The 951,787-nt window shown below is 46.6% G+C and overlaps 21 protein-coding genes and 1 long non-coding RNA gene across 45 annotated transcripts; 14 read left to right on the forward strand and 8 right to left on the reverse strand.

The window, feature by feature from the left end:
* Window positions 1-72,758: 72,758 nt before the first annotated feature.
* NARS2 (asparaginyl-tRNA synthetase 2, mitochondrial) lies at window positions 72,759-128,124 on the forward strand. Of its 2 annotated transcripts, XM_076328433.1 has the most exons (14): window positions 72,759-72,916; window positions 76,073-76,182; window positions 77,063-77,183; window positions 77,875-78,015; window positions 81,610-81,690; window positions 91,124-91,224; window positions 105,520-105,652; window positions 112,718-112,816; window positions 114,132-114,169; window positions 115,991-116,057; window positions 117,546-117,683; window positions 118,842-118,939; window positions 121,078-121,104; window positions 127,308-128,124. In XM_076328433.1, the coding sequence occupies exons 1-14, from the start codon at window positions 72,785-72,787 to the stop codon at window positions 127,450-127,452; spliced, it is 1,431 nt and encodes a 476-aa protein (XP_076184548.1). In that variant the 5' UTR covers window positions 72,759-72,784; the 3' UTR covers window positions 127,453-128,124. The 2 variants fall into 2 exon arrangements, with proteins under 2 accessions (XP_076184548.1, XP_076184549.1); XM_076328434.1 differs by lacking the exons at window positions 112,718-112,816; window positions 114,132-114,169; window positions 115,991-116,057.
* Window positions 128,125-140,193: 12,069 nt separating this feature from the next.
* Window positions 140,194-242,807, forward strand: GAB2 (GRB2 associated binding protein 2). Its single transcript, XM_076328435.1, has 10 exons — window positions 140,194-140,309; window positions 196,604-196,904; window positions 222,941-223,181; window positions 226,801-227,387; window positions 228,440-228,534; window positions 229,269-229,551; window positions 230,742-230,832; window positions 232,660-232,762; window positions 233,624-233,749; window positions 235,575-242,807. Exons 1-10 carry the CDS (start codon window positions 140,238-140,240, stop codon window positions 235,716-235,718), a joined length of 2,043 nt encoding a protein of 680 aa, XP_076184550.1. The 5' UTR covers window positions 140,194-140,237; the 3' UTR covers window positions 235,719-242,807.
* Window positions 242,808-245,949: 3,142 nt separating this feature from the next.
* USP35 (ubiquitin specific peptidase 35) lies at window positions 245,950-275,166 on the reverse strand. Its single transcript, XM_076328436.1, has 11 exons — window positions 275,152-275,166; window positions 263,727-264,423; window positions 262,524-262,659; window positions 257,870-257,999; window positions 256,364-256,465; window positions 252,529-252,687; window positions 251,904-252,097; window positions 251,689-251,782; window positions 250,027-250,133; window positions 248,228-249,443; window positions 245,950-247,549 (listed from the first exon to the last, which is right to left on the reverse strand). The coding sequence occupies exons 2-11, from the start codon at window positions 264,406-264,408 to the stop codon at window positions 247,379-247,381; spliced, it is 2,991 nt and encodes a 996-aa protein (XP_076184551.1). The 5' UTR covers window positions 264,409-264,423; window positions 275,152-275,166; the 3' UTR covers window positions 245,950-247,378.
* Window positions 275,167-275,348: 182 nt separating this feature from the next.
* On the forward strand, window positions 275,349-290,028 carry KCTD21 (potassium channel tetramerization domain containing 21). Of its 2 annotated transcripts, none has more exons than XM_076328437.1 (2): window positions 275,349-275,396; window positions 283,923-290,028. In XM_076328437.1, exon 2 carries the CDS (start codon window positions 283,953-283,955, stop codon window positions 284,733-284,735), a length of 783 nt encoding a protein of 260 aa, XP_076184552.1. In that variant the 5' UTR covers window positions 275,349-275,396; window positions 283,923-283,952; the 3' UTR covers window positions 284,736-290,028. The 2 variants fall into 2 exon arrangements, with proteins under 2 accessions (XP_076184552.1, XP_076184554.1); XM_076328439.1 differs by lacking the exon at window positions 275,349-275,396 and adding an exon at window positions 277,983-278,244.
* Window positions 290,029-292,240: 2,212 nt separating this feature from the next.
* On the forward strand, window positions 292,241-305,210 carry ALG8 (ALG8 alpha-1,3-glucosyltransferase). 4 transcript variants are annotated; one of them, XM_076328440.1, is made up of 13 exons: window positions 292,241-292,326; window positions 292,986-293,064; window positions 294,406-294,599; window positions 295,946-296,055; window positions 296,984-297,051; window positions 297,610-297,736; window positions 298,343-298,446; window positions 298,564-298,684; window positions 298,963-299,102; window positions 299,939-300,078; window positions 301,768-301,865; window positions 302,936-303,008; window positions 304,587-305,210. In XM_076328440.1, the coding sequence occupies exons 1-13, from the start codon at window positions 292,247-292,249 to the stop codon at window positions 304,816-304,818; spliced, it is 1,566 nt and encodes a 521-aa protein (XP_076184555.1). In that variant the 5' UTR covers window positions 292,241-292,246; the 3' UTR covers window positions 304,819-305,210. The 4 variants fall into 4 exon arrangements, with proteins under 4 accessions (XP_076184555.1, XP_076184557.1, XP_076184558.1 ...); XM_076328442.1 differs by having other exon boundaries at window positions 292,266-292,326; window positions 298,963-299,168; XM_076328443.1 differs by having other exon boundaries at window positions 292,266-292,326; window positions 299,004-299,102; window positions 299,973-300,078.
* Window positions 305,211-305,928: 718 nt separating this feature from the next.
* On the forward strand, window positions 305,929-308,500 carry NDUFC2 (NADH:ubiquinone oxidoreductase subunit C2). The gene is made up of 3 exons (XM_076328444.1): window positions 305,929-306,111; window positions 307,252-307,395; window positions 308,298-308,500. The coding sequence occupies exons 1-3, from the start codon at window positions 305,973-305,975 to the stop codon at window positions 308,345-308,347; spliced, it is 333 nt and encodes a 110-aa protein (XP_076184559.1). The 5' UTR covers window positions 305,929-305,972; the 3' UTR covers window positions 308,348-308,500.
* A 5,118-nt stretch (window positions 308,501-313,618) lies between these two features.
* LOC143156887 (mid1-interacting protein 1-B-like) lies at window positions 313,619-314,812 on the reverse strand. Its single transcript, XM_076331108.1, has 2 exons — window positions 314,287-314,812; window positions 313,619-314,003 (listed from the first exon to the last, which is right to left on the reverse strand). The coding sequence occupies exon 1, from the start codon at window positions 314,698-314,700 to the stop codon at window positions 314,305-314,307; it is 396 nt and encodes a 131-aa protein (XP_076187223.1). The 5' UTR covers window positions 314,701-314,812; the 3' UTR covers window positions 313,619-314,003; window positions 314,287-314,304.
* A 2,267-nt stretch (window positions 314,813-317,079) lies between these two features.
* Window positions 317,080-318,273, forward strand: LOC143156939 (mid1-interacting protein 1-B-like). Its single transcript, XM_076331248.1, has 2 exons — window positions 317,080-317,605; window positions 317,889-318,273. Exon 1 carries the CDS (start codon window positions 317,192-317,194, stop codon window positions 317,585-317,587), a length of 396 nt encoding a protein of 131 aa, XP_076187363.1. The 5' UTR covers window positions 317,080-317,191; the 3' UTR covers window positions 317,588-317,605; window positions 317,889-318,273.
* Window positions 318,274-322,549: 4,276 nt separating this feature from the next.
* LOC143156992 (mid1-interacting protein 1-B-like) lies at window positions 322,550-324,146 on the forward strand. Of its 2 annotated transcripts, none has more exons than XM_076331376.1 (2): window positions 322,550-323,026; window positions 323,788-324,146. In XM_076331376.1, the coding sequence occupies exon 1, from the start codon at window positions 322,616-322,618 to the stop codon at window positions 323,003-323,005; it is 390 nt and encodes a 129-aa protein (XP_076187491.1). In that variant the 5' UTR covers window positions 322,550-322,615; the 3' UTR covers window positions 323,006-323,026; window positions 323,788-324,146. The 2 variants fall into 2 exon arrangements, with proteins under 2 accessions (XP_076187491.1, XP_076187582.1); XM_076331467.1 differs by having other exon boundaries at window positions 322,550-322,988.
* A 12,583-nt stretch (window positions 324,147-336,729) lies between these two features.
* Window positions 336,730-341,822, forward strand: KCTD14 (potassium channel tetramerization domain containing 14). 2 transcript variants are annotated; one of them, XM_076331607.1, is made up of 2 exons: window positions 336,730-336,992; window positions 340,077-341,822. In XM_076331607.1, exons 1-2 carry the CDS (start codon window positions 336,924-336,926, stop codon window positions 340,746-340,748), a joined length of 741 nt encoding a protein of 246 aa, XP_076187722.1. In that variant the 5' UTR covers window positions 336,730-336,923; the 3' UTR covers window positions 340,749-341,822. The 2 variants fall into 2 exon arrangements, with proteins under 2 accessions (XP_076187722.1, XP_076187815.1); XM_076331700.1 differs by having other exon boundaries at window positions 336,730-336,983.
* A 1,585-nt stretch (window positions 341,823-343,407) lies between these two features.
* On the forward strand, window positions 343,408-382,226 carry INTS4 (integrator complex subunit 4). Of its 2 annotated transcripts, none has more exons than XM_076328445.1 (23): window positions 343,408-343,473; window positions 344,177-344,371; window positions 346,952-347,069; window positions 349,071-349,177; window positions 349,390-349,575; window positions 351,229-351,279; window positions 351,924-352,012; window positions 352,290-352,410; window positions 352,936-353,007; window positions 354,048-354,222; window positions 356,974-357,179; window positions 359,775-359,917; window positions 360,902-361,017; window positions 363,172-363,305; window positions 364,085-364,242; window positions 367,134-367,227; window positions 369,391-369,471; window positions 372,440-372,570; window positions 373,530-373,589; window positions 376,446-376,605; window positions 376,937-377,080; window positions 377,829-377,949; window positions 381,519-382,226. In XM_076328445.1, exons 1-23 carry the CDS (start codon window positions 343,420-343,422, stop codon window positions 381,710-381,712), a joined length of 2,910 nt encoding a protein of 969 aa, XP_076184560.1. In that variant the 5' UTR covers window positions 343,408-343,419; the 3' UTR covers window positions 381,713-382,226. The 2 variants fall into 2 exon arrangements, with proteins under 2 accessions (XP_076184560.1, XP_076184561.1); XM_076328446.1 differs by having other exon boundaries at window positions 344,180-344,371.
* A 3,510-nt stretch (window positions 382,227-385,736) lies between these two features.
* Window positions 385,737-397,898, reverse strand: AAMDC (adipogenesis associated Mth938 domain containing). The gene is made up of 4 exons (XM_076328448.1): window positions 397,854-397,898; window positions 393,963-394,113; window positions 389,877-389,972; window positions 385,737-389,108 (listed from the first exon to the last, which is right to left on the reverse strand). Exons 2-4 carry the CDS (start codon window positions 394,092-394,094, stop codon window positions 388,968-388,970), a joined length of 369 nt encoding a protein of 122 aa, XP_076184563.1. The 5' UTR covers window positions 394,095-394,113; window positions 397,854-397,898; the 3' UTR covers window positions 385,737-388,967.
* A 350-nt stretch (window positions 397,899-398,248) lies between these two features.
* On the forward strand, window positions 398,249-463,290 carry RSF1 (remodeling and spacing factor 1). Its single transcript, XM_076328449.1, has 16 exons — window positions 398,249-398,460; window positions 421,088-421,179; window positions 425,606-425,698; window positions 426,396-426,601; window positions 428,610-428,767; window positions 431,961-433,699; window positions 436,221-436,418; window positions 437,588-437,692; window positions 439,373-439,452; window positions 444,389-444,443; window positions 445,736-445,845; window positions 448,859-448,926; window positions 450,071-450,278; window positions 451,967-452,190; window positions 454,306-454,494; window positions 456,320-463,290. The coding sequence occupies exons 1-16, from the start codon at window positions 398,265-398,267 to the stop codon at window positions 456,892-456,894; spliced, it is 4,296 nt and encodes a 1,431-aa protein (XP_076184564.1). The 5' UTR covers window positions 398,249-398,264; the 3' UTR covers window positions 456,895-463,290.
* A 4,317-nt stretch (window positions 463,291-467,607) lies between these two features.
* Window positions 467,608-479,472, forward strand: CLNS1A (chloride nucleotide-sensitive channel 1A). 2 transcript variants are annotated; one of them, XM_076328450.1, is made up of 7 exons: window positions 467,608-467,769; window positions 470,016-470,152; window positions 472,435-472,545; window positions 473,699-473,809; window positions 474,368-474,541; window positions 476,085-476,169; window positions 478,844-479,472. In XM_076328450.1, exons 1-6 carry the CDS (start codon window positions 467,621-467,623, stop codon window positions 476,150-476,152), a joined length of 750 nt encoding a protein of 249 aa, XP_076184565.1. In that variant the 5' UTR covers window positions 467,608-467,620; the 3' UTR covers window positions 476,153-476,169; window positions 478,844-479,472. The 2 variants fall into 2 exon arrangements, with proteins under 2 accessions (XP_076184565.1, XP_076184566.1); XM_076328451.1 differs by having other exon boundaries at window positions 472,438-472,545.
* Window positions 479,473-486,135: 6,663 nt separating this feature from the next.
* AQP11 (aquaporin 11) lies at window positions 486,136-504,214 on the reverse strand. Its single transcript, XM_076328452.1, has 4 exons — window positions 503,887-504,214; window positions 503,118-503,774; window positions 497,532-497,648; window positions 486,136-486,555 (listed from the first exon to the last, which is right to left on the reverse strand). Exons 2-4 carry the CDS (start codon window positions 503,710-503,712, stop codon window positions 486,503-486,505), a joined length of 765 nt encoding a protein of 254 aa, XP_076184567.1. The 5' UTR covers window positions 503,713-503,774; window positions 503,887-504,214; the 3' UTR covers window positions 486,136-486,502.
* Window positions 504,215-504,429: 215 nt separating this feature from the next.
* On the forward strand, window positions 504,430-612,464 carry PAK1 (p21 (RAC1) activated kinase 1). 12 transcript variants are annotated; one of them, XM_076328460.1, is made up of 17 exons: window positions 504,430-504,484; window positions 510,521-510,608; window positions 515,023-515,108; window positions 574,055-574,265; window positions 579,476-579,576; window positions 580,990-581,137; window positions 585,682-585,719; window positions 587,622-587,738; window positions 588,073-588,247; window positions 591,584-591,647; window positions 592,564-592,612; window positions 594,826-594,938; window positions 600,767-600,884; window positions 601,354-601,453; window positions 603,258-603,454; window positions 604,958-605,095; window positions 607,215-612,464. In XM_076328460.1, exons 4-17 carry the CDS (start codon window positions 574,076-574,078, stop codon window positions 607,299-607,301), a joined length of 1,635 nt encoding a protein of 544 aa, XP_076184575.1. In that variant the 5' UTR covers window positions 504,430-504,484; window positions 510,521-510,608; window positions 515,023-515,108; window positions 574,055-574,075; the 3' UTR covers window positions 607,302-612,464. The 12 variants fall into 12 exon arrangements, with proteins under 12 accessions (XP_076184575.1, XP_076184576.1, XP_076184573.1 ...); XM_076328461.1 differs by lacking the exon at window positions 515,023-515,108; XM_076328458.1 differs by lacking the exons at window positions 504,430-504,484; window positions 515,023-515,108 and adding an exon at window positions 552,155-552,224 and having other exon boundaries at window positions 510,591-510,608.
* An 8,292-nt stretch (window positions 612,465-620,756) lies between these two features.
* On the forward strand, window positions 620,757-660,214 carry GDPD4 (glycerophosphodiester phosphodiesterase domain containing 4). Of its 3 annotated transcripts, XM_076328466.1 has the most exons (16): window positions 620,757-620,820; window positions 635,766-635,974; window positions 636,602-636,705; window positions 637,769-637,862; window positions 644,223-644,282; window positions 645,888-645,986; window positions 649,359-649,452; window positions 651,027-651,172; window positions 651,527-651,609; window positions 652,469-652,619; window positions 653,173-653,397; window positions 654,228-654,385; window positions 655,627-655,774; window positions 656,881-656,963; window positions 658,181-658,263; window positions 659,132-660,214. In XM_076328466.1, exons 2-16 carry the CDS (start codon window positions 635,792-635,794, stop codon window positions 659,161-659,163), a joined length of 1,743 nt encoding a protein of 580 aa, XP_076184581.1. In that variant the 5' UTR covers window positions 620,757-620,820; window positions 635,766-635,791; the 3' UTR covers window positions 659,164-660,214. The 3 variants fall into 3 exon arrangements, with proteins under 3 accessions (XP_076184581.1, XP_076184583.1, XP_076184584.1); XM_076328468.1 differs by lacking the exon at window positions 644,223-644,282; XM_076328469.1 differs by lacking the exons at window positions 655,627-655,774; window positions 656,881-656,963; window positions 658,181-658,263; window positions 659,132-660,214 and adding an exon at window positions 654,473-654,780.
* A 1,134-nt stretch (window positions 660,215-661,348) lies between these two features.
* MYO7A (myosin VIIA) lies at window positions 661,349-769,984 on the reverse strand. 2 transcript variants are annotated; one of them, XM_076328471.1, is made up of 50 exons: window positions 769,920-769,984; window positions 749,272-749,329; window positions 728,199-728,312; window positions 727,003-727,155; window positions 720,200-720,384; window positions 718,576-718,697; window positions 716,575-716,717; window positions 716,360-716,473; window positions 715,371-715,524; window positions 714,628-714,704; window positions 713,580-713,699; window positions 712,194-712,336; window positions 711,588-711,798; window positions 710,961-711,096; window positions 710,443-710,549; window positions 707,221-707,277; window positions 701,828-701,965; window positions 697,954-698,112; window positions 697,591-697,683; window positions 696,115-696,209; window positions 694,235-694,319; window positions 693,124-693,342; window positions 692,849-692,956; window positions 692,064-692,273; window positions 691,308-691,511; window positions 690,302-690,478; window positions 688,395-688,484; window positions 686,986-687,113; window positions 685,531-685,657; window positions 681,177-681,296; window positions 680,280-680,453; window positions 678,812-679,039; window positions 677,348-677,518; window positions 676,240-676,357; window positions 675,823-675,949; window positions 675,539-675,708; window positions 675,246-675,436; window positions 674,576-674,700; window positions 673,615-673,772; window positions 672,348-672,501; window positions 672,075-672,230; window positions 671,544-671,649; window positions 669,757-669,870; window positions 669,067-669,154; window positions 668,333-668,439; window positions 667,226-667,411; window positions 666,339-666,455; window positions 665,117-665,200; window positions 664,461-664,580; window positions 661,349-663,722 (listed from the first exon to the last, which is right to left on the reverse strand). In XM_076328471.1, exons 2-50 carry the CDS (start codon window positions 749,287-749,289, stop codon window positions 663,633-663,635), a joined length of 6,591 nt encoding a protein of 2,196 aa, XP_076184586.1. In that variant the 5' UTR covers window positions 749,290-749,329; window positions 769,920-769,984; the 3' UTR covers window positions 661,349-663,632. The 2 variants fall into 2 exon arrangements, with proteins under 2 accessions (XP_076184586.1, XP_076184585.1); XM_076328470.1 differs by lacking the exon at window positions 707,221-707,277.
* A 3,779-nt stretch (window positions 769,985-773,763) lies between these two features.
* CAPN5 (calpain 5) lies at window positions 773,764-836,313 on the reverse strand. The gene is made up of 13 exons (XM_076328472.1): window positions 836,255-836,313; window positions 817,521-817,697; window positions 799,040-799,171; window positions 787,233-787,441; window positions 786,604-786,796; window positions 785,839-786,032; window positions 785,027-785,104; window positions 784,289-784,484; window positions 783,156-783,278; window positions 782,435-782,631; window positions 781,944-782,065; window positions 777,844-777,980; window positions 773,764-777,505 (listed from the first exon to the last, which is right to left on the reverse strand). Exons 2-13 carry the CDS (start codon window positions 817,680-817,682, stop codon window positions 777,323-777,325), a joined length of 1,926 nt encoding a protein of 641 aa, XP_076184587.1. The 5' UTR covers window positions 817,683-817,697; window positions 836,255-836,313; the 3' UTR covers window positions 773,764-777,322.
* OMP (olfactory marker protein) lies at window positions 792,728-793,207 on the reverse strand. The gene has a single exon (XM_076331845.1). It carries the CDS (start codon window positions 793,205-793,207, stop codon window positions 792,728-792,730), a length of 480 nt encoding a protein of 159 aa, XP_076187960.1.
* Window positions 836,314-852,636: 16,323 nt separating the features above from the next.
* On the reverse strand, window positions 852,637-916,301 carry ACER3 (alkaline ceramidase 3). The gene is made up of 11 exons (XM_076328473.1): window positions 916,124-916,301; window positions 892,049-892,159; window positions 884,110-884,162; window positions 879,838-879,890; window positions 877,565-877,646; window positions 876,382-876,417; window positions 868,191-868,249; window positions 863,950-864,051; window positions 861,118-861,222; window positions 859,369-859,414; window positions 852,637-859,140 (listed from the first exon to the last, which is right to left on the reverse strand). The coding sequence occupies exons 1-11, from the start codon at window positions 916,224-916,226 to the stop codon at window positions 859,087-859,089; spliced, it is 804 nt and encodes a 267-aa protein (XP_076184588.1). The 5' UTR covers window positions 916,227-916,301; the 3' UTR covers window positions 852,637-859,086.
* Window positions 916,302-916,446: 145 nt separating this feature from the next.
* LOC143157210 (uncharacterized) lies at window positions 916,447-917,731 on the forward strand. Its single transcript, XR_012994747.1, has 3 exons — window positions 916,447-916,513; window positions 917,075-917,133; window positions 917,493-917,731. It is a non-coding gene; the product is annotated as an uncharacterized LOC143157210 (long non-coding RNA).
* The last annotated feature ends 34,056 nt before the right edge of the window (window positions 917,732-951,787 follow it).

The following is a 951,787-nucleotide window of genomic DNA, read 5'->3' on the forward strand; positions in this document are numbered from 1 at the left end:
GGATGTTATCCTCTCCACCAGCAACACGTATTTTGTTTCAGGGCCAAGTTTCTCAACCTTCAGCTTCCAGCCACCAGACCTGGTGCAGCTTCTCCAGCCATCCCGCGAAGCAAATGTCCCCCTGATACCAACCAAGTCCCCTTTTTGCTGTCCCTCTGCTACTCTGAGCAGGATAAACTCCTTCACCCTCATGGCACGAAGTCTACTTTCCAGCTGCTGGATATTTTTAATTTTTCCATCCTCTGGCACGTTTGGCCACCTTTCCTTCAGCATGAGGGTGACACTGACCTTGTGCAGAAAGGCAGGGTCTTGCTCCCATGCTTGTGGGGGATTTTTATCTCCAAGGAAGGCATTGATCCCTTCTTTCTTGCCATAGAAAGTGCCTATTGAGACAACTACACGGCAACCTTGACGTCTTCCCCCGAGCCTCTGGTTTCCTGTGGGTCTGATTTGCAGCCTTTGCTCCGAGGCAGATGCATTAGTTTGCATCGGGCTGTTATTCACGTGCATTTTCTCGGGCTGTGCTTAGCCAGGGGTTTCAGATCACCCTGCGACAGTGACCTGCCCTCAATGGTACCCGCCGTCCATCGCTCGTCGTGCCACCTGCGGTTTATCATCGGAAAAGACCCTGCTTTAAATCATTGATAATTATATTGAAATGCATTGGACCAAGGACTAATCCCCGAGGGTAGCCAAGGAAACAGCAACATTTTAAGTTGTTGGTGAACCAGGTTTGGCTCTGCCTCATGTGGTCATTACAGATAAGACCAATGTTTTAATCAAAATATTATGGGTAGTAAATCAAGTGCTTTCGGGAGAGCCGCCCTGCCATGCCAGTTCAATAGGCCAGAGTAGACTTATGACATCGTGTTTTTAATAGGGGCCATAGCCGGAGGCCTCTGGCTTATCTTTCGGGAGACTGCAAGGAGACTCTCCTTGCTTTGAAGCCAGGAGCACAGAAAAAATTTGTCCGGTTCTGCATTCCTCATAGAAAGCAACTAAAGCCTCAACCATGGACCACATCTCATATATAGTTGGAAAGTACTGAAAACCAAGAATGGTGATTAGATTCAGATGGGAGAAAAGGACACGCAGAGAACACAAGTGATGTGCCTTCAGGTGGGTCATCCCCATAGGTGCAAGTGCTCCAGCCTGATGGCCCTTCCCGGGGCCAAAACCAGGGTCGCTGCCTGGCGGAGCACGTCTCGCAGCCCGGGTGAAATATTGGTCCCTCCGGGGCTTTTTAGCTTGGTTGACGTGTGTCTTGAGATGGCATATGCGCCCACGCAGCGATGTGATGCAACAGCCCAGGTAGGTAAATGCCAGCTGCAGCACCCTCCCATCGCTCCACCGCACAGCGTGGACGGGGCACTGCTGCGCCTGCAGGCTGGGGAAAGTCCAGTGCCGCAGTCTAATGCTCCCCATGCCTTCAGCTCTCCTCCAGAAAGACGCAGGTTCAATACAAAGAAAAGTTGAGCTGCTGCTGAGAGCAGGGACGGAGACTCTTTTGCAAAGAGTGACCTTTAGAAAATTATCTGGTCGTTAGTGTGTCCCTTTGAAGCAACTGAGCTCCGTCTTTGTCAAAACATGACAGTTCTGGTTTGGACCAGTCATTTTTACGTGACGATCATTTGTAGAGAAATTTCCAGGGCGAGGGGAGCTCCCCTGAATGCAGCCTGCTGAAATGGCGGCAGTCGGGGCAAGGGAATCACGGGAATTATTGTCATTTTGGATGTTTTAAAAGCATTTATTGGGTTCTGCCTGGAAAACTGCTCCAACCACCAGCCCACTACATAAACCACAAGCCCTAGCACCTCCTTCTCCTCCAGCACACTGTTTGTAAAAACATGAGCCTTCCTAAGCCCTGCCAGCACAGCCTTGTCAGGAGAGGAATATAGGAACAGGGCAAGCACTGTGTCCTTGCAGTTAACGACGCAGCATGCTCGGGCTTAAAACCAGCTCGTCTCCCACTCCCTGAATTAAATAAAACACAACAGCCAAAACACGGCTCTGAGTTTGGACTTTGGCCCGCCATGTTGCTCAGGCTGCTCGAGCGGCTCCAAGTCCACCTCTTGAGTCACAGAGCGGAGTTTTTTAACCTCAAGCTCAGAAAATGCTTTCTTACCCCGGGGTTTCTCGGGCAGGGGAAGTCGGCGGCCAGATCATTAGAGCGAGCTTGTTCAGCAAAGCCGGTCCCGCAAGTGAGATGCTGCAAGCCAGCGGGACCGCGTGACGGCTTTAATTTCTGCCTCCAAGAGCAGGAGATGAGAGGGCTCCATTAGCTCATCATTATGTTGTTATTTTCCATCCAGGAGATACTCGTGTCCTCCAGGAGTTTTACATAACCAGACCTCATCATCCACCATCAATCTGAGCTCCAAAACCCTCAAGGCCTAAACTTGAAGCCGGAGTGTGGCAAGCCTGGCAGAAAAGCATCCTTAACAAGCAGGACTGCTCATCAGTGGCACAGAGATAATCAAGGCAGAGGGTTAATAAGCTACAGCAGGTCACAGGCTGGTGGAAGATTGTGCAAATACACCCCGCGATGCAGCCGGAAAGGCGTTCATGAAATCACTTCTACAAATCTTCCTCCATGTAATCTATGGTCCCAGATTTTAACGAAAAAATGGACTAAAACTGGTTTGCAAATGAAGCATATAAAGAAATAAGGACTTTGCGGTCATTTGCAATAGCTGCACTTCATCCCTGTGCTGTGTTTCCCATTAGAAATGTCCTTCAAGCTACAGAAAATATTACCTCCATTTTACAAGCGGGACAAGTAAGGCACTGAGGTTAAACGTTTGGCCTGAGATCACACGGTTGGGGGATAAATAATGAAAAAGCCATGACTCAAAGGCCCTGTGCCACTCGCTCGCTGGCGTGACTTCTTCTGGGCTGAGTTTTCTTCACATTGTATCTCATTACCTTGCTATCTGAGTCATGGCATTTTTAATTAGAGCTGCTCCCACATCCCCATAATAAAGCAGTATTTAAAAGGGGCTGATTTCAGACTGCAAGGATCAAAGAGCATTTGCGAACGGCACTGCCGCCCACTGTGGGGCTGGCCAGGTCTCTCATCACTGGAGGTGAGCAGGGTCCTCTTTGTGCCAGGACCGGGCTGAAACTGGGGTTTGCTGCATTTCAGCCTCTAGTCTTTGGGGAAGAACTGGCTGGTTTGGGTTTCCTGTGTGTAATCTTCACTGTAGGATGGAGCTTGTTTATAAACAGGAGCAAAAGGTTCAGCAGCAGCAATAATCTGGAGTTTCTGAATTTCAAACAACTTCAGAAGATGCTTGAACGACTTCCTTACTAGATGTCCAAACCCAGGACATGGCAGTCCACACCAGCATGTAGCCGTGAGCGTGCTCATGGCAGGAGGCACTGGAGAAAAGAGATCAGTCAGGTTCAGTCAGGAGTTACCTATTTCTATACCTAAAAAACTTCCGTATTTATACTGCCCAGAATAAGCATTCCTGGGGCAGGCAGAAAGCACCTTGGCAACAGTCAAGGAGCGGGTCCCAAGGGTGGCCTAAGGACCCTGAGGATCTCACTGACTTGCCACTGAGACCTTCAGGGCCCAACAGGTGGGTGACACCAAGCCACAGAAGGGTTTTTTTCAGCTGTGTAAATACAACCCCTAGAGTTTGATGTTAGCTGGTGGATCTCGGTATGCCTGGGTTTTGGTCCAGGAGCCTAAAATAGCTGTTGTAAGAGATTAGACCTCGAGAGTGTTTTGTCCGTCATTCTGGACACGTTCTGCACTAGTCCTAGGGTCCTCTTCTGTTCGTGGTGTACGTCCTTGCTTGAGCCAGCTCTGCTTTGGGGCAAATAGTTGGGGCAAGAGGATACTGCGCACGGGCATCGCTCTGTCTCTCCTCCACACCCTCAGGCTCCCTCCCCAGTGCTCACGTGCCTCTGGATGTCACACCAGAAAAAGCCACCTCCAGCATTTGGTGAGACAGCACCAAGGAAGGTCTCCTGCATGCCCATGGCTTTGGGAAGCTCAGGGCTTCACACCTACGTGGCATGCAGGCACACCACGCTGCATGAGCTCGGTGGGTTGCTCACAGCCCACAACTGAAAAGGAGTTGCATATTCACATAGAAATATATGTGTGTATATATATAAAAATGTGTGTATGTTTAAAACGAGCAGCCACAAGATGGATTTTCGGGTATTTATAAGCATTTAGGAGACTCTTCCATCCCTTCCTGTTCTCCCCCCACACTCACAAAGACACACACACACACTCCCCATCCCTGCTCTCCTCCCTGCAGGTGCACTTTGAGCGAGCAAAGCACCGTGTGATTGCTCGGTGCCCTACATCCCCAGGTCTCGTCATCTGGCAGCTTTTCTGAACACGGTTTCCTTCCTCTCAGCAATTCTGTGGGGACCTTGAGAAACGACTGCAGCAAACATGCCCTGGCACTTCAAAGTTGGAGGGCTGACGACTCTTGAAATGCACTTTTCTTCTTGTCTTTTATTTTTTATTTATTCCCCTCACATGTCTAACAACGCCATCTGTGCTGGCACAAGCTCTGGCTCTGGCCGTGAACCTGTGCAAGAGAGTGATCCAGGTCCAAGGATGTTTTTAATATTTTCTGTGATCAAGTAAGGAAAAGCAGACTCCTCTATGAAAACCCTTGGGAAGGCATGAAAAGCAGTCCTGTTTTTACATTTTGCAACATAAAAGTACTGAGGGATGGCCAAATTCTTCCTCCTAAATTTATACTTCCAGCTGAAATGTGTACAGGAAGAGCCCACAGCCACACACTCCTCTACAACCAACAGCGAACAAGTGATTGAGGTCCTAGGTGGGCCGGTGGCTGGTTGTGTCTTCTGGCCATCTCTCTGTCCATGGGACTGTCCTCCTCGGGTAGGCACCTCAGATAAGTGTATGAACTGGCTCTACAGTAAAATGAAGTCAACTGAACTTGATGGAGAAAACCCAACCCAACCTTTCGAACTCAGCCGTTTTCTTTTCGTCTTTTATTTTCCCCTCCCGGAATAAGAAATTAAATGCTCCCCAGCCTCATAGCGAGAAACACTCAGTGAGGAACTCAGCCCCTAAACTAGCCAACAGGATAAAATTGCGAAGCCAAAAACATCTTTCATGAAGGTCTTCATTCAGGAATGGGCTGAAGTATCCATTTCAGCTGGGACTGCAACGAGCATCGGTGTCCCACCAATACTTGCTCAGACACTTTTATCTCACTTGCTCTTATCTGGGTCTTTTCTCCAGCTCTGGCTGCTGTCTACCTCCTCCCCCTCATCCTAGTGTTTGTGATCTTCCAGTGCCCGTTTAACACTCATTTCACACCTGTCTGTGGATTTCTCAAGGACGGGAGCCCATGAAATAGCATGCCACCCCCTTATTTAGAAATATTTCTTTTCTTTCCTTACAAGACCTTCTTCCTTGTGTTTTCAAACCTCATTCCGGTTTGTTTTGCTTCTTTTCACAGTCTCCAGCGGATTTACATCTTTCCAGGCACACAGTGGACTGGAGTCCAGCTGTGACATTAGTGGACTGGTCAGGCTACGTGGTCTTACAGTCACAACCAGCACCTGAATTAACTACAGCAGCTGCGCTCAAAATACGCTCGGAAAGGCTGACTTGCAGCGCAGCCAGTATTGCTTTTAGACAGCTACTGTGCGAGCTGCCATGCAAATCCCTTAACTGATGAAATGTTAATGTTTGGTAATTTCTAAGGCTTATAGAAAAAGAAAGAGGCTGGACGAGGTGACCTCCCCTGTCTATGTTGATGAGCTGAATTTTAGGCTCCTGGTAGCACACCTTTCCTGGTGCAGTTGTTGCTCTGCTGAAAGAAAGCGGAGGAGAAAGGAGGTCAGCTAGAACTAGAAGGGAGGATTCGGACTGCTTCTTGGCTGAACAATGGCAAAAAGCTCAGTCCAAACCTTTAGTTTCATACAGAATGATTGGGGCATGTTTTAAAAAATTTTCCTCTTTTACAGTAAGTCAATCTTTGTAACCAAAAGGCTGTTATGGAACGAAGATGTCTTTAAATATCACTTAAAAATGCAAAACACTCACTTTCAGCAATCCATAAAGGAAAAAAAAGTCATGTTTTGACATTTCCAAAATTTTCCCAGCATCTTTTACTGAATCTATTCAAACGTCACTCAAATTCAGAAATCATTTTGGTTGCTGTGCATGTCAGTTTGACAAGTGTTTTCTTTGTCCAAACACTGTGGTTGCTAGCTGTCTGCTTCAGCCTCTTACCTGCAAAAGGAGGCTGGCAGAGTGCACTGGCTCTTGCAGGTCCACCTTCGGGACCAGCTCTGCTCCTGGCCTTGGATCACCACTGCGCACAGTGAAGCTGGGGGACTTAGAATCATAGAATCATAGAATCATTGAGGTTGGAAAATACCTCCAAGATCATCGAGTCCAACCGTCGACCCAACACCACCATGCCCACTAAACCATGTCCCCAAGTGCCTCATCTACTCGTCTTTTAAATACCTCCAGGGATGGGGACTCCACCACTTCCCTGGGCAGCCTGGTCCAATGTTTCACCACTCTTTCAGTACAGAAATTTTTCCTCATGTCCAATCTAAACCTCCCCTGGCGCAACTTGAGGCCATTTCCTCTCGTCCTATCGCTTGTTACTTGGGAGAAGAGACCGACACCCACCTCGCTACAACCTCCTTTCAGGGAGTTGTAGAGAGCGATGAGGTCTCCCCTCAGCCTCCTTTTCTCCAGGCTAAACAACCCCAGTTCCCTCAGCCGCTCCTCAGAAGACTTGTTCTCCAGACCCCTCACCAGCCTCGTTGCCCTTCTCTGGACACGCTCCAGCACCTCAACGTCCTTCTTGGAGTGAGGGGCCCAAAACTGAACACAGTATTTGAGGTGCGGCCTCACCAGGGCCGAGTACAGGGGCACCATCACTGCCCTGCTCCTGCTGGCCACACTAGTTCTGATACAGGCCAGGATGCCATTGGCCTTCTTGGCCGCCTGGGCACACTGCCGGCTCATGTTCAGCCGGCTGTCGACCAGCACCCCCAGGTCCTTTTCTGCCCGGCAGCTTTCCAGCCCCTCTTCCCCAAGCCTGTAGCGCTGCATGGGGTTGTTGTGGCCGAAGTGCAGGACCCGGCACTTGGCCTTGTTGAAGCTCATACAGTTGGTCTGGGCCCATCGATCCAGCCTGTCCAGGTCCCTCTGCAGAGCCTTCCTACCCTCGAGCAGATCAACACTCCCGCCCAGCTTGGTGTCATCTGACTGAGGGTGCACTCAATCCCCTCATCCAGATCATCGATAAAGATATTGAACAAGACCGGCCCCAGTACTGAGCCCTGGGGAACACCGCTCGTGACCGGCCGCCAACTGGATTGAACTCCATTCACCACAACTCTCTGGGCCCGGCCGTCCAGCCAGTTTTTGACCCAGCGCAGAGTCCACCTGTCTAAGCTGTGAGCCACCAGCTTCTCTAGGAGAATGCTGTGGGAGACGGTGTCAAAGGCCTTGCTGAAGTCCAGGTAGACCACATCCACAGCCTTTCCCTCATCCACTCGGCGGGTCACCTGGTCATAGAAGGAGATCAGGTTGGTCAAGCAGGACCTGCCTCTCATGAACCCGTGCTGGCTGGGCCTGATCCCCTGGTTGTCCCGCTCATGCCTTGTGAGCGCCCTCAAGATGAACGGCTCCATAATCTTCCCCGGCACCGAGGTCAGGCTGACAGGCCTGTAGTTCCCCAGATCCTCCTTCCGGCCCTTCTTGTAGACTTGCTGGGGTATCTCTGATTGCCAGGTCTGGCTCAATGTCTGCACTCTCATTGCATATGCAATGACACATGCTCTGAGAGCACGGAACAAATGTTGAACACCAGCCAGCTTCACTTCAGTCCAAACCTAAGGGTTTACCTTGATGTTTTCTTCTAATATCATTTCCTTGGCGCTCCATGGGTGCTCCACACCGTGCCCAAAGACTCAACAGTGGGTGTGCCGGTGCTAAGCGATGGACAGCCACCCACACCAGCACAACCAGGTTGTGCTCCATGGCAAGATCCACTAGAGAGACCGTGTACCACTGTGCAGCACCCAGCCACAACCAGGGTCCTCAGGCCCTGCTGCGATACCGAAGACAATGGGAATTGCTCCACCTCAGCTGGGACTCTCTCCCCAGCAGCAAACTCTATACAAATCACTTGTGGGGGCATGAAAACACCCCACCCCCAACATTTATTCCCAAGCTTTGGAAGGGGCATAAAATAGCAGCTCTTGAGCAGTCATTGCTCCCTTCATAACTTCTTCTCTTAAAAGAAAATCTTTAAGTGCTTGTCAGTCTAACTTTTTATATTTGCTACGCCAATGGATCAAAGTGCCCTGATAATAAAAAAGAAATAAAATCAAAATATATGAAGGCTCTGGATAAATCTCCTTTTTGAAAATAATTTAAATGCAAGAAATAACATAGCTGAAGCCTGCAGAAAATGTCCAGTACTCCAATTATCAGAGATAGATTCTACATAGCCTGTACATTTTTTTTTAATATGAGTTTATTTTGACATGATCTCTGCATTTTCAGCTGCCGGGAAGAGAAAAAAAATCCTTCCCAGGGCCATTCAAGATAAGCCATGGTTTCCTATCTCTTTTGACTGAAAATACCAATGACACTTTTTCCAGTTACTCCCCATCTTCCTTTGGTCTCTTCTTATTAGTCTTATCATTTTAGTGCCTCCTTTGATATATAATCCCTTTATGTTGTGCAATGATAAATCAAAATAAAGTGCACCACTGAGTGATTTTATTGTTATTAAAAGGTCAGCTGTAAAAGGGTCGCATCCTGTCACACATCCTAGAGAATTCATGGAAGGTGCATTAAAAAAAGGAGGCACCGTGCTTCTTGAATATGTTTAAACACTATGATGTTCCTTCAGCTGAGCTCCATGATGGATCTTGCAACACAGCATGGTCCGGGGGGAGGGCTGCAAAGGCTGCGAGAAACACCTCCCTGTCCTTTGGAGGGGGCTGCAAACGTCATTCCTCACTGACAGGAACGCTGAATTAGTAACAAGGTCTGCTCGTCAGGAAGGTGTTGCCTCCCCAAGTCCTTCAAAGTGATCTTGGTCCGTTATGCAGAACAAGAGTCTCCATTATCCCCACCACAGCTCCCTGCTGCCCTGTCCCGCTGCCTTGGCAGCAAGGGGATGCTGGGGATTGCTCAGGGAGGGTTGTTTTAGGGACAAGAAAACCTTCTGCAGAAGCCTTATCACCGTCTCTCTCACATGGCACTGACGTCTGAAATGGGCTCAGAGCATTTATTAACGACCTGTCAATAAGTTCTTCCTGAAAGTGTTTTTAAGACACATCACCGCACCTTTTCCCATCACTTGCATGAGTGCAACAGCCTGATCCTGCAACAGCTTACTTGGTTAGCGTGATGCCCGGGAGCAGATCCCTGGGAGATTCAGATTTTATTCTTCTCGGTATTGCAGGAGCACTAATCCAAAGCGCTACCAGGTCAGGGCAGAAGGCGTCAGGCAGCAGTTGAAGACAAAAGTGGGCCCGTGTGAACCTCATGAGGTTTAACAAGGCCAAGTGCAAGGTCCTGCACCTGGGTTGGGGCAACCCCCGGTATCAATACAGGCTGGGGGATGAAGGGATGGAGAGCAGCCCTGCCGAGAAGGACTTGGGGGTACTGGGGGATGAAAAGCTGGACACAAGCCAGCAATGTGCGCTCGCAGCCCAGAAGGCCAATCGTATCCTGGGCTGCATCCAAAGCAGCGTGGCCAGCAGGTCAAGGGAGGGGATTCTGCCCCTCTGCTCTGCTCTGCTGAGATCCCCCCTGGAGCACTGCGTCCAGCTTGGGGTCCTCAGCACCGGAAAGACACGGACCTGTTGGAGCGGGTCCAGAGGAGAGTCCCAAAAATGATCAGGGGGATGGAACACCTCTGCTATGAGGAAAGGCTGAGAGAGTTGGGGTTGTTCGGCCTGGAGAAGAGAAGGCTCTGGGGAGACCTTATTGCAGCCCATCAGTACTTAAAGGGGGCTTATAAAAAAGATGGCAGCAAACATTTTAGCAGGGCCTGTTGCGACAGGACAAGGAGGAATGGCTTTAAACTCAAAGAGGGTGGTTTTAGACTAGATCTAAGGAAGACATTTTTTATGCTGAGGGTGGTGAAGCACTGGCCCAGGTTGCCCAGAGAGGTGGTGGATGCCCCATCCCTGGAAACATTCCAGGTCAGGCTGGACGGGGCTCTCAGCAACCTGATCTAGTTGAAGATGTCCCTGCCCACGGCAGGGGGGTTGGACTAGATGACCTTTAGAGATCCCTTCCAACCCAAACTATTCTATGATTCTATGAAAAAAAGCAAAGGTAAGAAATTCTGCAGTTTCTTATTCCTTCCTCACCCTCTTGCTCCTTTTCAGCAAAGCCACCTGAACCGAGGACCGCACAAGAGGCAACGTGGACGGGAATATGGAAAATCTATGTTTGCTGACTACCGGGGAAAAACAGGTGACGAAACGCTCCCTCATGGTGGGAATTGGCAAAAAAGGGTTGGATTTCTCCCCCTGCATTTGGAACTTGCTTGTTTCACCAAAAAATTAGCAAAGAAGAACGAAGTTGCCTATGAATGCAAATCTTCCTTTTTTACTCAGCTCAATTCATTCACTGGGGTCATTAAAAAAAAAAAAAAATATCCAGGAAATTTTGCCCTCAGTCTGGATGGAAGAACACACCAGAAATCAATAACCAGAAGCAAACACACTGACAGAATTAACTGCTAGAGGACAGGCAGTAACGGGCAAGTCAAAATCCCCAAATCCCTGAGCACGCTGAAGAGCGTGGCACAGACTCAGACCTCCAGCCCTACCGATTTGGGCAGCAAGAGGTAATCCACCACCCTTGCTCCTCCAGGCAATGCTCTATCCCATTTCTGGAGCTGCCAGATGTGTGCAAATCCAGCAGATCTCCTGCCTTGGACCAGCCTCCAGAAATTGCCCAAATTTCAATGACTCTGCCTCATTCTCCTGCCCTCTGCCACTAGACGTGGTGCAGAGAGTTTCAGGAGTTCAGTTTGCTGTAGAGAGGTCCACACTGGTCCCTGAAGGGCCCGGACATCGTGTGCAAGCAAAGCAAGCAACGGAAGAAGAAATTAGCAGTAAGGTGGCGTATGCCTTGTCCCCACTGGTCATATATTAGCAAAGCACATGGGCTATTTGCACAAAACAAACACATCACGTGGCATTTGCTCAAAAATGGCTTGGGTGAGCTATTAACACTTCATTAATACGTGATGAAAGGCAAATTTAGAGAGCTCCCCAAAGTGACTGAGAGCTCTGAGGGGCCCATAAATCAAATGATAATGTAGTGTAAATAAGGCTGCGTAATACAAAGATTGGGAATTCGCCTATGATCTAATAAAAGCAGCTAGATATTACCAGAAATGCATTCCCCACCTTCCCCAGTTTTGTGCAAAGGTAATATTGCAAGATTACAAATTGCAAGAACAAAATTTTCTACCTTCAGAAAAAAAAGGGGGAGCTGGAATAGAATAAGTGCAGGGTTTATATAGGTCCGTCAAATCCCCCTGCTTTTGGCGTTGGTGGTTTTTTTCTTTTTTTTTTTTCCCTGGGCTATTTCTGTAAAAAAAAATTAAAAAAAAGGCAGGGGCAGAAAATACAGCAGTATGCAGGGAACATAGTTCTGGCATTTCAAAAATTGGTTTTGATGTGTTGCTCTGGACTATTTTGAAACAGTATCGGTCCTTATCTCACTAAATATTTTACAGCTCTGCCACCTGAAATCCCTAGAGGAGTGCCCATGTTGCCCATTAACTCACTCAGACAGAATTAGCCTAGGCAATATTGTCTGACTTCGGCCAATGACACCAAACAAATTTTAGGCAGAGAGTGGACAGTGAGCATAGAAGTCCATTAACGATAATATCTTTCCAAACATTGAAGAGGCCATTAGCGTTTGTGCTTATTTTTAGTATATTTGAAAAGGAGCGAATGAAGCCGCTCTCAGCCCCGTAAGTACCTCTCTGTCCGTTTTCAGGTATTTATTTTGCATCGGGATTTTGTTCCAGCCTTGAGGTCACTGTGCCACTCGCCATCCAGGAGCGTAGATAAAGTTTCATGCACACTTGAACCCAAAGCTCTCACTGATCCTTTGCAGACCTGTCACATATAGTAGACGTAGCTCCTTCTCCAGCAGAAGTGATCAAAGGAGGTGTCCAGCCTGTCCACCATTAGGCTCCTGAAGTATCACCATCCATTCAACTAATTGCGCTACTCTCCCGTTACAGTCAATCAAGAGAAATCGGGCCATGATCCACCTCATCCGAAGACAGATGGCTACATTAGGGCAGATGCCTCACACTCTAGAAGTGACTATTTCTCTTCACTGGCTATAAAGGGAGCCGAAGCTGAGCTCAGATGGTGGTTGCCGTTGGCTGCCATGAGGCTCACCCTCACCGACAACTCCTGGAGGTGAACCTTGGCCATATGCACTTATCCCACTCAAATGAACAGACTGGTGCCGTGGCCTCGCGGAAGATGTCTGCATGGAAGGAAAAACTCGAATTATTCTTCAGCAGTAAATCTATTCCCTAAAAAGAATTTTTAGCAAGTAGCTGGGAGAGATTTTCTTGGAGGCTCTGTGAAGAGTCAAGGAAGCATGGAAACTCATGTGTCTTTGGGGGGAAAAGAAATTCCTGGCTTTCCAAAGGGATATTAATGACTAGCAGATGGTTAAGAGATTGGGAAAAATGGATCTTTCAAGGATGCCATAAAATGGAAGGACTCCTACATCAGGCTATCCGTTGAATTAAAATATTAGGTATTCCTTTTTTGTGAACGAGATTCACCAGCACTGATCTGTTCAGGGCAAGACAAGCAGGTTTATATCCCTGCCCCAGTCAAGCCCCTGGCTGCTGCTCATGTGAGTCTTTACTGGTCAGGTCAGTGGGCTCATTTCTCCCACCACCATGCTCCCGTAGGTGATTTTTCACAGAAATGCAATGTGAAGTATGTTTTTCATCACTTCTGGCCCTTTATACGCTCATTCCACATCCCTTGGTGTGTTTGCTAACACGAGACTGGTAGCTACCGCCTGTTTCCAAACCTGAGATGAAAGTCTGGGGGTTTTGTCATCTTTCCATGAGCCAGTTTGGTTAGCCTTATTATTGCTATTGTCACATAGATCAACAGTTATCAATAGGCAAATGCACGGCATTTGCCACGGCTTCTCTGGGTGGCAAGTCCCAGCAACAACAGCCTGCTATTTATTAAGTCAAACGCACTCAGTTTTATTTCAATTGACAGATGTCTGGATATTTGGCACAAAACCATGAATTGTATTCCCATGGATGCACAATTGTGTTGAAATATGCGTTAGTCAAAAATCTAGTTACCTTCACATAAATGCAAATGTCTCCTTCTTTCGTGATGAACAGCAGCTCTTCACATCCTCATCTAAATTAAGTACATTCATTTCCTAGTCTCCAGGGAAAAAAAAGAAAGAGCAAAAAGAAGGTCCAGAGTCATGTCCAAAGCTCAGCAAGGCCAACTGCTGACTAGCAAACATCTGTCCCGTATCCATGCAAATCCCACCAGGGAAGTGCACTCTTCCAAAGTTCTGGAAAGGAGGAAGGCAGCGCTGCTGGATCCCCGGCTGGAAGCGATCCATGCTGTACACATGGCTTGGATGCAGAGAGCTGCAGGAATGCCGCTGCAGTTTAACACCACCCAGCAGCTCATGTTTTCATCCATTTTCTGTGCACACACTGCAGGGTTAATAAATCTCCACTTTACATCCAGAATATTCCTGGAAAACAGATTGCTTCTGACAAGGGTTTCTTTTTTATTATTTTATTTTTGAAATATAGATTTTTTTTTAATACAACATGCTTCCATTGTGTTATATATTGCAGATGACAAACTTCCCAGCTGGTAATTTCCAATCATTTATAACACTGTCGTGAGAGTCCATATTTTTATATCATACCATATATCTGAAATACATTGGAAAATATAAAATTATATGAAACTGATAATAAATACATCTCAACATACAGACACACGCATGAGAAAACTTTCAGATTTTCTTCTCTGCCATATTATGTCTTTTATCTATTCTCCACATATCACTCTCCAAGGCTCTTGCTGGGAGTTTGCCACTGGGAAGCCAGCAAAAGTGAACAGCCTGTGCCGAACAGCCTCCGTTAGGTTACAGAAGCTATTCTATCTTCGGCTCAGAAAACCTCAGGGTTTCATGAAGCAAGTCAGAAAAAAAAAAACCCCTCTGATCTTCAGTTGACATTGTCCAGGAAAGAGTAATATACCCAACCCGCCCTGCTTAGAGGTGCAGCAAGTGAAAGAATTGGAGCACAAGACGATATTGGAGCACCTCTAGCAGCCGGGGTGAATTAACCGTGCCCTCGCGGACAAGATTTGTGACCCACTGATGAGCCTGCGGTCGGGTTATGCATCTTCTGAAGGCAATCTTGTTCTGTAAAAGTGGCATCATTAGATGGCCATATTTACCAGCTCTTAAAAAAATATTGCAACCAGGACTGGCTGAACAGCAAGCTTTGCTCGTGAGGTACGTGCCTGCAGAAAGGAAAGGGAGAAGCATCTTGCTGAGAACTGTTTATAGCACACATAAATGCCAAGTCATGTACCATCCATCTCTCCCGTGATCCCCTAGCCCCTCACAGACAATAAGGAGCATGTCCTCAAGGTAAGGGAAGCATTAATAGTCCCATAAGAAACTGAAACACTGAGAGATCAAGTAACTGGACCAAGGTTATATAGAAAATCTGTGTCAGAGCATGGCAACTGTTCTTGCAGTTTCACACACTGACTACAAAACCTTCCATCCCTCAAAATAAGGTGGGGTCAGGTGAGAGATAGAGCCCCTCCTGATCTCCCTGGGAGAAGCAGCACAGTCCCAGGAGCTCGCTGCCTCTCCAGTTTTGTAACCGGCACTTGCCCGCGGCAGAGGATATAGAAGGGGATGAATCCCTCTACCAGACACAACAAAGTGATCCTCACCGTCGTTTCAGCAGGGTGCTGCCCACTTTATGAATTGGCCACAGTCAGGTATCGCCAACAAATGAGCATCACAGAAATGGCACCCCAGCAAATGGACTCAATTAGCAACTAAAAACCTGGGGGGTTCCCTCCACTGCCAGCCAGGACACCTGCCACCCAGGTGGGAATCATCCCCCATCGCAAGAGGTTCAACAGACTAAGCATAGCTCTTAACCAGGTCGTTTCCATTACAAAAGGCACCAGGACAGCTGGAAACAAACCCTGTGTGACCCATCACAGAGTCAAGCGGCTGCTCCCGGTCAGTGGCATTGCATTCGCAGCAGAATACACCAGTGTCACCACGGGGCACCCACTGCTCCCCGACACCCAGCCCTTGTTTCCTCCACCTGCTGCTACCCCACTCATGAAAATGTCCTAGCTGAGTTTCTTTTCCCACACATTTTTCTCTTTTTTTGGATGCTGCAAAGCATTCACAGCAGGAGTCACCAGTCTCTGCTTGGGGTGGGAAATATTTCCAGATGCTCTTGGAAGCACCTTTTATTCACAGCGTGCTCCTTGTTACAGTTAAACAGGGAGAAGCAAAAAGCACCTCCCTTCCATGACTCTTTTTGTGGGATGGAAAAACTATTCAGATGCCAGGGCAGGGAGAAAATCTACCAGAGCTTCACTGTTTTCTTGGATTTTACCCTGTTCCAGCTGCTCAAATTCCTCTGCCATCAGTTGTCGCTGCCTCTTCCTCTCCTGCTGTCCACGGGGGAAAATAATAATGTTTAAATATTAAGTCCCAAAGAGGCACTGTTGTGTGTGGCTTGTTTTAATTCCACCCTGAAAGACCCGAAACAGAAGGTGGTGGTTTTATAATCATGTATTACGCATTTGCCGACAAACTCTTTTTACAAAGAGACGCAGGCAGCAAGATCTTCCAGTCATTGGAAAATTTTGGGGGTCTTCGTGTGAGCAGCCTGACACACGCCGATGGGAGCACAGCATAGGATGAGGAAATCGCAGCTCAGGTACCCAAAACTAGAAATACCCAAAACATCTTTGGAAAATCCTGGCTATCATTACTTCTGGTGCTGTATTTGACTTGACCCAAAAGATGTCTTCAAACCATGTAAATGATCATTTTCCATTAAAAAGGAGAGATACTAGGGATGCAGAAGCCATTTTGGGTGGCTTTTCTAAAGTAGCCAAATCTTGTTCCCATTTTATGGAGCTGGCTCAGGGCTCAGAACAGGTTTCCAGCAGCCGCTGATGCTGGGCAGCTGCATCGCGCAGCAGGAGGTGCCATCCAGCACTGCAGCGTGCACAGGACACAGCACCCTATTAGCAGCGTGTGGCTGCTTTGAGGAATAAAGGGATAAATTTTTCTCTAAATTACTGTCGAAGTTACAGGTAAACTCTACTGCACAGAGATCCAAGATCATTTGGGAAAGGACTGCGTTGCTTAAGAGGCTCCCATACATACGTGTTTTAATTTTGTACACCACATATCACACAGATCAAGTCCTGAACTGGAGGATGCCATTGGGGCAACACCAAATCTTCAGCATCATTGATGCTTCTCCAGGATTAACCACAGCAGCTGGGTTCTGCAGAGCTCTTTGCAGCCCACAGTGTGCCAGTGGCACAGGCACAGGTGGCATAAACTGTTTAAGGAGCAGCAGCCTGGGACTGAGGAGGTTCAGAGGTAACAGCGCGGTTGTAGGATCCTTACTCCCGAGCCTGTGATGTGTGGGGCTTTCCTCCAACTCCTGCCTCTGGAGTCACGCTGTCAAGTGGGCATCACAACTTGGAGATGTTGGGGGAAAAATAATAATTTCCTAACCTTGGAGGAGAATTAAACACACTCTAAGGATGTGGGGAAAACGTTTTACACCCGCATGCGCACACAAACTAATAATGTTTGTGATTTCCAAGCCAGCCTACATGACTGGAGACGGCAGGGTCACAACTGTTTCCATGAAAACCCAGCGCTGCAGCTGCTCCTTCCCTGGAAAAAGGCCTTCTTGTACCTTTCTACTTAATGCATTAACCCATGAAGTTCAGCCACGGTCTTTCCCTGAACAGATGTGTCATGAGCACCCATGGGAGTTTGGAGGTTGGCTCATAGTAATTTTCCATAGGGCTTAAACCCAAACCACTTGGGCTTTTCCAAAAAGTGCCTTCATCAATCATGTGCTTTTTACTGTGATGCAGTATGTTCCTATGAGACATTATTGTTTGTAAGTAAAGCAGACATTATGGTTGTATGTCAATATAAAATAAACCATGTATGTTAATTTAAAATAAACCATATAATATTACTATTGTTTGGCAATTGGTGCACAGAGAAAAAGTCTGGTCTAAGACGAGCGCAGGTGATCATGGTAATACCTACGCAGATGCCGCTGGGCCATATCCCAGTCTCAACTCCGTTGGCAGTAAGCCAAGGTAACTTAATGAATTTGACTGAATTTACTCTATATAACAGAAAAAATTGGCCCACCGAATCTTTTTTAAGCATATGTGCATGTGTGTGTGCATGTGCATTTTAGGTGGCTTGATAAATCCACAGCTATCTGGATTTGGAACTAGCCTTACCCTGTGTGTAACCAACATGCTGGAAAAATTACTTTATGGGCAGCAAGAATAATTCTTCTTAGTCATAAATCAAAGCTCTTTAGGAGGGAAAGATGCATCATGGAATTTTTTTTGATTCCTCTTACCAGAAAGTCTTACACACATGGCCACATTAAAAGACATTTTCAAATGAAAACTGAAAACAGTTTCAGAAAATAAGACAGCAGAAAGCACATGGGGCTTGATTTGATACTAAGGAAATATAGGCTGAAGGAGAATATTACCAGCTGTGATTCATCTGATGCAAGAGACTTTGCTTTCAAAAATAAGCTCGGTATGGCGGAAGGGTCAAAATTGTACCTGGGATTTAGGATTATGTTATCTGCTGTTCTGCAACATGGTGGCAGAGAGAAAAGTCTCGCTGATAGTGCTGATAGTGGGAATTGGAGACTGAGGATTAAGCAACAGCACAGATAGCAAACAACTGGCTTCTGTTAGCCTTTCATAAATTGCAAAGAAAGAGTGCCTGCCCACGTGAAGCAGACATAAGCTCTATGCCCTGTTGATGAGGCACTGGGTAGGAGACAGATAACCACCAAAAAGGTTGCATTTTTATTTAAACTGGGGCCGACAGAATGGCCGAGGGCTTCTAAGAGGGATGTGGGTTGGAGGAAAGTTTCAAAAGCCCAGGAAACACAGATCTGAAGAGGAGGGTAAAGACCCGCCCCAACCAGCTCAGCCTAGGCTGTCCAAGAGGTCCGTCTCAAATCAAGGGCACTCTTCAATGGGTCTCATTGTGAGATAAGGCTTGCAGTTGCGTTGGAGACCTGGTTGTGGTGGATAGACTTATAGCTATCAGTGTTCCCTTCTCCAGCTGCTCACTTCTGCCTTCCTGCCAGGACAGCAGAGCCGCTCGGGGTCCATCTGCTCAACCAAGGGCTGTTGGTAGCACAGGGTTTCATGGCAAAGCCAAATGGGTGACATCTGCTCCAGTTTAGAAGCTGGCCCTCGCGTGGCTCAGCCATCTCTGTGCATGCAGTGCCATCTCCCCTTAAGCATCAGAGCCCTCAGATATAAACCATGTCCCTCTGAGGATCCACAGGCTTGAAACCTGCTCTGAATCAGACTGTTTTCCAGGCATTTGTCCATGGAGCAGAGGGTGTTCGGAGGAAAGGCTCCACTTTGCAGTTTGGCACAATTCAGCCCAAACAGCTCTCTCAAACTCCGAAGATACTCAGACCAGACAAGCAATGCAAAGGAAACAATATTCGAAAATTCAAAATTCTCTTAACCATGCACAGTAAAGAAAGTGCTGCAAGCTCTCAGTACAAGCAAGCAAGCATTACCCTACTCTGAGTGCCAGGGGGTGCACAGATGACCTCCAGAGGTCCCTTTCAACCTCAATTACTCTACGAATTAGAGTTATAATAATGCTTTGGCTTTTCTAAGGCTCCTTTCGCCAATAAACCAGCTTTACACTTCTTTCCAAACACTAAGCCGCACCACACCCCATCAAGACAGTTTTGTGCATTTTAACAACCGCAGAAAGAGCTCAAGGCTCTGCTGGGCTGAAGCGACAAATCCGAATCTCACCAAATCAAGTGACACAGACCCAGCGGAAGAGCTCAGCTCTTGCAACACCCAAGCCCATGCCATAACCTCAGTCATTAAACACCGCTCCCTCCCGGTTGCAAACCCAGGTGCGACTGTGCACTGTGGGCGCATGTGCTCCTCGGTCGCTAAGCTTTGCTCTTCTCACAGCCAGCCAAAAAAATCCCAGCCAGACCCTGTGATGGGAGACAGATGTGGAGCCACTCCCAACAGCCTGCTCTGCCTCACGCGCTGTCTACCACATCACCACCTAAATTGGTTCCAGCACCATCCTTGCTGCTGATGAGGTGCAAAGCAGATGCAACACAGCCAGATCTCCCCATGCCAGCTGGAAGAGGTGAGCTTTGGTGTATAGCAACACGCTCGATTCAAACGGGTGCCATCAGCCAAATCTAACACCAGAAGTTCAAAATACATCTTTACGACACGGCAATCGTTTAGGCCTTGGATTTTTCCTCGGTGCTGCATAACATTACCCATTACCTTTACAGCAATAGACAGGAATTTTCAGGTTGAGCAAGAAATTGCTTGAACAGATGCCAACACATCCCAGAGTAACTGGGTAAGAAAGCCGATGTCCATCCACCCTGCGTGCTGTGTGCCAGCTCTAAATTCATGTACCGTCTGCCCCGCCACACTGAGGCCAACATGAAGGTGTATGCTGGCCATCAGAGCAAAAAAAAATGATGAGTTTGGGGCACGCATTCAAAAAGCTAAGTGGAAGAAAGAAGGTCGTGGGCTCTTCTTCCAAGGAAAGGCAACAGGAGGTACTTTGGGACCGATGTGAGTTGGAGCACAGGGCTGGCACTGGCTCCTGGATTAGGGGTAGGATCACAGGGAGGCAGCCCGTGAAGGTCTGCTCCAAGTGAGGAACATCGCACGCAGAGAGTAGACAGAAAACAGGCACAGGAGACAGCAGGGAACCTGAAAGGTAGATTTTGGCTGCTTGCAATGGGGCTGCAATGCAGAGGAGGGGCTGGGCCAGAGCCAGGACTCTCTGCAACCTTTAGTCCCTGAGGCAAATATGGTTGACAACCTCCTCAACTAAGCTGCGCGACAGGGTTGAAGGCCTGTTGGGAAGTCACTGGATTTTCTAATTCTTCTGGCACTGAACTGCAGCAGGAGGAAGCTTTGCTGCAAGAAGACACCGTGGGCCAGTGCGGTGCTCAGCCCCAAGAGGAGTCAGAGGTGGCATGCTCAGAGCCGTGACAGCACTCTGCATGTCCAGACACCAGGCACAGGACCTTATGGAAGAGCATCTCTTACGTTGAGATCAGCCAACAGGAATTTGCATGCAAAAGGTGCAGCAGCTGCACTGGACCATACGACTAGAGGACGTTGGATGAGGTTTTCCAAAAGGAGGTGGTAGAGCAGAGCACACAGGACGTGATTTCAGTGCTGTTTGTAAGGCCTTGGCCACCCGCGCGGAGGCTGAGTTTCTGTTCTTGTCCAGTCCCATGCTGCCATCTGTCTTCTCTGAACTATTCACCCATACATCATCTGCTCAAGTATCAGCTACTTCAGCTGCTGCACCGCTGGATCCAGCTGTGCTGGGTGGAAGCTTGTACACCTTCCAAAATGAGGCTTGGCCAACCAGGACTGTGAAGAGACAGAAAGGGATTGACGATTAGTTAAGTGCACATGTCTGTCCTGGGGTGCTCAGGAACAGTCTGATGGCATAAGTGACTTTGGAGCACTGCGCTGAGAGCCAGCACGTACCTCTGTACTGTTTCTTCTGTGCCATCCTCAGAGCTGGTCATCCAGTGCTGCACAGAAACCATAAAGTGGTACCTCTGGCTTAGCTGGATGTCAATGCAGAACAAAACAGATACCACATGCCTACTCATTTATTGTGTTATTTGAACTTCTGAACACACACCCCCAAGCAATAATGCAAGGTGCAGATTATCTGTAATCCACTGACAGCTATTGACGAGGCTATCAACAAACCGGAATGATACATATGTCTTATTCAACGTGCAAACATTTGCCCATGATAGCATTGGCAGCAGGAAGACCCAGAAAAATTTTGTGAATAACACGGTACTCCAAATAAGACATCAAGACTCTTTCTATACAGCCTTAAACTGAATTACTGAGGAACAAGGTATTTTCTCTGCAAATTACTTGCTGCTATAATTCATGGATAAAGAAAAAAAAGAAATCCACTGTTTGAGAGCAATAATGGCCCAATCCTTTCCTCTGAGATGTCCCTAGATAGAGTCCTCCAGAGCATCAGGAGAGCTGTTCTGCTGCTAAGCAACAGGCAGACTCCCAGACAGCTGATGATTTTACCAAATAGATGAGTGCCAAAGGTAAAATATGGGCAAATGCAGCAGTAGATTTCTTCTCCCCCACTTTTTTTCCCCGCCCAGCAAGTTCATTCAGATTTGACAGTCAGCAGGTGTTGTTTCAGATTTTCATCCACATCTCCAGGCAAATGGAAACAGAAATCCACTGTATTCATTCCCGTGCCACTAACACCTAGACCTAAGGAGAGCTTCTTCACTTGCCGGGAATGAGATGTCTCTTTGCACGCCAAAGTCCAAGATTAGAAGGCAGCCTTGCCAGCTTGCTTGGAGCTGGCATGCTCCAAGGAAGCATTTAAATCTTTATGCCAGGTTAGATTTTCCTTCCCCTGCCAGCTGATTTTTTCACACACAGACACAGCCTTGTGTGTGAAGGCAGAAAGAACTATGGTGAGACAGCAACAAAACAAGTTGACTGTGAGTGTGCATTCACACGTGCTTGTGTGTGTCTCCTTTGCAGCCATCTCTCATGCCAAGGAAGAAGGCTTTAATCCAGGAGATAAAGCACAGTCATTATCTCTACAAGTCCATATGCACGTGAGTTGCATGGCTGAAGTTTCTTGTAGCAACTTTAACCTGGGACTTTTCCCCTCCAAAGTGCAGGAGAAATGCAACTTTCTGGAGAGCACTGCAAAATCAATATTCACGTAGAGCCGTATCACAGAAAACTCACACTCCATGAATATACAATGTCCACGAGGAGTATAAAATATTCTTTGAGCATAAAATCAGGTACAGGGCTGAGCATCCAGAGCTTCCACCACTACCTTTGGAAAATGGGATCTTTCCAGACTCCTTTGGGAAGTGAAGGTGCAAGCTTAGGAGATATCTGTTTGTATAATTCAGAGAAGAGCCCACTCTTTGGGAAATCAGTTCCAATAAATGGGTAATCTGGGGGCTTAAACTGGAGCTGGTGGTTGTCCCGTGGTTCCTTCGCGACAGCGCAAGCCACATCTCCCAGCTTCCTCTGCTGCTTGGCTTGCAGAGCCGTTGCAATGCAATGCAAAAGAGCTCCATTTTCTTGAGCTCAGCTAATATTTCTTAATCAACTGCAGAAGCCACATGAAACACAAAAACTGGTCTCTCTGTAGACACTTTCTTCAAGTTAGACAAGTTTCATTTTGCATGATGGCTTCAACAAATGCTCAAGAGTGGCACCAGTGTGAAATAAATGCTAAGCAGGATTCCTCACTATCTCATTGCCCGAAGAGTTTAGCTCTACCTTAGCCTTGTCTTAACATGGCCGTGGTACAGATACGTTACTGTTGGACGGTATGGACGTGAGCGAAAAGGTGGAGACCTTCCAAGGGCCTAAACCAGAATTGCTATTGAAATAGCAAACTAGTCAATGCCGTTTCAGTGTTGTGCTTTACCCAGCACAAGGTTGGTTCATTGACTGTCATCACTTGGAGAAGAAGGAAATCCGTCACACATTTTTGGTCATGTGGCCTCCCTTTGTATGAGGCGGAAGTTCATTATCATACATAAAAGAAAGCACCTTATCAGGAAGTTGAAAGCAGTTTATCCTGACCTCAGAGCTCCTGCACTCAACAAGGAAGCAGAAAATTGTACATTTACTATCCACACGTAAAGAATTTGAAAGCACAATGCAACCACCTCCTGAATCAGGACAGAAACTGCCCCCTAACCACAGGGCTCATCGCGTTCCCAACTTTGCATCCTCTTCTTTCATTAAAGAAAGAAGTGTCAGCTCTTCAAAATGAAGGCATTGGGATGATGCTCCCATCTCAGACTGTGATAACTCACAAAAAGAAGCCTAAAGAAACAGCTAATGACATTTTGGCATACCTGAAGTCACAGTCAGTAGCGAGAAGATTTGAATTTTGTAATTTAGAGAATCTGACAGGAAGGCCATTAGGTCTTCTGAACTACTCAGGTTTCAGATCCTAAACATCTCAAATCTATATTGAGCTTCCTCCCTGACAGCACAGGTCTGGAAGAAGTGCCACTTGCTGGTGAAATTTCTGTTGCATTCTCTTTGTTCGAAGATATTAGCATGAATGAACAGCAATCCGTAGGGCTACTCAGACAGACTGTTGATATCTTTGCATTCAGTAGCAATTTCTTCTGACTCTGAAAGAAAAGCTGCACTTGATCCCCTCTGCTCAAGACTTCTGGCTAAGAATAGCTCCTCCACAGTACGCAGGATATTTTCTTCCTGTTAAGGCTCTGTTTCACCTACCCCAAAATATTACTGGGCTTTTCTAACTGGGATTTGCAAAACTTCTTCGTAAACAGGCTCTTTGGATTCTCCCCTCCTGTTTAACTGCTTAGCGCCTACAGTCTTTGTATTTTTTATTTTCCTGGAGGTAAATTTGATGTAATCTCTGCCGAGCTTCCGTAGCTTTTCAGAAAATGGCAGTGCATGCCTTGAGACACCCAGAAACACCCTTGTAAGCTCACACCATTGCAGAGTCCATCTCTTAAAAATAAGCGGGACTCAGTAAAATGTAAGTCTGTAAAAGCTTGCTGTCCTGAGCTGGCATTTTGCCTGAATGAGGGACTTGGTGTGATTCAGTAAATGCTCCTCAACGACACCAAAGTCAGCCTGGAAAATGCTCCTCCATTTCTGAATCTGTAATTGCACGTCCCTAACAAACCCACCACCAGCTCACCACACGAGAAGTACACAGAGGACCAGATGATGCTTAGCAATCATATCCCCTGCTTAACCACAGCGAAGGAGAAAGACAACAGAGTAAGAGGGAGGTAAAGGACCCAGACACCCGTGTTCTTCATCTAAAGCAGTTCATTTCCCAGGGCAGAAAACCTTCCCCATCTGTAGTGCTGCAGAAAAGAAAGCAACCGAGATGTTTTCAAGCTGCAAGGGGAATAGTGTGTAAATCGGGGGCAACGAGAGGTTTTGCTTTGCAAAGGAGCGGCTACATCTCACCTAGAGAACTGTATATGTGATCTGTGACCCCGTCTCAGATACTCTGCAATTACCCTGGAGGGACAGAGCTTTGGAGAATGACACAAAGCACTCGGAAATTCTGGGGTGTTGGTATGAGGGAGAGTAAAGGAAACGGGAGTTTATTTTCACAGCAAGAGGCAGTTGGGAGGCAGTGATCTAATTGCCACCTTTGGAAATTATGAAAAGACTTGAAAGTCCTCCCAGCAAACCGCTGCGCGCTGGGAAAATATTGCAAGGTGGAAGCATGCGACGTGAACACTGGTGTCGCTTTCAGTGGAAGGGTAATACACATATGGACCATATTACTGAGGAGATCTAAGCACAGCAAAAAAAAATAAAGGCATGAACGAGATCAAGAGGGAACAGGTGAAAAAAACCCCGACGATATTGGGACACCAGCAGTTCTCCTTTCTCCAGGGACGGGCTGCACAGCCTTACATAAATGTTTTGCTCAGCCTTTCAAAGGCATTTCAGAGCTTTCCTGCCAGCTTGAATTTTAAGCACGATTTGCAATGGTGCTTCCCCCATCCGCATGTAAGGGAAGAAAAACTCTTGCCAGTGGATTTTGCGCCTAGTACCAGATGAAAAGAGTGGCTTTTTGCAGACTGAGGCTAGAGCTGCCCAGAAGAAGATCTGAAGACCAGGTTAGACCCTGCTGACTCCGACTTAGCATTGAAAATTTGGCTCGAGAGATGAAAGGGTAGCCAACTCTTTAGATGTTTGCTTCACAGAGGAGAGCACCATCCAACACAACATGCAGGATTACAGACAGCTCTCCGGGGAACCAAGCAATCAAGAAGACCTTATTCTGCATCAGGACACCTGGGAATTTGGAGAGCAGAGGATAGACAAAGAGAAAAGTAGCTGGTGGAGAAACATCTCCCTGGGAGCTTGGATCAACAGTGGAGTCTAGCATGGAGCTCCTGGGACCCTCCACTATGCAAATTAACTCAAGCGGGATCCCCTGGGAGAAGAAGAGCTGGGACCGGTATCGTGGGATGTGTGTGAAATGCATCTCTCCAACGGCACCAGCGCCTGCTGCGGGGGACCGAGCCCCGCTCCGCTGCCGGCTGGCTCGCCTCCAGAAACCGGTTGGCCAATTCGGAGCCTGCTAACAGCCTGCTGACATGGGAATAAGAAACTAATGAGGCCTTAACTCCTGTATAACTACAGGCCAGGGTTTGGCTCAGAGCATAGCTTGGAGCCTGGCCAGGCTACGCGGGAAATCACCGCCCGCATTTGGAGGAGGAGGAGGGTGGTAGTGACCACGCGGCATGGCGAGACTGCTCCATTTAACGGCGGAGAAGTCCTTATCGCCAGCTTCAGGCATCGGGGCATCAGCGTCACGCCCTTGAGCATCTCTTTACTGTGCCTGCATTAAAACTGCAAGCCCAGTAGTGACATTTCATATATTTTCTCTTAATTTCTCTCCATTTTTGTCAATTTACAGCATGGCAATGAAGTAGCAGCAATTTTTGCTTTGAAAGAGGCAAAGGAAAAGCAGTTACTATAGAGAGACCAGCAAAGTCCCACTTTTTGCACAGAAAGCAAAGCAAAAGTCCTGATTTTGCCCATGAAGCAGTGCTTGGCTTGTTCTGCTGAGTGCAAGGAAAGAGCCGGTGCGGTGTGACTGTAATCTGCTGTATCTTTACCATCAATCACATTTTAATAAGAGTAAATTGAAATTCCAGGCACACATTAATAATGAATGGATGAATTAACTCTGAGGAACCATCTGATGATGCTTTCACTGGGTTGTGATGTCTACAGGCTAACATCACATTAGGTTATTTTCTGGACATGTATAGGGAAAACTTTGAACTGAAACATTTGTGCCAAGGCCAAAATCTGCAAAGGGACTTACGTGCCTGCATTTCAGCTGAGCTGGAATTTCAGAAGTCGCAAAATACGGCGACTCACAAAACCCACACCTACCTGCCCGGGCATCTCAGCATTCACAGGTACCAGAGTCATTGCCATAAATGTTCCTTCAATGCCTCCATTTTCACCAGCAAGTTTCACCAGAGACACGTCGCCCCTTAGGTCACGCTGCTCAGACTGTAGCTATTAGTATTTGCAATAGCATCCCAAAACTGGGCTTTTTTTTGCCTAAAATCTCAGAAAGGCCTGTTATGGCCAAGGTGGGGAGAGAAGTCCCAACCCAGCTAAAGAAAAGACGCGTTGTCACCTTTGCAAGATAGACAGATCTCTATAGTGTTCACTTGGGTAGCAAGAGAGCTTTATTTTCAAAGAAAGTAATGCAGGGGATCTAATGTCTCCTTTCTGCTGTGAATGATGCCAGACTCCAGGCAGTCAGAGCAGACATCAAGAGTTTGTTGCCAGGACAAGCATCAGAAATCCCCTAAAACCCATCAGCTGCATTCCCTGTAAGTGCGACCCGCCACTAACATGACTTAAAATCCCAGTTTAACAAACCTTGGCTTCTCCCTCTGGAAATTCCCACCTCATTTCCCACCATGGCAGCCAAAATAGTGGCTGCTATAGCTGATAAAATCAGTTTGGCTGGACCTGCAAGTATCACAGAATAGGATGTTCTCTCCATTTGGCCAGGGGCTGCTTGTCCATGTGAAGATTTTAGAAACATCTTCCTTTGTGAAGCTCAGGCTGCGTCTCCTGTTTGATTTAAGCACTGGGATTTTCCAGTGCAGAATTATTGAAGAGGTCTGTTATGCAGCAAAAAAAGATTACTTAAAATCTTGAAGACTGGTGGCTTTGGTGGACTTTGGTCACACTTTAGTTCCTTAAGAGCTGGTTGGCCAAGGCAACCAAAAAACATCTGCTACACCCAAGTGGTTTACTTGAATTCACCACTCCCTTCTCCCCAAGCCTGTTGACCACGTGTCCCTGTAAAGAGAGAGAGAAATGGATGTTATTGGGGGCTGAGGCAGGAGTCAGCTCTGATCTTTCTCACACCAGTGTTGCACCTCCGTGTCTCCACCAGCCCCCAGGCACCACCGCAGTGCAGCCCCTCTCCCGACACGAGGCCTCGCTCCATCACGACATGACTTCTTCACGCTTCAGTCCCGGACAACTGGAGGCTTGCCAATGTGACGCCCATCCACAAGAAGGGCCGGAAGGAGGATCCGGGGAACTACAGACCTGTCAGCCTGACCTCGGTGCCGGGGAAGATTATGGAGCGGTTCATCTTGAGGGCGCTCACAAGGCATGAGCGGGACAACCAGGGGATCAGGCCCAGCCAGCACGGGTTCATGAGAGGCAGGTCCTGCTTGACCAACCTGATCTCCTTCTATGACCAGGTGACCCGCCGAGTGGACGAGGGAAAGGCTGTGGATGTGGTCTACCTGGACTTCAGTAAGGCCTTTGACACCGTCTCCCACAGCATTCTCCTAGAGAAGCTGGTGGCTCACGGCTTAGACAGGTGGACTCTGCGCTGGGTCAAAAACTGGCTGGACGGCCAGGTCCAGAGAGTTGTGGTGAATGGAGTCAAATCCAGTTGGCGGCCGGTCACGAGCGGTGTTCCCCAGGGCTCAGTTCTGGGGCCGGTCTTGTTCAATATCTTTATCAATGATCTGGATGAGGGGATCGAGTGCACCCTCAGTCAGTTTGCAGACGACACCAAGTTGGGCGGGAGTGTTGATCTGCTCGAGGGTAGGAAGGCTCTGCAGAGGGACCTGGACAGGCTGGATCGATGGGCCCAGACCAACTGTATGAGGTTCAACAAGGCCAAGTGCCGGGTCCTGCACTTGGGTCACAACAACCCCATGCAGCGCTACAGGCTTGGGGAAGAGGGGCTGGAAAGCTGCCTGGCGATAAAGGACCTGGGGGTGCTGGTCGACAGCCGGCTGACCATGAGCCGGCAGTGTGCCCAGGCGGCCAAGAAGGCCAAGGGCATCCTGGCCTGTGTCAGAAATAGTGTGGCCAGCAGGAGCAGGGAAGTGATCGTGCCCCTGTACTCGGCACTGGTGAGGCCGCACCTCGAATCCTGTGTTCAGTTTTGGGCCCCTCACTACAAGAAGGACGTTGAGGTGCTGGAGCGTGTCCAGAGAAGGGCAACGAAGCTGGTGAAGGGTCTGGAGAACAAGTCTGATGAGGAGCGGCTGAGGGAACTGGGGTTGTTTAGCCTGGAGAAAAGGAGGCTGAGGGGAGACCTCATCGCTCTCTACAACTACCTGAAAGGAGGTTGTAGCGAGGTGGGGTCGGTCTCTTCTCCCAAGTAACCAGCGATAAGACGAGAGGAAATGGCCTCAAGTTGCGCCAGGGGAGGTTTAGATTGGATGTGAGGGAAAATGTCTTTACTGAAAGAGTGGTTAAACATTGGAACAGGCTGCCCAGGGAAGTGGTGGAGTCCCCATCCCTGGAGGTATTTAAAAGACGAGTAGATGAGGCGCTGAGGGACATGGTTTAGTGGGCATGGTAGTGTTGGGTCGACGGTTGGACTCGATGATCTTAGAGGTCTTTTCCAACCTCAATGATTCTATGATTCTATGATTCTATGATTCATTGCAGAGGAGGGTTTTAGGGAGGCGTCTCTGCGCTTTGCCACTGCTCCTCGCCGAGGTGCTCCCCAGAACTGAGGTCCTTCTCCATGTACCCTCACCCTCTCCCCTCTCAGCAGGATGCCGCGCAGGAGACATCCCCACCCTGCAGTTGTATTTCTGATCATACAAGCCTCCAAACCCACACATCCACCCGTTAGAGCAGCTCCAAAAACAGAGGCATGTAACACCCAATTTCTTACACCACGCTGCCGACACTCTTCAACACCCGCCAGCTTTAGGGGCAAAACCTGCCTTAATGCTGAACGGACCGATCACTTCTGGTTCAGACACGTCGGTCAGAAACAGCTCTCCTCTGACTCAGCACAGCTGGAACAAAAAGAGACCAGACTGCTTCTCCGTCTTACTTTCCCTTTGTCATAAGCCTGCTTTTTGGATCCCTCCACCCCCATCCTAATATCTTCAATCCTTTCCTCCCCACCGGCTTTTGTTTTTTCCCCAGCAGCCTGTCGACATGCCTCTTGAACTTATTTATAGTCTTATTTATAGCATGGCTTCAGCCACCTCACGTGTTAACCTATTCCATATGTTTATTCCCCTTTGTGTGAAACACGGCTGCGCAAGCTCTCCTTTATCCCTGGGGCCTTTTATTTTCAGATGGTGGCCCCAGCTGCCCTGCCCCTCACATGAGACCTGCTTTTTGCTCCAGCAAACAAAAGAGCAGGTCAGAAATGGTCCGGGGTGATGAGAGAGATGTGCCACCTCTGTGCCAGCCCTAACAAAGACAGATACCCAGCAGAAAGCTAGTACAAGCCACGTAGCAGGTTTTGCTCCTAAGAGCATCCCGATGGGATGCAAGTGGGCCAGTTTCACCTGTATCCAGAGGGATAAGGAGACTGGGAAGCAGATCTCACTGGGGATTTATCCTCGGATTTTCCTTCACTGAGTCCACAGCACTGTTTGCAAACTCTGTTCTTAACTTTTCCCATCCTCTGTCGGCTCATCCCTGGGGCTGCTGTGATCCAACCTCCTAACCCACTTTGGAGCCACCGCTATTTCTGGTGTCCCACAGCTGACCAGTGCCACCAGAACACTTTCTCCCACCCCAAATCTCAAGGATCAGCTTCCCAAAAGCAGCCAGGTTTGGGTGGCATTTCCTACAGTTGCAAGTGCCTGAACCTCCAGGTCCATCCGAGGTGAAAGATGAGCAACCTCCAGGCACCACCACCCAAATGACCGGCAGCAATTCATGCAACAAGTTGGGGCATTATTTTAAGGAAGAAATTTTTCACGCTGAGGGTGGTGAAACACTGGCACGGGTTGCCCAGAGAGGTGGTGGATGCCCCATCCCTGGAAACATTCCAGGTCAGGCTGGACGGGGCTCTGAGCAACCTGATCTAGTGGAAGATGTCCCTGCCCACGGCAGGGGGGTTGGACTAGATGACCTTTAGAGGTCCCTTCCAACCCAAACCATTCTATGATTCTATGATTTGCCCAGCTCCCCATTGCACTTAACTTGTCAACAGAGATGGTTGCTAAACCTCCCACATTTCTTCTTCATGCCTGGGGGGTCGGTGGCTGTGTGGCAGGGTTAATTTGCACACAGGGGCCCCATTAAAAGGCCACCATGGAGGAACATCTGCCCTTCCCACATTGTCTGCAAGCCCAGCGGCAGCCAGGCAGAGCTCTGCTCTGTAGAGTGGCCCCCGATGTGCCATAAATGTGTGAAATAAGGGCTTTCCTGGAGGATGGTCATTGATTGCATCCAACAGTACAAGTCCAAGGTGCAACATCAGAGACACAACAGGTCCGTGTTCAGCATCAGGGCAGCTTTAGAGGTGTCCTGGTTTCGGCAGGGATAGAGATAATTTCCTTCCTAGTAGCTGGTACAGTGCTGTGTTTTGGATTTAGGATGAGAACAATGTTGATAACACACCGATGTTTTAGTTGTTGCTGAGCAGTGCTTACACTAGCCAAGGACTTTTCAGTTTCCCGTGCTCTACTGACCGAAAAGGCTGGAGGTGCACAAGAAGCTGGGAGGGGGCACAGCCAGGACAGCTGACCCCAAACTGGCCAAAGGGACATTCCATACCATGGGACGTCATGCTCAGTACATAAACTGGGGAAAGCTGGCCGGGGGGGCCGCTGCTCGGGGACTGGCTGGGCATCGGTCGGCGGGTGGTGAGCAATTGCACTGTGCATCACTTGCTTTGTGTATCACTTTCTTTGTGTATTATTATTATTATTACATTATTATCATTATTATTTTATTTCAATTATTAAACTGTTTTTATCTCAACCCACGAGTTTTTCTCACTTGTGCTCTTCCAATTCTCTCCCCCATCCCACCGGGGGGGGGTGGGGAGTGAGCGAGCGGCTGCGTGGCGCTCAGTTGCCGACTGAGGTTAAACCATGACAAGAGGCAAGCAAGCTAATACAGCGTTGGAGCTCAGCTGGATCTCAATCCCCAGTTGTTGGGTCGACGGTTGGACTCGATGATCTTAGAGGTCTTTTCCAGCCTTAATGATTCTATGATCTCTCCTTATTGACTTCTGCTCTTCTTGCTCAGTTCTCTCCTCTCCCTGGCTAGCAGCAATAATTTATCCTGGAAAACCCCAGCCAGAGCCTGGCAGCACCTGCTTTCCTTCTTAGCAGCTTTTTCCAGCCCTCTGCACGGGACACTTTGGTTTTCCTCCTCCTGACTTGCAGGGAATATGTTGGGGGGACTTTTCCTAGCAGCTCCTTGGCATTTGCATTCCTCGTGCCCTAAAACCACCCTGTTATAAACAGGAGCATCTCGCAGCCGGCCTCTCCTCCCCTAACTGCTCCAGCAGCTGCTCTCTCTTTTTTTATCATGCCAGCTTTTGTTCCCTTCAATGCACAACTGTGAAACACCCTGCGCTTTTCCAGCCTCATAGCATTCCTTCCCCATCAATTCCAGAGGCCTTCAGAGCAGCCTGTGAGCAATCCCGTTTGTCTTCTCTCATTTTCCAAAGAGAAAGGTTTTCGATAGTGAATTCCATAATCGTGGTGCTTCTTACACAAAGTGAACCAACAAACAAATCCCCCCCCCCCCCCAAATAAACGATAAAAGTAATTTTTGCCTACTAGAAAGCATCAAAACAGGCACATGTTCCCTCCGCTTTCTTCTTCACCCCTTTTTCAGGTCAGCTTTAGACAGGAAAAAACCTCAGGCTGACAGTGATATCTCTAAGGCAATTCAAGGGTCTCCCCAGGGAAGCAGCAGGAGTCTCATTATTTTATATTCTCCCAGACAGAATACTAAATTTGGGGAAAAGCCTGCCCCAGCCTTAATAATAAGAAAGAAAACCTCCCAATTGCTCTCTGGAGCCCTCAGATTCCTGTTTCATTACCTCGGCGTGAGCAGTCCCAGGCGTCTTTTTTAATCCCTGTTGATCAACAGGGGCAAGGCTCGGCACATCTCTGGCCAAAAGGCTCGTTCAATATTATAAGCAAGCCTTAATATGAGCACAGGGAAGGGAAAATACATACTCTGCAAATTCACTTCACCTTTTCCGTTGTAAAACATTCTGGATTTTAATGATTTCTATTTACCAGGAACCTCAGATTAGCTTTAAAGCATTTAGCAGTAATTTATTTTCTTTTTTTTTTCCCCCACTGTGAAACAACCAAAAAACCTACAACCCTGCAGGCTTTAAGTCAGAAAGTAGACGGGATTGCAAGGTCTCATTCTTCTGGAAAACCGCTGTGCCGGCAAGGCTAGAAAGAGATTGTTCAGATACAAAGAGAGGGGGAAAAAATCAGATCCAAGTATATCTGCAGATAAATATTTCACGCTCTTTCCAAATAGCTGGGTGGGATCAGCCGAGCACCCGAGAGCCCTGTGCTGTGCGAGGCTGCCACCTCCTGGGGTGGGCAGCCCCAATGCCAGGGCATCCTCCAGAGACTGGGTTGGATTTGATATTCTAACCCCAGAAATAAGCATCTCATGGGGAAGGCGAACTGATGCCTCCATCTCCAGCTTTTACGGAGAGTGGTTTTCAAAGAAGTGGGTTCGGAGTTTAAACACGCAGGTGGGGAGCGGAGAGGGCGGAGGTGCCCATCAGCACTTGAAGAAGCGATGCGAGGAACCGGGGTACGCTGTATTTCATCAGGAAAGCTACACTTTTCCCCATTTATTGCAGCTGCTGCTCTCTTATTGCGATGGCGTTTTGCCCCGTTACAGCTCCATATCAGTGACATCTGCTTTGTCCCTTCCACCAGAGTCTCCTGACGGCACCGCAGAGGCGGATATTGAGAGTACGGCAGATTTTGCTGGGTGAGCAATGGTCTGTGGGAAGGAAGAGATGAGAGGTGATGCCCCGTTATCTGCCGTGGTGTCCTCTGGGCACCCTGACTCCATCTACGTGGGTCAGAACATCTCTGTGCCGGAGGAGGAGGTTGGCTGCAGCCATTGCTCACAGGGATGGGACCAGTCTGGGGCTTCTTGCCATGGTCTTGTGCAACGGGCAAGCTTTGGGTCTGGTGGCGTTACCCTTGGCAGAGGGCAGCCTGCATGCTGATCTGTTTTAGGAGTGCAAAGGCATCGGTTTAGTACAGGAGCAGAGCCCCCCTGCTCTGCACATGGAGAAATATTAAAGGGGTGAAGATCTTCCCTTGACCTTGGGAGTGGAGGATACCCAAGTTCAAGACCAGAAGAGGAGCCTTTGGTCAACTAGGCCCCCCTCCCATATGTCACAGGCGCATCGCCTTCCCACACATTACCTATATTAAGTCAAATGACTTTAATTAGAGCAGAGCATTTAGTCCTACCGTGTGCTACAGATGGAGGACAGGGTAGATGAAGATGTTGAAAGCTTATGTTAGGAGATCAAAAGCAACCAGATCCCTTGCTGCAAAGGACAGAAAAGCTCATAGGCCCCAAATGTCCTAATAAAGTGGGGAAATGCCTGAGTTGCTCACTTGTAGGCTGTTGGCTACGGCCAGACTCTCTTGCACAGGCACAACCTAAATGGGATGCTGCAAGCAGTCAACCTGGAAGCGGTAGCGTGAAATGCCCCCCACATCCTACAAATAAGTTTCTGCCTCCTTCCAAGGAGTTTTACTTACCAGGAGCAGTCCCCCTGTCATGGTTTAACCCCAGTCAGCAACTAAGCGCTATCCAGCCACTCGCTCACCCTCCCCCCCCGCAGTGGGATGGGGGAGAGAATTGGAAGAGCAAAAGTAAGAAAACTTGTGGGTTGAGATAAGAACAGTTTAATAATTGAAATAAAAGAAAATAAAATTAAATAATAATAATAATAGTAATTAATAATAATTAATTGTAATGAAAAGGAAAACAATAAAAGAGAGAAAGAGGAACAAAACCCAGGAAAAACAAGTGATGCAACCACTCACCACCCGCTAAACGACACCCAGCCAGTCCCTGAGCAGTGGTCACCAGCCCCTGGCCAACTCCCCCCAGTTTCTGTACTGAGCATGACATCCCATGGTATGGAATAGCCCTTTGGCCAGTTTGGGGTCAGCTGTCCTGGCTGTGCCCCCTACCAGCTTCTCGCTGGCAGAGTATGGGAAGCTGAAAAGTCCTTGACTTAGTACAAACGCTGCTTAGCAACAACTAAAACATCGGTGCGTTATCAACATTATTCTCATCCTAAATCCAAAACACAGCACTGTACCAGCTGCTAGGAAGAAAATTAACTCTATCCCAGCCGAAACCAGGACACCCCCATAATCACTCCGAAACTGCTAGCAGCTCTCTGGGTTTCAGAGAGAAGAATTAAAAACAAATTAGAGGTAATGAGCTCTTAAATTGCTTCTGAACCCACTGTGTGGCTGAGAGTTTTGGTGGATTTGGATAATCAAATCAAGCAGGGCCCAGGGCACGCAGAAGGGTGATACGGAGTTTAAGAATATTTTCAAGCTTCCCATTGAATATTAGATGTGATGCAACCGCCCTTTCTCATTGAAAACAGTAGTAAGAAACTCACTCAAAGCCAAAGCCAAGAACCAGACTCAGCCTAAAGAAATGCTGTTTCCCCCCATATGAACTGTGCCAGCTCAGCATTAATTGACTTCTGTTATTAGTTACTTCTTCTATTCTTCTAGAATAGTTACATACAGTTATTTTTCTATTATTAGTTACTCCAGACCTAAATGGCTGCAGAGGATCTGCAGAAAGAGAGACAAGGTGATGGGAACTAAGGGACCCTTCACTTCTCTCCATCCTTTTCTGCACAGTAGTACTACGTTGGTTGTCAAGGCTTACAAGAATGAGTTATAGGATTTGGGGCAGATTTTCAGAGGGGGGAAATGTGCTACACACTCTCGTACCCTGGATGGGGTACCCAGGAACGGGGCTGTGTTTGGCCATTCAGATGCACGTCAGCGTGGACACCCCGCACCAAAACCCCACAAGTTCAGTTCTGAATGTCAAAGGACGAGGTGGTGGGCCATGTCTTGCTGTTAGCAGATGGCTAAAGCTTATCTGGATAAATTCATTTACTAATCAAAATCAACAGTTTATGTGTTTTGGAAGGTGAAAACAGCCGAAATCAGTATTTAGAAGCAGGACAGGATGAACCCTAAGCCACTTAGCACAAACTTGTTTGCAATGTGCTACTAATCCCCTCCTATCCTGTCTTCATTAACCTCGTGTACACTGTACCTGTGCAACTGATAACACAGCGGTGCTTGGGAAGCAGATTTCAGACAGCCCCCCTTCCCCACAGAGGGAGCCCATCCAACACTGTTTTAAAGCAGGTTTTGTATCTTGTTAGAAGTTTTTTTGCCCTAAACTTTTAGGGAAATAAAGCAAGCCACCCCCCTGGGAAACGTGGTTTTTGCCAATGTCTCCAGCAGTCACCTCTGGGCGGCGGCTGGAACGTCCCGCTCTCGGCCAAGCGCTGTCCTCGTGCACGGCGGTCACCCTCATCAGCTTTCCCAGGACATCCCTGGTGGCAGCTCTGGCTGGACACTTCCATGAGTGGATTTACCCTCCTGAAAATCATCTCACGAGCAGAGGAGCCAGGACAGGGCTGGGAGCAGGGAGGGGATGCTTCATGTCTTCAGGCTTCCTACAGAGGTGCCCCAAACCTGTCAGTGTTTAAGAGGCATTTGGACAATGCCCTTAACAACATGCTTTAACTTTTGGTCAGCCCTGGGTTGGTCAGGCAGTTGGACCAGATGATCCTTGTAGGTCCCTTCCAACTGAAATATTCTAGTCCAGCCTAGTCTAGTCTATGTCACCCTGCAGCACCCAAGGATGCCTGGGGAGTACAGCTCCAAGGTTGTGCCCATAAATGCCTTTTGAAGCCCAAGGCCACCTTGAACCTAAACTTGCCACACACCCACTCAGCTCAGGCATATGTTTCCGTGCAGGATCAGACCTATGGGTGAGCCCCAGGGCAAGTAAAGGGGAACGGTGAGCCCATACCGCTTCTTGCTTTGCTGGTCCTGTTTGCCCAGCTGGGCTGGGAACAAACATGCCCCTAGCAGTTTCCTATACGAAAAGGAGGGCTGCAGCATCCCTTTACGATCTCATGAGTCTCCCTCTTTCATTAACAAAAACAACCACAATTTTCAGGCTTTCTTTTAACAGAGAATCAGTAACAGCCATAAAATCATGCTTCTTCCTTTGCGTGGGAGACAACCTGGGAAAACCCCAGCTGACTCAAGCCCCTCCAACCTGCCCTGTAGAGCATTCAGGACTCATTTAAAATACCTTGTTACAACAAAGAAGGGCAATATGATTTGGTCATCAGACTACTTGTCTCCTAGGGACACCTCAAAGCCCTGTTGGGCCAAACGTTGCACCAGACCTTGCTCCAGACAGGTGTGACTCAATTCCTGCTGCAGCCCACAAGGTTTGGGTTGCCATCCCAAGGAAAATGCGGGTGAGGCTGCTTTAGCAATGCCGGACTAAAGAAAAGCAGATTACCTCCAGGACTTAATCTTCCTAGTTCCTATTTTCCTCCTTTAAAACTAATCTTCCCACTCACTGGAACCAGGGCTTTATGCTCCCCGCAGTCTGGGCAAGGATTTTGTGCATCCAGTCCTCTGGCAGAAGTATAGCACTTTCCCTATGTGGGCCAGGATTAATAGAAAGCGGTTAACTTAACTAGCAACATATGTCTGCATCTTTTTTCCCACTGCCATTTAACCTCTCTTATCCACTGACCATGCAAGTCTCCCATAAGCACTGCAGACTAATTATGTGATTATTCCAGCCCTCTAAATTACAGCTGCAGCTTGGACCCTAGCAATTGCAGGTGACACAGCAAGGCTGACTTTCTCAACTGTTAGTTAATTACAATTAGAAAGAAGGAAAAAAAAAACCCCAACAAACCAACCACACAATAATAATAATAAAACAACCTGCCAGAAAATGCAACTTCTGCTAAGAATTTTCACCCCCATCTTTCTCATCACAAGGAAGATTAGAGTGGGAGCCATTAATAAGATGGCAATTTATATTAATTTATCAGCACCTAAGCCCAAGAGCCTTAATAAAACTAGCTAAAAGGAAATTTATGATAAACAAAGGCAATTATGTTGTTGCTGTTATTACAGTGGCCTTTCAAATTCTGTTGTGCTGGGTATTATTGTCTAACTGGCTTGGGCAAGGAGGAGGAGGATGGGGTGTGCAGCAGGAGGTCTCCCAGAAGGTCAAGTACAATGTCAGATGGAGTCTGCAGGTCCTCATCAGACCCTCTCCTGCAACGCCTGCACACCCAGCAAATCACAAGATTTAAAAAATAGTGAAATCAGTAGAAATGAGGCTTTTAGAAGGGAGGGGATGAACTGTAACAAAACCAACTTGCAGTCCCTTTCCTTGCCTTTTCGACCCTTTCCTGAGTGTGGCTTTCCTCCAGCGTCAGGGTCTTTCCAATGCCATTGAGCTGGGGCTGAGATCTCCCCCTGAGGTAGGGAGGGGAACAAAGATCTCAAGACGACAAGAGGTACAGAGGTAGGAGAACATCCCCCAAAAGTCACAGGCCCTTTTTTTTTTTTCTTTTGCCTTTTTTCATAGCATTTGGAATTTCTGATGAGAATTCCCAAAGTGTAAGTGCCTTCACAACTGGTGAAAAAATGGTAAAACGTTAGACATCTGCAGGATTCGTTTTTTTATTGTTTCACTGATTGTGGCTTGAGTGAGAAATGTCCATGGACGTTCTTTCTGAATCTGGCGAGTTTCAGCCAACTCTATGGCAGGCTGAAGTGCCCCGAGCTTCCCTTCCCCTGCACCCTGACATCCCCAGCCTGGGGAAGAGGAGTAGGGCAGAAAGCTGGAAAGCGCATGAATGAAAACAAAAGGGGAGGGAAGATATCTTCCCCAAGGAGCACGTTAGGAGGTTACCGGTGAGCTCCATCAGAAGTGCAGAGGATGCGATTTTAGTCCCATGATGATCTAAAATCCACTGAAATCAGCGGAGAAACCCCCGCTGATGTCTTGCCTCTGATGCAGAACCACACACTCCTCTGCCCGGGTTCAGCTGGGCACACAACGGGTCAGATCCTCCATGGATGTAAATCCTCATCACCTGCACGATTTGATCCAACATTTCTGTCTGGTCTCTGCTTTCTTCCTTTCCATTCAAACTCATCGCCCTGTGCCGCAGTATGACTGAACGCAGGTCCTCCATCACACTTAAATTTATGTACCAGGCACATCGCACTGTCCAGTCGCTCCTGGGTTCTTTAGGGACTCACAAAGGGACAACGAACTGGAAGCGTGGCCCAATCTATAACTGTAATTGATGGCATCAGCAAATTCAGAGCTACGTTTGGGACTGAAATACTGTAAGAGGCCACTTTAAGAAAGAAATAGTGTTAGGTCAAATGCTTTATGGTGGTAACAAGCAGAGCCCTGCAGAATAGCAAACATGTCTACATGTACAAATACCCACGGGTCGCTTAGACTTTCCCCACAGTGACTCGAAGAGACAACATTATGGTTCTGCAACGTGACATCACAGGGCGATAAAAATAAAAGGCAAGGGAGAAAAAAAATCTGGTGATGAATTGCAAAATAAACTGGCTTTCCAGCAACCCAATAAAGGGAGAAGAATACCCTCCATTTCCAGAGGGAAGATGGAGAACGGCAAAGATGCACTTTACAACCCATTCTGCTGGTAGAGACTAGGGGTCCGCTGACATTAATTTTACGCGTTCCCTTCTCTTCCCTCAAAAGAAAATCGAGCAAACCACTATGATTTAAGAAATGATAGCCCAACAGACTTTCACTGCAGGCGACCTTCATCAAACATTAGCCTCCTAGCTGCACTGCAGAGCAGTCAGTTTTCAGTCTGTTTTAGAAGATCCTTATTTTATCCCTTGCTGTTTATGATCAGAATATTTAATCCATTTTCACAAAAAACTTCTGCCGAACTCCCTATTCAAGTGGAAATAGCAGGAGTTTCCCAGTAATATTTGGGAAATACTCATTAAAGTTCAGAAGGACTTTGCTATTGGCATCATGGTTTAAAAAGATATTAGAATTGATTTTGCTAAACCACACTTCAAAAAAATAAGAGAGGAAAAGCTTCGGCTATTCTTTTAATCTGGTTTTGTTTGCTGTGTGCTAATTTGTAAAGTGTTTGTGTCTGAATTCATGTTATGGACGAGCAACCACGGCAGTTAATAATTTCAGTTATATGCCACATTTGGGCTATAGAGTTCAAGGACCTGAGGAAACGGTGGAACAACAAAGTGATCCAACCAGCCAAAGATAACATGACTCACTGGTGCAAATGGGAATGAAAGGCAAGTCTACTAGTTTGCCAAGACTCCTGTGAGCTATTGGCAGTGTCTCCACTGGAGGTTACAGCTGAAGGAGAGTGCTACGTATTCACAAGATGACCAAGTGGTTCAGAAATGCTCCTGGCCTTATAGTAGGATGAGAAGGGAGCACGGAAACACCAAACACCTCTAAGGCTTTACCTACACCAAGGAATTAAACATTCCCAGGACAGTCACCAAGCCCTGCTTGTATTTACAGTGTGGGGGGATGCCGTGTCCCTCTTATAGCCGTGACACAGCAGTGGGAGTGTTCATCCAAGCTGCGGGTAACCCAGCTTCTGCTCTGCCTCAGTCCAAACCTGGGTACCTCGATGGCTTTTCTAGACACCTATTTTTTGGCTGTTTTGTAGCTGGAACTAATCTCACTTCTCCTGATTTCACCTGGTGAAGAATGTCTGCATCAGCTGAAACACAGAAAGCCAGGAGTTATCAAGAATCCAGAATCACCTCAAGATGGATGACCTGGTTGTAGTCTCTGCTGTGAAGATAGTGATATACAAAAGAGAAATGCGTGCTGAAGCAGAGCCCAGGCACTGGGCTCCTTCTCCCCCAAGGCAGCTCCCTTGGTGCAGGGCTAGTCTGATCCACAGTTTTGCCCAGGCCAGATGATATGATGCCCCCACATGTCATGGGACAACATCAGTGAGAGGCGCTGAGACCTCAGCTAACCCTGGGACAATGGATGATGACAGCCATGAATCCAAATGCAAAACCCTCTGGAGGAGGAACCAAATGTGAGTCTTTCTCTGGAGGGGTGCCCCAACCACCGCGTGATGGAGGTAGGGATCCTCCACTCCTCCAGCTCTGCTCAGTGTGGAGCAAAACAGCACAAGCCAGATAGTCAAGGTCCACATCATCACTCAACCTTAGCTCACTCTCACTACCCCTAATACTGGGGAGCTTTAGGCCAGGGACAGATTTGGGGTGTTAGGGGAGGTTAATTAGCAAAAAATAAGTTTGTGAAGAACATGGCCACCTGCAGAAAGAGAAGCAACCAAGCAGAATAGTAGGAGGACCTCCATTTTGCATCCAGCTGCCTGCAGGGCAGTTATGCCCTTCAGTAAACATAGCCTGTGGTATTTTAAGAACCTCCAGAAAATGACGCCTCCACCTAAGTGATTTGTTTAATCAGGCCCAAGCGCTGCCAGCCCTTGTCCTAAGGGCAGGGCCAACGGTGCTGCTAGGGGCTCCGTCATCTTTTCGTGCTCAGCTCACACTGGTCTGTTTAAAAGATTAATGAGACATATATTCTCAGTCAAGAAGCTATTTCAGAAGCTCTTACTTCCAATCAGTTGTACAGTTCAGTTAGTAGTATCATCTGCCTTTATTTTGGTTGGGAGTTTTAGCAAAATTATTTATAGATATTTATTTCCCAGAGTAGCATTTGCACATTGATGGACTGAATATTGAAGGTGCTAAGGCCAGATAATCAATGCACATCTAATGACACATGGAGTGTGCTAAACGACCTGACAGTAATTTGGGGTGGGAAGGTGCATAGATGAGGATATCCGGGCTCCTTCCCTGAGTGACCTGTGTGTTTCTGCAGTTGAAGAGCACATGCACTTTGCCAAGAGGTGAGTAACAAGGAGGTGAATAACATCTGAGCACGCTACCACCTACGGCTGTAGAGAAGTGAAGATCCACAGATGGCAGATCTCAGACAGGCTGAGCTCACCCAGCTGGGATGAAGAGGACTTCGCCCACTTAACAAGATACTACCCTATTTCAAGAATTCGTAGTTTGTGTCTCGTGGGTCTGATCTTGTTCATACCGGTGCTTCTTCCCCCATGTTATGTCTAGCTCCGGCACAAATCCTTGGGAAATCTTCTTGTCACCATGCAGCTCAGCGTCAAGCCATGGCAGCAAGACACGCAAGGTAACACCACCGGAGCAGCATATTTCTGTCCTCTAATTGTAAAGGTAAGCTAAAACAACCGGTAACACTTCTACTCTAGACACCTAAAGTTGGGTTACATGACTTGCAGCCAGAAGACAGGAAGCCAGAGGCCACGTCCTGCTCTGTCACCAGCCTGGGATGCTCAAAGGGAAAGTTTTGGGCAGCAGTTTTGATGGAGGAAGACCTGAGGCATTGACTAAGGGTCCCATCAGGAAGGCAGCCTAATGCCGAACTTGCAGTAGAAAAGTCAAGTTATAGTTAAAACATTTACCTGACTCCAGAAGCCTCCCGGCTGCTTTTTGGGCATCTCTGGCCAGTATCACCTTGTTTCTTGTTCTGGAAATAGTCAATATCCTCACAACACAGCTCCCTGTTTTTCAGCGGCAAATTAGCTCACATTGCAATTTGTATTACAGCACTTAGAAAAAAACCACATTCAGCTCCACTTTAACTGTTTTAACAGCACTAAGTCTCTCAGGAGCTCCCAGAAGCACTGTGTGTGCTTGCTGCTCTTCTAAGAGGCCCATCCATCTCTGTCCCTCTGCTCATTCCTTTACAGCTCTGCAACGTTCTCATTTTTTTCTTTACTTTTAGGGCTATTTCTGCGGGTTTCATAACCCTATTCCACTTACTCAGAATAGCTTGCAAGTGCACTCTGATTCTTCCACAAATCTTCCTCGGGATTTTGTATCTCCCTAATCCTCTGCAACCAGCTGAGCCTCTGCAGTACCAACGGGTACAGCAACTGCAAGGTCTTGAACCCCTGGGTCCTTCTCACCAGATTTTGGGGCCCACAGTGCAGACATCTACCTTTGCAGATGTCCTCCACTAGGTTTTCTGCATGGTTTTGGACAGAAAGGAACTCAAATCCATGAGCAACTACAAATCATCCACTGAACTAGCAGGTTGCTATCACTTGTAATTATTGCTGGGATCCTATGTCTGGCAAATATCAGACTAACAGGAGTGATGACGGGCTTGGTGTTAGATATTCCGCTAAAACAATCCTAGGGCAGAGCAAATAAGCCAAAACTAAGAAATAATCACTGTTGTATCATGCACATGTGGACCATGGCTTCAAGAAGTCCTGATTTATCAGCACAAGTTCTTGTCTGCACTGCAGTTTTCAGCAGATTTCACACATTTCAAGATTTTCTCTATGTCCACTTTGCATTTTTTGGCCTGAATAATTCATTTTAGGCTCTTCTTTAGGCTCTTCTAGGCACATCCACTTAGTCTCCCTGTATTTTTCTGAAGCATTTCAAAGAATACAGCACCTCTGAAGCCAATGTGGTTATCTTCAGATAGCTTGCCATGAATTGCCGTAACGCTTCAGTTGGAACTGGAAATATGGGTTAGGTGTGTCATTCCCTGGTCAGTGCACAGTCACAACCGCGATGGCTTCCAGTGATGTCTTACCCTCTGCTGCAGCTTCTGTAAATTTATTCCACGTTGGTTTTGAAACAGGATAATTCTTTTTGATCAAACATGCATGTATTATACTGTTCCCTGTATCAGTTTCAAGTACAGCCTCATCAAATACTCTCAGGAGTATATCTACTATCAATAGTTGTTTTCTTGGTTTATTCTCTACTTCAAATCCTACAGCTGACACTGGAACTGCAACCTCTGTATTACGGGAGAGATGTCAGTCAGTCCCTTTGGTGCTGAGGATATAAGGTATCCAGAGTCAGATTTTTGCCACAACCCGTGAATTAATATGCAAAATTTCTCATCTGAAGCCCCAGTACCAGACATGCTTGCACAGCGACATTCCAGTCCATTAAGGCCAAATACATAAGAATTTTTCACCGAATTCCAATGTTCGCATAAGAAATGCCTTATCAGAGCAGACCAAAGGTCTAGCTGGACCATACCCTTTTTTAACTCCAAACTTTTTGCACCGGCAGTGTTTTGCGGCAAGCACTTCAGCACTGCACCTCCTTGCTGTGGGAAGAAATAAAGTCTTGTACGTGTTGGCAACCTGGCTCCTTTTCATTTCATTTTAAACAGTAAAAAACTCCCATTATGCCAATGTAATGATTCTTGCATTGGAAACCACAATTAGCTATTCCCTATTTAGCTTCTCCTTGTCACTCGTGATTTTATAGACTCCTGTCTCCTTCTCAGTTGTTCATACAGAAACCATGCCATATCTTTCATTATCCTCGCTGCTCTCCTTTCCGCCTTTTCCACTTCTAGTAAATCGGTTTTGAGACGAGGGAAGCAGAACTGCACATGATATTTCAGAGGGTTTTGCACAGCAGCACGATGATATCTTCTGGTTTGATCTGTATTGTTTTCCTAACAGTTCCTAAGATTCAATTTGCCTTTTTTTTTTTGACAGCTCTTGCGCATTGAGGTGGTGCTTTCTTTACAAAGTTTTATTACCATTTGTCATGGTTTAATCTCAGTCGGCAACTAAGCACCACGCAGCCGCTCGCTCACTCCCCCCCACCCGGTGGGATGGGGGAGAGAATTGGAAGAGCACAAGTTAGAAAAAACTCGTGGGTTGAGATAAAAACAGTTTAATAATTGAAATAAAATAATAATAATAATATGATAATAATAATAATACACAAAACAAGTGATGCACAGTACAATTGGTCACCACCCGCCGACCGATGCCCAACCAGTCCCCGAGCAGCGGCCCCCCCGGCCAGCTTTCCCCAGTTTATGTACTGAGCATGACGTCCCATGGTATGGAATGTCCCTTTGGCCAGTTTGGCTGTGCCCCCTCCCAGCTTCTTGTGCACCTCCAGTCTTCTCAGTCGGTAGAGCATGGGAAACCAAAAAGTCCTTGACTGGTGTAAGCACTGCTCAGCAACAACTAAAACATCGGTGCGTTATCAACATTGTTCTCACCCTAAATCCAAAACACAGCACTGTACCAGCTACTAGGAAGGAAATTAACTCTATCCCTGCCGAAACCAGGACACCATTTCAGCCCTGAGAGGTGACAGTCAGCTCAGAGCCTATCACTGTATAGGTACAATTAGGACTGTTTTTTCTGAGTGCATCACTTTACAGTCTCGCACTTGTGCAACAATATGGTACCATGCAAGCCGGAGAGACCTCCTGGAGACACACAAGAGACACAGTACAAGAGGAGCTGCAAAAACGTCTCTGCTCTCAAGCCAGCGAGATATGCAATGAGATATCGCAATATGAAAACCCTTTCCTGGTAACATCGATGTTCAGGTGGATCTGCCACCACTGGGATCCGGGGGGAGAGGCTGGTACTCCTCAGCAGTCCCATGTTTTTACTTTGAGAAATCCTGCAGCGTGCGACCGCGGTCTTGGCAGCTGCAGAGGGAGATCTACCCATGAACATCACCGAATGTCTCCTGTTGTTTCTGTCTCTGCAACAAGTGTCTGTAGAAATGGGGACCAAGTCCTTTCTATCCTCCCACCTTCCCTACTTGCTTCTTTTGCAGCTCACTGCTGTTTGTACTTTAGCCCTTTCTCTAATGCCCCTTTTTCTCCTTGCTGTAACCTACGCTTAGCTCCTGATGCTTTCCATCTCCCTGTGGCAAATCGCTGCTCAGTTTTTTAGCCCATGATTGCAGCAGGAAATTTGAACAAAAATTTAAATTCCATTTATTTTTTAAACATTCCCTTGAAATGTCAAATAAATAAATCTGCAGCGATACTTACCTTATTGAAACCGATCTTTATTAATTTCTTTCATAATAAACAATATATCCTTCATCATTATATATCGCATAAAAATTTTGACAGAGCTATTCAATTCAATTCTTTACTTCCCAATAATGACAAATACACCCCACACATACAATAGTGCTGCATACTAAAGTGCTTGTACATGTTTTATCTTTATAAACACTGATAAAATAGGGAGGGAAATTACAAACTTGAAAATAAAAAGCATCAATATTGGTGACTTGCAAAAAAAGAAAGGTTACATCCTCTCATATTGTCATGCAAATGGAGAAGAAAATCTTCATCATTCAGGAGAAAAGCTTGGGAAAAATGGCATCGTTATATATATTCAGTGCAATTCAGTGTAACAAAGCACTGTGAAGTACCAGTAGTAAAGTCTAAAATCTGTGGAAATTATTATTATTAATATTATACATTTTGATATACACTGACATCATTGGGAATATTTATTAGTAAAAGGTAGAAGTGCAGTAGCAGTAATATCATAATAGTTACTCTAAAAATTTCCAGGTTTTATTCTGAAGGTTGTATTTCACATAAAGTGTTTTTTCTGCATTTCCCCAAATTTTCAAGTCTTCTACATTAGACTCCAGAAGGAAAAAAAAAGGCAGGCAGAGGAGAAACTGCAGAAGTCGGGCTTTTCACAGGTTTTTCCATCTCTACTGGCAATACAGCGCAGCGCTGGGAAATCAGTCCAGGCTCCTTGGCTTGTTCAGTCCTGGCTTTCCAAGGACAATTTGACTCATAAAAGTCTCGCTGCTTTTATGCCTAGAATGCCCATTCGGCTTTGCCCACCCTGAGTTTGCCTTGGTTTTAGCCATGGGTGGACTAGCTGTGCTGTGGTGCACCCATAGGGCCTACCTATTTAGGTAGTGTCAGCCATAAGGAATATGATTTCACTCATGTGATTTCAACCATCCAAAAATCAGACAGGTGGTCATAACTAGCTACTTGGGCGTCTTCCACAGCGAGCCGAGAAGAAACATTTAGAGGAAGCATTGGTCCGGTCTTAAATACCCACAGAGCTCTCTTCAGCCAAGCTAGATCATGAGTAACCTGGTGAACCAGCTCAAAGCATCTCATGTCGCTTCCACCAGCACAGCGTAGAGATATCCTTTGAGCGCAGAAGCAAATCCAGAAGAGCCAAAGTGTGCAGCGTTTCAAGGCGAGCTAGGCAATGCTCTGCAATAACATCATCTGCAGTTTGGCACTGGTTTCACGCTGCCCAGCGGTGGGCTGCTGAGGGCTGAAGCATGCACTGCGGAGAGGTCTGTGGCTGCCTTCACACAGACCGCCCAGCCACCAGTAGACAGAAAGGACTTGCTGACCCAAAATGGTGGCCAGCAGACGAGGCAGTCCCTCATACTGTGCAAAAAAAATACCTGTCTCTCCATGCAGCTTCCTTAATGCAAGAAAGAGATATTTAAAGCAGTTTTACAGCGCAGTTAATTTATCATCTTGAGCCAACTGCGCAAGGTTTCATGGCAAGTCAGCAAATTCAAACTTATTTGAAGTAATTCCTCAGAATAATTTACCAAGTCAACTGATTTTTGACAGTATATCCTTTAGACCTCCATTATTTTTTTATTAACACATCTTAAATTAAATATATAATTAATTACAGATAAAACCGTGGCTCTTTGTAACTGGTTTATTGCAAGGCAAATTAAAATGTCATACATCCTTAGACTGTTTCAAAAAAGGACTTGAAAAGTTTTTAATCATCTTTATGCTTTCTTAAAACTCATTAAATAAGTATTCCCTCCGCTCTCCAAGGTGTAACATCATTACTTGATGTTCTCCTACCAAGATTAAATGTCTTTCAGGAAAATATGCTTTAGTCAACACCAGGTTTTGGGCTCAAAAGAGGAGTAACGGGGTGGAATTCACCAGTCTGTTATACATCCAGTCACATCTAATGGTCCTTTTGGCCTTAAAATCTACAAATGTAAAATTACCCTTTCTCTTTCCCCTCCCTTCTCCAAATCAGTAGTTAAAAGATGGCAATCCACACGAGCTAAATCTTGTACCTTAATTACTAGTCTTATGTTTACATAGGAACCAAGTAGTTCAAAGTTGAACGTGCAGTAATTAAAGTATTTCCAGATGTGTTCAGTGATCCTACTCTGTTTTTACAGACTCCAGTTGTCATATATTTTCCTTCAGCGGCTGTGTTAGACATGAAAGTTAACAATTTTATTTTAAATTGTGTTTTTTGAACAAGAAATATTCCCGGATGTCAGGGCTGGTGTGACCAGTATCTTGATAATGAAAGCTCTGATCCAGCAAAACACTTCAAGATGATCCTAACTTTCAATATTTGAATCACTCCCTATTGCCTGAAATCTCTAAAAACCCAACAAACAGAGCAGAGAATTCCTCAGATAATGTGAACCACATTGTGGAATTAAAAATGGGGGGGAAAAACTTTTCCACTAAAATCTGCTAAAGAAAACGTTCTAATTTTCCTTTTAAAATTATGCTGGTTTCCCCTTTTTTCCCTAACAGGCTATATAATATGATTATTTACCATGCTTGTGTTTTATATCGCTAAGTGAGTACCGAGGACCATTGACTTCCAAACTTACTTTGCAGATGAAACAGAAATAATGGCGTTATCAGCACACGAGTGAAATATTTGGGCCCCTCACTACAAGAAGGACGTTGAGGTGCTGGAGCGTGTCCAGAGAAGGGCAACGAGGCTGGTGAGGGGTCTGGAGAACAAGTCTGCTGAGGAGCGGCTGAGGGAACTGGGGTTGTTTATCCTGGAGAAGAGGAGGCTGAGGGGAGACCTCATCGCTCTCTACAACTACCTGCAAGGAGGTTGTAGCGAGGTGGGGGTCGGTCTCTTCTCCCAAGTAACCAGCGATAGGACAAGAGGAAATGGCCTCAAGTTGGGCCAGGGGAGGTTTAGATTGGACGTGAGGAAAAATTTCCTTACTGAAAGAGTGGTGAAACACTGGAACAGGCTGCCCAGGGAAGTGGTGGAGTCCCCATCCCTGGAGGTATTTAAAAGACGTGTAGATGAGGCGCTTAGGGACATGGTTTAGTGGGGATGGTGGTGTTGGGTTGACGGTTGGACTCGATGATCTTAGAGGTCTTTTCCAACCTCAATGGTTCTATGATTCTATTCTTAGCACCAGAAAAAAAAGTGCAAAGTGAAAATCTAATCTCCACCCTGGCTATGCCTGAGTGCTCCTGCCCATCCCAGCAGGAAAATTACCAATTGAGCAAGCGGCAAAGATGATAGAAGAGGTTTCTCATGCAGAGAGATGCGCTGTAAGCAAGGGAGCACAGCTGTAAAATCGTTAGGATGAATAAATTTGTGCACCACGCAAAAAAACCCCTGTACAAACTCTAAAAAGCTTAGCAGCAGCTAACAACTTGACAAACCTTTTTCTTTTCCTGATTGGTTTTGATAGGCCCTAATTAAAGTCCTACCTGGCAACTTTCTGTGAAATCAGAAGAGCTTAAGAGAGTCATCTCTCATGTTTTCAGGCTTCTGAGCCGCTCCCCTCCACACACACCTACCTCCACCCATTCAGGAGATTAAATATAACAGTCCAGACAAGATGAAATGCAGTGCTCCTACAGTTTTATTTGATTTATTAAAAGGAGAGAAGTAACCAAGTGGGAGGAAAATAGGTCAAACATTCTAGATCCTTATGAAAAGCTAAAAGCATCGCTCTTGATTTTCAACATTTCTTTCAAACTGGTGTCGTGTGTTTCCAAGAAGACATTAAGGTATGGGAGGGGGCTGGAGTTGAGGGAGGAAGCCTGGGTCACCTGAGGATGATGATGAGCAGAGGGAAAAGCAAAAAGATGACTCTTCAATTGCCAAGTGACCTTCCCACAGCCCAGAGGCACAGCAACGGTGCCACACTCTTGGCCAAGAGACAGGACAGCAGAGCGAGGCATTTCTAGCAGCAGCCATGCCCACGTCTACGGGACGAAGCTGCGGCCATCTCAGGCTCCTCCATGAAGTTGTGTAAAACACATTCTCACTAGGAACATTTTCTCCTGCACATTAAAAGGGATGTAGGGAAGTACTGAACAAGAAAAAGCTATTTTCCCCCTCCTCTGCCTCTCTGGTTTCTGTGGGCCTCAGCCCCACCTCTCTGAATTGTCACCGTGTCCCTTAATTCCATTTTTCTCCATAAAAACGTCCAGCTGTCTCATAAACCTCTCTTTGCTCTTTGCTTCAGTGGCCTTTTTGGTTTTATTACTCCACCTATCACTGCGCGCTGGTCCTCTAAGGAGTACGTCCTTTTTCTTCCAGGTGTAGACCTTGCTGTTATCAGTCCTGGGACGTCCTGCAGGCAATATGGTCCTCTAATTGACAACCGGTGGAAAATAGCTGGGGTCCACAAACAGCTACTGAGCGTGCATTTTGTGATTAGCGGTACTGGGTCTGGCTGAGGTGGAGTTAATTTCCCCCACAGCAGCCCTCACAGTGCCGTGCTTTGTATGGGTAGCTGGAAAGGTGTTGATAACACACCGGCGTTTTGGCTACTGCTGAGCAGTGCTCCCACAGCCTCAAGGCTGTCACTCCAACATTCCCCCCTCACCAGTAGGCTGGGGGGTGAGCAAGATCTTGGGAGGGGACATAGCCAGGACAGCTGACCCAAACTGACCAAAGGGATATTCCATACCGTATGATGTCTGCTCAGCAATAAAAGCTAAGAGAAAAGAGGAGGAGCGGGGGCATTCACTCTTACGATGTTTGTCTTCCGGAGCAACTGCTACGCGTACTGAAGCCCTGCTTCCCGGCAAGTGGCTGGACATCACCTGCTGATGGGAAGTAGAGAATAAATCTTTTGTTTTCCTTTGCTTCCGTGCACGGCCTTTGCTTTTGCTTTATTAAACTGCCTTTATCTTGACCCACGAGGTTTTTTCCATCTTATTTTCTCCCTCCTCTCCCGTCCTGCTGAGGAGGGGAGTGATAGAGCGGCTTGGTGGGCACCTGGCATCCAGCCAAGGTCAACCCACCACATTAGTGTCAGCAGCGTGCCCCTGTTTATGTTCAAGTCAGCTTTCGTACCTGGGAGAAAGGAGCAATGACACCTGGTGGTTAGACGCTGAAGTCAAGCCAGAAAGAAAGTTCAGATGGAAATACGGAGTGATTTTCCTAGGGGTTTCCTGGGAAATGACCTACCTAGGAATACGACAGCTTCTCCGCAACTTGGAGTCTTTAAGTCATTGTTTGGTGTGTGTTGGTGACTTCAGGAAGGTCACCAAAAGTAGACGCAAAAGTGAAATGCTGCAAAAATTATTATAAGTCCCTTCAGAGCACCTTTGGTCTGGATTCAAGCTACTCCTCTTGGCTCTGGGTCCCTGGGGCAGATGCTCAGGCACAGCCCTTTCATCTCAGTCTTTCCTCCAGGCATAGCACTCCGCATTCAGCCTCCACACCTTCCCCCTGACTCCCACCCCACTGAGCCTATCTGCTCCTAGTTTCACTCTTCAGAAGACACAATGAACAGCAAGTGAAAGGGAAAAAAAAAAAGCATTTGGCATGGGATTTTTTTTGACCGTGTCACATCACTTTTAGAAAGCACTAGAGATCTACAGTCTTCACAAAATAACTGAAGGCTTCCGAGGATGCTGTCCCCCTGGGCCAGACCTTCTTGTCATTTCAGAGGTCAGCCAGCATCTGTGTCTTCAGATTAGCTTTCTTGCATGTGACAAAGGATAAACTTCTTTTCAGAGCCCTACATCTCTCACACCTAGTCACAGGTTCATTGTCTCCCTGTGTCCCATCAGGAAGCACGTCCCTTCCTCCCATGTAGAGTAGGGAAGCAAAAAGTCCTCAAATTTATGACGGTGACCTCGCATCCAACAGATTAAGAAAAATAACTTCAGGCTACATTAGCTTTTGCTAGGCAGAGCTTTTGCAAGAGCAAAATCCTGTGATGGGGGACACCACAGTACTGCCTGTCACATTGTCAAGCATCAAAACTGAACCTCCTTTGAAACATGGCAGGTTAAACTGATTTCTCAAAATAACGAAGTTTTCCCCATAAGCAAACCATTTCAATTCAAGAGACAGCTCTTTCACCAAGTATATTCTTACTGTCTGTTAAACTGGACTCACAGCCGCATGGGCATACCTTTCCTATAAATTTGATTTTGGCCCATCCATACATATTCCTACAAAGAGATCCCAGTCAGTGTTATGCTCATTCATGAGGTCATCACATAAAGATTATCTTCACTTTCTTGGGAACAATACAAAGTAAAACCTTTGTCCTTTTTAGTTTGGTACCTGAACACAAAGCTAATGATGAATTAGATGGGCTGAACCCATAGACCCATCCAGTTGCAAAAAGTGCTCCTGATACCTTTCACAGCCCAAGGAAGAACATTTTCTGCCATATCGCTCAGCTGGTGCCAGGGCCATACATGGTTATATGCACAATTTCTCCGTGATGATCTCTCAGGGATGTGGCAGACCCCTTTGATCAGGGCAGTGACTGGGTGTCATGGTTTAACCTCAATCGGCAACTGAGCACCACGCAGCTGCCCGCTCACTCCCCCCCACCCGGTGGGATGGGGGAGAGAATTGGAAGAGCACAAGTTAGAAAAAACTCGTGGGTTGAGATAAAAACAGTTTAATAATTGAAATAATAATAATAATAATAATAATATGATAATAATAATAATACACAAAGCAAGTGATGCGCAGTACAATTGCTCACCACCCGCCGACCGATGCCCAGCCAGTCCCCGAGCAGCGGCCCCCCCGGCCAGCTTTCCCCAGTTTATGTACTGAGCATGACGTCCCATGGTATGGAATGTCCCTTTGGCCAGTTGGGGTCAGCTGTCCTGGCTGTGCCCCCTCCCAGCTTCTTGTGCCCCTCCAGCCTTCTCCGTCGGTAGAGCATGGGAAACTAAAAAGTCCTTGGCTAGTGTAAGCACTACCTAGCAACAACTAAAACATCGGTGTGTTATCAACATTGTTCTCATCCTAAATCCAAAACACAGCTCTGTACCAGCTACTAGGAAGGAAATTAACTCTATCCCTGCTGAAACCAGGACGCTGGGTGACATTACTCCAACCTTGCAGTGAACGGGGTGTAAGCATAAAATCAACAGATAACACAAAATGGGTATTTTAGTCCCAAGCTGAATTTATAAATGGAAATTACAATGCTGTGTGTAAGCCAACACAGAAAATGGGGTTCATAACTTGACACACATATATTCAGATTTGTCAGATGAATAACTTTCTAAGAGATGTGCTACAAACTCAAGCAAACATTATGAACTCGACACAGATGTTAATGGCTGATGCTCTTTGCACTTTGTTATGCAGAAGGTGGGACTATATAATCATAGCGGTGTCTTTAAAATCTATAAATACAGAGCTCCCCTTGTGATTAAATCATCACACACCTCCATGAGGAAAGGGAGTTATTGTCTCTCCTTTATGGAGTGGGAAATCAGGCACAGCTTTACACCAGTCATAATTATCTTCTCCACCTATGGGTTCATAATGGCTCACTGTGTGGAAGAAGTCCGCTGCGCGAGTAATTCATGAAAACGACCATGACTCATTTTTATCCTATGCCCATGACAAAATAGCCCAAAATGTGTAGTTGTAGACAATGCCCTTTCAGGTGTCAGCGGGAAGGCTACAGAGATGGGGATGGAAAGATGGATGCGGTCGCAGGGGGCTGGAGAAAGCAAGAGGGTGGTTCTGTCTGTGGACCCTCCACTGTGCTCTGAATCATGTGGGAGATGGGCTCTCCCCTGAGCCAGGAGGACCACGGGAAGGGAAGGTAGCTCCTGGGCTACAAGCCTTGCAGGCCTTCAGCCCAAGGCATGCTGAGAAGAGCGGTCTGAACATAGGGAGCTGCCTCTCATCACCAGATGGAATTGCAAAGGGATTTTGTGCTTCACACAGCCACCTCTAAAGAGGGGAATGCTAGCTATATAATTTGGATTTCGTGTGCCAGGCCTCTGCAGAGATTCTGGATTCCCATCAGAAATGGCTCATAGAAAGAAAGCCTGCAGGGAAGGGCTATTTTACTTGCTTTTGAATTTTAATAGCAGACTATTTTGTACTGTTACCAGGCGCCTGGAAAGCATCTGGATTCTCTAGAGAAAAAGATCCCTGGGAGATGCGTTGCATTTGTTTCTTGTGTAATGTTCTGTATGGGAATGGTGGTCTATAAATGTTAACATGTTCTAGTCCAGGACTGACCAAAAGTCATTGTAACTGGTTTTGACTTTACCCATGTTAAATGACATTGGTGACTGTAGTCCATTTATTGTGGGACAGGCATGATTATCAGTGTGTTATGGCAAAAAGAAGAGTAGAGAGTTGGTATGCGACAAGAGGTCTTGGGATATCTGGAATAGAGGCCTTGAGTTTCTGTGTTAGATTTGGGATGGAGGGGACTTCAGGGAGGAAGAGAAGAAATCTAGGGAATTACAGTACAAAGTGCTCTCGGCAGGAGGTCTTGGGCATTCCCTAACCCTCCTGACCTGGAAAGTCTCAAATGGGAACCTATCTGGGAGCAAGAACAAATAACCTGAGAACCCTGCTCCTACCTCCTTTTGCTAAGGGAAATATGGTCAGCCTCCACCAGAGTGGATCTCTCTTTTCTTCTGTGGAGGATCTCAGCATTGCTGCTAGAGGATCTGAATTAGAAGGAACCCAGAGGTTGGTTTCAGCTCTGCACGTAGGTGTCTACGTGCAGATGTCTACATTAGCCACACGTATGAGTTCCTGCTGAAGTATGTGAAGAGTTAGTCAGGGCACTCGTGGAGTCGGGAGAGTAACTGAGCCGTGAAGACGTAGGTGTCTGCTTCCATAAAGGCTGAATTGCTCCCCAGTCTCCATGAGGTATATTGACTAGCAGCTTTATTTAGCTGCCCACACATATGTGTTCAGTGCATTTGAGATTCTCTGGTGTCCTACCTGGACTCCAGTTGCTCATGCAGGAGTGTACAAGTGTCCCATAGATTCTGTGTCAGACCTATCAGTCCCCTTTCAGATGTCCCAAGTACCCCATGGCCTCTGTTTTGCACTAAGTGCTTCCACCTAGGCAATGCAACGAGCCTTAGACTTCCGTTGCCTTAATGCAGACCATCTAGTAGTGGGCATCTAGTCTAAGCCAGCACCCTGGGCTTCCTCCATCATCACTGGAGGGAACGGTGAGATGTTCATCCCATTATTCAGTCACACCATTTTCTGCACTGCATCTTCTCCACCACAGCCACCACAGCATCCTCTCCACTATGGCCCACGGTGGCCTCTACCCAGCCTTCACAGAGTCTGTCCACACTTGTCACCCATCAGACCCAAATGAGTAACCCATCCCAGGGACTTCTATCTCAGTGTGTGTCAGCGAATGACAGCTCTCCTGTTGGAACGTGGCCCAAGGGAGTGAGATAGCTGCCAGGCTTCTGAAGTACCATTTCCTTTTCCTACCAACACCTGCAAAGCAGCAAAAGGCATCAGTCCCCGTATGATCAGGAGTGCAAATAGTGAATTTTTACAGTAATATGGTGACCAAATTCTGCCCTGCAATACTGACTCACAGGAACTCAAGTGAGCTGGCCTAGCAAAGGGTAAACCTGAGTCTTTAACAATTGCAAAGCTCTTTGGTCTCCCCTAAACAGCCTTATCTAATTAATCCTCATCTTCCCCATGGAAGGTGGGGGAAAAAAATTAGGGACCAGGAACTGGGAGCACAAAAAGGTTAAGTATGATGCTTCAATCCACCTGGAAGATTATGATCAGACTCAGGACTCAGATCTCTGGACCACTTGACTCCAGGCCAGTTCCTAATCCAACCTTAACTGCAAGCCTTTTGCCTGGTGGTACAGGAAAAACTGCACTGCTTCTGGGCTTATGTGAGTTTTGCTGCTAGCTAGAGGACTGCAGCCTCCAGGGTTGTCTAAGCACCTTTTGCCAAAACTGGATTGTAATGTGGCTTATGCAGTTTTGCTTGATTTACTTTGTTCCTTTGATGTGCAAGGATTTAGTGACATGCTTAGCAATACGGTAGCATGAGACACATTGCATAAAATCAAATCACTGCTGGGGCAGATGCTTCCAGATTTAAAAGCTCGATTGGTACCACAGACACGTAGCTGCCTAACTGCAGGCTGTTTCTCCTGAGACTCAGCCTGTGGGGGCTTCTCAGGACCCCTTTTAGTCCCAAAACTGCAGTAACAAGGCTTAGAAGTCATCCATTGAACCTCAAGGTGAATGTTTTAGGTCAGCAGTAGCTGATCTATAACATTCAGGCTGTAACAGTGTCTCCAAAGGTCTGCTTTCAGCTCCGATTCATCAGCTTCCCCCCCTCCCTTCACCACTCTGCCAGCTGTGGACATGGCCAGGGTGACCTAGATACTTGTCACCTCCAGGCTGGATTTTACCTTGATTCACAGTTTCTAAAACAGGACGTGAAACAGATGGACAGATCCTAGCTGGTTCACACAGGAACTGCTTCATGCTCTGGGACATATCAAGCGACGTTCAAGGTCCTCTGCTGGTGATGGGTCAGCTCCCAAACACAGCCAGGCTCTCCCCGTGATCCATCAGCCATCACCTGAGCCATGTCTCCTAGGAATAGGGCAGCTCCCAAATCTGAGGATGAAGCATGTGACATCGGGGAAAAAGCGTAATCAGTGACTTCAGTGGGAATGAGGTATCTGCATTGTCCTGGTTTCGGCAGGGATAGAGTTAATTTCCTTTCTAGTAGCTGGTACAGTGTTTTGGATTTAGGATGAGAACAAAGTTGATAACACACCGATGTTTTAGTTGTTGCTAGGTAGTGCTTACACTAGTCAAGGACTTTTTAGTTTTCCATGCTCTACCGACGGAGAAGGCTGGAGGGGCACAAGAAGCTGGGAGGGGGCACAGCCAAAGTGGCCAGAGGGACATTCCATACCATGGGACGTCATGCTCAGTACATAAACTGGGGAAAGCTGGCCGGGGGGGCCGCTGCTCGGGGACTGGCTGGGCATTGGTCGGTGGGTGGTGAGCAATTGCACTATGCATCACTTGCTTTGTGCATTATTATTATTATTATTATTATTATTATTATTATTATTATTATTACATTATTATTATTGTTGCTATTATTATTATATTTCAATTATTAAACTGTTTTTATCTCAACCCACGAGTTTTTCTCACTTCTACTCTTCCAATTCTCTCCCCCATCCCAACCGGGGGCGGGGGGAGAGGAGTGAGCAAGCGGCTGTGTGGTACTCAGTTGCCAACTGAGGTTAAACCACAACAGCATGGTTGTTTATGAATATTCCACCTACCTAAAGCTGCAGGAGCTTAAATACCTTTCTCAGCCTGTCTATGCCATCCCATCCCATCCCTTCCCTTCCCTATCCCTCTCCTACCCTACCCTACCCTACCCTGACCTATTCCATGGGATTCAGGTGCACACACACTGGGCTGCTCAGGACACACAGCAAACATTCTCTGAGCTCTTCCTTCCCAGGGGTAGGATTCATCTCACCTGAGTGTCAGGATTTAGTCTGACTCATCTAAGCTTTCCCTTCATGGCCAACTGAGGGACACAAGCTTCTCTTGACACCTCCTAACTCCTATTTAGATATTCATCTTGGGAAGGGCAGAACCACTTTGGGGAGTTATCTACCTGGCTATTTTGTCATATGGGAATCCTATACTGTCAGCTTAGTTTCACTGCCTAATATCTAGATGGCTACAATGAACTGGGAGGCATAATTCCCTAGAAACCTCCATCTCTACCACCAGGAACAACTAGAGCATGACACCAAAGAAAAAGTATCATCTTCTCTCCTTCATCCAGCTGTGGGCTTGTGCTGGTTTTGGCTGGGGTAGAGTTAATTTTCTTCACAGTAGCTGGTATGGGGCTGTGTTTTGGATTTGTGCTGAAAACAGTGTTGATAACACAGGGATGTTTTGGTTATTGCTGAGCAGTGCTGACACAGAGTCAAGGCTTTCTCTGCTTCTCACCCCACCCCACCAGCGAGCAGGCTGGCGGGGGCATGAGAAGTTGGGAGAGGACACAGCCGGGACAGCTGACCCCAACTGACCAAAGGGACATTCCATACCATGCAACGTCATGCTCAGCATATAAAGCTGGGGGAAGAAGAAGGAAGGGGGGGACGTTTGGAGTGATGGTGTTTGTCTTCCCAAGTAACCGTCACGCGTGATGGAGCCCTGCTTTCCTGGAGATGGCTGAACACCTGCCTGCCCATGGGAAGGAGTGAATGAATTCCTTGTTTTGCTTTGCTTGCGTGCGCAGCTTTTGCTTTACCTATTAAACTGTTTTTATCTCAACCCACGAGTTTTCTCACTCTTACCCTTCCAATTCTCTCCCCTATCCCACCGGGGGGGAGTGAGCGAGCGGCTGCGTGGGGCTTAGTTGCCATCTGGGGTTAAACAGGGATATTCCTGACAGGGCTGGAGACCAAGTGATCAGAAATGAAAACCCTGACTGTTTTAGTTTTCCATCATAATGCACTACAACAGCTCTTTCGGGCTGTGATCCTGCACGGTTCAAGTCAATAGGAGCAGAGGGCCAAGGACTGATCATGAAGGGCTACAAGTATCTGTAGGTTATTGCTGCCTTTGAGAGTAAAAATTATACTGCAGGGAAAACAAAGGCAACAACCACAGTCTCTATAGGAAACAAAGTGGAAGCTTCTTCAGTCACTGACAAGAAGCTTGAAATACATTTTCTAGTTTTGCAATATCTGAAAGATTCAAACAGTCTCGGTATCTCCTCTGCTCTGGTTTTGACAAGGACAAAATCCTGGACCATGCCCAATAGCTGCAGGCACCGAAGATTGCTGTTGGGGATTTAGGTTTGAGAATTTTGTAATGAAAATCCTCCTTGTGAAATATTGTCCCAGAATCTCCTATGAAACTGCGAATAAATCACACAGAATGTCTCCTAAAGTGTCCTGGCCTCTCCTAAGAGCATAGATCATGTCCTCCCCACAGAATACCTGTGTACAGATCAGAGACCTGGTTCAGTTAATCATCAGACAAGGTCCATGCGCTCACGCAGAGCTCTTTGCTAGACCATGGCCTGAATGAGCCCCCTCAATAACATCCCAGGTACAGAAATCACCCGTTTGATTGACTCGTTTCAAAAACCCTAGCCTTTTCTTCCTTGTTATCTGTACCTGGTAAAGGCATGCCTGATAACAGAATAATTTATAATTAAATAATTATTGTTAAAAAATCCCCCATTCCACCCCTTATCTAACTCTCAATTAGCTGGTCTATATTCCACTGAGAAGAAGTAATTACTGTACACACTAAAATCCATCCATCCATCCATCCATCCATCCTGTCTAAAGTATTTATGCTCATATCTAGGTGCCAATTCCCAATTATTACAGAAATTCTCCCCCCAGGAGCCACCTATTCCTTGGGAGCTCAGCTCTGTGTCAGCAGGTGTTGTATAGGAGCCGGTTGTACAGGGCTGGAAGGTGTTCCACTTGCCTGTATCTGTGAGCGCTCCTGTTAAATTAAATGAGGTGGACAGTGTCCGTCTTTGGAGAGCACAAGCCTAGTTTAAAACAAAATTCGTCGAGTAGGTGTGAGAGAGATTCTTAAAAATAGGATGGGGACAACGGAGGTGATGAAGCAGGAAAATGCACACAAGTAGCTCCACACAAAAGGTGGCAGTTTTGACTTAAATAGTGTATTTGTACATGATCTGCCAGAGAACTAAGTAGATAAAGAGTTGTTAAAAGTCATCAGGGTGATTTGGGGCTCCCAGCAGGCTGTCCCAGCCATGAACTGCCTAGTACAGAAGTGGTACCAGCCCTGGGTTCAGAGCCGTCCTTGGTGTGATGTTAGGAGACCTCTGCTGTCATCTAGTGACAAAAGGGAAGAAGTAGCCGAAAAAAAAGGAAAATGTTGGGATGAAAGAAATGTCAGCGCAGGTTATGATGGGGGAAGCAGAAACAGTGTATTTTGAACACCTGGAGGTCTCACCTGTACATGCAGAGCCAGCTGAGACGTTTTTTAAGATATCCCCCCCTGCACAACAGGATTGCTCTAACTCCTCAAGCATTGCCTACAGCCAACATTATCTCAAATGGGTACATCTCTCCTAACTATGGAGGCTTCATCATCTGAGATTGCCATCACAGGGACTCCTGTGAGCACGCACCTAGGCTATTTTAGATGTCTACTTCAGGATGGGACATCTTGCTCCCTAGAGGAGCTTATTTGTCTCCATCAGCTATAAAGGGAGTGTGAACAACAGCTCAGATGTAGGTACCTGCATGGCAGCTTTCTAGAGTTAGGTGAGATGGCTGCTGTCCCTTAAGTGGAAGGTGACACTCGCCTGGAAAACAGGTCAGAATTTCTCCTGAAACCTTGTCATCCCTATCCTCATTTTTGCTGATTTTGCAGGGGAAAAACTCAAACTGGCCATCCCGCAGAGCAGCTGACCACGAGGCGGCTTCTTCCTTCACATGGAGCAAGGAGCTCCTCCAGCCTTTCGGGGACATGTCCTGTATGGGGACATGTCCCCTATGGGGACACGCTGGAGGCAGCAAAGACCATCACTGGCAGCTGGGAGAGGTTGAAGGCAGCAGAAACTCTCCGGAGTGAAATGAGGCATGAAAGAAAACAAGAGCTGATGGTGCGTGCACAGAACGAGACATCAGAAGGTCGGAGCTCAAATCCCATGCATGACCTTGACCTTTTGTGTGATTTAGGACAAGTTGTTTCACCAGTGTAGCCCAGTAGCACAACAGGATACTGGTTTCCCATGGGAAATCTCCAAAGGCATTAAAGCTTGGTGGCGTAAAACACCAAAGTGATGCTGGGCACAGTAGCCTGCAGATACTCCCAATTTCAAAGAAAATTTGCGTTTCACTGACAAAGAGCTGGTTTCCTTTCCCTCCTTTTTAAGTACTAGGGGTGCACAGTGGTTAAAAAGGCTTAGTTTTCCTCTTGTCAGCAGGGCTGAAGCAACTGAATTTGAATTTTGCCTTTGTTTGCCTTTCCCCCCCAGTATTCTTCATCCGTGCTGCAAAAGTGGGTATGAAACACTACCAACGCTGTCCCGCTCCGCTGGTAACGGGCCCTCGGTTCCTTCTGCATCTCTATGAATCACTTCATTAGGTTCACAGACCAGCCAAAGGGTATTTCAGAGATTTCCTTTTAAGTCTTGAAAATAAAATATTAAGCACAATCAATCATTTCTTGTGACAGCTTCTTTGTCCATGAACTATTTCCATTCATTACAAACCATCTATTTAAAGGCCACAGTGCGTGGGAGAGGGGTAGGTATTAAGGAAAAAAAAAAGAGCCACTTCTTGATCCTAACGCTGAAGCATGGTCTAATTTTCTTTGATTTCCTGCTAGAGTCACATATTTGAGGCACACCCATGCCTCGAATAAGGCAGGAGCATTACGGATGCTCAACAATGTCCCAGCATCTAGGGCACCATGCTAAGGGCAAAGACTCGGCTTTCACAGCAGGTAATTTTTCGCTCACACGATCGGCAAGCGAAGCTCGACAACAAGCCCCGAAACGATTGAGAAACGCCGTTCTGCGCCTGCTGAGGTCCCGATGTGAGCTCTGAAAGGATGAGTTCATGCCAGGAGCTTAAACCTCAGGGGGTCTGAAGAGCATGAAGCTCCTCAAGACCGGCCGGTGCTGGGGACCATGTTGGGCATCAGCAGTGACACAGGCTCATGCATCCAAACAGATTCCTCCTGCTACCCCAGAAAGTAGCAGAAAATCAACTGCCATCCCTATATTTTCAGGCCAAATGGGATACTTCTGTGCAGGATTAGTGGCTCTTACGTTGTCCCACCGGTGAATGCAAGTTGAGGGTGAGGGTGGGGCCAAGGTCTTAGCTTGCCCTGGTCTTTACACTCCTCCGCAGCAAGGAGCCACAACATCTCTTCCCCAAGGAGGGGTTTTCTTGTAGCTGAAGGGGTGCTGCGAGAGTCAGCAGTGTGCCCCACATCGCCTTGGAAGGGGCTGCAGGGCCCCCCAACCCAAAATGGTTGATGTCTGCACAGAGAAGTGGAAAGACATAGTACACGGTAAACAAAGGCAACATTTCACAGCGGCACATGGTACAGGCAGCTCACCTTAGGTAAATATGCCACAGATGAATAATAAAAAGCGCCCCGGTTGCTTGAAGCAGAGGCTGTCATGGAAACCCTGGCAGCGAGCGGCATCGTTTAGGGGAATCGCTTAGGAGTGACAGAAAAAAGGGCATAGTTTCTTGGGAGGCAGCAGGATTCAGAGATTAAACACACCGAGCAAGGCTGAAGTTTGGGCTCGGGAAATCTTCAGCAGGTTGCCCATCCAGCCCGGGACATGTCGCAGTCTTTCAGTGCCTTCCCTGCAAACTGGGGTGGATTTTTCCCTGTTAGACCTGTTGAAAGGTCAATAAATATCAGGACAGTAAATATCCCCGTGTGTTAGTACTTAGGCTACCATGGGGGAGACTCTTTGTAACCAGAAAAGGTGGTTGTTGTGGATATTCACCACGAGGTTTGGCAGCAGAGTCTGAAGGAAAAGTGGTGGAAAGGCTCTGGGCGCACCACCCTCCTTCCGAAATGTGGTCCAGGAGGTCATGGCCAGTGCTGCACCCTCTCCAGACCAGCATCCCTCGGTGCTGAGGGCTCGGGGCAGCTCTGTGCTCCCCATTTGATCTGAATTAACACTAACCCCAATTTTCCAAACCTGGTTTTATCCCCTCCACATTGAAGGATCGCAAACCAGGATGCTTGTTTTGTTCCGCCAGCTCACCGACGTGCAAGCACCCTCCTCCTGGCATTCGGTGCTGGGGTTTATGTCTTAATTGGCATCCCCCAAACCACTCCAGCACGAGGGCAGACAACCCGATAAACGCAAGAACCTGCCATCCCTTCGGTGTCTTTTCCACCACGCTTCCCCTTCCAGGCAGCCTGAGCTGTTTTATCACTTTCTCGAAAGGAAAGCACTGCCGAGTCCCCAAACCTCACAGCAGCAGGGCGCTGGAGATAAGGCAAGGAAAATATTTCACTCGCAAGGAAACTGTGCTCATCTCGCACCACCGTCCCCATCCTCTGGAATCCAAGGCAATAATTACAGCAATTTGTAGATAATTATTTGTTAATTAAAAACAGGCTTGCTGGGTACAGTTACCAATTTCCTCCGCTGGCTGCATAGGGCTGCGCAAGGAGACACTGGGGGATTGCCGGTTTCGTAAAATCGTTTGCTTGTTCAGTTTGGAAAAAAAGCCCCCGGTGGGTCGTCTCCCCCCCCTCCCCACATCCTGGCAGGTCTGACTCATTCTCCTAAGGCATCCTGGAGAGATCCGTCCCTGGCTTTCCCTTGGAGATTTCCAGTGAAGGTGACTGCTACATCCCCGCGCTGCAGCCTGTTTCCCTGGCTAATTTAATGACCCTGTGCTCACACAGATTCATTTCCAAACACATTTAAATTAGTAGCTCCTAAAGAAGGAGTCGTGACCCCAAGTTGAGGTCATGAGCCTGAGAGAAGCTCACCTCCATCCCATGTTTATATTAGCAGTAATAAATGAACAGTGTGTAGACAGAGTTACAGCTGGGAGCAAACTGAAGCTGCTGGGTTAAACAGCGCCGTTGGGGGCAATTATTCTGCGCTAGGTTGGGCAGTCTGTGGTTCTTGGTAGCTTCCCAGGAAGAGTTTCCATGACAGCCGTGAGAAGAAGTGATGACAAGATTTCAGATGTCCCCCACTAAATACTGCACCTGCGGGGAGTGTGTCTTGGGATGATGCCCTTCACGATGTGCCAGGATTCTGGATCTTGTGAGTCCTCTGTTTCTGTTTCTCCTGTGGAGAACACCTTCTCCTGGGCCCACCGTGATCCACCAACCCACCAACCTGCTCCAGGGTCCCCCACAGCTCCAGAGCCAGGAGGAATTATTTAGCCCTGGAAGCAAGAAAGTCACATTGCTCCTGATCTACTGCTGGATTGAGCTGGCTCTGGGTGGTCACTTCAGATGTCCCTTCCTCTGTGGCACTGAGGAGACAGCTCATGGAGATCTAAGAGTTAGCTCTGTGGGTTGTACACCAAAATAGTACCGGTAGCACCAGTATAAACCCTCATAGAAAAGCAAGTCCATGGGGAAGTATGGTGAGAAGAGAAAGTGAGCAGCCTCCTCCTCCTGGTTGTAGCAGAGCAGCTCGGAGCCATGGTGACAAGGATGGGACTAAGGAATAACATGGCCATTTTGTCATCATATGCCCAGAAGCAGATTGTTCCCATCCCCCTTAGCAAAACAGTGGCGTCAATGAGAACAAACCAGTGATAATGGGGAGGGGAAACAAATTAGACTGTCAGTATCCTCTTTGCGGAAATAATCTCACAGGTTGTTAGTCACACAGGGCTGGCTTCGCCCCTCTAATTTTCTCCTGTACGTGGGCTTTCGTGTTCCTCTCATCACCTTAGTGGCTGAGTGCCTGCACCATGTGCAGAGGAATCACAATTAAGCAAAGTGGCTGGATGTCATGATATACGGGACTACATCTCTGCTTCAGCAGCACAGAAAGCTAGCGAAGAGCTGAGATTAAACACCGGGTTAATTAGTACATTTAATTAGCTCTCAGTTATTAAATCCTTTCAGACCCTTAGATAAATCGCTCGAAGTACAAAACATCCCTTAGAAATGCTATTATTTATTCCTCTCTTCTCTCTCCAGGTGTGTGCAGGGCTGGAGAGCTCTAGCTTTCCTCCTGCAGCTTCATGCAGGAGCAGAGTCCCTCCCCGCCTCAATGGCTCAACGCCAGTCCCTGAGATTACTCTTGAATTTCGAAGTCTGACAATTGCAAATTCACAGTTCTTCTGGGAGGAGAAGGGGCAGTACCCTGCTAACGTGGGCAACACTAGGAGGAAAGGGAATGGTGTTGGGAAAGAGCAGGGAGCGACAGATCCTCTTAACTCTGACAGACAGAAAGAGATTCACAGAGGTTTGCTGTGAACTTAGCCACCCAGCACTGTGTCCCTTTCCGTGCTGCCGTCCTCCGTGGCTGCAGCAGACAGGCATGGCAGCCCTGCAGGAAAAAAGAGCAGAAATGGGTGGAGGAACTTCTCACGTAGGCTTTGGAGCATTGCCAGTCACTGTGCCAGCCAGACTGAGGGATAGGAAAAGCTCCTCCAGGCTCCTGTTAGCAGAGTCTCCCGCGTTCGCCCTCCGAATGATTTTCCTGCGGTTGCCATGTTCATCCTAACAGTCCGTGGATGCATCTCTGCTCTGAAGTCCTGGAGCAGCTGCCACCCTGCTCCTTCTCCCCGTCATCTCCAAGTGCACGGTGGTCCCGTGCTAACCCACTGCACGGAGCTGCTAAGATCCATGGGGTCAGCTGAGCTTCAGAGAGCCCATGGCAGCCCTGCCAGAGGCTGTTCTGGCAGGGGATTTATTTATGGCAGGGGAATCCAGTTTTTCAGATGACCTTGGAGATCTACCCAAAGCATTTATAATTTGGATAATGCAGGGCCCTGAACAACACAGGTGCAATGAGCTCAGGCTCTGGGCAGGCTGGAAAACTGCTTCCTATAGCGTCAAATCTGTACGCCGTTCTCCTCGCAGTTCACTGGGAAACCGATGTTTAGGTCTGAGGAAAGGGGTTTCAGTGTTTTCAGCACCAAGCCTTCTCTTCCCTAGTTAATAACAGCTGTGATGGTGGGCAGGGAATTCAGGTCCTCCTGATGCTGGTGACCTCAACCCATAGGCTGAGAATTAACAGGAGCAAAGGGCTACATTGGATGTGGCTTGCTTAAGGGAGTTTGCTTAGGAAAAAATAATAGTACAAGATTAAGCTGAAGGATATTCCTCGTTGCACCATCACACAACAATGACTTACCCAGTACTTGTTTGTGATTCTAATAATCTTAAAATATTAGAAAGCAGAAAGCAAAGGCTGGGATAAGATGCTGTTACTCAGCAAACCAACATTTTGAGAACAAGAATGCAGCTTTCTGGAAGATAATGTTCTCTCTTTTTCACCCTGCGCCATTTCAAAAGAAAGGTATTTAATCCTTCTATAAATAAGTATGAATGTATTTCCTTCTACAGTCTACAAAATATGTCTGCAACAAAGCAATGTGGAGACATTTGGGAATGAAGTAGCTAATTTGATACTCATAAGAAACCATAACCATAGCCCAGGACTGCATCTCAGAGGACTGGGCTGACCTTTCAGCAGCTGATGATAGTTCTAAAATGGCTTCTCATCACTGAAAGCCCAATCTAACATCAGTTAAAATAAATTAAAAGCTATCACTGACTTCTGCAGATATTGGATTAGACCATATAAAACCCACTTGAATGCTGGGAACCCAAGGAAATTATCATGGTAAATCTAAATTCTAGTGAAGCCTTACAGGCTTTAAAACATCTCTCTGCAGCCCCATTAAGAACGGGTTTCTACTTAGCTCATGAATAATTCACTTTTCTTTTTCTTCTGATAGATGATGAGTCCCACTACGATGAAGCCTAAGCCCAGCACAAAGCCCAGCGTTCCAGTCACCTTCTTGCTCACAGCAGATCCAGAGCTTGTTTCTATTGGAAGAGCAGTCCAGAGAGTTAAGGCCCAGGCTAGACATTGCCTGATCTCCCCATTTCCAGTTTCTTACCCCAGACCACGGTGATGGGCACTGGCAGGCTGACATGCTCCACCTGGCAAGCATAGACAACCCCTTGCTTCGGTGTGACTTCCAAAGTCACCAGGATCTGGAAAGACTAATCTCCATTTAGGAGGAGGCCCTCATACACAACTTTGTGCATCTCCTCCTGCCCATTTTTGAACCACTTGATCTTAATTTCGGAAGAATAAAACCTTGTTACAGAACAAACCAGCTAGTTGGGATAGCCCCACAGCTCCGTTTGCATGGGAGAAATTTTTACTCTGAGTTTAACTGAAACAGAGAAAGAGAGAGATGGAGAGTGCTGGCAGACAGGAGACAGCGCTGGCAGACAGGTCGCTCCTCTCTTCCTGCCCCATCCTCCTCGGGAATTGTTCGTAGCAACACGACCTATGGATTTCTCCTCCAAACCCTTTTGTCAACACATCCTTTGTTCCAGACCCACTGCCTTCAACATGACCCCTCATTACACATCTCCCAGCCACATTCATCTTTAATCCTCTTTCTTTCTTCCCTCAGTGAAGGACCATAATGGAAGATGCACTCTGCTTCTACCAGAAACATCTTGTAGGAGCATTTCATGTCTTCTCCCACGTCTCAGGTGGGTCCATTGCTCCAGGAATTGGCAGGAGGGCAGGTGCATTTGTTAGGCTTGGGAGTCCTGTCCCATGCTTTTCTGCAGGGCTCCTGCAAGTCATTTTCTTCAGTCTTAGCCTCACAATAACGATGTTAACCGTTCCAGTCCATGGCACTCATTCTCCCCCTGCCCCACTGAACTCAGGCCTATCTCCCACCACCCACTGAGCTCCTCTGACGTCCAGTGGCTGCCAAACAGGGAGATGGCAGAGGGAGTTAAACATGGTCCCAGGCTGGGGAAGCCAAGTTTCCCCATGCCACTCTCCTCTTCTCCTCCCCTCCAAAGACTCGCTTCTCCTGTCCATCACACCCTGAGTCTTCCTCCAGTTATAGCTGCAGTATTTCTCCCTTGAAGCCCACCGGTAGCTAAGCCACTGCAGCCTGTTCCAATACTCAGCAATTGCCCGTCTCAGCTCTCTGTGGGCTGCGTAGAAACCCACCTCACTGTCATAGGAACAGATCTCCTGCCAGTCCCAGATGAACCTGTCCGGCTACCTCACCGGCTGAGTGCCACTTGTGTAGTGACACTCCTGTTTTCACTGCAGCAGGAAATGCTCTTGGGGGAGACACATGGGACAAGGTCAGGATGGACATCTTCCTGCTGCTTTCCCTTCTCCCTGAATATCCAGGATCTCTGCTCACCTGGAGGGTCTGTATGAAGAGTCATGTTGCTCCTCATCCCTATCATTACAGCCAGAGCCACAAACCAGGAGGTTTTGAACCCGGGAATCCCCAGAGAGGCCACTGTTGCTCAGGTGGGGGGGAAAAAAAAAAAGCTTGACGAGAGAGCTAGACTGCTAACAACCACATCTCAGGTCAAAGTAGGAACTTCTCAGCAACACTCTGAGTGGAGGAACTTGAGGAAGTCCCCAAACACTGAGGGGACTGGACAGCCCCTCGCTACGGATCCACTCAGTACCAGTATTGGGCAACATCACTGGGTAACCAGGCAGGAAAGGGTTCAATTTCTGCCTTTCACTAGAATCTTTCCTGGAGGAAGGCAGAACAAGGGTTTTGCCAGCAGACACCACAAGTGAGTGCTATCAGAGCAGAACAGTCAACAAAGCAGCTCAGATACTGCTCTGTGACTCCCGGGGCTCCATCCTCGGGGTGTTCTCTCTGGGCTGGCTCCTTCCTGGGACCCAGGGGTGCTCTCAGAGGACTGTGAATACAGCCTAGCCCCAGCAGAACAAACTTAGAGCATCTCAGAGCATTGTGTTTACTCACCCACCAACCTGGGCAAAGAGTGGCACCATGAAGCTGGCCCTGCCCTGAAACCTAAAGTCAGCCAGGCCAAGTCATGTGTTACCCTCTGACAGAAGGACAGGGTCTCCCCTTTTCTTCCTCTGCTGGGAATCATAAAGAAAAATTTGAAGGACATGGTAAGAAGCAGTTTTTGCATCTGCTTTGGTTTTGTTTTCAGCGAAGCGTTCAGAAAAAAACCCTGGAAGTTGAGACAGAAAGAATGAAATATCTAAACTAGTGGTTTGCTTAAGGAGAATCAACTTCATTTATTGGAAGGAATGTGTTACATATTGCATCTCATTTCATCGGAAAGTTACTGCTGTGAAACAAAGAAATACAAATCCTTTACTTTGGAATAAAGACAAATGTGCTTCTTTTCAGGTTACCAAGATATCACTGAAAAAAAGGCCAGCACTTTCTAATCACAGTGTCCCCATTCCTACGTCTAAGGCACAGCAGGATGTTGACTATCATGTGCATCTAAGTTTCAAACTAGGACCTTTAAGGACACCAAAGGGCATCCACTGATACAGCAAGAAAACTTCAAAACTGTGGGGACTCTGTCAAATTGAAGAACCGCGTATTATCCACAGGTTAACAAGGATTTATCTGCCTTACTTTTCTTCCTTTTGGGAGGACATGCTTATGCCCTGCATGCATAGTCCTTTATCTGCCCAGAAGGCACTACGTCAAGGTTCAAGTAGAAGGTACAAGTTGATCTCCTGGCAATGTAGTCAAAAGGATGCTGGACTTTCTGGGGATGCTCAGGAATCCAGATCAGAGGTCCATGAACAGTGGACACCGCTGCTGATAAAAGCCCTCACTGAAAGAGCCCTCCAAATCACAAAGAGATGCCACTACTAGGAAACACATCTTCAGGGCTCTCAGAAGGAGAGATGGAAAAGATTTCCACATGCCCAGCCCTGAGGGGAGAGTTTTTCTGCAACAGTATCTCCAATTCCGAACTACGTGGAAAAAACAAGTTCGTGTCATCAGACACCAGACAGATGAGAGTCATCTTGGAGGAGGCAAGATTTGATTTCTTGCTTCATACCACTTCCACCCTGTTCCTTGCCTTTCTTAGGAGTCCCACTCCCTGGCCAGATCTGGAGGATCTGAGGCTAAAAGCCTCAGAATCAGAAGGGAACAAGGACAGATTCACTTCAAAAGCAGAACTGCGTGGAGCTCTTCCTCCTCCACCCGCTAGAAAGGACGAAGTGAAGGAACAGAAAGATGTAGAGGGCATGGGTGAGCAGGCTCCATGTGGAGACAGTCTGGAGCTAAAGCACCAGGCTGAAACATCCACAGAGGAGGCATTTCAGAGCACTTCTCCTGCCGGGTGAAGGCTGGGCATTGCTATATGGATGGTGCCAAGGAGGTGGTGCCCTACAAGCATAAGGCTGATTCTCCGCTCCCACCCAAAAACTGACACTACCTGTTTGGAAGCCCTTTCCCACCACTGCTCCATGCTTTATCCACAGCCCCCATGCCCAGCTGGGAATACAGGAGGATCACTGTTTCTCACCATCCTTTAAACCTCCCTCTCTGCAGACACCTTGACAACTGGCTTCCTGCCCCCCAGCCCAGACTTTCATTACTAATCTGATCCACAAACAGCACCAGTGCCCTCTGGAGAGCTTTTAGAAGAGCTCTGCTCTGCAGGGAAAGAAACGAAATATGCATTCAGACACTCTTGTGTCCTTTGCAGACACCCAAACTGGCTCCGAAACACCCAGCTCACGTACCAGAGAGGGAACAGAGCTATGAGTTAGCTCCAGCACTGCATAGACCCATATGGACCTACTGAAACAATCCGAGACCTGGGGTCATCACTGGGGCTATGGTTCATGGTACTGACGTTGCCAAACTGCTGGTCAGTGAGAAGAGGATCCAGCAGCGAAAAGAGGATGGTCAGCTCTGTTTGGAACAAGTCGATGTTTGTTGGAGAGCTCTGGGAACACAGTAATCCCTGTCTGTCCCCCTGCCCTCTTAAAAAAATTGCTGGAGACTGTGCCTGTCAGAACACGAACACTGTCTGCAGTCCAGGAGCCTGGAAGGGCTCACAGCAACGTAAGTAAGCATCAGCCCCAGGTGAGGAACTCAGCGAAAGGGAGTATGGAGCAGATAGAGGTTTATGGAGCAGCAGCTGATGTAGAGCTGAGCTCTGAGGGCAGAAAAGCCATCCGGGAGACCATCAGCTTTGCACTCACCTAGTGCTGCATCCTCATTTTCTTCTGGGGACTGATGGGCCAAACTCCTGCCCTCTCCAGTGATATCGTTTGGTCTGTAGAAGGAAAGATATTCAGCTGTATGGGAAAAGCTCAAGTCCAGCCCTAGAAATTTGAGGCCAGACTTCACCCCCTTCTCTTCAAAGACCCACAGTTGGCCCTTGAGCAGACGGGTGTGAGGGGAGGGATCTTACCCCTTTCCTGGTGCATTTAAACACTGTCATTGGTGTTACTCCCTAATTATTCCCTAAATTAATTGTTTTTCTGGCCTGGAGAGGCTTTTATGAGTCAAATAACCCTGGAAAAAATATTTTGGGACACTATGGACCGAACAAGACAGGAAAAACCTATAGCTGAGAGCAGTAATAAAAGCACCATCTGTGACCGGGCAGAGAGAACACGTAACATGAACTGAACAGTCATTACACACTCATTTAATTCTCACATTAAGCCAGGAGTTCCCTGAACGATAGAGCACTAATTTCCTACCAATTTACATCCTGCATCTCTGCCTGACACCGCAGCAGTACCAGCTCTTTCCTGTGCTGTGATTCCGTAAGAAACCACATCACAACACTGTACCAACATACAGCAAAGCTCAATGCTGGCCCTTACAGGAGGGGATGGCGATTGGCATTAAAACAAAACTAATTTTCCTCACTCAGGAGCACCAAGACATGTGTGTCCCTGTGTTTCCACCCAGCACTGAGGCAGTAACCTGCGTGTGTCCAGGCGGTCTGCCCGATTCCTTGCAGTGGCACGGAGGATGGACATTGGACAAGTTGTCCTCGTTGGCTGAGGATGCACTTCTAGCCCAGTTCTCACCTACCCTCCCTGCACCCCTCCCTGCGGTCTCCTGACCTTCCTCTGAATGTCTTTCTCATCCACCTGGTTATGCCCGTGCCCCTGCTCTGCAGCTCTAATTCCTCGGGATAGCCTTTGAAGGCAGCTTGGAGCTCAGGTCTAGACTGAGAGCCACGGGTGGGGACATCGGCTTTCTGGAAGTAAAGGCAGAGGTGAAGGAAGGCCCTGGCAAGCAGCATGGGGACTTTGAGGACAAGAAGCTTTTCATGCACAGATAAAAAGCACCATGGGGGAAAGTCAAAACCAGGCATCTACAAAGCTTTTCTCTTCTCTTCTCTTTCCCATGAGCCCAGCTTGTTTCTTTTAAATGAGGTCTCTGGCCAGCAATTCTTTTTTTACCTGAGACTTTGCAGCGAGGCAGGGATTTGTCTCCCTACAAGCAGTGTCACTGCCAAAGCTGCCTCCCAGCACCTCCGGGCCCTGGGGCATCACACTGATGCTGTCTCTTGTTTCACCCACTGTACTCCGAAGATCAATGCACAGGAATGGGACAACCTCTGACCACAAGCACAGCAGAGATATTCAGCCGCCGCCTTCCCGCAGCGTGACTGCACAGAAGAGGGACGCGGAGGCAAAGGGCAGAAGAGAGCGGCAAAGTCCGGGCTGCGTGGGGAAGCGGCGCTGATTTTACCCCTTTTTCATAGAATGGTTTGGGTTGGAAGGGACCTTTAAAGACCATCTAGTCCAACCCCCCTGCCATGAGCAGGGACACCTTCCACTAGATCAGGTTGCTCAAAGCCCCGTCCAACCTGGCCTTGAACACTTCCAGGGATGGGGCATCCACAACTTCTCTGGGCAACCTGGGCCAGTGGTTCACCACCCTCATAGTGAAGAATTTCTTCCTTATGTCCAATTTAAATCTACCCTCTTACAGTTTAAAACCGTTGCCCCTTGTCCTGTCACAACAGGCCTTGGTAAAAAGTCTCTATCCGTCTTTCTTATAAGCCCCCTTTAAGTACTGATGGGCTGCAATAAGGTCTCCCCGGAGCCTTCTCTTCTCCAGGCTGAACAACCCCAACTCTCTCAGCCTTTCTCCAGAGCAGAGGTGTTCCAGCCCCCTGATCATTTTTGTGGCCTCCTCTGGACCCGCTCCAACAGGTCCGTGTCTTTCTTATGCTGAGGGCTCCAGAGCTGGACGCAGTGCTCCAGGGGGGTCTCCCCAGAGCAGAGCAGAGGGGCAGAATCCCCTCCCTCGCCCTGCTGGCCACGCTGCTTTGGATGCAGCCCAGGATATGACTGGCCTTCTGGGCTGCGAGCGCACATTGCCGGCTCGTGTCCAGCTTTTCACCCACCAGTACCCCCAAGTCCTTCTTTGCAGGGCTGCAAGCACTCCCAGGGCCGGGTGAGGAGCAGGGCTGCAGCCTGGCCTGGCTGAGAGCCCAGCTGGCATTGGTTTCTTCCCCAGAGACTTCGTCCTGGCCCGTCTCCAGCCCCCCTCGTGCAACGGAGGTGGTGGGAGCCCAGCTGGAGCTCCTGGGGCAGAGGAGGCAGCTACAGCACATCCAAGGTCCCAGAAAGCAGCAGGATCCCTTACCCCCGCCATGGGGATAACTTGTCTCCCAACACGGGGATCCCTCCCCCGGCCATGGAGATCCCGTCCCCCCCGTGCCCTGCTTGGCGCCATAACCCCACCCCGCCGCCCCGTCCCTCCAACCCATCCGCCATGAACTACATTTCCCAGAGGCCCTTGCGCCGACGCGGCGGAAAAGGCGGCCCCTCGGGCCGGCCGCTCTTCCGTTTCTATTGGCTCGCTGGCGCAGCCCCCAGCGGCCATTGGATGAGGCGGTCACGTGAGGCGGCGGGAGGTGCGTCGCCTCACGGGAGCCGTGTGGGAGCGGGCTGGCAGCGGAGCGGGCGGTCGGGGCGGGATGGGGCCGGGCCGCCGGAGGGAGCCGACCCGCTAGGCCTCCGCCATGCTGGGGGCCCGGGGCGGGTGGCAGGCCCTCCGCCGCTGCGCTTCCCTGCCCCGGGCGCAGCGAGCGGTGCGGCTGCGGGTCCGCGAGGCGCTGGGGGCCCGGGAGCCGGCTGGAGAGGTTAAAGTGCAGGTGTGTGGCCGGGAGGTCGGGGTGTGCCTGGTAACGACCCGGCCCAGAGCCTTAACGGAAGGGAGAGGAGCTGGAGTGGCATGGCCTGCGCCGGTTTCACTGCATGTGCTTCAGGGGGAAAAGCTAGAACCTCTGCAGCGCGTTTTACTAAACTTACAGATCTCTTTTACAGCCTCTAGAGCCAGCTCTCGAAGTATTTCTTCAGTTTGCCGTTGTGGATCAGATACAAAGCTTTAAAGTTCCTCGAGGCACGTGCAGGGAAAGGCTGTTACTGTGACGGGTTATACTGAAACGTACTCTGTACAGTTTCGGTTTTATTGCCGGTTCGGTTTGGGAGAGTGAACTATTGCCTCTGTGCTGATGTTTTTAAAGCTTTGCTTTAGGTCTTGTTCCACATCTAGGTTTATAGCAGTGGCAGGTAGAGCCAACAATAACAGTTTCATTGACGTTTGTGTCCAGCTCATATTGTGAAGCAAGGTAGCCTGGGATAAAGGGACTCTTTAGCAATGAAGCTCTTTCCCTTTCCTCAGCACAGGGTTGTGTGTCGCCCTGTTTTCTGATGTTCCTGACTGACAGAGCAGTGGTTGCAGATGCATAGTCCCTGTTTTAGTGCAAGGCCCTTGGCTGGAACTGAGCAGTTGTCAGTATTTCTGGATGAATCTGTAAAGGACTGGGGTACTTTGTAACAGTTTTAAACTAAAGTGAAAGAGGGTAGATTTAGATTTATAAGGAGGAAATTCTTTACTATGAGGGTGGTGAGACACTGGAACAGGTTGCCCGGAGAAGTTGTGGATGCCCCATCCCTGGAAATGTTCAAGCCCAGGTTGGACGGGGCTTTGAGCAACCCGGTCTAGTTGAAGATGTCCCTGCCCATGGCAGGAGGGTTTGACTGGATGATCTTTAAGGTCCCTCCCAACCCAAACCATTCTATGATTCTGCTGACCCAAAACCCAGTTTCTAGCACACTGGTATTCCTGCACACACATAGATGAAGCCTAATAGGGTAGGAAGAAGCTCATCCAGTATAGGTGCTTTTCAGCTGTAGTTATATGAATGATGCAAGCTGGAATAAACTGATGCTAAAATTGGCAATGCTGCCTTTTTTTTTTTGCGTCAGGTCCTTGCTGCTTTGTTGCTCTTCCCCTGTGCTGGCAAAAATGTTTTCTTGTATTGAACTGGATTGGGGAACTGGTCTGGCTTAAACCCAACCTTATTATGGCCAGGTTATTGGAATGTGCAGTCTGGTCTGAGTCAGGATCGTCAATACACATTGCTTCTGGTAAGGTGTCAAGTGGTCAAAACACTGCTGCCACAGCCCCTGCCGCTCCAGTACAAGCCTGTGGGCATGCTCTTATTTCCTATTGAAGGATGCAAGACTCATCTCCTTATTTAACAGATCCTGGAACAGCCTGATGAGGTGAAAAAAAAGCTCTTAGGACTGTTTCTTTATTCAGGGGTTTTGTGTGTTTCATTAAGGAGTGCTTACGAGGAAAGAAAATAAGAAAAACATCTGCTGTTAAACATTATGCATCAAGTATAACGTATATGATATGTTTTGGGGATTTACTGGAATACAGAGGATAAGTGCAACAGCTTCAGGTGTGTTATTGTATGAAGTACCTTTTAAACATCTCTTGCTTTAGCCATAAGAATATGAGGCTGTCCAAATGATCAGACTTTAGTTTTAGACTCGTATTTCTTGGATTAGTTGTTGCCTCAGGTGGAACACCCTGCAGAGGTCGTTGAGGTAAATACCTGTCTGAAATTGTGAGCAAAAGCTGAATTTTCATTAATCATTAGGTTTATGACTTTAAAATCTTCCATAGTTCTTGTATGCAGTTGTCCTCTCCCTGTTACACAAGCCTGCCTAATGCCTTGTCTGTGTTAGTAGTCATGTTGTGATTTTTAAGAATGCTTTGCTTTTGGTACTGTTTAGTTCTTGAAGTTTGTTCAGTCTGGACAACAGAAGTAGATGGATTAGCATTGGTTTGTCTGGTATAAAATCCCTAAAGCACTTGCGCAGTTTGAAGTCATTGGAACTACTTGGGCGCTTACAGTTAAGCAAAAGACAAAACTGATTGGAAAAGAGGCAGCTTGGTTGTTTAATCAGCACTGTTTTCGGTTGTTTTCTGCGGTATTACTATAAGATGAGCTGGAAGCTCCCCCATGGATAGTTTTGCTTTTAAGGGCAGCTTTGTCTCAACTCTTGTGATCTGGGGAGCAACTAAGGGAGTTGTGTTTTGGATGCTATTACTGTTGCTTGGTGCCTCGGTACTGACTTGAAATTTAATTTCTTTTTAAGGGAAATGTTATTTCTCATTGAAAAACTCAAATTAAGACATTAGCCTGACATGTACGTGGTCAGTTCTACTGTTTTGCTCTGAGAAAGAACTGCTGTGTTACTGTTTTAATTCTATTAGTCACACTGGACAAGAACTCTTCTAGATTTTTTTCTTAATGTTTTTTTTCCATGGGGACAGTGTAGCAGTCTTGATTTTGAGATGTAAGGAGAAACATCCACAATTGTCAGGGCATTAATTTTGATTTTTGTCTTGCATGACTATGTAGTTTTGCACCAGAATCTATTGGCTGCAGCATCATTGTTTTAGCAGTCCAGCGGCTAGGGCATTTAAACAACTAGTGAACAAATTTCAGTTGGAACCTTCCTACAGGTGATACAGCAACAAAAATTGGTACTGAAAATCATCAAGACCAGCCGAGTGTGTTACCATAAAGAACTGTGCATTACTGGTCTCTCCTGTTGCAGTAAGAAGTGTTTTGAAGAGACATCACTGATAAGAATATGCACTTTGCTAAAATGTTTTTCATCTTCAGAGTGCTTTGCTGCTTTCCGTATTCTCAGCTCCCCAGAGGTGCAGGTAGATCTTAGTTATCCCTGCTGTACTCAGGAGAAGAGTTGATGTCTCTGCCTAAGGATTTGTTTCTCTTTGCTTTGAAGTCAGTAGAAAAACTGACACTGACTTTTTTTTTTAATTATTTTTTATTTTTGTTGCCCCTAAAGAAATATTTCCTTTGATTTCAATAAGAAGTTGAAATAGGCCTGAGGTAGCATGTCCAGCTCAGCTCTGGAAGAAGACCATGACTACGCAGAGTCTATGCCAAGAAATAACAAATTTCTTTTTCTTTTACCTCTAGGGCTGGGTCCGCTCTGTCCGATCCCAGAAGGAAGTTTTATTCCTGCATATAAACGATGGGAGTTCTCTGGAAAACCTCCAGGTGGTTGCTGATCCCAGCCTGGAAAATAGGTTGGTCAGTTTGAGATACTTGGAGAAATATCTGTGTTGAGCAGTGCTCGGAGGGGTCTGCTCAGGCTTCCTTTCCTATCCCAGTGACTCACCAGACAGCTGGAGGAGCCTCCAGCAGCTGGCACTGACCACAGGAAAGGCACTACTGCAGTCTGGGATCTCTGGATGTGTTTTTAGGATGGCGAGTGTCCAACTACTCTGTCTCCACATAGCTGAGGCCTGGTGGTTCACTTGCTTGTCCTGTGAGATTAATTTGGACCTAATTTTCTTAACAGCTGTAGCAGCGTGGGCGTTCTGAACTACTGTTGGACTTGCTTGGAAATCACACAACGTAGCCAGGGATAACTGTCCCTCAGGTTTTTGGAGAGCGCTGTCGCTCTTCCTATAACAACTTGAGGGCTGGCTCTGTAGGCATACCCCCTAGATAGGCATGCCTGTTCTATTAGAATAAAATAATGCACTTGTTTTACAGCTTCATTTTGTTTGTCTCTCTCGGTTGTTCTTTGGGCTAGCTTTGGGGGTTTTGGGATGATCCAGGAACCTTCTGCATGTAACTTGATTTTTAAAAAATTTTTTTTTTAATTACTTTTTTTGTTCTATAAGCCTGCTTTGTCCCCACCAATATCCCCTTCTAATAAAAACCTTTTCCCCTCACTTGTCCAACGCTCCTACCTTGTCCTTAATTCTTCTATAGCTTTGTGAATCTATTCATGTTCCCACTTATATATTTAATAATTTTTCATTTCATCAGTTAAGCCCTATGGCTACAGTATCTCTTGTGATCTCAAGTGGTCCAGCTAAATTAACAGGAATCTCTTCTGAATGTAGTTGAATTTGTATCAGCGCCTGGCTAAGCTGTTGTTTTTTCTTGGTGTCTTAGAGACCTGACTTTTGGAAGCGCAGTTGAAGTGCAAGGAAAACTGGTCAAAAGTCCTCATAGGAAGCAAAATATGGAGGTGAAAGCTGAAACCATCCATGTGGTGGGACCTTGTGATACTTGGGTATGTCACTGCAGCAGGAGTCCAACTGGTAGGACCATTTTGGGAATTAATTTCGAAAGGTCCAAGTATCTAGCAAAGCATGCTTCAAACTGTATTTTCTTTCAGTCTGAGTGCTCCTGCAGGCTTTGATTTGCCAGCGGTGTCTATAGGGTATGTCAAAGGAGAAACGTGGGATCACCATGAAAGCTGTCTTCGAGGGCAGAGCTGTTTCTACGTGGAAACTGGCACACATGCTGGCAGCTAAGAGTGTGCATTTGTCCCACCCTGAAGCAGTTATCTGTGCCAGGTGGTTTACCTGGCAAGTCTGGCTGGGGTACGAATTGGAGAAGCAGTGGGACTGGCAAAATACTCCAGATTGTGCAGATGGAAGAACCGTATCTGCCACAGGCACGTTTGGAACCGGCTCGCTGTTGCAGCAGCGAGGTGAACAGCTGGCTTTCAAGGGGGATCAACATCCAGAAGGGAGTGTTTCAGAGCGCTACTACCGTCTCTCGTGTTCATGGCTCTTGCTCTGCCATAAGCATTACGAAATCCAAAAAAAACCTAGAAAAGATAGGCAAAAGCATCTAGTTCTTCGTTGCTCTGTGATGACAGTTGAGTTTTAGTAGGCAGAGAAGGTATTCCATGAAAAGCAATAAAACTATATTGACTCTAAGTTCTCATGCTCTAATTTTTCTTTCCTTGTTTTTAGTCATTCCCCCTGAAAACGAAGGAGAGGCACCCGCTGGAGTATGTCCGACAGTTCCCTCACCTGCGATGCAGAAACAACACACTCGGCTCCCTCTTGAGAATCCGCAGTGAAGCCACTGCAGCCATCCACTCATTCTTCCAGGTAGTCCCTTCTGTACCGAGCCTTATGTGTAAAACGCTCCCTCAGTTTGGCTTCACAGGAGCGTGTTAGGAGGGAGGGAGCGTGATGTGTTGACTGCAGGGTATGGATTTTGCACGCCGTTTTCTTTCCAGGCCTGGGCCCGACTGAGGCCTTGGCCAGACTATTGCTTATGATCAGGTTAGCACATCTGTGGTCTTGTTAGCGTTTTTCTACCCATTTCCTGTTAGTTGTTTTATCCCTTTTGCTACGTTGCAATATAATTGCCTGCGAGTGTGTGTGGTCTGTGGAACACAACGTAATACGGAGTCGTTTAACCCACCCTCAGCAGTGACCTTACAGTCCTTGGACAGAAGCCTCCTCCCACGTGGAAAAATCTGCGATGCAGGAAGGCTACCGACAAACTGACTCAGAGCTTCATATTATTCTTCTCAGTTCTTACCTTTCTCTTACTGTGTGGACGCTGTTAGCTGAGATTAGGAGACTCCTGTTTTGATGCATTTCAGACTGATGGGTGGGAGGCACCTGCCTTTTATGAATGTGTCGCCCTTGAGCTGTGGGCATGGTACAGGCTTTGTGCTGGGGGCGGTGGACTAACTCTGATTCCAGATGCCATATAGAGACCACGCGATTCTTTGTGTGAGTAGATAAAGAAAGATAGCAAGTCTTCTAGCACACCTGAGCCCTTTCTTTGAAAGCTGTTCCTTGAAATAAACATGTTTTAGTTTAGATAAACTGGCTTTAGTTTGAGTAGAACCATATTCAGAGCATTCTGATCACAAAATTCATATGTAGTAATTAATATGGCCCAAAGAACAGGTCAGAATTGTTGAGACTGAATTTCTGGTCCCGAGTATGCTGGTATTTGTCGCTTGCAGTGGCAAAGAAGGCTTGCTTGCTCTAAGAGTTATCTGTGTGGAATTGCATGGTATTTAGAAGATTTTTTTTTTTTTTTTAAGAGCTTAATAGAAATACTGTGTCAGGTAAAGCTGCTGTTGGTTTCAGCATTGTGCCAGCTTGTAAGACTGAACCCAACTCTGCTGGGAATCAGTCTTTGCTGGTGTCGAGCCACTAGATGGCATTGCCTACAACAATTTGTGATTTCAAACATGCACAAGGAAGCCAGCTGAGATACAAAAAAGCATCTTACTCTGACAAAGGCTTTACTTCTCCAAATTAACTCCAGCTCAGACTCTGACATATCTTCCCGTTTAAAATGCTCAAGAGCTGAGCAGTATTAAAAAATATAAAGTATCATTAATTTAGCAGCAGCAGCTGCACTAAAGTTATTTTTAAAGGGATAAGGAAGATTTGGTCCCAGACCGGATATTTGCGAATGCTTATGTCACGACTCTCCTAGCACCAGGAACGTCTGTGGTTTGCTCCATTTCTGATGGAAGGAAAGCAGTCTTTTTAAATTGCCACCTACATCATCCCAAGAATGTTGCAATTTCCAACTTGACAATGTCAGAAGATACAATAACTAGAAAGTATAATCGGAGTGTTTTCACTGTGGAAAGCTGTAAAGAGCTTAATGGTGAAAGAAAATAAGTGACGTTTTTGGAATACACACTCAAAATTATCTAGACTCCCTGTAACTTTAAAAACTTCTTTTTTTTAGCCTATTCATTTCCAACAGTGAATGACTAATGCCAAGTGCCTTTGGTTTGGATGTTGAAGGCTAAAATGTCATCTTTCAATCTTCTCCTGACTATGGTGGTCCATGTGGGATAGGAACTTGTTTCTAGGCACAGTGAAATGGTTGCAGTGTGAATGGCAACCTCCACTTTGCACATTAACTAACTTCCAGGTTTGTCAGAGCCACTAATGTGACTTGAAGTATTTTAGGAGCTTTAATAAGGAGAAATATGCAAGAGGTTTTTATGGGATTCTCATCTTTCAGACCTGTGCAGTTCACATTCCTTTCCAAAGCATGCAAGGGGTGTTCTGTGTGAAATGTGCTTCTTTCCTCATACAGTGGTAGCAGTTGCTGTAATTTAGGCGATTTTTCCAAAATCTCATGTAGGGTTGGGAGGCCCCATGATCAGCAGGTCTCTGAAGCATGCATGGGATTATGGCAGAGACCTGCATTTTGTGTTGGTAGGCTGAAACTGCCCTCCCTGGGCAAAACAGGTATTTCTGGCTCCAAAACTTCTTTCTGTGTAGTAACTGGATCTCAGTGAGGAGCTCCTGCCGGGTGCTTGGCAAGCCATGGTCTTTGCACCTGTAACCAAGGTAGTCTAGAGCTGACTGCAGGGACTTTGCTCCCTCTTGGTCGTGTTAAGGTACTTCCGCAGAATGCATTGCATGTCCGTACGAACACTTTGGTCCAAATTAATTTTAGTTTGATTCTCAAGATGGGCAGTAAATGCTGCTCCTGTCTTCTTAGCCTTTTAACTAGCTAGTGATAAAGACCAGGACCTGTAATGAATGGTCGATTTGTATTGCTGTGGTAAAAACTGTGAAACTAACCTTTTAGAAACAATTGCTTTAGAAAAATAATTTCTTTTTTTATTAGTGTTTTGTGTAAATAGACGAGTTATGCTACATCATTGCCTGTATCATGGTAATGCTGGCACACCCTGATTTTAAAGGGATTCCCTTTGTACTAGACATTACAGTGATGCAAGAGAAAACAAATCCTGTGTTCACAGCTGAAATCAGCTAGTTCCAGGTTCTTGTTTGCCTTGACACGCATAGGTGTGATCTCTGTGCTCCACCAGTGATCTCTGTAGTGAGACTAAGTTAGGAAGGTGATGGTTAGTAGAGTTCTGTTCCCGGTTTTTCCTCTAACATGCTGTATGTGATTGTCTGAGGTCTGCTTGATGTACCCATCTGCTGAAAATTGGATTTCAGCTGGTTTAAAAGCCTACGGCTGCACTGCAGAGAAACCCAGAGAATAGAGGCTCTTTCTTCATACAGCCTTCCTGGTTTCGGAGGTCTCTGCTGGGTCTATGAACTATTACATGAATGGGCAATTCTCCAGGTACTTAGAACATGACCAAGCCAGGGTATACCCTGTCTTTTAAAAAATCAGTTTGACTTTGATATCTCAGAAGATGTGAGGTGGGACTGACATTTTCACAGTGGTTGAGTGTTTTTAATGCCTCCCTCCCATGCAGTGTGTGATTTCTGTCATTTAACACACTTGATCATTTCTCTTAGTGGAGAACACTAAGAGAGCGTCCTCTGCCCAACCACCAGCTTCCAAAAAGCTGGAAGAAACTGAAGTGTTGAGGCCGTAGGGGTGAATTTGACTGAAACTGCCCAAAAATATAAAAATACTGGAGGAGGTGAAAAGACAGGGGAATGGTGTGGAGAAGGGCAGTTGCAAAAACCCATAGTAATGGCATAAGTCTCATTTCTTTATGAAACATGGAAGAAAAAGCACATAGTAAACATTGATTTGTAAATCATGCTAGTATTTAGTTAGTCCTCTGTCTTTGTCCATGTAAGGCAGAAGTTGCCTGAAAGAGTACATATGCTGTCCTGGTTGGGGACTAATAGCTGAGTTATGATGTGTGCTGGTTGATGTCATCCTTGAAGCTGACGTTTGATATCTTTAGCTAGTTAACTTTAGTGTTCTGTCTGTTCCAGGATAATGGCTACGTGCATATTCATACCCCCATAATTACATCAAATGACTGTGAAGGTGCTGGGGAACTCTTTCAAATTGAGGTAAGTTGCGTTGCATAAAGTTCATTTTGATTTTTCGCTTGCAGAGCAGTTCTGGAGTCATTGAAGGTTAGATGAAATGTTTGTCTTTACAAAACCTTTCCTTTATGTACTTCTGTGATTATTTTTTTAATATACCAGCCCTTTGCTTCAACTAATAATTTGGACAGAGTTAAACAGATGCATTACTTTTTTTTTTATTGCTGTTTTGTGCACTAATCAGCACCTTTTGTACTGATGAGGTTTTTCTATCCCCGGTGCTGTGGAAAAGTTTACAAAGAACAACAGAGGGAGGTGGAACATCTTGGTAAACAGAAAGATGTGATCATAAGAGCCCAAGAGAAGGGATGGGACGTTCAGGACAGCCTACTACACGCAAATATTTCTTAGCTTTGAAATGAAGAATATAATTCACCATGAGAGAACTCCTTAAAAGAAAGTCAGCAATACCTAAAACTCCTTTCCACCTGTGTATATATTCCTCCCTACAAGCTACTCCTGTTGTATGTCAGAATTCTCCCCCAGTATTGCCAGGTCTCCCCATCCATCCACCAAATCACTGCCACAATCTATCATTATATAAAGTATTTCACGTCTTGGGTCAAAACGTCCTATGAAACTTAAATACAGCTGTAACCACTAAGATCTTCCCCACAGACTTCTCATAATTCCTAACCCCCACATCTATGAATCATAAGAAATTGCATATGCCTTTTATACTTCTATATTTGAAATTCACTCTTCTGTCTCAAACAATTACATCCATTGCCACTTATCCTTATTGGCTCCAGCCTTGCTGGTGAATCATCTGTAAGCAAAAGAAAAATTGTTGAGGTAGCAGTTGCTTGCTGCGGGATCGCGTCTTCCACTCTCTGCACAGCCTCATGACAAAAAGCCTCCATGTACTGGTTCTTCAGGATCTCGAGGTCTAACCTGTGCTACGAGTGATTCCCTTCCAGACCAGTACATGTGGCTCAGCTTTTTGCTTGCTGGGACAATAGACTTGATTAGCTAAACTAAATTGTTCCAATTTAATTGAGATCCCTTAATGCTACCAAAGGTTCGTCCCAGGCTGTTGCATGCAAATTAAGACGTGAAAACAAGTGACACTTAATGATGAGAACATTATACAGTTTGCAGCTGTACAGTGTATTACGTCTTTGGTACAAATTGTATCCACTTGAAAGCTGTAAAGGATGCAGGACTACAGCGTAGGTGGCTGGTAGTAACAGAAGCACTAATGCAAACATAGATTGAGGTGCTAAATTGTGAGTCTGAAACTTGTATAAACTGGATCTTGGCTAAATGCATGGTTCAAGGCAAATCTCTTGCTGTCTCCCCAGTGTGATTGCTTAGGTGTAAATAATACCTGGCTTGGAGAAATGTAGTGACAGATGTGCTTGAAAGATGTGGAGTAAGTGCCGAGTCAGATCCCATTAAATGGCCTGTGCCACAAAGAAAGGGCTTCAGAAACCCCTTTGCTGCTGGGAAGTGCTCCCTGATCTCCTGTTTCTTCTTTGAGCACCGCTTCATTGTCCGGCCTAATGTAGGATTTGGTTTTGTTTCTGCAAAGCTCTGTGCAGAATTGGTCTTGGCTAGCAGAGATCCAAGATCACTTGCTATCCTGCTGTGACCACTTGACTCCACTGGAGCAGTGACACTGTTTCTTGACAGTGGAAATCTGGGGAAGATTAGGTCTTCCTTGGGCCATGCGTGTGAGGCTGTCAGACATAAAAATAAGGTGACATAAGGGTATCAGACATAAAAATAAGGAGGTAGTATTTGCAGCAAAGCCCAGAATCTCCATATGCTTTTAATCAAACCAACCATCAACACATTCCCTGTCTGCTGTATTCAGTCACTTTTAAACTAGCCCTTAATTCACTGCTTGCACAGGCCAAGGGAGAAAATAAATTCCTGTTGCTCTTACATTTGAGCAGTAGCCAAGAATTATGGAGATGGGAATCGGTGAAAGCAACCTGCAAATTAGATTCTTCAATTTAGAATAGAATAGACTGTTTCAGTTGGAAGGGACCTGCAAGGATCATCTAGTCCAACTGCCTGACCACTTCAGGGCTGACCAAAAGTTAAAGCATGTTGTTAAGGGCATTGTCCAAATGCCTCTTAAACACTGACAGGCTTGGGGCATCGACCACCTCTCTAGGAAGCCTGTTCCAGTGTTTGACCACCCTCTCGGTAAAGAAATGCTTCCTAGCGTCCAGTCTAAACCTCCCCTGGCGCAGCTTTGAACCATTATTAAAAAAACATTATTAATTTAAAAAATGTTTAAAACCTGTACTTAAAGTTTTAAGACCTATCCTCTAGTTGTGACCAGAACATAAATTGGTGTCCTATTGCTCCTGAATTTGTAGTAGTTACAATACACCTGCTGCTTACAGGTTGTTTTCAGGTTGGTTTTTCTGCCCTTTTTTTTTTTTTTTTTTTTAAGCTCCCTTGGGCGGTATATAAAATTGATAATCTCGCCAGTTTAGCTGTCCTACTGCGGGTGGAATAAGTTGAAAACTTTGGTTGAGTAGCCTTTAGAACCCAAGTAGAGGCTGCTTTTGCACCTGCTGTGACCCATCGCCTTTTAGTAGCTGTCTTCTGACTGGCACAATTTTAATCCTCTGACTAATGTCTGGTGGCTGCTCAGGCCCGTGCATTCTTTGGAAATGGTGGAAAGTGAAGAGAGTAGGAATCTGTTTTTACATGAGACTTGAAGATACGGGGAAGAAAGTATCCTGAGTTAGAAGGAAAATTCTTTTTGAAGGCATATGATCTTTGATTTCTAGACCTCTTAATCCTGTAGGATTTGTGTTTGTTTATATGTTCAGCCTCCTCACTATCTTTGGTTGTGGGCATACTGATTAGTCTCTGCATAGCTTTGGTTGGGATGTTCTCATGCTGGGACTTGGGATGGGGAGGAATCCCTTTCCTCTCTGCTGGACAAATCAATTGAGGTAAATATTTTTAAAATGAAGTACTGTAACAGTGAAAAGAGGGTGGTAAGCAGAGGAAACTTTAAAAAATAAATCACAAGATGATAAGAACTCCAGAGAAATCTTTTGCACTTGAGATTTTCTACACCTGAAAAGAGTAGGTTTGAGAAGTTTGAGGAGAAACTGCTGGAAGTGTGAGAAGAGCCAGGCAGACCCTAACCCACACGGAGAACATCAGCAACACCAGCTTGTGGATTTCTGCACCTTTGACGGTGTCTGCCTTTGGTGGAACCCTGGAGGGGGGAAGCCCCTTGCTTGTGCTGCCTTCTTTAAAGTAAACTTACTGAAAATGCCAAAAGAGCTTTGAATATTGAAAGCTGGGTTTTAGTAGAATGCAAAGTAGAACAAGGTAATTCTTGAAATAGGGGGAATGCAGATCAGCAGAGTGAGATGGCCATTTTTATTTTAGTTTAGTTTAATCAGGATAATTCCTCTGTACCAGCAGTCTTAGCTCATCAGGGCAGATCCCTTCCTTGCTTTTTTCTTTTTTCTTCTGAAGTCTAAAATTCTTAGCAGCTGTGTATGTTGCAAGAAACTTTACCCAGTCCCCTTCTGGGCTGCATCCTAGGAAATCTGCCTTTTGTCTTTGTGACCCGGCTGCATGTCTGTTCCCTGCTATTTTCAGTAGCCTCCCACTCTGTCTGCAGTGTTGAAGGCTCCCTGCTTTCTGGGTCTCTTGCTCTGTCTTTTTCACTTTGTTCCCTGGAAAGTTTCCTTGTTTGACTGTCCTCAGCTGCTGTGGGGAACATGCAGGCTCGTCTCCGCTCTGGAAGAGTCTTTCTGGCCCAGGACACTCCAGCTGGTATGATGAGGCCCTGGACAGCCACTTTCCCTGCTGCCCAGCCACAGCCTTTTAAAAGAACTCAGCGTGCAGTGAGTTAGAAAGCACAACAGCTGTATTGGCATTCACAGCTCTTTAAAGTAGATCTCACATGTGTTTTGTATTGCCTGTGGCCTTATTCCTTCCTGGGGACGGTGCTCTACGTGTAAGGGGTGCTGCACTCTACCTGTTGGCTCCAGCGGAGGTAATACGTGTTCTGTATCAGGCTTGTCTCTTCCCACACACATAACTCATTGCATCTGGGTGTTGTTTGACTGAACCCAGGGTCTGGATCAGGCTATTTCATTATTTGAAAGGATACTTACTTAACTGTAAACATGAAGAACCATCCAGATGTTGTTCTTACCTAAAATGTACCCAGAGATCAGAGATGGTATGGTGTTTGGGTTTTTGCCACCTGCTCACAGGAGTGAATGTAAAAGTTTCTAGATCCCTGACGGGTGCAGGTGCATGGCTGTGCCTGCTGTGGCACCAGAAATACGTGCCTGCTGCTGAAGGTGCAGAAACTTGCTCCTACCGTTCCTTCGGTACTGCTGAAAAAGAGCCTTGTCAGCACCAAGGAAGGCTGGAATCTGCTGGGGAGAATCACAGTTAAATGCAACAGTATTAGTGTCTGTCCAGTGTTTCCCCCTTTAGAGATATGTCACAGTCTGGGAAGCAGCCAGTCCCTGGGAGACTGGGACTTCAGAGAGGTGCTCAGCAGGGATCAGGGTAAGCTGGAACTGAGCTGAGGGAGGTCTTGCTCTTGCCTTTTCTATCTCTCCCAGTTTCTGCTCGTTTCTACCTGGTTCATCTCTGCCTGTAATTCCAGTCCATATTTATGAGATGTTTGTCTCAGCAGAACCAGCTGCTATTGCCCAATGCAAGTCCAGCTGATCAGAATTAGGACTGGAATTGCAAGGAGGTGGTCTTGGAAGTTACAAATTTTGCAGTGGTTGCCTAAAAAGGAAAACCCAATCATGTTTATAATGGGACATCAGAGAGGGCAAGTCTGGGTTAAAGATGTGGTGCTGTGAAGCTTCAGCAGCATGATGTTGTGGGCCTGGGCTAGAGCTACAGCAGTGATGTCTATGAGCTTTTCAAGTCTTCTCTGATCCCTTCATGCATTTGGCTTGCTTAGAGTGAGAGATGGAATCAAACGGTTTATACTCTCCTGAAGCTAATTTCCTCAAGTTAATACAAGACTGACATCAAAGGGAATAATTTTAAATTAAATCATTAGACATTTGAGGAGATGGAGGACAAAACAGGTACTAAATCCAGTTGTTCTCATGTTTAGAATGAGAATAAAAAGCCTTTGATGTTGACGTCGAACCCTGGTATGTTTATAGCACGTTTACTCTGAGACACCAAGATGTTTCATATAGATTCCCCCTCCCTCTTTCGCCATTGTAATTTGGGTGGTTTTCGACTAGGGAATGGAGAGAACTTGAAAGCAAACACATTATTCCCCCCTATTCTTTTATCAAGTAGGTATTTTGGGGTTGGGAAGTGGGAGCAATGTCTGTCTAATTGAAATAAAAGCACAACAATGTTGTCGCTTCATTTTGCTAGTCATGGACATGAAAAACAATCTCGCTCCGTGTCAGCAGCGAAGGGATAGCATCACCTACTATTTATTATTTATCTTCTACCAGTGACTGTGGTTGTTTATAATAAAGAAGCAAGCTTGATCTAAAAGGCTGAGCATAAATCTGGGGCACAGGCACTTGAAAACATTGGCCTGATCCTGTGCTTGAATTTGTAAAGTGGAGGAACCACCTCTAGGGGGTTAATTGATATTTGTACATGTGAAATGTGAAGTTGCTGATTATGGGATACCTTCTTACTGAAGGCACCCCTTCAGCAAGGAAAAGGGAGGCATTTCATTTTCCCTGTGTGGCAGGTGGATTGACTTTTGCAGCTCACAACATGTGTTCATCAAGCTTTGTGTCTCAAAATGAGGGAGAGGAAGTGGGCAGTTGTGGGAAGGCAAGGCGATCGGATGGTGATGGGGGAATAAAATTCTACCTAAATATTGCAGTGTTCACTCTTCACCTTCTGTTGGAAGCCATCCAGGAGCTGCTTGCGATGCAGACATGCATCTCAGGATCTCTCAGTGGCCTGCAGGTTTTTATAAGTCCGGTTGAGCTGTAGACTTTCTCACACTCTTCCTCCAGTCACTTACTGTTGTGTCTATTTTGTCTTTGCCTCCCTGAGATTGCATCTGATTTGGAGAATGAAAAATGACACAAAGTCATTATAAATAAACCAAGCCCCAGCTCCTGGGGACAGCTGTATCCTGTTTGTGGATTTTGGGGGGGGGAGTGTTGAGATTTCATGGCTGATTTCTTCTGTTCTTTTCCTGCTTCCAGTCTGTCTCTTTCTTGTTGTTTAGAAATTGCATCCCACAGGATTAGGTGGGATTTTTCACTGGTGGAACAAGGAATGTAGCTGAACTAAGCTTGCAGTAGGAGAAACTGGAGTGGTACATGGCTCTTCTCTTTAGTGTTCTGGCCATGGCTCTGGGGCTGTGGTATGTGGATGTTTGTATGTTTATTAATACCCTTATTGTTTTTGAGCAAATACTCTGGGTTTATTTGAAGAAAACAATAGGGGCCTGCTTCTGCATCCTTGGGTTTTGTTGTTTGGTTTTTTTAGAACTGAAAAACCTATGAAACAAAGGAAGCAGTCCTGGAGTTACAGCCCCAAATTGTCATATTTCCATTGATCTCTGTGGAGCAAGGCAAGTTTGCTCTTTTCTTTAGTGTGATGTGGTGAAGAGATAAAACTGCCTTGTGATCTTGAGGTCTTTAGCAGTCTCTGTTTTATCTTTTGGATGAGCAGCAGAGCTTTTTGAGAACAAAAGCAACACCTTCCGACTCATTGAGAAAAATGGCAGACTGTAGAATATCAAAGGCTGGTGAACAAGCCTGAGCCTAGCAACCTCCCTGTGACAAGGCAAGTTGGGCAGTAGGGTGGCTGGAGGCAGTGGCATACTTAGCTGAGCTGGCAGCACTTAGCATAACTCCTAGGAATTACACTTTGAAAAGTGGGTATTTCAAACTTATCTCAGAAGAACGCATTCGTTTGGAAGTGAATGTAGATCAGCCAAACCTCAGATTAGCTTCGAAGTTTCTTTTGTCTTTCTCCTGAACCTTTGAATCCTCCGAAGCTTAGGGATGACATTGAAATATAGAAAATGCTGAAACAAAAATCTCATTTATCTTCATGTTTTCTTAAAAGTCACAGAATTGTGACCTCTAGAGATCGTCTAATCCATCTCACTGTGCTCAAACAGGGTCAGCTAGAGCAAGTTGCCCAGGACTCTGTCCTGCCGAGTTTTTAGTATCTCCCCAGATGGAGACTTCATAGCCTCTCTAGGCAACCTGTTCTAGTGTTTGACCACCCTCACAGTAAATAAAAAAAAAAAAGTTTATTCTTGTTTTCAGATGAAATTTCATGTGTCTTTTTTAAAATCTGTGCCCATTGCCTCTTGTCCTCTCAGTAAGCACAGCTGAGATGAGTCTGGTTCCTTCTTCATTCCCTTCCATCAGGTATTTATACACATGGATAAGATCCCCCCTGAGCCTTCTCTTCTCCATGCTGAACAGTCCCAGCTCTCTCAGCCTCTCCTCATATGAAAGATGCTCCAGTCCATTAATCATCTCTGTGGCCCTTTGCTGGACTCACTCCAGTATATCTATGTCTGTCTTGTACTGGGGAGGAGAGCGCTTCACCCAGCGACCTTGGTGAGTCCCCAGTGCTATGCAGAGGGGAGGGATTCCCTTCCTTGACCTGCTGGCAGCGCTCTGCCTAACGCAGCCCAGGAGACTGGTGACTTTCTTTGCCATGAGGGCTCCTTGCTCTCTTCTGGTCAGCTTCGTGTCTGCCAGGGAAATGGTGAAGCACACTCCTTATGCTCAAATGACTTCTAAAGTGCTCGACACAGAGGTCTTCTAACTTTGTCTTTTGTGCCTGTAAATTAAAAAACAAAAATATACCATCACTTTAATGAGACTTTTTTAAGACCATTTTTCATAATGAAACACTGAACTTGCTAAATTTTCCATCACTCGTGTTTTTTTATGCTTAAAATATCTGGTGACCAGAAAAAAACATGCAAAAGCTGAAATGTAGTTTGTTTTTCAGTGCCTATATAATGTGTAAGCTGTGATGTTTCCAACTCCAAATTGTTTCAGTTCTGCTTTCTTTGAAGACTGAATAACAAGTCTTAAGAGGGTATTGCATTCCTTTTTTTTTTCTTCTGATTACTGTTGGTCTTTTTGCAATGGAAACAAATTCATTTGCACATGAAAAGGAAATAGCACTGGTTTTAAGTCTGCTAAAATTCGGTGCACCTGACAGAAAATACTCCTCCATTTTCTCATCAGACTTGAAATTGAATTTTGAAGGCAGTGCTGCGTGAAGCTTCAAACTTCTAAACGATAGAGATTCTTCCCTTCCCCCCCTCACTGTTCATCTTGGTAGGAAAGAGTTAAAAATCAATACTTATATTTGGAGACTGGATCGATAGGCTGGCATCTTTCTTTTGTATGTTGCTGGGCAAAGTGTTCTTCAACAGATGTTCCAGAGGGATTTTCATTTTGTATGTCTGCATTTCCCAGAAACATGGGATCTGGTTTCTCCACCTGCTCCCAAACTCTTAGGCAGACAAACCCTTAGCTATGTACGCGTTACTTTACCAGGGAGCCAAAAGTCAGAGGCTACTCCAGAAAATCTGCATTTCTACCACTCTTGGTCTCAGACTTGCATGTAAAATGGTGAATATGTCCTTTCAGACCTTTTACTTCACATTTTGTTACCTCCTTCCTTTCTACAATGTCATTCCTCATTGAGCTCATGGATGTTTAAACACGTAAGTTACACAATTCTTTTCTTGAGTAAAATTTAGAGCTCCCGACATACCCACATGCAAAGACAAGAGGTGAGAAGTGAAGAGCCACATATTATTTTAGCTTTGTACGAACTCTGTGCTGCCTGCAAAGTTTAGGGCAAACAGTCAAATTCTATGAAGCTGTGTCATCTTAACAAGTTACTTCCTTCTCAGCTGAACTGATACAACTAATTGCTGGGGATCCAATTTATGATCCCTGTTAGTTTGAGAAATGTCTGAAAGAACTGCGTATCCTTCCTCTGTGCTGACATGTCCAGGCTTTGCTGGGGAAGCTGGGGGTATGTCCCACCATTCACAGACTTGCCCTGCAAGTTGTTGTGATACCTACAACCCATATCCTCATAAGTCACTGAAAGTGGAAGAGGGAGCTGTGGTGTTTCCCACTTAAAGTATGGCTTTTCACTACACAGACACATTATTTGCATCGGACCCCTAGAAAGAGAAGTCCCCAAGAATGCTTTATCTTGTGGGGTTTTTCTTACTGTGTTTTGCTTAAATAGGTTTTAGAGCCCATTAGCAGTCTGAACAAAGATATGGAGCATTGTATTATGACTTACCACACTGTTGGATTCCATCTCAGCAGTGTTTGGGTTGAATCTCATGGAATTTCTTCAGAGAAAAAAGGGAAAATAAACCGGGAGCTGTGCTTTTTATTCAAACACCGGTAGTCTAACTTCTTGCTCATTTTTTGATTTACAGATGTCAAATGAGGCAAGGGAATCTGCGGAAAAGACCCATTTCTTCAATGTGCCTGCCTTCCTGACAGTTTCTGGCCAGCTCCATTTGGAAGTGATGGCAGGGTGAGCAAAATGAGAAGTTTTTGGCTTGATCTGTGGGATCTTCTCGGTTGGTAATTTTGCTCCATTGGTATCCATTAGGTATCTGCCACATGTGTGCCAGAAATGAATTGAGCAGCAGTGGCTGGATGATGGTGTGAGAGGCCAGCCTAGGCAGGGGAAAATTAGACTGCTTTTTAATTCTGGTCTATGAACTAGTTTTAAATATTAGGAGTCGTCTTCTACTTACCAGGGATTGGGAATATTGGATGGAGATGTAATCTTTATGGGAATGACTGTGGGATTGTTGCTAATAACTGTAGTACCTTAAGTGTCTTTTTGTTGTTGTTCACACCTGGCATGTCTCAGCAAGAAAATCTTTTTCATTTTAGCTATCGCATTCCTTTCCTCTTTTCTCCTTTTTTCCCAAGCTTCCTTTTTCTGTCTCCTTCAGTCTTCCTGTGGTGTTTCTTCCTCCTGCCAAGTCTCACTTCTCCTGTTTCATTGCTTTCACACTTGATGCTTTGTTCATTCTAGCCACTAAAGTGATCACAGTCAAATAGTTAATACTGACTTTCATTAAAAAAAAAAAAATTATCCTTAAGCTTTTAATGTTAATATTTCACTGAGATAGTTAGGGGTGAAAGCATCAGTCTGTCAGAGAGACAGTTCCCTTTGATTAGGGGGATTGGTCCTCATCTATACTGAATTTTCCCAATAAATTAACTGAATCAGTACTTTAAATAGATGGAGTCAAATCAGCACAATCCCTTATTTGAAGGCACAGTTTTCTGAGCGCTTGCAATGTGGGTTCTCCTCAGACAGGATACTTCAGCCAAATCACTGCCTGCCAGCTGAATGGCTGATAAAGCCTGTCAGAAACCAGGTCTCAGGCAGGTAGCACTGCAGTTGTTTGCCACGTGCCAAGGGGGTTCATCGTGCACTTACAGTGACTTTAAAATCACTTTTAAAGTGACTAGTTACTGTCCAGTGCAAATCTCCTGAAGATGAGAGGGATAAAACCCTAGCTTTAGAAAATGTGAACTTGGAAGATCTGCTTTTTCATGTGGAGGTTCTAACGAGTATTTCTAATAGTATTTGCTGTCCGTGCCTCATATCCAATGTTGAGAACCAAATAATAAATGTTTAGCTGTTTTTTTTATTTAATCACTGTTGCACAGTTTAATTGGCTGCCGGTAAATAGCTGCAGTGAAATTGTTCAAAGGGCGTTTTGCATATAAATCAAAAGGTATAAATTTCTTCAGAAAGCTGTTTTCTGCCTGGCTTGTTATCTCCGAGAGACAGTGTCTCTTCCCAGACCACCTAGGCGGCTGTGGTCTGCTGAAATACTCAAGCTAAAGGTTCTCGACGGACAGGATGTTTCTCATGTGGTGCCCTGGCTGCTGCGACAGAAGCACAGGTCACTTGGCAGCCAAAGGCTGATGCGTCATCTCAGACATTAGCTGGGGAAAGTTAATGAGGAAGAGGTTTGTTTAACTGTAGGGGTGGTGGAGTTCTTGCGTCCCTGAAAGATGATGGGATGACATGCATTTGTACGTGTTAGACTTAATTGACTGGCATGCATTGTGACCTTTATTGAAAGACGTAATTCCACAAATCAAATAAGTCCAAAGAAAAAGTATGGATTGTAATGATTAACTTGAAATACAGCCTCACTCTCTTACATCAGTCTGTTCCCTTTAAATAGTACACAGCCTGCTCTGGGATGGAACAGGAGGCTAAACTGGGCAGATGCAAGACCTGTCTGCTAAATATTTTTTCCATTGATATCACTCAGGTGCACCTTGCTCTCTAAGGATGGGTAAAAAAAAAAAAATCAATGCTCTTCAGCATGCAGTGCAGTACATTACGTTACAGCTTCATGTTCCTATTTTACAGTAGCGTGTTGTTCTTACGGGTATTTTAAATGGATCCAGTGCCATCTAAATTTAGATAAGCTGTGTTTATTCATGATGGGGTATAGTTGTTCTGTGAACCTGCTCCTTTTATTTTATTTAAGCACACTGAGTTTTTGAGGCCTACAGCTGAAGTGGTATTGAATCCCTTCAGTCTTCAAAAATATATCAAGCTCCTTTAGATGCAGAAGCACCATAGTGACTCATCACAGTATTAACCCTCTAGGTACTGTGAAACCCTTTCGGTACTCTGAAGGTTTTATTTGTGGTTATCAAGTTGGCCTTACTCTGTGAATGGGACTCCTACGTGATCAAAGAACGTAAATGCATAATAGTAACCAGAGCTGCTTGGCAAATGAATGTGTTTTGATGATGCTTTCAGAGTAGTAAAAAGTGGAAGTTCCTCTCCCCCCGAAACGAAAATGTTCTGGTCTTCCCAATAAACAAAGCAGCCAAAACAGTAAAGATTTATGTGTTTTGGATTTGATCCTGTGAAATTTACCCTTTGTTTTAGCCAGACTAAATTCTTCATGCCCAGAAAAGGAACTATTCTTCAAAAATTCCCTTTAGCTTAAATAAAATGTTGACTTGCTGCAGTCTTAAGGCGTTCAGGAACAACTGGTCCCTGAGAATTTGTGGGAGGACACCAAGGTAGAAATGCTTGGGAGACCCTTCCCCATCCAGTCTTGGCCCATACCCTGTTGTGACTTGCTGTGGGAGTACAGAGACAGATCCTGCAGAAGTCCATTAGAAACCAGGGATGGAGCAGGATAGGTATGAGGGGCAGGGAGGAATTTGTCCATGGGGTTTATGTAGTAGGGAACAGAAAGTCAGCTACTCAGTCATGTCTGTTTGGACGTAGCTTTTAGCTTTACAGACCTCATGAGCAACCTCCAAGCTGTGGTTGGAAAAATCTGGGCAGGAAGAGGTATGGAGAAGACTTACCAGATGTGTCTGGAACTAAGTCGTCTGCTGTCCTTGCTGAGAGTTCATCTGCAGCCCACAGGGTATCATCTGAATACCCGTGCCTGCGTGTTGTCCAGGGCTCAGGGCTCCATTTTATGGCAAGGCTGCTTGGTGCTATTCCTGATTACAGGAGAGAACAGTGAGCCATTTATAATTTGTGAGTTTTTAACCTTTTTCTTTGAGGAAAAGTGGGAAGAGAGGTGTTCCTGTGTTTATTGACTGTCTGCTGTGCTGTGTATGCTTATTATTGAAGGCAAGGTCAGAGAAGTTCATCTTGCCTCTCAGTATGACGCGAACGGCCTAGTTGGCACAACTTCTCATTTCATTGTACTTCATCTTTGCAGTGACGGCATCTAGGTTGACTGCTCAGGGTGTCTGAATCATTGTCAGCTGCTATAAATCTATAGGCTCTTTAAGGTCTCCAGAAAAGTCTTTATTCAGTAATACAGCTCTCCCCTTTAGTCTTCTCAGTTTCAGATGAGTCAGTAACCGATGTATGTGGTAGAAGTTTGTAGGACTGTGTGTGTCCCGATAACTGGTTTTAAATGTCATTGGTTTGCTGTGAAGTCCTTGTGGTATTTCCTCACCCCGTGATCCTCCGGTGAGGATAAAGGCCCCTTTGGGGACCTGAAGTAGGCTGGAGGGTCTGTGACAGCTGAAGATGATTCAGAGGCATACTGGAGATAGCCAAACCCAATTGTTGCCAAGAAGTACAGCTCACTGGCTGTATTAACTCTTTTTTTTTTTTTTTTCCTCCTTTCACCCGTCTGTACTTCCCACAAGCTGTCTACCTGCTCCTCTCCTTTCAGCCCATCTTGCTAATAGTTTACATCATTGTTTTGCATTGATTTTCCTTGCACCATGTTTGATCCGAGGCACTGTCTGTTCTGCCTTTTGCATCATGAGCTTAACTAAAACTGCTTTTCCTAAAAGCTCTGGGGGCTATCCCCTCCTTAAATCGCAGAATAAGTTCTGTCCTCATTCCTTGCTCTCCCTAGCTCTGTTTCTTTTCTCTTATCAGACCTTCAGTGGGTTTCTCCTCTCTTGTTTGTCTCACGTTCTCCTGAAGTTCCCTGCAAATGGGTGAAAGGCTCAGGGGCAACCTAATAGCAGCCTACTAGGACCTGCGAGGAGGTTATCAGCAGACAAGCCCACTCTTTGCAATGGTGAACGATAGGAGGACAAGAGACAATGGGGATAAGTTGAAACAAGAGAAGTTCTGAGTGGAGGGGGGGGGGGGGGGGAGAATCACTTAAGAGATCAGTCAAGCATTGGAAAAGATTGCTGAGAGAGACTGTGCACTTTTCATCCTTAGAGGTTTTCAAGACCCAGCTAGATAAAGCCTTGAGCAACCTGGTCTGGCCTTCTCACTGACCCTGCTTTGAGCAGAAGACTAGACCAGCGACCTCCTGAGGTCCCTTCCAGCCTGAATTATTCTGTCCTTCTAAGTTTATTCTTGGTTTCATTCTCATTTTCCTCTCCACCAATCTCATCCACAAGACCATCTTGGTGAATTTTCTCTCTGGTTCACTTTCAGTTCAACATCTCTCCCCAGGACCTGTATTTTTCTGCCTATTTAAAATCTCAGCCTTTCATACTGAAAGGTATCTTTCATCTGCCTGTTAATGTCTAGCTATCAAACTTAGCTTAGTTGAAACATAATTAATCTCATTCCCCTCTCCTCAAGCACATCCCCTTGATTTCTAAACCGTCATGGATTTTGCTACTGTTCTGCCTATTCCAGATATTCTCTGCAATCCTGCAACTGGTTTTTCTGGTTGCAGAGAGGCTCTAAAAAAATCTCAGTCATCCAGACCGTTTTAGCTGTGTCTGCCTGAGTTTGTAGAGAGCTGAACGCAGTGAATTTCCTGCTGGTTTCAGAAGATACTGAAATCACACCGATTTCACTTTTAAAATGCCAGTACTTCACTGCTTTTCAAAGCATGGAAGAGATGGAGAGAAAGAGCTGTCATTTCGGGTTGGTGTTCAAGAAAACGCTGCAGAGCTGAAGAGAGATGTGTTTGAGCCCGCCTTTCATAAAAGAGGCTTCGTTTTCAGCAGTCTGGCAAATGCAGCTTTAAAATTTGATTCCAAAATTACTTGCTAATGATGGAACAGATTGCATTGTCTTCAAGCAAATATTTGCTCTACATTGTACAATTTTAAATACTTTTGAATGCAGCTGCAGGAATGATGTCCGGTTGTATAACATTCCTGTTGCTAAGAATTAACAAAAATAAGTGTAATTATTTATCTTGGATGCCTGAAAAAAATCTCTGACACTTCTTGCACAACATTTGTTTCAATCTGACTCACAACGCAGGCTCTTATAATTAGCACACTAACTTCCATTAATTAGGCTGACACTTAATTGGAGCTATAAAAAGCAACCCTGACATGTCTGTTTTTAATCAATTACCATATGCCTCAGTCTGGTTCATGGCTGCTGCAGTGATTGTTAATGACTTTGTATTACTGGGAGGCTCAATGCATAAACTTTGTAGGTACAACAGTGAGCCTAGGGTTACTTGGCTGGTTGGAGTTTTATGGTCCGCATGGATATGCTGTTGGTCCTTTCTCCCTCTTGTCATGATTCAACCCCAGATGGCAACTAAGCACCACCCAGCCGCTCGCTCACTCCCCCCCAGTGGGATAGGGGAGAGAATCGGAAGGGTAAGAGTGAGAAAACTTGTGGGTTGAGATAAAGACAGTTTAATAGGTAAAGCAAAAGCTGCGCACGCAAGCAAAGCAAAACAAGGAATTCATTCACTCCTTCCCATGGGCAGGTGTTCAGCCATCCCCAGGAAAGCAGGGCTCCATCACGCGTCACGGTGACTTGGGAAGACAAACACCATCACTCCGAACGTCCCCCCCTTCCTTCTTCTTCCACCAGCTTTATATGCTGACCATGACGTCCCATGGTATGGAATGTCCCTTTGGTCAGTTGGGGTCAGCTGTCCTGGCTGTGTCCTCTCCCAGCTTCTCGTGCCTCCCCCAGCCTGCTCGCTGGTGGGGTGGGGTGAGGAGCAGAAAAGGCCTTGACTCTGTGTCAGCACTGCTCAGCAATAGCGAAAACATCCCTGTGTTATCAACACTGTTTCCAGCACAAATCCAAAACACAGCCCCATACCAGCTACTGTGAAGAAAATTAACTCTGCCCCTGCCAAAACCAGCACACCTGTCCGCTTTTTTGGGAGGGGAGGCAAGTAATTCCCTTGCACAGTGAGTGTGCTGAGAGCAGCTGCAGTTCAGCCATGTCCCTGGGATCCACGCGTGAAGGGCTGAGTGCAATCCCAGCAGCATCTTGGACTATGTGCTCTTTATTTTGTCTCCTGACTGTAAAACTCATGTGCAGGTAGCAACAGAAGAACAGGTTTTACGCTTATCTGGTGAAAGGTGTCATCAGCTGAAATTCCTGGTCCTCCTTTTACTAGTGAGCTAACTTAAACCATTCTGTTTCTGTCTTGAATCCACTGCACGGCCTTTTTTCCTTCTCTGAACATTGTCATCCCTGTTTGAAGCAGTAGTAGGTGCCGTAGGATCCGTGTCAGAAGATCCCAGCATCCAGCTTTGTGCAGACCCTTGCAGCTCAGCTTCATGCGTGTGCCCAAACAAAACCGTGAGAGCTGCAGGGGGTTAAGAAACTGTGGCTTTGTGAGTTACAACAGGGCTGTTATAACCCCCTGCCCGCCTGTTCCCCCATACCGTAGTAGCCACATTCATGGTGGCTTCTGCAAACGTGTTTTACTTTACGAGTGAGGCAAGCAAGAAGCCTGCGGGCGGTCTGTTACTGCAGCTCAGCTGACCATCAGTGGCTTACGATGCCGTGGCAAACTTGGTTGCTTACGAGAGCGTGAACGTGCCCTGTGTTCAGGCTGCAGCTCCTGCTTCTCAGGGAGCCTCCATGCCCCAAGAATTGGCTCCAGTATGAGACGTTAAAGCAGGCGGCTCCATCCCTGTTAACTCCCACAGCTTTCCTTAAAATAGATGCACAAATCCAATAGCATGTGCCCTGAATTTCTTCAAGGGTTTGCTTTCGTTACACTGAAGTAGAATATGGATATAGATACTGGTCATAGTCAGCTGGGACATGTTGCATTTAATATAGCTTTTAGTAATTTTTTTTTTTAGTACAGTTATTTACTTTCTTTAGTTACTGTAGAATCTGAGGCCTTGGGGATTTTAAATAGCTACACCCAAACTTTGAAATGTGGCCCGAACCATGACTCTCTTTGTGCAGTAAAGCACCCACTGATGCAGTTTCTTGCTGTGATTCATATTTGTGGAGTTCGTAGAACCAGTGTCCATCTGAAAAAAAAAAAAAAAAAAATTAAAAAATCCTCTTCATAGCTATTATAATGCAGTTTCTGGAGAACATGTGTTTTTTCCGCTCTGAAAGGAAAAAGACTTAACGCAATTGCTCCCCCCCCATGCTGGTAATGTATTTTTATGGCTTAGAGTAGGAGTCACTGGGATGATTAAGTTTTGAAAGAGATCTTTGCTCCCTGTTTTATTTAAATCTTTGAAACATTTTGTACCACTCCTTTGTAGAAGATCTCTGTTAGCTAGGGCATGGGAAATGGTTATTTGTATAAATGCTTAACTACTCTGGTGGCTTTCATCAGCCCAGCTTGAGTTATCATTGCTAATTAGTGGTTTTATTGGCTTTAATTAGAAATAATAATATCAAAACTAGGACAAAACAAGACTCCACTGAGAATAAACTATAAAAGTGTCGCATAAAAGGGTGGAGGACCCAGGCTGATACGATCTTTGAGCCTGGAGCAGAAGACATTGTATGGCTCTGGGTAACTCTGTTTCCTTTGTGTCTCGATTTTCCGCTATTCTCCTGCCGTCTGTAAATTAACGATACAGTGCCTAGGTGGGCTGTGAGGCTTAATAAACAAAGTGCGGGGTGCTTTGCCAGATAATTAGGGTATATGGGTCATGTTGTTAATTATTCAAGTGTGCCTGGATTGTTTTCAAGCAGAGGTGGATGACCTGGGGAGGATCCTTGTCCCATCTTCTTCTTTTCTTGCCGTCGAAGCCGGAGCAGAGGACGTGGCAGGGGGAGAGCCAGTGCCGGCGCGTGGCAGGAGGGTGCTGCTGCGCACGCAGCCCTGCGGGCATGGTGGGACTCTGCCCTTTGGAGGTTGCAGCAAGGGAAACTGCTGTGTTGCCTCAGTCTGACTGGCTGGGGGGGAAGTTTGACACTTCCCAGTCCCTGTCTGGGAACTTAGCATTTTTTTTTTTAATTTATGTATTTATTTTTGGCTGCTTACAAAAGGAAGTACAGTCCTATCTCGTTGCAGTGTGAATTGAAACCTTACCACTCAGTGCACCAGCTCTGCTGCCCAGGCCTAAGCCTCACATACTGCTATAAAAGCCCTTGTCAAGATGCAGCTTTTCTCATCTGCCCTTCCTCAGAGGGCAGACAGAAGTGGCACGTTCTATGAGGAATCTTTTAAAACTCCTTTTTCTGCTTTTTTTTCTGGATAAAATTCAGTGCCCCCCCCACCGCCTTTTCAACAGAAACATGCATTTTCGTTGTGCAAAATCCAAACCACCAAACACTACTAATGGGAGTATTATTTTTACATTGAGGTTAAAAAAACAGGTATTTCTGTCCAACTCTGAGGTTTCATTTTAACACAGCCTACCCAGCTCAAGGATGTAAAACATTCTCCCTCTTCTCCAAACTGCTGGGCACCCATACCTCGCTAGCATCATTAGGAGCCCTGGGTTTCCAGCTCCTCTAAAAACTAGACCCTGGAGGCACTGTATCAGTATGTTTGAATGGTGGTCTCTGTGCATGTGGTTTCTTGTGTCGGGCCAGAACGTCTTTCAACATACAAATTTCAGCATTCCTGAACAATCCCAGTCATGCTTAGGTCAAGTGCTGCAGCCAACTGGTGTCTCCTGGCAGCTGAGCAAAGTCATCTGCTTGTTTCGATGGAGCAGGCAGGTCCTCCATCCTCAAAATGAATGTGGTCATGCCGGAACAGAGTCGAATTAAATTGGATGGCTCGCTTTATTAATTTCTTCCCTTCCTAAGGGAAAGGACAGCGTGGCTGACAAAGCTAAGCTCCTGGGCTTTAGAGTCACCTTGCTCTCTTTTCCTCCTCTGCTGATATCATGTGGTGTTTTGTCCTTGGGTTAGAAGCTGTTGTTTCTAGATTTTCTTACAATCCAGATTTTGGGGGGTGGGGGGAGGGTGTTGGTGGATGATGGTGGGGGGGAACATACTGCGTTGAAGGGTCACGTGTTGTGTTCATTTAGCATGGCCAAAGATAAGATTTGGCACAAATCACCTTCCAGCTTAGCTCTTCACTGCAGACCTTGTCAGAGTAATCGCTGTATTTGTGTTTATACAGACACCTGTAGTATTTGGGGCTGAGAACAGGGCACGGTACAAATGAATAGCTGTGTGTACTGGTGTGGTTTAGTGCTTAGTCCTGAGTCACAACAACCAGCTTCTGCCTCCAGCTGTGTCACTACTGCGTGGTGTGACCTTGGCATAGGCTGTAAGCTGACTGTGCAGGGATTGCATCTTCTTGATTAATAGCCTTGCTCAGAGTTATATCCCCTTGGTTCGACAGCACAAATAAGTCTTTATTATCCCAGTAGCAGCATGCAGTCCTGGCTCAGAAAAGGAGCACAATCCATTCCTGGTTTGGGAATCATCAGCACAATTAATTATATTTGGATTGCAGTGTAGAATAAGGCCTACAAACATTGCGTGAGTTTAATTAAAAAGATGATTTTAAGCGGCTTTGGGCACAGATACTTTATACTTCTCTATTGTTTTCTATCACTGCCTCAATAATGAATTGTCAACGAGTTCAAATGAAATGAGCTTTCATTCTGCGTGGCGTAAAGCTCTCAAAGGGGGAGAGGTAGCTGCTTCTGAAGAGGGTTTTAGTAGCATGTAAAATAAGGGTGAAAAGGGGAAAGTTTCTCCCTTCCTGGGTGTTCATAGGGTGGAGATCACAAATGCAGCCTGTGCAAGAACAAGCCTGCACCAAGCAGTCGTCTGTGCGGAGGACGGCTGTGCTCCAGCAACGTATCCAAGTGCTGCTGTCTGCGTCCAAAGGGACTCTTGTGAGCCTGTACCTGGAAGGTGGCTAAGCCCTTCGCTGGGCTGGGGCAAGCAAGCTCAGTGTTTTGCAGGATGGGGCCCTGGCTTTTGCAGCGTTTCAGTGTGTCAGAGTGGGTATTCTCTTGGCCTCCACATTAAACTCTCAGATTTTCCCAGAGAACTGGGCAGAGCAAAATACAGTCCCGGAAAGGGAGCAATTAATTAGGTGGCTCTGTGCCTTCTTCTGGTGTCAACCCCGGTAGCGCCTGTGAACAGCATAAATTCACTTGGGCTTGCTGTCCAGAGCTCTGATCTGGGTGAAGCTAACTGCAAAGGGACTTGTTTCAAAGCCTCTCTTGTGTTCTTTGGTAGCACGTAGAAGGACAGCATTACAGACATTACTGCTCTGCCTGTAATGGCTAAGGAAAAGGGCTCAACAGATTATTGGGCTTGCTCCCCCCCCCCCCCCCCCCCCGTGTGTGTGCTTTTGTTGGAAATGAGGAATTAGCACTACTGATTTTTTTTTTTTTTTTTTTTTTTTTTTAAAGACTCTTGAGTGCCCACAACCCCAACTGACCTAGGCACTTTTGGAGACTTAGCCAGAATTTTCAAGTTATTTTTAAATGCTGGAAGTTTGCAGAGGTCTGGGAATGTTAAATGATTGATTATTTGCATTGTAGAGCATAGGAGTCACAGCCCAGGACTGAGGCTCCATTGTGCTAGGTGCTGAATGCACACAGAACAAAATGACTGGTTTTGCCCTCGGTACCATGAAATCGGAGCGGAGTCAGCTCCCATCTCTCTTTTCAAATATATTTATACATGCTCAGTGTGATACAGCAGTGTATCAAATCATGGATACGATTTTTAATAGCAGATGAAGTACAAATAAAGGTCGGATTTGTGTAGCATGCATTTGCTTAATGTCTGGAATGGCAGGGCACAGTAAACAGCACATGAATGCCTGGATGAAAATAATTGTTTACGCTCGGAATTGATAACTGTGACTATATGTATTTTTAGCTGTGTTTCTCTGTTATGTCCAGGCCTCTGGTCAGTGCTGCATTGCCGTTACCAGATGACTTGCATTTACTGTGCTCCTTTGATCGCTGTGCCAGCATGACATCTGGCTAGTTTCCCTTTGCCAGGGTCCCAGGATCGTGGTGAAGTTCTCACACTTATTTGTATCTGTCTTTTCCCTTTACAATTAGCCTGAGAAATGAATGATTCCTATCCTCCCTGCACGTGTGGGTTTATTCTGGGGTTTGTTTTGTGGGGTTTTTTTTCCTTCTTCCAAGGGGCAGGCAGGAAAATTTACCCCCGCACCCGTGATGTTAGGTTTTCTACAGGCTATCACAAAGCCCTTACCCCTGCTGTTGTTGAGCACCTTGGGATAGTCCATGAAGTTGCAGTGCTAATGGTTCGTTTTGTAAAGGTAGATGGTTCTCAGTGTACAAGTTAGAGAAAAGTTAGGTCCCGGCAGGGTGCCTAGAGCTGAGAAAAGACTGAAATCGGTTCCTGTGGGAGTTGTTCTGCACTGTCCTCCCCAAAAGCTCCGGTCTCGGGCACAGAGAGGCTTTATTCTTGCAGCAGAAAATCAATCTGTGACTGTGGAGTGTTTGACCATGGTTGACATCTTGGAGCAATAAGGATTTTTATTATTATTATTAGGTATCTTGCAGCCAGCAAGCCCCTTGGAAGATAAGTATCTAGTCCTCATGCTCGGGCTGCTATTCAGTAGGAAGTAAGTACAGTTCAAAGTGCTCATAGTAGCCTGCATTGCTGGAGACTGTCCTCTGCAACAGTAACCTACACGAAGTGCAGTGTCAGTGCCCGTGCCTGGACAGTGGCTGAGAAATGTGTGTCTCTCTGAAGCCTGCGGCTCTGTGGGACAGGATCTCCTGCTAGCCAGCTGGTATCACGCTTTAGTTTTAACTGTTACTTTTTGAAGACTTTATGCCAGGGAGAAATTAGAGACCTGCACATCAAACCCAGCAGTCTTGGGTGGGTACTTCAGCAATTGCAAGCTTTTCAGAATATTTTTGTCTTGTGTCCAGTCCCGGCCCAGTCACAATCTGAACTTGTGACTAAACTGATTTATTTAAGGAAAATTCTTTCTTTAACTGAAGAGCCCCAAATTGAAATATTTTAACAAAAGCCTGAAACATGGGCACAGGTAGCACAAGAACCTGCGTCTCCTGTTTCCTACTGCAGGCCAACCTCCGTGGCCTGGCAAGCAAAAGTTTTTGATCAGTTCTGCCTTAAACGTTAAACAATTTTGGCCGAGTGATTCATTGTTTCATATTTGTTGTTTGTATTGCTATAGCAGTTGAGGCTCTTAAGCATTGGATCCAAGATGTTGTTGTGCCAGGTGCTGTAGGAACATGGGGGAAAAAAAAACAAAAAGGCCTTGTGAGGAAGAACACACGTTTCTCTAGAACCCAAGACAACAGATGGCTACAGATGGGGGAGCACAAGGAACTGATGAGATAATACTGACCTGTGCAGTGAGTAATAGTCTTGGTACATCGCTTATCTAAACATTGCTGAGGTTTTATAGACACTATAGCAAAGGGCAGTTTGAAAGAGGATGATCAAGTGACAGCAGAATTTTACAGTAATATCGCAGCAAGTGAGAACGGCAGCAGAGGGAAAAGAGGCCTGCTGAAAATGATACTTGAGGAAAGATGTTTGCTGCAAAATCTGGTTAGCATCGTAGATGCTGTGGTCATGTATGAGAAAGTACAGGTACAGGAGTAAAGTAGAGACAGAAAGTGTATTTGTTGGAGCAGGGAAAGCAGAGCCAGTGGGGAAAAGAAACCTACAGGCAGGCTGTGTATTCAGTCTTGACCTGGAACTTTCTTCGGGTGTGTTTACTACTAGCAACTCAAGGAAAAAGAAAGTGCTGTTTCTTTGGATCGTAACCTTTAACTGTCATGTGGCATGAGGGAACAGATGAGTGAAGCAGAATATGTGTGTGTTCCTTTATTTGCAGTGCAGATGCCTCCATAAGGGGCAAAGGAAAAACGCTGCTTTTTGTAGCGATGTTTATTTAAACTTCAGTTTAACAAAATCAGCCTGTGCAGAAACTTCAGCGAACATCCTCTTTAAGTTGAAAGCTTGCAGAGCAAGATGCAAGTCAAATGCCAAGCCCAGCAATTAGCACGCATCCTTTCATGAGTGTTAAACTGTGCTTAATCTCTACTGATCGGATTCTTTTTCTCCTACATGCTATCTACAGCTAAAAATAATGCCAAGTTAAAGATGTACCAAAGATAGCAGCTGCCCAATCCATGTTTTTTTCTGAAGCAGCTCACTCTCTCCCCAGTCATGGGTTGCTTCCCATGCAGCATGGGAGGAAACACAGCTATCACGGCATCTGTTTGGGAAGCTCTCGCTGGCTTGAGGATGTCCAGGAGCCCAAGTGCTCATAGCCCACAGTGTAAAAGGTATCGCTTGGAGTGCATCTTCCCCACGGTAAAAATAAAGCTTTTAAAAGTGTGTTGCTGTTTGTGATAGGAAGGTTTCTTATGAAGGAAGTGGAGAATCAAGAAGGCTTTTGTATCCTGTGTAACGCAGCACGACGTGACTGCAGAACAAGAGAGGATATATTTAAATAGACTGCCCAGAAGGTTGCTGGAGAAATAACTTCATAATAGGAAATGCATTGGTTGCTTTAGCATAAAATGATATCCCAGATGTGTTCTCTGCAGTAGGGACCCCTTTTAGCAGAACCATTTTTAGCTGTGTGGAAGGATCCCAGTTCATTATCTCGAAGGCTCTTTCAGTGATAAACTTTGGTCTTGCCACTAGAGGGGGACTGCAAGCTGTACACCGTACATCCATCCTGCTGGGCTTCACCAGTCCCCTCTCAGTGCTGTCGCCAGCCCAGCAACCCCAGCAGCAGGACCCTCTCTGCTCTGTTGGGCTCTGGGGTGTCACAGCACCCATAAAGGTCGGACCTTGCAGCCAAACAAACGTAAAGGGATGTGGACGAGGGAAGTCTGACTGGTGCGATGTCTGGGTGCTTCTCCAGTGATCTGGTTCTGCAGAACATCATTTTTTGTTCCCACACAGCTACAAAAAGTGTCCTGAGCATGAATGGTGTTCAGTGAAAGCTGAATGGGGTTTGTGCAACTTTGCTGAGTCATGGAGAGGTGTGAATAACCCCTCTTAATGCCCGGCTGAAGCAGTGTAATAGCAGCATACCCAACAGTGCCATTAAACTGGTTAAAGATGAAATAGAAACATGAGTGCTTCTAGACCCTGCGAGAAAAGTGAGCTTGTGGATGGGGCTTTCAATATAACAGACTCGCTTGTGTGCTGGGCCTGACCTACCTGTTTCTTGTTGCCTTGCAGGGCTTTTACCCACGTGTTCACCTTCGGCCCGACATTTCGAGCGGAAAACTCACAGAGTCGCCGGCACCTGGCGGAGTTCTATATGGTGGAGGCTGAGCTGTCCTTCACTGAAAGCCTCCAAGACATCATGCAGGTGGGCACTCCAAATGTCTATGCAGGACCGGTGCCAGAACTTCCTCCTCCTACTCCTCCTCCCTGAGCTGTGCTCCCTGCCCTCAACTAAGGGTGCAGCTCCTCTCACCCCGTGTGAGCTGGGTAGATATTGCACAGGGACTTCCCAAGGATCAGGGTTTGCTCAGCAGAGGTAAGGCCACAGAGGGGATTTGGAAGGGAAGATATAGGTGCGAACACAGCCCCCATCTGAATGGGAGGCTGCACAGTCGCTGTATTGCCAGGAAATGTGTAAATGTGCTTGACTGGTACTAATGAAAGTGGCACTCTCCCCTTCAAAGCCTTCAGGATCTCTCCAGTGAATCTGAGCAGTATTTATGCAGTGTGTCCCTTGGTGTGCTCTGTAAAGAGCTCTTTGAAACCTGCCTTGAAATCTCAAGTAGAAACAACAGTTCCTGGCATACGCTATTCACTGTGGCTTTAGCAGAAGACTGAAATCCTTAGAGTCAGCTAGCTTTTGATTTTTCAGGATTGACCTCTTGGTTGCAGTTTAACCACATGATGGATGCTAATGCATCTTACTAGTCTCAGCATAAGCCAGCTTATACCCAGTAGGACTTGTGAGTAAACATCCACACGCGCTCTCATATATCAGATAAGCTCCTTGAAAACTATTGGAGAAATAGCCTTAAAAAGAAAAAGACCTGAGGCACTGGCTACAGATGTATAAAATGACATCCAGGTGGCGGTGGTTTCTTCGGCCTGGATCATATACAGTCTGCTGAGTCAGTATGGCCTGACAGCAGAGCTGACATACTCTCACTTGTGTGTGCTGCTTCTGCATCTTGGATGTCTGGATGGCACTGGGCTGTGTGGACTGACCTGCTGGGAATCTCTGTGCTCCATCGTTAATAGCATCCCACTCTTTCTTTTCTCTCTCCTTTTCTCCAGAACAACTTTGTGTATTCTTAGAGCACAGCATATGTATATGTTTATGCCTTACATCCTGAGCCCCCTGTTTCTCTAGGTAATCAGGAGCTGACTGAAATCTTCACTGCTTTTATCTGCTTATTATAGCAGGGTCTTCTGTTAAGTGGTGTTTGAGCCCTTGAATACAGCATGAAACCTATCTGTACTCTTGTGCTGAGAACCCTAATTTCTTGGCTTTTGAAGTATAGACAGCCAGTTCAGACAATTCAGAGAATTAATTTGAGAACTGTTCTGGAATGTGTAGCACTTTTATTTGTAGGGAAAGGAGGAACTTCCCCCCCTTGGCTTGGCTTTTGTTGTTGCTAAACATCTTGTGAAGTCTCAGCTTGTGCTCTCCTCTTTCACTTCTTCCCTCTGTCCCAAAGTCTTTGACAAGCATCTTTCCCTCTAACAGAAAGTCTCTTAGCGGCCATCATTTTGCATTCCTCATAGCGAGTCTACATTGCAACATGCTTACTTTTGTGATGTTCTCATTTGCAGAAGTGGAGTTCCCGTTTTATTTATTTTTAAATTCTTGGGCAATCTCTCTTTAAAAAAAAAACCAACCAAAACTGACAGCTGCTCTAAAGCCTAAGTTAAGTTTCTTTTTCCCCGCATAACTGACCTAAATTCAGTGTTCTGTCATGTATCTGCCCGTTGGGCAGTTTGTCTGTTTGTTGTCATCTGCAAGTTCTTTGTTCGGTGCAAAACGCCCAGTTGAAAGCCTTGGGGGCTCTTGGCCAGGGTTAGCATCTGAACTTTGTCCTCACATAAAGAACTGGATTGTTTAAAATTTATTTTTAAAATTGGTATTCAACATTTGGACTGAATACCTCTAACTTCAGCAACTTAGTGTGCTGGGAATGCTCAGCTTCTTCAGGGACATCTTGAAGTATTTGCTTATACACCATTAAATAAGAGCCTTGCTACAAAGATGTACATGTTTACCATTCACTGATGGGGCTTGAGATCTCTCTCTCAGCCAAAGCTCCAAAAGAAACATAGCTTTCCTTACAAAATAAAAGGAAAAAGAAGATTTAATGACAAAGTTACATGTATTTGGGAGCAAAGGGCCTGAAATCTTAGAGCAACAGCCTTTTTTCCCCACTGTAATTGCACGGAGTAATGCTCAGTTATTCCTACATTAGTAGCACAGTTCTTGTGAAGTCTCATGCGTCTTGATCATGCAATCTAAATTTCAGTTCTGTGCCAAAATGTGTTTTAGTGCTACAAAGAAGCTTAAACTCTTACAATACTGGTTTCACAATACTTTCTGTGGAAAGTCTCATGTGCTCAGTGCAGTACTCTACACTACGTGGCTGGGTGATAGTATTACTACTTTAGTGTACAGGGTGTATGTAAGCGTATCTAAGGAGAGGCCTCTGTGGCCTCTTTCCAGAAGAATCTAGTCAAGAAGTTGAGTCAAGTTGCCCCGAGACACTCTTCCTCCAAACTGGATGAGAAAGAGAGGGAGTTAGAAGAAGGTCAGGTAAGACAGTGGAAGGGGTCAAATTTGTATAGAAGTGTCTGGACTCACTAGAGCCATCGCCCCTCCAGTCCCTGAATTGGAGGTCCAAGGCTTCCAGTCTCATCTGTCTTCTGAGATGCCTGCTGCCACCCTCTCCCTTCAGGGCTGTCATGTAGCCGTATTTATAGGTCATTATCTTCTATTTTTTGTTCCACTGTCTTGGCAGTGCAGTGGATTTAAAGGATCCCACTTCACTCATGACACTAGTGGGCTCTCAAAGAGGCCATATGATGCAGTCATTGTTGAATTTCATCAAACGCACGTACAAAAACCATGCTAAAAAAACATTATTTAGGCTGTAAAGCTAGGAAATGCCAGGAGAAAGTTTTCCTGAGGGCATTTTTGGGAGTTTATGCATAGTGTTAGTGTTCCTTAACAAGATCACATCCTAGCACCACTGTCTCTTTAAGGGATGGAGAATACATGTCTTTAAGTTGGAGAATACAATTTAACACGCAGTATTTGAGCTCTGTCCTGAGGGCAGAAGTATTGTCTTCCACTCGTTACGTACTTCATCAAAATTAATTTTCTGTCATTACAGCCCAGTGACATGGAGCATTATTACCTCTGTTTTACAGAAGGGAATTCAGGCATGAAATGAAATCAGCAGTAGCACTGATTTTGGGTGCCAGTTTCAGGGACCTTAGATCTGAAATGTGGGTGTGGTTTGATTTCCAGAACAGTTTGCACTCAGAGTACTTTCTGTCTTCAGTGCCAAGGCTAATAAGACAGTTGGGCAAATCTGACTGCAGTCTCAAGGGAACAAACACTGGTGATCACATAGGAAAGGTTTGTTCCAAGTGTCTTGCGCAGCGCTCTAGGGACATTGTGGTATGTGCAGGGCTATAGGTTCCTTCTCTGAAGTGGCATCCAGCTGCCATAGCTGAGGCTCGCTCTGTTTCCTAACTTCCATCAGCATTTATTGTTCAGCTTTGATGGTCAGTGAAGCAGTGATCTGACAGACAAGAGTCTCCTTCCTTTCATAAGAGCAGCATCTCTCCAGAGTGGGTCCTGAGCTATTGGTTATACAGCTGAGAGGAGACTTTATGACCAAGATCAGATGTGAATCTCTTCTGTGTGTGTATATGTGCACACACGTATGGTGTGTGTGAGTGAGCATGAAGGCAAGAAATAATGGTCCGCTTGGTGAATGTTTCATATGTAAATATGCTGTGATCTACACTGCATCCATATGCATGCTCCAGGTAAATGCATAAACAAAAATCCTACTGGCAGTTCTTGTGTTTTTTCTGGAAGTGTCTTATGTAATAAAGATGATGATTTGAACCCTTCTTCTAGTGTGCAGCACCTTCAATTGCTGCTGCTGACATTTACCGCTGTTTTGTTGATGATTTCCTCTGTTTCAGCTCTGGTCGTAATTTTATTTGGGAAGAGGATAAGTTGCAGTATCAAAAGAACCAAGTTACGATTAAACAATACAGTTGGGAGCTGCTCCTAATCAAAATCAGAGAGTTAACCGTTCAGTTCCACAGCAACATTGGGGAAGGCTAGGATTGATACTGCTGAACTTCTTTGAAAGGTGAAAAATCAAGAGATAAAGGCTGGGAGCAATGAGGGAGAAGGGAAAACTTTTACCTCTGTCCTCCTCGACTGCCCTCCTCCCAGCACAATTTCTACATTTCCATTATGAAGCAAGCAAATTAATGGGCTTTTGGACACCAAGAGTCCCACCTCTGAGATGAGCAACTTGCTGTGATTCCCATGGCTTTTTCCCTGTATAAGTCTCCTATCAAACATGTTTCTTACAGGGTACGTTCAAACCAATCACTTGGCCTATAGCTCCAGCTCACGCGTTCCCTCAAACCGGCAAGCCAGTGGTTATGCTTCTCCACTCATTTTTCATATAGCCTACTTTCTAGTCCTTCATTATATTTTCTGCTTAAAGCTGTAACTTCTGAGTTGGAGAGCTTTTTTTTTTCCCCCTCCCTTTTTCTTTATTTCCCTCCACTGTTCATGCCTCGTACACATCTGGCATAAATAAGAGCAGTGAGGAGGCCAATGCATGACCCACGTGTCTCTTTTTTGCCAGCATAAAACCTCAGTCTCAAACCTGGAAATATTTGTCAGATTGTTTTTCCCATACCACCCACATCTTTTTTCCACAAGAGGAAGCTGCTTATGTTGAATGCTGTGGGAACCTAATTGTTACTTTATCGCACAGTGAGGAAAAAAAGTGCTAATTAAACAACATGCTTTTCTGAAAGCAGATGATACTTTCATTTTCTAGAAAGAGGAAGCTTAATGTAAAATCCCTTCGTCTCTGCCTGGTGAAACCAGATGAATTGCCAAGAAGTTTTCTAATTTCATTTGCATAAGCCTTTTTCGAGCTACTTTGAAGAAAGTTCAAAGCTGCCTTGTTTGGTTATTTGCCACTCAGCAGCAGGAATGCTAGCTTTTCATTTCCTCTGTGTTTGAGTACCAGTAGGGGTAAAACTGTTCATCTGCGTATGATAATGCTGTTCCTTTATTTGGATCTTCCCTTTTTAAACAGAGGGCTCAGATTGATGCAGGAGTCTGAAGGCTGAGTTTGGCTCCAGAGGAGTCAAAATGGGCTGATTTACCAGCTTTTCGAGGCTGGTGGGATGCAGAGGAGGTTCATCAGAGCAGTGTTTCAGCAGCTTGGGACAGGTGGTGAAGGCTGTTCTTCTAAACATGAGAGTTTGAACAACATGCCTGAAATCTCATCTTGTCTATATCAGTAGCCCAGCTTCTTCTTTTCTGTGCCTTTTGTTCCTCTTGCCCTGTAAGGTCTGGTTCCTTGCAAGGCACAGACCTGCTTCTTCCTCAGATCCGCTGACTGAACGTCAGGTTCATCTTTTCGCAGTTAGTCTCCCCTGGGCTTTGCGGTGTCAAGGGACTGCTACTCACCTTAGTATCGTTGGTGGATACTTCGCTTCTCTCAACTCTGCAGTTAATGAAGCAGTTGTTATGCTCACAGAAAAAAAAGCAGGAATGCGCCAGGACGTTCAGAGGTGCTGGTCCCATCCCAGGCTGAGATGACGTGCAGCCCGGCTGCATTGCTCTGTTGCTTACAAAGGAGATGAGAATAAGGAGGGTGATTCTGAAGAAGAGTTGGGATCATCAGTACTACACAGGTATCAACTACCTGCTTTGTGCAGGCATGGAACTACGAGGAGTCATGGGAACTCTTAATCTGCATGACAGCAAGTGTCTTGGATGGTCTGCTTTGCTTAACCAAAAGAGAAGATTACTTTTAAAACGGGTTGATCAAAATGCAGTAGCATCCCATGTGGGGTTTTGGGGTTGGTCTTTTTTTTTTAAGAACCAAAATGGCATTTTAATTTCTTCATGGGTGAAGCCCATTTTACTGGATAAGTATATCCAAATTGGATGTTAATGTCATTTAGCTAATCCACATTAGTTTAGGGAAATGAAACCACATCTTTTTTTAGTTTCTCAAACATCCCTGCATTGATGTGTCCTCTGCTTTAGCTCTCTACTGGTCTCTGTACATGTTCTCTTTGCTTTGTTCTTACTGTCTCTCTAGCTGGGATCTGTTTGAAATAGTGTGGCCAGGAGGACTAAGGAAGTGATCGTTGCCCTATACTTGGCACTGGTGAGGCCGCACCTCAAATACTGTGTTCAGTTTTGGGCCCCTCACTACAAGAAGGACGTCGAGGTGCTGGAGCGTGTCCAGAGAACAGCAGCGAGGCTGGTGAAGGGTCTGGAGAACAAGTCTGCTGAGGAGCGGCTGAGGGAACTGGGGTTGTTTAGCCTGGAGAAAAGGAGGCTGAGGGGAGACCTCATTGCTCTCTACAACCACCTGAAAGGAGGTTGTAGCGAGGTGGGTGTTGGTCTCTTTTCCCAAGTAGCAAGTGACAGGACGAGAGGAAATGCCCTCAAGTTACACCAGGGGAGGTTTAGATTGGATATTAGGAAAAATTTCTTACCCAAAAGGGTTGTCAAGCACTGGACCAGGCTGCCCCGGGAAGTGGTGGAGTCCCCATCCTTGGAGGTATTGAAAAGACGTGTAGATGTGGTGCTTAGGGACATGGTTTAGTGGTGGACTTGGCAGTGCTAGGTTGGACTCGATGATCTTAGAGATCTTTTCCAACCTAAATGATTCTATGATTCTATGATGGGCTGTCTCTACACAGTACACGTTTATTCTCCTCTCCTTTAGTTCTGCCCCTTGTAACAAACAAAGCACAAAACCTGAATTGTTCGTTACAGGAAAGGCACCTCACTAATAATTAGAGACCAGTCACCACAAATGGTTGTAATGTGTGTGTTTGTGGCTGACCAGGGATGCTGCTTGAATATTTTAGCTGTGCTTTTTTCACTGGAGATACCTGACTGAAGGTACTGAGGCCATCAGCAAACAGTGAAGCCCTAAACCCTTAGCAGAAACAGAGATTCCATTCCTCTTCAGCTACTGAGCAAGCCTGCTAATTAGGAGCCTTAGCAAGCTGGTACCATCTTATACAGTCTGACCGTGCAGGACAGAAGCTCCTTCTGTACCCTTTGGCTGATGTGTACCGTGTTTTATTTATAGTCTGGGACATCTAAGCAGTGTTAATCTTTATGGACTCCTGTTTTCTCTATTAGGTTATGGAAGATCTTTTCAAGACAGCGACAAACACTGTGCTCTCCAAATGTCCTCGTGATGTTGAGCTTTTTCATAAATACATAGCTCCTGCCCAGAAGGTAATAAATGTGACAGGAAAGAGCTGCAATCCTTTTATGCATTTTGGGGCCTCTTGTCAATAGGGAGGCTTAATTTTTTTTTTTTTTTAAATATGTTGTCCTGTGTTAACAAACTGTGAAGAGCCAAAAGTCAGCCGGAGCTTAAGTGATTGTTCAGGCCAACACAGAGAGGACACACAACTTTCTGTAGCTGTTAGCAAGTGTGGTAGAACTGTAGCTGTCACATCATCTAGCAGCCTCTGAATCCTCAGCTCCAAAAATCAAGTACCTTTTTTAGGTAATGAATGGTAATTAGTAATTAGTAATTATTAGGTAATTCATTTTAGCAATGAATGACCGGGAGTGGATTTTGATCCATATCTATACAGAGGCATCTGGACAGGCTGGATCGATGGGCCGAGGCCAATTGTATGAGCTTCAACAAGGCCAAGTGCCGGGTCCTGCACTTCGGCCACAACAACCCCATGCAGCACTACAGGCTTGGGGAAGAGTGGCTGGAAAGCTGCCTGTCGGAAAAGGACCTGGGGGTGCTGGTCGACAGCCGGCTGAACATGAGCCGGCAGTGTGCCCAGGCGGCCAAGAAGGCCAATGGCATCCTGGCCTGTATCAGAAATGGTGTGGCCAGCAGGAGTAGGGGAGTGATCGTGCCCCTGTACTCGGCCCTGGTGAGGCCGCACCTCGAATACTGTGTTCAGTTTTGGGCCCCTCACTACAAGAAGGACACTGAGGTGCTGGAGCGTGTCCAGAGAAGGGCAACGAAGCTGGTGAAGGGTCTGGAGAACAAGTCTGCTGAGGAGCAGCTGAGGGAACTGGGGTTGTTTAGCCTGGAGAAAAGGAGGCTGAGGGGAGACCTCATCGCTCTCTACAACTCCCTGAAAGGAGGTTGTAGCGAGGTGGGTGTTGGTCTCTTTTCCCAAGTAGCAAGAGACAGGACGAGAGGAAATGGCCTCAAGTTGTGCCAGGGGAGGTTTAGATTGGATATTAGGAAAAATTTCTTACCCAAAAGGGTTGTCAAGCACTGGACCAGGCTGCCCCGGGAAGTGGTGGAGTCCCCATCCCTGGAGGTATTGAAAAGACGTGTAGATGTGGTGCTTAGGGGCATGGTTGAGTGGTGGACTTGGCAGTGCTGGGTTAACGGTTGGACTCGATGATCTTAGAGGTCTTTTCCAACCTAAATGATTCTATGATTCTATCTAGAGCACAGTGCAGACCTATGAATCAAAACTTAGAGGGAGGTAGCTTTTCTGAGTTTCCTCTGGACCCCTGAAACCTTAAGAGTAGCTTTACATTTTTATTTTTTCTTGTTTTGACCAAGGACAGGTTGGAACAAATGCTGAAGAACAAATTTGTGACGTAAGTACTTCTATTTCTAAATGATCTAGAAGAGGGCTTTTGGGGAAAGAGTTCCTATTTTGTATATGTTCTTTTTCTTTCCCAGCTCGATGTCTTCTGGGTTACCATAATGTCTCCAAAAGAGCATGAATTGCAGTTCCCTTTGTACTGTTTGCCAGTTGCCCTTTCATCTCTGCATGAGACTGGCATCTGAATCTGCTGGCCTTTGGCTTTTGCTTCCCTGGACAAGATCCTCTTTCTATCAGGGTATCCTCCTTCCAGCGTGTACCTGCGCAGTGGTTTGCTCACTGTCTTGCTTGGTTTTGGCTTTGGTGCTCTGCCTTACTTCACACTTCCACTCCAATGGCTCCCTTTTTATGAAACTAATTTTTTATTTTTAAAAATCCCAATTGGTTTTCTATTTCCAATTGCTTGTGCAACTCCTTTTCCCAGTTCTTTGTGTGCTAAAGAACTGAAGGGTTTTGGTTTCCCTCCTTGGCCCCCAAGAATACCTCCTCTTCCCTACTCTTGCCTGTCTCTCCAAATAGTGGTGTTCTCCATTTATCCCACAGAACATTGTAGGCCTGCTCATCCTGGCACTGGTTTCCCTGTTAAGCAGCTACAGCCACACTTGGGCAACAGGATCATGATATATTCTCCCTGTGCATTGTGCCTGCATAAGCACCATGGGAGACGTCAGTGAAGTCACCCTCTCCCCATTTCAGTCCTTCTCTCTTTGGACCTAACTGATATTCCTGAGAGGACAGAGTTGCACTCAGCTTCGTCCATGGTCCAAGGAAAAAAGAGAGTGAGTCAGCCCATCTCTCTCTCCCTCTCTGTCTCTCTTCATCAGCTGCTGGCAGATCTGGGGCATTCCTGGCTTACACACATCAGTTACGTGTGTTGAACCTGTGCCAGTGATATACCTCATTTGGACCATGGCCTCGCGTAACCCAAACACATCGAGCAATATATTCCTTCCTGAGGTGTTTCCTCTAGAAGCCTTCCCCGTATTAGTGAAACCTTGTAGCTGGGTGTAAAGAGCTCGTGCTCTTCAGGGAATTTGGTTTATAATTGGATTTAGCCAATGATACAGAGAGATGAAATTACTGTGATCGGGTTGTTCTTTCTTCTCTCTGTCCACAACATTTGCTTGGTATGTGGAAAACATGTCAGCAAAAGTATCTTCCGTTGAGTCTTGATTTCTAGTTATCAAACCTGCAGCATTTTTCACTACACTTCTTCTGTTTGCTCTGTCATGATGCTGTTCTTTTGTACTGGTGGAAGTCACTGGTAGAAGTCAGTGGAGAATCTGCTCTCAGACCTGTCAGATGAGTAGAGAAACGTCGCTGCGAATAAATCTTGTGATTTTTACGAAGTAAAATGAAAATGTTTGAGTTGCAAGTCCTTTGCACTCTGGGCTGTTTATGTTTGCCTAACACCATGCTGAAGAGTGGAGCTATGTTGCTGGAGGTGTGCCGATGAGGGCACATTGTTTTCTTAAAAAAAAAACCCACAAATTTCTGTGAAGCAATTCTCTGCAGAGCTCACTTCTGACTGAAATGCAACATTGCAGTAATGCAAAAGTGTCTTGAGAGCTTAGCACTTCCTGCCCTGCATGTGGCTGAAGCACAGGAAAACATAGGGTTCTTGCCATATAAAATGGTTTTTGGTTTCTATCCAAAAAAGCATTGCTGGGAAGTCTGACGTCACAACACAAATTGGCATGGTGGTGGGGAAATGCCTCCTTAATTTTCCAGTGCAGCACTTAGCCAGAAAACTTTCTTGTTATTCTTTTCATAGTTATCTTAAAGACTTTTTTTTTTTTTCCCCCTCTTGCAGAATTTCCTACAATGAAGCAGTGGAAATTTTGAAGCAGGCTTCTCAAACTTTCACTTTCAAGCCAGAGGTAGGTAGTTGCCTGGTGGCTTGTCCCTGTGCCTGTTCATGCACACAGCCAGCCTGAACTTTGTAGATGTCATTTCTCTCTTTCTGATACCACAAGAGTTGTTAACTTCGCACAGGTTGTCTGCCTCCTGGGGTGTTTGCTCAGTTGTCACCCAGGTATAACTTTTGCCCTTTGGGGGTTTAATGGGAGCAATGTAAGGAGTGAGTTCTGTAGCAGAAGAACACATGACGTTTGCAGGGAAGTGATGAGTTTGCTGTTGAAGGACCAAGGCCTTGGCAGAAGCGCTTCTCTCTCCCCTGTGTGAGTAGTGCCGAGTGTGTTGTGGATTCGGTAGCAGTCATCTAAGGAGGGTTGCTGTAATAGTCCTCAAATAAAGGAATGATACTAGGACAGCACCAAAAGTTTGACAAGGACTAATAAGCCAAAACCGTGTCAAAATACCATGTAAACTAGATGTAGGTAAAGGGAATCCCTTGTCTTTCCAAAGTATAGATGTTGACTGGGAAAAAGAATCACATGTTAGTCTTTCTAACACTGTTAGATTATGGTTTTCTGAAAACCATATTTTGCCTAATTTCAAACACACACACCAGTAGGGAGAGCGTTCGTGGTGGTGCTCATCTCGTGTGTACTGATTAATCTTTATCTTGTTCTGATGCTTTGAGGAAAATAACCCTCTGGCTGAAGCCACCTTCGTAGCCAGTTGGGTAGCTGCCTTGTCTCTGTGTACAAGTGGGTATAGAACCTCAAATCCTGTATCTGTGCTACCTTGATCTGAGACAGCAAACTCAGGATGTTTTCAGATGAGGAGAGTCTGCAGAATATCTGTCCCCCTCTTCCCCTTCCACTCCCTCGATATTCTTTGCACATCCTATAATGGACTGGAGGTCTCTCGACAAAAGCCACAGAATTGACAACATCACTGGAAGAAAGGAGAAGTGAAGGACATTGCAAATGTCCAAGGTTTCTGATAACCCAGTATTCTATCAAGCAATTCTTTGTTTTCTTAAATGAGAATTAATGTAGCGTGTAACAAGACACAGCAGGGAAGAGAGCAGTCAGCCTAGTAAAGCTGCTTTGTATATACCAAAGGTAATACTGAAATAAGGCTGGCTTGATGGGTTGAGTAAGCTGATTTTGGATAGGTGCCTATTTCCCTTAAGCTATGCAGAGTGTGGTTTTGGGGGTTTTGTTTGTTTGGGGGGGTTTCTGATTTGATACCAGATGCCTGGGCTTGATGCAGGGATGATCTGGCCCTGTTCTGTGGAAGTTAAACCATGTTATTTTCATTGCTTTGCTCTGCCTTAAAACTCGTGAAACTCTGTCTGCTTAGCAAATTTTCCCAGTGGCCTGTGTGAGAAGTTGCTGTGCTTGGTTTCACGTTATTCAAAGCTGCACGTCTCTCCTACGCAGGGATTTTGCTGTGTCTCTTGCCACAGGCAAGATGCACCAAAGCAGTATCCCAGGTCCCTTTTGCTGTCTTTACAGTGGGGCTGTGACCTCCAAACAGAACATGAAAAGTACCTGGTGAAGCACTGTGGTGAGATTCCTGTGTTTGTGATTAACTACCCATACAACCTCAAACCTTTCTACATGCGGGACAATGAAGATGGACCTCGACACACAGTGAGTCCATAGGTGACACTTCCACCTCTTTTTTGGCTTGGTATGTGTGTTAGCCTACTGATAGACAGATGAGGATAGTCTTCTGCTGGGCCTCCAGTCATGAAGTCCAGGATAAAATGTGACCATCAGGTGATCCTGTTCAGTCGTTTTCCTGTTGTAGAAGAAATCCCCAAAGCAGGAACAGGAGGAGGGTTCAGGAGTTGGGTAGCGTTAAGTTTTTGCTTAAGTCCTTTAAGACAGATTTACCATAGTTTATTTCTTTTCCTGGTAGACTTCTGTACTACTAGGTGAAATGCCTAGAATTGCATGTCTCTAAGCAGCCCGTGATTCTCTTGTCATCCAAATCTACCATCCGTGTAATCCTCAAATAGCAGATGGACACAAGACACGAACTGTTCCTCCACAAGTCTCATGTTCGAAGGTGTGATTTCCCAGTTGAACTGAGACAACCTGAAACATTGCTTCTATTAAAAAGAGTGACTACCCCACCATGTGCCATTGTCGCTTCACTGGCTTTAATTCTAGCAACAGTTCAGCTGTGGGATAAGAGAAGTAACTCTACAAAACAAAACAGAGAAGAAAACAAGCCCAAACCTAACAGCACAGGTGGTAACACTAGGATCCTAACACTTGGATCAGCACATCAGTGCCATTGATCCATTGGTATTATTACCACTAGAGCTAGCTCAAGGAATGGGGGCAGATGGGGTAAACACAAGTTGCAAGCCTCGGAGCAGCTTAAACTCTAAGGGAATCAGGGCTTCAGGAAACTTGCCCATGTGTCTTTGCCTCCTTGTGAGCTGCTGTTGGGTTCTTTATACCCTGCACAGGCTTGCCTACATGCACAGGTTGTCACCAGAGTAACCTGGTGCGATTCAGTTCACACCACCTGCTGTAGATGTCCTCAGCCTGGAGCATCACTGCATTTGTTTAGGTTTTCTGTAGGCTTACTGATTTTTATCATTGTAAAGTTCCCTCCCAGCCTTCTCCTGTCGACAAGGGACTTTTCAAGCATTTGCAAATACTTACCTAAGTGTCCTGGACTCAATAAAAGAATTACAGTAGTTTTTTATAAACAGCCATCCAGTGTCAACTGTACTTCTGCTGTAGACTGTATGGCTACATGGCATGGCTTATGTTAGGTTTCTTTCTTTTAAGGTTGCAGCTGTTGATCTCCTCGTACCAGGAATAGGGGAGTTATATGGAGGCAGCCTGAGAGAAGAGCGACTGCCCTTCCTCGAATCACGCTTACAGAGGTATGGAAAATCCACAGATGCCAGGAGACTAGCCTGACCAAGAGAGTGTTTCAGCAGCTCTTGGTGGTTAGCAAGACAGAGGAGTGGAAGGGCAACTAATGCTATTTAAAAAAAGCCTATTTTTGTCTTTGAGAGATCTATTTATCTGAGTAGGTGATCGTGAACTGGTGAAGAAGTTCTTGTGCTTCTGTTGTAGGTATGGAAACTGCCTCTCTGTTTTAGCTCATCAGAGAAGAAGAGTTTATTTTATGCGAGGAGGCCAGGGCAGCAGAATGCCTCAGCTCTGCTGGGACTGTCTGGAACAAAGTGTCTTGTATGAGGCACTTCATCCTTGAGCCTTTTCTTTGCAGCTTTCGTGGCTGAGAGTGGATTGCAAAGGTGGAAGTTGTCATGTAGACAGAGCTTAGATATATTTGTCCATCACATTGTGTAACTGAGGAACTGCAGTTTTGGTCAGAAGCTTTGCTAGCTGTGATGCAGCTGGCCTCGGTGGCATCATTTAAGAGAACACAGTTCTTCACTAACAGTTTGGTGGGAAGCTTCACTGCAAGTGCCTGGGACCTGTACTGAGCCATATGGCTCTTTCCCTGCTGCTTTGTTCTGGATCACGTGACTCTGAGTAATTTCAGGCTAAATTCAGTGTCAGAATATCAGAGCTGCTGTTTAGTTAACAATAATTGACATTATAGATGGGGTAATTCTCCATAGACAATTACTCCCTGGATCCTGTCTGATTGTTGAGAAGAACCTTTCATAACTCAGACAAGTCCATTTGGGCCAGTCGTACACTTGTGTAAAGCAATTCTGGAGGAGGATTAATCCCAGAGTAACATCATTTGCATAGTGGGAATTGAATTTGTTGCTTAAATCAGCCGCATGCTCACAGAGATATATCTAGTCAGTGGAGAAGAGCAAAATCCATTTCAGCATAATGAATCCAAAAGGCGCAGGGCAATTAAAATCACCAGAACACTGGTTCTCAATGTGTAGGATGATATTATTCCCTGTGCTTCCTGTTACTCTCCCTGCAAACTCTCCCGAAGCAGGCATGCTTCAGTTGAAGCAAAGTACAATGTTGCCTGCTGCACTTTTTCACTTGAAATTTTTGCTAGTGAGATCTACAGTCCACAGCCCCCAAGTTGTGGGGCTGCAGGAGTGGTCCTTGTGGAGGTTGAAGCCAGACTTTCTTGTTTGTCAGGAAAGTCATAGGAAGCATTTGAAACTACAAATGGGGTGTGTATGCAGTGACCTTAAGGTACAGCTCTGCACTGAAGATGACCTGGAAAAATAACATCTCTTTTCACGTGTTTTTCTTAATTTTGAGTACTCAGGATCTGATCTGCTGAGCCCAAAGACTTTGTTAAGGCTTTTAAATTATACTTCCTGCAGACCCAGCATAACTAAGAGAGATAAAGAACGGGATTCTTGTCTCCTTATACACACTTCATACAATAGCTCTCCAAGTCCTAGTCAGGGACAGCTGCAGTGCACTGAAGATGAGAGACGTGGTCTTTCTTTGCTTACAGTTTTCTGTCTGTGTTCAGAGAAATGGGGAAAAAAACCCCAACAATTTCGCTCTGACTCCACCAGGGCAAGAAAAGGGGAGAGGGCGCACGGGTGGCAATTAGAAAAAGACATATTTTATTTAGCAGTTTTACAGAAGTTGACACACATTAATAAAACCATGGGAGTTCAGTTGTTTTATGCACTACAGAAGGGGAGCCACATAGCCACACGTGAAGAGATTTTGACTCACTCATAAACGAGGTTGGCTGCATGTCATTGTAAATTTAATATTCAGGCCTGTACTCTCCAAACATTCACAAGTAGTTTACTGATATGCTTAAAGTTAAGAATATGCACAAGTCTCTGCATGAAGCTGGGATCAACCCTGTATGTTGAGAAAACAAACTTTACATTTTAAGAAGCATGTTGGAAATCTGTTCAGGATTGTCTACCAATCACCAGAACTGACAGCCACTGATCATGTCTTCCCTTAATTTCCTGCCTTTCCTTTTTGGACTGAGTTTAGTCATCAGACCCTCCCTTTTCTTGTAGCATTCTCTTCCAGGCAAGTGCTGCTTGTGTGGATCTCTTCTGTTCCTTTACTTACAAGGGGTTTTCTTTTTGTTCCACAGATTAGGACTCACAGATGCCTACCAATGGTAAGACACCATCTTGGTCTGCAAGCTATATTTCTTCTTTCGAGACTCCTGAAACAACTGTTTCACTTTTTTGATCCTGTTCTTGAGGGGATGTTTCTTGGCCCAGTTGCCCTGCCATCACTGCCACTCTAAATGGAACAGCCAGTTCATTTAAACAAAGTTTAATCTAATGCTACTTACTTTATCTTCCCAATTTGTCCACTCACAGTACAGGTCATTCCTTTCAGGATTGCATGAAGTCAATTAATTTACAACCCATCAATGTTGTTTTATACTAAATCATTAAGCTGTGTTCTGCGTTGAATAGATTCTGACCGCCATCGCATGAGATAAACAGGTTACAGAATCACAAGCAATTTGTGACCTTTAACAGCTCTATGAGTAACTCCCCTTGCAATTGACAGGGCAATTGGGTCGAAAAATCTTCCCTAACAAAGCGGTTGAAGCAATTAAAACTGTCCTGCTAAGGAGACGGAACAACCTTTGAATTAACGGTTTAGCCTATTAAAACGACAGAAGGATCTTAGTGTTCCTCTTGACAAGTGTTTCTTGGTATGTACTTCGTCACAGCTACTGAGAGGTGATAGCGTGGAGAATTTTAAATTTAAAGAGTATATTCAAATACTCTGCAGTATTTGGAATTATTGAAAAAAAGCAGAGTAAGTGTAGGATTCTTCACTCTCCTCTTCCCACAATATGAAATCACTTAGGAACAGCCCAGTGCATGGCAGACCTTTACATCATCCATTTGCAAACAGGGTGAATTAAATGTCTTCCTTTATTGTTTGTGTTTATGGGCCAGAGTACACCATATCACTTCATCTGAGGGAAGGATTATCCTGACCAAGGATGATCAAGTTGTGTGGTTAGATGCTGAGATATAGCCTGGGGAAGTCTGGTGTTCAGTGGCAGAGCCTTCCAGCACTACTAAGATAGCTCAGCCTTGTCTCATGCTTCCCTCAAGAGAGAAGATTAAGACATTGCCCATCAGCCATTTGCATTTTCATGTGATAGGTAGCAATCACATTCTGGAAATTCTTTCTTCCTGTGATCTTGTTTTGGAGACTCTTTCCTCCTCTATTCCCTCCACTCCATCACAGATGATGTAACTTCCCAGAGAGGATTAAAACTGTTGTTACCCCCTGCCATAGCAGGGTCTGGTGTCCTAGGAAGGTGCAGGATAGGAGTAATCCTGGATGCTTCTGGACTACAGTCCAGAATCTGCCAGAAAACAGGTAGGTGGTTTGCCAGCATCCATCTTTTCAGTGGAGGTGGAAGGAGAGACTGAAATTAATCTCCTCCAATTTAGTGATTGAATTTAGTCTCCAAAGCTGGCTCACAGACTCCTTGAAGAACAGTTGAGTCATTCCTTTTTAAAATATAATATTTGCTGACTTTAGAATAGGCAGCTGTGTGAGATCTGGTCCCTTTTGAAATGCCTTATATATTGCCGTATCTCTGTTTCTACCTGTTTTCTTCTCCCACTAAACACGAGGATATTGCGGGGGCTGACTGTTTCTAGGACAGCTTCAGGAGTGCCTTGTCTGTGGGAGAATCATTGGGCAAAGAGGCAATGATGATCTGAAATACTCTTGTGCTTCTGCCCGTTCTTACCTTTTAGAAAGCTTTTCAAAAAAAGAAGGTAAAGGGACATGGTCAAAGTCCTCTGAATCTTCTTCAGTTCACTACATCTTTCCCATTGTGCAGGTTTCTTTCCATAAAGAATATGAGTTGCAAAAGTATTTGGCTTGATTATGCAGTTATTTTATCTTATTTTCACATTCCTTCCTTTGAACTGTAGATAGAAAAGAGCTCAGTGCTGTAGATGCTGATCTTGGCTAGACTTGGAGAGGTCTGTGGAAGGGAGGTGGGAAAGTAGGCCAACCAGAGTTTACTCTGGGAAGTCACTTGCTTTCTCTGTGACCAGGGAGTATTGAGTATATTGCCTTGTAAACGGGGGTCCTGATCCTGTTTGCAGCCTCCAGGTGCCGGCTTAGCACCAGCAATAACAAAGCAGGTACTTTGTAATGGACAACGTGTCCCCACTACCATCAGCTTGAGCAGCATTTCAGACAGTCTTTCTACATGTAAGGCACTCATTTCCTCACTCTGATTATCATCATGCGCATCAATGGAGAAGATGGCCTCATACTGAACCCTTTACAGTCCAGGTACCTTTCTGATCTTCTGGTGTAACGCTGGTGAAAGTACACAGCAGCAAAGCAGGTGTCATCTGCTGTCTTACAATGGATATTACTATATTGTCTTGGCCTTGCTCCTGCTCTAGATGGAGAAGATTGAGCTGTGTTGAGCTCTTTTAGTTGCTAATTTTCTTTGAAGCTTGAATGCCGGAGTGTTCTGTTGGGTCCTTGTGTGGCAAGGTAGAAAGGAGGAGTTGGACTTAAGGAACAGCAACACTGGTGAGCCACTTGCAATCCACAGCCAGTGACAGCATTCATATCATCGTTTAACCTCCTTCAGAGCCAAGCGAAAACAGGTAGCCCATCGCTGTCCTTGGCAGGCACCTGGTCCTATTACTCCTTCTTTGGGGAGGAACCAGAGCACTGTGCTGGGCCATACGGAGGCAGGCAGAAAGTCAGTGCTAAAGCCAGCCAAAACATGCCCAAATCCCACTCATGTCAATGGGAGTGTTTTAGATTGACCTCCCTGAATGCTTTTTTTGTGGATTCCCAAAAAGTTGTAGCAGAGCAGAAACTGTCTGAAAGCAAAGACAGTGTTTTACCCAGCTTCAGAACCTGGCGATGCTTTGCGCATTTATTTCCTGAAACATTCAACAAAACAGTCTTTCAAATGTCATTTCACTAGTAGTTTTTCATTACCCTCATTTTTTTCCTTTTATTTCCAGTAGAATATTCAACTTCATGGACTGCAATATCTTTGTTCTTTCAGCCTTACTTTTTTCAAACTGACTGTGGAGGCTTCAGTATAACAAGAGGGTTACATAAAAGATCAAGATTATATTTGTTTTGAAAAGAGACGGAAAAGAATACATTCTGCTTATGAATGGTCACTAAGAGAGCACTGATCTTCATAGTGCCTTGCCGTGCAACACAGGAGCTCGTGATGATGATAAAAGGGTATAGATTTTTAAAATGATGAAAGGAAATGCTCTTCTAACTTGGCACATAACAAGCTCCTGGAATTCATTGCCAGGGGACGTTGTTGCAGCACATACTTTAGTAAGATTCAAATCTCTGAAGAACTACCAGTCCTCCAGGTCCAGAACATGAACTCTGGGGCTAGTTGGGGTCGCAGAAACTTATTTCCCCCGTGGAATAATGTTGCACAGTCCCCCAGTTGCCAATGGAGGGCTCAGCTCTCCTCTTAAGTATGAGCTACTAGGAGAAATAGCTAGACTAGTTCATGACTGGTTTTGAGGTGAGAAACATCCGATGTCTGGGGACTATTGAATGAAGGAAAACCTCAGGGAGCATTTTCCAGCCTAAAGGAAATTTTCTCTTCATCTGCGGGCAGTTACTTTTTCTTTCATCTGGGAAGAATGGAAAATTTCTCAATTCCTTTGCTGCTTCTAAGCACAGTCATCAGAAAGGATTCACAGGCTTGATCCTCAGCACGTTTAATTCAATGGACTTCTTCCATTAACTTTAATGGGTTTTGTTTTGCTCCTTGTGCCAAAATGGCTTCTCAAAGTGCTTTGAGATCTACAGATGAAAGCCCTGGATAAGCAAGGGTAGAATTTATTATCATTGTTCATCTGGAAGAAGCTGAGTTATTTCATCTCCTTACAATGACTTTATAAACTCCGTTGCCAGCAAAAGGGGAGAAGAGATGCTAGGCTTAGTCTCACTGTCTTTGCACAGGCTGAGATATGCTTATGGAGGTCATCAGAAATGTTTGTGCTATTATTTATATTGCTAGTTGCAGCTAGAGTTGTCACCAGCTGGTTTGCCAGTTCTGCTCAGAACTACTGAGCTGGTACAGATTGATCTGCCACTGCTAGCACCCATATCCCTCACATTTACGAGGTCTTTCCTATTTCACAAGTCACCACCCTCAGCATCAGATCTGCCCATCATCTTCCTTGCAAACCCTTAAAAAGCTGCTAAGTGGAGCTTCCCGGCGGCAGTTCCCAGTGTACTAGCAGAAACTCAAGTTCTTCTTAATGCAGTCTGTACGAAGTGGATAGAGGTGAAGACCGTGCTGTTGCACAGTCTTGTTGTTCGTATCATAAGCATAATCTTCATCACAAGGTGTGGGGTGGATGCAACTGAGCCTTAGCAAGCCCAGCTAACACCCAGCAGCACAGATAGAAAGCATGTGGGTCCCAGGGATCAGAAAACCTATGTCCCACTCTCGAGCCTGCTGTTCAACTTGCAGTATAGGCATAACTGCACTTTGTGGGTCAGTGCTAGTAGGAGGAGCTAAGAAGTTCTATGATTCTATGAAGTTCTGCTTCTGGTTTTACTACTGGGGCGGTGGAGGGGAGGGTCAAAAACACTGGGGAAAAAAACCTGAAGATTGGATTGATTGTAATAAATGCCTTCCCAAATTTTAACTACTGTTAATGAACTGCAAGGAAAAATAATATTTCATGGTATAAAAGGCATACTGTCCTACTGAGTCTGCCAGGGTGACCTCTTGCAGCTGTAGAATTTGGTGGAGAGTGTTTTTATTTTGCAAGTAGGGGTGATCAGTGGCATTACTTTGGCTTCACTTTGTTAAAATGTAGTCTTCAAACCAACAAAATTCTGAAGTACAAGAAAGTACACTTATATATATTTAAGCAAGTACACTTAAATATATATAATGTATATTTTACATATTTTTATATATTTTTATATATACACACAAACATACTTTTTCCTTGCAGTTCATTAACAGTAGTTAGAATTTGGGAAGGCATTTATTACAATCAATCCAATCTTCATTTTTTTTCACAGTGTTTTTCCCCCTCTACTCCACTGCCTAAGTAGTAAAGCATATATATGCATTTATATTTAAGTGGACTTGACTTTTTTTTTTTAACTGGGATGATAAAATATTCATACACAAAGATCAGAAGCATGTAATACATCTGGAGTCACTCAATCCCTTACTAGTGCATTCATATAAAGAAGAATAACTTTGTGGCCTCAGCAAGCTCAGAAGTGGCCCCATAAATCAACAGAACCACTGAGATGTTTTTCATTCCTATTAAAATAAAACTGTTGGTGACAATTTATAGCTGCAAATATAGTTCCTGTGTATCACATCATAGAATCATAGAATCATTAAGGTTGGAAAAGACCTCTAAGATCATCGAGTCCAACCGTCGACCCAACACCACCATGCCCACTAAAACATCAGCTACAGTCCAGCTGGGAAATGGGGAACTCTAAAGAAGAACTGTCATAATCCTGTTGACACCCATATATTTGGAATATCTGCTTCCAAACGTTTTCCGAGTTTTCTGTGCACAACAGGTGCTGTTCTCCAAAATGAAATGTCTTGTTCCAGATCTCATTTTTGGAGAAGATACGTCCAAGATTTTTTGCTGACTTACTGTGGAAATAAATGAATCAGTCTGTAAGAGTGATTGGGGAAAAAGTACAAAAAGCCATCATAATTACCTTAAAAGGCAAAAAAATCTGAAGGAATATTCAGCAGACAGCAAGACCTATTTAGGCTTCTGAAGAAATTACTGGAAATGAAATGACTTAGAGTATTGAAAAGAAGACAGAAAATGAAAGCATTTATTGTAGGGCAGATTTCAGCACCAGCATGGCAAGGGCTAAACGAACCCAAGCAGGCAACTCCATCTCCGACAGTGGAAGTATTTTGTGCTTCTGTAGGAACCTGGGTTTGTGCCTCTGCTAGGAATATTTTAGATACTAAAACTTACAAAGATGCCTTCGATGTGAGTAGAGCTCTGATGTTAAAGCTGTTCTTCGTACCCAATGAGTTCTTGCTCCTAAACAAAACAGGCTCTAGCGTATTGGCAAAGCGTAGCTATGCTGTTTTAAATGTGTTTGCGCTTGGGGTTTCTGCTAATATAATTCTGCCTGTCAGGGAGCCGCACCTCTTCACGCCCCTGACCAACGCCGGCTGTGTTGGCAGAAATCCACAGTGGTTAGGGTCAAAAGGAAGTAATTAAGATGGAAAGCAAAACCCTAGATAAAAAGCTCTCTGTAATTACATCAGCATAACCGTGCTGTAAATGTAACTGTCTGTTTAAATTACAGGTATCTAGACCTCCGAAAATTCGGCTCAGTTCCTCATGGAGGCTTCGGAATGGGGTTTGAACGCTACCTGCAGTGCATCTTGGGAGTTGACAATATCAGAGATGTTATTCCTTTCCCCAGGTTTTCTCACTCCTGTCTCCTGTAGCTCAGCAGTTGACTCACGTGGAGCAAACTGCTGGTGTGACTATACGTATACAATATTAGGATATGACTAAGTGTGTTTTAGTAGGAAATCGAGATCATTTTTATATCAGTGAAACTCTTGGTAACTTTAATACTGGCTTATTGAAAATAATATATGTTCTGGTGAGATTATGGAAGCACGCTTACAATTAATTTGATAGCAGTTCATGTCTTCAGTGCACTTCAGGAGTATTAATAAATCCCACTTAACTAAAGGGTTAAGATTCTTGTGAGACTAGTACAAGCCGTGGAAGTACTGAATAAGCATTGTTGGGAGGTAGTGGGGGTTTTCTGCGAAATATTAATAAGGAGGTGTGACCTAAAATGGACTGGGAGCCAGGACTGCTGAGAGGCTTTAATAAGTTTTAATTAAATGCCTGCACAGTGCTTTGAAGATTGAGTGTTATAAAATTGTGAAGTATTGTCATGGCTGTGATGCACTTGCTCTCACAAAATGGCTACTGTAAAGCATGATTCTCCCCACCCCAAGTTAAAAGCAAATACTGTTTACCTTGGAAAAATCAGTCAAACCTAGCAAGGAAAAACGTCATATTGGAACTGCTGGAGTGAATTAGGTGAATGGTGTTTGATTTTGTGAATCCTCAATAAAGATGTACACTAGGTTGTTTTGTAACTCTGTATGGTTTCTTCTTTTACAAAACTGTAGCACTCGGCATCATAGCATTTCCTTCAGTGTCTTTGGTAGACGTTTCCTTTTCTGTATACCCAAATGAGTTGCACAACTTCTGCAGGAGATACCTGTTTTCTGTCTCCAAGAGAGCACATGTTCATAGCGGAAAGAAATGTTCAGTTAGATGAGAGTTCATTCAACTCTCCAGAGCCAACTTGCAGTTTATTGGTGGTGTTTGTTGTTGCTTTGCTTTTTTGTTGTTGTTATAGAGAAAAATCTCATGTGCTCATCGGACCAAGCAGTTTTGTCTACATTTTGAAACAACCAACATATGCTCCCAAGCTTTGCATATGTATTAAGTAACTGCTTATCACTATAGGATCTGAACTCCTTGTAGTCTTTAATGGGTTTATGCTCTCAGCTTCCCTGCCAGGTAAGAAATACTCATTTCTGTTTTGAAGACGGGATTATGGGAAGATGAAGTGATTTGCCCAAGGCAATTGGAAACCAGTGGTTTATTTGGGACTTGAACTGAGGGTTTCCAGCATCCTTCTTCCCTTCCAAATTATCACAATCCAGCAAATGGTCATTTGCATAGTGCTTACTACTCTGGAGCCCCAGACGGCTGCAGTATAAACAATATATATAAAGAAAAAAAAGCAAGGTAACAGCCTTATTGCTAATGAATCCCGTGTAAATTGCCACATATAACGTGAAGTGGCTGCAGAACAGCCCTGAAGACTTCTTTTCCAAGTAGATGAAAGGGATTGAAAAATAGTAATCAAATAGCATTGCGCTGGTAATACTGCAGTCACAGTTCTCTCTGGTAGGGCTGCATAATACTGCACCTGCACTATCTAAAAATACATATTTATGTCATGTGGCACCTGCCATGTTTCAGTTTGGTCCGCGGCTGGGGCTTTTACGTGTTATGACATGCAAACAACATCACCACAAGGTCATTGGTTTGGGGTGTTTGTTGCATGCACTGAGACATCCCCTGCATATCAAGGCTTTTTTCCTGTCTCCTTGATCCGCTTGATTAGGCAGGTGTTAACTGTGCGTTTGCTGGTTTGCGTTTCCCAGTACAGCCTGAGTTGTTAAGTCTGGTTCCACGAAACGGGTCAAGCATCTGCCTTTGTTTTGAAACCACTGAGAAGTTCCTGTATCCAACACCCGAGTAACTTCTTGCATTTGGACCATCCCTCCTTTTAATGCGTTGTCTTACATGTTATTGCTGGCCTCTATGTTTTGGAATTACTTCTCTCAGCAGAATGATGGGGAAAGAGTACAGCTGCAAAACAGCCCCATCCATACCACGTTCCCAAATAACTTGTGATCAGCAGGTGTCCTTATTGAGATCCTTAGTCACTGGTTCTGTCACAGTTGCTGTAAATGAGAGTGCTTGAACTGGAAGCCCATCTGCTGAAAACAGAGTGGGTGGATGGCAAAACCATCTCCCATCCACTCTGCTCTCATCCCCGCAGCAGCTCTGGGCTGACTGTGTTGGTTTTGGCATCAGCAGGCTGTTGTCACTGGGAAGGTTGTTGATCACCCTGTGAGATGCCAGATCCGATGGGCAGGGTGGGGCTAAACAGCAACAGGTGAAAAACAAGGTGTAGAGAAGAAGACAATGGAAGGTGCCAAAAAGTCGTAGGATGATGTGGCGCGAGTCACAAGTTACAGGGAAGGACAGCAGGACCGTTTCAAACAGGCTTGCAGAGTGGTTGTCAGGGCCTTATATGGGGTGATGGCTTGCAGGAACCAAGGACTGGTATGATCCACCCTTCATTCTTTGCCTTGATTGAGGTTGGTTGTTGCAGGACAGAAGGAAAAGGTTGAACCTTTGATTTGTAGGTAGGCAGGTATACAAGGAATGTCAAAAGTTTTGGGGCTTAGGGGTGTTTTTTTTGGTTTTGGGGTTGGGGATTTGTTTTTGTTTTTCTGGTTGCAGCCATTGCAGAAAGGCAGATTTTTAAGGAAGATGTAGCAAGGATGCACCATGAGTGATTCTTGGTGCATTTCTGACTACACATCCAAGAGGAGCGGTCTCTCCAGTCTTCACATGTATTTCTATTTCATTCAAAGGTGCTCAGTGAGTTGGAGATCCCATGGGCAGGGTTGGGCTAAGGGGGCATTGCCCTTGGGTCTAAAAGCTCATCCAAAAAACTACCCCCGATAATCTGGCAGAATAAGCAGGAGGAGAGGAGCGTTGTTCCCAACAGGACTAACCAGATGAACGTTCAGGCTCAGAAGGGAGAAGAAAGGGTTGTCCAGTCTTGGAAACGGCCTTCAACATGCATTGTTTTTCCTAGTGGTGGGAGAGAGGAGAAGGTAGAGGCTGAGGCCCGTGTGCATGATGATACTGCTTAGGGTTAATACCGAGATTGGCGTTCTTGTGAGAAGCTTGATTTATGGGTACCCAGCAAGGGTGGGAGCCGCTCTTTCCCTCCAGGCTGGCATTGTTCGCCTCATGCTCTGTGTATATATAACATCGGCTGGTATTGCCAAGGAATGCGACATGTTTTCTCTGGGATTTCCATGTGGAATGTCATGTATTTCCTTCGAATCTCCTCTCCCAGAATGAAACGGAAGTTAGTCTGGAGGACAGGGGAGGTCATTCCTCTTGGACAGGCAGGGAAACGCACCGAGAATTTCCTAGATTTAAGCAGTTTTCCTTGCTACATCTTTGCTTAGAGTCTGCGCTCTGGCAATGGTTGAAGCCGGATAAAACCTCTGACACTTCTTCAAATAAAAAGCTGTCATTTTTTGCGCACAGGAGTCATCTCTTTGCCTGAACATGCAGTGCAGTAGCTTACATTGGGGTGTTTTCAGTGCAGTAAGCAGTCAGCTCTCAAGCCCAGGTGACCAGCACGGTCTCTGCTAGCATCCTTTCGGTAAGTATTTCTTGAAGTTTCAGTTCCTGGGCAGCTAGCACTGCCTCTTTTCAGGTTTGTCACACATGGCAGTGTCTAGGTCTTGGTCTGTTGTACTAGCTTCCATACAAGAACAGATGAAAAGATGCATTGCTGGGCCAAATGTTTAAAAGTCAGCAGACCAGCGCAGGGGTTTTAGTTGAATTACCTGCATTCAGGCCCCCAGACCTGGGGGAAAAGCAGCAAGGTGCCCAGCTCAGCAGTCCTCTCTCCAGTTTATTTGGTAGTAGTGCTTTATAAAGCATCACTTATTTGAGGGAATGCCAAAACTCTGATGGGAAATGTAACGTACAGTTTTGCTTGCTGGACTAATATTGATTGTTTTGGAAATAGCTTATAGATGTATTTTTCTTCAGGGGGAGAAGGGGACTAATTTGCCAAGAAACACTTTGGTCATTGTTTCCATTAAATGTGTGTATAGAGATAAATGTGGCTTTGCTGCTGCTGAAACCAATAACAGTCGTTATTACTGTTGTTTTAGCCTCTGCCTTACGCTTAGGGAGAATTGGGAGATGGGTCCAAAGGAGAAATAAGAAAGACTTTGAATAACGATTGTCAAAGTTCTAATTTCCTCAGATCTAACCAAAGCTGCCGAAGCCGTAAAAATGGTGGTCTTGGGGGTGAATTTATTGTTTTGTCTTACTGTGTGTTGCAGAGCCGTGACCTTCAGAAGGATTGTAAAGTTTTATTTTATGATCCTGCTGGTAAAGAGACATATGTAATTTACTATACGAGTTCTTACAGACTTGGCTAACAACAAGTTTGACCCAGAGTTCAAAGAAATTATGGCTCCCGTTGTTTTATTGCTGCTGTGAAATGTATTATTATCTGTCCTACAGCTGTGTCTCAGTGTCTGCTGCACAAGTTGTTCGGCAAAGATGCTGTAAAGGGAGAGCTTTCACATGAAGGGCAGGAGAGGGGCAAGACTGTGTGGCCATTTAAAAGAAATATACTAGCTCCGTCAGAAATTGTAGGCTCGATTATGGGTGAAACGTGGATGAAATTACTTCAGAACCCTTGTTGCTCTTATAGCTGACACTATTTTACTGCGGGAAATTGAGGCACGGAGCAATTAAGCTGCTTGCCCAAGGTTATGGAAGATGTGTGGCAGAACCATGGAACTGACCCAAATCAACCGAATCCTTGCTCAGCGCCTCCCCATGAGACTTCCCTCTGCCTTTGGGTGTGCTGCCACACCAGAAGCAAGGCAGGATGTTTGCAGCTGATGTGCTTTCAAATGCATTTTTGCTATTTCTAAGATCCTAGACTGTGCTTCAGTGATTTTTATCTATCCCTGTATGTCCTGAGGCCTTTCAGAGATAGCAATCCTGCTGTTTATTTTTATTACTCTTACAATTGATTTTTTCTGAATAATTCGAGGCAGCCAGCAGAATACATTTTTAATTTTCTTTGCAAAGCTTGATCTTGCTTTTTGCTCTTCACCAATAGCTGTATATCTTACTGTCTTGTAAGATATACTGATACTTTTATGTGCTGTAAATGGAGGTCTGAATTTTCAGAAGTCGCCTATCATACGGGTCACTGGCAAAAAAATACTCAAACTGCTCAGAAAAAATCATAGTGTGGTCTGGGAGGTGGCCTTGATAAATCATGTAAACATGTAAGTTTCTATATTGGACTGTTCTGTACTATCTGCCATGACTTCCAAAAGAGGCTAGATTTCCAGCCACAGGGGTAAATAATTATTTTTCATAGACACAATGGTTTTGTAATAATACTTCTATGGTGTCTTTACCTCCAAAGTGATTTTTGAGCATTAATTCAGTGCTATCTTTGTGGCCCTTTGGAGATCCTGGGCTCTGAGTGCTCAGTACTGCGATTAAGCTGTGTGAAGCAGGCTTGTGATCCATACTTTTCTGAGTCACAGGTCGCCCGTTTTCTGCTTGTCCCTCAGCTTTGCTGCTGCTCTGTTGATGAATGCATGGCCACGGGCTGCCCATCCAAGCAGGAGACAGCTAGACACCCACCCTAGACAACTTCAAGGCTTACTGACCTCTCTGTGTCGGTGCTGCCAGGGCTGTTCACACACCTGTGATGCTCCAGGTGAGTGCAGAAAAGTCAGGGACAGATGAAGGGACTTGCCAAAGGCTATGGAGGGAAGCAGGAGTTAGGATCAGGGTTAGATTTCCAGGCTCCCCTGCCTGAGTCGAGAACAGGTTTCTCCCGTTTCTGCACGAAGTTACGGAAAATCAGTGCTCAGCCAGTAGCCAGTTTGCAGCTCCAGGAGATCCAGCTGCGAGCACTTACCTACTGCAGAGATTCTGGCATCGCTGTAACCGAGGAGGCCTCATTCTGGCAGGTTGGAGTCACACAACGGCATCTCCGTGAAGCACTTGAAATGACCTCTGCAGTTGTTTAGTATAAATAAATCACCATCTGCGTTCAGGCTTGCCCAACAGCATGTACACAGCGTCATAGCTGCCGAGAAGGGGCTCTGCACAGCAGCTGAAGTGCTGGGAAGGGTGTGCTTTAGGTGCCTCTCTGTAAACATGCATGGGTGGTGCTTTTCCATATCACCCTACGCATCTGAACTTTGCCACCCGCAAAACCCGAGTAACCATGCAAATCAAATCTGAGGGCCTGGTTTATACAGTGGCTTCAAATAGTCTTTGAAATTCCATTATTATTATTATTAATGGCATTAATAAATTATTAGCATTTATGGTGATTTAGGAAGTATAGGGTTCAAGTATTTAAAAAATTTCATGAGCCTATTTGTGAACAAACTTGATGAATGACTTGCCGGGCAGGATTACGTCGCCGTCTCCTTGGAGTATGTGCTAGAACAGAGTGTTTTTAGCACCGTGTTACTCCAGTCCCTGATTGAGATTTGGTACCATCCATAACAGTGCTGGTGTGGAAAAAAGGAAGAAAGTTTGTGCTAAACCCTCTGAGACAGAACATTATGAAGTGTTCATTTCCCAGATCATTAGAAACTCAAAATAGCCATCTGGCCAAAACCAGAGATGCATATGCCTGCATCTATGGCTTAACAGCATTCAGCTGTGAGGGTGGCTGCTCTGTAGCATTTGGGACTGGGAGCTGGAGAGCATCCTTTGCTGCTGATCTTAGGGAAGTCTCTTCACACTTCGGTCTTTTTACGGTTGATCTGCAATTCAAAATTGAACTGACTTTTAGGAGGTGTCTGTCTAAAACGCAATCGACGTTTCAACCAGGAATATAATACGCTTCCTATGCCTTTCCTATGCCTCCAAATGGCCTAAAATGCTTTGAAACCACAAGAGCGTATCACCTCCACGTGTTACTCCTGTGATTTTCACTGTTAAAAAAGTGCCGTATTTCAGTCTCCATTTGCCTGGCCTCAGCATCTGTCAGGAGGGTATCAGTGTGTCTTAACTCTCAGCATTTCAGGGGCATTAGGAAAGACCACAGGCTCTTGAATTTGCAAAATTTGACCTGAAGTATGATGGGAACAGACTTTCACATGCTGCTTCTGTGACTTAATACTGGTAGGAGCTGGGGAGTCTGAAAATAAGGCCTTTACGCTGCTGGCTTTGTTACGTTTACCAGGTGCCACTCTCTCACCTACAGATTACCTGTAGTAGAGCTGTAAGTCTGCTATAAACACAGCATTTTGTATATTCCTTGTTCTCAGCTGGTGGTGTACAGTGGAAAACAGGACCTGAGGGACTCCTTCCTCATCAGCCATTCACTCCTGCTCGTGGTCTCAGCTTCCCTACTTGTACAGTAAGGATAATAAATTTTATATGTCTCAAAGCTCATGTGCATCATAGGTCTATGCTCCAGTAGTTTTAGCTCTAAGCTGTACATGGTCTACAATTGTAAACAAACGTAGATACGTACTCTAAATAATTTACGCTTTCTAGGAGAGGCCTGAACGTAACATGACAGCAATGAGTTCCTTCTTCTAATAGAATTTTTAGTTCATTATATTGACTGTACAGTGCAAGCTCATATCCTGAAGGGGTGTCATTGGAAGGAGGAGTAGGGGGAAAGCATCTGTTTTTATTCTGGCTTCTGTTTTGACCGGCAAATATAATAGCATATGACCGTTGAGCTGACAGTAATCCAGTTACAAAAGTCTTCAGAGTTACTGCACCAACCAAATTAAACTTGATTACGTCCAATTATGCTGAAAAGCCAGACAACAGCTCTTAGCTTGGGTGAAGTAACTTCTTGCGATCGCATGCGGGGAGGCCTTGCAGGGTGTCAGGAGGATAATTGCTCGTTTGCTCTACCACAGAGCACCATCTGGTCTTGAAGTAATGCCTAAGGATGTCAGAGTATACCAGGGTCGGGTAAACAGGCAGGGGAGCCCTGCGAAGATTTCTCCCTGCTTGTTTTATTATCATTTGTTTTACAGTTACTTGCCCTGGGCGCAGCTGCCGTCAAAGCCCCATTGTGCCAAATAGTGTCCGTAGAGGGAATCCTTTCCATACAGAGCTTCTGGTCTCATCAGGAAAAAACAAGGATGAAGTAGCCTTTATGCTTAAATCAGAATAGTCTCCATGTCTGGAGCACTGCCTGGTGCTCTTTCCACCAACCAATGCTACAACGGTTTTCTGTTTTGAGAAGGTGAGAAAAAAACAGGAAAACTCCCAGTTCCCTTCTCTTCCGTGGTGGAAACAGCATAAATGGGGAAAAAAAAAGGGTAAACGTAGCTGCCAAAAATGTATCTGGATCCAGGCAGGACAGTTTGCATGAGGAACTCATCCATCCTAGAAGGAAGGACCAGGCATGAAGAAGCTCTCTATCTGGGCCCAAAACTGAGAAATATTTCAGTAGCGTTCTGTCCCAGCTCAGCACCAGGCAAAATTATTTCTAACTGTCCAGTTTACTGAGGGAAGCAGGACTGGGCTTCAGCTTGGACTGTGGTTCCCGAATAGGAAAACCTGTTTAATTATCTTCAAGGACTGGAAGTGTCCTCTGGCTGCATCCACAGACACTGTCCAGCTCAGCACCCCAGCCCCCTCGCCGTGCTGCCCGGCGGTCTGCATCCATTCTTGATGGGATGTGCTGGTTTTTGCCAGGATCTCAAACAGAGAGACAAAGCAGGTTTAATCCATTGTTTACCCATCGCCACCACTAGCAACTGGACCATGAAGTCCAAGGGACTGTGTGTGCCTTGAACACTGCTGACCCAGGAGTCATCTCTTCCCTTCTCTCTTTTTGGAGTCTCTATTAAGACATCAGAGCTCTGATGCCCCCGTCTTTGCCAGAACACTGTAGTGAAGGTGCTTCAAACTGTCTCATTATCTGATCAAAGCGTCCCGTGCTACTATTCCCCCCGCTGATGAAAAGCAGCCAGCGCTGCTGGAGCTGCTGTCTATCACGCGAAGGAAAGGACTGTCTTGTGGTTTGGCTTCGATTGCGGTTGTTCTGGGGGGCTTGCTGTGCTCTTTTACAGAGGGTAGAAAGCTTGAAAAGACTTGAGTTCTTGAAAGAGATGATTTTTTTTTTTTTTTAACCTTGAAAATTCTTGATGAAATAAAAAAAGCTGCATCCATCTAGCTCTGCTGCAGGGACTGTTTCGTGAAGATAAAGTCAGGTCATATTGTTGTGGAGCTGGATCTCATGAGATTGAGCATTCGCTCAGAATTAAAAAGCAGGCACGTAGCACCAGACAGCACAGCAGATTTTTAAAGCCTTTTCGCCCACCACCCACCCCACCCCACCGCACCCCCAGCATGTTTCGGTTTATATTAACCTCAGTATAGGGCATTTCCAAGCGATTAGTGCCTGGCTGGGGTAAGTAGCCCAAAGCATTTCAGCCAGCTGGTCCCTAATCCCCAGGAAATGCCCTGTGTCTCCATCCATCCCTACTGTTTACACCAGCGAGCCGGAGGGGAATTGCTCTGCCTGCAGCTTTCCCATCTGCCAGTAGATGGCACAGCTCATTTAAATAAATTTGGAGCGGGCAGGAGAAACGGTGGGCATTGTGGTTTCTTTCTTAGAAGTTGTGATCTTTCATGGATTTCAGTTTCAGCCAAGAACAAGGAAGCACACTGAAGGTTATGACTAAAAACCCGGAGGTTTCTTCAGGAGAAAGTGTAACTTTTTCGTGCACCCCGGCACATTAAACACGCGGCACAAGGGCTTTTTCTTGGAAAAACGTTTTTCTTTCTGCCCTATTCTTGTGCAAGGAATATGATTTCTTACATGGCATCTCTTAATTTCTCCCTTGCTATGCCTGCCGATTCTGCTGTTCCTCCTTCAGTTGCTCCTGCTGGCAGAGACAGATTTGCGATGGCTTCATATAACTCCCTCATCGCGTTTTTCCAACACGGGGATGTGGTTTTCACAGTTTTCCGCCAAGGCTGCTGGCTGTTAGCTCAGACTCAGGAGATTTACGCAGTCAGCTGGGGCCAGCCCGAGTTCAGTCTCTGCCGCCGGTTGGAGGAACAGCTTGAAGTTGGTAAAACTGTTGCGAATGTGCAAGCGCTGCCAAATCTGAGCCCCGTTCATGACATACGTCGTCTTTAACTCCTAGAGGCATTGGGGGTGATATGTGTATTCCTGGCCAAATGCTTTAAGTGGGGCCAGCATTATAAGGCATTGTAACATTACATGCATTGGATCATATGTAATCTGGCAGCCTGATGCCAGAATTAACTCGCTGTTCCCACTCTGCGTACAGCCACAGTGGGATTAGGGAGGCACATTCACATGGAGCGTCTCTGTTTCGAGCATTTTTCTGCGCAGAGCTTATATTTCACATTTGTGATGGCAGCATATTTAAGTGTACAGAAAATGCAACCCGTTTCCCATCCAAAAGTCCCAGCAATCTGAGGTACATGTGTCAGGCATCACCAAAGGCATGAAAAAAAGAATTCACAGGGGTACTTCATGTTTTGGACACCGTTCAGATATATCTTGTGATATAATCAAGTCAGTAAATGCAATCCAGAATAGGGGATGAGCGGAGAGAAAGGATAGTACAGCAAGGGAGCAGGGTAATAAACCAAAGGCTGTCACAGAATGTGTAGAATAATTCATTCCAATTCACACAATGATAATTATGGAGCATTTCTTTAAACATCCATCGCCCAAATGAAGTGTTTCAACTCCGCGTGGTGAAAGTTGTTAACATAAAAATGCGGACAGTGTTCTCTGCAACTGGTTTTCAAACTGATACCACTTTGCATCGGTGTCAGTATGAGCGAATTCCTAACCTGTGAATCATTAACATACACCGTGGAATGGCTTTGCACGATACCTGCATATTAATCATGATTGTCTGCTCTCGATTAGGTCTTTATAAATCCCTAGTAGGTAACCAGCCTCCCTGAAATTGCTCTGGGTTTTGGGAAGATCTCTCAAGCGTGGGTCACCAGGACACAGTTTTCCCTGCAAATGCGCAAAGTGCCTCTAACCCAGGAGAGCGTGCGGGCGAGGCTCTCGCTCTCATGCAGTGTAAATTGATACAGCTCCAGTGCACTGAATAAGGCAATGCTGGCTGATGCCAGCGCAGAATTGGCCCCTCCGTCCTCCCCTGCTCTCGGCTCCATCATGCACACCGCACTGGCAGAGATGGGCGAGCTCATCTGACCATAGCCGGCGTCTGCCCAGAGATTGCCCAGCGCTTGAATAGGATCAAGCCCTTCCTTTGGGCAGTGAAAAGGTAGAAAAATCTTCTTTTTTAGCCTTTGCATTTCACTGGCAGAAAAAGAAAAAGCTGTTGAAAAAATGCATTCCTAACAAATGACATACTTGTTCTTTAAGGGGTTATTCCCCTCCTTTATGTATTCACAAAGATGATAAACAACATATGGCTTAATTGTGCTGTCCCCGTCTTGAAAAGAGGTGTCATGCCTACTTCCCAGAGGCACTGCAAGTAGTAATTATTGCTCTAAAGTGATGCAAGATCCCCACGCGAGCGGCATTATATAAAGATGATTGTTGTTCGACGTACAGTAGAGCATTCAGCCAGCGTGGAATTGTTATTGCACCAGCTACGGCACAAACACGTAAGGAGGGACCGTCCCTGCCCACGGAGGTTGGACGGGCAGGGAAGTTGAGGCAGGGATGAGTGAATGTGCCCGAGCAGGTTTGGGGCAGAGCTGTTGTATAGAGACAGGTCTTAGAAATCCATCCCCAGCAAACAACCCTGAGTTGTATTTTCCAAATAAGTGGGCAGCATGAGCGTGTCATGGGCTAGGAGGACTCGGCTCTTACGGGTGCCGTGCCCAGGTTTTTGCTTTTAAGGATGCAGCAAAAGGAGGGTCAGAGCATAATCCTACGCGCAGGGCTGCGGAGGGAAGGTTTTTTGCTGCCTGAGCTGGGGAGAGGATCAGACTTTTAAATGTACGGTGTTGCTAGATCTGGAAGATGATAGTTAATCTCGGCCAGGGTATAATATGCTGTAATTTGAAACCCGGCTTGTCTGCATGAGACTCCAGTGGCAGTCAAATCCCCGTTCAGTGGGCACAGCTCCATTATTTAAAAATCAATAATAAAATACGAAGCTTTTATCGATTCCCCTCAATTATTCCCCACCCCCCCCCCCCCCTCCCCACCAGGAGGGTTTTTGCTGTCGGTGGTGTTTGGCTGTTTCTTGCTCAACCTCTTTGTTTTCCTATGGCACCTTCATCTCACGCACAAGCCCCTGAGTGCAGCGGGGCAAAAGCCAGCCTCTGCTTTCTGGGGTGAGAAGAACCCTTCCCATTAAGAGAGAAGGAGGGGGCCTGGGGCGATTAAACCTTACACTGGAGGGTTTTGGTGGGGGGGACGTGACTTTTTGATCAAGGCAGCGCTGGGCTGCGCTGCAGGAGATCACCTGCTGCGGTACGTATGAAGTTTCTATATAGGTACTGTATGAGTGCGTGGGGGACAGGAACGAGAGGCAACCCCTCCCGGGCGGCGGGGAGGCCGCCGGGGGCCGGGCAGCCCCTCTTCCCCGCGGGGTTTGTGTCTTTAAAGCAGGCTGGCGGGGCGCCGGGCCGGGCGGGAGGCGTGGTGAGCCGGGGAAGGAGCCAGTTTCCTGCTTCCCCGCTCGCAGCCGAGCGGCGGCGGCGGCGGGGGGAGGCGCTCGTCGCCCCCCTCATCCCCCCACCCACCCATCCACTCATCCATCCACCCATCCATCCATCCACCCACCCACCCACCGCCCTCCATGGGCCGGCGCTGCCGGCGCTGAGCGCCGGGAGTCAGCGCCCGGCGGCGCGCCCGGCTGCCGCGATGAGCGGCGGGGAGGTGGTGTGCTCGGGCTGGCTCCGAAAGTCGCCGCCGGAGAAGAAGTTACGGAGATACGTAAGTCTCAGCCCACCCCATCTCATCTCTACCCCGGCTCCGGGGAAGCCGGGCTCCCCCCCACACACACCCCCCCCCCGCCCCTTCCTCCGGGAGCCGCCGCCCGCCCGGGTGCACCTGCCGCCGCCTCGCCCGGCGCGGCGGAGGCTTGGCGGGGCGGGGGGAGCCCCTTGCCCGGGCGGGGGTGGGTGATCGTGGCTCCCCGCTGCTCGGGGAAGGGGGGTGGGAGCATCGCCGAGCCCCCCGGCTCGTCCCCTGCCGCGGGGCTGCGGTAGCAGCGGGGTGATGGCCACGGCTGGACCGGGCACCCGGGTTTGGGGCAGTTCTTGCTGCGCCCCGCGGTGGCCAGGCTCACCCGGGACCTGCGACTGTCACACCCCCTCCTTTGAAGTCGTGTTTTTTAGGGGAGGTTGGGAATACCTTTGTCCTAAAGAGTAAAGGTAATAATACGTCTTGAATCCCCCCCAACACCCCCATAACGGTCGCTTTCCCCCTCCCCGCACGCGGTTCCTATTAATCATCTAACGTTCAAACCCTTTGAAGATAGCACCAGTAGCGCTTCGATAGCCTTTTGTGTCATTAGCGGCTGAGATCAAACACTTCAAAGAAGTTGTAAAAAGAGGGTCCAAATGCCAGCTCTGATACATTCCCCACTCATTGAAAGAAATAACTGTTCTTTGCGCCCTCCGCCTGACGGTCTCGCTGTGCGCCACGAGCATTTGAGCTCAGAAACGCGGCTACGTCAAGCTGCCATCCTATGACTCGGCACATCGCTCCCCGGGATGAAGCCGGGGTCCCGCTCCCTGACTCCAGTGACCAACCTCTGCCAGGCTTCGGTTGGCTGGGACGCAGCCTCTGGGAGAGAGCTGGATGCTCTCCCTTCCTAGGGGGGCACCAGCCAAATCGTCCTTTGGTCCCGCTGCTTTTGCCTGCGTGGATTTTGGGAACGGCAGGTGGAACAAGTGCAGCTGGTGTCTCCCCAGTGCCTGTAATTGATTGGTGGAAGCATCGCTGCCTACCCTTGAGAGGGGGGTGGATGTCTGTAGTCCCCTATCACAGGCTAGGGCAGGGCCGGAGGGGTATCCGATTTGTGATGCGGTGTTACTAGCCTTGTCCAGAATGGGTGCAGCCTCGTAGACATCAGTGGTGCCACATCCCTTTGCATTAGACTGCGTGCCCGGTCGCTCTTGGCAATCCTTTCCCTGTGTGCCTGATCCCCTTCGAGGGAGGATCAGGTTGGCTGCGGGATGGAGCTGCGAGGGAATCCGGTTCTTTCGCTCCCTGTCCCCCCAAATGTACTGAGACAAAGGTAAAACCGGGTGTTTACATGGGAAATATCAAACCCCTAGTGTATGTAGGCAGGCTTTGTGGGGAGATGGACAGAATGACTTTGTGCATGCTGAACTGTGGAGGATGCTTTTAGCTTAATGGAGCAAAGCACCTTCCTCCCGCAGAAATCAACTAATTGCTGATCCTGAGTCACCAGTGGCCTTAACTCATCAAATATCATTAGCTCCCCAGCATCTGCCCCATGAAAGGGCGCTCACATCGCCTTCTGAATATCCAGCTTGTGCTCCGGCATTCCAGCAAGAGCTGAATAAATCTGCTAAATGCTCTACATGAGGGTGTGACACGCCAGCGGTTAGCACTAATTATCGATGTGCATAAGAGTGCTTTTCATCCAGATACATCCCAAAGTGCTTTGCAAGCCACCTATGTTTTCAAAACATCCTCGTTCACCCAAGAGGAAACGCGGCCGTGCTGAGATGTGCCCGGCCGTCCCACGCAGCCTCCGCGGGGCAGGAAGCGATGCTTGGCAGATGTCACTTGAGGGGATCTCTGTGCCGGAGCAGTCCTGGCCGCTGTGGTCAGTGGGACTTCCCTTCCAGTCACACCGGTTGCACCGGCTTCCTGCATCGGTGGCTGGATTTGAAAATGTTGGTCTTAGCTTGGACTGTGTTTCGCTCGGTGGTGCCCCATCTCCTTGCTTTTTAATGCATTATTACGAATATAATAATATTTATATAACTGCATTGTGCATTCAGGGTGTTGATGCGTTGATCAAGTTGTTCTCTTCGATAGTGGTTCAAGAGCAGGTAGATGTGGTGGAGCCTGAGGCTGATGGCTTTGCGCCCCTAAAACCTGCCGTCATCTGCAACAAACCCACACGGTTGGACTTTGGTTTTCATGCACAAAAGGCGAGTTTTCAGCCACCGCGGTGATATGCCGGCTTTTGTACAGACTCAAAGGGAAGGCGCTGAATCGCTGGCTTTGCTGCTTTCCTTATGCCTTCGGTTTATATTCTGCTTTGAGACCTCAAAGGAGGAATCTCAGGCTGCAGGATGCTGCTAATCGGGTTTGAAGTTCCTGCTCTGGCTGTATTGACACAGGGAAGATGAAGACTTTTTTTTTTCTTTGACAAGTGCATTTCAAATGTATGTGTCTGCGCATGGGTGTGTGGCTGACGCTGTCCTTGAAATGCTGTGCTTTTATAAGCCTGGTTTTGTTTTGGTTTTACTTCTCAAGGAGATCCTTGGCAAGAGGGGAAAGTGCTAGATTTTCCTCCTAACTTCCATCCCGAGTGGTGGGGGAAGGGGGATTTTCTCCACACCTGCTCCACGCAGCATTAATCTGCATTTACAGCAGTACCTGCTCGGTTTCACTTCAGAGGATTGCGTTTATGTGAGATTGTGGGATATTTTATGTAGGACCTCTTTGTACAATGCTCCGGGAAATATCGGGGTCGGGAGTTTCTCTTCCGTTGGGGGACGTGCAAATGATCAAACGATGACTGCTTCAAGGTTCAGACGAATTGTGCCTCTTTTCTGCCTCGTAACTGGGGACAGGGGTTCATGTAGACCCTAGGCAGTTTGGCCATGACCTTGGATGAGCCCTCTAGATGCTACTGTAGTATTGATAATCAAACAATTGAAGGTCAAAAGTAATGGAGATACCAAAATACCACCTTCCACCACCGTTCTGCTCAGGACGCCAAGTTCCATCGTCCGCTTGCTTGATTTTTTTTTTTCCCCAGACAAACACTTTTCTACCTTCATAGAATAATAGAATGGTTTGGGTTGGACGGGACCTCTAAAGGTCATCTAGTCCAACCCCCCTGCCGTGGGCAGGGACATCTTCAACTAGATCAGGTTGCTCAGAGCCCCGTCCAGCCTGACCTGGAATGTTTCCAGGGATGGGGCATCCACCACCTCTCTGGGCAACCTGGGCCAGTGTTTCACCACCCTCGTTGTAAAAAAATTTCTTCCTTAGATCTAGTCTGAATCTACCCCCCTTTAGTTTAAAGCCATTCCCCCTTGTCCTGTCACAACAGGCCCTATTAAAAAGTCTGTCCCCACCTCCTCCCCTTCTGACTTTAATGTATGGAAGGGTCTCCTTGTACACAGCCACAAAGCACAGAGCTTTCCTTTAATTCTCCTCCTGGCTCCTCCTTAAAACACCCATGAAAAAAATAAAAAAAAAAAACAATCCCTAAACAAAACCCTTGGCTTTAGTTGTGTGACCGATGAGCCGAGACCAGCTCATGTTGTGCCGGTCTGTACTGACTCACTGTCTCCTGGTGCTCTCTCGCTGGACGTGCCTGTCTGTTGTCTCCCGAGTTAGACGTGGGTTTAAAGTGGTGTTTTGTGTCTATCCGCCGCCCGGCACGATGGGCTTCAGGGGTGGGCTCTCTGGCAGAAAAGCAATGTAAAAAATCACTGTTGTAGTTGTAGAGGAGCTCTTAGCTTCCTATCATTAAATCAGCGTGCTTTGCCTGTTCATTTATGTGCTGTGAAGTCAGAGTATTTTCTGTCTGGCTGAGATGTATGTCTATAATTCTGACTAAAACAAAAGCTTCTCATCTTGCACTGGTTTTACAGTCCTTTACTGCTTCCCCCCCCCACACACACTGGTTTAACTGAGGGGGAGAGTTTGGCTTTGTGCATCAATGGTCATTTTCACGTCAAGCAGAAGCAGTTTAATCAAGGTCATCGGAAGACCTGCTCCTCTCCGATGGGGTGAGCAGAGCAGGTTAAGGGGGGTATAACGGGCTGATTTACTGATCACAGCCTTATTCCTGGGGGTAACTCCCTGATGAAGAGCTTTTTTTGGGCCCTGAAGTAGACCCTTCATATCCCACTTGAGGGTGCACAGCAAGGATGTCCTCATTAAATGAGGATGTGGGCTGAAGTAGGACCACTGGAGCAAAGAAGTCTTAGGCTGCTCAAATGGTGGAGGTACCAGGTGAAGTTTGGCACGGTGCTAATCAGGATGAAATTTTAGAGCAGGGAGAGAAGAAAGGACATCCCTTTATCTCTGCAGCAAAATACAAAAAAATGGGTATTAAGTGGTGATCTTTTTTTTTTCCTCTTCTCTCTAAGGAGTTTTAATGGGTCGCTCTCATGTTCAGCTGTGCCATGCCTGATTCAGGATGCTCCCCTCTACCGAAAGTAGGAAACGGTTGCAGAGACTCCAGCGAAAAGCATGAAAAAAGGAGCAGAAACCTAGAAAACATGGAAAGACTGAAGGAAATGAGATTGTTTAGTCTAGGGATGAGAGGGCTGAGAGGAGAAATAACAGTCCTCGAGTATGTCAAAGGTAGCTGCGAAGGGGAAGGGAGTAAACTGTTCTCTATGGCCAGTGGTGGGAGGCCAAGAAGTGCTGAGCTCGAACTGCAGCAAGGGAAATGGGTGTTAGGAAAAACTTCCTAACCTCTGATTGCCAGAGGAGTGGAGCAGTGGAACAGATGGTTTGGGATGGGCTCGGAGTCTCCGTCGGTGGAAGTTTCAAAGAGCAGGTTGGCTTCAGGAGAGCTGATCCTGTTTTGAGGCAGTGGAATAAATTTGACAAATTCTCCAAAAGTCCCTTCCAGTGCTGGTTTAGGTGAATTTATGGATTTTGAGCCTGAACTCTGGAGGGATAGCAAAGAGGCTTTAGGGCACAAATCATATCACCTGGATCTGCTGATGGGACGCAGGGAAGTCCTCTGACCCAGTGCAAACAAGTTCTTTGTAGAAAGTTTTGACAGCCCTGAACTCGATGACTTTGCATCTTATTCCAGCTGTCAAGCTGTCTTGCTGCACCCTGCTCCGCCCATGTAATCTCCAGGCTTGATTCAAAAAGACCATCAGACGTTTTAGCTGGTGTCATCTGCCCCATGATTCAGAGGAGGGATGAACACTTGCTCCACCGGAGAAGGTTTTGCAGGTCAGGGGGTGCATTTCGCTTGCAAGGGCAGTGCCTGCCAGCACTCCTGCAGCACCACCTCTCTTGTGTAATGCTGCACGAAGGTCATGCTCCGTAGCTTGTTTCTCTGCTGCATCATTGCTGATGAGTCAAAATACACAACCTCTTCCCTGCAACCTTCTCTTGGGATCATTTTGTTTGGGTGTGGGGGGGTGTTCCTTTGCCCACTGTAACATTTTCTGGGGACAGTCAGATGGTGGCATATTGTCATTACGATACTCTTGAGCTAATAACTTGCGGCTACCTGAAGGATCGTTATGGGGATGATGGAGTCAAACTCTTCTTGGTTGTAGCAGGTGACAAAATAAGGGGCAACAACCACGAACCAGCTTTGGAGGTTCACGTTCGGTCTTGGGGAAGCTCCTCCAGTAGGAGGGTCGTGGTATAGAGGAACAGGTTCCTACAGAGCCTGCAGGGTCTGTCTTTGGAGGCTTTCAAGACTTGGCTAGAGAAAATCCCAGCTGACCTGATCTCGTCACACCTCCAATGCAAGGTTGGACTAGACACCTCCCGAGGTGCCTCCAACCCAACATTTCTGATACCTCTGTGGCATAGCGCAGCATGGAGCCACCAATCTAGGAAGCAATATAGCTGCTTTAGCCCAGCTCCCTGTGCAGGTGGACAGTCCTTGTTTTGTTTTCTACCAACACAAGCAACCTGGGAGAAGTGCTGGTGCTAGGGCAGCTCTTCAGCTGCTGAAACTCAAACCGGTTTGGTCAGGGCTAACCCGCATGTCTTCCCGAGGCATTGCATCGATCAAGGTTGACATGCCCATAGAGGTAAGGAGTCCGCATATTGCGTGGGGAGTGAAACCGGTGTATTTTCCTGGTGCTTTGGCTTTGCTAAGGCACCTTGAGTGAATCTTCAGCTGTCTGTCATGACTTCAGAGCTGGCCAATGGCCCTGGCAAAGTCCACGGTGGATGTAAAAGATTGATGGTGGCAAAGCGCAGGTTGAACTTAAAAAAGACAAACAATACTTAAGGAAAGTGTAAGAGGAAGCTGGCTTCGTTTCTGTCTGGAAGAGAGCAGAAGTGGTACTGAAACCCCCTTTTGTTTTCTCTTTTTCTTTTAGCGAGTGTCAGATGCAAGAGGTGATGTAATAGTGTTTACCAGACTGAAGCACATAATTTATAGTAATGACTCAAAGGCAGAGCAAATATTATTTATTTGGATTACAGTAGCAGCTGAGGCGACTGGGATTGCAGCTCGATGCGCTGGGTGTTTGGTGAGACCACATCTGCCCTGAAGGGTCTGGTGGGATGGGGAAACCGAGGCATGGAGCAAGTCAGTGGTTTGGCTGCACTTGTGTTCAGGGTCATTCCCATAGCTGGGAACTCAACTTGGCTTTATCGCTTCTACCTGAGCCAGGGGTTTCCGAGCTGCTCGCAGGCTGCTGGGGATGTGTGAAGCTACGGAAAGGGATTGCAACTGGTCCACAGAAGTACATAGTGCTTCCAGCAGGGATTTAGACGGCGAGAGTGCCAAGGTCATCTGGGGGCTCTCTGAGATGAGTTGATCCAAAAGATTTGGAAATTACTGTTTTAATATAAACTGCTCTTCCTTTCAGAACTCCTTTCAAGTCTTTAAAGTCTCACTTCCCTATCGTAATGCTTAGGTGGATCTTACAGCACTTAACAGTGGTGACGAAGCGTATTTATCCCTAACTCAGGAGGTGGGAAAAACGAGGAAGAGAGACTTTGATTTATTCCAGGGTGCGCGGAGAGCAGCAATAGAGCTGAAACAGGTTTCTGAACTGCTGTCGCTGCCATTCTGCGTGGCCTCTCCTTCACCTCTCAGCCCTTCTCCGTGGGATAGTCCCATCCTGCCAAGGATTTGGACAAAAAAAGGTTAGGCCCAGGATCAACAATATGCAAATGCTTATTATCCCACACCATCCTTTGGCTGGGTGATTTTATGGAATTTTAATTGTGGCACACCTAGGCATACATATCGTTTGGCCGAGAGGCATTGTGTAAATACAGGCTGTTGTGATTTTCTCATCTGGAGCTGTGAGCGGGAAGCCTGGGTCTGCCACCAGGGCTGTTGAGAGCCTGTCCCATGCCACCAGCTGGGGCATCTGGCTCTGGAGAGGCTCCCAAAGCTTCTGAGCATCCAGAAAGTCTCCTGGAGCATCCTGAACCTCTGTTATGGTCACTGAGCAGTATCTACAGCAACGCTCCTCATGCGGATGAATAAGCTAGGAGCAGACCTGCCCTCCAAAGTTTCATTTGGTGTCTCCACAGTCTAGCGATGGCTCCTGTAATTCTGTTCAAATAATAAAAATAGCTTGAGAAAGAAAAATCCCCATTCTTGTTTGCACATCAGATGATCTCTGTGCCTTATCTCTGGTCCTTCCCCAGCACGCAGTGCTGCAAGCTCAAAAGGAGCAGAGCAGGGAAAGGCTGGGTTGGGTTTTTGTTTGCCTTTTCCAGTTTCTCATCCCAGCTGAGAAGTCATTGGTGTTAGAAATGGTGTTTACACCCTTGCACACCACTATGTTAATATCCCACCGTGGCTGGATGCTTTTAGGCAAAAGCTTTCAGAGTTGCTGTCCTGGAAATGCTGGTGCAAAGCGGTCCAGGTCTGACTCTCGCAGAGGGATGGGTGGGTTTGCTTCTCCGTAGGCTTTTTCAGTCTCAGTCTGGAGAAATCGGATCAGCACCTGAACACCCTGCTGCCAAGTGAAACCAGCTTTGTGGTTATCACAGGTTAAGCCAGCAGCAAATTGGCAGTGAACACAGGAGGCTGGATAGATGCAGTCAGTGCAGAGCATCTCTTTTCTTTCTTATTCGTGAGTAGTAACAGAAAAGGCAAATATTCAGGATGTGAAATCGCAGAGAACAGACCTGAGACCTCAAGAAGCGATCCAGACCATGTGCACGCCTCCAGGCAAACATCCTTGCACCTAAGGTATGCCTGCAACAACCTGGTTTTACAACGTACAAAGAGGAATTCCTCAAGGTCAGCATGCAAACCTGCACAGTGCAGTCTCATCAATCATATCTAGCCATACAGCAGTTTAAATATGTGCTGTGTTTAAATTAAAAAAAAAAAAAAATTAAAAATAATAAATATATAAAATCCAGCCTTGGTCCAAAAAAAGCTCATAGTCGTCTTTAGCTTGCAAGCTGTGCCTTTAAAGAACGGGAGGAAAATATGAGTGCTGGAAGCATATGTTTCTTGCTGTGTAAGATAGCCAGCGGTGCCTGTTTCTCCAATGAATCTGGAATAATTTCATGCCTGCAACCAGGGGAGGGGCAATTTCAGCTCTGGATTTGTCTTTTCATATTCGATTCCTTTTTTTTCTGAGCTCTTGCGCAGTTTTCCTGGAGAAGGTTAGGATCTGGGAAATCTTGCATCAGTCTGGGTGTCTTCATTACACTAATACCTAGAAATGAACTTCTCCGTCCAAATGTGAATATTCTCACCCCAAAGTGATGCCTGTTCAGGTTGGGAGGTTCACTCTTGGGCCAGAAATGGGACATTTTTATTTATAGTTTAAACCTGGCTTTGAGGCAGGACCAGTTGAGAACAGCTCTTAGACATTTCTGTATTAAGCATTCAAATTGCTTCTTCCTTTCCGTTGCTTGGAAAGCTTTTCCATCTCTGCCTACTCGGGACTCTCCTTCACATGGCCTCTGAATTTTTAAACCCTGTATGTTTGGTCTCTCTTTTTCCTGTAATCTATTGACAGAAATATCTTCTGGCTGGGTTTTTTATTTTATTATTTATTATTTCTTTCGCTTCCCAATGCCTTTTGGACATGTCCAAAATATTTCCATCGTGTCTCCTAGATCTAAGATGCTGTCCTAATACCATCTCAGTACTTGTTACGCATCTTATTCCATTTAAACCTGGTATTTTCCAAAGGCATTTGCTTTGGAAGGCATTTAGACATCTCTTTGGTGGAGTTCCAGCTCCCGCATCCATATGGTAAGATGGAAATAACATTTTGAGTCAAAGTTTTGTGGTCTTTTGAATTTTGTAGATTTTCAGCGATTAAGTTTTGCTGATGATCACGGCTGCTGCCTCGCCCGTCCAGGTTCCTCGCTGACCTTCTGAACATCCCCGTGGACTTTCGTGTGGCTGCCAAAGGATGCAAGTTGACTTGCTAAACAAACTCCTTGGCCACTTAATGTAATACCTGAACGGGGATTATGTCTCGTTTCCAAAACTGATTATTAAACCTTCCTTTGCCTTTTCTGGTGACTTTGAGGTGTTTCCTAAATTTTCAGCTTCAAAGAGCTGTTCACACATACATTGTAGGTCTGGCACTGTGTGCTGCTGTTGAACTGGGCGATACTTACGTTTGCATTTTTTTATCTCATAGTAATGTCAGTAATCATGCTAAATGGGGTTGTTAGTCATTGCTACAGATCTGTTCTGCAGATCTTCATCCACATACTTATTTAAGCATCTTTTGGGGTTTTTGTTGTTTATTTGTAGGGGGGATGTGCCGTTTCTGACTGCTCCCTGGATGCTCTTGGCTTGAAACAGTGCCCCATGGAAAAGGGAAGATTGGCTGTGTAATTCAGCTCAGGGTTTCGGTACTCCTTAGTTGCCTCTCCCTTTCAAAGTCCCACTCACCACCCCAACAGAGGCCACCTTGGCACCTCCAGATCTCCTTCCTTCTCACGTTGCTTTCACGTGGGTGCTGTGCTTGAGAGCCATCCAGCACAGGAAGGGGCAAACACAACAAATGCCCCTTCTGGCTTGTTGACAGCAGAAAACAGCCGCTCGGCTTCCATGCCATCAACACCGCACACAGCTCCTTTGATTCTGGGTCTCTGTGTGTTCCTAAATAACTCCCTCCAGATAGGAAGCTCCCAGGAAAACCTTGTTTGCTCTGACCCAAGAAGAATCGATGACTTGAGGCTTGTGTTCTCCCTCCCTCTCGCCTTCCCTGCCTCCTTAGCCCACTGTCCACCGCATGTAATGTCAGACCGGAGTTTCCAGCGAGGCGATGGGGAATAGAAGGGCTCATTGTTTCGGGGGTCAGGGCGCAGGGCCGGGGTGGCAGGAGAGAGGGGAACAGAGCTGGCTGCTGAGCCCCACTGCTACCTCCAGCCCAGTTTTACATTATCCATAGTGGCAGCCATGCAGACAGTGAGCGGTCTGTGATTGTGGCAGGCTTAAAGCCTTTGAGGGAGGGCAATAAATAAAATAAAGAAAAAAAAAAAGAAGAAAGGCAGAAGAGATGGGATGTGGGGAATGACAGGGCATGTATGGGGTCCTTCTGGCTGTGCCAAGGGGAAGGAGATGCTGAGAAATGATGCAGGCTGGTCCCTGCAGGAGGCTGGAAATAGGGGATTGAGGTTTGAACCTAGTCCTGACCGTGTGGATCCCTCTCTGAGCCCTCTGTGTGCACGGAGTGAGGCAGGACAGGGAGCGGGGAGTTTTCCTGCCAGCGATCGGGACTTTATCCTGCAGCAATGTGTGTGTGGGTGGACCCCTGACACCAGAGTCTTTGGAGAAGGGTGACGAGAGTGATTAGGAGCCTGGGAAAGCTTTACGTGACAGGCCTCCGAAACAGCGAGGGACGGCCACCTTCCAAAGAAAGTGAATGAGAAAGTGCCCTGATAAAAGCCCACAGGGCTGCTGTCTGTGCAGAGAGGGGCCAGCATTTTAGCTTGGCTTGTGGGACTTACGGGAGCACCCCAGGGTCCTTCTCCCAGGAGGCGGTCCAAAGTGTTTGGCACATCACCAAAGAGAGGGGTGTCCCACCCCATCACCTGAACCCACTCTTGGAGAGGTGAGATTTGCCCTCGGGGAGAGGTGATCAGAGGTTTCTGATCCTTCAGCATCAAACACGGAAGGAGAGCCTGTCACAGATGTTGAAGCTTGTAAGATCTTTTTGTTTCTGCATCCTTCAGCAAGTTCTGCCTCCACTAAGATGTGCGATGGGGGAGAAACATGCCTCCTCCTACCGAGTCTGAATTTGCACCTTTTAAAGGAGATGAGACATGAGTAATGCGAATATCTGCAACAGTAGAAGTTGATACCATGAAGAAAACACTGGAAAGGAACAAAATTGGTGTTTTGAGGTTTAAACCAGTCAGACAGTTGAGTCTTTCCTAGTGATGGGGCTCCCTCCACCTGCCTTTTCAGAGAGTTTCCACCTGCAACGGCGTGTGCTTTGGTCCGAGACTAGCTAGATCCAGCACCATACCCATGGAGTTGCTCCCAGAGCCATGTTTTGAGCTCCCGCCTTGCACTTCCTTCAAAGTCAACCCGAGGGAGTTGTCTCAAACACTTGCAAAACACGTTGGCTGAGGCTTCGACTGGGAATCAATCGATATGCTCTTTTTAGTATCAAATCAGTACAGCCAGCTGGTGTGCAGACGGGCTGATGTATCATGCGCTGTCACAGGGTGGTGTACCGAGGAGCGAGGTTTGAAGACGGAGTCACATGTGGAGAAGAAGGTTGTCTGCAGGGGTTTTTTTTAACACTGAAGGCGCTTCACGTGCAGCAGAAGGCAAGGCGTCTTACAAGTTAGTGTCGTGGATGGTGCTTCACAAAATACTCTATGCTCAGTAGTGTGTGTTAGATGTTCACAATGGGGCTAAAAATGAGTATTTGTCTTGGGGCAGATGGAAGCTGGACCTCATGCATTGGTCTGGGTTGGAACTGAAAAAGGGACGTAAAGCAAATTCTGTCCTGTGCTACGCGTAGGATGTTTATGAGGCTTTTGTATGAGTTTTTAGTTAACTAGGGTGTTTGATGAAAATATTCTGTTCGTGATGTTTCTCCGTCCATCCTGCTTCTTGGAAGAGTCTGCCATCACCCACTCGACGCTGTTAAATGCTGTCATTAAGGCTAGGTGGGGTGAAGCATGGACCTGCTGCTCTGACGTACTCGTAGTATCAGATAGGATCGAGTTGTTGAGTACCACTTGGGGATGAGAAGCTTCAAGATTTGCATTTGTAATTAAGAAGAAGAGCTTTTAAAGCCTATTCTTTGCATTTCTTTGTACCTGAAGCCTCCCACTAACCAACCATAGCTCGGGTTGTGGAGCAAGGTGAGAGGCCAGAATGACGTGTTTGGGGTTTACATGCTCGCCTCTGCTGTGTGCATGACTGCTGAATCAGCTGTAATTTAGGCAAGGTTTAACCTTCTTCTTTCATTGTGGAATGGCCTGGTCAAAACCTTGGATTTGTTCCCTTCAAAGCATGGAGAGTTTTGATTAATTATATATATTTAAAAAAAAAAAAAAATACCAGCTTGCTAGAAAACCGGACACCAAAGCATGATCAGAAACGCAGCTGCGGTGCTTTCTAAGTTGTATCTCAGACATCCATTCCCGGTCGGTGTATATTCCTGGATGTTATCATATCTGCTTCTCCCATTTTCCCACCTTTATCCTTTTGTACCCAAAGCCCAGTGGTGTGGGCTGGGCTTGGGTTCATTTTCTTTCCCCCAAACTTTGGTCCTTGCACTTTCAACTGTCTCGCTAATATTCATCCTCCTACCCTGAATATGACAGGGTCTTGGCATTATAGCACTGAGGTGGATTGCAAACACAAGGGATTTTAGCCTTGCACATCCCAACAGAGCAAAGAGTTGGTGCAAGGGGTTGGACACTCAATGGGTTTCCAACCTTTCTACCCTTGTGCTGCCAGGTTGCTTGCTGGACTCTTGGGTCTTCGCTGTCCCTGCTTTATAAATAGGAAATTAAAATGTACAGGGATTAAGTGAATCTTTCAGGGTCTGCAAGAAGTCCATCGCAGAGCTGGGAGCCAGACACCAACATCGTTCAGTCTCATCTTCCTCTTACCCATTTGTAAGCTGCATCCCGGCATGCTCTGTCCCTTCAGTCTCGTGTTGAGAAAGTCCAAGTTTTCTGAGCCAAGTTCACCTCACGTGTGCCTTGCCTTGAAGTCCATCAGATGAGGTTAGGAGTGAATTCAGCCTGTTTAAAAACTCAGTCCGGCTGCCAGACAGGAAAATCTGATGAGCGGAAAGTCAATCAGACGTGGGAAAGGAGGGGGAAAAGGCGAGCGGTTGTTGCCGGCGCTGCGTTAGTTGTGGGCTTGGCAGTGGGTTTGTGCCACATCATTGCAAAAATCAATGGATTTACTCTGTTTTGGGAGTAAACACGTGGCAGCGCACACATGTGTGCTGGTAGGTGAACTCGGTTGGGTAATAAGAGTAAATCTTGCTCTGCTTTTGAGAGGCTGGGACTAAAACATGGTATAAGAGTGATGCGTATAATTTTGTACGGTGAGCCGGTAATTTACTGTGCTGTTTTGGCCATCAGCGCAACAGCTAGAGGCTGTTAAGATAATTTAGTGGAGGTTTGTGGTTATAAGTACGTTTCCATCGTGACTAAGGATTCTAATAGATACTGAATTCTGCCAAGGGGTTTTTAGTATTTTATTTTTTTTATTGCATACTCCCCAGTGTTTCTGTTTTGACTTATTAATCTTGAGGAATAAGCTGAGGGATAGCTATGAAATGTTTTTTAAAGTATAAAATAGGAGTTGTAAAAGAAAAAAAACAAAACTGGATGATGCAATTAATTGAGTGTAATTCAGTTGTTCAGCAGTGGGGCTCTGGGGTGTCCTACTCTTTGCTGCTGATACTACAGGTGTGTTGGGTGATGTGCAAAGCTATTGTAATGCAATTCTTTGTCATATACATGTTTTTCACTTGGAATATTTTGGATAAAAGGGAAAATAGTCTTCTCCATCCATCTTGGCGTCACGCAGGATAAGTTGTGCAGAATTAAGAACCAATTTTTGAAATTTAAATACAACTGCATCCAAATGTCACGGTGCCCACGTATCAGCTCGGGACCTCAAAAACCCCCAGGATCTTAGCCATGGATTTCCAGCCATGTCCTGCATCCATACAAAGACCTCCCTTCCACCACTGAGAAGCAGGCAGTGTGAGAAGCGATGTGATCTGCTGTGGGAATGCCTCGGCTCTCCTGCTCTGCCGTCTTAATCCGAATAATAACAACAAAAAGTTTGAAGGCTTAGTTTGGAATTGGATAGCTCTCCAAAAATAGGCTCTCCCTGGAGATATCTCCTACTTCCTGCTGGGCTGGAAAAGCTGCGCTGACAGCCTTTGCACTTGGATATTTAGGCATCTCCTGGAACCCAGAGCATGAAGGAATGCAAAATAATAGAGGAAATCAGTTGAACTTGTTAAATTTCAGAAGAGCACACACTCCTCTTGCACAGCAAGGCACCTGAGCCAAACCCCAATATTTACAAATATTTTTGAGATCTTCCAGGTTTAGGAGCTACACCCTCTTTCTATAAATAATAGCTCTTGGCTTGAATGCGTCTGAGCTCCTGGAAGGTGTGGACCCCAAACAGGACTCCTTGCATCCAGAGCTGTGTTGGCTCCAGCTCTGTCATCATGTGCTCAGAAGTGGAGGAAGGCGTTGCATTAAAAAAAACAACAAACTTCTGTTATTTTGTTATGTTGGAAGGTCTCTGACAGTCTCAAGGAATAGCTGATACCATCTGGTCTACCTTAGGAGTTTGTCATTGGGAGCTTTATCTCCACTCGCCTTCGGGATGATGGGCTGAGCCTGGCGGCGGCAGGCTCGGAGGTTTCCTCTCTGCAGCTCTCCGTGGGCTGCATGTTTTGGTACCCTCATCTTTCCATTTTATTTTAGTCTTCCTTTCTGCTTTTCATCTCATTTGTAACATTTAGGGGGTTGTCAGCAGGAACCCACTTTTCCCAGCGTGTGACCTGTTGTATTACTCTTGCTGAAGACCTGGTTTTATGGCACTGAATAGAGCCACCTCTGCAAGTCCATCTTCAGATGAGCAGGAATGAGCACAGAAAGGCTAACGTGGCCATCCCCATGCTGCAGAGCATCCCAGAAACCCAGCCTGAACCTCTGCCTCGACACACAGCCGTGCCACGAGGAGCAACCCCCTGTTCCAAGCAGGACTCCACAAAACCGAGGCCAAGATATAAAAAAGCAGTATTATTAACCTGACTCGACATGTGGTGAGCCTGAGCTTGGGAAGCTGGAAAAACCTACATTTCCAAAGTGGTTGATTAGGGATTTTAGTGTGAAACTCTTTCCTCCATCCTCTGGCTTTAAGGTTTCCACAGGGATTACTGGGACGATGCGGGCAGCTGGTATTTCACCCCGCTGTCTCCCCAGCCACACCAGCACCAGCTCTAAAACCCTTGTCAGGAACAGAAGTTCAGAAACACAGTCTCAACCTTTGCCGGCTTGTTTTTCCCATCTGTTTTTAACAGCTTGTTCTTGCCACTTGGACCTTTCTGGGCTCGATCTTGTGATCCCTGATGTAGTATGACATTTCCAGTTTATTAGGAATGCTTTTGTTTATTTGCTGGGTGGGTTTTCTTCTTTTCTTTCTTTTCTTTTTCTTTTTCTTTTTCTTTTTCTTTTTCTTTTTCTTTTTCTTTTTCTTTTTTTTTCTTTTTCTTTTTCTTTCTTTTTCTTTTTCTTTTTCTTTTTCTTTTTCTTTTTCTTTTTCTTTTTCTTTTTCTTTTTCTTTTTCTTTTTCTTTTTCTTTTTCTTTTTCTTTTTCTTTTTCTTTTTTCTTTTTTCTTTTTTCTTTTTTCTTTTTCTTTTTCTTTTTCTTCCCCCCCCCGCCCCTAGGTTGTGTGGAGGTTTTCTGCCTCGGCTGCCAATACAAACGTCCCCTCCATGCCGGGAGGTGCCACCCACACCCGTCCTCTCTGAAATCAGGACAGTTATCTCAGCAGTTGCAAGTCCTTTGCGTGGTTTGGGGGCTCTTATTAAACAGGCTCTTATTTTTTCCTGTTCTTTTCTACTGTTTTGTAATAAAAAGCCACATCCTAGAGTGTTGAAGCAAGTGAGATTTTAAAAATCAGTTTTCTTTTTTTGGCTTGCTTAAGGAAAATCAGCAAGAAGGGACTCAGGGCTTGAGTTTGCTGGTGGCATTTTCAGTTTACCCAGCCTGACTCTGCTTTTCTTAGCAGATTGAGTTTATTGCCTGTCGCATGCAAGTGTGAGTTTGCTTCTAAGCTGAAGGTGGCTGGACCAGCCTTCACGTTGCTCCCTCTTTTCATTTTGCATGGAAATCACCGCGCTTCCCTCCAGTGCTGGACAAATACCATCAACAGATGAGTATCAATGCCAGAGCAATACTTGGGATTGTGGTTCAGCTCTGCCCGTAGTGTGCTGCTCTCTGTAACCTACATGTCCTTCTCTAAAACCTCCTTTGTTCTCCTTGAAATAAATCAAGCGATACCTTTCAGAGACTTGTATTCATTTCCTGGCTGACATAAATCCCACTGTAAGACTTCAAAGATGCTTAGTCGCTTTTTTAAAATACTTTCAGCTGTACCGTACCAGCTCACGAAGCATGCGGTGGTGTGAGAAACTGCAGTCTGAGTCCACAGCGCTGGTGTTTCCTGGGGGGTTTCATCCTAAAAGCATTTTTTAAATTGACGGGAGAGTCCTGTGAGCATCCAGCTCTGGGAGAACGGGGCTCATGGTGGCGTGGGCTCTCATGCACCTCACCGGAGACACCAGCCCTTGCACCACGAGGAGCAGGTGCTCCAAGTCATCTTCTTGGCCTGGGGGCGAGGAAGATGCAGGGGGGCGGATTGTGCATCTCCGTCAGGCTTATATTTATTAAACTGAACCGAATTTCAACTGCATTCCTAAGCTGGGAGGGTAAATCCATCAACAAGCCAGGAGTAGAGATGAGGCTGATTCATTTTGGGTCGGTTCAGCCCGCACTTCAGTAAAGCTTCAGGACCAAATCTTTGGTTGCTGTGACCTATGAAGGATCCTTTGATCAAGTGAAGGTGCTGCTGAACCCCTCTCCTACACCTGTGGTCCTGTACAAACGCAACTCACAGTCGCGGTCATTTGCTCAACGTGTAGGAAATCTTTTTTCTTTGCCATCAGGATCAGAATTTGGGTCTGTAACCATAAGGGTTTGCAACCAAAAGTCATTTACATAGCCAGAACTACCCAAAAAAGCTCGGAAAGTCCCGGGGAGCTCAGAACTGCTGTGTCTGCTTTTTGATTCTTTAAACGTTGGCCTTCCCGGGAAAGCAGAGATCCCTCCGGAGACCCCACGACTCTGATTGCTTCCAGCCAAGCAGCAGGGGCACATTTCTGTCCAGTGAATCTGGTTTCTGCATCAGTTTTCCCAGAGACTAGCCTTCATGTCACTCCGTCTTTCCATTTTGCGTAGAAATTGCCGCGTTTCCCTCCAGTGCTGGAGAAATACCATCAACAGATGAGTCTCGATGCCAGAACAATACTTACTCTAAGGCAAAATGAGGTTTTTAATATCCTCCCCCAAATGAACTGGAGTCCGTGCCTGCTCCCGGGAATTGCCTGGGACATGCTTTAGGCAGCATCTGCCCAAGGATGCTCCCAAAGATCTCACCTCCTCCTATGCAGGTTAGGATTTGCTGGTACCCAGCATTAAACAACGTTGAGGTGAACCTCCTCTTCCTGTTGCATTAATTAGTCTTGTTTAATGGCAGATGCTGTAAAAATAAAAGGAACCAGCTGTAAGAAGGACTGATTGCAAGTGCAGATGCTTTGGAGCAGGGTCAGGGGGACAAGCTGCGTGTGGCAGCCGGTCCTTAACTGCGTGCCCTGTCTGGATTCACGACCGAGGGATATAGAGGATAAAACACCAGGCAGCACCAGACCACTTGGATGGATTCATCTGACTTGTTGCGATACGCTGAATTAGCCTTTATGGGTTTATTTTTAACGCTGGGGAAGGCCTTGTCTGCTGGAAATAAAATTGATCGATATGTGCTCAGGGTCCTCATCTGGCTTGAAATGGCTCCGTGATGGATATGTGGTGCAGAGCCCTTGACCGTCGCCCTCCGCAGGCGCTCAGGGAGGGAGCTCGGGGCTGGGGGGGGGGATGAGGATGGGGCGGATGCTGCTGAGCCTGAGCGGAATTTGGCCTCTGGGGGCTTTTGCCCCGGGGATGCCGGCGTTTCATGCCCGCTCAGGGCTGGCTTTCATCCTGCAGCAGGATATTGAAAATAATAGGGTTTTCTCATCCTCGTGGCTGTTTTATGAGCCAGCCTCTAACAGTGTCCCTGTTTCCCCAGGGGAAGCGGCTGCTAATTTTTTTCTTCACTTGTTAGACTTGCCGTGGGTCTCGCTGCCGGAGAATTTCTGAACAAGGTTTTCAATATTCATAGACTTAACTACGTTGTGAAAAAGGGGCCATTAGTTCCTCCAGTTTGATCTCAGATCATTAACTCCACGCTACTGCTTTCCTTTGCCATCTTTTATTCTCCTTGTCCTTCCTAAGTGCTGTTTGTTTTTTATCGCTCTGTGTATCCTTTCAGCAATAGTGCTAGCATATTTATTAGTATTAATTGGCATATGTGCAACAAATGTCACGCAAGGATCACAGAAGCCGTTGCCTTGGAGAAATCAGTGTATTTATCTCACATGGGGAATCAGAGACACTGAAGAAACCAGATGGGCATCAGCTGCAGGCGTGCCCCGATGGAGCTGACCGTGATTTCTTCCTAAAAGGCAGTTTGGACCGTGCAATCATGGGCACACGCTTCCTTTGCACTACTTCAGCCGTGCCCTGGAAACCAGGTGCTACCCAGGCCTTTATTCCAGCAAACCTGCCGGCTTTCGCGCCACCTTCAATCAACGTGTGTCGCTCCCTCCCCGTTGTGCCACCCAAAAACCCCAGTCCGTGGTGGGTGGAATGGTGCTGCAAGGCAAAAAAGGGGAAAAAAAAATAGGAGAGACCTGTTCTTGAGATGATAATGATAATAATTTTCTCAAGCTGTCATTTCAGAGCTACTTATCGAGATCTAAAAGCAAAGCAGGCAGAAAGACCAAAGCTGGGGCTTTATGCTGACTTGGAAGGTAAAAGTAAAGCCAAGAGGGCGAAAAGGAAGGCTGAAGTCCTTTTTTATTGTATTTTTACCCCACTGAGCTGCCTCTCAGTCTTGACAGGGGATAATAGGCACTTGTTCCCAGGAAACGTCCCCCAGCAGACAGCCTGTGCTGTGGAGGGGACTGGGAAGGGGCTCCCGGGGGTTCAACCGCAGCCGTGAGCCCCCGGGGCTCGGCTCAGCCCGGCCGCCTGCCCGCGTCCTGCTGCGCCAGGGGAGTTTATTTTTCCAGCGCTCCTACTCAGAAACATTTGGCTAAAGGAAAAATTGTGGAGGAGGTTTAGCTCAAGTGAGCACAAAAACATGTGTCCTTGTAGTATATTGCTTGCTGAGTGGTGGTTTGGGGGGGGGGTTCTTTTTTTTTTTTTTCTTTTTTTTTTTTAAGCATATCTGAGAGCTTGGGAATCATGTGAGGAGGGCGGGGGTGATGCCTTTCAGATGGATGCAGGGCTGTGTAAATACAAGGAAGGGAAATCTTTTCTGCCTGATGCAAGTTCTCCCAGCCTGTTTTTTGTCTTTTCATACTACTTCTTTGGATGAACGAGTATGAGGATGGCAGAGTCTAAGGAAGCCTTTAAAAGCCTTATCTAAACCCCCTACCTTAAGTTACCATTGTCCCCAGGGTGACCCATCCTCTTCCCGTGACCCCCAGAAGTGTCTGCATGAGGAAACAGGCTGGAATGCCACACCAAGTCCTCTTTTCTTGCCCCATGACCTGGTCACTGTGGGGGAAAAGGGAACAAGAGGCAAGAAAAGTTGGCTTCTCGACTTTAAAACTGGGGAGCAAAGAGGTGTCCCCCTCCCTCTATCCCCAATTTATTCTTGCACACAAGCTCCTCTCTCCTGCCCTCCACAAGTGAAACATTGCTTCATCCAGAGACGAGATGCTGAGCAAACAAATCGCGGGTCAAAGTCTCCCACTCCTTCCCCAGCCACATTCCCATCCACACATTTTTGTGCGCCATCCCCTCTGCCTTTTCCCATGCCCTTTGCGGGGAGCAGGGCTGGGTACGCCGGCTGTCGGCACAGCGAACGCGGCCCTGCAGATGTGAGCTGCCTTTGGCAGGCGAAAGGGGGTTGTTTAGGGAACGGCTTGGAAGTCTGGGCAGATGCTTTCCACCCCTTGCCACGAGCTGGGGTCGGCAGAGTTGTTCTCGAAGGGAAAACGATGGTGCGGCGCCGTTCGGTGAAGCCAGTTGCAGGCGCTGACGTCTGAATAGAATCTGTGCTAAACCCTTTCTCGGGTTTGTGCAGTGGCAGCGGGGTGAGAAAATGAATCCCCTCTAACCCCACGGGGATGTGGACGAGGAGTGATGTGCATGGATTTGTCTACCCTGGGATGGTGCATCCCGAGGAGGAGCTGTGAAGCTCGGCTGGTAGTAAGGTGGGGGCTGTAAAAATATATTACATGAAAACCCCGAGCATGCTGAGACGGCTGCTAGGAAGGAGAGGTGTTTTTTAGGAAAAGAGGGAACAACAGGATTTTAGCAATTTTGGAGAGAAAAACAGAATATTATGGGTGCATCTGGCATGGGGCAGAGGGTTAGCAGAGTGGAAGGTGGTTGCCTTTTGGCTTTATCTTTTTCCCTGTAACATGAAGACCATTCGCTGTTCAAACCACCTTGTGAAGTTAAATTCATGCTGCCCAGGAGTCTGGTGGGCTCCAGCTTATGTCTCCAGCTGGTGCAATGGACCTGAGTGAAGTGAGCCTGAGGGTATTGCTCCGGAAGGCAGAGAGGTAGCAATGCAGAACCACTGCTGCATCTGCTAGTCCTTGACATCCGTGCTGCCTTGGTCAAAAAATCCCTGACCCAGATAAAGGCGGAGACAAGGGTTTGCAAGCTGGCTTATTCCACTGAGTTTCAAGCACCTGCCGTAGCCAGCTGAATTCTCCTTGGGCTTTTTCTCTAGACAGTTATTTTGTTTTCTGGCCCGGAGATGGTATCAGGACACTAAATGAGGATTTAATAGTGAACTGACTCATCTTGACTTGAACGTGTTATGGGCATGCGAGTCAAATCACTGTCTGGGAGGCTCTGCACATGAGACTGCTGTGATGCCCACTTGTGGGTGAGGAGAGCTATGGCCTTTCCCTGCACGAGCCATGCCCAGGACAGGACATCCCATGAGCTGGTTTCTAGCTGCTCTGGCTGGTTGTCCTGGGTACTTTGCAGTTTCTCTTGTGCCTGCTGCGGGATTGGCTTGAGGTTGTTGGGTTACCTTGCGGTAAGAGACGATGGTCCCACGTGAATCCATGGTCTTCAGGAATTCAGGAGGGAGGCAGCGGGAGTTATTGGGGAGAGGACCGGCTTACTGGCCCCGTCGCTTTCTCATTTGGATTGGTGAGCTTCAGTTTTGTCCATTAGGGAATAATGTTGCTTCAGCTTGTGCTTCTCCTCCCATCTGAGTCCTGCAGGATGGGAGGGGATGCTTGCAGGAGATACCATGTTTAATCCCAAACTCCACTGAGTCCTGAACACAGCCATGATACTCCATAAAACAGTACGGGATCGACACGTAAAAGCACCCATTTGGGTGCCCTGACCTTCTCATGATAAACTTTGAGTGCACATAAAGCACCAGCGTGGTCCCTGCAATGAAGAGTTTCCTATTTATCCCCTCCAGACTGTGCTTCTCAGCACCTCTGCGCTGGTCTGCCAGGCTCAGGGACACACGGGCAAGGGTGCCAAGTCTTTTGAAAACTATTATTTGTCTTTCTAGTGTGATTTGCTTTTAGTTTGCATCCTCTCCCCCAATTCTGAAGGTGCTAAGAAGCACCACCTCTGAAGGTGCTTCTCAGAAAGCATCGTGAGATGTCTAACTGTTCTCGGGGTGGGTTTTTTGTTTAAGTATTTTGGGGGAAACTCCATTTGTTAGAGTACAAAGCTGATTTGGGGTAAAAAGGGCCAGCTTGGACATTAGCATGAAGATTTAGCAGGATGCAGTTCAGTCCCATCTCAGCGGCTGTAAGATGTCCCCTTGGAGTATAATGGGTTTATACTGGTTTTTCAAATGGATCTCTCAAGTTGGGTGGGAAATCCAGCAGAAGATGGGCATCCAACTCCCTTACACTCATCTAGAAAACCATGCAGGAACAACAGTTTATCTCTGGCAGCTCCCTGCTGCTGAGGTCCTTATCGACTGCTCACCCCTCGGCTCAGCCTCGCCTCCTGCCCCAAGCTTCCAGAGACTGCACATCCCAGAAAATTGCTGGGTAAAATGGGGGATTTCCTTTCTTACAAAACATGGAAGCTGGGCATGTTTTACATCAAGTGTTAATGGTATAAAATCTTGAATAGAGCTGTCAACGCGAGCTGCTGGACTATCTCAGCAGAGGAGAAAGGGACTTTCACTTCTCATATCCCTACCTTGCCACTTCCGAAGTTTTCCTGCATGGCTCAGTCAAACCAGTCCTTTCCCCAAGAGCACACACAGTGGAAAACTGAGGATTCGACTTCTTCCTGCAGCTTTCGTTGCTTCATCGGGTCCGAAGTGTTGACTCATTGGTCTTTCTTCACATGATTCCCTCGAAATAGCTTCCCTCGAGCAGACGGCGTGCGGACCGGGCAGCCCCGTCGGCACAACTTCTCTTTGAGAAGCTGCTGTAGCGGCCGATCCCTCCGGGGAAATTCTGGTCTCTAAAAGGTTTTTAACTTTTCCTAAAAGCATTTAGAGGAAAATCTTTTCTAGCGGTGTTTTTACCTAAAGGAGGACAAGTCTTGTGAGTGACTTGAAGATACAGCTGACAACCTTGTGTACTGTGTGTCATCTGGGTCTCTGAAGTATTTTGAAATCCCGGATGAAAGGTTGCTTGTCCTGAAACGTCCTTCCTTCCTCCCGTTGGACACGGTGCCAGCAGAAACCCTGACACTGTACACGAGCTCATGCACCACCTCTTGTGATATTATCCAAACCTTTCTAATTTAGACTTCTCTTGCCTTCTAGAGTTGTTTTTTCGGAGCAAACCCAAGGCTTTCCTGCAAGAGCCGAGGGCGGTTGTCTAGAGGAGCGGGGAGCAGCGATTGCTGCTGATCTGGTCTTTGGGATGACCCTGCGGCCCGTTGCTCGCGGCTTTCCCAGCTCTCCAGTCCCTCTCTGAACGCTTCCACGCCACCCCGAATGCCAGCTAGCATCACTGTCTAAGAATGAGAAGTAATTTAGTTCCTAAGCAACCTCTCGCCTGGCCTCTTGCTAAAAAGTGACTTAGCATATTCTGAAGGAAAAAAGAGACTGTGGATAGCAATGTGTCAAGGCAGGTTCTTCTAATGCGCTTAACCCTCCGGATGGTGGTTTGACGAGCATCCACTGAGCATCGGCCAGCTGGGTCGCTGCCAAGGGGGTCGGGGTGCTGTGGGAAGCCAAGTTCAGCCCATCTGGGGGAGCTCAAATCAGGATTAAAATCTGTAGCTGTTAGGATCGCGAGGACTTGCTTTTTCCTTATTTCTTCTCACTGCTTTCATTTTCCTCCTGATCTCAAGACATTTTACTGTCTGCTGTCAGTTTATTTCATCTCCCCCACCTCTTCAAAAACCCAGTAAAGTCAACAAATGTCATTTTATAGGGTGTTTCTGCTGTGGTGACTGTTGGTTTTATTTCAAATCCATCAATGCCTAGCTTGAAAAATGAATTAGCAGGCCACATCCCTGTCCTAACTATCTCTGTCTATCTGAGATATATTCCTACCACCTCCATTAGAGCTGTACCTCAGTAAATCAAGTTCTTTAGTGTATTTATCCTTTTCACGTCCCCATATGGCAAAGCTTCAGGTGAATCATGATTTTCCCAGGTTATTATTATGGAGAAGCTAGAGCCAAAGCATCAGGCTGAATTTGTACCTTCAGGGTACCCGGCTCTCACATGGGACATGCTGACTCCTGACCTGCTGTTTTCATTCGGTTCCTCCTCCATCGAGGGTCTCAACTCCTCCATTGAGCTGGGAGGTTGAGGGGTGGGAGGGTGTTGTGTTTTGAGACGTGACTGTAGGGAAAGGACAAGCAGCTTGGAAGGAAGATATAGGAAATGACATGGTGGAGATCATCCGCTGGACCCCAGAATCAGTGAGGCTGGAAGTGACCTCTGGCAATCACCTGGTTCAACCCCCTTTCCTAAAGCAGGATCACCAAAAGCAGGCTGCTTAGGATTTTGAGTATCTCCAGGGATGGAGACTCCACAACCTCTTTGGGCAGCCTGTGCCAATGTTTGACCATCCTCACAGTTAAAAAAAGTTTATTCTTATGTTTAAATGGAATTTCCTGTATTTTTAATTTGTGCCCATTGCCTCTTGTCCTGTCATTGGGCACCGCTGAGAAGAGTCTGGCTCGGTCTTCTTTAATTCCCTCACATCAGGTATTTATGCCCGTAGATAAGATCCCCTGAGCCTTCTCTTCTCCAGGCTGAAGAGTCCCAGCTCTCTCAGCCTCTCCTCACGTCAGATGCTCCAGTCCCTTAATCATCTTTGTGGCCCTTTGCTGGACATAGTATATCCATGTCTCTCTTGTACTGGGGAGCCCAGACCTGGACCCAGCACCTGGATGTGTCCCACCAGGGCTGAGCAGAGGGGCAGGATCCCCTCCCTCAACCTACTGGCAATGCTCAGCCTAACACAGCCCAGGAGGCTGGTGACTTTCTTTGCTGTGAGGGCACGTTGCTGGCTCATGGTCAATTTGGTCTCCAGCACGACCCCCCAGTCTGGTGCATAAAGCTGCTTTCCAGCCAGTCAAGCCCCAGTGAGACCCACCTCACTGTCTAGTTATCTAGCCCATACTTCGCCAGTTCATCTATGAGGACTTTATGGGAGATACTTCGAAAGAAAGCATTAAGTCCCGTTAAGAAGCACCCACTGCTCTCACCAAGCCAGTCATCTCCCCATAGAGGGCTATCAGGTTGGTCAAGAGTGATTTAGGGATCTTACTACAGAGGCACACGGGGTCAGAGGGGATTGCAGAAGGTTGAGGTGACATCGTGATCGCTGCAACAGGTATTTCAGTTTTGTTGGAGCATTTCAGCCATGATTTTCGTGCTCTCGTAACCTCTAGGGGAGGTGTCCCTGCGCAGGCACAGGGCTTCTTTGTGGAGCTCAGCAACACACAGGGGTTTATCATTCAGGATTTGCCCCCATGGCTGCCCCTATAACGGGTGTGCTGAGGCCAGCACGTATCTCCTGGTCCACTCACATCCTCGTCGGTGCCAGGAAAACGGGGCTCCTCTCTCCACGCTGCTGTACATGAAGCCACATCTCCCCTCTGTCCTCCATGCAATACAACATGCGACTCAGTTGATAACACAGTGAGGAGCGATTTATTTTCTTCTTTATTTTCCCCTCCTTGCATTGCTTTTGCAGGGCTAAGAGCAATAGAAATAAGAGTGACAGCTCGGTACGCTCATGAAGCCAACGGCCAAGAGAGGCTTTGCCCGAGGAGCAGTTCTGCCGAGTAAAGTAACGCTTTCTAACCCGGCTGATTGAAGCCAAAGGAGGCACAAACATGTCCTTACATTAAGCAAGAGCCTCACCAGCTCTCGAGGGTCGGGTTGAAGCCGGGAAGAGCTGATGGCAGATTTGAGAGTAGGACCCAGGCACGAGCTGATGGTTGCTGATGACCCCCTTTGCTGCAGCAAGTTGTCTAGATATATTAGGAAAGAAACACTATTAATTTTTATTCCCCTTTATTTAAAAAAAAATAAAACAGCCTGGCAGAGAGTCAGCATGCAAGGAATGGGCAGGCACACTGCCTCATTTGTTGGAATGGCCGACAGATTAAATTAAGGTTTAAAAAAAAAAAATTAGAGAGGGAGAAAGAGAACAAGCGTTTTCTATGGGCAGAGTTCATTCGCAAGTCACTCATTTCTCTTGCTCTTCAGGGAGTGATATGAGACAATTAGCTAATTGGTTTGGGGAGGTGACCTGTCAGTGACTCAAGGAGGAGATGTCTCCTGTGCAGTTTGACATAAAGAATATATTTTCAGCCCGTTGTGACAGCTGCAAGCACCCCCCATTAAAATCAAGCATGTAATGGCTGTAATAATGGCAAGCTTGGAATTCATCACAGCAAGGGAAAAGCAATGAAAAACCTGATAACATGCACTAAATTGCAGCCGGAGCTAGTATGTTATGTTGTCAGGTTTGAGATATTTCTGAATTATCTTATCATTAGCACTGCGTAAGTATCCGAAGCCTTTCTGAGGCTGAAATCTGTCCCCAGTTACCTTTTTAAGCCCTTTGGTTCAGCAGCTGATCTGCCTTCAGAGCCAGGTACCTGCATGTCTTTGTGATGGAGCCGATGATTGCGTGTGAAGTTGGGAGGACTTGAAATCTGGGATTTTAGCCCAAGTCTTTGGAAGGAGGGGCCGGTTGCTCAATTTGCTAAGAGGATGTGGATTTTCTACATTTTTCTGTAAGTTCTCAGGACCTGAGAGTCCAACAGCGTGGCTTCCTACGTTGGGCAGCATTTGGGGTAGAACCTGGGCTGAGGTCTTTGAAATGTCCCCATCAACCTGCCACCCTTTATGTTGTGTGTTTTGGCAAAAGCAGTAGGCTGGGGGGAAGCAATGAGAAGGGAAAAGTTTAGCCAAGAAGGCAACGTTGTCCTCGTGCCCTCAGACCCGTGCCTGCGCACTTCCTCGACCGCTGATCCCACCGACATAGCAAAAACCAAAATACTGAAGCGAGCATGTTGCAAAGAGACAGCAGTCATGAGATAATGAGACGAAGAAAAGCAGGAAGTCTCCTTCAGCCCAAGTGATGTAATTTTCCAGAAACAGAACTTCATGCATGTGAATGTTTAAAAAAAAAAAAGAAATGCAAGTAGAGCAACTACAGCTTTTAGCTGCCGATGGTTGGAAGGAGGACCAGGTCCCAGACTGGTGCTAGGAGGTACCTGGTTTTCCTTATGGAGGTGGTTGGTCGTTTCTGAATATCAGGTGCCTGAAAATTATTATTATTATAAGGTTTTGAAAATTTGGGCTAGCAAAGCAAGTGTCCATGCCTTCCCACAGCCCCACCGTTCACTCGTATTTCCATGTGCCGTGCTCCGTATTCACGTGGGACTGGTACAATTTTCGTGCAGGAGGAATGGCTTTGCTGATATTTGGTGGGTCTGAGTTTCCCCACTGACAACGGCGAGGATCAGCCCTGGGGATGGGTAGAGCAGAAACTGGAGATCCAGTGAATAAGCACATCACGTCTTAGAGGCTTCTGGCCACCTGGCACAAATGAAGAGATCTTCCCCACCCCTGCCCTGCAAATCCCTATGGGAAAATATGCTGCTGGGTCCCCTGCATGGATGGGCAGGGCTTGGTGGGAGATCCAGGAGCACTGGGTCAGACCAGCACCTGCTTGGGTTGACGAGTTTAGGCAAACGGTATTTATGTGATAAATTAGGAAGGGCGATGTTTTTCATCTCGGTGGTGTGTCTGTGTTGGTGTCAGACGGTTTCGCCACGGCACAAACAGGAGACGGCTACTATTTTAATCATTGCTACACAAGAGTTTCTCGTAAAGGTCATAAAATTAAAATAAACCTCGACGGACTGACCCATCATTAGTGGTAAAACCAGTTATGCACCACTACAGGCATGTCCCACAGTAGGGTAACAGGACGTAGGAATGATTTACTCAAAAAAAAAAAAAAAAAAAAAGACATTTTCCAAGACCTTTTTTTTTTATTTGTGTTGCAGAAAATTTCTAAAATACCTAGCTTACTTCCTTTTTCCTGAAGTATCAAAACTTGTTGAAGGGTATGGACAGCTCGTGTTTCCCCATCCTACCCCTCTGACTCCCTGGTTTTCATCCCTGAAGATTACAAGCCAGAAAGAGTGGCAGAGCTGCGCTGTGCAGGATCTCACAGGGACTGGATTTGTGTTGAGAGGGAAATAGGGGCAAATGAAATAATTACAACCACGTAGAGCAATTAAAAAGGGGGGTTTTTTTGCAGCATACAAAAGAGCTTATTGCTCAGCTACCACTTTATCACTTCATGCGAGCAGTGTTGGAGGCTGTGATTTGACGACCAAAAGGGTGAAGCTCTGATTTATCTAATGACCTCATGCAACTTTTGGGGTTGAAGTTCCCAAACCCCTAAATTGTAGCTGCACGGGAAAAACTCCTTCCCGAGCGCTGAATTTCTTTGGGGTTTATTTTCTCTATTCCAAATACCGTACTCCAGAGCGCTCCAGTAAATCATCAATGCGTTGTACAAGAAGGGGGATCAAAGCTCTTGTCAAAGAGCTCTCGAAACCTTCTTGTGCAGCCGAGGGAAGTTTCTGGCTGCTAAAGGGCTGATTTTCTTAAAAGTTTTGTCTGCAAACCTGCCCAGAAGAGAGGCTTGTCTTGAACCCTAGGGAGCTGCACATCAGGAGTTACGCTTTAAACTAGATGAAGGGCTGAGATCTCAATTGTTTTAACAGACCGGGGTGGGAATTTTTTGATAAATCATTTCTTGGGGTTAGAAAAATTCCACTTTAAAAAAAAATATATATTTTACAGGGAAGCTTTGCTTTCCCGTACTCAAGAGGGAAATTAAGTTGAAGGGGTGAATAAAAACTCCTGGCCAGACCTGGGCACCATCTCCCTGGATTCAGGGCATCCCAGGTGTGGAGATCTCCCCATAAGGATCTCCCCCAACTTTATTGATTGCTGTGGCTAGTGGGGGACCTTCTGCCTAATTTTGGCAAGGGTAGGATGTTATTTTTTACATTTGCCTTGGGCTGTTTTCCTGGGGCTGGCTCTAGTCTGGTCCAAGGGCAGTAACATTAATTCAGGCTGTTTGCTGGGAGATATTTGCTGAAATGTCCACAGAGGTACAGCCGCATCAGGAGGTTTCTATACATACCTCGCTCTGGGCTCACTGCAAACATCCTGCCGGGAAGAGGAAACATTTCCTCTGCCCCAGGATAACCCGCCTTCCTATAGAAAGAGAATTGATGTTTCCGGATGGAGCATATGGACGTGGAAGAGGAGCCTGCGCATGCTCCTACTGCGCCCCAAGGGCCGGCTCCACCGTTGGCCAAAGTCAACAGGATGGCTTCACGTGTTGAGTGGCATTTGGGGTACGACCTGTATGAGGATGCTTCTTGGGGACGTTCTCCAGGTGCCGGAGGGAGCTCAGGGCATCTGATTCCTCCCGTGCAGCAGCTGTGAATACAACAGATGCCCATGCTGGCATGCAAGGAGAGGAGCTGGAGGTAGAGTGAAAGCTGCTGAGTGTCATGCCCTAAAAAACAAGCCCAAACCCAGGGAAAATGGGAAGAGAGAAGCGAGGCGGAGAGGAAGACTCCAGGAAATGAGGTGGTTTTTTGGTTGTTTTGTGCTCTTTTTTTTTAATAAAATGTCCAAGAAAAGATTTCCTGCTGCACAAAAGGGACAACAGAGGAGGGAAGCTCTTCCTAAAAATAACCAAGAGCTTCCTGGCCTCACTAGACAGCTCCTCCACGGGGACCCTTGGGTTTGACAGGGGATGGATCAGCCAGCTCCCAAGGGCATGTCCACTGCAGCCCTCTCCTTCTCGTTCGATGGCGATGCATTGATCCAAAGCAGAACTGACTCTTCCCTCCTTTCCCCCAGCTTTTTTCCCCCCTGTGCCGAAAATATCAGAGGTGATGGGGAGAGAGGGAGGTGTTCACAAAAGGGAAGGGCTGGGAGATATCCTGGGTCGCTTGCACGTGCCAGGCAAGAGGTTAGAAATAAAGAGGGTGAGATGGGATGTCTCGCAGAGTCTGAGGATGTTGCGTATCTGAGAGCAAGATGCGACTCCACAGGTGTTGTTGCTGTGAAGGTGGGTTAGCAACAGGGCAGCGCCTTGGGTGATGCAACTGGTAGGTGAAATAGTGTGATAATTGGCATTTTGAGGGTGTTGATGCTTAGCATGGGCAAGTGGGGAGTAAGTGGCAGCGCCTGGCTACCTGCTCATCTTACTCCTGCTGCTATCCATCGATGGAAAGGGGAGCAAGGTGAGACCTGGGTGCAGAAGGCGAGAGGTGAGCTCCTCTCACCGTCTCTCCCCACCATGCCCAGTGCTCGTCCGAAAGGGTGCTTCTTATAACCACCTTCTTCATCTCCCCAGAGAGCTGGCAGAAAAAACCCACAGCAGGGAAAATAACACCAGGCAAAGAGCTAAGGATGATTCCCGTCTGTGCCTGCTGCAGTGGGCATTTCTTGCAAAAGAAAAAAATAGTAATAATAATAGAAAACTCACTGTTAATTCACTTTCCAAAACACTCGTGACAAAGGAGAAAAACAAGGAGAGAAGAAAACAACGTGTCAGTCCTTCCTGCTGGGATTGCGTGGCACCGGCACTGGAGGAGGGGTCACCACGTGTTAAGTAAATGACTGACAGCTTTTTAGGTGCACAGCTCCATTGCTGCAGCTCAGCCCCATCCCTGCACATCCCAGGTTGAGTTTCCAAAATGTCATTTTTCATTGCCATCTCTCGGTTGGGTATAGAGCTGGCCTCGGGATTGCTCTGGCTCAATGCAGCAGCCAAAGAGGCTCCCGCAGGGAGCTGGTGCTTTTATGGAGGAGGAGATTATCCACTTTTTAATGATGTTAAAATACAGACAAAAAGGTTTATTATCTGATCCACTTCCCAGCATCAGCCACAGCTGCAGTCAGGGGGTTGTAAGCCCCGTGTGCTGAACATGTCCTCCGCTGCCTGGATTAGGGGGATGCTTTTCCCAAAAACAAGCAATATTTCACTGTTTTGGGGATTCCTCCACCTTTCCCTGGGACGTACGATACCGGCCACGCTTTGGGGACTAGACAGAGGCTGGAAGACCTTTGGCCATGACACAGTCTAGCGGATTCTGGGTGGTCCGTGGGAGGATGTACTGAGCGTTGGGTGTTCAGCATCTCCAAGCCAAAACCTCCCAGATCTGAGCAGGTTTTTCAGATCTTCCTCTAGAAAACCGGGGGGCATCACCCAGTCAGCAGATGGGAAATTGCTGCTGTCGAGCCACAGCTTTCTTGTAGCAGCACTTATGGCCGAGGCAAGTGACAGGGAAATTGTTGCAGCATCTGGAAGAGTGCCGGGGGGTTGCAGCTTTCGATGGCTGTGGTGGTCCTTGCAACCTCTCTTTGATGGAAACGTAAATCCAGGAGAGCTTAAAACCAGTGGAGGCTGTCTGGATGTTAGCCTGAGTGTCTGAGATGAGAATCGGGCCCTAAATCTGTATTTCTGCTGCGGTGGTGACTTGGGCCAGGCTGGAGCAGGTTTGGCTGTTGAAATCACACCTTGTTCCGTATAAAACCTGCATCTTCTCCCTGGTCCTCCTGCTGCCGGGACCCTCCCATGAGGGCATCACTATCACACTCCCTGTACCTTGTCCTATCCCAAGACCCAGAGCTCCCTGGGAGCAGTTGCATCCTCCTAGCTTGGCTTTAAACTTCTCTAGTTAAATGATTCCTGTCTTGAAAAATGCAAAAAAATCCCCATTTCCTTGAATTTTTCCGAATTGGATAAAACATTTGGACATATGAGATACTAGGACACACAGGGAGTAGGTTGCTGGACCCAACCTGAGCTACAGCTCAGGTACAACAGTCTTATTCTGAGAATAGCCATCAATTCTTGCTCATGTGTGGCATCCTGGCCAAGCTTTTCATCCAACCTTGATCAACAAGGTTGCAAGCAAAGGACATCTTATTCGTCCTATGAGACTGTGCAGAGGAAATAATACAACCAAATCCTTCCTGGGCTGTGGTTTCTATATGCTCTTCTTCTATAACCTTGAACAGTTCCTGGATGCTCCACGTGGTGCCACGTGATGAAGTAATGGTTGTAATCATCAGTATTTTCACATTCTTGCCCAAATAAACCTTAGGGCTCCCAGGAGGAGCTTCCCAGCTGCTGTAGGAACCCCGCTTGGGGAGCACACAGGGGTGCCGAGACGTGTGGGGTGGGAGAAGACAGCTTTGTACAACCAAAGTGATGCTGTGAGAGGTGGAAGGGGGTGAACGGGGCAGTTTTTGCAAGAAATGGATTTGAAATAGGGTTTGTTGCATGTAGCAAACACTGGGCATATGTCTTGCTTTATAGTCCCTAACGGGATTGGTGTCCCATGCTAGAACCACTCTGCATTTCTGTGAGCCAACAGATGAGGAAACCTCTTCCACTGCTATGTAAGAATTGCCCCTAAAGCCATGAACGTGGGTTCCCGGAGCTTCTCGTGGCCGCTGGGCCAAGCACACAGCCATCTTATGCCCCCAAGCACCCCAAAACTCATCAGGTTTTACAGCTGACAAGAGCTGACGTTGTCCCAGCCGGGGATGGGGCGAGGGGTTCGGCTCTGAAACGGCAGCGCCAGGTTGATGCAGATCAGTGATGTTTAGCTTCCCTACCACTGCTTGCAAATGCATTGAGAATCCAAGGGGGTAATTAAATCACAGGAGCAGTTTACTGTAGGCCCGTTCCACACAGCTGCGAGATGGCTGCCGGTAAATATAAGAATATCAATATTGCAGAGCGACCACAGGTTTGGAAATGAGTGACGCAGCAAGCACAAGGCATTTTAATACCGCAGAGGGGAGGAGGTAGGGATGCCGGCACCCAAAGATGTGCCGTTTGCAGGTAGCGACACGCTAACCAGTGACGTGTTGGAGCCGCATTAGCTCCCGAGGCAAATGCATGGCACCTGGAGGGTTTTAAAGCCCTCCGGGAGCTCATGAGCAATGTCACTCTGTGTAAGTGTGCCATCGCGGAGCAGGGTGGCATCTCTGCAGCGACTCGGGGAGCACAAGTGCTCCAGGCTGCACGATGGCACCCTGGTGAACTCAGTGCTACCTCTGCCTTTTAGGAGAGCATCTCCGTGGCACCTTAATTTTGGCAAATTAAGGCAGACGCAACTGCTGAGAGTTGAAAGCCCGGCTCCGGCCATCCAATAGGTCCATGCACTGTTGTCACAGCTCCTTTGGCCGATGGCTGATGGGCAGCCTGCCCACAGCAGGGCAATGAGGTTCTTCCAGTGGTTCTGCCTTGAAGCAAGAGCTAAGACCCAGGTCTGGGGCAGCACGGGGTGGTGGGGCTGCCTAAACTCCCTTTGCTGAGCAAAAAATGCTGGTTGAATTCTGCCCAGAGCACTGTGTGAGTAAGAAAAAGCTGGGGAAAAGGGTTTTCATCTCACCTGGGACATCTGTGTTCGCTCCTGGATGAATTTAAGGGAGGGAGCGGTGGCTCCTCTCCTGCTGCGAGCGGACGCGCTCAGATGTCTTCAGCCCCCCTGCCAAAGCTGGGTCTTGTATCAGCTCTTTTCCCCAATAATTATCCATTTTTCACATCCAGCACTGTGCAGACAGCCCCGACCTGGGATAATTCAAGACCTTTTTGCCCCAAGAGAGCAAGGGGTCAAGATCACATGAGTCACGCAGAAACTTGCCCCTTTGGGGCAGTTTGAAAGATTTTCCCTCTCGTAATAAATCCCTGTGATTTCCAGGTGCTTTTTGCCTGATGCGGCTTTCCCTTCGCTTTCTGTAGCTGTGTAGAGCAGCTGAAATGGAGATTTGTCCCAGATGGATGCGGCTTCACGCAGCTGGGTGGCACGTTGATGTCTATCAGCCCATCAGAAATGGGCACAGGAGTGTGCCATGCGTACATCGGCAAGCGTGAGTCACTTCTCCCACCAGAAGATGATATAGGATGTGGCATTAGGATGGCCCTCGATCCGGAGCATGAGCAGGGAGAACAGGTCCTTGGCTGGCAAATGTGAACCCAGCCCTGCCGAAACCAAGGTTGCGGTGATTCACCTTTCACCCTTCCTGCCCCACCATCCTCTTGGCACGTCCAGCGTGATAATAAATTCAGATCTGTTAAGTGAAACAGCTGTGGCTTTGCTAAGAAGCTGAATTTAGGTGTTTTCCAGGGGAAGCACTGCCCGTGCGCAGGGCTAGGTTTGGAGGCTTGCTGCTTGGGAGGACAGAGACGCTGGCTCTGCACCATCACCTCCAGGCACCACCTTGGGAAGCCCGATCTCCCACCCTGAGATCCTCTCTAAGGTGGGACATGAAGATAACTGAATCATAGAATCATAGAATCATTGAGGTTGGAAAAGACCTCTAAGATCATTGAGTCCAAGCGTCGACCCAACACCACCATGCCCACTAAACCATGTCCCTAAGCGCCTCATCTACTCGTCTTTTAAATACCTCCAGGGATGGGGACTCCACCACTTCCCTGGGCAGCCTGTTCCAACGTTTAACCACTCTTTCAGTAAAGACATTTTTCCTCACGTCCAATCTAAACCTCCCCTGGCGCAACTTGAGGCCATTTCCTCTCGTCTTATCGCTTGTTACTTGGGAGAAGAGACCGACCCCACCGTGCTACAACCACAACAGGTTCTGAACTGAAACCTGTTTAGTTCTTACAGGCAGGATTTAACCACCTTAAATTATTATAAATTATTATAAATGGATGGGGAAACATCCTATGATCTCCAAGCCAAGCAGGTCACCTTTAATTTCCTTTTCCTTCCATCAGTAATGCTGGCGGACGGGTGTTTGATTTATTAAGCGCTGAATAATAGCTTCAATGTGTATTGCTGTCAGAGAGATAAACAGGCCCCTTTGGAGGCAAGTTTCTGGGAGATGGCTGTGACTTTTTTATATATATATAAAAATAAAGCAATGCAGACCCCCCCCCCTTGGACATCCCCGATCTTTCGGGCCCTGCGCAGCTCTCCCACAGCTGCCCTGCGCCGTGTTGCACGTTTGGAGCGATGATCCCCAACCTGCCCCGCTGGGAGGTTGATTAATGCCTGCAAAATGCTTTGAGAACATCAGATTAGTAGGACAGAGCCTCATTATTATATTAGCAATCACCGGTTCCTTGGCCTTTTTCACTCTCGGCGCACTTAGTGCAGCATCTAAAAGCCAAATGCTGTTTACAAGCAAACCTCGGTGCGTTTGGATGCTTCGGGGAGAGCTTTTTGCGCTCTTCACAGGTTTATTTTTAATGATGCACCTGTGGTCCAGACTCCACTGAGGTCCCCACAAACCGCTGCCCTTCTTTTCATGCAAACACTGTGCAGATTAAAAATAAAGACCACTGGGTACTCACTGTTATAACTATAGAAACCAAATATTTGGTGCAACTATAAAAGGCAGGAGTGTTTATGACTACGAGGCCAAAGGCATTTCCAGCCAAAGTGGAATGTATTTTAGTTCTGCAGACTATTTATAGATAGGCAGCCACTCTAAATTTGAACCTTCCCTTCCGTAAGCAATTTTTTGGTGCCTACTGGGATATATCCTTCTCGTCTGGGGTTTAGCGATGTCACTACGGGGAGTCAAAACAGTTTGGAGTCGCCCTATAAGACATAATGGCTTGTTTTAGGGGTTTTCTCTGGCAGTTCTGTGAAGCTGGAGGAGAACTTTGCTTGAAAGATGAATAAATATTTCCCTTGACTGTAAATTAAATATTTTGATTTGGAGCTATTGTTTTAACTCTTCCAATTTGAAAGTAAGTGTTACTTTGAACTGAAAAATCCAAACGTAGTTATGAAACGCTAAAATTAATTGTTTCAGGGGCTGAGAGGGGGTTTAAAGGATGTTTTCTCCAAGTAAATAATTTTGCAGAATTGATACGGATTAGGAAAATATTTCTTGCCATGTCTGTCCTTCTAAGGTTTCAGCTAAAAATCATCACCCATCCCTGTGCTTTAGACTTGAAGCTGGTGGTGATAGAAGGGAAAAACAGGGTGTAGGTGGGGAAACGTGCTGCTTGTGAGCAGCCTGAAGACCTGCTGGGAGCAGGGCCGTGTGGTGTTAGGTACCACTTGCCCCTTGCCCCGGTGAGCTTAAAATTGCATCAATATCTAGAAACCTTCTCCTTGTTGGCATCCACAGAGATGAAACCCGATGTAAGAGTTGTGTGTGCTTCTTTGAGTCCCATCATGCCACAACAGATGCTATGGAGAACTACAGAGCAGCCGTAAGATGAGGCAGCTTGAGCAAACTGTATGTGGAGAAACCTAAGCCCCAGTTAGCAATCGTGGTGGGTTAATGCCTTCACCTCATTCCTGCTCATCCTACTCTGTAAAACCGCCTCGGTGATTTCCCTCTTGTCCTTGGTGTTTACACCCTTCAAATATTTGCAGACAGTTGAGTTGCCAAGCCCCTGCTAAGCTGCCGTTAAGCCAAGCTAAACACATTAGCTCAGAAAGTCAGTCTCTCTGATTCCGTAATAATATTTTGCTTTGTTCTTCTCTGAATTGTCTCCAGTTTATTGATATTTTCCTGGGATCGTGGCACCTGGCCCTGATGGTGATACAGGAGATGCCGTCTTTGCAGAAAACCAAACGATGGATAGAAAATCCAGGTGCCTACGGCATATGAAGCCAGAAGGGGTGCTGGGTTTCATAGGGTCTAGATGCCTCCTTGCCTTGTTTGAGTAAGTGCAGACTGGAGATGGCCTCATGGCCCCTTGGCTGAACCCAGGGATCGGCTAAAATATGACCACTCTCTGTGGAGGTCAGTGGGTGCCTGTCTGATGACCCTTCCCTGGGCTCATCCCTCCTGTCTTCTCCTTAGTGAAGGTGGAAACTGAGCTTTGCCAGGCTCAAACCCCTCTGCAGACCTACAGCGCCGAAGGGGCCTTCAGAGCTCCTCTCCCAACTCGTCTGTGTGGGCGGGGTGGTTTCCTCAGTAGGAAAAAACACTAATAAGCCTTACCTCTAGACATAATGATACAGCTTTTGAAGCCCAGCCTGGTCCTGCTGCCACCTCCCCAACCTTCATTCTTCCATGCCTCTGCTGCTATAATCTCTCACTTGATCTTGCGGGCTGAAGCGAGGAGACATCCTTGGCTTGGCATAGGACTTTCTTTCTTCTGCATCCCTGGACACCAAAAGCAGTCATCAGGAGCGTCTGGGCTACATATGGAGCCCATCCTCGACAGGAAGGAGAGCCATTCTCCGGGTGTTTGCACAGGGTGGAGAACCCAGCAGGGTCCTCGTTGCTCATCCTTGCTGGTGGGAGGGCGAGGAGGCCACGTGTAGGCAGAGCAGGGATCCACAATGGGCTTCGCTCCTATTTACTCAGCTGCAGAAACTACTTGAGCTTGCAAAGGACGCCCATAGAGTCAACACAAACCGCCTGCAGCAGGCTGCAGCAGCGTGGTGGGGCAGCGTCAGACCCCCCCAGAGCTGGACAGGGAGCGCAGGGATGCACGGTGGGTATAGGAAGCTCACAGCAAAAGCAAAGCCCAGGATTCCCTGCACATCAGGAGGTAATGTAATAAGGAGTGGCTTCCCTCGAACTTTTGCAGAGCATGGGGTATATACATATCCTCAGAAACACTCAGCCAAGGAATGTGGGGTGTTAAAACACCAGTGCAGACTCCCCGTCTTCCCCAAACCCAACAGCCTACACAAGTCAGAGCAGGAAAGCCACGTACCCCGTGCATCCTCCAGCACGGCCAGAAAGGTCCCATATTTTAGTAATGTTGGTTTCTAAAGATGAACTGTCTCCAAAGGAGTTTGCAAATGAGGTCCTGTGTGGGAATACGGTGACTCTTGTCATGGTGCCCGTAGGTGCAATCCCTGATTGCAGCGTGCCTGCGTGCCCGTGCCCACACCTTGGTCCCCCGCTCGCTGCTGTGAGCCAGGGATAACTGCACTGAAATGCCGAGGTTTATACTGGTGGAAGAGACATGCAAGTGGGACTAGATAAGCAGGAAAATCTGAATGCAGAAATGCTGGGATGGAGGCGCAGCATCCAAAACCGGAGGGGAAAACATCTTTCAACTTCGCTGTGCACCTGCCTGAGCCACCAGGCCACCAAGCTCAGCCTGCCCCACCAAAGGATTTGGGGACAAGGGTTCCCGTTGAGAGGTGGACCTGTTCTTCCCTGGCAGCCCATGCAGGGTAGTCCTCACAGCCTCGGAACAAATAACTCGGAGAAACTCTCCTCTCCCTTTGGAAAGCATCTGCAGTAGTCCACGACCCCAGGTCACTTGAGGGGCACCTCTGAAGGCCACGCTTGGCTCAGCAGGTCGGGTCTTTCATGCAGGCTGGCCACGAAGAACATTTCCTTCTGGCCTGCCTGGGCCAGACACTGTGTTCCCATTTCAGGATTGATCCCAGATGTGAGTTAGCATTACAAATACCCTGTGTTAGCATCTCAAAACCCTTGTTTCCCCCAGCTGCCAAGTCCTCCACCCCCATCCCAGTCCCTCTTCTAGAGGGATGATTAACACATGCTGCAATAAAACTCATCAGTTACTGCTCTTTCCACCCCTCTTTGCTGCAGGTTCAGGTTCCCATGCGCTGTTTTCTACCTCTCAGTTTGCAGAACTGTTGCAGGCAGAAAAATTACTCCCCACCCATCATATAACTACACTTTCCACCCCCGAAGTATTTTTGCAGATAGGAACTCAGTCATTTATTTTGTAACATCCATCTGAGACTGGGTCTTGATTTGGCGCTTGGAAAACTGCAGCACAACAGGGTAAAACCCGTTTCTCCAAGGGTTTTTGACAGATTAATGGCAGCTGCAGCATCGGATCTCACAAACTCCTACCTCCCAATCTTGCGTTCAGCTTTCTGCTGCAGTTTATTCTGTTCAGTCCTGTTTTTGTATTATTTTCTCTCATCTAACACCCAGGATATATGAGCTTTATGAAGCTAAGAATAAGCAGGGATTAATGTGTTTCATGTCTCTTTCCAAGGTCTCCCTCCAGGTCTTCTCCTAAGGGGTGAAATTTGGCACACTGTTTAGGTGTCTTCATCAACCTTTCTTTAAATACACCCTTAGTATCAAAGTTAATTGGCAGCCCATTTGCTTGAGATAAAGAGCATCACATGAGAATGAGCCCAAACAAAGCATGTGGGCTTTAAAACACTCTCCAGCAGAAACCTGGTGTGATAGTCAGGGCAACGAGCAGGGCACAGGATGGGGCTCCCAGCCCCTGAGGTTTGAAGGCACCTTGCGGGGTCCTTTTGGCCTCGCTGCACTTTCCAGGCGCTTTCTCGGTGATGAAGCAAATGGAGTTTTTGTGTCCTCTCTAATAGCCTGAGAGTCCTGTAGAGTCTGAACACTTTGCAGGCTGCCTTTATGGGAGGAGAGCGGCTTTATCTTTATGACACTAATGGAAAAACAAGACCTAATGACAGCTCATTTCACTCACAGGGCTACTTTTGGTGCCGAGTGGTGTTTACGCTGTCAGTTTGGCTTATCCAGTTTTGCCCTGCAGCGCCCTGCTCCTCCACACCCCACACGTGTTAGTTTGAATCATGGATTGCTGTGGAGCAAATCTAGTGATTCCCTTGCTGGAGAAACCCAGGAGCAGAGAAGAGGACAGTCCAGGTGCAGGTCTGGACACCTTCGGCTGGAGGATGTCCAGGATGCACCTTTGCGGTCTCACGAGCACTGCGATTCCCAACGTGTGGATGGGCTCATCCACCACCCACCGTCATGTTTTCCATTTGCATTTTCAGAGGAGTCAACGTGGGGAGGACTCAAGGTTTCTTCCCCAAGCCCACGGGTTCGGGGAGGGATGAGCGCTGCGTAGGAAGGAGGACTGGGGAGTCTTGTTTCTCTGGCTGTGTCCATGCGGCATATAGGCTGAATGTTTCCTTTGTGGTTTGGTCTGTGAAGGCTTGTGTCTGGCCCTTTGCTCTCGTGCCAGGGAGTCCCGGCACTTCCATCCTGGAGCTGTCTCGCTGGGACAAAGGACATCAGTCTGCTCACAACTTCCCCGGCTTTCCCCTTAGCCCTTCTGATGGTTTTGTGTTGGAGTGGAGCATGTTTAAGTGGGTCAACAAAGAGGTCATTTTTCTCAGCTCAAAGTACCCTAATAAATTAACCAGTGAGGATTTTAATAATACATGAAAGGAGAGAGGTTCGCTGCTTTTGGAAGGGCTTTTCAGCTATTGACAGGGTCAGCAGCTGGGTCAGTGGCTGTTGGGATTCCAGCAGAGGGAGCGGTGGTGGGCATCATCCTCTGCCGATGAGCATATCCGTGCCATCGGGCCAAAATAGAGCTACCCCCATTTCAACCCACTGATATAAGTGTTGTTAACGGCTTTTCAACACACATTAACAGGCAGACGGAGGAGTTGCTGGGGGGGGGGGGGGGGTGGAATTAGCACCCACCCTCCTGTCCAGTCCTCTGAAGCCTGAAGCACATGGCTGGGTTTCCACAAAGATGAGGCTTGTGTGATCAGTCGGGGGGAACAGTAGACTACCTCAGTTGTGTCTGGCTGCAGCCACTTTTAATGGAATAATTTAAACTTAAGGAGAAAAGGCTAATCCACAGAGGTCACACTAAACAGTCCTGTTGACCCGGTAGCTTCTCAGCTGTTTTAAAGTGGTTTTCAGCACCTCAGCTGATTTATTCCCCTTTGGCTTCCTTGATTTTAAAGAAGTCTTTAAACGAGGCAATCTGTTACCATGACCCCAGGTTATTTTTCTGTCCTGTTCAGCCAGATTTGTGGCACTCTTCAGGTGAGAGTCGGAATATTTGACGTTCTCCCTGTGTTGTTGGTCGGGCAGGAAATAGGAATGACCAGAAACCCTGTAGCATCCCAAATACACTATTGCAAGGGCTTCTGTAGGCTCTAATTTTTAGAAGACAATAGTGACATGAATATTTATTAGGAGTAGGTTATCTTTGAATAGGCCATCTTCTCATCCGTTTGACCTTCTCATCTATGTTGGCTAAACCATACTACTGTTTATCAAGTAACTTCTTATGCACTTGAGTTCCCAAAGCCAAATAGACTATTTGTGCTCAGGAATATCTTCCCCAGACTTTGCTTGCTGGCAGAAGGCAGAGGCTGGGGCAGACACATGGTTAATAAAGTGCCTCAGCAGTATGTTGACTGCTGTTCCTGAAGGCCGTGGTGGGCTCTGCCAATGCACAGTTGTACGCTATCGCAGCATCCATCAGACCCTAGCCATCTGCCTTTGAGGTGCTACCTTCTGGAGAAGGTCTCTTTCTTCCTGCGAGGAAGCCCGGGACTCTCCTTGCTCTCTTCCAAATTCTGTGTGGATGGTCTCTGGAGACTGCCTCTCCTAAAGCCTTCTGCCCCAACCAAAGCTCTCGATGGCCACTTCCCCTTGATTTTCGGAAGGGGTCCCATCACTGAATGACCATGGAGAGATTTGAAAATCTGGTATTTGAAGAAGAGGTGAGCAGAGCGGTACGCAAAGTTCCTTCAGGGAAGCTCATGGAGGTCCTGGAAGCAGCAGTCTTCTCACTTTTCCACCAAAGCATGGGAAAAGAAGACAACAGCTTTCCAGAGATGGGGAGAAAGGGATTAGGTCAATCCTGAATAAGGGAGTTACTTCCAATCCAGAAGGTAGAAGAAATGTTCAGAAGAGACTCCCTAGGCAGCAAAAGGTTGATGCCCAGCATCAATTCTGGGCCAAATGGTGGAGCCCATAGTTCTGTTAATGGCAGGTCAGCTATAGGGTAGTGAGGGCAGCCCGTACGGCCTCGAGCACGTGGCAAGTGAATTAAAACCTGACAGATCCCAGAAAGAAGTCACCCTCAAATGTGGCTTTTCTTCATGCCATTTTTTCAGGAATTAATACTAGGTCTCAGCATTTCTCTAAGTGAAGCAGATCTGATGGCTCCTGCGGGGAGAAGCTGCCAGTGGCACAAAGGGTAATGAAACGGTAAATGTTGAAGAAAAATTCATCAGACAGGGCAGTCTGGATCACTTGGCAAGCAGAGCCCATTTGAAAAAAAAATGTTAGAAGGCAACCCAATGCAAAATTGTACATCAAAGGAGAAGAAATTAAGATTGTTCCTACGGAAAGGGGCAGTGAATCACCAAATGCAGGGTTTTCTGGGTTTGGTAGAAAGAAACTGCATGAGCAGCTCCTGACATGAGTTGAGGCTGTGGCAGAAACAGCTACAGTGACCTTTGATGTCTAAATGAAGGGGTAGGAGATGCATTTATTTTTCCTTATATACAGCAACGGCAAAATGTGTTAGAGTAGCTGGCTACTAATGTCGATGCCAAAGAGGAAGAAAGGGAACATGAAAGTATTGCAGAAATGGTGTTTAGCACAGAAAATGCTTAGGCTGGCAGCTGGTTAGTTTTGTGGAAGAGCTGAGAGGTTGGAGGACACAGATGATTGTGGTATTTTCTCCCTGCGAAGGTGCTAAGGACGCCCCAGTCTAGTGGAGAAGGGCATCACAGGAGCCCTTTGCAAGATGCCAAAGCTACAAAGTGACAGATTGGAAGCAACCCCCTCCCTGCTTTTTCTTTCTGGAGATGGTGGCTAAATACGAGGACAAATGAGCGGTTACTGGGGTCCATATGGGCATAAACGTGCATTTAATTAAGAGCCTGTGATATAGAAGAAATCGGTTTACGATCATAGGATCATTGAATAATTCAGGTTGGAAGGGACCTCAGGAGACCTGGACGGCCTGAATCTGTGATTCACACAGGTAAGGGAGAAACATGGAGAAAATTTCCTTCTGTGGGCATGGGGTTGTGGGACTGGACGTGTTGTGAGGCCTCAACACAGACTCCAACCAGCTGCTGTCACTGACAGATGTTTCGGCTATTGGGGACATCTGGAGAGATGTACCTCACTGTGGCAGGCTTGAAACCAGAAATCTGCATATTTTAGCTGGCCACCCTCAACCCAGCTGTGCAACAAGTGAGGTTCGGACCCTTGTGTTGTGCAGATCTGGGGTCGTCGCCGTGTACACCCCAAGTTATCCTCTGCTGCTCTCCAGTCAATGAGCTGAACTGCCCGAGCGTGGTGCCTGCCGGGAGAGCAGTGGTCGGGGCTGTGAGCTCGGCACGGCTGGTGGAGAGCCTTGGGAAGTGTCTGGATGTGCCTGTGACTTCTGTGAGTGTCTCCTGGAGACGAGTAAATCCCTCAGCAGGTTTCAGTGGGGCCTGACAGCAGGATGAGATAATTAGGTCTCTACCAGTTTCATTTAAAAGGGTGAGCTGGAAGAGGAGAGAAATCCTCTTTTAACGAAGGAAAGGCTTTTGCATGAGCTTACACATAATGAAGCACCAGGGAATCCACTCCTTAGGGTGGCCTTTTAAGCTGCAGGAATGAACCCCAAGTCCCAAAATCAAAAGCCATGAGAAACCAGCCCACGGGTGAGTGCCATCAGTGCTGGTCTCCATGGAGCTGTCTTTCTCGTAGGGTCTTTCGACTCCATTTCTCACCTTTGCCCACATTTAATGTGTTTGGCCTCACAGCCTCCTGTCTCTCTGTCTTGCCAAAATACCAACCACACCCACATGTCCTGGAGCAAAGCCGGGGCAGCATGTGAAGCCGTGGTGGCTGGGCTCTGCCATGAGGGTTGGTGTGGACAATGCTGCCTCCCTTGCTCCTTCCAAGCCTGGCACATTTGAACATCCGTAGAGGGTCAAACCCAAGTCCACCTAATGTTGAATGTTGCACAGCGGCCAGTAAGCAGGTGTCTAGGGAAGACTCCCTCCTCCTTATTTTCCCTGTTGTCAACAGTTTTCGGTGCAGACTTCCATTGCTACACATGATGGCACCTAGTCACCTTTGGGGAATTTTGTTTCCGTGATCTTGTTCGATCTCCACTTGGGGCCAGCTAAACTTGAAGCCTCCAGAACATCCTTCAGCAAGGAGTCCCGTGGGTCATTTCTGTGTTGCCCAAAGGAAAGTCTCCTTTTGTGTGCCCTGAGCCTGGCTCCTGTTACCTTCCTGTGATGCCACGTCATTCTTGTATTAGGTGAGAGTGAGTAGATCATCTCCACCACCTCCTCCCTGCCATTGATGGTTTCCTCAGCATCTCTCCTATCCCAACTCTTTTCCAGACTGAGGAGTCCTGTCTCACTTAATAGTTCCTTGCAGAGAAGCCATTCCAGACCTTTGAGCATCCTTGTTGCCCCCTTTGTGCCAGCAACTGTAATGCGGGCCATGCCGCTCAGCTAGCTACCATAAGATGCAAAGGGTTGTCCAGGAGACTGTGAGTTCAATGTGAGACAAATCAGGCCAATTCCTCTGTTTTACCATAGTTTACAGATGCAACAGGGCTGCTTCTCTTCCCCCTTCATCTAAAATATCCTTTTTTGGTGTGCTCTTACGTGTTTGTGTTGTTTTCCCTCTGGGATGGCTACAGGAGGAGCACCGAGCCACCAAGTTGGGCACACATCGGTCTCTGGGTATGGTTGCCCCTGACCCACTCATGAGATATTTGCTCACTCTTTGGACTAAAAGTGTTCCCATTTCCTTCTCTCATCCACCCCACAGCCCCCCCAAAAAGTGCCCAGCTATCTTGTAAAGCCCATACTGAAATGTATGGTCTGTGCCAAGTCCCAAGAATCCGCTGTCGTCACCATTGCCTTTGCAAAAGGCCTGGGTTTGGCTCAGGCTGCAAATTTGAATAATCTTAACCTGTTCACAAAAAACTTGGGTTTAATTGAAGATAATCTGTATGGGGACACAAAGTCTACCATTTGTCATGGTCAAAAGGGAGTGCCTTGCCTCCACAAGAGCAGCTTGAAGGTGTTGAACCTCTTCTTGCCTCCTGTATTTTGGGGGCAGAAGGTGTCTTCTGGGTCTGATACTGACTGGAGGACACCCTGGTGGTCCAGCCCCATAGTAGCCCTATATATGTGTCCCCACTAGAGTCAGAGCACATTTGGACAGGATAAATGGCTTCATTTCTACCGAAAGGGAATTCATCTGGGTGCACCAAAGCCACTTAAATACCTGAACCAACACGTAGAGGTGAGCACATTTTTTTGTGTCAAAAAATGATTATTGCTGTGAGCAAACAGCTCATGCAGACACGTGCAAGTTGACCACAGCTAGACATAAACTAGACATAAAAAGGGGAAATTTCCTCAAGGAAAAGACCATAGAGGCAGCGTGATTGTAACCAAGGGGTCAAGGGAGTGATTTATTGGCTTGGGAGCCAGAAGGCAAGGTAAGGACCTCACCACCGCTGCAGATCTGAGTAGCCCTGGCTGGGTTAGCTCTCTTCTTTCATTCCTCGTCTGCCTTTTCTCTTCCAGTCTGGCATCTCTGAGCTAATGATGTTTCTCACAGCATCTGGCACAAAGCGGCCCAGATTTTGGATAACGTCTCGTGTTGGGGTAATGTTTCCTTGACAAAAAAGCTACGGCAGGAAGGATGAAGGTCCAGATTTTGTAAAGGCATGAGGATGCCCAATTCCCATGGTATTCCCGAGGATCTGGTGTTATTTTCCAGAGGATTTGTGGGAATGTGTTGGGGAAGGTAAAAAAAGAGAGATTTGAGGGAGTGCATTTCACCAAAGCAAACCTAAGCTCTGCAAAACCTTGTACGACTGGATCCTGTGCTGGTTCCTGTATGTCGGGGGAGAAGTTTTGGCAGTTGGGAGTGCAACACCCCTCTGTCCGCTCCCAACTGATGTCCCAGTGGTGCAGCCGTCTTTCTCTTGAAAAAAGAGTTGGGCACCATGATGCTCAAGAAGTGCAGTTTTGTCACATCATCTCGCTCTTGCAGAGGTTAGTCCAGCTGGACTAACCAGTTACACACTGTCCTGGTTTCAGCAGGGATAGAGTTAATTTCCTTTCTAGTAGCTGGTACAGTGCTGTGTTTTGGATTTAGGGTGAGAACAATGTTGATAACGCACCGATGTTTTAGTTGTTGCTGAGCAGTGCTTACACTAGTCAAGGACTTTTCAGCTTCCCATGCTCTGCCGACTGAGCAGGCTGGAGGGGCACAAGAAGCTGGGAGGGGGCACAGCCAGGACAGCTGACCCAAACTGGCCAAAGGGACATTCCATACCATGGGACGTCATGCTCAGTACATAAAGCTGGGGGAAGAAGAAGGAAGGGGGGGACGTTCGGAGTGATGGCGTTTGTCTTCCCAAGTCACCGTTACGCGTGATGGAGCCCTGCTTTCCTGGGGATGGCTGAACACCTGCCTGCCGATGGGAAGGAGTGAATGAATTCCTTGTTTTGCTTTGCTTGCCTGCGTGGCTTTTGCTTTACCTATTAAACTGTCTTGATCTCAACCCACGAGTTTTCTCACTTTTACCCTTCCGATTCTCTCCCCCATCCCACCAGGGGGGAGTGAGCGAGTGGCTGGGTGGTGCTTAGTTGCTGACTGAGATTAAACCATGACACACACTGAGACAATGGGACAGCTCATTAAAGTGGCTGAAAATTAACAAGCTTCAGAGTTTTTCTAACATTAGAAATCATCCCTGGAAAGGCAAGCCTACCCCAAATATCCTGCTACAAGCCAGAGAAACCCGGAGACCAGTCCTTTAGATGATGGGAGAGACTTCCTGACACTTTACTATCATCTTCAGCCCCACAATACCTCCAGCTCATCATCTCAAACCAAACAGGGGGTGGTGATTTTTGCTGTGCATAGAGCCCGTTAAGCTCAGAGAGGTTCAGTATCGCCTTGTAAGACCCTTTTTCTGCAGCCTTTAAGCGAAGAAAGCGGCATGCCAAGCAAAGGGGGAAGCGTCCTGACACACCTCTCATTCCTGTTGCCCACCTCTATGACCATCTGTATGTTCGTCCACCTTTGCCTGAGAGATTGAGGGAAGAGCAGTTTAATTATGGGATTCACTCCTGGAGCTGACACAGTTGCCTATCTCCAAATGTTTGAAACTAAGCCTCAAATTGGCTTTTTCATACTCTTTTCTTCGTTCAAAAGCGTTGTTTTAAATTGGCTTTGCTTTGAAACACAAGCAGCGTTCGGGGTTTGGAAAGGGTTCACCGGGTAGGAAACCTGTTTCTTATAGCACGCCCTTCCCCATCTTCCTTTGGGGCTCATGGAAGTTCTGTGGGACAAAAAAAAATGAAAACGCAATGCCCTGCCTGGAAAATACCTCACAGCTAAGCCCAAGCCTGGTGAAATCGAACCTTGTCCTCTTCTGAGCATCTTCCAGGCCATCGCAGAGGGCTGGCGAGAGGTGGCATGGGGTGGGAGAGCAGCCACAACCCCCAGGAGAAGGCACAGGGGAGATGGGCAGCAATGTGCTTTTTCCCGTGGTGCCCATCGCTGGGTGCTCGTGGGGTGAAGCATCCCTGCAGCGAGTTTTGTGTGGGCAGCGACTGGCGTACGTTCACCAGGGAAGTCCGGGGCAGCAGCCGTAGCCCCTGCCAGCGCCGTGTGTGGCTTTTTGGGGGCAGATCCCTATTCTCAGGGATGCGATTTGGGGTAACCCAAAGCTGGGGGCAAGGAGAGGGAAACCACTGACAGTGCTGTGGGATTTATTTTGCTCTTGCAGAGGCCAGAAGGCTAGAAAAACTCAGTTATCAAAGCGCTGTCCTTGGAGTCATTTGTTCATGCCGCGTTCCCATGTCCAGCCCTGCTTGTGTAATGGCCGGGAAAGCGCTTATCAGAGCCTGATACCAAAGTCTCAGGAGGAAAAAAAAATCTCCGAGCAGTTTGCTTTTTCTTCCAGAAACCCAAAGTTGAAAAAGCAGAGTAAACTCTGCTCTCGCTGCGTGGCGCGGGCTGACTTACCCCGGCGGGTTGGTCGGCTCTTGCTCACCTCCGTAGGGTTGAGTGTAGTCAATGGTGGTGTCAATGGTGGTGGTTGAGTTTTGCAGACGGACTTGAGAAGCACCAGTCTCGATGTGCATCATGTAAAATATATATAACTATAATATCATAATATATATGATAAATATAATATCACATAATAAGCCGCTGGGGCACCCTGTTTGGTGTCGCAGCCCCCTGTCCGTGTCAGCCGCCAAAGAGGCAGCGAGGTGCAAGCCAGCCCCCGCAGTGCTGCACCAGCACTGGTGATGGTGGGGGACGGGGACAATGCAGCTTCGTGCTCAGTTCATCACTCGTGTGGCAGAGCCGCATGCTTGTGCCCAGTGAGGTGATATGGCAGTGCCATCACCCCGCGGCTTGCTCCAGCGTCGAGTCAGGATGCGGCCAGGGCAGATGTAGGGGCCGGGAAGCACCCCTTGGGACCGGCATTGCCGAAAACAAAGCACCTTGAGGCCAAGGATGAAAAATCCCTTTAGTGGCCCTGGCTTCTGGATCAGACCCAGTCTAAACAGTTGGCTGGAGACTCGCTGCAATCCCTTCGGGGCCCCGGGGGTATTGCCGGCAGCGTTGCTTTTGTGGGACGCGGTCCCTTTCACCATGGTGTTTTTCCCGGGCTGGACGATGGGGGCTTGGGACAGAGGCAATGGCAGTGTCGTCTTGCCCCTTCGCCGGGTGTCCTGCAGATCCCTGGGGAGCCGCCAGCTCTGCCTGTCCCCATGCAGGGACACCCACCTGCCTGCCCCTCCTTCGGGTGCCGCTCCGGTCCCCCCGTGAAGGGTGTGCCGCGGCTGGGTGGGGGGAGAGATTTTGGCTAGGAATAACAGAGTGGAATACAGAACAGGACTGAATAGCAGGAAATACTTCCAGATAACAAAATCCATGGCACGGTGGCACAGACGCGGTGGAGGCCCTGCACGTGGACCATTCGCAGCCAGCCCCGGAGCAGGAGCTGAGCTCCAGCTCGTTCCTTTGAACGCCACGCTTTCCCAGCACCTTCCCACTTGCAAAGGCACCTTGCAGCTTTCAGGAGAAGGAATTACCCAAGAAAGATTGCTTTACTCAAGGAGAGTTAAAAATTGCCAGTGCTGCCCTTTCTCATGCTAAATGCTGAGGACGGGTGCGTGGCAGGGGGCTGCGCTGATCCCACGTCAGGGCTCGGGATCTGAGCAGTCTCATCAGGTCTCTGTACGACAAGTTCAACACTCCTTGCTGGGAGCTGGATCTAATTACGGAAAAGTAATTTAGATTCGGAGATAACTAAGGTCAGAAGGTGCCTTCGGAGGTCTCCAGACCAACCTCCCGCTCAAAGCGGGGCCAGCTTGAAGTTAGGGCCAACTCTGGAGGTAAATCACATTGCTTCTGGTCTTGTCCAGGCAGGTTTTGAATCTCCAAGGATGGACATCTCCCCCATCATTTTTTTTTTTTGTCCTACCACTCATACTGAAGCCTTTTCCTTACATCTAATGGGACCTTCCCATTGCCTCTCATGCTGTCCCCATGCATCTCCCAGTAGACTTTGGCTCCATCCTCTCTACACCCTCCAGGTAGGAGCACTGCTGGCCCACCCCAGGGTTTCCCCTGTGTCCTTCTTTCTCAGACGGTCACAGCTTGTCTGGCGGTGTAAGTACAACCTCACTACTTGGTATTTTGTTTTTCCACCCCATCCTTAATCAGGCACTCCAGCATCCCAGCAGAAACACGGTCAGCACCCTCATGTCCCGGAGAGACATCTTTATTTTCCTAAGATCGACCATGAGCAGCGCTGAGCTACTGAAATCTTTCCAACCAGAGAACTCCCGTAACATAAATACAGGGAGAAATGTTTTCCACGTTGTGTCACTGCTTTGTCGCCCGTTGCATTTGCAGAGCGTGGTGGCGGGGAGCGGGTCCTCCAGCTCACACCAGCGTCCCTTTAGCTCCAAGCCATCCCAACCTCTTCCTTCCCTGGTAGCAAATTTCGGATGGCATGAGCTGGTTTTGAAGTTTATGGGGTTTTAAATGATCTTGCAAATAGGTTTTAGTCTGTGCTTGAGCCTCACCTCCTTAAAATCCAATCTCGGCCAGCCATGAGTGAGGCTCGGTGCGGGAGGTCTTGCACCGGCCGCGCTGCCCTGGGGTGGATTTCGCGCATAGCGATTCAGCATGTGCTCTGAAGCCTAATTAAACCTCCGACAGTGGGGGAAAAAAATCCCAGGAGGGAAGGTTGTTTTGACAGCCTGAGATACACACTGGGTTGGGGTTTTTTTCAACCGCTGTTACTTCCCCCAGTCCCCCAGCGAGCCGAGGGAGAGTTGCCTTGTACCCCAGCAAGGTTTCCTGTGCCCTGCAGGCTCTCGCTGATGCAGCGCGGCATTATTAATGCTGCCAATCAAGCCTCCCCCAAAGCAATGCCGCTAATGAACTCGCCATGAACTCGGCCACGGCAGACACCTGATTAGCAGGGATCAGTCTCCATCCCTTTGAAGGGTGAGAGGACCAGGGTTGGGACCTGTCTGTTCCCAGCATCACGTCAAAGGTGCTGTGAGTGGGCAATGGGCAAGGAGAAGGTGCTTGGAGAACCATTCTGGGAGTCTGGGAGGGCAGGAGGGAGCTCAGGGTGCTCCTGTTTGCTCTTGGGCTCAGGGATGTCAGGGTTGAACAGCCATGGTGGGGCCCCAAGGCACTTTGTGGGGGCGATCAGCCAGCAGCACCGTTACCCGAGCAGACACGGGGGATTTCCTCACTCCTTGCAAATTTTCTTCCAAGCTGCATTTCCTTTGAGTTAGCACTAACACTGGGAGGGGAGAGGCGTTCTTGCATGAATAATAAAACCAGCATCCTCCTGTCCATCAGATGAGATAAAAAGCCTCCAGGGACACAGACGAAGGCAACATTATTATACAGGTCACCAATAGGTTATTCTACAATCCTCTCATATGGGGCTTCACTCCCCGGTGCTGGTAGCACCGGACACAGTAGGAGACTGTCCACTGCGGGGATGGGGTGGCCAGGACAGGGTCAGCCCCAGTGTGGGGTAACACAGTCCGACAGCTACAGTCAGCACCATTGCTGCACATGGCAAAAACAATAACACCACTGAGCAAGCCAAGCTACCCGAAATGCAAGGACGATATACGGACTAGCTATAAGGAAGAAATGTTTTACACTGAGGGTGGTGAAGCACTGGCCCAGGTTGCCCAGAGAGGTGGTGGATGCCCCATCCCTGGAAACATTCCAGGTCAGGCTGGACGGGGCTCTGAGCAACCTGATCTAGTTGAAGATGTCCCTGCCCACGGCAGGGGGGTTGGACTAGATGGCCTTTAGAAGTCCCTTCCAACCCAAACTATTCTATGATCCTGTGTTTCTATGATGTGAGCAGCACTTGCTCTCTGGACAGCCCCGTCGTCTCTGTCCCCCTTCCCCAGGGATGATCTTGCCAGGATGGCTAAAGTGGTGGCAGCCAGGAAGGGACAGCGAGGGGACACGGTGGCCGGGAGGAGCAGTGAGACCTTTCCAGACATCACAGTCCTTCTCACGTGCTCCTGGAGCGTGATCTCCTCTCCGCCACGCCAGATACACGGGGAGCTGGAGGGTGAATGTGCTTGGTGGGATGCAAGACCACTCTGCACTGCAGAGTGAAAACTGGGGGCACATAGGGCTGGGACAGGCTCGGGGCTTTCCATGGATACGGTGGCATCTCTGCCGGTGGCTGGTGGCCACGGGGGCAATGGCAAGAGCCGTCCTGCTCCCGGGGCATCTCTGACTCTGGGCAAATCCAGGACACAAGTGCCCACTTGCTCCGCTGTGGGGTTTCCTGCTTGAATCACTCTGTCCCTGACTTCATCCCAGTGTGAGAAATTTGCCTGATGTCACGGCTAGGTCACTCATCCCGCCTGCCAGCTCGGATTAGATCCTGAGATTTGTGTCAGATCAGATTTTGGAAGGTTTATTTCACACTGGTGGTGTGCTGTGCTCCCAGGGACAAAGGTGGCAGCAGGGGGAGAAGGAGCAGGGCAGAGATGTTTCCTGGGAAATATTTCTCTTCTCTTCTCTTCTCTTCTCTTCTCTTCTCTTCTCTTCTCTTCTCTTCTCTTCTCTTCTCTTCTCTTCTCTTCTCTTCTCTTCTCTTCCCTCTCCTCTCCTCTCCTCTCCTCTCCTCTCCTCTCCTCTCCTCTCCTCTCCTCTCCTCTCCTCTCCTCTCCTCTCCTCTCCTCTCCTCTCCTCTCTTCTCCTCTCCTCTTCTCCTATCCCTATATATGCTATAAGTGTGTGGTGGTAAAATTATTAATATTTAAGATTTGAGAGGTCTGGCTCAAATGTTTATCCTAATTAAAAGAACATTCCTTTCAACTAAAAGCTAACTGTTTCCAAATCCCCACTTCTGAGCTAAGATAATACTGTGTGGGCCACTCCTATAGGCTCCACCAAGAGCCATGTCTCCATATTGTCACGTTATTTACCGTTTGATTCCTTCTTAGGATTGTGGCAATTAGCAAGCTCCCTCCCAGGGATGGATACGGGGCTTTGCTAACATTGAATTTACTGTTTTCCTCACCTTTTTCTATTTTTCTGAAGCAGTATATAGGCTGGGGCTCTGCAATCACTTGGCAGAGAACAGAGGAGCAGAGGGGGACGCGCTGTCTGAATGTGCTGTCGTTATGATCATAGTTAATAAAGCTTCTGTCTGACCCGTCCTAAATTGAACTTGGGTTATTATGCACTTGGAGTCCCCAGATTCTCCAACAAGGGACAGTCTGAGCCCTCTCCACTGATGCCACCAGCTCTGTCACAGTATTTCGCCATGAGGACAGCCGCAGGGAACGTGAGGGACCTCACTCATGGTGTGGTCAGAAGATCTCCCATGACTGTATCCCAGTTGCTCAAGAGCAGCCACCTCTCCGGTTGGGTTCTCCTGGTTCCTCACCCAGCAGAGGGGACAGGAAGGGTCCCAACCGCAACCTGAGCCCCCCAGAGCATCCCTGCTAAGTGCACGCAGCCTGTGAACCCAGCAGCACCACCTCATCTCTGCCAAGCCAACTCTCCAACCCATAAAACAACCAATTCCGGGTAGCATCCAGCTGGAAAGGGGTCAGTTTTGTAACCTTTAACTTGCCACGGCACTGTTGAGGTGGAAAGCAATCAAGCAGCAGTCACGGTTCTTGGCGCCCGGGCGGATTTACATTGCACTGGGCATTTTTTTTAACAGAAGTCTTTAAAAGAAGTACTTGCCAAGAGTCAAAATATTTCTCAATGATATTAAGGGCCTTTAGCAGCTGTAATTTAACTGTGAAGCAACCTGATGCAGGCAAAGGACCACACAGCTGGAAATTTGTGCCGCAAATGCACCATTTTATGGCTGTTAAGCTGTTGGCCTCTCTACGTTGTAAAGCTGTTAAACAAACACAGCCCTTGGCTCACACCATGTGGCGGTGAGGCACAGTATTTTGGCAGGAGTGGGCTGACAGCAACAGGGGCTTCAAAGGAGCCAGGAAGAAATAGAAATAAGGAGAGAAGGGAAATGCAGGTGGAGGAGGAGATGCGTGTTGGCCATCACAGCCCCATGGTGGGAGAAGAAGGTCTTGGAAATGTGGCAGCGGAGCATGGAGGTTCACGTGGCGTTGCATCCTCCTCTGGTTGGCGTGGGCTGCGATTGCCATGCACATATGGATCCTATGCGTCCTTACTGCTGTCGCAGCTGGTGATCAGTAGACCCTTAAATCACCCTTTGCAGGAAGGTGATATTCTAGGGAAGCCTAAACATGGAAGATTTGGATGATATTGATAGCTTTGAATGGGGAAATAGGTGTCCCAGGGGGATGAGCCTTATGCTGCAGGCTGCGTATCCTTTGCCACGTATCGCTATATGTTGAAGCTCCATTAGTGCCACGAGATGCTCCACGCACAGCCCTAGCCTGGCAGACACAAGGTGAGTGCTTTTCCTAATGGAGACACAGCAAATCCACGGGGAAGAACTAAAATACGCTTGCTGAGCTCAGTGCTCAAAAATTCAAAGAAAGGGGGAAAATCTCCACAAAAATAAGAAGGTACCTGGCTGTTTCTTTATTTCCTTCCATTCTCTCCTAATAGTCAATGCTTATTCCTCTGGCTCAGAAGCTGATCTTAGGAGGCAGAAATGGCTGGTCCTGCTGCAGGGACGTGCAGTGGGAGATGCATCCAGCTCTGCTGCCTGCGGCCACCTGTCTAGGACAAGCAAGTCCAGCAGCTGCTGCCGTGACCTGTTTTCCTGGGTCAGAAGCTGTTTTAGAATAATACTGGTGACTCTTTATCGTCATGAGGGAACCAGGCAGAGGTGGACAGGGTGGTCATCCCAGGTTGGTGGGGCTATTGCTCTGTCCAAGGGTCCCACCCTCCAGTGATACTCCAACTCCTGAAACTTCCCAAGAAATTCTGTCCTGCCAAGAGCAGTTCTTCTGCAACCAGCTTGTGTTAGGACTTACCCACTACCACCAGACTGTGTGTGTTATACTGTTTTCTCTGCCAAATATTGACTGCATGGGGCTTCCCATCGCTACCAGACAGACCAAAGAGAACTAGAGAAGTTGTGGCTCTCACATTGGTGATAAAAAGGGAAGCCGTGGTAGCATCGTTGGCATTGCTTGCAGCATTTCCTCCTGTTTTTTCCATGAAACCTCTGAATTCTGTAGTCTAGTTTCTGTACTTTGTGGGTTTTTTAATGCAACTTCTCAGCTGTGAAGGGATGCTGCAAGGCTTGACTCTGAACGGTTGGAAAGCAACCAGCCAAGTAACAAGAACTGGTGTTGGATGTTTCTTCATTCAGGTGGTGGTTCATGTGGTTGCACAACTTGATCTTCTTTCACACCCCCTCATTGATGTGTGCCCATGTCTTTGTCCTGCCAAGTGGCTGCAAAGAAATGGCTCGGTGTTAATAGAAAGAAGCACTGCTGCATTTGGAAGATTGCACTGAAGTTGCTTTCCTGGCACCAGGAACCAGTTTGAGAATCAGTGCAAAACTAATTTGGTTACAAATCTCAAAGACACCAACAAAAGCTATTTTTAAGCCTTTGAGAAGTACGGTGCAAATCGGACCATTCAAAGAAAATATTACAGGGGTTTCTTATCCTTATCTCAGCCACCAAATTCTCCAAAATTGTGGGATCCTGGTGCAATTGGGTGGCTGAGATCTAGCACATGCCCAATCGCCAACACGCGACGCTGTAGTCACCTCCCAGGAGCATCACGGAGGTCCCAGCACAACGCTCACCTTGCTGCCTCTCTTGGGTTACTAAAGATGTTCGTGGCTGTTGGTTCTTCCCTCTTAGGGACGTCATGTGCTTCCTCATGACCCAACCTCTCACAATCACATGAACCCAAAAACTGGTGATTTTTTTAAAAAAAAATAATTAAGGCAAAGCTCATAAAACAAGCAAATGTCCATGGTCGGGGCAGGATGGCGGGAATTGCATCCCCTCCCTTGGCATCCCTTGGTGCAAACCGAGGTCTGCATCAGGTAATGCAAGAGCGCTGGCCATACCCCACATCACCCCGCTCATCCGCGTGGGCCATATCCAGCCCGCGTTGTTCGTGCACCTCTCAAACCTTCACTGCCTTCAGAGGGAGCCTGAACAAACTCAGATGTTTTAAGGCCTACTCTTAGACGCAGCCCTTCCTTTCCATACGCCATGGGAGCTGAGCCCTCTGCAAGGCAGCATTGCTCTGCGATGGGGAGCAGCTCAAGGTGGTCCCTCACCCCCTGCATCCCTCCCGCAAGCGCCAGGATGCTCGTGCAGAGCCCACCCCCCCCAAAAAACCCCTCCAGCCCACGGGATGGGAGTTACACCTGCACGATTCTCTGTGTAATATAAGGCGTAGCATTTAGCATGTTATTGTTGTGGCTATTCCCCCTCCTGTGGGCTCCCAGCTGCATTTGATGTGGGGAGGGCAGAGGGGCTGCAGCTCTCAGTGCCAGGGCTGATGGCTGACATTTATTTTGCCAGTTTGATTCAAACACCGTAACCCCCTGAGTCCATTCCCTGGGTGGTTTGGCCGGGGGCCGCTGTCGGCAGTGCTCGGAAGAATCGATGATAACCTTTTCCTTTGCTAAGGAGTTTCCTATGTACCGGGGAGAACAAGATGCTGAAAAACAAATGAAGCTTGGATTCTCCATGGGTCTCCCTGGCATTATTCCTGATATTTAAAAAACCAAACCAGTTCCCTGTTGGTTTTATTAGCCTTTCTATCCTGGCATTTAAACAGAGATGGGATTGGCGTGGTCAATATCTGCAGACGCGCGCTGTGATGCTCTCAGGGGTTTCTCTGAAGGGCAGGATACCCAAGGCACTGTGTCCAAAGCACCTGAGCTCCTCCGAGCTGCTGGAAGGCATTTCGGCACTGCGATTGCTGGTAATGCCGCCCCACAGATTATCTCACATCAAGGAACGAAGGGTATTTGGGTCCTGGGAGTGTGGCTGGGCTGTAGGGTAGGAGCAAGGATGCTCTAAGCCTCAAGACTAGCGCTTCTTGGGGTCATCTTAAGCTAGAATGATATTTCGATATTTAATTCTCCTGGATAACCAGTGGGATTTGAGTATTGAACTGATGAACTGAGCTGAGTCAGTGCACCTCTTGCAGGGATGTCCTGAGCAGCATCCCAGAGCATCCCGGAGTGGAGGGGTGTCGCGTCCATCTGTGTCACCCTGTGCCTGGGCAGTGGTTTCTTGGCCCTCACAACCTGAGCGATGGTGTTCATGCTTCCTCTCTTCTTGGTTTCAGGCATGGAAGAAACGCTGGTTTATCCTGCGCAGCGGTCGGATGAGTGGCGACCCCGACGTCCTGGAGTACTACAAAAATGACCATTCCAAGAAACCTTTGCGTGTGATCAACCTCAATTTCTGTGAGCAAGTGGACGCGGGCCTGACCTTCAACAAGAAGGAGCTGCAAGACAGCTACATCTTTGACATCAAGACCAGCGACAGGACCTTCTACCTGGTGGCTGAGACCGAGGACGACATGAACAAGTGGGTTCGCAGCATCTGCCAGATCTGTGGCTTCAACCAGTCCGAGGAGAACACAGGTACCGTCAGAGCCATGTCCGTGGCCAAGAATCATCTCCTGTCCTGTCCTCCCAACGGGGCCCATTTCCTCTTTCAGATCAGACCTGTGGGAGGGGGGTGCAGCCCACCACAAGGCTGGGAGGGCTGGAGTGGAAAACGGATGGACATGTGGGAAACTTCCATGAGGCTTTCCTACCTTTGACATCTGAAGCAGAGCAGGCTTCACCCCTGTGAGCCACCTAATTCATTTTTCTCCCATAACTGTAGACCTTTGAGTCTCTTATAAGAAGTTGGTGGGGTGTGGGGACTTTTTTAGCTGCAGCCTTTGTTCTCATCCATCACTGAAGTTCATTTGAGAGTCGTGGGAACCAGCAGTGAAAATCCCCCTCATTCAGAGGTTTCAATCCCTTGGTGGGGTGGGGGAGAAGCTTTGCTGGGACCATGTTCCTCTCCACTGTGGTTGTCTCCACTGCTGACAAGCTCTCGTGTGAAGGACAGGCGCGTCCTCTCCACCTGCATCTCTGTCTCCTTCTGGGACCCTCTGGGAAAGCTCTGGGAGGGGAGAGGAAAACACCGGGTGGTTCTGCACAGCAGCAGGACCTGTTCCACCTGTCGTGCTCCACCATCCAAACTCAGTTGCGCTTTGACAAGCCCCTGCAGTGAGCACTGGTGAGCTGCCTCCGCTTCCCGGGCACCGTGAGGGCTCACATAAATCCCGAGTGAGATGGGATAAGGGGTGAGCATGGGGTGCAGTGCTGCAGTCACCTGCCGGTCCCATTACACCTGGTAGCACTTCTGGGCATCTTTGTTTTATCTCATCCGTGGTCCAGTCTCATCCAGGGGACCCCAGTCCCGTGCTCTGTCTGCATGAAACTCCCCATAATAACGTCCAGCTTGAATCTGTTTTGGTCCCTCGTGGAGCAGCTGCCGTCCGTGGGAGCTGAAACCCTGCCAAGAGCTTGTCAGGCAGGACGGCAAACAAAGCATCACAGCAGCGTGGATGCGATCTTCACCGACTGACGCATGAAACAGGACGTCACCTTGGCAATGGGTGTGCAAGTGGTAGAAGGGATCCTAGATAATGCTGCCAGCATGGTCTTGCAGAGAAAGGTCAGGCTAAATAAATTACATCCTGTTCTGATGTCAGCAGCGCAGTCCTTGAGGTTCGGCGAAACCATTCAGGCCCCTTTTTAAGAGCTGTTTTGTTGCAGGATTTTCCATTTTGTGTGCTTTCAGCTGGGGGAACTGTTTTTCTTCCCATTTAGTAAAATGAGCTTCCAGCCCAGCGGCAGCGGGATCGATACTGGACTTCAGTGAAATACAAATCTGGGCAGCAAAAGGAAAAACAATCTCCCACTTGCAAGTACATCTGTCCCAAAGGGCACATAGGGCTTGTCAGGCTACAGACATCCGAGCGCTATTCCCTGCAGGATCACGGAGTGACATCAGCAAAAGAGAAACAAAAATCCCTATTTGTAACAAAATCACAGCTCGTTAATGCTGTAGGGAAAGTACCCACTTGAAACAGCACCCAGCTGCCAAAGCGTGATTTTCTGAGTCAGCCGAGAAAAAGCCTGCAACGGCGAATGCTGCAGATGTGTCCAGATGCTGCAGAAAAGAGGAAGCATGAATTATTCAGGGCTGGTGCTTCGCTTTGGTGCTCGCTGAAGCAACGACCCCACGCTCACCTTTCCTTCGCTGTTCCTGCTAAGTAATGGTAAATAAATCATCAATTTCCCAAAGTAGATAATGTTTGTTTGAAGGACCCATGGCGCGAGGCTGGGCAGAGAGGTTGCAGGATTTTTGCAGCGTGATGGGTATTGGGAGTCTTGTCTGTCTTAGTGTACATAAGCCCATCACCCATCCTTCCTGATGGGTCAGCTGGCAGGAGAAATAAAGCAGTTGTAGCAATATTTGTAACTGCTCTGCTCCATCTGCATCACCTCCTTATAGAATCATAGAATCATTTAGGTTGGAAAAGACCTTTAAGATCATGAGTCCAACCGTTAACCTAACACCGCCAAGTCCACCACTCAACCATGTCCCTACATGCCACATCAACAGGTCTTTTCAATACCCCCAGGGATGGGGACTCCACCACTTCCCTGGGCAGCCTGGTCCAGTGCTTGATAACCCTTTCGGGGAAAAAATTTTTCCCTAATATCCAATCTAAACCTCCCCTGGCACAACTTGAGGCCATTTCCTCTCGTCCTATCGCTTGTTACTTGGGAGAAGAGACCGACCCCACCTCGCTACAACCTCCTTTCAGGGAGTTGTAGAGAGCGATGAGGTCTCCCCTCAGCCTCCTTTTCTCCAGGCTAAACAACCCCAGTTCCCTCAGCCGCTCCTCATCAGACTTGTTCTCCAGACCCCTCACCAGCCTCGTTGCCCTTCTCTGGACACGCTCCAGCACCTCAACGTCCTTCTTGGAGTGAGGGGCCCAAAACTGAACACAGTATTCGAGGTGCGGCCTCACCAGGGCCGAGTACAGGGGCACGATCACTCCCCTACTCCTGCTGGCCACACCATTTCTGATCCAGGCCAGGATGCCATTGGCCTTCTTGGCCGCCTGGGCACACTGCCGGCTCATGTTCAGCCGGCTGTCGACCAGCACCCCCAGGTCCTTTTCCGACAGGCAGCTTTCCAGCCCCTCTTCCCCAAGCCTGTAGCGCTGCATGGGGTTGTTGTGGCCAAAGTGCAGGACCCGGCACTTGGCCTTGTTGAAGCTCATACAGTTGGCCTGGGCCCATGGATCCAGCCTGTCCAGGTCCCTCTGCAGAGCCTTCCTACCCTCGAGCAGATCAACACTCCCGCCCAACTTGGTGTTGATCCATGAAGCCATGGATTGATGGGTGGGAGAGGATGAGGAGTTCACATGAGAATAACCCAGTTCCTGGGTAGAAATAGAGCTTGGGACCTCTGACATTTCTTTCTTAGACTTCACCTCTTCATCTTTAAGCTTCTCTGTGCCTTGTTGTAGCCTCTGCCTTGGAGAATGAATGAGTCAGTAATTGGATGCACCAAAAAGGGGAGGAAAAGGTAACCGTCATGGGCAGGAATAGCTCCATGATAATTGTAGCAATTAATTAACTAAACCTTCCTCTCCCAGTGTGGTGGAACGAGATCAGAAACTGCCGGGGAAGCCACTGTGCACATTTTTCTGGTTATTCTCGTTTCTGGCTGCGTGACTGCTTTATGCTGATCTGAAAGCCTTGCTGGGTCCGGCCCCAAAGCTGGCTGTTCCCAACTGGATTATATTCGCATCCTGGCCGGGGAAGCGCTCCATCACCAGCAAAGGTGTTTACTACAGCTGCCATCACATGCTGAATTACCTCCTGCTTGAAGGGGTACCCCGCATCAGCTGAGCCCCAGCCACCAGTCATGAGTTTGCTTTTAACCCACCGGTGGTGGAGGAAAAACTCCTTAGCTTTTGGGGCAGTTTGGGTAAAGCCTATTTCACCAGCTCCCCATGACAGTAGGGAAAAGAAGGGTTTTCAGTTTCTTTTTAGCAAAGAAACTTTGCTTCTTAGTGAGCAAACGGGCAACCTGAAAGTGGCTGCACGTGGTGATGCAAACTGGCTGAAAACCCTCTGCACCAGCGCAGGACCGTGCTTGGGTGCTGCCCGCACTCCCAAAAGGCAAAAAATTAAAAGCCCAATGGATTTGTACCCTTTGATGCTTCCTTCTGTTTGCAGCTCGACAGGAGAGTGTAAATTTTCTGTTGCTTGGTTTTCCTATTAGTCCTTCATGTCCTGTCTAGACTGGGGACTCTAAGGATTAAGAAATAGGCTGGAGTTTAGGGCGGTTTAACGTCGTGCTACGGTTAGCTGCTGGTTTAGCTGATTGCCAGCTGCGTTACACATCTGGTTCGTCAAAAGGAAGCTCGTTTCAGCCTCAGGCACCTAAATGTCAGTGAAGTGGCGGGTACCTCCAGCTGCCCCGGCGCCGCCGAGGAGCAGCTGCTCCACAAAGCCGCCGCGGTGGCTTCATTCCCCACCCTGACCTGAAAATAATTGCAGAGCAGCGCGATTACATCTGCTGGGAGAAGGGAAATTAAATTCACTCTAAGGTGTTTACCCAGACTGTGGTGAAGCTCTTTGTTTCTGTTAACACATATTTACTTTGAGAGCTAATTACTATTTTTGAATAAGTGGAGCCTCGCAGGATCCCGGCTCCTCCACGGGTCCAGGGAAGCTGACGAGGCTTGAGGAAAGTAGATTTGCTCCTGGCTCAGCGCTGCTTTTACACTGCAATTTGCACTGCTGCCGCCTCGGCCGGTTTGAATACGATGGGGGGAGACCTGCCAGGGACCCTGAGCCACGGGCTGTGGGAGAAACGCAGGCACGTGGATATTTAAAACCATCTGCATTTTCCCTGCCCTAGTGGGCAGGCAGCCAGGGCTCAGCTGTAAACTGGATTTTCTCACATGCTTTGTTTGTTGGAGTTAAAAAAAATACCAAATCCCACTAAACATATCTCGTGTGCCATTAACCCTTTCTGGAGCTGATGCTTTGGCCAAAACCCCACCATGTCCCATTCCTGATACAACTCAGAGGCACAGCTATGGCAGCGTATAATTTAATTTCTCATGAACCACCATGCGTGTGTGGTCCACTTGCAGTGTGTGTGTCCTTGCAGGGGTCCTGTGCACAGGTTAGTTATTTTGGAGAGGTTGATACCTTTATTAATTCCGTCCCAATTTACTGTGACAACCCCAGCACCTCCCTGCAGCTTCTCTTCCACCAGCTCCATGGGGCATGGGCTCTTTCGGGGGCTTGGATTTGTGGGTGCTGAGCAAACACTCGGGGGCATTTAAGAGCTTATTCATGCACCGCATTAATGCCCCTGTGCTAGAGGTTTAACCCAGCCATGGAAGCAGGGAAGGCAATATTTGCAGGTGAGTAAATGTCCTTGCTCTGAGCTGAAGGTTCCCGTCGCTCAGACAGAGTGAGCAGGGCGTGGGAAAAGGATGGCGCTGGGCTCCTGCCCCGATGGCTTGTGTCTGGCAGCAGTAGCCTCTCCCACCCAGCCCGGGCATGTCGTCTTCTTTTTTTTTCATCTGGGACTTTATTTATTTTATTTATTTCTCTGCCTTCTGCCAGGGGGTTGCTCCAGGGCGATCCCGGGCTCCGTCTCACTCTTTGCTCCATCTCCAAGGCTCAGCACTGGCGTTTTGCATCGCAGCTGGGATCGATCCCCAGCAATCCCGAGGCTTTTACTATCTCACTGCCTGCAAGTCAGGGCCGAGCATTAATGTTTAATGGAGAGCTGAGTGTCTCTCCTTCCTCCTTCAACTCAACCGTGCTCACTCCAGCAGAGTTTGCTGCCCCAGACACCAGTGACATCCAGTCACTGGTGCCCCAGACACCAGTGACATGCAAACTGGTGACAATCCAAACTTCGATTGGATGTAAGGAATAATTTCTGTACTGAAAGAGTGGTTAAACATTGGACCAGGCTGCCCAGGGAAGTGGTTGAGCCCCCATCCCTGGAGGTATTTAAAAGATGAGTAGATGAGGCACTTAGAGACATGGTTTAGTGGGTGGTGGTGTTGGGTCAATGGTTGGACTCGATGATCTTAGAGGTCTTTTCCAACCTCAATGATTCTATGATTCTATGATCTTTTCTATGACATCCAGTCACTGGTGCCCCAGACACCAGTGACTTTCCGCTCACATCAATGAGGTCTCCTACATCCCACGTGCACGATCTCCGCTGTGGGTCTCTTTGGCTTGATGCTGCCCCAGACCCTCCACTGGTTACCCCCTTCCAGCCCATGAGAGCAAATTTATTGCTTTAGTACCCACTTGACTTGCTTTGGTTGGGGGTCCCATACGGGTCACTGGCTGACTGCTCCCCAACCTGCTGCCTGCTCACACAGGCTGCCTGCAAGTCTGTGCTATGAGCCCATATGGCTGCTCTTGCTCCCTCCTCGCTTCTCCCCAAAAAATGTGTTGGTCCCAGCATCAGTCCAGCAATGCTGCTCCCCCCGTCGGGTCCTTGCAGCCAGCTTTGCATGCGTGTTTGCTAAGCAAAGGGAGCTCGAGGTGGGCTGGAGAAAAAAACCACCACAAAGATACCTCTGAAGACTTGCTGGGAGGACAGGAGCTGCCCAGAAGCTCAGTGAAGAGGCTGCAGGTAGCAAGACTAGAGTAAAAGGATACGTTTGCATGCCATATACCACCCACCTACCCCAAACATCCCCGAATCACTGGTGTTCACCATCCCTGCATGCAGGAGCAAGGCACCGGGGAGCCCAGGCAAGGTGACGGCGCTGGGGCAGCCCCCACTTTCCCGCTGCTGCCGCCTCTCCCATGGCCAGGCAGAACCAAAGCAGAGGGGAAATGCTAATGACTGCTACAAGGCCAGGTACTTCCTTGCTATTGTGCCCGGCGCACGCCTCCTTCCACGCCTCCTTCCTTCCCTGCTCGCGCCCTGCATGAGTTGCACGCCCTGTGCCATGCCGGGGAGCATGCATGGAGCCGAGGAATGGGGGCTGAGAAATGGGGGTAAGGAGGGAGATGTGGGGGTGTCCTTGTGTCCCTGAAAGCCCCCGGGCCCTGATGCGCTGTGTTTCGGTATCTGCAGGCAGCACTGCCACCTAAGGGCAGCCAAGCAGGCAGCCCCTTGCAGAGCCTTGTGCCCTCAAGCTGGGCCAGGACTTGACTCTTCAGCTTCAGTCGACGCAAGTCAATTGGTCTTGACTTCATCTTTAAGCTCTGGTATGGGTTGTGTTTGGATATCAACTCACTTGGAGGCCAGTCTGTCCGCCAGCAGACAGTACGGCACTCTACAACAAGCAATCAGCAAGATTGCAATCAGCAATCAGCTGAGCTTGACCCATAGGGTGGATGGGGCAGATCTGGTTGGGTTCTTTCCATGTATCCCACCTTCCCATGTCTCGTTCACCTACCCAAAGACCTAATCAGGGATCAGGTTAGGAAAGCTAAAGCCCTGATAGAATTATATCTGGCCAGGGATGTCAAGGGCAACAAGAAAAGATTCTATAGGTACGTCGGGGATAAAAGGAAGATGAGGGAAAATGTGGGCCTCTCCAGAACGAAACAGGAGACCTGGTTACCTGGGACATGGAGAAGGCGGAGGTACTCAATGACTTTTTTCCTTCAGTCTTCACTGGCAAGTGCTCCAGCCACACCGCCCAGGTCACAGAAGGCAAAGGCGGGGACTGGGAGAATGAAGAACGGACCATGTAGGAGAAGATCAGGCTCGAGACCAGCTAAGGAACCTCAAGGTGCACAAGTCCATGGGACCCAATGAGATCCATCCGCGGGTCCCGAAGGAACTGGCGGATGAAGTTGCTAAGCCACTATCCATCATATTTGAGAAGTCGTGGCAGCCCGGTGAAGTTCCCACTGACTGGAAAAGGGGAAACATAACCCCCATTTTTAAAAAGGGAAGAAAGGAAGACCCAGGGAACTACAGGCCAGTCAGCCTCACCTCTGTGCCTGGGAAGATCATGGAACAGATCCTCCTGGAAGCTATGCTAAGGCACATGGAGGACAGGGAGGTGATTCGAGACAGCCAGCATGGCTTCACCAAGGGCAAGTCCTGCCTGACCAACCTAGTGGCCTTCTATGATGGAGTGACTACAGCAATGGACATGGGAAGGGCTACAGATGTCGTCTATCTGGACCTCTGTAAGGCCTTTGATGTGGTCCTCCACAACATCCTTCTCTCTAACTTGGAGAGGTATGGATTTGATGGGTGGACTGTCCGGTGGGTGAGGAATTGGTTAGATGGTCACATCCAGAGGGTAGTGGTCAACGACTCAATGTCCAGATGGAGGTTGGTGACGAGTGGCGTCCCGCAGGGGTCCGTATTGGGACCGGTACTGTTTAATATCTTCATCAATGACACAGACAGTGGGATCGAGTGCACCCTCAGCAAATTTGCAGATGACACCAAGCTGAGTGGTGCGGCTGACACGCCAGAGGGACAGGATGCCATCCAGAGGGACCTGGACAAGCTTGAGAAGTGGGCCCCTGTGAACCTCATGAGGTTGAACAAGGCCAAGTGCAAGGTCCTGCCCCTGGGTCGGGGCAACCCCTGGTATCAATACAGGCTGGGGGGTGAAGGGATGGAGAGCAGCCCTGCCGAGAAGGACTTGGGGGTACTGGTGGGTGAAAAGCTGGACTTGAGCCAGCAATGTGCGCTCGCAGCCCAGAAGGCCAGTCGTTTCCTGGGCTGCATCCAAAGCAGCGTGGCCAGCAGGTCGAGGGAGGGGGTTCTGCCCCTCTACTCTGCTCTGGTGAGACCCCCCCTGGAGCACTGCGTCCAGCTCTGGAGCCCTCAGCACAGGAAAGACATGGACCTGTTGGAGCGGATCCAGAGGAGGGTCCCAAAAATGATCAGGGGGCTGGAACACCTCTGCTCTGGAGAAAGGCTGAGAGAGTTGGGGTTGTTCAGCCTGGAGAAGAGAAGGCTCCGGGGAGACCTTACTGCAGCCTGTCAGTACTTAAAGGGGGCTGATAAAAAAGATGGGGACAGACTTTTTAGCAGGGCCTGTTGCGACAGGACAAGGGGGAATGGCTTTAAACTAAAGGGGAGTAGATTTAGACTAGATCTAAGGAAGAAATGTTTTACTCTGAGGGTGGTGAACCACTGGCCCAGGTTGCCCAGAGAGGTGGTGGATGCCCCATCCCTGGAAACATTCCAGGTCAGGTTGGACGGGGCTCTCAGCAAGTTGAAGATGTCCCTGCCCACGGCAGAGGGGTTGGACTAGATGAGCTTTAGAGGTCCCTTCCAACCCAAACTATTCTATGATTCTGTGATTCTAATGTCCTCTGCCCTGTTTGGGACCTAGAGGTGGCCTGCATTGGGACGGCAATATGGAGTCCCTAAGCCTTGAGCCCTTTCTTCTCACCCAACATCCTACCATACATATAGATGTAGCCTTTTCCTCAGCGTTCCCATCAAATACTTTCTGCACTCAGCATCATGGAGCTCCATCTTTTAAAACACTGTATGTCACGTCTAGATCCACTGGTTGCACATCTCAAGGGCATTTGGGTCAGTCCCACCCCTCCTTCTCTACCATGTGCTGAGTTTTCCTAACAAGGGAAACAGCCGTAACTGCAGATTCACTCTGGAAGGACAAATGCAGGTGTCATGTCAGCCCCAGACTTGACCTAGCCTTGCTGGAATGGATGGGCAGACCTGGCAACCCCAACTCACTTTGCATCAGGCTCATGGTTGAACTTCAGGTGCATGCAAACGCCTCCTTGCCCGAGTCCCAGTTCATCCCTTAGTCATCCTGCCTCTTTAAATTTGTTCCAAACTTCCCTGACCCTGGTTTTCCTGCTCCACAAACAGCAAGTTATTTTAAGATCTGACACTGTTCAGCTTTTATTTCAGTGTAAACAATACCAGAGATGGAGTGGTCTTGGCACAAAGGAGCAATCTGAGAGCAGTTAAGTGCAAGCTGCCTTTTTTCTCCCCCCTTTTTTTCCCTCTTTCCCTTTGGAGATGAGCTAGTTCAGGTGCTAATGAGTCTGCTGAAGAGCAGAGAGCCTCTAAGGACCCAAAATTTGCTTCCTAGAAGACAGAAACTGGCTGATCTCTACCAACCGGTCAGAGTCTCCTTGCTGTGATTCCCTGGGCATTTTGGAGAGAGAACTGATGTCATTGAGAGTGAGACATGTGCTACTGGTTATAATCTGTCCACTTTTGGGGAGAAGATGGAAAAAGATGTCTAAAATGAGGCAAATCATTTGCACCCTAAAAGTGCCCATTTCATTCCCTTGGCTTTCCAGGGAACCAGGACTGATGAGCTCAGGTGGAGACATCCACCTCGTAAACTCCTAAAACTCTGCTGAGGTGAATCCCACCCATCTCAGGATTGCTGTCAAGACCTTTAAGATATTTGGATCTTCAAATGGTGCCATTTGTCATTTCATTTACACCAAATGAGGATCAGCCCCTACTATTCTTCCATACCTTCTTCTTGCTGTACTCAGCTCTTCATCATGTTGTGCTACCAGAAGCATTGCAGGACCAGAGCCAACACCGCGTTGCTATGATGGTCACTGTCCTTAATACCAAGAGCAGATTTCTAGCCCATCTGGGTGCCAAGAAAAAGACTGAAGGAAGGATGCAGAGGGCTTTAGAAACCAGAAAGCAAGATAAAAGGTCTTAAGGTATCTCCATGATTAGAAAGCCAAGCTTCTGGCTTCAGGGGCTCTGATGCAATTGAATATCAGGTTTGCAATGCTGGATCAACATTTTCTTCAGAATTTGGGACTCGGGAATTTAGAAATTTTTAGGATTTTATTATTTAGATTTTTTTTTGTGGCTGTGGACATTTTGGAGAGGTGGGGCTGGAAAAATCCAGAAGATCTGTCATCTGTGATTGCAAACTCATAACTCTGCCATCCCAGAGAGACCACCAGGAGATATGTGTTAGTTGAGCCCCCTTTAACCCTACCCAGCATTGATGGGAACTGGCAGAGGATGCGGCCATCTGTGGGAGCACCAGGTTTACAGGCAAGGAATGCTCCTATCTCACTACAAATAATAAAACCATCAACCAGCAAAAAAGAAAATTTACGCTCAGCTTTCAAACAAGACCAACAGCCAAATACTTCAGTTCTTCATGACTGTTTCCCAGCAGGCGCCCAGCACAAGGGTATCCAACCGGCCTCTTCTGAAGATAAATATGGAGCTGGAGGACTGGGGCCTTTGGGGAAAATCCTGCCCTTTCCTGGCCAAAGTCCCACTGGGTTTGCTGAGCTGAGGCTGGGATTTGAGCTGGGAGGAGAAGGAAGAAATGTGAAGTTCAAGAGGTTCGGGGATTTTTTAGGGCAAAAAGCATTGCCCAGCCTTTCTAGCACAGGTTTCCCAGCAGAGGTTGGCAAGCCACGTTCATACCTCTCAGCCCTGCCCAGGGCTGTCTCCTGGGCCAGGTACCCAGAACAAGAAACCTATTTAAAATAATTCTTCATTTTATAATTGGCTTTTATCGCTACGAGCCCTGTGTGCGTCAGGTCAGCCCCATTAGTTTAATGGGTGCTGAGGAATTTTTAGGATGACTTACTGACCGTGGAAAAATGAGTGCGGCAGACGGTATCAGCATCGCATCAAAAAGCAAAACCATGCAAAGCCTTTGGAAACAAAAACAGCTGATGGGCTTGGAGCGAAGTGACCGGCGAAGCGGCACTGTCTGAGCAAAACCGAGGGAGGGAGGGAGGGAGGGAGGGAGGGAGGGAGGGAGGGAGGGAAGGAGGCATTTTGGGTGTCGGCCAGCTGGGAGGAAACTCTCAGTCAGATTCGCCCGCATTTGTATTTCCCAGAGGGGCCCTGGGACTGTTTTAGCCCGTGTGCCCCAACCGTGCCGCGCTGGGGTTCATGGAGCTGTACCCCGTGTCTGCAAAGCTGCTCGGGCGTTGGGGCGGGATGTGGATCTGCAGGCGATGCCCAACACGTAGGGGCCAGGCTGGGAAATGCGATGGACGTAGGACCCCAAAACGTGTGTGTGAGCAAGTTGGGGGACAAGGGAGAAAATCACAGCAACCTTCGCGGCAGATAGTTTCAGGCAGTTTTTCACAGCATGGCTCTTTTTTCCCCCAAGACAATGTATTTCCCCTTTTCTTCCCTCCATATATTTCACATTGTTCCCTCCAAACCTTTGATAGGGGCCACAGTTTATACACCCTGAGCACTGCTTTGTAAAACCTGATAAAAGCCAGGACAGATTTAGGCTCTCGTTTCCCAAACCCCAATGCCTGTTTGTTTACTGGTTTGTATTGCTTTATATTTCCAATTAAAACCGAGCCTGAGTAAAGGGAAAGCTTTCTAAAGCCTTTAAAGCCTGTGTGTGAAGGCACATGGAGCAGGAGGGAGCCGTGAAGCTGTCGATTGCTGTGAACTTTCCATGACACCACTCAGGGTTTGTTTCCAGACTGATTTTTATTTATGAATGCAGTAGCATTTATTACTGATTTTATCTGTAAAGATAACACTTCTTCCCTAGATGGTTTCTATGCTTCAGTTATAATTACTGCCTGCTTCTCAAACATACTTCTGCATTATTTAATGTGGTCCAATGTCCAAGCTGTAATGTTGGCAATTTTTCACTTGGACTCCGGAGTTACACCTGATCTGGGGATGCCCGTGTCCCCATATGTGCCCTGGCCACATCCCGGCTCCCTCCGGGAAGGCTGAGAACATTTCTCAGGGTCCCTCACAGTGTAGATGTAGCCAAGAAACCAGTCTTCTGCTATGCTAGGTGCTGCGCAAGCACTGAGCATAAAGGCGGCCTCTGCTCAAAGGGATTCACCATCGAGGCACAGCATAGACATGTTGGTGCATCTTTTCTCCTGCCTGTAGCCATCTGCTGCCAGAGACAGCTCAGTGATGGTACCTGCTCCCTCCAAGCTGGGAATGATCTTAAAAGGGACACTTGGCCACAGCTCCTGAAAAACTTGATGAAACATGAGACTGTCCAGGAAAATGAGATGTCATTTCTCTCTCCTGTTTCGCCCTTGCTCTCAGCCTGCTTCTTCTCTCCCTGGGAGTCAGACCTAGAAGGGGGTTACAGTTTCCACTAGGCATTCAAGGAGCATCCTAACTGTTGGTCCATGCTTATGATCACTTTAAGCCACAGAGGATGAAGCAAATACTTATAGTTAAGCATGAAAAAACACCCCAACTTGAGTCTCCATCCTTGGAGATACTCAAAACCCAACTGGACACAGTCCTGACCTGCTGTGGCTACCCCTGCTTTGAGCAGGGTGTTGGACTAGACCATCTCCAGAAGTCCTTTCCAACCCAAACATTCTGTGATTCTGTGATTTTTATGAACTTACGCTGCAGGGAAATAGCAGGCTTCAGAGTACGGCGAGGAGCTGAGATACCTCAGCAATCCTAGCAGGTGAAACTGGAGTTGGTCCCTGTTAGCATCACCAGGAAGGTGGGAGGGCAGAGCATGAGATGAGACATTGCTCCATCTGAGTCCATATCACAGCGTATTGTCCAATACCCCTTGGCTCTGGGTAAGTCCAGACTCATGTTTTCTTACCCTTTTTGCTCTGTGTGATGTCCCTCATAGTCCTCCAGCTGCAGGTGGTGAAGCTCTGGCACATCTCGGCCCTTGCTGGGGATTCAGCTTCCTTTCATACTTACTGGGTCGTTGTCATATGCCTGAGGAATGTGTCTGACTTGCTTGCACCTTTGATTGATTGCCACCCTTTATATCTGTTTATTAGGATGGAAAATAACATTTCACCTAAAAAATTTCATCATGTGTTCTTTCAGCGCCACATGACCAAATCCCATTCTGGCCAACACAGCTGCTCCTTGCCAATTTTTGGTATGATTGCCTTCCATCATTTTACTGCCAAATATATAAACTGCCCCTGTTCTTGTATGCCGTTGCTTTTGAAAGTAAGCTGGAGTTGAGTGACTCATTGCATTTGCTATTTTTTTTTTTCATAACTGACAACGAATCCTCTTTTTGAAGTGTCGGGCAGGCGTCTGGGCACTCAGGCGCTTGCAAATACTTCATCATGTGTAAAAGTGTAGTGAATGGCTATTGCACTGCCCGTGGCTCCATCCTCACCTTTATCTCACGGCAGATCACCTGCCCCGCCAAGCACCACCTTGTTTGACACTGCTATCTGTGTAAACCGTTCCCTCGAGCGTGCATATACTTTGCACAGGCTCAACCTTGATACAAAGCCTTTATGACGGTAATTATTTTTGCTGGCTTGCCATAACGGTTGACATTGCTCTCAAATGAGTCATGATGAAGTCTTTCAAATACCCACTTGAAATCCATAAATTCTGTGATGAGTCTTTTTGCTAGTTGATGGCTGCTTTGATGATTAGTGTTAGGGTCAAAACCTGGTCCACACATGATCTTCCAGGTGAAAATGCTGCCTTTTTCTCTTGAGATTTGTCTGAAAAAAATTCCTGATAGAGCAGAAGACTTTGTCTTTCCTGGAGAGCACTGTGGTGTCTCTTCAGTCTTTACACTTTTTTTTAAAGTATCTCAATCCGCTTCTTGACTCCCATGGCTTTTCCTCATCCCCAAACTTCATGCCATGAGTCTAAGAATGGGGTGGTGTGATTTGTGATTTTCGCTTGAAGCACATTTCACACTTTCGCAGCTTTATTACAGTTTTTAAATACCATTGTATCTGTTCTTTGGCATCAACATAACCCTTTCTGAGGGTCTGAGATCCTGCTGGCTTTTCTGTGATGCTCCAGAAACTCACTTCCACCGTTTCTGCTACCTTTAAGAAAAACTCAGAGTACAGGCTTGCAAATGCTTTGGATTTCTTTGGCACATTGCTGGAAGGACCGCCCTGTCCTCTGCCTGCCGCTACTATTTTTATGCAGATAAGCCCATGATGTCCTAGCCCTGGACAAACAGTGCTTCTCGCAGTAAAAAAACCCACTGACAAATCTCAGTAACGAGAACACACACTACTGTCTGGTGTCTCCTGGTGCAGTTTGAAGGCAAGACCAACCCTGTGTTCACAGACATTTATGACACAGAGCGGTTTGTTTTATAAAGTGGCTTAAAGAATTAATACTTCCGTGAGTGCAAGAATTCCCACAGTTGTATTAGAGAAGTTAAAATATTTGCTTTAATAAGGTTTATAAATGATGAAGTGAGGCGCAAGTCAGTTTTCCCTGCGGGTGCGTTGCTGCATGAGTGATCCCTGTGAAGTTCTCAGCTGTCTCCGAAGCATTTAGAGATGGAAAGCTGGAGCAGGCTGGCTTCTGGTCCGGTCTGGTCCTGGTAATTCCTGCATTCCTGTGGTCATAGCCAAAATCCGTTATATCATGGCTTATTCCTCCCAGCATCTGTGGAGAGAAACGGCTCCAATGCACTGCGTATTTGTTACCAAACCACATTTCATCCCATGGGTGAAGGACTCTGTGATAATGATGAGAGGGGCACCAAGTGTTGGATCTCATCCAGATCTGTTTCAGCAGCCAAATACACCAAGTTCGGACATGGGTCATCTGGGTAATTAAAACAAAATAAAATAAATCCCATCCCTGTGAGGAAGGAGGAGTTCTTAGAAGTGGCACATATGGAGCCTGAGCAAGCTGATGCTGGGGGAACGCTGCCCTTGCAGCGAGCGGAGGGAGTGACGAGCCCATCACAAATTCCACTTCAGAGGTGGTAAAAATTCAGCGTGTTCGTTTTCACTCTCACTGGAATTCATTTTCATCTGCTTTCAGCGTTGATTTTGATTCACACCTTTTCATTCTGAATTTGAATGAATTTCAGAAAAAATCAAGAGTTCTGCTCAGAATTGCGCTTTCATATCTAAAAAGTGCATGATGATGATCTTCGGTCAAAACAGGGTAATCCACCCCCAAAAAACGATCCACTCTGATGAGAACGAATTGAAACACCTTGACCTTCTCCCCTTTTACTTAAAATTTGCTTTTATCCTCTAAAGGTTTCTTGTAATTTCTGGCTGCGAGTGATCCCTTGGCAAGCTCCTATTTTGATTAAATGGCATTTTCCAGCTGGAGGATGTCAGAACATTTTCAGCTGGCCCTAAGCCAAGCGCGAGGCACAGGCGATGCACCGGGCCAGAAGATGCGGATTTTGGTCTGGGTGCTGGTACCATCTGTGGTGTGTGCAAGGATGGGTGCAGCCACAAGGGTGATAATGTAATCTGGGTTTTAAGGATGGGCTCACCGCACTTTGTGAGCCACGTTGGAGTGAGGAAGGGGAGGGTGGGGAGCTGCTGAATAAGCCCATGGGATGGTTCCAAACCCATGAGAGAGCATCAGAGGAGAGAGGGTTTGCTCTGGTCCTCGGATGCTGGAGGATGTTTTGTTCCTGAGTCAGGGGATGAGGAATGCCAAAATTCAAAAATATTACCCTCAAGGAGATTGTGATAAATCTGCCTCGCCCGAGTCTCCTGAGGACCAAGCTCTACATTACGCTCCACTGTCCCACTAAACCCAGCTCTGCTGCTGCTGTGTGTTAAAAATAACCACAAAACCAGCCCATGCTTTAGTGCACAAGGTTCAAACAGCAACATCCACGCTGGGAGCTTGCCCTGCTGCTCAGTGCAGAAGTATGCAGGGGGGAGAGATTTGCTCGTCCGCAACCAGATGTGACAGGGAGATGGAGGTTGTCCAGGTGGAAACGGTCGTGCACAGAGATAAGAAATGCCAGAGCGTAACGTGGAGCTGAACTGATGGCGACCAAAGTCCAGTGGGATGTTAAACCCAGCAGGATTCAGGACTCCAGCCAACCCTGCATCTCCTTTAACCACCTTCAGCTTTTCCTTGGGATGGTCCCGGAGTGGTGCGAGCCGTGGTGGAAGGGGGACATGGGGACAGGCACAGGGCTGGGGCTGACCCTAACCCAAAAGCGCTTGCAGGAGAGGCTGCCAGCCCTGCGTTTCTGAGCGTGAATACCACGCTAACGTATTGCTGTGCTGCTTTCAACCCACGCCAGTTCTTGCCTTTGGCACAAGCTGTGCTCCCCAGTCCCTGCCAAACCAGTACAGATGTTTTAACACCCACCGGAGCCCAGATAATTACAAACAGAACCGAGAGACTGGTCGGGGCTGTTTTCTTTTCATTGCCTGAACTCTCAGCCGTTCTCAAGCGAGACGCCTCCCACTTTCTGACATTGCTTTCAAAGACATTTTTGTAGGCCACATTGCTAATACTCATTTTATTAGGGGAATGCTGAGAAGCCCCAACCAGGATGAGGATCGCACCGTACCCGCTGATGTAACGGTGACCGCAGAGTGAAACAAGTGCAGGGAAGATGAGTGGAGCGGTTGGGAAAACATGTTCATGAGAAATTAGAGCTGGTTTCTAACCAGCAGCTTTCCAGCCATGGCACTGCAAAGCTCAGCTCATTTTCAGATGGATTTGGGGAGTGTTTTCAGTGGGACAAAACCATGAGATCAGCTGGTGGGCACTGACCAGAGGATGCTGCAGGTCCTTCCCATCCTAGAACCTCATGAGAGACAGTGCCCATCATGGCGAGCTTGTGAGCAGAGCAGATGAGATGAAGGAAGGAGCAGCATCTCCTGTTTTAATGGAGGAAAGCCAGCAGCAAACACCTTCTACCTGGTCTGTGCTTGTACAACCTTAAGGTATGGGAGTCTGGTCCATGATCAGGTTCTCTCGGGCCATTTGCAAATAGCCAGGTTTGAGCTTAACAGATGAGAACTGTTTTGGTGTGAACTAAACCAGCTGTCTTATGCACCTCCCCTGGGGCCACTTAGAAAGTATCTGTGGAGAGGAGGACCAAGAAAGCCTCCTCAGGCTTCACGCCTACATGAACCTCAGGTCTACTCACCCCTTTTCCATCAGGATACTTTGAGGTCCTCTTGGGCATGCAGGTTCATTTTGTCCTTGCTGATAACTGGTTGGGTGGAAGATGACTGGCACAAGCCCACCAACCATGGTAGGCTCGAGCTGTCTTCATTGCTCTGCCCTCAATCCCTGCTATGAAATTCCTTGTAACCCATGCCCAGCCATGAAGATTTTCATCCGACATTATTCCAGTTCGTTTCTGGTTGCTGTGGAGACCAATTTAAATGAAACTCTAGTATTTTGAAAGAGAATATGATTCTAAGTCATTTGCGATGCAAGGTCCCATGCTAATAGCATTAGCATATTATTTGATTATGGCGATGTGTAGGGAATAAATTTCAAGTCCTTTTTACCGTCATTGCATCTTAAAAGAAGAGGAAGAGAAAAACCTCCAGGTTTCAGCCGATACTGAAGACCTTTACTGCGGGTGAACTCACGATTTCTGAATGCATAAAGCTTTGGGGGTCACAGGCACTTTTAACCTCATGGCAATGAGAATAGCTCCCTCAAAGGGACCTTTTCTTTCTCTGCTTCCACTGAGCACTGTTAATAGATTGCCTAATGGGCAGGACTCAGGTTTTTAATGATGGGTAGAGAGAGCCAGGATGGCTTTTTGAGCTGTTTGCATTTTTGCTGGAGCGCTGGTGTGGCAGAGCCCAGCTAGAGAGCGGCTGTGGAAGGCACAATCCTCCCATGGCTTGCAGAGATTTTTCTTCTTGCATTTTGCCCTCAACATCTTAGGAATGGTTTTGCCTTCAAGACTTTTTTAGATGATTCTAGTATGTGGACAGGGTATGCCCATACCCCTAAATGAAAAAAAAATTGCATGGAAAACCTTTGCAGAGAGGCTCGTTTTGAGAGTAAAGGCTGCAGAGATGGAAAAGGGAGAGCTGAACTTCCAGCAAGAAAAAAACCCAAGCCAAACTAATTTATTTTTTTGAGTCTCCATCCCTAAGGGCATGTTTTCTGGGGATGAACTGACCCCTGCTCACACTGACCCCCGGGCTGCTTTGCTTGCCAGTTCAGGGACACGGTATTGCAGCCATGAGGGTTAATGACTCCTTTTGTCTCCTCTTTCAGCTTTTGCAGTTGATGCGGCTGATATTGCCCCATCTGAGCATACCGGGCTCACCTGAAGCCGTGCGAGAAATTCGGGGCTGTACCGCAAACCCCTGTCCCCATCTTGCCCCCTGTCTCCATCTTCCCCCCTACACCCTATGCAGCACCTACCCCCTCTTTCCTTTTAACCCATCAGCTAAAATACCACTCAGGGAGCAAAAAATAACATTAATCCCAGATAGAGGAGAGAAAAATGGGGCCAAACTCCTGTGGTTTGGTCCCATGCACGGGTGAAAATGCACCCATGAAGAAGGGGGCTCTGAGAGGAGAAATTTGGGGATCCTCTTCCTTTCCCCATCTCTGCCTTGCTGAGTGATGGCAAAGCAGACCCTTAACAGCGCTGCTGTTTTATTGACTCCCCGGCAAACCAGGAGTTATAATGTTTCTCCCCCAAGGTAAGGAGAGATCGAAATAAATTACTTCGGTAAAGAGCCGGGAATGGCAGTTCTTCTATAATACAAAGTGCAAATATTTGGGCCTCTCATGTGCTCCCTTGAATAGAAATGGTACGAAATTATGCATAAGTAAAATGCGTTCACATTTCCTCCTAGCGAAAGTTTTTCTTTGCTCTCCTGGAGCATTAAAGACCTACGCTGTCGTCGCCATAAAAAGGGCTATAAAATTTAAAGCAAGCTGTGGCTGGGATTAGGCTGGGATTCTCCCTTTCTCCTTCTCCATCCCTGCTAAGTGAGGCGTGCACCCGTGTTTGCTCGAGCAAGGAAAGGCGCCCACATACTCCTCGCATTGAACAATAAGGAGGATGAGAAGAAATTTGTTCAGGACCTAAAAGCAAGTTTTTCCTGGGCTAGTGGATACAAAGTCGATGGCACACCAGCCTCTGGGCTTTCACCCTGCCTGTTGGTGGCATGTTGGACCACAGCGTTGGCATGATGTCCAAGGGAAAGCCCGGTTAGGAAACGCCAAAATCACTAATCATCATCATAAATAGTAATAACCAATAATAATAACCAATGCCCTCCTCCAAAACAGGATGCCAGAGCTTCATTTCACACAGTGAGAAAGCTGGTTTGATGCTGGGCTGTCATGAGGCTGCCTCTGGAGCGGGAAAAAGACCCTTTTCTCACATAAATGTGTCATCTCTTTTGATAGCTCTTAGGTTTCAACAGCTGCAGCCCTGTCCTGCTGCACTGGCCTCTGCAGACCGCTCGTACCTCCAGCCAGGTTTGCTAAGGATGCCCCTGGCATCCGCTGGAATCGCATGTGCCACCCGCAGACAGAAAGCAGATAATTCTGCACATCCCCATTGCCTTGTCTTTGGCACCTTATCCCTACCTGAAAAAGGCGAAAATACCCCTCCCTTAAGACCCCTTTGTGTTTTATACAGTTACAGCACAGCATCTTTGCCCTTTCCCTCTGTTCCAGCCTTTTTTTTTTTTTCTTTTTTTTCCCCCCATTTAATCCCTCATCAAATTGGTGTTGCAATGTTAGAGATGATGATTCATGAAGCAGAGGGTCAGAGACGAGGTTGGTTCTGCGGAACAAATGAAGCCTGTCCCAGCCCACGCTGCCACCCTGGGATTGTCCTTTGTCCCCGGCTGTAGGTCATTGTCCCACTCCAGGGCTGTCAGATAAGGGTGTCCCAGGTGGGATGCTCAAGGTCATGCGTAAACCAGGGCTGCGAGCATCCACCTTCATCTGCTTTTATCTCCAGCACTGAAGCCCTTATAACAAAAATAAATAGGTGCACACCAGGCAGCCCTGTCTGGCCAAATGTTAGACCTCCAAATATTGACACAAAATGTTGAGTTCCACAATCGAGCGGCAGATTTGCTCTTTAAAGGGTAGCTGCCATGTGCGGGGCGTGCTGATATGATACAGAGCTGGGTCACCGCCACCAAGGGGTGTTTCCTAGGGCAGGGATGGGATTTTGCGCACAGCCTCATCTCCCAGAAGCAAACCTGTGTTCTCCAGGGAGAAGCATCGCATCGTTTCTATTGCAGTCTCTCTCCCTTTTGCCCCTTCGTCCTTCAAAGAATTGATTGCTGCTAAAATAACTGAGATATATAATGCTTTGAGGTCAGGATGATCTGACTTGGCTCCTTTCCCTCTCTTCTTGCTCACTTGCTCTCCAGCGCTGTGATTTTTTCATGGTTCCCATGCTTCTCCGAGACAAACGCTCTTACGTTGCCACTATTTTTCAGTTGTTTCATACAAATGCAAGCAGAGCACTGACACTAACGGGCAGAGATGATGCTATTTATTACCACTCGTCTTTGTCTCACTGTCTCTCCCATCGACTCTTTCTTGGGTAATTCTTCCCATCCTATGTTGGATGCTTAAATAATTGGGGGATTTCACTATTGTCAGTAGAAGAAACTTAAGTGGACCAGCTTAGGCTAAGTATCATTTAGATGGCTGAAATCGGGTAAGAGAAACCATGCCCTCAGCCCTCTGTGCAGCAGATCCCTGTCTGTAAAGCTCCTTTCCCTTGGCCAGTCTGTCCTGACCATTTTCTCAAAGCAAATGGAAATAAGCAGCAGAAACTGGAAAGGAAAAGCTCAAAAGCCCCATGTCACTTTTGTCCTCACCCTTCAGCTCCACTGCGGTGGATGCAGCTGCATCTACCTTGCCCCATCATCACTTTTGGGGAGCTCCACTTCCCCTGCTTTGCACCCCAAATTTGGGCGACACTGAATATTAGGGTACCTGTGTCCTTGCACGCAGCTCCCCACCCTGATGGAAACCGGAGAGGGGAAATTATCCAAATCAGACGCCCTTTCCAACTAACCTGCTGGAGGAAACCTTTAGCGGGCAACCTGCCAAGGCGTTCTCAGACTGACAACAGCTCTTCCAAATGCCATCCAACTTGGAGGTGATAGGGAAAGCTCGGTAAATAAACCTTCCTCGGGTGCCACGCTCATTCTCGTGGCATCCCAGGGCCTCCTGGCAGCATGGTGGCATGGTGACTCATCCATTGGACATGTTGTTTGTTATCTCCCTGCCAGGAGAAGCACACGGAGGGCTTGTTTTGGTAGGGTTGTTTGTCTTTTTTTTAATTATTTTTTTGTATTTGTGCTCGAGGAGTGAGCTGACAATGAAAGAGGAGGTGCAGGCAGATTCCCACGGGAGAAAGTTCCCCCTTTTTTTGCTAATAAATGATGGAGCTGCTCTACAGAGTGGGGACGACGACAGCGCATGAGCACACTCTGCCCCGCGCCCTCCTAGGGATTATTTCCAGTAGATTTCTACTATTCCCTCACAAAAAAAATCTCACCGGCCATAAGTTTTAACTGGCACGAAGTCAGCGGTGCGGTCCGGGGCATTTTGTGGCCTGATTTACAGGGCAGATCTGAGGAGCCCTTATCTGCGAGGCCCCTTGGACCAGTTTGCCCTTGCCAGCGTAGTGTGGGCATCATGGGGAATTTCGTGCCGCTGAGGGATGCCAAGCAAACCTGGCACCTTTGCTGCCATCATCAACGGGAGCGCAGGAATTTAGCTACACCCCAAAATCACCTCCTTCCCAGGGGCATCATTTCAAGTCTATGGGATACGGGGAGTTGTAGTCCCAGCCTCTGCCTTCAGGCGGGGAAAGCTGACATCGCGGCTGCGGTGAAAAAGGCTGTTCTGAGCAACAATTTCCGAAGGAGGCTGAGTAATTATTTCGCTCAGATAAGCCCAGGAACATTGTGTGAAGCTATGTGCACACAGCAATAGTCGAGTGCTCTGAGCAAGGGAATTCAGAGCTGTCAGCAAGGAGGGAAATGCCACTTTGGGGGATTGAAAACATTCATAAAAAATTCCTGGCTCCCAGCCTAGTCCGTCCTGTTGCCGGACGTTCTCTGTGCTCACAGTTGCGTATTTTTGCTTCAGGGATGGAGTCGCAAGGAGGTTTTTTTTCCCCCTCTGCTGCAACGCATGGCCAAAAAGGCACATCTTAACCTGGACTAGCGAGTGACGAGCCTTCAGCCGACCGAAGCCCACCCGGCACCGTGGGGTTTTGCAGGGCTGTGCTGGCTTATCCCCACCGAGCCTCTGGCTCACTTTCTCGCAGGGACCAGCGCAACAGCTGTAGCATGAGCCCAGCGAGATGTATGCATGCAAGCTGTGCTGCTGACATCGAATTTTAAGTTGTGAGCGTCCAACGCCGCCTTTTCCAGACCGTGAGAGTCCAATTCCCCGAACTCGGAGGAGAACCGGCCAGGAAACATGGGGTTAAGATGACACTTCCCACATGGCCCCACTACATAACCTTAACTCTGCCCCGGGGAATGGCAATAGGAACTGGAACAGTATCTTATCCCTCCTTGGCTGTATTATTTGATACATTCCCTCAACATAAACTCAAGATCGCAACATAAAGCCAAGGGATTTGAAGGCTGTGTCTATGCTGTTAAATAAAGGAGGGCCACGGGTTTATCCATGGCCCCGAGGTGGATGGCCATGAGGGATGGAGAAGCATCATTCTTTTTGGCTCGTGGCTGGATTGAGTTGAGCGTCTTTGGTGATGATGCGGGTGGGACCGATGCCTGGAGGCGTCCGGATGGGACCCCCTGGACTTTATTCACTAAGTGTCCCGCATGGACACGGGAAAGGAGTATTGGTCCTCATCGCCTGGGAGCTGGGCACTGCAGCATGGCAAGCTGAAATGGCTTTGGGACCTCTGGCTCGTAATTCACACTGTATGCCTTACCCTCATGGGGACCTCTCTCCGTTTCAGGCCAACGTGAAAGCACAAATGTCTTGACTTTTCCCTTTAGCATGTACTAGTCATCAAATACTATTTTTCTGTCTCAATTTCCTTTCTTGCCTCCTTTTCTGCCCCCCCGCAGGACCCAGCATCAGCGTGTGACCTGGGCGCATGAGCTGCCCTTTTTTCTAGTGCAAAAAACCCCACAACATAAAAAATACAGAGCAATCTTGGCAGTCCCCTTCTGCAGCCGCAGGATTTATCTTCCCAGCCCTCGCAATACCCTCCCAGCCCCGTGAAGCAATCTATCTCTCACCTGCTATTACAGAGTTCATCTCACAGACCTAATGGAGTACGTGAGTCCTGAATTTGCTCCCGCTAATGCTCTTGGTGGCCGGGTCACTGTGGGAAGCGAGCTGGGAATTCATTTTGAAAATCAATGTAGACGTCAATAGAGCGGCTTCCCCCAGGGAAGCGACGTGCTTTTTAACAGGCGTTGCCGCCTGCTCCCCTTCGTCCCCCGTTTTGTTTTATGCGGTCGGAGTAGCCACAGAATAATTCATCCTGCTTTCAGTGAGTGTGTCTTTTGCACTGCGCTCTCCGGTTTCCCCAAATCAGACTGATTTTGGGGAAAAGATTAAGGTCCCCTGGCAGTGCAGGATTCACTGGGCTCCTCAAAGTGTTATGATTTGAACTTGCTGTGCCCCAGTGTGATGCTGGGGACCGTCTCCTCCGTGCAGCCCCAGCTGTCCCCTTAGGCTGTGTCGGCACGAATAAATTGGTATAATTTCTAACTCCCGGGAGTATTTTGGCCTGCCATGGCTTTTCCATGCAATGGCAAGTGCAGAGCCTGCAGGGATAGTGTTGGAGGACTGCTCAGGGCAGAGGTACCTCAACCCAGCGCAGTTCACAGCTGTCCCCAGAGGTAACCTTCATGCTGGGATGGGGAGACAACACCAACCTGCAACCTCGCACCGTCCTTGGAAGAGTCTTGGCCAAAGCCCAATGTCATGGGCAATTCTTGGCCATGATTTGGGAGGTAGCAAGACTGGGAGGCTGTTCCTGAGAGGCACTTTGAGAGCAGGCCCCCTGTTTTTGATAGCAATGTGGGTATGGGCTCTACCACGCTGGTTGACCTCAAATCACTTAATTTGGGACTAAGGTTTGTGACTTGTAGAGCTCTCAAGACTCCTTTTCCAATGGGGATCAGTCTGCACTGCTATGGGATAAATATTTAATAAGAATGAGGGTCAAGGCATTGTTTTGTCCAAGGACACCGAGACGGCCTTTTACTCCCATGAAAAGCACCAAGGGATCTTTAATGCCAATGCAAAGAAGGCAGGAATCGGAGTTTTAAGCTCTCATCCCCCACCATTAATGTCAGTGTTAAATATTGATCCTTTCTGTGTTTAGCACGAACCAAACAACAAAGTCAAGCCATGCTCTTTGGCTTTTATTAATGTACTTCTTCTGCATCAGGTGAAGTTTGCAGTAACGCCAGGAAAAAAAAATGTAGCGGCGGTGAACGAGCAGCAGACAGATCGATTTTGTATCTTGACACGATTCAGAAGGCGGTGAAAAATCACCCCATGCGAAGCATCTCCTTATCCCAGCCACGACAGCCATTTTGTAGAGAACTCATTCCTCTGCAGCGTAAGAGAGTCAGGCCCAAAATTTCTGGTAGGATCTGGGATTTGAGGGAAGGAATGGGAACAAGAGGTTGGAAATGTGTAAAATCCCCCTCGTCCCCGTGTCAGAGCAGGTTCCCTTATGGGTGTCTGAAGTCAAATTTGAGGAGCAGGTGGACATCGTGTTGGGGGAAACCTGGGAGCAATTCCAAAATCAGTGGTGGCCAGAAAATGGGTGGATTTACCCAGGGAAAGATGGCCTTTTTGTTAGGGTTTAGGGTTTTTTCTGTGTTTTGCATCAGCACCAAATAAATGTAAATCACAGGTATTATAAAGGGTGACTTCAGTGAACCGCCATAAGTGGTTTTCACGTGCCAGGAGTGCATGCATGGCCTGGAGACCATGCATGGTCTTCTGCATGGTCTTCTGCAGCCAGAGATGGATCAGCTTTCCCAAAATACTCTGCAGCTTTTGGGTTTTCTGGGGTTTGGGGTTTTTTGTTTGTTTTTTTTTTTTGTAATGGGGGTTTACAGCTTGGCTGTAAAAATCCATCCCTGGTTCAAATTCTTGGAGCATGCTTATTAGAGGGCTGGAGTAGCCAGGTGATTATTCCTGACCTCTGGGATACTCTCTGTTGAAATGAATTTAACATTTTAAAGTGTATTTCTCCTTGAGCAAGGCGAGGAGGCACTAGGAGTCACGCCTTGGGCCTGCATCCCATTTTACTAGCAGAAAACAGCAGGAACTCTGTTGAGGTCACAAAATTAATAAAGAATTGGGGAACATGGGAATATTTTTAATCTCTGCTGTCATTACGTCCATCCGCATTCCCACCCCGTGCCTCAGTTTACCCAACTGTAAAAGGATAGCAGTGATGCCCTTACACAGAGGGATGGGGATGACTTAAATCACATCTCTAAAGCCACCTACAAAAGGTCTCTAAGAAAAGACAGAAGCAGAAACTGCGATGTGAAAGCTCTTCTCTTCCTTTTCCTTTTTAACCAGGTTTTAACAACACACTGAGCTCCCTGTGGATTGGGCTGACATCCCCCAGACATCCCTGCAAGCCACTAAGCATGTGATAAAATATGAGAAAATTATAAAATATGATAAAATGATAAAATATGATAAAATATTTGTTTCCCTACATGGTACCTATAGTTGCATGTGCTCCAAGTAGAGGAGCCTGCTGCTGAGTGCATCACTCAGAGCCATAAGCAAACCTCACCGACCTCCGTAAATGCCAGAGCATTTAAGTAGGGAAAATCCTGGGAATACAGGCTGTGGGGTCACTGCATCTGGCCGCTCACCAGTGTGTTTTTTCCCTTCACAGATACCCTGCGGAGCATCGCCTCCATGAACCACGCGCCACGGTCCTCCCCAGCAGAGCTCAGCGGTGCCAGCCATCATCTTCTGCGAGAGCGCAAGTCCTCAGCGCCATCCCACTCCAGCCAGCCCACCCTGTTCACCTTCGACTCGCCCTCCAGCCACCTCCAGAGCACCCTGTCTGCCAGTGCCCCCCAGGACTACCTTTTCCTCCACCAGTGTATGAGCAGAAAGTCAGAAAACGCAAGGTATTGTAGCCCGCCTGGGAGCAAACCTTGGGGACAGCTGAGGGAGGGCTGGGGGTGAGCGGCTCAACCCACCTCCATCCTTGGAGGTCTGCAGAACCCAGCTGGAGAAAGCCCTGAGCGATGGTCTCATCTCATCGCGGCTGGGAGGAGGAGGTCGGAGCAGCGACCTTCCAAGCTCCCAGCTTTCCTAGCTTTCTGGATTGTATTAAAAACTGGCTGAATGGCCGGACCCAGAGGGTGGCGATGAGTGGCACAAAGTCTAGTTGGAGGCCAGTCACTAGCAGTGTACCCCAGGGGTCAGTACTGGGTCCAGTGCTGTTTAACATCTTCATTAATGATCTGGATGATGGGGCAGAGTGTATGCTCAGCCAGTTTGCTGATGACACCAAGCTGGGAGGAGTGGCTGATATGCCAGAGGGTAATGCTGATACACCAGAGGGACCTCAACAGACTGGAGAAATGGGCCAGCAGGAACCTCGTGAAGTTCCACAAGGAGAAGTGCAAAGTCCTGCACCTGGACAGGAACAACCCCAAGCGCCAATACCTGCTGGCGGCCACCCAGATGGAAAGCAGCTTGGCAGAAAAGGACCCGGGGGTCCTGGCAGACACCAAGTTGAACACGAGCTGGCAATGGGTCCTTGCAGCCAAGAAGGTGAATGGTATCTAGGGCTGAATTAGGCAAAGTATTGCCAGCAGGTCGAGGGAGGTGATCCTTCCCCTCTACTCAGCACTGGTGAGGCCACACCTGGAGTGCTGGGTCCAGTTCTGGGCTCCCCTGTGCAAGAGAGACATGGACATACTGGCGAGAGTCCAGCAAAGGGCCACGAAGATGCTGAAGGGACTGGAGCATCTCCTCTATGATGAAAGGTTGACAGAGTTGGGACGGTTCAGCCTAGAGAAGAGAAGGCTCAGGTGGGGATCTCATCAATGATTATAAATACCTGCAGGGAGGGTGCCAAGAGGACGGAGCCAGGCTCCTGTCAGTGGTGTCCAGTGCCAGGACCAGAACCAACAGGCACAAACTGAAACACAGGAGGGTCCCTCTGAACATCAGAAAACACTTTTTCAATGTGAGGGTGACTGAGCACTGGCACAGGTTGCCCAGAGTGGTTGTGGAGTCTCCATCCTTGGAGATATTCAAAAGCCATCTGGAGACGGTCCTGGGCAACTGGCTCTGGGTGGCCCTGCTTGAGCACAGGGCGTTGGACCAGATGACCTCCAGACATCCCTTCCAACCTCAACCACTTTGTGATCCTGCAGACGGGGCCCTAATTCCTGCCTTTAACCAGAAGAAACACAACCAGAGGGATGGGCAGGGTTTGCACCGCTCTGCCGTTCATCCCTGCTGTAGCCCAGAGCTCGCTGGGCTTTGCGGCAGCTCGTGGTGCACGGTGTGGTATTTCTGAGTGAGCGACATCTCTCCGCCTCCGGACCCAGCCGGTTGCCTTAAATAGCGAGGAGTTTTTTTGGCGTGAAGAGTTTTGGCTCGCGAGAGCGGCGAGGAGGGAGGGAGGGAGAGAGAGACGGTCGGAGCCCAGCTGGCGTGAGGTGAGAGCAGAGCCTGGGCTGCAGCCTCCGCTGGGCTTTCCTGCTGCAGCTGCCTTTCCCGACCCGAAAAACAACAACAGAAAAAGGCTCAGAAAAATTAACTTCAGATGCAGTTAATGGAACAGTGCTTTAAAAAAGGCCCTCTGATGCTCCAGCTGTGAGGATACCTAAAAGCCACCCTCCGAGAGCCCGAGCGCGGCTGGAACACCGAGGAGGAGGGAGCAAGCACTGATGCTTTGGGGGCAGAGACAAACCAGCCAGCGGCAGCTTCTGCAACTGGGCCAGAAATAATCGCCCCAATCAATGCCCAGTGCACAGGGCCAGGCTGCAGGCCTGCTGGGAATCCCTCCCCTTCCAGCTCCGGAGATCTTACTTTACTCATCCATAAAATGAGGGTAATAGTAGCTAATTGGTCAGCGATGCTGAATAATTAACCCATGAGATGCTTCAAGTCCTCGGCCGAAAGGACCTTGCCAGAGCCCAGACATCTGCCGGGCAGACTGAGCTCCAAAGGCAGCAAGGATTCATTTGTCATATCGCAGCATCCCTTGTTTTTTCCCCAAATAAGCCCTATTTCTGAGCGCCATCTCGTGCTGGCTCCATGAAACAGAGTCCCTGTTGTACCTGCAGAGCATCAACCCCGCCGGCGCAGCGTAAATCAGCATCTCCCAGCTTTTCCCATAGGGCTGGCACTTCCCCAGTGATTTGCCGCAACTGGAAACCCTCCCCCTATAACCATTTCACTTTTTCCCAGCGTGGTGATTGATACAGGGCAGGACTCTCCTCCACAGGGAGATGTTTAAATGGGGCTGGCTAGCCCTTTCTGGCTGTGAGCATGTCGTCTTCAAAAGCCTGACCCACGCCTGGTTATACCTCTGCGAGCAAAAAGACCCAGCCCAAGGCTACCTGTCACCCTCTCATGGTGTGTGAGCATTAGCTCTTCGTGGCAGGGTAACCCTTTTTTGGATCTTTGCTGTATTTTCTTCTTCCACGCTGCTTCAGATGGCTTGGAGGAAGGCATCATCATCACCCACGTTCAGCTCTGCCATGTCTTGCCCTCATGTCCCAGCGCTTCCACAGCAATGCTCACATTTCCCCAAGTCTTTTGGGATGGGGGTTGAGGCGGAGGGGGGGGGCAAAAGTCCAAGTGGCCAATTCAAGCATTCCCTGACTCAAGAAAATGTCATTTGCTGGGGTTAGGGGTGCAGAAAGCCCACGGGGCTCATCATCTTCTGCAGTGCTGGAGCGTTGAAAGAGGAAGCAGCAGGAGGGATAAAACAGGAGGTGAAACACCTCAGAGGGAATTGGTGGAGCAGCGGTGCCTAATGAGCAGTTGTTAGAGGACCGAGGTCTCCCCAGTGCTCGCCCTCTGTCCTGGCTGGTGTACCCAGGCATGACTGCAATACAAATCAAGGAATCATTAGCAAGGCACGAACCTAATGACCACACTGCCTCACCCAACCCAAGGCACTCGAGGGCTTTTATAAATCTCAATTCAACCCTGAGGTTTATTCCTCCTCCCCTGCGGATCAGGGCTGCAAACCCAAAAACCCAGCTGGGGAGTGTCCTTGCCTCCCCAGGACTTGCCCTGCAAGAGGGAAGGGTGGCGGCATGGCTGGAGGTGTTGAAATAATCCCCATCAGGAATTTTTCCAGTCCCTCTCAAACGCATTTGCAAGGCAGATGTGAGAGTAAGCCTCCCTCCTGCACAGCGGACGGGCGGCCGACGCATGATGGCGATGCTGATGGGGTAGTGCTTTGCAGCCGTGTCTTGGGTCGCTGTCAGCTGATGCGAAAATTGCCCTTTTGGAGCAATTTATGTCTGAATAAAAGGCTCATTCCTGCCCATAGCCCCACCATGGAGCTCAGCGCTCCCACCTGTGACGGGGTCATTTTGAAGGTGTTTTCAGCACAAAACAGGTTGTGGGCACGTTTGGAGGGGTCTGAGGTGTTCCCATTGCCCTGGGGTTGGGCAATGTGGGTCGGGAAGGTGACAAACGGGTTGCAGAGCTCGATGCACCTCAAGACTGGATCTCCCCCCATCTCAGCCCCCTTCTCCCCTTCCTCCGCAGGAGCGCCAGCTTCTCCCAAGCCACGAGGTCCGCCTTCTTCATGCGGAGCGACACAGCAGTCCAGAAGCTCTCACAGGGCAATGGTCACTGCATGAACGGTGTTGGCGGACAGCTCCACGGCTTTTACAGCCTGCCGAAACCCAGCCGGCACAACTCAGAGTTCAGGGACAGTGCGTACGACCTCCCACGCGCCTTCGGTTCCTACACCCACCCCAAGTCGAGCCTCACCAGCTCCGAAACAGATAATGAGGAGGTCTACACCTACAAGACTCCCAACAACACCCTATGCAAGGAGTTTGGGGAGCTCTCCACAGACTCCTATGACATCCCTGCCACCCCGCTCTCCGTCTACCAGATTCCCAGGACATTTACACTGGACAAGAACCACAACGCTCTGGCTGTGGCCGCCAGCGACTCACCCGCCGCGCCACCCCCGCGGCCCCCAAAACCTGGGCAGACAGAGCCACGGTGGGGCAGCCCGCCCCAGCGGCCCCAGCCCAGCGAAAGCTTAGGGCTGGCCCCCATGGCAGCCACCATTCCCCGGAGAAACACGCTGCCGGCAGTGGAGAACAGCAGGCTTCACCGAGGTGAATTTGAGGGTGGGGAGCAGGGGGTCTAGCAGCCTTGCATGGGATGGTCCCATTGGGTTGCAGTAGGGCTGGGGTGGCTGTTGGCGTCAGCCAGGAGGTCGAACACAAAGAAGGTCTCCCTGGTGAGGATCTGGCCCTGCTTTTTGCATGCAATGGGCATGGAGAGGCATCCTCAGGGCTCTGCCCACCCAAGCTGCTCAGCTGGCTCTTGGCTGTTTTGTGCTGTGGACCAAAACCCCAAACCTGCTTGCCCGTGCAGCCCTTCACTAGATTTTGGTGATTTTGGCCATTTTTAGCTTGCTTTTAGTTCAGTTCATAACCAGGATTATCAGAATGCACTTCAGCCTGGAGCTAGCTTGGTTTTGCTCGCCAGACGGGGACATAATTTTGCACATCTCCAAGACCCAATACACCCAGTGCAGCAGAGATGCCCTTCCCATTGGGCATGGATGGGCCGTGGATGAGCTTGCCCTTTCCAAGTCTTATGCCTAGGATGAAATAGTTGCAAAGTAACTTAGAAGAGGCAGTTGGAGAGAAAACGTACTGTAAATGATACACGCAGTTCCCTGAAATGCCTCTTCCATCTCCTCCTACCTAAATACCGACATTTAGGCTGAGATCAGACCCATGCTCATCAGTAGATAGACCAGTCTAAGAGCTTAGCACCCCATCCTCACCCCGTCCTCCCCTTATCGGAGGCTGCCAGCCCTTATGTCTGCTGAGCGAGCTGTAACAGAGCTCTCCCTTAACCCAGTTTTGTCACCGTGATCTACCTTATCTGACGTCTTCACCCCTGGGATTTTGCAGCTCTTTAACAGAACCAGGTTAGGTCCATGCAGCACGTGCAGTTGCGCTGACGCATCAGAGAGATGCTAATTGGGAGGGAGCATAGCAGGGAGTCTGTGACGGGCTAAAAACCACGTCTTCCCACCAGCGTCTCAATCATCAAGAATAGATACTGCCCTCCCAGTACCTGGATTTTGTTTTCAGGGGCCCCTTTTATTAGCAGTCGCACTGGGACACATTGTGCATTTGTGGCTGTGTTGCAGCTTCTTCTTGCGAGACGTACGAATACCCCCAGCATGGAGGCGGCAGCACTGTGCAGTCAGTCGAGTCGATGAACGATGGGTACAACTCCTACCTGGTGAGTTGGCCTTGGTGTCGGCCGCTGTGCTTGTAGGCACCGTTTGCACCTTATAGATTCAGAGACAAGTCAGTTCCAGGTGGGACCTCACAGCCCAGTCCTGCAGGGGTAAGTCAAGAAAAGAAGGGTTTTATTACTGATTTCAGTTAAAACCGTGGTGGCCTGCAGGGTAGAGATGGAGGGACAAGCACCTAAGCCAGCACCACATGCAGAGCTTTGCTTGGGTGCTTCCACAGAGTGTATTTGCCTGGAGCTTTGACCCAAAAAAAGCACCCAGGAGTTTAGCTTCTCCAAAGCCTGGGATGCTGCTGAACTGAATTTTGACATGTTGCCAGAACAGCTTCTTTTGTGCACTTTCTAAGATTTCCTGAGCTGGAAATGACATTAAAGCAGCCTTTCATATTGTATTTTAGTCATGGCCAGAGCCTAGGGAAAAATGACTTTCCAGGTTAAGCATGCTTCTGCAGCTCCGTCTGCTCATAAGAAGCTCAACTCTGGGTGATTAAGATCCTTCCCTGAACTCAGGATGTTGCGATGTCTTGGAAACAGTGGAGGTAGACCCTCTCAGTGCAAACTGATGGTCAAGGAGGGGACAGACCATCCCTTCCCTCTGTGCTGAGATTTTAGAGCTGGTCCCATCTCAGGTGTGTGTTCGGTGATGATGAGATGAAGGTGTTTGTAGTGGGATGGGGTTGAGCAGTTGCTCACAGCACGTTCTCCTGCTTGTCCCCCAGCAAGCCAAGGCAGCGGTGGCCCGCTCCCACAGCACCGACTCCGAGGACAACTACGTCCCCATGAACCCTGGTTCCTCACCCCTGATCCACACCGAGAAAGCCAACGACAATACCCAAAATCTCTACATCCCCATGAGCCCTGGGCCGCATCACTTTGATCTGGTGGGGTTGTCCTCGGCCACCCTCCCCGTGCATAAAGGAGGAGCCATGGCGCAGTGCCACAGACGGTTGAGTGAAATCCAGCCCCCGCCAGTCAACCGCAACCTCAAACCCAACCGGAAAGGTAAGAACGGTTGTTTGTGGGCAAATCTTTCCAGGAACCCTTCTATTCTTGTAATACTTTGGACTACATCTGTCATCTTGTGCACACTCAGTAGAGTCCTATGTGGGACTGTCCGAGTAGCCAACCATGACAGGGGTATGCTTTGATGAGAAATCGTGCCCCGCGCCCCCAGTGTGGCCAAGTCGGGGTGGCTCAGCTGGGTCACAAGTCATGGTGGACCACAGATCCTGTGTCAGAACCAAAGCTAGGTTACGGGTAGTTAGGGTATGCTTTGCTACCACCAGCACAGTCAGACCTTCAGATCTTCCCCATCCCCTTCCTCTTTCAGGAGGACTATGGTGCAAATGAAGCTTTCGTAGTGCTTGAACAGCCTGTCTCAAACCCTTCCTGGCCTTTAAAGGAGATAGATAGATACATGGCACAGGCAGGATCTCATCCCCTTTGCCTTCACCCCTCCCTACGCTCCACTCCAAAACCTCTGTGTTGTATTCAGATGACCCAAATTTCTCCTACTGTGTCCTATTGGCTGGATTGAGACAGCTCTTCCCTTAGGGCTTTGCCTACGTCCTCCAAATCCTTCCCCAGACCATTGCCTAGCCGGTCACCGAGGAGATGCTGAGGAGGAGGGCTCCCGTCATTAGGGTGTCAGCACGTAACCCCATCAACATGCTATGTGAGGGCTGGGGCTGGAGTGCAGCGGTCTTCTCTTCCACCTAATGAACCACGCATGATGAGAAGTGCTTTCACGTTACCCTGCAGATGTCCTTTCCCATTCTCTATGGGGAAACATTCTGGCCAGGGGCAGCTCAGGGCTGGCCGAGCCTGGTCTCGTCCCCATCTAATGGGTTATCACAGCTCCCTAATGAATGGGTTTATCATACTCTGGGTTGGGGCATTTTTAGCAGATCTCCATTCCTTGGGAGGCACATTGCCCTTTTGGGGCCACCCATCCAATCTGGGGCTGTGGGTCAGAGGGGAAATACACTGTTTTCCCCTAGTCCTGGCATAAATGAGTGCAGGGATTTTGGTTGGGGGTATTCGTCATCAGCAAGGAGGGCTGGGAGGCTGATTAGCAGAACGGGAAGCAAACAGCAAGTTTGCCAGTTGCAAACTGGCAACTCTCATGCCAGTCATGGATGCTGAATTGTAGGAACGTGCTGCCTCTGAATAAAGGCTTTTTCCTTCCCCAGCAAAGCCGTCGCCACTGGACCTGAGGAACAACACTGTCATCGATGAGCTTCCCTTCAAATCGCCAGTCACAAAATCCTGGTCCAGGCCAACGTGAGTAATGGTTGGGGTATGAATTCTTGCTTTGCTCCGACAGCAGATCTCTGGTCTCGCTCTCGCTGGTGTCCACATGTAGCCACGCTATCACCTCTGCCATGGATTAAACATCTCTGGCTGAGTGTAAGGGACGTGTCGGCTGCCCTTCTGCCTCCGCTCACTGCAGAGGTTTCTTCTGGCCCACCATCTCTTTTTGTTGAAGGGGCACGTTTCTCATGGGCCACCTTGAATCAAGCTAGAAGTGAGCCCAGACTTTGGATGCAGAGCCGAATTTCCCCAAAAGCTGGATGATCCCTTCAGCCCTCATTGTGTTCTTTGTCAGTTTTAGAAACAGGAGCTGCAGAGCTGGGTCATGCCATGCAAACATCTGCACTGGAATGAAAGTCCACCCTGCCCGATACCCTGCCCCATCAGGGACCAGCAGGAGCTATCTGGGAAGAGCGGCATTTATGGAGTAATTCTTTCCTAAAATATCCTGCCACACCATGGCAATTCGGGGCTCAGGGGTTTCCTTGGTCACATCATGGCCAGACTTAGGACCTGGGTCAGATGCTGTCGAAGCAGAGAGGCTCCTCTCTTGGACGCCTCAAGTGTTGTAAGAGCCCGAGTCATATTCCCCACATCACAGCTGGTGGCAGGATGATAAATTCGTTTAGGTCAGGATTTCACATGAAAGCCCAGCATGTGGCTGAGCAGCTAATGAAGATCTCTTGAAGACATTTCCTATTTCTGGGATCTGACACCACCCAGAGAGCTTTGGTTCTGACACAGGATCCGTGGTCCACCATGACTTGTGACCCAGCTGAGCCACCCCGACTTGGCCACACTGGGGGCGCGGGGCACGATTTCTCATCCAGCTCTTCCCCAAAAAACCCCGCCGTAGTCTCAAAACACAGGGTGACACTCGCAGGGTCTGACCGAGCTGTGTTTTGATTGCCTTGAAAGCAAAGCCTAGCCTGAAGGAAGTCTGCAAAATGAAACCAAAGCACTTCAGAGCAAAGTCTGCTGGCCAAAAATAACAGGATTCGCACAGTTCCAGTTCTGCTGCTAATTCGTGGTCTGATGTTGTCCAATGAAAGGCAGAAGCAAAGCTTGGCTGCTATGACTCCTCTAATAAATTGGATTGTCTGGAGACTGACTGCAGGGCATGAGTGCTGTGTGCTGTAATCACTGCATCAGGAAACAGCGAGCGGGGTTTGATTGACAAGACATCCGACCCCAGAGAAGCTAATGGATTTTTCCCTTATCAGCTAATCATATGACCCTGCCTTTACTGCAAGGCAACAAATAGCTTTTTAAGACGCGAGCTTTAATGCCAGACGCTGATTGCATTATGTTATTCTGTATAATTAGATTTGGCCAATTGAAAACAAGACGACCTCAGAGGTTTTGTTTTCCAGCAAAAAATTCGGATAGGGTCCTGCGTGGTAAACAAATCCTGGAGCTGCGGTGAGGCTGGGGGTGAGAAGCTCCACCGAGGCTGGCCCTGCATCCTCCACAATTAAATATTTCCTGTGAGATAAAAGAGTTCATGGAGCCTGATTTATGTAGCTGATAGCATAGTTACGGGTACATAGCAAGCAAGGTGTTATTAAAAAGACCTAGAAAGAAAAAACCAAGACCACCAAACCCAGTGATTCTCTGACCCGTGGGAAGGTCAGATTAGGAGAACCTCAGTGCCGCTAGCTCTTCTTCATGCCCTGTCCCCAGATCTGAGCATGGTGATGTTAGGAGGCGTCAGGTGCTGTCCTCTCCCATCCCTTCTTGGCAGTGGACAAGCAGCACCTGCAGCCATCATTAACGCATTGACTCTTGCCCTTACAGCCAGACCTTCAACGCCGGCTCTTTGCAGTACTGTCGCCCTGTCTCCTCCCAGAGCATCACCAGCACTGACTCGGGAGACAGCGAGGAGAACTACGTAGCGATGGTAAGAGCCCCGCAGCTAAGATATACGGTCCTGGCAGGACATATACATTCCCCAGCTCTGCAAAGACATTCCTAGCTCATGACATGGAGGTGCTCAGATAGCAGTGTGTGGTGTACATCCTTATGTACATCCCTACATGCACGAAACAGTGGCTTTCATTCCTAAAATGACATGTCCCGTTGGGGTTTTAACTGTGTATGAGAGCAGGAACATATATCCCCTACTTTGCCAGGAATTAAGAGGGGATAAAAACGTCTATGGACTGTCGCAGTCTATTTTCCTAATTTAAGCTGATTTTTTTCGGGGTTTTTTTTCCCCGTAATAGCTGCTGTCATCATGTTTGTGTGGAGGGCAGGGGCTATCGGAGCAGCAGCAGGGAGTGGCACTGCTTACAGGGAGGGGATTTTGTCTCTCTTTGCAAAGCTGCTGACTTGAAGCATATTTTTGAGGCTGTGTAACTAGGGGGGTAGAGGAAATCTGTGCTTTGTATAGCGTGGTTGTGATTAGTGAAGATCCCAGAGCTGGTCTGGCCTCACTGAGGTGTGGTTCCTGGGAAGTGCTGAAGCCCACGTCTGCTGTCAGGCATGTGAATAAAATCAGCACAAAGGCAGCAGAACTGCTCCGATACATAAAATGAAGAGCATGAGCTTGAAATATTTGTTAGCACAATATACGATACATATAGTCCCCCAGCGGTTCTGCACACCCTGGTCCCAGAGAGGCAGGTGAGCGCATATCCAGGCTGAGACCTCTTTTAAAAGTGCCACTGAGGCATTCCGTCGCCAGATTTGTGTTAATTCCTTTTTTTTCCTTCTTCCCATTTTAATCCTCGTTATCTCTCCTGTCTCTTCCCTGCATTAGCAAAACCCCATTTCTGCTTCTCCTGTTCCTAGTGGCACCAACAGCCCAGCACCTAAAAAGAGTTCGGGGAGTGTGGATTATCTGGCCCTGGACTTCCAGCCAAGCTCGCCAGGGCCACACAGAAAGGTACGGGGGATTTTATAAACTTCTGATTAAAAGAGATGTGTTTTTTAAGGGTTTTTGTGCACATTGGCAACAGCATGGTCCAAAGCCCTGGGCAGGGTTGGTAAGTGGCACAGTAACCTCACAGGCGTGATTTTTCCTACAGATCCACTGCTATATTTATTCTAGGTCAGACTTAGTCTCTGTTGCACATCTGCAGCCTTGCTGGAAGTGTCACCAGAAGCATGGATGTGCAAGGGTTCAGGGATGCTGATGAGACCAGAAATTCAGCTGGAGATTGTATATTCAAAAGCTGTCAGGACATGTCCCAAGGAGTATCAGAAATTTTTTTTTCCTCCTTCAGAACAACAGGTCCTGCAAAACCAGACTTGGGGTTTCCACCTGAGATACTTTCAGGAGCTCGTTCAGAAAACGCTGGGCACCTGCCTCCTGCCAGTCAGGTGCTTTTAAAGGGTGCCATTTGGGCAGGAAAAGTACAAACCGCTTTCAAAAAGTGAAGCTGCTGTTTAAAAGCTAGATTATGTTGAGCTGATCAAGCCATTGCCCGGTGAGAAAGAGCTGTGGGGAGAAGGTGGGTCGGGAATGGGATGCCTCTGCCAAGTGTCATGTGGAAATGTGGAAGGGGAAGCTCCTAACGACCCAGATGTTGGTGACTTTTCTCCAGGTTCATACACAGGGGAAACAAACACCATCTTAAAGTGAATCATAGGAAAACAGGCCAAGGGAGGACCTCAGAGCATCCCCACATCCAAAGGAAACCATCTCTCCTGAGGTGACAGATGAGGCTTAAAAGTCTCATATGACGGAGATTTCACCACCTCCCCAGCAAGGCCACATAGCAAGATGAAGAGGACACCCAGGGGTGACAGAGTGGGCTGGGGAGGGACCAAAGGCAGGTCCTGCTGGGTGCCACCCTGAGCAAACTGGGAGGGGGAAGGAGAGACTGGCTCAAGCAAAGCAGCAGCTGAGTGAGGGGATGGTGAAGGACAAGGCGTTGTATAAACCTTTGTGGGAACCACCTGTGAGTTGGCCTCAACTTTCTCAAACACCGCCTTGTTTCCAAGGCAAAGCATCCCACTAGTTAGGTCTTTTTGTTATTTGACAGTTGTCCCTTGATTGTTTCTTTCTGCCCAGCAACATTTCTGCAGGTATTACCAATTTAAATTATATCCCAACCTGGAAAGGTGATTTTAGACTTTTTTAGATGTTTTAATAAAAACATCATCTGGCTCCAGTTGCAAGCAGCTGGGGGTCCTCTGAAATGCTTGTAGAGGCAGACAAAGTTCCAGGACTCAAGAAACTATGGAAAAAAGTATCTCCTTCTTCTTCAACAGGTCTCCTGGGTGAACCTGCAAACATATCTGTTGTTTTGGGGATGAAAATAATCTAGTGCCATAGGTGTGTAGAGTCAGCACAGCTAAGAGGGATGGAGCTGGGATTTTTATGTGTATTTGTAAGAGTTCTTGAGCTCTTTACAAGAAAGTGAGCAAGATGCAACACTGAATTTGCAATATTAGCAGTTAGATACCACAATTGCAACCAAACATTCATGTCCCAGAGTTGGTGGGAGGGTAGAGACCCAGGTGCTGTTTCTACCCTCCCATTGCACTGCAGTCTCATGCAAGCAAGATGCAGAGCAGAATGAAATCTTTCATCCAAGACCCTTCAGGGGGTTAGAGGGAGGGTGATGAGCTATGGAGTCTGCAAGAAAGCAGGGGAGGTGCCGGTGGACTTGCAGCACCCACAGTACTGCTGCAGGAAGGAGCGAGAGGGAAGAGCGGGGAGCTGATGAGTGACCAGGCGGTGGCCGTGTTTCTCCTCCCCGCAGCCCTCCACCTCGTCGGTCGCCTCGGACGAGAAGGTTGATTACGTGCAAGTGGACAAGGAGAAGACGCAGGCGCTGCAGAGCACCATGCAGGAGTGGACTGACGTGCGGCAGTCCTCGGAGCCCGCCAAGAGCACGAAGCAGTAGCGCCTGGGGCAGGCAGCGAAACAGGCAAATGTCCCGGCGGTTTTCCCCAGCTGGGGGAATCCACTTGGGCTGGATTTCTAAGACTTGTATGCGGAGGGGAGGGGGTCTTCATTATTTTTTTTTCTATTAAGACAAAAAGAAACTTAATTTCAGGGGAAGACTTGGCGGATACTGTTTGCCAGTGATAAAGACCAACTATGTTCGGTGGCTAGGTTTGTGCTTTAGCTGCTGGATGCACTATCCAGGAACTTCGACTTAGCAATACCAGGTTTCACCCTACACATCTTTTGCTTACAGCTATTAAAGCCACCTTGTATGTGCTAACACTGCATCATCTCTCCCCGTCTTCTTCCGTACCCCCAAACCATGCCATGCAGGTTTGCATCTCTCATAGGACATCATTCCCCAGGTCTGATTCCCCACTCCTTATGGTTGCCCTCTTCTCCGCCTCCTCCCAGTCCCAAAACTGAGCAAGGACCATTCCTTTTGAAATCACTTTCATTGTCTTGTGTCTTGTAAATAATATGTTCAAAACCTCTGAGGGCTATTCTCCTCCTGGTGGGACAGCCCCCATGTTTTTGGTTGTGGTTGTTAACCTTCAGGAGCTTGAAGAACATCCAGACTGTCCCATTGAGCTGACTTAGAAGCCCAGGGCTTGCCCCATCATACACACATGTATATGCCAGCACACGCTCACACACATGCATGCATGTGTGAAACAGCCGAGTTTGTTGGGGTGTCTTCTGCTGTTCATGCTCTCCAGCATCTCTCAAAGTCAACGGGCTGGAGAGATTGGCTTTGGATGGCAGAATTTAAGCCCTGACCCACTGCCTATCTGAAACCAATTGCCTGTGAATCTGGCCCTAAGAACCAAAATCTGCCCTTTGTGGCACCAAAAGAAGCCCATAGAGTGAGAGTCCTACATCTGTGGCCATCATGAGAAGCTCTGTGGTTGAGTATGAGGAGCGCAGGGGGGCTCTGGGGACCCTGTATATCTGGACTGGCGTGAGGATGAGTGACAAGGAGGGAGTGGGAGGCTGTTGCGAGGACCAGGAGAAGGCGGATGCTGTACTGCAGAGGTTGGTCTTGGGTGAGGAGGTCCGGTGGGGTGTATCTTGGAGGAAAGGAGTAGAGTAACTGAAATGTTGGTTGATGGTGAGGCCTTAGGCTTGGGAAGAGGCTGGTCAGGAGAGTCAGGGCAAGGTGTTTCAATATTAGGTTTATTGTAGCATTGTGGTTGGTTTGTGGTGGGTGCAAAGGGCTGGACTAGATATTTTCTCCCCATCTTCAGCAATGTTTCTTCAACACAGAAATGGGGCTTGTTGATGTTAATGACCCTAGGCTCTAATTATGGATGGGAATCTGCTGTTGCCCCTTGCCAGCATCCTTGACACATCCAGGCTTTGGGATCGCTCCCCAGGCAGCTGCCAGGCGCAGAGAGCTGAGAAGGAAGAGACAGTTTATTGCAGAGATAATAATTCATGATCTCATGAAAACAGGAAGGACTAATGATTGCCATGGAGCAGCCTGATTGCCAGACAGCAAGCGCTGACACAGATAAACAGGCCGACCGCAAACTGAGAGCCAAAGAAAGGAGGCGTTAGAAAGATTAGGTAATAATATTTATTAAATAGCTGGAGCTATTCTTTCTGCAGGCTGAACCCCTCCCAATGCCACGGGCTCTACATTCCACCAACACCACCAAGTTGTATTGATTATTGATGCTTAAGCGTTAACACATTTGTTTAAGCTTGGCCTGAGTTTGGAACGGGCCAGATGTCACCCACACAGGGATAGGATACCGGTCCCTTAAGGGCTGCGTGCTGGTAAAATAAGTCTTGAACTTCCAACACCAGTTTATGTTTTCTTCTCGCATGCCATGAAAGGGAAGGCACTGACGAACCTTTTAAGACATTGAAGTATTGGCCTTTTACAGGAATAATGAAGCAAATATCCTAATGCTCATGGTAAAAATAATAATCGTCTAGGAGAAAAAAAAAAAGACCCAAAAGGGAAGATATAGCACAGCCAGATGCTTTCTGAAGGTCGGGGAGTGTGTTACAGCCTGCAAGGGCCTTTGCCTCTCGTTGGGGGCTTACACGCTTGCATGGTGAGATAATGAAATGAAGACCAGAGTACAGCGCTTCATATTTCTATAGCCCCTTTCGTCACTACATCTCAGGGGAAATTAAACATTGGGCCTGATCCAGAGCCCACTGAAGTGTGCATTCACCCAGCTGGGAGCGAGCTCCCCATCCCCACCAAAAAGCAAATGTGACTCAAGCGGGAAGCTGATTTTTTCCTATTTCATCCTCTAAACTGCTAGGCGGACACAAAGGAAGATGAGGTTGGGGGAGAAGGGTTATGGTGCACACTGGATCTATTTCCCTGCCAAAATTGTGCTGTTCTCCTCCTATCACGCTAAAACGCAGCCACCTCTGGGGTGGATTGCAGCAGCAGTTTTGGGAATAGCCCTTTATGCTGCTTTGGGTCTGTCTCAGTAAAACAGTGCAACTATTCTCGAGATGAAACTGAGCCCAGGCCAGGCCAAAAAAATCTTGAACCAGACCAAAAGCCTGGAGAAATCAAGTGATGATAAACCATGCTCGGATTGAGTCTTTTTCTCCACCTGGGAAATGGGGAGCTCAACAAGTCCCAAAAGTACCCTGAAAGTGGACAGGCGAGGGGGAGGCAGCAGCAGTAGTCATTTCTGATGGCGCAGTGGCTTGAGACGCAGCACAGTGGATTAGGATGCATTTTGCTGAGCCGGTGCCCTGTGGTTCTGCACTGGGACTAGGTGCATCCAGTGCCCACTCCAACATATAATCCAAAGTGTTAATTAAGGTTGGAAAAGCCCTTCGTGGTACTGGAGAAACAAGTCCTTTTTCTCTGCGTCCCACAAATGTCTGAATTTGTTCATGGGGCAGGCACTGGCATGGGATAGCTCTTTTCCCAGGCTCAGCCCTCCTGTTTTGATGATTTGCTTTCATGAGCATCCCCAGTAACTGGCCCTTTACGTTTGGCAGACTAAGGACCAAGACAGCCCAAAAGTAGCTATTTTGCAACTGCTGGTTGCTGGTCCCTCCCTGCTTTGCAGTGAGATCTATGTTTTCCCAGAAACAGATATAGTCCTCCATTTTTCTGCTGAGCACCAAGCAAATGGCCCCTCCAAACTAAGTAGCAGCCCATAGACTCCGTGCATTGCCATATAGACATGACTATATCAACCCCTCCTGAAAGCCGTTAAGTAATCAATGGCTGCAGTGGAAATAGTCATTCCTGATGGTTGCCGAGCTGATTACAGCAGTCCCTGATGATTAATGTTTGTGCAGTATTTAGTCTTAAACCATATTGAAAAGCAGCTGGTTTAATTACACGGACTGCCAAGAACTTTGTCCTGAAGGCATTGAGTTTATCACATCCACTCTATACTTGGATGCTCAAGTATGACTGACTCTTTTGTTAGAAATAGGTATTTTAGGAAGCTGAGAACATTGCAAATGATTCATTTTAGTTGCAATTGAGTCTTCACGTCAAAGCCTGCTCTTCAGCTCTGCAGTCCCATTTAAGAAAAAGGATATGCTTGCATGTGTGTGTGTGCTCATGGAGAAGGGTTTTCTGTGGGACAAGCATCATGACCTCAATATTTAGTTTGATGAAGTACCAGGGCCATGGCTCAAAGCTCTCCCCAAGCTTTAAAATGATTAAGCTGGTGGTTTTAAAGGCAGAAGTCTCCAAAAGTGTATATCCTTTGCTGTGAGTGTGCGACTGCTGCTCATGGTTCCTCTGTCTGGTGAGATGTGTGAGCTGCCTTGGAGCTGGTTTGCTCTGAATTGACATTTGAGCGTTCGGTGGGAAGTACATTTCCAGCTCTAAATGGGTGCCAGGCTTAGGCTTAGTCTCAAGTTGGAGAAAGAAAATACGTGTGAGTGCAGATTGTGCCAGGGCAAAGCTGAGCGTCTGGCAGATAGGGCCAAATCCAGAGTTGGAACCAAAAGGTAGCTAAGGCTTGGATTGACTGGGGGCTAACTGGGATGGATTTGGACCCAGGGCCACCAGCAACTGACAAGGGTTATGTATAGGGAAACATGAGGTTGGGAGGAGTGAAGGCAGGAGTGTTTGCCAGCAAGATTTGAGTCTTGATCGTCACCATGTCCTCCTTTGGTGTGAGTCTTGAGTCAGATCTACAGAGAAGGTTTGTGGATTGCGGAGAGGCGTTTTTCTTGGTAAAGGCCATGCACTGGTGGGAGGGGAGCTCCCACCACTCTTGGGACTTACCCAGGACACTTCACCCTCGAAGGGGGCCTGATAACATGACGCCTCAGCGCTCTGGCTTTCAGGGAGCCCCAGGCCGTGGGCCCAGTACTGAGCTGGGCAGGAGAAGCCCTGCCAGAAGGGTGGTGGGGATCTGGCTAAGCTGGGGGACACCTTGCTCTGGGGCTCCCTTGGCCTGATCGTGGGGCAGTGGTGCCATGGCTTCACAGGGTGTCCCAAGAGGTTGTGCCATCTCCATCCCTGGAGCTTTTCAACACCAGACTAGATCAAGCCCGGAGCGAGAGGGTCAGGCCCTATGGCTGAACCTGCTTGGAGCACGGGGTGGGACTGAAGACATCTCTCCCCCCCGATTTACCCTGAGACCCTGTGCTGCCAGGGCTGAGCGGGGACTCCTCCATGTGAGGGAAGGGGCCAAAGGCAGTACCTAGAGTCCTATAGCATCTTAAACAGGGCCAGGGCCTCTTCTCCAGCCAAGAAGCCAAGTGGCAAGGCACAGCTCAACCCCTAAGGCCATACCCCTGAGCAAGGTGGCCTAATCCACACTAGGGCCATCCCTTGCACCTGGGAGAGGGCTGGCTGGCCCAGACCAAGTCATCCAGGACACAGACACACAGTCCAAGCAACTGGGGGACAGCTTGAACCTCTAAATTTGTTAGGATAGACATTGACCCAGGGCTCTCTGGAGCCCCACGCGAGCCCCTGCACTCCAGGGTCCCAGTCCCTCAAGTGTACCAGGAAGAGCTGGCTCCTTTTGGCCACCCATTGAGCATGGCTCCTTGGGAGGGGTAGAGCCATGCCCAGGTCTTATGCGGTGATGGGCTTCAGTAGGAAGATGTTTAAATAGCTCCCAGGTCCTGTCTGATCTTCCTGGCCTGGGAGAGGAATAAGGGGATGGTTTCCTCAAGTCACGCTTGCATTGTGTCAGTGTTTTCCCACCTGGTGACATTGCTATTCCATGTAAAAGTTGACAGCTGCACTGTATGTCCCATTGGAGGGATGTTGTCTGGATGAGACGGGTGCAGTGGGACTGTGCCTATGGAGAAGCCCCACTTGTAACGGGAAGGGCGAAGAACAGAGTCTAACCCCAGCCCCAGCCAGGGACTGAAGCAGAGGACATGCGTGGCCATCAAAAAACCATCAAGAAAATCAGAGGGACCAGTCCAGCATCAAATTACAAGGGCAAATAAACCAGTTTAGGGCCCCTGGTGAGTCTGCATGCCTCTTTTCTCTGCCCAGGAAGCACCAACCTGCCCACATGTACGCAATGAACTTGCAACTCTTAATGAGGCTCTTGCAGGTAAAGATGTGCACCTTTTGGTCATGATTTCTCCTTGGCCTGGAGCAGTTCATTTCTCCATCAGCTTGTCCTTGTTGTCTCATCCTTGTAGTCACAATTTTATCTCCTTGTTCGCAACTCCTAGCGTTGTACTGTTCATCAGATTGCTACTTCAGTGGCTGCTCTTGAGAAAAGTCGGTATGTAGCAAGTTGTCACCAAACAGCTCTCCCCCCGCCGACACACGGCCAGCCGGTCCTGGCACATGGTGTCCAAATTTCAACACCGGCCAGCAACATCTGGAACAGGAGCTGGGCCACATGGCTCCATCTCTTGAGCTAAAAGAGCTTCTCAATGGACTTGCTTCCAATCAGCAGGCTCTTGATTTTCGATGCAGCCCATTGCTAACATATAACAGGTGTTTTTGTAGGTCAGTGGGTTGACTATATGGGAGAGGTTTGCCCCAAGACCAGGAGATAAGAAGCCATCATTTTTATTGTCGTTCTTTGGGTGACACCACACTTTATCTTCAGGTGGGACGAGGGGGTTCATTTGAACTCTCTGTATCCCACTTTCTCTCCGGCTTGTGAAATGAAGATTTTTAGTACTTATTTCCCCACCTCACAGATGTGTCGTGAGGTGTAATGAATTTACATTTAATAATGCAAAGAGCTGTTTTGAGTCTGCATGCAACGGCCAGGTGGCATGCGGTACTACCCTGTTGTCATGCCCAGCATCACACACAACGCTGCACATCCCGCTCTGCAAAACTCATTAAAAACCCCTCATCCTTAATTACCAAGGTGGAAAAATCCTGGCAGGATTTTCTCCTGAGCGAGGGGGGTGGGGGAAAAGCCATTTGCACAGTTTCAGCATTCTGCTGCCACATTGACCCTGAAAATACCACATTTTGTTTGAGAGCCCTTTGGACGTGGTGGCTGAAGCACGTCATGGAGAGGGGAAGGGAGCAAGACCCTGGGCTCCATGGGGAACCCACCGATGAATCCTGTAGGGTTAGGACCAAACCCTTAGAGTAGTTACATCCCACTCAACCCAGCCCTTGGCGAGGCCAATGGGTCCCCGTTGACTTTGGGCATCGTTGCGTGGGAACGGACCCAGCCAAATTAGGGTAGTTTTCTCCATTTGTTTCTTAACCTGCTGCGAGGGAGGGTCGGAGCCCCGGCTTTGAAGCCGTCGCGTCGGCAGCCGATTCGCAGGGATGTTTTGTGTGTTTCAAAGCCTATGACTGTTCTTAAAAAGGAGTATTTTTAATTTTTTTTTTCCATTTGTAGAAGGAAGGACAAGAGTAACCTGTGGCAAACTGTACAGTACGTGTCTTCTTGTGGTCTCACTGTTTGAATGGTTATTATGTTTTCAAATCACTGTGGACAGCTAATCACTTAAGTTATTAATTTATTCTTCAGGGGTTTGTTGTTTGTTTTTTTTAAGTAATTGAAACAATTATTTATCCTGTAAATCGGTCTTGAGTGAAGCCTAGATAATACTTTTTTTGCTGTTAATAAACATGGTACATGCCTGACGTGAAGGTGATTCTCATTTTTAAGTACTGTATATGCAGCGGGAAAGCAACGGGAAAATAAAAGAATGATAATGAAAAAACATCTCTCACTGGTGACTCCCAGCATGGATTCAGAGTCGGGGGAGAAAGGGAGAACTAATGACCGGATCAAGTTGAGTTATGCAGCACCTTTAAAGCTTTCAGAGCATCTTACCAGCATGTCGCCAAGTATCTCCTACAGCTTCAGCTGTCCTGTCTATGCAATGAGGGCCTTTAGGATGCCGTTAGCGTTCTTCCTGATACCAGAACCCAGACCATGTGTTTTTCAGCTGCTAAAGTGAATTTCAAACTATATATCCCCTTCAGGGATACACTTTGGTGTGTGCAGGGTGAGGACAAATGCTGCCTTCCTCACCCATCAGCAGCTCGGCACCTGTGAGCCCCAGCTCGGGACACCAAATCACCCATAAAACCTAAGCACAAGAACAAATCTTTTCCCCAGAGTTAAAAGTTCAACCCCCCCCTTCAAGACACTTATATCTACTTTAAAAAAAAAAAAGACACCTGGGGAAAGACACCTCCCTACAGTACAGCCCCTGTAACCCCCTTTTTTAGACAAGAGTAGCATCTTCTCACATCTGCAGCACGTCTGGGATACCGAACCTGGAGCTGAGGACTCCGCTGCAGGCTCTCCTCGGCCAGAGGCATGTGTGACACTATGGGCCATACTATCGTATATACCATAGTATATACTTTATCAACATACCATATACAAATATTACTGTTATTACTAACACTAATATTAATATAGTTTATACTATAATTGGTATAGCATAGATAGTAACATACTATACTAATGCTATGCTAGACTTCTGTAAGGCCTTTGATACAGTCCCCCATAACATTCTTACCTCTAAATTGGAGAGAGATGGGCTTGATGGATGGACCATTAGATGGATAAGGAATTGGCTGGATGGCTGCGTCGAAAGAGTTACAGTCAATGGCTCAGTGTCCAAGTGGAAATCAGAATCAGTAATGAGTGGTGTCCCTCAAGGGTCTGTACTGGGATGAATACTGTTTAATATCTTCATCAATGACATAGACAGGGGGATTGCATGCACCCTCAGCAAATTTGCGGATGACACCCAGCTGAGTGGTGCGGTCGACACGCCAGAGGGACGGGATGCCATCCAGAGGGACCTGGACAAGCTGGAGGAGTGGGTCCGTGTGAATCTCATGTAGTTCAACAAGGCCAAGTGCAAGGTCCTGCCCCTGGGTCGGGGCAACCCCCGGTATCAATACAGGCTGGGGGATGAAGGGATGGAGAGCAGCCCTGCCGAGAAGGACTTGGGGGTACTGGGGGGTGAAAAGCTGGACATGAGCCGGCAATGTGCACTCGCAGCCCAGAAGGTCAATCGTATCCTGGGCTGCATCCAAAGCAGCGTGGCCAGCAGGTCGAGGGAGGGGATTCTGCCCCTCTCCTCTGCTCTGGTGAGACCCCCCCTGGAGCACTGCGTCCAGCTTGGGGTCCTCAGCATAAGAAAGACATGGACCTGTTGGAGCGGGTCCAGAGGAGGGTCACAAAAAGGATCAGGGGGGTGGAACACCTCTGCTATGGAGAAAGGCTGAGAGAGTCGGGGTTGTTCGGCCTGGAGAAGAGAAGGCTCCGGGGAGACCTTATTGCAGCCTGTCAGTACTTAAAGGGGGCTTACAGGAAAGATGGAGAGAGACTTTTTACCAAGGCCTGTAGTGACAGGACAAGGGGCAACAGTTTTAAACTGAAAGAGGGTAAGTTTAGGTTGGGCATAAGAAAGAAATTTTTTATGATGAAGGTGGTGAGACACTGGCACAGGTTGCCCAGAGAAGTTGTGGATGCCCCATCCCTGGAAGTGTTCAAGACCAGATTGGACGGGGCTCTGAGCAATCCAATCTAGTTGAAGATGGCCCTGTCCTTGGCAGGGGGGTTGGACTAGATGACCTTTAGAGGTTCCTTCCAACCCAAACCATCCCATGGTTCTGTGAGTCTATAATATTAACAGTGTATTGCTAATACTCATCATATATTATAGTATACTACTAATAGTATAGTTATAAAATTATAACATATGGTATATTAATAGCATTCATATTAATAATAATAATCAATAGTGTTAATAAAGTATATTAATGCAAACTAGTGTATGTTAAATATTTAGTATATTACTCATCTTACATATATTTATCTGATAATTGTATATATATGTGTATATTATATATGTATATAAATACATATTTATACTATATACATATATATAGTAATTATTTTGGGGAGAGGATCGTGGAGCAACTGTAGATAATGCTGTGGAAACAGAGACTCAGGGCTGAGTCCAAAAGGGAAGTCCAATGCTAAGAATTATAGGAAATAAACAGGGACTAAACCAGACCACCTCGTTACACCGTTGAAACTATCCAGGCTGCCGCCCGTGCTGAGCACTGCATGCAGTTTGCCTCTGCTCATCTCAGAACATCTTGGGGAAAAACCAAGATATATTCAGGGAAGCACGTGAGGTCGCATATTGGGAACCTGAGGGCTCCATATGAAAACATGATATTCAGCTATGATACAGCCTCTCCATTTTCCATGTTGGGTTGATTATCTGCCTTGGTTATTTAGATTAGGATTTCATCAAGGCAGAGACAGTCTCCTGCAAAAGCACCTTCCAGCACGCGGCCCAGAAAATGCCTCCAGGTGACACTCCAGCACAAAGCAGGGAGCTGGCACGACAGCAACATGAAAGCTTTCGGCAACCTCTTTGGACAGGGGGTTCATAAAAGTCTATTAATAATGCCAGGAAACACTGTACTTTTTGTATAACTTCAGCTTTGGGTCCATATTTATTTCCTCTTAGCACCGCTTTAAGTCTAGCGGACTTAAATACAACGAACACACTCCATGGCTCATCTACAAAACCCCACTAATAGGATTGTGATCTGCATTCAGAGGGCACCCAGCTCCGGGCTGGGGGTCCCCATCCCACCTCTGCCTGCTCCCCTCTTCCAAGCCACCACTCTGCAGGGTTGTCCCGCGTCCGTGAGGTTGGATGCTCGTCTCCCATCAGCTTCCCCATCTCTTTTTTGACCCATCAGCCCAATAGCTATGAGTATTCCAATAAGACACTAAGCCTCTATGTTGAATTAATTAATTTCCTTTATTTATATATAGGAAAGGCAATAAAAGAATATGATAGTATACGCCAGGGATTTGATCCCAAGTGTCCTCTCTAGCAGACTTTCTGCTCACATTATCCATAGCAATGTCTGTGCTTTGCCTTTTCCTCCACGGCAACACAATATTCCCACCCCAATACCCCACGGTCAGGATTAGGCCCTGCACCCAGGACCTAAGGCACAAGTCTCTGCCACTTGAGCTAGAGAAATCTCTACTACAGGCGCGAGGGAGGAGCAGGCAGGGACAACGGCTGGGGAGGGACATGGGAGGGAGCCGTGGTCCTGTAGACGCACTGCCTGGGGCTTGGGTGGACCTCCTGCCACCAAAATCAGCCCCTGTCCCATTACTGATGTATACAATACATTGGTTTACATAGTATGTATTTATATTGGGTTGATATAATATATCTGGTTGGGCTACTCTCCTTGCAAATCAGCATTTTAAAAAAATAGCTAGTGGGTTTAGGGGGGCTCTGTCATTTGCTGCTCAGTTCAAGGTATCCCAAAGGAAAGCCCAAGTTTTAAAGGGCAGATCCAGCCCAGAAAGCCATGAGATGATAGCAGCAGAAAGAGGCTAACTGAGTCCTAAAGACATGTCTGGAAAAACAGCTGTGTGTCGGGGTCTACCGTGCACACTAACAGCATCCAGAGGTCACCAGTAACACAACAGGGCTTCGCTGGAGCCCAAAAAACACTGACTGGACCAGGTTAGTCTCTCTTGACTGGAAGGCTTTGTGCCCCTTGGTCTCTTTTGGGTGCTTTGCAATGCTGCATAAAACCCTGGTCGACCTGCCACTGCTGGCTGCGACCAAGCAGGCTTGCAAGCTCACCGCCCCACCAGATCAGCGTTGCCACATTGGCTGCTTGGCATTTTTCAGCCTTTTCAGCCTTTTTCTACCTTTAGAAGCGTGTCAAGGTGGGTTCTCAAAACCACATTAAAAAAAAAACACAACGAAGCAGAGGTCCCCCCAAAACCGACTCAGCGCCACAGGGAGGGCTGCAGACGGGATGTGCATGGGACATCTCCATCCCTGGGGCCCTGCTGGGTCCATCTTCATCCTCATGCCTGTCCACATCCCCTTCCCAGGCTGATGGCATGGCTCACAGCAGGCAAGACATGGCTACGCTGAAGCAAAAGGGCACTTCTCCGAGCTGTCAGCAGCTGCTCATCTCCGCGTTAGCTTAGTTACATTAAGGCGTGAAGACCAAGTGCATAGGAAGCGGTGGGACCCTCTGGGCACCTCCAAATCAGCCCCTGAGTCCTTCTCCATTGAAATGTTCCCCAAATCCTTCTCCAAGACGCTTGCTGTCATAAGGGTGAGGAAGAGGAGCCTCTGGCTTCGGGTTGGCCCCGTGGACATTGACTATCTGGTTTATCCTGTTGGCTAGAAGACGAGTCCATGAAAGGAGCCGGATCCACCCCCACCCGCCGCCGGGCTGCAGCCCCCCGATGAGCTGTCATCATCCTTGTCCCTGTCAAAGTCTCTCCACCACAGCGGGGATTTCGGCAAGGCGGAAATGTAGGCGGCTCTGTTCCTCGCTTCTTTTTCCTGCTCCTGGGAGAAGGAAGGGGGATAAATAACACAAGGATATCTGCTGCTAAATGACCCAGGTGGGGGGATGCTCCCACCTTCCCCGAGGAGCCAGGAGCCTGTTTGGTTGCCCCTGGGAGCCTCCTCCAAATTAAACCAGAGTGAGAAGGCCATGTGCTCATCTCTAGAGTTCGACGGGAGGGATGCAGCAAAGCATTGCATCTCTCCAGCGAACAAAAACCAGCCCTTCCGTGTCACCTCTGGGAGAGGAGGGATCCCTTCAAATTCCCTCGGGTGCTGCTCATGTCCTACGGGACACTGCTGTTTGGGAAGCATTGAACACCACCAGTTGAATGAAATCTGTTCTAGTTTGTTATTCCCAGCTCGCCCATCTTTCCCAGGCACTTAGGAGAAAATTTCAGGCAGAGCTGCCTGGGGTGGGCAACAGCAAGTCAACCCCGAGCACAGCCACGAAGTGTCTTGCACCAACCTCAACGCCCAATTTCATCGGGAAACTGCATCCTGTTTATACCTGGATGCTAAAAAGGAAAAGGGATTTGGCTTCAGGGAGTGGGCGGGTATCTGCATGCGCAGATTTATCTGCAGGACGCGACCCTGCTGCTGCCCGGATGGGCGGAAACGTGGCCCGTGAGCCGGGCAGCCACAGGATCGCACCCTGCTGTGCACGGCAGCGGGAGTTACCTGCAAGTAGAGGATGTTATCTTTGGAAATGGCTTCCATCAAGTCCTTATGGAGGGAGGGTTCGCCGTGCAGGCGGCCGGCCTCGGCCAGAGCCTCGTGCAGCGGGCAGCTCTGCCTGCCCGGCCGCTGCCTGTAGAAGAGGACATAGGCAGTGTCCTTGGGGAAGAAAGAGGTGACATTGCTGACCGATTCAAAGGAGGAGAAGGAAACTCTGGTGTCGTTGAACAGGTACCACTGGATTTCAAAGTCCAACTGCTTGTCGGAGGCCGGTTTCGGTGCCCCGTCCTGGGGCTGCCCGTGGGGGATGGTGTCGGTGCACTCCCTGGAGTAGCAGTAGTAGTGGCCGCTCTCGGAGGAGATGCCTGAATGCACCACCACACTGCAGAGGTCGTACACGACAGACATGAATCCACTTCCCGGGGCAGCCCTGTCCTTCCCACGCCGGCAAACCTCCTCGGTTTTCTCTGGGGCGACAAGGACGGGTAGCTTGAGCACTACGGGGATGGAGACATTGTCCAAGATCTTCTTCCTCTTCATAGTCCGTGGGTTGAAGGAGAACCGCAGCAGTGTGAGGATGAGGTAGTGTGGACCCTCCGTCAGCTCCGCCACCTTCTCGGCATCCTGCAAGGACGCACATTTCTCACAGTGGTATTTATTCTCTGCTGTCAGTCTCTCCGGGGATAGAAAATAGTTGATTAAATCTGGGACAGATCTGGAGTCCTTGGGAGCACATGCCTCCTCCCCAAAAGCCGAGAGAGGGTCTTTGGCTGCATCCACACCAACGGCATTGCCACTTAAGGGATCTGCCGCTTCTCCTGGCTCCTGGAAACCCAACGTTTCCACTGGCATCGGTGGGACTGCAGGGTCTCCGGCCATGGGGGCCTTCCTCTGGATCCAGGGAGACCCCGTAAGCTGGCTTGGGTTTTCAGGAGGCTCAATAAACTGTGGGCCGATTTCTTCCACCGGTAAAACAGACGTGCTCCCACGCGTGTGCGTGTCCGGTGGGGGAAAAGCCAGGGACAGGTCTGTGAAGGCTTCTTCTCGGGAGGAGACATTCAGACACTTCAAGCAGCGGATCTTTGTCATCATTTTACCCCCAAACATCTTCTCAATCAATGTCTTGTTTAAGTAATGATGCTCCACCGCCTGAGACATCAAGCTGGATTCCTTGAGTTTCTGGTAGATCCTTTTTCCAGTTTTTTCTTCTTCGTGTAATCTTTGGCAGGGGAAAAAAAGGCTGCGTTATGCACCAATACAACACCAAGAGGTAGTTTCTAAAGTAGGGTTTCTGTTCTTCACTCCAAGAGGTTAATCTGGGTTAACCTGCCTGTGCCCAGGGGTCTGGTGCTGTGGGAGGAAGGTGGGGAGGAGTTGGGCAGGATTTGGGAACCTGAGGTCTCCATGTGCCATTGACCCCCCACTTCTAGAGGGATCGCTGGGATACCAGAGATTCGGGATTTCTAGGTAAGAGAAAGGCAAAAATCAACATTTTACAGAGGATTCCAAGTGGCTTGTCAGGCAAATCTCTAAACTTGGTACAATTCCCTTTGCCTTCAGAGCAAAGGCAGAAATTTTCAAGCTGAACTAAGTTCCGACCTTACCCCTAAGCTAGCCCAAACAGGGTTTTATCAAGGAGCCCCAGACTGGTCTCACCATCTTTCACCCAAAGCCTCCACTCTCCCAACTCCTCCGGGTCTCAGCCGCTTGCCCCGTTTGCATGTGGGTCAGCGTTAAACATTACGTTGGGTCTAGGGATGCCATTGTCATCAGGCTCCGAAATCACGGCGCTTGCCACGTACCGGTCCAGCAAGTACTTGAGATACTCCGAGCAGTCCTGCTGAGCGCCAGGGGTGAACCAGGGTGGCCAGGAGGCAGAGAGGAAACTCTCGGGTGAGATGGCAGGTCGCTGGCAACAACACAGAAGACGGAGAAGTGCTTTTAACCTGGGGGATCTGGTTCTCATTTCACATAGGGGGATGGAGAGGGAAGAGGAGGGTCTTTCTGGCTACTTCACTGGGAGCAGGGTGTGCTTGTGTGCCTGATAAGGTCCCCTTTTTTTCCCCTACAAGGGCTAATCCCAGTGCACGGGAAGATTTTCTGGGTTTGCTGCAAGCCAGGACTATAAGGATGAATTTCAGCCATTATTTTACATACACTTCTATAAAATATCCACGTGTTTATTTTTTCCTTCAATTTTAAAATGGTTTATTGGCCTGACCCAGAGACTTCTACTTAATTCAGCCTGAATTTAATTTGATGCCCCATTTAATTTGATCAGGATCTCTCTCACCAAATCCCTTCTTAAAAAAAAAAAAAAGGCAAAAAATCCACTAAACTTCCACCCGTCATTCTGATCACTGCAGGCAGGTAATCTGCATTACCGGATAATGTGATCACTGCCGTTAGGAAGCTGCTGTCTAATTAACATGGAAAAAGACCCATTTTCGGCAAAGAAGTGACTTTAAGAACAGCCCGAAGAAGAAAAATAACTAGAAGGCTATTAGGAAATTAGCAGGAAACTATTAACCATAAACTACACAACAAGCAAATATGCTTCTGTATTTGCTCATCATAATTCACAGACACCCTAACCTCCCATCAAAAACTAGACTCTTCTATGACCAAATATTAAATTTAACAGGTTGTCTATATTTTTCCCCTGAAAGTCATCTGTAATGACATAATACCACAATGCAACAAGCCAGCTCTGTCAGTCAGGGCTTGGAAAACGGAGAAGCCCAGATGACTGGTTTCACAGCAAGGGAAAATTCACCTGACTTTCAAAATCGTGTCTTTCTAGGGACAGAAAGATATATTTTCAAAAGAGGAGCTAGATATGACCTAGCTGTATCTCCAGGAGTCACTCATATTAAATTTTATGTTTGTCAAGAAAGCACTCATAATTAATTTGTTTAAGGGTGTTATTTTTATTTTACTTTCCCTCACACACAGAGGATTCAAAGCTTCTGGAACCTAAGGGGGTTTTTTTATTATTATTCTTTTAACAAAACCACTTAAGGCAATTTTCATCGATTGCTTGTGCTTTGCCGTGAAGCAAGGGGACAAGCGAGCTGCTCCAGTCTTCTTCTTTGCTGCATAGCAAGAAACAAAAACCTCTGCTTTATACCAACAGGCTTTTCAGCGGGCCACATATGTAAACTATTACCAAATGGACTTCATTGTCAAAACTAGTAGTTATTACATCAGTCCAACCCAGGAAGACCACAGGCTGAAGACAGGCAGCCTGGTGTGAACACAGCTTGCTTTCATGGGTGATAGGAGCTTGCCTCCTCCACCCTCCAAATTAGCCTTTTTCGTATAAACAAAATGTGTCCCGTTATAAAAACCCACCAAGATCCACAGCTCCTTATCAGCACGTTGGAGTCGGCAGGAAGCAACTTGGAGACGAGCCTTTCCGCAGCCGACAGTCCAAACAAATAACTAGAACATGAAATAATTACCTGACTGTGCTCCAAAAACGCAAAGAGCCACTGGAGCTTTGTCATCAGGGGCTGGGAGTTGCCCTCAGTTAAATTCAACACCGAATGCCGAAAGCTGCAGAAGAAAAGCAGAGATGCAAACCGTAAGATGGAAAATCAGTGTGGGACGCGCAACAGCGGTGCGATGAGCAGCCCCTGGAGCAGCCTTGAGTGGGAGCAAGGGAGCAAAAACTCACTCCGAAGCCATGAAAAGAGACTGTATGATGCTGTTCATGTAGCAGGTGTTTCCCAAGTTAATTAACCCGATCTTTCCCGTCTCTGATTTGGATGCCAGGCGTGGGTAGAAGCAGGCCAGCTCGTTCTTCTGGGAGGTCCAAGCGTTTTGTCCCAAGAGATGTTTAATCCGGTCTTCATTTGGAATAGGAAGAGCCTTGGAAAGAGAAATCTGTGTTACGAATCGTTCTTTCCACGTGAAGAATTAGTAATGGACAACTGCAAAACTCCTCTGCTAGAGGTGTTCACGCAACTCACTTCCCCTGCTCTTCGCACAAACATGCATCCGTGCAAGGAAGAGTTTAGCTGCTACTATTAGTCCTTTAGAGGCATTCAAGATTAAAGTTATAGCTAAAACCCACAGGCATGATCAGGACTTCTGCAGGCCCATCATAAGAGAAGTATCTTCCCTCAACTTGCCTACGTGGGGCTCAAACTCAGAATTTTAAACCCTTTCTTCTACCACAATTTGAGGCGTTGAGGTTAGGACATCCCTACCAGTAGGACAGTCCCTCTGCACTAGGCTGCAAACTAAGATGCCATTTCCATATGGAAAACAGAAAAATGGCCGAGAGGTGCGTGTCTTACTTTAACCGCTTCTAGGACTGGTTCGTAGAGATCTGGAAATCCTGAGAAGCGGAAGAACATGCAGTGGATGAGCTCAGCCAGCTGCTCCAGGGAGCTGGTGGCAGAGTTGGAGTCCTCCTTCTTCAGAGAGGCCACCAGCCTGGGGATGTGAGGGAGCAGCTGGAAAATGAAAATTCACTACATCAAAAATGGCTCCAAATTACTCGCAGAGCTTTAACACACGTGCAGGGGAAAGAAATTCACCCCCAGGCAGAAAGGACAGTCAACAGGAGTTGACTTCAGTCCCATTCCGGACTTCATCCTTCACCCTATGAACTCAACAGCAACTCTTCTGTTGACTTTAGTAGTGCAAATGCTACAGAACTTAGAGGGTTTCATGTTGCGTGACACCTGCAGGTTTGTGCTGCTGCTTTGCCATGCTGCGATTACCATTCTTTGTGCAGATCAATCTCTACTAAATCACACACCCACAGTGGAAAGGAGTGTTATATGCTGACTGCCAAGTGCAGGGATTCAAACCTACAAGAGAGATGAATTAGCCTACAAGAAGTGTTGTCCGCTCTGCTATTTTTTATTTTATACCGCATAAACTAAACTGGAATTGGTATGGTTGGCTGGGTGGCGACAGCCACATAAACAGCACATTTGTTATTTTGCTTTCATCTAGAAAATTTAAAAATGAACAAGCAGACGGAAATGCAAATGATACATTGCTCACGGGCACCCTCTGCTGACCCCGCAGCTGCACAGAGAACTAATGACCTATTCCCAACCCTGCAGATGTGCTAGAGTGACCCTGGGCACTTACGCAACCTTTTTCATATTTTTCGCATTTTACGTGATTTTTACCCCAGAACAATCCTGGATCCCCAGTCCTGAGATTTCCCGGTCCTCCCTTCCTCCCTTCATCTTCCTCTCTTCTTTCTCTCTCTCTTTCTTTCTCCTCAAAATGTTGGTGATTTTAACCATTTCCTTTCCATCAGAAAAGTTTTGTTGGGGAAGCAAATGAATCCCAGTACCATTTTAAAAATCAATATTTTGCCAAGCTGTGATGGGAATAGTTCTCAAAACCCTTCCAAAGAGCTAGGCCAAACAAAAAAGATAAGAAGCAAGACACGTTTGTGCCCTGTTTTTTAAAAATAGGGGATGAAATTTGTACTCTCTGGGCTGCAGATGGAAACTTAAAGCCAAGAGCAACTGACAGCTTTTGGAGTGTTTCAAATTTTGGACGCCCAACTGAATCCATTGGAATGACCCTATTTTTAGAAACCAAAGAGTTTCTCAAGAAATTCAGACTCATTTAAAGTGTCTCCAGCTGAGGAACGAAAAAACATCAGTTGAAAATGTTGGCTAGCTTTACTTTTTTCCAGCCTTATCTGTTTTTTCTGTGAAATTTAGGTAAAAAGCCAAATGTAAGGGCTTTAACGAAAAAAGTATAAAATCAAACATTAATAGGAGTAATTTTCCATTACTTCTTTAATCAGTTCAATCATTGCAAGCATGCTTTTGCCTTCAGCTCTGCTTTTTAATTACAGCATTCCAGTGGCAACACCGACAAGAAGCAGAGCCGTGCCTTAGTGTCAACAGCAAAATAAAATATATCACTGTGGAAAAGAAAAGAGGAGATTCAGATGCTGCCAGAAGTGGTTTTTGCCTTTAATAGCGGAGAATTCATGAAGCAGAAGTGTTCTGATTCAGTCTTCAAGTCTTATGGCGCTGATGCTGTGCAATGCTTGGAAAGATGCCCCATTACTTCAAGAAATGGTAATGGGTGCCACGTATCGGTGACAAGTCACACGTGGGATGGGGCCCACTGAGTCCAAGGGACAGTTAGACACCTGCTCAGGAAACAGCAAGGGCTGTTTAAGAATATATTCCCTGTCCTCCACTGCCTGAGCCCTCCGAGACGCTCTCAATGCAAAGGCTTCGCCTAACACATCCCAAAGCCAGAGTGGCAACAGCTGCAACCCCTCAGCTGAAAGGGCAGGAACAAATGTGGGGCCGTATCTTCTAAACCTGACACTGAAACTACATCGTAAGCCAGTCTGGGTCAACGTAGCCCTGCTCACTTTCCTGCCCCAGGCCACCCCCCCACCTCCTCCCCTCTCCTTCTCCAGGCAAATGCAATAGTGCAGGTTTGTGGTTGACCCAGACCCAGACCAAGCTGGGCAATACTGACCATCACGATTTTCTGCTAGGTTAGGTTTCACCTGGGCTCCTTTTACAACACAGGTCAGCACACGGCCGTACAAACGGCTCAGCGCAAGGGAGAGTGGCTGGGAGAAGCAAGTGGTCTAAGAGCAAGAGCAGGGAAGAGGGGAACCTCCTCTTCCACCTGCAGGGCTGGCAAACACCAGGTTAAAACGACTGCAAGAGCAATATAGCCACTGCTGATGAGACCCTCAGTGTGGCTTGACAGGCCATCCAATATATTTGCATTAACTGCATCCCTGGCTGGTGGGCTTTGAAGTTGGGGATGCACTTGCCCATAGATACCACTCCTCCAGCTGGTAGAGCACCACAGAAAAAAAGCAGAGCATGCACACATTGCACACATTTCAAATCTGGAAGGCCCAAGCCCCAACCAGCTTTGTACTGATTTATCCCCAGAGATGAGCCATCCAGCTGATAAGCCTCAAGAGAAATGGGAGGAACCATCAGAGGAGAAAGCAAAGCCTCACTTGTCCTCTGCACCTCGCTCTCTGTCATAGGGTGGTTGCTCTGTCTGTGGCAACCAACTCCTTTTAGGCTCAGGACTTGCCTCCGCATCTCAGCACCGGCTCCGCGGTGCCCAAAAAGCTGTTTGGGCTGCAAGAGAGGGTGAGCAGCTGCCAGGACAGGCTGCAAGTGGATGGACAGGGTTGGGTTTACATCACTCAGTGAAATCAAGCAGGTGAGGGAAATATTCCGCAATATCATAGAATAATAGAATCATAGAATCATTGAGGTTGGAAAAGACCTCTAAGATCATCGAGTCCAACCGTCAACCCAACACCACCATGCCCACTAAACCATGTCCCTAAGTGCCTCATCTACTCGTCTTTTAAATACCTCCAGGGATGGGGACTCCACCACTTCCCTGGGCAGCCTCTTCCAATGTTTAACCACTCTTTCAGTAAAGACATTTTTCCTTACATCCAATCTAAACCTCCCCTGGCACAACTTGAGGCCATTTCCTCTCGTCCTATCGCTTGTTACTTGGGAGAAGAGACCGACCCCACCTCGCTACAACCTCCTTTCAGGTAGTTGTAGAGAGCGATGAGGTCTCCCCTCAGCCTCCTTTTCTCCAGGCTAAACAATCCCAGTTCCCTCAGCCGCTCCTCAGCAGACTTGTTCTCCGGACCCCTCACCAGCCTCGTTGCCCTTCTCTGGACACGCTCCAGCACCTCAACGTCCTTCTTGGAGTGAGGGGCCCAAAACTGAACACAGTGTTCCAGGTGCGGCCTCACCAGTGCCGAGTACAGGGGCACGATCACTTCCCTGCTCCTGCTGGCCACACTATTGCTGATACAGGCCAGGATGCCATTGGCCTTCTTGGCCGCCTGGGCACACTGCCGGCTCATGTTCAGCCGGCTGTCGACCAACACCCCCAGGTCCTTCTCTGCTGGGCAGCTTTCCAGCCCCTCTTCCCCAAGCCTGTAGCGCTGCATGGGGTTGTTGTGGCCCAAGTGCAGGACCCGGCACTTGGCCTTGTTGAACCTCATACAATTGGTCTGGGCCCATCGATCCAGCCTGTCCATATCTCAGCACCTTAGGCTCCCTCCCACCCATGTTGCCCCATGGCATGGTTACAGTCAGGGTGATGCCCTCATCCGAGTGCCGGATGCAGCCTTACCAAGTGAAATGCCTCGTGGGAGTGCTGGAAGCTCAGCAGCATGTACTGCAGGACGGACAAAGCCCCCTCTCTCACAATGGGGTACAGCAATTTGGAGAAGACCTGGTGGGGGAGGGAAAAAGGCAAATGAGAAGGCAGGATGGCACCACAACACGCATAAGGAGGGGCCAGCAGGAAAGAGAGGCACGGGGCATCTACCACGGCTGCTGGTCTGTCGCTGCTCCACGCTGGATGTCAAAGCAAGCAGCCTACAGCCAGTCCTCCAGAGTCATCTCCTGTCCAGAGCACGGCCTCAGGGCATCCGAAAAATACCGTGTGGGTTATCCTCACTCTTTCAGGCCTGTGCAACGCCTGGCACAGCAAGGTGCAGAGCTCTGTAACACCCCTGCATCTCCGTACCTCCTGATGGACAAGGCCGTGAAAGCACAGAGCGATGCTAGATTTTCTAAAATGTGCCCCTTCTGTTTTATTGTGATATTTGGAACTTTATCACCAACCTTTCAGGCAAAGAGATAGAAAGCAAAGGCCTTTTTCAAAGGCTAAGTAATGATATTTATCCTACTTTACAGAAAATGGCGTACATTGACAATGCCCTCTACCCCTTTCAGACCATACTTCTGAGAGTTTCCAAGAATCACATGTTGTTTTAAGGGCTGTGTCCCTTTGTTATACATTAACAACGAAAGGAAAGATAAAGAAAAGCCAGAGATGCTTGGCTGCTCTCCCACTGCTCAATGCACATGGGGACAAAGGCAGTTATTGATAATGTTCCAATACTGATAATTATGGCATTGATAACTTCTATGGTGACTTCCACTGGAGGCTTAGCCAGGTGTTCTCCCCATCTTACGAAGGAGGGAACAGCAGGACCACAGCACGGAAAATGTGTTTGAAGTGGCAACCAATTTGAGCGCTTGGTCACACGGTTTTCAGAGACCAGCAAGTACTCACTGCTGAAAGAGGTGATGGCAACGGCAGGGGGGCTTTATCTGCGCTAGTAAATGAACTATGGCCAGGGCACAGGCTTTAAAACTGACCTGTGACTGTGTGGACTGTTAACATGCTCACTGGTATGTATTTTGCCCATGCCAACCAGCACTGATCCAGGCACAGTTGAAGGAGAGCATGTCACATTCCCAAAGGCAGGTTCTACAAGAGCTCCATAGTTTGGGAAGAAAACTGTTTGGTTGGCTTGAAAATCCTTGGCCTGTTTTATTTCATAACCTTTACGACATCGGTACCTTTGCAAACAAAGACCTAAAGAACTGCAGGTTGTTCTGGAGAACATCATTCCTGGTCGCAAAAGCAGCATCAGCCCACCACCCCATACACAGCAATGCAGCATTCGTAGAGGGTACAGGGGGCACAATGGTCCCTTCAAAACCCTTTCTCTTTTCTGTACATCTCAATTCACATCTTATCCTCATTCGGTTGAGAGGCAAGAAGACATCTCAGGTGCAAGGAGAAGTCTGTTGTTCACTTTCATGTTTAAAAGAGCCCACTGACCTTTTCAATTTTCGAAAGAGTAACTTCGATCAAGATGCTGAACTTTTTCACTGCAGCCAAACCCTTCAGCAGAGCAATGATCCACTTGTCTATGTTCTTTCCGAGGGGCCAGGACACCCAGTCGATCATCCTGAAATGAAATACAAACTCTTAAAGTAAATTTAATGCACATACCGTGAAAGCCAAGCTCTGCTCTGGGTTAAACCTCCTCCAAATTTGTGTCCAGTCAGTGGGATGACCAAGTAAGAGATGGGCTCCACATAAGGCATTTTACATGTTATTCAAAGCACAACAGAGCCTGAAGTTGAATTACCCCAATGTCATCGGCATGCTGTGGCTCATCAGAGGACCTGACCCAAGTCCGTAGAAGAAAGTGGGGATTTCTTCCACTAACTTCAGTCAACTTGAGTTCGAGTTTTTAACATCAGTATGATGTTCTATATACCATAGCTCTGCTTTGTGGATTTTCTAATATATCTTCCAGAGGACGCCCTAGAAGGACAACCTCTGTTTTTAAAGAATCATAAGGCAGATCTAAAGGCGTACTGATGGATATCTGTATCTGCGTGAGGTGTTGATCGAGGCCTCTGCATTGTCGCCGTTGGAGAACAAGTGATACTCGTATGATCTCTGCATTGTTACTGGTAAGGAAAAAACACTCAGATTCAGATCTTTAAATTCTCTGTGTGGGAAACATTCATTTCCAAAGACACATTAAAATAATACTGGTAACCCTAATAGAAGCCAGATATTCCTGAATGTCACAGCTGACAAATTTCTTCTATAGTCATTCAACCAACATGTTGTCATGTTTCTGTAAGTAATAAGTACTTTACAGAAGTCACTCATAAAAAAATAACCTCAGACTGAGTGATGACAGGTTGTTTCTGTTTAAATTAAATGTTAAACAAAAATGGGAAGTAACTAAGGCTTGGGATCTCCAAGGGTCAAACTTTGCTAACCATTTCAGTACCTTTGATTTGAAGATATCCCAGATCTTCAGTCTCCCACCTCAGTCCAGCTATCTTACCCAGTCAGTCCCTTTTGTTTATCAGTCTGTATCTTGTGCAAAACATATGAAGGGAACACAGATAACTGACCACCACAAGGCAAAGAGCAGGAATAAGTGAAGTCTGCAAGGAACTGGAAAAATAAAAGGCTAGCCAGTAAAGAAAGCTTGAAGAGCAGAATATGTTGGGATGTTGAGAAATACCAAAAGTCAAGCCAAGTTGGATAATTAAGCAAATACCAGAAAAGCTTCCACAGATATTTGCATCAGAGGAGAATAAGGAAAGCCATGCTATCACCGTATACGGAGGATGTGATGGTGATTAAAGATATGATATGGCCTCTAGATGTTACTTCCAAACTAAACACATCTTCTGCCTCCATTTTCAGCAAGAGGAAGGAATTGATCAGGGTGACAAAGAGGAGGCAGATAAAAGATTTGAGAATGGAAACAAGAGCAACAACAGCTGATATAAAAACGAAACATGAAGAGCTCATGAACTCCAAGCAAGAGGAGATGATTTTCATCATGTAAGATTCAACTCTGGTGAGTTTTAATGGCTCTGTTAACTTTGGCGTGATGCTTTATGTGGGAAGAATAGGAAGACAGTTCCTATAATGAAGACAGGCCATGAGGGTATGACTGGAAAGAAGGGATGGTGTGTCACAGGGTGTTGCCATAGGTGCCAAAGTTAGGTTTGTCAGGATATACGAATTTCTAGTCAAAGGGCAGAAGTAGATTGTATCTGACTGGATATCGGTAAGGAGGTTACAAGCAACTTTCTTCAGGATCTAATGGTGTTAGCACAAACATCCTGAACATGGCTGTGAAATTTGTGATGATGCAAAGCTGAGAGGCACCATCAACACAAGAGGAGGATCAAGGTATCACAAGGAAGACCCTGAGGTTTAGAGACGTAGAACTGGGAGGAAATGTATTGATTCAAAATGCATGCAAGGCACAAGAAATGGATGCTACGTGACGGTAACTCCTCTGCTTGAAGGCAACCAGCCAGACACCAGGTGACTAGAAGTTTCCAGTATAACTGTAGCCGAGGAGAAGACCAGCACCATACTGTGGTGCAGAAGAAAGGGTGTTTTCTACGGCAAAACAATGACCTCTCAAGCTGTTGCCTAAGGCCATGATGAACCGCACCTGGAACATGGTGCACAAACCTCACCATCCATGTCCAAGACCAATGAACTGAAGTGGGAGCAGGTGTTGAAAAAGCCTGTTAAGGTGATCAGGGAAATGAAGAACCTTTCCTGCGAGAAAAGCTTAAAATAACCTGACTTGTTTAGCACAGCGACGGGAAAGAAGAAAAGGGAAGGGGCTGCTCTGCCTGCAAACGTTGAAGGAATAAACACCAGGGAGGGAAAAGAGTTATTTCAGCTAATTATGTTGGCATAAGATCAAATGAACTATAAGATGGCCAGAAATATATATAGGCTGGCTATTAGAAGAGAGATTCGAACCATTAAAGCAACCCAATGGTGGAACAGCTATGAAAGAAGAGCAGCAGGAGCAAAAGCCTTTCCTGCTTTGAGGAGTGTAGTTGAACATTCATGAAAGGGGTCTGTAATGTCAATGCCTATAAAGCAGGGAGATGGATTCAGGGATCCAAAGGCGCCTCTTCACCCTATCTTCTTTTACACAGGCATAAAATAGCCTTGTCCACTACAAGCTGTTTTTTACCAGCACTAGTGCCTAAGTTACAGTCCTGCCTGCTGCCTGCCTGCGTTGCTACAGTAGGAAGAAATTACATTTTAAATTCACATTGCACTTTCCGCATTGCAAGATCCACAAATGTTTTGGAAGCCAGGGCCCTAATTTTCCAAAGGAGCCATTGATTTGGTATGCTAAACTTCTAAAAGTTCAGATCCTGATTTCCAGAGGTAGCAAGTGCCTGCATCGCTGTGTGATGGCGGATGACTTCTTCATCTGGGCCTGGGCTCTTTGAAACAGATACACCCCCAGGAAAAAAAAAAAATTAAAAAACCCAAATCAGTGAGTACTTCTGAAGTCATGGGTGCACATTAATAGAGTTTATCTGAAAAGAGGCAAACTCTAAAAGAAACTCTGTAAAAGAGATTGTTGTGTACACTTATACCAGCAGGTGCCAGGCTTGCTTTTTTTTTACCACTGTTTGTTCTTTAAACGCTTGATCAGAAGCTCCACCCCACGTCCAGTTTATTCCCCGGCTACTAACTCCCAAACCCAAACTTTGGAGGAAGAGACTTCTGTATGTTACCAGTTTGTCAGGGATCCTAAGCTGAAAGATCCTTTCAACTTGCACGTTTCTCTTCGATTTTCTAGGCATGGAGCACACACTCATTGAAAGGCCAACAGTTGTGCAGTTTTCTGGGGCACCTGTCTGCCATAAACACGCCGCCAAAACTTCTGCATTTCTCCTAAGTGATCTTAATTACATTTTGCAGGCTCTGCTTAATGTTTGGCTATGTAATCATTTACTCATCCTTCTGCGTGACTAAGAATGTTTTAAGGAATGATGCGATTGATTTTGCAATCTCTATATTTAGACACTGGAGCTCTTAGAGGATTTATTGCCTGGAGCTCGCAGCAGCAGGTTCCCAGAAGGAGAAAAAGATGGAGAAGAGGGTTAAGAACTGAACTGATAACTTAATCTTTTGTCTTGGGTTGCTCTGGACTCTGGGAAAACCATGACCTTCCCCAGCAAATCAGAGAAGCAACCCCTTTCTGTATAAAGTTCCCATCAGGAATAACGTGTGTTTCTGTCATGTAACCTTACTGGGGGGGGGGACACAAATCCTGTAATAAGGAGAGCAAAAGAGATGCTTCCAGTGAGATCAAGTCACATCAGCTCCCTTGGGTTAAGTGCGTGTGCTACTGCACATGAACGTCACCCATTTCTCTAAGGAAAGCATGGGTTGAAGATACTCCTAAGCAAGTCTGGAGCAAGGCACTGGAGCACAGAGGAGCTGTAGGACTTGGACACAGTGTGCAAGGAAGATCTGGTGATGCCAAAGAGGGCACTGGCTCTGCAAAGACCAGGTCTAGCATGTCAGGTGGTATTTCACCCACTACTCTTCATCATGCCTTGACGAGGTCTCCATTGACTCTGCCTGCACAGAGGGCAGGGAAAAACATTATACAGCACCAAGATCCAGGCCAGCAGCACCACATTCATCTGACAAAGGTCAAGGTGGGATCATTGAAACAGTTGGGCATGCCTCCCTCTCCACGATTTTTAGCTGTGACTGGTGATTTAGGATGACGTCCTTCTGAAGGGAGTCAGGGGTCAACATGAAATTCTGTAAAGGAGATTTTGTGAAGAAAAGGCCCTCAACAGCTTCTGGAAAAAAACCCAAAACTCTTTAAGATATCTTATGTTGGGCATCCCATAACACTACTTATTTCTAAGAAAAAGGAAATCAAATCAAACCAAACAAATATAATAATCATCATTGGCATCAGCCTTTATTCTAGTTCTCTAGGACTTCAGGACTGGAAGGACCCAGAAGTTTCCCTTTTCCCCACACACTCCTCACACGACAGCACCAGCCAAACTGGTTGGGATAAAACCACGCAGAGGAACTGAGTGGAGCTTTGTGGCAGGTTTTAGTCCGAACTGAGAATGACGTTCACTAATGCAGCTTCTCCTACCTGCCGATGGCCGTCATCATTTGCACATCGGAGATGCTGTCATCATTGGTTAGGTTTCTTATGACGCCATCCATGAGCTCCAGAGGGACAAACTGGACCACACTGGCCAAGGCATTGGATGGCACTTCCTGCTCCTCTGCAAGACATGGATGAGCGCCAGCAATGAAGATGTTAGTCACCAGGAAAACCAGGCACATGAGGTCATTTCTCGGCTCTAAAAGCCAAATAATTTCTGCCTATGTAAATGGAGCGGATAGTCAGCTGGCGTAAATGAGCAATGTGGAGTCTACACTGAGCTGTGCTAGGAAGACAATTCCCCAAATCCCAGTGTAGCACGTAACGAGGTTGGGTCATAGCAGATGGGCTGTTGCATAAAGCCACACTCAGCCCAAAGGGAGCAAGAGATCACAGGCACAAGAACATTCTTGGGCCAACCCTGGGTCCCCGATTCCCTCTGCATGCTCTCTTTATACTAATTACTACAAATAATTGCAATGGGATGCAACTGCAGGTTTGCCTGCCCGGAGCACCTTCCAAAGGATGAGGCTTTCACACAGAGGGCACTGAAAAACCCGTCCCCTCGTGGGCTTAGGAATAGCTGGAGCAGGAGCTCACCTGCTGGTAGAGAGTCCAGCCTTTCATGGCACTGGTACCTCCAAAAATCTTCTGAGACCCTCTGCAATAACCTAAAGACCCCAGAAGTTGGATAAATATCTTCTGTCCCACCTTAAGATGCAACCACCCTCCAGAGAGACAGTAGGGCTTCCTACCTCTATATCGGTGAGAAATAACTCCTAAGCTTGTCCCTAGTTTCTGGTAAGGAGCAGGCTGTGGGGTCCCATCAAGTCAGCCATAAGAGAGCGACATTTCTAAAAGCTTTCAAGTCCCACTCTAACCAGCTGCAGATAAGGTGCTTTCCGTTAAGCCCAGCTGATGCTGGGAAGTGCTGAACACACAAACTTGTGCTGCAAATATTTCAACTCAATTAACAACTCCTGTGTACAGACTCTGTGTGGTCTCAGGGTATATTGTTTTCCTAGCTTAAAGCCCCGGGTAACTTTTAGGGATGCTTGTTTATTATATTTCAGCTGCGGCTGCATTTCTGGAGTGGACGAGAACCACGCAAGATGTCAAACTAATCAAATTTGACTTCGTCAGAGCCAACGTTTACATTCCCAGCCTTTTTTTTTTTTTTTTAATTACCTGTTGAAGAAATGATAGTGAACAGCTCCTTCAAAGAGGGCAGGATGGCTGAGGTCTGAGCCCTCCAGATCCTCTGCAGTAGACCGCTCACTTTGTTCACCTGCTCCAAAAACTCCATGATGTCTTCTTCCCCCTCAGAGACGCACTGGAACTGCCCGATGCACCGGATCAGCTGCTGACAAAACAAGACCTGGTGTTTGCCCGTGGGAACGCACTGAGGATGCTGGGTTAAGAGTTTGCTGATCTTCGCGCACTGCTTGGGGCTGGGCCTCTCACAGACTTTCCGGAGCACCTCGATCCTCAATAAGCTGAAGATGCTGTTTGCTGACGGGCTTTCCAAGACGAACTGCAGTCCTAATTGGATATAATCGAGTACGTAATGGCTTCTCTTCCCCAGAGGTCCATAGCCTTCCTGGAGGAGACTCAGCAGGAAGCGGACATTGAAGAACTCCTCAAATTCCTCCGGGTGGTAGTGGCCATAGACCTCCAAAACCTCTTTCCCGATCTCTCTTTTATACTTGGTGTCCCCCGTGAGATAAAGCTTGGTAGACAGCTCCAGCATGGACCAGCATTGCTCACTGTCCATGGGCTGCTTCGCTGCTTCAATGACGCGCCTCACAAGCCCTTGCTTCACGTTGTTGGGGTATGAGGACATCACCACGGCTTCCAGTATCTTATCCATCTCTGCTCCCAGCTGCTGAAAGAGAGGAACAGAGCAGCAGATTAGTTCAAGCAGGGTCTGCTGAGCTTTCAAGCCCAGGTTGGCAAGGGAGGTCAAAGAAGCAGAGCTTGAGAGCTGTCTGGGACCACTATGAAGATGATAATTCTTTTGCTCTTTTCATGGTGCCATTCAGAAAAGTTTCCACGCTGGTGAAGTTTGACTGAGACTAAAACCCCCAGACAATGAATACACAAAAATACAGAACTTCTTCAGACTAATCACAAATTTGAGCATTTTTATCTTGTAAACAACAAACTACAATCTTACACTTGACCCTAGTGATGGATGAGCTCCCTCTCCTTGATGGGTTCAGCAACTCAAGATGGTGCCCCATGTTTCACAAAATCGATTCCCCGCTGGAGACAGCCTGCCACAGACCCACGGAGGGGCTGAGTGGGGAATTAGGGGAGCCAAGGTCTTCCACTGGTGTCTGCTGGCTCAGGTGTCCTCAAGAGGCAAAGATGCTCCCAAGGATTGTCTTCACATTCAAGGAAGGCAAGAAAAGCCCTGGGAAGCAGAGGTGGGATTGCAGCCTCTCTGTGCAATAGCAGGGGTGTACGTTCGACATTTACGCTGTGCTGCCAGCCACGCCGGTTGAGTGGTGCAGTCTTGGCTGCTCTCCAGGGACCTGCTGCATTTGTATGCAGGACCAAAGCGAGGGGGGAGAGAAACTGCAGAGTCAGGCAAAGTTTCCCATTCGTCACGGCCCGAATTCACCAGCAATAAAGCGTTAGAGGAGAGAGTGCTTAAAAAAAGCCCTAAGGATTTCCCTGGAAGAGCTCAGAACAACATTTATAACCAGGTGTTGAATGCACTACTGCACGAGAAACCCCGTTGCAGAGTGATAAAATTAGACAGCCAGGATTTCTTAAAACTTATTACAGGGACTATATAAATAAAGGCTCACCCACAGCAGGTCCCCCTGGTGCGATGTGCTGCACAAATACACGTTTGGGGAATATCCCTTCCTGCCTACAGCCTGAAACCATCCATGGGGGAGGGAGAAGGAAGGTATGTATCATCTTGGTTACCTAAATGAAGAATCAAGGCAGGACAGATCCATCCACGCTCATGTGTGTCTGGCCAGAAGAATAATCACCACCTTTCTGTTCCTCAGCCTCCTAATCTGTGCAATGAGGACACCATGCAGCAATTCCTAGCGGGGTTGGTTGAAACTTCCTTCGTTAGCACTCAGAAAGCATTTGAAGCTTTTCAAATGGGTAGTGTTATATTAATGAAAAATATACGCGCAGGGGGCATGTACCCCAAGTATGGTTTTCACAGATGACATCCAGAAGGGACCTCACAGGGTGCCATCCAAGGACCATCCTGTCCCTGGAGCAAGCCTGTATCTGAGCCAGAGAGTATCTTTTCTCCTGGTAAACAGATGCTTGCTAGTGGAGAATGAAAACCCATGCCAGATACAAACCTCAAGCTCTGGCTCACAGCTGCTTGGCTGGGAAGCCTTCCCACTCGACCAAACATCACCTCTTCCCATCATTGCTTCCCCCACAATCTCACAGGATGGAAAAAACCATGATAGATGCATGGCCACCTCCCCATCCAGCGATGACAGCAGCCTACGCTGCAATGGCTCTCCAGGCACCACCGTGGCCTTTCTGTCCCCTGCCTGTTGACTCATACGGTCCTCTGCTCATGCGCTGGATTTATTTTTCCCCATCAAGCACCATTGCTGCCTTCCCTGCAACAAGCTATGGCAGAGCTAATGCTCCTCATGACATTGTTTTCACAGGATAGAAGACATAAGCAGGAGTCTTGAGGGACCAGCCTGCATTAAACCAGTAACAAATGAGGACAAGGTAAGACGAGAGAATAAAAGCCCACGGGTAACGTCTTTTCACCTCAAACAGAAAGTACCACAGTGCCAGCAAAGGCTAAAAGCCAACCTGGAGAGCAGATGGGGCTTGCAGACAGACCAGAAATCAGGAGGAGCAGTTCTCCTAGCTGTAGCTCAGTGGGCACCTTGGCCATACAGAGACTGGCACAGACCTGCAGTCAAGCTGGTACCCCCTTCACCTCCTCTCTGCAGCTTCACAGCCTGAGTCCTGACACCCCAGACATCTGGCAGATAGAGAAGGGATCAGGAGGAGGCAGGAGGATCTACAGTGCTCACTGGCTGTGTGTCACGGTTACGTGGTTACTTCCCTGGAGCAATCCATGCTGAGCCTGGCACAGCGGAGTGGAAACACCACACAGTCAGGATGGTCAAAAAATGGCTACAGACCTTTCAGACCTAACCCCATAAACACCACAGTCCACAGCCCACTGGCGTACGTGGTGTTGGGTGGCCTCGCTGCCCCTCTCAGGGGTGATGGTTGCCCACTGCTGTCCCCTGTATGACTGGGCTTTTAGCTACTTTAGCATTGCCAAACTTCACCCAAATTTTCAATGCAAAGAGTCTACTTCCATCTGAATTTTGAGATAAACTTGCAGCTCCTGAAAGGGCTTGGTTCTTTCTCAGGCTGATCACAGAAGGGGACGTGAGGATGGGTCACCCCAGCCTTGCTGCCTGGAGTGCAACTAGGTCTCATCTGACATAGTGCAGCGAGGACAAGGCTGAAACAAACTCCCCCCATAGTCAATAGACAAACAAGTCCCAGTGGAGAGTATCTAAGGACTGTAAAGGCAAACCATCTTCCTCATCAGGAAACGTCGTAATGTCTCATATTGACATTAGGACCTTGAAGACATGCAGGGAGAACCACCTGAGTCGACCTTGTGGTGGAGGGTCCACGCTCTCCTCACCAACGAAGGACTTTACAGTACGAGGTCAGGCTTTAGGTAACACAGTCCCACCTACACCTCTCTAACTACCCTGGTGTCAGCAGGAGGGGACAAACAAGCCCATGTTTCTGTTGTGTATTAGGGTACACCAAGCTGCTCCCTGGGTGTGGGCCAGACAAAGCCAGGATGGAGGATGCTAGCCAGGGAGGCCCTAAGAAGGAGGCATTTATAATACATATTACCATCTTAGAACTATATTTAAACAACATTCAAGTTGCTTTGTAGTATGTAATAATAAATATTACAGTCTTAAAACTACACTAAAAGAGCATTCTACACTAAAAGATCATTCACATGTCAAAGGTTAGGAATTAAGATGGCTAATTCAACCCCAGCACAGCTCCAGATGCTTTCAGAGAGATATTATTTAAAGGATCTCATATTAACTTTTTTTTTTCCCCCAGAACCTGCCTGGAGAATGAATCAGGGTTTGCAGTGAAGGAGACTGTTGTCTGTAAGATCACTGTCTCATTTGTTGTAGAAATTGGAAGTGTGTCATAAATAACCCAGGGAACTGCAGGAGAGGGAGGGACAGTTTCATTGCTGGGCAGCCAGACGCTGCCTTGGAGATCTGGTCCCCGGCTCTCCTCTGTTTAATACTGAAATAAAGAGACTAAATATTCAGATAATCAGGCTTCTATAGTGAGTGCTCCTGAAGTGGGACAACCTTTCTGCACTTCATCTTCCTCACTGGCAATAACAACTCACAGAAAAGTTTGGAGGATCGGCTCATTCCTGCTTGTAAAGAGAACCGAGTTCCTGGAGCACACGAGGATGCTGTAGAAGGTCAAAGAGTTAATTATTAATCTGAAGAGCCACTTTAAGGTTCCCATCTGCTATGTAGCTCACATAAAACAGAAAGTCCACGACATGAGCTTTGCAGTGAATAAGAAAAAATCACATGAAGTGGCACAACTGTTCTGCCCCCCCGGTGAACGATTGGCAGGAGCAACATGGCTAAAATAGCAGAATCAGGAGGGAAGGGACCTTGGGGGGGTCTCTAGTCCAACCCCTGCACAAAGCTGAAATCAAACCAAGCTGCTCAGGGCTTCGTCCATTTAGGTCTTGAAAACATCCCAGGGTGGTGATCATACAACCATCCTGGGCAGCTCACCCCAGTGCCTAATTAGCTCATAGTGGGAAGGTTTTCCTTCTTTCCAGTTGGAAACTCTTGTTTCAATTTATGTCTGTTTTTTTCTCATTCTCCTGCCATGCATTGCTGTGGAAAAGCCTGGCTCCATCTCCTGAATAACCCCCTTGTAGGCGCTGGGGGGCTGGTATCGGTCAGTCCCCAACCTTCACCAGTGCAAGGGGTTAGTCCATCCTGGGTGAGTCCACGCTGGGTTAGTCCATCCCAGGTGAATCCATGTCAGGTGAGTCCATCCCAAGTGCAGGACTTCTTCGCATTTATCCTGGTTGAATTCCACAAGGTTCTTGTCAGCCCCAGCCTGTCCTGGTCCTCCTGTATGGCAGCCCTGCCCTCAAGCGTATTGACTATTCCCCCAAGTTTGTTGTCACTCACAAATTTGATGAGGTGAATTTCATCTCCTCCTCCAGGTTGTTGATAAAAATATTAAAAAGGAAAGGTCCCAGGATAGTTCCAGCCAGTTTCCTACCCAATTAGCAGTCCACCCATCTAGACTGCAGTTTCTCTTGTATCTTTGATAAAAGGATGCTGCGGGACACCATCTCAAAAGCCGTACTGAAATCAAAGAAGACAGCCATCCACTACTCTCCCCTCATCCACAGATCTACCAGTCCATCCTTAAAGGCCACCACGTAGGTCAAGCATGATTTACCCTTGGTAAATGAATGCTGGTCATTCCCAGTCACCTCCTCCTTCATGTGCCCAGACACAGCTTCCAAGAGGATGTGCTCTGTGATCGTCCCAAGAACTGAAGGGAAGCTGACAAAACTAGGTTCTCAGATAATCCTTCTTGATTTTTTTGAAGATGTGCTAGAGAGGGAGATGTGTTTTAGAAGAGGGAGGGATGTCTTCCTATCTCATCCTTGTCATGCAGTTGCTCAGACCTACAAAACTGTCCTGAAGACACTCTCCGTTCCACCTGGCAGATCAACGAGTGTTGATGGCGTTAGGTACCACACCCTGCATTCACAAATACACACCAGGGTTCACAGTGCTTTCTCCCATGCCCCCTCAAAATAAAAAGGGGGCTGTAAAAGAGAGCAGCCCTGGCTCCAGACTCAAATTCTATCTAAAGCCACAAATAAAATGAAATATTTCATTGACATTTGCAACCGGTGTTGCTGACCATGAGATGTGTCCCTGCAAGGACAGATACCCAACCATGCTCTAGAAACCAGAGAGGGAAAAGGAATTTAAGCAAAGAGCAGCATCGACCAGCTTAGCTTCACACTCCAAACTGAGTAAACAGCAAAAAAACCCCAAAACCCAACCTCAGGATGAAAAGTCACCTTGGGCTTTGCTTGGGTCTAATCTTTATGATCTGTACTGTTCAGAGGTGTCCTGCCTGAAGAGAAAAGATATTTCTCTTCTGCCTGTGTTTTTTCTTTAATTAGGATTCATTTCAACTGAAGTCTATCCAACTACTTCTAAATCAATTCATTCCCCTAACCCTGCCAGCAGCAGATTTCCAGTGAAGGCTCCTTAGTACTTTTTTGCAGAATGCAGTATCAGTTCCCACACCCCAGATCTTACAAAGCTCTGAAAACACTGATCTGAGATGCACCTTACCTTTAGGAAATCTTGGTAATAAATTCAGCACATTTCCTACAATGGCATCATACATAGTTTGATAAATACCACTAAAGGAGGAAAAAAAATCCCACCGTCCAAACATAGACTGATAAATAAAGTGATTTGCTTCTTACTTACAAAGAAGAAGAAGAAATCATGATCTACTTCCCTGAATTCTCTGGAGGTCTGGAAGTACAGAAATGAGACTCACCTTTTATTGTCCCTAACTCCTACTGAAATGGTTTCTTTTATGTCAGCCAAGACATTACTGTTATTCTTGCTGCATCCCCCAGGCAGCTAGGCAATTAGGGCTCAATCCTGCAGCATGCTGAGCTGCTGCAGGATGGAAGGGAGCGCACACAGTGCCTTGCTAGAGCACAAAATACCGCACAAAAAATACTGTATTCTCTAAAATTTCTACAAAATTTGCCATGACTTGGTATACAACTTCTTAAAAGGACCATCCCCTGTTGTCACACACTTCTCTAGGTCTGTTTTCCAGGAACATCAAAGTAGTTGTGTCCTAACGATTTTTTTGCATTGCAATTAATGTCCCCTTAATTCATAGGCAAAGGGGATTTTTTTTTTTGGTCCAAAGTACCTGCCTGTTCATCCAGCCAAGGAGGGGAAACCACAGCCTGCAACTCATCATTACCACATCCAATAGATACAGCCTGACCAGCAGGTATCGGACAGTCACAGGCAGTCATTCTTATCGCTTCCCTATGACTATTTTTCAAAAATGCTAAAAAGCCCTCTAAATAACTAGGAAGAAATTGCGATTTCCCTACAGAGTTGGAAATCATCAAACAAAGGCCACTGCTGAGCCCTCATCCATGCTACTGCACCTCCTACTTCTGCCTCCCCGTGATCTAGTATAATTTACACATCTGGTTAGACTCTTCATTTAGCTGAGATCTAGTTTTTCTAACTAAATAACCTTAATTAATGTAAGTGATGTGATTCCAATTCAATGATCTTCTGTGTATACGTCAAGCACTCACAGTGACTTAATGCTGTGGTTTCTACCTCGAGTCCTCCCAATGACACAACTGCTGCTTCGCTCTTTATTTCTTTCTTCATTATTTCACATCCAGTTACTCATTAGTCTCTAAAGCCTCAGCCTCCCTTATACATTGTTTGCACTGTAATAACACCTGGAGGCTTCAACTGAAATAGAGCCCACTGGCCTACAAACTATATCTGTAGGAATATACACAAGGGAATATATATCTCACTTAAGCAACACGGCAGATATCAGTCACGCTGTTGTAGCAATATGAAACACTGAGGCACATCCAGATCAAACCATTTGCTCAAGGAGATGCGATAGGTTGTGGCAGAGCCAGCAGCCAAACCTCTCCAGACCTTGCAAATACATCAACGGCAATGCTCCGCCTTACTTTGCTCGCTTCAGCTGCTATCCGAGCTGCACCCAATAAAGTGCCATGGCAAAGCAGAGGATCAGGTCCATTTTTATGAGACCTGGGCAGAAACTCAGAGCTAATAACTGCAGAAAAATCCAGTTTAATACCCCTTTAGAAACAGAAGTGAGACTCTAGCCATCTGCAGTCGTAACAGGGAAAAATCGCCAGCACAGAAGCCTGGCCAAATTTTTTGCACGTAATTATAATCTGCCTTTCTAAATTCACCTTCTCTTTTCAAGGAGATCACATATTCTTCACTTCCTGTCCCAAACTGCTTTCCAGGCACAGATTGCACTTGTGTTGCGTGTCTCCTACTCACTAGAGCTGATTACTTTTGGCTGGCAAGGCTCTTCGTGCTTTCTTGTCCTCTGTTGCTCTGAATCAGAACCGCCCTTTAGTACAGCACCGATGGAGATTCGCCTTAAGCCACAGGCAGTAGCAGATTTGGAGCAGGAGGTTGTCCCCACGCTCTGCAGGACCTTCCAACCTGCTCGGCAGCTTTCTGTCCTCTCCAAAGAGTAAAGATTTATTTGAGCGTTGTCACCTAACTGGACTGTTGGCATCTTGCATGGCTTTGCTGTTCATCAGGAGCTCCACCTTGGGAATAGCGAGTTTCTCTCGTGTGACCACACACTTTTCTAAGGGGTCCCTAAAAAGTAACTAACTAAAAGACATCTATTTGCAATCAGCCTAAATTTACCATATAGTAGTCCCTACCTTTACTAAAATCTGTTGATGTTTTAGATCCACAGACCGCTGCGGACCCTCTTCCTTTCTTCTGCAGCACCACGTATTTCATCAATTCCTTTTTCCTCTAAAACATTATAAATATGTTTGACCGCACCATACAATTCTATCAGCCACCTCCAAGTGACCTGCCACGGCCATAATTCATGGACAACAGTGCTGGACTGGCTGCCCTACCCAGCTATCTTAGCTGCCCTGCTCTCTTATTTCTCCAGTGCTTCTTCTTTGATCCCTTTGGTGCACACAACTCCCCCAGTCTCTTCTCTTGCTCTGTGTTTCTTGCTGTTAGGCACTCAGTCATCAAATAAAAAAAAGGCTTTGGCTGGATGTCAAAGCGATCAGCGCAGTAATACCAAATAAAGCCCAAGGCCCTAACATTTCATCCTCTCTTTCTCCGGACAGACTCCTCCTCCCAGCTCCGTTCCTCCCCTCCAGTCAACAGCTACATATACGCATCTCTAATATGTACCGATATCCTTTCCTAACAAAGCATCTCAAAACCATCACTAGCGTATTATCAGCCATCCTGGTATGGATGCAGAAAGCAAGGGGCACAAGGAATTAAATTCCTCTCTCCCATTGCCTTGAAAACCAGCAGCAGAGAAAGGCACATAAGGCAGGACTTGCTCTAACCACTAGACCAGCAGTGACAAACCACTGGCTTTATGGCGAAGCACAGCACCAACCACAGAGAAAAATAACCCACCCCAGTTGCTTTTTAATTTTCTGAATATATTTGGCATTGGATGCCCAAAAGCTTTGTCCCGCCCGCACTAGGTAAGTTTTCCCGGGATGGTCACTCCTCCTCACATCCCCCAGATGAACATATCTTTCTTTTCTTCCCCCAAAAGCCTTCGGCTCCTTCAGAGCTCTCAGCCAGGGCTGTGCTACCCTACTTCCATGGGGCTTTATGCTAGGAGCATCCGGATCCTGCACTGACCTTCAGACCAATGTCCTTTCTGTTATCATCCCTGGAGACTGTAAATACATCTCCTCCGGAAAGCTGGTTGTTTTCTTGAAGGTATTTATAGCATTAACATCACTCTTCTTTCTTCAGATTTCTGTCTGCTTTTGTCTGTGTATAGAAATTAAACCCCTGGATACAACCCAAGGAAAAACCACGTCCTGTTCACCAAAGCGTACTGGACCAAGGGCCGACACTGCCGACGCTGGCTGGGATTCATCAGACACTGCCTCACTGCTTGGAGATACAGACATCTCCAATTTTTTGGTGGTGCCTTCAGGAAAAATGGGATATGACACTCGTTTGAGACCTCAGTTTCCCTCCAGCCCCCAAGGTATTTGGCTTTGCATCAGCCAATCCAGAAACCAGGAAGGCGAAATGAGACCGTAGCAAACTTTACGGACCCGATCACAAAGATGTTCAAGGCATTTTGAACCTCCTCCCCAGGTGAAAGCTCAGCCCCTTGCTACATCCTTTCAGCCTGAGGTAGGTCTTAGAGTTGAAGTTTCTCTGCCATGAGTCCCGTGATACAAATACAGCAGGGTACAGTTTCGTTCCCAAAGCATTTTGAAAACCTCATAAAAGTGACAAATACGCAAGATGTCAACGTCTGTTTTTATCCTTTAACACCTGCAAAGTCCAAGCCAGGGCAGATTTAACCTGGAAGGGTTTTAGATCTGGACGGCTCTGAATTTGACCCTCACTTTTAGGGCTTTTTGGCTCCCTATGGGATGAGATCATCCCTGGGTATCTCTCCCCAGGTCAGCTTCCCTGGGGAAAAGCTCAGCCCATCTTGGCCAGTTCCTCATAACAAGATGCTGCCTTGTAAACAGGTTTGCAAAGCCCTGCAGGCACCGGGGAAATGCACACACACCCACTTGCCAACATTGCTCCTGTATCCCTCCCTCCAAGCATCCTCCTGTAGCCTGACCCTCAAACATCCAAATCCTCAAGCATCCCTCCTCCAGGGTTCCCTCCTGCATTCTGACCACAGAGCATCCCTCTCTCTCTGAGCATCCCATCGGGAATCCCGACTCCTGAGCATCCCTCCTGAAGCCTTCCCTCCAAGCATCCCTCCCTCGAGCATCCTTCCTCCATCCCAACCCCTCGAGCAGCCCTTACTGCAAGCATCCCTCCTGCACACCTCCCTCCAAGGCCTTTCCTATATCCCGACCCCTGAGCGTCCCTCTCAGTATCCCTCCTGCATCACAACCCCCAAGCTTCCCTCCCTCTGAGCATCCCAGTTCCTGAGAATCCCGACTGAATCCCGACCCCCAAGCACTCCTTACTCCCAGCTCCTTCCTGCATCCCGAACCCTGAACACCCTCCTGCATCCCTCCATCTGAGTACCCCTCCCTCTGAGCATCCCTCCTGCACCCCTTTCCCCAGCATCCCTTCTGCATCCCTTCCCCCGGAGCAGCCTGACGCCCAGACACCCCTCCTGTACCGCTTCCTTCGAGCATCCCTCCTGGACCCCTTTCCCCAAGACTTCCTTTCTGAATCCCGACCCCCGAACACCCTTCCCTCTGAGCATCCCGACCCCCGAACACCCTTCCCTCTGAGCATCCCGACCCCCGAACACCCATCCCTCTGAGCAGTCCTCCTGCACCCCTTCCCCCGGGGCATCCCTCCCCCCGAGCATCTTGACCCCCGAGCAACCTCCTGCATCCCCTCCCCAGCCACCCCTCCTGCATCCCTCACCCCCGGCAGCCCTCCTGCACCCCTTCCCCCGACCAACCCTCCTGCATCCCTCACCCCGGCCACCCCTCCTGCATCCCTCACCCCCGGCAGCCCTTCTGCATCCCTTCCCCCGAGCATCCCTCCTGCATCCCTCACCCCCAGCAGCCCTCCTGCACCCCTTCCCCCCGACTAACCCTCCTGCATCCCTTCCCCTGAGCACCCCTCCTGTATCCCGACCCCAGACCACCCCTCCCGCATCCCTTCCCAAGCACCCCTTCCCAAGCACCCCTCCCTCCGAGCACCCCAACCCCCGACCTCCCCCCCCCCTCCGAGACCCCCTTCCCCTCCCTGCCCCGCGTTACCTCCCGCCGTGGCCGGGCCGCGCCGTGCCCGTCAGGCTGCGGCGTGGCCGGCTGCGAGCCGCAGTCCTGCGGGCAGCGCCGGGGCAGGGCCGAGGGCGGCGGCGAACTACAAATCCCAGCGCGGCCGGGCCGGGCCGAGCCGCGCCGCGCCCCCCGCTTCCTCCTCCCGCCGCCGCCGCCGCCGCCGCCTCCGCCTCCCGCGGCGCCCGGCGAGCGACGGGGCTCGGCGGCTGGAGGGGGCGCAGGTGGGTACCGCGGCGGGGATGGGGTGGGGATCCGCCCGGCTGGGGGGCGTGGGAAGGGCCGGGGTCACCCCATCGTAACCCCCACGGGGTGGGGAAACTGAGGCACGGGGCGGGGGGACGCCGGTGGCCGGGGAGCCGCGCTGGCGCGCCGCGGAGAAGCGCTGTGGGATGCGGGAAGGACGGGTGACCCACTGCTTTGGGGGTTGTATTTTTAGTATTTTAAGCTAATTTAATAGTGCGAATGCCTGGCTATGGAGGGAGGAGCCGTACCTATGGTTCCTCTTAACAGGGGAGGGCTCAGCGCCACTCTGCAAACTTTGCATCCCCCCGGCTTTCAATGAAACGCCTCTGAAATTAAAGGATTTACAGCGGTTTAGCAAACCCAAGCCCTGTATGCCCACACCCGGGGCTGGCTCTGCGCCCAGCCGAGCTGCAGCCAGCCCCGGACGGCAGCGTGGGGCCGGCTGGGCGATGTGCACGAGCCGTACCCTGCGGAGGGTCTAATTCTGGCTGGCACCTACCTTGTGAGTGTTATTTCTGAGTGCTTTTCGCGAGCGTGCAGCTGCGTCCGTGCTGGCAATTAGCTGCCCTCTTAATTGCAGGGGCACCCTGGAAGCGATGGTGTCAGTGGGAGGTGGGGTGGATGCTGGATTGCTGAGCCACCCCGTGCGTGCATCTAGCAGTACGCGGGTGGTGGTCTACCATGTGTGCGGATGAAGTGGTCCAGGAAAGAAACAAGAGTATCTGGAAGATACTCCAAGGGTGCCAAGTGATACCCGTGTGGATGCTGGGACAGGACATTAGAAATCAGTGAAAACCTTTGCCGGGGCTGGCATTAAATTGGTGTATTGGACTGTACAAAGGGTTATATCAGCTGCCTGGAAGGAAAAGTGATGCTCCCACTGCCATGAGACCCCAGACGAGCTCCCTCCTGGCAGACAGCGGCAGTGCCCGCCTGGCAATCTGCGTTGCCCACACAGCAGCCCCTGAGCCCACGGGTGTCGGAGGTCACGCCAGGAGAGCGCCGGGCACCGCAGCACTTTGACTTTTATTCTCCAAACCTCGCTGCAGCCGCATCTCTCTGGCTCTGCACTCCCTCTCCCCCTCCATCTTGTCTTCTAATGTTCTCCTTCAGTAGCTATTAACCTTCATTTTGTTTACCTCCTCCCCGCCGTGCACTGCTGCTTTCATTCCTCTTCTCTCAAGAGGAACCTGACCTTTGTTTTATATTGCTCCTTCCTCTTACTAACTGGGCACCAGCTCTATTTCCTGCTCCCATCTCCCTACCCCCTTCTCTTTACTGCTTAAATTCAGCATCTGCAGAGAGCTGGACGTGCAGCCTTTGGATTCACCTGCATCCCTAAGCAAGCAGCCCGGGAGATGCTCAAGAGCATCAAGGTGCAGGTCTGGGAAGGGACGGACACACAGCATCGCACCCACAACAAACCAGGGAGGTTATGAAACTCCTGTTCGCGCTTTCCCATTGTTCGTGCGTCTCGTTGGCAGAGGAGCGTTTCTGTGTCTAACGAAGCACGGTTGGAAAATTAAATATAAATAAATATAAATAACTGGTGGCTAAGCAGCTGCTCTCCGAAGGTGGATAGTCGGTGTGTCTATCGCCGGGTATCGCAGCCGCCGGCAGATCGATACTGATCCTGTCGTGCAGCGAGAAGGGAAGGGTGAGCCGTCGTTTCCTGCCACGCGCCTGCTGGGAGTTTGAGTCCCCTCCCGGAGCTCGTCACCCGTGTCCTCCGCGCCAGCCTCGGGGGCGAGCGGCCTTTCCCCAAACGCTGGCTGGAAATTTCCAGTGGCTCACAACAGTCCCGAAACAAAAAGCAGCTGCTGGCCCCCCTCCGGCGCTGCATTTCGGGATACAGAGCTCCTGGCAGACACGCCACGCTCTGCTTCACCGACTGAATTTTAAGCCACTAAGTAAAGTGCTGCACTATGTTTATTGGAGGGGCTGATATTAACCGCGTGTCCAAAATTAGGTGTGTCCATCCTGCAGCGATGGGAAAACATGGGTTTTCCTCTCTAAGATTACTATAAATAAGTATATAGGGTGTAGAAACCACATTGCAAATGTTTAACCTTCTGTAGTTGAGGATGAGCTGAGGTAAATAAATGTGCATCAGGGGTACGCGAAGGGAGGGTGAATCCGTCCTTGCGACGGATTTTGTCCCAAATCCTTCCTTAAATCCAGCTCTCACTTAATGCCTACTGGCTGCTGCTGGCTAGGTAAGCGGTCAACTGAGTTTATCTTTTTTATCCCCTAAATACTTTATTATTTAATCCCCTAAATACTATTTATTTTGTTTCTACCCTCCCTTTGTTGTTCTTTTGTTGTTCTTTTTCTCCTGTCTTTCATGGGGTGACTTCTAGGCTTCAGACTGCCGCGTCTGCAGTCCCCATGGCACAGCAGGGCACAAACTGGTAGCTAAGGGCCTGGGTTTGCTCTGCGAAATTGTCCCCTTGAGAAGGGACAAGGCACGAAACTGGTACAGTCGCAGCAAGTGCCACGGGGCTGGGTGTGCCCAGATCTGGAGTTCACAACTTCATGAAGGTTTTTTTTTTTCTCAGGACTCGGGTGTTTCGTGGAAACTGGAATTTTTACCTCCAACCGAAATGCGGGTTTCAGTTAAGATGCAATGGGGCAAAGCGATACGTGCCGAGCGTGGGGAATGTGGGGCAAAACTCAAAGCAGAACAAGCACTGAGCAGAAAGAAGTATCTTTGCCCGATTATGTGATTGCCATTAATGCACTCTAATGAAGCAGGCTGGAGCCCCGTCCTCCGAACACCCATCTTCTCCTGCCGAACCACATTTAAAGTCTCCAGCTGCCATACAGGTGCCCAGATACATTTCTATTTTATTTTTTCATACCTCCTTTTTAGCTGAAATCAATCCTGCCCCTCCCAATGCAGGATTACTTCCTATAATGCATTACCTGATCAGCCTTTCGTAACATTTACCCAGCTGATGTGGCTTTCACCAGCTCTCTTGGGCAATACTCAGAAAGCCAGAGAGGTTTTTAGTCTGGCTGCTCTTCCTGATGCTTAGCAGAAATGGTCCCCGGCTTGCTTTAATTTTATTGCCACTTAGGCATCCTTCATTGCGCCGGCCTAAATAATTCATCTCCTTTTTTTTTTTTTTTTTTTTTTTTGCTGCTGTGTGTGTACTTTGCAGTCCGTTGTTACTCCTCAACTATTTCTTAACGAAGCTGCGCATATTTCACCATCTTAAATACAGGTTTCCACAGTTTTGGTCGTGGAGGGATGTTTTATGGGTGGGCTATTGAAGGCTACACTATAAAATTAACCAGCAGTGTAATACCTCAAGTATAAAATTAAAACCAGGGTCAATGACTGTGTAAATGGCCACACATCACTACGTCTGGCAGCAAAAGACCCTGCTGCTGTCACAGCATCCATTAACTCATTTTTCAGGGGATGCTACGACCTTTAATGCCTTTAAGCGTTAAGGCTTCGGAGGCGGTAAGCAACCTGTGGGATGGACTTTGGAAACCCTGTTTTAACAACTCATTGTGATCCACTCCTGCCAAATTACAGATCGCTCTTGCTCTGCGTTTAATTAATTTCATTAATGAGATCCTCTGAACGACACTAGGATCAGCCTGTCAGCCCTGTCTTAGGCGCTGCCTCTGAAATCCCAGAGAATTGATTCATTTTTCTTCCCTGCCATTTGTAAAGTGAAATCTGTGTTTGCAATCGATTACTGCTGCTTCTTCCAAGCAATATTTTCCCAAGAAATACTTGTATTTGGGTTTACTTGCCAAGGAAATCAAGGCATTGCTACACATTTTCCCAAATAAAAACTTCTTGTTTTGTTTTCTGATCTGTTTAGTATCTTCTTCTCTGCCCTGCTGGTATTTATAGCTTCGGCTAAACTAGTGTTAGCTTTATTTTGTTAATGCAGAGAGAGTTTTCTTCAGATCTTCAATGAGACTGTTAAACAGAACCAGGTATACCATCTTTCTTTGGTGTTTCATAAACTTGCTGTTTCAGGGCAGATTATTTTTAACTGGAAGGATCTAAGTTACCATTTTTTATCTGAATAAGTAACCAGAAAAATCCTGTTAAAAATTGACTTTATATATATATGTCTTAAGGAAAGATCCATGTCTCTTTGAACACCATATAAACATATTTATAACTTTAGACTTTCCATTAAACTGCATTTTTTGGCTAAAAAGGATAGACTACAGTTGTACCCATTTTTCAGAGTGGTTAAATACATAGTAATATTTGTGCCATTCCTTTCCATTTTACTTATGTTGGCAAATCGCAACTAATGCTTTTTTTTTTTTAATGAGTACTTGTACACTTGGGGTTTTTTTGCCAAGTTGGGCAAAACAGGCACTCAGTTAAATTATGTATACAGAATTTTATTTATTAGCTAATTAAAGCACTCTTAAATGTGATGAATACGTAAGAGGGGAAGTAACCTTATCCAAAGCTCCTCTACATTTGAAATGATTAAACAAAGGAATTGTTCTGGATAATGAAGGAACTGAGCTGATGGTTCCAAATATGTGAAGGCATCGGTAAGTGAAAACAGGTAGATGTTGTCATTTCACACGCTCTTTCTTACCTTCCTGCTGCGTCAACCTTCATCGCTCTCCCAGGTTCTAACCAATTATTTGCTGAGCTGAACTCGTGGGGCAGAAGACTGTTACAGAAGTGTTCTCTATGCATCTGTTGAGGGTGCTCCTGTGAGTAAAACCCAAGGTAAAATTTACAAGCCCTGGTCGGCTGAAATGCTCAGTTTGACTTTTCCAAAAAGTTCACCACTGCTGGTTTCTCTCAATTTACATCACCTGAAAAGATTATGCCTTTAAATCAACCGCAGATTTTTTTTTCCCCCGTGATATTAAATACATCTGGTTTAAAAAGAAAGATGTGTTTAAATACAAGTCACTCTAAAAGCACAAAATAAATCCTGTGCTCTTCGGCCAGATTCGCATCTTCAACTCTCAAATTAGATCTCCAGCTGATCTAATTTGAATGAATGTTAAGTGCTACTTGGGGAACAGCTCCATGAAGGGCTTTACTGTAATCCTCTGCTTCCAAGAACCGTAAGCCAATTGGTACTTGTCCTTGGTGACTGCAGGTTATAGCCACCCATGTCCAAGATCAGATGCTCTCTTGGTACCTCCTTTTTGTGGAAATGCCACCAAGCAGGAGCGATTTCCGTGCTGTATTCTTGGAGAACCTTTATATTGCATTAGAAAAGTACCCAGGCCTGATAAACGGGGGTAGGGACTGCAAATGCTGGTTGGATGAGCAAAGAGAAAACTGACAACCCATTTAAGTTTAATTTTTACAGGTTTATGAAAAACTTTTTTCATAAACGTGCTTATGAGAAGAAAGCAGCAAAGATTGACTTTCTTTCCCCAGCTACTGTCAAGTACGTTGGTTGGTCAATGCATTCAGTCCAGGTTGATGATGAATCCAGTAGACGTATATGTGCTCATTTGTGCTGCGGTTTTGGGTCTTCCGAGGTTGCCAGACGATCAGATTCATCTTCACACTATAAAGATACAAACCTGCAAGTAATGGGATGAATTAAGCAAAAGCAGATGATTAACTTGTCATATGTTGATTCCACTTGATGAGCGACAGCTGTGGAATAGTTATCCTGCAGCCTTATCCATGGGCCAGATGTTTGCATCATTAAACGTTTGAAATTTAATCCAGTGCGGGGGCAGTGGGGAGGTCCAAAATAAAAGCACGCTGGCGTCCTGGGAGACTGAAATCCAGCCTGTGGGGGCCTGTAGACTGCAGAATAGCCGTAAGCAGAATAGGCTGGTCAGTGTCTGAGCAGCGTCCAGAGATGGGAGAGGAGCAGAGCCCACGCGGGGAGGGGGTACCGCCGTGTCTGCCGAGCTCTGTGCTACTACACCCTACTACAACTCTTCCAACGCCGGAGCTAAAGCTTGGTCAAATTTCTGATGCTGTTGCTGGCAGCATAGACGTGGTCTTCAGCTTTGAAGAGCTCATGTTACTGCCATATTTTGTTGGCAGCCTCCATTTTGAGACTGCTGATAAAGAAACCAGTTACAAGGTATTTTAACGTTATCTGTTCAGATTGGACTGAGACGTCTGCCTCTCATTCAACTTACATAGCCAGTGAGTCTTTGGATCAGAATAAACCTAAGGTGGATGTTAAGTTTGAAATGAAAACCTGTATCTTTGGACCATCCGGTGGTCTTTAGGCCGTGACTCTTGACAACGGGCTCTGCCAAGTGAAGCCTGTCACATACACATCAAGGGAAACATCTCGCTCTGCAGCTGGCTAAGGCTGGCAGAGAGCATGAGAAAACTACTCCTGTGGTGTAGATAAGCAGGCTTGGGCTCAAAAATCTGAAAACATGACCTATGAAGAAAGAACAGAAAAATTTGGGTTGTTTAGTCTAAAGCAGCCTGAGGGGTAGCAGAGATGGGAAGCAACGAACGTGGCTTTTGGGGTCACTGCCAGTCCTGCTTCTACAGGCTGTGTCATTTGCAGGGAGATGTAGGGAACGCTTCTGCTTGATGAAACTTGGAATAAAGTAAAATCCATTTTACTTTTTGTGAATGTCAGATCGAGCTCGTAGCAACGCTTTTACAGACGTATTGCAAGCCCTTAGGGGAAAAAATACATGGCAGCCACTCGTACTATAGAATTAGACCAGTTGCAGCCTCTATATGATCAGTTTTAAACAGCCCTGGACTCTAAATTGGGTAGAAGTCTTCAGGAGTGGGAAGTACGCTGAGACTACAGTGCTAAGGGGAGTTTAGCACTGGAACAAATAGTTTTTTCTAGGGTATACTTGGCTGAGGTTAGTCACAAAGATGGTCTTTGGTCATGGGCATAGACAGGGTGTTGTGTTGGTCTACGCATGTGTCTTTATTTGCCAGTTTTGTTGGATACATGGGACTAAGGGATACACAGGCAAAGCATTCAGTGGATTTAGAGATCTGCTTCTTTCCATTAATTATTGTGCAGTGAAATATACACTGTGTGCTAAGGGCTAAAGCGGGCTAGAGAACAGAGTGGAATGTTAGTCTTAAACGAGAAGTGAAATACAGATTCTCCTTTGACCTGTTCATTAACTGCCTTCGGGTGAGCAAGTCTTTCATAGCAAAATGTGCTTGCTATCTAGAGACGTATTTGTTTTAGCCATTACCCCCATTATTTGAGTTTTAGCAGCCATAAAAGAATTGATATTTCAGCACAAGATGACGTTCTTCCTATCTGTATTTTGCTGTGACTCTGGAGCTGATAATAGTGTCATAGTGTCTATGATTGTTCCATGACTAGTTAGGAAAATGCCTGCACTTAAATTTAATTTTAAGGGAGCTGTTTGGCAGCTTTCTGTTGAATTACCGTAGTTACTACAGCAAGAGCTACCTCCTACCTCTCTGCAAGCAAACATCGATGGGTTTCCTGCTGATTAAGTCAACAGTAAAACTGGGAATGAACTGTTGATTGATTTGGATTCAGCAAACAAGGAAAAACAGATTTGCAGGTCCTCAGCTAGCAGGAATGAGGGCCCAGCTTTTCAAGGCAGCTGAGCTGATCTGCAATGGAAGGGGCTACATAGCTCCTTCCTCTTCCCTTGCACCAGCCTTGGCATTCATCTGGTTCCAAAGTGTAGCAGAAACATATCCTGAATAGAAAACGATGGTTTTTCTCCCTAAACTGGCTCACTGTGGGGTCAGGTAAGTGCCAGAGCTGGTGTAAGGGAGGAGGAAGGTATGGTGGAGGGCGAAGGGAGGTATGTCCCTTCCAGAGGCAGTGATGCTTAATTGCACTATAAAATCACACCCTCCGTTCGTCTCAGCTGATTGCAGAGGAGTTGTGTGGAAACTACGTCAACTGGGATATGGCCCCAATTAATTAGGAAATGTTTTCTAAGGTAAAGCACGTTGGAAGGAGAAAGCCCGGTGGGTTTTTTACTGAATGGAACTGCAGGCTGTTGCGTGCTTACAGCGGCACTGCTCGCTGGCTCCCTGCTAGGCTGACTGCACTCAAATGTGCGTCAGGGGATTCTGCTGCAACAGCTTTGTTGCTTTATTTACATCTTCAGATGCCACGGAAGATGTTGGGATGTGTCCTGTCCAGTTTTTTCCCCTCTACATTCTGTGTTCATGAGGGAGATGGGGATCAGGTGAGCCCAGGACATAACTCCTGCTTTGAAGTCAGCAGTCAGTCTGCTGTAGGCATCCGTGGGAGAGATTTCACTTCTAGCATGACTGTAAAGTTTTGGAAGACTCATGATTTCTGGCGCTAAACTGAACTAAACAAAGTCCTGTTCAAGTCTGTTAGGAGAAAAAACACCCTTACGCTTGTTCTCAAGATACAACCTCGAAAAGTAATTCCCCACTTCTAATTTCTATGCTGAATTCTTGCCATGTAGTTACCCTTATATATTTAGGACTCTTTATCTCCGTAGTTTAACCTTTCAAACAGGTAAATGCAGCTAAATGTGTGGTGTTGGATTTTTTTTTTTTTTTTTTTTAGAATTAGTCCCAGCATCGTGGCTTTTCCATCATGTCAGAACCCATCACGCTCAATGTTGGAGGAAAACTCTATACCACCTCTCTGTCCACCCTGACTAGCTTTCCAGACTCCATGCTGGGGGCCATGTTTAGCGGGAAGATCCCAACCAAGAAAGACAGCCAAGGCAACTGCTTTATTGACAGAGATGGCAAAATCTTCCGCTATATCCTGAACTTCTTACGAACTTCTCACTTGGACCTCCCTGAAGACTTTCAAGAAATGGGTTTACTTCGACGGGAGGTAGATTTCTATCAAATTCAACCACTGATTGACGCCTTGCAGGAGAAGGAGGTGGAGCTTTCTAAAGCGGAGAAGAATGCCATGCTCAACATCACCCTCGATCAGAAGACGCAGACTGTTCACTTCACCGTCCGGGAAGCACCCCAGATCTACAGCTTGTCTTCCTCCAACATGGAAGTGTTCAGTGCTCATATCTTCTCCACGTCATGTCTGTTCCTGAAGCTTCTCGGTTCCAAACTTTACTATTGCTTCAACGGAAACCTCTCTTCAATATCCAGCTACCTGCAGGACCCCAACCATTTGACCTTGGATTGGGTTGCAAGTGTGGAAGGCCTTCCCGAAGAGGAGTACACCAGGCAGAACTTAAAGAGACTCTGGGTGGTGCCAGATAATAAGCAAATCAATAGTTTCCAGGTGTTTGTGGAAGAAGTGCTAAAAATAGCCATGAGTGATGGTTTCTGCATAGATTCTTCTCATCCACATACTTCAGATTTCATGAATAATAAGATTATTCGCCTAATTCGGTACAAGTAGGAATGGCTGTTTATTATGGTGCCAGCATGGAGATAACACAGGTTAAGTGTTTCCCTTTAAAACACACTTACAGCCTAATTCAGAATCATGCTTACCTGGATTAAGAGTCACTAACAGGGAGATGATTTTCCTTTAATGTATTTACCAATACGACCTTTCAGAATATGTCCATATTCTAGACGGAAGGAATATTGTCTAACACCTGAATTAAGGATCGGTTCTGTCTCTGCCTCCACCTCTGACCTGCCGTACAATTGTGGAGAAAATCACGTAACTTCTGTCCTTACATTTTCCAGTTGGAAAATGGGCGTGATCCTTAACCTATATTGCCAGGGTGATGTGAGGGTTCGGTAATCACGGTTTGGAAGGTGGCTGGAGATCAGATGCAGTGAAAGATGCCACGGAGCTGCAAGAACAGCAGACAGCCCGGGGGGCGCGTTTTCCATGTCTTGCCATATCACCTGTGCAGAGCATCCAAGAAGCCTTGGATCCACAGAGGGGAAGCCTCCCCACACGCACGCACTCAATATAGCTGTAAAGGATGGTGCAAACTGCAAATGAGTACAGGATCCTGTCTGTTTGGGTTCAACAAAGGATTTCTGTCACCATCTGAAGCTGATGGGTTTTTTCTGAACCCTGTGAGGAAGCCCCTGCTCTGTTCTGCTTTCAGGAGGGCGTGTTTGAATGATGTGACTGGCACGGGGAATGACCAAGGAACCCATAGCAGAGAGAATGATGTTCTTACAGACTGAGAAGATTGTGGCTGGTGGGGGAACTTTGCTTTGGATGCTCTTAAACCTTTACTTATACATTCCAAAGGCATCCAAGACAACTAGTCCTTTTCTTTCTCTTACAATCTTCTATTTGTCTGGAGGATGCTGCTGAAACTTTCTGAGGCGGAGACAGATTTGGGGGCAGAGGCCCCCAAATATCTTCTAAACGTTTGAGCCTCTTCTGCCTGGACATGGCCTTCTTTTGGGCACGTCTCCCTTCAGCAGTGCCTGGAGTGCATGGGATGCTCTCTGGGTAGGATGGATTCCATCTGAAAAGACAACATTCCCATCAGGTTACGCCTAGTGTTTTTCATTACAAAAACAGAGGCTCGCTTTTCCTATCCTGGTGCATTGAGCCATATTTTTTACATCACTGTGAAATGGTCAGATGACTAAGCTAGCATTTTACCCGCTTGCTTGGCTTTAGTGTCAGATTGTCGGAGGAAAGGCAGTGGGAAACCAGAGGTGATGACAATGGTCAAGCTCTTTCCTACAAGCCCGGTCTGTGCTATAATGAAGATCATAATCCACTACCTGCACGTTAGCTCTAAACATCATTTGTGCCACATTCAAGGTGGTTCATTCTCAGCTAATTATGTTTAAAAATATCTTAGCTGTCTTTCCCTAACCAGATTGCTACATGTGCATGAGAGACCTTCTGGAACATTTCCCGTTATTTCTAATGATATAGAAGGGAAAATGCAACAACCAAGTTCTGCATTTAGAATTTCAGTGCTTCCAAAAGTTCTTAGCACAGGGCTGCAAAGCTCAGTATGCTCATGTTCTTGTTTCCCAAAGTAACTAGCCCGTCGTTACATTAAGCTGACCTGTGAACAAGCATAAAGAAGCATTTTGTTCCTGTTGTAAAATACAGCGAGGTAAATATATTTCTACTGTCCCAAGCTGTAACTGCATGAACAACACAAATCAGCATGCTGATGGTAAAAATGCACATTCTGCAGCTATTGGCAGCCCGTAACAAACCACTTCCCCTGTCTGACTTGGTGCTAAACCAGCATGATATACGTGGGACCACGTTGTTAGGAAGCACTGACTGTGCTTGAAGCCCTCAGAGCCATTAAACCTGGCAAGTTTTGTGAATTTTGAGGAGTATAAACAGGATTTTGTGGCTAAATTCCAACCTGAGTCACCATGTTCTTCTAGTTTTAGTTGCATTAGGAGGAACTTTTTTTCCCCCATCCCTGTCCTGAATTATAAAGCAGGAATAATCTGTTCCAGGGGTTGCTGCATGCCACTGATAAAGCAAAGCAACTCCTGTGTGAATCTTATTTCTGACATGAGTTTGCCAGCCAGCTGGACATTCACAGTGATGATCTATGCAGGTAATATGATTATGATCTGTAAAAATACCATACAGGAACCCTCTTTCACCAAATCTATGCCTTGAAACAGATATGTCTCTGCTGGATTTATGCTAACAGAGCTTTTGGGGGCTGTTGGCAGTATTTCTTTTTAGCCCACGCCCTTGAGAGTAGATTTTAAATGATCTGTAACGGGAGTTCTTGTATGTCAGGATTAAAATAATACTTATCTGTAGTAATTTGTTTCCTGTCAGCTTGAATTTCTCCAAGGGCAAGAGCAGTGGACTTAAATCTCATCTGGAAGGGGGAAGAAGTCTGATCTACGCCCTTTAGAGCTCTGGATCGGTACTGCTCCATTCAGTTTCAGCAAAATAAAACTATTCCCTGGGAGAGTTGAATCATTACTGCATTTTCTGGTGAAAGGCATGTTAAGAGGAGTCCCCAGAAGCACTATGCATAGCTTAATCTAGAGCATTTACTCTTCCCCTTTGCCCTCATCCCCTTTTCTTTTCTTTGGACTGTAGCAGCACCCACACTAAAAGCAGTTACACAGTTTCTTAACAGTCTAAACAAGAAATGAAGAGTCCCCCACCCTGGCCTGGACAGTAACTGGGGTAATTCTGCTGACATGGAAATATGGGTCTGAATCCCCACAGAGCGTGGAGAGAACTGAACCTGGGTCTTCTCCTGGAGTTATTTAACCCATCTGCCTATTACGCAAAAGATGGACCACTTGAATACACATTTATCTGTGCTTGGGTAACTAAATCAGGCAAAGGTACAGCTGGCCACAAATCTTTGTCATTTATTAGTATGCAGAGAGATGCAAAATATCACTCTTCTATATGCAGAGATGCAAAATTTCTAACAAGTATAAAGACATGAGTGAAGACAGGCTTTGGGAGGAATAGAAAAAGTTGAGGTACCTCTAAATTGCTAAGGAGAATAAACATCTTTAAGCAGGAGATACTATTTATAATGCCACAGTCGTTCTGCATGCTAATCCAGTACGTGAAATAAGCGGTAAGTGAATCACTTGCGACTGCAGTCAAACATATGTTACACAAACGCAGTTGCTATTTCAAACTACACACTAAGCTAAATTCATAGCTGCTCCGTAATTTTGCAGTCTGTGAGTTACGTTATAATGCCTGTTTATAGGAATGTTCTCTCTCCAAAACATTTGTTCCCTTTTTATCTGGCTGGCTTTTGTTTACCTTCTTTTTCTGAGCCCTAGAGGTGTAACTTGGTTTTGTTTACCAGTCAACAGCACTGATGATTCTTCTTCTCAGGAGTTTTCCTGAATTAAAGTGAACATAAACAAAGCCATATTAAGTTCAGCGCAACCCCATCGCTAGTCATGAAAAGCACTTGGCATTTATTAGCAGTAACGTCTAAAAATTATTTCACTGTTGAGTGGAATATTCACTCTCAGAACAAACTAATTTTTTTCCTGGAAGGGCCCGAGAACAAGGAAAGGATCTAGTGAGGTTTTTTCCCTTGAAGTCTGAAGGGTGCTTGCTTCCACATCTCGGTGCGTAACTCCTGTTCCGATTCTGCCATACGCCTGCCTCCCTCAACACCTTCATGCACAGAATGAGGCTAAAAGTCCTGCACTTTTTTTTAAATGGCCTAAACGCTGCGAGAGCCACTGAATAGAGCGATCAATAGCGTTAGAGCAGAAAAATACCAGAGTTAGGGCAGATGATAAATAAGTTATTAGCTGTAGTCTAATGGCATTTTCGGATATGGGCATGTGCATAGCACAGTGGGATTTCTTATATGACGAAAAGATTATTATGAAGCATCTCAGTGGAGCCCAGAAAGAATCACTCATGGATTTCTCTTATGTGTTTTTAGGCTTGATAGCTCTTAAATATCTCACAATGTCCAGTTATAATGAAGGGACTGAAACCATACATAAATACTAAGACATCTTGAGTTCATCAGCTGTTGTTAAAGGTCATTAGGAGTCAGTGAGAGGAGTGTTTGTTGCTGCAGGTGATGGTAGGGAAATAAAAGAAACACGTGTAAAAAGTTAGACCTGGAAGAATTCACATGTTAACAAGAAATCCAGGATTTAGAAGGGAGAGACTAAAGAATCTTGATGTGTTCAGGAAAAAAACCCAGCAAGATAACAATGGAGTCAAAGATTTTGCTACGGAAGGAGGCTGTGATTAGAATGACTCGCTGGTCCTTTCCAGTTTTAATCTCCTATTACGGAACTTAAATATCGGTCATGCCAAGAGTTACGCTAGTAACTCGTCAGGAGCAGACAGCTTTGCTTCAATTTGCACGTGCTTTACAGCACCAAACACATGCACTGCTGTAGTTACCCCTGTTTTAACTGGGTTGCCGAGTATAAATTGCTGCATGAGTTCGCTGGCAGTAAATACCCGCAATCAATCAGATTTATTCCCACTCTAGGAAAGGCTGGTGGGGTCCATATGTAAGGTTGATGGGAGTGATAAATATTGCCTTCAGCCTGTGCCATAGACTGTGGAAAATAAACCTAGAATCTTCTGATACTTCACAGATAAATGGAGAAGTTACGAAGAAGACGCCTTTGAGGAGTTTCATTTTCATCCCACCCCTTTGAATTTGGTGTCACTGCTCAAAATTTCAATATATTTTGAAATATTTAACTGCCATTCTGTAATGACTCCCATATCCACACACTGATGGACACCAACATGCAGGGTACAAGCAGTGCTAATATGTGGCCCTCCCCGTAAAAGTCTCATATGTGAATTAGTACAGGCAGTCATGTAGATATTCTGTGCGAGGAGGGCTGGATCGAGCATAAATATGCAGATCATGCTCCCAGATTCACTTGGAAATAACACAAGGGATGGTTTCCCTATGAATTCAGAAAAAAAAGGAGCTATAGGGGAGGGCTGTATGGAACAATTCCTTTTCTCTTCCTCCTCTTGCCATTCCCCTCCCTGTTATTTTCTTGCTCCTACTCCTAACTGTAGGATTTTCCCGTTGATCAGAATTTGATCCCCAATTCACTAAAAGCCACGCTTTTGAATGAATACTATTTGGAAAGTGTCAAAAGATGTTTTTTATTTCTGACCACTTTCATAGAGAGCCTGTAGGGCTATCGCATTTAAAAATCTGGTTGCATTTCTCTGCCTGTAACTCTTTTGTGAACTAATATGTATTTTAGAAAACAGTAAATAAAATGTGAATGAAGCTCTGCCTGACATACATTTCTTGAGAGAAAAGCATGCAGCAATGTTTGCTGAATCTATAGCTTTTCCTCTCTCTAAGGATTTTACACAGTGCATCCCCGTGGCTGAGAATTTGCTCCCCCAAAATGTGCAGTTTTAGAAAACTTGGATGAAGAAGCCTTCCTAAATAATCAAATCCATTTAAAATGCATTAGCTCATTTATGTTTCAAACGTTTATAAACAGAGGATTCATTTCTCCAGTGAAAACCCTTCTAAACCCTAATGCTTTACCGCTGTTGAACTTGTCTCTAGTCCCCGAGTTTGAACCGACCATAATATATTGCTGCTGTACAGGAAAAAATAAGTTTCACGTATTATCTATATGATTTCATGCAGCCCCTACAAGGTACTATTCCCAGATAGATGAAGGTTTGTTGTAAGGAAGTGAAAAGGCATCAGCCTTGCATGCGTCCACCCTCCAGGCTCGTAATTTCTTCCAGGTATTAAAAAAATTGAGCTTGTTCTCTGAAAGAGCACTTTATACCTGGAAGCTAACTCAGATCCCAGTGACACCGGTTGGAAATGGCACCTCCCTGGAGCAGAGCTAAGCTGGTGTAATTCAAAGTGGCTTCTGCCCGATGCCAGGCAGCTGTTGGCATGAGAGCTGCCATAAATTCCCCCATGCTCTTCCCCCAACATTAACTCGCCCACAGACACCATGTTTCTGGGTATGTGGGGGGGACGCTGGTCTCTGTCCCGGATCAACAGGGTTAAGCCTGTGCCGATGGTGAGCGGTGTGGTGGGCTCCCCGGCACCCTGCCCGGCATCGCAGAGGGGATGCAAAGGAGCATCCAGAGAGAGATCCTAAAAGATTACCCAGATCCAGGGTGAACCAGAGCCCTCCATCTCTTTAACCGTATCCCAGGGACAGGGGAGTCTCCTGGAAGAAGCAATGGCTGACGTTGAGCCCTGTAGGAACAGCATTTCTCAGCTCTAGTAAATGGAGAGAAGGAGCATGAAGGGATGGAGTTGGGGCTGCGCTCAGGTGATGCCAACCCTGTGTGAGACCAGTAATGATGAACATGGAACTGGTACCACAGCCTTTCCCCTCCTCACTGAGATGCTGGACACCAGGAGCAGCCCAAGCCCAGGCTGCTGCAAGTACAGCCCCGCAGCGGCCTCACGCCACCCAACCCAATCCCGCATCACCCAGGCCCAGCACCGCCTAACTCCATACATGGTCCCAGTAACCCCACACCGCCCTGGATCGCCACCCACCCAACCCCGCTGGTGGCCCCACACCACCCAACACCATACCTGGTCCCACAGCCACCCAGCCCCGCTGGTGGCCCCACACCATACCTGGTCCCACAGCCACCCAACTCCACTGGTGGCCCCACACCACCCGACACCATACCTGCTCCCACAGCCACCCAGCCCCACTGGTGGCCCCACACCACCCGACACCATACCTGCTCCCACAGCCACTCAGCCCCACTGGTGGCCCCACACCATACCTGGTCCCACAGCCACCCAGCCCCGCTGGTGGCCCCACACCACCCGACACCATACCTGGTCCCACAGCCACCCAGCCCCGCTGGTGGCCCCACACCATACCTGGTCCCACAGCCACCCAGCCCCGCTGGTGGCCCCACACCATACCTGGTCCCACAGCCACCCAGCCCCGCTGGTGGCCCCACACCACCCGACACCATACCTGGTCCCACAGCCACCCAGCCCCGCTGGAGGCCCCACACCACCCGACACCATACCTGCTCCCACAGCCACCCAGCCCCGCTGGTGGCCCCACACCATACCTGGTCCCACAGCCACCCAGCCCCGCTGGTGGCCCCACACCACCCGACACCATACCTGGTCCCACAGCCACCCAGCCCCGCTGGAGGCCCCACACCATACCTGGTCCCACAGCCACCCAGCCCCACTGGTGGCCCCACACCACCCGACACCATACCTGCTCCCACAGCCACCCAGCCCCGCTGGAGGCCCCACACCACCCCACTCCCGAAACCCAAACCTAAGCCCCCCTCCAGCACCTCCCTCACCCCACCCAACTCCCGCGCATGCGCAGTGCTGCGCCTGAGGCAGCTGCCACGGTGGGGGCCGCGCAGCGCATGCGCGCCCGCCGCCGCGGGCGGGGCCGTGCGCTTTAAACCGTGCCGGCGGGCCGCCGCCGCTCTCGCGGCGCATGCGCGGCGGTTCTGTCAGCGCGGGGCGTGCCATGGCGGCGGGCGGCCGGAGCTGGTTCCGCGCCCTGGCGCTCGGCGTGTCCTTCCTCAAGTGCCTCCTCATCCCCGCCTAGTAAGGAGCTTCCCTGGGGCTGGGGGGTGGGCGGCACGGCCTGTCAGCCCCCCCCCTCCCCGGGGCGGCGGTTGGCTTCCGCCGCCCCTCAGGGCGGCCGGGGATGGGGAGCGGGGCACGGGCCGGCGTGGTGCCGCGGTTCCTGAGGGGGCCCCGCTGTCCTGAAGGTCCCTATTTCCTTCGGGCGCCTGTGGGGAGCGGGGTGGTGCTGGATGGCGCTGCCTCCTCGTCCTCTCGGCGGAGCGAAACAGCTTTGCTTTTGTGTCCGAAGGCGCTTACAGCGCGTTCCGGCTGGCTGTTCTTCGGGAGGGCCTTTAAATGTGCTGAAACGTTGACGCTTTTTATCTTTAAAAGATACTGTAGCTTTTTTTCCCTCAAAAAAAAAAAAAAATTGCTGTTAAAAAGTCAGTCAGAACCTGGAATTTTGGCATTAATTGTCAGAAAAGGCCGAGCTGTAAATAATTCTTGTCCTATAGTCGCCTGTATGTCCTTGGCACAAAGTTCATGCGGCATCTTTGTTACTGTTTGAGTTACTTGATCAAAGTCTTGCCCTAGAGTTGATCAATGTAGGCTTCCTTTTTATCTACCTGTGGTGATGTGCTCTGAAATGTTTCTCCTTTAAGCACGTATATGTGACTCTTAATATAAACCTTCTGTAGTTATTCCACAGATTTTGAAGTACATAGGAATTGGCTTGCCATCACTCACAACTTACCCCTCTCTCAGTGGTACTATGAAGTAAGTACATGTTTGGGCTTTTTTAGCTGTATATAAGCTATAGGCATATTGGGTATGTCAGCCTATGTGAATGCTGGAGGAGAAAGGCTTTTATTTGCAGAAAGTACACCATGGATACTGTAGCAGCTGTATAGCAGTGGTTCAAAAACATACCAGTCACGATTTGTTGGCCCTGTGTAGCTTTTAGTTAAAAAATGAGAATTGTTTGGGGAAGCTGCTAGTACTTGTGAAGGCGAAATGGAAAAGGCAACTAAGGCACGTGGATTATTAGGAAGGCCGTGTAACACAGGAGCTAGTTGCATGGTAGTCTTAAATTGCTGTTCTCTTTGCTCTTGTCATTAATAATACACAGTTTTCGCGATAAAGAACGAACCGTATAAACAGGTATATACATTATAAAATCAATCACTGTATTAAAGTTTTGAGCCTCTGCTAGTGCACTACTCGCATGCATCAATTTTAATCTAGATGAATCACCTTTAAGTTGTTGATAGACTCAGCCTACACAATTGGGTTTTAATGTATCTCAGAATATCTCCTGGAGTTCTGGGATAAATATCATAGTCTCTAGTAGTCCTCCACATAAGCATCTGGGAACTGTGTATCCAGGAGTAAATGATTTGTGCGGGTCAGAACTTTCTGACAGGCTGATCCAATACTGTAAAACAAATTTCTGCGATGCCAGCGTGATCCCAGTGCCAAAGCATAGGATGCCTTTCAGCAGCATAACGTAAGCATTTGGGAACACACGCACTGACAAATATACCCCATCCCAACCTGCTCTGTTCTTCCTTCCTCCACTCCTGTTTCCACAGCCAGGGAGTTAATCAATCATTGGTCAGGACACAATAACTGCCCTTATGGGAAAAGATCAAATAATACTATTTGATCTCGGTAAGGTCTTATTAGAATTAAGACTTGTTGACTAATGAATAAAAATAATTGAGACTGTAACAAGGCTGATGGTGCTGGTGATTCCTTTAATGTAGACAAATACTCACTGTGAGCTGTTTTGCTGAGATTTTTTTAATATTTGCCCTATTACTGTAATTTGATTTATAAAGAACAGGCAACTATATATTGGTTAGGTGCGGATACACAAACTGTTGTTTAATCTCTTCCTACTAATCAAGAGACATCCCATCCCCTACCAGTACTACAGAAGAACAGCTCGGATCATGTTCAGCACCGTACAGCTGGCTACTTTATTGTGAAGTAGTTTGTGTTAAGTAGAGGCTACTGAGATAAAATACATCAACTGATTTGCTGTGATGAACTGTACCTGAAGGACTGTAAACAGCGTGGATTGTGTTAAACTATCTAATCTCATTTTGTCTTTAGGCAACTTCGGAATGGACCCTGGATTATCCACCATTTTTTGCTTGGTTTGAATATGCACTTTCGCATGTTGCCAAGTACTTTGACCCCAAGATGTTGGTTATCGAAAATCTAAATTACACCAGTCGTGCAACCATCTTCTTCCAAAGATTTTCTGTCATCTTTACAGATATCCTTTTCATATATGCAGTTCGTGAGTAAGTCTTAATGTTCTAATTTTAGGGACAGTGGGTAGTCACTAATATATGGACTTTTTCTACAGTAACAACAAATAAGTATTTGTACAAATGAGCTTGTAAATGCATGGAAATATCAAAGTTGCTTTAACCTATTCAAGGAGAGATTTGGAACACGCTGCTAAGCACAAGACAAATTTTTGTTGTTCTTGGAGATGCTATTGCTGTACATGCGGTCAGATTTGTGCATTCAGACATTAGCTGCTGTTTCACACGTTACAGGTATTTTGTTTCTGTTGCTGGGTTCATTTTGTAGGAGTTGCAGGCCAGCCTGGGAGCAACCAACTGTTTTTTCCTGTTACTTTTCTTATTACTCTCTTCTTCTAGAGTAGAAGCATAAAGGAAACTTGTGACAAAATGCCAGTATAGTCAAATATGAGAAGTCACTCCAGTGTTTTTGGTATTCTTGGTGATAAACTGATTATTCCAAGTCTAATTTAACAATATTAAGATTGTGTGTTTTCAGTGTGCCCTGACTTTGTGAAGAAGTGTTTATCTTGCACCTAAAGAGTAGAGGGGGGGAGATGTTTTGAGAATTATGTTGCCTACTTTAATGATTTAGCTGTAACAGTCTTCCCTCATTTTATTCTATCTGCTTAAAATCTGGGTAGAAACTTCTCTGTTGTATTGGAGCACAGCCTCAGCTCCTTTATTTGCTTCCTTTATTTGAAATGGGCTAGCTCTGCATGATGACTTTTTTGCTTTTATTGTTTTGACTCAAAGATGCATGAATGAGCTGGCTTTCTTAAAATGGCTCTACTAATAGTATTTCAACAGAAATCATCCACAACTTTTTAATCTGATCTAACCTTACCTTCAAAAATAATATGCACCATATGGCTTCACACTGAGAAGTAACAAGATGTTTTTAACTGACAGAAATATCTCATAATATTGGGGGCGAGCCAGGAAGAGGTTAATGTCCAACTGAGGACCTTAAATACAACTTGGTACCTTGTCTCCAGATGTAGCAATACATTGTTCGTTCATGAGAAGCTGATAGCAAACAGGTTATGACAACTATACAGTTGTTGTTGAATGTGAGACTTGAACCTGAGACTAAGTTACTTAACATAAGCTTTAGCATGTGGAACATACTACAGCTATTGAAATTTAAAATCCTTTTTTTCCTCAACTTTATTCATGACACTGTCTTCTCTTGATGAATTTAGTAAGAATTTTATCATTGCCTTCCATCCTAATAAAATAGTTTTCTTCAGGTTAAGTCCACTTCTTGACTCTTAAAAGCAACGGCATTTTTGTTGGCTGTTTCAATCAAGACTTCTGTTTCTTCTGCTCTTGTTCAGGTGCTGCAGATGTGTAAATGGGAAACGAGCTGCAAAGGATATCCTGGAAAAACCAACATTTATTCTTGCTGTTCTGCTCTTGTGGAATTTTGGGTTGTTAATTGTAGATCGTATCCTTTCAAACCTTTGCAGGTTTTTTTAATATGTTACAGTGTGTGGTACAAACCCATGAATATTATTATTACTATTGCAGCAAGTAACACTACTGTTTGTTTCTGGGGTTAGTTGAATAACTTCATGTTTTCATTAGAATTATTATTTGGTAAAATGGAAACTGTTCAGTTTTTGGTCTGATTTGCCAGAACTGCGGGAGGACCAGTCTGGCAGCAGCGTGCCTGTTCCTGCTGGCTGTTCCTCCTCCGCCTGCCTACAGAAGTATTAGCAGAGACCCTCTTTCTTCTGGGTGTGGTTCTAGGTTTGTCCCCTGGCAAGGAAAATCTCTACAACTGCTTTATGTTCAGGCTGTATTCCACTGGTTAATGTTACGTTAGCAAGTTTTTTTTAAAGAGGATATAAAAACACCTCTGGAAAGTCCAATTACTGTGAGTCAGTCTTGACATAATGTGCACTGATCTAGCTGAGGGGGAAAACAACAGTAACTCTTTCATAGGAAGGACTAGTTTTGTCTGTCCCAGTCCTTGTTTAAGTTGCCTGCTTACAGGTGGCAGGTGGTAAGTGCGGGCTGCTGTCTCCATCCATTAACCAATGTGAGGCAGAAACTAATATTCAAAAATTCAAAAAGTGGAGAATTAACCTTTTATTTGTTTTGGTTTATATCGTAAGTTGCGTGATACATACATGGTCAGATTGTTATGATTCGTTTTATCAAGATCATGTACTAGTATTAGCAGATCATGTGTCTGTGCTTATGGGTATGGTTAAGGAATGACTTCGTGTCTGTGTGGAGTGAATTTAAGGTTGCTTTCTTGATTGAAGTTCCATTTTAATTTGAATTTATTGTTTATATGTTTGAGTCTCCCCAGAAAACTGATAGTAGTAAAGAAAGCTTACTTTGTTATTTTCTTGACTCCAATTCAGATATTCATTTCCAGTACAATGGCTTTCTCTTTGGGCTGATGCTGCTTTCTGTTGCCCGACTATGTCAGGTAAACTTGAGTGGCTCTCTCCTGTTGTCCCTGTGTGTATTTTTAGGTGCATTAATTACCTTCAATATGAGCAGCCCTGTGACGTGAGTGAGAGTGGCTGGAAGTCGAGGTGTACTAAGCTGGATGTCTAATTATTTGTTGAGTTTGGGGGGGAAGAAGAGTACTGGAAACTCACCATAACTGCTTGCAGATGCTGCAGCATTGCAGTTTCCTATGAGAAAGCTAAATTCTGTGTTATACCTGAGCAACGTGGCATGGTTTCCTGCCATCTTCTCTTCTTCCAAGTCACCAATCCTTAGAAAACATGCTTCTGAAGCTGCAGGGAGGTGAGGCCTATCCCAGTTTTCCAAGTATCGTGTGACAATATAGTTTCCTCCTCCATACCGGTTGTGCATAACACCACTGAGTTTGTAATTTGAAGTAAATACTCGTTTGTTCTTATGCCTATGATAAATATCCTGTCACCTTAGGAGTACAACAGAGGACCATGAAAAGTTAGTACAAAGGGAGAACAAGTAGAAAAAGCTTGGGTTTGGTTTTGTTTTGTTTTTCCTTCAGAAAAGATACTTGGAGGGTGCTCTTCTTTTTGCGGTTCTCCTGCATTTCAAACACATCTACATGTACGTGGCCCCAGCGTATGGCATTTATTTGTTGCGATCCTATTGTTTTACTGCAAATAATGCAGGTAAGATGGGTTTTTCCTCACTTGCTTTTGGGGGATTGTGTTAATTAGTGGGGCCTGGGGAAGGCTGAAGATGTGCAGATACCATCAGAACAAAATGGCTGTGGGTCAAATGAAAATTCTGCTTGGGTAGCAGAGTTGGTAAGATCTTTAAAGACCTTTTGAAATTTATTTTCTTCTGTAAAATTCATGTTTCTAGGCAGTTTTTTATTAAGAAAAACCAACATGAACAAACTGCAGGTGGCAGTTTGAAGCCATAAGAATTATTCTGGATATGAAATGATTAGATAGCATCAGAAGCTATTTCAAAGTCCTTCTTTGAGTTTCTCTCCGCTTCTTAGCACTGAAACGTGTCTGATACTCCTCACGTGAACAGAGAAGGTACTTCTCTTGAAAGAGAAAATACCGAAAGGTGGTATAACGCAGGAGCTGCGATGTGGAAAAAGGAAATGCAAACTAACTGTTGAAGGAAGCAACTGAATGTATTGGCATAAAAGGCTATGTGCTTCTCTTAGATAGGTGCTAGCAATTTGCTGTTGGTGTGGAATGCTTTGTCTCCCTCTCCACTTGCCACAGGAGCTGTTTTCATAATCTGTTTGCTTCTTGCAGATGGATCCCTGAAGTGGAGAAGTTTCAGCTTTCTTCATGTAACTCTTCTGGGACTGATTGTCTGTCTTGTTTCTGCTCTTTCATTGGGTCCCTTCATAGTGTTGGTAATAACCTCTTTTTCACCTGTCATTCCCCTAAACTGTTAGAAAATTGTGTTATAAAAATAGAAACCATGTCTCATCTAGAGAGACCATTTCTTCCTTGTTTTTCCTTTTCTGTAGGGCCAGCTGCCTCAAGTCATTTCACGGCTTTTTCCTTTCAAGCGAGGCCTCTGCCATGCTTATTGGGCCCCTAACTTCTGGGCTTTGTACAATGCCATGGATAAAGCGCTAACGATTTTTGGTACAGTATGCAAATCTTGCTGTTTGGTGCCTATTTGCAGATAGAGCTCTGGATTTTAGTCCCCCATTTGAAATGCAGGTAGTAAATTACATTTTCAGATTGCCTTAACTCATCTGATTGTCTGCATAATCCAGTGCATAATCCAGTGCATGATACGTTTCCAGTGGTAGGTCAGAAATCAATCTTCCCCCTCTATCTTTTAAAAAAGAAAAAGTTTGGCTACTTCATTTTCTTCATTAACATTTATCAGTTTATGCTTTTTTATGTTTTGGTTTTAGGTTTAAAGTGTAATTTTCTTGATCCCACAAAAATTCCTAAAGCCTCAATGACAGGAGGGCTGGTTCAAGAATTTCAGCATACTGTCCTCCCTTCTGTGACTCCACTGGCAACATTAATCTGTACTTTCATATCTATATTGGTAAGAATAAATAATATTTTTGGAAACTTGATGTGTTTTGTTCCCCGTAGATTTTATTTGATTAGCGTGCACTTCACATGAATTTTAATTCCAGGGCAACAAATAAGTTTTCTTTAAAAACAAAACCAAAAATAATAAAAACAATTATTAGGATGAATGTGGAATTAGTATTGTGCATCAAGAAAGAGATTACTTTCTTCAAGTATGGCTAAAATTATGGCCTGTGTCAGCTCTAGAACAGTTAAGAGGTTAAAAGCAATCTTGGATCAAAACCACTCTGCATGCTGAGCTAGTAGTAACCTTTTGTGATAAAGGGTAATTGAACTAGGGTGTGAGTAGCGATACTGATGGAACTGCTTGGGCAGCTTACGGTGTTCCTAACAGCATGAGCTACAGGTAAGCGTAGTGTTCTTCACATGACAAGCAAAGAATTGAAGGTTCAATAAGTAATTACCTGGATACAATCTTTTTCACTCTAATGAGCAACTAGCCTTTAAGTGGAAATCTGTTTCAACACCTTTATGTAGTAACCTTGATCAAATGAGTTTAGTGGCATGGATTCAGGGGCAGTTCTTGCAACACAAGTTACAGGGAGTTGGCTGTAGTCTTTCAGTCTACTTTTTTCCCTCCTGTTATACTGATGAAGTCCTTAAGGCTCTGCTCATACATCCAGATAGATACAGTTCCTCCAGTGCTATATAATGCTTGTGCCACACAAGCACAGCCTGGGTGCGGTGGTGTTTATTAACATTGAAAAAAAATCTCATTGGACAATGGCTTGTGTTCAGGATTGCCAGACTTTTCACTGAAGTCCTGTTTTTGCCTGTTGTTTCTAGCCCTCTGTTTTCTGTCTTTGGTTTAAACCTCAAGGGCCCAGAGGCTTTCTTCAGTGCCTTGTTCTTTGTGCGTTGAGTTCCTTCATGTTTGGCTGGCACGTGCATGAAAAAGCAATACTCCTTGCTATTCTGCCTTTAAGGTAAGCGAATGTCACTCGTGGTAGTTGGCCAAACTGAACCTGCAGCCACTCGTTGAGGATCCCTCAATGAGGATCACTTCGTTTTCAGTGTATTTCAGAAAATGAACATGTTCATAGAGTGCCTTAAGCTGTAAAGTTTTAGTGCACTTTAAGTAAATTAATTTCAGGCACAATAAAATGTGGCAGCCTTAGCAATAGAAACATGCTGATGCTAGTATAGCATATGTAGGAAACTGGTGTGGTGTTAAACAAACATATCTTTTATGACATAGTAACACTGGCTTATACTTTACAATAGTTTGCATTGATGGAAGCTTTAAGTAGAGCTTTACTGGGAGTCGCTGATTCCCCTGTCAGCTCTGTGGGGCACAGCAAAGCTTTGTACTAACTTACAGGTGATCGGAAGAACAGAAGCGTATGGTGTTGGGATGATTAAGCAATCAGTTTAGGAGTCTGACACACAGGCCTTCCCGCTACATGTGCTCTTTTGTGTCTCTGCATGCTGAGTTGTATTAAGATGCATAGTATACAGAAATATTGTGTTTTGATTCAGGTGCTTGATTGCTGTTAGAATAATGCAAAAAAACCACCAAAACAAAACAAACCATGCTTATGAAAGAATGGGGTTCAGACTTTAGGCTGCGTGTGGACCCACAGCTTTTAGAAGAATTCATTTGGCTTCCCCTTGAAGCCTCCTTTTCTTAGTGACAGCTTGGGAGCAGGCTTGAGAAAGCGTTTCACTTGTGTGACATGGTGGACGAAAGCAGCCTGCTTTCTTAGGACCGCTTGTTTCCCCCACTGCTATTACTGCATTTGTGCAGTACATTCACTGCACCCAAAAAGTCCAAGACCTATTCGTTGCGTGGCTTGTGGCTTTGTCTTTTGAAGAGAAAAATTAATTGGCTTGCCTGGCTTGAAGCATTTGACACGGCTGTCACACTCAAGTTTGGCAAGCATCCATAGTTGATTAAGTTCTTTTTCTCTCTGAATAGTTAAGTTCAGAGACCCACTGTGGCAGGGACAAATGTAAAAATATTGTAGTCTTTTAGCTGCTGGGCAGTTCAAGCCTCGAGGAGTGCTGTGGTTCATATTTAAAACGCTAGGTAGCTTGTTCAGGAGCCAACTGAGGAGAGGGACCTTCTGCACTACGCTTGACAAGAACAGTACGCAGTTTCTACCAAAAGGACTTAATGCCTGTTTTGGGTAGAAGTGAGACTACAGTCCATAAGCTGCCTGGCCGGTATTGCTACAAACTGTATTTTCCTGTTCAGAGATCTAGTGATGTTTAAACTCTTGAAGTGGGAATTGTGGGAGGGAGGGAATTAACACTGGAAAAACAAAAGGAAGGAGGAAAAAGTAGGGATGACGATCTTGGCAGCCAACTGGCAAAGGAAGACCACCATTTGTAGAAAACTCCAGGCCTTTCTGATGTTTGTGTTCAGTGGGGGTGTGGTTTTCTGGGGAAGGGTTTCCTGGCTGATTTCTTTCTCCTGCATTTTTTTTTTATCTCTGAGGCCACGTGGTTTGGAAGCAGGAGACTTCATCACAGCTCCAGTGTTTGGAGGGACTGGGGTACTATGAAACTCTGTTTGACCTGTTCTTCAGTCTCTTGTGAATTGTGTAGCGTTTCGCTGAAGTTAAGTTTCTTTGCTAAAAGATAAAAGCTTAACAAATTCTTGTCATTTTTAGCTTGTTGTCTGTTCAGAGAGCGAAGGATGCTGGCATCTACTTGATTCTGACAACCACAGGGCACTTCTCGCTTTTTCCATTGCTGTTCACACCACCAGGTAAAGTGTCTTCCTTCTTCTTGTGCTTTCATCTTACGGCTTTGGGTTTTTTTTCCAGCGATGACATGCAGGTAATGGGTTTGGATTATTTTATGTAATAAGTTGAAAGCTGCAAGAGGCTGTACATCAGCCTGTTCCCATAAATACAAACTCTCCAACTAGTGAAAAGAAACATTGGTTTAAAAAGGTGTGGAAGAGCCGTAGGCTTTAAGTTGAAATTGTCATAGTCAATACTTGTTACCCCTCGTTCTGCCACAGTTCTAGAAACTTCCCCCCTGCCTAACATAACCACGTGAAGCAAAAGTGATGAAGGCAGTTTGAAACTGCAAACCTGGCAAGCTGTTTTCCAGCTGGCTACTACCTCGTGCTATCTGTAACGTGCTTAAACTAAAAAAAAAAAATAAAAAAAAATCATGCAGCAGCATCAGTTAAGTCAGTATGTGTAGGGACCGATGTGTCTCTGACCAGAAGCTGTTCCTTCCTTCCTCCCCTGCCTTCCCCTCCTGTGCTGAAGCCCTAGGCCATACGACAACACTATACCCCTGTATTGATTGTCATCCTTCTGGGAGGGTTCAAATCCACGCGCTCACACTCTTTCGGTCTGATGATGCCGCTTGTTTGCAATAGCGAAGCTGCCGCCTTGAGAAATGAGAAACTTCCTCTGCCTTCTCTATTACTTAATTTTTGTCTACCACACAACCTAGAACTAGATAGCGTCGATTTGGCTGTCACACTTATGTTTTAAGCTTCCCAGCCCAGTAATTTCTAATTTATTTTTTAATAGGAAAAATCTTATTTGCAGTGCTATTATATTGTAATTATGATTAGTGAGTTCAGTATGTTTACAGATAACTGAAGTAAGTGTATTGCAGAAGCTTGGCATTTGCTTTAGTAAATATCTATGCTTATTTTCAGGTGTCCTAAGCAGTGAAAGATTTAGTTCTGTTTGGAGAAAATAATCAAGTTGGGCAATGCAAGTGTGACTAGTAGGATTTAAAGATACTGCAATTTATACGGCAAAAGGCTTTTATAATTAATTTTGAATGTATTTTATGTTCCTTGTATTTCAGAACTTCCAATTAAAATACTGCTTATGCTGCTGTTTACGGTTTATAGCTTCTCTTCGTTGAAATCTCTGTTCAGGTAACTAAAGAAACTTGTTCCCAAAGCCAAGAACAAAACCACTTCTGCTGTCACCGGGAACAGCGTTGTCATAAGGGGCAAACAGCGCAGAAAACTGACGCTGAAGGATCAAATTGAAGTGTTACTAGTCAAAAGGAGCTGCTGCCTCTGTTCTCTTCCCAGGAGGCAAGGCTTAAATTAGGATTATTACAGCACTTCCCTGTTAGGTTTGAATTGTGACAACTACCCAGTTAGTCCCAGCAGGCTCTAAATCCCCACCTGCGTGATGCGCTGTTAAAGCACGAAGCTGTAATGTTGTAGCCTGTGAGGATTTAATTCAATATTGGAGCGCTTGTTACAGTGAGTTATCTAGAGATTGTTTATCTGTGTTAGCAGTTATAACTGCTACTGTGGGTTTTTTCCAGTGGTACTGGAAATTTCCAATACTAATGACTTAGTATTTTCATGTGCGGAAGGGGCAGGTTATAAATAACATACACTTACAAGCTGTAATTTGTCAACAAATCTGCAGACGCGTGGTTGTCAGAACATATAATTGCCCAGATCACCCGGTGTATTTATACAGGCCGTTGATCTCTTAGCCACTTGACCAGAGGTAATGCTTATCCTTACAACCCCCGTAGTCTCCACTTTTCTATTTCCCAAACTTTTCACGGCAAAGCCGGGCCGTAGTGGAGGATCTATCGGAAATGCTGTAAACCTGGATTCGCTACCTCAGTCACATGCTGTTTGTAGGTGATCCTCTCTCAACCAGACTGCTTTTTCCTCCTTAGTGTTACAGAATTCAGTCATTCTGTCTCAAGAATTTCTTTACTGAAAGAGTGGTTAAACACTGGAACAGGCTGCCCAGGGAAGTGGTGGAGTCCCCATCCCTGGAGGTATTTAAAAGACGAGTAGATGAGGCGCTTAGGGACATGGTTTAGTGGGCATGGTGGTGTTGGGTTGACGGTTGGACTCGATGATCTTGGAGGTCTTTTCCAACCTTAATGATTCTATGATTCTAAGAGCTCTAAAAACCTCTGTAGGAGCTTAGTTTCCATCTAGAGACAGAGCTTTTGCAAGTTTCTTGTTCCTAACCTTCCAGAGAAACCCAAATTCCTTCCAGAAGAACACAAATTCCCCTGTAAAACTACCTGCAGTCAAAACCCTACCACCAGTGTCCTTTGCAAGAGATTGGCTCGTACGTCCTACGGCAAGCTTGGGGGAAGGGGGTGAAGATAAATCTGACATTTCCAGTCTCTGGACGTGGAACAACTTCCGCGTGTATGAAGGTCTCTGTTCAGATGTTCACTGGAGTGATGTGAGGTGATGCGGAGCAGCTGCTGAGATTTCTACTTGGATTCTGGGGCATCTTGGAACTCGGTGTGAAAGCAACAGGATAAGGAAGTTAGCTGTGCTCTGTTATCACAGAGCTGAAACTCTTTCAGTTGTTATTTAAAGCCTCGTTGTGAACTAATGGGAGGGGAATATTCTTTGCACTGGTCACAGGTGATAGCTGAGAAAGAGTAGTTATTTTCAGTTAACATCATGTATTTTAACACTATCTCTTTTTTTTTTTTTCTCTAATTCCTCTGACAGGAGAGAGAGACCTCTCCTTAACTGGCTTGAAACGATCTACCTCGCCCAACTAGTGCCTCTGGGAATCTTCTGTGAAATCGTATTTCCTCTGACCCCCTGGAAAGGACACTTCCCTTTCGTCCCTCTGCTGCTGACCTCGGTATACTGTGCTCTGGGCGTCGCGTACGCTTGGCTGAAACTCTACGTCTCCGTCTTGACTGAACGGATTTCTGTTAGACAAAAGGCTGAGTAGAGCCGCAGTGTTGGGACCAGTCCCGGGTTTGAGGGGATCATCCGGCACGGTGAGGGGTTATCGCAAGGACGTACAACTCTTGATAAGACGCAGCCTACGCGTACCATCGCCGCGAGGGGAGTTTTTTCTTCCAATGCTTCTATACTGCCCAACGAGGATACCTCTGTCACAACAGCGTGGGGTGCGGTGAGGTGCCGCTTGCCACAGACAAACTGTGAAGCTTAACGAGGTCCAGACTTCCGTCCCGAGGAAAACCGGCCCAGCTTTCCCATCACCCCTTGTATTCGAATAAAAATCGGTGTGGCAACTCACGAGGGGTCACTGCTGTGTAGAAAAGAGCATTGTAACTGCGTTCTGTGGAACATGAAAATTAAAAACTCGGTATTTTTTTTTGTTTGAGCCTTTCTTGTGTGGGTTTTTTTTTTTAAATCTGGTGTGTAAGCCCTGCTTCTTGAGGGACACCCACACACGTACGGCTGTAGTGCCTAGCTGGAAACTTGTCCTGAGGTGCTTTGTCAAACTCCTGAACACCCCAGTCTGAAGCTTTACGTTATGTCCGTGTCCCTTTTGATCGCCTCCTTTCACACAGTCTTTGCAAAAAGGTTTTAATTTTCTTGTAACTGTACTCATTGCTGTAGACCAGGTTCCCCCATTTCAGACGCACGCCTCAATTTGCTGTTGTTTTGACGCTCTTAAATATATCGGATAACGTGGCTGTATTTATTTGCCATTCATGTAAAACTCTGCAACCCTGACAAAAGGCCAAGCGTCCACAGTTCCTCTGGTAAGCTGGGGCAGGAGGAGCTCCGAAAGGGAACAGGGTTCGGTTTTTAGGGTTTCATTAAACCCCTAACTTTTAATTACAGCCTGGCCTCCCTGGCACTGCGCAGGCCCTGGGGCTGACCCCCTTCACCCGGAGGGCTCGGGACTGCGGGAGCCCCCACCCGATCCCCGGTAAAGCCGCCCGACTGGGGGGGGGGGGAGGGGGGTGGTGTCAGTTTGGGGGGTTGGTGGGGGTTTTTTGGGGGTTAAATAACTCAAAGCGGGGAAGGGGGAGGGCGGTCCGGCGGAACCCGAGGGCGCGGCGGCGGGCGCGGCGGAGGGAGCGCGCTGCAGCACCGCTCCGCCCGGTCACCTTCGGCGGGGAGGCCGCCATGGCGTTCCTCCCGGACGAGTCGCGGTCGCTGCCGCCGCCCCCCCTCCTCAACAAGGCCTCGGCTTGGCTGGGTCTGGTCGGCTGGGTGGCGGCGCTGCTGGACAACGGCTTCAACCACCGTCCCGTCTTCCGGGCCGGTGCGGCGGGGCTGGGGGGGGAAGGTGGGGGGGGGAGCCCTGAGGTGAGGGGCTGGGGAGGCAGAGGGGAGTGGGGGGGCTGGGGAAGGGGGGGTGTGGGATTTGGGGTGACCTTAAGGGATATAGGGACGGGGGTGAAGGGGAGGGGGCCCTGAGGTGTGGGGCTGGGGGGGTTAGAGGGGATTGGGGGGGGCCCTGAGGTGTGGGGCTGGGGGGGTTAGAGGGGATTGGGGGGGGCCCTGAGGTGTGGGGCTGGGGGGGTTAGAGGGGATTGGGGGGGCTCTGAGGGATATAGGGGCGGGGGCCCTGAGGTGAGGGGCTGGGGGGGTTGAGGGGATTGGGGAGGCTCTGAGGGATATGGGGCGGGAGCCCTGAGGTGAGGGGCTGGGGGGGTTAGAGGGGATTGGGGGGGGCTGGGGAAGGGGGTGTGTGGGATTTGGGGTGACCTTAAGGGATGTAGGGACGGGGGTGAAGGGGAGGGGGCCCTGAGGTGTGGGGCTGGGGGGGTTAGAGGGGATTGGGGGGGCTCTAAGGGATATAGGGACGGGGGTGAAGGGGCGGGGGCCCTGAGGTGAGGGGCTGGGGGGGTTAGAGGGGATTGGGGGGGGGCTGGGGAAGGGGGTGTGTGGGATTTGGGGTGACTCGGAGGGATATAGGGGCGGGGGAAAAGGACGGAGCCCTGAGGTGAGGGGCTGGGGGAGTTGGAGGAGGAAAGGGGGTGCTCTGAGGGATTTGGGGTGACTCTGTGAGGGTTGTAGGAAGGGGAGGGAGCCCTGAGGTGGGGGGGTCTGTTGGCGGGGGGGAGGGGGATTGGAGGTAATCGGAGGGGGCTGGGGAAAGGGGCATCGTATGGGGGTGGAGGGGATTTGGGGTGACTCTCCGAGGGATATGGGAGGGTGGGAAGGAGCCCTGAGGCAAAGGGGGGGGCCTTCTCTGGGGGTGGCAGAGCCACGGGAGGTCTGCAGGTGAGGGTGCTGGGGGGACCTGAGGGGGGCCGGCCGCAGGGGCGAAGCGGGGGAAGAGGAACTGGGGCACGGGGGGAGGAAGTGTTGGGGGGGGGGGGGCTGGGGAAAGCGGGGGGCCCACCTGGGGCCGGGAGGCGGGCCGAGACGGGGGGGGACATTTCTCTTCCTGCCGCAGGCGTTCACCGCCAGATCCTGTTCACTACCGTGGGATGGTTTGTGGGCTATTACCTCATTAAACGTACGGAGTACGTACATGCCAAACTGGACAGAGAGTTGTCCGAGTACGTCAGGCAGCACCCGGAAGACTTTAAAGCAGCAGGTATAACGAGTCGGTGTTTTAAGAAAGGCCTCAGCCTGCCGTAACATGCCAGTTAGTAAGTGCTGATGTATGGAAAGGTGCTGCTGGGCCGCTCGCCGAATCTGTTCTTTTCTAGCAAGTCGTACTGGCTGCTAACTCTTTCCTGCTTATTCACGGTCTAAATTGCAAAGTATCGAGGATTTTACGGCATGAAAATAGATGTTTTTATTGAGCCGATCAGCCGCCTTGATCGCCAACTCTTCCTCCTAAAAGCTTATTTTAATATAAAAGTGGCAGAGCCCAAAAAAATAAGAACAGACCAAACTTGTGCCAGTGAAGGAGAAATAAAGTAAGTAACGCAAATTAGAAATGACAGGTTTTGTTTTTGTAAAATCACAGTATTACTGTTTATCCTTGTAAAACTGCAGTGCATGTCGATTTAAAAACGGTGTGATGGATATTCAGCAAAGGAGCAGAGCAGGTGAAAAAAGAATAAATAGAAACGTCAGGAAACCTGGAGCGCCGTTGGCTCTCGCTGGCTTAGAGCCTTGGTGAAGAACAGCGTTGTACTAAATGCAGTCACTGAGCCCAGCAATGCGATGGCAAATTTTGGTGAAAACCGTCTGTTTTCTAATAAAACGCAGTTAGGTGGCTCTGGCCGTTGGATTTTAATCCGCATTGTGCCATTTCGGAAGGAATCTGTAGAAATAAAGTCTTGAGATCTCTTCGCAGGGATCTGCAGTTCAGCCCTGTGGAAAAGAAGCTGCGTGTTTAGTTTATGCAGCAAGCGAATAGTTGGCTGCTGGTAGCAAAATCCAGGTTTTGGTGGCTTTGTTAACCTTAAGACTTAATACTCAAAAATCTTCGGAATCGATCTCAAATGCTGGTTAGGTTTTCGCAACTCTACCCGTTGCCTTTCGTAGAAAAGAGGAGAATAGGAGAGCTGCTGGAGGATTTCTACCCAGTTCGCTGAGGATTTCTCCGGTGGCGACGCGTTGCAGGATGCGTCTGCTGAAGTTAATTCCGTACCGAGAACTTCGGCGGGCTGGCTGTAACTGTTCGACCGTCCATGGCTTGGAAAAGGAACCATTACTCGCTTTCGTGTAATAAAAGTTATGATTAAATACTTAGTGTTTAATTATTTGTTCTCCTGTTACATTATGGTGTATCGATATATCGGTGAGTGATACTTGTAATGGGATGACAACTTTGATTCGCCCCTTTTTCAGTTATTTTAATTGTGAAAATGGAAGATCGTTCATGCAGTATGTATCTTATTAAAAAACCAGAAAGTAGTTATGTGAATTCCTCCGTTTTATTTCTCGTTGGCGTTTCTCCTCACCCTTGAACATGCTTTGGACCAGCCCCCGCAGACACTAGCCAAAGTCTTGCTGTGAAATGAATTCTGTCCCGCTCGCGAAAATAGATGCTCCCCTAATTAATCCCCTCTCTGCACTTTGCGTTCTTACGTTGCTTTTTCTTTGCTGGGGATCAGGATCCAACCTTTCTACTTGGTGGTCGGCTCCCGAATCCGCATGCTGGACCCAAACGTGTTCCAGACACGCTGAGGGTCTGCAGCTCTTCTGAATTTCACTGCAGGGTGCTCGGCACCTCCAGAGGTCAAAACGCTTCCAGTTGAGGCTACTCCAGTTGTCAATGTTCTTTTATCTCTCAGGGATCGGCTTTTGCTGCCGATTCTGTCGACATAAGGAAGAAATTCTTTACAATGAGGGTGGAACACGTTGCCCAGAGAAGTTGTGGATCCCTTGAAGTGCCCAAGGTCAGGCTGGACGGGGCTTTGGTCACCCTGATCTAGTGGAAGATGTCCCTGCCCAAAGCTGGTTGTGTTAAAGAGGAAGATGACCATCAGCAGGATTAAACAGCGACCAGGGAATTACAACTCTGCTCGAGCAGGGTCAGCGACAGCCGGTTGCTCAGGGCCGTGCCTGGTTGGGTTGTAGATATCCCCCGCCTGGCGTGGGCAGGCTGCAGGCAGCACCGCGGGGAAACCTCCGCGTGTTGTGCTGCCGGACCCCCGAAACACCAACGGAGCAGCAAACCACCTGGGTACGTCCCCTGGAGGCCACTGCAGAGGGGACCCAGAGGTGTGACACGGACAGGGCTGGCAGCAGGAGGGGGTGAGGGTCTCCGCAGCGCTGGGACCGCTGTCCCTGGGTCCTGAGCGGCGCCGGGTGTCCTGGAGAGCTCTGCTGTGGCCAGAGTTGTGGCGCACCGGGCGCCAGGGAGAGCTGGCGGCCGGCCGGAGGATGAGCACTGCCACCTGAGACCCCAAGAGACATTTGGGGTTCACGGGCGGAAATCTCCACCCTGCAGTGAAGCCTGCCTTGATTTGGGCGGTTTTGAGGAGGGAGGAAGGAGACCGAGCGATGGGTTAATCCAGAGAGGGGGAGTCCCCCATGAGACCTGCCCAGCCACCCTCCTTCTGTCAGGGCTGGTCTGGGGGTCTCACGCAGCCCACCCTTGGCAAGCGGCCTTGACAACAACCCCTGCTAAAAGAAGGTGATAATGCACAGGTGATACTCGTCTGAAGGGTGTTTGCCCAAAACTGGTTACGTTAAGGAGGAAGGTGACCGTCAGCCGGACTAAATAGTGACCAGGGAATTCTAAAAGGGAATTTCAAACCCAAGAAGGTGTCAGCCTGAAAGGAATCGTCAGCGCTCCCAGGATGAGGGAGGGACCATGGAGGAGCAACAGCAGGAGTCCACGGCTGTTGGACGCTGCCAAAAGCAGCCCTGCCAGCATCCCAACCTCCACCCGGGCCTGACAGAGCGTCCTCCCGGTTGGATGCTGTGAGCAGCCTGCAGCCAGCTCCCGGGCTGACGGCATGGGGAGCACCAGGCAGGGACAGAGCCAGAGTCAGGGTTGGAGAGGCTGGAAGGCACCTCTGGAGACGATCTAGTCCAACCCCTGCTCGAGCAGGGTCAGCGACGGGACCGTGTCCCGTTGGGTTTTGGGTGTCTCCGAGGGTGGAGACTCCGCCGCCTCTCTGGGCAGCCTGCGACAGTGTTTGACCACCCTCGCTGTAAGGAAAAAGAAAGTTTTTTCTTATGTTCAGGTGGGCTTTCCTGTGCTTCAGTTTGTGCCCGTCGCCTCTTGTCCCGTCGCTGGGCACCACTGGGAAGAGCCTGGCTCCACCTTCCCCGCACTCCCCATTCGGTCTTTAGACACACGGATAAGGTCCCCCTGAGCCTTCTCTCCTCCAGGCTGAACAGTCCCAGCTCAACCAGCCTCCCTCTCCTCAGACGGAAGGTGCTCCAGCTCCTTCGTCACCTCCACGGCCCTTCGCTGGACCCTCCCCAGCAGGCGCCTGTCTCTCTCTACTGGGGAGCCTGGACTGGACCCAGCGCCCGGACGCGTCCCAGCAGGGCTGAGCAGGGGGGAAGGATCCCCTCCCTCCCCCTCCTCCCGGGAGGCTGGTGGCCGTCTTTGCCCTGAGGACAACACCTTGCTGGCTCATGGCCAACGTGGCCAAGCAGGGAGCCAGCGCCGGGGGGTGCGGGTGCGACTCTGTGGGGTGCTTTCCCCCTGGCACCCGCACGAGCGGGCGATGGGCAGCAGCAGGGGGTACGGCTGAGGCCAGAGCACCCCCGAATCCAAAGGCAGGGGTGCGCAGGCAGGGAACCTGCCCTCCCGGGAGGGGCGGGAGTGCTGGCAGCCCCCCCCTCCTCTGGGTGGTGTGCGGTTAGGACTTCTCGGGACTGGTTAGCGAAGGGTATTTGGAATTTCTTATCTATTTAACAGTTTGGGTCGAAACTGTGCTTTATCTCTTGTCTTCCTGGTGCTGAGCCTGCCTGCCCAGGTCACTGCTTTCTGGTTAATTAGATGCCGTTAAACAGATCTAGATAAACCTGCAATCCTGATTGGCTTCAGCGATGTGAAGGGAAGAGTTTATTTCCCCGTGGCGGCTGGCAACAGCGCCGGTGCCCCGGGAGCCTTTCCAGGGCAGCACGGAGCCAGCACCCCCCTGTCACGCCGGAGAGGGCCTGATCGGCCCCGCCTGCCCTCGTCCGGCCAGGGACCGGCACTGGGTTTCTCAAGGACAAAGACCTTTTCTGTGACCATCTCGCGTCTCTTATCAGCCATGCCCAACAGCGGTGGCCAGCAGCAGGGCACCGTCGGGGCTCGACGCATCCCCGGGGGCAGCGTGATGCAATGCCCTGCAATCGGAGCAGGCAGAAGTTTCCTGTGAAACAGCGGGGCCGGGGCCGGCTGGCCAGACAGCGGCTCGCAGAGAGGGACCTGGGGCTCCCGGGGGATTGCAAGTGGCCCGTAAGTCGTCAGCGTGTCCTTCCAGCTGTCCCACGTCTTAGAGCTTTTCTGGGACCATCTTGCGTCTCTCGTCAGCCGTGTTCAACAGCGGTGGTGAGCGCTGCACCCGATGTCCCACTACGATACTTCCCCGGGGCACCGGGAGCCTCTCCAGCTGCCGAGCGTGCTGCCCATGTGAAAAGGCATTGCTGGAGGTGACCACAGGCCTTCCTCGCTGTGGCCAGCCATCTTCTCCAGGTGACACAGGTCCTGCCCTTCAGCTCCAGCCATGTAAACCACCAGAGGGACATCACCTCCTCCGTGGTCCTCACCTCACCGGGAACCGACGTCCCTCCATTCCTCGTGCTTCGGCGGAGACAGAGGAGCTCCAAAGGTGGGTTGGACATGGAGACCCCATGTCCATCTTCCAGCTCCACTTCTCCCCTAGCCTGTGCTATCACACCCCCACTTGCAGTGGCATTGCGATGCGGGGACGGCTTAGGTGTCTCCCAAGATCCCCCTTGTGCTCCACTTTCTCTGGATAAGACAGAAGGCTGCAGCCTTGCCAGGGTCGAGGGACGACGCGAAGGCAGGTCTGCCTCAAAATCCTCACGCTGGCTGGGAGGAGTTGTGTTTGCCCACATTTCAGGGCACTTGGTGCTCGGCAAACACTTTTGTAGATGCCGGCGTCGCCCTTCCCAGAAAAGCAAGAAATTTGGACGCACGAGGGAAGTCACCCGGAGGAGCACGGCAGCACTGCGGAGCGGGGTCGGTGCCGAGCCCACGGGAGGTGCAATGAGATCCTCGGGTCTCTGCGGCCGCAGACTCGGCGTTTGGGCAAGCCTTGCCCTGACCCGCCATCCTCCTGGGGAGCCTGTCCCCTGCCATGGCTCAGAAGGAGGAAAATGCCACCGCGCACGTGTCCCCAGGTGTCCCCGCGTTGTCCCCGGCACCGCCTGTTGTCGGATGCCCCCATGTCTCTGCCTCCCCTGACACCACCAGGACTGTCCTTGTCCTTGCTCAAACCCACTCGGCACCCTTTCAGATGTGGGGTGGCCCTGGATCCGGCCCCCAGCTGCCCCCTCCAGAGCCCCTGGCCCCCCGGCTGGCCACTCGGCCACAGGTGGCTGGAGACCCCGTCCCTGCGGCCCGGGCTCGGGGAGGACAAGCCGAAGCCAACGTGGTCTCGACAGCCAGGAGGAACGGCCTGGTCAGGCAAGAGGAGATGGGAATCTCTGACGTAACCCAATCCTAGACACGGGTTTGGGGTCCCGGGGGCGGTTGCTTTCCAGAGGCGCCGAGACCTGCAGCTCCGCTGCTCCTCGGGGGCGGTCCCCAGCCTCAGCCCCACTTGGGGCAGCTCTGGGGCAGAAACCCTGAGGGGCAGGAGCAAGGCGTGGGGAGCTTTGGGGCACAGAGCAGCACCAGCGGCGGTGGGACACCCCTGGGGAGACCTTTGAAGAGAACCCTGAGCCTGGTGACTGCGTTGTACGTGGGCTGACGTCTCTCTCCCTCCCTTCTGGGTGCACAGCAGTGGGGCTCGGTGTCCGCCTCGCTGTTGCATGTCTGGGCTGTGCGTTGGGCAGAGTCACAGCCCAGAGCTGGTGCACAGAAAACCGGCACCAGCTTTTGCTGGTCTTGCTGTCGACATAAGGAGAAAACTGTTCAGCATGAGGGCGGTGAGACACAGGAAGAGGTTGCCCAGAGAAGCTGTGGATGCCCTGTGGTTGGACGGGGCTCTGAGCTACCTGATCTAGTGGCAGATGTCCCTGCACACAACAGGGGATTGGACTAGATGGTCTCTGAAGGTCCCTTCCAACCCCAACCATCCCAGGACTTTGTGATTCTTTGGCCCTTCAAATTCCCCATCGCTGCACTGGAAAGTCCCCTCCCAGCAGAGCCAGGGTCCCCCCGCCCCACGCCGGGGCACTCCCCGAGGGCTCCAGCCAGGGGAAAGCACCACACCGACAGCGGCTTCACAGGGCTCGTTTTATTAGCAAAGATTGGGGAAAACGCCCCCGGAGTCCAGGTACCAGCTGGAAAAGGGCTCGGCAGTCGCAGGGGACCGTCGGAGGTCGGGGCCACCGTGCAACGCCGCCGCCTTCGTGCCACTCTTTGAAAATAAAGAGGAGGGCACGAGCCGTGTGGCTCTTCTGACGGACCTCCCAGCACATCCAGATGCTTCTTCCTATGAGGATAAGGCACCATCTGGTCCTCGGGTGGTCCCAGCCGGCGCCGGCGTGCGGTGCCAGCGCTGGGAGATCAGCTGCTGCGGTGCGGGGAGGGCGAGCGGGGCTGGGGAAGAGCCCGCGACGGTCAGCGATGGGGACGTCTTCTCCGTCGTGCCACCAGCACCCATCCTGCAACGGCAGCTGTCCTTAACCCTGAAGGCCATCCCAGGGAGAGAGCTGGCCCACCAGCCCGGGTCCGTAGACCCTGAACCCCTGGAGTCTCTGCACAGAGGGATGGGATGAGTGCCCTCCTTCAGCATGGAGATGGAGATCTGCAGCATTTGAGGGGACGGCCCCCATTTCAAGGCACTTCCCAGTAGCTCCCCACCCCTGCAGCGTGGGGGACCCCCTGGGGACATCCGCCACCCCTTGCCCCAGTGCCCCTGGGCTCTGTGTCCCCCCCAGCTCTTACCTGGCGGACGGGGCAGGGTCACCAGCTGGGCTGCCCCTCGCTGGGGCTGATCTGCTCCAGGATCTGGCTGTACCTCCGGGTGAGGGCGTTGGCGTCCCTGGTGAGGTGGGTGAGGACCTGCTGCAAGCCGGCCAGGTGGTGGGACAGGCGCTCCTCCAGCTGGGCATCCATGGTGTCACTGTCATCCGAGGATGTGTCGGTGTCAGCGCCGGTCTGGCTCTGGTCGTTGACAGAGGCCAGGCCTTTCTCTACCATGGGCTTGATGGCCTTGAGGAGCTGGTAGCGCTCGTAGAGGTCCGCGTGGCCGCCCGCGGCCGGGGCCGCCCCCTCCTGCTGCGGGAAGACCCCTCGCAGCAGGCTGGGGAACATCACCTCCTGCTCCATCTTCTGCGTGGCTGAGAAGTACTGCTCCATGGCCCCGCTCCCACGGCTCCGACAGCGCTGGTCTGGGCTCTTCTCGGGGTGCCGCCTGCTCCCCGTCCCCACCGAGGGCTTTTTATGCGGGGCCGGGGCACGTCCCTCCTCTGCTGTCCTCTCCTGCCAGCCCCGGGCCCGGCTGGACGGCCGCGGGGCCGGGCTTGGCTCCAGCCCAGCTGGGGCTCGGCCACGCCATGTCCCTGGCTCCGTGCAATCTGTCCTGGCCCAGCCTCCCCGTGGCCTTCGCCCGAGCTGGCCGGGGTCACACTGGATCCCCACGCCGGGAGCAGGCCGGCGAGGAGGGGAGGTGCCCGGGGCCACTTCTGTCCCATCCTGTCCCGTCCCCACCGTTCCCACCGCTCCCAGGGCCCCGGGAGAGTGGGTCCAGTGCCTGCCCCCCGGTGCGGGCAGGCTGCAGGCAGCAGTGCTGCTGGGGGGGCCCTCACCTCTCCCCCCTCCTTGCTGCCATGCGCTCGGGACGTGAACACTCCGGGGACATTGAGCAACCCCCATCCGCAACTGCTGGCCTGGAGGCGGCGGCAGCCGCCAGTGTGGAAAGTCGCCTTGGGGATGTGCTGCCACATCGAGTCCCACGTGGGATCCTGGGGACACGGGATGGGGACAGGGATGGGACCAAATGCTGTAAGGGGAAACTCCCGCGCCGCGGAGCCGTTGCTTCCCATGGGAGAGCGTGGACGGGGCCACCACCTCCCCCACTGCCTGCATCCTGGGGCAGAGGCCACAGCTGGGGCAACAGCTGGCACTGCCCGTCCCCGTGGCGTGTGGCAATCAGGGAAGATTGTTCTATTTTGGGAAAGGCCGCAAGGTCCCTTGTCCCTTTTGCAACCCTTAGTGGTGGCAGCTCTCCCAACCCCTTCCCCACATCCCAGCCAGGTGCCCACACTGTCACCCATCCTCTGCCCCCCTGACCTGTCCCCTCCACCCCTCTTGTCCCTTCTAGGGTGTCCCCAGCATTTCTGGGTGTCCTGCTGAGTGGCCCAGCACTGCACTGAGGTGGCCAGGTGCTGCTGGCCCTGTGCTCTTGGGGCATCTGGGCCACCATGGAGCTTCCTGGAGGTGCACGGATGTCCTAGTGTCCCCCCAGGGTGGGCACGGTGGGCTGCATTCACCCTGAGGCTGGAGCTTCACCACGGGGTTCATGGAGGACATGTTGGTCTGCAGCCACTAGTGACAGCCATCAACTTCTGCTGGAGATGTCCTTCCCCCTGAGGACATGTGGGCAGGTGTCACCCCAGCCAGCCCCTGGGAGGGGGCTCGAGGCCACGACTCCCCAGGACATGAGGTCCCTCCCCAGGCACGTTCTCAGTCCATGGGGACATCTCTGAGCCAGCATCCCCACCTCTCCCTGGGGCAGCTGGGCCGGGGACAGCCCGGGGCGGGCTGTGCTCAGCGCCCCGGGGCTGTGGCACCTCAGTCCCCCTGCCTCTCGGTGGTGCCATGGGGGGATGTGACAGCAGGAGGTGCTAGGGGCGACACGGGGACACTTGGGGCACGTGTGTCGTGACATTTTCCCCCCTGTGAGCTGTGGCTGGGGACGGGCTCCCCAGAAGGATGGTGGATAGGGTCGTGGGGAGGCTTGCCCAAACAGCAGCAGAGACCCGTGGATCTCATTGCACCTCCCAGGGGCCCCAATGTCCCTGAGTGGTCTCCCCCGGGGCCCCACCCAGGGCTGGGTGCCCCATTTAGGCTCAGCCCAGCCCCAGCCATGCCGCAGCCCCACGGTGACTGTGCCAGGCTCCAGCCCTGGCCCCTCTCCCCCTGCTCCTGCCATCGCTGCTGGCGGTGGCGGCTGCCCCCCAACCTCTCCCAGCGGGATATGGGGGGCCCGGGGGAAGGGGATGTTTCTGGGGACCTCTGTGGCTGGGCACCAACTGACTCCTGTGTCCCCAGGCCCCGACGTGGGACCCCACGTTGCAGCACAGCCCCAGTGGGATTTTCCATTCGTCTGCAGAAGGGGGTTGCTCAATGTCCCCGGAGTGTTCACGTCCCGAGCGCATGGCAGCAAGGAGGGGGGAGAGGTGAGGGCCCCCCCAGCAGCACTGCTGCCTGCAGCCTGCCCGCACCGGGGGGCAGGCACTGGACCCACTCTCCCGGGGCCCTGGGAGCGGTGGGAACGGTGGGGACGGGACAGGACGGGACAGAAGTGGCCCCGGGCACCTCCCCTCCTCGCCGGCCTGCTCCCGGCGTGGGGATGCAGTGTGACCCCGGCCAGCTCAGGCGAAGGCCACGGGGAGGCTGGGCCAGGACAGATTGCACGGAGCCAGGGACATGGCGTGGCCGAGCCCCAGCTGGGCTGGAGCCAAGCCCGGCCCCGCGGCCGTCCAGCCGGGCCCGGGGCTGGCAGGAGAGGACAGCAGAGGAGGGACGTGCCCCGGCCCCGCATAAAAAGCCCTCGGTGGGGACGGGGAGCAGGCGGCACCCCGAGAAGAGCCCAGACCAGCGCTGTCGGAGCCGTGGGAGCGGGGCCATGGAGCAGTACTTCTCAGCCACGCAGAAGATGGAGCAGGAGGTGATGTTCCCCAGCCTGCTGCGAGGGGTCTTCCCGCAGCAGGAGGGGGCGGCCCCGGCCGCGGGCGGCCACGCGGACCTCTACGAGCGCTACCAGCTCCTCAAGGCCATCAAGCCCATGGTAGAGAAAGGCCTGGCCTCTGTCAACGACCAGAGCCAGACCGGCGCTGACGCCGACGCATCCTCGGATGACAGTGACACCATGGATGCCCAGCTGGAGGAGCGCCTGTCCCACCACCTGGCCGGCTTGCAGCAGGTCCTCACCCACCTCACCAGGGACGCCAACGCCCTCACCCGGAGGTACAGCCAGATCCTGGAGCAGATCAGCCCCAGCGAGGGGCAGCCCAGCTGGTGACCCTGCCCCGTCCGCCAGGTAAGAGCTGGGGGGGACACGGAGCCCAGGGACACTGGGGCAAGGGGTGGCGGATGTCCCCAGGGGGTCCCCCACGCTGCAGGGGTGGGGAGCTACTGGGAAGTGCCTTGAAATGGGGGCCGTCCCCTCAAATGCTGCAGATCTCCATCTCCATGCTGAAGGAGGGCACTCATCCCATCCCTCTGTGCAGAGACTCCAGGGGTTCAGGGTCTACGGACCCGGGCTGGTGGGCCAGCTCTCTCCCTGGGATGGCCTTCAGGGTTAAGGACAGCTGCCGTTGCAGGATGGGTGCTGGTGGCACGACGGAGAAGACGTCCCCATCGCTGACCGTCGCGGGCTCTTCCCCAGCCCCGCTCGCCCTCCCCGCACCGCAGCAGCTGATCTCCCAGCGCTGGCACCGCACGCCGGCGCCGGCTGGGACCACCCGAGGACCAGATGGTGCCTTATCCTCATAGGAAGAAGCATCTGGATGTGCTGGGAGGTCCGTCAGAAGAGCCACACGGCTCGTGCCCTCCTCTTTATTTTCAAAGAGTGGCACGAAGGCGGCGGCGTTGCACGGTGGCCCCGACCTCCGACGGTCCCCTGCGACTGCCGAGCCCTTTTCCAGCTGGTACCTGGACTCCGGGGGCGTTTTCCCCAATCTTTGCTAATAAAACGAGCCCTGTGAAGCCGCTGTCGGTGTGGTGCTTTCCCCTGGCTGGAGCCCTCGGGGAGTGCCCCGGCGTGGGGCGGGGGGACCCTGGCTCTGCTGGGAGGGGACTTTCCAGTGCAGCGATGGGGAATTTGAAGGGCCAAAGAATCACAAAGTCCTGGGATGGTTGGGGTTGGAAGGGACCTTCAGAGACCATCTAGTCCAATCCCCTGTTGTGTGCAGGGACATCTGCCACTAGATCAGGTAGCTCAGAGCCCCGTCCAACCACAGGGCATCCACAGCTTCTCTGGGCAACCTCTTCCTGTGTCTCACCGCCCTCATGCTGAACAGTTTTCTCCTTATGTCGACAGCAAGACCAGCAAAAGCTGGTGCCGGTTTTCTGTGCACCAGCTCTGGGCTGTGACTCTGCCCAACGCACAGCCCAGACATGCAACAGCGAGGCGGACACCGAGCCCCACTGCTGTGCACCCAGAAGGGAGGGAGAGAGATGTCAGCCCACGTACAACGCAGTCACCAGGCTCAGGGTTCTCTTCAAAGGTCTCCCCAGGGGTGTCCCACCGCCGCTGGTGCTGCTCTGTGCCCCAAAGCTCCCCACGCCTTGCTCCTGCCCCTCAGGGTTTCTGCCCCAGAGCTGCCCCAAGTGGGGCTGAGGCTGGGGACCGCCCCCGAGGAGCAGCGGAGCTGCAGGTCTCGGCGCCTCTGGAAAGCAACCGCCCCCGGGACCCCAAACCCGTGTCTAGGATTGGGTTACGTCGGAGATTCCCATCTCCTCTTGCCTGACCAGGCCGTTCCTCCTGGCTGTCGAGACCACGTTGGCTTCGGCTTGTCCTCCCCGAGCCCGGGCCGCAGGGACGGGGTCTCCAGCCACCTGTGGCCGAGTGGCCAGCCGGGGGGCCAGGGGCTCTGGAGGGGGCAGCTGGGGGCCGGATCCAGGGCCACCCCACATCTGAAAGGGTGCCGAGTGGGTTTGAGCAAGGACAAGGACAGTCCTGGTGGTGTCAGGGGAGGCAGAGACATGGGGGCATCCGACAACAGGCGGTGCCGGGGACAACGCGGGGACACCTGGGGACACGTGCGCGGTGGCATTTTCCTCCTTCTGAGCCATGGCAGGGGACAGGCTCCCCAGGAGGATGGCGGGTCAGGGCAAGGCTTGCCCAAACGCCGAGTCTGCGGCCGCAGAGACCCGAGGATCTCATTGCACCTCCCGTGGGCTCGGCACCGACCCCGCTCCGCAGTGCTGCCGTGCTCCTCCGGGTGACTTCCCTCGTGCGTCCAAATTTCTTGCTTTTCTGGGAAGGGCGACGCCGGCATCTACAAAAGTGTTTGCCGAGCACCAAGTGCCCTGAAATGTGGGCAAACACAACTCCTCCCAGCCAGCGTGAGGATTTTGAGGCAGACCTGCCCTCGCGTCGTCCCTCGACCCTGGCAAGGCTGCAGCCTTCTGTCTTATCCAGAGAAAGTGGAGCACAAGGGGGATCTTGGGAGACACCTAAGCCGTCCCCGCATCGCAATGCCACTGCAAGTGGGGGTGTGATAGCACAGGCTAGGGGAGAAGTGGAGCTGGAAGATGGACATGGGGTCTCCATGTCCAACCCGCCTTTGGAGCTCCTCTGTCTCCGCCGAAGCACGAGGAATGGAGGGACGTCGGTTCCCGGTGAGGTGAGGACCACGGAGGAGGTGATGTCCCTCTGGTGGTTTACATGGCTGGAGCTGAAGGACAGGACCTGTGTCACCTGGAGAAGATGGCTGGCCACAGCGAGGAAGGCCTGTGGTCACCTCCAGCAATGCCTTTTCACATGGGCAGCACGCTCGGCAGCTGGAGAGGCTCCCGGTGCCCCGGGGAAGTATCGTAGTGGGACATCGGGTGCAGCGCTCACCACCGCTGTTGAACACGGCTGACGAGAGACGCAAGATGGTCCCAGAAAAGCTCTAAGACGTGGGACAGCTGGAAGGACACGCTGACGACTTACGGGCCACTTGCAATCCCCCGGGAGCCCCAGGTCCCTCTCTGCGAGCCGCTGTCTGGCCAGCCGGCCCCGGCCCCGCTGTTTCACAGGAAACTTCTGCCTGCTCCGATTGCAGGGCATTGCATCACGCTGCCCCCGGGGATGCGTCGAGCCCCGACGGTGCCCTGCTGCTGGCCACCGCTGTTGGGCATGGCTGATAAGAGACGCGAGATGGTCACAGAAAAGGTCTTTGTCCTTGAGAAACCCAGTGCCGGTCCCTGGCCGGACGAGGGCAGGCGGGGCCGATCAGGCCCTCTCCGGCGTGACAGGGGGGTGCTGGCTCCGTGCTGCCCTGGAAAGGCTCCCGGGGCACCGGCGCTGTTGCCAGCCGCCACGGGGAAATAAACTCTTCCCTTCACATCGCTGAAGCCAATCAGGATTGCAGGTTTATCTAGATCTGTTTAACGGCATCTAATTAACCAGAAAGCAGTGACCTGGGCAGGCAGGCTCAGCACCAGGAAGACAAGAGATAAAGCACAGTTTCGACCCAAACTGTTAAATAGATAAGAAATTCCAAATACCCTTCGCTAACCAGTCCCGAGAAGTCCTAACCACACACCACCCAGAGGAGGGGGGGGCTGCCAGCACTCCCGCCCCTCCCGGGAGGGCAGGTTCCCTGCCTGCGCACCCCTGCCTTTGGATTCGGGGGTGCTCTGGCCTCAGCCGTACCCCCTGCTGCTGCCCATCGCCCGCTCGTGCGGGTGCCAGGGGGAAAGCACCCCACAGAGTCGCACCCGCACCCCCCGGCGCTGGCTCCCTGCTTGGCCACGTTGGCCATGAGCCAGCAAGGTGTTGTCCTCAGGGCAAAGACGGCCACCAGCCTCCCGGGAGGAGGGGGAGGGAGGGGATCCTTCCCCCCTGCTCAGCCCTGCTGGGACGCGTCCGGGCGCTGGGTCCAGTCCAGGCTCCCCAGTAGAGAGAGACAGGCGCCTGCTGGGGAGGGTCCAGCGAAGGGCCGTGGAGGTGACGAAGGAGCTGGAGCACCTTCCGTCTGAGGAGAGGGAGGCTGGTTGAGCTGGGACTGTTCAGCCTGGAGGAGAGAAGGCTCAGGGGGACCTTATCCGTGTGTCTAAAGACCGAATGGGGAGTGCGGGGAAGGTGGAGCCAGGCTCTTCCCAGTGGTGCCCAGCGACGGGACAAGAGGCGACGGGCACAAACTGAAGCACAGGAAAGCCCACCTGAACATAAGAAAAAACTTTCTTTTTCCTTACAGCGAGGGTGGTCAAACACTGTCGCAGGCTGCCCAGAGAGGCGGCGGAGTCTCCACCCTTGGAGACACCCAAAACCCAACGGGACACGGTCCCGTCGCTGACCCTGCTCGAGCAGGGGTTGGACTAGATCGTCTCCAGAGGTGCCTTCCAGCCTCTCCAACCCTGACTCTGGCTCTGTCCCTGCCTGGTGCTCCCCATGCCGTCAGCCCGGGAGCTGGCTGCAGGCTGCTCACAGCATCCAACCGGGAGGACGCTCTGTCAGGCCCGGGTGGAGGTTGGGATGCTGGCAGGGCTGCTTTTGGCAGCGTCCAACAGCCGTGGACTCCTGCTGTTGCTCCTCCATGGTCCCTCCCTCATCCTGGGAGCGCTGACGATTCCTTTCAGGCTGACACCTTCTTGGGTTTGAAATTCCCTTTTAGAATTCCCTGGTCACTATTTAGTCCGGCTGACGGTCACCTTCCTCCTTAACGTAACCAGTTTTGGGCAAACACCCTTCAGACGAGTATCACCTGTGCATTATCACCTTCTTTTAGCAGGGGTTGTTGTCAAGGCCGCTTGCCAAGGGTGGGCTGCGTGAGACCCCCAGACCAGCCCTGACAGAAGGAGGGTGGCTGGGCAGGTCTCATGGGGGACTCCCCCTCTCTGGATTAACCCATCGCTCGGTCTCCTTCCTCCCTCCTCAAAACTGCCCAAATCAAGGTGGCTTTCCCATGGTGCTGCCTGCAGCCTGCCCGCACCGGGGGGCAGGCACTGGACCCACTCTCCCGGGGCCCTGGGAGCGGTGGGAACGGTGGGGACGGGACAGGACGGGACAGAAGTGGCCCCGGGCACCTCCCCTCCTCGCCGGCCTGCTCCCGGCGTGGGGATGCAGTGTGACCCCGGCCAGCTCGGGCGAAGGCCACGGGGAGGCTGGGCCAGGACAGATTGCACGGAGCCAGGGACACGGCGTGGCCGAGCCCCAGCTGGGCTGGAGCCAAGCCCGGCCCCGCGGCCGTCCAGCCGGGCCCGGGGCTGGCAGGAGAGGACAGCAGAGGAGGGACGTGCCCCGGCCCCGCATAAAAAGCCCTCGGTGGGGACAGGGAGCAGGCGGCACCCTGAGAAGAGCCCAGACCAGCGCTGTCGGAGCTGTGGGAGCGGGGCCATGGAGCAGTACTTCTCAGCCACGCAGAAGATGGAGCAGGAGGTGATGTTCCCCAGCCTGCTGCGAGGGGTCTTCCCGCAGCAGGAGGGGGCGGCCCCGGCCGCGGGCGGCCACGCGGACCTCTACGAGCGCTACCAGCTCCTCAAGGCCATCAAGCCCATGGTAGAGAAAGGCCTGTCCTCTGTCAATGACCAGAACCCGACCAGCACCGACTCCAATACAGCCTTAGATGAAGGTGCAGACAGCAATCTGGAAGAGCGCCTGTACCACCACGTCAATGGCTTGCAGCAAGTTCTGACAGACCTCACCAAAAACACCAAAGCCCTCACCCGGAGGTACAGCCAGATCCTGGAGCAGATCAACCTCAGTGAAGGTCAGTCCAGCTCTTGAGCCTGCACCCCAGCCTCTGAGGTAAGAGCCTGGGGAGATGCAGTGACAAGGAGGAGATGGCTGAGGGGTAACATACTTTGTCCTCTTGCCCCATCAGCTGAGTGGCTTTCTAATGTTTGCACCACAGCCCCAAATCCCAGGAGTTATGAGTCTGCACTTTATTGCTCAACAGATACATCCTCCTGGATGCCTTTCTCAATCACCCACTGGTGCAAGCTGTGCCACCGAACAAAGGTCACTTTGTGAGCTCCACGTTGTCCCCAAGACTCCCCAGCTTGCAGCATAGGCAATGTCTGGCTGCTGTTAGGCAGACACAAAAGTTCCCAGGGAGAAAAGGGCCGCGTGGTTGGAGGACCCTGAGCTCTGGACTCCAGGAGCTGCCAGACACTGGTGCTCCGGCTGCTTCTCTTTTCTCTGTGATGGAAACCGCAACAGTCATTTTTAGGGAACAATTTGGCACTTTCAGGTCTCCAAAAGTCTAAATTTGACATGCCACCTGCAAACACCTCAGATACTTCAATTCTCCCCTAGCCTGGGGGATGGAAACCCATTCTCCATGCTGGTGGAACTTTCATCCCTGAGAACCCTTGGGGAGACATCCCTGTGCCCCACCAGAGATGGGGCTCATGACCAAGCTCCTTGTAGTGAAATGGAGAGTGTAGAAAGGTGACAGCAACAACAGGGAGCATTAACGGGGACTTTATAATGTTAACCCTCGTTTTGGGGGAAACATGGCCAGGAATGAGGACGACCCAGCCAAACCATGTTGGTTATCCCCACAGGGTGATCCGTCGTCCACAGCCCAGCGGCACTTTTTCGGCTGCGTCAAGTCCCACCGAGGAGCGTCTTTTGTGAGCAGCACAGAGCTTGGCCGTCTGCCCGCCAGGCACTGCCTACACCACCCGCTTGCCCTGCGGCCGATCCTGCTGGCAACCTTGCTCCTTCATTTCACCCCTGTCCCAGGGGGATTTCTGCGGGACAGAAATGAGTGTTGCGTGTTATTGCTTTGTAGAAGGCATCTGTAACTTTGAAGCAATGCTTTTTTCTGCATGTGTCTAAACCCCCCCAACCGGTCTCTTTGATAATGTAATCGCTTCCCAAGGCTGATCTGAAATGAAACGCAAAGCCTTGTGCAAATGTGTCCTGTGTTTCCTACCAGCTGTCACTTCTGTATAGCTACTGTCCCCCAGCCCATGAGGACGGGGGGGCCTTGGCCACCAAGGCCACGGTCCAGTGAAGGGAGGTGAGCTGGGTTTCTCTGTCGGGGAGCGGGAACTGGGTTTGCATGTTCCACCTGCCTTCTGGCTCTCATGCCTTGCAAAAGTTTGGTGTAATCCTGCCATCACCCTGTGCTGGGTGCTGGGATCCCAACATGGTCCCCAGCATCCTTCCTTCCCTTCCCCAACATCCCCTCCTCTCCTGGACCCCCAACTTCTCAGCTCCCCAACCCAATCGGTACCTGCACATCCCTTCCCTTGGCCCATACTCATCCAGCCCTTCAGACCCAGCACCATCTCCACCACACACAGCCCTGGGGACAACCTGCCGCAATCCCCACCAGCCCCAGCAATGCCAGGGGGCAATTCTGCCTCCTCCCAGCTTGGCCGTGGCACCCTCCAGAGCCGGGAGCAGAGGAGGAGGTGGGGATGCTCAGCTGGGGTGAGGGGGAAGACAGGGCTTCACTCGCCTGCGATCCCTGCGAGCTTTGGGGAGAGCAGGGGCAAAGTCCTCATTGGGTGGGCAGGGGCTGCAAGCCCTTCGCAGGGGTGTTTGGAGCCCTCAGCACAGGCTGGGTCCCACCTCCAGGTGACTCCTTCCCTCCCAGACACACCACTCTGGGGGAGTCCTACTGAGCTGGGCACTAGGGGGAGGTGTCCCCTTGCCTCTTCAGGCCATTTTAAAACAAACAGAACTGTTGAAACAGTGCTGCTTTGGCTTAACAAACACTGGTCCTCCATCAGCTTTGCAGTTTTGACTAAAGAAACCAGCAATCTCTGAGCATCTCTGGTGAGAAGATTGCGACCATGCCCTGGGCTGCAGGCTTCAGTTGTGTTGCGTGTGTTGCTGCACATGCTCTCCGAATCTGCGGTATCACAAGAGTGAAATAACATAAATAACATCCTTCAGACTGAAATCGGAGACTCATCAGCTCTAAAAGTCTCAGTCTAAAATGAGCAAATGTTCTGCAGATGGTTCCCCTGTTTCTTCCCATTACCTGGAGGCAGCTCCATGCCTTGTCATGGGTTCCTGTTCATGTTAACCCCCACAGTGGGGCCCTGATCACTCAGCAGCACTTTGAAGCTCCAGAGCACTGTAAAGAAACAGAAAAGCAGGAACTCTATCCCTTGCTTTTATTTTAGTGAAACTCTAATAGCACAGAAAGTAAAAGAAAAAACTTATTTCACAATTTAACAACAAAATGCGCTGTGGCTTCAAAGCCTCCTCCCACTACACCCCCATGCTCTGACATCCTGAGCAATGGTAGATGCTGTCTTGAAATCAGTCACACTTAAATATCCACAGTCTCAAAAACACCCCAGAAGCACCGACTGTTCTACAGTCCTTGCACAGAAGGAACCCAGCAGTGGACTGGGGACAGCTGACGCCCCGCGTAATTCCTCAGGGGAATACATTCTCTTTGACAAGCAGGATCATCCCATACCCAGGCAGAGTTTTGCTATAGATCAAAACTAAACATGATCTCCTTGACGCTGCTTTAACAGATGAAGACTGATAATGAACCTGGTTGCGTTAATGGAGACCCTCTCTGCAGCGTGCTGACCACAAGAAGAGACGAGCTCTCTGGCTGCCTGCTGAGCAGTGAGTTTGTGCATCAGCCAACCCAGGTCAGCTTCCCTTTGGCCCATGCCGTGAGGGCATGAAGAGTTGTGTGGCCTCTGCTATGTACCTGTGGCTCTTGTGCAGTAAAAAAAATAGTAATAATAAAAAACCCCACTCCTCCTAAACGTTCTCTGGTTAGCATCTTTTTTTGTCAGTTGGTTGGCAGAGACTATATCTGATGGACTGGAAAAAAGCAAAAGGCACCGTCACAGCTGAGGAGAGTAATCCTTCTGTACATTTTCAACTCCTCTGTGAAGGAGAAGATGATGCTGGGCAAAAGAAAAGACATATTATTTTTTGCTCAGTTTTCCCATTCGTTCTTACCTCCCCTGGGACTCTGGAGACCCACCAAGGCTGAAAGGATAAGACCGTGTCATGTAGGGCAATGGGACTGGGAAAGTGTCTCAGCAAAGAGGACAACCCAAGCGTGGTGGTCCCACTACTGCTCCTCAGGCTTCTCCTGCTGTGGCCATGGGGAAAGACTCAGGGTCTGTAGCCCCTCTTCCAACCAGGCAGAGGTCTGGGAGAAACTCCCACATCTTGCCCAACTACAGCTCTGAGGATGCTAATGTAGCGGGTAGAGAGGCATTACCAGTTTAAAGTGTATGGTTGGTATTAAAGCTTTACAACTGGGCATGTTTGGGTGTCTCTGATGGGTGCAGCAAAACACTGCAGCATCTCCAGCTCTCCTGGTCTTAATTTTTTCACTGCGTGCGTCCGTGTGATTAGATTAATATCTAGTCATTTGTTTAAGAAAAAGACTTGTTGCCCCTTGTGACTAAGGGAATTATCTTAAAATGTGCTATGCAAGCATTTTAAACCTCAAAACCAGAATGCAAATAAAAAGGACTCCTACATATACATGGGGAGGGGACAAAAATATTTGTAAGATACATATGCACTTCTAATACAGAGATACACTCCATATGCATTATTATATATATATATATGCATACATGTTAATCTTTGTTTCAGACAAAACTTCTCATGGGGAGGGAACAGACTCAGATTTTGGAGGGGAAGAATTTATGACATAGAATTCAGGACCTTTGAACGGTATATTTTTTGACCACCACTCCTTGTATGATCCTGGTCAACCTTTTGCTAGCCTGGTCCTCAGCTTCCTCTTCTCCTTGCTTAAGAGTTAATGTTTATTCAGAGCTTTAACTTAGGGGGAAGTCACGATGTGCAGAGCAAGGGCAATTTCTCATTTGCTGCATCCTGTTCTCCCAGGGTTTCTTAGAGAGAGACACTCCCTGAAAGGCCCACCACTGCACAAGGATGAATTAAGGTACCCATAAACTGTTGCAAATACTGTGTCCAAGCACCCATTGAAACAGGGCGGGAGTGGATAGAAACTAGAGCTTATCATTGCATTGAAGCTCCCCAAAGAGAACAAGGCGTTTCTGCAACGGTGTGAACGTTGGGAAATGCCCCTATTCCACCCAGTCTGAGCTGCTGTAATGTGGAAAGTGTGAGCAAAATGTGAATAACGTGTGAAATGGGGACCGTATAAACCATCTCACTGCATCAACAGCCCAAGTCAAGGGAGGAGGTGCTGGAAAAAATACCCCCGAAACCACGTATCCTTTGGCAGGAGCATCTCACCAGGGGACAGAGCTATCTGCCACCAATACCCGGAGGGAGCCCCAAAAGTGTAGATCCTTTCTCTAGCTCCACAGCAGCTTATTTCCACAGCAGATGCCCAAAGATTTCCTCTTGATCGAAGCCTTGGTCTCACAGGGTTCCAGAGATACACAGCCAAAGTCTGTCTTCTCTTTCCCTCCTTACTTCTGTGCATCTAGCTGGCAGCAAACAGTCTTATCTCTCAGCCTTGCTTTTCCATGACTAGTCCAGCCTCTCCTCTCCTACCACTGGCTTGGGAGAAGCGAGTTGTAGCCTCAGCAACAAGACCAGGCATAAACTGGTTGGGCTGCCATCCTTCATAGACTACATCGAAATAATCCTCTTTTCTGCAGATCGTCCTTTTTCTGGCTAGACCGACAGCATCAGCCTGAATTTGGACTGGAGACAACCCAGTGTCCCTCAAGATGGAGCGACCAACTGAACGGACCCATGCCAACACCTTCAATAGGACTGCTGTGTGACAGGGACCTGGGAATATTGGCACCCATACACTCAGCTCTGCCCCACACCCTTCATGTGGCATGCCAAGAGTTGGGAGAGAGCTCAGGAAGGGAAAGCACATGAGGAGATAGAGAAAGACGGGCCAGAAGAGAGCACTGTTGCATACAGTTTGGCTTCTTGCTCCAGGAAAGCCTACAACCTAAGCTGAACATGATATAAACATAGGAAAGAAGTCAATGGGCATGAGGATCAGGAGAATAATGTGTTTTCTCAGGAATGTGGACACTGATGGGCCTGTTGGGTTGTTTAAACCGATGGCAGTATGAGTGGTTAAGTCCGTATCCCGAGGATGCCTCCCCCCATTCATCCACTGGGGATGGCGCATGCACTTGCTTGGCCAGGAGGTGTTTTGCTCCCTTGGCTTTTGATGGTGTCCTGGGGCCTGTCCAAAGCCAGCTCAGATCTCGATACAAGCCACCAGCCATGCATTCCCCAGGTCCACGAAAGTAGGTGGAGCCGATATACAGCTGGAAGGCAGCCGGTAGGAATGCCGATGGTGTTTGCACAGCACATGGCTGTTTGATTTAGGAGTGGTTCCTGGACTGCAAAGCCACCAGCCCAGCTGCACCGGTGCAATTCCTGAGCAGAGCTAAAGCAAACTGCTGATGGTTTTGCTTTTCAGCCATATCACGCTTCGCCCCGTTATGCTAGAAGTTTGCTCGCATGCGGGTGTCCCCCTCGCTGGGCACTGCTGGCTCCACTAGGAACAAACCCCCAGGTTCTGGCTGTGCAGGGTGCAGATGGAGCGATGTCAGCGAGAGCTGACGTGAGGACAGCGAGCTCTTGGATCTGAAGCGCTCGTGACTGGTGACAAAGAGATGCTTCACAAATTGCGCAGGCTGGCCACAGGTCACCAGAGCAACCTGGCAATTTGCAGGAGTCAGCAAATGTGCTTCAAAAGACAAAAAAAATCTGTTTCTCCCGTGACCTTTGCAAGAGACCTGGCTTGTCTTGGTGCATCCCCCAGCAAACTCCAGGACAGAGATTGGGATGCCCTGCCAAGTCCCAGCTGGAGCAAATGCTATCCGCATGGGAGTTCATGTCCTGGTTTCGGTAGGGATAGAGTTAATTTCCTTCCTAGTAGCTGGTACAGTGTTTTGGATTTAGGATGAGAACAAAGTTGATAACGCACCGATGTTTTAGTTGTTGCTAGGTAGTGCTTACACTAGCCAAGGACTTTTTAGTTTTCCATGCTCTACCGACTGAGAAGGCTGGAGGGGCACAAGAAGCTGGGAGGGGGCACAGCCAGGACAGCTGACCCCAACTGGCCAAAGGGACATTCCATACCATGTGACGTCATGCTCAGTACATAAACTGGGGAAAGCTGGCCGGGGGGGCCGCTGCTCGGGGACTGGCTGGGCATCGGTCGGCGGGTGGTGAGCAATTGTACTGTGCATCACTTGCTTTGTGTATTATTATTATTATCATATTATTATCATCATTTTATTTCAATTATTAAACTGTTTTTTATCTCAACCCACGAGTTTTTTCTCACTTGTGCTCTTCCAATTCTCTCCCCCATCCCACCGGGTGGGGGGGAGTGAGCGAGCAGCTGCGTGGTGCTTAGTTGCCAACTGAGATTAAACCACGACAGTTCAGAAGAGCTGTGCCAAGTTTGTTGCCTCTCCTCTTTGCTAACATGGCTCATTCCCTAGCTTTCCACAGGAATCTCCTCCACTGGGATGCCCTGGAGCAGGTGGGTCCTGGAAATCAGCTTCTTCAGGTGCCCTTTCCATCGATTTATCATCACTCCCAGCAGTGATAATGCTAAGTGGCTGTAATACACCATGAAGGGTGGAGATCAGCTATGGATTGTCACCTCCATGTTCCAGGCAAATGGTCCAGAGCAAAAGGGCTTTATCCCCTTGAGAAACTTAGATACTGGTGAAGAGGGAACAAGGGGAGAAAGGCAAACAGGAGTGGCTCCCAGCTGCTTCACCCACATCCAAACTTCTCATTCCCCTTCCTGTTTTAAGCATGTAATTCTTTTCTTTCCCCTTGGATTTAGTGTATTTCCTTGTACTAGGGCATAAATCCCAAATCTGAATGTTGTTGATCTAATTCTCTTAAACAGAAGCTGCCAACTCAATGTCTTAAGGAAATCTGTTAAAAATACTTTTATGGATAATACTATTTTCCAAACTGATGTATGTACCAGCATAGAGATGTTCCAGTTCATTGTTATGTACAAATTTATACAATTTTCAAAAAACACATACTTATTCCCCACAAAGCCATTGTCAAGTTATTCATTCTTTGGCAAACACAAAGTTCTCAGCATCAGCACGATTATTCTTATGATTCAAACTGTGGTTGCTCGTACAAGGCCCAGGCACAGGCTAATCCTCTATGCAAAGACAGTGAAAGGATGGTCCCTGCCTGAAAAAACCTACAGTCTTGGAAATATCCCTCTTCCGTTAAAAAACCACGTGGGCAGAGGGAAATCTACCTTTGAAGCGTCTACAAAAGAAATGTCAGGGCCAGTGGTCACCCCGAGCAGAATAGGCAGGAGGCTTGAAGCATCGCTGTGCTCGAGAAGTCGGGAGAGGAATGAAGAACATCTAATTGCTTCTTCTTCCTTTTCCTCCTCATGGCTCCGTGACCCATTTGGGCGGCCAGCCTCTCCAATAGGTTTCAGCAGCCTCCCCTTTGAGGACAGGACCTTGCTGATCCTGCTTGATCTCCTCTGCAAACATCCTCAGAGCTCTCTCTCTCTGCTCGACAGCAAGCAGGTGGATCCCCAACAGACCATCAGTGCATCAGACGCAGTTTTAAAAGGCCCAAACGATGAAGGAGTTCAGGGATCCAGGCCAACTGGTAACAAACATAAAGCCCAACAGAGATGCTGGGTGGAAATTGCAGCTTAATACAAATCAAATCCCATTCCCCAAAGGGAGAAACCCCGCTAACCTCCCTGAAACAGCACAGCCGAGGCCAAGACGTCTCCAGGGGGTGTGGAGCAGCAGCTACAATGGAGCTGCTGGTTGTGGGAATGCCAGGACCCTGGTTGCCCAAGGTTATGGAGACTTCCATGGCCTTGGCTTTTTACTTCCTTCTCAAGGGAAGAATGAAATTCAAACCAGCCTCAGCTAGCTGTTACCAGCAGCATGGGCTGCTGAGAGCCTTGTCAGAGCTGCCTCCTCTGGTCCCCTCCAAAACCCTGACTCCACTTCTGCCTTCCATGGGCTGCTCCCCCATCCACTGTTTTCCTCAGCATGGCTTTGACCATGGCGTAAAAGGAGGACTGACAAACTGCAAGAGTGACTGTTTCTACTTAATGCAGGCCCAGAGGGCTTTGATGCAGAGTCAGATGCCTGCCCAGTAAAGCTGTGACACCAAATAGGTCAGATGTGTGGTCCTAGTAATCCAGGATGCCACCTCTGGTGTGACCATCTAAAAGCAAAGCACCAAATCCCCATGGGTAGGCAGCGATATGCCAACGGCTTGGACTATGAGAAATTCTTCCTAAGGCTTCTTTTGAGATCAGATGAATTTGGCAATTTAAATCAAGTCCTTACTGAAAAGGGGAAAAAAATCCAACTGGGAATAATTTGTATGGCAGGACTGAAAAATGCCATCTTAAAGCAAGTCATTTGCGAACAGAGAAGGACTTGGGGGTGATGTGACGGTTGGAGGCCGTCTTGGGCATAGCGATCACAAAATGATAAGAGTTTTCAATTCCCGGAGAAGTAAGGAGGGGCGTCAGCAGAACTGCTACTTTGGCCGGTTTAGGAGACTGGGTGACACAGTCCCTTGGGAGGCAGTCCTGAAGGGCAGAGGAGTCCAGGAAGGCTGGACGTTCTTCAAGAAGGAAATCTTCAAGGCGCAGGAGCAGGCCATCCCCATGTGCCGAAAGACGAGCCGGCGGGGAAGACGACCAGTCTGGCTGAACAGAGAGCTTTGGCTGGGACTCAGGAAAAACAGGAGAGTTCATGACCTTTGGAAGAAGGGGCAGGCCACTCAGGAGGACTACAAGGATGTCGTGAGGTTATGCAGGGAGAAAATTAGAAGGGCCAAAGCCCAACTAGAACTTAATCTGGCTACTGCCATAACAGACAATAAAAAATGTTTCTATAAATACATTAGCAACAAAAGGAGGGCTAAGGAGAATCTCCATCCTTTATTGGATGCAGGGGGAAACATAGTGACAAAGGATGAGGAAAAGGCTGAGGCACTTAATGCCTTCTTTGCCTCAGTCTTTAATAGTAAGACCAGTTGTTCTCCGGGTACCCAGCCCCCTGAGCTGGAAGACAGGGATGGGGAGCAGAATGAAGCCCCGATAATCCAAGGGGAAATGGTTAGTGACCTGCTACACCACTTAGAAACACACAAGTCTATGGGGCTGGATGGGATCCACCCAAGGGTACTGAGGGAGCCAGTGGAAGTGCTCACCAAGCCACTCTCCATCATTTATCAGCAGTCCTGGCTAACCGGGGAGGTCCCAGTTGACTGGAGGTTAGCAAAGGTGATGCCCATCCACAAGAAGGGCCGGAAGGAGGATCCGGGGAATTACAGGCCTGTCAGTGTGACCTCGGTGCTGGGGAAGGTTATGGAGCAGATCATCTTGAGTGCCACCACGCAGCATGTACAGGACAACCCGGTGATCAGGCCCAGTCAGCATGGGTTTATGAAAGGCAGGTCCTGCTTAACTAACCTGATCTCCTTCTACGACAAGGTGACCTGCTTAGTGGATGATGGAAAGGCTGTGGATGTTGTCTACCCAGGCTTTAGTAAAGCCTTTGACACAATTTCCCACAGCATTCTCCTGGAGAAACTGGCTGCTCATGGCTTGGATGGGCGTACTCTTAGCTGGGTAAAAAACTGGCTGGACGGCCGGGCCCAAAGGCTTGTGGTGAATGGAGTTAAATCCAGTTGGCGGCCGGTCACGAGCGGTGTTCCCCAGGGCTCAGTTTTGGGGCCAGTTCTGTTCAATATCTTTATCAATGATCTGGATGAGGGGATCGAGTGCACCCTCAGTCAGTTTGCAGACGACACCAAGTTGGGCGGGAGTGTTGATCTGCTCGAGGGTAGGAAGGCTCTGCAGAGGGACCTGGACAGGCTGGATCGATGGGCCGAGGCCAACTGTATGAGGTTCAACAAGGCCAAGTGCCGGGTCCTGCACTTCGGCCACAACAACCCCATGCAGCGCTACAGGCTTGGGGAAGAGGGGCTGGAAAGCTGCCTGGCGGAAAAGGACCTGGGGGTGCTGGTCGACAGCCGGCTGAACATGAGCCGGCAGTGTGCCCAGGCGGCCAAGAAGGCCAATGGCATCCTGGCCTGTGTCAGAAATAGTGTGGCCAGCAGGAGTAGGGAAGTGATCGTGCCCCTGTACTCGGCACTGGTGAGGCCGCACCTCGAATACTGTGTTCAGTTTTGGGCCCCTCACTCCAAGAAGGACGTCGAGGTGCTGGAGCGTGTCCAGAGAAGGGCAACGAGGCTGGTGAGGGGTCTGGAGAACAAGTCTGATGAGGAGCGGCTGAGGGAACTGGGGTTGTTTAGCCTTGTCATGGTTTAACCTCAATCGGCAACTGAGCACCACACAGCCGCCCACTCACTCCCCCCACCCGGTGGGATGGGGGAGAGAATTGCAAGAGCACAAGTGAGAAAAACTCGTGGGTTGAGATAAAAACAGTTTAATAATTGAAATAAAATGATAATAATAATGATAATAATAATAATACACAAAGCAAGTGATGCACAGTACAATTGCTCACCACCCGCCGACCAATGCCCAGCCAGTCCCCGAGCAGCGGCCCCCCCGGCCAGCTTTCCCCAGTTTATGTACTGAGCATGACGTCCCATGGTATGGAATGTCCCTCTGGCCAGTTTGGCTGTGCCCCCTCCCAGCTTCTTGTGCCCCTCCAGCCTTCTCCGTCAGTAGAGCATGGGAAACTAAAAAGTCCTTGGCTAGCGTAAGCACTGCTCAGCAACAACTAAAACATCGGTGTGTTATCAACTTTGTTCTCGCCCTAAATCCAAACCACAGCACTGTACCAGCTACTAGGAAGGAAATTAACTCTATCCCTGCCAAAACCAGGACAAGCCTGGAGAAAAGGAGGCTGAGGGGAGACCTCATGGCTCTCTACAACTCCCTGAAAGGAGGTTGTAGCGAGGTGGTGTTGGTCTCTTCTCCCAAGCAACAAGTGATAGGAAAAGAGGAAACAGCTCAAGTTGCACCAGGGGAGGTTTAGGTTGGATAATAGGAAAAATTTCTTCCCCGAAAGGGTTGTCAAGCATTGGACCAGGCTGCCCAGGGAAGTGGTGGAGTCACCATCCCTGGAGGTATTTAAAAGACATGTAGATGCGGCACTTGGGGACATGGTTTAGTGGTGGACTTGGCAGTGTTAGGTTAATGGTTGGACTTGATGATCTTAAGGGTCTTTTCCAACCTAAGCAATTATATGATTCTATGATTCTATGTAGTTGGTGGGATTAAAACGTCCCAGAAGAAGCACGAATAATATCAGACTTTTCACATACATGGTGACTTCCAGTCAAAATACTTCACAGACTTTCAGGCTGATTTTTTGTCCCATAATGTGCCAGCAAAAGTGGCCAAGATATAAAAAAGGAGCAAGAGAGTGGAGGAACCAGACCATTACGTTCATCAGACTGAAGAACTGGCTGTGGTTGGCCTAGCAGTAGAAAAGAATTGCGGACATCAGCTAACAACTACTCCTTTTGCTGAAGTGGTAAGGATCTGTGCTGTGGCATTGAAGGTTTGGCTTCAAACCCCATCAACCCTTGATTCTGGTTTGGGGAAACCTTCCAGATGAGCTTTTGCACAAAGTAACCTCTTCTACTGCTCTTCACCCTTCCCTAGTGAAAAGCTTGTGTAAGCAGAGAGGTGACGGTCCACCCGTCTATCCAGTTCTGCAGCTGCGGAAGGAAAGGCTATCACCTCCAGCATCGAAGACGTGCCGTATAGAACGAGTATGAACTCCACCTCTGTCAGTTATATCCAGGATATTTTCTGAAGCGCCTATGGAAGCCCACCCAAAGAATGGGATTTGCAGGAATCAAAGGCACAGAAGACGCAGATCTTCCAGCTCTCCCTGTTTTCCAATAAGCATTGATTTTTAAAAATTTATTACAAGTCACAAAACCTGGGCTCCCAAGCAGACCTCACTAGTGCATCCAGCGCTGTTAATTCTTTCGGTCTGGCAAAGGGAAAATTCAAGCCCTTCTATTCAAAGCAGCAGGGATAACTCAGACACAGGTTATTATTGAGGATCCCTCGGGATGCTTTAGAGCAGCAGAAACAAACTGTATGGTGGGTTCGACGAGAGGTCCACCCAAATGCACAAAGCATGCGAAAGAATCTGGGTCCAGCTTTGATGGAGCCTTGGGGGAGGACTGGCTTTATTCTCAAGGTGAGTGAATCAGTGCAAGTCATAACACTTTTTGCTCCGTGCCTCAAGCTTCTGGTCAGATCGATGCTGTCTTCTGGGAGGATATAGATCCAGCAAAATCCCTGGCGGATGCAAAACCAGCAAAGCTGGTGTCCATAAGCACAATGCAGCTTTTGTGCAAATGGTTTCGTTATATACCACGCTGTCATTTTTCATCATTAAAATCTCCCCCGGGAAGACTTTTTAGGAAGCGCTGTATTTGTCTGAGATTTTCCCTTTGGTTGGTGGTATCAGGAAGCAGCTTGAAATGAAAGAGAGTGAGGCAAGGTTGGTACAGGAGGTAATACCTTTTATTAGACCAACAGAAACTGGAAAAATGGAAAAAAAAACCAAGCAAGCTGAAATGGAAGCTGACAGACCTGAGAAAGCCTCGTGTGCCCTAAAGCATGGATGTTTTTATCCATCTATATCAGCTGATCTAATAAAAGATATTGTCTCTCGTTACAAACATTGACTTACACCTCTGGACAATCACGTCCACGGCAATTTTGCCACCGTAATGGAACAAAGAGACAGAAGTGATGAGTGGCCTGAAGACAAACTTGAAAGCAACAGTGCGCTCAGAAACACCTAGAATAAAACCAAGGAGACTCTGCAGGCCTGTGGTCCAGATCTGGAGAGGTTATTTAGGGTCACTCTGATTTGATCCTCTTCACTTAAAAAATGAACACAGACATCCTTGTGAGTGTTTCAATGCTGCGAGAAACAGTCCCACTACCACTAAATCTGTGGTGCTCTCCACTTTTGATATTTGGTGGATCCAGGGTATTAGAAAACAATGTCATGCAAAGATACTAATCAAATATTTATGACAAATTGAAAAGAATAGTTCAGGCTCAAGCAGAGATTCAGGTTTGGTTTTATTTACCTTGCACAAATTACTCAGTGCCCAGAGATTGTATTGCCAAGGAAGAAAATGCCACCACCTTGGACAGATTGTAGACACCCTGATCCGACATGGATACATAGGACAAACGGGATCAATGAGACGGTTTGGGATAAACCGTGCTTGAAAACAGCAGCACATGGAGGCCAAAAAGCTGTGAAAATCTTTGCTGGTTTCGACACAACCGGTTCGCGAGGCAGAGGCAGTCACGCAGGCACGCGCTGCGGGTCTCCTCAGAGGTGCTCTGGGCACTGGGCCTCCTTTGGGAAGCATTATTTGGCTCTTGGTCACCGCACCGATAGCATTACAGGAGGTGTGCGCTGGCAGCCAGCCCGAGTCCACCCTGCACCTTGCTGGTTGCCAGAAAACGAATGAGCAAATACTTCCGCTTTCAGGCTGTTCCCTCCCCTCTCCCTACACCTGCAACCTGTACCAGGGCTGTGTCTGGAGCAAACTGGAGCCTCCGGGGCAGCGGCTGGGCTGAGAGGTTGGAAAAAACCCGACCCACCGAAGAGAAAAACAAGTGAAAGAGGACTGGAGCACGGCGGGGAGTCATCCTGCGTGTGGGGCAGGACCCGAGCACTGAGCAGCAGGTTTTCCCACACCGCTGAGCCGTCACCTCTTGGGGGAGATGAGCATTTCGTCGGAGCACAAGCCCCTTGGGAAGCAGGTCACCGGCAGCCTGCATTCGGTGAGTAAGGTACGGGCTCGAGGGCACAGTTTCCTCCTGTGGGATCAAATCATCCCCTTTGGGCTACATTAGGGTGTTTTTTGCCCCCCCATCTGTAATTCTGAAGACACCAGGGCTTGCCAGGTATGTGACCAAGAAGAGGACTCCAGGTAAAAAGCTGTGTCTGACTCTGGCCTGTTTGCACCAGTTTGCTTACAGAGGGGCCACGTCCCTCGCAGGCATACAAGATCTGGCAACAGCAAATAACCAGAGCGGGTCTTTTTCTCCTTTGACAAGAGGTGGAATTAATTTAATATGAACTTTAATTGGTCAGATCCCTAAATAAGAGCCTGTTGTGAGTTTTGGGGGTTTTCAACAGTTCTTAGAGTCTCTAATGATGCAAAAGCTGCCCTGTGTTGTAGACATGCAGAATCATCAGGTGGGAGCAGTAGTTTTTCTAGCTCTAAGGAAAATTAATGGCAACCTCAGACAAGCAGCATATTATTAGGCAGCGACGAGATCAGACGATGTTTTCCTTTTCCTCTCCTCTGCCCTCAGTCTATTGTTAACCAGTTTGCTTTCCCTGTTGTAGCCGTACAGGCTCTCCCCCAGACCTCTCTGTCTTTAACAAATCCAACCTCCTTGTGTTGCACCTTTCAGGTATAGGTTGCAAAATGCTTCCTCAGGGAGGTAACTGTTTTGCAGATTAATAAGCTGGGGCACAGACAGGTGGAATGACTTCCTAAGTGTCCCCTCACTGGCTAATTACAGAGCTGGGAATCAGCTGATGCCAGTACTCCCAGTCCGCTGGGAAGCAGTTCGGTCCCAGGCCAAAACCGTTAATCAAGATCTCAGAACATAAGGTTAGTTGGGCTACTGTACTAATGAAGAATACGTTATCCATTTGTATTGGTGACCAACAGCATGAAATATCTGACCTGCCATCTGAAAAAGGAGCAACGGCTCAAAAGCATGAGACCCTCCTGTCAAATGATCCCTGCCAGGGAAAGCTGTTATTATCATTTGGACTAATGGCAAATTTCCTAACTGAGAGGCTTTACTACAGGAACAGCTTTGGGCTGTGTTCTTCCGTGGGTGGAAATCACAAGATAGTCTCAGACAGAATAATTTGTTATGTCTCCTTGGCCCTAGTGTAAATGATTGCCCGCGAGATGAAGCCACCCACACTAGGGCAAAGTAATATTCCAGCTGGGTCTTTGGCCCGCATCTTCTGTTGTTTCCCTGGCTTGCCTAGGTTGTGAGCAAATTTCTGCTAAATCTGATAGCTTGCTGCTGTTTAAAGGGAAAGGTCTTCCCCTGCTCCGGGTTGTCTGTTCCCAGTCCCTTCCTCTTGCCAGCTCTGGTGCTTGTTAAATCCTCTGCGAGCCAATTCAGCTCAGTAAGATGAAAGAGAAGCAGAGGTGGCACAAGGTGAGCAACAGAAGCACGTAGGTAGGTACAAGGATGGGAAGGGGAGAGGGCAGCAGGAGCTCCCCCTTCTCTCGGTGTGAGCTGTGAGATCAGCTCACGTCATCCCGTGGGTCTGTACCGGTGGGATCCAGCTAAGCACTTAAGTACACGCTTCACTTGAGGCATGTGACTAGCAGCACTGGAGCAGATTCTTACGTGATCGGATCCAAGAAAGGGCAGGTGAGCTCCTGGAAAAAAGGGTTGTTTATTAACTCACGCCTTCCCAATGGCAGGTGCGGCCCCGGCCAGGCACGTGACTTGCATTACAGCAGTGACGGCGGGAGGGAAAATAACTGCCTCCTTTCTTCCCTCTCCTTTTCCTCTACTGAGTACTATAAAAAATGACTGAGTGCAACGGGAGGCTGTTAAAACTCTTCAGCACTGAACCGTCAGGAAGGTCAGACTAGACACCACGTCCAGCTTTCCGGGCATTCAGGCCTCCTCCAATGTGTTTCAGACAGCAGTGGTGTTAATGCACGGTGAAATAAAATAAATCCAAACAAAAATGCGGACAAAAATCCAAACTTTACATTCTTCCTACTTAAATCCATGTCAGTTGCATGAATTATTTCCTTTACTTCCTAGCTAAAACTATCATACACTTTTCAAGTGCTTTGATAAACAGCTTCTGTCCTCCACCTCTGACATGCTGGACTTTCATGTCTTGGTTCAGTATTTATAACTAAACCCTCAGGCGAGTGGAAGCCAATTCCACCCATTTCTAAAGTTTCAAAGAGCTTTAGTTCCTCCTTTGAAAAGAAAACACCAGCTCAGGTGAGAGGGATGGAGCTGCACAGCTTTGAGCTCAGTCCTTGTCCCTCTGCACATGGGGAGGGTGAGAGCTCAGGTCGCTCTCGCTGGAAGGACAGGGGCCAGCGGGGACAATGCTTGTGTGGGACTTAGCAGATCGACGTCGAATCCTGCAGTCACCGACAGCTTCCCTGGGCAGGGCACTTCTTGTCCCTCTTCCTCACTGGCAAAACATCATTTTCCTATGTCCCAAAGATGCGGTGAGCACTCAGCCATTTAGAAATGTCCAAGTCTCTGCTGCTCTGGTTATGAGGGCTGTAGAGAATCATAGAATCATAGAATCATTGAGGTTGGAAAAGACCTCTAAGATCATCGAGTCCAACCATTGACCCAACACCACCATGTCCACTAAACCATGTCCCTAAGTGCCTCATCTACTCGTCTTTTAAATACCTCCAGGGATGGGGACTCCACCACTTCCCTGGGCAGCCTGTTCCAATGTTTCACCACTCTTTCAGTAAAGAAATTTTTCCTCACATCCAATCTAAACCTCCCCTGGCGCAACTTGAGGCCATTATTTTTTAATTAAAAAAAAAAAAATTTCCAGGTACACAAGTTAGCAGTGATTATGCATCCTGCCAAGAAGAAAATCATTGTATCTTCCAGAATCTGTATATGTATATGTATAAACATCCTGCATCTGCTTTTAGCAATAAATGGGGTGGATGTTCCCATCTGACCCCTAAGAGATGGGGGCTCATACCGCTCTTCACACTGTCATTCCAATTTCCATCTGCAATCGTTTTTTGGTTTTTTCTTTTCCTTGACGCTTCCATGTTGACAGCCTCAGATAGGTAACGCGTGCGGCTTTTTGTCCCCTTGTGATACTTGTAGTTGTCACCAATTGTGGAGTTGAATGTCGGCGGGGAGATGTACACGACAACGTTGAGCACCTTAAAGAAACACCCCGGCTCCAAGCTGGCAGAGATGTTCACCGGCCAGCCCAAACTCAGGACTGACTCCGAAGGGAGGTTCTTCATCGACAGGCCAGGCACCTATTTCAAATACATCTTGGAGTACCTGCGCAGTAACCAAGTGCCCACCCAGTGCATCCAGGATGTCTACAAGGAGGCGTTGTTCTACGACATCGAACCTCTAATCAAGCAACTAGAGGACTCCCCGCAGATCTTCGGGGAGCTCATGGCGAGGAAGCAGTTTCTGGCTCGTGTGCCCAACTACAGCGAGAACATCGAACTGATGATCCGCATCGCGAGGGCGGAAGCGGTCGCATCCCGCCGGTCCAGCGTCATCGTGTGCGTGGTCAGAACCGAGGAGGACGCAGCCAGATGTCAGGATGCCTTGAACAGCTTGGACATGGATAAAAAATCCGTGGTGAAGTTTGGCCCCTGGAAGGCAGCGCCAAGTATTTCTGATCTGCTGGACTGCATTCAAATGGATGTTGAAGCCAAAGGGTACAAAATATCCTTTCAGCCCCACGTTGCTGAAAAAGGTTTTCGCTTCAAATCGCATGACTTCTTCTACAAGTTCCTGTTCACCTGGTGGTAGCAAAGTGCCACCATCGATGAGGAATGGAAGAAAGCAATTATTAAAACAAATTAACTTGGGCTGCGGAGACTAAGCCACGGACTACTGGAGGGACAGGAAGAAATGCATGGGGCAACGAAAGGATCTCCTCTGGTCATTTGCCAAATTAAAGAGCACTTAAGAGCTACTGTTTTGTTGGGCTTTAGGGGATAACGCTACGATTTAAAAGGTATCAGGAAAAGGAGGAATTTTACTCTTTCAGTGTTGCTATTAGATAAGTTCAGAGAGCCAGATCTGAGGGTCGAGCCAACCTCACCCTGCCTAAGAGAGATGAATAATCCCAAGTAGGTCTCGTGGACATGTGGAGCTGGTCTCTCAGAGAAACGGGAATGGGTCACATACGTGCAATTCCTGATGGAAATACTGACATTAACACATGCTCAAATTAAATTTGGATCCCTAACAAGGAGGCAAAAGCTCTTTTTCTCACTGTTTTCCATACCAGAACCGAGGTTAAAAAGAAGGATTTCAGTGTCCCCCACTCTCCTCTTGTTCCTCCAGTAGACAGCCTACTGTCTAGCCAATGTATTTATTACCGTTATTTATTATTTATTCTGAAGGAAAGACAGAGAACCTCAGCTATGGTCCAGGACCAACAAAAGGTAAAAACATCATCGCTGATCTGAGGAGTTTATAATCTAAGGACACACACTCCTCTCTCAGGCCATGCTATTTTAATCTTTTTCTCATGTCATTCATTATTATTACTATTTCTAAATACATAAACTTCTGGAAGAATAGGGAAAACCCACCGTGATTTGATGGGAAGGAAGCGCTACTGAAGTGACAGTCTGGGACCTCAGTGCAAATTCTCCTTTACAGACCACGAGTTGGGTCCTACATTGTGTTTTAAAAATCTTAGTATTCAAAAGTTTATTTTTATACTGGAGATGGCTGTTAGCTTGGTTTTAATCTCTCTGAAAATCATGATGGCTAATTTGATTATGATCATATTTCCTTTATTTCTCAGAACATGGATTTCTTCCAGTTAAGGACAATAATCTCTGGGATGTTAAATAAATAACTTTTAAAAGCTCTTTGAATGATACAGAAGTGCTTTATTTACTGACATCTTCCCCCGCCCAAATCCCCAAATTCTAGAGACCTGAAGTTTTATCTTTATGCTAATGGATTTGAATAATTCCTAATTAAGCTTGGTTTCGGATGTGCTCATCCTAGCACAGATTTCCCCCCAGTGAAAGTCGGGAGTCACGCCACTGACCTCAGGGCAGTTCCGCTGTAGGTGTGAGGGGACTCTTTGAGACCTCTTGCATTTATAACCTTGGTAAGAACTGATACAATCAGTGTCTGAGAAGGCAAAAAGGTTTAGAAAATAGGGTCTATGATCATACCTATGATCATAACCAAGGGGTTGATGGTGCTTAGCCTAGAAGAAGAGAGACCGAGGAGGCCTTCAAACAGAAAGAAGGCTGCTTTAAGGAGGAGATCAGTTACTCTTTTTATGTACTAAGGGTGGAAGAAGGGGTAACTGGCTTAAGTCACAACAAAGGAGATTGAAATTAGATATTAGGAAAAAAAAATCTGATTATAGGGTAATTAAAGCCTCAATCCAACCAACCTCCTAAGACTACAGAACTGCTGTCATGAGAAACTTTAATAGTTTTATCAAGGATGGTCTTCTAGAACAGCCCAGGCTGAAAGGGACCTCGAAGGACCATCTGGTCCAACCTGTGGTGGGAAAGGGAGCCTGGATGAGATTATCGAGCACCCCGTCCCGTCCCGTCTTGAAAACCCTCAGCGATGTGGACTCCACCGCGTCCCTGGGGAGGTTGTTCCAGTGAATGATGGTTCCGACTGTAAAAAATTTCTTTCTCATATTGAGAAGAAACCCCTTCTGGTGCATCTTGTACCCATTGCCCCTTGTCTTCTCCACATGGCTCCTTGTGAAAAGAGATCCACCATCCTCTTTGTGGATGCCCTTTAAGTACAGGGAACTGCTGAGGTCCCCCCGGAGAGAAGAGACCCAACTCCTTCAATCTTTCCTCGCAGGGCAGGTTCTCCAGACCTCTGATCACCTCCCTGGCCCTCCTTTGGACCCTTCAGCCCCTTCCCAAATTGCCTTGTCCCTAAAATGCGACCAAACTGCGGCCACCCCTGGCTACCTCTAGCCACGCAGCATCACGGACGTGACTGCTGCCCGCGTCTCCTGTCATCTAACTCGACGCGGGTCTGTCAAGGGGGTCCTCGGTGCCGGGGCCTCCTTCCCCTCTCCTCAAAGGAGACACGTTTGAAGGTCGTGCTAGGCTTTCATGTGGGTCTAACACAAGTTTGCTTGGAGACATCAAGCCATGTTATTTATATTTTGGTCTTTATATGGTCTGACATCAAATACTAGCGAAACTGGTGGGTATTTTGGGGGAAAACTGCGCGGGGCTGGCGGGGCTGGCCCCCCGGAGGGGTTTGGCTGCGGGGCAGGCCGCAGCCGCCATGTCAGGCCCGCGTTCCCGCGGCAACGGGAGACCGCCCCCTCCGGGGCCCGGCCGCCTGACCATAGAGCACGGCCTACCAGCTGGGAAGAGAGGACGCTCCTTCCGCCGCCTCCCTGCGGGCGACTCTGTGGTTTCTCTTCCGGGTTGCGCATTACGGCGGCCGCGGAGGACTAGGCGGCGGCATGGCGGCGCACCTGAAGAAGCGGGTGTACGAGGAGTTCACCAAGGTGGTTCAGGTAACGCACCGCCACCGGACCGGGCCGGGCCGGGCCGAGCGGGGCGGGGGGGACAGTCCCGAGCTCTCCCGTGCTGCGGGTGGCGCCGGCGGGTGAGGCGGAGCTGTGGGAAAAGCCGCCGGCCTAGTCCGAGGCCTAGCTCAGGGGTGCCCGCCGCCTTGGGGTGGAGGCCTCGGGGTCGGGGCGGCTGGGGAGGAGCGGGACGGACTGGCCCCGGTTTTAGGGAGGTCGGAGCTGCCTGGAGGGAAGGGGGCTGCCTCAGGGTGCGTGCGGGGGGGGGGTAGTGCTCCCCTCAGGGCGGGGAGGGAGGGACCTGGGGAGGGCCGCGGCTGCCGGGTGGTGGAGGAGGCGGCGGCTTCCCTCAGCCCGGGATGGGTGCGCGGTAGTGGATGCTCTGGGCTGGTGGGCATGGGAGAAGCCGTGTTTGCTCTGGGGTGGTTGTCTGGCGTTGGAAGAGGCAGGGTTTGCCTCAGGCTGGGGTGGGGAGAGGCAGTGTTTCCCGGGGATAGGGGCTGTCAGACAGGACAGGAGCAGCCCCAGGGGGCTGAGGCTGTGTGCCTTCCTAAGACAGATGAGGGAGAGGCCAGCAACTGCCGTGGGGCACAGGAGCTTTCTTGGGCTTGGTGCTGAGACAGTGTTCACTCTGGGAATGGGTGGGCCAGGATTTGCTCTGTGTTTCTGAACCATGTCTCCCTGCCCGCAGCAGCAGCACGAGGACCTGTCCGCTAAGAAGCTGCGGCTGACCAAGCCCAGCAAGTCAGCGGCGCTCCATGTCGACCTGTGCAAAGCCACCTCACCTGCAGATGCCTTGCAGTACCTGCTCCAGTTTGCCAGGAAGCCTGTGGAAGTGGAGAGCGTGGAAGGGGTTGTCAGGATCCTGCTGGAGCATTATTACAAGGTGGTGAAGCTGGGAGCCAAGCGTGCTTCCAGAATCCTCCTTCTGGGCTTGTTTTCTTGGGGTTGGATGTGGAATAGAGAGTCACAGGCTCCTGGTCCTGATTTGGTTGCCAATAGCCTGGGCTGTTGGAAGCCCTCTGTGAGGAGAGTGAGTGACTGTAGTCCTTTACCCGAATGATTCCCGATCATGTGACTTGGTGCCTTTGGTGATGGTTTCAGGAGCCAGCGACAGGGATGTGACTATGTTACCCCTGCAGATGGCCTGCGTGACTAGCCTCAAATTTACAAGGGACAAAGACATGACAAGTTTTCCAGGGAACCCGGCTGTCCAAAGCTGGCTCAACTTTATCCGAATCATTCCTGACTGATGTTTCCTTACCTTGCTCTTAATTTCCTCTGATAGTGGAGAAACTTTTTAGCTATTGCTTATGCTGCAGACAAGGCACTTTTAAAATGACACTTCTGAGAAACTTTTCAACAAAAAATTCTTAACAGCAAAGAAACAAATAAATAACAGAAGTAATATATGCTTTGTAGTATCTAGAAATTGATCCTTCACTTGATAAAGCGGCTGACAGCGCTGCACTGTAGGCTGAAACATTTCTCATAAAAGTCCTTGTGCTAGTCTGGGGTTTTTTGGGTTTTTTTTGTTTTGTTTTGTTTTTTTACAATTGAGTCTATTTTGTTTTGAACATACACTAAAACTCTAAGCTGCATTTTATCTATTTCTGTACTCTACCTGCTTTGGCTTGTGTGTTGAGACTGTTTTACTTTTTTTTTTTTTTTTTTTTTTTTTTGGATGGGAACTTACTTACGTCATTGGACTAGTCCCCGCTCAAAAAAGTGTACAACTTAAGGAACCTAACCTGGTGTAGTTCCATAGCTTTCTGCGAAGAAAACTGTGGTTCCTGATCAAATAACGCAAGTTATTTGGTGTTGGAAGTTTGTGTTGTAGCCTATATTAGAAAAAAGACTCCTAAATCTACAGACAAGGTCACATTTTCAGTGCACAGCCTGCTACAGAAACCAGCTTTTAAAAAGCTACAGGACTGCAAAGCATTGTAGCGGCAGCGGGGACGGGGTACCGTAAGCTGGTGTTGCTGTCAGCAACGGTGTGTCCTCAAACGGTGGCCTGAGGTGATTCTGAAAGTCCCTTCCTGGCTCCTGAGGGTGGTCGGGACGAGGGGTTAGAGGCGCCTTCGCTTGCTGGTGTTTTGGTTGTGGAGACGGCGATCAGACCTGTAAACTAAAAAGAGAAGTTTCTCTAATTTCTTGCTTGTGAACAATTAGAAGGAGGGAGAAAATGCCCTCTGGAGCGGGAGGCTGCTCGTAATTCGGTAATGAAAACGTTGCAGACGTTATTCATAAGGCTTTAAAAAGTGCCTTTGTAAGTGTCCTTTTTGAAATCATTGATTTCATCTGTATTTGTGGAGAGGGTTGTCCTTTTATTAAAAGAACCGTGAGAAATGCTGAGTACAGATCAAATGTATTACACTGTGGAAATCTGTGCGTCCTACCACTGATGTGAGTAGCCCAATGACAGTAACCGTTGTTCAAGCACATAATTTTGGCCCTGGAAAAGAAAATGCTTCTCAGCTCAGTTGAGAAAGAGATTACTCCCACGGGTATCACGTTTGTCACTTGGGGGGGGGGGGGTGACACTGAAGTCTCTCCTAAACACTGTTGAAAGACGTAAAAGTTGTAACCGTAATATTTCTGCGCCTGTTGAAAGATGTAATATTTGTAATTGTAATATTTCTGCACCTTTGTGCTTAGCGCTGCACAATTGCTGATCTAAGCATGAAATCCAGACTTCTTTTTGTCTTTCTACCTTGTGTCGGATATCCTTGGCAATAGGATGAAAGAGAGAGCTTCCAGTTATGACCAGAAGTCTTGTGTGCACAAGTCTGTAGAGGACTCAAAATAATAACTCTGAAATGTATGAACTTTTAAAATGTATTTAAAATGAATACTAATTTGTGAAGCTTATTTCTGTAATTATCACCTGTGACAGCTTTTGCTGTTGCTTAAATGAGCAGATGTATGCAGCTAACATGCTTCTATTTTTTTTTTTATTTTTTTTTACCTTGCTGTGTTGGGTTTCTTTCTTTCAAAAAAGATGGGCAGGATTCCTCCCCACTGTTAAAAGAAACAGTTGTTTTCTGTAGCCCACACGCCTTGCTGCTTAGCAGAGGTCAAGAGACCATCAGTCTCCATTCTTCTTCTAAAATCCTCCCATTCGTTCATTAAAAACTTGCAAAGATGCTAACATGATCAACACTGAATTTTCCAGCATCTTGAAAACCTGATTTATTTAAACTTTAAATTTTCAAACAGTGTGAAGGTGCTTTTGAGGACTTAGGAGTAAGAGGTTCATTTTGAAACGTGCTGGAAGCTGCCACATAAACATTCCGGTATGGTTGATTTTCTGTGGGGTGTGCTGTGGACGTATGGAGGAGGAAGTAGCCTGACAGTAAAATTCAGACCCTCGTGCTGAATTGTGTATTGGTCCTGCCTGTATGTAGTGTTTTACGCTCTTCAAACTGGGAAGCGAATGAAGGTGTCTGCCGTTTCCTTCCAGGAGAACGATGCCTCTGTAAGATTGAAGATCGCTTCCTTGCTGGGCTTGTTATCCAAGACTGCAGGATTTTCCCCTGATTGCATTATGGATGATGCCATTAACACGCTTCAAAATGAGAGTAAGTCACGCTTTTCAGGTGGTGCTTGAGATCAAGGCAGAATCATGTAGTCTTTAAGCATTTAGGACAGTGGCAAGGCCCTTACATCTGAAGTGTATAATTGGGAATTGTTGCTCAGAGTATTTATTTTCTGCTTTTGTGAATGATGACAGACAATACCACGTTCTGAGGAGGAGAAAAACGTTGCTCAGACCTGCCTGCTGTATACCTTTGTTTTAAGGGAGTGCAAAGTTTGCTTTTGCATCTTGGTGTGAGAGCCGTTGCTTCTGAAGTGCTCTGTTCTGGAGGACTGTCTTGGTTAAAGTGGAATGTTGTTTGAAGAGGAGTTTTTTTCTTACCATGCTGCAGGCTAGCTCCTCAGAGCTAATGCAAGAAGGCATGAGTTTATTAGCATTGGATTTCTAATAGACAGTAAAATATAGGTTGTCCTGTTTGTGGCTTCACTAAGTCCATTTTTATTTTCTGTGTTATATTCACAGTTTTTATGTGCTTTACTTGATGCAGTTCACTTTTGTTTTAATGTCATTTATAGAATCAAATAATGATTTGGGTTGGAAGGGACCTCTAAAGGTCATCTAGTCCAACCCCCCTGCCGTGGACGGGGACATCTTTCACTGGATCAGGTTGCTCAGAGCCCTGTCCAACCTGACCTTGAACGCTTCCAGGGATGGGGCATCCACCACCTCTCTGGGCAACCTGTGCCAGTGTCTCACCACCTTCACTGTAAAAAATTTCTTCCTTATCTAAACCTACCCTCTTTTAGTTTAAAGCCATTCCCCCTTGTCCTGTCGCAACAGGCCCTGCTAAAAAGTCTGTCCCCATCTCTCATATGAGCCCCCTTTAAGTACTGACAGGCTGCAGTAAGGTCTCCCCGCAGCCTTCTTTTCTCTAGGCTGAACAACCCCAACTCTCTCAGCTTTTCCTCATAGCAGAGGTGTTCCATCCCCTGATCATTTTTGTGGCCTGCTCTAGACCTGCTCCAGCAGGTCTGTGTCTGTCTTATGCTGAGGACCCCAAGCTGGACCAGGGGGGGTCTCACCAGAGCAGAGCAGAGGGGCAGAATCCCCTCCCTCGACCTGCTGGCCACGCTGCTTTGGATGCAGCCCAGGATACGATTGGCCTTCTGGGCTGCGAGCGCACATTGCCGGCTCATGTCCAGCTTTTCACCCCCCAGTACCCCCAAGTCCTTCTTGGCAGGGCTGCTCTCAATCCCTTCATCCCCCAGCCTGTATTGATACCGGGGGTTGCCCCGACCCAGGGGCAGGACCTTGCACTTGGCCTTGTTCAACCTCATGAGGTTCACAGGGGCCCACTTCTGGAGCTTGTCCAGGTCCCTCTGGATGGCATCCCGTCCCTCTGGCATGTCGACCGCACCACTCGGCTTGGTGTCATCCGCAAACTTGCTGAGTCCCCCTGTCTATGTCATTGATGAAGATATTGAACAGTACCGGTCCCAATGCGGACCCTTGAGGGACACCCCTTACTTTGACACTGAGCCGTTGACTAACTCATTGGACATGGCCATCCAGCTAATAATTCCTTATCCATCTAGCGGTCCATCCTTCAAACCCGTATCTGTCCAATTTAGAGGTAAGAATGTTGTGGTGGTCCAGGTGAACAGTAGGCTAAATGTGAGTGAGCAGGGAAGGCTCACTGTGTACCAGGCTGTATCAACAGGAGTGTAGCCAGCAGATCAGGGGAGGGGATTATTCCCTTTTACTCAGCGCTGGTTAGACCACATTTGGAATACCGCATCCAGTTTTGGGCTCCCCAGTGCCAGATAAGTGCTGGTAGGGTTGAGTGAGTTCTGCAGATGGCCACCCTGGTGGCCGGGGGCTGGAGTACGTGATGTGCAAGGAGAAGCTGAGGGAACTGGGCTTGTTCTGGCCTTTGAAAGGAGAAGGCTTCAGGAGGACCCTCCAACCGAAATGATTCTATGATTCTGTAGCTGGTGAAGAGCTCAGTAAAGAGGTGCGTAGCCTTTCACTGTTTGTTTTTCAGAGTCTCACCAAGTCCTTGCTCAGCTGCTGGACACCCTGTTGGTGATCGGCACAAAACTCACAGAGAATCCGTCTGTCAGGATGAGGCTGGTAGAGGTAGCCTGCAAGGTAAGGCAGCCTCCCTGGGGCAGGAAACTTTTATCACTGCCACAGGAAAAAAAACATGTAGTCAGTGTTTAAATTGTTTTAATTTTTCTCAACAAACTGTTACAATACTAACATTTTTTCACTGCTAGGAGTCTTAGTATGATTAATTGTTTCGAAGGGGTGAAAGAAAAATAACAATCCAGTTATGTCTATTCTTCTCTTCCGTTCCACAGCATCTGACAGATTCTTCCCATGGTGTAAGAAATAAGTGTCTTCAGTTAATTGGCTGTCTTGGACCAGTGGAAAAAGGTGTTGCAAAAGAAGTTGAAAGCCAGGCTGCCAAAGATGTCCAGAAGATAATAGGAGATCATTTTAACGACCAGGACCCTCGTGTTAGGACAGCAGCTATAAAAGCCATGGTAAGGATTGCTGGTACAGTGGAATAAATTGTTTGGGGTTATATAAGGAAGCTGGTAAGGGGTTGCAAACTAATCCAAAGAGGTTTGGATTAGACATTATTTAATTAACTTAGTAAAAGTCCATTTAGCATATCAAAATTACCGGGAAAAATAGGCTAGGTCATGAAATATGAGAGTAGTGTGAGATCTCAAAGGGCATTTTAGTGATTCATAAGAACTTCTGTTTCAGCTATAGTTGAAGAAGCTTTTTAATTTGTTGGCTTTTTTGAGTGTATGTAGGTTCTTTCTTTTACCGAGAAATCTGTATTTCTTGATTTAGCATTGGTTACCACAATTTCAATAAGCCACTAGTACTCCAACACACAGTAGAAAGCTGCTTATGACAGGAAACGTGTGATAAGTCCAGAAAGAATTCCGTTTGTTTGTTTTTAAACAACGTTTATGTTTGCCCCATGCTCACATTCATTAGCATTCTCTAACTGGTTATGAGGTTAACTGGTTTTCATGCGGGCTAGAGTGTGGGGACCCTTCAGAAGTGTTTAGTTTTGCAGAAATGCAGGCAAAGACCACGTGCTTGAGAATTTTGCTTGTGAGTATATAGAAGTTCCTCTGTTACCCTTAAGGTTTATAACAATATCCCATCTAACCTGATGGTGAACAAGGGTATTTGAATTAATGATACTAAACTCCAAAGAAAGAGGCAGGGTGCATTTGAGGAGGTCAGATTGCTCGTGAATCTGTCTGGGATCTCCCTCTGCTGGAGGTTGCACTCATCCTTCTTTTTCATTTCAATCTGGGTTTTTTGGTACTTTTTTTTTTTAAAGTCATTTGAGTGACTTTTACAATGGGGTTCAACCAAATCCATAGCAAGATTTATGACCTTGAATTTATAATTACAGCACAAAGTCAACTGTCTTTCTGTCGTTTGAAGCACGGAAGCATCCTGAATGAATTCAGGGTCACTAACCACTTCTAGGGTTCTTGATCATCGTTTTCCTTGCTACTGTATGTGGGTCTTTGGGTTCCCCCCCTCCCCCTCCCCCTTGAATTTTGTCACTGGCATGTTTCACTTTGAAGGAGTGGATACAGAAAAGTAACTGTTTGCTTTCTTGTTGACAATATTCAACCAGATATTATCCCTTTGTTTATAAGTCAGATTCATGATACTACTTTGTTCCAGATAGAAACAATGTTTAGTACGACGGTTTCTGCTATTCCTCCGGTTTGGTAACTGAAAAGGTTTACAGGGCATGAAAATTCATTGGCAATGCTACTTTTGGGTCCATGTTTCAGGAGTGGTAGTAAACTAATTATTTTGAAGATACCTATGTGTGTTGTAAGTGTGGTTGAATATGGCTAACACTAAACAATTGTTTGAAAGTTGGGAGAATGGACAGACAGTGTATTTATATAAATTGTATTTTCCTAATCAATCAAAGTATGAATGGGTGTGAAGTTTAAAAAATTATACTGAAGTCAAGATTATTATTTAAAATACTTATGGCCAAGATAATGAAATATTTTAATTATAGCAGCAATCAAGAAATGCAAACAACTAAGTTTACTCAAGGCAGAAAAAACAGTGGTGAAAACTTAGTCTGTGTCACTTAAACCTATAGTTACACTTTCTTGTGTATTTTTTTTTTTCTGTAGCTGCAGCTTCATGAAAGAGGATTAAAATTACAGCAGGCTATTTACAGTCAGGTAAAACCTTGTATTAACTTGTATTTATTTCATACTTGTTTGCATATCTTGCTTTTTAGATTCTGTGACAATGTCCTTTGAGAGGAGGAGGGCATTGAACAGAGGTGGAGTATTTTGCACTTAGCTTGCCTGTATTCCTTACTGCCCTATGGCAGTGGAAATAAAGATCTGTTTTGTATCTCGTTGTGCTTAAATACACTAAAGCATATGCTTTGATTGGAATGTATTGTTTATTGGGGAGATAATCATGGGAAGGGCAAGGCATTATGTAATTCTTATTGTCATCTGGCAATCTCGAAGTCTTAAACCCTTGTTCATTGGAGAGTACACGTTAAGCCTATGTTTGTTATGTCAATAAGGTTGTGCAGCTGAAGCCTGTATCAAATTAGTTCTACTATAGATTCACATTTTGTGCTTCCTGCATAGTACAGGCAATTCTGGAGTTTTACAGCATGTGCATGATGGACTTTATTAGGACTAGCCTACCTAATCAAACTTGGAAATACTAGGGAGTAGAAGGGAAGACTGAATTTCATAATCTGTCCTAACTGATTCATGGTAAGGATACGAATTGCGCTGTGGGAAGTGAATGACAGCTTACGTGGAGATGTTTCAGGTATATTGGACTGTGAATCTTCTTTCAGGCCTGCAAGCTGTTGGCAGACGATTATGAGCAAGTGCGCAGTGCTGCGGTTCAGCTCATTTGGGTCCTCAGTCAACTTTACCCTGAAAGGTACGCGCTGTATGCAAAGTGACTCAAAGTATTGGCATAGTAATCATCCTAATCCCAGGAGTTTTGTGCCAGTAAGTCTCAGGAGTAGCTGTTAGAAAACTGATGTGATTTCACACAAACAAATTGCTGATACCTGATAAGAATGCACTGATCCGGATGAAGGTTTGGTTCTTGATATTTGTTGCACATCCATAGGAATTCAGCATAGTTGTTTCTTCCTTGATGCCGTCCAGCATGGCATAAGATCAGCATGCTGATTTATGTTTCTCTGTGTTAGCATCGTCCCGATTCCTTCTTCTAATGAAGAAATTCGCTTGGTTGATGATGCATTTGGAAAAATTTGTCATATGGTTAGCGATGGTTCCTGGGTTGTTAGAGTACAAGCTGCTAAGCTATTGGTAAGTTGCATTCTTTTCTTCTCTATCTGAAAATAGTTCATCTTATGTTACTTTACTTTTCATGTATATTTGAAAAGAAATGGGAGGATGTTTAAAAACTGTATAGGTAAATTTCTACCAAAATTCTGGGAACAAAGAAATGAGAGAGGTTGAGGAAACCCAAAAGTTTCTCAGCTGAACTCTGCAGTGATTCTTTCCTTGAGAGCAGAGGGTTGGGTATCCAGAAAAAAACAAGTACTTGTCGTAATTCCCTCCCCCTACTTCTCCAGCACAGGACGTGTCAACCAACTGAACTCGGGAAAGACCATATTAACCTCAGTGGGAAAATAAGATGGTCTGACCATCTTAAGTAAACTTCTTCAGGCTCTGACATACGGTAGTGTCAAGCACTGTATGAAGCTATTAGAATGAGTGAATAAGATTGGGTGCTGTGTTAGGATAAATCAGGAAATTATATGGCGTAATTTAGAATAATCCTGTTTCTTCCTTTTGATTTTTCTTTTTTTTTTTCCTCCCCCTCTTTAGGGTTCTATGCAACAAGTTAGCTCCCACTTCTTAGAGCAGACCCTTGACAAGAAGCTCATGTCAGATCTGCGGGTATGTAAATGTTTGGGTTTGTTTTTACTCTGTGTAGTGTACTAAAATCGCACAACAGGGATGTTAATGTTGAGTGTGTTTGTCTGCCATGTCCTTGCCTTGGGGCTGCTGAGAGTTAATTGATGATGACAGGTTTTCTTTTAGATTAAAGTAAATGAAGCAATTGCTAGTTTTAGGTTTCATTAGCCAAGCATGTAATAAACAGCTCTAGGCTATCCAGGTTTGGCAGATGAGAGGTAAACGTTTGTGTTCTTCTGACAGGCTTTTGGCTGAAAGCTTTATTGTGCATGGAAAGATTGCATCCTAGTTTTAGGAGCAAGCTTATGGAAAATTCCTTCAAGATCTGACCAGTAGACATTGACATTTCAAGAGACAGGAGTAGCTAGAGGCTGGGACTCCTGAGCCCTACGAGCAAAACTTAATCAGTAAAATTCCTTCCTTAAGCAACTCGCTCGAGGTATTACGTTCAGTTTTTCTGCCTACAAAAGAATGGTGAAGCTAGAGCTGCTAGCTTTCGTGGGCTGCTTTGTAAAGTCCATTAAAGAAAGTGCTGCACAGCTTTCTTCACAGTGTGGGGGGGAAAGGAGATGGGCTCGTGAGCATGCCGAATGAATATCGCGTTTTACACGTTGCTGAACACTGTATAGTATCGATAGTCATTGAAATATTTAATTGCAGTTTAACGAGTTGAACTGCAAAGCGATAGCATCTGTTTTTGCAGATCAGTTATTGGGTACTTAACTAGATGGGCCTTTGCTCTGACCCAGTTTGGCTGTTCTTATAATAGATGTCTAAGAATATGTTAATTAAAATGCATTAGTTATTATCCTTTCCCAACATCAAAAACACAAAGAGTTACTGGCAATTAGAAATATTCATAGAAGAGAAGGTATTATTTGCTTTTCTTAGCATTTGCCTGTCTCTGTCAGTGTCTAAGCCTCTAGCTACATCTATTTTCAAATCCCGTAAAGCCATTTAAAATTTTGTTCGGTCGTCTTTGAAGTTTGCCATGGTTGTAACTGAAAACCTTGTTTGGACAGAGGAAGCGCACTGCGCATGAACGAGCCAAAGAACTCTACAGCTCTGGGGAGTTTTCAAGTGGCAGAAAGTGGGGAGATGATGCTCCCAAAGAAGAAATTGATACAGGTGCTGTAAACTTGATTGAATCGGGAGCTTGTGGGGCTTTTGTTCATGGCCTGGAAGATGAGATGTATGGTAAGTGTTAACTTATTGGCTAAAGGAGGAGATGTGTGCTGGCTAATAAGCTTTGGGTTTTTTGAGGGGGGGGGGTTGGTCAAAATAGATCACTTGGCTATTGTGTTGGGTTTTTTTAACAAGTCGCGGACTTCAGGGTGGTGGGGTTTTATTCCGTTGTGATCTCTGATATGGCATTTGTTTCAAAGATGCTACAGTGTTGCACAGAATTTTGGGTAGAAATGTTCCGTTGAGCAGCCAAAACCAAAGAGCTTCCTATAAACAGTAAAGTTTTAGTAAAATATCTGGCAAGAAGTGGTTGCTTATGTTATCCAGAAACCCACTAGGATTATTTTTTGTTTATTATTGACTTAAATTGGCATGTGGCTCTAAATTGGCAACATTAGTTGCTGCTGTTTAAAATTGGTGTTTTCTCTGCAGGAAGGAAAATCAAATTTTATAGAACTTGTTGTTTAAAACATGGCACTGCAAGGAACCCGTGTCCATGGAGCCCAGTAATCATTCATTTTGTAAACATGGCAGCTTCCACCCTAACAAAGGTTAGAAGTACTGGAGACAAACCCACGTATTTTTCAAAATATTTCAGAATCCACCGGCTCCAACAAACAGAAGCTTTCATTTAATTTCCAACCCAATTTTTTCCATGGCCAATTGATGCCCATTTGTTCTTAGCCAGTGGTAGGTTTCAGATTAAATAGTTGCTGCTTCTCTCGGGGACTGGCTTCCCTGATGAATTAATAGACAACTTTCATTTTGCAAGGGGCTAAACAGGCTAGGCTCCTTTTACGCTCTGCTGCTATAAAAGCTTTCTTCTTGGCCAGTTAGAATGCGTTATTCTTGAAAACTGGTGGCTAGATCTGTATGTTTTCAGGTACTTAAATTTCAGGCGAGGTCTTGCTTACATCTTTAGCAATGTTATTGATAATTCTTTTTCTTTAATGGCAACACCCGTGTTCCACAGTGCTATTGTTTTGATCTCTTGAGGGTCTTGCTATGATGGATTTGGAGGCCGTAGTCTCTTTCCGGCAGATTAGATCTGATCTGTTCTTCTAAGCGAGGTGAATTACGAGTGTCAAACTGGAACAACAGGCACTCCTGAGCTCCTCAGTTTGGCTGTAGCATTGACCATGCTGATGGCCTCAGGAAAGTCTGTGTGCTACCCTTTGCAGCCCAACTTTCCCGTGGGTAAAGTGAAGTTTTATATTTCTTAAGGCTATTGAGAACGGCTGGTATTTGCATAGAACCATGAAAATGCTGAGCTCCGAATGTTATTCATGAATTTGCTTTTAACGTTACTGGAAGGACAAGGCTAAATTAGAAAGTACATAACAAAAATATCGCTGTAGATTGTGTTGTAAAAGTTTATTGTTCCACGACTCCTGCAAATAAAAGCATGTTTTCCTAATAGCTAAACTCTCCCTGAAGCTTGAAAATGCAACTTCCTTTTTTTCTGACTAGCAGTAAAAAAATTTTTCACTGGCTCAGTCCGTTGACCTGTGAAACACGTTCTCCAGTTTCTTGCGCCGTAGGTCTTGTGGCGGTATGGTGCCATTGGGGAATGTCGATAAAATGGACAGATGTGGAATGTACACAGATCTTTAAATAACGTAGATCTCTCTCCTCCCGCTGCAGCGTTTTTAAATACTGCTGAGCTCTCTTCTTCCTTACTCACAACGCTGCTTCATTTCTTGAATCCCATGTTGTAACTTAGATCTAAATTAGTGTGTCAGCTTAGGAAAGCAATATTGGCAAAATGTTTTTCTTCTCTAATACCTTGGTCTTAATGACCGCGGAGGCTCGTAGTTGTGACAAAAGCTTCGTTACTGAATAAGCAGGGGTCTTGCTGTGTTTGCATTTTTCTACTTAATCAGAATCATCAGGAATCGAGTATGTTCTTTAAGAACAATAGGCCTACAAGCTACACACGAGTTTAAGTAAATGTTTTCAAGATGAGCTAATTTGAATGAAAAATAAAAGTATGTTTAAAACAATAATGTTTGCAAGACATCAGATTAATTATTTTTTTTATGATCCCGGCACATAAATGTTACGGAAGCTGGCGAGGATGGCTGCAGGGAAGAGAATCTCATCTCCACTTGAGCTTGTTATATTTGGGCATTCTTCAAATTCCTGCTAAGTTTTACAGCATGAATACACTCTGGACACCTTTTGATGCTTTTTTGCTTAAATTCTGAGTAATTTTAATAATCAGGTGGCACCTTTTTCCTTTCTTTTGAGGAATCCAAAGTCACGAAGCAGAGGAATTTCATTCTGTGTACTGCCGAAATGCAAATCCTCTAGGGCTTTTCAGCAATTCATAAAGTGCTGCACAGCAAGTTTAAAACGCAGTGAATACTCTGTGAGCAATTAAAATGTCAGGAAGAATAAAACAAGCAGAGTTTAATTACCTAAATCAGTTTGCTTAAGGTACCAGCGTTATAGCTACACTTGCAAAACATGCTATGAAATACGTAATATTTATTGCTGGATAGGAGGCCTGTTTTTCACCTGCAAGTCCCTCTGCGGATGCTTATGACAGCAGCACGTGCTGTGTTAGAGGTGAGGCTTTTGATTTGAAGACTTGCCTGTGAAAAGGTCCCTAATGGTCCTTGCTTAGTCTCCATCATCCTCAGGGTTTCCTTAGCATCTCCTGCCCTTAGCCCAGTCCTTGAACAATATGAGGCCTGGCTGTTGGGTGGTATGTCCCTTCAAACAGCACTAACAATTAATTCCCTCCCTGTCTTTTAACAGAGGTTCGGATCGCTGCGGTTGAAGCCCTCTGTATGTTGGCTCAGTCCTCGCCTTCTTTTGCGGAGAAGTGCCTGGATTTTTTGGTTGACATGTTTAATGACGAAATTGAGGAGGTGAGATTGCAGTCAATACACACAATGAGAAAAATTTCCAACAACATCACGCTGCGGGAAGACCAGCTGGATACTGTGTTAGCCGTCTTGGAGGTAAGAAATTCCTGAGGAGGGAAAAAATTGCATTCCTGCTTTCTTTCAGGTGTTATAATTATATAAAGCTAATCAGCCCCTTCCTCTGAGCTGAAACTGTCCACCTTTTTTGTTGTTGTTTTTTTCCTCTCCTTTGAGCATGCCCAAAAGCTCCTAAGGTCTAGTAGCTTGTCATCTCCAGGACAACAGAATACTTTTGAAGTAGATGAATTTCAGATAAAAACTCTTCCCTTGATCACTGTGCTGTTGCCTCATGTGTGTTTCCTTCTGTCTTGTTTTGTGGTCCAGCACTCTGCACCACTTCATGTTGAACACAACTTCATTTTCTTTGTTTCCTTTGTTCAGCTGCTTTCACTACACCTTTGCTCACCAAGCAGAGACAGGGCACAGGCCAGAGATCTCTCTTCTGACTGTTCAGAGGGTTTGTTAGCGTGCTCTGCGGTATAGATTTGGCCTTTCCCAACCAGTCCGTTCTCAGCCAGGATCCAGGGGACAGCATGAGTCAGCTGCTGTTCCTGGTTGATGGCTTTGATCCAGGAAGGGGAAGAGATTTCGCCTGTACGAACGGTGCTGTGTCCCAAACTGCTTCCCCTCAGACCTGATTTATTTGCTGAGCTATAGCCCCTGAGGCGTGGTTTTTTGATTCTGCTGCATGTGGTAGGCAAGTTTCTGCTGCTTTTGGGTAGTCTCCCAGCCTCGAGCGGTGCTGCAAATCTGCTATTTCTGTCTCTTCACCTGCTGTTTGCTTGACCCAGGGCAACAGTGGCTTCTTTCAGTTGTGCCCCAGGAAGAAGCAAACTAACTAACCTATTTTATCAGTCTAACAAATGCTGTGGAATATGATCTGAATTTGCAAATGCAGCAATGAGATTGAGGCGCCTCAAATTTTTATGTAGTTGATTTACATTTGTTCAAGCTGGGGACTTGTGCATCAAGGTATAAAAACATCCTAGTCAGACTGGGGTTCTGTCTTACACTTCTGTGCTGACTTATCGTGTATGATAAATCATACATGTATTATGGTTTATATTATCATACTTATTATAAGGTATTAGGATAGCAGAATTGTGAGAATGATTAACATTTTAATGGGTTTGTCTGATTCCGAAAGGTGCTTGCTTGCTTTCTGTAAAATCTATCTTCCGGTACCAAAATAAAGGATTTGGAAAAATAGCATTAACTTCGGTGCCTCAATTTGTTCTGAGAGTGTAAATACGGAACAGTTGGGGATGGGGTAACTTCTGTTTTCGCCCCATTGCTTTGACTTTATCTGAATAACTCTACCAGCTATTCCTTGCTTTTCTGACCAGGCTTTGGATTCTGCTTTCCCTCTTGTCCTTGATCTCGGTTTCTGTTGAGTTGTGCTCCTCTCTGTCCCTTCATAGTCTTCTGCCTCGCTTGTCTCCGTACTGCCCTTCCAGCGGTCCATGCAACTCACCTGGAGTATCCTACCTCCATGGTCATTTCATTCCAGTCCTTAGAGCACGTCTTCTCTTTTGGTCATAGTCTGCCTTCCACCACCAAAATAAGGAACGGCTGAGCAGCCCTGCTGTGCTTTTCTCCTTTGATCATTTCTGTGTGTTGGCCGTCATTTAAGAGCCTTTGCAAGAGCACTGCTCTTTCTTCTTTTGTGTAAGACAGTGATGAATGAGCTGCTGATACTTAGCAAATTATAATTTAAAAAAAAAAAATAATCCACCCTTGAAACGCATCCAGTTCTTGTATCCTGTCAAATTTTCACATTCTGTCCAGCAGTGCCACACAAATGCTGATAGCAAGGAAGTATAAAACATTGATATGGAACAGCAAGGTGGTTTTTGGCAGAAGGAATGTAATTAATTAAGCTGGAGTTCAGCCACAGCACTTCTAAAAATACTGCTCGGAGATTGCATGAGCTCCTTTGTACAACGTCACCCTGGCCTAAAAAATAAAATGGGTGCAGTGTGACTTTAGAAGTGGTACATTAGGGATCCCATATGATCATAACAAAGTTCCTGACCAAACTTCTAAGTGTGGTTTGCTGGTTTGTGGTTTTTTTTATTGTCCATCTATAAACCTGTAGTTAGGTCAAGTTCCTTTATCCTATAGATGATCACTGTTAATCCAGTCTTTCCAGCCACTGCTGTGTCCTCAACGCTTATGCAAACCCCCTGGAGGCTGGTGACTGGGTTAAAGGCTTGTGGAATTGAGCTTCAGCTCTTGGGTGATAAAAGGCTTCTCCGAAGACGATAAAACAATCTTTGGTGATTGTTTTGCTGAGTTACCCAGGGCCTTCCTTTTCTGTTATTGCCTATGCCTAAGGGTACAACATCACCCAACCCAAACCAAATAGTGTTTTTTGCTCTGCTTGAGAAGGTCAGCGGTGAAGCAGTTCCCATTCATTCCGGTAAATGAAGCACGTGGGTGGGTGAGATCAGCAGGAGACCCTGCAGCGGTTGCCTGGTCTGTCGCTTCATCTGTGCTTAGCTACGATAACTAGAAACGTGCGCTGTTTTTCAGATGCCTCTAGTACTAATTCAGGCGAGGAACAGGAACTGTATATGCAGGCACATCTTCTCTCTGGGCACTCAAAGGTGTCTGGGTTGGTTTTTTTAGGATTCTTCAAGGGACATTCGGGAAGCGCTTCATGAACTGTTGTGTTGCACCAATGTCTCAACTAAAGAAGGCATCCATCTTGCGCTGGTGGAGCTGCTGAAAAACCTAACTAAGTATCCCACAGACAGAGAATCCATATGGAAGTGAGTGTGTTCAGTGTCCTTGTGTGTCTGTTTATTTTCCTAATCTTTTTAGTAATTGAGGTGTTAGGCAAATATTGAGCTAGCTAAGGAGGTAACAGGTATTGCAGGTGTACAGCCCTGTTGTTCTATCTATATTTGGAACGGTGGCTGTACTAAGCGTTGTACGTATTCATGACTGATGTAGAAACTCTGTGTTCTTGCTTGTCAATACTTGTACTGGGAATCCAGAACTGATGACCACTCCTGGAAACAGCCCTCTATTACGAGCACTCAAAGCATTCCCAGAAAAGATGAATTCAACCTTCGGTTTAAAACCTCATCTCTTCTATGCAACTCATGTTTTGTGCTTACTTGACACTGCGTTAAATAGTAATATTTACCAGCAGTTGATTATATCGGTTGGGACAAGTGGATTGGCTACGTGGCATTGTGCTGTTGGAGGGACTTTTTCTGTCTGAACAAAAATAATCAACATTTGTGTGAGGGTTTTTTTTGGTTGTTCAATGGAAGCAATAAAGGAAGTGATGCTCTAGCACACATGGTTTGAGATGGAATTCTTGGGAATTTCTTATTGGAAACACTTATTTTAGTCGTCTTTGTCTTCCAGTGTACTCTTACATTGTTTTCGGAGTTTGGGGTTTTTGGGTTTTGTTATTTCGTTGGATTGTTACCTCCTCACTCCTTTATTTCTGAAGGAAAAAATACACTCATTTGTTAGCGTTTAGTATGAAAGCTTTTCTGGGGTTGTATAGCTCCAGGTGTTAAGTATTTCTTGGACGGTTTTATTACTGCTTGCTTTTTCAAGCTGTCCTCTCAGTTTTCTTGGATCCTATCAAATACTGATGCAAGTACTCAGCTGTGAAGAGACAGTAGGCTTGGACAGTAGTCAAAGTGCCGCTGCAACATAGAGCGATAATGCTTTCAAATGTTGTATTTTGCAATGTACATGTTTACTAAGAAGTATTTCAATCTGTGTATTTTCAGATGCTTGAAGTTCTTGGGAAGCAGGCATCCCACTTTGGTGCTTCCGTTAGTCCCAGAGCTGCTGAGCACGCATCCGTTCTTTGACACTCCAGAACCAGACATGGATGAGCCAGCCTGTATCTTTTTAATGAAGCCAGCTGATCATTTTGACTGTAATGGGTTTTATTCATATTTTCCTCATGCTCACATTTGTTAAACCATTTCAAACTGTAGCAGACAATCCTGTAGCTATTTCTGAATCCCTTTGCCGCTTAGTTTTATTACTCAGCAAGTGATGGAATAACTGTTATCTGGAACCATCTTCATAAATACCAACGTGGTATAATTGGCCTTTTTTTATGCTGTGATGAATAATCTGTTTATCAAGCAATTTGTTAAGGTTTAGGCGTTGCGGATGAGTCCTTTGATGTGAAAACATTTGTCTAGCTTGCACTAATTTTGAAGATGCTTTAGCTCTTAAATAAGAAGAGTGGTTTTCCTTGTCTGTTTTCTCTTTAGGTAAAACTTCTCCTATCCTTACTCTTGTGCAGTGTACAGAACAGCACTGTCTCTTAGTACAGCAGTGGCTGAATCCCCGTAACGCTATAAATGTATCATCTTTTTGAAATAATTCAAAATCAGAAATCCTTATATTAATGTTAGCTCTTCTAGTGCTTTAGAATACAAACTATTATTGTAATAACATTATCTTTAACAATAGGAGATGCCTTGGAAATACAAAATACCATTTTTCCGTTGTTCATTCTCCTTGCTTCCCTTCTGTGCGATTGCAGAACGTAATGTTATTTCTGATGCATGCTGAGACATGTTAGGCTGGAACAACTCTCTTCCTCTGTGAAGCTACTCCTTATTTCTCACCAGTCACAGGCCATCAGCTAGAATTTCTATACAGACTAAATAAATACCTTGTGAGAATTGAAAAGGGCTAGAATCGGGTGGAGAGAAAGATTAATCCATAATCAGGTAGTTGAGTAATAATTTGAGTAAATTTGTTCTATGAGTTGAGAATTGAAGGAGCATTGGTGCGAGGAGAAAGCTGTTACTTAGCTCAGTGCACCTTCCTGCCCCGAACCAAAGAATATTATTTTAGAGAATGTTCTGGAGGTAACTTGCCACCAAATTTTATGGAGATACATTATGTGAAGACAGGCCTGGGGGCCAGAAACTACAAGGTAGACCTGAATGGTATGTTTCCAGTGTAAACTGTTAATTAAAAACACAGTTTTGTTTGATTCAAAGCACTTAGCAAATTTGAATGAGGTTAGCTGAATAGCTTCAGCTGAAAATTTGGAAAGGATTTTGGGTAAAGAGGAGAACTTGGTTTGTCAAGTGGAAACCTTTATGCTTGGCAGCCCATGGATGCAGAAGATTTTTCAGGAGGTGAGAGACATGGATTCAGTCCCTTCCGTGGCTGAACCTACTTTTTCCCATGCAGGCGGGTGCCCAGACGATCATAAGCTTTGCAGTGGGACCCTTTCACGTTCTCCTGTTAGAGATCTTATGCTTGGGGTCATCCTTGTTGCAGGTGAGTGCCCCAGCCTTTGGGCTAACTGATTAAAGCTTTTGGTTGCCCTCTGTATTTCTCGGGCTCTCAGACTGTGAAAATCATAGACTCATAGAATAGTTTGGGTTGGAAGGGACCTCTAAAGGTCATCTAGTCCAACCCCTCTGCCGTGGGTAGGGACATCTTCAACTAGATCAGGTTGCTCAGGACCTGGAATGTTTCCAGGGATGGGGCATCCACCACAAATGGACAGAAAAAATGTTTTTTTCTATTCTAGAATCATTTTCCCGTGTTTGATTCTTTGGTTTGTTTTAAGTCTGTGTAAGAGGGATGCTTTTCAGGGCATCATAGGAAATGCAGCAATTTTCAAAGACTCAGAGGTAAATGTTTAATTTTAGGTGGTGTTTGGGTACCAAACTGGTAAGCACAGCGTAAGCTTTGAGGAAGAGTGAAACTCCACCTAATGAGCATGTTCTGCATTTATAATCCCTGGCTCCTATCCTTTGTGTCGCCTCTGACCCATCCCACGTTGGCAGTAACGTCCTTCCTCCAGTACGGCCCATCCTGTAATGTTTGTGCTTTGTACTTTGTTTTCATCTGCTCAGACAGCTGCCTCTTTGGGTTTTGCTCAGCGTTCTTCAACTGTAAAGAACTTCCTAAACAATCTCCAGCAAAGAAAGGGTTGTTGAGTTGTTGTTTTAACTTGCCATCCCCAAGGAGCTGCTCTTGCTGTTGTTTATTTTTCTTTAACAATTCATTTCAATAGACATTGCTGTTCTGGTTCTGATTTTTAATGCTGCTAAAAGTTGCCCAACAATGCCTGCCCTGTTCTCTGATCATACATTCAGACATTACGCCTATCTTCGGGACAGTCTCTCTCATCTGGTTCCTCCGTTAAGAGTAAGTTGAACCGCTTTGGTTTGCACTTCGCCACTCTGTTATGAATATTGTTGGTCTCTTCCATGTCTGTCTGCGTGTTAACACTTCGATTCTAAAAGTTTTTTCTCCCAAGCACCAAGCGAATGAATATTGAAATGTACATTAAGTAAGGAGAGCCAAATATTAAATTGTTACAATATGGTTTTGGTAGTATTTTGGGGAGAATAATAACGTTATTGCTCTCGAGTGAGAATAGCACATGGTTTGCTGGTTAGGAAAGAATACCGGGAGGGCAGGGGTCCTGGGAGCTTTCTGTAGCTCTGACTGTGTGGGGAAGGGGAGCTTAGCCTTTGTAGATCTTTCAACGTTTGACTTGTGTCCTACCTAAATGGTTTACTCGCGGGTGAGATGTGTTCCCTGCTGCTTTGAAGCATGTTTTTCCTGCATGGAAGTACAGGTTGGTTGTAAGTCTTATTACAGCTCATAAAATGAATTGCGGTTTGTGTGGTCTTGGACTTCCCTTTACTTCACAGTGTCATAGTTAGTAGACGAGGAAGATGTTTCCCTCAAAGGGATGTTGAAGTTTAACCTGAAGATCTCTAGCTGCAAGTGGATTATAAAATGGAGAGGATTAACTAGCAAAGATAAAAGATGTAGCCTTGAAATCCTTGATACAGATTTTGAATTTGAGAAATAAATCCGAGCTCTCAGTCGGTAGTTGTTAAATAACGCGGCAGCATTTTGCAGTGTTGTTACTTGCGTTAAGACTCTTGTGTATCCATGTGTTTCTTCTTGCGTAGTTGCCAGGTAGAAAGCTGGTGTCCTCCCCTGTCTCTCCCAGTATTACACCACATGAAGATCCTTCCCAGCAGTTCTTGCATCAGAGCCTGGAGAGAGTTTACAACCTTCAGCACCTTGACCCGCAGGGCATACAGGAGCTGCTGGAATTTACCATCCGGTAAGGCTGCAGGCTGACCTGTTCATGGGAAGATGGGTTAGGATTCCCAATTTCTCTGAAGCAGGTGCTTTGCTTCTGAATATCAGCGTTGTACTTTGCCATCGGGCACTTAGTCTGAGCCGCCTTCTAGAGAGCACTGCGATAAAACAGCGTTCGTGGCCTATTTGAAACAAAACTGGTGGTCTCAGTTCTGGCTCTGCCCCGCTGAATAATCAGTGTGTGTTTTGGGGGAACGTCTTTTCAGAGCGTGGTAAGAGTCAGGCGAGGGTGCTCTTCTTGGACTGCTCGCTTATGGTAAAATACACTTTCAGTTTGTATGGATGACAGCCTTGTGTGTCATTCTTAGTTCTCTGGCCCTGTACGAGTCCCTCATTTTGATCATATTATTTTTAATGTACGTACACGGGGGGGTTTGTTTTGTTTTTGTGAGGAGGGGTTGTCCCCTTTCCAATTTCCACGTCCTGTGGCCTTTCATTCAGCGCGAGAGGACCTGCTTCGGGTGCTTTGCTGGGTTCTTAGCGCCAGTCCCACTCACAAAGGACGTTGGCATTCTGCATCAGTTTGAAAATCAGAGAGAGATTTTCCTGGAATAGACAATATTATTGTGTGTTGCTGTCTGCTCTTGTATAGATAAGGGTGTACAGTATGGCTTCTGAATGTGGGTTTTATGCTGCCTCTTCCGTTTCATGTCTGGACTGATTTACACAACGAAACACTTGAAAAGGATCTTTTCAATACGATTCCTCTGCTTGGAAAGAGGAAAAGAGCCCTATTTTGAGAGTTAGAAAAACAGTCTAAAATGCTTTGTTTGGAATATGGAATTCCAAAAAGCTTTATTTTTTTTCCTTCCTCCAAAATACCTGCCTCTTCTGTATCTGTAAAGCTGTAAATCTCTTTCACACCCACCTGCGGTGGAGAATAAACAGTGTGCTCCTCACTGAAAACCCAACTGTGAAAACTGTGGTTTGTCCTCAGCTGTTTTGAAGCTACTATGCGCAGCCTAAAACATTAGTCTCAAAGCACTAAACGCTTGAAACGGGTAATCTCTTGGCAGAGCACCCAGAATCTTACAGGCACGATGAAGGTCTGGAAACCTCGCAGGCTGTGAATGTTTTCAATTTTGAGTGTAGGAATCGTGTCGGAGATGGCTGCGTGCGTAACTTACATGCAGTAAAGGACAGTAATGATTTGGAGTTGATGGAAATTATTAGCTTGGCTTTTTTCCTGCTGGGATCACCACCCAGGAACCGTACTAAACCAGCTGCTGTATTCCACCCTTAAGAGAAGGGAGGATTTAAGACAAAAAGGTTATTTTGCAGAGGGCAAGAGTTTCCTGCACGAACTTGCCGAGAGGAGAGGGATAGAAGAAGCTCACAGCAGTGGATTCTGCGGGTGGGACATAACTCCTGCCTCCTTTATCATTATTGTCATCAGGGGAAGTAGAGCAGACCTCGTGGAGCTGGTGTCTACTTGGGACTTACATTTCTGACCACGCTCAAGGCTGACGCTCTTCCCCCAGGGTCTGCAGCTGAAACTGCAAGACAGGCTTTTTTAGCAAATTGGTCTTTGTGGTTTAGTTTCTACATCTATACAGCAGGAATTTTTTTTGTCTTGCAGGGATGTTGAAATCTGTTTAAGATTTGTAAGGAAATAGAATTAGTGGGATTGGGAACCGTAGAAGACTGGGAAACAGAATATCTGCCTAGCTGTTAGCTGAGGGATGACATCCTGTTCCCCGTTAGTGTGTTGTGATGCATTAAGTATGACATGGGAATTAAGCACCCAGGAGTCTGTTCTTTTCTGTCTGGGAAAAGATTAAATGGAGTCACTATGTAGGGCTCAGGCTGGCTCTACTGTTGTTGCACTGAAGGAAGGCGCAGCCCTTCTGCTTAGGAGAGGTTTTCTTTGGCTGCAAATTATACAGATAATCTCATGGATTTTTTTGAATGTGTCAGCGCTTAGCAACCTTCTGGTTTGGCAGAGTCAAAGTTTCAGGACTGCATCATAAATGCAAAGATAAATCTAAAATAAACAAAAGGAAAGCGTCATCTGAAGAAAAACCAATCTTTTTAATAATACTGTAGGAAACATGGGAATAAGAGTGACAATTTTAGTACGCTTTGGATCAAAGCAAAATACAGAGAAGAACAGAGACGTTGAATCCACATCATCCAACCTATTTTCAGTTCTATAACAAAAAGTGTGGTTTGTTTTCTTAATACACGCTTTTGATTTTAAAACATGTCTAAGAGTAGAGAACTAAAGCCTTTTTGGGTTCCGTTAAGTGTCTGTCTGTTTGGGTTTTTTTCTCCCCTCTGTGAAGTTAAAAGCTACTTCTATTGCTGTATGAGTTACAAGAAATACCAGACAGCACACGACAGCTACTTGGGCAAATATCAGTACATCAGATTTCAGCTTGTTTTAAAAAGGCAGCTATATTTCAGATATGCTTGGTTGCGTGAGCCTGACATGTTCCAAACAACCTTTCCTAGCCAACTCGAATAGTTAGATTTCCCAGCAGTGTAACGCAAATGGGTCGTTAGCTGCTGTGCAAGTCTGGAGTGTTTTAAGTTAGATCTGGAACTGCTACGCTGTACGGCTCCCATAGGGCTGCAGAGTGAAGTAGGTTGACAGACTTAGTGCTTCCACTGCTGGGCTCGTGTCAGCCTCCAGGAAGAAAGGAGCTGCCGAGTCCCAAGGTGCAAACTGTTTTGTAGTGCCTGTTTTGCTACTGTTTCTGGTGCTCGTTGTAAGGATAAGAAAAAGCAAGACGCAGAAATAGCTGGCTTCATCGTTGCTGTTGCTGTGTTCTGAGTGCGTTTAGATTAACTTGCTGTCTCAATATGGTATTTTCCTTTTTTGTTTGTTTTTTGTTTTTCCACATGCTTCAGCGATCTTCAGAGGCTTGGAGAACTGCAGTCAGAACTGGCAGGGATGGCAGATTTCACTGCAACTTACCTTCAGTGTCAGCTGCTCCTCATCAAGGTTTGACTTCATCTGGGGTTTTTTGGGCTGTTCTTCAAAAATGCCCCCAGTCCATCTCCATGGTGCACTTTCATGTTTTGATGTTTGTGCTGAAAACTGATGTATGATGAAAGCGCAGGTTCCATGGATTTCTGATATTCCTACTTCCCTTCTGCAGTAACTTTGCCAACGAGTACGCCAGCGCAGGTCTCTGTACCTAGGGCTTATGTTGGTTCACGTGCGTTTTGCCAGTGCAGAGTTTATTTTCTGACAGAAATCACAATGGAGGCAACTACTCTGTAGCCTTTTATGTTAGGAGAGTAGCTTTTCTTTGCTAGTGGCCACTGGAATGCTTTTTGCTAAACTGCTGCTATAAGTGGAGGTTTTATAGACAATGTTTTGTAGACAGCTTTTTCGGCACCAATGCCAAAGGAATTCTTTAGACTTGATTGAGCAAAATATCAGTCGTGCTTTCTTTTACAGTGCTGAACTGATCTGTCTGTTTGGTATTAGCAGATGAAGTGGTTACTTTGACACTGTGGCAGCAACCCTTTTCAAAGTCAGCTTCTTGCTGTAAACAGGAACTAATTTTTTGTTTCGCTTCTCGAGCTATCAACTGGCAATAGTATTTCAGTTAGTCTCCTGGCATTCTCTCGGTGGTTGAATGTAAGTTATACACATGTAAAGCAAGAACTAAAGCAAGCAACAAACAGGTTTCCAGAAGGGACTCAATAAAAGCTTCGTTATGTAAAACCAAGAAAGGATTTCAGTTTCTTTGCTAAACACGTAGCTGCCAGTTGGCATATCTCATGGCAGCCCTCAAATCTTTGGGATACATTTATCACCCAAGGAAGGTATCTTAGATGAGCAGTGTTACAGCTCGGTACATTCCTAGCTAAATCCAAAACTTTTGCCAAAGCAAAATGTGCTATCCAGGCAGAGGACCAACATTTGGAGGTGGCTTTGTTGCCATTCTTCAGGGTTTGGCTGGAGTGAGCCGGCGTACGTTAGCTCAGAGAACAATGGTTTGTGTATCTGGCAAAGCGGAGCGCTCTGTTTGGAAGAAGGGAGTAAATGCTGCACCAGCCATGCTTGGCTCGAGCTGTAGAACAGACAGTACGTCAGTGATGCAGAGGAGTCAGCGATGTGGCCGAAATGAAAAGTAACTCGTAATACCATACAACTAGAAATTCTGATGTGGCAGAGAGAAACCCGAATGTCAGAGCAGCCCTTTTCAGTAGATTTCTTTCCAATTGCTTCTTTCCCCAGCAGAAAGAAGCTGTTGGGAGGGGAAAAAAGTATCTTCATTTCCCAGCCTCTCGAGGCTCAAAAGGTTCCAGACCTTTAAAGGCTCTCCATAACCTGTGATTTTAGGGGTAGTTAGCTGGGATTCTGCAGCCAACCTAGGTGAAGGATACAGTCTGTATGTTCTTGAGCTTTGGCTACAGCCAGCTTTGTGTGTAGCCGTATCTAAGGACAGGCAGCTTCAAAAAGGTGGCAGTGATATAAATCATCCAGTCAAGCTTTCTTAATTTTTTTTAAACATAAATCAAAAAGCAAATAGGGTGTGGCTGGGTATTTGTGTGGTTTTGTTTTTGTTGTTTTTTTTTTTTTTCTTAAATAAGACTATCAGTAGCTGATTTACATGCGGTATTCTTAGTAACTCCAGGATCTTTGGTGGGGTGGAGAATGTCAATAGGAGAGTTCAGAAATATGACTGTGTAGGTGTGTTTCTGGGGACAGTTGTTATTGTTTCCACTTTTTGCCTGCAATCTGAGATTGCCCTGATCTTGGTCTCAGGGAGGTGATAAAGCAGTGGGCTATTGTTTTTCTAATAAGTTTCTTCATTCTGCATAAAGTTCTCCTTAAAAAGTACTGAAGAGTTTGGCTCAGCCAGTCTCTATTTCATAGTTTTGTTAATATTACTCTCAATTTCTGTTTTGTATTTTATAGCTGTATAGGTCTCTCCGTGTATTTATAGAACAGTACCTATTTTGGAGGCCTTGGTTCCCTGTGTTGTATTTAAAAGCGCAAAAGAAAACTTTGGCCTGCTTTTTCAACCAACCCGTTGGCGTACAGCCAAGAGACAGGGCATCTTCCCTGCTCCCAAGCCCATCTAGCGCGGCGTTATAATGTTTAGACTGAACTGGGTATTTATCATCATTTCACGGTTTTCTTCTGTAGGCCTTGCAGGAGAAGCTGTGGAATGTGGCAGCTCCTCTGTACCTGAAGCAGAACGCGTTAGCATCTGCTGCAGCAAAACAGGTGAGGCAGAAGCAGCTGGGTCTGTGTGGAGACAAGTCCTCGGATACGAGCCCTTCCTTGGCCATGCAACGATAATACGCTTCTGATCTTCTACTGCCGTAGTCTGTCCAGGGAAATCTTAGTTCCCCAAAGTGCAGTTATTTCTCTCATCTTCAAAAGATGAGTGGTGGAGGTTCATGACAACTGTAAAAAGGCAAACATCCTACCCAGCTTCCAGAAGAGCAAGAAGGTAGATCCAGAAAACTGTGGGCTGCTTGGCCTCGCCTCACTCCTGGGGAAGGTTATGGACCAACTCCTCTTAAAAGCCATTTCTAAGCAAGTGAAGGTCAACAAGGTGATTGGGAACAACCAAAATGCATTTCCCAAGGGCAAATTGGGGGCACTGGTGGATGAAAAGCTGGACACGAGCCGGCAATGTGCGCTCGCAGCCCAGAAGGCCAGTCGTGTCCTGGGCTGCATCCAAAGCAGCGTGGCCAGCAGGTCGAGGGAGGGGATTCTGCCCCTCTCCTCTGCTCTGGTGAGACCCCCCTGGAGCACTGCGTCCAGCTCTGGAGCCCTCAGCACAAGAAAGACACGGACCTGTTGGAGCGGGTCCAGAGGAGGCCACAAAAATGATCAGGGGGATGGAACACCTCTGCTCTGGAGAAAGGCTGAGAGAGTTGGGGTTGTTCAGCCTGGAGAAGAGAAGGCTCCGGGGAGACCTTATTGCAGCCTGTCAGTACTTAAAGGGGGCTGATAAGAAAGATGGCGGCAGACTTTTTAGCAGGGCCTGTTGTGACAGGACAAGAAGGAATGGTTTTAAACTAAAGGAGGGCAGATTTAGACTAGCTATAAGGAAGAAATGTTTTACGCTGAGGGTGGTGAAACACTGGCCCAGGTTGCCCAGAGAGGTGGTGGATGCCCCATCCCTGGAAACATTCCAGGTCAGGTTGGACGGGGCTCTGAGCAACCTGATCTAGTTGAAGATGTCCCTGCCCATGGCAGGGGGGCTGGACTAGATGAGCTTTAGAGGTCCCTTCCAACCCAAACCATTCTATGAAATTATGCCTGACCAACATCATTGCTCTCTGAGGGGACAAGGGCAAGGCAGTGGATGTCGTATCCCTTGACTTTAGCAAAGCCTTTGATGCAGTCTCCCATCATTTCCTTTTCACCAAACTGGCAGGATTCTGGCTGAGTAAGTGGGTGATAAGGCTCCTCCAAATTGAGGAGCCAGTCGAGATGCCGGAGGGCATAACTGCTGTTCAGCCTGGTCTGGACAGGCTGGGGAAGTGGAATGACAGGAACCTCATGATGTTCAGCATGCGGATCCTGGTGGACAACACATTGAACATGAGGCAGTAACGAAGGCCAACTACATCCTGGGCTGTCTTAGCAAGAGTGTGGCCAGCGGGTCTGGGGAAGTGATCCTTCCCCTCTATTCAGCTCCGGCGAGATCACATCTGGAGGGCTGTGTTGTGTTTTGGCCTCCCCAGTAGAAGGAAGATGCTGACAAACTGGGCCAAGTTCAGCAGAGGGCCACCAAGGTGGTCAGGGGCTGGAGCACATTGCCTGCAAGGAGAGGCTGAGGGAACTGGCCTTGTCCAGCCTGGAGAAGAGAAGGCTTCAGGGTGGATTTACTGCTGTCTGCTGCTGCCTCATCGTAGGGTGTAGATGAGACGGATCCAGACTGCTCTGGACAAGAGACAATGGACACAAGTTGGAATATGAGAAATTCTGATTAGATACAAGGGGAAAAACAATTTACTGTAAGGGAGGTTAAATACTGGAACAGGTTGCCCAGAGAGATGGGGGGAATCTTCGTCCTTGAAAGCGTTCACAGCTTGATGTGGCCCTGAGTAACTGGATCTAATTAGACCTGCTGTGAGCAGGGGACCAGGCTAGATGACCTCCAGAGGTCCCACCCAACCTGAGTTATTCTGATTCTGTGATGTATAAACGATCTGATCCTGGGAAAACTGAAGCTAAGCACTAAGAAAAGGTAAAGGAGAAAGCAAGCTATTAAATAATCCGGAAACAAATCTAGGGTAAAAGCAAGTTCATGGATCTGCTGGGAAACTATGCTGACATTTTGAGTCTTCAGTTAATTAAGATGTAATGAGAGGCAGGTACTGCTGTGCATCAAAACCTTCTATGCTGTTGACAGCTGTCCCCAGGGATAGTAGAAACAAAAGCCTATCAGCTTTTTAAATCTTCTCTAATTGAACTGTCTGTCTTGGGTGCCCTTCTCAGTAGCATGTGAACCCCCTGGGAAGTTTTATCTGTTGTGATTGTGAATGTAGAACGCTTCCTGTCAATGCAAAGTGAGGGAGTGTTTCCTATTAAATAACTTGCAAGTTCTTGGTTTCTGTACAGTCATACTGAACTCGACTGTATTAATTTGAGCACTTCTCTTGTCTGCTTAAGCCCATCTATTCGACAGATAAAGTACGATGAGTAAAATGGTGGAATGTGCTGTCTAAGCTTTTAACCGTGTATCTAAAATAGCCCAGGATGATACTTATCTGGTGATGGTTCCCATCTTTTGCTGCAGTATGTGAAGCGTTGTTGAACGTAAAGTTGTTTCCAAGAGAACTTTGTCAAATATAGCTCCAAAAATGCAAACCTGAGCAGGACCACTGAGGTTGCTCTGTTGTGCTGCTCACGTTTTGTATTCCAGAGTAGCCAGCCGGAGTCGGTGAGTGCTCTACCCCCAGAAATCCAAAATGCAGTGCCAAAAGATAGACTGCTGATGGAGGGAGCGCTTGATTTCAGGCCAAGTTTCATGAATTGTTTCTTTAATATAGCCAAGATAACCTTTTAGTATTAGGTGCCGCTTTACGCTGTGAAGAATTTCACCAAAAGGATGAGACTCGTGGATTAATGTGTTCCTCAGTATGAGGAAAAATACCAGAATCTTGTGATCATGCTTGTGCAAGAGTTTAACAGGGTCTGATGGTTTGTTACTCCTGTGGTTTCTGTCTGACAGATCTTGGAAGAAACTTATAAAATGGAGTTCATGTACAGCGGCGTGGAAAGTAGACAAGTGGTCATTATTCACCACATGAGACTGCAAGCGAAGGCGTTACAGCTTATAGTGACTGCACGTACCACCAGAGGGTAAGGGTGACCTGACAAAAGGACCTTCTTAGGGTTAACTGTAAGCTTAGTTTCCTCAAGCTTTGTTTAAAAAAAACAGCAAGGATAAATTAGACACATAAAACATCACGGCATGCCAATAACCATTTGCTAAACTGCTTCAGCATGAAGGGCCTTCTTTTGCCTTTGGTGTAGTTGTAGAGTGGCACAAGACTAAATTAGGTGACAAAATCATGAGGAAGACATGTTTAGGGGGTTGAGTTCTCTCAGCTATGAACATGTAAATAGGTTAAAAAACATAGTGTGTCTTAGAGTTGATATTTGGGACGTATTTAAATGAGGAAAAGTCATGTATCGAAGAATGCACTAATCGTGTTTCCTTCACTAAGTGTTAGTTGCTGAGTTTTTAGCGTCAGAAAAGAATTGTCTTTTTGACTCATCTGCAACTAATGTTTGTGTGACTCGGACACAAAATGCTCACGTGTACGCGTGGCTTAGGGAACAGGGCAGGCTCTGTGTGGTTCCTTTGGGCTGCCGAGGTCAATGAAGTTACACCTGGGTTTGGATGGTTGTAGAATTAGAACTTCATTTGGTGGAGTTAGAGCGAGGTGGTTAGTACCCTCATTTGTTTACGTTGTTGCCATCAATTCACTGTGTTGCCATCGAGGTCCATAATAGATTTGCCTCTTAACCTCCTGTTTTATAGGCGGAAAGTTAATATTTTCTAGCAGTGGCTTTGGGACCTTAATTAGTGCCTTACGCAAGTGATTTTTTGTGGGAGGGGGATATGGATGTGGGGAGGAAGATGGTGATTAATTTTTATTTTTTCTCTTGTGGGGAACACCTTTCTGGCCTTAACATTGTAAGATCTTTTAGTTTTTAGGAGCTTGAGCTGGATTCCGAAACACCTAAATGTTTATAACCATAGAGCCAATTTTCTGTATTCAAAATTAAAACAAGGGATGTTATCGTCATTACAGAGTGGAACCCCTTTTTGGGATGTGTGAAAAATTCCTACAGGAGGTGGATTCCTTTCAGAGGTGAGAAACTCCGTTGCTTCTTCACTTTATGTTAGAAAGTCCCCCCCCACCATTGACATCAGGGAATATTCTGTTTGTTTTTCATCTCTTTGCATCTCCCTTCCCCTGTTGCTGTCCTACCTCGGGGACTGCTGTCATGAGATAATGATACAGCAAGAAGTAAACTCCCTTCTAAATGTGGGATCAATGGAAGAGCTTTCCTGGGAGTATATTTCCCTTTTCTTTATCATAAATTTCTAAATTGTAAATGAGAGAGTGAGTGGACCGTCTACATGCTCAAGGTGGGAGTTATCTTGCCCGGGTGCTGACATTTGCTTTGTAGACCACTGCTTATGAAGCCCTCACCCAGCTCTCCTCTCACTGGAGAGGTGCTTCTTTCATCTTATCCAAATCTAGATGTCTAAAATGGGTCAGATTAGGGATGCCCAGGTTTTTTCTGTCAGCTCAGAAGGGAACTGGGTAGCTAGCCCAGAGACATAGGTATCCAGAGTTGGCTGAGCAGAATTCCGTCCCTAGTTCCGATTAAGTTCCCATTTATTCGTGGTCCGTATGCTTGGCAGTTGTGACTGGTTAAGTGACGAGAAAAGGGAGCCAAATCTACCCATTCCCTAATGTTTAGCTTATTTGGTAGCTAATGACTAGAACTGTTCATTTGCTTTGTATCTTTTCTTCACACTGAGTCTCGGGATCAGCAAAAACTCATCACTCTTTCTCAGGAATGTAACTCCTACAGGCGGTGATGAATTCCACAAAAGGGAATCTGGATGACGGTAGATCTTGTCACTTAGCTGTAAGGTCACCTGTAAATGCTCGGACACGTAAAATCCCCGTGTCTAGGTCGTGCAGCCTCAGCGTGCCAGATTTTAGCTGCGTCCCATGACAGAGCAGTTGAAATTTGCAGTCATAGGAGCACAAGGATGTGTGTTCCTGCGTAGCCCTCTTACCGTGTACAGAGGAGAGTGTGATTTTTCTCCACCCTTGCCAAGCTGGTGGTAGAAGCTTCTGTTTATGGATTATGAGCTCCTGTAGAGCACCACCAGGATCCTGGAAAAAAGAAAAATCATCTCACTTCTAGGGCTTTAGGACCTGAAGCTGTTTTGGGCATGTCTGGTATTCCTGTCCGGGCTTTATAGACTCAACGGTAGGTGAAGATACAGCGCAACACCGCACGTGGTGACAAGCGGGGAGGAGAGCCCGTTGTTCAAGAGGCTGTTCGCCTACAGGAACGGTGCATTTTTTTCACCAAATTGCATGAGTAGTTACCAGGCTTACAAAACCGCTAAACACAGCAGGAATGTTGCAGATAATAACGGATAAGCCACCAATGACTCAGTCTAACAAAGCATCTGCACGCAGGGAGGTAGGGTAGTAGCCCAATTTTACCTCTATATAAAGAACAAGAAGTACTAAATGCTCTTCTTGTGAGAGGCTGTTGTCCCAAGCTATAGAATGGATTCTGTTCTCTGCTCTTGACCTCTAGAACTGGCTTCCCCCCCCTCCACTGATTGTAGTTTACTATTAAAATTTCACTCCCCAGATGTAATAAATAATGCTCTCATAAACATTGGTAGAGAAAAAACGTTCTGGAAACTTTGCTGCAGCAGAAGGTCAGACAACTCACATACTGGGTGTGTGGGTATGTTAGATCCTGTAATGAGTCAGCTGTTTAGTTAGCCAGGTGAAAGTGCACAGCATAAAGAATTAGGCATGTGCGTGTCTTCCCTGAGAATCATAGAATCATTAAGGTTGGAAAGGACCTCTAAGATCATCGAGTCCAACCGTCGACCCAACACCACCATGCCCACTAAACCATGTCCCTAAGCGCCTCATCTACACATCTTTCAAATACTTCCAGGGATGGGGACTCCACCACTTCCCTGGGCAGCCTGTCCCAATGTTTAACCACTCTTTCAGTAAAGACATTTTTCCTTACATCCAATCTAAACCTCCCCTGGCGCAACTTGAGGCCATTTCCTCTTGTCCTATCGCTTGTTACTTGGGAGAAGAGACCGACCCCCACCTCGCTACAACCTCCTTTCAGGGAGTTGTAGAGAGCGATGAGGTCTCCCCTCAGCCTCCTTTTCTCCAGGCTAAACAGTCCCAGTTCCCTCAGCCGCTCCTCAGCAGACTTGTTCTCCAGACCCCTCACCAGCCTCGTTGCCCTTCTCTGGACACGCTCCAGCACCTCAACGTCCTTCTTGTAGTGAGGGGCCCAAAACTGAACACAGTATTCGAGGTGTGGCCTCACCAGGGCCGAGTACAGGGGCACGATCACTTCCCTGCTCCTGCTGGCCCCAAGAATTATTCTGCTACACACAAGAAGTACCAATTTCAAAAGTTTGCAAGGCAACTATAGTAGGAACGGCTCTCTCATCTAGCTGTGTTTCTTTGTTGAGACATGGGGGTTGAACGCAGAGTACTAGAATTGCCCGCAGTCTCATTTAATTAGCACTCTTACTATCTAAACAGCATTACAGCCGCACGTGCAATCCGGGCGGACACATCCCTACAGTACCTGGTTCTCATTCACGTGTTATTGATGGGCACCTCAACATTTCTAGCTCCTTTTTTGTGAATCTAGATTCCTTTGCCTGCTAGGCTATGTATTGATGGAGGACATAAGAAGTGAAACCTGAATAGCCCTTGACGTTGTCGGTTTGAGCACAAGGCATGGTCCCGACGTAACTATCCAAAATCATCTTTATCTTATGTATGAGACGTGCATCAGAAGAGGAATCTACACATCTGATTCTGTCATTGTAACTAAATATAAAGATTAAGTAGCCTCGCTGAAAATAACAATACTGTTGAAAACGTTGAAAAAACTATTTGATTTTTAATTTATTCTTAACGCAGATGTTTCATCTCTGAGCTCCCACATATGCAAGGCAGTTTTGTAGATAAATTGCTGGACTTAATGCCCAGACTTGTGACGTCCAAGCCTTCGGAAGTGGTCAAGATTCTTCAGACAACACTGCGACAAAGTACCTTCCTCCACCTTCCTCTTCCAGAGCAGGTCAGTTTAGCGCAGAGAATTAAAATGCGATATCCTTGCAGACTGTCTCAGCATCTGACTAGTTCCTAATATACCACGAAGCTTTGAGGATTCAGGTTTTTGGTCAGTCCCAAGTGTTATTTCTTCAAAGGCTTTCTTCTTACCTAGCAACCTCAGGACTACTGCTAAAAATACAGAAGACTCAGTAATTCCTGGCAGTATCTAAGAGAATCCAAAGTTCGTGCACAATTTCTCCATTAAGAACAGTAATGATTGTCTCTTCCCCCCCCCCCCCCCCCCTTTCCTCCTCCTCCCTCCGCCTTATTTTTGCCAACCGCTTTGCCCCTAACAGCTCCATAGAGCTACTGCAAATATTATTGAGCCTACCGGCGAATCTGATAATCCTCTGAGGTTTACATCGGGGTTGGTAGTGGCACTGGATGTTGATGCAACTCTGGAGCACGTGCAGGATCCCCAGGGAACCGTTAAAGTTCAGGTAAGCAGTCGCTTGACATAAATGCAAACAAGATTGCGTCTTAGGGGGAGTTTCCTTAAGGATGTCAATGCTTCTAAATTGCAAATATTTATACTCTTTATTAGTCACAATGCCGGATTTCTGTGTTTTGACCACACATTCAGAAACTGGCTTGTATACAGTGCGCTGAGCTGACTTGCGTACAGTTCCTGAGAGTTTGCTTTGAGCGCTTTGATGCCGTTCTGCGCTCCGCACACGCTACCCTCTGCTTTCACGTGCTCTGGGCACGTTACGGACATGAGCACAAATAAATGCTGGTCAACTTCCAGCTTGCGTAGTGGGAGACGGAGGAGCAAAAGAAGCTGTTCTGAACAGTACAGAAATATGCGGGCTCTCGGCTCTCCGTATTTACAACTTAACTTGCTTCCTGCTGCTGAATCACTAGTTTCAAATGCAGCTAAAGAGGTGGGTGTGGTATGATGCTGAGTAAAATAATGCGAGTTCACTGCATAACGAAGAAACGAAAACCTCTGTTTACAATGTAGAGGAAGAGGCTGATGTCAGCGTATTCTTCTTCCACCTGTGCCGTGGGTCTGAATGGCCGGCGTGTGGCTGTTAAATCTAGGGCAGCTGGACTCCTGGCTCCAAGATAAAGCACACCTTCCTGCCTTCTGAACTCAAACAGAAAACGCCAAAATAACGCACGCTGTGCAAATCCCCGGTCCAGTTGTCATTCAGTTGTTTCATGGGTTTTTTTTTCCTCTTATAGGTGTTGTATCCAGATGGACAAGCACAGCTAATCCATCCTAAACCAGCTGACTTTCGAAATCCCGGTCCGGGAAGGCACAGGCTGATAACTCAGGTTTACCTCTCACACACAGCCTGGACAGGTAACCTTACCGACACGAGTTCATGCGATTGTGTTGCTGCACTTTTCTAAGATAAGAGTGTGTCTTGCTTGATCCCGGTCTCCTGCACATAAGACGTACGTGCCCACAGTCTTGGGGGCTTTGAGGATCCTGGAGTCTACAGCTGTTGTTGATGCTGCCCTTAGTGTTGCTCAGATTTCTGTTCTGCCTTTGAGCAGTTACATCTCCCTGGTTGACAGGGCAGTACTGCTCCGTAGGGGCTGTCGTTGGAGAGAAGGTGCTTGCTACGCGCTGGGGGCTTGTGGCGGCTTGACCCAGGCTGGACACCGGGTGCCCACCAAAGCCGCTCTATCACTCCCCTCCTCAGCTGGACAGGGGAGAGAAAATAAAACAAAAGGCTCATGGGTCGAGATAAGGACAGGGAGAGATCACTCGGCAATTACCATTATGGGAAAAACACTCGACTTGGGGAAAATGAATTTAATTTATTACCAATCAAATCAGAGTAGGGTAATGAGAAAATAAAACCAAACCTTAAAACACCTTCCCCCCACCCCTCCCTTCTTCCTGGGCTCAACTTCACTCCCGATTTTCTCTACCTCCTCCCCCCCGAGCAGCGCAGGGGGACGGGGAATGGGGGTTGTGGTCAGTTCGTCACACGTTGTTTCTGCCGCTCCTTCCTCCTCAGGGGGAGGACTCCTCACACTCTTCCCCTGCTCCAGCGTGGGGTCCCTCCCACGGGAGACAGTCCTCCAGGAACTTCTCCAGCGTGAGGCCTTCCCACGGGCTGCAGTTCTTCACGAACTGCTCCAGCGTGGGTCCCTTCCAGGGGGTGCAGTCTTTCAGGAACAGACTGCTCCAGCGTGGGTCCCCCACAAGGTCACAAGTCCTGCCAGCAAACCTGCTCCAGTGTGGGCTCCTCTCTCCACGGGTCCACAGGTCCTGTCAGGAGCCTGCTCCAGTGTGGGCTTCCCACAGGGTCACAGCCTCCTTTGGGCATCCACCTGCTCTGGCGTGGGGTCCTCCACGGGCTGCAGGTGGATATCTGCTCCACCATGGACCTCCATGGGCTGCAGGGGGACAGCCTGCCTCACCATGGTCTTCACCACGGGCTGCGGGGGAATCTCTGCTCCGGCGCCTGGAGCACCTCCTCCCCCTCCTTCTTCCCTGACCTTGGTGTCTGCAGAGTTGTTTCTCTCACGTATTCTCACTCCTCTCTCACGTATTCTCACTCCTCTCTCCGGCTGCAGTTGCACAGGGTGGTTTTTTCCCCCTTTTTAAACACGTTATCCCAGAGGCGCTACCACCATTGCTGATGGGCTCGATCTTGGCCAGCAGCGGGTCCGTCTTTGAGCCGGCTGGCATTGGCTCTATCGGACATGGGGGAAGCTTCTAGCAGCTTCTCACAGAAGCCACCCCTGTAGCCCCCCTGCTACCAAAGCCTTGCCACGCAAACGCAATACAGGGCTGCGCGAGCAGTCTTGAAGGCACTGGGAGCCTTTACATGGGAGCAGATATTCAAGGTGAGGTCACCCATTTCTGTGCAGAGCAAGATCAGTTGTAGGAGTCAGGTCTGCATCCTTATTTAAAGGCAAGGAGTCATGGTAAACTGACTCATTGTAATTCATTGTTTTAGATCTGACAGGTATTTGAGCAGGGCAGAGAACCTTCGGAACTGTGTGTACTCAACGGTATAATTTCACTGCTGATTGAACTTTCACCCTTTTAATGCCCTAAAAAACACCCATTAGCTCTGACGAAATACGCGACTCCAACATTCGCGTTCAGTCTCAGTTGGCATTCACACTTCCCCGTGAAAGTGCTTCTGTAATTGGCTTGTGGACTTCAAACAACAAAAGCAGAGAGTATTTGTTCACAGCTCCCTTTGTCCTGTTCTCTTTTAATCCCTTCACGTTTATTCAAATGCGTGTTGGTTTTTTTCTGAGCAGTTATTAATAGGATTTGGTGATCTTTTTTTAACCAACAGTTTTGTTTAGTGCAATGTTCTTTCACGTACTCCTTTTTATATAGCATGGTGTACTCGTTCATCCTGCGATCTTTGTTTTGTTTTGGAGAAGAAAAAATGGTATTGTTTCTACGAGTGGTGGAAGTATCTGGATTTAAAGGTTGATCCTGTACCAGAGGGAGCTGAACCAAGTCCTTATTTCCGCTTCTGCAGCGTTCACTGGAAGGGTGTTTTCGGTGTGGCCCCAAAGGACTCCATTCTGGTGTCCGTCGTTTTAACTGTTAACTGTGACATTGGCACTTGGGCATATAAAAGGTGGGGAGGGCACCAAGCTGGGAGGGCTTCAGGGAACGGGGTCAGAACTCAAAATGGAGAAGTTGCCTTGATTCAAGACAGTGAAACTTAGTAAAAAGCCAGTAAAAAGTGTGTGCTTAGGGAGGAGAACGCCCAAATACAGAGCACGGATTACGGGACGGGCGTATAGCAGAAGCGATAGAGGGGACTGCAAGCTACAAATGAAAGAAGAGTTGACAGTATGGCGAAAAGGTGAGTCTCAGGGAGGTGTTAGCTGGACTGTGAGAGAACTGTGGGAAAAGGTTATTTCTTGTGTTCTGCCTGGTGCGGATGGTGTCTCGGCTGGAGTACCGCTGCAGTTCTGGGCAGCGCATCTTAAAATTACGTAGGTTTCATTTAGGTTTTCGTAACGGGGTCCTGTTGTGGGTTAACCCGGTATACAGTTAAGCCCCACAGGCCACCCGGCGCTCGCTCACTCCCCCCCGGTGGGATGGGGAAGAGAATGGGAAGGGTAAAAGTGAGAAAACTCGTGGGTATCGCGCCATTCAGCAATAGCCAAGACGTTCCTGTGTTATCAACACCGTTTTAGTCACAAATCCAAAACATAGCACCATGCGAGCTACTCCGAAGGAAAATTAACTCTACCCCTGCCAAAACCAGTACAAGTCCATACGGAAAACCTAAAGGAATCGCGTTTTTCAGTCTAGAAATGAATATTTTGATGGGGATGTAGTCCGGCACGCTGCTCAGGGACATACTGCGTAGACTGAAAGCCTGTTTCCATTTGACCACCGGGAGAAGAATAAAGTCAAATCATCTTACGGACAGTATTGGGAATATCTGTCTGGCTGCTGAGATGGTAAAAGAGGGGGAGAGGCTGTCTTGCAGTGTAAAAACCTCCAACAGAAGAGAATCTTCGAGTAATCTCCTGTGCTGTGAGGCTTATCAGACATCGTCTGGATTTACCTGATCCTGCCATAAAAGTATAGGTAGCAAGACCTGCTAGTTCTATGGTCTTTTACGATTTTATTATTATTTGGTTGGAATAACTTTTAACAGTTACTTTTGAAAGTTGCTATTTGTTAGTTAGTCGTGAGATTCTTTTTCTTAAGCTCTGACAAAGCTGGGGGGGGCGGATCTAAAACGATGTGTAGTTCTGCCACGCTGAATGCAACGACAGAAGTTGTATTTTCAAGCACCGGGTTGGATTCTGGTCAGCCCAGAATGGCTCTGTACTGTACCCAGCATACGCGAGAGAAAGTTTCATTCGGTATTGGTCGCTCACTGCCACGTTTGGGTCATTCTGGTTTTTTTTTTTTTCCCCCTGCAGAGCCGTGTCAGATTGAAGTGCGGTTGCTGCTGGCCTACAATTCCAACAGGAGCAAGGCATCTGCTAAAATTCCTAAATCTACCTGGAGCGAGAGCTTGGAGGCTCTCCCGCAATCTGAAAACGGCATAGAGGGGACCATACCCTTCAGCAAACCCGTCAAAGTTTATATAATGCCCAAACCTGCCAGACGGTGAAGTCTGACGCCAAAAGAAATACATTTATGGGATTGTTGGGTTACCTGAAAACAACATGCTGTGTTCCAAGGTAGTGAACCAAACCAAAACAGACTTACACCAGTCAACCATAGAAATAAAGCTGCCGAAGAACGATTGGTCTCCTCTGTTAAGAAGCAGATAGACCGATGCAGGAGTTATTCAGCTAGTTAAGTGTAGTTTCAAGAAAATGCAGGTGCTTCTATATTGAATCAACAAAATCAAGACAGTTCTCAGCATTCCAGTAGTATTTCATTGGGCTGTATCTTCAGTTTTCACTTGCCAAAAGTTTCTCTCCAAGGCCTCTAGGTTTTCTGCTATGTATTTACTATGTAAATGCTTAGGCACATAAATCAATGTTATTTTTACTGTACTCTGAAATGAAAGCTAAGGAGTTTGAGGTTTGTTGTTTTGTTAGGTTTTTTTTTAAATGTCTAAAACTTGTATTTGTGCATTGGTACCTAAACTCTTAGTAAAGAAAAAAATAAAATCTAAAGTGCTGCTGTTCTTGTGTGGGAACTGCGTCTCAAAGTGCAACTGCCATTTGCCGTAGGCTCAATCCTGAGCTATTTTACATCCCGTACTGAAGCTAGTACAGTTTTGGGGAGGGCACAGGTTGTCCACGTTGTGGTGCGGGGGGAGGAGGAACCCGTTGGTGCAAGCAGCAGAAACTTCAGTTAGCAGGACATGGGGTTTAGCTGAGTTACAGCAACAAAACAGTATGTTTTGTAATCCAAGTCTCTTGCACATTTGTACGCCTCTAGGAACAATGCGATTAAATACCACGGGTTGAAAAATTACTAACTCCATCCCACTAAGTTTTACAGACTCCGTTTCTGCGTGGTGATCTTGGCCTGAACCAATCTTGCCGAGATGAGAAAATTGTTTAGTTTTTCAATTCAGCAGCAGTTTTGGCAGTCGAAGTCTCTCTGGTCGGCTGAAGTAGCGGAACATGCTCTCAGTTAAGCAGCAGTCAGGCAGCTTGTCCATGTTCCCCGAAGCGGGTGAGCTGGGAGTGCCGAGGGACAGGCACTTCCTTCTGGCATTCCTGTCGGGAAGCGTGTCTGTGCGTCGCTCCCGCGTGCAAGGCTTCAGCGGACTGAGGAATCTCCAATGATTTGTAGCAATCCCCTGGTAGGATTTTCTCAGAGCACTTAATGTGTGAAACTCTGTAGCGTGGCAACCAAACGTTACCTGTGTTCGTCAATCAATTGCTAAAAAAAGTAAACAAAGCAGTGAAGAAATACTTTCCAGTTGTACAGAGATCAGTGTAAATAATAACCCCTTATGTCCTTTCCTACAATAAAATTGGAAAACTCACGCAGATCTGTTTCCTCTTTATTATATGAGTGAACATGCAGGCCTGCGTGGTCTGGGCTAAGAAGGGATTACTGCAAGTTTTTTGTTTTAATTTTTTTAGAACTGACATGTTGGGGCCCAAAGACTCATAACCCTAAAACTATTCAGCTGCTTTAGGTATTCTTGAATTAAATATCCTTTCTTACTGCTACTGCGCTTACAAACTGGTTTTTGGTATTTCACCTTTAGGGCACTGCTTTGAAAACCTCCTGCGCGTGTAACAGCTGCGTTGTTACCGTCTGACTTCTCTTTGGCATCCTCAGTTCAGTTCCCAGGGGACAGGGGTTGATGTACATCTCTCATTATGAAGCTGCGACTGGGCAGACACTTGAGGAGTTGAGCTAGCCCATTACACTTTTTTTTTTTCCCCCTCCTCTCTTAATTTTGCACTTCACCAGTACTTCTGCAGTTTGTCATCCCAGTAAAGGCTTCCGATTTAAATGGTGTCCGCGTGCTCCAGACCACGACTGATGCTTTGGGAGGCAGAGCAGAGACGGGGCCCGAGGGAACGCCTGTTCAGCCCTGAAGGCCGCCCTTCGCTGTCAGCGCGGCGCAATATTGATGGGCAGCACAGCGAAGCTTTCGTGCTCCTCCCGGGCCTGCAGATAAACCCCCCAGGTCCTGGTGTTACCCAGCTGTCTGGCGTAAACTCTGCCTTTCCTCAAGGTCATTTGCCTGCTCTGTGGTTATCGGTGTTTGGGCTATGATTTATCATTTGTTCCCAGGCCACAGAGGACCAAACAGCTACTCCATTCTGGATATCTTTTTTTTTTTTCATTTTCAGTATCAAAATCTTGGCCTCTTTCTCTTTTTCTGAGCACTGGAACAAATTGCAACTGTTTTGCTGCCCTCATGCTGTGCTTGAGCTCCTTTTGTATGACATACTAGGCAAAGATCACTCGCCTTCTGTATTACCACCATCTGAGAATCAAATACTGAAGGGCTATAGAAAAGTTCTTCATCTGTAATTTCAGATGCCTAAAACCACTTGAAAATTTAAGACTGCTACGAACGTTTCCAGTCTTCTAATGAGAGTATTCCATAGTTGGCTTCTCTTCTTGGTATCATCCTGTAGTTTTTTCTCTGATCCCTAGTTTGAATCATGGAAGAAATCCTAGGTTCTCCTTTTCTTCTTAGGTTTCATCTATTCAAGCAGATGACTAACTCGTCATCATTTTAGCTGAACTGAAAAAAAAAGTGTTCTGTAACACTGATGATCTTAAAATTCATTGTCAAATGCTGTTTCCTTAATACTGTACTCTTTCCAAGATTCAAATTTACCTTTGATTTCCCTGCTGTGCAGGTAAGCAGAGTAGTAAACGTAGAATCATGAAGTGGTTTGGGTTGGAAGGGACCTCTAAAGCTCATCTAGTCCAACCCCCCTGCCGTGGGCAGGGACATCTTCAACTAGATCAGGTTGCTCAGAGCCCCGTCCAGCCTGACCTGGAATGTTTCCAGGGATGGGGCATCCACCACCTCTCTGGGCAACCTGGGCCAGTGTCTCACCACCCTCAGCGTAAAACATTTCTTTCTTAGATCTAGTCTGAATCTGCCCTCCTTTAGTTTAAAGCCATTCCCCCTTGTCCTGTCGCTACAGGCCCTGATAAAACATCCCTTATAAACACATGATGTTGTAGCAGGTCTTTCTGTACAGTCCACTGCCACTCTCTTGCGGCTATTCTCTACCCTCTCCCTTACTACTGAATATGTATTTGCTTTTGTGGGTTTTTTTTTTTGGTTGTGGTTTGTTTTTGTTTTGTTTTGTTTTAAACTGCTTACCTTGATCTCCAATTTATTTTAGCTTACTTTCTCTTTTAAGTGCATTTTCACACCATGTTCCAACACACAGGAAATCTGAAAGGAAATTTGTATCAGAGGTAAGTATTCCAAGATTTTGTTGTAGTTGTTTAAATCTAGATGTTGACTTTTTCCTCCCACCCCCCAGGTTTGAGACATTTAGGCTTTTCTGCTCTCCAAAATACTGGAGTTCATGCTCTCCATGGAACTCCAGGACTTTGTGTCATCTCAGAAGCATCTCTACCCGTTCACCGGTTGTCCTTTAATTTTGGCTAAAAGTGTGGGATTTCTGCACCGCAATAGCCTAAAAGATTGATCTTAGAATGAAAAGAAAACCAAAAAACTCATGCACAAAGATAATTTGCATCCTTCATCTCTGTTGAAGAGGGAACAGAGGCCTTCAGATCACAGTCGCCCAAGTAGGGGGAGGTTCTGTTCTCGCAGATGTTTGCAAGCGTAGGACCATGGTGCCAGCACCGAGCTGCAGGGAGACCGAGCAATCTAGAAGCAAGGACAAATAATTTGCTCAAAATTCATTGTTCAAACACCCCCCACCTCCGCATTTTACCTCCTCGTTAGATGTAAGGGAAGAAAGCGGGTCAAGAATCTGGCAGAGAGAAGAAAAGGCTGAACTCACATGAAAGGGGCGTAGCTTGGTGGTTTGAAAAATGTGTTGTCGTGTTGACCGTTAACTCTTCAGATTTAATTATACATGGCATCTGTGTGCGGGGGAAGCCTAGCTCTGAATGCTGTTAATGTGAAATTCATAATCAGATTGCTCAAGTCCATTGAAATTCATGAGGCCAATTCTTAGAACTCCGAAAGTAAGTAATGCAATTATCAAGTCAAGAACGCTTAAAACACTGCGTAAATGTATTTGGAACAAAGTTGAAGATTATGAGATATTAACTCAAACCTGCTGTGGCTTTCACATATCTTATTCTAAAAAGTACAGAAAAACTAAGTGGGCGGGTAGAGTCACTGCAAAAAGTACAAAGAAGGTTCTTCGGGAGACGAAAGAACGGGGCACGCATTTAAATCAGGACCATATGACATCATCTTGGGTTCCAGCTCACGGAGATGGGTTTCCTCTGGATTCCTGTCTCGCTTGTCTGAGTTCTCAAATCTTTTGACCCAGTCAGAGGCACAATCATTATTTTCATCTTATTTCACGTGCGTCTTCCAGTTTATTCTTAGTAGCAGGCTCTAGGAATGCGGGAGCAGGCTGCCTTTTTACTTGACAATTTGCGAATGCAGTATTAGTGGGACTTCAAAATAAAGTTTGAAGGCTCGTAGATGCTAGGCTTCGCACAAATGCTGCCTGATGCCCCTTGAAAATGCTGGGCGCGTTGCGTTCGGTGTGCCTGTAAGCCTTTTTACGGCCCGCTCCTCCTGGCTGCCAGCTCCCGCATGCTGCTTGACAAAGATAAGGGCTGGGGACCGACCCGCTCAGCGGCGGAGCAGCTGGGGTGGAATCTTCCTGGCACCCAGCCCAGCCGCGGCTCTGCCTTAGCGAGAGCGTCAGGGTGGGAGTTCACTGCCTACTGGGAGATCGGTTTCCTGGTGGGAGGCAGAGAAGCGGCGTACGCGAGAAAGCCGGCCCCATAAAAGTGCATTCCCACGACTTGGGCGATGAGCCCGTCATTTTAAGAAATTATTTACGGCTCTAGCTGAAAGCGGCGATTTAATAAAGATACCGTTTTGAGCTCTGTTTGGATTTTTCGCTGAATCGGTCCTAGCTGTTTCCACCATGTAGCAAAGCAATTTCAGGCACCGAGAAGGAAATTGGGCTTTCAGTGACTGGAGCAGCCCAAGTGGAGCAGATGCTTTTGTGGGAGCTGACAAAGCTGACGCAGGAAGCTGTGACGAGAGCAGTAATAGAAGATACAGATGGAAAAGACTTGCAGCAGATTATCTCCTTGTTGACACCGAAATTTTGTACCGACGGTAGCAAACCGTAGCAGTTTACCTTTAAAAAGGGAAATCCGTTTCTTTGCACGCTGCAGCTCCCCGTTTTAGAAGTGGAATGTTCTGTATCCTACCGGTTGCCGAATGAAAGGAACAATTAAGAGGCTGCAGCACAAAGCCGGGCAGGGCGCACCTCTGAAAGTCACCTGGCAGCGCTAAACGGGCCGTGCTCCTCTCATGCGTTGGGGGAGGACAAAACAGGTAGCACCAGTGTGAGGAGCCCACGGTATTTTTCTCAAATGCAGGACCTGGACCGAGCGGTTTTGTTGAATGTGGCTTCATCATTAATATGCCACATCATTAATACAAAAATATAAAAATAAAAAAAGGAAAAAAAACCCTGGAGGTGAAAGATTAGGTGTTTGCTCAACTTCTCCTAACAGTGTAACACGCATACTGCAGTACTTAAAAAACTGGAATTGTCCTCTCAGTAAAAGCCTTACAAAGCCTCTTCCTATTTAAGGCTGCCTTGAGGCCCAAAAGCTCATGAAATAATGCAAATACGTGACTGCGATCAAGAGAGTCGAACCACCTCCGCTATAAGATAACAACATTTAGTGCAAAAAGTCTTCACGCCCTGCGGACCGGTAGGAACTGGTTCTACTGGCGTTCCCTTGGGATGCCTACGGTCTTCCGGGTCAGTGGTTCACCTTCTACTTCACACCGTGCGAGTTATTCAGAACAATGTCATGGCAGTTACGACGAGCATTATACCGGCTGCTGTGTCAGAGAACGCAGACGCAGCTGGAAAGGCAGTTCTTGCCCGTTTAGAGAAGATGTTGCCTCAAATATAGCTACACTAATAGAAAATATTGCTGTAATCAGGAGATGGCAAGATAAAACTTCCCAAGTCCTCGCTTTCCCTTTGCTTTTACACCACGTATTTTATCAGATAAAAGGTTTTAAAGGATTACTAGAGCAAATAAACACAAAAAGAACATAGTATTTTGCGAAGGGTTATTCTTGGGTCTTGGGAAAGTCAGCGCGTTCCCGTACCCATCTAAGCCTCTCTGCTACTACTTGGACGGCTCGAAGTGCCTCAGGGCTTATGTGTCATCTTTGTACTTTCATTAATAGACACAGACTTAATATGCACAGATCAAGAATTAGCGAGCCTGGTGGGGAAAAAAGATCTACAGCAGGTAACTTGTAACATTAATAGAAGCAATTAAGAGAACTTTTTAAATTTTCAGTGTAATAACGTGCTTGTTGGCACACCGCTGGAACCATCAGATGACGACGACCAGTAAGAATTCTCACATCCATCCCCAGCTTGCGAGCAGCACCTTGCTAGCAGCAATTTAGACTGATTTCCTAAAGATCGACATTTTATGTCGCAAACTCTAGTTTTGTGACAAATATTTCTGACGATTTTAAGCGCGTAGGGACTTTTGAATAGATCTGTATTCCACAACTCAATCCTCACAATTCACAATTAATAGGAAAATTCTTTAAGGCCCAGATGTTATGTTTATTCCCTGTAGACATTTTTTTTTTCCTTTTTCCAGGTTCAATGTAAAATTTAAAAGTGCTAAATTATCTGATGTTCCTGAATCATCACAAAGAGATCTGCACAGCCAATATCCTGACTGAAGTCGGCAGCAGGAGGCAAAGTTGTATGTTCTGGGTTCGCTTTTTAATTTATTTCCTTTTTAACTTATTTATACAGTGGTGGTAAAGCGCTTCTTTACCGCCGCTTCGTGTCTACCACTTGATTGTACTCGTCAGCTATCTTACGGCTGCATTCCAATAGCCAATAATGGAATTTTGGGACATTTCCCAATAAAAGTATTCAAAACCTAGTATCTTAATTTAGCCAACAGCTGAAAAGTTCAGTAACCAGAATACGGACAGTCTTCAGAGGAAGATTAGGTCAATCTCAAGGATGTATGGCAATGGTTCTGTAATTAACTGATTTCATTAACAGGCTCCTTTTTGTGAGCACTCCATTTGTTTAAATCCTGAACTAATAAACTGCCCTTGCATTTTAGATGGTCAGTGCACAAATGCTTTGGCACGTAAGTCCACACTCTGTTGACTGTAATTTGATTCAGCGGAGAGGCGTGTCCGTGATTTGGCTGGGGTCAAGGAAGGCGGAATGAGCTGTAACGCTTCAGCAGGTTGAATGGAAGACTCCCCCCACTTTGACACCCTGAGCAGCCAGGGCATTGTACTCCTCCACAGCCTTCTCTGTTTGCAAGACCAACACATCAATCCCGTTTTTCTTCAGGTAGTCCACAGTAGATGGTGGAACCTCCAAAGAGAAAAGGAAATGGGAAGAGCAAGTATTAGATTCTTTTCCCCCCCTCACACTGTAAGGCTTGAAGAAAAACAGGTGCTGACGGCATTTGTTAGTAGATGCACTTAAGTAACTGATAGTACCCAAACTGATAATATGCTCAGATACTTCTAGGACTGATACATAGTTTTTTTCTCTTCAGTAAAGCTACTTTTATATACACACCTCCCATCTCTCCTTAACACGGTTTAACAGGCAGCCCTTTCTTACAAAAGGAATAGAATTGGAGCTAAAGGTAATTAATCTAAAGAAGGTGTTACTTACCTCACTGAAAAGCTAAAGAATTGCTTCTCATGAAGTGAAGCTCAGCACTTCTGAGCTTTCTGTAGCTAGTTTATCTGCTGAAATGACACCCTGCCAGCATTAGTAACAAAAACACCTAATTATCAAAGTATTTACAGCAGGCTAGAGGGTGAGTTCATAACCTATTCTAAGAGGGGGAACTTAATGACATTGTGAAAAATTCTCCTTGTTTAAATTACTCCTGTAGCAGAACGTAAGCCTGTTCACTGCTTGGCATTGACACCAACAGAGAGGAGCGTACATGATGTTTCTTTCAGGAGGAGAGTGACTCCTGGCAGGAGCACAGTCATGCTAATTCAGCATCCTGAATTTTTTCCCTCTTAGGAAAGCATCATAGGTTCCCCCCCACGCACACACTAATCAGAGGGGGAGGGAAAACAGCCAGTTCTAGTTTATGTTTATCACAGAACAAAAACCTACCTGCAAAGCCTCACTCATGCCACGACCAATCACCACAGTTTTAACACCCTTCCTGACGACTTCTTCAAGGTCAGCTGGTTGCACTCCTGGAGAATGCTAAGTGTCAGGGGAAGAAAATAATAGTCTGTGTACTGACAGCGTCAACCAGGAAAGCTTCGTCTATATGTTTTGAAACTGTCCACGGAGCAGCAGGGTAAATTAGCAGTACCAAAATGTAACACAACACTCTTTTCTGCATACACACAGTAGGTAACATTGGTAGTGAAAAAAGGCATTTTATATGCAGATGAAGGATGATAGTTAATCAATTGATGGCAATATTATCACTTTATTAAACGGTTAAAAATAAAAAGATGCATTACACCTTTCTAAAACATTTATATCTAACAACTAGCATTTTATAAATATTAAAAGTTAAAGTGAAATCAATAAATTGCAACCTATCGCCCTTTGTTTTCAAATGAACAAAACCTTTTTGTAATAAAGATTGTGGCAAGACGAAGTTCACTCTAATTACAAAGAGCTCCTCAAATAATTAAAATGATTAAATTCTTTTCTTGTTTACTTTGCAAATCTCATTTACCAAAGAGGACTGAAACATATTGGTTAGCTTCATTTCAATTAACAGTTTCAACTTCTGCACTATTCTTAATTTTGAGAAAGGAATATTTGAAAGCAAACTCCTCAAAGAAGAAAAGAAGAGCTTTAACAGCATGTTGACTGAGTTTTTGAAGAAGTACACCCATTTACTACTAGTACGCTTTAAACATATGAATCCACAAATACGCCTGTAATGTTAATGTAAAGCACTGTGTCAGACTAATTCTCCTCCTGGATTCAATTTCTGTGTATCTCTGCATGGCCAAGAGTAAGATACTGTACAACCTGTGGCCACAGTTTGGCCCCTCAATGGTGTGCATTTTTTTTAAACCATAAATAATACTATTTGCCCCCTCCCCCCCTTTTTTTTGGTAGGATTCTTAAATTCTTTTAGAGGACTGAGATGAGTTTCTCACTTGAAGTAGGCAACACCGTGGTGGACTCCTGGAGAATGTTATTTTTATGGAGATGCCCATATATCTTTATCCCCTATACTTCCAGAAAATACTACATTCTTCCAATGAATTAAGGTCAAAGCACCAGCTTAACAACTGGTTTCTGTTGTTCCATTGTTAGTGAGCTTTACTCTTTGATGTCCTTGGGTCCTCTGCTATTCTTTTTCCCCTGCCCAAGTCGTCAGCAGCTGATGCTGCAGCCTCTCACAAGGTGTCGGAGTTCTCTTCTCAGCCCTGTCAATGCAGAACAGAGCAAGCAAGACTTTTCAAGCTGAAACGAGCACATGAGCTCCTGAAGTTACAGGTGAGGGAGACCTTCCATGGTAGAGTGCCACTTCCAATGAGTGGATTAAATTTATCCCACCAGAAAGTCTTTAGCCTGGCTGGTATCTGGAATTTCAGCAACAGAGATTGTCCACCTTTACGGTTCTCCAAATTGTGTTCCCCTTAGTCCATTTACATTTGATATCCACACCTGGAATGCGGAGGTCACTTCAGCAGGCAGAGCTTCCTCAGACCGAATCACCGCAAGTACATGTTTATGACAGAACAGGTAATGCTTTGCCTTTGGGGATTTTAAAGCAGACTCAAAACTTAGACAAAAAGAACTGGTACGGTTTACTGCAATTACAATAATTAGATCGCTGGGGAAGGTTTGCTGTCTCCTGAGACATCTCAAGTACTCCTGAGACATTAAAGCCATGGAATAAAAGGATTTTCTTCGGTTACACAAGACACGCTGATGCGGGGGCTTCCACATGTTTCACAGGAAACTAGTGTCATTAAAGGAAACATGTAACACGACGTAATCACTGTATCATTGCTGATTTGACAGCTGGAGGGAAAGAGAAAGGGCAGCGGAATTTCTTGCCTGTTTTGTGCTCCGGTCTTCCTTTCAGGATTCCTACTTCTCTTCTCCCGTTAGCAGATGGCACTGAAATCCAGCCAGCCAGGGAGGCTGCCTTTCATCCCCAAGGGTTAAGGCCATAAGAACTATTAGTACTTAGTTACAGAACCTTGCAGAGCCAGTTATACAATTTTCCCGATGAAAGAATTACGTACTAGAGAGCAGTCTGATAGCAGAGAAGGAAAGGAAGCAATTTATTTCCAACTAGAGTGTGGGACATGACCAGCGCTGCTTGTTTCCCAAACTTCAGCTCCACCTACCCCCAGGAAAAACATGCTCAAAGAAAGCAGACACACTGTAGTCCACCATGAGGAAACACACAGAAAATGCATCTGGTGAATCCTGCTGTTTCCAGTGCTGATGGGATTAACTTTTTTATAGTTCTTCTAGAGTTGGAGATGCAGTCTAGAAAAGCTTAGTTCTATTCTCACATTTGTCGCTTGCTATTCATTTTTAAACCAAATCACCTAACTCCTCATAGCTGCAAGGGGGATAGAACCGACCTAAAGCAGGAGCTTTACAAGTAACCTATAGAATAAGGCAAAACATAAATAGGTATTTTTTTACTTCCTGAGGATATAAAAAGGATGCCAGAAAACCTACCTCTCCAAATAACCCAACCTTTTTCTTTTTTTCCCCCCTCTGATTTTAATTTAACATAGACTCGTTTTTCTTGTTTCAGTTGGAGGACTCCTCTAAGCACTTTTATGGACTTAAAGCTTTTATCTGTCACCTGAAGATATCCCTTGTTAGAAACTTTAAAAGGAAAGCACAGCCTCCTAAATGCTAGTGGGTGGTTATAACGTGAAACCAAAGTTTTCAAGTGGTCGGAATGAATATCAAAATGTGATTGAGCTGGGAACTAGTTGGGAACTTTTCAGCTACTGTATCTGTTCTGCTTCTCCCATCATACGTGCGTATAAACCAGGAAAACAGTACTGTCAGACAAACCAAAAGCGACTCTCACCGCACAACGCCCCCCCCCCCGAACAGCCAGTGAAAACTTCATTTTTTATAATCAGACCATAAATGAAATGCATTTAAAAAGGTTACATACACAGCTATCTTTCTCTCTGCAAGGTACGGGTATCTTTGCATGACAGCACTACCTTTCTCTTGGCGTTATATACTCTGTATAAACTGACCTCTGACAGCTTAAAAAACCTCTGTTCCCCCACAGATTATAGATGAAGTTCCAAAACAAAAGGTTCTGCCCTTCAATTGTGCCAAAATGAATTCAACAGTCCTCTGTGTGGACACAGCTGCAGGTGCTGGGTCCAAGGCCTGATCACTATGCAGTTCTTTTGTGCTTTAACTTTCACTTAGAAAGTATGGTTTGGCCATACAGCTATTCTAGTGCAAGCCCTAATACGGGGAGAATTATCATCGAGTTCCTAATGCAACAGACATTATGCTGCTTCTAAATCTGGAACGTCAATACTATTCCATGTACTTTTATACGATTCTATCAGCATTCACAGATAAAGTTTAAAAATTGTGAGGGCAAGTACTTAGTATATGGCTACCAAGAGAAGTCATTGGGTGGTTAGCTAGACTGTGAGCTTTTCACGGAGAAACTAGTGCATATGACACTGTATCTGCATATTTTTCCTCTGAAACAAGTACAAGGGACCCCAAGGAAAAGGATGTAAACTAAACCACATGCGTTGCTGTCTTCCAAACACATAAGGTCAGTTACTGACGATTTCTTTTAACTGCCCATAAATTTTTTTCCTATCTCACTCAAGACAACTTTTGTTTACACAGCCTGAAAAGAGGTTGTTACCAGCATCTGAGCGACAATGGCGCTCTTAATCAAACGCAGAATGCCGTTTGAGAGCTCTAAGGTGTGTGAGAGCGGTCTGGTCGGGGTAGCTGTGAGGACTGGTGACAACAGTCGTTACACCCTGTCACCTGTAGGACGTTCCGTGTCTGCAGTCCTCTGACCTCTCCGCACAGTCACTTCTGAAACATACACTCCGTTCTTACCAGGGAAAGTCTAACGATTAGATGAAAGCAAAAGGCAGCCTGCTGAATTTCTGGCTGGAACTTTAACAACTCTTCTCTGGACCACTCTCAGAGTCCTGCTTAAAATGCAGGATGGATCGTAAACAGCAAACTTACATTGGTCCCAGTTTCTCGCCAATCCCAGGTTCGGCTTCCTCCCGGCCATACTTTGCAGTCCTTATACGTTGTAGAGCAGCCTTTCACCTTCATCTGACCCCAAGAAAGGGAAGCAATTTCAGGGGAAGACATCACAAAGTTGAAGCAAAGTCTGGAAAAAGGATATTTAATACATAACATCAGGCTAACATATGCAGCACGTTAATAAAAACGGAAAATTCTGTCCTTGCCCCAAGGAGCTGGGAAGGAAACGCTGTTGCAGACTTTATCCACGTGATTTTGTGACAACAGAACTGAACTGAGGATCGGCAGATTTGTTGAATTACCAGTCCTCTTGGGGATTTTGTGCAGGATTTGGGGCAAATCATTTTACATGCTAAATCTGTACAAGTATTGGGTGCTCAACTTTTAAAACTATCAACAGGGATCAGGTCCCAGAATATCCTCTCGTATCTGGGTTTTAATCTTCGCCCTAAAACCTACAATGAAGATGACAATAATTTCCTAAAATATCTGAGAGAGACACTGTTTCTTCGGCCCTCTAAACCACATTGGCATGTATCGGTTTATTAATTTAAGACAGCAAATGAGGTTAATAAAAATCCCAAACAAACCAACCCAACAGAAAAGCTGTCAACAAGACAATGGCACTGCCATATTGCTTCAGCAAACAAGACTTTCAGGGACCTAAAGGGGTCAAGCCTTCTTCCCCTAGTCACTCCTTACAGAGGCCAAGTCTCCCTGTGTAATGTCGCAGGACATAAGCACCCAAATAACATCTTTTCTAATGTTGACCTCAGTCTCATTGTTTCAACTTAAAACCAGCATTTCTAATCCTTTCTATTGTGGACAAGGAGAACAGCTTAATCTTTTCCATCATCTTTTGTTTTCCTGAGGACTTAACTCTCAGTCTGTTTTCCCTTCTTTTAGATTAAATAAACTTCACTTCCCTTCAGTCATGTTTTCTAAATCTCTGCTTATTTTCCCCTTTTTCCCTGGCAGCCAACAACTGGCATGCCCCTTTCTTTGATGTCTGTTGCCTGAAACTAGACAGAGTGCTCCAGCTGAGGCCTTATCAGCGCTGCTACAGACCAGCCGCTTTTTGGTATTATTAACCCTAGTAATTTTTAGATCTGCTATCACGGTCACAGCTGGGCATCAGCAGGGCAGGGACTCTGCCTCAGAAAGTACCGCCTCACCGCACCATGAAAGCTCACGCCCTCTTCACAGTCCTTCATGTTACTGCAGTCTGATCGCTGGTGTGATTCTGGCACTCGATGGCAAGATAGGAATCACACAGCAATACCCTGGAAACGTGTTAGACTAGCGTGGCAGTCAACTGACGCGTCTCAAGGGCAGAGTCACCTTTCTGCCCTTCCAGTTCAGAAGGAAGATGGTCTGAAACCCGCATATTGAAGAAAGCTGGTTGTTTCTGCGATAGAGGGAGCTCTGCTCTTCTGCCGATCCAGAAAACCTCAGTGGCAGATCCTTCCAGATACACAGTTTCTCACCCTTTGCTTTTTAATTGTTCAAATTCACCGGGAAAAAAAAAATCAATCACAGGAACCCTGGTGGCATGAATTAAAGAAAGAGTGCTCACAAAAGAGAAATCTTTGCATTACCAGGCTTCCAGTCCTCCTGGAAGCCTCCCTTTCTGTCTTGCACGTGCTACAGCAAACCAGAGTATGGCCAGACAGGACATGCTCTTCTCGGATTGCCAGGAGCAGAGCTCAGTATCCCGCTTCAAACGTCGCATGAAGTAAAAATTGCGTTACTTTGGATTCGGCATAGGGCTGAGCCTGCCAGAGGTGCTTCTTCCACAGAATAGCGGGGCGATTCTTTTCTTTCTTGCTCCTTTGTCACGTTAGCGGCACATGTGCCCTGCCAAACAGGAAGCCCGGCAAGCAGCTACAGGGGAGCGAAACTTGCCTGGATTCGTATATTCTAGATTCCCTCATTATATATCCGCAACGCAATGGATTCAAACAAAGGTTCGTAAGACTATTTTTCCAAAAATCTGCTTGAAGGGAGATTATAGCAGAAGAAATAACCAGCAGTAGTCCCAACAGAATGAAATCACGCCTCAACCAAAGAGTAAAGGCTGAATAAACCACCCAGAACCTGGCTCTGAACAATGAAAATAATTTTTGCCTGTGCTAGTTTTGAGAGGAAGCGGCAGAATTAGACCTGGAGGTTAGACGGAGGTGAATGAACAATAAAATGATTAGGAAGATCAGATTTCCCAATCCAAATAGTATTACAAGGCTGGGACTGTGCAATCAAACAGGCACAAACTGCAAACGGGAGAGCAAGGGTTCCACATGATCTTTTCCAAACAGCACAAAAGTAAGTAAATAGCAGAAAGGAAGAAACAAAACTTAAAAGCCATAAATGAAAATCTGTAATCGAAAACTAGTTCCCATAATACTGCCAGAGAATATCAGTAAGGTCCGGTTATTTGAATTAATAAGAATACCTTAAAATGGAGTAAGAATGAACTTTTCAACAGGAACTTTGGACATTCTTGATGCAGGGCACGGTCCAATCACCAATCAGCAAGGAGTAGGAAAATATTTCCCCAACAAATGAGCTGTTTTTTTAATTATTCACCATGACAAATGTACAGTACCAAAATATACGGTACCACTTAAGATCAAAAGAGACCATGAACTGTACGACTCACAAGTATAACCTAAAATAGCAATTTCTGTATATCGCAGTAGTCCAAACACAAAGAGACGAGAAGGAGAAATGGTTCAGGAATCTATAGGCAAAGTTATGAGAGTTTAAAAACATGGGAAACAGAGGAAGCAGAAGAGTTTACAAGGAGGCAAAATCCAAGTGTATGCAAGGAGCCTATATGGAAAGAAAGAAACAAAGCCGTGGCTAAGGATGGCAGAAGAAAAAAATAGCCGAGGATGAAACAGAAGAAACCCGAGACTGAAGTGCAGTCGGGCAAGCAGGTGGATTTTAAAATTGCCAGCACACCTGCCTTCCGTGAAGGTAAGTGTTGTTTCAGAGTGGCACCCACCAGCAACAAATAGAATAAAGAAGGTGAACGAGAGCAGCGCACCAGAGAATATTTTATTGAGACCGCAGAAGGTAAGAATGTTTCATAAAATCCAAGGCACAACCTGAGATCAAAGAGGATAAAGGTGAAAAGAGTAAATTGGCGTATGTCAAGTTTCAGGCAGAATAACTCCTCTAAGGTATGGAAAGACAACGGACGTAGCTCTCCAGCACTGCCTGGGAACAGGGTCAACGGGTGAAGGTGGGCGACTTCCCTGCGGGCGATGCAATTTCAGAAGCGATACAGCGGCTAGAAAAAGCAGTTCAGGATTTAAAAACTGACAGCAGAAAGGCAAGTAGAAAGGACAGGCTAAGTTTAAACGAACTGGGTAGGGAGGGGGCAGATGTCAGGTTTAAGAACGAAGAAAACATTTTTTTGGGAACTCGGTAACCTAGTTTTGCAGGGGAGCTGAGGAAGGCGAATTATCGGGGGAGGTCACGGAGGGCGGGGTGCTCCTAAGAGGTGAGGGGGAAGAACAGCATTTTAAAGCCAAGGCGGGGGGAAGGAAGGAGGAGAGGACAGGGAACGGAGAGAAGCGTCGGGGGGGGGGGCAGGAGCCTGGATGCAGTGGGCGGGCGGCGCAGCTCTTGAAACCCCCCCGAATCAAGGCCCTGCGTGACGCGCCCCAAGGCCCCGCCGCCCCACGCCTCTCTCCCCCGCCGGGAGGGAAGCGGCCCGCTCCACGAAGCGCCTCCCCGTCCGCGGGGCCGGGAGGGGAGCCGAGCCGAGCCGAGCCGCCCTCCCCTCTCTCCTTCCCTCCCTCCCGCCGCTTCCCCTCACGCCGCGGGGATCCGTTACGACCGTTACGCGCCCGCACTCACCGCCCCGCGCGCGACCCCCGCCCCGCCGCCTGCGACCTCCACCTGTCCCGCGGGGGGGGGGGGTGGGTGGGGGGGGAGGGGGCGCGGAAGGGGAGGGAACGCCCGCTGCCCCTTCATTGGCCAGCGCTACCTGCCGGCCCCGCCCCTCCGCACGCTTCGATTGGCCAGGCCGGCGGCCTATCCCCCGCCCCGTCATAAATCGCCCCGCCCCGCCCAACCGCCGCTCCGCCTTGTTTTCATTCCCTTCGCCGCACGAGGCGGAGGGCTGTCGCCTCGCGCCGCTCTAGCTGCCACCGCCCCCCCCCCGCCCCGCCCCGCCGTTGCATTGTGGGATAGTGGCGGCGCGGCTCGGCAGCGCCCCCTCCCTCCCCCCGCCCCCTCCCCAGCTCCTTCTCCATCCTCAGGTCCAAGATGGCGGCGGCGGCTCCTCCGGCTCCATCTCCGCCTCCCCCTCCTCCGGCAGGCCCGTGCTGCCCGGGCTCGTGGCCTAACTTCGCCGTCGTCTGCTCCTTCCTCGAGCGTTACGGGGCCTTGCTGGACCTGCCCGAGCTGCCCTTCCCCGAGCTGGAGCGCGTCCTGCAGCCGCCGCAGGAGCCCGGAGACCAGGGTGAGCGGCCCGGATACCTCCCCCCCCCCCCCTTTCCCCCGTACGGCCGGCTGAGGGGGGCCGCGGTGCGGGGGGCGGAGGGGGGGCCGGGGCTATTCCCCCGCCGCCTCCTCCCGGCCCCGGGGGTGGAGCGCGCTGAGGGAGAGGAGGGGCCTGGGATTCCCGGAGCGGCGCTCCGGGGGGAGGGGAACCCTCTCCCCCCCTCAGCACGGCCCTTCTTTTTTTAGGGGGGAGCAGCTGTTTGTGTGTGTGTGGGAGCTGCCTCTCCCCACGGTGGAGCACGGGAAGGAGGTGGAGGACCTCCCCCCCCCCGTCCTCCCCCCTCTCAGTGCCGGCTGTGACCCCCCTCCCCCCCCCGCCCCGTTTCTCTGGCTTTGCTCCCGAGCTCTGTGCGGGTGGGACTCCTGCAGAAAAGGGGATAAGCTGAAATAACTATTTTTGTTCAGCCTGGCGCTGGCAGTGGGTCTCTTCCATCTCCTCCCCTCCCCCCAGCTTGGGGGTCGCTTCCCCCCCCCGCCATATACGTGTCTGTTTTTGCTTCTCCCTTGAAACAAGAAGGGGACACACGCACGCACACACAAGGCAATGTCCTGATCCTCTTTCACCCCCCCGCCTCCTTTCCCTTCGGTGTATGTGGGGTGAGGAATTGGGGGGGGAGGGGGGGGGGAGCACAGAGAAGCCCTGATCCCTCCCCACGGCTGCTGTTGTAGGCCATCTCCTCCCCACAAACACAGACAGCCATTGTGTGCCATCTCCATCCCTCTCTTCTCCTCCCCCTCACCCCCTCTTGTAGTTGGGGAGGGGGGTGATAAGCTGGCTGCTTGCTCCTTCCCCGCCGCCACCTGAGCTGTGCGAGGTGGAGGGATGGGTTATGCACGCCACTGTTTTCTTTCAAGCTGCTCCTCCTCTCCTCTCTCTCCAGTAGCAGATTTGGTTGCCAGACTCTCTAATTCCTGCTCCGTGCGATGGATGTGGGAGGGCCCGGGCCAAGAGAGCGGCCTGGGGAGGGCTGTGTGGGGGCGGCGGTAGGAATATAGAGGGGAAGGTGCTTGTTGCTCTTGGTCTCTTGTCTCTATTATTGGTTTGGTTGTTGCCTCTGCACTCTTGCCACATAGGGAGACCGTGGAGCTCACGGCGCATGCTCGGCAAGGCCCCATAGAAACTTCCTGCTGCTGGAGAAGCCCCAGCTCAGGGCAGCTTTTGGTCCAACAGCCCCTGCTTTTCCCCCAAAATGCACTCGCTCTCACCTTCCCCCCCACCCAACCCACCCTGTATGGGGGTGTGTGTGTGTTTAAATTGGCGTGTAGGTACTTCCTCATATAAAGGAAGTTGCTTTTTGCAAAGTGCCGACGTCCTATCTGTGAGTTCACAACAGCCGCTGCTGAAATATAATCAGATAAGGTTAATGTACTGTCTCCTCATGTTGTCCAGTGCCTAATCAATACGAAAAAGACAGGTGAGATCCGCTAGCTTCTAAAACCAGCGTTAACTTTCTGGAAAATAGGTATTTATATTCAATTCCCCAGCACTCTTGTAATTCTTATGTTATATAAAGGACTCATTAGAAGAAACATTGTTTTGTTAAACTGTTGCAAAACTTATTCATAAAAACCGCCAACACATGTAAAAGTTTGAATTTTTAATGAAAATATTCCTTTTAAAGTGATGTCTGTAAAGAAAACTAATGCTCTTACTGCGTGACACAATGTAAGTGGGTGTGCAAGAGTAATTTTCTTGTGTGAACCGCAGAAGAAATTAAAATGAAAGCATGAGATAGTGACCTGGGCTTTAAGTATATGCATTTGATTAAAAAAAAAAAAAATTCCTGATGACTTTAATTGCATGACTGGAAAGGGGTTTATCAATAGGACAGTGATTACTGCAAAACGCTTTTCTAAAAGGGTTTCGAATGACTTGCGTTATGGAGTTTGCCTTATGGGTTGATTTGATACTTGCCAAATTTTTAAACTTTTCTCTGTATTGCCCTTCCTGTTTGGCAGGGGACAGGTTATTCTCACTGTTTTAGAACAGCTTTAGCTTCTGGAAATGTAATCTCTAAATTACTTAGGTGGGTTTTTTTTGCTTGTGTCTGGTGTAGATGATGTATTTGCTTGCATTTTCTCATCTCTAAGAAAGAAAGTGTGGAGGTGTGAAAAACAAACTTAGGTGATTCTTGACACTTTGTATGATGACTTGTGTGATGGGTTTTCTTCTCCTTTAATACAACCAACTCGTTGGGTTTGGTGTGTGGTGCCGGTAGCTGTTACCTGGTATATTTTATGCTTTTGGAAAAACAGTTGCAGTGACTAGATTTCTCTGCATGATTTTTACTTCGATTAGTCCCCAAAGTGGTGTTTTTAAGGGTACAAGTCATAAAGTTGCTAAACATCGCTTGAAAGCTGAAGTGGTCCTTTTTTTTCTGAACATCTGTTATTTACCAACTGTATGGAGTTTTCCTTGGATAGCAAAAGGGATTTTGATTTCAGTTATATACAGTTAGTTTCACTTTGATACCAGCATTGCTTGGCAGTGGATTTGCATTGACAGTAATACATAAAATCTAAGCAAATAGCTACAAAACCTCAAAGTGATGTGGTTTTTTTTTTCTGAACTTCTTAGAATCTGGACTGAGTTTTAAATCTCAACTGCCAGGTAAAGGTTATTTGGAACTCCTCTCCATATTCATTTTGCAATCAAGGAAGGAAATCAATAGTTTGGGGTTTTTGTTGATTACCTTTAACACTGTTTTGATGCTCAGCAGTTTCAAAAGCGGTTTTGTTTTTTTAAAAACATGGCCTATATTGTCTTGTCTGAAGAGTTACTCTTGGAAGATGCCAGTAGAAGTTATCTTCTTTATATTAGGAGCCTTGAGGAGAACTAGGAGCTCAAGTTTGAATGTTGTTCAGTAGTTGTATAAGTCATATTTTCTTTCCTGTTAATAATTAGAACAAAGAGCTTGTTCATTATTAAGGAAACAAGGTATAACCTTCCCTTACAGACAGGGATGCTGCATGGGTGCTGAGCAGAGGCTGACAGCTAGGATGCTATCAAATATTTCTTAGAGATTTTAGATTTTTGTGAATGCTCAGACAGCACTTGAACTTTGCCATATTACCTCTCCTACGTGAGAATTTCGAGACAAATAGTAATGACAGCAGTGCTTGAGTATGAATAGTTTTCCTTAGTAGTCTGACTAGTTTAGATATCAAACTAACCTGTATTAGTAGTGGGATGGATGTTTTAACTGTGTGTTCACAGGTATAGTCTTGTCTTAAAATGCACAAAGCAATTTAAAAATGTTCTTTGGGATTTGGTGGGTAATGTTAATCATGCTTGAACAGGAAAATGAGAATGCGTGGTGTTGATTTTGCCCATCACTATTGAATGGTGGGATAAACTGGTAGCCGTGGAAATAGTCTAGTTCTTAGGAAGGCTGTGCAGTAAAATAGCTTAACTTTTCCTGCTGGTGGTTCATTTGGAAATTGCAACTCTTCAAACAAAGTAATGAGACCTGTGGTTATCTGGTGAAGATTTTATTTTATGAAGAATTATTATCTTCCCTTTGGTTATCCTTGCTTTATGTACAATGTTGTGACTTGGGTTGCAATTGTGACAATCTTAAACTTCTTTGGAAAGAATAAAGTTGAGTGTCTGTCAAGATGGTGACAGTGTTAACTCACAAAATTTGCTAGCTGATATGTCTCAAAAAGTAAATTGTTTCTTGTAGGAGTTGTTAAAAAGCAACCCAATATATGATTTTAACTGGAACTTCTGAGGGCTGGGAGATGTCATTACCCCTGTATTACTGTACTTCTAGATGCAAAACTAAGGTAACAATACAGATTGTCCTATAGTGTGCCGCGGTACCGTATCTCTTTTGCCTCTGCTTGCTTCCAAAGGCAAAATTGTGCAAACTGGAACAAATCATCACAGGAAACCAATACTTGTTCTCCTTGTTCTAACAAATATATGCTCTCTTTTTTTACTAAGAGTTTTGCTTGTTACAGAAGAGCAGTTGCAAATTTAAATATTAAATGTATATGATAGAGGGGAGCAAGAGCTATGTCTGTATTTAGGGCTGTGTTTAAGGAACCATGATATCAAATCACCACCTCCTTTGTGTCGGTAAATAGCTTGAGAATCGGTATAAATGTTAATTAAGCACTTGGTCTCTTGTGAATGAAAATATTAGTAGAATGTTAGCTTGCACAACAGAGATCTAATTTTACACATGACTACGCAAAATGCTTGCTGGTTTGCCAGGTTCCCTAGTGTGTGAATGGGAGAACCTCTCCCGGAGGTGAATGGCATCTTCCGAAGTGTGTTAGGCTGTGTTAGCTCATCAATTTTTGCAGGCTTTTCTTAGCAGTATGGGGTTTGATTTGTTCTTGATTGAAATGGTAACAAGTATGCATGCTTTGCATATTCTTTTAGCAAAATAGCAAACTTGCATCAAAACCTTGCCGGCAATGATCGTGCTAAGGGTGGTCTTGAAAACGGCAAGTGTGTTTTGGTGTGTGGATTTCCAGTCTGAGGCACTTGTCTGTATTCTCAGCGCAGCTCAAACTTCTTTATCTCCTTTGACTCTTGACCATCACCCTGACCCAGATTGACCCAGCCTGGAAGTTTGTCCCTTAATTATAGCATGAATGTGTTGCATTTGTTGGGAGTTTGATAATAAAAACACTCTTCGCATGTTGGCTCAGGTTTAAGAGGTGTAAAGAAAGACATGATGAGATGCAGATGCCTGCTAGTAGGCCCATTTTTGTAAATCTTTTCTCCCCTTCCCCCTTTCTGTCTTTATAATGAGAACTGAGATTAGCGGCAGGTAGGTTGTAGAAAACCTGTGCAAGCCATTTATAGTTTCTTTAGTTTTTTTCAGTAGAGAATACCTGATACTACATTGTAGAATTGAAAAAAACCATATAGTTTTTGGAGCTGCCATGCTTCAAAGCAGTAAGTTATCTTTTATGCTGCTCTATTTTTTTCTCAATCTTCTAGACACGTAACATCTTTTCCCTTTTCAAATGAATTTGGATGCTGAAGTCATTTGTTTCAATGGGTTATGTCAGGTTTTTTTATTGTCATTCCAATACCTCTGGAAAGCTTTACAGCATTAAGCTTAAGGGTTCTTACCGTTCTCTGAAGAAATTAACAATTAATGTTGACTTAAATTGCTGTTGAATATTTGTATGGGAGAAATGTACCTGAAGCTTTGTAGCTGTTTAATATAGCAAGCAAAAGCCAACCATACCTAATGACAAGAGTTTGACAGACTTCAAGCTCAAGATTATGTAAGTTCCTAATAAAGAGGGTAGTGAAGCAGAGTGGTCTGTTAATGTGACTGATTTTCCTCATATTAAGGTTTGATATCAAGCATGTTTGTGTACTATTGATCAGAAGTTACAGGGTTTGATGTGACTTTTAGGTAAAGTCACGTTGCAGTAACCTGTAATATCCACAGTAGATTGGCAAGTATTAAAAGTAGGCGATAAATCTGATATGGAAGTACTATCAAACACTATTTCACTTAAAATTTAATAATTGATACTGTGCTTGAGATTTATTAACTGGTTTCAGTGCAGAAAGATTAATTCATGTGGTGTCCTCTTCTGGAAACGAGCAAGTTCTGACATCTGATGTCGGTAGTGTCTGTAATGCTGGAGGGGTGGAGTGTTTTCACACACTATATAATGCTGAATCTTCTTCATTAAACATATTAAGTGTGTGGATATATCGATATTACAAGCTTGCTTCTGCTGTGAAGCTGTATCAGCTAGTCAGAGGTAACACTCTTCATCTGCTCTGCAGGTCTGAGTGTTCATATCTTATCGCACCCTTTCCTTTAGGAGTAAGAAATTTAACTGCTGTTCTGAATCAGTCAAGTAATCATCACCTGAATGCAGGCTGAACTTACTTGTGTATATGTGGAATAGAAGTAGATCATTGCTTTCCTGCTGCACCTAGGGGCTGAACCAAAACATTTATGTCAAAGCCATTAATCCACCACCTGTTAGTAAAATGCAGTATTTTTAACTTGGCAACAAACTACTGGAGAATAAAAGCGTATCCAGTAAACTTTAGAACATGGTGTATTACTTGTTTCTTTTTTGAGTACGATGGAAGTTCTACACCTCTAATGTTTCTAGTCATTAAATTAACTGATTTGTTGAAGGTAGACTCCAGTGGCTTGGAGCTGAAATTCTCAAACAGCGTAACAGGGTTAAATTCTGAGAAAGTAAGTAGCAGGGGTAATCATTCTTGTACCGATTTAATGGCAAGTAAGTCTCTAATGCAGAATAAACTCCTCTTCTCTACACTTCAGTCACTTTAGATTAATATGACTTTAAGGCCAGCGTGCCTTATCCACATGCTTTCCAGTGCTTTAAGAAGTGAATTAAGTTTACCTTGGAATTAATTATCACATAATAGAGTATGGATGCATATCTTTGTTTTAACTATTCCTATTTCAACAGTTTTTCCATGGCGAGACTTCATGTCTTTACATGCGTTGAGCTGGCATGTCAGCTTACCTGAGTGTGCTCCCGTACTTAGGCTGGGAATGCCAGTTTTAACTAGACTCCACATCATCTTACGATCCTATGCAGAAGGCAGGAAAACCCTGTACTTCTGGGGAGACAAGCAGTTCGGTTTCTTTCCAGTAACTCTGCCCATCTGAAAGAGATGACAGAATGCCATGTGGAATGGAAAAAAGGAACTCGGGGTGCTGCTCTCCAGGCACAGATGTGCCGTGGCAGGGCATTCGAGGCCCCCTGCCAAAGCTCAGCCCTCCTAGGGATTATGCAGGTTCTGTTGGAGCATGTGCCTCCATTGAGGAAGGGCGGTACGCTTTTGGTAGGCGGCTTTGTTGAATTCCAGCACACTTTTGATGGTACAGAACTGGAGGAAAAACTTCTGACATTACTTCCAAGTCACAGTCTTAAGGCTTATTTCAGGACAAGTGTGTAAGATCAGGGAATGCCGGTGAAAATTTTTCTGGCCAGTGCAAGATGGTGTTTACTGAAAGAAGCTGTATTGTGGTGTATCTGTAACAGAGAACTTAATAAACATCAAAGTGAGTTGTGTGTGACACCACCATCACATGTAAGCTGGAAGTTATGTTTTGTCCAGCACTCCATCAGCGCTGTACCTTGTCCTTGGCCCTGGCCAACTCCAGAGGCCTGCAGAAGCTGTAAGAGCTTCTTGGAGTACTCTCCCTGCATCCGTGTTTGTAGCTCAGGGGCTTCCTGAACTTTCTACACCTACCGTGAATGCAACTTTTTTCTCTTGTTTGGGATTACTTCAAGCTAGTATTGTCTAGTGTAAGAACAGTTAGCAGATATATGCATGCAATTATTAGTGCCTCCTGCCTGGTGTACACACTTCTGAGCCCATCCCAAAGCTGACATTTAGATTAGCTTGTTTATGGCCTGTACTAAACTGAGAAGCTCATGGGAACTTCTGGAAAACTCAGTGTTGTTGATACGAAGATTAAAACAGAGTAACTATCTGTGGTGTTTCTGTGCTCTTCTGTAGCTGATAGATTGCATCCCTCAGGCAAAAGCTGGTAGATTTGGGTGGGGGGAGGAAGACAACCTGCTTTGACTTGGTAATATTATCCTACTGGAGGCAGAGGACAATGGCAGAAAGACTTCCTCTGTGTGGGGTGAAGGAGAGGACAGGAGCTACTGAAGGACTGAACTGGCAAGAAGGGGCAGATGATGGGAAGATGATGAATAAACATCCTGCTGAAGAATACTGTGGCTATGTGCTCACTGCTGCCTCAAAGCCAGTTGTCTTGCAGTTCTTTGAAAGCATCCATTTTAACATCAAGATTTCCCTCTGGGCCATACAACACTTCTTAGCAGTACAGCTGTGTTCCTCCGGGTTTATGGCAGTTGGAGTTGATGGAGATGTTCAGGACTTCATGTAGATCTGCCACAGTTGGGACAAGTGTCCTCTGGTATCCTCACAGGCCAACCTCTGCTGTGCTCCTCTGGGAGGAAATGCAGGTGTGCAGCTGGTGAGAGCGCTGAAGCATTCCAGTAGTGTCTCCTGATGCAGAGAGTCTGCACCGGTGTACTGCAGAGATCACCCATCCCGTGGTGGGGAAGCTGCCAGGCTGCCTGCCTGGGGAGCAGCAGTGGGGAGCGCCTCCCCTTGCGCTGCAGGCTCTCTTCATCGTTCCCTACTTGGGCACCCGTGCTGGGGCAGAGTAATGCATCGATGGCTTTGGCTGTGGGGTTCAATAAAATCGTCTGGTTGGTTCTGAATGTTAAAATCATTGAGAAATAATAAAACTCCTACAAAGGTGTGTATATATTTTTTTTTGGTTTCCTCCAGCCTTGCAGTAAGAGCATAGTTTGTTCCAGTTGTGGAGTAGCAAGGTCTGAGGCTGTTCATAACACGAAGATGATCTTTCCACCCTATTTCATTACCCTTTCTCCTCTCTCCCCTTCTCCCCAAATCAATGAACTCTCCTTTGTTTCAGTTGTTCTACAAACCTCAGCAAACACTTTAGCATTAAGTATTTCTTAGTAGCCTCTAGCATTTGTCAGTCTCATATATGCAGTTTGCCGTCAGCCTGGTACAGTTATTGCTCTTCCCCAAGAGCCAAACAAAGCTCTTAAAGCTCAAGTGGTGGAGAATTTCTCAGAACTACAGTAGAAATTGTGACCCTGTTGATGTCTGTAATGGTCTGGGGAAAACAAACAATTTCTTAAAGTGAAGGAAGGCCTATTTCTAAAGATTCCTGTGTTTCAGCAGCTGTGCTTTAGTATTAGATTGCTTCCCATTATGATCATTTAGATCTTGTAGTATGTTGGAGAAAAGCGCTGCTTACCCTTGAACTCGCGGGCTTGATATTTGAAGAATGGATAACAAGCAAGTTGTACCTCACCAGTCGCAGCCTTGCAAATCCCCTTTTCCACGAAAATGATGGTTATCAGCGTGAAGCACTGTGGCTTTTTTGGTTGTCTTAGGCTATACCGTTTTTCTGTCCTAAGAGTCAGTTCTGGTTGGCAAAGTCCTGAACCAGTAGTATGGTGAATGAAGTTGGCTATTAAAGTTTGTGTGCAAGTAGTCACTTGATTTCCTACTCCACTCAGCGTCCCTCTGGTACTTCCCTGGCTGTTTTCCAGCTCATCTACGGCTATCTAGTAGCACAAGTGCCAGGGCACATTCATTGCCTTTTAGTATTAATGACTATAAGGATTATAATGGGTTCCTCCTGAGAATAAACTGCGATGGTTCACAAAAGCCATATTAATTAGTGGATGATAGAAGTGTGGAAATCTTAGTTTGATCCCAGAGCCTGTGGTGTGGTGTTCTTGGCAGTTATCAACAATACACAGCAAGAAAGCATCCAAGGTGGAGAGCTACGTGGCAGGATGCAACAACAAAAACACCCGCCCAAAAACCCCCAGCATTGCCTGGAGGTGGTAGTTCAAAGGGAACTAGCTTAAGCTGGGCCTAGGGTGGCCGTGTGAATGCACTGCTTTGCAAAAGATACTTCTAGTGAGTGGCAAAACTATCCCTTGAAATGCATATTTAAGCTTAGGCAAATTCTGCAGCAGACAGTATTAGCTGACCTCCTAAATAACACGTTAGCAATCTGTATGAAGGCTGGGAAAGGTTCGCAGCAGGTAAGAAAAATTGATATGATAACAAGGGAGCTTTTGGAAGACGTAACCTTTATAAGAAGGGAGACCAGAAGGAGTAGTCATAGTCAAGGAATAAAAACACTGACTGTGTCCTAGATGCAGCGTGCTTGCAAAGCCTAGTAGAGGTCTCGGAATGCGTGCTTGTCTGACAAATGGGAGTAGGATGGTGAAGATAAGCGTAAGGGTTAAATGTCCAAGTTTTTATGCCAAGCAGAAGCTGTTTGAAAGGTGGAAATCTAGCCCTGGTGAAGTCCATGAGGAGAACGTACTCATAGCTGGCAGTGGAAAGAAGGAAGCTGGAAAGTCCAGGGTGGATTTGGAGAGCATGTGGACGGAGAAGAGTCTTAAGAAAAAAATCTAGGAAACATGGGTGTCTAAAATCATTAGCTACAATACAACGATTAAGTACATTGCTGAGAACTTAAATAACTTCTTTGCATTAGGTGTCATTATTAGGCTAATTTGTGATATCTTTATTCTAGTTATGCTGCCTTTCTGGCAGTAAAGATGAAATATGATAAAACTGACGTGTTAGGAAATGATGTACTGGAACACACTAATAATGTGAAAGTATACTGAGTTGCCAGGCTTAGATACTCATTCAGCTTTCTGAAAAAGTTAAGAAATGCAGCTGGTAAAACCAGACAAACTCGTATTAGAGTACAGAAGTGGAAAACAGAGTGACTAGCACATTTTAAAGAATCTAGCAAAGATTTAGGGAATCAAAAGCAAGGAGCGTTTATGTCTGGTTCTGATAAACTTTATGAAATTGTGACTTCATAGTTCTGATAGTTGTAGTAGTTATTCTCCAGAGAAAAATACTCTGCTGTTTTCTTTTGAAAGCATGGATAGTTCTTTTGAAGTATAGATAGATGGATCATGCTTGGCAGATACTTACATAGTCTTTCAAGGAGGTCACTGATTAAAGTAGTTGACTTGCGTTCCACAGCAACCTTACCTGATATGACCAAAATAGTAACTCTCATGCCCAGCCCTTTCTTTGACATCATTCTTTGTGGCAGGAGGAATCAAGCGAGCCACGGAGTATGTTTTCAGCCGTTGCAGTCTACAGCCTGACATGTTAATGCAAACTGATGTTGCCAGTGGTCTGTGTTTGTGCCGTCGATTTTAAGTTAGGACTAGCTGAGGAGTGGATTTGCTTTATGTTCATCCCTGATAACCTTCCCTGGCAGAGGGTTGGAGGAACGTGGAGGAATGCATCACTGAACCATTCCGACTAAGTTGACCACTGAACGTGAGTCAGCATCCAAAGTGGTCATCAGTTGAGAGGGAAAGCATCATCATAAACCTTAAACTGATTAACTACCAGGAAGTTGGTTAGAAAGAGATATTTTTTTTTTTTGGTCACTGTGGTATAAGTAAAGTAGAATTCCTCTTTTTTTTTTTTATGGCATGGGCAATTAATCTTATTCGCCAAGAAAACAGGAAGGGGATGAGTCATTTAAAAAAAGATCAAGGTGAAAGCTGGTTAATCTGGACTAAGGGGAAACACTGCTGTGGATAAAATAGTATTGCGAATTGACAACAAAACTGCAGATGAAACAGTTATAAGTATGCACTAGAAGGGAAACTGTTTATGGTGAATACATCCCAGACTGTTTAAAATTAGCTGCTAGTGCAATAAAGTAGTCTAGGTAGTATTGTGGTAGGTCAGAGGAAAGCACCTCTATTAACATGGAGCTGGAGTTTAAAAATTAACAAAATACCAGATAGCACAAAGAATGGGCTGAGAATGCTTTGTAAAACTTGGAGGATATTTTTATTTGGGGTATGTGTGTGTGCATCCCATTTTGTCAATCGTTTGTTTGCCTTCATCTTGATTTTAGTGCTTGGCTGTGGCTGCTCCATCTTGAAAGGTGATGCAGACAGATCAGTAGACTAAGGAGGACTGTATGAAAGTTTCCGCAAAAAAAAAAAGTTTTAGAAAAGGGTACTGTTAACTTCAGAGGAGATTTTTAAAAGTATAAAGGCTTCTAGAGATTTGCATTCCTTTTAAATTGTAAACCCAGAAAAATGGTGTATTGAACGAAATTTAAAAGTAATTCAAATTTAAATGCCTTTCACATGTTGCGTAATTACAATTGATTGCTGCAAATTATTACTGAGGCCAGAGCTCAAAAAGATTTAGATACTAATGAATATTGAGTTGTAGTGAAAATATTTAAAAATAAAACTAAGAACATGAAGTTTCTTGCTTCTAAGTTAAGCCAGGCTCTAACTAAAAAGAGGATTTAAAGATAACCTAGGGGCAGGCAATTTCATATGTGTGCTGTGGGGTTTTGTTACCTGTGTTCTGAAACAGCAGATGGTGGTCACTGTCAAACCAAGTGCAGGATTATACGCACTGTGACTCTAATATATTTCATCATTTTTTGTTCCAAATGCTATGCACAAACACATTTTTCCACTGCCAAGGTTTGTTCTCCTTTCTGTCTACCTGTTTTGTGCCATACAGGAAGGGAAGGATCTTCTGATGTCAGAAGTTTTATGTTTTTCCGATACTGTTGTGTTTTTTGGGAAGCCGGTTCGGTGGGAAGATTCAGGTGGGCGTTATATTGTGGGACTTTCTGCCTGCAACGCGAGCTGCCAGGCTCTTCCCCGTTCCTGATAGCATCTACGCATGGTTGTTTAGGCTGGCGGATTTGTATCTCAAACAAGAGTTTTGAGTGATGGCAGTATGCAAATGGTAGCTAGAAACTCGTCGTCCCTTCAGGCTGTTACCCTCATCTTTCTTTCTAGCTCAGATTAAATGTTGTGTAAAAGGTGGCTGGCGGCAACCGAGCCCGAGTTACGGAGAGGTAACAGCGCTGCCAGTCTGGCAAAGCGGTCTGTGGCTTTGAGTCTGCCTAGACAGACGGTAGACAATGTCAACCCCAAAGCTAACAGTCTTGGCTACCTCTGTGAAGCTGCAGCAGCCCCAAAGTTATAACCGCTTCTTGCAATTAAAAGAATTACATTAACAGGGGTAGATAATTTAATAGTGTTAGCAGGTCAAAACATGAATTTGCTCATAGAAGCTTATACTTGAGTAGGGTGTTTCAAGGAATGAAACTTCTGTGAATCCGCACTTTGTATGAGATTCAAATACCAACTCGCATGAGGGCATAAGTGGTTTGCTTTTTCTTTAAGTCTAAATAAGTCTTTATTTTAGACCTGAGCTTAAGAAAGTTGCTCAAAACCACACTGTGTTTTTATGTACTACTAGCACTTTGCCAGGCAATTGTCTTGGGCAGTTTTGCTTCTTAAATTTCTATTCTCACTTGCTTCCTGGGTTTCTTAAGAAATAATGGAGAAAAAAGTTGCTACTAGCTGTGAAACCATTTAAAAGAAGCCTCAAATTCTGTGCTAATTAGATTAAACTTGTAAAATTTTGGGCTTGTGATCATGAATTCATCTGTAGAATTACTTTCATCCAGCTGTGTGACTGCCGCCTTTCATGGGACTCTTCCATGGGCTGCTAGAAATGTTGCTCTTTTACGACTGTTTAGCCCAAGCCTCTGAAATGTGGTGCATCTTTTTCTGGATCTCTGGTATTTCTTTAAAATATTTTAAATTTTCATATGCACTGCTGATAAATTGATGAACTGACATTACCTTGGAGCGGAACAGATGTGCAGTTACTTACTCCCAACTGACGGAGAAGTGTGTTCTGCATTGCAGAATGACTCGCGTTGGCTTCACCTTCAAAGTTTGCTCATGCTGATCCTTAAGAAAAGTTGTGCTCACATAATGCTGCTGTCTGTAAAATACCAAATGCTTACTGAGGAGTACTCAAGTTTTCTACAGAAATTAGTCACTGCTGAATGTTTTGCAAAATATAAAATATGCGTCTTTGTAGCATGGTTACATTCTTATACTTCTTTAGGGTCCAGTAAACTAAAAATAGTTTTCTTACTGGGAGACCTAAGTTTGCAAGACTGGGTTTTCAGGAAAAGATGTCTGCGATATTTGACAGTTACAGAGAAACTGCCAAGAAACATTCACCTGTTGATATCGTTCAGTAAAGTTGTGTAAATGAAAGATGAAATGGTGAATCCCAGAGTATAAGTGAGACTTACTTGAAGTGCAGGTTGGATCACCAGTGACTGGAAAAAAAACACGCTATTTTTAAAGCTGAACCCGAAAAAGGGCAGTAATATCTTTGTAGTAGATCTCATCTGATGTATGAAAAAGGATAAATCTTTCTGGTTTGTTTTTTTTTTCCGCTGAAGACTGAGGAATGATAACCTCTAACCTTGGTAATGAAACGTGTTTTAGAAAAGCGATTTTTATTCAACCTGCTCTGATTTTTTTAATACTACCTTTTTTTAAGTGAGAGATGTGGGAGAAAGTGACTTTATGGTATAATCAACATCCTTCTTCTGTTAATGCCGAAGAAAACTTTCAGACAGTACCTGAGAAATTTAGCAAAATTGACACCAGAGTGGTGTTTCTAGTAACTAAACAAAGTAAGGAATGAAAAGCATTTAAATTTGTCCTTGTTTTCATATAATGAACTAAAAAAGGACTTGCATTCAACTTACCCTCTAACAGAACACATTAAAAGAAGTTTGTTACGTGAATAAAGCCTCCTTAACTACTGATGTATGCAACTCTCTGTTGATATGTTTAATCTTGATTTTCATTTATTTCACTGCGCTGAGGATACTTTAATTTAGTTTAATATAACAGGCTACACGCTCTTTCTCTTGAAGTTAAATGCTGCCATGCTTAGAGAATTGACTTTTGTCTGCCAGAATTGTCTGTGCATGGATAAACCTTATGAACTGCGATGGTAATTCAGTGTCTAAAGGGGAGTGTAAGAGCTTAGGTTCAAGAACGAGGTGTACCCCCCAGTACCTGGTAATGCTCCTGTATCCCCAAGACCTTACACACATTGGTTTTCACTGGAAAAACGTGCCAGACACTCTACAACAGAATTCATCTCACCAAATGTATTTAGCAGAGCTCAGATGTTTACTTTAGGATGAGCTGACTCTTCCTAAAAGTGTCTTTCTCTCTGTGGGCTATAAATGGATTATACGGAACTAGCTCAGGTGTAAATATCTACATTTGCTTAGATGAATCCTACTGCTGTGCTGCTGCCCTTTCCAAGATTTTAATGGCAAAATACCTACAAAATTCTGGGAGCTAGGAGTAGGGACTAAAGCTCAGGCTCCTTTTTCACGGGAATTAGACTCACGCTTCCTTTTCTCCCTTCTTTGGGCCCTTGAATCTTGCATTTCTTTCCCAGCTGCTTGCCTTGTGGCTGGGCCACCCTCCGAGGAGCAGGAGTTGTGATTTTGAACCTTCTGAGGGTGAACGAAGGCGTTGAATTCAATTTTACCGTTTCTTGAATGGCTATGTAACTACTTAGCGTTAGATCAAAAGGTAAACGTTGCCATCTCAACTTCTTTTGCTTACATCCTTTTTGGTAAGTGCTAACGGGTCTTCCGTTACTGTAATGGCCCGCAGATGCTTCAGTCCAGACTGAGATCTGGGTGTAAGTCTTCATTTTCCTACTGACCTTTCTGGAGAGGGGTTGCGTTTCCGGATACGTGCCTCTTCAGCATTTCCTATTGTAGAGCTGAAGAATCCCATCTGATCAACCCGCTTTTTTTTTTTTTTTCTTCACTAGGGCTCCTAACTCTGCTTGTGCTTTCTGTAAGACACCTTGGTGCCTAACACAGGCAAAACAGGGCACCTTTCATCTTCTTACATCTCTGCGGTGTGGGTAAGTGTATTCTGCAACATGCTCCAAAGGCTGGCTCCCAGTGCCCCAACTGGCCATGCCGATGCTATCCACTGCCGCTCTTCCCTGCCTGGGTCTTCTTCCAGTGAATAAAACCAAGCTACTAAAATCTCTCTGAAGTGGACTTATCCCAGTGTATCGGGAAGCCACGGGGTGGATACCTGCACTGAGGATCTCTGTGAAGCCCTCCAGAGTCCACTACTAAAGCGTAATCTTTGTGATTACCTTTCACCTTTGTCACGCCCACTCTTTATTTGAGAATCACAGTGACACAGTTCAGTGCTAATGAAGGAAATGAGGATTTTCTGTTTATAGTCTAAAAGTCTTGGTTATATCGGAGACCAAGATGCCTCCTCAGCAGGCAAGAGAATCCCAGAGTCATTTTAGAAGACCTTATTTCCTGATTTTTACTAGCCAGAATGAAAGATACTTGTGCTGCTGTGTCTTTGCTCTTATAAGCTGTGGTCCCAGCAGTTTCAGAGTCAAGTGCTTGCATATGCATGAATTAAGGATCAGCAAGTCAAGTGCTCTTGATTTTAGGTAGTTGGAATGCACGGTGTGGTCACTGCAAGTGATTTAACTGTGAACAATGGCAATCTGTTACAATTTCAAATGTTTTCAGTACCTGTTTTTCCATGCAGTCTGCTTGTTTGCACATGGCTGCCACAGCCTGATTTTTCTCATTTGCTGTTCATGTGTCCTGAGTTTGTGGACTTGAGCCCATTTTTTTATTCAGTACGTCTTTTGAGGCAGTAAACTGGGCTTTTATTTGCTGTCTTTCCTTTCCTGGGCTATTTCCAGTTTCTAAAATAGATCATGTGCTATTTTTTCCTGCATTGTTTTCAAAGTAATTTTCCTTTTTTCTTTTTCTACTTCCATTTCTTTTTCCTTGCACAGTACAGCATGCTTTTCTTCCTAAATCTTATGCTTTAGTCCAACATCGGTCTTGCTTTTGTTAACCTTTCTGCTGTTGCTTGATATATTAGCTTCAAAAACCCCAACATTGCTAGGAACTTAATATCCAGAGAATGAAACAGAGAGGACTTGGGAAAGATTAAACCATCTTCTAACTGCTAAAAGGCTGCTGAAAAACAGCTGTGTTGGGGTTTTGTTTAGGTCGGTATGGTCTTTAACTCCAGCTTCAAGAGTTGTGCTGATGACAATTCATATGATTTTTTTTTTAATCTGTTTCAGGTATAGTGAGAAGGTGACTGATGGTAGTGTGGGCATTAGAGAGCACAAGCATGATCAGATTGATTGGTGGGCAATGGAAGAGGGTGGAATAAAAAAAAAAATGGGAGGAAAGTGTGCTCAATAACAATTTTGACAAATAGGTGATAAATTCTAAATATTTGAAAATAATCTCATAGCTAAAATTAGAGCTGAATTTTGAGGTCACATCCCGGTTGCAGCAAGGCCTACCGCAGTGAACTCAGTATGCAACTCCGATGGCAAGGTCTATTAGGTTGGTGACACAACTTACTAAAAGAACTGGGTGTCCCAGGTCAAAGCACTGTCCACGTTGGTCACGACTCATTCGCAGGCGGCGGTGGAAGAGGTGGTGTGCTGGGATCCTTGCGTGGGGATGGGTGGGAGGGGGTTCATCAGCAGGATAATCTTAACTTTGCTGAATAATGTTAGAATGGCATGTGCTCTGAATAGTCCAGGCAAGGAGGGTCTTCTAATAGGTGTTTGTACAGATGAGAGACGTAAAGGTACTCGGATAGTTGTATGAAAATGATCTAGCTGCTGAGCATCCAGATTTCGAAGTACTTTCCTAGGATAACAATGTCATTTAAATGTGAGCGTGGTTTGTTTGTTTTTAATGCCTGCCAAAATCTTTCTAGGAACAGGCTATAAAACTGCTACTTGGTGACTTGTTCTGTCTGTTTTGATCTTTGGTTTAATTACAGCATGTTTGATTGCTCTTTTCATTCACTCGGGAGGCAGAGTGGTTACATTTTTTTTTCCCCCTTTTCTGTGTGTGTCTTTTTTTATGGGCACACAACTTGGAAGTAGGATGATAATACTCACCAAGTGACTCAGCTGGAAAATAGGATCTTTAGATTGTCCTTTGGAACAGGAACTACTGCTTTTTCATGTTGGGAAAAACTAGAGAGGTCAAATGCTTCCAATTTTTTTATGCCAAGCTTGCTGCATGAATATGGGGCTCCTTATTATCACAGTAATTTGTCAGAGGTTTACTGCAACTTGCTTGGTTCATACTAGAGGTTTTGTCCTTCTGTTTATTTATCATGCCAAGTTCATACCAAGGCCATCATTTTTCTCTAGGGTCTGTGAACTTCTTAATAATATGTCCCAACTATAGGCATCTCTTGTTTTCCGTATACTAAGATTTGAGATAAGAAACAAGTTAGTTCGTAGAGAAGAATATTTCTGTTGGCATAAACCAGTGCTGCTGCTGAAGGAGATCCTGTTCCTAAGTGTTCTGCTGGCTACTTAATGAACCAGATCAGGAACTTATCTTTGGTTGAAACTAATCTAGAAGACAAAGTGTTTGCTGCCTCAAACTGCTCATGGGACTTCAGGCTTGCACGCAAAGATGGAGGAGAATATTAAAGATGTTAGAAATGTGGTCACTTGTCTACTGGGTACTCTTGTGCCTTTCGTAGGGGATGCAGCCGACTGGTTTTAAGCAAATTTATGTGTAAGGGTTTGTCTGTGAGGGGAATTAAGTGCATGGTTAGTGTGTGGTGGGCTAAGTGGTAAATTGACCACATAATAACTCTTCACCAGTGTCTGAGTGGATGCTCTTGCCTTTGCACATGCCGCTAGTATGGCTCCCTCCAGCACTGACAGCGGAGGGAGCTGAAGATGGTGGAAGCTATCTTGTATTTGCTTGTCGTTAAACTCTTTGCGCAGGGTGCCAGTAGCTAATATGCATCAATTTTGTACAGGTTACTGTGAGCTAGCTTCCCTTAGTAGAAGAGAAGGGGGGGTGGGAGGTTATTAATGATCCCGTCGATCTTAGCTGCCCACCTGCTCAGCATAGTTTTATTGGGCAGTGAAGTCATAGCGTGCAGAGGTAAGTTTGGTCAAGGCAGAAGGATGAAAAAGAGCAAACTGTTAACGGAAATATTTGCCCTGTATATCTTAAGTCACTTTTTTTTATTCCACTTGCCAAAACAAGTTGGTATGGAAAAAGGTTTTACTAGTATAAATGGGAAGACCTGTTTGCATTTGCGAAGCATTAAAACTGCCAGCAGTCTTTGCATCCCAAAAAGTTACTTCTTGTTCGCTTCTCCCTAAGTCCCTGCAGCGTGAGGGGTTCAGTCTGCTTTTCCCTTACCTCTGGAGGGAGAGAGGAGGCATGGGCTCTGCAATCCACTTCAATGACAGGGACTCTGCGTACTCCATGGTTCTGATCTTCCCCTCCGTCTCCAGCGCTCCAGATCTGATACAAAGCTTTTTCATTTGTAATGACTTTCTGAACAACAAGTTCCCCCTGTCCTCTCTCCAGACCCAGGGCTTTGTCTGTCATCTACATTTTCTGTTTTCCTCCTTTATTTCTGTTCTGTTTAGGTGAGTGTTCAGCTGTAAGCATATTAATTTTGGCAGGGAAAATAATTAGAGGTGAAATGGGGTCATGGTTATGTGGGAAGGTGTTAATGGGTACCCACAACCAGGTCTTTAATCTGCGGTTGTGCAGGTGTTTGAAAGTTACAGCTTTTTGAACCAGATGACGGGGTTTCCACGTGTTTGTACTTTTTCTCTTCCGTTTCAGTTTTCTGTCTTTCCCAAATCTATTAGAAATGTGTGACTGACGTATGGGACGTTCCCTGAAATGCGGGAGTAGATATTGTATGAGGCCCAGACAAGAGCCTGCCCTCCAGGAAAGTGCAGGACTTAACAAATGGGCTCAACTCCACCAGAAGCCCTGTAATTGTATGTACGGCGACTCACTCTTTCTGACTCACGGCTGCTACCTATGAAAAGTCTATATTTTTGAATATCTAGCAGATGGCACCATGGTTTAATCATACTTGATTCCTTGAAACAGTTCTTCTTTTAAAATAGCGCTGTACAATTTTTATTAGCCCTGCGCACAGAGTCCCGGCGTTCTCTCCACCACTTAAGTGCATTCTGTGAAGGTTTTAGAGAGCTGCTATATTACTTTCCAGGAGGATCAAGGTTTTGTAAGTTTGATAATACCATTCAGATTTAGGTTGTTTTGTATATGCTCCATCACACTTTTTTGGCCAAAACCTTATGCAGAATGGCTGTTATGCAAGAAAGGTGGTATGTATTGTTCCTTCCCTTACGTGAAACATTAAAAAACGCAAAGTGTTATTAGGTTGTCATATGAGTTCCTGAAATGAGTGATGCAGGTCTCACCTGAATGGAGATGATATTTTACAAAGGAGATGACAGTCTACTGTTGCTATTTAAAAAAAAACCCAAACAACACCACAACCCAAAAGTGATTACATCTCATGTTCGGTACCTTTGGTATGTTACAAGTAGGATTAGAAGAGTGTTGTAAAAATAATTCTTACTGATGTCCCACTTCAATGAACTCTTGTCAGAAGTCCTCTCTATATTGTGAACAAAATTAAAAGTTAGTTAAATTAAATGAATTAAAAGTTAATTTAAAGTGATGGAGGTTCAGCGCATTTCTGAGACGGCTGAAACGTTAGTCTTGTTTACTAGTGTACTCCCACTCCTTGCCAAATAAGTGTTCTAGGAAAGGATGGATTTTCTACCACTCTTTAGCCTTCCTACCACCCCTCCCTGAGCTGGTATTTCTGGACAAGTCAGGTGTACGCTGCTGCATGTGATCCATACATTATTTACAGTCACTTTGGTTTCAATTCAGAGTTTGTTTCTCAGTCCCATAGGCTTCTGCTCCTGTTGTAGTTCAGGCACCCTGGCTGGTCAGGCTGCGCTTCACAGGCTCGCTAGCTTCTGCCTGCAGATTGGACATCAGTTTTCTTCTCCGAAAGTCCCACCTTGTCCCTTAGAACAAGGAGGATAGTGTGTGATTCCTCTAAGTGCTTACTAGGGAACTGATGAAAAGCCAGCCTAGAGATCCAGTCGTTAATATCGTTGTGATAGATGAAAACCATCTTGAAAGGGTAATAAATAAATGGAGAATTAATTTGAAATGTTTTGTGAAGTTTATTTGTGAAAATAACCACATTGATACATCATCAAGATCCTAGAAATGCCGGAGCTGAAATACTGGAATCTCAGAAAAGAAGTGAGGTTTCTGTAGGTACTAACACAAATCACAGTAAGTGCTGACCAAGGGTGTGCAAAATTACTTTCCAATTTTTGAATTTTTAACATTCTCCATTTCTTCTCAGACTAACGTTCTAGCAAAGATTTTTGTGGTGACTGGGGATTTGATTATTCGAAACAAATCACCCATGCTTCTTTAAACTGGGATTGCAATCAGTATGTACCCATTAAAAAGAGATCTGATTAAAACCAACCAAACAAACAAAGATGCAGAACAAAAGCTTTGATCCAGCAAGATTTTGAATGCTCTGGCTCAGTTTCATGTCATGCAAACACAAGCTGAGGTTTAATTGTATGAGTTGACTTTGATAGAATTGCTCATGTGTATAAAGTGCTTTGTGCTTAATTTTGTTAGTGCCAAGTGCTCGGCACCTACCAGGGTTAAGACCTTTGATCTTGTTCCTTTTAAAATATGTGGTAGATTAAAATGTTGAAGTGCATCAATTTTCAGGAAAAGCAAGGAGGAGATGTGCTAGGTTTTTTCAATATGCAATGGTAATGGAAACTATGAATGGAATAAAAGAGAAGAAGTCAGGGCTAGTTAAGAGTTGCTTAACGAATTATTTACATTTAAAGGAAGTCTCTTTTTGGGTACCAGGCTGCTACTTTATGTATTTATCGAAGAAGTGAGTTTGTGCATTAAATTTCTGGTTGCGAACCAGCAGAGGTGATCTACTTCTGAAATAACACAAGCATTTTCATCCAACAGATATTTTACCAACTCGCTATGCTCACCTGAAAATAGAGGCATTTGATTGAAAAACAAGTATCAGTTGGGTGAAATCGAGTTCAATATTGAAAAGATTCACACAGATACTAAGATGTTGTATAAAGAAATAGCATCTCAGTAATGTCTAGTTTAGAACAGACACATTTGGTGTCCCAGCTGTTTATCCTGCATCAGGTAGTGCTACTGGACCAGCAGGAAAACCGTAATCGTAAATCATGATCATAAACGTTCTTGGGTTTTAAACTTTTAAAGCGTGTGTGCATAGAGTAATGAAAGTGGTTTCAGAAAATAAAATTGTATGCAAGGAGTATAGAAATAAAAATACTTGAAAAGTTCATTTCTTTAAGTTTTTCTGAACAAATTACAAATAAGAAAGCTCATGTCACTGGGCATGTATAGTTGCATTAATAATTATCAGTTATGTATTCTTAAAAAGTTATACTGCTCTCTAGCTTATAAAATGGATGTTCTGCGAATTTGCCACTTGGTGGTGCCAGATTGATTTACAAATCACAGATGTGAGCTGAGACGAGATGTTGAAGTTGTATCTGAGGAGCGTACACTAAGAGATAAGTAAAATTTGGTCGGAAGACTTTGATTCTGTGATCGCACTGGTGCAGCTGTACTCAGCAGCAATTCTGGCCTCCATACCTCAAGCCCCAGACCTCGAGTCCCTCTCTGTCCCTCCAGTACACAAGAGAGTAAGTATATAGCAAAGCTACATCTGTGAGGACCAAGTTTCTGGAACGTTTCTCCCATACCACGCACCCAGCCAAAAATAGTTTGGCTTCAGTGATGTTTGAGGCACGGTGCAGAAGATGGCTTTGGGGTTTCTGGAGGCAGCTGCAGGTGTGCTGCTCACAGTAGTATTTTTGTAGGTGTTTGACCAGCGTCGTTCCTGTCCAGTTGTTTTAATGCTGCCAAAATTTTTACGTGTTTATCACTGAGGTCTGTTTCGTTGAGTTTAAGGAAGGGCGATGATCACCGTAAATGTAAATCTAGACAAAAAGACCCACGTGATTAAATTAACCTTCCTCCTTCTCTCAGTTGCGGGGCTGCTCTTCAGCAGACTTTACGTTACTGTGTTTTATTAAAATTTCTCCATGTGTCGCAGTGTTTCAGTGTTATCACTGTTTAGCATTGAAGTATATTTGCACCAGACTTCATAACTTCTTTTGTTTTTTCTTTTTTTCTCTCTCTCTCTCTCTCTCAATACTGCAGTTCCAAAAGAATTGGTGGAGCTTCACTTGAAACTGATGAGAAAGATTGGGAAGTCTGTCACGGCAGACAGATGGGAAAAATATTTGATCAAGGTACAATATGCGCGTTGTATTATTCTGCAATGCTGGAATATGGTTATGATGAGCTGTTGTGTCCGCAACCCCTGGTATGAATTACAGCGAGCCTTGGGTTGTGTTGTGGCCAACATCGATGTGCGTGCCCAGACTTTAGTTGTGTAAGATCTCAGCTTAACTTTCAGTCTGCCTAGGCTTATGTAAAAAAAATAAAATAAAATAAAAATCTCTGAAAACAGACAAAATCTTCTGCATGTAAAAGAGCGTATGCCTTCATACTTGGTAGTAAAATATTTTTTTGAGCTTTAAGAGCCTAAATAAAGAACGAGATTTAGTAGCCTGCAAACGGGCTAAACTGAGCAGAGAGATTTACATGGTAACAATTCATTGGTATATCAGTTGTCTGGGTATGATTTAATTATTGTGATTTGGTTGGTATTCATACAGGGACTAACCATACGGAGTTGTTGTAGCATGTGTTAACAATAAATGAAAGTGTTGCAGTGATTTCTATCGGCATGCCCAGAATGGCACAGCTAAGGTGAAAATGTAGTTATGCATCAGCAAAAATACAGCATCCCATTGTTTTACATAATTCTGTATTGGTATTTTAATTGTGGCTGTGCCATTGCTGGCACCTTACATGCAAATAGTTTTCAGTTTAAAGAATTTACACTGTTTCAGAAAATAAAAATGTACAGATATTGGATATGGCTATGTTCCACGTGTCTTTTAAATCCACAAAAATGTAGTCTTGGTATAGTCTGTACAGCCACGATCGCATCTTACTTAGAAATACAGCATTATGGTAACAGCAACGATACCAATAATGGCACTTTGCAAATCCAGTTGCAGTTTGCCCCCTTAAGTGCTCTCTATAAGCTTTACAGAGACAAGGATTTGTCCCGAGGTTTGTGTAGTCTTAAGATGATGTTTTTAGGACTGGGAGTATGTCAGGAAATCACCTGCTGAAGGGCCTTAGCTTAAACCTAACCTCTTAACCAGTTGTAAAGTATTTATGATGATGTTTTAAAATAATAATGTAATAATTTATGTAACTTTTGTGTACTTCGTATATTACCAAGTACTGTGGTTACTGAATTGTGTTCAATTCCTTAATATACCAAAAAGCCATCGCAGCAAGCTGAGAAAACCCAACTCTGACTAGTGAACTTATGTACCGCACTGAAACCGCTCGCCACTTGTGTGGTAAGCAGAAAGCCGAGAGATAAAAGTTTGAGAGGAGTAGTTTGGAAAAGCTTCCTTCAGCAGGCATTGGAAGGATGGGAAAGTGGTAAGGAAACCCTCCCACACACCCCTGTTGAGACCAAGTAGGCGGTAATAAATTCTACTTCATTTAACAGTCTCCAGAGCTAACTTGAAGCTCATTCTAGCTGGTGGTTCAAAGGAACCTTGAAGAACAAAAGAATTTGAATATAACTAATTAGAGAGGTATGCTAATCTTGTCCCTATTTCAAAGGAGCATAATTAACTTGGAAAAACAATGAAGAGTATTGGGAAATGCCACAAAAGCCAGGAAAGACTGAAAAGGTGTGGAACCATTGAGAGCGTTCTTCCTAGGTGCCTGCGGTATTGTTTGACACATTATTGACATACTCAAAGAGGCAATGTTGACCTGGGTTTTTTTTCCTTTCTTAGAAACTACTAACGTGTTGCTTTGCTAAAAGAGGGTTTGATACATTCTAGATGTGACCATTTTCTTTTCTTATTTAGGAGGAAACTTTAGGTGGAGGACATTCAAACTTACATGCTCTTCATATTTATGCATACATGTATTATTATGTTTTGTTTATATACCAGCTGTTTATACGATATGCTTTATTTGACTGTCATGCTTATAAAGAGCATCATAAAAAAATTGTCTCTAAGCTGTGGCTGGTATTTTGACAGATGAATGTATTTTGGGATAGGAAGTGAACGTGGCAGTTGAGAGTTCTTTCCCTTCCCTCTTCTGATGGTGACCCACCCAAGTTGGCTCACCAGCATACACACTGGTCTTTTTTGGAAGAAAATGGCTACAGGGCTCCAGGAATCTGACTTTTCTCCTCTGCGCAAGGAACGTATGTGGTCATGTATGACCGAGGTAAAGAACTGGCTTGTCCTTAAACGTTTGAACAACTAGGAGGAACTGTCCAGCTTAGCTGTTTTTTGAGAAACGCATAGTTGAGTTAATTCAGGCTGCACTGTCTCCTGGCAGAATGCTTCACTTGACTATTGTCAAACATATTTTGCATTTTTAGATAAGATTTCTCTGGACCGGTCCATCTGGAACCTTCAGCCCTGAAATCGGCATGTTCTGAACACACTGTCTTTTCTGCCCCGATTGTTAGAATTCAGGTGTCTGTAGTCCCACCCAGGCAGATTCCTCTGCTGTGTCTTTCACCTTCCCGTTTTCGTTGTTTAAAGTGAACATTTGGAGCGTGGTAATAGGAAGTGTCAGATGCCATCATAGTTGCTTTGGAAATATTTGGGAGAGCGAGCTGTTTCAGTGCCTCTTTTGCAGGGTGGGAAGGTGCTGACCACGCTTTAGCACGCAGAAGCCAGCTGCTCCCGCAAGCTGCAGGTTTTTGATCGGTGTGAAACGTCCCTCTCCATGAAAGCAGAGACTAACATTTCAGCAGATTCAGGAATCAATGAGATCTGCGGTTCAGGGTTGTGACAGTACTTGTCAGGAGAAAGTAAGATCATCTGGTTTTTAATTGTCAAAACGTAGTCATCTCAGTTTGAACAGATGCTTCATCAGCTCTGATGTCTCTCAGCTTTTGCTTTGACAATCATACACTTCCACAGCGCATGAAACTTCTCATTATTGCTTTCATACTTAATGAGTAAGTAATGAACAGCGGCTGGCACATGCCCTTAGCAAGGGGTTTGATACAGTTTCCCAGTGTTCTTCACACTACATCATTGAAAATGGGAGAGAAAGCAGAGTAGCCTTGTTTTGTGAGCGAGCAGCCATTGTCTCTCCCTGCGAGCTTTGGCTTTGCGTCAGAGAAGTGCCTGTGTAATGTTCCCTAACCTCGGAGCAGGACAAACTGCTCTCCAGCGGGATTCACTGTGACCAGAGAGCACGCTCTTCACCGTCCTCTGTAGGTTGTAGTTTAAAGTCAGACTGTGATTTACGGTGTGGCTGAGCCGATCTAATCGCAGGCTTACCCTTAGGTCACTTAAGGAGCGGTGTCAGTACTAGGGATAGCAGAGGGCAGGTGGCACGGCCGTGGGGACAGGGGAGGGGTAGCGGCACCTTTCTTGGTTGTAGCCCACGTGGAGTTTTACAGCACAAATCAGCTGGTCTGTACTTCTGGTGGGTGAAATTTAGGGTTATTTTTGCTGCTGTTTCCAGAAAAAGCTGCTTTCAGATGTGATTTACGAGTTTTTAAGTAGCTTAGTGACTGTATCTTGTGTTTAATAGTAATCTGGTGATTGGGAGACTACACTGTTTCGACTGAGTCCATTCGGCAGGGTTTTGATTCCTTGCAGACTGGAGGGCAGCGGTGCCTTGTGTGCCAATTTGGACAGTCGTGATTCAACAGTGGCATTTCAAAATAATCTCTACTGGAGATGTAGCTGTAATTAGCTTTTGCCTCCTTCTAATGAGCGTTTCCACTAGGGTAGCCTCACTGATTGGAGATCCCACTATGTGTCCTCCACTGAGAAGCAGCTCTTCTCTGTTCATGGGAGTTGTCTTAAGCGTGTCAGAATTGTTTAGGAGGAGAGGGAATTTCTTCTCCACCGTTATTATTGGAGCTCCCGCTGATTCAATCTATTTATCCTCTACTGCCACTTTTTTTTGTGTGTTCTGTGGGGTTTTTTTTCCCCCCATATTGGTGTCATGGAATTTATTTGCTTTAAGTAAATGAAAATTGGCTATACTTCTAATATTTTAAAATATTTATCAAATGGCTTGAGGCCCAAGATATTTAGTGTTTTCTAAAGAACAATAATCCCACAGTGTGGAGTGAATATCAGTTGCATTTGTTATCTGCAGTGCAGTTGTAGGACTTAGGGGCCCCAAGAGAGCTTGGCAGCTTATGTGCCAAGCGCTGTAAAGACATGTAGTAAGAAATCACATCTGCTCAAGAGAATTTATATTCTAAATAGACAAGTCAGAAATAGAAAAATGGGAGATTTTGCACAGCAAAGACAAGGATGCCTTCCCAGCTCAGAGTTGTGCTGCCTAATTTAAGAGCTTTAGAGAAGTTGGTGGTGATCAGGACCTCGATGATGTACTCTTCCATGGAGATTTGCCAGTGCTTCCCAGCCTACTCCAGTTTTATTTTTTTATTTTTGTGTGAGGCTTTCTGACTTGCAGTCCTGAAGAGATCCTGTGTAATTGCTCCTGCAGTAAGGTACTATTAATATAAAAGTTCAGAGTTGCTTTTATCCACTAACCCTAGCCATCTTTTTATTTTGTTTGTGACAGATATGCCAAGAATTCAACAGCACTTGGGCTTGGGAGATGGAAAAAAAAGGATACCTAGAAATGAGTGTTGAATGCAAACTGGGGATTCTGAAGGTACACATTCATCAGCTAAGTTCCTAAATGACTTTTTCCGTATTCGCTTAAATATCTTGGAGATCTTGCTTTCTCACTCACTTAAACATCGTGCGGGTTTAGCTTGACTGAACCGTAAGTAGCTGTATTGCATGCGGAGCTGATCTTGTAACAGGCATGGTGCTCATGGTAGTGGGTTGGGCCCCAACTGAATGTAACACTTTGCATATTTTTCACACTTTGTATGAAAATTGTTTTGTCAGGAGCTATTTGCCTGTGCAGTACACTTTTTAAAATGGTTATTAGCTTGCAATTAGATAAGCTTATCTGAATTCCAAAGGCAAAGATGGGACTTCATCTTTTCAAGTCTTGAGAAAACTGTCAGGGTTGGTTCCAAGTTAATTTTGTGTTTTATTGTAGAATGAGATCATTTGTACTATGTAAAAAAAAAAAAAAAAAAAAAATTAAACTTTCTAAGCTGGCCAGGGGAGGGGAAAAAAAAACCAAAACAAAACCCCAAAAACTAAATAAAAATTGTCTCTCATTTAAAAACAGCATGGTCTGGGAAAAAAAACCCGGTAGCTGTAGCTAACTCACAGATCCGATAGAGAGAGGCCTAAAAAGAAGTTCCAAATTACACTGAAAGGAAATGACCTGACTTTTATTTCTGTTTATATTTTGGTATTCTAACAGTCTTTCTACTTTCATACTTTTTCAGTATCTCTGTGAATGTCAGTTTGACGACAATCTAAAGTTTAAGAATATAATTAATGAGGAGGATGCCGATGCCATGCGTCTTCAGCCCATTGGTCGAGACAAGGATGGCCTGATGTATTGGTACCAGCTGGACCAAGAGCATAACGTCAGGATGTACATAGAAGAACAGGATGACCAGGATGGATCCACGTGGAAGTGCATTGTTAGGTATTCCATTTTTTTGTCTTATTTTGTAGGGATTTTAGCTATTTGTGAGTGGGGTTCAGAAATTTATTTCAATAAATCTCCGTTTCTCACAGAGTAGAATCCATGACAGTGGGATCTCCTGCCTTCACGTGTGTGTGTTAGCAAAAAACCATGTATGGAAATAACTCACTGATTTGTTGGTAACAGCCAGCATGCAGTTTGTTTTCTGCTTAATCAAACTACAATGGATATATGGAAAGGGTACCAAGGGAAGACTCTCTTGAGGACGATGGCTCCATATTGCTCACTGGCCAGCTAAATGCCGTAGGAAATGGAGGACTCCTCTTGCTTCTTTAACTTCTGTCCTATTAAGACAATTACAAGTGGACAGTTTTGTCCTTGGGGGAATTACATTGCAATTTTAACTTCACAGAACTACAAAACTGTTGACAATACAAATAGGCACGAAAAATCTTCTGGAGTAGAAGTCAGCTCATAAATCACTAAAGATGAGGTGCGTGATGTTGATGCAGACTGACATGTGTATATGACTCAGTGCCTCTGGGTCTCAGTTGCTGCAGATTGGTCTGTTAATATTTTAGTGATATTTTAGCTTCAGACTTACAGTTCTTTGTGATTCTTGTTACATATTTTGTTTTTCACTTTCCGACTCTGAGCAAAGCATATGGAATCTTACAGGAAAAAGAATTGGTTTGAAATTTGTTTCATATCTACCAGCTACCCACTTTTAGTTTATCTCCATGTAAACTTTTTTAATTTGAGTTCCAAGTGGATTTTAAACTGGACTCAGCAGAACCAACTCTGACTGAAAAAGTGCATAGAGATGTAAAAATAGACCTAAAAAAAGTAAAATGATGATTTTTTTCCGTTTGTAAATTTTAATTTTTGTATCTGCAGCTTATTTACATATCCATAACTTCAGTGACCAAGGGAGTCACACGAAACTGTTTAAACCACTGTCAACGGGCCATAAAATGATAAGCATTACTACCAGTGAAATTCAGACGGCTGTTGTGGGTGAATAGAGTAAATGTGTCTAAACAAACCGGTCAAGAGCTGAGTGGTGTTTGTCTCTCTTCATGCATTATAGACTCTAGACATCAATGCCAAAAGCGGAAGAAATTGGGGTTCTGCTGGGAAAGTTCTGACACTCCATGCTCACAGCAGAAAATGTATTGTAACAGTAACGCATTGTAAAATCAGAAACGGTTTTAAACCCATGCGATTCCACATCTCGGGGTTGTTGCACTTCCAGGCTTCCTTTTTTTTTCTTCTTCTGTAAACCTGGGCAAAACAAATTGCTGAATGTTGACTCTGAAAGAAGAAATGCGAGAGCCTTGTTATTCTAGTCTGTTAGGAAAACAATGACTCCGTTTAATCATCGCTGAAATTCATCATACGTGAAGGTGGTGTTTTTTGTAGTTAGATGTCCAGTTTGAATAAGGAGTTACAGTGTGCTGAGATTGGCACGCATAGAGATGCGTGAACGTCGTCTTGCTATCATAACTCAAGTAGCTGGAGTTTTCTAGACAACCTGGTATTGTTTGCTACGTGTGCTTAGGATGGGTACTTGCAAAAAGTATCTAAATTACTTAATTGCTTTTGAAAATTTCACTTGAATGATGTGGTTGCTCCTTTGGTGCATGAGCAGAAAACTACAACTTCCTCTCTGCTGAGAGAAAAAAGAAATTGCAAAGAAAAATCAGTGAGGATTGGTAAGAGCGTAACAAATAAAAGAATAATAGTAGCAGGTTGGATCCAGACTCAACAGGCCTTGAGTCGAGATAGGTAAGGTCCTTCCAAAAACGTGATTTTATTTTGGTATGGATAAATCGGCAGGTTTCTGACTCTGAAGCTGCAGCCACTCTGGTGGGACATGCTTGTGCTTGTATATAAGGTTTTCGGGGCAGCATTCATTTAAGCAGATGGTGTTTGTTTATTTTTTATGAATCCCTTCGGGGTGAGTAAGTGGCTTATCAGACACTATGTTTTTTCTTCTGTCATCTAGAAACCGCAATGAGCTTGCCGAGACCCTTGAGCTCTTGAAAGCACAAATTGATCCTGCCCTGTTGAAAAACAACAGTTCTCAGCAGGAGAATTCATCACGTGAAAGCCCAAGCATAGAAGACGAAGACACCAAAAAGGGTGAAGAAGCATCTACACAAGGTTTTCTGCCTTCTTTTCTCAGATTTTAAATGTTGTGCTGTGGCAATGTTAGAATTTTCAACTTCATGAAAAGTTACCGTGTTAGATTAGGACTTTAAAAAAAAAAAACCCACAAAAAATGTTTCTGTTCAAAGTATATCAAGTAAATATTGAATACTTTGAAATTATAAATATTATTGGAGGTTTTTAGTGCATATTTAGGCTCAAGAGTTTATAAGAAGAAAGCTGTGTATAAATTGTTTTTTTAAGTAATTTTATTTTTGCTGTACATTTTGTATTGTAAGTACAGATGTATTTACATGTATTGTAAATACTCGTCATTGTATGTTCTTGTGGAGCATTGAACTGTTGCCAAACTTTTCCTGTTCTAGCAACATTAAAATTTTAAAAAGAAAAAAAAATCTGTTTGTGCAATGCCATGATTGAAATCAATACAGCATTGGGTGTGGTGTTTATTTTTGCTTTTGAGTTTGAATCAAAAACTATAGGTTGCTTCCTCAACTGTGTCATAATCGACATTTTTCAAGAAGATGTGAGCTTAAGTTAAAACAATTTAAAATACTAAAATATTTTAGAATTGAAGTGGTCCTTAGCTGCCTCCACTGTTCTTATTAACAAAGAACCTTTTTTTCCTTCCTTATTATCATGTCATTGCATGTATTTAACAACTTAGCTGACTTGTTGGTTTGTGCATTGGTTTTACTAAGTGTCAGTATCAGTTAGCCTGAAGTATTTTGTGGTATAAGAATCTGATCTTTTTTAGGTTATGAAAAGCTAAAAGCTTGTTATCCCAAGTAATCTTACCCCAGTTACTACCTGGTATTACTATTTTGTTAAAAAACAGGAAAAGATTTTCACAGTCAGAAACAAGATATGAGGATTCCACTGGGTTAGTATGTGTTACTTGAAATCTGTTTACGTGCATTTGATATATGGAATTAGCCAAGGCCAGTCTTGGCTCCGAGTATCAAAGAGACTTGCTACTTTATTCTCATTCTTTGCAACAAACAGCGTAGAACAGAAGAAATAAATAAATTTAGATAAAATTTGAGTTGTTGTGGAAGCGTTAAAAGACTACTGTAGAAATTGCAGTAAATTGTGATGAACACCATCAGAATTGTCTTTGTCTAAGGCATTTCTAATATCGAACTGTGCACATAAGTGACAACATAACCCGCGTGGTTACCGACGCTGCAGAATTCATCCCAAGTACCGATTTTGCCTTTGTCTCACTAAAAATCGGTCGAGCCAGCTTAAATCACCTAATCGAGATCTCCGCTTCGGATACGGTTTTACTTTCCTTTGAATTCAGGAGGAGCCTTCTGAAAACACTTTAATGAGTGTCCCCAAATCCTGTGGCACGCTCACCTGGGTCAGTACTTGCATTAGGCTGCCTATTGATGCAAAATCACTCCTAGCCACCAGTCCCATGTACGTAATGAACGATGAAATTACTGGCATGTGCAGTGATTTAAGCGCAGTTGGTGTATTCACAGAGCACTACTTAGAGCCTTTCCATTGAGAAGCTGTAGTAATTCTGCCTGTTAGCCCAAGGACTGCGCTCAAAGCCCTTCCAGGGTACAGTGAAAACATATTGGAAGACCTGGTACCTGTTTGCTTTGGCTGCTTCCCAAATAGCATTAAATTAGTTCACACAAAAATAAGGTAAACTGAACCAATGCTTACATGTTTTTTTACTAGCCTGATTGATGGACTCGAATAGTGTTAAGACAGCTTGTGCATCAGCTGAGTCATTTTGTATATATGAATGCTTTATGAGCAGTTCGGGGAGTTAAACTATAGAGCAACCGTTGATTTTCAGTATAGAGAAGATTTGGGGATTCTGGTGATCCTTGATGTTAGAAGTTTGGGAGAAAGCAGTAGGTGATGGGAAGAAATGGCTGAACAAAGTTTAGGCAGAAAGAAGTGAAGGGAGGACGTAAGAATTCGGACACGGAAAAAAATCTCATTCTCACTGTTACAGACAAATTTTAAAGAGGCAGCTTTTACGTTACAAGGGCTCAGAGTGGGGACCGCTTCTGTGGAGGGGAAAAAACCAGCCTTCAGCCTTCAAAATGTTATCGCTTCCGGTGCCTTAGGGATGCATCTCTCACTGCTGGACTAATTGCTGAGACTTATTTGGATACATGCTTGGAGGGAGAGGGGTGAGGTAGAAAAAAAAATCGTCCTTTTGTTTGGAGTTAGGGCATGCTTGCAACAACATCTTCCAGGTGGCAGAACATGCTGTTATGGTATACGCAGTGCTATTACGTTTGCTTTTTTCTAATTAGTTCTATCCCTAGCTGACTCAAAAAGTATGGTGGAATAAAAAAGCCTGAGGTATTAAGAGGCTGCGGTAATGATAAATAATAGGCTTAAGTACGTAGTAACAAAATAGTTGCATGGCTTCTTCTGAATGCTGGAACTGTACTTTAAGCCCTAACGATCTAAAAATGACTTAGCAAAGTAGGCATTACCTAATTCTTTAAGCTCTGCAGGTTTTTCTGGCATATGCTGCTACTCACTGTGCTTGTTTTAGAAATGGCAGGTGAAATGAATGTAGAATACTGTCTGTTACTTGTGTTTTGATAGTATGTAGGAGATGTAGTCGTCCAGAGAATCTAGGTGAATTTTGCCATAAGCTCTAATGTTGAATGTCTTTTTCTCTGAACTGTTGAAATACAATTGTTAAGTATTTCTTGAAATAAAAACGTGTACAAACAGGGGACTGATTTCCATGTGGAATTTCACTTGAAGACCATGGAATCTCACACCGTGTTCTGGTCTGTGAAATAATTCAGAAACTCAAGTGAGACTTCAAGTGGATGCTTTGTGCGCTCGCTACGTAGGTTTTATGTGTCCTCTGAAAGTATTGTGGCACTACTGAAGAAGGGGCTGAGATGTCTGTATAAAGAAGGATAAGTCTAGAATTCTGCCGATTAGCTTCTGAAATTTAGGTTTATCTTGGTACATAATTAAACTGAACTGTGATTCTGTAGCTAAAAATTGGCAACCCACTCATTTAATGACAGTGTTAGACAAGCCAGATTCCTAATAATTCCATGAGAGAGGATTCATTTGCGGGGGACTTTGGGTTGTTGGTTTTTTCAGATACGCCTTTGCTTTGATGGATGCTCTTTGTAATCCTGTAGGTCCCCTGGTTGTTTCATAGTTGTTTTTTCTCTGTCAACAGAAAATCAATTAAAAATCAAAGAAGAAAAAGAGGAGGTGGAGGAACAGTCCATGGACTTGGAAAGCCTTCCTCTTCCTGTGGTCAAAGATGACGAAAATACGCTGAAAACGGAGAAAGTGGAAGAAAAAGAAATTATAAAATTGCCAGTAATAGTAAAATTAGAGAAACCTTCAGAATACAATGAAGAAAAGCAAACTGTCAAAGAAGAAAGTGACTCCTTTAAAGAAAATGTCAAGCCTGTTAAAGTAGAGGTGAAGGAAAACAAAACAGAACCAAAAGACTTAAAAGAAGTAAAAAGTTGTGCGGACAAAATAGCAGTTCATGAGCCGGAGAGGTTAGAATTTTGTGTTAATGTCAAAACTCCCCAAGAAATTGTGGAGAAATCTGTGGAAGAAAGTGAGAAACTTAAAAATGACCAGCAGGCGAAAATACCGCTTAAAAAGCGAGAGATCAAGCTGACGGATGACTACGACAGTCCGATAAAGGGGCCCCTATGTAAATGTGTTACTCCAACAAAGGATGTCGTGAAGGAAGAAGGGAAACCAGAAGAAGAAGCTTTTAAGAGAGTCCCTACAATTACTGCTTTATGTCCTGATGGGAAAGTGCTAGTAAATGGAGAGGTTAGCTGTGAAAAGATAACCCCAAGTGTCATACAAAATAATAAGTCAGAACACTCCGCTAGCACAAAGGAAGACAGCGGCTCATTAAAAGAGAGAAATGGAAAAAGTGGGGAAAAGGTATCAGACTCCCTAAAGGTATCAGACTCTGTCAGTAAAATTATAAAAGCGTGCGAGGTTGAGAAAAATGCAGTAACTGTGGTGAAAGAGATCGGGGCTGTGGTCTCTGAGGTTTCTAATCAGAAAGTGCCTTTAAAGGAGGAATCTAGTCCTGTGGAAAACGAGTCCCTTGACGGCACAACTACTGAAATGGTAGTGGAAGAGTCTTCAAACTCTGAAGACTGTGCCAAAACAACTGAAGAGAAACTAGCCGTGAAAATCAAAAAGGACAGACTACCGCCACCCAAAGAATGTTTGGAGAAGCTAGAGAAGTCCACAAAGGCATCTGCTCCTGCAGAACTGCCCAAGCTTGCACTGTCTGATGAAGAGGCTTCGAAAAGTAAAGGTGAGTCTGAGGAGAAACCTCATTCTCCAAAAGCTGCTGGGACGCCCCCTTCATCTGCTTCTCCCGTTGCTTTAGAGAAGCCTGTTTTGGAAAAGGAGGGCTCTGATAGTAAAACGGCTCTGCCCGAGGAGAGCAAAGCAGAAGAAAAACCTAGCCCTGAAAAACAAGAGGAAGAGCCAGAAGCTGCCAAGACAGAGCCAGACAGATTAGATGATGCCCATGCTTCTAATCTAGAGGACTCTTCAGAGGGTAAAAAGGAATCTCCACTACCTAAAAGCAAATTTAAATATAAGCTGGTTTCTGAAGAAGAAAGCTGTGCAACAGATAATAAAGAAATAACTTCTGAAAGACAGAAAGAAGGAATTAAATTAACAATTAGGATCTCCAGCCGGAAGAGAAAGACAGAAACACCGCCAGAAGAGGTCAGCATTGGCCGCACGTTAAGGCGATCTCCAAGAATATCCAAGCCTACTCCAAAAGTTGTGGAGACTCGGGATCAGAAACCCGACAAAAAACGACCTGAAGAAGAAGAGGAGAAACCTGCAGCAGCACAAAAACCGGAACGAAAAGAAGATGCAAAAAAACAAGAGAAGGAGTCAAATTCTAAGGTTAACAAGGTAATACAGTTTTATTACCCGGGAATAAAGAATACCCGCAGTCTTATCTATAAGGAGAATATACGCTTACATAGGAATATTGAGGATGTTGTTCCTTTGGTCAGCTTTTGCAAGGAACTGGCTTTGCAATCCAGTTAGCGGACTCGACAAATCTAAAAACACCCCCTAAGAGAGTGTTGGCTTACCGGTTTATAAAATCGTGTCATTTAACCTAAACTAAGTAGACCAAGTCAACCAGAGTGAATTCTTCTAAGAAATGAAATGATCAGACCCGAGTCAGTCTGGCTGAGTGGCTGAATGGAGACTTCTAGCTCCTGTGGATTTACTAGATGGATACTTGGTGTCTGGTTGGTCAGGATGATCGTAAGCCAAAAAGGAACCAACAAATGGTGAAGAATAAAAAAATATTATGACTTCTGTTTCTAGGTGAAGCTAAAGTTACTGTTGTGGTGAGTTCATGATATAATTTAGCTTTTCTCATACATGGGATATACATTTTACTTTGGGTGGAGGTATCTTTTTTCATGATAAACTTTTGCTTATGCAGCATAGATCTTAAAAGTATGTCAGGTAAATACAACACGAAGTTAAACATACGTATGTATAGTGTGCTTCTAAGTCTATGTAATTATAAACACCTTTTACTAATTTATCTTCCATTTTGTACTGGATGTGGAGTACAAAAGAGAAACAAGGAATAAAGAGTCTGTATTTTTAAGTGTACTCTTTTTATATCAACTTGAAATCCCATTAATTTTTCCACTGCTATACATTTCCTTACTGATTTTCGTAGTTCTACCAAGACATTCACATATTTAGGAAGTTTCCTTTCACATATTGCTACATTGAATAACCTTCATAAAATGAACAGTTGATTTTACAAATAGAATGATAACATTTATACTGAAAAATTGTCTCATACATAAAGAAACAAAGACAGTATTCACTTTAAAAATTAATTTTAAGATTTTCATTTTAAAAGCCCCAAATCATAGTGATTGTAAGTCCCACAAGTAGTTTTAATTTTGAAGTACTGTTGTTATAACTTGGTCTCTTTTTTTTTGAAAGACGCAGAGATCTAAAAATACTTACTCTTCTAGAGAGATTTAAAAATAAATATGGTAGAGGAAGAAGTTTGAAACTAGTAAGCTTCTGTCATTTTATCGAGATGAAAAATACCCAAATCTTTAACAGGATATTTTATATTTGTTTTAAAGAAGGGTCTTTAAAAAATAGGTTTGAAATGATGATGATGACATATGATGAAGCCTAAACTTAAACTAATACTATCATGGATTTAAAAGACATTTGCTACTGAAGTTTAGCAAACAGTAAAATCGGTAAAGAGCTGGAAATTAATGTTAAGAACCCGAAACAAAATTTTACCAATATGACAAATACTGCTTTGGTATAAGTCCGTCCTGCAGGATAAATAGAATATTTTGTACATTTTAGTTTATTTGGCTCATTCAGGTCAATGAGTAGTTTAGTCAAAATTGAAAAATGTTTTGAGTTGGAAAAGCTAGGAAAGATATTTTCCTTTTTCAATGTCTGGTGGGAGGAAACAGTTGTGAGAGAATGACGTCTGTGAGAAACAAGTCAGTTAATGGGAAGAAAAGTTTTTTCTGTTTGGTACGTTGCTTTCAATATGAAATATCCTAGTTGCAGAAAGTCGTTTTAACTAATACAAAATGATATTCTGAATTTTAATTGAATTCTGGTTTTCATCCAAAGTATATTTTAAACAAATAACTAGTAAAGCTTAACACACCTAGAGAATAAGAGATGTCATTTTCCACTGTTTAAAATAAAAAGGTGGGAAGTCCAAGTAAATGCACGATAAGACATATGGTTGCTTTACTACGCTGGATACGACACGGAGGGGTAGATGCCCCTTTGATTAGCAAAAAAGCATCATCAAGTGAATCAGTTTTCACTTAAGAAAAATAATGGAAGAGTATAAACGTGAAAGAAGACCTTGATGTAAGTTATGCACTTAAAAGGTGCAGTGATTTTATTTCAGAAAAGTATGCCCACCTTAGAGGAAAGCACCAGAAACACTGAAGTTAATATCCTTGTGAGAATGCAAATGTGTTTCCTAAAGCGAAATAAAAGGCACAAACTGTACGTGGCGGGGGAGAAAAGAGCCTCTCTGGCTTGAGGAAAGCTATCATCAAAAAGTTGGAAAGTTTAAATGTGGAATTTGCCATGTTCACAAGCAAGTTTACTGTGTCAACATACAGAAAAGGGGCCGAGTGACAAATTTCTCTTCCTACTTTTAAATCTTATTTGGAACTTTCTTTCTGCAGATAGATACGAATTTTTCTCCCTTTATTATCCTGCTGCATTTTAAGGCTCTTTGAAAGACAATCTGTTCATTGAAATGCTCTGTTGTAAATTTACTGCAGCTGTTCTGATTGAAATTAATCACTTCACTGTAGAGACAAGTATTTTTTAAGATCTGGGAAGAAACTCTGTAAGCTTCCTTTGTGTTTTCTCTTTGAAATGGTATGTCTCATAGAGAAGCAAAGTTCGGTGGACGGGTACGCGAACACGTGGCAGGTGGAAATACTCAAGTAATGAAGAAAGTGAGGACTCGGAGAGTGAAAAAAACTCCGATGAGGAGGAGGAAGAGGAAGAGGAGGAGGAAGAAGAAGCCGCGCCTGCTGATGACGATGAGCCGTGCAAGAAGTGCGGCCTTCCCAATCACCCTGAGCTGGTAGGCTTCTGGGGAAAGCTTGGGTTGGCTGTTGTGTCAGATGTGGTGGATTGTCTTTGGCGGTATCTGAAGGCACATCATCCTTTGAGGTGGCTGTACGCAGGAGTAGATGAGTTTACCTTTATGAAGGAGGGAAGGAAGTTATTTCTTCTGTTTACCACCTCTGAAATGTCATCTTTTATGAGGTATAACACAACTTAGCCCATTGAGAATTAATCTGGGTGAGGCTCTGGGTTGTGCCTGCAATCTGAGTGAATACAGAGTGAATACAGAGTAGACATACAATGTATGCACTCCAGTGTCTTGTGACACAGTCACAGCTACATAGTCATCCCCGCTGGGTACAGCTGCACATCACCCCGAGAACTGGATGTAGCAAAATCCCATACAGAAAGAGCACAGCGAGCTTTCACTATTTCTAATGTTTATGGTTCTGGTTCATCAGCAGTAGATATCATCGTGAATTCCTCTGTTTATCTGGGAAATCATAACGTGCAGTCCTGCTATGAATCCACAAAATAAGCATACTCTCAGGTGTGTGACAGATATCCTAGCAAAGTTGAGACAAAGTTTGAAATCTAGGATGCTGGAGGTAAATATTCCAATAGATACTCACACAGCTTATACCAGCTTTTTTCCTCGCTTTTTAATGGGAAGGGATATCTCAAGCTTTACCCAGCTAAGTATGAACTCTAACAGTTGCCTAGTTCTGTACACCTCTAAGAGGCTTTGTCTCTGCCGTCCTGGATGTAAAATCATCCTGATTGAGGAAATGGCCAGGTTTCCTTCATGTGGACATGAGCGTACAGGGAAAACAGTTCATACCACATCTTGTCCAGATGCGGTTTTCCACTTAGTCCGGGATCTGGAGAGCATTACTGGATTCCACACTATGGGCACACAATCTGCGTAGTCCAGTAGTACTAAGTGCCCGAGAACACATAGGAAATCTGGTGTTAAAATAGAAAACTGTGATACACCAACTTCCCCATAAAAAACACCCCTGGCCTCGGAAACATCTAGTGTTAAGTGATACAGGATTTTTTTTTTGTTTTGGCACAGTCCAAAGTATTATAAAGCGCTTCTGTGTTGGCTGGTGAAATAGTTCTGGAGCTTGTTAACGTGTTGTGAACGCCAAAAGATACTCGTGATTCGTTTTGTTTCTACAGATTTTGTTGTGTGACTCTTGTGACAGTGGATACCACACAGCCTGCCTTCGCCCTCCTTTGATGATAATCCCTGACGGAGAGTGGTTCTGCCCACCTTGCCAGCACGTATGGTTCCTATTTGGCTTCACTGTTCTCCTTTTCAGCTTTGCTTGCAGTTGTGGAGATTTGTTGAGAGTTTAACAAGCTCTTTTATTGTTTTTCTGTTAAAAAATAGACGGTGATGGATCGTGGGGATGCTGATCTTCCCTCTTGCCCATTAGTAAAACTGAGTTTTGTGAGGTGGTTTTCCTTTCCTTTTTTTTCTGCTAGTGATGAATGACTGACCTGTACATGGGAATCTCCAGCCACACTGGTCTTCTCCCATCTTTGGTTAAATTACCTCAAGACTAACATAGTATTGAAAATATGATGTCTTAATTTTTCCCAGAAGAAACATCATGTTATCACCCTGGAGGGGGAAGCAGTAGGCAGCAAGGGACGGATAAGTGGCCAAAGCAAGCAGCTGTTTCAGAAGCGCTGTTCCTTCTTCAGAGGCATTTGCTCAGAAGCTGGTTAGCGAAAGCTGCCATTTCTCATGAGCCTCACAGTATAGTTTGCCTCTGCTGAGAAAGCCAGCGTTGTCCTTGTCGAGTAGCAGACAAGTATGAACACTTTTTTGAAGGTTAAAGCTGCTTCTGCCAAAAAAACCCAACCCCAAACCGTAGTGCACATGTCCAGTTTCATTTAATGTGCATCTAAAATAGCAAGATTCGCAGGGATGGCGCTTGGGAGGATAAGCCAGAGAGTGTGTGATGCTGTTCTTAAATTAATGGGCAACCACTTATGCAAATTTTCAGAATAATCTGCCTGATCCCAAACCCCTCCTTTGCTTTTAGGAAAATTCTTTGCCAAAAGGGCTGTTGCCCTGCAAAAACCTAGCCGCCCTGGACATGACGTGATCTGGCTGCATCGAGGACATGACATGATACGGCTGTGTTGAGCATTGATTTTTAGTTGTCTTCTGAGGAGGTTTTTTAAGTAGTGATGATCTTAAGCATGTACGAATGTTTTCTTTATGCAGTTTGGGATTGCAGCTTGTAGTTAGAGCATCTCCTTGCTCTGTTGCTGTCTAGTAATTTTTAATATGAAAAATGACAGATTTGTAAAAGCGTGAAGATCATCCTCAGAAATAGTACGATGAGGGCATTAACATGGAATAAGGCACAATTTGTCCATAAAAAGTCATTTTTTACATATGGCTCCTTGAGTATTAAGTGGTGTTCTGAGATATGGAACATTTGGTAAGAAAATGATGCTGAAGCGTGTCTCTGCTTTTTACTGAGGTGTCCACAGACTCACATGTTCTCCCAAAGATTAAGATAAGGGACAAACAGGTACCACTGTGTGTGGACGCACTCAGCTTTCTGTATGTGCATTATGTATGTCTCTGAAATCCTCAGGTTTCTCTGAGGCAAAGTTGTAAATACCAGCAAAAACGTGGTACTAATTTAGAAGTATGTTTATTCTAAACATCTTTAATACTTGCTCTAGGCACGTTGCTTCCTGCAGTAAACGCCAGTTACTGGGAGGATGCATCTCTATAGCAGTTCATGGTGAAGCATGCGTGGTTTAGGAAGACAGTCTTTGTTGTAAAGCCTTGTTCACTGAAGAGGAGCCTCCAGCGTAGCAAGGCATTCGCCCTTCTTCCTGACACATACAGAAATAGTGAATGAAGTGCCTGACCATCAGTTCACCATGAAAATAGTTGGTTATGAAAGAAACTAATGTTGTGTTTCATTCCTTTAGAAATTACTCTGTGAGAAATTAGAAGAACAATTACAAGATCTGGATGTTGTCTTAAAAAAGAAGGAGCGTGCAGAACGCAGGTACTATTGTTTGGTTGCGTTCACAGCAAGCTGCTATGCAGAGGGGTAGTAATAACTGAAGCAGCACTAAAATAGCTGGGGACTGGGGAGGAAAGTAGCAAAGAGACGGGGAGTTGGTAAGACCAGTTTTGACTTCCCACTCATTATTGGTGGCGCAGCACTGGGAGAGCTTGCAAGAAGGGAAAAAAAGTCCAATAACTGGAAAAGATAAGCAAATACATTTGTATTAAACTTTGGTTAAGGTGCCTGAACACAAATCTGGCTTTCCTATACCAGTAGTTAAATGGTCTTCAGCACTGGTTCAGCTGCATGTGTTAATAATACTGTCAGCCGTGCGTGGAGTTCCTGCTGTAAGCAAGGTTAAGGCCTGACTTTGTTACAAAGGTCGTCCAGATTAATGTGGTTTTTCAGTCTTGTTGCTTTAGATTCTGTTAAACTTTGCCGAATTTACAAGATGATACAATTGCTGTAGTAGCAGTCGGTCAGCTGAATTACAACTTTGCATGAAATTTTGTGTCCACCCCTGCCATTACCAAAGGCTAAATGCAAACTGGTCTACGGCATTTATGAACAACATCCTTAATATTTGGGACATCCTATCTGCAGTTTTCAGACCTCAAAATGAGGGACATGAAACACAGTCTGCATAATTTATACCTTTTAGGACAATACATTGAGTACTTTGCAAAATTTAGTAACATCTGTACGATTAACCAAAACTTTGCATGAGTTGTATCTTAAAAGGCAAATTTCACCAGAAGGTGAGACCCTTTTAAAGACAGTAATTGAGCAGGCTTATATTTGTAGCAGGCACTGTAGTATCACATGGGATGTAGTGATTCGGTGCTGGGAAGAGGGGAGCACAATCTGTCCCTGTTTTCAGCTTCCTTCAAATCTCCTGTTTGTTACTGCTGTTGCAGCAGCAACAATGATAGTGACAGATCAGGTACCAACTGTTCCTAACATCGCTACTTCTGCTCAGAGCGGATCTAGATCACGCTGTGGTAAAATTATCCATGGCTTGCCAATTCTAGTGAATCTGTAGCTCTGGGAACGGAACTATTAGCTATTTTTATGAGTGAGCTCAGCTTACACACAGCCTCCATCTGTGCAGGAGTATGGGACACAAAGGAACTGTGTCTGCTGCTCTGTTTTATGGTGGGAAGACCCATAACTAGTGAACGATATTTTTGGACGTACTTTGGTAAATATTCTGCTGGCAAACATTACATGGAATGCAAGCTTTTCCCATTCTGTCTAACTTTCTTGAAATCACTAGTGTTGCATAAAAATACGATCTTTTAACGGTTACAGGAGAGCATGCAATTGATATAGCACTTTTCAATGTCTGAAACAGATGTTTAACAACCGTTTTGCAATCTGATCCTCATACCAAATGAACCTAATGTTTTCTATTGTATATCATAAGACTGATTTTTTTTTTTGTATCATTTTCTAATTTTTTTTAAAGTCTCCTAAAAAGAGAAATGAGCTTGGGTTATAAAAGATTTCATGATACAGTAGTTCAATATTGAAGTCTTTCAACTTAATGGTATATTTTAGCGAGTTGTAAGGTGAAAAGGCTGAAGAATTATAATGCTAGAAGAAATTATAGTCCTTATTACAGCTCAGTGCAAAAGTTAAAGTGGGTTGGTGGTTTGGGGCACAGAAATACTTTAACGCAGTGCTTCTGTAAAATCACAGTACATGTTGTCTGTCTTTTTGGCAAAAAGAAGAAAACCAACTGTCTCATCGTGGGCACACGCACGCAATAGATTCTTTGAACCAGTGTTGTTATCGTGCTTTTTGAACTAGCGATACTGTCGTGCTCTTTCAATTATTCCCTAGCTTTCAGGAATCTGACTGAAATGGATTCAGCTACTCAGCTATATTCTTACACATCCCCGAAGCGTTACGGCACAGGCTTTTTTAATGAAAACTTTAGGCTTCACATTGACTTACAAATACATAGATTGAAGTCGTACCTCTTTTTTTTTTTTTTTTTCCTGTTCATGAATTGAAGATGCAAATGCAACAAGCTGGCTGAATTTCAGGTTTCTCACATACACGCTAACTTCTATAATCATGTCCTACCACCAGTTAGAGGGAGTGGACATTAAAGCTTTTATGGATGCCCCTTTTAGTTTGTTAGAGACTCTCAGACATTCTGGATAGAAAAATCCGTCTGGGGACTACTTCTCTACTTCCCCCAGGCCAAATCAGGTGGAGTACTTCCTTTCATGCACACTTCCATGACTTCTCTGTAGCAACCTTTGCAGCTGCTTACGTGAGAGAAAATGTTTTCTGGATTCGTCTAGAAGAGTTTATAACTAGTCAGTGCTTATCTGCACCTACCGTTGGAGACCTGTTGGTTCAAATGTTTAAACTATTGGTTAAAGTGTTGAGCTTCTGTGTACTACAGACTAATAAGGAATGCATTAGATACTTCATTTTGCATTTCTTTTTAAGACCTTTACCTCAGCAGGACTGGCTTGTTTCATTTGCTAATTTCTTAAGCAGTGTGTACTCAAGCCAGGCAGAAGAAAAGCAGATGTCGAAAGCCTGGCCGATCATGTTTAAAAACAGCTGCATTTTTCTCATCTCTCCCCTCTCTTGATGTTTTGCATCACAAGAAATGAGAAGTGGAGGAAACTATCGAAGACACTTGCTGAACACTAAAACGTTTACATTTCTAGTTCCTTTCTCATTTTAGGAGTTGTATTCCTTGCCTTAAGATGCTGTTTTGATTCATTTTCAAGACCATAGTGATTTTGCGTGATGTATGACAAAATTCTTCCTCATCCAACCAATCTTGTGGTGCTCAGATGGATGAATATTTCTTTTGATCTATCAGTTTGGAGAACTGACATCAGGAGACAAAACCAATTACTTTCACATGCAGCCAGAAATTCAATTTCGATATAATGATACAGAGTTGTCAAAGTTAATGGTCTTTTTGGCTGTAAAACAACATAAAATCCATTTTTACTCTTTGTCAGTATTACTTTAGGAACCGTGCTTGTTCATGTTGTTTAAGAAAAAATACTATGCTAGATTCTTTCAGTAAAGAGTCCTCCAGGAGGTTATTTGGATAAAAATGTATAGTACAGAAGGCTAGTCAGAAGACTTATAAAATTTACTTCGATTCTTCATAAATTAATGAAAGTATCTGAATTTTTTACACGTAGGTGCCTCCATTTGCCAAAAATAATGCATATATGAAGTAAACGTATTGAAAATTAATATGCATCTCAGGCGTTTGTGTACAGGTGACTTCGCCTGTGTACATGACTCGTGTACATGACGCATCCTGTTGCGACTCAAGTGTAACGTGGTATGTGTTCGTTCAGCTGCTGACTGTAACTTCACAAGTCTGATTCTGGTTGACTGAGACTTTAGCTCACCAGAAGAGGTTAACACTGGTTCTTGCATGATTTCATTTCAACTGTAGTGATGCGTCACTGGATCATGAAAGTTGTAGGTCTGCTGGCAAATGTCTAGTTCGTACCTTGTCCCCACACAGGATTGTTCTTCAGCGTGTATGGTCTAAAATAGTTACTCAAAACAATTTTAAAATCTATAGAGATGTGGCTTGCTTTTAGAGTCCTTGCAGAGCCCAATAAATGCCACCAACTTTCTCTGATATCTTAATTTGTTTAAATTATCCCTTGTTTTCCTAGAAAAAGGCTGGTAGGGATGCTATGGTGATGGCAGTTTGGTTACCCACCTCAGTCTGTTGCAGTACCTGGCTATTCTTCCTGACAGACTGTGTTTTTGAAAGCTCAATTCCGTAGCCTGAAGACCAGCACCCAGTGCTGTTTGCGAGGTGCTAGGGTATCCAAGACATCTCTAGTTGGGACTGACAGATACCACAAGACCTATGGGAGACTTGTGTCCTTCAGGAGCCACAAGTAGAGGCCAGGAGCCAGAGTTGTGCTCAGGGCAATTGAGATGATACAGGATGCTAGAGTTGAGGCAAGCCAAGTCTAAACTGAATTTTACTTACTTTGATTTAATCCTATAATGTACTGTGGACAAGGAGGACAGCCTACTTCTCCTTACAAGAGTCTCTCCTGTATTTGAGAACTGTTCGCTCTCCCGTCTTCGGTCTAGTGTTCTCTAGACCAATCTATTCTGTTTTTTTCAGCCTTTCTCAATAGGGCATGTCTGCTGCCCTCCAATAACTCCCACTGGCTAGCTCTGAACTCTTCAGCTGGATCACATCTTTCTCGAAGTATGTGTGGTGCCCAGATGGCACCAAGTACTCCAGCTAGGTGTGAACAGGGCTGACTACCGTGGCTGGCTTCCTTCAGCAGGCTGTTCTCCTGTTCACACGTCCATCTGTCATCACGGTTGTTTCCGCAGCAGCTTGACTCTGTTGATCTTTGTTCAGGCTGTTCTCCTCTGGCAAAGAATTGCTACGTAGGCAGTTATTTGCTCCCTGGTGTTTCTAGAGTTGATTGTTCCTGCCTGGGTCTAAAATCTGGCACTTGTCCGTTTTGGATTGCATCCCATCTTTACGTAATTTTTCCAGTTCAGTGTGATTTTTGAATTTCTGTTTTATCTTTTAGCGCCTCCAAGGTTGGTGGTAGTTATGGATCTGACAGCATAATCTTGATCACAACAATATTATTTTTCAGTTGTTTTTTAATTGCTTGTCACACCCCAGTTCAATCATTTCTGTGGTGCCTGCAATCTTCAAGTACTGTTGTTTGTCAGAACTCTTTGGAAATCTCTTACATTATGCCTGCAAGAAAATGTAATCGTATGAGATTTAGCACATAATTTCAATTAAAATAACTGTTTTCAGTTGGAACATCCTCTTGGGATGCTTCTGCCTGGCGATAGCAAGAGCTTCAAACGGTGCTAATTACAGCATTATTTCAGATATCTGCAGTCTTTCTGTAAGCTTATTTTCATTTTTTCTCTCCTAAAGAAAAGAGCGATTGGTGTATGTGGGTATCAGTATTGAGAACATCATTCCACCTCAGGTAAGTTACTGTGTCTGTGTTGTTTTATTTTTCAAACTTCTCAGGGACAAAGTTTCTCAGTGGTGTGTTAGAAGCGCTAGTAGCCTCTTGGATAGAAAAATCAATCTATATGCAGGTCAGAAATAATTCTAGACCCTTTGTTTTAGACTGAGATTGAATTTAGCAGAGAAACCAAGGGAGCTTTATTGTGTTTATTAGAGCCAACTGGTGCCACACAGTCCTCTGTCAGTGAAGGACTGCAGAATCGCCTCCCTACCCATTACAGCTGGGTTCCGAGTAGAGTGCTCTACCATTCTGTAGTTTATAAAGGTGGGATTCGGTTTATTAACGCTGGTGTCTGCTGTATAGTTATCTAGGTCTGAGCTAATTGCCATAGCTTTCCTTTGGAATTGATGGAAACAAATGTTTCTGGCTTATGCTTCAGAGGGAATATGTAGTATCTATTAGAAGCATAACATTTGCCTCTGACAAATGTATATTGAAGTCACATGTGGTTAAAAACTATAATCATTTAGTGTTTTGTTAACAGATGCTTTTATATGGTTTCCCTTTACAGAAGAGGAAGAATGTTTTTATTCATGTGGAGAACAGCCTCTTCTCACTTCTTAAATACATTTTAAAGCGATTCTCTTGAAGTCTTAGCCAAATGCCTTCGTCCAAAATTGTATAATGTTTCTTGCATGAGAGTTTAAAATGAAACTCTTGTTTGTTTTAAACATAGGCTTTCCACTCTGACTGTAATAAAGCCAACTTTCTCCCCCTGTCTCTGGATAACAAATAACAGATTTTACAAACTTGCAAAAGAGTCTACGGCTGGCAGCAAATATTTGAAAAATTCAGCCTGGGGGCAGATTTTTTTTTAATGAATAACTTGGAAACAATATCATAAAATTAACCTGCGTGGAACTTTATTGAAACTGCACCATGTAAAGGTGTCCCTGTGCTCAGTATGTAGAGATGCTAGCAACGATTTATTCAGCCGCTGCATTTACTAGTCCTGGGAGTATCACCTGAGGCACGATCTCAGCGTTGTAGTCTCAACACAACGATACGCTAGCCTGAACGCTTAAACTCTGCGTTTGTGAAATCATGTAGCCAGTAAGGGCAATATGCGCAAGTGTTCACCTGAACCCTGCGGTAACAAGTCGTTATATTAGAAGCCAAAATGCGTTGTGTTGGGCATCTGAGCTTTCTAGATTGTACGAATATCTGTACTGTATGAGTTCAGTCATAATGAGTGTGGAGGGAGGGGGGAGATAAAGCTTTTTGACACTTCTGTCTGATGTGAACAGGAGCCAGAAATACCTGAAGGTCAGGAAGAAAAGAAGAAAGATTCCAAAAAGCCAAAATCAAAGCTGCTTGAAAGGAGGTCTACCAGAACCCGAAAGTGCATAAGCTACAGGTCAGCAGCTTGTTTAAATAGCTTGTGAAACAAAGAAAAGTCATACTGTCGTTTTCTTTCTCAAGCAACCCACCGCTTCCCACGCACACTTTCACATTGAAAAGAGAGGCCCAACTAAAGTGTCTTTGTTCTTTCCTCTGAAAACTTGCTTATGCTTGATGGTTGTAAAAGCATATGAGGTGCTATAGTGAAGGGATGATGCATAAAAAGAATAAAATGTATATAGTACTTTGGGAATACCGGAGAAGGTTTTGGTGTTACTGCAGTTTCTGGAGTAAGTTAAAGCAGGTGAATCATACCTCCCCTTTCTGCCGAAAGGGAGACTTATGCTTGTGTCTAAAGGCCGTAAATTCCTCTCTCTCTTTTTTGCCCCCTTACAGCTTCTTTACATGGAAGGGGCATGAAACTTAAAATGCAATTATGAGACAGTACATCTATCTAAAAATGGTCTGTAACTCCTTAGAGAAATTGTGATAAAAATGCAATTAGTAAATTAAAATTTCAAGATATTTAGACTCTGTGCATTCTGAAAGTAGAACAGGTCACTAAAGTTTCCAAAACTCAGCATGATTTTAATATTATCTTTTATTCTCAGTGCATTACCAAGGTGTTTTATAAACTGTTTTCTAAATAATACCTTGAGATTATTTAGAGATAGAGATACCTCCATATCCTCTTCAGTCCACCGGTCAAGTAGGCTGCCGTTTGGGATTAGAGAAGAATGTGGTTGCCTGAGAGCTTGTGGGTTTTTTGTCCCAGCTGCATTAGGAATATATATATATAAAAAAAAAAAAAAATATATATATAAAAAAAGTACTGTCTTTCCTGTACTTGCTCTATGTAGACCTTTGTCATCAAAAATTAGAACATTACAGCTTTCAAAACCTTCCAACAGTAACCATGATTAAACTCATAGTCAGTCTGGTTTTGCTGTTTAGGAGAGGCAACGGTGTTTGTATATGCTGAGTTTTCCAGCCTATTCAGAAAACTCAGTCTGACCTTGCTTAGCTGTTGATTTTCAGTAACTTTTTAAATTAACAGCAAAAGCCACAGCAATGAAAACGCCATTGCTGCTTTGGGAAATGAAGTATTTCTGTAAGGAACTTTGTGCCACAGGCAAGATGGTATAGATTTGCTATTATGTTTGTGACAGGTCAGGCAACATCTGACGAGGAGAAAAAAAAATCTTGCCTGTAGGGTATCTGGCACGACTTCAGCAGGACACATGTTGTGCAAAGACAATAATTTTTATTGGAAATCATGTTTCATATAATGTTGCTCTGGAAAAATCGATCTGATACAAAATGACACAGTCTTTCTTACAGGCTACATCATATACACACAACTCTGAGCTGGTGGAAATATTACACGTGTCAGTGTGTCACTTCAAATTTATATGTCCGCAGTGAAGTCCTGCTAGTGTCACTGAGAATTGTGTATGCTTTCCTTCAGCGGGGGAAAATAAATGCTAAACGTCTTATTCCGCTTACAGACAAATCTGTATTGTGTAGCGTTCTGGTTCTCTAAAGATATGTAATCCCTTTGTATCACCCGAGTCATCTGTTGAGTCCTCTCGTGAGGAGGTTAGCAGAAATCTGCGTTATGGATAAAGCAGCAGCAGCAGCAATTATGTTCCATTACACCTAATGGACAAGGAGCTGTCAGCTCATGTTTGAGCTCAGGTTATTTGTTAGCAGTGATTCAAAAGCGTTAAGTGATTTCTTGCATTTTAAACAGTTGGGGTTTTTTAGCAGTGAGGAGGGAAAATAGTGTTTGAGTAATGTGGAACTAATCTTATTGATGGAATAATTTCAGAGTTACTTCCTTGCTGTGTAAAGCTGTAAACGTGACATGCAGTTGTTCTTAGGGAATATAAAGAGACCAGAAATCCATCACCTTATTTTTAAAGGAGAAGGTGTTTTATGCTTACTATTGGAATACAGAGTAATATTAGATCTATTTTTTTCTTGTTCTGCTGGAGGTTACTATGGAAGACCAAGATAAATATAACTGTAATCTTTCTTTCGTGACTGAGAAACTGAATCTTTAATGAAAGTATTGTTCAATTGTTGTTTTTATCTAAAAAAAAAAATTTTTTTTAAATGAGAAGAAAAACTTGCATCTAAATAAAATGTCTTTCCTACGTAGTTAATAAAATTTGTACTTTTGCATGTTATATCTCAAGGCATCTATTTGGTGATACAGGCGACAATCCTTTTTTACGGGATTTGAACTCATAACAGAAGAAACAAACTGAAGTCATCTGTGTAAAAGGACTGGATCCCTTTTCCTCCATTTGCTGTTCCCTTTAAATGAGTTACTCAGCGTGCAGAGATTTATGCGGTTTTAAAGCTGCTGCAGGACAAATGTACTCAAATATTTTGCTTCTGTTTGCCCTATTTAGTTATGTCTACATAATTACAAAGAACAGCATACAGTATGTTTTATGTGTTCAGCTTAGGATGTTGCAGATCCATAAAGTGTCATTACCGTGAGCTTTAAGAAGAGAAAGAAGCTACCTGAAATAAGTTTTCAAGGAAAATTTAGACAGGATGCATAAATTTACTCTGACTTTAATAGGTGCTTTTCAGAAAGTCTGTCTTGCAGATTGGTAGTGCGTATGTCATCTAATAAAAGGTGTAGAAAAAATGACTAATACTTTGTGTGAAAAGTGCCACTGATATCATCTTAAAGAACTTTCAAATTATACATTGGTAAATTCAGTGGTATGTCACGTAAAATGAAAGTGGTTTTCTGTTCACATAAACCAATAGTAAGACAGCCAGGCAATGATAAATAATCTGCTAGCAAGTAGAAACAAGAAACACACCTTTTAAAAAATGGCTATTTTATCATCAATCCAGCCCATTATCTTTGTTATTTTATTATATATCCAGCCCATTGTCTGTGCAGTGTGATTTCTTAGAGCAGTTTTAGATTTTGAGGTATGCTTTCATAATATAATTTAATTAGGGTTCACTTCAAAGTGGTAAACGAAAGCTGTTACTTTTAGGTTTGATGAATTTGATGAGGCAATTGATGAGGCAATTGAAGATGATATCAAGGAGGCTGATGGAGGAGGTATGTTTCTGATGTTGTTTGTTTTTCATTGCAATGGTGATAAGATTTGAGACCAAATTTATTTTGATGTGAGAAGCAACAAATACAATCCCCTCCCTTAAACTTTGTAGTTTACAGTTCTTACTGCTGTATTTTTGGAATCAAACTAAATAATTTCCCTTGGGAATGGCCCTCCCAGGCTGCCAAAAGATGCCAAAAAGTATTTGGCCTTGATAGTTAAATTCAGCTTGTACATATTTTGATATACGAATGCAGTGAATAAGCATGACAAGAAAACCTTAAAATTAATTTGCCAAGTTTTGGATTTGAGATTGGAATGGCAGCTAGTGCTATTGACATTTGTCCCCTGTATAAATCGGGCTCATAAATTGGTCCATCATTGGACCCTGTAAAGACTGGGTCTACAAAAAGTCATCTTAAAAATATTAGTCTGGATCTATAAGCACTTCTCAGTTGAATGTGAATAAAGTGAAATTATGTTCTTTGTTGCCTGTTAAGGCAACGTAGGGGACAAAAAGAGAGATCTTCAACAGTATCTGAGGGATGTAGATGGATTTGTGCTTCTGCATCACCTTAACTTGCCTGGAGAAAACCGCCATGAAACATTATCCCTCAGTTGTTTGCCTTGTGGCATCTCCATAAGGGCACCAGTTTTCAGAAGCTTGGTGGATGTATACAGACAATCTGAAAATCGGGTGTCTGGGGGTCTGTAACACAAGACCCATATAATAAACACAACTAAGTCTCAACAGTAAAACCAGCTTTTCAGAAACTCCACTTCCCGGCCAAACAGCAACTTAAACACTTCATTTCCCAAGAAGGATATTCAGCATTGTGAAGAAAATGTATTTTCTAGTATCTGCCCTACTCAAAAGGCACTAGCATTGGTAATAATGTGGGTTGGGGCTGAGTATCAGAATGCTGACACTAGCCGCTGTCTTCCATGTGGACTTTGGTATTTCCAAGTGACCACAGCTGCGGCTGTGTGTGTCAGGAACAAGACTCCAGACAGAGTCTTGCATGACAAAAAAATACTCTGCTTTACAGAAAATAAACTGAAGCTAGAGGCATGGGAGAAAGATACGTATAAAGTTAAACAAAAAATAAACTTGCTCTTTTTTCCCCTTTCTGTTACTGAATTCAGGCATTGGCAGAGGCAAAGACATGTCTAATATCACAGGTCACCGCGGCAAAGACATTTCCACAATCCTAGAGGAAGAAAGGAAAGAAAACAAGCGACCGCAAAGGGCTGCTGCAGCACGACGCAAGAAACGACGGCGACTAAATGACTTGGACAGTGACAGTAATCTGGATGAAGAAGAGAGTGAGGATGAATTCAAGATCAGTGATGGGTAGGTCTGCAATTTAACTTCCGCCACAAGTCACGGACCGCTACAGGCTTCTGTGACTCTGCGATGCCCCTGAAACGATCATTAGGAGCATGTGCCCAGTGCTGGAACAGCACTGCACAGTGCCAGCAAAAGTCCTCCTGGCCTAGGGGAACATCACTGTATTGGAAAAACTGCACTCCGGATCCATGTGCTGAAATCATTCAACCTGTATTTTAAGCAAAACATGCTCTGGAAATGTTACTGGTATGTTTGAGGCCACGCTGTGGGGTTCTATACACGGTTATGTTAGGGAAGGAGCCAGACAGGCTCAGTCCTCTGACGGATGTGACTGCCTAGCAGAAATCCTTCACAAAGTTGTAGCTAAAAGGAGGCTGGCTGTTTCCTTTTGAGAATGTGTTGTGTTTTGTGGAATTTTTATTGGGTCTGATTGCCATTTAGAAATTGGAAGAGTAAAATTTCCCCATTTAGAGCATACAGAATTTGACATGCAGGTTCTGAAATCAGTTCTTGATTTCTGCTCTCTAGGAGATAGAGTTTGAAAACAGCCGAAGAACTGGTTTATACTGTAGACAACAAATACGTGTCATGTGAAGCTTCAAACGCTAAATGGGTATTGCTCTGGCTAACTGAAACTTTCTGTGGAATTTCTCATTGTTCGGTCTGGGGAATTCCTAATGTTAAAAAATTTAATAATCATTTTAGACATCCTTTATGCCTCAGTGAAGAAACATAATGGAGCATGAGGTCTAGGCTCTTCACCATCAACATTTAAAGCTTTACACCAGTCACTGAGTCAATTTACGAAGTGTATGGATAATCTGTACAACATAGATGCAAATCTTGAGCTTTGTTTTTCACCTGTGACCATGCTGAGGACATTTCAGTGGCACCCTGAATAGTTGAGCTAAATGTGCTGGAAATTTCCAATCAGTGAGTGTAGCTTGCGGAAATCTCACAGAATTCATAGTGCATTGATCTGTCAAAGTGTGCTCATGCATTTTCAACTCCATCCTCTGCTGAATGCCTTCTGGATGTTATACTGGAATTTACATTTCGGCTGGCGGCCAAACGCAAGTGACTCTGTACCTTCAGTGCTCAGCGGTTTTTAAAAAAGCCTTTGTTCACTTTCGAAACGAAGTGAGTGTTACAAGCTGCTAAGCTTGCGAGATGCATGTTTTGCATGAGAGCAACAATTTTGTGTTCAGACACCATATTGTAATTCTCAGAAATGGTGTAGGACAGTGCTTGGTTCATGAAGGGGAGGTCATCTCTGCTGGAACACGGTGGGTGGTTTTTTCCCCCTCTGCAGGTGATGCTCGTCCATAGTTATTGCTATGCAGATGTCACTTTGCAGTGTATGATATGAACACTCTAGAATCTGTCCTTTGTAAATGTCACCTGCAGTCTCAGTTTGACAGAGTGTTTGTATTCACCTGCTGTTCTAATCTGCTGTGTAACGAATGCACTGTAAAGCTACATCACAAGGGTACAACTGAAACCTAATGTCAGTGATGGCAGTTTGCTCTCTCTGGATCTTTGCTCCGCATTATTACTGTAAGATTTGTGTGTTTTTCTGTGTAAGATAATACTTACTTTGCATATATCACTTGCTTGTAAAATAGTAGTAACTGTTTCGATCCTTTGTTTCCGATATCTATCTCTGTTGTCTATGGTCTCTCTTCGAACAGATCTCAGGACGAGTTTGTTATATCAGAGGAAAATCTGGATGAAAGTGAAGACGACCCACCATCAAACGAAGACAGCGATTCAGAGTTCTGTGCCCGCATATCCAGGCGACACCTCTCCAGGCCCATGAGGCAAAGCAGGCGGTTACGAAGGAAAACAGTCAAGAAAAAATATTCTGAAGATGACGAAGATGAAGATTCTGAAGACAATTCAAGCAGAGAATCTGGTGAGTATGAGAGTCTTAAACATGCTAAATAGTCTGTACAGGAGAGAGGAAGAGTGGAAGTTTCAGTTTCCTGCCACGACTGACACTAACTTGTTTGGTTGCTTTGATCAATTCAGATGTCATCTTTGCTCCCTGTCTGTAAAGCAGTTTGCTGCCTGTTCTGCTGTGAATATTCTGCAGAAAACTAGTATTGAGTACTAGGTTCTTGGCATTGTAGGTAAATATGTATTTAAATGAATGCTCGTGTTACGATTCAAAAGGGCACCTTGGTGGAGAGTTTCAGGTGTTCTGCATCTTCCTTTTTGGAACATGATTGCAGGGAAGAGAAAGGATGGAGGCAAAAATGTACTTCTTTATAGCTACTTGAAGACCTTCTGAATACCTTTGAAAAAGCTTCTGCGAGAAACATGTTTCCCTCGCTTTGTATGGAAGAAAATTCCTTCAGTTGTATGGCATTCTGTGTTCTCTGGTAGGCTTGAAAGCAAACTATAACACCTTGAATCCATCTCTTCTACGATTATCCCTTTTGATCTTTAGTAACTGAAGACTCTTGCATCACAGGAGAACCTAATGATTCACTTTATTCTGCTTGTCCTTCAACCAGTTCGTTTTCTGTTTGCACAGTCTGAAGTGTGAGAATACCTACGCAATACTCACACCTTTTCATGATTAGCATCTTTCTCTGAAGACTGTCCTCCTTGTTTCTGCTTCATTTCAGACCCAGTCCTAGAAAGTGCCAGATACATAAGCACTTATTTTTACTTATTTTTATTGTGAATTTAAGGTACTAAGTACACTGGAATGTTAACTTATTGCAGTGTGTGTTACCTTTCCAGTGTTTTATCTGTCTCTCTAGAACATAGATGATGAACACGGAGGAAATTGCTTTGAAGTACTGGTTTCCAAAAGGAGGGTTCATGCATGGACAGATGAAGATAGCTACATGCACTTAAAATAGTTGCTGTCTCCCTGTCCTGAATGCATTATTGCACCAATTGTAAGCTGTTACCAGTGAAGATACTGGCAGAAGTCTAATTGCGCATCTATTCTACAATGCACAGCAGCAACTATTTGTTTCCTGGTGGACACACATCTGTGATAAAATCAGCCGATTCCAGTTTCATTCCTTATGTTTCTAAGAGTATAGTCCTAACTCTGTGTTTCTCTGTTTACCCCTGTTATTGTCCCTCAGGATCCTGCCTTAACCCTATTTTGAGCTAAGGAAATAAGGTACCCTGCGAGTGGCTTTGTTCTCAGTCTCCAGAGACGGAGTTTCTTTCTGAAGGTGGTTGTTCTTGTTGACTTGCTCCGATTCTTTCTCTAATATTTTAGGAAGTAAAGAGGATGCCACTTGGATCTGTGACTCATGTCAATCACTAACTTAATAGTATGTGACATGTATAGAAATGTATCTTGGGATAATTGTTCTGGCACAGCTCAGTGAAAAAGCAGCTAAAGTTGATGCAAGGCTATTTTCAGCTGATGTAAATAACTAATTCTTAAAGACACTAGCTGCAGTAGACTGGTGCAGGAAGAACTGTGAATGATGGTAAGTTTCTTCTATACAGTTTTTGTTTTAAGCAAGCTTATGATCGAGTGAGACTGATTTTTCTTGTTAATTTAAATTCTGTAACTCAGATCTTAGCTGGAGTTTCATCTTGTCAGTGGTTTTTCATTTACCTATTCTTAAAAGTGTTCGAGTAGAGTACAATTTATTTAAATTTTAAAAACAGAAGGGACTTTCCAGCATCAGTGGTAATGTGCATCAACAACTCCGATTCAGTAAGGTTGTTTCAACTGTCAGGAATTGTAGAGGCATCTTTGGCACCAGTAGAGATGAGGGAACAAAAACACTGACAGAAAACCTGTTCTGGCGGAGTTTGAGGGAGACAGGAAAAAGGTTTGTGAGATTTTAAAATCAAACAATTCTATGCTGACGATGAATGGGGGAACTGATGCATGAGCCTGGAATGGGTCAGGGTAACAAGGCATGATGGTTGAGACTCTCCTGTGCTGGAAGAGCGCATGATTTTATTGGTGCCGGTCTAGAGCTTAACTAAATTGTGCAGTTTTGCTTTAATGGAGTAACGCGCGTCACTGTTTTCTTCTGTACAGAGAGTGGTGATTACACAGATTACAGTGATGACGATTACCTGGAAACTAGGAGAAGATCAAGACGGAATCAGAAGAGACAAGTTAATTATAAGGAAGATTCAGAAAGTGATGGCTCACAGAAAAGTGTCCGATATGGGAAGGAGTTAAGAAGAGTTCATAAACGCAGGCTCTCCACTTCAGATAGTGAAGGTAAAACAAACAGTCCACTGTTTGCAGGAGCTGGTGTATGTCAGCATTAGCATGAAGAGAAAACTGTATATAATTCAGAGATTTTGGAGAATCTTCTTTCTAGAGTTCCGTGATGTTTCTCAGAAACTGTTTCCTTCTGAAACAGTCCACTGGTACTTTATGATGCACTGTTACAGTCACTTCTCAAAGTCATCGTTGTCCCTAATCCTGACTTCCAGGTCCGAATTGACTGTGTCTGGCGCGGAGTGCTGGGATTCCAAAAATGGCACTAACGTAACTGTTTCACCACTTTTCTGTTAAGAGGTCACAAAGCTTCATCCCACGAGTCTTTAAAGATTCTCTTTTGTAGGAGAAAGGGTATTATTTCTGGTGCTCCGATTGTATTTGTGCTGGTGGTTAAGACCCATTCAATCTCTGGTTTGAAGGAGCTGTGAGAAGTACAGAAGCCTGCTCTCAGTAATGTCAGTCACACCACGAGCGACTGGTGTGCATTTTGATGTAAAATTAGCTTTTACAAAAGCAACCGCTGACTTCGGGTGCTTTACATTCTGGGCGCCCAGCTTATGAGACCTTAGGTCCGGCTTTCAGAGACGCTGAGCGGTACGGGTTGCAATGGATGCCAGGCTTCCTCAGAAAATCAGCCACGCTTGACAGGCCGAGCGCCTCTGATTTGTAGGTAAGTTTTGGAAGTGCTGGCCTGCGTTTACAGAGTGTTAGAAGATCCTCTTAGATGAAGGGAAACAAGTATGTAACACAGCCGTATAGTATCTCAAAAACTTGATCTTATACTTCAGTACAGTCTGTTCTCAGACGTACGATGTATAGGCTCTCTGCTAAGAATCTGCTATATGGTGGCGGAGTTTTTTGCTGCCTGCACTTGTGACTTTAAACTGTGCCTGACTGATGGTGTCTTTTTTTCTCCATGAAATCCTATTTCCTCAGGTCTTTTTGGTACTGGCTTTTTGCATATTGAAATCAGCACCATTTAGTACCATTCCAGTACTCTCCCACACTGTGTTATAAAATATGTAACAGCGTTACTGGAAACGTAATTATGTTGAAAATACAGGAACTCTGACAGAGCCTCTAGCAACTCGAACCTACATTAAATAATACCCTTTAAAATGACAGTTCACATGCATTTCTAATGGAAATCACAAGGAGACAGCAAATAGTGTTTGCCATTTGATCTTTCGGTCTCTGTCTTTTCTCACCTAAGCCATCAAGGGTCAGTGTAAAGGCTGTCAGCGTGTAGGCAATGTTCCAGTTTGCCAAAAAAAAAAAAAAGGCCTCCCATTAAAGGGCAGCAAACTTCAGGTGACAGTTAGGCAGTGTTCATATGCTTTGGAAGAAGTTGTATATAATTTGGGAGTGATGGGGGTATAGTACAGTTGTGTGTGTGTGTGTGTGTGTGTATATATATCTTTTTACGATAGTGCAGCCATTATTTGGGCTCTCAGGTTCTGGAAGGGTGCAAAGCGGGTGCTGTGAGATTAGGGATACAGTTCTGCGTTATTCCTGGCATGCAGTTACCACTTTTAGGGGGGAATACACCTGCCTCCAAAGCCCCCGGTACTCCTCAGATTGGAAGCAGAGTATCAACAAATTGTTGGTCTTTGCTACTCGAGCAGTTTATTTAAAAAGTAAAAAGAATGCCAGTGTTTTGACATGGCTGGGGAACCTGGGGAAGGAGATGGAAATGCGTGTGGTGAGAGGGAGAGAGAGAGGGCTTTTTAATGGGTGGGAAAGATGAGAAATAAAAAAGTATAATTGTTTTGGTTGCACTCAGATTTGCTAATGGCTTTAAGTCTGCTGCTTATTGCAGAGAGCTACACATCGAAGAACTCTGAAGATGATGAATCCACAAAGGAGTCAAAGCGATTGATTCGAAAACGTCGGCGAAGTACAGATGACTACTCTGAGGAAGAAGGAGAGGATGAGGAAGACGAAGGGAGGCCTGTCCGCAAACGGCTGAATCGAATCGAAACAGACGACGAAGATAACTGCGAAAATGCTAATGACGATGCAGAAAACCCCGCTCCTGCAAATAAGCTGCCAGCACCACAAGCTCCTCAAGACAACACCAAGAAGCACTGCTACCGGATAGAAAGCGATGACGAAGATGACTTTGATAACGTAGGGAAAGTAGAGAGCCCTTTGGACTACAGCCTGGTGGACTTGCCTTCCACCAACGGACAGAGCCCAGGTAAAACCATTGAGAACTTGATTGGCAAGCCAAGCGAGAAGACCCAGGCCCCCAAGGACAGCACAGCCAGCGCCAGCCTGGCGCCCAACGGGACGGGGAGCGGGCAGGAAGCAGTAGGGCCGGAGGAAGATGAAGACGAACTTTTGAGAGTGACTGACCTCGTTGACTACGTCTGTAACAGTGAACAGTTATAAGACTTCCATTTTTGTGCTAATTTATTCCACGGTAGCTCATACCAGCGGGCCAGTTATTAAAAGCTGTTTTATTTTTCCTAGAAAATTCTCCACTACAGTATCACTTTTTAGAAGCAAGAATTTCACCAGTCCTGCAGTCTTTCTGTGAAGTGACCAGTTTTGAACTTTGAAGATGAATTGCTGTAAATTCCCTCTCTTACCCCGCCCCCCCCCCCCCCCCCTTCTCCTTCCAAGTCCATGGTCCTGGGTAATTTCACTCACAAAAACCTTATAACAACAAGAGATTTGTATATTTTTGACTTTATATTTCCTGAGTGCATACAAATTTGTGGAAATGGGTGGCCTAAGAAAGCATTCCAAATCGGTCAGGGCCCAAACCGGAACTGGCGTGGGTTTGGCTCAAGGGGTGGGGCGGGGGGTGCAGAAGCACTTGTGCTTTAGCTTTTTCATATGAGATATATATTATATTTAAATGTTCACAACTTAGATTACAACTTAACAGACAGTTAAAAAAAAAAATTAATGTCTGTACTGTCGCATTTTGTGAGTTGTAGGTTAACATACCATAGCTCATTTTAGTAATCACCTTCATGGAAGCAGTTTGATTTTAATACTGGAGGCAAACAGAATTATTAGAGGCCAAGAAGGTACCATAAACAAGAACTCTGCTATCCATTATGACTTGCAGACTTTCCTAATAAACATCCTTTAAAGTGTTTGTACAGTAAAGTGTACTGTAATGACGTTTTTGACAGTCGAAACACGCTAGCCATGAATTTATAAAGCTCTCTCATGCATAGTTCATCAGATGGTCTTCGATGCACAGTGTCTAGTGGGAGGACGTATTGATGTGAAGTTAGTCTGTAAGCTGGATGGCACCTTGACGTGCTGCAGACTTTTTTTTTTACAGACAAAAGAACCCTGCGGTAGCTGCCCGGCCACTTGAGTTTCACCATCTGTTGGGAGTATTCTGAACGAAATACGTTTGTACAAACGGCACTGACCACAGAATGACAGTGCATCAGAGGATTGAGGGATTTTCAAATAAACCGTGACTGGTCCATTCATGTCCTTAATATCTACTTCAAATTGAAGTAAACAAATGGAACAGTTTTTCCTTTTGGAGGTTTTCTGTTTGGGGTTTGTGTGTGGTTTTATTTTGATTTTACTTATCTGCCTGGATGTATTAGCAGGTTTTGAATGTAGTGTTGGCCTTTGGCCATTAGAATTTTCTTAAAATACATTTTAATAATTGTCATGTGACCAACTGGTTTCAAGAAGGCAGTATTTCTGAGAGAAAACGCTTGACTCCAAGACATCTCATCAACTTTTGAGTGGGCATGAAGTGATACGTGCTTTTATTCAAGAAAAGAAAAAGACAACAAAAGAAAAAAAAACCCAACATGGGGCACATAAAGAGCAGAACTGAAATTTGTTTTGGGTAGCATTCAGTTTTCTCTTTACTCTGAATTAAGATGCAGGCTGTAGCGTTTATACATGTTGTAGCACACAGACAGCTCAAACAGATCTGCCAAACATTGAAATCCAAAAAGGTCACGTCTATTAATCCTTTTGCTCCGAGATTTGGATTTTTGACTGGTGTTTATGTCCATTGCCGGCAATGGATGCACCAAAACTGCTGCTGCCACCGAGGAGTGAGTTCTCCTTTCCTGCCCCACCTAATTCCCTTCCATTATATTGTATTTACTAGTCAGTCATTAAGCACTTCTGTTTTCCTGTAATAAAACCGGCATTAGGCCTTTACTAAATACCTCTCTAGAAAACCTAGATCCAAAAATTACCTACCTTCTGGCCTTGAAAGTCTTGGCTTTGTTTCCCCACCTCTTTCTCCACAAGTTCTATCAGAACCACTCCATGACTCTTACTCATTCGGGTTCTAGCAGTGCACATACCCTGCTGTAAAACTAGAAATAGCGGAGGTGCAAAAAGACGGAACTCGCTCATTATCTGCTGTGCTAAGCAAGCTTGTGATTTAAAAAAAATGAGAAATCACTCTCTTTCTAAATAAGAACTTAATTCCATTAAAGATTAAATATTTTTCCACCTCACTGATGTTAACTATTAACAGTTTTCATGAGCAGACATTAAAACAGGGTAGTGAAAAGCCACAGAAGTTTAGAATGAGTTCTTAAAAGCGTATGTAGCATTTTAAGCTACTGTAGTGTTTTTCTTTGCTTAGGTGAGGCACAAACATAGTGCTTCTACATTTCAAATAGATACTTACATTTTAAAACAAGCAAGAACATATGGCTTCCACTCTTCAATGTCAATAATTGCTGAGCATTTTTAATACTTGCAGTGCAAACCGTCTGATTCACATGCCGCAACACTGTGCAACCGATGGGTTCTCACTTGTTTTGGCAGTGCCATAATCTTTTTTGCTGCCTGATGGAGCCTTTTAGTATCTGATCAGTGCTGTAGCAAACATTCTTGCTTGTAGAGTCTACCCCAAATGTTAAATACCTAGTGGGCAAGTAATTGTGAACGTAGAAAAATACAAGAGAGTTACAACACCGAATATGCCAACCAGGAAAAAAACGAGTACTGAGTTAGGGAGTGATGTAAAAGCAGGAAAGACCAGGAAGCGGAACTGGAGCATTGAACCTTACATCAGGAGCATCGCATTTTAAAAATGCGGAATGACAAGTTGTTACCAAGTTTTACTTTCTATAGGTCGCTTTTCAAAAACAACTTTTCTGTCTTCTAAGTCACCTTCGGTACCCGAGACAACTTCATCCCCCAGGATCCAGAGTTCCCCCTTAGACCAGTGGGAATGTTGTGCAAATAAAAACTGGAAAAAATGCCCTAGAAAGTACTAACATTTTCAAACCCGTATTTCTCTCATTTCTAAGGCTTCCTGCTTGGTGGAAAATGCAGAGTCTCCTATTTGGAAAGATGACATTTTCTGACGTGAGGCCAGCTGCCTGCCGCACAGGGTTCATGCTGTTAGAGTATGTATATGTGATTCCAGAGTGGAAATGTCCTCCCGGTATCCTTACAATCTTGTGCTCTTCTGTACTCATCGTGAGGTCAGAAGTTAAATGTCTTTGACTACTGATCTTCAGGTGTGGCTTTGGACTAACAGAAAGCTCAAACCATTTGAGAAACAGTGAAAACTGGCCAGGGATTTTTTTAACGTAATGGGATTTAAAAGTGCAAGAACAAGCAGCTTTTGGCTGAACATACAAAGCATTTATTCAACCAACTCCTGTTTATTCCACACAGGTTGTCACTAAAAGCTTTGTCTTTTTTCAGTGCAAACTCTGCAGAGTATAACTGATTGGGAAGAAAGTGAACTGATTTCTATGTGCAGTTGAGGTAGCATTGGTGAGGGGAAGAACCTATAAATCGAGTGGAGGAATGGACTTTTTTTGTCACCAAGATAAATGATGGCTGTTTGCTTTCTTGCATGCAGCCCGTGTGACTATCAGCGACACAAAGTGCACAGTAGGTCCGCTCTGCAATTAATGAATGTGGTGCGTTAATCTAACCGGAAGGGTGGTAGAATTAAGAACTCGGTTTCACCGCAGTTGCTGTCTTCTAGTTATTTAGTCTTCTAAACCTGAGCATATTCTTGATTATGAAATGGAAAATGACATCACCAAACTACTGAAAAAACCCTTAGTGTTGAAATCATGTAGGAAGATCAGTGCTGAACAATCAGCTGTTTGATAGTTTGACTTTGTACATGTTGAATTACATTATAAAATTACTGTATCTTCCTGATTTTTTTTATAATGAAAAGATTGCTCTGTTCTAACAGCACTTGAGAGAGAGAGAGATGCTTTTTTCTAAATGGTCTATTTATGAAGTACGCCACCTTCAAGATTTCTTTGGATTAAAGTGTCTCAGTTACTCTTCATATAGCGGGAGCGAATGACTTAGCTGGACTTGTTTTCTGTTCACTTCTGTTTTCTAATTGCTGTGTCTGAACTCTTGTCGAGAGACCTTACTCAAAGAACCTCAAGGGGAAAAAAATGTATGTTCACAAAAGAAAAAGTGTGTGGTAGTGGTATGCTTGTTCTGATTTGTCTTCACATCTGTCATTTGAACTACATCGGTATCCAGATGCTGCAACTGTTTAATAATTTTAATAGTTCATTGTCAGGGTGTCCATTTTATACCTCTGTTTTCAGGCGCTTATAGCTTGGTTTTCAGTGCTCTTCGATAGGAAGGCCTGGTCTAAACTTTCAAATAATTGTTTCAAATTACACATTTTCACAAACTTCTCTTATGAAAAGTAAATGAGGAATTTTTATGGCACCTGCTTTTTTAATTTGCTTTGTACACAGTAATTTAAATAAATTATGGCAGTAATGCTAGCCCCCAGAACTGGTCTGACAAAGAGATTTGTATCATCTAGTTCAAAATGGCAATATATAGGCCTTGAAAACTGGTTTGGGTACATGTGCAGTGACTACTATTCACAGGCTTGTAATATGGATGTAACATGCAGCGCGCACCCTAGATACGTATTTACATTTGACGTATGCTTCCGATTCACTGGGTATATAAATTCCTTAAATATATAAATATATACATAAAAGATCAAATATCTCCAACCAAAACAGTCACTTTCTGAAAAAAATTGTGTTGAATACGGTGGGGGAAACTCCAGCAATTCACATGAAGGAACACAATTCTGCAATTCCTTAAGTGTTTAAAACTTCTATAGAAGCACTTAGGATATTGTCTGAAGTAAGGATTTGCAGGATCAAGCCCACATTTCCTGGTAGTCTTTTCTTCCTCCCCTTCCCTAACAGTTGGGGTAGGGACTGTATCTCACTTGAAATCTTGGAAGGCAGAAAATAAAAACTCCCAACAGAAATGATCCTTATTTTTTTCCAGTATATACTGATGTAAGAAAAATTCTGTATGACTAATTTTTGGTGCTTTACAGTTGGGTACCCAATCCAAGACCTAGCGGAGAGCTCTGGCTTCAGAAGTATTTATCAATTGAAAATTATTTCTGAAGCTGGACACCCAGCAGTTGGGGTATCGAAGATTACTAGTCACTTCTGAAAACGCGCACCACTCACCAAGCTCTTATTTTAGATTAGGTGTAACTAACTGAGATAGTTCCAAACAGCAAAAACGTGTGCTTGGGAATTGATTGTCCCAACGCTTCGGAGTAATTTAACTTATTTTGTATATTGCAAAAGATGTATATTGCTTAGTATGACACTTAAAAAAAGATTGTGTACAGCTTCTGGGGGAAAGAATAGAACACTCTAAAGTAGATAAGTTTTTATAATTGAATATGTGGTGTAAAGGCTCCAGATTTAACTGCAATTAAAAGGAAGTCCTACAACCTGGGTTTTTGACTATCATTTTGTAAATGCTGGCACCCCACACCTGAGCCGAGGAGCAGGAGAGGGGACAATATAGCAGTTAGAGGGGACACGTGCTTAATGAAGGCACGTGTGTCTGCGGATATATCTACTATTGCTACATATAACCCCAAAGGTTACTAACGAGAACTGAACGATGGAGTCGCTCTATTTGTTCAGTTGGTTTACTTTGTGCACTTTGCAGCACTTTGTGTATAGTCAGTCTCACTGGTTCCCCAGGTGCAGACGGAGTCGCTTTCTCCTGCTGTTTGAATGCTCTTTCAAATAACAGCAGGAGATGGGGAATGGATGGAGGGAAGTGGAACGGAAAAATGTGTATGCAAACCCATGCCATTTGCAAGACAGGTCTCGGACAGGCCTAAAAACGACTTCTGACTCGCCCTTTAAAGACTGTATTTCCAATGGAAGGTCTCCATTTAGGAGAGTCATCCCGATACCCTCCTTTTCTCCTCCTGACCTTCAAAGTAACAGGAAAATCTACTTGAGGCCTTCCTTGAGGGAATCGGTAACGATCCATCAGCGCAACGTGGATGTGGAGAAAATTAGGATCACTCCATAGAGTATTATGACAATGTTTGCCTCTGGGGACGTCGGTCGGAGCCCGCACAGTTTGCTTTGTTGTTTGTTCCTCTTACTGTGTCCCACACAACTAAACTTAGATTAGTCTGTCAGAACTTGACTTAAATGATTCTATGGGGATAAAGTCCTTCTACTAAAACATGATAGGCCTAGTTACCAGTGCACCGTTTGTTAGAGCAGTTAAAAGTCCTTAATAGATACTAATCTGCTACTCAAGTTAGCGGTAGAAAAGGAAATCAAATCATAAAGCTACAAGCCTTGTTTAGTTTTCCATTTCATACTCGTTATATGGACTCTAAAATCTTGTACAGTATCTTATTCCTATACTATATTCATTAAAATGGTACTCCTCCCCCTAACTTGCATTAAAATGAGTTGTTAATGCCAACGTGGTTGCTAGTTCCTACCTGTGTTTCACAGCCCTCCTACAGCAGCCAGGAGATGGTATGTGACCCATTCAAAAGCGTAACGTCACCGTTCTCAGTATGCACGATGGTTCTCACATAGGCACAGATCCTGTATATGAGACAAACACCGGGTGTATTAATTGTCCCAGGTAACACAGAACAGGTTACTTGCTAGCAGAATGGTTATCCTCCGATATTCTGTGAGAATTAGATCAAACCTGCCAGATAGGTCTCTTAAATTTTAAGATATACTTACATGAAATACAGTTTTGTCTTACTCCTGTGTGCTGTTTATATGTTTGCAAAGAAACCTTGAGTTCCTTAAAAATGGTCTCATTCACAGTTGGCCTAATTTTTGTTTTCTTTCTCTAAAGAGTTAACATGGTAAAGTTCCACAAGCTGAGCTCTTTATGTAGAGTTTAACCCTTGCATTTCTTGAGTCCTGAACCTTGGTTTTTCAATCTCTCTTCAGTCATGACTTGCTACAATATCAAAGGGAAAGGACCGAGGGGACACACACTGTGTGTGTGTGTGGGGGGGGGGGGGATACGTTGAAAAAACTGGAAGTGTTATTCTTGTTGCACATAAACTGGGTGGTGCTTTCACTGTCTTTTCCCCCCCACCAGTAATACCACGTGCATGTAAAACACGATGCGTTAAAACTTTTTTAAATGGAAGTCATGGTGGCCTCAGTGCTCAAAGGGTTAACTGCAGTTTATTAACAGCTAATGTTTTTAGATTTGCAGTACGCAACTGTTTAAATACTGTATTCCTTGTAAATGAAGTAAAAAAAAAAAAATGTTAAGGCTGGTGCCAATATTTTTGTTAATGAATTGTTCAGCGTTGTCTCTCACTACAGTCTGGTCAGAACTCTTTGTGTATAAGCTGGGCCTGAAGCCATTTTATAGCTTGTAGGCCTAATTGTGTAACTTTTCTTTCATAATGTTTTTGTTATAATATCTACTGTCATTTCTTTAATATAAATATGACATGTAAATTGTCATAATAAAAAAAATTGAAATAACTTGATGTACAAAGTATAATGTGTATTGGAGAAACAAGTGCGTTTTTAATGGTCATCACGTGCACATACAGGAGGGATTTATTTTTTACTTTTAAAATAAGCCAAGTAATGGCTGCTGCGTATCGTTCCAGCCCATGACGGTGACACCGCCTGCCATGGGAATGGAGAACTTGTGTTTTCTGTTGATGTTGTTATGGCAGCTCGGTTGACGGAGTTTTTCTTTCTTTCACCAGCTCTGGCTGACAGTGGGGAAGACCCGATGGATTTCTTTTTGCAGTTGTGATGATTTTCTGCGTGTGTTCCATCTTCTACATATTTTTTATATCTAATTTCACAGTGATGTTGCAGTCACTTGACAAAAACCAGTAGCTTGAAGAGGGTTCAGTGCTTGCCTTATGCTACACCATCCATTTCGTTTGCTGTTGGAGTTGTATAATCGCTGAATTAGTGGTGAATTCTTACAGCTAGGGAGAAAATCTGCCTGGTTGTTACCAGTATTTGTTTGCAAGGGTCATACTTGCAGCCGGCACCGTACCCAGCTAGGCTGTTCCAGCATACATCTGTGAGGTTTCCACGTGGTGCTAATGAGAGAGGTGCTAGGTTCATTTATTTAGGCTGAGACGTGTAAAACCACTAGATGGAAGCCTGCAAAGCAGCACTGAAGATGTAGATGTTCTGACATGTGGCTATGGCAGTGGACATCGATGATGCTCTAGGACTTCAACAGGAAAAAGTCAGGGAGAGAGAGGTGAATCGAAGAAAAGGGTGATTTCTCTCTGTGTGAATCACTGAAGCCCATCAATCTTTTTTTTTTTTCTTTGAATGCATCTGTGGTTATAGTCAAGCTACTGCGTTTTCCTGTAGTGATGAGAAATCGCTGCGAAATCCATCCTCCTGCTCCAAATGAAATGCCAAAATTTTACATTTGCATTTTTGACGGACTCTGGGTGTTTAAGCCTGAACTGGCCACCTTACAGCAGGCAGTGCCCTGTAGTCAGTGGAGAGAAACAGGCTCCCTCGGGTGGCAAGTCCTACCTTCTGTCCTAAGATGACTTAATCACCCTGTGAAGGTACCTGCTTCTCTCCGTTGCCTCTAAACACAGCCCTGATTGACTAAATCACTCTTGGACATCCCATGTTCAGGCATTGGTGTGGGGGTGGATCGTAACTCACTTTTTAAAGCTCTTACAGCTGAGGAAAAGAGCTTTCAAATAGTGCCATTCTGTTTCCTTCATGAACTTAAAGGAAATGTCTATCTACCCACTCTGAACTTCTGTTAGATTCTAGACTCAGTACTGGGGGTATGAAGTATCTGGATCTTGTAAGCGAGGCAGATGCGGATTTCTCCTCCTCCCTAAAGCCTTGGCCTCAAAACCAACTTCCCAGCCGGGGCTTAAACCATCCTTTTTTCCTGTCTTCTTTTGGAAGAGCGGTATGTGACATGAGAAGGACTCACATTTGTGTGCAGGAGAAATTAACTCTGTACCGCTCTACTGCAGTGGCTTAATTCAACTTCAATCATTCAGAAATTTTAATTCAGAACAATCTAAAGGAGTTGTTGTGTGATTTCCAGTTAACTACAGAGGTGGTGAAGGGTCTCCGTGGCCGATATTGGCAGCCATGTTAGATAACAGGGGATGGACGTGAGCAGGAATATTGATTTATAACTGCTAAGTGTGGTGAACGGGCGTTTCCATGTATTTGCATCTCTTCCCACCAGCTGCTGCAGTCTGATCTGTATTCACGGATGAATCGCAGATTTTTGTTTCCAGATGAGCACTTGTCTTGGCCCAGCAAACTTGAAGATGGTCAAGAAGCTTCCTTTTCCTCATCTCATATTGCCTCTGTTGGTTTTTTCAAGGTATTCCAGGAGTGTTTAAATATCACTTCATTATGGAAGTTGCTTTGATTTCAGTCCAGGTCATTATTTGTATGAATAGTAATTATTTGCACAATTAGAATCCAAAATGGGTAGGCGTGGCTGAGGAGCTTTCCAAAACATTTTAGAAAGCTCAGCCTAGAAGAACCACGTTATGTTCTTGTTCCCCCTAGTTTCTTCACACGTTTTCTTTTTCCAGAATGTGCTGCTTTGGCTCCTTGCTATCCAAGACAGTAACTAGGAAAGTCCAGAGAAAGGAAAGATGGAGACCTAATTCTGTTAATAATCGGTTCGTGTTTGTGAGAACCTGGGTTTGCATACAGGTAGGTAAATGACTCCTGAAAAGTAAATTCAAACTGATGAAAGGGAAGATTGAAAACAATGCCAACAAGGTAACAACTAAATGGGCTCTTGGTGAGTATGTTGCTATGGCACGAGCATTTGCCAACCTGAAAAGTCAGGGAGAAGAGATGTTCGCAGCGATGCTGCCTCAATGGAGTTATCAGGAGCATCCCCTGACAGAGACATACTTCACTGGTGCAGTCTGAATACTACCGTTTGTTTACTCACCCTGTTCTGGTGTAACCCCTGTTTCTCGCTGCAGTAGCACGTGGCATAAGAGAAACGTGCTGCAGAAATGGTGTAAATCCAGGGGAAGAAGCAGGGCCAGTGCTTGTGAGAAGACGGCAGCCTTCCCATCACTGCAATCTGCTGTCCCAAGGCTACCTCCAGCTCCCTGATGGCAGCTCACCAGGTACATACTGTAGCAGCACCGGGCTCCTGATTGCAAGTTCATCACTGCTGAGGGAAACCAGCTGGATATCCTTTAAGCAATTCAGGTACTTGTGACTTTCTTCTTCTTCTCCATGTGTAGCTATCAGGCACTGGGTGCTGGCCATCCACCTAAAATTCCCTTTTGAGCGTCTGATAATGGTCACCGAAAAGCTGCTGTGTTTGTCTTCTCCTTTGTCACCTGTCCAACAGAGATTTACAGGCCAAAATACGTTCGCTGCTCATCAGCTGTCATCGGGCGGTACTGTTAGTGATCACCTCAGCGCTCCTCTTTGCTTCTCTTTTCCAGATAATGAAAACTTTACTCAAAAACTGCCAGAGACACACTCCTGGAACGCAGACCGCATGGCTCTGGAGGTACACCCCGACTCACCCTCAGGAACACGGATGTTTTGGGGTGAAACACTGTCCCCTCCTCTGCGGGTCGATGATGAGGGGGAAATTACTTCGGGGAGAACGACAGCCTGCGGTGCCGCCCGGCCCGCCCGCGCTCCCGCTCCGCAGGCCCGGCTGAGGTGGGCGACGGCCGCCCCCAGGGCGGGAACGGCTCCAACATGGCGGCGGCGCGAGCACGCGCCACCCGCCCGCACCATCGAGACGTGCCTAGAGAGGCCCGGCAGGGCGAGGAGTTCCGCTTCCGGCGGCCGCCGAGGAGGAGGCGGCGGCGGCGGCGATGGTGGAGGAGGGAGGCGGCGGTGGCGCCATGAGTTTCCTCAAGCGGTTCCCGCCGCCAGCCGAGGGCGTTCGCCACCAGCAGCCTGACACGGAGGCGGTGCTGGCGGGGCGCACCCTGGGCGCCGGCACGCTCTACATCGCCGAGAGGTGAGAGGGGCGGAACCGGAGCGTGTGTGTGGGGGGCGGTGTGTTACGGTTGTCGGGGCCTCCGTAGGCCTCGGGGTGCGGGGGCTGCCCTGAGGGGGATGGGGGGGGGGCTGCCCGGCGGGGACACCCCCCCTCACCCCCCCTCACCCCCCCCCGTCGTGAGGGGACCGTGCGGCTTCTCCTGAGGGGGCCGACTTACGGGGGGCCTCCCCTGGGGGCTGGTGGAGACCAGGCCGGGAGGGCCGCGTGTGGCCTCTGGGCCGCTCTCCCCTGGGGGGATTCTGGGGATCTCCCCTGAGGGGACCTGCCCGAAGCAGGTTGTGGGGGACTCGCGTGAGGGGGGGCTGTCGTGTAGGGGAGGCCCTCAAAGAGGGCCGTGAGGGGCAAGCTCTGAGGGGGGGTCCCTGCTATTCCTGCCCTAAACGGTGTTTTAAACAGCGCAAGAGGGAACAGCACAGCAAGGGAGCACAGCTGGCCGGCGCGCTGACAACACAGCACCTCTCTTCCATTGACAGGGGAGTGGACGGGGCTGTCGGTTTCCTGCTGTTATTAACTGCTGTGGTTCTCTGAAGTCTCTCACGTCGCATTAATCGCGTGGGTGCTGTATGTTCTCACAAGGCAGAAGTCAGTTAGGTTATTCTGGAAGATGTTATCTGAGGTCTTTATAATTTTCTTTAAATTCTCCCTGCATAATACAGTTCAAGAAGACAGCTCGTTGATTAAGGCAACATAATTCTCTTTAACTGTGGAAAAGTACTTTAAATATAATATATTCCTGCAGTGGAAGAGCGTCGTTAGAACAAAAACGTCACCTGAAACGTGCACTGAGGAGTGAATTGTCTTTTAAAACCTTTAGACTCTGAAGCGTTTATAAAATGGGTAATATTATTTGAGAGGCTTTTGCCCCACCTGAACTTGTTAGCGATGTTGCGTTCCTCTCAGAGAGGAATCTCTCTGGAATTTCAATTACTGTTTTGTTTAGTTGTTTGGTTGCAGATACAAGGGCTTCTGTTCACGCAGCATCTGCTCTCAACACGTATAATGTCGAGTTTCCTTGTAACTTGCTTTCAGTAGATTGTTGTGTGAGGCGCATACAAGTCTGCCAGCTTCCTCCCAATATCTTTTGAGCGTGTCGTAGAGCTTTTACCAGAGCTACTTGCTGGTAGCAAATAGAAAACGCCAGCATTTGCAGGAGTGTCGTGCTGTGGGAGAACCGGGTACCCGGGAGGACAATGCGGCTTTGGATCCACGTACTGACTCTGTGTCAGCAGCTGTAGACATTGAGAACTGGCTGATTGAGGCTAGGAAAGAAATTCCTCACTCCCACTTTGCTAGCTCTTGCTCTCGGCCTGATTTCCCGAGGCGAGGAGTCTTCTGTGACCTTTGCGTTGGTTTTGTCCCTCCACAAACACTTGTGAACGCTGAGTTTTGCACGTGGTGGAGATCTCGCTTTCTGCCCCTCAGTATTTCTGTTCACTGTGTGACCTCATCGATCACAGACACCCAAAACTAGCTTGGGTTTGATTTCTTTGCTGCTTGAAAGACACTGATCTTTCTGATATGAAGGAGGTAGCAGCCCAGTGGCGACAACCTGTGCTGTCTCTTGCTGGGGTTAGGGATGAGAGTGAAAACGGGGGGAAGCAGAGGTTATAGCGCATAAGTTGTGAGGGGCGGGGGGAAACCATAACCTGGCTTTCTTGGCTCTGCTGATCACAGAACTGGTTGTTTTTCGACATGCAGGCTATACCCACATCAGATCTATAATCCTCCAGAAATTAAGATTGTGACTTTCTTTTCATAGTGTTCTCTTTATCCTGAAAAACCACAGAACATTTAATAGTTTGAGTTATAAATTGTGCTCCGGAACCTCTGTGGTTATCTTTGGGATGATAAATATCTACAGGGAGGAGAAAATGAAGACATAGGGAGGGAAATTCAGGGTTTAGTGCAAATGTGATAAAGCTGAAATGTGTTTCGGGTGCTCAGCTTCACGTTCTTTAAGGAAAGGGTTTTTTTACCTCAGCCATCAGTTATGCTGTTGCAAGGTCCTGTTAGGGCAGGTGGAGGACCGTGTATTACCTGAGAGTGGGGTAAGTGCCTTGTCCAGAATTACTCACTTTTTGGGGGTTAGTTTGCTTTTCTGCAGGCATGAGTCAGGTACCTTAGATTCCTCTGTTAGTTTCTAACTTGTCTCTCTTTTTTTTTTTTTTTTTTTCTTTCTTTCCTGCCTCCCCCGGCTTTGTTAGTCGCCTGTCTTGGCTGGAAAACTCTGGAGTTGGCTTCTCCTTGGATTATCCCACCATAAGCTTGCATGCCGTCTCCAGGGACCTGAACGCCTACCCGTGGGAGCACCTGTACGTCATGGTGAACGCCAAATTCGAAGGTATGCCTGGAGTGTTGCTTAGCGTTCCCACGCAGTCCTGAGCGGCATGATTTCTTCTTCAAAAAGAGTAAATTTTGTTTTTAAAAATGATATGCTTCATTCAAGTAATAGCTTGTATTTTTGTTTTCATTTCCCTGAAGGATAGTTATTTTAGAAGTGTAGCTTTGCCCTTGTTTAGAGTCACTTCTGTACTGTTCTGCTCTCAGCATGTGAATATGTACAGCTGGAGCCGCTGAAAATCGTTTCTCTGCTCTCTTAAACTAATTTTAAACAATTTAGTTCCTCTGCAGTCTCTCTGTGATTCCAGCTTAGGTATCATTTTTGCTTTATTGAACTTATGTTAATGTTGCTACCCTCTCCAGGCTTTATGAATTCCTGCTGTTTCACATTAGCCTGCAAGCTTTCATTCATTTTCTCCCGCAGCTTGCTTAAAAAAAAAAAAAAAAAAAAAGACAATAGCTCATGTTACCAGGCTTAATGGATCTTTGTAGATTTCCCACAAAACCGACCTTTTGACCATTCTTGCTTTGACCTAGAGAAAACAAGCTTTCTGTTTCATTGTTTGTATGCAGATTTTCTCTATTTTTGATGTATCAGTTTTTTTTCTTCTGGCAGACCTGTTGATATTTTAAACGTGTTATAAACTGCCATCTCAATTGAAGAGTAACGAGTGTTAAGTCCTGAGCAGGTCTCCTTTCCCCTTCATGCCTACTAGTCGTTGTAGTTAAAGGTTAAAATCGGCATTTAATTTTTCTTTAGATAGTCTGTATACTGAAAGTACTGACAAGACTCTGAGAGGCAGAGGCGTTTTTAAGCTATTAATACTCTTCATTATTTCCTTTTCTCTTGTCACTAATATTCTCTGACAGTCTGTCACTACAAATAGTAAGAGAAAGCGTACGTACACCTCTTCGTTCTTTCTCATTTTCCTTTGTGCTTATTTTGAAGTAAACTGAGCTTAGTCTGGAGAAAGATATTGTTTACAGCTTTTAATTCATTCTGATAATGGTGTTTGAGAGTAGGGATGTCTTGTGATAGTTCTTATCTATAAATCCTTAATAAACTGATTTGGGGGGGGGGGTTGTGTTTTGGGTTTTTTTAATACGTGAACTCTGGCTACAGTAAATCTTCTACAGCAAGTAGAAGATTTGTTTAATTTTCAAGTCTATCCCTGGGGTTTTAACTGCTGAACAGTGTTAAACCCAAACCTCTCCACTTCTTTGGCTGCAGGAGACTTCATTTCTTAGTTGGGCAGGGTACATTTTGTTCTTCCTCTGAAAGTTGTTGTTGTGCTCTGTGTGTGTGTGTGTGCGCCTTATCCTCGCCCCTTTTGTTAGAAAAAGGCAGTCAGAGGTTGACTTCATTGAAAACAAAGAGCTGGACTTAGCAGTAACAAGCTGTGCCTGCGGGTGTCAGTTGGAAAAGGATTGGGTAGCTTCCTTGGACACTTCATTTTTGGGGACAGCTGGCTGGCAGCTTCTTGGCTTCTTCATATTCTTGGCGGTGCCAGTTTTGTATGTGATAAAAGCCACTCTCGGTGGAACAGCCTTAACTGTACTCCTCTTTTTCTGTAGAAAATAACTAGGCACTTTTGAGGCTGTCAGTGCAGTGTCCCCAGCCACAAAGCAATGAACTGTAGCCGTCTTCTCTGCGGTTTTTATATTTACGGAAAGTAAAACATCACATTGTTGCTTACTTACTCATGTGTGTAGCGTACAGAAGCCAGGAAGCACGGTTTTGCTCACGGTTGTCATTGGCTCGGGGTGCACTTTCTACCTCTGACATCTTGCTGGCTGGCTAGGAATGTCAGAAATCGAGTAGAGATCTTCTGTAAATGTCACAGTCCTCTGAGGGGCCACACTGGAAGCTAGTTGATTTCATGATGGTAGTGTTAAGGATCCGCAAAATTAATATGATTTAAAAAATACATATATAGCATTGTGCAAGTAAATGATAATGATTGTGAATTGTGGGTTTTTTTAAGTACAGTTCTTTTTAATAAGAATCAGGCAGTTTTCCTGAAGTATGTGAACATCATGTGACAGTTACGGAAATCTAAAGTCCTAAAATTATAAACAGGGAAGTTTTCGTGTGTGTTGCAAGTGATGTCAAGGTGCTGTGGGAGGACCTCATATATCCGTAATGTGGATGGGAGTGGGTTGGTTTGTGCCTCTCGCAGGTTTCTGATTCGATTAGGTGTGTGTTCCTGAAAGAATAAACAAATGTGACTTTTTTTTGGACAAAATAAACATGTTTCTCTTAAATCTTTCAATTTTCTAAAGAAGAGGAGACAAAAGAGGCTCCCATGGCTGAAGGGGAGGAGGAGGAAGACAGCGATGACGATGTTGAACCAATTGCGGAATTCAGATTTGTACCTAGCGACAAATCAGCCTGTAAGTGAAGAGGGAAATTGGGTTTAGCTTGAAGTCCCAGCTGCATGTGGAAGACATCTCTGGTATAGAGATGTAAACGACATGATCCTTTAGTGTCCTTCTCTAATTACTTGCTTTCTGTGTGCTGAGAAGAACAAAGCAAATTGTTTTATCTTGCTTGAAACTGGAATATTTCAAGCAGCCATTTCTCACGGAAAATTCCAATGTTTTAAAATAGAGACTTTTAAGTATAAACCCACGACACAGGTAATCTTATCTATATACATTTGCAGAGAAGTTGTATGGGAAATATCTCTTTAATTACAAATTCGGTGATATTTGAGTCAGTGACAGTTTCATTAGGAATGTGCTAATGTCCAGACACTACCACTGGAAAGCAGTTGTATCTTGTCCGGCGTGGAGCTTACAGTTGGATCCAAGTTTTAAGAATCTTATGTGTTAGGTGCTGCAAGGAATCCTGTAGTGGGTAACCACAGACTGAATAGTCCAGAGATAAGCCTTTACCATCAATGAAATAATAGAAAAGTGCTGTTAAGAGGATAAAGCAGCAGGCTGGATCTAGGAAACCTGGTTTGTTTCTTGCATGGCTGCTGGCGTGTTGGATGACGTTTTCAAATACGAATTCAGCGGTGGTTCTGGTAAAGGAATATTCTCAATCTCTCTGATCACTCAGTCTGGGATTTCTTGCCTGTTGTTGTGGGATATTGTTGGAGAAACGAGGGAGGTTTTTCCTTGATCTCTGCAACTCCTGTCTGCCCTCACATATTTTGGGAAATGCTGCCCCTAGTATCCCTGTGTTTTCAGTATCTGGTCACGTCTATGCAGGACCAGAGAGTTGGTTATAGATCATCAGCTGTTTCCTTAAATTTCCTAACCTTGAAGCACTGGCTTCTTGATTTTTGATGTGCAAATGGACAAAGAATTAAGATACGGTTTAAGTAGCTGCTTCTAACAGCATCTTAGCTGAAGATGCCCTTTTCCAGCTGGGATGGGAGCCTGGCTGCACAAGCACGGTTCCTGGGAGTCCTGGTCTCAGCTGGTGGGAGATTTGTAGCTCACGGCAGCTGACTGAAAGCACTGCAAGTTAACTATTAGCATCTCTCTTTTTGTTTTGGTTGCTTGCCCAGAAGATAATTCTGTTTTGTTCGTACAGTGGAAGCCATGTTTTCAGCGATGTGTGAATGCCAAGCTCTGCACCCAGACCCAGATGATGAAGATTCAGACAATGATTACGAAGGGGAGGAGTACGATGTTGAGGCCCACGGTTCGTAACAGTTGTTTCTTTTGAAATACTCACCAGCACTGGGATACCTGGAACTTCTCCTACGGTATCTGTCATGAGAACTGTTTGGTCTGTTAAGAAGTTCCGTGTCATCTCGCCTAAATGTTCTTCATGCCATAGGCACAGTATATAAACTCAGAAATCTGTAATTTCATAGAATCATAGAATGGTTTGGGTTGGAAGGGACCTTTAAAGGTCATCTAGTGCAACCCCCCCTGCCGTGGGCAGGGACATCTTCAACTAGAGCAGGTTACCAAATCACTGGAATTCAGCAAAAACATTGTTCTTATTCTCGAAAGCCCCAAGACACAAATATCAGCCTTTCCTGTTCCCAGTGGACGTGCTAGCACAAGTTCGGTGCCCGTGCTGTGGCGTGGTCAACTCACATCGCTGTGTATATTCTGTAACTGATGTAAGCAGCCTTTTAATCTCCGTCAGTTAATCCGAGCATAACTCGCCTGGCTGGTGTCCTGTTCCTCCACCCCTGTTTGATCCAGGCTCCTACACTCAGGTCTGATAAACACGAACTTGTTGTTGCAGAGCTGGAACAAGGTGACATCCCGACCTTTTACACTTACGAAGAAGGATTGTCGCATTTAACTGCAGAAGGTCAGGCCACTCTGGAGAGGTTAGAAGGGATGTTAGCCCAGTCTGTCAGCAGTCAGTACAACATGGCTGGAGTGAGAACAGAAGACTCGATAAGGGAGTTTGAAGGTAAGAAATGCTTTTGTTTTACTAAAGAATATATGAAAGCAGTGGTTCTCCAGTCTGGCTAATCCATGAACACCAGGACTGAGCAAGTATCATGCTGTGGGCGATACCTTACCGCACGGTGTGCATCAACAGCGGTTTTATCTTTGTTCACAACCACAGGTTATAAAAATGCCTGTGGCCCTACGGGCAGCATATTGCCTGCCGTGGATTGAGGACCACTGCGTTAAGAATTCTTGATTCTTACTGGTATGATTTCCTGGAATAGTGGTAGGGTGAAGTTGATTTAGAATTAAAAAAAATTAAACTTGTCAGTCTGTGCTGGGATTAGGAAGCAATTTCTACTCTGAACAGGTAAGAGTATTTTTCTTGAAAATGCCCTAAATTGTAGGTTAATAATTCTCTTTACAGAGTTCAGTGTGAATTCAGAATCATTGAAATACACTGGAACAGATTTAAAAAAAGAAAAATCTGCTTTTCTGAAGGGTGCTGTCTCTTAATGCTACTGATTTGTTCAAACATGTATTTAAGGAGTAAGGTTTCTTTTTGTTGGGAAAAAAACCCAGTTTCTCAATTTTTTCCTTTTCTGCATGCTGTTTTCACCAGGGCAATACATTACCTGGGGGAAGAACGGGGAAGCAGTTTAGTAGTATTGCGTCTTTTTTTTATATAAATGTCAGTGTTTTAGTATGGTCTGACATTTTTTGAAGGATGAAAAATGATGGAGCTGTTGTGGATTTCTAGCTATCAGCTTGCCTAGAATAGTCAACAGAATAATAAGTAATCTGTTCTGATCCACGTGGATCATTTTCTTAATCTTTATTTGCTTTGTCAGTTGTTTACAGGTTCTCTTTGTTCCACAACTTTGAGTAAATTTATATAATACAAAGATAACCTTAGGTGATATACTCATGTTTTAGCAGTGCCCTTCATTTGAAAATTGTCAGGTTTCTGAACCGCAAAATTTTGAAAATTAAAATAAATTGAACAGCAAGTATGTCACGTGTCTCAAAGCCATCTTCATAGGTTTCATTTGCCTCCCTAATCTTATTTGTTACGGTACTGCTTCTTGGTTTGCTATAATTATTAATACCCCCAGGGCTGCTCAGTTTCAGAATTGTTGGTTTTTGACGTTGTAGCATAGAGCGATTGTTCCTTTTTTCAACTTCACGATGGCTGAGAGCGGTTTCAGAACAGGATCCAGCCTCTTTCTGTTAGAGCATAATTAAAGCTATTAAAAAGAATCATGCCCTATGTTACACCGAAACTTCATTTAAAAAATGAAATAGTTTAAATCCAGTATTTAAGTCTTTTAATAAGACAGGGTGAGGCGAGGTTGTAGGAAGCGGTGACGTCTTTAAGTGGCCGACTGACAGAGCTGGAACAAACCCACGAACTTGGGAGCACGTCAGTGTTTCCTTAGGCCGCTTTCAGAAGTTCAGCAAAGGAGTTTTCTGTTCCGGCCAGCTCCTGTCAACAGAGGGCACTCGCTCTCTTCCGTGTGATAACATCATCCGCTTACGTAGCGCTGGCTGTTGTTTTTCAGATGGGATGGAGGTGGACATAGCACCAGTAGTTGCGGGGCAGTTTGAAGATGCAGAAGTCGATCACTGAGGAGGACGTGTGCTGCTGTAAGTTCTTCTGTCTTCCAATACCAATGCTTTTCAGTCCTGCAGAGCCTCCCGTCTCTGTAATTTGTGTAATGCAAATGATCCCAGATCTCTTACGGGAAGTATCTTGTGATACCAGGATGATGGTGATTTAGAGAAGGAAAAGGTAGCTGTAGTTATCACAAGTATGGAAAGATGTTCAATGATCTGTCCAAAATTGCCTATCAGCGTAAACCATCACGCTGCATGGGTAACCTGCGTGGACGTGTCTGTCTGGAAGACAGGTCAGCCATTTGGTAAATTTAAGAATTGTCTGATCTCAAAGGCTCTTAGATGCTAATATATGAACGCCGGAGCCATTGCCGGGAAGTTACTGTCCTTAGTATCCGTTATTTCGCCCTTAGTGTGCAAGATTTCCCAGGCCTTTCAAGGGGGCAGAACACTTCACAGCGCTGCAAGTCCATCTCTTCCCTCGCTGTAAGTGGAGCGGGAACAGTTCCTGGTAGAGTTACGGAGCAATCTGGATGGGATTGTTGTCAGAAGCGTGCAACTTAGAGACAACACCCTGCTTAGGTGGTTGTGCCAGCGTGCCCTCTTGCCTGCCGTCACCTGTACTGCTTTTCTCCTGTCAGTGGCATTACAAGATGTGCCAGCGTTTCCTCGCTGGCGCTGGGTGGGAGAGGAAGAGCAGCTTATTCTGGGACTGTGTTTGTGGAGATGCACAGGCACAGCGGGGTTGTGATTCCACCCCTGCTTCAACAGTGCTCGCTAACGCACAGTTTGCACGTGCTGCTCGAGTGGTGGTGCGTTGTCCCAGTTCTTCTGCCTCACTAGGAAGTGAGACTGCCAGCTCTCGCCTTAAAGCGAGCGCAGGACTATCCCACTTGAAATGCCGGAGAAGACGGTTGTGGGGCAGACGGCCAATAGCTCGGGGGAGAAAAAAGGAAAGGGGCAGGGGAGGAAAGGGCCACAAACAGGAGGACAACACACTGAAAAAAATCTGTGGAAGCGGGTCAGAAGTAGTTGGTTAGGGATTACGGTGTCACTGAGAGAGAGGCTGCAGTCCCCGAGAAAGGCTGTTGCAGAGGGGCGGTGCGCCTCTGCTTTCCTCCTCCGTTGCTTATTTTACTCTGTTGCTGTTAATACTCCTGCAGTTCTGAAAGTCTCTGAGCAGCCCTGTGTTCGCTCACTGATCTCAACCACTGCCACTGGCCCTGAATTAGTATTTATTGTTTGGTGTAAGGGCTCAAAGTTTTCTTCAGCTGCTTTTCCTACCTTGGGAAAGACTTTGCAGTACAGAGGGGAGTTCTTCCAAAAAAAGTCAAGGTACTGGTTGCCCCGCCACTGGACGGTTATCTTATTTGATAAAGGACACGTTTTAAAATTAAGGAAAACTCTTCAGCTGTAGATGGGGTGACTCTTAGTGAATGGAAAACTTGGCTCTGGTGACTCCATCTCCAAGATGATTTTCGTCCATGGTTTATTTTAAAAAAACAAAAAAAAAATCGTGCTGTTGAAAATTGAAATTCGAATGCTTATTGTCCCAGTTTAAATTTAAGCCGGATTAAGGAGAGTTAGTGGCTGGTAGCGGATCTCTAAGGAGCCTGAAAGCGCTAGTGGAAGTGGTGTTGACTGATCTTCTAGCAAAGCACAAAATACATCCTGTAAGAAGTAGTTTTGGTCAGAGGACTCCTTCCTGCTGCTTACTCCGTGCTTTCCACGGTGCGGCAGGTGGCTGTGGGAGATTAATGCTGCGAGAGGTGACTGGATAGGGAGTCATTCTGTCCTTCCGCTTGTGCTGATCAGAGCTGAGGATCTGATCCCCGTCAGGGCAGATCAACTGATCTGCACGTGCAGCGCCAAGTGTTGCAGTGACGTTGCTCCAGGGAGCAGTTTGGGAGCTGTGGGTGTGATGGGCCTTTTTAAAGTAACCACCAGCCTGAGTGCGGTGGTGGAATTTAAGTTCAAAAACCTAGGATATACGGTAGCAATAAACAACTGAAGGTGTGAATTGACAAGAACAGCTCTTGCAGGTCGGTGCTAATCACCCTGCTGACAAGTTTGAGCATGAGGGCGGCCTGGTTCTACACCCTGAAAACAGGGGCAGAGAGGGAGCGTGCCGTGATCTCCTCGGTACCCTGTGGAGCAGCTCAGCCCTTCTTTAACCTTCCGAACCGCAAAAACGATCTCCAAGAACATCTTGTTGGTGATCCTTTAGAGAGCACCGCGCTGCCCTGCCTCTGCGGCGATGCCCTTGTGGGATGCTCATGTTGCATGTCACTGCTCGTTACCCAAACGAGATGCGACAGTTGCCCGCTGAAGCTCCTGGAAGACTTGCTGACAGTTGATGTGGGACATTTCCACTGGTCTCGTAATAAGCGGCGTTTTGTCTGTCGCGTCACGAGCTTGCAGGAATTGTTCCGAAGCAACTGGTGTGTCTGTGTGTAGCGGTGCGACGGGGTCTTCCAGGGCACAGGCGTACAACTGCGGCTTGTAAACACGTGCTGTCCTTGGCTGACCCGAGTTCAGATCTGCTGTCAGAGGCAAAGCTGCTCAGCCCTTCTGAAAATTAGAGGGTTCGCAGTGAAGCGCTGTCCTCCGTGACTGCAAGCAACGGATAGCTACTGCTTTGTAAAGATTAATACGTTTTTATTTTAATGCCAATCATGTAAACTTGGTGTCTTGTATCTTTCAGATTCACCTTGTGGCACTTCCAGAATAAGCTGTAAAACTGAAGGCATTGCAGTGACTATCGGGAGTTAACCTTTCTTTTAATGACCTAAGCTTAGACATCTAGGTCTATAAATGCTTTTATAGATGTTTAAAACAGGGTTTGACATCTGTGACCACTATGGCGTTATTTAAAAAAACAAAACAAACAAAAAACAAGAAAACCTCTTGCATCTAACACTTGAATGGGGCTAATCAGGGGTCATTTCCAAGAAGCCTTTGTAGGAATTCTAGGACTTCAGAAATAAAACTGTAAGTAGAACAGAATTTTAGATTGTCCTAGGATTTTCCATATTTTTGTACCTGTTCATTGAGTCGGTGGAGGAGAACGGAAATAGCAATGTTACAAAGTTCGACTAAAAGGAAATAGGGTCGGCTAAGGATTAAAAGCAAAGCTAAATTTAATACGCCCCTCGAGTAACTGCTTTACCGGTTCAGTGCTACCCTTTTCATTTCTCTGAGAGCAGAGTTTGGGTGGTAGAGGAGATGGAATAAAGTCGGTGAGGTCCTGAAAGAGAGAACTGTTTTGTGTCTTTGTATTAAATGTTAACAACATTGTTAAATAAACTAAGATTTTTTGTATCTCACAACCAACTCCGTGTTGCAGCTCTCAGTCCTTTACTTCAGCAAGCGGCTGGCAACTCCGAGCCGCCGTCCCTCGAGTTCTAGCACTCTCTTCTGTAACAAAACAAGTCCCGTGAAGCCGTTTTCATCATTTACCTGGATGTGAGAATAAAAGGGCAGAATATTTGCGGAGGGCACCTGTAAGACAGGACTAGTCCGTGCCGCATCCCAGACTTCGGAACCCAGCTTTAGATTGCCAAGAGCTTAGTCCTGCTGGAGCTTCCACTGCTTCATCTCTCTGCGTGGTGGCGTTTTTGCCGTGGGGCAACAGCAGCAAATTTCGGGGTCTTTTTTCCCCCCGATATCCAAATGAAAGTCTGATACCAGACTTGTTCCACTTTCATTTGATTTGAAGTTGACTTGTGACTTTTTCAATATAATTATGTTGGTATAGGAACAGTTTTCTTTACCAGGCCTACGCTACTGAGCGGTCCTGCCCCGCGTAGCACATTGGGATGTGGTTTGGTTTCGAGGTACGTGAAAATTATAACCACTCTTTGTTGTATATTCATTAGGAACACCAGTCAAACCAGTGAGGATTTAATAGCGGTGTGAACTATTGACGTTGCTGAATAAATGAAGTGTTTAGCATGTTGTGCAACAAGACATTCTGCAAGAGTGCCTTTCCTAGCCCCTTTGCGCGCGCGTGCGTGTATATACATGTGTAAATGTATGCATGTTTTTGTTAGGGGTGCAGAGTAACAAAGGAGGGTGCTGAGCGACGCTTTAGTTTTTGCACTGCGATTTGGAGAATCTTCACGTGGTGAGGTTTCGGGACAGCGAAGGAGTACTTAAACTCTATGAAACACCGTAATTTAGAAAAGAAAGCTCACACAATTCTAAGTTCATCGTTAAAACAGACTGGTTTGATTTTTTGGGTTTTTTTTTTTTTTGGTGTAAATCCTAGTTGTCGGAGTGTGGTCTTTCTATTGCTTTTCATATTAAACGGCAGACTACCTGTCACATACCCTGGTAGATGGGCAGCGGGACTAAACTCCGCTCCTCTTGGTACTCTCACGCTCTGTCCGAGTAGTAGGAAGCTCCAGAGGGAGAATTCGTTTTGTACCAACGCGGAGCCCCAGAGCAGGCATTTTATGACGCTTCCAGTCAAATCAATGGAGGAAGATTAATTTCAGTCAGGTGGAAGCAAACCTGGAGGAGCCCTGAAGCTAGCGTTGAGAAGGGTCTTGTGTGGATTTACAAATTTTATTTTTAATAAAACTTTGTATTTAAGCTACATCGAAGTGTTCTGGGAACGCTTATACTTCATAAGCATTCATTACTTTGAATGTAAAACACTGATTTTTGTCTGAACTACCAAACCCAGCTAAATTCTTCAGTTCCTAACAGTTTTAGTTTTAATTCTTTCTGCTATTTTTTTTTTTTTTTGCTTTTCTTTTGCCTTAATTTAGTCAATTGAAGGCTTGTCCATTTCTTAGTGATTGTTTGTTTTGTTGTTTTTTAATTCTAGTGGCTATAAATAGAGCAACTACTTGTTAATCACTGTGCTGGTTTTGGCTGGGATAGAGTTAATTTTCGTCCTAGCAGCTGGTACAGTGCTGTGTTTTGGATTTAGCATGAGAATAATGTGATAACACACCGATGTTTTAGTTGTTGCTAAACAGAAAATAGTCCAAATCCTGCTGAAGGCCGGTTTTACCATAAAACAAAGTAAGGTCAAGGGTCCTGCACAGGAGATCCAGTTTTTAGGACTAAAATGGCAAGATGGACGCTGCCAAATCCCAATGGATGTGATCAACAAAATAACAGCCATGTCTCCACCAACTAGCAAAAAGGAAACACAAGCTTTCTTAGGCGTCGTGGGTTTTTGGAGAATGCACATTCCAAATTACAGTCTGATCGTAAACCCTCTCTATCAAGTGACCCAGAAGAAGAACGATTTCAAATGGGGCCCTGAGCAACGACAAGCTTTTGAACAAATTAAACGGGAGATAGCTCATGCAGTAGCCCTGGGGCCAGTCCGGGCAGGGCAAGATGTAAAAAATGTGCTCTACACCGCAGCCGGGGAGAACGGCCCTACCTGGAGCCTCTGGCAGAAAGCACCGGGGGAGACTCGAGGTCGACCCCTGGGGTTTTGGAGTTGGGGATACAGAGGATCCGAGGCCCGCTATACTCCAACTGCAAAAGAGATATTGGCAGCATATGAAGGGGTTTGAGCCGCTTCAGAAGTGATCGACTGCCGGTGCCGGGCTGGATGTTCAGAGGGAGGATCCCCTGGACACATCACACAACTGATGCTACGTGGAGTAAGTGGGTCGCACTAATCACACAACAGGCTTGAATAGGAAACCCCAGTTGCCCAGGAATCCTGGAAGTGATCATGGATTGGCCAGAGGGCAAAGATTTTGGAATATTGCCAGAGGAGGAGGTGACACGTGCTGAGGAGGCCCCAATGTGTAATGAACTACCAGAAAATGAGAAGCAATATGCCCTGTTCACTGATGGGTCCTGTCGTCTTGTGGGAAAACATCGGAGGTGGAAGGCTGCTGGGTGGAGTCCTATGCGACAAGTTGTAGAAACTGCTGAAGGAGAAGGTGGATCGAGCCAATTTGCAGAAGTAAAGGCCATCCAGCTGGCTTTAGACATTGCTGACCGAGAAAAGTGGCCAGTGCTCTGTCTCTGTACTGACTCACGGATGGTGGCAAATGCCCTGTGGGGGTGGTTGCAGCAATGGAAGCAGAGCAACTGGCAGCGCAGAGGCAAACCCATCTGGGCTGCCACATTGTGGCAAGATATTGCTGCCCAGGTAGAGAACTTGCAAAAGTCCGTCACGTAGACGCTCACGTACCCAAGAGTCGGGCCACTGAAGAACATCAAAACAACCAGCGGGTGGATCAGGGTGCTAAGATTGAAGTGGCTCAGGTGGGTCTGGACTGGCAACATAAGGGTGAATTATTTCTAGCTCAGTGGGCCCAGGACACCTCAGGTCACCAAGGAAGAGATGCAACATACAGATGGGCTCGTGATCGAGGGGTGGACTTGACCATGGACAGTATCGCGCAGGTTATCCATGAATGCGAAACATGCGCTGCAATCAAGCAAGCCAAGCGGTTAAAGCCTCTCTGCTATGGAGGACGATGGCTGAAATATAAATATGGGGAGGCCTGGCAGATCAATTATATCACACTCCCACAAACCCGCCAAGGCAAGCGCCACGTGCTTACAACGGTGGAGGCAACCACCGGATGACTGGAAACATATCCCGTGCCCCATGCCACCGCCCAGAACACTATCCTGGGCCTTGAGAAGCAAGTCCTATGGCGACATGGCACCCCAGAAAGAACTGAGTCAGACAACGGGACTCATTTCCGAAACAACCTCACAGACACCTGGGCCAAAGAGCACGGCATTGAGTGGGTGTATCACATCCCCTATCATGCACCAGCCTCTGGGAGAACCGAACAATACAATGGGCTGTTACAGACTACACTGAGAGCAATGGGTGGCGGGACGTTCAAACATTGGGACGCACATTTAGCAAAGGCCACCTGGTTAGTCAACACTCGGGGATCTGCCAATCGAGCAGGCCCTGCCCAGTCAGAACTTTTACGTACTGTAGAAGGGGATAAAGTCCCTGTAGCGCACATAAAAAATACATTGGGGAAGACAGTTTGGGTTATTCCTGCCTCGGGCAGAGGCAAACCCATCCGTGGGATTGCTTTTGCTCAAGGACCTGGGTGCACTTGGTGGGTGATGCGGGAGGATGGGGCAGTCTGATGTGTACCTCAAGGGGATTTGATTTGGGGTGAGAACAGCCAATAAATTAAATTGTATGATGTTAATTGCTATATAACGTATATCATCACTTCTGTGGTGGCTATATGCCGTATCAATGGTGTCACAGTAAGAATCACCCAGATTAACGAAGAATGAACTTTGATGAAACCGAGCAAAATGCAGCGATGATAGAACCAGACAAGTGCAGCGGTGATGGGACCAGAACTGGCTTCATCAAGCAACAATCCACCACCGCACACCATCTCTCCTGCCCTGAAGGACTGTTATGACAGATGGAGCCCAAAGTCGTGGACTAAATGAACTCAACGGACATTTTAGAGGGATGGCCCATAGACTAAGGGAAAGGTAGCTGTGTGTATATATCAAAAGATGGGAAAAGTGGTGGTGATTAATGGGAATGTATTGGAAAGTGTGGGACCTGGGCATGACGTAGATGGTGTGGAATAAGGGGTGGATACTGTCCTGGTTTTGGCTGGGATAGAGTTAATTTTCTTCCTAGTAGCTGGTACAGTGCTGTGTTTTGGATTTAGGGTGAGAACAATGTTGATAACACACCGATGTTTCAGTTGTTGCTGAGCAGTGCTTACGCTAGTCAAGGACTTTTCAGCTTCTCATGCCCTGTCAGCGAGAAGCTGGGAGGGGGCACAGCCAGGACAGCTGACCCCAACTGGCCAAAGGGCTATTCCATACCATGGGACGTCATGATCAGTACAGAAACTGGGGGAAGGCTGGCCGGGAGGCGGTGACCACTGCTTGGGGACTGGCTGGGCATCGGTCGGTGGGTGGGGAGCAATTGCATCACTTGTTTTTCCTGGGTTTTGGTCCTCTCTGTGTTGTTTTCATTACAATTTATTATTATTATTCTATTATTTGAATTATTAAACTGTTCTTATCTGAACCCACAAGTTTTCTTACTTTTACTCTTCCAATTCTGTCCCCATCCCGCTGGGGGGGAGTGAGCGAGCAGCTGGGTGGTGCTTGGTTGCTGACTGGGGTTAAACCACGACAGTCACCCAGATTTGTACCAATTTTTTTTAAGCTATATGTTATGCCAAAATTAACATTTGCTTTATGGACTTTGCCTTCACAGGCCGTCAAAAATGACATGGAAGTAGGGCCTCTGATCTAACAAATCTTGGCTGCCTGTGGGTTTGTATCTCTGCTTTCTCTTTTTCCCTGGCTGCCTGTTTTTACGTTCTTTGAGGTTTATTTTGAAGACCTTTACCCTGTGGGCTTCATGGGCTCAAAGGAGATGTGCAAATCAGTTCATTATGTAAGGCTCACTTCCGTAAGAAACGAGGCTAAAAACTGGGCTTGAGTACAGCAGTAAAGGCAAAGCCCCAGGGAGAGAAAAAAAAATAGTCTGTAAGGTATGGATCACTTTAAAATAGGTAAAAGGGATAAAAAGCATTAAAGCGAGAAAGTGACAGGTAGAAGCCTCCCAAGGAAGACATCTGTTTTGGAAGTGGTGTATGGTATAAAAGTACATGTTTTTCAGAGGTCTCATGCATCGGGATTCTGTCCTAGCACCCCCTCCATGGCCCAGCTACAAATAAGCGGATGAATGTAAAACCAGCTAAAGGCTCGCATCCGATCAGGCTCACAGCGTGGCGGTGCGCAGTCCTTGCCGTGAAGAGTTTTACCAAAGAGAAGTTTCCTTTAGTAGGCCTCCTCACGCTAGTATCAAAGTGCTGCTGAACGATAACCCAGCAGTTCTAGTTCTCTTCAGCGTATTAGCAAGCTATTTATTTTATTTTATTTTATTTTAATGATGAATACAGGGTCATGGGTTAAGACTCTCTTGTATGAAAAGCATGTCCAAACAGTTGATTTCATTTTGTAGTATAATCTTAAACGTACCTTGGAAAATTGAAACGCGAAAAGAATTTATTGCAACAATTAAGAAATTACATGAAAATATTTACTTCCCGAACTCTTGCAAAAAAGATAGCTGACAACAGGAGCTGTTTAAGACTTGGTTCATAATTTTACTGTGGAAAAAAACCCAAACCTGTCTGATTCCCTCCCTTCCTCTTAGAATATGGTCTGCAAGGTGACAGGTAATGAGTAGAGGGGCCTACTACTGGGATCTTTGTAGAACTTGTTAACCATCTCTCCTTTCAAACCTCGTAACTATAAAATGAAAAACTGAATTTAGTCTTAAATTTGAAAAACATATTTTGGTATGCATAAAAATTAAGAGGCATCCAGGGTCATGGGTTATGACTCATTCTAGAAACAGAACTTCAGAGGATGGTGCTCTTCACCTCAGCTAACGCTATAAAGGGCGTGTTTGTGCCGGTTTGGGTATGTAGCTTTCCTGTAGTTTTAGCTCTTTTATTTATTCTCTTATATTGCAAATTCACTTATTTCAAGAAAAATAGCTCGTAAGAGTTACATGAAATCAAGGCCAAATCAAGTTCCACATGATTCCTCCCTATATACTGTGTCTGTTTTACTATGTGAAGAGGCAGCAGTAATCTCAGATAAAGTAGGTTGGTTTGTTTGGTTTTTTTTTTGCCTAAAATGCACTTTTCTGTGTGTGTCTACAGAATTTTATGGTACTTTATCACCACTTTCTAACCAAGACAAACACTCAGTAGCCTGTAGTGAGACAGGATGGGGCAGAGCCTTCTGGAAAGGAAGCGAGGGGTTACTTACCTGCACTCGGGTATTATTAAAACAATGCTGGTCCTACAGACTCTTACTTTTGGTGTAGGGTACATCTAGAATAGAGCTGTGGAGACTCTTCTAGGGAGTAGTGTGGCCTTTCTTCCTCTCGGAGGTACGTGTATTGCGAGGAGGAATAGGATGAGGTCACTATCAGAATGAAATCTTCAGCTCCTTTTTTGCAGGTGCCTTCTATGGGAAGAAATCCAATAAAATCAAACCTTGAAAGGACTGGGTACTTCTCTAAAATTACTTTTGCCTGCTGTTGTAATAAAGGTCAGTAAACGGCACTTATGGCTCAAGTGACAAAGTTTCGATGTTTTAACAGTCCTTCGCATTCGTATGGCTTAACTGAAAACGTTGGCAGATATTCTCAAAATCCCAATATGCTACTACAAAATAAATATTTGCATACAAAGTTGTAAAACCAAGTATTTCAAACATGAAATCTGAAAATACAACTGAAAGGTGGCCTGGAAGTCGATGTCGTCAGTTTTCTGAAAGCTTCACGTCTGCAGATGTTGAAAGCATCTTTTTAACGTAGTACTTCTAGATTTCAGAATTTGATGTCTCAGGATATCCGAGGAAGGATTTCATCCCATATAAAAGCCACAAGTATTGTACCTGAAAAGAGAAATGACAGAAAGGACCTTTATTTGAATGTATTTGAGAAGGACACACTACTGGTATGGAAAATAAATATTATGTGCAAGTATTTGAGCGTCTAACATGCAATGCAGCAGGGATTGCAGAAAAATGGAATTTTCTGTCGAAAAGGGCTAGAGGCAGTCAGTACTTTTTGCGAACACAATCTTTTTCACAAAGAAAGCTTCAACAGACCATGCAAGTGATCCTTATGAGTCAATAATCTTAGAATCATAGAATCATTAAGGTTGGAAAAGACCTCTAAGATCATCGAGTCCAACCATCGACCCAACACCACCATGCCCACTAAACCATGTCCCTAAGCGCCTCATCTACACGTCTTTTAAATACCTCCAGGGATGGGGACTCCACCACTTCCCTGGGCAGCCTGTTCCAATGTTTCACCACTCTTTCAGTAAAGACATTTTTCCTCGTGTCCAATCTAAACCTCCCCTAGCACAACTTGAGGCTGTTTCCTCTTGTCCTATCGCTTGTTACTTGGGAGAAGAGACCGACCCCACCTCGCTACAACCTCCTTTCAGGGAGTTGTAGAGAGCGATGAGGTCTCCCCTCAGCCTCCTCTTCTCCAGGCTAAACAACCCCAGTTCCCTCAGCCGCTCCTCATCAGACTTGTTCTCCAGACCCCTCACCAGCCTCGTTGCCCTTCTCTGGACACGCTCCAGCACCTCGACGTCCTTCTTGGAGTGAGGGGCCCAAAACTGAACACAGTATTCGAGGTGCGGCCTCACCAGTGCCGAGTACAGGGGCACGATCACTTCCCTACTCCTGCTGGCCACACTAGTTCTGATACAGGCCAGGATGCCATTGGCCTTCTTGGCCGCCTGGGCACACTGCCGGCTCATGTTCAGCCGGCTGTCGACCAGCACCCCCAGGTCCTTTTCCGCCAGGCAGCTTTCCAGCCACTCTTCCCCAAGCCTGTAGCGCTGCATGGGGTTGTTGTGGCCGAAATGCAGGACCCGGCACTTGGCCTTGTTGAACCTCATACAATTGGTCTGGGCCCATCGATCCAGCCTGTCCAGGTCCCTCTGCAGAGCCTTCCTACCCTCGAGCAGATCAACATTCCCGCCCAGCTTGGTGTCATCTGCAAACTTACTGAGGGTGCACTTGATCCCCTCATCCAGATCACTGATAAAGATATTGAACAAGACCGGCCCCAAAACTGAGCCCTGGGGAACACCGCTCGTGACCGGCCGCCAACTGGATTTAACTCCATTCACCACAACTCTCTGGGCCCGGCCGTCCAGCCGGTTTTTGACCCAGCGCAGAGTCCACCTGTCTAAGCCATGAGCCGCCAGCTTCTCTAGGAGAATGCTGTGGGAGACAGTGTCAAAGGCCTTACTGAAGTCCAGGTAGACCACATCCACAGCCTTTCCCTCATCCACTAATGTCCTGGTTTCGGCAGGGATAGAGTTAATTTCCTTCCTAGTAGCTGGTACAGTGCTGTGTTTTGGATTTAAGATGAAAATAATGTTGATAACACACCGATGTTTTAGTTGTTGCTAGGTAGCGCTTACACTAGCCAAGGACTTTTTAGTTTCCCATGCTCTACCAACTGAGAAGGCTGGAGGTGCACAAGAAGCTGGGAGGGGGCACAGCCAAACTGGCCAAAGGGACATTCCATACCATGGGACGTCATGCTCAGTACATAAACTGGGGAAAGCTGGCCGGGGGGGCCGCTGCTCGGGGACTGGCTGGGCATTGGTCGGTGGGTGGTGAGCAATTGTACTGTGCATCACTTGCTTTGTGTATTATTATTATTATTATTTTATTTCACTTATTAAACTGTTTTCATCTCAACCCACGAGTTTTTCTAACTTGTGCTCTTCCAATTCTCTCCCCCATCCCACTAGGGCAGGGGGGGAGTGAGCGAGCGGCTGTGTGGTGCTCAGTTGCCGACTGACGTTAAACCACAACAACTAGGCAGGTCACCTGGTCATAGAAGGAGATCAGGTTGGTCAAGCAGGACCTGCCTCTCATGAACCCGTGCTGGCGGGGCCTGATCCCCTGGTTGTCCTGCTCATGCCTTGTGAGCGCCCTCAAGATGAACCGCTCCATAATCTTCCCCGGCACCGAGGTCAGGCTGACAGGCCTGTAGTTCCCCAGATCCTCCTTCCGGCCCTTCTTGTGGATGGGCGTCACATTGGCAAGCCTCCAGTCATCCGGGACCTCCCCCGTTAACCAGGACTGCTGATAAATGATGGAGAGTGGCTTGGCGAGCTCCTCCGCCAGCTCCCTCAGCACTCTCGGGTGGATCCCATCCGGCCCCATAGACTTGTGAGCGTCCAGGTGGCGTAGCAGGTCTTTGACTGCTTCCTCTTGGATTATGGGGGGTTCATCCTGCTCGCCGTCCCTGTCTTCCAGCTCGGGGGGCCGAGTACCCTGAGGATAACTGGTCTGCCTGTTAAAGACTGAGGCAAAGAAGGCATTGAGTACCTCAGCCTTTTCCTCATCCTCGGTGACAGTGTTCCCCCCCGCATCCAATAAAGGATGGAGATTCTCCTTGGCTCTCTTCTTGTCATTAATATATTTGTAAAAACATTTTTTGTTGTCTTTAATGACAGCGGCCAGATTGCGTTCTAGCTGGGCTTTTGCCTTTCTCATTTCTTCTTTGCACGACCTAACGAGATCCCTGTACTCTTCTTGAGTTGCCTGCCCCTTCTTCCACAAGCGGTAAACTCTCCTTTTTTTCCTGAGTCCCAGCAAGAGCTCCCCGTTCAGCCAGGCCAGTCGTCTTCCCTGCCCGTTCTTCTTACGGCGTACAGGGACAGCCTGCTCCTGCGCCTTTAAGACTTCCTTCTTGAAGATCGTCCAGCTTTCCTGGACCCCTTTGCCCTTCAGGACCGTCTCCCAAGGTACTCTCTCAACCAGCGTCCTGAACAGGCCAAAGTCCGCCCTCCGGAAGTCCATGGTTGCGGTTTTGCTGGCCCCCCTCCTTACTTCACCAAGAATGGAGAATTCTATCATTTCATGGTCGCTAAGCCCAAGACGGCCTCCGACCACCACATCTCCCACCAGTCCTTCTCTGTTTGTAAACAGCAGGTCAAGCGAGGCACCTCCCCTGGTAGGCTCCCTTACCAGCTGTGTCAGGAAGTTGTCTTCCACACACTCCAGGAACCTCCTAGACTGCTTCCTCTCTGCCGTGTTGTATTTCCAGCAGACGTCCGGGAAGTTGAAGTCCCCCACGAGAACAAGGGCTAGCGATTGTGAGAATTCTGCCAGCCGCTTATAGAACGCTTCATCCGCCCCTTCATCCTGGTTGGGTGGTCTATAACAGACTCCCAGCAGGATATCTGCCTCGTTGGCCTTCCCCCTCATCCTTACCCATAAACACTCAACCGTATCATCATCACAATTGTTGAGCTCTAGACAATCGAAACACTCCCTAACATACAGGGCCACCCCACCGCCTCTCCTTCCTCGCCTGTCCCTTCTGAAAAGTTTATAGCCATCCATGGTAGCACTCCATCCATTGTTTTGAATGTTTCCATTTTCACCATCTTGTTTTTCTTTCTGTATTTAATGTTTTAATTCTGGTCTGTATAAGCCAAGCCAAAGGCAGAGCAGTTTGACCAGGTGAATCCAACACATGCACCTTCCTGTTGCTATATCAGGCCTCCTTTCTTTGTCGCTGGACATACAAATGACTGAACCAGCAACTCAACCTCCACTCCTCAGCCGATAGGATAAGGCTGAGTTTGCTAGCAGTGTCTGTTTTGACAACCACATTGGTATTAGGTGCTGGGGTTTTTTTGCAGATCATTCTAGTTTAGCGTTTATTCTGAAGCTGAAAAATAGTAAAGTTAGAGATTGTAGGTTCTTCACAAGAAGGGCACCTAAATACAGTATATAAGACCTTTTTTTTTTTTTTCTTCCTCCTGGAAAAGAATTAGTATATTCTGTTTCAGAAAGGGATTCTGGTTGAGAGCATTTCTCACCCATTGCTTGTATTTTATGAAGCTTCCTAGATCACAAAAATGCTTATTGGAAGGGGTCTCTAGTCCAATCTCCCACTCAGTGCAGGACTATTGCCTATGCTAGCTAGGTCAGTGTCCCAAAAAACCTCCACGGATGGAGACTGTAGCACTTTTCCAGATAACTTTTTCCACTGTTGCTGCACCCTTCTGAAAGTTTTCCTGGAGTCTAATCTGGACCTCCCACCCCACAACTTGTGGCCTTGCTGTTGTTACATTGTTTGCCAATACCCAGAACAGTTAATCTCCATCATCCTTTTAAGTACGCTTCAAATAGCCATCGACTGCTCTTAAATCACCCTTTCACCTCATCTTTGTCAGCTTAAAAAAAGTCCAGTTCCCTCATCATCTCCTCACAGATCAGGTACTCCAGGCCCTTCACCATTGCAGCGCTACAGGCTTGGGGAAGAGTGGCTGGAAAGCTGCCCAGCAGAGAAGGACCTGGGGGTGCTGGTCGACAGCCGGCTGAACATGAGCCGGCAGTGTGCCCGGGCGGCCAAGAAGGCCAATGGCATCCTGGCCTGTATCAGAACTAGTGTGGCCAGCAGGAGTAGGGAAGTGATCGTGCCCCTGTACTCGGCCCTGGTGAGGCCGCACCTCGAATACTGTGTTCAGTTTTGGGCCCCTCACTCCAAGAAGGACGTCGAGGTGCTGGAGCGTGTCCAGAGAAGGGCAACGAGGCTGGTGAGGGGTCTGGAGAACAAGTCTTCTGAGGAGCGGCTGAGGGAACTGGGGTTGTTTAGCCTGGAGAAAAGGAGGCTGAGGGGAGACCTCATCGCTCTCTACAACTCCCTGAAAGGAGGTTGTAGCGAGGTGGGGGTCGGTCTCTTCTCCCAAGTAACAAGCGATAGGACGAGAGGAAATGGCCTCAAGTTGTGCCAGGGGAGGTTTAGATTGGACACAAGGAAAAATGTCTTTACTGAAAGAGTGGTGAAACCTTGGACCAGGCTGCCCAGGGAAGTGGTGGAGTCCCCATCCCTGGAGGTATTTAAAAGACGTGTAGATGAGGCGCTTAGGGACATGGTTTAGTGGGCATGGTGGTGTTGGGTTGACGGTTGGACTCGATGATCTTAGAGGTCTTTTCCAACCTCAATGATTCTATGATTCTATCTTGGTAGTCCTCCACTGGACCCTCTATGTTCTCCACCTTCCTCTTCAACTCTAGACCAGGCATGTTCCAGATGCCACCTCACAAGCCTTGAGTAGAGGGAGACGATAACGTCCCACAGTCTGCTGGCCCCAATTCTCTGAATCACGTGGTTTGTCTTACTCGCAGAGAGACCAACCCGTTGTAATGAACATTCAGGCCACTGTTGAACATACTGAGGAATATCAACTCCAATACTAACACCACAATACTCTGCATCTTACTGGCCATCAATCAACCAGATGTCAACCCACTGATTATTACATTTTGAGGTCAGTGGTTTGGCCAGTTTTTGTTCCATCTAGCAGCCTTTTTGTGTGACCCCTACTTCTTTGACTTTGAACCAAGAATGCTGTGGGAGACGGTGTCAAAAGCCTTACTAAAGTGACGGTATACTACATCCACTGCTCCCCGTTCATTCCCACAGACATTCATTTCATCATGGAAGGCAATCAAGCTGGCTGAGCGTGGATTGCCCTCGCTAAATCGGTGCTGACTGTTCCTGATGACCTTTGTGGTTTTACATGGTCGGAAATGGATTCCAAGACGAGATGCTCCACCATCTTCCCAGTGACTGAGGTTAGACCAACTAGCTTATAGTTCCCTGACGTCTCTTTCTCCTCCTCCTCTTCCTTAAAAGCAGGCATAGTTTTAGCACATTTCCAGTTGTCAGGAAGCTCCTCCAACTGCTGTAACTTCCCGTAAGTGATGGACAACAATAACATCGGCCAGCTCTACCTGCATTTTTAGGTGAATCCCAGGAAAGCCAATGGATTTGCATTCATCCAGCTTCTCTGTCGTTCCTACCCTGTTGCTCCCCCACTATTTATTGCCTCCTTTCCAAAACCTTACTGTTTTACACAGAGGTTTGGGAGCAAACTTTGCTTGGGAACACTGTGGGGGGCAGGGGGGGAAGAGTACCTCAGCCTTTTCTATGTCACCCATCACTAGGTTGTCTCCCCCATCCACCAATGGACCTGCATTTTCTCTGGACTTTTTTTGTGATTAATATATTTGTAACCCTGTATGTCCCTAGTTTTAGTTCCAGCTGAGCTTTGACATTCCTGATTTTGTTCCTAAGTACATGGGCAAAGCTTTTATACTGCTCCTTTGCTGCCTGTCCCTGTTTCTACTTCTTACATGCTCTCCTTTGTTCACAGGGAATCATAGAATCATAGAATCATTGAGGTTAGAAAAGACCTCTAAGATCATCGAGTCCAACCGTCAACCCAACACCACCATGCCCACTAAACCATGTCCCTAAGTGCCTCATCTACACGTCTTTTAAATACCTCCAGGGATGGGGACTCCACCACTTCCCTGGGCAGCCTGGTCCAAGGTTTCACCACTCTTTCAGTAAAGACATTTTTCCTTACATCCAATCTAAACCTCCCCTGCCGCAACTTGAGGCCATTTCCTCTCGTCCTATCACTTGTTACTTCGGAGAAGAGACCGACCCCCACCTCGCTACAACCTCCTTTCAGGTAGTTGTAGAGAGCGATGAGGTCTCCCCTCAGCCTCCTTTTCTCCAGGCTAAACAACCCCAGTTCCCTCAGCCACTCCTCAGCAGACTTGTTCTCCAGACCCCTCACCAGCCTCGTTGCCCTTCTCTGGACATGCTCCAGCACCTCGACGTCCTTCTTGGAGTGAGGGGCCCAAAACTGAACACAGTATTCGAGGTGCGGCCTCACCAGGGCCGAGTACAGGGGCACGATCACTTCCCTACTCCTGCTGGCCACACTAGTTCTGATACAGGCCAGGATGCCATTGGCCTTCTTGGCCGCCTGGGCACACTGCCGGCTCATGTTCAGCCGGCTGTCGACCAGCACCCCCAGGTCCTTCTCTGCCGGGCAGCTTTCCAGCCACTCTTCCCCAAGCCTGTAGCGCTGCATGGGGTTGTTGTGACCCAAGTGCAGGACCCGGCACTTGGCCTTGTTGAACCTCATACAATTGGCCTGGGCCCATCGATCCAGCCTGTCCAGGTCCCTCTGCAGAGCCTTCCTACCCTCGAGCAGATCAACACTCCCGCCCAACTTGGTGTCGTCTGCAAACTGACTGAGGGTGCACTCGATCCCCTCATCCAGATCATCGATAAAGATATTGAACAAGACCGGCCCCAGTACTGAGCCCTGGGGAACACCACTCGTGACCGGCCGCCAACTGGATTTAACTCCATTCACCACAACTCTCTGGGCCCGGCCGTCCAGCCAGTTTTTGACCCAGCGCAGAGTCCACCTGTCTAAGCCGTGAGCCGCCAGCTTCTCTAGGAGAATGCTGTGGGAGACGGTGTCAAAGGCCTTACTGAAGTCCAGGTAGACCACATCCACAGCCTTTCCCTCATCCACTAGGTGGGTCACCTGGTCATAGAAGGAGATCAGGTTGGTCAAGCAGGACCTGCCTTTCATGAATCCATGCTGGCTAGGCCGGATCCCCTGGTTGTCCCGCTCATGCCTTGTGAGCGCCCTCAAGATGAACCGCTCCAAGCTTCTTGTCTAGCCAGCAGGGAAAGGCTTTGCGTCAAAATTCCCAGTCTAACTACACGACAGATTGTTCCTGCACATCAAAATGTGTTACTGAGCTCTCAGTAAGCTTTTTTTGAAAAATCATCTTTCCATGGGATACTTCTGCTATTTGTGGCAGCTTCCGAGGGAATTACTACTGACCTAGCAATTCCCTAAATAAACAGAATTTTGTTCTCCTGAAGTCCAAAGTCTAAACAGCTCTGCTATTTACCTCCCCAGTCTTCCTCTGGACCCTGAACTCTTGCGAGGACTACAACCCAAGTGGCCACATGCACCACCAGTTCTTTCCTGTTTGTGAGCAGGTCAAGAACAGGATTTCCACGCACTGGCCCTTCAGTATTTGAATTAGACTTGATTAGTGACAGTTTTCTAGGAACTTCCTTGATTGCATTCACTCACTGCATAAGAGTGTTGCTCTGTCAGATGATGTCTGCATAGCTGAAAACCCCTAGGAGGACCAGGGTCTGGGAGTAGGAGACTTCTGTTAGTTGTTTGTTGAAACCCTCCTTTGCTACCAAGTCCCCGAGGTGCTGATCACTTCACTGCACATGGCTTGCAATTCTTGTTTCTTTGCTAAGCTCCGTGCTTAAGTGTACTGAACTTGATGGAAACCTCTGAATACCCTCTCCTCTAAGCAGAAAGGTGAAAGTTTCACCTGTAGTCTCCTTCCTTGCTTACCTCCTCCATTTACATCTACTGCTAAGCAACTTTTGTGGCACTCATTTTCTATCCTGACGGTGAAAAAACATTTTCTTCTAAGGAACAGTATTAGTCTTTCTGATAAAACTGATCTAAAGCAGTGGGCATTGATTCTGTTTTTATAGTGTTAGAAACCTAGCAGGATGCTAAGCTGGCACCTGTCCAGGAAAGAGCATCCCATTTTACTGCCCTCGTGTCCAGCATCTTGTCACCAACTCTTCCACTCATAGCTGCCATCTCCCTGGTACTGAAAAAGAAGCATTAGCTCAGTCCCCATAATTACTAATGGTATAATCATGCCTGGACAACTACTATGAATTCCTTTGGCAGTAAAACAGAAACTATCTTTGTTCCACTGGTTCTTACTGCTTCTATGTTCACCGTGCAGAATTTAGGTCTGCCTATGCTAAGTCATAAACGCGTGCTGACATCTATATTTACTACAAGAATTAGCTGGTTTAATGCTACTGGAGAATCACCTTCTCCAGTGAAAAAGGTCAGTGAAGCCATTTTGAAAAATGAGTTCTTAACTACAGTTCCAAGATTATATTCGTGAAAGACCATAAACCACCAGCAGATTTGTTTATCCTAAAAGAAAACTTCCACTTCCTCCTCCTCTTGTGAAGGCGATAATCAATCTTCCTCTTGTTCTAAGTGTCCTTTCTAAGAAAATTGTTTTACAGTTGACGGTTAAGAACTCGCTTGCGGCTATATCAGGGCATCTGTCATATACTGAATGGTCTCAGTCTCCTTGTCCTCACGAGTATTTGCTATGCCCATAAATGAGATCATATTGCACTTTGCACAGGCAATTTGAAGTTTCGTGGTATGCTAGTCCATGGTTCCGCATATGGTAGTTATTACAGCAAATCACAAAAAACTCTGATAGACTCCTAAAAGAATTCCCCAAAATAAGAACAAAGCAATTTAACCATCTAAGGTGCTGATGCTGGGAAAAGTGAGACATCAAATGAGCATATCATTACGACTCTGCCCGTCTCCAGGAAGTCTGAAACAGTATTTCTGCTGACACATGGATTCTGAAAGTAATTTTTACAACTAAATTTAAAATATCCCTCCCCTCATCATCTACTTTTATGATTCTGCTTAGAGGTTCTTTTCACAAGAATTTTATTATCATCATAACAGGTCATTTTCCTAGATGCCTCATCATTTGGTCCAATTTTGGAAGAAAAAATTCTATTCCTATAATTTTCTTATTTTCAAAAAGTGTCAGAAAAATTTCATTTCATGTTAGATTTGTAGAGCTGCGCTCCTGTATTCATCAATTCAGTTTTCAAATATAACTCTCTCCTCTGTACTTCCACCTCAGATAGATACCTTACATTTGTTTACAACTCTTGGTTTATAAGATAAGGTCTGTATGTATCCATGAAGCTCCCTTGTTTTGTAACGAGGTATTATATAACCAGCAGACTACTTGGCGCTTTCAGGTGATCCACAGACCTGAGATCTGTAACAAAATGTTTGACTACAGTAGTGACACTGCACAAAAAGTGCTGTGTCCTGAGTATTCACGTCTTTACAACTGCTTGGTCTGGAGTTCCTTTCCCTCTAATTAAGAGACAGCATTCAATACATTCTGTATGTATTTTCCATATGTTAACTAACGATAAACCGCTGTTTATGAATTTTCACAAAAATGTAACATTACTCCCTAACCGCATTCTAATTTCCTCAAGTTGTGGTTCCATTTGTGTTAACATCTGTTGATTTTCTTACTCAAGATGAAATCACCTGAAGGCTTTCTGCAAAGCAGTTCTGCGGGATGCATCTTGCTAAGTAAGTAGAACATGGTGTTTCTTCTGAAACACGTTCTGCCTCCTGTTTCTTTAGATCACTTGTCAAAATATTAAAGCCCAAGTACTTACAACCCAGGCAATCTCAAAAAGGATATCAGGCTGAAATCAGTGTTGGTAATACAGAGATGTTTTCGTTATTGAGCTATTAAATCGACAAGCTTCTGTGCTTGCCATGGGGCTTGCTTGCCTTACTGTATATTAGAGTCTAGTGCTCGTTAGTGGCTGCTTTTTGCTTTTGCTGCTTGCTGTACTGCTTATCATCTTTTGGGAGGGGACACAGCCAAGACAGCTGACCCAAACTGGCCAAAGGGACATTCCATACCATATGACGTCATGCTGAACAAAAAACTGGGGGGAGTTGGCCGGGGGGGCGCGGCCGCTGCTCAGGAACTGGCTGGGCATCGGTCAGCGGGTGGTGAGCAATTGCATTGTGCATCACTTGCTTTGTATATTCTTTTATCATTATCATTATTTTCCCTTCCTCTTCTGTCCTACTAAATTGTCTTTATCTCAACCCATGAGTTTTACCTTTTTTCTGATTCTCTCCCCCATCCCACTGGGGGGGAATGAGTGAATGGCTGCATGGTGTTTAGCTGACTGCTGGGTTAAACCACAACAATGTGAAATCTAAGGAATATCATATGTTCTGCTAGGACCCAGCTTTGCTGAAGACTACCTGTTTTCTTCTTTGCTGAAGAAACCTATTTCCTGATTTTTGAACCATGTACTAAATATAACACTTTCTCAGATACATAAAGTATTAAGAACTTACCTAAGGATGGTGCTATCCAATATACTAGCGAGTAGCTCAAAAATTTGTCATAGAAACAATTTGCATGTAATGAAAAAGCCAATGCTGGGTTAAATATTGCTCCTGTGAGATTTCCACCTGCAATAAAATATACACAATATGAAATCAAACCATCTTTCTTAATATTTATTTTAAATTAATATTGAAATGCAGACACACAATACTACAAGAAATGTACACCCTGCAATAAAATGAATTAGCAGAGACCATTTGAAGAGATAAACTTTTCTGAAGTTATTTATCCGATGATATGTTTAACAGTTTAACTGTTTTCTAAAACGCTTTAAAATAGCTGAAGTGTAGGCTATAACTTCCTTTATCTCTTTCCAGCAAATATTCTTTGAAGAGATGGGTTTGGCTAATGTTGAATGTTTCTATTGATAAAGCTATAAGCTGTTCAACTAATAGTCTGCATCACGCTTTTAGAAGAGACAGAAATTACAGAAATATTAGTAAACAAACACTGAGCTTTCATTACGTCCCCATGTCGCATGTAACACGTATGCAAGACAATGGAAAAAAACTGTCAAGCGCTGTTCTTGCTAAGCTGACCTCTGTAGTTTCTTATTAGAACACTAATATTATCATATCAATTTACAGAACACTAAGGTCATCATATGGTAATAACTTGGGGAAAAGCCTTCACAGTCATTCTATATGTTGCTTGAAGAAAATAAAAGCAAATGCCACTCCACTCTTGAAAAAGGAAGCTTAAAGAAACCAAGCATCTTTCCTTGCCTCTGACTTCAGATGTAAATGAAGTTGCCTAAACGTTCTCTAAATAACCTGATCTGAACATATTACATTGTGGAGACTAAACTGTAATTACACTGCAGATGAACCTGGAGCTAACTGTGTTTAATTCTGACATATGTTGTTCCTCTCATTGCAATCCTGCAGAAAAAGCATTACTCATAACAAAATTATCTGTATTTCTGTACTATTAGTTACTAACCACCCCATATCTGTTTTATTTATTAATCTATTCCCATAAAATATTATATAATTGTGTCTATTTAGTTTCTTAAAGCTTATTCTTGCTTTTCCCAAATAAGCTAGCATGAGCTTTGAACTTATCCTTTGTACAAATACCATGCTGCTGTAATCCTCCTTTGTTATGAGCATGCAATCATTTACCGAAATTTTTAGTAAGGTCTTTGTCATTCTCCTGTATTTCTCTTTCGATATACTCATTATTTCTTTTACCGTTACTACAGTTTGAGAAGGTTTTAATCTTTGTTGACCTACTCAGTTTACTCTGGTTTTACACTTGTTCTCAACAGCAACTCAGATTTACTGTGCTGTCTGTTACTCTGCACGTTGACACATTAACAACTTCCACTCTTGCCAGGAAGGTCATCTACAATAATTTACTTTGCTTTAAACTATTTATGAATTCACTGCTTCTGCTTTTATATCTGCAAACACACATTTAAGAGTAGAATTTTGCACTCAGGATGCAGTTGCTGTTTCTGAACATCAAACATTAGACAGAGTTTTAACTGCTGTATTTCTTCAATATTCATTACTAGTAACAACTGGAATATCAACCATAGGCCAGAGCCACTAATATAATCTTATTTAAAAGTATTTATTAAACATCTCAGTCTGTGTACCAGAAAAGATAAGTGATTTTATGGCAAAAGAAGTGTAACATCTTTGCTGTTGTACACATAAAAACTTAAAAAAAGTGAAGTAATGTGTGCTTCACACAATGTGTGAGAAAGTAATTTTAACTTTTGAAATTACTAAAGGCAAAACCAAAATTAGGAAGAAACTTGGAATTAAAAATATGTATGTCATTTTTACCTTGATATGTTAGGTTCAGAAACATCTAACCAATTTCATAGAATTCTAACTTCATTGCAATATTGCCTGTAAATGAAAAAGCCCTCAAAAGGTGTATTTTTTTCTTCCCCTAATTAAATATTTTCCCAAAGAAAATATCCAAAAATATTCTTTACCAACATGTGTATGCAAGTCTGCATCCTTAGCTTCTGAATCATTCCCTTAATATGCAAAGACATAATATCCTCTTTTTCCTTCTATTCAGTAGAAGAAACGGTGAATGCAGTATTGGGGCTTTTGTGTAGAGCATACACTATTACAAAAATTTGGTCTGTGTAAGTCTATCTGTAAAAAAAAAAAAATCCAAATATTTTTAACTATGAAAAGTAGAAGAAAAACCAAAGGGACAGCTTGTAATTTTGAAAATACTTACTGTACAGTCTGATGTTATTTGTTGCAGTAAGCTGCATGGCATACGTAAGTACCTTTTATGGTGACTTGTCAACATTTATTTTAACTTTACTTAGTCAACCATATAAATACAATGTAATGTTTTTGAGCCCTGTATGTGTATCAATATATTTAGACGGGTGTAAGCCATAGAGATATGGCTATCCTTCAAAATTTTACCCAAATCAAATTTGATATGGAATAAGAGACATTCCTTCTTGCAGTTCGTTTTTAGACTGCAATCATTCCTCTTATAGGACACAGCTTTCAAACATATAGTAGAACATAATTAATGGAATGAAGTACGGTATACTATGTATGAGATGTATTTTCTAACATTTCTGGTTCATTCACAACTGTAATAAACCCGGATCCTGAAGGCACAACTGATTTGGTTTTTAAAATCAGAGTGTATTTTTACATACATTAGCATGAATTTTATTTTGTAAATTTAATGCACCTTTCTGAGTTTCTAGCTAGAACACTGTATCTGTCAAACTCAAGTTTGAAAAATCATTATTCATACAACATTCTAAACTATTTGCTATTTTTGTAGGAAAAAGGAAGAATGTTACCAGTTTGCCTAAATTAGCATTGCTTTGCCTAAATTTGCACTGGTTGCCTTGCCCTTTGGTGCTGGGTGAGCAAGAAAGATCCATTCCTCTTAAAGAAGCGCTCAAGTTCCTTAAAAACAGTTAACAAAGCGGTGCAAAAGATTTCCTGAGAATGATCCAGCCCAGCTAAGTTAAGCATCTGCCTGTCTTCAAAGCCTGTAGATGAGAACTTGGCCTGCTGGAGGCCGCTATCTGCAACCCCTGATTTGGAAGTCACTCTTCCTATTGTGTGTACGAAGCACCATTTCTCAACCTGGAGGTGGAACAGAGAGGGCTAGGGCTACGCCACGAGACCCACAGGATATACTGTGGGTCGTATATATGCACCAGACTCAGGTCTGGCCACCTCCCAGGCCCTTCGCTATTGCCTCAGCTACGTGGCATGCTGTCAGGAGGCCGTGCTGAGCGGCCGTGGGAAGGGGGTCCCGATCAGCAGCCCTCAAAATGGAGGGGGCAGGAGAATGGAGGATATCCTGGGGAACGGTTGTGTGTAGATGTGGGCAAAGGGGAAGAGGCAGCAAGACAGGTCTCAGAACCTCTGAGGTGTCCTACATATACCTACCTAACCTTCCACTGAAAAAGAGATCAGTTACAGTGCAAGCCTGTGACTTCATCACAGAAAGAAATTAATAGCAGGAGCCTGCTCCCACACTTGTATAATAGCTCAGTGATAGAAATCTTGGGTTTTACACCCTCCTCTACTTCAAGAGGCTTCAATCCACATCTTAGGAGTGCACAGTAAACACCGGGCTCATGACTACTGCAGGGGGGGGATGGTGCTTTTCACCTCTCCTTTTGAACCTGAGTGTACAGCAAAGAGTACAAACCTTAGGAAGCTTGGAGCACAGCAAACAAGAAAGAATTAGATTTTCCACTAAGGAGGGGATAAAACTAGGTTCACTATCTGCTCTCTGGAATGCATATATATTTTTATAGTACACTTGATTCTAGATTAAAAGAAATGGAAAGAAAAATGTCCAGGTAGCACAGGCTGTTCTGCACACAATACAGCACAAACTGTGCATGTGAAAGAGGCCCGGGGAGGCCTCGGTAGGTCCGATGCTTCCTAGAAGTACATGCAGATTGATTGCACTAGACAGTTGTAACATGTCCAAGTTTATGACAAGGAAGGGGACTTGGTATGCAGCCTTCTCCTGCTAGAAAAAGATATGAGGCCAGCTTGGCCAACAACACTGGGCATGAATTCTATGTGTGAATTAGCAAAGAGAAAGGCAATGTGACACGTATTATCTTATATGTCTATTTGCTAAGCAGGAAAGGAATGTTAAGAATCAGGAATCCAGCTTTCTATGCTTGTAGAAGAGGCAGGATAATCTTTGGCTACACTTTCACTGCGCAATTCAGAAATGTATTTAATGTGCTAAAATGCATTGACACCTTGCATTGACACCTTGCCTCTGTCTTCAAAAATTAATTTTAAAATTTAGTTCAAATTGCTAAGTTAATTCTCAAAATTCTCCGCGGACTTCTTTTAATCTTTCAGGTATTAGCTAATTTCAGCTAAACATAATGAGTAAAGGTTTTTTCATTAATACATCTGAAAATTTGACTGTACTTTATTCTACTATATGCTATTATGTTAGATAGCATAACACAGGCAAACCTTTTGGACAAGATGCCAATGACATTCCAGATATTTGCAGATAAAAGAATGATCTCCCTCTCTCATAAACAGATTTGATAATTTCCTAGATAACTTCCTCTGTGGTGGGGGCTGTAGCACAAGCAAGGAGCTCTGTAATCATCTCTCTCACCTCCCTGTACCCCAAACTACAGAATCTCCTTCCCGGGACAACCCACTCCCTGCAGGGCAATCCTCAAGTGACAAGTGACATAACTCTGGCACTTCACTGGGGACAACAGGGAGCATCAACTGTCAGCAGAAAGTTCAGAGACTGACTCCCCTCACCTCTTCCTCCCCGCCGGTCCAGAGAGGCTGCGCAGGTGACAGTGTCCCACCTCTGGGAAGCATGAGGTGACAGTCAGGCAGGGGCAAGGACATGGACACAGAGGGCATTACAGAGACAGGAGACTCTTGTAAATGCCATGATACAACAGGAACCTAATTTTGTTCTTTTTTCACATTTCGTTTCACGAGGTATTATTTTATTATTTCCGCATGCGTTCTACAAAGAACCGTTCCTGCTTCCGATTTAAGGATTTAACATAGTTAAATAAACTGCACTGATATTAATTATGCATTATTTAAATGCCAAAGTTCCGTATCACTGGTCCGTACCCTGCCGTTGCACAATCAGCATTTTTTTCCTGATGCAGACAGTGGCGCTCTCTCGCAATGCCACTTAGAAATCAGAGCACATTGTATGAAATCTCTCATGCTATATAAAGTCGGATTATGAAACGATCCTTCACTGAGATATTTTAACAGTGTTCTGTGAAACTCTCAGCTGTATTTACTTATAGATTTGACACAGTTTTAAATTCATAACTCATTTAATTCTTAACCCCACACCTGCCTGGAATCTAACCAGGCAAACTTTACATAAACTCCAAATGAACTCTGCATATGTAGGACCAAAGACTTTCCTTGATGCATTTTTTGTACTCTTAAGAAAAATGAATTTGCATCTTAACCCTTTTGAGAAAGTAAAAACCTCCTTCTGTTACAACTTTATTGCAGGAACAGAGAGAAAAAAAAAAAAAAAAGACTAACCTGCATACACGAGCATGGTGATGAGAAGAGCAATCAAATGGACTTTGTATTTGGGATTAACACTTTCCACTCGCAGGATGGTCAGCTGGAAGACGACAGAAAAGAGCAGTTCTATGCAGAACGCCTGCATCTCTGTAGTCTGCATGGGGTTGCCGCAGCTCTGTGAGAGTGCTCCAAAATGTGGCTCTGCCATCTCCAGGCTCCAGATAAAGTGCATAAACATTCTGGCAAGCACTGCAGCCATGAACTGAGCGCCGATCTTGAGTCCACCCATCTTGACCGATATCCCACCGCCCCACATTGGCTGCAAAGTGCCACAGGGATTGCATGTGCTGCCAGTCAGAGTCAAGCCGTGCAGGACGGTGAAACCGTAGGTGAGAGTGAGGGCGGTATGCGGCTTTGGCTCCACATTGCCGAGCAGGCAGAGCTCGTTAGTGCAGGCGCAAATCTGGAAGGTGCTAAACATCTCCAAAACGAAAGCGCAAAGGCGCTGGTGGGAGCGCAGCCGGCGGCGGGTTAATCTCCTGCACAGCCCCACTGTTACCATGATGCCGGCCATCAGCAGGAGCGAGGCCCCGACCCCACCGACAGCCATGGCGAGAGTTTCACAGGCCGAAGGACTCGAAGGAGGAGTTCACCCAGGTCCAGGCCCACCACCTATGGGGAGAAAGAAAGTGGGAGAGGGAGGGAAAATGTCCACCCTTTCCCTTCGAGGTAGGAGCCAACTTCTTTCCCCACCTGCCCGCAGCCTGCGAGACGCCTGACTCACCCTCCGCTTGACAGGGAGCAAAGGGCAGGGGAGGCCGGCTTGACAGGGCTGAGGGCAGGGGGATCCCTCGCCCCTCTTCTCCCCGCCAGGGAAGAGTTTAGGAGAAGGAAGGTCTCTCCCGGCGGTGGAAAAGAGGCACGGGAAGGGGGAAGAAAGGGGCTCTGCTTTCCCTCAGCCCCTCCGCCCGCGGTTGGGAGGGGAGGGCCCCGGCCCCCGCTCCCGCCCACGGGGGAACAAGGAGGCGAGCCAATTTCTCGGTCGGGTTGGTAGAGCGGCCTCTCCGCTGGCAGGCGAAGGCAGTTAAAGAATAAGCTCCGTCCCCGCGGCGGGGTGAGGCGAGGCGAGGCGAGGCGGCGGCGTCGCCTCCTCTTCTTCCTCCTCCTCCTCAGCCAGGCGCTGCCCGACCCGCGGCGGCCGCCGGCAGCGCGCGAGAGGGCTGCGGGACGGCGCATGCGCGCGGCGTCCGGCTCCGCGGCGGGGGGCGAAAGGAGCTGTTGCGGGGGGGGGGGGGGGGAGCGGGGTGCGCGCGCCCGGCGGGCTGGGGCGCGAGGCGCCGCGGGCGCCTTCCCGCGCGCGGGTGGCGGCCGTCGGTGCTGAGGTGAGGAGAGGAGAGGAGCGGAGCGGCAGGGTGAGGGTGAGGGTGAGGGTGAGGGTGAGGACCGGCTCCTGCCCGCCGGCCAGAGGGCTGGGAGGCAAAACCGAGGTGGTGCTGGCAGCTGCCGCTGGCCTCAGCCCGGCTGAAGGCTTTTGGTGTGGTTTCCCTTGTGCTTGGGAACCTCGCTGCGCAAGAGGCAGGTGTGTGGGTTAATTCAATCTCTTCCTCCCACTCGCTTGCTGGGAGAAAGGCGTTTGACAGGGGTCCAAGGAGGAGGCAGGTGGTGATTCTTGGGCTTCTCCAGTGTAAGGAACGCTAAAAATAGGCATTGTCCTCATGCTGCAGAAGGTGGTAACGTTGGCTTTCATAGCAGCTCCCAAAAATAGGCATGGCCTCCTTTAGGATAATTTTTTGTGCCTAGTAACTGAGAAGGGTGAGTTCAGTGTGAGGTGTTGGTGTAAATGTGCCCTGTCCCATTAGGCTGGGGATGAGTTTTCCTGCAGTGCTATTTTGCAGTTACGCGTCTGGAAAAGGTTGTACCTCTCGCTGCGAGTGTTTTGCAGGGGGGAAGAGAGAAATAAATGTGTGGGCTCTTGAGCACACGAATGGTTGTGCCATGTGTCCTTTGATGTACCGTTTTAGTTTTCATCCTGTGGAAAGAATAAATGCATTTTGCAGTGCTTTTTCCTGCTTTTCATCCTCTCCGTCACTGACTGGTGCCGCATTTTTAGGAGTGCCAAAATCCTGGTTTTATGAACTGGAAAACTGAAGCGCTGCTGGCAGCGGTTACCACTGCTGCAGTTAAATGCACCTGCAAGGAGGGACAAATGCTGAGAATTTCTAGGATCCAGTATTTTTGCCACAAGGTGGCATCAGAGATGACAGTTTATCAGACCCGCAGGAATGACTTTTGCCCGATCGAGGTCTGCACGGTGTATTTCTTGTAAGGAGGCAATACGCTAATATATTGCTTCCAAGCAACAAAACCAAACCCTTACTTTTAGTCGAAGGTCAGCCTACCATAAAGATCAAAGTTGCAAAACACAGAATCGTTTCTCTAGGAGGGAGTGACCTGACAAGTTCTTCCTCTTTTCCAGAAATGTTAGACCGTCAAGACATCTGGTCTTAAGAAGTTTGGGGATGAAAGGGTATTTGGAAGGCTCAGCTTCTAAGAGGATCATTTGGCTATGGGAATTAGGGTTGTTTTTAACAAGAGGGGAAAAAAACCGGCAGTTGAACAGTGATTATGTGAAGAGAGGAAAGGAGAAAATGGCAGAGTGGTTAATATTTGGCTTTTATTGTTTGTACAAGATTAGATGTCAAGAAATGTGAGTGAGGCAAGGCAGGAGACATGACTGTGTTAAGTCATTGCAGAAGTCCTGAAGCACCTTCATGAAAACCCTGAACTGAAGCAATTGCTTTTCTCAGCAATGATGTTCTGTAACTGTAACATGGAAAGAAAAAACAGTTATATCCTTTATGTGTTTAAGATTTTGGATGAAATTAAGGAATGTCCTGTTAGAAGTAAGGATCAGAATAAGAAAGCTGGCTTTTAATACGTATATAGGCTCCTCTTTCCACCCCCTCCCCCCCCCCCGCCCCGACCACAGCTTTATGCACTCTGTTTTGAATTAATTGGTGACAATGTACACAATTATGGATGTGGTTAGCACTAACTTGGAAAAATTATCTTCCATTTTTCTTTCCTGCAAGCGGTATTGTAGTTTTAATTAAATACTTGTATTAAAGTGACATCTAGAGACTGGAGTCTGTTGGTCTAGGAGATCTCCTGCACACACTAAAAGTGAATGTCAGTTCTGAAGAGCTTATTTTCCAAAGAGGTAAAGCAGAAGATTGCTGGTAATAGCTCTACGTTTTATTTGGGAATAATTTGGGATTTTAGTATTGTGTTACTTCCTTTACTTACATAGCTAAGCACAGCCATGTGTGTTGTTCCTATTCTTGCAGATTGCCAGAGAACATAGAAATTACTGCCAGTCTGTTTCAGAGCCTCAGTTACTTGTGCTTACAACCAGTCATGAACGTGTCATTTTAAAACGCGGACCAATAAGGTGGATATGTCATTTAACAGTGTGGTCTCAAGCTGGATTACTGAAGTGTGGATTGGAATTGATTGCGTGGTTTTTTTAAGTATAGTTGGTGCCAGTGACATGGATAAGGGGTCAAACAAGCCATAGTTATCTGTACAACCAGCTTCAAATGTTTTACCTTCCTGCTGTACATATAACTATTTTTTGACCACCAGAGGGTAGTGTCATTCCAAACGATTGCTTTTGGTGCGATCCTATAGCAGCTTTATTTTGCGTTTTGCCACTGATAGGTGAGAATATAGATCTTCTAGATACAGGTGCAAGCCCTTAATTTTGTAATTTGTGAAAAACAAATGTTCAAGCCTGGAATGTCTTTTAAAATTCATTTTACAACATTTAGTTTCTTGAAACTGAATGAGTTGAGCTCATCAGTTCCTTCATTGTGGCACTGCTGGCTCTGTGTCTTATTCCAGGTTGTCCTTGTGTTTGCTCCATGTACCAGATTCCATCAGGCTCCTGCCTGCTCTATACCAGGACGTACGTAGTTTCCCTTTTCTCTGATACTCCCCACTTTCTTTTCTCCTCATTTCAGAGTCCCACCACATCCTTTTCTCCCATTTTCCCTTCCATGCATATCAGCACTTGTATTTTCTTTCCTATTCGTGTGTATTCCTACTTTCCTTCTCTGCCCAAGCCCTCATATTTCTGGCTTTTTCTGTAGCAGTTATGCAGTTAACTGTTCTTAGCTCTGTGTATGGTTTCAGCGCCCTTCCTTCCTAAAATTCCCTGATCTACTTCCTTTTCCTATGGGAGGCTGAGTCATTCGGAGGGTATCGACATGCCAAGAATTCTTGGATGGGTTTTGCAGGGGTGAAATTGGGCATTATCACACTGGAAGATGCTGGCAAACACTTCCAACCCCTTTAATGTTAACGAACAATTGCAGGGGATTTGACTCGGTAGTTCAGCTAACTGTATAGCAGGGAATTCATGTGCCTGTATTTTCTCTGTTGTGGTTCAGTTGGTTTTCCCCCAAATCAGTAGCTTTCCACTGACATTTAAAACTGGAAATCGATTAGCTACAGAAACTAAAAGTAGCCATAGCGCCTCCAAACAGAAAAACCTTGTTGAGCACAGGTCCTGGCAAGCTCAGGCACAGCTTCAGCATAGCTTTTCTTAGCAAGCAGCTCTGGAGGTTTAGGACATTTACCCCTTTCCGGCTGCTTTTCACAGCGGTTGAAGGACGGTGCCAGACTTTGCACCAGAGGGCACTCAGAAGCTCGGCTATACCTACGCTGCTATGCAGACAGTAATCCTGGTGCACGGGCGATAGGAAAGAGCCAGGGATGATGACATTAGGAGAATTGCTCAGTGGACACGAGAGTCAGCTTTTAGACAATATATCCGAGAGTGCTTGATATTAGGGCAAGAAATGCCACCACTGCATGTGCGGGCTATTGCTGTAAGGACCTGGTGAGGGTATTAGCACAGATCAAAGTGTGAAAAATGTACAGGCTCTTTAAAGCTCTGCAGATAGCAGCAAATTAAACAGCATTAGGGATGTTCCTGAGCACTGGAGCTCAGTTGTTTCTACTGATTCTCATTAATCCTTCCCTGGTTTTAGCCTGGGCCAATGAACAGTTTTCCAAAATACACCAGGGCACGGTTTAGGGGATACATCCTGCCATCCCCAAAGGGCAGATTGTGTGCTTTCACTGACTTTTTGAGGCTTTAATAGAATGGACTTTGGATGTCCTGTGCCAGTTGGCCTCAGGGGCAGAGACTGGTCCCAGACTTGTTTAATCTACTAATGTGGGTGTAATCACAGTGACTAGGCCCAGCCACTGGACTGAAAATTTGGACTTCCAAACCCTGTTGGGTTTAGGCAGCAGCAACTGAAGGGGGGTTACCCCCATCTGTTCCCCCACTCTGCTACCAAATGTTACTGCCTCGTACCAAAGGGCCGGAAGGTTTATTTGCTCTTCAGTCATGACTGGCCACCCTGATCAGTAAATGAGTACTACCACTGATTTCTGTTTTCTGATCATGCTGTTAGCTTTGATGGGAAGCACTTTTTTCCTAAAAATATAACAAGCAATGTTATTTGATGAGGTGAATCATGGAGAAAGGGAGCCTCTAAACCACCTTGCGTTCATGATCTCTGATGCAAAAAGACATATACAAATTAATATAAAGAAAATCACTATTCCATAATAATAGACACAGCTTTCAACATACAAAACCAGGTATTTTGCTGTAGAAACCTACCTGTTATTACTGCAGTAGGGTGCATAGACTTAGGATTTTAAAGAAAATTTTTAATATGACTGGAACAAAAGTAGACTAATTTTAACTAAATGATGATTTGAAAGCAGGTCCTGTTGGTAAAAGACCCTTCCATTAACTGATGCTTGATTTTCTTAGGAGCACTACAGTATTCCTCTTTTTCCCCTGAGACCAAGATCCCGAATTCAAGTGAGTCTATCTGTCAGTTTTGATTTAAAACCAGAAGGATCTAATTTTCCTGGTGTTGAAGACAAGCTCACAGGCATAATCTGAAAGGCTAAAAGCTAAAACAAACAAAAAGCTAAAGGCAGAGAAAAAAGCTTCACATTTTTTAAAGGCTCTTGGTTTTTAAGCCCATTTCTGTGTGGGTTTTTTTTCCCCTCTGGGTTATGTAATACAAAATCATCCTTAGCTTTGCCTTTCTTAAGTGTTGCTGTTAGCTGCTGCAGCCCCGTTCATGATAGTGAAGTGACACTTGCTAACAAAAATTGCACAGTGTGCAGTCCTTCATCTTTTCTTCACGTTGTGTTGCTTTCCATCTGTTTGAAGCTTGTTCCAGGATCAAACTGCTTGCCTTAAAACATGGTCCTGTATTGAACAGGGACTCCATGAAGTGAATGTTTATTGTCTCAATATATATGTTGCACCCAACTTTCAAAATATTTTTCCACAGAATCATATTTCTAAGAATTGTAAATGCTGAAAAACCAGTAGAAGGCCCTGAGGTGAAATGACTAGTTTCCAAGTGTATCTAGAACAACAGTCTTCAAAACAACAAACTGAATTCTCTGCTTCTGTTTATTATGCATAGTGCCATAGATCAACAAAAATTAACATTGCTGTGTTATCCTTTTACCTGTGGGTGTTTCTGAGAAAAATAATTACTTAAGAGCAAAACACAATATTCTGCTGAACTTGTAAAGAAGGATACATTGCTGAATTCCAGTTGCTGTCACTGATAATTAGCTTTCTCTGACTCTGTAGAAGTGCTATGGAATAAAACCAACAAATAACGTGGCACTGCAATTTGCAGCGGCTCAAATTAGTATTTTTGTACAAATCTGGTTTCAAGGCTAGAAAGAAGGTTAAGAGGGACTGTATTGTCTCATGTAGCACTAAAATACATTTAAATAGGCATTTGTGTTTTGCTGGGCTGAGTTAGAGACTTGGAGTCCAGCAGTCTTTTAGCACGCTGTTGTGCTTTTAGCAAAACACTTAAACTCTATGAAAACTTTTAACCTGGTTCATACTCATTTTTGACTTTGTCCTTCACTGATCTGGGTTGTGAGTGGCATTCATTGTACTGTCTGAGCAGGAGGGCTTGTGCCAGTAGTGTTTCCTTTCATGCTTGCTACCAAAGCAGTGTTTTGGCCCAGGCAAAGCAGTTGTTGAATTGAGGTTTAATTGTAGGTAAACTGTATACTCAAGTATAAATCATTCCACTGATGTCGGCATACACCTGCCAAGTGCCCTTCTGAACCTGCTGTCAGGCATCATGTTCACTTGACAAGTATGAAAGCATTTATCAAAAAATGTATGTTAGCAAGTGTGCCAGAAACTTCTTTGTGGGAAAGAAGTGAGTTCTTTTGTTCTCCCTCTCTCAATTATTAGTGATAATGACTCATGCGTTGCTTATAGCCTCAAAAATACAATAGCAGCAGTTCAGAAAGCAAATGGGAGCTCTGCTTTTCTTTATGAACAGGTGATGAAAGATTTTAAGAGAAGAAAGGAGGCAGCCCATCTTAAGAAGGATTTGAATCAGACAGCTGCAGCAGCAAGCTTGACCAAAGGTGAGTGAAGAAACAGATATAAAGGGAACGATCACAACTTTTAGTTCGCTCTGATGTTGTCTGCTTCTGATGCCAAAGGAAAGATTGTGGAACTGTGGAAAAGGGACGTGACTGTGATTTATCCCTGGTTTTATATTTACGTGTTCCCTTTGAGCTGTACCATGCCTGTGTCCTTTGTGGTTTCCTTCAGAGAGAGCATTTTGTAAGCTCATCTTTGCTGGAGTCCTTCTCAATAAGGTGCATTTGTTCGTTGTCTGCTTCTGATGCCATGAAGCTGAAGCAAAGGAAAACTTCAGCGTTAGAGAGGAAGATCAATTTGAGTGAGTGTCTCCCTGTGGCAGAAGTTTAATGTTAGTGGAGTTGTTGCTTCTAGTGCTAGGAGACATCTCATGCCTGTTTATCATTGCATTCACATAATTGCTTTGAAAGTTTAATAAGATTAAAGCTTTATTAACACAACTGTGTTTCTTCTATTTCACTCAAACAGATGCAGTACTTTTTTTATGGGGGATTACCACATCTTTTGTTTGCTTATATTTTATACTTTAATATATATATTTTTTCCAGTGTAAGAAGAGGTGTTGAGTGGACTACTTCTATATAGTAGTCATAATTTAGTTGTGAGAGATGAGGTAATCTGGTAGCAAAGCATTGGTATGTTAGTCAAGAGAGGCGCAGTCTAATCCTTTTTGCATAATTATTTGTGTTGTGGTCTTGATTTGATTCCCATTCCGCTTGTCTGCATCCTTCTACTTGTCAATTTACAGCACTTGGGTGTATGGATCATCATTGCAGTGTGGCATGCAATCAGATCTCAGATGGGATCTCTAACCCTAATGTAATACAAGGAATTAGTAATAACAATGATCTCAGAATATTACATGAACATTAAAAGTATGTTTCACAGCACTGTTAAAAGATACAGTAGAAAATTACTCATTTTACTGTGTAAATGTTAATCGACAGATTGTTAAATGCCTTGCCCGAGATGACAGGAAAGCTGTGGATTATGTGGAGGAACTAAGCAGCATCTAGGCCTCTTGACTCCCAAGTTTGTACCATGATCACACGATCAAAGTAAAGCATGGACCCCCCCCCAGATGCTCCCTCCAGCCACTTCAAGTTTTTGGTAAACCTGAGAACTGTGATATCAGAAGGCGTAACCCAGCTCATATATGGAGAGCACACAGTCTGTGCTCAGGTGACTGGGTATGATTTTGTTGGTTGTTTTTTACCTTCAGCTGCTGCTGCTTGGGTACTCTTGGCCTAAAAGGTGAGCGATGGCTTTGCAATTTGCTGTGGACTGGAGCTTTGAAAGTTTTCATGAGGGTAAAATGAGGGCACTGAGCATCAAGAGACACTCTTTCCTCAGTAAGATGTTTAGCATCATCCTTCAAGACAGATAATAAGAGGTAACTGGAAGGACAACATCAAGACACCAGATCTTTGAAACAACTTCTGTGTCAAGCCTGCCACTTCTCAATTATTCTGTTTCTACCTTTGTATGAGTTTTAGCCTGTTGAGAGGTGTCATGTTAAAGTCTCTGAAGCCTGAACTTCTATGTCACCTTTAAAAAAAAATTGGTTTGGGGTCAGATTCAGCCAGTGTGTAACTACAGACAATTGGTAATTTTCTGTGATGCCACTAGTTTCCCAGAATTGAAGCTTTTGTTATGAACACCCATTTTCTCCCACCTTCTCTGATTTCTAGTCCTCAGGATTTCAGAAAACAACTCAGTATGTGACTGAAATGAGTTTTCAGAAATCTTGGGAAAAATAGTTCTGAGAAACATGAACGGATGCCTTTCTTCTCAGTGGGTAACATTTCTGAACTTAACAAATGAGATAATTTTATTTCAGTTGGAATATCATTGAGGAATTGGACTAAAGCGTCATCACAATTTCCCAGTCTGCCCAGTGGCCAAGTAACTGTGAACAATGACAATTTTAAAGTTGATAGAAAATCTTCGATGGAAAAAGTGACAGGAGCAGTAACAACTGTGCTGCTTAGATAAACACATTTTATTGATTAGATCTATGTGGTTATAGGCTTGTCAAGTGTTTATAATGAAGCCAGAGAGCAGTGATACAATACAAACAAAACATATGAAAACAATATATGAACAATATTTTCAGGGCTAATTTTCAGGCAAGACAGAATCTGCTAATTAGATCTACTGATGACATAAAATTGGAAGACAGTATCAAAACAAAGGAGAGCTGGAACATCATGTAGGAAGCACTGCATAACCTTGAGGATTGGAGTAATAGAAATCAGGTGAAGTTTATAGTACGAATCACAAAGTCATGTACTGGGGACTAAGGACGAAAAATTTGATAGAAGAGAGGATATTCGCAGAAAGAGTAGACGTAATACATCTGGATGCAGTTGCCAGCTGCTAGTGTACTGTGGACCAGCACTAAGATGTGCCCAGATGAAGGCAAATGAAATCTTAAAATGTCTCTGGTTGCTGTTTCAGAATACATGGAGCAAGCTAATGCTCCACAGAGAGATGACCTGTTTAATGTAAAAGGCAATGTTGACACAAGAACAAATGGAAAGATGTAAGCGTAAAATACAAAGTAGGAGAAGACTTCTAACCAAAACCCAAACACATTTATTTTAAGCTTTGGTTCCCATGCTTCTAGTAGCAGAGAACACGAATTCACGATTCAAGGCTTCCTTTCCAGTCATGTTGTCACTTACGTTCCTAGAATCACAGCTAAAACATGTGCAGACTCATTTACTGTCAGTAATACTTTTCCCTGCTAAAATGTAACAACCTCCAAGAAACCTGGGAAGCAATCTTAAAGAAAAGCCAAAGTCAAGTTACCAATTGTATCAGGGTTCACTAGGCTGTGCCAGAGCAAAACTGACCCTGCATAATTTGTCTAAGCAATAAATATAAATGGAAATGGTGGATTTTAATTAAGCTGAGCATCAAACAGAGGATCTCAGAAATGCAATGTCTCTCCTAGTCTGCTCTCGGCAGAATCTTCAGCCCAACCCTCCAAAAGTAAAATCAGACCCAGCTAGGATATGGGAAAACTGACTCGCATGTTAGAGCAGAACTGAAACTCAGCAAAGGGAGAAAGATGTATGTTTTCTTTCATAAGTAAATATACCTTAAAGAGGAAGAGCCTGAGCTTTTTTTTATGAGCTAGGACTTAAAAGAAATCTTGGTTGTATAGGATTCTGCGTCAGTGTTTACAAAAGTGCTCGCTCCAGTCCAATTCCACAATCTCAAACTGGTAAACCACCAATAACAAGGATAATAAATACTTAAGATTCCAAGACGCAGACTTGTAATGAACCAAGGAACTAGGCTACAGAAAATGAATCCTGCTGTTTCTGATGAAAAGAGTGTGTGGAGAAAAAAAATTGAAAAAAGGTAGCCTTTGTATGCTAAAGGATGCAATGCATTCAAAACATATTAAACCATATTCAAAACATAGTAATTAGCTGCATGGATCCCCTTGGGTGAGGTATTCAGCAAGTGCATGTGAAACCCTAATTCCCTCTCTCAGTGTTTACAACCTGAGATGAATCTAATGAACTGATATCAAGAGTCAGTAGACCATAACTTTGCAAATTTCTTCAGAAATGTGACTGATGCCTTACCAGGGTTATCACAACTTATATGGAGACCATGAAAAAGCATAATTTGCAATAAAAATAATTATTTTCCTTTAACCCGTTGTAATGGGGCCTCTGTTTGAGGCTACCTATTTAGTTTTAATTAACTGTAATGTTTTTCAGCCAAGGGTCTGCCTTGGGCTGACTCATCCCCACTTCCCCCTGAAATTTCAGCCAGAGCTGTTCAGTCGTTTCCCAGTATGAAAAGGGAAGAAGAGGTTGTTTTTCGGTTTTAAAACATCTTAGAAGCTCGGATGCTTTTGTGGGTTTTTTCGGTTTGGCAAGAGGACGGACTGTGTGTCAGGCCTGGGCCTCCTGTGCCTGTGAAAACTGACCTAAATTTGGCAAGTCAGAAACCTTTGAAAAAGAATCTCCCTTCTCATGTTCTGGGGAGATGTACTGAACTTCAACAGTAAAATAAAACAGTGGGTGGGAGAATGACAGAGGCTGGATGAGAAGATGGTGGGAGAGAGGGGACATGAACAGGAAACTAGGACTGGCCTTATGAAGGTGTTGGATTGGCTGTGGGGGAGTAGAGACAGATTTACCTAAACAGTCTGGTGTGCGTGGGGACAAATATATTGGACAAACAAAACAGAAATGACAGGATGTATGGAAAGTGAGAAACTGAGACTGAGCAAGAGCTGTTCCCTGTAGGACTGGAGAGATTACTTCTCCCCCTTCTAGGGTATTATAAAAATAAGAAAGAAATGCTGAGGTTCTATTGTGATGAAAATCATAGAAAACTATAGACTAAACTAGTATTTTCTGTCTTCAGGTTTGGCCAGCTTACAGTGAATATGGCATTGGAACATGCGTGAAATAAGGAGGAAAAAAGGAATTGAGCTGCTGTGGCTTTAAAAGGTAGATTACTGCCACATCCCTGAGATATCTAAATTATGGCTTTGTACGTTCACCATGGTAAGATCTGTATTTCAAAAGGAGATTCAGACTCAGACTACCTAAATTTGGTGCATAAAGACAAATGACACCAATCTCCCCTTAAGTGAGTGTTGTTCTTTTTGTGAACCAAATGAGGAGGCAGGGATCTGTGGAAAAACAGCACCAACTCAGATAATTAAAATCCATTATAAGGTATATATGCAAAGGGCATTAATTAAGGTGGTGCAGCTGACATTCGCTTTGGCATTTTGCGGCCTTCAAATGCTTAGATGTGCAAATTTCATCAGTGTTCTTTTAGCATCCTTTTTGTGTGTTTAATTAACGTTGTGTATTGTTTGTATAGAGGTAGAGCCTGGAAGCCCTAGGCAAGTATTGTAAGGCTTTGCAGCCACAACACAGAATAGCTATCAGAAGCCCAGATTTTTCAGGTACTACTGACTTGGACTACATTTGAAAAAAACTGAGATGTATGAACTTTGTTTTGGGAACAGGAATAGCGGTGTGTAGTCCCTGACTTGTCTATTTAGACTGTTCTTTTCAGAACAGGAGACATGTTATCTTTGTACAATTTCTACTATCCTTTGTTACCACCTTAGGACTCTAAATTCTGTGGTGATAAAGATGGTTAGTAATAATTTGTAATATAAAACCTTTTAAAATCCTTAAGCCTCACTGGTGTATGTCAGAACTCCCCAGCTGGATGAGTGCTGTTAACAGACAATAGAGATTGTCATTTTGTTTCATTGTAAATGCTTGTGGTTTTGAAGACATCCGTTCTTCTCCTTCCCACAGAGCTCAGAGTGATTTGGGCATGCAGTAGTGACTGTGAAAGTTTCTGGCTTCTACGCATTTCTTACAGTATTAGATAAGCTGCTTGGTGTTGTAACACGTGAAACAGCTAGAATAGTCTTCCCTGAAAAACGCTTGAGTGACCATCACTCATCTCCTCAGGCAGGCAGGCGGTCAAGGACAGTCTGGCTGTCTTGTTCTTCATCCTGCAGTCCCCTCTGACTGAGCTGGGAGAATAGGGCTTTCTCAGGTCAGGAAGCTTGTCTGAGGAGCTCGCTCCCCGTGGATGCCAGCCATCGTTCTGCTCCAGCTGTCTTCAGGTCTCCGGGTGCAGCTCTTCAAAGTCAGTATGTTTTTTGGCAGCTCTGTCTTCCACTTCTTCTTTAAACTTATTTGATATGTTTAATACAGGGAGGTTGTGATGTCCATTTAAGTGTCTACCGTATCCTAGAAGTCTAGATAAAAGATTTAGGTAAAATCAAAAAAAGATAACAGTAGGCTAAATTTGTCATGGTCTGATTGCGTGGAAGTCTGTAGAGTTACACCTGGAATGACTCTGGTGTAATGCATGTAATGGCAAACTTGTGACTGACAGGAGAATTTGGCTCAGTTTGCAGGCACGCGGATGAACTGCAGGATCAAAACTTTCTGTTCCAATTGAAATAACAAGAAAAGTCATCTCACGCGCTCAGACAAACTTCGGTTTCATCAGCTGCCTTCTTTTAATCTGCAGTAAGTGCCAGTGATCACACTTTAAATGATTACTTTGTTATATAAGGGAGAAGTGCTAGTGTAGATGTTCCTAATGACGCCCGCCCCCACCACAGAAGGTGACACCAGAGCAAACAAAAATAGTGGGCATAGCTAGCAAAACTGTTCTCTTGCAATCAGAGTGTAAATAACGCTTTGACATTGAGACTTCACTGCTATAGAATGCTTTCTTTGGGATTGCATTGCAAGCAAAAAGGCAAATTACTTTAAAGAAACCCCAAATCTCAGTGGAGTAGAGGTCTCAAGTGTGCTAGATCTTCACTGGCCATCCTGCAGCACAACCGGCAAACTGCAGCTTAGCCAGTAAGCCTCTCAGATCCACTGATTTGGCCTTGATGGAAGTGGAGGCTTTACAACAAAGCTGGAGAATTTAGAGGCAAGTGGAGATCAAGTAAAAAGTAAAACGAGTTAGCCGAAACAGATAGTATCAGAACAAGGGTATATATTTATTTCGTAAATTAACTGATTTTTGACAAGGAAAATGTGATCTCTCAGGACTTCAGTGAAGTAGTTGGTGTGTTGCCACAAAGAAAACTGAGTCAAACAGGCGTAAGTGAGGATTATGGCAAGAATGGTGACATAAACGGGCGAGTTCAAAGTTCCCTACTTATTTGGGATTTTTCATGATTGTGTCCCGTGAGCCCATTAAACTGATTGTTTTGTGCCACATTATCGACGTCAGTTTGTGAAGGAAAGATTCATGGAAAACATGCAGGTGAACAGCAAAGGGGGCGAACCATAATCCTGGGTTTGCCAAGCTCCGTCTGGATTGATGTCTAGCAGATGTCAGGATGTCGTCACTGCGTGTGTGTAGGTTGTGCACGTTTTTTGAGGCCTGTGTGATTTGGATATGCTAAATTGTCAATGATTGGATGAAGTGACTGAGTGCTTGACATGGTCTGCTGGTAAGTCCTGGGCAAGTACAAATTCCACTCTCTATATAGTGTCTGTAAGTCTAGAAAAGGTCAATTTTCTAGTATTATATGAAGTAGACCAAGACTTAATTAGCTGGTTTGGGAAGTGGTTTGCAAAGTGGACCTAAAAGGGAAATCTCTCTGTCAGTCTTGGTTTTATCTATCTGATCTGTATACCGGTATCTAGATGTGCTTGAAAAAATGCTCTGGGAAGTAGGCAGAAAATCCAAGTTCCTTGTTTGGGCTGGGTGGGCTCTCTCCCAACCTTTGCAGTGGGTGAAGAATAGGACAGGTAGGCTGGGACAGTCAGAAGGGAAGGGGTCAGTCTGGAAAGAGAAGTAAGTTTTGGCAGCAGTCCAGCACAGTTTGTCAGACAAAACAGCAGCGTGTTTCATTTGACAGTGACTGGCCAGACAGGAGACTTGTTCTGTAGCTGGAATCTGCTAGCAGCATTCCTCACACCACACAAAGCAGTAATTTCAGCTGCATTTCTGCTCAGTCTGAACACCTGCAAATAACCGTCCTGTTAAAAAAAACCCTGGAAGGCTAAAGAGGGGGGAACGCTTTGGAAATGGAGAACTTCCTATACAGTTTCTGAGGATTGAGGTTGCTTGCTGAGCTGATTTATTTTTTTAAGTAACTGAAGTTTATGCATTTAAATTTATTTTTCCTTACCAAGTGGGCCTTATAACCTGCTGCTGTCTTGTGATCTCCTTAGTCATCACATTATCTTACAGGGTTTGAGGAAGAAAACAAGGAAAAGATACAGCCACTGGCAATCTCTGATCTGAATTTGTTTAATAATAGCACCCTGTTTACTTCTTTTTCATGTTTCCCCACAACTACTCTGTTGCACATTTACTTACTATGCATGAGGACTGTCTGCTGAAGGAAACTTACCTCCTGTAGTAGAAGGAACCACATGCAGTCCCTACATAGGCTAACAAAAGCTTAAGTGGACTTACTAGTGGTGTGAATACAGTAGCATATACTCTGAAGTTGATTTTTTTAATAGCTCTGATTTGCATATGTACTTATGGTGCAGAACAAAATAGAGGTTAAAAAAAGAGGTGATGAACTCTTGGTATCCTACTCCCTGTCATAACATAAATGACTATGAAGGATACTGAGCAGAGGAGAATCAGGCCTGCTTAGCTTATTAGGTCTTTTTCCTGGGTATATTTACACTGCCGGTTTGTTACAGAGATTAGTCATATGTTTGCCATGTTGGATGGGTTTCCTCCATTTGTATGCAAGGATGTGCTGCTCCCAGTGGAAATGAACACAAAATAACTCCTGGTCTCTTCAGTACCAGTGGGCAGTTGGGAAGTGTGTGTGTCATGCTGGAGCTGTGAGTTTGGGCTTGGCAAACTATTATTACTCATAATTAGTGTTATGGTCGTGCCTACAAGCCATGGCCTTGCCGTTGGGGGTACTGATAAAAACATCGGATGGAAACCTTGATCTCGGGCTGTATAATACATGTGGTTCAGGTGCGATTTTCATGTATGTGCATTTAACAGAATTTTAATGACTGTATGGCCTAGGCTAGGTGCATGTTTTGTCTGCTTAGTTTTTTAAATCTGAAATGCATCAGCCAGAGATTGTGGCATCCCTTGTGACTATGCAGTGTATACACAGGGTAGGAGCAGAAAGGCTGATTCCTGTCTTTTTCTGTTCATGAAGAGAGACAACACGATTAAAAATTATGATAAAGTAATATAGAATAAGCAGCATTTCCAGCATACCAACTGCTTCCTTGTGGCTGAGCAGTATGAAGGTATCACCCTTAGCCTAAATTTTATTATGGTGGGAAGGAGGCTGCAGTGTTATTCTTACGGATTTTGTTAAGTTCTTCCTGTTGAAGGACAGCATGGGAGAAAACATCGTGGTGTTTGAGGGAGTTCCAGCCTGATGAATAGTAAACAGTGATACCTGGCAGACTGTCTTCCTCCGTTGCTCTAGATACGCCATTATGCCCTGCCTAAGGGCATTCGGTGAAAGTGGAGATGCTGCAGCTGCTAGAGAACCATTTCTTTGATCCACTTGAACAAGAAAATGTGAACACCAGCCCACGGAGATTCTCTTTCTGTGACTGTAACTTATGTAATTTGTTTGTTCCGGTGGTGTTCCCTAACAGGAATAGCTAAGGATCAAAATATTAAAATTTAAGAATTATCCTACTGGAGTTTAGCTGTGTAGGTTCACGAGCATGGTCCTCCAAAATCACCAGGCAAGTGATTTCTTTCTGGCTGGCAAAGTTTCTTGCACTCTGAATTTTCCTTCTGCCCATCAGGCTGGATGCTGTCTTGGCAAGCAGTTCAGCTCCTCTATTGCTTTTAACCCTACCCAGGATCCTCAGAGTAGGCATTCCTTTGTCCGCATCCACTGAGGGTTGTGGTCTGGAAGCTGTGCTCCAAGCACACCTGCCTCACAGGGGATAGTGCTAAACTGGACACACATCACAGCCAACACAGTCACTTACATCAGGAAACAAGTAAATAACCAAGGGTGCAGCAGCATTGTAATTAAGTAGTTGAGAGAGCTTGGACCAAGACTAGCTCTCCCTTTCCCCTGGGGTGTGCTCTAACCCTTAGGCTCCTTCTTTTTGGTCTAGTAATTCCTAAATTGTTTGTTACACTGTGACAGAAATCCAGTAGAAGTCTTCTTGTCCTTATTTCCTTGGGCACTTTCATGCTTATTTGCAATTCTACTTTCGTCTTAACTTCAGGCATTGATGGATACACTCTGGTGAGTATTGCTATGGCAGTTTAAGATGTGACTGCTTGTTCTCCCCTCTGATGTGGGTTGCTGCTTCACATCAGAGCTGTCAGAATGAACCTGTGCTGGGCTTCTACTTGACAAAGCCAAGCTCGTAGATAGGTAATAAAGATGCATCTGAGTTAAGATGCTGGATTTTGGAGAGGAGCAGGCAAAATGTAGGCACACGTTTCCTTCTGCTGACTTTGCTAGAGGGATGGGAGCTCCAGCCCTAGGTGACAGCGAACAGCTGCAGAATGGAAACGTCTTAAACTGATGCAGCTGTTGCTAAGTGACTGAGCCAAATTTAGCATTTTAATTTTGCAAATTTAACAAATTAATTTAGCATAGAGGTGTTAATTTATTACCTTAACTATAAATATATTTATGTTCCTTTTTTCCTCTTTGCATTTGAGACTGCCTGGCAATAATGGGAGAAAATTAATTTGAATCCCTAATATTGTCATCCCTAATATTGTCTGGTTTCACTGTTCTTTCCTAGCTGATCTTGTGATATGATTTACTTCTTGCCATCTGATTCCTTAATTGCAGTTTGCAATGAAGAAAACCGTATAATACTTGAATTGCAAGCTAGTCTCTGTTAGAAGCAAGTGAAATAATTATTTGGAAAACCAATCAGGAAGCATTCAAATCTTCCTTGGTGACATGCCTGCTTTAGTTGTATAGCTTGCTTCCTCCTAGATTGCAAACATCAATGTTAAGATTAGCCTAGCGTTGTGAAAGCACTTACTCGGCATTTCATCATCAGAATGAGTACTGCTGGATTTTGTGATACTGCTCCTCTGCCAACATCAAACGGATTTAGGCATAGCAACCCTCACGTGCTCATGCTGAAACCTGGTCAGTCCTGAAACAGCATGTTAAAACAAGAGCTTGCAGTTGGATGCACTTTGCTTTGGGGATCGGCTAAGAGTTCAGAGACTGATACAGATACCTTGCAACTGGATACCCATGAGAATAAAAGAGCTGAGCTGAAAGAGATTAAGCAGCTCTTTGTACATTCTCCCTGTGAAGTGTAAAGAACTGAGAGCTTCATTGTTTTGTAACCACTTAAAAATTAAAGGGGAAAAACAATTACTTCAGCACGGTCCTCTTGAATATGTTTTTATTAAATGTGCTCTTCCCAGAAATCTAGGCATACGTGCAAAAAATAAGAAATCCTCCATACACAGATTTCACAACAGAGCATTGTCCATCATGGAACATAAATGTTCCCAATCTCTGTTCCCCATGAGCAAGTAGTTTTCCCACACTGTTTCAAACACAGTCCGCGTACATCAGCAGTTGGCTCACTTTCTGCACTGTTCTTTGAAAATTATTTACCTTACACCTCTAGGCCCTTTTTCTCTATGCAGCCATTTACATCTTCCTGTCTGGGTGGGATAAAGGCCACCGTCAACAGAGAATAGGTTTCAGTATCATGTTTTTCTGCAAGGCTGCTATCTGCTAACACAAAGCCTTTGGACAGAGGCTGCCAATCTGATGCAAACGGCAATATTAAATGTTTCTTCCCTATAGTTCACCTGCCTGCTGAAGATTAGTTCTCTGTATGGCTGCATTGAGTCAGGTCTGCTCCACTAGGTTTATATCTGCTACAATTGGAAGCATTCAGAAGCAGTTTAAAGGATTGATACAGTCTGAGAACAGAACTGGGAGACAGGAACGCCTGAATTCAAGAAGCATAATTGCAGTAGTTTTGCTGCATGGCCCGAGGCTACTGGTTGAGGTCTTACCTCATTTTCCCCATCTGCAATACTGCTCATAGGATGGTTTGGTGATTAATTTATGCTGATGAAGTTAATTATTTGGTAAGAATTGAACAATTTGATAAGAATCTCTACATATCCCAGAAAATGTGGCAAAAAGAAAAACAAAATAGCCAGCCCTAAAACTGTTCATTAACAAACCCAGACAAGATGGTGAGATTCAGGTCAGAAACCTCATCAGAGATATTATTGCCAGTTACAATGGTGCATTTTGTCTAAACTGAAGATTCTAGATGAAATTATTCTTTCATGACTAGTGCAACTTGACACTCCTCTGATTCCAGAGGCAGCTTGACAGAATGTAAAGTTAGAGGATGGCATGTTCCCAAAACCTCAGTTTTATCCTGGCCGTTTTGGAAGATCTACGTAGTATGCTAAGGTAGCCAGTGAAAAAGCTCAGGGGGCTGTATGTTGTTATTTTGCAGTTCCTGAAGGTATATATGAGGAAGCAATTGGAAAGGATTATGCAATAAATTTAATTTATTGAGATTTCCTGTGTCCTGCAGAACAATCCGTGACTCATCAGCGATTTGGAGAGCACTGAGATGTACATCATATCAAAGGAATTCTGCAGGGCCAGCTCTCTTGGCAGGCCTGAAGTGATCTATATCTCCAGTGTAACTTTGGTTTTAGTGTGATCAACCAGTATAATTAAATTACCGGTGTCACTGTCCTCAGCAAATTGCCCCTGAGCTTTTATAGCTCCCTCTATTGGATTAACTATCAAAGCTGCTCTTTACCTGGCAAAATGGGTGCTCCATCTCTCCAGCTTTTTGAGGAGTTAATGTTGCTCCACAAATTTGCATTATCTTGCTGCTTTAATGATATTTTGCGTGCTCTGGGTCAGTACAGATTACGTGGTGAAGACCCTTACTTTGCCCTTTAATAGAATTTAACTGCACTGATGAAGCTGCCATGAAATATCTCAAATTCAGTGTAGTTTTTCCAAAACATCTGAAGTCAGCTACTCTATAATCTTTGTGTTACGATCCACTTAGTCCATCTTAGACACAATGCAAATAGGTAGAAGTGGAGGATGGTGGTTTCATATTTTCACAGCTTGTGAAGCATCTGAAATGCCCGGAGACGCCATGTCTGTCAGTGCTCTGCAGTTTTTGGTTGCTATTCATGTAACCCAGTGAGGCAGAATAGCAGAGATAAGGGAAAGAACAGGGGAAGGTTTCTCTCTGCAGTTTATTCTCCAGGGTTTTGTTCAGTCCAGTTTTAAATGGCTCAAGCTACTGAAGTGATTCAAGCTATGACATTTTGGCAGGGTGTGAAACAGAATCTGGCAGAGGTGCTATAACTGAAGGGCTGGTTTTGTTCTCTCTGAAATGTGTGGCAAATCTCTCGCTGGCTTCAGTCACAACAGGATTGGGTCCTCAGAGTCATTCAGTTTGAATGAGCTCAGCAAAACCAGCAAAAGAATCTAATTTTGTTACACCATTACACTGGTAATGTTGGGCTCGCCCTCCTCTGTTTACAGTGTCCTCCAATGCAGCCAAGACTTTCTGCCTAGAAAAATGAGCTGCTTCTGTTAGGTTTTGAGTAATAAAGTAGCCCCTGGATTAGTAGTCCCTGTCTGATGTCTCATTCAGACTGTCTCTTGCATTACCTAGCTTTTTTTGTAAACCCTGGTACTGGAAGTGGAAGCTCTCTAGAGGCATACCTTAAAAAATCAATAAAGAGAGGAAAAGCTAATTGATTTTTAAATTATTTTTATTACTATTTTCTTTATAAGATAGCCCATTAAACTTGGGCAGTCCCTAATGAAAGGTAAGTTTACTGCAATCTGTTTTGCCACACTCTGAAAGAGTCGTCTCCCTTGTTGCCTTGATGTTATAGCTTTCTTTTTTATTTCTCCTCACTTATAGGTAAAAGAACATTTTAAAAAATAATATAGTTCAGGATAATTTGGATTAATTTCACTTTCAGAAGTGTTTTTTCTGGATTTCTTACTGGTTCAGCAGGAGTTGTTGAGCTCAAGCTACATGTAAATCCATTTTAACTGTGTTCTTCCACATGCTCACAGACAGTGATTTATCTCATCATAGGTCTATAGTAAAACAGACAGAATAAAATGAATAGAAAATTATAGGACAGAAAAGTGATTCTGAGTGTGTGTTTTAAAACCATTGCAACTCTGTAAGCTGAATCCTGGAAGGAAAACCTGTCACAGACTTGTCTGTTGGAAACACTGTTCTGGGCAGCAAATTTACATTTTGGGCAATGTTGTGCTATTTTTTTCCGAATTCTTTGTATTGAGGAAAGAAGATGAGAGTCATGGTTCTGGGACAGTCTAGAGAACCTGTTCACACCTGAGGCCAGGACAGTCACCCAAACAGATCTGAGAAGGCTCTGGCACACAACGTTGCAGGCCAGGGTACCGGCAGCTGGGCAAGAGGCAGCAACCATAGCTCGTTCTGTGATTTCTGCAGGTATTTTGCCAGCCTGGAGACACGCTCTCATGTGCTTGGGATGTTTGTCTGCCTTTACCATGCTACTTTCCACACTTCCTGCTCTGTCAGCAAGTTCCTTCATGCTCCAAAGGCCCAAGTGAATAAGCAGTATTTACGACCTCCCCCTTTCCCCCCCCACCTCTCAGTGGTGCCCCTCTAGCTCTCCCTGGGTGCCTCGTTCTTCATCTGCAGCACTGCCATAAAATACTGCCTGTATTTTACAAAGCAGAGTTGCTGTCATCATTTCCAGTCAAGATGGAGCGCTCATCACTAAAGGAGCATCTAGGCTGGGTGGGATCAGGAAGGGAAAGGACTTTGAAAATAAGGTGAACGATTAAGTAAGGCTGGGGGGATGGAGGGAAGGGGAAATGGGAGGAAGTAGGACTAGATGTTTCAAGAAACAGCTGGGAAGAGTAGAGGCAAGGATGGATAGGGGCTTTTTGGACTGCAGGCAGAGGGAAGTATAGCTGACTGTAGCTGGGAGATTGAAAGAGGAAATTCTGATTCTAGTTTCATGCCTGCTTTTGGAGCACGTCAATATTGTTTTTAATATCTGAAAGCAGGCTTTTCTGTTATGGCGCTCATCTCCACAGATTCGTGCACAATGCAGGATTAAAATGTAAATGGTCAGATCCTGGTGTGAACTCGCATAGCTCCAGTGGCTGACCCAATGTGTTTGAAGCTTATGGCCCCTCCCCCCCCCAAGCTTATGGCATTTGAATATGTTTTTTACCTAAGATTACCGGTGGCTAGTCATATTTTTTCAAGGAACAAAACTCGTCAGATCATTGAGAAAACATACAAAATCTAAGTCAAAACCAGGATCCCGTACAGCTCCACAGAAACTTACAGTGCAGGGTAAAACTCCCCCCATCTTTCTAAGCTTGGATTAGCAGCATGCCTCAAAACTGGGATATATGTGCTTAGATTCAGCTGTTAGCTAATGAATCAAAGACTGATCTCATTGTTAAGCCATTACCCATCTGTATTTTATGACTTCCAGAGATACACAAGGTTTCCAGAATCAAATAGTCACTTGTGGCTTCCCTAGTATTCACCCTGACTTGCTGACTGCTCACCAAAGCACTGAGTGCTCTTAGCTGTCTCTGTGCAATTTCCTGGCTAAAGGAGATCTGGAATGTAAAAGTGTATTCATCACCAGAGGCTTTGCCAGATTCCAGGACTTTAATGAAGCAGTAAGAGATGATTTAAAATTGGAATGGCATGAAGATTCCTCTGAGTTTTCGATCAACTGTAGGGTAACTTAACCAAGAAGAAAGTAACCCTTAAGGAGAACCTGAACGATTTGGGATTTAAGCACCAAAAAAATGTACCAGGTCGTAATTACTGTTATACCTCTACCAGACAGATCCTGACTCTTTACTGTGAGCCTCTCGATACAGAAATGAAGAACCAAGTGGCAAGTGGGAACATGTCCAGTATGACGCTCTAACCATTTATCCAGAACGAAACGACTGGATGTAGCCAAATGCTGAGAAATGGTAGTGCATAAGCTGGATTTTCGATTTCAGTTGATAAAACTGCAGACAGTGCTAAGATCAAACAAGTGTAATCCAGAGCCAGCTTTGCTAAAATGGCAGCCCTGGTTCTTACCCCTGTATTTGAATTGATTCTAGGCAGAGAAATCTTAGCAAACCTTTCTCCAGGATGGTAGGAAAAGCATGTCCATGTTAAATACGCACCAGATGTAATGTGCTACTTGCATACATTTTGGAACTGATTCTAGCTTCCTTTGTGATGGGAATTACATACCATCTAACATCAGGACACGTAAGATAGGAACCAGGTGCTGCTCTCCACCAGTCAGGTGTTCTGGCCCTTTTCTTATTTTGCTACTTTGCTTTTCTGGCACTAGAACACCCTAAAACTTACTGAGGAAATGAAAGATTGTTGCTGATGTGCTTTTGTGTGTTTGTTTAGAGAAAACATTTACTGTTGTGCATCATAGATTTGTGTCCGGAAACACATCCCCCACTGCTTTAGTCTATTGTGTTACCTGGACAAAGTAGAATGAAAAGGAGATAGTTCTGATTTGGAAGTGGTTTACGTACATTTTGCAGAGCTGTACAAGCTTATACGATATGTAGGGCAGTGATGAATCATAGTCTGTCTTCTTCATCGCTTCACAACGCTGTAACAACGTTATTTCGCTGGGCTGACTTCTGATTTACTGGGTGAGTAACCTCCAGGCAGTAGTATGCTGACCCACCATCACCTTCAGTTTTGCTTGCCAGTGCTTGCTGTTTCTACATCTTCGCAGTGAAATCTTTGTGTAGTGTATGACTATAGGACTCCTTTTTTCTTTTTTTTTTTTTCTTTTTCCAATACTTGCCTGACTACTAGGGCTTGGAGACTTGTAATTAGTTTTTAAGTCATTCATGAACTCTGGTTTCTACCTTGTAGGCTGAGGCCAATTTGTCTCTGATTGCTAGAGCAGATTAAAGAGTGGACAGATGATTGCAGGTGGCTAAGTTGGTACATCATAACAAGTTACTGTCCCTCAGCTGAGATTTAGCATCTGTGATTTCACATGCTCTTGTGTTCCCCCTGCATTGTGTCAACCAAGATATTTGGGGATTTGATCTGGCTGAAAAACACCCAGGAAAAATCTTAGGTGGGCCAGTTCTTTGATGCCTTCCATTACATAGCTGCCCAAATAGCTGTGCTGGCACAGTGCAGGGAGTAGCTCAGGAGCAGAGATGCACAGCAGGGTAAGAACTATCAATACTGGTACCGCTGACAAAGAAGAAATCATCAGGCTATGCCCTACGGCAGCTGGACTGCTCGTTCTGCTGTACGTCTGAAGGGGAGGAAAATGGGGTTCTTACATGATCACTGTAAAATTGATTGTTCAACAGATTTGGTCTTTGAGGCTGGGGCCTGGTGCCAGGCTTCTCCCCGCAGAACACAAGACACCCTTTTGAAGTGTAAGAAATCACCTTTTCCCTCTCATACTGGAAAGGAGCCATCTGACTTCATCCTGAGTACAAGGTAAGATGGATCCTTTCCCTGAAAACCCCCTGAGCACTTTCTCTGCTCTGAGTGCTTAGAACGCAAATAAAATGATCTACATTTCACTCATTCCTTTCTCAAGTACCAAATTCTGTTTTGCAGCGGTAGCTGTATATTCCATTCTGATGTTGTTCATGGACATCCCCAATGCCTCTCCTTCCTTTTGTTTGGGAACTCCCTCTGAAATATCCAGCAATAGTTTCAGCCAAAGGAGTCTTAAAATTTGGGTAAATTCAGAAAACTGTAAGTATCATAATCCCAGGGTATCCCTTCAGAATATCTCTTTAGGATTCTGCATTACTACAGAGTAGGATAATAATGAAACGTAAGAATACAGTTCTGAATCTTGGTGAGATCCCTTGGCAGTGAAGATACGAAGATTTGATTGAAACAATTTCAATTTTTTCATCTTGAAGTGGCTTTAAAAGCACCTATAATTAAAGTCCTGGTTATTTCATGCTGCTTTAAGTACCTTTATACAGATACAAATACAGCTATAGCAAGGGCTGTTAGAGCAATACACCAGCTGTACATGGACCAGGCCTTAGGTCAACCACTGCTATTACCTTACGCAGCCATTCTGCAAGTGGTTGAATGAATGTGTTTGGTAAAATATCTTGTCAAACAAGGCATGTTTATGAGTATTTTGGACCGATCTCTTGCCTGGCTTCAAAATTTATTTTTTAGATTATGAGGGTGCATCCATGTTTCTTAAAAGGCTTTGTGATTTTGAGTGTGGTACAAAAGGAAGTTACTCTTCAGGTCTCAGTTCAGGGCTGAAGGGTAGCTGTTCAGTTTTATCTCCAGCTTTGATGGTGCCCCCTTTGTGGATCCGGCACACAAGCTGGATTTCTCCTCCATTCCCCCCACCGCAGCAATCATGTAAGCACAGCTCCCATATAGCTGTGGGATTCTTGATACAAGCTGGTCGTGGCTGCCTTTGAAGTGAAGTGACCGATACGCTGCCCTGTACCGACATAAGCACCTTTATGTTGCAACCAGACCACAGACTGTGGACAGACCGTGCTCCCAGGGAGTTCATGCAGTTAGTCTGTGTGTGTGGTTTTGAATCCAATTTTGAATGTATCCAACAGAGGGAAGTAATTCTAAGTGTGCAACTCCGCAACAGGTTAAGCTGATTGAAATCAGCTCTGTTGCAGTCCCATTCTCCCTACCAGCCCCAGACTCACGTTCTCACTTCCTCCATTTGTTTGTTTTTGTGGGGTTAATTTTCTGCTGGTTCAGCCCCCGAACAAACTTACCACTGGAACTGATAGACGTTGGTACAAGGGGGAAGGTCAAGACTGTGGCAGCGCTCTTAAACTGTCATATATAGGCATGCTGTCTCAGTGTAAAAGGCAGGTCTGGGGTGGTGACCTGTATTATTTGTCTGCCTTTTGTCTGTATCTACCAGCTTCACTTAACATTTTATTTTTGTATGTCTAGACAGCATGTTCTAAGTACACAACCTCACCATGCCCATGCTCTGTTCTTGAGAGCGGTGTGGCTGTACGTCTGTGCAATCAAATCCCTCCTCTTTTTCTCTCTCAGCAGAGCGCAAGTGCCGAGCTGAAAACTCCTGTTAACCAGGGTGACAAGTTTCCAGCGAGCTTTGGATCACAGGGAGAGCAAACACCCATATCCCTGCAATATAAGGTATAGACATCTCGGCTTGTGCAACACAGAAGCAGGGCAGAGCCCGTTTTATTCTTGCCTTTTTTGGGTCTGCATGCACACAGTCCCTAGCACAATGGAGCCGGCTCTGCGATAGCACAGTGTGATACGAATAACAGAAATAAAGATTACAGTGTTGCATGCCAAGGGTATAATTGCCGGTGATCCACTCCCGCGTTGTTGCTCCGTTGATGGCGTGATCACGAAAGACTTTGACGTCCCAGGCCAACGCCGCTCCCTCCCTCTGCCCTCCGAAGGTGCCGGATACGGCCCGCAGCTCCCAGGTGCCGGGCTCCGGGCAGCAGCCTGCAGCTGCAGCAAGGCTGTAGCACAGCCCACGGATTTCCCGAGGCAGCACGGAGGCGAAGCAAGCTCCGGGCTCCAGATCTGCTGCACCGGGAAGGTACTAGCACCCCCCCCCCCCCCCCCCAAACTTTTCACCCTGGGCCACTCGGCTGCGTTGCTGCGCCCCGGGGAGGCTTCCCCCGCCGCCCCATTCCCGAACGAAGCGGGAGGGTCCTGCCTCTCTCCCCGGCTCCTGCCCCGCCGTGCCCGGCTGCCCACCTTGGCGGCAGGGGGGCGGCGGGGCGGGCCCCCCCGGAGCCAATGGCAGCGGCAAGGCGGGGAGGGTGAAGGGAGGCGGTGCCGGGCCGACAATAGGGGCTGCTGGAGGGCGGCGTGGGGAGCGGGCAGGGCGGCCAGTCGGGCGGAGAGCTGGGCAGCACCTTGCGGCGGGCGGAAGGTGAGTCCCGCCGGGCCGGGAAAGGGGATTTCCTCGCTTGTTGTTTTGTAGCCGGGAAGTTTGCAAAGCGGTTGAGCGGCCGGGTTTTTTCTTTCTTTTTTTTTTTTTTTTTTTCTTTCAGGAGGGGGTACCGAGCTTGGCTCCCTCCTCCTGCCTCCCCGGCTCATTCATTTAACAAAGGGAGTTGTCTCTAGCCCCCGGGCTTTGCAAGCGGGGAGCCATTTGCGGCCGCATGCTTGGGGTCCTGGGGCAGAGGTTGGGGTGGGAATCGGGGCTCAGCCCAGAGTTTCTGCTGAGCACCCCGTCCTGGCTTCGGCTGGAGGGGCGGGTGCTTTGGGCAAACACAAAGAATTGAGGAGCTGGACCCTTGCTGGGTGATGGGGTGATGCAGCCCGGGGCTTTGTGTGGCTGGTGCGCAGGGATGGAGAGGTGGGAAACGTGTCTTTTAACCCCCCCGCCCGTGTGTGTGTATGAAAGCGTGGCTTTTTGCTATTAAAGTACTTAAAAGCAAAGCTGAACTTAGGATCGTGGGATAATTCAGATTGGAAGGGACCTCAGGAGGTCTCTAGTCCAGCCTCCTGCTCAAAGTAGGGGCTTCTGCCTGGGGAGTGGGTAGCAGTGAAGGGACATCGTGAGATGGGTCGCACCTCTGGGTTCTCTTGAATGCTCCTGGGAGCTCGAAGGAGAGGCAGCACCAGCAGGACGAGCCCTCGGGCAGCAGCACTTCTCTCTTCCAGTGTGCGTGGAAATACCCCAATCCACAGCTCTCCCATGCCTGCAATCCCTGTTCTTGCTGCTTTTGTTATCCAGCGGGCTTAAAATTCATGATTGTTGGGAATAGCTGGCTCCATCCGTGTGTGTGTCGTGGTGCATCTGCTCCTGCTGAGCATTATTTGATTCTTACTCCGACATTTACCTCCGGGAGTTTTTCTTCAGGAACAAGATTTATAAATAGATGTTGAAACCTGGCTCTTTGCTGGGGACCTGTTACCGACTGTAAGGCATGTTACTTTATGCAGTGATTAAGTACGCTATATATATACACATATATATGTAAGAACAACTGTAAAAGCTGTTTAGTTAGGCAAGCTTTTCAAAGTGAAAGTGGGTATTGTAGTTGGGTGAAATGGCTGTGTCGGGCACAGACGGAAGAGCGTTTGTTCCCTTTGCTTGCAATTACTCTTTGTACGGTGACTCATGGATGCCTTTCACTGAGCTACCTCCCACTTCTCCATACCTGGAGTTTCCTGGTGTTGCACGCATTACCTGGCAAAGCAGGGAGCATCTTCCTGTCTGCTGTTCTAACATCTCTTAGTGTGGGTGTATTAATCTTGCTCACAGCTTTTTAGGATAAGGCTGGAAAAACTCCTCCTTGTGGAACAGTTTGTGTGCCTGCTGAATGCTTAGAAATTGCTTTTCCCTGTGCGTTTTCTGTGGATAAGTCAGAGAAGTAAAGCTCATCTCTGCACGGAGAACAGAAGGTACGGTGGAAATTTAAATGAATCTGTTAAACTGTGGATTGCCCCTGTCTTGTGCCACAGGACAGAATTTGTTCTTGGCTGTACTGTATAACAAAGCTGGAGTTTAAGACTAGAGACTGGTAAGCTGCGTGGGTATTTATTTAGCCTTTCTGAGTCCTGTGGGGAGGGACCAGCTTCTTTAAATGGGATGATATAACTACCATTCTTTGACTTGGAAATGAAAGCTGAAAATAAAGTTGAAGAGGAAAATGCTCTTGTAGCATGACAGCAAGGAATACTTTGACTGGTTTTAGGGAATATTGTGTGCTCTGGATGTTGCTCAGAAAAAAAAAGTAGGGATATGTAAGGCTTTTGGTTCATGCTTTTCCATGCATCACAAGGATATTGGAAGAAATGTGTGACAAGTCCAGTGTAACCTCCACAAGTGAAAATATATTGTGTTTCTGACGGCCTTGCTTGCACTGGATGAAAAACTGATGTTAGCTCTTTTTGCCCGAGAGGTCAAAGAAGCGTTTGATTACTGCTGATTCCTGTGTATCCTTTTCCAGGTCTGTGCAGACCTTTTCTCTCAGCTTTGACTACAAGTACATGAATTTCACCTAGTTTGCTAACTTGTGTGTTTTTGGTGGTTTTTTTTGTTTGTTTGTTTTTTAAATATGAGTGAGCTGCAGTGTGACTTCTTTCCTTCTTTCTCCTTTTTGTGCACCTGTCTCGCTTCCTCAGCATGGGAAGTTCTGTAATTTCAAAAGCTAGTTGTTATGGTCCACTTCCCTTATATTGTGTACAGAACCACCTAGAGCTGAAATAGACTTTTCTCAGTAGCAAAATACAGAAATGGTCCAGAGCTCCACCCTTAAAGTGATCTGGGTTTACAGTTCATCCTGTCAACAGCAGATAACAGAAGCAAATAGACTTTGTAAAGGATCTGAAAAACTTTGTGAGGAGGTACAAGAAACGGACTGAAACCAGGCAACTAAAAACAAAAGTCCTATTTCTTTAAACCCTGGTTGATCGTTAGCCCTTTGACAGGTACAAGAATATCTTGTTGGCTCTTTATGGGAAGGCAAAAGAATATTGTGTGCCAAAATTGCTTTGTGTGAAAGAGCCTTTTTCTATGCCTGGCAAGGAGCTGAACTCATTTTCTCATCCTGATGTCTTGGCCTGTATAGGAATTGGGGAGAACGTAGACATGTTCTGCTTGATGCTGAGGGCTTGCTCTTATGGAGAAAATAATTTGTGTAGTGTGTGGCTTTGCTTATGCACTTGCACAGCTCTCACCTGGGGGAGGCTGCTTTGCACCCCTGCTCCCAGAGATGGGAATGGCTGGGTCCATTCCCTTTGGTGGCAGCAGAACTGGGACCATCAGCAGATGCTCACTCAGGCGGCACAGAAGTAACTGTGATCAGTTCTTCCCTTCTGAGCATAAGGCATGTGATGCTTTTTAGGATTTAATAGCTTAAAAATGTCTGACGCTGCTTATGCTAGCCAGGTTTTTACTCAAACTTAAGTCCAAGCTTGAAATTCCTGAACTCGGGTGTGGCTGTGCACGGCACGTGTAGATCTGGACGTTATGGCTGTGAGGGGTAACACTCAGTGCTGCCACCGGTGATGACTGCTCCTGGCTTTGTGCAGGGGAGGAAGCTTACTTTTGTCCTGTTCCTCCTCAGGCACATCTTCAGTGCTATAGACAAGTCTTTGGGTCCTCCCATGCTCTGTCTCCTTTTCAGCACGTGGCAGTGGGGTGCATGTCACAGTTTTGGGGCCCTTCATGGGACTCGCTTGATGAAAACATAGATGCTCAGAGCTGAAAACAAAGTCTCCCCAGGCTCCCAGTATAATCAGTAGAGAGGAAAAGGCCCTTTTAGGATGTGGTACGTATCGTCCTCCAGTAGGCGTTCTAAAATACGTCAGAGAGTTGCACTCTAAAAATGCTGATTCCTCATTGTAGTCACCCTGGGCTCCTTTATCTCCCATGTATTGTGTTGTACATAGCAGCAGGTAGCTGAGAGGAACTTCACTTCCTCCTCTCGCTGTGGAGATAGATGCAGGCAGGCAGCATTGCTAACAAATCCACTGGCAAAAGCACTGTAGTAGCATAGCTTTCACGAGTTCCCTTCATTTTAGCACTTGCTTGTTGGGGTGGGGGAAGGGGAAACAAAAAAAGCCATCTGATTTAAGTGCATTTCCAGGGGAATTTGAAGAAGTGGAAGTATTCAGTTCTGGTTTATGTACTAATATACTTCTGATGAATTGCCTAGGCTCTGGAATAGCTGTTCAAACTGGCAATCCAAGTGTTCCGGCTTCCAGTCATAGAGCTAACGATGGCCTTTCTTTTCTCTTGTGCATCTAGTCTGAGATGCAGGTTAAACAATAACTTTCCTTCCATGGTTTCTTTCCTTCTTGCACTCTGTGCTCTTTGGACCTGCGATATCAGCTTAAGAGTGAAATAAAGTAGCTATATAACTGCCTTAAAGTCATTCTATTTCCTGCTTCCTGTCTAGAATCAGTGAAGTAAAGTGGTGGCAAATCAGGCATCCTTTTATCATCTTAGGTTTAAAAAAAGGAGGAGAACAAAAAGTTAACAGGATAAAAGAAAGGTCCTAATTTGGGAAAATCAGGCCAAATCAGAAGACTGCAGAAGTAGTAACCAAATGTACTTTCTGAAAAGATAATTTGTCCTACAGTAGCCCCTTGTGATCCCAATTACCATGTGAGAGGCAACACGCGTAATATATTGTGACTACCTTGAAGTATATGACATCCAGCTGCAAACATCTCCTTGATCTAGGTGGGCCTGTAGCTGTGGGACTACAAGCAAGTCAAGGGCAAGTACATGCTGCCTGCAAGTGGGGCATAAAGCCTTGCTTCATGCCTTTTGCTCTATTCTTTTTCCATAAAGTCAGTCCATACCTGTAATCTAAATGGAGAATGGGGGAGGAAAATCATTACTATTCATATTTTGTGTGTTTTTGGGGCGGGTGGAGTCATCCAAGTTTACCCTAAGGCGTTGTCTCCTGCTCTTATGAGCTTGGTGCATGTAGTTACAGTGTGTCTGTCCATGGTTTACAGCTGATGGCATTTGATGACTTTACAGATGGCAGCAGAGAGAAGGAAAATCAAATACAAAAGGTTAGGACACTGTTTGACAGACTGGCTTGCTAAGGTATCACAGCACTGCTTCGGGACTTTGAGTTACTTTCTCTAAGCATCAGTAGGGCTTTGAACTATCAATTCTCTTAATGACTGTAAGTGGCACACAAGTATTTTAGATGGTGCCTCTTACAAGATGAAGCCCATTTCTCAGGGCTTATGTTCTATTCATGAAATAGGAGCTGGAGTGAGAAATATTTTTATTTGAACTGGTGGCTTGCTTCATGTGGTTTTTCTCCTCATTTACATATAGAAAGCTTAGTGTCATGTGAAGTACCTTATCACTTCTTTAGCATAAAGAATTTCCAGTATAGATAATTTTCTGCACCTACAGATTCCCAGATGTGCATTCTCTGCTGATCTTAAAACATTAGTGGCTTGGCCACTTAACCCAGACTCCTCTGTAGAAAGAGTAGAGAAGTGATTCCTTTTGTAAAACTTGGATTTAATTTCCCCAGCTATCTGTAAGTGAACATTATGCAGTTTCACCAGCAAGTTCAACTTAAGGGCTTTGTGCCAGGATGAATCTGTCATTTGCCTTTAGTAGGTATTTCAAGAATGTCTTATTTCAGTCGTGCTTTGGAGAGGCTAGAAGTCACAGCTGAATGTAGAATTCAAGTACCTCCGTAGTTCAGACTTGTTTGGGATGAAGGAAAAGCTGATTACCTTCAGCAGCAGCAGGGAGGAATATTCCAACCCCCCTTTCCCAATCCTGTCTATACTACTGAAGCTGTTGGATTTGTTTTAGCTCAAGGCCCCGTTCTAACCTCCGTGTAAGGTGCAGCGTGTGTTTGAGGCCATTACTGAACTCTGTAACCCCAGCGTGTGTTGAGATGGAGATGGGGGGGGAATGGGGCCAGGCTCATAATGTATCCTTTGCTTTTCTAGTTCATTAAACTGCTCACCTGAGTCTGAACTCTGGTGTCCCTTCATAATAGAAGGTAGATTTCACAGTCAGGTAACAGCTGCAAAGACCAGGGAGTGCATAGCACAAAAAGGAATTAGCAGCAGACAGACACATCAGGATTTGAAATGCAATATTGATTAGTTCATTAAAATTAATAAGACACTCAATTATAAAACTCCCATTACATTTTGCAGTTCTTCTGGAAACGGAACAATTTACATGTCCTTATCCTTTCAGGAATACCTCACTCAAGACAAATTTTAATGTCATTTCCTTTGCAAACCACAGAATGTGTTAATTCTTAGTGGAGCTCACGTTTGCCTCTGCTTTATTTAGTAAAAACGTTGTTTTTAATAGACTTTTTTTAGCAAATTGGACAAATCTGTTTCAAAACAAAGCACATAGAGGGGAAACCCTTTGATTTAAGCTCAGGAACTCAAGGGACAAGTTTGTGAGGGGGAACGTTGGCTCATAAAAAGGAAAAGTGTCACATTTTTCCTAATTCTTAAGAAATATGTATATGGCCTCCATAATACAGAAACGTGATTTTCAGGCTACAGATCTAGTTGCCTTGTGGAACCTTAAATGACTTAAAGCTGGATTTCCAACGTGAATCTCTATGCTTTGCTAAGTGTTGTAATTTGTTAAATAATATCTTTAATAAAGGATTTGCTTTAGAGAGTTTGAGCCACTTGACTCATGGCACTTCTTGCTGAAATACAAAATTGCTCTAGGAATACTTAGTTTCCTTGCAAGAGGGAGGCTGGAGGAAGATAAAGATGTAAAACAAAGATCCTGGAGTGATCGTTAAGTGGATGGCACATCTCATGGATGTGGTCACTGCTAATACTTTTTTTTCCACAGAAGTTTGAATTTTCTTGCCACGCTGCCCGGGAGAGTTAACTCTCCTGTTTAACCACAAAACGTTAACCACAAGCTTATAGTTCACATCCCTGTTTTGCCCTGTCATCGTACTTGTCTTCAGTCCTGCTTTGGAATAAGATGAGAGTTCAATTTCAGTGTTGCTTCTCTGGCATCGCGATTGCAGCCAATTGCAGATGATAACAGAAAGGCTTTGGGAGCTGAACTCAAAGGGGTGGCCTAGAAATGAATGGTGATAATGCCGCATAGCCCTTCATCGAAACCATCCACCTTCTGATAATCAAAGTAATTGGTAAGGTTCTTTGGTAAAATGTATGCAAGTTGTGGGGGTGTGTTAAGGTGTTTGATGCTTCTCTTAAGCTCCAAGATTCTGGAGATGTGAAAGCTATGCAAAAATCTGTGTCATATAAAAGAGACTTCTCCCACTCCTATCTGCAGAGAAATGATAGAATTTGATCCAAGTGTGCCTTGAAGTCTTAAATAATGAGATTTAAGCACACAGAGGCTTTGGTTTGGGCCCCCAGTTCCTAATTTTGTGGGGGGAAGTGAGGGTATCTACTGCATCTTAACAGTAAGTTATTAACATTATAACTTAATTCTCAAAAATCACTGAAATCTTCACTGGGTAGCCTTACAGAGAGCCAGAGGAGTTGTGAGGGGAGGAAGGAGGGGGAACTGCAGCACCAGCAACAAGTATTGTATCACAGTTATGTTGATTTAATAAAAAAATCTGTCTTTTAATTTCTGGCTCATCAAATTTCTTCTTGTTGCATCAGCCTATATGTCTTGGTAATAAGATGTCTGGTAAAAATTGCAGTCTCTTACATTTGTGTGTCTTATAAATCCTTCTCCTACGCAATTTTGACTCCCTTGGTAGCAGAGAGAATGATTAAAAAGGCTGTACCAAAATCACAAAAAGCAGCAGGAGTCTCATCCACTACCAGGCCAGTGCCAAAAGAGTCTGAAAGAGTGGGACTAGAACTAGTTTTCCAGGACTGCTTTAATCCCTTGCTTATGTTCCTAAACCAGATTTTGAAGACTATGAACACAATTAAACTGATGCTTTATCTTGATGAAGCTGTAACCTCTAATGTCAGACTAGTGTCTCTCTGGCCATATCTGGGAGCCCTGACAATCATACTAAACTTAGCTTGCAGTGTGTATGTGGGAACTAACTTTTGTATTCTTCCTGTTTGTTTGGTTTCTTTTCTCTGTCTCCATTCCTTACTTATATCTCTTAAAGCCTTTTTTGTTTGTTTGTTTTCCTTTTGCCTTTCTACAGAAACGTTGTTCATCTCCTGCCTGTCTTTACTTTCCCTGGCCACCCCTAAGACTGATGAGAAACAGAGTCCTCATACATCTGTGATCCTGAAGATAGCAGGCAAACACAGATGAGCAGCAGGGAGGTAAAATATCTTGTCTTCCACCCCAGTAAGAAGCAGCCTCTTCAGGGCTTGGGAGGAGGATGAAGACTGGATAGGGGAAGAAGCCTTAGACTCATTCATTGCCTTCCTCTATGAAGCAGGCAGTTTTGCTGATGAGATATCTGGAAATATTTAAATGTGTAGATTTCATTTAGAAAGGCTGAGAAGGTGAGGGTAGGGCTGGGAATGGCAAAAGCAGGTCTTTCTTCAAGAAGAAAAGGCAAAAAACTCAAGATTCCTTCAGGGCTCTCCTGAAAGCCAGAAAGTAGAACACAACCGGTGTATCTTTCTGTGTAGGCTGCCTTTAAATGGAGGCAGACGGTCACAGGCGGTGTTTGAATTCTAGGTTCAATAAAGGCACATCCTTCAGTTAGACGAAGCAAAACGGTGTCATCTGTTAGAATTCAAAAACAGTATCTAAATGCCTCAATGACTTGTCATCCAGTGACTCACTGCACTGTCATAGTAGGACTTCTGGCTTTCACATGAAAGTTATACTTGCTGAAACAGCATCCTGCCGGCTCATATTAACAGCCCCCCCTCCCAAACTTGGCTCCAATTTACTCATGGTGAAGAGGGGATTTGGGGGGGCAGGGCAGGAGAAGGCGGCAAGGGTAGGTTAAATGATCAGAAATCTCATTACCTCTTCCTCGTAGATTTCCGAGTGCCAGCTTTTTCATTTGTTCTGTGTGTCTCTGAAACAAGTCCTTGAGTTGCAGAAGAAAAACATTTGGGAGTGATGAGCTGGCTATATTTGTAAGAATTTAGTCATTTACTTGGTCCAACCAAAAATGTCTTTTCTCGTGTGCAGTGTCGTCTTTTAAAGTTATTGGCTGCTTTAAAAAAATGCCAATGTTTAAATGATCTCAGCTTGATTTCCTTCATCTCCTGCAACTGATTAGGGGATCATCAGGATCATGGGGTTTTTTTTCTTTGTTTAATTCACATCATCAATTTTATTTTAGATGCCCTTTGCGTTTTTTTTAAGAGCCAATCCTGTCTAATACTAGGTACCTCCTGCAAGAGCCCTTCCTGCCTTCTGATCCAATACTTATTCATCCTGGGACTTAGTCCAAATGCCACCAACAGCGCTTGTGTGGGCTTTTTTTGTTTGTTTCAAAAACGTTTGATCACATGCTGACGTGCGGCAGCATTAAATGCATCGATGTGCAGTTCAGGAGGCAATGGTCATGGAGATTAAAAGAATCTCACCTGAGCAGTAAGTGGCTTTCTGCTCTTAACATCATACCTATTTCTATCATCAAGCTTTAAGTTTAGTATTACAGTGTCTGTCTGTCGTATCTGATGATGTTTGGTTGCTCTTTGAATCCCACCCTGTTATTTTGGCTCAGTATCGAGGAGCAGTGACTTCAACAAGGTGATCTCATCCGACGTGTGGTGTAGCTGTGTTTGGTTTTAAAGACTTGAGATTCTGTTCCATCTGCACTTCCTGCAGCTATAGGTATATCATCTGAAATCCAGTAGGATGAGCATGTGTGATCTCTGTGGTCTGTCTTCCTCCTTTCTCATGAATTCACATGCTTTCCTTCGGTGGTGGGGCTCTTGTTTGCATTATTTTTCTTTTCACGGGGATGTGAATGGGATGAGCAGTGAAAGGTTTCTGTGTGAACCATAACCTGTGCTAGTTTCAGCATAAAGACTGTTTGACCTCTCTGTGAGGGCTCTGATCCTAAATTCCTAATGAACTAACTACAAATTTGGAAGGAAAGAGTCTGTGGTTGACTTCGCATTCTTCTTGACTAACAGATGAGAAGCTTGTGTTTGCTCTTTTCCATAAACTGCCCTCCCCCCCAAAAAGAACCTATGAAGTAAGGATGTGGCTGTTGGCAGCTGTTTTCCTTTTGATGTGGTCAACTCAAAATTAATATTAAAAGTATAATTCTGAACTTGCATTTTCATGGAGACCGAATGCGTGAAAGGACGGGAGGGTTCTCTCTCCACCTGCTGGGAGCGTGCTCTTCGCTTGAGTTTTTCTGGGAGGCTGCGATCAGGGGGTGAAGCTTGACACAGCTGAGCTCATCACGGCACACAGCCATCCAAAGGCAAGGGTGCTTTTCCCTTGCTTGGCTGTGAGCTGACCTGGCAGAAAACTTAACAGAGCAACATGAGTGAATGTAGCTGTGGTGTAGTATTAAAGATCCTGGAGCTCTCTGTAGGTTTGAAACCTGGATGTAAGTACTATAAGACATATGACTAGATCTGGTGGCTTCTTAGAATCAACTCACAAGTAAGTGCCTTTTTAGTCTTGAAAGATCTGTCTGTCATTGTGGTAGCTGTTGTATACAGCTTTTTATTTTGGTTATTTTGTTCTTACCTTCCTCTGTCCTCAAGCTTTCTGAACCTCTAGCACCTGCCCAGTCAGCTCCTGCTGGTCCTGCTTATGCTCTGTAACTGAAAGTCCTTGGTACAAAATGGATTTTGACTCCTCTCTAACTGGTTCTCTGTCTTTAATAAACGTATTTGGGAGAAAGAGCCTGACAGAAAATCACAACTGGATCATGTATTTCTTCCCACCCCCGTTGTTGTGTTGTTCTGGATCCTCCTTTGATTCGGTGTGGAAGCATAATGCTTGTAATCCCTGCCATGCTGTAGGGACTTCCATGCTTCACCTAGTGGGTTCATTTGTTAGTGTAGCAGAGCACTTTTGGGATTTTCCCATCACCTACCTGCATAATGTTTTGCATCTTGTAAGTGTTATATATATTCCTGTAATCTTGAAAAGATGAATCAGAATTGAAAGGATGTTTTCCCCAGCAGGTTACAAGCTGGGCCCAAACTTGCTGGTGTCCAACTGGAACTATAGTTTTAATCCAAGACAGAATTAAGTTGCTAATGTTGCTGCCAGTGAATAATCCTGCTGTTTTGCTGTGCCCCTTCCACCTTGCAGTCCTTCAGCTCATAGTCAAAGTGCTATAGTTCAGGAGTCAGCTCTTGTACAAATGCTCCTGGCTTACTCATGGAGATGCTGAGATTCCTTGTCACCTTCCACCTACATACTACCCGCAAAGGCTCATAGTGAGCATAAAACACAGCTATGCTGGAGAAGTAATATGCTTTCTTCTGTCATGAAGAGGTAAAGCGCAAACACAGAAACAGCAGGCACAGGGAGGAACGGGAAAACACATTTCTGGTATAGCACGATGTCGCTTTATCTCCGAATACCTTGAAATATGTACAGAAAGTCTTTGGCAACATTTGTGCCTCAGAATTCATAGCCAAGATGAAAACAAGATGAGGAACTTTCACATTGTCAGGAACTGTGCAGCAGGTATTCGGTAAGATCTGCTGGGCATGAAGGAACAAAAAAAAAGTTGGTTGTCGTTCCCCAACCCCCCCCCTCTTTTTTTTTTTAAATGTAACCTGGGGACATAACTCTCTCAGTAGCCTATGGGTTTCAGTGGGAACATTCAAGGACTGTCTTAGCAGCACTTGGAGAGCCTAACCTTGAGAACAAAAGTAGAGTGTTTCATGTGGTTACATACTAAAAGATGTGGGTAGGCATCTAGTGGGAATCCAGAAAGCGCGTGGGCACTTGATTCCCTCGGAAACTGTTGGGATTTGGCACCTAAGCTGGTAAAGTATTTTTAAAAACTCTTAAATATCTTTCTGAAAATTGGGTCTGATGTTGCTAATCAGTGTGAGGGGTGGGGGGATTTTTTTTCTGAAGTAATTGCCGCCTTTGATCCTTGTTACTTTCTAGCAGATAAACAGGAGGAAATTGAAGGAAAGCAACAGAAATGACTTTGGGGCTGGAGGGATTGACGCAAAAGGAAGATAAAAGAGCTATATACTTGTGTAGTTTTATAAAATGAGGAGGAGGGCAGGACTGTTTATGGGCTTCTAAAGGGTATGAATGCCAAGAAATGGAGGGTGTGGAAGAAGGAAACTGTTTTGGTCTCTGCTCTGCAAGTGCCTGTGCAGGCAGGTAGCTTCACACACAGCCTCATCTGAAAGAAGCATTTTCATTGAACTTGTGAGTGTTACAGGGACATGCTGGCGAGGAACAGAAACACTTTGTGTGGCAGCAAGGAAAGCGCCTGCTTTAGTACTTCAGTCAGGCTAAGACATTGAAATCTGCAGTTGTTTGCACCTCGGATTGCCCGGCATCTATCAATGTCATCACATTGCACAAAAGTTACCTTCCATTTGTGCCAGCCTTCCCAGTCAGGAGGAGCCCAGACAGAAACCCCACTTCAGGCCCTGATAGCTCCTCTCCCAAACTTGTATTGTTAGTGCTTGGATCTCCACCCTGTGTTAAAGCGGAGCTGGCTACCATGGTGACACAGTTCAATCTCACTGATCTCTTTGTGGTACCCGAAACCTCCACCAGGAAGGAAAGGCAGGGTGACAGCCATGCCAGGGCACAGCTTGGTATGAGGGGGAGAGCAGGGACAGCAGGTAGGCAAAACAGTCTGTCTTGGGACCGCTCTTCTGAGATGTTAGGACTTTTTATATCCATTAGGATTAGGGTATCTTGGGGAGTGCTCGATGACAAAGGTGTAAAAAAGTCACTTGGAGTTGATAAAGCCATAGCAGAGAATGTCAGTCTTAACTGCTGAAGGTATTGGGGACATTCCCACACCAAGTGTACATTTTTTTAGCTGATAGATCAGAGAAACTAATTTGAGATAAATAGAGAAGGAAAAATTAGACCAAACAGGTAAGTTAGATGTTAATAAGTCACCAGGGCTGGATAGCGTTCAGCCAAGAGTCCTGAGGAACTTGAATGTGAAACTGCAGAACTGCTGGCCAAGCTGTGTAATTTATCACTACAGACGGCCGCTGTGCCAGAGGACTGGGGAGTTGCCAATGTAATTCCCATCTACAAAAAGGGCTCTAGAGGGGATCCTGGGAAAAGCACATCAGAGAGTCATGCTACCAGGAATGGGAAGGTCTGTAATAAGGATCTCTGAATACATAAATAAATGTTAACTGTTGGGAAAGAGTCAGTGTGACTTCTGAAAATGAAAATCCTGCTGCCCTACTCCATGAAGTTCTGTGGGGTGTCGGTAAGAAAGAGTTAAAAGTGGATGCAATATATTTGGATTTTCAGAAAACTTCTGTCAAGATCTTAAGCTCCTACAAGTTTGGAGGAAAGGTTATTTTATAATAAGTTTGAAAGCTGTGTGTATAATAAGAAGTAAAAAATGGGGGATGATTCCACTTTTCAGGATGGAGAGGGAAACATCACTGCAGTAGCAACCAAAAGCCACCATCCTCATCAGGAGAGGGATGAAGGGTATAATTTTGCTTCGGTATAAATGCTTGATGCACCCGCATCGTGCGTGAAGTGCAATTCTGGTCTCCCAAGTCTCCAGAAGGACACAGTGGCGTTGCAGAAAGGCAGCTAAAAGGGTCAAAGAGATGGGCTGCCTTCCAAGGAGAAGCTAAAATGTCTGGGGCTCTTCCTTTTGGGAAGGAGGGGAGGAATGTGGATGAGGTTTAAATGATAAAGTCAGCAGGTAAAGCTGAATATGAAACATCCATCAGCTCCCATGCTATTACAACCAGGGAACTTTTGATAAAACAAGATGGGCTTTGATTTTAAAAGAGATGAAAGAGCGTACTAGTGCAGTGGAGAACAACTGGTGCTTGTGGCTTCAGAATAGGTAGAATTTGGGGACAGGCTTTGCAGCTGTCACCCATGCAGGGCAAATCCCACCTGCATTGCCTTTGCAAGAGAGCCTGCGTGATCCTTCCTTTCCCCAGGGCTCTCCTCTGCAGCTTTTCATAGGAAGTGATTATCCAGGTGGCTGGCAAGTGTTCGACACTCCCTTGGGTGCGTGCTGAGATTTTTTTTTTTTTTTTTTTAAATTATAAGTGACTTATCCCTCATAGAAGTGATTTTTTTTTTTTTTTAAATGCTGCCTTCAGCAGGGTGTGCATGTGAACTTTATTTTAATTAAGGGCGAGGAATCTGTTTTACATAACTATATCCCAGATTCTCATGAGAGAGTGAAAACAGCCCTGAGGGACTGATGAAAAGGCCAGCGAAATTGGTTGCCTCACTGATGGGAGGCTTGATTCTCATCTCTCTTAGGCGCTCTCTACCTGTGGGACTTGCTCTGGGCTGGCTGACGGCCAGAGGGATCGAACCGATGCAGAGGGACTGCCTCCTCCTAGCTTTATTTTGGGCCACTAATTTGTGGTTCTGGGCAGATACAGGGGTGGCAGTTGCAGCTCTTCCTCAGGTTGTTGTCCCCATAGTGGGAATAGCCAAATGGGATGTGAATCTGCTTCCAAGCCCTTTCAGCCATGGCTTGATGCTAGCTCAGGTGACTTCTGCCACTATGCCTGGTGCTAGGGCATTATATTGCAACACTCGGTTCACCCATCTCCTTGGAACAGGAGTGCCTGTTGCGATCAAAGTGTAGTCCCCACCAGCCAGTTGAGTTGCTTCAGATTTAATAGTGATGCTAGCGGGATTTGATCCAGGTGGTTCTCTGAATCTTTGACAATGAAAACAAGTTGCACTGGAAGTCACAAATGAACCTTTTGGAGGTGGTTTTCTATTTCTTGTTTTTGTTTTTTAAATGCTGCCAACTAAAATTTTATTTCAGTTGTAAAGCCTGAAAGGGATAGGGAGCAGATGAGTAAAATGTTTCTGTACCATTAAGGAGGGAAAATCCAGGGTGTGTGCATGGTCTTTTGTTTGTTTTTTTTTTTTTCTTCTTAAGAAGAAAGAAGTGGTAAAGGTGTTAAAACTCAATTGTTGCAGTACTGGAAGCAGGGCATCTAAATAAAAGAGGCTCTCTTTCAGTTGTGCACAAAGAGAAATATGAAAAACAAACCGCAAACTCTGTGAAGATGCTAATGAATTTTATGAGTCAAACCTGGCATGTTGTTAGCATCTGCTGCTTGTTTACAGTGGCTGAAGTGAGCATCCCTTTCAGAAAGTCTCACGTACTGGAGGTAGTTTTACTACCCGGTTATCAAAATCTCAGTGTGGTGTTGAAGAAGCGAAACTGTTGATTGACTGCACAGTTGCGACCTCATGGTGTCCTGTTGAACCTGGTGGTGGCTGGCAATTATTTTTTCTGAAGCAAAAACCCTGGAAAGGTTGGGCATGTCTGTTTATTGCATCCAGTGATATAAAGGGCAGATACCTTTCCTTTTTGCTGCGTTAATCCCGGTGAAAACGCTGATGCCATTGAGAGAGGTCCCTGTTGCTTTTGTTAAACCTCTGTTCTTTGCTCCGGGAGCTGTTTCTAGAGAGTGTCTGGAAATTTGGGGTTCTCTTGTCCAAAATACATAGTCGTCTTGCATGAATCAAAGGAGGGTTTTATTGCTCAACTCCTCTCATTTTATTGAAGTGGCGGTTCATGCCATCGATCCTAAAAGTGTTTAGGACTTAAAATTGGTGGGAAGTAGCTGGTGATGCTGGGGCTTTACAGTTGTACACAGCTGACGGGCTTCTGCTGTCAGTCTCCTATGAAAGGAGGAAACATTTTGGAGGAGCAGATCAGCAAGGAGGTGGGGCAAAGATAAGCCAGTCAGAATAGATGTTTTTCAGCTGTTCAGCAGAGCAATGTAAATGAGGGCAGTTTAGACAGAAAGGAATCTGATGGTCATGTCACAGCTTTCATGTGCTTTGCTGTGGGGTGAGTTTGTAGGTTGAAGCATATGCTTCTAGTGGAGGTCAACAGAGATTCAGCCTGGCGTCAGATGGGGGAAGTGGGGAACAAGGTCATTGTCAGTCATGTAAATCTGTGAGGATGTAGTGAGGGCTTTAAGCACCTCAGAGTGCAAAAACGGTAGAGAAATTCCTGATGGTGAAATGGTTTTCTGAGACAGAGGCCTGAAATGAAAATCCCATCCCTTGTATCGGTGCTCAGAACAAGAACACCATATGCTTTGCCAGGAGCAGTGATCCAAATCTCTGCTTCATGCCACTTGCTGCCCTATAGGTGGTAGGGTAAAGTGTTGTAATCATGATAGTTTGAGCCAGGAACAAACCTGTGAGGTTCATTCAGGAGGAAAGGAAAAAGGTAGTAAGCAGTGCCGATGTCCCTGATCAGGGACGTCGCACAGGAGACAGGTAAGGATGGCAGAGCACTGCCAGCTCCTGCTCTGCTCTCTGCGCTGTTTTCATTCTGAGTGTGGTACCAGACCCAGCAGCTTCTGCCTGGCAGCCTGCCCCAGCCGGCAGATCCCTGATCTGTGCCTTGTTCCGGAGTCGCTTGCAAAATTAGCAGGGGGTTGGATGGTGGAAACAGAAAACCCAGAACCAGAGCAGGATAGGAGTCTGGAAACCCGCATGGTGTTTCTCCTCTGCTGTAAACTTGTGTGACCTTTCCCAGCTTGCATGGGAAAATGTCCTCATTTTATACGTGGGTAGCGGAGCTATTGTACACGTTCAGGTATTCAGGTATTCTGAGTTAGCTGGCAGAAGTCGTTCCTTCACCCACATGAGTAACATTTTGTCACCAAGTAGTGTTTTATGGAGGGATTGATTTCTGTGCGTTGCTTAAAATTTAGAAAAGGATCCTGAAATTTTATGAGCCTCTAGCGTAGGCAAGAAAGAGTTGGCCAAGGAGGTGGGGTAGGAGTAGTATCCTTTTCTGCAGAAACTCTTGCTCATTTTCTCTTCCAAAACTTTTTCAGGGTATTTCTTTATTCCAAGCATTTGTTAATTCATTGTGCAGTGAAACAGCAGATAGTTGCTTCTTTTTGAAAGCTGCACAGATTAGAAGATGCTTGAATATGTAAGCCATAAGCAAAGAAATAAGAACATCCTAAGGAATAATATGACGTGTGATGCTTTCTGGACTGCTGCACAGCTGTAAAGTGATGGGTGAAGTGAGATTTTGTCCACACAGATCTCCTAAACCTCAGTGCTTTGCATTTTACTTTGTTTTGTTTGGCTTCAGAGACAGCCAGTGTCTGGAGCTGAGGCACTCCGGTACTTTGCTTAGTGTCCCTGAAAGACCTGCAAACTTAGCCAAGCTTTTGGGCTTGAAAGAGATGAGCTTGAATTGCAAACGGGTGCCTCTAGCTCTGGGAGGCTATAATGACTGCGACCTTTTGAAACCTTGTTCAAACTGTTTTTGTTGCACTCAGACAGGAATGTTATATTCTTTGTTCCACCTCCTAAAAGGCAAGCCTTTTTGTATAAGCCGCTTGCAGCTTTTATAGCTTGATATATATGGGTCGGGGGAGGAAGCAGGCATAGTCTGTTAGATGTTTTCAAGCTGCTGAAAAAGTCCTTTTGAATGCATGAAGGAGGTGTTAAGATCCCAGCTGAATTTTTGCAAATAACCTCTGTCTTGATTAGGAACAGAAATAAGACCCCAAATCTGAATTACTTCCAACTTCTGTGCACATAAGTGAGTGGGCTGACTCTTCGGACAGACCTGTGTGGTAAAGGGTTCCATGTTTAATTCATAATATCATAGAATATTTCAGGTTGGAAGGGACCTCTAAAGACCATCTAGTCCAGTCCCCCTGCCGTGGGCAGGGACATCTTCAACTAGATCAGGTTGCTCAGAGCCCCGTCCAGCCTGACCTGGAATGTTTCCAGGGATGGGGCATCCACCACCTCTCTGGGCAACCCGTGCCAGTGTTTCACCACCCTCAGCATAAAACATTTCTTCTTCATATTTAGTCTGAATCTACCCTCTTTTAGTTTAAAGCCATTCCCCCTTGTCCTGTTGCAACAGGCCCTGTTAAAAAGTCTGTCCCCATCTTCCTTATAAGCCCCCCTTTAAGTACTGACAGGCTGCAATAAGGTCTCCCCGGAGCCTTCTCTTCTCCAGGCCGAACAACCCCAACTCTCTCAGCCTTTCTTCAGAGCAGAGGTGTTCCAGCCCTCTGATCATTTTTGGGACCCTCTTCTGGACCCGCTCCTACAGGTCCGTGTCTTTCTTGTGCTGAGGACCCCAGAGCTGGACACAGTGCTCCAGGGGGGGTCTCCCCAGAGCAGAGCAGAGGGGCAGAATCCCCTCCCTTGACCTGCTGGCCACGCTGCTTTGGATGCAGCCCAGGATACAAATTGGCCTTCTGGGCTGCGAGCGCACATTGCTGGCTCATGTCCAGCTTTTCACCCACCAGTACCCCCAAGTCCTTCTCGGCAGGGCTGCTCTCCATCCCTTCATCCCCCAGCCTGTATTGATACCGGGGGTTGCCCCGACCCAGGGGCAGGACCTTGCACTTGACCTTGTTGAACCTCATGAGGTTCACAGGGGCCCACTTCTCAAGCTTGTCCAGGTCCCTCTGGATGGCATCCCGTCCCTCTGGAGTGTCAGCCGCACCACTCAGCTTGGTGTCATCTGCAAACTTGCTGAGGGTTCACTTGATCCCACTGTCTATGTCATTGATGAAGATATTAAACACTACTGGTCCCAATACAGACCCCTGCAGGACGTCACTCATCACTGATCTCCATCTGGACATTGAGCCGTTGACCACTACCCTCTGGATGCGACCATCCAACCAATTCTTCATCCACTGAACAGTCCACCCATCAAATCCATACGTCTCCAAGTTAAGAGAGAAGGATGTTGTGGAGGACCACGTCAAAGGCCTTACAGAAGTCCAGATAGACAGCATTTGTAGCCCTTCCCATGTCCACTGATGTAGTCACTCCATCATAGAAGGCCACTAGGTTGGTCAGGCAGGACTTGCCCTTGGTGAAGCCATGCTGGCTGTCTCGAATCACCTCCCTGTCCTCCATGTGCCTTAGCATAGCTTCCAGGAGGATCTGTTCCATAATCTTCCTAGGCACAGAGGTGAGGCTGACAGGTCGGAAGTTCCCAGGGTCCTCCTTTTCTACCCTTTTTAAAAATGGGTGCAATGTTTCCCTTTTTCCAGTTATCAGGGACTTCACCTGACTGCCATGAATTTCCAAATGCCATGGAGAATGGCTTGGCGACTACATCAGCCAATTCCCTCAGGACTCTGGAACACATCTCATCAGGTCCCATAGACTTATGTATACTCAGGTTCCTCAGGTGATCTCGAACTCGATCTTCTTTTACAGTGGGGGGGACTTTGCTCCCCCAGTCCCTGCCTTGCGGTCCATCCACTCGAGAGGTGTGGGAAGAGAGGTTGCCAGTGAAGACCGAGACAAAAAAGTTAAGTACCTCAGCCTTCTCCTCGTCCGTTGTTACCAGTTTGCCAGTCTTGCTCATAGGGGGGGTACGCTTTCTTTTACCTTCATTTTCTGGCTGGCATACCTGTAGAAGCCCTTCTTCTTATTCTTTGCATCCCTTGCCAAATTCATCTCCATTCGTGCCTTGGCCTTCCTGACCCCATCCCTCCACAACTGGGCAGCGTCCCTATACTCTTCCCAGGATACCGGTCCCTGCTTCCACTGCCTGTGCATTTCCTTCTTGCCCTTTAGTTTGACCAGCAGGTCTTGACTCATTCGTGCCAGTCTCTTGCCTTCCTTTCCTGATTTCTTACACCTGGGGATCGAGAGCTCTTGTGCTCTATGGAAAGCGTCCTTAAAGATCTGCCAGCTCTGTTCTGCTCCCTTGTCCCTGAGGGCAGTTTCCCAGGGGGTCCTATTGACTAGTTCCTTGACAGCTGGAAGTTTGCTTTCCTAAAATTCAGGGTCCTGACTTTACTCTTTGCCTGACCCATATCCCTCAGGACTGCGACCTCCACCAGTGTGTGATCACTGTAGCCCAGGCTGCCTCCAATCTTGACATCGCCAATTAGCTCACTTCTGAACTCTTCCTTCCCCTGGAAGGAAGCATCCAACACCTCAGTTACCGCTACTGAAATGTCTTTGTTTTTCAAACAGAATAGAAACATCCATTTGGTAGTTACAAATAAGGTAAAGATTTGTGCTGCCTTTTGAAACAACTGGAAGTGCTCTTCTTGATGCCTGTACATGTTAAGGTACGCGTTTCACAGAATTAAACTGGTTGAGGTTAGAAGGGACTCCTGAAGGTCATCTGGTCCAATGCCCTGTGCTCAAGCAGGGCCACCCAGAGCCAGTTGCCCAGGACTGTGTTCAGATGACTTTTGAATATCTCCAAGGATGGAGACTCCACAAGCACTCTGGGCAACCTATGCCAGTGCTCAGTCACCCTCACAGTAAAAAAAGTGTTTTCTGATGTTCAGAGGGACCCTCCTGTGTTTCAGTTTGTGCCTGTTGGTTCTGGTCCTGGCACTGGACACCACTGACAAGAGCCTGGCTCCGTCCTCTTGGCACCCTCCCTGCAGGTATTTATAATCATTGATGAGATCCCCACCTGAGCCTTCTCTTCTCTAGGCTGAACCGTCCCAGCTCTGTCAACCTTTCATCATAGAGGAGATGCTCCAGTCCCTTCAGCATCTTTGTGGCCCTTTGCTGGACTCTCGCCAGTATGTCCATGTCTCTCTTGCACAGGGGAGCCCAGAACCGGACCCAGCATTCCAGGTGTGGCCTCACCAGTGCTGAGTAGAGGGGAAGGATCACCTCCCTCGACCTGCTGGCAATACTTTGCCTAATGCAGCCCTAGATACCATTCGCCATCTTTGTAGTAAGGGCCCATTGCTGGCTCGTGTTCAACTTGGTGTCCGCCAGGACCCCTAGGTTCTCTTCTGCCAAGCTGCTTTCCATCTGGGTGGCCGCCAGCAGGTGTTGGCGCTTGGGGTTGTTCCTGTCCAGGTGCAGGACTTTGCACTTCTCCTTGTGGAATTTCATGAGGTTCCTGTCAGCCCATTTCTCCAGCTTGTCAAGGTCCCTCTGGTGTATCAGTCACTCCTCCCAGTTTGGTGTCATTTGCAAAATGGCTGAGGGTACACTGCCGCATCATCTAGATCATTAATGAAGATGTTAAGCGGGACTGGACCCAGTACTGACCCCTGGGGTACACTTCCAGTGACTGGCCTCCAACTAGACTTTGTGCCACTGATCACCACCCTCTGAGCCCAGACATTCAGCCAGTTTTCAGTCCACCTCACTGTCTGCTCATCCCAGCCTGTACATCAACAGTTTCTCTATGAGGATATTAGGGGAGACAGTGTCGAAGACCTTCCTGAAGTCCAGGTAGACAATATCCACTGCTCTCCCTTAGTCTACCAGGCCAGTCACTTCACTGTAGAAGTTTATCAAGTTGGTCAAGCATGGCTTCTCCTTGGTGAAGCCATGCTGACTACTGTTGATGATTTTCTTGTCCTTAATGTGCCTGGAAATGGTTTCCAGAATTAGCTGCTCCATCACGTTCCTAGGGATTGAGGTAAGGCTGACCAGCCTGTAGTTCCCTGGGTCCTCCTTCTTGAAGATTAGGAGTGACATTTGCTTTCCTCCAGTCTACAGGCACTTCTCCCAGTCACCATCATTGATCAAAAATTATCAAGACTGGCCTCGCAATGACATCTGCCAGCTCCCTCAGCACTTGTGGGTGCATCCCATCAGGGCCCATGGACTTATTTTGAGTCCCCCATCTGTAGGTGTGAACAGAAACTTCTGGAGAAGGACTAAGGCCTTGAGAATTGAGCCTTGTTCCTCAGTCCTCCTTTCATCTGTTCTCTTCCTCCTTTGCCCACTGAGCTCAGCACTCAATTCCTGCAAAAGGCTCTACACTTGCATGACAAAGGTACTGTGGGTTTGGCCTTAGATTTAAAGCCTACAGGTAATGTGGCTTTAAAGCCAGGAGACCTCTTTTGCAAAGGTCCTCCTGCTGTGTGGAGCTTCTCCTGGGGTGGTGGTGTCATGCGCGTACACAGTTTGGTGTGTGTAGCCTGTGCAATGCGTTTTCTGTTATGCCTGGCCAAGGATGTGAGTCTGCTGCAAGGACTGACTGTGCAACTTCAGCTCAGACTGCCTTGACTCATGCTATTTGCTTTGGAAATTATAGTTTCAATTGCTGCTGATAACCCAGCTGATTGTTATGTTATACATTTAGCAGTCTCTTTTTTTAGTTCTTTCCTTAATTGCTTATGTAAATAATTTTAGAAGACAGCATTAATTTTGGAGAAGCTGGCATATCAAAGGCTGTGAGGCTAGCAGCAGGTGCTGTAAGTAATCGCTCTTCTAAATTAAGCAACGCTTTCCAAGGCAGTAGGTTAATTTCTGGGTAAGCAGCCTGCACACAGATTCTTAGAATCACCAGGATCGTGACCCAGCGAGTGACTTAAGGCTGTGGGTACCTTTAATCGCATGAATTGTCTTACTGAAGCCTTTCATTTTTAGAAGACACTGGGGCTGCGCTCGAGCTTCTGTTGAAATGGTGCTATCACATTGAAATCTCTGTCACCTGGCTCTGTGCTTGCTTTCGTAGCTCAGTCTGCACTGCCATCGGAGGTGTATTTGGAGCACGGGCAGGCATGTCAAGCTGCCTGGAACCCAAGGTATGTACATGTGCGGCTAATGTTTATGCCAAAGGCTGTGCTGCTGTGGATTTTCCGTAACTAATACAAGAGCAAGCAAAGTCGTGTTCGAGAGCTTTGTGCCATTTCCACTTTTGTGTGTGCAAGTGGATTTCTACAAAAATATTTCCACTAGTATCTCTAGTGGAGTTCTCTTGGGATCCATAAGCAGTAACTGTTGTCCTGTGGGACAGATTCTGCTCAAGTGATGCTATCGTTAGCCTGTCACTTTTGCATTGTCACAGCTCTGGCCAACAGTGTTCTTGCTCAAGGCTAGGAGATCACCCGCAGAAGTGCGGCCTGCTCTTCAGAAACCACTCCGAGCCCATGAGGCTGATGGGGTCAGTGGTGTTTGTGACTTGATCACTACATGATTTTCACAGACTCTGCAGGGCTCTGAGGAAATTGGTAAGATCTTTATTTCTGTCACTACACAGGGTGTGACTTTGGAACGCTTTGTCTTACTTGTGGAGTAGGAAGGTGCAGTTCTTACAGACTCAAGCTCTCTTTAGAATATATCTTCCTGCATGAAGATTGTTGCAAAAAGTAAGGGGAAAGGGGAAATTTGTACTTAAAAAGGAATCCCATGCAAAATGGAGTAGAGCAGAAATCATGTATTTCTTCCAGGGACTCAAGAAAGGAGAGAGCAAAAAATGGATTTTTGATGCCTCCATGTGACTGTAGACTGGGACTTGTCCCTCCTCTGACTTAAGAGTTGGTGCCTCCTGTGTCTCTGGATGCTCAACTTAGTTATCAAGCTGGTGCTTGGAATCATACATCTGCTAAATGGATCTGAAGCCACTTTCCACACTCCTTAGCTTGATCTTTGCTGTGGCCAATCATCTTCAGAAAGAAATGCTCTTAGGCTTGAAGCTTGGTGTTGGGATACAGCCCTTTCATGTTTTAAAAAATAATAATCCAGGTGACAGACTTCTGAAGGTTGAGCTCAATGCTTATGGACAATGTTACAGAATGACATGGCCCTTGTAATTGGTATATGGGTCTGTCATCTCTTTAAATAAATCTCTTTTATCTTCTTGCTTTCTAGATTAAAACTTTACTGATTTGTTTGCTCCGAAGTCTTGAAGAGGCACAGTTCAGATGCTAGTGCAGTGTCTAACAAACCAAATAGTCATTCTACTAAACTAGATTCTTACACTATAAGCAAAAAATATTCTTTCAGTCTTTGTTCCTAGAGGTGGTTGCTTTGATTTAAATGAACACCTTGAACAAATCAAGAGCAGGGGTTGATTTTTCCCGGTCAGGTCTGTCGGGTAGTGGCAGGTTCTAACTCTATGTTCAGGAAGCCTTGTCTGGCGGAGAAGGTGCTTTCCTCCAGCTTGAAGAGCCTGATTGAGTTCTCTGCTCTATAATGGAAACAAGACGGATAAGCAACTTGGTTTTTTGATAGCTCAGCTTCTACTCTGAAACCTGAAATTTCATGTGGCGCTGTGAGCAAAAAGTCCTCTTTAAGTGACATTCCAATTCTGTGGGACTTGGGACCAAAATATCTTTTAAAAGAAATGGTGAAGAGGAAATTGTACTCACTGCTTAACACTGACTCTCCACTCTGTGGATCTTCTGATGGTGGATGTCTTGTGGGTTTAACAGATGGTCCGAATGCATATTGATGCACTCAGATCATCGGAGTGTATTCTCTGCGATGCTGCGAGATGCCTGCAAGGCTTAGAAACGGAGAGTTGCGCTGGGCAAGAGCTGGGTGGACAGTGATTTGGAGACAGGAGCATAGAAACGTGCTGATCTTGCACATGTTTTCTGGGCAGCCTTTTCAAAAGGGGTCAGAATTGACCTCTCAAATACTGTGGGGTTGGAGGCAGGGAAATCTTGTTTCCCAGATGATTTGTCTCTGCATGGGCTGCAAGAATTGAAAGCATCAGGTAATGCAGCAACCACATACTCAGCAAATGTCTTGCAGGCCGGCTTTCTGAATGGACTCCTGGAAGAGAAAGCAGAGGACCAAATATCCTCTGCTCCGAATTTGTGGATTTTGGGAGTAGGTCATTTAAGAATACTGCTTTGCATCTTTCTCACTGACTGTCTTAAACTCAGTCTATCCAAATCTTTTTTCCAGGTTGCACGAAGGATTTGTAAGGCTTTCTGTTATCAAAAGCAGAACTTGAAGGAGAAGGAATCCTGTCCCTTACCAAAGATATGAATGCTGCATTAGGGGACTTGGACACAATAACAACAAAATATTACTCCACCATTCTATCCTCTGAGATAAAAACGTGTCAAGCAAATTGCTGTAACATTAGACTGAAACTTGGCAATTATGTTTGTGTGGCAATTTGATTCTGTTCTCCTAAAATACCCCTGGAGAACATCCAACTGTAGCTCTGCTCTGATCCCAAGACTACCCTGTGAATGCCCTGAACACTTACACGTACGTGTTAAGCAGCAAGCTCTGACGGCATGGTCTGTGTAGCTGTTGGAAAGCTTCGAAATCTGGTTTGCTCTCAGAGGGCTTTCCATTTGGGAAAGAGGAACTGATACCATCCCAATTTTAACTCTGGAAGAGGAAGGGAAAATAAAAAGCTTCAGAGAACCAAGCTTTTGTCTAGGCTGTGGAGCCAGCTGGGTGTCTTGTTCTGGCCTGCCAGCCTGCCTTCTCATTTGGGACCCTTTCTGAGTGCTCGACAACTGCATTCCCTCTGTGAAAATAAAACCGCTTTTGGTGTGGCCTATGAACCCTGGTCTCCCATGACCATCCTCAGTCACAGTTGTCGCGATGAGTGCCTTACTGACCAATATAAATGCACGCTCTCCTCTCTTTGTCCTTTCACAGTCATCGTTTGAAAAGCTTTCTGTTGCTTTCCCTTAAAAATTACTTTTGAAGTTAAGGGTCCCTTTTGTTTTATTGACTATAAGCGTGCATGATAATTACGGGACAATTGCTGTGTTAGTTGAGATACTGCAGTCTTTCTGGAGGACAAAACCCTGCTCCAAGCAGGAGCAGTTCAACTTCTCTCACTCAAACTCCAGGGGCAAGGGACGTGGAATTTCCTAGGTTTTCCGCTCAGTGGTGACAGTGGTATCTGTGTGGCTGCTGTCTATTACGCTGTAAGTAATAGTTTAATGGACTTGGCATGCAATAAATTGCTATTTTGTGTTGGTATGTGGTTTTCAGTAATATGTCAGAGAATTACGTATGCCTTTTAATTTGCATCATTCAAGAAGGCAATGCTTCAAAAATGTGATTATCATATCGAGGGTTTGTGAAGTAGAAGGCAGGCAGGCTTTTGCTTGCTCCGAAGATTTCCTGTGTAGAGAATGTAAGTCATAAACATGACAACCATGGGATTTTTTTTTGCTGCCCCCCTTTCCCCCCCCCCCTTTTTCCTTTTTTCTTTTTTCTTTTTGTTTTTTCTTTTTTCTTTTCTTTTTCTTTTTTCTTTTTTCTTTTTTCTTTTTTTTCCCCTCTTTTTTTCTTTTTTCTTTGAGTCAGGCTTCTTTCTTCTCCTGCATTTGGATCATCCTAAAAAATGACTAGTTTCAGGGTAAAATGCAAGCATACCAACTAATCTGTGGAAGTCTTCTTGTCATTTGATAACTAAGTGCTGCTTTTAAATTGGAACCTGTCTTCTCTTCAGCAGCGTGTGTGCTTAGTTTGACTCTTGCTCCAAAATGAGTCACATTTCAACCCCTGAAAGACCCACTGTCCTTTGGCTATCTTTTAAACTTTTTTGTTTTGTTTTGTTTGGGTTTTTTTCTGTTGGTTGTTGTCAGGGAGCTGCTGTGATAGCTAAAGAGGTTGGACCAAACCCTTATATATTGTGTCCCAGTTGCTGCATTGATTATTTACAGGGATACGATCTGACTTGCGCTGTAGGTGTTGATCCTGTCATGTGCAAGGCTCTGCTGCCTCCAGGGATCCAAATAAAGGATCCGTTTAAGAATTAGATGCCGCAGACCCTATGCTGTTGTCAGTGAAATCGATGACTTCAGTTTGGGTAGGATCCAGACCCCCAGTTCAGAGCAGCGATACTGTATGAAGCTCTTGGCTCGTGGAATACATCAACTGGCTGTTGCTTGGCTCCCTACAGGATAAAGGTCAGATTGGGTTGAACAGGGCTGATAGCCATGTTTCCCTCAGGGGAAACGTTCAACTCTGGCATATACTTAACTAAGCAAATATTGACCAGATAAGAGTGTGGAACAGGGATGGGAAAGACCATCAGCCAGCAGCAGACTGGTTTCCTGAGCATCCATGCTGTCAGATCTGGGCGCAAAGGCACCGTGTGGGCAGCAATTGGCTCTTGGACCGCGAAGCTTCCTGGCTGTAAACCCATCCACCTTGTCCCAGGTCACGCTGGGGGTGGGAGTAGTTATTCTAGGGCTGTTCTGGAGGTATCTGTGGGAGAAGATGATTTGGGAGGTGGTGCTGGAAAGAGGTTCCAGAAAAGCATCTGTCTGTTGTTGGTGTTACTTATCTAATCACCGATAACAGCAGGGAACCAAACGTGGGGGATTATTGCACAAGTTCAGTGATGTCCTGGATGCAACTGCTTTGTGGTTTTTTTGGCTTTTAAAAGTGTGGTTTGTTTGGCATTGAGTAGCTTTTGGAGATGTATTTTTTAGCCACTGTGCTTTTAAAATCAGCATGCTAAAACCCCTGTGAATGTGGAATTGCGAGAACATGTGCGTATGCAGACATGTACTGGTTGAATTCAATTGTTACAAAATACATCCTTGGAAACCTCCTCTTGGATGTTGTCGGCACGTCCTTCACATTTTGCCAGTTTTCAGAAGCTGTCAGGTAGTACTGTGTGGGAAGTGTTATAGGGCATTATGGGATAAATCCTAAAATCCTAATTCCGGCCAAACTCCCACTGTTTTCAGTGGGTGGCTTGCTGGCATTAAGGCCAAGTACCCCTTGGCTATCACAGATGACCTTTCTGTCTGTTTAAAGTCAAGGAGACTGAGAATTGGTGCCTGTATCTTGTATTACAGATCAAACTGCAGGATTGCAGCCCTTCAAATTTATACATGCGCTTGGATTTGTGAACAAGAATTTGGTTAAATAAAAACATTTCCAGTAACTGTTCTTTAGATTCTCAGTAATGCTGGTGAAATGCCAGAGATCTGGAAACAGAAATTAGCTGGAGATTTAGAGCAGTCCATAAAGACAACTCTCTTTCTGTAGGGGAAATGCTGATGTTCTGAAAACTCTACTTTTCGTAAATGGAGAAAATATAACCACCTTTATTTTAAAATGAAAACTTTAAATTCTTTCCAAATATCAGCACAAATTTATTGAAAAATTGTTTGTTCTGATTTTTTTTTTTTTTTTAAGGAAAACGTTTCTATGAAATGCCTGCAACTTTTATCGGAATGTTGCTTTCCAGTAAGGGATACTGAATTGCATATATTTTAGAAGTTAATAGCTTGGAAGTAGGTACACGAAGTTCCTGACTGTCACTAAATAGTTGAGATCATACGTTGTTCTGGCCTCTTCTCTCTGTGCAAGAAAAAGGAAAATGTTGTGTTTGTGTTCGCAACACTCAACCAAAACAACATCCCAACAGTAAAAAAAGGAAAAAGGCCCAAAACCTTTTAAAAAACATTGCTGTGCAAACCTTGTCTGCCAGGAAGTCTTCCCAGCCCAAGTAAGAGCTCCTTTCCTTCACCTCAGTGGAGCATCATCATTGAAGTCTGCCTGAACCCGTCTTGGTGTCAGCCTTGAATGTTGTGCGAGGGCAGCCTAAGAACTTGCTCAGCTGCAGTTGAGGCTCTGAAGCCCACACTGTATTTTCTTCCTTCCCCAGTTCCCCTTAGGTGGTCTCTGCCTATTCATACTTCAAGCTAGGGAGGGCTCTTCTGTCCTAGCATCTGGGCTCCAAGGGGGAGGAAGGGTTTTCTCATCCCTCCATGCCCCCCTTTACCCTCTGCCATTGAGTTTCCCATCAGGATTGCATACACAGTTCTCTTTTTCTTTTTTTTAACTGAGAATGTGTTTCTTGTGGTAACTGAAGTTGCAGAAGCACCTGGAAGGGATTTTTTTCATGCTGTGTGCTCTGTAACTACCTGAATTGCCTTATCTTTAAGGAGGTGATTGACAGATTGGAGGATGGCAGAGCAAACAAGAAGTACTTGCATTTTTTTCCCCCCCTCTTCTGCCTCCAAGATTACAAATGAGGTCTGTGTGAGAACTGGGGAGAGAGCTTGCATCTCCCAAGTACCAGGACTGTACTCCACATGTTAAAACTCAAAATGACGGTGGTGGTGTACTGATCCCAACTCTTCCACTGATTTTTCTGCTCAAGGTTGTCACTTACCACCTCTTTTAATTTGTCTTCATCACTAAACTGGGGCATTGGATGCTGTTAACTAAAAACACTTACTTCAGATAAGTAGTTTGAATGTTGTTGGGTATCTCTCCTTTAGAGCCTCCCTGCCACTTTTTGTGGCTTGTAATTGCAGAATTAGTAAGGTTGGCAGGAACCTCTGTGGATAGTCTACTCCAGCCCCCCACTTAAAGTGGTGGCAGCTGGAACAGTTTGCTCAGGGGCATGTCCAGTGGGCTTTTGAGCACCCCCAAGGATGGAAACTCCATGATTTTTCTGGGCAACCTGTTCTGTGGTTTGGTTTCCCTCCCCCAGAAAAACGTTTTTTGTTTTGGTTTTTTTTGTTTTGTTTTGTGTTTTGTTTTTTTTCCCCCTCCTTCTTACATTTCAAGGGAATTTCCTGTATTTCATTTTGTGCCCATTGCCTCTTGTCCTGTTGTCCAAGAAGAGCCTGGTTCCGTCTTCTTTACACCCCCATCAGGTATTTATGCACATCGATAAGATCCCCCTGAACTTTTCCTTCTGCAGGCTGAGCAGTCCCAGCTCTCTCAGCCTCTCCTCGTATGTCAGACGCTCCAGTCGATTAATCATCTTTGTGGACCTTTGCTGGACTCTCTCCAGTATGTCCACGTCTCTCTTGTACCGGGGAGGCGAGCACTTGACCCAGCACTCCAGATGTGTCTCACCAGCCCTGAGCAGAGGGGAAGGATCACCTCCCTTGACCTGCTGGCAGTGTCCTTCCTAATGCAGCCCAGATGTTGCTGCAAAGGCACTTTGGAGGCTCATGGTCAACTTGATGTCCACCAGGACTCCCAGGTCTTTCTCTGCAGAGCTGCTTTTCTGCTGGTTGGCTCCCAGTCTGTGCTGGTGCCTGGGGTTATTCCTCCTGAATGGCAGGGCTTTGCATTTTCCTTTGCTGAACTTCATGAGGTTGGTGTTGGCCCAATTCTTCAGCCTGTCCATATCCCTCTGAATGGTAGCACACCCGTCTGGTCTGTCAGCCACCCCTCCACTCTGTGCCATCACCCATAATCTTCCCTTTATGAAGAATCCAGAGCCCTATGTGAAGTTTTTAATGAATCAAATCTCTCAACAGTTCTTGAAAGTACTTTGTCTGATTTTTCCCCAGTGAACAGCAGAGATGAGGTAACCTCCCTAGCACTAAAAGAACATTAAATACTGTGCCTTGTAGTGAAGGACTTCATCATTATTACTTAAGACTTTAATTCCTTGAGTCTCTGATACTTCCTGCAATACCAGCTTAGGCCCTATGCTAACACCATAGTAACCTGCTATAAGTGTCACTATATAATGTTGCTTGTTGGCCAAAAGCTGGACAAGGAATGCTTTCTAGGGTTGGAAATCCATGGGGTCGGTAGGAAAGTGCAGTAGAACGAGAGAAAAATCCTATTGTAATTTAATAGTATTGCAAAGTGATTCCCCCCCACCCCTAAACTGTGCCCCAGAGGAAACAGGGGCAGCAACTGAAATTTTCTCAATGCTTTATCTATATCCCCCTCCCCCAAAACCTACACCCTAGGCACAGTCTAAACCTCTGGGCTAACAGATGGTGTAGAGAGGGGGAGGGAGGGGGAACAATTTGCATCTAAATAGCTGAAATAAAAAAGGGTCATGTCCCACAGACCAGCCCCACTCACCTGCTGTTTAAATCCCCCTGAGAAACAGGCAAACACGCTTAGTTTTTTAACGTCTGTGTCAGCTGTACTTACTCTCTGAAGCATTCTGTCCCAGAAAAGCTGCAAGTCCTTGTATCTTGCTTGGATGGATTGTGTTCTGGCCCCAAAATGATGAACTCTTAAGGATTTGGTTCTTTGAATGCGGTTGACAGCTGTGCCACTTTTGTTCAGCCCTCCCATCAGAGTGACTGCTGTTTGCTATCGTAATTAGTGCAAGCACTAATGGTATAGAAAAGGTTCAGACGAAATATTACCTCTTCCGTCAGCTTCGTACTTGCGTGGCCGCATGAGTCAGACATCTTCTTGCCATATAGTCCTGCGGCCTCATGCCGCAACATTCTGCACTGGGTTTGTGTGTGTAGGTGAGATGGGGTTTGGCCCTAGTGCCCACCAACCTGCAGCACAGCGGTGATCCTGATCCTGCAGGACTGTGGCAAGGTTTGGTGTTGGATGGCCGTGCTTAATCCTGCATAACGTGCGAAGCCAAGTTGCTCTGGCTTTCTGACTGTGTACTGTAAAAATTTGCCTGGTTAAACTAAGACCTTGCTGCTTTCTAATGATTTTCTCCTTGAGTGTAAAGATCTAAAAGTTGTTCTAACTGTTGTTCTTTTGGGGGTGGGGAGGGGAAAAGAAACATTCACCCACCGCTTTTACATATTCATGGAGACTGCTCTGGGTCTACCCCCTGTCCTAGCAGCAGGGAGTGAGCTTTTGTCTCTTCAGGCAGATTTTCTCAAAGTTTAAGGCTGTGGAAAGCCTGTAATAAGGAAAATCTTCCAACTTCATCATAATCACGTGCACTATTGACACACTGAAACCATCCTACCTGATTTCCCAACGGAATTTGAGGGATGCAGGCAGTGGAGGAGGCAAGAGGGCTTCACAGCTGAAGTTTAGTCGTACTGCTAAATACCAGGATGTACGAAACCTGTTTCTACCCACCAGTTCCTTGGAGTTCTGCACTCAAATGCTAAAAATAAATAACGTGAAGATATTCCAAGTGGTTCAGGAACTTTATTAGTTATGTCTGTTGGCATCTTCTCCACCTCCCAGTAAGCCAGAGGCATTTGGAGTTTGAGTTTAGCAGACCTGAGGGCTCAGCAGAATAAGGAGTGGTGAAGGAGATGGCTGGGGACCCACCACTGTCTTCTGTGTGGTGACCTGGTAGAATAAAACTTCTGCAGAGGAGGTTTTCCATTTCTGGAATTGGAAGAAATTGGAATTTCTTCAGTACAAGCCTGAAGGGAAATTGTGAGGTTAACCTTTTCTGAGCTGCCCGGCCCTCCCTCCCACAAGTGTCTTGGAAGAGGAAATGTGCTCAAGAAGTGTCTTGGTTTTCTTTTCTCGTTTAATTCCGGAGTGTATTTCCATATAGTGAGTGATAGTGGCTGAATGACCTGTATGCATGAGGTCAACATGGATTTGGGCAACAACCTTGTTTATATGCCTTTGGGGGGTTGGTTTATTTATTTTTTAAATTAATATGGATTCCAGTTAGTAGAAGCAAGAGCCGGTGTATGCATACTTACAGAAGTAACTAGGCAATGCGTAATACCAAATTATATGAATTCAGAGCTGTCTATTGTGCTTTATAACTTTTTACAGCTTGCTTTTTTTTTTTTAGTACTGTATATCACTTGAGGATAATTATGTTTTATAAATGGTCATATGATGCATACTCACTGTCCAGGGGTAAGCAAAATAGGTGAGTTACTTGGGTGGTGCAAGTTATATACACACAGATGCGCACATACACACGTGTGTGTATATGTATGTATATGTGTATATACATATGTTTATACATGCATATTCTCTACTGTACTACATACTCTACCTCTCTCCTGCCCCTTCTGCCATCTTCCTTTGGACCTCAGTTCAGTGACACAGGCTCTGGCAGCTGTGCTGGCTTGTGGCGCTGTCTCCTATGGATAAAATGCTTGTTATGCAGCAGGGCCCCACAGAGCATGTGAGAGCAAATCCAGAAATGAAGGATGATTTTTGAAACATTTCTCTCCTCTTTTTTAAAAAGTAAAATCATGTGAACTGTGCAGCTGTAGAAGAGGCGCATGTTACTTTTTGACAGAGGAGGTAAAAGGTGGAAATACGAGGAAATAAGAGGCGCCCCTTGAGGCGATGTTTGCAGGTAGCAGGGTGAAGAACAGGAAAATTGTATTTGTTGGCCTGAGTTGTATGCTTCTTTTATTTTATTGTTTTTCTTTTCATTTCTTTTTTTAAGTGGCTTAGCAAGTGGCTGACTGACATTGGAACATTTATTTCTCTATCTTCCTGGGCTCTCCAATTGGGAAGGGAACTTGTTGTACAGAACGGACCATTCTGGTAGTTTTCAGTGTTTTTTCAATCACTTTCTGGGTGCAGAAATAAAAGATTAAAAAAAGATGTGCTAGATTGGAACCACGCCTAAAGCAATCCTTGGGATAATAGGATTATTTGACTGATTTTTAATTACAGTAGAATTCTAACTAGATTGTTTTGAGCATACATTCATCTCTGGTTTGTTGTGGTCTAATTGCCTCCTAAATTAGAGATACCAATATTCTAATTCACCCTCTCCCTCTGAGGACGCTGACGTTAAGAGAGAGTGTGAAATGCTATGTAAATTATATACAGGCATGTGAGAGAGAAAAGAGTCTTTAAAGGCATCAGCCAAAACTTAGGTCTTCTCTTTACCTGCGATGTCTTGACAGAGAGAATGATGGATTGATATTTTTCTGTATTTATTTATTTCTCTGTCCTGACAGGTCTTTTAAATGCTTAGAAACATAATCTGAGAAAAATGCCAATAATCACAGTCTTTGAGGAAGGAACAGTTAATGAATCTCCAAGGACATATCCAAAATGCAGATGCTCTGTGGGGGAGAGAAGGTTAGGAGCCAGCGGAGCAGGGGCTGGAGACAGTACATTGTCTCAGATCTAAGATAGAAGCCGTCTGCTGATAACATATTAAAATGACAGACTTGTGGGCTGATTTGCTCAGGGCTGCTTTTTGAGAGCACATTTCAGAAAGTCCCAAATGATTTGGGATTTGTCCACTTTTATTTGAGATATCTCGGTTCAGCTTCGTCAGAACGAAAGCATTAGGTTTTTGCAGATTTTTAATTGTACTAAGGATTGAAACCCTCAGGAGAAGTTTCACCTATGGGGATGTAAATTCAAACCATGTTAGAAGTTTAAAGAATATACATTAGGCTCAAATCCAACTTCTATTTTTAAAGCTAAAAGGGACCTACCTAGCACAATGGCAGGCCACAAATTTGGATGTTTGTTTTACAGTATTTTAATAGAGCAACAGAGACTGATAAAACTTTGAGGCTTTAGTTAAAGTAGAATATTTAAGCTCCTCAAATAAAACTAGATATACACTGAAGAGTGTTCACAGAAAAACAACAGTTATTTCCAGCCTGAAGTGAGTTTTCTTAAAAGCAGACAAATGTGCGTATCTTTGGAGGCTGTGAATCAGCACCTGCAAGTACCAGCAGTACGAGAATAACCAGGAATGGAGGAAAACTCAGCTCAAAGGAAATGACTGGAAACAAAGAGTGGAAGGAGCAACCTCATACTTGCAAAGGAGACTGTTCACTTAAGCCATCAGGTCATTTTCTGTTCCGGATTGATTTGTAGGATCTCCTTTCCCACAGTTGGCACATTTCACTTTACCGCATCCCTCTGCGAGAAGTGTAAGAACAGGGAAGGGGGAGTTAGTGCAGGTTGTGCCGCAGTGGGTGTACAAATGTGAGCTTCAGTAAAGAGGGAGGCAGCACTTAACACGAGGCAGGGTGTAAATGCCATAAAGTGGATGGGGCAAAATTGGTTTGGGAAGTGCAGCCCCATGCATTCCTCCTGGGTATGCTCGGGGACCAACGCTAAGACTTCTTGTGAGCTGTGAAATAGCTGTTTCCAAAACTGACTGCCCTGTTTTTATCTGAGTTTTATAGTGAACAGAACTGTTACTGTAAAGGTGAGAGGTGAAATTGTAGTGTGCTAGCTACGGAGTTTAAAATACCTCATTTTACACTCTCTTGCCTTGGATTTACAATAGGAGAGAGGGAGTGTGGGCAGGTAACCTGGGGTGGATGCTGAAATGAGAATTGGTTTGAGTGCCTGAACACTGAGGAAGCTTTGGGGTTATAGGTAGGTAGCAAGAACCTCTATGAGAGTGTGTTGGTAGTGAACGTCCTTGAATCTTAATTACTGGAATTAAGGAAGGATGATCAGAAAACTCTGCATCTTGATCTGCTGCATGCTGTGCTGTCATAGGGAGGGTAATTCACATGCTGATGACCTTAGCGGGAAGTAGCTGTGGGACTTCAGCAAGGTGACTTACAGCGATGGGAGGGAATACTGTACTGAACAAAATGCCTTGACTCATACGGCTTCCTAGAACATTAGTCTTTGGTTGTTGTCTTCATTTTGGAAATCTGGTGAGTTTTGGCTGGCATTTAGAAAAGGTACAACACTGTCTATAGAGCTTCCTGGCTGCTCAATAGTGACCATAAAATGATTTTTAGCATTTTAAGCACAGAGGGGAGATGCAACCAACCTGACAAAGCAGTCTTGAGATGAATAAAACATGCATACTGGCAATCCATCCATCAGTGAAATCCAAATTCTGCTGAATTTGCAGTTCATATTGTTGCTAATTTTATGATGTAGATGCTCGTCCACGGGGAATTGGATTGAAAGAAGCAAGTCGCTTGCTGCAGATGCTGACAGGGCTCTGTGTAGGAGCTTGATCAGTCTCTGCTGGATTGGGTTTTGTGGCTGCAGCTGATGATGCTGCTTCATGAGAAAGAATGAGTTTTAAATAGGTAGCATTGAAGATCCATGTGCCCTACTTAAAGCTGCTTAGGTAACCGTCGCAAAAGAACACAGGGTAAGAAGATCCATGCTCCAGAAAGACTTGCACAAAGATGTTGAGGAAAACCTTGCCTACTATTTCTGGTCCTGTTATTAACTCCTACTCCTAATTACATAGTGCTTGAAAATGGGCCTGCTACTGTAATAAGTGATGTTCTTATATTTCCTTTTATTCAACGGAGTAAAAATAGTTCACTTGGCTCATGGGCTTTATTTAACTGAGCGCTAATGCAGAGTTTTGTTGTAATATATTGCAGAAACAGAAGTTCCTTTGTACCAGTTCTATAGAGCTTTCTTTTCTCTACTGACATACAGTAAGTATGATTGGGATCTGAGTAAATGATGTGATAAAAGGCCTGATGGTACCTCCTAAAAACAAACTGCTGCTCATTAAATTAAACGATGATGGTTCTTAATGGACTAGTGAATGCTCTGCAGTCCATTTGGTACAAGCAAGGAAGTCTAAGAACGCAAGACCTTGCCACAGTATACTCGCTCCGCTTACTTCTGTACGTACTGGGATTATAAAGTAGGTACAATAGGGTGTTTTGCTAGATGGCATATAATTATAAACACAGAGCTGATGCTCTACCAGCAAAGGTGGCTTTACTGTGAAAGCTCAATAGGTGGAAACCCTAAGCTACCTTAGGCTTTTTCATTTTGCCTTTTAAATGAACTGCTTTTAGAGCATTACCCGTATCATAATTGAAGGAGTAATCCTTGCAAACTTGGAGCAGATTTATGTGCAGTTCTCAAATTGTTTGTCTTTACTGATGCTAAATTAGCTCTTTCAGTTCTGGGTATTTGACCGTGCTTTCCTTGTCTCTTAATTCAGTTTGTCTACAAAAAGCTCATGTTTGATGCAGAGCTCATTCTGTCTTGGGAGAATTATTCATTCTTCCTCTTTCCCCAGCTTTGAAGAAGAACCAAAACTTTAACGAAGCAATGTGAAACTGAAGCAATCTTTGTGATTTCCTTTAATTGAAAACTACTGCCAGTATGAAAATCCTGGCTAGCAATTAAGGGAATGTGACAGCTTTGCCAGTCATTACATAAATACTACGGAGCACAGGGCTTCCTACTGTCATTAGCTGCAGTGAACACAATGGAGCTATACACAGGAGTGAGCGCTGCTCTGATGATAAATGTTTGCATTTCCAATTAGCGCTGAACTGTTGCGGCATTTCCCCCTCAGTCTAATTGAGGCTTTTGGATGGCTTCATCAGCTAACGATGCTCATGTTGTCTTCTTGCTCTTTAGTTTCCCAGTGAGAAAGGAGTTGGATGAGTTTCGCTCTTAAGAACATCGGTTTCCTTTTTGCAGGTCTTGGTGTTTCTTCTCCTCAGAAAAACTCACCTTTTACAGGTTAATGCAAACTTTCTGCTCTTTACATACTGTGGCTTTTTGCTGACCGCTGCATTATGGTGTCCTCTGTGCATGTGGGATGTTGTTGACTTGACCTGACGATGTTCTAGTTTTCTGACAAATTTCTTACCCCCGTCCCCATTGCTAAATGGCAGAAGTCAAATCTCTGCATTTAACAAGGTGCATGCCTACATGCTGCATTTTTGCAAATACCTGTGTGTATTTAAAACGTGAATATGTTTTGCTGGGAATTACTCCACGTTAGGGGATAGCGGGGCTTAATTCTGAGCCCTGTGCTCTATGTTTGTCTTCTGGATTGGAAACTTTTGAATGGAAAAATGATTAATGATTCGGCTGCTTTCAGTTGCTGTTGCTGCTAATGTGCAGTTTGGACTTAGAGCCAAGTAACTTAGGTAGAGAGTAGCAGGGGTGTGTTAATATATTTTCTTTATGCTGCATCTAGTCATTTCCTCTGGAACACAGATTTCCTCCAGGAAACCTGCTTATATGGGCTTTGGGTATGCTTTAACATAAGAGGCCTTTATTTTTCCCACCCTGCTAAGCAAGCTCTGACTCCAGTCACTACTTTGACTTGTGTGATTGAAGCCCTGCCTTCCTGTGAGCAAAAGTGGAACCAGAGCCAAGGCTGTTCCATACTGCGCTGGAAAACGGAGCCTGTACTGACGTCTGCAACAGCGAACTTGCTTGTTCAGGCATGTAGCTGGGGGAGGGGAGACAGCACTTCTGGAGATGAGGAAATAAGGAGAATGATTTGTGGGCCGAGAAGTTTTAAAAATTATACTCTTGGTTCCTTCTATCTCAGCTTGGATTTTTTTTTTTTTTTTTTTAAATATGGATGCAATTTATTTCTCTTGGGCTGTTTAAAAGCGTTGTTAGAATGGGGTAAGTGCTAGGTCAAAATGAGCAGGCTGCTGCCCCGGGGATGGGAACAGCTGGAGCTAGTCTCTGCAGCTCTCAAAGCTTGAGCTACCCAGCTGGAGCACAAGTAAGGTGAGTTCATCGTGTACTCCTGGTACTGGGGCATCGCTGGCATTGACTGCGAAATGGTTATTGTTTGACACTGCCAGTTAGTCGTGAAACAACCAAAGCTAAATTGAAGCATGGCGATTTAAGCTGGCGTTGCCTCTGCAGTTTTGCATTCAAGCCTAATCTGGTGGAAAGGGCTTGACCTGCCTCAGTCGTACTGAAATCCTGTGTGTGTCTGGGTTACTGTCAGCAGCCGTGCACAGGCCCACACCGTGGAGGCTGGCGAAAGCTGGACCTTGATTATTTAAAACAAAACAGAAAGAAGCTTCTTTAACTTGAGTGAAAGGAGAACTCTGCTCTGTTGCTAGGAATCGAGCGATTATAATTAGTCTGTTCTTTAGAAGCATATCTGTGCAGTAAGATGGGTTAGCATGTATATCTGCTCAGGAAGAGATTTTGCAGCTCTCCTGCCCAGAATTAGTGCCTGCTGCAGTGGTGTCCGTGTCCTCCTGCAAAATACAGGCCGGGGAATCCCACCTGGCAGTTCTTGCATTTAGCCCAAACAGTTGGGGTTGAATTAAAGGCTTTTTTTTAAAGGGACCCTCCAGTCTTTTGGCTTTTAAAATTCCAAGCCATGGAGTCCTCCAGCATTCCTGTTGAGTTGTAACTGGTCAGTCATCCTGTATGTCTAGCACTATGGAAATAATGCCTGCAGTGGAGCAAGACTGCAACCAGTAGTTGGCCGTCTGCCATGAGAGCGTGTCTCCCTTCCCCCTCCTCACCCACCCACTCTGGCTGTAACAGTGGATACGTTCTCTTCTAAATGTGTACTTATTTTTAGTGATTATTGTTTCATTTAATTTAGCGATTCCATTTGCATGTCTAGGTGTTGGCAGCACCTGCAGGGGTCTAACAGGTAAATTCTAAAGATAGATGAGCAAACAGTGCTGTTTTGTAATTCTTTATTTATTAGAACTTTATGAAAACCTTTTTTTTTTTTTAATTCACATGTAAATGTTGGGTCTGGGCTGATGCACTGATGGCCCTTCACTTTTTTTTGTTTAATTGGCACACTTGCACAGCACTCAGATGTGCAGTAACTGGCTGGGGAGACAGCTAGATGCTACAGTTCCTTTTTTTTTTTTTTTTTTTTTTTAATCACCTCTAAATGTGACGATCAGTCTGTCCTCCTTCAGGGTGTGTGTATTGCTGCTGCCCTCTTCTGTGACAGCGTGTGTCCCAGATCACATCCGCTGTCGGGTGGAGGAAAAGGATACCTCTTGCCTCTTTTTCAGGTGGAACATGTGTGGGGTGCCTTTCCTTCAATGTGAGACTGTGTTTGAGACTTAGTCCCATGTAAAGTAATAAAGAAAAAATGAATGAGTGTCTTTTAATCCTGTGTTGAAACCCAGCTGGTAAACTCTCTCGTTAATTTTCTTCTGGGATTTGGAGGAAAGCGTGACACACGGGGAGGAATCTGCTGCTTGCAATGTGTTTGAACAGAGCAGGGGACGGCCCCTGCTCCTTCCCACCAGGGCAATGCAAGGAGGAAGAAGGAGATTTTAACTGTGTGTGTGCATGAGCGATCTCCAGCCATGGCGTGGAAGAGTGCAGGGATACTGGTGCAGAGGTAAAACACTTGTTCTGATCAGGATCGACTCAATTAAAGGTCAAGACTCCTTCTGCCTTTTTTGTGGGGAAGATACCCTTTCCTCACCCTGGCAACAACAGAAGAAATAGCATCTTGGAAAAATGTGAGATTTCCTTCTGGTAGTAGGCAGAAAGGGAAAAACAGTTGCTGAGCACCTCCTTCCCCCCTCTCTTGTTTAGTATAGTTTATTCATCTGTAAGTTGTAGTGAGTAACTTACAGCTACTGTCTTGCCAGACTGCATGAATTATAGATGGCTCTTTTATGAATTTTCATGTTGACTCCAGCAATTAGTATGCATTGGACATAGTTATCTTTATGGCATCTACTGTAGCGTAGGTTTCAGCTCCTCTGACTTTTTAATTGCTTTCTGTTTTAGCAATCAGTCATCTGCCTGTCTTGCTAAAGAATGCAAAGAAAACACTACCAGCTTGATAGAAACTTACAGTTCAGCGTGGAGCATCAGGTTTGAAATGATGTGGTTTACCAGAAGGAAGAATGACATACATAGAGGATCTTTTGTTCTCTTTTTTTTTTTTTCGTGTGTGTGTGTGTTACCCACAGTAGTTCCAGAAGGCTCCACATATGTTGGGGTCCCACTCTGCTAGATGAACAGCTCAGGAGCCTGTGCCTGTATTACAGGAAAGCTACAGGCATAAACGTCATGGTTTTGAGCCATATCTACTTAACGCAGATCAGCAGACCTGCGCGGATCTTTGCACGTCTGTGTACTCTGAACTCTTGGACGCTGCTGTTGGCACTTGTGGGTGCCATCTTCTGTTCAGTACCTCCACTTGCTCCATCTTGAACAGCCAAGTGGTTTCCTGAGTCTCTTCTCCCCTTGTGCGTGGTTGTCTGTCACTCCTTCCTGTCTGCAGAAGTGTTTTGTAGGTGTGAAAGGAGAGTTTGTCAGGTCTGCTGTTTGACTCTGTTGAGGCTGGGGTAATCTAATTTAGCTAATGGGCTTCAAAAGTTGATGGGGAGGGGCAGGGAGCATTTGAAGGCCTCTGTAATTTGACTTATGGCAGTCATAGGTTGCAGTAATAAAACTTTTATTTTCCTAAGTACTGTGTGCTGAAACAACCCGAACTTTCAGTACTCCTAAACGGCTGCAGAAACAATAGTCCTACATCATGACTATGCCTTCCTAGTGGTGTCTGGGGGGTTTGGTTTGAGTGCTGGTATTTTTATATATATATATATATATAGTAGTTGAGAATAATTCTGTCTGCAGCTAAAATGTATTCCCTCATCTGACTGCAGTTGAAAAGTTCACGTGCTGTTTCATTGCTTCCACTGTTCACTTAACCATACCATGGAAACATAAGATAAATTTCTCAAAGCGCAGTCACTGGTGTGAAGAAGGAAGTAACTCAGTTCGGTGATATTTTGCATTCCTGTTAGGATGGATCGCGCCGAGCAGAGTGACTCACTTCAGTGTCGTAGCGCTGATGTTATGCTGCCTGGTGAAGCAATTGCCTGGTGCTCTGAATTTGAGCAGGGCCTACGCAAGGGGGTTTGTTCAAAGCCTGCTTACATGTGGATTGGCAGGAGATTATTTTAGGAAGAAGAGAATTTGCACAGTCAGCTAGGCTATGGTGAGGGAGACGGCTGCCTCTGTAACCAGTCGGTATGGCTCTGTGCTCCGGGCTCTCAGCTGTGCTGTAAAGCCCTGGAGAGGTGTGCGTAATTCTGTCAGGACGGGGTTTCATCCACATACTTTGAAGCCAACAGAAGTTTAAAGTATAATGATGTTGAGTTTGGGGATAGATTGTATCTCTATCACAGTGGGAGGACTCGCGTAAGCAGGTTTTTTGTTTTCCCTTTTAAATATATAGTGGGAAAAGGCTTTTGGGAACCCTCTAGGATAGTGCTGCTATTGCAGGGGATAACTTCTGTAGAACCAGTCTCTTAATTTTGGGGGTTGAAGGATTTATCTCATCCCCCGTCTCCAAACAGATTAAATAGCTCTTGTAACTCCAAACATAAGACTTTGATGAGGAGAAAGGTCTGGGAGCTTCAGCAATGGAGAAGAAAGGAGAGGGTGTACTGTATGCTTTGCCCACATGAAAGTTGCAGTTACCAAATAGGTGTAAAATAATATTGTTTGTTAAACTATGTAACTTCTCAGCAGTTACTTGCTCATTCAGAGAATAATGTAAGATAAACAAGAGCTTGTACTGCCAGTGTTTCTAGCCCTGCAGTAAAACAGTAATTCACTTGCGCTCTATTCTTTCCAACTGAGGGATTTTGAAAAACCCTCTTATATTGAAGAAACTGTGAGCAGATGTCCCTGGGGTTTTGCACTGGTGGAACTGAGAGTGAGGATGCTTGACATCCAAAGGTTTTTCTTATGTTTTCATGGTCCTTTCCCCCCCCCTTTATGTTCTGTTTCCTTCCCCCAGCACTAGGCCAGCCTCTGCCTGTTATCTGTGGGGGGGTTCTTCCTCTTCTCACTTCTTTTTCTCCAGCCTGGAGCCACATGCTGCTCTATTCTCTTCCTTGTACCGCCCTTCGGTCTGATGTTGCATCTGTTCCCCAACACAGTAAACTCTACTCTGTCCCCTGCTTAGTCCTGTGCCTCTGACAGCAGGTAGCAAGCACCGATTCTCACCTACTCACCTCTCTGCTCCGTGGGAGAGGGACCCAGCAAGAAAGCAGTCTCCCCTGCCGTCTCAGGCATGCCTGCAGCTCCAGGAAGTCTGGCCGGAGGGGAATCTTTGGATACACCTTTATTCAAACGCCTGTGGGGGTAAACCAGGGTGTTACAGCAGCAAATGTGGTGCCCGCTCCTGGGGAGGGCCGTTTGGCAGGCACAGAGCTGCTAATGTTCATTTTCCTTCTGCTTCCCTAGTTGCAGCATATTCCTAGCACCCTCCCAGCAATTTGCTTTCTCATAGTTAAATAAGCATCAATGCAAAGAATGCAGGTCTTCTGTGGCACTTCTGCTAATGTCGTTTCAAATGCTTTAGTTGTGCCAGTTCAGTACCAGCCACTGACACTGCGATGTGCAAAGCCCATCAGTGAGGCCTCAATATCTTCATGTTGCACAAGGTATGTGCGCAGCAGTGGCTGCCAGGTTTACCAGTTGGGTTTTAGTTTAGACTTTTTTCTACTGCTTAGACAGGGAGGGTAGTTGTTTGCACCACTTCATGGCTGGCACTCCAGCTGTCGCTTAGTTCTGCTCTGTTTTATACTGGAGAATGGCATGAGGCTGAAGCATGAGTGATGGGAGATGCACAGGGCACATGCCAGAACACGCCCAGACAAATGCACAGCTAATTTCCCCCCACCCCTCCCAAATGCCAAAACTGTCCCACCATTAAAATCAGTACCCCAAATGCTAGTCCATCATTTAAAATTCCGTTGCACAGTTCTGTTGGGAGGAAGCGGGGCTGGGGTCAAACCTCTTACAAAGCTCCCTGTGTGTGAAGGCTTGGGCTGCACAATACTGCCAGCCCTCCTGTTTAAGAGCAAGTGTGAAGAAACCGGGAACCAAGTAAGTGGAGGAAAAGGTGGAGCTGCAGACCAGCCACAGCTTGGTAGGCAACAGCTAGGGAACCGCTGCTTTCAGTGAAGTCTAACGTGTTGCAGCTGAGTGCCTTCTGCGAGCAGCATTTGCCTTTCTTAGCTCCCTGCAGCTGCGAGAGCCGTGTGCCCTGGGTCCAAATCTTTCCAGTTAACACTGAGCATCAGTAGCTTGGCCACAGAAGACTTTGAAGACTGGCAGGTTGGTGTTGTGTGGTCGTAGAACCATCGTGTGGTTGTGAGATCTGTTTGGAGTGTGACCCAGTGTGGTTCCTCTGAGTCCAGGCTATGGAAAAGCAGCTCCCTGGAAGCCAGCAGCGATCTCGGCCTTGAAACTGGACTTCTCACTTGCAGAGAGCAAACCGTTTTTGACTTTCTGCCACCCAGTAATTCTCCCTGAGCGAGACATCTTCCCTTACTGCTTGTGAAATTCGTAAAGCAGTTGAATTGCTTTTTTCCACCCAAACAGAAACTGTTCCTGCTTTGGTTTTTGTTCTGCAGTTAACTCCCAACTTTCTTTTGAGAATATAATGCAGATGAATTCCAGTTTCCAGAAGGATCTCGCTGCAGCCAGGCTGTGTCTGGAGTAATGCTGATCTCATTTGGGTGGAACATGCTAGTTGTTGCAGAATAATCTATTACCCCGTTCCAAAGCTTCCGTCTTTAAATCCGCACAGCAGGGATTATTTACTTAAGGATTTATGTGTGTGTTGGGGATCTAGTTTTGTTTGACCCTTCCAACAGAACAAAATGCAGTCAGCTTTCCGGCGGTTTGAATTGTGCCTGAAGCGTGCTGCTACTGTGGAAAGGCCAGGGCTGGCTTGGGACTAGCGAGGGCCGCAGCACTGCATCTGAGATGACGTGGGTACAGCTCTGCAGCTTCCCCGCCATCTCTGCCTCTGAACCAGTCCAGCAGCTTTTTGGCAAAGGAACCTGAGCGGCTGCATCAAAACTCTTCGAGTGCAAACTTCAGTCTTTCTGCATCATGCTGTGCTGGAGACTGATACAAACCTTTTGACGTAGTTTTTTTTAGTGGAACTAGCATGGATCTGAGAGGTCTTATGAGCTCGGCAACTTGTTGGCTCCTCTTGGCTATCTTTGCTACCTGGTATTTACTGCTCTTCCTTCCCACCCTACAGTTCTGCTCCATGGTTTGCTTGAGAATTGGCTGTATCCTGCAATAGGCTTTTCCTGATGATCAATAACTCAAAACGCTTGAACATAGTCTTGTTAACAGAAAAAATATGGAGCTTGAGTAGAATTTGTCACGCTGACCCTTGGTCTGTGTTGATACGAGGTTACAGGCTAGTCTGCAAACACCTGCGTGTGGTTTATTTGACAGTGTGTGATTCTAGTTTACAATAAATAAATAAATAAGGCTTCTTATTTCTTTTTCCTATTCCTAGTAACGGCCTCCCCAACTGAAGATGTCTAACAATGGAGTTGAAACAGAAGACAAACCGCCTGCTCCTCCGATGAGAAATACCAGCACTATGATTGGATCGGGAAGCAAAGATGCTGGGACTTTAAACCATGGCTCAAAACCTTTGCCTCCCAACCCAGAAGAAAAGAAAAGGAAGGACCGATTTTACCGATCTATTTTACCAGGAGATAAAAGTACAGTATTTTGTCTCTTCTTATAAACCTCCTGTCTGAATGTTGCTCTGAATGACCTTAGTTAAGCACCTGATGCTTAGTAATGGTTTAGGTTTTAGAAAATGTTGTGTGTTTGTTTCCTGCACAACTGTCTTGGTCATTTTGGGGTACATAAGGTGCTGGCTGTAGATCTGTTTTTTTCTAATGATTAATCCTGCCACATTTAATCCATCCCACTTACTCTGTTTTGCGCCTTTTTTTCCCTTCCCCTTAAATTACGAGAACAGTGTCCCTGAATACTGGGACTAGCTCTGCCACTTCCCAGCCTGACTTGTCCTTAATGGTCTTGAAAAACATAAATTTTTGTACCAATTACCAGCTGGCCATTTAAAGCTGGCATTGGCAATTCCTTTGGTGGGGAGCGGGGGGAGGTCTTTTGCTTGTTTGTTGTTTTAAACAGCAAATAATTTGAGTTAAGCATGACTAACAGGCCATCTTCTGCCAGTCCTGTCATATGTTACTGCATGGTCACTTACTCTGTTCTAGTGTTTGGGTCAGGCATTGTCTACTTGCTGTTAAGAATAATCCATTACTGCAAATTCTTGCACGTTTCTTGTGAACTGAAGGAATTTTCTCCTGTTATAGGGACTGTAACAGATGGAAATGGAGATAAGAACTGTGAACTATACATGAAATTCTAATTTTTAAGATCAGGATATTTTAAAAACCTCTCTCTCTCACATATGAATCTTTTGAAGGGATGTAAGGAAAAAAGTCTCCGTCCCCTAATATGTGCTGGTTTCTTTTTATATCTGACCTATTTTTTGGAGTTCTTCTTTCTAATACATCAGCTTTTTATAGAGTCTGCATTGCAATGGTATCTGGACACTGGATAACTAAAGTCAAGCCTAGGTATCTTCAACTTCCTGGGCTTCAGGAGGGAGGCTGCCTCCTTAATATTTGTTAGCGAAAAGTCTAATTGGAGTGATACTTCCACTAATTTAAATAAGCAAGATCTAGGTTTACTTTCTACAAAATATTGCAGCATTCATTATTATTATTATTATGATACCTTCAGCAACTTTGGATTGTTTTACAAACATGGATTTTTGATTCTGCAATCCAGAAACCCATGAACTCCATGTTAAAAGTTTGCCGGATCTTGGTTAGAACTTGCCATTATGAGTATTAATCCTGAAGAGCTGCAGGATTTTTGTGTCAGCTTACTTAAGGGAGTGGGGTTTTTAAATCTCTATGCTCAGCAGTTGCAGAGAACAAAGAAACCACCTGAAATTTGTAAGAGAGTAGAAGAAATACAACCTGAAATGCTAGTTTGAACTGGATTTTAAAGGAGAGCTGCAAAAGTGAACGGTTTGGGTAAAATCAGCAGACGGGCTGCCGCTGATTTGAAGATGCCTGCGTTTACTGAAGATTGGCCAACGTGGCAGATGCTTCGAGACATGAGAGATTTTTGTTTAGCCAAGCCCAGCAGAGCCTTCTGTTGCAATACACCTGCCCAAACGAGAATGGTTGCTTGTCCTCTAATTCCTGTTGAGCGAAAAATACCTTTAACACTGTCACCTTCACTTCAGATTGATTGATTGATTTTAATCTTATAAAAACTTCTTCTAATCTCATGATGACAATTAAATTCCCAGTGCCTCCTGCTGCTTAACGTTAATGAAATTCCCAGGTGTTCAGACAGTCTCTTTGGTTTGTGCCTGAAATAATTTGGGTGTTGTTTGTTAGTTTGGCTGGACTAAACGGGGAGTTGGTTTCCATTCAGTTAGAGGAATGTAATTTTGGGCAAATCCATGACCTTTGGATCCTTACTCAGGGAAGCCAGGGATTTGTCCTTAACCTCTGCTGGGGTTGCAAAGAGCCTGCAAAGATCTGAAATGCTTGGCGATTAATTTTGCTAGCAAATATGGACATGGGCAAATTTTGCTAGCAAATATGGACAGTACTGGAGCAGGCACTTTATGAAGCGTGGGTGGGAAAGATGGGGTGAAGGGATTGTGCTTTATGCAAAGGTGCAGTTCAAACACATAGAGTCCTGCTGTGGAGCAGGCGACAGACCTGTTGAGAGCTTGTGGGCCCAGATCAGAGGGGAGGCCAATAAAGGGGGGGCATCCTGAGGGCGTCCTTTACAGGTCACTGGGTCAAGAAGGGCAGTTCTAGCTGAAGGCGCTTTGGAAAGTGTCTTTTCCATTGCGCTACCCCTGTGCATGAACAGAGCCATGGTGTAAAGGACACATGGGGCTTAAATCCTGGGCCTCATTCATGTTTGCACTCTTCCATAGAGCTATGTCCCCTTGCCAGGCTGTTCTGGAGGTGTCATGCTCAGCCTGCAAAATTTAGGGTGTAATTTATAGTCCTGATTTCCTCTGTCCCAGCCTAAACCCCAAAACTGGTATTTAAACAACCTGTTGGCTTAATACTGGATGGGTCCTATCCAAATGGATGCAGAGCTTGCGTGACTTGTTGCTTTCAACAGGAGTTGTGAACATCTGAAGTTTCTTGGGCTCAGCGGTGTCCTAGTTGAGGGTATGAATTTGGTTTGAAGGTGGCACATTCAAACCCCCACTTCACTGTGGGACATCGTGCTTCCTAGTTGTAGCTCAAGTTGCCAGAGCATCACAAGGAAACTTTATGGGTGGCTCTTGTAACGGTGTCAAACGTGTGAGGTTTTGAATGAGAAGGTAGTAAGGTGTTTGTGGGAATAAAGCACTTGGTGGTAGGTAGGCCTTCTTAATCAGAGATATGATTTATCTTTTATTTATTTTTTATTTTAAGATTCTTCAAGGCTTTTGACTCATTGCAAGGATAATATAATCACTGTAGAGGGGGGATTAAGTGTTTAGCAAGATTGGGAGTGCCCATCTCTTTAATTCTTTTTGTCTTGTATCTCCTGCTATGACATAAATATCTGCTGCAAAAAGCAATTATGTTATTAATGGTTTAATATGTTTAGGCTTTTAGATCTGTCAGATTTTGGATCAAAAGCTTCTGAAGTTCATTGTCCTCTGAGACTGCTGGAGGAAAATCTCTGAATTCATGTGCCAGCTTCATGTGCGTTCCCATGATGGTGAATGTTCGACCTATGTGTTGAACATGAACAGAGCGCTGGAGTTTTGATGTGACAGAGGTGATTATGTTATTTAATCAGTCCCTCCAGAACTGTTTTTACTGTTCTGTGTAGCTGAGGCTCGTTCAGGCCACCGTCTCCTGCTTTGGATAAGTTAGCAGTCAGCAGTCATCTCAAGTTTGCTGGTAGAATGGATACTGGAACGTTTGGTTGCAGAGAAGTTTATTGGGATTTGGGTGTGTGGCAGGGAGCTCAGGCTGTCTGAATGCAGAAATAAAAAAAACACTTAAGTGTATTGACTTCTGGATAGCGTCTTAATACCCTTTAGCTTTTTTAGGGATACGTTCAATTCTACTGGGGCAGTTGTCCTGGACCGTCTGTGTGTGCGTGAATCATCCGTGCAGCACTCCTGCATAGTGGTGCTGGTACAGGTGCCCTCTTCCTCCTCACCTGAGTGACGGGCTTCTAGGCTGAGCTGACACCTTACTCTTTGGCTTGAAGAAATGGACTGATCCGGTAGACAGGCCTGTAGAATATGGTGCCTCTGATGGCTCCCTCTGCATCTCTTTTCCTCTTGCTTTCCGTCCACTGCTAGTGCATCCAGCTTTTTCTGTATACCTGCTGGATGCAGCTGCTTGTTCCTTCTTTGGCAGGCCTCCGTGCTGCAGATGCTCACCATCTGCTAACCAGCAGCTGCTTCTGTCTCCTTCTAGCTCCCCCCTCTGTGATGGCTCCTCCAGCATGGCAGCTTTCTCTCCTCCTTCCCCTTGGCAACTCTGTCGCTCTTCTGCGATTCAGCTTCCCCCGTTCCCTTTGTTTGAAAGAGGGATCGAAAACAATCTGTTCCATCTTCATGTCCCAAATGGAGCATCTGATCCTTTTCTTTCTCCAAAATTACTCTGTGCAACAGTAACTCTGTAATGACGCAGAGAACAGTGCCAGAGCTGGCACTGAGGGAAACAGGATTTCGGTTCTTTGGGGCAAGCTCTGACCATCTCTACACAACTAACCACCAGCAGTGTCTTAAATAATTCTAATATTGAGCATTAGCCTCACAGGTTTCTGAAATACCTGGGGTTTGGCATTCATGTTGCCAAAAATGCACTGGGGAATGTCAACCACGAAACAAATTCTATTTGGCTTTAGATACAAAAGGTAGCAGCTGGGAAACATAAGTGGTTTAGTCACCTTCTCCTGGCTCTGCTTATTTTATAACCGCAAGCAGCAGCAAATCCGAGTAGAATGTGGTTCCTCCTTAAACTGATCTCAATTTCTTGAATACAGTAAATATTAAAAGGAAGATGGAGTCTTTAAAACGTCATAAATATGGATGAACTTAATCCAAGGCATAATGATAATGTTGGTTGAAGACCTGACTTGAAAATTTGCAGGGTGCATCTGCTTTGATTTATTTCCTTTCCTGTTTCTTCATGACTTCTGCTCCTCACCTGCCAGATTCTGCCCTCTTGCTCTGTATCTTCAAAGCTTGTTATTGAAACCATGTTTAGTTCATTTTGTGAGCAGGAAAATATAAATGGTTTTGCTCATATAAGATTTTGTAGCAGAAGCACACATGTTATATTTGGTTTTCTTCATAAACTCTGTTTTGAAGATGTAAGATGAAAGAAGCAATTTATAAGCTGTATTTGTAGTTAATTTTGTCTCTGTCTAAATATGAGAGGTGACTGTATATTTAACAGCACTTTTTTTTTTTTAAAGTTCCTTAAAACAACGAATAAAAAATGTGTTCAAAACTGCATGGCTTCCACTTACTGCCACTGTAGTGCTTTTGACTCTGACCTGTATAAGTTTGAGTGAATATGTTAGGTAAATAGCTCTTCTGCTATTGAGTCTAGCCCTACCGGTTGATACTTGACATACCCAAAATATCAGTTTCCTTGTCGTGTGCTTATCCTGTGTTACAGGACTTCGATTTTTTTGTTGTTGTTGTTGTCCACTCACTGTGGCTGCTCTTAAAGTGAGGTAACAAAGTTTTTAAACTTGCTGTTTGTCTATCCCAGATCGAAATCTGATACCTAGCAAAAGGGGGTGTGGTTGGATAGGTAAATTGGAAGCTACTGGGGAGATTTTAATTCTTGATGGATTTATGGATTTTTGTTGTTGTTGTTGTTTTCTCTTCCAGCCAATAAAAAGAAAGAGAAAGAGCGGCCGGAGATCTCCCTCCCTTCAGACTTTGAACACACGATTCATGTGGGGTTTGATGCAGTCACGGGAGAATTCACAGTAAGTGAATCTGGAGGAAAAGAGAACTATGTGGTTTGGCTTATTGCTAGGAGGAGCCAGGACCATTAATCTTTTATATAGTAATGCTGGAAAGGCTATTACCATCATCTAGCTTGATCTCCTTTGAAACACATCTGCAGAGGTTACCCACTAATTCCCGCTGAGAGACTGTTTGTCAAACTTGGCGCATCCCAGGAGCCCAGGCTGCCACCAAACTTTTCCTTTCCTGTTTTTTTGGCTGCTGTGGCCAGCAAAACATGGTATATCTCTCCTCCCTTCCCCTCCTCTCCTCTTCTAGAGCCGGATTAGGCCTACAGCATAGTCTGTGTCTGCCAAATAGGGCTCTGAGAGCTCCCCTTTAGGGGAGACACAACTGTGCATAACTATTTATGACAGAATGTGTATGTGCTGTCCTAAGGCTAAATGGCAGATGCTTTTAAGCGTTTTTTTAATTGACATGCAAAGTACTAGGAAGACAGAGTTGTATTTCATCATATTATTTTTCTTAATTTGATTATGAGATAGTATTTAATAACAGTAGAAGTTGTTTGTGAGCAAGCTGGTTTTAGCTGTCTTTATGCTTCCTTTTCAGGGACTTTGCTCTCCTAGCCTGAATTGTGTGTACAGTTGTGTTTTGCATGTCAGCCTCTAGACTTGCCCAAGTTAACCTGGATGTACCAGTGGGGCATTACCTGAGTGGTGTATCCAGCCATCCTTTTGAACAGGGAGGGTAACTTTATTGATAAAGGATCCCAGTTGCTTGCTGCTTCGTCTATACAAACTGTTATTCTCACTGGTGGTGAAAAGCACAGGTCAGGTTGTACTCCAGATGTATTTATTTTCTGGCTGAAAAGATGTCCCTGTAATGAAATTCTGAGCTTCAGATGTGAGGTTAACATCTCTGCTTTCCCAGCTCTGGTTACGATAGGCACCAAACCACTATTATCAAAGAACTCTAGTGCTACAAGAAGACCCAAGTGAATGTTGCATGTTCATTGTCCTAGATGCTATACAGTGTATGTTACTTCTGTAGTCTTTCTTGGATATATGTAAATATGTGTATACCTGTGCATAAAGGTTTTTTTTTTCCTTGAGGCTCTTACTGAACTGCAGCATTTGGGTCTGCTCCTTTCTGTCTTTTGAGTTTTGGTCTTCAAGGGACCTGGGACTCACCCAGAGCCCTGTGAGCAGTATGGCATTTGCATGTCCATGTGAGGAATGTGTGACTTGTAACACAGACAGTGGCTAGCAAGGTATCGATCCACCGCCTCATTTCTTTTCCTCTCCTCTTTTCTCCCTATTTCCCTCACAGCACTGAGTAATCCCAGAAACTGTGGCAGAACTGTGGCGGCAGGTGTGTGTGCTGTGAACCACGTTAGGCTGACTGAGCTAATGAGGTACATCTCCCCACAGGGAATGCCGGAGCAATGGGCACGTTTGCTGCAGACTTCCAACATCACCAAGTCGGAGCAGAAGAAGAACCCCCAGGCAGTGCTGGACGTGTTGGAGTTTTACAACTCAAAGAAGATCTCCAACAGCCAGAAGTACATGAGTTTCACAGGTACACGGTCATCACCTCATACGGCTGTTTTGTCCAACTTTCCATTAGTCACTGCGTGTGGGGTTTCTTTTGTTTAATCAACAAGTAGATCTGTCTTTTCAAGGAAAATGTGAATGAGATTCTCTGGCTGCTCACGCACCCCTCTTCCTTTAAAATGCTGTTCTGTTAATCCTGATGCCCAGTGTAGCTGCAAAAAAGGAGGTCAGTCAACTGGCTAAATCCCAAAAACGCATAGGTTTTCTGAAGCTTACAGCCAGCATCTGGAAGGCAGATTCCAGAGGACTGGTGTTGGGTTCCTAGTGATGAAAATCCCTGGAGAAAATAGGCAGCTAAATTTTGCACCGGTGTCAGTTTCTGGCGTGGGTGTGGATGTTGTTTCATGCATGCTTGGGGTGAGGGTCTTTCTGCTCCCGTGTGCTATGATTGAGGAATACGCCTCAGCTGCTAGGTGCTTGATAACTGCTGGCTGGATTCCTCTAAAAATCAAAGCTGCCAAGGTTTTGTGCCTTCTTTGTATGGATTACCTACCCACTGGAGGACTCCTGCAACCACCACTTCTTTTCTCTTTCAACTCTAACTCCTCCCCTTTCTAAATATTAATCCCTGCTTTGGCTCTTTTTCATAGATCATAGAATCATAGAATCATTGAGGTTGGAAAAGACCTCCAAGATCATCGAGTCCAACCGTCGACCCAACACCACCATGCCCACTAAACCATGTCCCTAAGTGCCTCATCTACTCGTCTTTTAAATACCTCCAGGGATGGGGACTCCACCACTTCCCTGGGCAGCCTGGTCCAATGTTTAACCACTCTTTCAGTAAAGACATTTTTCCTCACGTCCAATCTAAACCTCCCCTGGCGCAACTTGAGGCCCTTTCCTCTCGTCCTATCGCTTGTTACTTGGGAGAAGAGACCAACACCCACCTCGCCACAACCTCCTTTCAGGTAGTTGTAGAGAGCGATGAGGTCTCCCCTCAGCCTCCTTTACTCCAGGCTAAACAACCCCAGTTCCCTCAGCCGCTCCTCATAAGACTTGTTCTCCAGACCCTTCACCAGCCTCGTTGCCCTTCTCTGGACACGCTCCAGCCCCTCCATGTCCTTCTTGGAGTGAGGAGCCCAAAACTGAACACAGGATTCGAGGTGCGGCCTCACCAGGGCCGAGTACAGGGGCACGATCACTTCCCTACTCCTGCTGGCCACACTATTTCTGACACAGGCCAGGATGCCATTGGCCTTCTTGGCCGCCTGGGCACACTGCCGGCTCGTGTTCAGCTGGCTGTCGACCAGCACCCCCAGGTCCTTTTCCGCCAGGCAGCTTTCCAGCCACTCTTCCCCAAGCCTGCAGCGCTGCATGGGGTTGTTGTGGCGGAAGTGCAGGACCCGGCACTTGGCCTTGTTGAACCTCATACAGTTGGCCTGGGCCCATCGATCCAGCCTGTCCAGGTCCCTCTGCAGAGCCTTCCTACCCTCGAGCAGATCAACACTCCCACCCAACTTGGTGTCGTCTGCAAACTTACTGAGGGTGCACTCAATCCCCTCATCCAGATCATCAATAAAGATATTAAACAAGACTGGCCCCAGTACTGAGCCCTGGGGAACACCACTCGTGACCGGCCACCAACTGGATGTAACTCCATTCACCACAACTCTCTGGACCCGGCCGTCCAGCCAGTTTTTGACCCAGCGCAGAGTCCACCTGTCTAAGCCGTGAGCCGCCAGCTTCTCTAGGAGAATGCTGTGGGAGACGGTGTCAAAGGCCTTGCTGAAGTCCAGGTAGACCACATCCACAGCCTTTCCCTCATCCACTAGGCGGGTCACCTGGTCATAGAAGGAGATCAGGTTGGTCAAGCAGGACCTGCCTTTCATGAATCCGTGCTGGCTGGGCCGGATCCCCTGGTTGTCCCGCTCATGCCTTGTGAGCGCCCTCAAGATGAACCGCTCCATAATCTTCCCCGGCACCGAGGTCAGGCTGACAGGCCTGTAGTTCCTCAGATCCTCCTTCCAGCCCTTCTTGTAGATGGGTGTCACATTGGCAAGCCTCCAGTCGTCCGGGACCTCCCCCGTTAACCAGGACTGCTGATAAATGATGGAGAGTGGCTTAGCGAGCACCTCCGCCAGCTCCCTCAGCACTCTCGGGTGGATCCCATCTGGCCCCATAGACTTGTGAGCGTCCAGGTGGCGTAGCAGGTCGTTGACTGCTTCCTCTTGGATTATGGGGGGTTCATCCTGCTCGCCGTCCCTGTCTTCCAGCTCGGGGGGCCGAGTACCCTGAGGATAACTGGTCTGCCTGTTAAAGACTGAGGCAAAGAAGGCATTGAGTACCTCAGCCTTTTCCTCATCCTCGGTGACAATGTTCCCCCCCGCATCCAATAAAGGATGGAGATTCTCCTTGGCTCTCTTCTTGTCATTAATATATTTGTAAAAACATTTTTTGTTGTCTTTAATGACAGCGGCCAGATTGCGTTCTAGCTGGGCTTTTGCCTTTCTCGTTTCCTCTCTGCACGACCTAACGAGATCCCTGTACTCTTCTTGAGTTGCCTGCCCCTTCTTCCACAAGCGGTAAACTCTCCTTTTTTTCCTGAGTCCCAGCAAGAGCTCCCCGTTCAGCCAGGCCAGTCGTCTTCCCTGCCCGTTCTTCTTACGGCGTACAGGGACAGCCTGCTCCTGCGCCTTTAAGACTTCCTTCTTGAAGATCGTCCAGCCTTCCTGGACCCCTTTGCCCTTCAGGACCGTCTCCCAAGGTACTCTCTCAACCAGCGTCCTGAACAGGCCAAAGTCCGCCCTCCGGAAGTCCATGGTTGCGGTTTTGCTGGCCCCCCTCCTTACTTCACCAAGAATGGAGAATTCTATCATTTCATGGTCGCTAAGCCCAAGACGGCCTCCGACCACCACATCTCCCACCAGTCCTTCTCTGTTTGTAAGCAGGAGGTCGAGCGAGGCACCTCCCCTGGTAGGCTCAGTTGTCAGGAAGTTGTCTTCCACACACTCCAGGAACCTCCTAGACTGCTTCCTCTCTGCCGTGTTGTATTTCCAGCAGACGTCCGGGAAGTTGAAGTCCCCCACGAGAACAAGGGCTAGCGATTGAGAGACTTCTGCCAGCCGCTTGTAGAACGCTTCATCCGCCCCTTCATCCTGGTTGGGTGGTCTATAACAGACTCCCAGCAGGATATCTGCCTCGTTGGCCTTCCCCCTCATCCTTACCCATAAACACTCAACCGTATCATCATCACAATCATTGAGCTCTATACAATCGAAACACTCCCTAACATACAGGGCCACCCCACCGCCTCTCCTTCCTCGCCTGTCCCTTCTGAAGAGTCTATAGCCATCCATTGCAGCACTCCAGTCATGAGAGTCACCCCACCATGTTTCTGTGATGGGGACTAAGTCATATCTCTCCCGCTGCACAATGGCTTCCAGCTCCTCCTGTTTGCCGCCCATGCTGTGTGCATTGGTGTATATGCACTTGAGCTGGGCTATCGATTTCGCCCCTGGCATCGGCACGCCACCCCTAGGCTCATCTCTAGTGAGCCTGGTTTTATCCCCTTCCCCCTTCGAACCTAGTTTAAAGCCCTCTCAATGAGCCCCGCCAATTCATGAGTCATGATCCTTTTCCCCCTGTGAGACAGCTGGACTCCATCTGCCACCAGCAGGCCCGGTGCCGTGTAAACCTCCCCATGATCAAAAAAGCCAAAATTCCTCCGATGGCACCAGCCCCTGAGCCACGTGTTGATCAGGTGTGTTTTCCTGCTCCTTTCAGTATCCTTCCCTGCCACTGTAGGGATAGAGGAAAACACTACCTGTGCTCCCGATCCTTCAACCAGTCGCCCCAGTGCCCTGAAGTCCCTTTTGATCACTGCAGGACTTCTCTCTGCAACCTCATCACTGCCAGCCTGTATAACCAGCAGCGGGTAGTAATCAGAAGACCGTACCAGACCAGGGAGCTTCCTAGTGATGTCTCTGACCCGGGCCCCAGGGAGGCAGCAGACTTCCCTGTGGGATGGGTCCGGTCAGCATCCTTTTTAAGAGGATGGAGCCATGTCACCAGAACTGGTATTAATTAGGAAGGCTGCAGGCAGGGATAAAAGCACAAATCTTCCCCATATGTGCCTGGGTAGTCAAACAAGAAGCCCACCAGTTGACTCGTGGGGTCCTCTGTTGCTGTTCCAGGAAGTTTAGGTGGCTGAGACTGAACATCTTGCAGGTCTTGGGCTAGCTGCAGTGCCTCTACTGGTGATTTAGCCCATTGAAAATATTTTGTGTATATGGATGGAGGACAGTATTGATTCAGGTGTTGCTCTGGGAAATTCCACCCTCCTGCAGCAGGGATTTGGGGCCCCTGCATTTATCTGCAGAATTTTTTTACCCTCTATTCCCATATCTGTCATGTGTCAGCTTGTTCTGGGGAGCTGAATGTAATGCCTAGGTTTGGGAGCAGCCTTTTTTCCTGCTGCTTCCGAAGGGAGCTTGTCCCTTTCTCCTCTCCCCACTGCTGCTGCGTTTACAACTCACTTATAAAGGCATTACTATCTGTCTCTTTCAGATAAATCAACAGAGGATTACAATTCATCAAATACGTTGGTAAGCCTTATATTCACATTCTGTCTCGAGTTTGGGGATTTAAAAACTTGTATAAAGTAGTTAGCTACATGTAAACTTTTAGTTTGCTTAGTGTTTTAAAATCTGAACTATATATATTTGTATAGTGAATACATGTTTATACAAACAGGCATGCTCCTTTCACTTTTTTCAACTGGGGGAGAATCAAGTAGGCAGAAGTAGCTTTTATTAGTGAATAGTGAATTAGTGAATTAATGAACAGAAATAGTTCTATTTGCATAGAAGTCGATCTGTTCCTGTACCTAGAATTTGATAAACACTCTGCTTTCAGGTTTTATATGTCTCTATAAACATCTGTGATATAACAAAGTTTAATGACTAACCTGCAAGGTCTGATTGATCAAAACTAATGTTGATTAGCGTTGATTAACCAAACTAATCTCCAGCAGAAAAGGAAGTAAAAGGTTCTCCTCCTCTCTGCTTGACCTTTACTCTGTCCTTACCAGGGCAGGCACCACTCCTGTTTGTTTTGTTAGGAGACACAATACGCTGCCGTATGTGCGTGTGAGATGGAAGAAACAAAACTTTCAATTTAAGATGATTCACAAAACCCCACAATTCCCTCATCTCTTGTTTTCTCACTGCCATGCCATTATCTAGAGTTGGCTTGTTCTGCTCCCTTCCGGAGGCAGCGTATTCAGATCTGACCATTTAGAATTCTCTGCGAAAAGAAAAGGAGAATGTTTCTGCCATTGTTCGTTATTACATGTCATTGTACGTCAATCCTCAGGAGTTTAGAATATCTGAGGCTGTTGGATTTTAAAGTAAATCCTGAAAAAAGCAGTAGTTACCAGTCTACGGAGATAGCCTGATGTTTTTGGAAGACACTGGGTAACCTTTAATTTTGGGGTTACTCAGGAAATTCCCTGTATATAGGTGGTTTTTCTTGTTGCTTTTAACAGGCTAAGCTTTTAAGTTATGTACACTTTAGCAATTATATGTCAGGATGCTGGTGACTTCAGGTTCAGTGAAATACTATGTTGTTTTCCCCTCTTTCAGAGACAACTTTATTTCAATACTTTTTCCCCTGCCACTCTTAGGGAACTGATCATGCAGAAGCAGAACTGGTCTAGTGGGTTGATGATCTCGCCAAGTTTATTTTGAAATCTTTGTAGTGTAAAGGATGCCATTAACTTCAAATAAAATTAGTGTCAAATTTAAAAGGTTAAAAGTGACTTTGATTTCTAATCACAGTATTGCAAAAAATTCCAGATAATTAAAAAAAAAATTGGTCTTATTTTTCATAAAGCTTTCTTTTAGAAAGCAATTTTGAAAGGAATTTGAAAAGATTTTACCAGATTCTGCTTCCAAAATCTCTCATTACTTAGTTCTCAGTCACAATACCAAAGCTGGTGTTAACTTGACCTCCCAACATTTAGAGAAAACATTAAGATTTTGATGCAAATTAAAACATTTAAAGACTGAAATCTGAAATCTGCATGATCGGGGTTTGAAGCAAGCAGCAAAACAAGAGAGGCAACATAAATAGGTACAGATATTTCCAAACCCAGATGTTGTCCCCAGAATTGCTGGGTCTGCCGTGTGGGTGTTGGGAAGGCAGTGAGAGAGCCCAGGTGGGTCTCGAGTCCTTGGGAAGAGGATTGCCATCACACAGGCAGATGACAAGCTCTGTCTGAACAGTTGTGTCAGGCAGCGCTGGACCTGCCCCTCCATTTCCCACGAAGGCTCAGGATCTTTGGGGTTTGAGTTTTTCAGATATTGTAACTGGCTAGCCTGTTCTGGTTATTATTTTTCTGCACTTGCTTCAATGCAGTCTCTGTTAGGAGCTTAATCCAATGTTTGTGATTTTGTTATAACAAGCGATTGGGTTTTTATTTTTGCTATTTGTGTAACCACATGCAGAATGTGAAGGCTGTCTCTGAGACCCCTGCAGTGCCCTCAGTGTCTGAAGATGAAGATGATGAAGATGATGCAGCTCCACCCCCTGTGATAGCTCCACGACCTGAACACACAAAATCTGTGAGCAGAAATACTTACTTCAGCCCCTGCCACTGCAGTCATGGTCGGGTCTTGACTGTGGCTCCTCATCCACGCTGCATGGCATGGTGCTGAGCCCTTCTTGGGAGCAGGGGGGAGGAGGTGGGAGCCATTCCTTCTGGCAGAGCACCTTCGTATTATCACCTGCCTAGTTATGGCAGGGACAAGAGAGTCCTTGCTTAGTGACGTTAGCTGTTAACAAAGTTGCTATAGAAATGCATCCCTGACAACAACAAGAACAATAACAAGATGAATAGAAGTGTTTAAGTCTTTATCTGATTTGTATTAATATGTATGTTTTTCTCAACAAAATTAGATATACACCCGCTCTGTGATAGACCCCCTTCCTCCTCCTACCAGAGATGTGGCGACCTCTCCTATTTCTTCTCCCTCGGAAAACAGCACAACAGTGCCTGACATGCTGGTCAGGAACACGGAGAAACAAAAGAAAAAGCCAAAAATGTCAGATGAAGAGATCTTGGAAAAATTAAGTATGTCCTTTTTTTTTGTTTGTTTTTTGTTTTTTGTTTAAATTAAATTCCAGGTCCTGCTTTGTTGATTTCTCAAAATCTTAATAAGCTGAAATGTTTTGACATTCCCATTTTGAGATCCCTTACTGAAGACATTGCATTGTGACTGTGTGCCAAAATTGGGGGCAGATGTAAGGGGGGGAGCATAAATGTAAGCCAGGCACCTGTGATGCCAACTGAAGTCCCCGGGGAGTTACAGATCCTCAGGCTCTGCAAAACAAGTGCTGAATAAGTAACATCTATTTAACTATGAAGTTGGAGGTTGTTCCACATCTTGATATTCTGTAGCTCTGGAGTGTGGATGATTATACTGAAATGTTAGATGTAAGGTGAGCAGAGCTTCCTACTGTGTCTAAAAGATGGAGAGAAAATTAATGCATCCCCAAGTTCACCCTTCCACAATACCATGACACAAAGTGACTTGGTTATTTTTAAGTGCCCTGACATTGTGTGGGTACCCAAATTAGTAGTTGTTTCTGAGAAACATGTCTCTGTTGTGTCCTAGTGTCTTTAACAGTCCCTACCTTCAGTTCATGGGTCTTCTAAAGTGCTCCTCTGCTGCCTGGTATTTTTGGGTTATGCTGTGGCATATCCAACAGCTGAACCAGCTCTTCCGTGCAACTGATTGTTATCCTCAGCCTGGGCCAGTTTTTATTGGGGTAGAGCATTTCTAATTCTTTGAACTACTAATCCTATATTAATTGCATACATGCCTTGCTTGTCAGTTGATGTAAATTGTGTTAGCACCCCTACGGTCAGGCTGGTCTCCTCGGTTGAGGGTATACCCCTAAAGGTCAGTATTTTATGAAGCAAAGGCTAGTAGCTAGATGAAGGAAAATTTAATCTGAGGGTGTAACTTAAAAAAAAAAAAACAAACAAACTTAAAATGGCATCTGGGTACCTCATTCCTCTGAATAAAGCCTAGACTGAATTGATGGCATGTTAACTGGAACTGCTTGCTATTGGAAAACTCATACCCATTGTTTTAAAACAGCAGCTTCACTCACTTAATTAGCAGGACCTTTGTATCATTAAGGATTCAAGCCATTTTTGTGACCAGGTAGGGCAAGCAGGGACTGTGGCAGGAAAAAGATGCTATTCTAATACAAATACACTCACTTCTGTAATGAAGAGAAATGAAAATGCCACTCTTAGGAGTGCTGGGTGGCAGATGCGCCTTCTGACACCTTGCTTGCTCCAGCAAGTGGTGTTCAGTGCTGAACTGATTCTTTAGCATTGAGGGGTTTTGTTATAAATATATGGGTGTGTGAAGTTCAGTGGCCGCTGTTAGGTGTCAGCTTCTAGATCTGGGCTAGTCAGAAATATGTGATGAAGTTTAATCCTGTTGTAAACTGGTGTTTTTCCACTGAGGGCCGTGGAGTTGTACTTGTGCAAAGATGTGCAACCGTTTCATGTTTTGGTTTGACATGTGAATAAAATGACTAAAATCTTAAAGCATGTATATATTTACACGTACTGAAGATGTGCAAAGGTTAAAAGGAAGCTGATAAATCTCCACCTCTTAGCATTAACACAGCATTGGTGCAAACATTAATGAATCATCGACTTTTTGGGAGGTAGGACACATTACCCCATTTTACAGATGAGAGCATTAAACAAGGCAAGATTGGCAACTGCCTCTTGTCACTACAGCACTGTCCTGTCACTGCCATGGGGAAACAGTTGCCTGTCTCACAGTCTGAACTTGTAGCCTGTTAGGCTTTGAGGGAAAGTTTACGAACATTTGTTCAGAAATGCTTGTCCTCAAGGCCAACAGCACTGCTTCCATAATAGTACAGTGGGGTTTATATAGTCAGATTTCTCTTCCCACCCTCCTCTCCAAACGTGGACCATATTCCCTTCCTTTACCTCTGTCTGCCCTAAACCCTGTGGGTTTGGCTGCTCTCCAGTGGTGTCTGAAAATAGCCTCCTCTTATTCTGCTTGCTACTGGATTTCTTGGCCTAATGACCATGAGCAGTTTCTTTGCCAATATACATCTGTTTAGGCTCAGCCCTAGACCTCTGTAAAAGCAGCACCATGTGTTGGCAGCTTGAGTGACTTGCAGACACCAACTCAGATGCAGCTCTGCATCCCTTGATCCTATTAGCCACCCTGGTGCTGTTAGAGAGACTTGCTCCCGGCTGAGCTCTAGGAATTGTTGGCCCTGATTTCTTCACCTTAAGAAGGGTGCAATTGCTGCCTGTCGTAGGGGTGTTATGAATGTCGGTTAATGTTTGCAGGGAACGTTGAGTTTCAGTGATGCTCCTTTTGTCAGCTTCTCTGGCTTACCCCTTGGCAACCCGCCATACAATTCGCAGGACTCCAGCGCATCTATGCAGCCTGCCAACCGCCTACCCTTGCGCTGAGAGCTCCCTCCCCTCGTACAGAAAACATTGTGTTCCTCGTGGATACCAAATCCACCTTGAGTCTGAGCGGCCCCTCACCACCCCGTGTTGCAGAACACCAGGCAAAGTGCTCTTCCCTCTGAGGGATGCAGTAATACACTTTCTTCTGTCTGAACAGCCACATTAGGGGAGAATGAGCTGAGATTGCCTCGGGTTGCTCACCAAAACCAGAGCAATGCTGCAGTCGCATGGCAACTGCTGCTAAAACCTGCACTGACTGTTGGGTTCCTGGAAGAGCAGCCGAGCATTGCCCAGGCCAGGGGAGATTTGGCTCTGTAGGGTCTCTTCAGCTTCCCCCCCGAGTCTTGCAACCCAGTCATTGCATCAGTAATGGCTACGGTCCTGCCGATATGGAAACGTTATAAATTACTTTTGTTCTGCCAGAAATTGTCATGGTGTAGGGAAATCTTTGTCTAGATTTGCAACAGACTGTTGGCTCTAAGATGAATGAGGCCCTGGCCTCCAAATTCAGAGGATGTTGCAGTGCAGGGGCATCTTAGATCATCCAGTGTGTTGAAGCTGGAGTTGACTTTAAGTTGCAGGTTTCCAGCAAATAATTGTATTTACATGTGTGAGGTCTATGTATACCCATCCTGTGCCTAGCAGTGTGCAGTCACCGGCTGCTAGGGAAGATTAAATGTGCTTAATGTCTGCGTTCCACCATTTCTGAGGGGAAATACCTGTGAGAGGGGAATGCCGCAGCTGGTGTGTGTGTAAATAACTGAGGACTTCCTTGGCGTCCATGTGCCTCTGGATTTCTGGCAAGTGGTTCATGAGGCTCAGCAGAGCCCGCTGTGGCCATGGGGCTGCTCTTAAAGTACAGTTGGTTCTTATAGGTGTATGAAAAAGTACTTACAAAATCCTCTTGTGGTTTTTGTTTTTGTTTTGTAGGAAGTATTGTGAGTGTGGGCGATCCAAAAAAGAAGTACACATGTTTTGAGAAGATTGGACAAGGGTTAGTATACCCTCCTTCTCTGTCCTATACCTTTTCTTATGCTAAGAAGGAAGCACTGGAACCAGGCTAATTTAGTTTGCTGGAAAAGCTGTTGGTGATGCTTTGGAGAGTTTATTTTATTTGTTTGGGGTTTTTTTTTCTTTTTCTTTTGTGTTTTTTTTTGGTTGTTTTGGTGGGTTCCACACCCCCTGCCACCCCCAGCTCTTCTCCCTTTTCTGGCAAAGTCTTGAGTCACAGGGACTGGGTTTTTTGCGCGATTTGTGTTTTAATGTAAGAAAATATGTCATTAGATGATCAGGTTGCTAAATATAGCTGCAAGCAGGGAAGGAACTGCTTATTTTCAGCATGCAAGACAATTACAGATTTGCTTTTTGAATTAACTCTGCTTGATGCGGGTGTTGTGCCCCTCTTAGCAGGGTAGGGGGAAAATAGGCGTTGGGGGAGAGCCTATAGTGAGGCAAATCACTGAGATATCTGCTGTCAGCTCCGTGTGCTGAGGCTCAAACTCCTGTTTCCCTCACTACAGATGCCACATTTGTTTGCTTTATCTGATCTTATCTGCTCTGTAATCATGTTGGGCAGTCTGCAAGCCAGGGCAGCGCAGTCATGCCAGTTTAGATGGGATCAACTCATGGTCCTACAAGCTGTGCTACGTTGCTGGTTTAGCAGCAAGGGTTTGGATGACCATAGTGTCCTCTGTTAGGAGCTTTGTTCCCCATAAACTCTGGCTTCTGCTCCAACAGCAGTCTTGGCTCAGAAATATTTCAGATGATATTTACCACTGGAATTATTGCATGAAAAGGAATGGGACTGAGAGCACTTCAAAGAGACAAGTGGGAAGGGGCATGTGTTAAGCTCGCAGTCTTGCTATGAGGCACTAATAAGTATTTTTTTTTCTTTTCTCTCTTTTGTTTAGAGCCTCAGGTACAGTTTACACAGCAATGGATGTAGCTACAGGACAGGAGGTAAGTGCTGCCAGAATACCACAGCAGTGGGTTTTGGACTGTGTCCTAAAAGTTCAAGTTGATGCTACAAAATAAAGACGGTCTTTCAGGGGTTCATGACATCCTATGTTTAATGAGGTATTTATTTCCTTACTAATGAGGTATGGTCGAGTGGTCTGAGCAGAGAACTGGAAAAAATGATTTCCCAGGTTTTGATTCCTGAATCATTTCATATTTGTAAGGAATCTTTCTGTGACCACAGAGGCTGGAAGCAAATGTTCAGACTGGATAATTTCTCAGTAGAAGTTTCTCTCTTCGTCCCCAGGATTGCTGCCTGTCCCCATTTAAACTCTTTTATATGCCCTCTGTTCCTTTGCTTCCTACACTTATACTAGTTGACTTGCATAGAAATAGTTCCTCTCCCACCCTTTGCCCACTTGCTTTCTGCCCTTGAATTGAGAGACAAGGAATGTCTGTCTGTCTAGTTTTGTTTTTTTTCCCCCTCCAGAATATTGAAAAGTGCCCTGCGTGCTGCATGCATGCATAATAAACTAGTAGTGACGGATATGCAGCATCTGTGGAAACCATTATTGCTAGATGGAGGATTTTTAAAGAGGAAAGTGTATGCATTATTCCAAATATATTTATGGAAGCCTGCAGCAATGCGTGTCTACTTTGCATTTGTAAAGTTTGCTACCAATCCTTCGAGCTCAGGAGCTAAGTGAACAGCAACACATTTTGGAAGCACTGGAAGGAAACTCCTTTATTTTGCACTATACAGGAGCCTTGGGCAGCTCCCAGGGTTAAGAATATTGAAGATTTTCGCTGATGATGGCTATCTAGTATAACTACAGCTATTTATTTTGTATCCTAATGCACGGGGCAGTCTTAGATAAGGAAAATGCCCCCATATGCACTTGGACCATGAACAGGAGTGAGGAAGTACAGGAGCCTCTCTGAAGCTCCCTCAGTATTGGTCTTTATCTGCATCAAATGCCTTCCCTCTCTTCTTCATCTTTCATTCTCCTCTCTTGTCTTGCGCAAAGAGAAGCACGGGGTTTTTGTTTTTGTTGCCTTTAAGTACTGTTTGGCAGCCCTCGTAAATACTGTAGAAAATCAGCATGGTGTCTGTCTGTTCTTGCCTTCTCATGTGTTGGGATTTTTCTATAGTCTCCTTTGCTATACTATCAAGATGCTAATTGTATCCATCCATATTGGCACTCTGTGGCTTGTTTCTTTTAATCCTTGCTTTTGTGAGCTGGAGTTACTGGCTCCCCTCCATTCACCTAGGCCTCTTTCTCTCCAAGTACCGGTTTTGTAAAGGCATAATTACATTTCATTCCCTTTGCCTAAATATTGTACCAAATACAGTTGGGTTGTAATGTCTATGGAAGTGTTTCTGCCTCCTGTTGTGCTGAGTAGTCTTATTGATTTGAAGGCTTGTCTGAGGGCCAGGTGTTCTCACAAAGTACTGGTAGTGTGGAGAGTTGAATGTAAGAGTTAAAAACGTGTACTCTCCTGCTTTCTGCATATATACATGCAGAGTAGATATCCTGAAGCAGGCAGAATGCTACTAAGCCAAAGGGCTACAACTGACAAATCCATCCCTATTGCCCTTCAGTTATGACTGAGGATAAAGCTGAATCCAATTCACTTATTTTCAGCCTTTTATCTAAACACTGGTGCTTCTTCCCCCCAGGTCTTGCTGTGACAGAAAGAAATAGAATTACCACCTCAAAGTACTAGGTTTAGGCTACATTATTTACCCCCTCCATGCATGGCCGCCCTGCTGTAGATTTCTAGAAGCAGAAATTTGCACGGGAGCAGAAAAAAACACCAAAAAACTTCCAGAAACATCCAATCCAAAATGAAATTAATAAGAATCCTTTAAGAAATAAAAAGTTTTTGACATATCAGTCCATGCTAGAGTAAGGGGATCTCTTCCTTGTTACCAAGAAACTGTAGGTGGAGATGGCTATCCAACTGTGTGACATAAAGGTCCTGTATGAAAATAGTAATTCCCCTTGGCCTTTTTGGCATTAAGTATCCTCCAGCATGTGTGGAAATGGACTGGCTGCAGAAACTCACAGAGTTACTAAATGGCTGAGCAACCCATGATGAAAAAGTGTTTTCCCGCTTCACGTGAATGTGGGACTAAAATAATCGACAAAGGTGCTGGCAGGTTTCTAGGAGACTCCTGTAATAATGCTTTACTTGGTCTTTCTTCACTGCAGGTTGCAATCAAACAGATGAATTTGCAGCAGCAGCCGAAAAAAGAACTGATTATTAATGAAATCCTTGTGATGAGGGAAAACAAAAACCCCAATATTGTCAACTACTTGGACAGGTATGTCATGGTTTGAAGAGTTCACAAAGGGACTCTGGGATACACTTCCTTGTCACTGTCTTAAGTGATCCTGTCTCAGCTTAATGCAGGTATAGGACAACTTGCATTGCTTAATGCATGTGGCAACATTGGGATGTGGGTGGCTTGGTGGTCTCTCTCCATAATCCTAGGAGAAACAGGTATTAATGGGGTATCTAGGCTCTCTTTAGAGATGCTGGCAGCAAAGGCATTAGCAGTATGCTATCAGGACTCCATTTTTCAGCTCTCTCCTTTGCCAAATTTGATGCAACAAGACGTTTCCTTCCTGCTACTAGAGGAGAAATACAAATAACACAGTTCAAACTACTTCTATTTGCTTTCCTCTTCCTCTTCTTTCCTCTTCTGCTGAGCAATGCTGACATTCTGCTTGCGGAGGAGCAAATGCCTTCCAGGCTTAGATGGTAATCTTGTCCCTGTGGCTGTCCACTGAGGTTTTCGGCACAACAGCATAACAGTGACGAGGGTGAATGACATGCGACACATTACCAAGCCAGGCTGCTTTCTTGCGGGTGTGAATAAGGGAGAAAAGGAGACCTGGCACAGACGTAAGAACCTTTTGGAAGACAGAGGGAACAGGGTTATTCCCTGCTCAAAGCTGGGCTTTGTGGGCTCATACACGTGCTGCGGCACTCCTGCTCAGCCTTGGATATATTATGTCCATATGGAACAGCTCCTCCTTGAATCCCTACTCCTTACCACAAGAGTTGCACCTAATAGCTTATCTATGTACAGACCTGCTCTGCTTGTTCTTGAGCTGACGTCCCTTGGACTGGGACAATAACAGAGCAGAAGCAAACAGCACAGTGGCTGCTGCACTGAGTGTAAACTGTTATTAAAATAAACATGTGTAGCTGTGAAAATTCTGGTCGCTACAGCTCAAGACAGTAAAATGCCCAAGTCTGCAAACAAACATGGCTGTGAGAGCTCTTCCCCACAGGATGTTAATGCTGTACATAAGGTTGATGGTAGCAGTGCTGCCATCATCAGCTGTTTGGAGGTTGACTGCTTCGAAAAGAGCAACTGGTAAATGTGCTTCTTTGGGGGTAGGGAACTGCCTTTGAAAAGTGCAAGAAATTCTTGCATCTGCCTTGTTTGAATTCCAGGAAACAGCCACAAACTGTCAGCATTGAAATCTGGGGTGTAGTGAAAGCCCAACAGGCAAAAGCGTTGCATGGTGGCTTGAATTCACCATCAACATAACATTGGTGCATTGTGTCGAGCCTGTGTCATTCACCTTATGTTAAAGATACAGCTAGTTCCAGTTGAGCTGCAGCAGGATTTTCAGTCTGCTGCACTCATGTCAGAATCCAGCAGTCCTGATGAACTACAGGTTTGGCTTATTGTAGGGTAAAAAGTGCCTAGATAGGATGCAGGCTTTAATCTTGGCAGCTCATTTTTTTTTTTGAAGATGCAATGGAGGGATGTGAGCTAGAATCTCTTTTGGAAATCTGAGAGAGTATTTGCACACTTGTTTGCTCTGCATGTATATCAAAATCTTATCAGCTGTTTCTTTAACAGGCTTCTTTAACAGGCTTTCAATGTCTTAGCCAAAAAAAGTGCTTCTTGTATACTGCAGCATCAGTTGTGATGCTGAATTTATATGGTGCTGTGTCCTATGCATAGCTGTAAAGAGCTACGTTGTTGAAGGGACAGGAAGTCTGCTCCTGAAATTTTGTGGGAGGGGTGTGGGCACAGGGAGGTGATGCTGGGCAGGTGCCCTCTTCTTACAAAGGTTGACGGTTGGACTCGATGATCTTAGAGGTCTTTTCCAACCTTAACGATTCTATGATTCTATAAAGAGCAGGAGGATATTACCTGTGTAAAATGAAACAAGTGGTAAAGAAGAGTTAAGAATTGAATCTGGGCTGAAACGGTGTATTTCTCCTGGCTGATTAGAGGCTTCGTTTTGGCAAAACTATTTGAGAGAGACATTCTTCCGATTAGAGAGAGCATCTCTGGGTACATGCACTTGCCTTGTCTAGCCAGTACCTCCCAGCTGTAGGGTAGCTGCACGTCCTGCTGTCTTGTTCAAGCTTCCAGCAACAAAAGCTGCTGCTTTTGTCCTCCACTTTCTCTCACTAATCTTTTTCAGAGGGATTAGCTTTTGTTTGAGTGCTGCAAATGGACAGAGCAGCAACTAGGATGAATGTGGGGGTTCTTGTGCCTATTATACCACTTCAGCTTTGCAACTGCAGGATCCTGTTGCTGGGGAGCTGCGTTCCTCCTGCCTGGCCTAATGTGCCTGTTTGCTTCCTGAGTGCTGAATTAAGCTGATATTTGAACGCCGCTTGCTGGTTTCTGCCTACTGCTGTCGCAGAAGGAAGTACGAGGAAGGATGTGCTTGCCGCTGTGGGACCTCGTTTCTTTTTTGCGGTTCTGTTTTTGACAGTGTCTCCCCTTCTGAGTCCCTAATGGGAGCTGCAAGATAGTCATCTGTATAAACCAGCTCTCTCGCTTCTCTTTGCCTCAGCTCCTGCCCTTGCCCAAGGGTTTCCTGGGCTTTATCCTCTCTTACCTACATGGCCTACTTGCTCGTGGTTAAGACAGCTTTTCTGTTGCAGTGTAAGTGGCCAGTGTTGCACAAAGGTGTGCTGTGACATTTAAGATAGTGACATGGCCTAATCCAGCTGTACTTAGGAGCTGAATTTAGAAGCATCCGTCTCTGAAGACAGTGACGTACCGTTTTCTTGTGCAGAATTGCAGCCACTTGTGCTGAGTTACCTTCTGGAGGTGCCAGTTTCTTTCTACTGTGTGAAAGAGGCCCTCAGAGGCCTGCTTCTAAACTCAGGCATCTAAACACAGGCATCAGATGCCCAGTGTTAGGCAAAGCAAACTCCTGCCCTTTGGTTTCTTTCTTTCTGAAGAACTCTCCTTAACCTAATAAACCCTCGCTTTAAGTAGTAGCCACTGTTACCCTCACCTCAACCCCAAACTCAACTAGGGCTGGAAGGTCAGTGAATAAAGCTGAAGATGTATGACAGTCATGCTACAAGAAAACACTGATTTCTTTCCAGGCTAACTTCATGTTTGCATGTTGGAGGCATGTTACTAGTGCAGAAATCTGTAATGAATGATCTTGCTCTTCTGGGCAAAACCAAATTTTATAAAGTTTATCAATAAAAAAGGACTATGACTGACTGGTGTGTGTTTGTGATAGGAAGGGCTTGGTGGATGCCTTCCTAAGGTATCTAAGTGGAAGCTGAGGAACACCTTACAGGAGCAGACATTAACTGCTCTTGCAGATGGATGAAGAGAAAGCTGTAGACCACCTCCTTCTTCCTCAAAGACTTTCATCAGCTTTTTTTTACTGCCAGCCTTGTTTTGGAAGGTGACTGTGGGTGACAAGGTGCGACACCATGCTATGCCTGACGTCACATGGAGAGCAGATTGTAGGTGTATGGACTTCCTGGTGGTGTCTCCAGAACTGCTGAGAGAGTGGTTTCGAGGCACGCTTACAGCAGGCAACTCAGTGACTAAAACTGGCCTCTGCTGCAACAGGAGAGTGAAAAGATCCCTGAGACAGCACCACTCAATCTTCTGAAATGACATTCGCTTCGCGGCAGCTGGTGGGGAGCCACCCTTAATTCCACCTCCCTGTTATGTCAGATCTATCAGTTATTGAGGTGCCTGGGTTTTGGCCCATGCCTTTGGCTGGTCATGGCACAGCTTGGGTTCACAGTGTGGTTCTTTGCTCGCTCCGTCCCTTTTGGCTGTGGAGAGATACCAGCTTGCTCCCAGCATGTGCAACCTGAGATTGTCACGCAGGAGCGGTGGAGCCCATTCTGCCCCCATCCTTACAGTCAAGTGGATTTGGGCTGCAGAGGGTGCTAGTGGCAATGAAGGGAAGCATTGTGATGTCCAGGGTGACACTAATTTGTTGAGAGGGTGCTGGTAAAAGCTGGAGAGAGCCTGGTTCGGCAGGAGTGATGAAGAAGCAGCAACAGCATAAGGGCAGGAAGGAAGGGTGTGGATGGAGTGGCTTTCAGAGCCCATTAGAAGGTAGATGATCTGCAGAGTTGGCAGAAGCGCTTCTAAAAGCAATTCTGCTGCTCCTCTGTCACTCTGAGGGGCTGCTGTGCAGGTGATACTGGTTTTTCTGGGGTCTGTGCTGCTGGGCAAAAAACTGCCAGTGCATCAGCTTCTCTTCCGTAGTGGAGCTGGAGACCTGTCTGCTCCAGGAGCATAGCCCTGTGTCCTTGGGCTCTGTATCTTGAAAGAAACTCCAAATTCTTCCTCCCTGCATAATCTTCAGCATCACCAAATGCGGATACCATCTTTGTCTCCAATATTAAAAGCTCTCCGTAACTGTAACACTTCTGTCACGCAGCTCAGACCACAATTCTTATTTTGGGGGAGTTTTTTTCATCAGCTCAGGTGTTGGCAGTGTGTCCTTTTGGGGTCAAAGCCTACCTCCTGCCCGCTCCTGTGATGTCTCACTCATCTCTGTCTACTTTCCGTGCCAAGTTGGGCTTAACTTCGTTCTCCTTCACTGTTGCTTTCTAGCTAATTGTTCCCTAGAACTTGTCCTGCTTTTTGCCTTTGGCTTCTAGCAAATTCACTATTCACTCTTCAGTAGGATCAGTGTTTCAGAGCAAAGCAAACATCTGCTTGATGAACTCTAATGCCAGCAGGAGCTTTTAATTCGATTCTCTGCCCTCTCTCTTGACTCATCTGTCCACTCACTTTAAAAATAGGAGGATAGGCTGAGAAGGTGAGTTTTCAAGTTTTCAAGCTGATGATTCCTTCCTTCAGGAATGTGTCATCCTGATACATCTATCATGAAAGATTGTGTTGATGTTTTTCCAGATGGGCCCAAAAAGGCAGAAGTGGTTGGTGGTTACGGTTTGTTGTTTGTTTTTGTTTTTTTTTTTAAAATGAGTTAATGCTGAAGTCTTCATACCAGGTCTTCTGGTTTTAGACATGAGCGCACACACACTCCCAGCTGAGAAGACTATCCCAAATGGCTGAGAAAACTTGCCCTCACCTCAGCTGTCTCTTCCCCATCTTCCTACAGGCCTTTTTGGACAAGACCTGGCCTTTTGGGCATTCCTTTTTTATTTTAAATCTTTAGAATTGCTATTGTATCCAGCAAGATGTTCTCATTTGCCCTTATGAACTTTCTGAATTTTTCAGACAAAATCCCAAACTGGTTTGGTAGCATGAAAAAGATTGAGGTGATTTTTCAAATGCATGATGCTTAAAAAAAGTGTTCTTTCTCTGTTGTTCATGGGCAGCCATCCATTGTGTCACCCAGGATTGTCCCTGGGCCTAGGCAAAGTAGGCAGTTGCTTAGGACAGCAGGATGCCAGTAGTAACAAAGCAGCCCCCAGCCACCTCTTTGGATGCGAGAGCCCCTCAAAAGCCATGCTATGTGCCAGAAGTCTGGGCTGCATGCTCGGACCCCATCCTTGACTAGTAGCTCTTCCCCTTCTCTCCCAGCAGCAGCAGGAGTTTTAAGGTCAGGTCTCCATCTTAGTCTGGGCCCTTCTCATGGCAGAAAAATTCAGCCTTGCTTTTATGGCCAGGAAACTTATAATCTGCTCTCCCGTTACCTCTCTCCGCGGCTTTCTGCACTCACCCTTCCCTCTGTTCATTCAGGTTGTGATCAGATCCTCCCGTGTACAGAAGGTACCACGAGTACCTGCTGCCCCAGTGCTGTTAAATACGCTGCTCAAGCCTCATGGTTTCTCTGCACTTCTAAGACAGCTTTAAAACCCAGTGCATTCTGGCTAGGTAAACAGTGGCATGCTCATACTTGCTGATTTTAAAATCTGGTTTTGGCTCTTCAGTTACCTTGTAGGAGAAGAGCTCTGGGTGGTCATGGAGTACTTGGCAGGAGGCTCCCTAACAGATGTTGTGACAGAGACCTGCATGGATGAAGGACAAATTGCAGCTGTGTGCCGAGAGGTAAAGTGGCACTCGCGCTCGGAGGGAGCTGTGATTGGGAAGGGGACACAGGCTTTCCACGACCTGTCACTGGCTCCACAGGAATAGCTGTCTCCAGCTTCTGTAACGCAACAGTCGTTCTTTCAAAGGATGGATTTCATCTGGGAGGTTGCAGCACACAATCCTAATGCAAGCCTAATATGTTTCACCCTAGAGGGAGAACTGGAGCGAAGCACAAAATGGGGTTGGAATCCCCTTGGTTATGCCTGTTCCCCAGGTCTTTTGGGACTAACCTGTCCTCCTAGGACCTGCTGATCTCAGTGGGATATCCCTCTGTAGCCCTGCACATACTGGGTATATGAAAGACTCTGAGACACTAAGCCCTTGCTACTCAAAATGCACATTGTTAGAGTCCATTAGTTGGCTAATTGTGACTGGTGAGTAATTTCATGCACAGTAAGACTATCTCAATTATTTTATTTTTTTTCAGTGTCTCCAAGCTCTGGAATTCCTCCATTCAAACCAAGTTATTCACAGAGACATCAAGAGTGACAACATCCTGCTGGGAATGGATGGCTCTGTCAAACTAAGTATGCGGGGGACATTGCTGGTGATGACCTATCAACCCAGGCCTGTTATCTGCTTTGGGCCAGGCCTGTTGGGGAGATGGGTGTTTGAGATGCTTGATGCTGTGGTGTTGAAGAGGCTGTAGAAATGCTCCTGTAGGTATTTTTGTGGCTTTGGTTTTAATGGAGATTGGCAAGCATGAATCCTTGTGAACTGATACCAGACCTGATTTGAGGTTTGGGGCTCGTTTAGCTTTGGGCCATCTGTTTTTGTGGACTAAAATAACAGTATTTTAATGCTACTCTGGTCTAGAAAGCTGGGTTTGAAGGTGTAGGGCCAGAAATCTTTATTTGTGAGCGATCTCTTCAGCCTGGAAAATACTGCAGGTACTCGGGGGGCAGAGGGAGTGGAGGGAGAATTGAAAACTGTGTAACTAGAAAACATTTAATCCTACAACACCAACTCAGACTGGACTCTAAATGTTGTTTCCTCCTTGTGTTATCACCCGTAATGAAGACCTTGAGACTGTCCTGCCCCTCGGGTGCTAAGGTAGCTGTTGTGTTTGTCATTGCCCATGCAGAGATAAGTCTGGAAACTAGTGAATGATTATCTTCCACCTATAGCTTTAACAGAATTGTGCTTCCTTTCTCTCCCTCTCAGTTCTGTTGGCTAGCACCCAACAGGCATAAATAAATCTATTTTTGTCAGCAGTGACAGCAGATATGACTCAAAATTCACACAGTGCAGATATGCTGAGTAAGAAGGTGGGGGTTTTTTGCACATAATTGCTTTTTAGACTAAAGCTGTACTTTGGTACAGTCAGATCTCCAGAGTGTTAGCGATGAATAGCTGATCAGGGCCGAAGTGCTCTGTTCTTATGGAATAAGTTCTCTGAGCACAGTATGCAGGTACCAGGCTGTAGTTTGAAGTTAGAGAAGTCCCTGTGGGTATGATGCAGTAACCTTCTGGACCTGAGCTGCTTATTGGCTCTGCTGGAAATTTGCTCTGTTTATGAACCATATGTACCTTCCCTGGTTCTTACCCTTGATAAAAACTCATCTAGGGATCAGTTTAATTTTCATCATTCTGCCTAAAATTAGACCTGCGGTGCCATAGGGGGTCAGGATGGGCAGTGCATCTTGCTGTGTTGATTCTGCTGGGCTCACAAGAACAGAATTAGTTTTTCTTTTGGTAAGTCAAATACAAATAAGACATAGGACCCAGCAATCTTTGTGTGAAGGCTCTCCATCTTTCTGTCTATCCGAAGAAAGTAATCAGTATAAATTTAGGTACTTTAAATTTATTCTAAACACTGTTTGCTCTGTAAAGCAAATCCTGTTTCAGGGATGATGTATCTACTGGGGAAGTAATATCTCTGGGACTGCAAATATCACCAGACAACACAGTATGTGGGCTGGGGGATGTATCTAGATCAGACTGTGCATTAATTTCTATTTTCACATACCCAGGAACAGTCTTTAGACCATATATTACATAGTGTATTACAGCTGCGTAATGCTGCAAACACGGTCAAGTGTCTCAACATCCATATATGGTTATTTACTGATCCCCATCCTTCACCTAGATAAGTCAGCAGCTCTGTAATCCTCATGGCCTCAGTGAGTCAGATTTAGAAACTTACTTCTCAACACCGTCTTCTGTATTAGACACAAAACCACCCCTCCTTTCACAGTTGCAGCAGCAACGCACCAGACGGTGCGGCAGGGTAACTTGTACTACAGCTCTGGCATCAGTAAGCGTGTCTTTGGAGAAACTTGCTGATTTCTATGTCTGTTTCTTTCCCCGCCCTGGTCTTTAATTTTCCAGCTGACTTCGGCTTCTGTGCCCAGATCACTCCTGAGCAGAGCAAACGCAGCACCATGGTGGGGACCCCGTACTGGATGGCACCTGAAGTGGTGACACGGAAAGCATATGGGCCCAAAGTGGATATCTGGTCACTGGGGATAATGGCCATCGAGATGATCGAAGGAGAGCCCCCCTACCTCAATGAGAACCCCCTGAGAGTAAGCGAGTATCTTTTGCCCTCAGGTCTTCGCTAAGCCTGCTGGTGAAACTAGGTTCTAAAGGAGGCAGGTGAATCCTCCAGTGCGGTTTCACCACCTGCAGCCCCGTATCTCCTTAGATGTCGCTGTGAGAAGATTGAGATAGTTTTAGTTAAAAGCCATAGTTTGCTCTGGGTGGCAGAGGTGTGGGTTCTTCCTGTTGCAGACCCTCTGGTCAGCTCTGATGAGTTAGATCATGCACACTCATAATTTCCCACTTTCTGGAGATGCTGATAGAAGCAGAAAGAGTACCTGGTGGCACCAAAGCAGCTGACTTCTTGAATCCTTGTGCCCTGTGTGTGGGGAAGAGTTCTCCTTAAGTTCAAAAATATGACACGTTACTATTCTATAAAAGGAGCTTTTTCCTCCTGGCTGACTGTTCCTCCTTGCATGCCCCAAATAAAGCTACAAGCTTAATAAGTCTTCAGACAGGGCTTAAACCTCCTGATGTCTTTCCCTTGTTTAGTTTTTAATGAAAGGGGAGATGCTGTCAGTTTGTAGGGATGTAACTGCTCTTAATATAAGCCAGGTTTATGGCTTCTCCCTCAGCTACCCAGGATGAGGGGATCTAGAAAAATTCTTTTTAACTTTTGTCTCCATCTCTTGCACTGGAAGTGATTTTTGGGAGAGAAGAGCAGCACCAAAGAAGAGTGAAAGGAAAGAAGCTGGGTGTTGAGTTAAACGAGGGTGGTTAAGCAACTTTGACCTCATTTAACTCAACTTGTGCCAGTCCCAGGCTATCAGACTGCTCCCATGGGATGTGCCGAGTGATGTGCTCAAAGGGCCTGCATATTAACAAGTCTTTGACAGATTTCAGTTTCCTTTGAAAATCCATCCAGGAAGTTTCTTGCGTGAAATCCTGAAATGGATGAATTCTGAGTTCCTTGATTCTCAGAGGGGGTGTGTGTGTGAATGCTTCATTCCCAAGCAGTAGCGAAACTGCTTGTTTCTGCAGGATGTTAAAAGCTGCTTCGGGGTCTGCTGGACATCTTTTGTAAGGAGCCAACTGCATCTTTATAGTATTGACTTCTCAGGCCTTGTGCACTCGGGCAAAGTACCGACAGAAAAAAATCACCTATTTATTCAGGGGTACCTTCCCATGAGGATATAGTTATCGCAGGAGTCTAGCACTGGCAGAGTCATGCCAGTTAACTTCCCTATGTAAACACGGTCTGGAATGTTGTTTTTGTCCTCCTAATCCCTTGAGAGGGCTGCAGGATCCAAACCCAGATTACGAGGGTAAAACAATAAAGGATTGGATCACATCCACATAAAAATAGGGCTGGCAACTATTCTGTTTGCAGAAACTTAAGCATTGATTAGTCACCCTGATAAGGTGGGTTTTTTTTTTCCCCTCCCCATTGAACTGGGGGGAGGGAGAGGCGAAATAATTGTATCTGTAATCCAGAGATGGAATCTAACCTTCATAACCTCCTGTTTCTTTGGTGGTTGTTTTTGCTTCAGGCCCTGTATCTCATTGCTACTAATGGGACTCCAGAACTGCAGAATCCAGAAAAGCTTTCATCCATATTCCGAGACTTCCTAAATCGCTGTCTTGAAATGGATGTGGAAAAGAGAGGTTCTGCAAAAGAGCTGCTACAGGTAGGTGATGGGGAACAGGGCTGAATCAATGTAATCACGCAATCCCGAGTGAGGCCAGGCTTATGGAGAGGTCTTGTTTGGGGTCTTAAATACTGCATCAGCTGAAGGCACAAGCACAGCTAAAGTAACCTGCCAGGAAAAAAAAACCAAAACAGCCTCAAAACCTAAACCTATAATACAGTGTTAACAGACTACTCCCTTTTTATGCTGTACTTGCTACTAGCAGCAGCTGTGCAGCATGTTCTGTAACTAACCTCAAATAATAGCTGTGCTCCAGGCCTGCCAAATGCTGAGCCCCTTAATTCCCGTGGCTTCTTCACACAGCTGGCCCTGACATCTGTATGCGTTGTCATGGTCTGGCCATGCTTGTTCCGATGTGGACAGCAGGAGGGCTTCTAGCTATCGGATGTTCTGGTTGTCTCCCTTCTGGTGGAGGGATCACAAAGCTCTTTGGAAGGATCACAAAGCTCTTTGGAATATGCATGGCTTGCATTAACTGGAGCAGTTTGGCTTTACCACATTTTGCCAGATACTACTCCTTACAGAGGTGATGGAACAGAACTTGTGAGATATCTTAATCACAGAATGGTTTGGGTTGGAAGGGACCTTTTAAAGATCCTGTAGTCCAACCCCCTGCCGTGGGCGGGGACATCTTGCACTAGACCAGGTTGCTCAAAGCCCTGTCCAGCCTGACCTTGAACACTTCCAGTGATGAGGCATCCGCAACTACTGTGGGCAACCTGCTCCAGTGTCTCATCACCCTATCATCAGTTACTTCACGGAAAACCTGGTGTCTTAGTCTGAACTCCTGGTGAAAGGGGAGGGCCAAGCTGCCAGGCTTTTTACTGACATGGATGAGAGGAGTAGTTCGTGTGTTCCTGGATTGGATCCCATCCACATAAAAATAGGGCTGGCAACTATTCTGTTTGCAGAAACTTAAGCATTGATTAGTCACCCTGATAAGGTGTTTTTTTTTTTTTCCCTCCCCATTGAACTGGGGGGAGGGAGAGGCAAAATAATTGTATCTGTAATCCAGAGACAATCTGACAATCCAGAGACTTGACAGACAAGTTTGCCATGGGGGTGGAAATGTAGCTCTTTGTAAAATAAACCGGTGATCAGGGGCACTCAGACCTCAACTGTGAGACAGTTCCCTTTTATGTTTTCCTTTCTTTCCACTAGTTTGTCTAGTGGATTCAGTTTTGGATGTGTTGCAGCCTTCTGAGACTGTCATGAAGCATTAATCACTGGCAGAATGGCAGTAGTTGAAAGATCACTTTTTCTCCTGGACTTTCCAGCCCCAAAATATCAGAAAGCAGTAATGTTCTGTTCCTTGGAGCAGGAGAACATTTTGACTGTAACATTTCTGCCTGGTTTTAACTACCTTTTAGCCTCTGATTTCCACCCCACCCACCCCAGCCCCCATCTCTGAAGCATGTTGCCTTGGGTGATTGATCCCTGCTGATGCTCAGAAGTCCTGTGTGATATAGTTGCTTTTTGTTTTCGGAACAGCTTGTGAACTTGCCCTACATGCCTTCACTCTCATCTGAGAGCTGTTCTGACAATCAATACTGTTTTACTTAACAGAGCACCTTGTATAGGAGACTGACTGAATGGTTCTGTGTTGCAAGCTCTGTGCTGCTCTCCTGAATTCCAGCTGCTTTGCAAATTTCTAATATCTGTAGAAGGCCAAGGCAATGCTTTCACCAGACCTGTGATAACAGGGAAGAGAGAAATGAGAGGTGATTCCTGCAGGAAGCCCTGTGCCTTGTGTTTGAACCGCACAGGTTGTTTTTAGTACACTTTCCTTCCACACAGAATTTCACTATAGATTTTGCAAGACTTTATAATTCCTATGGGGAATTCACTGAGTTTTGCTCGGTCTTGAACATGTACAAACATTGGAGACTTTAGCATGTGTTGGGTGCGAATCTGTTCATCACTTCAGGTGAGCCCCAAAAGTTTGTGGTGGTAGCAGACCTTTTGGTTTCACCTGTTCCAAGATTAGAGTAGGTTGTTAGACTTCACATGGGTCTAGGTGCCAATATTTTGAGTAGCCACGAGAATTCTGGGGCATGTTCTGAAAAATTTAACCCTTTTTCTTTTTTCTTCTTCTTAGCATCAGTTCCTGAAAATTGCAAAGCCTCTATCTAGTCTCACTCCTCTGATTATTGCAGCTAAAGAGGCAGCCAAGAACAACCATTAAAGTGGTGGAGTCAACACAGTCATCGTGTCAAGACTTTTAGATGTTCATTTCAGAGACTGAATTACCTGCCCCTCTCCCCTTCTGCTCCTTCTTCACAGGGGAGTTCTTAAAACTCTGATCTGCCCTGAAGGGTGGCAGAGGTATTGTTCACTGAATGTGGAAGGGCACGTAACGGGGACATTGCTGATCTTACATAGTGAACTATCTTTCCATCCTTGTGATGGGGGTGAGAGGGGAAGAGTATTTTGTATGGTTGAGAAGATCTTTCTGAGAACGTCTGAACCTGACCTACACGTAGCGAAGCCAGTTTGTTTCCATATTTCTTACTGTGTTTAGTTTTAAAAATAATGTGGAGCCTTAGACCATGTTTATCTTAATAAATTAAATCTTTTGCTGGCTGGACTTTCCCTGCTTCTGGCAAGCTGCTATTACACCACTGAGGCTGCTCTGTGCTTTGGATGACTTGAGGGAAGGAAGCAGGCAGCAGAAACGTGAACAGCTGTAACAACTGAAAGGGGAACGAGGGCGTGAATACGCATCCCTCCTACAGCACTGCTGGATGCTTCGAGGGAGCACGGAGGAAGCCTCTGTGTGCTTCCTGCAGCCATTGGAAAACTTAATTAATGGGTGATCTTTTTGCCAGATCATGTGAATTGGGGGCCCCCCCTCCCCCTTTAGTTTCAACTCGACTAGTTAACCAAATCTCAAATATTTCTGATTTCTAGAAGGTAAATCACAGGAAAAATTGACAGAGAGCTCTTTTAGAGTTATTTTATCAGTGCTGCGAGGCTTCTTAGAGACCCTTGCCCTGTATGATAAAGCAAACAGAGCAATTACTATTATAAAGATAAGATTTGCCTGCAAAATGATGTTGAAAACTCTTGTTTCTTAGAGCAAGTCCAACGGAAAACAAACCGATTGTGGATGCTGCTTTCTTGGAGACGTGGGGACTTAATTTTTTGAAATGATAGTGGTTTCTTTATGCTACTGATTCCTTTGGTTGCTAATAGTCTGTAAAACAACAGGAAACATGGAACTACTAGAGGGATTGGTTGTAAACACTGGGCTTATGTTTAACTGTATACTGATTTTTAATAAAATGACTGCTGCGTTTCTTAACTTGGGGCTGAGGGAGGATTGGAGAATTCACTGTACCCAGACACATCTGTCGGGTGGGATTATTGTTCATATCGTCACCGGGTGCTCAAATGTGTTGGATAAAGTGATATAACCTCGTCTCTTACCCCTTCTTCTGTAGTCCTTTGGGATAGCAAGTGGCTCTCGAGGGAGTAACTTTACACACAGAGACAATCGATAAAAGATCTGCATTATAACTGGGGGAGCTGCTTTCTCTGTACTGCTTTGGTCATTTATGGGGTGAGTTTAAACTGATTCTGGAGTAACCTCTCATCTCTCTCCAAAGCACTCTTTCCTGCTTCTTGCTGAGACCTGCTGCTGGCTCAGCCCTTTCTTCCCTGCACCTGGATTTTAATGCAAATATATTTTTCCTGTTTGCTCCACAATACATGACAGCTCTTACACTAGTTTTACCGGGTGTAGATAGAGTTTGTGAGGTCTTTTGCTTCTGTGGTGCCTTCTCCCATCCCATCCCTCCCTGTGGTCCAGGGTGGTCACTGTTTGACACAAGGCTGAAGTCTGAAGTCCATTGCCAAAATCTGCAGCCTCTCTCCCTTTGTGCCTATATATTTAATCTCCCTGTAATATTAAGTTTCCCCTCACAAAGCTTGTATCCAAGGATGAATTCTTTAGGCAAAACAGTAAAGCTGCCAGCCTGGAGAGGGATATGATCTATCGATGAGCTCCTCTGCTTGGAGCTTAGGTGGAGATTGTGAAATGGAAGGCCACTACCCTTGAATAATTCCCTTTGATAAGGAGTTTGTTTATATTTCCTCTGGAAGTCTCACGATGGCATACATGGGAAGAAAGGAATTGGGGGCTAGATCTCACTTGATCTGAAATCTCATATGGCTCTGGCCTTACAGATTTGGCAACTGACTTTTTTGACAGCACAGGATTAAACGTGTTTAATGTCTCTGACTTCTCTTTAACTCCATTCCCTACTCCATCCTCTGCATCCCATTGAGATGAGAACCTTAATGCAGATATGCCCTATCTGCGAGCGAGCACGCACATGAGCTTATTTGTCTGCAGCAAGATTTCTGCTAAATTTCCCCAAAGAAGGTAGAAAAGGTTGGTTGTGTGTATTTAAGTCGCTCTTCTGGATTCTCTGTTGCATAATGTAAAGGAAATGACAGGAATGACTGTTTATCCCTCTTCTTATGCTAGTAATGTGCTTCCGTCTCATTGACTTCCACTTTGAATCGGTCCTGCCTGGTTTCTGTTAGCTGCTTGAGAGGGGGTTTGCCAAAAGCCTTTCGTTCCCCACTGGGAAGCTGCAAGACTGTGACCATAGGTGTGTGTCATCTTGTCCCAGGCTTTTTTTTCCCCACCAGTGATGGGTGGGAAAAGGAGGCGACGGCTACAGTGTGCCTGGACCTAGTTTCAAGTTACCAGGCACGTCATGTTTTTATGTTCTCAGAAAATCTTAACAAAATTTCGTAACTACCTTAAGTTTAGGTGAAGGGGATTATTTTTTTGTTGTGGTTCTGAAATACATCCTTTCCTCCACTCTCCCTTCATCTGTGCATCGCCTGGCATCAGCACCAGCGTTAGCTTCCACATAGCCCTTTACGGCACCTTAGTGTCTAAACAGAGCTCTTAAATAGTGACTGTCTGACTTAAAAACCTCTGGGGCTTATTTTCCTGAGAACATCTTGGCTCTGCTGTGATTTGAAAGCGATTCCTACTAGAGAACTTCTTTGGTGGCTTTGCTGCTTTTTTTTTTTTTTTTACGTACTCTATGAACTGATTTGCCCGAGTTGAAACCATTTTTAACCACAGCCCTTAATTAATTATTTATTTGCCTATTAATATTAAAGTCTCTCTTCTGTATTAGAACATGAAATATTCAATTGTTTGAGTATCCTTTCTGAAAATTGGCTTCCTTTTTGAGGGATCTCAAGCAATCCTATACCAGAAATCATATAACATGCTACAGCTTACCAAGGGCTTACTGGAGGGAGAGGCTCATCTCTTCTTCTCCAAAACACAGAGGATGGTCTTATTTAAGAAGTAGCTAATAGCTTCGACAAGATGCTTCCTATATTTCAAGAATGGGCATTGATTTGTATTACTTTAGGGTTTTTTTAAACAAAGAATTGATTTGGAGTTCACCGGGGCCGAGAGTTTGTGTGTGAGAGGGGTACGCAGACCCCATGTGCCTTGAAGAAGACAGGTTGTGATGCTGAGAGTGAAGAGCCAGGGCAGGGATGGAGGGGGTGGCAGAACTTGCTAGTTTAGTTGCAACAGCGATAGCACACCTTTAGCCATCCCTAAAACGTCTTAATCGAATAGACGTGTTTTTAAAGGACATAAATCTGACTGATGAGTTGTTGCAGGCTCTTCTCCAGACAGGCATTATGCTCCTACCAAACTGCGTTCCCCTTTTAAACAAAAGGGGTGCACGGTTTTCTACAGCAGGGAGGCTCCTTGAGAAAGGAGGTTTCCATGGAGACACTTACTTGACTTAAACGATCTGGTTAGGGCTTGAGAAGAGGCTTGGGGGGTAAACACCACATGGACACAAAAGCCACTGTTTTGCAAAGTAACTGGGGTTGCTGCAGTGTTTTACTTCCAACTTGATGCCCCTTTTCAGGGGCCTGGTTTAGAGAAAGTGCCAAAAATGTTGCCTGGTCAGAAATGTGAGGTGTGGAAAAGGCTGTTGCTTCTTAGCCGAGATCTCTGTTAGTATCGTAATCCATCTGTCTCTCAAAATGCCGCAGGTTGGTGTAAGTAGGACACACTGGCAGCAAAGTGCTGTGCGAGAGCGGACTGCGATGGCCTGTAAGTCGGTACTTGCTTCCTTAAAGCCTACCGTCCTTGGCTGACAGTAGAATTGGTCCAGACCAAAGTCCAAGAACAACATTTGTTTGAACCTTGTTCCTAATTAAGAGCTTGCATAATCCATTTGTACAGTGGATGATGACATCTTCAATGTTAAAATTGCTAAAGGTGAAGTCTGATTCTCCATTCATCTTCCCGCCATAAAATAACAAGACTTTTTAATGGCTTCTTATTTCAACAGTAATAGAGAGCCTGTAGATGTATTTAGGGGTTGTCAGCCCTACTGGGTCAAGCGTATGGATAATTAATGCTCTAGGATCTCATCGTTTGTTGCTAATGACAGCTCACAATGTCAAAGACGGGATCTCAGAGAAGCAGCTGCAAATTTTGACAGGGAATAGCCAACAGTAACAAAACAGCAATACAGATGGGAGCGGGACAGAAACTTGCTGCCAAAATGGATGCCTGCAGAGAAGTGGTGCGAAGAGCTACAGAGGAAGGTGGGAGCTGGTCCAAGGAGTGCTGGGGTAGGATGAAGCAAAGGTTAAAACCTCAACAGCGCAATTGCTGAGGAAACTCAGGGAGTGCCCCAGCAGCCTGCTGCATCTCAAGGCAGCAACGTCTCTGGAGGAGGAGAGCAGAAAGGAGCCTGGGAAAGGAAGAGGTGCTGGAAGTGGAGACTGGAGCAGCAATATGGCTTTGAGGCACAGCCTGTGCTGACAGAGCTGGAGCTAATCCAGGAGGTTCGCAAAAATGACAAAATTCAGCTGAAAAGGCAAAGCGGGAGCTAGAGCGGAGGAGATGGCCTTGATGTGCCAAGGAACTGAAGAGAGGCCAGGCTTTGTGCGTATGTGAAACGGCAGAAGCAAATTTAACACAGGCTTCTGTGGATGACAAGCAGCTCATTGCCTCTTGCCTTGCAGCATCGGTACGGCATCTTTTCACCATCAGCACTGCTTTGGGATCGTGTCAGCAGCCACCGGGCTTTGGTCTCGTGTTTGTAAAGAAGACTTTGTCACTCTGCACCCACAGGTTTCTGACTGCAGCTTTCACCTGCCAGCAGATGTCTTTGTGTCATGTCCCACCTGGAAATACAGGGGCTGTTGCCATTTTAAAATCAGCTAGATAATGTGTTTCTCTTCATACTGCCTTGTCGTAACTCTCCTGTAGCGCCGGGTTTGTTTAATGTGCGAGGTCAGCTCAGCCATTTTAAAAATAAAAGTGAAACCTTAAATAAAACCTGAATGAATTACTTGGTTCTCCTTCACTTGCTGTTTCGATGACCCTTGCAGTGACCGTAGAACTGAGTGGGGGTGCTTAAAGGAGGGGTTGTGTTTCTTTGATCTGTCTTAGATTAATCAGCTCTTATTTGAGCAGAGTGACTATGCTAAAAGCTGTTGCAGCAAGTGTGTTTTTTACCACTCAGAGGTAGTTAATGCTTTGATAAACATCAGTCTGGAAGCAGGATCCAGACCACGGCTTGAGGAGGAAGAGGAGGAAGCCGCTGGCGAGGGAGATTCTTGCCTCCTGGATGCTTGTTTTCTCCCCAGGTAGAGCTTGGTGTCTGAGGCCCCTCGTATGGAGGAAGAAATCAGGGGAGGGTTTGGGATAGGTACCTACAACCATCTTCCCCAGCATCACTCTTTCTTGTGGGATCAGTAGGATGAGGCTGATGACAAAAGCAGGAGTTTATCATCCTACGTACTTGTTTGCTCAAGTGCCTCATTGCAGTGGGGAGCAGGAACGTCATGATTTGGGGAGGACGCGTGTGCCGCCACAACCCTCCTTCTGCAGTTCATCCTCTGCTTGTAAAACATCGGACCTGAATGTTTTACCCTGAAGTCGGAGAAAGCCAACCCAGCGCTGAGAGGACTTCCTGAGGTCAGCCTCCAGGGAACGTGGGGGTGAGGAGCAGGGAGAAGCTCTGCCAAGCTCTTGCGAGTCAGCTGGGAGCTGAGCCAGATTTTAGAGCGGGCGCTGGAAGAAAAGGGAACACCTTGCACGGGGACTTAACCAACTAGAATAAGGCAATTGATTTTACTTCATAAAATCCCTTCTGCCCAGAACAGATGCTCTAGCTGAAGACTGCTTTCCAACAGCTCTTTTTCAGGAAAGCCAGAGCAGAGACCCGTTTCTCTGGTTTTTGCGTAGGTGAGGGGCCCCGTCACTTGAGCAAGAGGAACGTTGCAGCCCAACTGGCCGGGGTTGTGGGCCATTCTCTTTGCCGTGATGTGGTAGCATCCCATCTTGGATGTCCTTGTCCTATAAGAGAAAGGAAATCTAATGGGGCCGCCACCACCTCCTCCTCCTCTGAAGCTTCACAAAGCAGGGTACCAGGCAAACTTATGATCCTGGTAACATACCCCCAAAAGTGCCCCTAAAAATGCTACTGGTTTGGTGTTTGGTGGCTCTACCTCCTGCCCTGTGGAGGATGCGCAGTCTATCTCTAACTAGCTACCATTTTCCATGATTTCTGGGGGTCTTTCTGCCTTGGAGGCCTCTTCCCTTGAGATGAACTTGGTTGAATTGCCCAGCAGTTGCTGTGGGTGGGAGATGTTGGACAATGAATGATTTCAAGGCTTTAAGAAATGGTTGATGTTGATTTCAGTGAAGTATAACTCATTTGAAGGCTCCTCAGAGCCCTACTGAGCTTTCCTCAAAGGTGAATTCCTAACCAAACTTAAATAATTGGTGGGTTGGTTTTTTTTCAATAGCTGAATCAGTTTTGGAGAGTCGGATAAATAATTCTGAAGGTTCAGCCTTTAACCAAACATGTCTACGAAACTGAGGTCTCAACACATCTCCACTGAGGAACCCCTAATGAAGTCAGCCCAGGCATGGGTCACCCTTTCAAACCTTGGTGCCTGTCTATTGTGGGTCCAAAACAGCAGTATATGATGTTCAGCAGTGCTCTCATCAACTGCTCACGTGTGCTCAGCAGGTTTGTGGTTGCACCTTTTACATAGAGAAAAGGAAGGACCCACTCAGCTGTGTGTGGGAAGGCAGACATGTTGCAAAGGAGATGAGCTTCTGCAGCGGTCCTGGCCAAGAAGTCCTGGCTGCAAAATACATCCCAGCCCCAGTTCTCTATCCCCAACGCCTTATTTTCTTCCATCTGCGCAGGAGGGAAACCCCCGTGTGATGATCTCACAGGGGTGTCCTGAGGCTACAGGTGCAATTATTGCTATTTCTGTGGCACCTCCCCCAGATCTTTAAAGTTTTACTTCTTCATTCCTAAATTTAGTGCCTTGTCCTCTTAGCTCCTGTGTGAGTCTGGGGTAAGGTTTACAGGGAAGGGTGGTGCCTTGTGTTAGACCAGCTGATCTACGGAGGGAGAAGAGGGGAGAAAAGATGGGGAGAAGCTTTGGGGAACACACACCTTCAGGTCTGAGCCAGAGTGAAGTAGCAGCTGAATCCTGGTGGGAACAGTTATTCTGTGTGTAACTGCAGGATATTAGTTTATTTGGAGCAAAATGGGGGAATTGGCGGTAGGAGCAGCAATATGCTGGTAGGTCCAACAGAGAAGAGATGTTCCTTATCACATGCTGCAGGGAAAACTGCAGCACCCCATGCAGATGATGCTTTTACCGAGTCCCTCATTTTTAGCAGCACCCAGAGGACTTTCAAGTGTCGGTTCCCAAGCTCATCCTTTAGGAGGACCTATAGCTGGAACACGGTGAGCAGGGAACTTGGCGGGCTTTCCTGGCAGGTCCTTGCCCATTCCTGGGGCTGTAATGCCCTCTCCCGGCAGCTGCACTGGGGATTCGTTTCCTTTTCTGTTGCTCAGTTTCCATGAGCAACATAAAAAGAAGTGTTTCTTTTGGAGGATGCATGTTGAAGAGAGCCAGCACGCACCAGCAGGGATAAGGAGATGGTTGTGACATGGGATTTGGTGCCCCGGTATGTCCGTTCCCCTGCGATCACCCCATCTCCAGCTTTGCTCCTGTCTCATTTTTAAGTTATTATTTACATTTATGCATTGCGGCAGCCTCCTAAGGCAAACGTATCCCTCCCATGCAAACGGTTGTGTGTGAGCCATTGAGGACAGGTCCTCTGCTCCCATCACAGCACAGGTCCCTGATGCTGGGTCCGCTGTCTGCATCAGCAGAGTGGGCATTTGCAGACACCCCCGTGCTTCCCCCAGGTGTGGTGGGGCTTTCTGGTGGGCCACGTCCGTGCTGACGTACCGGTTAAGCCTGATAAGGCAGAAGGGGCATGTCCCCCCTGTGTCGTGACAACTGGTGGGTTTGAGAGAGGCTGCGAGGCACTGCTGAGTGGAGGCTCATCCCCTCTGAACACAGCCATGGGTGAAGTGAACCAGGACCCATCCCTCATCCCACATCTTGTGCCCCAAAACCCACCAACCTGCTTAAATTTGGGTCTAGCAGCTCTGCTCACAGTCAAGGTCAGGGTCCCGCTGGCCATGTGTGCAGCTCTAACAGTGTCCAGGAGTCAAGCGCTCCTGGATCATGCCGTGAAGGGCAGCGGGCAAGTAACAGCCCTCTGGTTTCTCACCGGTGGTAAGCTGAAATGCTCAAAGGCTGCTCCTGGGGGCTGGACTGGTGCAGGAGGGCAGTGAGCTGGGGGGGCAAACCGCTCGCCCAGCCCCACTCCTCCTTTTTGCTCCCCAAGCTCATGGCTGCATGGATGATGGTCCCCTAGGTGAGAAGCATCTGCCACTTTCTCCTGTTCCCTGTGTTTCCCAAACATGTCAGGCTCTAACCCCGCTTCTCACCCAAGGTATTTGTGTTTTGTAGGCACCCTGGAGCACCCCAGGCTTTGGGAATGGCTCAACCCAGGGATGCTATAAGTTATCCCATCTCCTTTGCCACCATGAAGAAGCCAGCAGGCAGGTCCCAGCCCAGGGAGGACAAGTGCAAAGTCAGTGGCGATGCTAGGGCAGAGAGAGATGGCGGTGTCCCCACACCGGGCACCATCCATCTCTGCTTTCCCCTTGCACCAGGGAGGGTGGGCTGGGTGTGCCCAGGCGGGTGCAAGGACTTTAGGCAATGCCACCTCCTGTGTTGGCATGCTGGGGAAGGGACATCTCATCGCTGGCAGCTCCCTCTGACCAGCCTGGCTCTGCTTGCCTGGGCCACCCACCCGTGTGAAGAGTGAGAAGTGGCTCGTGCGGTCTCTGGGCTCATCCTGGTGACAGCAAGTGCCACCCGAGAGCCTCTGTGGTGACAAAACTTCATAGCCTGGGCTGGGAGAGATGGGGCGCAGCATGGGTGTAAGAGCCTGAGTGGTGGGAAACACCTTTGCTGACCCCAAATGGAGGATCAAATCTGAGCGCCCACAAAACTCATTGGGGCTCAGGAGCATCACACACTGCATGGTTCCCTGTAGGGCGGCGTGTGCAGTTTATAGCTCTGGGAAAGGGGGGACCTCGCTGTGACATCCCTGCTGAGAAGCAGCAGGGTGTCCCCACCACCCGGGGGGAGACCATCAGGGAAGGGGCTAACGTGGTCCTCCAGATTCACCCACCAAAGAGGAGCGTGAGGCAGGAGGAGGCAGCACAGAGCACCTGCCCAGGCGCTCATGAAACAAAACCCCGATGTGCTTCACTCCTGACATCCAGCACCGTCCCCCCGCACCCTTCGCCACATTACATTTCTTGGGTGCAGAAACATTTGGCCAAGGGATGGTTTACTGGACCCTCTTCTTCCTCACCAGTCCTTGCATCTGCTTTTCCCCTCTGAGGTTCCCTTGGCCATCCAGGGTAACTCAAGTTGCATCCTCCCGGGTATGTTGCAACCCCCTGATTTCTGCCAAGAAAGAACAAAATGACGCCGTTGCACAAAGGACAGCCATAAAATACGTAAGAAGAGCAAGGACCGTCTCTCCCCCTCTTTTCACAACGCTGTATCAGCCGGTCTGCGGCGCCAGCAAGCAGCCAGCCCCGCCATCGGAGAGCGGGTGGTGGAGTTGCTGCAGCAACGGCTGCGAGAGGCAGAGAGTTTGTCGCTGCTGACCGCTTTGAAGGGCAATGGGAAGCTCCCCCCCACCGCTCTCCATCCACACAACGCGGCTTGTAGTTGTGCTGGGGGGCTGCTCCCCCACGGTTGGGCTGCACGGTGAATCCATCTGGTCCCTCCTCGTTGCCTGCCCGAGGGATGCGGCTCATTCAGAAACGGTGCTCAGAACCCCTCTCTGAGCCCCAGGACTCAGGAGGAATTGCTTGGCAATTTCACCTGCCTGAGTTGATTTTTTTGAGTTTAAATTCTGACCCTTGGGGTAAGTTTTGCGCCTGGTGGGTTGCACACTCCAGAAGAAACTGCCAGGTCTTTGGCACATCTCGACGGGCTTTACACCGTTATTCACAGCTGCCGCCGTCACTCGGGAAGGGCCAGCAGCATTTCTTGGGAGCAAGCGGGCTTAAAAATAACTCTGATCAATCCAAGCAGCCCGAGAAATGACGGTGAAGGAGGATGCAGGAGCAGGGTCAGGCCCTGGCTTCCCTGGAGGCCTGCCAGCATCCTGCAAAAGCTGCTGCTCCCGATTTGCACGGCGCCTCTGCTTTACCCTGAGTTTCCCCACACCAACGCTTCAGGGGGGCTGATGCTCTCCCTGATTTTTGATGTTTCAGAGCTGTGTGTCAAAGGGTTCAGGCTGGGAGGTGGGGAGAGAGACCCCCCCCCCTGCAGCCTCATCCCCTGGGGCTCAGTGTGAAGCTGGCTGTTAGCATCTTTATACTTGGACATGCCACACATTGCGGGTCTGGAAGCATCTCTGCTTTCTTATGATGGGGCTTGGAGCTGCCCAAGGTCCCCTTCTCCCCCCGAGACCGTCCTCTGTACCTCCACCAACTGATCCTTCTGCTTTTTGGTGGGATACCGCTTGCTGCAAGAGGCAGACGCTGCTCTCCCGCGGACACGGGGTCTGTGCCAGCACGCTGCCATCCCTGGGGCAAGCAAGGGCTGAAGTTTGGATCAGTTTGGGTCACCTCCTTCTTCTCCCCCCACCTCTCTTATCGTTTCTGGAAACTCCAATGCCATAAACGATGCCGTTTCTGTAATCAGTCTCGCGGGGACGTCATTACCTGCATGAGTCACCTGCTCTCAAGGCTCTGCAGCAGCTCGTTGTGCAACCGTGCGGTGGGGGGGAATGACACGCAAGCACAGCCCAGGGAGGGGGACACACACCGGCCCCTTCATGCTGCCAAGGCAGGGCACTGCAAGAGGACAAATGTCCCAAACTTAGGGGACTTAGGGTGGGAGGACGTGAACGTATGTATGTCCCAACAAAATACTCCATGTCACGGCTGGCAGCTGGGCAGGGAGACCATCCCCGCTCCCTGTTTGTGCCATTTTCCCCCTGGTTTTATCTTCTCCTGACACAAACAGAGGCAAAACTCGCGGAGTTCAAGGCTGACCTGACCCGCTGATATCCCTGAGGTGGGTTTGTAGGGCGCCGGGTTCCCACAGGTGTTTTCTTTATGGGCTCATAAACTCCAAGGCCAGGCTCGCCGGTGGCAGGGCTCCAGCAGATCCTCGCTTGCCTTCATTGCCAGCTGCCGGCAGGGCTTGGACGCTGGCTGGGACACCGGGCGAGGATTTTGCGGTTGAGATAAGCTGGTGAACTCTGAGCTGAAGACACTGGAGCCAGAGCAGCCTCTGCCCGGCCGGTGAGTCCTTTGCCAGTGTTTGCAGAGCAAACTGCGGCGCTGAAGGCTTTGCATCTCTGTACCTGGACGAAAGCAAAACCACGGCATTATTTTAGGACAAAGAGCAGGGATATTTGGGGTTTTCTTCGCGTGTTAGGAGGTGAGGCTATATTTGTGTTTTAAATGACCTTTTCCTTTTTCAGGGCTCTTCCCTCCACTGCAGGGAGCTTTTTTGCGCTGATGATGTTGCTCAACCCTGTTCCCTTTTCCCCCACGTACCCCTTGGAGTCCATCCACGCCATGAGGATGCAGCAGCTGGAGGAAAGGCAGCCTGGGCAAGGGTGATGGTGAAGGCCCTTCAGAAGGTATTTTGGGGAGCACTGACCTTGCCATTGGCTTCAAAGACAGAGCAAAGCTCTCGGGCTCTGTGGGCTCTCCACTGCTCCTTAAACTTGCTGGGCCACCCCCATGCCATGCCTCCCCTGGGCATGGACCTTCAGGACCTTAATGTGGCCCCGTGATGAAGCTGGGCTCAAGGAGAAAAAAGCAGTGGATCAACTTGGGAGATTAAAACTGCAAGGTACCTGGAAAAGCTGCTGTTGTTGCTCCCGACATCTCATCAGTGCCATCAGCCACCTTAATCTTACCCTTCCTGCCTATTTATCAGGTTTCCAGGAATCAGACCATAAAGCAAGTAGTATTTCTAGAGGCTCACACATGATCCCATGCCTCTCTACTCCAGCTGCCTGAGTGTTAGCTGGAAAATGATCAGCAATAAAACCAGCTGCTTCTACCTTCACACCTTGTGGTTCCCTCATTTATTTCATATTCCAATTCCAAAAGAAGATGATTCTATTTTAGGACCTGGTGCTAAGTAAGGATTAGCAATACTGCTTTTAAAGTGGAACTCTTATATGCCCTCTGCTCGTCATTAGGTTTCAGAGTGAACCAGGCTGTCATTTCTGTAGCTCATCTTCTAATTAAAAGTTTCTCTTTGTAATGTGAACTGCCCAAAACCTGCTGGGCCATCATTTCTGCCCTGTTCTTCCCCTCTCTGTTTGCAAGGGCAGTTTGCTGATTTTGCTTTTGAGGGACCCTCTGATCCGCCTTTTCATCCAACAAGAAAAATCCCAACGTGAGAGATGACAGGGATGAAAAAACTGCACCAGTGGTGTTTCAGAGAGCCCTCCGGGACTGGAGGGGATGTTTCTTTAGCCCCTCATGCAGCGAAGAGCTTTTTAGGAGCAGGAGGAGCTCCACAAAGTTGCGCAGCTTCCTAGCCTGAGAAACTTTATGGATGCCTCTCTGAAAGTCCAGGGCACACTGGAGGTTACAAAATACAACCGCACAAACTGCTTTTGTTGTGCTGACCTGCCCCCTCTCCTCCTCCAAAGAAAGTTATGTCTCTAATAGGATTTAGATATTAAAGCCCAAAACAGTGCAAAAAATAAGTAAAATAAGCAGTTTTTGCATCCAGGGTTGCTCAGAAATCTGGTGCAGCGGATTCCTGCCTGGGGCTTGCAGCCATGGGAAACATTTTCACGGAGAAGGTTCAGGAGTTTTAATTCTGAGGGTCAGCGATGACACGTCTTGCCCAAATCTCCTTTGGGATATTTCCTCGGACCCCATCCTTTGGACAACTAATTCTGCCAAGGCGGGATTTGAATACCAGCCTCTCCCGTTCTGGGTGGACGAGGGATGAATCAAACCCAGGTTCACCTGCAAGTCCCCAGCGTCTCCCAGAGCCATGCGGCAAGCAGCTGCCCGCGTCCCATGATAAGACTTTAATTTTTCCAGCCTTGGGGACTGAATTTATTAAGCCCCACGTGGCCCCTCCTACCGTGGGAGGGACGGCTCCAGCAGCCTCTCTAATACTGGGTGTCACACAGCGGTGCCACCATTCAGGTCCCGGAGTGTCACAAGAAAAGGACACAGCAACCCAAGTGCGGCAGAAAGCAAAAATAACCCCTCCATGTGCATCCCGGCGAGGTGAGTTACCTCCTCTCTCCTAACTCTTAAAGATCCTCCTGCCCGGTGAAATACATCCCTGCCTGCTCTTTCCTGCCTGCTCTAAAAGTTAGCACGGGGGGGGGGGGATTTCTTTGACTTTTCTTTTTTTTTCTTTGGACTTTTGAGTGTGTTGGTTGGGATGCGACAGCGGGTGATTGACCCGCTCCTGCCCAGATTGCAGCGAGAAACAAAGCCCAAAGAGCCAGAGAATGGGGAGAACCAGTAACAAAAGGGGAGCGAAGAGGGCGGTGTGCAAGCCGGGGGGGGGGGGGGGCGTTCTGATGGCTGGTTGGGGAGGAGAAGGTGCTCAGCAGTCCGACTTAGCTCTCGGGGTCCATGCCAGATGAGTTGGCTGTGACCTGTTGAGGGGAGAAACGGGAGCTGGGGTGAGACGTGAGCGGTGGGTGGCTGGTGGGGTTTCTGGAGCTGGGGCGGCAAGTGGGAGGGAAACGGTGGCCAACCATTTGCAATGCTTGGGATAAAGGGCTGTTTCCATAGTAAAAGGGAGAAAGGAGCCTCTCTCTTTCTTCTCCTGAGCTCGCCTAGCGTGTGAACGGGGAGGTTGACTTGGGAACAAATAACCCGTGAAAGGGTAACATCTGGGAACAGCTGTAAATAATCAGGACCTGGTTGGAAAGGCGGGAAGCAACCCTCTGGTCCAACGTTTGCCCTGCCGCTGCTCGTCGCCCTGGGAGTTTTGATGGGCAACTGTTTGGAGAGCAGCTCGGTTCCCAGCTGAAAGCAGGATTTGGCCCTGGCTTTAGTCTGCTGTTGTTGTCCGAATATTTCCACATTATTTCTAGGCATAACCATAATTAGCAGTGAAACGGGAGAATTTTCACTTCTAGGAAAGAGTGCATTTTAATTCAGGGTCAGGTGCTCAGCTGATATGAACCTGGGGACCCGCACCAGGCCAACTTTGGGTTGGATAGTGCAAACTTTGATCAGCTGGGGGTGTACATCACCTCCTCTTCACTTTTACGCTTTCTTTGGGAATCCTGGTCTCACAGTATAGCATCTCTCAGGACTTGCCCTCTGGCACGTGATACCAGGTGGAAGGGCAAGAGAGAACGGAAATAATTTCCTACAGCTGCTGAAAGCTTTTAAGCTGCATTTAACAAAACAAAAAAAAAAGCATAATGTACCATGGGACCAGCTGGATTTTAATTAAAAAATGTTCTGAATGTGAAGGGAGCCAAAGCTGTTGCTTCCTTTCCAACTTTGCTATTGAAATGTTTAAAAGGTGTGCAAGATTTCCAGGGCAATTTGAAAACTTTGCAGAGAAATACAAAGCTGGGTTTCACTATCGGGCCTGTGACTTTCTTATGCCATGGCATTGGACCGAGGAGGTGACCGAATGGTGTCTTTTGAGCTTTATGTGTCATTTCTGGTGATGAAAATGTAGTTCTTTACATTTGGTGGTGGTAGCTTGTTGTGAGACTACCTGCAGCTTACAAAGTGCCTCTGTGCAAGTTGTTACCGTACAGTCGTGCTTAGTGTGATAAAGTATCAGCCAAAATATAAGAGAAAGCATTTTTTTTTTAAAGTTTGTGGCCCTTTGAAAATGTGCTCTTCATTTCCTTGCTGTGTGAGAGCCCAGAAGCCCTTCTTCAGGCAAACCTTTCTTGTTGTGTGCAAATGGCTTCAGAAGTTATCACCCGTCAGCCGAGACACGTGGTGCTCCTGCCTCCTCGCAGCGTGGAGCAGATCCTGCCCGGTGGCAAAGTCCCAGCTGGGTGGCTTTGCATGGAGGACGGGCTGGAGGGAGCTCCGCGATGGTTGCTCCCTGCAGGCTGCAACGCTGTGCATGCGTGCAGCAATAGCCTGGCTTCGGTCCAAACCTAACTCCACGTCTTGGGATATTTTGAAGGAGGAGGTCTGTGCCTCATCTTGGAGTGACCGCCTATGGTTTGGCTTGTAGGACTGCCCCAGAGACCTCTGCGGTGTGTGATAAATGAGGGTCTCGGGCTACTTTTTAGAAGAGCAGGTAGGATAAGAAGTTGGGAAGATCCTTTGGGCTCCGGATCTTACTGGAAGGAAAGAAAGGGAGCTGGCGTGGGTAGAGCAGCTTGGAGACATGACCTGTGATGCACCCTGGACCACGCCTTCATGGCAGGATGAGCCCTGACGGCAGCACGGGCTTGGCTCCACGTTGCAACCTCTGCTCCAGCTATGGACACCTTGTGTGAGAGAGCTGAGCAAGCTGCCTCCGGGTGCTCATCTCTTCAGCATCTTGTCCTCATCATGTTCTTCATTTGCTGGACACTGCTCTCCCAGCAGTGTTCAAGGAGGAGCCACGGCTGCCTGCTTTTTGGTGGCTGAGGGGCTGGCATTCTATAAGATCCCAGTAAATGGAGGGTGGCCTTGGCTCATGTTCCCTGTGACTCTCCCCATCAGCAGGACATTGGTATCTGCTGCTTTTCTTGTCCTCTCCAGGAAAAAGGAGGCAAGAAGAAAGAGTGATACCTTAGAGGGTCAAACAGATTGAACATGCCCGTGTCCTGGTCTCATACTGGTCCTATTCTCCTGTCATTGTTTGCCTTGCAAGTCTTTGTGGTGTCCCCAGGGAAGATGCTGTGTTAAGCATGATGAGACCTGCTCTCAGGGTCAGGATGGACTCTCCATGCTCCTGGCCCAGGTCCTTCCTGGTGGTTGGGCAGTTGTAGTCTATGTGAGTGCACATGATGCTGTAGCAAGAGAGAGATGAGGAAACCCGTCCTGGGACTCATCCTCTGCAGGTCTGGTGCCAAGGGAAGGCTCTTGGGGCCACCACAGTATGCCAGCTCTTTTCTTTAGTCAACACTTGCATGGAAAGGTGACAAGGGCAAGAAGTTAACCATGACGGTGGTGCACTGTAATAGCAGCAGGCAGGGAGACAGGGCAGGGTTGGGTGGGGGGAATGTGTACACGTGTGAATGAGGTCGTGGCTGCTGCCCATGGGGGCGGTTTTGACGTCAACTCCACTGTTGGGTGCAAGAAGGAGAACATATCTGCAAGCAGGGCACAGCACGGGAGCAGCACGAAGCATCACCGTATGCCTGCACGCTCAGGCTGGAGTCTCACTGCTTGTGTAGGAACGCTTTGGAGCCTGTCCCTTCCTTACTCTCCCGCTTCATTTCCTCTGTTCTCCAATGCAACTGTGAGCAATTCCTTGTTTCTCCAGCCTCCATCTGCTCTAATTAGGCTGGAACCCCCTGGGAGGTTTTCAATCCCTGAGACATTTGTACAGCACCGAGCCTCTGTGAGAGTAACGGGTCTAGTCCTCTCTGCTCCTGCAGCCCCAGCTGCCACCACTGATTCAGTCCGGTCCTTTCGGCAGCGGCTCTTAGTCACTGAACTTATTTTGGAAGGTCTCCAGAGTTGGAGAAATAAAAGACAATTTAGAAAAGGGGAGGGGGTGTGTGGGGGAAATTGGCAAGAGCAATTGCTTTTTAAAAGACTACTTATTTCTTAAGATGTACTTGCTACTGATTAACCTTTGCTCCATGATTGCTTTAATTGATTCATGCCTTAAAGCGGTCAGAAAGGTTCTGTGGGGTCAGGGTGGCTCTATCCTAAGTGCTCTCTTTCCCTGCAAAGCTTTTAAGAATTTTTGGTTGCGCAAAACCCAATTCTTGCAAGAAACGCAGGTGAATGACCAACTCTTTTACTTTCTCCATCCCCCAGATTTTCCAACCCCTATCTTAGTGCTTTACGGTGGCGACCTCTTCCTTCCCTCCCTGCTGCCAGTTGGCAAACTGCTACCAAGCTGAACCTGTCCCATATTCCGCTGCAATTCATGGTGAATGCTGGTTTTCGGGAGGATTTTTTGGCCCTTCTGTGAGAGTGAGGCCCTGTAAGGTTGGGAACTACTGCCCTCAATAAGCCTGTTGGTGTCTTCCATGTGGTCCTACCCATGGGACCATCTGTGGTCCCCATGACTGCTTCGTGTAACCCCGCATGGAGAGTTTCTGTGGCTGCCCTTTGTACGGCAGCAGGGATAGACCCACAGCCAAGGGGGAGACAACCCATTGGCACTGGGGTGTCCTTGGGCTCTCCATGCAGCTGGTTGGGTGACAACAGGTGGCCCCATCCGCCTTTGTCCCTGCAGAGCTGGGGGTGAGATGCAAGTGGCAGAAACTGCTGTTTGGAAAGAGGCACTTGGTGGGCTGGAGGTGAAACACAATTTACAGGTGAGAATGGCTTTAACAAAGGTCCAGAAAATGTCATCTGGAAGTGCCACCAGGGCTGGTGTCAGGAGAGCCTGTGTGGGATGTCAGAGGCTCGCCTGCTGGCTCCTGGCACTGAGCCGGTGCATGTTTGTCGCCGCCAGCTGTAACCGCAGAGCCCTTGTGCCTTGACCCAGGCACAGACATCCAGGGATGGCTCCCAGCACCGGAGGAGCTAAACCGAGCAGGGGAAAACTGAGCAGGGCAAGGTCCATCGTGTGCTTGGCGGTGCCTGGCTCTCCCAGATACTGGTAAACTCTTTCCTCATCCCAGTAGGTGATGTCTGCCTGGTCTGAGCTTTTCTATGGGTGCATCTTCTAGGTAGCCATGGGCTTCGGTGCCCATACCAAATGTTGTAGTTTAACCTCAGTTGGCAACTGAGCACCACACAGCTGCTCGCTCGCTCCTCCCCAACCCCCGCCCCCAGTGGGATGGGGGAGAGAATTGGAAGAGTAGAAGTGAGAAAAACTTGTGGGTTGAGATAAAAACAGTTTAATAATTGAAATAGAATAATAATAACAACAACAATAATAATATAATAATAATAATAATACACAAAGCAAGTGATGCACAGTGCAATTGCTCACCACCTGCCGACCGATGCCCAGCCAGTCCCCGAGCAGCGGCCCCCCCGGCCAGCTTTCCCCAGTTTATGTACTGAGCATGACGTCCCATGGTATGGAATGTCCCTTTGGCCAGTTTGGCTGTGCCCCCTCCCAGCTTCTTGTGCCCCTCCAGCCTGCTCAGTCAGTACAGCATGGGAAGCTGAAAAGTCCTTGGCTAGTGTAAGCACTACCTAGCAACAACTAAAACATCGGTGTGTTACCAACATTGTTCTCATCCTAAATCCAAAACACTGTACCAGCTACTAGGAAGGAAATTAACTCTATCCCTGCCGAAACCAGGACACCAAGGCAGCTTGTGAAGCCCAGGATGCAGAAGTTCCTTGAAGGTGAGCTGGAAGGGTCACAGGGCTGAAGTGGACTCACTGGGTTTGAGTGACAAACGCCTCTTCGTCTTGGGCTGGGTTCGTGCCCTGGCACCCTGGACATGTGTGGGAGAGTTCATCTGGCCTATTTAGACATCTGCCCTTGGATGAGTTGCATTGTGCCCATTTCTCTTCAACTTGCTGTACCAAGAGCTCAGGGCGACCATTCAAACACAAAGGAGATGAGTCCAACTGCTCTTCCAGGAAGACCAAGGGAGGAATGAAAACACCCACCCCAAGCTCTGCAACTAAATAAATTGTTCCCTTTCTCCAGGCTGCTAGGATGTGAGTGCTGCTGGGTGCTGATCCAGCAGAGCTGACTGTGCTGGGTGGCCTGGGCCCTGAGGAGGTCCATGAAGGTTCTGCCCACGGGTTGTCTGCACAGGGTGATGCCCACAAAATGAAACCCACTGGTCTTCCTGCCTTGCTAAGCAGACTCCATGGCTCACACCAGCAGATGGATGAGAATCAAATGAGCTGTACAGGCCTCATCTGCTGCTCTTGTTGCGCTGTTGGCGCAATGCTAAGTTGGGAAACTGAGGCTCGGGGTGACGGCTCTGCTGCGTCTATAGGTTGGTGTTAGGTCAGGGGATTTGAGCATGGACCTTGTGTGTCAGACTATCCTTTTGCTCTGAAGTGGGTTCAAAAGTTTTCTGAGATGGCTTATGCAGAAATGTGGTAGTGTTTAATTAGCTAGAAGGGATTTTCTTCTTGGAACAGCAGAACCACATTCTTATGGTGCAAAAATGGGCCAGCCCTCATGCATTTAGATGCTGTAGATAACTAAACAGAGAAACCTCTGGCCAGCAGAACAGAAAGCATCCTTTCCTCCCTTTTCCTTCCCTCCTTGCAGGGGTGTTTTGCTCCAAGGTCTGAACTTTAACATCCACAGCTTGGGGGAGGGCCAGCACTGGGGGCTCTGGCGCGGTGGCCGTCCAGGGCCCCCGTCCTTTGTCCGGGCTGAATAGCGCTCTGCAGAGCTGCCAGGCAGAGGTATGCGATCTGCAAACCTCTTTTCTTCCCTCCTCTTGGCTGACGGACAAAGTCTTCCCTCGGAGACGAAGCTCGCGGCGGTGCGCTGCCCTCGGTTGGGCTGTGGGGCCGGAGAGGGTCCCCCACGCTGCGTCCCAATCTCCTTGTCTCCCCTTAACAGCAGGGCACAAAGAGCTGCTTAGGCATTCACAGGAGCAGAGAGGGACCCAAGCCAGGGCATGCTGAACTGCACAAAGTAGGATTTATCTTCAAAGAAATATTTCCCCCCTTTCTGAGCTCCTTTTTTTTTTTTTTTTCCAAGGGATTTACTCCTCCTCCTCCTCCCCCCAGGCAGGCTTTGAGCTGTGGAAGCACTTTTACCTCCCCATGGTGGCTTTTCAATGGTGGGAGAGTGACTTCTTAGAAAGCCGCGGGCCACCCAGGGGCAAAGCCCGGGGCCGTGCCCCACGTGCCGCACAGGGATGAGCTGAGCACGGCTGCATGCATCGCTACTGGTGATGTGGCACAGCCACAAGTGCAGTGAGGACAAAACTCTTCCCTCCTCCTGTTGACCACGCTGCAGTGTGGGGAGCAGCATTTCACCCCAATTTGGCCATGCTGAGTCTCCATTTTTGGGCTTGACCTGGAGGTATGAGCTCACCGATGCTCCTGATTCCTTCTTCGGGTGAGCAAAATGACACCTAGACATAGACATCTCGCTGCTCCCAGCTGGGACCAACAGTTGGCTGGGTGGTGGAAGGTCTCCATGTGGTCACAGCTGAAAGGTCACTGTTTCTGACCTCTTTTGAGGCTAATTTCTAATGTACCAGTTTTTCAGGCCCTTCCATGGCCAAACGGGGCCCTGTCCACATTTTAGTACAGAGGAAAATGTGGAAAACAGACATGAAAGTACAAAATTCTGCTGTGTTTGGGTCAGCGTTTGATGCTGGATTTTGGGGCTTCTTTGCTATCCTCGGCCAGAATCTCCTCTCCTCCATTACCATCCCCCCAGTGGCTGCCACCTGGGGCTAGGAGAGCACCTTGGGTTGGACACAGATCACCCTTTCCTCCCTTTGAGACTGGAGCGTCCCTTCCCCGGAGCAGCAAGGGCTGGCACGCCTCCTGCCCACTCATCACCTGGACCCACCATGATGGAGCGGCTGCAGCTTTAGTCCTTGGGACCATGGAGACTGAGGTCTGGCATAGCCTGATGGCCACCAAGCATGCTGGGCTGGGGGCTGCATGTGGCCGCCTTTGCTCAAGTGGTGCAGTGGAAGTTTCTAGAAGGACAGTTGGGGCTGTTGGGACTTTCTAGAATGAAGGGGGGGAGGTGCAACATTCTACAAGGAGGGTTGGGGTGGGCAAGACCTTCCAGAAGAAAAGCAGAGTGGGCTGGGAGGACCTCTCCAGCAGGTAGGTGAGGTGGACCTCTCTAGAAGGAAGCTCTCCGTCAAAAATAACTTAAACCTAGACCCCACTGAACAGCTGTGCTGGGAATAACCTCCTGTTCCTCCTCAAAGGAAAACTTCCCCAGCTGAAATCATCCCCATCTGTGGCAGACCCACATCTTTGCTCCTTGCAACGGAGGGATGCCGGTGGCACGCAAACCTCTGCAGAACCGAAACCACCCGGCCCTTTCGGGAGGTTTCTGAGTAATAATAACAGACAGAAATATGCTTGAGTCCAGCCAAAGCTGTGGCATTTGTGAAAAGTCTTTCTCCACCCCTTCTTTTTCTTCCCTTTTTTTTTTAAGCTACTATTCATCAGCTTTATTCAAAACACTCATTTTACTCCTAGCAAACGAGAGGGAAAAATCTATTGTAGTGCCGTGAGACCCTTTCACAAAAGCGATGATTTCCCCTTGCCTGTTACCATACGAAGCTGAAAGCATTTCTGTAAAATCCATTGTAAATGCTCTGAGGCTTGGCCAATAATTTCCTGAGCACACATTTGTTAACGTAGCCCGCAAAGTGCTTTGAAGATGAAGAAAAACAGCTGTAATTTCTAATGACGATGATTGTGATTAAACGAGATTTCTTCAAGTGGTTGTGGACAATGCGTCATCCCCGGGGACCACACACTGGGGACAAACATGCTCCAAACATGAGAGACTATTGAGAGAGATACCTTGAAGGAATAGAGAGACGCCAAACAGTTTTGGGGGAGGGTTAGGAGAGAGGGAAAAGTGATCCGTGCGAAAATGTGGTTCAACTTTGGAGCTTTATTTCCTGTGATGGTCACTCTGGAATAAAGCCAGGGATTAAGGTACCTTTTCTACCCGAAATTCTCATGGCCAACGTCTGGTTTTGCTTTAGGTGAATAGATCCCACCTTGGAGTGAGGCTTGCATCACCATGCAGGGGTATGTGTACAAGTTTGGGGCTGGCAGCGGTGTTACTAAACCCATGTCACTCATCCCCAGCAATGGGGGTTCCTCAAGGGCTTGTCAAACTGACCCCGCAAAATCGCTTGGTTGCCTCAGAAGACCTTGCCTTAAAGCATTTGCACGCGACCACAGATGAGGGACTGACTGTTGAGCAGGCCACACCACCCATTTCCAGCACAGCTCCTGCTGAGTGTCTGCCCTTTAGACCACAGCGCAGAGAGTCCTCTGTGACGGGAATAAGTCCCTTGTGCAACCCTAGGGAGGCAGGATTTCAGCTCTGTTTATAGGCTCATTTGTTTGAAATGGGCTTGATTATTTGTGTCTGTTCAAAGTGTGGTGGCATATTACAAAACCCAGGACATTAGCCTTGGTGGAAACCTCCCCATAGCTTTAAAAACCACAGCCATTGCATGTTGGAGGTGCACTACAACAAATGAAATGGAGAAATGTCGTCCCTGCAGTCACAGGAGCAGTTATTCCTTGTTAACCCCTTCTACTTCCACATTCGTTTGTTGTTTCCCATGTTAAGCCCTATTGTTTCTTTGTGCTAATGGCTGCGTTCTTCCACCTCAAAGCCAACAGCTCATCAATTCATGAGACGTACTTTGCATGGGTTTGTCCCAGGCTGCACATACTCCCTGGGATCCCACGCAGAAGTAAGGTATAATTGGGGTTTATAAAGAAACTGTTGAAAGTCTTAGTGATAAGTTATAATTATCATCTGCCAGGGAAAGGAAAGGATATAGAGTATATTCCCTATCATAGGGAGATTATGACTAGCTTTATTTTATTTGATCCTTTTTCTTTTCCTGTGTTAAACCTCATTAATTCCCTGAAAAGCAGCTGATGGTGAAATAAAAGGGATCCTAGGCTGCGATCCAGATCCTCGGGCAGACTCCATAGGTTCGAAATGCAGGTTTAAGGGATGCTCTTTGCTGAGCTTTTCTGACTGGTGGCAAGGTCTGTGTGCGGCCCGTGGAGATGGTGACCAACCAGCAGCTTGCCAGGAGGTTGATTTTACTCCTTTGCGTCTGTTGGTATGATGCTGTGGAAGGCTCCCGGGTGGAAGGGCAGGAAACGATGCCCCAGAGAGCGGTGGGACGGCACCAGAAGTCTCCACACAAGGGAGCTGCAGGTGCCGGGGAGGCTCAGTTCAGGCTCAGGGCACCTCTTCCACCGAGCATGAGGTTCACTTTCTCTCCAAATCCCTTGGACATGGTGGCATGGGCAAAGTGGGCATCACCCCTATCTCCTGCCTGCATCAGGCTTCATACGCCACCAAGATGCTCAGGGCAAGCTCACCACGCCGAGGTGCTGAGAAATAACCATCTCCGTGTCCCTCATCTGGTTGCTGGTACCCATGTATTTTTCTTCCCAAATCTCTACCTGCAGCTGACTGGGAAGTGTGTTTGTAACATCTGGAAAGAGCCCTGCACTCACCCGCCCACATGTTGTAGGATATTGTGTTGGAGAAAGCTGAGTAGATGCAGGAGAAAGGAGGGGGAGAAAGCATGGACTTAAAAGGTCCAAAGAAAAAGCTACAGGGCAATGCCAGATTTGGCTGCTGTACCTGTTTACCCATTGAAAGATGAATGCCCCGGCTTTACAGCACCAAAAAAGACAAGGACACTCTCTCTTGCCTGTGCACCGGCCTTTCAGGCAAGCTCCACTTGCAGTACTATCTGCATTCAGCCTGTACTGCTGAATATATTTCCTGCTTTTTCTCCCCTGCTCCTTCCTCCATCATCCCCCCGGGGCTATTTCTCATGCTTTTCCTCACTCTCTGTCAAGCAGTGGGAAACGAGCAGCCCTGTTCAACTGCCTGCGATTCCGGAGGCTCTTATCTGCGAGCAGACGAAGTCTCTGTTTGCAAGGGAAAGACCTGAGATGTCTTGGGTTTACGGAGCTGAAAAACATATGTTACTGCTTTCGTAGCTCACTTGCTAAGGAGCCCTAAACTTTGCTCTCCTGCTGACGCCCGTTTTCCTGCTTGCTCTTTGCTCCCGTGGCTTTCCCAGTGAATGGATTCAGGTTTGCTGTTTCCCTCCTCTATCCGTTTACCTTTGCCTGGCAGAGGTGGGCAGGGATTGCAGACGACTTTTAAATTTTAGGAGCGCTCTGCTTCAAATCTAGATGCAAAGCAAGTTCTAAGGCCTCTTGCTACGTCCTGGCAATGACTGAACTGCTCCAAATCCTAATGCAGCCCCCCTGTCTTTTGGCCTCCGCATCTACCGTATGTTGTGGTGTTGTTTGCCCGTTAGGTGGTTGCTGGGTCCAGATGCTGGGATATTTGTTAGGGTCAGATGCTTGTGAATTCAAACGCTTCGAAGTTTGATGTGGTCTGAGGCATGGCAGATTCAGCCAGACCTTGGGAGAGATGTTTTTATGGCTTCTGAGTGCCTCACCGCAGCTGTAAGAGCAGGCTGGTAAGTTGTGAGCAAGGAGGAAACTGTGGGATGGAGGGTCATGGAGAACCTGAAGACTGGCTGAGGCATAAGGAGGGAGCTTGCATTAAATTAAACACAATCTATGAGCATATAGAGGTGCACCTGAACCTTGGAGATGGTGTGGAGGTAAAAGGGAAGGAGTGATGCTTGTCTGGAAGGACACAGATAAAGAGAAGAAAGGGGTGCCTGGAGATCTGAGTACATCTTGAGCCGAGAAGGACCTTTCTGGCTGCCCTTGTGTTTGCCTTTGCCTTCCTCATCCTCACACGGGACTTGTCACCACTAAGAGGGGTTTCTTCTGGACTTCTCCTGGAGTCGCCACTGAAGTGTTTGCTGATAGCAGCCACGGCACGGTGTAAATCCATCGCAGATACTTGCATCCCACAGAGCTGCAGAGGGAGATGAGCTCTTCTTAAGAGTCACTGCTTTCAGAGTGAAGTAGCACACAAGCATTGCCTTTTGTCTGGTGTCTCAAGCATCTCCTGTGCTTTGTTCCCCAGCAGAGACCCAGCAGTCCCCTACAGCTGTGGGGCAGAGTGGCTCCAAGTGTCCCGTTTGTTTTTTCCTATGTGAGTCCCGTACGTTCGGAGGGAGCAGGAGCATCCCTGGGTCAAGTCATGACCTGGGGCTTGGCAGAGTGGTTTCTGCTTTGGACGAGAGCTTGCTCATCCCACTAGATGTGATATAACAAGTATATTGACTTCCCTGCTCTCTAGCCTCTGTCGGTCTCTGGTTCTATTTCTGGATGGGTCTGGCAGGTGACTGCAAGGTCTTTTGTGCATAGCCATTTCTCTTTTGAGCAGAGGAGGATTTCAGGCACAGTAGCTCTCATCCCCTAGTAAGAACAGATGCTGGCAAAGGATGGGAGAGAGTGGTGGGCTCCTTCTTGTAAACAGCTCCAAAGAGTTGTTTTCCTGGGCACAGAATTTGCAAACTCAGGTGCCTAAACTTAAGCCTCGTAAGTGCTGCTTCCCAAAATTTGGCAAGGGCTGGGTGCCACCATACCCTGAGGACCTTGTTTGAAGTGTCCGGGCTCAGCTCTTTGAATCTCTTGATACTGAAAGGTGTTATTGCTGTAGTGGTACTGCTAAATACCTTGGAAAACAGGATCAATGGGGATCGAGAGGATGTGACACACAAAGGTTTTTGTTCTTCTTTGGCCAGCCTGATGTTTTTGGGAGGGCTGGGGATTGATGGAGGTGGCTGTGGAAAGGAGGGTGTGTTCCTCTCTTCCTCCCTCTCCAGCCTCCCCTGCGATGAAGGGTCCCTTCCCCAACAACCCCCGGGCTTGGAGAGATCACTTATGTGGGAAGACTAAAGCAGGAGTTCATTAAATCCTTAATTATAGGGATGTTCTTAAGTGCTCTGGTGCATAAAGCTGAAAACACCTTTCCCTTGCCACCGGGCGTGAGCCCAGGGTGAATTATTTAAACATTCAGATGACCAAGGCCAGATGATGTGTTTGATATGTGAGAGAAACTGGATGCTGCCAGTGTTGAGTAGCTTGTGCCATGGGCGCACAGGTCTGCCCTGGAGGGGCTGTGGGTTGTTCAGCATCTCCTGTCATGGCTACCATGTGCCAAAACCCATGGGAAATGCAAGGAGAATCCATACAAGGATGCTCTGAGGCGGAGAAAACATGAACTATAAGGAAAGACTAGAAAAGCTGGGGTTATTCAGTCTAGAGAGGGCTTGGGGGAAGACATCCAAACAGTTGTGAAATATGTAACAGAGGAAAAGTTTAAACTGTTCTTTATATCCACCATGAACAGGGCATGAAGTAGTGGGCTTAAACTGTACCACAGGAGACTAGACTTTGGGAAAACAAAACAAAACAAAACAAAAAACCTTTTAACGTTAGAGCTAGTTCAGACTGGATTAGCCTGTCTTGGGGGCTGGTGGGATCTCCATCACTGCCAATTTTTATGAGGGGTAGACTAACACCTATATTTAACACCTGACATGCTGCTGTAGCCAGCCAGATGGAGCAAACCGTGTTTTGAGGTCTCTGTAATCTCTGTTTTCCTGTCAAATCCTATGTGCTCATAGGTAAATATTGATGTGTGAGCCTTGTGCCCAAAGCAGGAACGTGAGTAACAAACCTCATGGCCTCTGCTAGCAAAAACTGCTGATTTTGATCCAGTGTCCTGAATTCCTCTTGCTGAAGGAGAAGGGCTGGGGAAGAACTGATGCTGTGGTTCAGTGATAGGGAAACTCATGGTTTAGGGATCCTCGTAGGAGGTAACAAATACCGCAACCCCATGGCACACGACACCCTTCTGGTAAGAGCTCTGAAGGTTCAAATGTATTCAAAAGATGTGGCTGGGGTAACTCGGTAATTGCTGGGTTTATGCCAGGTCTGCCTGAGGACGGCTGATGAAGACAGCAGGATCAGCTGTCGTCCGCACCACTCGCCGGTGGCATAACGCCCGCACCACCCCCCCGGTCTGTGCTCTGGGTAATTCAAGAGCAGGATCGCCATCTTGCCACATGAGATTGGCATCAATTTTTTACTATGGGGTGACCTACTGGTACCCAGATCCAATACTGCTGAGCTTCTAGGGATGGCTTGACCCCACCGCATCCAAGAGTGTGTGATTCCCTGTGACGGTCCTGGATGGGCAGACACGCCTGTCTCAGGAGAGCATTCAGGGCACGGCACGCTTGGACACCGCTCAGTTAGTAGTAGTCCAAACTGAAACCCCTTTTGTTTCATTTCCATCCTCTCTCGTTGCACCCCAGCTGCCAATAGACTGGGACATTTGGAAAGGGTACGAGGGATGCATCATTTCAGTTTTAACTTGTGTCTTGTGTCTCTGTTTTATTTGTGCCTTCTGCAAACTGATCAGTTTTTTGGAAGTGTCGATTTGCAAGGATTTATCCACTGATGTCTGCAAAGACACACTGGGCTCAGAGTTATTTGCAAACAATTTACATGTGCATTTCATCCACGTGTATAGTGCAGCAAATTGTTCACTCTGGTTCTTAAATGACTGTTATTGCGTGAGATGAATCGGGGAAATTGGAGTTCTAGGCTGGGAATCTGCAGCAGACATGCCTGGATTTGGACATGGCACTTTTTAATGCGACAGAAAAACGTCTCTGGCTATCTCTGTGCTCTAAAGAAGCGCTGGATAATGGTGTTTCTTTGTATGCCAACGCAAGACTTTTTTTCCTAAATCTTTCCCTGCGGTCTTGACAGTGCCCCGCCGGGTGAACCGCCCTTTGCTGGCACAAACCCCTGTGCTATTTGCTTCGCTGTTAACTACATCGGTTGCAATTTACCACCAAGTTCTTTGGATAAAATCTTGATTACGAACAGATCTCCCATGTGTGCATCTTTACAGCTACCCTTGCTGCCCTCAAAAAACTGTGCCAAGTAAAGCTATTTCAGTCAGGAAATAATAATTTTTCCTAAGGGATCGGCCTCTGCAGTGCTGCAGTTTGGCCAGGACAAGAGACCTGTGTACCTGGAGAGTTTTAGTCCCTTTCCTACAAGAGCTAGTTAAATTGGTAGCAGGTTGCAGACAGGTCACAATGAGGTTGAATTAATTCCCATGGATAAGCCAAAGCTCAGGTTCATCCGCCATAATTTGAGAATCTGCACAGAGTGCTTAAGTTAGCGATTTCGTTCCCCAGAGTTCCCTGTGTAGTCAAGAAGAGGCAGAGGTTCCCTCAGAGGTGATTCAGAGCACCTCAGTTACAACCAGGAGCACCGCTGACTGCTGAGGGGACTTGCAATGACCATGCTTTTCTGTTAGACATCTCAGGTATATAAAATTAGGTGGTGTGTCCTCAGCACCCTTCCCTGCTGGTTCCAGCATCCTCTTGAGAAAACTTCCCCTCTTTTTTCCGATATGAAAAGCTTAGCCAAGAGGAAAGGAGGGTTGCAGTATCCCCATAAAACTTGTGGTCTCGTTTCAGGAGGAAGATGAGATAAAGCCACTCAGATGGAGGCCAGCTCCACCAGCCTCAAGAGGATCAAGTTTGGGAAGCTGAAGGTGGTACGTCGGCACTTGCTACAGAGGTATGAGCATCAGCCCTTCATCTCCTGCCTGGCTGGTTTCTACAGCTGCCGGTGGAAGCGGTACCAGCGCAGAAGGACCGAGCCTGGGAAATGCTGCTGCAAGACGGTAAATCAGCTCAAAATCAGCACAGACATTGATTTCTGTGTAGGGACAGGTCAGTCCAAGCTGACAAGTGGTTGATGCTGTGGGCCAAAGGCACTCCTGCCCAACATCATTTGGAGCCCACCGAGATCTGTTGGGTTGTGAGATTTTGGCTCTAAGCGATGGGTGTATTGCTGTGTTTCCAGGGCAGGCTCAGTTTCTCCGTGCCACCACGCAGCTAACAAATGTGTGGTGGCAGGAAAGGACCTTGCACCAAACTCTCCAGGCCAGTGAAACATCTCAAAGCCATAGGATCAAATTAAAGAAGGAAAATTTGGGCTGGGTGTGCAGTAAAAATTGTAAAGAGGGCTGCTGCATAGTGCAATTCCCTCTCACACGAGGTGGTTAAAATCCTGTTCATTTGTGAAGTCAGGAGATCTGTTTTCCCTGAAAATAAATACTGCAGAGTACGCTTTTGAGGCCAGCCCCCTGGTCACAGAGGACAAGGGGGGAAGTCATCTCCATCTCTGCTTCTGGATGTCCAGCACCAAGCCACGTGTTTTATGGACAGCCTAAAAGTATCTGCCATTTGCTCTGATTGCTTTGGGGTAGATAAGGCTCTGACCACTTGTCCTTCCTCTCCCTCCCCAGCGGGAATGCGTGTTTTTCCCATTGCTTGTTGGAGCTTTCTGCTTTTCTCTGCTCTTTCTGTACATGTGGGGTGAAGCGAAAAATGACTACAATAATTTTGACTGGTAAGTACCATCTTTTTCTCCTCTCCCGCTCCTCGGGCAGGTCCCCAGGGTGGCTGGGAAGAGAAGAGCACCCTCCCCAGCAGCTGTGCTGCAGCAGGGCACTTTAGCCATGAGCCAAAGATTTGGCTCCTTAAACTCAGCATCCAAACTTACAGCATCCAAATTGAATGTCCAGTGACTTCAGAGTTGCTGAGGCTCTGCACTTTTCTTGGCTACAGTGTTTAGGTGTAAGTGTGAATTTGGGAGAAAGGGGAGAATGATCATCACAAAAATTGTGAGTGAAGGGGACTAAATAGCTCTTTCCTTTCCTTCTCTGACTCTTTCCCCCCCCCCGTTCCCTCTGAAGAAATGTAGTGGCTGGCATCAGAGGCGTTGCACCAGCTATCTCACTGCAAAGAGAATTGCATGTTCCCAGGCTCAAAAGTAAGAAATAACTGGCAGGGATTTATGCAAATCCTTTCCTTCTGCAGTACGTAGGTAACAGTTCTGCAAATCTGGCCCCTAAAATTAAATTAAAACAGCTCAGATATTATGGGGATGAATAATATTATTCGTCCTTATTGAGCGTTTGGGTAAAAAGTAAAGCTCCCCTCTCTCTCTCCTTGGGCAATCCCTCCGCAGCTCCTCCAGCTTTCTGGTGTTTTCTCCTTCAAAACCTGACTCAAATCCCCTTTTGGCTGCAGTGCCTTACACAACCGCAGGCAGACAAGGTGGGCTGTTGGCCTGAGTCATGTCGTCCTACCCTTTCCCCAGGCTGCCTCGTCTGCAGCAAGGAGCTGTGTCTTACAGTCAGCCTAGGAGCAAGGCTCCCCTGGAGCAAGGCCATCCATTTGGTCCCGTATTTTACCACCCCAGCACGTTGCGGTATTAGCCTGGTGGCTAATGCAATTACGGATTTGGGGAAGGAGGCTCTTAACCACTTTTGCATGTTGCAGGGTAGGTTATTCCTCCCTCCCTCTTTGTTTTATTGCTTTGAAAATTTCAAAACTTCAGGGAACAGGGCTGTTGTTTCCCTCCAGTCCATGTACTAAACACAAACACGTAACATTCTATTGCTTTTTAGGTATAATTATGGGAACCTGGGCTTCTGGTTTCTCTGGTCTCTTGTTCTCCTCATTGTGGCTGCAATCTTGTTCACGTACATCACGCTGTTATTGGTAAGTAATGCTCCTTGTCAGCTGACCATGATTTATAGTCCTAAAAAGTAAATATGGGGATGGCTTTAATGTGTCAGACCAAAGCTCAGCGTAGCCCTGCAGATGATCCCTAGAGAGTGGATACCTGGGGAAGACTGGGAACACGAGTGTTTATGGTACTTTCTCCCCACGTCCACCTGCGGATGACCAGTTTTAGCTTGGGGGTCTCTGAGCCAGATGTAGTTTCTGTGATTTCTCTCAATGATTTCCCTTTGATGAATTTGTCCAGTGTCTCCTGGAACCCAAGTGAGGATGTGCCAGCAGCGGCTGGATCTTGATTTAGGGGAAGCTAAAGACTGCTGTTCTGACAGCAGGGAAGTATGGGGCTCTGAGTCACGTGGTGGTGGTGATACGATGTCAAAGCTGAGTTATTCCTCTAATCCTGAAGAAAAATGCTCATTAGAAGAAGGGGAACATTATCACTGAAGCTGCCTTGGCGCTCTCTGCTTTGCTGGAGGGTTTCTCTCCAGGTAGAGACTGCAGACGTGGTCACAAAATGCTCCTGAAGTTTATGCCCAAAGAGGCAATGTTCCTGAAATCTTCACTTCTCCAAATCCTGTGAAATTTTCTCTAGACTTCTGATCTGCTGTCTGCTTTGGTTACTGGAAACGTACCAAAAGCAAGCATTTCCTAAAATTTCTACCTAGTCATCCTTTTTCCCTGTCCTTTCTCTCACAGGGACCACCCCAAATAAAGACAGATCTGCATCTGTGTTTCCACCCTCTGCATCCAGAGCTATAGGCTCAGAAATCACTTTAACTCCAGGGACTGGAGTTCAGTCTCATGCCTGCTCCAGCTTTCATTTTGAAATGCCAGGTGCTGAGGATGAGGTTATGGCTTTGTCTCACCTCTGTGACCAAGACAACCAGGTTTTATCATCAATTTCTGCTGTTCTTACCCAGTCCCTGATGCGTCATCATATAGTCAGTCTGTAAATTGCTCATGGCAGGGAATCTGTTTTTGCTTTGTTCATGCAGTGCCTAACTCAACAGGTTTCTGGGGTCCTTTGTCCCTGCTGAAGTACAAACAAATAGTGATTTTATTCTAGTGCTAGCAATAAAATACCAAAGTGATAAATAGAACAGCTGCTTGGTCATGTCCACAGTGATCAATAGCATCATAAATGCTGTGGACTAACTGAGCTCTGAGTAGGACAAATAACAATATTTAATTACAAGGATTTTGTGACACCCTGGTGGCTCTAGGGCTCAACATCTATTATTCAGCAAAGCCTACCTGGCTTTCCCAGTGGCCATGGGACAGTGTGGGTGGTTTGGCAGTTACAATGCTACTTTGGGCAACTCAGAGCTTTGCCAGAGATGCTCGTGTGACATGGATACCTCTGAGATCATACCTCAGCAGGCTGTGGATCTGGAGTCAACCTCAGGATCAGACTAACCCATCATAGCACATGCTAGAAATGGACTTCACATGATTTCCTGGGCTTGAGGAGCCTGAAGACCCCTGGGGCTGGTGTGTCAGCTTGGTCATGCTCTGTCTGGATCCAAACATCAGCCAGTGTCCAAGCAGTGGACTTTCTTAGAGGAGTTTCATGTCTTTGGCAGCATGGATGTGATGGCTGCAAGCTATCAGGGCTGGTGGTGGGCAAAATGAAGCCAGAAAGGTAGATGGAAAATATGAGGCAAAAATTGGTGTCCTACATGGTTCAGTTCAGTCTTGGTCCCACTCTTCGTTGTGTAGACACATCCTCCTCCTCTCAGCATCTCAGTTCTGTCTAATGAGGCTAACAGCACTTGCCTTCCTCAGGAGGGTGAAACACAGATAAACCTGAAAGAATATGAGGAGTTTGGATGCTATCAAGCAAGTCCTACAAGAGAAACACGTCAGGGGTACCTCTGCTCAGGGGACAGCCCCTGCAGTGAGGGTCCATTTGCTTCTTGCTTTCATGAAGCTGTTAAGCGACCCACCCAAAGCTGTTGGGTATTTCTAAGGGCGCTCACCCTGCTTGATTGCATCACCATGACATCGTGTCTCATTTGGCAAGACTGCTGCATGCATCTATGTTGAGCAGCGGGCGTTGGGAGGCATGAGGCTCCACACCGTCAGAACTGTTACCTAAATAGGATTAGGTCTCGAAGGAAAGGGGAGCGAGGAAAGCAATCACCACCACCATTCATGCTCCCACTATCTCAAAGCATACAGGGTCACACGACAGTCACACGCCTGCATGCAGGGTCTTGTGATGACAACTGCGGCTTGGCCATGCTCATCCCAGCAGGGCTCCTTTCAGAGAATGACTCTGCCAGGAACCACCCCTCCATCGCTGTTTGCAGAGCTTCCCTGTCACAGTGTCTGACCTCTCACTGTAGCCTTTGATGAACCACCCAGCAAAACACTAACAGCCTCAGAGGTTAAGAAGTGCAACTCAGCCCTTCCACATCTAAATAAATCTATCACTGTGGGTACTATACGATAGCTGGATCACTCTAATACATTTCAGACAACTGATGGCCAAATAGGTTGCCCCCACAATGAATTACATCCCATGTTCTGGTTGAACAGTGTTGGATGGAGACTATCCCCGCATGTGTTGCAGGAAGGACTGGAGACCTTCACCCAGGCAATGTTTCCTTGTGATGCATCAGCATCAGCAGCCCATCACATCAGAAAACTGAGCACACTGATGCCCTTGCTGGAGCAGAGAGATTTTATAGCAACCAGTGGCAGGTCTGGTTTTGTTTGTGAGCACCATCCCCTCTTCCTTAATTATGGCACCCAACTGGAGCCTGCAAGCCTGCTTCCATGACCTTATTGTGAATCACTGAAGCAAACACTTTTCTGCCCACCGGCCACCAGCGGCTGAACAAAACGCTGCACAACAAAGCACTTGCTGTCTACGCAAAGATGCTCTCTGTCCACATGCATCATTGTAATTTTTTCAGACAATCAGTTTCAATTAATTCAATTATTATCACTCTGCAAGACAATTTTCTCATCCCCATTAGAGCTAAAAGGTTAAGCTGAGGGGTCTAATTGCAGAACAGTTCATGCTCAGCGGAGAAGAAAAAAACTTTTCTTGTTCAGTCTTTCAAACACCAACATAGTATTTTCCTCTCTGCAGTTCAACCATGTTTGTTCCAATGGTTTTGGGGAGGTGACTCGTGACTGTACAATATAAAGAGGTTCAGGTGTGTTGTGGCCTCTGCATTTGTAGGCTAAGAAAGAACTCAAAATAGTACATTGGCACTGAAGTCCAAAAAGTGATCTCAAACCTCCATCCCTAAGAGACTAGGGTACCAGAGAAGTTCTGGCTTGCTGCATTTTTGCCAGAAAGTGAATGTAGGGACCTGAATTCTGCTGTTGTGAACAACTAAGTGAGCAGATGTTTTAGGTGAGCGTCTAAGTGCCTGCCTCCACGTCCTTGCGGGTGGTGGGTTCAGAGCCTGCCTGAGCCTCACCAGCAGTATTGAAATAAGCCCAAGGTCATTCTCGTGCTGAAGTAGAGAGGGATTAAGGGTCTATTGTCCATCCTTTTGCAGCATAACCTTGTGGACAGTGCACCCACTCAAAAAGAGAGAGACAGAGGTGCAATCCCCCTTGCAGTGAATCCATCTATCTTTCTTACTACTGGAAAGCATCTCTTAATTACCACTGTCGTGGTTTAAGCCCAGCCAGAAACTGAGCACCACCCAGCCGCTCGCTCACTCCCCCCCTCAGTGGGATGGGGGAGAGAATCAGAAGAGTGAAAGTGAGAAAACTCGTGGGTTGAGATAAAAGACAGTTTAATAGGTAAAGCAAAAGCTGCGCACGCAAGCAAAGCAAAACAAGGAATTCATTCACTCCTTCCCATGGGCAGGCAGGTGTTCAGCCATCTCCAGGAAAGCAGGGCTCCATCACGCATAGCGGTGACTTGGGAAGACAAACACCATCACTCCGAACATCCCCCCCTTCCTCCTTCTTCTCCTAGTTTATATGCTGAGCACGACGCCATATGGTGTGGGATATCCCTTGGGTCAGTTGGGGTCAGCTGTCCCGGCCGTGTCCCCTCCCAGCTTCTTGTGCACCCCCAGCCTGCTCGCTGGTGGGGTGGGGTGAGGAGCAGAAAAGGCCTTGACTGTGTGTAAGCACTGCTCAGCAATAATGAAAACACCTCTGTATTATCAACACTGTTTTCAGCATAAACCCAAACACAGCCCCATACCAGCTACTGTGAAGAAAATTAACTCTACCCCAGCCAAACCCAGCACAACCACTTTGCAGGTAGATGGTGGAGAGGGGACACTTCCACACCTCATACTAAAGAAGAGAAGAATGCAAGTGTTGGAGGCTGTAAGATTCAGGGAGATGATGGGACTGGCAAGAGGGACCTTTGCTTTAGCCTCAGCAGTACTAGTCAGAAATATATTGGTCACCTAAACCAGTTAGCCAATCCCAGGATACGTGTGGAAGCAGTTTGGAAGAGCCAGACCTGCTGGTGCTGGTTGTCCCTTTGCCTGAGGAAGTCCTGCTCTAGGTGCAAGCCTGTGGGACATTGCTAGAGGCAACTGCTCTCCATGGAAGAGCATATTGGACAGGTCCTGAAGCAGCTTTTGAGGAGCAGGATGAAGCTAGGTTGTTGTGGCTTGAGATGTTAAGCTTCAGGGGTACACGGAAAGCAAAGAAAACTCAAGCTGACTGTGCCAGAGGATAAACCCTGTCCACATCACATCAGCTCACTGGTCCATCGAGATGCGTTCTCCTACAGTGACCAGTGGTGCAATGGCAAGAATTCCTTCTTCACCCTCTGAGGATGAAACCTGGCGATTATTCTTCTTGTAAGCTGATAATGAGATGTTGTTTCCATCGATAAAAATGAGCTCACCCTCCGATGGCATTCCCCGATGTGGTGCATCATTCATACAAAAGTTATACTGAGTAGCAGTTGAACTCCTGTTGAACATAGCCTGTGAAATAAGTGTTTGGCTGTACCTCAGGCAAGGACCAGGTCTTTGTAACATTGCTTGCAGAAAAGGGGCAAATTTGAAAGTGTCTTTTTTTCTCCTTTTTCTGAAATGGCTTATTTAAATGGGGCTGGCTTAAGATCTTCAGCAATAGTTCAATTCTCTCTGAACTGCTCCCGTGGTTACCCATCATGTACTGGGTGCAGGATTCAATTAAAGGAGACTAACGTATCAAGAAGCACTTAAAAGCTGATCTGTATTCTCTGCTGAGCTTATATGGCACTTCAAATCAGCATGGTCCTGGAAAGAGAGTGTGTTTGTAGCTGGATGGGAAACAGCTTACATTCCTTTGTAGTTGTGTTTTGGGAGAGCAGAGCCCCTTCCCCTAAATCTGTATGTCCTGCCCTCACACAATCCCACTGTGTTACAGTCTGAAGGGACCTGGATCATAAATGATCCTTCTGAGTGGAGCGCTGATGTCTACTAACAAATACTTTTCTCTAAACCCTGATACCTGGTGACACTGGTCCCCAAACTGTCCCTTACAGTGGTCGGGAAGCTTACCCCAGGCACTCAGATTCCTGAGCATAGACCTGTGCGTTTTCACGGCAGCGAGGTACTTCTCCTGGTGAAATTCATGACCAGGTTCATCAGTTGCTTAGGTCTGGGACAACCTGAAGAAACTCCCCATCAGAGCCATGGACTGGCTTTCCTCATCCTTTGCTTCTCGGTGTTCAAGGCTTCTCGGGTTGTCCTCTGCCCTGGCTGGGGTTTGCTCTGTGCTTCACAGGAATGCTCCCCAAGGGCTCCTACTTGCCGTCGGGGGGAAGGAAAGTGCCAGCCACTGAAAACTAGAGTTTTTTAATCTCCAAGGCAGTTTTCCCTGTTCCGAGATGTGCCTGTCTCTTGCGTTTCCTGCGATTACTGTGGAAGCATTGTCTCTTTTGCTGTCTGCTCTGTATTTTTGTGGTGCTTTGGAGGCATTTTTTAGTCCCTGACCTCTCTCCCATAGTTGATATGCCTCTAATCACAACAAATGCACAGAAAATAGGCAAGGTTAGTGCTGTATTGGTTCATACCATAGCAGTTGGTCCTGGCCATCATTTCTCTTTCAGAGTTTGTACTCACAAAGAAAAGTAATTAAAAGCGTGTACCTCAAAGTGCCCAATTATCTGTTACCCATGAAAGGGCTTTGTTCCTGCAGGGCAGCCTTGATACGTGCTTGGCCATTTCAGAAGCATTTTTACTGTAGCAATAAACACTTCTCTCCATACACCTGCCGCGCTAACAGCCTTGACATTGTGCAGGAAGACCTAGTGTAAAGTGACTTCCCGATGCAAAAATAATTCCAGAAGTACCTCACTGAACACACTTCACCATCTTCTACCAGGATGCAAACAATCTCTTCTTGGTTTCCCAGGTCCTAGCGATGTGTTTGCTTGCAGAAGGTCAGCAGCTGTACCTACACTGGAGTCACAAGGTGGGGAGAGTCAGGGCTTTCTGGTAACTCTAATCCACGCTTTAAATCAATTGAGTCTGCGGTGTTTCTCTACATGAAAAACATCTTAGATTATGGGAGAGAAGAAAGAGAGGGAAGAGGTTAATCTTAGGAGATTTTAGATACCCATAAGAATGATATCTCCGCCTGAGCTGATCACCTAAACTCCCTTTCAGTCAGTGGAGGGAAATGAATCCTCTGAGGATGCAATTCATCCAGCTGGTCATAGACACCTAAATTAAGATGAGATGAATCACACCTAAAGTACCTTTTTCCCCCACTGACTCCAAAGGAGCTTGTGGTGACTCATTCAGGTGAAGATGTCTGTATTTGACACGTCTACATGCGGTAACATGAAGACAAAAGCAAAGTTTCCATGAGAAGCACAGTGTAATTTTCTGTAGCAGTGCAGCAGGCTCCAGCAGCAGTGAAAAAGGCGGCTGCTATCTCTGCAGAAGAAAAATCTGGCTTTTCCAAGGCGTCTTGGTGCCCTATGCCTTTTGGTCTTTGGGTCGCTTGGGAAATGCCACCTGGAGTTTTGAAGGTGCAGAAACAAATCCTCAGAGAGATGTTGCTTCAAAATGATGCATTTGAATCACCCTTCTTAAGAAATTCTTCAGGTTATGTAAGACATTTAAAAAATGAGCCTCTAGCCATGCAGTTTAGAGGAGAATATAATGTGATTGCAAATCTTGCAGTGGAAGGGAATAGCTGAATGTGCAGATACTTGATGCTGTGTTTCGTCATTTAAGTAATGGAAACACAGTCACCTTCGCTATTGAAAACTGGCTTCCAGAAGAACCAGAAAGATGTAGAACAATTTGTAAAAAAAATTGAGACTGCATCCTTGGGTGGAAGAGATTAGGGAGGGATTATTAAGGTGTTGATCTGTAGGATCCCCCTGAATTCAGGGGGCCTTGGTCCACGTTCTACTTGCACTTAGTTCTCAGCAGACAGATGATGTACCAAGAAGAGTACATCATCTGCCATCACAACTGTGCTGGTACCAAACTGTGCAAGAAGCCAAAGAACAGGCTGAGCTACCTCCTCACTTTTTTGGTTGAAAAGTGAACTCTCATCTCTTAATTATGGGAGTGTTTGCTGTTGCTGAAGCCTGTTGCAAAGCAGCTCACAGCATAAGAAAGCTGTGTTGCTGTCTCTTTTGGGTGGAATTAATCACTTCTGAATGTAGCCATCTGCAGGTTAGGGTTTTCATGTCAGCTGATCATCTAGGCTCCATCTACATCAACAGAGAGAGAGAGAGGCATCTCCCGTCATAAAACAAGCAGGAATGGATCACCTCTGGAAATTCCTCTCTTTCTCCAGTGATTACAGAGGGAGCCTTGAGGGCTGACTTGGGTACCCAACTCTTAAGATCAGTCTTGCTGTACAGAAAAGCCAGTCGATAGCACTGTTGGTCTGGTTTTAGTCCCATTGCATCTCTCTCTCTCTCTGAACTGGCATAGTCAAGCTTATGCATCCCAAACTTATCAAGTCCAAGCTGCTTACATAAGCCTGTGAGTCAAATGGATGGCACACCCTGTGCAGAAAAGCTGAAGCTGATTTATGTCTTCTTTGCCTCCCCAGATTGGGACTTTTCTTGTCCTGGGCTTCTCTATCACAGCCCTCTTCATATTATCAGTACTCTGGGGAGATCAATGGAAAACTGTCCGCCTGTCGTTCCAGGTAAGAGGGGCTGGGAGGTCTGTTTGAAAGAACAGCTTGTTTATGGAAGTATTTTGTGGTAATTCGTAGAAAATATTCCATATGGTGAATGTTTTTCACATGGGTACGTGGTTTTGAGTAAACTTTTATTATGACTTAACATTTCCTGTCGGGAGAAAGGAAGCCAAGACCTGAGGTTGAGTTTCAAGCTATCTGATGTAACATGTCTCAGTTTGGGAAGTCACATCCTTCCTTTTTTTTTTTTTTTGGCAAAAATATTGTAGGTGTACTGTTAATTTCCAGGTGCCCAGGGCAGGTAAATCAGACCCCTTTGGCTGGCAGGGTTGCTGGAGCAAGAACTTTCTCCCTCATCAGCTGCTGCCAGTTCAGCAGCTTTAGCATTAGCACAATTTCAGTCTTCTGTGACTCAGAAGAGCTTCATCTCCTGCGGGCAGGACAGCACTGAGATTTCGGGGAGCAGGTGGGGAACGCTGGTGTCAGGTGGGACAACCTACAAGAACAACATTGAGGTGCTGGACTTTGTCCAAAGAAGGGCAATGAAGCTGGTGAAGGGTCTAGAGCACAAGTCTTGTGAGGAGCGGCTGAGGGAACTGGGGTTGTTTAGCCTGGAGAAAAGGAGGCTGAGGGGAGACCTCATCGCTCTCTACAACTCCCTGAAAGGAGGTTGTAGCGAGGTGGGTGTTGGTCTCTTCTCCCAAGTAACTAGTGATAGGACGAGAGGAAACGGCCTCAAGTTGCGCCAGGGGAGGTTTAGATTGGATGTAAGGAAAAATTTCTGTACTGAAAGAGTGGTTAAACTTTGGACCAGGCTGCCCAGGGAAGTGGTTGAGTCACCATCCCTGGAGATATTTAAGACATGTAGATGTGGCACTTAGGGACACGGCTGAGTGGTGGACTTGGCAGTGCTAGGTTAATGGATGGACTCTGTGATCTTAAGGGTCTCTTCCAACCTAAATGATTCTATGATTCTATGCAGGAGGGCAAAGTGCATGGTCTGCTGACCTCCTCAACTCTCAGCAGATCTGAAGACAGAGGCTAGAGCTGCCCAGTGCTGTTTAGTGTCTGAGCATCCAGGTCCCCACATGTATTGGGAAGGAAGAAGTATGTAAGCCTTTGACTATATAGCTGCCTTGTAGATGTTATTTGCGCATATCACCTCTCCCCCATGTGGCTAACTGCTTGTGAACATTGGGAGAGCAACGCATATGGATGGGAAGAGGAATCAATTAGTAGTTCCAGAGTTATGGAAGTCTCTTTGAGATGTGGTGTTTGTAGGGTGTGGTTAATTGCACGTTCCTGCTCTACAGAGTTTGGTAACCGTTGGGCTATGCACTGGCAAAGGTAATGAGAAACCATCAGCTTCTCCTCTCCCTTACAGACTCCAGGGGAGGTGGATGAGAAGAAGGAGACACAAGAGCCTTTGGGTTCCCCACAGGTGCTGTTTATTTTAGGTGTTCATGTCCTTTGAGATGCTTCACATGGCTTCCCGTTGCTGTTCCCAAAGGACATGAATCTCTTGTTGATCCTGTGTCATGTCCATTAGCCCTGCAAAGCTATCTCAAATATCCTGGACATCTCAGGTGGCACCTGTGTTTACGCAACTGAATCCTGCTTCTAATCAAAAGATGTTGGTATCAAGTGTCTGGGGCAGACAGTATCACAGGCAATAACATCTCTCAGCGGCTGCTGCTTTCTTCAACCCTTCCAGCTTAGAGACTCAGGCATGGACTAAGCAATAGGAAAGGCTTGCATCTGAATAGATTTTTTTCCTAGCACATATCTTAATAACTCTCAGTTCTAGCTGGAACAGAAACCACAGGGCTCTGACGAGCATGAGAAAATGATGGATTGGTTATTTTGACAGATTTCCCTAGTTTTATGAAAGATGTGTCATGTCAACGTTACTTGAGTGAAGAGCATCCATTCAGTGTCAAACTATTTCTGCTTTGTTTTCAGCTCTGCTCATGCATTCATGATAAGCACAGAAGTGATTCTTAGCTTCTGATCTTCTTGTTTAATCTTTAGGACCAAAGAAATGAAGTCAAATTACTTTATCTGTCCAGCAATAGGTATTATCTAATATAGCATGAGCATTAAATGAATATATTATTTTGTGTTAGTAAATCAAGAAAAATATCTACACGTTGAGTTAAAAGTAAAAAAAAAAAGAGGAAAAAATGCAATTAGCCCTAATGCAAGTGAATTAAGTGCTTTGAAATAAATGAAAATGAATTATTTTTCTGGAATATATTGATAATATGTGAAACTAGGTGCTGCAGGGTGTGTATGAGTCTAATAATGTCCATGATCAGACATGTACCAGATTAACTACTTCTCTTATACCACAATGTTCCATACAAGTAAATACCACATTTTACCACTCAGATTTGTGGACATCAGTTTAATGATTTAGCTGCAGTGTGGTATGGGGATGACTATTACCTGGATGGTATTGGATTGGGTTAGATTGGATTAAACTGGCTGCTGTCTGGAAGATGCTCACGGATTATGCATAGCAGTAATGGCGATTGCATCCTCATGGACGAGGACAGCCTTGTCCCCTTTGGCTGACTTAGGAGAAAGGAGAGCTGTGTAGTGCAGTGAGGAGCACTCCTCGGCCTGGGTAGCTGGCCTGGCTGGGGGCACATATCTCTCCTCTGACTCCAGAGGTGTTTGGTGGATCCAACACAGGTGAGGGAGAGACGTTGAACTGCTGGTATCTGCAGCAGGAGCCCATCCAGGTGGAAGGCTGTAGCCATGTTGGGGTTTCTCGGCACTGGTGAGGCTGCACCTCGAATACTGTGTTCAGTTTTGGGCCCCTCACTCCAAGAAGGACGTTGAGGTGCTGGAGCGTGTCCAGAGAAGGGCAACGAGGCTGGTGAGGGGTCTGGAGAACAAGTCTGCTGAGGAGCGGCTGAGGGAACTGGGGTTGTTTAGCCTGGAGAAAAGGAGGCTGAGGGGAGACCTCATCGCTCTCTACAACTCCCTGAAAGGAGGTTGTAGCGAGGTGGGGGTCGGTCTCTTCTCCCAAGTAACTAGAGATAGGACAAGAGGAAATGGCTCAAGTTGTGCCAGGGGAGGTTTAGATTGGACGTGAGGAAAAATTTCTGTACTGAAAGAGTGGTTAAACCTTGGACCAGGCTGCCCAGGGAAGTGGTGGAGTCCCCATCCCTGGAGGTATTTAAAAGACGCGTAGATGAGGCACTGAGGGACATGGTTTAGTGGGTGGTGGTGCTGGGTTGACGGTTGGACTCGATGATCTTAGAGGTCTTTTCCAACCTCAATGATTCTATGATTCTATGATTCTATGATTTGTTTCCATCTATCTCCACACTTTATCCTTCGACTAAAGTCCTCTTCTCTCCTTGCCAGATCACAGCTCCCTATCTCCACATAGGGGCAATAACCATCATGGTCCTCCTGTCTTGGCCCGTGGCTCTTCATGCCATCAGAGCAGATAAGAAAGGTACAGTAGCTCTGCTTCCTGCTCGCTATATGACAAAAGGCGTATATCAGTGTGGGGAAACAGGCCTGCGGGAGCCCTCTCCTCCCACACCTGCACTCCAGCTGGAGGCAACTTTTAGCCTCTGTGTATCCCAGGGAAATTAGGGGGGCTGGGGCTTGGGCTGTGCACTGTCCTGTGGCTGTCCAGATGCGTTACTAGTTTGCATGCTCCCTTTCACAGTTTTGGCCTATACCAAGGCAGTTACCCACCTTGAGATGGAGGAGATTAGCAGAAGTACCCACGTTCTGAGTCATGCATGGAAATTTGGTCAGCCCTCTGTGGGAGAAAGCAGCCAGTAGCAACTCTCTTGGCTGACCTTTGCTTGCTATATTCAGCTTTGCTGTCTCAGAAGGGATCTCCAGTCCAGTCAATCCACTTCAGACTAGTGCATCTCAGGAGAAGACAGCTGAGATAGGGGAAAGCTTTTTGATCAGTTCCATGGCAAGTTCTGTCTACCTCCGAGAAGTGTAACCGAGTAGTGTAAAGGACAAGGCCAGATGCCGGGAACGACTGCAGAAGAGCCTGGCTCTGGGACTGGCTGTTTTTCTCTGACCTAGTCTCTCCACATAGCCAAAATTATCTACACGACACCCATCTGCAGATGTTGATTTGTAATAAAAATCAAAGACAGAATGGGGTGGTGAAAGCATTTTTTTTCCCTGCCCAGGATTTTTCTTAGTGAACTACAGCTGAGGAGGTTGGGGGGGAATATGCTGGGACCCTAGACATTACAGTCCGGCATGCCTAATGGACTCTCAGCTCAATACATCAGCTTGGTATAAGCCCAAGTTCCTTCAGAGCCACTGGCACAACACACAGAGGGGTGGTGGTACCCATTCAAGAAAGACATGTTGGTGCATAGGTGCTCATTTCTCAGAGGAACTGTTTTGTTCCCTGAGGTGAAGGCTCACTGGGGCTCTCGGGCAATGTGTCAACAGACTCCAGAGAAGACCGTAGGTAATGAGTTGGCAAGTTTCTGAGATGCAATAGCCATGCAGTCAGAGTCTGTGGGGTTCTGTAGGTCACACGCAGAAGGTCACTGACAGCAATCTGAATGAACCAGGGGAGTATTCACCTTAAGGGGATGTAACATAGGTGTAGGAGAAAGGTTCCTCCTCTTCTTCACTGGGAATGAAATGTCAAAATGTTGCTTGTTCTTATCTGAGTAAGAAAAAAACTAGCATCCTTCTGTTGAGGATTGTTTTTCTACAGATGGGGGATATTTCATTGCACCACCTCTAAAGAAAAAGAAATTAAGGCCCTGTCTTGCTGTAAGGCATAGTGAGATGTAATTAAAGCACAAAACCTGCAGTCCTGACTTAGACAGCCCACGTCCTTGCTTTGACCAGTTTGTTTTCCTGGGTTGCATTGTTTGGAGAGAAAGTGAAAATTAGGGGAAGAAGGGATGGAAAAAGGGATGGGACAAAGCCCAACAGCTACTTAGATGGAGGGCTGTATTAAAAGTCAAGCCGCAAGGCAAACCTGTACGTTACCACATGGATTAACTCTAGCCTTCCTCCTTCAAATTCTTTCAGTTGTTCAGGTGATAATTGTTGGTCCATACCTGGCTATCCTTCTCTTTCTTTTCTTGATACCTCTGGGGATGTACTCTCCTTGCATCAGAGAGATGGGGACACTTGGACCAAAGCCAGCCCTCATTGGACACCGTGGAGCACCAATGGTAGGTCTGGAGAAGTTATTTTACATCATTTCTTCATCCTGTGTCTTGCTACCTTCCTCATCATCGTCTGTTTTTTTCCATGAAATCTATGGTGGAAGGGGAGACATTTCCACTTGGAAATGCATGCCAAAGGCATCACTGCATGGCTTTGCTAACAAGGATAACACTGTTCCTGAGTTACATCAAACAAGATGGGTTTGATGGCTAATGTGGAAGAAAACAAACAGTAGACTTTAACAAGATAATGATGCTCCTTTAATAAAAACCAGAGGTATTACAAAAAGACAGAACGTACTTATAGAGTCCTCCAGAGTGTGTTTGAAAATGATCTGCTCATGCGCTTTTTTTTTTCAGCTGGCGCCAGAAAACACTGAGATGTCATTTCAGAAGACAATTGAACATCGTGGGGATGGTCTTGAAACAGATGTCACCATTAGGTAAGGGGAAAACATTGCATCTCACAGAATATACGTTTTTTCTTCTAAGAGTTGCCTTTGGAGACGTGCAACTCCAGGCAATTAGGTTTGGGTCCCTCAGCTGGCGCGTGATGATAGGGGCTGCAGGGCACGGTTGTTCTCAGGCAAGTCAATACGCTGTAGCTATTGATTTAACAATCATTATTTCTACAGTATATTTTAAATGCTTTGCAGAGTATAAAGACAAGTACCTACCCTAGTCCGGCTTCCAGGTGACAATGAAGGTTGTATCAGTCCTACAAACCAACAGAAATTGTATTCAGACTTGTGACAGCGTTGTCCTAATTATTAGATCTTTAATTGCCTTTGTTTGGGGGACCCATTGCCATGAATTGCTAACATGCTGTGCAGGATGAGCAGTTTCCAGGTGCTGAATGAGAAAAATACTAATGCTTAGATGTTCTACTAATGTAGACCTTTCTATAAGAGAAAATTTTGCCTTTCCATCACTGTCCTTTTAGACTTCAGTCCTCTGAAACCCATAGAAACACTTTGGTGTCAGCAAAAAAATAATTCAACCATAAGTTACTATCCATTCTGGGGGGGCCTGGCAGGCATAAATGCCACCATCTCCACTTTGCCCCTGAGGAAACTGAGGCACAGACAGGCATGACTTCTCCAAAGTCACCCAGCAGTATTTAAGCTGGAAATAACTTGGTGTCTTGAGCCTCAGCCTTCCTCCCTATCCCACCCTCTGCACTGAGGGAGGCGGTACTGCTGCATTCACGGTGGCCCACATATTCTTCTGACCTGGCATGAGTCCGCTCATGCCATGAACGAACTCGCACCCCAGGTGACCTGAACTCTTGCTCTCCAACAGCTATGATGGGGTTCCTTTCCTCATGCATGACAGCACCTTGAGGAGGACAACTAACATCAAGGAGGTCTACCCCAATGACACTGCTCAAAATGCCGCATTATTCTCCTGGGATACCCTGAAGGAGTTGAATGCTGGAACGTGGTTCCTTAAGGTAAGCACCATAAAGGACTATCGTCAACTGGATGTAGAAGAGATACCAGCTGGCCACTACTTAATAGCATGAATGTTAGGAGAGGAACTACTGGCTGAGCTAAAACTGAAAGAAGTCAGTAGAAATCCTTCAGCTGGGGTCTCCTTGCTTTGTCCAGTTGGCCTTTAGGCTTAGGAGACCTGTAACAATCGGCTGGTGGGTGTTCTTGTGGCTCCTTATCATGGCAGCAGCAGAACAGATGGTCTAGAGGAAGAAGACAACAGCTACTTGTGGAAGGTGCTGTGTATAATAGTCACAGTTAACACGGTGGGACAGAGAAGCACAGCAGAGCTAGCTGTGAACTGCACAATTTAGGTCCCAGAAGCAGTGTCGTCACAGCCTGGGTTAATTTCCCTTGTTTCTCAGGTAGTAGAGCTAAGCAAAATAAAAGATCCTCACCTACTGAGGGCTGATGTCAAACTTTTTCCCTCTTAGAGATGATTTTTTTGCATGCAGCTGACTCCCAGACGTGACTGCCTGATTGATTTCCTTTTTTATATCTGTTTATTTCTAGGAGAAACCATTTTCATGCATGGGCTCACTGTCAAGGGCAGATCAAAACCAGGCAATGAATCAGTCAATTTACAAGCTAAGTAATTTCTTGCGCCTCGCAGACAGTCAGAATAAACTTGTGATATTTGATCTCTACCGCCCTCCAGAGAAACATCCTTACAGGAACTTGTGGATCAACAGAACCCTGGAAGTCATCCTCAATGAGTCGGGGATTAGGCCCCATCTGGTAGGGTGGCCTCACTCCTCTGTATCCTTTTTTCCTGCTCTCTGAATTGGGACTTTTGGGTCATACCCTGCATGCTTTCACCTGCATAAAATCCGGCCCCTTTCATTTCACTTGTTTTAAGAGGCATCATTTGGAGTATATTCCTACTATCGGTTCCTCAGCAGGTACAAAATGGTGTAACCCTACAGCAGGACAGGGAAATAAATAAGCCACTGTATATACCAGCTGATGTCTCAGCCCCCAGATGACTCCCTTTCATCATCGTAATAATTGGCAGCCTACTCCCTGCCACCCCTGCTTATTTTATATATTGCATAGAAACTCCTGGCTTAAATTAAAGCGCATGAAGCTGGGAGCCTTCATTGCCTTCCTCCTTCCCCAGGCAATTCCCTGCTTGGGATGGATGCTAAATCCATGTGGATCAGGTTATGTATCCATTGGCGTCTGGGGAGTTACGCTGATTTGTATCTGCTGAAGTTCTCTTCTCCCGTGCTGGGAAAATGGGAGAACAGAATATTTTCTGTTGCCTTTCCCATAAACCAGAGCTGACTTTTCATCCATTTCAAACACCGCATCTTTTGTTGGGCTGTGTGAAACGTACTCACTGATTTCAAGCTGATAAGCAAGGAACAGCGAATACTTATTTCTTGATGAAATTGACTTGCAAATTTTAACCCTGCATCCAAACGGTCTTTGATCATTGAAAGAAATACGTCATTTGACAGGCTGGGTTAAGCTCCTCAAGACCTTATCTTTACTGGGTTTGTGTGAAGGGCGGGGCATATTAGTAAGTCCGTTGGGAATTCACTGGGTCCTCTTGTTGCCTGCAGGTCCTATGGCTGGAGAACGACATGAGGTCCTTTGTTCAGTCTGTTGCTCCTGGGTTTCAGCAGACAATGGGCAGTAAGGCCCCAGTTGAAGACCTAGTGATGGACAATATTGTCAAACTCAATCTGGCCTACACTGAAATGTCCAGTGAAGATATCCGGTAGGTTGCAGTTTCAGCCCCGAGTACAGTCGGTGGACTGCAGCTGGTGTGCTCTTGCCTCATGCGTGTGGCAATGTCTCCCTCCAGTGACCAACTCCAGGATCTAGAGCATTTTGGGAAGAGCTCCTTTAGATCAAGTGGCCACCCTTGTTGCATTTTGGGAGTGAAGGACTGCAGTTCACTCCTACTGTTGACCCTGTGCGTGGCCAAGAGGTGGCCCCCCTGTCCCCAAGTCCATATTTACTTGACCAGGATCTGAAGATCTTCTGGGTAGAATAACACAGCTGTCTCCTGATTTCTTGTCTTTCTATTCATGCCATCCCCAATCCCACCAATACTGAATCATGGAGAATGAACAACTGTTTAACCTCCCATGCCTCTTCCACAAACATCAGTGTGAGTGCATAATGCTGTGGTGAGAGACCACCACCTTCTTGTAGCTGGTGTTTTGGAGGCTTCCTTTCTTGTCTCTGTTGCTACCAGTACTCTGTTGCTTGTGACACACTGAAGATGTCATCTCTCCAATGAAAGGCTCCACATTCATTTCAGGAGTTTCCAAAATGGTTCTCTTATATGAAAAAAAAAACAAAACAGTCTTACCTGTCCAGCTCTTCTTTTGTAAATGGGTTTTTTTGCTCTTTACTGTGCACAAAAATATTAAAATCTAATTTTAAAAAAAGAAGACAAGGAAAAGTTTAATCCTTTGGATGAGAGTCATGTTCATGGTTTCTCAATGATAATTTTCACAGGATGTAAAATCCTAGGTAGATCTATTTGGGTAAACCCTGAGTAGATCCTAGGTAGATTTACAAATGCTGATATTTTTACCATTATACAGAGTATGGTCTTACTTCATATTAAATTTCAGCAGTTTATAAGAACTTGAAGAATGATGAGTTGATGCAGCAAACATAACAAACGAGTAGCCAGTTTCGAGGTGGTTTTGAACACACTATTGGAAGACTACAAACGCATCATTACATTGATTCATATGGCAGAAGGGTAAACAAAGTTTTGACGTTTTGGACATTTTAACTGCATTTGCTTCCAGCAGATCAGCTATTCTGTTTTGACCAGTTGTGAACGACTAATTATTGGCTGGTTGGCTTTCCTTTCTATTCCTTATCTAGGTCCTAAATCAAGTCTTTCCTACAGAAAATTGCTGTCTCTCCTTGATTCAGCCCAAAGGAAGTACTAACCTCCTTGCTTAATGAAGGCTATTGCCTTTTGGTCTTTTAAAGGAAATACGCTGAGGCAAACATCACCACCAACCTCTATGTGGTCAATGAGCCATGGCTTTTCTCCCTGGCGTGGTGCTCTGGGGCACACTCTGTGACCACCAATGCCGTCCACACACTGAAGAACCTCAGCCAGCCACTCTTCCTCATGGTAAGCGAAAATCCTCCCCCTCCCAGGGGTAGGAAGTAGGGTTGGGACGTTCATGGTTACCTTTGGAGACCATGGGCCAGTTCATGCATGGATAAAGGATATGACCCTTTGCATGAAAAGGACCTGAGTTGAAACCTGGCTTATCTGACACTCATGAGCCACTCCAGATATGACCATACTCTTCTCCTCTTTTCTCTTGGCTCAGGTAGAAGCACCCTGCTCATCAGGATTTGCAACTTAGGTTTTGAGATGAGGGAAAGAAGTCATATTGAGACTTGTGTGGGGAGAAAGGAAGGGCCTTTGAGGGCACAAGCTGATGCATGAGGATTTCCATTTCTAAGCTTTTGAAGCACCTTACTGATGTCAGAATTTCCTCATTTCCCAGGGCTTCCCACTGCCTTTCTCAAACTTGGTATTGCTCCACAAGCCCGAGGGAAATAACCATAGAAATAATCCTTCCTTGCTGGGAGGAATTTTTCACATAATTTATCTATTCCCTACTCTGCCTTGGACAACCTGTAGGGCTAAGGAGCACCTGGGGCACTGGTCCCAGCCTAAAGGCTACTTTGAATAACTGGTTTCACACTCTTGAAGCAGGTTTTACGATGCTCCCATCCAGAACACTGCAGTGTTTCAGTCCACTCTGAGGGTGGGTGGAGTGCCAGTCTAAGGATGAATCTTCAGATGCTCTTAGACTTAAAGCAGGAGCCACTCCAGACCCTCTGTGGTGTTCACTAAAGGATAATTTTGCCAGGGAAAATGAGATGCCACCAGTTGACATTAAAGTTGGAGGGAAGCAGAGTGAACTAAAGGGCCTGCCTGTACAAACAAGAGTTCCCTGTTATATTCACTGTGATGTGGGACAATCTTCTTGGCCGCACAACAGACCTGTTTTTATGAAGGATGATGATTTGGCACCAACACCCACTGGTGAGTGGCCACTTTGAAATGCCACCAAATGCTTTAAACACCTGAGGGATGTTACTGCACATGCAAACCAGGCAGCTGAATGGCCATATTTGAGCAGCAAGAAAGAGCTTGAGCAACTTTTTTTGCATATCTTGGGGTCCTTGGTGGTGGACACATCCTCTGTTGTTCTCTTCCAGACTCCGCAGCAGTACAACATCATGTGGATCCTGACAGATCTGACCTCTGTGCTCCTCATCTCACTCATCTTTGCTCTGCACTGGTAACTACCGAGTTGCTAATGGTCATGCTAACCTGATCTTTTGTGCCAGGCAGAGAGAAGGAAGGATGCTTCCAGGTGACCTGAAGGGTTAAAACTACTCTTGAGAACATTTTATTTCCCTTCAGGAACTAGAAGAAAGCCCTGAAAGTCTCCAAATACCTCTCTGCTTCTCCTGCTTGCTCTCATTTTCCCTTTCCATTTTGGTAGCTCAGGCATCATCTACCCTCAGGATTCAGTGGAGACCTGGTGGATTTACTGTAGCAACATAAACCAGTTATCAAAGCTGATGGGCTGAGAAAGGAACTGATTTTTCTATTCTTACTATTTATATATACACTGTTGCATTGGACTGACTTAGGAGGAAAGCTCTCGATGTTAATATTTGAGCACCCTGTGTGGTGTCTGCATATGCCAGAGCCCCATAGGAAATCCATCCTCCCAGATGAAAATGCCTGAGTGTGTCACAGACACCGCATTTTGTTTCCTCCCATGCCGCCAAAGACATTGCCTCTGTTTAATAGCTGGGGAAACTGGGATTCATTGGACAGGCACAAAGTGGCTCCTTCCCCTCTCACCCTGCCCTGCTCTCAGCAGTCCTTCCCCAGGTCCTGCTTTAGAAGCTTTCACCTTGCTTTCAAGGCTGCAAGTTGCAGGGGGGGTTCGCAATCACCCCTGCGGTGCATCACCACCGCTGTCAGACCTTCCCATGCCTGTCTCCTCCAGGCTTCTGTTCATGTTGTCTGTGCATTTCCCAGGGCCCTGCAGATGCTTCTGATTCAGCCAAACAACAGCTTCTTCTGGGCTGGCATTGCAGCAAGGGCATTCCCAGCCCTGCCATCAGCAGTGCCTGAGAGCCCTGCCTGGTCTTGTTTGCCAGGTTTATGAATGCACCAAAAACTACAATTTTTAAATTTCCCTGGCTGCTTAGGAACCAGTGGCTGCAAACATTTCCGGGGTTTTTGAGCTCTTAAATATTTCTTAGAAAACAGGGCTTAGTCACAAAGTTGCCTTCAAAATGCTGTTGCACACGTGAAGTGTGGATGCTTAGACATCAGTCATGCACTGGAGTCCCTTCTCAGTAAGGACCTGAGCAAATCCCAAAATACCAAGGCAGCTCCTGCCCTGACAAAGTAGAAAAAAGGTGTCCAGGGCACCAGGGAGCTGCAAGGGGAACCACAGCAAGTGGTGGCCTGACCCAGGTGCTTTGCCCCATGCAGGTGGCGAGAGAGGAGTTTCTCCTGCTGTGCCCATGACGGTGGCCCGATGCTGGAGAGCGGCACCTACAACAAGTTCAGGACAGGTGAGTAGGGCAAGGAGAGCTGGGAGCCACGTCCTGCTTGGGCCATCTCCGTGGGGGCACCAGGGTCCTGATGGATGGCTTGGTGATGGGTGCCCATGCCGTGGCGAAGGATGGAGGCATCCAGGGTTGTCTCAGTAAGGGTGCAGGTGGCAGTGATTCCTCCCCTCTGTTCAGCATTGATGAGGCCACATCTAGGCACGGGGTCCAGTTCAGGCTCCCCAGTACCAAACAGATGGTGACAGATGGGAGCGAGCTCAGTGGGGCCACTAAGCTGGAGGACAGGGCATTTGAGATCTGGGTTTGCACAGTGGGAGAGAAGATCAAGGGGCATCTTATCACCGTCTGCAATCATCTAATGGGAGAGTGTAGAGAAGATGGAGCCAGATGCTTCTTGGATGCGCAGCGACAACAGCACAAGCTGCAACCTTGGAAATTTTGACTAGATATAAAAAGAAAAAAAAAAAATCTTCCCCATGAGGGTGGTCAGATACTGGAAGGGGGGGTCCAGACAGGTGGGGAATATCCACCCTCAGAAATGTTCAAAGCCCTGAGCAGCCCGATCTAATTGGCCCTGCTTCAAGCAGAGGTTGGGGCAGAGACCTCCAGATGTCCCCTCCAACATGCATTCTTCTGTGATGCTGTGAAAAGAGAGCCCAGAGGCGCTGAGCACTCTTGGATCTGCAAGGCAGGGTGGGATCGGTTGGGGACCCTCCCATGCACCAGATTTCTGCACCCGTGGAGCTCTATCATCCAGACAAAATGACTCAACCTGGGCTGCACGCATTTTGAGCCAGGTTCTATTTGCTTGCGACGGGTGGCAAAACAACTGCAGATGTTTTGGTAGCTCACTGTGCATCCCCTTTTCCAGAGCTCAGCGACATGCCTGCCGTCATGGCCTGACACGGGCAGGGAGGGGACGCAGACCTGCCGTCTCGATGAGGACTGGAGAGCAGACCCTCCCCTGCTGCCCCTTCCTGCAATGCAAACACCAACCTGCCAAGGGGGCCAGCTGGGGCGGGGGGCTCAGATCTGCCTGGTGAGGAGGAGCCATTTGCCTCTGTGACCCTGCTGCAGATGAGCACCGAGCTTCCCCTCCTACAGTTTTTCTCACAATCCTGTGCCTGGCAGGGATCCCTGGGGTGTAGGGGAGCGCAGATGGAGTTGCAGCCATGAAGAAGCTGTGCACCGTGATGAGATACAGCAACCACATGGGAGCCACCATTTACCTCTGAGACCGTTGGCATCCCACAGGGCAATCGTCCTATAATCCCTCCTGCTGTGCGTAAGCCCTGTGTTTCCACAGATGTGTTTTACACATGCTGCAAACCTCTGAGCATCCTCCAGTCCTCCTCATTCTCAGCTGCCCACGTTTCTCCTGTCAGACCAGCCTCTTCTCCACACACTCCCTCCCTCCCTCCTCACAGGTCTCCTCCATGGAGAGGTCACCACAATGGTCAAGTGCTGCTGGCTGGGTCACTAGGGTCCATACCTTTCTATAACGCAGGCAGGGGCAGCTTAGGTTTTCCCTTTCCCCACTCTTGCCCTCCCACAGACCCTAACAGGACAGTCTCTTCCCCTTGGCTGTGGGCGAGGGCATATCTTCCCATGGGTGCTGAAGGTGCCTTGGCCACGTGGCTACTAGGACTATGACCAGGAGCACACCGCTTTTCTTCAGGAGGATTGAGCTGCATGTGAATTGGTCCCACCAAGTGTCCTGTTTGCTTTTCCCTTGGGAAGGTCTGTATACCTGCTCTGCACCCTGGGATTTATTCCGATCTTCATTTCTCCCAGTGGCTGCTGGCACACCGAGGGGAGGGGGTCTATGCCCTGCTCTGCAAGGGAGATGCGAGCATCTCCCAGGTTTAAGCCATAAATTCCTACTTGAACAGGTAATAAGAACACATTTTTTGTAAATTGCAAATGCTGTTTTAAATACATTTTAGCTCTCCTATCCTGTTTTGTTCTTATTTCGGCAAACTGGGAAAGGGGAAGAAAATAGTAGTCTTTACCTGAATCAGGCTATAGACATTTTCTCATACGTGAGCCTCATGCAGCTCGGTGTTTTTGCTAAATAAAGCCATCACAGGTGAATTGTGACAGGGAAGCATTAGGTTTCAGAGTTAGCTGTGCTGAGAAGCACTCAAACCTTACCAAGTTGCGATTTTGGAGTATTTTGGAGGCTAGAAATGCAAAAAGGTGGCATCCTCCTTTGGAAAAGGGCTAAAAGGCTGGTGGATTGGTGTAGAGCAGCTCCAGATCTATGAAGCACGGGGAGAGGATGCTACTGATGGTGTTAAACCCCCTCCCCATGCCCTGCATCCACAGCTGGTTCATAATTTTTTGTGGGTACCACTCATGTGGAGGTATGCGAGCAGCAAAAATAGGAGGTGGAGAGTGTGTGGGTTGAGCAGTGGTATCCACCATGGGTTCCTCAGCCTGTCCCATGGTGTCTAGGTGAGGGACTTGGTTGCGACAAGCTGTGGTCTCCCAATCACGACTTTTAATATGTATTAGGAAAAGCCACCTCAATAAGCCTTCATCCATGTATCTAGCTGCTGCTTGGTCATTACGCAGTGATGTCTGCCCGTACTTACCTTCCTCGTCCTCAGCAGCCTTGTCCAGTAGAACCTGGCCAATTAGACCTCTGGTCTCCTGCAATGCCTTACGCCCTGTCATATCTCACCTACTATTTTTGCTGCTTCACAGCTAGCAGGGTCTGGCAACACCATTAAGCACGTGGCTGCTAGTCTGACTCCCACACACAAACTTTTCATCCAGTACTTCCTACACCCAGTCATTCGGCTCAGAACTGGCCTTTCTGGAGGAACCAGCCCTTGTCTTAGAGGACAAGCAATGGAGACTCCCCGGGCTCCAGTGTTTTTTACCCAAAAAGAAAAGATTTCACTTAATTTCCAGTCCAGGCACGCTGATGATTTGCTCCCCATTGCTGGATACTCTCCCCGGGAGTCCCACTCTGCAAGGAGAAGTCTTGTCCCCAACAAGGACCTGGGAGCCCTGAGCCCACCCTTCCCCGTGGAGACACCACCTCAACCACACAGTGCAGAACAGCCTCCCACAAACCACTTGATGCTTTTTAATTAGAGTATTTTGCTTGGACACATGTTTTTCATGTTACATTGCTTGGTGTGAATACAAAGAAGCCAGCAGACGCCAATACATATGACACACAGGCACACACACACAAAGTCCTGGCACCCCCCAAAATGGTGGGGTGCATGAGAGGCTGACAGAGCTGTGAGTGGAGGGACGAGGGTGGTGGTGGGGGAAAGCTGGCCCAGGACAGCGCTGGAAAACATTGCTATGCTGCATCTTCTACTGAGTGTGCTGTGGGAGGCAGGGATGGCTGGAGACTCACGAAAGCGGTGGTGGTGGTGGGGATGATGGGCATGTGTCTAAGGACGGGTGGGATCCCTGGGACAGCTGGATCACGGCAGCTAGGGAGGGGAGAGAAGCATCAGAGATGGATGGTGAGAAGGCAGCTTAGCTCCCAATGTAGCCTTGGCTGGTGTAACCACGCTCCCATCACCAGAGTGCCTTGGGTAGGGGGGACAGTGGAGGAAGGGGATCTCCTAGCAGCCCTGTCCGGCTGGTGGATGTCTCCATGCAGCATCTCATTCACTTTGGTGGAGCAACAGAGGTCCAAAGTCACTGCTGCATCCCAGTCGGATGTCACGGTCCTTGAGGTCCGGTAGGCAGTGCTGCCGACTCTGCCTGGCGTGCCATGATGTTGGGTGACCAAGCCCAGCTGAGCTTAACAAAGCAACACACAACACCCTACAATATGGACTTTTATGAAAGCAGCCAAACTCAGCCCAATGCACAGGACCAAGAGAGGTCTCCCACATCTACTGAGATCCACTTAGTGTTAGTGACACCAGCACCAGGTCTTGGTGGACAATTCTCACCCTTCCTGTTGCCACACACCCAGGCACGTGCTCCTTTGAAGCCTGGATTTTGGAAAGGCACCCCAGGCTCCTTCCCCTGTATCCCCCCCAGATACAACGTGGCTTCAGCCTCCTCTCTGCTGGCAGGTCCCATCTCTGCTCCAAAGCAGGCTGGTCCACACTGCGTGGCGTCGGGTGGAAGACAGGACAACCAGCCAGCAGATTAGTACAGCCAAACAAAGATGGAGAAAAGCCCACTGAAATCAAGGGCCTGCCCTTGCTGTGAGTGGTTCAGGTCCAGCTGGGACTCGTAAAGAGCCTTTTTATACAGCAACACACACACAAAAGCACAATAAAATCATTAGCTGTTTCCAACCCTGATGGCCAAGTCCGTGTTTGAATCACAGCTCAACACAGGCTTGGCCTCAGTCTTCCAAGCGTGGGGACTTCAAAACCCCTACATCCGTATTGAAGCTTGCAGTAAAGATCCTCCCAGGGTTAATTTGCCTGGACACAGGGGGCAAAAGGAGATAATTCGTCTTCCAAGCTTCACTTCCAGCTGAGCCCATAAGTTGGGAAAGATGTGCCTTACTCAGCCTCCGGCAATCACGGCTCTGGGGGAATCCCTGGGCGAGGGATTGTCCTGCAGGTCACCCTCAGCCCCGAGTCGGCGTCCAGATACCGGCACGAAATGCAGGATTTTTTTTTTTCCTTTTTAATATTTTAAAAAATAAATAGAAGAAGAAACAAAACTTTAAAATTTGTTCTTTAAATATTTCCAGCATTGCACAGACAGCACTTTAGTACTCTAGCCTGTTCGATCAGTAGTTTGTTTATTCTGATTCCTAGTTAAAACGTGCTCCTCCCAGCCTGCTTTTTCTTTCTGTCCTTCTTAAGAACACAACGTATTCTTTTCTAATGTCAGACAACAAGAAGCCCTGCAGTGTTCATTGGATATCTTTCCAGCATAGGTTGGAGCTCTGTTATTCCTCTTCAAACCTGAAATGCCCATAACCTCACCAAAAGCCGTTAGCATCCCGATAGCTCTCCCTTACTTAATAAAAAAACAAAACAAAACAAAACAAGCCACACGCACACACACACACAAATCCTCTTCCAAGAGCCTTTGCGATGCCAACCGTTGGGTTCAGGCAAACCTCCTGCCGGAGTGTCTTTGCTCAGTCACTGTCTGAGAGCAGTGGTGTCCCCTGGAGATCTTTGAGGTGTAAGATGGAGTCGGGGTGCAGGGTGGGGAAGGAGAACGGGAGGTCAGAGATAGTCGTCTTCGCTGGAAGGGGAGGTGGGATTTGACCCCTCAAGGTCAGAGTCCAGCGAACTCCCTGATGGTGTTCGGCTCATCTTCCACATCTGGGAGGCAAAGGTTCTCCCCCAGCTGCACGGGTATCCCACAGGCCTCAGCTGGTGAATTAGCCCCATGGCCACCTGCCAGTGGCTTCTTGCAGTTCACTTGCTACCCTTTGCACTCCTCTGTTTGCTCATGGCTGTTAGCATCTGGCTGATGTACGAGGTCAAAAGATCATCCATCTTGTACCCCTGAGGAGGAGAGAGATGTTACCTGCCTTTAGAACACAGTCTCTGGTTCGTGCCTCCTGAACACACTGACTACCAGTTGTTGACTTTCAAGTTTTCAGGTACATTTTGACCTGTTCCACCATTCTCCTTGGGTGAAATGACACCACCACAAGGAACACAGTCCAAACATAATTTACAGTGTTGAGATGGAGGAACTTACCGTCCCAGGGTGCTGTTGAGGCTAAGGATGTAGGGAGCTTTGGATGGGACCTGGATTTTCAAATGGCCAACAAAATCCTGAATGCCTCAAATTAATAACAATTAATCCAGCAGGAATTTTTATCCTTCATGCTTTGAGTTTAAGATAGTCTAGGAGGAGGTTTGTTGCTGTGACTGTTACTAGGGACAATCTGGGCAAAGGATCTTGGTAAAAGGGCTCAGGAGTTCCCCCTGAGCCCACATCTGCTTTAATATGCTTTTCAGTCCAGTGACAGGGAGCAGTGCCTCATGCTCCTGAGATGGCAATGTCCCAAGCACCTCAGGCTTGCTCATAAGTTGGATGATGGACCAAGTGAGAGCCCTGACCCATTGAGCAGAGCCATAGGAAATCCAGAAGGAAAAAACACATCGGGGGCTCTTCTAAGAGACCACCTTCAGCCCAGAGCATCCCTGAGACACAAATTGCTGGAAGCATTTAATTTTGCCTGCCAAAGTCAGGATTTGGTTTAACTGTGCCCAATAATCTTTAACACTCCTTACCAGGGAGGTCTCACAGAGCAGCTTGCTTCCTCTCACCAGGTTGCCGATGGTTATATGGAAGTACGTGTTGCCACTGCTCCAGTTGGAGATCTTGGTGAAGGGATGAGTGATGAGAATATCCTGGTGGGAACACAAGGCTGACACTCAACATGCGACAGCCTCAACTTTCACGAAGGGCTGTGGGGACTTCTCATGCCCTTGCTCACTTTCCATCAAAGCAGACCAAGGACGTCTGCTGAGATGAGACTGTACCATGGCCTCATGGGAATGGCAGTGAGATGCAAGACTGGATCCTCCAGTGCTTGTGGTGGACTGCTGTACTAGAATGTGGCTGGTGGAAGTAACTAGTAGGAGCTCATTTACTCCAGCTCCTGTCCTAATGTCTGTGAAAGGATTAAGGAAAGAGTGTGTGTATCCTCCCTCTGCAGGGCCCTAACAGTTGATGCTCCCAATCCATCTCCTGTTAAAAAAGGCTGGGCTGTCTCTGTGCAACAGCGAATTTCTGCCTCCAGAAACTTTTCTGGCTATCCAGCCTTTCTAACTAGGTTTAATGAGAACTCCTGAAGTTCTGAACAACACGGTCTTTCGGGTGACCTCTGTTGAGGGGTTGGGGAGTGGGCTCAGGAGCATCTGGTGAATACCTCAGTTTTGCTTACCTTGGTTTTGGGATCGATGAGGCTGACTCCATGCTTATTGATGGCAATTAGAAGGATTTCCGGATAATTTGGCTCTGTAGTTTGCTGTTGGAGATGAGATGAACTGGTTAGGGGATGTGTCATGCAAAATCAGACCCCTTCCTATTTCCTCTCTCCCTGTCTTCTCCTGCCAGCATTTGGTGGCCCATTAACTACTATCCAGTTTATCCTTTAAAGATAAACATAGAGCTCATTAAGGTATCAGCAATAGTCAGGGCTGTCTAGTTAAGTACAGATCTCCTAAATGCATGATAACCAGTGGGTGAGTTGCTGACAGCATTAAGTTCCTTGCCATTGGCAAGGAAGAGCTGTGCCAGGCTGGCAAACCCCAGACATCTCCTTTCCCCCTCAGTCCCTCTGCTCCTCCTCATGCCTGCTGCTGTGGACCCAGGCCAAGACTAGACTGCTCTGTCCCCTTCAGATCTTTACATTCAGTTTTGTTCCTGCTGGTAAACCCTTCTCCCAGCCCTGGGCCATGAGGACATTCAATTTGTTCCATTGATGAGGTAGGGCACAGGGGATGGGGGCTCAGCTTCTGGCCCTGCCACAGATTTCTTGGCTACCAAGTCACTTTTGGTGGGAAAATCACAGGATTTAATCAGATCCCTTATGCCATCTAAGATGGACATGACAGAAAATGGGGTGCCCAAGTTCAAGGAACTGATGAGTAATTTCAGAAACTTGTTTCCAGCCCAGGCTCACTGTGTGGTCATTGAGAAGAGGGAGTTGCAATAAGGTGTCCAGAATACTTGAACAGACTTCGTGACTACTGGCCTCTACTGTCTTTGATGGGAGCCTGGTGCCGTGGTGGGTGGTCTGGATTTGGTTCGTGGTGCGTGCGGGCACGTCCCTTGGAAAACTGCACGTTCCCCTTTGCCTTGGCAAAAGAGAGAACGGCTCTTGGCTCTTCAGCAGCACAGCTACGAATACAGACCCAATGACTGAGATGTGCTGATGCTGAAGCTCTACAATTCCTCTGCCTGTGTAAAGACGCAGGGCAGCAATAAATGAGTGTATCGGCCCTTTACTGATGGAGAGTCTCACACTCTTTCCCTGCTTCATCAGGATTGTCCTAGTCTGGTCCAGACACTGGGACAACCCTGCACACCTGGAACCTCTCTGTGATACAGGGCTCCTGACCTTGGCTCAAAGCTGCCAGAGAACCCCCAAACAAGGCAGGTACCTTCACTTCAAAGAATGCTGATCCAAATGTAGGCCACTTGAAGATAATCTTTAGGAAGGCAAGCTTGGCTTCTTCTCTTGTTTTGCCCGCGTGCTTATTGTAGTATGCCACAATGGACTGCAACAGAGAACACAACAGAGTTGGAGGGTTTGCACTACCTAGCACCAGGGATGTTTGCAGGGAAGGAGCGTCAGTCCCACAAAGATGGTCGGTTCTAGTCTCTGCTCCAATGAACACTTCACAAAAATGCTGGGTGGTCACTGGAGCAGGGCCTGGAACCAAGGCAGGTCCTTCTTTCTTTAGATGAGCTGTGCTGGTGACTCCATTAAAAGGATTATAAGTTTTGATCCTTCAATTTATGCAGCAGAGGAGACTGAGAGACCTTCAACCCAGAGAAGCTGATAGCTCACTGGTTAGGCATATGGCTGAGTTCAGGTCTCAGGAAACAGAAAGGACTTATAAGACTATTTCTTGGCAGTGAGACACCGACGTTACTTCATGGCTGTAGACCTGTCTGTACCTGTGCCACAGCTCTCCCTGTGTAAAGCAGGGAGAATTACCCCTCTACTCAATAGTCTGCCTTAAACAACAGACCTTTACATGAGACTGTCTACCAGCATGTGTCCGTATGGTGCTGCATCCAACACTACAGCCACAGCCACATGCAGCACAAAAAAAACCCCGCTGCAAGGCATGCATGTGTGAACACACATGTACAATCCTTCCTCTTGGCGATGCTGGGGAGGCTGCAGCTCTGCTAAGGCTCAAGAGGAACACGGGCCACTCATTCTGGCAGCCCCACTTCAACGTTGAACATTAGGCAAGTCACCCGAGAGGCTGGGCTTCCCCCAGCCAGGCCTGGTGTGTGTCTCAAGCTGCTGTTTTACCCTTTTCCAGTCATCTGGAGAGAGCTGCCGGATGAGGTCCTGAGGCACCAGTTCCTTCAGGAGCTTGGGGATGCTGGGGAAATAGGACTTGTCATCCTCAAACTTCACCCGGTAGATGAGAGCTGCCAGCTGCAGGACCTCTTCCCGTGTGCACTTGTGGTAGCCGCGCAGGTACTTTGGTAACTCCTGCATGGGGGAAAGAATAATTCAGAGATAGAGGGGATGACCACAGACCTTCGTCCTCAGATGTTAAACGGAGTTTGTGGAGGTCTCCAGCCCCTGGCTAAGATGCTCTGCCCTGGGAACACTCGTAGCAATTGTGCTAAATGTGGTGGAGAGGCAGCTGCTCAGCTGAGACCACACTAGATGTCTAGAGATCCTCTCTGGTCTAAAACAGTCTCCTGTTATGTGAAACAGGGTGGTCCCTGTGTTAGCTATCACGTGTGTGAACCTACAGTCTTGTTCACCCTCCCTCATCCCAGGAAATCCACCCCTAAGTAATGGCCACTTGGAATTGAATGGGTTTTCTGCTTTTTTTGCAATTTTAAAAAATCTATTCCCTCATTACCAAAAGTGTCTGAAAATGTGTCAAGTGACTAACTCAAGCATTAAGGGATGCAGTCATATTAGGACAACCACTTTATCCAGGCAAGAACACAGTGAGTGTATGTGTGCATGAGAGAGAGCTTTGGGACATTAAGGTGTCTCTTCCACCCCAGAAGAAACAAGAGCAGAAGAACTGCAACTTCTCACCTAACTGCTGGGACCGTCACAGCTCATCCCCACAAATGGAGGTGGCTGAAAACCCTCAGGATGCTTCTGAATTCAGCATCGCTGCTGAGGCTGCCAGCAGGACACACTCTCTCATGTTTCTTGCTGCCCACCCAAAAGCAGCTGGCCCAAATCCCAGCTGAGCTGGTTACCCTAAAGTGCATGAAGGCTGCTCCTTGCCATGCAACTCAACAGCGCTCTTTGTAGTGCTCTATTTAAGGCAAGAGTTCTTCCTATTTAATGCAAGACTTGGTCCACCTGCAGATAGACAAAGTCTTTCTAACCCATTCTTAATTCCTCTCAAGTCTCCACTCTTATTGCAGGGTCCCGGCGTACCTGGTAATAGTGGAATATTGAGTCTGCCATCGAGTCCTTTCCAGGCGTTGTGTTTGTCCATAGCTTTTTCATGAAGAACACTTGGTAGGTGAGGGAAGGCACTATACCTGTGCAAAGGAAGCAGGGAGCAGATATGTAAGAGCAATGCTGTGAGCATCAGCTGGCAATCGGTGTCCCTGCAAGCCAGTGGTGCCCATGTGCCGTCACAGCTTGCAGGGACAGGGGCACTCACAAGGCCAAATGGGCTCTGACCTTGCAGGGAAAACCACACCTTTATCTTGCAAAGCTTTAATCAAATGGAAAGAGCGTATGGATTCATTTGCATGGCTGTACTTCAATGATAGTGCTCATACCTAATGCAGGACTTGCACCCTGGAGGCACCTGTGTCTTGCAGCCACTGATACATTCAACAGAGCTGCAGCCAGCTCCGCTGCAGATGCGGGCAGCGAGGTGAGATGAATCCCACCACTGAAACTTTCCCATGGGCTGGCCCTGGAGAACTGCCCACCAGCAGGTGCTCCTCGTAGGGGCCAGGTCTAGCCCTGGAGCAGAGGTCTTGCTGCTCCTGGACAGATCATCTCCCAGGTGCTGTCCCCAGAGCTGGTGCAGACAGCACAACCACAGCAGTGTGGCCCAACAGACGGGGCAGACTGTGTGGTCAGTCTTGTTTGAAAGGGCTGGAGAGCTCTAGGAGGGCTCTGTGTGAGTCACAATGGAGAAAAGTCACTGTTACCATCTTTTGCGGGTCTTGCTTTCTTTATCCAGTCTGTCAGGTGTCTCACAAAGTCAAAGAAGAAATCTCCCTCGGGCACACTGATAACCTGGGGGACACAGCACATGGTTACAAAGGTTGAGCAAGTGGCAAGAGGCCACAGACAGTGTTGGCCATTGCCCCATCTGCTGTAGCTGTTCACTGCTCTGTCCCGCTTACACTGATGTATTACAAACTGCTGATGTGAGAAAGTCACTGCCAGCACCTTGCTGCAGGCTCTGTCTCTAATTTCACCCATTATTCCTTATTGCAGCTTCCTGTTTCACCGGAACGATTCATTTCCCTTCATGATGACTATCTCCATAGATTTCTCCCAGTTGCCTGAGGCAGCTCTAAGCTGCGTGTTTTTCTTGCTTAGTCCTTTCTTATAAACCCGACTCAGCAACAGGCTAGGAGAGCTTTGCCTGTCTGTATTTTAAGCCCTTTGGGATGATTGCTGTAAGTCAGGGCTGTGGGACTAAAAATCTCACCTGTAGCAGGTTGGATCTGACTTAGAAACACCACGCTGCTTGCAGAGAAATGCATCTCACCTGTGAGGGTGCAGATAGCTCTGGCTCCACCAACACTGGAGTTGTGTACACATGTACCCGCTGGCAGGTGGGTCACCCCGAGTGCCTGGGGGCTACCCCAGCCTCTGGGTGGGTCACTCACCTTGTCAGAGATTTTGACGAAGAGGCTGAAGCCCTCAGAGGACTTTAGGAGTAGCCTGTTGGAGATGTTCTGGCAGAAGTCCTTGGCTTTCGTGCTGGACTCCACCTCAAATGCCTACAAAGAAAGGAAGATCCTCACCACTGCTACCTCAAGCTTAATTTCCACTTTAGGCTCTCTTTGAGGAACTCTAGGCTCAGACACGTGAAGGGATTTAGGTGCCCACCACCAATGAAATCAGTGACATTGTGGATTATGGCTCTGGGCATGGGAAGGGACATTTGCAGAAGCTCAGCCACGCTACTGCTGTACCGTTGTGCTTTGTGATGCTCTATCTATATCCTGTGCTGGCTTATCCAGGGCTCCCCAGGCAGCACAAGATATTTTTCTGATCTAACAGTTAGGTCTTGGAGCTATTTGTCTAGGGGGGGTGGAGAGAGAGAGCTCCAGGCTGATTTGTCTCAACTGTCTCTCCACTGATGATGATGATGAGGTCAGACGCCTGGCTTAAACCAAATGTCTGACTTCTGGATAGCTGGAGAGAGGGGAGATGACTCCTGCTTTATGTGTGGCTGGGATATCTAAAGGACTGTCCCACCTGCATGCAGGTCCCAGCCCCTGTTTTGCCTTTTGAGCTGTGCTCAGCATTTACATTGCCTCAGTTTTGCTCTGCCCACTTAAAGAGATTCGGTTCATAGCAGTTTAAGGAATTTACGCTTCTGACCACCGCATGCATGACTGCGTTAGCCTGAACCACGAAACCACCAGGACCCATATTCCATACCCCATGAAAGACCAGCCTGGAGCTCAGTGCTGCTGGTGTTCAGCAGCCCTTTGGTGCAGACGCATGTTCTACCAGGTCCTGCCACGGCCAAAAGGATCACAGCAAACCCATCCAAGTGCAGAAGTCCCCACTGCCTCCTTCTACCGGCTTTCACGCAGATGCATGTGTATAAAGCAGTGTCATGCTTACTGCTGGTCATGTAGAAAAGATACTCGAAGTGATGAGAAATCCCAGCAGTTCTCTCAACTCTCTGTTACAGATAAACAAGGACACGTGCAGCTGCTGGAGAGGAATCATCCTTTTCCCTCCATGTGTGTGCACTGCTTTACACAGAAACCCACTTGGAAACACAGGAATTTAGTTGTGTCCAAGGGCATGAGGGGAGAGGGAGATGCGAGCCTCACAGGAAGACTAATCAGTAGCATGAGACAGCAGTATCTGCAAGGACATGCATATCTGCTCTGGCATCAATGTAACTAGCTGCCTTATTAGCATGTAAGATGCTTAATGAGAGGTTCCTGAGTGCAGCTATGATTTCTGCGTCATCTCAGGTCAGAAGGTATAATTTCAGTTACCTACTTGTCAGTGCTGCCATAGTCTGCCCAGTCCCCAGGGAGCCCCATCATGGTACCCCACTGGGTATAGTTGGGTGGACGATATCTGTCGGTCTAGGCTGCAAATAACTGATATCCAAGGCTTATGAACCACTGAGAGTGAATGGAGATGAACCCACCCGGTTTCCTTCTTTCTGGGGTCATACTATAAAGCCTCCAGTGAACACCAGCACAGCACCCACGTCTTGAGAAAGGTGAATTGCAGTAAATCAAGCCCCTGAGCTGGTCAGGGTAGATAAGGATGGGTTTTCCTTACACTGCTCTTGCCCAGAGTCTTCTGGGAAGGCTGAGTTTTTCTGAATCAGAACCAATATTAGCCTCTTCTGAGATTTTCATAAGAAAATTGACATCCATCCTGACAGAAAAGAAGAATTTCCTTCTCCCCCGTTTACCTCATCGGTGTCATCAGGGAAGTAAACCTTGTGGAAAATTTGGGTGGTTTTGTGTTGGATGGCTTCCACTTCTACCAGATGAGGTGGGTACTTCCTGGATCCATTCCTGCAAAACAGGAGACGGTAAGTGCCACAGCCTAAAAGCAAGAATCCTTTGTTTAAAATCTTCCATTTTTATACATTTTCTTTTATGAGTAACTTCGGCTACTTTCTTAATATTAGGTTTTCCCCTCAAAAAAAAAAAAGAAGAAAGAAAAATTGAAATGGGTAATGTCTATTTGCTTAGGGTTTAGGTGACTTAAATGGAGATGGCAGGACAAAATCGACTTAATTAATCTCTATTTTTCCCCAGACAGTTTACCAGTGACGTTTTCCACCCGATGCCCCTTTCATTCAGCTTGGTTGAATGCAGAGAGAAGCTGTGAACTTCCACTGTCCCCCCAGCCACCCCAATCTCTCCTACTCGTATTTTCTCATGCATATTTGGATGCCGTGGCACGGTCAGGACTAGGAGGTCTTTTGGTGCCGTACCTCAGGGCTTTCTGGAGTCTCTGGATGCAGTCTGCCGCCAAGGGGTGATGTTTCCGGGACTGCAGGAACCTCTGGACATGGGGCAGGAGGATGTTACTTGGAGGGAAAAGGCCTGTACACAACCACAACAGCTCCCAGCCTTTCTCTTCACTGTACCTACACGAGGAGAGACCCGGGAGGAAAAAATATCACTCACGGCATGGACACTTCAGATCTGCTTTGCCTAACACACAGGCTAGTGCATTTGTGCCGAGGAGAATGAATGACGCTTACTTGATGTGGTTGTCCGTGAGCTGCTTGAGGGTCTGGCAGTAGACTTCATCCTTCAGGGGTTCGGCTTTCAAGGCACCTTCAAATATTTGGTCTGTCAGCTCATTGACTGAGCGGGTCCTTTTGGAGGGGTAGTCACCCATGTATTTCAGCACTGGTGGGAGGCAGGAGTCAAGGATCGGCTAACCGGGATGTTTGGGGAAGCCCTTCTGTTGACGATGTGATTAAAGACATCCTACATATGACTACAGAAGTGGCTGCAATTTGATGGAGGGGGCACAGTGTATGGTAAAGGTTTTAAATTGCCTGAGGAGATATCCAGAGAGCTCTCTACTTTTATCATGCACCATCTCAGGTTGAAAGAATTGCTTTGCGGTCAGGGTGTGTAGACCTAAGAAAGCTGCGTGTGATTATGTGTTACCTGATCACACATACAGGTACCACTGTAAAAGACCAGATTTTCAGCTGGTGCCAGGCACCAGTGGAGCTGCAGTAACATAAACCAAATGACGACCTTCACCATCATGCCATATTGCAACTATTCTGCATGAGAACAGGCCACAGTTTTCTGAATTATCATGTATGATACAGCAAGAGGAAAAGGATAAAATTGCAAGTGTCCTCTTATTTTTTTGCCAGCTCTTTTAATTCCTCCTCCTGTTATTATTTGCTAGTAAGAGGAAACCAGTAGTAGCAGCAATAGTGTAATATCAATCAGTAACAGGCTTACACCAACAGAACTGTTCAAACCATAAAGTCTGGATCCTAGAACAAAGCTCCACCAAAAAATAAAGGCTACTTCAACAGATTGGATCTATGTCTGCACTCAGCTCATCTCTCCCATGCTGTGTATATTCCTCCAAGTAAGGGTTATTCAGGCATCAAACCCTGTCCCCAAGGCCGTGTGGACTGGTTTGCATTCACACTGGATTAGGGCTACACCCTTCCACAGCAGATGCATTTTGGAGAGGCACAGCTGAAGCAAGCCAGAACAGAGCTGGTGAGTTAACCACTAAGCAGCATGGACCAGCAGGACTCAATAACTTGCTCCCTGGCCCTCATTTATTAAGATGTACTGACACCCCTCAGATCTCAAGGATGCTTGAATACAGATTTCAGGATCAGGCCCAAGCCTGTGACATGGTTCCAAAGCCCTTAAGAGGGACCACAAACCTTTCCATGGGCTTTGCTTGGGGCCCTAAAGAGCCTGCTCAGCACTTTGCCTGTCAGACCTGTTGCCCAAGGGCTCCCCCAGGCAGTGGAAGGATATCAATGAAGGCCATGCAGGCTTCTTGGGACAGCTCTTCACTGCCCAGGATCTTCTTCAGCAACGGCTGTTTGATGGGCTCACGAGTGTAACACCACAGCTTGTCTTTCCCGCGGCTCTTGGTGATCATGACCCGGCTCAGGGTGTGCTTGGGAGGTGGTCTGGTGGCAAAGGCAAAACAAGAAGAAAGGTGGAAAGGTTACAGAGATAAAAGGGACAGCTTGCGGACAATGTTTCACCTGGGAAGGTTGTTCACAGCACCTGGCTAATGAACTCTTATACTAAATGGAAATTCACAGTTTAGCAAGTATCCAGCTCCAGCTGTGCCCAAAGATAACCATTTGTACTTTCCTAGGGCTCAGAAAAGTCCCTTACGGACCCTACCCAAGTACTGACACCAAAACAACCTTCTCTACCCCAAAAAAAGACAAGAGGAAGGATGATGGCGATGGATGATCAGAGCAGCAACACTGAAAGAATATTGCCTAGCAGAACAAGCCTACAAGGGGCCAGAGGATCTGGTCTGCCTGTTTGGATTGCCAGCCCATCTGAACAGGAGTGGGAGTTTTGGGATCAGTCTGGTCAGCTGCATTCAGCAGTGGTGCACATTTAAATCTTTGGAGCTGAGATGAAAATGCCCTCACCTAATTCAACTGCTGCCTATACGGTCTGAGGCTGTGTATGGGATCACAGGAAAGGAATATCAGACCGCTAAGCACAGCCTCTCACATAATACTAAATTTCACACTGTTACACCTGTGTTGAGCCAGTCTGAAGAAATTCTTCATAAAACCTTGTCTGTGGAAAACCTACAGCTCAAATGCCGTGACCTAAACTGGAGGATGCAGTTGTACAAAGTCACACAAGGGGAGTCTTTTCCAGTAGCAAAAAATTCCCTGATTCCCAAGCTACCTGGGGATGGATTCCTATTCCTATAATTTTTGAAGATGGTTTAAAAAATCACCTAAAATAATCATAGGAAAATTCCTCCAAGGTGTATGGCTTCACCCTCTCTTCACTGTCTGAAATTGCCATCTGAGAGGTTCTGATAACATCTTGTCGTTGATCAGGGGTCATCGTGACCAGTGCCTGTGGGATGAAAAAGTCTCTGTCACCTAGTATATTGGATATAATATATATTTGACATATCCAGAAAGAGGAAGCAGATACAAAGTGAAAAGATGAACAGCGAGTGAGTAAGAATAATCCATTAATTCCAGTTAATAGTCAGTAAGAACTGAGCAATTGTCATTTCTGTGTGCCATTCTCAGTCACTAATGCAAGGAATAATGAATGTTTCCACAGTGTGGATCGTTTCCTAATGAAGATAATGTGCTTTCAGTCCTACAGCTCTGCATGTGAATGTGCCCACCAACCCCAAATACACCTACAAGTAATCAGGCCAGCTGGAGGGATGTAGCAGGATTCATGGATATTCCAAGTCACAAGCTTGTGGTGTTCAAAAACCAGGGAAAAGGCTGACATCACTTTGGCCTCGGACAACTTGTCACCTCTCAGCCACTCTGGTATCCACTTTATTGTCAGGGAGATTCTGGCCAGATCTAAGCTCTTCAGGAAGGCTTTGACCTCCTTGGGCTTTGTATGAAGTTGTGCCATTCTATAAGACAGCTTACCACGATCTCCAGTGGAGGCATGGTGACTGTAGGCAAGACGTAGACGGAATCAGTTGGGAAATCCCCTCTCTGCTTGGTCCGTTCATTGAACCCATTAGCCCACCCTGAGCTCATCACATGTTCTCCTGTGTCCTGGTCCAGAACTATGAGGTCTCCTTTGAGGAAGCTGAGGAACCCAGATTCTTCTCCCACTGCAAGAAGAACAACCATTAGTTTGATTTTTTTTTTTCCAAATCCCTTCGGAGTAATTAATCTACCTATATGTTTGTGACTGGGCTGGGCCATTTACTTACCAGGGTTTGGGTTATCTTGGAGAGCGACCACATACTTGGATCTTTTCCTTAGTCCTTCGAGGAAGGTCACCACCAGGTCCCGGATATCCTCTGCATTGTTGGAGGTGAAAGTGTATTCATCGCCTTTAATGGTGGCCAAAGTGAAACTCTGCCCTTGCAGCTTTCCCCCTCTGGGATATATTTTTATAGAAGACACAAACAGGAAAGATAATGGCATCAAAAGGCGAAGCCTGGAAAAAGACTGGTTTAGGGTGAGATCACCAGCTAAGTCTATTCCCCCTTACCTGCTGCTTGACACAGCTGTGATCTCTGGGAAAGAGAGCTCTAAGAGAACCTGCTCCTGTTCATCCACAAAGTACACCCCTGTCCAGTTGACAGCTACAATCACATCATTTTTAGGCAGGCTTGGCCCTGGGTTGAAGACAAGACACGCAATCAGTTCATGACGGGTCTTAGGATATAGAAAACGTGTGCATTTCAAAGGAGGATGCAATGATCAAAAAACAGTGTTATTTTTAGTAAGAGAAATAGTGGCAGACTCATAGCTTGAGCCACTGATAATCAGGATGCACCAATAAATAACGTATCTAAAAAAGACCAGCTAGATGGTCCATTAAGTCTTCTTGTCCGTGGAGTCCCTATCTCTCCTTCCTTTTGCTTTGGAGCATCCTATGCTCCGGGGATGTGCTCTACTGACTCACCTGAGAATTTGAAGGCTTCGTAAAACCGAGAAAACAGCAAAGGCCACTTGAAACGTGCAAAATCCACTACCTCTTCCTTGACTTTTTTGGGGTCTGCCCTCTTCTGAGTATAAATTCCCTATAGACAAAGCAAATTACAACCAACATGAAGCACAAACCCAGTTACAGCCAGGAAGAGAGCAAACAAAACCAATTCATGTCATCTGAAGATCTTGGAACTAATATTAATTTAGTCCTCAATGAGGCTAAGGGCCGAAGTCCTACAGGAACAAGCGATAGGTTGGACAAAGTCCTGGCAAAATTTTGATTCCCACTTCAGGGAATAATTCAACTCTGAGAAGGCTGGGCAAGCATCCTGAGTTACCAGTCTGAGTGGGATTCATCTCAGCTAACTTTGGGTTTCTCTAAGGTAGGTGTCTACCTTTCAGCTTGACAGTCCTTTAGCTGGAAACAGACACTCGGTAGCCCTTAAGCACAGGCATCTAGCTTTATTTAGGACATCCTCAGATACCCGAGGCTTCTGTATGTAGCTAACAGGCTGACGGAGGACCTGCAAGACCCAACTGAATTGCATCCCTGGGTCTCTATTGACAGTAATGGGAGGTGAGACTCCTAACACATGTGGAGATGCTTACATTTTAGGGGTCTTAATCTGAAGCTGGCTCCTGCTGTTAAATGAACGACAATTCTCATGCCTGGATGACTTATGGGTAATGAGTTATGGAAGGTGTTGCTGTGGGAGGGTGTCACAAATGTTCTTATGAATGTCAGGGAGGTTTTATACAACGCCTGGTACAATAAGGTCCTGACATTGCCTGGAGACATGAACCACCACTGTAATACAACCAATAACACCACAATCCTGTGTACCAGGAATGAGACCCCAGACGTGGCATTTTGCTTCTCATAGTGAATCTCTGCAGGTTGTCTTCTTCTGTCAGTTCTTGCCTCAAAACCTGAATATGGCTAGTACAACACCTGCCCTTTCTCTTTGATTTAGCTTCAGACCGGGCTAAGAGCTGAGCTATGATGTCTGATGTATGTTTAAAAGGAACACAAAGCTACTGAAGCACGCCTTGGTCCTTGCCAGGTGATCCATTGTCCCCACCTTTTTATGTGCAGCTATAATGAGCTGAGCCCATTTTTCCACTGTTTTCGAAGCTGTGATCTCTCTGTCCGGGATGTAGGATGGAATTAGATTCAGCAGCCTTTCCAGTACCATCTCTGACCCGTAGTCCACATAGTACTGCTGGGAAGCCAGTTCTGCCAGATCTTCTTCCTGTGGGAGCCAAACAAGCCAAGTTAATGCTGTTACCAGGCCATCACCTCAGCATCCATCCTCCATCACCCAAGGAGCTCTTTCTGGAGGCTGGATGCACTGCTGCTTCAGATTGGTGTGGGGGTGCTTCCTTTCAGCAGAACTTCACCGGTGCTTTCTGCACATCTGAGGTTCAGGAGATTGACCACTAAAAGCTATGATTAAGCCTTAACACATTCAGTGACCAGCACCATGCAACCCTGTACTGTGTGTGAACACAGAATCATAGAATTATTTAGGTTGGAAAAGACCTTTAAGATCATCGAGCCCAACCGTAAAAACATGTTTGTCCCAGTCTTTCCTCGCAGTTCGGTCTGCTTCTGATGCCTGCAGTCAGCAGTGGGTGGTTTTGCTATGGTAGACCGAGTTTAATGATTGAAAACGGCATGTATCCACCATTTCTCATACTTGAGAAGCCCAGCAACTGAAGCACCTGTGCATAATGCAGAACTGTAAAATGTCCTTCGGTGCAGCTACATTCCAAGCACTTTGGAGTGAAATGATAGAGCTACTGAGATGATAATAGCACAAGGAGACCAGGAGAAAGAGAAGGGGAGGAAGAAAGGGCAGGACTTCAGATAGGATAAAGGAGCTACAGTTAATGCAATATAGATGGGAAAAGATGATTTAGTTCCCAAGGTGACCAGACTCTACCGGACCACAGGAGAATGATTAGGTGTTGGGGAAGAGAGATATCTTCAATTTGACACTTGGATGATTTTAAACACAAGCAAAACAAAATGTGATGGACATTGTCAGAGATTTTGATGTCTCGAGATGCTCATTTCAGTGACACTGGAATAATTCTGTAAGCTCCCAGAGACTCTAGAGGCATAGGTTTCTGCTGGCAATGTCCCTTCAGCAGATGGCAGCATTATTGGGTTTGTATTGCGTGGCAGAGGTCTGGGTATCCTGAAAAGCATCTCTCGTGTAAGGCTTAGCGGGATTCACTGAACAGGATCCTGCTGTGTACTCCTGATCTGGTGATCTAGTTATAGTGTGCTTGTGGCCCTCCAAACCGAGGCTGATGGATGAAGTGGCTGCTCACTCTCACATCCAAAATTCACCAGGAAAGAGTGCTCATGCAGGACATGGGAATGTTTGGTCTCTCCCCAGCCAAGAGGATCTGATTCCTGTAGCTCCTGTTTCCCAAGTGAATACCACAATCCCCAAGCTAGCAGGTGTTCAGGGAGGAAGATTTCTCATCCCTTTTGATGAAACCTGGTGAGACCGGTAGTGGCTGAGGACACTTACCTTGTCACACCGGTACTCCCCAAACTTGACTCCTCGCACGATCTGTTGGTAAATGAGATTGGTGGCCACATTGTCCTCACTCGGGTTGTGCCAAGGAGTGAAGATCTCCTTCCTGAAGAAAAGCCGCCATGGCGCGTTGCGCTCCTGCGCTCCCTGCTCTTTGGCGTACTGCTCGCACTGAGACACAGCATCCATCACATGGTCATTGCCGCTCCCCAGTGAGGAGACCTAGTCAGGGCAGAGGCAAATGTGGATTCACCCGACTAAATGCTGACCTCTCTAGGCAGATATCTATCTCTGAGTCACTCATCCAGACTTCCTTTCTAGTCAAAATAAATCAAAGTATCTACCTCTACTAGCCAGCCAAGATTGAATAGGTCTACAGCATAGACTGGGTGAGCTATTTTGTTTTGAGCCCCAGTTTCCCATCCAGAATGAAAAGAGGGCATCAACTTGAATTAGCAAAGCCACCGGTCACATTATAAAGTATTATTTATTCATACTGTGCTTAGAAACATCCTGTTTCAAAGTCACGGACTTGAATGCAACCATGCTAAGCATCAGACAAACCCAGAATAAACAGCCTGTCCTGTTACAGAAGATGTATCACCTCTGTCTTCTCACTGTGGTCTAGCACAAGGCCCTAAAGCACCACGTCTCCTCAGAGTGAACATCCCTGGATGAATGTCTCCTCAAAAAAGACCAGGAAGACAGAGTATAAACCACTTTCTTTTCCACCCACAGGGAGAGGTGGCCACATGCAGAGCTGAGAATATACTTCATCCTCTTATACAGCAGCTGTAGGAATAATTCTGTTTCATTGGCTTGCAGCTGTTGTCTCACCTGATGAAGTTTTACCCTAGGTCTGTTTTCCCTTCTCATTTACGCTCACCTTTATTTTTACGGAATTTCTGAATAAAAGTACGTTTTTAGGTTAAATAAATTGGGTTAAATGCCAATGCAGGTATGGCAGTTCAGATTTGAGCTCATTTTGGCAGCTTAATTTCAACCATCAGCTTTCCAATTAAGTGTAGTTGCCCCCTTGTTTAAAAATCCAGGCTGTTTTTTTTATTGGACATTCAACTCAAAGTAGCTTGACTGAGAGTAAGAGCATAGCATCACAGAATAATGTAGGTGGAAAGGCACTTCTGGAGGTTTCTGGTCCAGCCCACTCGGTCAGAGTAGGTCCATCTTTGATCAGGTTGCTCTGTGCCTTCTGCTGTTAAATTCTGAATATCTCCGAGGAGGGAGTTTTCATACTGTTTCTGCAACCCTGCTCCAATGTTTGACTACTCTTATTGTGAAAATCATGCTAGCATCTGCACTGTAGAAAAGTTCCTTCCTGACCTTGGAAGCTGGTTGTTTGCTCAGAGCACAGGGTCCTTCTCGCCTCTGGAAGATACGTGACAGCAAGGAGAACCTCCCTCTTCTTTTATAGGGCTAGTCAGGAACATAATTTAAGACATACCTTGTCAAAAAGTGCAATGTAAAGTGAAAAGCCAAATCGGTCCTTCAGGCTGATTTTGTCGGCCAAAGAATTACAGAGCTCTTTAGCGGTTGTTGCAGAGTCGGTCAATAGGGTTTTTGTTGTCCCATCCATAAATGTGACGGGCAGCATGATCGGTTTCTTGGATTTGGTTGCCTAATGGATTAAAGTCAAACTTTATAAAGGCACGTGTATTTCAATCCCATCGAGACTATTTACCTACATACTCTTCCACCCAACTGTGGTAACTATTTTCTAATTCCTGATTCCACTGACTGGCTGCTTTTCAATACTACCATAACATACTTCTCAACAGGATAATGTACCGTCAGCCCCTGGAAGCACTTGGAAGTCCCAGATTTTTTTATTTAACACATTCAGTCATCAAAGTGTCTAATCCAGTAAATCCAAGCATGCCCGGGAATGCTCAGAGCACAGCTGTCTATGCTAGTAAACCAGCATAGAAAATGAGCAAGTACTGCACAAACTGTGCCTGTTCCAGCTACGGCTATCCCCGAACAAGTCCCAGGGACCATTCTCAGTAGGCAGTTTGCCTGCAGCCACCTTTGTCTGGAAGAGAGTTTCCTAGCATACATGGGGGCTTGCTCCATGCCAGCTGGCCCCAATGCCCGAGAGCACTCTCGAGCACATTTAATTTACAAGTATTGACGTAGCCAAAGGGATTGATCTTCAACATACTCTGGAGCAAAGCCAGGATGCACAGGGAATGCAATATCTTGGAAATGCCTGAAAATTCTTGAGAGAAATAGGCGTTTTGTCGCCCTACTTTCTGTCCTGCCAGAGATACGGTTCCCGTGATAGTGAAAGGCTTAAACTCTGAGCCCCAGCTGCCTGGGGAGGGGATGGTGGGGCTCATACCTGCAGCTCCAGCCAGCTGGGTGGCTGCGTCCTTGTCCCATTGGCAAACGTCCGCCTCAGCCTCTCTTCGCAATAGGGAGCGTAACCCGGGGGGCCTCCGTTGATAAAGTTCCTTAAATACTGTTGGCAGCAGGGAACACATTGGTTAGACCATCGGCTCTAGAGGCCAAGCATTTGCAAAGGTTAAAAAGCAATGTTTTATTAGAGAAAAGCCCTCTGGGACTAACGGCAGTGATACCGCTCAGGCTCAGGATGTTCCTACATCCCGTTGCTGGAAGCTGAGAGAGCGTAGGACAGTCTGCACCCTTGCCTTGTGCTTATACTGTGCATTTCTGGCCTCGGTGGAGATAAGATACCAGCCTAGACAGACCTTTGATCGAAGCCAGTGCAGCAGCTTTTCTGTTCCTGCTATTGCTGCCACTGATTTCTATCTCTGTATTTTAAAGATGTGTTATAAAATGTTATTGAGTGTTGGCCAAAAAGATGGGAGTGAATGAAAAAGGCGTGTAAGTAACGATCCAGGGGAATTGTAAGCAAATGACACTCAGAACACCTAGCTGCCAGTACAAAAGACCTTTCACGATTACATTGAACAGATGTTTCTTCAGTCCGATTTTAAATTGCATTTTAGAAGATCTTAAACCAGAATTTGAAGCACTTCACCATATGTTAAAAATACAACCACGTTATTGTAGAGAAAATTAAATCCAGTGACTTCCACAATATGAAAGATAATACACTTAAAAATAATACATAAATATCTTAGCCAAAAAGGTAGCTAAGACTAATAGTTCTGTAAATCATTTTTTGCAGGGAGCCTTTATAGATAGATAAAGACTTCTCTGAATGATAACACACAGCTGTTCCCTCAGTAACACAGGCTGCTCTATAACACTGTCAGTCCATAAATAACATGGTTAGAGAGACAGATATCTCTCTCAACCGTAACTTATAGAGATACTCTGAAATAACCAGGTAATACAGCCGGGTTATACGGATGGGAGCTGTTGCAAATGATTGCAAGCAGCTGATGCTGTGTAAAAGTGTAGTTTTAATTATGCTGTTAATAATGAACAATGTAATTACATATTTTTTTTATTTCTCCTTCCTTGTGACTCAACCTTCCCACCAAAGTCCATTATCAGTTGAAAGAAAAGTACAAAGAACAGGAGTGCTAATGTGTCTTGACCCATGCTTAGCATATGATGCGATAAAGGTGTCTAATGGGATCCAAAGCGTGACCTTCATCTTTGGGAGCAGGAAAACATATCGAAGACTGCCTCATTATCAGCTAAATCCTTCTCAAAATGTGCAGTTCTAATTGACACTTTTGAAGGTTGTGGAACAACTTCCAGGCACAACAGTTTCCTGAAATTCCTCATCTTTTTTTCCATAATATTGCTGCTATTAAAGTTAGAGCTGAGAGGTTTCAGGAGAAAAGTAACCAGGAGCCTGATACAACATTCACTGAATGGGAGAGTATAGGAAAGAAATGCTAAGAGATATTTACCCTTATATACTTTTCCTTCTATTAAAATGGTGGATAATTACTGCTAAATGAGAAGTTAGGGCATCAACTGAAAAAGACGTGAGGTTAACAAAATGTCACCTAGCTAACTGGCTGAGAGCCAGCGCGTGGCTACCATACATTCAATGGTAGCTATTGCATGGTTAAAGCAGCGGTCAGTGAACTCATAGTAAATCAGATTTTGGCCGACTACGAACTCCTGAAAACATGGTACTAATAGATTAAGAGTCTGAGAGTGAGGTCTGGCACTGACGTGGAGTTTGTCTCCCAACCCAGAACAGACTGGACTAGGTGGCCTGCGTTAATGTAGCTTCAAAACAGAAGAGTTCACTGAACTTCAACAAACTATGAATATTCCTCTGCTTTTCACAAAACAAAAAAGTGAGTCTGGATGGGAACGTATATGGTTCGGGGGCAGAGTTAACATTTCATCATGAGAATGCTTTATCTCAAAACATAACATTTTAAGCTGGAAGGTGTCAATGATGTCCCCATGGATAACTACAGCGGCTTCAGAGGAGCTCCGAGACATGGCACAAGTCACTGCCTGTGTGCTGCTGTTTGCAAGACTGGGGCCTTGAAAGGTAACCACAGTGTGGGCTGCTGCAAGTGTTGTTTGCACTCATACTCGAGGAGCTTCAGTCACCACAGCCCGCCTATCATCTCCCACAGCCCAAGGTGCAAAAGGGTGATGAATAAGGGCAGAATTAGTATAAACCTTCTCCAAAGCTGTTGGGAGTATTGCCATGTATTTCAGCATGGACCATGCTTTGGGCAGAGGTACATGTGAAACACTGGCCCAGGTTGCCCAGAGAGGTGGTGGATGCCCCATCCCTGGAAACATTCCAGGTCAGGCTGGACGGGGCTCTGAGCAACCTGATCTAGTTGAAGATGTCCCTGCTCATTGCAGGGGGGTTGGACTAGATGAGCTTTAGAGGTCCCTTCCAACCCAAACTATTCTATGATTCTATATCTGAGTCTCCAGAGCTACCCATAAATTATTTCTGAGAAGTGCTTCACTTACCTAAAATAATCTTCCGCTATTAAAGATTTAAACCCACACAACCTCCTGTGGCATACTTTCTCAGATCTCATTTCCAGACATAATTTAATTTTCTGCCACTTTGCCAGTGATTTATCTGCTTTATTAGATTTCATACTGGCAAGGCCTGGGGATGAAGGAGGGATTTCTATTCTTGGCTTCAGCTCTTTCAGTGCTGAGGACCCAGTACCTGATCCGATAGCTATGGAAATTAATGGAACATCTTTATCTCCAGCAGGCTTTGGAGCAGGTCCAGGCTCCAACATTCAAAGATCTGAGAAGGAAAAAGGAGGACTTATAGCACAGCAAAGGAAACACAGTGCTGAGACCTTTGCTCTGAGCCAGCCAAACTCTTAGGCATGGGATTAACTTGAGCAGTCCAGTGGGTGTTAGTCAGACTCTAGGTGTGTAACTCATTAGGAAGGCAGACTTCATAGAATCATAGAATCATTAAGGTTGGAAGAGACCTCTAAGATCATCAAGTCCAACCATCAACCCAACACCACCATGCCCACTAAACCATGTCACTAAGTGCCTCATCTACACGTCTTTTAAATACCTCCAGGGATGGGGACTCCACCACTTCCCTGGGCAGCCTGGTCCAATGTTTCACCACTCTTTCAGTACAGAAATTTTTCCTCACGTCCAATCTAAACCTTCCCTGGCACAACTTGAGGCCGTTTCCTCTCGTCCTATCGCTTGTTACTTGGGAGAAGAGACCGACCCCACCTCGCTACAACCTCCTTTCAGGTGGTTGTAGAGGGCGATGAGGTCTCCCCTCAGCCTCCTTTTCTGCAGGCTAAACAACCCCAGTTCCCTCAGCCGCTCCTCAGCAGACTTGTTCTCCAGACCCCTCACCAGCTTCGTTGCCCTTCTCTGGACACGCTCCAGCCCCTCGACGTCCTTCTTGTAGTGAGGGGCCCAAAACTGAACACAGTATTTGAGGTGCGGCCTCACCAGGGCCGAGTACAGGGGCACGATCACTTCCTTGTTGCCTTCAAAACTAGACAACAAAACTTTGCCCAGAAAAAAAGAAAATCCTTAAGAATAACCTGATTTTCAAAAGTGGCAGCCACTTAGCATCTCCCACGGACTTCAGTCCTGCTGATCCCCAGTGCTTCTAAAGATACATTACATGTCATTTCTCATGTGGCTGTTCAGAGTTGGATGTTTTCAGTATGACACATGGTGGGGCAAGTTGTAGCATGCAGAGAGAAACTATGCAAACATACTTCCAGGTAAATTAAACCCTTCCCTTTGAATGTGTAATTTTCTATATTAAGTTATATTTATAATTAGCTGTGTAGTACTATTCCTTGCCAATTTTGTTAGAGTACGTGCCTGAGGTCATAATGTCAAAGCCAATAGATGCTTGAATGACTGCATAGACCTTTGCATGTGAGAAATAGGGGAGAAATGTGGGCTATTCTGGGGGTGCAAATTCCACTTGCAGCCTCCCACAATTAACTTTCCTGCCAGAAATCACTTAATCACATCTTCGCACATCTACAATGCAGAAGGCATCATCTGAACTGGTTGTCTGCACTCCCTTTAAAGTCACAGGAAAGAGAGAGTCACTGCTCAGGAGTGACTCATCTGATCCACTTTAGACATCGAACTTGGGATCACGCACACTGTTCTTAGGAACTTTATGTCATTTTCATTCCTGGCAAAGATAAAGACCAGGATTCTCTCTCCTGTGAAACCCAAGAGAAAAGCTGGTCCCGTGGATGGGAAAGAAAATGTATTGGCAGATAATGAGACAAATATAATCTACAATTTACCTTCACAAACTTCTCAGAAGGAGCAAAACATCCCACGCAGAGGGACATCAGGATCCAGCCCCTGGCATGGCTGCTTTTGGATGGGTTCTGGGTCAGCTGCTTGCAGATTTGACAATAGATTTCATCCCTGCAATAGGAATGAAAAAAGCGTTAGAGTTAAGGTGGTGGTTTTCAACATGAACAGAGAGACAGACCCTGTCTGCACGTGATTGATAGTTAAAAGTTCATTTTAGCATTGCAAGGATATTAATTTAACTGCCCTAATGATGGTCACCCTGATCGTTGCAGTGTCTCTAAAATGCCACCCATCACCAGCCCTGTAACGCCCACTGAGTCTTCCCTGTGCTCCAGCTGAGATTTCCCACAGCTGACTGACACTGCTTAGAGAAGGAGGGAAATAAAAGGGAGTCTCAAGGTTCAAGGAAGCTCAATGTCACCTCTGGATGATGGAGTCTACTCTGGCTTCTTACAAAGATTTTCCAGTAAGAGAGTCTCCTAAACTAACTTTCATAGAAGGCCATCAGCTGTGAGTCTTCATTTGCTGGCTGTTCCTCTTGAGATGCCTGAATTTGCTTTGTGGAAGTGTTGGGAACGATCAGCTCCAGCGGAGGTCAAGGTTTGTCCAGCTCTTACGTCCAAACAGGCACGTACATTGCCTGGTATCTCAATTTGGGATTTAATGTCCACTTTTGACTTTAACCTTAGTTCTCTACATGCAAAATGAGGGATAACAGCACTTCCTCGTCTACGTGGGAGGCAACAAAAATATTAGCCAACCTGTTACACTGACAAACCCCATGGGAAAGCCCATGGGACACTACCAGGTCTGCCTTCAGAGCAGACTGTGCAGAAAAGTAAGGTTAAGGGTTTCATGGTAAACTGGGAGGACAAAATGAAAACTAGAGAAGCTGGTCATCAGGTGAGGATGCCCACCCTGTTCCTGGAGTGAGCAGATAGGTGTGAGTGAAAAGATTGTGAGACTACATAAACAAGGACTGTATTGTAACACACGCACACATAAATGGGCTAAACCAAAGATGTGCAGTTGGCCTTAATTTGGCACTTTCCAATTTTTGAATGCTTAATTTAGCAACTGAAATGAGTTAGAGTTTTTCATTAGTATACCATTCAAAATATTCACACAAACAAAAGACATCTAAATGGTCAAATAGAAAACGAAGGGTAGTGAACAACCAGAGTGAGCGTTAAAAAAACAATCCAGTAGCCACTAGCACTTTCAGAAGCGTTTGAGTCCCTCTGTGTGGTCTTTCCATCAGGCCTGATATGGACAGTAAGGAACATGATCCAGCCCATATTATACAACACAACCAGAAAAATGATATAATGAGAGCTTTGTAAAGCTGCACACAATAGCAAAATCATTTGGACAAGAATAGCTCAAGGAAGGAGGAGTGAAACGAATGGCATGTTTATGCCTTTGTCTGGATTTCTAACCTTAAGGCTGGCCTGAGGATGCCATTACCAATAATGAAATGGAGCTTCTCCAGGTTGGAGGTGGGTCGGTCTTCGAGCATGCTATTACCTTGGAGCGTGGACTCACCATCGTGAAGTCTCTTTGTCACCTGCCAACCAGACACATTGCTCTCTTTCAGTACAGCCAGTTACTATGTCCCCCCCCACCCCATCCCAAATGTGTGGTGCTTGCCCAGGAGGACTCCTCCACCAGCCAGGAGGGGTCTCAGAAGTTCTTCAATCTAGCACTTTATCAGCAATGGGAGGGTGTGACTTTGCTGGCTTTAATCACATACGAGTGAACCTGAAAATGGTCCTGTCTGGTCACGCTCCCACCTGATTGCTCTTTGCCCAGGGTTTCTACAATGGCACCCTTGCATCCCAGCTCTGAGCTGGTCCTGCAGCCGGGAAAGAGCCACCAAGGCTCTTTGGAATAACCCCAGCTTATTGCCAAGGAAGGCCTGTCCCTTTAACTCAGTTATATTAAAAAAATTATTAAAACACTGGCAGAATGGACCTGCTCCCCATGCTAATGATGCAGCCAAAAGCACGTAAGCATGGTGCTGTTTGTGAAAACAGGGATGGCATTCATCCACCTACCAGCTCTCTGTCTCAGCTAGTCAACTCTGTCTCCATTCAGAACCACTGGAGAAAGACGGGCATTTCTAGAGTGCGTTCAGAGCCACATTAGGGTAAGCTGGATTGGGTCCTATTTCTCCCCACTGACCCTAAAGGGAAGGAGGGTGACTATCTTAGAGAGCAATCTTCACGCTCTCAAGCAGCTACAGCCAGGTGAGACGGTGCCTGCTCTGGAAGTGGACAAGGCAGCGTGTAAAAGCAGACTGGATCCATGTCTTTGCATTGCTTTCACCCCCGCCCCCGCAAAAGATTTATTGCTCCTCGCTATTTTGGGATGGGATTTTCAAAAGTTCTCAGCTTGGGCTAACTGCTCCCATGGGGAGTTTTGCCCCCGGCACTGGAGAGGAGCAGAGGATGGGTGAGCGCTTTTGGAGACCCCCACCTCTGCTACCTAAGCCACGGTGGAGGGCAGGAAGCTAAAAGCAGGGATAACATTCAGACCATCACAGAGTGGTGGGAGGTATCGGCAGCTGGATGGAGGGCTGTGAAAGAGGGGAGGGAAGATGCTGGATGGATGGAGAACGGGAGCCGAGGGGAGGCCGGCGCGAGGTGCAGAATGACTCAAGGAGACACGGGAAGCCAACCTTTCCCCTTAAACACTCCTTAAATCTTTCAGGCAGAGAGACAGGTAGCGCCAAACCCAGAGGAGGGCTGGTTCTATGTTGTCTAGGGAAAAGCAGAAGAGAGTCAGAGAGGGCTGCAGACAATCCAACGGCACTTGTGCTGCCAGGTGGCCAAGCGTCTCCTCTCACCTCCTCCGTCAGTTTGGATTTCTTCTTGAGTGTTAAGGAGACCAGTTTGTGCCGCACACTGTTCTTCTTGTGCCCATCAATGTGAGTACTCTGCAAAGCAAGAGGCGTGGATGCAATCGGTTGGACTCGATGATCTTAGAGGTCTTTTCCAACCTCAATGATTCTATGATTCTAATGCAGTGAGACACAGAGCCCTGCTGAATGCATGCTCTCCCTGCCTCCCCCCGGCTCCTGCAAAAGACCGTTAATCCTGGGCAGAGAGTGAGATAATTCAGAGGCTGGTGGGAAGCAGAAGCGTGGACCCATATTCCGTGCCCCCTGATAATCCAGGCCTGGCTCTGAATTTTGCAGATACTCTCTAATAAATGAGCCTCCCCCAGATCAAAATTACATATTGGGGACACCTGAAAAATTTATGTTGAATACATGGCTGACTCCTAGTCAACCTAGGTCCCCCCAGTTCTGCTGTATGCCATTCAGGCTTGTTCCTACATTGCAAATGAGATGAGCAAGACCACTCTCTGAGATGAGTCGTTTGCACGGCAGGTTTGTGAGCTGGAAGTCATCTAGCCAGGGATTCATGGACAGGTAGTTACCCATTGTGGTTTCACCCCGTTAACCAGCTCTGTGTTCTAGCAGATCTCCCAGAACAAATTTGATGTGGGACAGACCCAGGCACTGACTACATTTCATCAAGTTACTGTTGGCTTTCTACTTTTATACCAACTTTATGCCAGCTGTGGGATTAAGACGGCATGGATAATCACGTCACTTTTTGACCCAGTTAACCTCTCCCCATTTAAACAGCTTTGAAAAGACTGTCATTTTATACCAGATCAACACTTCGAGTCCTGCAGCTGTGATGGTTTATATCCATTATAAAGCCAAGTTGGTACTGTAAACCTGGATTTGCATATCATCACGCTCAGGATCAGCTCAGACATCTCTCTGCACTGTTGTGCACTCTGCAGAGCAGATGTAACCACAGACAAAAGTGACAGCTTAAATTTTCCTTCTCTTCTGTACTACCTGATGTCTCAATTGGCCAAAATACACCTTGTTGTAATAAACAAGCAAGAAATGATAGGTAGAAGGAATGAAAGGTTATTCCTGGTGTATATTTTTACAGAATTACAATCCAGATGAGGCTACTCTCCTTCTCAGGTAATTCACTGAAAGTGCTGAATGATGTCATCGTCTCCAAAAACTAGGAAATTTGTTAATTCACATCTGCAAATGATGCAGGGGCTTGTCCAGATGGTACTACAGAAAACTTCTTGAAAATGCAACAGTGCCACCTAGAAAACCCCAGTACCAGGTAATACCTTGTTCTATGGAATAAAGCAATTGCCAAAGATGAAAGCATATCAGCGCTATGGACAGCGATTTATCCAGAACAATGCCTTATCTGGGAGGGGTCCTAAGATAAAGTCCTCCAGTGACATCCCAGAATGCACTGAGGATGCAATAGGGATTTTTTTTTGATTTCCACAGCTTAATCCCCTGGTAACTCTTTACTTCCTGCTCCAAGATTAAGGGCACATTTTTAATTTAGCCTCTTCTGACCCAGGGCAGATCAAAAAGGAATCCCCAAATGAGAGACCGACGACACAGGACATTGCGCTCCCCCATGTATTTCTGCCCTACAAGGAGGAGGAGAGAGATCAAAGCCCCATGAGAGATATCAGGGCACTTTCCTTACTGTATTGCTGGGGGACATTCAGTTATCCCTGTGAAGAAGAAGGGACAGAATCAACACCTGACACACGGGCAATTCTCCCTTTGTAGCATAATTGCAAACAAAGTTGACAATCTGCCTGCAGCAAACCCCACAAGTCGTTTCTTTCCAACACATTTCAATATCCAACACCTAATAATAGCATCTCTTTTACAGCTGCAGCAGTTACCTCTCCTTCTCCCTGCAGAGCCTGCAGTTCTTTCTTATAGGTCTTTTTCCCAAGAGTCTCATAGATTTTTGTCATCACTGGTATCTTCTCGCCACCATCACTCATGGCTGTGTGATATTTCGGCTCAGGGAGGTCTCCCATGAAACGGAGGATAGTGATCCATACAGCAAGTGCTGCCTGTTTGAAAGGAAAGATTAACTCCATTGTGGTCAAGCCATGCTGAATCCATCAGGGTTGCCACTGTGCTCTCTCTGTACATCTGCAGGAGATAAAACACTTTCCTGCGTCACACGTAACAGTTTTGCCTGCAGCATACATCCCATCTGAGCAAGCCGGGCAGGCTGGTGGCCGGGACCACAAATTCAGGCTCTGTGTTCATCACACATCCTGAGTGTGTTTGTGCACCCTACAAGGGTTTTGCTTCTTGGCTAGGAGATGCCAGTGTGATAGAGAGGCAGTGACTGGCAGCTCCTAACCCACTGCAGAGGGGAAGGAGAACCACAGTGAAGGCAAGTTCATGGCCAATGTAACGTTTGTTACAGCCATGCAGGTTCAATACAGTTCTGCTCTTGTATTGCTGGCTATAGGACAAGTGTTTCTTCTCTGCTGGCTCTGCACTGGTGCATAAGACAAGGTAAGAAGCAACTTTTCCAGCTGCCGAGTAGCAGCTTTACAAGCGGTACTCGCTCAACAATTTTCATCGTCCATGCCCTGAGCTCAGAGCATTTCGTTAATTGTCTTAACACAAATATCAAGGTACAGAGATGGAGTCACCCCTTTAACGCTACATCCCTCTGATGCTCATTGTCTTGCCAGTGCTCAAAGCGTGCTGGTGGGACAGGGTCTACTGACACATGGGCAGCAGATGAGGGCTGTGTTCTCCACCCAACCACGAGCGCACCAGTGTATCCCAAAGGGAAACTGCTGGTGCCCTGTGGCTGAAGGGTTCCCCAGGCTTGCTCCAACCCACCCTGCCCTGCTCGAGGTTTTTCATCCCCTGCCTCACCAACTGGTCTCCTTCATCTTCATGGTACAAGAGAGGCTGCTTGAGAGGCCGGCGGATGTAGGTGTGTGTCATCGTGCCCTGGAAATACGTGGCGGCAAACTTGGCAAATTTGTACTCTGAGAGATCTTCCTCCTCTTCCTCAGGGAGAGGCAATGCTGCATCCAGGTCCTCTTCCTCCAGCTCCTTCTGGGCTCGCTCAAGATCCTGGTGGGGAAGGACATGTCAGGCACTCAGCATGGCTTTGGATACTGAATTACCCTTTCCCTTTGGGCCTGACATTTCTGTCTGTCTGGTTTCCATCCCAAAAGGAAAAGCCAGCTGGAGGGAAAACCATGAAATATAACTCTGGAGCCCATGCAAAGCCCAAGTCCTGAAGGACATGCCTGTACCCAGGAATGTCCCCAGAGCAGTAGGAGAAGCAACAAGCATGGCCCCACTCCTAGCATGGGGAAAGGGTGTCCAAGAGCTAAATGCTGTGAGCCGTGATGAACCACGTGATGAAAAGATCTCAAAGGTCCTCGATGATCTTATAGTGATACTGCTCTCCTCCATTTGGTAACCCCAGAGAAAGCCTACAGACTGCCTGTCTGTCCCCAGCCACAGCACGGTAACCCTCTGAGGCCACACAGAAGAGCCTGGTCTCGAAGGAAGCCTTCAGAGACCCACTTTTTTTGTATTGCCATACTCTCCCCTGAATCATTAATGTGTTGCTAAAGCCTTTCATGTGATAGCCAGGCTCGTGTATGTCTCCAGTACCTCGAAGCCATTGGGTGCCTGTCCTTCCTGGCCAGGCAGGGAGGAGGTCGTCCCCAGGAATCCAAACATTTTGTCCACCATTTCTGAGTCATTCACTGGCTCGTTGCGAGCCTTCTCCATTTTTTCTAAGAGCTCTTTCTTCCGACGTGCTTCCTCCTTCTCCTTTACTTCTCTCTCTGCGTCTTCCCGCGCCAGCTGGGCCAGGCGTGCCTGCAAGAGGACAAGTAGAATGCCTGAACTGCTCCCTCCAAAGAGCTAAATTCTGCAGGGCCTGGCTTTAAAAAAGCAGGCTGGCCGGTGCTTGGGGCACTATACCAGCATCGTGACTTGGAGCAAATCTGTGACATGTCCATGCCTCAGTTTCCTAAGTGCAGAAGGACAAAGCAATAGCATTTTCTCCCTCCTTAGTGCCTGTTTAGGGGGTTTGGTCCATGCACAGAGACTCTCACTGACCTTATTTTTTTCTTTTATACAACAACCAGGTAATGTGCGCGCACGCACACACACACACACACACACAGTGTCCCAGTTCCCCCTTCAGCCTTTATACAATAGGAAAAGCAACTGAATAATAACCATAATCTCTGGCATTCCTGTGCAGCAGATCAGAAATTCTGGAGCAGCTTCAAACTAGTTAGAGCACAGACTACTTTAGTGAATTAAATACAAACTGCTCAAGCAGGGCAGAAATCCCTTAGATATGTTTGGCATTCCCCCTCAAAGGACCGAAACTAGTCCCTGGAAAACAGAGACAGAACCCCAGAAAGAGATCAGTCCCCACATACTTGGTGCTTCTTTTCTGCTTCCTCTTTGGCTTTCTTGGCACTCATCTCCTTTCGGAGTCGCTCCTCTTCCGCCAGCCGAAGTTTCTCTGCTTCCAGGCGTCGATGATACTGGGGGAATAAACACAAGAGTCCTTCTGAATAGGCATCTACTTATTTTTGAAGTTCTTTTTTGCTCTTTAAAAACCGATCCCACAAGCACGTGATGCTGAAGGATGTTTCTTTCCCCTCTCCCCACCTCCGTTTCCCACGACCGACCTCTTATCCGTGGTACTTACTTCCCCCCGGAGGCGCTTATACAACCTTCGGGCGATCATGCCCCGGGCGTATGCCTGGATGGTGAGGACAGCCCAGAGGCGGTGGCGGAAAGCCCTACGGACCAGGTAGCCCCGGCATTGTGCCTGAAATTCGATGATCCGCCGGCGAGCCATGTGGTACTGCTTGTGGAGCTTGCGGGATCGGTAGAGGGCCTGCAGTCTCAGGAAGCCGATCCGCATCTGCAAGCGGGAGCAGAATGAAACCACCCCACCACCCAGGGGCTCGCCCACCCTAAGCAGACTTCCATTGCTAATCTCCTTCTTGCACGGCTGTAAATAAGAGCCACTGAAATCAGCCCCCACCAGGACAAGCCTTCGGGAGGGAGGTTCTCCAAGAGGGTGGAGAAATTAAGCCCTCTGGCTGCTGCATTGATTCAAAGCCCAGGAAGGACAAAGGCAGTTTCTTCCCCACTGAGTCCTCCAGAGTTTCTGCCCTTGAGAGGCCTCAGGAGGTCTGGTTGGTCATCTGAAGGTAGCCCCAAGCCATGAGGGTTGCTTCCATGGAGGTCCAGCATCTGCAGACCTCCTGCACAGTCAAGGTGCTGTTTCATGGCAGGAGGCAGCATCCTGACCAGCCTGGAAATGGCTGTTCCTATCAAGTTGCAGGCTTGGAGGATGATATTGAGACACTTTAGACCCCAACACACTTCCCAAGTGACCTGCTATTGGGTCAGAGCCAGCTGGGACAGGGAGAGAAGAGGGCCACGGACTGGGTTGGGCAGAAACTCAGATACGGTCCCACCCGGAGATGGAGTCTGTTTTTCAGAGGAAGCTGCTCTTGAGTTTTCAGTCACCTGGAAACTAGGGGAAGACTTTTAAAACCCCAAGTGACCAGTTGGTGCAATGGACAGCTAACTCACATGGAAAAGGACAGCTAGAAGGCAGTCAGGTGCTCTCTTCAATGAGAGGGCAAAGCAGCAAGAGCAAACCTCCATTCATCGTTCCAACTGATAAAAGCCAACCCCACCCCCTCCTACACTCAGTGGGGCATTTTGAGCCAGGAAACTCTTACGTATGTCCCAGCTGAAAGAGGTAGGAAGGCAGGGGTGTGAGGAAGCACCCCCGTACTTACAGCACTGTAGTTCTTCCTGCAGTTATGTCCACGCCAGTATCTCTGAATCATCAGGACTGAATTTCTCACTTTCAGGAAATTGGACCTGCAAAGGCATTTCAACCACTTGCCTCTGCGGTTTGGCCGTAAGTTATCATCATCTCCTGGGCCTCATTCTTTGGAGATTTGAAACTGAGCAGCCAGGTGGAGTAAGCACTGCATTTTTGGCCTGAAAAAGCCTCCTCCCCAAGCTCTCTTTGCTTTCATAAAAAGATCTGTAGGGGCTCTCTCTGATAGGTCTCTGCAGGCAGATTCTGCCAGGTTATGGGAATGGGCAGAGCAGGAGATGCTGAGAATGGTCCCCTCCTTCCCCCCACCCTGCACCTTCCTCTCACATCTGAAATCTCTTCCCTGCCTGCTCTCCCCATTTCAATCCTAGCACCTGAGAACGGATTCAATCTCACCCAAATGATCAAGAGCAAACTTCAGCAACACCACCCGGCTACCCCCATCTGCTCCTCCCATCCTTTTTAGCCTGGCCTGATTCTACCTGTAGACACCTCGGAGAGAATCATGTTGGAAGGGCTTGGGGGTCTTGCTAGGATTACGGTGGGAAAGATTGCCGAGTTATTTAGCATGTGCCCTTTCTGCAAAGCGTAAGACACAACCCGAGTCACAGCCATGGCTCAGACAGTCAAAGAGCACAAAGCCCCAGGAGCTGTCCCTCCTCCGTGGGTGAAGCTTGTCCTTGGTTGTTGCTCCCCCTCTTCCACAACTGTGCCATGACCTCCCCATGGGCTACCTGCCCTCCTCCCAAGTCTGGCAACTGGGTTGCAAAGGGAAGAGTCCTGAACCCCTTGAGCTTTGGGGAGAGCAACGTTAGTCACAGTGGATGACCCAGTGGTCCCATTGCATTCTTGTGGGGATCCCCATAGGCTGGAGGCTTAGCGTTGCCTTCAGCGGGCTCAGAGTCCCACTGCTGCATTGTCATAGCAAACATCAGCTCCCTTGAAGACAGCACTGAACAGGGACAGGAGGTCCTATTCTGTCCATGTTTGAGGCAGATAACAGAGTTTTCGTCTTGTTTCCTCTACTGTTTTCCTCCAATACTTGCCGCACCTGAGCGCCAACACATCAGGGCTCCCCTCTTCCTGGCTGCAGGCAGGGAAGGGCAGATGGGCACCGAGGGAGTGATGCATGCTCCAGGAGCCGCTTGCTGGGTGAAGCATCCCGCATAGCCCACCTCCCATTTGGCAGTGGGGCTCACACATAGAATCATAGAATCATTAAGGTTGGAAAAGACCTCTAAGATCATCGAGTCCAACCATCAACCCAACACCACCATGCCCACTAAACCATGTCCCTAAGCGCCTCATCTACACGTCTTTTAAATACCTCCAGGGATGGGGACTCCACCACTTCCCTGGGCAGCCTGTCCCAATGTTTAACCACTCTTTCAGTACAGAAATTTTTCCTCATGTCCAATCTAAACCTCCCCTGGCACAACTTGAGGCCATTTCCTCTCGTCCTATCGCTTGTCACTTGGGAGAAGAGACCAACACCCACCTCGCTACAACCTCCTTTCAGGGAGTTGTAGAGAGCGATGAGGTCTCCCCTCAGCCTCCTTTTCTCCAGGCTAAACAACCCCAGTTCCCTCAGCCGCTCCTCAGCAGACTTGTGCTCCAGACCCCTCACCAGCCTCGTTGCCCTTCTCTGGACACGCTCCAGCACCTCCACGTCCTTCTTGGAGTGAGGGGCCCAAAACTGAACACAGTATTCGAGGTGCGGCCTCACCAGTGCCGAGTACAGGGGCACGATCACTTCCCTACTCCTGCTGGCCACACTATTTCTGATACAGGCCAGGATGCCATTGGCCTTCTTGGCCGCCTGGGCACACCTACCTGTCTTTAAACCCACGGACCACCTTCTGGATGAGGATGACTTTGTCCGTGATGGCCTTGTCTCTCTCAATCTCCAGCAGCATGTCGTGGTGGTCCTGTGGGAGGAAGCGACACAGCACCCATGTCTCAAGCTCTCCATCTCCCTGACATGTGGCAGGAAGGGTGGTACGAGGCCCTTCCCCAGAGGAGATGTCCAAAATAAACTCTTGGGACATTTTACATCCCAAGTATCACCCCACCTACCCACTGGGGAAATCCTAACATAAACCCTAGTGATCTACTGCCTTCATTTCCAAATGAACCAGAGCATCCAGAAGCTGCATATGCAATACTTTATAGTCTGAAAACAACCAGATTACATTGCCCTTCCATGCAGAGCTCCCTGCTAGTGCTGTCAGCCGTGGGAGCAGTTCCTGGGAGCACTGGAGAGGTTTGGGAATAAACTCCAGGCTGCTTGGGTCCCATCGCTCCCTCTATCCAAGGCTGAAATGCTTCCATACTCTAAGGACAAAACAGCTCCCTGAAACACTGAATTTCCTTGCCCTGAGGCTTTCAAATGCACCAGTCCAAGCTTTCTACTGATCCCTCCCACGCTGTTGTAACTCGGCTTTCTTTCCCAGTTGCGGCACGCTGAGCCCCGCCGCGCTGGGTGCAGCAGAGGCAGCTCCACACGTTTCCTGCTTTGCTTGACCTCACGTGGCCCCTCGGGGCCTCCCAATTTCTCCGTTTCCTGCCCTGACAGCTGCGAGATCTTGATAACAGGCTCTGGAAAGAGCGATTAGTGGGAACAGCTTCTAGGGAAGAGATAGGGGTGTTCACACTGGCGATGGGGTTGGGGGTGAATTTAGATATAAGCGGTCAGGGTTTACCGCTGAGATTTTTGCTCGAGAGAAGCCTTTGCTTCCAGCCTGGTTCCCGGCCAGCTCAGCCTCATCTTCCCAGAGCAACACAGGAATGGGTTTGTAAGGAGAGATGAGTGCGAATGGGGCTGCAGGGGACCTGCAACGTTGGGCTGCTCTGTGTCAGCTGGACTGATGCAGAAAGGGAAGCTGTAGGCACGTCTTGGGTTGCGCAAGGACATGCTGAAAGCAAAGCGAGCCTGTTGTGCTCTCGGTCCCTCTCTCTGCAGGGCTTTGCATGGACATCCCTTCTGCTGCTGTGCTTTTTGGGTGAAGGCAGGAGATGAGGTTGAGTGGCTCAGCCCAGGAGGGAAAAGGTCGTGCGCTGTATGTGACTATTTCTGTGTCCGTATCGGTATGTGCATGCACCAGTGCTGGCAGAGTGTCAGGACTTCCTCCTGCCCACCGCTTCCTAAACCGGCCCCAAATATCCTGCCTTGGCCCAGGTTCTACCCACTGCCACGCCAGCCCAGAAACCATGGGAAAGGGTCACGTCTGGCGATGAAAAGGGGATGGTAGGAAACCCCTTCACAAGCAAGGGTCCCAGATGGCAAGGGGGATGTGGAGAACCAGCTACCTTCAGGAATATCTTTGTCTTGCCGATCTGCCAGTCATCATCCTTCCCGAGCACCGCTTCGGCAATGCGCTGGCACGTCCCACGCAGGTCGCCCTGGTGGGAGAGGGAGTGGGATTCACCAGGACCAGCCTCACCCATTGCTCCTCCCAAGCCCAATGGGGACTCTTTCTGGTTCTCAGTTCCAGGCTCCCTGTCCCTGCCAGCCCTGTAACCATTTTTCCTTTGCTTGGAAAGCCCAGAGCACCGCTGTAACACCTGGGGATCAAATGTTGCATAATTGCTTTTGGAGAGGACACACACCCCATAAATATCTCTGGAGAGCCCAGCAGACAGCAATCATTACCTGTGGAAGAAGATGCTCACCTGCTTGTATGCTGGCTTCACCCCGGGCATAAGCACCCGGTACCGGTCCACAAACTCCACAAATGTGTAGCGGATGGGGTAGCCGGCCCGGCGGATCCGGATGGTCTCCATCATCCCCGAATACCTCAGCTGACGGACGCACAGCTCCCGGTCAAACAGCTGGGGAGGTTACAGGACATGGTGGTTTGATTGAACATCTTGGCCTGGACTGGCCGTAAGAGAGTGGGGACTCTGAAGATGTGTAGGGCAACCAAGTCAGGCATCCACCCAAATCCTTCACTTGGTGGACCCAAGGCCATAGGACTGTTGGGTGTCATGGGCCTGATCCTATGAACTGCTGAGTGTGTTTGACTCACTCCATTTCTGTAATTCCCACTTGCAAGGCTGGATGTGTCCTACGCATCACACAAAGGACTGAGAGGAGAACTGGAGAGCACAATGCAACGGTGAACATCACCTTGGGAAAATGGGCAGTGATGCCGCATCTACAAGGGTCAAGCCGTACAGTCACCCTCGCAATGACCACTCATGGTCATTAACTTCTGACCGCTGCTCTGAGCTGTACCAGCGTGATCTGCACTCCTGTGCAGGCAGGGCAGTACCGTTTTGCAGGTAGGGGAAGCAGTGGACCATATCAGCGAAGGCTCAGACACTCAAAGGTCTTAGGGTGCCTACACCAGTTGATCTTAGGGTAGGTGACACCCCAAAGTCACATAAAGGAAGCGTGCAGCCTTGGAGATGCTGAGGCCCTGAGATAAGCCTGTTACCATCAAACCACCCTGTACCCAGGAGGACATCTGAGGAGCTTAAAATGAACAGGTCAGAACTGAGACCAGCAGAGGGTTTTAGGGAAAGGACAAATCTCAGACCAGCATCCATGGCTGCTCCTGACAAGCAACGGACAGTTTCAAGGCCAGACAGCAGACTTAGGTAACCCAGTCCTTGCAGATGTTTGCTAATAAACCTGGCTGCTCTCCCTTGCTTTGGGCTCCTCTGGGTGGATAGTGAGTGGTGCTGCTAGATGGGCAGATCTGCTGAAGGAAAGGGAGGTTCAGGAAAATCCCTGCTGTTGGCTCAGGGCTTTAGTGCATTGAGGAGGATCCTGGAGCCCCTGAGTGCACCCTCTTGCAGCCTGATGTTGTCTGCTGGGAGCATCCAAAAAATGTAAATTTTGTAAACCCAAGTGTAAAATAAAGGCAGACGTGGTGTGGTGCTGGCATACCACAGAAAGTCAGGACAGTAAACCCCAGCCGGGGCCAAAGAGTTACTGCCAGGGTGTAATTCATCTGCCCTCCCTTCAGCTGTCTAAAATGTGAGCATCTGTGCATGTACAGATATGAGCATCTAAAATGTGAGTCACCTAGGCTCTCCCTGGAGTGAGTGAGGAGAGATAGGTGTGTGCCTATCTCAAGATATCCCTGTATCTCAGATGCATCTCCTGGCACAGGAGGATCTGCCCTGTGAATGCACCCATCTCCCCATCCCTGGAGGGAGCTTTTTGACTAGCTCATAGCAGCCACTTAACCATGAAAGGGCTGGAGTGAAGTGAGACAGATCCTGATCCCAGGAGAAGACAACAGATGAGCGAGGAAAAGGCAGAAAGTAGCATCATCCAGATTTGGTCTCAAGCTGTCCCCATCTAAAGTGGGTACTGGGGACAAGAAAGGTGCAGAGGAAAGAGGTGTGTGTTCCTCTGTCTCCCCCTGCCACGAAGCAGAAGGGTATGTGAGCGGTTGTGGGCTTGCAAATAACCCTCCAGAGTTTGCAGGGTTAGTTCATTGCACATATGGGCAACTATGCGCTCCTGGCATCAGGGCCTGATGAGGCACAGACTGCTGGAGACAGTTTTGACTTTATTTGCACGGTTTGTTGCCTAATTCATCCCACACATTTCTCTTGGACTAATCAGAACAACAGAGCAATGCTCAGAAACAGCAGCGTGGGACGGTGTACAGACCTAGAGAACTCCAGCCAGCATCGTGATGCGAACAATTTTTTTTCTGCCCAAAGCACATTTTAGAAGGAAGCAAAAGTTTTAAAACATAAAGTAACAAACAGTCAGGGCTTTCCACTGACCTTTCGCTTCCCACTATCCCATTTCCTATCACTATCAGTACACTTTCCTTCAAAGCCAGGGACAGAAAATGAACTCCCAGAAAATGTTCTCTTTTGCAGTCACCCTGCACAGCTCTGTGTACCATTATCTGGGATTTTTTTTTTTCCTTTGTATTATTAAACCAAGGCCAAAAATAAATTCAGCAAGAAATCACATTTCATATCATATAGCACTACAGTCTCTGATTCAGTGTTAGCTCATCCACTCATTACTTTAATGGGGAGATTAATTTCTCTTTGTCCGTTTCTTTCAAACTTATAGCTGTTTTTATGTCCCGCTGGAAGTTTTGTAGATAAACGGGACAGAGACTTCTGGCTTAGCGCTTGCAAGAGCTGATGAAATACAGACTTCCTACGCAGGACACAAAATGCCAGACCAAATCCCAGACATCCAGGTGTAAAAGCAGCTCAAAATCAGGGCATTGGGAATAATTTGTTAACTTCAGTTCAGGACGTACATCTATTTCTCAACATCACCCATGTTTTTAAAGAAGCTCTTGTTTTGATCTCAGCTGAGATGATAATCTCAGATCAGACATATTGTTAAATATTTACCCAAAGTGTTCCATTAACATGCTATTAGGTCCCTTTTTATGCTCACCAAAACCAGGATAAGGGCATAGTAAACTGCTCTGAGAGAGCCACCAAACCTTTCGCCCTGCATCATATTAGGTTCACTGAACAGCAAAAGTAAGTTTCAAACAAACACTGCTTGTATGTAACAGCTCTGAAATTCAGTATTTTGTGCTTTTTTGCACCCAGCTGAGCTTTGATAGCAGACACTGACTTTAGATAAAGCTCCAGTTCTGGCTAGATTAACTCTACTGAAGTGCAAAGGCACGGGCAAAATGATTCACAGAAACAAATAGCTGAAATTATAATTAAATAAAGCTCTTCCTCCCCAAGCAGTATCATTATTGAGTGGTGAGCAGCTAACAGTGATTGCTAACAGCACCAGGGTACAATCCTGCAAGGTGCTGACAGTGGGATCGGGGCGTTCAGCACCCGCCTTATTGTCTACCTTTCGCTGCAAAACTCGGAGTCCCCTCTGTGGGCAGTTTGTGGTCAGGGGGATTTACAGCCGCCTCCTTCCCTTTCATTTGTTCCTTAAAGTTTGTCCCCAGAGTGTTCGTTGCTTTTGAATCAAGTCCCTGGGAATCAGATCAAAATAATTCCTCTCACCTTTCCTCCGTGCTATTTTGCCTCTTTTTTCTCTGCTTTTATAATGGTGCTTTCACAATTGGTGCAAAAAAAAAAAGCAGTTGAGAGGATCAAACAGGGGTGAAACCGAATGAGATCCCTTGGGAGCAAAGATTTTGTAGAAAACACCCATAGGAAGGGGAATCGCTTTTAGGAAACATTGAACCCTGTCATAGGACTAAACCCAGGGCCCTACAGCTCAGCCTAAAGCTCTGGCAGGGAGGCGCCTACCCCCTATGGAAATTCAGAGGCATTTCCTATAGGAGAAATGGCTGCAGGGTGAATTCCTCGAGGTTGTCCTTGGGAAGAAAGGCAGGGGCAGGAGCTCCCCTCTGCAAAAAGTTTTGGGGTGCTGTTGGCTCGCAAAGCAAATGCCTGATTTCCAACCCTTTGGTGACTCCCTTGCTTGCAAAACAGGCTGTGGGTTGGTTTTCTAAGCACCCAGGGTCAATCCTGGCTCCACTGACACCCAAAGGAGTTTTGCCATTAGCTCCAGGGCAGAGTGACCCTGCGGGCAGTCCTGTACGAAAAGCAACCAGGAGAGAAAAGCAGGACTTACCATGGGCTTCTTGTACTCATTGGGCTTGATGCAGCGGACAAAAAAGGGCTGGCACACGCTGAGAGTCCTCATCAACAGCTCCAGGGACCGCTTGAACTGGCTGCTGAGCGTCGGTGAGCGCTTCCTTGTCTCTGCTCCCTGCAAAACCGCAGCGGAGTGGGCTCAGGAAATGAAAAGATAACAGTGCCTTTCCCCTCCAGCCATGTCCCCGGGAACCTCCCGCGACAGCCGGGGCCGGAGGAGGGAGCAGGGCCAGAGGTGGTTGAGCGTTGCAGCAGGAGAGGGGCAGGGCAGAGCCGATGAGCTTGCCATGGCCGGACTCTGGCAACCTGCTCCATATGCCTCTACCCAGGGAGGAAAAGTGCCATAATTTAATTTCTGCTGCTAAAATTTCCCTGTGTGACTGGCAATCCCAACTGCCCTATGCAGAGATGTGAGGAAGATCTGCCCGTGAGAGCAAACAGCCCCTTCTGGGCCATAAAAATACCTCTGTATTGCAGCTTGGGGCGATGCATTTGCCCAGGGATGCTCCTTGGGAATATCTTGGGCTTCCCTGACCCCATGCATCGCAGCACAGTCATGCCAACCCCACTGATGTGGTTCCTCATGTCAGGCTGAGCCTCTCCTGCTCCCTGGAGTGTAGGACCAGAGACCCATGTAGGGTGAAAAACAAGCCAGGGGCACATTCACTGCAGGGTGACTGCAACAGCTCCAGAAACTGCTGGTAAGGTCGATATTCCTCAGCTTGTACTACAGGGAAGATTTGAGTTGTGTTTGGAAATGAATATTAACTAGACCAAATGAGGTGGGTATTTAGGGTGAATCAGGATGATTTTAAGTATTTTGCTTGTTTTAGCTCCCTTGGTTAAATTAATAATCCAATCTCCAGCTTGGGGCAAGTGTTTCTAAAGCAGAATGGAGTGGTTTCCCTCAATAGCCCCTTCTCCCTGCCCTGGGAGAACCTTGTCAGACTAGCTCCAAACGAAATGAAGCCCCCAGCTCATTTTATGTGTCAATCACTATTACACCTCAGCCGCAGTGGTGCTGTGTGTCTCATAGGGTCTGGTGTTCAGAGAGCCTTTGTGGGGCAGCGAGTACTGCTGGTGGGTTGGAGGAAGCGCTGGGCACCAGGATGCAACTCCCTCCGAATCAAAAATAGGGCAAACTGTGACATGACCTGATAGCCAGGGATTTCCAAAAGGGAGGATTTCAGCAGGATTTTAATGCACATTTCCTCCAAACATCCTCTTCTTTGCAGGTGGTCAAGCCATGCATGGAGTCACAAAGTCCCCATTTGCACTGGCCTTGCTGCTTTGTTTTGCAAGGTGGTGAGTTTTATTTCTACTTTTGCTAAAACCTTTACGTGTGCTTCATTGTATGGCACTAATAACCTGTCAGATAACATCCCCACCCCCCCAAAACTGAGGAATTTCATAGAATCACAGAATGGTTTGGGTTGGAAGGGACTATAAATATCATCTAGTCCAACACCCCTGCCACGGGCAGGGAATTTGCACAGATCAGGTTGGATACGATGATGAGACAAACCCAATCAACACAAACACAAAGTCATCATGGAATTCCAACAAGAGAAAACCCAGCTCATCCACACACCAGAAAAACCTGGCCCGCTTGTCCAGGAGAGCTTGGCAGGGGGCTATCAGTGATCTCTCCCAGCAAAATCCTCCCCCAAAGGACAAACTGTTAACGAATCTAGAGTAATTAACGGACGCAGCTGCGACCTGCAGAGCATTGTAGAGTCTGGTGCTCACATTCTGTCACAGATTTGATGAGGAATAGGTTGTTTCAGCAAGAATCCTGGTTTGGATAGCTTTGATTAATGTAGTCTTATCACTTTGCTAATTATGTGCCAGGGGTCCCCCCCGTGCAATGTGAAAGGATAGCCACAGGAGTTAGAAGCGGCAACAGATGCAGGAGCAGGGCTGGAGGTTGGAAGCAACTGCATGTTAGCCATGTTTGTCAATTTGGGCTTGGCTGGGAGAGGTCTTTTTCAGCTGAGGTGGTAGGAAGGGTGGAAGACTTTGTACACAAGGGTCTACAAGGGGACGCGTGAGTGGTTTGCTCCCAGACAGCAGATCCTGCCTCTCTAGATTGTTGATGCCTTGCATTTCTTCCGCGCACGCATCCAGATCTGGTAAAAGGCAGTGGTGCCATCTCCATCCTTACACCTGAGAGCTTTTTGCTGGGAGGGGCTGGAGGGAAGGGACAGCAGCCAGAAAGCAGCTTGTCTTCCTATCCAAATTGTCAGAGCAGTCTGGGCTCCTCCTGTCAAGACTGCACCACCCCAGCCATTCGCGTGCTTCCTGGGCCTGACATTTGTGCACAGACCCCTCGGATGGTGGGCACCAGCCACATGGGCACTAACCAAGCTCTCAGCTACGCAACGGAATCTCAGGCGAGTGCTTTGCATCAGCCTCCTCTTGCAGGGACAGGGTGACACCACTGAAGTCATCACGGTTCCTCCCACCTCACCTCACCTCAGCACCAGCGTGGGGAGAATCACACCACTCCCCTTATTGCAACAAAATGGCCCCAAAAAAATGAGTGGAGCAGCCTGCCAACACAGCCTAGCGAGGCACTGAAAATCCAGGTTTTACTGCAGATGAGGAGCATTTTTTAGCTCAAAACAGACCCAGTCCCCATAGCCTGAAGAAGAAAGAGCTGAATATATTCTGCTTTTCTCCTGGTCAGACATGTCTTAGCTTTCAAACTGAGACTGTAGCCTCTTTGGGACTATCTCTTCACTGGTGTCCATACAGAGTCTAGCACACGGGAGGACGTGACCTGTGTGTCACGGGGAAGGACGAGCAGGATTCACAGGTGCTGTAGCCCAGATTGGGGCATTGAGTAATCACTCAGCCTGTGCTCAGCATCAAAGGAAAAAAAAGCAGAAGAGAAAAATAAGAGAAAGAAGAGAATTCCATGATTTACAGAGAAGGACCATCTCAAAAGAGAAGTTCAGAAGGATGTGCAGACCAGCATGACATTCAGACAATGCTTCAATGCCACCTCTTTCTGTCACCTCAAGCCAGTCTGGCTTTAGAGGTGCAGAGACGTGCGTGGTTGCTTGCGGTAACATAAAGACAAAAGTCAAGGCAGAATATCGTCATCAGGACACAAGGGGATGTTCTGCCAGCATGGGGTGCCCAAGATTCCCAGTGGCACAGCTGAAGCATCAGGACATTTCCCAGCATCTCTGTGAAGCTGTAAAGTCTCTAGGACGTATTAAGACTCCTTCCTTTGGTGTCTCGGACACATTTAGGTACCTATCATGTGTCCAGGGCTGAGAAAGCAATAACCAGTTCAGCCTATCTGCACCCTGTGGGTTCAGTGGGTTAAGGGAGACACAAAGTTATGTTAAGTAGGATGGTCTTAATACAGACCCAGATTTCCAGCTAGGGCAATCACCAGGTTTTTTTCTTTGTAACGTTCAAACCAAGTAAACAGAAGCAATGAGAAAGGCAGGTATAAGGAGAAATGTCACTGAGCCAGAAACGGCAGGAGTTACTCCTGCTGTCCCTCTGCACCTTCTCCTCCCACTGTAAGGAGAAGGCTGCACGGTGCACCAGGATCGCCGTGCTCGGCACTAGGTCTGCCGGGGAGATGGCGACCTGCTTCGGTGGAAATGCAGAAAGGTGAATTACTTAAGGTGAGTTAGGGAAGGAGAGAGAAGCATGTACCACCAGCAATACTTTGGGGAAAGGTTCTGGAGAAAGGACTGTCCTCCCATCTCTTTAGGATTATTAGGTCACTAAAATGGGCCATGCCAATATGACATGTTGTTTCTCAGCCTTTTTTCTGAATTCTGAGAAAAATGATGCTTTTTGCTTGTTATTTTGTTACATGAAATGTCACTAGGGTGGCCTCCAGGTGACCACTGAAAGTTGAGGCCCCCTCACAGCAGGTTCTGCAGTGACATATAGTGAAGAGACAGCCTCTCTCCTAAAGGCTGTGCAGTCTGGAAGGTGCCTTCAGATGCAAAGTTGACATGGGCTACATAACAGTGCCGAGTATCACTATTTTGAACTACACCCCCATTTTATAAAACTTACTGATGTTGATATAATTGGAAAATCTTTTTTGGCTTGGCTGTTCCACCCTTGCCTCGGTGCCTAACAAATATGATCAATTATTATTCATTAGAAAACCTACAAAACACGAGGCTATATTATGAGAACAACTATAACAACAACAAAACTCAGAGAAATCATCAGTATTACGTCTCCCATTTCCCTGTATCTCCTGTTGTTGTCTTCAGAGAAAAAGACTGGCCTGGGCATTTCTGACAGGTTTTGCCCAATTTAATCCCACCACATCCTAACTCAGGAAGGATTTTTTTTTTTTTTGTTTTGGTGTGTGGCATTGCTACAACTCTAGAGCAGGGACCAATGAGATGTTGCAATCCAAACAATTTGCAATGATATGGAGGGGAAGGAGTCCAGCTCTGCAATGAATGACTTTGGGTCATTTTGGGTCAGATCCCCCTCATTGGAATTCCAAGTCCAAACACCCCGAGACACTGCAGAGGTAAGAAGGGTTGAAATTCAGTCCCATGCAAGGGTTTGAATTTTGAAAGTCAGGTCCATCTCTAACATAATCCTCTGGCTATCGAAAGCTTATAATGGAAATGTGAGCAGAGTCGCAAAGCTAACTTCACAAAACTTTTAGCACGCAATATGCTACCCTATGACCAAATATCTAGCAAGAAAGGTTTGGGAAGCCATCAGAACCAGTCAGGAGATGAGATTCAACAGAAAAGACCTAAAAAAGGTGCCAAGAGCCTGTTTGGATGATCACGGCAAAGATCAATATTAACTGTGTCATTGAAGGCTTGGATTTGAGCTCTCTCCTGAACAAGACCTAACCCCTCCCGAGAACGATGGCATTTCCAAGCAACCCAGAAATGCCATCCAGGAGTCTCTCGTCACACATGAACTGTCAGCTTCCTGCCCCAGGAAGGGCAAAACAGGGCCAGATTTGCAGTTGCATGGAGGAATAATGTCCCACTGAAGCCAATGGTGGCACCATGATAAACAACAGCCAAATCCCACAGATGATCCATCTGAAGTTAATTAAAATGATTCGAATATCAGAAAAAATCCTCAAAACTTTGGCTCGGGCTGGTTCTGATTTTATCCAAACCAAATTCCCATCATTACAAAGCTCTTCTGAGTTGAATCCTAGAAACAAATGACACAGTCATACACCTGTATCTATTCAACAAGCCATAAAAATGCTCTCCGTCACATCGCTCACTTGAAATGGATCCTCTATAGATAGTGCAGGAAGAGGAATAAACTGACAAGAGCAAAGCACAATCCTCGCCAAAAAGAGGTGAATATACAACAGAGGAAATCATGTATTCAGTTTACCTTTGGTGTGGGTGTGGGCGACTGGCCAAATGTGCTGGATGCATAGCCACAGAGAAACTACATGAAGCACAGGTGAAAAAAAAAAAACAAAACAGAGACAGAGAAGAGCAAATAGTGAAAAGAAGGAATAACCGAAATGGGAGCCTGACATTAGTCTTGGAGGACCAGCTGTTAAAATATCTCACGAACAAAATGCGTTAATTCTTAGATTTTTGTCTATCCCCCTCCTGGCTTTTCCCCTTCGTCTCCACGTTCACATCCCTAAAGCTGAGGGAACTGCCACTGTCCAGCTCTTGCCTCTTGGAAACCACTCTTCTACGTCTTTTAATCTCAATCGTTATCCATCCGATTTCAGCCACCCCCACTCCACTTCCTCACACATCCCCACTCTCCTGTGACCGGTGCTCTCAATAGACAGCAGTTGGGAAAATGCCAGGGAAAAACAAATTTTTGCAAACATTCTAAAGAAATCTCTCCCTTCATCCCTAATTTTAATCTGACTAACCAGAAAGTTTCTACGGAATTGAAATTTTTGCCAAGGGGAAAGACCCCTATTTGTTTTTCCCTTCACCGTTTTCCATCCCCCATTGCTCCTTCTACTTGTTCCTCAAGCAAGCAGCGCTGTCAGACTGTACCAGCTGATTCCTCAGAGGAACGGTGTACAATTCCCACCGAATCCATCATTTCACCTGGCACCGCTCAAAGCAATGGTCTGATTCAGCAAACACAGGCAGATAGACCTCCTCCGTGATGGGCATGCATAAATCAGGCTTCACAGCCCCGTGGGCTCCAGCAATACCCAGTTCACCACACAGGTTTCGTTGTGAACAAACATTAGGTCTTTCAGGGACCAAAGAGTTACTACAATAGTCAAATATACACTCTTGACTAGTTTTCAAACTTCTCTGATCTGTGGCTTTCTCAAGTTTCTGGCATATAAGGATCCCATTTGAAAGACTGAATGTAAAGCAGATATGGACTTGCTTTTCACTGACTCACAAAATCCCACAAACTCATCGATAAGCTCCTGAGGACCAAAGGTTGGAAGCTGTTGAGCAAAATGCCTCATTATTTGATTTAGCCCTTAGCAAAACAGTCACTTGTCTCTTTTTAAGGGAAGATGTTAGATTTGATTGACCTGGCCTGAGTGTCTCTGGAAGATTTCTCCACGGATTGTCTCACTGATGCTGGGGGAAGGTGTGCACACTTCCAAGAAGAGCCTTTGCCCCAGATCTTTGCTACATGCAGTCAATTCCCATGACCCATGCTCACCTGCTCCTTCTTTTGGGGAATGTGTTTTAAGAAAGGGGCTGCAACGATTATGGAGTTTTGGTGGAAAGCAATGGCAAAATCATCTCAGCCCCATGTTGGATCCTGCTTGTCTGAGCAGTTTTGTTTGCGTGGTGTTTAGGGGATTTGTGCTCTCCCAGTTCACACTAACATTGTGCATGATTAGGGGAGCTGGTACACAATGTTTGTTCCTCTTCCAGTTCCATGCCAGTCAGGTTACTAATCTCTCATTCAAATAAGAAAAGCAGAGATAATTAAAAGCGTCAAAGCACAGGGACCACCACTCGGGACAGATTCTGAAGATGTTTAATAGAACTATAAAAGAAAAGGTTTATTTCAAAAGAAGTGCTCCGATGCTTTAAAAGGTCTCAGCTCTCAGGTCCTAGACAACACCCAGGTGGACATCTCAATTTTGCTGTCATATACTTCCAGCATCTTTTAAAGATGCTTGGCAGGTGCTCCCGTGAAGAAGTCTGCATGACTGTGTAAACCTGAGAGCTTCCTCTCATCGATTCCCCAGAGTGCATCTCTGCTCTGCCCAAACAAGCAAGAAATCACTTCCAAGGTGAACTGCAAAGCTTGCACCGAAAATAAAAAGCAGTGAGGAACAAGCAATAAAAAGCAAAGTAAATGGCAGCACTGATGCTAAGGGAGTTAGTGTCTAGTTCAGCAGGAGCATCCACATCTGGGGATAGCTCTGAACCCACTGGGAGTTCATGCCAATTGGTAGCTGAGTTGGGGCTGATAAACGTTATCTAGTTCCTAATGAAGTCAAAAGGACATTGATCGTTCATTTCAGCAGGAGCAAAACTGAGTGGCTAAGGGTTATGAACAAGGCTTGCAAAAGTGTCTGTAGCCTATTTAAAGAAATTTCTTGGAAATTTAAACCTTTCTTTCCGTTAGCAGGCAAAGGAATTCAGCACTTATATCTGCCTGGCATTCCTGAAAGTCCCTAAGTCCCTTGGACCATCAGCGGCATTGGCTGGCATTTGGAAACAGGACCCCAACTTCTAAAAAACTTGGTTGCTTTGCAAAATTTTATCCCCACCCTCTGCAGTCCCATGGCTTTGCCTAGGGAAAGACTGGGGGATTGGGCCATAGTGACCTATCTGTGTAGACTTCCAGGTTCTGCAAAGCTGATATTTTAAAACAGTTTCTATTTTAATTTTGGGAACAGGACCGATGATGTCTTAATGGGGAGATGTAGATGTTCAACTTACTCAAGAAAACATCATCTATTCGTGTTATTAATGGTGAAATAGTCACTAATGTCAGCATTTAAGCTGGAATCTTAGTAATAAATGCTCAAATGAGGTGGGAAGAGTTAAAGCAATAACTGTGCCTTTCTCCAAAGCTTCAGCACACATGGTCTTCTCCTGCACTGAGCATGGAGTAAGCACATACCCTCCTGGAGGACTGGAATCTGGAAAGGGGGGCTTTAAAGTTCAGCTTTCATAACTGGTCCCCTCTCTCTGCTGTCGTAACAGTAAAACACGACTGTTGGCTGGTTCCTCCCAGTCCTGCTGCGGTGCTTAAGGGCCAGCCAGATTGTCCCTTTGTTCTGCTCTGGTCTACAAGTGTTTGGTTTTCACTTCTCACTCTATTATACACAGATCTGGACCACTCAACTGGAGGGGCTAGCTCTTTCTCTCTCAGATGTCTACAGTCACAAACCTTATTGTTCCCATCCCTACACAATTAGGAGAGGAACAATCACAACACAAAATAATATTCGATGAACTGAATGCAGTGAACTTGGGGTGTGAGTGTGGATGTACCCATGACACCGCATGAACGCTTTCTGATGGTTGGCTCACACTAACAGGTTTGAAACACCCCAAACAGCATCAGAGCAACATCACTCTTTGCAAATCTTCTGCCCCTTCCAGGAACCCCCCCCAGTGAATAAAGATCTTCTCTCGCCTGCATTACCATTGCAACATCTGCTTGGAAGATCTGCTTGATGAATTTGTTTTTTGAGGAATGCACCAGCTGAATGATGTCTCCATGCAGCGTGTCCCTGTTTTTCTCCAAGAAACCTAGAGGAATAATGGGACAACACATAGATGACACAGTGCAACATGGCCAGGATGTGCCCTGCAAGCAGCCTCTGGGTTGCTGGACTACTGGCTGTTCTCGGGGAGGTAATGGGGGTAATGAGTGGGCAGAGAAAGGTGGACCAAGAGAAGGAAGACAGAGGTGCATCTTGAGACTGGATCAAGGATGCATATGGTGCAAAGCTCTGCAATTCTGTCATGGGCACGCACGAGTGAAAGAGCACCAACCTCTGCAGCTCATGGGCACCACTGAAGGGCCAAGTCATTGCAGCCAGAAAAGGAGTACACCGACGCTACCATGGGCTACCATCCTGCTCTGCCCCAACGCAGCAGCAGCTCACCTTCCCCCAAGCATCCCCTCACACCTGCAGTGCCCCAGGAGCTGCCCCGTACCTTTTGTTTCGTAGTAAACAATGCCAGCAAAGTGGTTAATACCAAACTGGGTTTCATAGTTATTCTTCGGAGGAATATAGTTGGTGTTAAGCTTGTGCTGGGAGTTCAGCTTGTGTAACATGGTGGCATCTGTACCCTGTGCACACAGGAAAAGATCTGACGTTTAACCAGGGTTTGTCCCATTAAAATAATTTTCCAATCAATAGTGCATTTCTTTTTTGTCTCGGGTGACAATGTGTATTTATTTTGAGAACAGATGTGTTGGAGGGGATATCTCAAATGCAGAAATTAAAGAAATGGATTAAATATCGCTGGTATGTTGTGCTATATTCAAGATAGTGCTCCAAAGGAAGTATATTTAACATTATTTTCTCTTAAACTTTGTCAAAGGCTATTCTTGAGCCTCTTGCAGGCATATTCTTCCACCAGAAATGGTAACTTGTTTTAAGCATGGTTGTGGTACTCATGGAAGAAAATGTGACAGAGTAATAAAAGCTATGAATAGGTAACCCACTGGCGAATGTGTGTTTGGGGCTGATCAGCCCCCTCATAGGGTGCCAGCATGCAAAGTGCAAAGGGGGTGAAAACAGGAGAGTCACTGGCAGCAGGGCCGAGCCCAAAACACACCTTGGGGAACTTGCTCTCCTCGTCAATGAGGGAGATGATGTTCATGGGTTTGATGGCAATCATGTCCAAGGCATCCTGGTTATCGGTGAACTCGATGTGCTGCCAGTTGATGTTCTCCAGGTTGTACTCCTCCTGCTCTAGTTTGAAGACGTGGCGCACGAAGAACTGCTGCAGGTTTTCATTTGCAAAGTTAATGCAAAGCTGCTCAAAACTGTGGAGGGAAGGTCAAGGAAAGGCCACTTTAGTTCCACCGCTGTCTATCTTTCTCCATCTCTCTCCATGCTTGAAGCAATACTCTCAGACCACGTCAACCACTTCGTAAGGTTGCTGTTGGCTGAGAATTTCCTTATCAGTTCAGATAATCAGTATTTCTCCCCCCCCCAAATGTTATAGCCATTATACATGTGTATCCTAAACCAACGAGTTTAGGAAATATGTTACCTGCTGCAACATAAAAGTGTTTAGCTCTGATAATCTCTCATATAGAAAAAGGCTTGGCCTAGCCCAGTCCTGTTCATCTCAGGAGAGGTGAAAGGACTGCAAGACCTTGAGCTTGGGGTGATGAAGCAGGCTTAAGACCTGGTTCTCCTTTTGCAAGCTCCATACCTGTTCACAGTGAAGTTCTCAAAGCCAAAGATGTCAAGGAGGCCGATGGATCTCCTGACACTTTTGAGTTCCTGGGAAGGAGGTCTGTAAATTGCAGCATTGATCTTCTCCACGATCCACACGAAAAGCCGCCCATAAATTCCCTGCGATATCCCAAAGATGGAGGTCACTGAGACAGGTTAGCGGTTCACCCTGCTAGTCTGCGGCACCACTTCACTCGTCATGGCGCGGGCTCCCCTAAAGCATAGCCAACAACTGGGCAGTCCCTGAGGACATGCTCACCAATGTTTATGCCAGACTCTCGGCATGGTTTAAAGCTTCAAGAGCCGTTATGTAGATCAAGGAAAATGGACCTGAAAGCCTAGATAAAAGACAACCGAAAGCAAAATCCCAAATTTGGATAGTCTCAAATTTTGGATCTATGGGCTTGCTGTAAAGCCAGACAGTCCTTTCGTTGGTTTCTAAACATCTCTCTCTACAGACCAGCAGAGCCATGTTACACTGCTAGACAATCCAAGGACATCTCGCCTGGACAAGGTGCAGATTTAGGCGTTGCAGCTTCAGTAATTCCAGAACTGCATGTTTTACAGTGTTATTCATTTCTTTTGTATGAGCTACAGCAGTACTACCAGGAGGGCAGTCTGATCCAAAGGCCCATCACCACTAGAGAAGTCACCATCTGGATTTGCAGACCAGTTAGGTGTCAAGTCAGCTAGCCTTATCTACCAGTCCCCCACAGATAGAGGGGAGAGCCCAAGTTGGCCAGAGTGCCCACCAAAGATCAGAGCCATATTTGCAGCGGGCCACCGATGCTTGTTTTGAAACTTTACATGGGGCTGCAAACAGCACAGCAGTGATGCACACCCACCTCATCTACCTTCATCACCCCAAAGCCTCAGGTGACGCTCTCTGTAAGTGCTCTGGTGGCTGCTGAATTATTCTATCCCTATTCCTGTGACATTCAGCTTTATTTACTGCTGCAGACATGCCTAAATCCTGAAATTCAGGTGTGAGTGTTACAGGTGTTGACAGAGCTGCTCTGATTTAGAGCAGCTGAGGATCTGACCCTGGGGCTCAAGCTGGGACATTTTCCTGAAGCTGAGGTGGCAACATTTCAGAATGTTGGCTCCTTCCACAGGTCACTTCTGAGTGTAGACAGTCTCAAGTCCAGATTGCAAATCCCCTGAAGACCAGGCTATCTAGACTCCTTGCATCTCAACTCTTCGTGCATCCCGGTAAGAACATAGTTTCAAGGCCATCTGCTGATCTGAGCTCACACGGGCACCAAGCGAAACGCTTTTCCTGTGCAGTGGATGCTCTGGTCTCAAAACTGGCAGATTTCTTCAGTTTATCAACAAGAGCAGAAAGGAATGCCCTAAGATTTACCTTTACAAAAGCGTCCCTCACATCCAGTGCTTGTTCCATGCTGAGAGGGGTGGAGACGGTCTCACCCCTGGTGATTATAGTCCGGCTGGTAAGGCAGTTCATCACGTCCTGAGGGTCAACCTGGCAAAGACACCACCAAAACACAGATATTAACTTTACAAGACAAGGTGTCCTTACAATGGCCTGGGCTACTGGCCTGAATGTGCGTGGCCAGAGAGGAACACTGCAGCCCCCTACGGCCGGAGATAATTGACTTTTCTTAGCTGTACAGAGCAAATATCTCAAATGATGTCAGAAGCATTTTCAGAAAGAGTAATTGACACATTTACACAGTGTTTTACTATGGAAAGTGTTCTTGTGACTTAGTGTGAGGTGTTAACGAGGTGTGGGGAGAGAAGATAAAAAAGCAGAGCCTGCAAAGCTGTATCCTACCACCATGAATGGTGGTAGCTTTGCATCCCCTTGACCCCTTTTCATACTGCTGAGATCAAGCCAGGGAAATGTCCACCCCCCTAAAGTACATGAAAACAGCCTGCAACAGCTGTGGACCACACTTTGGGACCAGCGGTGCCTACGGAGATGAGACAGTGTCCCTGAGGGAGCCCTGTCACCTGCTGGGGAGGCCACTGAAGAATGCTCCAGCCACTGCATGGCATGGATGGTTTGGCTGAGGGTCATCTGACCTCACTTCAGATACACACAGTAGAGGTGACATCTCTTTCTCAGCTACTGCAATGATCTCTTTACATCAGTGAGGGAAACACTCTATTTTAGAGACTGAACTATTTTGGATGTCCTTTTTAGGATGACGTGCCACCAAAGTGTCTGTTTCTCTCCACTGGTGTGAAGGGGAGCTCAGATACCCAGCTCAGATGGAGACACCCACCTTCACGCTGCCAGTGCAGGGCAAAGTATGGCTTACCCGGGCCTCTTCACTCTCCTAGAGCTGGTGGTACAAGGAGAGCCTGGCTCAAATGAAGCCTTGCCACAATATTAGAAATATGGGAACAAGCCAGATAGGGGACAGCAGCACCGCAGAGCCACTGACCTCCAGCAACGATGCCGCAGTGATTAGCGATGCCGACTGAACAACCTCGCAGGCATCCAGGTTGTCATAGGTCCGAGCTGGGGGAAGAAAGGCAGAGGGAAAGCCATCAGCGAGGGACGTGGCCCTGCAGAAGGTGAATGGGGTGAAGGAAAGGGTCTTTCTCCACTGCCATATGTGATGGCCAGGCAAAATCTGTCCACCAGAAGGGAGAGGAAAGTTCATGCAGCTGCTGGAGTCCTGCTGCTGGCTGCAAAGGACCTGTACTCTGCTCTGCCAGCCACCCTAAATGACTGATGGGTAAAAATGTTTCTAGCATGTAAGTGCTTTAGGCTTCTGTCTTCCAAAGAGGCTTTTAAAATCACTGTGTCATTTCTGACAGCAGGGCGGTTTGGTACCTTTACAAAGGCATATCCAATCACACAGGCACTTGTCAAACACTCCATTAGTCTCTCCTTGCAAAACCTGAGTCTACTGAATGGCCTGTGGCCATATTCAACCTCCCTACATTAGAGAAGGTGGATGTCACTGAGCATACTGGAGTCCGGCAGCCCTGCAGAGTGGGCAGGTGGACTTATTCCTCCTTTCTTGTCCTTACACGCCACAATAAGCACCTGAGTCCCTGGCATGGCACCATGGCAGGTGGTCTGGATACAGCCCTCCATCCCTAAGCTTGGCTCCCTCTCACCACGCAGAATAAAGAGTAGAAGTGTGCTGGACCACGTCCCTGCATTTTGTCCTTTTACCTTCGTACTGCAGGTTCCCCATGTGCAGGATGGCAGCCAGCAGCTTGGAGATCTCCCAGTTCTCCGTGTCGGTGAACATAAGGACCTTCATTGCGGAGCGGATGTTGGCGTACTCCTTGCTATCATCTCTGCCATCGCAGGTTGTGCAGTTACCCTAGGGAGGCGAAGAGGTCGCACAGTGCGTGGGGTAAAGCAGAGAGCAACTGGGTGTGACCCTAAGCTATCCAGGGCTTCCGCCTAAATCAGTAGACATTTTGTTTAAGGGATGAATAAGCAAAAGATGATGTTGAACCTGTGGATCTGGCTCTGCCCTTTGGTGTATACTATGATTCGGTGCTCAACCTTGTGACCTGCACTTACCCTGCTGTCCCCAGCTACCCTGTGTCTGGCTGCAATCAGCAGAAGAGAAAAAGCTCCCTGAGATGGGGATAAAGAGCAAGAAGGAAACGTGCCGGAGGGTCCCACCGACCCAGCTAGAAAGCTGGGTCCCAGCCTTGCTGATGATGGGCCAGCCTTAATTACACCTGGTTCTACCAGCTCCTCTGGATTGAGACACTGTTATATAGGGAGTGGGGCTGGAGATTGCTGGCTTGGTCAGACACGTGGAGCAGAGACAGCTCAGCACCGTATGCTGCTGAGAATGCGCCATCCAGCTACGCACTCCTCCCCGTCCATCACTGCTGCAAGAGTATAGGGTCATATCTAACACCCTGGTTATTTCCAGACAAGTGGCCTGGGCACCAAACACCAAAACCATCCAAGCTCGTGTCCTGCTGGTCTATACACAGGGGTTAAGGGTTTGCATAGGACTGTGAGGCTTGTGGTGGTGGGACAAAAAAGTCCCACAAACCCTGTGGCTAAGACTCGGGAAGGTCATAACCAGCAAAGCAGCTCTTGGCTGCGGAGGAAGCATCTCTCTCTTCTTTCTCCCTGGCTAACAAGCTCTCACCACATCACCCCACCAAACCTCTGCTTTGCTGTGCTCTCACCATTGCAAGGTAGTTGTAGTCCGTTGCTTTCCCAAGACCCAGCTTCTTCTTCTGCTCCATCGTCATTCCTCTCAGCATGCAGTAAAACACATGGTAATTCCTCTCGTCCTGGGCCTGCAGTAGAAGAGCAAGCGTCAGCTCTGCGAGGAGAAAGGCATCGCAAAGGTCGACTGACCGAGTGCCCGCTCCCACGCCTTGCAGGTCTATCACCTTACCTGCCTGCAGACCCGGGACTTCTCCAGCAGGTACTGCTCAATCTTCGCCCCCTCGATGGCTCCCCTTTTGTTGAAGTGGATGTCGATGTACTTCCCGAATCGGCTGGAGTTGTCATTACGGATGGTCTTTGCGTTCCCGAAAGCTGTGGGGAAGAATTGCCGTGGGTTACAGAGGACCTGATGCAGGGAGGACGATGGATCTGGTCTCATGGGCAAAAAAAAAAAAATCAAAAGAGCGAGGCTGAGAGGGTAAAAAGCAGCCCCAAAACCTTTCCCTTAAGGTTGGCTGGCTCAATTTCATCTCAGCGTGGGGAAACAGGATATACTGCAGATGACTGTCCTTGGAAATACGGAGAGGAGCACAGAGAAGGAGGCATGGGAACGGGGTGACCTTATCCAGGAAGAAGGGCTAGGACAGCAGGATTTTGGCAGCAGCCGATGAAATACAAGAGGGTTGAGCAAGGCTGGCAGGAGGATGCTGCAGTGTGCGAGGTGACGCTGTGCGGGAAATGACAGAGCTGCTGGTGAGTGATTTGGTGACCAAGCGGGAAAGTAAAGAGCTCGTCCTCTAGGGAAATACAGAGGGACTAAGCCAACCTCCAGCAGGAGACTTCTCCCTGCAAACAGACTGTGTGCAGAGAAAGGTACCCACATCCATCCTCTGTGTGGGTGCGGACCGCTGGCATGAGCGCCCTGGCCAGCATGCCCTGGCTCCAGGATTGCTGGCAGGTGATGGAGGTGCGTTTGAAAGACAGAGCCTCTCTTCCCCTCAATCCTAGCAGTGATGAAGTGCATGTTCAGAAACACCCTGTGTGCACGCCGTGCACCATGACGCTTTACAACGCCAGCGGTCGGGCAGCCCTGCGGTGCCCTGAGAGCCTCGTTGCATCTTCATGCCATGGCTGAAGGAAGCTCCGGTGGAGCACAGAGAAGGAAAGCTCAGCCAGTGACTTACTTGTCTGCTCTGCTAACATCATTCATGGAAAGCAGTTAGGATATTCACATTCCCGTTGATTCCTAGGGGGCTATTTACCAAGTAAAACACTGCTCTCTGTGAGTAGCAGGAGAGGTAAAAATAATGTTATTCTTTAAGGAAAATGCTATTATTTCTGCATAAGTGTAAAAGGTCCATCTGGCATCATGTTAGGGTCAGGTCACCTATTTAATCTACAGACATCCAATTAAAACAGTGGGGCTGATCACGGTAACAGCTTGCCAATGTACCTACGAAGGCCACGAGCTGATTCTCGTTATCTGGTTCTTTCTTGAACCGGAAACTTTGTCTGCATTCTGCTGCCATTCACTGATCTTGGAAGGAAAAGGTGGGGGTTGCTGCTGTGTATTGCCAGCACAAGGTGTTTAGTCTGTGAATCTCTGGTCAAATTAGTCTCATGCTTTGCTGAGCCAGCAAAGAATAGGAATAGGATTTTTGCAATTATGGTCAAATAAAACAAAAAAAATTAGTTAGTTGAATATGCAGCATTTACAGGATATTTGTGCTCCGCATACAGTTATAATTCCAGAACTGGAAGAGGTGGTGAGACTTTTCAAAAGAGCTTTGTGTATTCGGTGATCAGCTTTTTTTAAATTGCAGAGAATTAGGTAAAATTCAGGTTTCTGTTTTGAAATTTTTTGGGAAAATGTTCTGATTTAAGTGGAAAAACCACATTTTTCAATTTTAAGTGAATGGGAAAATTGAAAAATATTTCAGGTCAGCTGAAATGTTTCATTTTCAACAATAGTTGTCAAAAATATTAATGGAACATTTGAAAGCCCAAATCAGAGAATATTTGTCTTGTGAAAAATAAATTCAAATGGAAAGAAACCGAATATGCTGTTTAACAAATGTTTACATCATTGCTTTTGATTTTTTTTTTTTAATTTTGTCACTTTTTGAAACTCAAAATACAACAAAGTGACTTACATTTGGCCATATTTTGTGGTTCCCGAACCTGAATTTTTTTGCCAGCAAAAATATGCCTCCGTCATCCGAGGTCTCACCTTCCAAGATGGGATTTGCCTCCAGGACCTGCTGCTCAATCCAGGAGTGCTGACCGCTGATGGCCGCCAGGAACTGCAGAATCAGTTTTGTGCTTTCTGTCTTCCCTGCTCCGGATTCACCGCTGCAAAGACAACAGGAATTGACGTCAGTGAAAGCCCTGATCCATCCCTGCTAATGTCCCTCTCTCTGTCTCCAAAGGGACTCATATCTCTGTGCCTATTCTGCTAGCGCAAGCAGGACAAGGCCACTAAGGATGGGTTTCCAGCATCCCAAGGACTGGTTGTAGGAGAAATGGTAGGACACAGTACCGGACAGCTTCCAGCCAAGATCCAGATTTGTTTTCCAGTCCGTTTGGCCCAAGCTGTTGCTTGGGTTTGGGTCTCTCCAGCAAATACCGTCATTCAATCAGCACTAAGAAGGTCAGGAAGCACTTTCAGACAGTGCTTTTCCAAGTATGATCACCAAACCATGAGCCTGTGGTCCAGGGGCTGGCTGGTCCCATGGGGCATCTTCATCACCAGTCTTGAGCTGCCAAAACGCACTAGAAGGCAGACTGTGAAATACAGCCTTTTAGTGGCAGGCACTTCCACAGGTCCCCTAGGCATGTTCTACCAAGGGGCAGGTAGGAGAGGAGAAGATCGCGGGGTAGGAAGCGAGTGTTACTCCTCAAAACTTTCTCTCCACCGAAAGATAACTTCTGTTATCTTGCAATGGCACAAGAGGAAGGGCTGGGCCAGAAATCCCTGGCTGTGAGTCTATGGCCTGTCTGATATATGGGGTAGCCAGTATAAATGATTGAAATGGACCTTCCTGGTGTTCAGTAACCCAGCCCTGGCCCCATGGCCGAATTGCCTCACTTCTCAGGGTTGGCTGGCCACTGGCACGCTGCATCACGCCTGGCCTTGACTCTCCTCTGGGATCCGTATGATGCTTTTTTAGCCCTGCAGGGTAATCATTACCATACGGTCTTTTCAGTCCCACGTATCTGAAATACTGTGCATGGGGCGCTCCAGAGAAATGTTTTTGTGCAACGAAACTTAGGGTAGGCGTGCCTCGGAGGGAGGTGGTGCCCTAAAAGCATGCAGGACCGTTTGAGGGTTCAAAACTTGACAGGATGGCGTTGGAGGGCTGAGGGAACTAAATCTGGTTCATACCACCATTTCGGACAGACACTGGAGTGAACTACGCCCATAACTGTGACCAGGCATTTCTTGGAGCCCAAGGTTGACCAGTCTGGAGCAGAGCCATGCAGGGAGACACCAGTTCAGCAGTGTGAAAAACCACAGGTCCAGTGATCAAGCTTGTCCCTGGCCCTTCCTAGTGCAGAATGTATAGTTCTTTGCATCTTTGATGTCTGTAGGAATATTGGGTTTAAACTTAAAAGGGGAGGTTAAAGTTGAATATGAGATTTATTGGGTTGTAGGATAAGTACCAAAGGATCGATAAAGCATCTTTACCAGGAACAGTGACTGCAAACAGAGTCACTGGGAATATGTGGACGGAAGATCTAATGGGTCATTCAAATTTCTGATTCTCTTTGATAAGCTGTTCCCTATGAACCACTTTGCAGGTGCTCAGCATCCGTTTTCAGGATATGGCCCATTTGGAAATTCACCAACTCACCTTATGATACAACACTGGTCCTTGTTGTTGCGCTGCATGTTGAAGTAGCAGTTGTCAGCAATTGCGAAGATGTGTGGTGGCATCTCACCAATCTTTTTGTTGGTGTACAGGCGTATCTGCTCAGGTGAGTAGATGGGTAGGAGCTGGTAGGGGTTTACTGCCACCAGTATTGAACCAGTGTACGTCTGGAGGAGAAGCACATGAAGGTTTATGGGGACAGTGAGATGTGGCTGGGAGGCTTTGGCAGCTTGGATGGAGTGTGGAGGCCAGAAAAATCAAGTTTTTTCAAAAGCTGGATGAAAGATGATGTTTGAGTCAAAGATGCTTGCAGGATGGGGCCTGGAGCAAAATTGGAACAAAAGTCCCGAACTATCTAAATCAGTTCATACTCAGCCTTGCTCATGCACAACATGGATTCAAGCCTTAACTCATGTTTCAGATGCTCCTCAGTTAAGATTCAGAGTTTCAAGTCAAGCTCATATTTGCAAAAATATCGCCAGAGCCAGCACATATCCATTCATATTTATTGCATTGCACAAATTATGAGAAACTAGAGATGAAAGGGACCTGGAGACCATTGCCCTATCTCAAAGCAGGACCAGCTGGATCCAAACTATTCCTGACAGATGTCTGTCTAACCTGTTTTTAAAAATCCACAACAGAGCTGCTAAGCGTCCCTCTGCAGTATGTTCTTCTCTATCAATCATCTCTGCCTAACCAAACCTCTCCATGCTGCAGTTTAAACCTTGTCCTGTGCACATGGATATGGCCCACAAAGTCCTGGCATATCCCTTCTCAGCTATTTCTGGGTCATTTTTGGAAATGGCTTTTTGTCCATCTCACGCTCTCTGTGGCACTCGAACGAGCAAAGCTGTTCTGGGCCTTGGGCAGCAAAGCCCTTTGTGGTGCCTTGCTCTTTCATTTCTGCCCTTCCAGAAGCCATTTCTCTCAAGCCTCTCACCAAAGGACTTATGACCTTTGTCATCTCAGTCAGATGCAGCTCTGAGGTTAGGAGGTTTGGCCACATCCCAAGCTCAAGGCAGAGAATAAAGGTCTCCTTCCCCAACTTTAGCTGTCTAAAAGTTAGTGTCTAGAGCAAGCGAGTCAACAGGGCTTCATCTTGGGCTAACCAAAGAGCATGAGGTGAAGGCTAGTTTCGTTCCATGACTTCAAAGGAGCCAAGTCACGTTCTCTAGGTTAACTTTTGGAAACTAAAGTTACAAGATTAATCTCACCTTTCTTTCCTGGTGGGACCAGCTGTGAAAGTGCCCCAACTGCTGCATATTGTGGAGCTGGATGTCTTCATAGAGATAAACAAAATGACTCACAAGCTTCTGAGTAGATGTATGACCTTGGACAGTTTTGATGCCAAAATTTATGGCTCAATGTCCAGATGGAGACTGGTGATGAGTGGTGTCCCACAAGGGTCCATATTGGGACCGGTCCTGTTTAATATCGTCATCAATGACACAGACAGGGGGATCGAGTGCACCCTCAGCAAGTTTGCAGATGACACCAAGCTGAGTGGTGCGGGCAACACGCCAGAGGGACGGGATGCCATCCAGAGGGACCTGGACAAGCTCCAGAAGTGGACCCGTGTGAACCTCATGAGGTTTAACAAGGCCAAGGACAAGGTCCTGCACCTGGGTTGGGGCAACCCCCGGTATCAATACAGGCTGGGGGATGAAGGGATGGAGAGCAGCCCTGCCGAGAAGGACTTGGGGGTACTGGTGGATGAAAAGCTGGACATGAGCCAGCAATGTGCGCTCGCAGCCCAGAAGGCCAATCGTATCCTGGGCTGCATCCAAAGCAGCGTGGCCAGCAGGTCGAGGGAGGGGATTCTGCCCCTCTCCTCTGCTCTGCTGAGACCCCCCCTGGAGCACTGCGTCCAGCTCTGGAGCCCTCAGCATAAGAAAGACACGGACCTGTTGGAGCGGGTCCAGAGGAGGGTCACAGAAATGATCAGGGGGCTGGAACACCTCTGCTATGGAGAAAGGCTGAGAGAGTTGGGGTTGTTCAGCCTGGAGAAGAGAAGGCTCCGGGGAGACCTTACTGCAGCCTGTCAGTACTTAAAGGGGGCTGATAAGAAAGATGGGGACAGACTTTTTAGCAGGGCCTGTTGCGACAGGACGAGGGGGAATGGCTTTAAACTAAAGGGGGGTAGATTCAGACTAGATCTAAGGAAGAAATGTTTTACGCTGAGGGTGGTGAAGCACTGGCCCAGGTTGCCCAGAGAGGTGGTGGATGCCCCATCCCTGGAAACATTCCAGGTCAGGCTGGACGGGGCTCTGAGCAACCTGATCTAGCTGAAGATGTCCCTGCCCACGGCAGGGGGGGTTGGACGAGATGAGCTTTAGAGGTCCCTTCCAACCCAAACTATTCTATGATTCTGTATATTCTTTTCAGGGGAAAAAAAAGTCATTTCAACATAAAAATAATCCTTATGGGTTTTTATCTGTGTGGCCTAAAACCAACCGTAAGCCTTTGGCACAAAGCAGCAAAGTGGCACAGGCAAGGATGCTTGTGAACTGAGAAGAAAATCTCTCCATGCTCTGCTGCTGCTCCTCTTTTTGTGCATATTGCAAACTGGCTGATGAATAAATAAAAGAAGTCTGAGCTGTTCCTCATCTCTGATGGCAGCAAAATAACTACCACTGCTGGGGAGAGGAGTGGAAAGGGAGACCCGGAGACACAAGCTGGCAGCCTCAGGTCGAGTTTCTCCCATCGAGCCCAGTTTCCCTCAATCATGATGGAAAGGGCTTGAATGCAGTGAGATAATTTGTTTGCCACCATCTACGCAACTCTTCCCCCCAGCTCAGGCTTGCTGAAAGGCAGCCAGCCAGTAGGTGGCAATTGTGTCCCACAGCAGGGATGCTGAAAGCCCTTAGGGACTCATCACTTTCTAGCCTCATGGCCAACACCAGAGAGCAACTCTCTGTTCAGTCCCAGGTGAGGTTTGAATTTACAGTGGTAACTGAGAGAGGATACAACAGTCTTCCCTGTAATAGGGGGTTACATGCCAGTAAAGGAAAAAAGCTCTTTAAGCTCAAGAACAAAGTTGTCACAAATCCAAAGGGTAGAAATTGGCTGTGAAATCATGTAGACTGGATGTTAGAAGAAGAAGGCATTGAAATAGGGGAGCAGAGAATTCCCAGAACAGCCTTCCACAGGGACAGAGCAGGTAAACTTTGTGCTCAGAGAAGGAGTGAGCTCAATTTCTGAATGGTATTATGTCACCAAGATCTCCAGCGAACCCCAAGTCTCCTTCCAGTCCTGGGTGAGATACTTGGAAGACTCTTTTCCTCTTCAAAATTTATTACCAGGTTAATTTTAGGGACATTTCTAATCTTCCTTGAGCCTCTTTTCAAAAAGACTGACCCTCTGCAGAGGTCTGAAATCCCTGTGTTTCAACCACACTGGTCTGCCCTGCCCCAAATGCAGCCAGTGAGACTTTTAAAGGAGTTAACCATTAGTTGCAGGAATGCTTTCTGGATGCTCTCCCTTGTGATCCACAAAACACTTTGTCAGCATGAACTCTTGTACTATTGCTTGTTTTTGTAGGTCATTCCTAGTTGATAAATACTCGCAATTCGCCCAGTTCTCACAGCTGACGGCATGCAAAACTTTGTCCACTTTGCCGATGACGGGGCAAAGGGCACCTCCAAGGAAATACTATCTCTTTGGTATCTATTGCTGGGTGAAGGCAAAGCCCTCCTGTCTTGGAAAAATAAAGCTTTACCAATAGGCAGGGGCTCTGCCGTAGCTGACCACAAGGAACAACATCGCTGTGCAAATTCATTACTGCCTGCATGACCTACATTTTAATTAGCCCCAAAGAAATCTTTTCTGAGCCTGCTTCCCTTGCTACCCAGAACACTGTGGCTGATTTCATCTGGATTTTTATGGGGTTAAAGCTCTACCAAACATTACCGCATTTTGGCAAGCCTTAGAGAGCAGCAGCAGGCAATGCTTTCGTCTCCAGATAAAGAGATTTAACCTTACTCACGAGTCCAAACTGTCCACCAGATGCTCTTGCTATTCAGCATAGTTTCTCTTCGTGCATGCAAGCCAAGCCATGGGCAACAAGCCCTTGTTGAAGCTTTTCTCATTTTGCTGCAGAAGTTTCTTTCCTCCAAGTTGAGGTCATTACTGAGAAGCACTTAGAGCTTTAACCACATTCACAGATTGGGAACTTTCCAGCTCTGGGAAGGTGTCACAACTTCGCCATGAGGGCCAAGCTCTGCAGCAGAGGGGATGATGCTCTCAGTGAATTTGTGAAGCAGCAGCAATGGTGGTGCAAAGTAAATGCGAACGCCACAATGGTGAACAGAAACAAGTGATCCAGTGGAAGGCATGCCAGCGATTGCAAATGGCAGCGCCAGGAGTCATACTTACCCTCCCGCCGCAGTTTGTCTTACGAGTAAAATGTGAGGGAGGAGAAAAAGGAAAATTATATTTTATTAGAGCAGAATTACACCCTCGACAAAGCTAAGGAGATAAGGAAACAAGAGAGACTGAAGTCCCATTGGAAAAGTCATCCTTTACCCAGCAGGCTCAGAATTCCTTTCAAACAGTGAAGGTAAAGTCACACTGAGCTTCACCACCTTTAAGACAGAGCAAATTATACCTCAGAAAAAAACACCTCAGGGGACTGGTTATCCCCTACCTACATGGCATCCATATGGTACCTTGGCTTTCCAAAACTGCCATCAATATTTACCACATTTGACACAAATCTACTCCTCCTAGTGCCACCACTCTTAAAAGATGAGATCTGAAGTTGGGTTCCTGAGCCTCCAACACCACACGTGTAGACAGGGGTGGTTTATGTGCCTCTCTATCAATCTATGCTCTCTATGTCATTTTGAGAGCGTCATTCTAATTTTGAGATTGCACTAATTGCTGCGTTGTGCCCGGGATCGTGGGCTGGCACTCCAAAGCCATTAGTGGTGTGGAGCAATCAAGGCACAGTAACCTGGAACCTCTGTGATGATGCAAATCCCTTTGTGTGATGTGGCTACCCCTTACTGCAGCGGCTTTGTAGGACACATGCCTCTGTCACCATCAGACCCGAAGGACTCGCAGAGAAACCACATTGTTACTGAGTCACTTCAGCCCACGCTTACCGCCGGGTTAGCAGCTGCCCTTTGCATTAGCCCTTATTAGTATGATGCTGCCAAACTACTCTCTGCCCAGTGCTCATTCATGTTCATAATCTCCCTGGGTGCCTGTGAATAGCTTAGTGAGGGAGCTCAGAGGCAGAGCTTTTGTGAAGGAGCTGGGTGTATTCACAGGCAATCTGATATTGCACACGTGAAATCTTACCTCAGGACCTCTGTTCACTTAGTGAGGCAACAGGCGCTTGCCTGATGACATAGAGACCCCAGGAGAGACACATGGACACCACTGAAAAAATATCTGACGTGATCCCAACTTTCTCAGAGAGCAAGAGAGAGCTGCAGGAATCCACTTGGTACCACTGCAGGGTGCCCACAAACAGGAGAAAAAGGGGCAATGCTCAATGGATAAATACATGTTCCCTGAATGAGCCAATCAGCTACAAATTATGGGCGCTCTGTACTTCTCGGGTGGCACTCAGGTTGCTTGAATTTAGTTATCCACATGAGTACTGCATCTAACCTTGAAGATGGACATGCTCTGAGCTGAAGGAGGTTGGACTGTAGACCTCCAACCTGAACTTTCCTTCCAACATAAGCTCTTCTATGATACCCAAGCTCCAGCCAGCTCTAAAGCAATCACCTCGTCCAACAGGCACCTATGTTTGCACAGCTGAAAGGCGGTCTTGGCTCTGTTGGCTCTATTGATATCTCTGGAGACTGCCATGTATTCTTAGTGCACATGGAGACACCACCTCAAGTATGAATTTGGCCTGCTAACTTTTGCTAGTTTATCAGTATAAATGGCTGTGGCTCCCTGAAGAGAGCTCCAGGGAGTAACTCAGTTCATCTAATGTGTGAATCATTTTCTGGTCATGCCTTTTTCTCTAAACTGACAATACAGGGGACCTAGACATCATGCACAACAAATAAGGTGCCTTGGTGAGAGATGAATTTGGGGGTCTCTATTCTCCTCCAAGCTTTGGGGAATTAGAGGTGCCTTTTCAGCAGCCACATCCCCTTCCTCTAGGATTGAAATCCATCTCTGAAAGAAGAGATGGATATCTTCCAGAGTTGGGGACAGGGGGCTGTCAACCGTATGAACAACCTACGTAACAGAGTCGTGTGCTCTCCGTCACTGCCCAGCTCTAATCCAAAACCATCCTTTCAAAAGGCACTGGACATCAAGCAGAACAAGCAGACTTGATAGATAAAATCCTGGATATGGTCTGCTACTTATGCTATCTGGGAAGTCAGACTGTACTGCAATTCCCTCTGGCCTGAAAATCTAGTAGTCTCTAGAGCCTTTGAAAAATTGGATTCCCAGGAGGCTTTGAAAAGGCTTTCAAAGGCACAGCAGGCACTTACCTGAGTATCTGAAAACTGTAGGATTTGAGCGCAATACCAAATTTTCCATATTTGCATAGGCTGCTTGAGTACATTAGCTAGTGGCAAACACCCACGCACGCTCCTCACTTCTGCCCCAAGAATGTGCACCAGACTACACTGCATATAGCACACTGCTAAAACCAGCACGGAGACCTGAGTGCTGACTCTTCTCCTGCTGAGGACGTCACCTTTGTGATGCTCAGTTCAATCAGGGTTTCCCACGTGTGGGTTCCCTAGAGCTAAGGAGAGTGGGGGGTGCAGTGCAGAGCAAGAGGTGGAGGTTGGGAGGACACTCACATAGATGAGGTGCTCCCGATAGCGGATCAGCAGGTTCCTGAGGATTCCCGCCTCGTTCAGGTCCCCCAGGCGGATCATGTCCTCCACTCCATGGATGGAGGTGGGGTGCATGGGTTTGATGTGGCTGGCGTTCTGCGGGGAAATCCAGTGCTCCTGGGAAGAGAGCGAGGGCAGAGAAAGATAAATGAAATTAGATACCACTGGGATGAGAGACAGAAACAGCCCACCCCAGACCGAAGGACCAGATGGAAGAACATACACGGGAGAGCATTAGCACACAGGCCACGGCCTTTATTCCCGGTACGTGGCAGTGACTAATTTGAAAGATTCCTAGCAGAAGAAGGAAAACATCTTTTGGTTTACTGGAGCAGCAAGAGACATGAGACACGAGGCATCCTGGCAGAAGCATCATCCAGGGCAGTATGGACATCCAGCACATCAGGGGTGTTTTTAACAAATAGCAGGTTTGTTCTTCCCTTCACAGAATTACATTTTCACATCACCGGTTAACCCCCTGCCACAAAATACTGTTGAGCGGAGAAAAGATGATTTAGAAGAGGAGAGAGGGATGCACAGGGGTGGCAAAATCACACTTTTATTGGCAGAGTGTCATTTAGACTGATCACTTCTAAAGGGCTTCAAAAGCCACTACAAACTGGACACAAGGAGCCTGCTGAACCAAATCTCTTTCTGTCATCCTTGAAGGGAATGAGAGCATTCACAATTATCTCAGGCTGGAAAAAAAATTATAAAGGACAGCGAACATCCTCTGGTCACCCTCTGCTTGTGATATAGATGTTCCTCTAAAACAGCCACCACTGCACAGAGGTAGAGGTGGGAAATCGAAGGAGAACCAGTGTTTGGGCACATCCTGTATTGGTAGGAGGTCAGGAAGGACTGGATAACAGCAGAGGAACAGCAGGTCGAGGTGGGTTTGCTCAAAGCAGTATCTAAATGTGTTTTGGAGGCCTCTGTTATCATTGTACTCAAGAAGCTTCTCAACTTTTCACTCCCAGTACCGCCACAAAAGTAGCGACACAACATTATCTTGTCCTTACAAATAGAAAACTATGGCACAGTTGATTCCAAGGACATATGAGAAGCCCGTGACAAAGTCAGTCGTCATGACCCTATGACCCCTGGCCTAGCCAGGCCCATTGAGCTGAAGAAGGGTCATCACAACCTTTTGTACGTACATTGCCTTCATCATCCACAACCTGGATCTGTCCAGAGTCACAGAGTTTAACCACCGCTCCAATGGGGACATCGAATTCCCGTCCAGTTTTGAGGTCCATCCACACATAATCCCCCTGCAACCAAAGAGAGGACAGTTACACCCAGAGCTGCAGAAGGTTCGGCATCCCCTGGGATGCAAGATGCTGATGGTTTGGACCCAAATCATTGGTACAAGTCAAATTACTTCTTTGTAAACCACAAACCATCCCTTTTTCACAGATGCTCAGGAACCATCCTGCAAGGTAATAGCAGTAGGGCATGCTCCACACAGCATACACCCACTGCACTATCTCTCTGTTTCATGAGCTCGTGAGCGGTCGTCGGTCACAGACTGCATCCAGCAAGCAGGTTACAGAGCACTGATACAGGCAGAAAAACCCACCCAGGCAGAGGTTTCCCTCTGTGCAATGTACAAGCCTAGAAAGTCACGCTTAGGCGATGGTTTGGAGCTCTGGAAAGCCTTGTCTGGAGGCTTGTGGCACATTTTTTCCTTGCAGATAACCACTATCAAATATACATTCCCCTCCCCTGGAGACTGGTGAAAAGGGGATGACTAAAGAAGGGTTAAGAACATACCAGAGGGGTAGACATATATAATTCTTCAGGACGCCTCCCATCGACAGCGATTTGTAGGTGGGCTCTTCGCATTTAATACTTCTCAGTGGATTTTATCTACTGTGAGCACGTCCAGTTGCTTCCTGAAGCTGTGCAAAGCTTCAGTATCCATAATCTCAGAGGAAGAGTTTAGATACAAACAGCGTGAAAAGCTGTGTCTTTTTGCACGTTTCAAATGTGTCACCTCTTTCATTTGAGACCTCTTTGTTTTCGTTTTGGAAGACACAGCAAGCAGTTGACCCCTATCCACTCCCTCCATGTCATTGGTGATCCTACAGACCTCTTGTCAGTCCTGCTGGGCAGGGACTATCTGCTCATCAGCTCTGTGGATATTAAATTACTCGAATGCAAAAAGGCTGTTTTCCTCAATACAAAAGCAAACCCCAAAATAACCCAAAACTAAACTCCCAAGCGTGACCCACACTCTTTGAACAAGGCAGAATGATTTTCCACCCCTAATCTCAATGTGAAGAAGTGCTAAAATTGGGAGCCACCTAGTTAAATTATTGTCAGGCTCGCTTGCATCAAGCAAGCAAATGTACTTTTTCAGGCATCTGAGTTTAATATTGTGAACCCCACCTCGTGCCACATTCCCGGGGGCCAGCTCCACTTGTACCTATTAAGCACGATGAAAATGCAGTCTCTACCTTTTGAAGTCCTGAAAAACTGCTGGGAGAAGGGAAAGTGAAAAATGGGAGGGATCGCTTTGCATGTGCTCTGACATAACCCCTTGCCTGAGCATCCACTATCGACCACTTGTGCGGACAGAGTCTTTATAGATTTGGTTTGACCCAATGGGCTGATGAACAACCTTCAGCTCCACTCTGGGCAGTGGGAACTGGAGACATCCAGCAATATAAAACATGGTGAAACGTTCACCATCCCAGTCATCGCTCACCGGGACTTCTGAGAGATACTAACCTGTGGGCGCCACAGGGGTGTAAGGCTGTACCCAGGGACACACACATGGAGAAATACTACACACAAGGAGTCCCCAGCCATTTTATGGTAGACTCCACCCTTGGTAGCTGCTTGCTAGGTTTCACCTAGGATATCAACAAAGTCATCGTGCTTACATGGAGCTGAGGATCCAGCCCTTAGTTTGGTGGGTTTTTTTTTCCTCAGAGGCTTGTGCTACAGCACTGTTATAAGTATCTTTACCCAGCTCATAAAAAATATAATATTCAGATCTTCTTCTCATTAACTTCCTTACCCTCACATCCCATAACTCAGTTAAAAAGGAAAAAAAACAACAAATGAATGCAGTGTCATGCACAGATACATTATAAATCCACTTATATTAATATTTATTTCTTAGCTCCTTTGATCCAAGACTCTCAAAGCATTTCAGAGTGTTCAGCACTGTCATCCTCGCTGCATAGCTGGGCAAATTCATGCACAGGGTGAGTAACTTGATCAAGGTGTCAGCAAGAGAAAAGCCAGGTTGCTCAGTCCCTGCTCAGCAGAAAGCCCTTCTGACACCTCAGCAGCTGCATAAAAATTGCTCTCGATCAAGAAAACAAGAATTGCAATGCTGGGTTTTTTTTTTAAATCTCTAATTTTGAATAGCTGTAAAAACAGCCTGCTTCATATGTTCTGTTACCACACAGCTGAGATAAAAAGGCAGTCTGCTCTCCCCAAGGAAAATTGATACTGTACTACCACTAAGACAACTCCTGTGCTTTGCCTGCCTAATGCACAGAGTGCTCGTCCCCTCAAAATGGTCTTTCTAAACACATTAAAGTGCGGTTCTTAATACTGGTGGAAAAAAACAAGTCTAAGTCTAAAAAAACATGGGCTAAGCTGGTAAGCTCAGAAAGGTCTGGGGGTTAAAAAATAACATCACTTAGTAAGAGTGCTGACCTATTTCCTTCCCTGACTTTAATCAATTTGATATAAAACCCATGGAAGTCGGTTACACTCCTTCCGCTGATGCAATCACCTTCGGATCAGCCCAAAAAGCAGCAGATATATTGGGGATTTCAGGGCAAATCGGGGTGATTCATGCATTTACCAGCTCGGGCAGACTGGCTTATAAGTTGCATAACCTGCCTCATGCCTGGACTGATGCAGTTTATTTTCCAGCACACGCGACAGAGTACTGGAGAAGTGAAAATACCACCAGTCACTTTACAGTATCAACATGGTCCAACTCTTCCTCCTCAACGCAGCTGCTGGGTGCTAGTGTCCTTCCAAATGCTCTGGGGCAGACCCTCAGGACCTCACAAGCTATGGGTCAGTGACAACTAAACAGCAGTGCAAGAGGAAGAAAGACCACGATGGGTGCACACACAGATCAACACAATTCATGAAAAGGATCTTTAGGAGGAGCTTCCAAATGCAAAGAGCAAGAAGGTTGCACCACAGGGGAGCTGCAGCGCTTGGGGGGGGAACAAAGACTCAGGAGGAAGGTGAGAGAAGCCAGCATAAGCAGTATGAGGATCCCATCAAACAGCGAGACCGATTTCAAAGTAGCCTGAAAGCTCCCAGCCATGCTCAGAGCTCGGGACCCCCTATCTTACCACTAAAATGGTCGTGGGCTTCAGGGCCTGGTTGACATTGCGGAGTAGTGTCCATTTGCCCTGGTCTCTGTCCTGATCTTCCACCACCTCAGGGCATGGCTGCATGAAAATGACTTTCTTCCTCTTCAACATTTCCAAAATCTCGCAGTGGTATTTGTTCCTCTCTCTGCTTTCTACATTTATTCCACCATGAATGTTAGACAGCTGTGGCCGGTTTGCTTTAGACCTCCAGCGTGACCGTGCCTGCTGCTTGCAGGGCACCCTCTGACCTGATTCACAATATGGTTCTTGGTAAAGATCTTCTCCTAGCAGAAAAAAATCCACGCACCAGCCATGGTCCTCCACTGGCCAGCTAGCACGCTTGCTCCATAGAATTGGTGCTGCAGGAGTCTCAAAGCAAACTGAACAACTTTGCTTCTCTTCACTTAAATTCTTCCAGTCTCTCCAGGAAAGGGTGATACTTGGTTGGAGACCTGAAGGACACTGCAACCACTCGTTCTGGAAAAACTGTTGCAGGATTAATAGGAAAGCTCTTCATTTCCCCGTGACTTCTCTTCATTACCTTCCTTTCTTAGTGTAATAACCGTCTGCCAGCTTGAGGACTTTCAGCACAGAACACACTCGGGTGCTTATTAATCCACAAATGCAGTCAGTCCCCATGCAACACATGGCATTTAATTAACGTAATACCTTTACATACCAAATTAACCAAAGCACAGCGGGAACTCAAAACCAGAGGCCATCTGCATTTTCTTTAAACTGATCGCCTTGAGCAGATCCATAGCAACTGATTTTTAAATAATTGAGTGGAAGGTGTTCAGAGCAGCACAGCCTCTGTGCCCATAGGTGAGAGGAGCACCTGGGCTGTGGATGAAAATGTGCTGAACATGAGGACCACAGAGATAATGAGGTTGCACTGGCTGCTCTGCAGACCCGCTTCTGCAATCTCTCTTTCTATGTAGGGAGGACTGTTCTTGTAAGGACTAATCAGGACTGCTGGCCCAACCAGAAGAGCACAAGACATTTTACAGTCATCCCAGATTTGCTTTTTCCTGTCCTATCTTAGATACACTTGAGATTTCTCATTTTCATCTGGGAAAGGCTTTTCTGCTCATCTAGAGAATTTAAGGCCGCTCTAGCTGGGCCCAAGTCTCTTCCATGGGAATTTTGAATCTAACTCAGCATCATTTGTACAGACCAGAGCAATGCATGACTAGATAGTGGTGCAGCTGCTAAACTTCCCGTGCCATTCTCATTTATCACTATTTTAATGCAAAACTCTACTGATGCCTTGATTCCACAGGGTTTTGAATCCATTTGTCCATGATGCAGAGGACATATTCTTGGTAGAAAGTTATCTAGAGGAACAAAGGCTTCATAGGTCCCCTTGATGGGACACAGTCACCAAGGACAACCATAGATGACGGGTACATCAAACTCACACTGAGATACTTCTGCTCATCAGTGAACAGCAGTGACAACAGTGAGGCAATCCTTGCCCAAGGGACAGATAATGGATTAATAACTTTGCAGGCTTAAGCCATATTACAAAGCCCTGAAACAATAAGGTGTCTAATTCTTGTAGCTGCGCAGGTGATTTAAGGAAGAGGTCGAGTCTCATGGATAAGCAGGCAGGTTGGAGATTAATAAGATGGTTGTCTACAGTCCACCAAAGGAGCAAGCAAAAATGTACATGAGATGCAGTAGTAATGTAGGGAGAAGGAGACACAGATCAAACGTAGCAATCTCATGGGAGATGTCTACCTCCAGCATGACCTGAGCACACAGTGCTGTAAATGACTGCATTTTTGCTCCCCTAGAAAGTACAAGATAGATGTCCAAACAAAGCTAATAATCAATGAGAGGATGCACGTGGAAGGAAGGTCTGAATAAATGTATATAAAGGGACCCATAGGATGGGCTCTTTGGATTTGGGCTGGGTCCTACAGATGCTCTTTGCTCATCAGCACACCTTTCCTCACTGCCATACCACGGTAGCTGGAGCAGTGTGGGAGCAGCAGATCTGAGAAAGAGCAGCCGATGTATTTATCTCACTTTGCACCGGAGCAGACATTACGATCATTGCTCAGCTACACCCTGTACCGCATTTCTGAGGCCGCGTATCCCCGTGTGCTGCCAAAGAGTAAACTAAGGAGCAGAGGAGAGGAATGATTTGCCCTAGGTTATCCTTGGAGCAAAGTAGAGGTGGAAGCCCAGAGGGATGAATCCAGTCTCTGCAGTCCTCTTACATGAGTGCACTTACTTTTTCCCTGACGCTGGGGCTGCTGAAGATCTGTAATTTCACACATTTCCACTGCATGTTTTTTGCATTGCTCCTCTGCTAGCTGGAGATTTTCTGGGGACTCGTTAGACAGAGTCACGTGTGTCAGCCAGAGGTACTTGGCGTTTGCAGGGCTGTCTGTCTGAATGGTCTGAGCATGCTGCCTCCTGGAAATGGGAAATCCCATCCCTCTGAAGGGATGACCCGGCTTGGAAATCAGCCTCCCTTCTGTATGCATCAAGGGGCAGAGCAACAGCATTAAGCAGCCTATATCAGCATGCTTTTTCTAAGGGAACGTGCTATGCCTTATGTGGGAAACAAATAAACACACTTAGGACAATAAGGGGAGGGACACAATGGAGGAAAACAAACCTTTAGCTGGCTGGCAGCCTGTCAGCAATGCCATCCGGTTTAGATTACAGCTCCCTGGGGTAACATTAGACTCTTCACTGCAGAGACAGAAGTATGAGCCCGAAGAGCCGTGCTGGACCCTGATCCGATGTTTTATTATACCTCTGCAGCAGCAGGCACAGCTGAGGTCAAGGTCCTGCTGTGACACGCTCTGTGCACACGCATAGTAAGGGGCAAATGCAACTGATGGTGACCCAGGCAATAGGTTTATGCTGCTGCTGAGACCTGAGCTCCCATTAAGTGCTACCGTGGTGGTGTGGACCTCACTGCTGGAGAAAAAAGGGAAATGCCACCTGCAGGAACCACCCTCACAGCAGGTGAACAACCTAATTTAATGAAAGCTTGGGTTTCTTTGCCCCAGCCTGTTTTTCAGACCCAAAGAAAATGCACCAGACACTGCCAGGGCTGAGGAGGTGTTCTTGAGCTGGTTGCTTTGCAGCTATCACTGAAAAGCTGAGTTATCCAGTGAAACAGGTCCGGTGGGAGTCTACTAACCCTGTGCACGTGTCCACCTCTGAGCAAGACATCCAGATCTTTGCTAGATGATCATTGTAGGTCCCTTCCAACTGAAATACTCTATTCTATTTTATTCTACATTCAAGGGAAAGAAAGAGGCGCTTCTACGGTCACCTCTGCATAAAGCAGGTATTTAAACTAGGTCGGCTAATACTGACCTAAAGGGGTGTGTGAAGAGGACAGTTTGGAGGTATAAATGTGTGGTACGGGTGTCCAAAGCTAGCTAAGGTGGCTCCTACCCCTTGCGTGGGGGGCCCTGAGAGTTGATATTCAGGTAAATTGCTGAAGGATATGGAAAATCACTGGTTAGCAGAGGCTGCCTGTGGACTCAGGTCAGTAGTGCTCCACCAATTACTCCCTGCAGCACAACACTTACTTTTCTAAAATAGAATCACAGAATCATAGAATCATTGAGGTTGGAAAAGACCTCTAAGACCATCGAGTCTGCCATAGGAAAGATGATACCCTGCAGAATGGCTGTCGATGCACCGTGTGGGCCAAATGTGATCTGTGGGCCATTCCTCTGACAACTGACGTAAAACAACCCCGTTTATGCAGCTTTTTGGTTTTTGGAAACAGGCACGATCACACACCCAGGTCTCCAGAGAGCTGGATCCAAGCTGAGTTCTTTTCTTCCTTACTGCTCGTCTTTGAAGCAGAAAATCCTTAGAGCACACAGACACAAATGCAAACATAGGCACTCCCCCCAGCTCCAAATTTCAATGTCATTCGGGGAGCAGACTGAAATCTAAATGTATTGGTGCATCACAGCATATTATGCCAGTGCAGACTTCCAACAGCTACCTGAACCCTTTGGGCAGTATGCTCTGCTAAAAACACATATCACCTCTAGATATCACCTATCTGATTCAGTTCGGCTCTCGATTACATGGGTGTACCCTGCTCAGTTTAATGGAGCTTCTCCTGGATCCACAGCTGCGCAACCCAGGGGAGAATTAGGACTGCTCATCTCTATTCTTTGCACTCATCTTTAGCTGTGCAATCGCCACCAGCATCGAGAAAAGGTGGGAAAGGAAGAAAAAGCTTGAATTTCTACTTAACAACAAACCGTAGTGCAGGAAACATACATGCTGCTAGTCGGTAACCCTAATAATTTTCCTGTTTCATAAATAAATAAGATTCTCTTCCCAATTTCTCATAGCACATCAGGCACCAGCTGTCAGCCAAGGTAACGTGCTACACACAAAGGCTTTCTGAAGCAAAGGCAGAGATGCAAGAGGAATTGTTAAATAATTCAATAATCAATGCACCGCTTGCTCATCCTCTAACTTCGGTACTGACAGGAGGGAAAAAACAACCCACAAACGTGGCACCCATCCCAACATTTTCCCATTTAATGCTGAGGGACAGTCAAAGACTCCGGGAGCAAAAATGATGGATTTAATTAGGTTTGCAGGGGCGCAATCCAGCGTGGTGCAACGAGGCTCAGCTCCCAGTGATGTCTGACCTCATCCCTGGCTTTTGGCAAGGACATTGTTGTTGACTGTTTGGGACCTCTTGGCTCAGGAGTGGGTTTTAAGTGTGCAGACAAACACAGACATAGATTTAATCCATGACTCCTATGGCATTACCGTCACAGGCGAAGCGGAGAATCTGGCAATCCGCTGACGTTAGAAGCAGATTAGGCTGGCCCCGGGCGTCACCCACCCAAACGCTGTGCCAGGACACTGCGTATCAAGTCTCACACAAAAAGCTGATGGCCACCACTTGGGATGTGACTGAAAAATCTGCTAAGACGCAGAAGTGGAACAGGAAATAAAGACTGAGCCTTTTAGCCATATGTCTGGGTCCTGTCCTAAACGCAAATGGAAGAAATCCAAAAGGAAGATGACAGAGCAATCATAAGACATACAAATCTGGAAAAATGGGGAGGGGAAAAATAAAACCAGGAGGAATCAGAGGGGGAGCGCTTTAGGATGGGAGCATGTAATTTAGTACTGTTAGACCGAGACATATTCCTTCAGGTCCTAGGAGTAAAGAGGTTGCACTGGTACCACACTGGGAGCTCTCAGATCCACTCTAAATCTACCAACAACGGTCACCCCTGTCCCCCAGACAACCGAGGGTGCGGCTAAGAGCTCCCTAGTTTGCCATAGGAGGCACGATGGAAACCGCTTGCCCTTAGCCACCCAGAAGCAAAGATTTTGGACATTTTCCTTTAAATGCATATTGTTCTGTAGGTCAAGCTTTAGAAAGATGGGATTAAGGGAATGCCAGCTCCTTCTCTGAGCACAATTTGGGAGCACAATTTGGGAGGAATGCTGGTTCCAGCAGATTCCTGTGGTTGGGCAACACAGCTAAGCTGCGCGCTGCCATCCCTTTCTTTGATTTGATCCCACGGTGAATGGGCTCAGGGAGTTAACCCAGCAGCAACGTTTTCATGTGTTTTTGCAAAGTGTTTTGCTGGTTTAGCCCCTGAACTGGCTCATCAGGCAATCAGCAAAGCCCCAGCGAAGAAGCAGGGAGAGCTGCAGGAACGTGCAGCTGGCAGCAGAGCCAGGGGAGTGGAGCTGCTGCCTGTGCAGGTATCTGCTGTGGCATCACCGAGCAGTGCTGATGGAGGCTCTGCCTCACTCATGGATGAGCTTTATTCCCCGGGTGAAGGCAGAGAGCTGATTGATTTGATTAATGAAAGAAGAGTCACAGCTGATGAGCGCAAGAGCTACAGAACTATGCAACAGACGGAGGTAATCAGGTATTTCCATCCAACATTTTTCTGCCTCTGAGGCATACAGCCTTTTCAAGATCACAATGATTCACAAAAAGGACACAGTTTGAATTCCAACATACAGTACTGATGAAGGGGGAAAATAAAAAAAAAGATCATACACAGAAATGTAAATTGGAAGGGATGTTTTTCATCGTGGCTCACAAAGGCTGTTCGAAGAAGCCTAAAAGCAACCACATGAATTCAATTGTTTTACCTGATTTTATTCCTGCGGAAACAAAACAGGATTTTTCCACCATCTGCAATAAAAATCTCTTTTACTTTTCATACGCAATCTGTCAAATTCTCGTTCAGAGTTTCAGCTGATGGAGGCAGCTTCGTCTTTCGTGCTCTGGGAAGATCCTTTCTCCTTCATTTCTTTACTTCAGGCTCCTCCTTCCCTCCTCCCTGCCTTTTCATAACCTCACTGATATCTAGTCTGCAATTAGTTCCTGTGTACCAAATAGATGTGGGCCTACAGTAATCTGGACAGCTATTCCTGCATAAACAGAAATGTAGACATAGTGCAAGGAAGTGCTTAATCCTAGTAAAAATGTATTCTTTTCCCATATAGGAGTAATCTATACTCATGTAAATGCAGTTTTCCCAGCAGAAATGTGTCTGTGCTAAGGGTCTGCATTAGCCAAAGTGGCACTGATATGTCTAGACGAGCCCTATCATTTAAAATATCGTGTCTCATCTTTGGAAATATTGAATGAAAGGAGAGTAATGCTGCTTTTCTTTCACTGCCACGCCGGATCTGAGCAGCACTGCCCTTTTTACACATTCCCTTTGCTTATCCATGAGGGTTGTCTTGGTTACTGAGGAGAGTGAGGGGGTCTGGAGGAAGGTTAGTTTGCAGCTCCGTCAATAGCATCTTGAGGGAGTTTGTGATACGACCGCTTAAGGGAGAAGTGGATTGCTCCAGGCGTGTGTTTGAAAAGCCAGTTCCTGAGAGGAACGAATGGCAGGAGAAGGCATAATGGAAAACAAAAAAATCATGCTGGCAATGCTTGTGATGCAGTCCAAAATGTCTTGATACTGGTCTTTGTTCCTTAGGTGCCAGCCACAAGGATGCAGAGATGCTGCGATACAAGTAGCGTCCTTCCAAAAGGAGAAAAGATACTCCCAAATGTCAATGTCAAAAAAATCTTGAGAACATGAAGCACCTGGACTTTTTTGTCATCAGGAAACAGATAACAAAAAGAATCCTACTCGTATTTATTAAAACTCAGCAAAATCATCCATATTTCATTGCTGGCTTCATGGGTTTGGAGACTCCAGGGTTGGTTCCATGCAGGACCATCCTTGAAATGGAAACCCAGAGCAGGTTGGCAATTGCAGCCACTAGCCTGGCTTCTTCAAGTCCCTCTGCCTATCGTCTTTGGAAAACTTCCCAAATTGCTGGTGGTGGGTCCCTCTGAGGGGGGAGGTGGACCAGCTGCAGAGCTGCGCCGTGGGCTCCCGGCAGCACAATACCAGCCCCATCTGCTGTAATTCCCTGGAATTACCAAGTCCATCAGGAGGTTTGTTTCTGATGATTTCTGCATGGGCTTTAATTCAACTTTCATGCTAATAGTACCCTAAGCAGAATGAGGAATGACATAGTGTGCATTTTAATCCCAAATTTCACACCTTTCACAGCTGGGCTGTGGAAGGTGTGAAATTCCAGAAGGCTCTGGAAGAAGGTAGGGACCCCAGAGGCCAACCACGTTAATTAAGGGTCTGAAGGAACCAGTCAGCAAGTCCAGCTAGACAAACCCTAACCTAGAAGTTGCAAACAGAGAAAAAGTGGAGTTTTTAGGCTGGCACAAGATGGTAAAGATGGGGACAATCACCACTATTCAAATCACAGTTGTAATTGGCAGACCCAAGACGGCTGCCTTGTTGGATCAGGGCATGTACAGATGTGCACTGTGGATGCCTTCGAACTGTGAGCTTGGGACAGTTTTACAGCTAATGGCTTATAGCTCGTTGGGCACATATTGAAGAGACTTGGCTTTCAGAGAGCAATCAGAAGCCAGACCCTGAACATCAGTCCTTTATGAACACACAAACACAGAAACCTTCTTCAAAATCCAAGTCCCACCAAATAATCACCAGCCATTAAAACCAAAGCAGTAGCCACAGCTTGAAAAAGCAAGCTGGACCTATTTCTTACATGAAAATATCAAGGAATGGTAGCTGGTAAGATTGCCAGTGGGATTAGACTTTCATATGGATGTCCTGAACTATAGTAGCTAGAAGAATAAAACCATAAAAGAAATAAGCTCTGCTTGCTTTTTGGGACAGCAACTAATTCCTGTGTTCTTGGGACTTCTTATTTTCTTCATGGGTATTTTATTACATGGACAGTCCATTCGGCATACGCTGCACAGTCTGCGTAAGAGGATGTGGCCTCCAAAGCGGTTTTGTCTCACATTTTACCTGTTTTACGATGAAAAGGGTTACATTACAAACGGGTTTTGTTAAATGTTACTCCTGGAACCAAACTTTCGGTTTTGTTGTGGGTTTGCAAGGTGCCTAGCATGGCAGAGATCCTGGTCCAGCAACAGGCAGCTGGTTGGTGCTCATGTGAAAACCTAAATCATGTAAAGGGAAATTAATTCAAGTGAAGAATGCTCATCAATTTTATACTTGCTTTGAGAAACTCAATAAATGCCATATAGCCTTGATTTTGAGACCGCAAGAGTATTATCACATAGATACATTAATTAGGCCTACGTTTCTGTAAGGAATGGGCTGACAGAGTATCAGCATGGAAATACGGTTAATGCCTCCATTGCATTTTGCTGGATGCAAATGCTGTTTAACTTCAAGCATCTACTTAATGGGAAAAGGGCTGCCTGTCTGCCTTGCACTGAATCTAGCAATTTTATGGGGTTAAAGGGCAGTAAAATGCCTTTACAAAGTGATTTGCAGGTCATGAAAATGCAGTGCGTGACCTTAAGAGTCATTTGCCAGCAATGGTGCTGGCAATAAAACGTCTGGCTGGGTGGTAGGAGATGCACAGAAATTGCTCACATCGCATTCACACCGGCTGCTCAAAAGGCTTCCGAGTCGTAGTGCGCAAATCACTGGCAAGGCTCTGTCCCAGATAGCCATTTTTCCCAATCTTAGAAACAAGCAGCATTTGGCTCTTTCTTCTTCAGCATGCAACGTAAGCCAACCTCTTTTTCTCCTGGGTTCTGCTAAAGTGACTCTGGGGAAAGGACGGAGGGCATCTGCTTCCTGGTAAAGGAGTGAGGAGGGAGCAATACTTTCAGCGTGTAAGTGGAATTGCCTCAGGCAGGACATGAAAATGGATGTGCAAGGTTATGGTGCACCGAAGGACCATCTAGGGTAGCATCCTATCTTCACCAGTGGCCCATGTGGACGCCTAGGGCAGAGCGGGCAAGTCTGTAGAGATACTTCTTTAAAATACTCCTCCAGTCCAAAAATAAGGGGACACCAACCGAAGCCAGTAGGTACTAGGTTCAGCAAAAAGCAATGGAGGTGGATAGGACACCTGGAGAAGTAAGGAAGCTGGACAAGTGCTTGGAAGGGAGATGCATTAGGGGCTACTAACCAAATAAATCACATCAGGCTTGGAAAATCCCGGAGCTGAAAGTTCACAGGTGGAGGCCAGAAAATTAGCTGAAGGATAGGAAAATACTGTGAGGAAATGACACTGTATGCTCACTCGTCCCTTGGTGTTCACCAGCAGTCAGTTTGGATACAGAATACCAGATGGGACAGACCTGGGTCTGAACAAATATGTTCCCAACTTCAGCACACTGTAACTCTGTTCAGAATTTTATAATAATTTCTGTTCAGGAACAGAAGTCCTCATAATTTATAGCTGGTAAAGTTTTCTCCTTTCACAAAATTGCCTAATGGAGGATGAAATCCTTGTAAACTTTTAGGATTGACCTTTCCCCAGTGCAAGAAAGCAGCTGCATTCCTCGGCCAATGCCACCTCCCTTGTGCAGAAAGCAGCAAGGGTGATTTGGGAAGGAGAGGAGGACTGATCCACCGTATCACCTTCTCATGTTTGCAAAACTCAGATCCCCGTAGATGTGGTCAGCAGGGAAAAGCCAATTCCCTTACATTGCAACAGTCTAATGCACAACCCCTGCACGAGCCAGTCAGTACCGCTGACCACTAGAGCAATATAGAATCATAGAATCATAGAATAGTTTGGGTTGGAAGGGACCTTTAAAGGTCATCTAGTCCAACCCCCCTGCCGTGGGCAGGGACATCTGTAAATATACCCAGGAGTGGTAAAATGGAAATGCAAAAGCATCGGCATACAAATTCCCAAGTCCCAGTCCACACTTACTCATCTCATTTCCCCGCTGTTGAAAGCCCCAGTAGAGGTATCTAAAGTGCCAGCCGGCTTACCAGCGTGTCTCGGGCTATTTCACTCACTGTATTGAATTTTCTCTGCTCTTAAACAGATTTTTTTTTTCAGAACAGTCTACTTATGCGTATTCTAGCAAACATCCAAATCCTCCTTCTGTTTTGGTCACATTTATAAACCAGCTAAAAATAGATTGACTCCTCCAAAATTCTTACTGGACATTTTCCTTGGAGAATGCCATTTCACCAAAACCTAAAATGCAACAGGAAAAATATATAAACAAAGCTTTTCATGAAAACACTGGAGTTTGGCTAAAGACTGACATGGAACGTATCGTTTTGACGTTCTCATCGGAATTCTGTCTTCGAAGTCAGCTTTTAATTCCAATAAAAATATTTTATTTATAGACCAGGCAATGACATCTCGGCAGATATTCTCTGTACTCCCAGTTCAACTTTCTCCAGAGAAAAAAAAGCCATTTTTCAATTTGTGCTATTGAAAATGTCTGTTATTGCTTTCCTTCCCCTGGGTCCCAGGGGCTGCGCACAGCTTCTTGAACCTGATTGCAGAAAGCCAGAGCTAAGGGGTGGGTTTTTTTAGGAAAACAGCTGTCAAATCTACCCTGTGCTAGCAAATGATGCCGTGGCTTGAAAAAAGAATGAATTTTACACCTTATGGGCCAAATCGTTCACTAGTGTACGTCAGGGTCATTCCACAGATGTGCCTGTGACCCCAAATCCATGAAATGTTGAGGGCTCCCTCTTTAATGCCTTGCTGTTGAACGTTTTCCAATTTTGCAAGAGGAATTTGATGAAGAGGAAGGTCGCCTCGAACAGGGAGAGCCACCTGCCTGCTGCACAGCCGTTCGACAAGGAGCAGATTAAAAAGCATGGTCCCACGATCCATTAAGGATGTCATATCACAAACATTTCTTACAGCGGCCATGTTGGCTTAAATGTCTACCTTTTACCCAAATCCCTCCAATTGTCACTCCCTATATCCCATCTGAGAACTGATCTGAGTAAAAACAACAGCAATAAGTAAGAAATAATAAATTATGTTCGAGTTTTTTTAAAGTACTTGTAAGTCATATGATTTTGGTGAAATTATGGACAACGTGGTCCAGCCAACAGCTGTATCACGCATCTGGGAGGGAGTGGAGGGCAGACAGAGTGGGTGCGCAGGGATGGGGATGGGACGGGACGGGAGATCCTTTTCTCTGCTCTGTTTGCACAGCTGAGATGAAGATGCTTCCTCCTGTTACGAACAGTAATCAGACTCTCAATGGATGGAGTGAGGACCAAGGGAAATCAACCCTTGTGTTGAACCCTAGCAGCAGGATAAGATGTGGGGTGGGTGGGGATGAAGGATTTCTGACCTCCCTCCCTGAACCTCACTCTTGCAAAGGCGTTGCTAGAAGGGCCAGCAGCCCCCAGCTCCACCGGCTGGTGCACAATGGCCATGTGAGGGTCAAGATTCGTTACAGGCTTTTTCTTTACAGAAAGCATATACAAACAGCGAGACTACTTCAGAGCCAGGTTATAGAATCATAAAATCATTTTGGTTGGAAAGGACCCTTAAGATCATAGAGTCCAACCGTTAACCTAACACTGCCAAATCCACCACTAAACCATGTCCCTAAGCGCCACCTCTACACTTCTTTTAAATACCTCCAGGGATGATGACTCAACCGCTTCCCTGGGCAGCCTGTTCCAATGCTTGACAACCCTTTTGGTGAAGAAATTTTTCCTACTATCCAATCTAAACCTCCCCTGGCGCAACTTGAGGCCATGATGAGTTGGAGGGCTTAAGAGAAAGAGGCAGTTTGAGGGGCTGAATTTCTCTCTTCTTGCTCCAGACTTCAGGTCTCAGCAACTTAAATCCCATCTTTAAGGGCTCTGACAGACACGGAGAAGTTACCATCAAGAAGACAAGATGGTATGTGAGCTGCTGTGCAAGTCCTGTCCCCGAGGATGTAGATTTTCCCTGGGGAAACCTAAGGTTCCAAGATTAATTCAGGGTAAATTTTGTTATTGAGTCCTTTGTTGTTTCCTATACCCTCAAATGAATGTCCCATTGGCTGGGTATTTTGCTACCGCCTCTTAAAAAAGCAAAGCTAAACTCACCCACACATATAACAACCCTCACTCCAAGCCTTCTCTATCTTGAGATCAAATAGATTAAGGTTTCAGTGCATATACTTTGGGGAAGATAGATCCTGAGAGCTTGTCTAAGGTATCAAAAAGCAGGAACGAGCGCGTTTCAGACAGGCTCTCTAAGAGGCAGAGTATCTGCACACCAGGGCTGAGATTGCTTGCTCTGCCTTTATTTGACATCATGCAATTTATATTCCGCTGCCATAGCACTGCAAGAACATGTCCCTAGCCTGCAGCTTCATTTTCTGCACACAGCTACCCCAGCACTTTAATTGTCCCATAAATTTGATGGAAAGGATTTGATGCAGAGAGCTGTTAAAATGCCAAATGTCTTGAGCACTGCAACTAATGAATGGCTCCCAACGATTCATGTTTCAATCTATATGCAAATGTGCCCTTTGGTTGGCTTGTGCTGGACTTTTCATTGCTGCGTTACAGCTACCCAGGGAAGCCTCAGACTCATAGATCAGACAGATACAAGGCATAAATGGGAGAAGACTTAAATTATTCAGTGTTTATGAGAAAGAGAATCCAAACAGTGGACTTACACTTTGCTTTTTTTAATAACATGATTACAGATCAGCCCTGAGAAGACCTACAATAATGTTGGTTTTCTCCCCCCCGCCTTTTCCTCCTTGCTAACAAAATATATAGCACAATGAATCACTTAGCAAAGCATATTATCCAATAACACCCAAAATTGTGTATGTCAGCTCCAGGTAAAACCGGTGCTCACAGAGCCCAGCTGGGAGATGTCTGTGAATGGACTGAAAGATTTCAAAATCTGGTCTCTGCTATTCTTACTCCCACCAAGGGAAAACATCTCCTGGAGCATCAAACCGAGTCTCTGTAAATGCCGGCGGTCACAAAATCTATTCCTGCTCGTTAATGAACTGCACAAATCCCTTTCACCTGCAGTGCAATGTGCAATTCTGGTCTTAGCAAGAAGAAATTAAGCTGGAGCAGGTGCAGAAAGGGGTGCCACCATCATGAGAGGGCTGCAGAGCTTGTTTTACGAGGGGAAAAAAAGGGGTTTGTGGGATTTTGGTCAATTCCAAGGCTAGGAAGGAAAGTGATTGCTCTCTATACAAACACCTGAGAAATAGCAAGAAGGGGAAAGGACAATTTTAGCTAAAAGCCAGTCCTGGGACAAGAACAGGAAGCCACAAATACCCTCAGAAAACACAGACGTGAACATATCAAGGACAGTCTCGTTCGTGTAGGACTCGTTTAGTGGGGTTTAAAGCTGAAGCGGTATTGGGGGTTTTATGCTCAAAGAAATGCCAGAGGTGGCACAGACTTTGCAGAATGGATGGTTGCAGAGAAACTGCGAGGTTTTGGCATTGCCCCCAAGAGTCACGCCACCAGGAGCACTGCCGAGCCAGGAGAGCAGAGCTGGGGTCTCTGGCCGAGCCTTGGCTCCTGTAAAGCTTCAGACTAGTTAGAGACACCTTCCTTGCCCTGGTGTCGAACTAAAAAGAGCTTTATAGCATGAGGCATCCACAGTGCTTGATCCCTCAGGGCATTAATTGCTGGCTGACCTTTGGTCTCCTTTATCTGCTTAGCTTAGGTCTCCGCTGTTTCTTTTCACTCCTATTTCTACTTCTCTCCCTATAACCCCAGGAGCAGGTTCGGAGGCCACTAAGACTGGGAGAAACCCATAACAGCAGTGATACTCCTCATATAGTCTGGTCGTGGTCAGGAGACGAGAGTGTTACAGGTACCATCTTCTGCCAAGTCTAGTTTAGTGGATGAACTTCATGGGATGCTGAACTTGGTCCTACATGAAATACTTAAATTTTGGGAGCATGCTTTATTCCCCAGCAGACAAGTGATTTTGATTTCTGCCGGTCTGGCCCAGCAGCAGGAAATTTGCAGCGCTGGGAAACCTTGGCTTTAAGATCAGGTTATACGAGGGTTGCTTACGCGAGCGAGAAGATGGAGTCGGCCAAAACAGCCACGTGGCAAGCAGCAAACATTTGCTATTTGCCACCAGGACAGCGGTGGTCTCGGCAAAACCCTCTCCCTGGAGCAGCGACGTGCCCTTCGCCAGGGTCTGCGGTCATCTGCGGCCAGGGCCACCACACCCTCCCGGTCTCCGCTCTGGCTCTAAAAACATCTCTGCTTTAAATAAAAGGCAGAACATGCGGGAACGAGCTGCCGCTGTGCTGCGGAGCCAAACAAACTTGTCAGGCTGCCAAGGCAGGAATTTAGGAAGCCCTTCTTTTTCTTCTTCCCTTTCTTTGTGCACAGAAATGGACTTGCCATGAGTAATTTGCTAGCAGCTAAAGCTGATAAGTTTGGCTCCCTGCAGGCCCCTGCTGGGGAACAATATTGGCTTTTCTTCTGAATAACTGGGTGGAAGACACAGGGCAGGAGCTCTGTGCGTTTTGTCCTCCTTGCTCGGAGCCATGCACTGCCTTCCACGCTCAGCTGCCCAGAGCCGACCTCTACGGGAGGTGCTAGTGGGAATCGTTTTGATGGGAGAGTGGAAGGGGTGCAATGCCACGGGCTCATCTTCAAAATTCCTGGATTTATAGCTGGGTAAAGGCAGGAAAACCAAGCTCTGCGCTCTGTGCTGATCTAGCCTGATCGATGGGTTGCCCTTCTGGTTGATCTTGTTGGAGAAAGTTTTCAGGGGAAAAGGGGTGGGAGGGGAGGACCGTAAGCATGTTGGGCACATTCAAGAATGAAAAAAATAAAAAAGACAAGACAGAGGGAAAGCTCTCTGGAAAGTCATACTGATCAGGAACAGCATAGATGTATTTCTAAAATCTTTCAGCAAAACCGAAGGAGGCAAAATACATATATTGCTGCTACTTGCAATTAAGCACCACCATACACGGCAGCTCTTTGGACCACAGAGAGCAATGTGGTTCAAGTGTGACTCAGATTGGACCTTTAGATAGGGTAAACTGGTATAAAGTGACCTCAGAAAGAGCCTGTATCTGCTAACAACTGGGCAACCTCCCTCGTTTCATTATGGAGGGGTCCTTGCTCACCTTATCCATGCTGCAGAGAGCTGTTTGCAGTAAACAACGAGTTCTACACAAACCTATTTCCCTGATATTTGTCAGCACCTGCTCAGCATCTGAACCCACAGGGAGACTCAGTCTCAAAACTACCGAGAACAGCAAGAAATGGAAGAGCTTTTTGAAAACCGCGGGTTGTTTTAGGGGGCTAGGGTTTTTCTTGTTTAATAATAAGCAGCTTTAATCCCAAAGTAATGGAGCAAATATTGTTGGTAACTTCTTGGAGTCCACTTGGAGATTCCTTATACACTTTCGACACGCAGTCCTGATGAACTAAAAGATGTCTGTATGGAAAACAACTGAGTATCTTCTCTAAAAAAGCCTGTAGGAGACTGAACATGCGCACCAAATGTTAAGGCTTCGCTGCTAAGGGTTCTTGTAATACCTGCCTGGAGGTGATAGGCTTTGAACACTCAGGCGATACAAACACATCAATCACATATGGCTCCAGGTTTATTCTCCAGCATCCAGCTTTCAGTACAGAAATACCACTATGTTTTTCCTTCCACTGTAACATCCTAGAAATAACTCCTCATCTGCTAACGTAAAGGCAGCATCACTCCCGCTCTGCTCCAGCTTTACTGCTGTAATACTACAGACACGAGAGGTAAAAGCCCAAGAATTCAGCCCTGTTTTCACACCAGACCAACCACATCCTGAGGTTTTAATAAGGACCCAAATCCCAGACTAGATCCTGGGACTGGCTAATTAGTGTCTAGATGGATGGCATAAAGTGCCTTGATGATGTTATTGGAGCCATCTACTTGTCCCCTTTGCTGAAAGTTACTTTCATGATAGTGGAGGTGACAGAAGAAAAGAATTATGTCCCTGCACCACAGCTCTCCATTCACAGTTGGGCCCATCTCAATGTCAAGTGTCTAAGTTAGTCTTGCTTGGGGCTTAGGTAGACAAGGGAGGGAGACATCTCCAGAAAGAGTATCATAGAATCATGGAATCATTGAGGTTGGAAAAGACCTCTAAGATCATCGAGTCCAACTGTCAACCCAACACCACCACCCACTAAACCATGTCACTAAGTGCCTCATCTACTCGTCTTTTAAATACCTCCAGGGATGGGGACTCAATTTAGTAGGTATCCATCCTACCCTAAGACATTGGGAAGGAAATGACTTCAGAAACGCCTTGCTTCCCTGCCTAGACGAGACACCTTGTTTTTAGATAACTAGGAAGATCTGATTAAAGCTCTTCAAAGGCTGAATTCAGACCAATACAGAAGACTATGAACTAGTAGCTGAAACACAGAGGGGTAATCTCCAGCAGAGAGACATTGTAGGCAGCCTGGAGTGATACCATCCTAGACAGAGTTGTTATAGGGTATTTCTTAGAGCCACAACCGCTATTCTGAGCTTTCAAATTAGCATAGGAACTTACTTTGTTTTAATTTCCACACTTGTTTTCCTTGGGATCACAAAATGCATCAGTCAGAGCTTGCGACACGGGGCCAATGGCTCTGAGCCTTTTGGAAGGAGGACCGACCTCCTCATCTCCCCTACCAAAGTGCAGCCTGTTTTTGTTGGGCCACAGCTCCCAATAGGTCAGGGCAACACTGTAAAGAGCATTTCAGTTGCTCCATGAGATCTTTGGCATTCCTTCTACCCCCAAAGCTATCCTCAGCTCTTCTTGTCACTGGTATAAACTGGTACCACGTGAGTTCCTGCATGTGGCTTCAAAGGTCCAGAGCTTTCTGCCCAGTTGCAGCCAAAAGCATATTTGCCAAGACATAGAGTTGAATCAAAACGGTTGGGTAGATTTGCTCCATCGCCTCAATGCTTGACTGTGTTGACATATTTGAGTCAGTCTGCAGCCCCAACCCAGGACACGTGGCAGTCCTGTCAGTCCTCCCCAGGTGAGACATGGCAATGAGACAACCCAGAAGCTGAGTGAGAGAGACGTGTTATGCCTAGACACGGGGAAAATACTACAGTTTGAAGCCCTAAAGTATTTCAGAATCTGCACGAGACCTGCCATACAACTTAATTCTTCAATTCAATTTCTTTTTAAACGTGCAAAAGGACTCCATTTTTACACAACCGAAGCAGCACTGTTCCTGGAAGTTGAAAATTAATTCTTTACTAGATCAAGGCATTGCCTTCAAGGCAGGCAATGAGCTGTTTTATTATTCTGCAGATCCAGGACTCACATGCAGCTTCTGGGCCATCCCAGATGAGAAAATAGAAGTGGAACATTGCATGAGGTTAATCTGGACTACACACACAGAGCAATTATTTCCTCTAAGCCAATCAAGGATTAAGGCTAATGAGTATCTCTGCACCTTGTTACAGTCCTTTTAGGGAAATAGAATAGGATAAAAATAGCCTGACTTGACCCTTCCCCCCAGAAAAGACTTTTATTAGTTCTTGGGGTAATGGAGTAAAATTAGAAATGCTGAAGAAGGAATGCTTCACTTACCTGTCGTAGAATGACCATGGTTCCTGTATAAACACATCAGCAATCACCAGGAATGGACCTAAACCAAAAGAAATCAGCAATTAATGAACTGACACCCTGACTCATAGACCCCAGCTCAGGGACTGTCCCAACCCTAGATGCAGCCCCTAGGTGTGGAAGAGGGCTAGGAACACTTAAACTTCCAACACTTTCTTAATATTAATTCCAGACAGTGAGAGACAATCCTCTAATACATCCAGATTAATGCCTGCACCGTGATGAATGAGACCGGGACTGGAGGTTGCTTATGCAAGTAATATTTTGTAAACTGAGCCCTAGAAAGTTATCCGAGGATTAACCTAGCAAACAGACTGATGCTGATTTATTACATGTGTCATCAGATCCCGTGGTACGAATCGAAGCACATGGAGAAGGGGAGCCCTGTCCTTACAGCCCACAAGACTGGATGAATTATCATCTTTCTATCAAAACTGCTTTCAGGAGAGGAAAGAAAATACCAAGCCCTCCACCACAGCCTGCAACTAATACCTGGGTTGGACTGAGTATTTCCACACTCTGCTCCCGCCTGTTGTGCAAATTGTACCTTTGTGTGATTTACAGATGTATTTTACATGGGAAAGTCCCACACTGCTCCTGGGTTTGTGCTTGCTGATGTGTAGCGCTCCCAGCATTAAATAGGTTTGGTGTGTATGAGTGAAAAACACTTTCAAAGAATTGAATTTCTGCAGCTTTTAATCTCCAAGTCATCCGTGCTACATGGCAATCAGTAATTGTTACATTTATGTTGTAGAACATTTTCCAGTACGGTAAAAACTCTCGTGCCTTAAAAAGCAGGCAAAAAGGCACTCTATCTGAGAGATATAACCCCCATGAGACACTGGGGATGTGAAGGCTGATGAAAGGCGATCTTGCGGGACGCAAGACATTTCCCTTCACAGTGACAAAGCGGTCCAGACTCATCATACAAACCTACATATTTTGTTTCAGGTTTTAGCCATAATTTTTATTTTTGTACTTTCCCCACTAAAAGCAGAACATTTACTGGGGGGACGGGAGGGAATAGTAAAGTCTTTCCACCCCACCTCAACCATCTCCAGGTGAGATGTCCCAAAGAGACACAATATGGGACAGACTCAGTCTTGCAAAAAAAAGGAGTGATAATGCCCTGTGCCAGCGTCCCAACACACTTTCCTCATGGCAAGGAGAGCGATCTCTCTTCCCCGCCAGCAGCAACTGCACTCATCCCATTCCCTAATGTAGGACTTAGTCTTTGGTGCTGATCCTGCTGGTTGAATTTTCTGTAGTTTCTCAGCTGCAGTGGGAAACACGGATGTTCCCATCCTAGCTAGAAAGGCAGGATTTATCTCTATTAGCTCCTGCAGGGACTGCAAAGGCTCAACAGCATTTCCAGTTATTCCCCTTTTCCTCACCACGCTGCCTGCACCACCTCTACATTTTTACCGACCACGTATTTGAAGGCGGATAACTACCCCACTGAAAGTTGCAGGAGTTTGCCATCTAAGTGCCTTCACCACCTTAATGAAAACATCCAGCTGTTGAAACCATCTACCTGATCCCTCTGCATTGCCCGGAAAAGGAACTGGTGTCCTAAGAGCAGCCAAGGCATCACTCTTCGTTAGGAAATACTCACTAGACAAATTTTGGCCACAGACCTTATTTAATGAATTACTTTTGCTTTTTCTAGAAGACAGATGACTGATGGAAAATCATGTGCCCACTTTAATATCTGAAAGGCTGTGAGGCAATTTTCCTAATTCTAAGTTTGAATCTTCCCTGTAGCACATATTAAATTATTCCTCTTCTCCTTAATTCATAGGGCTTGAAAATAACTTTCTAACCCTGTCAAGTAGTGAGCCCTGAGACAGACTGCCTAGGGATGCTGACGAGTCTCCTCCACCGGGAATAGTCAGTGAAGTCCTGGCTTGGCTCAGAGCAGGGACTGGGTGAGGGTCTCCGGAGGTCCTTCCCAGGTCTGTAACATGATGATCGTAGGGGCAGTGATGGACACTGGGTTGGGTAGCAGTCTGAGTTCCTTGGTTGAAGGACATCTGCAATGGACAAGTCATCTTATAGTTCCTTGACTCAGTTTCCCTCTCTGAAAAACAGAGATCTCACCCAACAGGGGAGCTCCTAAGTATTCTACTCATTATTGATTTGCAAGCTAATCAGACAAATGGCCTAGGTGAGCTTGTCCCATTGGGTGTCCATGTTGCCAAAGCCATGCATGGGGGATCTCTTCCCACAGACTGGGCTAGAGCACCAGGTTCAGGTGTCAGAACTGCTCCTTCAGCCGTTCATCCTTCTGCTGCTGAAGCAAAGCACTGGCATACGGTTGGCCTGGCTCCCGGCATAAAAACTGCCCTGTACATGGGCATTCTGCTCAGACCGGCCTGTGGTGATGCTGCATAGGTGTTGTGCCAGGCTTGGAACAGTATTTACATACCCATCACAGTCTGCTTTTAAACAGGACTTCGGTACCCAGAGCCTGTTCTGGTTTTTTTTTTTTAATTTTCTGAAGGTCTATCCTTCAGCCCAAGCCTTGCTCTTGTTCCACGCTTTGTAAGTCCCCTTGCGATGCTGTTGCAAGGGAGGTTGTACACAATGGGCAGCCTGGTTTCCCCACTGCTTGCTCAGCAGGGAAAACCCCAAAATGGAAGGGCAGGGGGAACAGTAGACTGCCCTCTGTTCTTCCCACAGGGATCGGTAAGAAGGATTGGGCTTGTCTGAGCACCAGGGAGATCAGCTGCCCGCTAATTCACGGGAGCCCTGGTGGAACGAACTGGCCATCTGGACCCTCCAGTCCTTGCTGGCAGGTAAGCGTAGGGGACTTCATTCCCACCTTCATCTCCTATGTGAAGCTCTACAGCTGCTTGTGCTACGGGAAACGGGCTGGGCTAAACAAAATGTACCCAGCACCTCTCCCAAATCACTCACACATAACTCAAGAGCACAAAGGCACCCCTCTGGAAAGCGTATTTTTTGTAAATTTGGTTCATTTTGCAGCTTTCTGGGCATCACTAGCTGAGCATCATCTGAACAGAGCATCTGAGGGAGGCAGCGGGGTAAGGCTGAAGGGGCTAAAAGATCCTTTAAACTACTTGTGGATGCAAAGAGATGTGTGACATGGAACTATACATGCCACTTGCTTACAAGCAGCGGTCAACAGAAGTCAAGGTGTGCTTCAGTACAAGGTCTCCACCACCGCAACCTTCCCCATGGCTTTCTTGCTGGTTCTGAAGAGACCCCAAATGCAAGAGGAACCCAACAGAGCTCAACTCTAGGGGGGGGAAAGCCTGAGGAGCCTGGATGAAGCCATTATCCTACAATTGCAAAGGTGAGGGTTGCTACTCTAATCTGTTTAACCGGCATTTCTGTGCTCCTTGTTGGCACCTCAGAACCGGAGTCCAACCACATGACCGGCCATACTGCCTGGGGGATCGCTCTGCAATGCTAATCCTCCAGAGCACATGCTCATTAAGCATTGGTTAGGAGAAATTGAAGTATTTCATTCGAAATGCAAATTCTGTTCCTTTCTCCTGAAGTTCCACATCCCACATGATTTTCCTGTCTGCAAATGCAGCAAAGAAAATGAATAATTAATTAACGGGGTGTGTGCATTCACATTCAATGACAGCCTGTCCCCCTCTGCACCCAGCTTGGTGTAGCGCCTGTCTTTTGGAGAACACCCTGGGCACTTAACAGTGTGAAAAAACAAGAGAGGTGGCTGTTCATTCACTGCCTTATATCTGCTTCACTTGACTGGCAGACACGTAATGTATCACCTTAGCTGAGCAAAGAGATTTAACACACCGATGCTCTCTGCACACTGCCGCTTTCACCTCCTGCCCTCCAGCGAGGCATCTGAGAAGAACTAAAGATTTTGCAATGTATTTTACTGTTCGTCTGAGAAATGGTGAATAAAAAGGTCAGACCTACACCCTTGGAGACAAACGCCTTTGTCCTTACCAAAACCAGGATTCAGATCAGGAAGAAAAACTATGGCTCTTGAATGAGGTTAAACTAACAAATCCATCTTTGGGATGTCTAAACATTGAACGTGCACAAAAGCAAGCAGAGAGGAAGAAGGCAATGTCGCTACATACCACTCCTCCTACTCTTTGTCCTGCTGGCAGTTGGCATGCTCGGGAAGCATTTTGCATTCTTCCTAGAGCCCCTAATCAGAACCAGGGCTTTGAGGTCAAAAGATATTAGTCTGAATATGGCAGCCATCCATCCCTGCCCACGGCAGGGGGGTTGGACTAGATGACCTTTAAAGGTCCCTTCCAACCCAAACTATTCTATGATTCTTCTTGGCTAACAAACATCTTCCCTGCTAGCTTGATCAACAAGCAAGCTCTCAACAGAGACAACCCACTACTTCTCTAGGTAATTGGCTCCAAAGGTCAAATCATCCTTAGTGTTTAAAATGAAGTATCTTCTCCTCATCTGCATTTGCCTTCAGCTTCCCAACTGAGGCCAGTCATATCTCACCAACCACAACTGAACCCACAGATGGGCCCACATGGCAGGGTTTTGCCCCACTGCTGCACCTCCACTTCCCTCGTGCCAGGGTCTCATGCACCACTTGGCTTGGAGCGGTGACCAGGACGTGGAGGGGAGGGAGGCCAGGATGATACGCCGTGTCTGGGAAACTCTTTGCAAGAGGCATGTGCCCTTGCTTTGATATCAGGCTGGGCCCTCTTCTTGGTATGACCTGTGTCTACTGGTTTGTCAGAGCTTCAGCATCTGGTATCTGCTCCCTGTGAAGGCACTTACAGCCTACTCCTATCAGTTCTCTGCTTTTCAACGGACCGAACACTCAGGCTCTCACAGCAAGAACTTCAGACCACCTGCCATGGTTTCTGAGCCCATCTTGGATAAATCTTAGATAGGTCTGATCTCCTGCCATCCAGTGCTGCCTGGGACATCCCTTGGGCTGTAGCCTCCCGTTTTGCTTCCTTTTCTGCACTAAAGGTGAGTTCTCCCATCTGCTCAGGTTTGCCCTCAAAGCCTATGTGAAGGTTGGCTGCCCAGGACTTGCTGAGAGGTAGGTAAGTCGAGTTAAACACTGTCCTGGTTTCGGCAGGGATAGAGTTAATTTCCTTCCTAGTAGCTGGTACAGTGCTGTGTTTTGGATTTAGGGTGAGAACAATGTCGATAACACACTGATGTTTTAGTTGTTGCTGAGCAGTGTTTACACTAGCCAAGGACTTTTCAGCTTCCCATGCTCTACCGACTGAGAAGGCTGGAGGGGCACAAGAAGCTGGGAGGGGGCACAGCCAGGACAGCTGACCCCAACTGGCCAAAGGGACATTCCATACCATGGGACGTCATGCTCAGTATATAAAGCTGGGGGAAGAAGAAGGAAGGGGGGGACATTTGGAGTGGTGGCGTTTGTCTTCCCAAGTCACCGTTACGCGTGATGGAGCCCTGCTTTCTTGGGGATGGCTGAACACCTGCCTGCCGATGGGAAGGAGTGAATGAATTCCTTGTTTTGCTTTGCTTGCATGCGTGGCTTTTGCTTTCCCTATTAAACTGTCTTTATCTTAACCCACAAGTTTTTCTCACTTTTACCCTTCCAATTCTCTCCCCCATCCCACCGGGGGGGAATGAGCGAGCGGCTGGGTGGGGCTTAGTTGCCGACTGAGATTAAACCACGACAAACACCCACCTTGGTGGAGGAGAGCTTTGAGAGTCTTTGAGTCTCGCTAGATGAGTGCTTTAGCTACTGGGGTGTTGCTTAAAACATGATCATCTCCCCTGCCTGAGCTTTGGACTGAAACGTTCATGGTAATGGCCATTAACTTACACCTTCCCTTCCCATGGCATAAATATCTTCATCCTCACAAGAAGAAATAATAATTTCTAACTCCTCCAGTGCAGATTACCCGGAGAGTAAAATCCAGACTTCTGATTTTGTTACCCATCATCTCTTTTAATGTGGGGAAAAGATGCATTGCCATTAAAAGCAACAGTATCGCCCTGAATGCAATGGCAACAGGAATTCACCCAGAGTATTTGCTGATTTTTCCACACACAGGACGGCACTCCCTGAGTTTTTACAAGTATGAGACTCTCTTGATGGAGATGTGGGGACACGGCGAGCACCACCTGGCCAGCACGCTGCCTGCCACCGTGCTGAGAAAGTTCCCTTGTTTATGTCTTAATTGCCGCCTCCGCACGGACGGATCAGCTTGAGGTTGTGCTGACAGGTGACGTGAGGAATGCAAGGAAGCTGTCACCTCAGCAAGGCAGGTCACAACAGCAATAAGCTGCAGAAAACATTAGAATTACCATTTCTTATGTGACCGGTGCATCCGTGACACAGCCTGCCTGCAGGCTCTGCGTGCCCTGGGAGGTAATCAGCACAGAGCATGTTTTCCTGGAAAAAACTCTCATCCAAGTTCACTGAAAGTCAAGAAAAGCCTTTCCTACAGCCTTTGGATCAGACCTTGAGTGGCCATCAGATTTCTAGTGAATGCTGCTATCAGGAGACAGAGGAATAGCTGCTTTGAAGAAGAGGTGCATTTTGGTGTAAAGAATTATCCCCCCGTCAGCTGCGGGTCCAGCTGCCTGGACCACTGAGGGAAAAAGAGAGATTCAAGTGGAGCTGCAAGCTGACACATAAAGGTATAGGTGATAGTGGCTGTAAAGATCCATCATGAAGCCCCAGACCCTCAGAAAGGCTCCTCGGTGTCTAGTTATGGATGCAACTCCGTGTGATTAAACAACAGCCTGCAAGGGCTGGTTTCGGGAACGTGAAGATTTTTCTCTAGCTATTCCTGTAGCGTTCAGCCTTACGGTGATAAAAGCCACAGGATTAGGTACTAATTAGATTTGAGGGTACTCCCGTCAGGCTTCTCCTTCTGGTGGGCGGATGCTGTTCCTGGGGAAGACCTGGTAGTTTGTTGGGTTTTGTTTTTTTTTTTTAACAAAAAGGGATGTTCCCATCATCCTGCACATCTGGGATCTCCAAACCCAGAAACTTCCAGCTACTTGAAGTAAAACCAACCTTTCCTACACAGAAGAACACAGCCAACCTGCTAATCAATTAGCCAAATAATAACTATAAGGAGAAAAGGCTGCAGGCGCCAGGGTGGCTTACTGTAATAAAACAGCCCAGGGTGGGAGCAGTCTTGATGCATTAGGTACACGGATACTTTGCATTTCTGTACATCAGGGTTTTTTTCATGCAAGTAGCTCAGGGAAGAAAGTGCAGTGCTAATGCACACTGCAGTCTGTCATTCTGCAAGTGCAACTGAAACCCAGGGAAATGATGCTCGTAACTGAAACCACCCATAAATAGGGTGTAATCTGCTCAACGTGAGTGACAGAGAGGTGTCAGGGGTTGTGCAGTAGGTAGAGTTTCCAGCCAAAGACTTCAGTACCCAAAATCAGGGCCTGATTTTCAACAGACCTCAGGTAGAACTGAAAGCTTCTGAAAAATTTGGCTTCTCCCTGAAAATTGAGCACTTAATCCATGCCCTGAGCTCTCCTCATTGATCAGGTTGACTATGGATCAGCTAAAAATGTAAACTGTGCTGTTTCTTTTGACCCAGGTAAAACAACTCACTGCCCAGACCCCCAGCAGTATGAAACGATTGAGATACAACTGACTTCAGTGCAACCGTGCTGATTTCCACAAGCTGAGAATCGGGGCGCCACGAAATGCTGAGGTAGTGATCTCTCCGGAGACTGGGTGTGTGCAGGGTTTTAAAAGATAGCAAGTGAAAGGAATGTGATCCCCTGTGCCTTCCTCCGCCAGGAGCCGCAGGCATTAATCATAGCCCGCAACGACAGCTCCAGGCCGTGCCATCCTGTTCACCTTTGCAAAGCACCGCATCGGTGAGTGAAAGGACCGTGGAGACTCAACTCCAGCTGCAGGATCTCAGAGCTTGTTTAGTCCTCTGCATGCCAGTACCAATCTCCTAACAGAGTTACCCAAACTCCTTCATATTTCGGATTAGGACAAGATAGACAGTTCCCCAGTGAGGCTGACACCGCATGTGTGTTTAGCTATACCGAGGGTGCAAGAGTGCAACACTCTGAGTTGACACCATGTCTTCATAGGACATGTCCCACTATTGAAGGAAACAAAACTAACCCCAAAACACTGCAGACATCAGGATGTGACTTTAAACAGAGCTCAAGACACAAGCTAAAGCTTCCACAAAGCCAAGAGCCCACTGTGTGATGCACTTACTACCTAGGAATGGTGCAAAGCAATGCCTGAGCATTTCCTTGTCTCCTCCTGGCCACGTGCACAGATCAGAAGAGAGCTGGGAGCTAGTATCAGTGTCACCGGTGTTTATCCACATGAGCCTGGGGACCATGGAGAAAGACAGAAGCATGCAAATCCTAGAATGGGAGTTCATTATTACACATCTCTGTGTGGCTTTCTTCACCAAATCGGCACACATTGTCCTCTCATCCGTGATAGCGTTGTCATTTAGGTGACTTTGTGGTTCTCAATCTTTTTTTGTGCTCTAAGTCCCATCTGACACCCAAACCGGGACTGAGCTGTTCAGATGCAGACGCAGCATTTGATCAAGTCAACTGAGATCACCTCCATGACTACGGGGGCAAACAGGTTCTTCCAAGAACTGATTCACTCAGTCTGTTGGAGAAATCAGCATTATTTCGCCCCATTGAGTACCAAGGAAGCCTGAGATGACTGGTTTCATTTGGATGTCCCCTCCTCTCTCCCATCCCTGTGCTCCCTGAGCGGGTGGGAATATGTCAAAAGACCACTCAGCTGACTCTGTGGGTTTGGCCCTCAAACCACCATTTGAAGGGTCTTGGTAGCAGTGCCACCAAGAGAGACACCTCATCTCAATGAGTCCCAGCCAAAAAGGCTACATTACAGCAAGAAACCACAGAAAACTCCCTCCTCTGGAAAGTCAGAGAATCGATACGTAGCCTCTGTTCATCTGAGAGTAGTCGGGAAACGGACATCAATTTTTTAAGTGTCCAGCAGGAAGTTCAATAGATTTGCCCTGCATTCAATCCCTCCAAAAAGCCCAGCAGGTAGAGGAGCTGAACAAAAGACCTGACCTTTTCTCCCTCCCTGTGCTTTCACGTAGCCAGAGCAGAACAATGGACCATGGTGGCATCCGATCCCAGCTCGCTGCAGGGTGCTCGGCCCAGCCTCCCAAGGAGGGCAATTTCCCTTTGTGCACCAGCCTCTATCAGCGACTGAGTATTTTTCAACAGCCACAATAATTAATCAAATAAAGTATCCTTTTGCAAAGTGGTCAGGTGTAATTTCAGCATAATCCAGACCTAGCAGGCTGAGCTGATCTAGGCAAAATGCTGCACTTGCAGGTTGGCCAAACAGTGTTTGCAATCTGTTTTCGTCTCTTCTTTATCCACAGATGAACTCCCAGTCTTGCTAGGGTCTACACTTGGGGCCTGGCACATGACAAGAACAAATTATAAATGAAGTCTATATTTGAAATTGAGGGTGATTTAGCACATGAACATGCTCTCAAGACTCTCCTCCTTGGAGCAGGGCTGTCCTGCACAGTGCTGGGCTGTACTGGAAGTCCCCTTGCTGGACCTGAGCATACCAGGACGTCCACACACCACTGTGCCAAGATCAGAGCTCAGATCCTGCCCGCCCATGCTCAGGGAACCCCAACTAGCCTGAGCTGAGCAGACCAACAAGTGTCAGTGGTGTCACCATGGACCTGCTCCTTCATGGGCTGCTCAACCCCTGCCATTGACAGAGCAAATATACACACAGATGTGGTGGTTGAGTTCAGGCTGATGTGTCTTACAATGAATGCATGAATTTGGGAGGAGATTCATGTGTGGCATGTCCTGTTTTGGGCCAGGTTCAGGAGGCAGCAACCTTCTCAGCCATCCGGGCTCTGCCAGCCCTGCAGTTGAACCACAGCCATTAGTCCTTAGCTCAGATGCAGGTTTAATCCTCAGGAGGCTACAAAGACTGCGTCTATAATCGGAGAACACCACCATGAAGATCCAAGGGAAGGTGTGTATACATGTATATATACCCTATATAGAATGATATATAAATATCCCCTAGATATATACTCTGGCCAATCCTATATTACCGGCTCCAGTTAGGAATAACTGGGCCATGTTATGAAGGAGATGGCTTGGACTGGATCATCTCCTTGGCCCTCCAAGTTTTCTATCTCATGAATCTACAAGACCACAGGCCTTGCTCCAAGACAGAGGGCAGGAGAAGGAGCACTGCGCCCATTGCTGGCTGGGACCAGGGCCTCAAAATGAAATTTATGGGGTGTCAGGTGATTTGTCCCGTGGTACACTGGAGCTTGTTCCTGAAGTGGTTTCAGAGGGATTTAGGTACTTGGGCTCTTTCTAAGTAAGTCCCATGAAGTGTTCCCTCTTAAAACAGTCTCTAGATGATCTGCCACCGCCCAGACAATGTATGGCAGAGGTAAGATCCAAATGCCAGACTAATCTCAGTCCAATAACTTAATTACTAACTCACTGCTGCCTTTTTTGCTATAGAAAGGTTCGTTAAAGAGAGTCTTTACTGCAGCCACTGTTTTAGTAATCACTCCAGCAAGCTATTATGCTATGTTATTCCCTCACAAATCCCAGCCTATTTATGGAGGAGGGGATGATGCTATCCTCATTTCACACAGAGGGAAACTGAGGCACGGAGGGAGGACGTGACTTTCCCCAAGTCCACGCAGGAGAACCAGGAAGGTGCGATGTGCCTCTTGCAGACACCGAAGTCCGTGCCTATGACTGCAGATCAAAATGCCTTTAATAAAGGCAGCTCCCCTGTTCTTCTCTGTCCTTAAATTGTCCTAATAAGCGGCTGTCTCACCCTCTACTCTTGCTGGTCCCTAATGATCTGGCCTTGGCTGTGCGGCCTCTCTCCTTTCAGTGCTATTAGTGCCGGCTGGAGCAGGACTCCTGCAAGCTGTTATAAGCCTGTGAGGTTTTTTACTCAGCAGGAACCCCTTTGCTGGGATTTTCGGTGAAATCCTCCCTCCGCCTGCCCCGACACTATCCTCTTATCTCTCGTGGTCCTGGAGAAATTCAGGACGGCCCTTCAGAGACGCTGGGGTCAGTCTCCAAATGCAGGGACTAGTAGGATTAAGTGGGTTCAAATCAGAAGATACCAGCCCTGTTTTATGCTGCTGAGACTCCTGATGACTCCAGAGGGTGTTTTGAACTTGAACAGGGACTATACAAAGTAAGTAGAGACTCTGCTCTGCCCTTCCAGGGTGCCTTTGGTGCAATCACCATCGCATCCCTCAGGGCAGCATGAGGCAGTGCTGGGAGACATCAGCCCTGTAATAGCCTGGGCAAAAGGGGGACAGACTCTCCCTGACTCATTGGCTGCACATGCAAAATGTTATACTAATTTTGCAGCTGGGGAAACTGAGTCACGGGGGCTGTTTGTTGCTCCATCTGCTGCTCTTCATGTTTTGGTGGCGTTACCGAGTCGCTAGGTGTGCTTCAGCACATGGGATGCTCCGTGCTCTCAAGGGCATCATCTGGCTGAGCTGAAGTCATGCTTATAGGCCTTTGCCAAAGCAGAGTAAGACTAAAGGGCATATGAGAGGGTAGATTTAGATTAGATACTAGGAAGAAATTCTTTACAGTGAAGGTGGTGAGACACTGGCACAGGTTGCCACAGAGAAGCTGTGGATGCCCCATCCCTGGAAACATTCAAGGTCAGGTTGGACGGGGCTCTGACCAACCTGATCTAGTGAAGGTATCCCTGCCCATGGCAGGGGGTTGGAACTAGATGATCTTTAAGGTCCCTTCCAACCCAAATCATTCTATGATTCTATGATATGTTAGGTGTCGCACAGGCATAAAGTAAAAGTCAGTGCATCCCCAAGCAGCCCGGATGGGCAAAAGAACTGGAGGCTCCGGGAGGTGAAGTGACTTTGCTCCATGCCAAGTTCCCACCTGGTGAAGAGCAGAGCCAGAAATGATAGAAGTCCCTCTGTGAGCAGCAGAGCTAACAAAAGCCTCATTTACAACCATCAATCATAGAATCATAGAATCATTGAGGTTGGAAAAGACCTCTAAGATCATCGAGTCCAACCATCGACCCAACACCACCATGCCCACTAAACCATGTCCCTAAGCGCCTCATCTACTCGTCTTTTAAATACCTCCAGGGATGGGGACTCCACCACTTCCCTGGGCAGCCTGTTCCAATGAAACTCCAAACAATAAGATTTCTTGACAGTCAATAGGGCATAGTCCTCCCAGGAAGTCTTTCCTGCAGGTAGGGCATCCAGGACAGCTTTCTCACCCTACCTGGGCTCTCTGGTGTCCGACAGGAGCTGGCATCATGCTGCAGGGTGCTAGTTTTTTCCCCACGCCTGCCTGCGTATTTTTATGAAGTGCCTAGGAACTTAATTTCCTTGCTACAGCTGTGTCAAATTTGGAGTGAACTTGATCAACAACCTACCGTGATTAGGTGACACATCTAAAAAGACAGGCAGTGTGACCACACAAGCCTTGTTTCCTATGGAAATCAGACTAGATGAGTAAGTCAGCTTTAATCAGGTACTTAATTTATTCCAGTTTTAACAAACCGCTCCGTTCCCACCCTTGTTTGCAGTATTTTGAGATATTCCTCCAAGGAAAGGGGTGGCTGTTGCTATTTGTGATTTGCTCTCAGCTGCACATAAGAAATGGGTGTTTGCTGGAGACAAGTCTCACGCCCTGGGCTGAGTTCAACATCACAGCTGCACCTGAAAAGCTTGACTTTTGTTCCAGCCCTTTTTATTTAATATCTTCCCTGACTGCTGAGCTCAGCACTGGGATGACAGGACCTGGTTTGCTACTCCGAACAGTAGCCTGCTGTGCGCAAAAAACGGGTGTAACAGGGCACTGGGGGAGATCCAGAGGGTTATTTCTAAGAGCAATAAGGTTGCCCAAACAGCTTTCACCCTCTGTTACCCACCACCCTAATCTGTACTGGTACAATTAACCTGAATGAACAGCAGTCCTGAATTGCCCAATCATGATAACCCAAGCTGACATGGCTCTCACAGCGATTTGGCCAAGATCACTGGGTGCTCTCTTGCCTTCTCCCTGATGTTTTGGGTGCAGGCATGACATTTAGCAGTGGAGAAAGCAGCGTCTCAGTGCCTTGCTGGAGTAACACAGCTGCACTCTCAGAAACTCTCCTCCCCGTGGGACAAGGACCTGTTCCATCACCCACAAGCACTGGTGGCATCAGCAGGCAAAGATTCCCCCGTATTGTGCTGGAGAGGAGCAACTTCTTAAGTGGGAGGGACGGTGTCCTTGCAGTATACCTGCTCTGAGAGTCCTCCCTGGCGTGACAGCAGATTGGGCTGACCTGCTCATTAATTGTTTATAAGTCTCCGTGTACCGCTTTACTGAATTACACAAAAGGTCTAACAGTTCCTGCTATGGATCCTGATCCCTGGGCGGGCTGTGTCTCGGCACCCCACGTGCTCTGAGATAGTTGGTAGCTGTGAAAGCCTGCAGAAATGAAAGGAAATCTAAAAGACTGTTGGAGACGTTTGTCCATCCTTTTTTTGGAGCAAGGATGCTGTAGCACCACCAGCCTGGCATGGGGGCATGTTTGGGAGGTGTATCGGTAACAGCACTGACAGCTCATGGGGACTTTCAGTAATTCCAGCAATACAACGTTTTCTCATGTCTGTGCCAAAGACCACTCTGGGCTCTTGCAGCTCTCCAGCATACAAAAAAACATGCATAAAGCCAGCTATGCCTGACCTTTTCCTAGGCTTTACTTCCAAAGACAGACCACAGAAGTCCGGGTTATCCTGGCTCTGTCGTTCCACAGGGATTAAAGGCAGCCAAGAAGCTGAGCAGAGGAACTGAAGAGCAAACGGGGATCGTCTTGTTCACTCTGACAGCGTGCAACTTCTTAACGGGCTTGAGGAATGCTCTTGCACGGAGGTTACAGATGAAATAACCACTCCCTTTATTGCTCCAGATAGAAACCTTCTGCAGGCTGTAGCAGAGACAAACCCAGCGTGCGTGTGTGTGTGTGTGGCTTCTGGAGTTCATCTCAGCCCAGGGTAAATCTGCTGGCCTTGATGGCGCTGATCCAGCAAAGCTGAGGGATGAGAGGAAGCAGGACAGAAATAGCCAGGGCAACACAATGTAATGGCAACCACCACTGACGCTGGAAAACACCCAAAGGCTCGGACGTAGGAGGCAGAGGTTTGATGCACTCTAGTTAGGCTTGCAGGGCTCCTTCCAGCTCACAACAACATGCACTTACTGTACCCCTCTGTCCTCTGCACATCCTCCTGACAGCCTCAGCCGGGCGAGGGGACCCTCTCTCTGATGATGGGAGGTGTTATGGTTTGTGGGTGCTCCCCTCCTTCCCTCTCGGCCACACTGTTATGGTGAAGCTCTTGGGTCCCTCATGAGCTCAGTGGGACCTTTGCCCAGACTGGGAACTCAGTGCCACGGGGGAGGCAAAGCATTTTCTTCTCCCAGCCTCTCTCATCGGCATGAACTCAAACTCCCCCACACCAACACGCACTGGGCATGGAAAACCAGCTTGTAGACTTGCAAAGCAAACCTCAGCCTAACAACAGCACGGGTCAGCTCTGGGATTCACAGGAAACCGCCCGCAAACCCTGGCCTTTCTAGCAGCGATCTAGCTGATCACCATCTTTGTGGGAATTAATGGCCTGCAAGAGATCTGATATAGAACCTGCAAAAAATCCCATTAAGCTTCTCTCTGCATTTGCCGGCATGCAAGTATTTTCAATGAAAAAGGAAAAGAACAGGCTTTATTTTCCTCGACCCACACGATACATGGCACTGCTACTAAAGTGATGAGGCTGACACCTTATCTTCTCCAAGACAACTAAGAAGTGCAAGCGAGGCAAATATCTCAGAAGAATTGTTTCAAGGAGGATCTCAGGGCATGAACAACTCTTGGTGAGTGGAAGCACGAGCTCATGAGCTCTACGTAAAAAAGCCCACACTGGATCCAGCTTGTGGGCTCCCCATCTACTGTATTTCTCTGACAGTGGACAACAGAGGATGCCTAGGGAGCAGTATAAAAGCAGGGTGAAGATTTAGTGGCACTACTCTCTAATATACCCCCAGACTCCAATAAATTGCAGCTCAAGAGCTTCTAGAGCCAAAGAAGGGTGCCTTTTGTCTTTAACTTATATTTTATAGCTTTTGGGAGGCTTTTCATTGATGAATTTGTCCGAGTGCTTTTTTAACCCATCAATACTTTTAGGATCCACAGGGTCCTGCAGTAAGGAGTAACACAGATGCCAGGTTGTGTGAACTCTTTTTTGCTTTGAACCTGGTCTCTATTAGCTTTATTTGGTGCTCCTTAATTTTCATGTTGCAAAGGAAAATTAAGGAAAATCCTCCTTTTGCCTTCACCACGCAAGCATGATCTTCCAGGATCTACAACGTATCTTCCTTCCCATCTCTTTTCCAGCCTGAAGTCTTTGTCTAAACAATGCTTCCTCATGTGGAAGCTGTTCCAGACCTCTAACCACCCTTCCTTTCTCCAAATCCTCTCCAGCTGACCTACACTGTTTTTCGGATGGAAGGACCAGAATGGCACACAGTATTCCAGTTGCAGGCACACCAGGGACTCACAGAGGTGCAATCCTGTTTCACCCTTCGTTCCTCTCCTGACATCTGTTTTGCCTTTTTTTGTTTTGGATTACTTGAAATGAGATAAGTCAACAAAGGAGTGAAATGCGCTCTCTGGACAATGACAGCTACCCTGGGGAACACACAAGGGCTTGGTCCCAAGGGATGGGTTCTGGTCCCAGGTCTAGCACAGCCCATGTAGGGCTCAGAGCACCTTTTCCCTGTGCCCCTGTGCGTTGGGCAGTTGAGTCCTGCTCAGCATTTGCAAAGCCCTCTCAGGTGGAAGATACTTCACAGATGCAACCTGCAAGCACTACGAGACTAAACCATAATACTCCTAAAAGCCTTTAAATTTACATGGTGCCATTGACAGCTGCCTTCATCCAGGCACTGTAGATACCTGCCATTTTCTATTTTTCCTCCTTTGCCAACCCTCGCATTAGAATCATAGAATCATAGAATCATTGAGGTTGGAAAAGACCTCTAAGATCATCAAGTCCAACCGTCAACCCAACACCACCAGGCCCACTAAACCATGTCCCTAAGCGCCTCATCTACACGTCTTTTAAATACCTCCAGGGATGGGGACTCAACCACTTCCCTGGGCAGCCTGGTCCAAGGTTTAACCACTCTTTCAGTAAAGACATTTTTCCTCGTGTCCAATCTAAACCTCCCCTGGCACAACTTGAGGCCATTTCCTCTCGTCCTATCGCTGGTTACTTGGGAGAAGAGACCGACCCCACCTCGCTACAACCTCCTTTCAGGGAGTTGTAGAGAGCAATGAGGTCTCCCCTCAGCCTCCTTTTCTCCAGGCTAAACAACCCCAGTTCCCTCAGCCGCTCCTCATAAGACTTGTTCTCCAGACCCCTCACCAGCCTCGTTGCCCTTCTCTGGACACGCTCCAGCACCTCGACGTCCTTCTTGGAGTGAGGGGCCCAAAACTGAACACAGTATTTGAGGTGCGGCCTCACCAGGGCCGAGTACAGGGGCACGATCACTTCCCTACTCCTGCTGGCCACACCATTTCTGATCCAGGCCAGGATGCCATTGGCCTTCTTGGCCGCCTGGGCACACTGCTGGCTCATGTTCAGCCGGCTGTCGACCAACACCCCCAGGTCCTTTTCCGCCAGGCAGCTTTCCAGCCCCTCTTCCCCAAGCCTGTAGCGCTGCATGGGGTTGTTGTGGCCGAAGTGCAGGACCCGGCACTTGGCCTTGTTGAACCTCATACAGTTGGCCTCGGCCCATGGATCCAGCCTGTCCAGGTCCCTCTGCAGAGCCTTCCTACCCTCGAGCAGATCAGCGCTCCCGCATTGTGCCCATCCTCTCTCCAACTCTGTGATAGTCCCAGATTCATCTTGCCATTTCCAAAGTCAGGAACTGCTGCAGTGAGGGGCTTTGTCTCCTGGGGTGAAGCCCCTCCCAGCACAGCTCCCACCATACAACCCAGTGTCAGACGGGAAGAGAGGACATGAGGAAAAATGTCTTTACTGAAAGAGTGGTTAAACATTGAACCAGGCTGCCCAGGGAAGTGGTGGAGTCCCTATCCCTGGAGGTATTTAAAAGATGTGTAGATGAGGCACTGAGGGACATGGTTTAGTGGGCATGGTGGTGTTGGGTCGATGGTTGGACTCGATGATCTTAGAGGTCTTTTCCAACCTCAATGATTCTATGATTCTACGATTCTATGACAAGACCAGGATTCACAGAGGCTCAGTTCTCCCAACACTCAGCATAACCTCGGGCATGTCCTCTTGCAAGTCTTCCTTCCTCCACATCTTAAAGTTGGAGGCCAGGCTGCCTGTGCAGCAACAACAACAGTGGAAACCTCCACCCAAGGCAGCCTGTAAGTCTATAATCAAGCTAAAGCGTTAAGTTTTAACTCCTTTCATGCATGTGGAAACTGTATTCAGGTCATCTGCACCCCAGGCAAACACTGGGTTATTACACAAGGTTAAATGCAGGAAAGGGGATGGCAGCAGCTGAACCAACATGCTGTGAAAGGAACTTGCTAGGACTGAGGTCCGAGAAGAGCTCAATGCTTTTCTGCAATTGCTCTGAGACTCCAATGGGATCGAGCACTCAGTTTTTGGATCCCAGCCGGGCTGAGGTGGCAGTTGGTACCTAGCTGCTCAGGCTGAGCAGGTCTGGGGAAGACTCAGCCAACGGTGCCAAGAAATGAAAGGGTCCCCAGAGATTTTTTGCTTTGGATTTCGAACCTTTGTATACTTATTTGGCACTCAATCTACTTCAAATGCCTGTTTTTCATTGGATTTCCACACATTGCACTCCCCTTGTCAAGTGGGAACAACTGCACTCTGCTCTCTCCCAGTATCCTGACCGCAATAGCTTTTCAGAGCAGGGGCTCTGTGCACAGCTCCAGGCGCAGTGGGGTTTGGGGGTGCTGCCTGGGGATGGATGGACAACCTAAGCAAGGACACTGCTGGGGCAGTCCTGTCCTGAGAAGCTTTCTGGCTCTACGTAGCAGCTTGGCTGGGGGACCAGACAGTCACAAACACACCGGCTCATCCCATATCAGGTTCTCCTTGCACGTTGCTTAGCAGAGAGGAGCGTTTCACGGTGCAAAACTCCCTTACACGCTGTCTCCACATCCTGTCAGCCCCTTGGTGCAATGACACTTGTCCCACTCCACTTCGGGACCAAGAAAACTCTGACTCTGCCCCAAGGGAACAATAAAAGTCCCCATTTCCCCTCTCACCCTCAAAAGGGACCGGCAGAGCTGATGTGGCAGCGAGTGGAGGCAGCAGCTGCTACCTGACAGCGTGGTGTCGGTGCGGACAACCAAAAATGCGCCCAGGACTGAGAGTGCCTGAAGCCTCCTCTCCTGTCAGCCCCTTTCTGCCAGGCTTGGAAGCTGTTCTCTGCAGCTCCAGGAAAGGCTTTGAAAAAAACTACGAGCTGACAATGCCTTCATTAATCACAGCATAATCCTTTCCATGGCAACCCAAGGATTGCGAAGTCACAAGTTAGCAAGCATAAGAGAGAAACACTGTACAGCAGCCCCTGGTCCGTGGAAACTTAATAGTGAGCGAGATGAATCGACTGCTCTGAGGAAGGGGAAATGAGTTAGAAATATTGCCTTGGAAAAGAGGTTCATCCCTGGGCTGGACACAGATCTCATAAATGTTGGTGTCAGTGGGGAGATACTGTAATTTCATGAAGTTACTCCAGTCTCACTCCAAAAAGCCCAAGAAGAGACTTTGGCCTTACATGTTGGTTTTACAGAAGCACAAAGCTTTCAACGAGGTCAGGCAGAAAAGAAAGACAGTTTGTCGCCAGCCCATCACCACGACTTAAACATGAAACACGATTTAGACAAATGTATTTGGAAATTGGCAGAGCTCAGAGATTGCAAAGCCACGGGTGAAAACAATTTTGACCGTCAACCAACAGGAGGGAAGTGCTGTCCTGGTTTTCGCCCTCGTTTGTCCCTCTTCTGCTGTCCCTGGGATAGTCTAGACACAGGGTAGGGGACAGCCTTGCACAGGGTCTTACAGGGATGCAGGTTTTGTCTGAAGCTTTGGCAAAGCTCAGTCTAAAGCTGCAAAACCATCCCATGCCTTCACACCACCACTGCTGGGACCTTGCGGTCCCTCACCTCATGGGAAGAGAGATAAGACCCGTAGCATCATACAGTGGAGAAGGAGTGGAGAGGAGTCAGCTTGCAACACAAGCCATGTCCTCGACGTCTTGATGCAAAGCACAGGTTAACCCCATGGGGTTGATTCTTGGACATCCTTTTGCCCGGACTATGGAGAGGAACACTCTCACACCAACACAACAGCCTGGGGCTGTGGGAAGACCACCTCCAGCTCCTGCCAGCTCCTTCTGCACAGAGGATTTAGCAGCCAGGGGCAACCAGGCAATCTTAGACCCACTGGCCTGTTGCCTTTCAAACTCTCCCTCCATGTTGCCTACAAGACAGGTCCTCCACCGTACACCCCAGTCTTCCCAGAGACACCAAGAGATGCCCGTTCCACCTTCGTTAGGATATCATGACTGTAACTATCCTAGGAAAGCCTGGGAGTGGTCTTTGGTACGGTGCTCAGCTGATCCAGCACAGCCCATGCACATAACATCGTACTCCCAAACCAGGCAGCAAAATGCAAACTCCCTTGTGGGAATTGCCTGTCCCACGCTGGCTCTCAGTCCCTGCCCAGGGATGGTCCTAATCATTTAAACAGCCCGGGAAGGTCCTGGGCATTGCTTATCAGCACTGGTGTGACCCAGGGGACACGTCACCGAAACACAGTCTGGACACAAGCCATGCTACGCTGCAACCAGGAGAAACTCCTGCTGCTCTCTGAAGAGCAGCACCAGCTGCCTGAGACCAGGTTGTGCTTCAGGCGCCTGGGTGGTGCGTTTGGAGCTGGATCAGAGCAGGGAGAGGGTGAGGTGGTCCCAGGACCGATGGGGTTGGGGAGACACCTGGGGTCCTGTGCCACTGCCAGTGGGTCCGTGCAGCAGGCACGTCCCCAACAGCCTCTCCCCATCCCTAAGCGCTTCCAGACATATCCCGGAATATGAAAGGGCTGTGGAGCAAAGGGGCGGGGGGCTGCATACCGCAGCACAGGAGGGAAATGACCCACACCCCACACCCCAGCTCACTGCTAGGTGACCCAAGCTAAATTAAGCAGCAGCTAGAAATTACCGAGACACTAATCCCTGCTGCAGAAGCCGAGCTGGCTCGGAGCTGCTGGGCATTTCTGGCAGGTCTGCGGTGGTGCCGTCTCCCCCCCCCCCTCCCATCGAGCCCAGCCCCTTCCCCAGGTTTGATCCGGGCGCTGGAGCAGGCTCCCTGCCATACGGACCCGGCGGGGGTACCCCCGGTCCATCCCACCCCATTGCACCTCACCCCGCCCCACTCCAACCGCCGCACCCCATTGCACCCCCTATCGCACCCCACTGCACCCATGGCACCCCATCGGGAGCATCCCCAGCCCTCAGCCTGGTCCCTCCCGGGTGCAGCCTTGCCCCCCCCCCCCCCCCCCGCCCCCCCTCCGCCTTACCTTAGCGGGGCATGGCCGGGGCCGGAGCCGGGGAAGGGGCGCTGGTGCCCGGCGCGGAGCCGCGCTGCCTCCGGCCCCGAGCGAGGGCAGCGCCTGCCCTGCCCGCCGCTGAGCCTCTTAGCGGGGGAGGAGCCGGGATACAGCCAGCCCCTGGTGTGTGTAGCTCTGTGTGTGGGGGGGTGTGTGTCTGGGGGGGGGTGTGTGTGTGTGTGCCTGCGAGTGTGTGTGCGGTACCTCCAGCCCGGGGACACCGCAAGCACCGCGCTCCCCAAGCATCCCCACACCCCAAAGATGCGTCCTCCTGCATCCCTGGGGTCTGCCCCAGACCGTGGTAGCCCTGAAGAGCCCTGCTACGGGTTAAACCGCATTTTCAAAGAAAGGCTGAGAGAGTTGGGGTTGTTCAGCCTGGAGAAGAGAAGGCTCCGGGGAGACCTTACTGCAGCCTGTCAGTACTTAAAGGGGGCTGATAAAAAAGATGGGGACAGACTTTTAGCAGGGCCTGTTGCGACAGGACAAGGGGGAATGGCTTTAAACTAAAGGGGGGTGGATTTAGACTAGATATAAGGAAGAAATGTTTTACACTGAGGGTGGTGAGACACTGGCCCAGGTTGCCCAGAGAGGTGGTGGATGCCCCATCCCTGGAAACATTCCAGGTCAGGCTGGACGGGGCTCTGAGTGACCTGATCTAGTTGAAGATGTCCCTGCCCACGGCAGGGGGGTTGGACTAGATGACCTTTAGGGGTCCCTTCCAACCCAAACCATTCTGTGATTCTATGATTCTATGATTCAAGTCCTCGTTGAGCAGAGCCCTGATGGCTTCTTGGGCAAAGGGATGGCTGAGAGGATCCCTCTGCCCCATGCAAAGAGGTCTCAGGGGTGTGCAAAGGACCATACTGAGGTCCCGTGGGATGGGCCAGGCGCTGACAGGCATTCTGATATGAATGCACCGGCCTCCGCTTGTAAATGTGGAAACTGGGAGAGAGAAACGCTTGAGGACCAGGAAACTCAAGCCTCGAGCTGAGGTTTTGCCTAGAAGCTTAACTCTGACCTGGTGACTCCCTGCCCAAATCTGGGCCAGTGTCTTTTCTCCTTCCTGCTCAGAAAGGTGGGGTTGGCTTTTAATTGTGCTATGAAACATCACCAAGGTTTCTTACTTCGGTATAAAGCATGACATTTTAGCTAGTGAATGGTGCAAAGCGCCTTTTTATTTGCAGTGTTATCACACAAGGTGTTTCTAAGCTCCGCTTTGGAATGAGGGGGCCTGAACCCCTCCTGGGGACTGGGATGGCTGAATTTTTTACTGCAGAAGTAAGGAGCAATAAGAGGCGGCCTCCTTCCTCCAAAGCCACACCAGGAACTCTACTCAAAATGTGGGACAAGTCACGGCGCAGCCACCCTGTCCCTTCCCCAGCCCTTCGAAACTCCCCGCTGCTGCCCAGCCCTCTCGTGGGAACCAGCTATGAATAGACTCAGTTGACTTTAAGCTCAGGAGAGATGACTTATGACCACTTGGGGCCATGCCCGGTTTCACTCAAGCCCTACTCACCGTGCCAGTGGTGTTTGCGTGGATGCGAGGGCAGATATTGGCTATGCCCGGGATTTGCTTCGCTCTGGACCGCATCCAATGCACCTGGAAAGGGTCCAGCCTCAGGCAGCACTTTCTTGTGTCCAGCATGTCCCATGGGTGCAGCGAGGGAGGCTCTGCCAGGGCTACGGGGCCGGACATGGTCCTCTGCCTGCATCGCTGGGTTTGGAGGTGGGATCTGAAGAGCGCGAGGAGCCTTTGGATGACTCCTGCTCAGCAGACTGTCACGGCTGCGGGTCACGGGCTAATCCCTCGGTATTTAATACCTGGGACATTGGCCAAAGATGTGGTAGCACCTGAGCAGCTCTGAGGGACAGGCAATGAACGCATCCCCTTGCTGAAAGCCCTGCTACCTCTGTAGCCCTTCTTGCCAGTAATCCCTGGTCCTTTTGAGCAGCAGGAGGCTCATATCCATATGGGGGGGAATGTATACGGGCGTTAGGGTGGGAAGCTGCAGGCTGTAGGGGACCCAACACCAAGGAGGAATATTCCAGCGTCATCTTGCAACCATGGTAGGATGTCTATTCCTCCATCAAGATGCTCTTGCAGGTCAAAAGGAAGACTCTGAAGTGTCAGTTTAGTTAGTTTAACATTAATGAGCAGAAATCCCTGGCAGATGGCAGTGGTGGAGGGATGAGGAGATGCTGCAGGACCCTTGGGGAGCCTGGGCTGGACCCTGCCTGGATCTGTGCACCACTCTACTACCTGCTGCTGGTCTCCGAACATGCACAAGCTCCCCACATCTCCACACTGATGTGCCGGGGTCTCACACCAATTCCAGCATCACTGCCCATGTTGCCAGCCCACATGTCGGTGTGCATCACCAGCACAGGGACAGGCAGGGCTGCAAAGCAACCGCCACTTTCAAGCCCACTGCCCCAGTTCTAGCGAAACTGAAATGTGGATGCTGGTGGGGAAGCATGACCTCCATGCCTACAGGATGATTTGTGGCCTATCCAGGCTTGCAAAAACCTTTTTTTGAATGTGCACAAAGTAGGACTCGATAAAGCCACCTGGTCTACACCAGCGCTCTTGTGCTATATCTTATCAATACAGGCTGGGGGATGCAGGGATGGAGAGCAGCCCTGCCGAGAAGGACTTGGGGGCACTGGTGGATGAAAAGTTGGACATGAGCCGGCAATGTGCGCTCGCAGCCCAGAAGGCCAGTCGTCTCCTGGGCTGCATCCAAAGCAGCGTGGCCAGCAGGTCGAGGGAGGGGATTCTGCCCCTCTGCTCTGCTCTGCTGAGACCCCCCCTGGAGCACTGCGTCCAGCTCTGGAGCCCTCAGCAGAAGAAAGACACGGACCTGTTGGAGCGGGTCCAGAGGAGGGTCACAAAAATGATCAGGGGGCTGGAACACCTCTGCTATGGAGAAAGGCTGAGAGAGTCGGGGTTGTTCAGCCTGGAGAAGAGAAGGCTCTGGGGAGACCTTATTGCAGCCCATCAGTACTTAAAGGGGGCTGATAAAAAAGATGACGGCAAACTCTTTAGCAGGGCCTGTTGTGACAGGACAAGGGGGAACGGCTTTAAACTAAAGGGGGGTAGATTTAGACTAGACAGAAGGAAGAGGTTTTTTATGCTGAGGGTGGTGAAGCACTGGCCCAGGTTGCCCAGAGAGGTGGTGGATGCCCCATCCCTGGAAACATTCCAGGTCAGGCTGGACGGGGCTCTGAGCAACCTGATCTAGTTGAAGATGTCCCTGCCCACAGCAGGGGGGCTTGGACCAGATGACCTTTAGGGGTCCCTTCCAACCCAAACTATTCTATGAGTCTATGATTCTATATCCAGCAACAAGTATCACAGCCCCATAGGTGCTCAGCCACGTCTACTGCTCAGGACATCCTCCAGGAGAGTATTAGGATGTTTGTGAGGCTCCTCCCTGAAGAATGGTCCTCGCAAGCTGTATCAGTGATGGAGGCAGAGGAGCAGCATGCTCCTTTCTCTCTCTGGGGTTTGGTGACACCCTTTTTGTCCCAGGGGATGATCTCAGGAGCAGGACAGTCTGGACGGGTGCCCCCGCCCCACAGTAAAAAGGCTTTTTCCAGATGCCTGCTCCAGGCTCTTGAGGACGGGCTGCAGAAGGGCACAGCTCCTCCATGCTACAAAGACCTCGAGCACAGGCAGGTGATGGAGCTGGGGGCTGGAACGTGAGATGGGAGCAAGACCCTACGGCCAGCACTTTGGGGCGGTGTGTTACAGCAGCAAGACTGGAGACTCCCACGGGCAGGGACAGACTTTTTGCTTTTCAAATGTTCCCAACATGCAGTCTGCAGGTTTATTCTTTGAGGGAAAAAGCATCCAAAAATCACATCCTCCCGCTGCTTTGCCCATCATTTTTTTTTTATTATTTTTTTTTTAGCAATCTGCAGAGCTTTTTCCAAGTCAGGTGAGGCTTAAAAAAACAAGTTCCCTGCATGGTGGTGACTCTGAGGCATAGGATGCAAAGGTTTTACAGTCAGAGGAGGTTACCCTTCCCCTCCGTGGCTTTTCACAGTGAACGTGAGTGTAACCTTGCGTAAAACCTTCATGCAGACTGCCTTGCCTCAGTCTCAAAGTCCGCAGGGAAAATAACTGGAATGGGGTTTAGTGAATCAGGCAAATTAAGAAGGCTCTGCAGAGCCTCCTTGTGCCCATCAAAAGCATTACGGAAGAACACAGCAGTTTAAAGGCAGGGAATCTGAATAAAATGTACACTATTTATAGGAGGTTTACAGCTGTACAATGTTGTCTTTCTGTTTGGACCACTCTGATCTTGTGCAGCGTGACACGTCAGTGCCTTTGGAGATGAAGACAAGTCATCGCCTGTTTCAACACACAGACGTCAAAAAGAAAAGAATTTCACAGAGTGTAATGGCAGGCTACTTGCAACCATTGAAATGATTAACAAAAGAAATGGAAAATAAATCAGAGACGTGTCCTACACGACCTGGAGGGGACTGGAAAGTGCTTATCAGACCTGCCCTCCCCTCAGACAAAAAAAACCAACCCTGAATAGATCTGTTTACTTCATTCAAAGAGAAAAGGCATCAACATTAGGAATGGCATTTCAATAACTGCCTTCCCCCATCTGCTCTACAAACAAGAGAAGACCAAAAAAAAAAAAGCAACAAAGGTAATTTTTGTTATTCCATTGGAAATGTAGGGGGAAGAAGGCTTCTGCTCTAACTTTTCAAAAGTTTTCAGAAAAACAGGACAAATATTACCGACATTAAGACACTTTGGTCCTGATACAGTATGAGGAAGCTGTTAAAAAGCTGCCTTTCCTCTCTTTATGGCTTGATTCTCTGTAGGAAGGAAGGAGGCTGCCTATGGGTACCAGGGCACCGCTACTCCTCGGCAAGCTTCAGCGCCGTTCCTTGGGGATCACGGTGGGGTTTGGCACGTCAGGGCACTCTTGGCCAAATGGCTCTCATTTCCTGAAGCGATCAGTAGCCTGATTTCCTGAGAAAACAAGGCTAATGCAGGCAGGCTGGCTACCCCCATCTGATGATGATGGTGCAAAGCTCCTGTGATGTTCCTGTGATGTTCTCCCTTAGCTAAATAGCTCTTCTCCCTGCCAGGTGAGGTATCTTTGGACATCACAGTCCCTCTCACGTACCACTCTGAACATGAGCCTGTGAGATCTTCTCCTAAGACCTAAATCATGCCTTCCAGCCCCACAATGCTGCTTCCACCTATTTTCAGTGACGAGTCCCATGAACAAAACCAGAATAAAATCAAAATATCTCTGAATCGGCCTGCCCAAATTCAAGGATTTGCTTTGACCTCGGGGTGAAAATGTCACTTTACCAAACTAGGAGCATTTGAGCCAATTCTGCAAGGTGCTGAACTAACCCAGGTCCCAGTGATGGCACCAGGAGTTGGAGGGTGCTCAGCACAAGCCAGGAATAATTGGGACCTGGAAAGAGCATCCTGTGGGCCACTGCTTGCCTCTAAGTCCTGGAAAACAAGACCTAAGAAAATAAGCAATTTGGTCAAAACCCCATTCATAACCACAGGAGGTAAACTCCGAAGATGAGGAAAGGGGAACAACAGCCTACAAAAATCGATGAAGTTGTACCGTATGCTTCTGGATGCCCCAAGAATCGAGCTGGCAACGAATGCGGCTTTGGGGAACATCTTATCACGTTACAGACTTAGCAGCTCTTTGGGGACTTTTTAAAAAAATACAGACTTGCAGCACAAACATGGGCATTTAGAAGGACAAACAGAAACCCTACTTGCTATGGCAAAAGAAGGCTTTCCTGTTCACTTGTCCTTGCAGGCACAGGATTCTGCTCAGGCCAAAATTTACCAGGATTATAAGATTACACCATATGTTTTCATTTCCACTTGCATGCAGGTGACTGCAAAAGATTTGCCTGTTAGAAAATCTGACAGAAAAATCCCTTAGCTCGCACCATTTTTAAAGGCACATGAATAAAAAAACCCAACCTAACAACGGGAGGAAAAAAACATGCTTTGAAACCTGCCCTGATCAGCTGCTGAAAGGCCAGACAAGGGTTTGTTGTTTGGCTTATCTGGGACAGTTTGTAAGAAGCCGGATTCTGCCACCCAGTGGAATAAGGAAGATAAACCCAGTCTTCATGCCAAACGGGAGCAGAGCATGGCCCTAGACACGGCCCCGAGGACGCGTTTGGGTTGTGCTTGTGAGACTGGCTCTAGCACTGTGCAACTCATCCTCCAGGCCAGGAGACTGGAAATTAAAGGTGAGAGATGGACACTGGTATGAATTAAATATTCCCAGCATTTTCAGGCTGCACTGGGAGCAGTGCTCCTCTTCTCTAGCACAAGCTAAAATCCCACTATTTTTTTAAAAGTATTTGGGAAAGCGAGGCGCTGAGAAATGATGCAGCAGCAGTAAAGATGGCGCCCACTGAGCAAAGCTCCCCATCCCTCGGACCTGACGCTTTGGCCTTCAGAGGAACTGATCTCTTATCTAAACACTGAACGGCCCCAGCAGACAACCCGCCCCAGATACCGGGGTGAGCTCTTGGGATGGGGACTGCATGAAGACATGGAGACAGCAGGCACCACGGCAGTTCGAGAGGCACACGCAGGAGCTGAGTCCAGACCAATTCAAAAACTTGACCCCAGAGAACAGTTCTCCCACCGCGGTTGTTGGCATCTTTGTATCCTTCAGAGTTGCATGGGGTTGAACGAGACTCAGGAGGAGACAGCTCCTCCCTAAAACCATGGCGCCATTAGTCTTGTTGCCCCTGTGGATTTGGGATTTGGGACTGCCTTGGTGCATTTTCCTTCCAGTTGCAGCATGCAAACCCATGCCCAGAAAACATCCAAGAGGCCCCAATCTATTTTTCCACTTCTCCTTTGCTGAGGTGCCTCCACAGAGAAGCGATTAAATGGCAGTTTCACAGGAGACGACTCCACGCACACTACTCTAAAACCAAGCAGACACATCGAAGATGCATTGAAGCGGCTGGTGGGACCGCGGTGGCCACACGTGTGCGTGGTGGCACGTGCGTGCCGGCCCGTGTAAACAAACAGCGTCAGGGCACGGTGCTCTGGCTGTCAGGACACACAGCGTGCTCGCAGCGATCCCACAGGGCACATGGCGGCGATGGGGGCTGCAGAGGACGCCAGCAGAAGGATCGTTGCGGTTCCCCAAAAAGGCACCATTTTTTAACATTGAAAACACAAGATTGGCTCCTTTGAGTGGAATGCATGCATAGTTCATATACACTTTGCAGATGGTCGGTAGGCTCTGGATGGTAGTGTGTGTGTATATATATATATGTATGTATGTGTGCGTGTTTATATACACATTTGTGGCACCAGAAGAAGAGTCCTTGAGTACTTAGACGTTGGTGAGGATGTTACTGCTGAGCAGCCTCACAGCGATGGTTCCAGAGAGATCGTTTGATCTCCTGTTCCCCTTGTCCTGGAGGTGCAGCGTGTGCACTGACTGCCGGTCGCTGGGATCCCCCGTGAGCGCCACTTGGCCCAAGAACTCATCGCTTATTAAGTTGTGGTTCCAGATCTGGGGAAACAAAACAGACATGAGGGCAGCTCCTTGAGGGATGCAGCCAACCTTCACGCACCGGAGAGGGGAAGGGGTTACTGGGGACCTGCTCCGAGCTGGAGCCGTGGAGGTGGTTGAGGTGTGGGGGGTTCACTCTGTAACTGAGAGGGGTGAAGGACACGCATTCACCAGATGTCACGGCTCAGCCACGGTGGTGAGAGGTTGAGCTGCATGAACTGATGATGCTCAGCCTTGGGGAACAGACCTGCTATGGACAGTGTGAGGAGCGGGCAAGTGGGGGGGTCCAAGTGAGAGAGGGTCTCCATCCCTCAGCTCACTGCTTGCCTGCTGGGTACCTGAACAATGATGGGTTGTCCTGGCTTCTTGCGGTAGAAGAGACCTTTCACGTCAAATTCTGGAGACACCGTGTCCTTCTTCACCGGAGAGCGAACCTTTTGCCCTTCACACTTTATGATCACATAAGGGTCGGCTCCTGGGGAGAGGAAAGGGAATTTTTGCTTTGTTGTAGCTCCTGTAATTCCTCGGAGCCCTTTTCCAAGGGTGTCATGCAACACTTTTTCTCCATATCCCACCAGAGGAGATGGATATCTGCCAAAGAGTTCGTCACACCCCAGATGATGTCCATGGAGCTCAGCTGATGGGCTCAGGCTTACTCCTGTTAGGTGACATTGGCCGTGGGTGGCAGGTACTGATGGACTGCTATGAAACGGCCACCTCTTCCTTGACCACATTTTCTACATAAACACTCCTTCATCACTCAAAATCCTCCTGACCTTTGGGATAAATCTTTCATGGAAGACACTGGTCTGCCCACCTCTCCCTTTCAGGACTTTGCTCTGCTGAAAGCAAGCAGAAATAAAGCCATGGATAAGAGAACCGGGCTCACAGAGCTTGTTTCACACAAGGAAACCGAGAGGAACGGCAAAAGCCTTCAAGCTGCAAAACCCCGCTTGCTTCCACTGCAGCTCGTATGCTTCCCAACCAGGCTAACCCTGGTTTTACTTTAAGGTGATAACTAGCTACGTCAGCAGGGACTGTGCTTTTCACCCCTATGCACAAATCATTGGCACATCTTAAATTCCTCCCAGACTGAGTGAGACTCAAACGCTGCACGGGCTGTCAGTATAACGACTAAATGCCGGGGTAAGAAAAATGCTGAGTGGCCAAGTTGATGAGAGATGGCACAATGCTGAGGCAAAATTAAGGGCCAAGATGTGCTAATTTATAAGATCCAAAAATGAGACCACCTGGGCACTGGGAAGGTTTAGTGAGCAACCAATGAATGGGGAGCCTTAGGATGGAAATGTATTTAAAAGGCTTTTAAAGAGTTGGTTCTTAGAGTATTTGCTTTGGGCAAGAATTCAGGGAGAAGATCAAAATGTCAAAAAGGATCATTGGTGGCAGTGAGAGACATGGGGAAGAGAAAGATTGAGCGCTGGGGGTAACCAGGGGAAACGAGTGGGAACCAGAGGAGATGAAAGCAGACAAAACGGGTGAGTGGGAAGCCAGAGGAAAGGTTCATGAAGGGATGTGTAACAGGTCATGGGAAAGGAAGGTTATCGCAATATCCCAGCTGGAACAAGACAGTCATGGGGAACAAGCAGGCCACAAAAATGGAGGGTAAAGTTACCAAGTTCAGAGACTACCAGGCCACAGCTGCATGGTACCTGAGCTTCCAGGAGAGGGAAAGAGTCCCTCATTAATGAACATTTTCCCCTTACAAAACAAGTGCTCATTTTGGGAATTTCAGTAGAGAATGAGCTATTGCTATGGAAATTTCACTGCCAGAATGCATTTTCTCACCATGAGCTTTAGTGGTTATGATGGAAACACAGACCAGGTGGATGAGTTTTCTTGTCCAAGGGAAATGTGGAAATGTGGAAATGAGGAGGAACAAACCACCCCCTTCTGAGGGCCAGGGACTTAAGAACCACATCTTTGATTGCCAGACCACCTCCTCGCCAGCTTTCTGTTTGCAAGGACCTGGCTCCCCTGGTGAGACACAGCTGCTGGATTTCACAGCTGTTTTTCCAAACTAGCCTTGTCTTTTGGGATGTCGCATTAAATCCTCATATTCCATCAGCCGGAGCCAAATTCCTATCTGTAAATCACTATTTGCAAAGTAGTGTGAAAGGCCTGGGCTGGGAGATGCGAGAGCTGCCATTGCACTGGAAAGCACCAAACGTGCAGGCTGTTGGTGGTGGGAGCTGAACAGCTGGAAAACAGCTGGAAAAAAGCCATTCCTAAGGGCTTCTTGCTGAAAAAAATGTTTTATGGCTCCAGAATCCACATGTACCCTTGTCTGAAGGAAAGATAAATCTCCTTGTTTCTGTGAACGGTTCAGAGACCTTTGGCTACAGATTTCCCTGCGTTGCTACAGATACACTAAGCTATTGTGAGTAACCCAAGAAAAAACAACCTGCCTAGGGTAAAATTCCCTCCCCAAACACCAGACAGGATAGAAGGACTCCCTCTGTGGCATGTGATAAATAAGCAAATTGGGCTAGTCCTTGCCCTAAGGAAGGATCCTGCTCGTTACTTTCAGGGCTCTAGTGATGCGCAGCCCTGACAATAATGCTTGGGTGAAAAAAAAATGTATTTTAATTAAGTTTTTAATTTAGATGTTTTAAGTTTTCAATTTTTATACTTTAAATTTGGCTTGAAAGTGCCTGGCTAAACCTTGCCATATTCAACATATGCACTCATATGCACCCTCAGTAACTTTGCAGGCGACACCAAGTTGGGCGGGAGTGTTGATCTGCTCGAGGGTAGGAAGGCTCTGCAGAGGGACCTGGACAGGCTGGATCGATGGGCCGAGGCCAACTGTATGAGGTTCAACAAGGCCAAGTGCCGGGTCCTGCACTTCGGCCACAACAACCCCATGCAGCGCTACAGGCTTGGGGAAGAGGGGCTGGAAAGCTGCCCAGCAGAGAAGGACCTGGGGGTGCTGGTCGACAGCCGGCTGAACATGAGCCGGCAGTGTGCCCAGGCGGCCAAGAAGGCCAATGGCATCCTGGCCTGTATCAGAAATAGTGTGGCCAGCAGGAGTAGGGAAGTGATCGTGCCCCTGTACTCGGCCCTGGTGAGGCCGCACCTCGAATACTGTGTTCAGTTTTGGGCCCCTCACTACAAGAAGGACGTTGAGGTGCTGGAGCGTGTCCAGAGAAGGGCAACGAGGCTGGTGAGGGGTCTGGAGAACAAGTCTTATGAGGAGCGGCTGAGGGAACTGGGGTTGTTTAGCCTGGAGAAGAGGAGGCTGAGGGGAGACCTCATCGCTCTCTACAACCACCTGAAAGGAGGTTGTAGCGAGGTGGGGTCGGTCTCTTCTCCCAAGTAACAAGCGATAGGACGAGAGGAAACGGCCTCAAGTTGTGCCAGGGGAGGTTTAGATTGGATGTAAGGAAAAATGTCTGTACTGAAAGAGTGGTTAAACATTGGAACAGGCTGCCCAGGGAAGTGGTGGAGTCCCCATCCCTGGAGGTATTTAAAAGACGAGTAGATGAGGCGCTTAGGGACATGGTTTAGTGGACATGGTGGTGTTGGGTCGACGGTTGGACTCGATGATCTTAGAGGTCTTTTCCAACCTCAATGATTCTATGATTCTATGATTCTAATATGTGTCCTTGACTCAGGAAATGGGGGAGAAAGGCTAGGATCTGGTCTGCTCCCCAGGTGGAAAGCACTGAACATGGGACTCTTGCCATGAGCTTCTGCGTGGCTGCAGGGCATGGTGAGGCATGGTGCTGTGGCTCTCTTTCATGCAAGAGAAGTGTTGGATGTCGAAATTGCATCAGAGCATGGTAGGACCATGAAAATGAACCTTTAGAGGACCGAGGAGGCAGAAACACAGTGTGCTGTGCTGGTGGGGGCTCAGGTCATCTCAGAGGGCTCCTAGGAGCCACGCGTGGAGCAGGACTTACAGGAAATAGAGGGAGAGGCTCTCGATCCACACCATCCCAAAATGAGCTGAATTTGACCTACCCTCTACTGATAGACATTTATCCAGCCTCTGGTGATGAAGACTACCCCAACACATCAGCCTGTTCCATTGCTTCTCTGTCCTTCCTACTAAAAAGCCTTTAAATATGATTCCTGACTTTTACAGCTGCTCATACTCAGGAAGAAAGCCTGGATTGTTACAGGACCACTGCTAAGGGCTTTGGGGAAGATTTGGGAGGATCTCCCGAGGATCTTAGACAACAGCCTAAATATAACAGCTCCCAGATCATGTGCACAGCAAGAAGCGAGTTTGATTCTCCATGGATTTTCTCCTCCTCTGGTGTCTGAATCAGGCATGTTCCCTGAAAAAAATATCTGAGGACATAACAAATCTCAGCAACCTCCCACCTCATGAAACCACCTCTCCCTTCTCCCACTGAAACAACCACCTCCCATCTCCTCCGGGACTAGACAACAGGCAGGGAAGGACCAGTACCTCCTTGGGAGTCCTGATTCTTGAGCCCGGCTGCGGCGAGGACATGGATCTGGGATACCACTTGTGGGTAACCACACATCCCACTCCAGCAGGTGTGTGGTGGCTCATCCAGCGTCAGCTCTCTGCAGGGAAAAACATGTGGCCTTTGAGAGGTGCCCAGCCTTACCCCATGGGCAGGCCAGAGAGTTTGCTCTAGCAGGATGGAAGGACTATGCACTGTCCACTGTCAGACTCTGCACCCCACTCCAGTCTCCTCAACCTGGGGTTTGGGGCGCTCTCCCATGTCATGCTTAGGAGCAGAGTGGGAGCTTCTCTACATGTCTGCGGTGAGACCTGTAAAGATGCCCTGGCTCTTGGCCACTCTTGAAAGGAAGCCAAATACCAGCTGCAGGCAAAGCTATGACAAATTCCAATCAGGAAAACCACATGTCAAAAGCACAGGGCTGTCTCCAAATAGCCAGCTCGTCCCCATCACTGCTCTTGCTCCTTACCGGCAATCTGAAGGCACATCTGTGAAAATCCTGAGAAGGAACTCGCCTACATGACCGGGGTCAAAAGTGGTGGGGATGATGACGTAGCGGCCTTCCTTCAGGTCCGTCCTCAGGAAGACGCTGCGGGAGTTGATGTAAATGGAGCTGGCCACCTTCTGCTGCAGGGTGTGCATCCGGTAGTTCCTGTTCAGCTCCACCTGGGCAGAGACCACGGTGGGATGGTCAGCAGGACAGCACTGACTGACAATGTACTGGTATCCACCTTGGGGGGCCAGACTGCAAGGACTGACCCCAAGTGCTGGGAGAGCTGGAGTTAGAAGAACCAGCAAAATGGTCCCAGCTGGGCTGGATGGAAAACAAGTGTGGACGTGGCTCTCCCAACTCTTTTGGCTCAGGGACTCGTTGTCTCTTGCATCCCAGCTTGACACTGGGGGCCCAGCAAGCAACACATAAGGATTGTTGCTTCTAACGGATTTCAACATTTGGAGATAACAGACTAACCATTACTTTTAGCAAGGAGAACTTCTCCATGCTGTCACTGTTCACCTCTGAAATCTCTCATCATCTCTAGAGGGGGGGCAGGCTGTGCTGAAGGCACCCCAGAGGCACCCAGATAATGCTTAAATGAACAATACCAGTGGTCATGCAGGACTGATGTACCACTCCACCACTAACAAATTTATGGGGATATTCAGGCCAACATTGAGGAACCACGGTCTACCTTATGGATATCAAAGCCTATGGCCAAGTTCTCTCCTTTGCCCTCTTTGCGACTGGTCCTTTTTGGCTTCTGCTGGATGGAGATCAGCACTTCATCTTCTGCCTTCTTCACATCAAACACATACTAGAAGCAAACGGAGAAAGGTAAGGGAGGACTTCTACTAAGACAGGATCACTGGGCATGCGTGGGGGTGGACACACAGTAGAGTTAACCTCAGCTTCTCCTCGCCCATCTCACTGCAGGGACAGCCTGGCTGCAGTACCAGCGTTGACAGCCCATACCCACTCCTCTTGGGAACTGGCATCATCTTGCCAAGCCAGGGATCTCTTTGGCTCATCTTAGAAAAAGACTGGGAAATCCAGTCTTTGAATTGCTTGGCAGAATCCAAGGAGTCTAGATGCAGTCTCATACCAGAGACTTTCACCCCTTGCAGTCTGCCACAAGTCCTCCTGTGAGGCATGGAAGGAGGAACTGACGTTCACAGAGACCTAAGATGAAGGCTAATACAGAGCTGGAAGCAGGAAACAACTCTCCTACATTCTTGATGACAACTCCTGCAATGGGCCAGACCATCCTTCATCTGCTTGTTAGATGAAGGACTCACACAAACTTGGCTCATGGTACTGAGAATCCTGGTTCAGAGCAGGACAGGACAGAAGAGCTTGTTCCAGGAGATGACCTTCAGAGCAGGGCATTTTCTGAAGGCCAAGCTAGATGGAAATGGCCCTATAGACTACACCTGTCCTGGTAAGTTTAACAGTGCCAAGGTTTGGGCAAAGGAACTGGAATTTGATCATTCAGACATCCAAATTGTTGGAAATAGTTCCTGGCCCTGTTTGACTGGCACCAGCTAACACTGCTACCCTGTGGCACAGTTTGCTGTTTGCTTGGGCCAAGATGCTCTACACCAGGCACAGTCTGGTGCAGCCTCCCTTATAAGAGGGATAAGGTTAATAGAGTTGGCCTGGATGCTGGTCATGCTGTGCCAGGGGTCTCAGCCAGAGAATGGTCATGAGCATATTTAATCTGCTAGAGGTCTGGTAGCCATTTTGGCCTTCTAGGTCCCTGTAGGAGATTTAAACACTTGGAAGCACATGTGAAGGCTTCAGAAGGTCCTCTGCTCCATGACTCACTTGGGGGTTCTGCAAAAAGGTGTCCTTGTGGTTGATACATCCTCCACAGCGGTTCTTCAAGGGGTCATTGTTTCTGGTCCACGCCCCATGTAGCACTGCCTCCTCCCAGGTCTTGTGGATGCTCAGGTAGGACGTGTTGATGAGACGGCACTTGATGATGTCCGTAAAGTATTTGCAGAAATCTTCGAAGGTCATCCTAAGGCAGGAAAGGACAGAGCTGGGTTATGCTGCTTCATTCCCCTGAACAGTACGCTGCAGGGTGTTCCTTGATCACCTGTTAGAGACTGTGTGTGAGTAGCCTCTGATGGCTGATGAATAACGAAAGAGATGGAGATACCTTTCTCCATGCATGCAGTAAATACTTCTTCAGTTTAAACAATAGAGCTACGTGTTTTGGAGTGGGAGAAGTAGAGTAATGGCCCGTCCTCTACACATGGGTCCATGTTGTATTGAAACGTACATGGTGAGGCTGTTAAGTCCAGCGCATTCATAACAGGTTCCCAGTACCCTGGTGAAGTGGTTTGGACCCAGTGTGATACAGAGCAGCTTGCAATCCTAGGGTCATGGCCATCCAAAGCTAATACCCATGGGCTCAAGGAGGAGGCTTCACTAAAGATCCCAGGGCTTGGAAGGCTGTTTGCTCTGGATAGCTGTATGCGTGGAAATGACTCACATGCTTCATGGGGTGGGAGGACTCTGTGGGCATGGCCCGTGGAGACAACCCCAGGAGGGACTCACCAGAACTCTCCATCGTCCTCCACCGTCATCCCCATCTTCTCTCTCTCACTTTTACTCACTTTCTGCCACTCCTCAGAGCTGCGGGAAGAGTACGGGATTGTTACTGTGAGGGCAAGGGGACACACAAGAATTCAAGAGGCTACTTGGCCTTGGCAGGATCTGTCAAGGGCACAAGGCCTGTATAAAGCTCCAGCCATGCAACCAGTCCCCACACCGCTCTGGTTAGCTCATCTTCCAAACATGGGGGAAGTGCACCATGGCTCGGAGCTTCAACTTCCTTCCTGACCAGTGGAGCTGAATCCAACTTGGCAAGATTTTGTTTGGCCAGGACAATCACAACCCTATCGGTGAAGATAACAAGATGGACTCTGGCCAAAGGCTCTGGTTACAGCAGCCCTTGGTTCTTCATCCCATCCACAGACACCACAGCACTCAGTGGTGGCAGAGGTTGATTCTGTTGGGCGCTGTTTTTGCTGTAACAAGACCGGGAGCGGAAAGGTGAGCTATAATCTTCTTTAGTGTGAACATGCTGGCAATTTCACCACAACACCCACCAGAGCCTTAATGAGAAGGTCTGCCAAGCTCAGCCACACTCTTGCTGACCTCCAGGGACCCCAGGGCAAGGAATGAATCTATCCCAGTGAAATAGTAGGTTTAGGACATGGGTTGAAGCAGCATCCCACAACTGACCATACAATGTTATCCTATGGGTGTGGATGTAGTCAAATTGTCTCATGCCTCAAGGCTTGCTCCAACCCAGCTTTTTTCCACCAAATAAAAGGTGCTGCTGTTGCCCATCCTAACTAACTCACGTGTCGCTCCAAGGACCGTTCCACTCCCGCTCGCCCCACGGGTTACGCATGCGGATCATGTCCAGCTTCTCCGACTTGAAGAAGGACAGCAGGCCGTGGCCCAGGCGGACCTTCCGCACGTCCGTCACTGCATATGCATGGCCCTTCACCAGCCCACAGGCAAGGCGGGCCTCCATGTCAGCCGCTGATGTGGCCTGGGCAGGGGGACACAGACAATGCTCGTGCCAGGGGGATGTGACCACCTTTGCAGGGACTGGGAAAAAAAGAGAGCTCAGATTTCCCCGCAGGTTGCTCTGAGCTGAAAAGGAGAGCACCAGTGCTCAGGGAGAGAGTCAGTTGCCTTGGGAGACGTATCAGATGCCATTTTAGGTGCTAGATCCTTCCTGGTCTTCATCTGCTGCATGAGGTCTCTGAGCTCCCATGCTGTCAAACAATAAAGCTCATCCTACTGGCTATAATGGGGGGCCTGGCACCCAGCGTTTGTGGAGATGTCTACATGCAGACACCAAAATGCCTTTCTCTGGAAGTGAATCCTCTCCTAACATTTAAAGGGCGGTAGGATGAATCTGGGTTGTTCGACATAGCAATGAGGAATAAAAAGGGTTGGCATCCAGGCTTGACTCCCTTTGCCATTCACGGGAGGAAATAGGAACCCTTGGCCATAATTTATCAGACCTAATTTAGAAGTCTCTAACAGTGTAAGATGACTGCATCCTAAAATGCCTATTCCCATGACACCGTGACCATACAGGTAATGTTGCTTACTTTGATGGAGCAGCTGATGAGGCCTCCCCGGTTGTGCACCTTCAACACGCGCTCGAAGAGGAGGTTTCGCTTGGCTTCATCAGCGATGTAGTCCCCTTCAGTCAGGTCAATAGGTTCAGAGACTCCACCAGTAAAGTCTACCAGGGCATCAGCTGTGTTGCCTCCATCCAGGGCCTCATAACAGCCCGACAACCTGAAAGAGGGTGACAGGGATGGCACAACAACACTGGCTTGATATTTTAAGGGGTCCGGGACAGTTCTTGGGGCAGCCCAGAGAACAGAGATTTGTAGTAAAACTTTCAGTGGGCGAGGACAGCAAACTAGGGTGAAAAAAATAAGACCCATGCTGCTTGCAGCACTCTTGCTGTCATGGGACAAAGTAAAGGGAACTTGAAATCTCTAGGATAGGTGTTACTTAAACAAACATGGAGCTGGAGGATATTTTGCTTTGAGGGTAAATTAAGGCTAGAGAAGGTTTTTTTCTTACAGTTTCTGTCTGTTTGAGATATGTCCTACTCCTCCCCAGGAAAGCTGTTGTTTCCACTGGTGCAAACCAACTGATGAATAAACAGAGAGGAAAAACAGGGTGCCCAGGTCCCAGTTTGTCCTGCAACTGCCTGGGTACCTACTTGGCATAAGCTTTCTCCACCAAGGCGCACCAGAACTCGTTTCTGGAGTTGGAGTGGCAGTAGATGAGCTGGTTGTGGAGTGTGGGCAGGCGGTCATCTATCACCACGTCCAGCCACTGACCGAAACGCCAGAACTGGAAGTGGAAGATCCCCACGTAGCTCTCGGGTTTCTCGGGATTCCACTCCTGTTCCTTCCAGTCTGGGATGACCTGCAAGAGAGGAGGCACATGCACCTAGGTTATGCCCTTTTTTGCTGGGTTTGACTCTCATCCTGGAACTAACACAGACAATATCAAAGACAAGGAAGAATATGAGGGGGATGGACTTGCTTACAGCCTGGTGGGGCCATATTTTGGACCTGGTTCCTCCAACGCAGACTAGATTAATATGTACTGAAATAGCTTAGACTTTATCGTGCCTTGGAAGATGGAGCTAAAGATCCTTGTCCTCTTTCTAATAATTCTACCCTAGACATCTGCTGCCATCTACTGCTGTAGACAGGCTATTGGAGCAGAAGAGTCCTTGGTCTGACCAGGGATGGTTATTTTTATGACCACATTTTTGTTCATTTAGTGTCAGTAGGGTGCCACTAAGAGAGGGCACCTTCTTTGATTCTCTTACTTGATTCTGGTGTGACTTGACCAGCCCAAAAGCAAGTGTTGTATTCATCTACCTGGTGGCAATGAACAGGGACCAGACACTCTGCATACATCTACTCCACTAAATAAAAGTGGGAAAAACAAGATCCCCATCCCCACAAGGTCTCCATTCTTCCCTGTCAAGAGATACCATACTCATGCAAGCAAGCACAGGGAGGTGACTTGCTGAAAGAAGGAAAAGAGGGCCTGGGGTGAAAGAAACCCTAGAGCAGCTGAGGGGCTGAGGGAGCGCAGGTTTGGTGTCACTGCCATCTGCACTGCCAGTGGGACAGGCACAAGCGAAGGGTAACTGCCGAAGTCCATAGTCCTTCATGGCTGCAGGCACCACCAGCTTTGCTTTGGGTGGAAAATCCACCCAACAGTTGGGACAGAAATGGGCACAGCCCCACAGCTAGGAGGACCTGCATTTTATTTAGAACCAGGACATAGAGGCACACAGCAAGGAACTGCCCCACCACAGCTTAGCTTTTGTTGAGGGTGAAGGCAACATGGTTTTACTTCATGGCCAGGGTGGGCTGTGAGGCCATGTATAGTTAATGTAGTTGACAAGTACTGACCGATTCAGCTGCAGTAATGTGACCGACTCTCCACACCTTTGCTGTCCACACCTGCTCCTAAAGCATCATGACCTAAGCGAGGAAAAACCCCAATGTGCCCACGGGGAACATTATGTTCCAATACACCAAATAATCACTGTCTTGTGGAGACAGCTGCGAGCGTTGGGGTGGGATAGGACAGGACACAGCTACACTGCGTGGAATGAGGCTCTTCAGGAAGTCCCGGGCCATGGTGAGACCCCCTGCACCGTGCCTTGGCCCTTGGCCAGCTGCCGGAGCCTTCTGCCTTTTTTTTTTTTGGCTGCCGCCACGAAGCTGTAACCCTGCAGAGAGAGACTTCTCTCTGGAGAGCCCCCCGACTCCTTAGCTACGATCCAGCCCAGGGCTTTTATTGTTCCTACACTGAAATATTAATGATGCCATCAGCCAGCTCACTGGCACTCTTGAGTTGTCTGGATCAATAGAAGCAAAGCAGACAGAGCCATGAAAAAGAGCCGCTTTTGGAGGATTTGGTGTTTTCCAGGAGTGCTAACAACGATGCCCCAGACTCCCTCTGGGAGAGCTCCAGGAAAGGTCAGACAGCCCTCCATCAGTCCCCATTGATTCCTCCTGACTGGAGCTCATCCTAATGAATTGTCATAGAGGACCATTGTGCTAATCAACTCACTATTAACATGGGCTTAGAAATGATTATGGCATTGATTAGAGGCAGCTTGTCAGCCAGAGCTGGTAGTGACAGCTTCCAGCTGGCTGGTTCTGAGACTTGGCATTACTGTCAGTGGTGGCAGGAGGTACCAGTCCCCACCACCCTCCTCTGCCCCTTCATTTGGGGACAGCGCTGAAAACACCCTCTGCTGCTAAAGGTAGCAAAAGCAGTCAGCTTTCATACAGAGCAGGATCCAGGAGCAAGCACTGGTCGTGTTTCTACACCGACTCAAGGGGAAACGAGAGGAGCGGGAATCTCCAGAGCCCAATCTGTCCTCAACCTGCCAAAGTGCAAGGTGTGAGCTCAAACATCAGGTTCATCCCCCCAAGCTCCTCGCACAGCACAGCATCTCACCCAGGCCAAGGATCCCTCCAGTTGCTTCGCTCCCTGGCCAAGGTGTCTGTGACTCCCCTGGCTGTAGGGGAGAGGTGGCAGCTCTGGTTGCGGTGCTTATCGGGACACCACACTTCAAGGCATACAGCACAACCCCTGTCTGTGACCTGACGCTGAGTATTACCTAAAGGATTAACCTGGGGCACATCTACAAACCCCAGCAGTAGCTGCAGCCTGGATCCCTCCAGGAGATCATCATGTGGCTGAGGTCCACGGCTCCCACCCACTCCCAGGAAACCTCCCCAGAAATCTCCATCCCTCCTCAGTGGGTGCTGGAGAGCATGCCATGGACCACCCATCCCAGGATCCCACTGAGTCCTGAACTCAACTTGGTTGTGTGACACTGAGGCAGTGGAGACCACGTCTCCTCATTCACTCAACTGTGCTGCTTTTTGCTTAGGGGCTCCCAAAATCTGGAGCTGTAACACCCTTTAGTGGGACAAATTTACAGTGAAAGGGCTCAGAGACAGGTAAATTGGGAGCCCAGAAACACCAGGTTCATTTCCCTGTGCTGGTTTAGGGCTTTTCTCATTTTTCTTAAGAGCGGCTACTTAAGAGGAAAGGCACCTGTGATCCTGGAGAAATGTCCGTGATTAGAAGGAGGAATTGGTAGACGCTCATCCCTCCAAGCAGGGGCTCTTCTGCTGGGAACCTGCCAGCTCGGGAAGGGGAGGGAGGGACCCAGCTGTGCCAATCTGCTGAACCACGGTACAAACCAGGATGAAATTCCCCTGGAAGGTGGGACAGAGTGGTGTATCTGAAAGCCTTTACAGGATGCTGAAACCGCGTAGGGAGGGTTTCAGTGACTGGTATAAAGAGGCTCATCTTCCCTGCAGCAGAAAGAGACTACGCTGCCCCACTCACCTCCCACCCCCAGCTCTCATGGAAAGGAGGATCCACCTGAGGATCCACCTGAGGATGGTTTCCCCTCCTCTGCCCAGCTTCAAACCCCTCCCCAAAGCACACAAACTGCTAAATGCTCCATTAAGCCTTTCACACCAAGAGAAAAGAAGGTAAATGTTCATTTTACTTTTTACAGGAGACAAAAAGGTGCTCAAAAATACCAGCAGTGACTTGAAAGTTGGTGGGTGCTGCTTTATTGTGTGCAGGATTGGGGCAGCTTCCAAAAAGAGCATGAAGAAGACACGCACAGCCTCAGTCCTTTAGGAGGAACCCTGTTGGCTAGGCTTTTATTTACTGTGGTACATCAATACCCAGCGAGGTATCTGCAGCAAGAACTCTAACCCAGCAACCAGCAATGGCATATTGTGAGACCTGGCATGCAAAACCCCCTTTGGATGTTGGCAGCGGCTCCTGTTACTTGGTCTAATGTGGTCTGTAGTCAGGAGCTCTGCTCTGGGATGTACAAGGAGGGCTTTCCTATGGGAAAGTCTGCCAGGACCCTAGAAGTGGGTTTGGCCCACAGTTGGTCCATGCTATGGCCAAGCAGGGATGCATCCACTTTTTTCTCTCCTCACCGAGTCCAGCATTTATTGGGGTCTAAACAAAGACATCAATGTCTCCGGCAATGCCCATGGCATGGCTGTATAATTCGGGGGTTGCTGAGCTTTGGTTGTGGGCAAGACTCAAAGCTCCCACCATCTCTCCAGCCAGTAGCTGATCTTCCTGCTTTCCTTCTCCTCTCTGCCTGGCATAGCTTGTGCATATCATTTTATACACTATTGTTGGGCTGGGGAGGGCATGGAATCTGCACCTCTGGAGGCTCTGAAGAAGAGGTTGGACTCTCTTGGGGATGGTCCGCACAAGTCAACAGGCCATGGGTACAAAATCACCTTGTCCTGGCTTTCCCATCACTGCCCTCTCCTTACACATCTCAGGAAAATCTCAGGCCGTACCTTGAGGAGCGCTCACCCACAGTTGACTGCACTCTTAGCAAAGGACCAATTGTAATAATACTTGACTCTTTCAAAGGACATTTCTATCTGTGGGTCTCGAGAAGCTTCACCACAGTACCCTCCACTTTTTGGTGGAGGAAAAGGGAACGTCCAAAGTTAGTAGTTTATTCACAGTCATGGGACAAGCCAGGCACAAAACACCTTCCTGCTCCTAAACTTGCAAAGGTACCATCTCCCCCCTCTGCTCCCACGGCCACCCAGACACTGCTCCCTACCCTCAGCAGTAGAGGGTAGGGGATACTACTTTTTGGGGACAGCAGCAGCAGGTTCCTGCTCTGTCATTTGCAAGTGCTCTGCAGCCTCACAACTCTCTATAGATGCTTCAGAATAAATATATTCATGGGTGCTTTAAGGCCACAACGATACACAAATCGTTTTTGCTGCAGGGGACGCGATGCTGGCTCAGACCTACAGCCTGCTCTGAGCTGCTGGCTCACTTGCCCGGATCTGCACACACATGCGTGCCTGCTCCAACCCATCTCAGGACCAACAATCACCAGGCAGCACAAGGTGAGCAACGTGCTGGAGTACACCTCCCCACAGTGACCCCCAGCAAGAAACGGTGGCGGCTCTCAGGAAAAGCGTGGTCCAACCTCCCTGCACCAGTTTGTCCGGTGGGTTTGCAATCTGCAGAATACGGCATGCCCAAATGTACTTCAGCTTCACGGCAAGGTGATCCTCCACGGGACTGGTCTTCAGAGACACCAAGCAGCCACAGTCGCAGCAGGAGTCACTGCAGCCTGCAAGCACTCAGCATCCTTGCAAGGAGAAGCGCTCCATCGCAAACAAGCCCTCCCTTTTTAATGGCTAGGGTGAAAACTGGAAGCCAGGGCTCTCTCCAGGTTGTCTCTCCCGTTTCTAGTATGGCAATTTCTTATTTTTCCATCAGGCTTTTGGTATGCAGTTGCCGCAGTTGGAGGGCTTAGGGCAGCCTCATATTTCCAAGCCAGCAAGACCCTGCGCCAGTCAGACCTGGTGAATCCCTGCTGAATTCACAAGTATGCAGTCTTATACTGTAGGCAAATACAGCAGCAAGCTCATGGCCCCCTCCTCCCCATCATTCAGACAGAGGACAGCAGGTATGGGGAACATTTCACAGGGCTGAGGGGCTCCAGAAGCTCCAAGCGGTCCTCCAATTTTTCTCGATGCCGTCCCTCATAAAAAAAAAAAGAACCACATAAAAAATGAACCAAGAACTGAACTGAGAGAAAGAAAAATGAAGACAAAAGCACAGCTGGAGCAAGAAGGGCTGAGCAAGAGGGTATCAGGCTTTAAAAATGATGGAGCCCTTCAGCTGGGCTGGTTCGAGGCCGTCAGTGAAAGCGAGGAGGAAATACATCACCTTGCGGATCTGGGCTAACTCCGCTATCCGCTCCCCAAATTCCTGGGCATCTGCCTCGTTGCACTCCACCTCCTTGGCCCCTGGCTTCTTCCAGAAGATGCCCACTGGCTCCAGCAGCTGCCGGTTCATAAGGTGGGTGAGATCAGGAGTCCAGTGCTGGGAGGTGCCGGTCACCGTGACCTTCCCAGGTCTCTCCAGCTGGATGTTCCAGCGGAGGAAGCGCAGGTTGTGCTGCCGGATGAAATCCACTCGGTAGATGTGCTCATTGGGACGCAGCAGCTTCTCACCATCCTGGGGCCTCGCGTTTTTTTGCTGCAGGCTCTGGAATCGCAGTCGCATGCACCGGGTGAGCTGGTCATCGCGGACGAAGGGCAGCTCGAGCATCCCTGCCTCGGCTGCCATCGCCTCGGTTGCTCCTCTGCCACGTCCTCAGCAACGTTTGGCTCTCAAACAGGACACACAGGGGGAAAAAGCCTCCAAGCCCCTGGAGCTGGTGCCCCCTCTCCACAGTCCCAGCGATGCTAGGCAACCCGGCCAGTGACGCAAAACACGCTCCGGGGCTTCCTCTGGGTGCCCTCCCGCCTGGTTTGCAGATTAGGAACTGATGGTGCTGCTGTGCACGATAATCTATAGGGAAGGGATGTCTGATGTCAGCCTCCCTGGCAACCTCCCTGACAACCGTGGCTCGTTATCCTGAAACGAAGGCAGGCAGCCAGGGATGCCACCCGACAGGTCTGGGTGGCAGTGGCTTTCTCTGAGTGTAGGCTCATGGGATAATTCAGGTTCGAAGGAGACTCTGGAGGGGTCTGGTCCAACCTGCTGCTCAAAGCAGGAATTACTTCAAGGTTAAATCAGATTGCCTGGGGCTTTGTCCAGTCCATCTTTGAGTAACTCCATGGATGGAGATACCACAGCCTCTCTGGGCCCCTGTTCCAGCGTCTGACCATGCTCACGCTGAAGGTAAGCTGGAGCTTGTGCTGTTGTCTTTTGTCCTGTGACTGTGCATCCCCAGCAAGACTCTGGCTCCATCTTGTCCACACCCTCCCACTAGGTACCTGCAGACAACAATAAGCTCCCCCTTTGCCTTCCCTCCTCCTGGCCACGCAAACCCAGCTCTCTCAGCCTCTCCTTGCATGTCCTGTGCTCCAGACCATCTTGGTGGCTTCCATCAGGCTCGCTTCAGTCTGCCACTGTCTTCTGCTGGGGACACCAAAACAGTGCCCAGATGGGGATTAACAAATTCCAGGCAGAGGGAAAGAATAATTTCCCTTGCCCTGCTGGCTGCATTCGTGTTAGTTTGGCCCCCATCTCTGCAATGGTACGTGTTTGACTCATAGTCAACTTGTCCCTCAGGAACACCCGTCCTTTTCTGGATGGCGCAGCTGGCAGGAGTCAGGCTCCACACTGCTGCTGCAGGTGGATGCCAGCAGCTCAGCAGGGGTCTGCCTGCCTTCGAACGGACTGGCCCGGTGTTGGAGAGGGTGCTCACATGTGGGCTTCACCTTAGTACGCCTTGGAAAGGGGAACTCAGGCACAGTCTGCGCCTTAACGCTTGTCTCTTTGGGCCAGATGGAGAAGCAGGTCCAAGATGCAAGCAACCCAAACAACCTCTTTCCAGGCACTGTAGGGATGCTCTGAGCCCACGTGAGCACCAGCAAGACCATCGTGCCCAAACTGGAACCACTCATTCCCCAGCAATTGCTGCGCATGATTAAATCCAGAGCACTGGTGCTGTGCTGGTGGGTTGTCCAGGCAGTGGATGGGATAAAGGGGGACAGGGGTGAACGCATTTCTCTTTGCAGGGTACTGGGTGGCTCCATGAGGCTGCGGATCCTGAAGAGAGATGCCATGCCAAGCCATGCCCCCTTCTGCCAAGTGGCCCCGTGACACAACAGCTAAACCACAGCCACAGTTTCGGGTGCACCATGGAAAAGACCTGACTCCTGCAAGCGTCCTATGGCATCTTTGGGATGTAGTCACTGGTTTGGACACTTGGAGAGTGCAGGGGTTTCAGCACAAAGCTTTAGACATTGTGCAGAGTCAAGTCGTTTGGGTTCTCTCCATCCTATCTGTGACTCAGGTTGGCTTCTGCCACATGCCATGTTTGCAGGGCACTTTGGGAGCTCAAACTGTGTTAAATGAACTCCAGGAAACAGTTTTTCTAAAATATTTTTACAAAAGGCTGTACCATCACCTGGACTGTGTCACACTTGACTCACAACCACCCAGAATGATCCCTGGAGGCTATCACTTTGACTTCCAGAAGAAAACTGGAACTCTTTTACTGAAAGAGTGGTGAAACATTGGAACAGGCTGCCCAGGGAAGTGGTGGAGTCCCCATCCCTGGAGGTATTTAAAAGACGTGTAGATGAGGCGCTGAGGGACATGGTTTAGTGGGTGGTGGTGTTGGGTCGACGGTTGGACTCGATGATCTTAGAGGTCTTTTCCAACCTCAATGATTCTATGATTCTATGATTCTAAGTCCCAAAAAAGACCATCAGAAGCTGTCCTTGGCCAGACAAACCACAGACACCAAGGGCTCAAGGTGGGTCATTTTCCTGGGAATTGTCCTGTAGTCACCAGTCTGCTGTTACTCCTAAAGACCCTGAGGACAGAATCAAGAACTGGGACTGTTCAGCCTGGAGAAAAGGAGGCTGAGGGGAGACCTCATCGCTCTCTACAACTACCTGAAAGGAGGTTGTAGCGAGGTGGGTGTTGGTCTTTTCTCCGAAGTAACAAGCGATAGGACGAGAGGAAATGGCCTCAAGTTGCGGCAGGGGAGGTTTAGATTGGATGTAAGGAAAAATTTCTTTACTGAAAGAGTGGTGAAACATTGGAACAGGCTGCCCAGGGAAGTGGTGGAGTCCCCATCCCTGGAGGTATTTAAAAGACGTGTAGATGAGGCGCTTAGGGACATGGTTTAGTGGACATGGTGGTGTTGGGTTGACGGTTGGACTCGATGATCTTAGAGGTCTTTTCCAACCTCAATGATTCTATGATTCTAAGAAAGCTAAGAGCTACACAGACCCATCTGAAGGGACAAAAGAGAGGTCTGAGGAAACCTGACCCTTCTGGCTGTTCTCTGAGCTCTTGCCTCACTTGTTCACTAGCTTTAAAGCACCTTTAGAACAACTGTTGATCCAACCCTTAGGTTTTAAAAGTTAAAAATACCTTCAGGTAACCCTGAAGACCTTTTTGACCTGAGCTACGTGTGACAATGTCACATGGACCTTGCTTGACTGCCTTGGTTCTTTTACCCCCATATGTGGTGGCAGTAGAAGGAACAATGACCTTGCACCTGATGATGGACTGCAGTGGGGTCCAGCCCCCAGGCACCATGTGGTGTTCCTCTCCTGCCCTGGCTGAGGCACAAGATCAGCCTTCGGGTCCTCCTCAGAAAGCAATAACTAACCCCAGGTTGTAGAAGACCTATGCAAAATGGACTTTGGGAGGTGGGTGCCCTCAGAGCTATCTGCTTGTGGCATCTCATCCAAGACTGCCCTGTGCTCTGGAAGCAGCTGAGGGGGAAGGAGACCAGTCTAGGTGGTGGAGATGCAGGGTCATCTGAACCACTTGGCTTTGGAGTCTGGCCCCTGTCCCTCGTTTGTTGAGCAATACCAATGCAACCTGTGGGAGCACAGGTTATAGATCCAGACAACCCTTTAGAACAACTGCTGGAAATTATTTAACGCCCCCCATTTCAGGGCCTTAATTTCTTTTCATAAGAGCTAGACAACTCTGAAGGGTCACAGGAAGGGTGTTATAGAGCCAGATCGCACCCAAAGCCACATAGGGCCAGCCAAGAGTCAGGAAAATAGAAAACAGCTCTAAATTAACTTCCAGTCCCCCATTCCCACTCAGTGACTCAAACACCACAGGCTTAATGGGACATGGAGGGAGCCTTGGAGCGAGGTGGAAGAAAGCGTGTGAATAAAATCATCTCTTGGGATGCACAGGGATGTGACTGGCCCGTCCTATTCCCTTGAAGGTATTCCCCCTCCCCACATTTGAGAGAGACAGTTTCACTGTGTGAAGTGGAGCAAGGGGGACACAGAACCCAAGCTAAATCCTGGTGTAAATCAGGATTACATTTTCTAGCAGCAAGGGCAGACCTGGGCCAAGATTGCTGTATTGATATTTCAGCGGTACTAAAACCTGCATCAGCATCTTTCAGCTCCTCCTGGACCCTGAATCAGAGACATTTTGGTGTCTAATGACACTAATACTAGGTTTTAAACTAGGTTTAAAAACCTAGTGTTTTGCTGCCTTGTCTGTCCTCTCAATTGTTGCTTACATCAGCATATTGACCTGTCAGGAGTAGAGGTTTGCCCTGTAGGCATTGGGTCCTATGTGTGGAGATGCCCAAGGGCCAAGGAGCAACAGGTACCTCCAGCAATGTTATCACAATTGCACGTGCAACTGTACCAAGGACCAAGAGGTCCATTATTTCTGGGCCAACGAAGGGGTCCGAGATGTTTGGCAAGGACCGTGCTCTAATCCCAGCACATCCAGCAGAGCTGGTGTCTCTTTGGACCAAGGGGTTAATCTGTGCACTTGGCGTCTCCCATTTTGCTTTAAAAGTTGCTGCTGCAGTTTATAGCCACGCTTACTCCTTGCAATTCATTGTAAGCCCTCAAAGCACCTTGCAAAAGGTGAGCAAAGGTCCCATCTAATTCAGAGGTCTCCAAAAGCAGGGGTGTGCTGAAGCATGTCTGACCAGAGCCCTGTAGTGAACACCACAGCAAACAACTGGGAGGGAAGGCTTGGGGAGAGGGCTGCAGCTTTTGCTTTTGCCAGAAAACAAACCTTTCTGAAAGAAAGAGGAGGAGGAAAAGAAGAGCATCTGAGAGTTAAGGGCATGGAAACTGAGAAGTCACAAACACCCACAGCCAAACTGCCAAGGGAGGAAAAGCAATGCCGTTGGCAAACTGAAATAATGAGGTGTCCAAAGGGACCCGGCTTTTGTTCGGTTGGCATTTCCCAGGGCAGGGCTGGAATTGACTGGGGAGGAGGGAAGACAACTCGCCCGCTTGCCCTTGGGAGACGTTGATGCAGAGGAACAAGCTAAACAACCCCTTGCACCACACCTGTAACGAGAGCCACAACAGTCACCACAGCCACGATGGGAGGAAACCTTACTGCTTACCCAGAAGCCAACAACAACTATCCTGTTCCCACATAAAGAAAAACCTTGATTTTAACAGAAAATGGGGATGCTGCAACAAACACCAATTCCTGAGCTTAGTGTTCACGATCACAAAAACCACAAGCAGCAGAGACTGGAAGTACCACAGCACACAGGGCAGATGCAAAGGCGTAGGGTGGAGGGACCCCTTTTGGGTCCGTTGCAGTAGGAGGCTGTGGGTGAAGCAGGTGATGCCGTCTGCACACGCTGTAGGACTTTGGTGGCTGCCTTTTGCAGTAAAATCTAGGAAAAGGTGCTTGCAACTTGCTGGTCTCTTGTCCTACGATGAGGCACGCCTGTACCAGGGTCTGAAGCCCCGTTGCCTCGGCTTTCACAGGACTGACTTCTGTAGCTGAGGACATGGTGGAGGCAGGCACAGACTGTCCAAGGATGCGGCAGCGAGCACCTCTTTCCCCCCTGTACCTCTGTGGTTGCTCCCCGGGTCTGCAGCCCCTTGCTCTGGTGCGGCTCCTTGGTGGCTTTCTGGCCCACAACACAGTCCCTTTGGACCACACACTCGAAGGATCACTGCTATGTGGTGCAATCCAGCCACGGGCCATGCCAGGGGTGGATGCTTTGGGGAAGCAGCGGCTTGGAAGAGATACTAATACCCTCAAATCACCCTACCTGCCTCAGCGCAAGGTGTCTCATTGCCAAGGTGGGCACACACTGAGCAGCCAAAGAGAGGTAACACCAAACTAGGGAGATGGGGCCAAATGCTGCAGCTGAGCATCCTGAATTTTGTTCTTCTTTTTGCTTTTTAGGTTATTTTGGAGTGGGGAGGGCCAGATTTGGGATCTGGAGGACAGGACGGGACTTGATCCTCTTGGTTAAGGAGAAACTAGCCAAGGGTTTGGCTTGAGTGTGATGTGACTGCAGTCATGATGACCAATTCCCCTTGAAAGATAGTCCTTTAAGGGAGGTTTTTGCACATGAACAGTTTTTCAGGACCTGAGGCATCCCTGAAGAACCAGTTTTTGAGCCGGACAAACACAACGCGAGCCAAGGTGTTGAAGACAGGCTTTCCCCTGGCACGGAGAACCGCTTACCTTCTGCCACAGAGACTCCCGGGACGCCAGGGAGGAGCAGGCAGCCACAAACCAGCAGTTCCCAACCTGGCCCTGGTGTAAGTCATGGGAGCTGATCCCATCCACAAAGAGATGTGGATCATCGCAGATTTCCTGTGGGACAGGAGAAAAACAGGCACAATGGGTAAGCAAGGAGACAGGGAAATCAGGAGCAGTTGTTGGCATTGCCAACACTTGGCAAAGGAAAATCTCCTTCTCTCTTCTTCAGGCTCCATTTAAATCCCACCCGCAGCTTTCTGCTGGCCTCACTCATCATGCTGGTGGCAGGAGGACCCTGTCCTGCCTTCTGCTCTCACCAGGACATGGGCAGCATCACTGCCGAAGTGACGCCAGACCTACTCCCTATTCTGTTCCATCATCAGCACAGCTCTGCTATAATTATCCCTGGTGATAATGGTACGTTTTCACACCATTACAGCCCTAGTGACCCATCCCGTCTTCTAAGTCCACTCTTTGTTATTTCTCATAAGCCCTTCAGCTCTCTCTACTCCGTGACTGCTTTACAAGCTTCTCCCTGTCTTGTTTTGCTCTGGAGAGCATGAGAGCATCACTGAAACCCACTGTGTCCCATATTGGCACTTGTGGACCCATCCAAAAATAAAACCCTGCAGGAGCAGGGCAGAGCCAGGCATTTAGGTGAGGAATCGCAGCGCCTAAATCAGAGAGTTCACCCAGGAAAGCTCAGCGCAGCTTGAGGGCTCAGCCATGGTTGCAAGAAGCCAAGTGTCCTCACCCGGGAGGTCTGTCCTTCCAGATCTTAGCACAGCAGATGGAGAAAATTCGGTGAGCCAAAAGCTTTGCAGCTGGGCCAGGAAGATTAAATGCTCATTCTGACACCAAAACCAGCATGGCAGATTGTGCACGGGCACCATGAACGGAGAAACTTGGGTAGGAGGCAGCTAGGAGGTGAGCTCATCCCTCCAACCACTCAGGCACCAACCACATCGCTTTTCTTCTGCTCGGCTCCTGCCAGGCTGCCCTCCCTTCTTCCCACTCCCACTTAGAGCCTGGCCAAGAAAGCACTTAAATAACAGAGGGTGTTGAGCAAGCTTCGTGTGAAACACTGCTTTTTTTTTTTTAATCTTTTCTCCTGATCAATCCAGTTTGGAAGGTTATGTCCGCTGGAGGCTGGGAACGGATGGGACAGACAAAGAGCCGAAAGAATCTTTTCCCCTTTGTTATTACGTTTAAGTTGAAGGGGGGAAAGCAAAAGCAGATTTTCCTTCTTCCCCCACACCTCCCAGTTTTTCAGGCTGGCTGCACCCAGAATAACATGCTCCCCTGAAACTTTGCGCATGAGGACTTGCATTGCCTCCGCCCATCACGGGGAGGAAAAGGAATCGCTGCTCCATAAGCACCTCCTGCTCTTCCCACCTAACCCAGTCAGCACCGTACACCTGAAAAATAGCCTGAGCTCCATCCAGACACAAACTGGGCAGGGATCAAACCCAAGGGAGAGGATCAACCCCCTCCCAGCCGCAGGCGCTGCAGGAGGTTGGGATAAGCGCTAGAGGGAGGCAAGCTGACAGCCACCAAAGGCAAGAGCCACCTGCGCTTCCCAGCATCGCTGAGTGCAGACAGCGGCGGGAGAGGGGCGGTGGGCTTTAACTCCTGTTTCATACCACCGAGGAAGCATCCAGCAGCAGGGGATGAGTCCGTCCTGTCTGTTGGTGACGGGGATGTCTGCAAAATCAGCTCTTAGTGATCCTGCTCTGGGGGGGGGCAGAGGCACCGTGTTTGCTTGAGGGCTCAGCCATAGTTGCAAGAAGCCATTTGAGGACCACAGCTGCCCTTTCTACCCTTGGGTGAATCTGTAGTGTACCAAAAAGCGGTCGCTTGGTATTACATAGACAGGGGAGAAAATGAAAGCATGAAAAACATATCCTGCTTGGCAGAGATTAGCATAGGGTAGAGGGTGTCAGATGCTCAGGGACCTTTCCTAAGAGCAGAGCTGCCAGTTAGCTGTGATTTCCCCATCACCAGGAAAGAGTTTGCAAATTAAAACCCTGTGGTTGCTCATTTTAATAGAGGGAAGCCCCATGTACTCATCAAAAGAGCAGCCTGCTCTGGCACAGACGAGGGGTGCAGCTCATCAGACCCTACTCTCTTGGACCCATGGCAGCGACGAAGGTGCCACGGCTGGAAACGCTCAGGCCAGGGCAGGCTCCCTCTGCAAAACACAATTCTCATTTGACTCAGCTTCTCTTCCCACTAATGCAGATGGGTCCCTAAGGGCATATCGTTCTTGAAGGATCCATTCAGGCAGCTCTTCAGATGCTGCAGTAGGCGTTTCCCATTCAGGTGCACACTTGGATGTGGTGTTTCAAGGTGCTTTTGGTCCAGCGTGATTGTGCCTGAAAGCACACACTTGCTCTACAACTTAGCAGCCCGTGGACTTTTTAACCTCCTTCCCTCATAATGTGCAAAACCCCATGGCAGTTTGCAGCTGAATTGGAAGTTTCCTAGGAGCACGAAGGTTGTTAAATGCCGCAATCCCCTGCTGTGGCAGGGGGTGACGGCCTCTCCCTTGACCCAGGATCTTGCATGCCTGGTGCCTGGAGATGCCATCAGGCCTTGGAGAAGGAGCGATGCTTTGCACAAGGATCAGCCCAGCATGATATACAGGCCCAACTGGAAGGAAACACCACGTGAGCTCTGCACAAAACTTGTGCAAATCCCAAAATGCTCAGTGAGTCTTCCCAGGGGTCCGCCCTGAAGGGCAGAGAGGGGCTGCCATGCTTCTCTGCAGAAGGACCATGCAGCACCCTCAAGCCCTAGGACTGAGCTCGGTCCCAGTGGATTCCCAGTGATCCTAAGCACAGAATCACCAAATCAATGCGGTTAGAAGGAACTTCTGGAGATCACCCAGTCCATCCCACCTACTCAAAGCAGGGTCAGCTAGAGCAGATTGCCCGGGACTGTGTTCAGTCAGGTTTTGAATATCTCCAGGGATGGAGACTCCACGACCTCTCTGGGCAACCTGTGCCAGTGTTTGGACCAGCCTCACAGTAAAAAAGTCTTTTCTCATGTTTAAATGGAATTTCCTGTTTTTCAGTTTGTGCTCACTGTCTCTCGTCCTGTCATTGGGCACCACGGAGAAGTCTGGCTCTGTCTTCTTCATTCCCTGCCATCGGGTATTTATGCACATCGTTAAGATCCCCCTGAGCCTTCTCTTCTCCAGGCTGAAGAGTCCCAGCTCTCTCAGCCTCTTCTCGTGTCAGATGCTCCAGTCCCTTCACGACCTTCATGGCCCTTCGCCGCACTCGCACAGAGGAAGGCAGCATTGCCTCCTTGCTCTAACGCTGCGGAGCTGATCCCATCAGGGTAAGACTCATCCGTGGGTCGGTCTCCCCAGCAAAACCTCCTGAGAGGTTTCCCAAATCCCTTAGACTTGAGCTTCCCAATATTAAATTACTTGGATTCTTCAGTCCCCACTGAAGCTGCTGAGCTCCCACTCACACATTTTCGCCCTGGTCTAGACTGCGTGGCCTTTAATCTGCAGGGATGACACTCCCTGGGTGCTCTGCCTGTACTGAGGTGGGAGCAAGGGACCAAGGCACTCCTTCAGCAAGGCTGCAATGCCCCCAGAATTGCACGGAGCACAGTGGGGCCCCGGTGTGTGATGCAGCACCTTCAGGGTGCAAAGCACACTCAGAGCCGTGAAGCACCATGCCCACATGCGGAGGTGGGTGATGAACTAAGACCAGTGGGAACTAGGTCAAAAAGAGCCAAGAAAAGCATTAACTTAGTTTTCCTTTTCCCGCAGACAGAGCTGAAAGAGATGAAGAGCTTGTTCTGCAGCCAGGCTGAATTACAGGGCCTGGGGTTTGTATGTGCAAGGGGAGGAGAGAAGCAGAGATGCTCTGATCACAGAAGGTCATCACCTTGGTTTCCTCCCCTCCCTCCCGTGCTGCAGACAGAAACCAGGTGAGCAATAACATTTACCCAGGCGGGCGCTGCTCCAAAAAGCAAACACCACATCATCCTCCCAGCACCATGACCCTGAGGGCAGCACACAAACGCGCACACCCACACATACCCTGGGGGCCTTTTGGGTTCAGGCATCAGCCACCACAGAGCCAGCTCAAACTGCCCCGTGGCACCCAAGTCTTCAGCAAACAGTGAGTCCATCCTGTCCTTCATCTCACCACAGCCAGCTCCTGGGTCGTGGCTACTCCTAGTCCGGACACAGATGGTGAACAGCAAGGCATAGGGGGGGACAGCCAAAAGCTATGGCTTCAGTGTGTTGCTCTTGACTCCACCTTGGCCAAGAGAGCCATCCATGCTTCTTCACCCCCAAGGAGAACCTGTCTTGGAGTATCCCAAGGGTCCTAAGCACCATCAGAGCAGATTTGCCCTCCCTAAAAGTGGCTGCTGAAATGGCCGCTGAGCTCGAGGCTACAAAATACAACGTAGAGAAAGCCCGTGCGCATGGTCCTATGGAAAGATACAGCCTGATAACACAGGGAGGGCCAAACTAGTGATTCAAAGTTCTGGTGATTCATATACTCCTTCCCACATCCTTCCTCCTGCAAGGGATGTGGCACAGAGGTGGAAATCAGAGCCGGGGCAGGGAGAGGACTTTGAGGTCCCTGTCAATGAGAGGCTGATCGCAGAGGTACCAGGTCTGGCTTATGAGAGCCCAGAACGGGCCAGTTTGGTCCCTCTGGCTTTGGGTTATTGAAGTCCATTAAGGAAAAAAAGACCCGTTAAGGAAAAAAAGTGCAATTATCTTGCTCTTGGTGGTGTAACATTGCTTCCCAACCAAAAAGCATGCGGGCTTTTCCTCTGCTCTCTCCTTTGGTACCCTTTCCCCCAACACACACCATTTCCTTCCAAATGCCTTTAAACCAGAAAATATCACCCTTGTCTTCTCCAGCTAGTCCAATTCCACACAGGGTAGTAATGAGCAAATCACCCTCTAATTGGCTTTGTAATTGGTGACTGTCTTATCATAAATGTTTCCCAGCGCAGATTTCTGAGCTTTAGATTCACTGGGGATCTGGATTGTGTCAAGCCAGCTGCGGGAGGGAAAAAGGTAAGGGGAGAAAATAACCATGTGAGATGCAACATCTGCTGCATGCCAGGACCATTTTTTGCTAACAAGATTTTGCAAGGAGCAGACTAGTCTAATTGCGCTGCAGAGCCTGGCTGTTCCAGGAACAACGCTTTCACTCAGACTCGCAAAATCAGCAAGATAATCTGTTAGCGTGGCTGCGCTTCCTCCCTCCTGGGCAATGGGGAACCAAAAGGATCCCGTGTCTTAAATGTCACTCACACAGCCAAGAGAGCAAGAGGCATCCAAGCACAGCGAGCAAAGGTGACACAGCTGGCACGAAGGTCCCTGCGCTGCCTTGCTGCAGGTACCTGCATTGGGATGCGATTTTGCAAAAAGGGCAATTAAAAAATTTGCAGCAGGGTGACATAGGGATGGGAAGGGAAATAGGGTGAGTTTAGAAAACCAGGGGTCCGTGTTTTCAGAGGGATTGTTATAGAATCATAGAATCATAGAATGGTTTGGGTTGGAAGGGACCTCTAAAGGTCATCTAGTCCAAGCCCCCTGCCGTGGGCAGGGACATCTTCAACTAGATCAGGTTGCTCAGAGCCCCGTCCAGCCTGACCTGGAATGTTTCCAGGGATGGGGCATCCACCACCTCTCTGGGCAACCTGGGCCAGCGTCTCACCACCCCCAGCGTAAAACATTTCTTCCTTATATCTAGTCTGAATCTCCCCTCTTTTAGTTTAAAACCATTACCCCTCGTCCTATCGCTACAGGCCCTACTAAAAATTATATCCTCAGTGGCTCGGCTCCACACACATTGAAAGGCAGGTTTGGTTTGTAATATCTACACTCTATAAAACTGTTTGTGGGGGTTTGTCTTGCCTCAGTCAGGCATCCCTAATGCTAATCCACCCAGAGTACCTCAGTGTATACAAATTTATATCTGTTATCAGCTCCCACACCACGCAAAGGGCGTTGGACGCTCCACCCACAGCAAACAGGACTTGCTTGCAAAGGGAATCAAAAAAATACACTCCCCACCAAGCCCATGACTCTGCTTGTGCACCTCGGCACCATGCTGTGCTGTTTGTTTTGGCACCAGAAAGAGCGGGGACGGTGGCAAACAAGATCTAAAGGTCAATTTGCAGCCTTAGCAGCCTTGACGGGTCCCTCTGCTGTTTTATCTTCCAGGTATCCAAAGTACAAAGGCACCAAAGAGGTCTCTGTTAAATGAGATGTGGAGAGACGCAACATGCTGTGAGAGCACTGCACCTCCCCAGGAGCAGATGGAGAGGGAGAAGGATGGGAAGGAGACTGGAACAAGTGCAGAGACCTTGGACCCACCGTTCCCGTTCCTCCCGCCCACGCTCTCCAGGGATGCACTCTTGGAAAGCCTCACCATCACTCAGCCCAGGACTTCTTTGGTCTCTACCCAGCCAAGACTGATGCAGAGGCCACTAAAGCCTGGCTTTTAGCATCTCCACACATTCAGACGCAGCCCTCCCCAGACTGCCTCTCCCACAGCGAGTTGTTTTGATGCGTCTGGTTGCAGAGCCGCTAAGAAAAAATACTCCCTGGATCCTGACAGCCCCGAGATCTGCAGATCTCGGCGCCGAAGCAGGAAAGTCTTCACACGCCTCGCTGACAAACTGAGGGGTGGGATGCTCAGAGCAGTCGGATGATGTGCCCCAGGTTACCCCATCCAGAGGCAGAAGTGGTCCCTCTTGGTGTCAAGTCTCAGCGCAGTCTGGTCACCGCACGAGCCATCATTCCTTTATGGAAACGATGTCACCTGGCTCCTTTTCATGCTGCATCTCCTGAGCCAGCCTGACCCTTACGAATGCACACAACTACAGCCTTGAGAAGGGAAGGAGAGGACACTGAGCAAAAGCAGCAGCTCTCAGGGATGGCTCCACCTGGATCTCCTTCCCTTAAATCTTAGTACGTGTAGGCATGGGCTCTAGGGAGCTACACCAGAGAGGTGGAAGAGGACAAACAAAAATAAGCTCCCATGGCTGTTTTAACTTTAACACCCTATGACAGATATACCCCTCTGCTTCACCACAGTGCTGCTGGCCACCTTCTCCCAAGTCCCCCCATCCTCCATCATATCCTAGCCTTGAGCTCTCCTATGGATCTCCCTTGACCAAGCTCCTTTGGGATGGTGCTAAGGACTTGCAGGGCAAGGAACAACCCTGGTTTGGCAGCATCATGGGTTTAAAATACACCCACCCTCCAAAGCCCGTCCTCTCACCGTGGCACACTGCTCCCTCAGTTGTGCCAGCACTTCTAGTTGTGGGGTCTAACCTCAACCAGAGGAACTGCTTTGGCTTGAAACTATCTGCATCAGGCCCCAAACTGGTTCTTGGGGAGGTTCACAATCATGTTGGTACAAGTGAGGGACCATGAACCACAGGCATGAGCCATGAGGATGTCCACAGCCTGCACCACTTTTGAGCCATCAGTCCCCACCCTGGAGGACATGGTGGTGGGGATGTGTTGGTGGGAAGGGTGGAACCTATTCAAGTAAGCCCTGCTGTGAGAAACCACAGTATTTTGGGAGGAATGGTCCAAAACCACCCACTCATCACAGAGCTATTGTGAAATCCTGGAGCGAGCTGGTGTGGCCACGAGTTCGGCTGCACCGTTTCTGCCTCCAAGCGACATAATTCAGGTTTGGCACTTGTGCCTGTTGAACGCTGCCCTGCCTGAATCCCAATTCCTGTGTCTCACCGAAAGCCAATCTTCTAAAACAGGATTTAGGAATCTAAATCACGCAGGTTTTTTGTTGTGGTTTTTTTTGTTTTGTTTTTTTTTTTTAATTATCCTAAGAGCTAAGTTATTGATGGGAAAAGAAAGAACCCGAAGCTGCAAAGGAAAATTACCTCCACCCTCCACTGTGCATATCTCAGATCAAAACCTCCTGACTACTTTTCCACGGGGATACCTCCCACGCCCCCTTGGGCCATACTGTCCCAGGGCGAGGAACTGCCCTTTGGTTTGTGATTGTGTCATATTTATAGCACAGCAGCATGTCGATCCAAGACCAGGACTTGACCCCACCACAGTCCAAAGTAATCCCTGACTACGCAATGATGTTGAGTTTAAGCCATTTAAAGAAATGACTTCCAGCCCACACCTATTCTGGTTATTCATACCCTGGGTGTAGCTTTATAAACAGAGAAACCCGCCTTATGAGAAAACCATCCTCTAGAAGCAGGGACTCATGAACTTCTGTAACCTGGGAGAAAGGACAAAAAGGGGCATTATTTAGAGAAAATGATTCAATATTCAGCCACCAGGAAAAGGCTGAGCTCCTGCCACTGTTGAGAGAAGGAAACGGAGAGAAATTTGGCAGCAGGGTTGGCCGTAAGCACCCAGCGTTACCTGGCGCTGGCTGGCACCTCCAAGGGGGGTGTTCACCAAAAAGGATGACGCCTGTATTTAACAACCAGCGGGGATCGTCCCATGAGGCCATAGGCTCGAGTCATGAAACTGCAAGAGCTCGCAGAGACATCAAACCCAAGCAAGCTTCATCTCTCCTTGGTAACATCACTTTCCCCTATGGTGATTTCCTCCGGACCTGCTTGACTTTCCCCGTAACACAGGCATTACGCAGCATTTCCAGACGAGACTTTGAAGCTTTCAACTCATGCTCAGTTTGCTGCCAGTTTACTGAGAGACACAACGATGTAGGTACAGCAGCAGCAGCTCCAAGACAGGAACGTGCACAAGCTCTCCCAGGAATATGTAGCACAGGGTCTCCACACAAACTCACTACATGGCTTACATGGGCTGTATACAAGCTAAGCATGTGTAGGGTTAGACTTTTAGCCAGTTTCTCCAGTTATTAAGCACTCTGTTTACATCTTCCATCATTAATTCTTACATAACTCTATCGGCGGTATTTGTAGCAGACCGCAGTCAAGCTTTAACCGTCCATGAACACTCCCCACTAAGATGGTTTGTTCACCCTTTTCCTTCTTGGAGGTGAACTGGGGATGCGGCTCTCAATGGTGGTTTCTTCCCGAAGATCCAGAAATATCAAAGAGGTGGGATGCTTTGTTGCATCTCTACATGAACACACAAGTCACCCCTCCCAAGTTGCAGTCCCTTGCGTTCTTGGTCAACACAGCTCCTGCTGGCCCCAGGTACCACCCAAAGGGGACAGATGCTTCATCTCTCTCTTGCTGACCTGATTTCTTCTTGTGAGGTCTGAGACACCAGCAGCATCAAGGGATGGGGAAGCAATGCCAGCTTGCCCCCGCCCCACAGGGACTGGGAAGAGTGGCTGAAGCACTGACCTCCTTTAGGGCACCTGGGTAGCCAGGGCCAAAAAGCGGGTGAAGCCAGAGCATTTGGCAAACTCCCGTGAGAGCATCACCCTGGGCTGCTGCTTTTGTCTGCGCTTTCTATGCCAAAGGATAGTCTAAAAGGGACCTATTCGTGAGTTTTCATAAAGATGAGTATCCAGATGAGGATGTGAAGGGGTCAACAGATCACACAGGTTGGCACCCCGCTGTGCAGGCTCGGTCCTGGCAAGCTCAACTACCAAGCGCCTGTGCTCTGCTCCAGGGCACTGCCAACACCTAAAGCCTTTGTCCTTTCTCAAGGCCGCTTTTCATTCTCCTCCGCTCCCCTGAGTGCCCCAGTTCAAGACTGGTTTGTCCTTAGGGCTGCCTGGGACACAGCAGGGAGTTGAGCACCGGTTCCCTGCAACCGCATGTGGCAGCGAGACAGCGCGCAGGGTGGGGACAGATGGCCACGAGCCTGGGTAGGACGGTCAAGCAGGACAGCACCATCCCAAGGAATTCATCCTCCCATTGCCCAGTCTTTAAGCACACGCAGGTCTAAATGATTGCATTGGGCTAAGTGCCTTTGCTCAGGACAAAAATCCCACTCTACCGTGCTTTCCTGCACTACGCATCTCAGTCTCCTTCATAAACAGGTTTTTAATCTTTGCAGGGCTTTGGGGCAGTACTTGCACAGTCTCTGTGTTAGATTTTATATATCAGAGGAGAAACGGTGTCATTCCACTTACTGTCAAATTGTACTGGGGCTTTATTTTAAAAAGGGATGACTTGGAGAATTTAATGCTCCCTACAAATAATTCAGATGGCATCAGTAGTTTGGCAGGAAGGAAAGGACAAGCCCTTGCCCTGGGGTGTTTACAAAGACAGACGCTAGCTGCATTTATTCATTCCCGGTCGACCCATCGATGCTCCTGGACTGGACGGGAGTCCAGGCTCTGCTGAGCGAGGCAAGGAGGAAAGATGATGGAGAGAGGGTTTGTACCTGCTTCTTTACAGGTGTAGGTATCCCTCTGCCCCGACCACATATGCATTACAGGGTTACCATATATTTAAAGGGAACAGAAATGCAGAAGCAAGCGAGTGTGCACACAAGATCCAAGGGGTGTACGCTGAAGCTAAGCCAATTCACAGGAAAAAAAAAAAAAAAAAAAAGCAAATCCTGTGGCAGAGACTACTCTTTAGAGCAAGTGATCCAGAGCCACGGTGGATTTTCCTCTCCCGGAAAAATAAAACTGGATGGTGCTTAGAGGAAGCAGGTCAAATTTAGTTCAATGGGGAGTTAATTCAAGGAAGTGCTGTGACCTCTCGTTACGCAGAAATCAGCTGCTGCATTGACAACAGTTCCCTCTGGCTTCGAATCTGCCAGACCAAGGAAACGGCTCCTTTTCTGCTCCAACGGCAGGGCCAGCGTGGCTCCGGCTGTCGTCCTCCCACCAACGCTTCCTCCTATTTGTTTCTTTCTTTAACCACTTCTTGCAGCAGCCGGGCTCAGCCCTCAGTTTTACTGCACCTCATGTTTTATGTTCCTTCCGCAAGAGGCAGCACCGTGCCTGATCGAGTCTTTGCAAGGGGACTTTGCAAGGGCTTCGGCGAAAGGCACTTGTTCCAGCAGGGCCGAGCCTGCCCTTAACACAGGCAAACCACCCCAAAATCCCATCCTCTCTGAGGGCTCAAAAATTAGAGCTCACAGGCGGTGCAGCATCTCCCAGCTTGCACCAAGATTAAAAGCCTGGGCTGATCCAGGGCATAACTAGCTCTGTACCTGCTCCGCAGGCTGAATGTGCCCCTCCGGCACCCCAGAGCCAAATCTAGGAGGATTTGCACCATTCCCTCCCATGGAGCTCAGAGGGCAGCGGATGCCCAAGGCTCCTTTCTGCGACACCCTCCGCTATCGTTATGTTCTTCCCCGTTACCAATACAATTATTTCTAGACACCGACACCCAGTTGCATTAAGAAGCAGGCAATGAATCCAATCCACTGATTTTACTGTTGCTTTTGCATTTAAGGCCGTGTCCTTCTGATGCCCAGGACAGAGCAGACTGGCTGGCTAAATTTCTTATCAAAGGCTGCAGTGAGCCATCCTCACGCCAGGCAGCTTATCACCCCCTATCCTCATTGGGACAAAGGGGGAGAGCATGATTGCCTGGCACCATGGGGCCGTGGCCCTGGGAGGATCCGGCGAGATCTGCTGGAACACAGCCAGGGTCAGCATCATGTTTAATGAGAGGAGAGACCTTTTAAAATAAGCATAAATGATAACAAAAATTCTCTTGTCCATCCTTGAGGGGAAGGGATGGGGGGGAGCCTGTGACTGGCTTAAAAATGTAAAAACAAGGTCAACTCAGAGATTGCATTAAATGGTGACCAAATCCTTTCCTGGCAAGGAGCGACCAGACTGGCAATCAGCTCCAGGCTTTACTGAAAACAGCAGATAAATTAACAGGCGAGCGGCTCATAAATCCTAAGCTGAGAAATGCAAAGGTCTGGAAGGACTCCAACTCCCATGATGGATCGCAGACAGATGACAGACTCTGCTCGGAGGAGACGATCCCTCAGTCCATCCAGCAGCACAGAGGAGCCACAGCATCAATGCTAACCCCAAGCATCCTTCGGGCAGGACCAAAACCGAGTGAGACAGGCCAAAATGCTGCAAAAAGCTGAGCAAAGACACCCCTGGAGCGCAGGTGCTAGAGGTTAGTATTCCTGGCAGAAGAAGGTCCAGGTGGGGCACCAGAAGGTTATTGCTCCCAATGACCGTTACCAATTTAATTGCCTCCGTGCGCCTGCTTCGGGTGTGCTCTCAGAGCAAAGAACTGCAAGAACTTAACCTCTGTCTTCCCCATTATCTTCACTCTTGTGTTTCTGCCAGCTTCCCAGCCTGCGCTATACACTGGGAAAAAGGCCTTTTAATGCAGAAACTTGTGGGCAGGCAAGTGCCGGTCCTGCTTTTAGTGAATTAGTTCATTGACTCCTTTCCCCTTCCAGGAAAACCCCGTGGGGATTGATTGTATAACCCTCACTCAGCAAGCGAAAGGAGCTAAGTGCTTAATAATGTAAGGAAAAGGGGATCTGAAAGATGCTCTCCCATCCTGCAACATCTCCTCATCCTCCAAACACAATAGCATCGAATTCAGGAGACAATGGATATAATGGACAAAACCCCTATACCTGAGGCAGGCTAGATATATGTCAGGCCGACAGGGAAGTGGCTACTGAAAAATGGTATTTTCTCAGTTTGTAAAACAAGATTCCTCTTGTCTAGCTGGAAAAAAAAAACCGAAACAAAACAGGGCTGTGAATGAGAGCATCTATTCCCAGTGCCACAGAAAATGCCATGGCCCTACTGCCCTAAGACCACCCGCTTCCCACAACCCTTCCCAAAACAACTGGCCTCTCTGTCTCCCCCCAAACTACTCTGACTCTCAGACTTTCCCCTCCAAATGACATTGCCTCTGCACCCAGATAAAACAATATTGCCATTTAGCAAGAATCTACCTTTGTGCTGCTTAATCAGTGACTACCTCCCTTGACAATTCCTGCAGAGATAACTCGGCGCTTGCAAGCAAATGCTGGAGATATAAAAATACTGAGAAACAGGGCTGGAGGGCAAAACTCTTCCCCTGAAGACAGGAGGGTGTAGACTTCATCCGAGAGAGTTTCTCTGGTGGTTGCAACCAGCCAGGCTTGAACTCACAGTGCAGAGGTGCAGCTCAGGTTCAACCATCACCGCACATCACCTTGAGCCACCCAGTCACTGTGACAACAGCCTGCTTGGAAACCCTCGTGCTTCGTCACAGCTTCTCCTTACACCACCTTTGGCGCAGCTTGGCACTGAGTTGTCACCTGGTCCCCTCCGAGCATCTTTGGGATCTCTTGTCCCAACCACTCTGCATCTCAGGGAAGACCATGAGGTGCTTCCGTAAGGTCCTGCGACACACTGCTGTGGACAGGGAAACACTCAGCACACAGCAGCCCGGTCTGCCTCCCAGGACAGGGAGGAAAAAACCTTCTCCAGGCTCAGCCTTGCTCCCTGGGAAGAGCTGAAGGACCAGAGCATGCAGTTTGTGTGGTTCAACGTCACATCTGTGCGTGGCCTAAGCCTCCCACCAGGCTTCACTTGCTTCCCACAGGAGCATAATGATGCCAGATATTTGTCCTGGCTGGTGACCAGTCTCAGCAGCAGGTCATCGCTTGGTGGACTGAACCTGAACCACGTGGCCCTCCTTGCTGCAGAGAGAAAGCAAGCCCTTGCTTGCCCAGGGGTACTAACAACCCTAATTTAACCCTGTACCAATCCCATGGCATCACTGGAAGTGGCCTGTACCCAAGAAAAGTGTTTGGGACGGTGATGATTAGAAGAGATGAACTGTTTTCCCACAGGGTAGATGAGCCTCTTCCACCCTGGGCCATCACTGTTTTTCTCCCAGGGGATCAACAGACACAGCCGGGCGCCCCAGATCCCCCCTTATTTCTGGCTCCCAGCCTGCATCTCATCCATCCCCTTCCCTTCCCCATTTACCTAGCTCCCAAAAGCCCAGACCAGCTCACCAATGCACAGGCTAAAACTCCTGCTCCCGTGCTGCACTGCCAGCATTCCTGCCTCAAACGGGGAAGGCAAAACCCAGAGCTTGAGGGTCAGGCTAAAGACTTTCTCTGCGGGTGGTACTACTTGCCTGAATACAGAGATCTCCCTCTCCTTCATGTGGTAGCAGGCAGACTGCGAGGGAAAGGAGTTTCAAGCAAGGTACAGGGGTTTGGGCTTAGTCCAAAAAGCTAGGCTTAATTTCTAATGCAATAGCCAAGTGCTGCTGCCAGAAAGAGCCGCTGATGCTGCCCTAGCCAGCTCCAAAATCCGCCTTGGCTCAGCAATGAGCAGTCAGTCCCATTTTTAAGTGAATGCACTAAAACAACGCTCTTCAGGACCCCCTTCCCAACTCAGGCTGATGCTACGGCTTCCCTCCCTCCGACACACTCGAGCAATTAGCTTTCTGGCTTCACCGTGCTGCATCACAAAGACGTCCGGCAAACAACCACCGAAGCCAAAGCCCGATTAGAGGGCTCAAACAGCTGCTCCCTCTGCAAAGATCTGGCATCCAGAGCAGGGCTCGAGGCCAGGGGAAAGCAGGGAGGAAGGGAGGGAGGGAGGGAGGACACCCCGCTGGAAAGAATAAGGCTGAGCCCGTTCCAGGAAAGGCTGCAACGCCAGATGCAGGAGGAAGTTGAAGCGAAACAGCCTGACCTGGGAAGGGTTATTCATGAGGTGTTCCAGCAAGGCCCTTCAGCCTCCCCTTCCCCCCCCCCCCCCCCCGCCCAGAAAAACCTCAAGCAAGAGGGAGAGCACTGCAGAGATTGCTTTTTTTTTTTTGCCAAAGCAACCTCAGGCTTTGGGAGCACGTGGAGGAGCAGAAAGGATGAGGGCAGGTCCTGGTCGGGAAGGAGGGGATGCGCACACGAGGGGTGGGCTGTCTAGATCTGTATTAGTGCCATGTAAATGGCCTCAAGTTGCGCCAGGGGAGGTTTAGATTGGACATGAGGAAAAATTTCTGTACTGAAAGAGTGGTTAAACATTGGACCAGGCTGCCCAGGGAAGTGGTGGAGTCCCCATCCCTGGAGGTATTGAAAAGACGAGTAGATGAGGCGCTGAGGGACATGGTTTAGTGGGCATGGTGGTGTTGGGTTGATGGTTGGACTCGACGATCTTAGAGGTCTTTTCCAACCTCAATGATTCTATGATTCTGTTCTATGATTCTAAATATATGGGACTGAGATCCTGCCTCTGCCAAAGCTCATTCCCACTGCCCCAGTGAGTTCACTACAGTTACTTTTCACATGCAAGTGCTTTGCCCGAAAAAGTTAGCTCCTACGTATCACTTCTCTGCATAGATCATAAGCAACAGCCTTTCTGAGAAAGCAAACAGTTGTTTTTAATAGCTGTTGCCTTTTATTTCCACTCTCCACCCACTCTGCTCTCACAGCAAAGCTTGAGGCATGATGAGCTCTTGCGTTTTATCATGCAGTTACAGCTGAAACCCTCCAAAACAAACCATGGCCACGGCCCTGAGAAATGACAGAGGTGTGTACACACTGTCCCCTCCCTGCAGACAGCGTCCCCGGGACCGGCAGACTCCATTTCTGGGTCAGGAACTCCCCAAAACGCACTCCCTTGCCAAAAGCTGGGAGTATCACTCTGTTTTTCTAAACAAGAATAAAATGTGATTGCCTAAGGAAAGATTTGCTGCTTATAACAGAAAGAAGATGCTGTAGGGACTTAGGGTGGCTTAATACTCATACCGTGCAATTACCACACAAGCAGAGCAGTTGATTTGAACTTCATGGACATTTTGGACCCTACTGAATACTGCATTAAATTGGAGAAGCCAATGATGTTTCTCTGTGAAGACTCTACCCAGTTTCTCCCACGCAACTTCCAACAGTTACTTCCAGCTCTTCCTCCACAACCTCTGAGCGTTGCCACTGCGTCCCGTGCAGAGACCAGACCAAGCAGCTTACAGATGTAGGAAAGAGCATGGTTAATTCTGCAGCAGACCTCAGGCTGGACACAGAGCAAGACCCGCTACAGCGGGTGTGAAATTGTTTCAGAGCAACGTGGGATTTTACAACTGCATTCATGCAGTTTCTTACACCCTCTCCCAGCTCTCTTGCAGACAGCAAGGTGGTGAGATGTATATCAAGATCCCTAACACCCAGATGCACTGCGTTTGCTTTCCTGCAGAAGATGCTGGGACCTTTTGCTGGGCTCTCTCCCTTAGAAAGCTGGTATGAATTCAGGCAGAATTGGGTCCAGCAACTAAAAACGTCACTTTGCATTGCCTGGCTGGCACAAAGCAGTTGTTCTCCCCATGAAATTCAGTCACTTTTGCCAAAACGGACAACTGAAAGGAAAGAACCTGGAGAAGTCCTTTAGAGAAAGGAAACTTCAGCAGTAACCTGGGCACACATGAGCTCAAATTCTTTTTTTATGGCAATTTTGTGGTCAGGGCAGCTAGACAGGTCTGATCAGACGATCCTACCAGACAGCGGCATCGAGGAGACTGCTGTTGTTCAGCATGGACTCCTGGTGCCAAAATGGCTGGCAAAGTTCCCTTCGTCTGGCACAGAAGCAGCAAAAGAGGGACCATTTCCACCTCTGGTTAAGCACACAGGACCTTGCTTGCACGTGGGACCCAATTCCATCACCCATTCCCACTGCCAGCCCATGCAAGAAGGAGCCTCTGTTCAAACTGCAGAGCTGGCTGGTTGGAAAGAGCTTGAATTCACTCCGTGCTTGAGCAGGGATGGGCTTGGACCTAGCTGAGCATGCCACCATGTAGGTGAAGACCACGAGGTGTAGAACCTTTCTTAGAAAGACATCATGCTCTTGGGAGCAAGGCAGCAACAGGATGGTACCTTGCTGGTTGACCTCATGTCTTCCTAAGCAAGAGTTGATGTTACATGCCTGAACACCAAGGGCTGCAAGTCAGCTGAAAGCCAGAAAAGCAGACGGAGAAGAGGTGGGTCACCCATTCAGAAAAGGTCTCCCTTCTCCCTGAAAAGAAGCACTGAGAGGTCTATGTATCATAAAGTCTGAATAACTGGAGTCGTTCGTGACCCAGGTAGCAAGCTCTGCGACGTAGATGCTCAGCAGAAGACGAGCAAACTTTGCCTCTCTACAACTGCGTCCGACCCTCTGTCATTAGACGTGGGGCTGAATTAATGTGTGTCTCTGAATGCAAAACAGCAAGGGGGTGTCAAATACATCCTTACCCTTTAGTCCCTAAGAAAGTTGTTTAGAAAGTCTTGGGCATCACCTATATGTGGGACGTGCAAGGGGTTTTCATGGTGTCCTCCACAATGAGACCAAACCAGGGTGAGCCCTGGTTTCAGAAGGCAGCTGCGCGCTGAGCATCTTTCCACGCCAGCGGACAAGGGGAATAAGCTAAAACGCACGCAAAGCCTTGCACAAACCCTATGTCCAGGCAGAGCTGGCATGGAAAAGCCCAAGGCAGAGCAGAGGGAAGCGAGACCTCCTCCCACAAGGAGCCCGGTGGGATGCTGGGGGGGGCTCAGCCCATCCTGCCACACAGAAAGAGTCAGTTCAGCTCTGTTTCTCCCTCCACACAAAGCCTTTTTGTCCACCCCCTCAGACTGCCTTTACCCAGACAGACACAGTACTGTCTTGTGAAAGGCCAGCTGATTTTCTGGGCTGTCGGCGGGGGCGAGGAGGACAACGGCAGCTCAGGCGACCCTGCCACGCTGAAATGCCACCAAGCTGTGTGCAAAACGGCATGGGCTGGGCAGCGAGGGCTGCTCCTCCCCACAGGCAAGGAAGGAGACCCAGGTGTCTTAGATGTTGTGATACTGCCTCTCCCCAGCCGCTATTATCGTTGCTCCCTGGGACTCCTTGTATTTCATGGCAGTCAGAGAAGTGGCCTCATAGTCAACCCCAAGCAGATGGCCATACCAGGGCATACAAATTCCCCTAGACATAGCGCCCTCAGGCCCTGATGTGCATCTTTTGGGCAGGCAGGTTGTCCTTCTGAGGACAGCAAAAGGGGGACAGGCAGCACTGAGGACAGGCAACGTTACCCCCAGCCTCCTACAACCCGCCTCCATGCCAGACACAGCAGCGTGGAGGACACGCAGAGTGCTTTTTGCAGAGGACATGCAGAGGACGTGGGTTTTGCACAGGAGAGGAAGGATGGGTTAGACCACCCACCTCCCAAAGACCCCATGACCAACTAACCTACCCAAAACAAATGGATTAGCAAAAGTATTCAGAGAGAACCCTTTGCCCTGCTGGACCCACCGGACTTAACAAGAGTGCCCAACACCAACCTGGCTGCAAATCTTTCTGTTTTATGCATGGGGAAACTGAGTCACAGAGAAGCCTCTATTGCTCCTGGTCCTCAATGGGAGCAGAACAGCCTGGACCTGGGTGCAGCAGGTCTCCCTGGCATCCCAGAGGCTCATGATACTGAGCCTGGGCAAATAAACCCTGCTGGGGAGAGGAGATGTTGGCTGGGGCTTGGCACCCTTGGTGAAGGATGCGCTGTGCATTTTCGGGGATGCCTGAGAGCAGAGATGGTGTAAAGCAGTGCCGAGGTGCAAGGGGATGGGTGCACTTACTTTCGGTCGCTTCCACTGGATGCCCTGGATCCTTGACTTGTAGAAGAGCGAGTCGTCATTGGCGGGGAAAAGCGGGTCCTCAAAGAGATGCTTCCGCCTCTGACACTCCTTCTTCAGGGAGGAGTAGCGCTGGTTCTCGTATAGCTTCACCGAGGAAAACATCCTTCCCCACCGGCCCTGGGAGGACAGGCAGAACGGGAGTGAGACGGGGCAGGGTCTGGCCAGGGACACCTGATCCTCCTCTGCAGCATCTGGGTGGCAGGACCAAGACATCGTGGCTGGAGACAACCACCCAGCCTCCGTCTCTGCCTTCCCCCAGATCTGGCTGTCCTACATTGCTAGACCCCACATTTATAGTCCCATGAAGCACCTCTGGCTCACTCCAGGAGGTACCAGTGTGCTCCATCGCCAGTTTAAACAGGCAGGGAAAATCCTGCGTCCAAATGAGGAGAGATGGATGACTCCTCAAAGCTCCAGCATGCGTTGCAGATCCCCTGGACACGGGACTCCTGTTTCCCCCAGAGCTGGCCAAACACCACCAAAACAGGCACAGTAGGAGACGATAACTGGTGTCCTGCCTTTTAGTGAATTCGTAACTCATTTGGGAAAAACACAGCCCTTAGAGGCAAAGGAGGAGAAGACATCCCCTGCAAGCTGGATGTGCACAGGTTTTAGGGGGGCTGAGCCCTATCCAGAGCACCCCCACCATGCAGCCTCGAATCACGGACATACATTTCATGTTTTCATCAGAGAAACCAGTTTCTCAGTAGACTTTATCAGATCTGTTTTTAATTAAAAAAAGGCCCCCTGGCAGAGCACCACGTGTTTCTGGATTAATTATTCTGTCTTGACAAGCGTCTAGCTTCCAGGGCAGACACGTGAATTTAGCAATCCAGAAGACAGCAGGAAACCATTGCCCAAATGCCCCCCAGAGACAGCGCAGCACCTTTCCATCACCGCTCCATCACCCCTGCCGCTTGGTCACTGGGTACCAACCACTTTGGTCGGGTCCTCATCCCTCCATCCTGCAGGTCGCGTCACCTTGGTCCCACAGCAGGCACAAGGGAAGAGGGTGCTCTACGTTGTTCCCCTTTACAAAATCACAGACCTTCTTCCAAAGCTCCTTCCCTGAAGTTTCTCTGTATTTATTTGTAAGAACCATGTACAATCCTTCTTTCCCCAAAATGGGATGTCCTGTTCAAACGGCTGATGATTAGTGACCCTGGTCTGGAAACATCTAGACTGGTTTCCTAAAGAAATGGGGTTTTGTGTGCCACATAATCCCAGCTGCAGTCTCCAACACCACCCATGGTAAAATGAAGGGTGTCCCATCCAGCGGGCAAATGCATCCAACAAGCTGGCTTAAACCATCACTCCCAGTGAGACGTGTAGAAACTATACGCTTATTGTGGTGAAGATCCACAGACACTTAAAATCATCACATGCGGTGGGACAAGGAAATTGCAATAAAGGCTAATTGGAAGCAGCTAATCTGAAAACATCCAAAATCCCAGGGCTTATATGATCGCTTACAGTTGGGCATCAATTTAGGAGTGGTGTCACAACCTTTGTCGAACACCATTCATTGTTAACGAATCGCTAGGATTAGCTGAAGGAAAGTAGGTGTTTGAGAGCTAGACCAATGCCCATGCTGATCAGAGCACTCCTCCAAGAGCATCGCCCGCCCAGCCAGCCTCCTCGTGTCTGGGAGAGGCGAAAACACTTCACTTCTGCAAGGCAGAAGAGCAAAGCGTAGGTTTTAATTGACAGTATTTATCAGCCTGATTAGCAGCACAAGTGCTCATCACTCAGAGCTTAAGTGAACCCAAAATAACCCTCTTGTTGGCTGCTCCACAGGTCTCTGCTGCTGAGGATCAGGTGCTAAAGCAGCTTGTGGGGTGCTTTGTGCCAGCCACCCACCTTTCTCCAAATCACCTAGCGTGTCCCAGCCCCATGCCCTGAGATGCAGAGACTGCAAATAACTGTGCGGAGGGGCAATTAGGCCTTTAATTAAACGCGATCTGAACTGCAAGAGAGGCGCTACCCTGGGTGGTCTGCGTAGGATGGACTGGCGCAACAGGTAGATGCATCTCCCACAGGGAGACCATTGGCACCGGATGGCGAACAACCCACCTGCCCCAATGTCTCTCTACTCCCATGTCCCCGATGTGGAGGAAGAACCTAGTGAGCATTCAGCGATGATCCTCCAGGATTGTGAATTTGAGATTTTATAGTTTGTAACTATAAAAACGTCCCTGCTCATTGCAGGGGGGTTGGACTAGATGACCTTTAAAGGTCCCTTCCAACCCAAACTATTCTATGATTCTATAACATCTTAGCTTGCAGGCCAAAGACAGGGAGAGCAGCTCTGCCTTCGGTGTGCTGTATGACCTGCTAGGACCCTGCCTGCGTGGGGCCAGTTAAAAAAGTATTAATTCACACAGGAGCCTTTGAAGGTAGCTCAGCAATGCATTGAGGTGCTGCGGTATAATGGGCTTACAGCAATGCTCATGGGATTTTCTCCTTGGCATCAGGAGCAGTTCCCAGGTGCTACAAAGAGGTCCAAGTGCATCACCTGCCCTCAGAAAAGCCTTAAAAATAAACGGCCCGATATCAAAACCTGAATAATACACCAGATTTACTCCTTGTAGAAAAGCAGACAGCCTCACTGAGCAGTCAGGGAACGCACCCAGCAGTCAAAACATGCAGCCGCCCTGCTAAGAGGGCCAGAGACCGAGCTAGCCTCCAGATCTCCAGCAGAGGAAGGGGGTGAAGGACAGGGGAGATGTCCCCAAGGAGGTCGTGGGGACATCTCGGCAGTGAATGAGCTCCTTCCGAGTCACCATCAGGCAGGACTTTCACAGTGACAGCACTCGCTGCTACAGAGAGACACAGGCAAAGCAGCAGTGCTGCGAAAGGATGGCTGGCAGCTGCCTTCTGCATGAATACAACAGGCTGAGAGAGAAGGATGCTGCTGTTAACCGAGACACAAGATGAATTGCCTGGACTGGTGTATGAGCTGGGCTGACAGACGGGAAAGGACATTTCCACGGGAGGCTGTGCAGAAAGAACCAGCGAGATTTAGGAAGAGAGCCTGGAAAGGAGGGGAGGGAGGTCCGGTGCCTTCCTAAAAGCCACGCTCGAGTTAAGGCAGGAGTTACGGGTTTGACGCAGGAGATGCTGGACGCCGCTCCGCAGCCTGTCCCGTGGCCGAGGGCTGGCACTTGGCTGCTCATTCATAAAATCACCGCTCCTCCCCGGGGCAGCTCTGCAACGACAGCTTGGAGCTGCGTTTTCCAATGACCCTTGCAACGCCGACTTCCATGAGACACCCTGGGCAATGTCCATCCTTACGAGAACAGGACCGCGGTCCTCTCGGCCAAGGAGCTCCAGCTTTTCTGCCGCCCAAATTTGCCTGGGGAAAAAGGGCCAACTCCTTGCCCTGCTACCCCACCCCACGGTGACTGTCACCTTGACAGCCATCTGTCCTCGCTGCGGGGCTGCTCTCGCATGAGAGGGTGGAGATGGATTTGAGTTGCAAAGGAAATGCCAAGCAGAACGAGAAAGGATACTGTTTGGGATCATTTAAAAAAAAAAACAAACCCTTGCAAAATAATTAAAAGGAAGGGGCGGGGGGGAATGTTCTTAGGGCAGTGTTAAAATTCATTACTCCCCCTAATTTGCAGCATTTCACGCTTACCGGGCTGAACTTCAGATCTGCCACATGAAAATGCTCAAGGGCTGCCTAATTACTCTTTGCCTTCTTGCACCAAGCTAGGACGCTCCAGGAGCACAAGAACTGGGCATTTTCGTGCCTGGTCTGAATTAACAACCCTACACTTGCACATGCATGTGTTTGTGTGCGAGCAGGGAGGGGTATCCAGACTCACAACCCTCTTAGCAGAGCTGAAGTTTTGGAAACAGAGATCTGAGCCCAACCTCAGAGCAGCCACGAAGGAGTTAAACGGGAAACTATTTTATTTGACCAGGCGTATGACTCAGGGGTGTTGTGGACTCCCCCTTTTCACCTCCAGCATCGTCCAGGCATTCAAGCTCCTGCCAGCTGGTAACGATCACGGCTGAAACAAGGAGAAGGATTGAAAGTGGTTGCGTTGGCCACGACAAAATACTTGCTGAAAGTCTCTTCCTTCCTTCCCCACAAACAGCTTCCTCTCCTTCCCTTCCAGCTCGGAGGCTCCTGCACCAGGACGAGGTGGCACGGGCTCACCACACTTGCATTATCGCAAGGCTGCACCCCAGCCAGGAGCAAAGGGCTCCTTGCTTGCAGGTCCTACAGCTGTCTGCCTCTAGGTCAGGCAAAACACTCTGTCCTTACAGGACAAGGCCTGTGTTCTCCAGCTCTGCTCTCACTGAACACAAGATACCTTTGATATCGCATTGCAAAGGCATAGGATCGGCCAAGGAGAAGACAACGTAGGAACCAGGCACGTGGTTGCTCAAGCCCCGGCCAGGGGCAGTCTTATGGGGGCAACCTACAACACTGCAGCCTAATAGCAGGGTGTTCAGAGCAGCCAGGCTCTTTCCAAAAATGTTATTTAAATCATTTTTTCCAGCTTCCTTGGGTGTTTCTGTTGACAGGCATGGGACAACACCGGGGTTGCCCTCCCGCCTACCAACACAAAAGTCCAGCTCTCTGGAGCAAACGCTGCCGACACAAGGACAGCTTTATACACCCTTTCTCCAGAACCCAGGGAAGATGCAGTTAAACCGTGAATCACTCTCTACGCCAAACACGAGATAAGTGCTCCACGCCTCTTAGCCAACATCTTTATGAACAAAAAAGCCTCAAGTCACGGGCAGCAAAGTGACAGTCCCATTGAAAGGCCACCAGGACCAGCAGCGCGTGGTCCACAGCAGGTCTGAGCTGCATTCCCAAAGCCCTTTCCTGCTCCCAGCTGTGCATCTACCGTAGCTTTGCTTTGGACTTGAAGTGGCACGGCCCGGAGCCAGCAGGACCGTCTAGCATCCTGCATTAGCAACGTCCGCAAGGACTGGAAGGTGAAGCCATACTGATGAAAATTAGAAAACAAGACAACATTTCTTCTCAAATTGGCTGCGGTTAACCAGGGGAGCTAATTCCTGTGGGAAGTCATAGGTAGTTCATCTCCAGACGTTTCTGAACAGAGTTGGACGTCTTTCCAGAGTAGCTGCTTTAGCCAGAATGCAAATTACTGAGCATTTACAGTGGTTACTTGCTGAAACAAAACTGTTGAAAAATGGAAGATTGAATGTCCCTTTCTGGCTTTTATCTCTTTCCTTCATCCGGTGGCATCTCTGTTCTCATCTAAGAACTAAAAACTCCACTAGGCTAAAGGTGAAACAACCGTTTTTACTCTTAATCATATTTATATCAAGCTCTGATTTTTGTCAGTGATTTGCTGCAGCACAGCTGGGGTCTGAATCCAGACACCTGAACACAGCACCTTTCAGCCAGAGGGTTAATCTGGTGCGCGTGCACACAGTTCCCCCCCCTCAGGAACTCGATCTAGTGGATTTAGTCTCAAAAAAGTCCTGATGGGATTAAGGGCTGTTTGTTATGAGTGAGTAAACCCGCTGTATCGATACGGCTTTTTGCGAGCACGTAAGTGTGGCAGATGCTCCCCTGATGATACCTCCTCCTCTATGGAGTGGGAAACAGCATCGCTCTCCATCTGCAGGGATCCTGGTCCCTTCTGCAAAGCACTCCGAGACCTACAGAGGAAGGTGCTGTCTAACAGCTGGCTATTACTGCAAAAACCTCAAGGGAAAAAAGTAATCTTTCATCAAAAAGTGCATTTGCAGCACAGCCAGGGAAGGGGCCAGGGTCACTCATCCTAGAAGAAAACTAGTGCAAGTGACTGTATCACCAAAGCAAGCCTGGCTGGCAACATCGGCACAAAATCAACCGAAGAGAAGATGTCACATTTGGAGGCTGGTTCCAGCAATGCACGGTCATTTTTATCACGCTTGGTTTATTTCCTCTGCTTTTTTTTCCTCCAGAACATTGCTCCGTTGTTGCTTAACGGCAACAAGACGGTGCAGGGAGAAACACAGCTGGCCAGTGCGAGTCTCCTGCTCCTTCTGCTCTCCCCCAAGGCACAGGGCCACGTGAGCACCAGGCAAACACCACCGGCAAGGAAAAAGCAAACCCAAAGCTCAGAGGTTTGCAACTGATGGGGGCATCAGTCACCACCCAGTGCACCGGCACCTCGCACCCATGAGCAGACCCCGACAAGCCTCACGCTGAGAAGGGACTGATGGGTTTGCATGGCGGTGCAGCGTTCAATCTGTTTTTTCCTGGGAAGGCTGGGGTTAACGGGAGGGTCTAGGCATCCCAGGATTTCTGTCTCCTAAAGGAGCCAGCTGGGTGTGATGGCCAGGAGCTCCCTTTCGATTGGGTAACTCACACCCCGGACGCCTTTGGCCTCCGGAGTTCCTCATTCCTTGCAGATATGAGTCACTGTTTGCAAACAGAGTGGATGTCGGAGCTGCAGGAAGAAAGGGCTGCCCTGCACCGTAAACACCCTAATAACCCTGCCTGGTAAGAGCACTGCACACAAAATGCGTTTGTGGCACCAGCCAGACTGGCCCTTCTGCTCAACACAGACGTTAAGGTCAGATGGGACCAGGACACACGTCTGAAGGCATCCTGGCACGGGCAGGAGAGACAGGCTCAAAGCAAAGCTGGTGGCAGCATCCCCCACTGGACTGGCAAATGCAGGAGGCTGGAGAGACGCGGGACTAGCAGGGACAGGGGTGGAAGAAAAACAAAAGGAGATGGCAGAAGGACAAACCCAAAAGCAGTGGGAAGAAGGAGGCTAACGTGCCACCAGGCTGCCAGCCTTGGCCTAGGGAAGCAGACAGGAGCTGAAGATATTCACCACTCTGGGTCCAGCTCATCCCAACCCACTCATGGTTTGGGGAGAACACAGAAGCTCAGTTCTGGCTACCCCCCAACACATCCCCAGGGGCTGTTCAAGCCCTGAGCCAGCCTTACCGCGGCAGACACGAGTTACATCGGGCTTGTTCCCCAGGCCACAGCAGAGTTAAAAACCCCTTGTAGATCAGCCGAGGTTGCAGAACAAGGACTGAAAGGTGAATTAATGGGCTGTGCCGATGCCCAGCCCCTGGAGTCAGCCATCGCTTCGCTAACCCTCCACGCCCCAGCACTCCATCCTTGACCCTGGTTAATAATTGCAAGGAGCAGCACAGAGCACCGGCAACAACGAAGCACTCCCGAACTCGCTCAGGAGCCCTGGGGCTTCCCAAAAAAACCTTGCTGATGGCAGGAATCTTCTCCAGGGCTCCCCCAGGTTTACATACAGCGGCCCAAACCGGGATGGAGTAGCACGGGGGCGTGGGGCTGGTCTCACCTAGCAAGGTCTAGGTTCAGACATGGCATTGCTCACACAGAGCAGGTTTTCAGGCATCGGAGCAATACAGCCTAGGAAGAGCAGAGTCACGCATGCAGAATCAAGCCACCTCCATCTGTGGTCGTCCGGCCACGTGGCCCTTGGTTATCCCAAGATGTCTGTCACCCCACGCGTGCATCGCGTTGAACACAGACCACCCACCCCACGAGGTTACAGGAGCGCTGTGCCCTTCTCAGCATCCATTTTGATCACCATTGGTTAAAAAAAAAAAGAAAACAAAAGGGTGCTGTCTTTGTAGGAGTGGAATGAACGTGTATTTCTATTATTTATTCAGGGCTTCTAATTGAATGTCTGGACCAGCTCCTTTTAAATCCGGTCACACTGACTCCACTGGAAGCCTTGCACCACATCAATGCACTCACACTGGTTTTCTTGCCAGCTGGGCAAAAACATTATGGTCTAAAGACAGACCTGCACCTCTGTGACGTGGCTAGAGGGAAGGACAGAAGAGTCACAGGGCATTGCCTGAGGTAGCCTAGAGAGCCTTTTTCTTGGGCATTATGGGTCACAGAGATGCTTTGTTAAGAGGTTTGGGTAACTGGAAAATTCGTTCAGAAAACTCGTCGTTAGCACAGATAAAATGCAGCACGTCTCCATGCAAATGCTCTGCCTTCAATAGCTTCTGCAGCCTCTCGGATAATTAAAGCAATTGAACTTCAAAAGACGCGGAGACGCGTGCCCAAGGAGCAGAAGAGATAACGGGGCTGCAGCTACTCTGCAGGAGACTGAATCGAGGCAGCTGGATCCTACAAGATCGTCCCTCCCAGACTAGCTGTGCTGTTTGTCCCTCCGGCTGATGCAAAGCGTCCCTCCTGCAGCTTCAGCCCCGATCACGTCATAACACCAACACCGTCCCCAGGGCTACGGGTTTCTTCTCTCTCCCTCACCTTCACCCCTTGGTGCAGGCAGAGCCCAAAACTCTGTCCCCTTGGAGGCCTGGAGATACAACCGAGTCTTTCAGGTCTCCTCCTGAGAGACCCCTGCCCATATCAGAAATGTGTCCCTTGACCTGCTCCAGTTCAGACCAAGCGGGACCCAAACGTCACCTGCAATTTCAGCCAACAAGGGCTCCCCGCTGCCTCTAACATCAGGCTCCACACCCCAGGCTTTGTCCCAACCCTACAGCTCCTGGCCTCAAGTCAGGACTCAAACCTCTGCCAAGACAACATCTCCCAGCTTTGGCTAATGAACAGTTTTAGTATTTTCTCTTTGCCTGACCTAGACCTGAATAAAAGCGCCGAGGCACTCTGCTCCTTGTCCTCCTCCAACCTGGTACCTCCATTTTCAGTTTTCCCCTTTCATAGGCTCTTAACCCCCTCGCCAGCCCCTTCCTGAGCCCCATGTCCTATAAATCCCATAGCCACAACAGCAAATATCCAGACCACGCGTAGGTGCTGCCTGACGTCAGAAGAGCATTCCCCTTGCCTGCAAAACCTTCAGGCTGGGCCAGCAAGGTATGCCATTTTTTGATTTTACCTCTTTTTCCCTCCCTGTCTTTCATAAGCTTTTCTTTCTGTGACTCTTCTAAAGCACCACGAGTACAAAAGTCGTACTTAAAGGCCTGCAGCAGCTCAAGTTGCTGGTGCTTTTGAAGAGGGAAGCCTCTCTCAGGTAGGTTGAACCGCCTCGAATTTGTGAGGCTTATTAGAAATCTTTTGTTACTGGATCCACCTGGCTCTTGCAAGCTGAAAGGTCTGAACATAAGTTCCCGCTGTCCTGGTTTGAGCTCTCCAAGTCATGTTTCTGCCTTGGATGCTGCAACTCCCCCACCCTCCCAGCCAACTTTTTCCCCTTATTCCTCCATTTCAGCAGCGCTGCTCTTCTCTAATATAGAGGCAAGAGTTTGCCACACTGCCCTTGGAGCTGAAAGGCTGCAGCCTTTTACCAGGCAGGGACTAGACACCAGCTTTCCTCCCCCAGGGAGACAGATACAGGTCACGATGCTGAGCACCGCAGGTTACCTCCATTCAGTCTCATCTCCCTATCAAGCATCCCTGTCAAGTAGCAGGAGGTTGGATGGACACCTCCCATGGGCCACAGCTGGTTCAGGACCTACAGCTGGATGACCAAAGCCAACCAGCACCACAAGAGCTGCTGCTACGTACTGTGGCTGACACGCACCGCGGCACTGCACTGTTTGCTGGGGTAGGGACGGATTATCTCCTGCCGTGGAGATGCTTTCAGCTCTTCGTGCACAGCAGAAATACTCAGGGAGGGCCTGATCTATTTCACAAGGGACAGTGACCTCCAGAAAGCTCAGGAGGTCTCCATGCACCAACACAACATGCCCTTTGGTAGGGGGTCATGATCTGGTGCAGCACCCATCCTTCTTTGCTTTTGCTTCCCAGCACTTCCGTAACAGGGTCAGCCATCGGGATGTGATGCATCCCCATGTCATCCTGCTCCATGCGATCCAGAGGGCAAGATAGGACCTCTGCACCCATGGGGCTCCGCATGGTCCTCTGGGGCCCTTCCTGTGGTAACCCAGAAGAAGACCCTGCCCTTTGCTAGCCCTTCCTTAACACCCCGAGCTGTGCCCTTGGGCAGGCTGCCTGGGTCAAACTAACCCATCACCAAGCCACAAGCACAAACAGTGAGACCAAAACCCTGCTCCTCATTGCTGCAACTCCAACCTCATGTTGGGGGGCAAAATCCAAAATCATAGAAACATAGAATCATTGAGGTTGGAAAAGACCTCTAAGATCATCGAGTCCAACCGTCAACCCAACACCACCATGCCCACTAAACCATGTCCCTAAGCGCCTCATCTACACGTCTTTTAAATACCTCCAGGGATGGGGACTCCACCACTTCCCTGGGCAGCCTGGTCCAATGTTTCACCACTCTTTCAGTAAAGACATTTTTCCTCACATCCAATCTAAAATTCCCCTGGCACAACTTGAGGCCGTTTCCTCTCGTCCTATCGCTTGTTACTTGGGAGAAGAGACCGACCCCACCTCGCTACAACCTCCTTTCAGGTGGTTGTAGAGAGCGATGAGGTCTCCCCTCAGCCTCCTTTTCTCCAGGCTAAACAACCCCAGTTCCCTCAGCCGCTCCTCAGCAGACTTGTTCTCCAGACCCCTCACCAGCCTCGTTGCCCTTCTCTGGACACGCTCCAGCACCTCAACGTCCTTCTTGGAGTGAGGGGCCCAAAACTGAACACAGTATTCGAGGTGCGGCCTCACCAGGGCCGAGTACAGGGGCACCATCACTTCCCTACTCCTGCTGGCCACACCATTTCTGATACAGGCCAGGATGCCATTGGCCTTCTTGGCCGCCTGGGCACACTGCCGGCTCATGTTCAGCCGGCTGTCGACCAGCACCCCCAGGTCCTTTTCCACCGGGCAGCTTTCCAGCCACTCTTCCCCAAGCCTGTAGCGCTGCATGGGGTTGTTGTGGCCGAAGTGCAGGACCCGGCACTTGGCCTTGTTGAACCTCATACAGTTGGCCTCGGCCCATGGATCCAGCCTGTCCAGGTCCCTCTGCAGAGCCTTCCTACCCTCGAGCAGATCAACACTCCCGCCCAACTTGGTGTCGTCTGCAAACTGACTGAGGGTGCACTCGATCCCCTCATCCAGATCATTGATAAAGATATTGAACAAGACCGGCCCCAAAACTGAGCCCTGGGGAACACCGCTCGTGACCGGCCGCCAACTGGATGTAACTCCATTCACCACAACTCTCTGGGCCCGGCCGTCCAGCCAGTTTTTGACCCAGCGCAGAGTCCACCTGTCTAAGCCGTGAGCCACCAGCTTCTCCAGGAGAATGCTGTGGGAGACGGTGTCAAAGGCCTTGCTGAAGTCCAGGTAGACCACATCCACAGCCTTTCCCTCATCCACTCGGCGGGTCACCTGGTCATAGAAGGAGATCAGGTTGGTCAAGCAGGACCTGCCTCTCATGAATCCGTGCTGGCTGGGCCTGATCCCCTGGTTGTCCTGCTCATGCCTTGTGAGCGCCCTCAAGATGAACCGCTCCATAATCTTCCCCAGCACCGGCATCCTCGCTCCTCTGAGAGGATCCACTGCCCTGTGGCACTCACCCTCCTAGGGCTGCCCCTAAGGGACATCCCCCCCCAGAGGCTGGGATTACAGGCAGCATCATCAGGAGGGTCCCTACACAGACAGGATAAAAAACAGCCGTCCACCCCGGTCAAAAGGTTTTTTCCAGGTGAGGATTTCTCCTCTTTTGAAGACCTCTTGCTCTGCTGTAGCCCAGCAGGGCTGGTGCTTGCTCCTGCTGCCGGGCGCGGCAGCAGGATCCATCACCCCTGCTCTCATCCCAGCAAAAATATCTGTCACCGCTCCGATGTCTGTCTGGAAACTCTGCCCGAAGCTGGAGTGGTCACCGGCTTGTCTGCAGGAGGTGGCTCAGGGCACGTTATTACCACACAGTTAACGGCAAGCGGGAGAGCATGGGCTGAGCACAGGGCTCTGGGATGGGGATTAAGCCCCTGCCTCCTTCCCAGCAGGTATCCTGCTGGAAGTCCTTGCTCCATATCTCTTTAGACGTCATGCTGCAGCAGCCCTGAGCTGGAGCAGCAAGTCACAGGGTACGTACAAGACGTACCCCATGACGTGGGATAGAAACCTGCTGCAGCCCCGGCCACAGCCCCGCGTTAGACGCAGTAAATCACTGCTCTCCTGCATGAAGACATGCCAGGCAGCCGAAGGCAAGACTCGCCGGGCAAGCAGCCAACGGACACCATCCCCATCCAATATCCATGCAGCAGTGGGTGGCCTGGCTCCTTGCAAAAGCAGACTTTGCAGCTGCGTCTTTTACCAATGCAAGACTTCCCTTTGCTCGGCAGAGAAATCACCTTCCTTAATCGTCCCGGAGCAAGCCTGAAGAGTATTTATACATGCTCAGACAACTGGTAGGACCAGCTCCGCAAGGCTTTCGGAGCAGCAAGCGTGCAAATACTTTGTAGGAAGCTCTTGCTTACCAGGGTGTGGCTTGCAAAAAATTAAACAAACCAGCCCCAAAGTCTGAGCAACAGACAGGCGTGCTTCCTTCTTCTTTATAAGGGGACTGGGGGCAATGGTGGAACAACTCAGGACGGGCTGGGAAGGGATGGAGTCAACCAGAGCCATCTGCATCCTGCACCCGTGAGCCAGGGAACCTCAAACAAGTAGAAATGCAACGTAAGCTGGGACGGAGGGTGCTCGCCGCAAGGGAGGGATGTGTTTTTTCACCCAAGGAGTTCACTGTATGAATTATCTGGAGATATAACAAAAAACCAGCAACGACAACAAAAACACAGTGAGGGGAAAAGCATCTTGGTTTAAGGGAAGGCCAGGAGCAGAGCTGGAGCCTTGCCCTTTTCACCCGGTGAGCTGAGAGAGCTGCTGCCTGTCATGCTGTAACTCCGTAGAAAGCAGTATTACGTGTCCTTTTCCCTGACGGTGAAAGTGTAGCCTTGCCCTGGGCTGCTGCAGTCATATTTGATTAGTTATGGCCAGATTACAGGATAAACCTCGAAGCAATAAAACAGGGCTGCAGCCTCCCTCGTCCGAGGATGAGCTCCAGCCAGCCAGGGAGACAATTTGCCCGATAAGCTAAGGAGGTACCTGCACGGTGGGGAGAAGAAACCCTCTGCCACGTATCGTTTCAGAGCTCCCCATTAAGGTTTTCCAGCCTCCCAGCGTTACGGTGGTTGGGATGCTTTACAGTCCCCTCTCCCCTTAACCTATGTTCACGACCGATTGAAATCGCAGGACACGAGAGAGCAGAGATGATGCTCGGATGGACGGTGGGAGGACTAAAACTGGTCATTTTTGCACAAGGGCAAACCAAGGGGCAGGGAGCGCTCTTCTGTGCCAGAAGAGTATTTTAAGATAAAATCCATCAAAACATTATTGAATTGGGACATACCCCCTAGAGCACATGAAAGCTGCCTACGGGATGCGCAAGCAAGGCGGGGGGTGAGGAGCTCAGTCCAGCCCCCTCTGAAGGGCTGGATCAGGCCCAAAGGAGCCGGTTCTCTGACCTACATGCTGCAAACCCCGCGGGCTCCCAGCACGGCTTTGCAGGGGTTTCATCTGTCACGTCTCCAGCGCAGGAGGATCCCCAAAGCATGAAGATCTGCAATATTGACTGAAAACTAATGCATCGTGCAGAAAGGCAAAAGCTGCTGAAGCCTCCCCGGTCCCAGAGTGTGGAGCAGAAAGGATTTTTTCCCAGAGGGGGTGAAAAACTCAACGGCAACCATTCCTATTTCCACCATGACCTCAAGAAGTTACCCCTATACTGAGGCACCAGAATGGGGGTCTCTCCTACAGTGTAAGCCAATTTAGCAGGAATAACCTATGGATGAAGAGGCTCCATGGTGCGAAGGGGAGAGCTAAGAGCAGGGGAAGAGTTAATGTTGCAGCCAGGCAGACACTCGACTGGTAAAAAAAGCAGCCCCCGTGAAGCCAATGGGTCCGCGTCCATTTTCTGCACCACCCAGAGCCTGACCCTTTCTCCCTGGGTAATCAGCTGGAAGTGAGCAGAGCCAGAGTAATCGCCGCACCTCATTCCCCATCCGCGACGCTGCCCACAGGGCCAGGAGATGGAGGAGCACGGCCTGGCCCGAAGCAGGTCAACGCAAGCCCATCGTTGGGCCTTTCTGCTCCACAGGCAGCTCAGAAGAGCAGGTGAAGGCGAAGGCATGAAGACATCAGCAAATAAATGGTACTCGAGTGTGCCCCACGACACCACGGCATGAGCAAAGGACGATGGACGCCTCTCTACGGGCTGAAACCCTCCTGCAGGTATGGAAGAGGTTTCACCTCTGGAGATCTGCAGAGAAAGGATTTGACGCCTCTAGAGACTAGTGAGGAGGAGGAGGGAGAGTGCCTGATCCCAGCCTTCAGCGCACCGCTACCTCCTTCTCATTCTCCATATATTGGGTCCACAGAATGGGTCTGGAGAACAAGTCTAATGGGTCTGGAGAACAAGTCTGATGAGGAGCGGCTGAGGGAACTGGGGTTGTTTAGCCTGGAGAAAAGGAGGCTGAGGGGAGACCTCATCGCTCTCTACAACTCCCTGAAAGGAGGTTGTAGCGAGGTGGGGTCGGTCTCTTCTCCCAAGGAACAAGCGATAGGACGAGAGGAAACGGCCTCAAGTTGTGCCAGGGGAGGTTTAGATTGGATGTGAGGAAAAATTTCTGTACTGAAAGAGTGGTGAAACATTGGGACAGGCTGCCCAGGGAAGTGGTGGAGTCCCCATCCCTGGAGGTATTTAAAAGACGAGTAGATGAGGCACTTAGGGACATGGTTTAGTGGGTGGTGGTGTTGGGTCGACAGTTGGACTCGATGATCTTAGAGGTCTTTTCCAACCTCAATGATTCCATGATTCTATGATTCTATATTAACCTGCTGCTGCCCTGCTTGGAGTAAGCGTTAGGAGAGGGGTCTTGGCACCTCCGGACCGGCCAAAATTATCTGGTAATGAATGCACAAGCGTGAGCAGATTCAGAGGATGCACCCGTTCTTAGTATCATCATACCCCAGCACAAGCGCTGTCTAAATCTCTTCTTGGGATGAGAACCAAAGCCTTCTTAAAGCATCGATGCTTTGTTATTAATCTGTGCTGTAACCAGGGAAGGGAGAGCTGGATTTTTTTTTTTTTGAGGCATAATCAAAGACAAAAAATTATCTCAGTGACATGGCTGGGCTTCATCTGCTTCATGTCTGGTCTGGTGGAGAGACCCACTCGGCTAACACAGCCCTTCCCGAAGGAGATACCAGGACAGAGAGTCCTGGCCTCCTACCTCGACAAGCCCCAAATCCTCTTTATGTCACAGTCGAGCACTTTAGAGGAGAGGTGATGTGCCCTAATTAACACTCTTACCCTCCTCCGATGAGATGCAGTTGCAGAGCCTCTAGATAATCCTCCCAAGCTAAACTGAATGAATTCACACCCATTTGTCCCCACACCAACACTGTCCTCCAGTTTAAATAGCTCTTCTGCCTCCCTGGTGTTCACCCCTTGGATGTATTTATAGGCAGCAAGCACATCTCCTCTCCGCCTTTGTTGCGCTGGGCTTTTATAGCCTCCCGTATAATAGCTCTCCATCCCTCTGATCAGCCTCACAGCCCTGTTTCCCTGCACCTGCTCCAGGCTGAGTTAATCCCTCTCAAGCACCAGATCTCAGAGCCTGGTCCTTCCACCTTAACTCTTCCATACCCTCGTCCCACCAACACCCCTTCGCCTTTTTGCAACCCTCCCAGAGGCACCCAGGGACCAAACCAGCCCTGAACCCCCAGTCTCTGCCATCCCAACGTGATTCGTCCTCCAAACACAGCACAAAACCCAGCCATACAGCACCTCACTGTATGGCCTGATACACATCTCAGGGGACATCCCCACACCCTGCAACTCATCCTCAAGGTCAGCTGGATTCCTCTGGCCGAGCATCTCACCCGCCCCGTACGGATGGTGCCTCTCAGCTTGGTTTCACAGGCGAGTCTTGGCGTGAAAAATGAGAATGAGCTCAGATCTTCCCTTAAAGGCTTTAAGCAGATTTAAGCTCTCCTGCGTGGGGTTAATCTGTCCAGCAGTGCCCTCTGCCACCTTCCCTAGCCCCCCTGCCCAGAAGTCTTCTCCACTGACATACCCCCACATGCACTAAGAGTGTAAAGCCCCGTCAAGTCCAGATAAAGGAGACCCGTAGCATCTCCTTTACCTAAAAATGACAGCAAAGCTACAGGTCGGTTCAGCACAGCCCCCTTTGGTAACAGTCCTGGGTTTCTACCTCCCTCCACCCCGGGGGCTTGAGGATGCCCACAGTAGTTCTCCATGGGCATCCATCACCAGCTGAAAGAGCTCCCTTGAACAGACAACGCTGCGGGGGAGACAGCAGCTGAGCAGGGACTTTAGAATCATAGAATAGAATCATAGAATCATTGAGGTTGGAAAAGACCTCTAAGATCATCGAGTCCAACCATCGAACCAACACCACCATGCCCACCAAACCATGTCCCTAAGCACCATGTCAACACCTCTTTTAAATACCTCCAGGGATGGGGACTCCACCACTTCCCTGGGCAGCCTGTCCCAATGTTTCACCACTCTTTCAGTAAAGACATTTTTCCTCACGTCCAATCTAAACCTCCCCTGGCGCAGGGCTCTGCTGGGCTCGTGGCCATGTCAAATCCCAAACTAAGTCATTTCTTACCAGAACAGGCAAGGACAGGGGGCTGGTGGCAGAGAGCAGGGTTGGACTTGACTCTGCCACAAACCTCCCGAGTGCCTTGGTCATGTCACTTTGCCCCTTTTTTATGTGTCACCGCTTTGCGGACAGGGTTATTGCTTCTGCATGTCACAGCGGGTGTCCCTAGGACATGACAAAGGGGCTTGATTTCTGTTCTGAGCAGGACCTCCTACAGCAAGCCCCGCTGCCTTCCTCAAAACCTGCTTTGCCTTTCGCTAACGCCTTGATCCTCAACTCTGCTGCCAACAAGAAAGTTTTTCCCAACCAATTCTGGCGCACCGCTCCTGGCAAGCGCCAGACACTGAGCAAGCCAGCCCCCACGCACGCAGCAGCGTTTGTACACACGCACCCGTTGCGGGGGGGATTTAGACCTCACATCCAGCTCCCAAGGGTGGAGGGTCTCTCAAAGAGCATCCATCAGTCCCCTCTTGGGTTTTACAGCCCTGCTGACTGGCTCATGGGCTGGAGCTGAGCCCCAGGCGATTCGCGTTAAAGAATTACTTAAATAAGTAGGAGGCAGCCTACGTTCCTGGGAAGGGCAGGGGGGAAATGGATCGCACCAGCAGGACAGATGTGACTGTAGCTAGACATTGCACTGCGCGGGATCTAAGCGGTGAGCACCCGGATCAGGCCCCAGCTCCTCCATCCATGCCTGCCTCTGCTGCTTTTCCCCCTTCCCGGTTCTTGCAGCCCCAAGGATGCTCCCAACAGGTGACACCTGCTCTCGCCTGCATCCGTAAGCTTGCCCCTCCTCAATTCACTGCTACCCCGAGCAGCATGGCTAGCCAGGCTCTCTGCATCTGCCTTGGGCCACCCACGTGCAGAGTGTGGGGTGGGAGATGCAGCTGCAGGGACCCTGTGTTGCCCTCACCCCAGTATAACACCAGTTCAGCACACCTGGACGCCAGGCTGAGCCTGGGAGGGGGATCCGAGCCCCCTAAGATGTGAGAGTGGATGGAGATGAAAGGCGCCCTGGGGAAAGTCTGCAGCACGGTCCTTGCTGGATGCAGCAAGAAAAGCAGCTGAGGATTTAACAGCATCCTCCGCTACCCACCGTGCTCACAGCCCTGCTTTCATCTCCATTTGCCACGTCTGCCCGCGCCCCCCGCCAAGCTCAGAGCTAACGCAGCATCCAGGCAGAAACGTAATGGTAATTGGTAATAAATAATTGGTAATAAACCCAGGCATCGTACGTGGGTGGATCTGCAGGGCTAGGCGAGCTCACCTGGCAGCTACCGGAGTGGGAGGCGAGGGACAGAGGACCAGAGCCACTTCTGATGGGACACCCTCCACTGGAAAGCACCAGGCTGGTTTCTCAGGTCCAAAATAACATTTTTCAGGGCAGGAAGAAAGGGAGAAAGGGATGGTGCCTCCCACCCCCAGGATATGGGAAATCCAGATTCATCTCTCTGCCTGGAAACCTGAAAAGACATCCGTCTCCTGCGCCCCAGCAGCAGCCTGGCCTGCCCCGGGGGCAGGAGCTCTCTCTCGCCTTAACTTTCCGTGCAACTTACTAAAAGCCCTTGGGTTTGTCCCCCAAAAATGGAACAAAAAGAACAATACTGAAACCTCAAGATTTCTTCCCGGCGCAGAAATCCTGCTCTCCAGCCGGCGCCGGTCTCCGCGAGGCCTCGCTGCTGAAAGTTTCTGTCCAGCTTGGCTCCGCCAGCAGAAACAACCCGGACTGGGAGCAACTGCGGGGTTTCAACCGCGCACGGCGCGACTTTCAGATGCACCGGCCCCGAGCACCCCGCCTTCCAGCATCCCCAAAAACTAGACCTCACGCCAGCGCTCGCTAAAGGCAAGGGCAGCAACGTGCTCCACGCAAGACAGCGCGGGGGAGGTAGGCGGGTGCCCGCTTTTGGCTTTTTTGGCCCCAAAATAATCTTACCCACACACCCCCCCACCCCGCAATGCAGCTACTCCCGATTCCCAAAGCCACAGGTGCCCTGAGCATCCCCCGAGGGGGAGGCCGGACCCCCGGGCGGGACGCGGAGCTGCCTCCCCGCGGAGGGAGCAGCAGCGGGGGGGGGGGGGGGGGGGGGTGCAGGGACAAGCCGCCCCTTCCCCTCCCCTCCCCTCCCCGGGGCCGGGGCTCGCCTTACCTGCCCCTTGCCGATGCTGTTGCCCGATGCCGGTGGCCGGTGCCGCCGCTCCGGGCGCGCCGCTGCCCGCAGCGCTTCGCCTCCCGCAAGCGCCGCCCCGACGGGGCGGGCAGCGGCCGCCGCCGCCGCGCCTGCGCCGGGACCGCGCCGGGGAGCGGGACCGGGATCGGGAAGGGGAACGGGAAGCGGCAGCGGGAACGGGAAGAGGCATCGGGAATCGGCACTCCCCACCGCTGGGAACTGGGGCTGGCACCGCCCGGCAGTGGGAAACGGGAGCGGCACCGGCCGGCGCCGGTCCAGGACCTTCGCCCGGGACTCGGGGAGGGGGGGGTCCGGTGAACTGGGAACCCCGCTGGAACCCGGGATTTGGGACCGGCGTTGCCCAGGCACCAGGACCTGGGATCATCTGGGAAATGGGCCCATCGCCGGGAACGGGGGGCTGGCACCACCCAGATGGGGAACTGGGACGGGGAACCGGGGCTGCCCGGGCACCAGCACCACCAGCTGGGCGCGGGGAACTGGGACCGGCGCCTGGATCACCTGGGCACTGGCAGCAGCCACTGGGACCTCCCAGGCACTGGCACTTGGACCACCATCGCCCTGGCACTGGCTACTTGGACAAGGTCCCACTGGCTCTGCCTGGGACCCGGCGCCAGGACTGGGAACTGGGCGAACTGGAGCCAAGTGCACCAGCACCAGCTGGGCACCGCACACCAGGGCCATCCAGGCACCAGGCAGCCGAGGCACGTTAGGATATCACTCATAGAGGGTGCAGGGGAGAGTCATCAGGGGTCACAGGATTTGGGTGCAAAGGGGACATCCCCCTGTCAGGAATGATGTGGGGCAGGATCACTGGGGTTGAAGGAGACGTTTTCCAGCCCAAGACCAAAGTTTCTCCCCTTTTCTGTTTTGCAAGAGGGAAACTGAGGCACCGGAGAGGGAGTTCAAAGGCTGGGCGGGTGCTTGGCCCCCCTGCACATCCATGGAGGTGGACATGCAATGGCTGCCACGGGGCTGGTGACAGGGCCAAGGTGGCCAGACTGGCTGTGCACCCACAGTGGAAAATGTACATTCCCAGCCCGCAAATACACATTCAGGAGTATGGAATGCTCTTTGAGTACTCCATACAAGAATATGGAGTCATTGATGGAGTGACTACAGCAGTGGACACGGGAAGGGCTACAAGTGTCGTCTGTCTGGACCTCTGTAAGGCCTTTGACACGGTCCCCCACAACATCCTGCTCTCTAAACTGGAGAGGTATGGATCTGATGGGTGGACTGTCCGGTGGGTGAGGAATTGGTTGGATGGTCGCATCCAGAGGGTAGTGGTCAACGGCTCAATGTCCAGATGGAGGTTGGTGACGAGTGGCGTCCCGCAGGGGTCCGTATTGGGACCGGTACTGTTTAATATCGTCATCAATGACACAGACAGTGGGATCGAGTGCACCCTCAGCAAATTTGCAGATGACACCAAGCTGAGTGGTGCGGTCGACACGCCAGAGGGACGGGATGCCATCCAGAGGGACCTGGACAAGCTCCAGAAGTGGGCCCGTGTGAACCTCATGAGGTTGAACAAGGCCAAGTGCAAGGTCCTGCCCCTGGGTCGGGGCAACCCCCGGTATCACTACAGGCTGGGGGATGAAGGGATGGAGAGCAGCCCTGCCGAGAAGGACTTGGGGGTACTGGTGGGTGAAAAGCTGGACATGAGCCGGCAATGTGCGCTCGCAGCCCAGAAGGCCAATCGTATCCTGGGCTGCATCCAAAGCAGCGTGGCCAGCAGGTCGAGGGAGAGGATTCTGCCCCTCTGCTCTGCTCTGGTGAGACCCCCCCTGGAGCACTGCGTCCAGCTGTGGAGCCCTCAGCATAAGAAAGACACGGACCTGTTGGAGCGGGTCCAGAGGAGGGTCCCAAAAATGATCAGGGGGCTGGAACAGCTCTGCTATGGAGAAAGGCTGAGAGAGTCGGGGTTGTTCAGCCTGGAGAAGAGAAGGCTCCGGGGAGACCTTATTGCAGCCCATCAGTACTTAAAGGGGGCCTACAGGAAAGATGGGGACAGACTTTTTAGCAGGGCCTGTTGCGACAGGACAAGGGGGAACGGCTTTAAACTAAAGGGGGGTAGATTCAGACTAGATCTAAGGAAGAAATGTTTTACGCTGAGGGTGGTGAAACACTGGCCCAGGTTGCCCAGAGAGGTGGTGGATGCCCCATCCCTGGAAACATTCCAGGTCAGGTTGGACAGGGCTCTGAGCAACCTGATCTAGTTGAAGATGTCCCTGCTCATTGCAGGGGGGTTGGACTAGATGAGCTTTAGAGGTCCCTTCCAACCCAAACTATTGTATGAGTCTATGATTCTATTCTATGATTCTATGAAGAGGGGAAAAATAAACATGACCCACCCAAAAGTGCATCCCCTACAGCGGGAAGGAGCTGGTGGGGTTTTACAGACCCTGTATCATGGGCAGCTCTGATCTGATGCTCTGACTTGACACACAAGCTTTATTGGCAGTATTCAGGATTTGTTGTAAATTAGGCCAAAAAGAGATGGCAAGGGAAGAACAATAAAGAAAACATTTGTAAATGATGGGAATAAACATTTCACATTCAAAATTATGGGCGATCAGACCCTTTTAGACAACAAAAAACCAAGGCTAAGGGTTAGCTGCTGCCTGCCAGTGACAGCGTGAAAGCTTAAAGACGTCTGCTTGCCACGTTTGCAGTAATGCAGTGAAATTTCGGTGATAAAATTAGAAAGGGGGCCGTGCCTGGAGCAGCGTTGGCCTGGCACGAGCTCCTGTTCCCACCCAGGTGTCACCTGCAGCTGTACGTGGTCACCACGAATCATGTGGGTGATTGACCTCCCCTAGGGCCAGCCATTTCCTCAAGTTTCTTATTATCTGAAACCCTGCTGGGCTTTTCATATTAAGGTTCTTGGTATTTTCCTGTTAATTTTATGATAATTTCATTACTTACTCAATTCGTGCAGTATTTGTGTTACAATTATTTTAATTCAATTATTAGTTAAAGAAATAGGAAAGCCAAAAATCTCTAGTTCCACGAATGCTTTCTTTGGCAGCGAAAGCCATTTTCTAATGTTTTCCTTCTCTTTGCTTGTTTTCCCCTCTCCCTCACGGATCTCAGGGCTGCTGTGATCTAGTTGTGCTCAAAACCAGGTCAGTGCAAGGGTCCTGTTTCACGCACCCCTTTTCTCTCCCCTCATCAAAAAAATCACCTAGGAAAATAACCCTAAAAGCCACAGGGTTTTGGGACCCCGTATTTAGGACCCCGTATTAGGTCCTGAGCCCGGCCGTGTGCAGCGCTGAACCGTCACCCCCACCACGGTGGGAAACTCCAACAGCAAAAGGCAAAGACAAAAAAAAAAAAAAAAGGCAAACCCTCAGTCTCTGAAGGTTTGTAAGGGGGAAGAGTAGACCCTAAACGGGTCTCCAACCCCAAGCCCCAAATCATCGGTAACGGCCCTAAACCCAGCTACCTGGCAGGCTTGGGCAGGGATGGATGCTGCTGCTGCTGCTCCCTGGGAGGGCAGGGAGAGCGCAGAGCCCGTTTTGATTTGCGATGTGCTTAAATGGGGAGACACTCCATCAGCGTTAATTAATTCTTATCATCACCCCTCATTCCTCCCACCAGCACAGACACCTCCTGCCCAGTTTAGCCGTTGTGGGCTTGCTTTTAACAGCAATGGAGGTAAGCAGGGAAATTCCTATCGCGCTGTTTCACCTATTTGACCCCAAAGCTGCTCAAGGGGAGCATCTCGCTGCTGGGGACGGGGGGACCGGAGGGGCACATGGAGGAGTTTGTCACCCACGGGGGTGATGGGTGACGCTGTGCAGCGCCAGACAAAGGGATGAAAAAGAGGAGGAAGGAAAAACGAAAAACAAGAGAAAATGGGCTCACCCTTGAGACGCATCAGCAGCGGGAGCCTGGCTTTTATTTTGTTAACAGGCTGGAAAACATTAGGGAAAAGCTCCTCCGCTGAATTAAGGCAGCGAGTGGGTCCCCAGCCGCTCCCATCTCCCCACGGGGACGTGGAGCCCGAGCCCGCTCTCGTCGCAGGCTCAGATCCTGCCGATTAACTTAGTTGCATTTTCGATTTCAGCCTCAGCGGGGGAAGGAAAATTATGTAAATACAATTTATAACGACGCTTCGTTGCTCCTCAGCGTGATGCAAATGAGGCCGCGGCGACGGGGGTGACGCGAGGGCTGTGCAGGGGGGGAAGGAAGAAATAGCAACGCTTTAAAACCGGACCCCAAAAATAAGTAGGAATAAGGTAAAAGGCAAAGTGGAAGAAGAAAATCGCAGCCAGTGAAATGGGATTTCATTATTCCTTCTGGGATTTCGAAGCAGATGACTTAGTGAGGTTTTCCTGCCTCCTGGGAATAATTCGTTGTTCTTGCTCATGCAGAGGACCCCCAAGGTGAGGTTTGGTCCTGGGGTGGTTCAAGGTGGGGGTCTGCCTGTCCGGGGTGGTGGGAGGTGGAGAACTGCCCACTCCTGCCAACCCTGCTCCTATGAGACCAGCTCTCCCCCTCCGAGCGCATGTTTGGGGGAGAAAAGTGAGAAAATGGCTGCAAGTGGGCGGCTGGTGCCCATATCCTCATTTTCATGCTGCGGAGATACAGGGAGCAACCTCTGGCGGCCCCATCCCCAACGCAGGAGCTGCCTGGTGAGAGCGATCTGAGCACCGTTGATCCCACCAGGTTGCAGTCTTCTCCTACTCTTAGAAGATACCAAGAAATGAGCCCACTACGATTGCCCCGGTGGTCCACCTGCACCTGAATTAAGCAGCATTTTTCTGAATTTTACAAAGTTGTTTGCCCCATTTGCAGCCTCTGGAATACCAGTAATGTATTCTCTCCTTTCCCTCTCCACATGATTGCAGCATAATCTCCTACTCACTTGATTTATTTAAGCAGGCCTTCAGATGCTCCAGTAATGGGAGTCATTTAGGTCCCTCTGCAGATATGTATTTATTTATTGCTGTTCATTTAAACTGCAGAGCCAGTTGGCAGGAGAGAGACAAGACTGGGGTCACAAGGATGTTAAATTATTCGCTGTCAAAAATAGCTGGTTGAGAAAGTTAAATTAAGCAAAGTCGTTCAAGGTCATAGTCAATCACTGGTGGGAGGAGAAGGGTGTTAATTAGCTGTTTTATTTATGGGGGTCATCATGACCAAAGGACCAGCAGTTGGTAACGAAAATGGAAATTATAGCAACTCCTCTTGTTTTTGGCAGAAGCAGCTCTTGGATGAGAAGCCAAACTGCTGTCCTTGACCACGACGGAGAAGCTGAGGCTATTGAAAGGCAGCGTTGTGATGCTCATGGAGACCCTGTGGAGCCCTGTGAGGCATGGGCCAGGGAGTCCCCCCTTGCAAAGTCCCATCTTGGGGCTGAACTTGGTGATGCTCCTTCCACAAAGATGCTTGGGCAGCGGCTGGGGAGGTGCTTAGCAGGGATGGAGGTCTCAGAGGGCATCTGAGATACCTTGGTCGCTCATGCAGACAGGTCCTTGCCCGAGATTTTGCCACCTCTCCCGGCAGATGGTCCAGTAGCTGCATATCCTTTCTGTTAATACTTGTGTTTCATTTCCCATTTGAACTTCACCAGCATCTTCCTACAGCTATTAGACCTTGCAATATCCTTTTTCTCCTAGTTTAAGAGCTCCCTGAGATCAGGCATCTCCTCCCTTTGCATTCTGCTCCACCATGCACTACCATGGACCAGCTAAGGTAGGAAAATCAGTTACTAAACTGGGCAGGTAGGACCCAGAGTCACTAGGAGGCAACAAACCCACACCTTGTAGCTTACTGCATGATGTTCCATAGGAGAGCAGCATGATCATGGCAGCCGGGTCTTTAATGACAGCAGTATCTGGCCAGAAGAGACCTTTCCATCCAAAGGCCCATATCATAACCTTTCATCATCAAAAGGCCTATTTTTTCCCTATTTCTTCATAAAATGAGAGGTGGAAATCATAAGCCCTGCTGAAACCCACCCTCTGCCTTGCTGCCCTGGCGAACGCATCAGCCGCGGTTCGGGATGCGCCCGCGCCGTGATCCGCACAACGGCCGGCTGGCAAACAGCTCGCGCTAATTGATAGCTCTGCTGGGAAATCCATACCATTAAATTCTCCACTTAATTGTCTGTATCAGCACTTAACTTCTGTGCAGTCACAAATCAGGCAGCTCTTTAACGGTCCGGCTGCTATTAAGCAAGACAAAAGTCAACCAGCAAGAAGCTTGCTTGAAGAGGAATGAGAACATGACATCAGGGTTTATACTGGAGGAGAGAGTTGATGTTGCAGCTGAGATCAGAGTGAGAGCTGTGGCCCAGAGAGATGCTGAGAGATTGGCCTTCCCCCGAAAAGCTAGCAAGGTAAATCAGCAGAGGAAAGGTTATCCGTGATTATATCTACAGAAGGTAACTCGGGTATCACAAATCAAGCTCTGGCAGCACAGGGCTGCTTGAGCATTTACTCTTCTCCTCTATCCCGAATCCTCCTTGAATCCTCCTCCTCGGGGGTGACACCAGGTGACACAAGTGTGGGAAACGGGGCTCCAGTCGCCAGTCCCTCGGCTGTCTGAGCAGCAGTGCGTAATTAGAGGAGAGCTGGGCTTACTCTGACAGCTTTCCTACCCCGCATCGATCTGCTCTCCTACACGAGTACTCGCCTGCTTACGAATAAGCGACTTCAGAAGAAAATGCCCAAGCGCTGAAAAAAAAGATGGTGTTGCAAAGCCTTGTCTGGGGATGTGCTGCAATATTAAACTCTAACGTGCCAGCCCAGCCCTGCAGCACTTCGGGGTGATCTGCACTTAAGGAGATGAGGGTGGGGCAAGCGTCCTGGCTAAACCCCAGCTGGGTTTGCAGCCGGGCGGCTGAACAGCTAAACTGCCGTGCAGAACGGGGAGATACCACCTAAAGGGCAGCTTGGAGGATGCAGATGTGAGCATTTCCCACCCTCTTAACCCACCATAATTCCTTCTGGGCTCCAGGAGCCGACTGTGACATGGCCCCTCAATTCCTGGGCTTTCAAAGAGCCTGAACCCATCTTCCCAACAGAGCAGAGAAACCCTCAGATTTTCAAGGCTTCCAGACATAAGCTGATGGATCTAGGAATAGGGGAGAACTGAGTAGCAGCCAATGGTACACCTGCCATCCATCCTTTTGCTGGATTAATACAGAAAACAAGGAGATAGCAACTCCCAGCACCACGTCCCTTATGTTCCTCCACAACTGGAAAGATCTTTCCTGAAACCCCAACGGGGTGCCAGGACCAGGTGGGGGTCGGGTAGTAACAACCTACGGGTGCTGCCCTCTGCCAAAGCCCTGAGACATCAGCAGATAAAAGCGGTGGCCAAGAGCTCCCACCTTGCCAGGGTTTCTCACGGCAAAAGCAGCACTTGGAACGCCTGGAAGTCAGTACCATCTCCTGGCCACAAACCCTCCAGGACTTTGGTCATCGTTCAGCCATGACCACCCAGCTGGAGGGGACCAGGGCTCAGCTGCTTTGGCAGGGATGCACCTCTGCTTGGGAGCAGACAGCGTTAGGAGTTCAGTCGATGACCTTGATTTTTCCATGGGGTTTTCCACAGTGAGAAGCAAGACGGTTTGGAAAACAAGCGGGTTGCCAGCAATCCCACGTTCCCTGGGGCAGAGAGGAAGGAAAGGAGCAAATGGCACCGCTGTGCTCTCAAGCTGCTCTTTATTTATCACGGGTCAGAAGCCGCCCTAAAAAACGCTGACTCCAAACTGTCCTGCCAAGAGCTTTTTAGGCAATTTTCCTGCTGATTCTCTTCTTCACCCCAGAGACGAAAAAATTACAGGGCTTTTTTTCCCCTCTGTCACCATCTCTGCCTTCAGCCGCCAGCAGACAGACATCTGAAGCTCCCGTTTCCAGCAGCTCCCAAGAGCATACAGAGAGCCGGGCAAGGCAGAGCCGCACATCAAGGCTCTTCCACACAGCTCTTCTTGCAGGTAAGCAGCTTGTTGTGGTATTAGGACAACTTCTGATCGTGGCTTCACAAGCCTAAATCAACGCTGGGATTGGTGGAATGACTTTGGATTTACGCTGGTGTAACAGAGACTGAGTTTTGCTTGATAACAGCTTCCCTCTGCTTCCAGTCACGCTCACTGTGCAAACCGGTGGCGTGTTTCTGAAGGACTCGCAGAAAGGCAGGATTCGCTTTTCCTAAGCAAATTTTAGAAAACTCTGCTGTGTTTTGAGTTTCTCTTCGTTTCGCAGTCGCCTAAAAATCCTGCCCATTTATAATGTGTAGATACATCAAAACACCACCTGGTTCCTGTGTCAGAAGAGACTTTGTCCTTCCAGATGGTGATCTTCAGATGTCACTTTTGGACTGCCCTCCTTGGCTTTGGGAGTGGCCGGCTCTGGGGAGGAGGAGCAGGCAAATGTTGGACCTCATGGGAAGACCCTTGACCAAATCCTTGCTACCACGTATGTAGAGCAAAGCTCCCAGAAGAAGACAGGGCCAAAGATGACTCAGGTGATTCCCTGCAAGACAAGACAGTAAGATGAGTAGCCAGTGGATCTGAAAGGACAAATGTACCCAGGGATTTACTCATTTTGTGCAATATATTTCTGACTGAGCTACCTCCAACACCCACCAGGACTGGTGGGTGGGCCACTCACACCCGTTGCATTTCAAAGAAACGGAGGTTTCAGAGGGGTTGAGGATAATTTGCCGTGGTGGCCATGTGTCCCAACAGTCCCTTCAACCCCCTGCACCAGGAACCACGCACCCGTGTTTCCATCACACTCATCCCATGAGAACTTGACATCTGGACGTTTCCCCACCGTTACCAAGGCAGGTATTTTCACTCCATGACCTGTTCTCCTTCAGCAAGCAACATCTCTAGGACACGTCCTGGAGGCTCCTAGGGTATTTCCTTCTACGTATTGCTTATCAGCCTAACCTTGACCCCAACATGAGCGTGCAGCAACTCCAGCACTTGCGCTGACTCCTGCACTTGGTGAGGAAGCCAACTCCAACCTCTGCTTCCAGACTGTCTCTGATTACAGAGCTCGGGGAAGTTGCCAGAGTATTAATTAGAGAGGTCACCTCTACATCTCAGCTTCACCCGGGCTTAGCTTCAAACACTAGGCAAGCATAAAACCATTAGCGATATCAAGATTTATTTGCTGCAGTACAGACTGGCTGGAAAGGTGGAGCTGAGGGTGTGGGAAAAAACAACAGCGATGTAATTCTTCGCGTAAACCCCAGCAGCAAGGCACTGCTCAGCATCCTCGTCTAACCCCTGAACCGTAATTCAGCTGCTGTGTTTGGGAGTCCACAAGAGCCTTGACTTGGGCACAGCCCCTCAATGCATGCTCAGAAATCATCCTCTTTTCTTGCGGTGTCTAGCGATTGGCTTCTGCCCCTTCCTCCTCTGCAAGGTTTATATTTCAGGGGAAAATACTGTACTGTAGCCAAAATGAGCGTGTAGGAGAAGGAGATGTTCCCAAATGTACTTTTTTCAGAGAGATCTTTTGACACAGTAGTTTCTCATTGCTGCCAGTTTGTGAAATGGACTCAACCATCGTTTTAAGAGCTCTGGATACACCTTTTTATCATATACTGGGAAAAGCAGCGACTATCTACCACTGCTGATGAGACTGCTGGTGACCATCTGTGTTGTGCAAATACTCCCCTCACACACCAGTAATACAGATGATGACGACAGCGACGGCATCTCGCGTGCCTCGATTCTCCTCTTTTTCCAAGTTTTAGAGAACAGGGATGTCTCAATCGGAAATCTTGAGGCGAACGTGACACTTAATTTTAAATGCTCTGTGTAGCCAGTGCAGGCTCAGACATTGCATACATGGTGATGAGGCCCCCTAAATCTTCAGAGGGTTCCCGGGAAGGCTTCTCCACCAACCTCAAAACTACAATATGCCCAAGGCCCCCCTAAGCTTCAGCAAACCCTGCTGAGTTAGCTGTTTTTTTTTTTTTTAAAGCTTCATTTACTTAGCCCTCCAGATAGCTTCCCCCCTTCTTTTGCACAACACAACTGCATTAGTCAAGTAAATGAATAACAATACAGTTTCTGAGCAGACCTGTGGTGCTGCCAAGAAGCTGTTGCCTCATTAAATCTGTGTCATATCTACTTTCACTCACAGAAGGATGCACGTCTTGGCTGCTGGGCAGTGTACGCAAGTCGAGAATTGGGGCTCTTTTTGTGTTTCAGATTCTTGGTGGTTTTTGTAAAGGAGATGGCATCACGCAGTCCATGGGCAGAGCAACGGAGAAGGAACCAGGAACCCTCTGATCCTGCAAAAACCCAAATGTTAATCTGTCTTTCGGAGAAACATATATCCAGCTTACAGCTAGCATTTTCTGTTTTGCAATGTGGAAGGAAGAGAAGTTCCTCCAATTCTCTCCCAACTCTGCAACCCTACTGGCTCGTGCTGCAATTACACCTAATCTCATTAATGAAGCGCTGCCAGACCTGGCTGGGATTTGGAGAGGAGATCGAGGAAAAAGACAGGTGTTGCAAGAAGTGGCAGGGCTGATTCACAGCTTGGCTACCTTCCCTCTGAATCAGCAGGAAAATAATTAATATCCCAGGCTAGCAATAGGGGACAGCAGCCAGCTAGATAATTATACGGTCCTCCTTATTTTTTAATAACTCAGGTAATCTCACTTACTTGCCAGTGGCAAAGAAAGGGCTGTATTAATTAGAAAACAAATGCACTGTGCGAAGCGTTTGGTAAGGGAACGCGAAGACAAAATGATTAGCTTTGCCTTAAATCCTCAGCGGAGCCTCTCGTTTCCTCCAGGCAGAGGTTTGCAGCCTAAACCCAGCCCTGGGGCTTCCGTGGTGCTTTCAGTGGACCTCAGCCGGTCTGGGCTGTGGAAGGAGATATTCACTGCTGCATGGGGCCGGTGGGACGGGCTTGGGATGCTTGACCCGGGTGCTGCATCCTTTGGGAGCCTCTGGTGTTGCTGGAGGGGTTCCCAGGGGGACGGCACTGTCTCACATGGGCATTCCTGTCTTTTAAAGGGGAAAAAGAGAGAAAAAAAAGACCGAGCAGTGGTCACATAGCACAGAAAGACCCATCACCACGTACGAGGCTGGGAAATCATACTGCCCGAGGATATAGAATCATAGAATCATTAAGGTTGGAAAAGACCTCTAAGATCATTGAATCCAACCGTCGACCCAACACCACCATGCCCACTAAACCATGTCCCTAAGCGCCTCATCTACTCGTCTTTTAAATACCTCCAGGGATGGGGACTCCACCACTTCCCTGGGCAGCCTGTTCCAATGTTTAACCACTCTTTCAGTAAAGACATTTTTCCTCACGTCCAATCTAAACCTCCCCTGGCGCAACTTGAGGCCATTTCCTCTCGTCCTATCACTTGTTACTTGGGAGAAGAGACCGACCCCACCTCGCTACAACCTCCTTTCAGGTGGTTGTAGAGAGCGATGAGGTCTCCCCTCAGCCTCCTTTTCTCCAGGCTAAACAGCCCCAGTTCCCTCAGCCGCTCCTCAGCAGACTTGTTCTCCAGACCCCTCACCAGCCTCGTTGCCCTTCTCTGGACACGCTCCAGCACCTCGACGTCCTTCTTGGAGTGAGGGGCCCAAAACTGAACACAGTATTCGAGGTGCGGCCTCACCAGGGCCGAGTACAGGGGCACGATCACTTCCCTCCTCCTGCTGGCCACACCATTTCTGACACAGGCCAGGATGCCATTGGCCTTCTTGGCCGCCTGGGCACACTGCCGGCTCATGTTCAGCCGGCTGTCGACCAGCACCCCCAGGTCCTTTTCCGCCAGGCAGCTTTCCAGCCCCTCTTCCCCAAGCCTGTAGCGCTGCATGGGGTTGTTGTGGCCGAAGTGCAGGACCCAGCATCGTGCCGGCCCTAACTGGCTCACCCCGTCCCCCCATCAGCAGGGGAAAACAGGGTGACCCCCAGGCACAAGCAGCCCTGTGCTTTCAGGTACGGCTCCCACTGCCACAGCATCGCTACGTGCCAGTTTTTATCTGGGAGGGGGTGAGTTAATCAGTGAAACAGCTCAGCCGGGGACGTGGGGCATCATCCCTTCCTCCGGGCACCCGAATTGACAATGTGTTGCTCCAGTCGTACCCACAGATTGACGTTGTCAAACCGGGCTCTGCCAGGGGAAATCTCACAGCCTGGTATCTGGGGCAGCGCAGGCGACTGCAGAAAACACGTCGGCCACTTGTGAAAAAGCGGGTGGGCTGCTTCTCATCAGCCAAGCCAAGAAAAAAAAGAAACAAGGCCTTTAATGCAAGTGCAGTAGGGTTTTACTCTTCACATTGACATGGACCATACCTTCACAGCTCATATAGATATCTATCTCTTTCTGGGACCGATGTATGAGACTTATAACTACCATCACACCTTAATGAATAACACCGGAGACTCCTTCTGCTCTCCCTAATTTGCTGACTCCTGAATTCAAGCTGCAGGAGCCGTCTCTGATATTATCAGACCGTATATATATAAAATTAAAATATATCTTAGTTGTCAGTGAGCGTTTCTCCCATTTTGCTCTTTCTCCCTGATCTAAGATCTCTAAGCAGAAATAGCCAAGCTGGGCGTGTTTTCAGGCAGGAAAACACAGGGGTTTCATTTGAAATCGGAGGCTGTAAAGGGATGTTCTCCTCCACCTCCAGCCTTCCCACCTGAGGATGTTTCTGCTCCAGATATTCATCACCACCCTTGCTGGAGGTAATCGCCTCCACCACTCTGTCTAGCACTGTTAAATCTACTTAAGGCAAGAATGACCAGGTTTTTATGTTGATTTGGGGTTCTGTCTTTAAAAAGGTATCTCCCGAGTGGTGTTTAAACATTGATTTCCCCTAAAGCCTGATCCATGCCAAGATTTTGTCGTGGGTTTGGGCTGGGGTTGTTGCTGCGATGGTTGTACAAACCTGACGTGGAGCTGCTGATGCGCCCCGTGATGCTTACTGGAGAGGAAGGGGTCTGCTGGGATGTAACACCGATCATGGTGTGGGAAAAGGGGCTTTTACTCCGTCCTGAACAGGAACACCACGTGATGTGAGCCTATGGAGAAACCCACCGAGTATCAGACGTCCTGGGCGTTACTGAAGAGCCACAACTGCTCTGGAGGGGCGTACGTGAGCGCATCGGCTGCAAAGCAAATTGATAGTGAACGGTCAAATTCAGGGGGACGCGGCAGAGAGATCTTCAGCAGATACAAGTCCACGATGTTAATCAGCCCTCTTGCTTCAATTAATGCCAGCAGCAAGAAAACACAGCTGGAGTTTGTTTGCTTTTCAGATAACCTGTATAAAAATATCCCTTCTGTAACAGCTCTGCTTTGACGCCGTTGCTCGCAGGTTTGTTGCTGGTTTTCATCTTGTAACTAGCGCTTAATCTTGTTTTCATTCCAGCCAAGGTGGGATGTTAAAACCAAGAAGATTAAAGAAAAACCCCAAGAAATAGAAGGAAAAAAAAAAAAAAAGGAAAAGAAAAAAACCCTAAACCCTTGGAGGACTCCAAACGAACAGAATCCTGTTAAGCAATGACTCACAAGTGCCTGGACAGGTTTGCCTGGGTGCAGAGTGGATTTGGCCGTCCTGTTCACCACTTCTCTTACCTGAGGAGAGGAAGTTGGACTTGTCCCCAGGCTTCTACGATACTGCAGTATTTTAACAAATTTACTCCGTTCCGCTGTTCGGCAGTGAGTCAACACGCCAGCTATGAGGAAGAAGCAGTGCTAAGGTTAGGCAGCCACATAAATCACTGCAGCTCTGCTCCTCGGCCAGCCTATCAATATTAGGGGTTGGACATCAGTTTACATCAGCCGAGTAATTCAATTAATTCAATTTCTGTGGGATCATGCGAGCTGCTGTTCATTAGCATTCACCTACCTGATCTCAGCGATGAGAAACCACTGAGTCAGAGCCCTCGATGTCTCAAGGTGTCGGTGGGTGCTGTGCTGCGGGTGCGCGGTCCACAGGAGCTGCACACATGAAGCTCCGGCCGGTCCCCGCCCTGGCTCTACATGCATGTCAGTGCCATTAATTACCGCTAATTGGCATGTGCCTCTTGCATGCAAGTTACAAAGTCAGTCTCAGTGAAGGAGATTAATGAGGTTGGACGTTTTTCAGCGGCTATTTGGATTGCCGTAGCAGCTGGAAAGTGTCATGCACCAAGACCCTTGGGTGTTGCATGGGAGCAAGGTGAGATACCCAGTTTGGGGATACCTCAGCTTGGTAAGGAATTTAGGAGCCAGGATGCTGAATTAACTATATTGATTGCAAAATAGGTCTAAAATAAGTCTGTGCAGTTTCTGCTTGTAGGTTGGGATGTTTTATCCATCACAAGTGGTGCTCCACACACATTAGTTCTGTGTTGGCAAACACAGGATCCCTCACATGCACAAGGTAAATGAGGACATCCCAGCTCTGTTCCTGCTCAGGGCACAGGGGACCTCCTTGAGCTCCAGGTCTCACCACATTATCCTCTCTCGGGCTCTCAGGCGACTGAGGCCGAATCCAGACATTTGTCCTTGTCCTGCCTCTGTCGGTCCTCCCCCCCATGCCAGCACAACCATGGTGGAGTTATCTGTCTGTCCTGTCCCCATGGGAACCCACCGAGGAGCTCTGCTGAACCCCAATCTGGTGTTGGACCTACCCCTTCAGGCAACCCAAGTTAGCCCTGTCTTAGCTGTTGGAGAAGGGGCTCTTTGGGGAGGCAGAGACAGGGCAGATGGCCCTGAAGGTGGTCTCTGAGGACACAGAGCTCTCCTGGGTAGTGCCAAATCACCAATCTCACCTTCGGCCAGTTCAAGTCTTGTTTTCCGTTAAAGCCAGGAGATTAACATAAGCATGTTGAACAAAAGCACGTTGAGTGCTTGGCCCCTCTGGGTGAGAGCCAAGCCAAGATCACTCGGGCTGCTTGAGGTACATTTCACAGCAAAAAGGAGTCACCCACTGACCCACAGAGGGGACAGATGCATCATGGCTCCATTAGTGACTCCATTATCTCCGCCACCTCCATGCACGTAGCACCGAAGGTCCAGGCTGGATAGCCAGCTCCTCTGCCAAACTGGCAGCAACTGTCTCCATCGTGGGTACAGCACCGAGCACAGCCAGGTCTCTGGTTAGAGCCACTAGGATTGAAGTGTTGCAAATATATAGCTTCAAGTTTTAGCCTTTGAACAGGCTGAATAACAAAAAAACAAGGGGGAAGTGGGGGGGAAGAGGGAATGGGAAATTAAGAAAGCTGCAAGTAAATTGGCAGTCTTGAAAGGGAATTGTCAAGCTCAAAATGGAATTTTCTGGCTGGGAGGAGGTCTTTGACAGAACCACAATGTTTTTATCCCCAGGGAAATTTCAAAGCATTACTCAGTTCTAGGCTAGCCGCAAGCTCAAAATGCAAAGCTGGATTTCATCCAGCCCAGCATTCAGGCAGTGCTTGTCTGTGGAGTTTGGATGTGCCTCTGTGTGCAGCCCCACCGAGCAAGCACCGAGGGGAAGCGGCACTGGTTCCCCCAGATATTTACACCACTGGCTACGAGGTTTCCTGCCCTGTGGTTTGGCCCCCGAATATTTAGTTCAAGGTTGTCCCTGCGGAGACACAGCTGCAACGGACATGAGCAGGAGAAAACGGGGTCTCTGAATAGGACCTGGGAGACGTGCCAGAAGCAGGGGAAATACCCGATGGTCACTACCTGACCCTGGCTGCTGGGGTGTGATGAGATTTGCTGGGTAAGTGCCTCCCGGTCCATGATTTCTGCCTGGAGAGGTTCTGCTTTGCAGAGATTATCCTCCTCTCTCACTGAAAGAAACAGGAAAAGGGTGAGGCAAAGGACGTGCAAACCGCGCGCTCCAAGCTGATGGCACGCTCTCCTGACTCCTGCCTTTTCCTCTCCCACCCCATGCCAGGCACCTGAGTTCCCTTCTAACTGGTGTGCGCCGGGGAAGGCCTTTGAAGGTGAGAAGATCCCGCGCTATTTGCAGTCAGCACTACACCTCCGAGCAAGGCCCGGTGCTCAAAGGGCCCCAGCGCAGGGCAGTAAAGATTGGGGAGCCCCAGAGCCCTGCACTGGAGTTCAAAATGAACGCAATCACATCTCCCTTCATTTTAAAACGTTTCTGTGTTTGCTGGGCGGCTGCAGGCAAGAAGCCAAGATGACCAAGCTTTGTGCTGCTACCACGGGGGCTCAGACCGTAGTAGCTGCAGGCAGGCAGCTTCCCCATCACTGCAGGTCATACAGATCCTGCTGTTCTAACTTGTGCACCCACCAGCCGGGACATACAACCACGCATCTACTGAAGAGCATCAAGGTGAACCGGCCAGCCCCGTGCAACACAAAAGCCAGGAAACACCTGGGAAAAGTTGTATTTAAAACAAAATTCTTTAATAATCTGAACTATAAAGACACAAATTAGTGCTTGACTGCAGCATGAATAACAAATGAAATACATTAAATATTTCAAAGCTACTGTGCTTTGCAAAGCAAGGTATGCTGATACATATAAGCCTAATGTTAGTTACCAGCTGGTTTGGTACGGAGAATCAGCTCAGTGTAACAAAACTGTCAATAAACATTGCTCAATGCAGCTGCGTTTTACAGGTCAACTGCTATTCATCTGTCACAGTGTCGTTATCTATCTGCAACAATACACTGAATTTCAGGAAAAAAACATTATGTTAGAACTAATAGTGTCAATGTTAGAAAGTTTGGTCACGTAACGTGCGGAGTATTTCATGTCCATTACAGGTGGACAGATGTTATTTGCTAAGACAGTAAACATCATCAGTGCATTAAGCTGAGTTCAATAGTCAACATCAAATAGTCAACATCAATTTGGAAGATCAAGAGAAAAATCGGTTCCTGTTCAGCCTAAGGAGTAACTACCGTTTATGCTGCTTGAAACCCTCTCTTCCAAAATCCAAGGAGCAATAGTATACACAACCAAAATTCTTCTACAGCGACTGACTGAGGCTTTAACTTAGAAAACATTTTGGTACACGATTTGCTATGAGCATGTGTGAAAGCCCATCTCTATTCAACATTGGCTTTGGAGGAACATATATATATATTCCATGGTTTTGAGGAAAGAAAAATCTGAGATTGTGCTTACAGCTATTCATGTGTTGCGGTGATGAGGGACAAATAATCAAAAGACCCTTTATCTTTGCGTTTGTAAAATCTCAACAATCTGCTCTAAACATCAGGCAGATTCAGCTTGTGTGAAGTATGTGCAAAAAAAATTTGCAGGCACTGGTTTAGGGTCTTGCATTAGCTGGATTCTGAGCTTGGTGGTTCTTAAATCTGCAATTACATGCTTGATCAAATCGAAACACTTTCAACAAGTAAAAAGGGAGAGTTCTGAAATAAAGTAAGAGGTTCAGGCATCAACCTTGTCCCCAGAATTGTACATGCGAAGCCCCATATCCCCAGTCCTGTTTGGAGCATCTGGCTGGGAGCTCCAGTAATGGGGCTCTGCATAAAGTGCTTGCTTGACTGCTGCGCCCTCACACCGCCCGTCATGGAACTACACACACTAAAATAAACACCAGCTGTGGGGCTAAATCCCTCAACCAGTTTTCAAAATCTGAAAAGATGCAACAGCATCAGGGACGTGGGGTAGTCAGGCACAAGTCTGAGCCAAGCAGAGGCAGTCACGTGCTGGATAACCACGTTTCTGGAAAGCGACTGAAAAAAGTGCTGCGACTCCTGCAGTAGGAGAATTTTTAACAGAAACCAAACCGACCTCCTACCTACCAAGGACCTTGTCTTATGGACCCCAGGAGAAAACACAGCCTCAGCTCTCGGAAAAGACTTGCGACAAAGAGACCAGGCACTTGGCAGCCGTAGGCAGTCGTGAGCGAGAAACTGAACAAAGAAACCCAAAACCAATCTTAACAGTTATACAATATATTCTCTGTAGTTATGTTGCGGACTCTCCGACAAAGCTGGCAGAGGACGTTCCGGGTGCGTAAGAAAAGTGTTCATTCATGTACGAAACAATCCGTGTCACGTTCCATCCTCATAAAAAAACCAGCTGAATCATCTACAATGAACCGAATGTAACAGAGTCTACACCACTTAAAAAGTGAAGAGTCAGCACGGAAAGTTAAATGTATAAATAGCAAAACATTCAAGCTTGTTATGTAAGTATCTAAAGTGCAGTTTATCAGGAGGGTGGTTGACGTAATACTACGGGATTCTGTGCTTAATCTTTTGATATTCTCTTTCCACGAAGATTTCTTCATCTCCTCCTGGCTTTCGCTTCTCACGGGCAATACAGACTCCATAATTTATCCCTCTTCATACTAAAGTCTCACAGTTAAACAGTACTTTGCAGTTAAAGCCTCCCACCGCCTACTTATAAAGTGCAGATGGGATTTCTTTAAAGTAAACCGTTCTATCTGAATATGTAAATTTAAATTACGGGGCACACGTTCTGCCAAAATTAAGGTGTGTTCCTGGATTCTGAGGTCTACTGAAGAAAACAGCAGTGCTGCTTCGTTAGAGCTCGTCTTCCACGGAGAAGCGTTGTATTGAATTGTTTCACCACCTGCTATCAAATGCCAAAAATATATCCACAGAGAGAAACAGGTTTAAAAAAGACGGTATCACCAAAATTCTTGAATGCAAACTGAACAAGGTGGTAGTGACTGTGAGAAACACTCGTGATACTGGGAGCATTTTCTGTTGCCAAGAGTTTGACATGGAGGAGTTAGCTGAAAAACTCATTCAGCTGTTTGAAACCAGGTGTTGGAAGCAAATGCACTACAGCCAAAAGAATCAACTGCATTTCAAATCATACAGTTTCCCTTCAGCCAAATATTAGATCAGAAGAGAATTAAAGCTAATTATAAAACAGTATTTTCCATCACATCTCTTCCAAAATCATGTAAAACAAGTTATACTGTTTGCATCTTAGCTTTAAATGTAACTTAACTGCCAAAAAGGTTTCACTTCGCCTGTCTGAATTAAAGTCCTCCTACTCGTATCTCTCTCTAAAGCAGCCAGACTCCTGCACGCAGAGGAACTCAGCAGACTGAGCACAACCTAAAAGTGACAGACACCGAACAAGCCAGGATGATTCTATGTTTACGGAGAGCGAACAGAGTCAGCCACGGATCAATACAATACTGTTGCCAACCTCAGGGGCTGCACGGTCTAAGTCAGGCTGCTCTAACGTCTGCACATTCAGGCAGACATAATTAAGGGCACAGGTATTGTACAATACATGACAGAGGTAGATCGGCAAGTGATAGGCTGCGTACTCCAATTCTGACTATGGGGTAGTCTTCTAAACACTCGCGGGTAGCACATCTCCCTTGTGCTAAAAGAAAAAGCATTAAAATGAAGTCCGGAGATGACTAATACTGCTAGCTGACAACACTGCCTTCAAAACATGGATGAGATTCGTCCTGATGGCAGATTTTTGTTTATCATGTCCTATCTTCAGTTCTGGATAATGCACGTCTTGAGCTATATCCAGAAAATCTAGATTCCCGCCATAAGCTATGGTGTTGATCTGTACTGGGAGAGTAATTCTGAGGTTTTTCTTTTATTTCCAAGGAAGAATTTTTCAGCTCATGGTCTGCAGAACTACTTGCTGCTGATCTGTGCCAAGCCGATGGTCGTAAGGTGGCAGATTTCCTGGTTCTTCATGGATGTTAAAGAATAAGAGTTCATCGCTATCAAGTCTGCCCAACACATCCTGTAGGATTCATATTAAACGACACCTGCTACTTCCCTAATTCCCTTTAAAGTAGCTGCTGTCTGAATCCTACTCCAAAAATAGGATCAAAGACGACCCACCTTAAAAGATGTAGTGCAAGAAAAGTTTGGGATATGCTGCTCTAAGGTTTGTAGAAAAAAAAATCAGCATGTCATACAAGTGATATAAATAAAAAGCACTTTAACAGACAGTTAACACATTACAGGAGTAAGGATGTATGTCCTTCCAGGCACTAGAAAAGGCAGTCTAAATTTCAGTGACGTGCAGTTAAAACTGGCTTGCCATTTTCAATATCACTCACAAGATCAGTAAGGCAGTGAAACCAAAGCACCCATAATTTTACATGATTTATGCTCAGAAGGATACACACGTAAATTACATTCTTCAGGGTCTAACATAACCTGAAAGAAAGGCTGCTGGAAGGGTGGTAGACGTGTGCAAGTTTTTGGTCATTTGGAATGAAGGAAGAAGCCAATTTGCGTAATTTTTTAAAAGATAAAAACATCAGTGACAAATGATATGTGAACGAAAAGCTAGCAGCAGCGTAAAATTAAAACAAGAGCTTTTCCAACTTCTTTTTTTAAATCCTGACAATTTAATTCAACAAGATCTGAAAAGAAACACACACTTCCTAGTTGCAATTGTGTAGGAGAACCAACACATTTCTTTTAAATTTACCATTGTAGAGATGCCTTATCAGTAAGAAAGTGGCTTTTCAGCACACTCTGGTTCCTGCAATTACAGGGAAACCAAACAGAGCCCCCAGATCCTCCAGTAACAAAACTAAGGCCACTAAAATAAAGGTTTTGTTCGTTTTCTTAAAAACAATACCACACCTAGCAGATGTCACAAGTGACTGTGACAAGTCTCGTTGGTGCACTGCTCCTATTAGGGTACTCTTTCCCTAAGTTATGAAAACATGTAAACATGCTAATAAAAAAATCAGATACAGTGTACAGAGGCATGCTTGAGAGAGCCTGGAGGTCAATAGGCAGGCACTTATTTTTAAGCTACATTTTTAAAACAGTTCTCAAATCTCTTTACAAAAACTATGCCTTCTGGATAATTAAAGACACCTGATCCAAGCCAGCATTTTCCTACTTCTATGCTAGTTATTCCAACATCTTTCAGTCTGAAGATGACACAAATTTCCCAACACAGATGCTGACCTTGTCTATGGAACCGGAGCCTACCGACAACAAATCTGTTTTAAAATTTTCAATCAAGAATCTTTGCAGTGGCTTGCCAATTACGGGTTGAAATGCACTGCTATCAGCACGTGCTTAAACCTCACCGAAGTCACCCAAGGTTAAGTATCTTTTTCTAGCCCTGAGTTTGGGTCTATTTGATCCCAAGAGCCCAGGGTCAGTCACATAACAAAAGCCACGATTTTATTTGGAGATTCACATCAGGAGGAGTGCTACTGATGGCCACCGAGGATGCAGCTAAGCTGCAAACAGGAAAAAAGAAAGAAGATATTAAAGGGAGGAGACCATTTCAGTCAGCGTTGATTGTACAATACAGATTTCAGTCCTGCTTTTTCAGCAGTTGGAGCAAGGAAGCTTACACTAACCAGGACTTTGTGATCTGGGAGACAGCTTTATAGCTACATTACTGTGCCTTGCTGCTGTGGGCACATTTTAAATCAATACAGAATGGCATTTCCAATCAGTCTGAGCATTTCCCTTTTTTCCCTCATGGCAAGAAGGATAAATCCCTCAGAGCATCAAAAGCAGACAAAAATTGCATAGCATGGCAGCTAGGAGGCCCAGAGACAGACTCCGTTAGTTGCCCCAAGATCTGAAGAGTCAAAACCACAGCCTCCAATATGAGGTATATTTTGAAAAACTGTGTTAGTTCAATGTTTTCTTTATGCTTACTTATTAACTTTCATCAGCTGGGTCGATAAAAATTGCAGAAACCAGAGGGTTTGTCCCCCCACATTAATCCCCAAAGTTTGGTTTTAAAAAGGTGGTCAACTTTCCACGGAGTAACCATGTGATGGACAGATTAAGAGCAAGCAATCAAAGTGCTGCCGATTGTATTTTGGGATATCTTCAACATCAATCTTGTTCTTTACTCTTTCTTCAATATTTCTGAATAAGAAGATGCTTCTGAAAGTCAGACCGATATTTAAGACTTGTAAAATAAGGGAAAGAGATAAATTCAAAGCTGAACTAGCACACATCTAAAGTGTTTGTCAATCTGTAGTATGAATGGGACACGGGGAGTAAAAAGTAGGTATAGAAAAGGGAGGAATGTAAATAATAATTATAAAAAAAGAAAAAAGTGTTTCTTGTGTTTATACAGTCATCCTGCAGTCTCATGATGGGTCACTGGTCAAACAAATTAGGAATTCAGTTTCCACACACAAACAAGCACCCCTATAATGCTTCACCATCTTAAGTGTCTTCTGACGGTCACACCCTGGAACATCCTCCACGATGTACCTCAGTTGGACTAAAGAGAAAATGGAAGCTTGGTACAAAATGAACTAAATGGCACGGATATCCCAACTGTTTTGCTTAAAATATAAATTGCAAAGGAGGCTGTGGAAAAGCAGGATAGAATAAAGCCTTAAATCAATCATTACATACTTCATTAATTGTATAAAAGTGCAAGATTAAAGTAGTTCAGGTTAAGCATTCAGTTCACTATAGGCCACACAAATGCTTAGCTTGGCCATCAATGGCCTGTTTTTGTCATTCAGTTACTAATATTAGTTTAAACCACAAAAAGAACAACAACTGAATGAAAAATGTATGCAATCCACTTCAAAAATGGTTAGTTTTCTGTGACCAGCACGAAATATTAGCTCAGTATCATCAGCTATACAATATATACATAAAAATATTGTGTCTTAATCTTTGTTTTAACAACTTAGAATAAAGCTGTACTAAACATTATTTCCCTAGTGTGCCAACTCTTTGCTCTGTTCCAGCCGGCTGGCCTGGTAACACAGAGAAGTCCTTTTATAGCAACGATACTTGAATTGATCCATAATTTTGACACTTCAGCCATAGTAACTGTTGAATCGCTTTATTCAGCCAGGCTAGGTGATCGCATGTGACTGCCTAGGTCTCAGTCAAAGCTTCTTGGGCGGCTCCACAAGAAGAACAGGCCATATTCCAAAAATAAACTGTTAAAAGAAAAATAGAAAGAGGGGAAAGAATTCTTGGAATATTATGTCTCTTGGAACAGAAACCAAACACTGTTAACCATCATTTCAACCGCATTTCTTGGGATGTAAGTAGAAATCAAAGATAATACCCTAACAGGCATAATCACTGAGCCCCAATGCAAGTTCGAAGCACAAGATGCGCAAATGCTGCAGTGCATTAATGGACACAAAATACTGCTCGCTTACCTTCACCTTTGGCCTGTGTTTCAGGAAAAGAGTCCTTGTGTATAAACTGAAGAAAAGGAGAAAAGTGTGCTTAAAATTTCATGTATAAGACAGCATATAAAATAATAATGATGTACTAATCCCAGTTTTATTTTCCAACTAGAAAAGAATTGCTTCTGTGATTGCAGAGCTACCCATTCTGCCTAGATTTACGCAAAATAGGAGACATTAGCCTACAGTAAATCCCTCTGTGCTAGACTGTGATTAGCAAACTAATCTACCCTATCACCTATGTGGGGAGAAAGAGAGAAACCCAGAGAAGTAAATTCTCTCTCCACTATGGAAAAGACTAAACAGCGACTAGAGCCTGCCATTTTGGAAGGATGAAATTAAATCAGTATATCAAAAAATATAGCAGATGTTTAAGGGGTGGGGGGGGGAGCAGCATAGCTTGATTCTGTATCTCATTTATGTTCTTATACACCCTCTCCCCTCAGTAGATCTTTTCCTGTCTATAACCTCACTTTTTTAAGTGGACATAGGTGATGCCACTGTGTGGCTGAGAAAATACCAGGGAAACTACCGCAGGGAAAGCATGTAGTTCCTTGGGGTAGGACAGACAAATCAGGCATCTGCACATTCCCCAAGGGCTAGAGGATGCAAACCCAATTATTTTCTCTGTGCAGCATGGTGGAAAAACCTTGCCTACGCTATCCAAACTCTCTGCATCAGCTTGCTTTCTGTAAGGAATCTTCTTCAAAAGATTATCTCAAGCTGTTTAGGGCAGCAGACAACCTGTCAGCTAAAATGGAGCAGCTGTTTTCCACATACCATGACATTTATATATACAGATATATATACAGGTACGTATAGATACACATCCATCCATAGATGTATGTATAAAAAAGCTATCAGAATAGCTACTGGAAATGTACTTATTTTCCTTGCATTTTCCTTTTACTAGCTATTTTAACATCTGACAAAAAAGGAGAATACTGTGTTAGATGTAGAAAAATTGATATGTAATCAGGTTTTCTCAGCTACATAGAATGTATCTGTTAAACAGATTCTCTTACGGTTACTTGGTAAAACATTTCATTACATAATGAACAAGCTACAGAAATTCTTCAGATTCCAGCTTAAATTCTATTTTTGTTCCTGGTTCCACTAGATGGTGGTATAGAGCAAAACCAGAGACAAAAATCTGCTGGCTGCAGACTTCCTAACTTAGGCTCTCATTTAAATCTCCTTCTACAACTAATATCCTGCACTTCTGGGAACAGCTCTGCTCCAACCACTTCAGCCGTCACCCTTCTGCTCTACTGCATGATGCCTGCTAGTTTTCAGGAGCGACAGTGCCTATCAAAAAGATTAGTTATGCTTCTAAAATTAAAGATGTTTAAGTACTTCAGGATTGCTGCTCAAGAACAGAAAAGTATTAATAGCTTATACTCTGAAATTAATATACTGTCAAATAGTTTTGCAGTTTAACTGCTACAGGGTTCCCATTTCTGAATTGCATTTTCCTGCAATTTAATTAAAGATTTATTTAAAAAGATTTTTAAAGATTAATGATTACATTTTGAAGAGTATAAATTACTTTTACAGAGTTTTTAGACCAGTTGCAAAGAGGAAAGAAAAACTCCCACCAGTTTAGTAAGACGCCATTTTCCTGCTCTTCTGGCTGACACAACATTTTGAAGTAAATCTGAACCTGGGAAAACTCCTAAGACTGCTTTATAAACACCCAGTTTAGAAAACATTTCCTACCTTAGGAGGATATGAAGGTAAGAGCCCAGGCCTGTGAGAATATGCCACCATGCATGAAACTGTGTCACAGCTCCCACAACAGGAGGCATCTTCTCTCGTAGTGCTCTGTAAGAAAGAAACACCATGCAATGGTTTTTTTTTTCCCAAGCTAAGCAATCTCAAATCACAGTGCTTGATTGTCAGATCACACATCGCTGTTTCCGTATCTCAGGCACGTGCTTCACGAGTGAGGCTTCACGTAGTCCGGCTTTCAGCAGGTGAGGAACAGCAGTTACACCTTATGCTGCCAGTATAGAAAGATATTAGCAAACTGGCTTTCTTGCACATTTAAAGAAAGCACACGCTTCTTCATACAATGAGTGATCAGTTACTTCTGGACTCAAATTTCAGGTAATGTATTTATGGCATCCCACAGTCCCAAATGAGTTCTACCATTCTCCTCCCCAAAACCCGGTGAACTACTGTCCATAGGATGAAAAGCTGAGTTTAAGGTCTGAGAGAGGAAATGGGATCCATCAGACATCACCACTTTACGTTTGGCTATCACACCACCTATTCTCCAGCTCCACGGAAGCTTAGCTTGCCTTTCTCTGTCGTACTCTAAAATGGGGACAAAATGGGTGTTTAGTGAGGAAGCAATGAAAGTAGAGGGTCTGAAATACTCCGCCAACATGCTTTGTATGTTGCACAGTTATGGGGTGTGAGCTACTTGGGAAGAGGCTAAGGGATGGAGATAGAGAAAGAAAAGGAAGGAACTACATCGCCCTGATTTCTCCTGCTCACTAGGCTTCTGCAGATAATGCCTATTTTGGTTGATGGTGGAGCAAATGTTTGCACCTGCCTGTCGTCTTTTTTGACTTTTATTTCACATTCAGTCAAAAGAAAAAAGGGAAAACAATGATCGCAGGTGTTAAGGAAAAAAAATCTGTAGCTTCTGCAGCTTCTGTAATACTTATTCACTGCTTGATGTTATAGTGTTCAGTCCCCCTGACTAAACACTAATCCCTGAGCTATTGCTTAATTTCCAGAGCTGCTCAGTCACAAATATGAACGCAGAGCTTTGATTCAGTCAGCCTGGGAATGACAGAGTGGAACACACGGACTGTCACCCCGGCACAGCCTCTGAGCCTTTGGATGGCAGGAAATCTCAAAGCTCAAGTTCAAAAGTGCATGGATCCAACCAGGGAAGCTGAGTGCTAGAGATGTTTTTCTGCGTGGTTTTTTTTTCTAAATAAGCTCCAAATTTAATGAAATATGGAAAAACAAAAACTGAACCAAAACACAATTTTGAACATTAAAACCAAAAAGAGCAGGTAGGTGGATGATTCACAAGTTAGATCTTTAGAGAATAAAAAATTACAAAGAACTGGAATATATTTTCTCCAAAGGTTCGAGTTATAATACCACCTGGAGAAATTCAAGGCTCTGCAGACATCTGATTAAAGCTAGTAAACAAGCGTATTTATTTTTTTCCAGCACCATAACCAAACAAGTATTACAGGAAATATGCTTTTTTTTCCCTTTGCAAAATGAGGATGGAAAAAAGTGCTTCAGCAGCTGGTGTAATCTTTGAGTCTAGGAACAAGTTCAAAAGCCCCACGGACCTGCAGCAGCTCAGCAGGCTTAGTGAATTGGGGGTTATGATCTCACCAGTGATGCGATGCAGCTGCAAAAATCAACCCTGATGCCAATATTTGCAAAGTCACTGTATACCCACCCACTTGTGTTGGCAAGTAACTGTTCTATGCCATCTGTATCAAGTGTTTCTAAGGATGAGGCACTGTGTATTATATTCAGTACATCTATATTTTAAAAAAAGTTTCAAGAAAACTCTGTTGGAGTTAACTTTCAGTTGGCCTAACCTAGCGCAAGGATTACAGAGCCAAAAGGGACAGCTGGAAAACACTAGACTTCTTTACAACACTCTGATCCGACCCTGACAAAGCAACCTACTAGGGCAATTCTCTACGTCACAGATTCAGCGGCGTAACAGTATATCAGATAGTCAAGGATGGATTTTCTGGATGCTGGCATCAGCCTTTCCATCTTCTCCAGCTTGTGGCGGAACACAAGCATCACAACTAAGCGAGAGAAAGGTGCAGTTGTCCTGTTCCAGAGGAAGACGCATTAAGAGAACAACCTGTTGGACTGGTGTTTTTTCCTTGCACGGACAGGATATCTAGCCATACGACGAGATGGTGGGTTCCTAGAAGCTTTGTCTGGAAGCCTTTATTACCCCATTTGGCAATATGCTAAAAAGAGAGGAAGCCTTTCCTGGCCTCCTCTACAAGTCCTAAGCCAGAAGACTTCAGGCTGATAATGACAGCCAAGCACGGTGTACTGGCTCACAGTTACCGTTCTTTCCGAGACGCTCAAACAGCTGTTGTTTATTGGTGACAGATATATTGCAATAGGTATTTCTTTAACCCGCAGAACTACTGCTTTTCATATTTTCCTGGGAAACGGCAAGAGCAGAAACCAAAAAAAGCAAGATAAAAAACTCATTCAGATGAAATCACGTGTGAATAGCAGGCTTTAGTAAGCCACAGAGCCTCAAAATTACTTCAGTGACATTACTTTATCTCAATTTAAATTGAAGTTAAAAAGAAATAGCAATTATTAAAAAAAAAAAACTATTCATGCATAAAAAGAGTTAAAAAACTGTTGAGTGCTGAATCTAGTCACGAGCAAACTGGATAAAACCCTTGTGAATGTTTTGTAGGCAGTGCACCATACATACCATGACATGGCCTTGAATATACACCACAGAAAAAAGAAAGCTTTATGCTAAAAGACTATTAAGAGCTATCCGGACAAAGTGAAAGAACTCACCTCAATTTATCACAGAAAATGTTGTCCACATTCCAGAGAAAAAATCCCATTAAAAATACAGTTAAAGATGTATAGCCTAGACCTCTAAGCCATGGGTATACCCTAGAGAGACAGAGAGAAAGAGAAATAACGCAAAGTTTAGTTCAAGATTCTTTAAAGGCAGCTTTTCTATAACATACATAAATACTATTACATACAAATAAACTGCTTTATTAATTTTTTTTCCCAAAAGGAAAAACATCGACTTCAAATCTCATCTATTTAAGTATCGTATTTTACCTCCTCCCCTCTCTCCTGAATTCACATTCTCTCTGAGACTCATCTTTTAAATGTTTTACTTCTGTATTTCTAATTGTTCCCCTAAATACTGCTCTCTCCTAACGCAACAAGTAAGTGGGAAAACTGAAGTTGGCTAAAAGGTACTAATTCCTCAGTCCCACGTATAATCTTTCAGTTAAAAAAAGCTATGTTACAAATTAGGACTCTCCCAAAAGAAGAGGCTCTTTTCCAATACATGATATCCCTACACTAGGGGACTTGTTAAATAATGTCTTTCAAAATAACTGTAGTCTTTTGTGAATGTAGACCGCTATGACCAACAACTAACCAAATGAATGGTTTTAGAAAACAGTAATTTCATGTTGTATTTTATCGTCGAGTACTATTGGGGATGGAAAAATATCAATTTCATTTTGGGAGGAAAAAAAAATCCTCTTTAGGATATGGGAAACACACTGAAGAATCAGATGCAATAAAGTGCATCATTAATAAATTTATCCTCACATCCAGGTTGGACCATGGAATCGTGAACTTCCTACGTGGAAGCTGGTAGCATTTGCTCCTTTCTCACTAATAAGACAAATCCAAAAGCAAACCCAATTACAACCCTAAAAGGCTGCCACGAAATACCGTTCAAGTTATTTTTAAGCATTATGAATGCACGGTTTAGATTCTGCATTAAAACGCGTTCCTGAGCTGCTTTTTCTCCACTGTGTTATACACAGCGCGTGTTTCAGAGCTGTGAGCACTGGCAACCAAAATGTGCAAAACACGACAGGTAGAGCTTCTTCCACAGGGCAAGCTTAACCAGATACAAGTCGTACATATTCACAAGTGTACTGCCAATAGAAACTAGCAAAATTATTATTTGTTTAGTCTAATAAATGCACGGAGCACCACGCGGTACATGGCAGAGACTACACTGTAATATTCCCGACTCAGTGCTCTAGAGGCATTAGCAAGCCCAGGACATGACAGAGCACTAAATGGTATGTTATACATGGTGGTAATTAGGTAATTATAGCTAGAATTGTTCAGGGAATAAATGGCGGTGTTTTGTGAAGGAATGAGAGAGAGGCTGGCATGACTTATTAATGGGGAACAAGTTTGTGAGCGGAGAACAACATTTGCCAAGCTGTGATCTTGGGAAGGAAACAGACCCAAGAAAGAGATGAAAAGTGTGGGGGAAACAGGCAGGAACAGCAAAAAGTGATGAGGATAGGAGGAGGTAGCACCCTGGAAGGAATAACGTGCTGTTCTTCGAGATTTTTACTCTAAGCTCAGAGCGACTCGAAGCCCCGCACTAAGAAATATGAGTGATAGGAAGCTAATCTATATTAAGGGAGTAAGAAACAAAATAAGCAGAAATCGGGGTCGATATGTAAGTCGAAACAGGCTTGGGCAAGTGCTAGCACTATCAATGGAAAGATATGTTTTAGCAACGCAGAGGAAGTAAATCCAAAAATATACTTGGGGACGACTTTTAGAGAAAAGAAAGGGTACCTTCAGGTTGGCACAGCTTCTCTAGCAGAACTAATTTAAAATCATTAGTAGTTTAGTCAAAATTTAGAAGTAGTTTGGACCTACTTCTCTCTGCATCCCAACTTCAGTTTGCATAATATAACCGAAGGGGAAGCAAGTCTTTGTAGGGCCACGTTGCAATGAAGTGATCTAGCTAATTAAGAAAATACACTCCAATCCCCTAAACTTGAAATGAAAAAGTAGGTGGAACTTCAGAGACAGACTCTGCTGGAGGAAAACCATGAATGATACCCTGGGAGGGAGGATGGTGGTGTTATTGATAGTGACAGAAGACAACGAAATGCTTCAGAAATAATGAGAATGCACAAGCGTGTGGAATTTGCAGAACTGGAAAAAGAGCAGGCCCAAGAGTTTGTCTACACAGGCAGACAGAAATTTAATCTAAGTGACTAGAACTGTGCTAAATCCTTGCATAAGAACAAAATTAAAATGACCTGAACTTGATTCAACTTAGTTTCCCTTGGAAGTGAATTAAGGTAGTATCACTTAAGATCTCTAGGTTAGGATTATGGCCTCAAGTTGCGGCAGGGGAGGTTTAGATTGGATGTAAGGAAAAATTTCTTTACTGAAAGAGTGGTGAAACATTGGAACAGGCTGCCCAGGGAAGTGGTGGAGTCCCCATCCCTGGAGGTATTTAAAAGACGTGTAGATGAGGCGCTTAGGGACATGGTTTAGTGGGCATGGTGGTGTTGGGTTGACGGTTGGACTCGATGATCTTAGAGGTCTTTTCCAACCTCTATGATTCTATGATTCTATGATTAAAATTTCCATGTTCATGGCTTTGAAAAGTGCCTTTAAACTGATGATTGTTTCTAAAGCTGCAAGCGACACTCTATCAGTTAAGTTCTTCTTGCTTAGAAAAAGTCTGTGGGGACTTCTTGGGGAAAGTCAAACCAAATTAACTGAAATGGCAATTGGAAGGTGATTCAACGAATCTACTTTAAATTCACACCTTTTGTTAAATTCTTCCTTGTGTTCCTGAACAGATACGTGTGTAACTCGAAACAAAGTTTAACAAAAAGCACATTTAGAATGAAGACAGTAGAGGGAAATCAGTAATTTTCAGGGGCAGTCCCCAAACACACGAGAACACCAACTATTCACAGGGGAGAGGCAGGAAGGGGCAACCGAGCCCCTGAGAGCTAAAGGTATGTGTTTACTCCAACACTGATTCAATTCCTTTTTCTTCACTTTTACCCACCAATTCTGTGCTCTGATGATTCTAACGCTTCTCAATGTCTCCTAACACGTGTAATACCCTTTTGTTTGTTATAAATAGTTTTTATTTCAATTTCCATAATGTATACCTAACTTTACCCAGTTGTCCTGGTTTCGGCAGGGATAGAGTTAATTTCCTTCCTAGTAGCTGGTACAGTGCTGTGTTTTGGATTTAGTATGAGAACAATGTTGATAACACACCGATGTTTTAGTTGTTGCTAGGTAGTGTTTACACTAGTCAAGGACTTTTCAGCTTCCCATGCTCTACTGACTGAGAAGGCTGGAGGTGCACAAGAAGCTGGGAGGGGGCACAGCCAGGACAGCTGACCCCAACTGGCCAAAGGGATATTCCATACCATGTGACGTCATGCTCAGCATATAAAGCTGGGGGAAGAAGAAGGAAGGGGGGGACGTTTGGAGTGATGGCGTTTGTCTTCCCAAGTAACCGTTACGCGTGATGGAGCCCTGCTTTCCTGGAGATGGCTGAACACCTGCTTGCCCATGGGAAGGAGTGAATGAATTCCTTGTTTTGCTTTGCTTGCGTGCGCGGCTTTTGCTTTACCTATTAAACTGTCTTTATCTCAACCCATGAGTTTTCTCACTTTTACCCTTCCGATTCTCTCCCCCATCCCACCGGGGGGGAGTGAGCGAGCGGCTGCGTGGTGCTTAGTTGCCGGCTGGGGTTAAACCACGACACCAGTCAAAACTGTAAGGAAAACTACCATTTAACTTTCTGTGTTATTATCTTTTACGTTTGAATTTTAGATACTTGAGTAGGGAAGAGGAAAGGAAAATATTAACCGACGGTTCAGCTCTGCAGTCTTACTCTCACCTCTCTCCAAGTATCATCATTAGATTTCGGACACTGGCAGTAGATTTCATATGTTACCCAGCAATATGAAGACAGAAACTCCATTCCCCTTGAAGTCCCAGGCTAACAGCTGAAGCCACTAGCAGAACACCTGGCAGTGAACACTGATCATAAGTGTAGAGATCTCAGTTTTGTTTAACATTATCCCACTGGCTTCAAAAAAAATGCAAGGAGATGAGCCATTCCCTTTCACCCAAGCAGAGCACATGAGCTAGCATTATGTACCTAGTTAAAGAAATGTTGCCATTGCCAATTTCTCATGTTAAGCCCACCAAAAACAGATGCAAACGCTAAGTTATATCTTATAATGCTGAACTAAACGGTTACTTACCATAATACTATATAAACAGATCGTAGAACTATAATGGAAACTAGCGTTCCATACATGATCTGGAAATAAAAACAGAGATAAAATTCAGCAGTTGGATTCAAGAGACTTCATAAGACACTACAGGGAGTAAAAAAAATTTGAATGAAGCCTCTGTTGATTTTTATTTCTTAGTCTCAGGAAAATAGTATCCCCTCTAACTTCCTCTCCAGAAAGTCTTCCATAAAAGTTTCAAATAAAAGTATGATTAAAACCATGCCCTTTATGCAACTACAGGAAAAGTCAGTTGTGTAAAACCAGTGTTTCACTTTTTTTGAATTAGAAAGCAAACACTAGATGGCACTCAGTAAGCATCCTGAAATCAAAATGGTAACTAACGCCTATCTTCCTTTCCGCACCTGTGCATTTTAGCCCAGGATTGCATAAGCATCAGCTAAAACTGTTTTTGAAAGCTATACTTCCTTCACTGGTATTTGATTAATATTTTTTCCTGAAAGCAAACACCTGAATAGACTATGCACTATGCCCACACTGAGCACCAGTATGGAAGAAACTTTCCAGGAAGCATTTAAAACCAACTATTACAGATTGTTGGGATTCAATCTAATTATACAGTGGGAAGGCTGCACGCTCTGAAAAGATCCGTGAACAAAATCTGGCTCACTGTAGGCTTAATGAATTTGAATGTCATCGCCTGGCTTATAAAAAAAAGTCAAAGTAATCATTTATTTTCCGCCTCGTGATCTTTAAATCACTCTCCCTTTTTTATTCACAAGCTTAGGATCCACATAACACCATCTCCAAAGACGTACAGACTGAAGAAGAGAAGAAATGTGGTCAGTCGTGCCTGAAAAGTGACGCAGAAGCCACTGCAGCAGGGAGGATTTTCAGACACTGGTAACATTAACTCACTCTCCACGCTTTTTATTCTGAACACCGTTCTCCTCCTGCCGAAAGGCAGTTTGTTCCAAGCAGTTGTGCCTTGCTCTTTGCCTCTCTCCAGTGGCCCACAAGCCCCTCGCTATTTTTCGCTTTCCTGTTCACTGAGTTTCCTTTCTCATTTTGCTTTTAGTTAACTCCTATCTAATGCTGCCTTGTTTTACATGAAACAGAAAAATGATAAACCTTTGCTGCCTATTTTTAAAAGCCACTAAACCTCAGAGAGGCGTGTTTTCAAACCAGTGTCCTCACCATGTTCTACTGACCTCCTCATACCTTTCCTTCTTTTAGACTACATTGCCTTCAAGGCAAGGACTACCTCTGACTCTGCTGTAACCGGGCCATTCAGCGATTACTATCCTGCAAGCACGTGCACGTGTCTAGTCATCTGACATAAAAAACATTGCTGTAATAACGCAAAGTGAAACCTACCTTTCAAAAGTCCATAAAGGCAAATTGTCAAACTCCTTTTAGCTTTAAGGATGAGGTTAGTAGCACACACCGTATTATCAGTGCATATATAGAGAACAAGACAGACAACAGAGGCCCTATGTTTGACAACAGGTAAAAGTAAGCTCCAATATTGACTATGCAAAGTCATTCAGCACAGCAGCTCTTTATTTGCATTCAGAGCGAGATCAAATAACTTCAGTAACTAAACTACTACTACTGTTTGTTCTGCTCTGTAGAGCTAAACAAAGCAAAGCTATTTGAAAGGCTAATTGGTTCTGGCTTGTACTTTATACAAAACTGCTAGCTAATTCCAGTCCCCTTGCTGGGGCACAGCACATAAATCAGGAAAAAAAAAACACCAACAAAACCCGCTAGACACAGCCCGAGTATCAAGTGCTTATCAGTCCCAAGCTAAAGATAGAAAGGGGACTGCTCAGGTGTGCTAGGTGCTGCATGCTGGTACAATTCATCATCACTGATGTTTTGCCTAAAAAGACCCCACCGTATAACAAATACAGACTAAATTTAAAAGTTAAATGCCATTTTACTTCATCAGTCTCATTTAAAACAGCCTGTTTCGTTTTCCTAATCAAATGCAGTAACTTATTCTGAGAGGGATGGCACAGAGGAAGAAATTCATAGAAAGGCTCCTCTGGAACCCAAACTGCAGTTTGATGCCCTTTCCTTGCCGATCTCCTCCTTCCTACAATTTCCATTGCTAAAATGCTCTTCTGCAGCAGAGACACAGGAAAAACCTACCCCTGAAGAGAAATTTCTATCATACTCGTGAGGGGTGTGACTACCTTCACGGTTTTATCCGATTTGCTCTGGGGTTCTTTGTAAAAGGAGTTAAACAGCATCAGACTACGCCTAGAGAAACATGGCTTATAGGCAGCCCAAAGCCCAGGTAAAACACAGGCTAAAACCGCTATTTTTGCAGCAGCTGCTAAAAGCAGGGAAGAGCAAAAGCTAAGAAAAGCTTTCTTTGTAGAGCCTCCGGCTTGGTATCTCCTAGTGACTTGCTTAATGGCTTGCAGAAGAGGACAGTCTTAATGGAGGGAGGAAGGAAAAAAATAAAAAAAACCCCTTGCAGTGACTGAAGAAAAATATGCCCACAGTTGACACTTCAATTTCTTGCCTTTTCCGCTCCCCCACACAAACAGGCTCTTAGCAGTAAAACACATTCGTGTTTAAAAGCCTGTGAAAGACTGGAACAACAAACTGTTCTGCTCTGAATGCTCCGATCCTCCTCTTCACGCTGAAGGCAAGCATCGAGGAGGTGTTGCTGTGATATGCAGAGACTGTAGCGGCACATCTCACTACAGCTGTTTCTTACTAGAGGCCTATAAACCCAGCTACACAACTTAGTTTATACTTCAGGGAGCAGCGCTTACTTTTACTCCTTTACCACCCATGGACTTACTATTTTCATCATGCCAAAAATTTGTTAGGTATTATCCGTCCATCCAAAGAAGGATGAAGTATAAAATTTAAAAAAAAAAAAAAAATCTACCTTATTCAAGTTGACTCAAATTTTTCAATTCCTTTAGCTCCCTTTGTTCTTCTTTAACTAACATATCACTTAAGTGACAGATGAAAACCCAAGCAAGTTTTGTGCGATTTTGTCTCACAGTGCCTTTAAATCGCAAGCCAAAGAACACCCTTGCGCTACGATTGAAACAAAAGGAAACAGCAGAATCTCATCATCTTCTGTTATCACTAGACAGTTCCCTTTCTGCTGTTTATGATGCAAATAAAGCTGCATTTATTTCAGCTTTGAAGCCCATATCTTTGCAATGGGGAAAAACCCAAAGTCTTATTAATACACAGTGGATTACCTGATAAGAAGGACAAATATGAAGAACATCCTTTTAATTCACAAATGGGAAGTAAGCATTTCAGGGCTCAGTGTTTGGTAGCATTTTTGATGTGGAGGCAGTTAAGCAAATCACATAGACTCACTTCTTATGCAAGTCGGAGGCAAGGTTGGTACTCCACACTGGGGGGAGCATACAAAACTAGTTCTTCATCTACCCTTCTGGTACAGAAAGCGGCAACAGCCTGCTATTTCTAATTCTGCTTCCTCTGCTCCTGGCTTCTGCCCATCCTTGGTTAATAAAGTCAATTTATCAGCCTCAAATATTAGCGTACACATTGGGAACTGCACTGAGAGATTTTGTGTTGTTGGGGACCACTGCTTATCTATTAATGTACCAACCAGCTATCAAAAAATAGTTAGCCTAAGGACCTGAAGCTGGAAACTGTATTTGCCATTTACAACAAAGAAAACAGAGTTCTACACGTTCTTGGATTTCTGGAGAAGAAATCTGAGCAGAGAGAAAAAGGAAAGACAATCCCCACAATGATACTGCAACACCAAGTAACTCTGCATAGTTACGGCTGTTTAGTTCTACGTGCCGTCCTGACAGCTCCTAAATGAACTAACTCAGATTCACTTGGTTTGGTCTTGTTTAGATGCACATACGTGATGGCAAAGCGACACACAAGTCACTGCTGCTGCATGGCACAGAGCAGCTCTCCAGAGGATCAGGGACACTGTCTGCAGCAGTAAACTGAGCTTCCCCTTCAATGACTTGTAGAGCTGATCCTTTGGAGAGTCTGAACGTCCTTCCACGTTCCCTAAGCTATTGTGCAGGTTAGAGGTACTAGCCAGAATGAAAGCTGTACTCGCTTTCTGGAAGACATCCCCAAACAAGCTGTGTAACAGAGTGAAATGTCACTCAAGTTAGTTTTACACGTGGTCTTCAGCAGGACAATGCCCAAGTAGAAAAAGCTCTGTGGTGAAGACACGCACTGAAAAGGTCATTTTTAACAGACTGCTTGGCAACCTGAACATGTAGAAAGTAAGACAACACGTTCCACTAAGAGGCACAATATATTAAGCCACAAGCCTACAACTAACTGTTGTCTTAGCAGCAGGAGGGACTTTGGAGAGCTGCAGGACATTGAGTGGGTCCACACAGATTCCCCAAAATGGGGAGTCCTGTAAGTTTGAACAGGTTGTACCCTGCCACAACATATTCTTCATGCGGTTTCAGGCTCTCATATGTACTTCTACATACACGTTTCATAGTGATTTCACTTCCTTCTTTGCATTTGCATATTTAAAACACCCATTGAGAACAATTTTATTAATTTTTTTCATTGAGGCAAATGAAATACCTTTTTCTCCCACGCTCGCTCTCTCCCTCTTACCCAAAGTCACCTTAACTGGTAAATCCAATACTTGTATTTTACTTCTATCACTGTTGCAGAAAATTCACTGGTCATATTATTATGCTGCGATCAGCGAACACATCCAGGCACTCCCTCCCTCCCTCCTTTGGTAATCTGTGCGCAGTTTAGAACAAGAACAGTTGGTATTTGCCCATCAGTGCATGCTCTTCCATTTTGAATCATTTGTCATCCTAGTCCTCAAGGTCTCCCAGTTATCTCTTCAGCTCCTCCTCTCTACCCAGTGATGCCTCCGAACTTTGTATCATCACAAATATCATCAGTACACAAGACTGTTTTTCCCGCTACAGGTCATTAAATAAAACCAGTCCCACTACTGATCCCAAGAAAGTCCAGGCTGAGACTTGCCTTTCATCACCTCCTTTAGTCATTTGCCACTAGTCACTCCCTTACCCTATTTGCAATTCTCATACTGATCTACTTCTCCAGCTTGCTTAGTTTCTCATGGGACACCATAACAACGCTTCTGGAATGCCTATACAAAAGGCATTTTCTAAAATCACATTTCCTAATGTAGAAGAAACAGCTACCAAAAAAACGCTATCCGGTTAGCCTGAACATTTAATCTCATTTTCTATTTACCTTTTAATTATTTGTTTGCTCAAAATTTGCTTCAAACCCTTGCAGCAGATGACTATGCAAATAAAACAGGTTTTTAGATCTATTTCGTTATTCGCATAACTTGGCCTGCTAGCTGAATGAGGTTTTCGATCACTACAAGTGTATAGCCAGCATATGGTATGTAGCAAGTAAACACATCAGGATGGGAAACTATGTTTTATAGGTGACAGCTTTCTAGGCCATAGCATATTAGATAGAAGGCTACTTGTAAGACCTGAGCCTAAAAATTTAACTGCCATGGTAATTTCTTCTATTTCTAGTGCCGTCTTATATTTGTCTGTCTATGGATCACTCCACACCAGCAGCCAGTCTTCCCCTACACCTTTCCTTTATAAGCACAAATATACACGCGGTTAACAGGGATGAGCAAGTAATATGACTTAAAACTATTTCTGAGGAGAATTTTAACCTGTTCAGTTCCCCAGTCAAACTCACATCAGGGAGTAAATTTGTGTGCCAGATGGAAAAGAGGGGAGAGGCATAACTGTTTTCTTTGACAATGATGCTGGCTTAAAACCACCTAGGAAACTGGGACGTAGGCTTGTTTAGCACCATGGAAATTAGGTAATAATAGTGCTCTAGCCTGAGAGATTTTGACATAAACAAGACAGCACATGCTTGTAAAGGCCACTGCTATCTTTCATTTAATTGATGAAACTGCAAAAAATACCAGATCAGTTGTCAGGCAGGGAAGTGGTTTTTTGCTTCTAATGATGTGTAGCCTCCAACTGACCAAAACGCGCATCTCATCCCTCCTATGGTTAAAGCACTAAGACCCTTAAAGACCTGCAATATGTGGATGGAGAAAAAGAAGTTGGTCTCTGTTGCCACTGTGCCATGAATAACAAACTGAAATCCCCTTCATGCCCTGCTGGCAGTAAGCAATTTATGAGCCTAAGTTGGGAAGGAAAGTAGAAAGTAATTCACTGAAAAATGAGGCTTCACTGAAAAATTTAGGATCCTGGCTCCTAAATACAATAGGATCCTTTTCCATTCCTATTGCTCTCCTTTTAGGGAAAAAACCACACTGAAACAATGAACAATATAAAGCTGTGCGTGTAGTTATTCCCCTTTCTGCAAGGCTGACAAATGATGATGATCACAGACAAATACCTAGAGGAATCAAACGCTGCTTTACGCCCTGATGCTGCTTTCCAATACAGCTAAGGACCGAGACTATGATCTAAACTATGATTGCATGAGCATATTTAACTTTACTTCAAGTCTATGCGACCCAATCAGTTGGAAAATACTTACTGAAATTATGTATTTTTTTTTTTTTGGTGCACTCTAAAATAAAGGACAAGTATTAAGAAAATAACCTTGCTTAGCTGTGCAGTCGGAGAAACGTTTCCTCTGGATTTACAACGTATTTGGCAAAGACTGTGCAAAAAATGAGTGCAGTACTTGAACGTCTGGGATTTGGCCATAACTGTATGTTCTCCATAAAAATCAATTTTGAAAGAGTTGTTGTAAAAAGTCCACCACTTTTATGGGCCTAAATCTTTTCTACATTGATTCCTCATTTATAAATCATAACAGGGAATTCATATTCTGAACCTAAGAGAAACCAGATGCAAAAAATTAAAGGTCTGGGGCAACAGTTTGAAGTTTCCCTATTTCCGTCTTTCTGGACAAGTCATAATATCTATCGTCTTAATATCTGTGACAGGGGACAATACCTATGTCAATGCATCGAACTGGAATACAGTGAAGCTGTGATATATTTATTGCAATAAATGTAGGTTGAGTAGATAATTGATTAAAGAAATATAAGTCCAGTATCAGGAGTAAATTCCGCCACTGTTGTTAAAAAAATTACTTCAAGTCACTTCATTCAAAACCAGTTATAACCAGCTCAGTAAAAGCATCAGAAATTGCCGCTTTCACCCCAGCCAGCATCTTCCTGCCAGAAATGTAAGTAGGGGAAAAAAAGAAAGGATTTAATTAACATTATCAAAAACCCCCTGCAAGTTTCTCTTCTTATCTATAGGTAGAGTAACAATTCATGTTTCTAGGAGAGATTATTTGAGCAGCTGGGAATTTATTTTATTCATCAGTGCTTCACTAATCCACCAACAGGAATCACGTATCGTTTTTACAACTGCTGATGCAGCAGGCACATTTTGACAAGCGATGGCACTACCAATTTCAGAAGTTAAGGCTTTAAAGCTCTGTCCTGCAAAGAGCTCAGTGCTTTTGCTTGGCAATTTTTCGGCTGTTTTCCCTAATCAAAAAACTCATAAATGAGGGAAAACTACTCATGGCATACATAAATGAGCACAATTTCTAACCTCCTGTGAAGAGGCAAGTGATACAAGTCCTATCCCCACAGGCAGTAGATGTATATTAACACTCTTGGGCTGCTACAAAAGGCATGTGTACCAAATATGCCATTAAGACCATAAGAACCAGTCTGCTACATAACCCTAGAAGACATTCTGTGTTTAAATTCAGCTTGAATTTACACAAAGTAAAATTGAGTAGTTAAAAAAACCCAAACTAATAGGTTAAAGTGGAGAGAAGAACATGGTGCTAAGTCACCCACGCCACGTTACGATGTCAGGTCATAGTTTCACAGCTGCTGCTAATGGAAAGAAGCGGACAAGGACTCATTGAGCCCTCCCTCTCACACACACCTTAGTCCATAGCGAGGGTCACCTCCTTACACTTGCCACTGATGAAAACCACGTGAAATATTACGTCAAATGCTAAAAACACAACACACATTAAACCATTCTAGTTTTTCAGGTCATCAGGTAAGAGGATGGCAACATGATAGGCAGCAATACTGCTTAAAGAAAAAGCAAAAGGCAAATTGTGCTTGCCTTCCACCTTCCTTCCGGCTAAAAAATCCTGTAAAACATTCCACTAAACCAGCATCGTTTAAAAACAAGATTAGCTTCTGCAACAAAGCAAGACTTACCTGATGGAACACAGGCTCTTTCAAATTTAAGTAAACCTGGAAAGATTAAAAAAAAGAGAAATAATTTGCAACAGAGAATGATCATAACATCCAAATACTGCCAAGACTTGTTCTGTTAGAATCAAGACACGAGTGCCTATCCATGCACCATTAAAGTTGAATTAACATTTGAAGTTTCCTCTGGCAAAACCTGAGGTTTTAACTGTGGAATCATTTTACATTAAGAAGCACAAATAGAGACATTAACATCTAAAATCTCCTCATTTCATAGAGTTGCAACACACACAAACTCAATTAAGATGCAGAAATTACCAGACACATTCTCGATATGCATTGCAAGAAGAAAATGTACTCTACTTTGATTTGCTATTATTAATGTTTTTGACAATGCTTTAACATTTCAGTTCATTTTACAAAAAGCTAGTAGTTCTTCCTGTTGTTAATGCAGTTCATTTAATTTCTGCTTTTGAAGAGAGAAGGGCACTAGACCTTAGGCATAACATGCCACAAGTGTAAAAATATTTAAGAGGCACAGAACAGAACAGGCAAGTATTTTGAAGGCAGAAGATGACCTATAATACTACTTTTTTCTTTTTTTTAAGAAATGGTTATCAATAAGAATAATGAAGGAGATTCCATCTGTCATTGACAGCCAGCACAAAAGTCATTTTATTCATAAAGGGAGCACACTGCACTGAGAAAGGGAATCAAGTTAGCCATGACACAGTGAAAATGCTTCAATTTTTTTAACAGCTAAGTTCCCTTCTTATTCTGGCTGTTGTTTTAAAGCACCACTCAATATCCTGGACTGTGTATCACAGCTCACTTTCTGTAGTCTGTTGAACAGGATTATTCTAATTTCTGTAGATGAATTAAAGTGACAGAAGATGAGGAGTGCAGCTTGTCCAAGGTCACGCAACAAGTCAACGGTGACTGCTTTTCTCACATTCCTATTCTAGCAACTGGATTACTGCTTTTCTTCTTCATTTATTCTATACAGTGGTTTAGATAGAAAGGTTTCAGGTTTCTCTGGCCAGCACATAATTTTCCCAACAAAAGAATAATTTGTCCTTCTTGACTGGCAGTGAGAGAGATTCAGTACTGCCTGTACAATGTTCCTTCAATGGTAGGAAAACTGTCAACCTACGGGTGAAAATGCTGTATTAGAAAAAAAGTTACTTACTATGCTGACTACGAAGCTGTATGTTATTAACAAGAAAAGCAGTGGATAATTGACTGTGTTCTTGTACTTGAAACATTCATACCTGGAACAGAACATAAAAGAGAGCGATAACATTCATCACTTACCATCTAAAGGACGCATTTTTTAAGGTATATTATCACAAAATTTGCGAGAAAATTGATCCAAGTGAGTCTCAGGCCCTCCAAGAAATTGTAGCTCCTCCAATAAAGATGTATCTTTTTAATATAAAAAAATCACACTTTTACCAATAAATGTTTTTTTAAAAAAATCTACTGCAAAAAAACCCCAATAAGCTCACGCATATACAAAAAATAACCCAGTCAGTGGAAAGAGTCTGGGAAGCAGAAGCGTTTTCAGAAGGTGCTTAAGGGGTAATAATGGATGGCAAACTAGAAATGAGTTTAAAATGCAATACAGCTGCCAAAAAAATTACATCTGTGAGCTAAAGGCAGCATGGGAAAGGGACTGCCTTGCAAAACTCTAGAGATCTGTTAAAATGCAGATTGTTTATGGCTTTACTACAGTCACAGCGCAGTAAATTTGCTGGATTGGGTACTGGTGGAAGTGGAAGGTAAAAACAGCTAATTGCTCCCACTATGTAAATCAACTAATTAAAATTAGCTTCGCAATCTCTACACTACGCTTCAGTCACTGTTGTGATGGAATTACACACACGCATCCCAGACCATATCTCCATCAGAAAAAAGGTCCAAAAAACCCACCAAAAATGAACTTTGAGAAGCACAAAATCATTAGGACTAGAGGAAGTCGTCTATATAACTTGAAGCTACATTTGCCTAGTTTATTTGTTTATAAACTTTTGGAAACAGACACCATCATGGATGAATAAAAGGAAACAAAGAAAAAATATGTAGGAATATCTGGGGGGGGGGGGGGGGGGGGGAATCTACAAGACAGCACAGTGTGCTACATTGCAAAATGGCTTGCCAAAGTAATTGCACGGCTTGAGAGTCAGTAGGACTGAATGATGTATAAGGGAATGTCCTGTGCAGAACCACCCCACCACCGACCTTCAAGAAAACCAAAATAATTATTAAAGGCCTCCTAAACGAAACATTAGCTCATTCTTCAGAACATTTTAATTACTACCAAACATACATAAACAGAATCTTATTAGAGCTATAAATGCAGTAACAGACTTCAGTGCTTTTGAAGATAATAGAGTAACCATTGCACAAAATAAGCATGATTATTTTTTCAAACAGATTTTTATAGCCACTTCTCATCCTTTTCCCCAATCACATTCAAATCAGACAAAACGAATGCAAAGGCAATTTCAAGGAGATAGTGGAAATATTTCCATTGTAGCTCCCTACCAGAGGGATTATGATTCTGGTCCTGAGTTTGCACAACTCATACTAATGCATGAATCACAAACTGATGGTAATTTCCACAGGTGTGGGTTTAGTCCTATAGCATCCCATCACCACTGCAAGCTACCAGTAATCTTCACCAAAGCTATTCCAATTTTCAACGGCTGAATATTTGATATGTTCAAAAGCAAAAAGACAATTTTTTTTTGCCTTTTTGTCTGCAACAAGTTCATTTATCATTTGGATTTTCCAAGTGACGGAACAAATCATGTTCTGATTCTGATCTGCAGCAGCAGGCAAGAAAAAGCCAACTTACTGTATCACTATAGTTGCCAAATGCTACATTGCTCCCAAAATTAAATGGGAGAAAACGTCCTGGCGTGGCATTAACCTGTCATGAATTGTTCCAAGACACTCTCCACAAAATATGCGCGCAACTCTTCATAAAATGTTTTTTCTTTAGTTTTCCAGATGAATGGAAAGCAGGTTTAACCAGAAATTTGAAATTTTCATTTGGAGCCAGACGACGTCATGGAAATACAGCTCAAATAAATTACAATGTTGATAATTTTGTAGGCGTTACTGAAGTTGATTTTATGATGTCTGCTGTTTACATACCAAGTAACACTGAGCTCTGGTTGTATACTACACAAAGTCTTTGACAAGAGTTATTTTTTCTCCTGCTAAACAAACACTGGTAGAACATCTCTAAATTAGCAAAAACTATGACTAAAGCCAGCCTGGTGCTCTAATGGCCAAGTCATAATACTGTACTGCTAGCAAAATTGAGATCTCACTGAGATCAGTAGAAGCTTCAGTGTCGGCCTCACTATACACTAGATCGAGCTTCACAAAGCCTACATTTCAAAAGTTAATATTTCATAAATATTCAGAAAAAAACATTTAACAAATACTTACAGGCAGTAGACAAACACACAACAACTGTATATCATTGGCAGTTCATCCAACAGCTACAAAAAGCAGAGACATCAAAACATGAAAACTACTTTTAACTCGCACGCTTGTGTAAGTTAATTAAGGAGAGATAAGTCTTAAGAAAACAGGAGTTTTTAAGTCATTTGGATATCCACCTTCTTGACTGTACTTCAGGATGCAGCAGTGTCAAATCCTACTCAACTAGTGAAAGCTTGCTGCATTAATAAGCTTATTACTCTGAATCTTTTGAATATTATGTTTCATAAAAAGCCCGCGCCGTCAAAGAATCATGCCGTTTGCTGTTCATACCTCTTGAAACATTCATAAGAATTAGTTCCGTAAAGTCAGATTGAATAAGACCACCCCATTTATAGCTTTCTCAATACAGGTAGTAGCGTTTTCTTACTTCTGCACAAATTTCACAGAGAAACCGAAATAAATTTTTTCCGTAACATAAAATAGAACTTTAGCCCATTAGGAAGTCCCTTGCGATGTGCCTGCATGTTTACTTCCTAATTTTGGAAATTTCTTACATTGTTTGAATTCAGAAATGGGGTTTTTTTGGTTTGTTTGTTTGTTGTGGGGTTTTTGTTGTTTTTTTTTTTTTCCCCAAATTATGACCGCCATATACTGTTTTATTGTCTTAAATAATTTTATACTTTGGGAGAAGACTGGTGTGTTACAGCTAAAACAGTTATTTCTCCAGGAACCTGCCACCTTAACGGAGATGGAATTAAAATAGTAATCACAAGAGAGGTGATTTCTCAAGAACAGGTACGCTCAAAATTGCCATTTATCATTGGGGGGGGGAAGCATAGCATCATTTTCTTCTAGAACTTTTCTCAAAGAACATTAACAAATTTCTGCTCATAAATATATAGTTAAACTTACCTCTTCTTACGAAGGACTGAAAATCATGAAAATGCGAAAGCATACAAATGAACATCCACTGCCTCTAATTTCTAATATGTTAAGCAAATGTTAATAGTTAGGCATCTTAGAACTGATATACCAGGTTTGACTCTTTCCTAAGAAAAACAAGAACTGGATGCAAACAAGATTTTGATCTTTTCCCATCATCAGTCTGAAAGTTGTTGATGGCCATGCCTGTACAGAAATTACCTTCCTACTACTGGTACAGGGTACTTAACAAGTTCACAACCATGTTTTTCTGAACAATGAGACACATTAAGAGCCACAGCAGCTTACACAAACACTTCTATAAAGCCAGCCTGATTCTGCTTGGTTTGGGAGAATTTTTCTAACTGCACAGGCAAAAACCTTCTTTTAGTTTTGAAATTTCATATTGGGGAAAAAAGTGATCTAGTTCTTTACAGAAGGAGAGAGATGTATCATCCTGAGTGTGAACTATTAGCTTTTCGTGGGTTTGGTCGTAGAAACTTCAGGAAATGTTTCACAATACTGCTAAACAGATCTACTGACTAGCTGCCACTGAAAGGGCAGGTCTTGCTTCCTCACCCAAACTCCCACTGCTTCTCTCAAATGAGGCAGTCTTGCTCGTCTGACCCACGGTGGGCCAGTTCCAATGGCACGCAACTAACCTTGCAGAAAAAGGTTTAAATCCCTGAATCCGTGCATTATAGGGTCAGGGACCGCAATAGGTAGCACAAAGTAAGTATCAGGAACATAGATGGCAGCTGAACCTAACAGGCGTGTTCAGTGGCACCTTGCCACCACATTAGTTTATCTTTGCTGTGATGCCTTAGAGAGGAAAAAAAATAGAAGCAACAGCTGAATTCAGCTTTATACTAATAGTTTTTATTTGTAAGTTCAGTGATATGCTTTACCAAGTCTGATAGGAATTAGCTGCAGGATTAATTCACGCAGCTCTCTAAGAGCCTGAGTCATTTAAGGCCTCATAAAAGAAACAGGGGGGGAAACAAGAATAAGAAATACAATACAGCAAAACTTTTCAAATATGGACAGCTGATTACACTCCTAAGTTCATATGCTGGCAGCATCTCAGGGACATAACGGTAACATCAAAGAGCCTCTCGAAAGATCCTAGTTAGAATCTGCTTGCAGAAGACAATGGCTTCTGTATCCAAAGGAATTAATGCTTCCAGAAATACTGTCACCAGCGTGTCTGAACAATGAAGAAACATGGATAGAAGGAAACTCGGAGAGCTGATTTCGCTGGTTAAAGAAGCATTTTGGATTCTTGAGGAACGCACAATCAAGCAGATTCCCATAAAAATAAGAGAAAAAGAGAGGTGATCGCTTCAGAAGTATTCTAAATAACTGCTTTCAAGAACAGAAGCTTTCACATTTCTCTTAATTAAGCAATCTGAATTGACCATTTACAGTACTAAGATTGTGAAACAAATGTAAAAAAAAAAAAATCTCTTCGAACAGCTATCAATGCTGACTTTTAATCATAACAAGCGATAAAGTGAACAAGAAAAGATTATTTACTGGTTGAAATGTTTCCTCTATGGTGATTCGTGAGCTAGCAATCAGAGTAATTATGGGCCACTTGTGGATTTCACTTGGCTGCCAAAATAATGTGTACTTTCTCTGCCTCACACAAAGCCTTTTACACCAGTTGGAAAGATGATGCAAGACATTCCTGCTCCCCTCTCATCTGCTTCTGCCCAGCCTTTACTTACCACAGTTCATAGGCCCCTGAATTGTTCTGATGCAACACCAGAACTACATGGTAAGTAGCATCAAAGTGACTTGGATTAAAATAGCCTCCACACACACACAAAAAACCCCAAAACCCCCCAAAGCCCCGCACATAATGTTTTAGGCCTGGATCATTTTAATGATCTGGGTTTCAGGGTGGCTTTGTTCACCTCTGCATTAGTGTAAGAAAGAGGATTTGAAACATTGGCAGGGTTAGGAACAGGCAGCTGAGGGAAGAGAGGTGAAAACGTGGCAATTCAAGGCAGTTTCACCACTGAAGAGAATACAGGTACAACACACCTCAGTTTGGGAGGGAGTGATGAAATGGATCTAGAAACCCCCTTTTTCATGCCAAGAAAAGCACCAAATATTCTTACGTGGTGGCAACAGTATGCTCCATGGAGGCTGACAGTCTCCAGCACATGCCAGAGATGTAAAAGAGAGCATTATGGAGGCAAACATCACTACAGATTGTAATTCAGTTCAAGTTTAAGACGCCTAACTTTTGGTGTCCACGTGTGCAGTGTCTCAGGTCCCATTATGATCAGTAGAAATCCAGAAGTCAATTCATTTGCCTCGGCATAGGCGCCTAAAGCCATCTGAGGCGCTCTGTCATCTCCAATACACCCACCCAAGACTGGCAGATGTGACAGGGGGGTCTGAGAGACCTGCACCTTTGTGGGATGGCAGCTGGAGGCCAGACAGAACACTCACGGGGTCTAAAATGACACTAAACACCTATAGTCAGACAAACAAGTATTATTCGAGTTAAGACTGCCAATGGAGTCTGGAGAATGATTCAGCCCAGCTGACTGGCTCGCTAAACTCCACTGACTTAACTGTATTTCCATTGACTACGATGGGAGCACAGGCTTCCAGCACACACTTTTAAATGTAGGTTTCTTAATTTCGAACTGAATCCCTTTTCACCCTGACTTTGATTCAAAGATGAATTTCCTTAAACTTCTCAGACCTAAAACGGGACAACAGGACAAGACTCCTTGTCCTTTAGAAAATGGGAAATGTCCTTCCCTTTAGAAAATGGGAAATACCAGGACCAAATCCTTGTGCCCAGTGATTTATTACAGAATGCCTTCTACCTGAGAGTAAGAGAAAGGGAGGAAGACTCAACCATTGCTACTCAGAAGATACTGACTTCAGTATTAACGCTACAGGTACATCTAGATAAACAGAAAGCATAATAGAAAACATTAAGATGAAAAAAGGAATACAATGAACAGCAATAACTCTAGAGTATACTGCTTGCTATTAAGCCAAAGCTGTAGGAATTTTAAAATAACAACTCACGTAAAAAGATAGTATGATTTCCCAAAGGATAAAGTGTTTTCTACCAACATAAGCAATTGATTTTAGATAGCAATCTTATTTTAGATGCAAGTATATATTCCTGTATATCTATCAGTAGAAAATATCTAATGAAACAAGACCTGCACTACTCTTTTGTTGAGAGCAGGAGTCATGTACAATGATACTTAAGGTAGATTAACTCATGTTATATGAGTTTCATCTAGTCAAGAAATGGCAATATGACTATATAGTGAGATACACACATAAAATGATTCACAGCTACTTATCAATACTCACCTGCATTTCATACTTCAGGGTCATGTGGAAGCACCAAGATCCCAATCCCACAGCTGAAAACAAATCAAAACTATGGTTAACATAAAAGTCTACATGTAAAACTTTCAGGTACATCAACTTAAACGCATGAACTTTACTGGGGAAAAAAAAAATTAGAACACCAGCATTCCATTTCAGGGACAAACCCCCAATTTTCCACAGCCTTCTACTTTACACTTTAGTCACCAGTGATGTCCTTGAATTTATGTTTTTTGAGGAGTGGGTGTCCTCTTTCCCTCCTCTCAATACTGTCTCCTATGAACTGGCGTAATCTCAGTGAGGATAGGAGTGGAGGGAACCCAGAATGAATGGAACATTATCATTCTATTTCTCTTCTTTTTTTCTTTTTTAAGTACGTTAAGATTTATCTGTCTCAATCCTTCTATAACGCAAAGCATCATTCAACTACTAATACTCCTGAAAGCCTGTGATATTTCTGCTTACCGTCCAGTTTTAAAAGGTAAATTTTACAAGGAGCTTTTTGTCAGCTCTAGAAGCAGAAATGAATTGCTACTAGAACTCAGAACTAGAAATTCAGGGTAAACAAACAAAACCTACGCAGTATGGATTTGTTTTGTGAAATGAGATCACCATTTCCGAGCCTTCTTCTTGGAAGCTCATCCTTCTATGTAATGATTTTTATTGATTTGAAATACTTCATCTTTAAACTCTGAATTCACTTCTGAAATTGATTTATGAGATATATACCTTGCCTATACACAGCTTTTTCAGTTAGACAAGGACAATGTTTCTTGGAAGTTAGATTTCACTGTTTAGAGCAAAGCTGGTAGAGTGTTTAATGTATCATTCATTACTTTGAAATGTTATCAGTTAAACACTCTAAGCACCAGCACATTTTTATTTTGCAAGAACAAGTACATTAATGCAATGTCTTGTCTTCCTTCAGGAAATTCCGTTTCACCTCAGAGTCTAGTTTCAGAGAAAGCCAAGTAATTTGCACTCAAGCCTTGATCACTGGGTAGTGCTGCTGTGCTTTGCTGGAAGAGCGTAACCTTTTCTACACACAACCGCTAGATTTCACTGATGCATAAACAGACCTCTATCTAACAAACTGGGCATTTGGTGAAGGATTCCCAAGACAGCTGATAGACATGTCTGGAGATGTTTCTTTAGATGCTATTAGACTAGAATTGTGATTATTACACGTACTCAATGAAATGAAATACCTAAGCATGTAACTTTACTGAAACATAGAACTGTAATACAGCTGCATTTAAAAACGTATTGCCAAATACTTTAATGCTATTAATTCTCTGGGAAAATTAAGCATGGCTGTCTACCAGAAGATAAACAACTATATGCACTTCTGTAAGTTCTGATTGTTTTACTTCGAAAAATCTTTCCAAACAATAAGCAACAACTGTTTTTCACCTTCATTGAGATTTTAATAAGAAATTCTCATAGTCATTTTTCTATGTATTCAGAATGTATTACAACTACTGTTCATTCTGAAGAAAAAAAACAAAACATCGAGATCATCATTAAAACAGTCCCATCCATTATCCTGGCTGTCACAGTGATTTCAGTATCTTCATGATACAAACTCTTACAATTTGTAACAAGTGTAATTTTCAAATATGGGCAAAATCATTGCATGAGAAATTTCAACTGATTTTAAATTAACAAAATATGTTGTTAGGGTTTTTTTTGTCGTTTTGCGGTTTTTTTGGTTTGGGGGGGGGTTTTGTTAATGTTATCGGGGTGAATAAATCTCAACAATCAGCTCCTGAACTCCTCCCCTTCCTCCTATATGATTAAAAGCAGTTATTTCTAGATTATATTTTTCCTTTCTAGCCTTTGTAAAAATCAAGAATGCTGCAGATATTAGTGTTTCAGGTCATTAATCCCACGACTACAATTAATTTCTAAAAATAATAAAAAAGCCTCTTGCTTCTGTGTCATGATCACACTTAGAGTTTCTTTGATTATGAAATTTTACTAGGCATTGGAGAACGATGCTTTAGCTATATTGTGTAGCAATAAAATAGGTATCCGAAACAAAAAATGTTCACAGGGACTCATCATACGGTCCTTCCTAAAATAAAAACCTCTACTGGAAATTGCTGTAATACTGCTTGCTGCAATCTTCACAGAGCTCATGAACATGGTCAAGTCTGTTTGGTATTTAAGTGCATTCAGCAAGAAACCCAGGGTGTTACATGACTATAGAAATTATATGACTAGATTACTCATCACATGACACTCTCCCTCTCAAGACTGCACAGACAACATCTCCTCAAACACTATTGTGGTAACCATGCACAATAGCATCTTTTTGAAGAGATGTTTTAAATGAAGACTGAAGAATAAAACTATGATTCTTTGTGTATCCCATTTATACCTGCTTATGGCAGAAGGATAACTTAAAAAGGGATGTTTTACATTGCAGAGGGATAACTTAAAAATGTTTTACATCTAGACATCGAATGAGCTAAGAACCACGTTTCTCATTTGCTACCTTCGGCATACGTTCTATCTTAACACAGAACTGTGCAAAAAGCTTCACGAATCTGTTCAAAAAGGAGGAAGAAAGAAACTGCATTAAGAGATGATGAACTGAACTGTAGCAGCTGAAGCATATGCCGTACTCTGCTTCACTAACACCACGATATAACCGGTAAAATTCAGCAGAAGGGAACTAATATCTAATACGGCACTCACTGGGCCAAGAGCTGTGCTAGTCGGAGTTGCTGTCTTGTGGCTTAATGCAGGGTTAGTGTTCGGTGCTGAAAACGTTGCAAAGTAAAAAGAGGAAACACCTATCACATGCCAAGGTTCGCAAGGAAATCTTTATTTCCTTTGCTATGCCCAGAGCACACTACCTTTTTGTCACACTTAAAGTCTAACTTGTAAACGTACAAGGGGCTCGACGTGTATTTGTCTCCAGTAAATAGTGGTTTAATACTTAAGCTCAAATGTCTCCACATGTAGCTTCTACCTGCGGTTCTACAGGAATGCAGCTATCTTTAGACATACTTCTCATCACGTAACTTCAGGATCACGACATTTCTAAGGAATATTTACTTCACAGAAACTGTCACTGCAATGAGACGTTCTACCAGCTTTGTAGTTTTCAAAATATGAGTGAACACGATCACTGCAATTACACCAATTTTCAACAGAAGCCACTTCCCCGTACAGCCGTTGACAAACTGAGCAACAGATTTGCTCACCTTGTAAGCAGGGGTTACATCAACGAACCTCTCAAGTTATACGGGATATACATAAATCACGTATTAAGCACAGAATACACATTGAGTCACAATATTATGAGATCAGAATAGCACTTAAAAAGACTGGAAATGCAAAGTCAGGTTAGCTACTATATGTAGACTAACATGGTCTTTTTTGTCCTGCAGCAAACACAATGTGTGGTTACTGCCAGTTGATAAAATAGTTGTGTTAGTGATGACGTAAAAGCAATGCATCTGCAAACTTTACTTCATACACAGTTATTTCACCGTGCTTCAACACCGTCAAAGACTTCAAGGCAATATCCATGCTAGAAATAATCTGATATTATACACGAGATCCAGCTCCATATATGAACCATATAAACTCTCAGGATTTTAATCCTAGAGGACACAAATATCCCCTACGAATTTTTCAATAGTTTTAGGAATAATCAGAAGTATCACATAATCAGCGATAATTCATTTCGATATAAGACTATCCATCAGCATTCAAAATTCTTATCATAAGTCCAAAGTCTTTACAGAAAAAGCAGTTTATTAGGATTTCATAGACGTGGTTTGAATTTAAACTGTACAGGCACTGCATGAAAACATTCTGAAGGAAGGATGCTCCAGATGCAAACACCTTTATTTAGGCATCTACACACAAGCCAGGTGTCAAAGCTTCCACTAAAGAGAATGCATTATAAAGAGTATTTCAGCTGGCCAAATATAAGGGAATATTTTAGGATGAGCCAAAATGATTCTCTAGGCTTTACTGACTGCAATGGGAGACAGACCCCTCTGCACAGGCAGACAAACGTTTAGGTGTTTGAATCTGGAGCTGAATTCCACCTATGGTTTCTTACAATGATAGAACTGAAGATAAACAACATACTGCATCATAAACAGTCAAAGAATGAAACAAGATGAAAAAATAGAATTAAATAAACAATTTTTATTGAATTATTTTGTTTTGTAATGGTTTCCCCCCACAGCGTAAGAGACAGGAGAGACCTTGGTTACTCCAAGGGTACAGCTCTACAAGTAAACTCGAGCATGGCTGGGACTGTTCCCAGACGCTATAATGCAACCGTCTGCGCTAGTGAATTGTTAGAACAGTCTGCGGCGTGAATCTGGCCTGTTCCAACTAGCACTTTTCCCGAGCAGCTCCCAGGCACAGCCCAGCAGCCAGAAGAGTCCAGGACCTGTGCCCAGCAGGGAATTTGTATGCGGTCACCTTGTTTTGGAGGCTAAGACGAACAGACACGGGCTGTTCCACACTTGTTGGCTTCAGCAGTCAGGAATGTTCCCAAGCGCATTTGATTTACTAACAACGACGTGGCCTAAGCACCTTCTCTATGGCTGTTAGGTAAGAATAAAGGTATTAACTTTGACTGAAGGGCTTCTAACAGCTATTTTCACAGATACAGAGTTTCACTGGAAATGAAATTTAGTAGGTTGTTTACGAGTTCCTATGGCTATGTCTAACATAGAAATCTTTTTGCATCCTTTTTTTCCTCCACTTTGGCACAGCTTGAATAACTGATCCCTGAACAGGCCAAAGAAATACAAAACAGAACAATCCTTCCAAATTACAAGTAAAGCATCTAATAAAGTATATGACTCCATTGACTGCTTTTTCTTATCTTCTTAGGTCCAAAACAGTTACACTCTCTATTTATTTTTTTTTAAATTGAGACCCTTCTAGAAGATGAACCATTTGGGAATCATAGTTTCCCAGGACGCATGAGGAAATGACACATGGTAGAATCTGATACAATACCACAGCATCATAAGGAACCATCCAAAAAAACCTGCTTATTCTTCGAGGTAGTGACGGTCTGATGATTTGTTCCACCTACTTTGTGAGATGCAACATGCTAAAGTAATTGCTTAAGATTGTTCTTCATAATTTATAGGTTGATTAAATAATTCCCTAAAGCTTAAAAATCATATCCGGTTCCTATTGAGTTCATTGACGACATGCCCTTTGAACTGTAAGGCAGCAGAAATAAGAGCTGAGAACAGTGTGCTATATCTCAAAGAACTTGCTGAAAAGCGCAACTCAGTCTCGGCACCAGTATGAACAAGAAATGTATTTGAACAGTTATTTAGAAATCCCCCTTCTTGTCCTGCCAACTGTGGATTTTAGCATGTATGTGGAACTAACAGTGCTTTCCTAATTCAAAATGCATTTGGTTCAAAGAGGAAATAAATGTCAACAAAAGAAGTTGTGGGGTATAAAGTGAAGCACTGAACGCGGCATGGTAAAACACAAAGGAACTGACGATCAGCTAAATGTCTGGAAGCATCCAAAAGAAACAGCTGATTTGGATCAAAATAATGTCTAGAAACAACACTTCCTCTGTTCTCAAACGCTAACAGATTTAATTTTAATGTCCGCTTTGACAGCTGTCTTTTAACATCTTGTAAAATCTCAGTAATGATTCAAAGTTGTTAAAACCTAACTGAAGTGCCCTCCGTTCCACCCCCATCTTCATAGCAGAATTGTTAAAGCATTTCTACTTCAACAAAACAACCCTTAGACCCTACTCGCTAGTTAGAAGCTCTGCTATATGGTCTTTATGAAGCACGGTGCCCGAAGTGAAATCAGAAGTTTGTGTTGAATTCACTATCCCTTTACAGATTAAGTCTATACTTGTTTGTTACAAATTAAGTAAGTGGAGTGAAATCTGTTAATAAATAAAATTACTGTAAGGGAAAGAATTCTCTCTGGTACTTTCTTACAAAAAGAAATCTCTGTACACTTACTCTATCTCCACTTCAGTATGGTTCTCATTCAGTCACATGCACAGAGAGAATGCCAATGTTCTTGGCACATTTCAACTGTATTTAAAATTCTGTTTATCTTCTCATTTGCTGCTTTTATTCTGTAGTAGAACAAATGTTAAGAGGTTGTGATTCCAAACCATCCTGTTCCTGTTTTTCACTGAGAAACTATAAAGCCTTCTATATTCCTTTACATCTTTCAACTGCTGTAAAACAGTCCAGCATTACGAATACTGAAGCAGAGACAAAACAGAAGAGAAACGTTTTTGGGAGTGACCTTTAATGTTAGGTGCAACATATGAGATAAAAATCAAGCCATGCAAGCATTTATCACTTCAGACAGGAGTCAAAGGCATCCCAGTCACAGATGAGCAGAGCCCAGCAGGAACTCAGGACTGCCCTCCAGCACTGCTGTCAAATACGCAGGCTGAGCTCCCCTTCGTGAACACCAAGAACAGTATAAAACTGAAGTCCATGGTATTTATTGTGATCAAAAACAGACTTCTTTTGTTTGTTTTAAACATTTTAAACATTAAACAGTATATGAGAATTGCCCACTCAGGGCAGTCTTGGTGCGACAGCCTGACATTCTGGTCAGATAGCGGCACACTTTGTCCATCATGAAGTGTCACTGAGAGAGGTAGCCACAAGTTACGGTGAAGACTGAGTCTCAAACACAGAGTTGTACTTTTCTTTTTTCTTTCATTTAGAAAGAATGGCAGTATAGGATACTTTGATTCAAGAATATGCAAACCGTCAACTTCAGCAAATGCTTACACACTGTTTCGTTCCCTGTCTTTTTAAAAGGAAACCCTGACCTTCAAGAATTCCTTCTGCCAAACTATTTTATACTGAGACAAAAATGAGTAATTACTCAAAACCATAAAAAGCCTACAAATGGCTATTTGGAAAGTGTTCAGACAACATTCGAAGCTGTACATTGTTGCTGCTTATCTTTCACACATATCAGCAAAGCTGATGTAACTGAAAAACCATGAAGTTGTACCTAGTGTATGTCACAGTTTAATTGGCATCAAGAATACATTTAGCATATGGATATGTGGTTTTCGACAATGTTTCTCTAAATACATAAGTATACCAATCTTAAAAGTAACATTTATAATAAACCAATCTCTTACCACCGGGAAGACTGGGAAAGACAGCCTCCACAGAGATAGGAGCTATAGCAAACATAGAAATGCTGCGAAACACAGAAATTCTGTGAAATCCACTTCGAGACCCAACTGCCAAATCTGAACCATCTTCAAACATCTTCTTTTCTCATAAGGAACATGGCTTCTAGTTGCATAATTAGTGTTTTAAAGGAAGCTGGTTCTGTTCTAGATTTTGCTATTTTAGAAAAAACTGACTGCCCTTAAGTTCACCTATGCACGAATGTCAAATCGTTCTTCCATCCTTGCAAAACTTCCCAGATACGATGGCAGTTAGGTGGTTGGGTGATATATGCCAAGGAGGAACTGAAAACAAATTCAAACTCATGACAGACTGCTTTTCCAGTTCCTTCAAGATCTTGGCCATTTCTTGTATTACTGTTTCATACAAATGTCACAAAAATATCAATATAGAGTGAAACTGTTTCGAAGTAGGACACACAAGACATCTTCTGTAAATCATCATAAAAGGCCACAGTAAGCTAAGATGCACTGAGCAGGATTTAAAGCCAGAAAAGGATCACTTTAAAATCTCATAAAGTTATGTAGTGAATTCTAACTTCATGTCCTTCCAACAAATACAAATTTTCTGTAAACATTAAAAAGTATAACAAATTGAGGTTTACGTTTCACACACATAGTATTTGGATTTAACTACTTGGCTTATTAATATTTGGATATTGCTCACTGCACATCTGAGCTCTCTTTATAATGAAAGAGCAAATTAAGTTTTACACCTACCTGTAAGACACAAATACGCAGCTAAATACCGTTTTTCAAGTCCATCTTTATAGGTCTGAATCGCACCATAGATTGGAGGTAGAATGAAAATCAGGTTACTCACTGTGTTCCCTGTAGGACAGAAATCAAAAGCAGAGATTTAGAACTGGGTACCGTGCACTTCAAGTAAATAAAGCTGCATTCACTCATTAAAGACAGGTTCAACAGTTTTCATCCAGAAAGCTACACCTTTTCGGAAGTCACACATAATACAAAGTTAAATTTTGGTACAACACAGTTAACTACTTGAAGGCTGAGAACATTTTAACTCTTTTGTCTTTTTTCACATGTATGGATAGTAATAAAATACTAATTTAACTACAAAGTTTGACTTAGATGGTGCTTACTTTCTTGGCAGGAGGCAGAAAAATAGGTTTACCTTGACTGCACAGCTCATGAATTAAAACTCCATTCCTTAAGGAGATATAAGCCCCAAATAGTTCAAGCCTGGTATTTTAAAAGAACTGTTTGTTTGTTTTTCAATTTTCTTAAACCTATTCTTGGAACTCTCTCCTCCACACTCCCTTCAGATACTTTAAGGTCACCGAGTGACTCGTTCCCAAATGAAACCAGTTCAATCTTTACTATTAGTGTGCTAGTCACTGCACACACGCAGAACAAGCCGGACGGGATGCTACAGATCACAACGTAAGACCAAAGACCGTAAGAGGGTACGATAAGGAATAGCAAAAAGTCAGAAGCCTCTGCTGATCAGCGTGATAGGCAACTGTCAAAGCTTATCAAGAGCCTGAACATCGGCAAGACACCACTGCTCTCCATCCCTCCTGCTGAAGCTGGGATGCAACGCAAAGAAATGACACGTGTTGCAGAGAGCAGGGAAAGCAAGAACAAGCCAAGAGCCCAGCTCTCACACCAGGGGGCATGACGACTCTTCCAGCACTGGGGAAGATGAAGGAATCTTTCTTTTTGTTTTCTTTAAGACCACTCTCCCAGTCTGATTTAGATGGTTTTTTTCCAAACTGTCCTGGCCTATGCAAAAGTACAATGAAATATTGAGAAGTTTAAGTGAAGCATAAGGAAATGGTACGTTTCTCAGCAGAAGGGATGCAGATTCAGCTTTTTAGCCTAACCACAAATCATAAACGTGAGAATAAAGGTTATGTAATGGGAATAAAATGACATGAAATTTGGGAAAAAGAGCAAATCTATTAAAAAAGGCAGAACGTTGCTTACAGAAATTAAACTGCACACTTTCACATGCCATCAGCTAAACATATACAAAATTAAAACTCTAATTTCCAAATATCTCAATGAAAAGTACAACGTATGAGGCTATGGAGAGACCAAAAAAACCTATTTCTGGCTTTTTTATTCAACAGAAAAGCTCAGAAGAGTTTCACTTCCTAAAACAAAGAAAAAGAGTGAGCAGGCCACGTCTGAATCACTCCCCTAATTCAAGCACCTATTTTTCAGGAGTCCTACTTCCCAAGATCCATCCCAAAGAAAAGTGAAAACAGCCAAACTATGATCATACAACCCCAAAGTATTACAGCACTTCCGGGAACAAAGATCCATTCTTTACAGGTTTACAGAAAATTCAAACCCAAATGGAAGAAAGGTTATTTCGGAACACATGAAGCAGAAGTGTACCCAGTTACCTTTAACAAGTTAGCTCTTCTAAATTCTCACAAAGTAGATTCAAATCTCAGTTTGAGACAGTCTTCTCGACCAGATAAAAAACACATCTGATTTTTATCAGATCTTCTTTAAATCACTTCCTTATTGATTTAACATCATCTCCTGCACAACCATGAATTTCACCAAGTTATAACAAGCAAAACAGAGATGTGCCAGAGATCCTACTCTTCTAGTCAGCTCTGTAGTAAGTTCCTCCATGTAAAAGAAGCCCAGCTGAAATCAAAACAGCTCTGCAAAGACATACAAGTTTATACCAATATAAAAGGCCTTTTTCATGCTTAAATTCTTTGGGGAATCATTAACCTTTTACAACATTCCCACAGTGTTGCAATGGGCAGTGATTCACTTTCAGTGGAGACCAGGTTTGGAAGAAATTCACTGAAACTCAGTATTGTGTGGTACACTGACCATTACCACGTCCTCCCACAAATCGTGCAAAGATGTCATCCAGCCTCAAAAAGTAGAGTAAAGGCTATATAGTCTGGATAGAGAATCTTCTGCTTCCTGAAGGAGTTCTCAACTATGCCCATTTTCAAGAGTAGTTATTAGGCATTATATAAATATCAGTGTTCAAGGTCACTTCGTTATGAAACTGTCAAAAACCTGGCAAAAATTCAAATACGAAAATGCCAAACAAAAGAAACACCATGATGTTTATCCGCACCTGGGAAGGCACGTGACTTTCGAAGAGATCTGCAGGAGGACAACAAACTTCAGATGGATGCAAGAATGCAGAAAAGAGATTCTTCTGTAGGGAAGCGAAGGTTTCAACACTTCCTGTAAAGCTACAATTGTGTTAGATTATTGAAAATTTACGAGGATTTAATCTAGGACCATCTTGCTGAGAGAGGAAATACCGCGGACCTAATCTAGCTGTAAATTCCTGCCACTCCTTCTTGGCACTTTTTGGCCCACATTATTCAGAACATTTATAGTGTGGATTAGGCAAGCCTATTTGCAAAACATACTTATTGAAAGTTGTGCAAATTTTTTGAAATGGGAAATGGGGGCAGGGGAACAACGAAGTCCTCTGGCATGCTGCTAGCAAAATTACTTCTTTCAAGAACAAAAACTACAAGGCCTCTTTCAAACCCAAGGTCCGTAGGAGTGCGTATTTCATAGAAGTCTAGCTAGTCTTTACAGGATTATCCTCACATAGAATAACTTATAAATTCATTAAAAGGGATTTTTACTAATTCCATCAAAAAACAGTAGTGGGATATGCACAGAGATTAGCAAACAATACCAAGAAAGAAGAAAAAGGTGACACAACTACAGACCCATAACGCTAAAGTTAATTAACAAACAAAGAAGTGAAACAAGTTTTGAAGCAAATAGATATGGAAGATGAAAATAGGAAAAAAGTTGAACTGTCAAGAAACCTAATCTTTTTTTTTTACCAGATTTTCTTTTTTAAAAAAAAGGAAAAAAAATAATGCAGCAGACCTCCTTGGGAAAACCAGAGAGCGGAGAATTTGCAGGACCAGGAAGTGATCTTATTTTTCTTTAGAAAAATTTTTCTTTTCTTTTAGACCAAAGACTGCTTCTCAGCATTTTACCTTCAGCATGTCTGTCAACAGAAGGGAGGACTAGATCATGAGAGGAAGAAATGAATGAACTCGCAGACTGAAATGACAGGAACGGGATTAAATACGATGGCCAAGAACATGCCTTTCAATGCGAATATGAATCCTTATACCAAATGTAGGATTAATCTACTTGAAGAGGCAGAAAAGTGAATTAAGATCGCACAGTGACTGACCATAAGCAATCACTGTAGGCACCAAACCCCCTAAATTTATTTCCAGTAGAGGCAGGGAAAATAGTAACGTCTTCATGCAAGCCAGTAGTAGAATACACTGTTCTCCAGTTACCAATAAAAGAAAAGAGAAAGCACATCAGGTGCAGAGAAACATCACTCAGATGGGAGTGATGAATGGGAGCTTACGACATCAGAAGGGACAAAAATTGCTTAGCTTACCTAGCCTAACAAAACAACGGCTGGATGGAATAAAACCGTGCTCGGTAAATATACCATGGGTAAATGCCAAGGACAAAAGGGAGCTATTTGAACTGCAAGATAATACTGACAAAAGAATAAATAGATGTAAGCTAACCCTAAATAAGCACGGGCTAGAATTAAGAGGAAAGCTTCTCACTGATGAGGAGATATTTACAACTGCTTCCCAAGAGAAATGGGCAGCATGATGAACCTACCTGCTTTCAGGGTGAAGGTCAGTAAGCTCAAAAGCCAGATTACATGATGTGGTGGCCTATCACAGTAGTAAAACAGACTGTGTCCACAAAGATTAGTGGATGATGTCTACCTAGGCTTTAGTAAAGCCTTTGACACTGTCTCCCACAGCATTCTCCTGGAGAAACTGACTGCTCATGGCTTGGAAGGGCATACTCTTCACAGGGTAAAAAACTGGCTGGACGGCCGGGCCCAGAGAGTTGCGGTGAATGGAGTTACATCCAGTTGGAGGCCGGTCACGAGCGGTGTTCCCCAGGGCTCAGTACTGGGGCTAGTTCTGTTCAATATCTTTATCAACGATCTGGATGAGGGGATCGAGTGCACCCTCAGTCAGTTTGCAGACGACACCAAGTTGGGCAGGAGTGTTGATCTGCTCGAGGGTAGGAAGGCTCTGCAGAGGGACCTGGACAGGCTGGATCGATGGGCCCAGGCCAACTGTATGAGGTTCAACAAGGCCAAGTGCCGGGTCCTGCACTTGGGCCACAACAACCCCATGCAGCGCTACAGGCTTGGGGAAGAGGGGCTGGAAAGCTGCCCAGCAGAAAAGGACCTGGGGGTGCTGGTCAGCAGCCGGCTGAACATGAGCCGGCAGTGTGCCCAGGCGGCCAAGAAGGCCAATGGCATCCTGGCCTGTATCAGAAATGGTGTGGCCAGCAGGAGCAGGGCAGTGATCGTGCCCCTGTACTCGGCACTGGTGAGGCCGCACCTCGAATACTGTGTTCAGTTTTGGGCCCCTCACTCCAAGAAGGACGTTGAGGTGCTGGAGCGTGTCCAGAGAAGGGCAACGAGGCTGGTGAGGGGTCTGGAGAACAAGTCTGCTGAGGAGCGGCTGAGGGAACTGGGGTTGTTTAGCCTGGAGAAAAGGAGGCTGAGGGGAGACCTCATCGCTCTCTACAACCACCTGAAAGGAGGTTGTAGCGAGGTGGGGTCGGTCTCTTCTCCCAAGTCACAAGCGATAGGACGAGAGGAAATGGCCTCAAGTTGCGCCAGGGGAGGTTTAGATTGGGTATTAAGAAAAATTTCTTCACTGAAAGGGTTGTCAAGCACTGGACCAGGCTGCCCAGGGAAGTGGTGGAGTCCCCATCCCTGGAGGTATCTAAAAGATGTGTAGAGGTGGCGCTTAGGGACATGGTTTAGTGGTGGATTTGGCAGTGTTAGGTTAACGGTTGGACTTGATGGTCTTAAGGGTCTTTTCCAATCTAAATGATTGTATGACTTAACAAATTTTCATAAAAGTCTTTCAAGACTGTTTTAATGCAAACCATTGTTTCAAAATACTGTTTTACTCATTGAGAGAATGCCATACCATACCAGAACAAAATCAAATTTATGCAAAACATCATTTCAACAGGCCTCTGTCTACGGGAAGGACAGCTGCATGAGTGTTAAATCACATCTGCACCCTGTTCTACAAATACACAAGTAAAACCTGACAAGTCTTTTTTAGGATGCATGTACATTCAGAGTCACATTCAGGTCCTAAAAAATATCCATATTATCATAAATGCACAAAGATCTACCTATACAAAGACTGACCACTTCAAAGACAAAAAATATAAACTTAAAGAGGAAATAGTATTTACAGGCAAACACGGGCACAATACACTGCTTACTGTTATACAGACAGCTTGGTACAGTTAGAGAGTACACAAATTTAAAGGACCTTATTTGGGGAAATGGAAACTTTATGAAAGTATGTAGTTAATTCTACATTAGAAAGTCATTTCTACAATAAACTTGGATGAGGAGTCAAAAGGATAAAACAAGTAAAGCTGTAAGTCAGTCAAGTTGTAACAGAACATGGTCATAAAGAAATAATACACAGGATGTAAAAACATCAGGAACACAACACAGAGTTAGAATATAGGTGATGTTTTTAGTGAGGGAGGAAAAGTGCTACTATAAAAAAGAAGCAAAAATTATAATATTCAGCTTTTGACAAGGTGTTGTGGTTTAACCTGGCAGGCAGCTAAATACCACACAGCCGTTCGCTCACTGCCCCCCTCCCAGTGGGATGAGGGAGAGAATCAGGGAAAAAAAGAAGTAAAATTTGTGGGTTGAGATAAAGACAGTTTAATAGGACAGAAAAGGAAGGGAAAATAATAATAATAAATAATAATAATAATAATAAAAGAATATACAAAATAAGTGATGCACAATGCAATTGCTCACCACCCACCAACTGATGCCCAGCCAGTCCCCGAGCAGCGGTCACACCCCCCCGGCCAACTCCCCCCAGTTTCTGTACTGAGCATGACGTCCCATGGTATGGAATGTCCCTTTGGCCAGTTGGGGTCAGCTGTCCTGGCTGTGCCCCCTCCCAGCTTCTCGCTGGCAGGGCATGAGAAGCTGAAAAGTCCTTGACTGGTGTAAGCACTGCTCAGCAACAACTAAAACATCGGTGTGTTATCAACATTATTCTCATACTAAATCCAAAACACAGCACTGTACCAGCTACTAGGAAGAAAATGAACTCTATCCCTGCCGAAAGCAGGACACAAGGTGACCAATGTGATTTACACAGTGTTAAGAGATCCTTTTTCCTATGTTGGTACACAGAATGACTGCAAGATTTATGTATTGGGTTTGTGTGGCAAGGCTTTGGTAGCGGGGGGGCTACAGGGGTGGCTTCTGTGAGAAGCTGCTAGAAGCTTCCCCCATGTCTGATAGAGCCAATGCCAGCCGGCTCCAAGACGGACCCACTGCTGGCCAAGGCCGAGCCCATCAGCGACGGTGGTAGCGCCTCTGGGATAACATATTTAAGAAGGGGAAAAAAAAAAAAAAAAAAAAAAGAAGAATCTGCACAACAACAATTGCAGCCGGAGAAGAGAGGAGTGAGAATACGTGAGAGAAACAACTCTGCAGACACCAAGGTCAGGGAAGAAGGAGGGGGAGGAGGTGCTCCAGGCGCCGGAGCAGAGATTCCCCTGCAGCCCATGGAGGACCCCACACTGGAGCAGGTGGGTGTCTGAAGGAGGCTGTGACCCCGTGGGAAGCCCATGCTGGAGCAGGCTCCTGGCAGGACCTGTGGACCCGTGGAGAGAGGAGCCCACGCTGGAGTAGGTTTGCTGGCAGGACTTGTGACCCCATGGGGGACCCATGCTGGAGCAATCTGTTCCTGAAGGACTGCATCCCCTGGAAGGGACCCACGCTGGAGCAGTCTGTTCCTGAAGGACTGCACCCCCTGGAAGGGACCCACGCTGGAGCAGTTCATGAAGAACTGCAGCCCGTGGGAAGGCCTCACGCTGGAGAAGTTCCTGGAGGACTGTCTCCCGTGGGAGGGACCCCACGCTGGAGCAGGGGAAGAGTGTGAGGAGCCCTCCCCCTGAGGAGGAAGGAGCGGCAGAAACGTGTGATTGAACTGACCCCAACCCCCATTCCCCGTCCCCCTGCGCCGCTCGGGGGGGAGGAGGTAGAGAAAATCGGGAGTGAAGTTGAGCCCAGGAAGAAGGGAGGGGTGGGGGGAAGGTGTTTTTAAGATTTGTTTTTTATTTTCTCATTACCCTACTCTGATTTGATTGGTAATAAATTAAATTCATTTTCCTCAAGTCGAGCCTGTTTTGCCCGTGACGGTAATTGCTGAATGATCTCTCCCTGCCCTTATCTCGACCCATGAGCCTTTCGTTATATTTTCTCTCCCCCGTCCAGCTGAGGAGGGGAGTGATAGAGCGGCTTTGGTGGGCACCCGGTGTCCAGCCTGGGTCAACCCACCACAATTTACCAACTGCAAGGATCTTTTCAAATGTTAAAATGCTCTTTCTCTCTCTGTCAAACAGATGAAGACTTTTCACTCCGCTATGGTTTCTACAAGACTCAAAACCAGTAGAAATAGATGTTACCCTCAGAGGGCAAAGAAGAAAACTTTTGCAGTTTAAAAAGTTGACTCTACATAAAAAGCTCATTCACAATCAGGACTAACAAACATGACATTCATTACAGGCTTTCAGCCTCCCCTTAAGGACAACTGCACCTCACTGTGAAACAGGAGAAAGGAAAGTGGTTGCTATTTTCTAAAATAGATACCGAAGTTGCAATAAAGTCAAAGTGTCCCTTTAAGTAAAGCAAGCAAGCAAACATGATTTTGAAAACATCCATTGCATTGTCTGGCTATCGTGGTGCTCTGCACAGTCAATTTTGGTGCACTTCCTGGATCACGTAGCTTTTTCTTTTTCCATCATTGCATGGAGAAAATAAAAATAATTCTAAAAAACAAAGCCTGTCAGATGGCATCATGCGGAACTTGAATCATCCTTCTAGGTGCTTTCAGATGTAAGGAATTCTATCTCATGGCTTTTGTTTCTGGAATCATCTCAAGCAGCTCTGGTGCAAACTACAGCTCATTATTAGAGGGTTTACCAAATTTAAAGAAATTGCGAAGCAACGCAATTCAGGCACATTTGAGAGCATAACCATCTACCATTAGGTACCCTCTCTTTTAAGGACAGATTTTTCTCTTGGAAGGATCTCTAGGGATAGGAAACCAACGATCACAGAATCATAGAATCATTAAGGTTGGAAAAGACCTCTAAGATCATCGAGTCCAACCATCAACCCAACACCACCATGCCCACTAAACCATGTCCCTAAGTGCCTCATCTACTCGTCTTTTAAATACCTCCAGGGATGGGGACTCCACCACTTCCCTGGGCAGCCTGTTCCAATGTTTAACCACTCTTTCAGTACACAAATTTTTCCTCATGTCCAATCTAAACCTCCCCTGGCGCAACTTGAGGCCATTTCCTCTCGTCCTATTGCTTGTTACTTGGGAGAAGAGACTGACCCCACCTCGCTACAACCTCCTTTTTTCAGGTGGTTGTAGATGAACACACACAGAGCATAACAGCAAAAGAAAGGCGTAAAAAGGGCAGTCCTGTGCCCAGCAGCACCAGGTAAGGTGAAACAACAAAAGACAAAAAGGTGTTTGGAAATTAGATTTGAACTGGAGGAGTAGGTAGCCTAACAGCTTAAAAACTGAGGAGGAATCTAGAGTATTTCCTTACAAGAAACTCATTCAAACCTAATACGGGAGCCCTTGCTAAGATACAAGTACTTCATAGCTCACCTATCGCAGCATTGTAAGTGTCAACAGTGGAATTAATTTGAATAAAATCCAACAAGTTTCCATACAGTATATGCTATATATTATCAGTCAACAATAACTAAGCCAGAGCCCAAAGGAGGTTTGTATCACCGACGTTTCAAAATACAGGCATTTCATGATTGTTCAGAAGACCCAACTACACGGAATCAGCTGTTTTGGCCACTGACTTCAATCTTGTGCTGTTTTCGCTTACGGCTTATCACCAGGAGGGCAGTATAGCAATTAGATTTTCACTTCCACCAGCCATTTTTAATATCTTCCACTTCAAAGTCTACAATAACTGCACCTCAGAGTGCCAGGAAATGAAAACTCCTGTCACCATTTGATATTTCAGAAGGACCTCAAGGGGAGAAAACAAAGTCATCCCAACGGGAATTTTGCCAATATGTAATTACTAAACTCCCTACTTGCTAATGTGCATGAAGGATCAATATAAACTTCCTGTTACTCAGTGAACCACAACACAGCGTTACTCCAGGCTGGAGCACAGGACCAACGCCGACTTAATAAAAAAAAAAAAAAAAAAAAAGGAAAAACGGGAGTGGAGGGTGTTTAGAGTGTTTATTTTTAAGCGACAAGATCCCTTTCTTAGCTCCTATAATTCTCCTTTCCAAATACTAAGCAAGCCTTGATTTGCTTTACCTGGACATTAACTGAAGTTGCAACTTCAGCAATTCAGCTGCAACTTGTTTTAGCCACCACATTTCTAATAACAAAATGGGAAAAATATGAAGGAAACAAATAGTGAAGCAATTACTGAACTGTATAAGCTATGTATGAAAGCTTCCTGAAGAACTATAAAAATGGGTACGGATAAATAACACTTCAAACTAATGGGTTATTAGAGGGACTATTAGATCTCCCTAGGTATTTAAAATAAAATCAGAAATCTAAAGAGTAAGTCCATATAGATCATAGGAATCATAAAATTAACAGGTAGATAAAACACCACAGAAAAATGTGATAAAGTGAGTACATTACAAAGGAATGCTGCATTAATCTAGCTCTGTACAGATGATGGCATACTATTACGAGAAAAACTGTAAGGGACAAATGAGAGGGAGGGGTCAGATACAGCAACCAGGAGTACTACAAAGGAAAAGAAAGATCTTTAAAAAAAAAAACAAAAAACAAACAGCTACCTAAATGTCGGCCAGGCAGCAGCTACAAGAAAGCAACGTGAAAGCCAACAGATTTACACGGGGAAGGACTGAAAAAAAATAAAATTATTTGTACTACTAAAGAAGAGCATTCTGATCAGCACTAACAGACTGAAACAAGGAAAAGGGAAGTTTAGGTAGAAATGAAGTTTATCTGGCAGCAGCAGCATCTTCCCAAAAGAAGCCATGAATCCTGGAACAGTTTCAAACAAGAGTGGACAACACGCTGCAAGATACACGAAGAAAACAATCCACCGTGGGCAAAGAAAGGAAGCAAACGAGGCAGGAACGCAGCCTCCTCCTCAATGTTAGCACCAACACAGATGCATACCACTAACGTGAGCACACTGCGTTCCAGTCGCACGCGTCTCAGCCCCAGCTGCAACAGAGCGTTGCTTCCAGTAAGCCAAAGTGCTGGGACGAGGCCAAAAAAACTAAAGGCAGCATTGCTGCTGCAGAGCTGGTGGCCAACTGGGCGGTTTTAGTGTTTAAAGTCAGCGTGCAGGGCAGTGCTTCTAGATCTTCTAGGCTGCTTCTCCCTTGCTGGGCCTCCATTTCTCCAGGGTATGTAAAGGTACGCTGATATCCTTCTGGAGGGGTAAACCATTTCAGCGATTTACTGGATTGGGGAGAGGTAATGAGGTAATTTTAGAAAAAAACCATTAATTATTAACAACACAATTTGATTTTTATTCCCAGTGCTCATTTATGAGTGGTTCCAACATGCTGTGTCAAGTGATACGTTCCGATTTATGGCCTTACACACTTCCTATTCCAGCTGCAGAATTCATTCCTTTGGCATTCCTCATACTAGTTCAGCTAATATTTTTGTAGATGTTTTTACTCTGACTACAGTATTTCGTGTTACATTTGTGTTCTTCAAAACAGTCAAAAGGTAATTAGGAGAAAAAGCTCTCGACACTCCTGACTAACAAAGCACACACAAGAAAGCTCAGTTCAAACCTGTAAAGCGTGGGTGTATTTTCTAATGCACAAGCCTCTCTTTGGTATGCACGTCTTACAAAAGCACTTATTATTAAACTGCTTCTGAATTGCCCCAGGTTACAATTAAGCTATCCTTTTCTTTACCCTCACCTCTCTGCAAAGTGCTTTGCTACCATGTAGTAAAGACACTAGAAAATCGGAACCTAACAGGAGACCGTACTAATGCTGACCTTGCTTCTTATGTATATTATACTGAAAATAAATGAGTAAAAGCTAATACTACACAAATCCAAATTTTAAAGCTCCACATGTTTCTTCATAAGAAACTGATACCCTTGCAATCCCAGAAATCCAACATTTGCGTTCATAACGCAGGTTTAAAGTGAGATGGTGAAACATTCATTGCTGGGCTAAGAAGTTTTTGCTCTTCCCCCTCAAATCTAAAACATATTGGTTACCTATTCAGTCTCCATTACTGCAGTGTCTGAGCAACCCCAGCCTTCTGTGTACTTATCCTCAATATCCTTGCAAGAGGAGGACAGGCTAGAAGAGGGTGCCTGAGTCACAAAAAAACCTGCATAAAACCAAAGCCAGGACTTTCAAACACCAAAGTGTTCCTCCAGCCACTAGACCATTCTTACCTGCCACAATAAGAATTAATGAGTTCACCGCAACACCTCTCGTAAATAAAGCTTCAAAGTAGAAAGTACATCAGAGTAAGAACTGGATACTTTCCAGAAATAACATTTTTGTTACAAATTCTTGTAATGCTTAGCATAATGGAGTCGTCCTCCTCCTCCTGGAGTTCTTAAAGACTATCACAAATGAATAAAAAGTGTCTGAAGCCCCAGAACTTGGATTGATTTTTTTTTTTGAGAAGGATGACCAATTTTTTTTTCAGAAGGATCTGTCGTGAAGCCTTTCATGAGTGAAGTCCAAGGTCTGCATGAGATGCTGTTCCTCAGAAGAAGGTTAATAGGTCAGATTACGAAACGTGGAGGACCGACTGTGAAGTTTAACAGATAATTATGAAAGCAATTGCAAGGGAAATATTCTGAGGTGACAGGCCAGGACAAAGATAGCTACAACAGCTAAATCAAAAAGCCATGTTCCTCACTTTTGAAGCCAGTTTTGCTAATTATCTTACTGTGGCTCTAACGATGTCTATCACACATAGGCCTGTCACAAGTACAGGGCATTCTGAAGCATTAATAAATCGCTTTTGGGTTTTGAAGGGACCATTACACAAAAAATGACAGTATTTAAGGATGTAACAAAAGTGCTAGAATCTACCCTTGGCCATTTTTTGTGATTGCAAGAAGCAGCCTGGACAAATATGATAGTACACAGCTCCTTTACAGAACATTTTATTCCGAATCCAAGATAACCACAATTAACTGCACTACAAGGAATAAACTTGCATTACAATTAGCTGATATGCCATCCTGTCGTATTTTAATGTTGCTTTCCTAGAGTATGGGAAGCCTCACAGAAAAGAAAGCATCATTTCTCTGATAAACATGCACCTAAAATGATAGCAAGCAGACCAATTACTTTGAAGTACACCTGGAAGGATTTTGCAAGGAAATTTAAAGTAAAAACAGTTGACATAGGCAGATCATTTGAAATATCAATCTAGAAAGCTCACCGAAAGCAAGTGCTTACAGCTGGAAAATGCAATCAAAGTCTAAAGAGATTAGGCTGAGATGATGTAAAGTTAGAATATTACATGCAATAAGCTTGTTGCTGAAGGGCAATTTGCTGCTATTATAGCCTTTACTGGAAAACAAAATAAAATGTATTTTAAATGTTATTTTAAGACAGGCTGATGATGTCAGACTGGAAGGACACAACCAAGATGGGGAAGCTTATTCTTCAGCCACTGCTAAAACTAAGCAGTGAGCAATATGATGTTATAGCAATCATCCATTTCATTTGCATCATACTTAACTCCTTCCAGTTCACCTTTCTTCTTCTATGCTGGTGTCAGCATCCTGGCTTCATGTTTGGTGTCTGCACCAACTCCTCTAAACCTAAGGGTCTGTCCAGAACAAAAAGCACAGCTTTCGGCAGCTGACAGCTTTGAGCTACCAGAACACATCCAGCTCAGCATCTGTCGGCTCTCACCACGAATAGAGATACCAACGTGAGGCACAATATGCTGTGGGTATCATTTCAGAAGCCCTGTAGGGCTCTTGCAGGCACTGTGCAGTGAGATGGGAGAGCTAAGCATTTGGGGAGCCCAATATCCTCACTGGATGGTGGATGGCAGAGAATAATGTGGGTCAGCGTTCTTTTCCAGATGTTTGACGCTTTAGTTTGAGTAGCCTTTCTTCAAAATCCAAATCCTCCTGCTTTACTCCCTTCCTTGCTATCAGTGTGGATTTCCCCTGGGTGTCCAGAACAATTGAAGTCTCTCCTACTAATGACTCATGCCATTCTTTTGCATTTTGCCCTACTTGGATGGTAGGAAATTAAAGGGGAGACGCTATGTGACAAATGCAAAAGCAGAGCACACGGGGATAATGAAACTAGTCGGCAACCACAGCCTGATTCAGATATACAGCAACCATTCAAACACTGATTGGTGACATTCCCTCTCTTATCATCAGTACTAACAGAAAATCGCATCTGTAACTAATTATCTTTTTTTGCAGGACTGCCTTAAATGAAAAATCCTAAGGCTACCTGGAACATGTGATAAAAGAAAGGCACCTGATCTCAGACATGACTCAGACTCTTCTTTTTCACTCCTAAATACCAAACTTTATCTCTTTTATGTAGGCACTTCTTTTCTCTAAAGTCTTCATAACCTTTTCCACTTAATATGACAACCTCTGGCAAGAACTTTCAACAGTACCCAATTAATTCACTAACCCAAGACTCGAAGGTTGTCGCTCCTAGTCCGCAACTTCTAACTCCAACTCTATTCTTTAGTCACTGTCCAATTGTCACTTCAAGACAACTTTCTTGTTCTTGCTTGAAAAATGAAAAGAAAAAAATTGGCAGTTGCCTATCCACCCACAAACCTTGGCAAAAGCTATTTATCTAGAGGGAAAATGAAGCTTCTCCACAAAGATAGTAAGATCAAAGTCCAAATCTTAAGTATGTCACAATCTAAACCAAATACAGGGAGAGATATACAACACATTGAAGGTTCGAGCTTTAAACACTGTCTTTTTGTTATAAATGTAACTTAATATAGTACCTACACAATAACAGTTCATAAGGTGGATGGCAAGCATTCAGGCAGAAGTCAGTTTTACTGAATAATGATAGGAAACAGTCGAAAACCGTACACAAAATCAACCAAGTTCCCAGCACAAATGGTGGCCCAAAGACTGGCAGAGGAAAACTTTCAGAGGACAGGTTTGAGACAAATGTAGAAAAAGTACGATAAAAGCAGAAAAAAAAATTAATACAAAAGCCATGTGGAAATCAGCATGGAAGAGTTTAAAGACAGGAAAAAGAACTGAAGAGCTTGGAAGGGAATGCGTTTAAGAAAAGGAAATAGCTTTAAAATATTTCTCTGCAGCCTAGAACAGAGAAAGGAAGAAAAAAAAGAGAGAAGAAAAATTAAATTGGGATGGACACAAGAGTTTTAGCATTCGAGTACTGTGCTGATGTTAGACATCGTGCTGAAGACTATATTCTGAGGGGCCTCGCAGGAAGATAAAAATTGGGCCTCGAAAGCTTTAACAGCCACCAAACCCCCAACCTCTGAGTGAAAAGCAACTGTGATATCACAAGATCACAAAGCCATAGCAGTTTGTTTAAGTGAACGAAAACAACATCTGCTGCATGATTTCACTACCACGGTGCACTTTGCTGCTTTCCAAGGCATCTACACAGCTCAATTGAGCTGATTCTTACTAGAGACTGCGCTCACCAGCTCGAAAGAGGCACAAGCGGCACAAACTGGCAGCGCTCATCTGGTTTTCACTCTGCTACTTGTAAAGAAAGCCACGAACTTCCACACTGCTGCTGGTAGCTGCAGCTCTATGGAGATGGCATTGAACCGTACCCATTTGCAGAAGCCAGATCTGCAGGTACAGGGCGCTATGAACAAAAGTGCATTGCCAACCTTCTTTCTAAATTTCTGTTACTAAATTGAAAAAATGAAGAAAAATGTTTTGCTTCTCCAATTTTCCAGGCTGTTTACTCATGCACTGGTCAGTGCGTTGCACACAGTTCGTTCTCTCTGCTTATATGGGTCATTTCCACAACGGTGAAAAGGACTTGGAAAAAACAGAAAAACCCAAAGGAAAAAAGAAAAAAAAAAGATAAAGGCATCAGTTTTCATTCATGAGCAAAATATCACCTGGAGCAACTCTGAGTTTATGTATTTTGTAATTTTTTTTTTTCTTAAGTCTACAAGATTTAAAATCTGAAAAAAAATCTGTAGCCTGTGGGAGGAATGCAGGGAATATCTGTAGAAATACACCCCGCAGCTCTCCTCTGGAGTGTAATAACCCACAGAGCAGGCTCCGCGGCTTGCCTGCTGCAGTCTGGGGCCAGCACTAGACCTGGCAGTCTCTGGCAGGAGGAGAGCGCTGGAAACTCCCTCCAAGAGCAATCAAGTCTATAATGGGAATCACACAAACACATCCTTTCTTGCACAGCAAACCTTGTTAAGTACTCGTAGAGGAAAAATACACCCATTTTACCTAGAAGAAATGTGAACTCCACTCTCTGACAATAAAATCAGTTCTTTGGGTCATTTTAGCTCCCTGTTGTAGGTGACCCGTTTGATTTCAGGGGAAGCCAGATCTGCAGATCCTATTTCTCAAAGACACCTAAGTAATTTTTTGGGTATCCCTGGATTTCCTCATTGTAAGGTCAAAAGACCCATTACAAGGGATCACAGTAGCATGCTCTCCAGTTGGGAAGCAGGTCTCTGCCTGAACAAATGGCGTTGACCAGGGAAGATGAAGAAAACCTGATGAACAAATGACAGATCTAGTACAGAAATACTCTGTCCCAAGATTGTCAGTGTCCAGACTATTTTTAATGCTCAACTATGCTACACAGCTCTACAGGACTTATTCTTCGATCTAATACTGCATCTGATTCCTAGATGCTGGATCTTGTCCAAATGAAAATCCTTATCCAACTGGAATTAGCAATTACTAAAAATCCAGCCTACGGGGTAGTAGCATCTTGAGCTTCCGCTGCAAATAATGAGCTCATTAAAGCACTGTATAAATCAGACAGCTTCCAGAGTCATGTTTTATGACCATAAAGTTGATACCTTGAAATCCTACTAGTTGGAATTCATACAAAACATACTCTGGTGTCCTGTGCCGTAAACCCATGACTCATGTCCTGGTTTCGGAAAAGCAGATGTGAAGGAAGAAACTGAGGGAGAGAAACAGCTAGTATGAGTTATGTACACTGTCCTGGCTTCACTCACCTTGTGCTGTTACGTAGAGGCAGATGTTCAGCTCACCCCCACACGACATCTTTTTCTAATTCTGTTTGTCTGCTTTTCTGCCTAAAGACGACCGAGCTTTGCCTTCTCCTCAAACCTAAAAGTCAAGTCTCAAACCAATGTCCTGAACCTTGTCCAGCTGAACCAGCTGATACCCTTGTCCCCTCCTCCAGCTCCTCTGGTTAAAGCGGAGAGTCAGGGCAACGTTGCCTGGACTAGGCTGCAAGGGAAAATGCCCTCTTGCTCACAAAGCCAGCTAGAGACCCTTTGAGACACACACACCCTGCACACATCATTCCTGGGTCACTCCAAGGACACTGGATTCTGAAAACAAGTCCAAAGGAACCAAGGAACAATGCAATGCCAAATAAAATAAAATAAAGCCACAGGACACAGCTGGGAAACAGATACGCTGCTGGACACTAATCTCAATTTTGAAATAAAGTTTGGAATTTCCCTCAGGAAAGCTCTGCAACATGGAGGGCAGGTTGAGTCACCAGTTGCTGGAAAGGCAAAGAATTGGAGAGGAACCTCGTAAGGCTGGGGGGGCCGCAAAGGGTGCGTCTCCCCACTGGGATTGACAGAGAGGGCTACTTCTGCCTCCCAAACTCCAGACACGCTGAAGTACATACTCTGCCAGAGGTCGATGGACCTTACTGTAAAGGAGATAATGATCCAGCACATGCTGACTGCGCTGATCACTTAGAAAACGTCCGTTTTTCAGTCACTGATCACAGTGCATAGGCAGCATATTTCTTCAAGGAAATTAATTTTTAAAACAGACAGAAAAAAATATCCTGGTCAGAAACTTCAGGTTTTTGAGCTAACACAAAAACCCCAAGTATTTTACAGCTGGATTTTCAAGTGCACAAAGGGGTCTGTGCCTGAAACCTGAAATCTAAACGGTGCCCAGCGAAATCACTGGGACTCTACCCAGAGCTTGCCTATATGGAGATAGTCAGATCAAGTAATGGTAAAAGATCGACACTAAAGCAGTGCTGCTGTGGGTTTTTTTGAGTTGTAACATTCTCTAGCAACTTCTCTCTTCCTGACACCTTCCTTCCTTCTTTGTAGTACTTCCACAACCACAGAATAACCAAGCACCTTTAATTCATGCAGCAGCTCAGCTTCTCTGCTAACGGACTGAAAAATGGCTGTAATTAATGAGGCAGATGTAAAGAGCCCCACACCTAGAAAACTCAAAGCGATTAAAGGTAGGTAGCTTCTCCCTGATAACCACTTGTAAGTGGGTTCCTAAATTTCATTTTTTGATACATATTTTGAATTAAAAGAACTCTTCGCATTTTCTTAACCTTTCATGATCCATGAACCTTTCTATGATCCTCTTTAGGCTTTTGAGATAGCCAGAGAAATAGTGCAGTGTGTTAGCACTTCCATGTGTTGCAAGATAAAATGACCATATACTGCTGAGCTGTTGAGACTGGAGACAACTCCCAGAGTTCCTCTGAACATTTTTACGGCAATTAGTAAATCCTTCTTTTGTTTAAAAAACATCTTCCCCTCTGATCTGTGAAAGGCCCCAGCAAATATGGAAAATGCATTACATAAATAGCAGTTTCACACACACACAAAGACACAACAAACCCCAGACTAAAGACATTTTTGTCTTTCAATTATGACAACAGTCATTTTTATTTGTGACTAACGGCTCGTTTAAAAGCATTTAAAAGTCAGCAGTGTTCCTTTACCATAATTTATTTTACATCAGTCTTCCTATTTCTAGCTACAAATATATATTCTGCAAATTCGCATCATGCAGTTCATAAACCTGTCTGCCTTCGTTTGCACATAAGCAAAATTAAATTGTACAAATGCCACTGCTCTGTTACCATTTGGAGTGGCAGATGTCCAATTGCCAGCTGTACAAGTACTGAATATGAAGCACGAATTATAGAGTAATGAAACGCTTTGTTAAACCATATTTAAGAATTTTATTGTCATTTAATAACTACACAAGCATTAGCAGATAAACACACATGTGGTCCATTACCACAGCATCCATCAAGTTTTAAGCCTATCCATAATGTGATGGATAAATGAGAACTGTTGATTGGACAAATAAAGACTTTCCAAAAGCCTTTGACCCTGTCTTTCAGTGAAAACTCTTGGGAAAACAGAAAATTAAGCTGCCAGGAGGTGAAAAGTAGAGTTGCATCACGGATTAGAAAGTGGCAAAGAGGGGGAAAAAAAAAAAAAGGAAGAATTTAAAAAAAACATATAAATCATTAATTGTGGCAAAATGCATCAAAACAGTGCCACAAGATTATCTTCAGGCTTAAGTGAAATATATACATTTACAACCTGGGAAGGGAAATAAATTAATGCAACGGTATTTGCCACTGACTCAAAACCACTTAAAATCATTAAAGAAATAAGAAAGCATGACAGCAGAAACCATCCATCTGGCTTATGAGTTTACTTCTGCTATATTATTCTTTGAAGGAAGGAACCTCTCTTTCAACTACTTTTTGTCCGCAGCACAAAAAGCAAGCTAGAAGTGTTCATCTTAAAAAGCATCCCACAGCTGAGCACTGCTCTGTATACTCCACTTGACTTTATAGCCACCATCAATTTGTTTAATGTCCCCTTTACCTTTTCATCCGTACTGCCCCCTAAGTTGAGGGAGCTCCCTCAAGGAGCCTGATAAATTTGAAGAGGAAACCTGTGATGTGGCTTCCTGCAATTAGGTCATTAAAGTTACACACTCAAATCCCTTTCAGCCTTAAAGTCTGTGAAGCTGTGACATCGTCTTCTCTTAGATCGCACTTTAGAACTCATCTGTGTCATGATGTCTTTAAATAATTCAGCCGCAACCAGGCAGTTGGGCTGATCACACCCAATTAATCCTGATGATTCTTCCTTCACCTGCCACTTTATTATTGAAAGAACAGACAGAGCTCTTGAAGCTAGACAGAGTTGGCTTTATTTTTTTTTTAACTCACATGGATAGTACTTAGCCCAATAGTCTCTGGCTGCTTTCCAAAGCCGCTGGCAAAAGAGGCAAAATACAGCAGGACACCCAAGAGGAACAGGTGACAGTGCATATATGGCAGTCGAAATTCAGTATGAATGACATTATTCTAACTTTAAGTAAATTTTGCAAGTTGTTAAGTTCCAAAGTAATGATCCCCATGCAAAACAGAGATCTGTGCATCTTTGACAGCTGTCTTTTTTGAGCAAAGCTCAAAAAAAACCACCAGTATTTTTGTGTCACTGTTCACAATGTAGGGAATGCTTGGCTGGCAGTCTATGCGTTAATGAGATGTCTCACATCTAACAACACAGGTAACAGTCATCTCAATCTCTTATCTCGTCTGGAGCAAAAAAATAAGAGATTTAAGGAAGAGCAGCAAAAGTGGCTAGAAACATGGGCAGATTCTCAAGATTATTTTTTTCTTCTAAATAAGGCTAAGGAAAGTACAGTTACAAATATTTGTTTGCCAGATCTCTAATGAAACCAAAAAGCAATGAATTTAACTCTGATAATTAAAAAACAAAATTTTTCATATATGAAGGTAGCAGAACGTACTAAGACAGCACCAGAAGCCAAGAAAGAAATGATTTCACCAATTCCTTCAGAAGCCCGAAGCTATATTCCAGATGCTTGCTGCTGTAAACGCCAACATAAGGATATACTATCTCAAAAGCAGTCATGTTGTAGATGATGCATATTACTCATAGACAATGATAGCTCAAGGCAATATTTCACATACCTGGAAACATCACTGAAGTTTGATCCAAAGTGAAACACAGCACTGAGTTGATAACAACAACAAATTCACCCCCACGATTCTCCTGACTGAGAATTATAAACCCTCAGGTACCACACAAGGCTCCTTTGAATTTAAAGTGTGTTTTAAAATTGATACTACTCTCCATGTTTTCAACAAAGGAAATCTATGAAGATTAGTTATATCCACTCCTCATATTCTACAAGACAAACCCTTGTTACAGGAATAACAGTGAATGCAAGAAGGGTAAGGCACTTGTCATATAGACATTCACATCACAAGAGACCCCCAAAACTAAACACTACGTGGGCTAAACTGGCCTGAAACATCAACCCTGCTAAAATAAGGAGTAAACTGTAACATTTAAGCACTTAGTGTTAAACAACAGCACTTACATTTGACCTTGTTCTGTTTGCTTGGGTGGGAGGATGCTAGGTTTTTTCCTTTATTATCATTATTTTGCTTAAGTTGGTGTACAAAAGGTTGGGCAATTCATCATACAAGCATTGGGAGCTGGAAAAGATTAGTTGAAAAAAAAAAAAAGCATCTCTACTGCTTGCCCTCTAGCACACAAAACTCCTCAGAAACCCTGAAGAAGGAATTACTACACCATACAATAGATTTGATCAGTGAGGGATATAAGAGTCATTTTAGGGCTTAACATAGTTAAGCTGGCAAAATAATTCTTTTCAACTGTTTTTCCATTTCAATTGGTTTAATACTCTACAGAAGGACGTAGAACAGATAGTCATCCACCTCCACAAGGGAGGAAAACTGGCTAGGTGCAGACTCAGATAAGGAAGAGAAAGCATTTTTCATTACTAAAAAAATGAATCTTTGAATACAGGTTATTGTGTTTGGGGTACATCAAGAGAATGCAAATATGAAGTGTTACAAAAACACCTCACCTCACCTTCACATCTCTGAATACGTAGAACTGATTAGCTGCCGTAATTTACACTAGTTCTTTGAGGAGTGAATGGCAAAGAACTGCATGTAGGCTTCTGGAACACAATGTAGCAATTTGTACTAAAATTAGCATATTAAAAACAAATTGCTAAATGGCACAAAGACATAATTTGCACAACCAGCTTTCAGATAGGCTCTTCAGCCTGCAACCTAAAGAAAACATAATATTTGATTTGGACCTGACAGTATCCTTCAAGCTTTGGGCCTCCAACAGTTTCTTATAAATTATTTATAACAAACTTTTAATGCAAAATTTTTAAATATACCATCAGCTTAACTGAGTGGTACCAAAACAGTGAGAAATCAGAAACCAATTTTCACTCTTCTGTAAGGTAACACTTAAAAGAATACAGGCTATATGTGAGTTTTAAAAACAGTATCCGCAACATCACAAATTACCACAGCGAGAACTCAGAGAGATGAGAAAAATATTTTTGTACCTTCTGGGTTGTTTGCTCTCTGAATTTGAATTTTTGATAGAATAAGGAGGCCATAAAGGCACAGCAACTGACAGAAGACCGCTGGGCCACACAGACCCCGAATATACTCTCAGCTCTTCTGCTAAAGCAACTAGATTTCAGGGTAACATCTCTCTGATATTTCAAAGTAATTAGCTTCACATTAAGTATTTTAGAGAAAGTTGGGAAAGACCTCTTAGCTGGTTTATGAAAGATACGTCGCCAACCCACTTTTGCTGGCTAAGATTTAAATGAAGTGGGTTCATATCCTCAAAAAAAAAAACCCAACAGTTTTTTTTCCTCTGACCCTGAAAGTGCAGGTACAGAATTATTGCTGAAGAAAATCTAAACCATCTTGACATCTCTACTGAAATTATCTACTGTTAAGCTAACCCTAAAATAAAGCGAGCTTATGTACTGTTTTGCCTTTTAAACTTGGACCATTTAAATGCTTTAATTTACAGCACAGCCCTTATACATATTTTTTTCAGCGCGACTGACAGACCAACAAACTGTGGTCCCAAACACCAAAACAGTAAGGAGGGACCAGACCTTTTACTTCAGAACACACACCTTTCCACCTCCCACCATTAATCTCATCCTCATCTTCCTTCTGCTGCATAATCTAGAAGCGGATGAAAAGTGTCAGTTCACAAGGCCAACAATGCGGGGATTATTTCAAAAATTTACATGCTAGTCAAATTTATTTTTACATGGGTGAAGCAACAGAGCTTCCTCTTCCCTACGAAGATTATCTCACAAATTACTTTTATCATGAGGAAAACACAAAAATACATACTCTGCAAAAGTCTCATTCTATTTAAAAACTTCGTTTGTCCTGTTTTAAGAGTATTTAATTTTGTTCCCTCTTCAGCCGGCCTGCCTATTCTCAGCCATAAATCTACACACCAACTTCCCTTTTCCCCCGAGTTTCTATGCTGCCTATGCTACTGTTATTCAGATCCTGTACTCCTTCCCATTCCCACACTCTGAAACCTCTTTCACAACTATTCATTTTGGTCCTTCATCCACGTCAGTGTTTGTAACCAGGAGTCGCAGCCTGGCATGGACGCCCAGAACCTTCCATCTCCTGCATGCCAAGCTCTTCCAAAGCGCTGCTAAAGCACCCCAGCTATGCAAAAGGCCTCCTCAGATTGCCCACTCCAAGCACTTCAGGGTAGGTGAGCCTGTTGATTTTAGTACTATTTTCCTAGGGTCTTAACACTTCAAAAGGAGCCGCCTACCTTATCCATGTGAAAGCTTTTTGTAGGACAGGGTGTCTGTTAGGTGGCAGCACATAACTACAACTACTACACCCTTTAAAGTCACTGCCCAGGACACAAAAATATTTAATTTTTCAGCAAAACATCAGTGACAGAGGGCTTGATCCTTTACCTACTACTACACTGGTAGCAGGTACTGGATGGCATACTACTGGATGACCCTGTAGTCAAAGCACCTTCTTCTTTCCCTAAAATGTTCTTGAATATATGTAAATTCCCAACTGCCTCTGAATAACGGAGTTTTGATGTCAAAACAACAGCCTGCTCTCTTGCCGTTGCTCCAAGCTATCCTAGAAGACCACCACCTGCAACAGAGCAACCTGATGATGGTCAAGACCCACCAAAGACCAGTAGGGCGAAGGTGTCTCTCCTGGATGAAGATGTCTCTTCTGTACAAAGATACCTTCTCCATCCCTGCTCTCCCCGAACAGTTTCACACGGTTTGACCGTCCATGGCTGGGCAGATGCTCCCATCTCCTCTCAAGGGGAGGAGAGCTGCAGACCAGCACGGCTTTACAGCGAGGCACCCCAAGCAGGATTTCAGTGAAAACTTCAGCCGTCCACGTAGTGCCACACAACCACCCCTGCTCCAGTGCCAAGCCCCCCGAGACCCGGCCACCCCACCTCAGCCACCCCCCTGATGCCTTCCCAAGCCCCTGGACACCCTCCTCCTGCCCTACCATCACTTCGGACACAGGCCAAAGGGACAGACTTGGGAGGGGGGGGGCCCAAACAACACGCTGGGGCACGGGGAGAGAGGGGGCTACACCACCCCCTCCTTAAGACACGGATTTGGGGAAGAAAGGGACAAGAAAACACCCATTTCCACCCACTGGGGCTCGCTGAGGGGCAGGGGCCCCGTTAACCCGCCATTTATCCCCCTCAGGAAAGAGGGGCCATGGAGGAGGGAGGATTCCCCTGCCGTGGGGCCTAGTCAGTGGGGTGAGGGCACGGAGGGCTGGGGAGGGGGCGGTAACTGAGGCGGCGGCGGGACGCGGCCCCCGGGGCCGGGGCGGCCACTCACAGAACTCGGCGATGTAGTAGGAGACGGCGTAGTTCTCCTCGCACCACTCCAAGGTGGAGGTCGGCGGGCCCCAGTAGCCCTCCCGGTCGGCGGCCGGAGCCATCGCGGCACCCGCTTCAGGCCAGAGCGGAGCAAGGCGAAAGGGGAGGAAGGAGAACGGTGCCGGGCCCGAAGCGCGGCGGCAGCGGCGGGCGGGGGCCGGCGCTGGGCCCGCCCGGCCGGGGGAGGAGCCGCTGCGGCTGGGGGCGGGAGGGGGGGGGGGGGGAGAGCGCGGGTTGCCATGGCGACGGGCTGCGGCCTGCGGGCGCGGGAAGGCCGGGCCGGAGCGGGCCGGGCGGCGTCGCCGCGCTCGTCTGAGGGGGGAAACTTGGAGGGGAGAAGAACGATGAGGTGAAAAAGGCTGATTTAGGGAAAGTCTGGGGGGAAAGACCGGCTGGGGGCACGTTTGGTTCAGAGGGCCCGCGCGACGCCCCTGTGGAGAGGAGGCAGGGCGGGCACCGTCACGGCCTTGCTGCGGCGGCTCTCTCCTCACCCGCGTTTCGGGCAAAATACGCTCCCCCGGCTGGGTTTGGTGGCACTGAGGTGGTTTGCCCTCTCTGGTTTTCCTTGTAGACCGCAGGAGGGTTTGTAACGTGAGCGAGGCAGCGCGCTGGCTTCATGTTTTTAAATGAGGAGGAAAGCGTTTCTCGTACTCGTGGGCCGGGAGGAGGAAGGAGGCTTTTTATAGCACTGCCTACTACACGGGGGTTTTCTCTCATCTGATGCCTTATTTAGTTTCCTCAGTGCCTATTACGCGTACTATACTTACACCCAGAATATGCAAAGTGCTTTTCAAACAGAGTTGGTATCCAAAGGCAAATAGAGTCTAAAAAGGGAAAGACTTGAAACAATGGAAAAGAATAAAACGTACAAGTAGAGGCCTAAGAATATCGTGTGTCTTTTATGTTTCAGAAAAGGGTCCAAAGACTTGATGAGAAGCTTCGGGCACTGTACACAGTGCTACCCTGCTGGTCAGCAGAATTTATTATACCTGCATATACCCCCACAAACTTACTTTTCCACATCTTTTTTCTCCTCACCTCCTCTTCTGTAAGCTAAAAAACTCCAATCTAAACACAGACCTTTCCTAGTGTAAATGCTGATGTCATACTGAATACATCTGTCATGAAGAATAACCTGCCTTCTGCAGTTCAGCTTGTATATAATTGCTTTCAGCGTCAGGTAGAGATGTATTTAACGTTTTTCATAGTGATATAAAGCCTTCAAAGCAAAATTGATTTTAGTGATGGCAATGACAAAATACTTAGATTGTCAAAACATCAAAATCACTGGATTTTTTTATGCAGACCTGTCTTTTTATTTTTTTCAGAGCTAGATTATCCTCCCCAGATTGAGACTTTCAAGATTGAGGTCTGGAAGAGTACCAAACTGATTCAGAAGCACAAAACTGGTTGTAAACAATGAGGAGGATTCTAGCCTGCTTGATGCACTTTAGCTTTTTGGACTTTTGAAGGTTCAGTTTATATAGTAAGGAAGTTTGTGGGGCTCTGATCTGTCTTTTGTTATCATGGTTAACCATTTTAAGATTAAAAGATCTTAACACAAAAATAATTCAAAGTTTGAAATTGCAGTAGTGCAGAAACTAAAGAAATAACTATTAAATACCCCATTTGCACATGTCGTGGTTTAAGCCCAGCCAGCAACTGAGCACCCAGCCATGCACTCATGGTGGGATGGGGGAGAGAATCGGAAGGGTAAAAGTGAGAAAACTCGTGGGTTGAGATCAAGACAGTTTAATAAGTAAAGCAAAAGCCGCGCACGCAAGCAAAGCCAAACAAGGAATTCATTCACTGCTTCCCATCGGCAGGCAGGTGTTCAGCCATCTCCAGGAAAGCAGGGCTCCACCACGCGTAATGGTGACTTGGGAAGACAAACACCATCACTCCGAACGTCCCCCCCTTCCTCCTCCTTCCCCCAGCTTTATATGCTGAGCACGACGCCATATGGTGTGGGATATCCCTTGGGTCAGTTGGGGTCAGCTGTCCCGGCCGTGTCCCCTCCCAACTTCTTGTGCCCCCCCAGCCTGCTCGCTGGTGGGGTGGGGTGAGGAGCAGAGAAGGCCTTGACTCTGTGTCAGCACTGCTCAGCAATAGCTAAAACATCCCTGAATTATCGACACTGTTTCCAGCACAAATCCAAAGCACAGCCCCATACCAGCTACTGTGAAGAAAATTAACTCTACCCCAGCCAAAACCAGCACAGCACACCAGGAGCACTAAATGGGAACAATATGAAAACCCAAGCAATTTGTGTAATAGTCAGCTACAGCTGGCTTTAAATAAATAATTAAAAATATTGATGCTTGCTTGTTTTCTCATCACACGCATGCTGGACATGAGAAGATTTGCAACCGCAATTGAAAAAGAAGTCAGGCATGAAACTGGCTTTAAAACTGAGCAACATAAATTAATGAAAGATTGTATGGGGTAGATAACAAGAAGAATGTGCGTTGTTATCCATTCTGCTTTTTCTAGATAAAAAGACAAGCAAAAAAGTATAGGTAGCCCTTAATTTGAATCCTTGGGGAATTTTTATTTGTTTGGCACGTTTCCGTAGTAGTCTCCATCACAATATGCATTTACTTCTGACTTACCCTGTGGTTTGGTTCTCTGCTTTTGAACTCTGGCAAACCTTTCAGTCATTGCACTCGGAAGGATGGTATTGAAGAGGCAGCTACAAACTGTTACAGTACCCGCTTTTTGTCCCTGGAACTGATTTGTAAAGGTAAATTCATCTTCTACAAAAGATGACCGTTTGACCGTTTCAACTGTTACAATAATAGATAATTTGCATCTTGCAAACGTACATTTTGCAGTGTACATTACTGCGCTGGATATAATTTGCATCTAAACGTGGTCTATCTGACCAGACGGTCAAACCTACCTACGTCCAGGTGTTGGATTTTCTTTCTCTGATCTGTACGACCTACGGAGGGAATGTCTTGTTTCTGAAAGAACAAGAAGAGAAACAAACAGAGAGTTCCTGAAATGCTTATTTTCAGTATTACTGAAAATGTACTTGACATGCCAATGGAGTAATTTCCTGTGGCCTCAGGTTGCCTGTGGCAAAGGATCCTCTTTCCACACGGTTCTATGTTGCCCTGAAACCCCACGGTTTAACTGATCACTCAGGCTAATTGAGTCATGTCATTTTACACCACTAGAGGGATATGTCCTGTAAATTTAGTGTGTGGATCCGATCGTTTTTTGCTTGGGGAACGGGAAAGGGCTGCTGTTCAAAAATTGCACGTGTTCAGCTGTTTCTCTTTGTGATCTGTGAAATTCGGGGAATGACACCTGAAGAAGAGCGTTTTTCTCTGTCCCTTTGCAACCACTTTATCATGGCTTGTGCTGCTGGTTGTTTAATTTCTGCATAAAATGAGACCTAACAAACAGATTGATTGGAACTCATTATGGCTACATATGTTGGAGAAGATTGTACATATTTCCTCTCGTCAGCATATGCATGCGAAGGGGGAGATAAAATTGACACAAAATCCTGAAGATGTTTTCACTACTTGGTTCTAATAGTGTTAAAATAAAGGTAGCAGCCACATAAATAAAGCTGAATTTTGTGCTACAAATCGCCTGTTCAAATTTTACGTTAATCATGAACCTGTGCCTCTTCTAGGATCTTATTTTATTGGGTCGTAGCGTATACAGCATCTTAGGCACGGAATCCTGAGTCAGGGTTCTTGGCTCAAAAGTCTCCCATCCCATGACAATGTCAGCTTCCAAATACTGCAGCTGAAAATGTCATTATTGGCAGCTTTCTGAATTTTCTAGTCCGTACGGGTTACAGAAAAAGGTCATTAACACCTCGAGATCCTGCAAGCCTGATCCTGTGTAACATGTAATTTATCCCATTGATTTATATGCAGATAGCATGAGTAAAATGCTAAAAGCAGGATTATAAAGGGATGAATCAGACTCTTTGTAAAGTGCCTTGAAGTTTAAAGGCTCTTTACGAGCACTGTTGTTGGGATGATGATAATTATGCCTGAAGTAATATCACAGAAATTTATTGGCACCTGAATGAGTGAAAAAGAGAAGTCGTTTCCTAACGTGAAGAAGGATCTGATCCAAGAAACCTCGGCAGACTTTAGCAGAGCTGATTTCCTATTCATAGTTAGATAAAGCAGAAATGTCTGCGCTGAAGTTAAATGGAGTCATGTGTTTGTAAAGCATCATCAAAGGGACTCAAGTCCTAGAGCCGTGTAAATATTCATAAACTCGCCTGTGTAATATGACCGTTCTTAGTCATATTTTCAAGGCTGTTGTATGCATTTTGGCAAATGACTGTGGTAGCGAATGACAGCATCACGGATTTCAGCTCCGTGGATGCTGTGAGCATCCAGCACTGAAGGGCTCAGATACGAAGACAACAACCTGAATAGTGTTACAAAGGGTTGATGGCAACGGGCTGCTGAGCGCAGGTATTTAGGAAAAGAGGTGCGACCTGCCGAGGACAGGACGTTCCCTCGTGTAGTTCAGTCCTACATCCAATCCTCAAAGCAGATTTCAGGGCGGCATTTTTCTTCTCCATCCTTTTCCTAGCACAAGCCTATCTGATCTGGTCTATCGAGATGTATCCCAAAACCTTTCAAATCAAAAGCTGAGGCAGGTGATACCGTCCACAGCAGGTCTCATTTTACCAAAATCAGGATGTTTGCTTTCTTGTAGCAGTGGATTAAGTTGAAGTTTATCTGCACACAGTGGTTACTACCCTGAAAGCAGACAGCACACGTAGGTGTCTCCAGGCGCCCGCAGCTTTCAACCCATTGTATTAGCATGAAGTAAAATTGATGTCAGTTTGCACTGATTTGCAGGGCTGAAATTGGTACTGGAGGAGATAAACCTGCTGTTCAGCCATTCCCGAGGGAGAAGCAGTTGACGCTGGGAAAAGTGTGGAAGGAGAGCTCAGCTTAGTGACTTTTCCAGTCATCTGAGCTTAATTCACCCCTGTATGTAAATCAGAGCCCTTATCAGCTGCAAAATGTCCATGGTAAACGTGCACCAGTTTAAGCTGAAATATCAAATGAAAATCTGCCATGGGAGGGAGACTTTCCAAAAGCACAAATGGCATGTGCCTCAGTCTCACTGACTTTCAAAGGAATCTGGGATTCGGTCTGCCTTTGTGCTTTGGAATTCTTCTCATGCTTTAAAAAAGCAGAAGCAAATGCCGTAGCAATTCATTGTTTACACTTGTAAACAGCTTTCTCTTTAGGAAAAATATACCAAGCTGTCTTTTTCTGCCTGCTAATTTACATACACAGAGCTCAATATGAAGAGACTTGCATGAACTCTGTAATAATATTTCAGTGTGTTAATCTCCATTTGGATCCTGCCTTAAAGGCTCAGTTCACTTCCTTAAATGCTGGTATCTTGTGTCATTTGAGATGCTTTCAGAGCAGCAGCTGAAGGCCAGGCAGGATGCCCTGAGGTCACTGGATCTTCCCTAGATCCAGTGTCATATCCCATATGGCTCTCAGCGGCTTTGTGTCCAAGAGCACTAAATGTCTATGTTTTAGCAACTGAATTGAGCTTAGGTGTCTGGCTTTTTTGGCTGGATGAAGTTGGGTGAGGTCATGAATCCCAACTCCTTACTCTCTTCTGAAAAGCACTCTACTCTGGTTTGAGGTCAATGAAGCTCCTGTTACGTTTTCTGTACTCACAGCATCCGTGGAAGGTACATACCTAATCGACTCTTGGACTTGCTTTGACCTCGGTTGGCTGGAATTGAGGCATTTATGGGAAGCAGCCTTACTTCTGGATATTATACCACTCATTGGAGTCACCTGTCCTTAGGACATAAGCTCCCTATAGGAAATCTGGGAGGAGAGATATACCGGAGGACGAGAGCCACAAAATATTGGCTCCCTCCAGCGCTTTAACAGGCAGCACTGAGTCCATTTGGGACTCAAAAAATGGCAGTAGCCCTTTTCACATGGTGAGAACAGGAGCAGTGCTCCTCTCTTTTTGTTCCTATCCTAGCTCCCTCCCCATGAATGGAGCTGAGAAAGGGTTTGGAGGAGAACGCGTCGCTGGTTCTCTTATAACCGGCTCCTTTTGGGGAAGAGAAGGGAGGGCACTGGCAGCTTGGAGTTAAAATAAGAATCTGTACATAGTATCATGATATTGCTGTGGCACAGGGGAAAGACAGTTGTACAGCAAACGTATTTTCAACCCTGCAGGAAATATTTTGAAGTCTCCACATTTTGCGTGACTTGACAGCGTCCGAAGCCATTGGGTGAATTAGGCAGGACTCTCCTGGTAATAGCAGCTACCTTGTGCAGACAGGTGGCCATAAATAGCAAGCTTTTGGGTATCAGCATCAATTTGCTAACCTGTCCAGCTAAAGCTCCTCAAGCTGGGGCCTCCTCCCATCTACATTCATGCTGCTAAAGTTTCTGGCGCCACTGATTTCAAGTGCCAGCTCCTGGTGTGTATCCGTCCTTCCCACTCATACCATTTTGGGTGTATGATCAGATGGAGACTGGGCAAAGACTGATCAGTGACCACCTACTGCAGGAATGGAAGTGCCAACAATATAAGGGTGACTTAAGGCAAATTTTTAAGTCAAAATATTGTCAGGAAGCAAGAAATTGGCTGGAAGGCAGGCTAATCTGAAGTCTGTGAGGGATAAGTGCTGAAGCTTTTTTACCCCAAAACCCCAGTGGGAATGGATTTAGAGGAGCTAGCTATAGCCAGTGTCTCACCCTTTTCTTATAACCTTCAGTTTAGGGAAAAAAGCACCCACAAACCATTCGTTCACTGTATCTGGTATAATGAATCAATTAGTGTCTGAACCTGGAAGGCGATATCTCCCACCCCGGGCTCTATAAAACCCTTGCCCATCCAATTGTGCCCTGCTCGGCATTTGGTCTCATTGATAGGGAAAGCAATCGTGTTGCTGCTCTTGGAAACGTCTGCAACAAAAGGGGAAAACCACTAGGAGCAAGCAGAAAGTCTCAGTGGTAAGCAGATACAGATACATTAAATTGTCAAATGTTAAAAGAATTTTTAAAAAATTGAACACTTGAAATATCTTCAGTTGCACTGCACCTACAGTAGGGAAGGCAGCTGCTATTTTCTTCCTTGATCTCTGGGAAAATGGCATATTTACCCCAAACATATGCAAATTTTTCTACCTAGCCTGGAAATGAAGCACGTTCTGCTCATGTAAAGAAACCATTGTTATAGTTCTCTCATTTACTGCAGGAAGGAGGAGGAGAAGAAAGAGATCAAGTCATTATTTACTTGGCAAAAATCCTTTGTTCCTTTTCTGGATATCAGTTAATTACTCGTGAGCTAATCAACTTACATCTCAGCCAAACTCTTTCCTTTAACAAGTCATTAATAAAGGAGACTGCTCAGACAGTTCAAGTTGACTTTATTAGTATAGCTTGGATATTTCAGACCTATGAACTAAAAGGGGGATAAAAGGAAACACAAGGAAATACAGTAATACATTTCCACTTGCAGCTTTCTTCTGGGGTGACTTGTGACCCATGGTCATTCCCGCAGTAAACGTTTGATGATCAGCCTCGATAGGAGAGCTCATTACTAGACAGAGAAAGAAAGAAGTTTTCTGGAGCTTTTGTACCGCTGACCCTATTTTCCTGGTGGCATCAGCTCCCGAGAAGGGAGTCACTTCAGCTTGTATTGCTGAAAGCCATTGCCTTAGACACCTTGGTGAGGCCCTCACGCTTCGTGAATTCACATGAATGAGGGTTGGCTTCTGGGCATGGTAGTGTCCAGGTGTTTGACACACCAAACTTCATACCTCTGTCATACCAAAACCGTAGAGGAGAGTGGGCCCGTCATGACACACTTTTCTGAAAAGTTTCATCCGGAAATCTGACATAATTATTTAATTACAGTGTGAATTACCTAATTACAACATATGAAGCTACATCATACGTATGAATCACATTCTGAATTCTGTCTGTGTTAAGGCATTACGGCTGCAATGGTAAGTCAATGTGATACAATACAATAGCCCAGGAAAGTGGCTGAGTCCCCATCCCTGGAGGTATTTAAAAGACGTGTAGATGAGGCGCTTAGGGACATGGTTTAGTGGGTGGTGGTGTTGGGTCGACAGTTGGACTCAGTGATCTTAGAGGTCTTTTCCAACCTCAATGATTCTATGATTCTATGATTCTAATACTGAATTACTGTCTCAGGCAATTTCTCTCTGTAGCGAGTGCTGAGCGTGGCAGCTGTGGACATTCTGAATCACTTGATGGTTTTCTGAGTTCAAATGCCATGGAAGGTGTGACCTACAAGTTAGGTAACACTAATATATGGTTTGAATATGGCCCAATATGCTTAGCACAAATCCTAGAGCACCCCCTGTGAACGCTGCGTGATTTCTGTGATCCATATTAATGGCCTTGCAGCTTTCTGGTAGAAACTGGAGTGTGGCTGCCTCAGGAAAAGGATACAGTGACTCTCCCTTGTAGGCTATACTTCTGTCCTGGTTTCAGCAGGGATAGAGTTAATTTCCTTCCTAGTAGCTGGTACAGTGCTGTGTTTTGGATTTAGGGTGAGAACAATGTCGATAACACACCGATGTTTTAGTTGTTGCTAGGTAGTGTTTACACTAGCCAAGGACTTTTCAGCTTCCCATGCTGTACTGACTGAGAAGGCTGGAGGGGCACAAGAAGCTGGGAGGGGGCACAGCCAGGACAGCTGACCCCAACTGGCCAAAGGGACATTCCATACCATGGGACGTCATGCTCAGCATATAAAGCTGGGGGAAGAAGAAGGAAGGGGGGGACATTTGGAGTGGTGGCGTTTGTCTTCCCAAGTCACCGTTACGCATGATGGAGCCCTGCTTTCCTGGAGATGGCTGAACACCTGCCTGCCCATGGGAAGCAGTGAATGAATTCCTTGTTTTGCTTTGCTTGTGTGCGCAGCTTTTGCTTTACCTATTAAACTGTCTTTATCTCAACCCATGAGTTTTCTCACTTTTACCCTTCCGATTCTCTCCCCCATCCCACCGGGGGGGAGTGAGCGAGCGGCTGCGTGGTGCTCAGTTGCCGACTGAGGTTAAACCACGACAACTTCAAAAACCAAGTCTAGGTTTGTCACCTGTAAAATAAGAAAAGGGCCCTTGGAATAACCACTGCTGGTCCCAGGGCTGGCCTTTCTCTAGGACCATCGCTGAACAAGGCTGGGGGACTACTCTAGGACTGAAATGTCTGCATCACTTCTGCAGTCCAAACCACGTGCCCCATCCACGATCAGGTACGACTGATATAGGTTAGGGGACTGCTGATGCTCGAAGGAAAGGGGAATAAAATTCAGCCAGACTCGAGCTCAGGTCAGCTTCTCTCTCATGCCAGTCTTCCCAAAGAAAGCTGTGATGCGCTCAGAGGTTGGTCCTGTGCATCAGCCCATTTGATCAAAGGCTAAGCAGTGTTTATGGATGAATTAATTTTTTTTTTTAAATGCCGTCAGAGCAAAGATGCTATCCACTTCAGTGCTCCTGATGTACCAGAGCCAACCAGAAACAGTTTAACACCTTTCTTCTTGTATTTTTCTTTTAGAAGGAGCATTTCTACCCACTGCTTCCATTGCCAGAGACACTGCGCTATTCACATGTCCATCTCCATTTTTGAAGCCAACGCTCTCTGAAGGCTTTGGAGGCCAGACGGCTAATCTCTTGACAAGCAAGTGTATTTCTTGACAGTGTGATTGGTGTTGGCCCATCGCCCTTAATGGCTTGGCCCTCTGACAGCTGGCAGTGGTTTTCTGATGGCTGGAGCCCCAGTCACATGCCCCCTGACAGCAGCAGAATAATGTTCTCATGCCTGCGATAATGGCAAATGCGTTTGGAAAGCTCATGAATAAAATTCCCTTCTCTGTCTCTTTTTATAACTCTGACATGCTTTTCTGTTGCCCAGTTTCTCCTCGTTCTTTTTTTTTTACCACCCCCTCCACACTTATTTCTCCCACTCTAGTATTATTCCTCGTGTTATTGGATTGGCAGAGACAGACACTTCTGATTTCTTCCCTGCTCGAGGCTCAATGCTCTTTCTTTTGGTCTTTGAGCAATATTCCCCAGATACTGTTGGCAGGAGGCTCTGTCAGTGCTGAGTCCTGTGTGAAACTGCCATGCAGAGCCCCTCATTTTGCTCCTACCAGCTTCTAACAATGCCGGTTCCATCTTCCATCGCCCTTGCTTGCAGCTTTGATATTTATTTTCAAAACATGCCTTTGACTCTTGTGTTTTCTCAGGAAAGTTTGGGCTTGGTTCCACAAGCCTGACGTACCTCCCTCCTAATCCAAAGCGCAGAGGGGAACCTTGGGTGCAGGGAGGCAGGGGAAAGGGGGAGCCGTGGTGTAAAAGCTGATTTTTATTTTTGCCTTAGCTCGTGGAAAGTATGGTTTGCCCTCGGCTGAGCAGGAGGAGGTGGCTGGGGCTTATAGCTCAGCTACGTGTCGGAGCAGGAGTCGAGGAAGCAGAGTCTGGGGATTTTCTTAATGGGAGTTATTTATCATCCCAGAGAAACTGGTCGTAGGAGGGAGGAGATTGCTGCCAGCATGCGGGAAACCTCCTGTTTCAGCAATCTGGGATGACAGATTAATGTCTAATTCTCTAGGGGTTCTGGTAAGATAGGAAAATAGATTATCTTGCTGTTTGCAATACCCCCCTCAAAATGAATGCACGTCACTAAATGAATAGTCCTACTTCTTTTTCAAAGGTGGGACACCGCTGCACAAACCAAACAGGTACCGGTGTACATAACAACACTCCACCCCGGCCACCCCCCCTATTCCATGATACCTGGTTTACGATTGCATTTGTTCAGCGGTGGTCAGTGGTGTTCAACGGGTCTGGCTCCCAAGGCTGAAGCAGTTCCCGAGCTGCGCTTGCTCTCTGGAAAGAGGACTCAGACTCATAAGTCTTGCAGTGTGGGCACTCTGCTGGCTCTGAGCCTGCCTGCAGGAGAAGTTCAAAACTTCCACGCCGTGTTTAGGAATAGCTGAGCGGAGGAAACTGCTCCCTTGCCAGTTGCCGTGTCCTCCTCTGGGTAATGTGAACAAGAGCTGGGACCTGCATGACTACACCCGACATGGGCTTTAGCCTTCCTTGGCTAGACACAGCTGTGTCCCAGGCTGTGCACACGTATGTGAAGAACATGGGCATCAGCCTGGTCCTGAAAACGGGCTTAAACCCAACAGTCTTTGGGACTATTTATACATAGGACAAGAACAATGCATGTAGAGACAAAGACCTTCAGTATTCCTAAATCTTGTTGCAAAGGAGATCCACAGCTGGAGCATGAAACTCCTTTTGCTCACAAAGATGTGTTGGCAATAGCTGGTTTAGGTGTTAGCAGAATAACTTAGGCATGCAACCACTGTAAGGGAGAGGGACATGAGGCTCTTGCATTGAATGAGCTGTTCTGGACTCGGCTGTGATTTCTCTTCGTCTTTCTGCTGCTTAGTAGGGGTACTAGTTCCTACTGGCTTCTGCTGGTGAGGGAGGAAAGTAGGACAGCTTTATGTCCCATGAGTCTAGGTCAGCCCAGGGAGCACTTCCATGCACAGCAGGACCTCTTTTCCTGGGGTTCCCAGGAAAAACCTGCAAGCTGCTGTAGCCTGAGCTCTCCCAAAGGCAAGAATATGCTTTTTGGAAGTGTTTGGGGGAACTCCAGGAGAACAGCTTCTTTTGGAGGCAAGGAAATCACTGCAGCTACCTGTTCAGCCAGGTGGGCGAGCTGAAACAAGTGGCTCCCTGAAGCCCCCATCATTGTCCTCGGGAGCGTAGTTAGGACAAGCTTCTGTTCTGTGCCACGTGGGTGTCTCAAATTAGGAAAACCACCCTGCAATTTCCTCCCATTGCTGCACTATGCTGCTGCTAACAAGGGGCTGCCACAGGGGACCTCACTTTATTTTATACAGAGACTTTCACATGGGCTGTCTTCCAAAATGCTCGGAGTTACCTCGAGGGTGTTTTAACTGGGCGTTTGTGAAATACTCTCTGGAGCATTTACTGGTGGTCCAGGAAAATGAACTGGCTCATCAGAGGGCCTTGGTCCACCTTGGTTTTCTGTTCTCAGATATTGGGATGCTGTAGGATGAAGCAGACCAGAGCCCAGTGCTCTCCTGGACTCTGGGCACCGTAGTGCCACTTGGGTTTCTTGTCTTCTGTAAAGGTGCGCTGTGATCCAGTATTGCTGTTGGTAGCCACAGACCATCAGCTTTGTACTGAGTTTGCAAGGCCTCAGGACTGAGCCTTGCCAGGTTTTCTGTCTGAACTTTTTTTCACCTGCCTAAGCTTTGTTTTACTTGGTTTAGCTGTGACAGCGATTTCTCTGATTGACCAGGTGTCTACGGCTAATTTGCTATACTTTTGTATAACCGTAGTTTACATGAGTAGCAGTAACAAGCAGTTATTCTATGAAGAACAAGACACAGCTCTGACACAACGATGTATTATAGAGAAATACAGGGCTGGTACGATAGCAGAGGCCTTGAGAAGTGGAGATACAGGATGCGGCGCTGAGGAGTGCAGACATGGTATGAGAGAAGATGGGGCATGGGCCAGCACTGGAGACCCCATGGCTATAAACAGCTCACCCATGGGTAGTTACAGAAATTCAGACCTGGATCTGGAAAAAACTAGTTTTAGGGGTAGCGAAGAAAACAAAGAAATAGTATCTAAGATACATAACGTAGGTATAGTAAATTCGGATGTAAGATCTGTAGACTCATGAAGAAAGAGAAAGGTGTAAAAGCATATTAACAAGCATATAAAAATGACCCAAAGTGGATTTCAGAGTGAGGAAGGATAAACCAGTAACATAAACAGCGTATTCTTCCCAATGAAGCGCACCAGAGGCCGATGACTTATGGTGTTACCCTCTCCAGCAGTCCGAAGTTCCTGATTTTAAGACCCAATGGAGCAACGGAAGAGTGAACGTAACACCAGAAAAAGGGATAGAAACTGAACTAATGCAATTTTCATTGTATTATTACTATTATTGAAACTTTTTCTGTATAGAATTACTCTAGATGGAATTATTATTCTTTCTTTTTCTCTAATAGTTAGATTGAGACTAATAATGATTCTTGAATTAGAGAGTTAAGTTTTCAATTATGCGAACACTAAGTTCTTGGCTTTACTTACATACATGGTGTGCTTCCTCTTTGCCCTTGCACAACATTTGGATTATAACACTTCAGAGGTTGAATTTTTTGGATGAAATACAAATATCTACAGAGTAGGTGTTTCCATCCAAGCTGGTTACCACAGATGCCCATTATTGTCAGTGGAGACTATAATTTAATCTTAAAGTAGAAGTCTAAAAAGGGGTCCAATTAATCATTCTGTAACTGTCTCCTTTTTTTACATTAATTATACGCAGAACCCAGGCTGACTAGCTTAGACGGAATTGGTTTAAGACTTGAGATGTCTTGAAATGATGTGAATCCAGCCCAGAAGTGCACACTGTTCTGACTTCACACGATTTTGTCTGCAGACCTGAGATGTCCTTGAGACAGGTGATCCTGGAAACCCTTCCTAGAAGGATCCATTGATCATGTAGTGTTGCTGCAAGGGTAGAAGGGGCATGCAGAAGCAGCTGGCCAGGCAGCTGACAAGTGGGGTCAGGTCCCATTTCAGAATCTAGGATTTCCTCAAGGTTTCCTCAAGCCAACACCAGAGCATGGTCTTGTATTTAAATACAAGTGGATTTGGATGTGAATGTAGGCTGCAGCTGACACCCCGAGCTGCATAGGCATAGCTATGCTGGTGAGCGACAGCGACAGCTACGCTTGCATTCAGTTTCCTAATATCAGGCTGAATTTGTGAGCATGACTTTTCAGTTAGTTATCTAATCTGAGGCACCTAAAAAGACCTGATATTCAGAAAACAGTATTCCTTTCCAAGAACATTGAGTCAGTGATGTTACAGAGAGCTGCCACATCAACAAACCAGCTTGTCTGTGCTAATGGATGCAATTCCAGGGAAGGACACGCATACGACTGTGTCTAGGCTGGAGCTCAGGCTTTGAAGATCATTTCCTACCCGTCTGAAGCATCTCTCACTGAACTTATCAGCCCCTCACTGTTCATTTATTGGGTGTATTTACTTTACTCCCATTGCTGGCTGGTAAGACCTGCTGCCCTGGCCCTCGTCTGATTCAGACCTTACAGCCCTTCTCCAGGGCTCCTGGTGGACCCTGATTTATCACAGAATCATAGAATCATTTTGGTTGGAAAAGATCATCGAGTCTAACCGTAAACCTAACACTGCCAAGTCCACCACTAAACCATGTCCCTACGTGCCACGTCTACGCATCTTTTAAATACCTCCAGGGATGGTGCCTCCACCACTTCCCTGGGCAGCCTGTTCCAATGCTTGACAACCCTTTTGGTGAAGAAATTTTTCCTGATATCCAATCTAAACCTCCCCTGGCGCAACTTGAGGCCCTTTTCTCTTGTCCTGTCACTTCCTTGGCGGAGGAGCTCGCCAAGCCGCTCTCCATCATTTATCAGCAGTCCTGGTTAACGGGGGAGGTCCCGGACGACTGGAGGCTTGCCAATGTGACGCCCATCTACAAGAAGGGCTGGAAGGAGGATCCGGGGAACTACAGGCCTGTCAGCCTGACCTCGGTGCCAGGGAAGATTATGGAGCGGTTCATCTTGAGGGCGCTCAGAAGGCATGAGCGGGACAACCAGGGGATCAGGCCCCGCCAGCACGGGTTCATGAGAGGCAGGTCCTGCTTGACCAACCTGATCTCCTTCTATGACCAGGTGACCCGCCTAGTGGATGAGGGAAAGGCTGTGGATGTGGTCTACCTGGACTTCAGCAAGGCCTTTGACACCGTCTCCCACAGCCTTCTCCTAGAGAAGCTGGCAGCTCACGGCTTAGACAGGTGGACTCTGCGCTGGGTCAAAAACTGGCTGGACGGCCGGGCCCAGAGAGTTGTGGTGAATGGAGTTAAATCCAGTTGGCGGCCGGTCACGAGTGGTGTTCCCCAGGGCTCAGTACTGGGGCCAGTCTTGTTTAATATCTTTATTGATGATCTGGATGAGGGGATTGAGTGCACCCTCAGTAAGTTTGCAGACGACACCAAGTTGGGCGGGAGTGTTGATCTGCTCGAGGGTAGGAAGGCTCTGCAGAGGGACCTGGACAGGCTGGATCGATGGGCCCAGGCCAACTGTATGAGGTTCAACAAGACCAAGTGCCGGGTCCTGCACTTGGGCCACAACAACCCCATGCAGCGCTACAGGCTTGGGGAAGAGGGGCTGGAAAGCTGCCTGTCGGAAAAGGACCTGGGGGTGTTGGTCGACAGCCAGCTGAACATGAGCCGGCAGTGTGCCCAGGCGGCCAAGAAGGCCAACGGCATCCTGGCCTGTATCAGAAATAGTGTGGCCAGCAGGAGCAGGGCAGTGATCGTGCCCCTGTACTCGGCCCTGGTGAGGCCGCACCTCGAATACTGTGTTCAGTTTTGGGCCCCTCACTCCAGGAAGGACGTCGAGGTGCTGGAGCGTGTCCAGAGAAGGGCAACGAGGCTGGTGAGGGGTCTGGAGAACAAGTCTGCTGAGGAGCGGCTGAGGGAACTGGGGTTGTTTAGCCTGGAGAAGAGGAGGCTGAGGGGAGACCTCATCGCTCTCTACAACCACCTGAAAGGAGGTTGTAGCGAGGTGGGGTCGGTCTCTTCTCCCAAGTCACAAGCGATAGGACGAGAGGAAACAGCCTCAAGTTGTGCCAGGGGAGGTTTAAATTGGACGTGAGGAAAAATTTCTGTACTGAAAGAGTGGTGAAACCTTGGACCAGGCTGCCCAGGGAAGTGGTGGAGTCCCCATCCCTGGAGGTATTTAAAAGACGTGTAGATGAGGCGCTTAGGGACATGGTTTAGTGGGCATGGTAGTGTTGGGTCGATGGTTGGACTCGATGATCTTGGAGGTCTTTTCCAACCTTAATGATTCTATGCTTCTATGATTCTTACCTGGGAAAATGGGTTCCTATTATAAGGGACTTATCTTTCATGCTGGGACTCCAAGTGCCTTGTCAGAAGAAAGCACCATATTGCAGGAGGCCCATGCAGCATGCATAGATGGAGTAGAGAGAGTTCAGCTCAGAGATCAGGCTTTGAATCCTGGCATCTTCTGCATCTCAGGGCATCTTCTGCATCTCAGGACGTCTCCCACATCTCTGGAGCCTTCATTTCTCCATGAGGCTGTGGTTTCCATCCTGCATTCCTCCTGCCGTTCATCATCCCGTCCTGGTTTAGGGCTGGCATCAAGCAGGAGCTCTCAGGATGGCTTACATCTTCCATGTGCATTACCCTATGGATAGAGAATGGGTCCCAGTGCACTGCAACTGATAGCAAGGCTAGTGAGTGAAAACGACCCTGCTGAACATCTTTTACCAATGCAGTCAGGGCAGGGGGAACCAAAAGTCCTTTCCTCCAAGAGAGTTTTCTTTGCATGAAAAAGCAACTGTTCACTGAAACAGGAAAACCTATTACTTTTCCTTTGCTTTTTGGTTTGAAATTGAAATTTGCAGTGGAGAGCAGCCATTTCACAGTGCTGCCTATGTTAATCAATTGTCCCACGTACCGTTTTTTAATTAAACAGACAACTGGAGTGAATTAGGGCAGGGACAGACACACAGGGAAATTTGGATTGCAGATGATCGTGGGGTGATGCAGTGAACACTGGCAGTCAGGAGCTCTCGAGTCTGTCACCATCTCAGCCACAAAACCTTCTGTTTGACCTTGGGCACATTCGTAACCTTGAATCTTTACATATCCCTCACCTACACAATGTATAGGTCTTCAGGATGGGCCCTGCCTGTAATTTTACATGGTACCTTCCCCTGGGGACTGAATTCTGACTTGTGGTTGCTGCAGTGATACAAAGAGATATTACAAAAATGCCAAAACACTGCAACTGTTAGAAATATCCCATGTGCAGGTAGATAGAAGATAGTTACCTAAAAGCTCTCCCGTAGGATAGTGACGATAAAGCACACTGAATCAGATTTGTTTGTGGTTTAAATCCACTAGGGATTAATTGATCTCTACCCTACTGATTCAGAGGTGTTTATTTAGGCCATCTTTGCTTCAAACAAAACTTCCTTTGTGCTAACTGGGAATGTGTTTTTTCCTGCGTCAGGTCTGAAATTGGTTAGCAGTAAATACAAAAGAGTTGGCAATAGGAGTGTTTTGGCAACAAATGCCCTGTGTTGGGCCAGGACCACTTGTGAAGGTGGTCGTATTAATGATGTGATATTGCTGGAGTGTTTACTGATTATTGGACATCACTCTGTGAATCCCAAAGGCTGGTATGGATTCCTGAACTTATTCATCTAAAATTGCATAACATTTCTTAGAACTATTTTTTGTTTGCAGTGAAGACCAGCGTTTGCATCTAAGCTCAGAGTCTTACTGAGCTGGTCAATGTGCAGGTAGTCCCTCCTGCCAGAAGTGTATGGTTTGGCAGAAAAGACAGAGGTGAGGGGGACAGGACATCCACGGAGATCGGGTTATCCACTCCTGCGCTACACGGCAAGTCAAGTAACCAAAAGACCACAGCTTTTGTCTCTGATGCCCAGTCTCATCCGACCGATGGCATATGTTCTTCTCCATATTTCCTATTCTGCTGCCTCGTATGTGCTTTCAGGATGGTCTGTTGGTGGCCACCATATGAACCCCAGGCCCTGGGACAGGTCTTCTCACTCACCACCTTAATCTTACAGCAGCTGGCACCCATGTCCCACATTGCAGAAGAGCTGGGTGAACTGGGGTTTTGCTTCCTACCATATCTCAGTTCAACAGGGGTGGTTGAAGCAGCTCACTGGTTCTCAACTCAAGCCATGCTTCCCCTTGCCAGTTATGAGATTAAAACACCAGTAAATTCTGTAGGACTTTTCTTCCTTTTTTTTTTCCCCATAAGAGGTGCAGCAGGTTCTCATTTTCCAACTTTTTTTTTTTTTTTTTTTTTTACAGCCAAGACAGTTAGAAATGTACTTAAAAATTCAGGCTGAGAATCCCCTGTATTCACACAACCCCAAGAGCTGGGACTCACCCCGCTTCCAGCCCTGCCTCCTCACCTTCCCACAGGGTAGGATGCACAGTAGCACCGAGAAAAATGAAAACAGTGAAAGGCTCAATAGATGATGATTTGGTGACTCATATTTGATGAATGCCTCACAACCAGCTTTACGTGGGACTGCAGTAGTTTAACTGCTTCAGCCCGCTTTGCGTCTAAGGCAGACTACGGTCCCTTCTGCTTTGTGGCAGCAACGCTTCCAGTGCCAAATGCTGTGCTTTGTTAATCCAAGTGTATCAAAAGACAACTGCCTTTTGCTATTTGCAGCATGTAAAAATCAATATGCCACTTATATATCCTCTCTGACTGTCATCCCAGACACTTCTGCTCTGCTATTACGTGCAGAAAGTTCACCTCCTTCAAGCAGAACGCTGTCTATTTTCTGCACGAATGCAGATGGCCCCATCTAAATTATAGGTGCGAGAAAAGGCTTTATGAAGGATATTACAGGATGGGTGGCTTGTGAAAACAGAGTACTGGTCCCCACGAACAAGATTATCCTTTCTATTTCCACAGCCCTACGCTTTTACTGAGAACCAAATTTTGACCGTACACCTCAACTGTAAGGTGTTCGTAGACCTCTGTCTTGGAGGTGTGGTGGAACAGGTGAGGACAAGATGAGGTCCAAGAGCCGAGAATCTCTCATATAGACCTGTCCTATGTGATCTGCAACACAGTAGGCTATTTTGGGGCTGGAGAGCCAAGCTGTTGTGCGCAATATATGAAAGACACCATGGCCTGCGGGACCATGGTCTTAAAAATAGGATAGAGGTTAGAGATGCACGGAGAGGGAAGCAAAGGAGAGAAAAGATGGTTGAGGAAATGATTGAGAATGCCCTTTGGAGAATGGGCATGTAACGGCCAAAACAGCGCACGTAGGCTGTTTTAGATCTCTAAATCTTGGAGCAGGAAAGTCTTGGAAGAGGAAAGCCAACACAGATGCTAAGGGACACACACAAGAGGGCTCAGATGCCAGGTTCTTTTGGCAGGGTGGGGAAACTGAGGTACCTGTGCAGTGGGAGGGCAGGCAGGCAGGCAGTACAAAATGGGAGCCACCAAGCTAGGTAGTGGGCAGCACCATGCACGGGGCAAAATCCTCCGGTCTCTGGGATGGACGTGCCACACTGATGTCTCCCTCGCATGGCACATAAAGCCTGGGTCCTCTCCCACAGTGGAGCAGGCAGGGAGGTTGTTGCTTTCTTTTCACCGTTTATCTACTGCCCCAGTGGTCAGAAACACCTCAGAAAGCCAGCGGTTCAACTCCTTCCCCTTCCAGCAAGGATTCCTACCCAGACCTGGGAAATCTGCCTACCAACAGCCTGCTGGTCCTGGGGATGGGGTGGAAGCGGTCTACTGTCCTCCCAGTGACGCCCAGCAATTGAGCAGCAAAGGCACTGTATTGAAACAATCCCACATCCTTGCAGGGATAGTGGGCTCACCCAAACAAGCCTGTTCTGGTCCTCCCTGCCGTATGGCAGGAGCCATCATCCCCTTCTCCATCCCTTGCCCTCTCTGCCATGTAGATGACACCCACCCCACCTCAGTGCTAGTTCCGATTGCAGTGAAAGGAGCGGGTTTTGCCTGTTTTCCCTTGCTCCATTCCCCCGTGGAGGCTCAGGGTAGTCCTTGGGGTTTCTCCAGCAGCCCTTCTCTGCTCTCAGCAATGCCTCCTCTGCAGTCCTGGCCACAGTGACTGCTGGCTCTGAGCCCACCCCGGCTCCTTCTGGGGGAAGGTGCCAGCAGATGGTGCTCTAAGACCCCAAATTTAGTTCTTCTGCCCCACATCCCAGGGCAGGGGTACCTTGGCACAAGCACCCCATGCACCCGCTCTGCTCAGATCTTTCCCACCCTGGGCGCTGCACTTTGAAGTTTCTGTAGGGTCAAATGCTCAAGACAAAGTTTCAGTTATGCATGTTCTAACATCTTCTAGCTCCGTCCATCCCCCAGGGCCTTTCGTACCCGTAGCATTTTTCCCTGGCGGGGGGGATTTCCAAGCTAGACAAAAATGATATTAACTTCTTTCATCAGAGTTGATCTATTCTGGAGAAGCTCAACTAATTCTTTCCTCTAACTCGCTCATAAAAAGCTGTGGCCCGCATCTTCCCGGCATATCCTTGTGTAGCTGGTGCCACTGACTTGATGATGGTGCTTTGATGAGACTCTGGTCCAGCACAGAGACATTCACAGCAATCCTCAGGGATGGACAAAGCCATTTTCTGATAAAAAGACGAATTTCACAGCAAAAAAATCAGTTCAGCTGATGACAATATACCCTGGACTCAGGCAAAAAAAGGCAGTGCTGGCGAGAGTGAGTTATAGCTGTGCTCTGTAGTTTATGGGAGAAATAGGGTCTGTGTTTAGAAAGCAAGAAGAAGAGTGTAAGAAAGTGCTTTTAAGCTGTCAGCTATTTATGTCCCTTGCTTGTTTAATTATGGACTAAATATAACGGTGGAAGGGACCAGAGGGTGCAAGTACTTGGTGCCTTTGCACAAAAGCAGTGTAGAAACTTCGAATTGGCGCTGCGCTACTGTTTGCTTTATGGCGATGATTTGTGGGGAAGCGATAGCAAGAGGTGAAGGTTTGCCTGCAGTACCTGGGGCGTGGTTGCTTGGGTGTTTGAGCTGGGAGGTCAGACGGTAAGTTTTGTGCTCTTGCAACTTGCGAGTCCTTCTGTTCAATTGCTGCTACGGATAAATTTATTATTTTGCGGGGAATCCCCCAAGCTCCCATTTCAGTAACAGCTCTTCCTCACTGGAAACCAAGCTGCTGTTGCTCACCCAAGAAAAGCCAATGCTATGATGTTTGCTCCAAAACTCGCAACTGCTTTTCATGGCCAAATCTACAGGAATCACTTTCCCCCCCCCCAAAATGCGGCTGTCTCTGAGATAAACCACAGCAGGGGTTTAACGCTGTGCAACTGCTTAGCAAGAAGACTCATGCAGCCTGCTGAAACTGTAAGGGGGAATTTGGGTTAGCAGGATATAATTACCAGAGCTGGAGTTTGGCTCTGTGACTAAAGCTAACATCCTTTCACTCCAGAAAATTGCTGTGAAAGATTTCAGGCTAACATGAGTCTCGTTCCTGAGTCCCATCCTGGAGATGGCAGCTCCCGCGGCGGCTGTGGCATCCATCATGGGAGGAAGAAGATGCTGGAAATACTGCGTAGGAAGCCCTGCAATCCTCCTGCACCTTTGCTTTTGGGAAGAGGCTGGGGGAAGAAACAAGCAATTTGATAGAAAACGGAGAAATATGCCAGTAATGAGGTAGCTGTCAACACTCCCTGTGGATAACCTCACGACAGCAGAATTATTTATAGACAGAAGTGTCTGAGAACTTATTTTCCTTGACACTGTGGCCGTGGCAGAGTAATGGATAGCTCTACGGGACGGGTTTTCAAAACCACTCAATTAGGAGCAATGAGGTGCAAAATTACATGTGCAAAGAGATGGAAACGTAGATGTATGAGATGAAAAGGGCCTTGCTGGCCTGCCAGCACCACCCAGTTCCCAGCAGGGCGGAAAGAGAGCTCTTTTCTAAGCACCCCGATGTAAAATTGTTCTTTTTTATGGATATTTTTGAACATGTGACTATGATATGTGGAGCCTGAAAACTAGAGATGGTTGGGTTATTGTTTGCTGCTCTGGATGCCTGTGTGTGTATAAATCCCTGTCTACACAGGGACATTGGTTTCCTTCTCTCCAGAGGAAGAAATTTAGAAAGAACTTGATTTAAAGTGGAGTTCCCGTTTTGATTCCTTCCTTCGGATAAGAGAAAGAGGAGCTTTTTCCAGAAGGGCATATCCATCTGAGGAGGTCATCAGACAGAGAGCTGATCAGAAACTGCTCACTTAGAAGTGCAGCCAGCAAGCTCTACTTATTTTTATTCTTCCTTGCCATTGCTTACAGCCCAAACTAAAAAAAGTATCACTAGCCTGAAAATTAATGGTCTTCTTCTTGGGTAAGGAAACATTTTGCTCAGGGATGGACAGGAAGTTTTTATTTTACTGCTAAAAATTTCTTTGTCAGACTGGGCTGGCATTTACTGACCTTTGGGATTCTGAAGGATCCAGGTTTTCAGATCACACTCAGTCCCTGGGAAAAATGGCCCTCCAGTTCTGGTTTTTCTGATTACTGATGAAATTTGGTCCTGAGAGGAGAGTGCAGCTCACTCCTTATTTCAGCTGTTCTCGAGGCTTGTGCTGGTCTTTATCCAGGATGTCTCTTTTGATGAATTAATTCCAGGAGAAAGAAGGGACGAAAACTGGTACCCAGTAAACCGCTTGCAGTAGAGACATTTTCCTTGCTGTGCTGCAGCAGAAGGTGACATTATTTCATAGAATAAAGGGGCAACCACCCATTAAGGGTCATAAAGATGCCCTGGTTGTTATTAAGACTGAATTGCAGCTGCAATGATTTGAATTGTAAAGGGCTCCAGATGCAATCAGTTGGCTCACGGGGTCACCGTGAGCATGGTCTGCAGGCTGCATCGTTCCTTTCTTCTTCCCTGCTTCACCCTCCGCTTTCTTGATACAATCTCCATCTTCTTCCATGATGTATACATACAATACAAGAGTCTTTATTATTATTTCTGTTTGCAGTAGTCATTACAACACTAAGGGTTAATCAGCAGGGCAAAATCCAGCCAGAGAATGCCAGCAGACCCAAGCATAGGCATTTGATCACATTTTGAAGCCTCAGCATCAGGAGTCAGCTGTGGTTTAGCAAGCAGGGAGGAGAGGTCTGAGTGCTATCTTGAGCGTTTCTGAGCCCTTGGACAGACGGGGTAAGCAGCAGCTCTGCAGTTGGAGCACTGTGTTTCATGTGGTTGGTCTCCTTTTCCTGATCCTGCCCAGCATCCTTCTGTTTATTATACACAAGCTGCGTCCATCACAGGGTGGGATGAACTTCATTTTCCTTCACACTTCTAAATGCAAACGTCTCCAATTGACTGAGTCACCCTCAGCTCCCATTTTTAGTCACAGAAGAGAAATGGCCACTGCTAAAGCAATTCCCCAACCTCATTTGAGGTACCTGCCTTAGGATAAGTCAGATGATGTATTGTGCCTCTAAAATAAAATGAGACAACTCCTTGCTGACTTGGGTTGCCTATGCTAATTGTAAAGGGTTGAGATACAGCCCCACTGAAACTTCACCGAGCCTCACGTGCCTAATCAGCAAAAGGATTTTTCCCCAAGCATTTAGGAATGTAAATAAAGATCAATTTAACACGATTATTAACCCCAGACATATTGGGCAGTGCTTTGGTTTTCTCTGAAGGTCACACTCCCCTGTGGTGTACCAAGAGAGTGGTTTAATCCTCTGGTCTGCAGATGCTTGTGAGTCCATGAGACCTCCCCAAAGAGCCGGTGGAAAGTAGAAACAACGGGCTTAGCCATCTCAGGTGTTGTACAAGAGTCTGTAGCTCCGTGGGGGAATTTGTCCAGTCCAGGTTGAAAACCACTGTCAGAGGACACGTCCTCTTCTGGGCTGTCCTGACATCTGTGTTAAAGTCAGTTGATGATGGCAAACCCTGTCCTCCATCATGATTCAGGCTCGGGGGTGTTGGTTCTTGCTGTCGTTGCAGCTGTATACCCAGGGCACGTTGATTTGTCCATCTGGGAGAAGCACGTGTGGGGTGGTGTTGTGTCCTCCCCTGTGTGGCCTATGCCTGATGCTGAAAGGTGCCGCGGACTGTGTGCCATACCTGAGCCACGGGCCAAGACTCATAGAGCAATCGGAGACTCCTGGCCCAGGGAAAATTTGTATCTGAGGCCAGTGGTAATAAAAAAAAGACCTCACTGGAGACAATTCCCAATTTTAATCCCCAATTTTTCCCTTCCCTTAATTCGCTGCTCTTGCCCCATCCCCAGGGCAGACCCCAGGCTGGGGTAGGGGGCTGTGGGTAGGAAGAGCCATCCCCTCAGGGATGCCCCAAGCCCCAACCTCTGAGCTCCTACAGAGGAGCCGGGTGGCACCACCATGTTGGGCCGTGTGCGGGTTGCCTGCCTGTGGCCCTGCCTCCTCTCCGCGCTGTTGCTCCCATAAAATGAGCCGTGTTCAGCCATTATGGATGCGGAGCGTGTTGGCGTGGAGGGAGTGCCGTTCATCAAGGGGCTCCGGTCGCTACTCATTATGTGCCGGCTACAATGAATCGACGTTAATGAGGCAATTTTTGGTCATTTCCACTTTGTATGCACAATAATTATTTTCCACCCTTGCAAAATAGTCCCTAATTAAGCTGATGGATTTCAGCAAGGTCTTGCGAGACTAAACCCTGTTCCTCTTTTATAGGGGTAGTGTGGCCTGTGAAATCCGTTGCGACCGAGCTCTGCAAGGCACAACAGAGTTTTCAAACGCCTCCCTTTGCTGGATTTTAATAGGCTGAACAAATGGAAACCTTTGGTGAAATCAAAGATAAAGAAAGAGGCGACACGTCTCTTTCTTGTGGAGGAAAAAAAAAACCCAGCCACCCAACCTAATTCCTTTAAATGCCCTAGGACAATGTGATATCAAATGTGCAGGATAACAAGATGAAACTCATTAATTCACTCGAGTCAGAAATGCCTGCTCGTGAAAATGCAGGCAGGAAACTGCTCTCTTTTTACGGTCTGTATTAAACAAGGGGCGACGTTTCCACGTATTGCCCCCTGCTCTATAAACATCCCCGCTGCAAAGGGACCATCTAAATGCAGCATCTCCAAGCCGCTGCACCGCACTAGAGTCCTATTTCTTCTCAGTGATAGCTGTTGAACCAAGTGGAGGTCAAGAGCCTATTGCTACTAGCCTTAAAGACAGCAGTGCTCCAGGAGCCTGGAGGAGCCTATGCTTTAAAACTAAATGGCCTCACTGTCGAACTGTAACCGCTGTCCTTGGAGCAAGCTGTTACAACAGCTTTGGAAACGGTTGGTGCTTGTTGCGTGAGCAGATTACAACAAATCAGCTGAGCCACAGCAACTTCTTGGGTGTAAACTCGTTGCAGGGCAAAAGCACTGTTATTGGTCTGAGCTTAGCTCATGAGCGGGGAAGATGAGCCTAAACTAGATTACGTCTCGTTATCTGCAGGCTGGAAAGCTCACAGAGGCAGCTGATGAGCAGTATCTCAAGAGAGAGTAATGTGACCTTGTGCTCGTGTCTTCAGGCATTAGGAACATGACATCTGTGGCTGCTTGTTTATTTGGGGGTTGAAAGCAAAAGCAAAGTAGGAGTCTAAGGCCTCATGTAGCGGCTCCTAGCCCAGGTGCTCTGAGCCCAAAACTTGCTTTGGGGGTGTCCTAGTTTTGGATCTAGTTTTTAGGAATAAAATGGCAAGATGGACATCGTCAGATCCCAATGGATGTAATCAACGGAATAACAGCCATGTCTCCACCAACTAGCAAAAAGGAAACACGAGCATTCTTAGGCATTGTGGGGTTTTGGAGAATGCATATTCCAAATTACAGTCTGATTGTAAGCCCTCTTTATCAAGTTTCCTGGCAGAAGAACGATTTCAAATGGGGCCCCGAGCAACGACAAGCCTTTGAACAAATTAAACAGGAGATAGTTCAAGCAGTGAACCTTCATGGAAGACAGATGCAAGCCCAAAGCCAGCAGCAAACTGGGGGTGACCCCTCCACGCCACGTAGGAGCTCATCCCTTTATGCCCCGGAGTCTCCTTCTGTTCCTAGGGGAAATATAATTCATGGAAGCACTGAAAAGACAGAGGAACTCAAAGCTGAAATGTGCAGGGCTCAATCAATGGCATCAATAATGATATAAAACGCCTGTTCACCCCAAGGGCAGCGTCATGGCAACTTGAGACATTAAACAGCAGGACAGGGCTGGGATAGAGGGAAAGTACAGCGACTGTGAAATTCTCACACTTGCAAACCAATGCCTACTGCAGACCAATGCCTATTGCAGACCATTGCTGCCTTTCTCTCAGCCCATCTGCAGGGACCATGCCCTGTACCTTTCCTTCTCCACATGTCAGCATCTTACATGCCATCCTTCAGCCTGATTTTCCTTTTTCCCCTTTTTATTTGATGTGCAACCACCAAAGAAAAGACAAAACAGTGAGAAAGATGACCGAGACCTCAAGAGGCATGCTGGCAAAATTGTGCTTGGAGCAGAAGTACATCAGTTTGGATACGGAGCATTGATTTCTTTTTATCACCCTGCTTATTAACTACACAGGATTTGCTCTTAAGGAAAAAAAAATCAAAATGAGCCTAGAGGAACTGTGAGAGATAAGGGGAAGGATGTTTGCTCAAGTTATTTCTCATCATGAAATGCTTTTAGCTCCAGATCTTAGGTAGGGAGCCAGTTCCCCATCTTCCTTTTCAGAAATTAAAAGGAAAAAAGAAAACCTGGCAGTTTACCAGACATTCTTTACACATAGAATTAATATCTTTTTATCTTCATGAGATAATACATTGAGCTGGAGGAGTCAGATCAGAACGTGAATGTCTTTGTTGTAATTCCAACTCAAAAGAACATTTTTGCTGTAATAAAACTTAACAGTATTACGTGGCCTTGATTTTCCATTGCGGTGTTGTGGCTTGGTGCCTGAGTAGCATCATATGGCTGGATCTTCAGGTGGGGTAAGCTGGTTGGTTTACCAGTAAGGTAAAAGCTAAAGCTATTGATTTAACTGGGACTCTGTTGCCCTGATTAAACAAAGAATCTAGCCCATTGTTTTCGGTAAAGTTACCTTGAGGTGATGCGGCAGAGTATCAGTGTTAGAATCAAGTTGCCCGGCACTGGGGACACAGGACGCAGTGAGACAATTAGTGAAATAAACACCGCAAAGGGACTGGAAAGAAAAAGTAACCCAAGGGAAAAGAAGCAAAGTCCTCAGGCGTGGAGATTCGGGGAGACAAACAGAAAGTCAGCGTGTTTACTGGAAAAGGCGGTGTTGAACAGAGAGAGTCCTTACACTAAAAATGTAGCGACCCTGAATCTCCTGCCTGAGACCAATTCCTAGTGAGCAGTCTGAAGGAGACAAAGCAACCCCCTGCCTCTCTCCCAAATTCTTTCCTTTGTTTCCCTATTTTCATATCAAAGACTCAACTTGGGTGTCTTCCATCTTGGCTCTCACCATCACCAAGGAATGAGCTTCAAATCACCCTTCTTGGAAGCTGGCTTCTCAGGAAACCTTCTTCAATAACAGGTTTTACGTGTCTTCTTAAAATCCCTTTCAGAAGCATCAAAGTACCCACTAATTGCTGTGCCCTGCCTCACAAATACCTGGGTCTGAATGGATGCATAGGATCCTCTCAGATTGGTTGACTTTAAAATATTTCATTATTTCACTCTCAGGTAGACAATCAAGAGTCAGAAAAATGTTGCTATAGTCAAGTGACTTTGAGCTAAGCAACTGAGCGTTGCTCCACACCTCGCGGTCTTCATGTTTTTCCAAGGTCTTCATGTCGTTCATGTCATTCCAGTCTTCACGTCATTCCTGAGAGATTCCCGAAGCTCTCATCTTCCTGTACCAGCTTAAATGAGCTCAAGGATAAATGAGCTCACTCACATCCTAGATGGAGGAGACCCCACAGTTTGATGGTTGTGTCTTGATGAGACCAGTTGTTGCTTCACCAGATGCAACCTGGATCGCTCTGAGTGTCTACTCAAAACAAAAGGAGAAGCCCCCAAAATGATCTCCACGGATTCTGGATTCCAAGACTAGATCATCTGTAATGACCCCATATGCAGTAACATCAAACTGTTTCCATCAACAGTGAGAACAGAGATGGACACAGAGAGGAAACTACCAGATTTGATCAAGTTTCAGCTGCAGTTTCTCATACTCAAGGCTGTGCTATAAAAACCCAGGCCATGGCTGTCACACAAACCATCTGAGTGCCCACCTGGCCGGGTGGCTTGGAGATACAGCTCCTGCATGCACACAGCATGTGAGCCAGGAGAGCAGCTCCTGGTCCAGTGCTGAGCCCCTTCAGAAATGGGACCTTCAGTTACAAGCAGAGAGGAAATAGAGAAGGTGAAGTGTTTGCCGTGCAACAGACACCTGTTAAATTAATTGCAGGGAGATGAGCGCTAATTAACTGATCATGCTAATGAGAACGTTGGATTTTGGCAATGCGGTTATTTTTTGGATCGGAGAGAATTGTGGATGCTGGTGTGGAGGACGAGACAACGCAATCCTGAGAGATTTATGGGGGCTCCGCATTGCGACTCCGAGAAAATTATTTTAAAAGCTTTTGTATTAAAAAAGCTTTTATATTAAAAAGGCAATTACATTCTAACAAGAGAATAACAAGCTGAGACCTCGTGTTGTCAGGTGCTCTCTGAGGTTTTCAGTTCTGGTCTTGCTGCCACATAGAGTAATGCTTTTTTGGTGTTCCCTGTTATTTACCTGGGAACTTATGACAGTTTTAAGTTGATCACACTGATTCAACTGGAGATGCACTACAGATCTATCAAATTCCCAGATGTCACCCAGGCCTGTGTTTGCCACCAGATGCACAGCAGTTTCCTGGTCCTTGGTTTTTCCTAAGGGGTATATGTGCCTTCAGAGAGATTATTTAAATGCAAGCGACATTGGTTAACGAGATTTCTCTCTCGTTTCTGCAAGCCTCATTCCTTCAGGGATCTTGTGAAGGACAATTTGATCAAAAATCTGCTCCCATTTTTCAGGACTAATCAATTAATTAGCACCAGGGCATGCTCTGAGGCCTGGAGCATCCATTCAATTATCTCTTGCTACGTTGCCAGACTGGCCTGTGGCTTGGCTCACACCTCTGCTGAATTTCTGAGCAGGTTTCAAGGGATAACGTGGGGCAGGAACCATTCCCAATCGGCAGCTCAGGTCAGTAACGTTCATCTCCTCATCTGCTGACCATCAGGGAGCGCAGGCAGAGATGCAGGGGCCGTATCACAGTGTCACAGACTTTTATGTCTCTGCCACGCTGGACAGCTTCTCTTAGACCAGCCTTCTGTTATTTCCCCTGGTTCTCCAAGCTGTCTGGGGCCAGCAGGACATGATTAGCACAGTGCTGAGCCCTGTGACACAACTCTGTGCAGGGACAGGTACAGGAGCACAGCCCAACCCTGTGCTAGCACAGCCGCACCGCTTGCAGCCCTGGAGCGTGGGTGGAGAGGAGACATCTGCCTGAAAATCCTTTCCAGAGGCTGGTAGGGAGACAGAGACTTCTGCACGATGATTATTAGCAAAGCGTAGGTCATGACTTTATACTTTGTTCTATATCTAATCAGATTTATCATTTAAAAATAACCACCTCCTCTGAAAGGCTGCACCGGTGGAGTTGAATGACAGTGGGAGGTGGTCCCTTGTTTCTAGAAGAGGGTTGATGATGCTTTTGCGTAGAGGAGACCCAGTTTTCCAGCCATTTCTGCCTGCCCTGCTCTGCCAGCCTGCTGTCTCACCAGCTGACACAGGTGGCAGCGGGCAGCATCCTCGGTCCGCTGGGACAAGAGACAGCCAGACCCGTCCATGTGCACAACTGGGGTTTCCAGGTCCTCCCTATCTCCTGCACCTTCAGAGCACCAGCTGCTGTGTCCATCTCTCAGCGGGTGTCGAGTCCCATGTAGGGATTTGGCCCTGATGCAATGATCGTTGTCAGATAAAATTAACGGAGGTCATCTCATTCACACGGAGGCTGGTCAGCCGAGCAGAGCTGCGTGACAAGCTTTAATTAGATCCACAATGATCGTCCTTCCTGGGAGAGTTGTTTGGTGACTTGCTCAACACATGCAACATAAGTGACTGGTTGCCACCGCGTGCTGGAGGGCAGCTCCCAAGTGCTCCTGCTAACAAGAGTGGGGAGAAATTTGTGTGAAACAAATTGGGACGGGGTTTTGGGATTGCTTTCCCTCAAACACACACTTTTGTGCTGTTCCCTCCCACAATCGTGTGTTTGCTCTCACTTTTTACTCCCGCATAACACACAATCGCACCTTTGCACACCCTATTTCTGCTGGTCTCTTTCTCTCATGACCACATGCTCTTTGGTCTTTCTTCATACTGTTGCTCGCAGCCCCCCCCAGTTCATCTCCATCACGTTTGAGCTCTTTTTGTCTCAGGATGAAGTCTGATGGCAGAAATGCTCGCAGACGAGTGGGTTTATGGGGAAAATTCCCCCTCATGCAAAGCTCTGCTGCAGGAGACCGATGGGGAGGCAGGCTGGTGTGACCACCCAGGTACGGCAGTAGGTAAGCGGAGAAGGTGGGTGCAGAGAGAGGCATAGGACCTTCAGGGGAGACCAAGAAATGCCTTCAGAAATTGCTATCAGTTGCAATTGTGTTAACAGTCAATTAAGTTACTTTGGACTATGGCCCAGGTTCAGCAAGGCCATTCTTTAGAGTAGGTCCAACCCAAAGCAGGAAGGAAACGGTACAATATGAATGAGCTGGTCATAGGCTTACAGTCTCTCTGCTCCAGGCTCCTATAGTTTAGCTAATCACACTTTTTCTGCCCCCCCCCCCCCCCCCCCCCCTTTCTTCCCCAGGCCTGGCAGAGACCATATTTTGGACAAGGCTTTAGGCACGGTCTTACTCGGTCTTCACTGATCAGTTCAGTATTTTGACATCTGGCAGCAGGAGTCTTCCCTGAGCGAGACCTCTGAGCTTTGGTTGGTGTGAATGAAAGGGAAGGAGAAAGCTGGAACGCGCGCGTTCCCAAGTCCTCTCTTCCACCCACAATGCAGAACAGCAGCTCCTTGGCCCACCAAACCCCCAATCGCCTTCACAAGCTTCAGATGGCTTAGTTTCGTTTAACCTTCCCTTTCCAGTTCTTAACAAACTTCCTTTGGGCTTTATTTAGAGCCAGCAGTTGTTCCCACTGGGATGTTGCCAGGCAAGGAATTAATTTATTTGGATGGAGATATGAGGGGTCAGCGTGGCAAATTTAGACAAAGCTCAGATGTTGGACCGGACGGTCATAGCATCTCACTGTAATGGCTTGGACTGGATTTTTCTTTAGAAAGTCTCTGTGGCACAAATGGGGCAACCTGGGGGAAAATAAATGGCAGAAGAGCAAGGATCTACCTGTTCTCGCACACCTTTAACATCAGACTTTCTTATATCTCAAGTGTACCTGGCATTCAAGCTCGTATGTGACCCTGCCCTATTTTCTTGTAGCAGATACTGCTTCCATCAGAGCCTTAGCCTTTTACTGGGCCACCTTACTGCTGCCCAGTTATTACAACTCATTTGTCTGGATGATATTTTAATGAACAGAGGTGACAGATGATGCTGAAGTCTGTCTCCTTTGCCGGGTGATATGCGAAAGAGTGAAACTTCAGTGTGACAAGCTGTCAAATGGCTCTTCTGGAGGAGAATTTCAGTCCTAACCATTGAAACACGTGGCTGACAGTGTCTGCTCAAAGCATCAGTCTCCGAAAGAGGCAATCATACAGTGAGACTCTGCACAGCTTCGCTTCAGTTCCTAAATTGTTCTTTCTCCAGCCTCACACCTTTGGTGGCCATTGGCAAAATGAAAATGAGGGAGAAGAGAGATTGGTTCGGTTGATAGCTTTATTTCCATTCCCATCTTTGCCTGCACCTTTGTTCCACTGGGGAAAACCAGGTAGAACTAAGAAAGGTCCAGAAATTAAGTGGAATCAGAAGGAAAATGGGAGTAATTTCTTCTTGTGCTTGCTCTGAAATTTTGAGTGCTAGGGGCAGAGATGGAAGAAATCGTTTCTCTGAACAGCCCCACAGTGGGACTTGCTTCACCTCTTTGGATCATCATGGAGCTGGTCACCATGGGCTTCCTTAATAGTCATCGGAGGGAAATAGGTGCTTCCATGGTGTGATTCATCTGCCCTGCTTCAGATCTTCACGCCAGGACGAGCTGATTCGTACACAGCAGTGCCTGTTCCCCTCTGTTGAGTCTGGGCTGCTAGCTTGAATGGAGATGTCTACATGGGATAAAACAATTCCCCACCTCCTGCTCCTGTATCTTGTCCTGGCTCCTGAGCTGTCTCTATTTTTGACCCAATGTGCTCAGCTCTCTCATGGTATAGAGACCCTCAGTAGTCATAGCAGGGTGTCTTCTCAAAGAAGTCAGAGTTTCATAGTGGCTCTAAATCAGAAAGACCCCTGCACAGCTCTGGGATTACATGATGGTACTGGATCAGGCTCAGAGGTGAACCTGGAGGACTTCTCTGCTCCATTGGGAAAATGCAGTTTTCCCCCCTTTTTTGGGGTGGTGGAAGGCTGCTTTCTAGGAGCAGCTTGGTTTGGTGGCATAATTTCTGTTGCTCTGGGTTGTGCAGGTCTCATTGAAGCCCATTGGCTTCTGGATAAAATTCTGGACGCGAAGACAACTCAGAACCCAACCTCCACTCCATTGCATTTGCTTCCACAAGAAGGAACGAGTAATCAAACCTGAGGGCCCTAACCTATCCAAAAAACAAAAGACAAGGAAAACCAGGCACAAGAACAAACACTTAGGAGGTAGGAAAGGAGTGAGACAACATAGCAAATGCCCCGTTCCCTGGTTAGCTATTGACTGTGCCAGTCTTCTGTAACATCACCCCTTGCTTAGCTAGCACTAGGCAATCCTTCATCATTTCTCTCCTCCGGCCCAAGGAGAGTAACGCGATCTCCAAGGTCAACGTAATTACCTGCTCCTTCTCATTAAAGGAATTGCCAAAGTATCCATTTAAAATCATTAGCCTCCCCTCCCCTTTCATTGCAAATGATTTATGAGCAGGTTATTTATTCCCTCTTCTTTTCTCCTGAACACCTTTCTAATTAGGAGCGGCACATTGAGGTCCCCCGTTCTCCAGGGTGGAATCCTATTTATTGCAAAAGGGGGAGCATGGCAAGCTGGAAAATAAAGCAGGCAGCTATTTGTTTTAAAGGAATAAAATCCATCTCATGGCTGATACTAGAGAAACAGCTCCAGCCCCAAGTCCTCTGCTTACAGACTGTGGGACAGAGCAAAAACCAGCTGTGTAGGGAGGGGGTTAGTAGATGCTGGTTCAATTCTTGGCCATGCAGGAGAGAGGATGATAGAGTGAGTTCCTTAATCTCTTAGTTTCCCACTCACCAAAAAGGCAATAATTTTGGCCCATTTAAGCCGCTTGGAGCTGCGTGGCTGTCTTCCCACTTGTAAGGCTGCATGCCTTCCCAGGAACACAAAACAGCGAATCACACTTGGACACGGGCTATTTCGAGCCAGCAGAACAGTCAGGCTGTGGAAAACACTCCGTAGATCCCCATTAAATGGGAGAATTTGAAAATTTCAGCCCTGCGTGATGATGCTGGGAGCTGCCAGAAGTGACAATAGTCTTTTGTTGCAAGTGTTTGGAAACTACAGTGCTAATGTCATGACAGTGCAATTAGCTGTAATTTTTTCAATCAGTTTTAATGCTCTTTCCTAAGACAACAGCTATACGCCATCTGAGATCTGGCAGCACTCAGCAGACCCTGTAGCCAACAATGTTATTCATTTAAACGTAATACAGTGTGCATCTTGTTACTGCGAGCCCTCTGTTAACCAGCTGTAAGAACCAACTCGTTCCTTTTCTGGGTAATCCCAGGAAAATCCTTGTGGGGAGAGGGATGAAGAAGCGGCTTCTGGGTCCCGTGGATTTTGGCATTGTGATCATGGTGTGAGGATCTCAAAAGCTGCACATGCAGCTAAGCAGCGTAATTTGTACAGCAATTTCCCTGCCAAGCTGTTAACAAATGTGTCCAGGTGATGGAAGAGTGAGCGGGGAGCTTCGTGATTTAGGGGACGGTGCTCGCACGCTGCTGCCGTCCCCCAGATCATCGCAAATACCTGCAGGATAAAAGTCAAACACATGCAGGATAAATGTAAGTGTGATAAAGAAGAGGAGCGTAAAGGGACTGGACAGAAAATCAAGACAGAAGTGATCAAGTTCTGGTCTCACATCAGTTTTGAGCTCCTGTTCCGTGGGTACGAAAGGAGCACTTTCTAAAAGCTCCCTGACTGTGGCTGAGCAGAAGCTCTTGGTGTAAGTATAGCTATTAGCATGAAATCTTTTAAAATTAAAAGAGTTAATTAAAATTAAAAGAGTTGTGTCTCTCTTCTTGGTCTCAGCAGCCTAGCTTAGAAACCCAAGACCTGCCATTTCCTCCGAGTGTCTTTTTTCTGCCTGCAAATGAAGCCTGCCTTAATTTACTCACCTCCAACATTCTTTCCGTTACTGGCCCTTATAATTACAGGATTGGTCTTGCAGGGTGTCCATTGGGAATGAACGGGCAGGAACTTATTCCTGCTGCTGCCTTGTGTTGTGGGAGGTGTTACGGGTACATTATGATCCTAGCTCTGTGCTTTCTGCCTCAGTTTCCCCATCAGTCAAAAGAATGGAATGACACTGGCTTTGGGGAACATGGGGAGTCAAGCACCTGGGGATAACTGCTTTTGTGGACTCCCTGGGCATGCTGGGCTTCACAGCCTCCTTGAGCACTCTTCACTTGAGGTCTTGTCCCACACCAGAAACAAAGTGCCTGTGGCCAAAAGAAGGGGGAAATCAGCTTTCCTAGTAGTGTTTTTCTGCAAACACAGAGGGACCCTCAGACAGGAGGTGGACTTCGTGATTGCCTCCTGAGCCTCCATCACAGCCCTGCTCCGTGTCTGGGGCTTTCTCCCAGCCCTCCCAGCCCCTTTGCCCGTTCCCCACCTGGTTGCCGGAGAAGGTTGGATGTCTCGGGTCTGGTTCTCCCATGTCTCAAGCATGGAAATACCTCCCTACTTCATCCCAATTCACTGTGAAGTGTCAATAACTGGTGGCTTTTTGGCGTGGGGAGAAAATTTGTCTCCCCCTGGGGAAAGAGGGCTGTGCCTTGTAAGACAGAGGACATGAAGCCCCATGATGGGGTGATCTTCCCTCCATCACCACCTCGTCTTTTGGGATGGGGGACGTCTCCCTTGATAGGTTTGTGCAGTGCACAGCATGACAAAGTTCTCCTGGAGGATCAGCCTTGGTCCTCCAGCCATGGACCCATCTGAGGGTTGAAGGACCATCCCCAGCCCCATGTCCTTGCTGGGGCACGTGCCCCGGCCTGGCTTGGCACCATGGGCAGGGACCAAACAGCCAGGTCTCTGCCCTCCATGCCTGGTTTGCACCTGGCAGGCCCGAGCAGTTTGGGTCTGAGCTCCCCGGCGCCACGAGGAATGTTTTGATGCACAGACATGCTTGTTCGACACTGCCTCAGCTCTGTGCTAATTAAATCCAAAGGGTAATCATTATTTGATTGAGTTTCCTCCAGAGCTGTAATTCCATCTCTGCTGTGGCAGAAAGCCCTGGATGGAGAGGGAGTTACAGGGGCGGTGCTTTAGGCTAGGGTTTTTTCTCCTTCCCTTTCCTTTCCTTCCCTTTCCTTCCTTCTCCTTCCCTTTCCCTTCCTTTCCTTTCCTTTCCTTTCCTTTCCTTTCCTTTCCTTTCCTTTCATTTCCTTTCCTTTCCTTTCCTTTCCTTTCCTTTCCTTTCCTTTCCTTTCCTTTCCTTTCCTTTCCTTTCCTTTCCTTTCCTTTCCTTTCCTTTCCTTTCCTTTCCTTTCCTTTCCTTTCCTTTCCTTTCCTTTCCTTTCCT

This window comes from Aptenodytes patagonicus, chromosome 1 (genome assembly GCF_965638725.1).
Source record: "Aptenodytes patagonicus chromosome 1, bAptPat1.pri.cur, whole genome shotgun sequence".
Classification (NCBI taxonomy): Eukaryota; Metazoa; Chordata; class Aves; order Sphenisciformes; family Spheniscidae; genus Aptenodytes; species Aptenodytes patagonicus.

What these genes read in the sequence shown, in the direction of transcription:
- KCTD14 (XM_076331607.1), top strand. Translation starts at nt 336,924, where the DNA reads ATGAGCATTTCGTCGGAGCACAAGCCCCTTGGGAAGCAGGTCACCGGC. An exon ending in GCCTGCATTCGGTGAGTAAG is followed by an intron (nt 336,993 to 340,076) that starts GTACGGGCTCGA and finishes TGATACTTGTAG; the next exon opens with TTGTCACCAATTGTGGAGTT.
- ALG8 (XM_076328440.1), top strand. Translation starts at nt 292,247, where the DNA reads ATGGCGGCGGGCGGCCGGAGCTGGTTCCGCGCCCTGGCGCTCGGCGTG. An exon ending in CTTGCTATTCTGCCTTTAAG is followed by an intron (nt 300,079 to 301,767) that starts GTAAGCGAATGT and finishes TGTCATTTTTAG; the next exon opens with CTTGTTGTCTGTTCAGAGAG. An exon ending in ATTGCTGTTCACACCACCAG is followed by an intron (nt 301,866 to 302,935) that starts GTAAAGTGTCTT and finishes CTTGTATTTCAG; the next exon opens with AACTTCCAATTAAAATACTG.
- INTS4 (XM_076328445.1), top strand. Translation starts at nt 343,420, where the DNA reads ATGGCGGCGCACCTGAAGAAGCGGGTGTACGAGGAGTTCACCAAGGTG. An exon ending in TGCTGGAGCATTATTACAAG is followed by an intron (nt 344,372 to 346,951) that starts GTGGTGAAGCTG and finishes GTTTCCTTCCAG; the next exon opens with GAGAACGATGCCTCTGTAAG. An exon ending in CAGCAGCTATAAAAGCCATG is followed by an intron (nt 349,576 to 351,228) that starts GTAAGGATTGCT and finishes TTTTTTCTGTAG; the next exon opens with CTGCAGCTTCATGAAAGAGG.
- AAMDC (XM_076328448.1), bottom strand. Translation starts at nt 394,094, where the DNA reads ATGTCTTCCCCTGAAATTGCTTCCCTTTCTTGGGGTCAGATGAAGGTG. An exon ending in GGCGAGAAACTGGGACCAAT is followed by an intron (nt 389,973 to 393,962) that starts GTAAGTTTGCTG and finishes CCTGACACTTAG; the next exon opens with CATTCTCCAGGAGTGCAACC. An exon ending in GCATGAGTGAGGCTTTGCAG is followed by an intron (nt 389,109 to 389,876) that starts GTAGGTTTTTGT and finishes TTCTCTTTGGAG; the next exon opens with GTTCCACCATCTACTGTGGA.
- LOC143156939 (XM_076331248.1), top strand. Translation starts at nt 317,192, where the DNA reads ATGGAGCAGTACTTCTCAGCCACGCAGAAGATGGAGCAGGAGGTGATG.
- GAB2 (XM_076328435.1), top strand. Translation starts at nt 140,238, where the DNA reads ATGAGCGGCGGGGAGGTGGTGTGCTCGGGCTGGCTCCGAAAGTCGCCG. An exon ending in AGGAGAACTACGTAGCGATG is followed by an intron (nt 232,763 to 233,623) that starts GTAAGAGCCCCG and finishes TCCCTGCATTAG; the next exon opens with CAAAACCCCATTTCTGCTTC. An exon ending in CGCCAGGGCCACACAGAAAG is followed by an intron (nt 233,750 to 235,574) that starts GTACGGGGGATT and finishes TCCTCCCCGCAG; the next exon opens with CCCTCCACCTCGTCGGTCGC.
- CAPN5 (XM_076328472.1), bottom strand. Translation starts at nt 817,682, where the DNA reads ATGTTTTCCTCGGTGAAGCTATACGAGAACCAGCGCTACTCCTCCCTG. An exon ending in GAGGACGATGGAGAGTTCTG is followed by an intron (nt 784,485 to 785,026) that starts GTGAGTCCCTCC and finishes TTCCTGCCTTAG; the next exon opens with GATGACCTTCGAAGATTTCT. An exon ending in CCTTTTTGCAGAACCCCCAA is followed by an intron (nt 783,279 to 784,288) that starts GTGAGTCATGGA and finishes GTTTGCTTCTAG; the next exon opens with TATGTGTTTGATGTGAAGAA.
- USP35 (XM_076328436.1), bottom strand. Translation starts at nt 264,408, where the DNA reads ATGGATAAGATACTGGAAGCCGTGGTGATGTCCTCATACCCCAACAAC. An exon ending in CTCTTTCGAAAATTGAAAAG is followed by an intron (nt 256,466 to 257,869) that starts GTCAGTGGGCTC and finishes CTCCCCCACCAG; the next exon opens with GTCTTCTCCAAATTGCTGTA. An exon ending in CGTTTTTGGAGCACAGTCAG is followed by an intron (nt 250,134 to 251,688) that starts GTAATTATTTCA and finishes TGTTGTTGCCAG; the next exon opens with CGACCTGCCATCTCACCCGA.
- PAK1 (XM_076328460.1), top strand. Translation starts at nt 574,076, where the DNA reads ATGTCTAACAATGGAGTTGAAACAGAAGACAAACCGCCTGCTCCTCCG. An exon ending in AGAGATCTTGGAAAAATTAA is followed by an intron (nt 588,248 to 591,583) that starts GTATGTCCTTTT and finishes TTTGTTTTGTAG; the next exon opens with GAAGTATTGTGAGTGTGGGC. An exon ending in CTGCAAAAGAGCTGCTACAG is followed by an intron (nt 605,096 to 607,214) that starts GTAGGTGATGGG and finishes TCTTCTTCTTAG; the next exon opens with CATCAGTTCCTGAAAATTGC.
- KCTD21 (XM_076328437.1), top strand. Translation starts at nt 283,953, where the DNA reads ATGTCAGAACCCATCACGCTCAATGTTGGAGGAAAACTCTATACCACC.
- RSF1 (XM_076328449.1), top strand. Translation starts at nt 398,265, where the DNA reads ATGGCGGCGGCGGCTCCTCCGGCTCCATCTCCGCCTCCCCCTCCTCCG. An exon ending in TGAAGAAGCATCTACACAAG is followed by an intron (nt 428,768 to 431,960) that starts GTTTTCTGCCTT and finishes CTCTGTCAACAG; the next exon opens with AAAATCAATTAAAAATCAAA. An exon ending in CAAGGAGGCTGATGGAGGAG is followed by an intron (nt 448,927 to 450,070) that starts GTATGTTTCTGA and finishes TACTGAATTCAG; the next exon opens with GCATTGGCAGAGGCAAAGAC.
- NDUFC2 (XM_076328444.1), top strand. Translation starts at nt 305,973, where the DNA reads ATGGCGTTCCTCCCGGACGAGTCGCGGTCGCTGCCGCCGCCCCCCCTC. An exon ending in CCGTCCCGTCTTCCGGGCCG is followed by an intron (nt 306,112 to 307,251) that starts GTGCGGCGGGGC and finishes TTCCTGCCGCAG; the next exon opens with GCGTTCACCGCCAGATCCTG. An exon ending in GGAAGACTTTAAAGCAGCAG is followed by an intron (nt 307,396 to 308,297) that starts GTATAACGAGTC and finishes TGCCTTTCGTAG; the next exon opens with AAAAGAGGAGAATAGGAGAG.
- CLNS1A (XM_076328450.1), top strand. Translation starts at nt 467,621, where the DNA reads ATGGTGGAGGAGGGAGGCGGCGGTGGCGCCATGAGTTTCCTCAAGCGG. An exon ending in GGTGAACGCCAAATTCGAAG is followed by an intron (nt 470,153 to 472,434) that starts GTATGCCTGGAG and finishes AATTTTCTAAAG; the next exon opens with AAGAGGAGACAAAAGAGGCT. An exon ending in CTCGATAAGGGAGTTTGAAG is followed by an intron (nt 474,542 to 476,084) that starts GTAAGAAATGCT and finishes GTTGTTTTTCAG; the next exon opens with ATGGGATGGAGGTGGACATA.
- LOC143156992 (XM_076331376.1), top strand. Translation starts at nt 322,616, where the DNA reads ATGGAGCAGTACTTCTCAGCCACGCAGAAGATGGAGCAGGAGGTGATG.
- NARS2 (XM_076328433.1), top strand. Translation starts at nt 72,785, where the DNA reads ATGCTGGGGGCCCGGGGCGGGTGGCAGGCCCTCCGCCGCTGCGCTTCC. An exon ending in AAGATGGACCTCGACACACA is followed by an intron (nt 117,684 to 118,841) that starts GTGAGTCCATAG and finishes CTTTCTTTTAAG; the next exon opens with GTTGCAGCTGTTGATCTCCT. An exon ending in CTCGAATCACGCTTACAGAG is followed by an intron (nt 118,940 to 121,077) that starts GTATGGAAAATC and finishes TTTGTTCCACAG; the next exon opens with ATTAGGACTCACAGATGCCT.
- LOC143156887 (XM_076331108.1), bottom strand. Translation starts at nt 314,700, where the DNA reads ATGGAGCAGTACTTCTCAGCCACGCAGAAGATGGAGCAGGAGGTGATG.
- AQP11 (XM_076328452.1), bottom strand. Translation starts at nt 503,712, where the DNA reads ATGGCTGTCGGTGGGGTCGGGGCCTCGCTCCTGCTGATGGCCGGCATC. An exon ending in CACCATGCTCGTGTATGCAG is followed by an intron (nt 497,649 to 503,117) that starts GTTAGTCTTTTT and finishes ATTTTATTGCAG; the next exon opens with GTGGAAATCTCACAGGAGCA. An exon ending in TTGGATAGCACCATCCTTAG is followed by an intron (nt 486,556 to 497,531) that starts GTAAGTTCTTAA and finishes TTCTCTTTTCAG; the next exon opens with GTACAATACTTGTGGCTTTT.
- MYO7A (XM_076328471.1), bottom strand. An exon ending in TCCCTGATGACACCGATGAG is followed by an intron (nt 669,871 to 671,543) that starts GTAAACGGGGGA and finishes CTTTCTTTGTAG; the next exon opens with GCATTTGAGGTGGAGTCCAG. An exon ending in TCATCGATCCCAAAACCAAG is followed by an intron (nt 664,581 to 665,116) that starts GTAAGCAAAACT and finishes TGTTCCCACCAG; the next exon opens with GATATTCTCATCACTCATCC.
- OMP (XM_076331845.1), bottom strand. Translation starts at nt 793,207, where the DNA reads ATGGCAGCCGAGGCAGGGATGCTCGAGCTGCCCTTCGTCCGCGATGAC.
- ACER3 (XM_076328473.1), bottom strand. Translation starts at nt 916,226, where the DNA reads ATGGCTCCGGCCGCCGACCGGGAGGGCTACTGGGGCCCGCCGACCTCC. An exon ending in TGTGTGTTTGTCTACTGCCT is followed by an intron (nt 877,647 to 879,837) that starts GTAAGTATTTGT and finishes GTTCTGTTCCAG; the next exon opens with GTATGAATGTTTCAAGTACA. An exon ending in ACAGCTTCGTAGTCAGCATA is followed by an intron (nt 876,418 to 877,564) that starts GTAAGTAACTTT and finishes TAATCTTTCCAG; the next exon opens with GTTTACTTAAATTTGAAAGA.
- GDPD4 (XM_076328466.1), top strand. Translation starts at nt 635,792, where the DNA reads ATGGAGGCCAGCTCCACCAGCCTCAAGAGGATCAAGTTTGGGAAGCTG. An exon ending in CGGGGATTAGGCCCCATCTG is followed by an intron (nt 653,398 to 654,227) that starts GTAGGGTGGCCT and finishes TGTTGCCTGCAG; the next exon opens with GTCCTATGGCTGGAGAACGA. An exon ending in CTCATCTTTGCTCTGCACTG is followed by an intron (nt 656,964 to 658,180) that starts GTAACTACCGAG and finishes TGCCCCATGCAG; the next exon opens with GTGGCGAGAGAGGAGTTTCT.